This window comes from Pituophis catenifer, unplaced genomic scaffold, assembly GCF_029215685.1.
Source record: "Pituophis catenifer annectens isolate HBS135680 unplaced genomic scaffold, rPitCat1.0.hap2 SCAF_2, whole genome shotgun sequence".
NCBI classification, from domain to species: Eukaryota; Metazoa; Chordata; class Lepidosauria; order Squamata; family Colubridae; genus Pituophis; species Pituophis catenifer.
The window spans coordinates 115,401,705-116,555,137 of NW_027256882.1; the positions used below are offsets into that span (position 1 = coordinate 115,401,705).

At 36.6% G+C, this 1,153,433-nt stretch overlaps 1 protein-coding gene across 2 annotated transcripts; it reads right to left on the reverse strand.

The window, feature by feature from the left end:
* Nucleotides 1-16,468: 16,468 nt before the first annotated feature.
* TENM2 (teneurin transmembrane protein 2) lies at nucleotides 16,469-839,532 on the reverse strand. 2 transcript variants are annotated; one of them, XM_070937374.1, is made up of 29 exons: nucleotides 839,307-839,532; nucleotides 791,412-791,687; nucleotides 377,116-377,325; nucleotides 289,196-289,430; nucleotides 271,245-271,483; nucleotides 225,294-225,416; nucleotides 204,596-204,801; nucleotides 196,186-196,381; nucleotides 192,048-192,149; nucleotides 183,584-183,778; nucleotides 164,539-164,739; nucleotides 163,526-163,711; nucleotides 112,466-112,612; nucleotides 94,262-94,472; nucleotides 85,190-85,309; nucleotides 81,227-81,488; nucleotides 79,427-79,694; nucleotides 73,303-73,446; nucleotides 70,636-70,885; nucleotides 65,136-65,156; nucleotides 59,132-59,364; nucleotides 57,469-57,623; nucleotides 56,115-56,989; nucleotides 50,233-50,408; nucleotides 41,621-41,856; nucleotides 24,740-25,036; nucleotides 22,009-23,623; nucleotides 18,028-18,158; nucleotides 16,469-17,230 (listed from the first exon to the last, which is right to left on the reverse strand). In XM_070937374.1, the coding sequence occupies exons 1-29, from the start codon at nucleotides 839,530-839,532 to the stop codon at nucleotides 16,469-16,471; spliced, it is 8,298 nt and encodes a 2,765-aa protein (XP_070793475.1). The 2 variants fall into 2 exon arrangements, with proteins under 2 accessions (XP_070793475.1, XP_070793474.1); XM_070937373.1 differs by having other exon boundaries at nucleotides 163,499-163,711.
* Between the last annotated feature and the right edge of the window lie 313,901 nt (nucleotides 839,533-1,153,433).

The following is a 1,153,433-nucleotide window of genomic DNA, read 5'->3' on the forward strand; positions in this document are numbered from 1 at the left end:
CTGCATATGTTTCATTATGAACAAGGGACCAACGTGAAAATCAGGCATATTGTTCAACTTGATTAGCAAATTAGACACTACAGAATGGTGTCGGCAGAGTAGTAATGTCCTTAAATCGTGCTAATTATTGTCCTCATTTTTTCCGTTCTTCTGCATGCTTGATTGTCCTTTTTGACTCCCATCTAGTTTAAAGTAAGGCCACAAATTAGCAAGATTTACACAATTTAGCGAACTAAAATGTGCTTGGCTAGCGTATACGTAGATAAACAGGTAGTATAAACCAGGCCATTGGGTTTCTTTGGTTAACCAAACTTTGATTCTCTGTGGGTTACCATTTATGTCAGCAGAAAGGAATGCATGTTGTCTTCTAACTTTGGCAACACTAGTTTCTACCTCTGCTGTGTCATTCTGTATTTTGTGCTGTTTAGCAGCAAACAAATAAGAGGGGTATAATGTAGCATTTGTCATAGAGGAACCCAATCAAAATAACTCTAACCCCCCCTTTTTTAAAAAAAAAAAGTTGCTTACTGATGAATATTGCATACCTGCTAATTACTGTGCAAATACAACCTTGTAAGTGTACTCTCCCTCTGGAATGTGTGTCAGCAGGCACCTGCTCTGAGGGCATGAGTCATGTAGAATTTAAGTGGTACAGGGCTGGGCTGGTGATTAAAAGTAACTCAGTAGTCTGTTTGTTCTACATGATATTTGTAATCTTTAGAACTTTGTACACCTGCAGTAGATTCCTGTCACTACAATTAGGTCTGTCACAGAAGACGGAAGAAATTCCTCTCTATCCCAATCTTATGTACTAGGTAGAAGTCTGTTGTTTGCTAAGCTGAGACTTCTAACTTTGGTTTGTTGAAGAGGTCATGGTGGCTTGTTTTAAATGGAATGCTGTGCCAAAATGAGTAGATTTACTCATCACAATAAGCCCTAAGCAAACAATCCATCTTATGGTGGAATATTACATGGGAAGCAGCACCTGAGATCATGTTTAGTATGTAATCTTGAAAATCCATAAATAAAAATATGGATTCAAACATCAGCACCCAAGCAGTTATATTCCTCACGTTGAGTGAAACAAAGACACATTTCCAAAATGTGCTTCTTGGAACTGCCTAAAACATACTATGAAACTAGAACACTCTGATATATTGTGATATAGCACAATATATCAGACATAGACATAGTTTTAAAATCCCAGGGATTTTATATTCTGTAGTGCACTTGTACTGCAGTGCTCTTTCTCTCCAGTTTGCACACGCTCGTGTGATGTGCTACTGCACCCCTTCTCAACCTGCTCACACCTGCATAGTGCCGCAGCACCCCTTCCCCAATCCACATGCACTCAATGCAGCATAAACCCCCCACTCTATAATACTCAATCACTCTCCAGCTTGTTTGCAAGCTGCCCAGGGCTTGCAACTTCCATCCTGCTTCCCAAGGGACTTCACTGGCAAGAAGTTGCAAGTCATAATCATATGAGATCCCCTCACTTAACAACCCACAATTCTAGCTTAATGATGGAAACTGGGATTGCTGTTGCTAAGCAATGCAATCATTTGACATTGTACACTTTATGATTGCATGCTTAGTGACAGAAATTCTGATCCCAATTGCTGTCATAACTCAAGGACTACTTATAGTAAATGAATGGTCTTCTATACTTACTGCTGCTTAAATTGCAATTGATCAAATATATATGTAGCAGTGGTTTAATATGGAAAAAGACAATGAGGTAATCTCATTCCAGCATTCATATCTCGAGATAAATGTATCTGTTTTATCATTTTTATTAGCAGTGTGGTTTAACGATTAACAGATAGGACTATGACTGGAGAAATCTAAGTTCAAGTGCACCCTTGGCTATAAAAGCTGGGTGACTTTGGACTTTGAGTTGGACTCTTAGTCCAATCTGCATTGCACAGGATTCTTGTGGGAAAAATGGAGGAAGATATATTCTGGATATATTGCCTTGAGTTCCTGGAAGAAAGTAGGAAACAAACCCAATAACAAGCGTCTTCTATTTTTCACTTTGTGACCCCTTGTTTTGTCTTCCATACTTGGATAACAAAGAGAGAGACTGTAGTTGTACAAAATTTTGCAATGTTACACATTCATCAAAAAACGACTGCATATGCCAAGTGCTTTGTTTCAGCTAGACATTAAATGACTCTTAAGTGGAGGAAAATTGTCCTAGCCTACTCCCAGATTCCTTTTCAATTAAATTGGGGTTTGTGGAAATCACTCCATCAAGTTCTTCATATTGTGGAAAGAACCATTATTGTTCTATAAAGCTGCAATTTTAAAGGTGCGGAAGCAATGAAAAACAAAATGATATGTAATATAAAATAAGCAGTTTCAAAAGAGCACAGTTTTAGTTTCAGTCTTCATGCTGAATTATATTTCATTTGGAGTTGAAAATAGAAAAAGTACATATGATAAAATGTAGTTATCATACATAGATAAACCCTACTTTTGTGTAATACTAAAGGAGCATAGTTATCTGCATTCCTGAAGTTGCCATAAAAATACTCTGGCATAATTTCTATTACCCTGATGGCTAAGCAATAATCTGCTTCAGAAACAAGGTTTCTGAGTGATTGTCTTTCTGAAGCTTTCGTGAGAGAGAAGTTAAGGAATTTATTCTGTATCTATCAATTACATTCTCTTATGTGGAGTGGAACTGGAGCAAAGGAAAAAAAATGAAGTTTTGATTTATGGGTTATATCATTTCTCAGATCTGTATGATGGTAGATAGCCTTTCAGAGAATGAGGAAGGGAGTTCCTCTTCTTTTCCAGGAGATGATAATTTGGTTTCTCTTGATTACTTACCTTTTCATTTGCATTTGTCCTTTCTCTCACACTTGTTCTCACTGGGTTTTTTCCCCTCATACACTTATTTGCTCTCTACTCATCTTTGTTGTCTTGCTTGCTCCCCTAGGCTTAACTGCTCTCTTGCTCAGTCACCACACCTGTGCCCCAGTTGTGGGTTCTTCCCGGTTTGGTCCGGTTCGGCCGAGCCGGTAGCGGTGACGATATGACATCACCGAACCAGTTCTCCCCCCCGCCTTCCCACCCCCAGCCCCCACATTATTCTTACCTTTTATTTGGTCCCACCCCCAATCTATTGCTGCCTCCTGAGTCCTAGCTGATGACTAGAGGGAAAAAAACTGTTTAAACTCTTGCCACGGGGCTTCAAAGGGCCATCCTACCGCTGATCAGTGTTAAAAGCAAACAAATGAGTCGGGTCGTAAGTGTGAGGACTGGCTCATAAACCTCCCATCCTCCATCACAAGTCCTGGCATTTTCTTGACTCCGCCTCCATTTGTTTAAACAGGCTTTTTAGCAGGGGTGAAATCCAGCAGGTTTTGACAGGTTCTGGAGAACAGTTAGCAGAAATTTTGAATAGTTCGGAGGTCCCAGAGTGGGGTGGGAATGGGGATTTTGCAATATCCTTACCCTGGAGTGGGGTGGAAATGGAGATTTTGCAGTATCCTTTCCCTGCCACACCCACCATGCCCACCAAGCCACGCCCACAGAACCGGTAGTAAACAAATTTGAATTTCACCACTGCTTTTTAGCTCTCATCTCCAACACAGAGAGGGCAGCAGTCTCCACAGAAGCCAGGCAACTGGTCATTTCTGTAGACCGGAAGGGGCAAAGCTGTAACAATCTAAAGCAATTCCATCCGTTAACAGCTTCATCATCAGCATAGTGGATGAAGTCTCCTCCATTGCAAGACTCCTAAGTCTTTCATTGGGAAAAGGAGAAAGATATTACTTTTAAGCCAAAGCAGGTTAAAAATTAAAGTAAGCTTCATCCACAATACTCTGCAGATGAGACTAAGATAGCTTCATGAGGACGTGTACTTTAATGATAGAGTGAAGCTGTTCCATTTCACAATTACAGAGACATAAGGATCAGTCAAAATTGTCTGTGAAAGTTCCTTGGTATATTGTGTTTTTGGCAAAGGCATTGATAGTACATGAAAAATCAAGTTTCTCTTGAGTCAAGGTCAACTCCTGCTGAGTAAGTGGATGTTCCATGTTATTTTCTTGGCACTGAATGTGGAAGTGATTTGCAGCTGTTTTCTTCCAGTACATGTTTTCAGCTTCCCAGTCTATCCTATATCTCTGGTCTCCTATTCCAATACTAACGAAATGCCACTCCTGCTTAGCTTTTTAGAGATCAGTCAAGATCGGCTATGTAACACTGATAGAAACAAAGTGAAATAAGGAGAGTCTTGATATTTTTAAAATGGAATATTACTGATTAGATGGGATTTCTAATGGATGGAGCTGAAAACTGAGGATACTCATATGATGCTATTGAATGACTACAATAAGATGATGAATTGAAGCCAAATCTGTGCAAGTGCACTGAATCAGAGTGCCAACTAAAATAATAAATGGTTGTCTGAATGGATTTCTCTAAACCATAGATCAAACTGGTTTTGTCCAAGTTCAGATATAACAGAAAAGCAGTTACTTGCAGGGTAGAAGCAAAACTTTTTAATCTGATCACTGTATTATTGGATGAAGGACCAGATGGGAAAGTTCATGAGTCTGATACTTATTGGCATCTTATAGTATGTAATTTTATTCTCTTTTTTCCTTTTTAAAATATTTTTATCGAAATGCCATATTAAAGCTGCTTTAACCACTCTGATTAGAGCTGAAAGAAATATTTTGGAACTGGTTGAGGGGAAATGTTGATACTTAGTCTGTGCACGTCAATTGCCTTGGTAATTTAAATTTATGTTTGTGTGTATGGTTCATATTCCAGTTAGGCCTTTGTATACTGGAAGATGAATAAATGTAGATTGTTTTCAATAATCTCCCCTTTCAAGTTAGTTCTAAGATGATAATTATTACGATAAGAGTCACATTCTATTATATGGGTGGCCATATACATTTGACTAATAAATAAATAAAATTATTCTGACAATTAACATTAGACAAAACGCTTCTTAAAAATGAAATAAAAACTTCTGAGAAAAAAAATAGATTGAATCATGTTTTGTTTAATTACATATGCAATGATTTATAATCTTGTAAATTGTCACAGTCAGATTTTCTTTTGTTTTCTCACTGTAACAACAAACATATCTTACTTTGGATTTTACCATCTTAGATACCGTTCTATCTTTCTCTATCTTGGAATTGGTAGTATTTAATAGTTTCTTTAAAAATCTCTTTGTAGGAATGTGGTATTGTATTTTACTGAAATGATCTTTGATTTGCCTTATTTGTACTGTTTTGCAGGTTCATTCTATTGGCTTAGAAATTTTTGTCAGTTGGGTTTCTTTTTTACATTTTAGGACACTTTCTCAATATTTTTAATTAGGAGAACATGGGTACTGCATTAAATATCCATGTACAGCAGTGACAGTTTATCTGTCAGTATCTCATATCCTCTATTTGTGTATGTGTGAGTGAGTAAGCCACATACGTAAGCCTAGCTGGATGGTTTAAATTTTACTAAAAACCATAATCTTTTTTTTTTTTTTTGAATCTTGAATCCAAAAAAGTCTAGAGTAAAAAAGCACTTCTGTAAAAGTGCAGATTTTCTTCAATTTACTTGTTATACTGCACATATACATATATATCCCCCACAACTCTATGTAATTTTCAGACAATTTAATTAATATGTGGAAATGCTTTGGGGACTTGTCTGTCTGGAAGCTGAAGGAGGAAGCTCAGGAACCATGGAAACCAAACAACGTTAGAGGAGGAGTTCTTTATCATTTCTGGATTACTATCTCTTCCTACAGATTTTTAAATTAGATCAAATATAAAGATGTCTTCAAGTCAACCTTGACTTCGGTGCAATCTTCTTGGCAGCACTACAGAAGTGGTTTGCTGTTGTTTTCTTCCAAGCTGGTTTGCTGTTCTTATCTAGCTTTCCAGATTGACCAACAGAGAAAAGATTAAATAAAATATTTTCCTTCCATAAATAATGTATTATAGCCAAGAAGTCCTTGATGGTCTCTGAGCTTGGTTGTTTGCTTGCAGGCATTTCATAACCTGACAAGATAACATCTTCAGCATGTTTGCAAGCAAACAACCAAGCTCAGAGACCACTAAGGATTCCATAGTTCAACTCTCAGCTACCTATATTGTGTTCTATTGATGCTAGTGGCTAATAAAGAAATTGCAATTGAATGGCTAAAACAAATATTTCGTTCCTTATAAGTACTGATTACAGACACATATTTTAAAATAGTTTTAACTTGTAATACAGTGCACTATCTTCTCCAATCCATTGACTATAGAAAATGCATATTACACAGATAAGATAATTGTATGTCAAAAAATGATAAAAGAAATATGGTTTGCATGAAAGAAAGATAACCTATTGTTTGTTGACTTGCAGTACTGCATTCTAACCACTGTGCCACTACGGCTCTTATTTTCTTATGAATATAAACTGCTTCCAGCCTAGCATACTAGATAGTCAGTTCACATCCCCATGTAGTAAAGATGCTTTAGGTCAGGGATGTCAAACTCCATTTCATTGAGGGCTGCATCAGGGTTGTGTTTGACCTCGGGGGGCATGGCCATGGTGGGTGCGGCCAGATTGATTTCACTCATATCAGGGGCACCTGTGATGGCCCAGGAGGGGAGAGATCCACTTTTGCTAGTAGTTTGTTTTGCAAGCAATCTGCCAGTGAAAATGGCGCTGGGGGTGTGCGCTATGTTTTCAGCTGTGACAACCTCCTGCAGCCCTCTGCCAATGAAAAGAGCCACTGCGCGTGGCCCTCCCGAGCTCTGTTTTCACTGACAGAGGCACTGTGGACCAGTCCTTCACTATTTCCAGGGTGGCCCCATGGGCCAGATCGAACCACCCCACAGGCCGGATTTGCCACGGGCCTTGAGTTTGACACCCCTGCTTTAAGTCAATAAGAAAGACAAAAAAGTCAGGGTAGTGGACATGGCAGTGCCTCCAGACACCAGAGTAGAAGAGAAAGAACTGGAAAAGAAAAAAGCACCTTAGATCAGGGGTCCCCAACCCTAGGCCATGGCCCACTATGGGACCATAGCCTATTCAGAACCAGGACACGTGAGTGCTGGGCTAGCATGCACATGCGTGTGCAGCTCAACTTACATGTGGCGGGCCACTGCTAGTGCAGCTCAGTTCCCCTTCCCCCGCCACTGCACTGCCAAGCTGCAAAAGTTGGGGACCGCTGTCTTAGATAACTAACAAAGATCTGCCAATAGAAACAGAGTGACTGTGACAAAAGAAAGCAAAGATAGTGCCAAAGTAACAGTTATCTTGGATGCAATCCCAAAACAACTGGAGCAGCATTTGAACACCATCAACATTGACAAATTCACCATCTGTTAATTGCAAAAGGCAGCTTTACTCAGAACAGCTTAGTTTGATGGTATTAGATGCCTCTAACACCATCAACATCAACATCTATCTATCCCAGGTCCTTAGGAAAGACTTGATAGGTGGATAAAAATGCCAAATCTAGTCTGACTGTGCAACAAGCCATAATAATAATTATAACTCTCTCCAGTATCCATCTAGAGATTGTGAGAGAACTCTGCATTTGTTGCAGATCAGGTGACATTTGTGGTCTGTCCAGATCATTATATCTTGGATTTTCTTCTTTTTAACTTATTAATTAGAGTGCAGTACTGCACGCTACTTCTTCTGACTGCCAGCTGACTGCAATTTGGCAGTTCAAATCTCACAAGGCTCAAGGTTGACTCAGCCTTCCATCCTTTCAAGTTGGGTAAAATGAGGACCCAAACTGTTGGGGACAATATGCTGATTCTGTAAACCGCTTAGAGAGGGCTGTAAAGCACTGTAAAGCAGTATATAACTCTAAGTGCTATTGCTATTAATAACTGACTGGGATCTGGGAAATCTTGTAACCAATTTTCTTGGAAAAAATATTTTCTTTTCTTCATTTAATAATGTTTGATTTTGTACATGTCTTATGAAATTGATTTATTTACCTACAAAAAGAAAAAAAGTGAATCATTTAGCTATCAGCCCTTTATACCAATTGGTAGAATTATTGAACTTAGTTTGATTTTTGACCTTTTAATTACCAGAAAAGTATCACAGGCTGTGAGATCTCCCACTTTCTCCCATACCAGAGTAGGGTTGATACAGAGTGTAGGATTAGAAAGCATACGAGGTGAAGCCTTTTAGCAGACTATCATAGCTGTGGTACTCTAATTAAGTGATCTTCAGAAAACTTCTTTGCAACATAAAACACATGGCATAAATGTGTTTCTTTTCCAAAAGCATTCCAATGTTGATAGTGCCTGGAATTCTCTTTGTTTTGTTCAGCTTGGAGATCTTTTTAATGAAACTTCACTGTAAGTAAAATTTCAACTGTTTAGATAAGTATGACAAACCAAATTTGTGCTCACCTACTTGCCCAATTCAAGCAAACTGAGAGACAAAACTATATGATGCCCCATGCTCCAGTTAGCATGGAGTAATTGCTCACATTTATTTACATCTATTGATGCAGTTGAATACTAAAACATAATCAATGTGAAATTTAGTATGTGATGTAGGCTTCCCTCACTAAATAACTTTTTGTTTTCCTTAAAGCTATGATTTGTAGCAGATAGTCTGAAATAATACTAAATTGTATACTAAGCAAGATAAGTTTTCACCATTGTTGATCTCAAATCCAATAACAAATACTTCATTTGCTGATAAGTCTTGAAGAAAAAAATTACAATCAATCCGAAGTCCTAATCCTCTCTCCACATTTTATTTCACATATTGCTTAATAGCTAATTTATAACCTAAGAAAATGACATAAGGCTGAGAAAGTTCTCCAGATCGTTCCTGAATTGTTCAGTGATCACTAAGTAACAGACTAGCATATTAATTTGGCAATGATGGAACTTTAGGGCACAAATATATTCTTTAAAATATTACAATAAAAATACCCCCTTTTTACGATTCTGTAATAGTTCAGGGTAGACTTGGGGCAACTGGATGGAGCTGAATGTTTACTGGCCGGATGCCCTTCCTGATGCCATGTGGAGTTCACAGCAGATATTTTTTCTTTGCGCCCTAGAAGAGAAACTGTTGCTCACTAGGATTGAACTCTCAACCTTCTGACTAGGACATGAGTGTCTTCACCACTAGACCACCATGGCACTCCTTTAAAAAAATTACAATGAAGAGGCCAAAAAAAAAACAAAAAAACACCCCACCCTGAGTTAGAAGTGATAACTATTTCACAACTGCCATTACAAAATGCACAAATTTCATGAAGGGAAGAATCTTTGAAGCATTTTGGATGACTAACAAATTTAAATAATTAAAGAAATAATAATAATTTCTTAGAACAGATAAAATACTGCAACAATGCCTTTAAAACCATCGAACAACATCTGCCTAGAGATCTGCCTACCCCAGGTCCTTGGGAAGGATTTGATAGGGCAATAAAAAATGCCCTATCAAGTCTAAACATCTGGCTAAACATGAAATATTTTGAATTTACTCTAATTTTACCAATCTCTCCCCCTCCCCACTCTCTCACACACAAATGCATCCAGAAGGCTTGCTTGGAACTGCCTATATTTTTAGGCGTTACATTAATAATTTTAGGTCTTGATTAGCCCTTGAATTATTAAGTTTTCGCAAGTCTTAGAATGTGAAGCTATATGCAGGTTCATCATCATCATCATCATCACAAATTGTACTGCATAATATCAAGCAACTCCGAGAGTTTTGATGCATTGTAGTGCATGTTACAGCTGTTATCTATTATAGTTAATTTTAAAATCAATACTTCAGTCCTGTAAGGTACTATAAGGTGCTTCTTATATATACTTTGGTGGAAATGAATGGACTACTAAATGTAACAAATATCTGTAATTGGAGATCAAAGTGAATATAATTTTTGAGAAATTGTTTAAAATCACTTATATATTCTTGGAGTGGATCAACTAGTAATATATTTCACAAATTATCAGTTTATTTTGTTGGAAGAAATATCCTTCTGGGTTTGGCTCCAAGTGGGGAAAAAGACACTGGAAACATGGAGGCTGCTTGGAAAGATGGTTTAATGGTGGACAGGATCACATGGTTTGAGTTCCTGAACAGAAAAGGAGAGAGATGCTGAAAGTTCCTGGGTTTTATTCTGATTCGTTGTCAGACTCCCAGGGGGTGGGTGTCTTAGCTAGCCTTGCTGGCTAGGTGCCATGTGGTGAGTTTCTGTTGCTAGATGGGGAGGGGGATTGGGTTTCTGCCTCTGGCCCATTGACAAAGGTGGGGGGAGGCAGGAAGCTGCTTTGTCTTTAAAACATGTTTCTCCATTTCTCATCCAGGGAAATATAATATTCTGCCTTTTTAATATTCCCTAAAATATTTCATTCTAGGAGAGGGGTGAGTGCTAACTTCCTACAATCTAATTCAAGGACATTCATTCTGCTATATTTGTAAATAGGTTAGATAGTGTGCTTAATTTGCTGAACTCTTTAAGAGAGAGTAGAGTAATATATAGATTCTGTATTTTTTTTTCTTTAAAAGACCAGAAGAAGGAAAAGAGTGCAAAAATTTTTATGGATTAAGCCTTTTTTTAAATAGCTTTGTCTCATTATTTTACTCAACTCTACAATTTTTAAATATATGAATATTTCTTTGACATCCCATGAATGAAAAATGATCCCTATTCTAGATTCAGATGTTGTTGTGCTTTCCCTCTGAAGATTTTGACAAGACTGCCACCCTGTGGTTTCATGGTTAAATACTGACATTTCTTTTTCTATCTCTAGCTGTAGAGTACGAACATCAAATTAATTAGAAATGCAAAAGAACTACTGGCAACACCTAATTTAGCGTTTGTATTAGCATGTCTAAATTAACTATCTAGTAATAATTATAAACTCAAAAAATATTTCAACAGCAAACTGAAAAGCATTTGTATTTCTCTCTGTGTGTACTTTTCTTCATTTTGATTCTTGGCGATTGCCTGAATAAGTCCCTGCAGTTTTCTTGGTAATATTTTTCAAAATAGATTTGCCTTCCTGGGTTGAAGGAGAGTGACTGGCCAAAGTCACTTACCAAATGACCTTGTTTTTTATCTGAAATGGGATTCATTGATTTCAGTGACCTCATTTGGACAAAGCTTAAGAGGAATAATGATCGTGTGTTTTGATAACTTCTGTTCTGTTTCTGAACCTTCATGCAATGTTTGTGTAATATATACTAACACAAAACAAACCTGTAGTGAATATAGAGGGGCATACTATACTCTGATGTCAAAAACCTGCTGTTAAGAACACCGGTAATTTTCTAGCATTCCAGAATCACGAAGTACATCATGCTATTCGGACTGATTCATGATTTTAAAGGACAACATCAAACCTATCAGCAAGCATTGGTATTATCTCCCAAGTGGCACAACTACTTTTTTTTCAATACATCTGTATCAGATACAACATTTTTTGCATGTTAGGCTACCTCTCCACTCCTCTCCCCCCGCCCCCCGAGACATGGATACACACAAAACATTGGTTTTCTATGGACATTTAGATATTTGGTTTTTGTTTCATTCTTTTAACGAAGTGTACTTTCCCACTAAATGTTGCCTATTGCTTTTATTAGAGACACCTGCATTTAAAGCCCATTTCCCTACACATTTGAGATTAATGGTTTGACGTAGGCAATGGTTAAACCATTTTCATTTTATTGTCAAGTAAACGAGAATAAACTTGGCTTGAAGGACTCTATTTTGGTGTTAATGTTAATGGAATTTAGGATAGCTCTACGCTGTGCTTTTCTCTGCCTTCTTCTGTGTTCAAATGTGATGTTTGATAATATTGACTATCTTAAGTAGATAGGTTGACCAGGATTTATGATGCTTTGCTTGCAATGGGGGAAAAATTATTATACAATATAGGCTTCACATCAGTTCCCTTCTCAACTCAACATTATTTTGTATGATCAGGGGTGGGTTCTACTTACCTTTACTACCGGTTTGCAATGGGGCCATGTGCGTGTGCTTCGGCGCATGCCGAAGCTTCCTGATGACGTTGGGATTAGTGGGTGGAGCCTCCCGCTGGTTTTACTACCGGTTTTATAGAACTGATCTGAACCGGGGGCAACCCACCACTGTGTATGACACAAAAAACCTCCCAGTAAAACTTACTAAATTACTCCATTCCAAAGCATGAAATAGTGCATAATAGACAGACTGTAAAGGTAGTAATTGAGCCTGCATGAAAAAAAATTTCTGGATAAATGTTTATTTAAAGCAAGAAAACTGAGAAATACTGGTTCTCTTTTTTGTTATTAGTGTGCTACTTATTTGTGAAATAAAATGTTCATGCTATTTTCACAACTCTTTTTCTGAAGAGCTTCGCAACCAGCTGTCTCCTTTATTCTTACTTATACAGCGCACAAGTTATTGGTGGCACCTGAACTAAACATCAGCATGAAGTGTGATCCTGCTGAGAACAATTCATAAGCAATTTTGAGGCAGTGAAGTGAATACACCCATCCTGCTCCAGTGTGTGTGTTTCATTGACTTGTGGTACTCTGCTCCAATCTGATAGCAACATTGCTGTTCTGCAGGAAGCAAGCACTATTACCAAGTTGTCCTCGACTTAAGTCCACAATTGAGTCCAACATTTCTGTTGTTAAGTGAGAGTTATCTCACTTTATTTTTTTAGTTTTGCCCCATCGACAATATTTCTTGCCACAGTTGTTAAGTGAATCACTGCATTTGTTAAAGTAGTAACCCAGCTGTTAAGTGAATCTGGCTTCCCTGCTGACTTTGTTGTCAGAAGGTCGCAAAAGGTGATCACATGACCTCGGGACACTGCAACCACCATAAATATGAGTCAGTTGCCAAATGTCTGAATTTTGATCACATGATGATGGGGATGCTGCAATGGTCAGAAGTGTGGAAAAACAGTCATAACTCACTTTTTTCACTGCCATTGTAACTTCAAATGGTCACTAAACGAACTGTTGCAAGTCGAGGAGTACTGTTATTTGTTTGGTTCATATTGGTATGCCAGTGGCAAGCACAGAAGTCTCCCATTCATTGCTGCTTTCAGCAATGAACTTCAGGTCCTTGATTTACAACCACAAGGGTTTGAATTTTCCATTGCTAATTGAATTGTGCAGTCGTAATGTACAATTCTATCACTTAGCAACAGCAACCCTTGCAGTCTCAGTTGTTGTTAACTGAATCCAATGGAGGTTGGGCAAGGAAAATTTCTGCTTAGCTTCCCATTACCAAAATCAGTGGGAAAATGGCAGGAAGTTGCAAGTTCCAGGCAGGCAGGCAGGTAAGTGGCTGCTGCGAGGTGGGAGAAGGAGAGGGTATGCGGGGTGTGGAGGGATTGGGGATGAGAAATGGGGGTGTTCAGCAATGTGTGAGAGGCACCCTGTAAGTCAGAAAGGGGATCTGTTACACAGAGGTCTTTGTGGTTTGATGTGGATGTGCAGGGGTGCACAGCAATGAGAAGTGCTTTGTGGGACAGAAAGGATGTGCAGTGGTGCTGTGCAGGTCTGGGAGAGTGCAGCATTGCATGACTGTGTGAAAGAGGTACCACGTAGGTTGGGCGTGTTCACACTGGTGCAAGGCAGTGCACCAGAGGCATCACACAGGTTGGGTTAGGGGATGTGCAAGAGGTGCCACATAGATTGGGGAGGATTCATGTGGCGCATAGGGGTGCATGAGAGATGCCACCTGGGTTAGGAAGTCATGTGGGGGGGAGATGCACAAGAGGTGCTATGTGGGTCAAGGCGGGGGTGTGGCAATGCAAGACAATGTGCAAGAGGTGCCATGTGGATTGGAGAGGGTATGCTGGGCTATGGCATAAGTTGGTGAGTGTGCAGGAGGATGTGTGAATGGCCAGCAAGATGTAAGCACAGAGGGAAAGAGTGAGTAGGTGGAAGAGATTTATCCCAATGACCTCTGACCTTCCTTGCCAGCCAGTGAAGTCAGAAGGGAAGGTTGCAAATAGCAATCATATGCAGGGTGCTTAGCAGCTGTAACTGCAAATAGATTGACCGGTGCCCAGATCAAGATCACATGACCATGGGGTTGCTGGATCTGCTGTAACTCTGAGTCAGAACCACCATTCATTCAGCACTATCATAATTTTGAACAGTCACTGAATGAATGGTTGTAAGTCAAGGACTATCTGTAAGCAGAAATGGCATTGTAATCGTTTTCAGTTTTTATATAGTTTTACTTATCTCCCCCATTTGGGTTCCAGTGAGTAACAGTATTTGACAGATGGCTTGACACTCTGTGCTTGCAATGATTCTGCCTTTAAAGGAAATGAAATCAAGGCAATGGAATGGTTGCTTAGTATTTGGGTAGGTACATTCTGAAATCCCATATTTTAGCATAATAGAACTGAAATTTGAAGTCAATTTAAAAGGCTCTAAGCAGCATCATTTCCAGTTTGCTTGCATGCTTCTTTATAGGAAGTAATTCGTCAGCATTCATCTGTGAGTTAAAGAGTTCATTGTTTTTGTTTCTATTGTATGGGGAAAAGAAATGTGTTCATTAAAGCACAATTTTAAGAATTAGTTTTTAAATCATGAATAATACTTGAATTTAATTCTACATTAGTCAGACACCATCTTAATTATCCTATCTGTTCTAGGAACCACACTTTTAACTATAATTCAGAGGGGTTGCACCAGGTTCAGAGAAGGTGATGGGGATAATCAGTGTAGTAGCAACCAAGAGATGTGGAAGGAACTGGGAATGTTTATGGGGTGATATAGCACTCTTCAAGAACCTGAAAAGATGCCATGCAGAAGAAAATCAAGACTTGTTGTCTATAATTGCAGGATGTCAGAAATGGAATAATTGTTCTATGTTATAGAAAAGCAGATTGTACATCGACATTCTGTAGAACTTAGTAGTTCTATAGTCAAAGCAATTATTTAGAAGTGAGTTGGGCTTTCTTTCATAGACTGCATCAGATAGAGATCAGATAGTAATCTGCTGGGGATGCTTTAATTTGAATTCTTGCACTGACTAAAGAGTTGAAACTAATGACCTTAATGTGTGTGTGTTTTGTGTGTGTGTGTGTGTGTGTGTGTGTACACAGACATGTATGGTGGAAAATCATTTTAATTAAATGAAACAATTATTTTGAATTAAAATAACGTATGCTCCCAATTTTCCCTATAGCTGCCATGCATTGTTCTCTATTGCACCTATGCAACGTTCAGCATTTTAATGTAATTCTCAGTATATTACAGATTTTTTTTTTCTATTATGCTTCTCATTTGCTTCTAAAACAGAAGACATTAAATTTACAGGGGTTTTAGAGACTTTATTTATGTATAAACAATTTAAACACTTTGCCATAAATTATCTTTGCCTGTCTCTATTCTTTGCTTAGCAGCAAATTAAAATTAATATAAAAACTCAATGAACAATTCATACATGTATAATACAAAAAAGTTTTGTACCAAAGTTCTTATTAGACTCATTTTTTATTTTTATTTTTTTTTCCTTTTTCTTAGTGACCATAATGTGATTGTCTCAGTTTCTTGACCAAACAAACACACTAATATTTTTTTTCTTTTTAAAATCTGAAACAGTGATTGTGCCTTCTGGCTGATGTATGTACAGGGTGATCTGAATTGGTGCCCATTTGCAACAGTGTTAACACAATGCCCACAGCTCTACCAGAACTGACCAACAAACTACTGAATCTAAACAGACTACACCCTGCAACTGTGTTACTGTCCACAATGGAATCTTCAAAGACAAACAGAGTATGAAATTTATCAGTAGTGATTTATAGCCACAATTTCAAATTGAACTTTACACTCTGCCCTCTTTGAATAAGTTAATCTTAGGCCAGACAAAAGCAGGGTCAGAGTGCAAGTTCAGATTTATATTCCTTAATATATTTCTGTTCCTATTTCCAGTGCTCTGTTGCTCCTGTTCTCCTTTCTTCCAGTTGCTACACACAAATCACCCCAGAAGTCATGTATTAAATGCACCTGTATTTTGCTTTTAAATGAAAAACCTTGAGAATGTTTTATCAAACAAGCAGCCTGAAGAATGTTTCTCATCAGCTGACTTAGTGGATGGTGGGTGGCCCTCTTGGATTTCTTGAACATTTGCTCACATGTGAATGGAGTGAGGTAATATAAGATGAGGCCTTCTTTTTCAATCTTTTTTTTTTTTTGTTGTGAAATTATTATTATTATTTTTCTTTAGACCCACAACAAGTGGGTAATATTTATGGGGTACTTTTGAACTTAAGTGACTTAAAAGTGTTCAGTCTGGCTTTAGTCCACTTCAGGATGTAGTTCTTAATCCCTTGAACAGCAGCATTTGACTCAAAAAATGTGAGCTCTCTTGCCACTCCTTATCCCAAAGCAGCTCAGCCGAATGCCCCCGATGGTCTTCATCTCCTTAGGAGAGGAGATAACAGTTGTAACTACTGATTCATCCAGGCAAGGATGACAGCAGATTAATTGGTTACCTCTTTCCCATTTCATTCTGTCTTAAGAACTGGATGTTGCTGCTACTGTCTGCCAGCTCTGGATACTGCTCTACTGGGAGCACATAGTATCCTTCATACCCTTGGACTCTCCCTGTGCTCAAAAGCTGCTGCTTCTCTCCTTCAGTCCACAGGCGGCTCCCCTCTTTGCCATCCCGTGCCTTCTGTTGCTCTTTGGCCCAGGCTGACCCCAAAGCCCGCTGCCGAGCTTGGTCCAGAACTCTAGCCTTTTCTTCATCCAGAGTGTCTGGGGTCAGACCATAACGTATGTTAATCAATAAGGTGGAATATTGGAATTCAACGTTGGTAAACCTTCGAGTCCTTCCATTGATTAAAAGCGTTGGCTGGGACACTGTAACATTGACTCCGCTATCCAATACTTTGCGTCCACTTGTCATGGCCAAGGTGACAAGATCACCATCAGAGGAGCCAATCTTGACGAAATAATGGGTGTCTTTCCCCTCAATGCTATAGTGCATTTTGTCCAAGTAGTAAGCATTATTAAGCACTGACGCAATTTTTCGGCTGTCTTCCGTTGCAGTGCTTGAAATGCCAGTGGTTACCTTGCCTTCCTTCACAGCAAACATGATCCCCTTACCTATAATCGGAGTAGTGGTTGCAAACCAGTGACCTGCTTTCTCTCTACGACTGGCATGTAATTTTTTGGATATGACTTGTCCCTCAAGGGCCATGAAGGCTTGGTTGTGCCTCTCTGTGGTTTGCTGTACGCCGGTAATTAACTAAAAAAAAAAAAAAAAGATGGAAAAGACATTATTGATAAATAGAGAGATGATTCTGCAGCACTGTTATTGCTCCTTACTGTACTGATATAAAGAGACAAACATTGTCTGCTATCTTAAGAGGTGAAATGCTATAGGAGCAATTAATTTGGGAGTAGCTAAGGTAATATTTCAAATGTAAATATGAAAAGATATGATGCTAAACAAAAGTTACAAAAAAAATCTATCCAGCTGATTCAATCCAATGCATCAGCGTTTCACTAGTTTTACTCTTATCAGCTGTGCTTGTTATTGTTAACTTTACAAAACAACACGGCCAAGCAAAGCATTCAAATATACCTTTAACAAAAAGCATTGGCACAATCAGTGCATTCTTCTAATTCTCCTGATGTTAAGAAATGGATACAAGATAGCAATAGCACTTAGACTTATATACCACTTTACAGTGCTTTACAAGCCCTCTCTAAGCGGTTTACAGAGTCAGCATATTGCCCCCAACAATCTGGGTCATCATTTTACCGACTTCAGAAGGAAGGAAGGCTGAGTCAACCTTGAGCCTGGTGAGATTCGAACTGCCAAATTTCAGACAGCAGGCAGTCAGCAGAAGTAGCCTGCAGTACTGCATTCTAATCACTGCACCACTACAGTTCCTGGTGCGTTTGTTATCGTATCTTGAAATGTCTTTAAATTCTACAAAATTTAAAAAATGCCTATGAAAATTGCAAAGCATTCCTAGATTACAACCCCAAAATGTAACGCTAACGAAAGCTATGTAGTTACAGGAAGTTGCTGCTTACCTGCCCATGTTCACATGCCTGTGCTTCCGATAATTCATAAGAAGGTGGTACGAAGTACATTTTTGCTCTTGGGAAACCAGGTATAATGTTGCTGAGTTGAAAGCCAAACATCACTAGCCAGCTTTTCACATCTGAGAATTAAAATAAGCACATTTAGGAAAGGTGAAGATGGCTGGTACACAGTAACTAGAATTGAATCCGGGCCTACTTATTAAAGCCAGGATAGGATCTGAAGCATTTTTCTTGACAATTTGGATAATAAAAATGTTCCAAAAAGTCAAATGATAGATATTGCATCATTGCTACAAAGAAGCAAGAGCATTCATAGGAGAAGCTTTTCTGAGTTTTGGCAAGTAAAATGCTTAGAATGCTTTTTAACTAGAAAATCATCATAAAGGAAAGAAAAAAGTATGCTATAGCTATTACCCCCACCAATAAATATCTAAAACAATATTTAGTGCACCCTAGTATCTATGGTACAGTACAGGTAGTCCTCGACTTACGACCACAGTTGAGCCCAACATTTCTTTTGCTGAGTGAAATGTTTTTAACTGAGTTTTGTCCCGTTTTATGACTGTTATTGCCACAGTTGTTAAGTGAATCACTGCAGTTATTAAATTAGGAAGATTGTTGTTAAATGAATCTGGCTTCCCATTGTCTTTGATTGTCAGAAGTTTGCAAAAGGTGATCACATGACCCTGGGATATTGCACTTGTCATAAATATGAGTCAGTTACCAAGTGTCTGAATTTTAACCATGTGACTTTGGTGATGCTGCAACCGTTCTAATAGTGAAAAATGGTCATAAGTCATTCTTTTCTGTGCCATTGTAACTTCGAACGGACACTAAATGAACTGTTGTCAGCCGAAGACTACCTGTATTACCTTTCATTTTTTTTAAAGTTTAGCTATTCTAATAGGAAATATTTTCCACAATTTTCAGCCAGGATGGTCAAAATGGATGTTAAGTGCAGTTTGTTCTTCTTTGGGGAAGCATCGGTTTAAAACATTTGTTGGGCAGATTTTTTAAAATCCTTTTCATTCCAGCCGTTTTTACACAATATTTCTATTGCAACTGCCTCATTATATGCTGGTAGAATTTGATTCAAAGGCTTTTGGGATACCTACCTATCTACTTACCAGTGGTGGGTTGCCCCCTGTTTGGACCGGTTCTATAGAACCGGTAGTAAAATTGGCGGGAAGCTCCGCCCACTGACCCTGATGTCATCGGAACACTTCTGTGCATGCACGCGGCCCTCTTGTGAACCGGTAGTAAAGGTAGGTAGAACCTACCCCTGCTACCTACCTACCTACCTACCTACCTATCACTGAGTAAATATGCCAGGACATGCTGTCAATTCATCATCTATCTATCCTCACTTAGATGATTATATCCTAGACATCATGGATGATATTGAAGATTTCCCCAACTCCAATAACATGTTTTAACTTTCTTGAAATATAATTCATTTTGCCTAACATTTAAAGTTTTTGTAAATTACACTTAGCTGCATGAATGGGAATATTTCTTTTTCTTAAAAAATATATGACATGTACCACATTCTGTTCTGAAAAAGGTTTTATTGACTAGCTGTTAATTTCTTTTCTTTGGAGGCACTCATAAATAACTTAGCACTAAGTGGCGAATTAATACCAACAGAGTAGAATATTTACGCGACATGTGGAAGGAAACATTATTTTACATTTTAAGAAAGCCTTCCCCATTTTGGCACGACAGCTGGCATTGGGAAATTAGTGTCCATATGTACTCATATTAAAGTAAAAGAGTATTATCTATTTATAAATAATTAAAATGGAAATGATTTCAATAAATTATTCACTCTTGCAAGATTTCGGATGAAAATATGTGAGATCTCAGATGTGAGCTTGTAAAACAAAATTAGTCCATTTTAAACTTGTTTAACTAGGATTAGGGGACTGGAGGTTAAAACAACGAAAGAACAGTTGCAAGAATTGAATATGTCTAGTTTAATGAAAAGAAGGACTAGGGGTGATATGATAGCAGTTTTCCAATATCTAAGGGGTTGCAACTAGGGGGCAACCTATTGCTCCTGAAAACAAGAAGCAATGGATGAAAATTAATCAAGGAGAACCTAGATCTTAGGAGAAATTTTCTGACAGTTAATCAGTGAAACGACTTGCTTCCAGAATTTGTGGGTGCTGCAACACTGGAGATTTTTAAGAAGAGATTGGACAACCATTTGTCTGAAATGGTATAGAGTTTCCTGCTTGAGCAGTGCATTGGAGTAGAAGACCACTAAGGGTCCTCCCAACTCTGTTAATCAGTTTTTGGGTAGGGAAATGCCCATACCTAAAAGGCTTTCTGGACTACGCAATAGCTACACTGGCCTTGAGTGAGTTTCAATGCAGATCAAAGGCACCCTTTTCCTACCAATACTGATTCTTATTGGCTTGATTTGATCCCTGTTCTGCTTTAGGATGTGGATAAATTTCATTCCCATTACAGTCACTCTATTATTAGGAACCTGGTTAGTTTCTCTTTCCTTCATCATTTTGTTTGCACATAAAGTCCCAACAACCACTCTAACAAGGATTTGGAACCCTAACAACATAGTAACATAAAAACTCATATATATATATATATATATATATATATATATATTTTACTGAGAGGACATATATGCTTACAGGACTTCTGTATATTATTATTTATCAGTTATGGTAATTTGAAGGCCACTGAAATGGGGACAGCGCTCCTCTTGTTGGATACATCATCTTCATCCAACCAAATTCTTTTCTTCATAGTGCAGAATATCGGTGTCTTACTTTATTCTGCTTCTATGTACATAAAAGGGGCTAGAGCTGAAATGAGCAAAGGCCTTTTCCTTTGAGACTCTCCATGCTAATTACACAGTATTGTTTCCAGCGGCCCTGGAAAGTTTTGTGCCTTTTAATAGAAATATAGATAATACAGATGGTTCATATTAAGTCCTTTGCCTTTTTCCCCCTCTTGCCCATTGTTCCTCTTTCTGTCCCTGCTATGCCTGCCTTTTGTTTTGTTTTGTCAGTCAACGGTTTGATGTCTACTGATGTATAAATAAATAAATATCAAGCTATACTTTTGTTAGCTGAACTGAATTGCTTGCTGCTTGCTTGCTGTGACCTGGCTTTAGAGATTTGATTTTGATTTTCGTTTGTGATTAAAAACTAAACTGAAAATTACCCAGTTATTTTCGAACAGTCTAAATCCAAACTCAAAAAAAATAAATAAATGTCCAAATAATTAGAGAGATAAGTAATGCAACACATCATTTTATTTTACTTTTGTTATTGAATTCAAATCTTTGAGCTTCCCAGAGAACAAGATTTCCTTTTGCTTCTGCTAACACTTTTGCTTCTATTAAACACTGTGTCAGATCTGACCACTTTCGCTGCTCTCTTATTTCTCAATCGGGGAAAGAAAATCAACTCTTACCCAGAAGACTACAACCTATCACCAATACAAACCACTGGCTGACAAACACTGAACTATATCCTTAGCATACGATTTATCTCAAAGCATTGCTAAATCCCCCTGAATTAAATGGCTGTATATAACAGAAGAAGCAATGGGATTGCATGTGCAAATTGGTGCAAAGTATGTTTATAAAATCTAACTTTTAGCATTTTACATTGCTAAGGTTAATTCACATACATGAAGTGTGATTCTTCTGCTCAATCCAAAAACAGTTATTACATGGATTAACTTGATGCATATCATGTGTGCTTAAGTCCAACTTTTTCTAGCTGATCTTAAACCCACAGGACTGGATGCATGATTACATTACCATTGTTCAAAACCATAGGAGTTGGTTCGTTAACCAGTGCAATCTTCTTCCTATCCTGAAGCATTTTGAGTCTGTACTTGATATTAAATCAGTTTCCTAAGAGCAAAATAGCATTCTTACACTTTTTTTTTTACAATGTTCCTTAGATTTCCAGACTATTAATTATTTCTCACCTGTCACATAGTTCTTTAAATCCAGTTCATTGCTGAGAGGATTGTTGCTCTTGAACATATACAAGTTGAATGGGGCAGGTTCCTTACCAACATTTTTCCACATTGTATAATCAGGAGAGGTCCAACGTCCAGCCAAAACATCATAATCTCTTTGAGTAAAGTGGACCAGTTTTGTTAAGGGATCATATAGCCCTCCATGAAATCCAATGACTATTTGGAAGTCAGGATTAGAATCGTGATAGATCTCCCCATAGGCTGTGTATTGCAGTTGCTTGATCATTAGACCGTTGATACTGAAAACTGCCAATGGTGTACCCGTATTATCCGAGGCAACATAATATTCTTCTCCACTGCTGCTTTCCATTGCAAAAAGATGACCTTGCAGATCATAGTACAGAGAGGTAATTTCTGAATTTGAGTGGTTATACACATGTGTTATCCTAGTTGGGTTGTGAAGATCAGCATAAAAATATTGAAGGTGATGTCCCAGGTTAGTTTTGTAAGAGGCTCGTCTTCCTAATCCATCATAACGGTATTGAACACTCCATCCATTTGCTTTATTATAAGCTCTTGTTAAGAGGCCCTTGGAATTGTACTCAAATGTGTCAGAACCTCTTTGACACAAAAAGCCATCATCATCAATCTTATACTGCATATCACCTAGTCGCGTAATTCTATCTCTTAAATCATAGCGCAGGGGCATCAATCGGATACTGTTCCCAGGATTCAAAAGATGCAAGTTGCCATTTAGATCATAACTGTAACGCCAGTTTGGTCTGTCATTGACTGCCACACTCTGGAGCTGCCCATCTCCATCATAATCATATGTATATTTAGTTGTATTGGCATAAGGCCCAAGCTTTAATTCTCTCTTAGTTACCCTTCCCATACTGTCATATTGCACTGTCATCCAGTACATGAGCGATCGGAACATTTCATACTGAACTTCTTTAATCCGTCCGTGTGTATCAAAATGTTTGCTCAGTGTCATTACAGCCGTAGTGATTATTTGATTTATGTCATAATAGATTACCCCAAATTTGCCAAAGTGCTCTACTTTGCCTGAGATCTCATCATAACGATAGAGGTCAACCGGAAGAGGGATCTCACTTATTATAGGCTTGATGCTAGCTATTCGAAAACTATTATCATGATAGGTATAATCAAACCTAGCATTGACCATACCTTCTTCAGAGAATCTGTAAATCTGTTTGTCAACCAGAGGGCCAATTTTACGATAGCGGATGGTGCAAGAAAAGCCCCCGCTCTGTAGGTTAACCATCTTCAGGACTCCTGTAGTTTCATCATATCCAAAAGTCACTGCTGTGCTGTCATACGCAATCTCCGACAACTTGGATAACTTCCCGTATTTGTAGAAAACTTGCCGACCAGTTCCTAAAAAAGATGTTTTCAAAATCCTTCCATCATCGCTGTAATCAAAAATCACTGAAGCATTACTTTCAGGTGGGTTATAAATATTTCGAATATAGCCGATTGAGGTGTGAGTGCTCATGCTGTGTCGAGCTATACTTGGCATAGTGACAGCATGCAGCCGATCTGAAGAGTCATATTCAAAGATGTACTGCCGCTGACTTTGAAGGAGTAGCACCATAGACTATTGAAAAAACAAAGTCATATTTTATGTTTTTTTTTTTTTTATCAAAACATATCAGATGGGTATCACAATACAACACAAACCATTAAGGATTCCTTCATATACATGACAGTTACAGCTACTGCTGCTATAAACATTTTAATGCATATAGCTATTAATTTATTTGGCAGGACAAAAAAAAAAATTGATACACAATTGTAAAATAAACAACAGTGCATTCTGTTCTATTTATGCCATTAGGCTTGTAAAGAAATGTTAAACTCCATATTGACTTCATTTTCACAAATTCTGATTATCATATGCAGGCACTATACTATGTTGTAGGCTACGCTGATATTACACTAAAGAATGCTACAATATTAAGCACATCTGTAAGAGTGCTTTGAATTTACTGTGGATTTTTTTTTAACCATAAAGAGACTTTTTGCAATTTATGGCAAAGGCACACATAGAATCTGAAAAGCTTGATCACGCAATGTGTTACCCTATTAACATTTAATTAGTAAAGCTCATATGTAACAGTTATTGTCTGTTGGCACAAAAAAAATCTGATTGTGGCAAACTATTCTTAAAATGGGATTTCTTGCAGTTCTTAAAAGGATTCTTATAAGAGCTGACGTCACTTCATTTTAAAACAGAATAAAAGGATTTGTATTCCAAGGTTTTCAATTAGAGTGTTTCAGCTTAAGTAATTATTTAATAATGTCTGCCTGCATATCTATCTAAAATAATCTACAATTAAACAATTCTGGGTTGTTGTTGGTTTTTTTTCACCAAACAGACCAAATGAATGTGCAGCTGAGTTCTCCAGAACCAGGCAAAAAAATAGGGGCTGAAGAAGAAATAAGTAAGTTTAAAAAAACAGAACGGGCACAAGGTCTGTTATTTAAATTTAGTCCTAAAATTAAAGATACAGTGCATTAATCAGTAGTTGTATGTGCTAGCATTAGCTTATATCTAGCATTTAGGAATGAATATGCTGCTTAAGTTCTTAAAACACAAAGGCACCTCAGTTATGGTTTTTGAATTATTTGATGCACAGATACATATGCCAACGTCACTAAATCCCAAACTTCAGTTAATGCAGGACTATAGGCCATACCAACAATTACCTACTTTTTCTAAGTATGTATAACTCCACACTTTTCCATCAGCAAACATGCGTGCAATAATCCTGCCTTGTTTGTCAATCTCGGTTCTTTCACTCATGGCACCACGCTGAAGCCCAGCCAACCGTCCATTTGAAAAATAAGAGACATTCACAGCAGCAAGTCCACTGCTGGGCAGCCAGAGGAAAGGACGTCCAAGCTGATCATAAATAATACGGAGTGTAAACTTCCGGTGATCATCGTATATTTTCTCTGTGCGAATGTTCCGATCATAATCAATCGATAGTAGATTTCTTCCATGGACCTAATTAAAGCAAAATTATTAACATTAATACTGCTATACTGTAATCACAGAAGAAGCATTTGGTAGGTTTGCTTAAATTCTGCAGAAACCTGCAGAATTTGTTTTTTTCCTGTAAAAAAATTCAGTCATACACTGAAATGTGCTAATATATTGGTCTTTCCCCAACTAATTCTTTCTATACAAGAGTACAATTTTTTTTTAAAAAAATCTCAGAAGTAAGTCCTACTGAATTCAGTTCCCAGTAACTTTAATTATACAATATAGTGTACAATGCAACAAAGCAAGCAATTAATGCTGAAGAATTTGTATTCAATGTAAATATGAGAATAGAATTCTTAACATAAAGGTAAGAACTAGTAGATAAATTTATTAATATAAATGAACATATCTACTTAGAGATAAATCTTTAACTCAGTACAATAAAGTTTAAAAACACTGAGTAAAATCAGACCACGGAAATATTAGAACATAACACAAATACAGATTAAACAGTCAGCAATCGGGGATAAATAAGATAGTCTTTGAATTCTAGTTATAAATACTTGGAACTACTACTAAAAAAACTTTTTGCAGAATTAATAATCTATTGAAAAGCCTTAACTGCCAATTTTAAACTAAGGTGGGTGAATCATTTGAAAAAGACAACTTAAAAATTTCATCCTAGTGAGGTTGCTATTTTTTTGAAAATATGCATTATGGTATACATATAAATAAATGATATCTTAAATTTCTAAACCAATAAAACATTTTTTCTGACCCAGGCAGGGAAAAAACCCTCAAAGATCTAAACAGAATTGAATACTCAACAATGAATTTTCAGAAGGCAATTAGCTGACAATATGCAAAAGAAAAGGACTTCATAAGCACCTCAATTAATGGTTAGGGATTTTTCAGAATGCATTTTCTAGCTTGCTCTTAAATAACCAGTTATTTAAAACCAGAGATAATGGAAGTGAATTCTTATTTGGAATTTCTTACAGTAAATATTTCAAAGTTTAGGTGCTGAAAAAAGAGGATTCGGTAGAACTTATCTCTTTGTAGGGAAGGTGAGAGCTAAAATTAGATGTTTCAGAAGTGAAACCCAAGAGAAAAATGTTATATCCAACTTGAAATGTCATGTGTCTTGTTGATAAGGAACAGATGTATATTTTCTAATGAATTAATAGTCTGGGGAATAATTTCCTCACCAATTCTATCTGTGATGATTCTGTACATATCGTAACAAGCTTGGCTTCCTGCATGGATGCTACCAAGTTATTAATTAAAAAAAAAAAAAAAAGTCCACAATTTTCTATTTTAATGAGTAGTTCCATTTCCTATGGAAAGAAATGAAGTTCTCTCCATTCAAATATGACATTGCTTTCATATTTGAATTAATTTGAATACTTTTATCCATGACCAAAGATACCTATTTTTAAAAGATTATTTTTTGCTGCCTGAGTTGTTTAATGAAGTACAGCTGTTGAAACCACTGTTACATGAAGTCTTCAGCATTTTAAAAGGAATTATTTAAATGGTGAACATCCTGATTCTAAACATTATTTAGAGAACGTTAGGCAACATGGTACTGAATTTATATTTATACTGTAGCTATTAACCGTATTAATTCCAAATCTAGAGTTTCTGTATTCTGGGGACTGTATATAATGCATATCTGATCTGAATTTTCCTCCTTACACTTATATCCACAAATGCATCTGAAATAAGTGATTTCATTGTATGATAAGAAAATTAAATATTAATCAAAAACTTTTATATAATTGGAATATAACAATTCATAAAACATATCTGTATAAATATAAATAGAAGCTATACCCTTGGTAATAATATCCCCCCAAGAGATCCAGGTGGCTCCCACCCTTATGATATTCACGAAGCTATTGAAGACTTGGCTATTCTCCCAGGTCTCGGGCAGGGTAAAGTATGAGACCCTATGAAATGTTTTTTCGTGTCTTGTCTTTGGCCATTCAGATTTCTCTTTTATCTTACTCTTTCTATTTTTTTAATTGTAAGCCATCCAGAGTCATTAGGAGTCTGGCAGCTTCTAAACCATACAAGCTAGCAAACAAATAAGCTTCTCTTTCCTGTACTGCCTTTTATTAATTGTCTTGCACCTAACCTCTATCTAGAGTGCCAATTTTATTCGCTACTGCCTGCTAATTGGTAGACATAGAATAGAATAGAATAGAATAGAATAGAATAGAATAGAATAGAATAGAATAGAATAGAATAGAATAGAATAGAATTCTTTATTGGCCAAATGTGATTGGACATACAAGGAATTTGTCTTGGTGCATACGCTCTCGGTGTACATAAAAGAAAAGATACATTCGTCAAGAATCATAAGGTACAACACTTAATGATAGTCATAGGGAAACATTCAATATAAATCATAAGGATACCAGCAACAAGGTTACAGTCATACAGTCATAATGGGAAGAGATGGGTGATAGGAACAATGAGAAGATTAATAGTAATGCAGACTTAGTAAGTAGTTTGACAGTGTTGAGGGAATTATTTGTTTAGCTGAGTGATGGCATTCGGGAAAAAACTGTTCTTGTATCTAGTTGCCTTGGTTTGCAGTGCTCTATAGGGTCGTTTGGAAGGTAGGAGTTGAAACAGTTTATGTCCAGGATGCGAGGGGCCTGTAAATATTTTCACAGCCCTCTTTTTGACTCGTGCAGTATACAGGTCCTCAATGGAAAGCAGATTGGTAGCAATTGTTTTTTCTGCAGTTTTAATTATCCTCTGAAGTCTGTGTCTGTCTTGTTGGGTTTCAGAACCAAACCAGACAGTTATAGAGGTGCAGATGACAGACTCAATAATTCCTCTGTAGAACTGTTAATTGGTAGAAATCTTCCTTGAATCTTAATGTGACCACTTTAATTGCTGAAAATATGTTTATCCTGCTTACTTGGGATGAAACTTTTTATTAACATCTCTCCCACAAACTTAACTTAGGATATCGCACCTTAAGATCACTGCAACTCTTCCCAATCTTTAATTCTTTTTTGGCAGATCAACTAATTACAAAACAAATTTAATCTACACAAATCCTTGTCAACCTACCACCTAAATTTTCCAATACATAAAAAACTATAAAACATTTTAAAAAATTGACACGTTCACCAGGATGCCGTGTCTCACTCTGCTAGTGACTATTAGGAATTATCATCTTCACATGGTTAGAATCAGCACACAAATACATCTAAAACAAAACCAAAAGTATGGCCCCAGTGCATCAAAAGCTAATTTTGTATAGTAGTTAATACATCAGGCTAGAAACTGAGTGGCCTTTGAGCCTTACCCTTCTGATAGATGATCTTGGATAAGTCATTTTCTCAGCCCTATGAAGGAGACACTTTCCAAATCTTACCAAGAAAGACAGGAGTCAAGACTGACTTAAAGGTGGGCACATAGACAATATGCACCAACTAATGCTCATATTTGAATTGGATTAATTAATTAATTGTTTCTATGCCAAACAGATGTGAAGCTTTTTTTTCCTTGTTCAAGTGTGAAGTGGTCATTCTTCAGAGATAACTTTAAAAAAAAATACAGTATGCATGTAAACATCTGGCCAGCAGGTGGCAGCACCTGAACAATCATATTTGGTCTGGGAAGCTATAGAATTAGCCTTGGTTAGTGCTTAGATGTGACATCTCAAGGGAATGTAAGGTTGCAGGTTAGATTAGAAAGTGTAAATAAAATAGGAGAATGCAACGGAATTCTTTACAAAAACGAACATAGGAATATATTCCTAAGGCCATTAGGAATTGAGCTCATCCCAAAGAAACCTGATCTAAAAGAAATGGTGACTCTAGGATTGTTAAAAAGTCAGAACACAGAATCATACTAATCTTGAATTTAGCATGCATTGCAGCTAGTGTTCTAATGTAGAAGAGACATAGTTGCATTTATTTGTGACAGACCAAGGAATCCAGGTCAATCCTGTATTATCCAACTTCCCACGACATCAATTTGTGAATGAGACATTAATAAAGTAGAAATCTTTAAATTAGATTTCTTTTGACACCTGTGACTAAAGCGTTCTTCATTTTCTGGGGACGTTTTCTTCAGCTTATATATTATAGTAGGTTTGGCTGAAAGGTCCTGAAAACTGTTTCTCATATCAAAATTTAAAAAGTATATCAAAAGGTATGAAAATAGACCATGAGCTTTATTTTTAGGACTTGAAAGTGATTCTGAATTAGTTTCACAGCAAAAACGAGCCCAGTTCTCACCCTGAGATACTTTGAAGAAATTCAGTTACAGAATGAATCAATTACATGTATCAGGATTTGTAAAGAATTAATTTTTAATTATCTTTCATTTTCTTCATTCTCATTTTTACTACTTAGAGAAATTAAGCTAAATGTCTCTAAAGTAAATTATCTTTGAAAAGAAATGTTCTTATCCCTGATGTCAGAGTTCCCACAAGGAATTGTCTTGAAACTTCTTGCATTTGGTGTGTAATCTAATAACCGAAGTACAAAAATAATTTTCAGAGCAGCTGTTCCCTTGATGTACTTTTGCAAAAGGAATTGAAAATTAGCCTATTTATATTGGCATTATTGATAAAAGGCCTCACTTCATATTAGTGTGGGATTGTGATGAATCATATTACATTTATGGAGTGTATGATATTATATTTTCTTAGTCAGATCTCTTGTGACAGTTATGAAGGACTCGATTGGCTTTACACTGGGACTCATTGCTTTGTTTAAACGTTTAATGAAAGTTAACTTGTATAACCATTGATACTTTAACTGTTCTCAATGATACATCTATAGGTAACCTTGTACCTGTTCTATCATTTTTGATGTGAATGTTGAAAGAAATAGCACTTGATATAAATTAAGCTCTGCCTTATTTGTCCACAAGGCAGATTCATTCTCTTGTCTGATTAATTTATTCAATTATGCAAGGAGGAATATTTTAAAAAGCGTGCAATGGAAGTTTTTATTATTATTTCCAGTTGCATTTTTCTCTCGGGGGCATTCTACAGTCAAACCGCAGGAGCAGAAATAAAGACAATAAAAATGCTTTATCTTCTCAAAGAAAAAAAATCCTATTTTGATACTGAATGCTTTAGTCCTCATGCTTCTTGAAACAAGTGTAATGTGGTCATTTCTTATTAATTACATGGAAATCCATTCTCTTTGGGAGTACATATCGCACTATTATAAATACCATGACTTAAATTGATCTAATAAGCCACATCGTTTCTCTTTTGGGGAGGGTTATTATCTATATGCTAATCTTTCTTTATTTGTGCAAGGCACAATAGGCAGGTCCTAAGAGTGCTTTACTGAGGCTTTTATTAAACATTATTTATATACACAAAAGAGGGACAACTTCATAGAGGCTTGCAGAAAACACAGTATTCATTTTGGGATAATTTATTTTTGCTAATAGATATTAATTCTTGTCTACATAATAACATTATAGCATAGCTCTATTCAGCAGACTTAATTATGGTTTTTATAATGAATGAGAAGCAGAACTTTATATGGTTTAGCAAAGCAGGCAAAATAATTCTACGTATACACTGAAGAGGAATTCTCAGCAAAGACACACTATGAACTGTTTCACATGTAGCATTAAGTTATGGATCGGTCAACCAGAGTTTGCTGAATAAATAATAATTGGTTAGGTTCGTGTAATATATGAAAATCATTAAGCTGAACTTGAAGTGTGGACCCTTTAAAAAATTACAACAATACTTTCACAGACACCTGATTAGAGATTCGCTAATAAATAATTGGATTAAAGTTAAAAAGAAACACTACATAAAAATCCCAACTTGGCTATCCACAATGGAAGCGATGATCCATCCAAACTGTTAGGGTGTGTGTAAAAAGTATTTGTTGCTTGTGCAACAAGCAGAGCAGAAACACACAGGGAAGGAGATAAACGTGTAGCTCATGTGAGAAAAATACTTTATATACAAGATAATAAGCAGTCTCGGTGTAGATAAAACAGTCCAAGGTCATAAACAGTAATATCAGTCCAGTAAGTATCTTCCCTTACCAAAGCAAACAGACTTTAGTAACTCTCGGTATACAGTACCATATAACAATCCAGTCTAACACCAATCAGCAGAAAGACGCAGGAAGCAACAGGAACAGGAACAATCAGGAACAAAGAACGCTTCTCTGCGCTGCTTATGTATGCACTGTAGCCTAATTACAGGGTTCAGCAAACCCTGATTACGTGCTCAGTTGTTTCTTAAAGAAACAGATATATTGCCTGACCAACAAGTTAGGAGTAAGCTACAAGCTGAACCTAACACAAACAATTTAGATTTGAATAAAATGTTAAAATATAAAGACCTATTAGATAATCATGGAAAGTTAAAAACATTACAGGACCTCCAAGAACAAGGGCTACGAGTTGACTGGTGGGCTTATCTCCAATTACAAAACCGATATAAACAAGATATAAAAGATTATGGAATATACTTAAACCACAACAACTAGACAAAATTTTATTAGGACCAGACAAAAAAAATATTACTAAAATTTACAAATACCTTTTGGAAGTAGAACTGGAGGAAGAAGAAGTGAAAGGATGCATGATTGCATGGGGTCAAAATATTGGACACAACATAAAACTATCAGATTGGGAGAACATATGGAACAGAAACCATAAACTAACAAAATCAGCAGCATATAAAGAAAACGCATATAAAATGTTCTACAGGTGGCACTTACCCCCTTCGAGATTAGCGAAAATGTACCCTAAAATGAGCCCCATATGTTGGAAATATAAAAAGAAACATACTACTATATGTGATGGTCCTGCCCTGAGGCTCGAAAATATTGGCTAAAAATTAAAGACTGGCTACAGGAAATCATTAATGATCAATTAGACTTAGAACCGGAACTCTCCCTATTGGGGATCTCAAAAAAAAAAAAAAAAAAGTGAAAGGCACAAAATATCTAGTACTAAACATATTAACCGCTGCCAGGATTGCCTAGCTCAATGTTGGAAACAGCCATGTACACCCGCAGAGAACTGGTCATACTAAAGATCATGAATTGTGCAGAAATGGACAAATTAACGCTGAGTTTAAAAGATAAAGAGACATTGATATTTTACAATGTGTGGAGGAATTTTTCCCTACCGGTTCTGTGGGTGTGGCTTGGTGGGGGGGTATCCTGTGACTGAGTGGACATAGCCAACTCGATGTCACTCACAGTCACACCCACTCAATCACAAGACCGTCCCACCAAGCCACGCCCACAGAACCCGGTAGGAAAACTTTTTAAATTTCTATTCTGCCACCCACTCGCCACCCACTCTCTCTTCGCTTTGGGTCGGGGGCCAGGGCCCAGGGATGCACCATTTGATGGGGCTCTGGAGCTGCCGCCTGCTCGCCGCCTGCCTCAACCAGGTCGGGGAATGCACCATTCCCCGATACCAGCCTTGCCCTGGAACCGCTGCCCACTCTCTCATCGCCAAACGGTGTGTCCTTACCTTTCTCCCACAGCTGGCTGTCAGGGAAGGCAAGCACCCGAAAGTTACCGGAGTCTCTCACTCTCCTTCTTGAATGAGCTGCCACCATTGCCCTGGTCCACGCGCCGGCTGCGCAAGCACACACCCAACCTGCCACTGATGAGTGAATTAAATAAACGGTGTGCGCTTGCGCAGCCGGCACATGGACCAGAGCAGCGATGGTGGCGGCTCATTCAAGAAGGAGAGTGAGCAACTCTGGTAACTTTCGGGCTCTTGCCTTCCCTAACAGCCAGCCGCGGGAGAAAGTTGAGCAGTACGATACACCCCGTGGCGAAGGGCGAGCAAGCAGCGGCTCCACGGCAAGGCCGGAGTCGGGGAATGGTGCATTCCCTGACTCCGTGGAATGGGGCGGGTGGGCAGAGCCTCCAGCTGCCATTGCTACCGGTTCTCCGAACTACCGGTCATCATCACTACCGGATCAGCAGATCCGGTCCGATCCGGTAGCATTTCACCTGATGTGTGGGAACAGTGGTATAACTGGATAGAACGGAGATAGATTGAAGGTAGATAGTTATTAAATACAAGTATTAGATAAAATAAGAATGTAAATATGCACAATTTAATTTTTGTAAATAATGCACAAATTATTTTCACAAGAAAAACACCACAATTAGCTGTTGAGTGAAATAAGTTTTTATGTTTTTAATGTAATAAAAGTTTAATAAAGTGTTTATAAAAAAAAATAAAAAATAAAAAATTGTGGTTATCTATCTTATAGGCCTGCATTTAAACCAAACCACGAAACCACCAAATCCTTACTGTTTCTCGCTTCTTGCTAGCTCACAAACACTGCAGAAAAATAAAAAATATTTCATCAAACTAAGTGCCATAGCCACCTGCTTACAGTGAAGCTGGCCATCTTCGAAAATTGACCTTCAATTCAACACTGTGAGCTATTCTCTAATTCTTTGTAACAAGGCCTTTCAAACAAGGGTTTTGGAATTCAGTTCTAAAAGATTTGAAAATCAGTTCTACATGTCAATTGTGTACTGCAAACAAGTACTTTTCTTTTTTTAAAAAAAATCATCATTCTGAGAAAATTTCATTTTCTCAGAAATAAGACACCAGGACCCCAATCTACTAAACCACAGGTGTCAAACTTGCAGTGTCACGTTGCCGTCACATGATGTATCGCGATGTTTTTCTCCTTCCTGGAGCTGAGGTGGGAGTGGCCTATGCATGATACATCTGGCCTATGATACCATTTTGACACCCCTGCACTAAATTTAACCTTATTTATGCTGTTTTATTTAAGCCACAGATTGTGATGTGATCCCTGAAGCCAAGAAGCTGGATGCTTAATTTTTTTTCTCGCTCATAATAGCAGGGAAAGAAGACCCAGTTTGCCATTTCCTTTTAGTCACATCCCTGCTAGTGTTTCCTTCAGAAATTGAAGACAGTTTGACAGGAAAGAACCTTTGTTCTTCCCCACTGAAGCCCACATAAGGCAAACTTTGTCACTGACTGTCCTTTTTCTCAAGCACCACCCATGTGTATGAACTGCTTTTCTCTGGTACATGTCTTTGCAGCTGTCACTTTTAACATCTGATTAAGCAGCATAAAACATAGCAAAATGCCCATCTTTGACAATTCTAGATTCTCAGGCATAATACAGTAAATCTATTTGCTCTTGTTTGTAACTAAGTATATAAATACTATTATATCAGTGGAAGGTTAGGTATAGGATTGTGTTTATTCCACATATTAAATGCTCCATTACTGCCCCTTCTGTATGCATCTAGAATAGATTCCTATTCACTTTACCATTTACTTTATCACTCTATTGCCAAGGCTGCATTTTGTTTTGGGTATAGAACATGGACAAGAAAAGCAAGAGATTGACTAATACAGGTAGCCCCAAGGAATCTAAGGGGAAAGTATATCCAGAATTATTTGCTGAAGCAGCATACCAGGCATTTGGAAAAATGCAGAAGGATTTAAGAGGAAAATTACTTTTTAAAATGAATAGCAGCTTGGATTCTCAAAATTAAAGATGTGGCATTGAAGAGGCATTTTTAAAATGCTGGAATTACAATCCCAAATTTTATTTTTCTACCATTGCTCAATTTCTGGACTTACAATTTAAAATAATTAAATCGTACTTACTAATAACATCACAGAGAGGCTGAGCAGCCTGAAGCAAGAGCGCCATCTGCTGATGAAAAGGGAACTGCCTAACTATTTAAAGAGACAGAAACTATTTGCTGGATAAGTATCTGCCCTAAGACCACCAGAGATTTGAATATTAAATAAGAATTTCAGCTAAGAGTCCCCTGAATACTATTGAACATATAAAAGGGATTTGAAGAGATGTGGATAATCCTCTGCTGAATTTGAATTGATTGGATTGACTGGATTGATTATTGATTGAGACTTGGAAGTTTTGTATTGAATTAATGATTCCTGGACAATTGGCCAAAAAGGAAACTTATTAAATACAGACACAACAGAAGACGGAAGTGAGAGAAGAAAAGTGGAATGGAGTTATTTCAAAGTATTGAGGAAATATTTGAGCTATAGACCAAAAACTGGAAAATATATTACAAGTGATAATGGACAAAGAACAGACCAAAGAGGAAAGAATGGAACCATCAGAAGAAACAGAGGAAAAAGCAGAACTGAGAAGCCAACAGAAAGAAACAACAAGGACGAGTTATTATTAAAGCTAATAGTGGTTAAGGAATTAAAAACGGAGGAATATACTGTAAAAGACACAAAAATGAAACAGGAGAAACAGGAAGAGAGCTGTGGAAAAGAGAAGGGGTCAGGAGCAGATAGTTTTGGAACCAGACAGTGGGAAAGGGTAGAGAAAAAAGTTAGACTATATAAACAGAAGACAGATTTAGATGTAGAAGGAGTAACATAAGGGATGAATATGGGAGGCAAACCAAAAGGAAAATAAGATTAAAGGTTTGGATGCAAGCAAGAGATGATGGATAAAAGAGAGGGGGAAAAAAAGGAAAGGAAAGGAATCCTTCATAAACATATCTTCATAAATATGTATTAATATTAGAATGACATAGGTTTGTTAATTATTTTACAAGTAGTGTAATGGACACTAGAATAACATTTCAATACAAATAGATATAAAGAATGGAATAAGGGAAATAGGAGAAGTACGAATAACAATGCAACAATAAGTGAAACTAGAATTTGAAATATTAAAAATGCATAAAAACATGATTAGCAGTGAAATATTAGAACTAAAAATGAGTGGTTAAATAATGAAAGAATTTATTTTAATATACATATGTGTATTAATAGAATTATACTCTATATTATAGAATTATGTATTAATGATTGTGATTGGTACTAGGAGTGTACATTGAGGCAATGAATAATGAAAAATTGAAGGCTGAATTTTTTATATAAATTGATATGAAGAGTTAACTAAAGGAAGTGAAAAAATATGTATTTGAATATTATAGTGATATTGGAAGGGAAAACAAAATAAACAGATAGAAATAAGAGGGGAATAATAATAAATAGATATATGGATATATAGATTATTGACATGAAGGTATATGAAAGAACAAAAGGTTCTTTTGGGTTTAGAATTGAAGGGTGATAATAAAAGATATGTGTACATGAAACTATGAAAATGAAATGTAGTAACTAGGAGTAATAACATTATGTTAATTGTACTGAAATGTATGATACTCAGATATCACACTATTCATGCATTGATATGTATAAACAGTATAAAATAAAATAAAAACTTGGGGAAAAAAAGAAATCCAAAAGAAAAGTATTGGCCAGAAGCAGGTAACTTTAAGAAGAAAATGAAAAGTGAGCACAGTTTATTGCAAGTGAGCCACTTGTAAGATTGGTGCTCAAAGGATCATCTCTCTGAGGGTGAGAATGAAAATTTACCTCTGGTTTGACTGTAAAACCATGACAACTTTGTCCAAAAATGTCATCGCTATACTTAGAACTACGCCAACTTCAGTCTGACCTAAGCATAGTACATAAAATTATCTGCCACAATGTCCTTCCTGTCATTGACTACTTCAGCTTCAACCACAACAAAACACGAGCAAATAATAGATACAAACTCAAGGTAAACCATTCCAAACTCGATTGCAGAAAATATGACTTCAGTAACAGAGTGGTCAATGCCTGGAATGCACTACTTGACTCTGTAGTTTCTTCCCCAAACCCCCAAAATTTTAACCTTAAAGTGTCTACTGTTGACCACACCCCATTCCTAAGAGGTTAGTAAGGGGCGTGCATAAGTGCACCAGCGTGCCTACTGTCCCTGTCCTAATATTCCTTTTTACTTACTCTTTTCATGTATTCAAATTATGTTTATTACTTTTACATTTTATCTTATATATGCTTGATAAATAAATAAATAAAATAAATATGATGGCAACATGGAACATATGCACCAAAGAAAAAATTCTTGTGTGTCCAATCACACTGGCCAAAAAAGAATTCTATTCTATTCTATTCTATTCTATTCTATTCTATTCTATTCTATTCTATTCTATTCTATTCTATTCTATTCTATTCTATTCTATTCTAAAAAGATTATAGTAAAAAATCAGTCTTTATCATGCAAATGAATAAGATCCCAGCAATAAGGGAAAGTTGAAAAAAAATAAACACTTCATCTTCTCTGATTTTCTATACTGCTGTCATCCCCACTTTTTGAAATTTATATCAAAATTTTATTGGCAATTAACAGTAAATATTGAGACCATTAACAGCAAGGGAGGGAAATAACCTTATAAAGTTCAGAATCTTATCAAATTGAGTTGTCTGTGAATAACAATAATCTGCATTTCTGATACTTGAGCAAACTAGAAGACCAATGTATAATTTAATATGGATATAAATGCTTTTGAAAGTATGCTTGTTTTCTCTTACTCTCTAAAAACTCTGTACATCAAGGTTCAGGAGCAAAAGCTTCCAATTCAAAAGATACTAAAACTACAGGAAGCTTGAGAATTCATTTTTTTAATTCTGGAAATTTTGTAAGCCTTTAGGCTTATTTAATTATTTTACATCCAATCTAATCTATCCATTAAAAACCTAACAAAAATTAAAAGAAGCAAATGCTATTTTTTTAAGCATGGAATTTTTCAAACTCTGCTTTAATTTATTAGCATTAATCTCCTCAAATCCATTTTATGGTATTTAGACATCTCCTCTCATTGTAAGGTCTCATCAGCATTTTCCATTTGGGGATTGGTGCAGATGTGCATGTGAGACACTAGAATGGTATTACAATTCCCATCTTCTCATGTACTGGGATCTTATTGCATTTCCCTTCATTTCATCCACTTTTTTACGTTAACAAATCTGAATTAACAGAAATTAGATGCAAATACATTCAGTGCTTTCCCTCTTGTTTTCAAATTGTACTTTTAGTCCACTCAACCTGTTATTATTTTACAGTGATTTTCACTTAAAAGCTAAATGGATGTGTGATTACTGTTATAGGAACTAACACAAAACAATTAAATGCTGAGGTGTTGAAAGATAAAGTTGAGCTGTTTTGCATGTGCATAGGGGGGAAGGGGGAAGGAAAAGAAAAGAAAAAGAAAGAAAAAAGAGAAAGAAAAGAAAGAGAAAAATTGGAAACCTTAAGCCTGGGAAGAAATCAGCTGTAAGACAAATGCATTTAACTTTGCTAATTACTGCAAGTGACTCTATTAAGATTTTACTACCTTGTGCCAGGACTTTAGACATTTATTTAAGGCTTTCACTTGTTATTTGAGAATAGCTGATTTCATGCATGAAAAAAAAAGCCCAGCATAAAGTGGCTTCTATTAATAATTAGCTTCTCAAGTGCAGCATTTTACACCAATCAGTTATATGCTTGAAATGAAGACATTTATGATTGAATCCCAAATGTCATCATAGTTTCACTTCTACTTCTACAAACTATAAGAATTATATGACCTTCAATTTAGCCATGACTGAACATGCACTTAAGGCTTTTGCACAGCTCCATTTCATGTGCCCATTGTATCCCTTCCTGGACTGGACAGCCCTTCGAATTTACCCTCATTACGTCATACCTTAACTATTGCATTACATAGAGTTGCCTTTGAAGATCAATCAGAAACTTTAAATGGTCCAGAATGTAGCAGAGTGGAAAGTGGTAGGCCCAGTACTCTTCAATATCTTCATAAATGACTTAGATAAGGGAATAGAAGGGGAACTCATCAAATTTGCAGATGACACTAAATTGGCAGGAATAACCAACACCCCAGAAGACAAGCTCAGGATCCAAAAAGATTTTGACAGACTTGAACAATGGGCCTTATCCAACAACATGAAATTTCATGTGCTGAAAAGCAAGGTTTTACATCTAGGCAGGAAAAAAAATCCAAGTACAAATACAGATTAGGCAAAACCTGGCTCATACACAGAAACTGTGAGAGGGACCTTGGAGTCCTAGTGGATGATCACTCAAATATGAACCAACAGTTGCAGCAGCAGCTAAAAAAGCTAATACAATCCTTGGTTGTATAAACAGAGGCATAGAATCAAAATCACGTGAAGTATTAGAGCGGCTTTATAAAGCCTTAGTAAGGCCACAACTGGAAAACTTCATCCAGTTTTGGTCATTACATTACCAAAAAAAGATGTTGAGACTTTGGAAAAATGCAAAGAAGAACAACTAAAATGATTAAAGGCCTAGAGACAAAAATTTATGAAGAACGGTTGTAGGATTTGGGCTTGACTAGTCTAGAGAAAATAAGGACTAGGGGAAACATGATAGCATAGTCCAATATTTGAAAGGTTGCTACAAACAAGAGGGGGTCAACTTATTTTCCAAAAAACCAGAGGGCATGATAAGAAACAATGGATGGAAACTAATCAAGGAGAGAAACAACCTAACACTAAGGAGAAATTTCCTAACAGTGAGAACAATTAACTAGTGAAACAGCTTGCTATTAGAAGTTGTGGGTACTTCATCAATGGAGGTTTTTAAGAAGAGACTGGACAGTTACTTGTCTGAAATGGTATAGGGCAGTTATGGCGAACCTATGGCACACCTGCCCGAAGTGGCACACAGAGCCATGTTGCCTGGCATGTGCGGCCTTGCTCATTCCTCTTCTGAGTTTCTGGTGTGCATGTGTGCGCGACAATCAGCTGGCCTTTTTGCGTGTGGCAGTTCCGGAAACTGAAAGAGCTGGTCTTCCATTTTCTTGTGTCAGCATGCGCGGCAGCCAGCTGATCGCCACACGCAAATGAGTGCCAGAAATCCAGAAGAGTAGCTGACCGGCGCACATGCATGCACTGGAAACCGGAAGTTCATTTTCAGGTGCATGCATGCGCTCTGGACAGCTCCTCTTCTGGGTTGTGGCCCAGATGATGGTGCACATGTGCATGCAAAGAGGGCACATGTGCACTCTCTTTTCACCACTTGGTGCAGAAAAGGTTCGCCAACACTGGTATAGAGTCTCCTGTTTGAGCAGGGGGTTGAACTAGAAAACCTGGAAGGTCCCTTCCAGTTCTATTCTGATTGATTTGCTTGCTTAGGTAGGCTATTTAATCCCACTGCCTTGTAAACCACAGTGGTTGCCAGTATTCTTCTGGGTGCAATTCAAGGCGCTGATTATCACCTATAGAATCCTATGTAGCATAGGGCCTGGATATTTGAGGGACAATGCTGGGCATCACTCAGTGGAATTTGAAAAGCAACATATATGATGCTCTGAATTCTACATTGGTAAGTAACGGAGAGATCTGTTGTCACATTTTATTCTTACTCCACCTCTGACTATTGGATCTCTTTGGAAAGGACAAATACACAGAGAATATAGATATAAATATATACTTTCTTGCATGAGAGCCAATCTTCATTTGTTATTTACAACATTACTGAAATAGTTTGGCAATCCAATTTTACTCCTGCTTTTATTTTCATTGTTCCAAGTCTAACGCACGATCAGCTTTCAAAGTCATGCCTTAGCTTTAGATCTTGGTTACTCCATTATCATATACCACAGCCAAATCATTTTCTTTGGGAATTCAGATCAACCAAAGGCAAGTCAAAGGGTCACAACTACAATACTATACATTGTACCAATATAGATCCTGTGGATTTATATTGATCATTGAACTAATATCTGGATCATTGAACCAATATGGATCACCAGTCAAGTGACACAGTGTTTCTTTGACTGTTTTTTCACACCCCGACCATTAAGCAAGAGCTCACATACTGAAAACTGTAATTAGCTACCAGTAGTAAGAAAAGGTAAAATGAGCATCCAAACAGTGAACATGCATATAGGAATTGTTACCCTAGCTGACCAAAGATGCAATAGTTTTATTGGCTGTCTGCTATGAAAATAGCAAGACTGCCAGATGTCAAAAGTTGACTTGGAGTCTGGATGTCTTTTAAGATAGGGTCTTAGAGTCAACACTTTTTAAAATTCAACTTTTTCAGAGATTTGACTGATTGATGTCTTCCTTTGTTACACTGGTTTTATTTTTATTGATACTGTATCATTTCACAATTGTGAAAGTGCTTTGGAAGTCAGTATATCTGAAAAACAGCATAGAAATGTTTTACATACATTTGCATAAGTCTATTTCTTCAGAATTCCTTAAAGCATATTCTTCCCATGCTGGGGGAATGAAGGAGTTCCACAACAGCATTTAAAGAATGATTTATGTTATTTATTTTTACTACTTATAATAACCATTCCCATGACTCAAAGGACAGGTGAGCCACTGGCCCATCCCGCCCTCCCCAGTAAGAGCTTTTCTTTTTCAGCCAAGTTCAATTGTACTACTATAGTCCATTAGTACGAATAGGAAAGAAAGAGATATTTTGCAAGGTGATGTGTGAGATAAGAGCAGGAAGCATGAATATTCTGTCTTCTCCCCCTTGTATACTGTTGGTCCAAAATTCCACCTGTGATCATGGATTCTCTGTAGTGGAAGGCTTGGATCTGCTCATTCATAGTCTAATGTTTCAGAGAGGTCGTCTAGTTTTCTGAACAAATAATATCTGACATGCTTTCAGATTTTGAAAAAGCTAAAACCTGTACTTGAAAACAATAATTTGAGAAACAAATTGGTTATAGGACTTACCCTGAGCTTTCTTCCGAACACAGTAACTTTTCCTTTAATTTGTTCCTTTCTGAGGCGCCATTCTATTGAATTTAAGCCATTTTCCATTGGCAGTGAAATATTGCATCGTCCTATTGCTGGGGTCACAGTACCAGCCAGGACATGTGGTTCACTGTGGAAGCTAATACTCATCCCATTTGCATACATCACTCGCAGGGTGCCATTACTGCAGAGCTGATAGCTGTTTCTCACTTGATCTGAGAAGAAATATTCCGTAAGTCATATAACTAAAAGTCATATTCCTACAATTACTATTTGTGTTTAGGTAAGGCAGATATTTACAATATTATGGATTTATTAGAGAGAAATACTATGAAATGTTTGAAGCCTGAAGGCATATTTCTGGTTATTAGAACTATATTTTCTGTTTGCTCCTTAACGGTAAATCAAATACCAATTGATTATTATAATTATTATTTTGCAAACCTCACTAGTATTTGTGAATACATGTATAATTAGAGAGAAAGTTGGCGGCAAGTGATTTAATTGAAGTGTTGGGTCAGCAAGAAATCTATTCAACCTGAAAATATCAAAAGAAGTGGCTGCAACTTTTTTTAGAGAAAAGACAGATTCATCTCTATTCTTTCTATACTGCCTTCAGTGCTCCCTTAACAGATATATAGCTCAGTTATAGATTAGGTTTCAGTACTTAAGGCATGATGCTCACACAGAATGAGCTGCCAGAGTCAATCTTTTGTATGAGTGTCACTTTTCATTCTGCCTTAAAGAAACATTACTAGCCAGCCTGACATCTGGCTTTTTATTGACTGGCAGAAGTTGCAAAAATAAAACTTGATATTTATGATAGTTATATTCTTGACTGGCTGATCTAGTTTTCAGAATAGTAAAAAGGAATCTCTCCCACAAGACAGTAGACAGCAGAGTGAGCAGCTGCCACCGAAGAACCACTATCATTTTGTAATAAAGAAAATATCTATCTAATTAATCATCTGCTGGAGAGAAATATAAAATCATAACCCTGGAAAATAGTCCCTGGTTTGTGAGGAGGTTATTGTCCCATGGCAATATTTATTTTTAATGATACTATTTTAAATTTTAAGACAATCGTCCACAGAATTCTTTTCATTTTAGTTTAGTTAACAGTGTCACACTGCATAGGCAGCATTGAATAATTTCTTTAAGGTTTCCATTATTTTCTTTGCAGAACTCTGCCAGTGATTACATTTAAACTTTTCTTCTTAAATTGAGAAATTTAATTACCTCCAAACAGAACGACTAACATGCTTCTCTTGATTTTTTTGGTCATTATCTATCTGTCATATGGTTTCTACGTCTGTACCATCCATGCCTTGGGAATTTTTAAGAATAGAGATTTCAGAAAACAGAATGGCTTACCCTACACAATTATAATGAAAAAATAACAACAACCCACAATGGAGAATAATAGACACCTTTAGAAGGAGTTGTTTGACCACAAGATAAAAAGATAACTCTAGTGTTATTTTAGGCAGTTGTCCTTTTCCTGATCTTTGTAAAAGCATATATATGAACAATTGCCAGGGTTAGGGTTTTTGAAGTATAGTTTTACTGAAGACAGCATCAAATTTTGCATGCAGAGTTTGCAGACGAAAGACTTTACTAGCAATAGCAAATTGGATGAAATCAACTCCCTATAATTATAGCTTGCTCTGAAGAAAGCAAATAAGCAAATAGGGTCCTTTGATGCATATTGTAATAGCATCAACTATTTATCCTTCTTAATTTGTTAACTTCATATAATGAATTTAAATTCTCATCATTTTGGCTCAACAGGGCTAATAAGAAGATTTTCTTTTTACAAAAAAACCCCCACCACAAACCTCTGTTCTACCTCATCTTGGCAGCATGTGCTCAAATTACATGGTTTTCAGTCCTCCTAACTGAATTAATAATAATTAAAAGACTATCTTAAATGATAAATAATGCAAATCACATGCAGCTTTGGGTGTAAATGGTATTGTATTCATACCTCTTCAGAACTGTTGAGCAACTATCACAGGAAATAACAACTTTCTAACAATTTTAAGGAATCAGTTCAAAACAAATCAATAAGGGAATAATAGAGATTGTAACTGAAGATGCAAACCAGACAAATAATCTTGCAAAGGGATAATATAACCTTTAAATATGTACATAACAAATGTAGTTCAGGATTCAGTACGCTGAGGTTATGAAGTGAGGTACATAGGATTTTCTTGTTGAAAATCTTTTCTCTGAGAAGAACTGCTTAAAGTTTTTCACAAAGCCATATGAAGGATAAATCTTCCAAGGAATGATATTTAATATTCATGCACTGGGATGGAGAACTTTGCCCAGTTTGTATAATAAATATCTGATGTTTTTGGTATGCATTGTAGATTGACCTGATTTAGAAATAATTTATACAATAACCATGGAACGAGACAGAGAAATATGTAAGAAAGTTATTCTTTGAAAATGTATATTATTTCTTAAAGAAGGGGAATCCCATTATTTCCTATTCCAGAAAATGTACTTTGATATCTAGTGTTTTTATACATACAGATGTTAAAAAAAGGATTCTGGAAAGTAAAAAATGGAATAATGCAATGCTGCATAAAGGCCCAATTATGAACCACTTCTTTAGGTTCTGAGAGTATTAGAGGTGTTTTGTCCTTGTGGCTCTTGTTGAGATGATCTATTAATTTATGATTTTTATTAGGTTCAGGATACTGTGTATATTCTAATGAACTTTTCATATTGTGAAAGTCGCAACAAATCCTCCATTTGTGATGGGATATAAATGTGTAAATAACTAAGTAAATATCTTTCTACAAAATCATAATAGATATCTTGAAGTTTTCACTAGTGAGAATAAAGTCATCAAAATAGTTCCTAGCACAATAAAATAGTTTATTTTACAGGCAAGCACATTGGCTAATATAACAGGTAGCTTTCTAATGATTAATATGGATTGATATCCATTACATAAATGGATTGAAAAGAGATTCAGGAACCTCAATCACCTGTACAATTGACTAACTTTGATTCAGAACTAGACAAGGTGCACAGCATACACAATCAAGAACTTCACCTGTAAATTGAGTACACTGAGTGGACAATTGATATGACTTGTTTGCATTGATGCACAGACACAAAACTTGAAACAAGTGAAATATTTTTTATTAACCAATGAAAAATGTTGGTGGATATCTTCAACCTAACTTTAGATGACTTTCTATATGGACAAATTGTGATGATTGGTTTAGAAAATGTGTATACTGTAGACATCCATCTTAAATATATAACTCTAGGTAGTGATATAGTTCAATTGTTAAAAAGGGCATTGAACAGATTTTCTGTTTCAAAGCTAATTCAAGAAATTCTATACTGGAAGTAACAAATCTCTATTTTGTATCATGTTTCAAGTAGAACTTGAATAGGAATAGGACATGGAGAAAAGCAAGATGGTACACAGCAGGCAATTAACTCCTGAAATCATGAATCTTTTGATAGCTGTTAAGATCAGGCTGGAGACTTTATGTTTTTCTAGAATCACAGACAGAAATGTAACCTGAGGAAACCCTGACATGGGGGAAGAAGCTTATTTGATTACAAAATACTAGTGTTTTCTGCATTTGGAGGGTTAAAGGACAAATGTTGTCACAGATCTATAATTATGAGTAAGAAAGCAATATATAATGTGTGGCAATTGTATAAGAGCGTAATTCCCCCATGCAATGTTTTCTCAAATTTTGGCAACTTGTAATTGGCCCAAACTACCGTAATTAAGGTTAATGTCGAGTGCCAAATACCCCTCGACACTGCGTTACCACGTCAGCAAGGGAGACTAGGAAGGGGGGGAATCCCCTCCGGATGACCCAGAACGAAATCCAGCAACAGAGCACAGTGGAGGGGGGGTGCTGCAATTAGGACTGTATGCACGGGTGATAGCAGGTGACGGCCGGAACACAAAGAAGAGAGAGTGGGATACACGAAGAAGGAAAGAAGGGGGGTTTGTGTAGCAGATTGTAAACGAAGCTGAGGATGACATCAGAGATCTGCACCCAAAGACAGGAGAACCGAGTGGCAGATTTGATTCCAGCAGCTGTTGCAGATTACCTGATGATAGTTAAACACTCCCACTCCCTGTAAAACCACGCCGGAGGAGAACACAGGTGTCCCCGACTTTGTTTCTGATTAACCAGTTCAGTGCCTACTGTAAGTTGCTGTGTAGCTATCATTAAACCGGGTTTTGGTTCCACTTACTCGTGCGTGTGTGTGTGCTACATTGCCCGGCAAAGCACTGATGTTTCCAGAGGGGCTGAGAGTTAATGTAATTTTGATTTCATTTTAAGACTTCCTAATTCTTCTGTCCTAAAAATTTTTTTGTTTGCGTACATAAAACTATATGAGAAGGATTTTTGGAAGAAGAAAAAGAACATTTCTATCAAAGGATGTTTTGTCTGATGACCAAATGGAGATATCATTGTTTATTCTCATGCCAAGAACCTTTCAAAATCTGTAATAAATTTCAGACACACTATGTACATTTAGTCTCCCTTACTCTTCGGAGAATTTTATGTTAAATGCTGAAAAGGCATTTGCTGTTGAAAGGAAGATAATCTATACGAGATTTGTTTTAGACAGGAAAGCAGTCAAGCGAAGCCAAGCATAAAGGTTCAACACAAAAGGAGTCTGTCATTTGTCATATAGTAGTGATATGTTGATTTGTCAAACAAGAGACGTCAGCCAGGGCCCACATGGAAATGTGGAACTTCACAAAGTAATTTAGCAATTGAAATGAACAGAATATATTTCCCATTTAGTTATACCGAACAACACTGTGTCACCCAGTTTTTTTAGGATATCATCAGGATATCGATACATTTAAATGAAAAAGTGGACTATTTCCTCAATTATCAGTCTTAGCTGGAATAATTTTTCAGCAGACCTAATAAATAATAGGCAAGTAAATTATTAAGATTAAAGGTGAATAGAAGATGAAACTGCGGACTTCTGGTTTGCTGCTGGCCGCCGCCAGATGCTCCTTCGGGATCGTCAGCTTCCACTGCCTGTCAGAGCCGCCTTCACAACGGAATGGCGGCTCGAAAAAACTCCGTTTCCATGAGGAAACGGAGATAGAGCCGGCAGGGGTGGGTAGAACTCTCTGCGGAGTCCCAAAAGTTTTTTTTTTACTTTTGGGACGGAGCGGATGAGATGCCCCATATCCCCAGCCGCTGCTCTGGGCTCTGGGAGACCTCTGCTAATGCAGAGCCAGGCGTCAAAAGCAAGCCTGCAAATTTAACAGATTACTCAAAGAAAATGTGAGCTGGACCTGTAATACTGAACTGCAAGTATTTTACTTATCTTTTAAAAATTACTTAAGAGAAAGGAGGAAAAGAAAGAGGAAAAAAAGCCTTTTAAAATGGCGTCTGCCGTGGCTGGAGGAGAGGCTGAAAGGGAAAGTCCTTCCGTTTTCTATTATTACAATGTAGCGGAATAAATACCACTGGCTACATTTGTAGACAAAACTTCGCTCCTGTGTCTTTTTCTCTCTTTTTCCCCTGGAGACTTGATATTGTTGTTGATTGGAAAGAAGTCTTTTTTCTTGTTTTTTTTTTTTTAACAAAGCTTGCCTGGGCGGAAACATGGCACTGAGACTTACAAAGTCAGATAAACAAGTAGGGGGGGGATTCCCCCACCAACAATTTAAAGGAACAAGTTTTAACTCTTCAGTCTCAGAAACCTGATTTTAATATAATAGAATTTCTCTTAGAGGAGATTGAAAGAAGGGAGGAGATTGTGAATCAGCAACTTGAAAAATTTAAGCAGGAAATTAAAGAATTGGTGAAATCTAAGTTTGATTTTTTGGAGCAAAAATTTTTAAAAGTGGCTAATGGTTTTTCAGAATTTATGATACAGTTGGACACAAATACTAATTTACTAGAGTCTAAAATGGAAGAAATTCAAGATAAATTGGACAATAGAACTCAAAAAATTGAAAATGATCTGATAAACACTCAGGATAATAGCTCAGAAGAAAAACCTAAAATGGATGCTGATCAAAAGTCTGGTAATGTAGAAAATTTGCAACAGAGGATTGAAAAAGAGATTCTAATGGTACAATATAATTTCACAGAATATGCGATAAGATTGAGAGGTTTGCAGGAAAATAACAGAGATGATTTAAGGAAAATATCTTCTGAAATTCTAGCTGGGATTTTAAAGGTTCAACCTGAGGAAGTGTTTTGTAGGATTGACAGAGTTTATCGAATAAACTCCTGGATTGCCAAGCAAAGGCAACTGCCTAGAGATGTGGTGATTTATTTTACAGATAAAGAAATTAGGAATAATATTGTGCAAAATTCCTTCAATTCTAATTTGCAATTGTATGGAAGAAAGATTTGGATTTACAAGGAACTCCCACCTAAGATATTAATGGAAAGGAAGAAATTTGGTTTTCTGGTGAATGAGTTAAAAAAGAGAAATATCCCATTTAGGTGGGACGCCCCAGTTGGTATTATATTGAGATATCAAGGAGAAAGATACCAGCTAAATACTGTTGAAAGAGCGGAAGAATTTTATCAAAATAGGTTGAAAATGAACTTAACATCTTCAGGTATAATACAGGATAAGCAGAAGGAGCTGGAAATAAAGGTAAAATATCGAATTATAGAGACTGTACCAGATAAATTGCCTTTGGATTTATCGGACACCCCAGCTGGATTATCTACAAATTTGAAAGAAGTGGCATCTAACCTTAATGTGATGACTTATCAAGGCAAGGACAAGCATGGAAACCAATTAGGGGATATACAAGGGATAAAAAAGAAACATGAGACACAAAAACAAAACCAACAAGACCAATCTACAAAGCAGAATGAAAACCGACCAGATGATATACAATTTGTAGAAAGGAAACCAGGATGGAAATCAAACCCACAAAAAGAAAAAAAAAAAGAAATAGGTTGCATAAAAATAGAAATTTCTAAATCAAGCAACAGTGAAGCCAGTGACTTTAAAATATGAATGATTATGTGTAAACATAGAAGAGGCGACGTATTGGTTAATATCATCCTGAGGATTGTGGCAGATCTCTGCATGGCCGTAATTTGGGGACATGAAAAGAGCCTTAAACTGATGGATTTGAATTATCCACTTTGGAATTTCTTTTTGTGTTGATAAACATATTATAATTATCTTGAATCACAAGGCAAGAGAATTATGCTGGGGCATGCAGAAGATCGGGTTGTTACCCACTACGATGATGGGAATCAATAATCCTGATGAAACCCACAATTATTACTATATGGAATATAATTATAATGTCACTCGGGTGGTTGTTTTTACTTTTATACATATAAGAAGATATTTACTACTGATGGGGGCAGATATGATTGAAGATCCTGAATAAACTGTTGCACCAGCAAGCTATGTCACCCTATTATGGATGTTGGTTCTACCAATCCAGTGGAAAGACTTCAAAGAAGATATTATATGGACTATAAATTTAAAGTCATTGTCTTTTCTTTTTTTTATTTAGATATAATGGAATATATAGACATATATTTTTAAGTAGTGTGGGCAGTGAATCAAAGATATTAAGAATTGTTGTGTATGGTAATTTTGCAGGATAGTGGGTGAATAAGCTAGTTAGTAGATTGATTAGTCTAAGAAAAGGGATTTTTAAGTGATATATTTAGGGGAGTGGAGGAAATGGATAGAGTGGAATGGTGGTCTTGAATTGTTGTAATAATATATAGATACAAACTTGGGAGAGGAGAAAAAGGGCAGACTATTGCCAAATTGGGAGTTATAATACTATTATGCTAAATTAGAAGTTATTCTATAATGTTATAGTATAATGTCTTTTTTTTTCTTTCTTTTCTCTTTTCTGAAATGTATGGATAAAGGGGGATGTCATAATATTAATAATATTTTTAGTAAGTAAAGGTCAATATTTAGAGGAGGAAGTAAGTAATCTGTTATGAATTAGGGTTTTTTTTTGTTACGAAGAAGTCACAGGGGGGGATGGGTGGGGAGGGGGGGGTTAGGGAGGGGGAGGGAGAGGGAAAAAAAAAGGGGGAAAAATTTGTATTTGAAAACTTTTTCAATAAAAAAAAAAAAGATGAAACTGCAATCTCTCCTTCAAAGAAATAAAACCACTGAGACACTGGAATAAACAGGATTCTGTACTTCAAAGATTATGGAATATTATTTAGATGGAGAGCTAATAGAGCACATTGATATTTAATATTCATGCACTAGGATGGAGAACTTAGGACAACTTTCAGTTGGTGAAACTAGAACCTGACAATATGAAAAATAATGATGGTTTTGTTGGTTCTGTAATTCTTTAATTACTTCCATGATTCTTAAATTGTTTAGTATTTGGGATTGCCTAAAAATAAAAATAAAATGGCAGGAATGAAGGGGACTCTTCTGAATCAAGAAATAATGATGATCTTTGAATTAATATTAAATTAAAGTTGGTGTTATCAAATTTTTAAGCAGACTATGTAAACATTTGCCCCACTTGGGTATATTTATCTTCTGCCATTATTCTTACTCACACAAACTGTGTAAAGTCTTTGGGAAGTGTATTTCTGTACCTTGAACAACTGTGTAGGAAGCCTCCACAGAGGAAAGATTGGTAATTACTGTGACATCATCATCACGGTTGGAGTTTTCAATATCTATAGTAATAGACTTTTCCATTTCACGATGAAGGCTGGTTACTACACCAGTAGGGCGAGTTACATTGGTAAGGCGTCCTTCATGGTCATAACTGAAAAAAGAGAAATCACATTTAAGTAGCTAGATCTGAGCTAAATCAGCATGCACTACCTGTTAATGTTAAATGTTAAACAGATTATGAAACAAATCTATTAACCAAAGACAAATAATTGGAATAATTTTTAGTATTAAATACTAATATTAATTAGTATTAAATAATTACATATTTTTAGGGAATATACTGTTAAGTTCACATACCAAAGAAAATACGATGTATGATCAAAGGGATGATTTATTGGAAATAGTATACCTTTGGGAATTTCTTTTTTCCACATAATCATCCCTGGAAAATTATTATTGAACCCTTCTGATATATTTACAGAATGTAATCACATCTCCCATTCTTCTATTATTTCTTCTTTTTACATCTCAAAATAAATACAGCAATCTTCCCCATACAAGATATTCATTCCTTTCTTCTTTTAAACATAGGCCTTCAGTATTTCAGACAGTATATCCATCTTGCAAATAGGTTCAATTATTTCACAAGCAATTCAACTAGGCAGACAGATCCAAAACCATGCTGACAAAACAGATAATCCAAAGCTGCCTTTAGAGCGCCCAGTTTTTGCTGTCAATACCTTATAAATGATAGAAGAAGAAAACTCTTCTGCCTAAGGGCCTTGGTCACTGATCCTTCCAATGTGTCCAGAGGCCCTCTAAAGGCTATAACATTAGAACGCTAAATAATAGTCACATTAAATAAAATGCTGCAATATTATAATACCTGGTCATTTTTCTCACTAGGATTTAGTTTTATATGGAAAATGTGTGGAACCAATAAAGTGACTTGAGACATAAGGTCAAATAAGAACAATTATTTGAAATGCAAGGATAAATAATAGGGTGACTAAAACTGGTACCAAAAAATTTCAGATGACCACTAGATAGTAAAGGCAATACAGAAAAATACATCTCTGCTATCATGTGTTGGCTATTGAGATTTTTGTCTATGGAGAGTCTTGGGCATCCAGGTCAAAAGCACCCAAAGATGCTTTTTCAAGAAGCAACTGGACTGTCTGTTTTTCTTTGAAGATGTTTTGCTTCTCATCCAAGAAGCTTCTTCAGCTCTGATTGGATGGTGGGGAATGGAAGGATTTATACTCCTTGCAGACAGCTGGTCATTTGCATTTTTTTAGAGAGTCAACACAGATAAATTTCCAGGTGGCCTGAACAACTCACTCTTGAAAAAGTACATTGAAATTTTTGTATATCAGATCAAGAAGTTCTACTATATTTGCTATATTTGAGAGAATACCAGCAATTCTTCACTTGATAGGAAAAATAAATATTTTTGATATTTCTTTTTAATTTAGCAATTTTGGGGGAGTATGAATGTGTGTGTGTGTGTGTGTGTGTGTGTGTGTGTATGTATGCTTTGAAAAGAAGGAAAAAAAAGAAGGGAAACAGTGAAATATTAATGGCATACTAGATAGTGGCAAATTATGCCATTGTGTAAGCCCATTGAGATATGTGGAGATAGAGAATTGTCCAGAAAGAAAGGAAGCAACAGACTGAATATCATATGGGAGGATCAAATGTCCTGGAAAAAAATTCTTGCCATCCGCTGGGAAGAGAATGCCTTGACTAGTTTGCAACAGAAGCTTGACAATATGACTTAATTATCCAATGGATTGAGGCAGGAGGCAGCTGTAAAACATTTATTGCACACAGTAAGTATGATGGAGCAGGACATTTCCTGGGATCTGATAAGTGCATGGGAAAATCAGCAGCCACAAAACATCAGAAAGCTATTAAAATGCCACGATTAAGGTATATTACTAAAGGAGGGAATCTTATGGGATAGTCACAGTCAGTATATTATGTTTATTTCTAAAATATGTGATGATTATTGCTTTGGGTGTTTCTAATGCATATTATGCTTGTCTATGTTTTATTCAGAGACTTGCTATGTTTACGGTAGTAAAGATTCATGAGTTATGTCTACACTAGTGGGATCAGCCAATAGTCATTTCAGAATGAAAAATCACATAGGACTTGGCAGAATTTCTGCACCAGGAGTAATGGCATATTGGTTTGCCTCTGTTCCAAAGCGAAAACAGATAAGGAAGGCTCTACCCTATTCTTTCTTGCATAGTTTTCCTCAAGTACATTTACTTTTTTCAACATTTCCAAAAAAATCTCCAATGGAGAGGCATCCATTCCTCTCATTGGCACCTTATTCTGCAAGTTAACGAATTGTGTGTCTTTTGAAAATAACACACACACACCATTTACCATTATTCTGCATGAATCTGCAACTTAACTATTATTTTAATTATAAACCTTGGCTAGTCATTAAAAAACACTTTTTTCCCCTTTATTGATGTTTTATTGTTGTGTGCTCTTGGGGAAATGGGTGGTTAGATAAATTTTATAATAAATACCATGTTTCCCCAAAAATAAGACCCTGTCTTATATTTTTTTGAACCCTGAAATAAGCACTTGACCTTATTGCCATGCACTCAAAAGCCCGATTGGGCTTATTATCAGGGGATGTCTTATTTTGGAGGAAACAGGGTAAACAAACAAACATACAAACAAACAAAATAATCTGACAGCTCAGGAACTGAACATCTGTATGCCTAAACTAATGAAGATTAGAAAAAAAAAAACCCAAACAACTAAAACAAAGAAAACTTTAATCTATCCATTCTTTCTTCTCCTTTACTGTTCAAAACAGTACTTCATGCTATATTGGATGAAGAATGTTACAAATACATTGAAGTTAGTCTTGCAAACCAGGACTAATGGGATGTGGTCACCCATTTACTACTCTTGAAAGTCACATTGCAATTTTTATCAGGAAGATTTAAGAAAGGTCTGCACCTGTTTACTATCATTTTACAAACTGACCTGCAGATGGCACTGCTGAACTTCTTCAGTGACAAATTTCATCAAAATAACAAAAAATGAATACAGCCTTGGAAAATACTATCTTTCAATCAGAAAAACCAGACATATGATTATTTATGCTCTCAAATTACATTTGTTTGGTGTGAGAATCATACATTAAAAAAAGAAGCCATTAATAGTCAAAAAGAAAGAAACACTTCTTTCTGTTCATCGAAAAGCATGACCCTGGCTGAGGGTGTGGAAACAATAAATATTCACAGGACATATTTGCAACAGGCATTTCTTCTGAAAAGTGTAATTCTCATATTGTAAGTCTGCCTACTTGAATCCATTTGTACCAAGCAATGCAAACATCATAGCAACTTCCATGTATTCATGAGGCTATGTGAATTTCATATCTGGTCCATGAGTGAGAGGGATATCTGTCATATTTAGCTGTACTAATATTTAAACAGTGTTTCCTTCTTTAACCTAATACCATTGCATTTAAGAGCTGCCACAAGGTTTACATAATCTCTTCCAGTTTACTTCATATGATGTGATTGAAAAAGCAGGTGTCCAGTAATGGGTGGGAACTGTGCTTATTGGCTGATGTATACACTCTTCCCCACCTCTGAATCTCATCAGCTGCCATTCAGTTGTTGTCTAACTGAAGAGTTGGATGTAGCAGCATTGTGCCAGTTGTCAAATCAAATCTTTATTTCAGTCATTGACCAGTATAGCTGCTGGTCAGGTATGGATAGATAACTCAGTAACAGAGAAAGGCCCTTAGATGCAGTTTCCTTGTGTAATTGTTATTATGTACACAAATTGTTTTAGTCTCATGTAAAACAACTATAATTACGATCAGAATTGTCAGACTAAGTCTACACAGTTTTCTTTTCGCTTCTCTGTTGTTTCTGTCTCCTGTGTTGCACTGACTGCATTTCAGTAATACCTGAATCTGTAGTTAGTTTAAATCATCGTTTTTTAAAAAAAAAAACTAGTCAAAAGTAAAAAAAAAAAATCATTGATTTATTAAAAAATATTGTCTGATTTAAATTAAGATAGTTTTTGGTTTGGTTCAAATATAATTGAAAGCTGATCTAATGATAAACTAAAAATCTGAAGCTTCTAATCTTATGGTGGCTGTACCCAAGGAGAGGAGGGAAGTAGAAACTGATGATCTCCCCCCACCCCTCCTCCTAAATCCAGTAATTTAGCATTAGATTCAGACTGGAACATTGTGAGGAACCAAGTGTACAAATGCTCACATGAAACAGCAAGCTTCTTGTGAGTAGATCTGAGGCACTGTCTTGATTTTCCATTACAATGGACAATTTCCTAACATGCAAATATTCATCTATAGCAAATGTGTTCTTAAAAAAATATTCCACTTTGGACAGTGGGGCTGAACTTTTAGCAATAGAGTTAAATAAGTAATGTAGCTTGCTTCTTAGCATACAAAGTTTGCATGCTTTCTTATGAGTAGTTATTTTATTTTTGAGTGCAAACTCTATGTGAAAGATAAACAACTAGCTTAGATGTGTATGTTAATATTTTATCCATTTCTATCTATGAAATGATCTTTTTGAAAATTAGTATTTTTCATTGTCCATATTTGCAGAATGCCTATTAAAAAAACCTGCTTTGCTTGTGTAGGTTGTTTTTTTCAAAAATGCACAACACTTTAATCTCTTGCAATTATATAGAAAAGCATTTTCTTTCTAACCTAATTCCCGAAGTAATTGCAATTTTTGGACTCTCTGGAAATAGTATATCACACAGATTTTATAAAATATATATTTTAGGATGCGATTTCCTCACTATTTGCAGAAACAAGCAATCGGTAAATTTTATCAATGCTTTATCTGCTTGTATAGAAGATGATCCCACTATCCTGACATTTGAAGGGTAAGATTTGTTACCTGAATTCCAAAAGTAACTCTAATATTGATATCCCTGTGGGGAGGAAGATTACTGGGGTGTAGCCACAGTCTATTAGGCAGTATAAATAGGGCAAATAAATATCCTCTGTCCTGACAGACAAGGTTAACAAAGTTTTGCCCTACTAGTACTGGACACCAATAAATTCTTTAGGCATTTCAAAATTACACCCACTTTTACCAAGCTCTATCTACAAAACTACTTCAAAGTTGTTTTTCTCTGGGTTCAATAATAAAGACTATGTGGCATCTTTTTTTAAAAAAAATGTTATTCCACCTTTATTATTTTTTATAAATAACTCAAAGCAGTAAACATATCCAATACTCCTTCCACATCCTAATTTTGCTGCAACAACAGCAAAGTGACTGAGAAGTGACTTGGGTTGAGAAAGACTGATTGGCCCAAGGTCACTCAGATGGCTTTCATGCCTAGGGTAGGACTAGAATTCATAGTATCCTGGTTTATAGCCTGGTGTCCTAACTATTACATCTATATGCATTATTTTTATAAGACATATATTACTGCATTCTTAATATAGATAAAAAAGCTGTAAATGAACTATAATGGTATTATTTTTCCCATGATTGAACCAGAGCACTGGTTAATTCATTCAATGTTCTCTTACCAATGTTTTATCCATTCTTTGGCTCCATCTTTGATTCTGTCGAATTTTATTTTTGCATAAAACATTTCAAGCTATATGAAAACCCATAGTGACACAATAAGAGTAAACAAGAGCATGCATGCAAAAGTGATTGCTCAGGCTCCCTTTGGAGACCACTCAACATGCTTAGATCTACCTTATCTGAGACATCCTGCATGAAAAAAAAAGTACTACCTTATTCCTTATGAAGACAGATGATTACTCAGATAGACAATGAATATGCACTATAGGTTATTCTAAAAACAGCCTTACTCATAAAAGGTTGTCCATCCCGTTTCATCACTTTTTGTTGCCAAGAGACCACTGCTTCCATGATAGGTCATTAATCCAAGTTCCAAGGTCTGGGTTGACACTCCTTTAAGACCACCATTGGTGCTGACAGCAAGAGTCACAATTTGATTGTCAGGCATTAAAAAATGGCGTGCAGCTCCATTTGTATCCCGCCTAATTTTCAGAGAGTTGCCGTTGTTATCAACCAACTCAGTCACATCATTATCAGCACTATAGGTGAAATTATATAGATATTCTCCCGTGACAAGACTGAGAGTATATTGATGGATGCCATCAATGTTGAAGATGTACAGCTCCTGCTCTCTTGGTGAAGCGATTTCATATTGGTTGAAAGAGCTGAGGACTGGTTTATTTTTGCTGACGGCTCTGATGCGTATGTTTCCAAGATCTGCTATGTAAATCGTACCATCTGGTGCCACAGCTAAGGAGGATGGAGTGTTTAAGATGGCATCAGTTGCATAAGCATCATCACCAGCATAGCAATTACAGTTGACGTCATTTTTGCAGTCACAGTCTGAAGCTGCCCCAGCCAGAAGGCAAATCTCGCCATTTGTGGTGACCTGACGAAGGCGGTTAATTTTTTTCTCATCTGTCTCACTGATGTAAAGAATGCCAGCATGTGAAATGGCAATGGCACTGGCTGACTCCAAAGCAGAATGAATGGCCAGTTTACTAAGAGAGTAGTCTATCCCAGGAACCTGACAGTGCATTGGACGACCAGCAATGATGCTAACCTGATGGTTCTCAGTGATTCGCAAGATGACATTATTCTCCAAAACATACAGTGAATTATCCATTGGATTGACAGCCAGATCAGTTGGCCATTCCAGTCGCACCTATAGAATAAGCAACACATTACTATTGTTTAAAAAACTTGGGATGAACAAAGGTTTGTGTGGAACAGCAAATAATTGGCCAGTTTTAACGGAGTTAGTCAAGTATCAAAGCTGTATGGAATTGCCTTAGACAATATTCTTTTCAGTATTCATTAAACCTACATGCAGTCAGCTCTCTGGATGCTTATATAAAGGATTAATTGCCCCCTTTCCAGATAAAGGATAACCAAAGCTAATTAAATCACATTACTGTATCACAGTTCTTTTTTTTTTTTCTTTTTCCTGTTGTAGATATATACAGTAGAAGCTTCTGAAAAGAAGGCTTGGCTTTTTTGTGTTGCTAATTATGTTAAATATTATATGTTGTATAATCAGCAATAACTTTTTCTCCCAGCATGTTGAAATTTCTGGTGTATCTTGGAGGTAACCACAAGACATTTATCCATCTGTTTTATTATCAGAAGCAAATAACATTCTACCTGGGTGACATCCATGCTGGAATCACAGCTCAGAGGCCGAACAGCAGTTAGGTCATTAGAGCCCAGCAGAGTTGATATGATACCATTCTGATCAACTTTCCTGATCATTGTTGCATCAACAAAATACATAAGGCCATATTTATCCACTGCAATACCTGCCAACATGAAACAAAAGCAAAAATAAGATTAGATTATACTGTATATATCATCATCTATCATCTATCATTATATATTGACAATTCCCCAATAATTTATCCTTTTGATGTTTTATGCTTTCAAATTCAGTTTTGACCAATTAAAAGAGTATTTCTCATTAAAGTCCATTATAATTTTTTTAATTTTTAATTTCTATAAATTCATTCCCATTCTAATCCTAATACAATGTGAGTTGTTTTCTTTTTCCTTGTATTTAAAAAAGGTTATTCATTCTTTTTTTTTTTTCACAGTACAGACATTTAAATAAAACTTAATTTGGAAATCTAGGAATAAAGCTTTCGTATAGAATTCAGAAAATCTCACTGCCTATGTCATTTGTTACCATGCCACCCTATAAAGTTCTTCAGATTTCTTGCCACTGTTCCCTGTACGAAAGGCACTTTTTCAGATTTTACCTCAGAAATGTGTGCTTGCATTGTCAGTTTTACACAGAAGGCATTGACATATGTTATAAAGGGATGGTTTTGAAAATTGTTAAATAAATTATATTTATGTTAAGGAAATACATGCACACATGCATTTGAAGAAAAAAAAATCTTCAAACTTCTAAAACTTATCTGTCACTAATTGAATCCAGGCATTCAGGTCCAAATAAGTTATGTCATCCCTTTCTTCTGCACCTCTTTATCTTTTATCTGTTTCAACTACTGATGTCATACACTGTTGCTACTCTGCAACAAAAAGTGATATTCCAAGCAAATACTTAGTAATGTTGCCTAGTATCTGAGACTTTTTATCTTCCTTGGTGTTCACCAAGCTTCCTGTGCCACCCAACTTATCTCTTTTTTCTTTATTAAAAATAATCACATGGAAAGATGACATGCTGCAAAGAAAAACACACATTTCCAGCATTATTTTTATTTCCAAGAAGGCCTCTGGGCTTTGTGTAAGCCCTATGGGTATTCTTAAAAAAATAAATATGGTAGGTGTGTGCAGCTCAGCATTTTGTTTGCAAATATTCTTACCAGCCTGAGATTGGAGGGGGGGGGGAGATAAAGAGGAAGTGATGGAGAGTACGAGAAGCAACTTTTGCTAAATTTGGTAAATGATTGTTTTGTGAGAACCAAGATATGCTTTTGAAATTATCAATACGCCGAACGATCCAAAAAGATTCTTGGCCTACAATATCCAAGGATATGTTTGGAACTAGGAACAAGATTTCATTCGAACAATCAAGGAAAGCTCACCATAATGTCATTTTCAATATAATAAGTCAGAATAATTTACTCATTCAATTTGGAAGCTAGACTATATATGTGACCATTAGGTAGCAATTTATTTTATTCAGTATTTCTTTACAGTTCTTCTAGTGTTTTCACTAATTCCAAAGGACTGCAATCCTAGGGCCCATAAACAATGTCTCGAATAAATATTTTATTTCTGGGTTATCCTACCCAAACCAGCCATTTGCTACACAACAGCAAGTGCTGCCCATGATGCCCCTTACCTCGAGGGCTCATTAATGTTGCATCTACTGCTTTCCCTCCATCACCACATCTGGCCTCATCAAAAGGCAGGCACTGCTCCCCTGTCCCTGCGACCACTTCTGAATTACCAGCCAGGTCTTTTGCACCAGTAAGGCTTTTGACTTTGTAAATACGACGACTGTTGGTATCCGAAACATAAAGAGAGCCCGAAACAGGATCCACGGCTAGGTAGTACTTGTGGGCAGGATTGTTACTTGAGGAGAGAGAGAGAGAGAGAGAGAAAATGATAGCTTCAGCAGGTCTGGTGTACAGAGAGATCATTGTGCAGATACATATTAATTAGTTTCAGTCCAGAAGCATGAATTTGTCATCCTTCTGTCTAAAAGCAACCTGCGCTCATATAACATGCTTAACATAGTTCCTATTTCTGGATTCATGCAAAACACTAACCCAATTAACTGGCTTCACACAACACACTAAGCCTTACAAAAGCTAACCCAGTTAAGCAAGCTTGGCATGCTGTGCCAAAGCATCTGCTAGGTCTCTACTTGTGCTGGTTTCATAGCATACCATGAGGTCTGGCAACCCCAATTCATGCTTCCTTTCATTTTGGCTAGAATGGGTCGAGTTTAGGTTTGGGTGTGAGAAAACCTCTGCTCTAAACTGACACGACAGCCTGAAGAAATGTCTTCATTCACAGCCTCTCCAATTGCAGGCCTGTGATTGTGCAAATCCGAGGGACAATAATGTCACTTATTACCTATCACTTTGAATTCCTTGGATGATGGGCAGATGGAAAGGTGGTAAATAAATAAAGCTGGCGGGGGCTTTTACATAACCCTCTAGCTTTATTTTACTTAAGTGAATGTTGGTGGCATGTTTTATCTCAAATTATTTCTGTAGTCCTGTTTACACCAATATGAAACTGAGTACACCAATATCTGAGTAATATGAACTCAGTGAAATTTACTTCTGAGGTAATTTTGGAGTGTAAATGTTAGATTCAGTTCTTAACAGCTTAGCTCACTAAGAGGTTCCTGTCAATTACAAGACAAAGCCACCTTGGCTTTTAATCAATCTTTCTTTGAGCATTACATCATTCTACTTCCCCCACATCTCCAAAACTGGAATAGACTGATTTACATCTCAGTAACAAGGGCACTGGAAACATATATGATTCTCATGAATTTCCATTTATGGATTTCCTTTTTTCCATCCATAAGAATTCATTTATTATACAGAGCTTAAACGTTTTGTTTTGGAACAATACTTTAAGAAATAATGTAACCACAAACGCAAAAATACATGAGACCAGAATTTTAAATTGCTTTTGACAGGAGGCTGTTATTCTTTAAAAAATTTTTTTTACAGCATCTGTGCTGGCTTGTAAAATCTTTATCCCATCTTCCTACATTGCCAAATAATAGAAAATTGTCTAACCTGCTCTGATGCTCTATAAAAAATAGGTAGACTCTAATTTTTAATTGCACACATCTTTTCCTCTTAATAAAAAGAGCTTTTTTAGAAAGAGTTTTTATAGTGTGGTGGGTAGCCTGGGATGATTAGAAGTATAACACCTACATTTAGTATTCCAAAAGAGTAACAAATGTCATAAGATTAGTCACTTTCAAGGTTAAAGCTGAAGTAGGGCAAAACAGTCTTTGTTATTAAAATAAAATCAAGATGTTCTAAACAGGTTCCCTCTTCGAAGGTTTTCTCTTCAAAGCCTACGCTTTGAAGTGCTTCACATTTCCCTTTGAGAAAAGGAGTAACATGCATTTAAAGTATGTGGGAATGGCTTTGCTATTATTACTGATTGCCCAGAAAACAATTTTCTCACAATATAAAAATGCATAGTGAAATAATTTCTGCTGTGTTTTATCTTAGTTACTGTTTGTTTGAAATAAGGCAGCTGGAACTTATGGGTTAGGAAAATTGCTAAAATCAGCCACATATTCGTATTTGGCTGACAATGTGAAGTGGTGGTTAAGCCAAAGCAGACTTTGATGTCTCCAGAGATATAGTACAGATAGTCCTTGACCTATGATCATTTAAAGTTACAATAACACTGAATAAATGATTGCTCCTTGGAGTTCTGGCCATCCTAGGACACACACCCCCATCATGTGATCACAATTTGGGTGTTTGTCAGCTGGTTTGCACTTATGACCAGTTGCAAAGCCCCATGATCACATGATCACCATTTGCAACTTTTGTTGTCCTTCAGGGAAGAGACCAAGTCATTGGGTAAATTTCTCCCACCTGCATACTATTCCTTAGCTCCTTTGTATTCAAACTGTGCCAACTACTCACCCCCCCCCATGCATCTCTTCTGCTCACTTCCTGATCTGTGCCATGCCTCTTGCACATCTTCTCACAACATCAACCTGAACACACTTCTTGTACATTACCTAGTACTCCTTTTTCAACCCATGTCATGCCTCTCATGTACCCCATTGCATCCTTGCATCCCCTCATGCACCCTCCTTGACCCTCCCCATGCCTCTGGTGCATGCCTTTGCACCCACTCACACTCTCCCTGACCATCCCCTGTATCATTATGTATCTCCTTGCCTTCTCCCAGTAGCAGCCGTTGACTTGCCTGTTGGCCTGAGACTTTCAATTTCCTGCTGGCTTCCTCATGGACTTTGGTTGTGGGAAGCCAGCAGGAGGCTGCTTCACCTAACAACTATTGGATTCAGTTAACAACAGCAACCAGCAATGTAGAGATTGCCCTTGTTAAGGGATGGGGTTATGTCTTATGATCGCATTGCTTAGCAATGGAAATCCTAGTTCCAACTGCTGTTATCAGTTGAGGACTACCTGTACTTGAGAAGGTACTATATGTTAGTACATACAATTCTGCTCATTCCTGTCATGATAATGTGTGTTTTTGTATGATTTTTGAATGTTGCCTGCATTGCAGGTAAGGCCTGCAGGTAAATATGTAACTGCCAGAGCCAGTTGCATGTGTCTAAGCTGCTTACACTCCTACTTGCTCTTCAAACAGTTCATTGGGTGGGTCTTGCCTACAGCCTTCAAGATAGAAGCTTTACAAGTAGTTTTTTCATCACATCAGAAATGAGCTTTGTATGTGTTCATTAATACTTTCCACTTTATAATTATTTCAAGGTAGATAATTAGAAGCTATGATCTGGAGAACCTTGGTTTAGATTTTATTTTAGTCATAGTGTCATTTAATTGTATAAAGAGCAGGGGACTCATTAAAAGAGTAAGAATATCTCTGTGTTCAATAAGGAATGCACAGAACAGCTACTTTTTTGGATGATGTTCAGTGGAGGATATAGTGATCTTACAATGGTTCATAAAGCACAGGGGATCTATTCAGTAAGTAAAACTTATACAATATAGACCATTTGACATCAAATACTTTGGTTTTCTTTCCATGGGTTCCTTATGTTTCATAATATTATGATCAACTTCAGCACTGGTACTGCAATCAAGTTTGAGCTGTCATTCACCATCCCCAAGGTTCAAGGTCACAGTGGTGGGATTCAATTACTACCGGTTCTGTGGGTGTGACTTGATGGGAGTGGCATGGCATGGCTTGGTGGGCATGGTTTGGTGGGCATGGCAGGGGAAGGATACTGTAAAATCTCTATTCCCTCCCCACTCCAGGGGAAATTACTGCAAATTTCCCATTTTCTCCTGATCAGTTGGGACTCAGGAGGCAGAGAATAGATGGGGGCGGGGCCAGTCAGAGGTGGTATTTGCCGGTTCTCCGAACTACTCAAAATGTCCACTACTGGTTCTCTGGTCAGAACCTTCTGAATACGACCTCTGTTCAAGGCGGTATAGCATTGTGGGCTCCTTGGTGCTCTCTGAGCTTGGTTGTTTTCTTGCAGCATCATCAGTGCTAGCTGATGATGTTACCTAGTTTGGGTAATGAAACCTCTGCAAGAAAACAACCAAGCTCAGAGAGCACCAAGGACTCAACATTTCAACCCTGATCTACAAATATTCTTTTTCGTAGGCACCGCATTACTGCAGAGAAGGCTTTCATAATATTTTCATCTTCCAGAAGTATGTACAGTATGGACTAATTAGTACAGTATGGACTAATTAGTCTCTAAGGTTTCCTGAAAGCATGATTGCCTCTTTCCCGTTCTCTTGTAAGATTAGCATTCTGTAATCTGCAGCTATCCTGTAAACTCGTACATTCCTGCCAAGCACACAATAGTTTAGTTTTGTGGCAAATCTTTTCTTTTTTGCCTTCATAACAAATCAATCCTAAAATACTATTTATGGAAGCCTGCAGTGTTAATTCTCTATATGGCAATAACAAGTCCCTCAGATCTGACACAAAACTAAGCTATTGTTTTGCTGAAATCTTTCTGCCTTATTTCATAGGGTCATTGAGTGTCTTGAGATATTAGAAGCTTTTTCTAATAAATCTATTTTGACAGGTGTTCAAGGTGTGGAGCAAGTGAACCACCTGCAAATTTAGAAATGTCAGCTTCAGCTATTCAAATAGACAACTGGACTAAATGGAGATACTCCTGCACAAACATCCCTGGGCTAACAGGCAGATGGAATGAGTATTTTAAATAAGATCTCTGCAGATGCCAGCCCTAGGTGACACAGGGCAAACTCCTTTAAAAGCCAAGAGAGGTTTTAAAAGACAGCAGAACAAAGACAGAAAATTAAATTATTTCTTGTTAAGTAGATTTCTTGAGGGAACAGAGTGAGATAAATAAAGCCAGCTCCACAATAAAAAATGTTCTGGCCAATTACATTAGGCATCGTTGCAAAGTGGGATTTGATGATATTCAGATTGGATGATACCCTTGTGAATGAAATTGTAAAAATGCAAAAAAAAAACAAAAAACCACACACACACAAAAACACCCACATCTTTTGCTGATTTTGTCATTAAAAGAGAGGTCCTGGGGTATGAGAAAGTAAGTCAAGATGATGCCCGCAATAATGCAATCAAAGCTCTGCCCATTTTCAATGTGCATTGTGTATTGTTTTGCATGTAATACACATAAAAACAGGCAAATCTTTAATTGCACTGCTTTGACTTTTTTAACAATATGAGTACCCTAAATTGACTATGATAATGTAAGATTTCTAATATCGTGTAACACTAAGTGACTTTATTAGTAACACAAGTGAATTGGACTGGGGCAACAACTGCCTTGTATACAAGCACAAACATCATTTAACATAGAATCTTTCATTTTTATTTCAGAAGCTGAATTTCACAAATGCTAATTTGTGTTAGAGTAAGGACAATGCATTTGAGTTTAGCAATTACATCAAGAGACATGTTATGCTTTAATTATTCAAATGTTAAAACATTTTCCATAAATGTATCTTTGGAGAATGGGCAGCTCTAGGAATTGCAAAAAATACTAGCAAGTAAGTGCCTGATTGTCTTTTATGGTTTTTCATATACTTCTAGGACAATGTCAAAGGTGCAGGGTGGATAAGCAAAATCATGCATCCAAAAAGTGAACAGCAAAAGGAATCAAACCTTTTGCAAAGGAATTTAAACTCACTTCAAAATAACTAATGAGGTTGGTGATTGGATATAATCTGTTCAAAGTACCCTAATAATATTGAGTTAAAGGGTGAGATGGAATGGGAGAACAAATCTGGAGAAAAAAAATCCTTTAATGAATTGGAAATGAGTTTTTGACCCATTTCTAGTCCATTAGTGGTTTTCTAAATCCTTTTCAGCATTTACAAGAGCCACTGCTCGAGTTTTCCTCAACCATTTAAGCGAATTAGACACTACACAGAGAGAATGGTCATATTGAAGTTGACTTGGAGTTCATTATATTCTCATTCCATTAGATAATTCTTTGGTCGCTTTTTTACTGCATTTGTATAACTACTACTGCTTACCGTATTTCTAACACAAAATTAGCACATTAATATTGCTATACCTGATGCATTAAAAACAGAATGTTACACAAAAAAGCACAACACAAAAAGCAAACAAAACGGAGCAAGCAAGCTATAGCAAATGATAATAGGATTGCAAACTTGGCTTACCTATGTTTAAATTCTTTATTTCTTTACAGAAAGAAAACAGAAAAGAAACAAGGGGGGAGGGGGGGAGAAAGAGAGAACAGTTAGCCGAAGAAGAGACCATGTAGCAAACATTGCATATTGTCTTATTCTACAAGATGGAAAAAAGAAACCTGTTCCCAATGTTAATCTTGGTTTATTCAGGCATTAAGCCATATAGCAAGTGTTGCTGTCCCTGTATCTGCTGGGATGGACCCTTAATATTTATATTATAAGAATATAATAGTCCCTTTTGTCCCTTCAAATTTTTCACATTCTTCTTAGTTTACAATGTAGTATGATGTTTCCCCGAAAATAAGACCCTGTCTTATATTTTTTTTGAACCCCAAAATAAGTGCTTGGCCTTATTTTCGGGGAGGTCTTATTATTTTGGGGCGCATGGAGCAAGATGAGGATCCTCTTGCCGTCTTACCTGATTTTCAGCTCTGTCTCTGTCTAACCAGAGGAAATGGCAGGGACCAGCTGTGGATGCATTTTAATATTTTTGGGGGCAGGGTGTAATTTTCAGGGAGGGCTTATTTTCAGAGGGGAGTTATTTTAGCGCATGTATTCAAAAGCCTGATTGGGCCTATTATCCGGGGAGGTCTTATTTTCAGGGAACCGGGTAGATGAAATAAACTGCAGTACTCTAAATGCAATTAGGGTAATACTGAATACAGGATTATTACTAAACACTGGGCTCCTGTTACTGCAACCTAAGATTACTCCATTTTTTTCTGGAAACTGCACTGATTGCCATTTCTTATTCAGTTTGAGATATGTTAAGATACACATAATATTTATATCTATAATTCCCAAACCAGTCTATCTTGACGATATTTATGAATCTAACCCAATTTTGACATAGTTTAGAGATTGTTTTAAATCTTCATTCTACCTTCCATGTTGCAGCCTACAATTTCTAGCTTCACTTTATTTGCTATTTTGTTGCCCTAATCCAGGATAAGGTCTACTACAAATTCCTGGGAGCTGGGGGTGGGGTGGGGCAGGGAAGTCTCTATCCATGCTAACACAGACATGTTAATGAACATTCATTGAGTATGGCTGCTTAATCAACTGTTGATTCATGTAAAAGTACAAGCACTTGATCTACATTTTACAGTTCCTCCAACCAAAATATTCTGGGAGATCTCCTAAATGCTAGTTGTTCTTTCCATATTCTTTCCTAGTCTAGTGCCTAAATAAGATAACCTGATAGAAGGTTTGCTGGACCCCACAAAAGCTATTATGGTTCCTAGAAATCAATTTATGATTCTTCAGCTCCAATTAGTTTATAATTAACAAAATTATGGATACAATCCAGGCATTTACAAAGTGGACTGAGATAAAGATTTCTGAATATTATCCCCTTAACATATTTTAGGCCCTAAACATGGTTCTTCTATTCTTTTAATCAATACCAGTTGAATAATCAATAAATATAAATGTATGGATATGAAAGACCAGCATTAATACAACTTTCCTGAATAAATCAACTTCCTTTTACAATGTGTTGGGTCCTTCAGCTTTAAAGTTAGTGTGTGTAGGTATACTGAGTATCCTCTGCTTTTTGTTATATTTCACAAACTTTGGAAGCTAAGTCATGCTTTTTTATTGTACTGGAACATAATTTGAATTTATTGGATCATAATTGAAGGTAATTCTCATTTAACCTGTAGTTTCTCACACTATTCAATTACCAAACTCTTCCAGTCTTCTCCCAGAAACTTATATTCAGCTTGCAAGACTTCCTCTCTGAACATGGATGTCCCATTTAACTGGTAGGACTGAGAGCCATTTATAAGACTACAATCTGTTAACTTTTCTATAATTATATTTTGCATCTGTAAATGTCACATCACAATCTTTTGCTCTCTCTTATCCTTTTACTTCCTCAAAACTGTCATATCTGAAAAATTAAAAGGAAATAGCTCCATCTCGATTTGGCACCGGTAATTCAATTCAAGCCTATAGCAGGAATGTAACTCAATTTGGTGCCCAGCGAGTTTCAGATTATGACATTCTGAATGCTTGGTCTAAATGAAAATTTGGGAAAATGATGCACACTACAAGAATATCTTTTGTTTACAGAGAAAATAGATTAAATTATAATTTCACTTATATTTTTGCATGGATTTGGAACACTTCGTTATGTCTTATCTTATTATTTTAAGTGTCCTATTTTTGTATTCGTGTAGAATGCATAGAAATTTGCAGCAATATTAGTTCTTATAATGGGAAACATTTGTGATATATGTTTAGACAGAATGTGGACTTTTGTGCAGAGAGGGTGATTAAAATGAATGATACCTATTTTGCATATGATGGCCATCCTTCCCTGAAAAATTATGTATTTTTTTCAATAAAAGAAATAATTCACTACATCAGGTCAGCTAGGGTAATGCAATATGGAGAATTTAGTCACATAGCATCTCAAGAGAAGAAAAAAATGATCTACAGCTGCAATATGGTGTGCTCATTATTAAATCCAGTACTCTTTTCTCTCTTCCATTCCACTCATTAAATACTGTATTATCACATCCCCTCCCCCCCCCCCACTTTTTGGCATAGCTGCAAAATTGGTACCATACACTTCAGTACGATTAAGTATTAGAAAAATGCTTTGTGTAACTCTAAAATCAAAACAAAGTGGATTTAAATAAGAACTCACATCCCCGCCAAAATTGGCAGGGCAAGTTATTGCATATAAATAGGCAGGTAACTTGTACTAATGATGTTGTCTTGCTGGGTAATGAAAGGCCTGAAAGTTCAGAGAACACAAAGAATTCTAAACCAGGCTTAGCTCTCTCTGTTCCACCTATGTTAAAATGCAATCACTTCTGAATTATTCTAACCTATCTCATGCTCCTGAACACCCCTAGTCTATATTTGTTTATATGGGATCCATTCTTTGTTTCATTTCCATTAATTGCAAAACTATGTCTCATAGGATTCTTGACAAGGCAGCAAACACTACATTATACTGAATTTAATCAGAATTCCATTTGCCATGGATCTAATCAATTCTAGAAAATATTGTAAAATATATTCTAATGGATTCACTTTAAAAAAATCTTGAGGAAACCAATGGACAAAAGTTCGCTTCTTGTTTTGTATAATCAAGAAAAAGTTTTTTGCCTTTAAACAAACAATTATTAATCTATTAAAATTAGCAAAATGATTAATATTACACTTAGCTCTGGTCAGCAGTTTGTATGTTTTAGGGCAATGGATTCTAAGATATGTATAGTGTGAGCAGTTTTAACCATTATATACATGGAGTCTGTGACTCCAGTTTTGAAGATGCAAGCTAGAAATAGTAAAGCAGCATATAAGAATTAACAACAATGAAATAAAAATTGTATTCTATCCCATATTCATAAATTATCTAGAAATCAGGAGAGAGATTTCAGCTTTTACTAAAAAAGGTAAATATGGTTCAACAAAATCAATTATAATATGCCATTGAAGTAGAAATATCACAACATCACAAGTGTAATTGTCCTTGGTGATGCAGTGTTTAGAATGCAGTACTGCAGTCTACTTCTGTTGACTGCCAGTTGCTTGCAGTTTGGTAGTTCGAGTCTCACCTGCTCAAGGTTGACTCAGCCTTCCATCCTTCCGAGGTTGGTAAAATGAGGACCCAGATTGTTGGGGGCAATAGGCTGACTCTGTAAACAGCTTAGAAAGGGCTGTAAAGCTCTGTGAAAGGGTATATAAGTCTAAGTGCTATTGCTATTGCTATAATCAGAAGATTTAAATTGGTGGTGGACAGCTTAATGAAAGTGTCACCCCAATGTGAAACTGCTTTGAAAATTAGGGCTGTGAAAGTATGATGGGACATCAGAGTTTGGAAGACTGAAATTTCAGATCCTCTGTTCTTTAGGATGGATCAGTTTAAGACATTTTTAAGGTATCCAAATTGTCCTTTAAAGCTCTGCCCAAAATATAAAAAGGGGAAAAATGAATTCAAAAATTTTAGCCCTGCCCATTCTAGGGGCTTTGAAAAGAGATATACGGCGACTATAAATTGCCCAGCCATGCCATAAAAATAAATTCAAATATGAAGCTGATCAACATTTGCACTATTGTGCATAATTCTGTCCATTGCAGACTTTTGAATCAAAAAGGGACAAAAAGAGAAATCAAAATGTCTCAAGGTTAGAAGAACTCCACTTTAAGGAAACAAAATCAAATGTTTTGGCCTTTTAACTTAAAAAAGATTGTGTGATAAAGGTTTATTTATTTATTTATTTATTTATTTATTTATTTATTTATTTATTTATTTATTTATTTATTTATTTATTTATTTATTTATTTATTTATTTATTTATTTATTGGTTCGATTTATATGCCGCCCTTTTCCAGACACTCAGGGCGGCTTACAATGCGTTAAGCAACAGCCTTCATACTTTTGTATATACCTGCTTAGTAGGGCTTTCGGCCCGCCCCCCTAAGCGGTGTTCTTTTTTATACAAAGGAAGCTTATTGCCCCCACAATCCGGGTCCTCATTTTACCTACCTCGAAAGGATGGAAGGCTGAGTCAACCTTGAGCCTGGTGAGATTTGAACTTGCAGTAATTGCAGGCAGCTGGTGTTACTTAACACCAGTTACATACTGTGTGTATGAAATTACACACAGAATACATGAGCATTGTTTTTTCTCCCATTCTCATCCTACAACCCAGGATTAACCATTTAAACTGAATGATGAGAGGTTCAGGATTTACTTGGGAATAGAAACAAGAATGAGCTACAATCTTCATATTCTACTTATTGATTTCCAAAGCCATTTGATTGACCAATGGGTATATACAATGCTAGACTAAATACATTGGCTATTTTAGCATTTGTTATTCTTATTCTCTTCTCTTGTTTTATTACCATTCTGTTCATACATACTTTCATCCACCCTTCTCCTTTGTCCTTTCCTTCCTTTTCTCCTGCAATATTCCTTTGTATTCTTCTTCTTACTTTACCATTCCCACTGCCAATTTCCTGCTTCCCAATTCTGAGCCAGTTCTTTTCTTTTTGCTTTTCTCTTTCCTGACCATCTTAACTGATTTAACAGTCTTTGCGTCCTAATTTATTTTTCTCCTCTCCTAATTTAACTCCTCCCTCCTATTGTTGTTATGCCCAATTTCTCTTCTTCAGTTCCTTTTTTAAAAGAAAACAAAAAGTTAATTTCCACCCATATTCCCAGCTTTCCAAAGACGAGGAAGATTCTTTTATGATAATGCTTAACCATCACTGGCCATTCTGATTCTTTAATGGTGAATTGCACAATTCATGGACTGCTTGAATTCCCATTATAATCTTCAAAAAAAGAGGGGGAAAATGCAACTTTATGCCAGTTTTGATCCATCAGCCATATTCACCTATCAGTTGTGAACAGCAGATTGTGCTGAGGGCTACAAGTCTAGAAAGCTATAAAGAAAATCACTTAGGAAAGCTTTTATAGTGGTGCTTTTAGCAGTGGCATTACCTTAGCTCCAAAATGCTGGTGACGTTCCTTGAGGGAAAGATGCGTCGAATGTAGTTGAAATCCCCAACGAACAGGCTCCCATCAATTCCCACCGCAAGTGCAACAGGGGCAAGAAGTTTGTTTCCTTCTGCAAGTCCATTGCAACTTGGACAGGAGATACTTCGACGACGACCATTTCCCATAATGCTGGTAATTACTGCTGGTTGTTGAGTTAGAAACTGATTCTCTCCACTACCTTTGTGTAGAATACCTAACAACGTGCAGAAAAGCACATTGCATTTTATTTTTATTCATGGGATGATTTCATTACCAAATCCTTTGATTAGAATTTATCTATCTTCAGCGTTTTAGTACATGGTTCAAATTGTAAGGACATAGCTCAGTGTTGGTGAACCTTTTTGGCACCAAGTGCTGAACCGGGAGTGCATGGGGGGCAGAGTGCCAGAAACCAGAGCAGCAGCTCCCCAGCATGCATGCACAGGAGCGCTAGAAACCGGAACAGCAGTTCCCTGGCACGCACATTCTGACCTTTTGGTTTCTGGCATACACATGTGCACCGGTCACCTGGTCTTCCAGTTTTTGGCATGCATGCACATGCGAAGACCAGCTGGATGGCATGCATGCATGTGCCAGAAACCGGAAGCTCAGTTGGAAGTGGCATGCAGAGCCATCTCTCCGTTGCTCTTCCGGTTTCCAGCGCTAATGTGCACGTGAAGATGGCACATGTGCATGCCAGAACCTGGAAGAGCAATGGGCGATGGCTGGTGTGCCTGGAGAGATGGCTCTGCGTGCCACTTCCGGCACGTGTGCCATAGGTTTGCCATCACTGACATAGCTCATAGGTTTCTGCTAGCCAATGTTTTTTACTTTGCTAACTTCAACAAGTCACCCTATCCTTCACCAACCTAGTGTCATCCAGATTTGACAGACAATGCTGGAAGGAAGGAAGTATAGCATTGAAGTGGGGGCACTATGTCTTGAGACTAATATTAACTATGTAATATCTAATTCATTTTCTGAATATGGTAACTCTTTGTCTAACACAGGGAAAAAGAGACATGTTCTTTATTGACATCAGTAATGCTCACAATAAAATAGATAATTTAATAGTTTTTCCTTAGATCTTTCCCATTCTAATTTCCTATTAAGATATGCACCACTTGGAATAGCATGAGGTTTTTAATGAATTCAACCCTGAAAACCCAAGATCATTAACACCCTGAGATGCTAAAATCAACTTTGAATGTTTGGCAAGGGTATAATTGTTGGGAATTTTTCTCTTCCTTTTTTCCAGAGCAGGTGTGGTGAATATATTGAAGCCCTGGGAACTGATCAGCTTCTTTGTTCTTTCAAGTGAATGAGTTGAGAGAAAAAATTTCAACCTTTCTAGAAAAGAGGAAGTGAGAGAATATGCCAAACAGACATTAAATAATGAATTACTTTAAAAATGTGTTTCGTACTTGACAATTTAAATTTGAATTTTTCATAGAAAGGTGATAGTCAACTTTCAGTCAGCTGAATTTTTTGTGTGTTAAAGTTCAATGTGTTTTATAAGTTGAACAAAAACGTGGATATGTGAAATAAACTGTGAAAGATAAGTCAAATAATTTAGTTTAAAGAAAATAATAATTTTATTCATTCATTTATTTAAAAGATTTATTTGCTTTGCCTTGCAGGATGTGAATGATTTACAAGAATACAGCAAAATATTCTTTAAAATCTAAGCCTTATATATAAATGTATCCTCTGCTGATGAAATTTCAATAATGCCTTAGATCAAACTTTCAAATATCCTTTTCTCAATTGGTAATGTGTAGATGTGTATGTGAATTAATTAACATACATACAAAAATTGTCATTTTTGACTGTTGTTCTGTTATCTGAGATTCTTAATACTAAATTATGTGCATAACCTTAGCAATTCCTATACACAAAATCATATTTAGGCATGCATGAATGAAACAAAAGTCAAGGGAGTCCTTTCTATAAATCTTTGTTTGTGTGGATTTGTAGTCATTGTTTGTTTGTCAGTTGTGATCAGAAATGGATACAAGGGCCCATCCCTGGCTTAATACAATATCTGTGTTCACTTAATACAGTTAATTAGACCAGCAAACACCTAGCAATTACGTTCATATAACATGCTAACGTTGCTAATTTTAAGCTTAGTTTCATTTTTGAGGTTTAGTCTCTTATACCAATCCACATGGTTCATTTCCAGTTCAATGCATTATAAAAATCCACAAAAGAAATTGTGGATTTGTACACAAAATGAATTAATTTAGTACTGTAAGATTAAGCAAGCTGTGTGCATGCAGCTAATGTCTCAACACAAACAATGCTTTTCAGAATCTCACTAAAGGCACAATGTTTCTTCATACATTTTAAACATTAAAATATATTTGGCCCTACAGGACCTCCTTATTGTATCCATCAGATGTTGGCACAAGCATTTCTTAGTATTCCAAATACACCTATGAGAATGGAACCTACAGGGATTGGAAAACTTTTCTTCCAGATTTTGCTAAACTACAATTCTTTGTATCCTGCAACATTAGTCATGTTGACTAAATTTCTGAGAGTTGCTCGCCAACATCTTTAGGGAACAGATTCCCACCCAATGTAAAACTTACAAAACCCTCCACAAATGAATATCAATAAACTTACCACTCTTTATATTAAGTACATGGTGCTTATCCAAAGACCAGCCACCTAGATTTGAAGGGTCAAGTTCAAAGCCTTGCAGTAGAGCAGTCCTTTTCTCCCATAAAATCAGGCTGGGACAGGTCTCGTACTCAAAGCCCACAGACACTGAAATATATATAGATATATTTTATATTAATAGCCATTGTATGTGAATGACTTGCCATCTACTATGAAGTACAGTTCCCAAGCTATTTTATTTTATTCTACGTTATTAAATTTAGATATTTGACTTCATTTGACCCTGTTATTTAACTTGACGTATACTCAGAAGAGCTGTACAGAGCTTTAAAGTTGCAGGAAATGATTGATTTAATAAAGGAAGGAGGGGAGTGATGATGACAGCCCAGATTCTATTTTTAATTACCTGGCAGCTTCCAGCACTGAAAATACATATCTAAATTCAATACTGTACTTTTGTGTTCATGGAAAAAAGTACAGAATAAAACTCTGGAAATACATTAAAAATGCATTAACCTGTTACCCAGTGGTGGGATTCAAATAATTTAACAACCAGTTCTCTGCCCTAATGATTTCTTCCAACAACCAGTTCACCAAACTGCTCAGAAAGTTAACAACCGGTTCTCCCGATGTGGTGCAAACTGGCTGAATCCCACCACTGCTGTTACCCCATTTTCCATAGAATTATCAGATGGAGATTTTGGAAAATATTAAACTGTAGATTATTGTTCTTACCAAATTTATGGCTTTCTTATTCCAATTTGAAGAAAGCCTATTTATTATTCACCATAAGGTGTACTGATTCTCATAAAGTTCCCACATATTATTACATACTGCAGAAACCAACAGGCAATGTCTTGGCACATGGATTAACATGATAACACCCAAAATGCTGTTTGGGTATTACTGTGAATAAAGTATTGAATTAGCACCAGGAAGTTCCAGATTCATCTTTACGTCCAGCCCTGGATGACTTGGGCAGTATGGCAGACTGGAAGGCTGGGCAAGTTAGGGCTCAGGGAGTTAATAATGCTGTGTCCATAGACAAAGAGGGCCCACAGGGGTTGTAAGGTTTACTGTCAGGAAATTGCTCAGCCAGGCCTCCAAAGAGGAGATGAAGGTATATAAAATAGCTGAAACATCTTTTATATATACTATTTGAATCACTAGGTGGACAGAGAAGGAGATAAAGATCGAGGAAAAGTCAATAAAGAAATAAAAAAAAATGACAGTTAAAATTAGAATGAATGGAGGAGGGATAGAAAATAGAACAGAAGTTATAAAGTATATCAGGGTGGAGGAGATAGTCACTATATCAGACAACCTGGTTTTTGTCAGACAGCTGGCTATGTAGGAGGCCTAATGAAACTGACTCTATTTAAAAAGGACCATATAGTGGGGGGAAAAAACCAGAGCAATGAAAGTGAAAAGAAAAAGTAAGTAGAAGTACTGTTTGTTTGAGTGAATGACTGTTAGAAAACTGAAAAGGAAGGTTCATCCCTGGAATGAGAGCACAGGAGAGGATACCTTACTTCCATCTGACCTGCTAAGGATATCTATAGGGGACTGGATAAGTGAAGGGGAACAGCTCTTGGTGGGGAACTTGTTATGTGGCAATTGGGATTATTGGGAGTTGTGGGCTAGGTAGATAAGGGGGTGGACATGGAGGCAGGATGATAATAATGATCGGAAGGAGAAAGTATAGCAGGTGGGACAGTCCATAGGAAGAAATATTGCAAAGTTGTGCCCCTATCAAGAACCAGACAACTGGTCTGATAAGCAAGCCAAACTCAGGCACAATACTTCTCAATTCAAGATTTGTTTCCCATGAATGTAGTCTAGAGAGCTGGCTGGAAGGGGGGGGGGATGTTTCCCCTTGCTGAAATTTATCAAATGGGATTTTGTTGCTTTCATCAGTCCTGATGCCAGAATATGTGGCAGTTATGTACCAGAAATGCCTGGTTGTTGTAAAGAACTCTGTTCCACCAGATGGCCAGATATGAGGCCATATTTGTAAAATTATTTCCAAAGAACAAGCTTGGGAAGCGGAGGGTTGGGGGGTTTGATATTGTACTGTCCAACTGTCCAAAGTCTACTGTCCAAAGATAGTTATGAATTTACCCATATTGCTAGTACAAAATAATTGTCATGGCTGTGGTAACAATCTAAACCTTTTTCTGGGCCATATTTGAGCCAGACCACTTTGTTGGCCACACAGTAGATCTGCTTCATTTCAGAACAGATGAGATATAATCTGCTCCTGGAAGACATCTAAGAGTGATTTATTTTTGCCATGTACCAATACTTTTCTAGTGATGATGGCACTACCCAAGGTAGGATAGTCCAGGTAAGATGCCTATTCTGATAGCTGATGGATCTAGAAGCTTTCCAGATGATACTTAAAAACTGACATAGCAATCTAGTGGAATTATGTTAAATGTCTCGTTGGCCTCTGGAATTCAACCAGGACACCAAGCTAGAACTAAGGAAAAATATCCTAACAGTTAATCAGTGGAATGACTTGCCTCCGGAAATTGTGGGTGCTCCATTACTGGAGGTTTCTAAGAAGAGATTGGATAACATTTTATCTGAAATGGTTGAGCAGGCGGTTGGACTAGAAGACCTCCAAGGTCCCTTCCAATTCTGTTATTCTGTTAAACTATGACAGGATTGCTTCTGAATGGCCTTTCCCTGCCCACTGATCGCAACCAGCAACTTAATTTTCTGAAGATTTTTAGAAAATCAAGTAGGTGAAGGAACACATCAGACAATGCTATTGGAAAACAAGAAGTAAGTATGACTACATATGGATATGGAGTCACATTCAAGCTTCCTCCAGAGATGACATCTGCTATTTCATAGTAAAATATCATCACTATACTGATGATACTTACTTGTACTTCTAACTCTAGCAAGATCACTTGTTGCTAATTCAGACACCTACTCATTATAACACTACATCCCATGTAATTTGCAATGATATTGTGCTTCCACCAGACGTTAGGCTTGCAATCTGGGAGTCCTGCCACAGAAACAAGTGAAAGCTGTTCCCAGGAGAGCCTCCTCTCAACTTTTTATCCCAGGATGGGATAAACCTTTGCTCAAATAAGAACTCATGTTCTTATGTTTTCTCAATTCTATGACTGTGATTCATTCATGAGGCTGCCCTTGAAGATTATCAGCTGTTCCAAAATGCAGCAATCTGTTTCTTTAACATTCAGCTCTAATGTTACTTTGTTAGACTACTAGTATGTTTTCAAATGCAATTCAGGTGCTGTTTATCACCTTCAAGACCCTTAATGGCTTGGGGTTACTTTGAAAGATTATCTTTCCCTGATCATTTTTGCCAAAACCAGACAGCTGGAGGAGAACTTTTATTTAAGATCCTGGCCTACCAGGAAATACAATAGGAGTGACTATTCCTGTGGTCTTCTGTAAAGCTGTAAAGAACTGGTTTTCCAAAGTGACATCCAGAATGATTCTGGATAAGACCTATTAATATAGAAATTAGGTTTATTATATATCTTGTATAACTGTAATATTTTTCTAGCAATGATACTACATTTTGTTGGACCTAGAGTCCAACTGGATTAAGGCAGTATATACAGCAAATAAGTAAACAGTCATACCAGCGGTAAAATCCTGCCAGATCTGGTTTGCGCGAACCGGTAGGGCTGGCGGCGGGAGGCTCCGCCCACCTGCTGGGACATCATTACGTCCTGTTTTTCACCATCTGCGCATATGCATAAGGCTCTGCACATGCGCAGAAGAGGCGTGCGTGTTCACATTTCCAAACCGGTAGCAAACAGTGTATTTCACTGATGAGCCATACATACATTTCATGAATCTGTCTGTCAGTTAATTAGGATAGGGACTGGATCAAAAAGAAGACTAAAGAGATCTGAGTGCAATGTATCATTTAGCTAGGAAGGTCACTTGTATTATAATAAAATTCAATAGCTTTCTCTAAGCACCATCTATCGTATCCCAGATAAGCCGATTTCTCTGGAATAGGTGAATCTCTAATAAACTATGTCCTAAATGCCTAATTAGTAACAAAATCTGTTTAACACAAACCAGGATTTGGCTTGAAAGTATAGATGTAGATAGGGCTGTACTGGTGAAGTGACTGAAGAGCACCTCCGAATCTGGTCTTGAAGTTGTAAGGCATCATATCCTATCTTATCAAAGGTTTATCTGTTTTGAGGATTTGCTCGTTATCTTGTATATACATACAGTATGCATGCACGGATGATACTTCCACTGAGACTGCAGTTAAAAGTAAGCAAGAGGTCTGAAGAGATGCCTTGATCATTTCCTGAAGGATTCTCAAGTTCCCCTAAAAGCCCTTAAAGATATAGATAGATTACCACTTCATAATTCAGTTAAATGGAAGAGTGGTAAAACTCCCTTATCTTTTACCCCACAGAAAACATAAAGGATGATATGAGCTCCCTGTGAGAAATGATTAATTATATCAAAATGTCATTTGAATGATTTTTCTTTTCCTTTCTAAAAAGCTTGAAAAGCTCTGTAAATCAGGCTTTTATTGCCTAAACAATTGTTTAGTCTTGGCCCCTAATATGTAATATTTGTCACTAAGGTTAATAAATTGCTGGAAAAAAGTCACTGGGAGTACTAATGAATGTTTGAGTTTATTCCAGAAGTCACATCTCATGATGGCAATATGTTCACGGTGAACTTCACCCATGGCTCTGGTACATTATTCAAATTTCTATTTTGTATAAAATGCTTTGCAATGATACCTTGTCTTGCTAGATTCAATTAGAAACTAAAAATGCAAGCGCAAAGCATTGCAGAAAAATACTCCTGCCCCCTTTTCAATTTTCCTAGCATCTTACTGCCTCCTGTCAACATACACACACAAACTTGTCTTGGGATATAAAACGGAAGAAAAATATGTGGATATCAATAAAGAAGGTATTGATTTCTATGTTCCAGATTTAATACTGATATAACAGGAGTCAACAACCTTACTGGACTAGAGTCCCATTTTGAATTATGAAAACATGTCATAGGCAATTTTTTTAAAAAAAATCTATCATGGGAAGCGTTTCAGTTCACAGAATGATTGTGATGAGTAACTTAACCAATCAGACTAGAAGAGAATGTTCCCTGCCACTCTCTCTGACTTCAACAACAGATGCATCTTATCACTCTTTCTATTCTTCTTCTTTTTTTACCAATAGCTTAAATAAATGGACAGATTTTTTTCTCCCGATAGGTTATTTGTTCAGCCATCATTTTTATGAAAGCTTGTGGAACCAATTTGTGGCCCAGAGAAAAGTCCTGTGAAATGAAGTTGAAAATATGCTCTTGATTTTGTAGTGTTCTCATTTTCTATTTCTCACCCCTTCTTTCTTTCTTTCTTTCTTTCTTTCTTTCTTTCTTTCTTTCTTTCTTTCTTTCTTTCTTTCTTTCTTTCTTTCTTTCTTTCTTTCTTTCTCTTTTTGCCTGTCTCTATCTGTCTGCCTTTCTGTCTCTCTCTCTCTGTGTATCAACCTAAAAACCAGGAGATCATGAGTTCTAGTTCTCCCTTAGGCACAAAGCCAGTTGGGTGACCTATAGACAGTCTCTGAAAAACATACACGACTGAAGGAAGCACATACAACCATGCACACACACAGAGTCAGATATAACAGGAAGATTAATGTTTGTAAAGCAAAGTAATAACAGGCACACTGGTGCCCATTGGTGTTATATTGGGTACTCACAGATATAAGTGAATGTTACATGCAATATCCATTAGATATTATAAACCAGTAATACATGTGTTATTTCAATGAGCCTTCAATACTAGCTATTTTTACTGAGGGCATCTATCACATGTATTTTGAGTAGAGTACTTTTACTGTAACATTGTGTTTTTAAAAAAATGTTAGTTGCATAATGCCCATTTTACTTTGGGATTGAGAAAGTTATAAATACTGTCTAATCAATAAACAAAATAAATGACAGCTGGAAAAATTGCTGCTACTGTGGAATAATGAAGCTATCTATAGGTATTTTCTATTGTCAGTACAGATCACAGATTTTTCTTTAATTTAAGAGCAATTGTTGAAAGCCAGCACTTAAAAGTTACATGATTTGAATCTAGTGATCATACCTACAGCATCCGAGAGCCCGTAAACTTTCTGGCCATAGGCATCTGTTTTATCCCAAATGAAAGTATATGCCAAATTGGGAGATGCTTGGAATGACTTTTGGAAAAGATGCCCTTCCACTGCTACCATGAGATGAACTTTAATTAAGTTCAGAGGCACAAGAGATTGTGTCATGGTGATTTTAAGCAAGGATCTGTATCCAGCAGTACGGGAACTCAGATAGCAGAGCTTTATGTTGGCACCTGGAATCTCAATTTCTTCATGAAGAACCTAAGTAAGGAAAGAGAGTTCATATTAAATGAGTGTGGTATGGAAGAGATTTATTTGGTTCAGCTCATGGGTTGTACTTGTAGGTTAAAGTAAAATATACTAGGAAATTTTAGCTTGCCTTCCTGCAAGACTTAGGATAGGACTTCTGGATTAGTAAAAATTTGGCTATTGTTACTGCTTCTTTTAAAATCCCCACTGTTGGCAAAGAATCACAGATCTGATTGCTCGTTTTATGCAAGAAGGCCCCATGAAGCTGTAAAGTTGTATGAAGTTACAACTACCACTGACAGTTATCTTAAAGTAGCAAGGATGCCTAAGGGGAGGGGATGGGAAAAGCAGAATAACAGTAGCAATGAAGATGATGGAACGCCCCCTTATCACCTGGGTATGCCACATGCTTCAGCTGCATGTATGATGTTTTTTTGCAAACATGCCAAGTAGGATGCTTGCTCAAACTTGAATCTGTGACAATTTCATGCAGAGCAAGAATGGAGATGGGGATATGTATCAGGTTTTTGTTTAGATTAAAAGAGACATGTAGGTGAGAGGAACTGAACTCTCCCCATGCTTGCTCCTTACCTCTTCCCATACCTCTTCTCCATAGCTCTCCTAGAAGTTCACTTCTAGTATTGCATCTTGGCTGAGGAGAAGGTGCCTGGGGAGGCAAAGCCATTTGGGGGAGGAGGGTTCAGCACCTTGTGTATCTGCTCTTTAAATTCTAGAATCAACTCTTTTTCTATGTGATTGCGGCAAGAGGCAACTTGCCTGCTGACCTTATGCCTATCTTGACCTGCTCAATGGGATTTTATAATCTAGAGAGAAAACTGGATAAGGTTTAAGGTTTTCAGAAGAATTTAGTACACAGAATGAACAAGAAAAGCTCAGCACAATACATCTATCACCATCAAATAGGTTTGTTCTTTTACATAGGAACATTTCTGATGATTAATTTCTACATTTATATCTAGAAGAAGCAAGTGCTGGATTAGGAACCTGATGCTAGGGATTCAGGGTTTGTCATGAACAATACGTACAAGTCAAAGACATATATTCTACTAAAATGCTTCAAGACTGTCTGAAATTTGTGGATAATACTTTTGTAGACTTTATTAATGTGTTCAAGGCTTGGATTTTGAAAAGCTTGGTTCCCAATTCAGCACATAAATGTAACATTCATGAAAAATGTCTAAGCAAGCATTTCTCCCAGAACTGTACTTTTCCAAGTTCAAAGAATGGACAAATGCAACTAAATTTGTATAGACGTTTGTGACAAAGAATATACCCAAAGTAAATATTAATGAATATTTCTAAACGCATCATAGCCATATATCAATACATTCTGCTTTTATCTCTGAATGTAAATATCTGCTTTTGTTTTATATTTATGAAGAAAAAGCCAATATAAATATTCAAGTTAACTGGTATTATAAAATGTGAATGAAATCAATATAATTGTTTTAGGGCTGTTATTAGAAAATAATGATAATAAACTTATTGTAACTTTTTTCTTTTTTAGTATTTATGTTTGATACCTGGGTCTCTGGAACAATTGAATTTCGACCAGGGGCATCACTGAAAAAGGTGGAAAGTGGTGATGAAATTATAACAGGATCAGGTCTGATAAAACCACTTAAGTCACAGCTGGGAATAGAGTTCTCTTCAGTTTTCATAGTGAGGGTATCCATTGCATAGAAGCTATTCCATGGTAGCCACACTGTCCTCTCTTGACTCATGAATGGGGCTCGTTCAAAATGAAGAGTTAGGGATGCTCCTCCATTTGCAATCAAATCAAACCTAGAAAAAGTTGGAGTCTACATCATGAATAATTCTAGAACAAAGACCCAACTAGTCAATAAAACTGGAGAGAGAACCCCACCAAATACAGTTTATTAGACAATTTCTCACATTACATTCTACTGTATTGATTCAAAACTTTAGTAAGACAGAATTAGCTATACCCAATTCCCCAAAAATCATAGCAGCAAAGCAGAAAAAAAAATTAAAATCAGTGGACTTCAAATGTAAAGATCACTCCAGAGTCTAATAGAACAAAAACGAAACACGAAGAAGCCACTCAGATGTTCTGTTGCCAAAGTATTTAAACGTTTATATCAAAGATGGACACAAAAAGTTTCTAACCCCACTTTCAATATTGCTCACCAGCAGGTCTTTTGGCTAGTCTTACTTGATAATGTAGTTCAACAATAATGGAAAGCCCACAAATTCCCCCTCCCTAAGTACTGTATATCAATTCTACTGAGCTCAGAAATCAGTTGGTAACCACTACAGACTGATTATGTATTCTGTAGAGTGACTGTAGTGTGTATTCTATAAAACAATTGTGCTGTTGCGATTTAGATTAATTTCCAAAAGACCTTTTAAGGCAGCCCTACAAATAGAACAGTAAAAAGATAGTCAGAAGTGATTAACATATGGATTAAAGAAATCAGTTCTGCTTTTTCTAGAATGGGGTGCAAGAATCTTATAAGTAAAAAGCAGGAAAAGGTTCTACTAGATTTAGAACATCTACCCTTAGCTAAAAAGACAGAATATCTTATATAATAGATGATGACCCCAGTAGTTTTCTTACTGATGAGCAGTCCAGAGTCTCAATCTATAAATCTACATCCAGTCCATCATGGCATTTAGAAAATAATTCAACAATTTTCCAACATTATTGGCATGAGATGCCAAAAAATGGGGAGGAGAGAGAGCAGAAGGTATGACAATACCCAAAGAATAACTATCAAAATAAAAACCATTGCATCACAGTATGCTATCCATCAGAAAGTTAAAGTGAACAGAATTTAAATATATCCGGCTCATGCATTCAGCTTTTTTTGGGAAAATGAAAGGCAACAGATCCCAATCATTATATAGATAGAGGTATGACAGATCATTGTGATCCTGTTTACTAATCCACTGTGTCAAAAACCAGATGAGCATCATTAGATCAGCTTCTCATTGCATATTGTCTATTATAATGTATACAAACTATGAAGAAAGCCAATTTGGTTTAGTTCTTAAGGTACTGGGCAAGACAAACCTACAAACCAGGAAATCATGACTTTTAATTCTACCTTGGACATGAAGCATCGATGTAATCTTGGGCCAATCACTCTCTCTCAGTCTTATCAAGGAGGCAATGGCAAACTACTCCTGAAATCTTGTCAAAAATCCCATAGGTCCAGGCAGTTGCCAGGAATCAACATTGAATCAAAGGGACATCTAACTAACTAACTAACTAACTAACTAACTAACTAACTAACTAACTAACTAACTAACCACTCACTCACTCACTCATTCACTCACTAACTACTAACTAATTAAAGTATGTAGCCTGATATATAGCAGGATAGATTAGTACCCTAAAAAATGAATGCCCATTCCTTTCACAATTATGAAAAGTAACTGATTTTGTAATGGTTCAAATTATTAGTGCAAACATAGATTTCAAATGCTACGAAGCACAGGACTAACAAACCAATATCAGGTCTAAAATGAGATAAACCTGTTGTGATTTAAACCCAGCAGCAATCGAACTACCCTTACATGCAAAGTTTATGGCCATGGGAAGAAAAATCTTAAAATTTCAAAATGGACACATTGTTGAATTAGCACAGAGCTGGAAAAATTGTTTCTGTTTAAAAATTTAAAAGATTTGGTTTTTGGTTCTAACAAAGCCATCAATATTGTGATTTTAAGACTCATAGGAGTGAAGACATATGTGAGAAAACTGAGCCCTTACAGCAACTGGATGGGGCTGGAACAAAAAGAGCAAAATGACTATAATGGGGCACAATGCAAGCCTTGCATCTTTTGAATAATCCTCTCATCTTACATTTTTGACCTCAACCCTTTTGATCTGCACCTAAACTAAGAGATAACATCAAGGTTAACATATTATGCTCAACTATGATTTGCTTAATCATTGTTTATTGAATAAAACCCCACCAACTGACTTTGCACCACATGCTATGATATAAACATTTTGAAGGACTTTGAAACTACAAACTTTGAAACTACAAACATACTAAGACTTCACAAGCAGGCAAAGTCAAATTGAAAGAAAGCACATTATGTCTTATTCTGTCCAGTCCCTAAATCAAACAAGCAACAACAATAAACTATTTGAAACTTTTTAGTCCGATATTTGTTTTGAATATAGTCAATCCATCTTCTCCATTCCAAAATATATCTTTCATTTGAATAGTCCTTCAATTATGCTGAAAAAAAGCAGTACCACAAGTCACTTCTTGCTCTATAGGCAGAAGTAGGAAAAAATGAATACAGCTCATTAGTTTCCAAAAGTGCAACAAGATTTTTGTTTCTCTTGGGTACTTTCTTGAACTATATTAAATTAATTTGTTAAATGATATGGCTCAGGGCCTTCTCTTTAATTCTAGCCTTCCTGATCGCAGGAGATTTAGAGCTGGTATCATCTGTAATACAATATCTTTTTCCTCCAAGCATACATAAAAAATGTTAACACACTCATTTTCTTGATTCAGGGAAGTTTGCGATTAAGACCTCTGCTGTGAATCAAGATCTGTTGTTAATGCAAATGTGGCCATGATATATCATAAAGCACTGTATGATGTGTGATTTCCAACATAGAACTGCTATAAGCAGCCATTAAGGCCATCACAAATGCCTCCGTGCCATGTGGCAAAACTGAACGACAGCTTTGAGCAAACAATATTAGTAAATTTATAATGAATCATACAAAAGCCCTGAATCCTCATTATTGCTAAGATGTTCAAAAGCTCAGCACTGAAACAGTGACCCCAGCATCCAACAATGGCCCTGTTACAGATCAGTAGTCCAATGACTTTTATAGACTACAGTTCACATGTACTGCAGCAAATAGCTGCAATGCATTATTTCATGTAGATATATCATTTTATTGCTACATCCAATAAATTAAATAAAGTATGACACATCCTATTTTTATAGGAGCTAAGGCTATGTGCCTTTCAAATCAAATGATGAACTGAGAAACAGGACACAGCAGGGAATTGTCTAAGTTTATTCAATTATACCCTTTTAATATGTTTTGCCTCAAGAAACTCTAAATAGAGCTGATTTTTAGAAAGGAATAGGACAATTGGGAAACTAAGAAATTGCACTGTTTTATGAGTCTTCCGCCCACCCCCAGATGAGTGTTAGCCTGCCTTGAATCTCAAAATTAAATGTTTCTGGGTCTCAGCTGGATACTACTGTAGCCCACAAATGTTTTTATAGATATAATACAGCTTGTGTGAGAAGAAGTCCAACTGCTATCACATTATTTTCAGAAGTCAATCCTTTCAAATTTACTTTCAGCTGGTCTTCAAAACACCGTGTGAAAAATTACTTTCTGCTTTTTTGATAGCCCTTTACCCTAGTAGGAATTCTATGCATGATACCACATGGTTTCACTAGATAGCACCATCTGTTAATCTGCACAGTTATTACTATACAAAGTAGTTCGTGAATGAAGTGAGTCAACTTACGTGCCATCCTGGCGAGTGATGGTGTAGCCATATTTTGGATACTTGACAAATGACACATTGACTCCAACAAGTGGGGTTCCATCTGTAGTCACCACTTGGCCCCTTATCAGAGATACCAGGCTGGAAAAGAAATATAATTCAATGCCATTGCTCAAGTAATACTTTGGGGAGGAAAATTATCATGGCTAGGTGAGTTTCTTCTGGCATAAAGAAATCTTAATTCTTAATTTTGCTTGTTAAAAGCTATAGCCACTAAATGAAACAGGAATTGATTGCTTCCCAAATGTAGATGGGCTTTAGAGCTATATATATCAATAGTGGGTTTCAAATCCCAGCGCTACCAGTTTGTTACCAGTAGCGCGCAGGCATGCATTCACTTTGTGAGCGTGTGGCACTTCTGTGCATGCACAGAAGCTTCTGCACATGCACAGAGCATTTTTGATGACATCTGGGCAGCGGGAGCCTCCTGCTGCTACCAGTTCGCCCGAACTGGGGCAAACTGGAAGCAACCCACCACTGATATATACTTTTATATGAACACCAATCCCTCCATTTCTCAGATATAAGAACTGGACTTTAAGGAGGATTGCCTCTTTTTTTCTAACACTAAACATGAAGGGGTCTTTATAGACTATCATTAGAATATAGAAGGTAGAATAATAGAATTGGAAGGTCCTTGGAGGTCTTTTCGTCTAAGCAGGAAACCCTGTACCATTTCAGACATTGTTGTCCAGTCTTGTTTTGAAAGCCTCCAATGATGGGACACTTCTTCTGAAGGCAAGCTGTTTCGCTGTTAGTAAACTCTTCCTTAGTTCAGGGGTGGGCTGCTGGGGGTTTGTAGGGGTTTATTTATTTATTGGTTCAATTTATATGCTGCCCTTTTCCAGAGACTCAGGGTGGCTTACAATGTGTTAAGCAATAGCCTTCATACTTTTGTATATACCTTAGTAGGGCTTTTGGCCCCCCCAAGCGGTGTTCTTTTTTATATAAAGTCAGCTTATTGCCCCCACAATCCGGGTCCTCATTTTACCTACCTTGAAAGGATGGAAGGCTGAGTCAACCTTGAGTCTGGTGAGATTTGAACTTGCAGTAATTGCAGGCAGCTGGTGCTACTTAACAGCACTTTAGTCTGCTGCGCCACCATGGCTCTTATTCAGGAGAACCTCTAGCTAAGATTCTGTGCAGTTCAGAGAGCCCCCAAATCCTACTCCTGGCTTGCACTGCCCACTCCGCCCCTCCCAGGAGTCCCCATGCGGCCCATTTTGGATGCAGGTAAGGGCAGGGCACTTGTGGAGGCTCAGGGAAGGTGAAAAACAGGCCTATTGGAAGTCTGGAGAAGGCCTCCAGAGCCTGGGGAGGCTGTTTTCTCCCTCCTGGAGGCTTGAGGAAAGCCTCGGGAGCCCGGGGAGGGCAAAAACACTCCTCCCCCACTGTGGTGCAGGAGGCTGACCATCATGGCCATGCCCACCCAGCAACCGGGCAGAGAACCCCTTGCTAAAATTTTTGAAGCCCACCTCTGCTAGGTGGGCTTCCTTAGTTAGTTTCCATCCATTGTTTCTTATCTTGTCTTTTGGTGCTTTGGAAAAGCACTAAAGCCCCTTTTGTCTTTGTAGGAGACCCTCAAATATTGGAACTCTGCCATCATGTATCCCCTAGTTTATTTATTAATGCTACATTCAGATTCCCATGAAAAATAACTCAGAAGGATTCAATTATTTCAAATCAATGGCTACATTCTTGAATGAGATGAAGATGGAGGCTGTCTGAAGTCCCGCTGTGGATTTCTCTCTCCTTTACTTATCCTTCTTCACTCTATGAAGCTAGGTTTCATGTATTACAGCCACTGTAGGCTAAAAGCCTTCTCTTCAAAAGTTATTCTAACTGTATAATGTGACATGTATTGTTCAGGTTCCTGTGTGGAAAATAAAATAAACCTCAAGAAATTTACAGTAGTTTAGAGCACACGGAATTAATGATTTGGTTATCTGGATTAATGTCTTTGCTAATATTATCTACATACTCTGCCAGGATCATTCACTCCACAAACATCAATTACCTTTCAAAGAATAAGGCATTTCACAGTCCATAAAATTTTGTCATCATATTTAATTAGTGATTTTTTAAAACAGAACCAACTGTTTGCCCTTAGGTTTTCAACTTGTTCCATAGGGCTATAAAAACCCTATTTATTATTGAATCAGACCCTGCTGATAGATCAGATTCTTCTGAGCATTCCAAAAAACTTATGGAATCTGTACAAAAAAATGCAAGGGGAAGTAAATAGCAGACACACACACACATACCTTACTCAAAAAGAAATTTGTGTGTGGAATCCCTGAAATATATAAATTTTCTCTGGGCAGATTATTTAAGTCTTTAAATTTAATTTTCTTAGGGTAGATGGATGATCAAAATATCGCCCTACTCAGAGTTTCTGGTGAAGAAAACTATTCCATCTAAAGTGAACCATTAGAATTATTGGCTCTATATTATTTTATAGTAGTTACATATACTTGATGTTGAACAAACAAAAAAAAAAGAACACAATTTATTCAGAGAAAAGTAAGTAAATAATCTAAAACCGTCTATTGAAATATCATATAATCAGTTTTTACTGAGGAACAACAACATGGTTCAAAATAGTAGGCCTTTCAAATGTTAGAGTATGAACAATATAATATACCGTATGTTAGCATATATATATTAAAACTGGAGATTTTTATCCTCTTATTACCTTCTAATGCGGGCAATACTGCTCTTGTACTTAGTTCAAATTTGAAAAATAAACATTTTCACATATACTTTAGTGCACACACACACACACACACACACACACACACACATGTATATATTAACTGTACATGGCATTCTAGAGCGTGTTTATTAGGAACCAAGCTTCATTGGACACAGCAGTGCTTATGTTTAATATGCATTCAAAGAATTGCATAAATAGGCTGCAACTCTAAACAAATCTACTTTGGAATATGCATAGCTGAATCTGATGGGACTTGTGTCAACAAATATGGGATAGTTTGCATTTGCATTTTTGATAAATCAAATATTGTTTCATTATAATCTTCCAGCTATTCTTATATGTCAGAGAATATACAGTACGTATCTCAGTATTCTCTCTGAACTGCTCTCTGAGCTTGGTCATTTGCTTGCAGATGTTTTAAACCTGATTAGGTAACATCATCAGTGCTTGTGAATGAGGGGTTTGCTCCATGATTCTGTACAGTACATTGCACTGACAGTTTTGATAGGGGTGTGGTTTTCTCCTTGGTAGTTTCTTGATTAGGGTATTAGTTTCTGCTTGATTGTTTACCTGGTGTTAATCCCTGCTTGCTGTTGTTAGCTAGAGAGAATGTGTTGTATCTTTTTGTTTCTTTCTGATATTTTTAAATTGTCTCTTTTGAATCAGTGGTGGGATTCCCCCGGTTCGCATCTATCTATTTGATGTCTGATTGTCTGATTGCCAACCTTTCAGGGATTCTCTATTTTTTAAAATTTATCATGGTCTCTATGTCTAAAATGCTTATCATTTCCCAGTTGAAACTATGGTTGAGTCTGTCTATGTGTTATGAGATTAAGGAATTTTCCATGTGTCTTCTGACTGCTAGTTGGCATTCATGGATATGCTCTGCAACATAATGGCTGTTGCAGTCCTTACATTGTATGTTCTAAATGACCTTTTCCTCTTGGGCTACCTTTAGTTGGTTTGCTTGCTATGATGATACCATGTGGTTGTAATAGTCTGTTGTTTGTTTGTAAGATTTCTGAAGTGTGACAGTGTTATCCAAGCATCTTGTGTTAGTTGTACTGTAGTGGTTTGAGTGGTCAGGCACTTTTTGATAGTGTGTGTGTGTGTGTGTATAAAAAGACAGCTATGAAAGAAGCTATGAATATTATTATATGATTGAGCACTATTTTTTTTTTTTTTTGCTGAATATAGGTTGATGCATATTAGCTAAGAACATGGACAGAAGGAGTGACAAACTATTCTGGCCAAATTATAAAATAGTTTCAATTCTTAATGTTAAAAGAGGTATCATGTGACATAGAATATTTATGTATGAGCCATGCATGTGTATGCATCCTGTGGGCACCTGGATGGCAAAAGCCATTCTTTGGATCAAATCTATAATAGATAATCACTGTAATCATAACAATAATATAATAATAATAATTTTCAAACAAGAAATTATGTTCTTCATATCTTGCCAAAATGTATTATGGGAACTCTTTCGTCTTTGGTAGAGCACAGTGATGTCCACTGGGGCATCTTGGGTAGGTAAGCCGACCTCAAGCTGAATAGTTACAATAAAATGGAATTTACTTTTTGTTTTTTTTCCCTTAAATTCCCTCTCATAAAATGGTACAAAAAATAATAATTGTTTTTTGGTAAAAAAAGCTGGTGAAAACAAGTTTGCACATTTATAATTCCAACAAGTCTCATTAGGAAACATAGGGTTAGCTCCTGAATGATTTCTGAGTTCCTTGTTAGACCTAGAAATACTTGGCTTTGGCAAGTAACAGCCTTTTGAGCTGGTTGCTCCAGAAAAAAAAAGGAGGTGGGGTGGGGAGGAGGCAGAGGAAATAGGAGCAAAAAGGACTAGAATGAGAAGATCGCTATGAAAGAAAAAATGCTGTGCTATTTTATTTTATTTATTTTATTTTATATTGGATTTCTATACCGCCCTTCTCCCTGAGGACTCAGGGCGGTGTACAGCCAGATTAAAAAACATGCAGAACAAATATTAAAAACAATTAAAAGATATATAAATTTGGCCCAATTAAAACTCATTACCAATTAAAAACGTTTAAAACATTTAAAAAACAGTTAAAAATTTCATCTTAAGCCAGCCCGGCTTGTTTAAATAAATGGGTTTTAAGGGCGCGACGGAAGGCACTGAGGTCTTGGATTCTCCGTATCTCTGGGGGGAGCTGATTCCAGAGGGTAGGTGCCCCCACAGAGAAGGCTCTCCCCCTGGGGGTCACCAGCCTACATTGTCTGGCTGATGGCACCCCGAGGAGGCCCTCTCTGTGGGAGCGCACTAGTCGATGGGAGGTCGTTGGTAGCAGCAGGCGGTCTCGAAGATAGCTAGGCCCTATGCCATGGAGCGCTTTAAAGGTGATAACCAACACCTTGAAGCGCACCCGGAAGACAACTGGGAGCCAGTGCAGCTCGCGCAGGAGCGGTGTTACATGGGAGCGCCATGCTGCTCCCGTCACTACCCGCGCTGCTGCGTTCTGGACCAGCTGGAGCCTCCGGGTGCTCCTCAAGGGGAGCCCCATGTAGAGAGCGTTGCAATAGTCAAGGCGAGAGGTGACGAGGGCGTGAGTGACTGTGCACAGGGAATCCCGATCAAGAAAGGGCCGCAACTGGCGAATCAGGCGAACCTGACAAAAGGTCCCCCTGGTTACAGCCGTCAGGTGTTCCTCCAAGGACAGCTGCATATCCAGGAGGACTCCCAGATTGCGAGCCCTCTCTGTGGGGGCCAATGACTCGCCCCCAATAGTCAGTGATGGAGTCAACTGACTATATCGGGATGCTGGGAGCCACAGCCACTCAGTCTTGGAAGGGTTGAGCCTGAGCCTGTTCCTCCCCATCCAGATCCGCACAGCCTCCAGGCACTGGGACATCACTTCAAGGGCATCGTTTCTGCTCATTTCCATTCTCCTGAAATATTAAGGCTCATCTTAAGTCCTATCCAAAAGAAAAGAGAACCATTTTCTGTAAAAAAAAAAAAAGAGAGAGAAATGTAGTTTCTTTAAAATATGGAACTAGTTAACTGAACTTGAAGAGTGAGGATGGATTTCAAAGTGTCAGAAAACAAAAGAAGAAAAATTAAAGAAATGACAAAGAAGAAGTGAAAAAGTTGGAAATTTGGAGAAGGAAGAAAGGAAGGAAGGAAGGAAGGAAGGAAGGAAGGAAGGAAGGAAGGAAGATCAGTCCAGAGTTGCTGTGGGAGACAGAAACTTGCTGCTGGCAGCACGGAAATTTGTGTTTATAAGCATATGCTGAGCAGGATTACTGAAGAAGTCCTCTGTAGCAGTGAAGGGGAGGGGAAAATGTTTTGGCAGCTGCTGAGAAGATCAAGCCAAAAGAAAAAGGAAGGAAGAGGAAAATGGTTAGTATCCTTACATGTGAAATGCCAAGTAGCCAGGGTAAGAAAAATTAATGAGGCTTAGCAGAAGAGTCTCAAGAGCAGGGGTGGGGTCTATTTTTTTTTTTTACTACTGGTTCTGTGGGCGTGGCTTATTTTGTGGGGGTGGCTTGATGGTCATGTGACAATTATTTAGGATTTAGCAGAGGTACTGGTCTACCAGGCTTTTAACTGCTTGCAGAGCTGTACTGATCTACCCATTTATTTTTGCAGACACTGGTCTACCCATTTATTTTTGCAGGCACTGATCTACTCATGCATTTTTGCAGGCACTGGTCTACCCATTTATTTTTGGAGGCACTGATCTACTCATTTGTTTTCTTTTAACACTGATCAGCTGTAGGGTGGCCCTTTGAAGCCCTGCGGCAAGAGTTTAAACAGTTTTTTTTCCTCTAGCCATCAGCTGGGACTCAGGAGGCAGTAATAGATTGGGGGTGGGGCCAAATAAAAGGTAAGAATAACGCGGGGGGTGGGTAGGGTGGGCGAGGGGCGGCAGAACCGGTTTGGTGACATCATATTGTCACCGCTACCGGCTCGGTGGAACCGGGCGGAACCGGGAGGAACCCACCACTGCTCAAGAGGGATCTGAAAAGTTGAGGTGATGGTAGCTGCAACTGCACTCTGCCAAAGCCTATAGATAGTCATAAAACCAACAACTAGTATACAAGCAGAACCCTAGTTGAAGAGAAAAAGCTCAACAGTGGGTGAAACTGTGAGAGAAAGACAAGTGAGGGAGAGAGAAGCAGCAGGGCCAAGAATCATGATTTATCACTTATATCTGACAGCTTATGCACCGAAGACAAATTCCTTGTGTGTCCAATCACACTTGGCCAATAATGAATTCTATTCTATTCTATTCTATTCTATTCTATTCTATTCTATTCTATTCTATTCTATTCTATTCTATTCTATTCTATTCTATTCTATTCTATTCTAGACATGTGCCTTATAAGGCCTGAAGAATTTGGGTACCAGCAGTATGAGGCAATTTAAGAAAACTGAGATTGGTTATTATATATTATAGTATACTATAATATACTATATTATCAGTCAATACAGACTGACCTAACATCAGGTGCAAAGAAAGGATCAAAGCAGAATAAATCAGTTGTATCAAGTGATTCAGAGTGACAACAACAGAACAGCCAATCCAAAAGTGTCACCATAGATCCAGGTGAAGCAAGAGTCAGCACTACAGAATGTGACACCAGAGGTGATGATAAGCAATATCAGAGAGGTTTCAGGACCATGATGATCAAGTCTAATTGACAACAGACACCATCCCAGCAATAAGGGCAGCAAAGGAGTAGATGATGGTGTGCAGGATTGAGAATAGAATAGATAGAATTAAACTAAACCTGAAGGTAGAATAGATAGAATAGGAGTTAGAGCTTAGGAAGAATAGTAAGGCAGACCTTAGGCGTAAATAAAATAGAATGAATCTTAGAAGATTGAAATATAGACACTGACTGTAAATTAGAAAGTGACGGGATGTCTTTTGTAATGAAAACAATATATTTTTTTTAAAAAAAGATTTTCCATACAGAATTAATATGTATGTATCTGGGATAAAATCTATGCCACCCTTCAGCTCAGAGCTGAAAAAGCTGCTTGGTTGAGAAGCGAAACATCTTCAAAGAAAAACCAGAAAGTCCAGTTGCTTCTTGAAAAAGTACCTTTGGGGCAATCATGACCTGGATGACTGAGAATCTCCATAGACATACCACTAAGGTTCTGACTGCTTGGCTATCATCATCCAAGCAGAAGGCCCTGAGGGGTTCTCTCCAACTATGCTCTCTATATAATGAACTCTGATCATGTAACAAGCCAAAGAGTTTGAGCAAGGAGTTAAGCAATAAATAACATTAGCCAGACTTATTGTATCAATTGTAGAATATTTGGAATTCTGTGTATATGGTCTACAGGATTGGATTCATTGGTTGAATAATGGAATTTTTCATTAAAATTTTCTAACACTTTGGAAGATCCAAAGTATCTTCATTTCTATTTTTTCCTAGCTGACCTAAAGGGAGAAAAATAGAAAAGAAAGAAAAAGGAAAGAAGAAAAGGAAGGAAGGAAGGAAGAAAGGAAGGAAGGAAGGAAGGAAGGGAGATCAGAACAGAATGGGGTATTTCAGGTTTGGCCTGAATGATGGCAATTTATTGTAATTATCTTTTTCTGGGAAACCCTTGGGAGGAGTCTGCCAGTAAGTTTTTAACATTTCCCTGTTTGCAAGCTCACACTATCATTTGTTTTTCCTTTCAGCAAAACTCTTTTGTAAAAACCAGAGCTGTCACTTTTTACCAGATTTGGGATATACGAAAGTCCTAGATCAATCTATCTGATCTAGGACTTCCATTTCTAATTAATTGACATTTAGCTTTCATGATATTTTGACTGATTAAATGCAAGAAATGTTAATAATTTAAAAAATGCAGGTAGTATTTATAGCTTATAAAACAGTTTTAATGTAACTAAAGGGTGAACAGGTCAAAATCTGAAAATAAAAAAAAATAACTTCTCAAACATTATACCAATGCTGTGTTTTCATATTTAGAATAATCACGAGACATGAAACATAGGCTTATTCTTTCTGAAAGCCAGAACATATTGAACTCTCATTAGTGTCATTATATTTTTCTCATTATAAAGCTGGGATTCCTTTTCTCTCCAAGCTTCCTGCATGCAGTAAATCCAATGCTAGTCCTTACCCATATATGGAGTCAGTATGCAAAGCCACTATGCTGACTTAAAGGCAGCCTTAAAAAAATCATGACAAAAAGTCCAGAATGAGATTTTATCATGAGATGGAAAAGAATCTCGCTAATGAAAGCTGCATTCCATGTTAAATCACTATTAAAAAGAACTCCAATGCCTTTACAACCTCGTATATTTGGTTATTACCTGCTATTGAAGGGGTTTTCTCCTGGGATTATATGAGTGCTGTCTTTTCCCACTAAGAGCTTAATTCGATCATAGAATGACTTTACAGCCTCTGAACCAGAGTGACTTTGTTGTATAATGTCTAGGGGATCACGTGAGCCACGGCAGAAAAGGCTATTCTGACAAGTCGACTGGAGGCAGCAATCTGGATCCAGGCAATCAATGAGGCCATCTGCAAGGAAGAACACATAAGCTATTTTCCCCAGTCATTTGATTGTACCACTGCTTATAGTTTACCACTGCTTCCTTAGAAGCTGAACAATAGCACTGTTAATCTCAGCACATTTAACTTTATATATACCCAAGCATTTTCATCAACATGGTGACTTTAGTATACCAAATTATCTCTGTTACTGCTTTTAGAATAAGTACATCAAATGCCAAAAACAAGTCATAAAGATATGTGCAGAATGGTTCTCAATTTTGGAATGGACTTTTTCAGCTTTGCTAAAGGCCCAAATTAGCTTTTTGTGAGTCTCCAGGTTTGGGATGTGTGGATTAAATTAAAATTCTGCCCATTTCACTACTCATATTAGTAGTAGTAGTAGTAGTATAATATTCCAATCTGTATGTTATTTTATAGAACATTAATAACAACTGTAATTTGTGTTCATAATGTTTCCTAGAATATAATATTATAATAGCAATAGCACTTAGACTTATATACTGCTTCATAGTACCTTACAGCCCTTTCTAAGCAGTTTACATAGTCAGCATATTGTGCCCAACAATCTGGGTCCACTTTTTACGAACCTCAGAAGGATGGAAGACTGAGTCAACCTTGAGCCAGTCAGGATCAAACTGCCAGCAGTCGGCAGAGTTAGCCTTCAATACTGCATTCTAACCACTGTACCACCACATCATAATGTCCTATGAACATAATGCCGTGTGTGTGTGTGTGTGTGTGTGTGTGTGTGTGTGTGTGAGTGTGAAAATCTCCTACAAGGCACAGCTTTTCATAGAAATTCCTCTAAAATAAATATTTGTTAATATAGATTGCCCATTAACCATTTTTTAATAAAAATGACTACTTTGATTCTTTAATAACATATTTTTTTCAATGCAAGTTACTTCAGTGCATGATTGCCACATATAAAATCTGGTTTTAAATACCATCTCTCTGTTTATATATAACTTTTAATATTTTTTTTTTTTTCAGATTTGTTATCTGTGGTAGCCAGGAAAAAATTAGCTGGCTTTTCCTGATAGATCTCTACGACTAAAAACTTCAACGAGAACAAGGTTGTTCAAACCTGTTTTCCCTGGAACATATCTGAAAGATTTTAATATACTTAATCCAGAAAATTTAACAAATTATTATCTACCATATGTCTTTGTGATGGAGTGAGCTGTTCTTAAAAAAAATAGATGATGGATGTTTGGGTCTGATCAGCTACGAATCTGATTAGCTATTTTGAAGATTTATGCTATGTTCCCATAAGCAAAGACTTATCCATGATCATTTGGAGACTTTTTAAAAAGAAAACAGCATTGATAGCACTCATGGTTTTCATTTCATATACTACTAAGTTATTTTGCTATTTGAATTTAAGATTTCTTTTTTTTAATTTCAAGGTCAGTGACTTGTGATCCTCACTAATCTGGAAGTCCTTTTTCATCTTGGAGGTAGAATATTTTTTCAGATTCCACCCATTTTATATAATCAATGTGAGAAAGGAATTGGAGTCCTATAGTAACTGAAGATGATTTTCCTATTAAAACTTGAACACTTCTTCCACAACACCCTGTTATTTCTGGTGCTTGTAATTATTCATTGAAAATTGTTTCTTGTTTGTACGTGCAGGTGGGAGAAAAAGAGAAGCCTGTCAATATATTAAGGGATCCAAAGGTAAGATGCAGCAAATTACTCTTTTCTACAAATTTGTGTTTACTTATTCCAGCTATGAATACTTCTTTGCTTTGGCTGTTATAGGGGTGAGAGTATAATGACCTCATCAAACTGCATGATTATGGGCTGAAGCATCTGTACACTTTGGACAACACCATGAACTTTAAATTGGCATACCAAACTCCCAGTGGCCTGTCAGTCATGAGAAAAACATCTTCATGCCAGCAAGCCCTCTTGGATATAGTCTGACATTGCAATCTTCAGTAAATTACCCTGTCACTGCCAATCTTAGAGTTATCTCGCAAACAATCAAGAAGGCAATCAAACTGTTCTGAAGGGCCAGTTCAGGACTTCAGATGGCTAGACATTTCTCCATTCAATACTGGTGAGAAACCTATATATCACTACCTGGAGACTGAATGGAAACACACACACACACACACACACACACACACACACACACACACACACACACTTTTTAGGTTTTGTAGTTAAGTCTGCAGCAAGAACCTTTATGAAACTGCAATACTTTTATGTTTCTCTCCTATTGCAGTGCTTGCTAATATTAATTAATTTACAAAGCCTACAATTTTTTTTCAGCATGCAAAGAATTTTTGAGTTAAGCACAGAATTAGATATCTTCTTCAATCGGAAAAAAAGACAGTGCAGATAGAAAGAAAATCTGAAAACAAAGAAGTGTTATTTTCTAAAGGTGGTGGTTGTTTTTTTGAAAAAAAATATTTCTACAAGATATTTTAATTCTGGCAGTAATATTAAATCTAATATATCAAAGTATTTGAAATCCTAAACTTATTACTAGAATGCCTTTCCTAATAGGATGTCTTCTATATTATTCCCAGGAATCCCAGACTTGCTTGTTGGGAATTGTAGAAGTGGAACTCCCCATAAATTCCAAAGCACTGGATCTAGCAAGCTGTGTTGTGGAATAAACCTTATTAAACTCAGTGGAACTTCCCACATAAACATAAATGCATCAGGTGGCTCTTCAAATAGCAGTTGAAATGTGGAACAGAATTACCTATGCTACTCACAGACCCATCAATTACAAACACATCATCACATACATTTGTAGCTGACACTTTAGATACACTTATATTATGGTTGAATTGCTCATGAACAATGAAATTTAAGTAATTTTTTTTTACTGAAGCGATAGCATACATTTCAGAGAATGATCTTCAGTGCATAATAATGAGTTTAAGGGAGAATCGACACATTTAATTTACTGTTATTATGTTGAATAAAAATGTTTAGTTGACTCTTAAATCTGATGGTGGTTATCAAACTCTTACATCATTTTTGAATAAAAATCAATTATAGTGCATCTTAATAAATATTAATGAAGTTTAGAACCTGTGAAGTAAAAAACAGCATATATTTATATTTAAAATAATAAGAGTAATCCATATAATAGCTCAAGATGTCTTTTTAAAGTAATTCATTTATGTTCTCTGTGTACAAACATACATAAATACATACAGGGTAACATACAATTTAAGGAGAACTTTATCAAGGCTCAGGTATGAGACAAGATAAAAACCAAAATATTTGGATCAAGCCAAATATTTCAAAATCATTATGTAGCAAGCATTTACAAGAGATATATATACAGTTTGCAGTTTGTCAACAGAAAAAAAAAAAAAAAAAGCCCAGAAGCTTGTGAATGAGATTTCACAGAACTAGGGCTGCAGAACAACTCAGTTTATGTAGGTAAAACCTGGCTAGAAAGAATATGCACATAAAAGCCTACGAAAAAGAAAAAGACACATTGTACCTTTACAGGGGGAATATCTGAGAAGTGGGTGTGGCTCACTGACGACGCCTTAAAAGGCAGAAATAGCTATCTGAGTCTCCCAGAGAGCAACACAGAGTTGCAGTTTGTCAACAGAAAAAAAAAAAAAAGCCCAGAAGCTTGTGAATGAGATTTCACAGAACTAGGGCTGCAGAACAACTCAGTTTACATAGGTAAAACCTGGCTAGAAAGAATATGCGTATATATATACATATATATATATATATATATGCATATATATATATATATATATATATCTTTTTCTTTTTCTTTTTCGTAGGCTTTTATGTGCATATTCTTTCTAGCCAGGTTTTACCTACGTAAACTAAGTTGTTCTACAGCCCTGGTTCTGTGAAATTCACAAGTTTCTGGGCCTTTTTTCTGCTGACAAACTGCAACTCTGTGTTGCTCTCTGGGAGACTCAGATAGCTATTTCTACCTTTTAAGGCGTCATCAGTGAGCCACACACTCTTCTCAAGTATCCTCCCTGTAAAGGTACAATGTTTCTTTTTTCCTTTTTCGTAGGCTTCATGACGCCTTGCAAGGCAGAAATAGCTATTTGAGTCTCCCAAATTGCAGCACGAGAGTTGCTGCTTTTCAGCAAGATACAAAAAGCCCAGAAAGTTGTGAATGAGATTTCACAGAACTAGGGCTGAAGAACATCTTAGCTTACGTAGGTAAAACCTGGCTAGAAAGAATATGCACATAAAAGCCTACGAAAAAGGAAAAAAGAAACATTGTACCTTTACAGGGAGGATACTTGAGAAGAGGGTGTGGCTCATTGATGACACCTTACAAGGCAGAAATAGCTATTTGAGTCTCCCAAATTGCAGCACAGAGTTGTTGCTTTTCAGCAAGATACAAAAAGCCCAGAAACTTGTGAATGAGATTTCACAGTTCTAGGGCTGAAGAACATCTTAGCTTACGTAGGTAAAACCTGGCTAGAAAGAATATGCACATAAAAGCCTACGAAAAAGGAAAAAAGAATCTGGAACTTGGAAAAAAGAAATGGTAAATCACTTATTGTTGCCAAGAGAATGATATGGTTGCCTTAGGTTATAAAATACTTTATAATTCTTATTTTGGATGCTTTCTTAAGAACTCTAAAGAAGTTAACCATGGTTACCATTTTATGATGAAAGAAAGCAAAGAGTGACACACCAAAATTTTATTTAGTGTGTTATTTAATTTCGGTCTAGATTAACTACTGTATATGCATACTTCATTCCAGCGGATCAACTGTAGTACCATAATTAAAATAAATATTCAGTGCTTTAATACAAAAAAGACATTTAAATCTGTGTCCTTCTAAAAACATCCTCTTCAAGCACATAAATTTAAATGTATTTCTCAATGATGTCCATGACAAAGGATGTACTTGTAACACGCTGCTCATAAGTACAGGTACATACAAGGCAAAGTTTGTATTGTAATATGGTTTCTAATTATCCCCTTTGCCTCATTTCCCCCCCCCCTTTGAAAATGGTTATTGGATTCTGGATATATATGCATGAATTAAAAAATTTAACCAGCTCATATTGTTAAAGTTGGGAACAACTATCCAGTATCTAAGGATACAACATTGACATTTATATGTTAGTCAGATACAAGCTTTGCATTGTAGGCAAAGGAAATGTTACTTACATATTGTGCTCGTTACCTGCAACCCAGCTTGGATATATAAAATATTGGATAGGCTATAATAGAATATATTATATTCCAAAATAGAAACTGGGTTTCAAATAGATGGTATGGAATACAATACTCTTCAAAGCAATCTATAGGAAATCTCACCAACACAAACTATTTTTTAGGATGGTACTATGGATGTCATTAATAGCTTATCAGTGTATTTAATAAAAATCTAATATAGTAAGTCAAATTCTAATAACTTCATTTTGCCTAAGAAAAGTGGCAGTAAATAGCATCTAATTGTTCTGCCACCATTTATCTGGGAATAGGGAAAGCAAACAGGCAATTGGTAATAAGTTTAGTATAACATTAGAACATGGACTCTAATTTGTTATTCCTCTAAAAAGATAATACAAGTACAAAAGACAGGTTCAATCTGTGGAACTTCAACAATAATATGACAAGATAGGGTTTAGGCTGTAGGAAAGGTCCTGGTTATGGTTCTTTTAGTTGTTTGAAGAAAGAGCCAAAAAGAAGTAATTGGCAGCATGTTCTGGGATATTTATTCAGTTATAGACAGACATAGACATAGACACAGACACAGACACAGACACAGACACAGACATAGACATAGACATAGACATAGACATAGACACATAGGACATTAGGTATAACTCTGATCAAAGTCCGGCCCCTGCTTCATAAGCAATGAGCAAAGAAAGGAACGGAAGTCTGATCACAGAGCTATGTTTGCCATCTTGAATTTTTGAACTTCTTTTGAAGACACACTTGGAAATTCAGTTGGTATCAACCAGACAGACTTTCTCTAGTATGATATTCTTCCCAGAAATCAAAGATTTGCTGCCTCTGTTGCAATTTAATGCATAAAATGAAATTATTTTAATTGTCTCTGCACTGATTGTTATTGTTTTCTTCTATGGCCTAGTTACTATTAGCTGCATTTATAATATATACGTAGCATTGTGATTATTTTCTTGTTGTACAATTCCAGCATGTAAATTCTAGAAATGGCTATTCTGCAGTGGTTCTAAAATAGTCTTTCTGAAATAATATTGCTTATGTAGCAGGAGATCCAGAAATATATAGAATCCCTTCTTTAGTTTTGATAGATCAAACTAACAATGCCAAGCCCAAATTAATTGCAAATTAATAAAGATTCAATTACAAACAACTAAAAGATGAGTTGCTGGTGATGGAAGTGACATGTTACAGTACAGGCAAATCAACAATGGTTCTTCCCGGCCTTCTCATTTCAGGGAATATACAGCAAAGATATGAGCATCACTAGATCACTAGATGATTGACATAAACTTTCAGTCCAAAGGGAGCAGCATCTGTCACTTGAAGCTGCCTGTCAAAGAAATGCTCTGTTGAACAGGCAATCAAAGCTACTGCTTAAGCATGAGGCAGGGAAGATCAATTGACTTCTGGTGTATTTCGCATACATTCAATCACTCATGTTCTTCATTCACTCATATGTTTCATTCAATTTCCTTTATAGTCAGAGTTTAGCAAAGGAAAATTAAAAACAAAACAAAAACAAATACGCAGGAACATTTTCACTGAATGAATTTATCATTAAGTATATTACAACATTCATGTATGCATATTATCTACATAGAAAGTATTCTAAATGCACACACTTAATCATCATTTAATCTCAAGCACACAAATTTATAAGCCTTTTGGGTGGTTTAATATCACCAAGTTTGAAGAGGCACCAGAACTGAAAAATAACAGCCTTGTATTCTCTATAGGGAAGGAACATCTGTTTTGTTTGTTTAAAAATGAATTTAAAGACCTGCATTTAATTCAGAACATTGGTCCTTTGACTGTGAAAAAATTGTACATATCACTGCTTGCCTATGGGCCTGTGGGCATCTTCTAGGCCAATTTTGATAAATTCTGGTTGCAGTTTTTCACTCAAAAAGTCATTGCCGGAATCAATAAAATTAATGTTGGTAACAAACTTGTGAAGATTGAAAATGCAAAGCCATTATTACTAATTGTGCAGAATATTTTCCCCAAGTTAGAAAAACAAGTTCATGATTTAGTGACTCCCAGTATGAACCAGATTTGCTGCATATGCTACCCATATTTTTATATATTTAAAACTATCAATAATAGATTTCAATTGTTTATTATGGTAGCAATTTTAAAAATGACTTCAAGTATCAGGTCCATTGTGTTTGCTCAGGGAACCTTTTTCCCTCCTCCTGAGGTATTGTGGGTATTTGTACTTAGAACCTTATAAATCTTTTGTCTGAGCTGAATTAGAAACTCCTGCTGTGGCAGAGCTTGATGAGGCAAGCTAAATTACATGATTTGCTTTTGTGCTCCGAAATACTTGCATTATCTTAAATGCTACAAGCCTGATGAAATATCAAATCACAGGATTCACCATTCTATAAAAGCAAAGCCGGTCCAAATAATTATTACAGGAGGGCAAGATCTGTCATTTCTCTCACTCTCTTTTTCTCTTTTTTTAAAAGATAATTTTGTTTTTAAAAACTAAGATAACACATTCTTAAGCAAATAGGTCAAATATTCTGCTCAGAAAACATGTTACGTTGCAAAAGGAATCTTGTCTTGCCCCCAAAGAAACTTTTATTTAAAGACATAGAAATATTCTTTATTTTGCTATATTAGTCTGAAAAAAATGTTAACTATATCCAGTTTATGAGGTTGAATATTGTACTGGTTAGATATGCTTATATTTCCTCTGATTTCCTCTTATTTTGTATAAGAAGATATTTACAATGGAAGAACATTAATTTGGATTCTTAATTTATGAAATAAGTTAGAAGACAAGAAGGAAATCAGCATGGTCATTAGAGAGTCATCTACAGAATAACAACCAACCAGCATTTGGATTAAGGCAAAAAAAGTACAGTTTGCCAATTAAAATACCATATTGTCCAGTTCATAGATTATACAGGTAATACTTGACTTACAACAGTTCTCTTAGTGACCATACGAAGTTACAATGGCACTGAAAAAAGTAACTTATGGCCATTTTTTTCATTTATGACCATTGCAGCATCCTCGTGGTCACATGATTTACATTCAGATGCTTGACAACTGACTCATATTTATAATGGTTGCAGTGTTTTGGAGTCACGTGATCTCCTTTTGCAATCTTCTGACAAGCAAAGTCAACTGGGAAGCCAGATTCACTTAACAACTGTGTTACTAATTTAACAACTGTGTTAAGAAAGGTCATAAAATTGGTCAAAACTCATTTAACAAATGTCTCACTTAATCCAGAAATTTTGGGTTGTAGTTGTAAGTCAAGGGCTACCTGTATAATCAAAATTAATATAGGCCTAATATAGAGCAGGCTCTGCCAGCTGGCCTGGGCCCCAATAGGGATGCCCTTTCTGGAGGTGGCTGTTGGATTAGGATGCCCGTGTACTTTGTATTCCCTTTCTCCCCATCTTTTAATAGTATTTATTACTAGCCTTTTTAAAAAATTAGTTTAATGTGTAGCAATTTTTATAAGCTACGTAGAGTCATCTCTGGAGAAAAATTAATAAATAAAGAAACAATAAATAAGTAAATAAATAAAATTGTAAATCTTAAAAAAAATAAGCAAAAATATTTATAGATGTCACCAAACTAACATACCTATGACCAACATTTTGGGGCTAATGTTAATTTTATCTCATTTAATTTACAGTGTTCCTACAGGAATTGGGCACAAAAGACCTTTCAAAATGTGTAGGGGAAAAATTGAGTGAACAAGATTTTCTGTCCAATTTCTTTTAGGAGAAGCAGAATTTCTCCAACAATATCTTAAACAAAGAAGTTTCCATTAGTGGCAACAATAGCATTGCTACTAAGAAAGCACAATGCATAAAAGGCGGAAAGGTTGCAATTTGTTGGAGAGAGTACAGTGAAATACAAGATTTTCGCACACGCTCCACTCTTGTTATATTCCACTCTCTGAAACGTTTTCTAATGCAAATTGCCCTTTCCTCAAATTGAATGACAACTGCTAAGGGGAAAAAAAATGCAGAAATTTTGCTTGGTATTCTTTCATAGTTCATGGGAAAACAGTAATGGATTATAAACCCAATGGAAAAGGAAGTCCACTTTCTACCTAAGTGCTTTGGGGACTAAAGCATCTATCTGTAGCTAATTGCTGCTCTTGCTGGCTTGAGTAAAAGGAAAGAAATGATATAAATAAGAGTTCTGAAGAAAATGTGGAATATCATCTCCTCAATCATGTCAGATAATGTTGAGAAGGTTAGATTCTATTCCTCCTTTCCCAAGAAAATAAACTACATAAAATCAATCCATCGAATTTCCTAGGAGAACTGGAAAATCTCTAGAAAACGGTTTCTAATCATTACCCAACCAGTATTGTACTGGGTAAGATGCCCCACATTTGGCAAAATTGAAGCTACAAGATTTGATTTTTATTTTCTTCTACTGCTCTGATGTGATGTTAAGGACGCTGTACTTGTTATACTACGGTGATGATAAAAGTGCTAAAGACTGACATGTTCTGTAGAGATATGGTGTTATGCTAATGAGACATGGTTAAGGTAACACAGTTATATATCTAGAAATCTCCACTACAATAATTTAGGACCCAGATTAGTGGTGATATTTTACCTCACCAAACAATCTTCCCCAGCTTCTCTCTAACAGGAATTCAAAGCAAGGTAGTATCTCTTTAAAAAAAAAACAAAACCACACACCTTACAGAGAAGCTATCTGTGTAAATTTATCCCTATGTATTTGTTTTCAGAGTTTGGGTTTTAGGATTTAATTAATAAATTCAATATCCTCTTAATGGTTTTAAAGTTAGTTTGGGATTTCTTTGGAAAGAAAATAATGCAGTAAAACTATAGGCATATAAATATTTTAAATAGTATAGAGAAAGGTGCAGAAATAGAAATAGGGTACATCTTCAATCCCTAGAGAATAACAAGAGTCATTGGATCATAATTTTACTTGTTTTCCTCAAACCTTATTTTGATTACTTATATATTACCTCAGACATGGGCAGAAATTTGATTTATAAACTGAAATAATGAATGATAAAATGGTATTCTGCAGTATGATTTGAGACAAATTTGGCAGAATGTTTTGTCATTTTTCTCCTACTGCTATTCCAAATATAAAGTTTACCAGTTAATGTATGTATGTATGTATGTATGTATGTATGTATGTATGTATGTATGTATGTTTTCTTTTCTTTTTGTAGGTCTTTATGTGTATTTCTCTTTAGCCAGGTTCTTCCTAGGTAAACCAAGATTTTTCTGCAGCCCTAGTTCAGTGAGATCCCAATCCACTAGTTTCTAGGCTTTTTTTCCAGCAGCCAGCAAGCTCCCTGCTGCCATTGGGAGTCCATTGGGCGTCATTATAAATTTGTTAGTTAAAATGTTTAAAATCCTGGCTAAGATCCCAGCTCAGAATCCTCTAAATTCCCAAACAAAAAACTTTTTAAGGTCTTTCAAAAACTCTGGCTGAAATCCTAGCCAACATTTTAAGGTTAGGCAACGTTTCGACAAGCTCTCTACCTTCTCATCTTTGGGCCTTTATTATCAGTTTAGAAGCTGTGGGTCATGCTTCATCATACTAACTGCAGCCTGAATGCGTGTTAACGGTCCAGTTTCCTCTGGCTCCCTATTACCAACTGTCAACTGCAAAGAGGTAAGAATTCTAGTAGGCATCACAGCCCCACTGGTTGCCTGTTGAGATCTTAGCATATCTTCTGGCTTGGTTCTCTCTCTCTCCCTATTGCTAGCTATCAACTGCAAAGAGGAAAGGGTTCTTGTATGCATTACAACACCACTGGTTGCCTGTTGGGATCTCTGCCTATTCTCTGATGTTAAAATTCAAGTTTCCCTCAGTGCAGGTTTCCAAATACTTGATAAACTAGAGGCGTCATCTCGTCTATTCATATTGTGTGGCCTCTTTTCAATTTCGATAGCCTCCCTAATTATTCTCTTATTAAGATGTTCCTCTTTTACCACTGTTCTAGCCTTGTTGAAATCTATATTCTGTCCTGTGGCCTTCATGTTATACCAAAGAAGAAGTTTGTTCTTCCTTTTTCACTGCATTTTTATGTTCTTCTAAACGTACACTATTCGTCTGTCCAATATAAGATGACTGACAGGAGGTACATGGTATTTCGTATATTCCTTGATTTTCTAGCTCAATTTTATCCTTGGGGTTTCTCAACATCATTGATATTTTTCTATCTGTGCGGAACACTGTTTTTATTTTTTGTTTCTGTAGTATCTTGCTAATTTTATCGGTGGTTCCTTTTATATAGGGCAGGATGGCTTTTCCCATCTTTTGTTCTTCTTCTTGGGTTTCTCTCTGTCCTGATGTCCCTTGTCGAATTATACTTTTAATTTTATTTTCGTGGAACCCATTTGCTATTAATACCTCTGTGAGAGTCTGAAGCTGTTTGTACATGTGCCTCATCTGCTAGACGTTTAGTTCTAGTGATTAAAGTTTTTGCTACTGAATTTATTTGTGAGGGATGATGGTGTGAGTGTGCATCTAGGTATCTATTTGTGTGTGTCTTCTTTTGGTAGACACTATGTCCTAGGGTGCCATCAGTTCTCTTATATATTAATACATCTAAGAATGGGAGTTGATTTTCAATCTCCATTTCCATATGAACTGTATCTTCGGATGCATGTTATTCAAATGTGCTAGAAAATTTTCTAGCTTTCTTTTCCATGGGGTCAGATCACAAACGTATCATCTACATATCTGAGCCATAATTTTGGTTTATAAGTAGTTTGTTCCAACACCTTAATTTTTTTTTTTTAATTTGATTTATATGCCGCCCTTCTCCGAAGACTCAGGGCGGCTTACAATGTGCTCAGCAATAGCCTTCATCCTTTTGTATATTTATACAAAGTCAGCTTATTGCCCCCACAACTGGGTCCTCAATTTACCTACCTTAGAAAGGATGGAAGGCTGAGTCAACCTTGAGCCTTGGCGAGATTCGAACCCTGCAGTAATTGCAGGCAGCTGGTCTTAATAACCAGCTTAATAACAGGGTGCCTTAAACCCCTGTACTACCAAGGCTCTTTCTATTAATTTATAATCCCTCCATGAACAAATTGGCAATAACTGGGGAGAGCGGTGATCCCATTGGTGCCCCTTGCATTTGTTTATATCTTTGCCCTTTGTACATGAAATAAGTGTTAGATACGCAATGCTCTGCCAATTTTATGATGTGGTTTGATGGGTGGTATTTATTTTTGATCGTTGCTAGAGCTTCTATAATGGGTACTTGGGTGAATAATGAGACTACATCAAAGCTTACAAGTAAGTCACCCTGCTCTATGTGTTGGTTTCTCAGAATTTCTATGAGATGATATGAGTTCTGCACATAAGAAGTAATCAATTCTGCAAACGGTTGTAGTTGTTTGGCTAAATACTTAGCCAAGTTTTGTAGCGGAGAGTCTATAGAGCTAACTATGGGTCTGAGAGGTATGTCCTCTTTATATATTTTTGGGAGGCCATATAGTTTTGGAGTTTTCGATGACTTCTCTCTAGGGATGATTGTTCGTTGAACTTCTTTATCTATGGGACTGGCCTTTATCTTGGTTTTGGTAGTTTTTTCTAAATATGTGGTTGGGTCCGTACTTAAGGGTTTATATATAGCATCTTGGATGAGCTCGAGCAACTTTTTGTCATAATCCACCGTATTCATTATCACCGTGGCATTACCTTTGTCTGTGGGCAGTATGATTATGCTGTCATCCTTTCTTAGTTCCTGCAATGCTCTGTATTCTTCTCTGGGCAGATTACTTTTTGGGGGTTTACTAGTGCAGATAATGTTAGTAACCTCATGCCTAATTTTATCAGCATCCTCAACATTAAGTTTTGTTAAGATGGCTTCCACTTCACATATTATTGTTTCTGTAGGAATTTTCTTGGGCGTTACTGCAAAATTAAAGCCTTTTGTTAAGATGCTTGTTTCTGCTGTAGTCAGCTCTCTGTTAGAAACATTGTAAACTACCTTTTTCAGAGGTGCTGTGCTACTCTAGGGGGTCTCCCTTGATTTTTTAAGTTTTCAAAATTATTATATATTATATTATATGCTGCTTATTAATGCTGGGAAGGATCATAACTGAAACAAATAAAAATAGGGCTAAGTAATAGATTGAGGGTTATATATTTGTAGATAAGCCCAAGTCATGCAAGTAGTTCAGTTGTTACTTTTAATAGTAGAAATGTAGAAAAATAATACTTAAAAATAACTTCAAACCTCTGGTATGTCTATTAATCTTATTTCCAAATACTTTTAACTCACTAAAGTCTATGATGTTTTAATTGCATGTGCCATCTTATGAAATTTATATATTTTAATCACAAGTGTAAAATTTGTCATACAATTATAAATAAACTAGCCTTAATCTCCATCAAATACACGTAACAATTATTTACTGAGAACTTGATTAAAAAGGGATTAAATTTTAAAAGGATTCTGCATAGAGTAAATTAATGGATTTCAAACATTTTAAAAAATAATTATACCCACACCTTTGAATGAAGCTTTAATAAAGAGCTAGCATCTGGAAAACCTTTTTTTTTAATTAGGAAACTTCTTTCCTAATTTTTTAACTTTCTTTGGTAAAAAAATATTTTAGAAAAGCATTCCCTTTAAATACATGTGTGCAAATTGTGTAGGCATATCTATACATATATAAAAATCAGTAAGTTATGAAACAACTTACTGATGTCTTCTAAGATAAGAAAAATAAACATTACATATTTGACAATGAAGAACTTTCTTCCTGGTCATACAAGAATTTTATTGATTGATATTTTATTTTTAAGCAGAAAATAAATAGACACTGTGTAGAATTGATTAGGGATTCTATTTGGTCTGGGTTTTTTTCCCTATGATTATGATCCAAACATATCATAATTCTATGGAGAGCAGTGGCTCACATGGTTAGGATGCTGTGATGGAGATTAGCAACCCTGCATTTGGGACCCGAGTAGTGCTGCATGGTGGGATAAGCTCCCACCATTTGCTCCAGCTCCAGCTCCTGGGGACATGAAAAGAGCCCAGGCAACAATAATGTTACTGGCTAAGTCTTTCAACCTGGAAGTGCCTTACAACAGTGCCTTCGATACAAACAGGGGGAATCATAATTCCAAACATACTATGATGGAATAAATGTTTTAAAAATTAATCAATTCCCACATTAATTTAGTCCTAGCATTTATATCTAAACTGTTTCATCTAGTTAGTCATTTTTCCTCAGACTTCCTTAGAGTTTTTCTTCCTTAAGATTGTAGTGGTTGACCATAAAAACAGTACAAAAAAGTATGCAGGCTATTGCTATAATGCGTTGTAAGCCGCCCTGAGTCTATGGAGAAGGGCGGCATATAAATTGGACAAATCAATCAATCAATCAATCAATCAATCAATCAATCAATCAATCATATTGGACTACAAATAGAGAAATCAGTATGCTTTAAGGCAAGAAGAAAAACATAGTAAACAGTTTTTACATTCCAAAAACGTTTTCTCTTAAAAGTGTAATGACATCAGTGTTTTCACATCATATAATTGCAAACAGCCATAGAATTATGGAGAATTTGTGGTCAAGGATATCCTACTCTACAGCCATTTAAAATGTTTTCAACTCAGAGGAAGATTTGTAAATCTGTTATCACAGCATTTGCCTGGAGCAAGGAACAAGGAGAAGTTTAAAGATTGAGTGTTGACTTGCAAAAACTCTAATTCAGCTGATGGGGTATCACAGAAAGTTAAGAATAATGGAGAAGTAAAAATTCTGCTATAAGAAGTTGGAAGATTCCTGTGACCCCAATTCTGAAGCAATATCATTACATTTAGAATGAACTGATTCAATAGGAGTTTAAAATAATATTTTGCACAGGAAAAAGAATTTAATTTTTTTTTTAAAAAAAACCCTCTTTTTATTTAAAAGTTTCCTGTGTGACTCTGTTATCCTTAGGTCTATATGTCCTGTCCTGTCCTATCCTATCAGAATACTTTATAATGTATTATAAAAAGGGCCTGTACTTTTTAAATATACAATAATTTATTCCTTTCACACTAATTACTACACTAAAGTAGCTCAAACAAATTTGTGGATATAACTGAAAATGAGCTTCCAAGAAAATAAGTGCAAAAATTGCAACTGAGAACACAACATGGAGTTTTCTTGCAATTTCTTAATTTTTAGCGTAGCAGAATTGTTCTTTTTCATGACTGGTATTTGGTTGGTGATTTTGACAGAAATTCCTCATTTTTTTTCTCATTTTAAATAAGTATAGTATATGTATATGAACTCAAATGGAAGTGTGCATGCCATTTCATTCTGCTTATGACAAATCAGAAAAAAAAAACCATTCTCAGTGCTTTCTTTACCTCATATCTCTGTCGTTTGCTTAGAGGCATTGCACCTATTTTTAGAATATATCCACAATGAAAAAATAAAAAAATATTGTAAAAAATCAAGGATTCCTACTATACAAATGAACTTTATCTCACAGTATGTTTTGGACAATTTCTATCATCATCAATGATATCCATAAAAAGCGAGAATGTAGTAAAAAGACATTTTTAAAGCTCACAATGGTACAGTATTTTAAAGATTTTTTTTTTTTGCTCAAGTGCCAGCTTACCTTGTTTGCATCTTTCTTTTTCTGTTTTTATAGTGATTGATTGATTATGTGCCATCAACTCTGTGTCAACTTTTAGCAACCACATAGACTTTCTTCAGAATGCTTTCATTACTTGATATTATCTATCCATGCTATTTCTTTGGTAAAATATAGCAGTCATTTATAATTTTCTTTCCTTGCACCGTATGAAATGATACTTTACCATTATCATTAAAGTGATTGTCTGCCTCTACCATTTTTCTAATTTGTTTCTGTCTGATATAGCTACTAGTTGTTTTTTTCTGGGGATTTGCAATGACTTCCATGCCTAGGAGTATATATATAGTTTTGGCTTACTTACATTCTTGATGTTCTTTGCTTACTCCTCCTAGGAATACTCACTATCTTCCCATCATAATAAATTTTGCATACACATACTCATAATAAACTTTTCCCCACAGTTAAACTCATTTTGGTACTAATAGATCCTACATAAAAGATTTATCAAAAGACAAAGTTTCCTTTCATTTAAGCACAAGTCTTAACAACTTTCTGGACATTTCCATATTTTATTGGCTATTTTTTAAGCTTTCCTGTCTACTACACAGCTGTGAAATTTCCCATGTAATAGAAAAAAAAAATCTGTTCTTGCTTAACTTGTTTTGGTATGTGTGTGATCAACTAGGATTGCCTATGTATTGCCACTTTGTCAGGCAGATCCTCAATAGCAAATATAATGTATTAGTACAATCTGCATACTGAAATACACTTATATTGTTGTCTTCAACCTCTTACATCATAAAAAACATTCTTTACACATTTATCCACAAATACAGGATGCAGGGAATAAGACATTGCCCATCTCTCTCTTGCACCCTGTTGAACTACTTGTTAAGATTTTTACTTAATTTTGCAAAATTTATTAGATGTTCATCTACTGTTTTTACTGCACATAGCAACTCCATGTTTTGCAAAGAATTTTATAATTTGGGTTATTTAGCTTTCTCTAAAACAACATATCAAAATATTATTTACTTTTGTATACTTCTCAACAAATCTCAAAAACAAAACAATTCACTTCCACTTCATCCCACAATAGTTTGCAGAAAGTTCAACTATATTACAGCTGATTAGGAAAAAAAGGCACTTCAGTTTTCCAGTGCTGTTAACATCATGCTAATCCAATCATCTGGTTCTATTTTCACTCTAATGCCGAACCCTCATATGAATGGGTCAACAGGGTCAACAGGCCAAAGAATGCAAGAAACACTCAAGTAAACAACTTGTGACAATAAGCTTTAAATGTCAAGAAAGGTTGTTAGTTTAATGTTAAACTATTAATAAAAATGAGTTCTTCAAATGTTATTCAGTATATCTGGAGCTAAATCCTTGGAAACTGTATGATGGATAAAAATGCATGTGGAAGGAAAAAAACCATACACACACACATGTAGATTGAAAAAATATAATACATTAGAACGTGTGACTGGTGAATGTGTAAAAACAGCTATAGCATTTGAAGTCAGAGATATACTTTATACTAAAATCATTTTCAATTTATCACTGGTTAAATTTCTTCCAGTATATAGTGTCCTTAAGACAATATACTATATATAAATACTGAGACAGAACTCTGTTTTACTAATTAACATGTTTTTTAATTAAAAAAAATTCTCAAGAATAAATTCTTGTATCATAGCCAGTAAAATGAATTCCACTATTCCGTTCCATTTAGCACTTTCTGCTTTGCAAATTGAAGTTGATAAAATACAAGTATTACCTTTGTCCAGAATTCTCTTGTATTTGCCCATAGCTGGCAGTTAACAATACCTTGGAAAGTTTCCTGCTTAATCATCTGTGCCTTTGCTTGAATTATCTACAATGTATGCTGGTATTTTTGCAAGTGTAAGTCACACAGAGCGTATATCTGAAGGAGCACTGAGACTTGAAATTCTAAACCACACAAATGCCTAGTGAGAATTGTAGCCTCCAAATCTGAGCTCTGCCAGAAATGAATCAAGCCCTATATTTAAAATAAGTCTTTCAGGTCACATTATTTTGCTCACAAGAGTACTACTTTATCCATCTCATTTGCTTCAATGGAAATGTAACAACAACACTTGACAATAGTAGGAGAGGGGGTCTTTCACTCGTAAAATGACTCATGATGAAGCTGCACATAACCCTCTGTTCTTTCAAGGCTGGGAATTGGAAGACTTTTGCTCACCTCCCTCATTATCCTTGTTATCAGCACAGGAGGTTTCCATAGCAACATTGCATCCAGGCCCTCTCCAGCCGGTCTGGCAGACACACTGCCAGCTGTTCTGACCGAGTGTGCATCTCCCATTGCCATTGCACAAATCAGGGCAGCCATCTGGTTGAAGAAACGAAGAAGATAAGTTCAAGTAATACTGATTTGCACGAATATTATATGCTGCAGGCACATTAGACAACATTACTGTACACCCAACAAGAAAGCTAAAGACTATATCAGGTGGGTTTGTTGCTCTAAAGGACATCATCTATTTGAAGTTGACTAAGTAGACAATATTAGAAGAAAGTGTGTAAAAATTATATGTAGTCTTTCTTGACAACAAGAAAGATCTACTAGACATCCAGTGACCCATTGGGTCAGCAGTTCAGAGATATTTACTTACTTAAACAAAGAAACAAAATAACCATAAGCAAAATAACAGTGGGAATGGGCGTGACTTCCTTCTAGTTAGAGCATTACTCACTGTTCTCTGGTGGCTGATGGCAAAACCTGGCCTTCAAAGCTGGGGTGGGACTGGTTTAACTAAACTCCAGAGACCAGACAGGCGGGTCTATCCAGCTTTCAGAGAGATCGGATGACCCTGATACACTGAACCCTCAGGGGGATGTGGCAGCATTGAAGTGGCCACAAATTTGTGAAAGTTTGTGAAAATTTGAATCCCACAGGAGTCATGAGTCCCACGTTTTGGACACTTTCTGTAATTTAGCTCAGTGGCCCCCAACTTTTGGGCACCAGGGACCAGTTCCATGGAAAGAGATTTTTCTGCAGACCGGAGGGGGCATAGCTTCGGATGCTGGCTGCATCCCACAGATGGGGATTTATTTGTTTAGGTGGCCTGGTTACTGTTATGTCATGGACCTGTGCCAGTCCATGGACCAGGGATTGGGGACCACAACTCAGTTCATTTGAGGTTGGTTCAAAAATTGTTGTCCTATGATGCACCATTTCACCCAATTAAAGGTTACAGACAAAAAGGACTGAGAGTTTTAGTAGTATATAGATTTTTTAAGGCTTTCAATATGAGATTATGATTTCTTCTAATAGCTATACTTTGTTTCCATTATCTTTAAATAACTAGTTAACATAACATCTTGCTATTTCTTTATAAATATGATGGAACTTCCTCATGGATGAAGCTATTGTATGAGCAACTACTGTATGTCACTGCATAAATTAATAGTGAATAGTGGTAATTTAAATAAAAAGTACTACAATGCATGATCATTCTTGTTATTTCAGATAACTATATACATTTACAAAAATAAACTCCTTGCAATATAAATAGATCTGAGCATAAATTTGCATTTTCTAAAGGATATGGTAGAAAACATGAAACAAGCCCTGGCTGTCTTACTTTCTCAAACACATATTTCATTATTAAGGTAATGGATATTTATCATCCCTAATTACATTAAACTGGATTTAAATTTACAGATACTTAAGTTTCAGAGAATATGCTATAAAGCACTACCAACAACAGAAGATAGCTTTTTCTGATCATTCAGAAATAATCATGTTCATATCAAAATAAGAAAAGATAAAACAGTCCATTTGTTCAAATGTCATTCACAGATTAGAAGTAAAATTTCCCACATAATCTTTATGCTTATTGCATTATTTTCTGGGTAGAAATCTATATGATCAAGAGTTGTTCCTGTTGTAGTAGTTATCTGGATTTCTACAGCCGACATACGGTAAACATTTCACCACAATACCTACATTATCTTAACTGTAACTTACAACAGTTCACTTAATGTTTGAAGTTACAATGGCACTGAAAGAAGTGAGTTATAACCATTTTTCAAACTCACAACCATTGCAGCATCCACAGCATCACATGATCAAAATTCAGACGCTTGGCAATTAACTCATATTTGTGACCATTGCAGTGTCCTGAGGTCACATGTTCACTTTTGTGACTTTCTGACAAGCAAACTCAATGGGGAAGCCAGATTCATTTAATCATGTTACTTACTTAATAACTGCAGTGCATCACTTAACAATGTGGCAAGAAAGGTCGTAAAATAGGGCAAAATTCACAACAAATGTCTCGGTTAGTAACATAAACTTTGGGCTCAATTGTGGTCGTAAGAACTACCTATATTTTTGCTCTCAATTAACCCATAAAACAAGTTGTACTGGCTTAACTTAGTAGCTGAATTTTTTTTTAAAAAAAATAGAACGATTAATGCCATTCTGACTATACATTTAATCCAAATATCCATGGATAAAACAGCAATGGCAATCAGCATCCTGAAGGTAAATGGTCTCAAGAGATAAGAGAACTAATTGTCTTATTCATTAAAAGAAATAGGGAAAGAAAAGAATAAGAAAGGGGAGCAGTCACACAATTAAAGTGTTCAAGTCTATCTAATTCCTACAGAGTTTTTCTTTTTAAACCACCCCTCCCATTGCATTCTGCTTTCCAACGTGTATTATTTTCCAATCTATTTCTCCATGAGAAGACCTTTCTTTCTGGGTGGAAAGAATTTCAGAGTTATTGCTAGATTCAAGCAGAATAAAGGGATTTAATTAAGTCTAATAGCAGTTTTAAAAGGCTGCCCCTTCAAAACAACAAATATATCTCTGTGGCAAATGCTTTACCTTTGCACACACAAAAGTTACAAGTGACTATCTTGCAATCCCAGTGGGAGTAAAAGAAAGTCTGTTCCTTCAGTCTGAAATATTTTTGGTAGTTCTTTTTTGAAAACACTGCTGACTGCAAGAACACTGTTTTTTTCTGGGCCAAATATTTCATGATTAGATGTTTCTTGAATGTTTATTTTCCTGAAACCAGTGATTATTCCTTGCATGATTATTTGTTTGCATCCTGTGACATAAACAGTGTAGTAAACTTCTTTAACTATCATTTCCCATTATCCTTTGTATTCTTGTATTCTTCTTTAAAAAGGTTAAAAACATCCCACATGAAGAACACACGAAGAATGGTTAGAGGAACTGGGTATGTCTATTCTAAAGAAGAGAAGAACTAGAGGATGGCATGACAGCAGTCTTTCAATATGTAAGGAACTGTCACAAAGAAGAGGGTGTCAACCTATTCCACAAAGCACCTGAAGGCAGGACAAGAGTAATGGATGGAGACTTATCAAGGAGAGATCCAACCTAGAACTAAGGAGAAACTTCGTGACAGTAATTAATCAGTGGAATGGCTTGCCTCCAGAAGTTGTGGGTACTCCAACACTGGAGATTTTAAAGAACAGATTGGACACCCATTTGTCTGACATGGTAAAGGGTCACCTGCTTGGACCAGAAGATTTGGAAGGTTCTTTTGAAATCTGCTATTTCTGTTATTGTTATTCTGTTATTCTGATCTCACTTGACGCAAATTCTGTAGAAGTTTAAAAATCTTCCCAAATATATTGTTTTTAATGGCATTATTTTCTTTACTGCTTTGTACAGAGAAACTTCTCTACTTCCCCTTTCCCATTCAAACAACCTATAGCTGAGGAAACTCCACAGAAAACTTTGCTTGTTTGTTTCTTTGCTTTGCTTCCTCAGCTCCAAGGACACTCAACAAATGCAGGACATGGAACAACTGCTGTAATATTTAAGAGGTGGGAACCTTCCACTGACTCTGCATGAACATAGAAATTAAAAACAACAACAACACTGGAACGTTTTGGAATGAAGCTGCTATCATTTAGTGCTGATGACTGAGAAAGTGTCTCTCCCGCCCTCATATCTAGGATATCCATATTCTCAAGAATGAAATTTAAAATCTGATGCCCATTGGTGGAAAAAAAAAACTCCGAGTGTATAGAATCATCCTAAACAGATTGCTAATAAGGGATGACACATTTATGATCTAACACTACCTCTTATTAGCACACTTATTCCAAAGTCTGTATCATCAACAAGTGGACATGTAGACTAACAACTAAATTTTCCCAACTTGTGCAGGTGAAGTCTCACAGTGATTTTGTTATGGCACTATTCCACACAAGGTCTCCTAGCAATCAACTGGGATTGATCGCTCCTTTTTTTGTGAATTTTTTTTTTTAAAAATGTAATTTCTTAAGCCTTATAATTCCTATTTCTATGATAATTTATATGTCAAAAATAATAATATTTGTATAATTGATTGATGGGGACATTTTCTACTTTTTCTGGCTGTAGGGTTGCCAAGTCTGCTTCCAAATAATAGCGGACAAGCGGGGGGGGGGGGGGTTTAAGTAGTAAAAAAAAATTTTTTTTTTACAATTAAATTATATATTTTCTTACAAACATTTTAACATGTATTAAAATAATCACTTCAAAACTTTACTTAAAATTCAAAACATCAAATATATTATAATAATATGTAAAATATTAAATTACATTTTACTTTGCTGTCATGTGTATTTTTTATTTGACTGCGCAGCTTTGATCAATTCTTTGTGTTTAAGGAATAATTCTTTAATTTCAGTACAACATTGAGAAATATTAAAAAAATATACAGTTACGTTCGTCAGTCCACAAATTTCCCATGATGCTGAAAATTCGTTCAATGTTTGCATTTGATACTGGAATTGATGCACAATACTGGAACAGTTTCAGTAAACTCAGAGCTGGCTATTTCTTGAAAAAGTATGTCCATTTATCAAGGGATGAATTGTCCTGCAGATGAATATAAACTTCTTCTAAGGCAGAAATTTCATCGGAGAGAGTGTTGGGTGGAAGTTCTTCTCACCATGGTGATAATAACCAGATGTTCGTCATTTCTTCTAAAGTTGGAGGATTATTGCGATCAATTAGATTAAAACAATTTAGCATCTCATATACTGAATCGGTGAAATTATACCACTTTTCTAGGTACGCAATGGCACTTTGATAGACGTTGATGGCTTCTTTCTTGAACTTTTGCACGGCATTCTCAGGCAAATGTTTTTTACGTAAGGCAAATAAAACTTTCATTCCCAAAAACTGCTCATCATATTTTTTTTGCAAAGAATCACGCAGTTTACACATGATAATGTGAAGATCACATGCAAGAATTTTCTTGCTTTCCAGCTTCAGTAGGGTGTCTTGCATTATTGACATGAAGAAGTGCATGAAATATAAATACAATTCTGAAATTGTTGGTTCATCGTCCTTCGCGAGTTCATTTTCCTGATCCGAAATAAGGTTCCAGATAACCTTATGGCACTCATCAGATCCAAGAGAAATAAAATATGATTTTAGAGGTATCCAGTTTAAAAGAAGTCTTTCGACCGCTTTAAACAAACTTAACCAACGTGTTGGAACATGGCGCAAAACTTCATGGAATTCTGACTCGCAAAACTCAAAAAATGATTTCAACTTTTCTCGTTTCTTCACAGAATTCGAAAATTCGGCAAAAACCTTCAGCACTACATTTTCGATATCAAAAGATAACTGCTTTAATGCATTTTTTGTGCTGTTGTGTAAAATGTGATTATTGCAATGAGCATTTGATCTTTGTCTCATTCTAACTTATGAAAAAAAAGACAAAACGCGATTCTCCTATCCTTATTCTCTTAGACTGTACAGCTTTAGATTACGTACCATTTCATCATAAAGCTTTTGAATAAAAAAAAGTCCACTATTTTGTGAAAAAAAATAGTGAACATAATGTGAAAAAAGTGGACTGTCTGCTCAAATAGTGGACACCTGGCAACCCTATCTGGTTGTGCATATTTATTTCTAATGAAGCTCTTCACAAACAATACATTTTGTGCAGCTATGAGATCTGTCACTCTTTGGTCATTCCATGAGAGACATAATAAAAGACTGGAATACCATCTCAGGATTCCTGCTTGGTTGCCAGCATATTAGTCTCCCATATGTGCTATTTGCTAATGCTTTCTGCTACATCTTAACAAGGCAATGAACCTCAAACCCATTTACTAGTTAGAGGCATTGACATTAAAAAAAAAACCCATTACCTCATGATGAGAATGTTGATTCTATTCAGCAAAGGTCACTTTGTGAATGTGTACATAAATATCCATCAAAAGTCATAAACCTATACTATTATGGATCTCTTTGACAGCAGAAATGCTTCTTGATTGGAAACTTATTCAGTAGGATCACATTAAATCTGCTGATGGTTGGCAATGCGACTGAAAATTTTACTAACACTATATTAGCAATAATACCAGTCTGAAATGAGACTTCAGTAAGGAAACTTTATTTGCCTCTCAATGTAAAGTGAGGTTAATAATTGAGAGAGGAGTTGAAAAAGAGGTTGTGAGTCTTTATAGAACATCAGAGGAGACAATGTTTAAAAATGCTTTGATGAAAGCATTACCCTCAATATTTGTGAATCTAGAGCCACATGTTCCTGTGAAATGGTCCCAGCTTTTTGGAACATTTTGGCTCCTCAGGTGAGATTGGCTCCCACCCTCCAGACCTTTTGTAAGATCCTTAGGTCCTGATACTGCCAGTTGGCCTAGGGCTCCAAAGGAAGACATATCATACTGAACGTGGATGATTGATTAATAGCAGTTCCTTTCCTCCACTGTATGAATATTATCTTTATTTTATTTTCACTCACCCCTTCCCCCATCAAGTGGATATTCCTTATAGGCATGCTAATTGTAGCATTAATAATATTTTTTGCCTGCTTCTGCTGTTGCCCCCTAGTAAGCAATCAGTCGATATGATAAAATTATGCTATTCCAAAGAGGTTTAGTATACTGAAAAAGCAGAATAGCAATATAGAAACCAGTCAGAAACTGAGGAAGCAAATTGCTTTGTTTAATCTTTTCAAAGCAATGTATGACAACAGCAAGCCAACTGAATTAACAGAAACATATAATTAATATCACATCCAACTGCAGTCAGTACTCTTTGCAATGTTCATAGGTTATGTTTTTAAGTCTGCTTTCCTATCTTCCATCTCTGTTTTTAGATCAGCTGTCATATCCTCCATTTTTCCCCAAGATTATTTATTGTAATTGTTCTCACATTGGAATATGTCAATTTAAAATATGCCTTTTGGAAAGTTATAAAATGCCTAATGGATCATTTTATAACTTTCAGTTGGAGGGTGAGAAAAAGAATTGAAATGTGATACTACAGACTCATTACATAAATCTAGAATGTTCAAAGTTAACTACTTACAACAAACATCCTCTTGCTCGACTTTTCCATGAATCACTGGAATTCTGGAATTTACAGAAGCTAGTTAATGCAACTTACTCCTTGGTAACAAATGGTGTTAGTAGTCAAAATTCAAATCTACTCGTTGCATGAACTGAACAGAATCTGTTTTGCAAGTGCTTTCCATTCCGGATCCCATCTTCAGTAACATTTTTCTTTTTTAAGAGAAACACTTGTCTTACCACAATCCTGCTGATACTGTTGAAGTCAGATCCATTCTCCTTCTCTTTTTTCACATGGGAACTATTGGGCAAAGTGGTTCAATAATTGTCATAAAATGTATAGTACAAGAAACTAACTGCCATTGTAACATCTATAAATGATAATCCAATGCTTGGATTTCTTAATCCAAAGATTTCTTAAACTCTTCTGCTGCAGATAAAAGAAAAGCTGAGGCGTGGGAGAGATTGAGAGTTGGAAAGATCAAGTGTTGGAAGTTGGCTTTCCAAAACTACATCCCTCCCCTTGTGTGTGTGTGTGGGGGGGGATTTTTGTGTATTGGTTTGTGTGTATTTGCTAAATGACAAAAAATGGTCTAGGAGAAACCAAGCATCCCTGGCCATGATTTTAATTTGTGGCCTGTAGGCCTAGGAATTAAGGAAAATACCACAAATTTTAGAGCAGGGAGCAGGCTCATCCCAGCCCTTTAATTCTAACATCCCAACTTTGGCTGTTTTCTGCTTCAAACATATGTATTTAAAATGCTTTGTATTGTTTCCTCTAAGGGGGGGGGGATTTACATTCCTCAAATTCTCTCTCTTCACCTTTCAGTTCTTCTACCACAATTTGTGCTCCCTTTTGTTCTCTGTTTGTTTTCTGTTTCCTGACATAAATCTTTTTAACCTTTACAGGATTCTAGATTATCCTAAAAGATCAAGCAAGCCACTTTCTGTACTTGGTTAACCCTTTTATACATTCCTCAGTTCTGTATTCCCATTTGCAAGTATATTATACCAGCATTATGGTTACTTATTATTACCTAACATTACTTACTAACATACTTACATTTTGTACCAAACTTCTTCAAGTTTTTGTCTTCTATTCTACTGTTACCTGCTATTGCCACATCAGTTATTCACATTTTCTTTTCAGCCACAGTTAAATCAGGTGTGTTTTGCAGTTATGTAGTCCATCAATGTTGCTGTATGGATGAAGGAGATTGATTGTCATTATTTTTCTGGTCTTCCTATCCAGGGTTCTAATTCTGCTTGAGCCCAATCCTCTATTCCAGGTATGTATCTAATGACTGGAATTGCCTAGGTATTAATTGCCTTGATGATTTTTCCTCCATTGAATTTGGACTTTGAGATGTATTCATTACTAACCTTCTTCTTGAGATCAGCGTGCTTAATGTTGTCATATGCTTAATGTTGGGCATCATCAGCTTGTATGATGCCCAAGTATTTGCAGTGATCTTCTTCATCCAGATTCTTGATATTATTTCCATAGAGCATCTTGATTCCTTCAGGTTGTACTACTTTTTCCTGTTTAAGGGTGAGCATGACACATTTGTCCAGTCCAAACTCCATTGTAATATGTTGGCTTTATATACAAACAATATTGAGCAGTGATTCACTTTAAGGTGGTGTTTTTCCATATAAAGGAGGTTGGATAACCTGGCAGATATTTTTGATGTTTGATAGTGATGGCATGATTTGTTCAGGATTGCTGACAGAGATACCAGTGCAATGACAAACAGTAGTGGTGATACTGAGTCTCCCTGAACAATTTTTCTCTGGGTGATAACCTCTCCCAGCTATCACAACAATCTGAAAACGGTGTCTTCAAAGCTTCTGATGTTTCTACTAACTCTTGTTATCTTTAGGCACTTGATTATCTATTTCTTCTTTGTCAAGTAAAAGTGACAAAGAACTTGACTGGTTCATTGCAGTCTCTCCATTGATGGATTGGTAAAATGTTTCTGATTCGATTGAAACTGAAGATTCTGCTTATAGTTGAAATTTGAGTTTTGTATCTGCTGATCTTCTTGGCTTGGTTATTTGCTACTATATTGATTTTCTTGGCTTGCTGTTCTCTACTATATTATATTTAGTGCTTCATTGATCTTCCTTGTTTCTGTGCAATGTTTCTTGATCAGGTATTGTTTGGTCTTCTTGTTCTTTGGCTTTTCTTCTTCATATTTTTTAAATTTGTTCTAGGTTACTTGCATCTGACTTAAGCGTGTTGATATTGTTTTGCAACTTAATCAGCCATTTTGGTGGTCCATTGTTTTGATTTTTTTTCTGGTTTATTGATTTTGCATTCCAGATATTAGTTATAACTTCAGGTGTGCCATACATATGTCAAATACTCAGAACTTATGGAAGACTCTAAAGAACATAACAAATACTAAATAAATCTATAGTACTCAAGATTTCAAATGAGCAATAAAAAAAATCAAGATTTGAAAGGGGCAAGGAAGAGATGGTTTGATGGCCCAATATTACAAAAAACTAACAACGGAACAAGTAGAATCATTATTCAAGGTGATTACTTTTAATTCAAATAACAAAAACAATATCAAAGATGTGAGAAGAATCATATGTAACTTTTAGAAAAAACAGGAAGACCTGAAGAATGCTTAGTCATGCATCAATTATTTTGAGTGATGATTGCAAGATATGTACCCCACATTAGCTGAATTTACATATTGTGCATCTGAAGTATATACACATAGATCAGACAGGTTAATAGATAGATAGATAGATAGATAGATAGATAGATAGATAGATAGACAGACAGACAGACAGACAGACAATAGATACATAGCAGCATATTTATACACCTACTAGTGTGTGTGTGTGTGTGTGTGTGTGTGTATGAATACACACACACACACACACACACACACACACATACACATTATGAAAAAAAGGTAGCAATCATATTTTTAGATATTGAAAAGCTGTTGAAATGGTTATTTGTCATGGAAGCTCTAGATAAAATAAACTCTGAGAAAAATTTACAACTTCAAATAGCAAAGATTACAGTAAATTGAACACTATGCAACCTTTTAAAAATGTAAGGCACAAGGATAGCGGCTTCACTCTCTTTAGTATGTGCACTTTGGAAGTTCTAGCAAACAGGATCCAAAAAGAGAAACAAATAATTGGGATAAATTTCAAGAAGTGCAATGCAAGATGACATGCTGTGACAGATGACAGAGCACTAATAACAATTACAGAACCAAAAATCTCTATGTGGTAGCTGATGCAAGTAAACACTTTCTGGATATAAAATTAATGAAAAAAAACCTAAGACAGTAAAAAAAGCATTTATTCTCTGAAGAAGACAACATTGTAAAAAAAAAAAAAGTGGCTGTGAGATAAAAAAAGATTTAGTGAAATATCCAGGACTCTACTTGATTGAACATAAAAAAAAGATATTTTAAAATTACCACAACAAATTGTTTTTATTTATTTTATTTTACTTACTCATTTATTTTATTTATGTATTTTGTCAAGCATGTATTTGATAACAGATACAAGTGTAAACATAATTATGAATACATGAAATGGATACGAATAAAAGGAAACATTAGGACAGGGGTGGTAGGCATGTTGGTGTGCTTAAGCACACCCCTTAGAGACCTCTTAGAAATGAGGTGAGGTCTACAGTAGACAGTGTAAGGTTAAAGTTTTGGGGGTTTGGGGAAGAAAGCACAGAGTCAGGTAGTGTATTCCAGGCGTTGACAACTCTATTACTGAAGTCGTATTTTCTGCAGTCTAGTTTGGATTGGTTTACCATGAGTTTGTATCTACTGTGTGCTCTTGTATTGTTTTGGTTGAAGCTGAAGTATTCATTGACTGGCAGGACATTGTAGCAGATGATTTTATGTGCTACACTTAGGTTAGACCGAAGACGTCGCAGTTCTAAATTGTCTAAGCCCAAAATTTCAAGTGACATAAGGTATTTTGTTGCGAGCAGAGTGGAAGACTCTTCTCGTGATATATCTTTGGACTTGTTCAATTGTATTAGTGTCCGATATGCAGTGCAGGTTCCAGACAGATGAGCTGTATTCAAGAATTGGTCTGGCAAAAGTTTTGTATGCCCTAGTTTGCAGTTCAATATTACTGGAGAAGAAGCTATGCAAGATTAGGTTAACAACTCTTAATGCTTTTATAGAAATGCTGTTACAGTGAGATCTGGCACTTAGATCATTTGAGATAAGTACTCCAAGGTCTTTGACAGAATAAGGGTCGTCTGCTAGGTTGTATCCATCCAGCTTGTATTTTGTGTTCTGATTTTTTTTTTTTTTGCCAATGTGTAAGACAGAGCATTTGTTGGTTGAGATTTGGAGTTGCCAAATCTGACTATTCTGACAGTCAAGGTCTTTTTGTAGAGTAGCAGCATTGTCAGTGGTGTTGAATAGTTTTACATCATCAGCGAAGAGAACGCAGTTGCTTATAATATGATCGCAAATGGATAGACCTTAAGTGATCTTGAAAATAGGAAAGGTGGAAAAGTTTTAAATTTCTTGACTAGGGTCTCATCATAATAATAACATTGAATACACAACCCAAGATGAATTTTCTATTCCAAAATGCACCAACTCAATTTCAGACAAAAATCTGAGGACTGATAATATACAATTTGTACTCTGAGGTAGAAAAAAAAAGATGATTGAGAAACTTGCAAAACTCAAAAGAAAGAGGCAAACTACCATTTCCTAATCTAGTTAAAGAGCAAATGCCTATAATGGGTAACAAAATGGATAAAATTTCTGAATAGCAGAATATCAATTTAGAGAAGGCACAGATTTAGCTAATGGACCTCTTAGATATTTATGATATAAAGTAACAAATTTTTTAAAAAAATCTTCAGACACTTATAAATAAAATTTATTTAAAAATTAGGAATGTATGTAAAAGTAAGGATAAATTTAGAAAACTTACTATTATCATCACTGTTCAATGTTTTTATTTTAAGTAAATTTATGGTAAAAAGGTTTAATTACATATACCAATGTAATACCATGTTTCCCCAAAACTAAGACATGTCCAGATAATAAGCCCAATTGGACTTTCGAGCACATGTGCTAAAATAAGCCTTCCCGAAAATAAGCCTCCCAAAATACTTAGATGCATGCGCAGTTGCCGCGCAAACAACATGACGTGAGGAGGCGAGGCTGAAGAGGGGGGAAAGGGAGGGGGAACATGCCCCATGCACCCCACACCTGCCATGCATCTGCCATCACGCAGAGGCTGCTCCCGCAAACCCTAGCTTGTGTGCCCCTTCTCTTAGAGGCGGCTGCAAAGAGTGGCTGCAAAAAAACCCTCTTGCCAGTCCTAGCCCTGTTGACCTGGGACTGGGGGGAGAGCGACTGGTGCTGGAGCTCCGAGCAGTGGCTGTTGCGGGCTGTCTGTGCAGCCATGAAGCAGGATTGGCGTGGCCAGTTCTTGCCCGCAGCATTGCTGGCGAGGATAGGATCAGAGCCACTGCTGCCCGAGATCAGCAGGCCAGTTTTGGTGAGCCAGACACACTGCTGCCACTTGGGAAAAAAAGAGAGAGAGGAGACACTACGAGAGAGCCCATTTCTGATGATCTTCTCCTCCCAGGCGGCAGCAGTGCATTCAGCTTCCCAAATCTGTCTTGCCAATCTCGGCCGGCAAGGGGGAATGGCAGGTGGGGAGGAGTGGGGCAGTGGAGAAGTGAGACACATGGAGAGAGACAGGGCTCCCCTTGCCGTCTTTCCCCCCCCTCGCCAGGCATGGCAGGAGCTGGAAAACAGGTAAGACACAGTGGAGAAGACAGGCATAGAGACACTGCAACAGGAATGAATATCCTACCATCTGCTTTTATTTGGTAATGGCACGCTGACCTTTTAGCCAGATCTCAACTCCACATCCTTTGGAGATTTGGGAGGCAACTATTTTTTCTCCTTGCTTTCCCCCCCCCAACTTCATTCTTTGACTGGGAGGGGAGGGCATGGGATGAGGCATTCTTGCTTCAGCTGAGAGCACTGCACATCCCTCTCAGCCCTGAACCCGACAGCAGAGTGAAGCTTCCCCCCAGCCTTCAATGTCTGGGCCGCGTGAACTGAACCCAAGAGATACAAAGAAGCATATTGGAAAGGGCCAGCCACAATTTGCGGCATGGACTTTTGTCCCAGCTTTTTCCACTAACGGAAAACCAATCAAACTTTTTGGTTTTCCCCCTCCAGATCTGCCTCGGTTGCAATGTGCACTTACATGAATTTGTCGCTGGCCATGGTTTTGCAGAAGAAGGCTGGACAAGGAGATGCAGGATTGCAAAGGGAGACTTGGACCGCTTTTCTAAACTTGGATTAAAGTCCGAAGTTGTTGTGCTCTCCACCTAGCAACTTCAAGCTCCTGCTGCATTCCTTACGTTCAAATGGTCGCTTCTCTGCCGTGTCTTACCTGACTTCCAGATCCTGCCATGCCCGGCGAGGGGTGGGTGGGAGAAGAGATAGCAAGGGGAGCCCCGTCTCGCTCGATGCATCTTGCTTTTCCACCACTCCACCCCTCCCCACCTGCCACTCCCCCTCGCCGGCTGAGATCAGCAAGCCAGATTCGGGAAGCTGAATGTGCTGCTGCCACCCGGGAGGAGAAGAACGTCTCTCACAGTGTCTCCTCTCTCTTTTCTTCTCCCGAGTGGCAGCGGTGCATTCAGCTCACCGAATCTGGCCTGCTGATCTTGGGCGACAGCGGTTGTGTGGGGCATGTTCCCCTCCTTCACACCCCAAGGCTCACTTCCTCACCTTGTGCTGTTTGCACGGGAAGTAACAAAAAAGCTGCCACGATTGCTGGAGGCAGTGGCCTGAGCGGCACCGGTGAAGCAGCTGGTCGGCACTCTGGGGCCAAGGGATAAGACCCCTTATTAGGGATAAGACCCCTGATAATAAGGCCAAGGCCATATTTTGGGGGGTCAAAAGAAAATAAGATCTTGTCTTATTTTCGGGGAAACATGGGATATCTGGATTCATGAAACACCAAAAAACACAACAAAAATTGTTTAATGAAGGAAGGAACATTGAAAGTTAATGTAGCTTCCAAAATCAGAAGAATAGAAACCAATCTTTAAAAAAGGAGAGACTGCGATAAAAGTATCAGAATTTGAAAGGCTTGAACAAAATCAAGGTCACTAATTTGGACATATTTACAAATAATCACTTTGATATGATATAGAAAGAGAACAATTGAAAATCTATGTGATAAAATGGGTGCAAAACTTCGAAGTAGCAATAATAGAGATAGCAATAATCAACTAAAGAATTATGGGGGAAAAATCTATAGCATTCCCTCCAAGTTACAACTTAAAGGGAAATTGGTTTAAAATTTTTTACAGACGGTACATAACTCTCTTTACTGGAGAAAACAATTATGTTTGGAAGATCCACTAACTCTTCCAAACATAATTTCTTTAAAGGGAAACCAGGCCACCAAAGTACATGGTTACTAGACACCATCGAAGCTGAAACCAGCCAGACAATAGAAAGACTCAAAGAAACAGTGCAAGATTGAAAGATGTGAAAAGAGCTGGCCCACAGAATTGCCAAAGTTGAACATGATTGAATGAATATCATCATCATCATCATTATCATCATCATCATCATCATCATCATCACATAATTCTGTAAAAATTTGCCATGATAAATGAAGTATATAACAAATGTTGGAAACCCCACAAAAAGGATTTTATCATATGTAGTGTTATGTTAAAAAAAAATCTCAAAAGTATATCAGATCAGTGGTGGGATTCAAAATTTTTTACTACGGGTTCTGTGGGCGAGGCTTGGTGGGTGTGGCATGGCTTGGTGGGTGTGGCTTGGTGGGTGTGGCAGGGGAAGGATACTGTAAAATCTCCATTCCCACCCCCCTCCAGGGGAAGGATACTGTAAAATCTCCATTTCCGCCTGATCAGCTGGGACTCTGGAGGCAGAGAATAGATGGAGGTGGGCCCAGTCAGAGGTGGTATCGACCAGTTTTCCGAACTACTCAAAATTTCTGCTACCGGTTCTCCAGAACTGGTCAGAACCTGCTGAATACCACCTCTGCATCAGATGTACATCAAATCTTCAAAAGTCTTCAAAACAAAATATTTGTTTTGATATTTTTAGATATTTTTATCAGGTAAAATTCCAGAAAACAGAAATGAAAAACATCACACTTTGCTTATATATATGCTGAAAGCTGCAAGAACAAACCCGGTCTGACACTGGAAAAGAGAAATCTTGATGACAGTATAAGATTGGGGAACTAAAATTGGAGAAAGCTTGCAATGGCAAAATTGACATTAATAGAAGTTTAACCAAATTAAAACAGCTCCCTTAAATATAACACAATATGCAGCAAATCATCTTTAGACATCTGGAGTTGGGTTTCTAGGATTTAAACAGAGACCAGCAATAATCTTTAATGTTCATGCTAAAGAACCGATATCTAAATTGTGCTCAGTAGTTGGGGACACAGATAGAAGGAAAAGGAGAAATGTGTTACTGGAAAGATTTTTTATAATGCTTTTAATCTATATTTAGCATTTTTGTTTTATTTTATCTTATTTTTTGTCTTTTGCTATTAAACAATAAAAGTATTAAAATAAAAAAGTTAATTTTCAATACAGCAGATACTACTTTGGATACTCCTATTTTAAAATAGCATATATTCTAAGTAAAAAACAACAAATGTAATCTGAATATAAATTTAATTTCATTGCTTATAAATCTTCATAAGCTCCATATGACAAAATGTATAGAGTTGGCAAAGAATCTGTAAGTAAACAGAATGATTCCCCCCCCCAGCTATCTAGACAACGTAAATTGTAGGACAAGAACCTGAATCTGCATCACATTTCCCAGAAAGAGAATGGAAACAATTAAAATAAATTGAGATAACATGACAAAATATTCTAGGATATCAGGGAAGAATAGGTGGCCATTTATTACTGATCCTGAGAGCATCTACCTGAGGTATCACAATTTAATTATAAAATTGCTCACATATGAGTCCCTCCCCAAAACAGCCATTTCTCCCTCACATCAGACTAGTTACCAAATGATTGTAAGCTAGCCAGCGTGACATCAGTTTTCAGAATATATCCAGGGGAGTTGTGAATAATTATAGGTTTCTCAGCTTAACAATGTTCTGGGCAAATGTCTAGAAATGATAACTAAAGCAAAGATAAACCCATAGAAGAATAATCCTTTGCTGAAGGAAAATCAGCATGGATTTTGTAAAAATAATCCTGCCTCAACTATCTTCTATATATATATATATATTTCAGAATGTCAATAGACACATGAACTTTGTAAGGATAGTTTGCTTGGATTTCCAGAAGAATGACAAAGTTTCCCATCAAAGATTTTGAATTAACTTAGTGGTCATTAAAAAAAGGCCTATCCTTTCATGGATTGCTAACTGTAGCAAAAACTAGGAAAACATGGACAATTTACTTAATAGAAATAAGTAAGAAGCAGAGTCCCTCATAGACAATGTTGAGATTTATTTTTTAAAAATGTACATCAGTCAAATATCTTGACATAGGGCCGTGATTGGAAACTTATGGCATGTGTGCCACAGGTGGCATGCGGAGCCATATTTGTGGGCACGTGAGCATTGTCTTAGCTAAGCTCCAGCACACATGCGTGCACCGGACAACTGAATTTTGGGCCTTCCGGGCCCACAGGAAGTCAGGAAACAGGCTGTTTCCTGCCTCCAGAGGGCCATCAGGGGAGGGGTGGGGAGTGGGGAAGGCTGTTTTCGCTCTCCCCAGGCTCCAAGAAAGCCTTTGGGGCCCGGGGAGAGTAAAAAATGGGCCTACCAGGCCCACCGGGCCATTGTGTGCCAAAAGCGGGGAAGTTTAGGAGATTGTGCGCACATATGCGGGGGGGGCAGGGCACATTAAATTATGGGTGTGGGCACACGCGTGCGACCCCTCTGTACTCCCACCCTCTTTTGGCATGCAACGGCAAAAAAGTTAGCCATCACTGACATAGGGTATGGCTGTAAGGTTTCCAGGTTTGTGGAGAATATCAAACTGTTCATGCTGCAAGACTTGTAAAGACCTCCAGAAGAATTTCTTTAAACTTGATGAATGATTAATATGATACATTTTAACCTGGGGAATTAATTTCCATAGGACATGATGATGTCTTTAAAAGAACTAGCAGTGTTGATACTTAGGACTATCTTTATTGGGGGCAGCATTCTTTCAAATAAAAATTAAAGGGTGAACACACATAAATGTTCCTATATCTTGCTTACAAGCAACCTAAAGCCATCAAATTGGTCACCATGAAAACATGTTTAAGATTAGGCCTTTACCTCATCCAGCAGGTTTTTTATGTCCTTATAATCTTCTTAAAAATATGTCAGCAAAATTTATGTTTGTATATAAGACATGGGAGAGCCAGTGGTTAAGGTACAGGGAAAAAAGCCCCAAAGACTGAGTTCTAATCCTATTTTAGGCACAAAACCTAAGGCTAGGTTTATCCAAGGTGGATAACCTGGGACTAGTCACTCTCTTTCAGCTTCAGGAAAGAGTCAATGGCAAACCCCTTCTGAAATCTTGTCAAGAAAACCTCAGGGACTAGTTCTGACAGCAACCAGGAATCAGTGACTTTGCATGGACACACATGCAAAACCAATGGAGGACTAGTGGTTATCTCAATATTGCTAAAATACAATGGTCAGCATCTCTGTTACTGTACATATAGTAAAGCCTTGTATACAACTTTGTACTATATTAATCTATTCAGAAAAAAGACTGAGTGAATTAAAAACAACTTTACTCCTGGTTAAAATTTCAGTTGATTCAAATCTTATTATGTAGTTAATACTTTATTACATTGAAACTCAAGCTGGTAAAAACCATACATAAATGCCTAAAATCTAGTTCTGCTTTACTCTTTTTTAAAAAAATCAATCTAAATTTATCTGTCATTATGACATTCAGTATCTGAGGAATGACCTAGGATCTTAGAAAATCAGTAAACTGTTAATATTATATCTTCATAGTTTTTTTTGTAAAAGAACATGGAATCATATAATGCAATGGTAGGAAGGAACCTTGAAAATCATATAAACCCAATTCAGGAATCTAATACATTATTTCTAGCTGACAGCCATCCAGCCCTTTGTTTAAATACTTCAAACCAAGAGTCCACCAATTCCTGAAATACTCTGTTCAATTAGCTCCTACCATTAGAAAATGTCTTTTTATCTCCAACTGAGATAACAGAATAATGGAGTTGGAAGGGACCTTGCGGGTTGCACCCACAACTTCTGAAGATAGCCCATTCTACTGGTAAATTGTTCTTATTGTCAGAAAAATTCTCCTTAGTTCTAGGTTGGTTTTCTCCTTGATTAGTTTACAGCCATTGCTTTTTGTCCTGCCTTCTGGTGCTTTGCAAAATAGGTTGACCCATCTTTTTTGTGGCAGCCCCTCAAATATTGGAATACAATTATCATGTCACCCCTAGTCCTTCTTTTCACTAGATTAGACATACCCAATTCCTGCAACTGTTCTTCATATTTTTTAGCCTCCAGCCCTCTAATCATCATTGTTGCTCTTTTCTGCATTGTTTCCAGAATCTCAACATCTTTTTTATATTGTGGCAACCAAAACTGGATGCAATATTCCAAGTGTGGTCTTACAAGACCTTATAAAGCGATACTAACACTTCATGTGATCTTGACTCTATCCTTCAGTTAATGCAGCCTGGGAATGCCTAAGCAGACAAGATCTCTTTGTCCTGTCCTCTGGGACAACACTGAACAAATTGTCTTCTGCATACCTTCAGATTATATTTCTGAAGTTTTTTCTTCTCCAGATTAAACACTGCTTCCAGCTTCTCTACATTTATTCCTTTCTAGATATGATCCAGTTGTTAATGTTTTTCCTAAAATGTGATGTCCAGATTCAATATTTTAGGTGTAAAACAGAGTAGAAGGAACAATGGCATGTATTGCTTTAGGCAGGAGAAAATGGGACTCAGTTCAATGTCAGCCATTTCTCTGTGAAATATAAGCTGTTCAGTTTCCTTTCACCACCAGCCTTTGGCTCTCTGTAGTTGCCAACATTGAAAAGTTCAGGTATAAGAATTTGTTTGCCACTAGCATGTCGAAGGTTAGTTGTAATTGTCAAGAAATGCCATGTACTAACAAGTTCTATAATGTTCTTCTGATGCTTGTAAAATGGACAGTCTTGAAATAAGAAAAAGATGCATTTGCACTACTCAGGCAATAAAAGAAACAAGCAGTTGCACTGCCTAAAATGTGCCTCAAAGACATTTTATTTTACCTCTTGGTGTGTCACGTCTGATGTTTGAACAACCAAAATGTATATTGTCGAGGGACGTATCACACTGTAACGTTCCCATTTCTTTTAAATGCAAAAATATATTAATTATGAACTCTGGGTCTTCTTCAAGGGAAATTGTAGAGTGATCAACAAATCACAGTAGTCTAAGTCTCCCCTTCCCCAAGAACATATGAGCAAGATGAAAATATGAACAAAATCTCTGAGAAGTTTTCACTACAGTTGGGAATTAATTGACATGACTTTGCTTTTAATGTGAAGAATAGAGAAAGGAAAAGTATAACAGGCATGAAGTTGCTAGGAAACATCGCACTACAAGTGAAGTTCATTCCATTTGTGGCTATACAGAGAATATAAACACACACACACACACACACACACACACACACACACCCATGCACACACACACACACACAGAGGGTTTCATTAAAAATATCATAAAGCATCAACACAAGAACCTAGATAAACAACAATATGCTCTAATTATTTACTTCAGGAGAGTTTTTTAAACCTCCCTTCAAAACTGTATTAATAAAGCATAAATAGAGGCTTGATAAGAGATTCCAAATACAAATTAGGGAGTAGAACTTTGGATCTTTTTTAAATGTAAAAAAACAAAACAAACCTCCTACATATTATATATGTATAAATACATATAAAACAGGATAGATAACAAGACAAGCTTTGTCAATTAGTATACTATAGTATAGCCTTTTTTGTCATTGTACATCATATATACAATGAAATTGGTTTAGCCACTCTGGTGCAATCCATAACAGAAAATACAAAACAACATAAATAGTATAGGGAATAATCCCTATACAAGTACTGTAATTGGAAAAAAAAGACTTGTCATACGTTTCCGTATGTGTGTGGAGTGATTGTGTTTAAGAGTCTGACAGCCCATGAGTAGAAGCTGTTTTTAAAACTGTTTGTCTGGCTGGCTATGCTTCAATGTCTTTTGCCCAATGGTAGAAGCGAAAAGAGACACTGCAATTTTTCTTTCTCCAAAAAGTACATTTAGACAAGTTCCAGATACTCATGCAATCCTTTCTGAGAAGTAACTGCATTTAAATATGCGCCCACTTTTTGTATGCAACACTTCTGTCTGTATCCAAATCCCTATTTCTAAAAAGGTTCCTAAATATACATAATGGTGCCTATGAACATTTAGTAACGACGGAAATCTTCTTGAAAAACTGAAATAAAATCTGCAGATTGAAACAGTACTGACATTGTGATGCAAAGCAGAGTCTCGAATCTACAGGTGCTCATTCTCATACACCGAGTTTTGTTACAGCAGGGCCAATCACAGCTGGAATAGCTATCTAGGCACAGAATAGCATGTAATAAAAGTAGGCACTTTGATCATTATGCAGACTAGATCCAGAGTTTATAAGAACCAGGAAACTCCACATCGGAGATAGGCATAACTGCAGTAAATCTTTATGTTGGAAATACAATAATGAAATATGTGCTAAAGCAGCACTGAAATAGTAGCCTGGTAAAATCAATAAATAGTTATGATTAACAATATGACATATTAGGAAGGTCCGTCTCATACTTGCTATGTATTTTGCTATTGAAATTATTGAAGTTACTGAATTTAAATACTGAATTAATTGATGCAAATTTCTTGCACTTAATTCAATCATTATGCCACCTTTTTAGGTTCATCCATAGCAAAAATTCTATTTGGAAATTCATCTCTATACAGAGTGGAATGTCACACCTTCTAACCTATCCTTTGATCTCATGTGTTGTGCCAGATCTCTCTTTGACAATTTGAATGTTGATCACAGATGTTTGCAAAGGAACAGCTAAACATAATCAGTTCCTTGGGCTATATTGCTTTTTTTACGTATTATTGCAAATGCCTCCATCCAAAGCATGGGAATTGTAAACAAGCTCTGATACAATTTGGATAATGATAGCTTACAATTGAGGCTCTGTTCCAGTTTGGGATTTCTGATTATTAAAAGTCAGGTATGACACTCTCTACCCCATCTTAATGCTTTCTGTCCTTCCAATTTATATTTGCAATTTGAATTTCAGACATTGTTTAAGAATAAGAACTAGTCAACAAGTAATATCTAAATAAATGGATGGATGGATGGATGGAAGGAAGGAAGGAAGGAAGGAAGGATGTATCCACTATTACCACGTACATATGTATCTATATACACACATCAAACACATATACACTATTATTTTATTTTCTGCTTGTGAGTGACAAAGGAATGAATTTAATCTTGATAACTGGAATTTGCAACTCACTTCATCATATCCTGCTGCTGCTGCTGCTAAATCAAACATCTTAGTGAAACCTTTTGTAGAATTATTGATAAGATGCTTTTTCTTTCTATCTGGAACACAATGCTAAAGCATTTCCTTCCCTGCTCCCCTTCGTTACTCCCAATTAAAACAATCTTTATGAAAATTTATTGATTTCCCAAATGCTAAAGTGATATTTTTAAAAAAATTCTATTTCTCTCTTTTTCCCAAGAAAAATCCAACTTCCACCATTCTGAATCAGCAACGCAAAAATACATGCTCCCGTGAACTGTTATTCTCTTTCTGCTATTTTCCTTCTTCAATCAGTGATCTTTCCTTCCCCCTTTTTTCTCTTTTTGTACTTTCAAGCAAAGATATAACTGTCCTGTATGTATGTGTGAATTCTATACATTTTAAGAAATACCTTCAAAGTTTGCTGTGGGAAAAAGGTTTAAACTTTATTTTTATCTTTGTTCTTAGCTACACAGTTATCTGATTCTGTGGTTATTCCCTTATAGAGGACCTGTGATGCTCTCTGTCATAAAATGTTGGAGAGGTTTTTGGTCTCCCCATTAGTACAATTCTTTGAAAAAATACTTAGAGATCAAAATATTTAATACCTTTTTTTACTGCATTTATAAACAATTCAAGGTAGCAAACACACCAGTGGTGAAATCTTCTGTGGTTGCCACTGGTTCGCTACCCGTGCATGCACTGTGTGCGTCAAACACACCCTGCGTGCACATTTTGCATGGAAAAAGGATGCTTAACAAAGTAAGTAGAACAGTGAGAGGGGGGAGGGAACAGCTGTGCCGCGCTATTTAGATTTGCTAGAAAGCAGGATTTCCTGATCGTCGTAAATACTGGTTCGGACCAACTGGTAGCTTTTATCACTACCGGTTCACTCGAACAGAGCAAACTGGTAGGATCTCACCACTGAAACATACCCAATACTTCTTCCTTCTCCTATTTTCCACATAACAACCTTGTGAGATGGGTTGGGCTGAGAGAGAGTAACTGGCTCAAAGTCATTCAGCTGGCTTTCATGCCTAATGCACAACTAAAAATCACAGCCTCTTAGTAACTAACAACTAACAATCGCAATCTCCTAGGTTCCCCACATTATTGCACTATAGAGTTGCAAGAACTATACAGATTAATTCTAGAAGGAAATAAACTGAAACCAGTACACTGTTATAAACCATTTCTAATGCTCAAAGACCACCCTTTCAAATATAGCAAAACATGTCACAGTGGAATATGAATTCAATTGAAGATTATTTTCGTATTGAGGAGTGGCAAGGTGGTGGCATTAACATAAATGATCTCTGGCTGGTATTGATTTTGTGTGTTTGCTTATTTGAGGGCATTAGAAAAGCTTAATTTTACTAGAATATTTGCAATCTATCTCTGCATGCGAGTAAACTACATTCCTAGCGATTGTAAGCTGCTGTAAAGAAATACATTTCAAATGTATTGTAAGTCACTGTAAATAAATACATTTCAAATGTGAGATAAGCTGTAAACTCTGTATCTAGGGACCTAAGCCCATTTGAATTTGTTGAAAGGATGAAAGAGTTGGATGTTTTCTTTGAACTCTGGGCAAAATCCTACAGATGCATGCTATGGAAAAGGCCACCTGGTATTTTTCTCTTGCTATTGTTCAGGGATCCTAGCAACCAAAAGAGTGTCACATTGCTTCTCTTTGTTTCTCCACGTTTAGTCATCTTTTTCTAACATCTCCGTGCTGTTGTTTCATATAATTAAGTTCTGTTAAGAACAGATCTTATCAAATACTGTTTTCAGCACTGGGTTGCACAGCAATAATGAGCACGGAAAGCAAGATCATTAGCCTGGTACTAAATGCAGATTAATCCACACTATTGTGTTTGTCATAGCTACACATGGTTGCTAAAGTTGAACCGTGAAATAACTAGCATACGAGCATAAACTCACTTGTTTGAGCAAGATGTTGGAGAAGGCTCCTGCATGTTCCTTGGACAGAAAGGTGACAAACAAGCAAGTCATATAGTCTAAAAAAATAAGACATATCATTGGACGGCAAAATAATAAAGTTCTGCCTTATTATTTCCCAATGATGTCATGTGATCAAACTCACTGGAAAAGGCAATTATATAGTCAGAATGGTCATCAGTAACAGGAAGCAGGGTCACCAAAAACATAGGGGCTGGAGACCATCAAAGCTGACACCAGCCAGAACATAAAACAGCTGAAAGAAGCTATACAAGACCAGACAATGTAGAGAGAGCTGGTCCATAGAATGCCCAACAATTGGACACGATTGAACAGATAGTATTATCAGCATAATACATGCAATTGTTCAACTGCCAGATTTGCTTATAAAATGAACTGTGAAAGTAGGTACTGCATAAGCTACTGATAACAGTCTTCTTGCATCTTTCCATCAAAGCTTTGATACAATCCAAGTCTATTCTTTCTATCTACTACAACTTTGACTGACTGGTTGCGACATCTAGATTCTGAACATTATTGTAACTAAAATGTTACAAAAAGGCAAGACAAGAAACAATGGTTGGAAACTAACCAAGGACAAGCAACCTGAAATTAAGGAGAAATTTCCTAACGGTGAGACCAATTAACCAATGGAATCGCTTGCCTTCAGAAGTTGTGGGTGATCCATCACTGGCTTTCAAAAAGAGACTGGACAACCATTTGTTTGAAATGATATAGGGTCTCCTGCTCGACCAGGGAGTTGGATTAGAAGTCCTCAAAGGTCCCTTCCAACTCTTCTATTTGTTCTGTCCTGTCCTGTCCTGTCCTGTCCTGTCCTACCCTACCCTATCCCCATCTCTATCCCTCTCCCTCTCTCTCTCCCGCTATCTCTCTCTGATTCTATTATGTTACTATCCCATCAAGGCACCACTACTGAAAGAAGACACTAAGCAATGGGGCATACCAAAGCAGTGAATTAATCTCCTCGGCTCTCTCATTTGGGGTTCTTAAAGTCTATCCCATAATTTCTCTGTTCCACCCTCCTGGGAGACCCTGTTTGTAAGCTGTTTTTGTCCACTTATATGAGGGGGAAAAATCCCTTCTGCACTTTTACTGAAGAGAATGGAAAGCCTCCTCTCTTAGCTTCCTTGTCTTTATGCAGATTAATAGAGTGATTAGGATGTGAAAAAGGCAAAATTTTCTTTTAGCATGAAGGTACTGTTTCCTGTTTCTGGAAGAGGTTGTAAAGCTTTTATTATGTAGATAAATGTTAACAAACTAATTGAGAGTTGAAGACAAGGAGAGAAAAAAATGAAAAAGGAAAATTATAATGTATCATGCAGGCTTTACTCAACCCATATTCACACAGATGTTTTACGATACCTCCTCCCACAGCATGCTCTTCCCACACACATGGAATGGGAGTTTGTTGCTCTGCTGTCCATTCAACTTTAACATGCAACACTTTAAAGGCCACAATTAGTTGTACGTTTGCTTGAAATTCAAGCCTCACTAACCTCATTAACACATGAAAAACCTTCTGGTGTAGTGGTTCAGGTGCTCCCCTAAAAATCCAGACTGCGCGTTCTAACCCTGCCTTAGTCATGAAAGCCAGCCGGGTGACTTTGGGCCAGTCACTCTCTCTGTCTCAGTCCAAAAAACCTTGTACAGTTGTGGCTGTGGGAAAATAGGAGGAGGAAGGAGTAATAGGCATGTTCGCTGACTTGAGTGACAACATAATAACAGTGGGTTAAAAAAAAAATCTAACGTAAAAATGTCTGGTCATTCTGGACACTACATTTCCTGTTTTTCCACCCCCATCCTCCACTGCTCTGATCATACCATCAACCAATTAAATTTCCTTTCTATGAGTTAGCAGCAAAGATTAGAATTTTTGTTTCTCTTGCTGCCCTCTAAATGGTCATCTGGATTTGGGCAACCAGTGGTAAATTGGTGGAAAGCATTTAGCTTTGGGGATCAGTGTTAGAAATGTAAACTAAATTAGGAACATTATGTGAACAGAACTGAAGATTTAAGGCTGTGGGAACTATAATCACCGGGAAGGGAAATTTGTGCCAGGCCAGCCATGGAAATATAAACACGAGTCCTTTCAACTGCTCTTCCATTTATAAGCATTTAATAAAAATAATATAATATTATTAATTATTATTTAATTATTTATTAATTATTAATATTAAATAAAATAATATTAATAAAGAGAAACCGTGGCCCAGTGGCTAAGACGCTGAGCTTGTCGATCAAAACATCGGCAGTTCAGTGATTCGAATCCCTAGTGCCCCTTAACAGGGTGAGTTCCCGTTACTTGTCCCAGCTTCTGCCAACCTAGCAGTTCGAAAGCAGGTAAAAAATGCAAGTAGAAAAATAGGGACCACCTTTGGTGGGAAGGTAACAATGTTTTGTGTGCCTTTGGCGTTTAGTCATGCTGGCCACATGATCACAGAGACATCTTCAGACAGTGCTGGCTCTTCGGCTTTGAAACGGAGATGAGCACCGCCCCCTAGAGTTGGGAATGACTAGCAGACTAAATAGACTAACTAGCTAAATAGCCTAGTCAGTTTTAAGGGTTTGCATAAGTGGACTGGTCATCTGGTTAATGAAATCATTTAAAAAGAAAATGAAGTGGCTGAAAAAGCCAGGATATTAGCCTTTCTCACAACCAAAAGGGGATTGAGGAAAGGGGAGAGATGGAAGGGAGGTCCCTGAAAGAATTACATAAAACAATAAGGACAAAAGTTTGCCAAAATAGGATACATCATTTCTGGCCACCTTTCCTATGCCCTTCAACATGCCAGCACCAGCATCTAGTAAATAGTAAAGATAATTGTATGTTTTCCTGTAATTCTTTTGTGCTTGTGTGTTTGGGGATGGGATTCTCCCCTTTCACCATGTTGCATTTAATAGCCACTTGTCATACATTAGACAGGCACACCCAGAGAAGAGCCTAAGAAAATGGTGTTAAAGTGCAGGAGGAAGGGCTGCTTCACATAAAACAGTTCAGTGTTTTAAAGATCAATTCATTCCCTTTCAATTGTATGAGGACATGGACTGGCAGCCAGGGAGAAAAAAAAGGGCAGGAATGGATTATTGTATCTGTCAGTATTTCCAGTAGGCAATCTAGATATCTTTTTTTCTAGACTTTTCATACCATTGTCAAAGGCCTTGTATCCGAATGTAACTGGAGCATGGATGACTGAAGCAAAGCTATCCCTACCATATGGGGTTACAATTGATACTTTAGCCTCAGGAAATAAAAAGACACTTCCAAGCCACAATAGCCATCTGTGCTTTTTGTGAAGCTGCTGACCATCTCAGTATTCAAGTCTTAACATTGAGATGTTTCTTAAAATGCTTAAGGATGTAATCCCTTGGTCCCTGGGGAACTATATTAAACTTGGAACTCCTGCAGAAATTTTGGAGCTTCAACAGCAATAAAGGCAAAATGTGAGCCAACTGGGAGGCACGTTACAGACAGATGAAGAAAGGTTTTAGATCCACAAGAGCCAAAGAGTTCCCAGCTGTTAGAGATATCTTGGAGCTGGACTCATTATTTCCTCCCCATTGGTTCCAGTGGGATGGAAATTGTCAATCCGGGGGTGGGGGGTGGGATTCTCGAAAATAGGCACAACCAACCACTGTTCCCTCTTTTCTGACTGAAATTGGGCTAAGCTCCAGCTTCATTTTTCCAGCTTTGAATCTTCCTGCCTCATTCATAAGACTGCTTTTCAATGGATTGTCAATTGTCAAATATTAACAATTTGGAATCTAGAAAAAGCAACTCACTGGCAGGCTTGCATTGTTCCTTGGCTAATTGAACAATACAGTAAGGTGGTAGTAAAAGCAGTGAATAAATACCAGTAGCAGAATAATTCAGCGCAATTGCAGATAAGAACATATCAGGTCACAAACCCTTCTCATGTTGATAGGGCACCGTTCAAAGGGTTTATCCAGCATTATATATTAACACAAAACAAAAACGGAAGAATTGATATTTCTGCTCTTTGGGCTTTTGTAGGATGTCTGCAACTAAAATTCTTTTGCTGGGATATGGTTACAGATACATGTGTATGCAGGAACAATCTGGGAAAGCACAGACAACAGCACACCAACCTTTCCCGTGATAGGTGAACTAATGCTTTGAGGGGCATTTTGCTCTTTCTAGCACAATTTATAAACCTTCCTTTCAAAAGCCTTGCATAGGCTCATTACTGCTGTGTAAGACATATACAAATCCGAGTAAACACAAAATGTTACTTTTAAAAAAAGAGACGTGCAGTTGTTTTTTTGTAATAGGATTGAATAATCAATAATTTCCGTGGATTGTATCTGCTCATTTCTAATGAAATAAGAGCATCTCTTTCTTTTAGTTGTATTTCTTCTTCTCTCTAGCATTTAAGAAAACTTGAAAAGCAGGGCTTGAGAGAACATACACACATACATAACGTATTCAGGTAAGCAATGCAATACAAAATGCAGAAAAAAAGCTATAGATAATAGACCAAATAAAATAAAGGTATGAATTAAAGAAAACAGTGTAGAGCTAAATTTAGTTTATGCCAACCCTATTCATTCTACCTGTCCATACTTTTCTACCTTTCCAAATCATTCTTGTTTCCATCACATCTATAAACCACTTCATACAGTAAATTACCTTTTGTTCTTTAAACATGTCCCCTCTTTTGTCCCGTCTACCCAATATTTTCTTAGTCTTCTCCTTTCTATTCCTCTTTCTTATATTTGTTTTGCAATTAAATTTAATTCATTCTCACCCTATGATCAAAATATGTCAATATACTTTATATGTCAATATACTCACTTGTATAAGTCCACATCCATTCAACATTCATCCATTCTTAGTATTAACTCTTATCATTTTACCACAAGGATCAATTTCCATGACATTCAACTTACATTAAGGTTTTTCTTAATATGCTCAATTTTCACAAAGAAGCAGACTGAAACATGCTGTTACACGTACTGGTTTTTTATTTCTTTCAATAAACATTCATTTTGTACAATACACCACATACCATATATACTCGAGTATAAGTCAACCCTAATATAAGCCGAGGCACTTAATTTTACCACAAAAAACTGGGAAACTTATTGACTCGAGTATAAGCCTAGGATGGGAAATGCAGCAGCTACTGGTAAATTTCAAAAATAAAATATAGCAGATTAAGTACTGTAAATAAATGTACTTTATATCCAAGACCCGAGATATACTGGTACTTGGATTCACAATGCTTGGGTGGAGCAAGGGGGCGTGACCAAGCACAGGTAAGATGGACAGCACAGAGGCTGCCGGCATGTAGGAGAAAAGAAGAGCGGTGATATCAGCAGTTATTGGACCACCCACAGAGGCTGCAGGCGCCCACAGATGAGCAGGAGAGACCAGAGAACACCCGCACTCGAGTATAAGCCGAGGGGTGCTTTTTCAGCATAAAAAATGTGCTGAAAAACTCGGCTTATACAAGAGTATATACGGTACTTACTCCTTTACTTCCAAAATTTAAACACTTAATTTTTTCCACCCATTTTCCCATCTTTAATAAACATTCTACCTAGATACACAAATTCAGCTATGTGTTTTAAGGGTTTTTGTTTATCATTTTGTGTAATTTGCACTTATTTGGTCCATTTACTCTAGCTTGATAGTTTGAAATATTTTTAAACCTATGTTTCTCAATGCATCATAGTCTCTAGCACTCCCTGAAAATTATTTGGGTTCTCAACCAACAGTCTGCCTTCTGTATACAATGGTACATGTACAATCATAATCCCAAGCAATACAACTCTAATGTTATCTTAGGTACATAAACTTTAAGCAATCAAGGAGACATCCTACATTCTTGTCTTGTTTAGTATTCAATGGCTCAGTATTGAATAATTTGCTAAGCATTCAATTTATTTTCACATATTCTTGCTTCCATCATAAACCACTTTTATCACATTCAACAATCAACCTTCAACTCCATATCAATGCAGAACATTCCATGATTCAAATTTATTCACTTTACAAGCTTTCTCTAAATCACAAAGCATACAATAAATGTCTTTTCTAACATTCAGGCCTTTCTCAGCAATGTGCACAAAAGCAGTTCTGGTTTGCTCATCTCCTCTCCGGCATAAAGCAGCACTGTCCTTTCCAATTGTCTAACTTTTACATCCTTTTTAATCAGAATTCTGGCATATGTCTTCCTGTGGATACTTAACAAACTAATCTCTGTGTAGTTTTGCATTGATTCTTGCTATCTTTCTCTTTAGATAAAGGAGCAACAACAGCATTTTTCCAGTGATCAGGCACAGGTACAGTTTTCACATGCACATCAATGAAGTCACACAACTACTCCATAAAAAAACCATACCCACATCTCATCATTTCCCCAACCACACCATTTACACTGCAGCATTACTATTTTTCAATGTTCTCAAAGCATTTGCCTTTTTGTTTACTTTCATTGCGTTAAAATTCATAATATTCCCTGATCCTTAATGGATGGGCCCATCATATCTTTTACATAATGCTTTTCAGTGAGACGCAGAAAGTGTAGAGTAGGTTACCAGTCTTGTGTTGCACCTATATCACATGCAACATTCCCTGCTAAAAGTCAGAAGAATGGCAGTCAATTTTTCTTCTTGGCTGTCTTGTATCTTGGGGAAAAATGGACATGCAAGGGGAAAAAATAGAGGAAAAGTAGTACTGCAGTACAACTAAGAGAGAGCATTCCATTAAAAAAGTAGTAGAAGATATTCTTTCACTATAGTAAACGGAAAGTAGCTATAAATAAATAATTTCTGCCTTCAGAATAAAAAGAATTTTGTTTCCTACCCATTCAGTATCTCCACAAGAACATCTGGAGCCATGGCTTCTTATAGGGACTCTAGTGAACGTCATATCCGGAAAGAATCCCTTAGTGGCCAGATCAACCTTTTTCTCACATCTCTCCTGCTCCATGTTGAAAACGTACCTTTTTCTTGCTTATTCTGGATGCCTCCCCCCCCCAGCTCTTTACTTATCTTTGCCCAACCAGAATGGGGACATTCAGTCTAAATGGAAATTTGCTGTAGGAGACTGAAGTATCTGATTTTAGGGCTACTTAGAGAGATGATGGAAAGAAGGATATGAACTTCCTCTAAAAGTTCTCTGCAATATCCTCACCAACCAAAACCTTTGGGATGGTCTTGCACTCCAGCATTGGTACCAACCAACATTTCTCTTTCTCAGCTGAAGGGAAGATTTGAAGAGATGGAGGCAGTTTATTAATCAAATGACACAAATCAATCTTCCCTTTCCCAAAGCTGAGGAAAAAAGTTCCAGTCTGATGGTGAACATCGTCCCTAACTCTTTCATCTTGAATGCTGGTTGAGTACTTAAGAGCTGTTATGGCTGTGGCAAATGTGCTGTTCAATGAGCAAAAAAAGAGAAAATGCAAGTTCATTGCCCCCAAACCAAATAAACGATATACTGCTCTGAACAAGTTAAGGTTTTTACACTGCATAGCAAATAAACCGTGAAACAAATTTGTCTGAAACTGCATTCCTGGGCAATGTGGAACTGGTAGTTGAAAATACTACATGCCGTGTCATAAATGCTTGGCAACCAAACTGCTAATAAATAGACACATTTATTAAAAGCTGTTAAGTAGGCACAACATTCACATTCAATAGACTAACAGTAGTCTACAAGCCCACTTCAGATAGAGTCCTTTCCTCTAACTTCCTTATCTCAGTGCACCCCATTTTCTGTGCTTAGAAAAAAAGGAAGCAGAACATCTGAATCTCTCTCTGAGATGAGAAAGTATATTCATGGGCTTTGTCTTCCAAAAAGTAAGGCATGGAGCAATCACTCCTATCTCTTTCTGAATAGAGACAGATGTGTGCTACAGCTTTTCCAACATAGAGAAAGACTGGGATGCAGTCCTGATGTAACAAGGATATGGTATTGATGTAACAGGGATATGGCTTTGTTCCCCATGTTTTCATCTGGCAGTGTGTTGCATTTCGGTTCTCAAAGGACTCCTAACCAAGAGCAATAACTGATTCAAAGATGGCCACGTCTTTTGAAAAAAGGCTGCCTTAATCTAACTGAGAAATGCAGGCATAAACTCAGCTATTCAGAGGACTAGTTTTACATCTGAACAATTTTACCTTTTTATATTAATGGCATGATTTCTCACAATGAAGGAATTGGTCGTAACACTAAATCATATTCCAAGGATCTGTAGAACTTTGAAACAAACATATTAAGGGTGAGTATTTGTAGCACAGTGCTCTGCCATTGCTTTTTTTCATAATAATGGAGTGCAAGGTTATTAAGAAGCTCAGGCTTTTTGTGTTTTGTTGCTCTCATGCTAGCACCTTGACTAATATATTTTATTCTGAAAAAGCTTTCAGGGCAAAACATTAATGGCATCTAAAATCAAAAGGATGTGTTTATAATACACAAATCACTCATACTGGATACATTAAAGTTCCTAATGTCTGGGTGCTTTAGCTACTCAGATCTGCCCTTCTACAAAGCATGAGAATTAGTACAAGCATTGGGCTGCCAACCATCCAGGTTACAACGTTTCCAAGCAGCGTGCTCAAGTTGGACCAAGCTTGGAGAGGTACTTAGGACTTTTTTTCATTATCCGATGACCCTTTTGCTAATTGTCTTACACATTAACCTAGAGGGAATGAACTCACACTTACAGAACCAGGGATCACTATTGTTGTCCTACTTTGATGCCTGAATTGTCTAAAATGCAGCTTTACATCCCATGAAGGACCCATTGAACAACCAGTGTTCTTGTTAGAGATGCTGTCTAGCTTTAGGCATCATCCTAAAAAACTCGTGACAGCTCAAGATTGCATAGTGAAAAGCAAGCAAACAGACAAGATTGAGAAGTTCAGCTCTTCAACCAAGACTTGGGAGATCCAGGAACCCACCTCTCAAAGTGGGTAATTGTGCTTCTGTATGGGAATGATTAGGGGATATGAATCTGGACTGCAAGGGCTAAATGTGAAAAAGTTGCTGATTTATATTCAAAATAAAAACACCGCTTTTCTCATGAATTCTGGGTTATTATAATCCTGAACAAAGATTCCAATATAAAAAAGTAATTGTTTTTATCATTATTATACATGTAATAAATAAATAAAAATCATAGGTATTAATATCAGTATTAAATTCTTTGATGTGAGAAGTTTCTGTAAAGTTCTTATAATCTTTTAAATCTATGCTGGGCTTCAATTCTACCTTTATTTTCAATCGCAGGGTATACCTAGGCCTTATTAATTGTACTGTGACTGTCTGGACACAAAAATCTATCCTACCTAAAAATTTGTCTAAAATACAGCAGACCTTTATGAGAAGTAGCTAATGCTAGGCAGTGCTGTTCTATTACTCATGTACAAAACAAACTGTGAAATCAATTGTTTCCTTATTTTTCCTTGTATCATGGGGGATAGGGTATTGCATTACAATATCTGTTATTCCTAAAAGGCTCCTTTAAAATAATCCATAAATCATAGAATTGGAAGCAACCTTAGCATATCATGGAGTCCAACCCACTGCTAATTGTTTGTGAAGTATAAAACACTTATTTAAAGAGAAGCCTAGTCTCTTGATAGACAGGGAAATTACTTTGCAATAATGGAGACAGGAACTGATCACAGGATTCTGAAGCAAAAACATTCACATCACCCAGCCAAATGAAATAACATTTTAAAAAATGAATATGGAAGATATCAAGACATTCAACATTTTCCAAGGAATGGACCTAAATCTTGTAAGATACGTAAATAAACTTTTAGGTATCTCACAAGAGTTCAGGAAATGTGGAGGATAGATCTCTAAGTATTGCAAAGTATTTGGGGACTAAAAATTTTGCTGATTTCCCATAGACTTTGCCTACACATGGCTTTACACATCATGCTTAACCATAATAATATTTTCTTCCTTTAAGCCTACTCTGTTATGGGAATCTAAACATTGTGATTATAAACTGTGATTTGTGATTTGGGGTAATACGTACAGTAAATCAGACAACTTATTCAGCCATCCATTATGAAAGAGGACCGCAAGTGAACATAGCATGATAACTGCAGACTTGATTCTTTATTGTAATTGTGAACAAGGATGTTTTCATTCCTACTCTACCTTCTCACAATCTTCCAGTGTGAGAATGAATACTTGTAAAAACCAGGGCTTTGAAATGCTTGGAGGATCAAAAACAGAGTCAGGAGCAATTGGATACACTTCTTTGTCAGAATCATTTCATCGCCATGGAAGAGATGGACGTGTGTGAGAGAGGAAGCATCCTCGTTTTATATTAAAGATGCCTAGAAAGATTTAGTGTCATAAACAAATTCAGGTATACTGGGGCACAACAAAATACTTGGAAACAAATTTCAGGCAAAGTCTTCTTACATGGGTTTTATTTTCAGATCATGTACATATACTATAATTGGTTTGTAGAAAGTTAGCACTCACCCCCCTCCTAGAAGAATGACATATTTTGAAAAATATTAAAAATGGCAGGATAAAATATTTCTCCTAAAAGAGAAATAAACATCTTAAGGGAGACAACTCAGAGCCCCAGCTCCCTCCCCCCAGCAGATATTTTGTGCCCATTGAGAAAGATTGGGCCAGCCTATCTACAAAAAAAAAAAAAGAAGAAGAAGAAGAAGAAGACCTTCAATTCCAGGGTGATGGGATTAAGACATGACCCTTCAGGACATAATAGGATTAACTCACTACCATCTAGCAGCAGAACTCACCACATTACATAATCTCCCAAGGACATTGCATCACTCTCCGAACTTCAACCAAATTTAGCTCAGACAAACTACAGACAGATACAACAGCCAATAGAATACATGTTCTTGCACATGAACAGGAAGTTCAAGTGCAAAGCCCAAGAGAAGGTATAAAAGCCACCCACTCTCAATTCCATGTGTTCAGTTGCCCAGAACCCATATGCTTGGTGGTTCTGTTCATCATTAAACCATCTTTCCAATCAGCCTCCAGACTCTATTTTATCTCCAGTGCCTTTCTCCCAGCTTGGAACTGAACCAGATGGATATTTCTTCCAACAGATTGATCTGGATTAATGAAGGCACATAACACATAAAATGAAAAATTTTAAATGTGCTTTCATAGAATTATTTCCACTATTTCTTTTGCTGCCTTACATAAGGAAAACAGACTGTATGCTTCATGGACATGGTACATGTACACTTTGTTATTCTGTGTGCATTTATGTGCAAAATATTGGTTATGATTGTGAATTTTGAGTCTAATACAAATACAGAAAGAATAAAATCAGCTGGACAATAGAAAGGATTTTTTGTGGTTTATACTATAAAAGGTGTGAATGCATATATAATAGGGATTTTACTTAGCCAATAGTTTCTAACAAACTTATAATGCTTGTTATATATTTAAACAATTATAATGATTATCAATTTCTATATTGTGGGTTGTCAACATTTGTACATGTGTATTCTATCAAAAGATTAATATTTATAAATATTTTGCTACTTCCTGTTTATTTAATAAACAACCAAGCAAAATTTATTTTTGCCCTTTTAAACAAACAATTGATTTTTTTATCAATTTATCAATTCATTCAAAAATGAAAAGTCCATGAGGGACCAAGAGAATCAAAGTTTAAACACAGAGAAAGAAGAAAGAAGATATGAGCTGTTTAGAGACAGAACAAAGATAAATTAAATTTCAAATGAAAGTAAATAGCTGATTACTTATTTTTCTATCTTACTAAAAAGTTGCCACATTTTAAATGATTTTCCCCTTGGCAGTTTGCTAGATAGTCTTTGAATCAGGCTTATCTGAAAACTGGCTTGTCAGCTAACTGAAATATTGCAACCTAATAACTTTTGGATGCAAAATTATCACAAATGTTCACAAGGAGTTCTGTATATAATTCCCAATGTTCTCCTTTAGGACAGGGGTCCCCAACTTCAAAGCCATGGACTGGTACTGGTACCAGTCTGCAACTAATTGGGAACTGGGCCACGCAAGTGATGGACAAGCGCATGAAGCTTCATTTGCGCATGCGCAGGATTAGGTTGTGTGGACAAAACCATCCCTTCCCCTCTACCACCTGCCTATCTCTAGAGCCAAAAAGATTGGGGATTGCCGTTTTAGGACAATGTATGAAACAATATTATTACATTGGTTAAAACCAAGGTTGTTTAAGAACTACTGCTGGTTATCCACCAACTATATGCTTAGAATCCCAGACAGAGGCAAAATACAATAATATGAAATATTCCTCTAACTACTATAAATTTCAGGCCTCCAAAATCCTAGACCATGGGTGTCAAACCCACGGCCGGTGGACTGGATGCATCACGTGCTGGCCCCGCCCCCGCCCGGTTTAGCAAAGGGGAAAAAAGTCCTGATACATCATGTGACACCACCATGATGATGCAAGTTTGACACCCCTGTCCTAGACTGTTACAAAGCTATACAAAATAAACTGTAAAAGATTGAACAAAAGTTTAAAAGCTAGAGAAACACAATAAAGAAATAATAGAAGACTGTCAGAGTGCGCACAGCTTTACTACATGAGACAACCAGTGATAGGTTGCTCCCGGTTCGCCCGTAGTGGCGGCTGAGGGAGGTTCCTCCTACCCACCCAGATGTCATCAAAAATGATCTGCACATATGCAGAAATGTTGCATGCTTGCAAAGTGAACGACCGCGCCTGCGTGCTATCGATAGCGAATCAGTAGTGCTGGGATTTGATGCAGACAACCCAGGAGCAATAACAGTAAGCAGAGGTTTGTAATAAATAGTGGTTTTATCTACAAAAGAATATATACTATGCATACACATATTATAGGCAGAAGTCAAATAATGAGTAAATTACAGCAGGGAAGTACATGGCGAGAGAGACAGATGCCCCAACAGGACCTCTTATCATACAGGCTCTTAAAGGGATAACAGCTAAAAACCTTGCTGACTCATTCCCATCCTTACATCAGTGCATCATTGCAGCAGCTAGTCAGCTCTTAAATTACTACCCTGATATTTTGATATCATATTGCATACTTTGATGCAAATGGATGCATTGTTGTTCCTACTAATGTGTGCAGATTTTGAGGATGGGAGGAAATCAAAATCTGTTGCACAAAAGATGGTCTCAGGCCAAATAGATGTTTTTCTTTCTACATATTTTTTAAAGAGTTATATTATTCTATCTCTCTTTTTTTGTTTCATCCTTCTACCTTCTTCTCCTGCCATGGATCTTGCCCAGAAATCTCTTGGGGATAGTATTGCTATTTTAGTTTATATAAAATACAGATGTGCTATTCTTTATGTAATCTTATACATTTTCACATTGTAATTGATGTTTTGCATAGTTTGAGTTTTTTCTACATCAACTTCTTAGCACTATGGACAGAACTGTGTGTCTATTGATGCCTGATTTGATGTCTGAATGCCAAGCTTCCATTGATTTTCTAGACTTTCTGGATTTAGTTTGCTCTAGGATGCTCACACAATTTCCCAGCTGAAACTATGGTTGAGTCTGTCCACGTGTTATGAGATTAAAGAATTTTCAAAACATCTTTTAACTGCTGGTTGGTGTTCATGCTAGTCTTCTGCTTGTCTTTTCTACATAGTGGCTCCAGAAACCAACATCCAGAGAAGCAGGGATTAACAACAGACAAACAATCAAGCAAAAAATAATATCTTAATAAAAGAACCATCAATGAGAAAATACTCCTGCCATATTGATAGGACAAGCACACTGCACACTCACTAGTAATGATGGCATTATCTAATAGGCTAATGAAATATGTGCAAGCAAACAAGTAAGCTCAGAGAACACCAGGTTTTCTACAGTTCAGTCCTGAGCTACATATATTCTCTTCTTTTGTAATAATCAGAAATATGTAGATTGGTATTACAATGAAGAATCAATTAGCAAGAAGCAAAAGCAATTGCATTTCTCCTATGATATCCATTAAGCAATTCAATGAACCTAACATTCACACCTTTGTTTTTCTCTCTGCCCCACTTTTTTTTTAAAATCAATTTCTACCAGAACAAAGAAAGCAGCAACACATTTCATTTGTTTTCCCCATGCCGGTGTAACTCTTAAAAGCAGATATAAACAAAAATGTAGTCTGAAATCAATGCTGCATTTCAGAATTTACGGGGAACAGAAAACAAAAGGTTTGCTCTTATTATATTATCTGCACTCTGCTACCATTACTAAATGTCTTTGAAACCAGATCAGCAGGGAATATGGCTTATCAAAATGAAGTTGCATTTCTGTTGTCTTATGTTCTAATTCATTTTTCCCAAGGAATAAAATTTAATGTAACACACACAGGTAAAAAAAAAAAAAAAGAATTAAACAAATCAAAACCCAAACCGTAAGTACTTTACTTGATGTAGATTTTTAAAATAAATAAATCCTTGCTTTAAAACTGAATGATAAGCAAGCATTCTGCCTCTTGCCATAAGGCTGTGCACTATATGATGCTAATTTCTTTATTTGCTCCCAGGGGGAAATAGGATTAGAAAATCCTAAACTCTCATTCTGCAAAGCAAAGATGTCTCTTTGACGGATACTCACAATGTGCTGAAAAGTTCATGGCAATGTGCTGAAAGAACTAAATACCCCTTTCCAGAATTCTCAGTGGTGAAAACAAAGGAATGTTTTCTGCCCTGATATATACCGTATTTTTCGGAGTATAAGATGCACTTTTCCCCAAAAAAATGAGGGTGAAAATTTGGATGTGTCTTATATACCAAATGTAGCCTCGCCCACCCGCAGGCCCCCACCCTTTGGCTTCTGCCTCCCAGCAATTTATGTCCTTTCAGCAAACAGCCTGATTAGCACAAGCAGCTGATTGTTAGTTGGATCAGCCTCCCGACCCTCAGCTGTTTCAGGCTGCAGGGATTACCACTGCCTATTGCCACACGGGCCTCTGCTGTTTGCTGCAAGGAGGCAAATTGCTGGGAGGCAGAGGCAGATTTTTTTTTCTTGTTTTCCTCCCCAAAAAAGGTAGGTACATCTTATAGTCTGGAGCATTTTATACTCCAAAAAATATGGGGCATATCTATATCTATCTATCTATCTATCTCTATATCTACTATCTATATCTATCTATCTATCTATCTATCTATCTATCTATCTATCTATCTATCTATCTATCTATCTATCTGCATGTATATATATATATGTGTGTGTGTGTTGCAATATTCCAAATAATTTAGGTTAATAATTATCTTATGCATCTAACTGTATTCTTTTCCAGCTACAATAGAACTGCAATGGACTGCACTCCAAACTCCTGCAAATAACAGGCTCAAAACGTTTGTAGTATTCTGTGGAGAAAATTAACATGTACATTCCAGAAATGTATTAGGACATTGCTCAGATATAATAGTTACTAATAGTGTTTTCATTAATTGTGTACCCAAACAAAAACTTAACCATCTCTTTTCTGATAAGTGTTAGTTTGAACTCATTCAAAATTGAATGCATTTTAAAATATCAGTTCTGTAAAACCTTAATTTTACAGAGCAGTTGGGTAGAAATGTCCCAAAGGTGCTTTTTCAGGAGGCAACTGGATTTTCTTGTTTTTCTTTTGAAGACATTTTGCTTCTCATTCAAGAAGCTTCTTCAGCTCTGACAGGATAGTGGAGAATGGAAGGATTATCTATCCTGTCAGAGCTGAAGAAGTTTCTTGGATGAGAAGCAAAAAAACCCCCAAAAAGTCCAGTTGTTTCCTGAAAACAACTTTGGGACAACCATGATCTGGATGACTGAAAATCTCCATAGACAATTAGGTAGAATTGTTACATTCAAATCTCTGTTAAATCCAAACTGACTTAATATATTTCCTTTGTGCAATTAATACAGCTAGTTCTTGGTTGACAATAGCAACTGGAACCAGAACTGACATTGCTAATTGATGCATCATAAAGCATGATGTCATAGGAACATGATCCTTAGTGATGGCAGTTCCAGTTGCCATTGTTAAGGGAGGATTGTCCAAGTTGTAAGTGAGGACTTCATGTGACCAAGACTTTTGAGTTCCTGCTGGCTTCTCCAATGACTCTACTATTAGAATCTGGGAGGAAACATTGGCACTGTGGTAGCCAGAACTCAGGAACTTAAGATTGGTCAAACTTCCATTTACAGTGTATTCAGAACTTCAGTAAGTTTAAAAGATCACTGAATGAGTGGTCATTAAATGGAGACCACTTGTAGTTTATGCTATTTACATTAATTTATGATATTAATGTAATTATGTGATGATGAAAGTTATATACAGTACAATGCTAAGACCACTTTGGAAACTTTATCCTAGGAATGAAATCTGAAGTAAAGCCTTGTCCTTTTTTGAGTCCACAGTCTGTGACAACATGGGTCTATGTACTTGCACATTTTTTCTGTTAAATGAAACAATTATTAGAGTGAACATATGCCCCGAAAGACCATACAAAAGACTAGTAAAAATTAAGCAATCAATATAAAAAGCTGTGGAATTCTTAGCTCCTCTCTAAGAGCTTATGCCTTAGCTTAAGAACAGAGATTTGATGGGAGAAGCATTGAGAGTAGGCAGCAGAATTCCAATGCAATTCCAAAATATTTATTCATACCCATTTTAGCTAAGAAATTGCAACATAGGGAACTTGGATAGACTAATAGGATCATCATAGGTCACTTCCCCCAAAGTTTTACTAACTGTTGCAGAGAGATGTTGTGGCCTGCCAGCAGAGCTGGCAGCAGATCCGGACAGTGAGGAGGTTGGGGAGGAACATGGGCCAGTCCTGGAGTCTGAGGAAAGCTCTGATGAGGGCTCTGTATCGGAGGCAGAGAGGGGGCCAGGGCCATATGTCAGTTATCAGCTGCCTTCGGAATCAGACATCAGTGAGGCAGACAAACAGCTGAGGCCTGTTCCCAGTGTAAGCATGCACAGAGTTGCCAGACGAAGGGAACAGCTAAAGAACAAGAGTCGACTTGGGAGGTGGACGATGAATGGCCCCTCCCAACGGGAATAAAAGAGGAGAGAAAAGGGAGTAGAGTTTGCAGGTGACAATTAGTTCACTTAATTGGTGACTCTCAGAGATTTCCTGCCAAGTTTTAAAGATATCAGCCTGGCAGCTCTCCAAGCCAGATAAGGTCTATGACTATAAATTCTCCCTTGAAAGCAGGGGTGAAATCTAAATTCTTTTGCTACCGGTTCTGTGGGCGTGGCTTGGTGGACATGTGACTAGGTGAGCGTGGCCAGTTTGACGTCACTCACATCACTCACTGTTAGAGCCAGGAGCTCCACATTCTGACACAGAAGCACATTCTGTCTTTCACAGAATGTCACAGAAGCCAGGAGCTGCACAAAAGCACATTCTGCCTTTCTGAAGCCCCCACCGCTTTGAGTTTCCCTCTGGCTTGACTGCCCAGGTGAACCTCAGAGCCTTCTCTTGCCCTGCTCTTATCCCGGAGGGCCACATATCCCCCCCCGCCAATCCTCTGTACAAACCGCCCACCCCGTTTCTGCAAAGGCAGAGCCTCCCCCTTGCAGGGCGATCCAAAGAGGGGAGGAAGATGCTGCAGAAAAAGCCACCTTCCACCCAGGCATCCTCCTGCAACCAAACGTGCCCAGCCGTCTTTTTTTTTTTCCCCCACTCCCGCACATCAATAGAGATGCATAGCTGTAAAGCCTGATTGGGGGAAAAAAATAAAATCAAAGCATAATCACAGCAATTCACACACACACACACACATACACACACAAACATTTGAAAGCCACTCTTTGAACGGATGTCAGAGTGCAAAAGGGGGCGGCCGGCTATTGTTCCCCGCTTGCCTGAACCTTCCACACACATGGACGGTATTAGAAAGTTTGCATTTCATGGCTACTGCAGACCCTAAGAGGGGCTCGCTCTCTTAACCGGAAGATAAAGGGGCTTCAGTGAAGCGCCGCACATTGATTGCCACCTTCACGCTTTGCGAACCACCTGTAATATTTGCAAAGGTTGGACCTGGACTCTCCAAAGCGGATGCCTCCTTTCATTTTAAGTCCGTGTGTGTGTGTGTGTGTGTGTGTGTGTGAATTCGCCAGCTTGGCCAATTCGCCAGCTTGGCCAATTCAGTTTTCCACAGACAGGAAAACCTTTGCCGAAATTGCCTTGGCTTTCATAATGTTACCCGAATACCGCTGTAAAAAGGGAAGGGGGAGCACGTGCATGCCTAGGGTGGGGGTGGGAGGATCCTGGTCACAGAGATATTTTTATCTGCCGCACAGCGGGCTTCCCCCCCCTTCCTTTGGGCACATGCGCGCAGACTTCCTGGTTCTTTGCTGTGCCTGGGAAGGAAGGTGTCGGGACTAGCCCAGCGCTTTGTAATGCTTCGTGCTTAACACCCACCCACCCACACCCATACCCACCCACACAGCCTTGGTCTCTGTTGTTGATATTTAGGCTTACTGGTCTTTTTAACAATCATGATTCTTTGCAAATTGAGAGATGCTCCAGCTGTCCTTGGGCTATGATTCCTTCCCCGTAGCCCTGCTATGCTTGCCTGCCTTCCAGCCCTGCTTCAGCTTGCTTGCTTTCGCAAGCTGGCTACCGGGACGCCAGGAAGGCAGCATGGAAGGCAGGCAAGCATGGCAGGACTGCAGGCCGTGGACCGGTTCGGGGGCGTGGCCAACCAGCCATTGCTTCTGGTTCAGCGAACTAGCCTCAATCTCCTCTACCTACTTGCCCGAGCCGGTCCGAACCGGGATCTTTTCACCCCTGCTTGAAAGACTTTGCTGGATGTGAATGAGAGGAATTCACAGTAACTTAATAAAAAGGGGTTTTTGTCGGGACAAGGAGTCTGCTTCATGCTCTTGGGAAGCCTAGGTCAGAACAGTACAACTGAAAACTAAATATTGTGATAAAATTAGATTAAGAGCCGTGGTAGCACAATGGTTAGAATGCAGTATTGTAGGTTAATTCTAATGATTGCCGACTGCCAGTAGTTCGACAGCTTGAATCTCACCAGCTCAAGGTGACTCATCCTTCCATCCTTCCGAGGTTGGTAAAATGAGGACCCAATTGTTGGGGGCAATATGCTGACTCTGTAAACTGCTTAGAGACGACTGTAAAGCACTGTAAAGAGGTATGTAAGTCTAAGTGCTATTGCCATTAACACACTCAATCTGGGGAAGTTCTAGAAGCTAAGGGTTTTGGGGATGGGAGGGGGTCTCTTTTACTGCTTCAGCCCAGGCTGGTTATAGGAATCACTATTTGATGAACAATTGTGCTACTCATTCTGTGAGTGGCACAATTGTTCTTTGACTTAAGTGATAAATGAATAGACTGCATTTTCAGCCAGTAACAGAACCATTGAAATAAACATGAGGCAGAGCAGATAACCTGTATTAATATTAGAAGAAAATGTGCCAGACAGCACACATATACACCAAAGAAGGTTAGAGTCCTTTTTATAGTTCAGATTAGTATCTTTTCTCATTTTTTATTTCTTAGTAAAAAAACATCCAGTCTGACTGCTGCTTATGTATATTCCTGTAGTATGCCTATTCCAGATTTTTCACTGAGGAATAATTATTATTTTGTTGACATTAAAATACTTATAGAAATGTATGATATTCTTACAGAAAATATTTTTACACAAAATACCTGAATATTTGAAAGGTTTATTGGGAACAAGCTTTAAAGCTCTGAACTTCTGATGTGATTTAATAGCATTGGACAGTCTAACACCAGATTTAATTTCCACAGTTAAAATACCTCTGTCATTTTGCCTCCGACAATATCATGCAATTCACTCAACTCACTGAAACAGGTGCTTGACACCACAGGTATAAAATAACACAGAAAATGACATTGTTGAAACATTAATGGTTGGCTGTTGCAATGAATACACTTCAGAACACCAAACTAGAGCTGTCCTTTCAATAGCTAGATAAGCAGCTTGAGCAAACCTAACCCCCTCCTCTTTCGGGGGGCAAGGGTTATACAGATTCTGGAATTGGCAACAGAATCAATATAGTTCATGTAGAAATTCCACCAAAGGAAAGAAATACTCTGATTTAGGTCAGGAAGTCATTTACAGATATCTGCAGGATGCACGTCTTTGAAGTCCTGGATGAAATGCAAGCTGTATGACTGAAAAATAAATTTATTGCCTTTTCAAAGTGGACTAGAAAAGAAATAAGGTCATATATATTCCATCCTGATGGTGGAAGAGAAGGGGGGAGACTTACAGTATGCTGTAGCAATTTCTAATCATGACTAGAAGCACACACTAAGGAATGTGAAAGAAAATTGATATTCATACTGGAATGTGTTGTACCATCTCCTGAAACAGCATTCGTTTTTACTCTTTGTAAAGCCTGCATATCATTAATTATGTTTATCATACAAGCTGATAAAAAGATTTTCCCTCCAGAACAGACAGAAGTTGGAGAAAATGAAGAATGCTTCATTTGGTAGGTTTAAAGATTTAAGTTACTCTTTAAAGAATCAGGGTTTGAAAATATTCAATTATTAAACTACTCACACTGAATGAGTGTGTGTATGTATGTGTGTCTTTAAGATGGCTTAAATACTAATTGATGCAACAATCATTCTCATCCTCCTGAAATTTTAAATCACAATAATGAGAAATATATATATATATATATATATATATATATATATATATATATATATATATATATATATATAAATATAATATTTATTTTTTTATTTATTTAATTTAATTTATATACCACCCTACTCCCGAAGGACTCAGGGCGGTGAACAGCCAGAAGATAAAAATACATCATACAAAAGTTAAAAACCATTTAAAAGTACATTAAATAATTCTGGCCCAAAAAACAAATTTAAAAACACCTAATTTGTATAAAACTTAAAAGCAAATTAAAAGGGAGAGCCAAGCCAGACCAGCCTGCTGGAATAAAAATGTTTTGAGGGTGCGGCGGAAAGTGCGTAAATCTGGGATCATCCGTATCTCCGGGAGGAGCTCATTCCAGATGGCAGGTGCCCTCACAGAGAAGGCTCTCTCCCTGGGGGCCGCCAGCTGACACTGTTTGGCTGACGGCACCCTGAGGAGCCCCCCTCTATGGGAGCGTACTGGTCGGTGAGAGGCTACTGTTGATAGAAGGTGGTCTCGTAAGTACCCTGGTCCTAAGCCGTAGAGCGCTCTATAGGTGGTGACCAGAAACTTGAAGCGCACCCGGAAGACCACCAGGAGCCAGTGCAGCTCGCGCAGGAGGGGAGTCACATGGGAGCGCCACGTCGCTCCCATAACCACCTGTGTGGCTACATTCTGGACCAGCTGGAGCCTCCGGGTGCTCCTCAAGGGGAGCCCCATGTAGAGAGCATTACAGTAGTCCAGGCGTGAGGTGACGAGGGCATGAATGACTGTAAGTAATGAGTCCCGATTCAGAAAGGGACGCAACTGGCGAATATGGCAAACCTGATAAAAAGTCCTCCCGGACACAGCTGTCAAATGCTCTTCTAAAGTCAGCCGTGAGTCCAGGAGGACACCCAAGTTGTGAGCCCTATCCGTGGGGGCCAACGACTCGCCCCCAATAGTCAGTGATGGCACCAACAGACTATATCGGGACATCGGAAACCACAGCCACTCGGTCTTGGATGGGTTGAGTCTGAGTCTGTTTCTCCCCATCCAGATCCGCACGGCCTCCAGGCACCGGGACATCACTTCAAGGGCATCATTGGGGTGATCCCGGGGTGGAGATGTACAGCTGAGTGTCATCAGTGTGCTGGTGGTACTTCACTCCGAAATCACGGATGATCTCGTGCAGTGGCTTCACATAAATGTTGAACAGAAGGGGCGAGAGGACCGAACCTTGTGGCACCCCACATACAAGGGGCCTCGGGGTCAACCTCTGCCCTCCTGTCAACACAGACTGTGACCGGTCAGAGAGAAAGGAGGAGAACCACCGCAACACGGTGCATCCCACCCCAACCCTTCCAACCGATGCAGCATGATACCATGGTCGATGGTATCAAAAGCCGCTGAGAGGTCTAACAGGACCAGGACAGAGGAGCAACCCGTGTCCCGAGCCCTCCAGAGATTATCAACCAACGCGACCAATGCCGTTTCCATGCTGTGCCCAGGCCTGAAGCCCGACTGGAACGGATCTAGATAAGCTGATTCATCCAGGTACTGAGGCAGCTGTAGCACGACCACACTCTCAACAACCTTCGCAACAAATATAAAATAGATTTGCATTTTTTTTTTAATTTGATTTATATGCTGCCCTTCTCCGGAGACTCAGGGCGGCTTACAATGCGTTAAGCAATAGCCTTCATACTTTTGTATATTTATACAAAGTCAGCTTATTGCACCCACAAACTGGGTCCTCATTTCACCTACCTTAGAAAGGATGGAAGGCTGAGTCAACCTTGAGCCTTGGAGTGATTCGAACCAGCAGTAAATTGCAGGCAGCTGTGTTAATAACAGGGTGCTTAGACCACTGTACCAGCAATGTAGAATGTGAAATAGATTGCTCAAAAATTTTGAGGCTGAAAATTATATTAATATAATTACAGAATAATCTAGAAGAATAGAAATACCAACATGGGAAGATTGTTGTAGAGCTGATTGCCAACTCTGATTTATTTCCTAAGGAACACTGGTACAAGCACCAATACATCACTTGCAATAGCTGGGTTACATACCATTTTTTAAAATTTTCAACATAGATTAGGATAAGTCTTTTTATTATTCTACGTATATCTCTTAGTTTGGTAGAGGCAGAATGCCACTACCATTATTTTGCAAATGGTCTGTATCTGCTGGTGATTTAAATTATCTGTATCTTCTATTTTAAATTTCTGCTGATTTGTCCTTTTACTATTCTATTTTTCTTCTTCCATCTCTCTCTCTCTCTCTCTCTCTCTCTTTCTTTCTTCCTTTCTCTCTCTATCTCTCTGTGTTTTGAGTAACAAACCAGAGGAAATATTTATTTATTTAAAGTATTTTTTTAATTGCCCTTCATCTTAAACAAATATTGTAAAACCAAATATGACAGAATATTACAACCAAGCGCAGCCCATGCACAAGAGCATATAGGAATTTAACTGAAGTAAAGCTCCAATGGGAATTTACTAAAGCAATGACAATGGCAGCTGGGCCAAGAACAGTTAGATGTTGAAATTGTTAGATTACTGTAATGTTAATTAAATGTAAAATAAAATACCTGTGCTCTTATTATCTACATGGCTGCCTAACCACATTACATTAGTCAGTATCACTCATCATTTCATTGAGACAATGAAGATTTGGACAGTGGATATGTGCAAGTGTCTTCTATGACAAAGACTTAGCAAAATCAATTCAAAGACTCAGAGGTTTCAATATGCCATAGTATTATTGAGCATTCATACAGCAGGTGTCTGATACATCTCACCTAAAAATTCAGAAAATCCCAGTTTGGGGTTGTCCAAGCAACCTAATTATTATACTATCAACATATCCTGGAACTTAACCTGAACACAATAAACCACGTGAAGCTTTATGGACAGCTGGTTTGTACTAGCAGAAGTATAATTATTTCACAGTCATAGACCTATGGCACTTCCACGAATCAATCACAGTGGAAACAAAACTAGTTTTTCTAATCTCTATACATGAAATCAAAATGCATTTTTCTGTTATATGAAGGCCTTGATGGCCGTGGCATCCATTTGCAACGGCTATTCTCTATCCTAAGCCTATGTGAAGAGACGCCAGCAAAGACACTTTATCACTTAAGACAAAGGCAAAATTGTGCCTCCGTATTCAGTTTCCGCTAGCAAAATTATAGCAGTTGACCGTTACTTTAGAGCTTGCATTAGGACAGCATTGTCTACTACATCTGGAGAATACAAAGTAGACCACATGGCATAAGCAATGATGCTTGACATTGCCTTGCCATCTCTGCCTCCTAGCATCTGTTGTCTGGAGTAGCCATCTTACTTTGATTAATATTAGGGCTAGCCTTCCACTCAGGATAATTGTGTTTCAGCATAGGTGAAACACATTCTACACCTCATATGTTTTCCAATACAAAGGAAGCTACAACATTACCCAAATCAAGCAGGTTTACATGATGATTATGCAGCCCTATAAATCTAATAAACAAACAACTTGGTTTCTATTGTTTTAGTAGAAGTCACGTTTCTATTTTTATCGAATCATGTTGATTTTCTCACTTTCTTCTAGATTGGATTGAAAAGTTTAGAAATAAGGAAATGAAGGTTTTTTGATGCTCCCTCATTGCCACCCAGCCATTTTTGCTGAATTGCTGCCTTTGTCAGAGACAGTGCTTTTCCTCTCTCTCTCTCTCTCTCTCTTTTTTATCTTCAAATCCTATTCCATCTCTTCCATAAATTGTTTCTGCTTTTATTGCTATTATTGCCATTACTTTAAGAAAAGCAGTTAGGGGGAGAAAAAAAGTCTTTGATACAAAGAGCAATCTAATAGGACAAAACTATCCAGCGGTGCTGCGAGTGAACCTGCTGGTCTACTGGGCACAGGCATAGATTTAGCATATAGAAAAAAACTGCAAACAATAGTCTTGATAAGTATAAAGGCCCTCCCCACAAGGGAAACCAGTATAATTTCAAAATATCTACAAGGAATGTGTTTTATTCTGATCTGTTCAAAACACTATCTACCATAACAGAGGTTATAGTGTTTTGCATAGTAGTCAAGAAATTTAATGGCAAACAGTCATAGTATGGTCAACTGTGGAAGAGAAGGCCAAAGATATGAAAGCATAATTTTAACATCCTTTTTGCTGGAAACAAGTATGACAGTATCAATCAAATATTCCATATCATTGACTGGGTACTTTTTCAAAACATTGAATATGGGAATTGATTTCTTCCTAGATGTTCTTTTCACACTGTGTATTTATTACTGTTGGCTTTCACGGATGCTCAGTTGAACCCAAGCACAGTTGGTAAAATTCCATCAACATAAGGCAAAATTAAATGATCTCCTCTCCCCTGTAGATCCTTATTCTTCTGGAAATCAGGCTTTTGGCATACATTCTAGAAGCAGAAAAGAAATGTAGACTGTCTCTTCCTGTTCCTACCAGCAATATGTTTAATCCTGACACTCAACATGACAGTCAATAATTCTAATTGTCTAAGCATGGAATAGGTCTTATTTTCAGCTCTTATTCATTGGGTAGATAATTTTATTGAGCTATTCACTGTGGCTTAGTATCTTTTTAATAGTGAGCTGTAAAAAGGCTCATCCCAGTGTATATGAAAAAAAGGCTTTTTGTTTCCGTGTATCAATTTACACTTACCTAAATTTCATTTTGACCATCCACTCAATGCCCTTTCATAGGCCATCCATTCAATTAAAGAGATCCTTCTGGAGACCTTCACAATCAATTTTTGTTTCAAGCATCCTGAACAGTTTAGTATCATCCATAGACCTGGCTGGTACACTATTTATCAACATGCAGATAATTTATGAACAAATTAAAAAAACACCAGTCTCAACAGATCCCCGAGACACTAATGCAGATTCTTAATACTTCAAAAACTCCTCATGTTTTACTCCCCTGTCAAAAATAAATTAAATATTTTCATATTTGGGCTAAAAGTTACATAGAATCATTTGAGTAATCAGATCAAAATATATCAATTTTTGGGTGCACAGTAATGTCCAATTAACAGTGCAGTCGTATACATAGTTACAATGAAATAAATGCCACTGAATTCAGTGGGTCTTATTCCCAAGTAAACATGTATAGGATTGCTATTTAATACCATAAAATCACAAACAAATACAGAAAAACACTTTTAAAAACATAGACATTTTCACAAGTTAGAAGAACAAGATAAACCTTTTAGGAACAATGATTGATTAGATACAAAGCTCAAATAAAGTGGTCCTCAAATCTGATCCCCATGGATTAAAAAGAGACCTTGCAGATCAAGAAACCAGCCTGCATCAACTAGAAAAACTGGTTTCGGTAGCAAGTAAACTGTATGCTATAAACCTCAGTATTACCTTGAAATATGTTGAAGACAGACATGTATTCCAATTTAAGTGTCTTTCCCAAAAGGTTTAGCTACCCAAAGAGACTGAGACACCTAAATAATAATAAAAGACACAAGTCTGACAAGCACATTTTGTTTCAAAAGAAAAACAATTAACTGGCAACCAGGCGGTCCTTTTAGAGTCTCCAGTTGCCATTTTAATTTCAATTCTTATTTTGATGCTGTACCAGGTTTTTTTTTTTAAGAAAATTTTGATAAGACTACTCCATCTGGACTGCCACAGTTTAGATGGCTACTAGCTATTATATATATATAAAAATGCTGGGAAATTTAATTCTTTGCTAGCATCTATTTACTGACCAGACTTTTGCAATCTAGATTGGGTAGACCTAGATAAGAAAATGGAAATGACGTGGGGAAACAGCCCTCTCCCCCCCCCCCCCAAGTTGGGGAAATTCCTATTCTAACTTCAAACTGCACACAGAGGGTTCTTTTCCTTCTACATTAAAGACTAAAGATCAAGGTCAAGAAAAAGGCTTGAATTAGGATGCTACACAATAGGCTGAAACTATCATCAGCAATTATTTGGGTTCTCCAGGAACAATCTGCACATTGAAGCGAGACCTTTAGTAATTTGTGTTTAAAATTCAAAATAGTCCAACAGATCTAAAACAATATGTATTTGTTATTACTTTCTAGGTTGACATATAACAAAAGCAATGCAATTGTTCGTAGGCCTGACACTCTGCATGATGCCAAAGCTGTGCTGAGCGGCCCGCTGTTAGAGAAGGGTAGACCATCGTGCTGTAGCACTGCTTCAGCCCTCCCATGCTGTGTCAGTCTATAGGCAAACACCATGACCACTGTCACAGCACAACACATGGAAATACTAGGGAGCTATTTCTGTAACAACAGGAGGGCAGTTCCTTCTCAACTTGACCCCTGCTCTTGATAGCTATTGTGGTGATGCACTCAGAATGAAATATTTAATAAGGAGGTAGTTCAGAAAATGGGCTAGCTAAGGGAAAGAGGGGGCAATGGTTAAAATGGTCAATCTTAGTTAAATTGAGTGGAACAATCTCATCAGTGGGATACCCCTTCTATACCGAATGGAATATGAAGGAGGCTAATTTATATGTTTGAAAGTTTTAACTTGCTATCAACTATATATATATAAAAAATCTCTGTTTTAACATCCAGAATTAAAGACTGGAAGCAGATGAGTCCATAAAGGGACAGCCGGTTGCCATACACAATTGTAACTATGTTTCTACAAGTTATGAAAAGAAAGCAATATGTGCCTGTTTCGGTGGCTGTCGTTTGCCTACCAATGGTGCAGTGCTCCCCATTCCAGCCCTCTCGGCATTCACATTTTCCATCTTTACAAGTTCCATGTTCTGTGCAGCGGGGATGACAAACACGTTGGTCACAGGCTATCCCTGTCCAGCCCTCTTCACAGCGACATGCTCCGCCAATGCATACACCATGAGTGCCACAGTCTACAGCACATACTTCTGGAAAAGAATAAAACAAAGAAAGAGATGGAAATTACTCAGTATTGCTTGTTACCCAGTATTGTCATGAAAACCAATAGCATTTTGAACACAGGAGTGATTATTATTTTTCCTAATTTAATTTGCTTATTGTCTGACTCCCAACAACTCTGGGTGGTTGTGTACTTTTGTTGCTATAAGTAAGCAACACGTGATAGAAACTTCTACAAATGAGATATTAAATCTGTTATTATATCACATCCAAGCAGTTGGCATTTTGTTGAGAACATCAACCAAAAAGAGACCACAAATTAAAATTTCTGATATAGGTGTATTCCATTGCCTTTAGTATTTCCAAAGGTGAGCACAATTTTGAATAATCATTATGGTAGATGTTATCGTGAACTGAAAGTTTCAGAAACACATATCTTCAACACTATCATAAAACAGGATTACAAAAAAATACAAGGGATGAAAATCAAAACATTGGAAGATAAATCTTTTTTTTATATTGATTCGATTAACCATGGGTAAATTGTCAGTTACACAGCATTTCAGAATTCAGGCAGTGCTGCCAAGGATAAAGGACAGTTTGAAAACAGGATAAAGGGTAGTTTGAACATTAAATGCTCAAAATCACGATAATAAAGAAGCAAACTCTTATCGTTCCTACATTGTAAGTTGTATACAGGTTTTGGAGTATCTGAATTTATATTAGAATTCCAACTCTTAATACAACAATTGAATTTTGATGATGTGAATTATCTCAAATAAGTACCCAGAGATCACACAGTCTATTGGATATCAAGAATAAATATTCTAAAACTAATTTTTCTTCTTCTTCTTACCAACGGAGCAGTCAGGACCCATCCAGTTGGGATCACAGTTACAGAGGCCTGTGTCAGTGAGATATGTGCCATGCCCACTGCACTGGTCTGGACACTGGGCACGTGGAAGTTCACAATTTAAACCTCCCCAGCCTGGGCTACAGAGACATTCTCCATTTACACAAACACCATGGTTGGAACAGGATGGATCCAAGCAATCAACTGAAACAAAGCAAAGCAAAACAAAACAAAGTCAGTGAAAAAGGTCAGGGTACTGAACACACAGTCTGATTGACATCAGTTGATGGATCTGTGCTCAGCAAGGTTCCTTGCTGTTGAAATGGAATGCAGCAAGCTTGCTCAGTTGTTTTGTTAGGATTTTCTGGGAATCTGAAAACATAAAAAGGTCACCCCGCTTGCTATGAAGAAATTTCAAGAACCAGGTAGTGTTAAAAAAAAAGGTGGGGTGGTGGTGGGGAGGATAGGGGAAGGAATTATTAAAACAAAATAGACTGTTTTGAGACGAACAAAGAATATATATTCCAAATAGATACCAAACACTGGGATTCTTATACAATTTGTATTTAGGCTTCAGAAGTTTGATGGAAGGAGGCAAGGAAGTTTGTGTTCTCACTGTCTTTCCCTAGTCAACTGAAGGCCAAAACCTGTGAATTTTTTCACTAAACATGAAACTTGCCTATGTAAACTTTGTAAATAACTCCCTTCTAACGTAAATTCAAGCAGGGTACTACTTTAAAAAAAAATTTGGAGTGATTTATGACTCCCTTTAACTTGGGCTACAAAGGCCAACGAGGAGCTCAAAATGTATATAATAACACAATTCAACATGTCAACTACATCTGAAACACATATAGTAAGAACAGTTCTCTAGGCAGGATCACCACTGCCTGCTCTTTATCCCTGAAGCTAATTGACAAATAATGGAGTTGCTTATGCTCCTTTTTTTTTTCTCGTATTTTCCACTGTACAGTATCCTTTGCTTCCATCTGTCAAGCATTCTTTCAACATAACTGGCATAAAACAGTGTCAAGCAGCCATTCCTCATCCCTTTTATTTAGCTTTTTTCAGTACTATACTTGAAGACACTTGCTGCAACTGGGAAAACAACGGTGGCATCAGAAAACAGCTGCGAAAATAGTTAGATTTTTAAATAAGAAAGACTAAGGAAGTTTGGGAGTGAAGGTAAACATATAACCTTTCTACCACCACCACCGCTCCCCGATACTGAATGGTACTTATTTAATTGTCCATTTAATAATGTTGAATGAGCATATTTTTTTCCCACATAGCAGCTTTAGCTTCATTAGTTCCATCAATACAGTGACTTCCTATCATGTTGGATTTCGGCTTTCATAATTCTCAGCCTGAATGTCCAATTAGAAATTATAGGATTTAGTTCATTGCATCTTGAGAGCCTAGCTTAATGAATAAATCCGCAAAATGCCCTGTAAATTGAAAGACAAGCAGACAAATTTTCAGGTACAGGTAGACCTTGACGTACGACCACAATGTTTGGGCCCAAAGTTTCTGAGGCTTGTTAAGTGAGTTTTACCACCTTTCTTGCCACAGTCGTTAAGTCGTTAAGAATCATTGCAATTGTTAAGTTAGTAAAACGATTGTTAAGGGAATCCGGTTTCCTCATTGACTTTGCTTGTCAGAAGATCGCAAAAAGGGATTGCATGACCTTGGGACACTGCAACAGTCATAAATATGAGCCAGTTACCACCTGTCAGAATTTGGATCACATGACCATGGGGATGCTGCGACAGTTGTGAAAAATGATCGTAAGTCACTTTTTTTCAGTGACGCTGTAACTTTGAACAGTCACTAAATGAACTGTTGTTGTAAGTCGAGGACTACCTGTATTTAAAATAAATAAGCAAGGCTCTGAGGCTGTGCCTATCCTTGAATGTCTGAAAGAGGCTTCGATAGCATTCGGCTGAATAAAGCACAAAAATCCCTTAAGAAGTTCTTATTAAATGCACCATGGTCTGAAGGTCTCCCTGCAGTGATACTGGTGAAGTGCAACCATGATTCCCTCTTCACAGGATCTGTTCTAAATGCTTTGAACTGGATATATAGGCACATTAAATCACAAAGCACTCAGAATAAAACAATGCTTTAATGGTTCCATGAAGCAGATGATGAAAAGAAAACTGTAGACACACTTGGGGCTTAAAATGCCTTCCCAGCATCTTGAATGACAAAAGAATATAGTTTGCTGTGTTCTGCTGAGCTTCATTTATAAATGCTTTCAACAGATTAAATATTCCTTAAAAAGTAGGATATTTAGTACACTGGACTATTCTCTATATTCTGAGTTAAAAACTAGCTTTTGGTGGTTTGGAACATTCATTTCTAGTGTCAAATAACTGGATGAAAAATAGATGAAGTTTCATTGGAAAAACTATTCACTTTTCTGACTGAACATAGCAAACAGAAAAAGAAGCAAACTAACATTTGCATTATGTCATCAGGAACAAGTACAGGTAGTCCTCGAGTTACGACCACAATTGAGCCCTACATTTATGTTGCAAAGTGAAACATTTTTTAAGTGAGTTTGCCCCATTCTGCGACCTTTCTAGCTACAGTTGTTAAGTGAATCATTGCATTTGTTAAGATAGTAACACAGTTGTTAAGTGAATCTGGCTTCCCCATTGACTTTGCTTGTCAGAAGGTCTCAAAAGGTGATCACATGACCTTGGGACCAAACAACGGTCATAAGGATGAACCAGTTACCAAGCATCTGGATTTTGATCGTGTCACCATAGGGATACTGCAATGATCGTTAAGTGTGAAAAATGGTCATAAATCACTTTTTTCAATGCAGTTGTAACTTTGAACGATCACTAAATGAACTGTTGTAAGTCGAGGACTACCTATATTTCAATTAGAACCAACACAGATTCACTTTTATTGACTGTTCATAGTTTTTGCAGATATAAATTAATGACTCTGTTGGTTAAGAATAAACTATCACATTCCAATCCAGAAATGGAAGTATAAGTCTTCCAGTTGTAGTTAACTTATCTATCATCACTGGTTGGCTCATTCCCATTCAGCTCTTAAAGGGCAAGAAATGAATCTAACACAATGTCCTCTTGTTTCCTTAATGCCATTTTCTTCTAGGCCAGGGGTGTCAAACTCACAACGTCACGGTGGCATCACGTGACATATCGGGATTTTTTCCCCCTTTGCCAAACCAGGCATGGCCGCGGTCAGTGTGTGACGCATCCGACCCACGGGTTGGGAGTTTGACAGCCCTGGTCTAGGCCATGGGTCCCCAAACTTGGCAACTTTAAGGCTTGTGGATTTCAAATTCAATATGCTGGCTGAGGAATTCTGGGAGTTGAAGTCCACAAGTCTTAAAGTTGCCAAGTTTGGAGAGCTCTAATCTTGACAAAATAAGATGCAAGGAAAAAGCAAGGCATTGAGGCTTTGGCAAAGTAATTGTTAACTCATATGATTTGTTTTTTAGAACATCACAGAATTTCTATGTTAATAATGTCTCATTCTGTTTCTTTTCAAGCTATGGACATTATTTGACTTCCCTCTCTCCCTTATTCCCAAGAAGGAATCACTTTCTTGCATACATTCTCCTTGCTAACAAATTATTTTTGCTGCATGCTTGTTAAAATTATTTTTGTCCTGATTCTATTCTTTGTATCTCTTTGTTATTCCCCCTTTGAATGCCACCCTCATTGTGTAATCAGAAATTACATTAGAAACTAGGGGAAAAAAATAGTTTGGTATCCCATATATACTTCAGAGATAAAGTAGTCTATTGCTATCTCTAAGGAGAGTCAAACAACCATTTCAGGATGTACTATAAAAGTGGAACAGTACAAGTGCCCACACAACTGTACTTGCAAGAGATCTTTCTACTGTAAAATTAAAGCAGAAGTTGAACCTGCCATTTTTACACACCTTTAAATAAGTTTATATTTTCTTGGACATTAGCATGAATAAATCTACAATTACCACTCATCAAATTATGTGGCAAAATTAATTTATACCCCCGTTTACAGGATGGAGTATAACTTTGGTAATAAAATGGAAATAACTAGTTATAGTCCAATCCAGATTAGCACGGATAATCTCCTGGTTTGACTACTGCCAACACTCTTACATGAGGGCAGTCCTTGAAGATCACCCAGAAGCTTGGTATGCCCATGCAATACTTCTGCTTTTCAAGCTGCACTGGTAGTCCATTTTCTTTTGAGTGTGAATCAATGTGCTAATTATGCCTAATGTGGTATAAGGTCATACAGTTTAGCTTCCGTAGCATTTGGCCAGCTGCTTTCATCCAACAAGGTTGGCATATTCTACGTTCCTTTGATTCTTTTGGAACCCTAGAAGTGGGCTTTATCTGTTGTGATGCCTGCTATCTGGTCTGTGGTTCTCCTTGAGAACCATGTAGTTCCCACATTTTTGTCATTTCAAAAGGCCTGGAAGACATGTTCTTCTGCCAGGTCTTTGACTAGAATGGATGTAGCCCCGTATAAGGAGTGAGTGTGTGTTTTGTGACTATCAGGATTGCCATCTTGGTTTTCTGGATTATCTTCTTTTATTGCTGCTTTTATTTCATTGCTTTATAGTTTTTCTTATGAATTCCCCGTACTTCCTAGAATCAGATGGTAAACAAATAAAAATAAATAAATAATCAGGGGATCCCAATTTTATCATTATAAAGAATGAATTAAAACCTGTCTGAACTGTTTCAGGGACAGCTGGAGATGTGTGTGTGTGTTTGTGTGGTGTTCAAAATGACTATGACTCTAATCACTACTTTAAATTATGTAATATACAATCAATCAATGTCAATATCAATATTTATATATTATATTCTACATTATTTGAAATAATACACTATTAAATTCTAAACCGAACATTTCTGAAGAGGACTCTAAATACTGATTACTATGCATGCCACTTAATTATATATTACTATTTAGTTAAAAGAAGAAAAGTGGAGGCTATGATTCTTTAATTGACATTAGACATCACCCTTGGATTGAAGGAGGAAATACATTAGGTTAAGTGCATTTTGTTGCAGTGAGTTCAAGTAGTTTATGATAAATTTATTTAGCACAAGTTTAATCTTCTCTGCTTGTTGGTTTCTAATAATTATCTTATTTTTCTCCAATATCATAAAAACATCTGTTATAAATTTGAACCTTCCCTTTGTTTCCTACTTCCCTTCATCTGACTTCCAAAAACCATAAAAATAATTGCTAATGGCTTTCAATTTCTTCAGTTAATCCCTTAGAACCCAGAAGTATACTTCAATAGATTATGCTGATTTAAATTTATTAAAATATTATCTATTTAATTCCTCTCCTGACCAGAAGTGCAGGAAAGGGGAATTTTTTTTGTATGTGTGGATTTGTGTTTGGCAAGGAGAGGGAGAGAGAAAGGGAGGGAAGGAGACATTGTCTTGGAAAGAGTTGTGATTTATAACTTTTTATCTTCCTCTAATTTTGAATATACCTGCCAATACAATTCTAGCTCCCTATTTGTGCTAATCCCTTATTACAACTTGAATAACATGCCATTCAGCTATAATATTTCTAAAGATTTGATACTTTCCTCCACAGAACCAACATTTCTTAGATATTAGAAGATTACTCTCGGGCAAGCAAGAATAAAATTTTAATTCTAGTGCCACTGAAGCTTTCCAAATGAGATCAGTGCCACAAACAGAAAGCTTGACCTTCTCATTCTTCTTGTTCTCTTATGAACTAAGATTGCAAAGAAGAGGTTCCTAGTGTTATCAAAGAATATGGATGCCTGTCAGAGACCTGTCTTTCTAAGTTTTTATTTATTTTATAGATAGACTTGGCCCTTCTAATTCTGAACTCAGACGATCAGGGCAAGAGTCATCTGCAGGAATTGATTGCCACTGAAACTCAAAAAACACACTGAGTATTTGTTCTGCTATGCCCAAATAAGTGACAATTTTCTGTCTTTTACAAATGTTATGTTACAGTAGCATACGTATCTCCTGCACACATTCAGGAGGAAGACACTGGGAACCTCTGTAACAAATTGCAAGTGATACTAAATACAACATGAAAAAAGGAGCTAGTTATTATCAGTGGGTGATTATGAATGAGTGTCTACAAATGGATAATTAACAAGAAAAAGAAAGCAGACACATTGTAAGATATAGGAAAACATACCATAAAATGTGACTATGCCACAGATTCTATTTCAAATGTAAAATATTTTTATAATAAAAATTATAAATGTTTTGATTTAAATTTCCTGCTGTAGTGCCTGCCTTCTGGAACATTCTCCTCTCTGAGTTTAGGATGTTGGCCTATTGGTCTTTCAAAAGAACTTGGAGACCTGCTAATATGCCTGCAAGCATGCAAAGTATGCCAAGAGTCCCTTTTCTGGCTATGTGGACATGACAGATCATAATGTCTCTTGGCTGCTATTTGTACTTAATAGTTTCCTTGAATTGTGTTTGAACTATTTTAATTATTTTTATATTTGTTGGCCAGTAGAGTCAAAGGTGTGAGATGAATGAGGACACTAACTAAATAAATAAGTAGGTCTAAATTCTTTGGAAAGAGTATATTGAAACCTTTTCCAAACAGGATTATAAAATGACAGAAAAATGTGTAAAGAGAAGATGTATTCAGGAAGAAATTCTTCTAGTGGAAGAAATTCCACTAGAAAAGTAAGGTTCAACTGGCAATAAACCAGTTATCAAATAGGAAAGCCGCAGGCAGAGATTAAATACTCTTTGAACTCTTGAAATCTGCAGGAGAGATAGTTAAAATCCCTGCACTTCTATGTTAACACATACGGAACAATGCTGTGTGGCTTACAGACTAGAATAATTGGTATGAGTATGTGTGTGTATACATACACATACACATTTTTACTTATTTACTAAGACTTATCTGCCATTCCAGTCAAATATGACTCTGAATGGTTTAAAAAACTCCAGATACAGTAAAAAAGTTAAAAAGAAAAGTACAATCTGATATAATAAATAATAACTCAATATGACTGGCATACTAATAAAAGCGTATGATGCACAACTTCTCCTTGAAGGGAACAAAGACTCAAATCTTCCAGTTAAAGGTCCCCACTTCTAAATAGTCACCCAAAACCATAACTTGTATACCAAAGCAGTTAAGACTCAATAGATGTGCAAAATATTGAAACAACTGTACCAATTATCAGGGAAACAAAGTTTGGTTTTGTCAGAAAAGGACATACATAGCAGAACACGGGAATTATGATGAGATTCTGAGTTTCTGTATCCAGGGAGGTCAGATTAAACTCACCTGTTCTACCTCTATGCTGGCAAGCAAGGAATATTTATTCAAACAGTGAGAGAATTGCCGCTTGAGCTGATTTCTTGCTGAATTTGATTTTAATCTAGCAAGTGCCATTATATTATTTCCCATGCATGTATTTTATTTTATTCAATGACTATTAAAAAAAATGCCTTAAAACATTTTAGATTTATCTCATTATAGTGTTAATTGTCTTGAGTGCATTTTGGATGGAAGATAGGGTGTAGTTCTGGTCACATGATACAAAAAAAGATGCTGGGATGCAGAGAGGAACAACAAAGATGATAAAGAGTGTGGAGGCTCAATCATATTGATGAATAGTTGACAGCTATGTATGTCTAGGCTTTTGAAGCGAAGGTTTCAGGGTGGGGTGGGGGACATGATCACTGTCTTCCAGTATTTGAGGGGCTGTCACAGAGAAGAGGAGGTTGACTTATCCTCCAAAGCACTCCAAAGCACAAGAATTATGGGGTGGAAGCTCATTAAAGCTCATTCAATCATCCAACCTAGAAGTAAGGAGAAGTTTTCCAACAGTTAAGAACAATTAATCAGTGGGATTGCTTGCCGCCTGGAATTGTGGGTGCTTTGTCACTGGAGGTTTTCAAAAATAGACTGTGGGCAGCCATTGAGCTGAGGTGGCGCAGTGGTTAGAGTGCAGTACTGCAGCTACTTCAGGTGACTGCTAGTTCAGCAGATCAGCGGATCAAACCTCACCGCTTAAGGTTGACTCAGCCTTCCATCCTTCCGAGGTGGGTAAAATGAGGACCCAGATTGTTGGGGGCAATATGCTATTTAGTATACTGTCTTTGGTGTAAGCTGCCAAGAGTCCTCGGACAATGAGCGGCATAGAAATATGACTAATAAAATAAATAAATAAAATAATTTTGACCAAGACTGCATAAAATCTCCTGCCTTGAGCAGCAGGTTGGATTAGGCCTGGTTGGGCCAGGAGAAGGGGGGTCCCCCTCGTTGAGATGTGCCCACCGGGTTTCTATGCATTCCATCAGCCGAGGTCCCAGGGGAGGGGCGGGGCGGTGGCGGGTCTTGTAAAGGAAGGTCTCATTCCAAGTGAGGCTACTCTACCTCAGATAGCCGGATGTGAGTCCCTCCTGGTGAAGTGGGGACAAGGGAGGCAAATGGGCTTGCTGATTATGTACCTGGCTCCCTGCCACGTGTCGGCTGCCCTGCCCGAGCTACTCAGCGTGATTGCCGAGGTGGCAGTGGAGACCCCCAGGTTTATAGTCATGGGGGACTTCAACCTGCCTCTGTTGGTGAAGCGTCTGAGGTGGCCCGGGAGTTCATGGCTTCCATGACAGACCAGATGGTTCCGCCTCAGGCGCATGATGGATCCTGATAGGTTCCAGATGGAGCTTGGGCCATTTCCAGAGGATCTAACTCATGACTCGTCTGAAGAGCTGGTGGCCGACTGGGATAGAGGGGCCGCTGACACTTTGGACTGAGTCATGCCTTTGCGGCCTCTGACCTGTCGCTGAGTTTACCTGGCTCCTTGGTTCTCCGAGGAGCTGAGGGAGATGAAGCGCCGGAAAAGACGCCTAGAGAGAAATTGGACGTCTAGTCGCTCCGAATCTGACCAACACGGGTGAGGTCTCATATTAAGACCTACCTTGTGCTAATAAAAGCGGCAAAATCTAACTCTTTTTCTGCTCTTATCGCATTGGCAGATAACAGTCCAGCCGCCCTGTTTAGGGTGACCCGCTCTCTTCTCCATCTGGGAGTGCAGGAGGATCCCTTGCAGAGTCGCGCTGAGGATTTTGTTCAGTATCTGCATGATAAAATCACTCAGATTCGGGAAGGCTTGGTCTCTGACTGGGTAGGTACAGATGGGATGATGGAGGCCGGTCTTGAGAATGTCATTTGGGAGGAGTTCGACCCTGTTGCTCCCGAGGACATGGACAGGATACTGGGGCGGCTGAACGTGACCACAGTTTATTGGACCCGTGTCCCTCCTGGTTGGTGCTGGCCTCCCGGGAGGTTACGCAAGGCTAGCTCTAGGGGATTATCAACACTTCCTTGAATGAGGGTGTCTTGCCACCCGCCTTGAAAGAGGCGGTGGTGAGGCCCCTCCTCAAGAAGCCCTCTCTGGATCTGGCTGTTTTGGCTAACTATCATCCGGTCTCCAACTTTCCCTTCGTGGCAAAGGTTGTTGAGAGTGTGGTGGCGCGACAGCTTCCTGGGTACCTGGATGAAACTGTCTATCTGGATCCGCTCCAGTCCGGCTTCAGGCCTGGGCACAGCATGGAAACGGCATTGGTCGTGTTGGTGGATGATCTCTGGAGGGCTCGAGATAGGGGTTGTTCCTCTATCCTGGTCCTGTTAGATATCTCAGCGGTTTTTGATACCATCGACCATGGTATCATGCTGCACCGGTTGGAGGGGTTGGGAGTGGGGGGCACCGTTCTGCAGTGGTTCTCCTATCTCTCCGACCAGACGCAGTCGGTGTTGGCAGGGGGAAAGAGGTCGACCTCGAGACACCTTGTTTGTGGGGTGCCGCAGGGGTCGGTCCTCTCACCCCTTCTGTTCAACATTTATGTGAAGCTGCTGGGCGAGATCATCCATGGCTTTGGGGTGGAGTTCCATCAGTATGCTGACGATACTCAGCTGTACATCTCCACCCCAGGCCATCCCAACGATGCCCTTGAAGTAATGTCCTGGTGCCTGGAGGCCATGCAGATCTGGATGGGGAGTAACAGGCTTCGACTCAACCCTTCCAAGACTGAGTGGCTGTGGCTTCCGACGTCCCGATATAGCCAGCTGGTGCCATCGCTGGCTATTGGGAGTGAGTTATTGGCCTCCATGGAGAGGGCTTGCAACTTGGGCATCCTCCTGGATGCACGGCTGTCTTTAGAAGAGCATGTGACGGCCGTGGCCAGGGGGGCTTTTCATCAGGTTCACCTGATTCGCCAGTTGCGTCCCTTTCTGGATCGGGACTCCTTAAGCACAGTCACTCAGGCACTCGTCACTTCCCGCCTGAACTACTGCAATGCTCTATACATGGGGCTCCCCTTGAGGAGCACCCAGAGGCTCCAACTGGTGCAGAATGCGGCCACGCGGGGGATTATGGGAGTGAGGGGGCGCTCCCATGTGACGCCTCTCCTGTGTGAGCTGCATTGGCTGCCGGTGGTCTTCCTGGTGCGCTTCAAGGTGTTGGTTACCACCTTTAAAGCGCTCCATGGCATAGGGCCTGGGTATTTGTGGGACTGCCTTCTGTTGCCGATAGCCTTCCACTGGCCAGTATGCTTCCACAAAGAGGGACTCCTCAGGGTGCCGTCGGCCAGGCAGTGTCGGTTGGCGACCCCCAGGCGGAGGGCCTTCTCTGTGGCAGCACCTGCCCTCTGGAGATATGCATGATACCAGATCTCCGGGCTTTTTGCCGTGCCCTAAAAACTTTTCTTTTCCACCAAGCAAGGCTGGCGTAACCCCACCCCCCTTTTGAGATGTTAGATTTTTAATTGTCTATGGGTTTTAGTTGGGATGTTTTAAATTCTGGGCCAAAGTTGTGTAATTCTTTTAACAAATTTTAAATTTTGTATTGGGATGTTTTTATTTTGGCTATGCACCGCCCTGAGTCCAGCAGGAGAAGGGCGGTATACAAATTTAAATAAATAAATAAATAAATAAATAAATAAATAAATAAATAAATAAATAAATAAATAAATAAATAAGAAGCTCTCCAAGGTCCCCTCCAGTCCAGGGGTAAAATGCTCCCGGATAGGACGGGATCGCCCGGTCCAGTAGCGATCTTGGCTGGTGTTTCAGTGATCCAGTAGCGATGGTGGAGCAAAGCTCCACCCACCCACCTGGGTGTCATTACCTCTTGGTTTTAACCAGGAAGTAATGTTTTTTTTACCTTCTGTGCATGCGCAGAAGGTCTGTGTGCATGTGATGCGCATGCAGTGTGTGCGCTTCCGAACTGGTAAGGAAGGTAGGAAGGTAGGTAAGGAAGATTTCACCCCTGCTCCAGCCCTATGATTCTGTGTTCTGTGTTCTATTATCAGTAAGGGAAAAAAAATAAGGATCAACTTTTCAAACATAAACAGCATATTTTTTTCAATCTGTTTCAGATTGTTAAAATTGGTGTGCAAAAATCCTTCTTTCCTTCGTTCACCTGGTTGTCCAGATTTTTACAACTGAGATATACTACTTCTAGTTTTACTAACTATTAAGCAAAGGATTTCTTAATATCACCTTCTCATCAGTTGGTTACATGCCCCAAACCCTTCAGATAAAAACAAGCCGTTGAAGATATGAAATGTTTTGTTTGTTTTTATTTATTTTCCAGTTGTTCTAAATATTTTAGGTTGTTATTTCTATAAAAAAAATCTTGCTTTATTGGTTTGCTGAACATTACCTACTTGGACTTCAAACAAAAACATCATTAAACATTGTACTGCTTTTCGCTAGGGCTTTACATGGATTGAAAATGATTTAGAAGATGTCCTTAGGATCTTGCATGAGAAGAGCACCTGTCTATTACCTTTCTTCACACTTCTCTGCACAACTGAAAAAGAGTTGTGGTTGCTTTAAGGAGTTCACTCACTATAGTAATACAATTTTTAACTACTTCCAACTCAGGCAGCAGTTGGATTGATTTAATGTATAATACAGAGGTACTGTGCTTCTAGGAGGTTTATAGCACTTCCAAATGCTTTTCAAAGCATGCAGAAATGTATTTTTCTTCCATTAATCAATTCAATAATTGATTGTTCCCAGGCAATAACATCAGACACAATTCCAGATGGCACAGTTATTAACCAGCCATGACCTTTAAGCATGATATTTACTTATTTATCTAATTAACTTTATATCTTTATGTCCTGTAAGCCGCCTTGAGTCACCATGTGTGAGTAGGCGGCAAAATAAATGTTCTAAATAAATAAATATCTCTTCATTCTCCAAAGCTCAAGATGACACATTCAAATTTATCCTACAATCATATAAGATAAGATAGGCAAACAGCCACAAGCACAAAGTCACTTAGTCACAAAAAATAAATCTGTCTTTCTTAAGTATGGTCCAACAGTATAAAACTAGTTATAAACTATTCTGAGAATGGATTCTCCTAAATACTTTTTTTTTTTTAAAAAAAGACAATCTGTGGCCTGTAGGGTTATTGTTTCAGATATATTTCCTCAGCTAAACAGAAAAGAGTATGAAGGCTCAGTGGCTTAGTAACGTTGGAGATGGTCTCTGCTCTAGCACTTCAAGTTCTAGCACTGCATGCTTGGGTGAACTCCCTCAGCTCCTGTCCACCTAACACTTCAAAAGTATGTTCTACGCAAGTAGATAAATAGGGGCCACTTTGGTGGGGAGACAAATTGGTGCTCCATGCAGGCAGTCTGATTCCTGCCAATTTTGAACTTTCCCAGTTGCGGGGCCATTCTGCAAGGCATAGCCAGGAAAGGAGGGGGCCTACGATGACCCTGCAGGAAGAGCAATTTTTTTTCTGGTGCGAAGCCACCTTGCCCTCCTGAGGTGTACCTTGGGAAGCGCATGAGCATGCCATACAGCAGAACTGGTAAAAATTGGCAGCCAAACTACTACTCTATAATAACATTGTGGTCTCCTGGCTAATGTAACAATGCCATACACTAATAATAATAACCTAAACAGAAACAGAATGGCTACAGATAAAAATAGGACCAACTTCCTAATGGCTGTTCCATTGAGTTTCTTTGTGGGAAGCTGGAAGAGTACCAGAATTCATTCCTCCCTCTCTTCCTATAGATAAGAGTAGATATTTTTCTGTCTGAACACAAAGAGAAAATATCTGCTGTGAGCTCCATGTAGGCATCAGAAAGGGAATCTGGCCAGTAAACACTCAGCTCCATTCAGTAACACCGACTGCACCCCAATGCAAGGAATTACAGGGTCATAAAAAATAAATAAATCAGAAAATGCATATACAGGCGCAAAGCAAGTATGCCTGTATATACATAAGTTGAAGAGACATATGTAAATATGTAATATTTTATGTAAATAAAATACGCCTTAGAATTATAAAATTGGAGCTGCAATAGCCTCACAGATCTAGTTCAACCCTCTAACTCAAATCATTCCAGCAAATGGCTATTCAACCTGTGCTTGAAAATCTCCAATGATAGAACTCTCACGATTACAGGAACTGTTCCACTGCTTAATAGCAATCCCAGTAAGGATATTTTTATTTCGAGTTTGGATCTCTCTCTGAATGTTTCTGGTAACTGGTTCTTTTCTTACAATGATATGCAACAGAGAATAAATCCACGTCTCCCCTGTGACAACTGTTCAAGAAGTAATAAAAGACACACATCACATCTCCCTTTAGATTTCTTTTCTTTAGTCTAAACTTACCCAGTTATTTTAACAATTCTTCATAAGATACAGCCTCTCAGCATTTTTGTTGTTCTTTGTGCTATTTCTAGTTACTCGGCATCCAGCAAAATTTGACAAAATTTGCTAATCTTTAACCATAATAAAGATCTGACGATGAAATTGGACAAAAGTTCCAGGTGCTGTCTAACCAATGCATCACAGAGTAAATCTATCACCTCCCATGATCTGGACTTCTGTTGATTTAGCTCAGGATTGCATTGACTCTTTTGGCATTACCACACACTTAATTCCTTTATTTTTGTTTGTGTGCCCTCAATTGCTATTTAAATCTTTATAAGTTAGTCTTATTGGTAGAAAAGGCCCAAATCCCCCAATAAAAAGTCAAATTAAAGTCCAATTAAAATTGAGGCATAGGACAAGGCATAAGCTCTTTAGCTTGTAAATTGTAACCTGATGTACAGTATATTATGGGATAAGGCATAATGCACAAACAGCAAACGTTTTGCATATACTATAGTTAAAAATATGTTGTTCGAACAAGAAGTAGATTGTTAAAAAGAGAAGCATATTATTGGGAATTAGGCTCTGGTACTACTGAAATGACAGTTACAAAAAATTGTGATTAAACTATGCATAAGCTTGGAACATTTTTGCTATGTCCATTCTTCAGTAGAAAGTTGATTTTACAAACTCTTCCATGGTGTGTTAAATCTGGGCAAAAGGCACACTAGGCAGCATTGAATTGGGACAACATTATGAAGCAAACAAAATTTAAGGTTATAACACTCTTATAACAGAGTGTTTTCTGATTTCCATTGGTCTGGGCCTCAGAGCTCTCAAGAGCTTCTGCTCTTAAATTGGGAAGTGGGGGGGCTCATATAGCTTTAGGTGTTATACTACGTATTGACCAGCAGGGGGCATTGCATGATTGATTTTGTCTTGATTGAAAAGTATGACAGCATGTAGAAAAATTTCCTATGACCACTTTTCCTGAAAGTTAGGAACTCTCAGGGCAAGATATCTATAAAATTGAATTCAGTGTATAATCAAGAAGTGCTAGCCTGTGGATTCAACTGCTGTTAAAAGGTTCAATACAGAACATCTAGTATGAAGCATACTTATGCCGAAAGTGTACTCTAATAATGAAATTGATTCCATAGTGCCGTGATGGTGAACCTATGGCACGCATGCCAGAGGTGGCACACAGTGTCCTTTCTGATGACACAAGAGCAGTCACCCCAGTTCAGCTCCGCTGCGCATGTGTGCGCACCTCCCACCGGCCAGCTGATCTTTGGGTCTCTGCCGCACATGCGTGAGGGTGCGTGTATGTGTGGGGTGGGGGCGAATGCAGGGGGACACACGTGCATTTGTGAGGGGCACACATGCACGCATTGCATATTGGGGGTTCGAAGGCACCCATGTGCACTCTTTGGGTGCTTGGTCTGGAAAAGGTTAGCCATCATTTTCCTATTGGTCAGTAGTTAACATAGGTATTGTCTAAAAAGAGACAACCCAGATGAGATTAAGCCTAGCGTATCTTTTAAAAAATAAATAATTTTTAGAATATTTTGATATTTTGAGAAAAGCCAACCCCATGCAAAGATCATTGATTTGTATTAATAAGCGTGTGAATGGCCAATCACACATGATGTTTCACAGAATGAAGAAAAACAACTTGCATAGACTTCTTGAAGTCTATGATCTTAAAATGATTTAGGATATATAGAAAATCAACAACGTGAGATTCAGAATACATGGAATCTTTGGGGCCTAAGTTATTAGCTCAAACCTAGTAACAGAATTTCCATAGTTATGACATTCTCACTTTTCCACGCTACAAAAAATGGTCTTAAAGGTAGAATACATATATTAAATCACACAAGGACAAAAAAGGTCAAGGCATTTTTCCAATATTGTGTTATGCAAAATTCCCTTGGGCTAAAAATTATACTTAGAAAGTTAAATACCTTTGAAAAATTGCACAGCTATAAAACTGACAACAAAAATACTATTAAACTAACCTAATTTATTAATTTTACTCACTTTCTAGCCCAAATTGCACTAAATGAAGCTTGACAAGTTAGCTATTTCGGAGGGGGGTTTGTGTGCAATTTTAATAGACCAACAGTGTATGCAGCAAAAATTTGTGTATCACATATATCGATTTCAGTGCCATGGCCATTTCAGGTAAATTGTTTGAACAATATGACTATGATGAATATCTGAAATAAAAAGCTAACGGGAAAAAAAGTGCTGACCTACAGTATCCAATTCCATTTCATAGCTAGAAAGTAGCATATGAATCAACCTCAGTCCATTCTTTTCAAAAGCACAAATCAATAGAGAAGATTTTTTTACTCTTTAATAAAAAAATCAGATATGTTTATTTATTTTGCTGTTGTTGCTATTGTTACATGGAATAAACGTTTTAAACTAATAAACAATTGCCTAGGAATTTATTTTATATGCACCTAACCTACTATCTACTAAAGAATTTTGCATAGTCCCAACAAAATGAAAGTTATTTTGAAGAGACAGTGCCAATATTATGGACTTCTGGTTTATTAAATGATGTATTGGAAAAGGCTACGTTAACCTTTCTTGTCATTTTTCTGAATGTTCTATATATGTTTTTTCATTTATACATGGTTTCTACAATCCATTGATCTTTCTAATTCCTTATCCTTTCTTGCTCCTGATTAAATCATTTGTTCATTCTTTCTGAACACCCAAATATGTAGAGGTCAGACTTTAGCAGTCACAAAGAGACTTTAATAAGAATAGCATTTCATTTATGTCAAGGTTTTTTTTTCTCCTGGACTCTCTAAAGCAGGTTCTGACCAGTTCTGGAGAACAGGTAGTGGAAATTTTGACTAGTTTGGAGAACCGGTAAATACCACCTCTGACTGGCCCTACCCCCATCTATTTTCTGCCTCCTGAGTCCCAGTTGATTGGGAGCAAATGGAGATTTTATAGTATCCTTCCCCTGCCATGCCTACCAAACCATGCCCACCAAGCCATATCACACCCACCATGCCACACCCACAGAACTGGTAGTAAAATTTTTTGAATCCCACCACTGCTCTAAAGGAATTGCACTACCTGCAAAGATTATATACCTGTTACAGTTTACAGTATTTATTTTCTTGACGAAAGAACTTGGAAATGAAAAGTTGTTTGAGATTAAAAATAGGATGAAATAGGCTTGTAAAGGAAAGCTAAAAGATAATCATAAATGTGATGATTATATACTGCACTTTTCCTATGAGGACAAGTTTGTTTCCCCAAATAATTTTGGGAGGCATCTATCTTACATTCATTGAAAAGAATAATATGAAAAAAGAAGAACAGATGGGAGTGCCTTTGAAGGTTAGCTAGCTCTGGGAAAGGAAATTTATCCTTAACCCTTTTTGAAATTCCTACATAAAGCTTCACTTTTTTAATTAGCTGTTCCCTCCCTCATCTCTATTCATTTTTGTTCTCCCCTTTTACTTCCTTGTCCCTAGACAGCTTTCTTCCTTTATATCTTATATCCATCTTCCCTTTTATTTTTTCTTCTGTAAATAGGAAGAAAGGTTTGTGTTGCACCTTTATAGGATATAAAGCATAAGAATTCTTATAGCATAAGAAGTGTGTGTGTGTGTGTGTAACAGAGATATTGGGTGGTATATATAGACAAGAATCAATTCATTTTCCCTATTTTACTGGAAATTAGTTTTAATTAATAGTTATGAACATTGATCATACATACTCTTTGTGTCCAGACTGGGGATGGGTTCTAATTTTTTTTACTACCGGTTCTGTGGGCGTGGCTTATTTTGTGGGTGTGGCTTGGGGGGTAATGTGACTGGGTGAGTGTGGCCAGCTTTTTTTTTTTTTTACTTTTACTTTTAAAAGCATTATTTCTACAACATTAAGAGGTTGCAGGAAAAAATGCTTTTAGAAGCCTCTGATGATCAGGCAAGTCATTGGGATTGCCAGAGGCTTTTAAAGGAATTTTTTTTTCCTACAACATCCTTGGCTGAAGAGGTTGCAGAAAAAATGTTTTCAGAAGCCTCTGAAGATCCCAGATGAGCCACGCGATCATCAGAGGCTTTTTTTTTTAATTTTTAAAAGCATTTTTTCAGCCGAAGAATCTTTATTTTTGAAAACAGTTTTAGGTTGTTTTCAAACATTTTCAGTTTTAGCCCAGTGCTGAAGTCTATCAAGATCCTTCTAAAGTGTTAGGTATTCTGGTCAACTCGGTGTCTGCAAATTTGATGAGTCCCCTTTCTATCCACTCATCTAAGTCATTTATGAAGATGTTGAAGAGTACTGGACCTAAGTCAGAACCTTGTAGTAACCCACTGCATGGTTTCCTCCAAGTTCCATTTTGAGCTACCCATTATGTGCTATTGGTCAGCCAGTTGCAAATCCGTCTGGTGGTGATATTGTCTATTCTACATTGTCCTATCTGACCAAGTAGACCATGGTCTGATTTGCGAAATGCCTTACTGAAGTCTAAGTAAGCTATGTTCACAGCATTTCCCTTATCCACTAATTTAGTCACTTTGTCAAAGTGACTAAATAAAGTTTGTCTGCCATGATCTGTATTTGACAAACTGATGCTGGCTTCAATAACTGTCTTCTTCTTGAGGGATTTCCATTTTAAGCATTACAGGGGACAAAAATTAATTGTAAGCAAAATCACACAAAATATCCCATTCCTGGCCATATTTGGTCATTTCAATTTACTTAAAACTTTTCACTCTCCTGTTCCTGGCACCCCCCTACTCCTTTTGCAGAAAATTTTAGCTACTTAAATGTTCAATACAAAGTGCTTTTTAGAATTCATTAAATTGTCTTCCTTTCTGTATACCATTTACTTTCCTTTAATTCAATGTGATTGCGTGTAACAAGAATAATTTACTCTACATGGGGCCTCTAAGTGACATGGATACCTGTAGTCTTTCAAATATGGCTCCTCTTTTTCTGAATTAATTATGACTGAAGTGTTTGCTTTTATAGGTTTCCAATTATGCCATTTTGTATACCATCTTTTTTATTTGTTTTGTTCTGCATTTTGCACTTTAAAAATGCTCAGTCAATAAAATCCATACCCCCGGAAAGAAAAGAAAAGATAGATCCAGACCCCACAACAAAAGAATCACTCAGGTTTACCTGTGGTGTGTTATTTTGCAATGGCTCAAATTATTAGGCTCCTTAAGTACATAGAAAGAAAGAAGCATATAAATACAAATCACACCAACCGGTAACACAGACGATGCTAAATTCCTGAGCTTCTGCTCCAGGACTATTATAGCGGTTGTGTATCAAAGCATTATGGAATTTTTCCTTTTGTCCTCTCACCCACTCAATACAAGGTGAACAAATGTAGTTTGTATAGTAGCATTTACCTTCCTCACAGTTTTCGCCTTTGTATCCTACAGAGCAAACACAGTTCCCTTCAATGCAAGAACCATGGCCTCCACATGACGGATCAATACACTGGCTGATGGGTATGTCACACTCTGGCCCTTTCCAGCCACTGTAGCACAAACAGGCTCCTTTGGTGTATTGTCCATTGCCACTGCACAGAACTGGACACGCAGCTGGATAATTGAATAGAAAAAAGGAAACAAAACAGCATGTCAATATCCAACTTGTGTAAGGGTATGCTGACTTTACTAGCAAGAAACAGACTTTAAAAGGTGTTTGAATAAAAAAAAAAAAGCAATACATACTGTTCTGAATTACCATTTGAGATAATTTAGGTGTTAGATTTCTAGAGATGCAAAATATTTTTGCTGAAATATCTTCATCTTGATAAAAAGAAAATATCCACTGTTGGATTTGAATCAAACTTTTATAGTGCCAGAATTATTTCAATAAATACAACAATTTTCACAGTTGCCATAATTGATCATTTGAAATCAATTACATTAACAAATCACTCTATAAAACAATATCCGATTGGGCCTATTGAAAATCACAGCATTATCCTTGCAGACAATTTTTTCTAAGTAGTTTTGATGTTACAACAATAATTATAAATATTATTTTAAATATTAACAATATCAACGTGAACAGTTCCTAAAGATTGAGTAAATTCTAAGGCAAAATAATGTTAGAACATGCTATAGTACAGTGATTCACACCTTGACAAATTAGAATAAAACACACAAAGCTTCATTTACAGACTTTCTTGTCACAATCTTAAATATTACTCAGAGAATGTAATGTAGCTTCCATGATTTAAAAACAAACACAAGCCAAGTTCTTAAAAACCCATCTTTGCCCAGGTATATGGGTCTTTATGGATTATGGCTCTTGAAATGATGATTTTTTTTTTAAAAAAAGTGGAACTAGCTGGAATGTTATACAGTTCACAATTATTAAACCATACAGCCCATTTTCCATTTCTATTCAAATATGGTTGAGCCTGCTTATATATTATTAATTATTTTGTGTTTTCTAATCAGTGTTAATTCCTGGTGAATGCCTGGACAAATCCCTGCATTTTTCAGGAAAGATTTCAGAAGTGGTTTGCCCTTGCCTACTTCCTAGGGCTAAGAGAGTGTAACTGGCCCAAAGTAATGTAGTTTATTTTGTGCCTAAGGCAAGACTAGAACTCACAGATTCTGGTGCCTTAACCACTAGACCAAAATGTGCCTACAATATAATGATCATAAAATATATCCTTGGTTAATCTCCAAAAACTAAACTAGCTAGTATTTGGGTGGGAAACCACTAAAAAAATCTCAGAACTAGATTATTTAAGAAGAAAGCTTATAATTTGAATAAATAATAATACCAAGTTATTCCATGTGATATATTTCTATGATTGCCTATATACCATTCCATGTATGGAATGAAAAAAATGACTGGGCAGAATGGAAAGCATTAATAGATTTAGCTGGTTTATGCTTATTTATTTTTTATTTTATGCAATTTATATGCCGCCCTATTTCTGAGGACTCAGGGCGGCTCACAACGGTAAAATGCATAGTTCTTTATTAAATGATATAAAATTACAATCCAATTTAAAACAGTTTAAAATTCATTAAAAACCCCCCATCAGTCCAGGCTATGGAACAACCAGGTTTTCAACTCGCAGTGGAATGAGCGAAGGTCAGGGGCCATCCGGAGCTCCAAAGGAAGTTGATTCCAGAGGGTGGGTGCACCCACAGAGAAAGCTCTCCCCCTGGGGGTCGCCAGCCGACATTGTCTGGCCGATGGCACCCTGAGGAGGCCCTGTCTGTGGGAACGCACAGGGCGATTGGGGATTGTTGCTGGCTGCAGGGGGTCTGACAGGGCCTAGGCCATGAAGGGCTTTATAGGTGATAACCAGCACCTTGAACCTCACCCGAAGGGCAACCGGTAACCAATGCAAACCGCGCAGGAGGGGTGTAACATGGGAGTGTTGGGACGCTTCCATCACAACCCATGCGGCCGCATTCTGCACCAGATGAAGCCTTCGAGTGGTTTTCAAGGGCAGCCCTAGGTAGAGAGCGTTGCAGTAGTCAAGACGGGAGGTGACCAGCGCATGAGTACGGTGCGTAGGGCATCTTGGTCCAAGTAAGGGTGCAACTGTCGCACAAGGTGAACCTGGGCAAATGCCCTCCTGGTCACGGTCGTCACATGGTCTTCCAGAGACAATCGTGAATCCAGGAGGACACCCAAGTTGCGGGTCCTATCCACAGGGGGTAACACCTCATCCCCGATGGTCAACGATGGAATATCTCAATCGGAACAAGATGCCGGTACCCACAGCCACTTGGTCTTGGCAGGGTTGAGTCGAAGCCTGTTCCTCCCCATCCAGGTCCATACCGCTTCCAGGCACTGGGACATCACGTTGAGGGCATCACTGGGCTGGTTTGGGGTGGATATTAAAAGCTAGGTATCATCAGCATATTGATGATACTGCACCCCAAAACCATGGATGATCTTCCCAAGCGGCTTCATATAGATGTTGAACAGGAGAGGCGAGAGGACCGACCCCTGGGGCACCCCATAGGTGAGGGGCCTCATAGCCGACGTCTGCCAACACCACTTGCATACGGCCCAAGAGATAGGAGAACCACCGTAAAACGGTGCCTCCCACTCCCAACCCCTCGAGCTGTCGCAGCAAGATACCATGGTCGATGGTATCTTATATCACAATAACACAAACTTCCAATATAGTACTTTTCCTGGTACTTACCATTCAGACACAAGTCATCTTTTTTTAAAAAAAAAAAAATAAACAACCAATTATATTATGTTATTAGTTTTTTTTTTTTAAAAAAAACCTCCACTGATTAAAAAAATGATGACATCAGAACACAACACCACTATTATATTTCCTGTTAGGAATCTATTTGGTTAGCAGTTGCTGTACTGTAAAAACAGGCAACTATTCCTGTCCAACTAGGCAAAAGTCAAGCAGGATAAATAAATGTTTATAAATTGCTACTTTTGCTTACAAAAGTCTAAATGTGTGTATGGGATGGGAAGATGAGCTCTACTTATTACTGGGATGCAAATTGTCACACTCCTATCTGGGAACTAAAAGATTATGAAGGAAGAAGTTCATTATTCTACAGACCACTGAGAAGGACAGTATGGACTGACATACAATAAATCTATTGTCGGTATTCTTCAAGCTGACCCACTGAGAAATGCCTCCTCAAGAGGATAATTAATTCTGCATCTGCAATAATTCAGGTTAGACCATTCCTTGAGAATCCCTCCTCAAGGGGGTAATTAATTCTCCTTCTCCAATAAGTCAGACTAGATCATTCCTTTAATAGGAATTAAACTATTATTATTATTATTATTATTATTATTATTATTATTATTATTATTTATTTATTTATTTATTTATTTATTTATTAAATTTATATCCCGCCCTTCTCCCCGAAGGGACTCAGGGCGGTGAACAGCCGAGAATTAAAATAACATACAATATAAAAGTTAAAATGATTAAAAATAAATTAAATTAAACGGCCGCCCCAATTTAAAACCCCTAGCAATACAATTTAAAAAAAACCCTAAAACCTATTCAGGCCAGGCCGGCTTGCTGAAATGTTTTCTCTAAGGATATGTTTTCTCTAAGGAAAGAAATATCAGATAGTGTTTCCTAATCTCTATTTTTCCTACTTTGAAATCGCATTTTCTTAAGATTTGGACATTTAATCACAGTATGTAGCATAACAGAGCTTAAAGTACAGTTTCTTTGCTTAGGCCTTACAAAGACAAATTCCTTGAAAGATGATGATCTTTTAGCTCTTCAAGTTCTTTTGAAGAGACTATCTGTCTAACTTGCTCTTTATTCTTACAGATGCCAGGATATGTGCAATGTGTGAATAATCAGCCAAATAAAGCCAAATAGTATGACAAATAATAAGGCAATAAACAACAGTGTCGTAATTCCCGCTAGAGAGCAACACAGCTTATAGACTTACTTTAATTAAAGTATTTAGGCAAATAGAGAAAGTTTACCTGGTGTCAGAATTATTGCAAAACTAATGCCAGCTTTACTTGCAAAAAGGCAATAATCCAGCACTGAGATTTTTTTTTTTTTTGTTAGTAGAGGTCCTTTTCCTTATAAATTATTTTCCATAAGAATGGGTGTTTTGTTTTGTTTTTTATTCCGATTCGAATCAGTCTTGACTCCAGGCAACTACCTGGGCAAGTTCCTGCCTTTTTCTTGGAAAGATTTCAGAAATGATTTGCCATTGCCTGCTTCCTAAGGCTGACAGAGAGTGATTGGCTCAAGGCCGCCTAAGCAAGACTAAAACTCTCACTCCCAGTTTCTAGCCTGATGTCTTAACCAACCACACCAAATTGGCTATCGATAAGGGTATGTGGAATTAAACCTCCATGAACTTCTTAAAGTAAAATACAGACCTATTTCAAATAATTGGCTACTAAGATTGTTGAGGTTTATATGTGGAGCAAGTAGGGCACCCAAATGAATACACTATAGTTTAACCAACATAAATGACAAGCACATCTGACATAGTTGAATCTTTTAGATCATCTTAAAGAACAGTCATACAGAAAACCCATCCTAACAATCCAGCTGGGACATAAGTATAGTTTCCCAAACCAAGCTTCTCCACCTGATCCTGAAATGGCTGTAGTTGGACCTCATGTGACAAAGATATAGACAGAAAACACAAGAACCAGAAAATCAAAACACACAATGAAACCATTTAGGTCATTGAATATAATACTATTTCTCAGTGTAAAGTTCAGTATAAAGCATCCAGAGAATGACTGTCTAGCCGCCATCTGAATACATCTAATGGAGGGGAACCCATCATGTCTTTAGGTAATTGGTGCATTGTAGAACTTTTCTAATTATTCAGAAGTTTTGAATAATAAGTTTGTCTTATTATTTATTGAGGCATTATACAAATTCTTAAATAAATATTTAACATTGAACTATGAGTTCTCTTATCTCTTGTAATAATACTTCTTTCCTTTTGCTATCCATCAATATGTTCTGCAGAATGATGTACTGTATATTATCTTACATCCCTGATTTTGGGAACAAAGATTCAAAGTTTTCATCATTCTAACGAGAGTTGGGCTAGAAATGCAATATCTGAAAAGTTTACCCTCCTGTGCTATCAAACTACATGTTAGCAGGCAAGGCAGAGAATCATAGGACAAAAAACTCATCAGGTGTGTCAAATCCCTAATATTCAAAAACCATGTGGGGAAAGCAGCACACGCTGACTTAAGCACTAAAGTATGGATGCTTTAATTAATCCAGGGTGAATTTAATTGCTTTAGCTAAGTGGAAATTGGGTTAAAAATGATGCAGAGCGTGCTGGGGTGTCTTAAAAATCATGACATATGAGTTGGATGAATCGATAAATTAAAAGTGCACAGATGTTTTAATTAAACCCAAAGAAGTTAACAAAGATCACCAGAGACTTTTAAGCCTATGATTAATTCAATTCATTTTAAATACCTGTAGAGATATGAGGATGCCTCCATTTTGAGTATTATAAAAATTCAGCGCTTAAGCTGCCCTGAATATTTTTTTTAAATGACAGAAGGTAGTTCATTGAGTATAAGACCTTCCAGTACAGATAGGACAAAAGCAAGTTGTCAGCCCTGGAGGCCATCTTTTTCTTTGGATCTTCTGACACAAGTGATATGGAAGACAAATTTGGGCAACTTAGTTACCTACAATGGTAATAACCAAGAAGAGAAGTAGTGATCTTGTGCAGAATATCATACTTATACAATGAATGTCTACTATTCCTGAATGCTTATCAGTTTCTGTTTGGTTGGTTTAAATCAAAATATTACAGAGTAGGCAGCATTTTCTTATGGATGAAGTTAGCAAAGGGACAGCATTTATTTTTAATTGTTGTATGGCAGTTATGATTGAGTTATAACCTTAAGATATATGCAATCTTTTTCTTACAACTTGAATATCTGGTATGGAAGGTATCATGAAACATAGGAAATGTAAACTTCCAGAACATAGTGGAGATAAAGCTTCTGTACTGTACAGTTGTTTTTAGTATATCACAATTTAGAAGTGAGATGCATTGATTAAACAGAATGATGTGATTCTTCAGTCTGATTCTTTTATCTTTGTCTGTTTTTCCCATAGATAGCCCTGGCAGCCTCAGCTGCCTTAGCCTGATTCAGCAGCATAGCACAAAATTGTTTCTTGGCTTGCTTCAGCTCTGGGCTACGATGCAACAAGAAGCTCCTTTGTACTGTTCTGCTGGGCTATGCTGGGTTTCCTGGAAAGCCCTTTGCATACAAAGCCCAGCCCCACCCTGACCCAGCAGCACAATCCAAAGAGGCATTTTTGTGGTGCAAAAGGCTTCCTGAGGTATCCCAACAGCACAGTGAAAAGGCCTTTTCCTTGGTGCAAGGGGTTTCTGTGAAGGGCATCTGCAAAGGGGTGGGCTTTGCACTATGAAGGAGGAGGAGTGGGTTCCGCTACTACATAGGAGGAGGAGCTATTGGAAGCTATTACCTTCGCTATTGGTTCGGAACTGTGAGCTTGCGTATGGCACTTCTGCGCATGCGCAGAGCGTCCGTGATGATGTCATGGCAGGTGGGTGGAGCCTCCCTCTGCCACCACTACCGGTTCGCCCGAACTGGGGTGAACCGGTAGAAACCCACCCTGTCTAGGAAACTCCAACAGTGTGGCACAGTTTTATTTTTTATTTTTTTTGTCAGTATGAAGGGTTTCTCTGAAGAATTAGACTTTGTACCTTAAGCAACTTCTTGGGAAGAAGTCCTTCACAACATGCAGAAGTCCTTCGCAATATGAAGTTCAGCTGGGTCCAGCAGTTCAGTGAAAATCTGCAGTCACCCAAGTCCCAGGTCCCATTCACAGTTGCCCTCGCCACCCTGCACTGTGAAGCCCTGTGCTGCCCCAATGCTGTGCGATCTGACTGTCACTGTCTTTTTTCTCCCTCTGCTAATGTAACAAGCCTGCCCTGGCCCTTAATGAGGAAATCATGTGGGACCATCTTCTCTAAATATTGAAAGAAAACCAGTGTGTGGCCTTGGGAAGAAAGCCTTCTGCTGCCCCATAAAGCATCATGCCAGACATGTTTGATCAGCAGCAGGAGGAAAAAAACAGTGAAGGTCAGCTACGGTGTCAGGAGCTATGAAGTACAGGGAACTCAAAGGATATACTGTACTATAGGTAGAGGAGACAGATGTGGGAGGGAGCTGCAACACCTCTGCAGTCATAAGTGCAAAAGTCTATGGACATTCTCTGTCATCCAGATTATGGTTGTCCCAAAGGTGCTTTTTTCAAGAGGCAATTAGACTTCCTGATTTTTCTTTGAAGACATTTAGCTTCTCATCCAAGAAGCTTCTTCAGCTCTCTCAGAGCTCTCTGAGCTGAAGAAGCTTCTTGGATGAGAAGCTAAATGTCTTCAAAGAAAAACAGGAACGTCCAGTTGCCTCTTGAAAAAAAGCACCTTTGGGAAAGTGCAAATGGTTGCCAAGTATCTAAATTTTGAACATGGGAGTGCTGCAGTGGCCCTAATTTCAGGCACCAATTGCTTGTTCAAAATTGACATAACTTTGATCACTGAATAAACGGTTGTAAGTCAAGGCCTGGAAAGCAGTACAATAGAACTTTCTCTGGATGTTATTACAGCACATTCAATTAAATGAGGATGATGGACAGGAGAAATCCAGGCTAACATTTTTACTGTGCTTTGTGTTTGCTTGGTTTAGAAGCAGCAAACTCCGCATGCAATGAAGAAAGATTTCTGGTGAATGCCATAGCAATGTCCCTGATGAAAGGGATGGTGTTTAAAATGGAGATCAGTGGCTGGATCCTGGCTGGAGAAATCTCTCCAGAAACTCCATGTGCACTCTGGACAGCTGCTCCTTATAAGCAGATGGCAAAAAGCAGACTTTGCAGGTGGCTTATGAGTTGAGCAACTGGGAGACAAGGGATACAATCTAAGCTCATAGTCATAACACAAAATGGACCAAAAGCTCGGCCAAGCCTCATTCCTTAATCAACTTTGTGGTTATTTTTTACTGCTTTGTAAATATCAAGACCCTTTGGAGCTGTCAGTTTTTATTGCATCCACCAAGTGATTTTACTTCTTAAAGAAAGAAGTTTTAAATACGATTTTAAGGACTTGGAAGAATAAACAGCAAAAGGGTGCCTTAGAGTGCTTATTCTGGAAAGTTAAAAATTAACTAAGGATCGAGATAGATTTGGAATAAAAAAAAAATGAAATTAATTATAAAAAAAATTTCCCATGGGAAACTGAGATTGTGTAAGTTCTTTGAAAAAACACATAATTGCTATGAAAAGTTTTTTTTTCCTATGATTTAGAATAAACTATAGAGAAAGTTGCATGTGAAAAGCAAGCTAATCACTACCTTTTGCACAGTCTGCTCCATGGTAGCCAGGAAAACAATGACAGATTCCGGATACGCATTCGCCATTCCCATGACAATTGCGTGGACAGTCCTGTACAGAATCTGAAAAACAGACATCACTTGATTTGTCAATTATTCCTCCAGGTAACATTGCTTTTGATCTTCATGCCTCTAATGAAATGTCAACATCTGAAATTCACATCACAATAATTAGAAATGGCCCGAACAAAGAAGAAAATCTTAACACTTCTTAAGAGTACATTTTCTAAATATTACTAAAGATTTTGTCTGTTTTGCTTTTGCTTTTTTGGTCGAGTAGCTATTTCCCCTCTGTGGGGGAAAAAAAAAAGAATTTACTGCACTTGAAGGCATTTAGCAGCCCTATTTTCCATTTGAGGAAATGCAGAGGCAGAAAGGTCCCCTCTGTAATATAATGAGTCCAAATCGCACATTCACAGCTAGGGGTCTCTTGTACTAATGATTAGAATGAGTCATTGTATTTTGGTAAGCGGCTGCAATTGTGTATTATGACTCAGAAGGGAGTCTCCTATATATGGTGTGATTTCTTTTTATATTGTATGTAGCTTTCCCATATAGTAATTACTTACAGCCAGACAATAATTCCGTATGAACAAAACATGCTAAAGTGGCAGCTTTTAACCATGTTTTCTATAATCTCTGCACTGGAAACAACCACAATTACTGCAGCATCAGTCTGTGTTATTAATACTTTTGCTTTTATTTTGTCTGTGCATCTTCACTGATACATGTGTGGCAAAGAAAATCAATATGCTGAGAAAAGTCAGAGAGCTACAGTAAATGTCTCTTTATAAGCTTTGAGATCCTTTAACACCTGAAAAGGAACAGAAATCTGCTTCCTCTTATGCATAGCTGGTGCATCAAACCATGTATCTCAGACATAATGGAAAGGTCCAAGGATTTCTTTCCAAGGAAACCAAGCTCTGATGAAATACTGGCATCTTTGATATCTTTTCACTATTCAAAAATAACTTTCGTGGTTTAATGTTTCTCAGATAGCTTACCTTCTTTTTCTTCTATATCTATATCTATATCATCTATATCTATATCTATATCTATATCTATATCTATATCTATATCTAATCTATCTACCTACCTACATCTATATATCTATATCTATATCTATATCTATATCTATATCTATATCTATATCTATATCTATATCTATATCTATATCTATCTATCTATTTATCTATCTATCTATCTATCTATCTATCTATCTATCTATACATGAATACAGGGACGCGGTGGCTCAGTGGCTAAGACGGAGCTTGTCGATCAAAAGGTCGGTAGTTCAGCAGTTCAACTCCCTAATGCCGCATAACAGGGTGAGCTCCCACTACTTGTCCCAGCTTCTGCCAACCTAGCAGTTCGAAAGCACGTAATAAATGCAAGTAGAAAAATAGGGACCACCTTTGGTGGGAAAGTAACAGCGTTCTGTGCGCCTTTGTCATTTAGTCATGCCAGCCACATGACCATGGAGACGTCTTCGGACAGCGCTGGCTCTTAGGCTTTGAAACGGAGATGAGCACCGCCCCGTAGAGTTGGGAATAACTAGCACATATGTGCGAGGGGAACTTTAACCTCTACCTTTATACATGAATATTTTGCACCATCTGTTTGTTTTGCATAGATCAGGGCCTCTACTAAAAGAAAAAGAATTTCTGTGGCCTCACATTTCATGCCCAGACATTGTCAAGCTTCTTTCAAACACAAAACAAACTACACAGCTATACTTCCAAGGGCACAAAAGTTCTTATAATTACATTTAGTTCACAAAAGCTAATGAAGCCGTTCTGTAAGAATTCCAGTGACCATTGTACTGAAACTAATTTTTGTGCCCTTTTTATCCTGCCAACTTGGTGTTATAGACTTGAGACCATGTCCTTTAAGGAGGAAGCAATAATAATAATTTAAAAAATGAAGTAGGTATACTGAAAATTATATATTTTAGGAATGTATATTGCTTTGTCTCTATAAACACATACTGTATTTTTCGGAGTATAAGATGCACCTTTTTCCCCCCAAAAAGAGGGTGAAAATATAGGTGCGTCTTATACTCCGAATGTAGCCCCGCCCAGCTTCTCAAATGGAGGTTTCAGAGGCTGAAAAAAGCATCAGAAACGAAGCTTCAGAAAAGAAGCCCCCAAACAGAGCTTCAGAAAAAAAGCCTCCAAACAGAGCTTCAGAAAAGAACCCACCAAACAGAGCTTCAGAGGCTTTTTTTCTGAAGCTCTGTTTCGGAGGCTGTCAGAGGCAGGAAAAAAAGTTTTTTTCTGAAACAGAGTTTCAGAAGTTTCAGAGGCAGAAAAAAAAGCAAAAAAAAAAAAAAAAAAGCAAGGCACAGAGCTCACAACCAAGGCACCTGTTGCTAAAATTCACCTCTGGGAACAGCTGATTGGGGGTATTCCAGGAGGCTGATCCACCTGCCAATCAGCTTTTTTCTTATTTTCCTCCCAAAAAAGGCACGTCTTATACTCCGGTGCGTCTTATACTCCGAAAAATACAGTAATCATAGGTATAGAAGGAAAAGTAGAAGGAAAAGAATACCGTAGTTTTTGCTCAGAGTGACTCACAATAATTATCAGTATTTTTACATTAATAATAAAAAATGATAATGGAAGGAAAAAACTTTTAAGTTAATTAATTTATAAAATTATAAACATTTTCTAGTTCATATATATATATATATATATATATATATATATATATATATATATATATATATATAACAGTATTTCTGTATTTTTATATGTATTTAGCTAAAGAATAACATCTTTTGATATTTGTTCTTTTATTTAATATTGCTCAGTATTTCAAATCTCTATATATGGCTTGATGGTGAAGGTAATAGATATGTGTCAAAAGACCTCTGAACTGAATAAAATACTGTACTTTTCTTCCTTTTCAAGCAATTACTATCATTGTGCCATCAAGAAGTCTACCTAACTATTATACCTATTACTTTGGACTTGCTCATAAACTGTTACTCTGTTCCTAACAACACTTTCCAATATTAGCTCCATGGAAGGAAATGTTGCAATTTTAAAATTTTGCATTTCTAGCAGGTTGCTGATTATCTGAATATATGAAAGTATTGAGACAAGGGCTGGATTGTATATATTTCAAGATGTACGATTTACATGGGTATACAATTCTTATACTATCCTATCTCTTGATTATTCTAAGTCAAGGTAGTTTCACTAATGCAATATTTCAAAAAACCAAACTTCTATGAATTGCTAGCAACATATCTATTTTATTTTATTATTGTATTTTATTCTGTTTATTTTTTATTTTTATCCTGCCTTTCATTATTTTTTTTTATAAATAATACTAGTACTAAATAATACATTATTATTATTATTATTATTATTATTATTATTATTATTATTATTATTATTATTATTATTATTATTATTATTATTTGAATTTGTATACCGCCCTACTCCCGAAGGACTCAGGGCGGTGAACAGCCGAATAAAATACATATAATATAAATGTTAAAAAACCATTAACATACAATTAAATAATTGGCCCAGAAAACAAAATTTAAAACACCCCAAATTCATAAGACAAGTTTAAAATTTTAAAATTTAAAAAAAAAAATTAATTTTTTTTTAAATTTAAAAGAGAGGTTAGGCCAGGCCGGCCTGCTGAAATGTTCTTTTTTCCTCCTATTTTCCCCACAACAGCTCTGGGTTGGGCTGAGAGAAAATGACCAGACTAAGTTCACCCAGCCGGCTTTTATGCCTAAAGTGGGACTGAATTCATAATCTCCCAGTTTCTAGCCTGGTGCCTTAACCACTAGACCAAGCTGCCCAGAGCTATAAAAGATTAAAATGAAATTGGTTAATGCTATAAAATATTCTTCTAGATATTTCCAGTATTAAAGAGTTTAAAAGCTAAGGGAGAACATATTTAATATAACACAATATTCCCCAGAGTTTATCAGAGCTGAAATCCAGCTAGAGGTTAGCAAAATCACTATGCCTGTTTGAAACGAAGGCCCACCAAGGTTGAATAAGATATGTTTGAATGGTAGCACATAATTTAATCATGTTTTATAGCCAAGAGTGCACAGCTATGGCATACTTACCCAATATGACAGTACTGAACGAAACCACTTCTTTATCTTTGCCATCATTGTAAAAAGCAAGGTGCCACAGCCCCACATCCAAATATTGAACAAATACAGCTTCATTCTGAACTAGCGTCTGGATACTTCGACGCTCACGAGGAGACTCCACAACACTCCATTTCTCTTTTCCATCTAAACGTTCCATAAAATCATACTACGGGAGAGAAGAAAAGAAAAAAAAATACACTTGCTATACTTACATTGCATAAAGTATGACACAAATGTATTAGAATGCTTATTTGCAGTGGAAAAAAATATGATGCTTAGGATTTATTTATTTATTTTTTGTTAGAACAGGCGGCATTGTTGAAGGACTAAATCTTCACAGGGTTTAAACCCAGTAACTTGGTCTCTTTCCCTCTCCTACTCATATTGACCAGAGATCTTACACTGGTTGTACAGAATAACAAAATTGGAAGGGATCTTAAAGTTCATCTAGTCCAATCCCCTGCCAATCAGGAGACTCTATACCATTTCAGACAAATGGATGTCCATCTCTTCTTAAAAACCTCTGATAATGGAGCCCCACAACTTCTGGTGGAAGCTGTTCCACTGATTAATTGGTTTCAGTCAGGAAATTTCTCTTTCTTCTAGGTTGGATCTCTCTTTGATAAGCTTCCATCCATTACTTCTTGTCCTTCCCTTAGGTGCTTTGGAAAGTAAGCCAATCCCTTCTTTGCATTTTTTGATAAAATGACAAAATTAGTGGACCAGAGGAATACTGTCAATATAATTTACTTCAGTAAGGCATTTGATAAAGTAGACCATAACCTACTACTAGATAAAGTAGAAAAATGTAGGTTAGACAGCATCATCACCAGATGGATGGATACATAACTGGCTGACCAACAGCACTCAGTGTGTAATCCTCAATGGAACTGCATCTACATGGAAGAAAGTATGCAATGGAGTACCCCAAGGCTCTGTTTTAGGCCCAGTATTCTTCAACATCTTCATCAAGGGATAGATGGGGGACTCATCAAATTTGCAGATGATACCAAACTGGCAGGAATAGCCAACACTCCAGAAGATAAGCTTAAGATACAGAAGGATCTTGACAAACTTGAACATTGGGCACTATCTAACAAAATGAAATTCAGTGGTGAAAAAAGTAAGGTTCTACATTTAGGCAAGAAAAACAAAATGCACAGGTACAGTATATGTGGTACCTTGCTCAATAGTAGTAACTGTGAGAGGGATCTTGGAGTCCTAGTGGACAACCATTTAAATATGAGCCAGCAGTGTGCAGCAGCTGCCAAAAAAGCCAACATAGTTCTAGGCTGCATAAACAGAGGGATAGAATCAACCACATTGAAAATTTGGACATGCCTACATCACATCTGTTTATTACTTCTCTGTGCATTAATTTTTGCAAATATAGTAATAGTGTTTACTACTTGACACACAATCAATACATTCATAAATATATGCTATTCATAAAAAGCATACAAACTTTTCCATTGTAGCAAGGCCTTAATATAACCACATATGTTATTTAAACATATCTGTCAGGAGGAAAGGAAGGAGTTAAAGACATAGACATATACTTCTGCAATATTTTTTGATTGGGATAATGTATTTGGAAGACTCCCGTTCCCCTGCCTCTCAGAGTTTATTGCTCTTTAGGTGGTTTGTGTACTGAGGGTCAACATGGAACAATGTAGGAATAAAACTTGACATTTTTCACTGATAGCATGCTGCTCTGCTTGGATAGTGATGATAGACTCTTCTGGTCTTCTGCATGTGATACTGATTCTGTCCCTCAGATAGCAGGCAGGCTCAGCAGTTGGCCAGATCGAAGGAGCAACATGCAGAGGTGCTAAAATGATTTGAACTGGCTGAAGCTACAGGGACCTGGTCTTACCCCACGGCAGCAATTGTGTCCAAGAAGATGCAGGAAGCTTTCAGTGCACTGCACTTTCAACTATACTGCTGCTAAAAAGACAACTCATTAGAGCTGACTTATTGAAAAAGACTGCTTAATTCATATGTGCGTAGAACCCCAGGAACAAGAGAACTGCTGACAGAATGCCCTGTGCATTTTTTATCTTTTTCACCCTGAGATGTCTAATCCACAGCTTTTATTTCCTTCCTATTATTCCCAACAGGCAGTAGGCAACTGGATGGATAGCCGACATGGATAGTGAAGAGGTTGGCTTACATGGAAGATAAAACAATCTCCCAATCTCAAATGATTCCAAAACAGTGAATGTGGGGAACGACTTTGCAAACTGAAGTGAGATAATGGAGGATATTGATCATGTTCAGTATTAAGAACTGGAAATAAAAATTCAGGCATCTTATATCTGCATTAAATATGATGACAACATGAAAGAGGGGTATCGGTTCTTTCTGAAAAATTAATGTTTCTTTTCAAATTGTATCATTCCCTTTATTAATATGATCCAGTTCTCAGACATTTTTATACAACTGTGGTGAAGTATCACAATGAATGTCAAAGTTTAAGATTAAAGAAAAATATATTTTACAATGGCCATCTAACCATTAAATTTAGATGCTGAATGAAATGGAGTTGTGGAGGATGTTTCTTTTGTTCCACAATATAGGAAATACAGTGAGAAATGACTTTAGATTGGACACATAACTGTATGAGGCTCTGCAGGTGTGACCTTATCCAGTGGTGGGATTCAGCCAGTTCGCACCACTTCGGGAGAACCGGTTGTTAACTTTCTGAGCAATTTGGCAAACTGGTTGTTGAAAGAAATCATTAGGGCAGAGAACCAGTTGTTAAATTACTTGAATCCCACCACTGATCTTATCCCATTTTAGAAGTGAATATCAAAATTCAGAGGTTTTACATTAGGTATCAGGGTTCAACAGATTTTTTTTTTTTTTGTATTGTCACTAAGAAGTATTTTCCTTTATTTTATGTACCTCAATTAAAAATTTTTGAGGAACTTCATCTGGGAGAAATTTTATGACATCTAGATATGACACTGTTCTGTGAATTAGAATCCCTGAGAATGTGTATTTTTCCAAATTTTGCAATGCAATTCTCAGGTTAAAAAAAAGAAAAAGAAAACTAATGTAAATATATTAGTGAAAAATTCACATAAAAAAAATGAGAAACAGGTATACATTGGGAAACATATATATCAAAATAAATGTGAATTTACAGACTTAACTGTTTCTCTACTCATTTGTGGTAATAAATGTCCAGGCCCTACTTTTATTTTATTTGTCATACTTTGTTTTTATAATGCTTAATACCTGATAAAGGTTGGAGTTTATAACAAGTTGGATACTTGCTTTGCCTCTGAATGGTAACAGCCTACTACCAGTTTTTGAATCCACCCTGAACATTACAGGGTCTCATCCGTTCAAGAGTAGCTTTATCTTTCTGTAGCCAATTTTTCTGGTATGAAAAAAATACAGAAGGATGAAAAAGAACACTACAGATGATTACAAATAGAAAATATCCAGTATTTTTTAGAAAGAACGTGCTTCTTCTTGACTTCATTAGTAGAGAAATTCTTTGTAGCTTTGCCTTAGACAAAAGTTACAAAAGGAAAACAAGATTTACATGGGGTTATATATTTGGGTAGGGGGCATGATGGTTCAGTGGTTAAAGATGCTGAGCTTGTCAGCTGGAGAGCTGACAGCCCAGGTTCGAGACCTGAGCTTTGTGCAACAGGGTGACTTCCCATTACTCAGGAGCTCCAGCTCCTGTCCACCTGGTAGTTTGAAAGCATGCAAATACAAGTAGATTAATAGGTATCACTTTGGTGAGAAGGTAACAGCATTCTATGTGCCCTTGGAGTATAACCATGCTGGCCATATAACCATGAAAATTGTCTTTGAACAACATTAGTTCCCTTGGCCAAAAAAAGGAGATGAGCACCATGTCCTAGACTTGGACATGACTGACAGGGAAACCTTTACCTTTATATATTTGGTAAGCAGTTTAGCATAAAAAACTGCTTTGCTGTATTGCTAGTCTCAAACATAGGAAACAAATCATTGGATAGGCTAACCCAGAATGGTTAATCCATTGGCAGTTACAATGCATGACTCTATTTTTTTAAAAAACCGTCTATGCTCTATATCTGAACCTTACATGAAAACTAGATTGCCCTCTAAGTAAACTCCAAACCCTCTTTCTACCTTATGTGCTTTTTTGTATTTCTTCCTCAAATATTATAGTATTGAATGCACTAGTTTATTGAACATAAAAAAAATCTTGCAATGTATCCAATGCTAAGTGAAAATATTTAGAACTTTCAGTTGCTTTATTTATTATAGGGAAGGAGAATCACAACATCAAAAAGTAGGGATGAGCTGAATTTTTATCCCTCGAGGTGATGTATAAACTTTAGCTAATGAATTCAATAAAAAGGTGCTTTGTCTTTATTGTTAAAGTAAACCAGCTACAGACAGAATTCAAGGTCTGATTTTGCTTCACCACCTGTCTGGCTGGCTCATTACTTTACATTTCTCTGTTCTATTCTATTGAACTTCTGATATAACTTCTTTATAATGGACTGTTTTTACAAAATGTTCTTGGTGAAAATGTCAGTTTCCCCCTAAAGCCAGGCATAAATGGATAAAAGTGAGAGATGTGGACCACACAGTGAAAGATTGTAACTTCATCTCTGAAATCAGAAACAAGCTGTATGCTCTATTGACATGGAGAATAGATCTTTGAATATATTGCTAATCAGTTCTTACAACTTAAATTAAGTTTCTTTCAAATCTAACTTGGGAAGACTGACTTTATTTCCTTTTTATTTAATTTCCTACAACTCTTCAGTAAAAGTGTATCTGTCATCAAAAATCATGTGCTGGAAACAAAAAGATAAAATTATATATGAAGCTGCTAGATGATGGAATTAGATTTAGAAATTGATTTAAGTTGATGATGTTTCTTCTATTATTTTGGAAGGACTTTTTAAAAAATCTGCCTACCCACCCACCCACCCACCTACCTACCTACCTACCTACTTATCTAGTACTCTCAAAATTTTAAGTGGTATTTTCTTTCCAACCAAACAAAATTCCAAGTTTACTCCAAACTCAAAGTTATTTATAAATTGATAAAAGTTTTCAGTACATAATTCAACATTATGGAAACATCTTTAATGTGGTTACTTAGTTGTTAAGCCTTAAGAGTTTTTGTGTCATTAGGCTTCCTTTCATCTAACTTGTAGTAATGCTCATGAAGGGAGCCAGTGTATGTGTGTGTGTTAGATAAGGTAAGTTATCATCTTTTCTAGAGGACATAAATATACCTAGTTAAATTTCTCACTTGCTTTGCTTTGATTATAAAAATATGTTAACACCCCTGAGATATTAAAAATTCCATTTTCCTTTATTTTACAGCTTTGACTTGTTCCTAAAATGTATCTTGCTTCATTGGTGGTGGGGAGAATAGGATAAAAGGGGAAAGAAGACGGCGAGAATAATCAGTAACTACTTCTATGATTGTTTATATCACTGTTGTGTGTCTAGAACCCTTCATGAGCAGCTTCTTATCATAGAAGCAAGTACAATCAAACCTAGAGTTCTCAGACTCTCAAGCTGAAGCTGCATGCCCCATGTTTTGATTAAGGGATGAATAATTCATCTATAAGTTATTGGGGGTTGCATTTTCTATGTTTATGTCTTCTTCATGCCACACTTAATAGGCTGTACTGCTATTTAATTTCTTGGATGTTTGTGGAATTGGTGTCAAACAATCATTTATAAATGTGTGGAATGCGATGTAGCATTTTAAAATAATTCAGGTTACTAAAAGGCATCTCAAACTTTTATAATATTTAACTTTGAGGTATTGCAAGTCCCAGGTAAACTTTTAAAATGAGAGGACAGATAAAATATAATTTGTTGTTGTTATTGCTTTCGTTGAAGGTATGTCACATCTCTAAAGAATAGTTATAATTTTTGTTTAGTAAAAGCATTTATCACCTTTTAGCATATTCTATTTTCTCTTTTGACAATACTCTTCATTCTTCTATTATGCAAAGATTCATAGGAAAATTGTCTTTCTTTCTAATGACAAACATACTGTTTTAACTTTATAAATTTGCTCTGCTATTAATGGAGGACATGTTTAGTTCACCCATTTCCAGATGTGTGTACTACTTCCAGATGTGTTGTACTACTTCCGTGAGAAGTAGGAATTTTACAATGTATACTCCAGTATTTTTTGGAGTTACAAGGTAAACTAGTTAAATCAAAATAACAATATGTAAGTTATTTTTACTTCCTGCATTTAAGTTTACAATGGGAACATATTATACTTTTAAGGCAGCTCATTCCTGTAAACAATATAAATTTCTGCCAAGTAATTTTAAATAAGTCATGATTTTATTCATAAATGTCTGATCTGAAGGTTATATACTGAAGTACCCATCCACCAGTCATTTGACACTTAACATGACAACCTAAACAAGTTTACTTTTAATACTTGTTTTGCATTATGGAAGTTAAAACTCTGCCATATGATAAGAGATTGCACTGATAATGTCACTGAAACTGAGTGTAATTTAGAGTTAAATTGATATACTAAAATCTCAATAAGTTTATAAAGCAAATGAACACTTTTGGTTCACCCTTTTTCCCTTTAGCCTTTAGTCGTAATTAGGATAATAGAAAGAGTAGCTTACTTTGGCAAAGTAGTTCCATCTCCTTGAGTGTAACATTACATAGGAAAGGCGGATTAATATTGCATTGATTAGGCACTACTAATATATTTTTGTATTAATTTTTATCAGATTTTCTACTCTTTTTCATTTGGACTATTTTGTTGATGAACATACTTGTCTTTGCTTGGACATGAATGTATAATAGAGATAAGAGTCCTCAGGCATCTAAACATTCAACTAATTTTCAGTTCAACAGATAAAAAATGGAACAAGCTTAAGAGTAATTTACTGAAGCATGTTAAGTATTTTACCACCAGAGAATACTGTAACTCACAGAGCTATCAAACTTTTTTTTTTTAGCTTTTAATATGTCACTCAAGGTAGCATTTCTGAAGGGTTGCTATCCCTTTGATACATCATTCCCTATCCACAGAACTGTTCCTAAACAGGCCAACAGCTCCATCAATTTGACTGACTAGGCACTTGAAATATTTGCTAAAGACTTACGGAGAAGCTTCAAACTCATTGGGGTTTTCAGACAGGAACTGTGTCTTCATATTCTCAGGTTAATCATGTACCTAATTTTCTGATTATTGACTTGTTCTCTCAAAGGATTTTAACTTGCTTTGGCTTATCTACATTAATCAGTGAGGAACTGTCAAGCTTTACATTCCTTTGCCAAATCAAAATTTTAAACTGTGGGAACATGGCATTTTCATTTTTAACTTTAGGATGCTACCTAATGTCAATTCTAGATTATGAATATAAATCTCGCAAGTCATAAAGAAAAGCATTTAATGCTACTTTTATTCTGGGATAGAACAGGCTGTTCCTAGCAGCACATTAAGTAATCAATAGATGCTGCCACGTAGCGTTATCCTGTTGTCAAGGTTTATAGCTGCTCAGAAAGCTAGTGCATATTTTCTGGGCATATTGAAATTGGTGAATATTATTAGCCAAAGCCAGGATAAAAGAAATATTATTTTTTGGGAAAAGCCAGGTCTGTGGACTCCTGTAGTGCAAGACTATAATTGGGAGTAAACTTAAGCAACGATTTGTGGATTCGAATACCAAATGCAGGAATAAAATCAAATCCCAGGTAGAATTTATGTTATGTACCTTTGCATTTTAACTAGGTTAATAGGATAGAATTGGGTGATAATCTGGTAATATTCTCTCCAAATTTAGAACATCCTCCCAAACTTAAACTTGTATCTGTAAGAATATGATTACAAATGTTCATATGGCAAAGCAGGTTGTAGATAATGCCTCACATATTTCACAAAAGCCCCCCTTAAACCAGAAATAAATATTATGAGAGGCTGCTTTCTTCACTGGTAATTTTCCCCCTCCTTTTCACTTTCCAGTTAGGTCTCTTCTCCAACTCAGCACCTACCAGTTGATGTGGGATAGCAATTACCAGACAAGCATGGGAATTCTAGGCCTTATTGTCCTACCCAATGTTCCAAAAAAACTGAAGGACACCAAATGGGAGAAAGCTAATAGAGAAAGAAGTGATTGTGATATTACTATCAGGATGAGGATGTTCTCTGTCCTAGAAATGGCCCTCAATGTAATGGAGGTGTGAAAATTCATAGAATCTTTGCTAAACATAGGACAAGTAATACAAATTCTCAGATTAAAAAGTTACAGTAGTTACAAAACAATTCCCATTTTTTTTATCATCATCATCATCATCATCATCATCATCATCATCATCATCATCATCATCTTTTGGTCTTTTAAGCAACTTAGTACAATACCTGTACATGGGATGGTGGAAGTCCTCTTCTTATATAGACAGCAAAAAGCGCATCCTTCCCTAAAGAGATATTGAATTTCAGGAACTGTGGCTGTGCAATGTGAATTTGTGCTCGCCAGAATACTCCTTGTGGCACTTCTTGAGTGACCCTCCGTCCGACCTCTGCCTCTCCACTGTCAATGCTATTGTTTCTAGTGGCCCATGGTCCTGGAAGACAAGAGCCAATAAAACCATAGGACAATCAGAATCAAACAGATTTATTTTTAGCATTCCTATTTAAGATGAAACTGGGTAGCAAACCTATATGTCAATGCAAAGCGCATAGTAGTTATTAAGACTAAATTTACCAACCTATACTTTAAAAAGTAACAATGAAAGCAAACTGCTTCTAGTAGAATTTTATCAATGTAAGAATGACAATCTTCTTCTTAAAAAGCTATAAACTTGTTCCCTGGGGCATTTAAAATCTTGCATACAGCTTCTCTCCCATTTTTATTTCCAGTGCTGCTCTTTACTGATCAAACATAATAACAGCAGAGAGTCAGCTAAGCACATTAAAAGCTTCTTGCCCTCTTTTCACCATTCTAATGTGAACAGAATATGAAAATAAATCCACAAGGGAAAGTGAAGGAATAATTTCAATGACTTGTATTCATCCTGTGTCAAATACCAAGCAAGTTTGTAAGCAATCAAAATATAAAAAGAAATGAATACAGATGAAAGGAAATACACTTAAAGACAGTTACATTTTCTTCTACCAAATATTAAGAAACTAAATGTATTGTTTATTATATTGGGTTTATTATATTTTATCATATTTTAGTTGAAATATTTTGGCTAATAATGTTCCCTAGACAATGCCTTTGGCTGATGTATAGTAAAACTATCATGAAACAATAATATAGACACATTAAAACAAAAAGAGAACATTTGATACTTATATTTCATTGAATTCCTAGATTTTTGCTTTGTGAAGGCCAAAAAGGAACCCAATAATAACACATTCTTTTATGTATTTGTATATAACTTTTACTTTCTTCCAATCTGTTTAACTGCATGACTTGAACGTGCTATGAGAAGAGTCATAAGCAATTATGAAACCTTGATATTAATACAAATCTGAGACAAAAAAAAAATGAATTATAGATCTATGGGTTGCTACTAAGCTGAAGAACAATCATTCAATCTTGGATCAAATAAAGAAACTTACTTTGGGCATGTGACACAAGTGGAGAGAAAACAGAAGGCTTGGTAGGGTTAAAGAACTAGCAATGAAAGAAAACAGATCAGATGGATTGTGGGATCAAAGAAATTACTGTATTGTATATGGTCACCAGGCAGCCAACTCCAGGACACCTAAATAACACCTTGGATTACAAGAAGCTGTGCCTACCAGATGTGTGAGTGCTATTCACTTCTTTTCTTTCTTTCTTTTTTATAAAAAGTTTTTTCTTTTTTCTCTTCATAACAAACATTATATCATTGATCAATCAGTGCGTCAGTTGGGTACAAATTTTTTGTGTCATCATATTTAACGCTTACCATTATTTTCTTAATATGTACATACTTTTACATTTCAATTTATTATATCTCCTGTTAAAGCATTTTCCTTCCAAATTTATTTAATTTTATACCACTTTTTGTCCATATTCACTTTCCATCCAATGATAAAATTGGCTCCCATATATTATAATACTCCGATTCTTCCTTCCCTTTAATTGCCAATGTTAATCTATTCATTTCTGCACATTCTAATATTTTCTCAATTACCTCTCCCTCTGTAGGGATTTATTTTGGCTTTCCAATTTTGTGCAAATACAATTCTCGCTGCAGTTATTACATGAATAATCAAATATACATTTTCTTTACTAAATTTCTCAAATAAAATACCCAATAAAAACAGCTCCGGTTTTAAATCAATATGTTGTTGCGTCATTGCCCAATAGTTTCTCACTTCTGCACACGTCCACCACATATGATAATATGATCTCGGTGTCTGGTGGCATTTCCAACATTTAGTTGATTTATCTTTAAACGTTTTTGCCAATCTGTCCGGTGACATATGCCATCTATAAAACATTTTATACAAATTCTCTTTATATACTGTTGCAATTGTTAATTTATAGTTTTCTTTCCCATTGTTGCTGCCATTTATCTAACTCTATTACGCGTCCAAAAATTTTTGCCCATACTATCATTGTTTCTTTTTCTTGTTCTTCTTCTAATTTAATACAAAATAAGTAACTATACAATTTTTAATCATTCTCTCATCTGTTCCTGTGAGTATCTCATCCAATTCTGTCATCTCCAAGTAGAAACCATATAACTTAGCATCTTTTTCATATCTCGATTGTATTTGCAATTGTATGTACCAAACCATATCAATTCCTTGTACTTCTAATTCTTGTTTTGTTTTCAATTTCCCCTTTTCTGATAAAATATCTTTATATCTAGTAATATTTCCCATATTGATAATATTTGGATGTATTAACGCTTCCATTGTTGAAAGCCATATTGGTATTTTAAATAATGTTTTTCTCTAACTTTCTCCCATACTAATAATAAAGCATTTATTACATAATGTCTTTGAAAATAACTATGTATCTTATTCTTTCCATACAATAAGAAAGCATGCCAACCCAGTTGTAAATCATATCCACCCAATGTCAATAACCTTGTATTTCTTAGTACAATCCATTCTTTCATCCATGATAATGTTGCTGCCTGATAATATAATTCCCAGTTTGGTAGTCCAAACCCTCCTCTAAGTCTTGCATCTTGTAACATTTTTATGTTAATTCTCACTTTTTTCCCTTGCCATATAAATTTCATTATTATTTTATTAAGATTTTCAAAATATTTTTTTCTAATTTTATTGGTATTGTTTGAAATAAAAACAACAATCTTGGTAATATATTCATCTTAATTATTGCTATTCTGCCCATTAATGATAATTGTAAATTCTTCCATCTCTCCAAATCCATCTCAATTTGTCTTTTCAATTTATAGTAATTATCTTCCTTAATCGTTATACATTTTGCTGTTAATTGAATTCCTAAATATATTACCTTTTTAGCAATCTGAATATCTAATTTTTCCTTTAACTCCCTTTTCTGCTTCTCTGTGATGTTTTTCACTCATATTTTCATTTTGTCTTTATTAATTTTCAACCCTGTTACTTCTCCATATTCTTCTCTTTGTTCTATTAATTTTGACCCTACTTCTTGGAGGTCCTCTAAAATAAACACTAAATCGTCTGCAAATGCCTGCAGTTTATATTCTTCTTCTTTAATTCTCATACCTTTTATCTCTTCATTTTGTCTTATATTTCTATTTAATACCTCTAGTGTTAACACAAGTAATAATGGGAACAGAGGACATCCCTGCCTTGTACCCTTCATAATGTTAACCTTCTCTGTCATATCTCCATTTACCATCACCTTTGCTGATTGCTTATAGTAAATTGTTTTAAATCTCCCGCCAAAGTCAATAGTCTGTAATTGCTTTATCATAAATTGCCAATTTACGTTGTCAAACACCTTCTGTGCATCAAGAAACAACAACACCAGTTGTTTTTCTGGATGGGCTTCATAATATTCCAAAGTATTCAAAATTATTCTCATGTTGTCTCTAATCTGTCTCTTAGGTAACAAACCATTTTGATCTGTGTGTATAAATTTATTTAACAGTCTCTTTAGTCTATCAGCCATTATTGATGCAAATATTTTATAATCCGTGTTTAACAGAGAAATTGGTCTGTATTTTTTTATTTGTTGCAGGTCTGTATCTTCTTTTGGTATAAGAGTAATATATGCCTCCATCCGTGAGATTGGTATCTTCGCTTCTTCCAGGAGTTCATTAAATACTACCAGCATTGTACTGCTTATTACATTCTGTAATGTTTTATATAACTCAATCCATCTGAGCCTGGTGTTTTACCATTCTTTTGTTTTTTGATCCCCTCTGTTAGTTCTATCATCATTATCCTTTCCTCTAATGCCTTTTTGTATTTTTCTGGTATTTTGGGTAATTCAGATTTTTCTAGGTATTGTTTTATCTTTTCTCCTGATATTGTCTCTTATTTATAGAATTTCTCATAAGAAATGAGCTGAGGATTTTGTTCAGTATCTGTATGACAAAATCACTCAGATTCGGGCAGGTCTGGACTCTGACGGGATAGATCCAGCGAGGATGACGGAGACAGGTCTTGAGACTGTTATCTGGGATGAGTTTGATCCTGTGACCCCAGATGACGTGGACAGGATTCTGGGTAGATTGAACGCGACCACATGTTTGTTGGACCCGTGTCCCTCCTGGTTAGTGCTGGCTTCCCAGGAGGTGACGCGAGGCTGGCTCCAGGGGATTACAAATGCTTCGTTGGGTGAGGGTGTCTTTCCCGCCGCCTTGAAAGAGGCGGTGGTAAGGCCTCTCCTCAAGAAGCCTTCCCTGGACCCGGCAGTATTGGCTAATTATCGTCCAGTCTCCAACCTTTGCTTCGTTGCGAAGGTTGTTGAGAGTGTGGTTGCGCGACAGCTACCCCAGTACCTGGATGAAGCGTCGTATCTAGATCCATTCCAGTCGGGCTTCAGGCCTGGGTAGAGCACGGAAACGGCATTGGTCGCGTTGGTTGATGATCTCTGGAGGGCTCGGGACAGGGGTTGTTCCTCTGTCCTGGTCCTGTTAGACCTCTCAGCGGCTTTTGATACCATCGACCATGGTATCATGCTGCACCGGCTGGAAGGGTTGGGGGTGGGAGGCACCGTTTTACGGTGGTTCTCCTCCTTTCTCTCTGACTGGTCGCAGTCTGTGTTGACAGGGGGGCAGAGATCGACCCCGAGGCCCCTTATATGTGGGGTGCCACAGGGATCGGTTCTCTCGCCCCTTCTGTTCAACATTTATGTAAAGCCGCTGGGCGAGATCATCCGTGGTTTCGGGCTGAAGTACCATCTGTACGCTGATGACACCCAGCCGTACATCTCCACCCCGGACCACCCCAACGATGCCCTTGAAGTGATGTCCCAGTGCCTGGAGGCCGTACGGATCTGGATGGGGAGAAACGGGCTCAGGCTCAACCCATCCAAGACCGAGTGGCTGTGGTTTCCGACGTCCCGATATAGTCAGCTGGCGCCATCGCTGGCTATTGGGGGCGGATCATTGGCCCCCACGGAAAGGGCTCGTAACTTGGGCGTCCTCCTGGACTCACGGCTGTCTTTAGAAGAGCACTTGACGGCCGTGACCGGGAGGATTTTTCATCAGGTTCGCCTGATTCGCCAGTTGCGTCCCTTTCTAGATCGGGACTCGTTACGCACAGTCACTCATGCCTTCGTCACCTCTCGTCTGGACTATTGTAATGCTCTCTACATGGGGCTCCCCTTGAGGTGCACCCGGAGGCTCCAACTGGCGCAGAGTGCGGCCGCGCAGGTGGTTATGGGAGCAACATGGAGCTCCCATGTAACACCTCTCCTGCGCGAGCTGCACTGGCTCCCGGTGGTCTTCCGGGTGCGCTTCAAGGTTCTGGTTACCACCTTTAAAGCGCTCCATGGCTTGGGACCTGGTTACTTACGGGACCGCCTACTACCATCAACAGCCTCCCACCGACCAGTACGCTCCCACAGAGAGGGGCTCCTCCAGGTGCCGTCGGCCAAACAATGTCGGCTGTCGGCCCCTAGGGGGAGAGCCTTCTCTGTGGGGGCACCGACAATCTGGAATGAGCTCCCCCCAGAGATACGGAGGATTCCGGATCTGCGCACCTTCCGCCGCGAGTTGAAGACGCTTTTATTTCATCAAGCTGGCCTCGCCTAAATCTTCTCCCTTTTAAGTGTAAATTCTAAATTTTTAATGTATTTTAAAATATGGGTATCTTAAATTATGGGTATTAATTCAGCCAAATTTATTTAATTCATTTTATTCGATTTTAAATTTTGTATATCTATGTGTTTTATTTCATGGCTGTGCACCGCCCTGAGTCCTTCGGGAGTAGGGCGGTATAGAAATTCAATAATAAATAAAATAAATAAATAAATAATAGTTCTGTACTATTTTTTTATTTTCCTCATTTTGATTACAGTTCCTTCCTTATCCATTAGTTGATTAATTAACTTCTTTTCTCTCTCCTTTTTCATTTTATATGCCAACCATCTTCCTGGCTTGTTTGCATTTTCAAAGAAATCTTGTTTAGTCAAATCTCTTCAGTCTCAAGAGACTATGGTATCATGCTCATAGTCTTCTGTTTAGAAGCCTTTATTTTAAGAGCCAGGTTATCTTTTTCAATTAAATTCAATTCATGTTTTTTCAGATCCATTTGATTTTTAATCCTTTTATTTTGTGAATCTTTCTGTAGTTCCATCGCTAATTTCTTATACTCCTCTTCCAATTTTTTTTTGAGTTTGTCTTTTCTTTTTGTTCCTTTTTCCCAAATAAGTCATTGCCAATCATCAAATGCATCTTCTTTTCTAAGCTTCCATAATCTCTTATCTAATGATCAGTTGAAGATATCCAGATATCACAAAAATTTAAGAGGAAGATTACATTGTGGAGGACTATACCAAGATATTATATGAAGTATTACAGGGACAGCAATCAGGGCCCAAATACATTTTGTCTTTCTTATTCACACAGATACAATTCAGACACATTCCCATTTGTTCTCCTTTATTTTCTTAGCTTGTATTCTCACCACAGTCATCCCAATTCCTAAGACAGCAGCAGGCCTTTACTATGGTATACAAATAACTTGCATATTTGTATGTCTTTCCTCTGGGACCAAGATTAATGTAATGTGATCTTATTTCTATTGGCCTCATGAATAATGTATGCCTTATAATATTGGTTTAATTATGTATATGCCATATATTAAAGATATTTCACTTTATTTACTTGTATTATTTTATAATACAGGAGGAGCCGTAGTGGCAAAGTGGTTAGAATGCAGTATTGCAAGCTAATTCTGCCCACTGCAAGGAGTTCAATCCTGATGGGCTCAAGGCTGACTCAGCCTTCTATCCTTCCGAGGTTAATAAAATGAGAACCCAGATTGTTGGGGGCAATATGCTGACATAAACCATTCAGAGAGAGCTGTAAAGCACTATGGAGTGGTATATAAATCTAAGTACTGTTAATATTTATATTCTATATTCCAGATTTATGGAAGCTGCCAAGAAGACTTGATAGGAGACAGAGACCGATCTGTCTGTCCATCTGTGTCTGTCTGCCCATCGGTCTGTGTATCTATCAATTATCTATCTGTCTGTCTGTCTGTCTGTCTGTCTGTCTGTCTGTCTGTCTGTCTGTCTGTCTGTCTGCCTGCCTGCCTACCTACCTACCTACCTACCTACCTACCTATCTATCTATCTATCTATCTATCTATCTATCTATCTATCTATCATCTATCTATCCTCTATCTGATTTTAAGGCAGCTGAACCATCTTTACCAATACATAAACTATCCAAAGAATTTAATGTCATAACATGTAGATGCAAAAACAACTTACAAATATTAGAAACAACATCCAAATTAGATTTCTGGCTTTTATCATAGTTGGAAGGCAATAACAATGAAGTTATTAATTGCCACTTAGCCTTCTGACCATCTAGAGCTCATAGTGACCTATCTACCAAACCTTTCAATTCATGTTTTGACTTTGGGAAAGATGTAAGGGTGCAGATGGATACACAAGTCTCCAGAGGCAAATAGCGGGGTTGGTCATTGCTAATGGATGCTAGTTAGCATTCATAATTACTCAAACGCTAACTAGCATTCATCAAACCAGTATTTAAGATTAACAAACCAGGTTGTAGATTCTGTGCTAAGCATTGTCCTTGACACTGTTTCCAGTCCATGTTCCTAGCATTAGCCATTTTTTTAGTGTTAACTAGAATCAATTATGTATTTTACCATCAGTTTTCTTCAGTTTAAATTTTCTAATTGCCTTAAAAACTATAAAATGTGCAAACTGTTTACTCTTCCAATGCATACTGATGGGAATGTTTCTAAAAATCTATATGAATGCAAATGTTTAATTTGGAGTAACTCTTATACTGACATGATCATGAGTATGATTTATATGTACTTTCATCCATATCAGAATACACATTAAATTAGTGCTAACATCTTAGGAAGTAAATCAATTTGCCCAAGTCTTTCATAATGTTTAGCAAAAATCTTCTTTGATATGCAACAGTTTTATAATTATGTGGCAGGGAAGTGTGAATAATCCAAGTACCAAAACATATCCTCTTCATCCATTTTCTTTAAGTGCAATTATCACTGCAACAAGTTTCCAGTTTTAAGTTCCAAATTGCCTCTGCTCTTGAGACTTATACTTGCATGCAATGAAAAGCCATTTAAACATACTGTACTGCCAAAGTCTTTATATGGCAAGAGAATGCTTTGGCTGAACATTCTTAATCTTTGAATACGTTTTTAATAAGCTGTGTCTTTTTTAATTTTCTAGGTTAATGGGTCTTCAGTAATATCAGAGCACAAAAGAAAAGGAGGGGGGAAAACAGTGGAGTTACAAATGGAATAAACGGCATTAATGCAATAGCAAACAATATGCCTGTGTAACTACTCCAGAAGTATAAAATGAAAATTCAGAATGAAACAATGAATAATGGGCCTTTCTATTTATTTACTACTTTTCTCCCAAGCACACTATCTTGTAGACAACAAGAAACCAAACAATACAATCTGGTACCTTCAATAATACAGAAATGCTAAAAACAGAATAGGATAGGATAGGATAGGATAGGATAGGATAGGATAGGATAGGATAGGATAGGATAGGATAGAATATATGCATTCAATATCAGATACTCAGTTCATATCAAGCTTAATATCTCAGTAAAAGTAAAAAAACAAAAAAGGTTTCCCCTGTCCAGTTGTGTCCAACTCTAAAGGGCAATGCTTTGTTCCTTAGCTGAGGGAGCCAGCATTGCCCAAAGATACTTTCCGTGGTCATGTGCCCAACATGACTATATGCCAAGGGGCACAGATTACTTTCCCACCAAAGTGGTACCTATTTATCTACTCACATTTGCATGCTTTCAAACTGCTAGGTTGGCAAGAATGGGAGCTCACCCCGTCATGCAGTCTTTAGGTCTCAAACCTGGGCTGCCAGCTTTCTGGCTGATAAGCTCAGTTTCTTTAAGTGCTGAGCCATCACGCCTCTGTATCTCAGTAAAACCAACTTACCTAATATAGCTTACTTGCTATGAATGCTTCTATATTTAACTAATGAGTTGACTGAACTATTTAATGAATTACAGATGCAAAGTAATTCTGGTTACGTAGCAAGGGTTCATTTTAGTTTTTCCTTTGCTATACCCCCTTGGAAATCCTTCAGGTTTATTGCCCACAAAATTACCTGGGAAATATTTTGTAGTTGAAAGTTTATTGTGGAGTTTCACTTCTTAGCCTCTCACCATTTGTGCCTTGAAAAATGGACTAGAAGGGCAGGGTTTTTTTTTTTTTTTAGGGATACAGTTTCCTATGGGTTGCATTCTATTGACTATGGAATCTCCCTTGCATATTAAAAGTCCTTGGGCATTCCTTCCCAGTTAATTAAGACTGCTTATCCCATCTTTGTAACCCCCATGAATACAATGTTCAGATATTAAAATTTACTCTTCTCCATATCTACTTCAGGATATTATCTGGATGTTTAATTTTACCTGCATGCCACTCGTTCAAACATTACACAGAAGTATGGACATCTAAAATTGGATTGGCAGATCTCCTTTGGGACAACTCTGTTATCTGGTTGCTGGTGTCTATACCTGTTATGCAATTCATAATTGCATAACAGGTAGAGTCCCTCGGGCTTTGGGCGGCATAAAAATGTGACTAATTAATTAATTAATTAATTAACTGTGAAGGAGCTGCTTTATTCACATTTCAAAGGAAATACTAACCTAGCTACCTACAGAGTAGTCTTGCCTTGGAAGAAAAAAATCCTTTCTCTCTGTCTCTCTGTCTCTCTCTTTTTCTCTTTTTCTCTTTCCCCCTCTCTCTCTCTCACACACACACAACTATTTTCTTGTTAGATCCTCAATAATGCTTATCTTGTGGCTGCATCTGGGCTGCACAAATTATCAAAAGATATCAAAAAATTGTGAAAAATGGATTAGACAGAGAATCCAGAAAGAACAAGGACTGCCACAACATATGATCTATTAGGAGAGTGGTGGCAACTTTTCCAATAGTTAATATTGAGTGGAAATAAAAATTCATTCTGGGATACCATTAATTATTACCTTACAGTACTGTGTGGTGGAACTATACACACAGCAGCACCGCACAGGCCCACTCTGGAAGAATATTAAGGGAATACTGTCAAAGCAGTGCAATTTATGCTTATATTATTTCTATTCAACTTGGGGGGTGGGGAAGGGGGGAGAATGTATGGCAGAATGTTTCCAGAATCCATCCTCCTATTTCTTGGTCAGCTATGCTTCCTTTTCTCTGAAAACTGAGCATATGTATGGTCTATCACCACCTCAGGTTTCAGCAACTCTTGACTATGTTTTTCTTATTGTCATTCTTACCATTAGGTTTGCACATTATATTCTTTCACTTACAGAGAACTGCTTCCTCTGTCAGCTGATTTTATAGTGGCTTGTTTGAGCTAATAAATGTTCAACTCCTTTAGGAGCTGAAGGGGATGGCACTTAATGCTCCAGTCGTCTTTTTTTTTTTCCCCCTAGGCGCTGTTGACAAGCATGTACTTGCTGGTACATTTATATATGAGATTGTTTTCTGGAAGGAACACCAACATTCCACAAATATTCACGTAATGACTTTGATCATACCATTCGTTTTCTGTTTCTTAGGCACCAATAGTAGATGTCTTTTTCCTTCTTGGTTCTGTCACTACCCACTATCCAGGAAGAGAGATGTTAGGGATTCCCTTAAACTAATCTGCCAAAGTCCTATAAGCTCTCTATCTTTCATTACTCAAAGATTTGTTTCAAGGAAACTAGCTGCTTTATATTCCTTCTATTGTCTCTGTGGCAGCCTCTGCCTGCTCAGCAGAAAGCAGTCACTTAATCACCCACAAAAGGTAATCAGCAATTCTCAAGACACATCCCTTGCAATCAGCAAATATTCAGAAGATTCCTCAGAACAGGCATAGTTCTCTAGTCATGCCACTGTGCTCTTTATTCCTTTCTCTTGTTGAACTCCATTGCTAAATCTTATAATTGTGCTTGTTAACTGAAAGCTGACCACAAATATATTTTTTTCTTTTTCCCTTCCCTTCCTTTTCCATACCTTCTTCATTAACAAACTGGTTTTTATGCTTCATCAATAGATATTTCTTTAAGCAGGTATCATAATATTTTTAATGTAATGGGAAAAACAACAGCCATATGCTGTATTTAAATTAGTGATTTGAAGCAGTGTTCTAACTGCTATCCAAATGTATGCGGATCCTAACTCATTCAAGTGGAAATACTGCTAATAAATTTGATGGCAATGGTGATTATTTCAGTTTATATTTATATTCCAACTTTCTGTACAGAGTACAGATAAATGAAAGTATCCTAAGAGACCCAACAAATACAATATATGTCTTCAATGCAATAAGTAGGATTTGCAAAATTAATCAAGTTTGTTTTCAATTTCCTTATCTGCATATTTCATGAGCATGAACTACCCTGCAGTGGAGTTAATAGGAAGGTCTCTGAAGAACTTAGCATGAGATATTTAAAAAAGTGTTCCTTCTAGGGGAAAAAAACCCTTTAAAATGCAGTTATAAACACAAAATGTTGGAAGCCTTGTATGAGATATTGTTATCACCCAGTTGTAGATTTGTATTTATTAATCTGCATGGAAGTATTTTTAAACAATACATTAATTATATAAATTAAGTTAAAAATCTTTGTTATTAATGTTAAATTTAGCACTTTTAAGGTAAATTTAAATTATATGCAACTAAGAAAGGTGGATGAAATGTGATTACACATACAGTATAGCTAGGAACAAATGTTGTTTAAAACAACATTCATAGGAATAGAAACATGCATAGGGATACAAAGCAGCATTGATCAAAATCAATTTTGAAAATTAGCAAAATTCAACATCTGAAATACTGCAAAAGAATCAGAATTTGACCTCTTACCAGAGACATGATAAAATTTAACAAAAATTAGATATCTTCACTATATAAATTACCATGTGATTATTTTACATGAGTTATTTTATCTCTAGTAAATAAAAGTGAATATTAAGTATTTTTCAAGATTCTACATTTCTTCTGATCAAGTACAGTTAACACAGGGATTATTTGAACCTTTAGAATGTCTCTGCAGACTTGTATTTTATTGTCTATTAGACAGTAGTCAATAGACTATTGTATATTGTCTAACACAGTTCATGTCCTACATGATACAGTTTGGGGCTGTCAATAAATTCTACTAATAGCACTTGGCTCTGCTGATTTTTCTCTATTGTAATTTAGAAAGTAGGATTATTGCAGTTACTTTCACAGATGAGAGTTATGAAAATATCTCCTCAAAGTTTCACTACACGATCACTTTCTTAGATTCTACCTTTCTTTTTCTTTTCTTTTTGATTCAAATTCAAAATACTACAACAATTTCCAGATGTTTAAAACAGTGGTGGGTTTCTACTGGTTTGCCCCAGTTCGGGCGACCCGGTAGTGGGGGCAGCGGGAGACTCCGCCCACCTGCCCAGGTGTCATCACGGACACTCTGTGCATGCGCAGAAGCGTCACGCATGAGCGAAGCAACTGCATGTGCACACACAATCCCAATTCTGAACCGGTTGCAAAGGTAAATGGAACCTACTACTGGTTTAAAAGTATTAAAATTATTAAAATTGCATGTACATAGGATTGACATTCTGGGAGGAGGTTTCTCTCTACAACTTATATGCATGAAAAATTATAATTCACAATTGCTAGATTATTCTAAAATGTTGTGGAATTCTGAAAGTTGAATCAATTGGTTGTGGAATATTCACAGACACAGCATGACCTAACCAGATGAAACTTTCCTTATTTTAATTTTTACATTGTTTTACTACTGAATGGGAATTGTTTTTAATATATTATATGCCTTTACAGCTTAAGGTGGTTCTTGGATAGAAATATAAACTAAACAGATTAATGCAAAGTGTCTACAACCACATTGTGACAATGGCACATATACTATATATATATATATATATATCCCTTTATTCTTACTAGTCTCCTTGAGAACAATCAATACTGGCATGGTGGAAGAGAAAAGTAAGAAAATAAATATATTGCATGAAACCCAAGATTACCAATGGACATTATAAACAATCTCAAAATATGACAATGGAATTATCCAGTTCACTAGAAGTATTAATTAGAAAATATATTTCAGTTTGTCCAAGATATTAAAAAAAATGTTTGACAGATCAATTTACAAATCTCAATTTCACTATACTATAATTTAACAACTTTGATTAGCTAAACAGAACCAAATAAAATATAAATAATGCCTACAAAAGAAGGAAGTGTCAGAATGGTGGGTGCAACCACATAACTGAAGCCCTGTTTCTTTCTGTTTCATTACAAAGAGGTGTCACTTCAATCATGCAATTGCCATGCCAATTTTACTTTCTTAACCCAACGGACATCTTTGACATAGTCTCCCTTCTAGATACAAGGTCCCAAAGTATCCTGGAAGAAAGCAATGGAAATGCTTAAAAAGGCATTAACTTGTCTATGATGTAACTAGGGTCAAGCTGGTCTAGAGGAATCTTCATGAGAATCAAGTAAATAGGCAGCAGTCCTTAGGACAAATTAGTTAATTGTATAAATAGGCAGTTTCAAGGTTAGGAAACATATAGCAAAGAGGCTACTGAAGCATGACAGGAAGAGGAGACAACATATTTGAACTGTTGGGGATATAAAGAGATAATTTCCATACTTACTCTGACAGATGGCAAATATATTTTTTTATGGCTTAATTCCAGTATATGATAAAGATTCTTATCTATCCATAGTGAACTGTGCCAGGTTCAAACCAAGCAAATAATCCAATCCATGTCAAGCCGAGAGTCTTAGAATTTATGCCGACTTTTACCAGTTAGACTACTACATTTACTTTGTAGTAATTGTTTTTTCAACATTACATTACAGTACACAATGGTGGTGACAGAGGAAGAAATAGAATAGTTTTATATACTATATATATTTGATAGACCTAGATAGATAAAGAAATTCTGTTCATAGAATGCAAAGGCCCTGAAGCACAGCAAGAAATATAATGGTCGAAGCCTCTGGAGATGATATCCTTGAATCATGACATCTCAAAATAGGCACAGCAGATGTTGCAAATGATTAATCACTGTATCTCTAACATTGCTAAGTAAATAGGAAATATTTGTGGGGAGAAACATATAAGTTTAATCACCGGTAATGTAAATAAATTTCATTTTCCTAAATGTGATGATTTAGCAGTCTAGTTCTTTCTCCCTTTAAATTAGCACAGTTTTTTGAATGAGTCATATCAGTGGGAGTGAGCAACTCGTGAGGTTTTTGAAGAAGGCCTGCACCTGCATATCACTAAACACCCATGCTTAAAATGGGATGGTTTGAAAATCAATCTATTTCAACCAATAACTTGGTCTATGTAGCAGTTTCAGTGCTGGGATGGGCAGCCCTAGCATCAGGCCACCTACAGCCCACCATCAACTTCTCTGTAGTTTTCACTTATCCTCAGTTCAGCTCTACATCTTCTGCCATCAGTTCTACCCCTTGTCTAGTTGTGTAGGAAATACACTGGCACATTATTAACATTTCTCCCCAGGTAGACAGTTCTTTCTGTCTCATAGGGAAATGTTCCCCATAGGGAACCCCCCCCCAAAAAACAAACAAACTATTTTGAATGAAACTAGAGATTTGCATTTACAATAGGCAGAAAAAAATCTTTCTAAACCTTATTAAAATCCTTGCCATTCTTTCATTCATCCCTAAATTAGTCAGGATCTCTGAGCTTCTTTTGGGGATCATATTTTTCTACTCTCTGTCTCTGTCTCTGTCTCTGCCTCTGCCCTCCCCTCCCTCCGTCTGTATGTCTGTCTGTTTATCTTCCATCCATTATCTATCTATCTATCTATCTATCTATCTATCTATCTATCTATCTATCTATCTATCTATCTACCTACCTACCTACCTACCTACCTACCTACCTACCTACCTACCTATCATCTATCATCACCCTGCCTTCTGTTTGCTCCACATCAGCAATTCTGTGAGGTGGGTTGGGCTTAAGAGAAAATACTGGCCCAAGTTCACCCAGCCAGCTCTTGTGCCTAATGAAGGACTGGACATCACCTTTCACTATAACTAGATTAACTGGAAAGTCAATTCTCCTTTAGCCTTACCAGCTTTCCTCTTTGCCAATGATGTTTTAAGCCTAATTCTCTTCCCTCTCCCCAGTTTTATGACAGATCAGATCTCTATAACAGCCATTTTATGATGCTACTTGAAACACTCTCGAACTTCAACTGGCTTCATCAGCACACAGAGGCTGAGGATATGTCAATGACATTCCAAAATGCTAAAAGCAAAAATGAAAGGGTCCAAATAAAAAGGGAAGCTCAGTACTTTCGTATAATATCCTTGTGGCGCAGTTTCAAAATGCTACAAGTTATTTGAAGCTTGCTTCACTAAAGGCACTTTGCAGTTGTCATTTTGTTTTCACGGAACTATATAAAGGTGATTTGGAATGCGTATTTCTTCCTACCTGGGGAAACATTTGAACTCAAGCATATATTTAGCCACCTGTAAATAAAAAAGGATCTCCATTATTCCTTTTAGACGATTGTTATTTACCTTGTACAAATTATTGTTTTGTGGTTTGCAATGCAAAGTGCATTTCCTATCCATGCCAGACTAAATTGAGGCCAAAGGCCTTCATTCGTATCTTCCCCAATGCATTTTTTAAAAAAATCACACAGCATAGGCCACAACAATGTAAGTATATCTCAGTCAGGCCAACTAATTTAGTCATTGTGGAACAGAACCAAGGATGCAACAAGTAATATTTTCTTTTCATAGGAACTCATGATAGCAATCATTATAGATATTTATTAGGCTTACAATGGTATTTCATACAGACTTAACTCTTAGTTTATCTCTTATCAGCCCTTCAAGATAGGCCTGGACAGAAAACAAACTCTACAAGGCCTATTGCCCTCTGTTGTTGTACAGTATAATTGAATATTAAAAGCCTACCTTTCTCTTATACCAGGGCTCTCCAAACTTGGCAACTTTAAGATTGTGGCTGGCCAACTGAGGAATTCTGGGAGTTGAAGTCCACAAGTTTTAAAGTTGCCAAGTTTGGAGACTCCTGTCTTATATCAAAAAGAATCAAAGCAGGACAATCTTTCTCTCCCCTGTTTTCCTTTAGGTGCATTTCTGACTTCCTCTCCAGCTACTTTCTTCACATCCTTGTTCTCTAAGATAATATTCTTTTGATTCACCCCTTATTACTTTAACCTTTCTTGTTTTCCACAATAACCTACCCAGTCCCCCATGTCTCTTTTTCTTGAACAACAAACTGATTTCTTACTTGCTGAATCCAAGAGATTCTGATTATAATGGTACTGCTATGAAAATTAAAAACAACATGGTTACTACCAATAAGTGTGGGGAAAAAAATAACAAAGGCATACACTTGTAGAAAATAAAAAGAAGTTGGTAACAACAGACTCATTTTGTCTATTCAGTTTTATCTGATGCAAAATACATTGTTAGGGATAATTAGATTGCAAAGACAATCAAATTAATTAATTGCAATCAACGAGCTGTAATCAGAAACTAGCACTGCCCTATTATAGATAACACTTGACTTTGTTCGTAAAAATAAGGGATACCACTTTGTTTTGGAGAAAACTGTTAGAGCATAGAGAATATTATATTATAGTCATCAAGACACAATTCTGGTGAACAAAATAAATAAACTGTCTGACATAACAGATCTTGCAATACCAAACTGAAAAAAAGCAGTAGCAAAAATTCTTTCTGGAAATTAAGGCGACATTATTAATATTTATTAAAAGAATTTTAATCTATTTTATAAACAAGGGCAGCATTCTCAACTTGAGTGCTCTCCATATGTAGCTCTGAATTCCATAACCACTAAGAGTATTAGCTGAAAATCTTGCAGGTTGATACATACACATCTGTAGACCATCAAAGATAAAGAAAGTAGGTTACCAAGTGAGGTTTAAAAATTATATATGCCTCCATACAATATGCTCTCAACATCCATAAGAAATCTTTTACAGATTCTTTTAGAGGATTATTATTGTCAGAAAAATTTCAGAAACTTCTGCAGTAAGTACAGAGTATGCTAGTTTTGAACACTGGGCCCTACCTAACAAAATAAAATTCAATGTAGATAAAAATTAGATTTTACACTTAGGCAAGAAAAATTAGCAGTATAGATACAGACTAGGTGAAACTTGGCTTAATGCCAGTAACTATGAGAGGGATCTTGGAGTCCTAGTGGGCAAGCACTTAAATATGAGCCAACAGAGTTTGGCAGCTCCCCCAAAAGCCAATTCAATCCTAGGCTGCAATTAATATGGGGATAGAATCAAGATCATGTGAAGTGCTTGTGCAGTTTTACAAAGCCTTAGTAAGACCACATTTGGAATACTGAATCCAGTTCTGGTCATAACAATATAAGAAGATGTTTAGACTCTGGAAAGAGTGCAGAGAAGAACAACAAGAATGATTAGGGCTAAAACATATGAAGAATGATTGCAGGAACTGACTATGTCTAGCTTAGAGAAAAGAAGGACTAGGGGAGACATGATAGCAGTATTCCAATATCTGAGGAGCTCCTATGAGAGGATCAAACTATTTTCCAAAAGGCAAGCCAAGAAACAATGGATAGAAACTAACCAAGAAGAGAAGCAACCTAGAACTAAGGAGAAATTTCCTAATGGGGAGAGTAATCAACCAATGGAATAGCTTGCCTTCAAATGTTGTAGGTTTGAAGGCAAGCTATTTGAGGCTTTCAGAAAGATACTGGACAGCCATTTGTCTGAAATGGTATAGGGTCTCCTGTTCGAACAGAAGGTTGGGCTAGAAAACCTCTTAGGTCCCTTGCAGTTCAGTTCAGTTCAGTTCAGTTCAGTTCAGTTCAGTTCAGTTCAGTTCTATTCTATTCTATTCTATTCTATTCTATTCTATTCTATTCTATTCTATTCTATTCTATTCTATTCTATTCTATTCTATTCTATTCCATTCCATTCCATTCCAGTTTTAAACACATACTATAAAATGCTAACTTGTCAACATATTTTTTCCTGCTTGAAGTTATGAATAGCAAGTGTGGTAGTAAGTGTGTTATATAATATAAAGTTAATCCAACATGAATAAAGAAAATATATACTCTTTGCAAGCCAAAAGTAATACACTAATATACTAATATGGATTAATAACTGTAGTTTTGTCATAACTGTCTTCAAAGCATAGTGCTCAAAAATTCAGAAGCCTGATCACTTTTCAATCCCATATGAATTCATATTTTGCTTTGCATTTTTATGTACTCCAAAATGTAATTTATATTCAGTAAATCATTTAATAAAATGAATCATCCCACAAAATATTGTGAAAGTAAGCTAAAAACAGGAGTAAATTTACTGAGTTGGTAAGTGAAGTAGATTTACTGGATTTGAAATGTTGTGGATTTCTATTTTATGTATCATAAAGCAAAAGGAGAAGGGCTCACATCCAGCCATAATGTTGATTTGATTATAGATTAATACATAATATGAATCCAGTTAATTTTAAATAAAATAAACCATGGTTAGGTGTGATATTTAAAACCAACTAATTCAGTATTTTCATTACTTATTCTCTAGATGCTTGTATCTTACATTTACATTTATGTTTTATAATACCTTTCTGATTATTTTCAACATAAATTGAAGATAGCATGTTAACAGTTTTTTAGGAAGATAGTGTGAAATGCTGGACATTTTTAGAAATTAAGTGATCTTGGCATCAAAACTGTGAACTAGAAAGGTTTCCTGTGGATGTTGCCAATGTATGTTGCCTGCTGTCATTTGATCCATTTATGAAGCTACTTATGGATTTACAGAAACCACAACAAAAAGAGAGAGACATTTTTAAAATAATAATTTTAAAATAATTAACCTAAAAATAAGCTTTAATTATATTTTTGAAAATATGTGTTCTTCCTCCTGATTATTCTATTTTGGTTATTTGTAGACCTGTAATTTTAACCTTTTCAAACTTGGGAACCACATTTAGAAACTACTTCTTAATATTTTACAGATATATGCATAGTGATAGTAGTGCCAAGACTTGTCAAGACTGTAAACCACAGGAAGACGTGACCCATCAATTAAAATAAAGGTCAGTGTTGTTGGTTCTTTGTATTTTCCTCTCTGCTTCTTATAGGTGCATCAACATTTTTTTTTCTAACCAGAACTTCCTAGGTTATACAGAGAAATACAAACACATTGTAATACAAAATTACTTTTCTATCTGAGATATTTTCTCTCCCCAAAGTTTGCTTGTTTATTCCTCATTTATATATAGCCATACATCACACAGAACATGATTCTGGGTGATGTACAATGAAAACAAATCATAAAACAAACATTAAAACATTCCATTGTAAGACATCAATCTTATTTAAAAAGGACTAGAAGAAGAGTATCTTCAGTGTTACATACTCAACCCATAGCTATCTCAACCCATCTGTGTTTCCCTGAGATCCCCAAGCCTGTTGGCATAGCCACAGTTTCAGATACTCCCAGGTGCTACCAAACATGGGCCATTCTCGCCTCTGGGGAAATGATGAGCAAGTCCCATAGCAGAAATGGCTGTCTCCTGAGTACTGCCAGATATAATTCCTGTTTCACAGCAATCCCAAGGGGTAATATATAATTTACTCAAGCAAAAATGATGGCTGTGATTCTGTAGTGAATCAGCTTTTTAGCATGCTTGGAGATACATGCATGCATGCATACATGCATGCATGCATGCATGCATACATACATACACACAGATTTACATATTATATTTATTCATATTTACTGTTTTTAATTTACTGTTTTTCAATGTGATAGCTCATAGCTCAATGTGCATACCTAACTGGATTGTTCCATTCTACATGGCATTCTGCAAAAATCACCTTTATTGCAGTGCACATATTTCTAAGGTAAATATGGATGTGACTCCCTATTATTATTTTTAGAAAGCTAATTTCTGGGCACTTCCTCCTCCTGGGTTCTGTCAGTTATGACAGGTCATTTTGCTCAGCCAAAGAAAGCAAAATCTGAAATAGCTGATGGGGCTAAAGTTCGATAGAAGCCATCTTAAAAACTGCTATTGGTTGAGACAGGAATTGGCTGATTAGACGGTCACTCAAATCTGATATCTCAAGTTGAGAGAATGACTGGTCCAATCTTTCATGCCTAAGGTGGGACTAGAACTCACAGTCTCCTAGTTTCTACCTTGGAGCCTTAATCACTAGGCCCAACTAATAATATTTCCATTTATTTAAAAGTTGCAATCAAATTCTTCAAATTAGTAGGTTTCTATTTCTAATGTGCTCCAATAAAACATAATTATTTTAAATTTAATTTGGAACACAGGGGCAACTGATTTTAGGTTTCAGAGTTTTTTCAAGAGCAAAAGATACAGCTGCGTCCTCACCTTTACCTCCAGATGGCATGGTTGCTACATCATCAGAACCTGGCAAGCCTGTCCTTATTCCATTGTTAAAGGTGTGTCCATCTGCTGGTTGTAGCTGCCAATTTAGCCCAAGCATATGCATTGCTGCAAGACACAGAAAGCCAGGAAAAATAAACATACAAGGTATTTATTGTTGAAGTTGAAAGAGGAAAAGTAACCTCTTTAAATGGGCATCTCCTTTCAGACACAGAGACACACATTTTACATTTCTTGAATTACTACACAAACAGTAAAAACATTAGACAACACATATACATATGTGTACATTTCTTATTATAACATTAAAATTAATTGCATCTTCCTTAATTGCCTGCTAGGAAGAATTTACTCAGAACAATTATTTTTCTTTTGGTCTACCAAGATTGCAATATTTTATTGTATATGCCTTGCTAGTGATCAGTTTCCCTAAGTGAGTTTACTGCTGAATAAACAAGACCAGGCATATGCTAGAAAACTAAGAGTTGCCTAGATTTAAACTTGTGAAGTGAACAATCTCTGTTTTTTATCATATCCAGAGTTAAATTTAACATATTTCAATAGCACTATGAAAAAAACTTTTGTCTTTAAACCAAAAGTTGTTTCAAGATAGGGTTGTTATGTTTACGGGGGGTGGGGGTGGGGGGGGGGAAATCAGGAAATCAGCCTTTGTGAAAAGTAGATGTGCCTATAACTCAATTGTTTTTAAGAATAGAAAATAATAAATTAGAGTGGGACATACATTTTTTCAGTACTACTCTTGCATTTATTTTGTTCAATTATATTGTGTGTCCCATAGATTTTTGTAATCTTACAGTATTTTTAAGCCTTTTGAAAAAAACGAATAAAGAGCTACTTTTACCTTTCTAAAAGAAGTGAGTAATGTGTTCTCTTGTATATTATTGCAGTTCACATACCTGCTGGTGTCTATTTTCTAGCAAAAGCAGGACTGTCTTTGGATATGGTGTGAATTGGCTCTATAGTTAGCCACAAATTCTTCTGTGATAGCATATTTTTTGTACACAACCTCCTCCTTGAAATGTGTGTGTGTGTGTGTGTGTGTGTGTGTGTGTGTGTGTGTGTGTGTAATTAGAATGTTGCAAAATTTCAGAGGAGTGCCTATTAGATGAGATTGTTTAACAAAACAAAATCAAAATTTATTAACATTCCTAAAATTGATCAACAAGAGAATCCTTAGATGTCCATATGACACTTCATATTTAGAACTGCCCTTGGTTTCAATTTAAATTGCAATTGCAATTTTTCTTCTCTTTGCTGTTAAAGTGATTTGTCTGGATTGTATTTTGCTTCTTTATTTACAATATGTTTATTTAAATCCCAGAAAGCTGCTTATAGAAAACCACAAATGAGATTACTTATAACTTGTGTATATATACATATACATACATAAAGACAGATTTCATGGCAAAATCTGTATGATTGATAAACTTGAGCAGGGAATAAAAGATACATTCTGTAGTACTAAGATGATCATATTCTGGGCTGCAAAAAATTACTCCTCCTCTGACTTCTTTTACATGCAATCTTCTCCCAAATTGGATTGGTGTACCACCCATCTCTCTGTGTTGATATCAGGCTTGCACCAATTTTTACAATATAAACTGAACCTTTGCTTCAGAGAATACTCTGGAGACAGTTTTCCAGTGTTTTCCCCAGAGATACAACGTGGGTTGTTTCCTATTGGTGAACTTCCTATCTTTCTGCTCTTCTGCATTATTTCTCCTCCTGAAAACCAAGGTACAACCAAGGCAAACAAGTACGCCTTCGCAAAATCTTCTTTTGGTTGCTCAGTTGCTCTGAAGGCCGGCTGCTGCATAAATAGCTATTTTCTTTTCCTTTTACCGCAAAATCTAAAGACGGAACAGCAATGATATGAGTGAGATATCAGCTTGCTGTTATTTTTTTACACCCACTCACTGGCAAGCCAGAGGAGAGAGCAGATATAATTTATGCTATCATTTTTATTTTATTATAGATGCTTTAATTCCTTTATATAAATAAAAATAATAAAAAGGTGGCATACCTAACATTCCTTCCTGCTCCTATTTTCCACACAACAACAATCCTCTGAGGTGATTTGGGCTGAGAGGGTGTGACCAGTGGTGAGTTGCTACCGGTTTGCCCCAGATCAGGCGAACCGGGTGGGGGAGGCGGGAGGCTCCACCCAGACACCTCTGCGCATGTGCAAAAGTGTCACGCGTGTGTGAACCAGTAGCAATCTAAATTGAAACCCACTACTGGGCGTGACAGGCCCAAAGTCACCCAGCTGACGTCCATGCCTAATGCAGGACAAGAACTCAGTCTCTTTGTTTCTAACCTGGTGCCTTAACCATTAGATCAAACTGGCTCAAATGAACAAGGATGGATGAATAGCAGAATAATATTACAAAGGGAAGGAAAAGTAAAAATGGTAACTGGGTGGAACAGCCCTTTGATATATTTAATGGCATAGCAGGAGCCAATAGTTGTAATATTTGTTCCCAGTTCTTTTCCCCATACTGCTACCTGCCTAGAAGGAAGTACCTAAATAGGAAAGAGGTGAGCCTGAGAAATTGAGTAAATCTCTCTGCATTAGAGCAATGTGCATACATACAGCCTGGATCCCTGAAAACTGCCTGATATTTATGCTTGGAAACTCACAGAACTAAGAACTGACCCTCCAGGATATCAAAACCTACAGCTTGAGATTCAATGCCTCATTATTTAGATGCACAATTAAAGTCAGAATTCTTGTCTCTATTGTAATTAGAAGGTCTTTGAATTACTGAGCCAATGTACTAAGCTTGCAAGTACTTCAGAAGAGCCATCATCACTTAAAATCATATTGTCATCACCACCACCACTTTGTTATAATCAATTACATACTAAATAGTTTTTTATTAAAATTCACATTTATGTCTTGCAAGGGATCAAATAATTGTGGACCGGAAAGCAGAAAGACAATGGGTTAATTTTTCAGAGGAGTGCCTCCAGAGTCTTTGATTTAAATGTGGCAGATCTCACCTTCAATGGTATTTATGCCTAAGTTCAGGAGGAACACAATTCATCATCACTGACAAGACCTTCTCAAGAGAGAATGGAATAGCAGGGTCTTAGGGGTCAGGATAAAAGGCCAGCTGAGCACAAGGTAGTGAAACCGGTCCAGGCCTGATATCTTTACCTTCCATCCTGTCTAGGACAGTTAGTTATTTTCAAAAATATGAATACCTCAGTGGCAAAATGGCTATCTGATGAAATTTCCTAATAATGTTGGAGTAAGTTAATTCGTCAATAAAAAGAGCTATTACCCCTGTGCTGGGAAGAGGTGGGGGAAATCAAATAGACCACAATGAAGATTGTCAAAGTGAATTTCATTTCAGCAGCTCCTGCTGTTGAGTAGCCACGTAACTGTAGAGGCACTGAGCAATAATAAAGGGAGATCCTCAGGAAACAAGAGATCATGTCCTTTCACATAGAGAGGTCACTGGAGCTTTGTGGGGCATCACTAAACTATTCTCACACAAAAGGGCCTGGTAAAGGATGAACAGCCAATCAATAAGTATTAAATGAAATATGTGGAGTGACATACACGTCTGCTTGTGTAAACAGACTAGCCAGCTACATGTTGTGTTGAGAGAGATGGTTACCAAGAGCTGATCCTTCCCCGCCCCCACTATCCTTTTAAGAATCAGCACTGTCAGCATATAACAAGAGCAGAAATTACACACTTATCATCTCAAAGGAAAAGTGATAAATCTGTCATTGTCCAAGTGCTTCAGCAGATACTAGATTTTTTATTTTTATGGGTAACAAAATGAAGCAGTTCAATCAAATCTGTATTTCGATTATAGACAAACATAAAATACAATGTGGAAAAATCACATCAACTTCAGTAATGGCATTGAAACACATAAGGCCTATAAAGTAATTAAAAACTAGGACTGCAAATAGAATATGTAATGTTAAAACAGTAAAGTCTCACCATAAAAATTAATACCAAGACTATGGACTAAAAGCATGGGGGAGGGGCTGCTCTGAAGGCCACCAAAAGGATGTAAGAAAGATAAATATAGAAAGACGGCCTCTTGGTAAGTTGTATAACAAAACAGTTTAACATGAAGGGTTCAAAACATCTTTCTAAAAAGAACTAATGAGGCACCAAAGGGAAAAAACATAATTGGAGTTATAAGTAATTGCAGTCTATATAAAGAATGTTTTAATGGTGAAAATGTTGCTCAATATATTGCTGCTAAATGGCTAAAAATTATTTTCTTAAGCATTAGGACTGAAGTAAATGAATGCTGTTATTTTTCAAACTTTTTTTTGCTGTTTAATAAACCCTGACCAGGGATCAATTTTGGAGTCTGGAAGCTAACTAGTAAAATCGGTCTTGTCTGTTTGACCTATAAATCCTGACATCTGTTCAGAAGTTGCTTCTCTTGGCTGCCTCTGAAGACTCAAGGACCTTTAAGCACCAGCAGATTCCTTTAGTATATTCACCAGTCTGCATGCCTTCTGAATAGCTTTGGGATGCTTTTATGTCACTGTGCAACATACGTAGCTTTGCCCTATTAATCTAGTTCCCAACCGTGCAACTGTTTGGATGCTTGGAGCCACCCAAAAGGTCTACGGAATCAAATGACTGAAAGATTTTGTCATAAACATCTTTTTGCCTTAGACTGATTTTTTTTGTGGGCTTCAGAACCAATTGTGACAAACATTAGACTTTATGGCACAGATGACAGTGGTTAAATATAATTATATGACAGTATAGTTATATGTAATGTTAGTAAAAGGAGTTTGGTATCAGTACACAAAGAGGTTGTCAATCTACAGGAGGCCTTATAGTCCATGTCTACATTTAAAAACGAAACATTAGAACTAATTATGATGGCTTGAACTATAAAGAGAATGCAAGGAAAGCTGCAAATATATACAGACTTAGAAGTAAATTATGTTTAAGTATGGAACACTGTTCTCATTGCAAATTGTTTTACTATGTATTTTATGTCATACTAAATTTACATTATATTAAAACACGTCAGTGTTCATTTGTGCTGATAAATTTAAACTGAATTCTGCTTGATGTTCAGTCTCAATTTTCAAAGCATCAAGTAGGGATAGATAAAAAGCAATGGGAAAAAGAATCCTTTCCATTTGACTTCTCATTTGTCTACTACTATCTCTCACGAATGAAAGCAAATATATGTGTCCCAGGATAATATTTCAAGGACACCAGAGGTATATGGTTCCAAACTTACGGACTCATAATGAAGCCCATCCCCAGGGAATTTTTCTCTACTTGAATATGTGCTTTGGGCTAATCTATGAATCATATTTATGTGGTGCCTTCCTACCCGAAGGAAGGCCCAGTACTCTTCAACATCTTATCAATGATTTGGATGAGGGGATAGATGGGGAACTCATCAAATTTTCAGATGACACCAAGCTGGCAAGAATAGCCAACACTGAAGAAGACAGGCTTAAGATACCGAAGGATATCAACAGACTTGAACATTGGGAGCTATCTAACAAAATGAAATTCAATGGTGAAAAAAAAATAATAAAGTTCTACATTTAGGCAAGAAAAACCAAATGCACAGATATAGTATAGGTATATACTATATAGCTATAGTATCTGGTTCAATAGTAGTATCTGTGAGAGGGATCTTGAAGTCCTAGTGAATAATCACGTAAATATAAGCCAGCAGTGTGCTGAAGCTGCCAAAAAAGCCAACACAATCAAGCTATTCTCCAAAACAATGAATGGAAACTAATCAAAAAACCTAGAACTAAGGTGAAATTTCCTGACAGTTAGAACAATTAATCAGGGTGAACCGGAAGTGTTGCGGTGATACTGGCTGGGAAATAGCGAAGCTCCGATGGGCTTCGCGAAAACCCAGCCAGACAAACCGCTGTTGGGGAGTCTTTGGACTGGAACTGTCTTGGAGGGACAGGGGAGAGACAGAGGCATCTGGAAAGACCAAAGAGGAGCAGGCAAGCCCCTCGGAAGGTTGGAGACAGCTCTTTGACCAGACAGTGGGGGAGGCAGTCATTATATCTGCTACAAGCTGGGGCAACTGGATTAAGATGTGAACAGGAGTGGAGAATGAACAGAGTATTGTTACTGGGAGAGTAATTGGCCAACTCACAGGTAAGAAGAAAAAACTTTTAAAAGCTTGAAAGAAGTCCCAATGACTAATTAGTGGCTAATTAGCACTCAGGAAATTAAGCGAAGGAAAAAAAGGAACTTTAAAACTAAAACTAAAGCCTTAAAAGGAACCTTTCAACGAGACTTACAATTGGATTTGGATGAAATTAAAACAAGACAAGAAAAAAGGAGATAGAGAAGTATTTTTTAAACAACAAAAGGATTTAATTCGGAGAAGAAGAAATAATTATTTTTGTGGATTTTTGTGGATTACAAATGGATATTTTGTGGCTGGAGGATTTGTGAATTGGAGAGAGACATCTGCTGGTGGAAAAAAAAGTAATATACTAAGCTTATTCATATCATTGTGAGAAAGTTTTGAAAGTACTGTAGGAGTGTTTTGTTTATATTTATTTATTTATTTATTAGTCATATTTCTATGCCGCCCACTCTGCGAGGACTCTGGGCAGCTTACACCAAAGACAGTATACTAAATAGCATATTGCCCCCAACAATCTGGGTCCTCATTTTACCCACTTCGGAAGGATGGAAGGCTGAGTCAACCTTGAGCCGGTGAGATTTGATCCGCTGATCTGCTGAACTAGCAGTCAGCTGAAGTAGCTGCAGTAGCTGCACTCTAACCACTGCACCACCTTGGCTCTTAACTATATAACTAGAACATGATTGCAAGAGGAGCGGAGAGAACAAAGACTGAAATTGGAATGGCTCAAATGAATGTTTGAATTGGACACTATCTGGAAAGAAAAAAAAGAAAAAAGAGACACTACATGGACTTTGAATTTGAATTATATGCAAAGAAATAATAAACTTAAAAATCCTTGCCTTTTAAATTGATAACATGGAGAATTGGGAAGGAAATAAATGAAAATAAAGATACAGATTATTACAGTGACAGAATAAAAAAGTTGATTACACTGAGATTAATAATGATTGAATAAAAATGGATAAGGGGGAATACATCTCAAAAAGGAAGAGAATAGAAAGAAATGGGGAAGAAAAAGGAGGAGAAGAAGGCAAGGGAATGGGAGAAAGGGAGGAAAGTGTCAAGAAATGGAATTGTGGAGAAATTAAAAGAAAATAGTTAGGAGATAGTAAAAAGGAATTTAAAAGATGAATATGCTAATTGAAGAGAAGGATGTTAACTCTAGAAATTATATGTAAAAAGCAATTTAGAAGGAAGATACAGATTATTGTAATAGGGATAAAGTAAAGATAAAATGAAATGTGAGTAAGTAAAAAAGAAGAATACACTATTTAATGTAAAATAGATCAGTAGATGCAATGTGAAAAGCAGAATGGATTATATATTTTGTTGTTGGAAGATGTACAAATTCGAGAGAAATAATAGTAACAAAAGAATTAATTGAAATTAAGAGAGAAAATTGAAATGAAAATTGAATAAAATGGAAATGTTAATAAATGATGCCAGTAAGAATAAAACAATACATGTAAGAAATAAAATAGAAAAAAGATATTGTTAAGGGTTGGAAGGTTATACTAGCAAAGGATTTAAGATAAAAATGGAATAAGTTGAAATACATTGTTAATAATTAAAAGATAAGGGGAATTTTGAGAAAATAAATGAAAGAAAAGTCAGGGTTGCCTGGACACCATAGTGGGAAATAGAAAAATGAAAATAAATACAGCAATAGAGAGAGACAAAAGAGGACTGGAGGGATGGAAGGGAGAGGAATGGGAAGAAAGGAAAGAGGGGAGGAAGGAAGGGAGGGGAAATAAGAGTAGGACAGAGGGTTAGAAAGAGAGAGAGGAGGAGAGGAAGAAAGGAAGGGGAAGTAGAGAAGGAATAGGAGAAGAGGGAAGAAGAAAGTAGAAAGGAAAGAAGGGAGGGAGATGGAAGAGATTGAAAAGAAAGATTGCTGTATAATAAAAAAAGATGAAATGGAAGAAAGGAAACCCCGAACATACATAAATGCACTAGGATAAAGAATGAGTTAATAAAAAATAAAAGAGAATAAATATGAGTTAAAACAGAAAAATTAGAATTTGAGGGCAAATAAAGATGTTTATATAAATAAGCATAGAAATTTTAAGACACAATCAAAAAATGAAAAAAGGAAATTTTGGCAAAAATTGTAACTGAGTAAAATATATTTGAATATGTTAAATTATATAAGTTATGATATGGCCAATACTCTGTTCATAAAATATGTGGGTGAAAATGGGGGGGGGGTCAATAAAACTTGATTCAAAAAAAAAAAGAAGAAGAAGAAGAAGAAGAACAATTAATCAGTGAAACAACTTGCCTCCAGAAGTTGTGAATGATCCAACACTGGAAGTTTTTAAGAATAGATTTGGACAACTATTTGTCTGAAATGGTATAGGGTTTCCTGCCTGAGCAGGGGGTTGGACTAGAATACCTCCAAGGTCCCTTCCAACTATATTGTTCTGTTCTGTTCTGTTCTGTTCTGTTCTGTTCTGTTCTGTTCTGTTCTGTTCTGTTCTATTCTATTGATTGATTGATTGATGTTTTGATGGCTGGAGATTGGCTATTGTTTCCTTATGCTGCCAAGTCCTTGCTCCTAAGTGCTTGATAAGCTGGTGGTAAATCACCACATAAATATGACTCATGAAATAGCCCGAATATTCAGAATAAAGAGAAATTCCCTGAGGATCAGTTCCAGCATTAATCTAAAAGTTCAGAAGAGTAAAGCTCTGGTCTGGTGACCAACCAGGATTGGATCTTACTACTATCTCTATCACCAGGTATCTATCACCAGGTAGGGAGAACAGAAGAACATTACTTCTTCCTTCAATATATCCATGATGACAGTCATTAGATAAATGAAACACCTAATGAGAACAGTGAAAAAAAGGAAAGTCCACATTTTTTTTTTTTTTTTTTTTTTTATTTTTTTTTTTATTAGATTTTTATACCGCCCCCTCTCCCGAAGGACTCGGGGCGGTGCACAGCCAAAGTTAAAAAACATACAATATAAACAATTAAAATACGTTTAAAACAGAATTAAATCTAAAATGGCTCCCCAATTTAAAATGCCTTACCCATACCCCTATAAAAAGACGAATTTAAAATTTAAAAATTTAAAATTTCCACATTTAAAAAGGGGGAAGATTTAGGCCAGGCCAGCTTGATAAAATAGAAAAGTCTTAAGCGCGCGGCGGAAGGTGCGCAGATCCGGGATCCTACGTATCTCCGGGGGGAGCTCGTTCCAAATCGTAGGTGCCCCCACAGAGAAGGCTCTCCCCCTAGGGGCCGACAGCCGACATTGTTTGGCCGACGGCACCCGGAGGAGCCCCTCTCTATGGGAGCGTACTGGCCGGTGGGAGGCTATTGGTGGTAGCAGGCGGTCCCGTAAATAACCAGGTCCTAAGCCATGGAGCGCTTTAAAGGTGATAACCAGAACCTTGAAGCGCACTCGGAAGACCACCGGGAGCCAGTGCAGCTCGCGCAGGAGAGGTGTCACATGGGAACTCCATGTCGCTCCCATCACCACCCGCGCGGCCGCACTCTGCGCCAGTTGGAGCCTCCGAGTGCACCTCAAGGGGAGCCCCATGTAGAGAGCGTTGCAGTAATCCAGACGAGAAGTAACGAGGGCATGGGTGACTGTGTGTAGGGAGTCCCGATCTAGATAGGGACGCAACTGGCGGATCAGGCGAACCTGATGAAAAATCCTCCCGGACACGGCCGTCACATGCTCTTCTAACGACAGCCGTGAATCCAGGAGGACACCCAAGTTGCGAGCCCTATCCGTGGGGGCCAATGATTCGCCCCCAATAGTCAGCGATGGCATTAGCTGACTATATCGGGACGTCGGAAACCACAGCCACTCGGTCTTGGATGGGTTGAGCCTGAGCCTGTTCCTCCCCATCCAGATCCGTACGGCCTCCAGGCACTGGGACATCACTTCAAGGGCATCGTTGGGGTGATCCAATCAATCCTATGTATTTTTTTTAAAAAATTGGATTCTCGTTTCTTAAACATATAAGCAGAAATGGAAACTAGGAACAGAAGCCATCTGGTAATTTGCAATATAATTTTGCAAAATAGAAGAGATTTGTAGATAATAAATGCAAAAACTGAATTCAAAAATAGGTGTTTTATTCATTCTTTTTTTCCATCAAGCCTTATAATGTGAATGGAAGGAAGGAATTTTCAAAGCAGTACATAACTTATACACCCATAAATCTTATTAGTAGTAATGGAACTTCTCTATCAGCCACACAGTGCTTTAAAAATGTAACCATCCATGTCCAATTCCAGTCTTTTTTGCTTGCAAAATACTTGAAAAGGTTACACACACTTGGAATTATATAGCAGTTGTTTTTTTTTTTAAAAAAACAACCCATACAATCCGGTTTCACCAACAGAGACTGTGCTTAAAAAAAGATGGAACAATAGTAACAACCTGTATTATCATTACTACTCGATCTAGTGCTTGACAGCAAGGAGACCAAACTTCTCTTTTATTCTTTTTTTGTATTTCTTCACTTCAGTCCTCCTTGCAGAAATGTTTTGATTTTGTGCCACTTCTCCAGTGCAATTTTTGACACAAGAATGATAACAGCCCTGCATGCTGCATTCAGAATATGATACCTTATGACAAAGCTGTGCAAAAAAAGCATAAAGCAGTGGCACAATTCATCCATTCTCATGACAGTCCTTAGATTGTACAGAGAGAAGAAAATTGGAACAAGACTCATCAGTTCCTGAAATCATACACAATGAGGCTGCTTCTGAATCCTTAAGATTCAAGAAACAACTTTCTTTGCCAAGAGACACCTTGGGCTACAAGACCTGAATAGAGAAGAGTTTGCCCCTTACACAGGCAAATATATTAAAAATATAGTCCACAATCCAATTACTCATTGCTAAAAGTACAGCTGTTCTTTGACTTACAGCAATTCATTTAGAGACCGTTCAAAGTTACAACGGTAGAGAGAAAAAAGTGACTTATGATCATTTTTCACACTTACGACCATTGCAACATCCCCATGGTCATGTGATCAAAATTCATATCCCTGGCAACTGACTCATATTTATGATGGTTGTAGTATCCAGGGGTCACATTATCACCTTTTGCGACCTTCTAGGCAAAGTCAATGGGGAAACCAGATTCACTTAACAATTGTGTTATAACTGCAGTGATTCACTTAACAACTGTGGCAGGAAAGGTTGTTTCACTTAACAACAGAAATACTGGGCTCAATTATGGTTGAGGACTACCTGTATTTTCGGGACTACAAGTGCCATGTTCAGCAAAGAGTATAGTGTCAGGTAATATTTTTTAACAGCTGCCAATTTGATATTTTAACTTATATTTTGTATTTTAACTTCATGGCATCAATTGAACTCCAAGTAATAATTTATGGGTAGTGGAGAAAGTAAGATGAGTAAAGAAAAAGAAAATCAAAAAGGGGTGGTCACCAACCCAATGTTTCTTCAGTCATTATGAAACAAATCAACGTAATTAAATTGAATAGAAACCCTGAAGGTACAATTAGCCCCTAATTTACCCTTTTTTCGCTATGTAAACATAGAGCCAGCTTTCAGAGCAACAGCAGTGGTACAGCCTAACCCCCCACAAAATTCTCTAACATTCAGCCTTTTCTCCTACTTGCCATCTACTAAATAAGAACCCAGACTCTTGCACTCCTATTGCTAGACAAAACTGTAGCTGCAGAGAAGGTGAGATTAAAATGCACCTAAAGAGCAGAAGAAACAGCTATACTTTTACTTGACAGTTTCTCTGACTGTTCTCAGCAGGACTGAAATTGGCTAGGAAGCAGAGAAAGTACAGAATTGTAAAAGAGATATTTTAGGGAAACATTGGAGAAATATCTAAGATAGGACACCTTTACTGGAAGTGCATTTGTGCCCAAGATAAATTTGGAACTATTGTAGCATGCTCAAGACAGGATTAGGCTAAGTATGCGGTAAAACAGTGTTCCTGCTGTTGTGTAATTATCTGAGAGAAGTTCTGGGTGGAAAATGGAATATCTCTGCCCTCTGCCAACTTTTTTTAAAAGCTTCCATACTTGGAAATATAGTGGTTATTTTATTGTTTCAAGAGAGGAGCCATAGCCAATGTTCCCATTTCAGGAAGTTTAAAATGTGTGAGAAATAAAATAATTAAATTGGTTCTATGGATTAAAATTAATAAATTAAGGGTCAATATTCTTTCTATACTTTTGTTTGGTATAGACATAATAATGACTACTTGAGTGCCAGAGTGTCAGCATTTGAAATATATATACATGCGTAATCCGGTCTAAACATCTGACTGATTGTGTGACCAGCAATTATTCTTTAGAGATAATTTAATAAATGAAATTGAAGAATACACATATATGCACACACATTATTGTTCCATCTTTCCTTTGGAAGCAGAAGGCATTGCACATGATGGAAGATTTTCCAAATTTTGTTTTTATAGTAACAATCAAAGAACAGATGTAGTTACCGGTAAGTTTTTGTCTCAATACCTAGAAGGTAATAAAGATTTGGATAGAGTGACCAAGACAAGAGTGGCTGCTGCTCCAAAAACCAACACATCCAAGTTCAATTCCATCTTTAGTCCAGGATAGTGTTGTTCCTTCCTTTATGTAGAATAGGTTTGTAATCTGGCAGTCCTCTGGACCCATAGTTACTGCTGGAAGGGCAGGAGGAGATTGTGACCAGGAAGCTCTGTTGACAGTCATTCATATTTTGGCCACATTGCATTTGGACTATTGTAACTCAGTAAGAGGGTACTGTTTTTGAAGATCATTTGGAAGCTACAACTGGCCAGGGACGCAAATAATGATGGACATGTTGCAATTCTCCTACGCTAACACAATTGCTTTGGGAGTGACACTGGTTTTTTGTTGGTTTCTGAATGTAATTTAAGATGCTGATCATTTTAGGATCTGGGGTGGGGCTGCGATGGCTCCAAACACCTAGGATATGTTGTTATCAGGGACTCTTAAGTGACAGCCTTCTCTGTGGTGACCATTTTATACTAGCGATTGTTCTAAAATGTAAACAAGTCCTGGCTGTTCAGGAAGGCTACCCAGATAAGTGATAACTGGGTTGTGTTGAAAATATAGTGCCAGGCAATTATTGAATATTATAAATATGATTGTATAATTTAATGTTGCGCTATTAGTAAACATTTGTATTATTTATTTCATTGTATTTATTCATTCTATTACGTATTGAGGAGTTAAAGCATCTCAGGCTCGTTTTTGACTGGAGCAGCGTTTAAGCTTTAGCAAATTAAATCAATCAATCAATCAATCAATCGATCCATAAACAGTTCTGTGAAGTCCCAATCATCTTGGAATAGGTCATCCAGTAAGATGCAGGATCAGACAGAGGCTTGCCTTCAGAAATTGTGCATGCTCCATCAAATGGAGGTGTTTAAGAAGAGATTGGACAGCCATTTGTGTGAAATGGGGTTGGACTAGAAGACCTCCAAAGTCCCTTCCAACTCGGTTATTCTGTTATGCTAAACTTCTAGTTCTAGCCTTCCTAATATATCCAGTGTGTTCAATTACATTATCTGAAAAGTGTGAGCTTTGCTAGGCAGTAAAATAAATTGAATCAGACACTTGGCATCTGATGAAGTGAGCTGCAGCTCACAAAAAATGCATGCCTTTTAATAACATTTGTAAGTCAGAAAAGGTGTACCGTGTGCTTCTTGATTTTTATAGACTATAGATTAGCAGACTTCTCCTCCTACTAAGATATCCTCAATTCTTCCTTATTAAAGTCTGTATTTCTGTGCAAAAGGGCTGATATCAGACTGAATCTCCTTATCCCCAGTCCAACTCTTTTTTACAGCTGCACCCATTTGGTATTCTTGATCCCTTCCTACCCCTTCCCCGAAAGATTGCTTGGATAAACTAAAATTACCTTTTGTAATATAATACCCTTTGCCTTGTTCAGAGCTAAATAGGCTGGATGCTGTTGCCCAGGAACAGGGCTCATGAAAGATGCAGCTTGTTGCAGCTTCTCTCCCCACCCAGCAATGGATCGTCCTGTGAGGCTAGAAAGGAAACAAGAGTGTCGGCTGACAGCTTAGCTCAGCTTGAACTCTCATTTTTCACACAGAGCTAATTAAAAACTGAAATTAGTTAAATATGGAAATGACACTTGCAAGCACTTTAGCACAGTACTGGTAAAATCCCTCCAGAGTGCTGCAGAATTACCTGCTGCTACGAAACTCCCCAACTGAATTCCACAGTTAAAAGGCTGAGCAAAAGGGAAAGTTATTACTGAGATTTTCAATTCAGAATGTGACTCTAAAATTCCAAATTAAATTTCATGGTTGCCTTTGGAGTAAGCCAGGATGTTCTATGCAATATGGTGTACAAAAAATGTCCCTATATACATGCTCTGATTATATCACCTTTAGGCACAGTGTTGGTTTTCCAAGATTCTAAAATGAGAATGTGTACGTTACTCTAGGCATTAAGAAAACAGAAATTTTCTGTTGATGGAAAATCAGGCTGTAGAAAGAATGCATTTTTGCAATGTAATAGCAAATACAGGCATCCATATCTTAGACTCTACCGGTTAAAATACATTGTTTTCTGTAATTTTAATACACATCTGTAATAATCCATCAATCTATCTTTTTTTTATTATTTATATGCCGCCCTTCTCCAGAGACTCAGGGCGGCTTACAATGCGTTAAGCAATAGCCTTCATACTTTTGTATATTTATACAAAATCAGCTTATTGCCCCCACAATCCGGGTCCTCATTTTACCTACCTTAGAAAGGATGGAAGACTGAGTCAACCTTGAGCCTGATGAGATTTGAACTTGCAGTAATTGCAGGCAGCTGATGTTAATAACAGTGCTTTAGTCTGCTGCGCCACCAGGGCTCATTAACGATAGATCTCTATATGCATACAGCAAGGCAACTAAAATGGTATGTAACATATCCAAACGTACAGTAGACAGAAATTTGCACTGTAGCAAACATCCAAAGCAATGTGGTTGCACATTCAAAAGATGCTTGTGGTCCTTGCTATGCAAGCAGAAACCTGTTTCTACATATACATACGTAACTTTCAATTAATTGAAGCAATTGTATTTATATCAAACACTTATTTTACACAAAAGACTGTGATTAATCTTGAGCAGATGAATAAACTGTATTCATAATATTCCGATTATGAGATTGGCTATACTTCACAAAAGCAACAGCCATCTGCATTAAGAAAAATTGTGGTTTTGGCATGCAATATGAACAAATTTGCCCGCAGGAGAGATGGTTTTAACATGACTCAAGATTTTCAGGATGCCCAGTAATTTTCCAGCAATAAAAATGTTAAGTTGTTACTGTTCCTTCTGTTTTTCCTTAAGGCAAATGACTTCTATTGCCTGTCATGATAAATAAATAAATAAATCCCTGTGCAGAAGTACTGGCAAAGGAAGACAATTTCAACCAGAGCCATTTATACACCATAAATCAATTGGAAAAAAATGCCGAACACCAGTAAATGTGCCAGAATCACTTCTTTGGCACTGATCTGGGTATCTCTCCAATACCAGGCTTTGCTAGTTTACAGCCTCAGTTGACTCAGCTGGAGACACAGGAGTACTGCAGCTGAGGCATCAGACTCCTTATGATATTTAATTTTGAATGCAAAATGAATTTGCCCATTTTTTTTCACTTAAAAACGGTTCCTGCATAAATTGTAGATTGCACAGCTCCTTCCACTAGAATAAAACAGGCTGCTGCACACAACTGAGGTTAGTAATTGCAAGAATAAACAAAATGGGGTAATTGTGTGATCTTTTCTGAATATTTATAAGACAGGAACATTGTTCCTTAGTCAAACTGCTGGTATTTAGATGATATGATTTACCAGGAAGATGTTAAAAAGTAAACTTGGAAAAATACATTTAAAGAGAATATCAAAATTTGCAAGGAAAATATTTTAAATAGTACACCGTTTATACCTCTCTTTTGTATAATTATTTTCAATCTTTATGAAATGATGGTCACACTTGTTTCTTAGTCCATGGACTAACTCTTTAAAGAGTGTAAGATTCTTAAAGTTTACAGTATACTCTTACATATCTTAATGCAAACAATTTCAACAATATCAATATCCAGTTAGATGTAATCCATATGAATAATTTTGCAATGCCTGCAAACACCAATTATGTGTTACTTTTCCCCATCCATAATCTAATATGGATGCTGTCTGGCAGACTGCATATTCCTGAAGCCCTTTTAGAGCATGCATGGGTTGGCAGATATAAAAAATGCTGTTTCGCTTTCATCAGCAAACTAAAGCTGCAGTGAAAAAAAGTAGAAATGTCAGTTATGAGTCCTTTGCAAAGCAAAACCAGGATACTGATGGGTTCTACTCATTCAATGCAAATCAGACAGAGCACCAAGAAACAAAAATCAAAATGCTTCTGCCTTATCTTTATGTCCTTGCAAATGTCCCTAACAAGAACGGTAAATAACACATCTTTTCATCAGGACTGCCCCCTTCCCACACTCTGAATTCCTCCGATTCAGTTTAAAGGCTCCATTTTTACATTCAGATTTAGCCACCTATATTCTTTCTGACTGCAGCTGAAGCTTAATTCTGTAAAAACTATGAGGCAATTTTCACTTTAATTGCCATTTCATTTTCTCTTAAAAAAAAAAAAAAAAAACAAGCAAACAACCCAGCAGAGATTGTATGGAAGAAAAAATGAGCATACATCCAAAGGTCTAAGAAGCTGACAGAACATAAGAAAATTAGTGAGAACAAGATACCTGTTCCTTTTCAGAAAAAATGGTATAATAATTTTAAACTCATATACCATGTGAGTTTGTATGCCTGTAGGTTAGTGTAAGTGTGTCTTGATACTTCAAATTTGGAATCTAAACTGTCCAAAATCAATAACCTGATACATGCAGGTCAGGCATACAAGTTCTTTCAGATACGGGGGAACATACTTCCATGTGGTTGAGGGAAAAACACTGAATTAAACATGCCAGAAATGTTCCTGGAAAGATTTTCTGTAAACAGGTTATGTGGTCAATGTTGAATTGTGAAATGCTCATTTGGATACAGTCATATATCAGTTTTCTCTGTAGCTATTTTGAGTGTTCATACAGGAGAATGCAGTAACTAAATGGTTTGTCTTCTAGGTCATTAAGCTTAAATTGTTCAGTGCCTACAGAACTAAAGCAGAGGAAAGAAAGGACGATAGATACAACTGGTGGAGTGACATTCCCTGACAGTCATCTGTAAGCAATTTAACCATCTCAAGCAGTATCGAAATGACTCTCTGCCCTTTTGGTAAATTGGGTGAATAAATGAAACTGTAAGGGCTCTTTGGCACAGTGTCTTGGCGGTACTCAGGAGTATATGATAGGTGACGTGTGGGCTGCCTGTTGAATCAAGTAAAATATTTACACTTTAAATGGAAAAATCAAGAGAGTACAGATATGCTGAGCCTAAAAGCCTAGACTTCACAAAATATTTTATTTACATATCAGTATACATTATATAAGCTTTCTGAAGGGCAGATAAAGCTCAGTATGTGCAGAGTAATATGATCTACAGGCTGGAGTTATTATATTCATATTCTATCATTCTGTGCAAGCAAATACACAGCGGCTTGCATGATGTTGCACATACAAGTAATTGTGAGGATGATGTCTAAAGTGAGCAGGAAAATCAACAGTAGAAATATTTCCCTCAAACTCATAATCAATAGAAACAGGTTCTGGTTACAGGAGACTAGAGTTTCAAGTACTATTAAGCTGGTTTCTTCACTCACAAACAAAACACCTGACTCCTATTTTTATCAGCATTAGTCAGAATTCATAAGTACAGTAAATTGAAAAACTTGCCCAAGATTCCCAGATGATGAATTCAGTTTGAAACCGAAACCAAGTGTGATTGTCTCTTCATTGTTATTGATATTGCTAATTATTATTACATGACTCTTATTTTTATCAGCATTAGTCAGAATTCGTAAGTACGGTAAGTACACCATCTAAATTTTGTTCCTGCAATTCATTGAATAATCAACCTTAGATATAAAAAAATCACTAGGCAACTTAGAGATAGTCAGTCAATTGACCTTAACTTTCTTCATGGAATTATTATTACTATTACTATTAATATTAATATGTGTGCAGGCAAGTGAAACAAGGAAAACAATATCTAAACAATACTAGGTTCCTGGAACAAAGGGTAACAGTAAATGTGAAATAACTATATACAATTTAGAGTTGAAAAACTTGGCCAAGATTCCCAGATTATGAATTCAGTTTGAAACCGAAACCAAGTGCTATTGTCTCTTCATTGTTATTGATATTGCTAATTATTATTACATTTTCCAACTTTTCTCAAATTTGGAAAAGGTCAGAATGGTTTACATGAGGATTTTTATTCACATATTTTATTCCCTATGATTTATTTTGGTATAACAAAGAGTGACTACATCAGTATGGTTGAAGATGTTTTTGAACCCTGATCATCAAAGTTCAGTAACTCAGCCACTATACAACAGTGGCTCTTAAAGGAATGCCCCTAACTTCACATCACACTTATCATACTTAGAAACTGCTCATCTCCCTCACAGAGGGACCATAATTGTGATACTTCAAAAATAAATAACAATATTTTATTTAAACCTCATTTTCAGGTGTAATGAAGACATCTTTAACTCTACTAAATTATTCTGCTATAATTTTCTGGTAGCTATTGTTTCTCCCTAAATAGTCTAATTTTCAAATAGTCTTTGAAAAAATACAAACACAATCTTTGTACAAAGCACAAAGAATGTGATCAATGTAATGGGACTTTCAGAGATAAACACATCATATAAAAGAAAGATCAAACAGATTATTAAATATACTATAAATAAAAATGCCATGGACATGTGTATGTTATGTATGTGTACACACACACACATGCACACAAGGAAAACCTTGCCCTTTACACACACACACACACAGACAGACAGATACACTTTGTAATAAACTCATGTCTCATGTATCGTTCATAATTGGTGTAAAATGATGTAATTGAAGATTTCAGGCAGCACATTAATATTATTTTTGCAAAATGAAGATCCTAATACTATTCAACAAGGTTGTTCAGAGAAAAATAAGTTATACATGATTTGTTCCAAAGAATTTTAACTGTCCTTATTCATATAAAATAATGTAACACAGATGCAACAGCATTAACAGATTTATCTTCCTTTCCTATTATTTCTAAAACAGACACTAATTTAACCAAGAGATTTTTCATATGCAAAGAAATGCAAAACTGGAATTTCCACCATATTATTTTTCTGTTAGTTCTTTCGCATAAATATTTGCAAACATTTGGAAGTTATGAAGGCAATTTATAACTGGAATGCAATGTGTCATTATTAAGTATCTACATAATATGTAATATCTAACATTCCAGGAATTGAACATTTTGAATAATTCCTTTTGCCCACCAAATCATGTTAATCTGGAAATTTTGAGAGTGATTTTGCAGTTTTCATACATTATTATTCTGTAATATAAGCACTTTAGTTTATGAATAATTACCAGGCTACCCTTGTAGCCACATCATTATGATCTGTAGAAGAAACATATTGTTCTAGATTTCTATAGAAAATTCTGTTTCCACAATGGTAAGTTATGTATGTACTTAACTATCAATGCACTGACAGATAATCCCTTTTTGAGATCATTAAATATTATGCTTCACCTTTAAAAAAAAGTTATATCTACGTTGCATTAGAGTTCAATTACTAAAGTTTTCACAATCAATTTTGGACTTTATAAAAGTATAGTAGTTGAAGTGATTGATATTAAGAGAAATATCTGGCCAGAATGGGTTAGCTATAATCAGTGATCAAATCCTGAATATTTTTTAAAGTAACTTTTAAAATTATTTTTTAACTTGAAATCTATTTTGGATACCTATTATATATGCCTAGAAAATCTAGCATGTTTGTGTTTCTGAAATGATACTATGTGTAAAATATGTAATGGTAATTAACATAGGAATTTCTTTAATCAATCTTAACTTTTCCTATTTGTTGTAGAAATAGTGAGCGGTTAACTGAAATCAAGGAAATGGTTGCAGATTCATCTACGTTCATTGTAAAAAAAATATCTACAGTAGTGGCCAAAATCGTGGAAACCTTTTGGGAAAAGTGTATTTTTGAGGTTTGATGGCTAATAACACCACTTTTTTTTTGGAGTTTCAAGATAAACATATTCTCCTGCTGGAATGGCCTGGGAATAGCTCAGACCTTAACCCAATTGAAAATCTATGGAGCCGACTAAAGAAGCTTGTTAATCAGAAGCGACCCAGCAATAAAACCCTTAATAAAAGCAATCATTCAATCTTGGTTTCACATTATAACAGCTGTAGAACTAAAAGACTTGGTTCACTCCATGGGAAGACATTGTAAGGCCGTAATTTATGCTAAGTATTAACATGTAACTGTAACTAAAAGAACAGAGAAACACCCCTCTCCAATTAATTTATACAGGAAAATGATTAGATTTCTCTGCATATTCAGACAGATGGCAAAGGAATATGAATAAAACATTTCATTTCATTGCAAACAGAAAGTCCCTGCTACCAACTCACAAAGAATGGACATCAAAAATCTTGAAATCTCTGTGCAAAATTATCTGGAATGAGGAAGTTTAAATAGTAAATAAAAATAAAATTTAAAAAGTGCCAGGTAAGAATTGGTTAAGCAATCACCTCCTGTCCTGATAAGACTTTTTCTGATAATTGTATTTATATTTCTGATAATTGTATTTGCTTAGAAAAGGGCTGCTGTCATAGTCTGGGTTAAAATTAACCATGGCTAGCCATGATGTGTGAACCTAGTGACTATAAGGAAATTCCATCTTCAGAAAAAAGGTCACACTTTCAGATATAATCATAAAAAGTGTTTTCTCTAAATATATAAGCAAAAGCCCAGGAGAGCCAAGTAACAAAAGGTTTATACTATTTTCCCACCTCTATTTATATACTCATTGTTCAGTGCTGTTGCAGCTTTTGTGTCTGTTGGTGCTAGACTATTAAAGCATGATATGAGAATAGCAATTCTGGAATCTGTGCACAGCTATACATGTCAGTAGGAATACAGGTGATAAAAAATCAGATCAGTGTGTACACATAGAAACGCACAATAGAACATTACAGTCTTTCAATAAAAGAGGCATGTCAAATAATTGCTCAACTAGTACTCACAACAATTTTTTTAAATAAAAAAAATAGTGTGCTACATTTGGGATATGAAGGTGGAAATCCAGAGAATGTAGCAGATTGGCAATCACATTATGTGCACACTGAATTAACAAAACATTAGAGAAACAACAGGAACAAAAATCTGTAGCGTAGATTTAGCCACTGTGCTTATGGGTCTCCAGTCTCTACAATTACATTTTCAAGGATGGAAAACCTATGGCTTTCTAAATGTTGATTAAATATAAATTCCTACTCATCATTGGCATAATGACTGGAACTGCTGGGAATTATAATTCAGGAACATCTGGAGGGCAAAAACACCCCATACTAGCTTTAGACACCAAACTGAGTCTTATAGATATCCTTTTTTTTTTTTTTTTTTACAATCCTTAAATTGAACAACAGAACTTCACAGCATTAAATCAAGTAAGACTGCAGACCAGATACATATAAGATGGCTTTGGGTGTCACTACATCTTTAACCCCCTGGCCTACCTGTTTCTCGAGTGTAAATAGGAGTGTACTATTTCAAAGGAAAACAATTTACTTAAATGTATAATTTTGAATGCTGGAACACTATTTAGAGTAACTACCGCTATTATAAAAATCATGGTTTCCTTTTGCTTTCCATTTGTTAGCATTAATCACAAACAGCATGGCTCCAACTTTAATTTCAATCACAGCATCTATTTCTCTCAGGGAAAAAAAAATAAAGTTCTTATTAAAACATTTAACTTAGGAGCCAGTATTCCTCATAATAAGGTAGAAGCCTTTTAAAGGGAAAATCATTATATTATGAAGCAAATCACTTGCAAATTTTGCATCATGTTATTTTTTAATTAATGTAGCAATGCCTGAAGACTCATGTGATTTTGAATTTTAATAAATGAAAGAAAAATAAAATAATGCACCATACAAATTTATCTGGCAGAGATTCTTCATAATATTAAGATTTTATATAATGCAAGAGAATATAACGCCATATATTCCCTCTATGTGATATCAAAAAAACTTGTGATTTAAAGAACTTACTTTCTCAGTAAGTAAAAATGAATTATCTGATGCCTGGAGGAACCTGGTATGATGGAATAGAACATGGAATGCAAGTAAATAAATTTAGAATAGAAGTGGAAGGTTAATGGTGGCTTGTAGCACTGAATATTTTGGGACATAGATGAAATCAAAATAGAATCTGGTAAAGCTATTCAAATAATATTATAGATGTACAAATAAAGATGGAAAGCATCCTCTACAATATTTTCAATAACTTAAAGAAATGTCATTATATAAATCAAAGGAAAGTGAGTTCTGCATAATGCCTTTTAATTTCACAGATGAAGTTTGGGACATTTATATTATTGGGTGCCATCAAACTGACAGATAGAATAGAAAGCCAAGATCTTGAATTAAAATGGAACAGATTACTATTAGATTTTTACTCTCTCTCTGTCAACGTCATGAATATGGCTAATACTCTTTTCTCCTCCTAAGGGAAGCCTACAACTCACTGTTCTGGGTTTAGCCAGGACTGGTTCTAGATTAGAATACTGCAATAGAGTTAATCAAAAATGATGCCCATATAGAGTAGAAGGTTATAGAAAAGTTAGGCTAATGCTTTTAGCAGATGGAGTTTTAACTGCTAATTAGTCTATATCAGATGACTTTAAGAATACCGCCTGTATATATTAAACCTCATATTCAAGACTGTCTTGACTTTCTGCTCATTTTAAATCTACATCTCGCACAGTTGCTGGGAAATAATGTTATAAATTACAAAACTAATTCCAAACCTTTAGATTAATTATTATAAGTACAACACTACATTCACATATTTTTCACTATCATCCTGTCTGACCATGCAAAGTTTCAACAATGTGGGACAGATTTCAGTGAATAATTCTTCAGGCTTCAATACAATCTAATCCATGCACGTATTTTATTAAACTGAGAAAAAAAATTTACAAGTTATTCATGAAGCCAAGAAATAAATGTGTGCCGCATACTAAAATTATTTGAATAATCTGAAACAACAACAAATCTTTGTCAAAATTTTTACACATGGATACAAAACCAGGAAACATCCTAGATTTGAGGAGCACACCCTGGCCAGTCAGTGAAAGGAATGCAGCAATGGGAATCTTACATCAGCCAGTGTGTGAAAAAAATTGTCCTTTGGCCATTCACTTTCACCAGTACGAGTGTTCAAGGGGGTTATCATATCTACATTGGAACAATTCAGACTACTACTAGATGGGAGCCAGGAATTTGCGTTTCCTGTATTATTATTTTATCACCATGGCTATTGAGTCATGGTGGCTCAGTGGCTCAAGGTTGACTCAGTCTTTCATCCTTCCAAGGTGGGCAAAATGAGGACCCAAATTGTTGGGGGCAATATGCTGACTTTTAGAGAGGGCTGTAAGGTACTATGAAGCAGTATATAAGTGCTATTGCTATCAACTAGTGAATGTACAAACTTCTCCACCTAAGAAATAGCTCTAACTTGAATATCTGACAAAGAACAAGCAGTAGCACAAGCAATAGCAGAATGGAAAGCTATAACTTTTTAGGTTCTTCAGACGCTAATATTTTCTTTAATTTGTTATGTTTGGTGAAATGGGAGATGGTGATGGAAGAGAATATCTACTCCTTTCTTCATTTTTAAACCAATACAGGGTCCATTTATCAGTACTCGTGCATTAATTAGATTCTACCTGGAAATAATTTTACATACAAAATAAGAGAATAATATAAAATAAGAAGTATTTCAAACTACTAAATGTTGTATCATTACAAAGAAGACTTTCCAAACAATAACTTCCAAGTTTCCTTTTTTGGTGTGTGTGTGTGTGTGTGTGTGTGTGTGTGTGTGTGTGTGTGTGCGTGTGTGTGTGTTAAAGTTTGCTTGGGATACTTAGGAAATCAAGTTATGAATTAACAATAATATGTCAGGTTATGCAAATAAATGTGTTTCTGTTTTTAATTTTGGAAACCTGTTTACCTTAAGCAGATAATATCTGGGACATTAGTGAAGGTAGCAGGGAGCAATCTCAACAATTTGCATCCTAGTAAAAGGGTAGTTTATTATTTTGTATGTCCATTATGGTAACAATTTTCTGAGAATTCTCATTACAGATTATTAAAATTCCAAATTCTAAAAAGGCCAGACACTGTTGCTCTGTATTATCTCTTTTAATGGGAACTGTGTTGTCATTGTTCACTTTTGATGCTGACTGTGATATTCAATTAGATCAATTTAGTCTTTTCACATCTAAGAAATAGATGCCGGATATTTCACTATATTTCCTGGTCAGTCTAATGAATGTTTATTTACCACAAAATATATTATTTATTCATTACTGTCAAGTGAAAAATTAATTATTTATCAAAATAGTTTACAGACCAAAATGCAGTATGCCACTTTTGGATTTACTATTACAAATTACACACTTTTTTTTTTTTTAATCTCGAACTGTAACTAAATATGTTGAGCTTAAACAAAATCAATTTGTTTAAGAAAATTATTCTGCAGTATAAACATGACATGCAATAATTACTTATTTTTATAATTACATCCCTGGTGTGGAAAAACAGACCTTGGCAAATGACTTTCTTCTATGTTAAATGAAGAATATTAGATTCCTCTGGTGGTGTTTTAATTGAACAACATATGGAGACTTGAATATATAGTATCATAGAAATACTAAGATATCAGTTTGTAGCTACTTTTATATCTATTTTTTTTCCTAATGGCTCTTTGTTGTATCTAAAAGCAAATAAAAACATGTTTTAAAAATGTTGTAAAAAGTTTGCTTATAAATCCTAAAGGGTCATGGACCAGATCGTTTTCCAATTCTAATGAAAAAGACAAAATTCCATGTTTCTACAGATTGGTACAAAAGAAGAACATAGTGAAGTATGACACAGAGAGATAAGGTACTTCCAAGATCACAGACTCATCCAATAGTTTTCAATAAAGAAAGCAATGTTGATACTTTGTTGCATATTAATTAAAGTCTATACTTTAAAATTCCTCAAAACACAAAGTTGACCTTTCAGTTGCAAGTTATTTTAGCAATCTCTGAAAAAGATAACTTATTGCTACTTTGCTTACTTCTTTCAATTTTTGGGGTCCAAGAACTGAATTAGTTAATCTAAAAATAAATTAGATTCCATCCACAATTAATTCACAAGGCAAGCTGCAAGTTTTTAGCATTAAATTTTGAGGAATTTGGAGGGCTATGTTATGTATAACTTAATTCAATGTATGATTTCTTGGAGGCAAGCCCCAAAATTAAATGCATATAGGACTGAGAGTTTAAACAGTAAACTATTTTCCTTTGTAAAAAAAATAATAAATGGCAAGCTTTCAAATGTATTAAAGTGAATGAAACAATAATTAAATAACAAAGTAAAAATTAGCATCTGATATTTATTTTATTTAAAATAAAACCAGGAATGAATAGGAACACTTTATCAGTCAAGTTTAAATCTCAGTTCTCAAATTAGAAATTAATCATCCTGACTTCCTTGCTGCTTCTTCAAAGTTAAATAAGGTGTTGTTTTTAAAGTAATAATATTATTAAAGAATGCCCATTTAAATTTCATTGCAGAAAACATATCAAAAATAAAACAGCAAGGATATACATCACACTATTAATTAATTGTGTGGTTCATAACATGCACACTTGATTAACTGTAACTCCAATAGCTTGTTAACCGGCATTACTACTTGTGTGATTGATTTTCTGCAAAAATGTTTAAAATATATCACCATATTATTTTACCTATCTTTATGCTAGAATGAATTAAGCATTCCTTTTGTTCATAAAAACACAATTAAAAGCTTGTATTGTAAAGGAGGAAACAACTTTTCAGCTTAGAAGGTATCTTCAAACTAACATGACAGCTACAGCAAACCAAAAGTAGTTACTACAAAACAAAACTAACTTTTAACTGAGTAGATTTCTGACTTATAGGAAACAGCATTTTGAAGTAAAACATAGTATTCCAAGGATCTGATCAATCTTTTTTTACTGATGTTGATCTCAGCAGGATAACAATTTTTTTCTCTAAGCTTTTTAGAATTGTTGGTCCAATTTCACATAAAGGAAACAAAATAGACTTTGTTAAGAAGTAGAAAATGTGTACCTATGTACATATATGAATCCTGTAGTAATCTAGATATATAGGTACTTATATGTTCCAATAACTCACCATTGCCAGACTGCAACAGCATGTAAGTGCATGTGTTTATAAACAGAATCTCAAGAAACAGTTTATGGCCAGGGGAAAAAAAAAAGTTAATGTCTCCTAATAAAACAGACTGTTTAAAATGAGACCAAAAATGTAAAATGTATGTAAATGTAAAAACAAAACAAAAAACATGCTGAACTTAATTGCATAAGCAACCAAGTGTTGGCTGAAACATGCTGCCATCCTAGAAAACCATAACATATTATTATAAATACTGTGGAAAGAATTATTTTAGTAATTGGTTAATTTAAAATGCTACTTATCCAAACACAAAATTTCTCTTAATTTCCAATTTTTTTCTCTGAAAGGTTGTGCTCGTAAGGCCAAAATGATAGCAATTCCTTAAACATGAAGGGATTAGTAAATTTTGGGAAGTTTTATATTTTCAGACATTAGAAAACAAGCCAGGTGGGTATCCACAAAACAGCCTAATGAGAATGAAATGAAAAGGCTAAAAATAAACGTTATACAGATAATGCCAAAGTTATACAGATCTAATTGTACTGTTAAATTCTACTTAATAAGGATCCTTTACAATATCACCAACTACTTCATTGGCTCAAGAAGAAAAAAATATCTTTGGTTCGGGAGATTTAAAATATCTCTACTGACATAATGAGCTCCCATAAAATCAGTAGAGAAAACTAGGGTTTTAATGCGGATTGTGTTGGAAAATTGTACTTGTCACATATTCAAAATGGAGGCAGAGGATAGCTGAGTGAAGACTGTGCATGCTCAGTGGCTGAAAAAGGTGATTTTCAGAACCACCCACCCATCTACCTATTTCCCAAAACTGTGGTAAAGCAGAGAAAGGAGGAAATGGAATTTAGTGTTATGAACTCTGAAGACCTACAGAACAAGCCACATTAGCATCTACACTTGCAAGCAATTGTGAAACTTAAGTAAGGAAGATCATTCCATCTTTTCACAGAATAAAGAAAACAAAATCATTCTACTTTTATACATGAAGACATGGAGAGTATCATAACAGGAAAGAATAAAGAGAGTAAAATCCTTTGTTTACAGGGTTATCCATGGTTAAAAACCCAAGATGGTGATTTTGACAGTACCTTTGCCTTGAGATGCAAATACTTTTACTTGGATGAGGTTTCTTCTAACAAAAGGAATGAAGAATTGCTAAAGAATATTTGGTGAATACGTATATGCTTTCTTGTATGGGTTCATGACAATTTTATCTCTTGTTTTGGTAATCAGGAATGTGTTAAAAGGAAAATAGAACTGGATAAGTAGAAAATTATGAAAGCAATTCTGAAACTGCAGAATAATGGTATTGTTTTAAAAAGAGAATTAAAGACAAATCTGACAACCTTATGAGCAACCTCTAGAAGAAGAAAAAAATTATAAAGACCTGGAAAAAAATTAATAACATAAATGAAAAAAAGCTATTCTAGTTCTCTGTGAATGCAAGTTAATTTACAAACCAATTTTCTATAAAACAGGAAAAAAATGAATATATCTTACAGATGAAATATGGCAATTAGGATAAATAACTTCTGTATTTTTATGAATATATAGCTGTTTCTGCCATTGTTTTATTGCTTAACTCTTTGTTATTAATATGACAACAGAGAAGTGCAGCTGTTGTCTTCTCTATTCATCATTTCTAGTATGAGCATATTATCTTACGTGAGGAAAAAAATATTTTTAATTCTGCACTGTCACAACTCAAGCCTTTGGTAGCTTGCTTCAAGTTACTGAAGATCATTCCTTATCTACCCTGTGTGATAGTATTAAGAGCTAGCTTTTTAAATGGTTTTTTTGTCAATATTTAATTTAGGCTTGGCTGATAAAGAATACAAATATTTGGATATTCTAAAACTAATATCTGATTTGAACCTAAGAATTCTCATAATTTCAAAAGGACATTTATTAAAGCTTTATGTAAGATTTACATAGCGTGGACATATATTATCTCTAAATCAAAAGTTAACTAGATAAGATTTGGTTGAAAAAATGAACTCATTAATATACTTATATTAAAGGAAGAGTAATGTTCAGAATCTGCACATTTACTACAGACAGATCCATAGAGTGATTCGTTCTTATGTATGTGTATTATGCATACTGATAAAAAGAATTTTGTGCTGCTGGCTATAATCAAATGTTAATTGTCATAGTATACTAAAGGAATTGAGTGTGATAGCAAAGCATTTTTGTCTTGCCTTGAACTTTCTCAAATGGCAAAAAGACTCACAATATGCTCAAGGCTAGAATATGTTGCTCCATTTTTCCAAGTGTCTTCAACGTTCAGAATTTCTTTTTTTTTTTTCCATCTTGCAAAAGAACTTACCCTTGATGGTGGGCAAGTATGCCAGTCAGTAATGGAGAGACTTTGCTGACTGGTAAGAATACAAAGAATCTAGAACTTTGAAATAAATTCAAAAGATATCATAATACAAAACACATAAGGATAATCTTTGTTTATAATGCACCATGAAGTACCATATTTTTCAGTCTATAAGACGCACCCCCCCCCCAAAAAAAGTGGGTGGAAATGTCTGTGCATCTTATAGAGTGAATGTTGCCGAAGCCCCGCCCATCTGACGGCACCCGCCCTTTGGCCTCTGCCTCTCAGCAATTTCCCTCCTTGAAGCATACAGCAAACAGCCTGGTCAGCCTGATTTAGCGTGATTGGAGGTTGGATTGGCCTACCAGAATACCGCCAATCAGCTGTTCCAGGCTGCAGAGATTGCTACCACCCATCACTGCCATTGCCCATCGCCACCACCACCCATCGCTGCCAACTATTGTCACCTCTGTGCACCTCATTTTCTTCCTCCATGCACCCCATTTTTGGCCTCCGCACGTTCCATTTTTGGCCTCCGCATGTTCCATTTTCAGCCTCTGCATGCCCCATTTTTGGCTTCCGTGCATCTCATTTTGGGGCCATTCCAGGCAGTGGGGATTGCCACCTCCACCACCATTTGGGGCATGTGGATGCCAAAAACGGGATGCGCAGAGGCCAAAAATGGGACGCATGGAGGCAGCGATAGGCGGCGGAGATCCCCGCAGCCTAGAAAGCTGATTGGCGGTATTCTGGGAGGCTGATACAACTACCAATCAGCTGCTTGTGCTAAATCAGGCTGTGCTGAAGCTGACCTGGCTGTTTGCTGTTTGCTGCAAGGAGGCAAACTGCTGGGAGGCAGATTTTTTTTCTTGTTTTCCTCCCCAAAAGCTAGGTGTGTCTTATAGTCCGGAGTGTCTTATAGTGTGAAAAAATGGTAACTGAAATAATGTTTCATTGTTTCTCTAGATTTTGATTTGTGGGATAAGATATATTTCTGGAGCATCCAAGTGTTGCACATAGGACCCTCCATTGGGATGCTTGAAGTCTATTCCACCCTTTCTTTAATCATATACCAACACAATTTGTACTGCCTGATCTAGCTTCATTGGGCCTCTACACCCTACACTTAAAGTGGGAAAATTCAGTGCAGCAAGTATTGCATTTGCTGCCTTCCATTATTCTCCTATCTCAGGGGTCAGTAACCTGTGGCTCTGGAACTGCATGTGGCTCTTTCATCTCTCTGCTGCGGTTCCCTGTCACCAGTTGGCTCCACAATTGATAGGGTTTTCAGTTAGGATAGGTAGAGGAAAAAGTACGCTGTGCTAGGAGGAGACAGTATGGTCAGGGGAACCAGACTTCTGGTCAGCAGAGGAAAAAGGACACTATGCTAGGAGGAGACTCTATGGTGGGGGAACCGGACTTCCGGTTGGCTCCAGAATTGAACAGGGGGCTTCCAGTAAAGGCCTTTGTGGCTCTTTGAATGTTTAAGGTTGTTGACCCCTATCCTATCTAGTGTCATCTGCCAGTGGAAAAAAACACCTCACCATCCATCACTCTCCAAAACAGGGGGACATGAATTGTTTGTTTGTTTGTTTGTTTGTCATATTTCTATGCCGCCCACTCTCCTAGGACTCTGGGCAGCTTACACCAAAGACAGTATACTAAATAGCATATTACCCCCAACAATCTGGGTCCTCATTTTACCCACCTCGGAAGGATGGAAGGCTGAGTCAACCCTGAGCCGGTGAGATTTGATCCGCTGATCTGCTGAACTAGCAGTCAGCTGAAATAGCTGCAGTACTGCACTCTAACCACTGCGCCACCTCGGCTCATAATTCTAGGTCTTTAGAATTCTACATCTCTTCATTCAATTTACTGTCTAGATCAAGGGTCCCCATGCCAGCTCAGTTCAAAACTGAGCCATGTGGGTGATGGACAAGCATGTGTGTGCCAAGTTGCACTCACGTGAGCAGTCGACAAGTACTTGCGCGTAAAGCTCCACTCGCATGAGCAGAGGGCCCTTGTGCTCATGCACAAAGCTCCACCCTTGCACACATGCTTGCCCATTGCTCGGTTTGTAAAGGGTTTTTCTTTTTTGTATTTAGATATAGAAGCACAATGTTACTCCAAAGACTTGCTTAAGAATTTTAGCATCGTTTCTTCTATTGCTTGCTTGCTTGCTTGCTTACTTAATGAATGGAACACTGAAATGTATTTTGGGTTTTTACAGCTTAACTATGCAGATCACCAAAAGCCAGAGAAAGGGAATGTACTATAATGGGAGCACCTTCACAGTCAGCAGCTGCTAAATTAGGAAACTTATTATGAGTGTTTCTCAAAAATATGGCTGTTACCAGTCTGCATAAGCAAAAGTAAAAATCCTAGCTCTATTTGTTTGGTAAATGCACTCAGGATAGGAGTAAAAGTGCAATTATTAGAGGTTCCCCCAGTATTTTGAATGAGATCTCTGGGTACATAATGTCTGGGTCTAGCATGTCTAAAATGGGTATATGGTTAAAAGCTGGTGAGCTAAGAAATCAACAATTTCAAAAGTGATGTCTGAACAAACTATGCCAGTTTGTTAGGCATCTCCCTTAGAAAATACAGTGAAGGTTCGGCTGACAGAATTTCCTTCTGTCATTGTTTCAGAACAATTTAGCCATTAATTTTTATAGCTAGAGCTTCCTTTGCCAACCAAGGCATAACTGAAAAACCATTCTTGGTAATATTAACCATCTCACTTTCCAAAAACAAATCTAAAAGCATCCTCAGCTGATACCAGCTTATATCAAATTTTATATGCTTTAATAGGAATAAATTTAGGGGTAGGGAGTTAATTGTTTCCTTCTAGTAACTTATTTGTAACCTATTACAAATTCAGAAACAAAATCAGTTATCACAAGTGGAAAAACAATGTCATTTTAACCACTAGAGTCTAATTCTAGTATGTACATAGTCTATATTAGAAGGGATGTCAGCAGGTTTACTGCAAACTTTGTCTTCCAAACATCTCATGGATTCAGTGGATTCAGAAGACATCACATTATTGGGAACAAATAGTACTTTAACTACATATTGTATATCAGTTCAGTTGGATAATGTAATTATGAGGGTCTGTAGACCAACATAGATATGAGGTAATAGAGACCAAGATGACAGTTACTTTAATGTCATGAAACTATAACCCTAAACTATGCTACCTGATCTTTAGGTTTAGATCATGGTTATCTTGTGCATTGCCACGGAATTAGCAAAGAACAATAAAGCTTGAATAATTCTGAGGTGTAAAATACTATAATGTTAAGACCCTCTGACAGACATACTTATTAAAAAATGCAAAATAGAAAAACACAAAAAGAAGAAATTTTGATCAAACTCGACAAAGCAAAACAAATATAATGCATGCTTATGTGTGACTTTGCATCATCCCATTCACTGCTGTCCCATCCCCTTCTTCTCCCAACCCCCAATTAAATGCAGCCACTGGCAGACAAAAGTTTTTATGGCTCTACTTTAGCTATTACTATTATATTTAGGAGTTGTAGAAGAATTTCAGAGCTATACCAAAGATAATGTTAGTTGAATTTAATTTTCATCAAAATTAAAAGGGCTGCAAATAATGAATTGATTTAATTAATGCAGTGATCTTCGCATGAAGAATAGTTCTTCCCTACCTACTTATTTATTCTATTAGCATTTTTTTTTAAAGATTCTGGTTAAAAAGCAAAACTTTATTTGAAATCTGTAAGGAATGGACATTTTGACCCACTTCTATTCCCTTCACAATTGTAAAACTCCTGAATATCTCATTTAAAAGTCATCAGTCAGTTCAATGGAGATTTTGAGTGAGTGGTCTTAATTCTGCTTATATGTAATGAAGTATTTTTGTTTTTAAAATGCTTACCATGCTATTAGGTACGCAAAGATTTGTGGGTCAGCCTGACTAAAATAAATAAATGAACAAATGAATGTAAAATAATAAATCCTAAATTAGGCACTCAGAGCAGTATTGATTTGGTAAATCAAACGATCAACGTAAAAGAAAAAAAAATACATTACGTGAACAACACAGAAGTCTTTTAGTTTCCATAGAAATAGAGATGCATGTACTCAAGTTTTAATACTTTTTATTTGACATATAGCATTTGTGAGTAGCCTCATTTTTCTTCCCTCTTCCAAGTAAACATAAAGAACAAACATTTTAAAAGCCGCTTCATTCAGCCTCCTTGAAGGTTACCACCAATATCTGCCTACTTCAAGTTATATTTAAAGAAAATGTTTTAGCCTATGTCCCTGTTTGTGTCTAGCTCCCCCTTTCAAGTAGAACACATTAAAGCTCAAGTGCAGCAGAACCTATATTAGCAACAGGCCAATTGACCTTTCAGAAAGTCTCTTCTAATCCAAATCAACTTCAACGAAAGAAATAAATAACAAGCAAAGAGTATTTATACCCAGCAGGCAAATGAAATCTCTCTTCCTCCCTCCCTCCCTCTCTGTCTCTCTCTCTCTCTGTGTCTCTTTCTCTGCATCTCTCTCTGTCTCTCTCTTTTCTGTCTCTGTCTCTGTCTCTCTCTCTTTTCTCTCTTTCTGTCTCTCTCTGTGTCTGTCTGTCTCTCTCATTCTGTCTCTGTCTCTGTCTCTGTCTCTGTCTCTGTCTCTGTCTCTCTCTCTCTCTCTCTCTCTGTCTCTTTTCTCTCTGTGTCTCTTTCTCTCTTTCTGTCTCTCTCCCTGTGTCTGTCTCTCTCTCTCTCTCTCTCTCTCTGTGTCTCTGTCTCTCTCTCTCTCTTAGCAGTACTGAAAAATACAGACCCCAATATCATTTATAAGAATTGAGGCTTGTTAAACTGACCATAACAGGCAAAAGAATGTTTTTTTGAATGTCCAAATTAATCAGCCTCTCATATTAAATATTAACCAGGAAAGAATTCCAAAGTTACCAATCAATCCTTTTTCCTTCTTAAAGCACACAGCCTGAGTATCATGTGTGAGAGCAATTTCACAGAGTCACAAACATACAATTTGATACCAGAGCAGTCGGCTAGCAAGAAAACTGGTTCATCGTGCAGGGAGAAGAATAGAGGCACAAAAATTTGAAGTTTGATATCACTGGAAAGAGGGATTGCTTTCTTTGCTTTTCTATTATAAATCATTTTATCAGAAGACACTGTGTTCTTGAGTGTTTGTTATCTGTTTCCAGTCCAGCTTGTCAGAAGAAGCCTGATATCATGATGGAAACAGAAGTGATGCTGAGTTATGAGGGGGAAAAAAATAGATTTCTTGTTTTTATTCTTTATGTTCCTCACAAAAAAAAAAGGTCCCAGAACATTTCCAGTTCTGTATTGTCATGTGAGTAGCATGCATGAGAAGAAAACGGAAATCCAATTTCTACAACATCAATGCATTCTGCTATCCTCCTGCACCATCTGCTAAGTGTTCTTTATGGAAAAAAAGGGAGAAGCTTTTGAGGACAGCCTTGCCTTCAGATTAGGAGAAGGTGGACAGCTTCTGAAACCAGACTAGAATGAAAAAGGCACCCTATTTTCAGCTTTTAAAAAATAAGAATCTCTTATTAAACACACACCATTTGAACTACTGCCTTAAGCCTTAAGTTTTTTTCCTAGATCAGATTTCTTTACTCTTTGCCTTGCTGTCTGCATATTGTGTTAAACTGCTTCGGTAAGGGGAAAAAAACTTTCTTATTCCTATCCTATATATACTGCAGTAAAGGAAATTTACTGCCTTTAAATATTATTCACATTTTGCATAGGGGAAACTATCTCAAACAATATTCTGGTGGTGGTGGTGTAGGAAAACAGTCACATATTAAACAGCACACTATGCTAAAAATATGAAAGCACCTTTATAAATCTACTCTATCAAGTTTTCCCTTCAGGAAAGTAACTTCAAATGTGGCCTTGATATACATATACATTAGACATAACTCAAATAATACCATCCTCGAAGTAGAAAGTTGGAGAATGAAATAAATGCTAATAAATATTTAAAGTTTTAGGACCAGCTTAGCAGGAGGAAAATGTTATCACATTATTTGTTGTTAATTAGCTGCAGAATCTTAAGCATCCATTTCTCTTGTCTCTTGTTAACCATGAATATGCTAATTAAAAGTTCATCCATAAGCAAGATAAAATCAGAAGGGAATGGTGATGCTTTACTGAATAAGCTGCTGGTCCTTCAGGAAAATAGGTGCCGTGGATCTTATTGTTAATCTTTAAACAGCAGGTTGTGTTCTCTGCATTAAGCCATATATTTTAAAATCATTGTTCCATGGTAAACCACAAATAATTATTACATGGTGTGGTTCCGATCTTAACAGAATAACAGGGTTGGAAGGGACTTTGGAGGTCTTCTAGTCCAACCCCTTCCTCAGGCAGGAAACCCTATATCAGTGATGGCTAACCTTTTTGCCATCGCGTACGAAAAGCGGGGGGAGTACAGGGGGGTCATGCAAACACATGCCCACAACCATATTTCAATGTGCTCCCCCATGCATGTGAATGTGACCCCCCTCCGCTCCCCCCGCTATTGGCACGCGATGGCACGGTGAGACTGGAAGGCCAGTTTTTCACCCTCCCCAGGTTCCAGAGCCTTTCTAGGAGCCTGGGGAGGACAAAAATGTCCTTCCCCACCCCTCCCGGAGCTCGTCCGGAGGCCTCAATGGCCTGTTTCCTGACTTCCGGTGGGCACGGAAGGCCCAAAAATCAGCTGGCCGGCACGCACATCTGTGCTGGAGCTGAGCTAGGGCAATGCTCATGTGCCCACAGATATGACTCTGTGTGACACCTGTGGCATGCGTGCCATAGGTTTGCCATCATGGCCCTATACTATTCAAACAAATGATTGCCCAATCACTTCTTTAAAACTTCCAGTGTTGGAGCACCCACAACTTCTGGAGGCAAGTTGTTCCACTGAATAATTATTTTAAATGTCAGGAAATTTCTCTTAGTTCTAGGTTAATTTGCTCCTTGATTACTTTCCATTTATCACTTTTTGTCCTGCCTTCAGGTTTGAGAATAGGTAGACCGATCATCTTTGACAATATCTAAGGCAACTCCTTAGATATTGGAATCATGTCTCCCCTAGTACATCTTTTCACTAGGATAAACATACCCATATCCTGCAACCATTCTTCATATGTTTTAGCCTCCATCCCTGTAATCATCTTTATTCCTCTTCTTTGAACTCTTTCCAGATTCACAACATTTTTTTTTTAATATTGTGACGATCAAAACTGGATGGAATATTCTAAGTGCGGTCTTACCAAGGTATTACAAATTGGTATTAACACTAAAAATACAACCACCTCTCAAAATTACACATTAATTTCATCTTGTCAGCTTTCCTTGCTCATAGAGCCAAGGGCAATAAATTCAACCATGAATTTTGAATTCAACAATGCTTGATTTCTAAACATTCCGGAACATTCTGAAGTTCCAAAGCAACTTTTGTTCTGGGAGTGAACCTTGTTCAGGTATTTCAGCAAGGATAAACTTGACAACACCAAGTAATAAGTATATTTTTCTCTCTGTAAAGTTATTTTTTGATGCTGATAAAGAGCCCATCTCAATAAGTACAGTTCAAAATTTAGAAACTGAGGGCCTTTGCCTACCCAGCTGTACACACAAAAGCTTCCACACAATCCTGAACATGCAAAAATAATAATAATCAAACTTCATGTATAGAAATCTAAACTCATGGGTCCCCTTGATTGAAATCACCCATACTAGTTATGACGCTGATATAGGTATAGGGCCTTTTTCACAAACAGTGAGAAGATCCTGTAGAAGACCTCCAACATTCCTTTCAACTCTGTTATTCTGTATTGGAACCAGTGGTGGGATTCAGCTGGTTCTGTCTGGATCTTGTGAACTGGTAGAGGTGACTGCAGAAGGCTCTGCCCACCCGCCCGGACGTAATGTATGACTACTGCGCATGCAGTACGCTTACATTTGCGAACCGGTAGGGAAGGTAAGTGAATCCCACCTCTGATGGGAACAATGTGTTTTAATAGACAGGTAATGTTGCTGTTCTCCATTTGTTTTCAGGAAGATTGACTTTTTCTTCTCACAGTTTATTGTCACAATCTCAGCATCTTTCCATCCAACCTGGAAGACTTATGTAATTCATTTTACACAAGGCTGGCCTAGGATTGATTAGATTTTATGGTTTATTCTTTTCTTAGCATTGGCCTTACAAGCTAATCATATTTACTGGGAGATGGTAAACTAACTGCTATTGCTTTTCTACCTTAGTGGGATGAAACTGGAGAATGAACTCATATGTCCAAGAACTTTAAGATGTGCCAATCACTAAAAAGGTAATCACATCTGAGGGCAATGTCACTTTCCACATATTTATGTCTGCAAAGCTGGAGATATTCAACTATAATACTATAATGGAATTGAAAGGAGCAAAATACACAGGTATTATAAGAACTAGATCTGTCGAGATCAGACGAAAAAAAATTCAAGACAAAACTGGTCCTTACAATCAGATGCACAATCAGATGCATACCTGAACTGTAGTTATATTATAAATACAATTTGCATTTTACAGTGGCAATGGTCAATCTTCTTTAACAGTTTTCCTACTTCTTACAATGGACCTACTTATTAAAAGAACGGTATACTTGAAACTGCCTGTAAAGTTCTCAGTCCAGCATCAACTGAGAACAACCTGACAGATATTAAGATTTGAAACTAATTCCAGTGAGCAGATAGATGATGATGATAATGTTTTTATTGTATGCAAACTTACTGAAGAGATATTTATTCATTTCATTATAGAAAATTATGCCTAACATTTATTGTAATTCTCTAGTCCCTGTCACTTCCATTACCACATTATAGTGCACATAGCTACACTCCATTTTATTACCCTTTCTAATTATTATTTTCACACTCTTTATTTCATACCTTCTTTTTACACTTTGTTTGCCTTCTCAGCATTTTTCTCACTTACCTACTTGCTCTTCTACTTATTCTTGCTAAGGGTATTTGTCGGATTGCTAAAATGGAATGTTAATTGCCGCTTTAATCCATATGCATCAAAATAATAATAATACTGCATACAGATAATTTTTAGAACATGATTTGTCTTATAGATAAAATGAATGTTTAAGTGAAGTGACTAATTCTGTTGAATGCTGTTGCCAGTAGTTCAGCAGTTCAATTCTCACTGGCTCAAGGTTGACGCAAGGCCTTCCATCCTTCCAAGGTCAGTAAAATGAAGACCCAGATTGTTGGGGGCAATACGCTGACTTTGCAAACTGTTTAGAAAGGGCTGTAAAGCACTGTGAAGTGGTATATAAGTCTAAGTGCTATTGCTATTGGTGTCATTTCTGTCATTTTTCAATATCTTAATCTGATAGTTATTTCATTTCTTAATCTGTATTTTCTTTAGAGTATAGCACGTTAAGTTCTCCCAAAGGTGCTTTTTTAAAAGGCAACTGGATTTTCTTTGTTTTCCTTGAAGATGTTTAGCTTCTTATCCAAGAAGCTTGAATCCAAGAAGTGCTGAAGAACCTTGGATGGGAAGTGAAATGCTTTCAAGAAAAACAATGAAAGTCCAGATGCTTTTTGAAAAAGCACCTTTGGGACAACTTAATGTGTGGTACTCTAAAGAAAATGCAGATTAAGAAATAAAATAACTCATATTAGGACATGGAAGAGCCTTGGTGGCGCAGCAGACTAAAGTGCTGTTAAGTAACACCAGCTGCCTGCAATTACTGCAAATTCAAATCTCACCAGGCTCAAGGTTGACTCAGCCTTCCATCCTTTCGAGGTAGGTAAAATGAGGACCCGGTTTGTGGGGGCAATAAGCTGACTTTGTATAAAAAAGAACACTGCTTTGGGGGGGGGGGGCGAAAGCCCTACTAAGCAGGTATATACAAGTATGAAGGCTATTGCTTAACTCATTGTAAGCCGCCCTGAGTCTCCGGAGAAGGGCGGCATATAAATCGAACAAACCAACAAACAAACAAACGGAAAAATGACAGAAATGACACTAATTTGACCTAGCAAGATAAGGAATTCAAATATCTGAAAGAAGACATATTTGCTGCAATTAGGATTAGCATTATATTGTTAACGTTGTTAAAGCTTATGCTAGCTGCTCAGATTAAATTTACGTAGCATACTGAATTTTGAAATGGATATGCAGAAAGTACAGAGAACCAATCATGGATCTCCCATGTCATATATATTCTTCAAGTTTATGCTACATGTTAAATTAAATCAATAGAGAATAAGCAACTGATTCTTTCTCCTTTGAATAATCTAGCACTCCAAACAAGATCACGATTTGGAACTATAGAATTAAAAAATGGAGGTCATGCACTCCAAGCCAAATGATCACACACAACACTGCCCTTATTGCACCAGGGATATATTAATCATTGGTATTGGACACTAATGTTCTGCTGTAGGTTCTCTTCCACAATACCCTGTGGGTTTCATAAGAAGAAAGCGACATCATGGGGGTCAAATGAAGATGCAAGGTATCGGAGGGTCATGTCCGATGGGCAGAAAATGCCCCGTGAAATGATGATCTGTACAACGGCCTAAGGAATTTAGAATAAATTCTGTAATCCTTAAATCAATGACATTATCTTTTTAAACCAAGTTTATAGCATCTAACTCCTTAAAAGTTACAGAGTATATTACTGCTTGACAAGTAGTCCAATTTTTATTCCTTTTTTTTTTTAACATAAAACCATATAATTTGCATATGGAGAATTAATCCAGATCTTTGTTTAACCGGTAGAGCAACTTTTGCTGTCATTTCTGGCAAGTTGATTTTTTCCCCTTCCCTTTTTTTGTACATAAAATTGTGTCTAAATAAATGGTTGCAAAGGAAGACCATCTCCATTTTCAGAAAAAAAAAATTCTTACTAGACTGAGGTGCAATTGGAAGCTTGAATGTGTATTTGTATGTGTGCAATTTTTATTATATCAACATAAAATATAAAAGCATAGCAGTGGCTTTTATGGTCTGTAGCATAATTTTTCATTTACTTTGGATATAAAAACAGTATTTATTTGTAATCTAACAAAAGAGAGAGAAATAAATGGGGAAAAAAGGGAAAGAAGTGCATTAAAAGTGTACTCAGAATTATATTATGGAAAACTAGTAACCCCTTGTGTATAAGAGTTTGCAACCAACTCAGAGCCAGTTTCTCCAAGTAATATGGAAGTGGCCACAGGGGAGGAATTTATTCAAATGGTTCTGAAGAAGCCAAATGAAAATAATAGGGGGAATGGTTTCCTACATGCACACAATAAAGTACTTTGAACAGTACAAAAACACTCAGCCGAAATTATCTCTGCATAGGTTAATGGAATGGGAAGCTAACAGTGTTATTTGAAATTTACAGGTATTTCACAAAGAGCTTATAAAATACTTTTTAAATATTCCATTCCCCTTTGGTCATATCATAACAATTTTCAATATGAATACCTGCGTGTTAATACTTCTGAAGCCTGTTCTTATGAATATATACAAGAATACCTGATTCAATGAGTTTGGCTGTTCAGGTTTTCAGCTCTTCATATGGGAGTTTCTGAATTTTCTAGATTAGATAGGACTACAGGACCAGCAAAAATGCCCAGTGGCAGTGAACAAAGAAAGCCTATACTAATGAAATTAAAACATTGCTGCTTTCCTTAGGTCAATAAAACTGAACATACAGAAAAAAATGTACAAAGTTATGCAGGTGGTTTTCATTTAAGGGCCACCCATTCAGCGACTGTTCAAATCAGTGGTGGGTTGCTACCGGTTCACCGGTTGCTACCGGAGGCTCCGCCCACCCACCCCGATGTCTCTGCACATGCGCAGAAGCATTTTGTGTGCACATGAGCGTGCACAAGTCCACAAGCGAACCGGTAGCGACAGGATTTGAAACCCACTACTGGTTGAAATGGTAGTGAATGAGTAGTAATTACAACTGGATCTCATACTTACATATGTTGAACTACCTGAAAGTTTGGCTTGATCCAGCAGAATTCTTATAGCAAAGGGGACACTGTGGTTTGATATCGTAGTTATACCACATTAAATTAGTGTTACTGCTTTAACTTCTAAAAATAAAGAAGCGTCTTGACACTTCTTCTCTCAAAACCATGAGCTTCCCATTCTGGTTCGATCGGCCTTGCTTAAGTGTGGATTATTTTAGCGATCCACTCTTCTTTTTCTCCTGCAGTTACTAAGGGTCAAGTGGAAGGGAACCTGAAGGCTGCTTTTTCTGATCAGGCTAGAATCCAGAACTACTTTCCATTATCTCATAACGAGCATTTTAATAGATGAACTGGACCAAATAATTAGGACATGTTAATATCTAAGAAGAGGAGATTTAAAAAAAATCAGACAGTTTTTGTCAGATAAGTGGTTTCGGTTAACAGTTGTGTGTTACTTCCCAGGGGAAAAAAAAAATCAATTACTTTAAAAATGTAGAAGTTGTAAAGATGTTCCCTTTCAAGTGCCTCTTGTACTACTGAATGTGCTCTGCTTCATTAGAAAATGAATCTCATGCAGCACTCAGATAATGTGACTCTGGCAGTAGCTAAAGAAGTGACAGGATATATAATCATATCTGGGAACAGCTATGATGCGATTGTGAGAGTGGGAGTGTATCAAGGTATTTCTTGCTTTTTAGCAAATTATGGGAAGTATTATGCAGCAGGTTTACATTAATTTAGAAGTGAGAGTTCACACAAATGTCTCTACAAACTATATTTATACATTAAGAGGAAAGTGAATGTTTTTTTTTTAAAAAAAAACCTCTCAATTTTCTGTCAAAAAGTGGATAATGTATTCCTTCTATTCTGTACATAAACTAAGTCTGTTAGATCAGCATCTCATCTTTACCATTTCCTCCTCCTCCCCACCCCCAAAACCCGGTCTATTTCACATGATGGAAGGCAACAAAATAGTCCCAGCACTCTAAAATTCATCAGTATGAGTCTCAACATATCAATTTGAAAGAACAACCTTAACTATATGCCAAGCTTTTAGTTTCCCTTGAAAATAATACTTCTATTGTTTCCAAAGGAAAGTCTAAGTACCCAAAATTGCCATGCTTTTAACACAGTGACATGTTGATGGCCTGATGCTTTTTCAAGCTCAAAGTCTGACTGACAGGAGTCAGAGTGGTTTAGAGGAACACTAGAAACATAGCATTTTATATTTTGCAAGAATTATTATAGCAACAAAAATGACAAGGTGACTTTCTAATTCTGTAAGTTTGCAAAAGAAAGAACTAAAAGCAAATTGAACCAGCAAGTGCTTTCTCTGCTACAACTAAGCAGCAGAAAGGATCTGGAGTATATGTTGATTTTAACTGTTGAAAGTGTAATTCTGCATTTATACCGGTCAGACCCCTCGACCCACTATTTCTGAGTATCTCAATTCTATACAGCCTAAATACCAATCATATAACTTTTAGGTTTAGGGAATTTTGAAAAATTATGGTGCTGACAAGGTTTTGACACAAGATGCTGATGGTTGCAGAACACAATGCAACAACATGAATAACCTCATATGAGGTTAGCAGAATTGACAAAACTATTCCTAGTAAGAAACTCCAGAAAGAGTGATTTTGACCGAATCAATACTTTTGCTTGCTCAGGGCATATGTTCAACAGTTCCTAATTCAAAGTTATTGCAAATGGAAAGTGTTACACAGCTGTGAAATCATAATGTAATATGAATTATACTTGTAAAACAATTATTTTTTTCTTGCAGAAATGGTGCTTTCATATTTTTAAATGTTCCCTTTTACTACTCCCTTTAACTATTTTTTGATCTTGTGTTCTTGCACTTAATTTTCTCCAATATTCAAAACCAGTTCATTACTATTATTTCCAGATAATGCTACTTTAATACTGCTGAGATAGGTACAAGAATTAATACCTATTTCACAGATACAAGATGTTGTATAAAGACAACTTTTCCACCCTCACTATCATAAAGTAAAGTGATTCCCTGGAAGGTCTTCATAAATAAGTACACATGTACTATTTGTACATAGCAGAACATACTTTGAAACAAAGCCATAAACATTATAGACCTGACAAAAACATTTGTAGGAACTCTTTGTGGAGTATGATGGTGTGAATGGAATGTCCAATCTCAAAGTGCAGCCACACTATCTGGAAGACTCTGAGAATATGAAGCTTTCTCAGGTTGCCTTTGCAGGTACCAGTGGGCAGGTAGAGCCACTTCATTGGCCATCCCAGCAGGCATTTTGTCTCTGTCCACAGCTGGAAACAGTCTTCAAAGAAATTGCCTTAATATTCTCAGAAATTGCAGCTGTTTCAAAATTTTGAAGAAGTATATTTTGCCTTTTCAAATGCTTTGCACAACTCATTTGTATTTTTGTAGTTGCTACTTTATATTTTAACTGTGATAAGAATGGAAACATAATGGAAGTTGTTGATTATTTCATTTTGAGCAAAACAAATTGATAGGGTTAGTTTCCTACAGCTGGCAAGGTATGTGATCTTCAAAACTTGCTGCATGGCTTAAAAACACATTACAAATACTGAAGTTCAAGGATTTTAGGTTTATTTATCTCCAAGTATATTTTTACTATGCAATTCAATCATGAAGAAATCCTTATCAAAAGAATAGAAGACTGCAGCCATCCATAGTAGATCTATAGTTGAACTATAACTCCCTGTGCCCTTCACAATGACTATGGCTGGAGAAGGTGGTAGTTGTAGTTCAGCAGCCTGTGGTGGTTCACAAGTTTTCCATCCTTGCCTTAAAGAGAATTTTGAATTTTCTTCGTTTTAAAAGGTTTGCATGGCTATCCATCTTAAAACAACTCTGGGTGGTTTTCAACAATAAAACTAAAACTATAAAAACATAAAAAAACCCCTAAAAACCTGTAACCTTGACCAACCTCTCAGGATGTCCCAACAAATCTCTGCAGGTTCCACCATTCTACCTCAGTGCCTTAATTCTTATCTTTTCTTACTGAGGGCCAATTAAAATATTAGCATACCATCTGCAACTTGATAAAAATGCATCCATGTGATGGTACATTTCACTTTTGGGACTAATATTTGTAAACTCACTCAGCTCTTTACTAGATGTTGCTCTAATCCTGTGTAAATGTTCTATGTCAAGGGGTTGCTAGCATTGTTCAATCTGACTGGTATGGCTCATAATATAATTACTTCCAAGACTGAATATGGAACATAGAAGTATTTCAGTATCTTCCAGAAGAGGGCAGAAAATATCTTTCAATTATTTCCTTTTTTACAAAGTTTTAAATGAGGTATACAGACAATTTAAATTAGAATTTATCAAATACAGTATGTTTAAAAGCAAAAGCGATGGGAAAATGCTATCTGTATGCTAATCACAACGAAATAGAATAGAATTTAACTTCATTCTTTATTCTCTCTGTTTTAGATTTCTGACAGGAAATTCAGAGAAAATTATCTAAAATCCCAACCACTTCCAATTGGGGCACTATCCATATTAAAACTGTTTTTATCTCTGAACTTTGCTCTTTAATAGCTATTCACATAAATACCCATAGACATCAAATTGAGTTTTTTATTTGAATCAGACAAATAAGAGAACATTGAAATACTGTACAAATTTACTCAGAATGGGTCTAGTCATATTTATTAAGGATAAATTGACAGTTCTAACATAAAAGTGCAAAACAAAGTCCAAGGAAGATGTAATGGTGCTATTTCCAATTTTCTATTAAAAATAATACTATGCACTTTGAATTAGTTCCCTTACATATAGTTATTTTGGTGGTTTCTTTCCACTTTTCTCAATAAATGTATCAGCAACAAAATGTTTTGGTATGATAAGCTTGCCAGTACCATGTTTGCACATCATTGGTACCTGGAAGAGCATTTTTACTATGTAATCAAATGATGATTTGAACGAAGGAAGCAATAGAAGTTGCAAATTTATGGCTCTCATTACAATTATGGAGGAAGAGTACCAAAATGCTTTGCTATTGTATAGTTATCAGCTGACGAAATTTTAAAGAGAAGATCAGTATTAGAATCAGACAGTAGTTCAGTTCACAAGGTGATTCAGAAGTAAACAATGCTGTCTAACAACAAAAGAGTACAGAGGTAAAAGAAGAAAGTAATATAAATGCTTTATGTAAACTGAGTTTAAGAGTGCCTATTGTACAGATAATAAAACATGGAGTATAATAGGAAGAAAAATGGAAGGTATACTATGATATGATTCAGAAACAACATGAGAGATGTAATATAACATAATATTCAACTTGGAATGTATACGAGGCTATTTTCAATATTCACAGAGCCTTACTATGCTATTTCTTTTTCAGTCATTTTATGATATATAGAAGGGATAGAACTTAGGTTGAGAGGGCTTCAGAGATTAGTTATGAATAACCAATCAAATCATGAACATTCAAAGCTTATAATTACATTCATCATTTTGATTCCATCTTCTTTTCCCCCTCAGAAATCATATAGTATTACCTCCTCAAATGTTATCATTTCAACAATAACAATGACAAATTTCCAAGGGAGTTAATCTGAGAGATAGTGAGCATTTCCTTCTAGTCTTCTAGTTAATTTCTACAGCTGAGTGTTGACTTGGATTTAAGATTTTTTTGGTACTAAACCAATTACCTAACCATTATACACTACACAGGACTGAATCTTGTGGCTAGCAATGAGCTCCGCTCCTACAAGAACCATTGTCTGATTAATCAGAAAAGTATAAGTAAATTTCCTTTTGCCATGAATATAATTTAGCTAAATAGAACAAAATTAGGGCATTTTCTCTTAAGCAGTGTATTTCTGTTATTTCATTTTAAAAATCCAGTCCTTGTCCTCTCAGTATAAAGAGCACATGATTTTAGAAATAGCACTGTTGATTACTTTTTTTTGGTTTTACATGAGTAAGAGCACAGTGGACTGACATGAAATTATTCAACAGATTGTGTGTGATTTCTTGAAAGATGCAACTTACCTATGAAATAGGCCAACAGTATAGCAAGCAAGATTGCAGCAGCGATAGCTGATAAAGCAGCACACTTCCAGCTACAGTATTTAGAGGGCTTTTTCAGCTTGAATGCATTTCTGGAGAAAGTATTTCTAGGTAACAGTCGGGGAGGTGGTGTGTAAACTGTTCCTGAGGTCAATGGATATCCAGGGGAAGAACTACTGAAGAGAGGAGTTGTTCCAGATGATGTCTTGAACAAAAAATGCCTGAAAGGAAGATAAATAGATCATGGTTAACAGATGAAACACAGCCAAATAAGTCAGCTATTTGGAAATATAAAGTAAACTAATAACACACATGACAAGGAAAGCAAGCTTCTGTTTGCTCAACATTTAATTTTAATTGTAGAATTATGTGTTGACAATGCTTCTCCTTCATATATCTTGCTCAGGCAAAACAAATAAACCATATTACCATCAGTTTTGATTAAACTATAATGGATGCTTCCCAGATCACATTATCACAAAAGAAATATGTGACCTAATGATTTAACATTATGTGAAAACCAAGCCAATGATCTGAACAAACTAGCAAAAAACAAGTTGCTTGATAGTGATTTGAATCCAATTTAAGGGACTTGATTAATGATTAACCTTAATAATAATACTTCCTTCAAATGTCAGCTCATACAGAAAAGTCATGACTTTAAACACACTCAGGCCTTCAAGTCTTAAATTTCCCAAGGAAAAGGACAGTAACACAAATGCCAACTGAAAACATATAATGTACTGTATATGCTTGTGAGATTCATACTTGTGGAACAAATAGTAATGTAAAAAGTTCCTCTCTGTCACATGGGACAATGGGAAACCTGTCTGTTTTTTTAATACAATTCAGGGTATTAGAAGTTAAATCTACCATCTTTAATTATACCCACAAGGCTAATGGAAGCCTTATAAACCTTAATACAAAACAAGTTCAGACTCTGGAAAATCAGTAATGTCTTATTAATGGTCCATCCAACCAGGAAACCATAGAATTTTGCACTATTTTCAGGACAGCATGGCTCAGAACCAACAAGCTATGTACAGAACATTAAAGAAATCAAAATGTAATGCTATAAAAGCTTAAATTATAATTCAAAGGTGAGAAGATTTTGCTGCATAATGAAAATCTATTAGCAATGTAATAGGAATAGTGATGATGAGTATGTGGATGACAATGATGATGTGGTGATTGTGATGGTGCGGTGTGTGTGTGTGATTGATGTTTTCAAATTTTCTTAAGTAAACTTACACATAAATTGTCAGCTATTCCCAATCATAGCAAATGGAAAAGTTTTGCAACAAAAAATAAAAACAACTCCCCTCAGAAAACCTTTAAAAAAAGACCTCACAATAGACACGTTGCTATCATAGAAGGCTGATTTACTCATTCTTCTTAATAGTTTACACAAAATAATGAAATTCAAATTTAATATTAAAATAATAATTTTATTCTACCGCTATGTGACATCGAAATAATGAAACATGCTTTGCGATGTCACAACAAAAGCTCTCCCCTTTTGAATCCATGGTATAATGTGGCACAATAATTCTATGGCTTATCTCTCTCAGCAAAACGCAAGTCACTTCAAAGAGGACTGATGTATGACTATATGCCAATTTAAAAAAAAACATAAAAACAATGAAGTTTTTCTGCCCTTATCACCACAGCATAATTCCTAATATGGGCTCTTGCTCAACCTTGTTCCTCGAAAGATAATCTAGGCCTCTCTTCTGGTGGTTCATATCCCAAAGTTTCTCAGACAACCAAAAAGCACTATAGGATCAATCATGATGAGAGGCTTCAGAGGAGCCTCTGCTTCAAGCCCCTTAATAAACTCCTATTCCAAGCAGAGTCCAAGGTTTGTCTTGGGAAAAACTCTGAGACCCCTTTCCAAGGGTTGGAAGGCAAGTTGGGGCAAGTTGCCTAGGGCAGGCCATCCTATCTCCTTGGGCAGGGAAAAACTGGAAGTTACAATGTGATCAGATAACTGATGGTGATATCATCCAATCTCATTTTCTATCACAACTGACCCAAGACAAAAACCAGGTTGTTTTTGTCTTCTTGAAACAACTGCAGGAAGCTCATTTTTTCAAACTGGACCTCCTATTGACATTTTTTTTTTTTTTTTGCGTTGCAAGAGGGGACTTCCCAATGGCATTGAAAAAGATTATGGTTCGCCTATTTCTGAGAAAACCATGACCAGATCCACTGGTGATCGGCCACCTCCAATCACACTTTGTTGATGGGAGATAACAGACTGAAGTTGAACCCTAATATGTTAGAGCTGCAATATTTAACTTTTATTTTTTATTGTTTCGTATGTTTGGCTTGTGTTTTTATTTTTTGTAAACTGATTGTTGAACTGTACAATAATTTTTAGTATAATTCTTAATATTTGATTTTTAGAGGGTTTTTTTAAATTTTGGCAAGATATGTAAAGTAAGTAACAGCATATTCACCACAATTTTTTCTGACTAAATATAAAAACAACCATGTCTAAGTTCTACAGTAAAGTTCAAAAATTGAATTTCAGAAGCAAGGAATCTGTAAACAGAAAAAAAAATTGAAGAGCGCAGTTCTTCTGCAGTTACAAATAAAAGCCAAAAGAGACAAAGGTAATACTGTCTTAAAATCACATTGACTGAATATGAGTTCATTGAAAATTATTATTTTTTAAATGTAAATGCTTGAGGCTGTCCATTTGTTATAGCTCTTCTTTAAAGAGAACAGCTTGACAGTGCTGAATTGAGCAAGACCTTATGTTTGCTGAACTGTGGTGCTAATTGTTGACTCTGTAAAAGCAGGAGCCAGCCATACAAATTGTACTTTTCTATTCTTCTAGCATCCTCTTCTCTTTAAACTGTGTTTAGTTTTCTAGTAAGCTACTATTTGACATTACAAACCCACTGTACTGTGTTTTTCGGTCCTATGTCATATTTTCAATTTCAGATTCATTTCATTCACCTTTGGTATTAAAAACAGCTGAAATAAATATAGGAAAATCAACTGAGTCTTAACTTCTCTTAGACAGGAATACTTCTGATCATTCAAAGGGAACTCTGTTGTATGTTATTCTGGGTATAAATGTAATGCATAAATAAATAGTTTGTCTTGAATTAGCTTGCAGTTCTCTGTGTAACGTGCAATAAATCAGGTATTTTCATAATATGGGAGAAGGAACCAATTTCTAAACATCCAGACCACACAGAATTGCTTCACTTGTTCTAAAAGAGTCAAGGACCCAATCAAGAAGAAAAAGAAAGAAAAAATTGCTATGCTTAATTGCCACAGAAACACACATTTTTTCTAGTCTTGAATACACTGAAGCTCCTACGACTATATTTTGCTATAAACAAAGACAAACCCCAATAGTAGATTACTCTGCAGGATTGCCCAATGTTAGGATGCTGAATACCATAAAAATTATTCAAAAAGTGTCAATAATAGAGCTTTTTTAACAAACAGGAGAGAGATGCTGTGTTCACACCAGGGGTGGGTTCTACTTACCTTTACTACTGATTCGCAACAGGGCCATGCATGCGCAGAAGCTTTTGCACATATGCAGAAGTGTTCTGATGACGTCGGGGTCAGTGGGCACAGCCTCCCGCCGGTTTTACTACCGCTTCTATAGAACTGGTGTGAACCGGGGACAACCCACCACTGGTTCACACAATGTCTGTATCATTTTCAAAGTGTGCACAGCTTTCTTAAACTCTACAACCACTTTCCCACAAATGGGAAACCAAATAACAGTTACAGAACTTACAGAATTGTTTAAACAGGCATTTGTTGATTAAAAATACATATAAGCAGTAACAAGTTTTTCTTAAATGAGCAAAAACATATTGCTTTTCCTTAATCTTTTAATTTTCAGAAGTACTAGAAACTTTCCAAAGAGCTAGAAAAATAGGTCTTTCTTTTTTATATTTAAGTAATCTGGGAATTATGGCCTGTTGGAGCCTCATTTTGAGGCTTCCATGGATGCATTTCCTTTGTCCACAATATTTGTACATAGATACAGACAAACCAATTTGCAGGCTTTTCTGGGCTGCAGCATAATCTATATTCAAGTGGTTTAATCAAAATGTCACTAGGCAGAGAAACAATCATTCAGATTCAACGTAAAAAATATTAAAATAATAACACAAGATATGACTCAGGAACATTTTGAAGCTTTTCACGAACAATTGCCTTTTTATACAAGACATTAACAATTCTCCAACGGTTAAATTGTAGTTACCTATTCTTTAAAGACAAACCTTTCTTTCTAATCAATGCCAGTGTTCAGTCAAACTGTCCTGTGTTAAATACCGGAATAGTTGCTCATTGGCATCTTGGATTTCTTAATATGGACACAGTTGGACACATAGAAGCACCATGTTTGAAAAATGCCTGACAAGAAAAATGGCATGTCCGACTTTAAAGCAGGTGTCAGCCTTTAGGCACACTGTTCTATAAAAGCATTAAGATGAACCTAAAGCAACCATGTGTAGTGAGAAAAGGTTTTAAAGCAGATAAAGATGCAATACAACTTCTGCTTAGCATCATATAATTAAGAAACAGTAGCACTTTTTAGAGCCCTACTTTATTTTTCTGTAGCAATGTTGTGTGTGTTTTTTACAAGCAGGGGAAAAGATGATACTTGGACTCCTGAATAAGATGCCTTCTAAGTCTTCAGGGGATTTGTCTTCACCTGGTCAATCAGAGGTCAAAATAGCATATTGCCATAAGAGACATACATTGTCACGTAGAAGGGTTTTGAAAAGCAGCAAAAGAAAGAACTCCAATTTCTCCATCAAATTGCTTGTACAGTTTGATTCCTGTATACGTGAATGACACATGGTGAAGAAAAAAAAATTTAGGCTTCACCTACACATTTGGACTACTGTAGGACAAAGGTGCCATATTAACCATTTCTTGAAGCCATGACCTTCTAACATAGCTTCAATCACATCCTCAAGCCCACTGCTGAGACAGGCTGAAACTGTCTAAGATGTATTGGCCTGGAAATAGTGTTTTTCTGCTGTCACATTAGAGGTTAGAATCGTATTTGGATGTTAAGACATTAGAATCATCTTTGTATATTAGCAATCATCAGGATTCCAACTGGCCCAGCATTTCTTTTGCATTTTTAATACAACTTATGGGCCACTTGACTCCAAATAATTCAAGGAGCTTCTTACTTTAAAAAAGAAAGGAACCATTAAAAAATAAAAATTGTCCAGAAGGCAAACTTACTATAACAAACAAAAGATGCTGCAGGAGTCAAACCACTAACTTCCCCTAAGGCCTTGAGGAGTGGTATGCCAAGTGAGATGTGAGACACACTGAAAAGGGCTTTCAGAGAAGCTCTAAGCAGGTCCTCCTATAAAACACCAAGGAGGTCCTGCAAAGCTTGGGGTTCAATAATGGAAATAAATATAGTCTCAGAGCTGTCAAAACAAACCCATACACCATAGAAATGTCACCTGGCTAGAGCAGAAGCACAGCAGTAGATGAAAGGGAGGACGTGATTAATGGATGGGTTTGTGCATGCCTACATGTATTTCTCCAGCTTGCAAGAGAAACAGCAGCCTGAAGGCAAGTGGGTTTGAGGGAGGAATGATGCACTAAGGAGAGAAAGGGAGGGGCAACCGGCAATTACTATTTATTGTTTTAGTGACAATTGATAGCAATAATGTTATTTGTATTGATCCTTACTTTGGCATACTGTGTCTTTCCATTTCTTTTTTTTTGTACTATCATTTGTTCCACCTATCCTGCCTATGATTGAAGATAAGTACAAAGTTTGGTGATTGCTTGTGTTAGTTGTATTACTGTTAGTGCACTAATTTGTTTCATGTAATTCTACTCTATTAATTATTACCTTTTACTTTTATTAATTATTATTAGTTTATGTATGTTTACTGAAGTGTTCTCTGGCCTAAAGGTTTCTATTTGATTTAGAATAACAGAGTTGGAAGGGACCTTGGAGATCTTCTAGTCCAACCCCCTGCTTAGGCAGGAAACCCTACACCACTTCAGACAAATGGTTATCCAACAACTTCTTAAAAATTTCCAGTGTTGGAGCATTCACAACTTCTGGAGGCATGTTGTTCCACTAATTAATTGTTCTAACTGTCAGGGAATTTCTCCTTAGTTCTAAGTTGCTTCTCTCCATGGTTTAGGACCTGGGTATGTACGAGATCGCCTTCTGCCACCGATAGCCTCCCACCGGCCAACACGCTCCCACAGAGAGATACTCCTCAGGATGCCATTGGCCAAACAATGTCAATTGGCGACACCCAGGGGGAGAGTCTTCTCTGTGGGGGCACCTGCCCTCTGGAATGAACTGCCCCTGGAGATTCATGATCCCCGACCTACGTACCTTTTGCCGTGCCCTTAAGACCCTTTTGTTTCAACAGGCCGGGCTGGCTTAGAATATGAATTTTAATGGGGTGTTTGTAGTTTTTAATATATTTTAAATTGTTTTTAAATTTTATGGGTATATGTTTGTTTTAATATGGCTGTACACTGCCCTGAGTCCTTTGGGAGAAGGGCGATATAAAAATTTAAATAAATAAAAAAATAAATTAAGTTTCCACCCGTTGCTTCTCGTTCTACCCTCAGGTGCTTTGGAGAATATTTTGACTCCCTCTTCTTTGTGGCAACCCCTGAAATATTGGAACATTGCTATCATGTCTCTCCTAGTCCTTCTTTTCATTAAACTAGACATAACTACTTCCTGCAACCATTCTTCGTATGTTTTAGCCTCCAGTCCCCTAATAATCTTTGTTGCTCTTCTCTGCACTCTTTCTAGAGTCTCAACATCTTTTTTACATCGTGGCGACCAAAACTGAATGCAGTATTCCAAGTGTGGCTTTACCAAGGCATAATAAAGTGGTATTAACACTTCACGTGATCTTGATACTACCCCTTTGTTTATGCAGCCCAGAACTGTGTTGGCTTTTTTGGCAGCTGCTGCTGGCTCATATCTAAATGGTTGTCCAGTAGGAGTCCAAGATCCCTCTCACAGTTACTATTATTGAGCAAGGTACCTCATATACTGTACCTGTGCATTTTGTTTTTCTTGCCTAAATGTAGAACCTTACATTTTTCACTGTTGAATTTCATTTTGTTAGATAGTTGTTCAAGTCTGTCAAGATCCTTCTGTATCTTGAGCCTATCTTCTGGAGTGTTGGCTATTCCTGATTTAATCCTTAAAAATTGATATCAACCATCTGCAAAGAGATGTCAGGAAAGAGACTGTTTGAACTTTTAATCCCATCCCACTATATATTCCTAGACTTTTTATGGTTGATTTTCCTGCTAGTAGGTAACACTGGGTAAGAGGCAAAAGGCAGCACTCCTTATCACTGCCCTGAAGGTAATCTATACTTCATTCTGTGCAGGGAGAGGCCAGTTATATATATATGAATGAGCATAAGATTAAAAAAATAAAACATAACTTTCATGAGAATAAGTTTTGAATTATCAAGCCAATGTATATGCTGAATAATAGAAGAGTTCTCCACACTGTGGAGATCGTAGAACACAAATATCATTAGACAGCCCCTTTGTACTAACTTGAAGGTCATAGTCTGAAGAAGATATTTTTCAATACGCTATCAGATTTCTTCCAGTTTTATGTCACTTTGATAACCACTATAATATACAGTACATATTTATTAACATGGATCAATAATATTAATCATATGCTGCCTTTCAGCGGCAGCTTGATTTTGCTGTGCTTTTGGCTGAGAACATAAAAAGCTTATGAAGTTAATTAATGAGTTCTTACAAACTCTCCTGAGAAAAGAGCTACAACTCAACCTTGTTTGCACCCCCCAGGAGGACATGTCTTTCTTCACTCTATATCAAACAAACATACAAACAAGAGAAGGAGGCAAGCAACTCAATCTCTAAAATATTTGCATAGGCAGAATCCCTATCCTTAAAAACAAAACCCAAGCAGGAAAACTAATTCAGAAATCAGAACTCAAACATCTTCCATTTTCCAGAAAGTGGTGTCCTCAGTAAACAGAGGATTTTTTTAAAGCAATAATACAAAGAATTCTATCTGGTTTAAAACAACTATTTTAAATAAGCCAGGAAATTAATGGATTTAATATTTGACTAAACAAAAAAAAGAAAAAAGGCAATCAATTCAATAGTATTTTTTTTAAAAAAATCTGTATTTTAAAATAGCTTACTTCTTGGTAATTACGAAAATATTTATAAAATGATGAAATTACTTTTTATTTATAAAAAATATAAAAGTGAATGATTATGTATAGATTTAAGCATGAAATTTGAGGATCATTGAAGACATCAACTTAAACAAAAAAAGTCATTCCATTTGTAAAGTAACATGTGCTAAGTAGGCAACTGGCCAATCTTTTAGCTTTTATTAGGATCAAGGCTTCTGGGAGCACTTCACAGTACTGAACTACTGCCACATTACAGGTTATTCAATAATCTTTGATTTGTCAATTGACCAATGTGTCAAATAACCCCTAAGCTATTTTAGCCTGAATATATTCTATGTAGAACTTTTTTTTTTTCAGTCAGGGCTTAGCTAGATGATATATCAAACAAGAACAGATGTTGGTTACAAAAAATAAGCACACTATTCCAAGTGAGTTGAGGGAAAAGTTGCAAATGTGGCAGCTGGATATTCCCTCTTCCTACATTAGAAATTAATTTTTCTCTATACATTTCTGAAAGATATATTATTAAATATGTAAATTGGCAACGTATCTTTTAAGTTGATGGGCACACATATTTTTAAGTACCTTCGTCATAGTATCATAAATTGCCTGAAGATATTTCAAAGCTCTGTTCTCGTTTCTTTTTTTAATTGCTTCCCCCACCATTTAGAACAGCAGCTGATGTGAGGGAATATAAACACTTTTTAATTTTTTTTTTAAAGTGGCAGAGAAGCATCAGATAATGCTTACAATACAACACTCCTAAAGCTTTCCTAGGTTTTATAGGTAGGTGGTCTTAAAACTAGCAGCAAAACAGGGCAGGCAGGACTTATTGTAGTTATTGAACTAGACTTTAAGGCAGATAGAACTCGTCTTCTTTTTTATAAGAAACAGAAGTATAAAACAGGTAGTCCCCTTAGAACAGATGTGTGGTTTTTATGGCTTTTTAATTTTACTGAACCAAAAATCCAAATCTCTTAATATTGCATATAGGTAAAGGTAAAGGTTCCCCTCGCACATATGTGCTAGTCATTCCCAACTCTAGGGGGCTGTGTTCATCTCTGTTTCAAAGCTGAAGAGCCAGCGCTGTCCGAAGACGTCTCCATGATCATGTGGCCGGCATGACTAAATGCCAAAGGCGCACGGAACACTGTTACCTTCCCACCAAAGGTGGTCCCTATTTTTCTACTTGCATTTTTATGTGCTTTCGAACTGCTAGGTTGGCAGAAGCTGGGATAAGTAATGGGAGCTCACTCCATTATGCAGCACTAGGGATTTGAACCACTGAACTGCCGACCTTTTGATCGACAAGCTCAGGGTCTTAGCCACTGAGACACCGCGTCCCTTAATATTGCATATAGTTTTGGGTAATATAGTGCCCTGCTGGATCAGCCAAATACCTTACGTGGTCCAGCATTCTGGGTATTAAAATCGTCAAAAAGATATATTCAATTTGTCACAAGGGGAACAGGAAAGTGGCCCAGAAAATAAAGACACTGTTCTTGCTTTCTCCTTTCTGCTGTTCATCTGGGACCAGTTAGTAAAGAGAAAAATTATTAATACTACTAATCCTAACCCTAACCCTCATAGAAAGATGGTCTGCTTTCTTTTGAGCATTCCTTAAGGATTTCATGCATGTTGTCAATGCAATAGCCTTTAAGGCATCTGTCTTCATTCTTGAAAATGAAGGTTACCCTACTTTATCATTCTACGTTTCACACTGGCAAATATAAAACAGAAATGGAAAAAGTAATTAAACTGATAAACCCAACTAATTTTTAAAACCTTTTTTAGCTTTTCTGTACATTTAGCAGTGTGAAACATAGAATTATAGAATAAGGCAACCACATGAGAAGGAACAAGAAGGACAAAAAAAAAAGTGAGAAGATCCCTAGGATGCCTAGTTCTTCACGGCTATAAAGACTAGACTTTAAGGAATCATCAGCTCTTTCCCTTTCTCTTTCTGTTCCCTTCCATTCTTAGCAAATGTGCATCCTGACCTGTGCATTATTAAACACAAATTGATAATTAAAGACTTTTCACTTTCCTTCCCAATGATCTAAAGCATGGTTTTCAAAGTCGATTGCATCACGTGACGTATCGCAACGTACTGCAACGTTTTTTGCCTTTGCGGAGCTGGGGTAGGCATGGCCTGTGTGTGACACATCTGGCCTGTGGGCTGCCAGTTTGACACCCCTGATCTAAAACATGGAATTAATTTATTTAAAATGATTGTAGTCCACCTACTTTAATAACTCTCCCCTTTTTTAACAGCAACCACCCATTGCATTGAAACCATTCATCCTTTGCTAATCAATCACTACTGGCTCATACTGCATTAAATTATATGTGAAGCTTATATATTGCTTTGCCAGAAATATGCTTAACTTTTAACTTGCTTGTATTGAATTGCATCTGCCACACTCACATCCATTCATGAAACTTGCAGACATGGTTTTGGAGTTCTTAGCACCCTTATTTTTACACTCTTATCATGAACATTTTCATTTCAACAGCATTCACCACTGTAGTACTTACTCTCTCGCTCTTATAATTGTACATTGGTCCCTGAGGGGATATTTGAAAGAACTTTATAATTTGAAAATTGTGTACCTTTCAAAGCTTTGTTTCATGATTTCAGATGTTTATTACTGTACAATAGAGTCTATCATATCCTATGGCTTCTGAATTTGTTCAGGGACTTTATAATTTGTTTTATCAAGCATTCTTGAAAGTCCAGCTCTATACTGAAAAATGAGAATTAATGTTCAGTATGTTCTTGAGGGCAGCAACATCCCCACCCTACTGTAGAGGGTTTTTTTCTTAAATCAGAGTAACCAGCTTTTTTGGATTTATAGGCACATTTCAAATTTACACACAAAAGGACTCTTATACAATAGTTGCCATGGGAATTGCCTATTAACAAAATGGTTGTAACAGTAGCTATGTTGAGTCAAACCTTTTCATTTACTGAAGACAAATTGGTGAGTATTTTTCTGCTTCCCTCTCAGTTCGCCCACAATGTTTCTAAACTCCTTTGCTTACCTTTCCATTGTTTCTGGACAAATGCTAGCATATTTCTAAACAAGAACTAGGTGGTAGCGACCCATTTTTATTTAAGAATGCCTAAGGGTCTGATATGTTATGCAGCATGTTTGCCGTCCTGATTTTTTTTTTTTATTAAAAATTTAAAATACAGTGGGAGAACTGGACCTGATAAACACCAAAGGATGTATCTGTAGATACACATTGCTATGTTCAGGCACTGTACTGTCTAACCATCCATATAAATTATATTGCTATCATTTATAACCCAACCTTTTAAAAAGGCTATAAAATTGTCCTAAATTGGCCCATAAAGTTCTCATCTTATCAACATTATACATTTTATTTATTACATTGTTGGTGCATCCTACTTTATGTCTTAACAGGTTTTCTGTAATTTACTTTAGGTTGATAAAGAGTGACTGTCTCAGTCATATATTCTGCTAATTCTCCTTCTATGTGAAATTGTGTGGGTAATATAACATTTCTTGGTTAAAGTTGCTATCTTTATAAATTATGTGGAAGCCTAGACCTAAGGATCTGCCAATGGTCTGAAATTCATTGCATTAAGTAACAAATATTTTAAAAATGCACAAATCACTTCTGGCTGGCAAATGAAGGGAACATATTCTTGAACCACTCAAGAATAGCCCTAATTTATCTTGCTATTTAAACTTCTTTTCTTTCCATCCAGACTAAAGAATTGCTAATTACAGTAATGCAGACTTAATTTATACTAATATAAATAACACCACACAGACTTCAGAACTGGCATTAGGACGTTGTGCAATTTCTGACAAATACTATTTCAAAGAAAATATATAATAGCTTTTTGGGCTGCCCTAATTTACAAGCCATTATGTCTTTGATTGGCATCTTGAAATGGCCCCATCTGTAGTTTCCATAACAAAAGAGCTTAATATACTGAAGGCAATGATGTAAACTTGCATGGAAAAATATAGTGCCATCATTATAGCTTTTATGAAAACTTTGTCAAAAGTATTGATGTCTTTAAAAGGACAACTGCTTTCTCTACTCTATCTCAAATCATATTACTTAAATTAAATACTGCATATTGGGCTGTTCAACATGCACCTTCATAATTTGAACTCCTGCAAACTAAGAGAAGCGAACTGGAAAAGGTGAGAGATTCCTGCAAAAGAAAAACCTGTTTCAGGCTAACATGCAACTAATAAAGGGTAGGTCTGCTGCATTCCCACCACAGAATTGATCTGCTGCTCTTCTGAAGTAAGCCCCCTTGAGAACCTGCTAGCTCTTAGCTCTCTGTATTTGTATACTATATATGTTTTGGGTTAAAACTGACCCTCTTTAAACAACTGCTGACTCAGTTTAGCTACTCATATGATCTCCACATAAAATGCCATATAAGAGAATTTTGCACCTAATATTAAAGTTGCAGCAAGAAACTATTGAAATAATGAAAGTGTCTTGACATATTCATATCATTTTTACTCATAATATAATTTATCACCCATAAGAACAAGTTTTACTTTCCCAAGGAATTCTAACAAACTTGCAAAGAATTTCCAAAAATCAAAACAAACTACATTGTGGTTGAGAAATCCTGTTTCCTTATGTTATCATTTTGCATTACCTAGGGGAAGTACATATCTCATTACTAAGATAACACTGAAGAGTTTAAAACTTCGAACTCTAAATATCCGGGGAGAGGTTATACACTGTACAATTGCATTATTCTTTGTTAACAAGGGGAGAAAAGATGTGCAGACCATAATCAAAATAGAAAAGTCTTTTTTGTAATAAATGAACAGCATATTTTTTTAGTAGGTTGTATATATGAAGAAGCCCCAATATTGAGATTAATAAGCTGCCACATTTCAAGGAAGGCTAAGGAAACTGCTAAATTAAAGTGCAGTGCAACGTGAAACATTATGGTCAGCTGGGAACAGAATGTCAATTCAATAAGTTAAAGCCATAAAGCAAAATTTCAGGTGAAAGGGTTCAGTTGTTTCTCTGATGAAAATATATAGGCTGAAATTATCCCCAAAAGAGGAGAGAAATTATGGATCAAGAATTGGCTGATATAAGTTTAGTGATTCATAGAAAAAAAAGTTACTTTTTTAAAAAGTTTATTGACATCTGCTGAAGTAGAAAGAGGTAGTATATCTTTTTCTTTTATTCTTAGAAAAAATGGGAGTAAAAAATCTATCTGGGATGGCATTCAAAAAAAACCTGAACAACACAATGAAGATGTTTCTTATCTATGTTTGTTTCCTTGTTATGAAATTTATTGTTCTGTGAGAAAGAGTTCTGCTATTTTCATCAAAGGGATCATTCTTTTTATATCCAATTTCATTTCAAACTTTGAAAAAAGAAAGGATGGATGTTAGCCATTCAGCAGATATGAGTAGCAGCAGAAGTGACAAATTCAGGAAGTATAGGCAGAGAGAGGAAGAAAGGACTGAAAATTGGCAAAAGCATGAATGTCAATACTTTTTGAACCAAGATTACAGTGTATACACAGCATCATTGCAATAGAGGGAGAACTTCCTTTCACTGCCTGTAGGAAGTTAGAAATCAGCAGTTATGTATGTTTACAGGAGTGTTCTCTGGCCTAAAGGCTTCGATTTGATTTAGAATATAGAATAACAGAGTTGGAAGGGACCTTGGAGATCTTCTAGTCCAACCCCCTGCTTAGGCAGGAAACCCTACACCACTTCAGACAAATGGTTATCCGACATGTTCTTAAAAATTTCCAGTGTTGGAGCATTCACAACTTCTAGAGGTAAGTTGTTCCATTGATTAATTGTTATAACTGTCAGGAAATTTCTCCTTAGTTCTAAGTTGCTTCTCTCCTTGATTAGTTTCCACCCATCGCTTCTTGTCCTACCCTCAGCTGCTTTGGAAAATAGCTTGACTCCCTCTTCTTTGTAGCAGACCCTGAGATATTGGAACACTGCTATCATGTTTCCCCAGTCCTTCTTTTCATTAAAGAGAGTCTTTTCAGTCATTGCCCCTTCCCTCTGGAACATTCTCCCCTTCCCTGGGAGGTGAAGCAGGCCCCCCACCCTCCTATGGCCTTGCTTGAGGCTCACATAGGAGCACAAAGCTGTGGAGCTGATTAGCACTCTGAAAGCTCTCTCCCATCTTTTAATTCACTTTCACACAGATTTTTAAATTCATCCTTGCCGTCTAAATTTTTATACATTGTTTTTAATGTTTTAATATTTTATCAGTATAATGCCCAATGTTCCTCTATGAGAGAGATGGACAGTTTTTAAATTTGATAAATGAATGAATGAATGAATGAATGAATGAATGAATGAATGAATGAATAACAGTCTATGAATGGTGCAGCTTTATATAATAAAGCATTTTTATTTTTAAAAAAGACTATTTCAATCTTTCCCACAGAAATTCTGTCACTGATTTCTTATTCCAACTGTAATTCCTTTAATTTGGGATGAAAGGCTGATTCAGAAATTAAATTTATTTCTGAGCAAAATTGAATTGTGATTATACCTTAGACCTTTACAACTAAATATTTAAAAACTTCAAGGATTCTGAAGTTATGATCAAGGAAAATTCAAGAATATGCTTTGAGGAAAACATATTAACTTAAATCTCAGTTTCACACCAAATCTTAGAGACAGCTAGGCTGTGTCTATACATAAGTAAAAATCCATACAATTCTGAAATAGCTAAGTGCTTTATAGCCTTTTTCCATCTAGTTTAGGAAATGAGAAACTTCAAAGATTCAGTGTGTCCAAACAAATCAGTATTTTCATCAATGCAATTTTCAGCAATAAATGTTAAGATTCACCATACTATCCAAGATTAAGCAACACATCTTCACTGACTTATTCTCAACAAATTTGGCAGCAGCAATGAACAAGGTCTGGGCAACTGGCCAAAACATGCTTATCTCTTACAACCTTCTTGAATCAAAGAAATATGCTCAGGAAAATTATGTAGCAGAGCTGATATTCTGTTACTATAAATCTTTCTTTTTCTTCTATTTTCATTTCACTGTCGTTTGGATCCTATTCTCAACTTTCAAAGGTCTTCATGAACCAGTCTCAAATCTATTGAACAGCACTGTAGTGATGAAGATAAAATTTTCTAAAGTTCTAAAAGTAACAGGATGCATATTTAATATTCAACATTTCTGGGTGGGTAAACTAGAAAAAAATGATTTGAAAGCTCTGGAGAGACTACAAATAAGTGTTGATAACACTAGCTTAGACTATAGCTAAATTCTGTATAAGCCAGGTACCTATGTTCTCATTTTGATTTCTTTTATTCCCCAGTCAATATTCTTAAATGTTTATCTATTGTGCTAGGTATGTACATACCAGAAATGAAAGAAAATAAGAAGTGAGAAGTTATGATTCAACTTTTTCACATTTTTTTCTAGTATAAGTCATAAAACCTAGTGGTAGATTTACTAATTTGTCCATAATATTCACTTGATGCACCCTAGATAAAACCTACTCAAAGACTGATGCACCCACCCATAGCAGGGTGTCAGATCTTTGAAGCTGATTACATAAATACTTTATTTCTTTTTCTTTGCAGCTACAAATGGAACAAATTCCACTCTACACATTGTCATTGGGTGTCTTGTTTAGATTTTGCATTGTCTGCACATCTGTTGTGACCAATTGCATAAGTCTGGAATCCTATTGACCTGGGACACTATTTGTGTTACCATAGGGATTAAAAAAATCCAGATTGTGTTTTCCAGTAGTGTTGTTGGCCCTAATTCTGGGTGAGTAAAATTTTGTTTTGGAAGTGGCATCCTCTGTAATGTTTTGGTTTTGGAGGTGGTGCCAACAGAAAGCATAATTAGAAGGAATGCATGTACTCCCTCTTGTCTGGTCAAAGAACTATAATGACCTTAGTCATCTCCATCCTCAGCTGTCTCAACTGTGTTTCCCAGTCTTAATGATTACAGATTTATGTGGGCATTAATTACAGAGATAAGAAGATATTTTAGCCCCACAAGTGATGTAGGTTTTGCCTCCTTCATAGAAATGCTAATGCTTATACTCTGTAACACATATATATCTATATATATGGTAGATAGCTTGGCCTTATTTTTCAAGAGTATATCTCAGTGTGTGGCTTCAGAGTTTTATCCCAATTTGGAGAGGCAAAAGGATGCTTATGCTGTGGGTCCATCATCATCATCATCATGGATGGCCCTCAGAATTCTCATTCTATATAAGACTCAAGCACACAGATGGAATGGACAACTGAGTAGCTTTAGGCTGCCTATATGTGTGTGTGTGTATACACACACATACATACATACATACATACATACATACACACACACACACACACACACACATACAGATGCACACAAGAGAGCTAGAAGGAATGATAAAAGAAGTTAACAACTGTCTAAGAAATTTTAGTCTACATTTACAAACTCACTCTACAAAAAATGTAGAGGTATTACAATATAAAACTTTTTATATTTTTGTATTGTAATGCATCCATATATTTGATGCATTTATAAACAGACTCTGAAATTTAAGAAGTAGCAAAATGCAAAAAATAATAACAGTATTTTTAAAAATTCTTTAAATATTTTTTTCCCCTTTCTGTCACAGTCAACAAACACAAGACTTTTCAAAACATTAGCATTTGCCCTACAGGAATCAAACTGACAGTATATAAGGGGGATTTAAATAAGACTGCACGTTGGATGTATAAATGAAAATTATACTTTGGTCTGTCTTGAATCAGTGATTGTTTTTTCAGGTTTCCAAAATATTTACTTTCAAATTAGTCTATTTATTACTTCAGAAGGCGACAAATGCATAATGCATTAGTAACACTTAGTCAGTATACCCTTGTAACACCTTCCTGTGCTTTGGAGTAGAATATGTGACATGAATTTTATTTGTTAGGTATGCAAAATATGTCTGACAAATACATATGTATCCAACAAAGATACTGTAACTTGAACTGATTAACATTAAATAAATGTCCATATTAAAAATTAGGATCTTGGTTACATTATATTGTTACGTATAACATTATTATTTATCAGAATAGGTTCTTTTTATCAGTTGGGTTCAAACACGGTGAAACATTGCAAAGTCCTGATTTTGTTTATGATAATGAACTTGCTTAAAATTCTTTTATTGAAATCATTAGGTATTAACATTCAGATCCTTAGCACTTCGCCCTTTATGACCGGCTATACATAATTACATATAACTTGGTTCCAAGAAGAAGGTATTTTATGCTATGACACTCACATTATGGAATTAATTTCACCTAAGATTAAGTTAGTCCTGACCCTATTGACCATTTGCAAGACCCTAAAAACTTAGTTTGTGGCTGGGCCTGGAGCCCCAGGAGCGTAATAAAACCTGTCACTTGGTTTTATTGATAGTTATTTAAGAAACTCAACTGCTATGTGGTTTTTTATTTTATATTAAGTATTTTAACATACTATTTTTATTTTTTAAATCTATTTTATTTTAAGCTATCAAGAATCATTTATGTAAGATAAGCATCTACACAAATTAAATAAATTAATAAACAATACAAAAATGACTTATGTGAAGATGCTGTCCAAAGAATGGTTTCCCCTCTAGAAATCTCAACAAACTAATCTCGTGAATTGTCTCAAAGCCATTCTTAAAAAAAAGGAATGCTATTAAAATCATTCTGCAAATATCAACATTTTTCTACCTGGTCTCAAGTGGCACATTGCTATTCAGCACCCAGCTATCCTGTAACTGAACAGATTCAGGAGTGGTGGCCAAATCATTTGGTGCAGGAGCTGGTGCATGGATCTGGTTCCGCCGATTTGTTAAGGAATTCCTGTTGAGGGAGTTGGCAGAAGAATGATGATGAGATAGAGTATGATTGTGAGGTGGAGGAAGAGGTGGTCTCAGAGTTGACTGGCTGTGATGATTTGAAGGCCCTAGAAAGGAAAAAGAGAAACAGGAAATATCTCTGAATTATCCAATCTTTAAAAAACAATTAATCCTAAACCTTTAGGTCAAAACTACATTATACTTATCACATAGGTAGGCTTAGGACTGCATTTCAAAAGAAATAGATCAATTTCAGCATTTGCAAATTTGACCCTTAAATCAATAGCTGTCATGTAATTTGTTATATAATCCTTCCCTCCTTGTATTACAAACTAATTATTTCCTTAAACACATTCCAAAGTTGTGAAAGAGGAAAGAAGTTTAGCAACTTGTGAATTAGTTACATGCTAGTCCTGAGGAAGTTTGAATCTATTAACTTCCTAAATACAAGATTGTTTATAAATGCAACGTCTACTCCATAACAAATGAAAGGAAGACATAAATATACTAAATAAAACAAAGCATATCATACAGGTATTAGAGGAAAATAAACAGAAGTTAATAAGCTTACAAAATGTGTTAACAGTCTCTTTTCTATCAACCAAGATGAATAATTAGATAATGTTATTATGTTCATATACTCCTATATTATTTGAGTCTGAAAATGAATTAAAGGCAATATAAGAAAAAAAAAGCATAACAGACAAGTGAAATATTAATTGTACATTTAATCATTATATTAACTTGTAATTTATATAGAGAGGAATAATTAGAAAAAACAACATTAGCAAATCACAATTATAATGATATATGTTTAGTTTGAGAAACTTGAAGATACATTTTGTATTTAATGAATCAAACTGTGACAGAAAATGTCAGCTGAGGAAAGTGTTCATAGTTAAATTTATCTGTACTCCTGTGGAACAATAGGAAGATGCATTCCCTAGACTATTTTAAAAATGTGAATGTATATAAATGAATATGTAATGGTCTCTTTAAAACCAGAACGAAAGATCTGGTAGGTAACCAAATGAAAACTTAAATTATTTTTCATCACACCTATTGCAGATCTATCTGGACCAAGTTTGCAAGTTGAAAGTTAAAAGTTCAGATTTTAATGTTATGAGTTCCCGTTGAATTTCCTCAGTACAGAGACTTCTCAAAGGACCAAATTCTGTAATTTTGTGAGAGGAACTACAATTTCATACACTTACCAATCCATAAGAAGTTTCAAATGGATAGCATCTGAATTGGGGAAATGTTTTTTCAATTTGTCAATAACCATCAGAATATTATAGCAATAGCACCCTTGCATCAAAACAAATATATGCATAAAAGGGCCAATTTCCCCTTTGCTCCAATCTTCCTATTTGTTCCTCCTTATAAGGTGAATTGTCATATAAGAGTTGAAGGAGAAAATAATTTTGCAAACTGGTGGAGGAAAATTCAGCAAATGTGGAGCTTTACAATGGCTGGTAAGAGAATTACATTAATTAACTGTACACACATTTACCTGGATTTTTTTTTTTTATTTATTTATTTATTTTCAATTTATATACCGCCGTTCTCCCTGAGGACTCAGGGCGGTGCACAGCCAGAATTAAAAACATGAAATACAAATATTAAAAACAATTAAAATCTATATAAATTTGGCCCAAAATTTAAAAAACCACAAACCAATTAAATATTTAAAAATTTTAAAAAATTTCTTCCTAAGCCAGCCCGGCTTGCTGGAAAAAGTGGGTTTTAAGGGCACGGCGGAAGGCACTTAGGTCTTGGATTCTCCTTATCTCTGGGGGCAGCTGATTCCAGAGGGTAGGTGCCCCCACAGAGAAGGCTCTCCCCCTGGGGGTCACCAGCCTACATTGTTTGGCTGATGGCACCCTGAGGAGGCCCTCTCTGTGGGAGCGCACGGGTCGCTGGGAGGTCGTCGGTAGCAGCAGGCGGTCTTGAAGATAGCTAGGCCCTATGCCATGGAGCGCTTTAAAGGTGATAACCAACACCTTGAAGCGCACCCGGAAGACCACCGGGAGCCAGTGCAGCTCGCGCAGGAGCGGTGTTACATGGGAGCGCCATGCTGCTCCCATCATTACCCGCGTTGCTGTGTTCTGGACCAGCTGGAGCCTCCGGGTGCCCCTCAAGGGGAGCCCCATGTAGAGAGCATTGCAGTAGTCAAGGCGAGAGGTGACGAGGGCATGAGTGACTGTGCACAGGGAATCCCGATCAAGAAAGGGCTGCAACTGGCGAATCAGGTGAACCTGATAAAAGGTCCCCCTGGTTACAGCCGTCAGATGTTCCTCCAAGGACAGCTGCATATCCAGGAGGACTCCCAGATTGCGAGCCCTTTCTGTGGGGGCCAAGGACTCGCTCCCAATAGTCAGTGATGGAGTCAACTGACTATATCGGGATGCCGGGAGCCACAGCCACTCAGTCTTGGAAGGGTTGAACTTGAGCTTGGATCTAAACCATTGTGCCCATTTGTATCTAGAGAAGATGAAAGCAGGAGTGAGAAGGATAGACTGTCAGATCCCTAGATAAAAGTATGTCCTGTGGTAAAACTACATTTATTTCTATGAAAATTTGAGTAAGAAATGATATCAGAAAAAGTATTATTCACAGGTTTCATTCATTGAGCAGAGAACACATACACACACACAAACCCAACATTTAGAGGAGTATAGTATAATAGCAGCTGCTGTTTTCAATCAGCTTATATTCTCCAATATGAAGAAGAAGCATCAGCATAGCAAGAAGGGAGTTTAGAATATGTCCTGATGAAAGAAAGCTACAGTGCTTTAAATCTTTTGGTGGCTTGACCTCTCAAGTGACAAAGCGGATTAAGACATAAAGACAAAAAGAAAAAGATAAATTCTTATTTACAGTATGACTAATCACAAAAGAAATTCAAAAATTCATGTTACAGAGAAATAGGTTTTTATAAAGTAATTATAGTCAAAATGTGTTCTGTTCTCTAAAAGATCCCAAATTTCCTCATTTACATCACCGTGCCATACAGAACATTCAGTCTTGAATAATGGTGAAACAAAAAGATCTTTTAAATGGTAAAAAGAGGTCCAGGGTATGTTTAAAATGAATACTACTTTAACTAAATATATGCCTTTTGAAATATACTCTTTAAGGGAAAAAAGAAGTAGCCAAAATGTTTCTGAAATCATCCTTTAACTTTCTTTTCTCTGGGCCCATCAAAACTAAAATGTGTTTTGGGATTTCTTTTTAAGGACAACAAGATAAGCTATTTTTTTACTCATTTTTATTTCACTGTGAAACATGGCTAGAGCTTGGTAATTTTACAGAGTTTAAGCCAGAGGTGAAATTCTCCGTGGTGAGTTGTGGTGAATTGCCACCGGTTTGCTGCCCGCGCATGTGCGGTGTGTGCCAAATGCGGGCTGCATGCCAAATGTGCACTGTGTGCTGCACACACATGCACAGTGCATGCCAAACTCACACGTCACGTGGAAAAAGGAGGCTTAAGGTAAGTAGAACAGTGAGGGGGGGGATACAGCTGTGCCGCGTGATTTCCTGCTTTCTAGCAAATATAAATTGTGCGGCAGAGCTGATCGTTGGAAATACCGGTTCAGATGAACCGGTAGCTTTTTTTTACTACCAGTTCTCCCGAACCAGTCCGAACCAGTAGCATTTCACCCCTGGTTTAAGCTGTCCTTTAGATAATCAAGTATAACCTCCTGCTCACTGCAAGAATCCACAGTGAAGCACCTCCGTTAGATGATTCTTCATTCTGTAGTGGAATACATCCAGAAAAAGATCAACACAGCTATAGAAAGAAAATTCTCATATGTATTGTTATTGTGGTTGCTTCTTATTATTGCAAAATAAAGCCAATACTGAGAGATCAATTTTAGATTACAAACATTTCTAAAACTTTGGAATTGTTAGTGCTCTCCGAGCTTGATTGTTTGTTTTCAGATGTTTCATTACTCAATGACATAACATTACCAGTGTGAGTGAGGGTGTGAGTGAGGTTACAAATGCCATTTTATTAAGGCTTATGATCAAAGAAAAGCTATTTGGAGATTATAGAAAGCAGCATAAATTAGCATAAAGTAAAAGTCTGGAAAGTATTATTAAAAATAAAAAAAAAAATTAAACAGCTCTAAATGGGCCAGTCCTTCACTATTTCCAGGGCATGCCTGCAGGCCACATCTAAGGACCCCGCAGGCTGGATTTGCCCCATGGGCCTTGAGTTTGACACCCCTGCTCTATGCCATAATTGATTCCATTTTGGTGGATTGTACAATATTTCATTTTTTCCCTCCTTAAAATTCCTGAAAGACTTACATTTAAGGCAGTTAGAAGATTTTTTTTAAGAGTCAGAGAATATAACACTAAGGGAATAAACTTTAAAAAAAATACAGTCATATCATCCCTTTAACTTCCCTTTGCTCTTCTACAAATCCCGCTGTAGCCAATTTTTGGCTAAAATTCTAGTCTGTTGATATTTTTTCAGACGAAAATATTAGCTGAGCGTTCTTGAGAATCTGATTGCTCTCTAGATGGTTCATGAGGGACCCCGAAAATTGCCACAGTGATGTAAGAATAATTGTGTATCTCTTCCAGCTCATTTGGAAAATGAGCAGTGGCACCAAGTGTCTGGCATCCAGGATGAAAAATTCTAGAACTGGGTGCACAATAGTCTCCCCCCCCTCACAATAGTGTTTTATGAAACTCAGACTTTCTATAATAAGTCTACAGTAGGCAATTGTACAATAGCACAAGACAGAAACACTCTTCAGTTGCCACTTTAAGAAAATTTATGAACGTCACACTTTGAATTTCTCCCAAACACAGCGATTCTGAAGGAAAAAAAGAGATGGATATACATTAACTCAAATGCAAACAGGGGCCATATGGAGGTCAGGGCTATAAAACTCCAAGAGAAAATATTTCTCTACCAAATCTATTTGCATCAGAAAGTACTGACAATGGGGGAGAGCATTTTCATAATGTAAGTAGTAATGATGGGGATGAATGATACAAAGGTGAGGGACAGTGGCCAATTTTGCTCAGTAAGGAGAGATGGTTAAACTCTTCCTCATATTCCTCAACTATTAGATAACTGTATTCACTATGCCTTATAAATAATACAGATGTTAATTATGTTTTATGTGGTCATCAAATCCTTTCTATTACTCACTGTTTACTGTAATACAAGAGGTCTTATTTTATTATCATTATATCTGGATAGCTGAACATTCATGGAACTTTTTCTACCTTTATATTTTTCAGACGAAAGCCATGAAAGCATAATTAGGTTCAGCTATTGCACATAATGAATATAAACATCCAATACTTAACTATAACTTGTCATCTGTTCTGTCCTTCCCAGCTTCTGTGGCTAGGAAGCGATTGACCTGTGATTTGTTTACAGTTAAATGTGCTATTTAGAGGTATCCTTTATCCTGAATTCAGATGACATTATGGGTGTCTACAGAAGGGATGAAGAGGCAAAATATGTATTGTGAAGCAAGCTCTGCCTCTTGCTCTGCCACAATCAAATATGTTAGGGACAGAGCCTGCTCTGCAATAATATATATACAGTAGATGTTTGTGTTTAATGGCAGCTCTTATTTCACTATTCAATTATCAATTCTATCAGGACCCTTAGTACAGTGGTGAAATCCATTTTTTTTTACTACTGGTTCTGTGGGTGTGGCTTGTTGGGCATGGTGTGGCTTGTTGGGCGTGGCTTAATGGGCATGGCAGGGGAAGGATATTGAAAAATCTCCATTCCCACTCCACTCTGAGGCCAGCCAGAGGTGGTATTTGCCGGTTCTCTGAACTACTCAAAATTTCTGCTACAGGTTCTCCAGAGCCTGTCAGAACTTGGTGGATTTCACCCCTGCCTTAGTATAACTTTTTAAGAACAAGATCTTATTTAGCTGTTTTCTGTTTATGTCAGATTATTTAAATTTTTAAGCTTAAAATATTTCTTTGATTGAGGATTAAAGGCACACTTATCCAATGTTTTCAAAGTTCTCATTATGACTGTCTCTAATAGCTTAGAAAACATTAATAAGCAATTTCCAAAATTGCAAATTGATTGATGAGAAATTGACATCTGTGAATTTAGTGTTCTTTAAAAAGTCTCTGTTGCAGTTGTAAGCAAGAAGGCTAATCCTGTTATTTCCAGCACTCAAACCCATGGAAAACCATTGCCCAGAGGTCTCATTGTGAGGATCAACTGTCTGGAGCATATATAGGTGATCTCTCATCCTCTCCTTATCCAGAGTGGATTCAAGGAATTAATCTGCTCACCAATTCCTTGGTCTTTGCCACAATCATCAACTCGAGCTTCACTCCCTAGAAGCTCTGAGATAGTTTCTTTACTAGGGCTGAGCAAAAATATTTTGCTATCTTCCATGAAATTTTATTTCAACATGGCTTTGGAAAGTGTTCCATTATTCCACTAAGCTAATATTTCAGTTTTATCCTCCAGTACCCAGTCATGTGAATCATCTACTTCATTCTACCAAACAAAATTTGTGAGTTTTTCGTATTTTCCACGTTCCTATTGTATTTTGAAACAGTATAGTAAAAGACAAGTCTGCAATATTTTACAATTTTCTTCTTGCCCTATCATTTCTTATTCCATTTTTAACTCTACAATGCTGTTTTTCACCAACTACTGTTTCAGCAACTTTTAGACTTCAAATCCCAGAAGTTGCCAAGGATGAGAAACAGTGTTCTATAACAAGAAATATGGAGATGATTCCAATATACTTGCATTTTCTTTAATTTGGCATCTTTCTCTGTTCTCACATTTCTAGAATAAGAGTACACTGTGAGGGGTGGAAATATCTCCGTCTTATGAAAATGTTTTTCATTCTCAAAAATATCATAAAACAAACATTTTGTGCTGGCTTGAAACTCAACACTTAAAAAAAAATTAAGATCATGGCATTTGGTCTCATCACTTGCTGGCAAATAGAAGGGGGAGAAATGGAAGCAGTGATAGATATTATTTTCTTGGGCTCCAAGATCACTGCAGATGGTTACTGCAGCCATGAAATTAAAAGACACTTGCTTCTAGACAAGATATTAAAAAGCAGATACATCACTTTGCTGACAAAGGTCAGTATAATCAAAGCTTTGGGTTTTTTCAGTAGTAATGTATGACTGTGAGAGTTGAATCATAGAATTGATTCTTTTGAACTGGGATGTTGGAGAAGGCTCTAGAGATTCCCTTGGACTGCGAGGAGATCAAATCAGTCAATCCTAAAAAGCTATCAACCCTAATTGCTCTTTTTGAAAGACAGATCAAAAGCAGCAGGGTCATGCTGAGGATTTTGTGCAATTCCTGCATGATAAAGTCGCTCGGATTCGGGAAGGCTTGGACTCCGACTGGGTGAGTCCAGGGGGGGGAGACGGGGGTAGGTCTTGAGAATATTATCTGGGAGGAGTTTGATCCTGTGGCTCCCGAGGATGTAGACAGGGTTCTGGGTAAGATTAGTGCTGCCACATGTTTATTGGACCCTCCTGGTTGGTACTGGCCTCCCGGGAGGTTACACGAGGCTGGCTCCAGGGGATTATAAATGCTTCTCTGAGTGAGGGTGCCTTTCCCGCTGCCTTGAAAGAGGCGGTGGTGAGGCCCCTCCTCAAGAAGCCATCCCTGGACCCGGCTGAATTAGTCAACTACCGTCCGGTCTCCAACCTTCGTTTTGTGGCGAAGGTTGTTGAGAGTGTGGTGGCACGACAGCTTCCCCAGTACCTGGATGAAGCTATCTATCTGGACCCGTACCAATCGGGCTTCAGGCGCGGGTACAACACAGAAATGGCACTGGTTGCATTAGTGTATGATCTCTGGAGGGCTCGGGACAGGGGTTGTTCCTCTGTCCTGGTCCTATTAGATCTCTCAGCGGCTTTTGATACCATCGACCATGGTATCATGCTGCAGTGGTTGAGGGGGTTAGGAATAGGGGGCACCGTGCTGCGGTGGTACTCCTCCTTCTTCTCCAACCGCTCGCAGTTTGTGTTGGCAGGGGTGCAGAGGTCGACTCGCTTGGGGAGTGCCGCAAGGGTCGGTCTTCTCGCCCTTTCTGTTCAACATTTATGTGAAGCCGCTGGGCGAGATCATCCATGGTTTTGGGGTGAGAGTTCATCAGTACGCTGATAATACTCAGCTGTACATCTCCACCCCAGACCACCCCAATGATGCCCTTGATGTGATGTCTCGCTGTGGAGGCCGTGCAGGTCTGGATGGGGAGAAATAGGCTCAGACTCAAACCTGCCAAGACCGAGTGGCTCCCGGCGTCCCGATATAGTCAGCTGGTGCCATCGCTGGCTATTGGGGGTGAATCTTTGCCCCCCACAGAGAGGGCTCGTAATCTGGGTGCCCTCCTGGATGTATGGCTGTCTTTAGAAGAGCATATGACAGCCGTGTCCAGGGGGGCTTTTTATCAGGTTCACCTGATTCGCCAGTTGCGGCCCTTTCTGGACCAAGACGCCTTGCACACGGTCACTCACGCCCTGGTCACCTCCCGGCTGGACTACTGTAATGCTCTCTACATGGGGCTCCCCTTGAAGAGTACTCGGAGGCTCCAACTGGTCCAGAATGCGGCCACGCAGTTGGTTATGGGCGCGATTCGTTGTGCCCATGTGACACTTCTCCTGCTCGAGCTGCACTGGCTCCCAGTAGTCTTCCGGGTGCAATTCAAGGTGTTGGTCACCACCTTTAAAGCGCTCCATGGCTTAGGACCCGGATACCTTTGAGACCGACTTCTGCCATTAGTAGCCTCCCACCAGCCAGTCTGGTCCCACAGAGAGGGGCTTCTCAGGGTGCCATCGGCCAAGGTATGTCGGCTGGCGACACCCAGGGGGAGAGCCTTCTCTGTGGGAGCTCCTGCCCTGTGGAATGAACTGCCCCCGGAATTGCGCAAGATCTCCGACCTCCGTGTATTTCGCTGTGCCCTCAAGACCCCGCTGTTCCGCCAGGCCGGGCTATCAATGTAAAGGATTTTAAATTGGGTGTTTTAAATTTTTGGGTTTTAATTTGGCCGAAATTATTTAATAATTTTAATTATTTTTTAAATGATGTCTGTATATTTTTGTGTTTTTAATAGGCTGTACACCATCCTGAGTCCTTCGGGAGAAGGGCGGTATAGAAATAAAATTGTTGTTGTTGTTGTTGTTGTTGTTGTTGTTGTTGTTGTTGTTGTTGTTGTTGTTGTTATTATTATTATTATTATTATTATTATTATTATTATTATTATTATTATTATATACTGAAGCTGAAGTTCAAATACTTTGGCTGCCTAATACGAAGAGAAGACTCACTGGAAAAGACCCTGATGCTGGGAAAAATTAAAGGCAAAGGGTTAAGGGAACAGCAGAGGATAAGATTGTTAGGTAGTATAATTAATGCAATAAACATGAAGTTGAGCAAATTCCAAGAGAGTTTGCTCAAGTTCCAAGGAGAGAGTGGAGGACAGGGGCCCTAGTGTACTATGATCCATGAGATTGCAAAGACAGTCATGACTTAGTGATTTAATAACAACAAAAAGCATCTTCTGATACAGAATTTAATTCCACACGGGGATATATCCCAACAATTTGTAAAATTCAACTCTCACAGCTATAGGTTACTACTGAAAAAAATCCACAGCTTTGATTATACAGACCTTTGTCAGCAAAGTAATGTCTCTGTTTTTTAATTTGGTATCTAGGTTTGCAATGCTATTCACATATAACTTTAAACCATCTGCAGTCCACAGAGCTCACCTATTATGACTTTGTATTATGTGTGAAACAAGCACCATGGTAAATGGTGAAATATTCACCGTATTCAGTAAATATTCAAATAGCCAAAGTGTTAAAACAAGAGCAGAAAACAACTACATTTAATCTGTCTTGCTTAAAATGAAGCACTATATGTTATTTTCAAATCTGTATAATAATTCATTTCTTTGTACTACCTTGAGGGAAAAAATATCGAAAATGGAAGAGACTTTTCTAAAATTAATTAGAAACTGTCTATAAATAAGCTGTAATAATTAGCAAAATATACAACAGTCAACCCATGCCAGATTAACTGGGGAAATAGGCTCATTTCTTTGTTTCATGCCATCTCTCTCTCTCTCTTTTTTTAGCCATTATAGTATATCATCTGGAAGTCATAATTTTGCAGAGCCTATTAAAATTTTATTTTCTTTCATATACAGGTTTTGTTGGAAAATTAAGTGCCACCTTTTTCGATAAATCAGCACTAATTGAAGCATTTTGCCAACTTCTGGAAAAGGAACTAGTTGAACAGTATGAATTAGTTTGGGGGAGTTTTGATAATTTTCAGGATGTACAGAAGATTCATTTGATCTACAGCATCTGCAGTGAAAAGGATTCTAAAATTATTGGCACGACTAGCTATGATTGTGGTTCAAGAAAAGGAAATGTTCCTCTAAAGGAACTTCTATTATTAGAAATATATTTTCATTATCTTCCAACGTTTACCTTCATAGAAAATTTGAATTCTTCTTGTTCCCGTTTATATTTATTTCATTTAGGAATAAAATCATTTCATGTCTTTACATTCACATAATTTCAGTACAAGGAAATAAAAACTAGGATGAAAAACATAATATGATAATAGACATATGGGCAGAAGAATACTATTGGACATTTTTCACTAGAACAGAAAGTATAAATAGTTTCACCTATGAACTGAACAAGTAAAACACCTTACATTCATCAGCAAATACTATATATGGAGCAACGTATTTATTTATATTAAACCTTCATTATTTTTAATAAATATTTCAAAGCATCAAACACACACAATATTCATCGATCCTCCTATTTTCTCCACAACAACAACCCTGTGTTGTGAATTGGGCTGAGAGAGAATAACTGGCCCAAAGTCACCCAGCTGGCTTTCATGTCTAAAGGCAGGAGTAGAACTCATACACTCCTGGCTTGTATCTGGTGCCTTAAGCACTAGACTAAACCGGCTCTCTCAATATATCTATACACTTCACTTATTAAATACTAAACATGTGTTCTTGTTGATTAAGTATACATTATATTTGTCAGATTACAAGGATTCTAGAAAAACACGAACAGAACTTGGAAGCCTGATGTTAGTCTACTTCTGCAATATGTACTTATTTCTATTGCAATACATTATATTTCTAGTAGCATTTTTATGGTTAAAGGTTTTATTTAGGGTAAAGGTTTTATTATAGTTCTGAGAAGACAAGAAAGAATAAAAATGATGATGGAGTTCAATTCTTTGGATCAAATGGTGGGAGGCAAATCTGACGCACAGTAGTCATTAATACTCACAATAACTGAAGCTAGTTAGAAAAAGGGCCTGGAAGATAAAATTTTGGAATAATTCTACTAGAAAGCATGGTCTGAAGCAGTAAACTCTTTATTGCTTGACTAACCTTTGCCCAAATTTCTCAAAGTACATGGCTCTTGGGGAGGGAGGCACATGCTTCTTATATTTCATAACAAAGGGTCACTTTAATATTATAATCAGACTGCGTTATAGAATGAGCAGACTGCATTATAGAATAACAATATGAGTGACCTTTGATGCGCTTAGTTGTTTTCTTGCAGAAGTTTCTTCTTCAAATTCGGTAACTTCATCAGTGCCGGTAGGGGTGGGGTTTGCTCTCAATTGATATTCTGGTGGCTTACCCTGTCAGTGTTGGTAGAAGTGATCTTGGTGGAGGTTTTTTTTTTGGTTAGGATATTTGTTGCTGGCTTGTCTAGCAGTTCTTTGATTGGGTAGTGTTATTACCACTTTCACTTCTTGGTGTTAATCTATGCTTATCTGATTGTTTATTGCTGGTGGTAAGGTACTTTGTTCTTTTTGCTTCCTTTTCAGCTTGTTGATTGTCTTTTTCAGTATGTAGATATCGTTTATGATTATATGTCTATTGATGACCAATTGTCAGAGTGCCAGGCTTCCAAGTATTTTCTTGTGTTTTTGGACTTGGCTTGGTCTAGGATAGTCACAGTCTTCCATATGAAACCATGGTTAAGACTCTCCATACAGTATATTGTGAAATTGAAGAGCAATCATCATGTCTTCTTGATTGCTAGTTGGATGTGTTCTGCCAGCCTCGTCCTGTTTGTCCTACATAGAGGCTACTGCAGTCTTTATACTATATGTTGTAGATGACTCCTGGTTTTTGTTTTTGTTTTCCTTCAGGGATTGCTTCATCTTTTAGTTTATTTAGAGATGTTTTGGAGATACTTTAATTGGTTTGTGTGCTACACTGATGCAATGTGATTGTAATAGTCTGTTGGTGGTTTCGGAGATGTTTTTGATGTATGGCAGTGTTATTCTTTTTACCACTTGAATTGTGCTATATTGGGTTGAGTGGTCAAGCACTTTTTGATGAAGTTGCATGAATATCCATTTTGTTGGAAGATGTTGTATAGATGATCTGTTTCCTTGTTCTGATGTACAGGGTTGCTGCAGTGTGTTTGTGATCATCTAAGTAGTGTTCTTACATAGCTTCTCTTGTGGGAGACTGGGTTATTACTTTAGTAGTGGAGTACTTGGTTGGTGTGGGTGGTTTTTTGGTACACTTGTGTTTCTAATTTGTCATCGTAGTCTCTGCTGATAAGGCTATCCAGGAATGGTAGGGTGTTGTTGTTTTCTTTTTCATTTCTGATGTGGATTCATTTCAAGATATTGTTGATGGTTTTGTGGGTGTTTTCTAATTGGTCCTTTTTATTATGGCAGATGTGCCATCTACGTACCTGATCAATATTTTGGGTTGTATGTGTGGGAGTGCTACTGATTTCAGACATTGTTCTTATTACTGCAATCATGAGTTCTGTAAGCGGTGATCCCATGGGTATATTTTTGATTTGTTAACAAGTTTCTTGTACTGAAAGTATGTGGTTAGAAGAATGTTGAAGAAGATCTATGATTTTGGGTGTTTCAATCTTAGTGTATTTGGTTAGGTTGGGTGTGGTCTATGGAAGTGAAAAAGTCTGTGACATCAAATGATACCAGGATTTAATCCTCATGTATTGTCACATCTTTGATTCTTTTAAGATACTATAGTGGGGAATTGATGGAGTATTGGTTTTCCACTGTGAGGCACCTAAAGATCCAGCAGCCCAGAAGAAAAAACAAGAGTTGTCTACAAACATACAATGTAATGACTGCAAGAGTCACTGCGTAGGACAAATAGGCAGAAGACTTGCAAAACACATCCATGAATATAGTCAGCAGTCAGAAGACATGATGAAAACTCTTCAATTTCACGACATATGAGGACACTAATCATGGTTTCATCTGGAAGACTGTGACTATCCTAGACCAAGCCAAGTCCAAATATATTGAATTCCTGGAATCTTGAGACTCTGACAAATTGGCCACCAATAGACATGTAAACATAAATATCATCTATATTCTATGCAAAAGAGACAATCAACAAGCCAAAAAGGGAGCAAAAAGACCAAAACATCTCCCCACCAGCATCAACACCCATATGACCATAGATTAAACCAAGATTTAACCAACAAACAAGAAGTGAACAATACCCCGATTAAAGAATTGCCAAACAAACCAAACAGTAAACAGCCTATCCTCCCCCCAAAAAAGTTCACTCCCACCAACACTGAAAAGCAAAATAATAGAATAAAAATTGAGAGCAAACACTACTCCCTACTGGCACTGATGATGTTACCTAGTTTGGGTAATGAAATGTCTGTAAGAAAACAACCAAGCTCAGAGAGCACAAAGGATGACAATGTGCAATGTCATTGTATCAAAATTACATATACAATACATACTGTATGGTATAAATATCACACTACTTCAGACTTTTCCAAGATCTTTAAATTTCCACAGGGCTTATTCTTTTCTTACTGACTTGGGGATGGAAGCAAATAACTCTTACTATAACATATATAACTTCTTGTATTTAGTTGTATAGCTAAATATATGATTTTTATAATTAGAAATAGGATTTTTATAATTATACCATATGCTTGGAGTTCAGATGGACAGCAACTCCTAAATGTGTATTTGTGTATCTCTCCATAAATGGTTTTAATTTGCATACTCTTGCCTTATAAACAAATCTTTATCTTAGGAAACTGTTGTCAGAGAAACTATAAATCATAATATAATTAGATGACAAGCTTAAATGGAATATAATAGTTCAAACAAGAGCTATATATGTTCATGATGCAATATGAATCATATAACATCTTCATAAACATTTATGAAGGGTTTATTTGGAAAGATGTTAAACAAGGCAATGTATTGAAAAGTATTTTTGTATTCATGACTTGACTTAACTACACATTCATAACCAAACAATGAACTTAAAAACTCTGTGAAAATTGGTACTTTAGGAGAGGGTTGGCCAGATGTTCAATTTGGTGGATCTACTTTATTTTTTAATTAAAATCTCGCTAAAATCAGGTTTAAAGAAGCAAGGCAACATGTTTAAAAATTCAAGAACAGATTGCTTCTGAATACGTAAACAGCTATATAAATCAAATAAATAAATAATCAGTTGAGTATATATATGGCTCTTTTACTCAGTTATTTATTTATTTTTCAGGTTTTATTGTCCACCCAAGTCAAAATATTGTTGTTGATGAATTGCAGCTTAAAATAATGAATGAATGAATGAATGAATGAATGAATGAATGAATGAATGAATGAATAAATAAATAGTTAGCTAGCTAGCTAGCTAGCAACAATAAGAAATCAAGTCCCCCTTTCAAGATTGATAAAATTCAGGGTGGTATGCCTGTTGAAATAAAATTGTTTTCTAAAAATAATGAACCTTGGCTTCTGGCTGTGCTTCTTAATACCAGGCCTCCCTCCTTAGTGATTTAGCATTGATAAGAAAATCATCAATGTTTTACACTTACGCAAGAAAAAACAATAATACAAGTACAAACCAGTAGTGAAATTCAGCCGCTCTATCCGGATTGTGTGATCCAGTAGCGCCAGCAGTGGGACACTCCGCCCACCTGCCTGGACATCATCACATTCCATTTCTGACCCTCTGCGCATGCGCAGAAGGCTCTGCACATGCGCAGAAGGCTCTGCACAAGCATGGAGGTGCGCGTGAGCGTAGCGAGGGTGCTCTTTCTCTCTCTCACACACACATTTGTGAACTGGTAGCGAAGGTAAGTGAATACCACCCCAGTACACACTAGGTGAAACCTGACTCAACAGTAGTAACTACGAGAGGGATCTTGGAGTCCTAGCAGACAACCATCTTAAAGTGAGCCAACAATGTACGACAGCAGCCAAAAAAGCCAATGTCCTCCTAGGTTGTATAACAGGGATAGAATCAAGATCACATGAAATACTAGTACCACTCTACAAAGACTAGTTAAGACCACACTTAGAATACTGTGTCCAGTTTTGTTAACCCCAATACAAAAAAGATGCTGAGACTTTGGAAAGAGTTCAAAGAAGAACAACAAAATGTTTAGGAGCCTAGAAGCTAAAACATATGAAGAACAATTGCAGGAACTGGGTATGCCTGGTCTAGTGAAAAGAAGGATAGGGGTAACATGACAGAAGTTTCCAATACTTGAAGGGCTGCCACAAGGAAGAGGGGGCTAATTAATTTACCAAAGCACCTGTAGGCAGGACAAGAAACAATGGATGGAAACTAACCAAAGAGCAAAGCAACATAGAACTAAGGAGAAACTTCCTAACAGTGACTACAATTAACCAGTGGAACAAATTGCCTTTGGAAGTTGTGGGTGCCCCATCACTGGAGACTTTTAAGAAGAAAGAGGATAGCCATTTACCAGAAATATTATACGTCTCCAGTAAGACCAGGGGGTTGGACTATATGACCTCCAAGGTCCCTTCCAACTCTGTTATTGTTACTGTAAATCAACCTAGCATGCATTGCCGAGACCTGAGTGAGTCCAGAAGGGGGGTAGCATCAGTCAAGACCTCGGGGCAGGGTTGGACATTTGGCAATTGTCATTTGAGATTCTTTACAGCTTTCATAGACACTGCACTACAAGTCACCAAATATGACATCCTGTTCATTAACCCTCTAGGCACCATTTGGGAATATTGATGTACCAGCTCGCTGCACAGCAACTTCTAACTTAGCAGTAGAGTTTCCCAGATTTATGTTCTTGGAGGACTATAATATGCCTTCTTTAAGAGAGAAGTCTGAGGTGACTCAGGAGTTCATGGCCACCAAAGTCATCCAGAGTCCTACACAGGACAGTGATCACACATTGGATTCAGTATTTCCATAGGAGCAGTGACTATGTGATCTGAAATTGGAGGAGTTCTTGGTGTCTCATTTATCATGGTGAGATCACTTCCTGATTACCCTGGGATTGTCTAGTGCAGGCCTGTCAAACTGGGATGCGTCACATGCAGGCCACGCCTACCCTGGCTCCACAAAGGCAAAAAATGTCGTGATATATCACAATATGTCACGTGACATGATCGAGTTTGACACTCATGCTCTACAGCATGGGTCCCCAAACTCCAGTCCATGGACTGGCACTGGGCCACAGCATGCAGAAACTGGATCACACAAATAACTAAAGCCCCATTTGCAGGATGGTTCTCTATCTACCTTCTGGCTATCCATGCTATATGGAACATAAGCTAGGCTTTTTACAAACACAAACACACTAACAGGGGTGACATGATAGTAGGTTTCCAATATCTCAGTGGGCTGCCACAAAGAAGAGGGAGTTAACCTATACTTCAAAACATCTGAAGGCAGGACAAGAATCAATGGATGAAAACTAATCAAGGAGAGAACAAACCTATAACTAAGGAGAAATTTCCTGACAGAACAATTAATCAGAGAAACAACTTGCCTCCAGAAGTTGTGCATGCTCCAACACTGAAAGTTTTTAAGAAGAGATTGGACAACCATTTGTTTGAAATTGTATAGGGTTTCCTGTCTGAGTGTGGGTTTGGACTAGAAGACCTCCAAGGTCCCTTCCAAATCTGTTACTTATTCATTCATACAGTGATTTTAGGTATTGATTTATATAAATATAAGTTCATCAATCTTCAGTAGAAAAAGAAAACAATTAAGCAGGCAAAACTACAAATATGAAATAAAAAGAAAAAGGCCTAGGGGAATTTCTTAAAAATATAAGCCCGAGGAGAACATTTTAAAATCACAGGATGGTCATGGATTTGACTCATTCTGTAATATTTACTATTTATGGTTCAAAAAAGAAGCCGCTTACCGTGACTGGTTATTGACTTTAACCACGGATAAGCATGCATAGCCATTTTTCTTTTTTTTTTTTTTCAAATCTGCAAAAGCTTTATAAATCCATACCAGAACTTTTAGCTGAGTTTAGAAACAAATTGGAAGCTGTTTGAAGCAAGGCAGGGTTGCCAGAATATGTTTAATGCTTCTAATCCACATTAAAGAAACAAAAGAAGTCTTCTGTTGTGTTCTGTTCTATTTTCACAACTGCATTTCCCATATCAACGTTCAAAGTTTACCCCATTCACAATGCATTGACATTCAACCAGAATATTATCAGATAATTGCAATTATCTCCATATAACTAGGATATTGAACTAATCAGGTAAATGATGTTTATACTGTAGAGATTACTTGAATTTCTAATGACAATGCTGAGTCACAAAGGGAATATTTTCTACCACAGATTCATACCCTTTAAAGGGAAAATAATCCCTGAAAAGGTTGGACTCAGGTATCACAAGATTTTTTTTTTTGCGGGGGCAGGCGGGGGGGGGGGGGAGGGAAATGGTTAGTGAATAGCATGAAGTATAGGATATTTTTGGCAATCTCTTCTTTGTCATAAATAAGACACAACTCTGCAGGATTACTATTCATCATTCTCACCATGGGTTCACCTTGAAGGATTGCCATAATCTTCAGCCCTCAGTCTCTGTTTCTTCTTGCAATATACAATATATATTAGCAATAATATATATTAGCACTGCAGATGTACACAATGTTCTGTATTTCAAATGTCCTAGGTCCAGAGCTCAGCATACAAACCAAGTCCTTGCTCTCCTCTTTTTGTGTTCAAAAGGACATAACATAGGTGGCAGTTTGTACCAAAAGCTACCTATCATCCTATTTATCAAAATGCCAGTCAAAGACATGAAATCTATTTTATAAATTTTAAATGTGCATAATAAACTATGAAAGCTACAGTTAAGCAGAAAAAAATCCCAGGATACTGTCAGCCCCAAAATCAAGAATGACATCTAGTAATTCTTCCAACTTGAGTTCTTTATTGGTTTCACACCTATAGACACAATATTGTCAGACCGAAGACTCTACTATGTGCATTTACAATATACGCTGTGAACTATTAGGGTGGGGCTGTCTTCACCCTCTTTCTCTTACATGTTATGGTGGCTGAGTTGTCTCTTATTCCTCTGGAATTCACTCCCTTCCTCCTAGGGATCCATTTTCTCACTACATAACAATACAGATACGCCCAGAGAGAGACATGCATATAGAGAAATAAACAAATAAATATTGAGTCCCCATTATTTCCTATTGCAAACACTAAAATGTTCTGAATATTCCTGGAATATTCAAAGAGGTATTCTGATGAAAGACACTAGTTTATTAGATTGGGGATATTTGTTCTGCATGCAAATTCTCTCTTTTTTTAAAGATTCATATATATATATAGCCCTCTATAGCACAGTGTTAGAATCACAGCATGAGAAAGGGCCATTTAGGCTTTGAGGTTCAATCTTCTGCTCCAGGCAGGAGTCCCAATTAAAGCAGATGGCTGTTGAGGTTCTGCTTAAACCCCTACAGGAAAGGGGAGCCCATTATCTTTGAGGTTCCAGTCAAACTGCTCTTCTTTATGAAGTTTTTCTAACATTCAATGAGAATCTGTTGTCCTGGAACCTAATCCATTATTTTGTGCCCTGCACTCCAGGGCAAAAGAGACCTGGCCTTGACCTTCTTCTATGTGACATCCACCTTTCAAGTATATAAAGAGTGCTATCCTACTTCACTCTGTTACCTCTGCTCAAGGTTAAATATTTCCAATTTCCTCAATTGGCGACCTTTGACTAATTCAGAATAAAGTGGAACAATTACTCCTACTACAGGTCTTCAACTTAAAATCCCATTTGCTCTTTTTGAAGTCAAATCACACTGCTGACTCATATGCAGTTGGTAATCAAGTACAGGTAGTTGTGAACTTGCAACAGTTCATTTAGTTACAACGGCACTGGGAAAAAAAAGTGATTTAAGATTGTTTTCACACTTATGACCATTGCAACATCCCCAGGATCATGTGATCAAAATTCAGAAACTTGGCAACTGACTTGTATTCATGACAGTTGCAGTGTCCTGGGTCATGTGATCACCTTTTACAACCTTCTTACAAGCAAAGTCAATGGGGAACCCAGATTCACTTAACAACTGTGTTACTAACTTAACGACTGCAGTGATTCACTTAACAACTGTGGCAAGAAAGGTCGTAAAATGGGGTAAAATTCACTTAACAAATGTTTCTTAGCAACAGAAATTTTGGGTTCAATTGTGATCATAGATTGAAGACTACTTGTACTATTCCAAACTCTTATGAATAATTACTATTGTCAGGATAAGTATTCCTCATGTAACACCTCTGCATTATTCAAATGTTCCTTTCTAAGTGCAAAACTCTGCAGCTGTCTCTCTTACCATTCACTCTCTTATTCTCATCCCATTTCTCTAAACTATCAAACCATTGTGAATGTCATTTCTATCTTCTAGGACAGGGGTGTCAAACTCACCGCATCACAGCGTCATCACAGGACGTATTGGGACTTTGCTAAACCGGGCATGTGTGTGGCCAACATGTGACGTATCCGGCCCACAGGCCAGGAGTTTGACAGCCCTGTCCTAGAATATATGCTGTTTCCTCCAATTTTGTCCTGTCTGCTAATTTAATAAGCATTCCTTCTGCTCTGCATCCAAATCACTTATAAAAACATTGAATAATATAGAATTGGAGACTGAACCTAATAATGATGCTTTCAGTAGAGACAATGAAAACACTGAAATGGTTCAATTAATCTGTAGTTTAAAAGGTACAAAGTATTTAACTGCAATTGTTTCTCTAAGACCAGGGAAATTCTACATTCTGGATTTTAATTGCTCTATCAACATTGCGTCTCACAATGTTTTCTTCTACCTCCCATACAGTCACTGCTTTATTTCTCATCTCAAATTCATACTCATTAACTTTATAAGAAATTCTAACAGTAAAAATGTAGTATCAATACTACATTATTACAAAACATAGCTCCAAAAAGGTTTTCCAGAATAATTGCAAACTTTATTGCTTAAGAAATGAATGTTTCGAAAATTCAGAATGACTCTTTGAAATCAATGTAGGAAAGTTATGTTTGTTTGTTTGGTTTGGTTTTTAAACCTTGCATTATTATTTCAAAGATTTTAAATGCTTGCATTTTCAAGAAAACTTGTCAGGCAGTATTGGCCATGTCAGATATTCAAAGCATATAGAAGTAGTTCTAACTTAAATGGCAATTGGGACTGAATTTCTGTTGCTAAGTGATGCTGTTATATTGTAGGATGTCATGTATGCATCGCTTAGTAACCCCAATCCTGGTAGTCACATTGTGAGCATCATGGACCATTAAGCAAGAATCTTCTTATGACTGCCTGCTGGCTATCAAAAAGCAAAGTAACTGAGAAGCCAGAAAAAATCACGAGTCCTGGATAGTTTACAAGTAGGCCAATGGGCAGCTAAGTGGATAATGTGGGTGCAATGCAAATATGGTTGGCCAGGCCATGGCTGCCAGAGCACAGGGAAAATATGACTGACTGGGTCATGGTTGCTGTCAGGTTTGGGCAGTGTGCTGGTGGTTGCCATGGCCTGGCCAACCATGTTTGCATTGCACCCACATTATCCACTTAGCTGCCCATTGGCCTACTTGTAAACTATCCAGGACTCGTGATTTTTTCTGGCTTCTCAGTTACTTTGCTTTTTGATAGCCAGCAGGCAGTCATAAGAAGGTTCTTGCTTAATGGTCCATGATGCTCACAATGTGACTACCAGGATTGGGGTTACTAAGCGATGCATACATATCTCTGCCTACCAGCATTTAAGGTGGCGCCGCCGTTCTCTTCCTTCTGCAAGCGAGAGGTGCAGGGACTACTTGCTTTCCCCCAAAGAGACCCATAGCATGCTCTGGGGGGAGGGACAGAGCACAGCCTGAGGAACAACTCTCCCTCTTTGGGATAGTGTGGGGGAGGAGATTGTAGCGCTGACGCCTAAAAGTGTTTTTCTGCACATTGCAGAGCCGCACACCCCTGTCCTCCTTCTCAGCAGACTCTTCTCTTTCCTCCTGGCCAGATCCGCCGCCTGAAACACGGTACACTTTTTTTTGTCTCTGCACAGACCCCATGTTTGGAATCGGGAAGGGGATTGTGGGTCTGCCGCCCGAACCCGCAATCCCCTGAGGTTGTTCCTCAGGCTGTGCTCTGTCCCTCCCCCCAGAGCATGCTATGGGTCTCTTTGGGGGAAAGCAAGTAGTCCCTGCACCTCTCGCTTGCAGAAGGAAGAGGAGGGCGGCGCCACCTTAAATGCTGGTAGGCAGAGGTATGTATGCATCGCTTAGTAACCCCAATCCTGGTAGTCACATTGTGAGCATCATCCAAAGCACTTCCCAGTTCCCCGCTGCACATTGCAGGGGAACTGGCCGCCACCTGAAGCGTGACTCTTGAGGTTTGCATTTTGGAATCCGGGCAGCGATGACTGGAAAGGAGGAACGTTTCCCTTTAGGGGCTCCCATTCAGCTCAGCTTGGCTCCTGGCCACAGAGAGGGTTAGGCAGCGGCAGCGGCGGCTCCTCACATTGCTGAGGAGTGAAGTCAATGCGGCCAGAGGGGTGACCAGCCATAAATCGTGGCACCCGCCTTGTTCCCCAAAGCTGCTGGGCAGATTCCCCCCCCACTGTCCCGAAGAGGGAGGGTTGTTCCTCAGGCTGTGCCCCAACCCAGATCCCTGCTGCCTGGAACTGGCCGAAAATGGCCGAAGGGTGGGGGCCGGCAGGTGGGCAGGGCTACATTCGGCATATAAGACGCACCCAGATTTTCACCCCCTTTTTGGGGGTAAAAAGGTGCGTCTTATACACCGAAAAATACAGTAATTCATTGATGGTGTTAAAAATAAAAGTGTACTGAAGACTAAAACTTCATTCAAATATGCTAAAGTGCCCTTGGAAAAGTAATTATTTGTTCTCCATCTTCTTTTTTTGAGGGCAGGAGGCAGTGGTGGGTTTCAAAAATTTTTACTACTGGTTCTGTGGGTGTGGCTTGGTGGGCATGGCATAACTTGGTAGGCGCATCTTAGTGGGCGTGACAGGGAAGGGATACTGTAAAATCTCCATTCCCTCCCCAATCCAGGGGAAGGTTACTGCAAAATCCCCATTTCCTCCAGATCAGCTGGGACCTGGGAGGCAGAGAATAGATGGGGGCGGGGCCAGTCAGAATTTTTACTACTGGTTCTCCAAACTACTCAAAATTTCCACTACTGGTTCTCCAGAACTGGTCAGAAGTTGCTGAAACCCACCTTTGGCAGGTGGGGACAATATATTCCACAGGAGATGGACAAAGGTTTTCTATACAACTGTAGTCTCTTTATTACTGGAAATGGCTTACACATTTTGCTTTCTTTCTTTTAGACCAGGGGTGTCAAATTCACATTGTCATGGCAGCATCATGTGATGTATCGTGACTTTTTCCCCTTTGCTAAACCAGGCGTGGGCGTGGCCAGTGTGTGACATATCCAGGCCACGAGTTTGACAGCTCTGTTTTAGATATTCTCAGATCCATTCAGGAAATGACAAGAAACTCAGGTTTATCATATCTTGAAGTGTTGAAAGCAAACTGAACATTTTAGGCCCAGCCAGCCAGTTTAACATCTGTTCTGTGAGGTGGCACAAAAGTATGTCAGCATAATTTTCTTTTCAGTTACGGCTGATCTCTCTTATGCCATAATAACAAGGCTAATGTATGGAGCTGTCATGACAGGGTCAAGTTGGGATGTAGTGACAGGTGGCTGTCCCCCCCCCTCCGTTTGATCCCTTGATAGCAAACATACACAAAATTGCTTTCTGGGTAGCTTGTGGTGAATTAGTAGGTGGTATAAACAACATGGGTCCCCCATGAATCAAATTCAAAACTGTGAAAAAAGGATGAGCAACTTGTATTAAGAAACCAAGAGAGCCTGTCTTGTTTATTTAAGAGAAGTTGTGGTTTTTTTATCCTGGAAATAGTTCATTTTTCTTTCTGACAGATTGCTAAAATTGACAGAAGGATCAATTTCCACTGCTGCTCCCATTGCTTGGCTTTGGCAGCACTGAAGTGTAACCTTTTATAATGGCCAAGTAAGGGAGCACAACTGCATACAACTGTGCTTTTGTACAACTGTGTAATGATGCCAATGGGGAAAATCAAACTGTTGATCACCATGCATGCAGTTCATAAAATACCAGCAAGAAGATATGTAGGAAGCACCCAGTTGTATAGTCTTGGCTGAGATAAAAATGGTACATGAAGCTCAGGAAAATGGCAATGAAATATGCTGTCCCCTCTAACCCCCTCTTCCCCCAATATGAATAGTATCTGGAAGTAGATTATATAAGGATTGAAAGCAGAATCACCATGAAAATCACCCACAGTGCTGTTTCCAATGCTTAGTGAAGAATAGAACTCACAGCAAGCCTGCTATCCATACTTGATTTTTTTTTCTTCCACAGATCACAAAGACATTATTTATATTTATTTATATTTATTTAGTTTGTCAAACATGTACAAAATAGCAGGTATGAATATGTACATGGACATGAACTAAGAAAATGAATACAAATAAATGGGGACAATAGGACAGGGACACTGGTGCGCTTATGCAAGGTCCCTTTTACGGTCCCTTTTACGGACCTCTTGGGAATGGGGTAAGGTCCACGGTAGACAGTTTAAGGTATTTAAGGCATTAATTGCCTTAAAGACATTAATTGAAGTACACAATTTTATTTTCTGGGGAGATCAAGTTTTCCCACTTTTGAAGTCCCCCCCCTTTTTTTTTTCTAAAAAAAGGTTATCTTTGTTTGTAGGAGTAGAATAATACCCTTTACCAACCACTTAAAATATGTGTTCAAAGTAATATAATACATGCAGCTACTAGTGGTATCTGTTCAGTCCAATATTACTCACTGTAATGGCCAAGATTGACAGTGTCCAGTGACTTTGGTATACTGCTGCCAAAAGAAGCTAATAGAAATTGGACAGATTCCATACTTGACCGTGTCATGCCACCAAAATGCTTCAAATCACATATATAGGAAACCTGTTGTATATGGGTTGGACACAAATTGCGAATTTGTGTCCGACCCATCGCGACCCCATGGACAATGTTCCTCCAGGCCTTCCTGTCCTCTACCATCTTCTGGAGTCCATTTAAGCTCACGCCTACTGCTTCAGTGACTCCATCCAGCCACCTCATTCTCTGTCGTCCCTTTCTTCTTTTGCCCTCAATCTTTCCCAGATAGGAAACCTATATCCAGTCAAAATGGTTATGTTGTATCATATAAGCATGGACTTAGGAAACTTCAGCTATGGGCTAAGGATGAGAGAAAGGTTGCATCATGCATCATGACGATATACCTTTATAATATGTTTAGCAAGGTGCCTAAAGGGACTACTTTGACCTATTATCTAACATCCTGAGCTAGAAACTAGGAGACAGTAAGTTTTTTGCTCTCTTAGGCAAGAAACCTGGCCAGTCGCTGTCTCTCAGCCCAATCCACCTCATAAGTTTGTTGAAAATAAGAGGCAGGTGCATTAGGTATGTTCACCACTTTGAGTTGCCCTAAAATAAAGAGTGAATAAAAATTTCACCATCACCAGTCTCATTTTTCTCCTCATCAAAGAGGCATAGAGTTCATGTGTCCTAAAGGTATAACTAGGAGAATGTTATGCTATTTTTTCTTTGGATATATAAATATATATTTTTAGAAACAGTTCATCTCTCTATGCTGATGAAATTACTCTGATTGCTAGAAAAGTAATCTCCCTCCCTCCCTCTCTCCCCTCCCTTCCCCCTCTCTCTCATCAGCCCTTCAAGGTAAAAACAGAACAAGGATCAGAGTCCAGAATAAAGGGTAGAAGCTATATTTTATTGAAAAAGGGTGAAGCTTAGGAAATGCTTCTATTCTTTCTACATAATAGATACTGTATATTTGTTTCAAGGTTGTGTCCCTGGCTCTCTACATCTAATGACAACAAATACAGCAATCAACCTTAGAATTAACAATAAGGTACCTGACTCATGAATAGTTTAATGAACTAGTTCCTTTAATATCAACATTAAAGGAACTAGTATACAAGAACTTGATAAAGTAGCAATCAAAGCCTTGGAAAAGATGCTGAGAGGTATCTATACCTATAAAAATCAGAATAATGCAACAGTTTTCCTTGTGACACTCTAAGATCAAAAGTTGGACTTTGGAGAAGCAGTTTAGAAAATATTTAAGGTTTTGAAAAGAGGACTTTTCCTAATTCCACAGACAGTGAAGAAAATGAACAAATGGACCTGAAAACATAATATAGCTATGGTATACAGCTGCACCTTTTTCCTTTGTTCAATTGTTTCCTTCACTCTACCATACACATAAACCTTGAAAGCTATAATGGCATACAAGGATAATATAGATGTGGAGTTGCCAGTATTTAACTGCCCAGAGCAGTTTTTTTTCATATGGAGAAACATTTTTGAATAGATTAATTAGCATAAGAAAAATATTTAGTCAAACATACACAGTTCCCACATGCCATGTCTGTATCTGTTTTGCATTTAATAAATTAAAGGCATCACTGTTGGTGTTATTAATATTGTCTCTAGTTTCCAAATTCCCAATTTACTGGCTGCTTTGGGACTAACAACGGTGAGGTTGCTTCTGACATTAAGAATAATTAAGAGAAATATTTGGATATATAGAAAAAAAAGACTGTTCACCTAATTCAGTATTTATAAACCAAATTCAACCCATGCTTTCAGATCATGCTTACTTTGCATGGTTGGACTTGGATGTACAATTAATCCAGGGGAAAAAAACCCAAAAACCTATAGTATAATGTTAAATAATAAATCATGGTTTAACATTGTAGAACATGCTTCTAATCTTTAAGCATTTTATAAACAAAAGTAGTACTTTTTACAATGTGAAAATATTAATTGTTTAATATTATCTCTCCTGAAAGTTGGACTTTTACAGTTTGGAAGTAAACAATTATATAATCTACTATGGCTGAACTAAAAAAAAAAAAAAAAAAATCCTGATCCTGCATAGGACAAACAAGACATTCACTTGTACAAGAAAAAGCTTGGGCTAATGACAGCCTTTCAAAATTGCATAATACACAAGATAAGTACTAGTAATTGGACTGAATTACTTTTTAAAATAAAAAAGTCTAATTTGCACAAGAGGGAACTGAGATATAGAAGCCAAAACTATTCTTTATGGAACAAGGGCAAAATCAGCTACAAAGTGAATTGCACTTAAAAATAATACACCATAAAGCTGGAAAAAGATTCTAGCTACACATCTGTGTTAAGAGTCCTAAAAGCACACAATAGTTTCTATCTTTCAATTTGTTTACAAGTCTTTATGAAAGCTCTAGGAAGCATGTTCTCAAGACCACTACACAAAAATAAGGGAAAAGCAAACTAGGAAGTGGCATCTGTATGCTATTCACTGAGGATGCAGTAATCTAGATCTGCCATATTATTAAATGTGATGAGAATATAAAAAAACTAACCAAAGACTGATTCTCGTATTACATATTGGGTAGGGAAACCCACTATTTACGTTTTACTATTTTGATTGTAATATGTATACTTTTGAATTCCAAGCAACCCAGAGTCATTGACTGACATGGTTGACTATAGAAAATGAATGAATGTTGCCCATCTTTTTTGCCATCTTGTACCATCTAAGGGAAACAGAGCCACACAAATGTATATTTTCTTCCCAATATATAACAGTAAAACAAGTTAAACATCCCAATGCATATACCAAACATATTTCAAGGATGAAAACACCTACTTGTAGAGTAGTTTACATTTAACAATATTAATAATCTCATTATGGGCTTCTGTGTATGAGAACATTATATGGCACCTGGATAACAAGAACAATACATGAATATTGTAAACAGATTATATTCAGTGAGACTGTTACATCTATTAAACTTAGAGAAAGAAACCAATTATCACCTGTATATTGAAAGTAGAAAAGAAAAATAAAACAATTAGCAGGTATGTTTTCAAGACTGCATGGGGGAAAAAAAACCTCTCTAAACTTAATTCAGCTCCTATTATGTTATTCTATAAAAAAAATAAGCTCAAATGCAGGAATCAGAATGTTCTATCTATATAAAAAGTAGTAATTTGTCAACATGACTGATACTACTTAACTGTCAGAACTCAAATAATGTTATTTTCTAATGTGGTTAAAGCAAACCATTGTACAGCTGCTAAAGTAGGAAGACTGAAATCTCTAAATCTCTCCACTACTGCCATGAGAATTGAAATCTGTACGGTTTTGTGAACTTCCTAGCATGCTGATTTACTCCAAAGCTTCCATTTTGCCTTGAGAAAATAAACTGAAGTTACAATGAATGAACTAAAGTTACAATGCACAAGCCACTGCCTTTTAATATAATAACACTTTATTGTAGAGGAATAACCACTGAACAGATTACTGATGATCCTGTATAGTAAAAGACAACAGTATACTTTATTCTTCGATTAAGCAAGCATATATTGCTTTGTTTCTTTCTCTCAGAGAGATAGAAAGTTGGGTCTTTTCAGAAGTGTATCATTCTTTTGTAATACCCAAGTCTACATTCTGCCCCAATATACCTGATTTTCCTGAATTTCTCTATTTTCATATGGGTTCTTATCTAACATAATTGCTCAGTCCTTTGTTCAGGGCTGAGCAATATGGAAAGATTATTTTCTGTACTGATCTCTTACTCTGTTTCCTTGCCCCCCCCCCATCCAACTGCATTTGTTTTCCCTTCCTCCTTTTATTGAAAGTCAAAATCCATTTGGGGAAGCTGCATAGTTCACTCCTCATTGTCCTTTCTCCCTCTTCTTTTTGTTGTCTTTCTGCAACTTGTCATAATTATTCACTGGGCTGCTATCAATTATGAGTACCTGGCATGCTTTCTTATTTGGGGGCTGAGGGGCAGATAGATAGAGTGAGGAACTTTCTTTGGTTTTTTTATTCTGTTTAAAGGCTAACAGCTTATCCAACAGCATAATTAAGTCAAGAAATAACTCTTTTCCATTTATTTCATCCAGTCATGTGTGTTCCAAACAGGCTTTACTCCAAATAAAGAACATGACACTGGAGACATGTTTATAGCCATTCACACTGAGCTGTATGCTAACACTGTATAGCAACTTCCTTCACCTTTAGATAAATCTCTTATTCATCAAAGAATTACTTCCACAGATATCACTATGCTCTTTCAGCTCTTGCTGTTTCTGCTAAAAACATCGGGTAAAGCCACACCAGCAATCTCGAGAATATGGTAAATGAGAAGCCATTTATCTGTGTCTTTTTTTCTGATTCAACATGAATCAGAAGTTCCTTTGAAATTCACACTGAACTATTCAGTTTGAGAGGGCACATGGCAAGACATTCCACGATCAGTTTCCCGATTCAATTTATGTCTTGGCAAATATAAGTAGTTACTTAGACATTATTCAACAGTCAACAAGTCCCCTTATCTGATTAATCAAGCAAATTATAAAATATTTAAGGTAGCAGGCTTGATTAATGGTCAAGAAATCATGCCAGTGTTAATCAGTTAAGATTGCTAACCTATGCATGCTTATGTGCGAATGGACACAATTTATTCCTCAGTAAGCATGCACAGATTTATACTCTCCGCATTGATTTATGTGAGATTTATTTAAAATATAGGAGAGGTGTGCAGAGGAAGATTAAAGAAGAAATAGCTAAAACCGCATCAAAAAGAGTTTTAGTTTAAAATGTTCAAAATGGTATGAAGTTGAAAATGTTGATTGCATATTATTATTATTATTATTATTATTATTATTATTATTATTATTATTATTATTATTATTATTATTATTATTATTATTATCAAATTTATAGACCGCCCTTTAAAACAATTTAAAAAGATATATATATAAATTTGGCCCCAAAGTTAAAAAAACAATAACAAAACATATTAAAAACATTTAAAAACATTAAGCCAGCCTGGTTTGCTGAAAAAGGAAGATCTTCAGGGCACGGCGGAAGGTGCCGAGGTCTTAAATTCTTCGTATTTCTGGCGGCAGTTGATTCCAGAGGGCAGGTGCCCCCACAGAGAAGGCCCTCCCCCTGGGGGCCACCAGTCTACATTGCTTGGCCGATGGCACCCTGAGGAGGCCCTCTCTGTGGGAGCGCACTGGTCGGTGGGAGGTCGTTGGTGGCAACAGACGGTCTCGAAGGTATGCAGGTCCTATGCCATGAAGCGCTTTAAAGGTGATAACCAAAACCTTGAAGTGCACCCGGAAGACCACTAGGAGCCAGTGCAGCTCACGCAGGAGAGGTGTTATGTGGGAGCGCCATGCAGCTCCCATCACTACCTGCGCAGCCGCATTCTGGACCAGCTGAAGTCTCCGGGTGCTCTTCAAGGGGAGCCCCATGTAGAGAGCATGTTGCCAATGCAGTGGTGCCAATTATTGTTCCCACTGATTAAAATAATTTTATTTTAAAACTTTTTTCTCTGTTTAGATTCAATACAAATTGCCAATAATCAAAACATTATTTTTTTTCTTATGTAGAATTATCCAGGGCACATGCAGAATTGTCTTGTAGAGCAGCATCTATTTCAAGATAAATAATCCTATCACTTTCCGTCTTGGCTGGAGCAGCTGAAGACCCTAGAAGGTTCAAGTACAGATAGTCCTCAAATTAGAACCACAATTGGGTCTGGATTGTTGGTTGATAAGTGCTGTAACCAATGTGAGACATCACATTGCTTAGGGATTGCAATCCTGGCAATCCTTGTTACAGTCATAGCAGGGGTGAAATGCTCCCGATTTGGACCGGATCGCCCAATCCAGTAGCGATGGCAGTAGGTGGTTTGGAGAACCGGTAGCAAAAATCCCTGCCCATCCTCCATGCCCAGCTGAGCCACGCGGTTATCAGAGGCTTTTTTTTTTACTTTTAAAAGCATTTTTTCTACAACCTCTTTGGCCAAAGAGGTTGTAGAAAAAATGCTTTTAAAAGTTAAAAAAAGGCGTCTGATGATCCCAGCTGAGCAGCGCGATCGTCAGAAGCTTTCTTTTACTTTTAAAAGCAATGCTTTTAAAACTAAAAAAAAATAGATTGCACGCCACAGCTAATCATCCCCCCTCGTGCGCTGTTCTACTTACCACATGCCTCCTTTTGGCATGCACTGCACGTGCGCACCTCACATTTGGTGCATGGTGCGCACTGAGCATGTGCAGCCAACAAACCAGTAATAAACCAGTTCAGATTTCATCACTGGGTCATAGGTGTGGGTGGGCTGCCAAGTTTCTAAATTTCAATCATGTGACTGCAAGGGCACTGCAAGAGCTGTAATTTGAGACACAGGTAGTATGTACCTTCATTCAGCTCTGTCATCACTTCAGTCAGTTTTTGAACAAATGGTTATAAGCTGAAAATTATCTGTACACTGGAAATCCTCCTCCTCCCCCCCCTTTCAATTCAGTGTTGCCTCCTGGAAACAGCCTAAACAAGTCCCTGCAGTGTTTTTGACAAGGTTTTCAGATGTGGTTGCCGTTTCTTATTTCCTAGGGCTGAGAGAAAGTGATTGGCCCAAGGTCATCCAGCTGTTTTTGTGTCTAAAACAGGTCTGCAATTCATAGTGTCATTGTTTCTAGTGTCCTGGTGCCTTAATTGGAAACTGTTAACACCAAACTAGAAACTCAGCTTACTAATTTCCCTCACCAATTACATCATCTGCATCATAAGGTAATTTACATCAGTGGTGCAATTGGAATAATTTGTGTCATTCACGTAAAACAGCACATAAATATATTGCCTCTAAATAAATGGAAAGGTGGCACTAATTAAAAAAAAGGAAAAAGAAAATAGGAGAAGATATATTATAACAAGCCTACGCGTTCTTTTGACAAAAAAAAAAATGTTTCCAAGCTTTAATTAGCTTTCTACGTACATAATTATATATTTATACATCAATGACTTTTAGAATCAGAACAAAATGAACCAGCAGTAGATACCAAGTGTTTTCAATAGTTCCTGGAAAATAAACACTTGCTATCTCCTGCAGACTCACTGAACTGATCTGAACTTGCTTCTTTTTAAAGCAATAAACATCAATATGGCTTCCACTTGTACTAGACATCTGTAATGCTTTGAGCTGTATTTTCTCCAGAGATAACAGTGCTGTCCTGAGAACCAGAGCATGAAGAGGACAGAAAGGCAAGGAATAACTGTTCACTCATATGCCTGTCTGAGGGGCAGCAGCCTTATCTCTCTACAGAACAGAGCTTTAAGCAATCAAAGGAAAGTTTCATAAATCTTTTCTCACTAGTTCTTGCAGTTCCTATGCCTTTTCTGTCACTAAATTGCATTAGAATTAGTTCTTTCCATTTAGAAATCTCAGTGACCCATTGTATAATTCCAATCCTACATCCCCGAGTACCATACAATATTTCTAGCTTCTAATACCGTGCTTCCCCAAAAATAAAACCTCCCCGGATAATAAGCCCTCCCCCAAAAATAATTAACCGCATGCACAGCCGGTCCTCGCCATTTCCTCTGGTTAGGGTTAGGGAGAAAGAGCTGGAAATCAGGTAAGACGGCAAGAGGAGCCTCGTCTTGCTCCACACACCCCAAAATAATAAGACCTCCTCGAAAATAAGGCCAAGCGCTTATTTCGGGGTTCAAAAAATATAAGACACGGCCTTATTTTCGGGGAAACATGGTATTGCTAAAAACTGATGGTTGCTAATAATATTAATACATTACTATATTTATTTTATTTATTTATTATTTATTTTAAATTTATATACCGCCCTTCTCCCTGAGGACTCAGGGCGGTGTACAGCCAGAATTAAAAAACATAAAATACAAATATTAAAAAACAATTAAAATATATATAAATTTGGCCCAAAAATTAAAAATACAAACCAATTAAAACATTTAAAATTTCTTCTTAAGCCAGCCCGGCTTGCTGGAAAAAGTGGGTTTTAAGGGCATGGTGGAAGGCACTAAGGTCTTGGATTCTCCTTATCTCTGGGGGCAACTGATTCCAGAGGGTAGGTGCCCCCACAGAGAAGGCCCTCCACCTGGGGGTCACCAGCCTACATTGATTGGCTGATGGCACCCTGAGGAGGCCCTCTCTGTGGGAGCGCACGGGACGATGGGAGGTCGTCGGTAGCAGCAGGCGGTCTCGAAGATAGCTAGGCCCAAAGCCATGGAGCGCTTTAAAGGTGATAACCAGCACCTTGAAGCGCACCCGGAAGACCACTGGAAGCCAGTGCAGCTCGCACAGGAGCGGTGTTACATGGGAGCACCATGCTGCTCCCATCACTACCCGCGCTGCTGCATTCTGGACCAGTTGGAGCCTCTGGGTGCTCTTCAAGGGGAGTCCCATGTAGAGAGCGTTGCAGTAGTCAAGGCAAGAGGTGACGAGGGCATGAGTGACTGTGCACAGGGAATCCCAATCAAGAAAGGGCTGCAACTGGCGAATCAGGCGAACCTGACAAAAGGTCTCCCTGGTTACAGCTGTCAGATGTTCCTCCAAGGACAGCTGCATATCCAGGAGGACTCCCAGATTGCGAGCCCTTTCTGTGGGGGCCAAAGACTCGCCCCCAATAGTCAGTGAGAGAGTCAACTGATTATATTGGGATGCCGGGAGCCACAGCCACTCAGTCTTGGAAGGGTTGAGCTTGAGCCTGTTCCTCCCCATCCAGATCCGCACAGCCTCCAGGCACTGGGACATCACTTCAAGGGCATCATTGGGGGGCCTGGGGTGGAGATGTACAGCTGGGTGTCATCAGCGTACTGGTGGTATCTCACCCCGAAGCCACGGATGATCTCGCCCAGCGGCTTTACATAAATGTTGAACAGAAGGGGCGAGAGGACTGATCCCTGCGGCACTCCACAGATGAGAGGCCTCGAGGTCGACTCTGCCCCCCTGCCAACACAAACCGGTCAGAGAGAAAGGAGGAGAACCACCACAACACGGTGCCTCCCACCCCCAACTCTTCCAGCCGGTGCAGCATGATACCATGGTCGATGGTATCAAAAGCCGCTGAGAGATCTAACAGGACCAGAACAGAGGAGCAACCCCTGTCCCGAGCCCTCCAGAGATCATCAACCAACGTGACCAATGCCGTTTCCGTGCTGTGCCCAGACCTGAAACCTGACTGGAATGGATCTAGATAAGATGTTTCCTCCAGGAATTGTGGGAACTGTCGCGCGACCACACTCTCCACAACCTTCACCATGAAGCGAAGGTTGGAGACAGGACGGTAGTTGGCCAATATTGCCGGATCCAGGTACGGCTTCTTGAGGAGAGGCCTCACCACCACCTCTTTCAAGGCAGTGGGGAAGTGGCCCTCACTCAGCGAAGCGTTGATAACACCCTGGAGCCAGCCTCGTGTAACCTCCCGGGAAGCCAGTACCAACCAGGAGGGACACGGGTCCAGTAAACATGTGGCCGCACTAAGTCTCCCCAAAATCCTCTCCACATCATCGGGAGTCACAGCGTCAAACTCCTCCCAGGTAACATTCTCAAGACTATTCCTCGTCACTCTGCCCTGATCTACCAGTCAGAGTCCAAATCCCCCCAGATCTGAGCGATTTTGTCATACAGGTATTGTCCAAAATCCTCTGCCCTGCCTTCCAAGGGATCCTCCCGCACTCCCGGGTGGAGCAGGGAGCGGGTCACCCTAAACAGGGCGGCCGGACGATTCCCTGATGACGCAATAGAGGCGGAAAAGTAATTAAACTTTGCTGTCTTTATCGCCACTAGGTAGGTCTTAATACACGACCTTACCAGTGTTCGGTCAGATTCAGCGAGACTGGCCCTCCAACCGCTCTCCAGGCGTCTTTTCCGGCGCTTCATCTCCCTCAGCTCCTCGGTGAACCAAGGAGCCGCACGGGATCGGCACCGGGTCAGAGGCCGCAAAGGCACGACTTGGTCCAAGGCCCCACCAGCCGCCCGATCCCAGGCGGCTACCAGGTCCTCGGCCGAATCATGTGCTAGAACCTCAGGAAATGGCCCAAGCTCCAACTGGAACCTCTCAGGGTCCATCAGGTGATATCCAAGGTTGGCATTATAATGTTTCTTGTTGCTACTGCAGTAGTCTTCGACTTATGAACATAACTGAGCCCAAAATTTTTGTTCTTAAATGAAACATTTGTTATGTGAGTATTGCCCCATTTTACAACCTTTCTTGCCACACAGTTGTTAAATGAATCACTGCAGTTGTTATGTTAGTCTGGCTTCTCCATTGCCTTTACTTCTCAGAAGGTTGCAAAAGGTGATCACATGACCACGGGACACTGCAACCGTCATAAATATGAGTCAGTTGCCAGCCATGGGGATCCTGGGGATGTTGCCATGGTCATCAGAGTGAAAAATGGTCATAATCACTTTTCTTCAGTGCTCTTGTAACTCTGAAAGCACTAGATGAACTGTTCTAAGTTGAAGACTATCTGTACCGGAATAGTCACTAGTAAAGAGTCACACTGAAACAGGAATGCTGTAAATAATTATATAACTGTGCTAACACATATTTGTCTTATGCACATGAAAATGCATTTGCTTCGCTAGATTGCATTTTTAGTTTCTTTTTCAGAGAAATTTATATTAGTCATCTTTCAAAGAAATAAAATAATAAAAGCAAATAATGAAAGTTAAATAAGATACATAACACCAGTTTTGCCTACCAAATTATTCTGAGGGAATGGATGTACACAGTAAACCACAGTAGGTTTTTGTGGAGTGTGTTGTGATAGTGGTGGTGGTGGTGGTGGGGAGAGAAGTTAAGGCATTTGCTTGGAAGATTATGACTATTATTCTCCTCTTGTAACAATGGGAAATGCATAAGTGCTTCATTCAATGCTTTCTAGGTGATTTTTGATTTTTTTATCTTCAGCCTGATCAGAAGAGAAGAGGGTGGGGGAGGGGAAAGATAGAGTGGGAAGGCACTGGGGAAGAAGTAAAAGCAATCTATGGTTCATAATCACAGCATGACTCTCCCCATTTCCCTTCTGGCCAAGGGAGTAGACTGAGGAGAAGTAATGAAAGGAACTGCATAATGTGAGCATTATGCCGGCAATCCTGGATTCACTCAGCCACACACAATTTGATGGCTAATAGAATCTGCTCAGAGTACTGTGTGATGCAACGCCCCTGCTAAACCCTTTGATGTAGACCAGGAAGAGTGATCAGAATAATCTGAACTCTAATATTAACACGTATATAAATTTGGGACACTTTCTTTCCTGCCAACATTGTGTGAGCACTGCTTAGTGATGATACCCATTGTATCTCCTTCTTTGTATCAAGAATGCAAGTAGTGATAATGAAAGCAATAACTGAACATCTATCTATGTATCTCATAGGTATCCAATCAAATGGTGATGATAGAAAAAAGCCTTTTTGCATTTAATGCATATTTTATTACTTGCGTCCTCCTGCTAATGCCTATTACTTCCCTTCCATTTAAGAGGTGGTATATCTACAGTATAGTAGGAAATGATTCTGTACAAGATGAGATGATGCCAGATGCCATGGTGCGGTTGTGTGCGCGCCCTTCCCCCATTTTTCTTAGAAATCATATAAGAGGAAATTGTTTGAGTAGTTAGCACTCTTAAATAAAATGGAAGATCTTGACACAATCTGAGATCATTTCAAACCTAGCTCTGACATTAAAATTACCTTGTTGACATTTGACAATAGGGATTATGAGATTTCCCTAAAACAATTCCATGTAATTTGAATGAGCGGTATGGCAATGCAGTAAATTCCATCCTCATTTACAGGCCCCCACAGGCTTTTATGGAAAGAGATCCTGCAGGAAAATGTCATTCAGAGAATTAGAGTTCTTTGATACCCAAGTTCTCTTTGCTATCTGAGTCAAACTATCGTGAACAGTGATCTTGATAACATAATCTTGACAAAGTAGAAGAATCTTCGGTCTAGTTTGGAACAGTATTGAATTCCCTCAAAAAATCAGAGCAGAGTCTAAGAAAAATCTTAAATACAGGTGGTCCTTGACTTACAACCACTCATTTAGCGACCATTCCACAGCACTGAAAAAAGTGATTTACGACCATTTTTCACAATTACGACTATTTGCCACATCCCCATGGTCACATCATCACATTTCAGGTATGTGACAATTGGCATGCATTTATTACAGTTACACTGTCCTAGGGTCATATGGTCATCATTTATAACCTTCCCAACTGGCTTCTGACAAGCAAAATCAATGGGAGAAGCCAGATTCCCTTAACATCTGCATTATTCTCTTAACAACCATTGTGATTTGCTTAACAATTGTAACAAAACAGGTCATAAAATGGGGTACCACTCACTTAATTGTCTTGCTTAGCAACAGAATTTTTGGGCTCCGCTGTGGTTGTAACTTGTGGAGTTCCTGTAGCTAAGTTAACTGAGTGTTATACAGGCTTTCTTCACTTTGGGTGATTTTTCAACTTATCTTTTCTATGTAATATGATGTGAAACAAGCAGAACCAGAGGCAGGAAGTGTTGAACTTGCAGTGTTTTTCAAGCCATCACCTGATGTTTCCATCAGGTGTTCACCATAATGCCTTAACATTTCTGTTCCTGTACAGCAGAGTGAAGAGCAGTGGAATAGTCCTGCAATATATTATTCCAAAGTTGTCCTTATCATTAACACAATATTGTAATTGGAAACTAGAAGTGTTGGCCACAAAACAACTCATTTCCTGTCATATCGGCAACATGAAAAGAAATACATCAATTTTACAGATTCTGACTTTCAAGCAAGAGCTCAAGGTGGCTTATATGGGGATTTCCATGTTATCCCCATAGCAGCAATTCTTAGAAAGAATTAGAAGTAAGAAAGAAATTCTTACTTCTTAGTAAGATGATCTGAGAGAGAGAAAGACTAAGATCACTCAGTGAGTTTTGAACCTGAATCCGTCTGACCAGAAGTAGGCGTCACATAGTGTAACAACTGGTTTGCCCAGAACCAAAAATGTGAGCGCGCACATGAAAAAACAGCAATTATATAGGATGGGATAGCGCCAGGGTGGGTGGGCAGGCCCAGCCACTGGTCAGAACTACCGCTTCATCTGAACCGGTCCGAATTGGCAGCAGCCCACCTCTGCGTCTGACCCTTGTTCAACACCCATTCTGAATTCTGAAGGATTGAACAGATTGAAGCTCAGTTTTGGTGATGCTCTAAGAAATCTCACTAGACAGCTTCTATTGAATAGAAAAGTGAACAGTGAAATTATCCATTTTATTCTATATTTAATATTTCTAAAATCTGAAGAGTTTTGAAGGTTAATTCAACTTTTTTTTCCCTGTGGTTGCTCCCCATATTATGCATTTTCAAGGAATACACTCCTCTAAACTCCTACAAACATCTGCCATTAAAATCCGTAGCAAAAGTCAGATTCCAAGAGAAAATATATTAATGTTCCAGAGGAGGGGGAGGAAGAAATCCTTTCTTTATCAAGGCAGGAAAAAAAAAAACATTGTTTCCAGAAGATGACTCTCAAGTTTTGTCAGTATATGAAAAACTGTGTTGTCTTTCACAGCAGGAGATATAATTGCTTATTTATTTTCTGATCCATTGCTTTTAAAACAGAGTTTAACCACAGTGTTTACATGTGACTATGAAAACATAAAGCAAGCTACTGAAAGTAGAGAAGGGAAAAAAAAAAAAAACACTAAACAGCCAGACAGATTAACTTCAGAAATTGTACCAGTTTTCTTTCCCAAACATAAATCTCTTTTATTTAGTCTATATGCATTTTCCACTTACTTAAAAAAAAAAACAAAAAAAAAACCAACTAAAGGCATTTAGGAAACAAACAACACTGTTTCAGCTAAATATCAGAGCTAATAAAAGAGTTCTTTATTGCTAGGGGAAGAACTCTACTGTATTCATCTAAGCCAAGCCTGTTCTTTCCAAGAACGGTGAATAGCTCATCTTTAAATTATAATTTTCTGCATTCTATGACTTCCATAGCCACAATTTTCTTTTATGGAAATCAGATTTATTTATTTGCAGGCAGTAGCATTCCATTACTTCTGTCAAAACTGTTTTCATGTGCTCAGTCATCTCTGCAGTCTTATAAACCAACTGGATAAGCAATTAACATTCACGAGCATTTTCGATTGGGGTGCGTGGGGTGGGGGGGTGGAAGGAATGTGGGGGAAAAAATTCTCCACTGTTGCTAACATAGCCTCTGGAGGCGGATGGTAGTGCAAAATGAGTGCATCTCTGCGTTGGGGAAGATAAGAGAAGTGACACAGATTCAAACAAATTGTTGATCCACACCAGAGAGGAGCTAGGCAAACAATGGAAGTAAAAGCATAAACGTCAATTTGGGATGATAAAGGATACAATCTAAATGTAATGTGAGAGGCCTCCAGACAAAAGCAAGAAATAGAAATTACACATTTCTGAAACAGCCCAATATGGTGAGGGCATGCATGCGCTAGCACACAGACTTACACATAAGTGTGCACTGTGCAGGCAAAGCAATCCAAACAGCAAGCCTAATTCCTCAATAATGGAGATTACAGATTAGCACAATTATGTTGACAAATCTCTTCCTTAAAAAAAAAAAGGCCGTAGTGCGTGTACTCCAAAGTTTTGCTTACCCTATCAGTACATTTATCACAATGCTCAAAAGCCTTCCCATCTCTCCAGTTTCCCTATCCTCTTTCTGCTCCTTCTGCATTAGCATCTCAGAATAAGTGCCCCGGGGGAGATGTCTGTGATGTCTATGCATTCTTTCTGACAGGTGAGCATGGCCAAATGCTTGCTATTTATCCTGTAGAAAAACTCTGAGCAAGGGCACTTTAACAAGGTCAATCTCATCTCAATTTTATAAATGGATCTCGTCCTATTTTTTTGTCTCTATCCTATTCAATGCAGATTCATAAAAATCCAGCCGTTTGCCAGTGGAATCAACTTATTTCTAATTATACCAATGTCAATTCCAAGCACCAGCTTTTATATAGATGAAAATCAAAGTGTAACCCAAGATGTCTTTAAGCAGCTATAAGCTGTTTAAATAGCTTTTACAGGGAATGAAGAAGTTATAAAAATCTATTTCTTCAGTGTCCTTGTTAACAATGGTGATTAGCTGAGCTTGGAGCGGAAGAAGGATTTCCGAAATATTGGACTCAAACATAATAGAGGTAGGTGAATGCTCTTTTTTCTTTTCAGGTATCCAATAAAACCAGTGTTGAAGAAAAGATATGAAGAGAATCCCAAGTTTCTGATCATTTGCCAGGGGTAAAAAAAAAAGTTGAGCTGCAGTAATAAAAGAAGCAGAAAAGCAGAAACCATTCATAGGCCCAGAGTTGCATGTGAATTTCCAGAGACTTAGATGACTCTCTCAAGCTTCTCCAAAAGTTGTCACACAATTATTTAACCATAGTTAGCATGAAGCCTGTTAAATTTCCAGGACTACTTAAGGCCTACCTGTTCATCAGGGTTTTTCCTCACTTACTACAGTTGCTTTGTCTTTGTTGCATATCTTTGTACTGTCTCATATTATCTAAAACATTAACATGCTTTTTAGTGCTTAGTGGAATGTTTTTTAATTGTTTTTTAATTACTGCTAAGTCAAAGGTTACTTTTTAAAAATTATCTGTATGCTGGTTTTGGATCTGAATGATAAAACATAACAGAAAAGCTATAATAAATAAAAATAAATAACATCTGTCCAAACTTCTAATTTATATTAATATATGGAATATTTTCATCAATATTATGAAATTGGGACCAAAAGAAAGTGAGCTATATATAATTCAGAAAAACAAAACTTGTGGAATTATTCTATTTGAAAGCTGATCACTACAGTTCAATCTGTTTATGGCCTAATTCACTAGAGTTGTGGCATCTTTGAATGCTTAGAAAATATTGTAATTTATATGATTTGTCTTCAATCACATATATAAATATTTATGAAGTGAAATAAGAAGTTAAATATTATAATATTTTTTGTCCCTCTTCTTTGGTCATATACTTAGTTAATTCAAGACGGTGAACATACTTAATACTTTTCTGCTTATTTTCCCACAATAATAACCTTGTAAGTGGACTGAAAGAGAGTGACATGCTTAAAGTCACCCAGCTGGCTTTCATGTTCAAGGAAGTACTAGAACTCCTTCAACTGGTTGTATAATAAAATAGATACTACATTAAAAATGCATTGGGTTAATATAAGAAATGTGGATTATATATAAAATTTGTGTGTGTGTATATATATATGTGTGTGTGTATAATATTATATTAAATATGCATTCAAACATCAATTAAAATATTCATATAATTGTTCACCACCATTTTTGTTGTTGAAGACTACAATTAATGGGCAGACAATATACAATATATTTTATTCAAAGAAATATTTAAAAGGTATAAGAAGGTGTTTTCAAGGTCTAGCTGTTTACACTGACCCATTCACAAAATTCTTGTGTGAGTGTTAACTATACACTCTGTTATGTAGGAAAGCAAGACCTGCATTGAAATCTAGTAAATGACCTCTCCTTGTATTCTAACATGGAGTACAGCTAAAGGATAGAAAGAACATTGGGGTGTTCCAAGCATGTGATGCAGTAATAGAAGTGGCATGTTAACAATGAATCTCTATGTTTCAGTACAATATTATGTCAGCTGGGCAAAAATCAAAATATAAAAAATAATGATTTGTTTTATCCTGGCAATTTCCAGTTTCTTCTGGTACATGGGCAGCTATGGAATGGAATGAAGTGGAGTGGAATGGAGTAGATTATGAGGGAAACACACAGCAAAAGATGTAGGAGATGACTAGGCTGAGCCCAAGAACAGGATCAAATGTGTCATCAGTTTGGAGTTACTCCACTAAATTAAACTCCTGTTCCTAATTACTTGTGCCTGACAAAAACTTGTCCCATAATTATGGGAATATGAGGAACTATTCCTGTCTAGGCAGGGGGTTGGACCTGGGGTGAAATGCTCCCGGTTCAGACCAGATCAGGCAATCCGGTAGCGATTGTGGCAGATGGTTCGGAGAACCGGTAGCGATGATGGTGCAAGGCTCCGCCCACCCACCCAGGTGTCGTTACTTCCTGGTTTTAACCAGGAAGTAATGTGTTTTTTACCCCCTGCGCATGCGCAGAAGGGTTGGCGCATGTGCAGAGGGTCTGTGCGCACATGTGACATGTGCGCACTTCTGAACCTGTAAGGAAGGTAAGTAGATTTCATCCCTGGGTTGGACTAGACGACCTCCAAGGTCCCTTTCAACTCTGTTATTCTATTTTCTATAGCAGTAGAATGATCAAATCAGAACAAAAAATAAATTGATTTAATTTTAAAAAATACTGTTTACCAAAAAAATGTTTTCTTAGAAACTTATATCTATACATTTATTTTTCACATTATAAGACACACTTTTCCCCCCAAAAGTGCATAGAAATGTCTGTGCTTCTTATAGAGCGAATATTGCAGCCGGGGAGGGGGGGAGCATCCCCCCCCCAGCGTTCTTGCCACTGGGGAACTCTGGAGCCTTCGCTGCCGATTGGCGGTTGAATTGGCCTCCCATAATAACACTGATCAGCTATTCTAGGTGGCAGGAATCACTGCCACCATTTGCTGCCACCACCAATCACTACCGATCGCCGCTGCCAAATGGGGTGGCAGTGATCGGTGGTGATGATGATAGGTGGCGATCCCCGAGACCTAGATAGGCAGTATTCCGGGAGGCCAATCCAACCACCAATTAGCTGCTTGGCAGCGAAGGCTCCATCTTTCCTCGGCAGCAGCTCGGCTCAGTTGACTGGTGGTGGGCACAATGGAGCAGAGCCCTGACGAGTCACATGCTGGGACTGCGATAACATGCTGAAGCTGACCAGGCTGTTTGCTGTTTGCTGCAAGGACACTAGCCAGATGAATACCAGCTGGATGAGATCAACTACGTCGAAAAGACAAATATGGAGGAATAAGTATTACCAGGGAAGAAAACTTATAAAACAAACAATAAATAATTTTGTTAAATATAAGATAGATATGGAGTTATTTTGTGTAAGTCATTCAATTAAAAACATAGATTGAAATAATCCCCTATTGGGATGAATTGAGCTAGGAGCATAAGGCAAGTCAATTTCCTGAAGTGATGGAAGTTCAAAATCAAACCAAGAAGAAAGTAATGTTTATATTATTGCCAAGAAACTTTATGGGTATGTCTGAATCATTTAGAAAAGTTTGTGTCCTATTATGAGGAGCTCCTAAATTGGAAAGTATGCCTCTAGCTATTGGCTGCTAAACTTTCAGTAAAGCTGAAGGTGATCAAAGCCAAAAGGAGGTCTAATGCCAATATTGCAAGTACTGAAAGAAAAGCTTGTTTCAAAAAGACATGAAATCTAGGCAGCATTAACAACAACAACAACAAAAAATGAAATTGTCAAAGTAGAAAGCAGAAATATTTAAATTCCTTATTCATCTAAATTGCAGGTTTTATTAATAAATAAACTTAAATGGTCAGGAAGGAATGAACCATAGAGAGAAATGGATTAGTACTGATACTCTAAAAGAGCAATAATTATATGCTCAGCTATAATCCCCCAAAAGTCAAGATCATATGTATTAGAATTAGTGCTTCTCTAGTGAACAACATTATTAAAGAAATGTAAGACTACTACAGATGCAAAGTAAAAGAAACTGAGGAATTCTAACCTAAATGACAATTGCAAGAAGTGCTAAATGCACAATCAAAAATGATATACTTTTACTAATGGAAGAAAAGAAAAAAATATTGAGAAATAGAGGAATAACAAGAACATTTATTTGGGGTATAGGTTAAATGTTTCATGGAGATTTTTAAATATTTATTGCCAAAACCTGTTTTAAGGAAGTTGTAGGCAGTGACCCTGTCATCCAGAAGACTCCCAGGGATAGATGATGAATTTTTAAAAAAACAATTATTGGGGTACAGCGGGTGAGTGGGGCTACATTCAGTGTATAAGACACACCAAAATTTTCACCCTCTTTTGGGGGGGGGGGAAGTGCGTCTTATACTCCGAAAAGTACAGTATTTAAACTTTCATAAAAGTGAACTAGAGCCACCAAGAGAATATTGGGAACTGATCAGAAGTGGGTTTCAGCAGGTTCTGACCAGTTCTGGAGAACCAGTAGCGGAAATTTTGAGTAGTTTGGAGAACTGGTTGTAAAAATTCTGACTGGCCCCGCCCCCATCTACTCTGCCTCCTGAGTCCCAGCTGATTGGGAGGAAATGGGGATTTTGCAGTAACCTTCCCCTGGATTGGGGAGGGAATGGAGGTTTTTCAGTATCCTTCCCCTGGAGTGGAGTGGGAATGGAGAGTTTACAGTATTCTTCCCATGCCATGCCCACCAAGCCAAGCCACCAAGCCATGCCACACCCACCAAGCCACATCCACAGAGCCAGTAGTAAAAAAATTTGAAACACACCACTGGAACTGATGTAGAAAAAAGCAGTCCTAACATTTTAACATAGTGGTTTTTGAAGTAAACCATCACAGTACCCTCCCCTCCCTACAGGAGAAAGAGGAGGAAAGCCTCAGAGAAATTAAAGACAAACTGTCTAAAAATAAAGACAAACTGTCAACATCAAGTAAGAAAAGACAACTATGATATCTCAGTTAAGAATATCAAGAAACAGATGAATATTATAAGAAATAAAATTAGAGATTTCTTAATAGCAGAAATTCAAACGAAAACATAAGAAGTAAGAAAAAAAATCTGGGTAGTGGATGTTGCAGCATCTGGAGACAGCAGAATAGAAGAGAAAGAACTGAAGAAAATCACAAAATACAAAGACCTGAAAACAGAAATAGAACAACTGTGGCAAAAGAAAGCAAGTGGTGTACCAATAGTGAAAAGTGCCTTGGGTACAATTCTTAAACAATTGGAGCATCACTTGAACATCATCAGCATTGACAAAATCACCATCAGCCAATTGTAAAAAGCAGCTTTACTTGGAACAGCCTATGATTACACCTTCAACAGCTCAAAGAACAACATTCTTCCTATCCCAGATTCTTTATAGGAGGATAAAAACCCCAAATCCAGTCTAAACATCTAGCTGACTGTGCAATGAACCATAATAATAATAATCATGTAGGAGATCTACTAAAGAGAGGCGAGTTTGTAAGATGGTGGGAAGTTTAGATGGAAAAGGTCAGGCTAAGCACAATGTAAAGCAATTCAGCCAAAGTTCAGTTCTTACACATAACAGATAGACCAAATCCTTACTACACTCAGCATCACAGAAATACGTTGGGAGATTCTAGGGTCGTGATGGCAAACCTATGGCACATGTGCCCAAAGTGGCATGCAGAGCCATGTTGCCTGGCACGTGTGATGACTTCCAGGTTTCTGGTGCACAGGCACGCACGCATGACGAACTGGCCTTTTTGCGTGCAGCAGTGCTAGAAACTGGAAGAGCTGGTCTTTCATTTTCCTGCATGAGCATGCACGGCAGCCAGCTGATCATTACATGCACATGCACGCCAGAAACTCGGAAGAGTAGCTGGCCAGCATGCATGCTCCTGCCGGAAACCGGAAGTTCATTTTCGGGTGGGTGTATGCGCCCTGGGCAGCTCCTCTTCCAGGTTGCAGCCCAGACGCGTGCACTCCCTTTTCGGCACTCAGTGTCAAAAAGGTTTGCCATCACTGTTCTAGGGAGTGGCTATCCTTACTCTCTTTCTCTGTCTCCTATCCATCTCTCAGCAGGACTGCCTCTTGCTCCTTCCTGCCTTTCTGGAATGTGCTCCCTTCTTCCTGGGAAACTGCCTCTTCACTGTAATCTCCTTCCATGAGCACCATCTCTCATAGACACCCTTTTAAAGTTACAATTGGTTTTAAATGGCAGAAATGTTCAGAGGCAGAATATATTCAGAAAACCATCTCCACAGAAATGTGAAGCGCGAGAGGGAATGAACTAATCATCAAATACAAAAGCCTACCTGCAGACTGAATAACTATGAAAGTATTTAAATTTTGTAAAAACAACAGGAAAAAATGCCTACAGCTCTTTGTCAACAATATAGAACAAAACCGAAATAGCAGTCAAGAGTCATGTGATGCAGTGGTTCAGTGACTAAGACACTGAGCTTGTCGATCGAAAGGTCGGCAGTTCAGTGGTTCAAATCCCTAGTGCCACGTAATTGGGTGAGCTCTCGTTACTTGTCCCAGCTTCTGCCAACCTAGCAGTTCGAAAGTACATAAAAAATGCAAGTAGAAAAATAGGGACCATCTTTGGTGGGAAATTTCACAACAGCGTTCCGTGAGCCTTTGGCGTTTAGTCATGCCGGCCACATGATCACAGAGACATCTTTGAACAGTGCTGGCTCTTCATCTTTGAAATGGAGATCAGCACCACCCCCTAGGGTTGGAAACGACTAGCACAAATGTCCAAGGAGAACCTTTACCTTTACCTTACTGCATGTGTCCATATTGGAAAAAGAAAATGCAAACAATGTGCAAATCATTAAACCAAGCTACTAATTCCTCACATAAGTTTTGCCTGAAGAATAACAGAGCCATAAATGAAGAGAACAATTCCAATAAGCAGGCAAGCCTCAGAAAAAAATAGTGGATCAAATATAAATAATAAAGAGAGTAAGGGAATTTAAGAAAGAGCTTTATGATAACTTTATTGTCCATCGCCAGGCCTTTAAGTGTGCAGGTCATGGCACAAAATAGAATATTAAGGCTAGTGAGGATACCAAGATACTTAATTATTCCCAGAAACTTTTATAGAGTACAAAAAGCTAATACAAGAATTGATTTTGGAGAAACAGAGTGGCTCAGATTATAGATGTGAGTAAGAGAAGGATACTTATTACTCTCACATCAGTTTAACATGGTTATATTAGAAGACACGACAGAAGGAATCAAAACTGGAGGCTGAAACACTAAAAATTGGAAATATGTAGATGACCCCATTATATTACAGTAGTTGAAAGTCATGCCCTTGTTGATAAGATTGACTTTCACAACCTCCAGACCTTGGGGAGGAGAGATTTCTCAGTTTTATATAGTGCATACCCTGTATGGTATTTTACTTCATTTTGAATACACAAGGTATTATACAATCAGTTACACAAAAGCATGATATAATGAAAAATTAATATATTTCTGGTCTGAAACCTTAGGAATATAACTATCATACTAAAGATAGATTCTATATATCCCTTTCTGTAGTACAACTAAACACCAGGTTCAACATATGGAGAGCTCCTAAACCTATATGCTCACCTAACATACTATGATCGATGAATTCAGATCCTGATAGTTAGTTTGAATCTCGAACGAAAATATATGGGAGAGAGCTCAACTCATACACCATGTTACTGATATTGGAAAGCAAGAGACAATACACTGGCATTATCTTATGAAGATACTTTCTGATCAACCTGCTTAACTCTTTCCTTAAGTAGGTGGATAGTGGGCATGGCTATGAATATCATTCCTGATGGTTATCTGCTATTGGATTGGTGTTCTTTACTCTCCCCTTCAAAACTAGATATCTGTAAAAAAATAATCACATTTCTATAGGAATAGTGTATCTTTTCCAGCATTCCATCCAGCCTATAATGTTTATGTTCCATTTCAAGTTTTGCAGAAAATATTTTCATAAATTAAATATTTTAAATGTAATTTTACACCTGTGCTAACATTTCACTATTAAATAATGGCATTGTAACTGAAGAGCAGTCATAAAACATTCTATTAAAATGTTATTTCTATGTAGATGCTAAAACACTACGTCAAAATACAATAGCTATCTCTAATAGCAGAGATATGAAATAAAGAATGTGATTATATTATGCAGTACAAATGAGTCACAAATGACCCATAAAAAGGAGTATCAGGACATCTTATTATATGTTTTAGAAAATCCTTTTGTTTCTCCTTTGACACAGTATGATGAAATAAATTACCTTCAATTTCTGCACTTTGACTTTGACTCCATTGGCTTAAATTTTTATGATCAAATAACCTATGGAAAAGTAAGTTAGTTAAGTCATAAGTTTAAATTTAAGCACAGATATTAAAAAGAGTAGAACCAAGAAATTGGAAAGAAAAAAAATCCAACACTAATGTTTGAAACCCATATGATGCTATATTTTCAGTCTGAAAGTATGCACAACTATTCTAAGGGAATTCTTTTTTCCTAGCAATGGCTGCCATGTTACTCTATTATGGTGAAGGCTGGATCTAGCAGGTAGAGAAGTAAATAGATGTAATCTGTAGGAAAGCCATCTCACTGAACAGATGTCCCAACAGACCAAAAATATTAAGGACAAAATTGTCCTGCAACTCCAATCACATTTATCACACAATCCATATCAGTTGTTTGGCCAGGATATATGACTGAGACTGTTTTGCTTTTTTGTAAATCCAATAAAGGAAAATGATCTAGGTCACTTTCCTGGTTTGTAATTTGTATATCGTTTTGAATTATTAAGACATCAGCCGATGTCTTTTGTTATAACTAGCATAGCATCTTTTTCTACACTGTGGCCTATCTTTTTCTAATTCTTGTAGCCTGTCATTTTTAAATCTACTTTTAGATCAGTCTCAATCGTATCAGGTAAACTTGTCTCTTTTACATTACATCTTTGAAACACGATCTTGAATAGAAATAGAAATAGAAATAGAAATAGGAATAGGAATAGGAATAGGAATAGGAATAGGAATAGGAATAGGCTTAGAATAGAATAGAATAGAATAGAATAGAATAGAATAGAATAGAATAGAATAGAATAGAATAGAATAGAATAGAATTCTTTATTGGCCAAGTGTGATTGGACACACAAGGAATTTGTCTTTGGTGTATATGCTCTCAGTGTACATAAAAAGACAAGATACACTCATCAAGAATCACAAGGCCCAACACCCAGTGACAGTCATATGGTACAATAAGCAATCAAATCCTACTAAGAAACAATCAATATCAATATAAATCGCAAGGATACAAGCAACAAAGTTACAGTCATGCAGTCACAAGTGAGAGGAGATGGGCGACAGGAATGATGAGAAGACCAATAGCAATAGTAATGCAGCCTAATGTGAATAGTTTGACAGTGTTGAGGGAAGTGTTATAGAGATAGACATTATTAAAATTAATTTCTGGGTCCATTCTATAGAGATTCTCAGCCCTCCAAGTCATGGTTGTCCCAAAGGTGCTTTTTTTCAAGAGGAAGCTGGACTTCGTTTTTTCTTTAAAGATGTTTTGCTTCTCATCTAAGTATCTTCTTCAGCTCTGACATGATGGTGGGAAATGGAAGGATTTATATTCCTTGCAGACAGCTGGTTATTTGCATTTTTTTTAGAGGATTGTTGAAGCACTTGGAGGTTTATCTGTATCCTCAGGGTCACATGAGTGCTAATAGTTCCTGTAGTCTGCAATTTTTTCTTTGGAAATCCATTCATACTCCCACACCATTCGAAAGGTGTTCATCCCAAATTGGATAGCTAAAAGTCTATAGAGATTGTCAGTCATCCATGATTTGGATCAGCGTCACCAACTGGTGGTCCATGGACCACTGGTGATCCGTGAGAAAATTTTGCTGGTCCAATGGGACTGCATCATGCCTGGAACTGGCTGACCATCTTAGCCCGCTGAGTCTCCAGACGCCGGTACCTGACCTTGCACTCCCACAGGTCTTCCCTCTGCTTAGAAAGCCTATAATCCTAGTCCTCAGTGAGGTGCTTCTGCTGAGCTTCCTTCTTGGCCAGATCCAATTTGAACTGAGCCAACTGTTTTGCCAACTTTCTCGTGGTGGCTGCTTAGCTCCAACAACTGGTTTCTGTAGGGGGCCTAAGGAGCCCAGGCGGGGATGCGAGAAGTGGTTGGGAGGGAAGGGACGAGTAGAGGCCAGCGAGGCACCCCTTGACATGAGTGACATTGAGGTGGCCATGATCACCTAGCCACACTCACCCAACCAGTCATTAGGCAGAAAATATTAGTGGTCCATGGGATTTAAAATTATGAATGTAGTGGTCCCTGAGGTCTGAAAGGTTGGGGACCCCTGATCTGGATGACCCTCCCCAAAAAATTAAGTCATCTAGCCTATTGCAAAGCATGAGCAGGAGAAAGAGGTAAAAATATTACACATTCATATCACTATATATGTTGTGCTTTTGGTATGTAACATTTGTAATAGGTCTTGGCTTTTCAACAGAAAAAAAAAATCCTTATGATAAATATTTGTATTCTTGTGCTGGCTGTTTTCAGTCCAGTACAGTGGACAAAAATCTGACAATTGGAAACATCTATAAACAACTTCTTCATTAAAGTCTATTATTCAACCCATAAGTATACTAACTAGCTAACTAATATAACTATATTAACTATACTAATTATTCTGATAAATAAAAATTTCACCCATTTTCTCCAGTTCTGTCATGACTTCTTGTATCAGGAATACTGGCAAGGATTCAATATATTCAGAAACCTTTTCTTATTACCCAGCTACCCATCTCTCTTTCAATAAGAGCTGACTGGATAGGAATTAGATACTTGCCCACTATTAATAGTTTTTTTTAATAGTGTGTGAGTTGGGCAGCCATATAAATTTGTTTAATAAATAAATAATAAATAAGGCAATTATGCTAGTGCAGTTTAGAGCTTTAAAAATGCCCCCATTCCACACTTATACTAACTGGGTTTTCACGGTCATATGATTTGCTTACCTTATGATTCAACCAATTAAATGTGGCTTATGTAGACTCCACATTGGATAGTTGATGAATTCAACCATCCAGATAGTTTTCAACAGTAATGAAGTGGCATGCTATTTCCTTATCTAGAAAAGTGTTTTTTTTTAATTTATTTTTTTACTTTCCAGTCTAAAACTTGGAATTTTCTGATGGTCTCTGATCCAAATTCTAATTAGGTCCAAATGTGCTTAATTTTGAGATCTTTCTATCTAAAAGTATTTTATGATCATTAAAGGTTGAATTGGTGGTGAATTATGGCAACACTCTGTGCAATTACATGTATAATTTAATGAATAAATCCATGATAGACTGTGAGTTAATTATGAAGTTGTTTTTTTTTTTATGAGAAATAATATTGGATTTATGTATTGGTAAAGCGGCCACCACATTTTCCAGACTTACAAAGAGACTATGGCTTAATAAGAAGCTGACGGAACATACAAAGATCTAGGTCTATAGAACCTGTGTTCTGAGCACACTCTTGTACTGCAGTGAGTCTTAGACCCTCTACGCACGGCAGGAAAGAAAGTTGAACACCTTTCATATGCGCTGTCTCCGACAAATTCTTGGCATCACCTGGAAGGACAAAGTTCCAAATAGCGCAGTCTTGGAACATGCTGGAATTTCTAGTATGTATACACTATTGAAACAGTGACGTCTACGCTGGCTGGGGCATGTTGTGAGAATGTCTGATGGTCGGATTCCGAAAGATCTCCTGTATGGAGAATTAGTGCAGGGAAAGCGCCTCAGAGGGAGACCTCAGCTGTGATATAAGGATATCTGCAAGAGGGACCTAAAGACCCTGGAAATGGACATTAACAACTGGGAAACCTTGACCTCCGATTGTTCAGCTTGGAGGCTAAAGACGCAGCATGGCCTTCTCCAATTCGAAGAGACACTTGTTCAGAACGCTGAAGCAAAGAGGCAGTCCCAGAACCAGTGAAATCTGGGCATGGGACAAAATGTATCTGCCCTCAGTGTGGAAGGGATTGCCACTCTCGAATTGGCCTTTTTAGTCACACTAGATACTGTTTTAGGACCTCTTTCCAGAGCATGATACCATAGTCTCTTGAGACTGAAGGATGCCAATGATGATGAATATTGGATTGAAGAATGTTTATTTGCATATTAGACATCAGAATTTTTTAAATAGTGTATAATGAGATATAACATAGATTAAGCTTATCTCAGAACAGTGTAGTATGAAATTGAGTTTTCCTTATAAGAATAAGCACATCTAAAATGCTTCTAATACTCAATTTATGTGTTCTGCAAGAATGCTTGGGACCAACCTATATTATGATGCAAATTTCTACAGGGTTGGCAAGTATGGGCTATAAATATATTATATTATGTGATAATAATTGAAATTCTAGAAAAGCTAGATGAAAGTAGTCTTCACGCAGCTAATCTGAAGCTACCTTACAAGACAATAACAAGCTTCTAACAGTTTTTTTTATTATTTTTTAAAATATACACTAATTATGCTTAATGTTCCCTGTCGCATTAGCTTTCATGGTAATTATATTTCAAAACTTTTGCAATTAGGGTGCAGTTAATATTGTGGAATATTGCAATTATTTTTCATTGTGACACCTCTATTGAAATCTGGTGGCATAATGATCACACTGTTCAACTAAATCAGAACTGTAGAAATATGGCAAATGAACCAATTACAGATTATTATTTCTAATTACAGATAATACCGTTTTCCATGCCATTGTCCAAGAGAATTTCTCAAAGCACACACACAACAGTGGTCATAATTCAAAGAACACATACAAAATTCTCTCTCTCTCTCTCTCTCTTTCACACACACACACACACAACACACACACACACACACACATCATATTAAAATAGTGTGTGAAGGGTTTAGGAAACAGCACCGCTTTTAAAAAATCTGAGCCACAAGAGTTTCTGTATTGACTTTGCGTAAATGATGTTTTTGGAACTTGGTTATTTTATGTTTTATTTATAATAGCATACAATATAATAGTATAAAATAATATGTATTTATCAGGATAGGTCATAAATACAACTGAACTTGGGCACAAACTGAGATTTGGATGGCATAATATTTCTATGGTATGATAAAGTTAAGGATAATGTAGATTTTAAAAATCATCATATTAGAAGTGTCAAATTGAGAATATGGAATAGATATAAACCCAGATTGTGCCCAAAAATGTCTTTATAGGCCTGAGCACAAGAAACATTGTACTGAAAAGAAACAGCAGGTAAAGAGAAATGATTAACATATCAAGAGATGTTAGAACAAGAGAAAATAAGATAAAACCAAAAGAGCAAATGGCTTCAGAGGGATTTAGTTTTAAATGGTTTTCCTATGCACAGATAAGAGAAAGTTTTAAAGTAGATATTTGGAATTGAGCAGCAAAAGACAAAATCTGAAGTTGTCCCTATTCGTCCTCTCTTTAGCTCAAAATCTATATCATTTTTATTCTATTCAAACATTATTTAATATAAATAAATAATGTGAACTTAAAGAAAAACCCTTCCTAGAAAAAAAAAAGAATCCAAAATAATTGGAAAAGGAAATTTTACGCAGTTTAGAAATCCAAACTGTAGCCATTTCATTTTCCTTCTTTGAAGCCACATCACCACATTGGTTCCTATTCAGTTTGCAGTCAAGAAACATATTTTGGCCCCCTAACCTTTTTAAAAAGGTAATATTATGTTTTCAAAAACAGGAAAGTTGATATAATCCAAGGTGGGGCGGAAGAGTGTATATTCTAGGTATACAAAACAAATGGAAATATTATTGATTTAGTCGTTTGACAATATCAGAATATGAAACTAGTACAAATATACAGGTAGATAGAAAGAAAACAATAGGATATGTTTTGTACATGTCAAGCCTCCATTTCATTTCATAAATAGTGGAACTCATAGCTCATGTCATTAAGTCTCCCTAAAAAGGAGCTGGGATGAATTTCATAAAATGAATTTCTCATTTCAAATGTCATCATTACCACCAGCAAAGAAATTTAATTTGTAATATTATGCTTGGTTAACATCACATCAAGTTTAATCAGAATATATTCATCATACCTGATTTTACTGAGCTTCTACATATGCTAGGGCATATATGCCACAATGGCTGCATTCTCACTGTACAAATAATATGAATAAATGTTCCTTTTCACCCTGATGTTTCAACATCACACCATGCCTTTTCTTTTCTATCATGAAATGTACATCTATCTCCTCTATAATTATTTTGACAAAACAGAAGAATTTCTAAACAAATAAGCTTTTGCATCCTCTCCATTTTTTTTCCTGTTAATATACGGCAAAGCTGATTCCCCCCCCCCCCATTTTTTTTCTGTTGTTCCCTTGGGATCAAAATGGGAATATAATATGCCAAGATGAGCATATTGTCCTGAATAATGTTCTCCATTAAACTAAAGACATGATGGAACTTTTGGTATAATTACACCTCAAATACAGTAATTAAATATTTTCTTTATAAAGATGTTTATGTGAAATACAAAGAGTCCTAACATTATTTATATCTTTATCATCATTATATCTTTACCTACATCCAGGGGGTTTTCAGATAATAGATGTATGGATGGGTATACAGTATGTATAAAACATAATTTAGCTGTCACTATAACTGTGAAACTCGTAGATAAACCAACATTAGTGAAGCAGTTTTAAAATATATGTCACACAGTTCTAGGAGTGGAAAATATATGTCTACAATAAATGCACTTAAAAATATGAATTAACAGCATAAGATGTCTAGCAAATTAAAGACCATGAAATCTTAGAATTTTTTTTTAATAGAAAAGGGAGTCTTCAATATTCTCCAAAGAAGTTTCTCAAAATTACATGCCATCAAGTTTATATTGATTTTTAACAATCAGACAGATTTTCTGCATGATGATCTGTCACCAACCTTTAAGTCTTCCAACAGCACAATCATTCCCTTTTTAATTAGTTCCATTTACTTTGCTTCCGATTGTCCACTTCTGATCTTTTTCTTTCACAATTCCTAGCAAAATAGGCTTCTCTGGAGACATGGATCTTTGTATCATATGTCAGAAGTAGGATAATTTGAGTCTTATCATTTGTGCCTTGAGTAACAACTCTGGATTAATTTTGTATTTTCCAGTATATCCATAGTATTCTGAGGATCTTCATCAACACCAAAGTTCAAAAGTGTTCCTATCCTGCTTCTTCAAAGTCCAACTTTCACTTCCATAGTGTGTCACAGAAAAAAAAAAAATTCTTGTATAATTTTGATATTTATGGATACTGACAGTTCATCACATCTGACTATCTTTTCCAAGATCTTCATTGCTTCTCTAGCAAGTGGTAGCCAGTGGTACTCTTCCTTTACTACTGCTTCCTTTACTATTGATGGTTGATCCTAAAAAGTAGAAATTATCCATTTTAAATTTCTTACGTTGTCACTGTAATTCTGCCTTTGCTGCCTCAGATGTCTTTTTCTTGTGTGGCAACATTAGTAACTAGACGCTCAAAAAGGCTTTAATCAAACCATGTCAAAAACACCATTAGTATCTGAAGAATCCACAGTTCTTCCACAGTAATACATTGAGTGCAATCCAACCTGTTGGGTCCTTCAGGTAGTACTATATTGTCAATCACTTTATATTTTTTATTCCTATAACTTATTTGGTAAAAAGCGTAGTTTATGGCTGCTTTCTGGCATGAATTGTGAAATGATACTTTGCCATTCTCACTACAATTTAATGTCATCTGCTTTTAGCATCTTCTTATGCCTATAGTAGCGGCCAAAATTATGGAAACCTTTTGGGAAAAGTGTATTTTTGAGGTTTGATGGCTAATAACACCACTTTTTTTTTTTTTTTTGAGTTTCAAGATAATCATACTTCACTGCTGGAATGGCTTGGGAACAGCCCAGAGCTTAACCCAATTGAAAATCTATGGAGCCAACTAAAGAAACTTATTAGTCAGAAGCGACCCAGCAATAAAACCCAGTTAATAGAAGCAATAATTCAATCTTGGTTTCACATTATAATAGCTGCAGAACTAAAAGACTTAGTTCACTCCATGGGAAGAAGTTGTAAGGCCATAATTCATGCTAAAGGTTACCCAACCATTAACTGACATGGTGATAATTTTTGTATATCTTGTTTTTTATATGGTGATCATTTTTGTATATCTCATTTTTTCTACGTGTTCCACTTTTCTTCTTTATACTGTAACTGCTATTTTAATAGCAAATCAGGGGTGAAATTTACTTACCTTCCCTACTGGTTCGGAAGTGCGCGCATGCGTTCACTTCTGAACCAGTAGGGAAGGTAAGTAGATTTTGAACCGTCTGATTTTGGACCCTCTGAGCATGTGCAAAGCCCACTGAGGATGCGCAGAGGATCAAAAACAGGTTACTTCCTGGTTAAAACCAGGAAGTAACGACGTCTGGCTAAGTGGGCAGAGCTTTGGGTTGCTCCAGGGGTGGGTTCTAAAATTTTTTACTATCGGTTCTGTGGGTGTGGCTTAATAGTCATGTGACAATTCTTTAGAATTTAGCAGAGGTACTGGTCTACCAGGCTTTTAACAGCTTGCAGAGCTGTACCAGTCTACTTATTTGTTTTTGGAGGCACCGGTCTACTCATTTATTTTTGCAGGCACCGGTCTACTCATTTGTTTTTGGAGGCACCGGTCTACCACCACACTGCCTTTTAACACTGATCAACTGTAGGGCGGCCCTTTGAAGACCTGGGGCAAGAGTTTAAACAGTTTTTTTCCTTCTAGCCGATCAGCTGGGATTCAGGAGGCAGCAATAGATTGGGGGTGGGGCCAAATAAAATGTAAGAATAATGCGGGGGGGGGGGACAGAACCGGTTCGGTGACGTTATATCGTCACTGCTACCGGCTCGTGGAACCAGGAGGAACCGGGAGGAATCCACCACTGCTATGCTCTGAACCACGCACCGTCGTTACTGGATCGCCCGAACCGGTGCAAAGAGGTAGCATTTCACCCCTGTAGCAAATCCTTCATAAAAGTTATTGCATTACATTCTTGATTAAATTATCTTTCCATTGATATATAATTTTATGGTACTACTCCCCCCAAAAAAGTGGTGTTATGAGCTAATTTTAGAAAATATGCTTTTCCCAAAAGGTTTCCACAATTATGGCCACTACTGTAATATAAGTCTCTGTTTGTTTTACCTGGGCATGATGATGACCTTCATGCCTTGGGTGGCTCTGCTATGATGAATCACCCTCCCAGCATTCTTTACTTATCCCTCCCACAATCCCCAGCCATGATGGGCTAGTACAGCAAGATTTAGGTGGGGTGGGGGGGTGATGTGATTGATAAAATGTTCTTCTTTTGTGGATTGTAACAAAGAGATGCATGATGCTTCTACTCAGAAAACTGTACGGAAGGATTATTTGAACAGGTGAAACCAATTGCCTGAAGACAGAGGAGCCCAACCTCTGTGTTTGTCTGAAAAAGCCCAGAACAGTGATTTATTGCAAGTCACAGGAAAGCAATTGGAAAATTCTTTTCTTTTCTGCAGGTCATTAAGTTGCAGTAAATTTGTAGGGGGGAAAAAACCCAAAACAAATATGGATGTAAATGCAAAGAGTATCAAGTTCCAGATATATACACTCCTAATGGAGGATAACCAAAAACATAGGAATCCAAAGCAGTGAACTGGGTTGAAATGGCAGTATAATTAGCACTCAAATATATAATCCAGAAATATATGTCTGGATTATCAGAACCATTGTTTATGTGAACTGTGTGAATCTGCATTTCAAATAGTTATCATGGGACCCTACATGACAAAGACTGAAAAGGGGACCATTTTTCACTTTTAACTTTCCAATGATGTATAATCAAGAAGAATTATATGGTAACCATCTGATTTTTTTCCCAAAGGCACTGTGAAGTGCTGCAGCTTGCAGACATTCTGACAGAGGCCATGCTCTATTATTATATAATAGTAATAATAACAACAACATGGTTGTGAATGGTGAATGTAAAGTCAGGATTTACTATCCTCACAAAGACTGCATTGGTCAGCAAGTTCTGGAGCTGCAGGAAGTATAGAATATTGAAACTAAGAAAACAACTTCAAAGTTCTATGATAGTTTGATGATTCATTCCAATCCTCAGTTTTGGATTGGCATTGTTTAAACAATTGACAGCCATTTAAATTTTTTTTATGATAACTACTTGATTGAAAAGACAGTTGTGAACTATGTTATGTTTTGAAGAGTTTCTTTGTCCACTGCATTCCGACAAGTGTCATTGCTTTAACCGCAAGCTTAGTGAAACACTTTAATTGCTTTATCCTTCATGATAATTAGCTTTTCCTCAAAAATAGATAGAGTGGGATTTCAAGCTGTCAAGAGCTATAAGAACCCAAAAGGCGGCACTGTACTATGCCATTCCAATTTTCCTTTTAAAAAAGTCAAGTGGAAAAAAAAATTCAATGGTGATTTCCTCAACAGAATTTTAAAATTATTATATTTAAAATTAATGCAGCATCTCAGGCATTTTGTCTGCCCTGTAACGTCATCAATATTAAAACAGGGACCATGGTGGCGCAGCAGACTAAAGCACTGTTAAGTAACACCATCTTGCAATTACTGCAAATTCAAATCTCACCAGGCTCAAGGTTGACTCAGCCGTCCATCCTTTCGAGGTAGGTAAAATGAGGACCTGGTTTGTGGGGGCGATAAGCTGACTTTGTATAAAAAAGAACACTGCTGGGGGGGCGCACGAAAGCCCTACTAAGCAGGTATATACAAAAGTATGAAGGCTATTGCTTAACACATTGTAAACCGCCCTGAGTCTCTGGAAAAGGGTGGCATATAAATCGAACCAATTGTCAAGCCTAGCAACCTGCTCGACACCGCTAACGCGTGTTGAAAGCATCGAGGGACATATACATACTTGGTGGTGGTGGCACTGGGTGCAGGCGGCCGTCTGCAGGGCGAGGGGAGATGGTATCGGGTGCGACGGGATTAGGATGTCTCCAAATAACACTGCAACCAGCACCTTCGAGAACCAGCTGTGACGCTTCCGCGCTAACAAGGGTGTGGTGATAAACGGGGGTGCGGTTTAAAAGGGTTAATGAGAAGGGAGGGCTATATAAACGCCCATTTCTACTACACTGTAGCGCCGATTTCATTCGTCTTTACGAGTCACAGGGTGTAGCCATCCACGGACGCGAATAAACCAGCGTGCCAAAAAGAGCTGAAAGGGGTGCTGCTGTGTTTTGATTGCGTCTCGCACGGTCAACCTGAGAGGAAATCGGTGCTGCTCTTAATACTTGCTTCAGCGGGATGGCGGAGGGGGTGGACCCAACTGCCGCTGCAACACCGCCCTCAGAGGAGGAGGACTCACCGGCATCGGGAGAAAGCCCAGCTACGGATCCACCTGCGGTTCGTCCGAAAGAGCGCTGCCGAAATCGCAGCCAGGGAGAGGAGGGGAAGAATGTTGTCACGGCAAAGAGGAGGCCCCCCTCCCTGACGGAGTTGGGGGAGTGGTGGCAGAGTCCTGCCTTGGCAGCCCCGATAGGAGCCCCAAAGGGCCAAGCATCGCTCCCTTACAGTGAACGTTTCCACGCTCTGGAAAGAGCGTCGTTGGGTGGATGATAACGACGGGGAATGGAGTTATTCAACAGGTTTGGGCCACTCAACTACAGAAGTCCTTCGAGAGCGTTTTGGGGAAGCTAGCTTCCAGGATGCGCAGTCCTGGCAACCATGGATGGCGGGGGCGGAGCCCAGCCCAGGCTGGCCAGCGTCTTCCACAGGGACACAGACTAGGTTTTGATTGGCTAGCCCCAAGCTGCGGTTGGGTCCCTTCCAAAGCGATACCCGACCCCCGGCTACCCAGTCTGCTACAACTCAACCATTTGGGCCATTGGGAGGCGTGGCTATAGGGACAGCGTCTGGCTCAGTGCGGGGCCCTGCAGGCCCATGTACGGCTCCAACTGCTGGACCGATGGCTTATCCAGCTGTGCCGGTTGGGCAGGCTGGGGTGTGGGGGCCCCAACCGGTCTGGGGACTGCCCCCCCTGCAGACCACATTCGATAGCAACCCAGACCGTGTGGCCCTGTTCCTGAGCCAGGTACTTAGCTACCTCGACCTATATGGGCGCCTATATCCAACCCAGTGGTCCATGGTAGTCGCCATAACAACAACCTTAACAGGGGAAGCTACTGACTGGGTAGCGGACCTTCACAATGATCATGCTCGAGAGCTCACCGATGTTGGTCTGTTCCTGGAAGGACTCAGGAACAGTTGCGGAACAGTGCAGTTTGAGGATGATACACGAACCCAGGTGGCCGAGGGGGAGCTCGTAGCCTGAAACAACGGGGACGTCCAGCAAAGGAATACGTAAAGGAGTTCCGTCGGCTCGCAGGGAGGGTGAGGGGTTGGCCCGAACGCATGCTTGTTCATCAATTCCATCTTGGCTTGGATCGTAAACTAAGACAAGCCTGTGTATATCGGGGCATGCCACCCCGCCTGTCCGAGTGATGTAAAGCGGCCATCGACCTGGACGTGGGATTGAGAGAGTTTCGGGTGAAGGGTGCTGTGAGCACGATCCCCATCCGACGCCAGCCAGACCGACTGGCTCCAGTCAGAGCAGTAGGGAGAGGGGAGCTCGATCCCCGTGTGGCTGACTCCACACACCGACCATTACGCTGTTTCCGATGCAACCAGCCCGGCCATTGGGCTCTGGAGTGCCCATGGCCACCGGTTCAACCACCTGGGCCAAATGTTCCGACAACCAGTGGGAAGCCTCGTGGGCGACCATCTCCAGAGAAAACTAGAGCCCTGTCGCAGCAAGGACAGAGTCCAACTGGAACCACCACAGGGGGACCGGGTCCTGCTATACTCCCTGGTGTAGTCCCCGTGGTAGTGGCTGATAGTGATGAGGATGAGGATACCAGCGACCCGATGGTAAGTGAGCCCATTCGTCCCTTCCTCATACCCATCACACTAATCCCGTTAAAGGGGGCGGGACAGGTACAACACGAGGCCCTTATTGATTCTGGATGTACACGATGCTTGATGAGACGTGCTGTAGCCACCCGTTTGGGTATCCGGTTACGATCACTGAAATCCCCGATAACGTTCGAACAAATGGATGGGTCCACGTTAGGAGGGGCCCCGGTAACCCAGGTCACGGAGTTGGTAAAGATGGAAATAGGGGCCCATTGGGAGTATATACGATTTGTGGTGGTGGATACGATGATCGAGCCTGTGATCCTGGGTCTGGCCTGGCTAGACTGCTGTGTTGACTGTGTTGACTGCACGGTCAACCTGAGACCAATAAATAAATAAATTTAACGGTTGCAAAGAAAAGGAAGGAGGATCTGGATATGATCTTATAGGCTTTAGTAGAAGCTGAATATATTTTAAGATTTATCAGATCCTTCTTCAGGACAGCTTTTTTTCCAAAAAAGTTAAACTGTTTGAAATTCTTGGCCAGCTTTTAAAAATCACCAATCCTACAATAGTAAATATCTTGGTGTAAAATACAGGCATACTCTTTCTCTCCGTGTAAGAAATCCACCCAGGGACATCAGCTCGCTGATTCTGCATACAGAACCATTAGTCAAAGGAGGAGTTCATAATACTGTATGACTCAATTACTAAAATCATTCATAGATAGATAGATATATCCTTGACAGGTATGCCAACAGCAAAGTGATTTCCTTACCTGATGCAACGATGTGGAAATCACATGCTATCTAGAGTGTTTTATGAGTATACCTATTTAAAAAAACAGCGGTTCAGCGCATATGAGAAATAGTAGTTCTCTGATCCTGGATGGTATAAATTTTTTGGAGGGTAGAATGTTGAAATCCAGTCTTCCGAATATTTTCCAAAACATTATCAGTTCGACACACCTGACTAATTAGCTAGGCAAAACTGAGCAACTTCACACTTCACTGTTGCAGAGACGATACCATCAGAAGCAGCCATTTATACTTGTGATACATTGGGATATTTTATGAGACAAACTCTCTCTCTCTCACACACATACACATGTGTGTGCGCGCGCGCATACACACACACACACACACACACATGCACACACAATCACAAAAAGGACAGGTTCCACTTGGATAAGAAGATATAAACTTTTGGTGCTTGGTATTGAAAGGGTAGTGATACAGCTCTTAAACTGATTCCAGGGGAAAACTTAATAGATCTGTGGAGAATATAGGTCAAGAAAAATCACCCTTAAGTGCATAGCTGAAAAATAAAGAATAGTTGATCAAGAAGCTATAGAACCACAAGGGAAAAGTTATGTAAGGCATGAAAAGGCAATCAAATGGTCAGATAAAACTATGTAAAAGTGCTTCAAATCAATCAAATCTAGTTTATTACAGTCAAAAACCAGAGAACAAATAAAAACACTCAAGGAGTATTCAGTTAAAAATTCTAGAATAAAATAAAAACAGATAATATCTACATTAAAATCACAATTTGGCATCCAATCAGTTGCACATGCCTAACTATACCATAATATCAATCCTTAAACTGTGAGGCCCAAAGTCATTAAATACTAAGATGCAAAAGAGTAGTAATGCAAAAGAATTTGTTACATTAGTCCTGTAAAATAGCTATGGTGGATTAACCCCATGTTTCTGATGAATCCCCAGTGCTCCTCCTGTAAAAGTACTTATATGCAAATATCAGGAACCTCCATTTGAAAACATAATCTTCCTTATAGATTATTAAAAAGCTATGGACGTTGGGCTACTTACAGAATATCCTGATAGCTCAATATTGCTGCTTGAACCACACACACTGCGTCTTTGATCTGCCCCAGCTACAGACCCCAAAGAACACAGCACACACAAACTCTTTACAAAACTTATTTACTCAAAATAACTTAGTCTTTATTATTTCAAAGGCTGTTAATGAATTGTCTTAACATCCTACCAGAATTCTAAGATAAGGTAAATCACAGTCTTACTAGAGTTGGCAGAAAGCCCAGAAGCCCAGAAGCACTCTCTCCGAAAGAGAGTGAACTAAAGTTGTTCTCTACAGCTTGTTGCAAGCGGTGTTCTTTCTTAAATAGGCTAAGGGAGTGACCAATTAGCCCCAAGCCTTACTCTCGAGGAGACCTCCTCCTGAGGAACCACTCCTGCCTTTTGGCAGCTCTGCGTGCCCATGCATTGAGAAGGGGCTCCTCCTCTTCATCCTCTTCACTTAAAGGAGCTTCTGGAGGTTCTGAAGGCCCTGGATGAATCCCTGCCTCTGGCACCACATCTTCTCCAGCCTCCTCACTGTCCGACTCGAGCGCCAGCTGCACAGGCTGCTGGTGCAGCACCACGCCAGCCTGCTCCTAACAGTCTTACATATAAGATACTAGGGAGTCTGATATCTATATGATTGCTAAGTATGTCTAAATGCATTTTAGATTTATTTTATTTATTTATTTATTTATTTATTTATTTATTTATTTTATTTCTATACCGCCCTTCTCCCGAAGGACTCAGGGGGTGTACAGCCTAATTAAAAACACAAAGACAGACAATATTTAAAATAATTAAAATTATTAAATAGTAGGCCCAATTTATAAGAATAGCATGGATACAGTATATCTAAGAAACACTTATTTTATTCTGTGTCTCTTATAGGGAACAGGAGTGAAAGGTTATGAATGGGCTGTATCCCTCCAATGTTAACTGTTTTTAAGAATAGGGAACAAGACTGCAAATGGATCTTGTAGTTATTTATTTTAAGGATCTAGTCTGGCAGACTTCCTCTACTGATTCCACTGCCTCCATTGTCTCTGTCACTTTGTCAGCCATGCTATGATGGCCCTTTCTTGGCAACTAGCCAGTACAGTACAGTTATTACATTTGTAGACCGCTTCTTGGCTATCTTGTCAAGGTTATGAAAAAAAGAAAACCTACCGTTGCCAGCCAACCTTTGTTACCTTCACTGCCAAAACTTTCACATGAAATTGACTTTCAATACTAAAAATGTCTATAGTAACACAAATATGCAAGCCTGTCACATATAGCAACTTTGAGGTATATATGCACTACATTAAAGCAGTTAAGTCTACCAGAATGGCTATCATTCCAATCTAATCATTCTGTTGCCAGCAAGCCAACATTCTGCAAATTAAGGACACCTTGAGACTTGTCACAGAACTTCTTGCTGCCTAATTCATGTAGGGAGGTACACTTGACTAAATAAGACGAGTAATTAAAATGTAAGTAGTCAGAAAAGGAACAGGCAGTATTTTATTCCTTTAAAACTTTAGGATTTACTTTGAGAAAAGGGCTTATCATTTCCATTTCCTTCCACAAGGAACTTGATATTACCAATGAGAAAAAGTCTTCAACCATTAACTGATAGCTCAACTTTGGAATTGTTTTGGAACATTGATTTTTAAGTTTCATTAGGGTACTTCCTAAATAGTTGAGCGGAACTTCTTATATATTTCTTTTTTTTCTTGAACGGTCTAAGCATTCCTGCTTATGCCATCCTTTCTTCATGCCAACAATATATTCCTTAACAGGAATATGGGGAAATGTTGAATGAGGAAATTCTGAAGTTTTGGGTTCACACTTTGAGGAATAAATCTTACAAATGAGATCTTGCTTTTTTTTTTTGCTATAAAATAAGATATAAAATTACATAACAATATAGCACAACATAATAAAATAAAATAAAATGCCATTCACATTTTGATACTTTTCCATTATTGTTCACAGTTAAATCTTGATGAATAGATCTTAAAACTTTGCTCAGATCTTGTCTGATTTGCATACACATGCATACATCAATACAGTGCAATAAATATGCAACACAAAATTTAATATTAGTAATGGAATTGGGCAGCTTATACATATAAATAGATGAGTAAACAATTGGGGCAGATGTTGCTGAACTATTACTTCCATCATCCCTTATTATTGTTCAGAGGAGTGCTTATCTCTGCATTAGAAACTAAAGTCTCAGAAAAGGTTAATTCGATAGATATAAAATGTGTACCATATTAAACTAATTTAAAATATTGGAACTGGTGCCAAGAATTGTTCCAGCAGGCACTGAACTCTCAAACCATATAGAGACCCATGTTATAGGTCAAGAGCATTATCATGAACTAAACCATGAAACTATCTTAAAGTCAACGAAGAGAAGAAAAATTAGCATAATATGCTTAATTGCATTAAAACCTCTGCTGCCATATTTTATACTAGCTGAATTTTCCAAATCACTTCCTAAAGAAGATCCATATTCAATATATTACAATAATTCATACAAAGGGTCACTACAGAATGAATCAGGCACTTCAAAATTAATTCATAGCTGGAATACCAGCTGAAATTTATGAAGATGATACAATCAGTTACCTACAGTATTTCTAAAAGAAAATAGGAGCTAAACAAACAAACAAATTGTAGTCTATAAAACAAGCCAAATGTCCCAACATTTACCAGCACTACCTGCTTAATCTGAACTGAACTTCAATTTGCCCTCAATAAACATGGATTATGCATAATCTAAACTTCTTGAGTTCTGAATAGAAGAAACAAAGCTGAACTAATCTTCATTATGATAGTGGAGGTTTTCTATAGATTCATACAGATACTTGATAAAATTGGGAAGAAGATTAATTTCTGTGGGACTTTAAAGTGTAGATGCCACAGCATTAAGCAGAAACCCCATAATATCTTTTAAAATGTTATTTCAATCACCTAAATTAGCAGTTGTTTCAAAACAATGACATGGTAGATAATACTAAATCCCTGAAGAAATCAAAGAGAATGTACAACTATTATTGTGCTATATGCAGTTCTAAACTCAGTTTGCTATCAACTGTAATCAATGATCCCACTTGGAATTTTGTGTCCAGTTTTGGTCACCACAATAAAAAAAAAGATGTTGATATTCTAGAGAGAGTGCAGAGAAGTGCAACAAAGATAATTAGTGGACTGCAGGCTAAACCATACATGAATGGTTATGAAAACTGGGAATATCTAGTCTAATGAAGAGAAGGACTAGAGATGGCATGATAGCATCTTCCAATATTTGAGGGGCTGTCACATAGAGGAGTGGGCTAACCTATTCTCCAAAGCATCTAAGGGCAAGAAAAGAGGATAGAATGCATACAAGCTTAACAAACTGAGATCCAGCTGAGAATTAAGAAATTTCCTGCATCTGTTAATCTGTGTAATGGCTTGTCTCCAGAAGTTGTGGGTCCTCCATTATTGGAGGTTTTTAAGAAGAGGTTTAACAGCTCTATTTTATGGTATAGGGCCATGATGGCAAATCTATGGCACACATGCCAGAAGTGGCATGCAGAGCCCTCTCTGTGAGCATGTGCACTGTCACAAGCTGCTCTTCTGGTTTTCGGCGCACACATGCCATTTTTGGGCCTTTTTTTGGGCTGTTTTTTGGCACAAAAACAGCCTGAAAACGACCTAAAAACGGCCTGAAAACGGCCAAAAAACAGGCCATTTTTCAGGCTGTTTTTCAGGCCAAAATGTCCTGAAAATGGCCCAAAAAGTGGCCTGAAAATGGCCCCCAAACACCTCAAAAACAGGCATGCACGCGCTGGCCAGCTGGTCTTCGAGTTTCCAGAACTCCAGCGTGTGCACATGCACACACATTCTGGTTTGGGCACTCGATGCCAAAAAGGTTCGCCATCACTGGTATAGGGTGTCCTGTTTGGGCAAGTGGTTAGACTAGAAGACCTCCAAGGTCCCTTCCAACTTTGTTATTATATTATTGTGTTGTTCTGTTATTCTGTTAACTTGAGAATTATTGAAAGCCTCATTCAAATAGCCCCTGACTGATCATTTTTAAAGTAAGTCTAGGCCTCGCAACTTTGTAGGAATTTCTGGTTCCATTAATGTGCCTAGGCACCCCATTCCACTCTTAAAAAGGAATTAACTAAGAAAACCAGCAAACTATTCCCTTTTTTCCCTGATGACATTACTGATGCAGAGCAAGCAAACATCTTCACGGCTGTTTTATATCAAGCAACTTGTTCCTTTCCTTCATCATCACAAACAGGCATATGATAAAAGGAATGTGTTCAAAAGAATGAGTATTGCAGTTCTTTATTCAAAGTAAGTTTGCTTTATGAGGTCTCTTGTATTTGTAATTATGTTGTCCTCATTCACACTGAATATTTTTAAAGAAATTATAAGATTTCCATTTCACCCATATCAGACTCACAGACACCTTGTGAAAAATGTCTGTACAGAAGAAAGTTTAGAAGCAAGCAGAATGCTTGCCTTCAGACTGAACTGTAAATTATTTTGTAGTAGCTTTTCAAATATTTGAGTGTCACTGGCCCTTCCTATGAATTTGCTAAACATGTGCAGTTATTTACCTGCTAAGCACAATAGAAGATGAAACTGTAGCCCTGATTCTTTGACTATGCAAAGTTGAAGTTTCTGGGATATTTAAATTGTATCTTGTTTGATTTCCTTTCAAATTTTGCAGACATTTAATCTTATAGCCCGTTTTTTTCCTTTCTACATTTCAGAAGGCTATGGATAGATAACATTCACAACAAAGAACTTATTATATTTGTTTTTACCTGAACTCATGAATCTTACTGATTTCAATGAACATAAATTATATATATGATCCAAATAAATGAACAAGAATTTCTCTTCCCTTGCAAAAATTAGTTTCTTCTTTAAATTATTCAAATATTCAAAAATATTCAAATATACAAAAATATTCAAATTGTTCAAATATCAGAAATAATGGTAAACAGTTTCTAAACAAGAAAGAAGTTAACATGGTATTTCCCCCTTTGCTTAAAACATGGAAGGAACTACAAGCACATTCACATTATCTCTATATATGGTACTTTATATAAAATGTGAGACACAGCACTATTCTTAGCAGCTACTAATTTATAAATACAGTCATAACAGGCATTGGAAGTATTAGGAAAGGATGTTCTATTGTTAGTTATATTGAAAATATAGTTGTAAATAAGTGTGGGGGAATAGGGGAATGTTCCAACATCTTCACAGAAAAGATGAGTTTTCAGAGAAAAAGAGGTTGCTTTACACATATACTCTGTGAGAAAAAATCTAGAAAGAGCCGTGGTGGCACAGTGGTTAGAATGTTATGAAATTAAATTAAGGGAATAATTCCTGCTTTCCCCATTATTGCCTTGCAGGCATAGTGGCCACTTCAACACAGAAAACAAGGTCAACCTGAATATGCCCTCAATTTGGCAGTTTGAATCTCACCAGGCTCAAGGTTGACTTAACCTTCCATCCTTCCAAGGTTGGTAAAATGAGGACCAAGATTGTTGGGGGGAACATGCTGACTCCGTAAACCACTTAGAGAGGGCTGTAAAAGCACTGTAAAGCGGTATATAAGTCAAACTGCTACTGCTGCTGCTTGTTATAACATATAGCAAAAGAGAAGCCAAATAACAGGACAATATCCAGCAAAGATATTGAATATAATCATTCAGGATAGGGATATTAGAGGAAGCAAAACTATGAAAATCTTGGAAGCTATGAGAAACTTTTGTTAGATCAGTAAGCAGACAAGAACCTAATAGAACAAGAGTGATCCATAAAATGATCCAATGCAAAAGCAGATATTAATCATTTTAGGAACAGTGTGTAAGGCCTGAGAATGTATGCCCCAGGCTTGCAAGATGGGAACCAGCTCTTTTCAGACTAGACAGAGCTGTTACATACACATAATTCAGTTGTCTGAATGGAAGGCTGAGTCAACCTTGAGCACCATTGGGATCGAAGTCCTGTCAGTGAGGACAATTAGCTTGCTATATTTCATTCTAACCACTGCACCAACAGAGTGATGCAGGAAAAACAACAATAAAATATTTTGTTATGTGCCAAGAATGGATAGTGGAATCAAAATGAGAAACTGTACAAAAAGTGATTGATATTTGTTTAAACATAATCTTGAATCCTGTCTTGAATTCAGGGGTTAAGCAAATCCATATATCAATCAAACAATTACTGTAATCATAACCACAACAAATAATTATTAATAACATGATTTGTATATAATTAAAAACTGAATTAGTAAAAGATATAATGATGACAAAAGGCTCTGAATATGGGAGAGACCATTACTTTCATAGTATCAAAAGTGGATGATAAGAAAAGAATGGACATGAAGGCAGAGTGAAAATAATTATCTTACAGATTGGTACAGAAATGGATGGAATGATACTAGGAAAAAATATGGAAAAGAATGCTAAGTTGAATAATAAAATGAAAAAAGAAGGATGAGAAAATTTTATTTATTTTATTTTATTATTTGCCACCCTTATCACTTCAAGTGACTGTGGGCAGTTTACAACATTAAAAGCAATAAAACCATGTAGGAGATGACCAGGCTGAGCCCGAGGGAGGGGTTAAACGCATCATCAGTCATGAGTCCCTGTGCATCCACTAGAGATCTAAGTCCAGCCCACCTTGAATTCCTTTCTATTCTTAACTCCTGCTAATTTCCCTTGATCTTTAGTAGTTCAGATTCTTGTAGATAGCTTAAGCTTCAATAAACTTTTATACTCATTTGAACTGCTTGAATCTCCTAATTTTCCAGGAGCTTGACAGAAAGTAAATATTTCTAAAAACAATAAAAATAGAATTATAATAAAGAACAAAATTAGAATTAAAAGATGAGGAGGAGGGAGCAGGATGTGCAGAATGTGGAGGTGGGATCTTTTCTTAATTCATCAACCAACTTCTCCACTGGAGCCCCAAACCAACTAGCAGAGTTAGATGTATTTTGCCACTCTTACCACCACAAGGTATGTCCTAATAGCAGGTCTAAGTCATCTAGAAGTCATCCTTTATTTTCTTCCAGAAGAGCTTTAGGTATGTCTTAATCCTTTCCAAAACTCGCAACTTCTCCATCACCCATGGGTAGAGATGCGATAACAGGTCAAGAGAAGCCACATAGGCATGGTCTTTTCCAAAGCCCTGGCTGCTCTTTGATTCCAGGATGTTACCAAGGCTTCAGCAAGGCTATGCAGCAAAGTCCCCAGGATGTCCCCCACTTCTCCCTGAAACCCATTCAGATCCATCAATCATTGAGGCAGATCATCCAAATGGGTCCGGCCTCCCTATGGAGGGGGGCAGCATAAAAGAATCTCAAGGATACCAGGGTGTGATCTGACCATGACAGGGGATATAATTAGATTCCCCCATCAGATCACATTGCCATTGCTCTGATAAAATGCACATAAGAGAATAACTGTTATGAAATAAGGACAACAAAAAGATATTGAATAATATCTTTAAAAAGCAAAATACAATTGTCAAAAATATCAAAGAGATAAGAAGTGGTTAAGATGAAAAGTGACAAAGAAAATGCAAAGTGGTTTTCACGGAACTACAAAATTAGGAATTGAGTGAAGAGAACAAATAAAGAGCCTCCAGCAGAATGAATAAAATTAAAAAGAATAACAATGAAATTATTGGGAATTAAACTGAAGGGAAGGAATGATAAAAGATTAGTTTTATAGGAATTATATTGAAGAGGGAAGCTTAAAATGTTAAGTGTCCAGGGTGGTGGTGGTGGAAACAAAAGTGTATCACAAATATTACAAACATCTTTAAAATTGTAAGGATGCAGGTCCAGATATCGGTAAAAGTTAAAATAGGGATGCAATTTACCTACAGGTACCTGTACATAATTTGTGTGTGTGTGGAAATTTGTGTGTGGGGGGGTTATGATTGAAAGAATGCTGTTATTATTTCCTATAGAAAAGAAAGGTAGTTTGAGTGAATGCAAAAACTACACGGGGCTTAGCTGAAACGATTACGGAAAGATATTTGGCACAATTCTGATCAAAGAAAGAGAAATACAATGCAACTTTATGCCAAGCAGCAGATGTGCAAACCAGATTATTTTGTAAGGGTCATTGACAAATGTATGAATATAAAAAAGTGGTATGATTTTTAAAAAGTGTATAATAAAGTACATAGGTGTCTATTATGGACTGTTTTGTGCAAAGATGAACTTGAAGGCTGGTTGTTGAATACAGTGAGAATATATAATGAAAATGAAACATCCATTAAAAATCAGTGGATAGCTTAGTGAATGATTCATCATTGAACAAATGCTAAGACAGAGCTATGTCCCCTTTATGCTTTAATGTATGTGTGTATGAATCTATCAGCAGTGTTTGCATGACATTAGACATGTATTACTTGGGGACAGAGATGTCAGTGTACTTTTGTATGCAGATGACATTACTGAGAATCCAAATGATTGCACCCAATAGTCTATGATGCAAAGAACAGAGTATGAACAGAGTGCATTCCATGAAAGGATCAAAGAGGAACAGAATATTGAAAGTGCTATCATGCTAGCATAACTTAAATTCCACCCCTTTTGCATGTGCACTGAATGAAAGGGGCAGATTTTGTATTGCAATGATATAAATTTACTTCTGTTATCTTGACCGAAAGCAGGAAGTACCGTATTTGCAGATGTCCTTGCATGAAAAGGTCAAGACAGTTGAGTTTGATGGCAAAAGTGAAGTGAACAATTGTCACAACACACACAGGATAAAATGGATTAAGATATTTTGGGACATGCAAATGCTGGTAATTATTATCAGGTAATTGCTGATAATGTGATCTGTTATGAGGAATAACTCAAAAGAAGAAAAATGTATATATGAGCATTAGAGCTGGCTACATCATAAAAAACTTAAAAGCTGAATGCTCAGTGGCTAGGACGCTTGTCGATCGAAAGGTCAGCAGTTGAGCGGTTCGAATCCCTAATGCCGCATAACGGGGTGAGCTCCCATTACCTGTTCCAGCTTCTGCCAACCTAGCAGTTCGAAAGCACGTAAAAAATGCAAGTAGAAAAATAGGAACCATCTTTGGTGGGCACCTTTGGCATTGAGTCATGCCGGCCACATGACCACGGAGACATTTTTGGACAGCGCTGGCTCTTCGGCTTTGAAACAGAGATGAGCACCGCTCCCTAGAGTCAGGAATGACTAGCAAATATGTACGAGGGAAACCTTTACCTTTATAGTATAACAAACAGAAAAGAATAGGGTCAAGAAGAAATGAATGCTAAATAAATGTGGATTGAATATAAAAGTGACTAGTTTGAATAAGTATGTGAAGTGAAATTATTATTATATAACTAAATATTGATGTAAATTGTAGTGGTTCTTTTTATGTTATACTTAATTTGGGATTAATTTTATGTTCATAACACTGACATCCCAACTTTCAATGAATATGATAGAATTTTTATTTTTCTCCTTTTATTCTCAATACTTTAGGCTTGCTATGTTTTTAATCTATGTTTTTAATTTTTAATCATATTACATAAATATTACTACATTGAAATCTGTGTTGAAATAATACAGTGTAGAAAAGGAAAACAAGAATGAATGATGAGCACACAAAAAAACAAATATATGAAGGAAAAATGAATGAGTTGAGAAGGGGAAGATAGAAAGTCATGATCCGATGGACTCAATTAGATACTCAGAGGAGTATCTAGTATCAGGAGTATCAGAGGAGTAACCCTCAGAGGGTTAATGAAGCAAAGGGTCTTTATGAAGTTTGTGGAAGCAGGGATAGTTTACAAGGGAGAAAAATATGGAAAGATATAAAAGATGGTATTGCTAGAAAATCATTTCAGCTACATGTCCTTTCCTTTCCTTTCCTTTCTTTTTCTTTTCTCTCCATGTCCTCACTTCCTACTTCTTATTCTTTTACTATGGTTCCCATAATATTTGTCTTCCTGAAATAGAACTGCATGATGGGCACGCATGTCAGTTTAAATAATACCATTTTCACTGCTTTTCAGAGGGACTTTAAGGACACAACCAAAACTTTAGGCTGCCTCAGGTTGTGCTGTGTTCTGTTATACTAAAGCAAAGAATTAGTTCAACAGTATCTTTGAAGAGATTTTTTTTTTATCACAGTAAAGTAGCTTCTCCCATAATCCTGAACACATTTCTCACATGCTTTGGTGTGCTAATACATGTACTACAGGGTTTCCTCCGTGCTGTGATAAATGAATGAAAGTATCAGATTATGAAAATCAAAATCGAGAAGGATAATATCCCATTCCAGTGTTAAAATAAAGATGCTTAAGGCAATAACAAGACTAAATCCCTTCAGATCACTCACAAAGGTCTAAAGGGCTTTGAACTCTAAGAAAAATGTATAAGCAAAGAGTATCCGATGAAGACATGGGGATTATTTCAAGGAATTAAATATATTGGATGTCTCTTTTTCGGACGCAGTGATAGTGGAATATACCTTATGGCAATGCTTTTCAACTTCTAAAGACCAGACTAGAAATTAATAATAAAGGGAATCAATTTATTCTTTTTAAAAATGCACTAAAATTAGGATAAGCATTAGAAGCAACTAATGCTTCTAAAGAGGTTACTCATGATAACAGAGATACATATTCAAATACTATGTAAATATATTAAGTGACTTTGGACTGGCCATTATCTCAGAACAAAACTATCTTACAATATTGCTTAGACCTATCAGTCTAATTAACATACTTAACATAATTAACATTTATATACATTAAATATAAGAACAGAGGTTGGGAATTCCTGAAATGAATGAAAATATATACAGTATATTTCAGAGTTGGGTTTCAGCAGGTTCTGACCTGTTCTGGAGAACCGGTAGCAGAAATTTTGACTGGCCCTGGCCCCATCTATTCTCAGCCTCCTAAATCCTAGCTGATCAGGAGGAAATGGGGATTTTGCAGTATCCTTTCCCTGGAGTGGGGTAGGAATGAAGATTTTACAGTATCCTTCCCCTGCCATGCCCACCAAGCCACGCCCACAGAACCAGTAGTAAAAAAAATTGAAACCCAAAAGTTTCAGAACTTTTTGAAAAAAATATGCAAACAGGATAGTCAAGAAAATTATGAGAAAAAGTTTGGATCTTTTTTTACTCTTAAGTTTATACAGTAAACAGAATACTGAATTGAAACTTTACAATCCTATTTTTTTTTAGAAGAGCAACTGGTGTTTTCATTAGTACTGTAGCTCAAATGCATTTTCAACGGTCACTATTCCATTGCACTATGGCTTAATTCGTTCCAAATTTAGTTTGACAACTGCATAAATGAAAAGTTCATAAACAATTATGTGCAATTAAGTTTCTTTCAAAGTATGTGAGTCTACAATCAACTTCATAGAGTACAAAACACTTCAGAAACTTGCAGCCATTATAAATATAACCCTGCAACATTTATGCTGTGTATAAATGTATAAACATTTATACAGTGCACATACTGTAGGTAGATTTTTTTAAAAAATATTTTTGGATATGCAGTGTTTGCTGATTATTCATCTTTACATTTATTTTCCTAAAGTAGTTCTGTTCTATTCGAAACTTTCCCAAAGCACAAAATTTAAGTCAACTGACTTAAACCTACCTAAAATACAAATGTTGTTATTTGTGTGGTAAGTACAAATAAAATTGAAAGATAACTGCTAAATTAGAATCCCTGGAGAAACTCGCCCCTGACGTGTGAATCAATTTTATACAGCAAAAATCACTGTCAATCCAATAGTGCTTTCATAGCACTATATTCAATTTCAACCATTTTAACAAATAAAACAGAATAATTGATTAATTTTAACAGCATATGACAATTGCATTTACTTTGGTGATTCTTTTTGCAGAACTGGGAATTGAGCTATGATTTTCAAAGAAAAACACTCATATTCTTTCAAAATAAAACAGAGATAAAAACAGTAGATTAAAAAAAGCATGCTATAATTTGCTCATTTATAATAGGACATTTCTGAAATATTTAAAAAGTAGAATATGTTTTCTAAGAATTTTTTCCACTTGTAAAGTTTCAGAAGAGAAAGAAAGCAATGCAATGCAATACAATACAGAGGTTGGTTTCAGCAGGTTCTGACCAGTTCTGGAGAACTGCTAGTGGAAATCTTGAGTAGTTTGGAGAACCGGTAGTAAAAATTCTGACTGGCCCTGACCCCATCTATTCTCTGCCTCCCAAGTTGCATCTGATTGAGAGAAAATGGGGATTTTGCAGTATCCTTCCCCTGCCATGCCCACCAAGCCACACCCACAGAACCGGTAGTAAAATTTTTTGATACAATACAATACGATACGATACTATATGATACAATATGATACAATACAATATAGCTGGAAGGGACCTTGGAGGTCTTCTAGTCCAACCCCCTGCTCAAGCAGGACCACCTTTACCATATCAGATAAGTGACTGTCCAATCTCTTCTTAAAAACCTCCAGTGATGGAACACCCACAATTTCTGAAGGCAAGCTGACCCTCTCTTCTTTGGAGCACTCCTCAAGTACCGGAACACTGCTATCATGTCACCTCTAATTTTATTTTCTTTAGACCAGCCATATCCAATTTCTGCAAATGTTCTTCATATGTTTTAGTCTCCAGGCCTTTGATCATCTTAGTTGCTCTTCTCTGAACTTTTTCCAAAATCTCAACATCTTTTTTGGTTGCAGTATTCTAGGTGTGGTCTTATAAGGTTTTATAAAGTGGTATTAATATTTCACCTGATCTTGATTCTAAACTAAGATTCTAAAGAGCTACCTGAAGAAAAGGTTGAGAACCACTTCTCTAGAACATTTGAGAGCCCAGATGATGTAAGTAAAAAAAAAAAATATTAGAGGGGAGATTTGTTATTTATTCTACTTTTCTTGTTTTAATCCAACTTTACCTAGGACTTTGCCATGTCTTACATATTGCTTTTTCACTTGTGTATCCCAAATGTGTGCGATTGAGCCTAACAAATATAAACTATTGAAAGCTATTTTTCTTTTTTGCATAGAGAAAAACCAAGACAGTCACAAATATGAAATTTCATGTGGCCATGTGCTGCCAAACAATTTTGAGCATACCACTGCTCATAAAGTTCACAATGTAGTTTACATATGGATGTTACCCTAGGCCTTCACTTAACGTCTAAAATTATTTGCCCCTCACCCCTTGCATGATGGTCTGCTTGGGTTTGAATTATAGAAATACTTAGGAACAAATTTGTATGTGACATTTGTTTATATTTATTTGTTAATTTCTAACTTGAACTTTCTGACGCTGTTGTAATTTTATATTCAATAGCCAGACAAAGTCACTACCATAATTTTCAGTGAATGGAAACATATATAAAGTTCATTACATTTTTTTAAGCTGTATCACATTTACAAAATGTAACCTGAGTAAACCATTTTATATGTTTATAAGACTGACAAAGAATTAATATAGATGCTTTATTTAAAAAAATATGTTGAAGATGTTTCTAAGTGCTGGAAATAAATTCTTAAAATAAAAAGAAAATAAGTAGTTAAAGATTTCTGATATAATGAACTTTGTGTTACTGTATGAAACAGATGGGGTTGAAGGATGGGAAGTTAGAATATTGCTTGTGAGGGTTTTATAAAAGAAAATATTTGATCCTGGCATACTTGGTCACCTCAATCAATTTGATGATGATGATTTCAAGGTCCCAGAAACTCAGACAATCTGTTTGCCCTTATGTATTCTGATCCCAGAAAGCTGAGTGCTATCACATTGAATGAAAATAGACGAGATGCCATTGGCAAGATATATATTCAATAATAAGCATCTATTAGAAATCTAGCATATGCCTGCTGAAATAATTATAGTATTCAAACAGTTCTCGGATTCTTATTTTGAGAGATGCATTTGTCTAAAGATGGTTACCAAAGCAGGCATATCTGTGGCATGTCATTCTGCATTTAAATATAAAAACAGTGTCAGGGACTATTTCAAATTGCAACTCTGCTCCACATTCAATGCAATTTTTTCCATAATATTAATATAATACGATATAACAGCAATAATTATATATTTTATGAGGACTGTCCTCAATTCCAGAACTCATACTGAAAAAATCCATGTGGAAAATTTGATGTCTCTTGGCTTCCTCATGTTTCTGTATAATTCAAGATGCAATCTGAATAATGGAAAGAGCCATTAAGCACCTCCCATTTTCAACATTTAAAAAGTTAAATGAAACGATAAATGCCAACAGGACCTTGTGACTTCAAATAAGAGACTTATTTGTGAAGCACAGCCTGCCCAAGAAGATAAGTGACTGAAATAATATTATGCTCTCTTTTACATTCTCCTATTCCATTTTCCAATAGATGACAAAACCCCTATATGATGTCAGTACAAATGGATATTCAATTTGTCATGGAAGGAAACAATTCTTCATTTTGCAATTCATCTTTAATTTGTATCTCTAGAACTGTTACTTTTCTAAATTTTTCTTTGGCTTGTTTCTGATAGATACACAGATTTGTGGCAATACATATTAATGGCTACTAGTCATGACAATTATATAGCATGTCTTTCACCACTAGAAAATGCAAGCCAGAGGGCATTATTATCTTCATGTCTTGCACTGGGGCTTCTCAGAGTTACCTGATTTAGCACTCTGAGACCTGAATTCTGGATGATGCAGAACAATTGTTCATACAACATTTTTCAGTGCTTTTTAAAATAGGATACACTCAAAAGAAAAAAAAATGGGGCGAGATTTAGATCAGAAGTTAGATCTAGATCTTTCCTATTGGCTTTAGTGCATGTTTGGACAAAAAGAAAAAAAAAAGAATCCCATATCGAAAAAAAATGTCTAGAAACAGAATATAGCATAGTATAACAGGTATCTAGTGTCATGGGCTCTGAGTGGAAAAAGATAATGGAAGAATGAACTGATGCTCTATACGTCAAATATTTTACAAAGAACTATCTGTTTTTCAGTGCTCCCAGACACCTGTTATACTGTACTATGCTATTCTGTGTTTCTAGATTTTCAGATATGGTATTTCTTTTCTTGTTCACACATGCACTTGATGACCTAACCCTCAATTACTCCATGTGGTACTAGCCTGTTTAAAAAAGTATTTTCTTAAGTGATGATTAAGTACTGAATTTAGCCTGATAGCAGAAAAAGCAACAATTTTTAGAGCAAGCTCCTATAAACTGTAACATTCCCATGTGTTATTTTCACAGACAGCATGACACTTGGTGTTCTTAGTAGTTCTACAACTACTGAGCATGATACCCTTTTGACATAAGTAGAAATTGGGTCAACTATTTTGAAATGGTTCTAGACTTTCCTTGAAATCTAGGCTACACGGAGTCTAACAGAATTCAATCTTGTCCCCTATTGTGATGGAATGTGCATCTAGAGAAGCAGTGGCACGGAGTTTTGCTAACACAAAGCTTTTCTGGAGAAAAGCCCAGATTAAAAAGCTGTGCAATTCAGGGGTGAAATCTACTTACTTTCCTTACCGGTTCAGAAGCGCACATGCCATGCGTGCATGCATTTCGCTCATGTGCTCACGCACATGTCACATACACACACACAGACCTTCTGTGCATGCACAAAACCTTCTGCGCACGTGCAAAACCTTCTGCATGTGCAGAAGGTAAAAAACACATTATGTCCTGGTTAAAACCAGGAAGTAATGACACCTGGGCGGGTGGGCATCGCTACCGGATCGCCGAACCACCGGCCAAGATCGCTACCAGACCGGGCAATCCGGTCCGATCCAGGAGCATTTTACCCCTGGTGCAGTCCCAAGGTGGATGGAGGACAGAGGAAGAGGCCTCACCCTAGAATCCCTTGGGATATCTAATTGGTTAGAAAATTATAGAATTTAATAAGATTCTCTCCATTTGGTATAAGCAAATAAAGGATTGAACTCAACTGTACTTTGCTGTGTTGTCTCTGCTCTTGGTCCTGGCCCCTATGCTGCTTAAACTCTATCCAACAATCTGCTGCAAAGGTACTGAGATCATTTGATACCTGTATCAAAAGTTTTGGCTGTCAACTGCTTACCATCACAATTTAAGATCTTAGGGTTAAACTGCTGAATGCTTCAAAAGTTACATCCTGACTACATGACAGACTATGTCTCCCTGTTCAACCATTACAATCAGCAGGATAGGCTGTTCTGATAATGACCTTCCATGAAATCATTTATCTTGCACAGGGGATATGCCCTTCTCCTGAGTCGATGACAGGCTATATATTGCCCTGTGTGCTTTGGCTTCCAGTTGGTCAGCATTTAAAAATCTATGAAGACTGACACATTTTACCCAGCACTCCATTTTTAATTTGTTGTTCTTCTTCTATTATTATTTTATTTTATATTATTTAAATATAAATTATTATTATTATTATTATTATTATTATTATTATTATTATTATTATTATTTTAATTTGATTTATATGCCGCCCTTCTCCGAAGACTCAGGGCGGCTTACAATGTGCTCAGCAATAGCCTTCATCCTTTTGTATATTTATACAAAGTCAGCTTATTGCCCCCACAACTGGGTCCTCATTTCACCTACCTTAGAAAGGATGGAAGGCTGAGTCAACCTTGAGCCTTGGAGAGATTCGAACCCTGCAGTAATTGCAGGCAGCTGGTCTTAATAACCAGCTTAATAACAGGGTGCTTTAAACCCCTGTACTACCAAGGCTCTACCAATTATTATTGATAATAATAATAATAATAATAATAATAATAATAATAATAATAATAATAATAATTTAAATCTTTGTATTTTGTTTTCACTTTATCTGTGACCTTAGTATTTACTTGAGTAGAAGGCACTGGACTAGGGAAAAAAAATACCCTTGTCCCAAATTTTAGAAAGGTGGGAGGATCACAAAGACCTGAGACAAATGGCCAGATGAAAAACATTTTTCACACTCTCCTGTTTGCTACTTTAATGATTGCCACATGTTTTCTTCAAGACCATCTTCTACAAGTGATGGCCTTGAAGAAAATATGTGGCAACCATCGAAGCACAAAGAATATGTTCCTATTTTCAAGTTACAGTATTTATGCAAAATATGACCCTGCTGTTAAGACAACCCCCAAGCAGCATATATTGTGTGTGTGCGTGTGTGTGTGTGTACACACACACACACACACAAACACATCACATAACTATGCTGTATAGTATCCAGCTTCACAATCTTGTCCATCTGAAACAACAACTCCATCTGAAAAAACTCCTGGAGAATCACCTCCAGACCTTTGTAAATGTAAATGTGGGTAATTATGTGTGTGACATACTTATATACTGTAGGTATGTGTGCATACCTTCAGAAGACTACTCTTCTCCAAAAGAGTAGAGCCAGATTTTTAAAAAAGTATGGAAAGATATAAATTGAATAATTTGTTCATTAAAATAGTCTATAAAATAAAACATGTCAATTATAAAATGAATTGATTCCCTATTTACATTTACTGATGATTCTGCCTCACACGCAAACTGCTCTCCAAAACAGAAAGAAGATCAAAGAGTTCTGCTATCCTGGACTTGATCCCAGGTTGGATCCACTATGAAAAGCAAGTGATGAATCAATAATGGATGATGGCAAAAAGGCAGAACTCATTTTTTCCCCTGTCTTCGCTCACAGAAGGGAAATGGAACTTGGCCAGTTATCATTATGCTATTGGGGAAACAATGGAATAGCAGATTTAAGGGAAGGAAAAGAGAAGCTAATTTAAATGTCTCCACACCCAGATTATTGTAATCCAAGTTAGTGAAAAAACACTCATAGATGATTGCAGAGTCATTCCTGATAATTGTTAAATTGGGTGAATGAGGACGCAGCAAGCCAGGCAGTGAGTGACAACAGCTCTTTATTGTAGGGTGAGAACCCAGCGACTGACCAGGGGAAACAGCTCCCTTTATATACCTTGCAGCTGTGGTGGCCAGCCAATCAGCTGACAGTCAGTTAATTCAAACTGCCCACCCAAACCTACATACATAACAATAATGTTTAAGAACTCTGAGAGGTTTAGCAAAGTCCCAGGAGGAGGGCAAAGACCATCCTTCAAACAGGGAAAAGTTGTACCTCAGAGACTACAGACTTGTCAGCTTGAGCCTGAACTGGGCAAGGTCCTGAAATAAACTATCAGGTAATATATTTATAAGCACTTGAAAGCTATAAATAATAGAAGTCAGCATGGAAATGCTGCAAACCAATTATCCCAAATGAAGCTCATCTCCTTTTTTGATAGAGACACTAGCTTATTAAACCCAGTGAAAATCATAGAATATTGTAATCAACACATTTTTTTCCCAAATTGCTACTCATGGCTGTGAAACCTGGACTCTGAAAAAGGCAGATAGGAAACGGGTGAACACCTTTGAACTGTGGTGCTGGAGAAGACTGCTACACATCCATTGGGCTGTAAAAATCACAAAGAAATCCTAGACTGAACCTCACCAAAAATATCACCCGAAGCCAGAATTGCCAAACAAAGGCTATCACACTTTGGCTATGTCATGCGAGATAATTCACTCAAAAAGTCAATCATGCTGGAGTGATCAGCAGAAAAAGGAGAGGGGGCTGTCCTAGAACCTGTTGGTTAGACATTATTAAAGATGACACCAGGGTGCCCATGGCAGATCTGAAAAGGCAGTATGACACAGAGTCATGGAGAGTGCTGGTGGCCAAAGGTTGAACCCAACTGAATGGCTGATAATCAAGACAGTGTCAACAAAGTGTATCTGTTGCTTCATCAACATTTTCAACAGAGTGCACCATATTAAGTTATTTCATAAAATACTAAACTGTGGGTTATATAGTACCACTCACATTTTGCTAAATGACTGCAGCTGAAGAATGATCATTAATGGCTTCACTTTAGAATGGAGAGAAGAGTGCTACACAGCTCTTTCTTGGAGACCTTGCTGATCAATAGTTTTACCAATTACTTTGATGAAGGAATTAAGGGGACACTTAGATGGGCAGATGATACATAGCTGGTATTTCAGAGAGAAGACAAGTTATTAAAAATAGATCTAAACAGTTTGAGAAGCGAGCTGAAATGGGATTTAGCAGGATAAAGGTAATATAATATTATATATGGCTGTCTTATAAACTACAAGATAAACAGGAAACAGAACAGTAATAAAGTTATTAAGAAAGAAAATGGTATCTTAGGATGCATTAATAGAAGCATAGAAATTCAGATCTTTGAAAGTCATTGATCTGCTATATTTTGTCTTATCAGTCCCTATTTGAAGTACTGAGCATCACAGTTCTAAAACAATAGTGAAATGGGAATATGTCTACAGGAAGGCTATAGAGAAAATGAAAGTTTGGAAAACAATTTCCATAAGAAGCAATTAAAAGATCTGGGTCGGTTTAGCTTATGGATAGAATTACTGATGGGTGATATGATAGAAGAATGCAGGTATATGTGTGTGTATGGGGAGAGAGGGGGATGTTTGTCATACAGAAGGCAAGTATTGAACCAACGAGTTAAAATTATAAGGAAATAGGTTCAAATGAAGTATCAGGAGGAATTTCCTAGGTACTCAAACTTTTTAGTTAATGAAACAGGTTGCTGCATGATTGTGGTGAATTCTTTCATCAGAGTCTATGGAGATTCTCAGTAATCCCAGTCATGTTTGTCCCAAAAGTGCTTTTCAAAAGGCAAACACAGACTTCCTTTGTTTTTGCTTGAAGACATTTTGCTTCACATCCAAGAAGCTTCTTCAGTTCTCAGCAAAAGAAGCACAAAGAAAGAAAGTCCAGTTGCCTTTTGAAAAAGTACCTTTGGTTCGTTCATCAGAAATCTTCAGAGGCTGGAGGCTCATGTGTCAGAAATTCTCTAATGTATCCTTCCCTGTACAGGGGCCCATGACCTTGATGCTCTCTTCCAGCTTTATGATTTTATAAATACAAGAATACTAGAACCCATTCCAGCCTCCTTTGAGAAAAAGGAGAAGGAAATAGAAATGGACAAAAAGGAAATCAACTGCACTTGGAAGACAGAAGGAGAAAGAAAAGCCCGTTGAAGCTCCAGAGAATGATTAACATTCACTAGCAAAGCTATGGCTAATTTAACAGCAAATCTTAAAGACTTCCATGCAAGTCCAGAAGCATCTGTAAATCTGATGCCAAGAGGTCCAAAAGGATGACAGCAGATTGAAGTCCCAGCATTTCTATAAAAGGGCAGAGCTTTGATTTGTGATTGTGTCTGTCAACTTGATCCACTTGTCCTCACTGTGGATGCCCTTCTTCTCCAATTATTTATATTCATAGCTATTCATATTCTTCTAAAACCCCTATTAGACTGCAATGGTGTACAGTGCATATATTTCTACTTTGTACCTATTGTAATATTTTTAATCAGTTTTGTCTGTGGTTGTCAGAAATCTAGTGGTTATGATCTAGCCGACATTCCATAGGCAATTCTGTGGGGTGGTAGTGTAACAATCCAGTAGGATTATAGTATTTGCTTTTCTTACTTAGGAGATATTTTCTTCAACAAAGCTTTGGGTTGATGTATTAGAGCAAACACAGGACTTTAAATCTGAGCATTAATCTTTATTCATATGTTGTCCAAAAATGTCATTAACAAAATAAATTATACTATTTGTATACCTGGTATTTCTTCATGATAGCACACATGCATACATTGTTCCAAACAGAATACAGATCAATAAAAGAAAAATGAGAATGAGAAATGTTACATATTATATACTAATTTCTACATCTACCAAATATTATTTTCAATAAAATATTCAATTAGCTTAGTTTCACATTCAAAGAAAGTTCATTTTTCCATTTTATTTTAGTCTGCAGTTTGAGCCATCACAGTGTCGCTAAACTGCAGTGAAAAAGGTTGCATTTATTTGCTATGTAGTTATGTTACTTATGATTGATGTCACATCACCAAATGATAAGCCAGTCACCCCAATGATGTAATGTCATTTTAAGAGCTATAATCTAATTTTTCTCAAACTGGAAGCTCTGATGAGTTCTAATAAAGATTTATTGTAGATTAAAGGTCTTCATAATATCAACAATAGATTGCTTACCTGATGGAAGATTTGATTAGGTATTTTTTTTAAGCACATGAATTTTTCACATATATGAAAAAACAGTTAGCAGAAAGGGTGCAGGGAAATGTAATAAGATAACTATCATCTTATCCTTGGAAAGGTTCATATAAGCCAATTTAGAAATTAGTATCTAATTGTTCAGGTTAACACAAACATAAATATATATTTCATCTAGAAGGATCACTCATTCCCATAAGTGCTAGTTTATTAAACACCATGTGACCAACATAATAGTTCACAAATACCGAATTATTTTAAACCTACACATAACAACTCCATCTGTTAAATTAGAACAACAATCAGAACAATCTACCCATAAACATGATAGATGTCATCTAAAATCTTTTAATTTCAAAATCCAATAAGGAACCTCATCTCTTCTCCTGCTCCTGTATCCATAATAATGACAAGCTTGGATATTGTGATGTTTAAAAGGAGCAATAAATAGGATAAAAATATAAAGTTTGTTTATTGTACCTCAAATCAAAAAAATATAGGCTATAAGCAATCAATCAATCAATCTTTATTTGGCCATACACCAGCAGATAGATAGGCTATGATAAATTGTTTATTAAGAAAAAATAAATAAAATTAAAATTAGATGATATAAGCTGTTTTGTAAATGGCACATATTCCTAGCAATATAGAAAGAATTATGCAGTATTTTTTTCTATAGAATCATTTGAGAACTATTTTTTTTAAAAAAATCAATACTTATATGTAGAGACTAATCCCAATTTTGAGTATTTTGCCTGCAAAATTTTTTTCCTCATATTTGAATAGTCATAATGTAAAGCACTGGAAAAACATAATTCTTTTTATCCTGCAGGACACATTTTGCATACATCATGCACAATTATAATCATTTATTGATAGAATTTAAAAGAAGGAATTCCAATAACAAAATTCTTGTGATTTAGAATTCTATTAATGTCCAAAATTAGATCAGGATGGACAGCATAATAAAATAGATTAGAATTTCTGATGAAATCAAAGGACAGGATGTGCTAGAAATACATGCACATGCACATTGGGGAGTTCAAATATACACACTGTAGCATCTATCTACCGTGTTCCCATGAAAATAAGACCCTGTCTTATATTTTTTTCAACCCTGAAATAAGTCAGGGTTAGCCTTATTGCCATGTGCTTAAAAGCCTGATTGGGTTTATTATCAGGGGATGTCTTACTTTGGGGAAAACAGGATATCTATCTATCTATCTATCTATCTATCTATCTATCTATCTATCTATCTATCTATCATCTATCTTTCTAAAGTCTGGTCTTTCAGAATAATGGGCTGATCAACATATGAGCCAGACAGTATAATGCACCGTTATGCTGGTCCATTTAGGCTAAGAAGGTGGCTGCTCAGATTAATCCTTTTTTGGTTAAAGTTTAAGAATCAGACAAATTTTTCATTTGAATAAAAATTGACAGTATGAATCAGTATGATTTTGTATTGGCATTTTTTTTACTAGCTAATATTTAATCTAGATTCCTCATAGGTGTTCTTAGAAAATAAAAAGATATAAATGGGTTGTAAATGTGTCTAGCTCTCTTAAGAAGGTAGGATATCCCATGGTTGAGAATGAATATCCTGGAAATAGAAGTAAAAACTTTGGTAGGAGGCAACATCTATCATGGCAATCAGTTAATGAGCAAAAGCCTCTCTCCACCAAGTATGTGTGGAAACTGAGAGAAATATAATTTTATAGACTAATTAACAAAGATTGAATGCTAAGTGTTTTCATAGTTCATAGGGTTTTAAATTTGTCGGAGCCAAAATTATTTAATTTGATTTTATTCTAATTTTAAATTTTGTATGTATGCGTTTTATTGTTTGGCTGTGCACCGCCCTGAGTCCTTCGGGAGTAGGGCGGTATAGAAATCAAATCAAATATAAAATATAAATATAAATATAGTTCCACTATGAAACCAGCTGAATGTCTTGATTATTGGGATCACTGTCCAGGGATAGTACAGTGTCAACAGATGAGGATCATACTCCTGAACATTTCAACTTTTCCAATGGTCCAGCAAGGAGCAAGAAAATTCGAAGAAAGCTACTATTCAGCAGCACTGGTGGAGGGGGGCAAAGGGGGTGCCCAAAGCCCTGCCCACCTACATATATAAAGGGTGGAACTTGCAACAGGACACTACTTTGATTTCTGTGAAAAAACAGCAAGTTGAAAGTGTTTTCATTCATTCTAGAACAGCCAAAAGCAGACAGAACTCTGGAAACTTTCACTGTACTTTAATAGGATAGGAATACCTTGAAAGATATGTGTTTTGGTTCAAAATCCCATGGGCAGATGGTGTAGCTAAATTGACTGGAAAGTTTTTTCTTTTCTTTTTCTGAATTTTCACAATGTTAAAAGTGACCCAGTAAAACTGACTGCAAAGTGACACAGGACAGTCCTAAGAGAGCATTTCGTAAGTAATTAGTGTCATATACTGGCACAAAAAGTAGTTATATACCTGGCTAAAGAAGGGGGGTGTTTATATTCATAATGGACAAGTCTCTCAATTGGCACTATATCATGCTCCAAGCAGAGGAGACTTTAGTAACTGGAGAGGAAAAAAGATTGCTACTGCCATCATGTCATGCTTGCTTCTCAGATGCCTTTACTTGATTGTTTTAAGAAAGAAGTTGCTGACCTAGATAGCTGTTCACTTTGATCTAACAGTGCTTTTCTTTCATTTTTTTTTTTGAGATTTCAGGAAAGCCTCAATTCTAGAATGATTTATCTACAAGCAAGCACCATAACTATAACTTTAAACTTCCATGTATGTGCTTAGAATTGCGACTTAAGATTTATCAGGTTTATCATTCTGATATATGAGGATATATGTTAAAAGAAAAAGAATCAGCAGAGTTTTGTGAAATCTTGTTTTGTTTTCTTCTGCCAAATGTAGATTTCTGGCTCTACATAATTTTTTTCAGGCTTAGAGGGCATAAATTGCTGGCCAAGCAGTTTTTTGTAAGATGTGTTCAGGCAAAACAGCAGTGTGCTTACCAATTACAGATCTTATGTTCATTAATTATTGTGACAAAAGAATAGCATACAATAACAAGCATACTGTGGAACATAAAAGAATAACATAACAAGAAAATTGAATCAGAAGAGCCAAGACAGGAAGTAACAACAACAAAACTTTCCCATGGATGTTCTCCCCTTTTATTTTATTATTATCATAGACATTTTAAAAATGTTCTTGAAACTTCATTGGTCTACTCCAATATCAAACTCAATTTCATTGAGGGCCACATCAGGGTCATGTTTGACCTTGGGCAGCCGAGGTGGGCATGGCCAGCTTGACATCACTCATGTCAGGGGAGCCTGTGGTGGTCTGAGCATTCTGCCAGCGAAAACGAGCTCTTAGACTCCGTTTTTGGCTGGGACAGCCTCCTGCAACCCTCTGCCAGCGAAAACAGAGCTGCCCTCCTAAGCTCTGTTTTCGCTGGCAAAGGGTTGCAGGATGCCGTCCCAGTCAAAAACGGAGACCGGGAGCCCATTTTCGCTGGCAGAGGCACCACAGGCCTGTCCTTTGCTGTTTCCAGAGCAGCCCTGCAGACCAGATCTAAGCACCCCGTGGGCTGGATCTGGCTCACTGGCCTTGAGTTTCACACCCCTATTTTACTGCTTATTTATGTATTTATTTATTTAGTAGTGGTCCATATTTTGTATCCTGCTTGTTGTTTGTTTTGTAATTTAAATTTGTAATTTAAAATGCTTTACTTCTTCCTCTAAAACTGTTCAAATGATTTATGCATAGCCAAGAAAACTGCCAAAGAAGCAAAATCAGTAATATTAATAGAAATCCCAAACACCTAATGCAACTTCTCAAATATTTTGAAAATTTGTAAAGCATAGAAATGGAAAAATCACATTGCACATCAAATTTTCCATGCACCCTCTGTCTGATCTAGTCCTCCCTCATCCTATTTTATCTACAAAGTCCACACTGCTTTTTGAATATCTGATTGGAGTAGAAGGAGTTCCCCAAAAATGGAGATAGTCAGAATAGAATCTATTTCCTCATTTAAAAAATGAATCGTTGGTAATTTGAGAGATATCAATACTTCATAAAAGGTTGAAAGTTAGGATTACTTGCAATTCTGATAGGAAAACTGAAAGAAATACAACAAATATGAAAATATAAAACATATTACAACAGGGCCAGCATAACATTTTGCATTTTGAAAGGCAATGTTCTATTCTATAAAAATGCAAAGCAGTGCAATACCTTTTGTATATATTTCTCCAGAAATACAAGGCAATGTTCATCAAGTAATAAAATGTATTCATAGTTTCAGTTTTATGAAGATAACTATTAATTCAGAAGAAACCCTAAAATGAAATTTGACAACAACAAATATCCATTTATCGATGTATCAGACTTTAATAAAGTTCTCAAACCACAACAAATTCACAGATATATATATATATATATATGTAGGTCTTTGGTTATTCGGGTCTTCTCCCACGTAAAATTGGAAGTGTCTTGGCGACGTTTCGACGAAGTCTCATTCGTCATCTTCAGGCTGGTGTTCTCGGCTTCGTGCTTCCAGGAGCACGAAGCCGAGAACACCAGCCTGAAGATGACGAATGAGACTTCGTCGAAACGTCGCCAAGACACTTCCAATTTTACGTGGGAGAAGACCCGAATAACCAAAGACCTACATACAAACACCCGCGAAAACCTGAGAAAACAAATATATATATATATATATATATATATATATATATATATATTCATTTGCTCTAGTGTCCCTATTTTGAACCACTGTTCTTGTAACAATTAGAATTTGCTCATATAATATTTATAATCATTTATAATATTACAAATAACTATAACATTTCCTTACCACTGCTGGAAGTTTGCTGTGGTCCTGTGCATGCTCTTAGCAGGTATGAATTTGGGCAGAACTCCTCATCAGGGTTGGTATCCATAATTTGATGAGAAGTGTTGCTGTCTAGCAAGGGCATCTGGCAGCTAACTTGTGGTGGATTATGAGAGCTGGGCAGCTGAGCAGATGGGAGAAGGCTAGACGAGGACGTAGGTGGAATGGGTCGACCTGAAAAAGAGGACAAAGGGATCAAATTTCATCAATGAATGTTAATGAAAGAAAATACAAACAGTAACTCTGATATTGCTTGTTACCACACAGGATTACAGCTGGGACTGAATCAAAGTAGGTGGTGCCTATTGGGTCTGATTTCCCTTTGCATCATGTTCAAGACAATAGGACCAGCTGTGCTAAGCAAGATCAATCCAAGAAAAAGGGACAGCATCTTCATACTTTGTCTTTATAGCACCAGCCTGTACTTCATCTGATGCTGGATGAATAATGCCATATTGCACAGAACACAATCTGCTTAGAAAAACATCAGCAAGGAAGTGCATCCATCAATTGATTTGCCATCAATAATATTTTCAAAGAGATTCATGGAATGATAATTATCCTTTGGCCACAACAGAAGAATTTAATTCCACTTGGGAAACATTTTGTAACTTGTCTTTTTTTATACTGAACTAAGAACATCATCATCAACAACGACCACCATTATTAATGTTAGAAAAATTGGCTTATTTTAAGCCCCTTAAAAAACTCAGTTTTCAACTCAAATCTATAGTAACTTTAGAAAATGACAACAAAAGGCAAAAAGGATTTTTTAACCTGTTGTAAAAACAATGCCACGTATTTTTGGCCATAGAGGTTTTCACTTACTTTGTGCAATTGAGATAAGAATATTACTTTGACCATTTTTAGCAGCAACAACAGCAGTGTGGTACAGTAAAAGCAAAAAGAATTAAGACTGGTATGGAATAGTCAGAAAAAGAGAATTATAATTGTTAGGTTTAGCTTGCAGCTTACTCCTAACTTGTTGGTCCGGCAATATCTATTTCTTTAAGAAACAACTGAGCCACGTAATCAGGGTTTGCTGAACCCTGTAATTAGGCTACAGTGCATAAATAAGCAGCACAGAGAAGCGTTCCTTCTTCCTGGTTCTTCCTGCTTCTTCCGGATTGATACCTGATTGTATCCTGTTGCTTATTGCGTCTGTTATATGGTACTGTATACCAAGAGTTACTAAAGTCTGTTTGCTTTGGTAAGGGAAGATACTTACTGGACTGATATTACTGTTTATGACCTTGGACTGTTTTACTTACACCGAGACTGTTATCTATAAAGTATTATTCTCACAAGAGCTGGACGTTTATCTCCTTCCCTATGTGTTTCTGCTCTGCTCGTTGCACAAGCAACAAATACTTTTTACACACACCCTAACATTGGTTATGGGCCCAGAACGTTCCAGGGCTCTTTAATTTGTTTTTGTGGAAGTGAGAAGTGCAGGCAGTGGGTGTAGTAGTCAAGATGATGGTTTTTGAGCAAGGTACAAGTTATGCTACTATAACCCGGTTGGATGGAACAAACTATGTTACCTGGTCCACAAAATGCTGTCTACTTTTGCGAAAAGAAGGACTGTGGGACATGGTTAATAATCCACCGGACATAACTGCATTGAATGCTGCTGACGAAGAAGATGCCAAAAAGATAGCGAAGTTTCACAGGGACAACGAGCGTGCTTTATGCATCATTGGCCTGACACTGGGAGACCAGCAACTTGTCCATTTCCGGGGCGAAGAGTCTGCTGCGAGGTGTTGGACAAAGCTAAAGAAGCTCTACGTTCGTGACTCTGTGGGTGTCCATATTTACTTGACACGGAAATTATTTCGCTTACATCTTCAGAAAGGAGGAGACATGATGGCTCACCTGGACTCCATGACAGGGCTTTTCCAGGAGCTACATGAGAAAGACCTTGTGTTTACTGAATTGCAGCAAGTTTATATTATTCTTTCATCATTGGATGACAGTTATGACTCTTTTGTTTCATCATTAGAAGTATTGTCTAGAGATGAACTAACATTGGCCAGTATAACTGGTAGGTTACTGGATGAGGCCAAACGTAGGCAAGAACGAGACCAGTTAAGGATGCAACAGCAACCAAAAGTGGAAGCTGTATATGAGAATGTCAATATTGTTAAACGCTGTTATGCTTGTGGGGCTAAGGGGCACATTGCAAAATATTGTAATAATAAGAAAGTGTCTGTTAGAAACTCTGCTAAACCCAGGAAAGGGTGTAATTTAGCAACCAGTTCATCTAATAATATAAAAGATGATTGGTGGGTGATTGATAGCGGTGCCTCTCAATCCATAACAAAAAACAGAAACCTGTTTCTAAATATGAAGAAAAGTACTAAAAAGGTCAAATTAGCTAATGGCTGGAATGTGACTGTTGCTGGGGAGGGACTTGTTCAATGTTCTATTAGTAAGCACCCTTTACCCATGCTTTATATCCCTAGTTTGAAATATAACCTTTTATCTGTAAAGTCATTACTACATTCTGGGTTTACAGTAACTTTTAAAAACAACAAATGTTTGCTGGAATGTGAAGGCACTGTAGTTACTGCAGAATTAGAAAACGACTTATTTGTTATTAGGGATAAGTCATTACTGTTAGTTCAGTCAAAAGCTAAATTTGGAAATGTAAAGCCTCATGATGAATGCGTACATTTACTACATAGAAGGCTTGGTCATCTGAATTTCAGGTTGTTGAATTTGACTGTTAAGCAGTCTAAAGGCATAAAGTTAAGGGCTTGCAGCAAATACCTGAATTGTAATACTTGTAACCAGCATAAAAGTAAAGTTACACCTGCAAACCGCTGCAATGGGTTTAAAACAACTAAACCTTTGGAGGTAGTCTTTTTAGACTTAATAGGGCCAAAGAAACCCAGTTTAGGGGGAGCATGCTATATTTTGAGTATAGTTGATCACTTTACCAGATATGGTTTTTGCTACCTTATGAAGTCCAAAAGTGATACGTTCCAATGTATCACAAATTGGCTTCGTTTTGTAGAAAGGAAGCAGAGGTTTAAGGTGAAATGCATTGTTACTGACAATGGAACTGAGTTTACTAACCATCAGTTGGCTAAGTTTTTGAAGGATGCTGGGATACAGCATAAACGTTCTGCCCCTTTTCGGCCGGAACATAATGCATTTATTGAACGAAGAGGCCAGACCCTACAAGCTATGACTAGGACTATGCTGGCTGATGCTTGTTTACCTGATAAATTGTGGGGAGAAGCAATACTATGTGCCAATCATATTTTAAATAATGTGGTGCACTCCTCTACAGGAAAAATTCCTTTTACTTTATGGCACGGGAGGAAGCCTGATTTAAGTTATATTCATACTTTTGGTGCACCAGCCTGGGTGCATATACCAGTTAGTCAGAGAAGGAAGGACCAACAGAGAGCAAAGAAAATGATTTTTGTTGGCTATGAGGCTAACCATAGGTCCTATAGGTTCTGGGAAAAAGGAACAACAAAAGTTTTGTGTAGCGCTAATGCTAAATTCCTAGAACATGAAGGCTGGGACAGGTTAGAGAAAGCAGACTATGGTTTTACAGATATTGATGTTAAGGTAGACCATATTCCTGATGATAGTTCATCTGAGATGGATGATAAACCATCTATTAAGGTGGAAGAACAGGAACAGGAATTAGGGTTAGGGGAGGATGAACCCAATATACCTGATGTTAGTCCTGTTATGCCTAGACGATCTTCCAGGGACCGGCATCCACCAGATCGCTATAAAGCCACAGTGGTTTGCCAAGTAGATATCGAACCATCCAGTTATCATGATATAAAATTATATCCAGAAAAGGAGCAAAAAGCTTGGCAAGAGGCAATGGATAGAGAAATTGATTCTTTGAAGAGGCTTGGTGTCTATGAAGTTGTAAGAATACCACCAAATGAGAAACTTATAGGCTGTAGGTGGGTCTATAAGGTAAAGAAAAGTGTAGATGGGGTAGTAACCCATAAAGCTCGGCTTGTTGCACAAGGGTTCTCACAGACAGATAGAGACTATGATGAGGTTTTTGCTCCAAGTTTACGAGCGAGCACTTTGAGAACGATGCTTGTTTGGACAGCTAGAAATAAATGCTCTATTACTCATTTAGATGTTGAGACAGCTTACTTGAACGCTCCGTTGAGGCATACAATATATATGAAGAAACCTCCTGGTTATGATACACAGGATAGAACTGAGTGTTGGATGCTACAGAAAAGCCTATATGGTTTAAGGCAATCAGGTTACGAGTGGAACCAATGTATAGTGCAGGAATTACATAACATTGGGTTCTATGAGGGCGTAGCAGATAAATGTCTGTTTAAAAAAGAACAGGATGGATGTGTTTCATTCTTGTTACTCTTTACAGACGACATTGCCATAATTACCAGAACTGACGCTGAGGCCAGAGAGATTATCAGTCAGTTGCAAACAAAATTTAAACTTAGAAATCTAGGACATATACGGCATTATCTAGGGCTGGATATCCTGAAAACATCTAGAGGATTTAAAATTTCACAATCTAATAAGATCTGCAAATTGTTGAATAAATATGGGATGGAATTATGTAAACCTGCCAAGACTCCTATGGCACAGGAATTCCAGCAGGATAGTTTGCAGAGTCCACAGTTCAGTAAAGAACTGTATCAATCATTAATAGGCAGTTTGTCGTATTTGAGCAACTGGACACGGCCTGATATAGCTTTTAGTGTTAATCAACTAGCACAATATAGTTCAGAGCCTACTGATAGGCATTGGCAGGCTGCTAAACGTGTTCTTAGATATCTTAAAAGAACATTGCATTTTGCTATGTATTTAGAACCAAATGCCAATATGATATTAAAGGCATATGCTGATGCCAGTTTTGCCAGAAAATCTACGTCTGGAATAGCAATCATGTTGGATAACTGCCTGATTGGATGGAAATCAATTCGCCAGAAACATATCAGTTTGTCTACCATGGAAGCGGAGTTTTCTTGTCTATCACTTACATGTACTGAACTGATTTATTATAAACAGTTGATGGAAGATATTGGATTCAAAATGGATTATCCTATTACGGTTTATGAAGATAACCAGGCAGCCATTAAAATGGCAACGAATCTTGCTGTAAAGACAAGGACTAAATACACTGATATACGTTATCTGAATGTTCGGCAATGTGTTAAGGATAACATGATTACATTGGAATATTGCGCATCAGAGGACAATATTGCCGATAATTTTACCAAAGCGCAAGATGCCATTAAACACACCAATTGTTGTGAAAGATTTGGATTAAGAATCTGAAATGTAACTGATACCACTGTACAATGTATGATTTGGATGTGTATTTTTGTTTCTGTATCTATTGTGTATATTGTCCTGCCCAATGGGGAGGATGTTAGGTTTAGCTTGCAGCTTACTCCTAACTTGTTGGTTCGGCAATATCTATTTCTTTAAGAAACAACTGAGCCACGTAATCAGGGTTTGCTGAACCCTGTAATTAGGCTACAGTGCATAAATAAGCAGCACAGAGAAGCGTTCCTTCTTCCTGGTTCTTCCTGCTTCTTCCGGATTGATACCTGATTGTATCCTGTTGCTTATTGCGTCTGTTATATGGTACTGTATACCAAGAGTTACTAAAGTCTGTTTGCTTTGGTAAGGGAAGATACTTACTGGACTGATATTACTGTTTATGACCTTGGACTGTTTTACTTACACCGAGACTGTTATCTATAAAGTATTATTCTCACAAGAGCTGGACGTTTATCTCCTTCCCTGTGTGTTTCTGCTCTGCTCGTTGCACAAGCAACAAATACTTTTTACACACACCCTAACAATAATCATAATCACAATCTTAATCATAATAAAAAAGCAGCCTGCTTTTAAATTCTAGAAAAAGTATCTCAACTGTAAGATTTAACTACAGTTAAGGTATAAGTTCATCTAGATTTTGGTATTCCTGTAATTTCCAAGTTAATTCAAAGAAACCATATCTAACTCTAAAAATGCTTCAAAGAAAAATAAATTCACCATAAAGGTGCCAAAATAGTATTTCCTGGATGGGAAGCTACAAGGAATCCTAGCATCTACCAGAAAACACCTGAGGCTATTACTCTAATAATAATTAATCCTAATTCCATTAATCCAATCTGAAAACAAAAACATTGAAAGAAGACATTTAGCCTTAGAGAAGAAGGGCATATATAAAAAAAGAGATTCAATTATACAAAGTATAGACAATTTGCATTTTAACTGAAGGTACTAGTTAATCGGCAGTCTGGGCAATTAAACAAAATAAAATGTTTTTTTGTTGACCGCTTTGATATGGGCCACAGAATTCTGCATCAGATGTAGTTTTCAAATCATCTTTGTGGCCAATCTACTATAGGATTTAAGAATAGATAGTGTCATAATAAGGAATAAAGGTGCCATCTTTTTTTTTTTTAATTTGATTTATATGCCGCCCTTCTCCGGAGACTCAGGGCAGCTTACAATGCGTTAAGCAATAGCCTTCATACTTTTGTATATTTATACAAAGTCAGCTTATTGCCCCCACAATCTGGGTCCTCAATTTACCTACCTTAGAAAGGATGGAAGGCTGAGTCAACCTTGAGCCTGGCGGGATTTGATCTTACTTTAATTGCAGACAGCTGGTCTTAAATTACAGAGCTCTGTCTGCTGAGCTATCCAGGCTCCTTAAAACTGTCAGTGACCTACACTTATTTCCACCTAGGAATTTAGCATCTAAACAGGATTAAAGATACTCACACATAAATTGTCTGATGTCTCAGAGAGATTATGGCCTCATCTAGGTAAGCAAACTGCTTTCCCACCTCCAAATCAGATTTACGTATGATTACTTTTAAATACACAATCTTTTTTATCCAATACATTAATTTGCTTTAAAAAAAAATTCTGTGGCATTTGAAAGCTAGAAGTAACAGATATATTATATTTTCTTCCCATTCTATCCAGGAATAGTACCCAGAGGATAGGAACCACAGTATTTTATATGCGGTATATCCTCAGTGCAGAAAACATAAGGTAAAACATCCAGGTGACCCCCAAAAACCCCCATTGTTTTCCTGTTTGTGGGAAATTCATTTCAACAGTATTTCTTATACCATCAATAATGCAGCTGTGTCATTCGGTATAATCATTGTTTAATGTTCTGCTTCCCATTAGTGTAAATTACAAAATGGTTTGCAATAGAACAATAAAAGTACCATAATCCAAGTAATAAGTTAAAAACAATATAAAAATAATGGTTTTATTACAAAGAGAGCAAAAGGAGAGAAGGTGACAACAAGAGAAAATAAAAATCATCCAGACTTCTCCATTCAAAGAGGGAAGGTAGAGATATTTAGCAGATGCCTCTTAGATTTCAGGGGAGAGTATATTTCAAATGAAGGAAGGCTAGTGGATAGGTTCTCTATTTATGTAGATAAGTAGAGGACCTATCTACAAGTAATTGCAAATGGCACATACTCTCCTGAAGTGAAAAATTCATTAGGTTGATAATGCAAAGGCATGCAGTCACATACTTCAGGTTCAAATTGTTTAAAGATTTTATCTTGGATCAGTTGCTAACTTCAATACAGTTGCTTCATGAACCATGTAACATGTGAATGAACAGAAGCTTGGCCACCAAATTCTATGGACTACAGAGAACATACAACTAAACATGGAGTTACCAGCATGTGATCTGGTAATTAAGGAGATATATACATTACAATATCTCATAGTTGTTGTACATTTTATTATTAGAAATGTACAACAATGAATCATACTTTGATGCTAAAAAGACAACTTTCAGCCACATTCAGTACACTACATAGGATTAAACATTTTCCAGTGTTACAAGACATTCATGTCAATACTGAAGAACAGAGATAATTCTGATTTGTCAGGGCAAGTTAAGGCTAAATATATTTTGGATTCAGTACAATGCCCTTCCTATCCACTTCTGTTTTTTACTGGTTCTTCCTGCCAGAAACAAGCCCATCCATCTGTCCTAGATGATATCATTCTTCTATGCCACAGTTAGGCTCTTTTCTCTAAATTACTCAATCCAGCTCACCAAGCAGTTTACATGCTTTAAGCCTCAGCATTATACTTCTACTCAACAAAGTCATCTGTCAGGGTCAGGATATTTGTCTGCCGTTACAATTCCTAATGATTGAAGCCACCCATTTCTCTCTTTTTCTTCCTGCTTTACTCCAAACGTGGAGGAGAGCTGGCAGAAAATTCTTTGCCCTGCCTGTATTTATCATCCCTGTCAGAGGAAAAAAAGAAGTCAGAGAAGACGCGCTCCTTGATTGATTTCAGGGAGGAGTAAAAACAGTCTGTATCTATCAAGATGGAGAAGGTGCTCTGGAGTTGCTTCGCCATGTGGAAATGTGACCTCCATGTTACTATCAAGGTCAGTGAGGCACACAAAGATCTAGTGCATCAATTTGTTACTTACAAATGTTGAAGAAAGAAGGGTTTATATAATAGTAATGTTTGGCTACAAGCACTTTAAAATTATATAAATTAACTGTATAAGGTTATATCAGCTGTTCAAAATTTAAAGATAAATCATTTGAAATCCAAGACTTCCAAAATGATATAGGATCAGTGATAACTGCTTTACGTATTTTTAAAGGCAGAATCTGACAACATTATATGGTGAAATACAAATCACAAACAAGTCAAATACCTGCAACTTCAGAAATATTTTTGTCATTTTATTTATTTATTTATTTATTTATTTGATTTGATTTGGTTTGATTTGATTTGATTTGATTTGATTTCTATACCGCCTTACTCCCGAAGGACTCAGGGCGGTGCACAGCCAAACAATAAAACACATACATACAAAATTTAAAAGTAGGATAAAAAAAAGTAGGATAAAATCAAATTAAATAATTTTGGCCCCGACAAATTGCCAAGATGCCAAGGAAACCAAGCAAAGAAGCCTTTAGCTAAGAATTTTGGCAGTAGTTGCTCTTATGTATACTCACAATCTGCAGCTCCTAACTGTATCATGCATCACTGATCACCCTTATCCAAGCAAGACAGAGACTGAGTAACAATACTTTCATGTCTTCTTCTGCCTCAGGCACCTATCCCCACAATCTAATCATGCAGGAAACTATCTATCATAGGAATAGATTCTCCAAACAGCAGTGTGGTTTTGCATCATTCCTCTATGCATTTCGTGGATGGAATAAATGTCAAGGCAAACATTCATTATTTGTATTGCTTTTTTTGAGCAAGTGAGGATACTGAAACATAGAAAAGACTGTGTTCAAAAATTAGAAGTAGGTCCAATATCATGCTTGATGATTTTTGGTGGCACATGTTGGCTAATTAGAGCTATTGCTTTAGCAATGCAAAGGATAGTGCTTGACAAAGCTTCTTCAGGCCTCACTAGCCACCATGTATTTGTTTCCAAATTACTGAGCTAAAATAAAATTGTTTCTTTAGTACTATAATTTTGTTTTTGTTTTTTTAATTGTTGTGAGAATTTCCCTGGGTTCCTTTCTTCCAAGAAGAAAGGGATTTAGGGATTTTAGATCCCTAAAATCAAAACTGGAAGCTGGCTGCTTGAGAAGGAGGTGTCTCTTCATTGGTCCAAAGCAGGGGTGAAATCCAGCAGGTTCTGACAAGTTCTGGAGAACCAGTAAATGAAATTTTGAGTAGTTCGGAGAACCGTTAGCAATACTTTCGAGTAGTTCAGAGAACTGGCAAATGCCACCTCTGGCTGTCCCCAGATTAGGATGGGAATGGAGATTTTGCAGTATCCTTCCCCTGGAGTGGGGTGGGAATGGAGATTTTGCAGTATTCTTCCCTTGCAACACCCACCAAGCCGCACCCACCATGCCCAACAAGCCACGGCCACAGAACCGGTAGTAAAATAATTTGGATTTCACCTCTGGTCCAAAGACAATACAAGGCTTGCTTTTGGGGCAGCTGGCCACAGATTGGCACACCAGCAAGATTTTTTATATGATTCCAAGACTTTGGTGAAAGACATGTGAGTAAAATATATGGTTTTATGACTGGGAGAAGGGGAAAAAAAAACAGGAACACATGGCTTTTTATGGTTAGAAAAAAATATTCTCCCTCTTATCTCCTTTATCAGAGAAAGATCTCTCTCTAATCAGGCAGATGGTTTTTCTTGGTTGATTTTTATGATTTAAGGAAAAAAAAACATGGACAGGCACTAAATTCTCTTTTCTTTTAAATGTTGATTGATGTCACTGCTGTTGGTCAGCATTCTAATGCCTTTAAGGAAACATTGTACTTTATGAATGAAGACAGGGTTTCTCTGACTCCAGAGTGGAAGGCTGTTATCAATAGAGGAGAATATTTGTAGCTCAGAATTGAAATGAGGGGTCCTTGGTGCTCTCTGAGCTTGCTTGTTTTCTTGCAGACATTTCATTACCCTAACTAAGTAACATCATCAGTGCTAGTAAGAAGTGCTGTTTTCTGTTAGTTTATATTCTGGTGTCTTGCATATATGTGTGTGTGTGTGGGCAGGGAGAGAGGTGTCTTAGAGATTCTTTGGTTGAGCTGTTTACTGATGGCTCTTTGGCAGTTTCTTGATTCGGATATTGCTTACTTGATTGTTTGTCTGAAGTTAACCTTGGAGTTAATCTATGCTGATTTGGGTGCTGATTACTGGTGGAGAGGTGATGGAGTCTTTTTTTCTCTTTTGGGCTGGTTGATTTGTCTCTTTGGCATAGTCTATAGATGTTGTTAATGTCTATGTCTATTGATGGCTCATTTGTCAGAGGGCCAGGTTTCTAGAAATTTCCAGGCATTTTTGGAAGGCTGTTAAAGAAGGGGGAGAGGGGGGCAGATCAGAGGCTTTTTAATTTCTAACAAACCCAATGTCCTAAAATTATGGAGGTCATTATTATTATTATTATTATTATTATTATTATTATTAATTATTCGCACAGTCAACCAGAAGTTTAGATTGGATTTGGCATTTTTATCCACCTATTGAAACTCTCCAAGGACCTGACTTAGGTAGATGTTATTGATTTATGATGTTAAAGACAATAGTAGTAGTTGTAGTAGCTTAATAGTAGCAGCAGCAATAACTTTTTGCTAAGAATGATATATTTCAGAGAACCCATTTTAGAAAACTACAATTATTGCTAAAAATGCAGTTATAGCACAAGAAGAATGTTGGGCAGTAGCTTGACCAGGTTTCCTTCAAGTCTGGAATAAGGCCAAACTAAAGGTCTCTACTGTTGACATTTAAGTAACTTATGCAATCCAATATATACAAACAGTCCTTGTTTAATGCTAGTAATTGGGATGGTCAATTCCATTGCTAAGTAACATAGTAATAAAGTGCAATGTAACATTACTATGCCAATTTACACTGGCAGTTCTGGCTGATACAGTTGCCATCATCACAGTGCCTTGCAGTCATCGTATCCACATTTGCAATCTCCCGCTAACTTGTCCATTGACTTTGCTTCTTTGAAGATGGCAGTGAATGTCACAGACGGTGATCATGTGAGTTTGGAACCCTGTGACTATCATAATTGTGAGCCAGTTGACAAGCATCCAAATTGCAATCATGTGACTGCAGAATGCTGTGAGAGCTGCAACTACTAGGAACAGTAGTCCCTCTTGTTCAGCAACCTCATAACTGAATGGTCACTGAATGAGTAGTGGTTGAACCTCCCTGGCCCATTGCAGGCTGAAATGGAGCCATCGGGGAGGGCAGATTTTGCCCTCTGGTAGTCAGTTTGGGCCTCCCCCAGCCCGTTGCAGGTGAAATAGAGCGTCCAGGGGTAGATCGGGCCTATGACACTCCATTTGGCCCTCCATGGATCTTCCCCGGCCATTGAAGGCTGAAATGGAGCTTCCGGGGGGCATATCTGGCCCCCAGAAGATCCATTTTGGAAGCTTCATTTCAAAAGCTCCATTTTGGAAACTCCATTTTGGCCTGCAACAGGCCGGGGAAGCCTCTGGATGCCCAAATGGGGCTTCTGAGGGGAATGTTGCAGAGCCTCTGCAGTTGTAGTTTTGGGTCTTGTTCTCAAACCTTAGGGGGTGCTTATTGCATAAGTTTGAACATTCGCTAAGGGAACACTAGTAACCTGGGGATTACCTGTATAGGAAAACTTTCATACAAAATGTTTTTGTTTAAACACTGCATATAAAACGAAAGTAAAAACATGAAGCATATTCAGTTCTGGTAATCTACATATGCCTTCTGTGAAGAGAGGCAGATGGTTTCTTTTAGAAAACCTTATGAATTTTCTAGGACGGGATTGGTTTGATCACTTTTAATGAGATACACTTCCTAGAATATGCAATGTGTACATAATTTTATCTGCCAATTTTTGTCATAGGTTTAATTTCTCTTTAGTTCTTCTTTATCCCATTTTACAGATTTCTTCACAGCTTTAACAAGCTTCTTTTGTAGATTCAATAACAAAATATTTTCCAAGTCGTTCTCTTGGTTTCCATTTGTATTTCCCTTTTAATTTTTAAAACATCAGCCAGTTTCTTTTGTACATCCAGTAAAGCATCTTTTCCCAAATCATTCTCTTAGCCCACCATTTGAATTTCCATATTCTATTCTTTTCCTTCTCAAGAAAAAAAATTCTTCCACATCTGTCATTGACATTTTTAGAAACAGTTTATCCATACAAAGAGATAGCAACAGTCACACTGTTGACATTGTAGTTACTAATTTCTGGCTCCATTCTTCAAAAATACTTTAATATTTGCAATGTTATAAAGTTGTGTGTAATTTTTTAACAGGCTTATACTTTTTTCCCCTCTACTTAAAAGCTTTATTTCTCTCTAGTGATGTTATTGTGAATCTTTTGTTATGACTTGTGACAGCTAGAATAACCAAATTAAGTCTGTTTACCACAAGAAGTTATTATTTTTTTAGTTAATTCCAGAATTTATACTAAAAGACAATGTTCTCTATTTATTTGGACCCCTAATCTGTTTATAACTTTTCATGTCAAAATTTTATTTAGCTTTTTGCTATTTATTTCAAATTATTTAAGTTTTTAACCTTATAATTTATTTATCTTTTCATCAAACAAAAAAAGTCATCTGATAAAGTTTTTTTCAGACTTATCGTTCTTAGCTTTAAGGGCAATTTTTTAAAGTTATTAGAAAGTGAGGTTGGTGACCCAGTATCTGCTGTGACTGTAAACACAATCACTTTCCTTCACCTCCAATCAATCAATCAATCAATCAGAATAGAACTTCTAGTCCAGTCCCTTGTTCAAGCAGGAGACTCTATACCATTTCAGACAAGTAACTGTCCAATCTCTTCTTCAAATATTTTAACCTGCTCATTTTCTATAACTTTTAAACTATATTTTCCACCAATTTTAATTACTGGCACATGACAATTTTTACAAATATTCCAGTGAAACATTTTTGGCAAATGTGTTATACCACTATTTATCATCAGTTTGTGTGTTTTTTGATGAGCTAAGTACGTGATCTACTTTTTCTTTTGCTTCTTTGCACAATCTGCACTTTTGATGATTTTTCAGTTTTAGCTTTGATTGCTCCAGAGCTTCAAAGATCACATTGGGGAAGGGTAACAGGCTTGCTCTATTCCTCAGCATTCCTAGACTCCATGGCACTGTCCCCAAAGCAGGCATCAGTTCAGAGCAGCCACAATTTATTTTGGCAGCTGCCAAATTGGTGCCACTTCCAGATAGCACTATGTGTGCTCCACTGTATAGAAGGCTGCTATACAGCAGCTACTTCCAGAAGAAGATCTATGGTAAAAGGTAAGTAACTGATCTGTGATGGGAGGTGAAGAAGATGTTGTGGGATCCAGCAGTTGGGAAACAGGTCCAAGGCCTGTGGGGACCCCGAAGGATGAGAAACAGAGCATGGGGTATCTCAGGGAGGACTTGGGATGCCCACAGCAGGCATGCCTGGGCCTAAACTAGGTCTCCAAGGTCTTCCCCCAGCCCTGAGGCAACCTGTGTCCCACTTTACAACCACATTAGGGACAACAGGGATGGTGGTAGCTTAGCTTAATGACTCATACAACTTGCAGTTGAGGTCTACCTGTATTTATCCACAATTCAATTGGATGGGAACATTTTCTATCTAGATCAGTGATGTCCTGTGTAACATGTAGTTCTACTCTCAAATAACAAGCCAGAGTTTGTTCCTTTATTTCAACATTTAGATAATAAATATTTTAATTAAAAGGGAGCAGGCGAACACCAATGTTTATAGAAAAATGCTCCTTAGGTATGCAGGAATGAATTCTGCATATTCAAAAGGCATTTCTAATTAATATGAAAAAAAGGTAAGGTCTCCCAAAGCTCTCTTTCATCTGAAGCATATGGGGATATGTATGCACAATTATTCTGCATTATTCATTATACTGCAAGAAAAGATACACTTAAGGTAAAAATGTTGTAGAAATTATTTCCCCATAGATGAAGTGAAAACAACGGTACACATACCTTGACTGGTTTCGCTGGTTCAAATATCATATGTGGTGCTAATTTTTCCAGCCTTGGTCCTCTCTGTGGTACTAGGCTCCATCCTACAGAAATTCTAGCTAGCATGGGTTATAAACTTACAGTATATGCTGCTTACACTGCCACTAAAGAAGCTACTGCTGGTATTTTTTTTTCTTTTTGTTGTTTTCCCTATTTGATTGACTAAAATCAAATTGGGTCGAGATGTATATGACTTCTTTAAAAGATCGAATACTTTCAAGTTCCATCATTAAACTGTTAATGACATGGTATAGTTATACTGCACTTTTGCTCACCCTGGCTATGTTAGTTTCATAGGTTTACAAACCTATTATATCTAGAGCGTGCTCAGTGGAAGAAGGTTCCATGATTGATAAACTACTCGTCCAATTCTTGTCGGCTACCAGCTTCATTCCCCTTCAAAACTTTAAGTAGCATTTTGACACTATTTTCTTCCAAATGTCTTCACTTTTATTTTTCTTTACAGCTGATTTGTGAAGGAATGTTAAAACAACTGCTGACTGACATTCCATCCACTTTCTTGTTCTTCCTTTGCATTTCATGATGAGCGGGCAGTAAATAACTAACATAAAACCAAAATGGCTGTTGCATAGTAGTGTGCTAAAGGTTTTTCTCATAGCAGCCAGAAAATGACTGCTGCCAAGGGGCTGACACAGTACTTTACTTCAGGGAGGGAATTATGAGACAAGGTGAGAGCTCTCACAAGTGAGAAACTGCCCATTTTGTAACTCTCAAGGAAAACTTTCTTCACGGGTCAGCATGCAAGGATGAACAGAAACCCTATCGCATCATGGGACTTGAAAAACCTTGAAGCATGTGTCAGATTAGATGTTTGTATCTAACAATATCCTTATTCTCCATGCTTTGGTCAACTTTTTACATCCTGAAGTGACCCGTGGTGCTGAGGGTGATTTCTTCCACTTCTTATCTCCACTTACCTTGAAATTGCAAAAACTCTTAAACCACTTAAAGAATTCATTTTTGTTTCATTGTATTTTCTCAAGTCTTCTTCTCTAGTATTCTTTTCTTTAAGTTTGCCTTCTTTTTCCATTACTCTGCAACCTCTCTGACAATTTAGCAACCCTGTTGTTAATATCCCCAGAGCGCTATCCTCTTCTTCTTTATTCTAGTTCTATGAAAGGTCTTTATAACAGTCAAATTGACAACTTTCTCTTCTCTTATATGGGAATAAACTATAAGTCCTGGTCTTTCTTTAATAATTGAGTATTCCATCATAACTTCATCACAATTTCATAAATAAATGGATAAATAAGTATATAACAAGAATGAATGAATGAATGAATGAATGAATGAATCAATCAATCAATCAATCAATCAATCAATCTTGCTAATTCAGACAGTCAATGACAGAAGACTGGGTGTAATGAGGCACAATGACAGATAGAACTCCTATTCAAATACATTATGTATATAGCTAAAGAAGAGCTCTTTACCACAGGCTTTTGTTATAGGAAATGTTATGTCTTGCAGTACCTTTATCAGCCCGTTATTCAGAGGAAAAAAATAATATAAGACAATTTTTATAAATCAGGAATGTTAGTGATGTTACTTTCTAGTTATTTAGTGCAACTGGCAAAATTAAATGTTTTGATAACAAAATGAAGAGAAAAGCCTCACATAGTACAAGAAAATTCAACAATAAAGAAAAAATATTAATGGTTATAGTTAACCTTGGATATTGTTTACAGTAATCAATATTAGTAGAAAAATAATATTGGTCATTGTCAATAATATATTGTTAGGTGGATAAAGGCTTTGATCAACCCTTGCCTGTGAGAATTCATACAAATCAGTGGTGGGTTGCTACCGGTTCGTCCCAGATCGGGCAAACTGGTAGTGGTGGAAGCGGGAGGCTCCTCCCACCCACTTGAACGCTTCTGCACATGAGCGAACCAGTAGCGACGGGTTTTGAAACCCGCCCCTGATACACATACAAAAAGTACCGACTAGTGTGTGTATGTATGTGTATTCTAGCAGGTATGGGTTTGTAACTAAGTAGTTTTGGAGTGCAGATGTTAACTACAGGAAAAACATGGGTAAAGATTTAAAAAAATCATCCATCAGAGTTGTAATCCTGATCACACTCTGGGCTCTCATTAAATATTACTCTTACATATACAAGATACATACACTCATATGCACATGCACATACACATGCACACAGACACACACACCATACACCCCTTGTTCACAGTTTTCATACTGTTGCTACCTTGAACTTAAGTTCCCTTTCTGGGGCAAATGTATACACATATTTCTGAAAACCGAACTCTTTATCTTAAGCAGTAGGTTAAGTCATTGAAATCTAACAATAAATATGCAGAATTAAATATGAGCTTTCTCACTTGGTTTCTCACTTATTTCTTTTAACTGTAACAAATTATTGTTTTCCAGCTATGAAGATATCATTAAGCATATGCCAAGTAATCAGCCTGAAACTGTAATGGTTTCAAGAAAAAGTATTTTCTAATCTTATTCAGTGATGTTTTTCCCAAGACAGCAACAGATTTTATAAAATGAGGGTTATATCTTCTCATTACAGAATCTAATCTTCCCAAAAGACATTGAACAGCTGCGTATCTTCACATTTCTTACTTGTAAATTATTTTTATGAAAGAGAAAGGAAGGAAGGAAGGAAGGAAGGAAGGAAGGAAGGAAGGAAGGAAAGAAGGAAGGAAGGAAGGAAGGATGGAAGGTTCATTTATTTAATCAGAGACGATTTCATCTTCTGACTGGTAAATCTAAATTTTAAATAATCTTCTCTACGTTGCACTGATAACTGGAATATCGTGATTTATTTATAGAATTATTTTTATTCCTGTGTGTCAGTATGATCAGTTCCTAAAGAATTAAAATACTTGTTGAAAGAAGCAAATGTTTGTTTGCTTAGTTATTTATATTGTTAAAGCATCTTTGGGATATGTGACTAAGCTCTGGTTTTCACAATTCTCTCTTCTTTTAAAATCACATAATAAGAATACATGCCATTAAATACATTTAGCTAAATATTCATATGATGAGGAAGAGAAGGAGATTTACCTCAAAAATCCTATCAGATTAAAATTATCCAATACTTTTGTAATGCAAAAAATAATAATAATAATCAGGGAGGCATGGGAATCAGGGGAGGGGGTATTAAAAATGTCATCTTGAGTTTTTGACACCTCCTTCAGATGTTTCTGCAAGAAGGACAATTTATTTCCCACAGTGGATAATGTTAACAGGATTATATTAAACCAGACAAATTTGAAGCAGTTCATTTACCTGCTCATTAATGCTGGTCACATATATGTGACATATATTTAAGTCAATAATAGTTTGACAATGATACCTAAAGTTTTAATTTTACATCCTAGAGGTAGATTCCCATGTATGTTAAATATTATATTCACAGATGTTCCTATGTAGCAGAATCTTGGAATCTTGCCTTACCGGTGTTACTTTCAGAAACATCCTTACTTTCTACATCAATTAAATATAAAGGAAAAAAGATGGGGTGGAAAACTCTAAGAAAGACTATAAAGCAATAGCAATAGCAATAGCACTTAGAGCAACCTTATTAGTTCATTGCTTTTTTAATGTACATTGTGAATTCAAATAATCACCCATTTAACATGAGGCGCAGAGCAGTATATGATTAAAATAAGTAAAATAATAATTATAACAATACATAAAATATACTTTTCAGAGGCAATTGAAAAATCAAATAGGAAAGGTTCATAAGACCTTCTGACCCAATGTTTGGGAGAAAACCCAAAACCTTATGAAAGGCAGACAGGGTTTGACCATCTAGATCTAAGGAGGAATGATAGTATAGTATAGTATAGTATAGTATAGTATAGTATAGTATAGTATAGTATAGTATAGTATAGTATAGTATAGTATAGTATAGTATAGTATAGTATAGTATAGTATAGTATAGTATGATAGTATAGTGAGTGATAAAGATGACCTCCTGGGTGCCACCAGATGACACAGCTTAAATGATGGCATCTAAAGCATGCCAACCTTGCCTAATTTCTTTGGAGGGGCACAGATAATTGTAAAGAGGCAATATCACAATAACCAGTCTTAGTCCACCTTGTTCTCTTCAGAAAAGTTACGCTCTGGAAATAAGGAAATCAGTGAACTGCTGTCCCAACAAATCTGAAGAATATGAAATTGTGGAAGAAGGTTCTTCTAAAATGCTATATTCCAGATAATATTATAGGAATATGACAGATGCTTTGAATCTAGCCTTATGTTTTTATTAACTGTATTATTATAAATTAACATAGTCCATTTGGATATTAGACAACCGATCAACACTTTAAATACATTTTTAAAAATTAGAAATATGATTTAAACATTATGTTTGATCTACGTTTTTATAATACAAATTGTGGGGTAGAATCTTCCACCTACGAAGGCAGTAAAGCTTCTTTTTGCTTTCAATTTACACTTTAGATTTATCATCAACAGAAAAACTCACATGTATGGCACATCTTCATACAATTTTGATGAACAGGGACAAAAAAAGATTTAGATAATTCTCCCTTTATCATCATTAGCATCTTTTGCTGGTTTTGTAAACTTTCTTTTATGTATTCAACAATCTGAATATATGGTCTTGGAATTATGAAATAGACATTACTTCAGGTATTTTAAATGGATTTTAGCATTCTATATTTGCTTTTGATATATTATTAATTTCTCAGGGTTTTTTTTTTATTGTTTGTTTTCAGTGTGAAGAAGCCTTTTAATTCCATCAACTAGTTGAGAGGAGAGTTCCTCCCCCTCTCCCAAAGAAACCCACATGTTCTTCCTTGGTTATTTGATACATTGTATGATGAAAGAGCTTCTGAAATCATTGCAATAATTAGTGATTTAAACAGCCAGAGTAAGTAGTAGGTGGGAAATATCACACCTTTTAAAAGTAAAATGAGAATATTCAAAGACATAACAATTTAGCATTCCTCAAATTAGACAAGTCAATGTCACAAAGAGACTAATTTGAATTTTCAGGAAAAAACACTTAAGAGAAAGTGTTAACTCTTACTCATCTCTAAGTATATATTTAAGATACACTGTAAAGTTTTGGTTACCTATCCTTGATGTCTATAGAGATTCTCAGTCATCCAGGTCATAGTTGTCCCAAAGGTGCGTTTTCAAGAGGCAGCTGGACTTGCATGTTTTTCTATCCTATATTTGATGCTCTCTGAGCTTGGTTGTTTGCTTGGACATGTTTCACTACCAGACTGCATAATATAATCAATGTTAGTGAGTGGGTTTGCCCCTTGTTTATATGCAGTAGCATGTCCTGCTATTGTTGCTGGGGGAGTGCTTTTCTCCTTAGTAGTTCCTTGATTAAGAAGTTATTTTCTGCTTAATTGTTTGTCTGGTGTTAAACCCTGCTCATCTGGGTATTGGTTGCTGGAGACGATGTTTTCCGGTCTTTTTGTTTAGTTCTTTTTTTTTTTATTGTGTGTTTTGAAGAATGTATAAATATGGCTTATCTTTATGTGTGTATTGATGAATCTACAAGCTACACTAAATGTTCCATTACCAAAGTACAAAAGGAATTGTGTAAAACATTATTTAGAGAGTACAAATGAATTGCAATAATCCAGATCATGAGAAAAATAATACTGACTGCCTCTATATCTTCTAACAAAATAGATATGAATACAACTTTATCAAATGTTTCTCACCACTCAATCTACTACAGCATAACCAACACAAGCTATTAACAAGGATAATACTATCATACATCAAAAACACTCAATAACCAGCAGACTATTCCAACCCATACCGCTTTGCCATAGCATACAAACCAATTAAACCCCTCTAAGACATCTTAAGTAGACCAAAAGACCCACTAGCACAAAATAACAAAACAAAACAAAACTAGGAGTCATCTACAACAGCGTCCCCCACCCCCCAACTTTTTGGGCATTGTTCTGACCTAGGGCTCCTAATATAGTAAAAAGCACACAATTAGTCCACAAAACCCTTCTTTTTATTTTAATGGCTGTGAATTCCTTTCATTCACAGCACGTGCTGAATCACCAAGAGTTTATAAATAGTCCAACAGAAGTCTGCCACAGTCCTTCGGATAAGGCTGGTAAACACTCACCTTTATCTTCTTTGACACACTGCCAAAGACTTAATTGGCAATTATCTTGGCAACGCCACAAGGAAACACAGAGTCAAAAACGGAGCTTCAAAGTACAAACCGACACCATCCACAACGTTGCTTCCTGCAAAGGCCCACATGCCTTTGCCCTTCCTTTATGTCTTATGGAAGGGGCCAATCATCTTCAAGCCTCACTCCCGAGTTGTGCCTTTTGTTTTAACTGTTCTTGCCTTCTGGCAGCTCTGTGCATCCATGCACTAGGAACAGGCTCCCTCTGTTCCTCTGCCTCTCTGATGTCTGATTCTGGAGGCTCCAGAGTCCACACATAACTCCCAGATGGCCCTGGCCCCATCTCTGCCTCCGATGCAGAGCCCTCATCCAATCCTTTCCCAGAGTCCAGGACTGGCCCATGTTCCTCCCCAGCCTCCTCACTGTCCAACTCTGCTGCCAGCTCCGCAGGCTGCTGGCAGACCACAACAGGTACCAGTTCTGTGGACAAAGTTTTTTCTGTGGACTGGAAGGGGCATGGTTTTGCATGCTACCTGCATACCGTGGATGGGGGTATAGGCAGGAGACCCTATACCGTATTAGACAAATGTCTGTCCAATATCTTCTTAAAAACCTCCAAGGATGGAGCACCCACAACTTCTGAAGGCAAGCTGTTCCACTGATTATTTGTTCTTAAAGTCAGGAAATTTTTCCTTAGTTCTAGATTGGATCTCTCTTTGATAAGTTTACTTCCATTCCTTCCATTCCTGCCTTCAGGTACTGTGGAGAATAGGTTGATCTCATCTTCTCTGTGTAGCCCCTCAAATAATATGCTATCATGTTAAACTTAGTCCTTTTCTTAGACTAGACATATCCAGTTCCTATAGCTGTTTTTGTATGTTTTAGCTCTTCTTTTTTGCTCTTTTTTGCACTCTTTCTAGTGTCTCAACATTTTTTTTTAATATCATGGTGATCAAAACTGGATGCAGTATTCAAAGTGTGGTCTTATCAAGGTATTATAAAGTGGTACTAACACTTCATGTGATCTTGATTCTGTCTCTCTGTTAATGCAGCCTAGGACTGCTGGCTCATATTTAAGTGGTTGTCCACTAGGATTCCCAGATCCCTCTCAGTTACTGCCATCGAATCAGGAATTTATTCTATACCTGTGCATTTGTTTTTTTCTTGCCTAAGTGTAAAACCTTTACCATACTTTTCTCACCATTGAATTTTATTTTGTTGGATTGGGCCCAGAGTCTGAATCTCTCAAGATTTTTCTGGATCTTGAAGCTATCTTCTAAAGTATTGGCTATTTCCACCAACTTGGTGTCATCTGCAAATTTAATGAGTTCCCCTTCTATCCCCTCCTCTAACTCATTTATGAAGATATGGAAGAGTAGCGGGCCTAGGACAGGATCTTGTGCTGTCCAGCTGCATACTAGAAATACTTGCATATTATTTTACAAACATTTATACATATTGATTTTAACCTTAAATTTTCTTTTATGAATATTAACTGTAAGCTTGACATTGTGTTTTAAAAAAATTACACTTAATGCTCAGCCATATTTTTATAGGCTTGTCCCAAAAGTGCTTTTTTGGGAAAAGTGCTTTTTTGGGCAACTGGACTTCCTGGTTTTTCTTTGAAGATGTTTTGCTTCTCATTCAAGAAGCTTCTTCAGCTCTGGCTGGATAGTGGGGAAGGGAAGGATTTATATTCCTTACAGACAGCTGGTCATTTACATTATTTTAGAGAGTCATTTAGGCCACCTGGAGTTTTATCTGTGTCATCAGGGTCACATGAGAGTGTAAAAGGGTATGAAGCCTTCTTGGAACTGTTGAAAGGATTGTGTTGTAGACTGGAGATAGATGATGTCGTATCCCTCCCCCTCTGTTGAGGGAGGGCTGTTCTATTTTGACATAGATGGCCTCTTTGACCCCTCTTTCAAACCAGCGGTCTTCTCTGTCCAAAATGTAGACTTCGCTATCTTCAAAATGTCTTTAAAGAAAAACTAGAAACTCCAGTTGCCTTTTGAAAAAGCACCTTTGGGACAACCATGACCTGGATGACTGAGAATTTCCATAGGCTTGTTGATCTTATCTGCACAGAACACCGATACATAATAAATTGATTCGTACACCATGCTATGCACATTCCAAGCAAGGCACCTTATGGCTTTGTATAATTGGGAAATAGTACTATGGTTAAAAAAAAAAGTAGTAACTTTGTTCCAGTGTATATTGAATTGATGTTAGCTTCAGTGCAAATGAAAAGCTAAAATACTATGGAAACTGCAAAGAGAAGAAAACATGTTTTACTGATGTGTAAAGAGGCAATATGTTGAAATAGGTTAACTGTAATACAAAAATCTAAAATGAAGGTCTTTTTAACCCCAGTTTAATGTTTGGATTATATATTAAATGGTTTAAGTAATGTAAACAGACGATCTATCCTACAAAATCTTTTGGTGTCTATTTCAGGCCTCTTCCTGGGAAAATGTTGGGATCCTATTTCAGACATCTCACCTAGACTGTGATTTCTCTGAATTCATGCAGGCCCAGGAGACAGCCTCCAAAGTGACGGGAAAGCAATTTACTGTATCTCAAGGAAAGAGAGCTCTAAATTAGGAATCTCACTGGCTTTTCACAGATTTAATCTTAAATCACTTTATTTTTTAATACAGAAATATTTTAAAGACCGATATTTGAAATGTGCTATGTGTACATATCCAAATTTGTGTACACAATTAGAAGACCTTCAAACATATATTCCCATAAATGACAAGGTTCCAGCAGCAAATTAACGGGAACAATTTTCCCATCTTCGAAGCTGTCAAGATGGGACCTGCTGGCCAATTTATCTTACTCTAGCACATCTCTGGTGCTTGTCAATCAATATGTGAAACATTTGGTGCTGATTGCCATTTTTCTATCCACTTCCTTTTGCCTCTCGTACCAGGCAATTTACGGCAAGTCAATCAAGATTGAAGCAGACCTTGTTTAAATAAAACACTCTTGAGCTTTTTTCACACCAACAATTTCAAAGATGGAATGAGCTATATCTTTTTACATTTACATTTATACTGGTTTTTCAGTCCCTCCCCCCCCCCAAATGCCATGGTCAAACTATAAGTTATAATGATAGTCACAGAAAGATTTGATCAATAAGAAAACAACCAACACTTATTAAATGTACATAGAGAATAAGCAAACATGTTTCAATGTAGGGTGGGTGAACGGGGTGTCAGTCCCAAAAGCTGTGAAATTGGGGGTGGAAAGGAATGCCTAATAGATTGTAACTTATCTGTAACTTTAGACTGAGGCAGAATAGGATAGATGTCATGTTGCTTACTCTGTGAACCAGCAAGATCCAGTCTCTTTTTCATTACAATACTCAAATATAGCATTCCCAAATAACAATTTTTCGCATGGCAGGTAACCTTCAGCTCACTGTATATTCTGGAATAATTTAAATCATCTGACTATTAAGCAATGTTTTAGCGTGTACCAGTGAATATTCAGCAAATACTGGAAGCAAGAAGGCACCTAGGAATACTTTCTATATAATATTTGTGGTTAGGCTTCAACAGAATTTGGTCAGAAGTAGCTGAAGCAGTTGTTTGGCAGGTATATTTAGTGGGTTCACTGAAACAACTCAGGTCTAATTTAAACATTTGTCTTTTTATAATTAATTTATAATTGATCACATGTATAATGTTATATTTCCTTGTTCCTAGATTATAAATATACCTCGTGTTGGGCCAGGACTCAGAAATTGACTCTGAAGAAGAAGCTCCAGAAGAACCTGGAGAATATCAGCCTCAGAAGAAAGAAAGTCAAGAATCACATGAAGCTCATCAAAGAAAGGCTACATTTAATCAGCTGGAGCAATCAGATGAGGATCATGTAAGTCCACTCACCAGAGTGCAGAACAGAGCAAAGGTGTTCTTTGAGGCTTGCTTCTTGCCAGCAAGGGAGCAAATCTTTTGATTAAAGACAGCTGGCTATAGACTTAAAAGTGAGCCCTGAGCTATGATTCTATTGGAATCAACCTGTTCATTTCTGGATTTTGAATGAAATTTGTGTGGATTCTAATGAAATTCAGATGTCTGGACTGGCTGACAACCCCAACCTGGTTATTGGAACTCCGGACAGGATATACAGCAAGGCCACAGACATTAAGAAGCCCTCGTCTGAGATACTAACCATCAGTGCTTCTCCCCTGAACAGGAAAGTCTTACCCACAAGCGGGCAGGTTAATATGATAAATGGTAACAGTCCTTCAGATATACTGTGCCAGAATAGAATATTAACTGTGGGGTCCTTGGTGCTTTTCTGAGAAATGTTTCATTACCAAACTAGGTAACATCATCAGTGCACTGATCATGTTGGACTAGCTGACCTCCAAGGTCCCTTCCAACTCTGTTCTGTTACTGTTACATTTCCAAGAAAATCACCAAGCTCAGAGAGCACCAGACCCCACAGTTCAATCCTGAGCTACAATTATTCTCTTCTATCAATGGATGATTAAGAATTGCCTATTCTAAATCTGTTTTTTGCATAAAAGCTGTTTGCTAAAAATTACAAAATAAAAGCAACAGTAACGTTCTTCTCATAGGAAAAGATTTTCTGCTAAGATTTGTGCACCTAGATCTCCCTATAACCTGGAAGATGTACAAATGCTGAAGTATGAGCCTCAGCAATTCCCTTTAAAATAATTTTACAACGGTTGCTACTCAATCCTGAAGCCATCCACAGACGGAAGTACCAAACCTTAAAATCTCATGTTGTTGGCACTGTATTAAAATAAAGAACTGTCATGGAGCTAAAGAGAAGATGTATGAGATGACTGTACATTGTCATCTCCTAGAAATATGATGAATTTTTTAATTAAGCACATACACTAATTAGACAAGAGGTAGCCAAAGCAGGGGGTGGGGAATATTAAAACACTGGATATGTATTGTATTAGTAAAGAAATTAACTCTTTGATTAGACTTAACAATTTTCCTTGTTTGATAAGAGGTTAGTAACTTCTGAATTGGAAAATCCAGTTGACTAGTAAATTACCATCAAACATAATAATTAATTCCACAGACATTTTCTTAGGGATTCAGTGGTATGACACATACTTTGTATTATCAACATTATCAGGGTGGGTAAAATCCTTGGAAGCTATTGTCTACCAATACTGTCTATTGCTTACAAGTAAGCAATCCAATATTAAAGAGTTTCTTCCCTGACAATTTATTCATTTGTCTCCTGGTTAGTCCATTTGTCTGGAATGATATAGGATCTCCTGCTTAAGCAGGGGATTGCATTAGAAGACCTCCATGGTCCCTTCCAACTATGATATTCTATTCAGTGCTGACCATACTAGCCTGGATGGATGAAAACTCTTGACTTGGAACTTGGATTGTGCAAAGTTGGCTTATCATGTTTTCTGAAATAAACCATAATTGGTTTGGGGTCACACAACAATCTAAACCAGGGATGTCAAACTCACAGCCCGTGGGCCAGATGCGTCATGCCCTGGCCATGCCCCGTTTAGCAAAGGAGAAAAAAATTGTGATACATCATGTGATGATTCTCTGACGATGTGAGTTTGATACCCCTGATCTAAACCATTGTTTTCAATCACAAACCCTATATGCTGAAGAAAGGTAGCTGAATTAATTCACACCAGCAAAAATAATGGTTTATAGAACACAATGGTTACATTTCGTACTGAGCTTAGCTAAAAGAAAGCAACCAGCATTATCGCATAGTACAATGTATGAAGCCCAGTCCAACTCCATAAAACTCCAAAAGATGATTTAGCCCAATTTAAATATTTCATATTATTAATAAAAATATTGCACAAAAATAAAATAATATATTTTAAAAATTGCATTTTTGTTCCTTGTTAATGATATACCTGATTCACGCTTGCATAATTTCTTTGTCATATACATGTTTTGCTTATTGCATTTATATGGCCATTCATTGCACACAGTATATTTCATTACATCTTATCAGTAAGATCAATTTTAATAAATTATAACTTATTTGAAAACACTTGGACTAAGAAATTGGTCTGTGACCAAAAAGCCCTTGTTTCAGGGTTCTCATTTACAGGCAAGCTTGCCTAAGTGATTTCTTGACCAGCAAGGATAGCAAAAGAAAAGCAAAAAAAGCACAGGAAAAAGGCTCCCTCACACAAGCTTATCACTTGAAAGATGGAGAAAAAGAAGTTAGTCATTATTTTAATTTGCTGAAAGGAAATAACACAATTCTCTATGAAAAAAAAAAGTTAATCACACGTTTTCCTCTGCCCTATAATAACCCTACAGGGCTGGCACTGTTCTTTGTCTCTTTTACCTTTGCCAGATTGGTTAAAGCATCAACCTTAATTTCAGCCTGAACCTATAATTTTAGATGCTGTTAAGAGAACTGCACTTTGCTGCCTCTCCAAAACCCTTGGGACTAATTGAGAAGATTACCTGGATGTTCATGGTCTAAAGGAAGGAGAGAAACTAGTTTGAAACCATTTGTATACAGAGTGACAGAAATAGGGATGTCTGGGGCATTTGTCTGTCACTATAGTTCCTTTAAGTTTTAAATTATAGTCAATACACTGTCTTCTCATGTACAAGGGAAAAATAACAGTAATAAGAGAGTAACTTTCAGTCTGAAAGGATAAAACATCTCTCAGAGAAAAAAAAAGATAACAGATGCTGCTTGTATAATAGATGCTTACAGGCATAAAACTGCATTAAAACAGCAACAGCTTTACCATATAAATTAGATAAGAGTAATAGTAGGAGTCCCCGATCTAACTTTTAAAAAGTTATGCAGAAGCACAAACTAGTTTAAAGGCTGACATTACAAATCCATCAATCCTCCAGTGAGTTTCACCTTTAGCCAACTTTATAACAAATGAGTGCCCCAACAGTTTTCTGGGTCCTTAAGTAGTGCTTTGATTTACACAAAACTTTCAAGCTATACACATTTTGGCAGCACACAGTGTGGAAAAGGAAAAGTAAATTTTGGCACTGTTACTGCTGTCTTAAATCACAATGGAAAAATAAACTGTTCTGTGCACAGCTAGGACTAGTTGGTTAATGAAAGGAGGTAAAGGGATTTGAACACAATCTCAATTCACCCATGACCTGCCAAGGCTCAATCACACTTACTCTTAATGCAGCAATAAGTACTACCAATAGAACAATCCTAGAATAGTCTTGGGAAAGCTCTTTTGATGGCAGGGCACATCTATTGGAAATAACAGTGAACAATTCCCAACCATCTGAAATCATGGGAAATGGATTATAGCTTAGTTGGCATAATTTATGTCTAGGGTTTTGTTTGCTGGACATCTGCACAAGTGAGCAATGTCCAGAAAAGATTGCAATCAACTGGATCCCATCAGATGGTCAGAGAAAAAGAGAAAAACCTAGTGTCAAACATTTCATGAAGATCTGAAAATCATCAACCTTAAACAAAAGGATGTGGAGACTGTACCTGCAGACCAAAAACTGTGGAATATGCTTATAACTCAATGTGCTTAACACAGGGTATGATAACAATGAAAATGTATTTATAAATAAAAATTACAACCTGCCCTCAATATTGTACCCATGATATTGTTCCTTCTGAAAGCTTCTCCATGTGAGGGTGAATTTCTATGGGAAGAGGGGTTTAGCATTATACTCCATATACATCAGGGGTGTCAAACTCACTGTGTCACGTTGCTGTCATGTGACATTTCACAATGTTTTTTTTATTCGCAGAGCTGTGGTTGGAATGGCCTGGGTGTGATGCATCTGGCCTCAGGCCGCCAGTTTGACACCCAATACTTTGACTTCTTCCCAATTCAGAATCTTAACTGCACTCTTAACGTTGAACTGAAAAAGTTTATGGATTCTAAAGATTACTATAAATTTAATTTAATTTAATTTAATTTAATTTAATTTAATTTAATAATTTAATTTAAATTTAATTTAATTTAATTTAATTTAATTTAATTTAATTTAATTTAATTTAATTTAATTTAATTTAATTTAATTTAATTTAATTTAATTTAATTTAATTTAAAATTTAATTTAATTTAATTTAATTTAATTTAATTTAATTTAATTTAATTTAATTTAATTTAATTTCCAATTTATATATCGCCCTTCTCCCTGAGGACTCAGGGCGATGTACAGCCAAGATAAAAAACATAGAATACAAATATTAAAAAACATTTAAAAATATATATAAATTTTGGCCCGAAAGTTAAGAGATCACAGACTGATTAAAAGAATTTTAAAATTTCTTCTTAAGCCAACCCGGCTTGCTGGAAAAGATGGGTTTTAAGGGAACGACGGAAGGCATTGAGGTCATGGATTCTCCTTATCTCTGGGGGCAACTGATTCCAGAGGGTGGGAGCCCCCACCGAGAAGGCCCTCCCCCTGGGGGTCACCAGCCTACATTGTTTGGCTGATGGCACCCTGAGGAGGCCCTCTCTGTGGGAGCGTACGGGTCGATGGGAGGTCGTCGGTAGCAGCAGGCGGTCTCGCAGATAGCTAGGCCCTATGCCATGGAGCGCTTTAAAGGTGATAACCAACACCTTGAAGCGCACCCAGAAGACCACCGGGAGCCAGAGCTACAAATTCAAATTCTGTTAGTCAAAAGACTAAAAAACACTATTGGTAGAAATCAAAAGCAACTAGTGGACATTTTAGGTTTAGGTTTTAGGTTTTATTTGATTTATATACCGCCCTACTCCCGAAGGACTCCGAGCGGTGAACAGCCACAAGATAAAATACATAAATACAAAATTTAAAAGCAAAATAAAACCAAATTAAACAATTTGGCCCAAGACAGATTTAAAACACCCCAATAATTAAGAACAGATTTAAAATTTACATTTTAAAAGGGAAAAGGGAAAGTTAGGCCAGGCCAGCCTGATGGAATAAAAAGGTCTTGAGAGCGTGGCGGAAGGTGCGCAGATCCGTGATCCTCCGTATCTCCGGGGGGGAGCTCATTCCAGATAGTAGGTGCCCCCACAGAGAAGGTTCTGCCCCTGGGGGCCGCCAGTCGACATTGTTTGGCCAACAGCACCCAGAGGAGCCCCTCTCTATGAGAGCGTACCGGCCGATGGAAGGCTACTGGTGGCAGCAGGCGGTCCCGTAGATAACCAGGTCCTAAGCCATGGAGCGCTCTAAAGGTGGTAACAGAACCTTGAAGTGCACACGGAAGACCACTGGGAGCCAGTGCAGCTCACACAGCAGAGGTGTTACATGGAAACGCCATGTCGCTCCCATAACCACCCCCGCGGCCACATTCTGCACCAGTTGGAACCTCCGGGTGCTCCTCAAGGGGAGCCCCATGTAGAGACCCCCATTTATGTTTGAAGTTTATGTTAAATTATCCCCTCATAATTTACTGACATTATAAAACAATAATAAAGACTTATTGATAAACAATGCCTTTTGAGGGTCTAATTTACACAAATTTGCATTTTCTAGACTTGGCAAACTATTTCAGTTTAATAAATCAGAAGGGGTTACATAGGAATGCTAATTTCCCTTCTTAGTTTCTTGAAAACGTTTACTCCTTCAGTTATGCAGCATTCATTTCCCATAGGACTCCAGTCAGCATTCATGCATGCCCTTACAACTCTATTCTTAGACAATGCAGCTTACTGTATAAATTGGATTGTACGTATGATATGAGCCAAGGGACTCAGTTTGGACAACATGAAGATTTTAGCTTTTGATATTTTTCAGTGAAACAAAAGCAGACTTACAAAAACAAAAACAAATGTTTAATATGTGTAGAATATCTTAGGGACTCTTACTAACTGTACTGGAACTATTCACTTCTGTCAATTCTATAAAATGTATAAGGCATATGCATGCAGAAACCTGGGACAACTCAACAAAATTATTTCTATGAATAGATTGAGAGAGATTGAGAGAAAGGTAACTCCAACAATCAAAAACTTTGAAGTAAGCATAGATAATAATAGTACATTTTAAATTAACTTTTCAATTTCAAATAGACATGACATTTCGTTGTTGTTGTTGTTGTTTTTTACAGGAATGAATCTAAATAACCAACCTTAAGTTGGTGAATTGTACAATTCTTCTACTTTTCTCTTTACTGGTTCAGTAAGGATGATTACATTGATTTTAAAACTAAAATAAAAGTGTTTCCCAGAACTACACAGAACTATAAACTATAGTTTCTTAGAAAGCCAGTGTGCAATAATGGTTAAGGTGGTGGACTAGGCGTTGGCTGACCAAGGTCCTAGTCTTCTTTAAAGCATAGAATCCAAATGGGTAAACTTGTAGACCCTGTGTTACTCTCTCTCAATTCCAAAACCAGCAACAAGGCTCTGTAAAAAGACAGCTGCAAAACAAAAGCATTCAGGGCCTCAAAACACCCATAGCTTTCATGTGAAAACTAGGCAAGCAAACTACAAGCAGAGCCTGCAAGCAAACATGAAGAACAGCATAATGCTTTGTTAAGAAGTTAAACTTAATAAACCATGATTTTATCCAGGCTTTCTTTTTTAAAAATATCCATTGTAGCTCTCAGACTCAGATAAACATTGAAGCAAAAACCTTTGTAAACAGCCAGCTGCAAACTTCCTTGTTATCAACATAAAGAGCTGCCTCGCTTCTCATTCTCGTATGGCTGTGAGAAAAAGACTCAGCTTAATGTAATGTGAAATATATTGATTCTACACTGAAAACTAACTTACTTGCTGGAACTCTTCTATCATTAGCCCTTTATCTTAATAAATTTTACTAAAGACAATTATGTGGAATTTGTACTTGGGAAAAACTTATTTACTTTCAGTTCAGGCTGTCCTAACTAGGGTTTGTATGTCTAGGTCCAAATCATGATTTAAAATTCTGTTCAGCAATAACTGTTCAAACTATTCTTGATTTTTTTATATAGCCTATTTTTGCCCTTTTCTGCATCACAATGCTCTTTTTGTTTTTTTATGAAGCACCTCCTAACATGCAATCATCAATTCTGACGAAATATTAGTCAGTTCAATGTATTCTATAATCTAAAAGCATTTCCAAGAAATATTATTTGTTTGTCACAATACTGGTACTTGCTATATTTTCTTTTGGTTTTTTTTTAAATTTCCATCAGCCTAAATGATGTTGAAGTTTCAGCAGTGGTGTTGGACAATATTCCAGATTTCTCTGATGGAACACATATAAAACCAAGAAAGGATCAATATAGGCATAAACAAAATCTACAGAGAGATGCTCAATAGCTACATGCTCTGCTTAGCAGTGACATTTCACTTGAAACCAGCTGGCTATTGCTTAGCTTGCTTTAACAAGGATAAAATTCCTTGTTCGGTATTGACACTGATGGCTTTTACTAGCTTAGTAAAGTAAACCCCTATATATAATACACCATCAAAATTTTGCATGAATTTAGTTGCATTGCACAATGGAACTTTTATTATTATGCATGCCAGATTATGTAATTATAAATTGGGGAATGCGAAAGTTGATTGATATAGTAAGCTAATGTGCTGTTAAAGAATGATCCAATCCAAAGTGCTGGTAGAATAATTACCCTTTGATCTTATTTGTAAGGAACGGGTATAGCAATACTGTTGCAAAATCAGCATGTTTGTTGAATTATAGACTTAAAAATGCTCATTTCAGACAGCTCTGTGTGTTTTAAATTACAACTGGAACAATTCCTTGTCATCTTGTCAATTGACAACTTGGGGACATCATACTACCAGCCACTGTGCTATAGCAATGGATTATACTAATTCATTGCTGGTCATGTTAAAAATAATTCTGAACAACAGTTCTCATGGTCAAAATAACATGGTACAATAATGGTACATAGACTGAATTTATAAAGGTTAAACAAATCACATGTTGAAGAGGTTTATCCAAGGCTGCTTCACTATATATACCCAGAATTGTTCCTTAATTAGTATGCTAACAAAAGGTGAACAAATGGTGTCTAATTGCACAGTAAAATGTACTTTGTTCTTATAGTTGGGCCTGTGAAACAACAGCACCTATACTGATCCCCAATTTTTTATCTCTGATTAATCACTTAAATGACACCATGATGAGTACCTGGACAATAAGGGTACAATTCTAAGCATGCTTACTAATGATTAAAACTTTATTCATCTTAATAGAATAGAATCTTAATAGATTAATAGAATAGAATAGAATAATAGAATTTATCTTTAATAGAGTAAACACATTTATAGATTTGACTGCACAGAACTGTGGTGGCACAATGGTTAGAATGCAATACTGCAGGCTGATTCTACTGCCAGGAGTTCAATCCTGACTGGCTCAAAGTTGACTCAGCCTTCCATCCTTCTAAGGTTAGTAAAATGAAGATCCAGATTGTTGGGTGCCATATAATGATTCTGTAAACCACTTAGAGAGGGCTGAAAAACTGTATTTAATGCTGTTTTAATGCATTTAATGAAGCTGTATTTAATGCTATTATAAGTCTACATGCTATTGCTATTGCTATTGCTATTATCACTTTCCATACTGACCTCCTGCCTATTTTTTTTTTCATTTTTTTTTTCATTTTATTGGATTTATATACTGCCCTACTCCCGAAGGACTCAGGGCGGTGAACAGCCAAAAATAAAACACACAAATTACAAAATTTAAAAGACAATATAAAAACCCATTAAATAGTTTGGCCAAAAACAAATTAAAACACCCCTAATGGTTTAAAATCAAATTTACAATTTACAATTTAAAAGGGAAGTTAGGCCAGGCCAGCCTGCTGAAATAAAAAGGTCTTGAGGGCACGGCAGAAAGTGCGTAAATCCGGGATCCTCCGTATCTCCGGGGGGAGCTCATTCCAGATGGCAGGTGCCCCCATAGACAAGGCTCTCCCCCTGGGGACCGCCAGTCGACACTGTTTAGTCGACGGCACCCTGAGGAGCCCCTCTCTGTGTAAGCGTACTGGCCGGTGAGAGGTTACTGGTGGCAGAAGGTGGTCCCGTAAGTATCCAGGTCCTAAGCCATGGAGCGCTCTAAAGGTGGTAACCAAAACCTTGAAGCACACCCAGAAGACCACTGGGAGCCAGTGTAGCTCATGCAGAAGTGTTACATTGGAATGCCATGTCGCTCCCATAACCACCCGGGCAGCCGCACTCTGCACCAGTTGGAGCCTCCGGGTGCTCCTCAAGGGGAGCCCCATGTAGAGAGCATTACAGTAGTCCAGGTGGGAAGTGACGAGGGCATGAGTGACCATGCATAAGGAGTCCCAATCCAGAAAGGGGCACAACTGGCGAATCAGGCAAACCTGATAAAAAGTCCTCCCAGCCACAGCTGACAAATGCTCTTCTAAAGACAGCCGTGAATCCAGGAGGACACACAAGTTGCGAGCCCTCTCTGTGGGGGCCAATGACTCACCCCCAATAGTCAGTGATGGCACCAACTGACTATATCGGAACACCGGAAACCACAGCCACTCGGTCTTGGATGGGTTGAGCCTGAATCTGTTTCTCCCCATCCAGATCCACACAGCCTCCAGGCACTGGGACATCACTGTGGTGGTCCGGGGTGGAGATGTACAGCTGAGTATCATCAGTGTATTGATGGTACTTCACCCCGAAACCATGGATGATCTCACCCAGTGGCTTCACATAAATGTTGAACAGAAGGAGTGAGAGGACTGACCCTTGTGGCACCCCACATATAAGGCTATATGTTTGCAAAGACTCCAATACAAAGTGCCCATACTAAACTGTGGAATGTAATTCAGTGCTAGACATTGAAGAATGAGTAATCTCATTCTTCAATGAGATTGCATGATTTAAATTTTTGAGTATGCTTGTTTTTTTAAAAAAATGGCTACTAGCTCCCACTATTTAAAAACTACACCATGTGAATGCAATAGAGAGGAAGGATACTCAAGAGTTTCCTTCTCCCCTAGGTATGAGCTTCCAACTTAATATACAAATAACAGCTGCAAACATATGGTAACCACTAAGCACTGCATGAGACAGCCATTCATCATCCAAGCTACAGAAGCTGCTCAAGCTCTTTATTGCTTTGACCTCATTAAAAGCATGTGAGCCATGCACTGATGTAAATCTGTATCTCTAAATACTTTCCTCTTTAATTTTTTAATAGTTCACAGATGAAGAGAAAGGTTAAAGTCAATTAAAAGAGATACAAATACTATTATTATTGCCTGGCAAGCGTTAGATTTGGCCATGTCACTTCAGAAAATCATTACTATTTTTTCTTTCTGACTGCATTGATAATTACACCGTTTATTGACTTGTCCCTTCATTTTGGGCAATGGGGAAATTAGAGATCTTATTTACCTTACAGATTATTTTATGAAGACTGGTTATTTGTGGGTTAAATCAAGTAGATTCTATATAGATTCTACTGCATTAATTTACAGGTTCCAATCACCATGTTCAAGATTTTGTATCAAAACCAGATTGAAACATTTGAAAAACATTTTGTGCTGTGTCATAGTTGGTTTATGGACCAGATGCTCCACAATTATTGCTTTAATTGTTATTTAGATGGGCCACTTACTGATAACTTAGCAGACAGCATACTTTCTCAGCAGAAGCTGAACCAGCGTTCAGTTACACTGCTCTGTTGCATTACCCAAATGCAATATTATACTCAGGACAATCTAATTTAGTAGATGAACTATATGCTGGCTCTTCAAAAATGTTGAATGTAGCTGTAGAATCTGTCAAAGGGAGTGTGTTGGGTGAAAATATCAATGCACAACAGGGCTACCTAACAAAGTGTTCCAAGACAAAGCAGCAGCAAGGTGGAGTTGATAAACATAGGAGCACACTAGGTTACCATTGGTCCTGATGGCTACATGTAGCTTGGTGTCAGCAATATGTTCACTTGTATACAATTTTGTCAATGGGTTAAAAAAAGTTCTTCCCTATCTTGGATCATAATCTTGGGGATTCAAAGGTTCTTTGATGGAGAAGCAGCATAAAACTCACAAGATAAGCCAAGTGAACAGATACATAGTCATTTTTGTGCCAGGGAGGTGTCTGAACACAGAAACAAACCTAAGTGATTATGAAGGTAACTAGAGAAACAAAGAGACTAAATTCATATAGCTGAAAGTAGGAAGGATCAACATTTTAATAGGCATCTCTTATTTATAATTTGCTTGCTAGCATTTTTAACTAATGATAAAATTCTCAAGAGTTTTTGGGGAAGACACTGATGCTTTTTAAAAATGAAGGCAAACGGAAAAAGAGGCCAACAGAAGACAACATTTCTAGATAGTAGACTTAGTGTCATAGATACAAGCATGAACTTAAAAGTACCCTTGTTACTTTCAGCCAATTCTGGCAAACTGGTATCTATAGGGGCATGAAAAGAAGAAGAAACAGCCTTAAGTATCTTCTTAAGGAAAACAGATTTCACAAAATATCTGCTGCTTGTGTAAAAATGCATTTTAACACACTTTAAAGAATCACTATTTTATTCATGCTCATTTCATTTTTTCCCAGCTAAATCCCTACAATAATAAATATAATTATAACTATCTTTTAATAACTTTGGTACCTTGAGCTGCAGGTGCTAGTAATGCTGTATCTATTATCATATTTTAAGCCCTCTGAAAAGATTGCATTAATTCCTATGATAATTTAGGACTCATAATACATTCTGAGTTCTGAATAGATGTTAATCCCTGTAGAATGGCTGATTTCCTGTATACTAATGAAGTCGTGCGATAACTAGTAGCTACTAACTTTCTAAATTCAATATTGCCAGTGAAACAGTTGATTAAAATTTTGCCAGCAAAACAATTTCCTGGGAGAATAACAGGAAAACTAAAACCATTCACAGACTGCTAGGCATTGGATTCTTAGAGCTATTAAGACAATTACAAATATTTATATTATCCATAACATTGGCTGTCTTGGAAAATAATACCAGCAATTGTGCAGATTTACTCTTTGTCATTTTGATTTGGTGAATGCAGGTGTTGTATCAGAAAGAACAATGCTATATTCTATAATGTTATTTTTTTTAATATGAAGGGGTACATGGCACAGAAAAAAAGCAGAGAAAAGAGCATAGTTCAGTCTTGAAATAAATAATAATTAATCTACAAGACTGATACTTTTAAACTGCTGTTTGTCAAAAATATACTGTACCTACGTCAATATATCTTGGTACCACCACAGGGTAAAGTACAGTTTTTAACCCATTAGAGCATTCTTGTGTGGTACTTGAAAAAACCTGTTGGATTATTATTATTTTTTTTCCATTCACAATATTTTCCAACTTCTAATGATCTTTCTACAATGGCTTGTGCCTTTGACAGGTTGCCTCCAGTACTGACAGCCTCATTAAAGGGGACATCATATGTTCTGGTTGATTAATTGGGCCCTTTCTGTACAAATCCCTCCAAATTTATACTAAATGTGATAATTCATTATAAAGAGCAAAGAAAGTGTGAAGACTGTATGGCAAACATTACATTTTTGTTTGAAATATTTCAAGTAGTCCAAGTTTAAAATTATTTCCAGGGATTAACAGTTATGATTCAAACATAAAACTTTGGAATGCTATTATGTCCCTATTGTATTCTCCATCTGAGTTATTTGTGCCAAAACATATCTGACTGGACTATAATCACATTTGAAGAAATTCTATATGTGGGATCTTGGGAAAGAAACTGTTCATAACTGTGTTTTTACTTTTGGCTAGTGTGCCCTCAAAAGCTTTTTCAGAAGGTGAACAGATGTTTTAAACTGCATGTTGCTGGGAAATGTGATAATTTGGTCAGGTACTTTGAGGGTAAAATCACTCATATTTGTGGAGACTGTGACACCATTATTGATACCACCCCTGTGGAGATGTCTAGAGTACACTGTAATCTGATTTTATGGGATCAGTTATAGTTGCAATGGTCTGAATTTTGCTTTTCTATGATCAAATGATGCTGTGTAACCACTGAGCCAATGCTTGACTATAATGAACCAGACAAGAGCAAATAAACTTATATGAAATCCTACTGATAGAAGCACTGTAAATAAAATGTTTATGGAACTTACGAGTTGGGTGTAAATCTACTTTGAATTGGCTTCCCTTCCCTGTCCCTTAAAGAGAAAGAAACAGGTTAACATGATGCAATTTGGCATTTCAGAAAAATGTACATTCTGACAGTTTTCAGTTTTGGCTGGTTTGCCAGATATAAAAATGCACCAGCTACATCTGGCTATGGGGATCCATACTCCAATGATATTGTTCAATAGGGGATCGCCTTTAAGACAATCCAGAAGAGTCAAATGATGCAGAAGATCACTGTCTTTATTACTTTATTACTCCCAGTTCTTAAACAGTCTCCCTGCAGGTACTCCTCAACCTATAGACCACGGATGTCAAACTCGCCATGTCATGCTGCCATCATCTGAGGTTTCACGATGTTTTTCCCATTTGCAGAGCTGGGGTGGGTGTGGCCTGCATGTGACAACAGTTTGACATCTCTACATAGACCATTTGTTTAACCACCATTTTAAAGTTATGGCAGCAGTGAAAAAAATAACTTACAAGCAGTCCTTGCAGTTATGATTGTTACAGCATGCCTCAATCATGTGGTCAACATTCAGGCATTTGGCAACTGGCATGCATTTACAATGGTGGCAGCATCCTAGGGTCATGTCATTGATGTTTCCAAGGGGGCTTTTGACAACCCAATGGGGGATTTATTTAATGACCATGGAAAAAACCATGGATCTAAAATCTGACAGAATTCACTTAATTGCATTGCTTTGGGATCCCAGTTATGGTTATAAGTTAAGGACTACCTGTATTTGCTGCTGAGACCTGATCAAGAAAATAGTATCTTTAAAGTACTAAACTGAATAGTAGAAGTTTTCTATCCTCGACTCTGCCCATATGTTAAGATGCATAGTAAAGTTTTTTTCTTTATGTTCTTTGATACCATTCTTTTGTTCCTTGGGAAGTTTATTATAGCAATAGCAATGGAACTTAAACTTATATACCACTTCATAGTGCTTTCCAGCTCTCTCTAAGTAGCTTACAGAGTCAGTGTTTTGGCCCCAACAATCTGGGTCCTCAGTTTATGATAAAAATAGTCAGAATAATTTGGACTATGACCAGTGTCAAAACTATACTAATCAATAACTACTGGATATTTTTTTCAGTGGTAGGCTAGTTAGTTTAGTTAACTTTTTTGTTATACTACTCAAATTTGTTTTACTGTGACATTGTTTTAATATTTTATGGCATTTTTGTGATATAATTTTGTTTTATTCCTCTTATATTACCTGACTAACAGTGATGGTGGTTTAAATATAGTATATTTACTTCCTAAAAAGAAAGTAAATGTTTATTATTCCTATAGGAATAATATTATTCCTATAGGAACTCAAAAAGACATAGATAAAATCTATACTGTAATTTAGCATCCAGAAACCATTGTTCTAGACCAAGTTTAGGGCACCCAATTTTTCTGTTTCTTGGATGTTTATTACCTTTGAAAGCTCAACTACACCATCTGTAGAAAGATGGCAATGCAGAGTCACACAATTGTTGCCCTATAAACCACAGAAACTGGAAGGAAGCAAGATGTTTTAATCCTGTTGGGAGCATCAAAGGTCACTGTCAGCCACTCTAATGTTCATTAAATGCCAATGCAATCACAGTTAGTGGTTTAAAACAATCTAAAAATATGTAGCCAGAGTGTCTTTCAGTTAATGTGCTGCTATCTGATTGCTTTGCCATCATTTGAAAGGTGAACTGCAAATGAAATAGTAAAAAATTTACCCACTCAGCAGTATGGAATAGATAACCTTGTTAGTATGAGTGTGAAGAGTGTTCAAAAGATTATATTATCCACTCATCTTCCTATCCTATTCCAGAGCCCACATTCAAATTTTTGACATAATGTTGCACAATCAATGACATGTTTTTCCCAATACAGGAGGAATAAAAAACTTCTTACGATATTTTCTCTGGAAATGAAATAGAATAACAGAGTTGGAAGGGACCTTGGAGGTCTTCTAGTCCAACCCCCTGCTTAGGCAGGAAACCCTACACCACTTCTGACAAATGGTTATCCAATCTCTTCTTAAAAACTTTCAGTTTTGGAGCATTCACAACTTCTGGAGGCAAGTTGTTCCACTTATTAATTGTTCTAACTGTCAGGAAATTTCACCTTAGTTCTAAGTTGCTTCTCTCCTTGATTAGTTTCCACCCATTGCTTCTTGTCCTATCCTCAGATGCTTTGGAGAATAGCTTGACTCCCTCTTCTTTGTGGCAGTCCCTGAGATATTGGAACACTGCTATCATGTTACCCCGAGTCCTTCTTTTCATCAGACTACTCAGTTCCAGCAACCGTCCTTTATATATTTTAGCCTCCAGTCCCCTAATCATCTTTGTTGCTCTTCTCTGCACTTTCTAGAGTTTCCACATCTTTTTTACACCATGGCGACCAAAACTGGATTCCAAGTGTGGCCTTACCAAGGCATTATAAAGTGTTATTAACATTTCACGTGATCTTGAGTCTATCCGTGTTTTTGCAAAAGGTAATTTTTTCTAATATTCATTTTTCTTGGCTGTCTCATGGGCTCAGGACTAAAGGTATCCTTCACTGCAGTTAAATCATACTGTCTTCCTCTTTCTCTTTTCCCACAACTAAATAAGAAATAGCAAGCATTATCTGTGAAGATTTGTGAGTTCTAATAAAATATCTAATTTGATCAACCTAACCTGCCCTTGTTGCCTTCTGTATAATCTACAGTTTTGAGATGAATTGTTATATCCTACATCAAACAATGGCAAATATTTGTCAAACATTTCTATTTTGGACAAAAATACAAAACTTAAAATCTGCATACCGTATGTGTATAGTTTGGGCACCAGGAAGAAAGGGCATAACATTTGCAGTTTTAAAAAAATCAAGTTTATATTATTCTGTAATTACGCCAAAGACTTAATGAGTAATTATTAATTGTTAATGCATTATTATTAATGAATAGTTTATTAATAAACTATTTAAATATATACTGAAAAGTATTTTTGTAATACTTCCTGATAGGATAGGCAACCTTTCACTATATTTAATTAATATTCATAACCAAATAAAATCAGTTAGTGAAGAACATTTTATCATATGATGTCTTGAATTCCTTTTTATGTAGCTGATGGGAGAATATATATCCTGAGCTTGTCTAGCTTCAGGCCACACCTTTAACACTCCCCACACTTAGCTGGAAGATAGGAGGAAGAGATACTATGCACATTTTGCTGAAACAGTGGTGGCATTGAGACGGTTCTACCCAGTTCGGGCGAACCAGTAACGGCTCCACCCACCCGCCTGGACATCATCACATCCCATTTTTGATGATCTGCACATGCCCAGAAGGTCTTGTGCATGTGCAGAGGTGGCGTGTGCGAGCGTAGCGAGCGCAAGCGAGTACACACTTGCATTTGCGAACTGGTAGCGAAGGTAAGTGAATACCACCCCTGGGCTGAAAGTGTACATATATTTTCCATGATAAATTGCCCTGATAAAGCAAGTTTCCAATTTTAAGTGGGCTTTAAAGTGCACTCAGTTAATGTGATTAATAATGACCTTCAAACCTCCTTTCTAAATAAAAAAAAAGTCATGAGTGAAGCAAGCAGGGACACTACAGAACATGAAATGTGTATATAAGCTGAACCTCAACAAGCTTAGAAGTTTTGTATTCAAGCATAATGTCTAATTACGGTAAGACTAGAGTAAACTAATATCTGCATAGGCCTACATTAAGAGCCAGCAGTGTGCAGCTGCTGCCAAAAAAGCCAACACAGTTCTGGGCTGCATAAACAGAGGAATGGAATCAAGATCATGTGAAGTGTTAATACCACTTTATAATGCCTTGGTAAGGCCAAACGTGGAATACTGCATTCAGTTTTGGTTACCACGATGTAAAAAAGATGTTGACATTCTAGAAAGTTGCAGAGAAGAGCAACAAAGATGATTAGGGGACTGGAGGCTAAAACATATGAAGAACGGTTGCAGGAACTGGGTATGTCTAGTTTGATGAAGAGACGGACTAGGGAACACATGATAGCAGTGTTCCAGTATCTCAGGGGTTGCCACAAAGAAGAAGGAGTCAAACTATTCTTCAAAGCACCTGAGGATAGGACAAGAAGCAATGGATGGAAACTAATCAAGGAGAGAAGCAATTTAGAACTAAGGAGAAATTTCCTGACAGTTAGAACAATTAATAAGTGGAACTTGCCTGCAGAAGTTGTGAATGCTCCAACACTGGAAATTTTTAAGAAGATGTTGGATAACCATTTGTCTGAAGTGGTATAGGGTTTCCTGCCTGGGCAGGGGGTTGGACTAGAAGACCTCCAAGGTCCCTTCCAACTCTGTTATTCTATTCTATTCTAAAATAATTGCTGCTATGCACTGACTGAACACAAAGAACCTGCTTTGAAAAAAATAATATTTCTCTCATCTTATGCTTATTTGAACTACTCATGCACCCTACAAATCAGGCTGACATAACTTGAAGGATTGAAATGCATTTGAATTATATTCTTTAAATTCATTAATTTGTTTTGTTTATAGAACTTATATGGCCACCTATTTCATATGATGACTTTAGGTGGCGAACCACAATCCATAAAAAAACCATGGTTAAAAGCAAAAGCTTTTTCCCTAAGGTGCCAGACCAATCATTCTTGCATTCTTGCTTAGCCTCCATTTTAGCCCAATGCTTGGAGGAAGAACGAAGTATTTGCAGCCCACCAAGAAGGCTAAAAGAGTATAGATCCCTCAGATCTCATGTGGGAGGCTTTCCCAAAGGACTGGGATTATCAATGAGAAAGCATGCCTTGAGATCTCATCAGAATGTAAATTTAAGAGTGGGGTCTTGCAGCATGTCCACTCTGTTTAACCTAGTAGGATGTGCATATATCCTCAGGGAGAGGCAGTCCCACAATAACATACTTTTATGTTGTGGATTTTATATATTTCTAAATGCAGCTGCTTAGAGCAGTGATTTATCTCCCATTATCACTATAGTAGATAGCAGTAGAAATGTTTAACATAATGGGAGCCATAGTACTACATAATTACAAAAATGTTTCAGTAGACCAAATGAAGTAGCCTGTCAATGGTAATCTGTGACTTTAGTACCTCAACATTGGATTATTGCTACATGGTCAACATAGGATTTCCCTTGAAGACAACTTGGAAACTGCAGGTAATGCAAAATGAGGCGATAACCGTTGTAGCACAGTAGCATGTAACCGTTGTACACAGTAGTATGTAGCACATACAACAATGTACATTGTTACCAGTAAGCTTCCTGCCCAATGTAAGATTATTATCCATTCAGAACATACATGTAACCCAAGCTCTAAAGAGATTGAGATTTACCTACGTGCATTCCAGAGATGTTTTTAGACCATTTCTCTGAAGCTCTTGCCTTAAACAACCGCAGTTAATATACCAGTAACTCTCTCCCACGGGTGAAATGCTACCTGTTCAGACTGGTTCAATCGAACCAGTAGTGATGGCAGCGGGTGGTTCGGAGAACCGGTAGCAACAGCAGTGTGAGGCTCCATCCACCCGCCTGGGCATTGTTACTTCCTGGTTTTAACCAGGAAGTAACTGTTTTTTACTCTCTGTGCATGAGCAGAAGGGTTTGCTCATGTGCAGAGGGTCCATGTGGTGCGTGCACTTCCAAACTGGTAGGGAAAGTAAGTAGATTTCACCCCTACTCTCTCCTCTTTTCACCATTCTTAGTTTCAGTGCAGCATGTTGAAACTGACAAACTCCTTCTTTCGGGAAGGAGACTGAGACTACCTCTGATTTAATAAAGGAGATTTTTAGCATTATATCTTCCTGACAAAAATAAAATAAAACAAGCACAATAATAATTTGACATATGCACACAGAAAAATAAAATAAAGGTTTTGCTAAAGCCAGCATATGAAGATGTGCTTTTAGTTCAAGGACACAAGTAGGTCTAAAGCTCTATTTTTATAACGAAACTGCAGACTAGCTATATCACACATGTTTTTGATTTTTCAAGAGGTTGTGATGTTTCTTCCCCTATAATCTAAGATGGGCTATTTAGATACCAGTGGGAGATAATTCTCACACAGTCAGAAGCAAACAGACTGATACCAGATCTAGATGTTATTAAAATAGGGACCAGATGGAAGTCCTCTTCTCTGAGACTCTATTGTAGCACTACACAGAATGGTTGGGAGAAAGAGGTTCAGGAATTTGAATGGTGATCACAGCATAAATTCACTTTTGATATACAGCACTCTCTGGAATTCTATCATAACAGTTTCTTAGTTATTGTACAATAAATAAGATGTCCTTGTACGCCTATCTGTTTATCTGTTATCATCAAGCTTGCCAGAAAGATTGACAAGACACCTCTTCACAAAAACTTCTTTCTTCTTACTATCATTGAAGGTGGTAGTAGGCAGAGGGTACCTACCATCAATTCCCATACCAGGTTACCAAATCATTTTTAGGATCTGAAACCTCACACTCCATACTATATATCTAGTCCCCCCAAGTGAAAGAGTCGACTTAAATGGATAGTTATGCTGCCACCATACATTCATGGATAGGAAGATGGTATCTAGATGGAGCAGAACAGGGAATAGCCTTTAAAAATCTGTCCCCATTTGCCCTTTCTCCCCATTCCTGTTTGTTTTGGTTGTTTTAGACACATTCCGTCCCTTTGGGTTGATAGGAACTATGGACTGAAGCTTCTGACTCGAGCAGAGTCATCCGTCCATGTAGCCTCTAATCAGCATTTTCCATAGTGCTTCTTAGAGAACTGGAATAGTTACAAGAAAATGTAATGAAGTTAGGGGAATCTAAAATGTATTTTCTTCCATTAAATCATCCAGAATAACAGCATTGATCAGCCTCATTACTAAAGCAGAATAAAGACTGACGTACTTTTATGTTAGCACAAAGGTTGGTGCATATTATCCCAACTTGATTATTTGGAAGCATTTGTAAATTGAAAGAAGTATTTATTCAGCAGCATTTAAATAAATAAATAAGTAAATAATTAAACAAACAAACAAACAAACACCTTTCTTTCTATGCAAAAGATAAAAGGAAGATTTCATGAAAATAACCTATTGATTACATGGCACAAATAAGTTTTAAATCCAATGGCAGTTTTATTAATTCATACATTTAACTCATTTTTTGGATCATTTGAAATTGTATTGTATTCCACTGTTCTGACAAGCATTCTCCCAAAAATTGCTCCTAGTTAGAAAGTAACACCTACAAAGTGTCTTTCGTCTCATCTTTCCACTACATCACACTTGTCTTTGTTTAGCTCAGAGAAACACAAAGTAAGAAAGCAAGTGTCTTTTGTGCTAATACTAAATGTAGTAGATTGGCCTAAATGCCTCCTAATAGCACCCCTAAAATTAGCTAGGTGAGTAGTGCATGCCTAATGTGTTGCCTTTGCTGCTGTTGCTAAAAATTGTTTTCTGCTCTCTCTACAATCCTCCCTCCCACCCATGTCAGTGATATCGTGAAAGCAACTGGGCCATATTTTCTTTGCACGCACGTCCTTTACTGTACCGTACAGTTCATATTATATAATACTGACATGGTGTCATTTAGGTTATAAATCCTAATGTTCTTCTGTTTCATTAAATTAAACATGAAATGTTTAATGTTTTGTTAAACATTTGCTAGGGAAATGCATTGTCCTTCAAACTCCTTCCTTAATTCATAGCCTTTGATAAGAATTCTTAGCACCATTCTTTCATGCAGTAGGATCCCTTTAGCTATTAAAAAAAATTGCAGAATGTTAGATTTAAAATAAGAGTTGCAGTGAGGAAAGAATTATTTCCAAGTCCTATGCTGAAAATAATTAGTTCCACTAAGTTACGACATTTCACATTCGCTTGATTCACTCCCGATTACCAAATCTATAAACCAACACCAAAAAAATCCCAAAGCATGCAACAAAGATAAGTTTTGAAAACAACAATGACCATAAATACTTTGGTTAAAAATTAAGTAAATTAAAATATGTAACAGTGAAAGTGTTTTGGATGGAGACTACTCAGACTTGATTGCTACTTTAGTATTTAACTAATGCTGACAGAAAGAACTTTGACATTCATTATGGTTTCTTCATCAGATGGCCCAACAGATGGTGACCTCTGTCATTTATCATGACTTTGATCAACTGAGGCCTTCATAAAATTCCTTTGAGCAATGTAGAGAAGGTGTAGACTAAATTGACAACTTGGCCACATCTAGCTTTCCTTGCTAATGTTAATGGTAGTGCCAGCCAATTCATGGTATATTTTGGCCACTATGCCACAAATGCAACCAGAGTTCACTTTTTATTCAAAGCATGTCCATCTTTTCTCTCTAATGTAGACAATATCTTGCAAGCCAACATATTACTGCCCAAAATCTAATAACTAGGAAGAATTTGCCCTATATTGTTTAATATTTATTATATAACTTTTTTTTACAAACAACAGAAGAATATAACTTATTTTACAACTACAGACTTAAGACTGTACTCTAACAAAGGTTATTTTGTAATTTCTCAAAACTTTTCTCTCTAGAAAGCAGTTTCTTATTATCAACTTTATTGCTTGAGAATTTCAAATGTAACTTTGGGTTGCTTCTGAATTTGCTTTGTTGTTCTATTGCTGCTGCTACATATTTTCCCTACCTGAGGAAACACAACACAATATTTTCCATTGGGACTTAAGTAGAGGATAGAAAGGCTGCAGACTTGGGAGAAGTGATTGAATAATGAAATCTAAGACCTTTGTATATATCTGCTGGTCACCTAGTAACAATCTGTTATTGGAAATTTTTGAACAAGAACCAGCAGAAGAAAACCGCAGGGGAAAAAAAAAGTTTTTGAATGATGACAATGTTATGGCTACCCACACTTAAAAGAAGCAGCAAAACATGCTCTAAATTTAGACAGATAGACAGACATATTTTATCAATTTAAAATGTGTATATTTAAACTTTTATATGTATGTGTTTATGTAGCCCAAACTGAATTATGTATGCTTTGATATGAAGGACTCTCAAGATTTGCAGAAGTACAAAACAACACATTTTCTGAGGAAAATAAAAACTAGGAGAGGACCAAAACTGTCAAACCCCTCCTCCCAAACCAGTGGAAAAACATTAAATTTGGGGTGGGGTGGGAAATGGAACAAGTGGTAAAAGGTGAAATAGTGTAAACAGCCAGGAATCCAGAAAGAAATGCTTCAAACTGCATTATTTTCTTGCAGACCATCATTTTCTATACCAGATAGAATTTATTCTTCCCAGAGCATAAGAAGGTATAGACAATTGAAAATCTCAAGATTTTGGACTTCCAGTGAGTCATAATGTCGACCTGATGTTCCTCTAAAAAAGAGAAATACATTGTAGCTGAAATGGTACTTGCTTTCAGGAATTGGGCCCCTGAAATCTCTCTAATATTAAAGAGAGATTGTCAGATAACCCAAATGTATTCTGTACAATTGTGGGCTTTTTGTTTTGTTTGGGAAATGGATGCAGGAACTGTATTTTTGCTGCTGGCTTGCAACTGGCTGGGAGTTGCAGGATTCCATCATGCTTAAAGTCACTATTATTGTCTATAAGGACTCTTAAGGTCAACTGGGCACATCTCTTAATTACTTGGGACTTTATGGGGTTTTTTTTTGGCTTTCTTTAAAGATTGAGAACCTTTGACTGGCAATCTTTATTAAAATTACTGGATGAATTTCCTTAAATCCTGAAAAAAATGTTTAACTATAAATTGAAGATTTGTGGATTGCTGTTTTTTTGGAATATACAGAAAAAGGATGATTATTGTTAATTTAGATAGCTTTAACTGGATTAAGGGCTCAGAAAGACTTGATTTCAAGATTTCGAAGTTGATTGAAATGATCTCTCTTATTATTATTATTATTATGGGAAAACCCTTTGGTTGCACTCTGAAACCAATAACAAGACTTTGAAGATTAAACATTAGAGGGCACCAGATGGCTACCTTAAAGGAAGTATGTGATATATGGTGACAGGAGGTTTTTGAACTATATAAGTCTTTCATGCATTGGTTGGTGTTATTGCAGAGGCATAAGACCCACTGAATAAATTGAATCTGACTTATATATGGAATTAAAAACTGAAGCTTACAACAAGGAGAGAGAAATAATGGATTTACAAATGAAAGATGGTGACTTAAAATTGAAAAAGAAATACAAATGACAAATCAGATGAGCAATCTGGATTATTTTCTTATAGTGGATTAACAAAAGGATTTACTAGTTTTGCTGTGTTGGAAGTACAAAGGAGGCTTGGCACCAATGGAGAGGAGACAAAGAGTATAAGAAGTCAGAAGATTCTTTGAGATTTTTAAAGGATTGTTTGCAGGAAGAAGAAAGAATTGGTTTATTCAATCAAGGTTAAAATAATGGGTTGTTATTTTGGAGGATATTTACGGTTTCTTGATTAGGACGGCATCATGATGGTTATTTCAGGAAATGTATAATTGTTCTTTGAGTGGGGCTGAACTTTGATTGAAGAGAGGAAATGGGGCAATTTGTTTAAAGAGAAAGGAAGGCGTCAGAAAGTATAGTAGATATAATCTGTTTTACGTTATTTCTGAAATCCTTACTGGACTTTTTCTGTTTAATAGAGAGAGAAGGACCAAAAAATTAGGATGTGATTTGGAATGCAGAGATATTTGGTTAGATTTTAAGAGGTAGTACTAAGTTATTAGTGCTGATTATACTTGCTAGGGATAAAGGGGGGTGCCTATTTTTGATTATTTGTTTTTATTCTCTTCTGCTTTTTTTCTGTATTTTTTATTTTATTTTTAAAATATATTTCTCTACTTTGTAGTCATGTAAGTTTTAGTTTTTTAATATAGTACTCTATAAAATTATTGGGAGGAAAATCTCAAAGTTTGCAGATACATAAACAACAAAAACTCCCAAAATCCAATGAAGCTGAAAATACACAAATAAGGAACATATTTTTTGCAGTGGGGAAGGGCAGGGTCAAGAAACCAGGATAGAAGAGAAATAAAATAGAATCCCACTTATTACAAGAAACCATTCCCAATAAGTTTATTATGTACACACAGAAAGCAATCAGTCATGCTAAGCAATTACATTCTTAGAACCACACAACTAATCATCAATAGCAGCCTTGGAGCCTCCCCCCTCCCAGTAAAATCAATACAAATCACAGTCAAGAAAAACAAAAATCATATTAAAATTGCATGTCATATCTTTCCAATCAAATATATTTTTCCATTTCATTTGAATAGAAGTTATAATTATACTGGACAAATGTAATCTATTTATCTAGCCCCTTATATTTTTTAATGAATCTTATCAGTGAATTAATGTTTGTGTAAATTACTACTTTATTAACAAACCCATTACTTTCTCAACACTTGGAATACAGATGTGGAACAGTGGCTCTTTCTATATAAGTGAAATTTTCAAAATGTAAATGCCTCAAATACTACTGCATTGGTACACAGGGCTGTGCATGCATACAACTAATGGGCACTCCTTCTTACTATTGCTGTTCTGAAATTTGTTTGCTGGCTATTTTATATGGTTCTTCAAAAAAAGACTATATTATGGCTGTAAATGTTCACTGTTAGGAAAATTGTAAATCTATCTTATTAATGACAGTTCTCCCTTATACAGATTCCAATAGATATATGCCCCTTATGAAAGTTGCAGAGAGAAAGTATCAACTAATTCTTTTTAAACCTTTGTTAAATTATACAAAAGTGAATTCTATGCTCTAGACAAAAAGATGTTCTATTTTTTGAAACTTCTATTCTTCTGCAGCTAATGCTAATACATAATTAAGAATAGGTGCAAAGTTCTTATCTGTAAATTATTAGTTGATAAAGAGCTATTACAAATTATATATGAAAGTTCAGTTATATTACTTAATCAAATGTTCTGTTACAAGCCAACAGAAAATGTGGGATATTATACCAGATATAAACTATGGAAATCAGATAGATAGATAGAAGACAGACAGACAGACAGACAGACAGACAGACAGATAAAGACAGACAGACAGACAGGCAGGCAGACAGGCAGACTCTCTCTCTCTCTCTCTCTCTCTCACACACACACACACATAAACAATTTACCTCTCTTTTTTATCACACTCTTCATGTGTCACAGGAATCAAAATTTATTCAAAAGTCCCTTCCATTCCATGGCAAAATAACTAGTTGCTAAAATGTGATCTTGCTGTATGAATTTAAGGAAAACTTTGGTTCCTATAAAACTAAGGGTGTGGCTAGGATGAGTTGACTTTAACCTGCAAATGCATGTGAACTGGCATTATTGCTCATTCTAGCCCTGCCCAGAGAAGATAAACAAGAGAAATATACAGTGGGAAAATACTTACTCACAGAACAATCTCAACCATCATCATTACTGCCAATGATGTGAACTAATAATAACAGATTTTCAGAAGTATTCCTTAATAATATACTTTTAACTGCTTTCCTTTATCATTTCTATTCTTCTGTCAACATCTGTAGCAGTTGAATAATTGATGCAAAGCTGCACAGGGAGAGAGGAGGGCACAGAAATACTGTATATACTGTAGGATTGTCTTACACATGTATACAAAATGTAACCCCTTTTATTTCTATTACTGCACCAGTACAAGGAAGAAAGTATGATTTGCCTCCCATTTCCATGCACAGAAAACTACCCCCAACCATTTTGACATACTGTTGGTCTTATTTATCTAAGTGAACTCGCCAACCTTATAAATACTACATGCTTTAAATCAGCAGTAGGTGAAATGGAAAGATCCCAACAACATGCTCCTACAGGAAACAAAGATGTAGGAGGTAGTCCCGGAAGATACATGAAAGCAGCTGACTCATAGTCTGTCCTGTGGCAAATTGGATTTGATTGTCTGAGATCCGACCAAATTCCAAGATGTTGACAGAGAGTAACAGCAGGGATGTCTACAAATGCAAATATCCAGACAATAAGTTATACTGGAAAAAGCTCCATTCTAACTGACAAGGGTAATGAAGTATTCATCACTGTCACACCTTGCTCAAACCATGATTTCATAGCCTTATTGGGAAAAGATCTCCCTTAAGGTTAACAGGAAATCCCGTTGTATCTTGTAGAGACATGAACATGAATCTGACAGAGATGAGGGGAAACTGAGCAAGATCTCTAACAATTTGAATATATTCACTTAAGAAACATGTATAAGGTAGAGAAATAAGACTATAGTCTTATAGATTTGTTCAGAAGCAATCTCTGCTGGTTTATTATCATGTAGTGTAATGAAGTTTTCAGATCTCTGCTGTACCTATATTGTTTCTCTCACATTATTTGGTTCCTTGCCTGAAGAATCTTCTAAAAGAAAAAAGGATTCTTGAGCCAAGGAATAAAAGACTCCAGGAATCCTAGAGACAACAATAATATTTCACAGGCATGCACAGGGGTACCTCATCTTTTATTCTTTGTTCCTGGATGTATCTATTGCATCTCCAGAGTGCACAATTTTCATTACTGTTCATGCTTTTCAGCAACTCATTGGCCTGAATTTATATTAACATCTCTTTTCACTCAGTATACTCTGTACAGATAGTCCTCAACTTTCAGCAGTTTGTTTAGTGGCCATTCGAAGTTACAACTGCACTTGAAAAACTGACTTACGACCATTTTTCACAGTTATGACCATTGCAGCAGTCACATATTCAAGATTCAGACGCTTGAGTCATACTTATGATGGTTGCAGTATTCTGGGGTCATGTGATCACCATTTGCAATTTTCTGACAAGCAAAGGCAATGGGGAAGCCAGATTCACTTAACGACCATGTTACCAAACTTAACAACTGCAGTGATATATTTAAGAACTGTGGCAAGAAAGGGCAAAATTCACTTAACATATGTCTCACTTAGCAACAGAAATTTGGGGCTCAGTTGTGGTTGTAAGTCAAGGACTAATTGTATGGGCATAAGAATATACATTTAATATTTAATCCATGTATGTATGTATAGTAACAGCTAATAATGTATTTATGTACCGTATTTTCCGGCGTATAAGACGACTGGGCGTATAAGACGACCCCCTACTTTTCCTGTTAAAATATAGGGTTTGGGCTATACTCGCCGTATAAGACTACCCCTCTTCCAACGCACACCAAATAAAAATAAAAAAACATCAGATTTGATTTCAATATGGTAATTTTAATTCAAATGCTTATGACACACAGATACTTAGCAGGAAAACTGTCACTTATAAACATAAGGCTGTTTGTCATCAAACATGTCAACATAAAACAGTGCAATTGGATTAAACTTTTCCTAATTCACTCTAAAGCTGAAAGGAAGGATAAGACAATAAACCCATGGGAGCTGCCATGCTGTTTGTTTTCTAAGCTGTCAACCAAACTGGAACTGATTATGATAGGAGGAAGATAACAAACAATAGGAGCCAGTGCCGGGCAAGTCCCTGGCGAGTCAGCAATGTCCATCGTAACTGCAAGCTATTTTTACAGGTTTTGCTGGCGGGACAGTTTCCCTTTAAAAGCCTTCAAAATCCTCCTGTTCATCATCTGATATCATAAGTACATCAAGGACATCTTGTGATACATTTGTAAGGCAGTCATCATATGGATCTAATTCTGTATCAGATGGTGTGGTCTCAGCTTCGGCTTCCTCTTCATCTTGCCACAAGTAGTCGTCCTCCATACCATCTAATGAATTTGATATGCCACACTTCTTGAAAGACTTGATTACTGTTTCTGCATCAATATCATTCCAGGCTTTTATGACAAACTTGCACAAAACATCCAACTGTGGAGCACGCATGTTTCCTCCTTTTGTGAATGACTTTTCACCGCTAACCATCCACTCATTCCACTGTTCTCGAATGCGATCTTTAAATGGCTTGTTTAGGCACACATCCAGTGGCTGTACCAACGATGTCAATCCTGCAGGAATAACTGCCGCATCTGTGTTTATTCTTGCAAGCCTTTGCTTGGTGCTGGGAGTTAAATGAGCCCTGAACATATCCCACACCAGTAGACTACGTTTTTGAATAAGTCCACCTGGTCGCCTGCTCCATATATTATCAAGCCATAGCTTTACCCCTTCTTCATCCATCCAGCCTTTTTCATTCACATGTACAAAACAACCAACAGGGAACTTTAGTTTCGGCATTGTTTTTCTTTTAAAAATAATCATTGGTCTCAGTTTGGAGCCATCAGCTGTGCATGCTAGTACCACTGTAAAACTGGACTTCTCATGTCCTGTTGTTTTAATTAAAATTGTTTTTTCACCTTTTGGATGGACAGTTTTATTTCCAATCATATCAAAATTCATTGGAGTTTCATCCATATTTCCGATACTACTTAACGCATAGCCATGTTTCTTGCGCTGTTTTATTACATATCGATGGAAACTATTTACTTTGGCATCAAGATCTGCAGGTAATTTTTGTGCAATTTTTGTCTTTTGCCTCAGAACCAAATTATGCCTTTCCAAGAATCTAGTACACCAGGATACAGTGGCCTTAAATCTGTTGCTGTGATCTGGGTTAGATTTGGCCCACTGAAGTGCAAACAAACGTATTTTATTTCGTGTAACTACATAACCGTTTTGGCGATGCTCATTCACCATGTCTGCTACATGTTTTTCAAGTTCTGGCCAATGTGGGGTGCCTCTTCTTAATGCACACTTACCCCTTGGCATACTCTTTAATGCTTTTACATTTGCTTTCCAGTCCCGAACCATCTTTTCTGTTACTCCATATTGTCTTGCAGCAGCACAGTTATTATGTTCCATGGCAAAGTTTACAACTTTAAGTTTAAAACTGGCTTCATATTTCTTTCTTCTTGCTGGTGGAGCCATGATGGGGTCTTGACTGTTATATTTGTATACTATACTGTATGTACTGTTGCTGTACTGTATGTATTGTTGCTGTACTGTAGAGAAAGGTAATGGGCTACGCTACGTGTAGTGGCAAGAGGGCTATTTTGTACCAGGATTTTTTCCTTCACCCATGCAGCCTTGTCGAGATCCGCACAGCTTCATGAATCTGAATTGCTGGCACTGATTGATGACGCTAAGGAAGCGCCGACAACATTGACAGGAAGCTGTGCCGATCTAGTCAAGGCTGCGTGCTGCTGAATGCTGGAACCAGCTGGTTGCTGAGCGGAGCTTCTCCCAGACATCTAGGGGGATAGTACCGACGCTCCGACTTCCCCAGCTGACCCCCACTGATGGCGAGCCCCACCGGTCTGGGGAAGTCAGAGCGTCGGTAATATCCCCCTAGATGCCTGGGGGAAGCTCCGCTCAGCAACCAGCTGGTTCCAGCATTCCAAGGCGATTCCAAGGAGGTCCACGGTGAAAGCGGCGCCGCGGTCGACCTGGGCCAGCGCCTTGCACACCTGGCTCTGCGTCTCCATTATGAGAAGCCCCATGCGACTTCGCATGTCTCCGCCCCAGTCGCGCAGCTCTCGCAATCCGCTCACCGGAGGAGCCATGAAGTGCTCGCACCGCCTTGCCAGATCTTCCTCGTCCTCCTTTCCCCACAGCTTTTCCCGTTGTAATTGCTGCTGCTGCTACCGCCGAGGCTGCTCCTTCATCTCCGCCCACCGCACCAGACCCAGCCCGGCCAGCACCGCCGTGGCTCCCGCAGTCCAAGCGGATCGGCGCCCGGGCTCGCAGGCGAAGGGTGGGAGTGCGCAGCGCACTTTCCTGGCTTGGCGCCGATCCGGACGGCTGCGGAAAGAACTGGGCACCGGCTGTCATGTCTTTTCTGCTGTGCCGGGTTCGGCACCTGGGCTCCTGGGGTTTAAGCCTTTGGGCCGGCCCGTGCTGCTCCAGGATGTTCGCTTCGGGCTCCTTGGAATTGCTGCTGGGCGCTTCTTCCCGTTGGGGCGATGGTGAGTGGACTGCGGGAGCCACGGCGGACTCCTTCCCCACGAGGTATTGCTCTGCATTTCACCACCTCTTCCAGGCTCGCAGCCACCCACCATCGCCCCAACGGGAAGAAGCACCCAGCAGCAATTCCAAGGAGCCCGAAGCGAACATCCTGGAGCAGCACGGGCCGGCCCAAAGGCTTAAACCCCGGGAGCCCAGGTGCCGAACCCGGCACAGCAGAAAAGACATGACAGCCGGTGCCCAGTTCTTTCCGCAGCCGTCCGGATCAGCGCCAAGCCAGGAAAGTGCGCTGCGCACTCCCACCCTTCGCCTGCGAGCCCGGGCGCTGATCCGGATGGCTGCAGAAGGAACTGGGCACCGGCTGTCATGTCTTTTCTGCTGTGCCGGGTTCGGCACCTGGGCTCACGGGGTTTAAGCCTTTGGGCCGGCCCGTGCTGCTCCAGGATGTTCGCTTCGGGCTCCTTGGAATTGCTGCTGGGCGCTTCTTCCCGTTGGGGCGATGGTGAGTGGACTGCGGGAGCCACGGCGGACTCCTTCCCCACGAGGTATTGCTCTGCATTTCACCACCTCTTCCAGGCTCGCAGCCACCCACCATCGCCCCAACGGGAAGAAGCGCCCAGCAGCAATTCCAAGGAGCCCGAAGCGAACATCCTGGAGCAGCACGGGCCGGCCCAAAGGCTTAAACCCCGGGAGCCCAGGTGCCGAACCCGGCACAGCAGAAAAGACATGACAGCCGGTGCCCAGTTCCTTCTGCAGCCATCCGGATCAGCGCCCGGGCTCGCAGGCGAAGGGTGGGAGTGCGCAGCGCACTTTCCTGGCTTGGCGCTGATCCGGACGGCTGCGGAAAGAACTGGGCACCGGCTGTCATGTCTTTTCTGCTGTGCCGGGTTCGGCACCTGGGCTCCCGGGGTTTAAGCCTTTGGGCCGGCCCGTGCTGCTCCAGGATGTTCGCTTCGGGCTCCTTGGAATTGCTGCTGGGTGCTTCTTCCCGTTGGGGCGATGGTGGGTGGCTGCGAGCCTGGAAGAGGTGGTGAAATGCAGAGCAATACCTCGTGGGGAAGGAGTCCGCCGTGGCTCCCGCAGTCCACTCACCATCGCCCCAACGGGAAGAAGCGCCCAGCAGCAATTCCAAGGAGCCCGAAGCGAACATCCTGGAGCAGCACGGGCCGGCCCAAAGGCTTAAACCCCAGGAGCCCAGGTGCCGAACCCGGCACAGCAGAAAAGACATGACAGCCGGTGCCCAGTTCTTTCCGCAGCCGTCCGGATCGGCGCCAAGCCAGGAAAGTGCGCTGCGCACTCCCACCCTTCGCCTGCGAGCCCGGGCGCCGATCCGCTTGGACTGCGGGAGCCACGGCGGTGCTGGCCGGGCTGGGTCTGGTGCGGTGGGCGGAGATGAAGGAGCAGCCTCGGCGGTAGCAGCAGCAGCAATTACAACGGGAAAAGCTGTGGGGAAAGGAGGACGAGGAAGATCTGGCAAGGCGGTGCGAGCACTTCATGGCTCCTCCGGTGAGCGGATTGCGAGAGCTGCGCGACTGGGGCGGAGACATGCGAAGTCGCATGGGGCTTCTCATAATGGAGACGCAGAGCCAGATGTGCAAGGCGCTGGCCCAGGTCGACCGCGGCGCCGCTTTCACCGTGGACTGCTGGGAAAGGAAGGAAGGTGATCCGAATTCCGGGGTAGAGTGGGGACGCGTTCCTTTCTCGTGGGCCCCGCACTGCCTGGCACCTCTTGTAGGTTGGAACTAATTCGGAGTACAGCTTCCCCTCAATGTTGCCGGCGCTCCCAAAGTGTCATCGGTCAGCGCCAGCAACTCAGATTCGGGTACCCGGCGTATAAGACGACCCCCGACTTTTGAGATGATTTTCCTGGGTTAAAAAGTCGTCTTATACGCCGGAAAATACGGTATGTATGTTTGTGTGTGTGTAGCATTTGATTTTAAAAATCAAATTTTAATTATATATTAAAATATGTTGGCATATAAAAATAAAACTTAGTATGTTAGGAATCTTGGAATATATAAACAAACCTTTTTGATATATATTTAACCAATATTTCTCATAACTTTGTCTCTACATACCATGTTTCCCTGAAAATACGATGTGTCCTGAAAATAAGGCCAAGCCTGATTTTTGGGGTGGGCGTAAAATTATGCCCTCCTCCAAAAATAAGCCCTAGTGAAGGGGTGGGCGTGGGCAGCATAGGAGGCAGCCCTTCCCTTCTCTGGTGACCTTATGGAAGCTCAGCACCTTAATTGCGGCCCGCGGTTCATCTGAGCCAGCAAGGAACTGCCTCTCTGTCTCTCTGCGGAGGCCTCCTAGTGCAATGCTCTGCCACAGCTTCAGAGCAAACCTCTGCCTTCCCTGCGCAGCATTGCAAGGCTGAAGGCTTTGGAGGGAGCATTTTTGGGATCTGTGTCTGTGCAGAGCTCCCCAAGGATAGAATTATTGGCAGAGAAAGGGGGGTATTTTCCTGCTTATCGGAACAAGGCAAAGCCTCCAGCCTTGCAATTCTCTGCAGGGAAGGCGAAGGTTTGCTCCAAAGCTGTGGCAGAGCATTGCACTGGGAGTCCTCCGCAGAGAGACAGAATGACAGGCCCGTTCTGGCTCCTGGCCCGTTCTGGGTCAGCTGATATAGGCTCCCTAATGGGGTACAATCAAACTTCCAACCCCAACGGACCCTGTGGGCATGAGCTACCCCAATCCAGAAAGGGGGGATGGAGGGGAGGTTGTGGGAAGTTCTGGAAGTTGAAATCCACAAATCTTTAAATGGCCAAGTGGCTGCCCATGCTTCTGCTGGCCTCTTCAACCTCCTGGCAGCGCTGCACTTGGCAGTGCTGGGGCACTGCTTCTCCCTGGCCGGGTTCAATCATCCCAGATTGAAAGCCTCTGAAAATGTCCTGAGCACCACTAGCCTACTAGAGCCCCTGAGCGCCAACCTGCACGCCTATTCAGTGCTATACACACTGGGCTTTCTGTTCATCTATGCTGAAAAAAAAATCAATAAAACTTGATTTTTTTAAAAAAAGATTGTTAGAAATGAAAGGAAGGAATAAAAAGTTAGTTTGGTAACATCAGGACTGAAAAGTTGATAATTCATAGATTTACATATAGCTAAGAGATGGGTTATGGGAACACGAGATACTTGTTTGTAATCTTACAGGGGTAAAAAGTTATCAAATTTGTTTTTACTTTTGATAAAAGATTGGTAGTCACTTTACAGGTTTTTTTAAATCTTTCTTTGCATTTTTATACTTTCATTTTTCTGAGTTTAATTTGTATTTGTGTTTACTATTGTAACTACAATATTTAATAAATATAAATTTTTTAAAAAGTAAGATCTCCCCGAAAATAAGGCCGAGTGCTTATTTTGAAGCCCAAAAGAAAATAAGACCCTGTTTTATTTTCGGGAAAACATGATATGCATACAAATGAGCTTATGTACACAGCTCAGCAAAAAATCTGGGGTAGAAGAACAAAAGTTAAACTACAATTCTTGCTATTAAATATCTATAAACTGTAGTTATGGTCATACTGTTTATAATTTGTTTTGTGTTTTGCTTCTGGATCTAGTTGATTTTCAGTAAAAATGCCGTTTTTATTACCATAAAAAAGTTGATGTTTGGTTTCACTATATTTATAACCTAGAAACTAACTGTTCAGCATTTGTCAAAAATATTAGTCTTGATTTGTTATTTATTTGTTACATTTGTAAGATGAAAGTACTAAATTACATGTTATTGAGATATAAGGAACATCTACAGTACAGATATATAAAATATCAAAAACTAAAGTAATCATTCCTGAAGTTAATAAAATACAGTATACTCATATTATGTTAAGCCATATTAATGCAACTATAAATAATTGTAAAAGCTCTACAAAAGAGCTAGATTTTTGACATTTTTCTAAATGAAATGAATGTGGGTATTACAACAAGCTTAACATGCTAAGATGGGGCTGAAGTACACTTGATTTTCTCAAATTCTTGATTTATGCTTCTAAAAATTAGGATTTGATTATATTCCTGTCCAACAAATCTATAATATGGTTTCAAAAAGACATATATAGAATATAATTTATTACTCATGTTATAACATTTTTCAGTTATGCATAAAGTAAAAATATATTTCACTATAGTTATAAGGTTCCTTCATTCTGATATAGTATCTTAAAGATTTAAATTGTGTTGATTTATTATGATACATTTCATTTCAACATGAAAACAATTTAAGTTCTAAAAAAATCTTCCATGGAAGTGAGAGGTAGAGGGTGATGGTGAGAAACTGATGAAGAAAAGCAAATGTGTGTGTGTGCATGTGTGTACGTGTGTGTCTCAAATACATCCTAAACTGCCTATATTGTACTGGTCAGTTTTATATTAGGTGTATTTAAAAACAATAAATGACTTTTAATCAAGTGTTTGAAATTAAGTAGATCTGTAAGTAAGTAAAAGAAGTCCTTGTGGATTTTACTCTGCTAGTCAATGCCAACTATAGAAGGTGTTGCTCATCTCCAGATCAAGACCATGGAGCCAGGACTTCTCAAGACATTTCCATTGTCATGTGGACACCATTACATCATGGAGTGCTGTTACCTTCCACTGAAGTGATACCTATTTATCTACTCACATTTATATGCTTTTGAACTGCTAGATTGGCAGGAGCTGGGGCAAGGACGGGAGCTCACCCCATCATATGACGCTTGGGTCTCAAACCTGGGCTGCTAGCTTTTCAGCGAACAAGCCCAGCATCTTAAACACTGAGCCATTGTGCCGCCCTAAGTAATGAACTTATTGTCCTACAATGTACTTTATAAGTAAAAGCAAGGCAACACTTGCCAGCCATACACTGCTACAGTCTCACGGTTTTCTTCTCAGCATTTCCTAAGTTTCATACAAGTTTTATTTTTCTCATTTCTCAGACAGATGGTTTTTCACACTTTTTTTTAAAGTCAACAGCTAGGAGAAACCCTATCTTAAACAACAATTTTTTCACATAGCGGGAAATAGCACAGTAAAAAATTGCTTTGAAAAGTTGTTCTTGGAAATAGATCCAAATTTATCTCTCTTCTGTTTGCTAAGCTTTGGGAGTTTGACTTGGGCTATTATATGAATAAGCTGCTTCTAAACACCTTATATTTAAAAGATACTTATTTGGTCCAAGGCATCAGGCTGATCTCTAGTTTCTTCAATTATGGGCAGATTTTAAAGATTTGCAGCTTGCACAGCTGCTGCTTTTCTTAAATATTGAAGTACCTTGTCCTGGATAATCTTCTTAGAGACTGATAATCTTATTGGGAATTTCTTTTAGCATACTAAGCTTTTGCTTTATGATCACAAACATTCTATACCCTTTTTTAAAAAAAATTCCAGAAACTTTAATTGCCCAGAAACTTTAATTAATCTACAATTGTGTAGATATATTAGTGCACATTTCTTAGGGAATAAATTTTACTGAACCAGTGTAATTTCCAATGCAGTTTTATTACCTTAAAGTACTACATAGCTTACTCCTGAATTTTACATGTATGCAGAGATAAAATGTCTTCACTTTTAAACAAAGTGATAATTTCAACACTTCCTTTAGCGTTTATCACTACCTATAAATTATCTAATGTAATTAACAATAAGGTTTAAACAAAGCACAGGTGAAATAATTGCATCTTATTCTCAAAAACAAGAGACTGATCAAAGATTGTTAGCTTCTTAAAACATTTATATTACCGTATTTCTTATTATATCCTCTACGTATAAATGAATGTGGCTGTCCACACTGATGCACTTTTCAGTTTCAGACAGAGAATAGTTACAACTTTAAATGGTCTTACTTGTAAGGAATTCCCAACAAATTCACATTTAATGATCATGATTTTGATCTGCAGGCGGAATAGATAGGTGTTCTAACCCATCTCCCCAAACACAACAAACCCTCTGAAGTTAACTCAAATATTCCTTTATTAGGAACACCAGGAGCCCAAGCAAAATGTTTGTCTCTCACCACAGGCTAACAAGTACGTCTGGCAGGGAGATAAATAGTTGTCTGCGATATCTATTCATCTTTGCCCCTGCCTTTTATCCCCAGAGCTAGGTTGGGGCTTCGCTAACAGCAGTGGCTCTTCCTTCCCAAGGATCGACCCATGGATTTCCACTGCTCTCCTCTCCTCTGCCTTCTGCACATCTGTGCATCAGGCACTGGACCCAGCTGTTCCTCCTCTTCCTCATCAGCCACTTCCAGACCAGTGGTGGGTTGCTCCCGGTTTGGTCCAGTTCTATAGGACCAGTAGTAAAACTGTCGGGAGGCTCTGCCCATCCACCATGATGTCATCATGGATAATCTGTGCATGCGCAGAAGCATGCGTGCTCCCGCTGCGAACCGATAGTAAAAGTAAGTAGAACCCACCCCTGCTCCAGACCTGGGGGCTGTTAACTTTCCATCTGAGGGCTCACGGACAGCCCAGGCTCTGCCTCTGCCTCTCTTTCTCTGCCAGCTCCACTCCCCCTTCCCCCTTGGAGTTCTCAGGTTGCCTTGATGCTGAACCTGACTCCCACGCCTCCTCATCCTCTGATTCAGCTGCTGGAGGGGCTGCCGACAGGCCACAACACTAGGTTTATAAAACATAGTTGTATAAATGTTGTCTTCTTGAATTGTGATATGCTGAAATGGCTAGAAACCAGAGGACTATAGTTTTAGTCCTGCCATAGGCATGAAAGCCAGCTGAGTGACCTGGGTCAGTCACTTTCCTTGAGTCCAACACACACCTTATTGTTGTGGGGAAAATAGAAGAAAAAGAGAATATTGCGTATGTTCACCACATTGAGTTATTTATAAAAATAAAGGCAAGCTAAAATACCTTTTTTGCCAGAGTTTTCTATACTAAATTCCTTGCTGTTATTGATGCTGGTATAAAACTTTTTCTTGAAAAGCAATGCAATTATACAGTAGGGGATGCTATATACTATGGTGTGGGTATGAAATGTTCCTATCTATGATATGTAAACCAATCATTTTTGTAATCTAATTGCTCTAGAGCAGGCTTTCCTGATACTGACCTCCTAAGGGTTGATTGGATTATCCAAAGGATTGATCAATAGTTGGGTGTAAAAAGGGGTCAATTCATGTTGAAGGTAATAGATGGTCAATAAATAAATCAATAGGCCCCCAAAACCAAATCAGCTAAGTTTTGCCAGGGTTCAACCTGAAGCCTGTTTTTCCCTGTCCATCTCCTCACAGCCTCCAGGCATCGGGATAAGATGGTCATGGAATTGCTTAATTTACCATCGATAAAGATACACAATTAAGTATCACAAGCTATATTGGTGTTACCTCACTCCAGAGTGACCGATGAGCTCACCCGTGTAATTTAAAAAGGAGAGGAGAAAGCACCATTTTGGCACCACAAATATAGGGGCCAAAGGCCTTTATGCCTTTAGTTTTCATTATTCTGAACATTTAGCAGTAAAATATATTTATGTACATTTATTGTATATAATTGTATTTTATATCTACTTTTTTGTTTTATTAATTATAGCTTTATGAATTTTTATTGCAGTGTTCTCTGGCCTAGAGGCTGTATTAAAGTTTTGATTTGATTTTTCCCATGATGTACACTTATTTCTAATTCAAACATCTAAAGTAGGCCATAAACTGCATAAGTATATGTTGCATTAACACTTGCAATACTCAAAAATGCTTATCACCAGGATTCAAACCTGTTCTATTACATTACTATATATTACATAACTGTATATATTCAAATAATAAACAGTACTGCTTAAATCAAATTTGACTATTATTTTGACCAAACAGAACAAAAATAATTTGTTCTGCAGTCTATACACTGCATATTTTTGTTATCCCATCTTGCTTTCAAAGCAAGATATCTGAAAAGCAAGAAAGAGCACAATTAGTTCAGATGACTCTTTTTCTTTCCCCAGACAAAATAACTACGCATTAAGGAAATAAACACATGGCCCTAACACTTAGTCTGAGTAAAAGTGCGATAAGCATAAGAAAGTAATGAGAACAATAGTGCTAAATTAGAAGATCCTGCTGCTTGTTCTTTTGAGCACAAAAGATAGACTACATGTTGTGACATGTTCTGGAAGATCAGCCTCTTTTTATTAGGTTGACAATGTCACACACATAGTTCACAAGAATCATTTCTCATGCCCTGAGGTGCACAAGCCACACCTTTACTACAACCTGCCAAATACCTTTACTTGGACAACTGAAGGGCATCAAATTATATTTTCAAAAGAGAGAAAACAAAAGGCTTCTTTTTATTATTGCTAGCCTGTTTCCTTTCACAGCAATACACACAGTGTATTACTGTATTACACAGTGTAATACAGGCTCTATTGCAGAAATATATCTGTATCTTCAAAACAAAGGGAAACATAACTTTTAATTTGATTTTATTCCATCTCCTTTTCCTAAACCAATCCACAGTTTTACGTGCATTGAACTTACTGATATTTAATCAATAAATCAGAGTAGAGCTGAAGGGGACCTTAGAGGTCATCTAGTCCAACCCCCCGCTCAAGCAGGAGACCCTGTACAATTATATACAGTATATAACTCTGTTCCACTGGTTAATTGTTCTCACTGTTAGGAAGTGTCTCCTTAATTCTAGGTTGCTTTTTTCTTTGATTAGTTTCCGTCCATTATTTCTTGTCTTGCCTTCTGCTGCTTTGGGAAAATAAGTTCATGACCCCCCTTGGATCCCAGTTCGGAAGAGGAGGAGGAGTTGGAACTAGGACCACCTGACGGAGATGGCATGTCTCCCTTGGTGTGTGTGTGGAGAGGCCAGGGGCTGAGGACAATGCTATCTCAGGCCCTTCAGGCATTGAGGAAGTGGTCAACTGGTTGGAGAGCTACCTGCCTTCATAGACATAGAAGAGGATTAGCTACTGACAGGCAGCAGATCACCTCTGAGGTGGAACAGATGCCTCTCCCACTCAATCCAAGGGCATGGAGAGCAAAGCATAGGCAAGCTACTTGAGCTGCAAGGCTACTTGGGAGGACCCACTCCTCCTCACAAGGAATATCTGGAGTGGACCGATTTAAGGGGAAGGGAGTTAGTCTTTGCCAGGAACATTTCTTTATTTTGGATTATACTCCCCTGGCTTTGACTCGTGCCTTTTGCCTTCCTTCGAGGACTGCCTTTGCCTTGTACCTTGTCTTTGCTTTGAGGACTGCCACTTGACTTACATTAGCCTTGTGGATTTATTTTGCCCTTTGCTTTGCTTTACCTTCAGAACTGTGTTTGCCTTGTAATTTGTCTTTGCCCCAAGGACTGCCTTTTGTCTTATGCCTGGACTTTGCCTTGTGGACTTTCCTGGTAATATATTGACTGTTGTTTCGAAGACTGAAAGTGACTGCCTTCAGGGTAGCATGTGGTGGAGCCTTACAGATCATTGGGGGGTTCATTTGTTGAGCACTTCTTGAGGGCAATAAAGGACTCTCTAAAGGCCTGCCTTGCCTTGACCATCTGGGTCATAACAATAAGTTGACCTCTTCTTTGTGGCAGCCCCTCAAATACTGAAATACTGCTATCATGTCACCCCTAGTCCTTTTCTCTAGAGTAGCCAGTAAAGGATTGGCATTATTGTTTTTTAATGTATAACAACACTGAAATATATTTCATAGTATTCTAACAAGGAGAAAGAAAGAAAACTTCAAGTAATTCTCCATCAAAAGATGTTAGGTACACCAGAAATGAAACAGAAAGAAGATCATACATACATACATACATTAATAAATAGGAAATTTCAAAACACCCCACTTTCTACTCCTGGTTACGTTTAGGTTAACAGGTATTAACAAACACCATTTAATTTTTATATAAGGGGAGATTTGAAACAGATGAGAAATGAATCTGTTACAATGCTGAATCAAATGCAGCATCTTTTGCCCTATATAATATATATTCTAGTACAAAAGGAATACCAGATGCAAAACAAGAAAGAAAAGACAATCTCATTTTTTCTTCCCTGTTCCTGTCCCAGAAAAGAAAAAAAATATATAATCTTGAATTTCAGGAAATGTTCATAAGCATGCATAATAAAAAATAAAATGGATCAAAATGGCTATTTTGATTATAGTTATAATATTAAAATCTAGTACTAGGAAAGATAATAAATGAATGCATGTATACATACATATACATATAAAAATGTTATGTTAAATACTTTAACATAAACCTAAGAGTTAACCACACAAATGAATTTCACTAATGCAGTACAACCTCCTATATAGAACAAGCAAAAGCACATAAAATTTAAGAACATTAAGCTGGGCAAGTATTATCATCTTTTCTTTCACATACTTGAGTCATAACAATAATTTAGTTTCTAGTAGCAACTAAATATGTGGATCTGCACATGCAAAATACAAACTTAATTAACTAGTAAATAATAAATATTTTGTGTTTTAGTTTATCTTTGCAACATACTAACTTGCCTTATACCCCACAGACTGTAATACCAACTGACTGCAGGACAGACCAGTTTGAGATATGAGTTCTGCATCTGAAAAATAATAAGTGGCAGGGTTGCCATTCTAACAAGATTCCTGGACGGTGACTTGTCAGTTCCATATATCTAGCAAGAGAGAAAAGTAGATACTGGTTTTAATCTACATGGCGGTTGTGCTGAAAAATGAGATGCTGAGTTCTTATCGTTTCGCTGACAATTTAACAAGGAGCTTCTTCACATATTGTACATTTCTTGGCTGGATGGCCTTCCCTGAAAATATCTTGCAGGCACACCATGAAGTGTGATGAACAGACTCTCAATTATTTATATACTGAGTCCATATAAATATATAAAAAAGTATTTATGCAATAAAAATTATCATTCTTTTTCTATAAAGTGAAACTATTAAACTAGTAATTGTTTAATGAGTAAATAAGTAAATACCTTCTACACAATTACATCCTTTCTCTCTCTCTCTCTCTCTCTCTCTCTCTCTCTCTCTCTCTCTCTCTCTCTCTTTCTCTCTCTCCCAAACACACACACACACACACACACACACACACACACAAACACACACGATTCATCCTTCATGCAAAGCTGCTGTTTCATAATAGTCCATCAAAGCACCTGCCCACTTTGTAGGTACCATCTGTCACAATTTGCGTCCCAACAGAAGAGAATATTTGTAACTCAAGATTGGGAGTTCTTGGTGCTTTCTGAGCTAGGTTATATTCTTGCAGATGTTTCATTATCAAACTAGGTAACACCATTTTTTTACTAAATGGTCTCATTGTACATGATTGCATGTTTAGTAAACTTTGATTTAAAACATGGCAGTCAAAACAATACATTTAATAAATCATTTAAGAGCAAAGAAAACTAAGGCATCTATATGAGTCAAACAATTTAAGTGTTCATTCAGTTCAAATGTTGTGACCCCAAATAATTGAAACAGGTTGAGTGTGTGCATGCATAGCTGTATGTGAAATGTATGAAGAATTGTGTCAATAGTTATAGAATCAGTCTCTAAGTATACATTTTTATTTAGCTTTTCTTCCACCATTCACAGTAGATCTGATGTTCAAGGTTTTGCAGCTATAAAACACAGGCGAAATACAGGTAATCCCCCCCCAAAAAAAAACACTGGCAGGAAAAATAGCACAAACATTCTTGGTGGTCACAGAATGCCTTTTAGTTATTAAACGTTTGAACATCTGGGGAAAATAAAACACACTGAAATATCCTACAAGATACTGAAAACCAGTGGCTGCTCACTTTTCAACAATACTATGCAGATATGAAATCAGTAATAGTTTGTTGCAGGCTATTATTATTCTAACATTTGAGAATTTTGTCACTTTTCCAAGATTTAAACACTTTTAATCCTTAATATTCTTGTCCATATGAAAACAAATACAAACAAAACCCACTAAATTAACTTCATTTGTATTCTCTGACACACGGGAAGTGCAAATAACTTTTGGCAGCAAAATCATCTTTACAAAAACAGAAAGTTGCCATATGCAACCCTGTGGTTTCAGACAGGCAGGCAAAATTAAAGACATTAAACTACACAACTAAATTGCAGGATATAGAATGCAGGAGGCAGGACCCTCTGGAATTGAAGGTAAACAGGAAGATTTGATTTTTTTTATTAATAAGAAACTATTTTCCAGTATTGTACTCTAGAACTGGTCTATGACCACATGTTATATTCATTCTGAAATCTTCTGCTGTAGAAATGTCAGAATTATATTGAGTTATTTCAGTATATTTTATATAGCATAGCATAGCATAGCATAGCATAGCATAGCATAGCATAGCATAGCATAGCATAGCACAGATTCCCTTAGTTTTCCTGTCTCCTGTAGCTACGGAGGTTCAAAATGGAAATGACTTACTTTCAATGGTCATTTCTAAAACTGTTAGCAAAAATGAGCTTGAAGGATCATTGTACTTGGGATCACATCAAATAAATCAGAACCAAGATAAATATTTGTAGTTTACATGAGAATCTTAAGAAATGCAAATAAAGAATAGAGTTCTTCAGAATGTGTCCATAGGATTCTTTTATTCATGGAATTAAGACCAAGTAACTGTTGAGCCCTGCAGAGCAAGCAACTCAGAAAACATGAATACTTGGATTTTTGGGAGAAACAAAAGCCACCTTTATTGCTAGCAGAGGAATGTAAGAGAAATTGAAAAATACCAAAATAATGATCTTGCACAGCTAATATTTAGTCTAATTAGGGCACAGTTACTCAAAGTCTCTTTCTCACATTCCCCTCGTTCTCATCTGGACTCAAGAATCTCCTCTGAATTCAAGAATCTCTTCTGTGCTGACCCTATTTCCCCCCCTTGATTATTTTTCTACCCATTTCTTTATTTCAAGATATATTAGGCATTCCATCACTCAGCCCTCACACACTGGTACATAATCCCCAGCACCTTGAAAGCTGTGCCAGCCTTTCTGCAGCATGCCGTGAGCTGCGTGCTAAACATGAACAGCCTTGGGACCAAAAACTGCCTTAATGAGAGAAAGTTGGAAATCTGAACTGGGGAAATAAATCCCTCCAACCTCTACTCTTTTTCAAACTTCCCCAGTAAAAAATAGTAGGCCAACATTTTAGCCTCACCCAATTTGGAGCAGATGGTCAAAAGGAGTCTGAGGGCCACAGGAGCTGTACCACCAACACTTTCAGTGATGAAACACTTTCTACATTCAAGGCTCTTTCTCAAAACCTGTTTGTATGCACTAGTCGGCCACTGTTGGCTTTACGTTTTTAATAAGACATTTTTGTCATTACAAATTTGGAATGGGGACATTTTCACCCCCACAATCAGACAGAGAGGAAGACAATTCATTTCATGCAATTTCATAAACTACAATACATTTATTTTACAAATATGTGGAAAGAAGTTCAGCTATTGATAATAAAACATAATAATTATTTTTGCTATAGTGTAAACTTAACAAATCCAGTAATTTAATGAATTCAGTGGATACCTGGGGGCAATCCACTGAATAGGGTGAGTTTTGTCTTTAAATAAATAAGTGCAGAAATGCTTCAAAAACTTGGGTTTTTCTTTCTTCCTTTTCTTTTCTTTTTTTAAGAGTTCATCAGATTCTATCGCTACAAAAATCATAAACCTAAGTACACATTGTCAAGTCTTATTAGGCAAAAATAAAATTATTTTTTTGTATAAATGAGAAAAACAGAGGAAGAAAATTACTCACAGAGAATTATTAAACAGTGCTGTAGTTGGGTGAATTCTATATATAGCCTGTCCATAGAAACTAATTCTAATAAATGAAATGCCTTATGAGAATTATTTGCTAACAAAAATCTTTATTTTTTTTAACAGCCTTAGGTTATTCCTAACCTGCTAAAAGACAATTACCAAACTTGTAAACTTCTCTACCAATAAATAAAGAAGGGAGCCATTTATCTTAATCTAAAACAAATATAACAACTCACAAAAAAGGAATTCCCTAGGTGGTTTCATTCAGAGATTGGTTTATTTTCATCAGCATTTGGTTCATCAGTTTTTGAACTTCATCTGAAATGTTATGGGGCCAAGGTACCGAGGGAATTCTATTAAGATTTATCTCCACTGGACTTAGACTGTTTTCACAAAAGAATTTTGGCATGATGTAAAGATAAATGTTAGGAAAAAGATAGTGATTGTCAGAATTTTGCTAATGAATACAGAGAATAGAGTGCAAAGGCATATTTGCTTCTATTCTACCAGACAGAAGTTGATACATTTAATGCAAACCAAGCAGATTCCCATAGCTATCTAACTCTGATTTATGGCAATTATCCAAGTGTGCTTTGATTCGAAACTGACATTACTCTAAGGGAAACAGGCTTCTGGCCTTGGCTTAAGAATGGTTCCCTACCAAGGACTCTGCTGTGGTTTCCCTATCTGGCTTAGATACCCTTTTAAGAGCTGTTATTATATTCATCTGCCGTATATTTTGTTTGTAGTGAAGATAATGTAATTAGTTTAAATTTGAAAACATTTCTTGCACTTAATTAAAATTCTTATCATTTGCATATAACCCATCACCTGGGTCCTTTTTTTGTGTGCTGGATTTTTGCACTTGCATGGTCTATCAAGTAAAAATAATTAAATAACACCCTCCCATTGGTTACTTTGCATTTTGCAATGTAATTTTAGTAATTTACTGCTGATATGACATGCATGCCAAGTCACTGTGACTTTTAAACCTGTTTTAAATGTGGTCAAAGATTAATGTTATGAAATAAGCATCTATCCAATCTCTTGACAGCAACTTAAATATTATACTGTAAATATAGTTTTTCCACACAGTGATCCAAGAACACTGTGGAGAGAATTTCCTATATTCTTTTGGAATAGCTCTCGTCCTTTGGTGACTGAGGGGTGGGGGGATGTGATTCACATGCTAGTAATAATTGCTATTATTACATGCTAGTAATAATTGAATGGTTTATTACTTTTTTCACAGGCCATTTCCTCAATTGAAATAATCACATTCAACTTTTCAAGTTGCTATTAGCTGTTCAGAATAGGAAGTGTTCTTGTACCCTGCATCCTTTTCTTTCTGGGGCTAAAAGAAAATTCAAGGGTAGGGATTTGATTTTAACTGAAGAAAATGATATATTGAAAATGTATTCATCTTGTATTTCTTCCATCTTGAGAGTTCATCTGCTCACCTAAGTGTAAGGACAGCCCATTTAATGTTTCCTAAAGACAGGAAAAGATGATCTTGTCCTCAGCCTGCCCCTAATGCACTATGAAGGCAGCTTCTCCCATATCAGCAGCCATGCCATTCTGACGGTCCCGGCAGATTGGGGGGGGGGTTGGGAGTCGTAGAGGATGTTCAGAGAGGGGTGGGACATTCTATACCTGTGATGGTGGGATGGGGCAGAAGAAATGGAAGTAGGGGCCAGGAGCATCACACCAGATGCATTCAGGTGGTGACTTGCTCCCATGCTTCCTGCTCATCCTGCTTTCCTGGGGATGTGAGAGCGAGGGACCCTGGTGTATATGAATGCCAGGTCTGTGGTGAATAAGGCCCTGCTCATACGAGATCTTATTGATGAGGAGGATGCGGACCTGGCCTATATCACAGAGACCTGGTTGGGGCAGGAGGGGGGAATCCCTCTCTCTGATTTATGCCCCCCGGGCTTTCGTGTGCTGCGCCAGCTGCGACACCAGGGAAGGGGCGGAGGGGTGGCGGTGGTTGTTAGAGAAAGTCTTAGTCCTAAGGAGGTCACTGTCCCTCAGATAGGCAGGTGTGAGTCTCTTCTTTTGAAGTGGGACCCTGGAGTTCAGTCGGGCTTGTTGGTCACATACCTATCTCCCAGCTACGTTGCCACAGCCCTGCCCGCACTGCTCATCTTGACTGAAGTGGCACTTGAACTCTGCCTTTGATCGGCGAGTCATCTGAGACAGTCCGGGAGTTCATGGCTTCCATGGCAACCATGGACCTGACTCAGGTTATTCAGGGCCCAACTCATAGGGGAGGACACATACTTGACCTGGTTTTTCTCTCTGGGCAGTGGATAAATGATCGTGGTAGGGGAGAACTTTCCATCGCCCCCCTGTCATGGACCGACCATTCCCTCTTTAGACTGGACTTTCAATCTGCCAACCCTTGCCGCTGGGAGGCGGGACCCATAAAAAAGTTCTGCCCCAGGCGCCTGATGGACCCAGAGAGGTTCTTGACGGAGCTTGGGAAATTCCCCACCTCTCAATCCTGCGATTCGGCTGAGGCTCTGGTGGCATCCTGGGAATGGGCGGCTGCTGACGCCTTGGACCGAATTGCACCTTTGCGGCCTCTGACCCGACGCAGATCCTGGGTAGCTCCTCGGTTTTCCATGGAGCTCCAGGAAATGAAATGTCAGAAAAGACGCCTAGAGGAGAGTTGGAGGTCCTCCCAGTCTGAATCTGATCGAACACAGTTAAGAACCCATATTAGGTCTTATCTAGTGGCAATGGAAACAGCAAAGCGAGATTACTTCACCGCCCTCATTGCATCTGCAGAAAACCGCCCAGAAGCCCTGTTTCGTGTGACCCGCTCCCTCCTCAATCAGGGAGCGAGGGAAGACCCTTTACAGGGCAAAGCTGAGGATTTTGTACAGTTTCTGCATGATAAAATTGCTCAGATCCAGATCGGATTGGACTCTGACTGGGCAGAATCCAATGGGGAGACTAGGGTAGGTCTTGAGAGTAATATCTGAGTTGAGTTTGACCCTGTTTCTGTCAAGGAAGTGGACAGGATTATGGGTAAACTTGGTTCCTCCACTTGCTTATTGGATCCTTGTCCCTCCTGGTTGGTTTCGAGTGCCATGGAGGTGACTAGAGACTGGATCCAGGCAATTGTCAATGCTTCGTTGAAGGAGGGGGTCTTCCCCACCTCTCTTAAGGAGGCAGTGGTTCGACCTCTCCTCAAAAAGCTTTCCCTGGATCTAGACTCACTTAATAACTATCGTCCCGTCTCCAACCTTCGCTTCATGGCGAAGGTTGTTGAGACTGTGGTGGTGCAACGGCTCCCACAGTTCCTGGAGGAAACGGAATACCTAGACCCATACCAATCGGGCTTCCGACGCGGGCACAGCACAGAAACGGCATTGGTCGCTCTGGTGAATGATCTCTGGCGGGTTCGAGATGGTGGTTGTTCCTCCATCCTGGTCCTATTTGACCTCTCAGAGGCTTTTGATACCATCGACTATGGTATTCTACTGCAGTGACTTGTGGGGTTGGGGGTGGGAGGCACTGTTTTACAGTGGTTCTCCTCCTACCTCTCAGGTTGCTTGCAGTTTGTATGGGCAGGGGGGACAGAGATCCACCCCGAGGCCCCTAAATTGTGGAGTGCCTCAGGGGTCGGTTCTCTCCCCCCTGCTCTTTAACATCTATATGAAGCCGCTGGGTGAGATCATTTGTGGCTTCGGGGTGAGATATCATCAATATGCTGATGATATCCAGTTATACATCTCCACCCCAGACCACCCCAGAGATGCCCTTTCCGTGATCTCCCATTGCCTGGAGGCGGTGCGGGCCTGGATGGGTAGAAACAGACTCAGACTCAACCCCTCCAAGATTGAGTGGCTGCGGATGCCGGCATCTCGGGTTTCAGAGACCCCATCACTTTTGATGGGTGGGGAAAAACTTGCCCCTGTTGATAGGGCTCGCAACTTGGGTGTTCTCCTGGATGCTCGGCTGTCCCTAGAAGACCACCTGACGGCCGTGACCAGGGGGGCCTTCGCACAGGTTCGCCTGGTGCGCCAGTTGTGCCCTTTCCTGGACCGAGATGACCTTCGCACTCTCACTCATGCCCTGGTTACTTCCCGCTTGGATTACTGCAATTCCCTCTACATGGGCCTGCCCCTGAGATGCACCTGGAGACTCCAGCTGATCCAGAATGCAGCCACATGGGTTGTTACGGGAGCCCCTCGTTACTCCCATATAATACCTCTCCTGCGCGAGCTGCACTGGTTACCAGTGGTTCTCTGGGTCTGCTTCAAGGTGCTGGTTCTCAGCTATAAGGCCCTACATGACTTAGGTCCGATATTTGCAGGACCTGCTAATGCAAAAGAGAAATCATGTCTTCAAAAGCACAATCCTGGAAAGAAAATAAATTCTTCACTTTCTCAGTATGGGTGGGAGAGATAAAGAAGACTGGGAATCTCCAATCAGGGGCCTTGATAAATACTACCTGAATGTAACACCTGACCAGGATCCTTGCTCAAAAAGGAAGAATGGACTGAAAGCTGGCTTAAGTCTTAAATTGGCTTAATTTCCAGACGGCTTCAGCATGGGAGAAAAGCAGTTGAAATCTGTGGTGAAGAAGAGTCCTGAATGTGTCAGTTCACTATCTATATCTCATAGTTCGTATTCCCAATCCTTTTCCCCCCTAACTGTGCTAATATTGTTTACTTTTTTCATTCTCCTCCCAAGCATTTTGTTTCAGTCCGTATGTCAAGAAAAAAACAGAATTGGCTATTTCTGCATAGGAAGATTCATTCATAGAATTTTGTTACATATCTGTTCTTCCTCACTTTTTTATACCTTTGCTAAAGCAGCAATATTTACCAATAAAGAAGAATATTTCTAGCTCAGGATTGACATGATGGTTCCTTAGTGCTCTCTGAGCTGGGTTGTTTTCTTTCATGTGTTTCATTACTCAAACTAGGTAACATCTACCCAAACTAGGTCATCAGAACTAGAACTGATGATATTACCTCGTTTGGATAATGAAACTTCTTCAAAAAAGCAACCGAGCCCAAAGAGTATCAAGGAACCTTCACAACAATATTTCCTATAGAATGATGAGGTGGAAATTATATTGCATACACGTAGTCCTTGACTTACAGATGTAAGAAGGATCAATTGTTAAGTGATTTTTTTTCAGTGCCACTATAACTTTGAACAATCACTAATCAAATGTACAAACATACATACATACATACATACATACATACATACATACATACATATATACATACATACATATATATATATGAGAGAGAGAGAGAGAGAGAGAGAGAGAGAGAGAGAGAGAGAGAGAGAGAGAGAGATCCTATTTTGTGTATGTGTTAGTTTTGTTTACTCATTGCTAACAATGCTACCTAAATTAGGAAAAGAAATGTACTTCTTCATATTCTCCATATAATCTTCCCTTTAATCTTAAATTATCTAATTTAAAAGCAATCATCTCAAGACAAAGACCCCCCATTTATTTATTTATAAATACTATTGACACTCATGCTGCCAGATGAATAATTGATAGTCATAGGGGGGAAAAAAAATAAAAACAAGATACAGTTACCAATGCTGATGGGAGTGTGATGCCCCGGTACATCAGGGAATTTATTCAAAGTTCAAAGCTATTTTGGTCTTGTCACATTTTAAAAACATCAATTTTAAACATGAACTAATGGGATTTTTTCACTTGTTAACTATTCTGGAAAGCTACTTACTGAAATTCTGTTCTTTTAAAAACCATTTATTCAACTTATTTCCTTTATATAATCACCTCCAGCTTCATAAACCATCCATATGAAGCTGAAAAGGAACAACATAAATCTGGCAGGCAAGAGAGTGGAGAATTTCTCTTCTATATCAGTTAAAATGAGCTAACACTTGGAATACAACTTTTGTGCTTAATGAGGGTATAATACCTATTTTATATAAACTGAGATCAGAATATTTACATTAATTTTCTAACTGCTGAGTATCAAAAATATTTTTATATATCATTTGATGGAAGCTTTGCACATCCAATATTTGATATTTCAGCTCAGATCTCAAATTGCAAATGTTTATGATTTGAAGACATTTCTGTAATATAATTGATGATGTACTGCTATGTGTTCTGGATAAAAAAATAATAACAAACTGAATTGTCACAGAATAACAGTTGATAGGATGCCTGTTTCAGTCATCATTAGCTTCACTAAGATATCCCTATATTTTTAAGTTAGTTTTATATCATGCAAAGATATAGGACAACATTGGCAAGTGCAGCAGGTAGACAGGACATTAGTGATTATTTCAAAAGTAAAACAAACAAAAGGAAAGGAAAAAAAGTAATTATTCTTATATGATAGCATTCTTTTTACTCTCTAGTTTAGAAAAGTCAAATGAATAAGCCTAAATAACTCTAATAAATCAAGAATTTGTTTTCTATCCAAATTAATTCAATGCTTTTTTCTCTCTCTCCTTTGAACACGCAACACTGGCAATTTACAACAGAAAGACCTCTCAAGTCTTTTGCTTGCCAACAGAATACTCCAAGGAGGAGTTCAAAATATGTCATCATTAATTATTGTACATTCTGAACATTTTGGGGAACCTGTTATGCTTACTGAGTCTCGCCCTCTTTTCAGAAATATTTCCAGACATAATTGTGGACAGACACAGAAATTGGCAGAGAATTCTTATTTGCTTTTAAATACACCATCTCTGACATCTTACATTTTTCCTCTGGCTAGATGAATCCACACAATTGTAGTGTATACATTCCAAGCAAATTTCGGGCCAGGAGGGTCCTTTTATTGGAAAAAAAGTGAATATTTTACAAAAGCATTAAGAATGTCTATTATTACTTTATTACCTCAATTTTTTTCAAAAAAAAAAATGATATACATTTTGAATCACTATTTTATAGTTTGCCCTGCCTACAAACACTGGAGATGCTTGATTTATAGAAACATGAAATGACAAAAATAACTAAAGTTAGGGTAGAATTCAGAACTTTGCCTACTGTGTGGAATTGGCATGGATTTTCAAAAAGTCAGCTCTACTAAAATAGTATCCAATAAGGAAATAACAACTTGCAAAAAAAAAAAAAATGGTATGGCTTGGAAAAAATTTCAAGGAGCAAAGAATCTATTATGTTGCCTTTTTAATTGAGAGCAGCTTTCCAGGGCTTGATCTATCAGGCAAGGCCCATCTGCATTACATCACCAACATCAAGTGTTCTTTTTCTTACTCCATTGTTGTTATGACAACTATCTCCTATTTCTCTTCTTTCATCAGTCACAGAAATGAAAAGACATTTTATCTCTAACACATCAGGGCCTTCCCCTTTTCCCAGGTCAGTTTACTGGTCAACAAGTCAATATCCCTGGTTTTACCGAGGTGGTGCAGTAGTTAGAGCGCAGCACTGCAGGCTACTTCAGCTGACTGCTAGCTGCAGTATGGCAGTTCAAATCTCACCGGCTCAAGGTTGATTCAGCCTTCCATCCTTCTGAGGTGGGTAAAACGAGGATCCAGATTGTTGGAGAGAATATGCTGATTCTGTAAACCGCTTAGAAAGGGATGTAAAAGCACTATGAAGCGGTATATAAGTCTAAGTCCTATTACTGTTCACTGGTCTAGCAAGTTCACAAATTTTAATGGCTCTGAAATGGTATATCTCCCATAAGGGAAGCAAATAATTATTAGTGAAGATGATTGTGAAGACACCTATACCCCACCACAAGTAATTGTCATGGCTTGGGGTTTGAGAAAGCTAGTGGCCACTTCAGTTAAGGTTTCTAACATTTATTTAACTATGCACTATTATAATCATGCCCAAACTAAACAATTATGTTCCAATTCATATCAGTTATACAGAGATTGTTTCATGTGATGAGTTCTTAGACTCTTAGACACTTCAATGGGATCCGCTTTTCATGGTGACTTGTATTAAAAAAAAAAGTAGGTGTGTGATTGGCAAAGCAATAATTTCAATCCTGTAAAAACTTGGTCCTGTGTAATATGTATTAATTATAGTATGTCCTGTCCTTTAGCCAATGTTATCAAAATACACATTTTAGTCACAAAAGTTCTCCTCTCAACAATTCTGTAAACAAGTTAGATTGAAAATCTCCTATTAGGACTAGAGGTGTTTTGCAGGAGTAGCTAAAAAAATTCTTTTTTTAAAATATTTGTAACATTCATGAACGGTGGGTGAAACTCTAGTTCTATGATTGTGCTCATATCTCATCTCCTGCAAATAAAGAGCATCTTTTTGAGTAATTAAAACATCATATTTTACAAGAGTCCCATAGCTGCTACAGGAACTATTTCAGACTGCCCTACCCTTACATGTCCATGCAGAGCCACTTAGAGATTTTAGTGAAGTTTTCCCAATATTATGTGATCATGAAGATGAGAAATTTGCTGTAATTATTCAAGGAGAAGTGTCATATTATATATTATGTATGTATTACATACATATCATGTAGCCATGCTAAGTGGAATCCAGAAGTTAAAATCCATTTATGTGAAGGGATGAGGTTTCCAACTCTTAAAATTGCTGTAATAAAAATTTAGAATTTTTCTGAAGAGCCATGCAGCTGATTGGAACAATTACAATGTTTTTTAATCTTAGTCTCTCTCTCTCTCTCTCTCTCTCTCTCTCTCTCTCTCTCTCTCTCTCTCTGTCTCATAAGCAGGGCATGAAAAGAAAGAAATGCCTTTCTAGTCACTTCCCATTAGCCAGTATTAAAGGTATTGCTTGAAATACATGGTTCAAACCTTTGTCCTTCATAAATATTTTTTTCTAAAGTCATTGCCACTGTATGTAAGATTATTATCAGATGTACTCTTGAAATAGCAAGTAACACAAAGAAAAACAAGACTCTTAACCTTAATAATCAAAACCAGAATTTAGGTTGGATTTCAGGTATTTAAACAAAGCTTATATTAAAGAATGGAACATAATCAGAACAAGTATTCATTTGTTGCTAACCTACACTTATCTGATTATCTTGAGCAGTCATGCATAGGATTATATCTCTGATTCAAAGAAAAATAAAGAAGAGATTTATAAATTGACTTAGTGTAATGATCCTTTACAAGTTATTCAACTACAGAGTTCTCTCTCTGTGTGTTCTTGTCATCCTCCTTATCCCAGTTTCTCTTTGATTATGGATTATTTTTATTTTCTTAGGTTGTCTATAGATTCCATGGGAGGTCCAAATTTATTTAAAATTGCTTCTACAAGTTGAAGCTTTGCTTTACTATACAATAACTTTCCTTTTTTTTAATCAGATGGAAACTGTATGAATGTTAAGACACAGAAAGTAAATATTTATCATCATATACAGTGGAGCTGGCTATCATCAGGATCGTTCAAAAAACAAAGAAGACACTTCTGTCCTGATTGCTGTTGTTAAGAATAATTTGTGGCTTGACAGAGGCAAAAGGGCAGTATTTATTGACTTTTCAGTCTATAATGCAAATATCAATCTGTTCTACATTGTCAGGAGGGCCTGGAATGTCTGAATATTAACACAACAGATTTGTGAAGCCTACACCACCCCAATCTGAATCATGTGGATGTCATCTCCACTGATTCAAAATAAGCCCACATACAAAGATAATCAGATGCTGATCAGCTAAATTCACCCTTGCAAGGTAGCACTGAAAGCAATGGGATCTAAACTACTCAAAATTAAATTGCACCAATATTTCTGGAGGACTTATTAGATATCTAGTTCAGGGTCTATTTTTTTAAAGTGTGATTTTGACAGGGTTGTATTCAGATTCCATTTTAATTATTAGATCATTAATTAGCTTTAACTCAAAACTCCCCAAATATCCTACCAATGTCAAATAATAATTTGGGTCCATTTTTGGATCTTTTTCCATTGTAGAAGCTCCACCTTCTGTTCTGCTTTGAACTCTCTATCTATATATTCTGCCAAACATTTCAGCTGGAGGGCAACAACCACCATCCTTGTCCCTACCCCAGCCCTCCAACCTATAAATCTGAACAGTAGAATCTGGAATTTTTCTATGGCAGCTAAAACAATGGGAGTAAGTCTACTTTTGCTTTCAGCAAGAAGTGTCTGTGTAGAAGTTTTCAAATCAGGACAGAGGAACTATAAAGTAAATTTGACCTGAACTTAGCAAAGCTGGGACTAAAATATTGCAAACAAGCATGTTGTTGTTGAGGCAAGAGGAAGATGAATTGCAGGAAATTGTACTCCAGAAATGTTTATGCAAACTCATTTCCAACTATGTATTTATTCATATTTATGGGATGTCAAATCTTGAAAAAGTTATTCAACATCAGCATAATCAGAACAGAATAAATATTCATACCAGCAGTAAATTGAAGTTACATAAAATGATAGAGAATTGAGAATTGATGTCTAGAGCCTCCTACCAAATTTCTTTTAATCTCTTTTATACTCTATCATTAGAAACAATTCCAGAGGTCTCTCAAGGCCTCCTGGGATATTTTTACATATATTTAACATTAGATTTTTTAGAGTTCAAGACCTACTAGCTACCAAACCAAACCGATGGCTACCCATGATAGAAGATTGCATTTTTTTCTACCAAGAAGCAACAAATTAATGATGTTTGACAAATATGCATAGAATACACAATTTTCAATCATTTCTCTTTTTTCCATTTTCAGGAATAGAAGTCTTCAGACCAAATTTCTTTTAATCTCTTTTATACTCTATCAATAAACTATTCAATAAACATCTTAGTGGTCCTTTAGGGATTAATACAAATACAATAGTCATAACAAAAAGTGTTCTTTATCTTGCAGCCATCACAACATTTGATTCCCAGATTAGCATATTGAGCAGAACCAATGCGGCCATCATCATCATCATCATCATCATCATCATCATCATCATCATCATCATCATCATCCTTTTTCTAGACAAAGTCATGGATCAGCCATAATAATATTAGAAAGCTACATTATATTAATATCTATTTTATTATTCCTAGAAACAAAATAAACATATCTAAGATGGATTTTACTACTTGAAGCGCTTGCTTGCTTTAGGTAGCCTTATAATATCAGAGCAAACAAGGCATCTGCTTTCTTTGCAAACCAAATGGAAAAAAAAAAATCTATATAGCAGTAACCCTGAAACACAAATTAAAGCTTTTAGGAGAGACTTATTTATTACCAATGCTACTATGCAAAGCCAGACTTGCCTTTCAGATATAGTGTTTTATAGAAGAACTGAGTGCAGGTTTTCTACAAAGTTAGTCCTTCAGAAGTCATTAAAAGTTATTCATGAATAAATCTCTTTGGCATTGCAGTTCTGTGCAATCCCATAGACATTTTATAATAAGACTTCTGATGAATAAATGTACATGCTAGTAGGCAATGAGGACTTTGATTTATTTGTATTATAGTTGGCATACACAAAGTTTAGAAAAAGACAGAATCAAGCTATGAATTATTTGATCAATAATGGAAGGTGAATTAAAAGTACTCTATTCACAATATTACATGAAGATGAAAATGAGAAACAACCTTTGAAAACCTGATGCTTTTGATGGAATAATTAGAGTAACTATTTCATGCCACAAGTATTAGTTAGCACTAATCTCAGTACCTCATAAGCATTGGATAGCAAAATTAACAGGGAATTTTAATTCTATTTCAAATCAGAAAGGATACCATATATCACCATAAAGTATGTGAACAAACTCTCCTGCTCAAAAAAAAAACTTTACATCCCCAAATTGTCCATTTTTAATAACTGCTGAGAATTCTGGTTTATATACTGAAGAAAAAGTAAGCATAAAAAACAAGAAATTATTAACTGTAGTAAAAATAAAAAGAGACTGTATAATAGAGGTTGTCTTCCAGTATATCAAACATTAAAAGAAAATGGTTTCAGAGATAACACAAGCCTGAAAACGAGGGAAAACAAGGCTCATTATACATCACTGAAACACAATTTCATTTCCTAAATCTGAAATACTATCTGTCCCTTTTTAAATATAATTTTAATGGATTTCTGAAATCTCAAATGGTTTTTGAGATTTCTAAGTAAACCTCAAAAACAATTGGATCATAATCATTTTATGTATTATGTATGAAAACATTAGGAACCATTTCATAATAATTTCCAATTTTTCTGAAACATAAATATAATCTAGAAAATCTAGCACAAAAATGGGAAAAAAATATTTCTGATGTCCCTCATGGACTCCTTCATATATGTCATGGTGTACTTTTTTACAATATAAGGAAAGTTTTGACCGATAAAAGAGCAATTCATTACACATAATATCAGCCACTGACTTCTAAGAAACAAATGCCATTTAGATAATAAAATCAATTCACACTTACACAAATAAAGTAGGAACTCCTTTGAATAGTAAGATTCATGCCTCTTTAATAGGGACCTGGAGGCAAGTGCCTTCTGAATGAAGCAGACATGAGGAGACTTTCTACCTAATTGTGAGCTCATCGGAAACAATGTAATGATTGTTAGCTGGATTTAGCAGGTGTTCCTACTTCTCTTGTTTCATGAATTTCAGCACCTGGTATAGCAGTATTAACTTTTCAGTTTAAAAAGTATTTATTGTCTGAAAGCAGGTTGGCACAAGTTCTTGGCTGAAGGTTTCATTTAGTCTTTGAGTGAAATGCTGCTGGGCTAACTCAGAAAACTAAAGGAACCTCATTTTGCACGATCTGTTTTCCATTGGGTCACATAAGCAACTGATACAGATCTGAACTTGTTATCTGTGGAAAATCGTACATTGGTTTTGGTACCATGTTTGATTTATCCATCACTGCATTTGCAAATATATTGCAAAGATTCACATTCAAAGGTTATTGTCTTCCTGTTCCAACTTAACTGAATGAACTTTAATGAACTTACTCTCTCCAGAAAAGACAGTACACTAAGCATATCTCCTATTTGGTGGAACGTGGGTATGTTAGCTTGCAAGGCATTTTTCTAGATTATTAATTCTATTTTACATAGACTAGCATGAGTATGTTAGGGTAGACTTAAGTGGTACTTGTGGCATATTGCCTAAAATGTAACATGTCTTTCCCATTAATAAATACTGCTGCATCTGGCATGGAAACTTAGGCTTAGTCTATTGTCCTTATATTTTAATAAAAAACATTATGTGAAATTCTAAATTGTCCAGAGCCATAATGGCTAATAATGTGGGACAATCTGATAATGGCCTTAAAGAAGGAATAAGGAAGATTGTGACTTGAAATATAAGAAGAGTCAAAAAGCAAGAATAAACCAATAAAACAAAAAAGATGGACAGAAACACAGTTTTGAAACTAAGAAAAAGATGAAGATTACAATAAGGCTGATTGAAGGTGTTACAATCTTAAGTAACAGAACGCACCCAGAGATGACATGTATGAATTGGTATCACCTAGATGCTTGTGGGAATGTATAAAAATAGGAATTCTTAGGTTAGCAGCAGCTTTGTGTTATCATTTAATCAATTAAGATAATTGGAATGAATTTGTAGGAAATTGGCAACATTTATAATTAATGTTATTTAAGGGAAAATCACTTGTGACATTGATAGTTCAGAACAAGATAATCTGTGATGTATACAAATGAATGCAACTATTTTTAAAGCTTTCTGTATTTTTAGTATGATATCTTTATAAAGAATCTCTTGCACCCTTTGGTACATTTTCATGACATCCAAAACCCCAAGAAAAGAGCAAATATGAGTATTGAAGGCTATGAAGTTGCTATGTAACATAACATTCCTATGATGATTGCAATGGTGGAAAAATTATATTTTTCTCTTACTCAAAAGAGAAATAACAAGTATAAATATAAAAACAATGGGAAAATTATTAATATTTTTGTAAGATGTTGGACAGAATTGATTGAAAGAATATAAGAACTGACAATGAGTTAAACAGACAGACCAAATTCTTGCTTTTCTTCAGATAAAAGCACATCATTGAAGTAGAACACGTGATATATGATAAAAATTTGTTAAAAAGTTATACGTAAATAGCAAAAACTTAGAACAAGTAGATCAATAGGTGTATCTTTGCTGAAACTTGGAAAAGTTAAGAAATTTTAAGATATACAAATATTGGTAGAAAGGTAATCTGTGATGAGAAATAAATGTTTATTGAAAGTGAAAATGAGTAAAAGAAACGAAAATGGAAAAGAGTTTATTGAAAGGAGCTTATACAAGCAAGCTTCTACCCACTTTGTAATATGAAAGTAAGAACTGAGTACAGGTAGTCCTCCGCTTAATAACCATTTGAAGTTACAATAGAACTTCCAAGAGCTACTTATTTCCCATTTCAAAGTTACAATGACTATACCCTCCCCACATCACATAATTTAATTTTGAGTGCTTGGCTCACCTTTATGGCCATTTGCAGCATTCCATGGCCACATGGCTACAATTCGTGATGTGTTTTGCTGGTTTCTAGCATTTACTGCCAGTTTCTGCAGTCCATAGAGGAAAATGGATTCACTTAATGACTACTCACTTAACAACTGCAGCATTCATTTGACAATCACAAAAAAGCCAAAAATTGGAGCAAGTGATGCAATGCCTTTACTTGTGATTGCAGTGACTTACTACCTTCATTTCTGGCTCAATTATAGTTATAAGTCCAGGACTACCTGTATGTCAGTAAAAATATAGAAGTAAATTAAATGCAAAGGAACAAATTGTTCCATGGAACAAATAGATGTATGATAAATCAAGAAGAGATTAGAATCAGTAATGAATGGATGCTTTCCACTGCTCCTTTCTCCTAAATTTAATTTTAAATAACTCCAATTAAGATGATCATTCCTATGCAGGTATCTAGAATAGATATTTTTTTTTTGTTGTAAGATTGTAGAATTTACTATTCCATGGCTTGCCCTGTTTCTGGATCTGGCAGATTTTTATAGCAATATAAACCATTTAATCACCATTTGGAAGAAGTTAAAACCTGATTTAGTAAAATGAACATGAGCTAGATATTAAAAACACAAATAAAAATAAGGAATAATTAAAAATATATTTTTTAATATTTCTCTTTCCTTAGCAGTGTAAACAGTGAACATCCATTCTGGCCTATGCAAAGTGAAAGTGATAAAGTGATAAATTCTCTTCTCAAGAACTACTTTATGACTCCTGCTTATGGTATGAAAAATATGGATAGCAGAGATCTATCCTCTAGTGATCATTTGGATTCTTGTAACCCAGATATGGTAGTCCCAATTTGAACAAGTCAGAATGTGACAACTTTCTGTTAATTGATCTCTGTACAGTAAAAACATACTCAAGTAAAGCATGAGCACTTTCTTCAGATATTTTTTTCTGGTGAGGGCTATAAAAAGCAGAACTACACCTACAGTTGTGTTTGAATAGACTTCCCTGGAATGAAGTATTTTCGACTTTTATATGATTTAGGCTATATCCATTACTGACAGTTTTATTGTACTAAAGGTCTTCTGCAAGGGATCCTTAACACTGATAAAGGAATAGATTCTAATAGATGTGTCTAAAAGATTTGAATGATCCATGTGCTTTCCTTCTCTCCTAATCATTCTCATTAGTGAGGTGAATAGAGGTTCTTTGATTGTCTGTTTAGAGTTACAGCTTACCCACACCACAGAATAGTGACAAACTGAAAACTTTTGTGAATTTGTTTGGTTCAATTGATGAATTAGGCCCCTACTTTTCCAAGCCAATGTATAATCTCATTGCAGCAATTTCCCAACTGTACTGATACCTGTTTTGTATACATATACAAACATTTAAAGAAAATATCATGTTGAAGAAATTAAAAAAGGCTTTTTCTTCCATGCCAAAGATGGAATCGCTTTTAGTGACCCATCAACCTGAATACTAGCCTGATTTCTATCAAATAATAATAATAGCTCTCTCTGCAAAAACAACTATACCCTCCAAACACAACGTTTAACGGGTTGCAACCTCTTAAGGGCTCAGTTGTGTCCTTGAAGTTCTTTTCATGTTCTCTGATCATCCGTGTCCATGTTTATGGTGACACGTCTGCCAAAGCAAACTGTGATGTTTAACCAATGTTACTTTGTCTGGAATCTGCTGTGTCTGTTCAATAGCAATCTTGTCGATTTGTGAACCCTGCCTGATGATTGCCCACCATTACAATATTTCTCCTACAGATATTTTAAACTGACCTTTTCTACTTGTATGTGGGTCACCTGTTTCTCCTAAAGTGTCCTTATATTAGTAATGTGTTACCTTGCTAGAATCACAGTTGAAAACCCTTCAGCTTTGCTTTGCGGCAATAAATTCAACTGACAGCTGAAATTTGGAATGCTCACTTAATATTGATTCTGAATGAAATAACAAGCGACATGACCTTTTGGAGAGTGTAAAATATGGCTGCCACAACATCTGTGCCACATTTCTTGCTGTTTAGTAATATGCTGTAACAGCATGGAGCTGGCATTAAAGCTAAGCTTTATTATCAAGCAGATCACTCCATCTTTCTGCTTTCATTAAAAAAAATGTTTTAAGCTTTCAAGGGTTGGTACAGCAGGCAATACACAGGCATAATTTGGAGGCCTAATTTAGAGTCTGGTAGGAAAAGGTAAAGGTACCTGTGAATTCAAAAATCTATCTGCTTAATTAAGCAATGGGCACAGAGGTTTGTCAAAAAGGAACATGCCTTATTATAAAATCTAGTAATAGTTTTTATTTTATCTTGCCAAATAGGGGTGATCTGCGATAATTTACTTTTCACTTCACAGGGGTAAAAAAAATGAAGGTAAAAAGCTGTTTATAGTTTCTGGGACACGAGAAATACATTCTAATTTAGCATAGCCCCAAGATAGCCTGAACTTATTCAGCTATGCTAGACTACGAAACGTTTGCATCTGATTATTTTATTTTCTCTTTGAAGTGCAAGTATCTTTTAAAATATCCTCCGAAATAGCACAACATCAATTTCTTCACTTTTGGAAATCCAATTTAAGCGGGGTAAAGTTGTCAAAACAGTCTAATTCACTCCAATACTATGGCTCTCAGTCACAGAATGCACGATATATATATATATACACATATACATACATATATATACACACATATATATACATATATATACATATATATATGTATATATATATATGTGTATATATATGTATGTATATGTGTATATATATATATATATATATATATATATATATATATATGTATGTATATACAAAAGTGTCATGAATTGAGGACTATTTTATGTAACTTTTGGCTTCACCTCCCACTATTGTTCTTCTATTGCACTAATTTATTCCATTATTTTCTCCACTTGGTGAAAAAGGAGAGAGAGAGAGCCACACATATTATTACTGCATTTTAATGTTATATATTAGGATCACAAACGCGTCTTCAAGGCAAAACTATTTCCATTTTTCATAGTTTATAGTTAAATATAATTTATAACTAAAATGCCTAAAATGTCTGCACTTTAAGTTGAAGTATAACTTATGGAATAAGAAAAATGCCTCTATTCATTTATCATCTTAATAGCCAATATATTGCAAGTCTTGTTTCTGCCTATATTTGAGTGGTCTGAAACTGGGGTAATCTATATCAAGTATTTTATTAATAGTCCACCTTAATGTATTGGGAATTGTAGACACTGGGTCTGATTTAGTTAGCTCCTCTTGCAAAGACACAAATACACACAGAACAGATAACCAACATCGCTTTTTATCCACCTGCTGGCATTCAGGAATCTAGTATCAAATAATTAATTTAAAGTGCCAGTCAGTTGTAATTAATAGGCACAGATATATGACAAGCAACATAATACTGGTATATATTTAGTAGCTTAAATATCTTGTCACTGGAGAATGCAGTGATGTGTGTATTAGCCCCGGGTTTCCACAGAGGGCAACACATGATCAGCTTTATCTGTGTTAGAAACCAAAGGAACAGTAGCGAAGTAAGTGCTCAGACAAGTGTTCTCTAGAAAATATTAAAACTACAGATTAGACTGGTAATTCCAAAAAAAAATTCCTTTTTCAAGGAAGCTACTGAGTCCATGAACCACCACAAAACATGCTACAGTTGAAATAAACTTTAAAGCAGGAGTGAGAATGCAAACTCAATTTCATACACACCCAAATATTATATCACTCAATATCCAAGGAAAGTAGCCATACTATTTGCAAATTATTTTTGTAATATACAGACACATACAAATTCCATCCACAACATCTCTTTCTCCCAGACTCTTCTAAAATATTTTATGTTTTTAAATACTTTATGAATATGTTTACCTGGATGCATTTACAACTTTCCAGATGTTTTATTGCTAAATATATGAAGATCTTTGAGAAATTTGAGGAAGTGAATTTGTGCAAAATATATCTTTGCCTTAGGCCAAAAACACAAATCTAAACATATGCTTCAGTAGATCCAACAAAGAATCAACCTAGCTTCAAGTAATGAAAATTAGAGATTTGAGTCAAAACTATGAAGATCCATAATCTTCTCCAGTAGTGTTCATTAAGCTAAAACTCATTATAAGTTAACCAGATTTTACTCATTATACCTTTCTGGCTCTCACCGTACTAGTGGCTTAAATATAAATCCTGTAGAATCCTAATATAATATTCTCCCCCACCATACAGCAATATATCGCCTTTCAAACCTGATGGTTGCTGGTTATTATATTTGGTCCTTTACAGTATTCATTATTTTTAATATTATTGCTATTCCCAGTTTGTCTTGAATCGAAAGGAAGACAGTTAGTTGAAGGCATAGACTATTAAATGCAAGCAATTATGTTAAAAGATTACATATGGAAGCAAATTTGAACTATATATCAATGATGAACATTGCTGTATTAACTTGGGCAGTAAAACAGATTGATTAAATTGATCTATATTTCCTGATTTCCAATAGGAAGTAGTAATTAATGAAAGGGAAAATATTATTTCTTGAACATAGTTTATAGACTTTATAATAACTGAAAGTGCATATAAAAGGGACATATATGCCACCACTGCTCATATAAATTATTTAAAAATGGAAATACAGTAGATATATTAAAACCTTAGTATATTCAGTAGATCAATGACTCTTAACCAAGCTTCAGTATTTCTTAAAAAGTCATTACTTATTATTGAAGGTTAGACTTATCTGCTGTTCCATCTGATTTCTGTTCTAAGAAAATAGATTGCCTTGAAAAGTAGTGGACCACAAATTCAGCTTACTAAATTTTCATTAAAAAATGACAGGATGAAAAAGTGTAATAATGAAAATAGAAGTTATCATTATTATGGCTAGAGAGAAGTTGTCTGAAGATAGGCTCCAGCATGAATCCAAAAGCTTGGAAGACAAAACCTCTGGTCCTGGTGACCCATCCAGATTGGATCCTGCAACAATACCCTGGAACATGTATATTCGCTTTCATTTGTGAGAAGAACTATCGTTTGTTATTATTCCTGAAATTCATGATAGTATTCATGATAATAGAAATAACAACAATAAAAATAACAAAGTATTAATTAGACAATTATAAAGTATACAGATGCCACAGAAGAGGAAAAACAAAGATGTCCATCTTCAGAAGCTTAGCTGGCTGTAAGTATTGTTGAATTCAGAAAAAAATGTTTCCAAGTACCGTATTTTCCGGCATATAAGACGACTGGGCGTATAAGATGACCCCCAAATTTTCCTGTTAAAATATAGGGTTTGGGCTATACTCGCCGAATAGGACTACCCCTCTTCCAACGCACACCAAATAAAAATTAAAAAACATCAACTGGCTCACCCACAATGTAAAAGCAGCTGTGCTAGACCCAAAATGGCCCCTGAAACAAGCAGCAACCTCACACAGCCACAAAAAGCCCAAAAAAACAACTTTCACACTTTACACACACACAACACAACACAACTGGCTCACCCACAATGTAAAAGCAGCTGTGCTAGACCCAAAATGGCCCCTGCAACAAGCAGGAACCTCACACAGCCACAAAAAGCCCAAAAAAACAACTTTCACACTTTACACACACACAACACAACTGGCTCACCCACAATGTAAAAGCAGCTGTGGTAGACCCAAAATGGCCCCTGCAACAAGCAGGAACCTCACACAGCCACAAAAAGTCCAAAAACCCAACTTTCACACTTTATACACACAAAATTCCACATACAGCTTTGTGAGATTTTGTGTGTTTGTGTAGTTAGAGTGAAACACTACAGAAACACACTAAATCTCAGAAAGCTGCACAAATATTATTTTATTTTATTTTTATTTTTATATGAAAGCTAAATTTAAAACTTCCTAAACTTTAAATGGCTAGGTCTAAAAAAGAACAACTAAAAAAAAACCCAATTAACTATTTTTTTTAAAGATCCCAAAGGGGAAAAAAACTTACCCAATAGAACAGGGGTCTCCAACCTTGGCAACTTTAAGACTTGTAGACTTCAACTCCCAGAATTCCTCAGCCAGCTTTGTTTTGCTGGCTGAGGAATTCTGGGAGTTGAAGTCCACAACTCCCTGCCTGCTTGATTGCAGGCAGGGAGTTGCTTGATGATGGAATGGATTCAGGCAAGCGAAGCAAGGCAAGCGAAGCAAGGCAAGCAGCTAAGGTGAGCAAGCTGGAGGGGGAAAACTTTTTTCCTTCTCCATGGCTCTGGCGATCCCAGCTGCATTGCCTGATTAGCAGATCGTCAGAGCTTGGATCGCCAGAGCCATGTGAAAAGAGAAAACTTTTTTCCTTCTCCATGGCTCTGGCGATCCCAGCTGTGTTGCCTGATTAGCAGATCGTCAGAGCTTGGATCGCCAGAGCCATGTGAAAAGAGAAAACTTTTTTCCTTCTCCATGGCTCTGGCGATCCCAGCTGCGTTGCCTGATTAGCAGATCATCAGAGCTTGGATCATCAGAGCCATGTGAAAGGAGAAAAGTTTTTTCTTTCTCCATGGCTCTGGCGATCCTAGCTGCGTTGCCTGATTAGCAGATTGTCAGAGCTTGGATCGCCAGGGCCATTTAAGGCTCGTCAGAGCCTTTCGGGCTGGTCTGCCTGGTTACAGGAGAACGACACCCGGCGTATAAGACGACCCCCAATTTTTGAGAAGATTTTCATGTGTTAAAAAGTCATCTTATACGCCGGAAAATACGGTATATTTGTGTTTGTGTATATGTGTGTGCATCTCTCTCTCTCTCTCTCTCTCTCTCTCTCTCTCTCTCTCTCTCTCTCTCTCTCTCTCTGTGTGTGTGTGTGTGTGTGTGTGTGTGTATATATATGATGTATATGTATATATGCATGAAATACGTGTTTCAATTTTTAGATATTAATACTAGTAATAAAAAAGATACTAAAAGGGTTCAGGCATCATGTAACAACCACAATGGATATGTCTTCTGACCTGCTAAGCCCACCAATCCTATTATAATTTTCTGTGATTTATGAACCCAGACTTCATATTACTTTACAACTTGGCTTATGTCTCATAATTATTCTCATAGTTACATTGTTAAGAATTGTTATACAGAGAATGTTTTGAAATTTTAATGGTTTCATATATTTCACTTTTGTTCTTTTCTATTTCCAATTCAACTACACACTGCCTTCAAAAGAGATGTTAAAATAACACATGGCAAAATCAATTAAAGGATCAGAGATGGTCATGGCCCCAAACTCTGAAAGGGGATTTTGCCAGTTTTATCTCTTTCTAGAATGTAAGTGTACGAGCCAGATTTTATTACTAAATGGCATATCCAGAACATAAAATTATTAGCCCTTAAAAATCTTCAGAAGATTAAAGTCTCGTTTCCTGGGATATTAAAAATTTACCTGCTCTACTTCCTGTAATAGTTGTGGTTAGCGTTTTTTGAGGACAGCAAAAAAGAGAGACTTTTTTTTAAAAAAAATCATACTAAAATATTCACAAATTGAATGATTTGTACATTCTCAGCTCAGGTAAGATTCAAAACTAATCTGATTATATGTATATTATGAACAACTAAGCATCTTTCTGCAGCAATTATAAAGCTTTCATGCATAAAAGAGGGCATTTTCTTTAGCATTGGGCTAATCCATCAAGGGTTTAGCTTCAAAGAAGAAACAGGGAAATGGCGGAGGGAGGAATAATAAAGAAAGAATGACTGAAGTGGGCTTATAAAGTAGTGATATTTCTTTTTCCATTAAACTACAGCGGATTATTTTCAATTCTTGAAAATCCTGAAGTAACTTTAGAATATAATCATTTTTCTTTCTTTCCATAACAGGCCACCCCTCCCCTGACTACACAAATGCATTGTGGGGAGATTTTAGACCATGAGATAGAGCTTCTTGAAATAGAAGCTCTGCTTTGAAAAATTCTGCACCTTCCTGACATTATATAAAGGCTTCAGCTCTGCTGGGAACATTTAAACTGGCAGCATCTTTCACCAATATATACTACTTTCCAGACGTTATGAGCTGATCATTATTTTTAAAGGAAAGATGCATTCTGATGCACAACAGGCAAGTTATAAAGAACGTCTGTCAGTAAATGGAAATATGGAACAGTTACTGCTGAAGTGCTTAAATTTGCTGATTGTTCCAATGATAATTGTAATACAGACACAGAGTAAAAAGTGATGTCTCCCTCTCCTTAAGACACTATTCTGTTTCGTTTACTATTTATCCATGACTCTCCTATCCTTTATCATTGCCACGATGATACTATGATGTGTCAATATGATATGATCCACAGCATGCCTACCTGCCTCTCTCTCTCTCTATCCCTCCCTCTATCTTTCCCTCTCATCTCTTATCTATCAGATTTGTATAGCTGTCCATATCTTTAAAAAGAAATAAATACTTCTAGCATTTACTTTGTTGTTGTCCCAGTCCTGTCCTGTTTCACCTTGATCAGATATTTTCCCCTCATTTTTTAAAATGACCCAGATCATGTCTTCTAGGATTTATCTTATTACAGTATATACTCTATCTCTTCTCTCTCTGATTGAGCTTCCTACTTTTGGTGTTGTACTGGTTCTTTTGTACTGCTCCAACTCAGTATAGACTGAATGATAGATATATCACAGACATACAGATAGAAGCTTAAATCCCAATTGAAATAAAAAATAAAATGGCTGGTAAAATGATAATCAACCTAGCTCATAATGCTGGGGGACTTGCTTTATTGCTTTAGCCTATATACATAGTATTCTTCTTCTTGCGCCATATCCGTCATCGGACGTTGGTGATCATGTTGATGATCCTATTTTTATCAACAGCCACACGAAAAAGTGCTGTTGACTTTTGTCCAAACCAGTCCCTTATATTTTGAAGCCATGTTGTTCTTCTTCTGCCTGGACCTCGTTTGCCTTCAATCTTTTCTTGGAGGATTAAGTAAAGTATGCTGTATTTTTCTGGGTGTCGCATCACATGTCCAAAATATTCTACCTTTCACTTTTTTATGGTTTTGATGATTTCTTTGACTTTCCCAGGGGCTTATCAACTCCTCATTTTTCCTCATATATAGTATTACAATACTGCAAATCTTTTTTCCTGGATCCAAGTTTCATATGTAAGCAAGGTACAAGTATAGACTGTTTAACCAATTAAGGTCATCTAAATACTTCACTGTTTTATTACACAATACATATACCCTTAACCAGTGGTGGGATTCTACCGGTTCGCACCGGTTTGGTAGAACCAGTTGTTAAGTAGTTAAGCAGTTCGGAGAACCGGTTGTTAAAAGAAATATTTTGTTTTTTTCCACTTTACAGGGTTAATCCTGTAAGGAATTACAACATTTGGTGTTGTTTCCTAGCCTAATCTTTATTGCCCTGTTTACAGAAACTGCCTGTCCGGCAATATGCCTAGACTTACTGTTGCTTCCGGTTCCGGAGGTTCTCAGAGATATTTTTTTTGCTTGACTTTCTTAAAAGGGAAGGGTTGTTTTAAGCTTTTTACACTGCTGTTGGGAGGAAATACTCCCCTGTTGGAGTTCTTCCAGCCTGGATGCAATGATCAGCACTTTGCAGAAATAATTGAATAACAGAGCAGAAGTTTTCAATGACAAGGAACCAAGATGAGTGACATTCAGCAAGGCTTCTTGGCTAGCTAGAAAGATTGACATTCCAACGTGAGTTTACATACCCTTTCTGACTTTTGGTCTAAAACTGGTTTTTGGTGAAGTTTAATTCTGTGCTTGGTGATGTTTAATTCTGTGTTTAGTGATGAGATAATTTTCCCTATTCAGCTTTGTTTGGAAGGAAAAATGTTAATCTCTGTTCCTGAAAAGAAGCAGCTTCGGAAATCTGACTAGTTCTGGGTCTATTTGTTCTGGTAATTGGTTTAACAAGCAACAGATACTCAGCTCCTTTGCTTCATTCTGGAGATCTTAAATGACCTCTCTGCTAAAGGGTTTCACTTTATGAGCAAGAGTTGGCTGCTGATAGTTATCAAAGTGCTTTGGCACCCTCCCTGATTTGTAACTCCAGTTTGCAGGTATTTCTAATCTAATGATTGGTATTTAGGGACTGGTATTCTTTGCTTTGTACGCAAAGAAGTTTTTTGTATTTTTGTACAGGTAATCCTTGATTTACAACAGTTACAATAGCACTAGAAAAAGTGACTTATGACCGTTTTTCACACTTATGATCATTGCAGCAAACTGTCATTAGGGCAAAGAAACATGCCACGGCCACATGAAACACCGCAGTTGTGAAATGAGTGACACAACTGTTAAGAATGCTGCAATGGGCATAAATGTGAGGATGGTCATAAGTGTGAGTGCCAGTCAAAACTGTGAGGACTGGTCAGAAATGATTTTTTTCAGCCCTCTGAGTAGTCCCTATACACATAGCCACGGTCACATGATCAGCTAGCCACGTCACCCAGTCACATGACCATGAAGCCACGCCCACCCAGTCACATGACCACCAAGCCATGCCCACCAAATAAGCCATGCCCACAGAACCAGTTGTTAAAAAAATTGAATCCCACCACTGCCCTTAACTCTGAAATTCTATTTATGTATTGTTTCACCAGTACAAACCCATGATTAACATATTAATATAAATACTAACAAAATAAACTAGGTTCCACTAGATTAAAGAAAGTGAAAAAGTTTCCCATCTATTCTGGTAGCACTAAATAACCTGAATTTTAAAAGGCATTTAAAAAAAATCCTGAGATAACATTTTATGGCTTACAGTGATGCTAAAATTTGCAACTCCATCCAGGATGAAATATACTTTCTACAATAATTTTAACATTAAAGAAAAGGAAAAAAATGTTTCCAAAGCTATGCACAGATAAAATTGGTTTTCTTCCATTTAGTCATATCCAATCTCAGAAACTGCCTGGACAAGTCTCTGCAGTTTTCCTGGCAAGGTTTTTCAGAAGTAGTTTGCCTCCTTCCTAGGGTTGACTGAAAGTGATTGGCTCCCAAGGTCACCATGTTTGTTTTGTGCTTAATTTAGGACTAGAACTCACAATCTCCCTGTTTCTAAACTGGTCCTTTAATAATTACCCCAAACCATCAAACAAATGATAAACTCCCAGATAAATATGGAATCAACATTTTTATCTACTTACTTATTTTAAGGTGTCAGATACCCAGCATGATTGACTATAAAAAAACCTCAAGATTTTCATCCATGCTTTTCAATTAATTTAATCTATCTATAAATATGTTATTATTCTATGTCTAAAGTAAGACATATTCAGTGAAAGCATTTGTTCAGGGTGCTATGACTTGATCAGCATATGTATTTGCACATGCATATTCATCAGTCAAAAAAGAGTGTAGGTGCACAGTAGGTATGGCAAAGCACCCCATTGATAAAGAGAATGAACATTTATCTTGAGATTATAAATATTCATTTTAGAAGTTTTCATCCCAGTGTGTGGGTAATAGACTAGAGCTGGATGAAACTAGTTAAACTCAATCTTCACAAATCCATATGTTATTCATGACTAAAAAAGACTCGGTTTGGAATGAAAAGTAAATGTAATCTGTTCACTAGAGAACATCATGTAAACATTATTTCTCATGTACCTAAAAAGAGTCAGACTGTCAAAAAGAAAACCCTAATAATTTATTTCTTACAAGTATGAAACAAAAATGATAAAACAGCTAAATACCTTTACCACATGTTGCAATGAAGTCTAGAAGTAAATTGAGAAGGACTCAATTAAAAATGACCCCAACACACATGTGGCATTATATTACTATATTAAATTTGTGGAATACATTAAGATGGAAACGTCAGTTTACAACAATTATTTGTTATATTAATTTCATTTATTGCATTTCTATTCCATCTTCCGCCTAGGAAAACCAGGTAGTCAACATCTGCAGAACAGCCAGATTCACTATTTGATATTAAGAATGTTATTTTTATATATTGTCATGTTTTGGTTTTGATTTTGTGTTTGGATGGATAATGTTAGAATTTTAGCTAGAAAGAATAGAGAAGAAGAATTTCACGCAGACAACATGGCATATATAAAGTAGACTCTTTGGCTGTGCTGAAGATTCTGAAACACACAATATGGCATGGCTAGATAAGAGTGTTTACTGCATTTCAGCATAAACCACTTAACACAGTCTCTTCTTATACCACTGTTTTTTAATTCTGGCACTTCTCATTCTTTCCATGCTTCTACAGACATTGTCTCTTGTGCGTTTCTACTTTGAAGTTGGGTGATTGTTGGCACCTGACAAAACTGTAGTCTGGGCTGAGAAATTCTGGTTTTCAACCTTACTCCAGGGTTACAAATTTCATGCTCTAGCCTACACAAACTGCCACCACAGATACATAATACATATTTCATTCTCCTGAGTGAGAAATGGCTCTGGGTCATGTGCAGAGTCAGCTTATCCCATCCCCTTCCTTCTTGAGCACAAGAGAAATCCATTATTTTATAAATAATAAATATTAAATAAATAAATAAATATTTAAATAAAAATATAAAATAAATTATAAAATAAAAATATTTATTTATTTATTAAATAAATTATTTAATAAATAAATAATATTTTTGAATTATTATTATTAATAGTATTATTAAGTAAATTGACCTTGATTCTAAACAACAATGCTATTTTAAATAACCTATTTTAAATACTCAGTAAAACTGATAAATCCAAAAGTGGTAAGGATTGCTTTTTATAGCCACTGATTAAAAATGGAATTTCCAAGAAGCTAGCAAATTGAGGAAAATGGAAGCAGATTTAATTTCAGGGTATTTTTGGTGTTTCCTGCGTCATGCCTAATCATTTCTGTATATGTCTATATGTGATATTTTTTAATTAAGCCTTCATCCATCAGGCTATAAATAAAGCTATAAAATGTTCTGGGTTTTGGTGTTGTTGCTGGAGTTTACAATATTTATTTTAAACATCTAACCAACCTTTTTTTAGAGAGACTGGGGTGGAAAGACAATATTTGTCTTTTGTAGCTATCTCATGGTCTACTTTTTGTGTTAGTTTTAATCTTGTCTAAAAGTTTCAGAAAAAATTATGTCTGTATGTATGTGTGTTAATTCTGTCTTAAACATCCAGAACAAACATAGATTCAGAACACAGAGGGCAGAAATCACAGCAACGAGACCCCTGTCTACTTTTTCAGGACCGACTCTTCAAACCCTTCCCAGATGACTGAACTGAGCTGAGCTGAGCTCAGATCATTCAGGTGCTTTCGCAGTATTGACCCAGCAAGAATACAGTTCTGAGAAAAACCCTTTGTGTTGAATATTTCTTACAGCAGCCCTGGAACTATCCCCCAGCTATTCTTTATTGAGAAGTGATGTTGTCACCTGAAACAGGACCAGACACAATAAAATCAGGGAAGCAAGGTAAGTTCTAATAAAGGTTTTCATTTTTGCCCAGTTGTATTTGCTCTTTTTTTTTTTTTTAGTAGCACTCTAGGTGTCTTATGAATCACTACATCTCCCCTGATCTCCTCTATAAACCAGGAGTTAAAATGCAATAGAACAGGCAAACTCTGCCCAAGCCAGGAGTTCAATCCTGACTGGCTGACTGACTCAGCCTTCCATCCTTCCAAGGTTAGTAAAATGAAGATCTAGATTGTTGGGGATAATATTCTGACTCTGTAAACCGCTTAGAGCAGAGGTGCCAACTTCAAGGCCCATGTGGTGCTTAGATCTGGCCCATGCCCCCCCACCCCGGGACCAATATAGAACTGGCCCACAGTGCCTCTGCCAGTGAAAACGGAGCTCAGGAGGGCCATGCATGTCACCCCCAAGCTCCATTTTTGCTGGGAGAAGGTTGCAGGAGGTAGTCGCAGCCAAAAACAGAGCTCTACCATTTTCATTGGTAGAGCAATTGATCTACCACAGATGCCCCCGACACGAGTCATGTTGAACTGGCCACACCCACCATGGCCACACCCACCCTAGCCCCCTGAGTTTAAACACAACCCTGATGCAGCCCTCAATGAAATCCAGTTTGACACCCCTTAGAGAGTGCTATAAACCACTATGGAATGCTATATAAGTCTATATAAGTCTAAGTGCTATTGCTATTTTCTATGGGATCCATTATCACATAGTCTGCATAATTCAAGGCCTTGTCAAATGCCCATACCAAGCTATGATTAAGGCTTCAAACAGTGCACCAAAGTTTTGGGAATATTTATAAATTCCCTTTAAAACCTCACTCGGTTTCATTCGGATGGTTCAACTGAATAAGGCCCTTCCTCTATGCAGCAAGTTATAGAGAAATCCAAGGACACGAGGAAGTGATTTTCTATAACAAATGATTGATGTTGACAACCCATATCATGTCACAATCATCCATGTACAAAAACCAAATCAGGTATCAAACCTCTGCTGCAAGTTGGTAGCTGTATGGATTTGCACTTTGGGCCAAGCTGGAGAAAACAAACAATCACAGGTCCTTCCCTTGAAAAATGTGCATCTTACAAATCAGAATTCTTCTAAGTTCTCCAAGGGATGTTTCTCTTGGGTCTAATTCTAGGGAAAATTGTTATGCATACTAATATTACAACTTTGCAAAAAAAAAAAAAAGATTCTGATTGCATTTATGAATAGAAAAGTATTTCCACATATCTTTGAACTACATTTTACCTAACAGGTGTTTTTGCCCCCACATTTTGGTTCTGGCAGCTTCTTATAACAGCTTTTAATATCTCCCGTAGAAGACCTGATGCTCAATGTATGGAGTAAAATTGGTTTTGTTCTCAAAAGTACTGCAAATTTGGAATCTAGGTATTTTTAACAGAATAATTCCATTCAAAACCTAGAGCATACTTTAGCTTAGTGTCTCATTACTTCCTTAAAAAAGATATAACAAGGTTAAGCTTGCTTCTTTAAGTGTCTTATTAGTATTCCTTTAGTTTGACCCTTAATCAGGAGATAACTGACTATTTTTTGTTGTTATGGAGCTGACAGGTAGTTATGTATATATGACAGGTTTTAAAATAATGGTAACGATAGATTGGCTAGGCTGAAGGAAAAGGTCGACAACGAAGTATAAAACAAATTATGTAATACTGAACACCTGCTCTAATATAAGTGAAAATGAAGGTTAGTCAAAAATTGATATCAGGCTGTGAATCCTTTAAAAAAAAACCCATCTGGTTTTTAAATGCAAGTTGATGAATAAATATTCCCTTTCGCTGAAAAAATAGAGAAAAATCCCATGGCAATGGGATTTTGATTGTCTTGCAGTATCACTATAAACTTAATGAACCATTTCTAGCTGAATGTTTTGAAATTGGGTCAGAACTAAAGCAGAATAGAAATGACAATGTAATTCACAAAAGATGCAATTCACAGAAGACACAGTAAAAAATAGTGCCACTGAGTAGGAAGCTTAAAGTCTCTCTTACAATCCTTCATTCACTGATGAGACTATTTCTCTGAACAGAGACCCATATAAAGGATCTAATACCAACTTCCAAGACCCATAATTTTTAACAGTAGACTTAAGTACTTGCTTAATTTCCTCATGGTTGGATTGCATTCTAGAATTTCCGTATGTCGAGTAGCCTGGTTTTGAGTGCAATTGGTTATGTTTTCACACTGAAGCACAATTATCAGCAGGCTAAATGGAGTCAAAGTTTATATACTTTGCAGAAGTATATATAAAAAATACTCCTTATTCTTTAAAATAATAAAAAAAAAGGAACATGGAATGATAGCCCAAGATGACTGAGCTGATTCATGACTCCAACATTGGCTGCCAAGCTCCAGATGTTGGGGAGCTACAACTGTCAATATCCCTAAAATGCATGGGTAATAATGAAGTATGTTTGGAGGTATTTAGGAATGACACAGGTTGCTCACCTCAGACAACAAAATGACTGAGAATTAAAAAATCAGTAACATCACCGTGTCATTGATTTTATAGTCATACTCTATGCCTAGGGACATACAACTTGGACAAAGTCATGGCTGGCAAGCTGACACTCTAAACTCACATCTGCACATAGTATGAAGTATCATGAACTCCCAATTATACAAAGATATTCACACTGCTCAAGCACCTAAACTTCACCCTTATTTTGTGATTCCGATCTAAGTATGTTGTGTAAATCAGTAATCAATTATTAAATCAGAGTTGAAATAATGGGTCTTGGGTGCTCTCTGAGTGCAGTAGTTTTCCTGCAAACATTTCATTATCCAAACTAGGTATCATCATCACAAATTAGTCTGGGTAAATGAAATACCAAGCTCAGAGGGGACCAAGGACCCTCATTATTCATACATAATTATTTATGTGCTAGTACATGTGAAAAGCCAGACAACCTTGGTTTATTTAATAATCCATAATTAAATAAGGCATGTCTAAGCGCATAAAAATTCAGTCAGTATGACTATTTTGATAATTATGAAATGTCCATTGCATATTTAGTCAGTTAGTTTACTTTATTGATTAGCCCATGGGCCATATCAAGTATATTTAGTCATAAAATATGCCAGCTCAATAGAAGTAAATAAGTCTAACAATGAAAGTAACAATAGCAATGGGCCAGATGTTTTACTGAGCATGTAAAGATATCCTTACATTTCTCTTTTATTTTTATCTTCCTTAACTACTTTATTCAAATATTTATGCTGGTATATTTTAGGATTACTGTAAACTAGACATAATATAATGTTTAATTATGCCATCAGTACTATCCAACTGATACGCTTATACCTGAATCCTTATTTGGTTGCACAGCAAGTTTCAGGATTAGAATAAAATTCTCTAAGTAAATATGGATCATCTCAATATAAGGTTCCCCATGGCTGGTATGCTCGGTATTCAAAAGAACACAAAAAGACTCAGTTGGTTAATGCCTAGCGATTTGCAAAAGCAATAATTCTTGTATCTTCCCCATGTTCTGCCTATTCCCACCCTCCTTTGAAAATTAAGGTATTTGATAGCCATAGTGCCTTGTATTTCACAGCTCAACAGATAATGTGGGAATCAAGCCACTATTCTTAAGAACAGCATGATCCTCCGGCTAGCCTCAAGCATGTTGGGACAATACAACTGTTAATTTATTTCCTGAATATTTTGCTGCTTGCTGCATATAGCACAAAAATAATAACAGAAAACTCTGTTCCATAGATAAACTTAGAAAGAAATACCATTTGTATTCTCGGGACACTAAAGAAATGTGTAATTGCAAATTATGCTGAGAACTATTAAATGCATCAGTATACTGACAAAGCTAATGAGGTAAATACCATTGATAAACATAATTAAGATAACATGAGATACACCAAAGCTGGTTAGGCTAGTTTTATGTTTGGAGATTCAATAAAACAGAATTAAGCTACCAAGCCTAACAAAGCTTATATGTATGTTCAAATATGGCATATTTTGGGCATTGAAAGAAATGTGATGTTCTACAATATCACAATACAGCATTCTAATACAAACTGGAATTATATTTTGAATTACTGTTAGTCAATTATGTGAACTGGAAAAAGCAACAATAAGGAAAATAAGAAAATCTGAATTAATTGACTCTCAATTAGTGTGTAATAACTATCTTGTAAAGCTGAATATTAATTTTAATAATGAAATAGTATTTTCCCATTCTTTATGAAAATGGAAATTTTTATATAGCCATTAACTTTATGGCTATATAAGAATGCATGCATCACAAAAAGGTGCAATCCAATAAAACTGCTAAAACATCTTTTTTATTTTTTTTGATTTTTTAAACAAAACAAAATATAAAATAACCATCATCCATTGCAATTACAGAAAGTGTATCGATCAATTACAATTCTTTTGTGCTTAATCCCATATCCAAAATTTATAGGTTATTTAATTTCTCTTATTTGACAATTTATTATATCCCTTTATATTATTATTCTCATTTAACAATTATTTAACAATGGCTTATCTCCCGTAAAAAACTGTTGCTAAAACATCTTATTGATATCTTCTCAAGGTGTTTAGAAAATTATTTATTTGTATAGGTCCATCACTTTTTACGTGTAACAGAATAAACAACAAGAAATAATATATAACTTTGCATGTTATTGGCAGGTGTATAGCTGAAATTTACACATTATAGTCATTCTTTGACAGTTAAGCTACTGTAGAAATGTTACTATGCTGGGATCCTAACCATTTTTTGCCCCTTTCCTGCTTATTCTTCCTTTGGCAACATCTTGAATATTTGCAACTTTCAATTGAGAGACTGAACACAGAAGAGAAATAGGCAGTCCAAAATATGCCCTAGTGTATTTGGTATCATATATTAAGCTAGATAAATCCATGCTTCCTAAAAAAAATTACTAAAAGGATAACCTTTTTCCAAAATATTTTTTTAAAAAAAATAATCCATATCTATTACTATAATAATATTAAATATACAAAGAATGTAGAAACTCTCATCTCATACTTAAAATTTTTGCGTACATGATAGGTTGACTTCAGACCTGTGGACCACATTTGTTCAGAATACCACAATTGGTCAAAGATCTTTTTTGTTTAATCCAATTAAAAAATGGAAAGTGCACAGATTTATTTCTGTACCCCACAGTTATAGTTAGGATCATACTCTGTTCCAGGACACCAAGTTATACAACTTGTTATAGTTATAATTAAGAGAGTAGGGAAAGTATAATTTTATTTTGGGGGCATTATTTCTGACAAGGGATATCATGACCAGTCTTCAATAAATTATCTCAAGATACATTCATAAACCCAGATCCACCAACTGCCAACCTTTATTTTAGGTCAACCCATCAGAAATGAACAAGAGGAGGACTGATTTGAGAAACAAGACAAGTCAATGGGGCCAAAATTGAAACAGTCTTAAGGAAATATAAATTTAAAGTAAGTAAGTAAGAAAAAGGAAATAAAATGGACTTGGGAAATAAGGAATAAAAGAGACAGGGAAAAAGGAGGGAAGAGGCCCCAAACGTGCTTTTTCAAGAGGCAACTAGACTTTATTGTTTTTTTTAAAAAAATGTTTCATTTAAAAAGTGAAAGATAGGTGAAACAAGTCCAGTTGCCTCTTGAAAAAACACATTTGGGACAACTATGACCTGGAGGACTGAGAATCTCCATAGACAGAAGGGAAGAGGGGTAATCTGAGAAAAGGAATTTATTTATTTATTTATTTATTTATTTATTTATTTATTTATTTATTTATTTATTATTTTTCAAATTTCTATACCGCCCTTCTCCTTTCGGACTCAGGGCGGTGAACAGCCAAAATAAAACAATTATACATAAAGTACGATTAAAAATAGATTTAAAATAATTAAATTTGGCCCATAGTTTAAAATTTATCAATTTAAAATCCATATCAAAATTTAAAATCAACCATAAAATCATAAAATCAAGAGAGACCGGCTAACTGAAAGAGATGAGTTTTTTAGGGCCAGACGAAAAGTCCGGAGGTCAGAGATCACTCGTATCTCTGGGGGTAGATTGTTCCAAAGGGTAGGTGCCATCACAGAGAAGGCTCTCCTCCTGGGGGTCGCCAGCCGGCATTGTCTAGCCGACGGCACCCTGAGGAGGCCCTCTCTGTGGGAGCGAACTGGCCGGTGGGAGGCTATTGGTGGCAGAAGGCGGTCCTGTAAGTACCCTGGCCCTAAGCCATAAAATGAAGAGATAAAAGAGACAAAGGTAGGAAATACTGGTATGAAAAAAAACAAGGTGGTGTTTTTATCATAATGGTCCAATCATTATCATGTAAGTAATGATAATGAAAAATATTATTTTTAGAGAGCTGTGGTAGTATAGTGGTTAAGACATCATTCTAGAAAGCAAAAGAGGATGTGTTTTAGTCCTACCTTGGGCATTAGTTAGCTAGGTAATCTTGGATCAACCTTGGATCTCTCTCAGTCCTAGGATGGAAGACATGGCAAAAACCATTTCTAAAATATTGTCAAGAAAACTGCAGGGACTTGTCCAGGCAATCTTTGAGAATTGGATATGACTAAATAAAATATATCACTATATTAAACTTTGTATATATCAAACTTCTTAATCGCCCATCTCCCTCATAGAAAAGAATTTGGCAGTGTATATTTTAATTAATGCAATAAAACATTAAAAACTGAATAATTTAAATTAAAAATTCTAAAAAATATAAAACAACATCATAAAATTGCAAAAAAGGAGAGTTCCAAAATGGAGATATTAGGAATTGTTAATACAGGTAAATGGGTTCTCGTGGGAACAATCAGGCCCATGGCTGTGAGGGCCCCTGTGTCCCCACACAAAGCTACACACACAGTCAGGTTTTGACCCCTTTGAAAGAAGCAAAGAGATTTGGGGGGGGGGGTTTCCTCAACTCTGAGGGCAAGATGTTCCACAAAGCAGGGCCAGTAGAAGAGAAGGCCGTCTTCCTTGACACTGCCAGTCGAAATCCTTTGATTGATGAGGTCTGTAACATGGCTTATCTGCCTGAACAATGGAACAGGCTGATGTGATGGGGCAAAGCTGGTTCTGTAGTAGCCTGCCTGTCACACATACGCACGCACGCACACACACACATTTTTTCCTCTTATCATTTGTGTCAACAGTTCTCTTCTTTTGCAATGAAATCTTCTACCTTTCTCACCAGAGTATAAATGTCCCTGAAGAAAAGCTTTTCCCAGTGTACCTCCCCAACCCTTGTGGGTCTATTAGGCCAGGTATTAATTAGTGCATAAAAATATAAGCCAATTTAAAATATATTAAAGTGGAATAAAAACATAGCATCATAATGCAAAAAATTAAAAGCAGCAGCGAAACAAAGAAAATGAATTCAGGTGAAATAAAAATTAACAACAAAATCCATTTTTAAAATACCTATGATTTTTAAGTCATAATGTGCTATTAGTAACATAGACACTAGGCAGACATTCCACAACAACTTTCATGGGGGGGGGGGGTTTGACACTGGGATTTATAACCATTACAACAATGATATTTCATAGAGAGGATAGTCCTTATTCAGCTCCTACAAAATAAAAATCACGTAGGTGTTGCCAGCTATCTGGACAGCTGCTAAATGGAATCCCAACAATTACCAGAAACAGACTATCTTTCCCTGTGTTGATAGTACCTAGCCAATCCTTTCAGGGATCAAAAGCTGGGCAGGGTTGCATCTGTTTAGTACTTGGGAGACACAATAATTTTTCAGCATAAATTAGACTGTCAGGTGATTAGAGACTTAATACTTTGCTTTGATACAAAATGCAAGTCATATAGTATCTCTGCTTGGGTTTTCCATAGAGATGAAATTATGGAATAATTTCAAGGAGATAAAGGACATGTTTTCTTACTACTTGATATATGAACACGCATTTTCTTTTGATACTGAACAAGTTATGGAATAGCCTTTGTTTAAATATCTGATTTCTTAAATATTCCTCCAGATGCCACAGGCAACTTGTTTCTGTAATTTTCCAATTAATGGAAAAACCATTGTCAAATCTGATCTTCTTCCCCTCAGCAGGTAAACTACAAATTAAAAGTTCGTTGCCTAATAAATGACAGAAGGATTATTTAAATGCAGGTTACTTAATCAGCCTGCTAGCTCTTCCTCCTTTTAGCAGCACTGTGAGTTTGGCAGTTGCACTTTCACTAAATTTATTAAACTGATGGCTGTTCTAATTTTACTTTATTACTTCCTTTTTAACCACAATAGCACAGTCAATTTTCAAAGTCAAAGGATATACTGCTTTTCCTTCTTTGAGGCTTACTTCAAACAAGAGTCTTTCTCTTTAATGAGAATCACCCATATGTTGACTGTGGCATCTTGTGCAAAATAAAGAGGAAGTTTTTCAAATGTTACCTATTAAAAACAATGATCCACCATTCTTTCCCCTCCTCCCGTTTGTTGTGTCTGTCCTGCAGAATTCATGCTTCAGTATTAAATTTATTATGTGTAATAGCACAATTTACTTCTGCAGAGGGACTGTTCCCCAAGATTAACCCAATGTATCCACTGTATTGAACAGGGATACTTTACCGCCACACACACTTCGACATGACTTTGATCAGAATCTGTATAGTGAAGTGTTCTACATTAACTGATAAATGATTCTACTGCTCTATTACAGGGGTGGGCAACTGTGGCCCTTTTACAACCTGTGGACTTCAACTACCAGAATTCCTGAGACAGCCAAGCTGGCGCAGGAATTCTGGTAGTTGAAGTCCACAGGTTGTAAAAGGGCCACAGTTGCCCACCCCTGCTCTACTATGATGAGGGAGATGGTGGGTAATTGTTTAAGTAACAATTAAATCATTTAAAAAAAAAACTCTGTGACTCCTATTCTCCATAAAACCAGTCCCACATTATTAACTAGAGAAATAAAATTACTATTATTTACATTGTCCAAAACCAATGAACCAAAGCTTTTGGGATACAAAATTATGGAAGATTCAATCTTAACTCATAAGCATGTTTAATAAAAAGTTAACAAAAGAAGTAATAGAGTTGATGGTATCTAAATAGTGTCCTGGAAACTCAAGGCTTCTCCTATATACAGCTGGGGCATTATGATAGTGAAGCTATTCATGAAAAATACACCACAACCACCTTCTTCTTTCCCTGAAGTTTTGTAGCACAGTTCTTACACAACATTGTAAATGGTTGCACGGTGTTTCCAACTACTACATGTAGAATTTGATGACCCACAGTGTTTACATAGATGTTGCATAAGTCCATAGTAAAAGGAACCAAATGTCTACCATCTGTGGGTTTTGATGGTTTTTTTTTGTAACCAAGAACAGTCAAAAGTCAGCCACAGATAATTAGATAGGAGATGAGGACTGAGGAGGTGGCAAAATGTTAATATTCATAAAAGACTTGCTTATATGTGTAGTTATTGTTATAATTTTCTTCAAATCTTAATTCAAAAAGTATATTATAAATACAGAAAAAAATGATTGGCTTTAATTCTGCTGTGGATACTTCATCAAATATCTTCCAATAATACTTGAAATAACAGATATATATTTCTCTTGAGTTTCCATGTTTTTACATTGTGTTACAAATGAGTACCCTCATTTATAAATTGTTGTCCATGTATTTGAAAGCAAAAACCAAAATGTTGAACTCTCTACTCATTTGTTGTTCATTCAGCAGCACATTTGTTCTTTAACACCATTAGTTAAATACTCCAGGTTTATTTTTATGAGTCTCTCCTATGGGGACAGTCCTCAAATGCACAGCTGCACCTGCTATTCCTGCTAAAAGATCCCATGAGATCAATCTGTATGAAGTGGTTTCTTTTTCTTTTTTTTGTATATAGAAAAAATAAACTAGCACAGGTTATTCTTGGAGTCTATATTTTGCACAGAAATATCGTTCATTGAAAACTTTTAATAACAAAGGAGAACAAAGTAGCTGCTATATTAGTATGGCATCGTTTATATTCAGGGATATTCCACCGAGACGCATTAAGCAGATTCAAAGTCATCTTCTTGTATTCACTCAGTACAGACTCTACGGCACTTGCTGATTAGACAACTTGGTATATTTTAAGTAAATGCTAATGACACTGCATAGTAATATAATTTTTTTAAATAAATGTTTCTAAATTGCAGGGCTTGCTAGGGTTATCCTTCTAAATCTGGTAACTACCAGTCACAAAAATAGTTATTGGACTGGTGTGATCTTTTGGTAATAGAAAAATAAATCCTGCTCAAAAAAATAAATCCTTTTTTCTAGAACTGATTATTTTAAATGTGGAAAAGTGCCATCCAGCTCTGTATAAATAGAAGAGAGATAGTTAGTTATTTTTCTTTCTCTTTCTCAATAGGTTTCCTTAAACCAGAAAGTTCAGGAGTGAAATCAGAAAGGGACACTCAGTATGGGAAGCTGCCCAAAATTGAACAGAGTGTCAGGCCTGAAAGCCATCTTTTTCGTTGGATCTTCAGGCCTGCCACATTTATTACTGTGGAAAACTGGGAGGCGAGATTGTATGGAGCCAGGGTAATATATAGTCATAATAACATTCCTTTCTCAGAAAGTCAAGGACATCTTGCCCTGCACCTGGATGGCTGAAACTGGGAGGCATCTACAGTTGGGACGGTGCTTTGATTGGACCATGTGATTGACATGTGAGTGTTGGGCAGGGACTTGAACTTTCCTTTGGATGAGGAAAACCTGAAAGCTTTCAGACTTGGATTTTCCCAGATGTGCCAATATGACATCTCTAATAAATTGGAACTTTGAGGAAACTCAAGCCTTGGAGTTTTCTTTCGTTAGGGGAGTTACTTGGAACCCTGACACAGAGATCCTTACACCAACTAGTGTGAACAATTAACCTGCCCGGCTCAGGGCCCACCCCCTCTCCACTCTGGTCTATAATCCCCTCTCAGTCTTTTGATTTTCAAAAGATCTGGACAATGGAGGAGAAAGAGAAGAGAAAGATAAATTGTATAAGTTGACTTCTTCTTTGTAACAGATAATTTTCAATAACCTTGCAAGAATGTTTGTAAAAAAAAAAAAAGTATATTTGGCTGCCTTTATTATACGAAACAACCCTGACCGATATTTTCTACATACAAATAGATAGCAGACCCTAACTCTACTGTCTTTTAAGGTCAGTAACATTAAACACAAGAAAGGTGTGCAAAATAATAGGTGGAAAAAAAAATAAAGTCATGAGATCATAATGGGAGAACTAGTTAAATTATTTCATACCAACACACTTCACCTCTCCCAACCTTTTTTTCCCATGCAAACTATCATTGCTTCCATCCCATCCATTTACTGCTTTATGCAGTGCCCTTTGCTCATTAACTAATCTTTTTCTATTCCAATAAATGAGGAGATACAGATAGAGATAGAATTAGAGATGTTCCTGAATATGTATATCATACAAATGCAGAATTTGGGACAGAATTTTTTACTTTCTAATCAAGTCTCAGTTCAGCCTAACTACTGCAAAGAACTGAATCAGCACTGAAGTGTGTGTGTGTGTGTGTGTGTGTGTGTGTGTGTGGTATTTTTAAAGGCACCATTTTTCCTTTGAAGACACTACTCAAGCTATTCTGCCCTCCGGTAACTGTCAAGACTTCTTGTTGTGTCATTATACAGCAGTAAATTATATTAACCAAGTGTGACTGAGTAAATCAAAATACAGTGGTGAGAGCTCAAAAAGAAGAAGAGGCAGAGAGCTATGAGATATAGAGACAAGATTCAGAAATGAAAATGGAAATAGTATTTGCAGTACTTTAGATGAATTTTTACCTTTATACTGAATTTCTTTCTTAATAGAATGAATACAGGAAATTGAATCTGAAACCATTTTTGTATTACTTTGAATATTAAATTATCAGAAAGGTTTTATTATCTTAATAGGGGAAATCTTGCTGAATTCAACATGTTGTATTTAATTCTATTTGTCATTCACTGCCCTACTCTCCCCATCTCCTTGGGGATTCTGCATCAGAAATGTAAGATGAATCTCAGGAACCACCTGCAGGCAAACCAATACATCAACTGAGTTTCTATATATACAATGAAACATCTACTTAGCGATCTGGGTGTGGAACACCTGAACGCTGGACAGATTGATTTAATTTTTATGCTACCAATTTAATACAGCGACTTTGGATAACTTACGATATAATAAAAAGTAAAAAGTGCTAGAAAACAATTAAAATCAGGAAAAAAAAATAGAATAGAAAAGCTAAAAACCAAGATAATGGGCACATTTACTGATACCATGGAAGTAGATTCATCTTCAAGCCTGCAGTTCTTTATATATAGGTGATTGGCAATCTAGGTAATGCCCAAGGACTTGTATTATACTTTATAGCCATTCTCATTTGCCAATAAATGAGGTGCTGCAGTCAGAGGCAACACCAGGTAGTTACTAATGCTTAGAGGTCTTGGTTGACTAGCTGAACATCCTGTATATCCAGTGGAGGCTATGGCTCCAGGAGGTATCTGTCCAGGAAATCTGTTATTTCAGGAAAAATGCCCCTTCTCATGATTTACAACCAAAACCAAAAAATAATCTTTCTGAGCTAAATAACATAGCTAAGGTTTCACTTCATCCAGTCTGAGCCCATAGGCATCATACTACAGCAGTTCCAGTCTCCAGCAATTTTAGCTTGGCCGAAAGGGAGATGTAAAGCTGTGTAATATTAGTGTATTGATGATATTTCAGTCAATTGATGTAATAGTATGTGGGAATGACTTTGGAACACAGGACAACAAAAGATCAGATAAAAGGTAGCTTAGCCCATAGCAGGAATGTAGATAGGGTAAGAGGTTCAAAGGAGACCATCCCTGGTTTCTTGTGCTGACAAAAAGAGATGAGGGGAGTGAAGTACTTTCAGATTTGCAAATTCTATTAATGTAACCTTACAATAAAATACAATTAGCTGATTTGGTTGTGTTTCCTGTCTATATTCTTCCTGATTAAGGCTAACAAATCTTGAAAGTCTCCTCCTCTTTTTTAATCAGAGGAATTTCAGAAATAGCCTCCAATCACCGGGAACTCTTTTATTTACAAGCATCTCACAGCAACATTGCTGCAACACCTACAGCTAGTTGTGACCAATTTGTAGAATGCCATGATACAATTAACACAGTGATGAAATGCTCCAGGGTCTGCTACCAGTTCGCTTCACTATCAGTACTCTGCGTGCACATGTGTGGTGCACGCCAAATGCAGTACACGTCAAACATGCGTTTCATGCACATGCACTTTGTGCACATGCGCACGGCAGGTGTTACCATGCAGCACTGAAAAAAGAGGCTTAAGAAGCCTTTTCTAAGGTAAGTAGAACAACGATGAGGGGAACAGCTGTGCCATGTCATTTAGATTCGCTAGAAAGCAGAATTTCCTGCTTTCTAGTTAGTATAAATTGCACGGCACAGCTAATCATCGGAAATACCAGTTCCTCTGAACCGGAACCTTTTTTTTTAACTACCTGTTCGCCCAAACCGGTAGGTTTTATTACTACCGGTTCAGGTGAACAGCTTCGACTGGTAGCATTTCACCCCTGAATTAACACAACATCTGGGACACAAGTTGCTGTTCAGCTGATGCCCCAGGTTCCCATAGGAGCTTGCTGAGGAATTTCAGAGAGCACCAAGATCAATTTTGGACATTCATAGTTCAATGTGTCTGGCAGGACAGTGGAGTTTCCCACTGATCACACCAAAGTGACTTTTGAGATAAGACAGCTAAAGGAATCAGCAGTTATATAAACCACAATGTTCATTGAAGGGAATGATCCAGATCTAATTGCATAATTTCAGAGGACACTTCAGAAATCTTAAATAATGCATTACTACTTGTTGAGAGATCTGAAAGCTCAATCAGGGCCAGAGAACAATAAGATAATATATTTTGAACATTAAATTGCCCATTCAAAATGTAAGGTGGAATGACCTGATCCTGACTGTGACCAGTTCAGAAATGAGCTGGCTGAAGATCTGAGAAATGAGCTGGTAAAGCAAAATACCCAAAATATCCTGGAAGATCTATATCAACATTGTGTAATAATAGACACTCTACTGTGGCAGTTAAATAAGGGGAAAAGTATCTACAACCTTTCTTCCCTTATATATTTCCCCAATAGCTCCTCAGAATCCAGCATGGAAGAACTCACGCAAATTGGATAATCATCAGGAGACAAACAAAGAAGAGAAGATTAGAAGAAGGGACTGTGGTGCAGGGACCCTGGGTGAAAAGGGCCAAGCATCTGCAACAAAGTGCAGAATTTATTCATCAATGGAGCAGGTAATCAGCAAGTGCCCAGTTTGCTTAAAGCAAAGAAACTGTCCCTGTCCCTTCTTCTCTTAATTCTCCTATATGTCCAAGGATGACACTCTTGCCCTTTAAGTTATCAAGGCCAATCTCCCTGTAATGCTCTTATTCAGAAGCAATGTTTACATATTACTAAAAGAAACTGTAGCAACTTTGTCAAAAACTAACTTGGCAGCTGCCAGTCCATTTGCTTCATGGGGCAGCCCAATGGCCTTCTAGGCACTTTAATTTCCCACTATGCTGAGGTTACCCTCTTACTACCAACATTCTTTCACATGGACTACACTCCTTTTCCTGATTGACTAGGATTTAATAGTAGTCACCACACAATCCATTCTTCACTTTCCCCCATTTTGTCCGATCCATTGATCTCATGTCAGCTTTTCTGGGCCAAGAGGGGGGGGTCCCCCTCGTAGAGATGTGCCCGCCAGGTTTCCGTGCATTTCATCAGCCAAGGGCCCAGGGGAGGGGTGGGGGAGTGGCGGTGATCATTAGGGAGAGTCTTTGTCCGAGGGAGACCACTGTTCCTCAGATAGCCGGATGTGAGTCCCTTTGTGTGAAGTGGGGCCGTGCGGTGCAGATGGGTTTGCTGACTACGTACCTGGCTCCCTGCCACGTGGCAGCGACCCTGCTCGAGCTACTCGACGTCATTGCCGGGGTGGCGGTTGATACCCCCAGACTTATTGTCATGGGGGATTTCAACCTCCCATCCGCAGGTGAGGCGTCAGAGGTGGCTCGGGAGTTCATGGCTTCCATGACGGCCTTGGACCTGACCCAGTTAGTTCAAGGCCCCACTCACATAGGGGGACACACTCTGGACCTGATTTTTATCTCTGGTCAGTGGTTGAATGATCTTGGTAGAGGGGACCTAGATATTAAACCCTTGTCATGGACAGATCATTCACTCCTTCAACTAGACTTTCCTACCGCCTGCCCCCACCGCAGGGAGACGGAACCGACCAGATGGTTCCGTCCCAGGCGCCTGATGGATCCCGAAAGGTTCCTGACGGAGCTTGGGCCGTTTCCTGAGACTCTAACGCATGACTCGACTGAAGAGCTGGTGGCCGCCTGGGAAAGGGCGGCCGCCGGAGCTTTGGACCGCGTCGTGCCTTTGCGGCCTCTGACCCGATGCCGATCTCAATTAGCTCCTTGGTTCTCTGAGGAGCTGAGAGAGATGAAGCGTCGGAAAAGACGCCTAGAGAGCATTTGGAGGACTAGTCAATCCGATTCCGACCGGACACAGGTGAGGTCTTATATCAAGACCTACCTAGTGGCGATAAAAGCGGCAAAATCTAACCATTTTTCCGCTCTTATCGCATCTGCAGAGAACCGCCCAGCCGCCCTGTTTAGGGTGACCCACTCCCTTCTTCGGGGGGGGAGTGCGGGAAGATCCCTTGCAGGGTCGTGCTGAGGATTTTGTGCAATTCCTGCACGATAAAGTCGCTCGGATTCGGGATGGCTTGGACTCCGATTGGATGAGTCCACGGGAGGAGACCGGGGCAGGTCTTGAGAATGTTATCTGGGAGGAGTTTGATCCTGTGACTCCCGAGGATGTGGACAGGGTTCTGGGTAAGATTAGTGCCGCCACGTGTTTATTGGACCCGTGTCCCTCCTGGTTGGTACTGGCCTCCCGGGAGGTTACACGAGGCTGGCTCCAGGGGATTATAGGTGCTTCTTTGGGTGAGGGTGCCTTTCCTACTGCCTTGAAAGAGGCGGTAGTGAGGCCCCTCCTCAAGAAGCCTTCCCTGGACCCGGCTGAATTAGCCAACTATCGTCCAGTCTCCAACCTTCGTTTTGTGGCGAAGGTTGTTGAGAGCGTGGTGGCACGACAACTTCCCCGGCACCTGGATGAAGCTATCTATCTAGACCCGTACCAGTCGGGCTTCAGGTAGGGGTACAGCACAGAAACGGCATTGGTCGCGTTGGTGGATGATCTCTGGAGGGCTCGGGACAGGGGTTGTTCCTCTGTCCTAGTCCTATTAGATCTCTCAGCGGCTTTTGATACCATCGACCATGGTATCATGCTGCAGCGGTTGAGGGGGTTAGGAATAGGGGGCACCGTTTTGCGGTGGTTCTCCTCCTTCCTCTCCGACCGCTCGCAGTTCGTGTTGGCAGGGGGGCAGAGGTCGACCTCGAGGCGTCTTGCATGGGGAGTGCCGCAAGGGTCGGTCCTCTCGCCCCTCCTGTTCAACATTTATGTGAAGCCGCTGGGTGAGATCATCCGTGGTTTTGGAGTGAAGTGTCATCTGTACGCTGACGATACCCAGCTGTACATCTCCACCCCAGACCACCCCAACGATGCCCTTGATGTGATGTCCCGCTGCCTGGAGGCCGTGCGGGCTTGGATGGGGAGGAACAGGCTCAGACTCAACCCCTCCAAGACCGAGTGGCTGTGGCTTCCGGCGCCCCGATATAGTCAGCAGGTGCCATCGCTGACTATTGGGGGTGAATCTTTGCCCCCCACGGAGAGGGCTCGCAATCTGGGTGTCCTCCTGGACGCGTGGCTGTCTTTAGAAGAGCATATGATGGCCGTGGCCAGGGGGGCCTTTTATCAGGTTCGCCTGATTCGCCAGTTGCAGCCCTTTCTGGATCGGGATGCCCTGCGCACGGTCACTCATGCCCTTGTTACTTCCCGGTTGGACTATTGTAATGCTCTCTACATGGGGCTCCCCTTGAAGAGCACTCGGAGGCTCCAACTGGTCCAGAATGCGGCCGCGCGGGTGGTTATGGGCACAACCCGTTATGCCCATGTGACACCCCTCCTGCGCGAGCTGCACTGGCTCCCGGTGGTCTTCCGGGTGCGATTCAAGGTGTTGGTTACCACCTTTAAAGCGCTCCATGGCATAGGACCCGGGTACCTCCAAGACCGTCTTCTGCCACCAATAGCCTCCCACCGACCAGTTCGTTCCCACAGAGAGGGTCTCCTCAGGGTGCCATCAGCCAAGTTATGTCGGCTGGCGACGCCCAGGGGGAGGGCCTTCTCTGTGGGAGCTCCAGCCCTGTGGAATGAACTGCCCCCGGAAATTCGTAAGATATCTGACCTCCGGGTGTTTCGCTGCGCATTGAAGACCCTGTTGTTCCGCCAGGCCGGACTATCAATACAATAGTTTTAAATTGGGGTATTTAAATTTATTGGGGTTTTAAATTTGAGCCATTTATTTAATTATTTTAAATTTTATATCATTGTTTTGTTTGTGTTTTTAAATAGGCTGTACACCGCCCTGAGTCCTTCGGGAGAAGGGCGGTATAGAAATAAAATTATTATTATTATTATTATTTTCTAAATTTCTCTGCTTGGTCACCTCTAATTCCTACAAATGTCTTCTTTTTTTTTCTTTTACTACTTTATATTCACATAAACCTATTCTGCATACACTTCAATCAGGGGTGGGTTCTACTTATCTTTACTACCGGTTTGCACCGCGCATGCGCAGATCACCTATCATGATGTCCAGGTCAGTGGGCAGAGCCTTCCACCGGTTTTACTACTGGTTATTGTGAACTGGTCTGAACCGGGGGCAACCAACCACTGTCTTCAATGTACTAAATAATTAAAAATCCAACCTTTCTCCCCAGCAAAGCTTCTTTTTCTTTTTCTTTCTTTTTCTCCTTCTCCTTCTCCTTCTCCTTCAAACTTCACTATCTCTATTAGCACCTTTTTATTTCTGACTTGCAGCAAAAAAATCAAAACAAGGGAACAGTGAAGTATTCCTTTTCTTTCTTCTCAAACCCATGAAAAGTCTTGATGTCATTTTTTGAATATGACCAAGTGCTGAATGCCTTGCTGTCTTGCCTCATGGTAGAAGACTTTGGCAAACTGAAACCAAAATCTTTCTTGTTTGCCGAAGACATACATCTATCAGCATTGAAAACATGTTCTGGCTGCTATTTTGCAAAATCACTTGGCCAATGGATCTCAGCCTGTGCTATGTCAGAGTCCCCCATAGGGGTGGGTTCTACTTACCTTTACCACCGGTTCGCAACGGGATCGCAGATAACTGATGATGACATCCAGTTTTACTACCGGTTCTTGTGAACCGGTCTGAACCGGGGACAACCCACCACTCGTCCCCCAGTCCAATTTCTCTTATCATCTAATATTGTTAGGGCTGCAGTGTTGCTCGAGTTTAGTTCCTGCTGACCTGAAAATAATGCCTTCTATGCCTTCGGCAGATTTCTATTGGTTTAGTTCTCTATTTACAGCATTTTCCTTGCTTGTTGTGTAGGGATTATGTACATGGAATACATAATCATGTATGATTATGTATACTTTGAGACATTTCCAACACCATACTTGTATATGTATTGGATTTGATTTCATTTATGGAAAAAGCATTTTATTCATGGGTGATATAATGCCATGCCACCTTATCCTCCCAAGTCAACAAGTTCAGCAGCTTCACTTTTTTGCTTATTATTCTCAAATATTTACCACTTCTCTCAGCCAATTGCTTCATTACATATTTCTTGTTTATCATTTCTAAGCATACTGCAGATTAGTATAAAATGAAGGGTGTGGATGATATAATGTTAGGAACAGAATGATCATACATGGTAAGAAGCCGCTGGGACTGTTGAGAAATTGGTGGATGGAAGCTGGATCCATACTTCTGCACATGTATAAAATAGTGGACTCTAAACAGCATGCCAAAAGCCAAGGATACCCAAAATGCATTACTGTGGAAAGGAGTTTAGATTAATGTTAATCAACTGCAGATATGTGAATCCATGAATAATGAGATTGTGAATAAAAAGGCAATTGTCTAGGTGTAGGTGTCATGCCACTCTGTATAATATTTTTTTCTTAATAGACATGTTTAGGATGCCAGCGTGCTCTGCTTCTATAAATGAACCTGAAATAATGGGTCTTCCTCAGCCAAGACAATCTTACTTTGCTTTGCTCTTACATTTTCACAGCTAAGATGAACTTTCAGTCTAAAATAACAACATTGAAAAGCTTCTGCTTGATATCATGTGTGTTTCTGAAAGAAAGTCGGAGGCTGTCAGCTGGCACATCCATAACTATACTTGTTTCAAAGCTCTTCCTTTCAGAGATGGAAATGCAATTTCTTGGGAACTCCAAATACAATCCTCTATCCCTGTCAGAAAGCCACTGGTGAATAATAAAAGAAAGTGCCACCACATGTCATTAATGAAAATACTCCAGTCTTCAAGTCAAGTTAAGACAAGAGAGTGGCAGAAAGAGTTAACAAGTATAAAGAAATAATCATGTGAAATTGGTACTAAAGAAAATTGTTGACATTCAGACAACAGAATGAAGCAGAAAAACACCAGGAAATTGGAATTTAAAACAAAGAAATGCCTTTCTACTCGTACTGAAAAGCATTTAAAGGCAATTTTTCCATCACTTCAACTGTTAGGAACATGTCCTGGAAATACAGATTATATTTATCCTGGATGACATGAATTTATAGTAATGGGGAACTCAGGGCTTTTTGACAATATATTTGTTATTTAGCTTAGAAAAATATTGGAGAAGTAATTAGAGAAGTAAGCAACTTTGAGACTGTATGACACATCTCAACCTTCACAACCAGCTGATAATCTAGCATCAGTTGTGTAAGAAAAATATAAGCAAAAATTGTACTGATATCCATTAAAAATAAGGGCATACAGTTTTACCAAAAGTCATTTATAACCTTAAGGAAAACTGCTACAAAAGAAAATCTGCCTAAATTAATTAGGAGTTCAGCTACGGTCATAACCAATCGAATCCTTAAAGAACAGCATCATGTAATTCAGTTAAAACTCTCCCACAATCAAGGATAGTGGCACACCAGAAATACTGTACACCAATTTAAAGAATATAAGTATTAATATGTAGAAATAAAATTGTTAAATGATATTAAGACAGAAATCTTGAAAGTGTTAATATGTGGATTAGTATTTAAATCATGTAAAAGGATGCACTAGCAGGACAACTTCCAGATTACAGGTCACTTGCTACTTACATGATTCTAGTTTCATATTTATAGCTTCCGTAAAACCCTGTTGCATATATTACAGAATTCTGAATCCAATGTCTAATACAATTCATGAAGAAATTCTAAAGATATCAGTTCTAAAGATATCAAGTGCAACATGCAGAGGGATACAGAATTTTGCATCTGCTGACTCGTCATAATTAATAGCACCATTTGTTATCATGAGGGAAGCACGAAAATGAATGTACTGGACAAATTGGATTTTCTTTCTCCATTATGTCTAATCATTGTGAGATAAATAAACTATAGTAATCCCAACATTCTTATATTAAAAAAGACTAACATAACAAGTAGAGGGGAGAGGGGAAATCACACAGTTTAGTTCCTAAGCATTTAGATGTAAACAATTAGAGAAAATAGCTAGACAGCTAAAAGTTTAAATACCAGGTAAACAAACCCATTGTCACATTTCTCCAATCAAAATATCAGTAAATACAAAAAGAACCACATCGAATAACATGTCCCATTTTACCTATGATTTAAAAAGTTCATTTTGTCTTCCTTTTTCTAAAAAAAAAAAAAAAAAGTCTGTAATCCATTCTTATAGTTGTTGATACTTGTCATGTTTTTCTTCCATGTTCTTTAAAAACTAAGAAGGAAATAAAAGAAATTACTCTAGAGAGTAATGGGAATAATTCTTTTTCTGTTGGTTTTACAAAATAGATTGAATGTATGGAAGAAAAGAAAAACAAGTATCAACAATTATAAGAATTTTTGCTATCCATCTTGTAGTTCAGGTGAGACAGATACCTTTAAACGCCATGATAATTTATTTCCAGCAAATGTGTATTCATTCTTTTAAAATAGTATCCAAGTTGTAATATTTAAAATACAATACTACAATGTTTCCTTTATTTTTTTAAAAAAAAACTTGCAGTGACCAAAAGTTTGTCTTGCTTTTTTCTGTTTATTTTAAGTTCTTAAAAGTTATAAAAGTAAACCTTCATTTTTCTTATATTAAGGTTTGAAGGCAGTTACTCACCAGGTATTTCGACCGTGTCCCTTTGAAGGTGTCTAACTCCTTTGCAGCGATTAATAAGCAATTTTCAAAGGTAGTTAGCAGAGAACTGTCCAGATTTAGTGTTCTTTGATAGGCTCCATTTGTGTCTTGGAGTAATTGCATTAGATCCCTTCATCTTTAGTTCCTTCCCACCCAAGAAATTCTGCAGTCTCTTCATGAGAAAAAAGGAACAACTCTAAGGAAAAACACCTTAGGCAATCTTGCATTTCTCTCTTTTGTTCCAGAGAAGATCAAAGAAGTTAATCTACTGACCAGCCCCTAGAAAAGTCTACAAATGTTGGCACTATAAAAAAGCTTTTTCTCTGGAAGTTGTAAATATGTGCTGATTGTGAATTACTAGTGCAGGATGCTGCAATGGTCAGAAATAGGAAGAATGATTGCAAAGCTGGATTTTTTTTTTTACATCATTTTTCCAAGTAGAATGGGTCTAGACATCTACATCAATAATAAAATAGAATGATCCATATTAAGTAACACTAAGATTGTAAATGCTTAGGCAAAAAGCAATGAATTACCAGGAGGTGGGCTAAAGTTAGACTACAATACAGCTAATAACAGTCAAAATCAGATAGAGAAAAATGCAAGAGGAAAAATGAAGACCAGCTGGAAGATGGTTAGAGCTGGATGGGGGTGACAGAGACAGAAGGTAGAAAATTCAGAATTAGCTCAGATATAGGACTAAATTGTAGGGCAGATGCTAAATGTTAGGATAAATGAGAATAAGTTTGCAGAAAGCAAAAAAGGTGCAATAAATAACCACACCCTTCACTATTCATTTAATAAGCAAAGTTCATTTGCTGTAGTGCACATTGCTTATAAACACAATTATTCACAACAGCAACAATTAACTTGCCTGAAGCTATTCTATTGCAGACCTGGTGAGAGCATGCATATGCAGTGCACACAGACATATTTGTGAGTTTTTGTTTTTTGTTTTTAAAGCACAAATTATGCATACATTGTTTTTTCTTTCTTTCTTTCTGGGTTCTTTTACGCTGCTCAAATCAACCAGATGCTTCAAAAAGAATATTGAAATCATTCTAAAGAATTAGTGCAGAAGTCAAGGTATTATGGCAAATGATAGCCATTAAAGGCTCCTTTGTGTTAAATCACAGAAAGGGCAAAATGAGAGAGTGGATGATAGATGGGAAGTGAACAATGGCAGATGCAATAGGATCTGAACTGAAAATTCAGCATTTCCTAAGGATGCCCTGGATATAAAACCCTACCCAAACCTAATTACCACAACAAAAGTCTTTACATATACCTCTTCTCAAGGTGAAAAGGAGAAATAGTGCTGAACTCACTAAGTCATATATTAATTCAATATCCTCTTCCAAGCACTATGATTGGAGTGCCCAGCTAAAATAATTCACAATAAGTACAGTCATAAAGTTGTAAATTACAAACATATCTCTGTTCAACTCTTCACTTCCCACCCTTCTGGAGTTTTCATTATACAAAAGGGTTGAGGATCCATTTTTGCAAAAGAATGTATCTGTGTCCTTATAAATATACATTTTTTAAAAAATTATTTAAAAGATTTATAACTTGCTAGGATATCAACAAGCACTAATAAATAATGAAGCTTTGGACAAATTCAAATTCCATCTAATTTGAAAGAGCCCTACTTCAGACATTTTCCGCAAAACTATCTGTATGAGTCTAATTCAAAATGCACAATTCTTCAAAATCCAAAATACACTTTCTCAAACTCCTATTATATTTATATGCTCCCAAAATTCTGCATGGTCTGAAAAATAAACTACAATTAAATATATCAAAATCACATGAGGCATCCACCATAAGAACACCTAAATTATCAAATCCAGGTCACCAAATAAAACTCCAAATGGAAATTTTACACCAAGATCTTCACTAGAATTCAAAATGATCCCTAAGCAAGATAATCAGAATCAGCTTCTGTGATGGTGTTAGAGGAGCACGGAGGGGCAGTGACATCACTGGGGCAAAGTATCCTAAAGAGATGCAGCCATGATAAACACTGCCTTTGAGTCTGTGCTTTTCTTAGAGGCTGAGTCTCTCCCTTTGATGATCACACATAAAACATAGAATCCGTAGATGAGTTCCTAAACTAACCCAGAACTGCATTATCAAGTCTTTATAAGTTAACATCAGCCATTTGAATGAGATTCAGGAAGCTATTGGCAACCAATACTGCAGCAACTGAAGAATAGGCAAGATAATGTAGTCAGCATGCCTGGTGCAGGAGCCCTGGTGGGCAGTCATTAAAATGCAGTATTGCAAACAAACTTTGCCCACAGCCTGTTGTACCATCCTGATAGAGGCTAGTTTGACTCAGACTTCCATCCATTCAAGGTCGGTAAAAGGGGACTCAGATTGTTGGGAGCAATATGCAAATAATGCTTACATTGTAAACTATCCAGAGAGTGCTATAAAGAGCTATGGGCTTAAAAGCTATCGCTATTGCTATCCACTATCAGTCTGGATTCCGCAATTTAGAGCAGCAGTAATTTCTGAATCACTTGCAAAAGCAGAGCCTTGCATACAGGATTTGAAGCAAATAGTGTTTAGGCTTATTATCATAGTATACCAGTCTAGAAAGAGGCTCAATTGGCTGTTGGAAGTTAGAAAGCAGAATAGGAACTTTACAGACAGATTTACACAACGACTTCTAGTCTTTATGAAAAGCAGTTGGGTGATTTGGGGCTAAGAATTCTTTCTCTCAGCCCAACTTCATGGGGTTGCTGTGGAAAACAGGAAAATAGGAGGAGTATTAGGTGGTTTATTTGTAAAAAATAATAAAGGGTTTTTTAAAATACCCTCACGGGGTGCCATGACATGTGCATCTGGGTTATTTTGGCAGTCTTTTTTTACTGAGACACTGAGTGCACTGAAAAAGTTCAGGAACTTTGGGTCTAACAGATTTGCTCTTTGGTATATTTTATCCAAAAAGAAGATGTACCAGTTCACATGTATTTTAAGTAGCAAAAATAACAGAACAGCAAAATTAGAAGGGACTTTGGAGGTCTTCTAGCCCAATCTCCTGCTCAAGCAGTAGAGTCTATACCATTTCAGACAAATGGCTGTATATTCTCTTCTTAAAAACCTCCAGTTGTGGAGCACCCTCAATTTTTGAAGGCAAGCAGTTCTACTGGTTTATTGTTCTCACTGTCAGGAAGTCTCTCCTTAGTTCTAGGCCCATGATGGCGAACCTATGGCATGTGTGCCACAGGTGGCATGCGAAGCCATATCGATGGGCACTGCAGCTGATTTTTGGGCCCACCGGAACTCGGGAACGGGCAGTTTATGGCCTCCAGAGGGCCTCCAGGAGGGTGGGGAAGGCCGTTTTCGCCCTCCCCAGGCTCCTAGAAAGCCTCTGGAACCTGGAAGGGCGAAAAACAGCCTACCGGGCCCACTGGGCCATTGCATGCCAAAAGTGGAGGGAGCGCAGGGGGGGTTGCGTATGCATGCGCAGGGGGGCCAGGGTGCATTGAATTATGGGTGTGGGCACACGCATGCATGCCCCCCACATTCCCCCTGCTTTTGGCACGCGACGGCAAAAAGGTTAACCATCACTGTTCTAGGCTGATCTTCTTCTTGATTAGTTACCATTGTTTCTTGTTCTGCCTTCAGGTGCTTCGGAAAATGAGTTTGAGACCACTTTTTGTAACACTCATATTGTTCAGGGCAACTCACCCTACCATACTGGCATATAAATCCAATCTGGACAAAGACTTAGTTTTGCTTCTCTCTGTTGTTCCAGCAGAGATCAGTAGAATACACAGATTCCACCACCCCAAGTCATGTACTCACTCTTTCAGGAAGAGAGTGATCAGTCCCACTCAGAGCAATATCCAAAATACAACTGGAGCCAAGATGTTTTTAGACCATTAGTTTAGAAGTGTGAAGTTTTAATCTGAGTGTTGTTATCCGTTCCACTTCTTCATAGCTGCCAGCCTTCAATCAAGATAAATAACTGAGTTTCATCAGCATATTAATATCTCACTTCAAATAGATAGATGACTTCTTTAAGTATTTTCAAGACTTCTTACAGTGTTTCAGAGTGCAAGGCAGAGATTGAGCCCTGTGGGACTCTACATTAAAAGAACTGAGGGCTTGATTGCCTTTTTCTCACTATAAACTGGAATCATCTACTCTTTTTCTTTGATCCTAGCTATACACGCTGGAAAATCCTCCAGTGCTCTGAAATAATGTAAACTAATATTAAACACTGCAATGTGGAGGGAGGGAGAAAGGCATTTTAAAAAATGCAGTCTCTGGCTCTTTTCGTCCAATTGCAGTAGAATATATGGACACATTTATGATAGAAGAACAATCAGCAGAAACTCGCTGGAAAATTCCTTAACATGCATGAGGGTGGGATATATAGTTAATACACTTTCCTATAGATGGTTTTTTTATTGTTATCTAGGCTTAATTGGTGACACAAAAACAGTGAGGTATTCCAAAGGAGTATCTTTTTTTTATTTCTATCGTATCTGAAATGTTGGAAAGTTTTAATGGAAGTTGATAGAATATTACAATACATTGGCCTGTTTCTATTTAATTGGCATGCTGTATTATGTAGCAAAATTCATTTAAATGTTGATCCATGTTTCATATTTTGCATATCAGAATGACTTGAAATAGTCTCATTCTTGTAGTTTTTTTTTTTTTCTCAGACCAATGTTATCTAAGTCTAATCAAAGCATGTTAATGTATTTTTGGCAACAAATTCTGCTGGTATCAGGATTCTCTGTGTGAAGGAAAATAAAGTTGCCATTGGTCTTTGTAGTAGCATTTTAGCATTTGACATCAATAGAAAAAAAAAAAAATTCAGCAGCTGATAGCCTTTATAGTTATTTCCATTTGATAAATACGACATACAGAGAGTTTCGTCTTATTTATATTTTATTAAATCTTTTCACCTTTTCTAAAATTCAGTTCGTATTGTGTCTTAGCTGTTCAAAATCATAAAACTGATTCACATTAAGATTACAAAAGGATACAAAAGCTACACATGGAAGGTATATGTATTCTTAGGCTTGTGCATTTTTCATTAATTATAACACCAAACAGTAACTAAAACAGACAAAATCTTACTTAAAACCAGTGGTGAAATCCATTTTTTTTACTACCGGTTCTGTGGGCGTGACTTGGTGGGCATGGCAGGGGAATGATACTGCAAAATCTCCATTCCCACCCCACTCCAGAGGAAGGATACTGCAAAATCTTCATTCCTACCCCACTCCAGGGGAAGGATACTGCAAAATCCCCATTTTCTTCTCACTCCTGGGGGAAGGATATTGCAAAATATACATTCCCACTGTTAGATATTGACACAACACCCACCCCACTCTGGGGCAAGCCAGAGATCATATTTGCTGATTCTCCAAACTACTCAAAATTTCCTTTATCGGTTCTCTGAACTGCTCAAAATTTCCGCTACTGCTTCTCCAGAACCTGTCAGAACCTGCTGGATTTCATCCCCGCTTAAAACACAATTACAGAGAGAGCAATTTTGTTTAGATTTCCAAGTTTTCTGTTTTAAAAAATAGCCAGTTAGAGATCAAGGTACAGGAATAAAATTAAGAAAAGGACTATTTGGTTTTTCCGTTCCTTTTTTTCTTAGATACCAGCCTATATAGAAGGCGGAAGGAAACCTGCTGGTTTGTTTTTATTTTGTGTGGGGGTTTTTTCCAGCTCATTGCTTTGAAAGTAAACTTCCCTGGTCACAGAAATAATAGAGAAACCACAGGGGCAGACTGCAATAAATTGCAACTGCAAGCTTTGACTACATGTTATTTGATCTGTGAAGGGGTCATCTTGCTCGAAACATAAAACGGTACCTCTGAAACAAAACACATGACTGACAATAGCCAAGGTCATTGCTAAAATCCAATGGCACAACAATATAAGCAACTAGTGAGAACAAGGGGCAACAAATGATGAAATAGCCTTTGTGGCATTGCACCGCATGTTCAGTATACATGTCATAACATATGTAATAAGAAACTTGCACCATGACACTGCAAAGCTTACATATGTCATTCTAAAGACCTGGTCAGCTTCTGTGGAAAATTCGGAACATGAACAGGCAATATGTCAAGAACAAACTGTCTTTTGAAATTAACACTTGAGAAAATAAAATGTCAATTTTTGTTTTGTTTCTGAAAGAGTTCTGAACTAGAACAGGGTGAAACTCACATTTCAATGAAAATTTTGTATTTTAGATAAAAGAATATTTACCTACACAGTTACTATGACTTTAGAAATTCCAGAAATTCTGTTTCAAATAACTATCTGAAAGCTTCAATAATATAATTTTTTTAAAAAATTGGTTACTGCTGTTCCACTTTAAAGTCATCACAGATCCGCTGATTGACCCCTTGCAGTTTGCTTTTCAAGCAAATAGGTTGGCAGACATTGCTGTAAATATATCATTACATTACATTCTGCCATATCTTGAATCTCCAGGGACCAATACATGGACCCATTTATGGACTTCAGCTCAGCATTCAATACCATCATTCCAGAAATTCTTGACTTGATTTAAATTGATTCAGCTAACTTTGCCTGCTCATACTTGTAGATGGATAATCAGTTTTTTGACAGATAGGACACAACAGGTGAGACTAGAGAAAATTCCATCTAGTATATGGGCAATGAGCATAGGTGATCCTCAGGGCTGTGTGCTCTCTCTATTGCTCTTTTCTCTCTATAAACCAATGACTGCACCTCAAAGGAACCCTCTGTTAAAGAACTTCAAGTTTGCAGACAATACAACAGCCTCATTCTCATTTCAGAAGGTGATGAATCTGCATAAAGACAGGAGGTTGAACAACTGGCCCTGTGGTGCAGTTGTAGCAATCTGGAGCTGACTATGCTTAAAACTGTAGAGAATGGCGTTTATGAGGAGCCCTTCTACTTTACCACTTCATCATATTTGACAGTATACTATCCAAGTGGAGTCTTTAAATTTTGACTATTATTTTCGAGGACTTGAAATGGACACATAACATTAGAATCATCATTAAAAAGGCACAACAAAGAATGCACCAACTCAGGAAGTTCAGACTGCCCCAGGAGCTGTTGATACAGGGATTATTGAGTATGTCATATCTTCTTTTATAACTGTCTGGTTTGGTATAGCAATCCAACAGGGCAAGTACAGACTCCAATAAATAGGTAAGACTGCAGAAAGAATAACTGCAACCAGCCTGCTTCCATAGAAGGCCTTATATTGTGTGGGTCAGAAGTAGGGCTGAGAAGATATCTGCAGACCCCTCCCGTCCTGGACATAAATTGTTTCAACTCCTTCCCAGCGCTAATGTCTATTAATATTCATCCAAGTAGTATGGCTGTGGATGGATACCCCAAATTATCACTGATCACCTGTATTAAACCAGCATGGAAGATTCTGGTCTATTTCTTCCACATGCCAAAATAACCTCAAAAACAGCCCTGATTCCCCAGAGGCTCTAGTTGGCAGCATGGAACTCACAGATTTGGGTTTTCCTAGATGTGCCAGTATACCTATTGTAATAAATGGAACTTTGGGGAAATGGTTGCCTCAGAGTTTTTAATTGGAGTTGGGGTTTTCTGGAATGCTGATACTAGGACAACTACCCACAGCAACAGGAAGATCTGCCCAAAGGCAGAGGGTGCTGAGAATCACCAAGTTAAATCAGGCTGCATTTAGACTTTAGACATAGGAATGGTCAACATTTGTACAATGAAAATGCATGTACAATTAGAAGAACTGCTGACTGAATTCAACAATATGTAATGGGATATTATTGGATTATGTGAAACATGATGAAAAGGCAAACATTTAGTTGAACTTGATAGGACTCGGCATTTACTCTACACTAGAGGTACCGAAGATGGATGATGTGGCAGGGTTGATTATCTCATCAACCAAAAGCTGGAAGACTCTGTAGTAAAATTTGAAAATATATCAGACAGAGTAGCCTAATGCATCATTCAATTGAACAAACAATACAAGCTTCAAATAATACAAGTTTATGGGACAACAATAAACTATAGTGATAATGGGGTCAAAGAATTTTATGATGATGTGCCCACCTTCAAGACAAAGAAAAATGCTGATACAAAATACTAGTGGTGACTTTAGTGCAAGAATAGGAAAAACAATATCTGGAGAAAAAGCAACTGGCCCTCATGGAAGTGCTAAGCGAGATAATAGAGGCAACAGACTAGTAAAGTTTGCTGAAGGACATGAACTTTATATCATTAACTCATTTTACAAGAAAAAAGCTAGCAGAAAATGGACAGGGAAGAGTCCATCTGAATATACAAGTGGAATTGACCACATCATGTCAAGTGATAAAACCATATTCTGCAATTGTAGATTATTAATCATTTTAACATTGGAAGTGCCCATAGAATGGTACGAGCTAAAGTGAAGATAGACTGTTGAAAAAAGCATATAAAAATGATAAAGACATCACAAAAAACAAAAAGAATGATAAGCTATTAGAGGAGAACATTAATCTACCAAATTGCTTCATTCTATTGCAAGGTTTGGAAGAGATGATCATTATGGACCAAAATGAACAAATAGTCAAAAACATCGTTGAATCTGCTATATCTATAGCACCACTAAGAAAACACTTTGTACAGTCAAAAATCTCTAATGAAACTATTGATTTAATATAAAAATGACAGACAAGGAAGAATACCGGAAGTTTCACTAGTAAACTGGGGTATATTAAACTTTGCAAGACCATAAGAAAATGTATCCAAGAAGAAATGCATCAGTTTAATGTGAAGCTTAGTTTAATGTAGAGCCTGATAGTACAGTGGACTAAAGCACTGTTATTAACATCTGCTGCTTGCAATTACTGCAAGTTCAAATCTCACCAGGCTCAAGGTTGACTCAGCCTTCCATTCTTTCAAAGGTAGGTAAAATGAGGGCCCAGATTGTGGGGGAAATAAACTGACTTTGTATAAATATACAAAAGTATGAAGGCTATTGCTTAACGCATTGTAAGCCGCCCTGAGTCTCCGGAGAAGGACGGCATATAAATTAAAGCAAAAAAAAAAAAAAAGCTTGTGAAAAAGCCAATTGAAGAAAACAAAGGGATTAATAGAGCCAAATGCAAGCTTATAAATACAAGAGAGAAGGTTTTTGTATTAAAACATGAAGATAGCTCTGTGTGTATAGCTGTTCAGAGCTATACAAAGATCAAGATCACTCAAAAGTAACAACACCCATGAAAGCGGAAATGCCAGATATCCTAGTGAGGAAAGTATCAAGAGCCATAAATGAATCAAAATGAAAAATGGCAACGCTTCAATAAATGACTGTGTTATGGTTGAAATACTGAAAGCTGACAGTCATAGTTTGCACAAGATACTAGCAAAACTATACTTGAGATACTTCAGACAAGATACAATACCCAATGCATGAAAAAATGCTGAAGTGATTCTTATACACAAAAAAAGTACCCATGATGATTTAAAGAACTATAATCTAACAAGCCTTCTTTCAGTCATCTACAAGGTTTTCACCAAGATAATAGCAAAAAGAATATTGGGAACATTAAATGATGCACAGCCAAAGATGCAGGCAGGGTTCAGAAGTGGCTATAGCACAATGGATCATATCCAAGTTGTTCAGCAAGTCATTGAAAGGCACAACGATTTCACCATGCTTCTGTACATGGCTTTCATTGACTACAAAAAGATGTCTGACTCAATATTCCAACAAGCAATAATTAATGCATTGTTCAACCAAGGTATAGACACTGCTTACATAAACTTACTACAGTCAATATATGAAAAAATGTGCTCGGCATTACAAGGCAAGATAGAAAGATCTTCACGTGGATTAGAAAGTATACAATATCATCAAGAAAGTAAAAGAATTGAAATGGAAATGGGCTAATTGCATAGCGAGAGAAACTGATTTCAGGTGGACCAAGGCAGTCATAGAATGGATCCCACTTGATGAAAAGCATCCACAAAAGAGACCTAAAGCAAGATGGATCGACGACATCAGCAAGTTTTATGGGCCCAATTGACAAAAGAAAGCTAAGGACTGTATTGACAAATTGACAAAAGAAAGCTAAGGACTGTATTGGTTGGAAACATGTGGAAGAAGCCTTAATCCTGCACTGGATAGACAATGGCTAACATAATGATGATGATGGGTATGGCTGTAGCATTTTTATTCTTCTTACTCCCCCCTCCTCTTGATGTTGTTATTATTATGACTGTCAATATTTTGTTGCTTTGCATATATGCTGACAACTTCTGCATAACAGACAAATTCCTTGTGTGTCTAATCACACTTGGCCAAATAAGGTATTTATGGAACAGAACAGAACTGTTCTGTTCCATAAAACATACCTTTAGTTTTTCCTTTAATTTGAAAAGTTAGAAAAACATATAAAATTGCTGTTCATTTTTTGAAGCTAGCCCATTAGGATTTCCTAAATTATCTAGGAATACTGTGTGCTTCATATTTCAGCTTTTCTATGGCAAAGGCAATGAACATATAATATCCTGCCAAAGATAAACTATTCTAATAACATTCCAAAAGTTTTGCCTGTGTGAACTGCATTTAGGAATAATGTGCAAAATGTTTGGGGATTTTACCACAGTGAAATTTGTGGTGGTTTTTTTTAATTAAAAAAGGCTAATGATTGATGGTTTTCTTAGTCAGTAACATTTGAGAACTTTGTAGTATGGCAGTTAAACATGTAACCTGTCTAATTTAATACCAGTCTGAGCCACAAATTCACTATGACTTTATTCACATCTACATTCAATAAAGCCCATCCACTATCTCAATGAAAAAATACTGCTGTAATAAAACTGTTGCAATAGCAACCTAATTGAGCCAGTTTAAACATCTGAAATGTAAATGAAAATTACCTGTAAAAATCTGCCACGTGGGTATTGCTTAAAATGCTTACTTATCTATCTATATATATATATATAAAAGCAAAAACGACTCACGTATTAATCACAAAATTTCCAGAACTGTAAAGCCTTCAAAATTGAAATTTGCCATGTTATGTTCCTCTTGGCTTCTAGGTGCTCACTAAGAAAGGATTTTTCGAAATGACCATCAGAGCATTAGTATTTCCTATATTATTATTAACATGCTCTGACTCTAACGAGTTCTACTCCCCCTCTCCACCTGAAATGAAATCTGTTCCAAATGCAAAACACAAGCCAAAGAGTTTCAGTTTCAGTTTTATTTTCACAGCAGGAAGCAGCTTTAATACAGAACACTTGAGCTAAGCCACACCCAGCCTCCTTCCTGTCTCCTTGCTCAAACAGCAAATACTGTTTGAGTTTCCAAACACCCCTCAACTCTCTCTCCCACTGACAGGATGCTAGCCAGATGAATACTGATGGATGTTGCAGGCTGGGACATTCTACTCCAGCCCCCCCCTCCCCCGTTCCAATTGCCAGTTGCATTATATTAACACACTCTGATGCTACAGAGTTACACATTCTACATTACGTTTCAGGCTGTAAGTGTCAATTTATCAAGCCCGAGCACATAGTTTCGTAGCGAAGCACAGGCATCCAGCTAGTTCATTCATATTTGTGTTTGGGAAGAAGGCTGCCTAAAAACAGGTCTGAATAGAAATATTTTCAAGTTTTCATAGACAACTCTCATGGCCATTTATATAATTCCTTCATCAAATGTTAAGGCCAGCTTTCTCTTCCGGTCTGTTTTATAATATGTAGCTGATGGTGTGTAGCATTATGTGGATATCACAATGATAATTATCCCTGAGAAAAATGGATCTAGCAAGACTAGACTTTATCTTAGTAACAGTAATCAAATCCTAGCATTGCCTCAAAAAATAAAATGTAAGTCACACACACACACACACACACACACACACACACACATGATTTTATAGGACAGTTGATATTGAAATAAGTTTCAGTAGCTTTTGAGAGAACAAAAAACACATATACACAATTGGCTAAAAAATTCAAGGATGAGGAACACATTAAATAAAAGAGATTTCCTTTCAAAAATTTACTACCAAATGTATTATATTTATATGCTGTGGAAAAGAAGATATAGGAAAAAATATGAACATAAGTGAGTAAATATATAATTAATAAATATATGCTAACCGTTGATTTTTTTCATATTAGCTGTATCAATTGTTGGGTTTTAATTTGTAAAGGAGAATCTATTCTATAATTCTGTATATTTGGGTAGAGACATCATTAATAAATAATAATAAAGTCCTGAGAAGTCCTTATTTCAAACAGATACTTGAATATGTCTCATTCTCAAATATCTACATTCCAGATATTTAATTTAAATTAATTATCACTTCTGCCACTGAGGGCATGTTTATACAATACATTTATTCTGGGAAAGCTTTAATTAACTTAAACCACTGATTTGTTTATACGATCATGAGGCTAACTCAAAACCAAAATTAGATAAAAATGAGGAAAACAGTCTCTGCATAATCAGGGACATCTATGTTTCATTTCAGCTTTATTTCATTTCAAAATAAATGGCCTGTGTAAACAATTACTACTTCAGCATGTAAAAGTGGACTAGAGAATTAATTTATTTCACACATGCAGGGATGGAGGAGTAAAGTATGATAAAAATAACAATATGATAAAGAAGTTCTTCAGCTAAATAAAGATGGCTGAATTGACTGTCCAGAATAATTCACTCTGCTATTTTATATACTTTGGGACCTATGGCAGCTGGATATCCAAGCTTATTTTATAAATTTCTTAAAAGAGAGTACTATATTTTATTATAGGAACAAGGAAAACATTCAGAGGGGAAAAGTATAGTGCTATGAATTATCAATTGATGTTAAAGCCCCCCAAAATAGATAGTACTATGAGCGGTTTATTGGGGGTTCAAAAGGTGTTAGATTAAATGAATGGCAGAAATGGAAAAAAGGCTCCCCACGCAATCCACTGCATGCATCTTTTTATGCTGATATCCCTAACATATCATTCAATATGAGCAAATAATCCATTATCAGCAGTTAGGATCACAGCACTGGACACACAGAACTTTGAATTTTCAATATGTAGGATATAATTTTGGCCAATTTAAAATTTAATTATTTTATGAATGACATTCTTTTAAAATATGTATTAGCTTAAACTATTTTTATATTTTATACTGAATATAATATACGGATTATTATTTTTATACTGAAGAAAGCTTGTGCATGTCCAGATGTAGGAGGGAAATTAAATTATATTAGTAATATAGGACAAACTTATATTCAGTTCCAACCATTACCCTTTATATTCAAATTTGATTACTATTATTATATTAACATAATACTCTCATCATACACCAAAACCAATCAGCTCCAAAGTATGAAAAAGATACTGATCTATAATTAGAAATATTCATTCAAGCAGAAAAAGTACAATGGAAAATGCGTAAGAATTTGCATAACTAAAATTAATGCAGTAAGACTATAGAAAATAAAAGGACTGAATACACAATATGCTATATTATTTTTTAAATATTATGAAGTATAGCCATGCCAAAATTGGGATATAAAACATAGGAATACAAATTATTGCTAAAATTTTATGGTAACTGGAAAAGCAGCTCAGGGATCATGTGGGTTTTCATATTTTCCTTCTAACCATGAAAAGAAAACTCATACCTCAAATATCAAAATTTCTCACATACCAACCTATTTAGGACTCATCAGGCAAAAAGCCAGATATTAATCTATGGAGTGCTATCTTCTACTGTGAACTGAACTCATGGTTCTTTGTACTTTATACAGGACAATAGCTTTAAGTTCTAAGCCCTAGAACTCAGCTGCTGCAATAAAAGAAATGCAGAATCTATCAGAATAGTCTGTACAGTCCATCCTCCCTTAAGTACTCAGAAAGTATGAATGCTACATTATGTCACATCCCCATGTACATGGTTTCCTCTTCACATTTTCCCCCTTCACATGATTCTTCACTAGGTCTGCATCCCATACTAAGACTAAGGGATCATGTGGTGGATAGTTTACTTACCCCAAGTCTACAACTGGCAACACTATTCTTTTTTTCCTGTCAGTTGCTTCTTCTTTGGGAAATATCACCCCCCCCCCCAATAAAACAAATTTAGGAAGTAACAAAAGGATTTTTAAAAAAACAGAAAAAAACTAGGTGAATGTCAGAAATATTGCTCTTCTTGCTGTTTTCTTCCGCAACTTATGCATCCAGAACAGTAAAATCTATAATGTCCATGAAAATCCATAAAAAAATTGCATCAGGTGGGAATTGTTTTTAACAAAATGAAATCAGGTAATAAATTGGGATCCTGAGAAGATGAACAGTGTGAAGGATGTTCACAACATATTTTCTACTGTCGTAGTGTTTCTTGTTGTGCACTGTTGTTCTGAAAACAAATCACAATTGTTATAAAAAATGAATACCCACAATTATCAAATTATTACCTTAAGCAATTTGGAATGATAGGCTCTCCAATAACAAGGTGATATTCTCCAATTCAAATGTAATCTCTGGTTTCACCTTTATTTGTTTATTCAAAGAATCATGGAAAATCATTTTTACCCAAGCCTCTTTAAACTCAAGACAGTCTGCCTCTATATACTTGAGAAATGGTTTATCTCCAATCACACCAATGAGTTCAAATTATTCTTTAACAACAACAAAAAATTACAAGCTAATAATACAGTGAACTATTGCCGCATGTTTGCTGACACCAGTAATTGTCTACTTGTAGAATCACCGCCTGCAGGAAGGTAGGAAATACACAGCTGAGCATCACTGAAACTGCACATTGACTGCAAAATGACACATGGGAATTAAAAAGACAAATAAAATGGAATAGATTTCTAGCCTGTATCTAAGCTATGTCTCTCCAAAGTGATTTATACCATTTGATCTCTATTACCAAGTCGCCTTTAAATGAAATACATTTTCATTAAGGTACTCTAGCCTACATAGGTAAGTCTAATGGTATTAATGAATGTGCATGACTGATGGTTGGGAAAGAATAGCTGAGAATTTTCACTATGTTTTAGTCTTGGCAAATGCAGCAAATTGATTTCACATGTTACCAGGTAACAGTTCATATGGTAGTAGCTAATTATATTATGTATCTGTACTTTTGATTTAAATGTACAAGGTGGAAGCGATAATGTGTGGGAGTCTGCATCGCTATCTTGGTCCTTAATCCAACCTTCTTTCCCTTTGCTTTGGGAACAGTGATGTTACAGAAATGGATGAACTGGATCAAACAACAGCATCATCCCAAGGGGCTAAAGATTTGAGAGTAGAATACTCTAAGCTTAGATGCAAAAATCTTGGTCAGGCATAGTATTATTGGACCATTCCCAATTTCCATTCCCAAGGTGTGAGTACAGACAATCCTCACCCATATCCTGCTAATATTACTACTGAGTGGGATTATTTGGAGCTCACTTTTGGAAAAACTTCAATAATACTAGGCACATCTAATAGCATCTTCAGAAGATGCTAGGCACATTAATGCACATAGTGATATCTACATTGGCTTCCATATGAGCCAGGACACACATTATCAAAATCCTGGTTTACATGGAAACCAACAAAGTATAACTGCACATGCAAAAACTATCAGGACTACATTGCTGATGTCTACAAGAGGCCAACATCATTTGGATAATGTCTGTAGGGGTGAGGCTTATTCAGCATGTTTATCACTGATAAATCCAAATAATGACTGAGGTTGAAATGTACACATTCTATGTAATTGTGTCTATTATACTATTTTAAAATATATGGACATTATTATGAAATAAAATGTACAATATGCACTGTAGGCATGTTTTCAACTTCATAAAGGCCTGGTGGCTCAGCAGACTGATAGCATTGTGATTAACACCAGCTGTCTGCAATTACTGTAAGTTCGAATCTCACCAGGCTCAAGGTTGACTCAGCCTTCCATCCTTTCTAAGGTAGGTGAATTGAGGACCCAGTTTGTGGGGGCAATAAACTGACTTTGTATAAATATACAAAAGTATGAAGGCTATTGCTTAATGCATTATAAGCTGCCCTGAGTCTCTGGCATATAAATCAAATAAAAAAATAAAAAATAAAGAGATTTGTATCTAAAGCAAGCAGGGTATAGATATATCCAAATGTTACTATAACTGAGGAGAAAGAGATGTAAATGTTGGTTATTATTCTGACATATATTGTGATACTCGCTGAGTTACTGGCATGTTAGAAAACCACCTCTATGTTAAGCAATATTGGCAGAGTTGTTATTTAGACTGTCCTAAATTAACGTTTTGGATTATTCTGTCCTATATCCGTGATGGCAAACTTATGGCATGCATGCCACAGGTGGCATCTGGAGCCATATCAGGGGGCACATGAGTGTTGCCTTAGCTCAGCTGCAGCGCACATGCACATGCTGGCCAGCTGATTTTCAGGCCTTCTGGGCCCACTGGAAGTCAGCAAACAGGCCGTTTCCAGCCTCCAGAGGGTCTCCAAGGTGGTGGGAAAGGCCGTTTTTGCCTTTCCCAGGCTCCAAGAAAGCCTCTGGAGCCTGGGGAGGGCAAAAAAATGAGCCTACAGGGCCCACCATGCCATTGCATACCAAAAGCGAGGGGAGCGTGGTGGGACGGGGTGCATTGAATTATGGGTGTGGGCACATGTGCGTGTGACCCTCCGCACTCCCCCACTTTTGTCACACGACGGCAAAAAGGTTAGCCATCCCTGTCCTATAGGATGTTAGCTTGCTTTCCTTCTTAGTCATAGTACAATTTTGTACCATGATAAAACCCATAATGAAGCTTGTCACATAACATTCATATATATCACTCACATTTATGAGTTGGTAACTCCTAAGAAGTGTTTTGCAAGACAGCAATTGTAATAAAGAGTTTTTGGAGTTTCCATGTATGACACTTGCAGATACTAGATCTGTGTAGTTGATAACATTATTCGAAAGAAGTGCTCTCTGGTATTCATTAAAGCAGCCCAACTTTCTTTTTTAGGCTTATTCATCAGCCTGAAAAAAAGATGTCTCTGCATTAAGTTACTTCACCTTTAAGGGTAGATTCTTTAAAGCAAGAGTACTTATTTCTATGCTGAAAAAGTTGGGTGACTTTTCTGAATTTCAGAAAGGGACTGTGATTGTCCTTGAATGAAATATGAATCATTTATGCTGAATCACTTTCAAGCACACAATTATAGTATAATTCTCTGCATACACAAATAGATATTATATTGGGTTATGTCCCTCAAAATCCAAGCATCCACCAGATGATCCAAAGAGGTCATCTGTATCTCCTTTAGGCAACCAAGTCTTCTTTCCTGATTTTTGCAGCAGAAATATAGTAGGTCTACTTAAAATGCTAGAATTACATATTAAAATTACTTTGAGGGGGGAAAAAACCCTTAGGTAATAGAAAATAATGTTTGCATTAAAACAGTATTCTGAATCTTTCATATTAGAACACACATAGAGAAAACCACTGTACTGTATGGTTGTTACAAAAAATAAATATTTTTCAATCCATTCAGAAAATGTAACAATTCTCTATATTGTTATTTTTCCCTAGTAAAAGCCATGACCTTCTGCTTCTAGCAGTCCTTAACAAACTATTTATAACCTTACATCTTTCAATAGTTAGCAGCTTTATAATTTCTTTCAAAAATTCCATTGAGTCAGTACTTCTAAAAGCTGAGCAATAGATAAAGACTAATAGAGTACTCTGTTTCTCCAATGCAAAAATGAGAGAAAGCTGCATCTGATGAACAAACTCCGTGAAGATTTGAGAAAGATCTAAGGAAAATACAACTTAAAAGTTATCAGAGATCCCCAAGGATAAATGAATGAGCCTGCAGCAGAGGAATGGAATGGAAAACATGATGGGATATTTTTGCAGCAGAGACAGCGGGCAGGATTAAAAACAGATCACTATATTCCTGTTTATAGATTACACAAATTGAGATTTAACAATCTAAAATCAAACCAATGGTCCTATGATGTTATTCTCCAAGATTTGAAATAAACAGTGACTGATAAATTCCTCCTCCTGACAGCTATATCCACACCACATGCTTTCAAAACACTTAACAAAATTTCCTTCAGTTATATTATGTGTGTATGTGTGTGTAGAGTAAATTGCCAGTGTTTCTCCTCCAGTTATTTTTATTTAATGTTGCATGATTTTTTTACATGCTTATCTGTCTTTTTATTGATTACTGAATGGATGTTGAATGGACTGGGAAGTTGGCTGTAACTTCCATTCTTCTGCTGCATCTAAAAGCCACTGTGAGAATGATATTATGGCACTAGTATTTTGTTTTGCAAACATGTCTTTTTTTCCCCCTTCCAGTAACTGTTCTAGCTGGTGAAAGATTAATGCTAAACTATGCATATAGCAAGATATCATGAACAAGATACTGAAGTCTTAGAGGTCAGAAAAAGTATTGATTGACTTGATGTTTAAAAGGATAACCATAAACTGCACAGCTGCAGTGCTGCAGATAAAAACCAGTTTTGCTCCAATTTCAGTAAATACTGCAGAGTTAAAAATAAATTCCTCAGCTCCCCAAACCAGCCAACATTATTCAGAATCTGCTTCTGAACTGTTTGAAAGCTTTGGGGTAGATATGTCCCAATTGTGTAAGGCAGCAGAATTGCAGAAGTACTTTCTGATTGTGGTAATGAAAAAGATGAGGGCTAGCAACTAAAGTTCCATCTATGTAAAATGGAAGTGTCTCTTGGGTTAATGGTCTCTATCTAGTTTAAAAGAGGTTGCACCCTTTTTGAATGAAGTGTTTGCAGTCGAGAGTGTCTATATCAAAAAATGTCATGTCTTTTAATATTTTAGGCTGGTTTACTGGCACAGAGATTTATATCTACTTTTTCAATCTCAAGCAGTCTCCAGATCATACAAAATTTTCTGAAAAGTCCAGAGTTTGACTAAGATCACTGGTGGCACAGTGATTAGAATGCAGGCAAACTCTGCCCACAGCCTGAAATTTGATCCTGATGGGCTTAAGGTTGACTTAGCCTTCCATCATTCCGAAGTCGGTAAAATGGGGACGTAGATTGTTGGGGGCAATATGCTGACTCTGTAAACCACTTAGTGAAAGCTGTAAAGCGGTATATAAGTCTAAGTGCTATTGCTATCATGGTAATATTTGTGTGAGCATCTGGAATAATACACAAACAGTACAAGATATAAATTTCATCTTAATTCTATATTTGTGTCACCAACTACTCAAAATTGTTTTTTTTTTTTAAAAAAAACTTTTTTTAAATAAATGGCTTGAAGGCAGGTTACATAAAGATTACTTACCTAAAGATCATTTACAGTATGCTTGAATTTTGCAACCATCATCACAGATTTTACATTATGGAACACAATAGTGTACTGCCTTTGCAATATTGGCCTGAATATATAATCATTATGGGATCACTACGTATTATTAAGTGGCCCCATAGACTTTAAGAGCCGAGGTGACACAGTGGTTAGAGTGCAGTACTGCAGGCTACTTCAGCTAACTGCTAGCTGCAGTTTGGCAGTTCAAATCTCACCGGCTCAAGATTGACTCAACCTTCCATCCTTCCGAGGTGGGTAAAATGAAGAGCCAGATTGTTGGGGAGAATATACTGACTCTGTAAAACCACTTAGCGACGGCTGTAAAAGCACTATGAAGCAGTATATAAGTCTAAGTGCTGTTGCTATTATTGAAAAATAACATTTTCCCCCACTTCAAGAGTTGACCTTTAAAGTAGGAGGGTTTTCTGAAATTCAGTAAGAATGTGGTAATATAGGAATATGTTTCTCTATCCTCTAGGTGGAGAGCTAGCTTGATGTATCAGATAAAAACACTAGATTAGAAACTAGGAGATCTATGAGTTCCAGTCCAAGTTCTGTCTGCAAAGACAATTCTGTGACTTTCTAGGACTTTCCCAGTCTTAGGAAAAAAGCAAAAGCCACTCATTCTGGGCAGGGGTGGGGCTCACTTGCAGTTAAATAGTGTTTTGATTTTCTATTACTTTATTTGTGGCTCTTACTAGTTTCCTATTTTAAAACATTTTTGTTATTTTTATTAGGTTTTAAAGTGTTGTGCTGGAAAAAGCCTTTACAATTTGAACAAAACTTGGGAATTAAATGTTAATAAAAACAGTAATTACCGTTAATTAATGTTACTTAAAGCCTATCTACTGTCAGTGAAAAATGATTTAGACCACCTCTCAACAATCAAAACAGAGAAATATAAAACAACTGAAGAAGCACTGAATATGATGAACATCAATTTCACAGACTGTCAGTCCGTATATAAAATCAGTTTTACTTATCCAATCTGAGATAAGAAATCTGATTTACTTATCCAATCACTTGAGCCATATTCAAGTCTTTTAGAAATTTGTAAAAAAAAAAATGTAAAAAGAATTTTGTAGCTATAAAAGTACAGGCTGTCCCTGTCCAGTCATGTCTGACTCTATGTGCAGTGCCCATCTCCACCTCTTAGCAGAAGGGAACCAGCTTTGTCCATAGACATTTTCATGGCCATGTGGCCAGAATGACTGTACACCAAGGGGCACAGGATGCTGTTACCTTCCCACTGAAGTGGTACCTGTTTACTTGCATTTGCAAGCTTTTGAACTGCTAGGTTGGCAGGGCAAGTAACAGAAGCCCACCCATCACAAGGCTCTTGGGTGTTGAATCTGGGCTGTTGACTTTCTTGCAAGCAAGCCCAGCATCTTAAGCCCCTCTATTTTCATCATGCATCTTTATCATGCAAATAAACTTACAAAATACATGTTAGTTCTGTTATCATGACTTCTTAAATATACTTTAACAATGTAAGCTGTTTTTGAAGGCTAATTCTATTAACCTATTCCAAAAATATATTAACAGAATAAGAGAATAATAGAGTTGGAAAGGACTTTGGATATCTACTAATCTAACCCTACTCAAACAAGACACCCTACACTATTCCAGTCAAATGGCTGTCCAATTTCTTCCTAAAATCTTCCAGTGATGGAGCACCCACAAGTTCTGGAGGCAAGTCATCCCACTGATTCATTTTTCTCACTGTTGTTCTAGGTTGGATCTCTCCTTGATAAGTTCCCATCCATTACTTCTATATTTTTCTGTCACATTTTCTCAAATAAATGTGGTTTTCTTTGACAGATTATTTTTATCAGAGAAAAATCGATGCTAGAACATTCTGTTTAAGGCTGCCAATGGAATGTGGGTAGGTGAAGTTTGCAATCAGCTTCCACAAAAATTCCTGACAGATTTCATTTAAAACATTACTGATGGGTTGGTTGTCATGCCAAAACCAAGTGATCAGATAATGAATTTTTCCAAGGTATCATTCAACATTTGCCCCAAGACAAAGTCTCTGTTCATAGCATAATTATCTACCTCTCTCAATAATGACTTTCAGATAGACAGCATTTTGCAAATAACAGGGGGGAAAACCCATAAAAAATAGCAAGACAAAGAAATTAAAATTATGAGATAAGAAAAAGAAAAGGAAAAAAAAGAGTTAAAACAAATGTATACCAGTACCAGTCACTATATCTGTCTATCTCTTCCTGGTCTTTCACTATGTTAAGTGCATTGGGTATTCTTCTTTAGATTTTTCACATCTCCCTTTTTCAGGATGTCATGAACAATTGGGACATTTACAATAAAGAAAATATATTGGTTAAAATAATAATTCAGTCCAGTAACCATTCCCAAATCAAGCATGCTAACTATCTAACCAAAGGGGGGGGGGACTTCATCATAGGATATCCAATCATACATAGTAAATTTCTCAGTATTTAAGAGAAAAGGTAAAAATGATTAACAGAAGGCTGTATATGCATTCCATATGGTCAATCTAAATTGAGTAGCAATTCTGCCAGTTAATTTTTTAATAAGTAGGTATACATATGTTTCAACAGATCAACTTCTCAACAAAATAGTCATATAATTAGATTTTGAAACTTAAATGTAGAAGCATAAATAATATAATTACCAAAATGCCCCTTCCTTTGTCTACTAAAATACCACAATCTAAACAAAGAATATTTAGAAAATTAACTTATTCTAACTCACCATTAAATACTTTAATATTTATTAATAAATATATCATAATAAAATGCATGGTGTTAAAATTGGAAATATCCAGAGATATTGTACATATGATTACTGTCTTTGTATTGATACTTGAAATTACATTGCATTTCTTATGAAAAGGTTCCATTTGCTCTTGATTCATTTATCATATGGCATTATTATGGTTAGTGGCACCAACCATAGACAGGATTTGGCATTTTTATTCACCTATCAAAGACCTGGGATAGGCAGATGTTGTTCGATGCCATTAAAGATATTGAACCAGAATGTAAGGAGGTTCTAAGTAAAGCTGCCTTTTGCAATTGACTGATGGTGAATTTTATCAAAGCCAATGGTGGTCCAGAAATTTTGGGATTGTGCCCAATCCCAAACCATCAGTTGAGTGCAATTTATTGGTACTATCTTTGTTTTCATTAGCCATAGTAGTTCTGTTTTTATTTGCAATTTATTTATATTTTGTGATTTTCTCCAGTTCTTTCACTTCAGTTGTGCTATCTTCAGGTACTGCCATGCCTACTATCCAGACTTTTGTTGTTGTTGTTGATTGACAATTATTAAGGCTGGGTGTTTTGTGGCAGGTGCTTTGCTGTTTGAATTCTAAAATTCCAGAGCATTTTAGCTACTTCAGTTTCTATATTCTTTGCCTATTTTGTGGTCCAACTCATTCTTGTTTGTAGGCAAATGGTATTTCTTGAAGATATTTCAATGCACCATTATTTTACTTTGTCATGCTATTGTTTATGAACAGCCTGTGTGATCTTGCAGTAGCTAACTAGGTGCTCCACTATTTCTTCAGATTTTTTGCAGAGGCGGCATTTGCTGTCCGTTGTTGTCTTCTCAATTCTGCCTTTGTTTTCATTTCTTCTTAAGGCCTGGTCTTGTGCAGTCACAGTTAATCCCTCTGTCTTCCTTAAATTTTGCTGCTTTTAGCCATTTCCAGGTCTTGTTATCTATTTTTTTATGTACCAGCCAAGTAGTACTTTGCCTTACCATGTCTCTTTTCTATTCTTCATTTAGTCTTTCATGTAGACCAGTTTGGTATCTCCAATACTCAGCAAGCCTTCAAGGTATACTATCTTCAATAGAAACTTCTTCACTGTCCTTCAAATACTCTTCCAATGTCCCCTTCTTTTTTTCTTTTTCAGCTGTCTGGTGAATTTCCACACCCACCTATTTTCCTGGTGAGCACAGTCTGTCAATATTGCTGTATGGATGATTCACTGACATTATTTTTCTGGTCTTCCTACCCAGGGATTTTAGTTCTGTTTGAATCCAGTCCAGTATTCCAACTATTATTATTTGGGATTGGGGTAGATGTGGGGAAGAGAAGGGAAGTTCTTGTACCAAAAAGAACCTAAAAGTAAGTGTGTGTGTATGTGTGTGTGTGTGTGTGTGTGTGTGATTTTTACCCAGTGTGGTACAGCTGCTTTGAAAGCTTTTCTGAGTATCTTGGCACACATATAGTAAGGAGAAGTAGATTTGCATGCATATGTAAGCAGAGGCAATCTGGAGCAGGTTTTAAAGCAGCAATGTAAGCCTGGAAAAGATATGGCTGTTTTCAGGACTCAAAGAGCAATATCCTGTTCTTGCACCTGCATATTGTCAGTTTTTACTTCCAAAGGATTTTCACAGCTCAACTTTTCCATTTCTAAAATTTCAGTCCAGCTGATACATTGTACAAAAAGGCCTTGTAACAGAACAATTACAGGAGCGTTAGCTTATCCATTCAGAGGAAATGAATTTCACTCTATGCCTAGAATGCAGTGAAAACTGCATTCTAAGTTGAAAAATCTTTGATGAAATAATAACATTGGTATGCTTAGGCTGCTTGCAACTAATAGCATTACAGACTTTATGGACTTGATAGGGTATGTTCCCATGTTGAATGGCTCCAGAAAGTAAATGAGTCTTGGTCAACATAACCAGGTCAAAGTTTCAATCCATTTTACCGGAGAACACTGGCAGGAAGGAGCTGGCAACTCTTCTCACTTTTCATAGTAAGAGTAAAGGTTCCCACACACATGCATGCTAGTTGTTTTCCAGCTCTAGGGGGTGGTGCTCTTCTCCGTTTCTAAGCCGAAGAGCCAGCACTGTCCGAAGACATCTCTGTGGTCATGTGGCCGGCATGACTAAATGCCAAAGGCGCACAGAATGCTGTTACCTTCCCACCAAAGGTGGTCCCTATTTTTATACTTGCATTTTTTATGTGCTTTCGAACTGCTAGGTTGGCAGAAGCTGGGACAAGTAAAGGGAGCTCACTCCGCTATGCCGCACTAGGGATTCAAAACACTGAACTGCCAACCTTGTGATCGACAAGCTCAGCATCTTAGCTACAGAGCCACCACATCCCTATTCTCATAGTACAACTGTTCAAAGAATTCTTTTTTTTTAAAAAAAAACAACTTTATTATCAAGTCCTATCAATCCTGCAGCTTTGCCAAGCATTAGAAATCCACCTAGAAAGTGTTTTCTTTAAAACTAAAGAAGCATCACAATGTCTCTGGAGCACATGAGCAGATAGCTTTCTGTTTGTGGTGTAATCTTTTGGGAAATATATCAAAGTCTTGCAGTGTCTCGAGAAGGCAAACACTATAGTGTGATTTTAAAATATCCATTAAAACAATAATTTAAAACTCATTGTTCTCTCTCTTTGATTCCAAGAAGGTTGAAAGGATAAGAAATGCTCTGCCTTGGCAATGTCACAGATCTGATCTTCACAATCAAATGCCTCCAGCAGAAGCACACTAAAATCTAAAGCTAGGAACGATTTTATCATTTAATAAAGGAAATGCACACAAACTTGCAGAGAGAGTTGTTGAAAGAAATACAGTGTCATTTATGGCAAGTAAATAGACTTTTTTTTATCCACTAAACTCCTGCTGGGGAGAACACTAAAAAATGAGTTTGCTAGAGCCTCAATTCCCATTGCCTATATATAAACTGTATCTGCTTTGGTTCTCAGGTTCACTTATAATACCTACTCATTTGCAGGAAGGGAAACTTGTACAGCCATATTTTACTTCAAAGTTTATGCATAATTTAACAAGTATGATAACACTAAACATTCAGCTGTAAGCTGAGCCTTCACTGCAGCAAAATGTATATATAACCAAATCTGTTCTTCTACAGGACCATGCATATTTTAAAAATCCATTTAAATAGCAGAATTTTTCAGCATATTCATTGAATTAAATTTAGGTCCCTACTTTTCACAGTTGCTCTTTTTAAGATTAGGTATATAAGAAAGTGGCTTATAGTGACTCAGAATTCTGTTCCATCTATTCAAAATTGATGGTAACAATTTCAGGTAGAATTTTTCCCCCCAACCCAACTAGGAGGTGCCGGTGATGAGAAATGAGATCAATGCTTCTTCTTTAGACCTAGACAGATAACTAATACGCTTTTGTTTTTCTTCTCACAGGGTTATTTCAGTTAAGAGAGACAAGACAGTGAGTAGGAAATATATTGGGGTAGGGTAGGGAGACTTGATATAACCAAAATCCTCCTTAAATCTTCTGTATATAGACCAATAAATTGGCCTCAAACCTCATGGAAGACAATCTCAATTTTGGGCTCATAATAGAAGTAGATAATAATTTGCGGCTGATATGATATCTGCCACAAAATAGCAATGTGACTGTAAAAAGCTAATATGTTCAGTCCTATATAAAATATAATCTAACTGAAGTGTTCCAGTGCACTAATTTCACATCTTGAATCCTGTAAAATACTTTGTGTGTGTCTAGGATGCTGTTTGGCACATCTATTTAATATATAAATACAGCTTTATAAAAACTGCAAGGGCTCTTAGTTGGAGACATTTGATATTTTTACATTAACAACAAAGTCCTAAATAGTTTGAGACTAGAACTGAGCTTCTCATTTATTTTCCAAAATCACCAAAATTATTTTTTATTGGGCCACATCCTGAAGACATTTTTCAATACAGGTAGTCCTCAATTTATGACCACAACCGAGCTCAAAATTTCTATTGTTAAGTGAAGCATTTGTTAAGGGAATTTTGCCCAATTTTATGACCTTTCTTGCCACAGTTGTTAAGTGAATCACTGCAGTTGTTAAGTTAGTAACCCAGTTGTTAAGTGAATCAGGCTTCCCCATTGACTTTGCTTGTAAGAAAGTTGCAAAAAATGATCACAGGATCTTGGGACACTGCAACCGTCATGAATATGAGTCAGTTGCCAAGCGTCTGAATTTTGATCATATAATCAGGGGGATGCTGCAACAGTCATAAGGGTGAAAAACAGTCATAAGTCACTTTTTTCTGTACTGTTGTAACTTTGAACGATCACTAAATGAACTGTAAAAAGTTGAGGACTACCTGTAATTAGGATGAAAGCATTCCCATCATGGCACCCAGATATAAAACATACACCAGTTATATTGTAAGTTAGGTATTATTTATCAGTTCAGCTGAATTCATTTCATGCTGAGCTATACTACTTCCCAATAGGGACAAGTGACACAGTTGTCTCCACATGCAACATTAATTTCTTCAGCAAAAGATGCTTCATGTGGAAAATCAAATAAACAGAGCCCTCCAGAAAATCTGGAATCCTAAACTATCCAAATTCTAGAGCATCTAGGGTCTTTCACATGTATGGCTTATTCACACGAAAACTTTTCCCAGAGCTAGTCAGGTCATTAAGGAGAGAAGCTAGATCAGCCTTGGTTTATATATTCTCCTGTATCAACTGGTTAATTAACTGCTTGAACATCCCTTAGTAGGATTCAAGATTCAAAAAGGATTCTATGTAGCAACATTTTTTTTCGTTTGCATTCTTAGATTTACATTAGATCTAAAGCCACCAGCGTACCGAGACTGCCGTTTTTCAAAACACTAAAAATCATATTTGCAATATTTCAGTCTAAGTGGGATCTACAGTGTGTGTTCCTTTCAAGAGCCTTATTTTAACCAAAAGCCAGCCTTTTTGTGCTTCAGTACCCTTTTTCTAAGCGTTGCTTTTGTCCAATATAGAATATATTTTCCTGACATTTTAAGTATTACCAACTTTGAAATGTCTCAGCAGCAATGTCAATAATGTAGATTGCAAATAGAAAGACTGCAAAAATCAATTGATGTCAGTCCTATCTATCTTTCTTATGCTGAACCGTAGTCCATTTTTCTGCTGCACAAAATGCTACTTGGTGGTTTGAAATAAGCAAGCAAACAAACAGAAACTACTTCTCCTCCCTGGCCTTTTTTGACTCCCACAATGCCCCCTGTTATCTGGTGAGATATTTATTTTCTTATAAGCCCGTGGTTCAATTGTATTGGAAAATATGCCTACATTTCTCTGAAACAAATTCGAAAAGAAAAATGCAGCTGAAGAGGCAGAGGCTGTTCTCTCTTTTTTTTCAACGTAATAAATTCTCAGTACTAACCAACTACCTGTCATTTCAGAATGTAAGAGGTAATGCAGCAACTGGTAGGGGGATCAAGGAGATAATGAGATGCCTGCCACTTTTTATGGATGGTGACAACAGAAAACAATAGCCTCAAACAGCAATCTTATCTTACAGTTAGGCTAGAGCCAAAGAAATGTTGCTGCTATGCTATAGAAATGGTGATCATAGCTCAAGCTACATTTTCTAAACCAGAATGGCAGTATTGTAGCATTCCCTGTTCACTTCCCGGAGCTCCCTCTTTAATCCACTGATATGCTATGCAGTGGTTTTATGTCACCTGGCAGTACCACCTACTCTCAGTCCATGAGAAAGAGCACTCCCCCACACAAGAGTTTCATTTTTTAAAAAAATCTTTTTCTTTGTGTTTGTTTGTTGAATAGTTTGCTGAAAAAAAACAGATCAAGCAAATGTGCATGGAATAAGGGATGGACAGAGTGATAATCTTTGTGCAAGTTTAGCAGTAGTACAATGGATCTTGCAAAGATAAATTTTATTTTATTTATTTTATTATTCATATTTCTATGCCGCCCACTCTCCGAGGACTCTGGGTGGGTTACATCAAAGACAGTATACTAAATAACATATTGCCTCCAACAATCTGGGTCCTCATTTTACCCACCTCAGAAGGATGGAAGGCTGAGTCAACCTTGAGCCGGTGAGATTTGATCTGCTGATCCGCTGAACTATCAGTCAGCTGAAGTAGCTGCAGTACTACACTCTAACTACTGTGCCATCTCGGCTCTTGTCTGAGGTGGTTAAAATGTCCTGGTTATGGGCATGTCATGCAGTGGACAACCCTTCTGCTTTACATAGGACTGAATGTAGGACAGATTCTGTTCATGGGAGAAAACCAGTCCTTCAGAGGGATTTTCCTTACAAAAGGGAAAAGTGTAATGACCACTTCAGCTCGCTCTTTTTTAATGATGACTTGTTCAGCAACCATTTAAACATACATCATTGAATGAGTGGCAGTTATGACCAGTCTTCCTAGTTGCTTGTCGTTGTGTTTTCCCTGCAGTCACATGATTGCAATTTGGGCAATATTATGATATTGCAGCATCTTGAAGTCATGTGACTGCCATCTGTGACCTTTTCTACTGGCTTCCAATAGGCAAAGGCAACGTAAAAGCCTGCAGGAGATCACAAACAGAGAGCATATGACATTTTATTTCCGACCGTGCAGTTTTCGCTTAACAATAGCAACCAGAAATGCCAGAAATGCCATAGCTAAGTAGCACAGTCACATGACAGTGTGCTTTACGTTGCTTAGTGACAACATTTCTGGTCTCAAGTATTGTCATTTTAGTGAGAATTATTTGTAGTTGGAGTATATCATCTCTGAACCCTGACATGCCTAGGAGAGAGAAAAACAGAAGCCATATAAATAACTTCCGATAGCAGAGCCTCATCCTTCTCCTTCTCTTTTGAGGACTGCTATGATCATAAACATTTTAAATTAGGTAAATTTAAACCAGGAATGGGTATCCTAAAAAAGCCGAGAGCAATAAGCAGACCTCAAACCACTTTTTTTTCACTTTCCAACTGCAACAAGCTGAAAGATGATAGCATAATTATTGCACCATTATCTTTAAATGTTTAACGTAGTAGGAGGCTTTTTTTTTTTATATCCAAAAATACAAAATAAAAAAAACAATGCAAAATACAACAATACAAAAACAATCCTCAGACTTAACTACTACAACTTGGGGAAAAATATTCTGGTGCCAACAGTTCTGGACCCTTTAGACTCAAAATAAGAATCTAAATAACATAGTGATCCTATGTTTGTCTGCTTCTGATGTAAACTATGAAAATAAAGGGGTCATGGGGGACTTTCTTAGACAGACTTTGTCTTGCTTGCAAATAAGCACCATATTTGAGATGGGGAAGGAAAAATGATATATTCTATACATTTAACTTAGGCAGCATGAATTTTTTAAAAAAACCTAATAAGGAAGGAAGTTCTAACTAGCATCAGTAGACATACCGTATTTTTCGGAGTATAAGATGCACCTACTTTTTTTGGTGAAGAAAAGAAGAAAAAGAAATCTTCCTCTGCCTCTGAGCAATTTTGCTTCGTTGCAGCAAACAGCAAACAGCCTGCTTTACTTTCATTTTCATTTTCAGGTTAGCTTGATTAGCACAAGGGAAAAAAAAAATCTGCTCCGGCAATTTACCTCTTTGCAGCAAGCAGCAGAGCCCTGCGCAAAACAGCTGAGAGTAAATCAGCTGAGAATTGGGAGGCCGATCCAATCAACTTGTGTTAATTAGGCTGTGCTGAAGCTGAAAGGAGCTGTTTTTTCTTGCTGTTTGCTTGCAAGGAGGTAACTGCTGCGAGGCAGAGGCCAAAGGGTGGGGGACAGTGGGTGGGCGGGGCTACATTTGGTGTATAAGATGCACCTAAATTTTCACCCACTTTTAGGGGGGAAAAAGGTGCGTCTTATATTTTGAAAAATACGGTAATTGGTTTTATGTGCCTATCAGGTACAGCATAGCATTACATACACATGTGACATATACCAGAGTGTGGTCTTGTAAAGCAAAAACCTACAAATATAATACTGGAGCAACTGGTTTGGAATAGGTTGGTATTCATAATACCATTCCAAAAAGACAATTTGTATATGTTATCTTGAACTCTTTCCTTAAAAAAAAAGAAGGGAGAGGGAGAAATGTATAAGACAACTGCTGACATTAAATGTCATAGCATTTATTTGTACTGTTTACTCTATCTATAGTGAGATCTATATTTATACATAGTTATCTGGATAATTCTTAAGATCTGCCATCAGTTCAGATGCCTGCATGTGTGTCTTGGGAGATCTGTTGGAAGAATTCTAGAAACAAACTTATGTTCTGCAATAGAGAAACTATTTTTGTTTCTATTTACCATCAGCCTGAAAGCATATAGCTACAGTATAAATCCTATGCCATTTCATCACACTTATAACTGTTTCCTGGATACAGATTTCTACTATTTCCTATGCTCTGTATTAAAGATAGTATTTCAGTGTATAACTGGTATGATATAAACCATTTTTCGATGTTCTCCCTTCTGGGCCAACATTTCCTGCACTAGATCCAGGGCTGCATTGTCGACAGAGCTACAATCTAATAATGGGCTATACTTATCCTTTTCTGTTGACTCTGTTATTTCAGACATTCTGCTAATATGTCTCTGCAAGAAGAATTTTTCTACATGATATCTATTATGGCAATGGCATATTTTGAATCTGGCAGATAACAGAAACTTCTCCAAAATCCTCAGTGTTAAATTATATACTCTCGGTTCTATTAATTAAAGTAATATTTATTTATTTTATGCAATTTATATGCCTATCTCCGAGGACTCAGGGCGGCTCACAACAGTAAAAATGTATAGTTCCTCATTAAAAGTGATATAAAATTAAAGTTCCGATTTAAAACAATTTAAAATTCATTAAAATCCCCTCCATCAGTCCAGGCTGCGGAACAACCAGGTCTTCAAATCGCGGCAGAACGAGCAAAGATCAGGGACCATTTGGAGCGCCAAAGGAAGTTGGTTTCAGAGGGTGGGAGCGCCCATGGAGAAAGCTCTTCCCCTGGGGGTCGCCAGCCGACACTGTCTGGCCGACAGCACCCTGAAGAGGCCGTGTCTATAGACTAATATTCCAACAAGCTGAGCTGGCCTAAACATTAATTTTAATTTTTTAATGATATTGGGGCCAAATTATTTAATATGTTTTTTAAATTGCTTTTAATTTTATATATGTGTTTGTTTTATTTCTTGGCTGTGCACCGCCCTGAGTCCTTCGGGAGAAGGGCGGTATAAAAATTAGATTAAATAAATAAATAAATAAATAAATAATATGCACTTTTATCAAATGTAAAATATTCTGTCATGATTACTTTCACAATCCATATGTATATGTCCCATAGTAGCCATCTTGTAATGAAATAAAGGCTTTTGTTATTTGGAAAGTGACAGACAGCCAAGTATTCTGGTAAATTTTCAGGCAAGCAAAGTGAGACTCAAAACATTATCTACCTGTTTCTGTGCAAGCAACTATAAACTTTTACATTCACACATAAACTGTTCAGGAAGCACTTCTGCAAAGAGATGTGCATGCAAGGAGTCCAAGTGAACATCTACTTTTATAATAAACTAAGAATTTTCAAACAGAATTTAAGAAGGCATTTGTCAATGCAAGACTCAAAGTTATCTCTAATACATATTTCACAGAAAATCAGCAGGTTCCTGATAAAAAGTATTGAAGGGGTATTTTTTTGCCAGAAAATTAGAAATAGGTTACTATTTTAACCCTATATTACCCTTTGTCATAAAGTACAGCTCATATCTCATTAGAGATATGCATAGCAAACATCAGAATGATAGTTTAGGCAGGTATACACAGTCTATGGATAATAGGAAAAAGGAAGAATACTTGTTTAGGTGAATAGAACAGGTTATGTTTGTTTATTCCCTTCTGCTTATTACCATTTACTCTTATCAATTTCCTCTGTTTTTGCCTACCTTATTTTGGTCAGAATAAACAAGGAACAACAGCGGTCACTGAACAAAAGAAGGGAAAAGGGAGCTTTGTTATAAGTTTGCTTTGAGAATTTGGGCTTCAAATTGCAATCAATCAATCACTTATCACTTAGACTAAGCAGCTTCAGACACCATTATCCATGTCTCTTTTAAGAAAATAACCTGCCCAATTTTTAAAAACATCCTACCTACCATCTGCTCCCCAAATATATTCCCATCACCATTTCTAAAGGATAAAGGTAGCCAAGAAGATTTTTCCGGTGTATCAGTACTAGTAGGAGAGTGTTTATTATCATCAAATGACACAAAATATAAAGAAAGATTATAACTATTTAAAAAATAACAAATTAAAAATTAGCTATAACAAAACTGACATAAATTGATATTTAGAGAATACACACACACACCCACGCACACCCACAGAGTCAAAGGCAAACTATTTGCAGGACTCATTGATTTAGAATCAAACTTTGATCTTATTTCTAGATTAGTAGATGGTAATAAATTAGACTACTATGAATATTTTTAATTTCAAGCTTTACATGAAAAATTATCATCTCTTTTGAATTGCAATAATGTTTTTCAGGAATGCTAAATATAAATCCATATTCCACCTCATATTTATATTTTCAGTTTTCCATTGCAGTGCTTTAAATAAATGTTCACCTTCCTAAATTAAATGCCAACCAGGTTTTCATCATTTTATATGCAGATACTCTTCTAATTTCACAAATTGCTTCAAGGTATAATATGACCTTCAAATAACATTCTATATACTACATTTGAGCACAATTCTCAAGCTGCCCAGTGAATTGTAGTAAATATTCACACAAAGGGAAAATCATGTTCACCTGGAATTCTAAGATGGAAAATCAATGAAACACAGTCAGTTATTCCTATTATTCTTATAATGTCGATTTGATTAGCCACCATCTCTAATTTAACTAAACGTGTGTATTAAAGCATCTTGTATTTTGCATTCACTAGTTTTGCCTTTTTAAAAAACAAAAGATAGGATAAAATGGATGGTATCAACATTAAAATATCAGAATATTATTATTTGTGGTTCTGATTGATAATCTTTTTAATGGCTTCAGTTGGCTTTGGCTTTTAATTTTCATGTAGAAATATTTTAGAAATGTTCATCTTCTAAATGTTTCATTTAGAAATGTTTAGAAATGTTCAGGTATGAACATCAGCCTACAAACATGATTAATGAATATTGAAGAGTTTAGGCTTTGTCTCAAACCATATCATAAACCAAATTTTGGGTATAATTTTCCAGTGCTTGGAAAGGGTCTATAAATATAATTATATTTATATTATAATTATATTTGAATTAGATTGACCATGCCAGTGAGAATGTTATGATAAGCATTTAAAGTAATTTAGGCTAATTTACACTTTTAAAAAGTTGTACTCCTTGTATTCAATACCATGGCCCTAATGTGTTTCAAATCTGAAGGAGAAAAGGTGTTTGGAACATACCTGGGTCTGTCGTACCATCTGTAGCAGCACTTTAAACTTAACATACTATATACTGTATTTTCCAGAGAGAGACTCGGCTCTTTTAAGAAACTGTAGACATATTATGACCCAAAGCACTTTTTTACCTGCAATTCTAAAATGTCACCCACCCCGTTTAAAATATTCGTTGGTTGGACAATGTTACGTATTTTCACCGCACTGATTACCAGTGTGGACTGAATCTTTCACTTTTCTTTTCACTTTCACTTTGCCATCACTCATTCATGTTGCAGTAAGAAGTTATGTAATTCATATAACTTTGGGTTCACTCTCAGAGTTTTCCTCTGACCCCATTGATATAGGGGCAGAAATAGGGTGACTTCATGGAACTCTTTCAAAACGTACAAGGAATGCTGCAAACATAAAACATAGGTTGTGTGATCATGCTGAATTTTTCTAAATTGTCTGTGGAGAATTTAATATTCAGGTGAAATATTTCACAGTGCTACTTGACAATTTATTAAATGTCTTCTTGAAGTTCTTGCAATAATTAATCTGGGCTTCTAAGTCACAAATTCATTATAAAAGCTTGAAGCAAGTAGATGCCATTGATATTACTTATGTTCACTTTGGAATAATACATTTGGATGTATTGTTTCTGGACATGTCCTGGGGCTGCATGTGGGCATCAATGGCATGGGCGGTACACACTAAGAGGAGCTGCCCAGTGTGCATGCGTGTACCGGGAAATGAACTTCTAGTCTTCCAGTTACTGGCATGCATGCATGCATGGCAATCAGCTGGTTGGCTGATCTTCCAGTTTCTGACACTGCTGCATGCGTGAAGGCCAGATGATCATTGCATGCGCATGCGCACCAGTAACCAGAAGACTAGCTGGCCAGTGCATGTGTGCGCCAGAAACCCAGAAGAGGAATAGGTGATGTCCTGCATGCCAGACAACATGGCTCTGTGTGCCACTTCCGGCATGTGTGCCATAGGTTCGCCATCATGGTTCTAAACCATGGCATATTTGATTGGTAATTCATAGGATTGTTAATAATACTTGGGAGCAATCTCTGCTTCTCAAGGACACATATTTTCTTCTTGATAATATCCTTAATATTTGGAATATATCAAGGTATAATCAAGAATTATGGATCTTTCATGCATGAGAGATACCAAAGAATTAAATAACGATGGAAAAATGAATTATGTCTGAACTGCAGCATACTGTTGAATATGTGTTACTTATCAACATTTCAATCAGCCTTCAAATGAGGAAAAAGGAAGTATTTATTTATTTATTTATTCATGTATGTTTGTAGCTGTCCATATTAATCCATTAAACTGGATTAAGTGGCAAAAATTATTTAAAACAATTAAAATGGTTTTTAAACAAAGATGATCTATTCTGGCACTTGCTTCTACACATGCTTAAAGCATGTAGTAGGTAAAAGAGAAATCATTGGGACCTGGCCAAGCTGCAAACCTACACACACTTATTAGAAATAAACCCCGTGGAATTAATTAGGACTTACTTCTGGGCTGACATCCAGACATTTGTGCTGCGTATCATTCTTCAATTTCCTTGAAAATAGCTTTCATTGAAATTAATGGGATTACTGCAAAGTAACGCATAAAATAATGAGGCCTATCTGTGATCCTGTAAGAACTTAAAAGTATTTATATCTTCTTAAGACACCAGTGACACTATCCAGCAAAGCACACACATTTTTAATTGTTGCCTTTTTTTAATTGCCAGTTATATTTGCAGTTAACATTACCATGGAAATAAATTAATGCATTTATTAATTATAGTTGTATACTTAATTTATTCCATATGGAAGCCAAGATGATCTGCATAAAGTTTTCAGAGACTCCTTTTCAAGTACTGATTAAGTTTAGCTGTTGCAAAATTGTTATAACATGTACTTTCATACACAGTCTTCAGATCCTTAAGTGTAGTTATAACATCCCCAGCATTATTACTACACTAATATATAGTACATGTCATTGGACAAAAATAGCATGAATATTATATCTGTATCTTTGTTCCTTAGTATTTGAGAAGCAAAATATTTTGCAGCCAGGATTTTCTTGAAATGTGTGACTATATAAAAGTCACCCAAATGCACTTTTTCTGAATACCAGATGTGTCATTAAAGAGTTTCTGATTTTTTTAAAAAAAAAAGTTTTAAAAATAGAGTAAAATCACTCAGCATAAGAACGCCATAAAATAAACCAATGGTAACAGATGGTGTTTGTCTTGTCAAAACTTGTGTTAAAAAGTTGCTACCTATCAAAGTGGATTTCTTTTGCTGGATGTTATATGTAAAAGTGCTATAGAAAATGTGACCATTAAGTTCTTTGTAATACAAACATTTATTTTCATGCTTTCAATTTTTTTTTAACTACATGTAGAAATTGTATAAATTTCACCCAGTGGAATATTATGCTAAAAGCTGGAAACTGAAGTTTTCACCCACCCTTAAGCTCTGCAAATTAGTTAGTTTGAATAACAGTGTACTGAAGACACAAATTCCATACCAAAGATTATATCTGCCCAGCAGGTTTCTACAATCAGAAGTTGCCTATTTTTTCTCTTAGAACACAATCTACAATTAATTATTTTCTTCAGAGATATATTTCTTTCTCAGAAATGTTTTTATTTTCTTCCACATATTTCATAAAATAGTTTACTTGCAATAGTAAATGATTCATGGACAAAACAGCATGTTATAAAGAAAGTAATTGTTTCATCTGAAACTGGTACTGCAGAAATCAATGCAAAGACCCACAGGACACAAATACAACTTTGCTTACCTATTTCATACAATCGTTTCTAACTTTTCAAATATAAAACCTGTAGGAAGTCAATATTGAAAAACTACAAAAAAGGCATCAAATTTATTAATTTTATCACTGGGACAACTTCAATGAAGTCCCACTGGAGTTAATAACATCTGACTTATTTAAACATACTTTTCTTTGAAGATAAGGAATAATTGATGTGTGACAAAATTACCAGGAACAGATGAGCATTACTGATAATAATAATACAACATACTCAACTCATGGCCAAACAAGAGGCTAAGATTCTTCTGTCGAATGAATGAATGAATGAATGAATGAATTAATTAATATAAATCTGATCATGAAATATTTGTATCTATTGAAAATATAAGATGAAACAAAATCAAAGGCAAATTATTCAAACTAATGAATAGTGTCACATTTGTGGATCAGAAACATTTTAGTGTCTCTTTTTACTTATCCATAAACAAGGCCCCAACTAACTGTTGAATCTGACGGTCAGATGACACAAAGAGTTAATAACATTCATGGAACTTATCCATTTATTTATTCAGTTTATATAGCCTACTTGCCATGTAACTTTGGGTGAATAAAAACCTTTCTGCCAATTTGAGATTGATATTTCTCCTTAAGTTAGACATCAAAAGAAAGATGAGCTTCTTAAGTTCTCAGTACAAGAAGCAATAGACAAAAATAAGTTATAATTCTGGAACAAGAAATATTGAGGCGGGGGAAGTCCCAGTATTTTTGTTTTGTTCTCTTACTAAATCTGTTTATGATACATTTTCACATCTAGGAAAAATTCTTAGCATTTGACATATCTTTCCAGTAGAGCACTAACAGGTTAATGTAGAGACTAGCTTGCTTAAGACCACAAAGTGAGGTTATTGCTGAAAAGAATTTAAACAATGGATTTTTGTTCCATCTACTAGCCTAGTTCTGACAACATATTACTCCCATTAATTTAAAACTCTGTTCAATTAGTATTAACTTTTTAATTAGGTTTAAGAGTGTCCTGCTATAACATTTTAACCACTATCACACTGTCTTAAGAAATTCAGATGTTGTTAAAAACCAATTAAAGATCTACTCTTAAAGAATTCAATGCTACTTTAACTGATATTTCAAAAAGGAAAATAAAAGTCATTAGTGCAATAGGCAACTGAAAAGTTTTATTTTCTATTACCAAGGCTTTAAACAAACAAATAAAATAATCCATCCAACTAAGTTTTATATCGTTAAAAACAAGTACAAAGCTAAAAAAAATCAATAAGTACACTATATATAACTTAGAGTAAACTTTTTTTATAAATAAAAAACCCCCCACAGAACTAATTAATTTTAGATACCAAACATCTAAAATTGAACCAAATGTATTCTGGTAAAAATATTATTTCCTATTTAAAAAATGACTAAATTAAGTGCATAAACTTGAGAGTGTTATCTGGGAGGAGTTTGATCCTGTGGCTCCCGAGGATGTGGACAGGATTCTGGGACGGCTGAACGCGACCACATGTTTATTAGACCCGTGTCCCTCCTGGTTGGTGCTGGCTTCCCGGGAGGTTATACGAGGATGGTTTCCAGAGGATTATTAACGCTTCTTTGAGTGAGGGTGTCCTACTGGCCACCTTGAAAGAAGCGGTGGTGAGACCCCAACGATGCCCTTGAAGTGATGTCCCAGTGCCTGGAGGCCGTGCGGGCCTGGATGGGGAGAAACAGGCTCCGACTCAACCCTTCCAAGACCGAGTGGCTGTGGCTTCCGGCGTCTCGATATAGCCAGCTGGTGCCATCGTTGGTTATTGGGGGCGAATCACTGGCCCCCACGGAGAGGGCTCGCAACTTGGGTGTCCTTTTTTTTTTTTTAAATTTTTAATTTTTATTAATATATTCTATGCACTAATACACAAATAAAATATACAATCCTGCCACCATGGTATAATATGATTACATTGTCCATAAGTATAAAATCATTCCTTTATACATACATATTTGCCACCATATATATATACATCATCATATATCTATTCTATCCCACCTTTTCTGGACCCAATCGTACCATACTTTCCAACTGTTATAAAATTCTGAATCTTTTTTACCATTGATCAATCTAGTTAATCTATCTGATTCCGCACACTCATTAATTTTATATATTATTTTCAAATCTATCGGTAAGTATTGATTTTTCCACTCCTGCGCATACGCTAATCTTGCTGCAGTGATAATGTGAATCAACAAGAACCATATATCTGATTTAATATTCAAAGGTTTTGCCCCCAATAGGAAAATCTCAGGTCTTAGTTCCAAATTAATCTGTGTAATTTCCAAAATCCATTGCCGTATTTTTTTCCAATATTTAACCGCCTGCGGGCAGGTCCACCATTGGTGAAAATAGGTTCCATTGCTATAACCGCACTTCCAACAGCAGGCAGATGTCCCGGGAAACATTTTAGCTAATCTCGCCGGGGGGAGATGCCACCGGTAGACCATTTTATATATGTTTTCTTTATATGAGGAGGCCATGGTTAATTTCATATTTTTCAACCAAATCTGTTCCCATTGCTGGAAGTCAAGGGAATATCCAAAATTTCGCCCCCATGCTATCATACAATCCTTCACTACATCCTGTCCTATCTGCAGAGACAATAAATATGCATAACATTTAGATAATATCCCTTTCCCTCCTTCTAATAAGATCTTATCCAATTCTTGTCTTTTACAGTAGATTCCTTCACTATGTAAATCTTTTTTATACCTGGAGTGCACTTGAGAATAAGACCACCAGTCTATCTTATATCCTTGAAGAATTAATAATTCTCGTGACTTCGGATTACCCTGAACATCCAAAAAGCCTTCATACGTCAAGGTTTTCTCCCCTTTATACAATGTCGGGTAAACCTGAGCTTCCTGCGCCGAAATCCAACATGGAACTTTTAAATATACTCTTCTTCTAACCTTTTCCCAAGTGTACCCAAGCGTCCTACGTAAATAGTGATCATCAAAGTGTCTAGGGCGGCCGGATGCTCCTGGCCATAGGAAATAGTGCCAGCCATGTTGACGTGAATTTCTCTTTGGGCGTCCTTTTGGATGCACGGCTGTCTTTAGAAGAGCATATGACGGCCGTGGCCAGGGGGGCTTTTTATCAGGTTCGCCTGATACGCCAGTTGCGTCCCTTTCTGGATCGGGACTCCCTACGCACAGTCACTCAGGCACTCGTCACTTCCCACCTGGACTACTGCAATGCTCTCTACATGGGGCTCCCCTTGGGGTGCACCCGGAGGCTCCAGTTGGTCCAGAATGCAGCCGCGCGGGAGATTATGGGAGCGACAGGGCGCTCCCATGTGACACCTCTCCTGCGCGAGCTGCACCGGCTTCCGGTGGTCTTCCAGGTGCGCTTCAAGGTATTGGTGACCACCTTTAAAGTGGTTTTAACTGGGTTGTTTTAAATTGAGGACTGAAATTATTTAATGTCTTTTAAATTGTTTTTTAAATTTTATATGTTATGTTTTATCTTGGCTGTTCACCGCCCTGAGTCCTGTTGGAGAAGGGCGGTATAAAAATCAAATAAATAAATAAACAAGAAGAGAAAAGTGTCCACTGTCCTTATTCTAATGATGACATCACCAGAAAGACAATTTGATAGCATGATTCAACTACCAAATAGATGGAAATTTTTCTGGGATCATTTCAGTAAGAAGCACTGAAAAAAAATAGCTCTCTTATGTCTCTTGTTGCTGTAACGAAATTCTAAATAAAAGGCATAAAGGTAAACAAAGAAGATGTTGAAATAATATTCCTTAAGATGAATATACCATAAGGGAATTGCAATATGTAAAACCAAAAATCATCAGTAGCAAGGAGTATTGAGTCCCAGCCATCTATTCACCCCAGATTCAGCATATTTTTTTCCAGATGAAGAGAAATGAAGATCTTCCATTCTCCTTGGCATATTAACAATGTAATGAAGTAAAAATGGCAATTTTAGTTGGATCTTGATTTTCAGGGACATCCATGGGATGAGGGCAGGAGTAGATTTAAAACTGAAGGTAATAGTTATGATTACGTGAAACCATTCTTCTTTTTACAATGCACTTCATACAGAAGAGCATAGAGCATATATCACATCATCATAAACACTGTCTTGACTCTATCCCCCCACAAATGTTCCTTCTGAGTTTCTTCTAATTATCAGGACCAATAACAAACTATAGTTCTCACAAAGGAAGATGAATATATATGTCCCAGGATAATGTTATAGGATCCAATCTGGGTCAGTCACTGGGACCACGAGTTATGTCTTACAAGCTTTTGGACTCATGCTGGAGCTCATCATCACAGAACCTCTCTCTAGCCCTTCTCTATAGTTCTTTTACTATTTATAGCAGAAAATGTCAGATCTGCTTCCCCTAAAAACAGTGCTGGAAAATTTGAAGGATTCGTAGGTAACAGTGTACTAACTTCCCATCCATCTACAGAATCATCAACTGCATCAAATGCCTTCTATGAACAGAGGAAGTCCTTTCATGCTTGAAAAATACAATTAAGACCAAAGCCTGTAGCCACAATATAACAAAAGTTGTAGTTGTGTCTGCTTGTGTTTAACAGTGATTTTTTGAAGAATGCTTCAGCGATTACGGGACTCTGTCCTCAGACAGATTACAAAAACAACCACCATCTGTCTACTGACAGCCCAAAATGCATAATTTGGTCATAATTCTTTCACTGAATTACTAGTACTGGAAAGCTGATATAATTGCCAATTCCTACATCTGCATCATCTTATGAATAGCATTACGAACAATATTGAGCTTTTTCATTACTGCACTGAATTTATATCTGAAGAAATAGTGCCTATCAGTCATTAAAGCAGAATATGCTTAGGATTTATATGTAGATTCAAATGTAATTTATTTACCCAAGTTTCAGCTGTGGAAAATAATCTAAAATATGATATAAAATCCATAGAAGAATGGTCAGGGTTTGCTTATATTTGTGTTTTCTGAAGAATAGGAAAGTTTAGTTTTGCTTTTTTTTTTCCATAGCAAATCATCTATTAAGATTGGAATAATATATGAATTAGACCAGTAATAGTTGTTGTTAAAATTCTTTGTAACAAGAACAAATGGATGAACCAGAATCCCAGGTAAATAATAAAATAGATCAAAGCAAACACTGTAACTCAAAATGGCAGCAATAATTTAAAAAAGAAATTATTCCTGGTATTTATGGAGCGTATGTTGTAAAAAGCCCAAAGCTACATAAGTTTATATTGTCACTTATTAAATGCAGTAACATAAATACTGTTCTCATAATACTGCACTAACAATACAATAATAGCCTATAATACATAGGCGAAGGAAGCAAGTTGACTAGTGAAATTATTGCACTTCCATCTAAACCTATATGGATCTGAGTTTATAAAACCTACTCAAATATTCTGGAAAGATAATGCTATATTGGAAGAAGTCATAAGATTATTAAGTGTAGATGCTGGAACTCATGAAGTTATTATATTTTGTCGCCTAATGCTCAAAGAGAAGACAACATTATTAATGAATCAAAACTAATTATCTTTCATACTTTCATTTGAAATTGTGGAAAACATCTATAAGTTTCAAATAATATTTCCTGATACATTTTACTATTACACCTTTCCATTGAATTTTCCAAACCAATGTTTTTAATAGCAAACATTGACTAAAACAAGAAATATATGCATAAACATGTACAAACACAAACACGTAAGTGTCTGCTTATTCCTGGCATTTATGGAGCGAATGTTCCATAAATACCTGGAATACCTGGAATAGCTGGAATAGCCAACTAACAAAACTGAATTTACTTATAGGAAATACAGGATGAAACAAGATAAAAATCTTACGTATTAGAGAATTCTTTGTTTCAGCCAGCTGCTGCCAGCCAGTCTGTCTGTCTTTCAATGTCTCAGAAAGTTGAGTATGAAAATCTAAATGGAATAAAATAAACACAATTTAGCATTCTCTTCATTAGATTTCACTGTCAATAATATATTTTTAGTATACCCCAGCAGTATTTCTCTAGAGTTAGCCCACTAGCCAAACATTCACTGTGATTACAATTAAGTTCTGCAAAACTGCACTGGCAGAATTACCAAAATGTGCCACTACTTCCCAAGACAAAGTCATTATCAGTAAATATATGGGATGTATATTTGAATGTATATTTGACAATCAGTGTGAATACTGATTTCCATTGCCCACATATTCAACCTAATCCTAATTTAAACCAAACTTATCTAACATATTATCTTCTATTGTAGTCTTAGATAATCTGCTGAATATGAATTGAACTTCAAATCAATTTTTATCTAAAATCTAGAAATGAAAATAAATCCAACATGACATTTTCCCCCCATAGAATGCCATCAAATAGCATAGGTTCCTTATAACATTGGAACCATTTTGAGGAGAAAAGTATGAGGGAAAAAAGTTTCTTCTTTTAAGATTTTTTTTCCTTCGTGGAAAATAGATACATTCTAAACAGCAACAAAAATTATCATAATTTAGATAGACCTTAAGTTCTTCCATGCACTGAACAAGATTTTAAAAACAAGTTCCTGCTGATTAATTACAATTTAATGGACAAAAATTTTCAGAAAGAAATGGGAGTAGTACATTCAGAATTGTTACAATTGTTAACAATTGTATTGTTTAACAGTTAACAGTAAATTAACAGTTTGAATGGAAAAGAGAAGCTAATTAATAGCTAGGCCAAACCTTTCTTTCAGGTTAAAATTACATTTTCTTGTAAATAATATTACTGTCAGAATATGCATTTGTAATAAATGCTATTACACATTAACAAACTACAATGAAGAAATAGACAAAAAATTAAACAATTTAAGCTATGACAGCATGCTAAAATAAATATTTATTTATATGAAATATTAATGGTTTTCCTTCAAACCATATTTGAGAGAGATTTGTTGTAGAGATGGACTGCAATCTTTCAATCCTATTTGGATTCTTGCCTTCAATGGACTACTTGTTGGATAGATTTCTATGAATGATGGATCAAGCTAGCAAAGTCTATTTTTAAGGTAGGAACAAACAACTAAAAGTTTGGGATACACACCTTAAATAAATCATACCATCATGCATTTTCTTTGTAAAGAACGTTGTTTGTTGTTCTATGTAAACAACAGTACACACATTAATATTCCCAACCAAAATTATGCTAAATTTGCAAAAGGATTCCTTACACTTTTACCAAGAAACGTTATTAAACAGGCAAAGAGATTTTATACCATTTGTCTTGAACTATTTGTTAGGTTTTCAGGGACAATGTACTTCCAACATATACTACTTTTATTGCATTCAGCAATCAAGCCTTAATTTCATATTTCATAAAACATTTGAGTTTATTCATTTTGTCATACACATTCACTAAATTAACAAATGTACAATAAACTTTCTTTCCCATTTTTCAGTGACATTCTGGCAGGTAAAAATTAGCCTTTGCATCTAATCAGCACATCAGATAGATTAACGGCACTCTCCAAATTCCTCTCATTCTCATAATTCATCTCTCCATGAAAATTCTGCCAAACTCATTTCCAGGAACTTTTAACAAGTTAATCTCCATATAGGGTTTTTTTATTTGCATTCAATTTTTCTACTTTTTCCTTTTTACAAGAAAACAATAATTCATTCATCCAAATGTTAAGCACAGATGCATTGTTTATACACACCTTAAATAAATCATACCATTATGGAAACCAAAACAGGTTTTTTTGTATTTTGTTTTATTTTTATGATTTTTTTCTTACTTGCTAGCATTTATATTATTTACTTTATTTTTTACTCTTTGGCACATTACAGTAATTTCAAATTAAATTTCTACAATATTTTCAAAATTTTGTCACTTTCAGTTTCATCCCAATACATCTATTCATGTTTTAACATTTTATTTATTATACTGAAGGCTTGTTTATCCACTTCTTCCTCTACTTCTATTTTTTTATTTCTAATTTACATCAAAATCACTTTTCAGTTGTCATCCATTTTAATCTTAACTGTTCATTGTTCTCCTTCCCTTCATTTATATTTTTTTCCTTTTTATGCTTTTTCTTCTTTATTTTGTTTCTTTGTAATTTTCCTTTCCTTTTTTTAGTTTAGTTTCATTTTTTTCTTATTTTATGCATATAGTTTATTTTATAATAACACTATTTTCACTATGTACATGGTATAAAAACAATTAGGCCTTATGGACCAGTCACAATATGTTTTATTAATTAACTTTGTTTCAGAAAGAAAAAGTGTCGCTGTGTTTAAGGAATGTTCAAAGCATGTAACAAGACCTTTCAAGAAAATTTGAAGAAAATGTAACAATGTTCTTAAAAATAGATAAATGTAATATTTCTAAAACTGTGATCATCACCAGATAGGCCCATAGAGTTTGCTTTCTGTTGTCCATCATGGCAGTGGTCAATCAAGGCTTTCACATAACTTTTTGAAGGAAGATAGAAAAGTGTATACTAGGTTATCCCAAAGGTGTTTTTTGAAAAGGCAACTGGAGTTTGGTTTTCCTTGAAAATCTTTGGGACAACCATAATCTGGATGACTGAGAATCTCCATAGACACATATTCTCGGTTAGCCCCCATTAGTCATGTCTGTAGCTCATGCAGGATTCCCTGATTATATTAAAGGCTACACTGGGCAAGTCTGGCACATTGTTGCCCATATGTCACAAGTGCAACTAAAACTCAGTTTCATCCTAATCATCCTTATGGAAAGTCAGAATTCTAAACTGCATATTACCTTGCAAGCATACTATTTATCATACCACACCAACTAGGAGTTATGTGCAGCAGAAACCCAGATGCCTAAGGGAATATATGAATAGCTCCTTATTTTTCTGTGCAGCATGGAAGCAAGTCAATTCAACCCCCATAGAAAAGATTACCTGTATATTATTATAATGTATATTATAGTTGCGACAAACTGGACATGTATTGAAATGGATGTTTATATGTTTTTATGTTTTATACGTTTCATTGTTCTGTTTATTTTATTTATTTTATTTATTTGTTTCCATTTCTATACCGCCCTTCTCCAAACAGGACTCAAGGCGGTGAACAGCCAAAGTAAAAAACAGAACATACAAAATTTAAAAACAGTTTAAAATAATTAAATATTTTGGCCGTAAATTAAAACAACCCAATTTAAAATCAATTTAAAATTTAACTCAAGCCAGCCCAGCTAGTTGAAATAAATAGGTTTTCAGGGCCCGACGAAAAATCCGGAGGTCTGTTATTGTACGTATCTCTGGGGGAAGGTTGTTCCAGAGGGTGGGCGCCACCACAGAGAAGGCTCTCCCCCTGGGGGTCGCCAGCCGACATTGTCTGGCGGACAGCACCCTGAGAAGGCCCACTCTGTGCGAGCGTACTGGCCGGTGGGAGGCTATTGGTGGCAGAAGGCAGTCTCGTAAGTACCCCGGCCCTAAGCCATGAAGCGCTTTAAAGGTGGTCACCAACACCTTGAAGCGCACCCGCAAGACCACCGGGAGCTAGTGCAGCTCGCGCAGGAGAGGTGTCACATGGGAGCACCTCGTCACCCCCATAATCCCCTGCGCGGCCGCATTCTGGACCAGCTGGAGCCTCCGGGTGCACCCCAGGGGGATTTAATTTAATTGTGGACTGCCCAGAGTCATGTAGATCAGGTGGGTGGCCTCTAAATTTACTAAATGAATAAATAAATGTGCAGCTTCAGCACCAATATGCAGCATGGCACCCTTGAAAACAAAGCCCACACAGATCAGGAAAAAAAACCAAATCACAACCACAGATTCTCCTGCTGTAAACCAAACCCAGAACTGAGCTGCGTTTTTTTTCTTTAAAAAAAGCTTGCTAAATACATTATGACTAAATGATTGTAAATGGAGACCAAGGCAGCATATTAGTATATCACCTTCCATTTTAAATTCATTAAAACCTCATGAGGTAGACTGGGCTGAGAGACGGTGGTTGTTTGAGTCATCCATTGGGGTTCATAGGCAGATTAAGCCTTGAATCCAGGAACCTCTGGAATCTGTTCAATGCTGTAACCACTATTACATATAGGTTTAGCTGATTCATTCTGTTTAATGAAGAATTCTGATGGCTGAGTTCTTAACAGTGGAACTAAAAATGACTCTTCTAAAAATAAGATAGTAGCTCGTTTTTTGTATCTGCAGAACATTAATGTACTTCCATAAATAGACTACAAAAATAATACAAAAAGATTCCAAAATTTTATAATCATGGTCTCTCAGTTTCTAGGACTTATTCAAAGTTGAAATGGCCAAGGCAAGGAATAGAAAGTAGATTTGGGAAAGAAAAGCATAAAAAGAAAGACGAAGAGGAGGAAAAGTAGGGGAGGGGGACAAAAAAGACCAAAAGGAATAGTGGTAATGCTCATTGAGCCAAAATTTATGTTGCAAAATTAGACTTTTGTTAAGTGACTTTTGTTAAGTGAATTTTGCCCTATTTTACAACCTTTCCTACCACAGTTGTTAAGTGAATCACTGCAGTTGTTAAGTTAGTGACACCGTGGTTCAGTGAATCTGGCTTCCAGATTGACTTTGATTATCAGAAGGTCACCAAAAAATGATCACATGACCCTGGGACATTGCAACCATCATAAATATGAACTAGTTGCCAGGCATCTAAATTTTGATCATGTGACCATGGGGATGCCACAATGGTCATGAGTGTGAAAAATGGTCATAAATCACTTTTTTTCAGTGCTATTGTAACTTTGACCAGTCAGTAAATGAACTGTTGTAGGTCAAAGACTACTTGTATTTATTCTCCCCTCTCCTTCTTCTGGACAAACCTGGTCTCTCAAACGCTTGAACAAAACTATAGTTCAAATCAGAATAAAATTGTTAATCTCAGAAGATGCAATTGTTGAATTAATTGAAATAAAACAACAGACATTTTATGTTTCACATATATTTTCTTTTTTTGATATGACTATAGAAGCCATATCTGCGAGTTATACTACCATTAGTGATCCTACGAAGGGCCCTTATATAGCTCTGCATTAGCTGGTATCAAAGCCAAGAGTGATTTAAACTATGTCATTTTCGAATGCTCAGGTCCAGGAATAATCAGTTGAGAGCTTTGTTTGTTTGTTTTCTTTGTCTGATGAAGCTTATTCTTGCTTTTAAAGGCTCAGAGAAAATACAGCAGCTTTTCAAGAATACTTCAAAAAGTCATGAATAATACTTAGGAATGCTTAGTCAAGAACTGTTAAGAACTATTGAGAAATAGGGGATTTTGCATTTATGCTGAAAATCCAGCCTTAAAAGCAGTTGATTTTATCATAAGTAAAAGCCAGGAATTAATAACTATTAACCAACTTTTTTTTAAAAAAAGTTAAAATTTATTTTAAATATAAGTGAATGAGGTGCCATCCAGCATTATGATAGTAGATTCTGACTGGATAGTCTTTGTCCGCTAAACCTTCCAAAGTGGTTTGGAAGAGCTATCACCACTATGAAGTATAATTAGGAAGCATAGATTTCAGATGATGAATACAGTTAGAGTTTTCTGCTTGATATATTCCCTAAACCAGTGATGACTAACCTTTTCTAGACCGACTGCCCAAAGCACACATGCACGCGACTGAACTCCCAAGATGCAATGCGCATGTGGGCCCTGTGCATGCACCCCAGCCCCTGCGCACATTGGCACCCGCACATGCCGTCCCCCGCACATGCATGCACTCCCACATGCACCCCATCCCTTGCGCATGTGCACGCTGCTTCCCCACACACATGCGCTCTAGCTCCCCACACATGCACATGCGGCCCCCTGCACGCACCCCCCATGCATGCATGGCAGAGACCCGAAGACCAGCTGGCCAGCGGGAGGCACACGCACATGTGCAGCGGAGCTGAACTGAGGCAATGGCTCGCATGCCATCAGAAAGGGCGCTATGTGCCACCTCTGGCACACGTGCCATAGGTTCGCCATCACGGCCCTAAATGTTAAGTACTGAATACAGCGTGTATTTAATATTATGATGTAAATTAATATTAACCTAGTTCATCAATTACTGTTTATTTTAACATATGTTCTTTCTTTAAATAGTATTATTTATTCTGGTATTTATTTAAAGCTTTATCTTGATCTCATTATTGAATCATTACTAGGCAGAATAATTTATAACACTTTTCTTTTTTTAAAAAAAACATGCTTTTTAAAAATGTAAAAGAATTTCAGTTAAATATTTCTGTGGGGCTAAGTATGCATTTAGTTGAAATACTAAGGCCAAATGAAATTATTGGAATAAATCAGCTTTGCATAAATTATTGGTGCCAAAAATTAGCTTGCAGTTCTTCAAATTGATTCTTCCCCTGGTCCGCTTTCTATTTTAATATCAATGTAGTTGGGGATTCCTTTCAAATTTATCAATTATCAAATTGGTGATTCTTTGGAGTTTACTTTGTTGTTTAAGTAGCGGAAAGAGTTGTAATTCTGTTTCTGGTGCACATCATTTCCTCTCTGAAGTCACTATGCCTGCCTACATTTCACTATCAAAAAAAATTCAGTGATGAAATTTGGAATGTCACATGAAAAATCAAGGAGGCTGAACAATGAAAAGGGAGCTGAACAATGAAAATCAAGACATTCACAGATATTACAGAAGCATCCGCAAGCCACTGTTTTGAAAGTGGAGGGAGTGACCAGGTAATCAGAGTTTCAGCTTTCTTCAGTATGTGTCACATATATAACAATTAAATTGTCATATTATAACATGCATGTAGAAAGAGATGAGGCTTCAGTTCTCCACTTGCATGCGCTATCTTGAAGCTAATGATTGTCACTGCAGAGGCCCTGAACCTTTGTAATTTAGTACTTGTATTTTTAAAAATGCAAGAACACCACACTTTACCCATGGGAATAAGCACACTGAATTGGAATGTGTAGGGAAAAAAATCAGGTTAATTTTTCTGTACAGCTTTTGTTTAAATAATCTGCATAGTGTAATGTTGTAAAACAAAAGTGATAACTTTGGGATAATTAAAAAGAATCAAAGACTGATTGACACTAGTTATAATATCTAAGCAGAATGCAAGCTGTATTTATTAAATTTATTCCAACAGAAAAGAATATATGTCGCTCAGGGTTGAACAGTCCTTGCAGTCCTTAGTGCTTTCTGAACTGGCTATTATTAGTATAGATTATTAAATTTATTTTCTTGCATTGAACTAAATAAAATGAATTATTCATCTATTGAAAGCTCACTCTAACACAAGCAGACTTTCTATTTTTAGTGAGCATTGGGCAATAGTACTTACTATTTCACATTTGACATTAGTCCGTCTCATTTGTCCTATCTTTCTTTTCTCCTTTCCTCCATTCATACAAACTAATAATCACAAAAATCTCAAATATATCTTTCAATAATCAATTCATACAATCTTCAGAAAAAGAGAATTTGAAAAACAAAGCAAAAAAGTAAGATAATGTCCAAAGAAAGAGCAGCCCGAATGACTCATTTTTCACATTTGCCTTTCATCACTGTCAAAGGAAAAGTTGATTTTATCTATCTGGTGCTGCAGATGAATATATGTCTTATTGATGTAGTGGTGACAGAGGTTACCATATTATAGAACTTGTCCCTAAGGCTTTTATCTCGGCACAGAACCCTTATTCAATACAGATCAAAATCATGAATTTATGGACCCAATCTAAAGTTAAGCATTTTTTTTCTGATAAGAATGTTAATTCATAAATGAATATTGTCACAAAATGTAAGAAGTACACAACTGTAAGTACACAATCAATTTAAAAATGTATTGAAAAAAGAAAACAAAATAAAACAACCCATGATTTAAAATATGATGGTCCTCCCTCCCTCCCTCCTCTCTTTATATATTTATATATTTCTTTTCTAGCATACATTGACAAAATTGCTGGATGACCACCTAGAGTTAATGTTTGATAATTTCTATATCAGAAGAGAAAGTGTAGAATTCTCCCACACTCTGAATAACTGTTCAGATACTGAAAGCATTATTAAGTCATCAGGTCTGCAAAGACTTTGAAGGTCTTCTACTCCATTCTCCTGCCCAGAACATTAATCCTCAGACCTTCCTAGAGAAATGTGTATCCAACATTTATTTAAAAACTTCCAGTCATAGTTTTCTTGTTTAAAAACAAGATCCATTTTTTTTAAAAAAATGTGTTTTATCAAAGATGTTTCTCACACCTAAATTAAGCAATGATCCAATGGTTCAAAGATATTGAAATCACCAGTAGATTCAATATAGGAACAAAAGCCATAGTAGTCTATGATGGCCAGTATATGTATATGTATATGTATATGTATATGTATATGTATATGTATATGTATATGTATATGTATATGTATATGATGGCCAGTATATGTATATGTATATGTATATGTATATGTATATGTATATGTATATGTATATGTATATGTATATGTATATGTATGTATGTATGTGTGTGTGTGTGTATATATATATATATATATATATATATATATATATATATATATATATATATATAAAGTTCTAGTATCATCTTTTCTGATTGACAATTTTTTATTAAAAGCCTTTTTTTTTAAAAAAAAAAAATGAAGATACCCTTCTTTTAACACATATCATCTCAAACCTGTTTTGGTTTCAGTTTAGGCCAGGAATCAGAATGAATTGATTTCAGTAATACATTTGAAGAATGGCTGCAGTTATATTTGTCTCAATAACTTGCAAAATCTCAGTGGGAAATAATCCATGAAGTTTTTATCTGAAGATTGGTGAAATAATACATTTCAGTAGGCAGCTACAGACGTTTTTCAATAATTCAGGTCTGAAGTGATTCTATTAAAAAAAAAAGTTTCAGGATATAGTTAGGAAGTTGCTAGTTGATGTAAACAACATATGGCACATTTGCACATGTATTCACACACACAAACAAACACACACACACACAGTTGCTGGAGTGCACTAAGTTAGAAAGCTATATGAAACTAAAAGTACAAATGGATTTTTAGAAGCTATCTAGCTAACATCCTTTTTGTGAGCATTGTCTGAGTACGTTTTCAAGAAACGAGTAATGAACAGTATGAAAATGGAAATGCTGCTTAAATGTAAAGAAAAATAACACCGTCAAAAAAATTTTAAACAGCAAGAATGTTTTTCCTAAGTAACTGGCTTTTCTGTTCAATGGAGAATTTAAGTTTAATGTTTTATTCTTCCTACCTCAGTTCATAGTAAGTTAAATAATATTTTATCACCGACGCTCAGATTTACATTTCTTGGGATTTATCAACATTTGGTTCATACAAAATATCAAATTAAAAATCTTGAAATGTTTAGTTGTAAAGCTTATGATTGGGCAATATTAAATAAACATATTAAATATCTTGATCACATAATGTGAAGCAAATAATCAAAAAGACTGCCTAATTTGCCTGAACAGAAAGTACTATTCAGAAGTTTTTCCTAAGGCAGGACATCAATAAAATTCATGGCTAGTCTAGCCATCAATATGGAATGTTAGTCTATTTTAGAATCCTGGATTTTTTTCCCACAATCAAAAATATCTCAATCATTTTTTCCTTCCATTCTGCCATTGCTGCATCAGCCTAAATGACATAATTTCAAATTAACATTCTTTCTTTCCCTCTCTCCCTCGCCCCCTCTTCCCCTTTAAAAATCTTGCATTTATGGTTATCTGAAGCAAATCCTTCCATTCTCATGGAAACTATTGTTCCACCTAATCTATTTACTAACTTTTTATTCACATTCAATAGGAACTTTAAAAATAATCTCAGTGAAAAAGTAATGTATTTTGACATTATCAGGACAAATAAAGCATATCTACCATCTTCAATAATTTTAAAACAAGTAAGCAAACTTTAAATATATCATCAATGTAGTCCTTACATAGAATATCTTTCGTTATTCTGCAAATAAACCACACTTATGAATCAATATGGTTACCTAATATTTGCACGTTGATTCACAACCTCTATGCTTAGTATGTTTAACATTCTATTTTTCCAAACCTTTTTCTTTTATCCTCTTTGTAAAGTAATTTCTTTACAAATGTACTGAACTGTCACATGTAAATGCCTTATTCTCTAATGTGTAAATAGTATATGAACGGGGTATCAGGGGTTAATTTATTCTTCACTTCTTAATGTATTCATAATTCACCACTCCCACACCTAGCTCCACCCATTGTATATATAAGGAGCTGTATGCACCCATTTCCCTGCTTCTATCTGTGAATATTCAGTGAATATAGAATGCCTAATGTAAATAAAAGGAGAAATATTTAAACCTTTAACTCTTACTAGATTTATTGAGTCTGATCCTGAAAATATTGCAACAAGCTGGTAGCAGAGGATGGTTAATTGACTCAATAAAAAATTTAAAAATGCCTAAGAGAGATAGGCCCAACACCAGGGCATACAGCAAAGAAATGGAAACGGACCAAGAAATAATCGACGAATCCACAAACGCGATTTCGAGAGAATCCGAAGAATACACCACTGAAGACGAAGAAATAATAGATGAAAATGATGATCGGGAGGAAATCGAAATCGAAAACAACGAACTCAGGTCAGAGATATTAAAACTATTAAAGAGCCAGAAGAATGATGAAAGCCTCATCGCGAACCTCCAAGATATGCTGAAGAACAGCGGAGCAGCGAGAGAGAAGCACATCACTACCGAAAAACCAAAAGACCCGAAAATAGTGAGTGATATGACTGCAGAAAAAAATACTATGAAGAAGAAAAACGGTGATCCCGCGCGAAATTTTGAATGGCAGCCATCTTGGTTTCAACAGACCTCCAGGGTGAGCGAAGCAGAGCCAATCAGAAAACCCAATTCAAAATTTCTGGCGCGAAAAACATTACTAGACAACGAAAACGAAAAAGAAAATGCAAACACCTCAGAAGAATCAGAATCGGAAAGTGAAGGCGATTCAACAGATAATCAGATAAAATCAGCAATGAAAACGCTTTTTGCTGCATTTGGGCCAAAACTAAAAATTACCAAAAAGCTAACTAAGAAGCAAGCGAGCAAACCAATGCTTCAAAACCTATCCGCTCCCATCCTGACTACGAGAGCGCCGACACCCGAACCCAGAGAGCCCTGCCGATACCGCCCCACGCCACAGACCGAAGCAAGCACCAACGCTCTCAAAAGGAGAGGAAGAGCTGCCGCCATCGTCAGGACTCCCAAAATCGAGCCAGAGACCGATTCATCTGAGGAGGAGCAGAACGAGCGAGCCGCAGCGACGAGAACCTCTCACGACGACTCCAGGGACGAAATGGACAACGCGCATGCGCAATTATTACGCAGACGGTCCAGGAAGACATGAATTGACGAGAAGACCGTGCAGGCTCGTTGCGAGCATCCCCATGCCGTTTTGTAACTTTCAGCATTTACGAGACCACGGACTACCTCAGGTTGTAAGTAATGGACCTAATAATGTCGGAAATTTGCCCAGTGACTTCCCAAAGCTGAGGATAGATGGCATTAATTTACAAGAATGGTATCAGCAGCTCCAGGTTGTCTTTATGAAAGAAAACTTACTGTTCTTTATCACTAGTCCCCCAAAAAGACCTTGGACTCTAAAATTAGACTGTTTACACCATAGAGCATTTTTCTTATTAATTTCTAGTGTATCTCCTACTATGTATCACAGCATTAAGCAAAATCTGACTGTTTCAGAAATTATTCAATGCATGTTCAATTTATTTCACAGTGACAGTGTAGCTACTACCACAAGAATGTCTAAAGATTTCTTTTCATCTAGGATAAAACCAGGGGTTTCCATAAGTGAGCACTTAATATCTTTAAACAAAATAAGAGCTGAACTGCATTTAAGGGGGGAGGTGATTTCAGACCAAACAATGAAAAGTGTTATCATCAACTCACTTGACCCATCATGGGATAATTATATGTCACATTTAGACACAATCAATCTAGGATACTTATCCATAGAAAGTCTGTCCAATAAGTTAATAGCAGAAGACAATTCAAGGAGGAATCGCTCTAACAATCACATTGAGCACAAACCATATAGAAAAGTAGCTTTTCAAGAAAAATATAATGAAACTTTTAGATGTCACAACTGTGGATCCAGGGAACACAATAGAAGAGATTGCCCCAAAATTTCAAAAGAAAGACATAGGTCAGAATACAGAAACAAATACAATTATAGACAGTCTTCCATGGATAGACATAGATATAGAAGCCCACCAAATTACAAAGAGAATAGAGGGGGCAGAGATAATTCAAAGGATAGAAAATCTGGTTCACTGAATGGGTTAAATAAACAAGACAACATTAACATACAGCAGACTGAGAACAATAATTGGCTTATTGATTCTGGAGCAACTAATCACACCACTAATAACAAAAATATATTATCTTCATTTGTAGAGGACAAATTTGTAATAAAGGTAGCTAACCAAGAAAAGGTTCAAGTATTAGGTAGAGGGAATGTAACCTTATCTGGCCTAGGAAAAATAGAGGGGGTATTACTAATACCCGAAATACCTCATAACATACTAAGTGCCATAAAACTAAGCAGAGATTCTGATATTAACATTGTTTTTTCTAAAGGAAAAGCGACTTTGGAGAGAAATAAAATAGATATAGGCACTGTGATGATTAAAGGAGGCCTACCTTATTTAATAACAAAGGAAAAATGGTTGCACAACATTGATTCAAATATGGAAGATTGTATTGAAGTAGATAATGAAAACATTAGCAATAGTGACAATGATGAATGTAAAATATCTCATGATCACAAAGATGCACACAATGAAAAAAAACCAAAAATAGGTAAGCCAATTCATGATGAGTGTGCTCACATTTTACATAGGAAGTTAGGACATGCCAGTTTTCCTGTAGTACAAAAAATGACTGAACACGCAGAAGGTGTTAAAATAAAAAATTGTGAAAACTATTTGGAATGCTCAGTATGTAAATCTACAAAACTAAAAACTAGCCCCAGGCCAAGGAAATCAACTAGGTCAACCAACAAAATTTTTGATTTAGTACACATGGACTTAGTTGGTCCACTAACTCCATCAATCACTTATAGAAAACATTACTTCTTAACCATAGTGGACGATTATAGTCGCTATGGATTTGTTTATACATTAAAACACAAAGATGAAACTTTTCAGAAATTTAAAGAATTTTATAAGCACGTAGAAACACAACACAATATCAAAATAAAACAAATCATGACAGATAGGGGATGTGAATTCATGTCTAAAGAATTCTCCCAATGGCTGAAGGACAAAGGAATGTTACATTACACATCTAGCCCATTTTCTGCGTTTCAGAACGGGATTGTAGAGAGGAAGAACTCAACGTTACAAACCATGATTAGATGCACATTGGAAGATGCTGGCTTAAGCAAACAATTCTGGTCAGAAGCCCTACATTATTCCAATTACACTCAGAATAGAACCTGGTCCAGCATTGTAAATAAGACACCATATGAGGTGATGTATAATAGGAAACCAAAATTGGCACACATGCACATATTTGGAGTCACTGCAGACGTACACATACCTAAGCAATTAAGAAGAAAGGGAGAAAATGTGTCCAGAAGACTCAGATTTATGGGATATGAGACAGGCACTAAAGGATACAGATTCATTGATAATAATAACAAATTTATAGTTTCCAGGACAGCTGTGTTCCATGAGCAGGCCAACTGGTCTAAAATACATCTTAATGAAATATTTCCAAGTAACAACAAAGATACAAAATCTCAAGAGAAAGGGACTATAGAAAAACAAAATGACAACAAACATAGAAACAAAACCAAAACATGGACAAATAGCCAACACAAAATAAAGACAGACACACTAACAAAAAAGGAAGCAAGATATTTGCATGATAATAATAGTAAGCCTGAAAAAACAATTAGAAACACCAGAAATCAAATGCCAAATAAATACAAGGATTACATAATGCATATGGATGGTGAATCAACAACACCTAATACATATGAGGAAGTGTTAAAACTTCCTCGTAAAGAAAAAGAAAAATGGGAATTAGCAATGAAAAAAGAGATGGAAAGTTTACAAGGATTAAACGTATTTACTCCTGCAATTGCACCAAAAGACAAAACAATTATTGGTACTAGGTGGATATATAAAATTAAAAACTTAGAGGGAGGCAATACTCTATACAAAGCTAGACTAGTTGCACAAGGTTATGCACAGAAATATCCGGAGGACTATACTGACACATATTCCCCCACAGTAAGAACTGAGAGTGTCAAAACAGCTCTAGTAGTAGCATCAGCACTCAATCTCGATGTATTTCAATATGACATACAGACTGCGTATCTACACGCAAAACTAGATAAGGAAATATATGTAAGAGCACCTCACAGTCAATACACAAACAAGAATGAGACTTGGTTGTTAAACAAGAGTTTATACGGGTTAAAACAATCTGGTAAACGATGGTATGATTGTTTAGTAAAAGTACTTAAAACTATGGGTTTCAATGCTACTACTGCTGATAACTGTTTCTTTGTTAAAAAAGGTGATGATTACATAGAATTTGTATTGATCTATGTGGATGACATTTTATACATAGGTAAACATAAAGAGAGAAGAGAAACATTTGTAACTAAGCTAAATGAACATTTCTCATTGAAATCTTTAGGCAAAGTAAATAAGTATCTTGGTGTTCAAATTAATAAGACTAAAAGAGGATTCAAACTTACTCAGAGAGATAAGATCATAGAGCTCTTAAACAAATGCAATCTAAGTGATGCCAAACCTTGTGATACTCCTATGCAGACTGACTTCCTAAGAAATGCTGATGAATCATCTCCTGAATTCAAAGATAACACGTTTTATAAATCAGTCATAGGTTCACTTCTTTATATCTCTAATTGGACAAGACCTGATATCGCTTTACCCCTCAATTTATTGTCCAGACATGTCAGCAAACCAACAATGTACCATTGGGAAGCTGTTAAAAGGATATTAAGATATTTGAAAAATACATTAGACTTTTGTTTGATGTTAGAACCTAATAATAATAAAGAACCAAACCTCACATGTTACGCAGATGCAGATTGGGCTGGAGACACCTCATGTAGAAAAAGTACATCCGGTTATATATTCCTCTTAAATGACTGTCCAGTTTACTGGTACACTGGCAAACAAGAATTAGTGGCCACTTCAACGACAGAAGCAGAATATGTTTGTTTATCCAAGGCTGCAAATAACCTTGTATGGTTTAATGATTTAATTTCAGATGTTTGGAAAAAACCTGCTTTACCTTTTGTTATGCACGAAGACAATAAAGCAGCTATTGAAATATCTAGATCTGACGCCATTGGACAAAGGTCCAGACATATAGATATAAAATTTAAACATGTGAGACAATTATCTCAGGATGGATTTATTAAAGCAGTGCATTGTGAAACATCAGAACAATTAGCTGACATACTGACAAAGCCTTTACCTTCTAAGCAGCATAAATACTTGACTTCCAAGTTATATGTTTTGTATTGTCCTGAATCTGAATGTAATTGGTGTAGCATAACGAATCGGCATTTAGAGGGGGATTTGTCACATGTAAATGCCTTATTCTCTAATGTGTAAATAGTATATGAACGGGGTATCAGGGGTTAATTTATTCTTCACTTCTTAATGTATTCATAATTCACCACTCCCACACCTAGCTCCACCCATTGTATATATAAGGAGCTGTATGCACCCATTTCCCTGCTTCTATCTGTGAATATTCAGTGAATATAGAATGCCTAATGTAAATAAAAGGAGAAATATTTAAACCTTTAACTCTTACTAGATTTATTGAGTCTGATCCTGAAAATATTGCAACATGAACAATAAAATCAATCCACTTATATAAATATATAACATAATTATACTACTGTAAATATAAATCATTGGATTCTATGTTATATTTTCATCTATGTGGAAGCAAAGAAAGTGAAAGAGTAAACTTTTAAGAATTTGCAGTCCACTGGTTATTTTATATCCTGTAGGTAAAGCTATTCTTCAAAAGTATGGCACTTGCCCATGATTTAGCAGAATAAAAAAACCCCAAAAGCATAAACATAATTGATCATGGTTTTTTACAATTTTACACACAGTATATACTAAAGAAAATAAACAAAGTATGAAAGACAAGATAGAAACACTCAATATAGAACATGCAGATGTAATAAAGACTTAATGAAACAGATTATTCAACTGAAAATAGCAAGAGGCATAAATGTGTTATAATTATACCTGGAATTTTTCACTTTCACATCTAGGAGGATGAATATTAGCTTTGTGATCTATAACGTGTATTTATTTAGTCAAAAGTAGTACAAATGCAATATAAACTAAGAATAGAAGGGAAGGGAAGGGAAGGGAAGGGAAGGGAAGGGAGGGGAGGCGGTAGGGGAGAGGAGAGGAGAGGAGAGGAGAGGAGAGGAGAGGAGAGGAGAAGAGAAGAGAAGAGAAGAGAAGAGAAGAGAAGAGAAGAGAAGAGAAGAGAAGAGAAGAGAAGAGAAGAGAAGAGAAGAGTTGGAAGGGACATAACAAGAAATGGAAATGATTACTAACATTGAAGATTATGAATCTTCTAGGCATACCATAAGGAACCAAATCATTCAAGCCTAAATATAATTCATATTGAAATTCTTTATACCTATAAAGCCCTACTGGAGGAAGACCCAAGAAACCTATTGGACCATTTCTTCAAATTGATGTGACCAGATTGTTCCTTTTGGTTGAGAAGGTATATCCCAGCTTCCTTCATTTTGAAGGTGAAGAAGCGAGTTCTCCCAAACAATAGTTCTCTGTAACTTATCCAGTTAGTTCGCCCTATTGTTAGTTGATGTAATGGAATGTGCGCATAGCCTTAGGAAATGAGGAAAATATGTTGGCTAGGTAATAATGACACAAGAGAAGCAGGAGTCCCCAATTGCTTGATGGTTAAGTAAAGAAAGTAAGTACCCAACCTAGTTGATCAAGCAGTTAAAAATGGCAGAGGGAAGTGTGTGCAAAATTATGTTTAGATTACAATATAGTAGAATTGGTTAATTGAATCCTGTTTCCTTAAGGTGACCAGATTTTAAGATTGGTAAAGAGGGACACCATTGTGGGTGTGGCTTATTTTGTGGGCGTGGCTAGCTGGTCATGTGACTGGGTGGCCGTGGCTACCTGGTCATGTGACCGGGTGGCCATGGCTATGTGTATAGGGACTACTCAGAGGGCTGAAAAAAGTCATTTCTGACAGGTCCTCGCACTTTTGACTGGTCCTCACACTTATGACCATCCTCACATTTATGCCCATGCAGCATTCTTAACAACCATGTCACTCATTTCATAACTGCTTCTCTTCACCATGGTGATAAGACTGGGCAAAAAACGTAAAATGTGAGGACAGTCGTAAGTTTGAGGACTGGACAAAAGTGCGAGGACTAATCAAAAATAACTTTTTCAGCCCTCTGAGTAGTCCATATGCACAAAAGGACTAACCAGAGGGCTGAAAAAAGTCATTTCTGACAGGTCCTCGCACTTTTGACTGGTCCTCACACTTATGACCATCCTCACATTTATGCCCATGCAGCATCCTTAACAACCATGTCACTCATTTCACAACTGCTTCTCTTCACCATGGTGATAAGATAGGGCAAAAAACGTAAAATGTGAAGACAGTCGTAAGTTCGAGGACTGGTCAAAAGTGCGAGGACCACTCCATATGCATAAAAGGATACAGCAATAGAGAGGGATGAAGGAAGGGAAGGGAAATTAGAGTAGGAGTGAGGGTAAGAGGGGGAGGAAGAGAGGAGGAGAAGGAGAAAGGAAGAGGAAGTAGGGAGGAAAAGAAGAGGGGGGGAAGAGAAAGTAAGAAGGAAAGAAAAGAGAGAGGTGGTAGGTTTGAGGAGAAAGATTGCTGTACAATAAAAAAGATGAAAGGGAAGAAAGCCAACCCCAAACAAATATAAAGATATTAAGATAAAGAATGAATGGTTAAACTTTAAAGAATAAAAGAGAACAAATATGAATAAATAGCAGTAATTAGAAACACACATACAAACATACAATTTATTTTCTTTGAACAGAGTATTTGGCCGGTTCACAAATTTAAACAGTGTTTAGTCACTTCAATTAAATTTACAATTTCTATATTTCCTTTTTGCCATATTTATTCCTCATCTATTTTTTTAAAAAAACCAATATTACCCTTCATCCTCATCTCTAATCTTAATCAAATTCAATTTTTCCCTTCTATTCTATATTATACCCCTTCCCATTGTCATCTATTTTTATATCCATCCTCACATTGGTTAATTATGTAATTATGTAATACAGTTGTTTAATACAAATTCAACATTTTAATATAAATCAATTAGTTATATAACTACCTTTTTTATCAATTGTTTTGTCCTTTCCCACTTAATTAATAAATACAAGACCCAGGGGAAAAAGCTGTATACCGCCTTTATTGATCTTACTGCTGCTTTTGATTCTATAATAGGAACCATTTGTGGAGGAAACTACAAGTTATGGGGATGGACCCCAGATTTATTTTGTTGATCAGGATTCTCTATACTAATACGGCAATTAGAGTCAGATATGCAGCAAATGGGGCCTCAACAAACAGCATACCGACAACTAGAGAAGTGAGGCAGGGCTGCCTGCTGGGCCCTACTCTTTTTAACCTTTATATAAATGATATCCCAGCGCAGCTGGATGATCTTATGACGCACAGCCCCCAAATAGGCTCTAGATTTATTAACGTATTAATGTATGCCGATGACTTAGTGTTGTTTTCTAGAACCCAAATAGGAATGAGGAGACTTCTTGACAAGCTCACACATTACTGTACTGCAAACCACTTGACTATAAATGTAGCTAAATCAAAAGTTTTAGTCTTTGGCAACAAGAATAAAAAGCACAATTGGCAGATTAACGACACAAAAATTGAACAAGTTACCCAATATACTTATCTTGGAATTGTTTTTTCCAGTGCAGGAGGTTGGACTCTGCACCATCAATACCTTTCTCAAAAGGTTAGAGCAGGAGCAAGCCTTGTATCTAAATTAAGTAAACGAATTCAACCAACCTCCATTTTACCTCTTCGTAAAGTCTTTCAGGCTAAACTCGTTCCGATCATGCTCTATGGTGCTGAAATTTGGGGTCTTACAGAGGCCCCCATATTAGAGAGAACTCAAAATAATCTGTTAAGGAGGATGCTTGGGGTAAACAATTCCACTTCAGCTGCAGCTGTCAGAGCTGAATTGGGACATTTCTCACTGTACACCTATACAATCACTAGGGCGGTAGCCTACTGGCTAAAAATGACCCAGATGGATGCCAGCAGACTCCCTAAAATATGTCTAGAGGAACAGCAGATTTCAAATCCTCAAAGGTATTCCTGGCTAACCCGGCTGTCAGAAATATTGAACTGATATGGCGTAGGGTTCCCGTTGTGTGACACACTGGACCAAGTTAAACAACGGATTAAAGATATACATGGGCAAATGGATATGGCAACCCTTTCAACTAATCATTCCCTTAAACTGCTGACAGCAGTTAAAACAACTTTCACCCTGGAAAAGTATTTATATTTAGAAATGCCATCAGTGGAGAGACAGTTATTTGTTAAGTTTAGATTCGAACTTCTAGATACCAACGTTAGATTCGGCCGTTATCGGAAAATCCCATATGACAAAAGAATATGCATATGTGGGGTAAACGTCGTGGAGGATACGGCGCATATAATATTCGAATGTAGTCTCTATCAGGAAGTTAGAAATCAATATCTGTCCCCAATTATAAATAAATTTCCCCACTGGAATATAAGCCAAAAATTAGCATTTCTGTTGAAGGCTGACTCTCCTCCCCTGGTAAGAGCGATCACTCGATACCTTAAAAGGTTGACGGCAATACGAGCCAGTTATATCAAGGAAAATTTTATAGATTGTAAGAAAGATGAGCTCAGTTAGAGAGGAGCTATCCTATTTGGGTTATCTAGTCTTCTAGTCTTGGCAACTTAGCTATTGAAATTTGATATGGTAAAATTTTAATGTCATGTATCATATATTTTTAGATTGCTATTTTTGTAACTGTTTTATCTTTTTCCCTTTTTCTTTTCTGTTTTGTTTGAAAAGGCCTTCAGGCTATTCCATAAACTATACATACCTTTTTTGTATATTAATCAATATGAACATGAATATTCCAATTATTTCCATGCAATCCAATTTCTTACAAATCAATTAATTATATTTACCAATAATAATAAACCAAATAATTTCCCCCATATATTCCTCTGAACCACAACTTAACCATTTCTGCTTTCAACACAATATACAATTAATAGTATCTCAATTATTACAATTCCCTAGTTAAATACAGCTTTTTTTTCTTTTGTGTTTTAAAATCTTGAACTCTCCTCCTAAATTTCCCATTGGTTGCAGTTTTTCACCTACCTTTTTTGGGGAGGAAAAATAAAAATAAAAATAAATCTCTCTCTGCCTCATTTTGTCACGTTGCACCAAAGATCTTGGTTTCGGTTTCGTTTCTGCAGCTTAGCTAGGGGAAAAAAAAAACTGCTTCAGGAACTCTTTACACTGATTGCCTGTAGGGTGGCCCTTTGAAGCCCCGGGCAAGAGTTTAAACAGTTTTTTTTTCTTCTAGCTATCAGCTGGGGCTCAAGAGGCAGCGGGACTCAGGAGGCAGAATGAAAAATCGGGACTTTTTTGAAACGCCGCAGGACGCGGGACAAATTGCTAAAAATCGGGACTGTCCCGCCAAAAGCGGGACGTCTGGTCACCTTATGTTTCCTGTCTGGTTTATGCAGAAGACTGTTTTAAACAGGCTTTAAAAAGTGGTTAAAATACCACTTTCTTCACAGCTCTTTGCATATTGACATATATGTTTTGCTTCCTATTTTGACTGCCACTGATGTTTTCCAGAGCTGTTTTGATACTTATGCTCTTAATGTTTTTGTTTTTGTTTTTAAGTGAATCATTCAGAATGTGTAATTGTGGGAGTATAAGAGTCCTGGAAGTAAATAAATACATAAACATGCCATCATTCAATGGCAATCTGCTTTGCTTGAAGACTATTCAGGTTATTGCAATCCTGTATGAGACGTACCACAATTATACTATTATGGTAGATTCAGGCAACTTGGATTAAAAATCACATTGGAGACTGGAAAAAGAGTTGTTTAACTAAGATTTTTTTTGGAGGGGAGAATGTGTGCCTTTTGGATGCCATATTTTAAGATGGTCAATTATATCAATAGTAATAGATCACAATCTGTTTTACCTTATGAAAACCTAAATCAATTTTAAATATATAAGAAGAAAATAAAATGTGTAATAAAATGAGTTTGCCTAAATTATGGAATGTTTTCCATAAATATGAAAGCTGGTTGCTGAATATAGTAAATATATAGTAATATGATGGAAATAAAGCATATGTGAAATTAAGACATGCTTAGCAAACAGTTTGAGACTGTGAGAAGAATAAGATGTGTATAAAGAGGTGTAACAAACCTTCGTTATTTAATCAAGGGATGATATTTTATTTTTTGAAAAGTTACAATGTTTCATGTATGTGATTTAGTATAGAAGTTTGTGATATGGGGTTCATACTGATATTGTAAACTAAAATAATAAGTTATAAGAGATTGTTTCTGATAACATTGAAGGTATATTGGTCAGGAACATGAATATTTGTTCTGTCCCCCCTTCCCTACACAGGCAAATACACAACCAGGCACGCCTGCCAAGGTTTTATTATGCAATCAGACTAGAATCCCTTACAGATAAGGGTTTTGGCAGTAAACTGCGAAATGCCTGCCAAGTCAGTTTTCACTCACAGTAAGCGAGAGTTTATCCTCAGTCCGGTCCAGTAGCAAAAAAGTAATCCCCATAGCAAGAGTTAGCCAAGGTACAATCTAAATATGTACAAGCCAGATTTCAGGTAACGCAATGTGACTCTCAGGTTTTTAACTTTGACCGTCACAAAGCCTGAAGAGCAATCACACCCACTTTTATTCCTTGTGGGGTGTGGCTCAGTGACTCAGTTCAATCTCTGGCCCTCCCACACCTCTTTCGTTGCTGCGCACGCTTCTCCCTCCGATGCTGCCTGGGATCAAGCCAGGATTTATCATCCTCGCTCCCTATCTGTTGTTGTTCTGATATGCTTTCCTCCTGGCATATCCCAGGCTGTTCCTCTTGGCCTTTGGATGAAACCTGAGGCATTGCCAGAGAAGAGGGTCCTGGAGAGGGAGGCTTTGTCAGTTCCTCCCCATCATCTTCTGAGTCCTCTTCCTCTGTTAGGACAGGCTCGGGAGTCAGGGTCACAACAATATTCATATATTTTTGTATGCAGATGATGTTCTGTTACTGTCAGATAACCAAATTATTTACAATGAATGTTAAATAGATTGTATAATGCAAGGAGAAGTATGGATCTGAAAATTAATGTATCAAACTCTAGGGTAGATGGGTTTGACAGAAAAGTGGAGTAAGTGAATGCAACTTATATATAAATTGAAAAGAACCTAAAGCAAATGAATCATTATTTTACCTTGATATAATGTTCACTTAATATGCAGAAATGGAGACATTTTAAGTCAAAGATACATTGGAAAAAAGTCATTGAGTAGCATGTGATCTATTTAGAGGAATGAATATTTGTTGAACGAAGTGAAAACAACTATACAAAACTCGTTGTTTCTGTCCAATTTGATATACAGACATAAGAGTTAGATATATCAATCGAGGTGTAAATGTATACTATGATTTATTTTCTTAATTATGAGGCACTTAAGAAATATACAGATTAAAATATGAAACTGGAAAAGAAAGTGTCAGCAAGTAATGAATTGGTGGTGCTTAAAAAAACTAGTTTGGTCGTATAAAGAAAGTAAATGAGGAATCACAAAATAAATATACAGTATAAAGAAAAAGTGAATGGGTGAAAAGAAAGGTGAAGACCAAGAAAGTCATGACAAGATGGAATTATTGATACCATAAAAAAGAGAGAAATTAAGAAGTTTAAAGAACAAAAAGCAGTACATTAGATGGCTGGATACAGTATAGGATATAAAAGGAGGCACAGTAGTTAGAATGCAGTATTGCAGGCTAACTCTGCCAACTGACAGCAGTTCAATCCTGACCAGTTCAAGTTTGAGTCAGTTTCTCATCCTTCCAAAGTCAATAAAATGATGATCCATATTGTTGGGGGCAATATGTCAAATTTGTAAACTGCTTAGAGAGTGTTGTAAAGTACTATGAAGCAGTATATAATGCTATTGCTATAAGGAAAAGACATAATGATGACATTGATATAAACTAAAACTAGCTACATATCTTTTTTATGCCATATTTTTAGTTTCCTTTGCTTTCTATATTTTTCTATTTCCTATGTTCCACATAACATGGAACAGTTTAAGGTAAAATTGAATAGATAACTTTATGCACATAATCAAATGTATTATTTTGATGTCTTTGAAGGAATAATGAATTAACAGTGTTAATATTGAAGCTCAAATGTATTGATTGCAGGCCTATGTAAAATCATTAAGAAAATATCTTTCCTTGCAGCTATAAAACAGCCAGAAATGTTTGAAGATGGGATGCAGGTGCTTCAACACTCTCCTGAAGTCTACTGGTGGGGCCCTAAAGGATATATAGATACATGGAGAAGACCAGTGGTGGGATTCAATTTTTTTAACAACTGGTTCTGTGGGCGTGGCTTAGTTGGTGGAGGTGGCTTGGTGGTCATGTGACTGGATGGGCGTGGCTAGCTGATCATGTGACCAGGTGGGCATGCCTATGTGCATAGGGACTACTCAGAGGGCTGAAAAAAGTCATTTCTGACTGATCCTCACACTTTTGACTGGTCCTCGCACTTATGACCATCCTCACATTTATGCCCATTGCGGCATTCTTAACAACCGTGTCAGTCATTTCACCACTACTTCTCTTCACCATGGTGACAAGATAGGGCGTAAAACGTAAAATGTGAGGACAGTCGTAAGTTCAAGGACTGGTCAAAAGTGCGAGGACCAGTCAAAAATAACTTTTTCAGCCCTCTGAGTAGTCCATATGCACATAGGGACTACTCAGAGGGCTGAAAAAAGTGATTTCTGACAGGTCCTCGCACTTTTGACCGTCATCATTTATGCCATCATTTATCTTCTAGTCCAGTGATCTCCAACCTTGGCAACTTTAAGCCTGGCAGACTTCAACTCCCAGAATTCCCCAGCCAGCTATGCTGGCTAGAGAATTCTGGAAGTTGAAGTCCACAAGTCTTAAAGCTGCCAAGTTTGAAGACCTCTGAGCTAGGGCTTTGGAGCCAGCCTTTTGGGGAGAGAGTCCCATTCGGAGAGACCCCCTGCCTGTCAGGAAGCATCAGGCCCAGGCAGAGAAAGTTGCCAAGGTTGGAGATCTCTGGACTAGAAGACCTCCAAAGGTCCCTTCCAACTCTGTAATTCTGGTTTGGCAAGCAAGCACAGTTAAGCTACTTAAATCCTCCAGAGCAGGGGTCCCCAACCTTTTGGACCTCAGGGACCACCAAGTTCATAATTTTAAATTTTGCGGACCACTAATACAGATCCAGCGCACTGCTTGCTGAAGCACCTGGACTCCCAGTGACGGGATAGGGTCCTTCAGGCACTCTCCCCCACTCTTTCTCTCTCTCCCCCCTCTCTCAGTCTCTCTTTCTCTCCCCCCTCTCCCCCTCTTTCTCTCTCTTTCCCCCCTCTCATTCTTTCCCTCCCCCCTCTTTCTCTCTCTCCCACTCTTTCTCTCTCTCCATTCTTTCTCTCTCTCTCTCTCTCCCCTCTCTCCCATTCTTTCCCTCTCATTCTCTCTCTCCCCCCTCTTTCTCTCCCTCTCCCCACTCTCTCTCATTCTCTCTTTCTCTTCCCCTTTCTCTCTCTCTCCCCACACACTCTCTCTCATTCTCTTTCTCTCCCCCTTCTCTCTCTCCCCCACTCTTTCTCCCCCTTTCTCTCTCCCCTCTTTCTTTCTCTCCCCCTTTCTCTCATTCTTTCTCTCTCTAACCCTAACCCTAACCTTCTCTCATTCTCTTTCTCTCCCCCCTTCTCTCTCTCCCCCACTCTTTCTCTCATTCTCTTTCTCTCCCTCTTCTCTCTCTCCCCCACTCTTTCTCCCCCTTTCTCTCTTCCCCCCTCTTTCTCTCCCTCTCTCCCCCACTCTCTCTCATTCTCTTGCAGGGGGCCGATCTGGTGTCTGCAATAGAGAGCAAAATCCAGGTTCTTCTCTCTGCTGTAAGTGCAGCATCAGGATTCCGCCTTGGTATATTTGCGGCGCAAGGCAGCCCTCGTTTCCTGCCGACTCAGAGTGGTAAACAGCGTCTGGTTCGGGGAGCAGCCGGATTTTGCTCTCCATTGCTCTCTTGGCCCACTGCAAGCTCTCATCTCTCAAGAAGCCCAACCAAAGTTTCCCACACCACTTCAGGGAGCACTCCTCGAGAGAGACGAGAGCTTGCAGGGGGCCGAGAGAGCAATGGAGAGCAAAATCCGGCTGCTCCCCGAACCAGACGCTGTTTACTGCTCCGAGTCCCAAGCGGCAGGAGATGAGGGCTGCCTTGTGCTGCAAATATACCAAGGTGGAATCCTGATGCCGCACTTACAGCTGAGAGAAAAAGCCGGATTTTGCTCTCCATTGCAGACACCAGATCATATTGCACCACCTGCAAAAATGCAAAAATTTCCAAATGTAGCCCTGCCCTCTATTAGCCCTCCTGATGTTCAACTGTTGTCTCTCAAGGAGGATACTTGGCCATCTTCATGCTTGAAAGGATTCTACAGTGTAACAGCAGATGTCTCCCACCTTGGCAGCTTTAAGACTTGTGGACTTCAACTCCCAGAATTCTCCACAATTTCCCAGAATGGGCTAGGCGGAAGTTGAAGGCTCTTTTACAGGTTGTAAAAGAGCCACAATTGCCCAGCCCTGGGCTAGGGTAGGCTGACGCCGCATGGGTGGGACGTGGGGCAGGGCGAGGGGCAGGCAAGCCAGCAATTTAACAAATGGTTCGGTGTGCTGCGAGGCCAATAAATTGCAAAAAAAACACTGAATCGTTTGTTAAATTACTGGCTCGCCCGCCCCTCGGCCCCACTATTTATTGGCAAGGGACAGGGTGAACCAGCAATTTAACAAATGGTTCGGCCGAACCACCTAGAACCGGCAGAATCCCACCATTGGAGAAGACTTCAAGAGGACCTTTAGGCACTTCTGATAGAAGAGGTGTTTAATGAAACAATTTGCAAATTCTTAAGTATTTAGAAATATTAGTTGTACTAAATGACATTTGCAAAAGTATTCAAATGTTTCATCCTCCAACACCTCCTTTTCAAAGAATGCATTTTTCTGTGTCCTCTGTTCTTATCTATTCATGAACAAAAGACAAGCATTATACTCTAAAATAAATTGCAAGATATAAATTGTTTTCTCACCTACTTACTTCAAAATTGTTTACAATAATTATAACATCCCAGTCTAACTGAAAATTGATCCTAATTGTAGTAGAGTGTTCTTTATAAATTTAAATACCAGTTATAACAATACTCAAAATATGTCAGTGTTTCAATAATATTCCAAACATAACACATTGAGACATGCAGAATCTAGATGCAAATTTCTCTCTTTTGTAACAATAACTAAACACAAAGTTCTCATTTATGTACAGTTCGGTGCAAAAACATTTTTTGTTTTATTCTGTTTTAATAACCTCTCTTTTTCTCCTTTTTTTCTCCTTTTTTCTCCACCAAATATAGAAAGTAAAAATGATATGCATGCTAATTCCTTTGCAAATGAAATTGCATTCTTCACATGCAACTGGAGACTATGAGGGTATGAGGAAATAGAAATAACCTTTGAAGGTAACAGGCAGAAACAACTTCTCCCAAGAACATAATATGAGATGTTCTATTTACACCCCATGTAGCCTGCTGTTTCTTCATCTGATTATACAACTGAAAGAAAATAATAAATTCCCCCCCTCACCTATTGTCCTTACAGTAAGTGAAACAATTCCATATTTTGATATGTTTTACTATTATACCCTTTTTATATTTTATTTCTGATAAGTTGTTTGATCTTTCTTTGTCCTTGACACCAAAAAAATAGTTATTGACTTTTCTCCTTCCTGAACCACATTCACCAAGTCAATTAAACTAAAAAAAACGTAGCTCTTCATATTTACATGATACATTATTTAAATTATTTCCAAATCCAGTTATTCTGAAGTAGAATCCAGAATTATCTGTTCCCTTACATACCATTCACAAAATCAAATTTCTTTTAATTACACATTTTCATCTTTTAACAATCATTGCAGAATAGTCAACATAATTATAATTTATAACACTGAAATGTGTTGCTGTAGCATTTATTTACACATTTGTTAGTTTGTTGCAATTCATTTAATATTTACTTGTGAAAATCCTAGATTTTTTCTTCTTTTTCTAATACAGAAAAGAAATAGAACTATAAAAGAAAAGATGTTTTACCTTTAATCATGATTAAACAACAACAACAACAAAACACAGATACTTTCAAATATTTCTCAAAATTGTTGGTGCCTCACTGCCCACAGGAACCAATCTAGAGCGGTAGAATTTATAGTATAGAGTACCTTTTTCATTTTCCCAGATTACCACTCAGTTTGCTCTGTTAGACATCCAGATCTGACTAAATCAATGTTACTTTGCTTATAAAGACATTCTCATTTAATATATCTTTTCTTAAAATTATCTGTATCATCCTGAACCAGAAATTATGGACATGAGAAGAATGCAGAAGAATAGATTCTGGCATGTTTACCATGTAGACCCAAACACTGGCACATATAGTATTTCTTCATTTAAATTTTGATCCTATGTCAACAAAACTCTAAGTATCATTTTTATATATTTCTTCATCCCCTACACCACATCTGAGAATCAGCTGCCAAGGCAAAGGCACACAGGCATAATCTCATACACTATTTTGCTCTCTCTGAATTCCAGGGAGTCACCCAGTGCAAGACAGAACTACCTGCCAAATCATCTGGAAAGTCCCCAAGTAGCCTCAGAAATCAGGCATTTAAGGAGGCCATTTCAATGGGTCCTTTGTTCTCAATATGTGGGAACACAGTAAAGGTCAGATGCCAGCATACTCCATATTCAGTTCATGTTTCACTTCTCCAAAGGAAAAAACTCAGATCTAGAATGGTGTTCACCTACATAAGTCAAAACTGTGATTATCTGAGCAAAGTCTATGGTCTCCATGAAACCTTACATCAAGATGCAGAGATTAATATGTCCCAAGAGCAAAATTTCAGTCTCAAAATGACATCCACCTTCAGCCAACATATCTATATTATTCACAGCAATACTTGGCTATAAAAAAAATCTGAAACAATCTCACATTAACAATGGATTACCCAGAACTAAAATTAGGAATTTGGATATTTCATTTCCCATAAGCAGGTGGTTCACAAAAGACAAGGCAAGAGATGTGGGCAGTGTTAGTGCAATTATCTGGTATACAAGAAGCCTTAAGCTCTCTCCCCCAACTCTCTCCCCCAATTTAACTGGTTTTTTCATAATTTACAGCAGAAAAACATTATGAGATGTTCTTAGAAGTCTTTTCAGTGTACTTCAAATTGGTGTGACAGCAAGGAATATCATCTACGGCAGTGGTGGGTTTCACTTACCTTTGCTTCCAGTTCGCTCGTGCATGCACAGAGCATATTTGATGACGTCCGGGCAGGTGAGCGGAGCCTCCAGCCACCGCTACTACCTGTTCGTCCAAACCAGGGTGAACTGGTAGCAACCCACCACTGATCTATGGCTGTATATAGCAAAAGGACCACCTCAGAAAGCAGGTAATTGCCAATAGAACAAACCCTCTTATTCAAAGCAGCAAAGCAGCCTCATGCATACAACTGCTTCACTAGCAGACCCAGTGGAAGTGACCCCTATGCAGGGGTGGGCTGCTGGAGGTTCACAGGGGTTTGGGAGAACCTCTAACTAAGATTCTGTGCAGTTTGGAGAACCCCCAAATCCCACTCCTGGCTGGACCCGCCTACCCCTCCCAGGAGTCCCCAAGTGATCCGTTTTGAATGTAAGTAAATGCACGATGTGCACTGAGGCTTGGAGAGGGTGAAAAATGGGCCTACTGGAAGTTTGGAAAGGCAGGAAACGGGTCTGTTTTTGGCCTCCTGAGGGATTCTGGAGCCTGTGAAGGCCATTTTCGCCTTCCTGGAGGCTTTAGGAAAGCATCCGGAGCCCACGGAGGGCAAAAACGCACCCCCACTGTGGTGCAGGAGGCTGACTAGGCCACACCCACCATGGCCACGCCCACCAGCAACCAGGCAGAGAACTCCTTGCTAAAATTTTTGAAGCCGACCCCTGCACCTATGTATGCCCAAACACAAAGAATTGGGGCCAGTCTTCAAAGCTATCATTACAATTATCCAAAGGGTGTACCTGCTTTAATTTTTCAAACATAAGTGTTCTGCTTGCTTCCTAACATGCTCTCCCTTTTTTTCCCAATACTTGACAAAATCCCAGAACCAGATACAGTAGCTCTATTGGAGTGACACTTATTTTAAATAAAGATGAGGATTTCTGGTAAAATTGCTGGAATTTTTTTTTTTTTTACATTTTATTGGATAAAGATATAGGAAGCAGGGGGAAAAATCTAATTTCCATTAAAATATCTCTGCATGGGCTTTAATCCATTCTATTTAACTTATAACTTGAACAAATAATTATGGTAAATAGCTGTAATTTCTTCAATAAAATTATCCATTAAATTTGTATCCTATCAAGAAGTGGTTGTTGCTTTACTTAATATTTGTTCTACATGGTTGCAGGATCCACTTACTTAGTTCTTGCAGCAAAGCTAATAATGCAAAAAGGGAGGGGGGAATTATCTGTTGATTTGTTGGTAAGGGGATGTAACCGGCCCAAGGTCACCCATCTGAGTTCCATTCCTAAAAGAAGACTGTACACTGGGTCGCTCTGCTTCTAGTCCACAACCTTAACCACAACATCATGCTGGCTTACCTCTGGCTTTGTCATGTTAAAATCAGGGGTGAAATCCAAAATTTTTCCCTACTGGTTCTGTGGGCATTGCTTGGTGGGCATGGCAGAGGAAGGATACTGCAAAATCTCCATTCCCACCCCACCCCAGGGGAAGGATACTGCAAAATCTCCATTCCCACCCTAGTCTGGGGCCAGCCAGAGTGGTATTTGCTGGTTCTCCAGACTACTCAAAATTTCCACTACCTGTTCTCCAGTACCTGTTACAACCTGCTTGATTTCACCCCTGGTTAAAATGGACAATAAAGTTCTATTTGTACTGTATTCTGCAATATTATGATTTCCTTTTCAAAAAGGTTTATGAGATAGTTGAACTGGACACCAATATATATTAGAATATATATAATAATTAGTTCATAAATATATATATAACTCAGGGGTAGGTTCTAAAATTTTTTACTACCGGTTCTGTGGGCATGGCTTATTTTGTGGGTGTGGCTTGGGGAGGTAATGTGACTGGGTGGGCGTGACCGACTTTTTTTTTTTTTTTTACTTTTAAAAGCATTATTTCTACAACCTTAAGAGGTTGCAGAAAAAAAAGCTTTTAGAAGCTTCTGACGATCAGGCAAATTTGCTAAGATTGCCAGAGGCTTTTAAAGGGATTTTTTTTTCCTACAACCTCCTCAACTGAAGAGGTTGCAGAAAAAATGTTTTCAGAAGCCTTTGAAGACCCCAGCTGAGCAATCATCAGAGGCTTTTTTAAAAACTTTTAAAAGCATTTTTTCAGCCAAAAAGGTTGTAGAAAAAATGCTTTTAAAAGTTTTTTTAAAAAACCTCTGATGAGGTGGGCGAGGTAAGCAAGCTGCAACTAGGCTGGGAACCAGTTCGGGGGCGTGGCCAGCCAATGTTATTACCGATTCTCCGAACTACTAAAATTTTTTACTACCGGTTCTTGCGAACCGTTGCGAACCGGGAGCAACTCACCACTGATATAACTTCTGTATAGGCATACAAATGTATGTTTCATATGCTGTGTGTGTATGTGTGTGTGTGTGTATGTATATATATATATATATATATATATATATATATATATATATATATATATATATATACATATACATACATACATACATACATACATACATACATACATATATATATATATATAACATATAAGAATGATATATAATTTCATTAATTCGTGCCAGTAATTGGTGGCATCATCCAACCTTTTGTTACTTTCCTTAAGGAATCTCTACATATCTTAAATATTTAGCAAGGCTATAAAATTTATTTTGCTATCTTCAATTTTCAGCAATCATTAAACTAAAAATGAAGCTATAGCAGCGACATGGAAGGCGTGGATTAAGAAATCTGGTATCAGAAAAACCTAGACACACACAATAAAACCATACACTTGAAGCATGTTAATCAATAGAAGTGTCTTTCACCATGAGGCCAGTATGAAATATTGGCGCAAAAAATATTTTGTTTAAAAAAACTGCACCCTCTTATTCATGGTGTTCCTTTACTTTGGAAATTCTCCATACAATAAATATACTACAGCTGTATATTGCTGAATATACAGCAGTATATTCATTTAACTCTAATATACATCTCTAGAATATCCCAAACCAATTGCCAAAATTAGGATAATAAAGGTCCAGATAAATATGATAAGTCACCCAAACCTTTCCCTATAAACTAAGATGTAAAATGCAATACAATAGTATGTTCTGTTTTTTCATTTACTATCTGAAATGGAAAAGTAGCCCATTTTCAATGAATAGGCCAAGCTCTGTCCCAGTGGAACTTACAGATAAGCATTTAAAGCAAGAGGTATCAGTAAGCAGTGAAGTGGAATTCATCTGTCAAATATCATTCTATTTTGCTTTTGGTGAGGGGAGGAATAAAAACAGAACTAGGAATTCCTTGATCAGATTGCTATACCTTTAAGTGAAAACATAATGTCAGTAGAAAAAAAAAGAGCATTTCTGTTGAATCCAGCATAAACGTTGAGACATTCAGAAAAAAACAAAAGAATCGGTACCCAGTCAAAATAGTCAGACCTGTTCAAGTCCTAACTGTGATGAAGAGTTAGTTGTGTTTGAAAGACAGAAGAGAGATTTTTTTAAAGCCCTAGAGAAATGAAAGCAGACAAAAAAAAAAAAAAAAAAAAACACCTGAAAACCATCAATTATCAGACTCCAAGCTGAATGTCACAATAATATGAAGTTATGATTTGCAAGGTCTTTGGATCATACTATAAAGTATTCAAAGGTTTTTCGGCTATCACTGATAATATTTTTGTAAGTATCGTTATCCCTGAGCTCAGTAGTGGGTTGCCCTCGGTTCGCACCGGTTCTATAGAACCGGTAGTAAAACTGGCAGGAGGCTCCGCCCACCGACCCTGACATCACTAAAATGCTTCTGCGCATGTGCAGAAGAGCGTGCGGCCCCACTGCGAACTGGTAGTAAAGATAAGTAGAACCCACCCCTGCCTGAGCTAAACAGACAAGTACTACATATTTGTTCCAAAGGGCCTCATATTTATCTATTCAAAATACTTCTAGATTGTCTTTAATAGCAAAATGTTCTCAAAGTGATTTAAATAGAAAGGATAAAACATGAATAAGATTAAAATTAAGATGTTACATGTCATCAGCCATCACCCATGCTAAAATCTATCAAAAAAACCTAGAACAACCTCCTCAACACACACACACACACACTTAAAGTATGTTAATAAATAGAAGATACTTTCAGAATGAGGCCACTATGAAATATTGGTCCAAAGAATATTGCTTAAAAAAAAAACACCTTGTTCATGGCGTTCTTTTACTTTGCAAATACTCCATATACCATGTATATACTACAGCTGTGGTAATTCACTTAACTCCAATATGCGTCCCTAGAATAGCCCAAACAGCATTGCCAAAATTAGGATAATAAAGGTCCAAATAAATGTGACAAATCAACCAAACTTTGTCCTATAAGCTAAAATGAAAATGTTCAGACAGATTCACCTGATGACATCACCTGATCATACTTTTCCACCATCCAAATCTAGAGAAAATCATGCAATTATGCATATCCGTTAAATGCAGGAACTTTATTTGACAAAATGGGCTGATATATGCACATTTTTCACTTGGATAAGCATAGCTGGCTATTATTGATATATTAAATGGCATTTCATTTTAATATATTATCTATTGGTTTACTGACATGCTGTATATTTGGTGATATACTCATATACCAATATTGATAATGGAGTCTGTAGGGGAACAAGGGAAAATATAATGGAAAGAACATAATAAAGCAAAGCAAAGACAGATGTTCTGGCTGTAAAAGGATATGAAGAATGCTGTTTGAGGACATGAGCATTTATTAACAAATATGAGAAAGGAGATGTAAGGCAAACCAGCAGCCACTAAGAACTTATAGAAACATGTTTACTTAACCAAATTTGCAAATAAGTATGCTGTCTTTTCTACATCTTAATAGCTTTTAATGGCTACAAATGTGAAGACTAAGAACATACGGTGATAGATAAGAATAAAGCAGTCTCTGCAGTTTTACGCTCTCAGTGTTTCTCTCAGCTGCTTGTTTTGTCATTGAATCTATGGCTGTCAACTCTTATCCTGCCTCATGTGTCACAGAAAAAGAACAAGTTTTTTTTTTTTTTTTTTTGTTAACCACTAATGGTACGCAGGAACTATCTAAGTAGGACAGACAAGTCTCATAACACATGTGATCAAAGATACATACACTCTCTAGTTTGCCACAGTTTTGGATCTCAGAGGAGCCACACTTCTGCCCTTTCCTAGATTGAGAGGCTTCCCAACACTAACTCATGCTCTAGGCACTTCCCAATTCAATTTTTGCTATGTGCCTTCCTTGAAGCACTTGAAAGTTTCAACTAGAATGTAGCAGCACAAGCAGTGATGGATATCCCCATGGGATACCTCTGCTTTGCGAGTTGCATTGGTTAGCTGTCTGCTTTTGAGTGCAATTCAGAATGCTGGTTATAACATATACAATCCTACATGGGACAGAGTCTAGTTATTTATTATTATTATTGGATCATCCCAAAGCCAGCCAGATGTTCAGACTAGATTTAGCATTTTTGTCTGTCTATTGCAGAGGTGTCAAACTCACGGCATCACGTTGTACTCACGTGACATATCACAACTTTTTTCTCCTCCGCTAAAACAGGAGTTGGTGTGGCCAGCATGTGACACATCCGGACCATGACCTGTGAGTTTGACATCCCTGGTCTATTGAGTATTTCTCAAGGACCTGGGATAAGCTTATTATTATATGGTTTTTAATATTTATTATGGTTGGTTGCATAGTCATCCAGATATTTAGACTGGGTTTGGCATTTTTATCCACATACTGGGTCCTTCCCAAGTCCTGCCTGGGAAAGGCAGATATTATTGTATAATAGTATGAAAGGTATCATTGCAGGATGTAAGCTGTTCTATGTAAAGCTACCTTTTGCAGTTAACTGATGATGGCTTTGTCAATGTGAATTATTTTTATTTATTAATGGTTATTATTTATGTCTCCAGTACTCCAACAGGGTGGGCACACTCTGGGTCCCTTTGGTGTTAATCTTTTAAACAGTGTTATCTTTTAAACCACATGAAATGTCCCTTTTCTGTTAAGGCACCTGCCCTGCAGACTTTATGTTGCTAGCTATAGTGGGTGGGGCTCATATACATTTCAAAGTCATGGGGCCAGTGTAGGGGTGAAATCCAAAAATTTTCCCTACTGGTTCTATGGGCGTGGCTTGATGGGCATGGTGTGGCTTGATGGGCATGGCAGGGGAAGGATACTGCAAAATCTCCATTCCCACCCCACCCCACTCTGAGGCCAGCCAGAGGTGGTATTTGCTGGTTCTCTGAATTACTCAAAATTTCCGCTACTGGTTCTCCAAACTGCTCAAAATTTCTGCTACCGGTTCTCCAGAACCTGTCAGAACCATTTGGATTTCATCCCTGGGCCAGTGTTGTCTGAAGACATTTCTACAGTCATGTGATCAGCATGACATCATGAAGTGCTGTTACCTTTCCACTGAAGTGGTATCTATTTATTTACTCGTATTTGCAAGCTTTTGAACTGCTAGATAGATAGGAGCTAGGGCAAGAAGAGGACCTCACCCCATGTTGTGGTGCTCAGTCTTGAACCTAGGCTGCCAGCTTTCCAGTTGATAATCCCAGTGTTTTAACTGCTGTCTTAATTTAACAGTGCCCCCAGGTGTTACAGCACCTGCCTTCTGGAATAATGTTCCCCTTGAAATCCAAGTGGCTTCCCCCTTGATGATATTCTGAAGGCTCTTAAAGACTTGGCTCTTCTCCTAGGCTCTGAGTCAGAATGACTAGATCCCCTGCTGCATGGATATCTCTGTTATGCGTTGACCATCTGTTTTATTTAGACCATTATTTTCACATAGCTTTGTCCTATGAATTGCCCAAACTCAGTTTGAAGTCAGGCAGCCCCTAAACTGAATGTATGAATGCAATTCTTAAGCACTATCATGTCTATAACAAACAGTTATCCTATCTTCATGACAAAAAGTCTCTTAAACAGTGGGACAAGTGTGAAAATACAGTAGGTATAAGAAGGGACCATATGTTAATGTTTACAGAAGGCAATCTTGTTTTTAAAAAATCCATCCTAGAATGCAGAAAAGACTCTTACCAAGCAAGGCTATGTCATATATCTGAGAGTCTACAGTTGATTTTGAGTCTAAAAGCTTTAGCAAACCATGCAAGTCAAACATCTGGGAACTACTTCTAAGTTCTCATTAGTCGGCCTATGCTAGCTCTATGACACTCCCCTCTACCCAGTTCAAGTGTTAGTTCCAAAACCTGCAGAATTTTACAGGTAGCCATGATCATTTTTAGGATCACAGAAGGATCTAAGTGAATCCTCCCATTTCTGGTTTTGAGCACTTTTCTTCTCACTATCTTTTCTTTTCTTTTTTTCTTTTATTGGAACAATGATATAAATTTGCCATATTTGCTACTCCTGTTATGGAATTCTGTTATCCAGAATTGTGTTTAGAATCTGTATTTCTGATTGCTTCTGGTCTGCTAGAAACATGGGGGGAGGGGGAGTGATTCAATCACTGTGGAAGATTTCCATAACAATTGCAGTTTTGGTGTGAGACATTTGAATAACTTGTTTAAAAAACTCATTAATTATCACTAATGGGACTGTTGTGACACCTGAAATACCTTTTCATCTAAATATGGTAGTACTATACATTTTTTAAAAAAAGTCATTAGTAACAGTTCTAGGTACTTTAAATATTCATGAAGCATTTAAGTACACTTCCTTTAAATCAAATACATATTTTGTAATATTTGCTACTAACATTTCCACATAAATCATGGCAACTTCACTCTCACTTCATTTACAACTTTCCTGATGTATAACTTAATTATGAATAAATGTAAAAGATGTTTAAAATATAATACTTTCAAGTTTTGCTGTAATTTTAGAGATGACTAGGCAATTTGAAAACAAGTTCCCTAACTGCTAATGAGGAATACAGATGTTATCTGAAATGTTAAATGTGTACCGAAGTAAAAATTAATGCAACTTTCTTGATTATAAGCTGTAATATCAATTATTTTTCCACTCATTTGATGAATCCACATCAAGTTTCTCTTCTTTCCACTTGAAGTTTTAGCACCTCAAGTGATTTGTGACAGGTCTGTGTACTTAAACTGTTATTCTAATTTTAGACCACTTCCCTGTGAATCTTGATTTCAGCTTCAAGCTACAGCTCTATAGTGTTTTGTCAATCACAGTTTATCAAATGTATTCTGCTGAGGCAGCTGCCAAGACAAGGTTTGGCACTGACAAGCCATTTTCGCTCCTGTTTATTCCTTAAGTCACCAGCTCTTATTTTATCTGGAAGAATAAGAAATGCACTGGATAGCTCCAACAGCATATGGGAAGTTACATGCTAAACAGGCCAGACAGCCACTCAGATGGCAAGACTTTTGATCATGGGAATGTGGAATATTGATAAATTCACAGCAGTCCATTCATGTTTGGTTCTTCCTTATCTTTGAGTGCTATTCTGAAAATACTACTGGCATGCAATGAATAGAAGTGATTGAGTAAAAAGATACAGTGCAAGCTGTCAACCTATCCTGAAAAAGCTACAGAAAATGGATAGAAAGTGACTTCAGTCTGTGTCTATATAGTTCTGTTGTGAAGAAACACCTGAAGGCATATTTCAACACATAAATCTATGTATATATATAAGAGAAGTGCTGAAAATCTGTATGAATATAGAAGGGTATATGTGGGTGTATATGATTAGGTAATCAAGTGCCTAGAAATAGCAGGAGTCAGTAGCGACACCAGAAGCTTTCTCCAAAGATTGACAGCAAAATGGAAGACAAAGACTGGTCAATGGTGATAGATTGGGACATGTTAATATCAAGAGATGAATCTTTCAAGGATATTCAGTCTCACCACTAATGTTTGTTAGTGCACTGATCCCTCTGACAATAATATTGAACAACTCAGGTCATGGCTATCAAACATCAAAAACATCTGTCAAGCTATCCCATCTCCTTTACATGGATGATTTGAAGCTGTATGGAAAAACACCATCAGACTTGCTGCTAAACACTTTCCATACATACAGTCAAGATATTGCAATGGAGTTTTGATTGGACAAATGTGGCCTCAACACCAACAGGGGAAAAATAGTGAAAACAGAAGGAATCAAGATACCTTTGGAAATAACATCAAGAATCTGAATGAAGACAATCACTACAAATACCTTGGCATCCTTCAAGCTGACAACATCAAGGACACTGAAGTCAAGAAGAAAGTTAAAAGTGAATACATCAGGACAATAAAGAAAATCTTAAAGTCCAAACTCAGCAGAGGAAATACCATCAACGCAATTACACATGGGCAATTCAGTAATTAGATACGAGATGGAATGGTGGACTGAACTGAAGCAGAACTGAAAACCTGGAATAGGAAGCCTAGAAAAATAATGGCAATGAATCATGCCCTTCATTCATGCAGCCATGCTGACAGGCTCTACCTAGCAAGGAAAATAGGTGGCTGTTGAATGTTCCAAGTACACAGGCTGTCGATGAAGAAAGAAGAATATCTGAAGTATTGAGTGAAGAAGATGCACTGAAGCTAGTATACCAGGAAGGTTTACTGAGTACTGGAAAGATCAAACTGGCTTACAAGAAAGACCAAATGAAGAATAGAAAAGAGGCATTGCAGGGCAAAGCATTACATGGCCAACATATTAAAAAAAAAAAAAACGGCAAAGCAGATAATAACAAGACCTGGTGATGGCTAAGAGCAGGGAAATTGAGAAGGAGACAGAGGGGTAATTCTGGTGCAGGAGACCAGGCCTTAAGCACAAATGAATGTAAAGTCAGAATTGAAAAGATGACAACAAACAGCAAATACTGATTCTGCAAAGAAGGTGAATAAACAGTGGATCACCTAATGAGCTGTTGCAAGAATACTGACTACAGACTAACTACAAACAACAGTATGACAAATAGCAGCAATGGTACATTGGAAGATCTGCAAGAAATATCATTTGCCTGCAAACAGGAACTGGTGGGAGTGTAAAATAGACAAAGTAATAGAAATAGTATTGTTGCTATTTATCATGCTGTTGTTTCAAGACTTTAGAATTCAACAAACAAGCACCTGACACATAGCACCCCAGATATAACCATTATAAATAAGAAATGCAAAAAATAAAATAAAAAATATCTGGATATATGGTAATACCTGGAGACAGCAGACTGAAAGAAAAATAAAACTGGAGAAGATAACAAAATACAAAGACTGCAAATAAAAATAGAATGATTGTGGCAAAAAAAGACAAAGGTAATACCAATAGTAATAGGCTCCTTGGGTTCAATCCCAAAACAACTGAAGGACCACTTGACCATTGTCAAAAACACCACCAGTCAATTGCAAAAGGCAGTTTTATTTGGAACATTTTACATTCTGCAACAATACCTTTAATGCCGTCAAATGATAACATCTGCCTATTCCAGGTCCTTGTGAAGAAATTGATAGGTGGATAAAAATGCCAAATCCAGTTTATGCATCTGGCTGACTATACAACCAACATCAACAACAATAATAATAATAGTAATCCTCATAATAGATAACCCCTTATCATGTGTATTGTAATTCTCTGATGAGATTGGGGCAGTGGTGAAATTAAAAAAAATTCCCTAATGGTTCTGTGGGTGTGGCTTGGTGGTGGGGATTCCTGTGACTGAGTGGGCATGGCCAACTCAATGGCACTCACAGCCATGACCACTCAATCACATGACCCCCACCAAACTACTCCCACAGAACCCAGTAAGGAAAAAAAAATAATTTCTATTCTGCCTTTTCCCTTGTCACAAGATGCCTGCAGCCCAGTCACTATTTTTTGGTGCACCTGAAGGCACTTCTTGCACTGAAAGATGCAGTGGCTGAAGTCTTCTTGCAAGTGAAAGTTACCATGGAGCCATTCCCCTTCTTGGACGTGCCGCTGCCATCTCCGCCCTGTTCCATGCAATGGCCAAGCACACCCAACCTGCTGCTGATGAATGATGAATAAATAAATGGTGTGCGCGTGCGTGGCCAGCGCATGGAACAAGGCAGCGATGGCAGTGAATGGGGAATGGCTCCAGTAACTTTTGCTTGCAAGAAGGCTTCAGTCACTGCATCTTTTGGTGCAAGAAGGACCTCCAGGCCCACCAAAAAAAGAGAGAGACTGCAGCTGCAGGCATCTCATGACAAGGGGTGCGAGATGCGGGCTAGTGGGGAGCCCAGCAGTGATGGCTCAGCCCTAGCTTGTCTTGCCTTCAGTGGTGCGTTGCAAAGGGAGAATGGGCAGCAGGCAGGGAGTGGGCAGTGGCTCTGAGGCAAGGCTAGAGCTGGGGAATGGTAGATTCCCTGACCTGGTTGAGGCGGACAGCGAGTGGGCGGTGGCTCCAGGGCCTTGGGGAATGGCACATCCCTGGGCCCCGGCCCCCAATCAAAGGCGAAGGGTGAGCAGGGGGCATGCATTGCTTACCTTTGGTGAGCTGAGGGGGCAAGGCAACTGGCAAGGTGAATAGCTGGGCCGCGTGGTGAAGGGAACTTATATGGGGCAGTGGTGGGTGGGTGGGCCTAACAGCTGGAAGCGCCAAGCGGCTGGAAGTGGTGAGTGAGCCAGAAGAGGTGAGCGGCAACCAAGTGGGCGTGAGTGAGGCCAACCAGGGGTGATTGTACCAGTTCGGTGAACCGATGCCAATAGTCCCTTAGCGGTTCACCCAATCCGGTTGGATTTCACCCCTGGATTGAGGACTATACTGGTAATAATGTATTATTCCAGAAGGATCACCCATGCCAGACAGCAGGAGAGCCAGACTAAGTGTATCGATCAACCCATTTAATACGCTAAGAAAACAGAAAAAGGATCCTGTACTAGATCAGTCTTTTCCCAGACCACAAGGACTATGTCAAATGTTAGAGTGCTTGGGTGTCTGTCCAAGTGAACAATAGGACTAACTCTGTGCAATCAAGATTTAGCCTTGTAAGATTACTGGAAGAACAACAACCACAGGCAAAGCAAAATAGAAAATTGTTCCATTATGGACTGCTATTATAAATTGGAACTAACAGAGCATGGCTACTTAAAGCAGATGTTGGAACACTGGAAAATATTTTTCCCAAACTCAAATATCACTGACTAATGAATAGCAGATCAAAAGAGATTCATTACCAGACATGAAGAACTGAAAGAGATTCAGAACAATTGTGAGAATGGAAGACCCCAAAACAATAATAGAATAGTAGAAGAAATTCAGATATCAATAATAGGAAATATAGAGGAAACACTGATATGAACTACACGTATTGTAACTTAGAAGTAATGACAGCCAGTACAGGCCAGCACTGAAACAACCTACCCTGTTTCCCCCAAAATAAGACATCCCCTGATAATAAACCCAATTTTGAGTGCATGGCAATAAGGCCAAACACTTATTTCAGGGTTCAAAAAAATATAAGACAGGGTCTTATTTTTGGGGAAACATGGTATTATCTGACACCCTCCCCTGTCTCCAACAAGAAAAATTAAAAGAGAAAATTATGGCATATGCAGAATTACCAGTAGAAAGACAAACATTGCCAGAAGTTGAAAGTAGTAACCCCAAAAAGACTTAGGACCTATAATGAAGGATGTGAATGAAGTGCTTGCAAGGATTAAAACAACTTCTATTTAAATAGATGTTGTTTTAATCTATTTACTAAATAAAAAAATACATCAACACCTATTGAACAGATCAATCAGATTGCCTACAGTAGCACAGAGGTGGTTACAGAAGATATGGATATCAAAATCTGAAAACCAAAGGCAAAATCATGTTCAACTTCATTGTGGAAGATGAGATTGGAAACCAAAATAAAGAAATTAAGCTTTTTTAGTTCTTAAAAAAAGGTCCTAAATGAAATGTTTATTAGGACAAATGAATCAGTAGTGCAGTGAAAGAGACTGTGTGCGATTATATATGTCCCCAAACTAGGGAACTGTTTTTGTTGGTTCCTTCAAGCAGGGGTCTTAAGTACATCCCTCACAATTCCTACTGCTATAAACTCTTTCAATTGGGGGAGGGGGTGTCTTTTCATTAGCACAGAAATTGAAGGAATTATGAGTCCTGCAAATTTTTTATTTGCCTTCCAAGATAGAATATAGAATATGCAGCCAGATAAACAGATAAACAGATAAATATAGGTAGAACTAGATAGGTCTAAAGATACAAAGAAACAAAGGTAACTCTGTGTGTGTGTGTATACACACACATATATAAGATTATCTATCTATCTATCTATCTATCTATCTATCTATCTATCTATCTATCTATCTATCTATCTATCTATCATCTATCTATCAATCATCTATCTTATCTTATTGATACTACTTATCAGAGGTGGGTTTCAGCAGGTTCTGAACCGTTCTGGAGAACCAGTAGTGGAAATTTTGAGTAGTTCAGAGAACGGGTAGTAAAAATTCTGACTGGCCCCGCCCTCATCTATTCTCTGCCTCCTGAGTCCCAGCTGATCAGGAGGAAACGGGGATTTTACAGTATCCTTTCCCTGGAGTGGGGTGGGAATGGAGATTTTACAGTATCCTTCCCATGCCACACCCACCAAGCCATGCCCACCAAGCCACACCCACAGAACCAGTAGTAAAATATTTTGAAACCCACCACTGCTGTGTGTGTGTGTGTGTGTGTGTGTGTGTGTGTGTGTGTAGGTATAGCTATAAATTAAATGAAAAATAATGCCTTCAGTATTATAAATTGCCAGCAGAAGGCAGTACTTAAAAGTCTGGTGTATGTTTAGTATCCATCCATTCAATTTAGGTAGCAGGAATTTGCTGTGAGAAAAGGTTAAGTTGTTATTTTTCATGAAATTGAAGCCCACAGTGAATATTCATTAGTGCATTTTAAGCAATGCCCTATGATTGAATTTTTGACTTCTGAACAAATGCCTCCAGCTGAAATTCAACCCTGAAAACAAGTTGCATATGATGATGACTGTTTTGACATGAATGCTGTGTACCACTGAACCAAAAATATATTAGGATGGTGAACTAGGAAGAGTTAATTTGTATGATCAGGAACAAAGTGGATGTCCTGTGATAGCAACTGAGTTTCATATGAGAAAATCTGATGACTAGATTAAGGACAAACAACAAATCACTCAAAGGGAAATTGTTGTCAAGCTGGGCATTTCTCAAGAAATGGGTCATATTATTGTTCTTTAATGTCATGAAATTGAGGCAAGATATGTTTGTCACATGTTATTAGCAGAAAACTTCAGCGGTTTAACTTTGCCACCAATTGTTGCCCTGTGATGAGAAGGAAGGTGAGAAATTTCTTTACAGCATCATAACAGGTAACAAAACATGGTTTAATCATTATAATTCTGAAACAAAGTCTAAAAACAAAGTGGAAATTCACAAACCTAACCTGGGGTGAAAAATTCCAAACCAGACTTTATTATAAAAAAAAAACCTGGTTACCGTTTGGAGGATGCCAATTGTATTATTCACATGGATTTCCTTCAACCTGCAACCTTTATCACCTGAGAGAGTTACATTACAATACTCTGATTCAGCAGAGTTCAGAAGCAAAAGAAGGGAAATTTGTGCAATTTGACAATATTAGTTCTCATACTTCATTAGCCACCAAAGAGGCAATTACAAAGTTGGATCTCACTGTCTTATCATTTTATCATCTGATCTATGATTCCGGCTTCATAACATGGAACTGCATATTTTCTCAATTTGGAATGAACACCTTCATTGGAATCTGTTTTTTTTTTTCCCAAATAAAGAAGTGTAAAAGACTAGCAAGGCCCAACTGGGGAAATAAAAGTGTGGAATTCTTCTACAATGGCTTTAAGAAGGTTGCCCATTATTGGCAGATATGCATAGTGAATGCTAGGGATTATCTGGAGAAGTAAATACAGTGACAAAAGTGCTCATTTCAGTCTTCATGTTTCATTTATTAAAATATCCCTATTTAAAGATATGAGGCATTATTTTCCATTCAGCTGTAATGTGTATATTTGCATGCACATATGTGGATCTACCATATTTTTCGGAGTATGAGACACACCTTTTTCCCCAAAAAAAGAGGGTGAAAATCTGGGTGTGTCTTATACTCCGAATGTAGCCCAGCTTCTCAAATGGATGTTTCAGAGGCTAAAAAAAGCATTAGAAAAGAAGCTTCAGAAAAGAAGCCCCAAACAGAGCTTCAGAAAAGAAGCCCCCGAACAGAGCTTCAGAGGCTTTTTTTCTGACGCTCTGTTTCAGAAGCTTTCAGAGGTAGGAAAAAGTTTTTTCTGAAACAGAGTTTCAGAAGTTTCAGGGGCAGAAAAAAAAGCAAAAAAAAGCAAGGCACAGAACTCACAACCAAGGAACCTGTTGCTAAAATTCACCTCTGGGAACAGCTGATTGGGGGTATTCCAGGAGGCTGATCCACCTGCCAACCAGCTTTTTTCTTATTTTCCTCCCCCAAAACTAAGGTGCATCTTATACTCCGGTGCGTCTTATACTCCGAAAAATATGGTATATATGTATATGCACAAATAATATACTATTTCACATTTTCAAATGTCTGGAAATCCTTTCTCCTTCATTAGAAAAATGAATACCCTTTGTGGGAAAGTTTGTAGAGGAAGTGGTGGCACTTCAGCTCCTGCGGTCATTGGATGAAACAGATTATCTGGACCCTTTTAAGTCTGGCTTCAGACCTGGCTACAGCACGGAAACTGCCTTGATCACGCTGATGGATGATTTCTGGCGAGCCCGAGATGGGGGTCATACCTCTATCTTGGTGCTACTTGACCTCTCAGCAGCTTTTGATACCACTGACCATGGTATCCTTCTGGGATGACTAAGGGAGTTGGGAGTTGAAGGCACCGTGTTGCGGTGGTTCTCCTCCTATCTCTCTGGTTGGTCACAGTCGGAGTTAGTAGGAGGACAGAGGTTGGCCCCTAGGACCCTTGTTTGCGGGGTGCCTCAGGGCTCGGTCCTCTCTCTCCTATTTAACATCTACATGAAACCGCTGGGTGAAATCATCCGATGATACAGGGTGGGGTATCAGCAATATGCTGATGATACCCAGCTGTATATCTCCACCCCCCATCAGTTCAGTGAGGCAGTGGATGTGATGTGCCGGTGCCTGGAGACTGTGAGGGCCTGGATGGGAGTCAACAGGCTCAGACTTAACCCAGACAAGACCGAATGGCTTGTCAATTGACTATGTCAATTGTCCATCCTTGGTCCTGGGGGGGGAGAGAAATTTTCCCCCTCAGAACGGGCTCACAATTTGGGTGTCCTCCTAGACTCACAGCTAAGATTGGAACAACATCTGACAGCTGTGGCTAGGGGGACCTTTGCATAGGTTTGCCTGGTGCACCAATTGCAACCCTCCTCACAGTCATTCATGCCCTTGCCACCTCACGGTTGGATTAGAGTGCAATGCGCTCTACATGGAGCTACCCTTGAAAAGTGTTCGGAGACTACAGTTGGTCCAGAATGCAACTGCGTGAGCTATTGTGGGTGCACCTAGATACACCCACATTACACCAATTCTCCGCGAGTTGCACTGGCTCCCTATCGGTCTCCGGACGCAATTCAAGGTGTTGGTTATTACCTTTAAAGCCCTACATGGCTCAGGGCCAGGTTATCTTTGAGACCTCCTTCTACCGCATAGCTCCCAGCGACTGGTAAGATCCCACAGAGTTGGTCTCCTCCGGGTCCCGTCAGCTAAACAATGTCGATTGGTAGGCCCACGGAGGAGGGCCTTCTCTGTGGCTGCCCTGGCTCTCTGGAACCAATTACCTCCTGAGGTCCGGACAACCCCCACCCTATTGGCTTTCCAGAAAGCGGTGAAGACCTGGCTTTTCTGACCTGGGGCCATTGATCTCGTTATGGCGATCTTGCGAGACCCGGCCATGGAATGGAGTTTATGGGTTTTTAATGTTTTCTTTAAAAAAAACTTTATGAGATATTGTTCACAATGATTTTGCTGTAAGCCACCCAGAGTCCCTAGGGAGCTGGAGGGCATAGAAATGCGACTAATAAATAATAAATAAATAAATACAAATGTGTGTTTAAAGTATTTGTATTTGAGAGTCAGTCTGCTCTAGTGATTAAGTTATCAGGGTAGAAAGGAGGAAACTGTAAGTCCTTGTCCTGCCTTCACCTTGAAAGCCAGCCGGAGTGACCTTGGGTCAGTTATTCTCTCTTAAGCCAAACTCACCTCACAGGACTATTGTTGTGGGAAGAAGATGTGTTGGATTTGTTCGCTGCCTTGAATTATTTGTAAAAATAAAAAAGATGGGATATAAAATAGGGTAAAACGATATTTCATGTTTCTATATGACATCAACTTTACAGACATCCCTTGTTTTTTTGGCTTTGCAGTTTTAATGCTGTTTTTCCTTGGTATAGTAATCTAAAACATACTATGCTCCTTTGCCTCAATGTTACCATCCAATGTAACCTAAGGCAGAATATTTTAGTAGGGCTTTAGTAAAGTATGACTTTATAGAAAATCAGTTTTATTCCACTGATAATATTCAAATGACATCTGAAATTGGCCTAATAATTTTATTTATACGTAGAATGTTGTGAGCAGGTATTAACCACCCCAACTTTCAAAATATATGATATTGTTTTCATTATGTACAGAGCAATAACAACTTCTCACAAAAACACTCATTTTGAAAATTGGGAAACTGTTGCGGTCAATTGAAACTTCGCGATAAGATTAATAACCTATATACTATGCAAGGAAAAAAAATAACTTTTAGAAGTAAGATTGAGTTCCAAACCATCAAAGTCTTATCTGATCCATTTGATAAATACCACAATCCCTTTGAAGTGCCCTTCATGTATTTTCTTTATTAATGTGTTTTTATAGCAGGTTAAGGGCAAAAAACAAACAAAAACCTTCTAGTTGCAATACCTAGTAGTAATAGAAAGTAGAACAACTTTAGGTTTCATGCATCACTTAATTTCTACTTTGTTGTGCTTGATACCAGTTTTGTTACACATATACACAAACACTGACAAACTTCAGAAGCCTTTCTACTAACTTCAACACCTCTTGATAAACTGTCAGTTTTCTTAAAACTAAATTCACAAGGGAATATCTTTCACTGTAGACTCTAACAGAGAAAGAGTCAAAAGTGTCCACAAAGAACACATCTGCTCTTCTAGTGATAGAAGTACTATTGTTAGTTATGATTAATCCTCTTTGGATTTGTTCATTCTGGGGACAGCGTGTGTTCTTGTTTTGCTTCTATATTGTATGTGATTCTGACACAACAAACAATTATTGAGAGAAATTTATAGCGGCTTTCTTTTGCTCCATAGAGGAGATCTGTTGATCAAAGTAGTTTAACTACAATCACTACAGTTCTTAGACAAGCTGAAAACTATATACACCTGAGATTTTTAGAAAGAACAGAGAGGCAATGCCATGAACATAGGACTATAAAATACAAAAATGAAAACATATGCACCAGGAATTAAAGCAATATCCTTCACAGCAGTCATGAATCAGTTTTTATTTTTATTGGCAAAGGTATATTTAGGTATCCATTCCACCTCTTCTTTCAACAGTATTAATTGTGCAAAGCTGTTTTGATGGATGGTTGATGAGGCAATTTCTATTACACCAATGCTTAGGCAGATATTTAATTTAAAATATTAACTTGATTATACAGTATGTACCACATTTATATTAGCCTGAGAGCATCTGTTTGCAAGGTAAGCCCAACCCTTATTGTGAAGCAGATATATGTTTAAAGGTAAAGGTTCCCCTCGCACATATGTGCTAGTTGTTCCCGACTCTAGGGGGCGGTGGTCATCTCCATTTCAAAGCCGAAGAGCCAGTGCTGTCCAAAGATGTCTCCATGGTCATGTGGCCGACATGACTAAACACCAAAGGCACATGGAACGCTGTTACCTTCCCACCAAAGGTGGTCCCAATTTTTCTACTTGCATTTTTTATGTGCTTTTGAACTGCTAGGTTGGCAGAAGCTGGGAGAAGTAACAGGAGCTCACCCTGTTACATGGCACTAGGGATTCGAACTGCTGAACTGCCGACCTTTCGATCAACAAGCTCAGCATCTTAGCCACTGAGCCACCGTGTCCTAGATATATGTTTAGGAATGCCCAAATTAGACATGAACATACATTGCTTAGTGAGGAAGAGAAAATCTCCAGGATTAGTTTAGTTTAGTTTAGTTTAGTTTAGTTTAGTTTAGTTTAGTTTAGTTTAGTTTAGTTTAGTTTATTGTCATTGCACCTCATACAATGAAATTAAATGCCATCTTTAGTGTACATTATAACTATAAAAAATAAAACACAAACACACATCCTTCACATTCTATACAACTGAACTGAAAACCTGATATTGCATTAATAGTGCACTATAAAGAGAATTCAATATAGTTACTGCCTAGGATAGAAGCTGTTTTTCAGCCTATTTGTCCTTGTTTTTATTCTCCTGTACCGTCTCCCAGATGGTAATAGTTAAAAAAAAAAAGTGCCCAGCATAAGATGGATCTTTAAGAATGATTTGAATGTTCTTAAGGCAGCGGGGGCTATAAAGCTCTTCCAAAGAGGGGAGAGGGCAACCAATGATCCTCTGGACAATGACGTTAACCTCTGGAGTGCTGTCTTATCTGCCACTGCAATTGGCAAACCATACACAGGTGCAGTAAGTTAAAATACTCTCTATGGTGCAATGGTAGAAGATCACCAGCAGTTTTTCATTCAGTTTTTGTTTTCTGAGAAGTCTCAGGTAGTATAATCTCTGCTGGGCCCTTTTGACCAGTGGTGCAATGTGAGTGCCCCAGGTCAGGTCCTCTTTTATGATAACACCCAGGAATTTAAAACTGGCCACTTGCTCCACTCGGTCTCCATTGATAAGCAAGGGCTGGATGTCTTATCTAGTTTGTAGGTTGTCTATATTATTCCATCATCTTGTGTTTTATATCTGGTTTTCCTCCTTTTTCACTTTTAAAATTTGGTAATTATTTCACTCCATAGTGATCTTTGATTGAAATAAATGTTAACTTTGACTAACTTTGACTGCTTGTTCATTAGATAATTCATTATTGTAGCTGTTGCCCAGTCCCAACCATGCTTTCTTATTCCAAGTTGACTTTATATTGATGTTTCCTGTATAAAATGCTACATTATCTGCTCAAATGAAGTTTTCAAGTCTGAAAAAAAATTAAGGGATGTTAGGTTTATATGAAGTTAAGGTGGTGTATATATGTGAATATATGTATATATAGGAAGTTAAAGGGACACAGTGGCTCAGTGGATAAGACACTGAGCTTCTCAATTGAAAGGTCAGCAGTTCAGCGGTGCAAATCCCTAGTGCCACATAATGGGGTGAGCTTCCATTACTTATCCTAGCTTTTGCCAACCTAGCAGTTCAAAAGCACATAAAAAAATGCAAGTTGAAAAATTGGGACCACCTTTGGTGGGAAGGTAACAGCATTCCATGCACCTTTGGCATTTAGTCATGCCGGCCACATGACCAAGGAGATGTCTTCGGACTGTGCTGGCTCTTCGGCTTTGAAACAGAGATGAGCACTGCCCCCTAGAGTCAGGAACCTTAAGATGATGTGCTAGTTAGTCTGTCACACATCATTTTTGCTATGAACAAAAGCACTTTCTGGAAGACATTGGAGCCACTCTAATATAACTATTATTGCAATGAAAGGTTGGCAATGGTGGATAACAAGCTTGTATTTCTAGGAATATTTCCCACTATTAGAAATCTCACTGAGAAATGCTTGAAACAATCCAGTTGACCCAGAAAACTGGTTGACAAACTCATTCTGGTAAATTTCATTTTAAAAATGAACAATCTACTAAAAGATGATTTCTGCCTTTCATTCTATGAAAATGTATAAGCAAGCACACATGGGGAAATACCTTAAAGAATGAATGATCTTGCTGAGAAATATAAAAAGAAAGTCATCTATCATTCAGATTAGAAATAACTACACTTTTTTTTTTTTTTTTTTTTTGCAGTACAGTACCCAGGCTCTTCAAAAACCAGACAACAATGAATCTTGTCATTTCACTGTGCTTTCTTTTCATTGCTTTTATTTCACTATCCTCTGTAGGTGTTAAATTATGTCACTCTGTTGGTCAGTTAAATGAACTCTATTGGTAGTGTGCAGATTTATTAGTTTTATTCCACAGCTTGTTTAATGACTTATTATAATCTTTTAGTCTTTTCAGCTTGGATATTGTAATATTGTTTTAAGTATCTCATATGTCTGAACATATAAAGTTGGCTGCCCAGGAAAACTTTCATAGGCAGTATAGCCTGGTTTGTTGTACTTCCACAATCAAAATGTGTTGTGTTAACATTCTTTTGGCTTGTTCATTTCCCAAAGAAAGGACAGCCTCTTGTGAAAAGCCATAAAAGTACTAATATCATATGCTAATATCAAGGGGCTCAATCCTATGGTGAAAAAAATAAATAACTTCAATTGATATGTGAAGAAAATTAGTCAATTTCTCTCTCTCAATATCTATTGATCGGAAAGTAACATTAGAGATATATAGTGTGGTACCTGGGAGATAAACAAGTATGAAGCAACAGGTTTTAAATTAAAAGGAAGGATAGGGAACAAACAGCCCATCAGATGTTGCTTGGTCATATGCTCACCACTGATCATGCTGATTGTTGCTGCTGGGAGATAGAGTTCAGCCATTCCAGTGATGGGTTGCCCCCGATTTGGACAGGTTCGCAAGAACCGATAGTAAAACTGGTGGAAGGTTCCACCCATTGACCTGGACGTCATCATAGGTGATTTGCGGATGTGCGCGCAATGCGAACCTGTAGTAAAGATAAGTAGAACCCACCCCTGAGCCATTCCCAAATGGCTACACATTTCCTATCCCTCAGAAAATTACAGTGATAATATCGTTACTATTATAGAATAATACCACAATATCAGGAAGTGCATGAAGTAGTTATAGTGATAAATCAGTGGTGAGAAAACCATTACTGCTGATTTGAATTATGGAGAAAAAATATGCTCATTGTATGTGAAGGAGGGGAAAAAAACCCTTTTGATTGATGAGCTGCAATTTCTTGAGGATGATTATGGCAATAGCAGAATTCAAGATTTTGGGGATGGATTTCAGAAAGACAAAGTTATTGATGCATAGTATATGGAAGTTCGTAGTAATTTCAGATATAAGCCTATTATAATACAGATTGAAACTGAAGAAAGATTAAATGTTAAGCTCATCCCCCAGGTCTTTATTCTTGATTGCCTAAAGACAGATGAGAGACACAAAATAAGCACTATCAAAATGATTATTTTGCTTTTCAAGATATAGTGTTTTTTTGATTGAATGCTAAGGCAGATTTTCTGTAAAATATGGAAGGGCACTTAACTTTGCCAGACATGAGTAAGTGGTAACAAATTCTACTTTAGCAATTTTGTTATATGCAGAGCTTTTAAGAAGTGGTAACTGTGATAATTCACTACTTTTAAACTACAATGGCCAAACTTTTGCTAGAGAGGCCCAAATCAAAGAATAACAGATTTCAGGTTGAAAAAATCTTTAGAATGATATCCGGCCCTTAAGCAATATTATCATTACCTGATCCCAAGCATGGAAAGATGGAAGACTTATATGGTGATCTATAGTTTCACAATGAATTAGCAAAGATCTTTGATCCGTGTGTGTGTGTGTGTGTGTGTGTGTGTGTGTGTGCGTGTGTGCATGTGTTTGTTTTTCTTTACACCTCCTTCTTTTCTGGACAATTCTGCAAGTAACATTACTGATATACCATACATATTGAGCTACTAGAAAACTTTAGACAGTGTTGGGGCACTTTTAAGATCAGAATTCAGTATGTTTTGAATACCATTAGTACGTACCTCTTATTCTGAAGTAAATTCCTGTTAACTTTTAAAGAATGCCAACATAGAGAAAGCTCATACAGATTCTTACACACTCAGGAGCATTGTGTGTCTATGTCTGGCTGTGGGTGCTCAAGAGAAAAAAGTAAATCTTAGCTACTAAATAAGAGATAGGTATAAACTGTACTCCAAAGTGAGCCTTTTGTGTTCCAGGTTTCATCACAACACTGAGCTGACACTCTGAATAATTCTCAAAACATGCAGATTGTTTCAAACCCCAACCAACTGAAACATGCTTTTATCATACAATACTCTGCACATCTCTTATCACTGTCAAATCAATCACTAATTATAAAGGTGCTTGTTTCTTCCATGAACTGTCTTTTCCCCCTACCAATGGAGGTGCTACTATAACTCTGCAAATAAGACAATGTTTACCCTCAGATGATGAAAGGATTCCCTTACTCCTTATGGAAGTGTAATAATGAGTATAATATATTCAAGTATATTACAGAATGGTTTTCTTCAATAAAGTAGAAAAACTTCATCTAGGGCTAAGGATATAAAACCAGAGGGCAGGGCCTCCAGGCAAGGATTATAAACCAGGCTTGAAATAAGAGAAGGCATGGCTTCCAGGCAAGCTTCAACACAGCATCTGTCTTTTTTAGGAATACTATTGGCAGATTTTCGCCAAATTTGCTGTGAAATACTTCTCTTGGCTAAGATTATCTTCTACTTATTATTATTGTCCCCTAAGGTACAGTGGATTCTGCAGCAGGAAGATTTTGGATCTGTTAGCATACTTACAGCTTAAATCTTTATTATGTACTAGTAAAAAAGAACAAAAAAAGACTGTTAGAGTAAAGCTTTCCTTTTAACTAAAATAGTTTTATTCCCTATTTTCTTTTTTTCCCCATGATTCAAATCTAATAAAAGCTATCCATCTAGTTAACCAAAAATACATATAAGTATCAGTGCAAAGATCTTACTTTTATTTAAAACATCGCTCTATATTTCAAAGCATCACTTAAGTATTTTGAATTTCTTACTATATGTATGTGCCTTATACACTGTAATATACACTTATTAATATTACATTAATATTAATATTATTAATATACACTTATTAGGTGATACTGAACTTCCGAGTAGATACATTCAAAAAATATAAACCTTAGGAGATTTATAGCAAATAATATTGCTAAAAATCAATTTAATAGCATTCTTAATACTTATTCATTTCTTTGCTCTTGTGTTTGTAGAATCTTATCACCAGTGGTTTTCAGGTGTTAGGGATGTATGGAAGAAAGAAGCAAGACAGCTTCCATTATGTTAGTGTGCTATACTGACATAGTTAGCAGGTGTGAGTTATTTGTGAAAAAAGTCAATTGAGAAGATCAGTTACAATTATGGGAAAGGATGGGAAAAAATGTTCTGAGTAGAATGGGATAAAGATGATAAGAAGAAAGGCATGGGATGTGATAAGGGGGAGCTTAAAAATGTGGTTTTATGTGATCAGTAATTGCTAGACTTCTGAATGGGGCATAAGTATTGCTTAATTTCAAATTGGTTGCTTTTGTTCACTGTACTACTTAGATTATATTGTATCATTTCATTCAGTCCTTCTTTTTGGCAGCACTATTTCTTTGTGCTAATAAAATAAATATGACTGTACCAATTTTGGTCTGGTTCTTTGAGTCTCCAGGTCAAACAGACCCAATTGATAGGCCTAGGCTAATTCAGTCTGGATTTGTCCTTAACACAGGTCATTCATTTTCTTCTTACTACTCCCCCCCCCCAAAAAAAAAGTTTCTTGACAACGTTTTCAGAAATAATACTTGAACACAGAATTGTATGGATTTCTGTCTCCATGGTGACATTGATAAACTATAAGAAACAGTTATATATTGGTGAGCAAGTGAAGGTTGTACTGGAGAGCTAATATTTACAAAGAATTAATGTACCAAACTTTTGTCATTCTTTTTACATAAATAGTAAACTGACCACATGACTTGTATACCTGTTCCTTCCATTGCTCATTTGCAGCACAAATGTTTCCTGCATTTACACCTCAAATTTTCAACTGTTTATTCTAATGGGGACATCCCTACATATTTTCTTCAGCTCAATTAAAATCCCACAAACTGACATGTGGGGAACAAGATGTATAACTCTAGAGCTTGCATGTTAACTACGCATCCAGAAAGGAATCACATTGATCCTGCTTTTTGTTTTTGTCTCTGTATACAACATAAAGCAATTAAATTGTGATCAAGTTGAACTGAAAAACTATATGCAGAAGGCAAAAAGTAGCTATAGTGATAAGTAACGATAATATCATCTGCAATGAAGAAATAACTGTAGCCAATCACACTGAAAGACAGATGCAGAATTCATGGGGAATCATCTATTATATCAACTTCATAGAGACTATTTTAAAAACATAATTTGTGAATCTCATTGAATAGTTCTAATGTTCCTAACAATGTACAGACAAAAAGAAAACCAAACAATTATTTTAAGATTAAATGGAACCAGGTGGCAGTTTAAAATAATAATTGTCAGTAGAAAAGAAAAAGTGTAAGTATCAGTGCGCCTTCCCTGACATTAAATTAAATTAGAAAATAAAATAAAATCAAAGTAATATGGGATATTGAATTAATTTACCTTCAAATATTAAATGTAATGAATCTTTTCCTTAATACTAAAGAGTTTAACTTTATTGCATTTTATATTTTAATGCTCCTGCAAACAACAAATGACGCTCTAATCTATTGAGAGTAATATAAACAAATGGGATTGAAATTTGTACTTAAAGGAGATTTGGATTTACCAACTAAATATCTGTGTTATGTGCAACCTTTGTGGCAGTTTCTTACAATGGATTAAAATTTCTTCTTTAGTTAATCTTGGTTATTAAACAATAAGAAATCATCACTGCTCATTTATTGAAAGATGCATAAACTTAACAAGTCATATTGTTTTCTTTCCTACAAGGCAGGTAAAAGAAAAAATAACTTGAATAATTTATAGTGTGATTTAACAGAATAACAGAGCTTGAAACAATCATGGAGGCCTTGTAGTCCAACCTCATACTCAAGCAGAAAATCCTATACCATTCCAGAAAAATGGTTGTCCAATCTCTTCTTAAAAACCTCCAGTGCAGCACCTACAAGCACCAACAATTTTTGGAAGCAATTTATTCCACTGACAAAGTGTTCTTTACTGTCAGGAAATTTCTCCTTAGTTCTAGATTGGATCTCTTATTAATGATCTCCATCCATTTCATCTTGTCCTACCTTGGGTGCTTTGGAGAATACAATGTTCCCCTTTTCTTTGTGACTACTCCTTAAATAAATAAGAGCCTGTAGTATAGTGGACTAAGCACTGTTATTAACATCTGCTGCTTGGAATTACTGCAAGTTCAAATCTCACCAAGCTCAAGGTTGACTCAGCCTTCCATCCTTTCAAAGGTAGGTGAACTGAGGACCCAGATTGTGGGGGCAATAAACTGACTTTATATAAATATACAATAGTATGAAGGCTATTACTTAACACATTGTAAGCCGCCCTGAGTCTCCGGAGAAGGGTGGCATATAAATTAAAGCAAAAAAAAAAAAAAATTGGAAAACTGCTATTCTGCCAGTTCTTCTCTTTGCTAAACTAGACATACCCAGTTCCTGTAACTGTTCATGTTTTAGCCCCCAGTATCCTAATCATCTTTTTTTTCTCTTCTGTGCACTTTTTTCTAGCGTCTCTAACAGCTTTTTTTTATCTTGGTGACCAACACTAGATGCAGTATCCCAAGTGTGGTCTTACCAAACCAATATAATGTGGTATTAAAACTTCATGTGATCTTGATACTATCCCTCTGTTGATGTAGCCTAGGACTGTATTGGTTCTTTTGGCACCTGCATCTCTCCTCTCAATCATATTTAAGTGGTTGTCCAATAGAACTCTTAGATCTTTCTCACAGTTACTGCTATTGAGCAAGGTCCCACCTATTTTATACCTGTGCTTTTGATTTCTCTTCCCTAAGTGTAAAGCCTTGCTTTTATCACTGCTGAATTGTATTTTGTTAGATAGGGCCCAATGTTCAAGTGTTTTTCTTGGCTATTCCCCTCAACTTGGTGTCATCTGCATTTATGAGTTCTACTCCCTCGTCTAAATCATGAAAATGTTGAAGAATACTGGGCCTACAGTAAGATAGAATCTTTGGTTCTCTATTGCTTCCTTCCTTCCATGTAGATGTAACTCCATTAAAGAGTAAGTGCTGCTACACATCACCGTCTTGCCATCTTCTTGCCATCCCATCACCTTCTTGCCACCTAGATGTTTGAAATGGGTATACCTAGAAAAATTATATTTTTAAATAAAAATTAAAAATCAGACTGCAACTCTCGGCTAAGCACAGAAACCAGCCACTAACTGCCCCAGGATTAAGTCACTGTACAGTATTACAATTTCATTTTCACTATAACAGCATTACTTACCCTTCTCTTTTTGTCATTACAAATATTATCTTCTGCAGCCTGCTTTCCACCAAGCCCATGTTATACTTCAAAGTAGATGTACTATTGCAGCTGTTTTCTCAAAAATCTTATTAAGCTTTCACAGAAAGAGCCTTCAAGGACTGCATTTGTAACTGATGAGGATGCAGAAATTCTTCCCAATGGATATGAATCATTTACATTTTAGCAGCTAATCATTCAGCAATTGTTGACTCTGCTGGATGTAAAACATTATTTCTAACCACTTCTACCTACCGGCTGTGGTCACTGTGCAGGGATGCATCCCAGCAATCTGCCACAGAGAACTAATGGAAAACCAATCTCGACTGAAAGGAGAACCTACAACTGTAATTAGGGAACCTGTGACTAGTGAAATTAGCACCCGTTTATATATGTCATACACATGAACCCTTGTTGACATCTTGAGGATAGGGAAATGTATCTGCTAATCAAAACATGTAATTATGTCCTATGAAGCTGAAGTAACACACTGAGCCATTGAATATTGTGGTGTTAATGAACACAGAATTCATTCATCCAATCACCTCAAGCCATTCTTTTACGCTGTTTGTCTCATCTCCATACCAACAGAGATTATTAGGAAGCTAAAGCAGTCGTATACCAACAGAAGGACAGCAAACAGACTGCCAGGTATCCATCCATTCAGTAAATGCTCATCTTCCCTGAAACAAGCAGTAAATAAAATAAAAGAGTAAAATGCTATCTATCCATTTTATGGTAAGTGATCTGAATTATTCTTAGGCAATTAACTTCTAATATGTGAATTTTATAAACTGTAAATGAGAGATAATCCTGAAATTCTGCCTATAAATAAATGTATACCACCAAGAAAAGAATCTGTTCCAGCATTTTTCCCTTTATATATCTTATTTGAAAGGAAATAAGGAAATAAGTAGTTTCATTTTAAAGCGATTTAGCTTCATGTAGATAAATTACAGTTTTGCAACACATCTAATAATTAAGAGTAATAAATTCCCTAAAAGGACATATATGATTTGATCTGGATGTTAAATGCTTGAAAGTTAAATCTAGCTTTTACTAATCAGTGCTCTCCAGAAAGCTATTGCTTGTGCAAACTGAGAATTCAGGGAGTCTACTTAGGGGGTGTATCTGAGGTGGAAACAGAAAATATGGCCCATTGAAATTTTCACCAAATGTCAATGGTGACCTCAGGGTGCTGAGGGTGAATTGAAGGAGTCAAATCAAAGACAGCCTTGCACTTATACCAAGCCATTGTTCATGGTTTAAAAGCCACAAACCCAACCATACTCTGCTACAGATTAGCAATTATCACCCCATACTATGATTATCACAAAATATATTATTTATGTATCTTTACCTTTCGAGCAATTTTTTTTTTTACATTTACTTTTTGTAAAGCAGTGGAGTGATTACTGAGCTATGAATGCCAAAGTAAGAAAAACTTCAATTTATATCATTAATACTTTAAAGCTGTCACCAATTATTATAAACATCCAAATAATAATTAAGGGGAAATACTGTACAGAAAAGACTAAGCATCCTGCTAACATATGTTTAATTATTGAAGCAAAGAGTTAGCAAGAGGATTGCTGCATCAATCTGTTTGCACATGGATTCAGATGCTTGTATTATAATTACTCACAGCTGTTGGACTTTTAAAATCATATTAGCAATTTAATTGAAAAACTTTCCAACTATATTTGAAGCCTACACTTACCAGTGAATAGGTGGATATGGATACATGTCCGTCCAACCATCTATTTTTCCTTCCAATGATAAGTGCAGGCTTCAACATTTTTTTAAAAAGTTTGACTTTCTATTACATGACTTCTATGATTATTAAATCAAACCAGTGTTATTGAGTTTTTTTTTTCCTGAGTCAAAAATACTTTCATACAGAAAGCAATAAAATAGTAAATGCAATCTAGTTAAGACAAAAAATGTACATAAAAGGAAAATAATGTTTCTTATATATGGTATTTATGTAACAATTCTTCTAAGTCTTGTGTAATTCTCAAAAGTCAAAAGCAAATCAAGATAATATTACCAGTATCAGTTATTATATATATTCATATGGGATTAGATTTGGTTGGATATCCACAGGATCTCTTTAAATCCTTGATTTCTAACATTTCTGCTATCAGTGTCAGCTCCGGAAAAAATGGTTAAAAACCTGACAAAATATGCTAATATGCTGCGGTGGTTAGAATGCAGTACTGCAGGCTACTTCTGCTGACTGCCGGCTACCTGCAATTTGGCAATTCGAATCTCACCAGGCTCCAGATTGACTCAGCCTTCCATCCTTCCAAGATGGGTAAACCCAGTTTGTTGGAGGAAATATGCTGACTCTGTAATCTGCTTAAAGAGGGCTGTAAAGTACTGTGAAGCAGTATACAAATCTAAGTGCTAAGTGCTATTGCTAGACTGCACATTTAAGTTTTTGTGGAAATAGCCACAAATATTGAGTATTTCCATTCTCTAGTTAGCAAGAATATTGCCTGATTATATTCATTTGGGTCCTTCTACAAGAGATGCAGCTTTAGTAGCAAGATATTATTCAATATAAAGAACTTGGCAGTACAACTAACCTCAGATTACTAACTTACTTACTAATTTTCTCTCCATTAACAAGCTACAATTTGAAATCAGGATCTGCATTGACTTCCCAGATAAGGATAAATATACTGTTAAAAGACTGACAACCCCTTTAATCTCCCCAAAACAATCATTATGGAATCCTATGCCAGACTTTTTCTCAATTAGGAATATTCAACTAAGGACAATACACTTTTTGCATTCTCTGAAACCCAGACTGAGAAACTTTAGACAGAATAAGATGTTGTTATTCATTTTTTTCCATTCCCCAAATAAAAATACAACATGTTGGTCACATTTGTGTATTTAGGTGGCCTCTATCAGATGAAAGTAGTGTAGCCTTTTCTATATCAGTCTTTGGATCCTATGACCTGCCAGCAATTGCTGGGACTCTTATCCATTCCAGCCAACATGATCAAGGCTAATAGGGGTCATACTCAAACTTCTGGAATATCTCCACTTCCTTCTAAATGATAAATTCAATTATAATGTGACAAGCTTTTTGTTCATCCATTGATTTGTTTCTAGTTAGTCTTTCCAGAAGTTGATCTTTGCTTTCCATGGGGATCACAATCACAATTATTAGGAATTAAGAATTATCCCCACACAAAGGTTGTTTCTATGGCACTCTTGTCAATAAGCAGTTAACTCTGGAACAGTTACTCTGGATAACTGTTTCACTTCATTATTATTATTATTATTTTGTCATCTTGCTGCTACTGCTATTTTCTTGTTGGAACTATGATCTAAGAAGGATACGGGATTGCACTAGGATGACACTTTTTACCCAGGTATATTTCCATATGCCTTGTTACCAATATTTCTGGAATGATATAGATGATGTATGCATGGTTTTAACTTTGAAATTTTACATGGATAATTTGATATTTAAAGGTACTCCCCTAATTTATTCCGATATATAATTTAGTTGAATTGAATGGACTGATTAAGCTTTTTTTGATATTTTTTTTAATGGTTTCATATTTGAAAGCAACAAAAATAAAGCAAGCTGTGACATTCAGTTTTGTTTTGAGAAACACTGGAAAGCTGAACTTATATGAGACTGAAAAATATTAGTTACCAAAATTGGTTGTATATGTGAAAAATAAAGGCATGTGTATAAAGTGAACACAAATTATATGTTGTAATGAAACAATACTTCCCAGCAGTAATTATTTAATAGGAATAGTCTCACTTGTGCATTATGTATCTTTTTCTTTATAAAAACAAATATTTTTACGGAAGACAGTTGCTGCTTGGGGAATTTATATTAAAGAGTGTATTGTGCCTTTATTGCTTATTGCCACAAGTTGGAGAATATATCTTCTTGAAATAGCCATACACTTCAGCATAGGCAGAATTACAGTATATTAAATAATGCATTAAAAAAAAAACTAGTCATGAAACATTTTTAATATCACATAATATGGCTTCAGGTCCTCAGATCAAGAAATGTCCACTCTTTAAATATGTAGACCTTCTGGTTGGATCAATCCATTCCCTGACCTTCTCCTTCTCCCTGCTGACAAGCCAAGCTGCAAGGCAGCAGGTCTTAAAAGACTTCACTATACTTTATGCAGGGCCAGCAGTTGTCTCACAATACAGACAAAGATCAGTGAAAGGGGGTGGATGGGGCAGACAGCAGCAAGGTGCAGTGCAATCAACAGGGCAGAGATGGGAGGAGATAGGCAAATGGGGAGAGTTGAAACATATGATGCAGTTATAAATATGGGAAGGTGGCTAAATACCTGAATTTTGATCAAGTGACTGCAGGGGTACTATAACGGCAGTAATTTCAAAGACTGGTCATAACTATCATTTGTAACTTTTGAACCATCATGGAACAAATGGTAGTTAAGCCAGGGTTACCTGTATCACCATGTTTGCATATGTAGACCACTAGAAATACAGAGTTATCAAATAAATATAGTAGCTAAATTATAAAATCTAAATTGCATTTGCTCAGTGACAAAAAAAAGTACATGCACAGATGTTTTTCCTTGTAATTAATTCATAAATATATCAGCTGTCTATTTACTACTAATTTAATACATTTCAGCCTTTTTCATTGCCTTTTGTCCACATGCTCAATAACCACTAATCACTGCACCTATTCCCTTATACTTATCCATATAGGGAATTCTGCCAAGCAAGTCTTATCTGAGACAGTGTCACAGCTATTCTTCAAACCAACCAACAGGGTATTTGTAAACTTTGCTGAAACTACCCTGTCTCACAGGGATGAGCTTGTCATTTTAACCACCATAGTCCCTTCAGAATAAGCTGCAGGTCTTTATATCCCAGTCAGATCTCTAAATCAACTTGTCTGCTTTTCAGATAATTCAGCCTACCATATTCACAGCTGCCAAATCATTCCAATGCAAAATTAATATTTAAATCTTGCATCTGAATATTTTATCTTCTACATTCATAATTTGTAATTCCACAGGGGGAAAAATTATGTGAACTTTCATCAAGCTCTTATAAATTTTAAAAAGGCTTGATACACGATGCATACAAGTTTTCTGGGAATATGGCCATTTAAGTTTGACTTCTTTGGGGGTGTGGAAGTGAAATTATATTTTAATTATGATAGATCATCAAGGTCAATTCACGGATGCTTACTATTCAGAATATTTTTCTGTTTGGTAAATAACTAAAGCAAAACAATGTCCCATCCTAGTGCCAAATTTTCTGGATTCCAAAACCGTGACTCAAAAATCTATGAGCTTCTTAAATTTTTGGTCATTGTTATGCTCCTCCAGTTACATCTGAAGTCTTTGGTTCAGTAGGGACATCTCAATTCAGAATGAAATTTGCTATTACCTGTAAAGCATGAACAATGTTCTTCTGGGTCAGTGCCATACACAGAACAGTTCTCCAGAGCAGATATCTGTAGGGAAGATTCTTGGCAAGCAATGAACTCATAATCAGAATACAGAACTATGGAGAATCTGGCAAAGGAGCAGAATTCTATTTTCTAAAAATAAAGAAAAACATCTGAATATAGGAGCCAAGACCAAGGATGTAATAAAATGCAGGCAGAATTCTGCCTGACTGAGTCCACTCCTGGTACCAAATAGTAAGCATCACTGTCGAATAATAGTACTTTTGAGTAAGTATTTTGATGAATATGGATTCTAGGACAATAAATGCAATTTATACTTAGCAAAGCCAACAAGTATAATGTGTCCAATATTACTTATTTTTCTAGCTTTACAGGAAGTTGACATTTGACATTGTATCAGCACATCATACTGATGGGAGGGACCTGTTCTTACAGTAGGGAAAAATGCCCTATATTATAATTTTCATCAACACCATAAATAAATATTATAAAAAATGCAAAGATGGATTAAATGTTGCACATTAATCCGGCTGACTAGAAAACAAGTGAATGTCCTGCTTACATAATATTTATTTTTTTCAAACAATTTGTAAGTTTTCCACTTTTTGACCTTTAACTTTCTTTGAAACAACTTTAATCAACTTGATTTTCAAGGCTGCTTTAAATATTAAAGCAGTACAGTGTAGTATTGTATTGTGGACAACAAATCCATAATGTGGCTTTAGTTTGGGTTTATTGATTTGTTACACTGATAATGTGCCATCCTTTCAGATGTTTAAGGTGGTGTATTTAAGACTCTGTTGCAGATTTTCCACACAACCACTCTATAAAGACAGCTGAGTTAAGAGAGAATGGCTGTCTTACTGTTAGGTAAAGAACTTCATTGACTGGGAGAAAACTTGAATTGAAATTGCCCTAATATTAGTCCAACTTCTTAACTGCAGTACAGTGTGATATATGAACCCAACCACTGCAGCTATATATTGTATTTGAGCTAAGTTTTTAGTAAAAAAACCATGGTTTCAAAATGGTTCAGTTTCATATTTGTTTCCAACCATAGAGTGTATTGTGTGTGTGTGCATAACATGCGTATGCGTATGTACAGTACAGTATATATCTGTGTGTATGTCATCTATATAACAGAAAAACAGACTTAGAAAGGACCTTGGAGGATTTCTATACATGTTTGCATCTTTCTTTACACATACAATCTCAAACTATATCTTATTGCAATGTCATATTCCTATTCCAAGATAACGAGAATACATTATAATAATTGTGCAAAATTAAACCATGCAACTAAAGCTATTATTGAAGCATATCACAAACTATGAACACAGAAACATTTCTCTCTCTCTCTCTCCCCCTTAGGAAGTTAACTAACCTTCATTGATGTTTATGAACTGTGTGAACATGCTACAAACAAAATCTACAAGATACAACCCACATGAAGCAATGAAATCTGTTCTAAAAAGAAAACTATCTTCAACAAAATTATTTAGTATTCATCTCTTTCTTTTATAGAACATTTGAAGAATTATTCCAATTTAAATGAGATGACTCTTTCAAAATATTCATTCTAGGCTGCACAATGTTTCAAATTCTATACAAAAATAAAATGCTTCAGCGCACTTGTTTGTGATTCCTTTAAATAACATACATCCTTTCTTTAAATTCCAGGAAAGGCTAGCAGTAGGTACTATGTTTGCATCTCCATAAACTGTAAAATGCTTTTAAGGAATCAAGTCTGAAGTATAACTCCATTATATAAGGATGGTACCTGAACTATCATAAGTCCACATATGAAAGGACAGATTCAGCTTCATCAAACGTGAGAAAGAATTAAAGTTTGAGCAAAACACAGGCATAGAACTATTCTTTTCCCCCTTTCCTTCTAATCAATTGTGCCGTACTCTTGGAGACTGCCAGGACAATTCTCTGTAGTTTTCTTGGCAAGATTATTTGCCATTGCTTTCCTCATAAGTCTGAAACAAAGTCAGGTTACCCAATTAACTTTGTGCCAAGGTGGGACTAGAACTCACTGTCTTCCAGTTTATAGCTTAATACTTTAACCACTACATCAAACTATGTCTCTATTGTTTACTGCATGGCTAATGATCAGCTTAATGAAAAGTCATGCTAGCATAATATATTTATTTGAAAACTTGTCTAATGAAAAAAAAAATCGTATCAGCATGATTACAAACCCATTCAAGTCAGGACTGTTGTATCAAAGATGGGCATAAAAGCAGTATAATCAACTAAGGACAGGCTAATGAGCAAAAAGCTAAATCTGATGAAAGTATTACTGAATATTATCTGAAGATAATATTAGGGAGACCAAAAGAAAAATAATTGTTTCAATATACTTTCCAAACAGAAGAAAAATTGTCATTCTGTCCAGATTTAGATTTATTGGAAATTGCTGATCAGACTATCACACTTAGTTCAGTTGAATAGGGTAAAGAGGAAATAAAAATAATTGGTTAATTTAACTGTCCATCCAGTTCTCATTCAACTTCTCTCCAATAACATGCCCTACCTCTTAGCAATTTCTCAATTTACAGCTCAGTGGGGTAGGGAAAGAGAGCTTCTTCTTACATATGTACTCAGGGATCATTTCCAGAGAGACTTTATTATTTCAATCATTCTTGATTAGGAACAATTAGGAAGGACATTCAGGAATATAAATCTGATTTTTCTTTATGCATGTATTCTGTAATTGAATCATGAAGTAAATTGGCTCTTAGCTGATAATCTGATTTTGCTGTGATCTTTATTTCTTATTTTTATGCATTTGTTTTTGGTTCAAAGCTGTTTTATTTGTTCCTATTTATGCCTGTTGGATTTTGAAGATTATACCATATATGTGTTAATTGTACAATTTATCTTACATAAGCCACCAGGAGTGTTTTTTGATTGGAGCAGGATATAAATGGAATAATAATAATAATAATTGTTATACATTGTGATTTGCATGATCTATGTGATGTGTGAGTGAAAGCAGGAAAAAGGAGATGGGAACCACAGTCCAAACAAGAGTAAATGATACAGAAACTTACATAACCTACCCGTAAGAATTAGTGTCATGCTGAACAAAATAAATGAAGTTGGAGTTGGTACACTTCAAAGCAAAAGATCTATTGGATTACTGCTGTTTACCAGGAGCAAAAGTGGCCTTGTCTGGTCTTCAAAGATAAACTCGCATTATCCAAATACCACAAGAGAAGGAGCAGTACATGGAAGGCTGTGGATGAATATTGGTCAGTGCGATTAAATAATTCTGTTCCATTTCTTACTCTGATTTGACCTTTGAGCTGCCAGAAACGCAGAAAGACATTTCCTAGCATAATGCAGATATTTCTAGCCTTCGGACATAGATTCCTTCTTATTTATTCCACTCTAAAGCAGTATAATCAACTATGGATATTGGTGAGCTGACACTGGGCTTAAATAGTACATAAAAGAGACATTAGTGTAGGGATATTGAACCTATGTTATTGTTATTGAAACATCTTGATATGTACCGTGGTTGGTGTGCCCAGTGATCAGAAGGATTAAAATGATTTAAAAAGGTAAAGGTAAAGATTCCTCTCGTACATATGTGCTAGTCGTTCCCAACTCTATGAGGCAGTGCTCATCTCCGTTTCAAAGCCAAAGAGCCAAAGAGCTGTCCGAAGACATTTCCGCCATGTGGCCGGCATGACTTAATGCCAAATGCGCACTGAATGCTGTTACCTTCCCACCAAAGGTGGTCCCTATTTTTCTACTTGCAATTTTTATGTGCTTTTGAACTGCTAGGTTGTCAGAAACAGGAGCTCACCCCATTACATGGCACTAGGGATTCAAACCGCTGAACTGCCAACCTTTCGATCGACAAGCTCAGCGTCTTATCCACTGAGCCACCGCGTCCCTCTAAAATGGTTTAAGGATAGATTATTTAACATACTACACTAACACAAACATATATACACACAGTGTATGTATATATTACACTAACACACATATACATACTCTGTGTGTGTATATGAAAATGAAGATGTTTCTAGAAGAGACAATGTAAATTCCTCTCTTTCTGAGTGTGTGTGTGTGTGTTTTTAAAAATATAATAATATTTATCTGAGCATATACAGTTACAAGCGAGTGAGCACATTAATAAAAGGTTAAGCTATAAAGAAGGAACCATATACAAGGTTCACATATCCACACTACTTCTAAAAGTAACAATGGAAAGATGGACATTATTTTTTTAAATGTGAGGATAAATAAAATGATGAAATCCCAAGTTAAATGGAATTCTACTTGGGATTCAGATTAATACATATATAGAAAAGAATGACTATGAGGCTGTTTCTTTCTCTCTAGGGGAAAAGCTGTCACTTCCATCACTAGAAATACCACTTTAAGGAACTGACACATTTGTAGGTAGAAAATGTGTCTCTGAACACTTTTTATTGCTTTACTATAGACAAAGAAGGAAAAAGATACAAAGAGAAAAATGAACAGAAAACAAACATAAATATATTGCAATACATGGAGAAAAACATTAAACATTAACTACATGAAACAATATTGATCAGTCTTTCTATTATATTGATAAAGATCCTGTTCATAAACAAAGAGCAAATATATATTAATCCAATACTGTAAATCCCGGTTGCCATTATTTTGTAAATTGCACTGTAAATCTTGAATGTCTTCAAGCACACAAAAAAGAACAAACTTTTTCATATACCTCATACTAGCTGTTCTATGATAAATTCCAACTTTGGGGTATGTAATTAAAAACTGCATTCACATCTTTAAGCCATATAACTTTTTCTGAATATGTATTAAGAAACTGAAAGATATTCAAACCAACAGTTGTCAAGCAAAACCAACTGTACAAGTATAGTATAGACTAGGTGAAACTTTTCTTACGCCAGTAACTGCGAGAGGGATCTTGGAGTCCTAGTGAACAATCACTTAAATATGAACCAACAGTGTGCGGCAGCATCCAAAATGCCAATGCAATCGTAGGCAGCATTAATAGAGGGATAGAATCAAGTTCTACTTTACAAAGACTTAGTAAGACCACACTTGGAATACTGTATTCAGTTCTGATCACCACAATACAAAAAAAGATATTGAGACTGGAAAGATTGCAGAGAAGAGTAATAAAAATGATTAGGGGGGAGAAAACCCGAATAACCAAAGACCTACATACAAACACCCGCGAAAACCTCAGAAAACATACATACATACATACATACATACATACATACATACATATATATATATATATATATATATATATATATATAGAGAGAGAGAGAGAGAGAGAGAGAGAGGGAGAGAGGGGGGGAGAATATAGAAGATATAGACATAGATAGATACATATAAACACATATCTACACACACACACACACACACACACACACACACACACACACACACTAATAAAAGTCTTTGTGCTATTACGTCAGCTCATTCTACCCAATCCGGCAGGGAAGGTATGTGAATCCCGTCAGTTTAACAATTCCCACTAGCAGGGCCCAGGAAGAGCCATTGTTCCTGGCCTTTGGAACATTCTCTCACCAGAAGTGAGGCAGGCCCCCACTCTCCTGGCCATCCAGAAATGGCTAAAGACCTAACTCTGCCATTTCACTTTGGGCTCATAGGAGAACCCACAGCGGTGGGGTTGGTTAGCACCCTGAAGGCCCTCTCCTCAACATTTAATTAGTCTGTAGGCTTGAATTTTAATTATCCTTGCCCATATTTTCAAGTTTATATTCAGTTTTTATGTTTTTAATTATTTTATTTTTATACCACCCAGGATCCCTCTATTTATTTGATGAATAAAATAAGTATATAAAGGTATCATACGACAACAGTACTTTGTATAAAAAAAATCTAGAGGTGGTGCTTTCCATAACTATCAATTTGCTTGATAATAAATGTGCATCCTTTTTAAAAAAATATTATTTATTTATTAGATTTTGTCCTACATTTTACAGAAGAGTTCAAGACAGCAATAAACATTAAAAGTGAATTTTAAAATGTAAACAAGCACGGAGAAATTAGGCTGTTTTACACAATCAACATGCATTATTACTGAAACTTGCTCAAAAATATAAACATTATTTAGTTTGCAATTTTATCCGGTTTACTTGCATTAATAAAGATAAATTATGATTGTTGTAAAGTAAATAGCATCCTAATGCAATCTCGTTAGAATTCAAGCTGTAAAATACTTTTTAAACATATGTGACTGTCAGCAACAATGACTCAGGAATATGCAGATTCCTCACTTTTAATATATTTTCTTTGGAGATCGCATAACATAAATTGAACAGTTTTAGATAAGAGTATTGTTTTGTAAGAGAGCTGCTATTCAGCTTTGAGACAGATTATGTTAAAGTAGCAGGTGAAACAAAACAAAACCAGTTACAGCAAATAAAAAAAGGCATTTTCCAAGCTTTAAAAAAAAGTGTTCAGGACACAAATATTGATGGCTAAGCCTCAAAAACCAAATGCACACTTTCCTAAGTATAACTGCTAAAGTTAACAAATGGCAATTTCTTTAAAATAAGCCATTTGTAGCAAACATTGGCAAGTTCAACAATAAAGTTCTCTAAATGATAGTTAGATGCAAATATACCAGTGAATAAGGACATTTCTGCAATATTTGATTTTTTAAATTCCAGACAAAAGTCAAAATATATGTTTCTTAGCTATCAAATATAATGAGATAGTGAGATAGTTGTAAGCCAATGAGATAGTTGTAAAATGAGATAGTTGTAAGCCAAATTTAGTAAGTACCCACACATTGATTTGAGTACTTAGATTTTCTTTTTACTGATTAGTTAATTTATTATTTATTCAAGCATTATTCTTGTAAATACTCTGAAAAGTTTGAATGTTAATGTAAAACTGATTCCCACTATTTCTACAGACAACTTAACAAATTAGATTGAAAATAGTTGAGGAACATGAAAGTTTCATTATCATTGCAGTTATATCATCTCAAAATTTTAATATTATAGACAGAATACTTTAATATTCTGCAATATGTCATTTGAATACTCAGTTTTTCATATAATGGACACTTATTTTGGTTCATTACAAACGAAAGAAAACCCTGCCAAATATTTAGTCATCAGACGTTTCTGATAGTTTTGTCAGGGACAATACTATTTTGAGAAATCCTCAAAGTTGCAGTATCTGCAAGTTAACCTCCTTAACAGAAGTAACAATAACATTTCTAATTTATTCCATCTGAGATAACTGTATATGTCATTAATGCACCTGCTATAAAATAACACAGGGGGAAAAAACTATAAGTATGTTTAAGTATCACAAAAATATTACACATTAAAATCTACCATCCAAGATGTAGATCAACCCCACTGAAGTCATACTGTTGAAGCCTAATCTGGAAAAGTATTTACAGCTTCAGTTATAATGTGCCTGATAGCATGGGGAAGGTAAACCTGCTACCAACCTGTTACACGGTCCACAGAGTGTTCTTTTGTGTGATAACTAGGAAAGAACTGAAAGAAGAATGTGGTGTATCTTTTGTGGAAGGGGAGGGAAGGTGAAATGAAGCTGATGAAGTTGAAATGAGCTAATGGTATGGCAAAAAACAACTGGATTCAAAAAGAAGTTGAAAATGACTAACAAGGAAAAATAGACTTCTTAGACTCCTGAGGAAATGCACGTGTCTTGGTGATTCACAATATCTGAAAGGAAGAGGGCAACAATTGGCAAAGAGATTGGTCTACCCAACACAGTTTTTCAGAGGAACAAGATCCCAAGAAGAGTATAGTTGCACTAGCCACAAGAGGGTACCAACTAAGCTAAATAAAACCCTTGATTAACCCTAAGGGTAATTTAGAAATAGATATTCTCTTAGCAACAGCTTAAGATAGACTTATGCTGTAATAGTAGCTAATGTATTATTGCTGCTAGCTAGGAGATAATTAACCTTAGAGTGGTAGACAATAAAGCCATTTGCAGCATTCCAACTTCTTTGAAAGCAGGCACGAGGGATCTGTTTCTATCCTTTTCCTGAATCCTATGTGAGTGATTATATAAAAGTATCAATCTCTCAAGAAAAGCTAATATTTTTCTATATTGTATGTTACACATAAACAATGAAATAAAGTGTACTGGTTGACAAGAAGGTTCTTGTACACTGTCTTTTTTTTTTTTGTCTGAGTGATCTTAAGAGCCCTCTCAAAATGTATAAAACTCATCCATATCTGCATGCCTGTTGATATCTGCACAAACTCAATCTGAATATCAAGGTCTGAGTTTAATAGAAAGACTGCAGATGATTCAAGTGTAAGACAGGACAAGTAATTCTATTTCAGAGTCTTAATCTGTAGTTAGATATAACATCAACATACCTTTATATGTCCTTTCTGTGATCTGCTCCTTAGTACAGTTATTCAACCACAGGGTCTCACATCTGATTTCAGATTACTGGAATGACTCGTTAGTGATGGGCATAAATTTAAGAGCATAAGAGTTTTTTAAAAAAGACTTTTTATGAATATATTTACTATTAAACCTTATCCAAACATTTATTTATAGAGGAAATACTCTACTTAAATTTGAGGAAAGTGTGTATCCCATAATAAAACCATCAACCACAGTGGTCACCAACTGGTGGTCCATGGACCACTGGTGGTCCGCGAGAAAATTTAGGTGGTCCGCAGAAAAATTATTTCCATTTTTAATATTGCACTAAATCAGGGCTCCTCAAACTACGGCCCCTGGGACGGATATGTGCAATGAACATTTGTATTGTTGCAGAGAATCTCCCCCTTCGGTGTCTTTTTGTGTGGGGCAGAGGGGGGCAGAAATTCTGACTCGGGGTCTACTTTAGCCTCCTGGTGCTGGGCTTTGCGAAAAGGCTGGAGGGAACCGCCGCTGGTGGCGAAGAGCCAGAGGGTCTTGTTCCAGAGGGACTGCATCATGGCCTGGAACTGGCTGACCATCTCAGCCCACTGAGCCTCCAGGCGCCGGTACCTGGCCTTGCACTCCCGCAGGTCTTCCCTCTGCTTGGAAAGCCTATACTCGTAGTTCTCAGTGAGGTGCTTCTGCTGAGCCTCCTTCTCGGACAGATCCAACTTAAACTGAGCCAGCTGTTTTGCCAACTTTCTCGTGGTGACTGCTTAGCTTCAACAACTGCTTCCTGTTGGGGCCCTAAGGGGCCCGGGAGGGCAGGCAAGGAGGGGCTGGGAGGGGAGGGGAGAGTAAAGGCAATGTGAGTGACATTGAGTTGGCCACGCCCACCCAACCAGTCATTAGGCAAATCATATTAGTGGTCCACGGGATTTAAAATTATGAACCTCGGTCCCTGAGGTCCAAAAGGTTGGGGAAACCTGATCTACCGGGTACAAAATAAAATCATAACAATATTTATTATAGCCATCAATCATCAAACTATAAAATAGACTTCCTGTAATTGCTATTACTTTTTTAAAAAATCAGTGTACTATATTACAGCTTGTATCCATCAGTGTCCTTCTACCACTAAAATCAACATAACCAGTAGATTAAATGTTCTCTCTTTCTACTATCCTTCAGGCCCCAAAATCTCTTTCGTGTTTTTCTGACACAAATAATGAACCCAGAGGAGATTAGGACCATACTGATCCTATTAATGTTAATTGACACGCTGACACTCTCTATATGTCTTAGAAATAAAGTTTGTACAGTTCCCAAGCAGCAAAAATTTCAATTGATCGTTTAGCATTTCAGTGTAATTGCATTATAAGGTCACTCAAATGCTAGAATATGAACCCACAGCAAAAGCACCAGTATGTGTCCTCTATAACCTAAGACAGACAGCATGCGAAGCAACATTCTTGCCTTTTTTTCTATTATTTTCAAACTCAATTAAATGCATCTATGATGTCAGTTTTCATGGAAAATAGATTATGTTATGGCATTTCACAGGTAATGAAAAAATAAACACCACTTTATCACAATTCCTATACGTACTAAGCAGAAAGTTCTCACAACAATGTCCTTTTTTTACTTCTCACTGTACAAATCAATTGTAAGTGAAATTCTAACTTCGACAAGCTGAGGAATAAATGTAATTATTTGCTTCCTATTTTCTTTGATAAGTGTTAGATTTGTACCTACCCTAGAGTTAACTGATAATGTGAATTCTTGCAGTGTTCACTGCTTGTTCTTTGCTCAGAAGCCCAATAAGAATCAGGGCTGCAGCAAAAAAGTGACACATATTGTATGGTAACTTATTAAGATGTTTTGAGTAAATGTTTAGTTTACTCAAACTAGAATGGATCTTAAATTACATTAACACATTTCCTCTCAAATTTGGGGCCAGGTTGACTCTCATCAGAATTGTCTACTTATTACTATGGTATAAAGATAAGACAGGATTGGGATGCCTAAATGCTTTGTGATGCACAGACTTTGAGTTTGTTGAACTGATGCTTAAAAGATCTAAATAAAAACAACTTCAGAGAAGCAGTGAATAGAACAAAATTATATTTTATTTAGGAAATGTGAAAGCAATTTCCCATTTTATCACTTAAAATATTTATTTATGAATGAACAATTGATATATATTATGACTTTTTTTTGGCTTCCGGTTGACATTGCAACGAGATTGGACACAAGGAGTGGGTCTCTGTGCTCCCGTGTTGGGTTCTCCCCGCTGGTGGGCTCCAAAAGGAGCCAAAACTGCCCTGTAGGGGTGGTGAAGCAAAGAGGGGTGCCCTGTGAGGTTGCAGAGAGTCGCAACTCTCCTATTTGACCCGGGATTCTTTTTCCCTCTCAGCCATGGTGAGGAGAAGAGGCAGCCAAAAGATGGCTTCCATGAAGTGGGACAGCTGAGAAACAACTAAGACTGGTGCTGGAGTGAAGTAGGTGAACAGTGACTGGAACTGGGGGAGAGGATTCCTTTTTACTTAAAACCTAGCCCCAAGGAACAATTTAGGACTATCTGCTCAGAATTGCTTGTTAAAGCAGTGATTAAACATTCTGCGAAAAATACCAGACCGGAAGGAAAAGAACTAAAGAGAGGAAACAATAAATTTCTAAAAATACAGAAGACTGGGCTTTTAAACCGTGAAGACGTGGTAATGGGAAGGCATTTTAAAATGCTGGAAATTTTTATTTAAAAAACTTATCCCCCTTCTATAATTGAATTACAATTAAAATTACGATCAAAATAACTAAAATTAGACTGACTAGTGGAAACATTGAAATTTAAGTTGAGAGTGCCACCTGCTGATGAAAGGAAAATATACAAGTCTGGGAATATGAAGGATTGTGAAAATACCTACTGGTTTATAGCTAACTAGCCCACGACTACTGGAGACTCAAATATGAGAACAAGGAAGTTATTTAATTAAAGTGACCCCTGAATGTTATGCTAGAAGATTGAACTGTAAAGGGGATGTAAAGAGGCTTTTGATAACTCCTGGGACTATTTAAATGGAACTGATTGATTTCCTATGAGGCACAAAGAACTGTGATCAGTGTACTTCTTGAAGGGTAATTTTAGATCTGAAAAAGGGCCTGGTGGCTCAGCAGACTGATAGCATTGTGATTAACACCAGCTGTCTGCAATTACTGTAAGTTCGAATCTCACCAGGCTCAAGGTTGACTCAGCCTTCCATCCTTTCTAAGGTAGGTAAATTGAGGACCCAGTTTGTGGGGGCAATAAGCTGACTTTGTATAAATATACAAAAGTATGAAGGCTATTGCTTAGCGCACTGTAAGCCACCCTGAGTCTCCGGAGAAGAGCAGCATATAAATCAAATTTTTTTTAAAAAATGGTTCTTGGACTAATGGACAAAAGTGGGATTTAACAAAAGAAACAAAATAAGATGCTTCATAAAGAAGAAATGAGTGGAACTTTGAAGGAGATGGCATTGATTTTCCCAAACACAAAGGACATCATGGAGAAAGCATTTAAGGAGATTATGGGGAAAAAATAGAAAATACTATATGGGGAATTATTAGTAAAGATCTAGATGCTCAGAAAAGGGAGGAGCTAACAGAAGGAATGGAAGAAAAGATAGAACCGAAGAACCAGCGAACGAAAGAAGAAGACAAGGTGGAGATAATAATAAAAATAACAGTGATTGATGAATTAAACCAGGGGAAAATATTTTAAGAGAGTTGAAAAGAGAATTGGATATATAAGAAGTTACTCTTGAATGGGAGACAGGGGTTTGGGCAGATACTTTGGAAGCTAGGCAGTGGAAGAGGGTAACAATGGGAGAAATACTTAGACTGAATAGCCAAGAAGTAGATGCAGACAGAGATAAGAGAGGACTATGGGAGGTAAGTCAAAAAAAGCTTAGCAACTAAAGTACTGAAGTGGGCAAGAGACGATGGGTAGAAAGGAAAGGGTCTCTGTTTTTTCTTTGATGTTTTGATTTGCTTTTCTTTTTCTCTTTTTTTCCCTTTTTTAGAATGGTGGCATGATTAGAAGTTAGGTAGAAATAAGAGAAGGGGGAAATACTTCTATACACATACCTTTATATAATGGAATAAAAGTAACAATAAAATGAGAAAACTAGAGATTGAATGATGGTATTATTAAGTATGTTTTAATAATATTGTGATTGGCATTGCAATAATATATTGAAACACTGAGCAATTAAATAATGAAAGGATATATTTTAATATAAACGTGTATTACTTTCAGAATTATATAGATTTGATGATTGTAAAGAATATAATTAATTTTGTATGTCTAAATAATATTGGGATTGGAATTAGAATTGTGTATAGAATAATTGAATAATAAATGATTGTATTTTAATACAAATACCCTGTTTCTCCGAAAATAAGACATCCCCTGATAATAAGCCCAATCGGGCTTTTAAGCGCATGTGCTAAAATAAGCCTCCCCTGAAAATAAGCCCTACCTCAAAATATTTAAACACAGAGCTGGAAATTAGGTAAGATGGCAAGAGGAGCCCCATCTTGCTCCATGTGCCCCAAAATAATAAGACCTCCCCAAAAATAAGGCCAAGCGCTTATTTCAGAGTTAAAAAAATATAAGACAGGGTCTTATTTTCGGGAAACATGGTAGATGTAAAGAGTGAAATATGGGAGGTAAGTTAAAAATGAACAGGATTCAAAGTACCAAGGTGGGTGAGAGATGTTGGATAGAAAGAAAACATCTTTTAATAAAAGGATGACATGATTAGAAGTTCAAATAGGAGAAAGGGAGAATATTAGTGTATACATTTTTACATAATAAGATAAAAGATCATCCGTGGTTTTGGGGTGAAGTGCCATCTGTACGCTGATGATACTCAGCTGTACATCTCCACCCCAGACCACCCCAACGATGCCCTTGATGTGATGTCTCGCTGCCTGGAGGCCGTGCGGGTCTGGATGGGGAGGAACAGGCTCAGACTCAACCCCTCCAAGACCGAGTGGCTGTGGCTTCCGGCGCCCCGATATAGTCAGCAGGTGCCATCGCTGACTATTGGGGGTGAATCTTTGCCCCCCACGGAGAGGGCTCGCAATCTGGGTGTCCTCCTGGACGCGCGGCTGTCTTTAGAAGAGCATATGACGGCCGTGGCCAGGGGGGCCTTTTATCAGGTTCGCCTGATTCGCCAGTTGCAGCCCTTTCTGGATTGGGACGCCCTGCGCACGGTCACTCATGCCCTTGTTACTTCCCAGTTGGACTATTGTAATGCTCTCTACATGGGGCTCCCCTTGAAGAGCACTCGGAGGCTCCAACTGGTCCAGAATGCGGCCGCGCGGGTGGTTATGGGCGCAACCCGTTATGCCCATGTGACACCCCTCCTGCGCGAGCTGCACTGGCTCCCGGTGGTCTTCCGGGTGCGATTCAAGGTGTTGGTTACCACCTTTAAAGCGCTCCATGGCATAGGACCCGGGTACCTCTGAGACCGTCTTCTGCCACCAATAGCCTCCCACCGACCAGTTCGTTCCCACAGAGAGGGTCTCCTCAGGGTGCCATCAGCCAAGTTATGTCGGCTGGTGACGCCCAGGGGGAGGGCCTTCTCTGTGGGAGCCCCAGCCCTGTGGAATGAACTGCCCCCGGAAATTCGTAGGATATCTGACCTCCGGGTGTTTCACTGCGCATTGAAGACCCTGTTGTTCCGCCAGGCCGGACTATCAACACAATAGTTTTAAATAGGGGTATTTAAATTTATTGGGGTTTTAAATTTGAGCCACTTATTTAATTATTTTAAATTTTATATCATTGTTTTGTCTGTGTTTTTAAATAGGCTGTACACCGCCCTGAGTCCTTCGGGAGAAGGGCGGTATAGAAATAAAATTATTATTATTATTATTATTATTATTATTATTATTATTATTATTATTATTATTATTATTATTATTATTAAAAGCAATAACAAGAGGGAAGCTTAGAAATTGAATGGTGGTATTATTATGTATGATCAAATAATATGGTGAGTGGCATTAGATCAATATATAAAAACATGGAATAATTAAATAATGATAAACTACAACTTAATATAAATGTGTATTATTATTAGAAATATATAAGTTGGTTGAATGTAGATTAATTCTACTAGTTTTATTTGTATTAGAATGTATGACCACACTGTGCCACACTGTTCGTGCACTGATATGTATATGTAAAATAAAATAAAAAATGTGTTAAAAAATCACTTCTGTTAAGATTACAGATCCATGTAAACCTGACCCACATTACTGTTTAAATACATAATACAGATTCAGTTCTATTATCTTTTCCTCTTTTTTTAATGGCAGCAACATTTATACATAGTTATCTACTGCTTTACCATAAAAATCTTAGAAAATACTGATCCACATTGCATTCTGCATAAACCAGACAATTTCTGTAAACATGTCTAAAAATATATCTACCAATATTACTATGCTTCACCATGTGCTTATTGGTTCCTGCAGATATGACACACAAGGTACTGAATTAAGACATCCAATGAATTGAACTGGTCAACTGAATTTCTCTCATGGATATTAACCTCATTCTACTAGAAGTCTTTCCAATGGTTGACCCTTCTTAGGTTTTAAGTGATAGCAGACAGCAAGGGCCAGAATCTGCTTCAAAGTCCAAGAGAACTTCTGTGAGCATGTTCAAAACTTAAGGTTCCCACTAAGTTGTAGTTAGTAAAGCATATGCCATGCTTCATTTTGCACCACAATGGATCAATCACTTATCCCGTTAACAGCACTGAAAATCTTTCTGGCCTTTTTTTTTAAAAAAATACAGTACAAAGTTCTGATTAAAGAATGGCAATAGCAACTCAAAGCATAAAATGTCATTTTGGCTTATCAAAAATTTTTTTTTGTTTGTTTGCTGATCTGTTGTTTCAACCTCAAAGAAATAAAAGTGATGTGTTTCTTTTTTTCTTTTTACTCTGCTTTTTTAAAAGGACAAGATAATGGGGTGTCTGCCCTTTCTCTTCTTTTAGTGGTTTTCTTAACTTAAAGCAACCTTCAATGAATTCTTTCCTTCACATGTTTTCTGTTGTTGTCAAGCCCGCATGCAGACACCTTTTATATTCCAATATAGCAACTCAGAAAACATGATCACACTGTACCATGATACTCCATAAGGTTTTGAACCAGGAGAATGCTTGAGAATAAAAACTTATAACATCAGAAACCTTTGCTCCACTGATCCAACAGACAGTAGGAGGGAAAGGGAAGAGAAAAAAGGGAGGGAATTAAACAGTGTTCCAAGCCTATGCCATATAAAAATTACTCATTATTCTCCTTTACCAAAGCTGCCTTTGTTGCCCTTCTTAGAAAGAGGGAATAAATAGTTTCTTCCAACTCTTATCACATGCCACCCACTTCATCAATTATCACCTAACACAGCGGTTCTCAACCTGGGGGTTGCGACCCCTTTGGGGGTCGAATGGCCATTTCACAGGGGTCGCCAAAGCCCTCTCTCGCCCCCTCCCCACGCCTTCATTCACCCTCACCCTCTGCCTCTGTTGGATCGCCCGGTCGCCGTTCTCTTACCCCGCCCACTCCCAATCTATTGCTGGCTCCAGAGTCCCAGCTGATGGCTAGAGGGAAAAAAAACTTAAAATTCTTGCCGCGGGGCTTCAAAGAGCTAGCTGCAAAGAGGTAAATTCCTGGAGCAGATTTTTTTCCCCCTAGCTATGCTGAAAAAGCGAAATTGAAAGTAAGCAGGCTGCAACGTGACAAAATGAGGCAGAGAGATTTCTTTTTCTTTTTCCTCACCAAAAAAGGTAGGTGCAAAACTGCAAACAATAGGAAATTTAGGGCAAAAGAGGAGAGTTCAAGATTTTAAAACACAAAAGAAAAAAAGCTCTATTTAACTAGGGAATTGTAATAATTGAGATACTATTAATTGTATATTGTGTTGAAAGCAGAAATGGTTAAGTTGTGGTTTGGAGGAATATATGGGGGAAATTATTTGGTTTATTATTATTGGTAAATATAATTTACCAATATAATTTATAATTAATTGATTTGTAAGAAATTGGATTGCATGGAAATAATTGGAATATTCATGTTCATATTGATTAATATACAAAAAAGATAGTTATATAACTAATTGATTTATATTAAAATGTTGAATTTGTATTAAACAACTGTATTACATAATTAACCAATGTGAGGATGGATATAAAAATAGATGACAATGCGAAGGGGTATAATATAGAATAGAAGGGAAAAATTGAATTTGATTAAGATTAGAGATGAGGATGAAGGGTAATATTGTTTTTTTAAAAAAATAGATGAGGAATAAATATGGTAAAAAGGAAATATAGAAATTGTAAATTTAATTGAAATGACTAAATACTGTGTTGGAAGAAATATCCTTCTGGGTTCTGCTCCAAGTGGGGAAAAAGACACTGGAAACATGGAGACTGCTTGGAAAGATGGTTTAATGGTGGACAGGATCACATGGCTTGATGGGGCCCATTGTGTTAGTTTCTGTTGCTATTGTGTTGCAAATGTCCTTTGACAAAGGATTGACTTTCTGCCTCTGGCCCATTAACAAAGGGTGGGGGGCAGGAAGGTGGGAGCTGCTTTGTCGGTAAAATATGCTTCTCCATTTCTCATCCAGGTAGAGAAATATAATATTCTGTCTTTTTAATATTTCCCAAAATATTTCATTCTTCTAGGAAAGGGGTGGGTGCTAACCTCCTACAACTGTTTAAATTTGTGAACCAGCCAAATACTCTGTTCAAAAAAAATACGTTGTATGTTTGTGTGTTTCTAATTATTGCTATTTATTGCTATTTGTTCTCTTTTATTCTTTAAAGTTTAACAATTCATTCTTTATCTTAATATCTTAATATTTGTTTGGGGTTGGCTTTCTTCCCTTTCATCTTTTTTATTGTACAGCAATCTTTCTCCTCAAACCTACCACCTCTGTCTTTTCTTTCTTACTTACTTTCTCTTCCCCCCCTCTTCTTCTTCTCCCTACTTCCTCTTTCTTTCTCTTTCTCCTCCTCTCTTCCTCCCTCTCTTACCTTCACTCCTACTCTAATTTCCCTTCCCTTCCTTCATCCCTCTCTATTGCTGTATCCTTTAATGCATATGGACTACTCAGAGCTGAAAAAGTTATTTTTGACTGGTTCTCACACTTTTGACCAGTCTTCGAATTTACGATTGACCTCACATTTTACGTTTTTTGCCCTATCTTATACCATGTTGAAGAGAAGCAGTTGTGAAATGAGTGACATGGTTGTTAAGAATGCTGCACAGGCATAAATGTGAGGATGGTCATAAGTGTGAGGACCAGTCAAAAGTGCGAGGACCTGTCAGAAATGACTTTTTTCAGCCCTCTGAGTAGTCCCTATACATATAGCCATGGCCACCCGGTTACATGACCAGCTAGCCACACCCACCCAGTCACATGACCTCCAAGCCACACCCACAAAATAAGCCATGCCCACAGAACCGGTAGTAAAAAAATTTAGAACCCACCCTTGGTTGGGGGTCACCACAACATGAGGAACTGTATTAAAGGGTCGTGGCATTAGGAAGGTTGAGAACCACTGACCTAACATCACAATCATTGCCAGAAGGGACAATAGCCAACCACTGAAGAGACTCCCACAGTCTTCCTGCTCAAAGTTGCCCATGGGGGGAAGACATGCTCACTTCTTGTAAAGAAAACAATGTTCTCCATTGCGATCTGAGGGATAACCGGTTCTCTGGTTATACCCCATGCTGGCTTGTAGATCAGCCAAAGGCCCTGCCAGTCCCGAATTTTAGCGAAAGGGGTCACTGCCTATCAATGGGCAGTCCATGGCATTCCTCTGCTATGGCAGAGAAGGGTTCAGTCCCTGCCTAGTTTCACCCAGGCACAGATAGCGGTGAGCGCTTTCGTGCCAGAAGAGCTGCAGCAGGAGTGCTCATGACGAGTGGGGCTGCCTGATTACACGCGGAAAGCGTGTAAATCCGGCATCATCATAGCCACGGCAGGAGAGTTCCTCATGATCCGGTCTGCATGGATCCGCAGGAGAAGCAGCATTAGTGCTCGGTTCCCTCACAACCATGGGGCAGCCTCCCTTCCAACTCATCGAACAGGGAAGCGGTCAGCGCACAAGTCAGCCGCAGCAGGAGTGCTCTTGAGGAGCGGGCTGCCTGATTTATATGCGGAAGCAGCAGCTGAGTCTCGGGTTACCACAGCCACGGCAGGAGAGCTCCTCATGAGCCAGTCTGCCCAGATCCACAGGAGAACCGGCATTGGTGCTTGGCTACCTCACAGCCATGTGGAAAATCTCCTTTCCAGCTCATTGAGCATGGGAGTGATTAGTGCTATTGTGGCCACGGCAGGATTGCTCATTTGAGCCGGTTTGCCTAAAACTCCATACGTGGAGTGGCAACAGCATTTAGTGCCTTAACGCCAGTGGCATAGAAGTTCTGGTCAGCCACTCTGCCCTTCCCACAAGGTAAGATAACGAGCCTATGGGCATTACAGCACTGACACTAAAGCTCATTTTGAGCCAGGCTGCTTTACACCTCAGCGCAAAATGAGCTATGCATTGCTGCACAAGCAGCTGCGGTGGGGGAGCTCCGTACGAGCCAATCCACCTACTTTCGATTATGTGAGGTAACGGAGTTGCCTTGTAACATTGAGCTACGGCTCAGGTCGGGTCAGCCTGCCTAGATTTCCATAATGCAAAATGGTGGGAAGATTGGCGCCCTTTTTTAACCACTACGTTGGCTGTGCCTGAATCATCTCATCTGCCCGGTGATCACTTGGTGGGCGGTCTTACTCCATTGGACCGCGAGAGGCATTGCTCTTCATGGGCTAGTCTCCCTCTCTCCGGCTGATAACAATTGATTATCAGGTTAAATTGCTGGAGAAAAGCTATAGGAGCATGGGTCGCTCTAAGGAACAGGCTTTGCCTTTTATTTGGCATGGTCTTCGGCCAGCCATCAGGTTACAAAATTGGGGGTTCAGATCCTTATGGGGATCAGGTCTAACTACAGTCCCTAGAGATGTTATGGTAGCCTCTAGTGCAGGTTCACTGTCACGGATCCATTTGGTCTCATAATTTACACACTGGGCTAGAACCTGGGGGTCTGTCAGTTCCAATCCTGTTTAAACAGAGGCAGATGGGATGGATTATAATGAGGTTGACCTTCCTTCTAACACCCGCTGTCACCTTCAATAAACAAGGCCCACTAAGGGGTGCCAGACAGCAGGGGAGGAGCTGAGTCAGACTTGGCTGGCTCTTGCAGACAGCTCTTTGAATCACCCACCATATAACACATACAGGGACAGCAAGTTCCTTCCTTAAGAGCCATGCGCAATGTCCCAGCAGATGGTAGCACTTGGCTGACCTTGCCCAGGCCTGTAAGATAAGCAGAGTTGGTCCTAATTAGGACTCAGAACCTTTGACTTAGTCTGTCAGACTGGACAGTCCTGTGGATCTGTCGAGTGTCAGAAAACCCATCGACACAAGTAGGGCATGCTTGCAGCCCAGGCGATATAAGGGGGTTCTGCCTTACTATCCTTGGCAGTGTGGTCGGTTCTATCTCTGTCGAGATCCCTCTTCCATTAGGACTGGCCTATCTAGTCCGTAGACCATACCCACCCATGGAAGCCCGTCTCTTGCTTCCTGCTGAATCACAAACCCTTAAGGGTCAGCCTTTGGCTGAGACAGATGATTCTTATGATACCTTGTATCATTATATCAAGGTTTATGATGATCTGGCTCATGGCACCGTTCCACAGGGAGTTTTTTCTTCTCCCTTTTCTCTGGATGGATGCACTCAGATCTGTCTGCATGATCTATTCCTTGGGTTGGGTATGCCACTACTTATGGCCCATTGTGACTATCGTTAATTATCTTAGGGCATGTTCCATGCTTATACAGTCTGCAGATCTCTAATTATCTTTTTCATTAACAGGAAGACAACACCTCCAACTCTGCACTAGGATTGCATCGCTAAGGCATAGGTTAGAGTCCTGGAGCCTGTGACTTCCTATCCAACCGGGCAGTGAATGCCGGCTGGTTGGTTTTCGGCTAGTTACTCTCTACTGGGACATTAGCACATATGTCCAATACGGCACGTTGCCTGGGATCCATATCCCTGGAGAGCAGGACTGGCTGAGGAGAACTGAGTACCTGGGGAATCTTGTGTCCTTGAACCATCCCTCAATAATCAGATGGGTTGGACAGTCTCCTGGCTCTACTAAGTGCAGGGGCTTTGTATAATCACAGTCAATACCAGATACACTGATTTGTGATATGGTTTTACCTTTAGGAGTAGACTCACCAAAGTCCATTTAACAGTCCACATCATACACAGATAAAACAGTAGATAGTCAAACCGCCAGTCCACTAATATGCCAATCACTAAGTCTTCTTACCAGTCATGCTCATGCACAATAATCAAGATCTTCTGGTTTTGCAACCAGTAGCAAACAAAACAAAAACAATCAAACAATCAAACAATTGCTATTGCTTAACGCATTGTAAGTCTATTGCTCAATGCATTGTAAGCCGCCCTGAGTCTCCGGAGAAGGGCGGCATATAAATCAAATTTTTTTAAAAAATCGCACTGAGCGGTGGAGAGTAACACCAGGTAATAGAGAGCAGGCTGAGATCATGCAGAGGTCATGCACAGGGAATTAGCCATGATGCAAGCTTTCTCTTGAGGGCATTGGCTGCGGAGCTGGCCGGTCCGAACACAATATGATGCACTGCAGCAATATAATACCATTTTTAAACAAACATATCTTGCTGGTTTATATATTGCCAACCCATGCGGTTGCGTAACAGCCATTTCCTAATAGGACTGGCACCTTTTACTTGTCCCAGCCTGCATATTGCTGCAGATATTATAGCCACATTGCTGGTTTCTGTTCCTGGGCCCTCAGGCGGGCCACGAGTTCCTCAACCCGAGGGTGGACAGGCCCTTCAGTTCTCATGACTGCTGGGTCTTTTTGGGTCTCATTGCTGTTGGCTGCCTCTCATTAGAGGGGAACGTTGGTCAGGCCCCAGAAGTTACTGGGGTTCAGGACAGGGTGCTGGGTCCAGCCTTTCGTCTTTGGCCCGGATCATAGTTCCATTTTCAGATTGAGGGTCCTGCGCAGATTCCCATTTTCAGCATCCTCTGACGAGACACAATTTCCTTGGGCCTGGTGACGGAGTGACCCTCCTTTTCTCAGGGTCGATCTATACTAATTCGGTCCAGGCACGGGAGGCTGGATAGCACCTTTTTCTTTCCCAGTTACAGCATCGGCAGCCTTACTTCAGGACCCAGTCCTGGTGCAGTTTCCTACGAGGTCCTGCTCTACAGGGAGGTGGCATTGGACCGTTCATTATCTTTTCCACCTTATGGAATGCATGATCCCATTATTGGATTGGTGGCCTGGAGTCCCCCGAGGTGTCTAGGCTAGGACCATCTTTCCTACAAAGTCCTCCTCTCTTGGGGGAGCCGGGGTTTGTCTTTATCTTCCAGTCGTCCTCCCGGTTTTTCGGTATTTGGCTCCGTGCAGTCATGGTTTTGCCTGCCTCCTTTGTTTTTGACGACCACCTCAAGCATTGTCCTACGGCTCCACAGAATGCGATCGCACAGCTACCATGGGGCACATGGTCTACTTTCCAGTAAGTGCGTGGAGCACTTTAGTATTTCCCTTGCCTAATCCGTGCCAGGCCGTTGTTGGGTGGCGACCTGTTCGGTGGCTCAGCTACTCTGGGCTGCTGACTTGGTCGGAGCTCCCATACTCAAGGAGGACTTGGACCAGACTGCTCCCTCCAATATGACTAACCGGCTTTGGTAAGTCCCATTCCTGGATGATCTTCCCCGACACAATGGAGAAGGGGCGTTGGTCCTACCTGATACGCTCCTTCTCAGGGTGCAGGGAAGATCATCCAGCCCCACCCTGCTGGCCGTCTGGTCCATGGTCCAGGAGGGATTTCTGTTTTCACAGATTGTGAGCCTCTTCGTCATGCCATCGCTGCGCCTTCGTCAAACTGGGGAGCACCCGGGCAAAGGAGGTGTGGCCAACAAAAAAACGTTAGTCGGTCTCCAAGCAGAGAAGCTGAGCATTACCCGTTCCTGGATGATCTTCCCTGCACCCTGAGAAGGAGCGTATCAGGTAGGACCAACGGCCCTTTTTAATAAGAAAAGCTAACCATGAAGAGGACAGTTGAAACCTCTTTTGTACAATAATGTCCAAGGCAACCTAGGATGAGAATTCAGCAGGGCAAGGGAAATACAGACAAGTAACTCTGCCACCCTCGACACACAGACAAGATTAGCAAACTGTACAACAGAAATTAGAACCATCTACATGATCAACACAAGGCATAAAAGCCATGGTTCCAGACATGGAACATGTTTGAAGCATCCAGTTTTTTATACACACTGGAGATGTGTGGGAGTATTTTCATGGGTTAGGCAAGAGTTCCACTAAACTTCTTTCTCCCTTCATTTGATCATCAGCTATTGCAAGGGCTTATAGAAGAAGTATCTGCAAGCAGACTACTTGGAGACAAGAACTGGTTGGTCAGGCGGCTTATTAGAGTTTTCTTCAATGACAACAAAGTATTACTGCTAAATTCAGAAAGGGAAGCTTTTCTAGACACTAGTAGGCCAACTCTTTTCTTCTAAGTCTGAGCAGGAAAGCTAGATAAGTTATTCACTTGGATTATGATGATTACCCACAATCCTTTTTTTTAAAAAACCTTGTGGCACAGAAGTTTGCCTGCATTTGGAAGATTCCAAAACACATTTAGACATTTTGGTCTAAGGCTGACAACTCCCTGGATTTTGAAGATTTAAACAATGATTTGCTGGACTGTATTAATTTCAATGGATTGAAGTCTATTTAATATTTTTAGATTGTAGTTTATATTCTTCCTCCAATATATAATCATATTATCACTTTTACACTTAACCATGAACCATTACTGCATGGGTAAATTTCAGTCTGCCATTTACCAAGCTACTTCATCTTTACATTAATGTGGCACATGCTAACATTTTCTTGCCAGAATCTGGCTTAATGTTCTTATCCCTTGGTACATGTATGTTTCAGTTATCTGAGATATTTTTATATTAATAATCAAGACTGCTGTTAGATGGAATTCCTCTGCATGGTCCTGTAAATGTTCACCAAAGCCACTCATTACACATAATAAGTGCAGATAAATAGTGATGTTTTGCTACTGCCGTGAGATAGGCCTTAACAGTCGTTCTAACCCATGATAGGTATCCAGAAATGTTCCAGCCATCTGCTGGCTCTTTTCAACACCTTCATCTCCTCCATGAACCACAGGGAATACCAAGAGAGAGCACATGGGCATGATCCTGTCCACGGCTCTGGACACCTAATTCCAGGCTGCTGCCAGAGCTTCATAGGTATTTATTCTCAGTAAATCTTATAAACTACAGTCTTTCCTTAAGGACAATTTTCTGTGATGATGTTGCTTCTCTTCCGTCATCCATCAAAGCATTACAAACTTAGAAAAGAGAAGTTACATGGGAACTATAATTCTTTTCTATTTTTTAAAATTATAAACCACAAGTTTCAATGCAAAAGCACATCCAGAATAGAATAGAATTTAGTCCATCAGCTAGGATTGTGCAATTTACTGAATATAGACTGTTGATACAATGCCAGTGAAATATTTTAGAAAACTGTGTCAATTTGATTTGATTCAAAATGTGCAATAGAGTAAATTCAGTTTTCTTAATCTTGTTTAACAATTGAGGATACTGATTTGAAAGCCTTTGATCTGATTCAGTAATTTGATCTTAACTATCAATTTGGAAAAATCAGTTCAGTTTGGGGATTTGATTGAACTGCCTTCAAATCAAATCTCTAAATTAAATATTTTCAAGACCTATCAGTAATTCAGTGTTTATAATTCATTTGCTATGCTTCAGTGCTTCTTATTAGTTCTGACAAATCATACAAAGTAACTGATATAAGGAAACAGGTTTTCAAAATATCTTCAGGGGTGAAGATCAATTTAGCCTCTATTTTTCCTTCATAGAAATCTAGTTGATTCTTAAAACCTTAACCCAAATGAAATCTACCATCATCCCCATTCCATCCTTTAAATGAGTAAAGGGATATTGATTTTAGAATTGAGTAAATGGAACAATTATGGTTTATTTGTTGAAAGACTTCAATCTAGACAAATAGGCCTATACATATTATTTAAATATTTAAAAAGCAAATGCAAGTCATGTTTAGCTTGAATAGGAGTCCACACAAGATTTTTTTTTCTCTTTGAAATGAGACCCTTTATGCATTCCTCTTTCCCCTACACTTGCAGAGAAATTAAATCAAGCTTAGAGGTCTCAGATTGCTTTACATAACAACAACAGGAATCCCTTTTACTGCATTAAGCACATTGCCCAGTACAATATTCTTGTTTCAGTGAAGACAGCATTTTAAGCGGACAATGAGCCTCAAAAGACTTGACATTTCTATTCACCAAGTGAGGGCTTGCAGTTCTTCTCTATTTCAAAGAAGAACTGTTCCTTCAGGGCATGGCAAATTAGCAAAAAAAAAAAAAAAAAGTTTCAGGAAACACTAGCCAACCTATAAAATGTATTTTCTTTTCATTTGGGGGGGGGCATTTTTTCTGGCTTCTGCAAGTCACAAAGCAACACGCCTTAGTCCATTAGTATGACAGGTAGTGTTCTTACTAACAACTGCTTTTTACTCCTTCTGACAAATGTGTGCTGTGCCATAGTTGATGTTTGTGTAGTAATTAGGACTGATGGATAGGGACGCCAATGCTGCCGAAAGTGCCCCCCGATTTAATGTGAACAATTTGTCAAATGTGCTACGATTGCATTGCTGACAGGCACAGCCAAGAAAGCACTTTGTCATCTTTCCACCAAGCAAGGTCACTCTGGCAGGGGATAGAAGGTTCCACCAACAAAATCTTCATGTTTATCGGTGATGTGCGTGGCCTACTTTCAAAACTTGTTTATTTCCTTTTCAGTGGCGATTCAAGTCTCCTCTGAGAAACTTGTTTTGCAACAGACATCTGTGAGGCTTTTTTGTTTTGTTTTTTTTAAAGATAAAAAGCTATCTGAGTAAACATGGCTCTTTGGGAACCTTCAGATCCATGGAAGAACACATTGCTGTTTCTATGGAAATAAAGGTTTGATTAACATTTAAGGTTAAAATATGATCTGCTATGAATCGTAAATGTAAGTGATTCACAGGATGTGAAGAGGGATGGGAATGTGGAATCACTTTGTAATCATGGGCCCAGTGAGTAAGTTTTCAAACACAGAATAAAATGCTAACATGAACATTAAGCCCCACCGTCTCAATGCTAAACTATTAAAATAAACACTAATCCCAGTAATTTAGTAATATATGCAGATTTATTTTATATTCTAAGATAATGTTACTGGTGAAAAATTGAACAATTTTCTCCAAATATTGTTAGTGTTATCACTATTGAAAATCACAGATATTCATACCAAAATTGCACTATAGGCAATTTCTGATCTAGAAAGTGATGCTTTTTTTTAAAAAAAAGTTGTTATTTTATCTATTAGCTGTTCAACTCCAATGGATTCATTCATTGAAGACTCAGAAATACTTTCAAAGCTTATTTAATGGTCACTTCATAAGGAATGGCTATACTATGGTAATTAAAAGTGTTATTTCATGTTAAATAGAATCTATGTATTACTGATCAAAACCAAACAGCAGGACGATTTTTAGTGAACGTCTCAATGTTATTCAAACTGTGTAGATTCCTTGACCATAGCATGTCAGGCCTAATAACAGCCAACTCTGAAAATGAGATCTTTATGACTTCTAACATAATAATATAATAATTGTATAGTAGAATATTAGTAAACAGTTGCTTATGGAAACTCGTAAGGCAGATCAATAAATCTCCCTGAAGTTCACCAGCAAAGCAATTGAGAGAGGAGAAGAAACGAAACAAAATTTTGAAATGAATTAGAATTCTCTGGCTAGTTTTTGGCAAACCACATCTTTCATCTTCAGTTCTCATAGTGCTATGAGTTATCATAGTGCTATGGAAATGACGATGTTAATATTTGTGGATATATAAATGAATTCTTCTCAACATGCATGAAAACAACTTATTTAAGTTTCAGTATTATTCTGTAACATGTAGATATGATTAACAATAAAGGACTATATTAACTTTTGCGCAATAAAATAGTTTATTTTAATGGTTTACCAAATCATAACTTTTTTTAGTTTTTAGTTTCATAGGAAGCATACTATGAAACACTAACATTCAGTAACCTGCAATAGGAATGTCGTGTTAATCCTGAGGAGATCCACATTTGTGTCTACCCGCAGCCACAAAGCTTACAGGGTGACTTTGAGTCAGTCATCCTGTCTTAAGCCCAACCTACCTAACAAAGTTGTTGCCAGGAAAAAATAGGGAAGACAGTGTCCAGATAATCCTTAGTTTATGACAATTGAGCCCAATATTTCTGCTGCTAAGTGAGACAGTTGTTAAGTGAGTTTTGCCCCATTTTAAGTCTTTTCTTGCCAAAGCTGTTAAATAAATCACAGCAGTTGTTAAGTTAGTAAAATGGTTGTTAAGTGAATCTGGCTTCACCATTGAGTTTGTCAGAAAGTCGTAAAGGGTGATCACATGACTCTGGGACACTGCAAATATCATAAATACGATGCATTTGCCAAGCATCTGAATTTTGATCATGTGACCATGGAGATACTGCAATGGTCATAAGTGTGAAAAGCAGTCAAAGTCACTTTTTTCAGTGTCTTTGTAACCTTGAACAGTCACTAAATAAACTTTTGTAAGTCATGGACTATCTGTATGCTTGATTGTGTTCCTGTATGAAAACAGGAAGGAGAGAGGATGGAGGAAGAAAAGGAGGATCACTCTTGTGCATGTCAGCAAGCTAAAATATATGGTGGAATAGTACAGCATTGCTCATAAAATTACATAAAAATGATTTCATATTACTGTTATGAAAAAAAGTTACAGAAAGGCACCTATGAAAAATCCATTTAAAATCTGAAAGGGATTCTGCAGAAGAAAAATAAAAACACCACGAACCAGCTGGGGATGATACTAATGACAAACATACAGTTTTTATCTTTTTTTTTTTAAAAAAAAAAATATTTACCAACTACCATTTCACTAAAACTAACTGGTTAATAAAAGCCAGTTAACAAAATCAGTTTTAAAGCAGAAAGAACAAGGATATATTAAAACAATTTAAAAATCAGGTGACTATTTTATTGAAAGTAGCATATTCATCAAAATTTTACTAAAAAAAAATAGAAATTAGAAAAATGCAGACCTATAGTTTAGGTGTATAAGGGATGGAAAAGCTTAATATACATAAAATACATAACATAAAATCTATTTTCTCATTAGTTAGTACACTGGGATATACTATATAGAGCATATTGTCATGGACATGTTTGTCAGCTAATATAATGTAGCATCATCTTAATTCAGTTAAACTTTAAGTAAGAGCATAGTTTAAAGAAATGTTATTACCTTAAGTGAAATCACAAGCTGATTGATAATCTACTCACATACTGAGATCAAGAACATTGTTTCAATCATGCTTATCAAATATTCAAGATTCATATTTCTGTGCTTATAGATTTCTTGCTAAAGCTGCACACAGCACAGGAAATGATGTATTGAACTATCATATATATCAGACATTTTCTGGCAAAATGCTTAATAGTGTTCACTAAATATTAGAAGGAACTTCCAAAATTGCTTAATGGGCTATGACTTCAGTCAATGAGTAGATTTTCTTCATCCATATATAGTGCTTTAAAAAAAAGAAAGAAAGAAACTAAGTGCAACCCATTACTACAGAAAGCAGTAGAAAAATAAATATCATCTAAAGAAAAGTACAGTCCATTTCACCTAAAACCAAGATACTTATTTTTAAATTACCTTTCTATCATGAAGTAGATGTGTAATGTGCTTTAGAGAAAAGTACATATAAAAATAATTATGCAGATACACAGAGAAAGACACACACAAAGGGAGATTTAAAACAGGAAAACAAGAGTGTTAAATAATTATGAATTAATAACCACACCAATTAGAATATTTTCAATACAAGAAAGGATTTTGAATTGTTTACCTATGTGCAAGTGGGAGTCAGACCACAAACGTTAATGGCAGTTTTGCCATTTAATTCTTAGAACATCTAACATTAACTTAAAATAAAAGATCACACAGTTCTGGGAGCATATTTCACTGAGGTTGTTGGGTGGGGAACATTAACCCAACTTAGCAAACTGGAGAAGGAATTCCACAGGCATATTAAAGAAATAATGTTTTCATCTCATTATGTCTATCTTCATAATTATAAGAAATTCATCATCTTCCAGATGAATATGACATATAATCATTTTTCCTGCATATTTTCTGAAGCAGGAAACCTAACAAGATATAAATGCTGCAGAGTAATTTAGGTTATTTGCACTTCTATCAAGCAGAGCTAGGGTGATGTATAAAAGAAACAGAGGTAAGCTAAAAATATGTTTAAATGCTTGATTCATAACCAAATAAATAACAGTTCTCTCTAAGGAATGGAAGAGCAAATATATTTAGCTCTCCCGTCAGAGCATAAGGGAGCTTCATGGGTAAAAACAAAAATATCAATCACAGAAGCATCCACTTCCCTCTCAAATGTCATTGCAACTTAAGAAACATTAATTCCTACATAAAGAAACATGTGCAAATACTTATCTTGGAAAGTTATCACAGAGTTTGAAATATACAGGGGAATGATCCACTTCATATGCACATGCATTTAAATCGCATTCTCCTAAACAGCTGTTCTGTATTTTTAACTAAGATTCATCCTTATTCACACAACCAGTCATACTTTCTATATTTATCAAAGCTTTGTTTAGAATACCTACTAAATTGAAGCCCACTTATCTTATGGTTAATATGATTCAAATTAGGATGCAATCTAATATCATCCAAATACATTTATAACGTCAACCAGATACACTTATTTGAAATGCCTTCCATAACAACATCAATCATCTGTCTTAGCATACATTTATAATACATAAAAAGCTGGAAAAATATACAATTGATGATGGGTTTAGAGAAATGAAAATCAGGAAAGTGCAAGGGTAACATGTGCATCATGATAACACATGCTTGATGATGCTGTCAAGATGCTGCTAGGATTGCATATTTGCCTCACAACAGATATCAGACCATAATTGTGGCAAATGCATAGCAACTTTGCATATGTGCCATCATTTTGTCATTATCAGAGTTTGCTACAGCTACTATTTACACTGATAAATAGTATACAGGGTACTAAAGCAGTGTTTTTTAATTACTCCATATAACATACTAAACCAAAATTACATACTGATGTGTACATTTCATTATTACTGGTAAGCAATTATATTGTGGGAGCATGCCAAAGGTTTTAAACCTTTGAAAAAATGTAGCAAAGGAAAGTAACCCTGCCACTGTCATAAATCTTGTAATATAATTCTTCCCAACCTGAGGATCGCAGCCTACTACCGTGATGTTGCTTATCTGCAGCCAGGTCATGTAAGTGGTGGGCTGGCACATGCACGCACAGCCCGACTCACACAAGCAGCAGGTGCCGGTGCTTGTAGCCCCACTCACGTGAGCAGCAGACACGTGCACCCCCTGTTCATACAAAGCTGTGTGTGCGTGCATGCACCTGTGCTTCACACAAAACCATCCCCTCTTCCTCACACACACACAGCCGCACTGGGCCGCCAACCTGGAAAGGTTGGGAATGCTGACATAAAGCATTTGCTTCAAACTTCAAACCAATATTCCATGCATTCTTAGTTTCAACAGTAACTATCCACTGTCACATAATAAGGATTGTGCAGAATACTATATGGCAGGGTGAGAAGCCACTGTAGCAGGGGTGAAATCTAAAATTTTTCCCTACCAGTTCTGTGAGCGTGGCTTGGTGGGGGGTGTCCTGTGACTGAGTGGGCATGGCCAACTCGATGTCACTCACAGCCACGCCCACTCAGTCACAAGACCCCCTTCCACCAAGCCACGCCCACAGAACCCGGTAGGAAAACTTTTAAAATTTCTTTCTCTCGCGGCTCCGCCCACCCACCCCATTCCCCAGACTCCTACTGCTCACCTTTCTCCCACGGCTGGCTGTCAGGGAAGGCAAGCGCCCGAAAGGTACTGGAGTCGCTCACTCTCCTTCTTGAATGAGCCGCTCTGGTCCATGTGCCAGCTGCGCAAGCGCACATCATTTATTTAATTCAGCGGCAGGTTGGGTGTGCGCTTGCGCAGCTAGCGCGTGGACCAGAGTGGCTCATTCAAGGAGAGTGAGCTTTCGGGTGCTTGCCTTCCCTGACAGCCAGCCGCGGGAGAAAGGTAAGCAGTAGGAGTCCGGGAATGGTGCATTCCCTGACTCTGGGGAATGGGGTAGGTGGGCAGAGCCACGTGGTGAAGGGCGAGCAGGCAGCCGCTCTGCGGCAAGGCCGGAGTTGAGGAATGATGCATTCTCCGACTCCTACTGTTCACCTTTCTCCTGCGGCTGGCTGTTAGGGAAGGCAAGTGCCCGAAAGGTATCAGAGTTCCTCACTCTCCTTCTTGAATGAGCCACTCTGGTCCACGTGCTGGCTGCACAAGTGCACACCCAACCTGCTGCTGAATTAAATAAATGATGTGCACTTGCGCAGCTGGTGCATGGACCAGAGCAGCTCATTCAAGGAGAGTGAGCAACTCCGGTACCTTTTGGGTGCTTGCCTTCCCTGACAGCCAGCCGTGGGAGAAAGGTGAGCAGTAGGAGTCTGGGAATGGTGCATTCCCCGAGTCCGGAGAATGGGGCGGGTGGGCGGGTGGGCGGAGCCTCTAGCTGCCATTGCTACATGTTCTCTGAACCACTGGCCACCATCGCTATCTACTTGCCCAAGCTGGTCCGAACTGGGAGCATTTCACTCCTGCACTGTAGTATCCAGCAAGATAAACAACTGGAAAGCATGTCCCTATGTGAACAATTCAGGAAGAATGGGTACCCACAAGCACCTATTACAAAATGCCTGTGCAACACACAAGGAGAGAAAGAGAGAGGGGGGAGGGAGAGAGGGAGGGAGGGAGGGAGGGAGAGGGAGGGAGAGAGAGAGAGAGAGAGAGAGAATAAGACCAAATATATGACATACTCTGCCAAAACATTTCAGAACTAATAGAATGCAGCTTCCGAGATCTACAAGTAGATATCACACACTGCCCAGAGGTTACCATAAGAAGACAAATCATGCATTGCAAAGATTGCTTGGAGGTCAGAGATACTTCTACTGTAATCTACCGGATCCCATGCATGGATTGCCCCTGTGACTACAGGAGGAAGCTAACTATCAGATTGCAAGAACACAGGTGAGCAGTCAGATGAGGAGACACAAACTCATTGGTAGCCTCACTGAATAAGAACATACATGCAATGAATACAAACATACTGTACATGCAATTTCGCAGCTACTAAGATGTTGGCCAAGCAGCTACAAAGATAGCACATAAATGATTGAAGCCTGGAAAAGAGGCCCCTTGTCAGTCAACAGGACTGCTGATTTACCACTAGCTTATCAGGTACTTAGGAGTCAAGGACTTGGCAGCACAAGGTAAAATCAGCCAATGACTTAATAGCTGGCCATCAACACCCCAATCAACCAATAAAAAGCCACACACATCCAGGCACCATATGAATAACACACATAGAATATCCCAAAACACACATTCTGGTAGAGAGAAGTTCCCTGAGGATGGGCTCCAGCACAAGTCCAAAAACTTTGAAGACTAAAACTCTGGTCCTGGTGACCAAACCTGGATTGGATCCTGCAAATAAATCTCTCTTCCCTCATATTCACATCTATATGAAACACTAGGATTTTGTATCATCAGTATGTTGATAATATCAATTATACATATATCTATCCCATGCTAGAGAAGTGATGATGTTCAGATGGTGATTTAGTGCCTGGAGGTTGTAAGAGCTTGCATGAGGAGAAACCAGCTACAAATCAATCCTAGCATGATAGAATGATTTTGTCCTCCTGGGATCAAGAGAGCTGATATTTCTGACTCTGGATGGGATAAAACTCTCCTATACAGATGTGGTGCACAATTGAAGGTCCTTTTTGTCTTACCACTCCTTTTGGATGAGCAGGTGACAACTGTAGTCAGGGTGCTTTGCACAAATCTATCTTGTGTGCAAATCTGTCCATTACTGGGCTGGCAGTCCTTACTCATAGCTACCCATGCTTTAAGTCATATCCCGTTTGGATTACTGGAATACATATGACGTGGGCTGCCCTTGAAGACCATGAAGAAGCTGCAACTGGTCCAAAATGCAGTGACATGGTACAATTTTTGGTGCCTTGTGTTTCACCTGGCTTCCAGTTACTTTCCAGATAAAATTTAAGGTACTACCCTGTTTTCCCCAAAATAAGACATCCCCTGATAATAAGCCCAATCGGGCTCTTAAGCGCATGGTAATAAGGCCAAGCGCTTATTTCAGGGTTCAAAAAAATATAAGACAGGGTGTTATTTTCACTGAAACATGGTAGTTATCATCTTTAAAGCCCTGCCTGGCACAGGGCCAGGTTTCTTGCAGGAACCTCTCCCTAGTGTATATGCCAACTCTATTAGGTTAGATAGGGTTTGTGCACTCCAGGTTCCCTACCTTAAATGATGCCATCAGATGTGACCTCAGAGTCATGACTTTTCAGTGGCTGCCTGTCCTTTAGAACAGCCTACTATCGAGACCAATTGGATCCATAATATTGCAGTCTTCTGAAGGACTGCAAAGATGTCTTCTAATATTTACTAGGTTGGAGGAGTTGACCTGTGAGGCTGTTTGGTCTGAAGCAAAGGGTAACTTTGTTTTTAGCAACTATCTTATAATTAAATTATTGTGGATAATTGTAAACCACTTAGGTTGTATGAAGTATAGGCCACCATATAACTCCACGAAATAAATAAATAATAAATTTATTTATTTATTTATTTATTCGGCTTATATGCCGCCTTATCTCACAATGGACTCAGGGTGGCTCACAACAATAAAACACAAGCCACAATATAAAATAAAGACTAAAATCTAAAAAAAATTAAAATTAACCCTTAAAACCAATTAAAACCCCATCATCAGTCCAGGTCAAGGGATTTGAAAAGCCAAGTTTTTAATTCCCGGCGGAAGGTGCGAAGGTCAGGAGCTAATCGGAACTCCAAGGGGAATTGATTCCAGAGGGTGGGCGCACCTACTGAGAAGGCTCTACCCCTGGGGGCCACCAACCGCCACTGTCTAGCCAACGGCACCCTGAGTAGGCCCTCTCTATGGGCGCGAACCGGGCGATGGGATATGAAAGTGAGTGACAATATAGTGTCAGATGATGGCTCTCTCGTGTCAGATGGCACTCAATATGCTACTGTGGAAGAGCTTAGCATCTTTCAAACGATTAATGGCCTTTATGGTACAGCTAGATTAAAACCTTTCAGATGTCAAGTTGCTGATGTTGACATACAGGAAAAGAAAATCTGAAACTGCAAAGATAGAATTACAATGGGAACATGAAATGTAAGAAACATAAACACAGGAAAGCTCAATTCAGTGAAAGTGGAAATTGATCAACAATGCATTGATATTTTAAGCAACAGCAAATTGAAATGACCTGGATTTGGACAGTTTCGGTCTGAAGAACTTTATTTTATTACTTAGGACATAAAGTTTAAAGAAGGATCTGTGTTGCTATCATAATGAGGAAGTAAGCTATTATTATCAGGATGGATAAGGCATCAACATCTTTGCTGCATAATCTCACGTATATTAGTAGCCTGGATACATTAACTTCTAGCTACCCAACATGATGCTCACGGACACCAGAATTCAGACAAAGCTTCCCTGAGTATCTTCCTTATTCTATCCTGAAATGTTTAAAATAAAATGTTATTTTAATTTTAAATAAATGAATTTGGTACGCTGCAAAACAAAGCCTAGGGTCTCCCAGACCATCTTCTTAAATCTGCCTTAAATTTCCTATGCATGTTCTTAGAAAATAAAAATGATGGGTAGCTATAACCTGAGGCTTTGTTGATAATTTTGCCAGCCTGCCTGCTTAGAAAAATTAATAAAGGCCAGCTTGAACCTTATAGTGAATATTCAAGGAGAACCTTTGTGAGATTGATCAACTATTTTGTGAATGGACAATCCCATGGTAACCATTTTATTTGAGTGCCTATTATGTTTTCAAAGTTCCATCTTTTATTTGCTTCTTTTTGCTTCCTGATATTTACTTTGTTGCATGCAAAGGGACAAACAATTTTTTTTCTTACTCTTTTTTAAAAAATACTTCCTGCACTTTGAAGCAATCAGGCTATGTTGCTTGAAGCTGGAAAACAAAATAACTACAAATCATATTGAACATAGATGCCATGGTGTCTGTTCACTTGAACTCTGTATACAATAATAATAATTTGTGAAGCATTGCAGCAAATAAATACTTACATGTGACAAACAACATATATTATTGTGTGATTATGATACTGAAGACTTATATCATGTTAACAGAAAATATTAATTTTCTCATTCCTCAAATGCTACAAACTTCAGCTGCTTATGCAATTTATGCAACTTTTACAACTTTGTTTTCAATTTTCCCAAGCTATTTTTAAAAATCTGAAAAGGTAATGATTTTTGTCCTTCATGTAAAGCAGACATTTTTAGAGTTAATGTTGTTTATCGATCTTTAATACCATTCAGATACAAGTACAGGTAATCCTTGAAATATGACAGATCATTTAATGACCGTTCAAAGTTACAACAGATTCCCCCACCCACAAAAAAGCTATATACGAGTCTGTTTTGAAGTTATGAATTCTACAGAACCTACCTGGTCATTCCAAATGACCAGATGGGTTCTGCCCTTACAAATGACCAGATGGGTTTGGTAGAATTCATTTTCTTTGTAGAGACACTGCAGCATGCCCACCTCTCACTTCTCCTTCTTTTGGCATCGCCTCATTAACTTATCACAGCATGATGAGGCAAAATTTGTGCTTTACAGTTATTGCTGTGGTGGGGAAAGAGTTACTACAGTGACTGAATGGAAAAGCATATTATGAAATGGGACCTGAAGAAACCGGACTCTGCTGATAAGGACAAGGAACAAGAAAGAGTTAAAAGCTAAAGAGGTTGTGCAGGGGAAGGAGAAACAGCTACTTTGTCTAGTCAAGCAGGTCAGGTTTCACAAAACTCACTGAGGATGAAAAACAGAAAAGGATGTAACTGAAATTCTCCCATGTGGCCTAGCAAGATAGGCCTACTTTCCTTCCCTTGCTCCACCTCCTGAGCTCTGCAGATTGTCAGAAAGTAAGTGAGGGATTGTGAGGTGTGGAAGTGGCTGTGGAGACCCTAAGGATTGGAAGCAGAGGACAGAGTATCTCAGGGGTGGAAGCCCAAGCAAGGCATCCTGAAGCACCTCATGTGCACTTAACAATCCATGTATTTGTTTAGCATATGCATTGGGGCAAACTAAGATGGGGCTATTTCACTTAATGAGTTTCACTTAACATTCTCCTGCCTTACAACTGAAATGGACAGGTTCCATTATTCTCATAAATTGAAGATTCCTGTATTACAAAATGTTTGGTATATTTGATTTCCTAACTTAACAGAAGTAACAAAGGAATGTTTTTTTTTTCATGATAATATGAACTTACCAGATTCTCATTTGTCTAACTACTATTAGTAACAGAACATTATTTCTTAATATTTGTACTTTTCCCAATGACTTGCTGAAATTTTCTAATGAGGAATTATATAATAGGAAAATCCATCCAAAAATGTGGATATTGGTAAAATTCACATTTAATAAATACTCTGAATTAGGAAATTTGGGCGCATTTATAAAAGACATTCAAATGTTTATTGTACAAAAATATATTATTACACAAAATTAACGGAATGTGTATGTGGATTTTCAAGCCAACATTTAAAAGCAATTGGAAAACTGATATGGACATATGGAAGAAAAAAAAAACCTTACAGGTGAAAAGTTAAGAAAAAGTGAAATTGAAATTTCCCAAACATCCTTATTGAAAGATAATTAATATATGTGACTTGCTTTCCCACTTACCTATCTTATTTCCCATAGTAAGCAACTGGTTTTTCAAATACCAGTTACTATCTACGTTTAAGTATTCAGGAATGCTACAAACTACCTCAGATATATGAATAGCATAACAGAAAATTATTGGCACTAGATCGTTATACTTTCTATTAAAGATATAAGCAAAGAAGAAAACAGATAACGTGTCTTAAAACTATTTCCGTTCAAATAGCTAACCCCCTGTTATAGACAAAACGAACAATAGCATGCAGTAAAACATTGTTAGTGTGCTACACTGTTAATCCATTCTGCCAAGTGACTTTGATATAAAGCATTTAAAATAGCCTATTCCTCATTTTTTTTGTTTTATTTTTTGTTTTAATGAATTTTGAGAATCTCCACAATGCCAATGATAAAAACATGGTCTTCTAAACAGGTGAAAACACACCTGTATTTGTTATATTTTTTTACAATTAAAGAAAATACAAATTATTTGGTTATTTTTGCTACACATTTATACTCAGCTGAACCAAAATTATTCTTTTCCCCCACCTATACAATACTATAAGTATTTTCAGACATAATTCTAAATCATAAATAAATTCTGAAAAACCTTTGGGTACATATATTATCATGTCCGTTTACATGTAACTTCTAAGTCCTGTTTGCAGCAAATCATAATTCATTGAATTATAGTCAAATAATATATTATGTCTGCTGGTAACCAACAAATTATCATATACCTACTTGGGTATAGTTGCAAAAGGCAATTGCAGTCGTCAGGTTGGTTCTAAGGACAGAAAGTCACTCAAGTTTCAGGAAGAGAAAGAAATGGTAAGCATAAACAAAATACATTGGAGCAAACTCTTTCATCTATCCATATATATATATATATATAATGATGTGTATCATTTTAGCCCCAAAAAATCCATAGAGATTATTTGGTCACAAAATTCTTATTAGCTCAAATAACATGTGGGCCAGTTAGCAGCAGGATCAATGTAAACAGAGTAAGTTAAATATATGATTAATTTGGAATTGTTCCATTGTCTCCTATAAATATTTTTTCTTGATATTGCATTCTATACTTATTGTTATAAACTAAACCATATGACTACAGTGCTCAAAGTTGAAATAAACATCGCAAAGCAAGCATTTATTTTGTTATTTCAGATAACTGCTCAGGCATACACACAGCACATGAAAGGAAATGTATTTTTAGCAACTACATATCCCATGATGCACTGTGAATATACATGAATTGATTTGTCGATTTCAGTATTTTAAATGATCACTCCATAACACAGTTGGCATATGACTATTTGTTTATTTATTCATAACAAATCTGCTTTTTTCTTAGTACCTCTGTTTCCTATTCCCCATTTCAGAAGTGGATTTTTTTAGAGGAAAAAAAACCTTCTGTATAAAATTCTGACAGCTCTATATCCATTGGGTTGGTTTGATCTTATAGGTTTATGCAGCTATTGTTCCTTGATAGGATAAACATTCACTAAATCTTTTCAAAAGGAACAAGAAAAGATGTTTGTTCAAAATATATATATATATATATATAATTTGATTTATATGCCGCCCTTCTCCGAAGACTCAGGGCGGCTTACAATGTGCTCAGCAATAGCCTTCATCCTTTTGTATATTTATACAAAGTCAGCTTATTGCCCCCACAACTGGGTCCTCATTTCACCTACCTTAGAAAGGATGGAAGGCTGAGTCAACCTTGAGCCTTGGCGAGATTCGAACCCTGCAGTAATTGACCCCTGTACTACCAAGGCTCTTTCAATAGCTTGGTTGGTCAGGAATGCCTAAAAGTCTCCTTTCCTACACGAAGACCACAGTGCTCCAATATTAAATTAATTCACCTTGTTTATAGGAATGCCAGTATCACTAGAGAGGTCAAAAAGGATTCTGAGTTTATGCACATTACTGAGGATACCTGAAAAAAGAAAAAGAAAAACCTAAAAGGACCATAATGGAATTTAAAAGCAGAACTCTAGAAAAATCACATAATAATTAAGTAGATATCACTGTTTCTTTCAAAGAACAGCTTAAAAAACATATTGAGAATAATAGAAATGGCTGTAATTTTCAGTGTGTGTGTGAACCAATGGTATAATATACAACTATTTTTTTTTTACATCTGATCAAAAGAATTTCACCACTTGATGTCACCAAAAGGAAGGTAAAGTAGATCTACTCTGTTTAATGAAAAGTAGGTGGGTCTTTCCTTTTCAGATCCATGTATTCTCGTAGAGAGAAATAGGCCTTGGATTTCTAGGTAAGAAGACCACAAACCTTCAATGAGCCAAAAGCTCAAGAGAGGACTTGGCATCTAGGTGGACATATTGTTCTACAACTAATTGTTCTTTTCTCCTATAAACTCTGCTTTGGAGAGAAGCATAGATCAATTCCCCTTGCTAACTCAGCAAAGGCTACTGCTCCCAGCGTTAACATCCCATGGCAAATAAGGTCAAGTATTTATTTACATGATAACCCTTCTCCCAGAATCTTCTCTCCATCTTGATCTGAAAAGGATGCATAAAAATATACAAAAGACATCAGAGCTATTAAAATGGATATTGTATTCAGGCAGCTATTGCCCTGATGAAAACTAAGGTGGTAGCAAATTTATTGCAGTACATCTGGTAAGTACGCTGCATTAAGTTTCAGTCTTAATCAGCTGTTGCACAACACTTATGCCTATTTAAACAGTCTCTCACTTTTAAATAAATGGTATAATAATCTATAGCCACCTTTTGTAAATTTTTATTCACACTTGTATATTTTAGAATATTTTAGAACAATGCTGTAAATATTAATAGACTATTTTAGAACAATGCTATTAATATTAATGGAAACTTTCAGAAAAGAACATTCTAAGGGCAGGAAAAACACTTGATTATATTTTCTAGCACAGAAGCAGTACATACCTTTCAGTTTATTCTTAAAAACTAAAGGAGCTACTACATCTTTCTCCTGTGTTGTTAATAGGAAGTAATGGCAGAGACCAGGAGAAGCATTAAGTCATGAATTTAAAAAGTCATAGATCATCAAGCAATCAAGAATTAATTAAAACAGTCATCTTCAAATTCTGGAGTGAAAGGCCAATTTTATTTTTAAGTTGTCAATTTAGCAGACATCGTGCAATAGTTGTGTAGTTGTATAGAAATAAACTTCCAGTCTTGCTATATAATTCTTATCTTCCCCGTACATAGATTAAAATAAACATTTTGCATATTTTATTAATTCCTAATTTCTTCTAAATAGTCTGTGGTAGGATCTTTGCTGTGCTTATCAATAGTGGTGATAACTGTTAATTTATTTTCAGCAGATCATTCAGTTACAATATTATGCAATTCAAATATTTTATTTCACTAATTAATATTCAGCTCATTGGATAACCAGTTGATCTTCTCTCAACCCAAACTACCACAGACAGTGATTGTTGTAGTAAAAAAAAAAAAAAGGAGGAAGGAGGACTCTACTCTACTTCTTGAATGAGAAGTGATAAATAAATCTAATAAATAAAAAGTGTTAATCTGCTACAAAATCATCTTGTTTATTTTCAATCAGTCAAGCTAGCCCAGTGAATATCCAGTAACACAGAACATGGAAAATAGCATCTTGATCTAAAGTAGTGCAATAGTGAAATCCAAATTTTTTACTACCGGTTCTGTGGGTGTGGCTTGATGGGCGTGGTGTGGCTTGGTGGGCGTGATTTGGTGGGTGTGATAGGAGAAGGATACTGCAAAATCTCCATTCCCACCCCTGGGGCCAGCCAGAGGTAGTATTTGCCAGTTCTCCGAACTACTCAAAATTTCCTCTACCAGTTCTCCAAACTGCTCAAAATTTCCGCTACTGGTTCTCCAGAACCTGTCAGAACCTGCTGGATTTCACCTCTGAGGTAGTGGGGATTTTTTTGCAGAAACAAAATCCTGATAGATTTCAGTCTTAAATACTATGGATGTTTGTAAACTAATGCTTTCCCTTTATATTTTTACCTACCTTTGTGCAAAATGAATTTTCTAATACTTTAGAAAATACTTTCTAATAGAAAGTATTAGAATAACAGTGATGGAGGACCGTTCCAACCTTCAAACTTAAGAGTTAGATTGACTTGGGCACCTTAAAAGTACAAATCTTGCTTTCTTGAGAAGGCAAACCAAGTTAGAGTTGTGTATGGTTCTTAGTGCCAGATATTCAAGCTGGCTTTAGAGAAGGTTAAGGAATGCAGCACATTATTAGTGATGTACACTGGATAACTGAGAAAGCCAAAAAAAAAAAGAAGAAGAAGAAGAAATCAGTATGTGCTTTATTGATTATAGAAAAGCCTGCAATTGTGTCAATCATGTCAAGCTGTGGAATGTACTTAAGAGAAATCCCAGAAAATTTCATTGCCCTCATGAGAAATCTATATACAGGTCAGGAAGCCACAATACCGACAGAATACAGTAAAAGAATCTGGTTCCAAGTTGACAAATGAGTGGGACAAGGCCTCATGCTCTTCCCTTATTTATTCATCCTTCCTGCTGAATATATATTAAGTTGGATTAGATGAAGACAACTGTGGTTGTCTAAAACTACAGGAAAAACTTCAATATACTGATATCACTGTTCTAATAGCTAAGAATGCAAAGGATCTGCAGTATTGGATGTCAATGAACATGGGAAATAACGGGACTAAATTAAATATAAAGAAGACCATACTAACAGCAGGTACAACAACCAACCTTAGAAATGATAATGAATATATTGAAGTAGTAAACAGCTTCTATTATTTGGAATCAACCATTAACAGTAAACAATGAAGAAGTCAAGAAAAGTACAACAGACTAGCACTTGGTGAAGTAATCAAGAAGGTCTTGGGACAATATTCATGTACTATGATGTGAATTACAAAGATCGGAATCATGGAGGCAATGGTATCCCTTGTGTCACTTTGACTTTAAAAGTTAAATTTGTGATTTATCACACAACTTAATTTTACCACAATTTTTGGTTTGGTTGTACATGCTGGCTTCCATTTATGGTATTTTATTTGTATAGCTTGAGAGCCTTCCTTGAATGGTTTTTTGTATATATTATTATTTGTTAAATTAATAATTTATGGACATTGTTGTAAAGATGTATCAATTAAAATTAGTTCTGCCAATTACAGATAAAATTCATGTATTTGACATACTGTATTTTGTCACACTATTCTATTAAATGATGAAAACTTGGCCAAACAATTCTTCTCCCTTCCATACACCCCACCCCACCAAAAATAATGGACAGTATATCAAAATAGAAAGCAACCACTTTTATATATACATTCTTTGAATTACAGTTCCTTAAAACAGTGACTGGCCTATTAATGATGCAACCAAGTAAAAGAGCTAGGTTTCTGCACAGCAGGAGTCATGTCATAACAGCAGGAGATGCCAAAAGCATTAAAGACTACATTGCAAAGGACACAACTGGAATTTGTGGCTTCTGGAATGAATGATAGCATTTTAACATTTGGGTGGCAAGGTTTTAGTATTGTTTTCAATAATAAATTAAAAGCTATTCTTAAAACTAAAATTCTTGGACTGCAATAATTTTATTGACTAATATTGAGTAGGAAAAATACATTATAATACACAAATAACTAGGAAGTGGAAATATCAGGGAATTATATCCCATCCCTAATTTTTTGCTTGCTGCAAATCTATTGGAAACCTAAATTTAAGTTCTCAGCTGTGTGAGAATGGACTGCTTTGGATGTAGGGCTAAATCAATTGTATAAGAACATAGAAAGCTTCGCTTTCTTTTCCCCCACTCCAGCATAAGGAGAAGAAACAGTATAAAAACATTCACTTAGCTAGTTTAAATCAGGTAAGTAGACAAATGTTAAGTGTATTTACTGCAACTCAATCAACAATATATGATTACTTTCAGTAACCATACTTAAATTAACACTTAGGGTTTGAACAACAAATCAAACTGGGATTAATTTAAGATGGAAAGATGAGTGTATGCTCTTGTGATTTTGCAAAACAAAATAGGAATTAGCCCTACCAGTTAAACCAGACAGAAAACACAACCAGATGAGCTAATTCTACTTTATTGTAAGGTTACATTAACAGAATCTTGCAAGTCTGAAGCACAAATCCCTCAACATTTTTAATAGCCTGATTAGTTAGGATGGGTTCTTCCTGTGTTTATTTTTCTGACCATAAGCAACTGCAGGCTACTCCTTCTCTTGTCTAATCATTTCCGAGACAGCATATCTTTGCTTTAGCCCTTGATGTCATTCCTACATACCACTACCCCAGGCAAACTTCAGGGAAAATCTAGTGAGCATTTAAACACTAAACCACTAGAATTGCACACCACCACTTCTATCTATCTTTTTCATTATTGGATTTCAGATCCAATTCTAAACTGAATTATTTAAGGAACATTGTCCATTTAGACTAGAATTCTCATCAGTGAAATCCTGGAATTTAATTATCACTGCAAGTTCACAAGCAGAGCCTGGAAGTAGCAACTACCTCAATTGCTTATGTACATCATCTATTACAGTATTGCAAATATGACTTAGTAAGATGCTGGATTTGTGGGGGGGGGTGTATTTATTTGCCACAACAAATAAATTGTTCTGTACAGTACTGTTGTTATATGGCCTACAACAGTTTGCAAAATTATGTGAATGCTGCTACTTAACTATAATGTCTTTCCTTCCTAGCCATTTTTTCTGAGCATACTTTCCCACTGATTTACAGTGGGAATATAGTATTCTATTAAAACTGAATAATATGGAATGTTATATTACAAGTTTGGTGATTTTTTATTTACATGCCTGCATTTAGTGAAAACTGATTTTTTCTAGTTTGTCAAAATTGTGTATCAAAGAGAATTTCAACTGTTTCCTATCCTAAAATTATCCTTCTAGTAAAACAGACGATGAAAACACAAATCTACCCTTGAAAATGTTAAACTCTATACATGCAATGGAAATGGCATCATCTGTATTTAGTCAATAAGTCTCTAAGTAGTTCAAGTAGTTCAATCTCTTCCAAGTAGTTCAATCTCTAAAGAAAAGATAGAAGTTGGCTGAACAAATGAAAGAAAACTCATCTCTTTTGTAGATGGGATGTGCAGAACATTAATATAATTTCATGATAAGCAAATAAATATATTGTCTTCAAGTTTATTATCAAGGAACCAGTAATAGTTAGGGATGTTGTTAGGTTGCTATATTGTTAAAATTACGCTATTTATTTTCTTTGTAAATTGTGGAGTTATGCATTAGCAATGGAGTTAAAGGTGAACATCTCAATCATTATGCATTTAAACACTTGTCCTATCACACTTCCCTTGTTATCTTCAATTATTTTACTCCTTTAAAAGTAGACCAGGGCATAGATGTTTTTGTAATTTGCAACACCAACCTTCAGAATAAATTTTAAAAGGATTACTATTCTAATACATAACAGTCATATAGCAAAACAACGTATTCACTTTGACTATAATTTCAAATGAATTAATGTGTATTAAAAAAATACTTGTTATATTTACAAAGCATGATGAAAGTATCCCAATACATAGCATTAAGAATGTCCTCTTGCAAAAACTGACTGAGATCCCTCTCTTGCACAGCAAGTGATTTACTAACAACGACAGCTTGGAACTATCCATCACGAGGCTGTCAACATTAAGAGGAGTTCTTTTGAATACCTGGCATCAGCTGTCAAGCAAACGAAATCCATGACAACATTGCATGTATCACCATATTGTTGAAGAAGTCTAACTCAGCCAAAATAAGGAGTAATCTCACCTGAATGAAAGTCTTTTTTTTCTTTTCTTTTTTTTTTTGGAGAACATAAGACTGAACTATGAAACAGGTAAGTAAATAATTTGGCAATGAAGAATCCAACAACAGTGATCCTCCTACGCTAAGTCTGCAGGGTAGAATGCAACTTCTCAATCCTTACAATTTTACAAATGTTTTAAATGAACAATGGTATAACAACATAACAAATAAAGGGGTGCCTTAATATTATTCTTGGTATAACTACCAACAGTTTAATTTCTATTCTGTTTAAAAGTACAAAGCATTACAGAACGCATGAGGTGGTTAAAGAAATGTTCCTGGTAAATTTTTAAAAAAATAGCAAAAAGAAAGCTAATGAAACCACCCTGAGTGATGAGGGACTGAGTTACAAGTATTAAAAGAGATGAATTGCATTAACCCCTGCCCTTCCCCATTATATTCATTGCCCACTGAAAACAACAGAAATACTAAAATCCCACACTCTCTAATGGGATGATAATAGGATTCAGAGGCCATTAGGGTAAAGGCAATCCATATTTTACAATTTAATAAGCTCCAGCTGAAGATTTGCATCCTAAATCCAACAATTACCTATTTAAGATTAACTAACCTTCATCCTGCCATACAGGTAGGAAAAAAGAGAAGGAAAAGTGATATATTATTTGCAGTAACACAGCTTAGTACTCTTACTTCAGAGTACTCTGACTATGAAATATGTAATGGTTATTTTATTATGCTCAGCATACTTTTTAACTATAAACATCTGTTTTCTTTCTTTATTTTTTATTTTAAATGGATCATCATCGGTTAAACAAGCTTTCACAGCTTAGTATCCAGGTATTTCCTGACAGAGGAGGAAAAAACTCAAGCAAGCCACATTCAGGTTGATCTGGATATATTTTTTTTTACATCATGAAGATATAATATATTCTAAGGAGATCTTTAAAATATGCTATTCTTTAAATGAGAGCAGGTTTGATGTTTCCTTGTCGGTAAAATAAATTATGAGACCAATAACACAAGATATTCCAGAAGCTAAATTGCAATACTTTCAAAACCTTGAAGAGAAAGAGAATTAGTGATCACTGAAAATAATGCACTTTTTTATTCCTCCAGATAGGGTCTATGTATAAGATCTATGATAAAGTCATATTTCTTATTTTACAGCAATCTTTGGAGTAAATTAAACTTAAGTAGTGTTATGTTTAATCCTTTCACGCTAACATTTTTTTCCTCAAAGTAATCCCCCAAAATGTGATTCCAATTTGGAAACAATGATTTTGTTACTGCACTTTTTCAAAAATAGATGATTTAAATTTTTTAAGCTGTTAGCAGGGCAAAATTATTGACCTCTGAGTCACAAGCTTCACCTAAACAGGGGGATTTATTTTGTCAGTTAGAAACACTCTTGCAATCTACACTAAATATGTTATCTCTGATAAATGGAGCTAGGTAAATAAGATATTTTCATAACTATTTTAACAATGAGAATGGGAAAATGCAACAAACTAAAACTTAAATTCATATATATCAAGTCAATCTGATGTGTGTACTTGGCATCAAAAACATCAGTATAAGAGAGAAAACATTGCATGTGAATTTATTTTTCTAACAGTTTATTAAATCACAAGCCCCTAAAAACATACCATGTTCCCTGTTAATTTTCTAAAAACAGGCATGGTTCTGTTTGCTGAATCTGTCACTTAAATCTCAAATTCATCCTATCTTTATTATACACACACACACACACACACACACATATATGTATATGTATATATTGCAGAGGCAGTCTTTGTTAAATTGCTATCCTCAAAAAAGACCCGTTGTACCAGAAAATAAGAACATAAAATTGTCACACTCATCCTGTAAAAAATTAATGAAATGAGCTCATTTGGATTCCTTTCCTAGGTTTTCTACCTACCGGAATGTTTTTTTCTAAACATTCCAAAAATATTTGAAGACGTAAGAAATCACAAAGTGCAACTTATTTTGTAATTTCTAACAACTAATTACAATTTATACTTCTGTAAACTTGTACCTACGCATAAAGTTTGAAGATTTATCAGGCATTTATCTAATACAAATAAATTAATTTATTATGAACATAATAAGCAAACATGACAGACCTGAGACTTTCTTACTTGATGATGTTTGCTTACATCTTTGCTGATGCTGACTATTTTACATCTTTTTTTTTCCCTTTCCAGAATAGTTAACTTTTTCTAAAATGTTAAGCAATCTCATGTGGACCCCTTAGAAACTAATTTAATGACTGTCCATTCCTTACCTTCTAGTGACCTCTAGAGACTATTGTGTGATTATATATAGCCATGCACACATTTGTATATAATCCTAAATATTAACCCAGCACATTTATATACACATTTACACTCTGACACATACGTACTTCATAAATGCACTAACCCTAGTAATATTTCAAATTACTTATCTTCAATATTGCTAACACCTTGCAGAATATATGTTGTTGGCATATATTTCAACAAATGCAATATACTTTGCATTATTTTTTTTTTTACAGAGGTGGGGGGGCTAAAAAATGGCATGATGGTGAATATGGGTTGGCTACTTCTTGGATTTTTTTCACAAAAGATGTAACGTTTTATACTTTTAACAATCAAAAATCTGAAAACTATATCAAAGTATACAATTCAAGCATATCAAAGTATGGAAATTCTTTGAAGAAGAGATAATGTGTCTGTTGATGCTTGTTAAAGAAGGAAAGATACTGTGTCAGATTTTGCAGTGATATGCAGTGATAGTCTTTGTGAAAAGACCCTTCCAGAGTGATATTAGTTTTCAATCAAAGAGATACAATGAGAGATATCTGTCAGGAACTCCATGGTTTGCTCATAATAAAGCCTTTCCAAAGGGAAGCATGATATCCAGGAGAGATAATACAGTTATAGTACATTCCTGGAGCTTTACTAAAAACAAAACAAAGGGTTGTTCAAAGGGTGTTTCCTTACGCAGGAAGAATTAACGTGTTCTATTCAAACGTGTTTCAAATGAAGAAATCAACACTATGGATGCACATTTAATGTGACCAAGCCATAAAAAGATCCTTCCATTGCAATGCTTTGAAATTTCATCTGTTTATAATTCAACACTGTTAAAAACAGCAGTCCTATAAAATAAAACAACCACTCATCTTAGTGAAACAGCTGTTGAAATGGGGCAAAGCTCCCAGAAAATAATCCCCATTAGTGCAGAATTTTATAATATTTTATTTTGTATAATGTTCTTACAGAGTTTTACATCATACGGAACACTGCACTGCATGATGTAAATTTTACATGACTTTGGAACACTTACAAAATGCATGGCAAATTAAGAACGTTACAACATTACTGGAAATATTAATTGCTATAGTTTTTGAACTATTTAAAGACCCCAAAACTTTCACTAATAAACAGTTTCAAAGCTGAGCTGATAAAAGATATCAGCTTCTAAACATAATATGCCTAAAGAGCAGTTTAATAAACGGTACTTTAAAAAATTGTATTAAACTAGTATCCTTCTTTTGAAGTATCAATTAATCATTTAAATTATAATCATCTCTTATTCACATATACCCATATGCCTTTAAATGTTCTTTACCCATAAATATACAACATAATCCATAGTGAACTCCTATTTGAAAAATCAGTAAATTAAAAAGAAAATATGCACCTACGATATTGCTTATGTAAATATTGTTGACAGCAGATAATAGAAAGCCATTGCTTTCTAATCAGTGACATTCCAGCATCTCTCTAATATAGAATTCCATTTTAGAACAGAAAACATCACATTTAGAAGTACTGAAATCAGTGATTCTCTTAGGATGTCCTAAAGTTTACAGCATCATGGTATATGATGTTAAACAAAAATGTATGCAAACAAGTTTAAATTCGGAATCTTATCACATTATTAATATAATTTTATGTTAGAAAATTTTCTCAGAATTTGTAATGTAGAACAGTTCTAAGACATGAATGGCATGATTCTGAAAGTGATGACAAAGCATCTCAAAATTACACATATTTGAGCATGTTCTAATCAGTGATTAAAATTCATATTTAAATGTACTTATGTAAAAGGAATCTAACTGCTGTTAATTTGAATAGCAGAATATTACTGTCAAAGTCATTTTAGATCCTTATAGGGAAAGAGAGATGTAAGTTGAACATCTTAAAACTTAAGTTGGCTTTAAAACCAGTCACATGCAATTATATTTATTAAAATAAAAGGTTGTATACTATACAGTTCTTTGGTTAATAAACATTTTTTTTCTTCCTCTTTCAGTTTTCACATATTCCAGAACTGTTCTGGAAGACTGAAAGACTTTTTTATTGTAGAGGTGAGGGACATAATGGGGGCTGAAGGCAGAAAAAGGGAAAGATAATTTCTCTTGCATGTCACTTGTTAAAAAGAAAATGAACTAAGCTTTTATTATTGCATGTAACTATTATTGTAAAGCAGTTTCATGTTTGAAATACCAGTTGTTCTAGCATGAATGCATTTGGGTGCATGCTTTAAGAGAAAGAAAGCTAATAGTAATTTCAAATGTAATATAAGAAGAAAGTACAGGCCACTTATATTTGGCTAACTAAAAAAAAAACTGTATTGAAGATTTAACAACTGATTAAGTCAAGAACTTAGAATCTATTTAATCGGGTCGCAAAATATGTATCAGCTACAACAGAGCAAGTTATCATGAAATGTGGCTAAATACAAACATGGCTTAGAAGAGGAATAGCGCATTATATTCCAGAACCAATGATGTATTAAAAATTATTCTTCACTCTTTTGAATGTAGTGTAAATTGATGGCTTTGGGATCACTTCTAAAAAAAAAAAAATATTCCCACAGATAGAGGTCAGTGGTTGCCTGAAATTGCATCAGTAAGTAGCTCTCTGATTTGCTTTGTCATGTTATCAACATTTACTTACACAAGTCTTGCAGGATAACACAGCGCTACACATTTCCTCCTCATCCATATATACTGTCTTTTTTTCACCTTCAGATTCTGCTTTTCTGTAATTTTTTTATATGTCCTATTAAAAATCTCACAATATCAACTTTAGCACTGGTAGTCATGCATCCTTTCTAATTAACAATTTAGGTTTTCTGGTATTTTACAATGAGTCTATTAAGTGTTCAATATTAATCAGAAAAGCCACTACTGATTTTCAATTCTATCAATATAGTAGCCACAGATTTTTAATTTCCAAACACTTGTACTGTTGCATTGGCAACTGGACCCCATTTTTATAATGAATCTGAGCATTATTTCTTTAAGATCATTGTGCTTCAGCTCTTCCTCTGAGAAAATTTGCATGTTAAAGGGCTTTAGTATTCAGTGATGAAATGTTCTGCATAGTAATGTACAGTAAACTGATTTTACAATTTAAAATAGCAGACGTGCTATGTGCCTAACCGAGCTGTGATCATTTCAGCAAGTGTGGCTTCAGCTTTAATAACACCCTATAGAATGGTATGAAAATGTAATGATCTCACATTACTCTTCCATCAGCAGTCAACATACTCAGGATCAGCAGTGCTCAAGATTTTTCTTCCCATTGCTCTCCCCTCAGTCCTCTTTTCCCAGCCAGTTAAGTGATGTTTCCTTTGCTCTACAGCAGCATCTACTGGATTATCCGTAAAATGCTTCAATTCATATTAATCACACTGTTAATGTTGAGAAGAAGCAAGTTAGCATCTGCCAAAAAAGGCTAGGGGAGGAGTAGGAGGGGGAGAACTATGAATGAACAGAAAATTTGGTCTGACAACGGAGTCTTTACTATTGCCCTTGGGTTTAAACTAGCCTTGTTAAAAGGACTTAACCTTTTTGTATCTGTCTTTTAAGGGATACAGAGTGTTCCCTATTTACTGCAGATTACCATTCATTTTACTAATGCAATGATTATAATGTGAAAAAGTCATTTGAAAGGTTTGGTTCTTTGAATACAGAAAAATCAAAGTCTGCATTCTAGGAAGATTTAAGGTTTTTTGTACTGGAGAAAATCAAAATTGCTTCATTTATTATTTATCTGTGTTTAAGCTGACATTTTTTATGGAGAAGCAAAGTCAATTCTTTTGTTAAAATAAGTTAAAATTTTACAGTACTTACTATCACATTGTCCACTTTGCACAAATTTAATGTGCACCTATATTTGTTAAATTACCCTATTTTGTAATAAACCTGATTTTACCTATGCTATGTGACTATCTTTCATTTATATTTTTCAAATGGCAGGGTTTTTTTACAAAAGAAACTGCCTTATAATGGAGTTACTTACATGTCTAAAATATGACAAGAAAACATACCCTTTGGAGTTTTAATTCTATGAAAAAAATATTATGGATCATGTTACATGCTTTATAAAATCAATTATTCTTATATGTGATGATGTGTACTTAAATATCTGAGCACAGAATGCACCCACTATACAGTTTCATTTCAAATGTTCTTTTTATTTTATTTATTTTTTTCTTAAATCCTGTTTGTTATTTTCAAGTGCGGCTATTCCATGGAAAGGCACTACAGTACTATTAACTTTTCATCTCTTGCAGAAATTCTTTAATTTACTATACAAATCTGAACCATAGCTCCTATTGATTTTTTAATATTTCCTATTTTAAGTTCTTTAATATAATTGTAAGTAAAAAATCTCTAAAGCACAAGAAAAAGGAGGAAAAAAAAGCTACACATAAAGTATTATGTTATGTTGAATTCCACAGACCCCCTATGAAGTTTGGAGTATCCTTACCTTATCACTATTACATTTCCTTACAAGCACACACTCAGACATAACATAAAGACAACACAGAAAGGTTTTTAATAAAGACTTCCCAAATAACAAATATGGTAGATAACTTAAAAAAAAAAAAACCCAGCCACAATTATCCAGTATATGATAACAAAATTTCATTGTAAGCTTACTTTACCTCTAACAGGCTAGTGACTTTCTCCTACAAAAATGTAAAGGCCTAGTTATGAAAGCTGGGGACACTTGCAATGCATAAGTATGCTTCCCATTCCCCAAAACAAAGTTCAGACCTTGTGACTGGTAATTAGCCTCTCTCTGTGTTAGCTGTTATACAGGAAATCCTTTATTACATGCGGGTGCACTTGTGGACAGTCACTGTCAGAGTTTCTCCATTGGACAGTTGACATTCATCCACTGTTCTGATTGCTGCTAAGCCTGGATGCTGTTTGCATAGCCTGATGATAACCCCCTTTCACTGAAGACTGGGGGGGGGGGGGAACCGGACCGAGGGCTTATTTAACGTAAAACGAACCGCGCCGTAGGTTGCAGACCACTTTAGAAAAGACTGTCATGCTTTACCAGCGATGCTGGATCAACCCAGCCTCGCCAACACCTAGCCTGAGCAGTTAAGCCCAAATCCCTCTTGGAAAAGCGCTTCAGATCAATTGGGCATCAAACTGCAGAATGCCCGCTCCCAGCAAGATTGCAAGCGGTGGAGATTTCCTCCAGCCCCTGGCTTTAACCTTCCGCCAAAACTCCTGCTTTGTGTCCAGTAGTGTTTTTATAAAAGTCCGCGGTGAAAATAACAATTAAAGACAAGAGGGGCGTGTGTGTGTGTGTGTGTGTGTGTGTGTAGTCCTTCAGATCATAGCTGCCTGCCAGACAAACCCATTTTCAACTGAACCTTTAGCACGCTCCAATTCATCAGTCACTACAGGTACTTTACATCACGAACAAAAGACAGCTGGCATAAGACCCTTGGTATTCTCCACCGGAGATATTTTCCCGGGCTGAAAAGCGATACAAACCAACAGCTTGCCTCTCTCCCCTCCACCGATCCTTCCCATTCAGGCACTTCTTACCTGTCTCGGTGGAAGCCTTCCTTCCCTTGTTAGCAGTATGAAGCATCTCTAGCCTTCCCCAGTCTTTGCCACCGCTCGTAGATTGCACGGTGATCTCCCCCCTTCTTTTTTGGGGGGGGGTGTAGGAAAATTCTTATCGAAAGTGATTAGCTTGGGTGGGGGTGGTTGGGGGTCGTTGTTCCTTTTAAGTCCCTCCTGCGGAAAGGAGCAGGGGAGCAACGTGACGCCACCTATTAATCTTTTGCAAGAGTGAAAAGGCAGAAAAGGAGCGCTCGATCAAACTGAGCTTCACACATGACTAAAACTCGCCCGAGAGGCTGCTGGCTCTGGCTTAAAGCCTCACTAGGCGTGAATGTTTAAAAAAAACAAAAAAAAAACCACACACACACACGCGGGAGAGGGGCGAGTCAACGGAATGTGACAACGTCTGTGCATCAAAAGCAAGGAAAAGAGGAGAACAATGGGGGAGAGAAAGAGACGGGGAGAGTCGAGGAGCAGAAAGCAGGGAAGCAATCTGGAGGAGTTTGAAGGGAAGAGCTTGCAGAATAAGGCAAAAAAAAAAAAAAAAAAGGCGTCGAGCATCTTCTGTTTATCTCTCACTGAACACGACACCCTGCCTCCCTCTCGCGCGTTTCGTAACACATCCTTGCGCCTCCTGGGTTCGCCAACCGTGCCAACAGTCCTCGCGTGTGCTGTTCTCACCTCCCCGGCGTTTCCCCGTGCAGCCAGAAGCAACCAGCACGCCCCACGGCGGCCCTGCTCCTTCTTCAATAAAGCCAGGCGGAATTTAGTTCACTTACTCCTTCCTTCCGATTGCCTCTCTCTCTCTCTCTCTCTCTCTCTCTCTCTCTCTTGCTAATTTTCTCTCAATTCGCCCTGTAGTTTAAGTGGCAGATGGAACTCTACTTATAACTACTGACAAACTGCCACCGGTAAACAAAAACCGCAGCAAATGTTTCACGCTGCTAATTGAATTCGCACGGCAACTAACTAACTAAATAAGTAAATAACCGGGCTGGATTCATCTCTCTAGACAGGCGGGATCACCGACACCCTCTTCCAGCCACTCTTGTATTTGCACCCTGAAATGACAGAAAGTTGTGATCGGGCAGAATGGGCAAATCAGTCAGCCGTTAGGTTGGGGCTGAGAAGGAGAGCTCTGAATGGCAATCCCGATTTGAGAACTAGATTGAGATCTTCAGTTCTGCCATCATGCGCTATCTATATTCCAAAGCACATGTAGTGAGAAGCAGGTTGTGGTGCTATTAGCCAGCTTAATGATTGACTTATTTTGTTTTTATTCAGTCTTTTCTCTAATGTTGGGGTCTCCCCATCTTTTGTCCTGTCTGTGAGATAAGACTGTTCTCTAAGAGAAAGAGAATGAACTCCACTATTCCTTGCTGGCTAAAACTTATGAACCCGTGTAGAAGAATGAAAAGTTGCTTGGTCGCCATAAAGTGCATGTTTTAGAATAATACCAATATATATTTTTTTAAAAAAATAAAGTGGTAGCTGTTGCATGCACGCATGCATGCATGTTTAAGAACATAAGAATGCTGAGAAGTTCAGAACAATTACACCTCCCTTTCCTCTTGTTTCCTAGCATCTGTCATTTATGTGGGCTCTATTCCTGGAGGCTGAACATTACCATTATGATTAGCAGCCAACAATGAGTGAATTTACCTTCCTTTCACTGATTTAGTCTCCTCTTAAAGCCATGATTATACCTGGGCAAATGAATCCCTTAATTTAAATTTGGGCTGGGCAAGCACAGTATCAGAGAATGGAATTATTGGGCAGAGATGAAAGCCTGCATCCTCCAACTAGACCATCACACATTGCTGCCACCACATTATCCTCTCCTTTTGGTATGCAACTAGATAGAAGCACCAGCAATGGATGGTACCCGGTTGGTTCCACTAAAGAAAAGGAATGAGAGGTCTTATTTAGACATTTTATTTTCTTAGAAAATGTATATGCGGCATCTCCTTTAACATCTCCAGGCAGCTTATAAAGGAGCCAGGCTTTTCCTTGCCTACTTGGGAGCAGAGAGGATAGGGCTGCTTTTGGCAACCTCACCTGTGCCATCAAATCATGAACCAGAACTTCACCCAAGCTTGGGTCAAGAAGTCTTTCTTTTTGTTATACTTCATGTGTCAATATTCACCTCTTTTAGAAGTTCTATGAGAGAGAGAAAAAAACCACTCTCATTTTCATATTCTGCGTAATTTTATATGCTTTGACCATATCCCCCTTTACCTGAATTCTTAAAATTAAAAACTCTCAGATGCTGATATTTCTGTTGTACGGATGATGTTCTGATTCGGTAATTGCTTTGGTTCCACACTTTTGCAATGCGTTTCCTTAGGCAGCTTAAGTGCTGTCACTTTCCTTTATGGGACAGCTATCATTTTAGCTACCCTTTTGTATATTTTTTTTCCTGCTCCACACTTTCAAGTGTAGTTGTTTCAAGGATTTCCCCAGGTCTTTTGAACAGGTGTGCTATGTCCAGAAGATGATTATTTTAAGAGAAGTGATGAAGCATGGATCACTTTGCTTCTCTAGCTAGCCCTGCAATAGGATGTTCTGGATTGAACAGAACAGGTGAATATTGACACATTGAAGAACAGGTCCATAGGATGCTACACATAATGCTGACACAGACTGGAGATTGACATATCCATTCAAACTTTTAATCTGCCCACGTCTGCCACAGGAAAGAGACCAAATAACTATTTCAACATGTCCTCAATCTTTCTTTTAACTTTCCTTGCCCAGACATTTGTTACTTCCTTATATCTTAAGTGTTTTTTATCATGGCAACCTGGTCTCTTATTCCTTGTAACATATTTTAAATATATTGAAATGTTTTTAGTGGTAACTCCTAAATTCTTTTTGCATCCAGTATTATTTGGCTTTCAATGGGCAATTATGAAAGGTTTTCATTTACTTGTTTTGGGTTAACTAACTTTCAGCTTGTTTATGTAGATTTCATTATTATATGTTTTATTTGGTAAGATTCCTTGTAGCAAGTTCATTGTACAACACTCTGGTATTCGTTAGAATAATGAATCATCAAAAAATCAAATAAAAATCAAAATAATTTATGAATAATGTATTTGACATAATTAATAGTTTTATGACATTTTATGTCCCAAAAGAGGCATCTTTGTTAGCTTTCTTTTATTCTAATTTGGAAAAAACTTATGGTATGTAGCACTTCCATCAGTCAACAGAAAGATGTATTTCATATGACAGGAAGGAAGATAGGAAGAAAGATAGAATTTCAAGAAAATTCATCCTTTATCTATTAGATGTAAACATTGAAACTGTGCAGAGATAAAATTTCAACTAAGCTACAACAGAGATGCTCTACTGGAATATTTAGGTCAGCTTTCTCAACATCAGTGCCTTGCAAATGTGTAGACATCAACTCCCAGAATTTTCAGCAATAGCCATGTGAACTGGGAATTCTAAGAGATGAAATCCATACATGGGAAGAATGCTAAAACATATGGAGAATGCCAAGGCTTGAAAGTTTGCTTCACTCAGTCTTCACTCAACATCTTAAGGCATGTTACTAGTGTGATGAGGACTCCCTATACAACACAACTTTATTTCAGCAACATAAATCTTTACTGGCACAAATAAACTACCTCGGTGAGGAAGGAGTGTACAACTTCCCCAGAGAGCCCAGTACTTAGAGTTACATAAATATGTACATGCTATTTTTCTTCTTTAAATGTACTTTAAATGATTTCTCCAGCATCATTACCAAGCCATGCAGGAGCCATCCCACAACACATTAGAATAACAGTTACAGAGCAAAATGTACTAATAATGACATTTTCCATGGAAACGTAAATAATTGGTTTCAACCCAAAGTTTCATATAAGTTTCCTTAGCTCTAGGGAAACAGCTAATCAAAGCTTTCTTTCACTATCAACTAGCAAATCCAATTATAAGGCAAGTTTAACACTTAAAAGAAAGACTTCCTGCCTTCCTTTTTCATTCTTTAAACCCTTTCCATTCTACACACTGATGCTGTGATACACAAACCTTCAGAATTGAGGGTTTAGACTTATATAATTTTGCAAAAGAGGAAGTTACCTATTTCAAGACTGCTGTTCAGTAAAAGATTTCTTTTAGTTACTCAACCTCACTGCTAACCCATTAATCAGATTTGTTGGACAAAATATACCTGTAATATGACAGTTCTATTATTTATATCATTGTCATCATTATCAGTACTATTACTATTATTTCAGTGAAGTACTGATCGGCTGTGACAGTGCAAATAGTTGCATTTATTCACAGAAACAGATTATAAGCCCTCATTGAACACCTGGAAGACAAGATCTCTCTCTGGCTATGAAAAGCTCATGGCCAAGGCTATAAGGTACAGATTCAGTGGTTTAAACCTAATTCTCCCCATGCGGATAGGAAATCTGCAGATAAAGCAAAAGAATTTAAGATTACAATAACCCATGGATGTTTAAGAAATTAATGTCTATATGAAAGAAAAGAAAAAATATAGAGCACTTGAATTTTACCAAGAACAACTCTTTTTATCTGTACATCACAAATCATCTTATAGGTAGAAAGTTAAAAGTAAATAAAACAAAAAAAGGGAAAGATGTGTTTATTTATTTATTGCACTCCACACAGAGTCTTTTTTAAGTCAGGTGGGTTCCTAATTGAATAAATTAAATTAAAGCAATATTATCTATATGTTGCTTCTTCTTTAAGAAAAAGACAGTTTATTATAAAAAATAAAAGTAATGCCTATAATTTATAAACATACACTAAGAAATCATAAAATATATACAGTACCATAATATAAGGAATAAACAATAACAAAGAAGAAGCTGCAATTGAAGGTAAAACAAAAAACATACTAGGTATGGGAGCCAGTTCTTTCAAGATTAGAAGAATATAGCTGAAAGCAGATTAGTCTGTTACTAAAACAATTGCAAAGCGGAAACTGTCCCCCAAATCCTTAAGTATATTACATTGTACAACAGAGAGAAAGAGGCCCAAGAATTTAAACCTCCATTTCAGTATAAATAGGGCTTGCATTTAAGACACAACAGTTACCAAAATTATTTCATAATGGCTGCATTTTCTATTATAAATATATTTATCAAAAGCTCACATGTCTTTGAATGCTTGTTTACGGTCGAGCTTATCAAGAGGAACCTAGCATCAGCATTATTATTTAAAATGCCTGGGAGAATAAAAATGTCTTTGCATGATGACAAGGATGTTCCAAGGGCAGTTTGCAGACTACAGAAAATGCCTGTTTTTCTATAGGCCATGAAGAATTCTTCATTCTTCTCCCCTATTCCACTTAGAAAGGTTCCTTCTTGTTCCCGCATTGGGTTTATTTAGCAGATAAAGAATTATAAAGATAATAAGTTCTTTTTCTGCTAAATGCAATCCAGTTAATGAAAGCATGGCTTGTCTAGAAGGGATGCCATCCAGACACACCTCACCTTTACTCATTAAATGTATTGTTTCGGCACAGAGACACTCAGCCAATCAGTATTTGGCAACGAGGCTCAATATGAACCACATTGATAAACCAAGTTTCTTGTTGTCAAGGATAATGTGTTTTGGAATATTTTTCTGAAGTTTTCCTCAATGAGGAGAATGTATATGCGGTTATGATAAAGAAAAGGAATGGGATAAAGTTATTTGAAGGAAGGTCAACTAAACTAAATACAATTTTTAATATTTCTTCTACTTTACAAATAATTTCCCTATTAGCAATAGGGAAATCAATAATGATATTTGGGTCTCATAGCAAATTAATATCCATTAATCTGACTAGGATTTATTCTGTTTATAGGATTACTGTAGCCTTACTGTAATTTGTAATGTAATTTAAAGTGCTTAAATTACTGAAGAACTCAAAAATTCTACCTAGATAAAATATTTATCGGATTCAACAGAAACTTTGCCCAGGAAAATGTCTGTATATCAGTGATGGGTAGTCCCCGGTTCGGACTGGTTCACAAGAACCGGTAGTAAAACTGGTGGGAGGCTCTGCCCACCACCCCGGATGTTGTCATTGGCGATCTGTGCATGCGCAGAAACTTCTGCACATGCACAGAAGCAAGGCGCGCGAGCGAGCAAAGCAAGTGTGTGCGCGATCCCATTACGAACCAGTAGTAAAGGTAGTAGAACCCATCCCTGCTGTATATGTAGGTGCTTTAAAACTGTATTTTAGAGAATATCCTTCATCTGCTCAAGATCTTACAGTATATAGTGGTACCTTCTCCATCTTGCTTATCAAATAGCAATCTTTTGTGATAGGTTGGACTGTGAATTAGTGACTAGTTCAAAGTCACCACAGTAAATTCATGGGGTGACTTTCTGTTGTGGAGGATAGACTTGAACCAAAGTCATTCCCCTCTCTTGCTGCTTAAATCTAAAATCTCAACTATGATATCACAGTGGCTATTACAGTAGATATGGCATTATTGATATATTATTGATATTGGCTTGCTTTATACCTTATTTTTTTCCCTGTTTTAGGAAAGCCACTTTCTTATGAACTGTATATTGACATTACTGTAAAAAAATATTTTGGATCAGGTTGCTAAACCTTTGGCCCAGCTGATGGATTAATTGCTATTTGATAAAGAAAAACTTTCTGGAGTATGAAAAGATTCCAATGCCAGTTTGACAAATATGGTTGTTTCTCATTTAAGCAAACAATTTTTAGTTCATAGATCCGTTGGTCCAGTTTTCTATTGATAATAAGAATTCAAGCAGTTCTTTTTGGGAGTATAGCTCCAAATGCTTATTTACATTCATTGTGTTAATCAACTGGTTTCAAGTGTCCCTTAAAATAGTACCATTTTTAAGTAGTACTCCATAGTGACAAACATAATTTCAAGTGTACACTTAAGATATTGCATTATGAGGCAAAACAAGTTTGCTCAATATTGATCAGTGGGCCCTTAGTATTTTTGAAAGATAAAGCAAGGAATCGACAGTATACAGAATAGTTTCTTAATGTTGGGATGGTCCCTTTACCATTGCAGTAAAGAAAAAGAACAAAGTTATAACATGCAAATGTATATCTGTATATCCTCTTGTGTTGTATCTAGGAAGCACAGAATGACTATATAGCTGTGCCCTGGGTCATATGACTAGGAATGGGGCTGAGAATGGAACCACTAGCAACAATTTAAGTTTGATGCCTCTTCTATAAGAAGGCATTGGAACAATGTATCCAGATTCTCTTTCGGTTCTACGACCACTCGCCATGGCCGTCTTGCTGCAGCCAACTCACCACAGCTGACTCACCGCAGGAAAACTCACCATTGCCAACTTCCCACAGAACAATTCGCTGTGTGACAAGAGTTACTCTAATATTGAAGAAATAGTCAAATAGAATCATTAAAGAAAGGATGCCAAAGGAGGGACAATATAAAACATGAATGACAAAAGTGTAAATAATTTTTTAAATAATTTAAAATAATTAATTTGAATTGTTAAATTGTCCCTCAGCGAGTTGTCCCATGGCAAGGTGGCCATGGCAAATTGCCACGGTGAATTGGCCCTGGCGAGTTGACCATGGCGAGTTGGTCATGGAAAGTGGGCTGAGGCAAGTTGTCCCATTCTGTCTCTTTCCTGCAACCTCCAGCCTGATCCAGCTTGTTTTTTAATTTGCTTCCTTCTCTTTCTCTCTAAATGTGGTCCTGTTCTGTCCAGTTGTCAAAGAAATCAGTTTAATGGGCAGCCCATGAGTTAGACAACATTCCAACCCTCCATTCTTCCTAACAAACCCCTTTGAGTCAACTCTGATGATTATGTACTTTGCTTCACACTCAGTTGGGAGTTGCTCCCAGTTCGCACCGGTTCACAAGAACCGGTAGTAAAAAAATTTAGTAGTTTGGCGAACTGGTAATAACATTGGCTGGCCATGCCCCCAAACCGGTTCCCGGCCCGGTCGCCACTTGCTTACCCTACCCACCATCATTGCCTGCATGCAGCCCAGACTCCGCCCTTTGCCAACCAGCAGCACTGCCACCAGTCACTCCCATTCATCCAGCTGCCGGCCTGCCTCATCATCATCACCATGAGAAAAGGCCCCAAAGTTGCACTGCCTGGGATCCACGTGGGCTGCCGCAGGGAGAAGCCAGGTATGTCTGGCTGGTCACTGCCCGGAGCTGAACGCGAGGCTGGCAGGAGGAGGAACATTGCCTCTTAGCCGGCTCGAACTGTCTGCAGCCAAAGCCTGCTGCCGGCAAGGGCGAGGGGGCAGTGGTGGCAAGGATGGGGCTTCCTTGTCACCCTACCTGAGCAGACTTCTGGCATAGCCCCAGGCTTCTGGAGGGAGGGAGGGAGGGAAGCCCTGACCTGCTACTCCTGCCGCCGCCACCTCCTTGCCCCCAGCAAGAGCGGTTGTCATGCTGCCACTTCTCCGGCAGTACCAGGAGTAACTGCCAGGGCAGAGAGGGCAGGGCAGGCTATGGTGGCAGGCCGTTCTCACTAGGTAACAGACAGGCTGCTCCTGGAGCAGGCAGGAGAAGGAGAAGTCACCAGCAGGGAGGTGAGCTGCCCCAGGAGGACTGGAGGAGAGCACAGCTCCTCACTCATGGAAATCCACCAGTGCGGAAATAGTTGCAGAAAGCGGTAAGAAATGCGCAAGCTAGGAAGCGGTCATGCTCCCTGGCAGGAGAGGGTTACACGTTCACACCAGCAAAGGTTTGTGCAACCCTCTCTGGCCAGGGAGCATGACCGCTTCCTGGCCAGCACACCTCTTACCGCGCCCACTTCCCCACCGGTAGATCTCCATTAGTGAGAAGCTGCACTCTCCTCTGGTCCTTCTGGGGCAGCTCACCTCTGCACTGGCAGCCTCTCCTTCTCCTGGCTGCTCCAGCAGCAGCCTGTCTGTTACCCGGTGAGAACCGCTTGCCACTGCACTCTGCCAACAGAAGTCGGAGACAAAAAGGCAGTTGCTTTGCTGAGCGTTTCTCTGCGTTTCTAGCGAGGGTGGCTGACTTGGAATGGAAATGCAGAGAAACACTCAGCAAAGCAACTGCCTTTTCCTCTCTGACTTCTGTTGGCAGAGAGAAGGAAGAGGCAGAGATGGTGGCGGCAGTGGAAGGCAAGGGGCCGATCGCGTGACTCACTTTAGCGCCGCCAAACACATACACACCTTCGAAGCCTTCAAGAGGCTTCAGAGGCCAAGGCTTTTTTTTTCTTTTCCGCCTCCTGCAGCCACCTCAAGGGCTTTGTGGCGCGGAGGCCGCCTCCTCCCAAGGTTTGGGGAGGGAAGCGGGACGCATTAAAGAAAGGTAAAAGGGAAGCGGGGTGGGGTGGGCTTTGGTGACCCCTGCCCTAGACCATTTTAGGAGCAAAGTGGTGGGTTTTGCTGGTATTTCAGGTGGAAGGGGAGGGAAGGAGGCAGAGAGAGAGAGAGAGAGAGAGAGAGAGAGAGAGAGAGAGAGAGAGAAATAGAAAAAGAGACAAAGAAAGAAAGACAAAGAAGGAAAGAGGGAGAGAGAAAAAAAGAGAGAGACAAAGAGACAAAGAGAAAGGAAGAAGGAAGGAAGGAAGGGAGAGAGAGAGAAAAGAGAGAGAAAGACAAAGAAAGAACAAGGGAGCGAGAGAAAAGAGAGAGAAAGAGAGAAAGAAAGAAGAAAGAGAAAGAAAGAGGAAGGAAGGGGGGAGAGAGAGAGAGAGAGAGAAGAGGAAGGAAGGACCACAATCCCTGGCACTAGACATGGCTTCAGAAGACACATTGAAACAGGACAGTAATCTAGGGCTGGAAGGGACCTTAGAGGCCATCTAGTCCAACCCTCTGCTCCAGCAGGAAACCTTCCATTGTCTGGATTATTTTGATGCCTCTAACAGAGAGGAAAATTGCCAGAAAGGAGAAGGAGTTTACTAGAACAAAGCTGCCATGAAGAGGAAGGCAGAGATAGTCTTTGACTTATGACCAGAATTAAGTCCAAAATTTTGGTTGTTAAGCAAGAGCGTTGTTAAGTGAATTTCACCACATTTTACTCAATCCATGATCTCTCCTGGCTCTAACAGTCATGTGCAGGCTAGGGAAGTAAATCTGAAGGTGTGTGTAATGTTCTAATGTACAGAAGTTATAGTTAAATGTGTGACAGAAAGTGGACTCTGGGTGTGTTTTTCCAAATGTAGTAAGTGAGGTTGGAATGTGTATAGTTTTAGAAGAGGTGTGTGTGTGTGTGTGATCTTTTTGTGTGCCTATACACACTATACTATGTAATATATATGTACACATATTTTGGATGTTCAGTAGTAGTAAAAATTGTACAATTGGGAAACCTTTAAGGCGAGGAGAGGCTAGGCACCCTAACCCTAATCTTTGACGTGAGTGACATCAAGTTGGCCACACCCACCCAGTCACATGTCCAAGCCACACCCACCCAGTCACATGACCGCCAAGCCACGCCCACCAAACAAACCATGCCCACAGAACCAGTAGTAAAAAAAATTAGAACTTACCCCTGTTCACACTACATATACTGTGGCAATGAAATATGCTAGATAAGACCATCTTAAATTTTCCCCCTTTTTGTCATGACAGTTTTCCTAAATATTTCACACACCCCTTAAAAAAAAAAGCGAGCACACAGATTACAGTAAGAACAACATTATATTAAAGATAAATCTGCCCCCCTCCCCAAATGTTTATTTTTCACATAGAATTGCTAGATTTAGCTTTAACGAAAGTTGATGACTGCTATATGCTCTCTCTTTCATTCTGCTGAATGCAGGCACGGGTGAACTATTGGTGGTTATTATGAATATTTTCTAACACTGTAAATTCAGAGGCATTAAAGCAGAAGCTTTACAGTAAACATAGTTTCTGACATTTCATAAGCAAAAAGATTCAGTATTACAGATTTTATTTTAAAAGATTTTTTTAAAAGCCAGTTTGTGCAGCTGTTGCTATTTTCCAGAATAGTCCTACCTATGGCAATCACTGAAGCAATTCAAAAACCTTACTATCAGCAAGCTCTTTTCATAATAATCTGGCTGTTATTTGAGAAATCTGGGATAAATAGGGCAAATTTAGATAATGAATAGCTAAAAACCTCTGGAAGCTGAAAGAGAAGTAGCAAGACAAATAAAAGAAAATTTGCTGCTCAATATTATATTTAATCAACATAAACACATGTTGACATGCAAATTGCAAAGATGTTTAACAGTTTTTCCCTATCTGGGAGCCTTTACATATGTTTGGACTTCTGCACCCATAACCCTCCAGCTGGTATGAAAACTATGGAAGTTGAAATTCTATATATCTGGAGAGTATCATTTTTGGGAAAGACTGATATTGAGCACAAACTAGGTGACATTTAATGGACCTAGTTAAAAAGAAATTGAATAAAACAGAATTGAGTAGGATAGCTAATATCTTAGAAGACAGAAAATTCAAAGTAATCTTGATAGCTTAGAGAAATAGGCTGATAATAGCAGTATGTCATGCAGATTTCTTCACTTAAGAAACAAATCAAATGTGTTTATTTAGAAAGGAAATTTGGCTTGGCATTAATAAATGTGCATAAAAGCTTGGAACAGTAATTGTTGCCAACTGAACACTAGTCAGCAATGTGATATTGTTGGGGGAAAAGGCAAATGCAATTTTAGGTTGTAGTAAAAATTACTTTTCAAACAATTGGAAGTTATAGTTTTGTTTTAGTTTGCTCTGGTCAGAACCCATCTTGAGTACTGTGTCCTATTCTGGTACTAAATGCGTATGGAAATTCTCTTTATTTTATTTTACATTCTCATTGCCTATATTCTAATATCTCACAATAGTTAGCAATTTGTGTTTGGCTATAATATCTCATCTATACACTGCTTCCTGTATTGAGAACAATAAAAACCTTAGGGGCACAACCTGGGTTTGTATCTATTCCATATTCTCAATGTGGCACATAATAATTTTTAAAATCTACATTAAATGTAAGTTTCTTCTACCACAAATATCTATGCCACCCAAATCTCAGATTGTGTCCTAATTCAAAGAACCTTCTATTTCCCAGCATCATCCATTCTTTTATACAAACGAAATAGCAAGCTGTAAAATACAGTTTCAAATTGGGAAAAACCAATCCTCCTTTTTTGTTTTTATCTTGAAACCTTATGTTTAAGCCTTGGTTCTTTTCCTTGTCACACAAATTTAGATATATCCTTCTGCCATTGTTTTAGTGGTGCATCAGTTTTCAAAACAGGTATTGTCTGAAATAAAAACAACTTTCTAAGCAAGATGTTTGTTTTTATCATAGAAATTCTCCCTGGTATTGACAGCTGTAGTTCATCTCATTTTAACATGTCTTTTTAAATTTCTTCCATGTCTTAATATATTATTTCAAAATAACATACGGTTCATGTTTGAGCTTCTGTTTTGATATTTTTTGTTAACATCTTTCTCTTCTATTTATTACTCTTTAACTCTGCTGATGCACTAAATTCTTTTAATTTGCCAGGTGATATTTCAAATCCCTTTAAAGTATCTTTCATAATCAACAGCAAGTAATCTGCAAAAGTCCTTGTAACTTGATTTTCTAAACTTTGTTTATTAAATAAATTTATATAGCCACCCAACTCACACATGGTGACTTTAATCTTCACTCCCACAATCTTCTCATCTGGTTTTATAGCTATATTCAGTATTTCAAGAACCAAAGTAAATAAGAAAGGTGACAGATATTGCTGTCTTGGTCCTTTTTATGTCTTACAGCTTTTTTTATATCTCCATTATCAATTATTTGTGCTTTTTATAATGTTTAAACTGAACTTACTCATGTTATATAGTTCTCTCAAAAATACATATTTTCCAAAACCTATTTCAAATTGTTAAAGGCCTTTTCGGTATTGGAAGAAGCTTATTGCAACTTATTTTTAATTGTGTTCTTCCAAATATTCCAAAATATTAACATATTTCTAACCTTTCCTTTGACTGTATTCTAAGTAAAAATCTCCATTGGTCCTTTAGATAAATTATTTCAGCCTATCAGCTAGAATCTTTGTGAACAGCTTGTCATTATCCAATAATGATATCAGTCTATTGTTTCTCTTTGCAATCAAATCTTGTCCCTCTTTAGGTATTAATATTATACTGGTCTCTTTCCAATTCTCTGGTATCATTCCTCTCTGTAGGATAGAGTTCACTGTGCTTTGTAAAGGTTGTAAAAGTTCATCCTCAAGGCATTTATAATAAGAACCAGATAATCCATCTGGTCCAGGCACCTTTGCTAGTTTATTCTTTTTTACAGCTTCAGAAATTTTCCTTATTGTTCTAGATTTATTCATAATATTTCCCTCTTTAATCCTCAGTAAAGTTTGTTTCTTTAGATATACATCTATTTTCTCTAGAGGGATGTCATTTCCTTTATACAAGTTGGAATAATATTGATGGAATGCTTTTTGTATTGTCCATTAATACAGTATCACTGTATTAATAGATACAGATCCAGTTTAGTCTAGTGATTATAGCAGCAGGCTAGAAAGGAAGAGATAGTGAGTTCAAGTTCCACCATAGCCATGAAGTCAGTTGGGAGACCTTGGGCCAGTCACTCTTTGTCAGCCCAACTAACTTCACAGGGTTGTTATTCTGGGAAAAATAGGAGAGGAACATGCATTGGATATATTCATCATCTGGAGTTATTTGAACTCCAGAACTATAATAAAGGCAGGTTATAAATAAACAAATTAAGAAAAACAAAATCTCCCTCCTGCAATTTCAACATCATTTTTTTCTTTTTTTTCTTTCTTTCTTTCTTTTTTCTTTTTTTTTCTGCAATTTATATAATAGCCACTTCTCTGATTAGGATTTATTTGCAAACTCTTTTTTTTTTTTTTTGCTTTTCATAGTTCCATTTATTTCCATTTCACTTACTGTTAACATAGTTATTTGTTGTAGTAAAACCTTAATTTGTGAGTAATGTTTATCTTTTCTGATTTTTTTTAAAAAAATCTTTTCTCTTTCATTTTCTATCACTGTTTCAACCAAAATAACAGGTTTTTACATTATTGTTAAAAAAAAAAAGACTTATGGTAAGGATTCATGATCCACAAGACATCCCTGAAGGACAGGGGATGACAGGAGATCAGCTGCTGGATGATGAATTCTGTCTTGGGCAGCTTCTGCAGGAAAAGGACAGATTTTGAGATTGTCCATTTACAGTTTAAACAGCTGGTCCTTGTAGTAGACCACAGGAACTGAGATTTTTGCAATCAGCATGTAAGCTGAGCATCTGGGAATCAATGAAGTTTACAGCCATAATGTGGCCTATTTGGACAAAGTTCACAAGAAAACTTCTTAACCACTTGCAGGTAATTAATTTACACCTAAAGAGAAAACTTTCTGATCAGCAGGATAAAAATTTTGCTTGGTGAGTTATTTTTTTCTGAATTATAAAGGAATTAAAAATATTAAAGATTTTAAAACTTTTGGCAAAAAAAATGTAACAAGGAGTCAATGTAAGAAACTTTAAGAGAGATAAAGGTAACTATTTTGTAAGGTTTTTTTTTTAATGAAGTGCTTTTAGACAAATTGGAATTAAATTAGGCAAATGAACTAGACCTTTGTGGGAATGTTTTTTGTTTACTATTAAAGAGTGCAGAAAATTGGTGTATTTTACAAAACAAAAGATGAGGTTAATCGGAGTGAGACTGTGATGTAGAATTGTAACTATGGAGATGTTGACTGTAATACTAATATGGAATGCCAGTTGGAATGAAAGTATTAAGGGCATACAAAGACAAAAGAAGAAAAACAAGGAGGTGAATTTGCCTTTTCTTTTTGCCTTGTTTGGGAAACTTTCATTTTGGGGTTTGGAAATAGATCCAAACAGACAGAATTTCTGAGAAACATTAAAATCACTCAAGGTAAATTACCAAACATTTTATTTGATACGATGGACAATTTAATGGAGACAGAAAAATGGCAATTGAAAAGACTATCTGAAAGGCAAAGGTCCTTTTCATGCCAAGAATAGACATGATTTGGATTTCCAAGTACTTGGTTACTAAAATTGCCAAATCCTGTAAGTTTGATTTATAAAAGAAAAACTACTGTATTTTTTGGTCTATAAGATGCACTTCCCACCCCAAAATGGGTGGAAATGTCTGTGCATTTTATAGAGCAAATGTTGTTTAAGTCCTCCCACCCACCAGCCCCCACCTTTCAACCTCTGCCTCCCAACAATTTGCTTCCTTGCAGCAAACAGCAAACAGCCTGGTCAGCTTCAGCACAACCTGATTTAGCATGAGCAATTGATTAGTAGTTGGATTCGTGGCGATAGGTGGCAGTGATCTCCATTGTCTGGAACAGACATATGGAGGCCAAAAATGGACATGTGGAGGACAAAAATGAGGTGCATGGAGGCCAAAAATGGGGTGCACGGAGGCGGTGATAGGCGCCGGTGATGGGCAGCAGCAATCCCTTCAGCCTGGAACAGCTGATTGCCGGTATTCCGGGAGGCCAATTCAACCGCCAATCAGCTGCTCATGCTAAATCAGGCTGTGCTGAAGCTGATCAGGCTGTTTGTTGTTTGCTGCAAGGAGGCAAATTGCTAGGAGGCAGAGGCAGATTTTTTTTTCTTGTTTTCCTCCCCAAAAGCTAGGGGCGTTTTATGGTCCGGAGCATCTTATAGTGCGAAAAATAAGGTAGTTCTTTTTGTTGGACATTAATGAAATGTTGCTACAAAAAAAAAAAAAGAATAACAGAATAACAGAGTTGGAAGGGACCTTGGAAATGTTCTAGTCCAACCTCTGCACAAGCAGGAGACTCTGTGCCATTCCACACAAGTGGCTGGCTAGTCTCTTTTTAAAAACTTCCAGTGATGGAGCACTCACAACTTTTGAAGGCAAGTTCCATTGGTTGATTGTTTTCATTGTCAGGAAATTTCTCCTGAGTTCTAGATTACTTTTTTCCTTGATTAGTTTCTGTCCATTGTTTCTTGTCTTACCTTCTAGTGCTTTGGAAAATAGGTTGAAACCCCCCCCTTCTCTGTGGCAGCCCCTCAAATATGGGACTACTGCTATCATGTCACGCCTACTCCTTCTTTTCACTAGACTAGACGTACCCAATTCCTTCAACCATCTTTCTTATTTATTTATTTATTTATTTATTTATTTATTTATTTATTTTATTATATTTCTATACCGCCCTTCTCCTACGGGACTCAGGGTGGTGTACAGCCAGAATAAAACATAGCGTATAAAATTTAAAAACATTTAAAAAAACAATTAAATAATTTTGGCCCAACTTTAAAACAACCCAATTAAAACCGAAATTCGATTAAAAACTGAGAGGATGAGATCAAGCCAGCCCAGCTAGATGGAACAAGTGTGTCTTCAGGGCCCGACGAAAAGTCTGGAGGTCTGATATCGTGCGTATCTCAGGGGGCAGGTCATTCCAGAGGGCAGGTGCTGCCACAGAGAAGGCTCTGCCCCTGGGGGTCACCAGCTGGCACTGCCTGGCTGACGGCACCCTGAGGAGGCCCTCTCTGTGTGAGCGAATCGGTCGGAGGGAGGCTATGTTTTAGCCTCCATCCCCTAATTATCTTTGTTGCTCTTTTCTTCATTCTTTCCAGATTCTCTGCATCTTTTTTTATAATACGGCGACCAAAATTGGATTCAATATTCTAAGTGTGAATAGAAATAGTAATAGTGGGAAATTATAACAAGGAATTAAAACTATTTTAAAAAATAGTTAAGGGAATGATTCAAGAACAGTTGGGATGCAAGTAAAGCTTTAATTAAAGGTTCTATAAACAACTTAAACCAGTGACATGTCTAATTTTATACAATAAATCTGATTTTGTTTGAGATTAGAACTTTTTATTTGATATTCAAATGGTCATAAATATGCCCATGCAAAATTTTAATATATACTTTCACTGATCTGCAACACTCAGAAAGTAAACTGAGCATTTAAATATTCACACTTTATATTCCTTTCTATGAGCTTCTTTTAAGTGTGGTTATTTTTTAACGAGTCAAAGCTCTGTAATATTTGTTGTTGTTGTTTTCTAATCCCAAAGCTACTTTTCTCCCAAGAACATCTGAGTAATGAGAGAAAGAGAATCAAAATAACAAGCGTTTACTATATTCTGTTTTGCGCAAGCACTACTATATGCTTGGCCTGCTTATTCGTGTTAGTGATTGTTATATTTGCCTCTTAGTTATATTTGTTCCTGCATAAAGTTCTGCAGGCCTCTATAGATGGGAAATACTTTCCATTCTTATTTTATTCCAGTCTTTTCTTCTCCAGTCAATTGTCACTTCTGGCAGGATCAAACTTCCTAGAGTCAAGCCTTGTTATACAATCAAATTCCTGTCCCTTTGATTTTTTAAAAAAACTAAATAAGAAATAAAAGTAGCCAATCAATTTCACAATTACTACTTTACTTACTGAAGATTTTACATGAAATGTTACATCTATTGTCCTTCATCTTTTCAGTCAGGCATAGTCTTTTGTTACTGATTTTCATTCTGGGCTTTACATTTAAAAGCTTTCTGAAGTATATGAAGATATATCATCCTGCAAGGCCATGGTAAAGAAATCTGATAAATCACGCATGACTACAATTTTGTTTGTTTTGAAATAAAATAAAAGCACCTTCCATTGAATATTTTATCATACATAGAAAATTACTTTCTTATGACAATGGTTATTTATTTTATTAAATTTCCAGGAGGTAGTTAATGTTCAAATTGCAGCACCCATAAAAATGAAAGATGCCGAGATTTATTTACAAATGATAATTTGATAATGGACAATGAGAAAGTCAATACCTCTATTAACCATGAATGTGGTGCCCACTAGATAAAGAATAAGGCTGTAGTATAATAAAGGGCACACAAATTTGAACCATTTATATCACCTCAGAACTCCAGATTTCACTTCAGAGAACTCAACAGCAGTATAATATATATATATGTATATGGTCTAAATGAATTATATTTTTATTGGAGCATCTAATTTTCTTTTTCAGTTTTAATTTTCATGGTAAACAATTCCCTCTAAGCCAGATATTCACAAATCCTAGATAACTATGTAATCAGTAATAGACCCATTTTATCTCATGGAAATGAATGATTGGATGGATTTAGAATCGGATACTAAAGGCTGACAGTGGCAACAGCGGGGAGAGGCAAACAGAGGCAAGGGGAAAGTAAATGTAGCAAGATCTGGAAAGAATCAGATAGCCAGTTGAATTTGCCATGTTTTATGTGCTTCATGCAGTTTAAGGAAGGTTAGGAAAGTGATTGAGGAAGAAGAGATACATTGGTCATGCAGAAGAGAGGGAACAGGAGTAAGATTCACCAGAATTATGTTCCTTATTCAATTAGACCATTCCAAACTCATCTGGACCAAAACTAAAATATTTCAGGTTTTCGTTCAACAAATTGAAACATCTCTGGAATGGCCAGCCAAACTTTCAAGCTATAGTATGCTAATCCCATGCTCCAAATTGAATACTTTTTGTTGTTGTCATTTTATTTTATGCACACCTCTGGAGTAGACCCATGTTGTTTGCAGCATTGTGAAAATTGCTGTTGACAGACTCTCCCTTGACATTGTTTTCAAAATTTATAAGTACTTTGATATTTATACTCAGAATCGCACAGTTGAAAGGATTTTGTGATTTTGTTGATACGAAATTATCAGCAGTTTCTCAACGTGGGTAAAGGTAGTATGTCTTTATCCCTTCAATAAAAATTCCAATTTTCTCTGTTCCCATGTCAGCAGTGCTGGATAGGCTGATAGTGTAGTTGAAAGTCATGTTTATTTATTTATAGTTATATATTTTGTTATGTATTGAATACATATAGTTGTGTTAAGCCTTTTAATTTAATTACAAAAGATTTAAATATGGTCTTGCTTGTAGACAAATCAGCTACTTTTAAAAGTGAAATATAAATTGGCATCTAGTTAATTCTATTCACAGTAGAGGAAAAATATAGAATATTTAGTCCTTAAATTTTAGTAGTGGAACCTCAAACGTTTACAAACATTAACCTAGTCTTTCGATTCTAAAAGGATTCCTAATAATTATTTTTTAGACTTACCACATTATTTGACTTGATCAATATAGAACTAAACATATATCATAAATAGTAAACAGATTTTAAAACTGAAGTTCTACTTTTTCTGATTGCAAAGAATCTAATATTTTCAAACAATAATAAGTCAAGTTCTAATTTTAAATCTGCTATGATAGTTATTATATGAGTTAAGTAAAATGTGAAGTGAATTTATTGAAATAAATCCTGGTAAGATCCAGAAAATAATCACCAGGATCCTTATTGGATAATCTAAACCTGGTGGTTCTTAATTTAACATTAATTAATTTAACAATTTTCTCTCTCACTCACTTTGTCTTTCTGTGTGTGGATGTGGGTGGATGGGTGTGTTTGTGTGTGATTTAGTACTATATCTGATATCCTGTTTTTAATCTCCACATATCAAAATGGCAATTCCTTCCTTTCAGGTGGATCCTTTCTTCCTATTTAAACATAATATTTTTAACCTTTCTCAGTTCTCAAAAGGAAAAATTCAGAATTTATGTTTATATATATATATATATATATATATATATATATATATATATATATATATATATATATATGTCTTTGGTTATTCGGGTCTTCTCCCACGTAAAATTGAAGGTTTCTTGGCGACGTTTCGACGAAGTCTCATTCGTCATCTTCAGGCTGGTGTTCTCGGCTTCGTGCTTCCAGGAGCAAATATATATATATATATATATATATATATATATATATATATATATATATATATATATATAATTTTTCAAAATTAAAACTGTTGACTAAACTCTAAACATACTAAAGACATATACTTTATACAAAATAATCCTTAAAGTTGAAGAAAGGAAAGCTAAACTCCAAAGAAGCAAACAAAACTGGAAAAATTCTACCATATATACTAGTTATCAATAGCCACAAATTTACTAAAAAATTATACACTCCTATTTGTATAATCAATCTAGAATATGTTAAAAATACCATAAAATCTCTGCAAAAACAGTGAACATTGTCTCATTCTTTAATTATTAGAAACCAAACCTACTTTATTTGAACATGGCATCATGCATTGTATAAAATTAAGCAACTTCAAAAGGTTTAATGTCCAAAATTACCAATACAGAAATCAGTAGTTTTACCTCTCTGGATAATCCTGGTAGGGAATGGAACATAGGTAAAATGCTCCCGGTTTGGACGGCTCGGGCGAGTAGGTAGCGATGGCGGTGGGCAGTTTGGAGAACCGGTAGCAAAAATCCCTGCCCCCGCCCCCTATGCCCAGCTGAGTCGTGCGATCATTAGAGACTTTTTTTCTTTTAAATGCCTCTGATGAGCCAAGCTCTGACGATCCCAACTGAGTTGCCTGCAGATCAGGCAACTCAGCTTGGATCGTCAGAGCCATTTAAAAGAAAAAAACTTTTTTTCTTTTAAATGGCTCTGACGATCCAAGCTCTGACGATCCCAGCTGAGTTGCCTGATCGGCAGAGGGTTTTTTAAAAACCCTCTGACAATCAGGCAACTCAGCTGGGATCTTCAGAGCCTTTTGAAAGCATTTTTTTTACATGGTTTTACATGTAAAAAATGGTTTTAAAAGTAAAAAAAAAATTGGCCACACCCACCCAGTCACATTACCCCCCCAAGCCACGCCCACAGAACCGGTAGTGACAAATTTTAGATTTCACCACTGGAATGGAATCATATCCATATATACTTTATATTATATTTAATATATTACATTATATGCTTATTTATTTATTTCCTATTTTAAGATTTATATATCTGAAATAGTGAAATATTCAAATAAATGGGGCTACCATTAATAACTACAGTGATAGCACAGATCTGCAGAAAATTAGACAATATTCAATTATGATTCCTATAAAACATGTAGAGGTGATCTTGGATAAGAAATGGATTATAATGTTAAGAAAGCTGAAACAGTAATTCAGTCATGGAAAGTGGAGGACATGAAAAAGAGACTCAAAATAGCCCTGCCCTATTTCTGCCTCGTATTAGAGATGGAAGAGAGAAATTCAGATAGGCTTTCAAGATTCTGTTGTTATCCTACAACAATAGAATAGGATTCTTGGAATCCATCCAATTTCTGTTTCCTGACCTGGCCTACCTCAAAAGGCTGTTATTAATCTTGAAAGCCTTTCAGGAATGCTATTTATTGGGCTAAAATAGAATAGCAGAACCTTGAAAGCCTGCCCAAGTTCTCTCTATCCCATCTTACACTAAGAAAATCAAAGGAGGATTACTTGAAGTTTCTTTCTCACCCTTTCCTCTTTGTCAAGACTGTGTAATCTTTTCAGCAAGTTGGCTCAACTCCATATTCATTAAAAAAGAATAGTTGCTCCACTCTGGAATCTTTTCTGTTGGAAATTTGCCAAAACTCTAAATGTGAACATCTTCCAGAACCAAACATTTCTTCTTAGGTATGCTATGTCAAGGGTATCAGTAACAAATGTCCAAAAAGATTGAAATAGCTTTTATATCAAAGTAATACTGTGGTAGAGCTGTACTGTTAGATCTAACTAACCATATTTTTATGGCCACTATCTACCACACCTTCAAAGCAAAGGAATGGCAGAATTGTGCCACATCATATAAAAAAAGGACATCCAATCTTCCTGTGTAATCTGGTCACTGAGGCCAGGCAACAGGATTCTCAATGATAGTCTCTATTTTATGTAATACTACTTACTTGGAGTAGGAATAGCACATATTCTCTAAATATTTCAAAAACTAGCCAAAGCAGTGTTTTCCTGATTGACATTTGATCCTCAGGTTCAGTGGTGGGTTGCCCCCGGCTTGGACCGGTTCTTAAGAACCGGTAAAAACCGGTGGGAGGCTCTGCCCACTGACCTAGATATCATCATAGGTGATCTGCACATGCGCAGAAGCTTCACACGGGTGGGCGCAATGCAAACCAGTAGTAAAGGTAAGTAGAACCCACCCCTGCTCAGGTTAGTTTAACTGCATGGCATCTACAATGTGTTAGATTTTTACTGATGATGTGCATATCTCCATGTGATTTTTACTATCTTGCTTTTGTCTTGATTTGTTGTACCCTGGTAAGAATCCACCTGGATGGAAAAGGGGGTTATAAATATTGTAAATTAAATAATCCTTTTCAGTCCAACATCTTCCACCATTAAATATATTCATCTTTGCTCAACTTCATCAGAAATAGGAAATAAGTGAAAGGTTGAGGAAAATATGATAAAATGAAATCCTGGAATCAGATAAAGAAGTAGCTTAAGCAACTCTAAAAATTCAGGACATAATATGCAATTCACAATAAAAACAATAAGAGGAAATATGGGTGTCTGTTAAAACAAATAAAATAATTTTTAAAAAACAAAAATAATAAATATATTAAGGCAGACATAATTTAGAACATAGCTTCAGCTCATAGTTAACAATAATTTGTGCATCATGTTATCCTGAGGTAGGACAATAAATATTAGATAATATTATTCATCTCTGATATTGGTGGAACAAAGCTGAGTGGCAATCTTCCCTTTTTGGGGCTGAACACAGCATAATAATACTTTCTAAGCATCTGGTTCATTGATTCTATGCTTAGAGGTTTGAACAGACAGAATTCAGTTTTTGTTCTAGATTATCTCTGGTATAATCCTTTTTTATAAGAGCAGAACTGATGAAAAACATCCAACATCTTTATCATTGAACCACAGGGCTATTAGGTGTTGGAGTCAGCCATCACAATATGAAGAGATAGCTTTGTTCTCATTGGGCTTTCTAGACTTGGGAACATACTGCATTGAACTGCAGCTGCAAAGTCAAGGTTTCTTTAAGTGAAAAAAAAATACAAAAAAAACAATAATTCCTTCATGTACTCTATCAAAAACTAGGGCAATTCATTATCTTCCACTGAGCATTTATCAGGAATATCTCCTCTAATTGAAAATCTTTTTCTTCTATGATTTTGAAAACTGGACGTGAGATTCAACACACCATTTTATATTACTGTGATGAAGATAGGCCACTGATAAATATCTACGTTGTAATTTCCTTCTCTTCTTTCTTCCCTAAGTATTCACCTTGAAATTCTCCTCTCTGACCTCCTCTTTTCTCTTAAAGGCATACATTCTCAGCATGTGGTATGCATTTATATATTCCCAGCTTATATCTCACCATGCATCTTTTGTTTTTGATTTTAATTTCCAATTTGGACCAAATTACCATACTCCCTATTTAATTTAAAATAAATGTTTATTTCCTTGAGATAGTAGCATCAAGGTTTATATGGGGGGATTTTTTTTTTTTTTACGAAGCGAGAACTATTCAATCTAAGGTTAAATGAGTGTAGTCATTTAAGAGGATCTGAAAAAGAATGGTGAATAAGCAAGGACTTGATTGTTTTGGTACAATATGGCAGAGAAAGAATGCAATGAAATGAACCTAGCCATTTATGCTACTTCATACCTTAATAGAAAATAAATATGGAACATTCACATTTTGTCGTATATATGTTTTTGGAAGGTAAAAAATATTTGATCTTTCTTCAGTGAGTCAGATGGTTATCTTTTCAGTCCTGAACCTGAAAGCTGCTAAAATTCCTGCTCCCCTACAAAACTGATCTTTTGATACAAAAAGGACATGTCTACTGTATTTAAGTTACAGGAAAGTGTGCATTATATTAATACAGCAGTAATATTGGTAGCATACTGAATAAAGTATGCAGTAAGATTCCATGGATATCTTCTCCTATTGTTGGTCTGCAAGGCAGGAGAAATAGTCCTAGATACTGTATACAACAGAATTGATAGCATATGGACTGGGAAACTTCTCAAGAATAAAAAAAGGGAAAGAACATCCTTTTGATGTTAGTTGCTGATGTAGTAGAGAAAGGCAGCAGATCAGACAAAGCTGCACAAGGCTGCAACAAGGGGTATTGTCTTTGAGAATGACCTTGGGAGACAGGCAGAGGTATAACTAATAGTTAATAGATAAAAAGACTGACTGAGTCTTCAGTAGGAATGCTGGTGGGGCAAGAAGCTCAACAGAGCTTTACAGTTTTTTTGGGCCTGTAAAGAAGATGAGACTTTATTGTCATTGCACATGGTACAACAAAATTAAATGCCACATATTTAATTAAATTAAATTAAAATAAGTGTATAAATTATAATTCTTAGTGATTAAAAAGTGTATGTGTATCTATATATGCGTATGTGTGTGTCTATGTATACAAACACTGAATCCTAGGAGCACTTTAGTGGAGAACTTGAAACATATCTATTAATAACTAATGAAATACTGTGATTTATTGCACACATTTTATATAGGTCTCTTGTAGCTTTGAGATGAAAACTGAAGCATCTCTGTGAATGAGCAAGTAGGGGATGATCCCTGAAGGGTTGCAGTGATGTGGGTGATACTTTTCTTGTCTCTCCAGAGGTGAAGTGTATCGTATTCTGAGCTCTTGCAATCTTTACCAGCCTTCAAAGCTAGAGGCTATTCCTAGAGCAGGCTATCTCATATTCACAAATGCTTCTCATGCACTTCGATTTCTTCTGCTGCTCTTTATTTCTCTCTTCTTTTTTTCTGAATATAGAAAAAAGAAAAGACTAAAAGGAATGCTGATGAAAATATTAAGAACTATGAGACAATCCAACTAGGATTCCTTTATTTATTTGTTTGTTTGTTTGTTTGTTTGTTTGTTTATTTTTTAAGTTTATATGCCGCCCTATCTCCGGAAAGGACTCAGGGCGGCTCACAGCAATAAAAAACAGATAAAATCAATATTAAGTGTTAAAAACCATTAAAACTCCCCTTAAAAACCCCTTCAGTCCAATCCGGCCTGGTGAAATAACCATGTTTTAAGGTCACGGCGGAAAGAGCGAAGGTTAAGGGCCAACTGGAGCTCCAGAGGGAGCTGATTCCACAGGGTAGGTGCACCCACAGAGAAGGCCCGTTCCCTAGGAGTCGCCAGACGACACTGCCTGGCCGACAGCACTCCAAGGAGGCCCTCCCTGTGGGAACGCAACAGGCGATTGAGAGCTGTTGCTAGCTGCAGATGGTCCGTCAGGTACCCCGGGCCTAGGACATGTAGGGCTTTATAGGTGATAACCAGCACCTTGAATCTCACCCAGAGGGCAACCGGTAGCCAATGCAGGTCGCACAGGAGGGGTGTAACATGAGAATGTGGGACACTCCCATCATTACCCGCGCGGCCGCATTCTGCACCAGCTGAAGCCTTATGCGTTGCTTTAAAAAAATTATGTAATTTATGGCTTTTCAGATAGGATTTTAGTTTGGATTACCAGTTGGCATGGAAATTTCCAACAAGAGAATCAATTTAGTGAACCAAATTTTGTCTAAGCGATAAATGAAACTGAAAAAAGACAAGAACTAGTGCAACAAATTTAGTACAAGGAACTATAGTTTTTTCACTAAAAAGTGTACCATTTCCATCTCATGCATAACTTTTTTGTGAATTCAGGAGAAGTGATTGATCAAATATTGAAAAAGAATCTAATTTCTATATATTGTTAAAGAAGACAAATGCTTAGTTACTAATAATATTTTCTATTGAATAAAGAAATATTTTTCTTTCTTCTGTGTTTGCCATCTATTTTCTATTAAAGAGAAATTTCTCATCAAATGTATCTAATGCAGATTGATTATGTGTGTGTTGTGTGTGTGTCTTTGATTTAGTGTACACCAGTACTCCTGATGACTGCCTGAACAAGTCCATGCAGTTTTCTTGGCAAGATTTCAGAAGTGGTTGCCATTGCCTCTTTCCTAGGGCTTAAAGAAACCCACAATCACCCAGCTGGTTTCATGCCTGGCAGGGTGGAGGTCGTGCTATAATTCATAATCTCCCAGTTTCTAGCATAATCACCACACCAATCTTCCTCTCTTAATGCAAATTGAGTATCCCTATTTTAAAAGGAATATAGTACCAAATTAAAAGAAAAATAAGAATCAAAGATAAATCAGTTGCTGCTGCATTTATTACAAAGGAAGAAAATGGAATTCCTGCTCTCACTCTCTGTGTGAGTATGAATGTGAGTGTGTGTGTGTGTGTGTGTGTGTGTGTTTAGTAGCTGCAATGCTTAATTAAACACAGATAGAGAAACTTAAGCTCTCTAGAGGAAGCTTTTCTTTCTATTTCCAGCAGTTTTAAAATTGGGTTTTGGTCATTCATTTTGTGGGATCACTTGTACTCAAAGGTTAAGCTGTGATAGTGAAAACAGGTTCGTGCATAGATCTTGAGAAACCAGCCAGAGCGTATGGGCAATGCAGTCAATTATATTGTGCTTTTCTTTTCTTTCCTTTTCTTTCCTCTGTATATAAATATCCCAAGACAGATTGTTTTGACAGATACTAAGATTTAATTTTTTCAACTGCATTTGACTCAAAGGCAAAAATGTTAGGTAAATGTTAATTTAACAGATGTTTAGTTTTGTATCATCTGCCTGAAACAGGCAATTTCTGGCAAAGCTTCCTCTCCAATACAACATTAAAACTTGTGAATTCCTTATGATGCATCTTTTGCAAGTTTCCATTATCACTCAGAGAATAATAACTGAGATCACTCTTAACACACACATTTGGAAAGGCTCTGAATCAAGAAAAATGTTCTTTGGGAACTGATGTATTTATTTTTCTTTATTAAAGCAATTTACTATCAATTATAGGCCTATGTGTGATGATTTGATGAGGCATTTCAGGCCACATTGGTGATGCAACTCTCCGTAAGGTGAAAGAGGCAACACAGTTGTTCTTGAGGTATTGTGACCTGCATTGCATAAGCTTTAGTACTGTTTTCCTAATAGCTCAAGGAGGCTTCTACCCATGTAAAAAAGCATTGTTGAAGTAAAATAGCCTTTCAACATTTTGCGAAGCCTTAACTCCCATAGAATTAATGTTAGAATTTAAAAGAAAATATTGAAAAAACATACTATTCACCAATAAGATCTATATAAAGAACATATTTTGAGTATCATAAGAAAAAAAGCCTTTAAAGAGTAAAAATTTAATTTAGGAATCATATAAATCACACATACATACATACATACATACATACATACATACATACATACATACTTTCAGTATATAAAAACATATTTTCAAAAGACAGGAATATAGTACTATAGGTTTATTATTGGGACAATTTAAGAGAAATTTCTACTTGCTTTTACATTAGTATGTAAAAGTAAAAAGTTGAAGCTACTGTATTCTACTGCACTGAAAAATTAAAATAAAATATACATTCATTTGAACCATGTGTTTTGCCTTTTCAGAGAAACTTCTATCTCTTTCATTTGTTTTTCTTCAGCTTTGTATATATGAAGTCTGCATATTATGTTGGTCACAAGACATGTATTGTCCCCCTTCTCTGTGTTCATTCATAACAAAGGCCAGCAAATCCTTAACATGAACAATGATTATCATTGTGGATAGCTCTAATAGCTAAATACTGGCTTTATGCCCTGATACATCACAAACTGTTCAATCTCATATCCTCAATAAGAAAACAAGCAAAGAGAAGACATTGCAGAAGCTGCCTCTGCATTCAAAACCTTTTACTTCTCGAGGATTGTCAAAATCAAAATACTGATATTTATGTGAAATGAACAGTAAATGTTTTCCACTTAATAAAATATTAAAATTGGAGTACCATTTTAGATTCTCCAAGATTACAGTAATGGAGGCAGATTAATTGTTTTTATTTATTCTTCCATTTTGGGAAGAGATTGAAATTTAATTTCAAGGATTTAATTTCTTTTTATAAATGTAGCATTTTTTTTACAGTTCACAAGTTATTTTTCTGTTTATTTATTTTTAATTTGGGAAAATGTAATTCTTGTCTCGCGCTGTAACCTAATATAGGATTAAACAGGATAAAATCCATTTATTCTTGGAATGTAATGCAGGAGTGGGTTCCACTTACTTTCGCTACTGGTTCGCAATGGAAACGCATGCGTACGGTGCTTCTGCGCATGCGCAGATCATCTGTGATGATGTTCGGGAAGGTGGACGGAGCCTCCTGCGACCCTTACTACCGGTTCGCAAAATCCGGACTGAACCGGTAGCAACCCACCACTGATGTAATGTATGAAAACCATCCAAAGTGTCTTAACTTCCATGTATTCAGATATAGTTGTTAAAGTGTACTTATGATAACATTTTTTTTAAAAAAATCTCAGGTAAACAAACTTGCTTTCACTTTTCTTGTTGTTTGTAACATCTGCAGTATACTCAACATCCTTAATCCTTAATGACATCTGTGCCGAGCAATCCTCGAGGAGGAGTAGAAGGGGAGTGCACTTGCATTCTCATTGAGATGTCAATTACAATAAAGGGACAAAAATATTGCCTAAGGGTGTTGAGTCTCAAATTAGGACACACTGAAGGAGATTATTTTATTCTTTGGGGAAAAAAGAAGAAAGACACAATGCTAAGGAATCCCGAAAGCCCCTTCTACAAGGAAGGCTACCTTTTCATACCCATTCTCCTGTAAAGAAGAAATGTTCCTGTCATAGCATCTTTTGCTCTGACACAAATAAGGTGAGTTGAAATGCAAAGCGAATGCAAACTTTAAAAAGAAGCATTCTTTTTATGAAGAACATCAGCTGTCAAAAAAAAATATATCAGTTTTTCAAATCCTGTCAGCTTCCATGTAATTTGTACAGGGAAAAAAAGTTAGTTTCTGTTATCTAAAAATGTATATAAAACCTATGATCAAAGTGCAGTTTGATTCTTTGCTCAAAATATGGGAGAAACATGACTCCGAAGTAATGTAAGAGAATTTTCCTAATCAAGTTGGCTGGTCTCAGAAAGTGAAACAGTGATCTGACTACTTAGACATTTGGATGAGGAACTGTCACAAAACAACAGATTTGTAATTTAGACAAATATTCTTCCAATACTTTGGAAGAGGATAATGGCAAACCACTTCCATACAGTGGCACTAACAGATTACCTGGACATGTCCATCAAGTTTGATTTAGAAGCAACTTTAGTTTCCAAAGCTGGAATTTGATAGCCACTACTAGTTCCCACCTGACCCATGTTAATCCTCCAATACTCTACAGAATTTAGCATTATTTCCCCAGTTTATTCTATTTTTGTATTCCTTTCTTGAGAGCATTTTGTATTCCCCATGTAGAGAGCATTCCCATGCTCTCTACATGGGGCTCCCCCTGGGGTGCACCTGGAGGCTCCAGCTGGTCCAGAATGCGGCCGCGTGGGGGATTATGGGAGCGACGGGTGCTCTCATGTGACACCTCTCCTGAGCGAGCTGCACTAGCTCCTGGTGGTCTTCCAGGTGCGCTTCAAGGTGTTGGTGACCACCTTTAAAGTGCTCCATGGCTTAGGGCCGGGGTATTTACGAGACCGCCTTCTGCCACCAATAGCCTCCCACCAGCCAGTACGCTCACACAGAGAGGGCCTCCTCAGGGTGCCGTCCACCAGACAGTGTTGGCTGGCGACCCCCAGGGGGAGAGCCTTCTCTGTGGCGGTGCCCGCCCTCTGGAACAACCTCCCCCCAGAGATACGTACAATACCAGACCTCTGGACTTTTCGTCAGGCCCTGAAAACTTATTTATTTCACCTAGCCGGGCTGGCTTGATCCCACTGTTTTGGTTAAATTTAATTGATTTTAATTGGGTTGTTTTAAATTGCGGCCAAAAATATTTAATCATTTTAAAACTGTTTTTAAATTTTGTATGTTCTGTTTTATTCTGGCTGTTCACCACCCTGAGTCCTGCTGGAGAAGGGTGGGATACAAATTGAAACAAATAAATAAAATAAATAAATAAATAAATTATCCTTGGTGATTTTCTTTCTGTGTTTTGCTCAAGTAAGCACAAAAATCTTTATTTGGAATATATCAATTTCCTAATAAAAGTCTTATTAAAGATATTGTAACAATCACTTTCAATATTATTTTTGTTAGTTTGTTACTTTGGATTATTTTTATTGATCCAAACTGAAGATTTTTAAATATTAATATAGATAAAAAATATGATCCAACTTATAAATAAAGCTAGGTGATATTTGAATTTGAATTTGTTAGCACTTGGGGAGGAGTATCAAATAAAACACTGGTATGCAGCGTTTAAAAATACTGCATCTTTTAGAGGGATCATTCAGCTGTTCTCTGTAGCTTCTATGCTAATATCCATGAATAATTCAAACTGTCTACTGCTAATTTTATAATAGAATAATAGTATTTAAATATGACATCTTCCCCTACTTGATACAACTTGGCATAAACTGCTAACATAACTATTTTATATTCATATATTTATTAAATACTGTTATTGTATGTGATACTTTATTGATATAACCTTTGCTTAACTTTCTAAGAAGCATCAGAATAGACAGTAACATAAATTACAGAAGTCTGCACTTCATCAACAATTGCATATTTCTTATCTATTTATTTATGTAATTTTTTTGTTTCTTGCCAGAGGCTCTGTTTTTGTTTTGTTTTTTCAGAAAAAGAGTCAATTTATAAATAAGATGTGCGCATATCTTTCACATTACAACTCTGAATTTATATTTGGTTGAAATATATATCTCACACTATTTTCTAGCAGGCAAAGATGTTCACTATTTACAATAGGACAAAATCACAATGAGGCAGTACAAGAATGAGGATGTTCCTCATTTCCTTGCCCTTCCATCTACACATGGACAAGCAAACATGGTTTGTCTCTTAGGATGAAATACATTATGATTTGCTGTAAGCCAACATTTATGACTCTACATATTTATATTTCACAAGTTATTTTGTTAGCTTTCCATATTGGCTTTGGCTTTCAAAAGTCACTCTGAGGAATTCCTTGGAACTTTTCATTGCTAAATACATAACTGTTCATGAAACAAGCTATTATCCAGATAATATTCTCAATATTAACAGTTTATTAAGTTACCTACTAGAATAATAATATAGTCAATATTGAAAATTAAATGCACAACTTCTTCAGTTTAATTTCATTTCATATATTGGAAAGTTTAGCATATACAGTATTTATATATATTTATATTTATATATAGCAAACACTACACTTGTTTGCACTATTTTCAATATTTATAATATCACAGATACAACACTGAAGCCTATTTTTCTAGAGCTAGATATTATGTATTTAAATTTAAAGTTATATTGCTCAGGGGCACAAGAAATTTAAATCAAATGCACTTTTAAAATTAGTTTATTTTACTGAGGCACTCTTAAAGCTATAATAAATCTGCCATCTATCAATTATCAATTGTCCTTTTATTTCAACTGGATTTGAATATATCTATATCTATTATATATACAAGACATAGAAATAATATATGTATTTATTCACTACTTTTATGTCCCATATTAAGTAAAAAGTGGTGTATAGAGCACCTCTTCTACATCCCCTCACACAGCAATCCTATAAGGTTGATTGGATTGCAAGAGTGTTTGATCCAAACTCATAAGCTACATTTCCAAACCCGAAATCTGTTTGAGACTTGACCTCCAATTCCATCATATCAATCACAATTTCCTGTTGTAGAGACAAAATAAATTATTAGCATAAAATATATAATTTTCTTCAAAATGAGAGATATGGATTTTGTTTGCACATATTCTTTTCCCTGAGAAGAAAATAAAAATTCTACTGTCATGGCAACAATATGTTGCCAGTATGTATGTATGTATGTATGTATGTATGTATATGTATATATACACACACACATACATATGAGTGGTGGGTTTCTACCGGGTGAACCGTTAGTGTCGGCGGCAGGAGGCTCTGCCCACCTGCCCGGACATCATAAAGGATGCTCTGCGCATGCGCAGAAGCACCGTGCGAGAAAGGCAAGCGCATATGCATGCGCACTCACAGTTCCAAACCGGTAGCAAAGGTAAGTGGAACTCACTACTGATACGTGTGTGTGTGTGTGTGTGTCTGTGTATGTATGTATGTATGTATGTATGTATGTATGTATGTATATTTGTGTATATTGTACATGGCAAGTTTAGTGTATGGGTAAGGTGTCGTTGAGTAAAATACGTTATTGTCCTTAAGGTGAAATCAGATTAAGTAATTCCCACATTATGAGAAAAACATTAATTTCAATGCAATAATTTTGCAATTCGGAAATAAAATCTATTTATTGCTATTAAATGTATTAAAATAAATGTGCCACTTTATAACTAAAACTCACTTTTAGGTAGAACTTTACTTTTTTGTGCTGACCTAGAGAAGGGCTTCTTTGGCAACATTGGAATATGAGAAGGATTCTCTCTAATTAAACACAGGAATATAGCAAGAAAATTCAGTCTTGAAAAGACACTAACTGTAAACAATTTTTCAGTCCATAACTGGAAAATATTCTAGGTAACCTGTTTCATAGACACTTTTGAAATTAATATTTTCTGTCTTTTACATTCCTTTGAGATGCATTATATTTTTTAAAAAATTCTAATTTACAATTCACAGAAAAATAGAAATTGTACCATTTAAAGTTACTGTACCTTAACGAATGCACTTAAAGTGGTACTGTTTCGGCATGCATGAAAGCACAAAGCTTCAGAACTCCCATGAGCGATTAATCTTCTAGCACTAATTAGATATTTGCTAATTAGTGTCTGATGTATGAAAGGAAAAACATTTTGAAACTGAAAAGGGTCTATAAAGATAGTTGCTGTACTCCAGTACACTTTTTTCTATGTTATCATATTTCATAAATATGAATAAGATCACATGATACTACTCATTCTATGAAATTATCTTTCTGAACAAAGCCCTTTGTATGAGATAATACGAATGTGTCAATATTTTGCATTTAAAAGCCTTCAGTTGAAGGAAGTGTTTTCTTTCTCCGTTAAAAAGATGTCATATTTCATGAATCACATTTTATACTGCATTAACAGGTAGCATTTTTCAACTAGGCTCATTGTTGATCCCCTTAAAAAAGAAGCATGCAAAATAATGGAAATAACTATTTTTAATTGCCAACCATCTTACTCAGTTTGTGTTTCTTACAGAAAATATGTAACAGGTAATGACATTTTATTCAGTTACTAAAAACAACTTTAAAAACAGAATTGGAAAGCTGTTTGAAGAATGCACATTTAGTCTGATCTTAGTCTCCTGCTTCATTATGCAAGCCTACACAAAGTGGAATTCATTTCCATTGAAAGTTATAAAGTTATGGATTTTAATCTACCACAGTGGTGCGCTGTGGATGGATAGGTAGATATTTTTGGACGTTCCAGTCTAATGGTGACTGAGCAGGATTAAACTAAAGTTATCTAGTTCCCTTGCATGCCTAAGGTAGAACTAGAAGCTGGATCTCCCTGGATCCTAACCCTAGTCCACTATATTACTCTGGCTCCCATGTAAAGAGAATGTTAAGCAGGACAGATGTCACTCCATATCAGATCACATGTCATTAATCTCCTTGGGCAGCTGAGCCAGTTCTGCTTTTGCTTGATTATAGCACAGCTAAGGTAACATCACTTTCACCTTGCGTTTTGATTGAAGTAGCTCAGTCTAGAAAAAATGGAAATTGTTTCTACTCTAACATACATGTTCAGTAGGGGTGTCAAACTCGCGTCATCATGGCAGCATCATGTGACATATAGGGACTTTTCCCCCTTCGCTAAACCAGGTGTGCACGTGGCCAGCACATGACACATCCGGCCTGTGGGCCACAAGTTTGACAACCCTGATGTTCAGCATCTAGCTCAAACAAACCACTTCTCCCTCTCTTCCCACACACACTGAAAGTCTACATCTAATGATTACACCTGCTGAGAAAAGGGCCTGGAGCAAAATGAGAGTGTGATACCTCTCTCACAGTTTGCAGTGGAAATGAATAAGGTCCTATGAAACATTGACACAGTTTACCCCCTGTATTAATAGCTCAGACATTTGTTTTTAAATAGCAAATCCGCACGGCATATACTGAAAATGGGAAGGAGGAGTTAGGCATCTCCTTCAATTTTCATTGTGGAGTAACAATTAAGAAATGTTTTAGTCAAGGAGCGGTCCTTTCTCACTGGTTTCCTGCAAGGTTAGGGCCCTGTTCAGTTCATAGTGTTATTTTCATATTCTCAATGTCCTAGGGTCAGCATAATTGGAAAAAAAATGACACAAGGGACTCAGAACACTTTGGAGAGCCTGTAAAGTAAAAAATACTACTGTGTTGAAATGCCTATGAATAGAAGGGTACAATGCAGATGTAAATATAGATAGGATAAATGCCAGAAAAGACAGGGAAATCTCAAATGCCTTACTTTGTCGCACATTTTCTTTTTTGGTACATTGTGATATAAATAATGTTTTCTAAGTTTTTGTCCTGCATATCTCACTAATTAGAATTTGAAAATCACTGGTGATGTTTAATTATTGAAGTATTTTATCTAAATAGAAGTGGTACAAATGAATTTGTCAAAAGGCTGGTTTTTTACTGTTATCAATGAATAAAACACAACATATTTTTAGGATGTATTAAAATTACTTAATGAGGCTGGTTTCAACTGTCATCATGATCCTGAACCTGAAAACCTGTATGCATTCAACACTTAAGTCCATACAAATACCTTTTTCACAAAACAAATCTGAATATTAGCCTTGTGTAAGTTTTAAATATGGATTTATATTTACATATTATTTTTTTATAATTATGAATGATTTTGTTTATTTTCTGTTTTTCCTATTAAAGGAAGAGAAGTTAAAGGAACGCGGAAAAGAGTCAGCATAAATTGAAAAGCAAATAAGACCATTCAACATTCAACTTAAAAACTGAAAGCAGAAACAGAACCGCACAATCAGTATGATCTTAGAGCAACTTTTTCTCTCCAAGCTAATTCACAACGCAATAGTAAGGGCCAGGAAACTATCACAAAGGATACTGAATTTTGAATTATTGTACTACGGCCATATCCACAGTAGACTATTGAAATCCCCATGTGTAGCCCTTATGTAGCTGTTTCTACAGATAGAATGTAACTCCAATTTAAATCTCAAAATATTCTTTATGAAAATACAATGCAAAGAAAATAGTACACTCATGCAGCCTTTCTCATAAATGAGATGTCACCTCTCATAAATGAGAAAGCAAGCACAATCCAAGGCAAAACAGACCCGTTTCCTGTTCTTGAAATACAATTAACAACATGGTTCCCTCTTAAAAGTAAAAGCAGCATAAGGCAACAAGCAACAATCATAGGTCCTTATCAACTCTGAAGGGCAATACTTATCTGCTGTATCATGGCTGATGCTGTTGCTATAGTTTAAAAATAGCTTAACACATGAGACAGGATGTCTGGAGCTGAAGCAGTTTTAGAGGCACTTCTATGTAATTTTAACTGATGTTTTGATCTTAATGGATTTAGATTCATAACATGGACAGCATTAACCTTAACCCTTGGTCACTGATAAAAAAAAAAAGAACTAACCTACACCAAACCACACCTATAATTTTCTTTATTATCTTTGATAGTTATGCAAGAAAATGTTATCACATGATAAATTATTTCTATTGGCTCTATTCAAGAGTCATCCTAATTCTGTAGAGCAAAATGAAGTTTGTATATTTAAATAATGTTAAAAAGGAAAACTATGATTTTGATACGATTTTGAGTGTCTTCTGCCTTGTTGCTAAAGCATTATTAGGCTGGATTCCAACAAAAATTTTCAAGTAACTATTTATACTGGTGCAGCATTAAGTGCATGTCATTTTTAAATTTCTTTTTTAAATTGCAATTTGATTTCCATTTTCTTAAGCAGTATTGATTTAATAATATTCAAGTCTTTTATTTTGATAATGAACTGTACCTTCAGTTCTTTCAGATATACTCCTGTGCTGAAATATAAAATCTAATGTGACCTTAGTGTAACAGCCTTTTTGGCTCTCTATTTACAAACAGCTCTGTTTGTAAATAATGCTAAACAATAGACTATGTTTACATGCTTGCCTGAGCTTCAAGGGATTTTTCTTTTCCACCATAATTGTACAAAATATCTTGAACCATTTGTGCTTGTTGTGATAATATATTCAGCACAAAACTGATATAGTATTTCTGGATGAACCATAATTTAGTATTAATTCAAACACTTCCTATTGGACTAATTAGATAACCATTGGATAAATAATTAATATTCCTTTCTTGTTGAATAGTGAACTTCTTTCTTATTGCATTCCTGAAGTGGAAATAATGAATTTTAAGGTATTGAACAATTAATACTTTTAATTAATGCATATTTTAAATTGGCATTAATCTCTGGCTTTATTGGCCTAATATCATAAGCAAAGACCAGTCTTAAAAAAAAAAAGTCTTGACATGAGAGAGGGAGTAATAGAGAGCTAGAAGCAGAAACAGAAAGCATAGTAACAGTGAAAAAAAGAGAGAAGGAATTCAATACATTTACTGAAATACATGTCAAATTCTAGTCTAGTTAGTACATGAATGCTTAGATTGGCTAAATATCAGTGTAGATTCTGATCATGTCATATCAAAGTAAAACATTCAGAATTTCATTTTTTAACAAAGAAATGCTGGTCTTGATGAATCACAAGCCAGAATTAAGATTGCCGGGAGAAATATCAACCTCAGATGTACAGATGATTCCTCTCTAATGAAAGAAAGTGAAGAGGAGCTGAAGAGCCTCTTGATGAGAATGAAAGAGAAGAGTGCAAAAGTTGGTTTGAATCTCAACATTAAAAAAGCTAAGGTCATGACATCCGGTCCCGTCATTTCCTGGCAAATAGAAGGAAAAAAAAATGGAAGCAGTGACAATGTTATTTTCTTGGGCTCCAAGATCACATCCAAGATGTGATTAATATCAGGCAAACAAGCAGGAAACAACAATGTAATCAAGGAGAACTAAGTACTAAGGAGAAGACTGTATCATCAACACAGACAGAGCAAGCGGCTGTATATAAACCAGGAGCAAAGCCCCATCTCACTTGCATGGATGATGTTACCTAGTTGAGTAATAAAACTTCTGCAAGCAAACAACCAAGCTCAGAGAGCATCATGAACTCCACAGATCCACTCTGTGCTACAGATATTCTCTTCTATTGAAAATCTGATATATAGAGGGAGCCAGAGCTGCAGCAGGTTAGTCTGGAGGCTTCAGGTGAAGAATGGGAGCAGCTGTCTGTGATCAGTGAGGATCAGGAAGTGGAGTCTACACCCCCCCGATCAGTGGTGGGTTCCAACCGGTGTTACCACCGGTTCTCTTTGTGCACGGTTTTGCATGCGATCAGCGCGTGCATTCTCGCTTTGCTCGCATGCGTGCTGAACTTGCGCTCTGCGCAAGTGCATTAGATTTCTGCCCAGCTGAGGTGCAGCAATCAACTCTGCTGCACCTATCAGCTGGGCTAAAAAATGACAAATAAAGGTAGGTATAATGCGGGGGCGGGCGGGAGGGCCCAGCTTACAGTCATAGAGAACTGGTTCGCTGACGTCACATCATCACCACTACTGGCTCACCCAAACCGGGCCGAACCAGGAGCAACCCACCACTGTCCCTGATCCAAGGATGTATAAAGCAGAGAGGTGACAGGCACAACACTGGTCAGTCAGATTACTCACTAGGAGGCAGTCTCATCCATCATGAGGGGCCATATCACCATTACCTATTTAATCCCACCCAAAGAAATGGATGTTGCAGGAACAACATGAGTAAATTCCTTGCTCTGTGTTTCCTGCTGCTTATGTTTTGCCTTTGAACTTGTGTTGAAATTAGGACCTCTGATTTGTTCCTGAACCTAGTGCCTTGCCTTGTGGACTAATTGAAGTTTTTGAAACTCTTGCTTTGACAAACACCTTCTGCCTTGGGAACTGAGTCCACCTCTCTTGCTGGCTCCTTAGAGCTCCTGGTCGAATTTAGAGGGGGGGGGGGTGTGGGCTTTTGTTATTCAAGAGCTGCTAGGACTGTACACTTGGGTTTGGGCAGTTCAGTTAAGACCTTTTAACCTATTGCTATGTGTGCATGTGTGAGCGGAACAGTACAACAAGTTAGATATCATGTTTCAATTGCAGAATTTAACTTTACCATTTAATTACTCAACATTATATACTGTATTGTAGTAAATGTTTCCATGCAGTTGGACTTAGCTTCTGAAAATGAGATACAAATGTCCACCTTTTCTGTGAAAAAAGAAGGAAATGGTTTGTCACTGGTTACTTTCAAATTTTAATGATGATATGAAATAAGCTGCAAGCCTTTTTCTTTTGAAAACTTGCAGAAAAAGGTCTACATACACCTTATTTAATATCCTTCCAATATGTCTTAGACACCAGAATGAAGCAAATATTTTTTAAAACATTAAAAGAAAATATGAGAATGCGAAGAATAAAATAGTTGCTTTTCATGAGATGGGTGCCAACTTAAATTTACTAACTGTTCCATGATCACATGTCACCTCTGCTTTAACAGCTGGCTGGAACACTTTAGGGAAAATGTTGCAGTCGCCTCTCTTTGATGAGACAATATCAATATCCATAGATAGTAGTCCATAGCAAAGAAAACCACCAACAAAGGCAATTGAAACTCTCCGACAAATCTTATATAGAGTGCAAATTCTGTTGTACTTTAACTTAATTTAGACTGTAAGAACATACAGTCCAAAACTTAGCTTCACTTCAGTGATGCAAACAACTAAAAGGAAAATGACATTCAGTTTGCTTCTTGAACAACAAAAGATTCAGTTAATGTTCTGAAATTTGTTATTCTCCAGAGTAAAAACAACAGAAGTGTTTTGCATCTGAATGCAGTCTCCCCAAATACCAGCATGCATACTTGTTAAATGACAGGGTTGCCATTCTCCCCCTTTGTTTATTTGTTCTTACAAATGAATAAGAACTTCCATAAATATAGACAGCAACAGAAGCATTATGGATAGATTAGTATAGTTTGTTTAGCCTAAGATGTAGAATCTTTCTGATAACAGTCTGTTAATGACACAGATGGTAGGTGAGTGAATGAAAAGGTTTATTCAGACCCTTTAGTGAAAAGAAGCTCATTAACCCATTTAATAGCAAGATAGCGCAATGGAATGTTCTCTAGTAGAATATAAACCTAATGCATATTTTACCCATTATGGAATGCTGTTCATAACATTTGATAACATACTGTGATTTCAGAGACATCTTGTTTTTCTTGTAAGAGGCTATTTTCCAGCATCCATATGGAAGTTTGAATTTGGACTAAGGAAATCAAAGTGCAAATCCTCAGTTAGTCACAATGTGCATTGCCTTAGTAAGAATGTAGTTCACATCTCATCTCATCTTAAAGAGTTAAGATAAAATGGATGGAATCATGGCATGATTTGCTCCTTAAATGAACATTGGAATAATCAGTAAGAAATATTTCTCTCTAATCTTAAAATTCAACCTAACTACTGGGTTTTAGAGCACAACGTTTTTTTTAAAAAAATGAAAGCTAAAACAACCCACTCATTGGTGTACTCATGAAGCAAAAAACAAAAACAACTAACAATAAACTTTGAGCAGAAAATATTACTTTGCTTCACTCATTTACTCAATGTAGCTAAAAACTGCCTGCAGATTCTTCCCTGACACGGAAAGGCTGCTTAGTATAAAAATAGTATCCTTCCCTTACAACAAACTAAAACAGGGGCCCACTGACACATGCTAAAGTGCATTGCTCACTCTTGCATCAACCTGGTTGAAGTTTTGTCAAAATATATGTAATGAAATGGGAAGGGATACTCTTTCAAACTTGGCTCCTTTCCATGTACTTTCCCAAAGAAATGTTTAAGTGTCAGAAATACATATCTCATGCTCATTATTAAATGCTAAATACCACAGTGTTTTGAGCTGCCTTGTGGCCATTGTAAAGAAAACAGGTGTTCTGATAGATTATAAAGTGTAAGTCAGATGATGTGTAGAGCAGAATTTTAATGAAGCTGCTAGCACAGAAGTCTGACTAGCCTTTTTTTTAACATGACGCTAAACACACTGAAAGTAGTCTTTAAGGAAGACAAATAGCAGTTAAAACAAGTCGGAATCCTCATTGATACATACTAAATGGTGTAATATAAGAAGTCATTAAAGTAATTACTGGGAAAAAATACTGACATGGATTATGGCATGAAAACCACAGACATAAATTACATTTTTATGGACCAGTTAATGAATGAAGTAAGGTTGAGGGACACAAAGGAAAATATTAGAGTAGAAAGTTAGTAGAAGAGAATAAAAAACAAAAACCTATGATTCCTAAAGCTATAGAAGGTAATATAATAATAATAATAATAATAATAATAATAATAATAATAATAATAATAATAATAATAATAATTTTATTTCTATACCGCCCTTCTCCCGAAGGACTCAGGGAGGTGTATAGCCAATTTAAAAACACAAGACAAAACAATGATTAAAAATTAAAATAATTAAATAGATTTGGCCCAGTTTAAAACCCCGAAAATTTAAAATACCCCAATTTAAAATTATTATGTTGATAGCCCGGCCTGGCGGAACAACAGGGTCTTCAGTGCACAGCGAAACACCCGGAGGTCAGAGATCTTACGTATTTCCGGGGGCAGTTCATTCCACAGGGCTGGGGCTCCCACAAAGAAGGCCCTCCCCCTGGGTGTCGCCAGCCGACATAACTTGGCTGATGGCACCCTGACGAGACCCTCTCTGTGGGAGCGAACTGGCCGGTGGGAGGCTATTGGTGGCAGAAGTCGGTCTCGAAGGTACCCGGGTCCTGTGCCATGGAGCACCAGTTTATTACCTCCCTGTTTATAATTATCCTATGTAATATTTTATTTTATTGTTCTTTTTAAAAGTTTAAGCCACCAAGAGTCATTTCAAGTTGGTTGGCTTCTACCATAAAATATAAATACATAAATACATAAATAAAATAATATCTTATTTCCATTGTATGTTGCAATTATCTCACAAGTAATTTTAGCAGCAACCAGACATAAACTGTGATAATAGGTTAAAATGATATAACTCTATGATAAGAATGTAAGAATTTACCTTCCACAAGGAAGCAGATACAAAATTTTAAAGCTAGGTACCACTTAGATAAATATGTGAAATCTAACTACAATCTAAGATGGTGTGCTTAGATTAATGTGTGAGATTCATTTACAGTTTGCAATTAATTTTTTTAATCCACAAAATTACATGTAGATTCTAATTACTACAGCAATACATTTTTGGAATGTTCATATTTTGTGCACTTGTGTAGATCTTAGAAATAATATTCCTCCAGAACCTATACACAACAAAGCAGAATTAGGCTTTAATTAGTTGAGAATTATTAAACTGTGGGCTGCAATCCCGTATACATTTATCTGGAATCTATTATCTCTTGATGTCAGTAGGATTTTGTTTTTTAAAAAAATTGATTTCTATACAAAAAGGATTTTGAAAGTCTACATTTCTGAACTTGGGAACACTTAAAAGGTTAATTAAATTTATAATTTTATAGATTTATCCATTATAAATCCTTCTTCAAATCCATTTTACAAATTTATTCTATGATATCATCCATGACTCCTCCTTTCCAGACTGAAATGTAATGACTGTTGATATGATAACTAACTGCACATTTCATGAAAGGTTATTGTATTCTTATGAAGCATACAAGAATAATATCAACAATATGGTCCTGTAAATATGTACTTGATTCACTTGTTTTGCTTCTCAGGTTTTACTTCCTACACAGTCAAAGACATATGTTGTTTATTTTTAAAACTTTAAATCTATAGGAAAAAAACTTTAGGGTAGATGACAGTCGCATGTTTTGAAAATCAGCATATATTTTTGCTTCTGGACATGACTCAAATATCCTTTCCAGGAACAAAGACCACTCACCACTATTCTGAAGTTCTATATTTGATAGACTGATATAGTAGAAAGCCCTTGTGGCTTCCTTTTTGCCTTTCAGCTTGATGGCTAGCCACAAATCCCAAGTATGTGATTTTTTAAAAAGGATTATCGATTGTATGAATTGCATTGGGATTTCTTTTGCCAGAGGTCTCAATGGCCTGTGCATACAAACACAAAAACTGGTTTGTGAATCAGGCAGGGCAGGGCCAAATACCCCTGTAAGACAAGTTGGTAGATGCACTGTATATTACAGGAAAAATCTACATTTATCATTTGATGAGCCATCTTTTAAAATGGAAAGAACACTCTTGTTTAGATCTAGTTCAAGGCCTAGAGACTCTGGATATGTATAATATAATGTCACCTTGGTATATGCATATATCTCGCCAACAAAAAAGAAACATGGATCATGGACATAGAGATATTGGATGGATCCAAATCTAACCAATAGTCCTGAGTCTGGAGATTTTGTTCAACATTTGGCGTAATAGAAGAAAAACTCGTTTTTGTGAGAAGACTGCAGAGAGAGCATTCTGTATTCTTCACTCTGAGAATTCAAGTGTAGTGAAATAGGACAAGAAACAAATTTGTAGCCAATATATCAGAGGAATATGCAATGCATACATCATGCCCTGGTTAATTCTTGCCCTCTGAAATAATTCTCTAAACATTTTTCAAAAACTGCTGTATATCAAACATAGCAAGTAATTCAATCCAAGGAACATTAATGCATGAACCATTGGAACTGCATGATTTTCTCCAAGAATGATCATAGATGAAGAAATAAATTTAACTGGTAGAAAACATTCCTAGTCCCTACCTATTGTCATGTCTAGTGTCTATAAAACATTAGTGTCTGTCAAGTGTCTATAAAACATTATAGACACACTCTGAAACTAAATCTGCTTTTTCTATTGGAGCACAAAACATCCTTGAATCTGCATTAATCCTCAATTTAGCTACTTGTACTTGTACGATCTACCGTATTAACTACTACTTTTTTTCCTGATGAAACACAGAGGCAAAGCTGCACATTGAGAATAACACTGTAGGCCAACATTCAGCAGCAATAAAATTCTGGGAAGACCCCCTCATATAAACTCACTTCCAAAGATACAGATTCTGTCCTAACTCCCAGAAACTCTTAGTCTTCCGAGTTGCTCAGAAAAAGATGAATTTATCAGATGGCAGAGGAGATGGCAGAGGAGAGATTAAAACTTCCATTCAGATTTGCTAATAAAAATTGGAAAACAGTGAATTGTCACATATCAGGATCTATTCAATTCTCCTTCAGTGTAAAGAAAAACTGCTATATAATTTGGATTTCACTTTTCTTGCACAACCCTACTTCTGACAACTGATAATCCCATTTAAACTTTTGGGAGTATCCATGAAAACTTGAAACACAGAAATGTTACTTTTGACTTATCTATATAATTTTCAACAATAGAATGCTTTACTGATACAGTTAATATATGAATGCATGGCCCAGTCTTAATTTGAAGTTTTTTTGTTGTACATAGTCCTGCAAAACTTCCAAATATTCTTCCTATTTATTTCATGTTTATACTATCCTATTCAATTAAAAATAAAATCTGAATCATCTATATGTGCTATATTTTAGGGGTCCTGCCCCCAGATTAATACTTTACTTATTTTCTTTTTTTTTTCACTGAATTAAAGTTTATTTAGCGTCAAAGACCAAATACACAAAAACATACTAAAACAATATACAATACAATACTGTTAAAAGAAAATTTAAAATTATGAACATATTCTAAAGCAATTAACTACTATTAATTAATAGCACCAGAGAGAAATCAGTCCATTTCTAACAGCTATAGAAATAGAAATAGCAATTAGACTTATATACCATTCCATAGTGCTTTACAGCATTTGATGAACGGTTTACAAATGTAAGCATATTCTCGAATGCAGAAAATACTTCAGCATCAGAGTGGTCAACACCTGGAATGCTCTACCCGACTCCGTTGTTACAGCCTCAAACCCTCACAGTTTCAAACTCAAACTGTCTACCGTGGACTTCATCCCATTCCTAAGAGATCCATAAAGGGGGCGTGCATAAGCGCACCAGTATGCCTGCTGTCCCTGTCTTACTGTCCCCATTTATCCGCACTTACTTCCTTTGTTTATGTTTATGTTTATACCTATACCTACTATCTTTTACATGTTTGATAAACAAAATAAATAAATATTGCCTCCAACAATCTGAGATTTCATTTTACTGATCTCAGAAGGATAGAAGGTTGAGCCAACCTTGAGCCAGTCAGAATTGAACTCCTGGCTGTGGGCACTGTTAGCCTGCAATGCTGCACTCTAACCACTGCATCACTAAGGCTATTGTTATTGGTAACAATTTTGTTAAGTTCTTAGAGGTTTCTGAAGAATGATCACCTAGGAGAAAGGTAACCTCCTGATTAAAATTAGAGTTATTAATAGTTGGAAGAATTAAGCTTGATTGCTATTGGAAGTACAATGGACATTTTATTTTATTTTTTTAATTTTATTTTTTTAATTTTTAAAATTTTTATTAATTTAAGAAACCACATAATACATTTATAAATGCAAGTAAAACAATTTACAACAAACATCATCTTTATAACATCTACCTATAATATCTGAATTGTTACAATACCAATATCCTATATTCTTCAATATACAATATTTCTCTCACCTTATATAATGATATTATTTTATTGATATCTCGTGTCTCTTTCTTAAATTTCATTTGATGTAAAAATTTATTTTACTCTATTGATATCTTTTCTTTTATTTAATTTTTCTTTCTTTCTTCTTCTCTTTTTTTTCCACTTCCCTCTAACCATTTATACCATTTTTGCCAGACCAGATAATATTCAGATTCTTCTTTTCCTTGGATCTCCTTGGTAAGTTTATCCATCTCAGCGCATTCCATAATTTTGGATATTAATTTCTCTTGAGTCGGGACCTCTTCTTGTTTCCAATTTTGTGCGTATATAATTCTTGCTGCAGTCAAAATGTGTGTTATTAAATATATTATTTCTTTTTCATATTTGCTTGTAGGTATTCCTAATAAATAAGTTTCTGGCTTTTATTTTCAAATAAAAATAGTAATGTGTTGTAATTTAGTTAATGTGCCATGTAATTTAGTTACCAAAATAATTGATGAAAAAATTGCATGGTCTATCTGTCTATCCTGTCTTTAAGTTTTAGTTGACTCCATGTTAAACATTCACAATTTGAATTATATTAACATACCACGAAATACAAGTCTTCTATTTAAAATTATTTGGATAAGAAAATTTTTTAAAACTGCTGCTCCAGGTAAATATAAATTTTGAATTCAAATGAAAATTATTTGATGGAAGTTTAAAAATCTTTCTGTTGGCACTTTACTAAATATTTAATTTAGTTAATATTTAAATTAAATATTTAATTATTGTGAGACATTTGTCAACTATTTGTATAACATGTTTTCCCAAAAATATGACCCTGTCTTATATTTTTTTGAATCCCGAAATAAACACTTGGCCTTATTTTTGGGGAGGTCTTATTATTTTGTGTGGAGCAAAACAGGGCTCCTCTTGCTGTTTTACCTGATTTCCAGCTCTGTCTCCCTAACCCTAGCGAGAGGAAATGGTGGGGACCAGCTGCGCATGCATTTAAATATTTTTGGGGAGGACTTATTTTCAGGGGAGGGCTTATTTTGGGGGGGCGGTTTATTTTTGGGACAGGGGTTATTATCCGGAGAGATCTTATTTTCAGGGGAATACTGTATAGATAAGTATGTTCATAAAACACGCTGACCTTTTAACTTACACCCCTTAATGTATAGTGGTTTAAATTATACCACTATACATTAAGCAACTGACAAAATCTCACTGTGTGTGTAACACTACATTGCAATACGAACCCTTTTGCAGTTTTTTTTTTTTAATTTATTAGATTTGTGTCTTTTTGATTACACTTTATAGAAGCTATCTTCCAATATACTTTATGAAATTTGATTTGGGGACAAAAATAAAATATCAAAAATCTGTTTAAATAAATAAAGAAAGAAAAACTAGAAAACAATATTGCTACCTGTGATCCACATATTTTTCTAGCTATAAAAAAACAAAGTTATTCCAAAAACATGAATGTGGAAAGAAAGAAAAAATCAAAAAAAGAAAAAGGTACGTTAGCATTACATTTTGAGTGACAGGTAGGTACTTTGGGATGTGTAGTTGAACTCCCATGCAGCCTATTTAGTCATGTAAACATGTTAACTTGTTTAATACTTCAGATTATTACTGTTTTATAACATGACCTTAGAACCATAGAAGAAACACTTATATATCTACTTTATAGGTATAGTTAAGCAACATGTTATATAACTTTGTTTATAAGCATCACTAATCACTTACTTACATAGAGCAGGAGGAGACTGAGCTTATTTGCCAAAGAAATGTCAGTAAATGAAATTTAAATGCCTGTATTTTTTAATGGAGAATAATAAGCCCTTATAATTATCACATGAAAGCTATTACTCTCTTGTGGCACATATCTAAAAGTTGGAGACCAAATCTTGTAATTCTGTTAAAATATCAAAAGCAAAAGTAATTACCTTTTTAAAAAATATTCAAACATTTAAAGTTAGTTCTTTAATGAACTTTATATCATCAGTTAATATCAGTACACAGTAGTCTGTGTAGTAGCTGGTTAATAACCATTTCCATAGAACAAATACAGACAGATAGACAGACAGACACACACACATAGATACAGATATACTGATATGCAGAGACAATAGCAAAAGCTATTTAACAATGAATAGACCAACTGAATAAGTAATGGAGCCTTGTTCATATTTGGTATTTAAATGATTGGATGACCAATCAGGTCATTGAGATGCAGGATTCCTACATTAGGAAGGAGGATGGGCTACATCATGTCCATTGTGAATTCTCTACATTCTGTTTCTTTAGAATGCTACTTCATAAGTCACCATATATGTATAAATGTATGAGTTCTGTATTTCATTATATTTATACATACAAAGTTCATGACAAGCAAATGAAACAGACAATTGCTCATTAACAAGAAAAAAATCAAGTCTTCAATCCTTGAGTAAGTGGGGCCATACATTTATATTTCCAATGTTGCAATATCAATCTTGTAACTATAGTAAGGGAAGGGAGAATCTATGTATACCCAACCATAACTAAGATTAATTGCTGTTTGGTAAGATTTGGATGTAAAACTTAAAGTGGCAAAATGTTGAAATGTAAAAATTTAAATGTAAACATAGTTATGGGCTTTTATATTATCTGACAATGATATAAGATCATTGTTAGATGAATTGTTATAATAATACAACAATTTAAATTTGCTAATTAAAACATTGCTCACAAATTACACATTTACCCTACATTTTTCTATATGTTCTGCTGCATATATAAGAAGGACGTGTAGAATTTACCTCTGCACATGGAAATCTTTCACATTATAGGGAGAATGTCTCCTGAAGCTCAACCAATCTCATTGAACATATGTTGTGCATTGACAATAAAGATTTGAATTTGAATTGAATTTGAATTTGAATCATTTCACATTGGTATTATGATACACAGTTTCTAGCAAAGAAAAGTTTAGAGTAACATGATTTAATAAGCAACATTTGTTATACAGTCAGATGTGGAATAGTTTCCTTTCTAATAATACATGTCATACTGACAAATTTCTAAAATTAAGTTAAAAGTAAACAGTTGCAGAAACAGAGATCTAGCTAATATATAATAAGTGCAATTCAATCCTTAAAAAGATATTTTTAAAAAGCATATATAATTTTTTATATACTTATTATAGTTTTCTTTCTATAGGTAACTAATACCACACACAATCTTTGGGATTAACCTCACATCATATTATTTGCCAAATTGTCATTTTTTTCCCTCCTTTTGTATATCAGTCTTTACTATTATTGAGTTAGAACCTGTGCTGCAAGCAATACCTCACAAGTATAGAATTTAAAATAAAAGGAAGCATTATCAAAATAGGAAATGGAAATAAAATTATTACAATCAAACGCAAAACACAGTTGCCTATTTCTTTCCAAATTAAAATTAATTAATGAATTTATTCTAGTCAATATCACATTTTTTCCAAAATCAATAATATTGAATAATTTTTCAAGATTTATGTTATCCAGGCTAGAGGAACATTCTGTACGATGCTGAACTGAGATGATAGTGCACAGATAAGATGATAATTTGACACAATAAATATTCCTCAGTGGCATTTTTCATTAACGGGCCAAACATGGATATGCTTGCCAGTTGCAAGATCTAAGATATGTTTAGTGGATAACAGATGTTCTCTGTAAGGTATTAATCCTTTTAGTTGCTTCTGATTTGATTACAGCCAAAAAGCCTTTCACAATTATAAATTATAAATGGATCATAGTAATCTTAAACCTGACAGTAGAGAAACTATAATCTTCCTTTATCATTACCGTTTTAAAGATATAATCCTTATAATTTTAGACCTAGTTTATAGTGTAGCTGGGTTTTCTTCTTGCATTACATTTTACTTCTTTCTTTTTTATTGTTTCATACTACTCCCATGTTTGTTAGAAAAGTTCACCTTTAATCCTTAAGTGAACGTTAACCTTACAGCAGAGGTAGGTTTCAGCAGGTTCTGACCAATTCTGTAGAACCGGTAGCGGAAATTTTGAGTAGTTTGGAGAACTGGTAAGTAAAAATTCTGACTGGCCCCGCCCCCATCTATTCTCTGCCTCCCAGCTGGTAGGGAAGAAATGGGGATTTTGCAGTAACCTTCCCCTGGATTGGGGAAGGAATGCAGATTCTACAGTATCTTTCCCCTGGAATGGGGTGGGAGTGAAGATTTTACAGTATCCTTCCCCTGCCATGCCCACCAAGCCACGCCCACCAAGCCACACCCACAGAACCAGTAGTAAAAAAAATTGAAACTCACCACTGCCTTACAGATATTGTTTTAACCATTCATTAATTTAGTGACCTATGGAGTCAAAATTTTTGATGCTGGAACCGGTCTTTGAATGCATCACAACCTTGTAGTCAAGTGTGTATCTGTTTGTGTAATTGTAAATGTTAGTACTACAAAGTCACAAAGGTTTTGCCATGTGTGGTTTCATTGCTGTTCCATGTCTGTTTGAATACATTTTTCCCCCTTATAACAAAACAAAAGAAATCCTCCCTCAAAAAAAAAAAAAAAATCAATGACAGGCTTTCCTTCTTATTTATGTCACATTGAGCATTGTGGTTAGAGCAGCATTAAGAATGAGTTGAGTGTTTAATGGGGTAGCAACAATAGTTGATGTCAATTGGAAATAAAAAGGAGAAGAATGAATTTATATTACCCTAGGAGTCGGTCAAAACATAGCTCCACCTCGCTTTGACAGGAAAAGACCTATAATAGTGTGATAGACAGACAAGACATAAAATATAAAGAGATCTTTCTCTGACTTGGAAATCAGTATCCATTCTCCTGTATACATTTGTAACTGCAGTCATAGTAATATGATTACTTGAATTAGGGACTCTTTTTCTTAATGACTGAGTTGACAGCCCCAACTGCGCTCACAGATGAGGACTACTTGTATACATGTATAGAATAGACGGAGATCAGCGGTTCAAAAATTTGAAAAACAAACAAACAAATAAATAAACAAGCAAGCAAGCAAGCAAGCCTGGGATGCTGCTATTAACAAGATTAGCACAATGGATTAGCTGATTTTCACCATTGCTGTTTCAACATTGCTGTTGAATAAGTGCCCAAATGTTTGCTAACCTTAATACACTTCTGGAATCTGGACAACACGATGCCATTTAAATACAAAATACAGATGTTTTAGCTGAAATTATCTGACTTCTCCAAACAATCATTGTATTTTAACTCAGCAAAATGTGATTTATCAATGTTCTGGAATTAGGCCCCATCATAGTCTGGCCTTATCATTTTTATAAATTCATCAGTTGATGACACTTAAAGTTTTAGAAAAAAAATATAATTGGTACAGGATAAATGAACATTTATCATTTCCATTTTTATCATGATAGTTTGAAACTTTCAGCAATGAAAACAGGACTATGGGTTTGATGTTTGCTGAACACAGTGATGGGAAAAATAAATGATAATTTTCTAAGATTTACTTGGAAAAAGAATTTTGTATGATACTATTATAACTGTTGCCCCTCTCTTATAGAACTAGAAAACATAATATTTAGGAGAATGGATTTAAATTCTGCAGAAGGTAAGACATGCATTGCAAACTTCCCAACCATACCTCTTTCATTAAATATTGCTTTCAGCATTATACCCAATTATAGAAGTTGCCTTATGAATACTAGAAATAATGAGAATGGAGGCAGATCAGTTATCATATGTTCTGGATACCTTGTATTTTATGTTGATCACCATTCATATTTCATCTCAAATCCCACAAGCTTAAAACAGTAAAGTAATTGTATTGAAATTAGACCTGCTTCAAACTATATCCATGCACATCATATATGCCTTTCTAAATTGGGAAATAAAGTGTGCTGCTCATGTGCTTGGTTTAAAAGTGCAATGAGCATATGCTGAGGCTATTTATGTTCCATCCTAATCAAGATTAGTTGAGAGCTAAGAGGAAGAAAGGCTAGAAAACAGAATTACAGACGCCATTTGTGAGCTTATCTTAATTAATGTATCTTCTGCCCAGTGCTTGGAAATTACTGGTACTTCCTCTTTTGCATTAAAACCATGTGTAGGACTTTTGGCAGGAAATACTCAAAGTTTAGATAGTTTTAGGTAACACTGAATACTTCAAGGCGAAAAATGTGCAAGTTAATAACATTTAAATTTTTAATTTAAAAATTAAAAAGTTAATAACATGAATAAGAGAAAAAAACCATAAAACAAATATAAATAAATTAAAGTTCCCAAACCTTATTTACAAACAGTATTTAGAATTGCAAATATTGCATACACACAACACAACACACACACACACTTATATGCCCTTGTCACTTCCCGCCTGGACTACTGTAATGCTCTCTACATGGGGCTCCCCTTGAAGAGCACCCGGAGGCTCCAACTGGTGCAGAGTGCGGCCGCACGGGTGGTTATGGGAACGACGTGGCGTTCCCATGTAACACCTCTCCTGCACGATCTGCACTGGCTCCTGGTGGTCTTCCGGGTGCGCTTCAAGGTTTTGGTTACCACCTTTAGAGCGCTCCATGGCTTAGGACCCGGGTACTTACGGGACCGCCTGCTGCCACCAGTAGCCTCTCACCGGCCAGTACGCTCTCATAGAGAGGGGCTCCTCAGGGTGCCATCGGCCAAACAGTGTTGACTGGCGGCCCCCAGGGGAAGAGGCTTCTCTGTGGGGGCACCTGCTATCTGGAATGAGCTCCCCCCGGAGATACGGAGGATCCCGGATTTACGCACCTTCCGCCGTGCCCTCAAGACCTTTTTATTCCAACAGGCTGGCCTGGCCTAACCTCCCTTTTTAATTGTAAATTTTAAATTTGTTTAAAACTTTAGGGGTGTTTTAATCTGTTCCGGGCCAAATTTATTTAATTAGGTTTTTATATTGTTTTTAAATTTTATAATCTATGTGTTTTATCTCTTTGCTGTTCACCGCCCTGAGTCCTTCGGGAGTAGGGCAGTATATAAATATAATAAAATAAAATAAAATAATAAATAAATATTAGCCATTGTCTATCCACTGCAGGATGAAAGCTTCTTGCTCATGTTTCCAACCAATATGATCCTGATCTTTTTTCTCCCAATTGGGCCTGCAATATTTGCTGATGTTGTCAATCAATCTTGTCTTAAGTCTCTTTGGTGGATGATTTTCATCATGTGGGATCTATTATATGACTGCCTTGGTCTACCTGCCATCAGTTCTGCTTGCTATGTGACCAGTCCATTTCCATTTTAATTATTTTACTCTCTTGATGATATTGTATACTTTTGCTTGTTCTGTAATCCAGGGGTCCTCAACAACTGGTCCACGCAAACAAGCAAAGCTCCATCTGTGGGATGTAGGCAGCATGCAAACCCTTCCAGTCCACGGAATAACCTTTATCCATGGAACTGGTCCCTGATGTCCAAAAGGTCTGGGGGCACTGTTCTAATCCATGTGCAGGTATTTCTATCTTGTCTTGTAATGCCGAGCGTGTATCTTTCTATGGCTCTTTGCACCACTCATAGCTGATGTGTGTGTGTGTGTGTGTGTGTGTATAATCAAAAAGAATAAAATGCAAAACAGAAAAATAGAAAAAACACACATCTAACATTAACAACAAAAAAGGAAAAAATGTCTACAAAAAAGGGGAAAAAATGAAATGGAAATATGTTTCTGATTTTATCGAAATTATACAAGAACCCAATGTGTAATTAAAGCATCTATCCAACTAAAGTTAACCAAGTATTAATATAAAAAAATAGGAATAATTATAAATGTTTTGATAGCCTTCACTATTTTCATTTGCTGCTATGAATGACCTGTATTTTGATCTCCTTTAAGAATTAAGATAGTGACACCTATTTCAAAAGAAATAGCAGCAACTAGATGGATGAATGAATGCTGTAATCTGGAACATAAAAAGGTGAAATAAATGGGAATCCTGTTGGAAAGAAAACATTTTTCATTTCCCGCTATGAGATCCTGATTCAGAATGGATTATTTTAGTAGTATAAACCTTATAATTACAACTGTGTGTAAATTGCCATTCTTCCTAAATATACCCAAATTTGTTCACCCAACTTACTACCAAAACACTTTCTTAGTGAACATTGTTGCCTGTAGGAGATGGTCTCAAGATCAGATGCTTCATCAGTTTGGATTCACTTCATTTCCATAAGAGATCTAAATCCAGCCCCCTTCAATTCCATTTACTCTTATCTAGCACCAATTTGCCTTGACTATGAGTAGCTCAGAATCTTGTGCATGAAATAAACTTGCACTCCTTTTGAACTTAATTCTGGTCCTGGTTTCTTGCACCTAACATTACCCCGCCCTAAACATCTTGCCCTCAGAGATGAGGCTTACCCCCACTATTCTGGCCTCCTAGAAGAGCATGAAGACTTCTGCTGCCAATTGCTTTGGGGAATCTAAGAGTTACATACAACCTGGAGGGCACCAGGTTAAAAAAGCCCTCTGCTTTTTTTAACTCTGCTTTCACTCTGTTTTTAATTCAGTTTTTTAACTGTGATTTTTATATGGTGTTATGGGTTTTATCTGTACACTGCCCAGAGTGGCACAGATAGCGAGATGGATAGTGTATACATATCAATCAATAAAATAAATAAATAGTTATACGAAGTGCAATAGAGATGAGTATATACTTTTTTTTTGACAGGTTTGGATCATAGAAGGGATGACGCCATACGATTTATCACAGATAAGAAAGACCATGAGCAACTGAATAAAATTATAATAGTTTGTGCATTTTTAAAATTTATAGTGAAAATAAAGTTCTTCACTTGAGGACAGCTTGAGAAAATGGAATATCTGTAGGAAAATGGATAGGGCTTCTTAAATTCTTGCTTTTTGGATAGTGAACCTTGAAGACACACTGATTGAAAAATTCCATGACTGATATAATCCAAGTTTTGAAGAATCAGGCAGCATTAAAGTTTAATAAATTATTATGGTTGGTCACCCAGTCAGCCAGTTTTTTATCCATCTATCAAGTAATTCTGCCTTTTGCAATTGACTGAGGGTGATTTTGTCAATTCCAATGGTATATTCAAATGAAGCTCCAGATGTTTTGGAATTACATCCAAGGCACCTATTACTTTAGGTATTCTTTGCTTTCTTTTGTCACATTCATATTACTTCTATGTGCAGGTTTTTGAATTCCGTAATTCAATTTTTCTCTATTTTCTCTCTCTTCTATTCTGCTTTCGTCAAGTACTGCAGCAACCACTATCCAGACTTTTTTGTCTTTTTTTATCAACAATTGAATTGTTGAGCCTGGAATATTATGTGGCAGATGCTTGCTTGTTTGAATTCTAAAATTTGAGAATATTTTAGCATCTTTGCTTTGCTTTCTATTACTTTGTCTATGTTGTGCTTCCATCAATTGTTGCTTGCAGACAAGTGGCATTTCTTGCAGACACACTAATGCACCATTGTTGCTACTTTATCATGCTATTGTTTGTAGTCAGTATGTGATCTTCTTGTAGCAGCTAACTAGTGGTTCAATCTTTCTTCAGCTTATTTTCAGAGGCGACATTTGCCTCTGACTTCTCAAATGCTGCCTTGAATATATTTGTTCTTAAAACTTCATCTTCTGCAGCCAGAATTAGCCCCTGTCTCTTTCTTCAACTTTCCTGCTTTTAGCTATTGCCAGTTCTTATTATTTACTTGACATGCTTTTTTTAAAAAAAAGAACCATGGCTTTTTATGTCTCCTTTGGGCTTTCTTGTAGGCCAGGTTGGTCTCTCCAGTACTCAGCAAGCATGCTGATATACTAACTCGCTTTAGTGTGTATTCTTCACTGTCCTTCAAATATTTTTCCAAGCCCTTTTTCTTCTTCAACTGTGGTGCACTTGAAGGATTCCACTCCTACCTATTTTCTTTGATAAGTAGAGTCTGCCAGTGTCACTATATTCATGAAAGGAATGATTACTTTTCATTATTTTTCTGGCCTTCCTATCCAGGGCCTTTAATTTTACTTGAGTCCAATCTAGTGTTCCAGCAGTGACTAGAATTTCCTGGATGTTAATGACTTTGAGGATATTTCCTTCACTGAATTTGGACTCTACAATCTCCTTGACTCTTATGATGCATTCAGTACTGGGATTCTTCTCGACTTGAATGTGTTTGATGTTGTCAACTTGAGGCTCTTTCCATAGGGCATCTGTATTCTTTCAGTTTTCATAATTTCCCCCATTGATGGTGAAGGTGGCACATATGTCCAGTCCAAACTCTATTGCAATATCTTGGCTATATATAGGGACAGTCTTGATCAGCATTTCTATTGCAGATGGTGGTTTTTTTCCCCATATAGCTTCAGATTGTAAAGGATATAGGGTAGCCTGGAAAATATTTTTAATGTTTAATAGCTATAGCCTGAGTTACTCAGCATTGTTGACAGAAGAATCAGTTCAACGACAAACAGTAGTAGTGAAAGTGAGTCTCCTTGTAAGATTCCTCTCTTGATGCTAACCTCTCTCAGTCTATCACCAGTGATCAACAATTGAGTCTTCCATTGTGCCACTTATCTTTGCACAAAGCTTTTAATGTATCTACAATAGTGGCCAAAATTGTGGAAACCTTTTGGGAAAAGTGTATTTTCTAAAACTAACTAATAACACCACTTTTTTTGAGGGGGGAGTAGTACCATCAAATTATATATAAATGGAAAGGTAATGTAAAGAAGAATATAATGCAATAACATCTATGAAGAATTTGCTATTAGAATAGCAGTTACAGTATAAAGAAGAAAAGTAAAACACTTAAAAAAAAAACAAGATATACAAAAAATATCAACATGTCAGTGAATACATAGTTGGGTAACCTTTAGCATGAATTATGGCCTTACAACGTCTTCCCATGGAGTGAACCAAGTCTTTTAGTTCTGCAGCTGTTATAATGTGAAACCAAGAACTGAATGATTGCTTCTATTAACTAGGTTTTATTGCTGGGTCGCTTCTGACTAACAAGATTCTTTAGTCGGCTCCATAGATTTTCAATTGGGTTAAGGTCTGGGCTATTCCCAGGCTATTCCAGCAGTGGAATATAATTATCATGAAACTCCCCCCCAAAAGTGGTGTTATTAGCCATCAAACCTCAAAAATACACTTTCCCCAAAAAGGTTTCCACAATGTTGGCCACTATTGTATTGACTCCTGTTATTTCTAGGCACTTAATTATCCAATTACAGAGCAGGGAGTCACATGTTTTCTTATAATTAATCTAACCTACATTCAAATTGGTCTTCATTTTCTTCAAAAATCATCTTATCAATAGGGAGCTGATCTTTTGTTCTGCTGCTGTTTGGGCAGTTTCCTTTCTCCTCAGGTAGAAAGAGCTTTTTTTCAACTACAGACTGTTGAATGTGTAGTAGCTGATGCTGCAGCTACTACACCAGTTAGCAATCTGAATGTTTTTGGCAAGCAGGTAGTATTATTACTATGGTTCATCGCACTTTATTCTTATTATTTAGTAATATGTATTCTTTATGCATAACATTGTCAGACAGATATTGCATTCCTGATTATCTGATTTGTATAGGCAATTCATCAATAACTTTTGTTGCTATGAAGATTGAAATCACACAGAAAAATGCTACTGTTTTAATAGTCTAATAACAAAAGGTCCACCCTGTATACAGGAGAAACTCTATAATATATTACAGAGAAACTCTGTAATATATTGTGCTATTTGCTCATACAGTAAAGGTGAATTTTCTTTTTACAGCGTACTTTGTAGATGGCTCTTATTCTTAAAATATGAAAACTATTCGCATAACTGTCTGGAATATCAACTTTATTTGTGTTTCGCATAATGTCCAGTTCAAAGCTATTGAGTGCTGTGGGCAAAGCACATTTCATAATTTGGTGTTCTAATGATACCTTTAAAAAGTCAAAAAGGTTATTAAAGGCTTTTGAAAAAAGCTACAAACTAACGCAGAAATAATTTAACTTTAGCTTGGTAAAATAAAATACTGAACTTGGCAATTCTGATTCTTGACAATCCAGTTGCTTTTTTCCTGTTTAAATAATGTTATTAAAAATATTAATTACAGTAGTAAAAGATAATACAAACTAAATAAGAAAAAAAAAAGAAAACAAGAAAGAAAAAAAATCCAAGAAAACAAATTCCAATCGTCATCATGATATATAAAATATTTTGACAATCCAGTTTCTGATGATTTTCACTTGAACTGTGTTAGAAATTTAATTTTCAAAGTTCTCCAATATTATAAAAAACAATCCTGTGTTTTCCTGATAATTTTATTAGAAAACATACCTAATTATCAGGCTTAAAACTGGTTAGTTATTTTGAATAACTAATTCAAAATATGTTTCAGAATCTATCAATAGTTATTTCTTTTAATAAATGCAGTTGAAATTAATGTAAGTATAATCAAATAATCTAAAAATGGAGATAATACTTTAACTGTTATTAGTGAAAGTAACTATTAAGGGAAATGCTGCTTGTCACCTTGAACACAGCCACCTTCAGTGTTCAATTTGCATAAAATTGTGACAGATAAATCATAAATATGTTACAACTGTTATTTGCAAAGTATAAAATTGTACTCGGTGTTGCATCACCTGTGTAATACTTGTCAGAGAATAGTATTTTCTGAGACAGCTAATAGAGAAAGAAACATTTGCAATTCTATGTACAATGAGAACATTCCATAAGCATGCATTTGAATCTAGTAACAAAAACAACACCTGTATTATGGTCCAAGTCCAGCTTTTGTCAATCTGGTCATAAAAATATAAAAGTAACGTTTGGGATGTGTGTGTGTAATACAAGTATTTAAGACTACAGACATGCCCCGTAATATAACTCACATATAACATAATGCATTTTCTCAGCATCTTCTGTATAGGGAAGCTTTCAGAAAAGTAGCACATGAAACAAGCTTTCTGATTAGGGATCTAGGTGTGGAAGAATCCTACGCAAAAAATTCTGAACCAGAGGTTCCGATTGCAGTTGAGGATGGCATTTATAAAATATGGATAATCAAAATACTGGAAAGAGGTTTTGCCTGTCACAAATGCTTTATACATAAAAAAAAGACATTGTGTTATGATAATAACATTCCATCTAGTAGAAAAAAAAAGTGTTTCTATATTGCAACATCGTTGCTTTTATTGGTGTATTCATAGGCAACAGGGTGAAAAGAATGCCATAACATATTGGCCCAGCATACCTCTTTATACTGAAAGAGTAATTGGAAATTGTATGGATTCAGTAAGTATGCACAAAAAATTGAATTGCTTTGCTTTAACAAATAATCATGCCAGTATTGAACTAGCAGTTCTGTTTTCTGCATAGGTAGAAAAGACTTGCTATATTTTGATAGCTATTGGAAGCACTGGAAAAGGCTTACACATAATCGCAATATATATAGAGAAGCATTTTCTAGTTAATGGAAGTGCAAGTCAAGACCAAGGCAGAATGAATTCCCTTTGGTGAGATCAGTCACTACTCATACACCATTTTTGTGCTGAATATTTCTTGAAATCAAATTGTACCATCCTGAATTACCATTGAAGAATGATGTTTTGGTGGGTGGACAAGTAAGGGTGGATTATCATTCCACCCTTATTTGTCCTTGCAATTGATTATTTTCCAAATGCTCAGATCAGGGGTGGGTTCTATTTACCTTTACTATCGGTTCACAATGGGATTGTGCATGCGCAGATCGCCGATGATGACATCCGGGGCAGTGGGCGGGATCTCCCACCCGTTTACTAAAAGTTCTTGTGAACCGGTCCGAACCAGGGGCAACCCACAACTGGCCCAGATGTGCTGAGACTTTTTCAGGAAAATAGAACTTCTATTTCAAGGTTTCACATTGTACTTGACCAGGGGTGAAATGTAAAATTTGTTACTACCAGTTCTGTGGGCATGGCTTGGTGGTGGTGGGTAATGTGACTGGGTGGGCGTGGCCAACTCTTTTTTTAATTTTCCAAAGCATTTTTTCTAATGCTTTGAAAAGTTAAAAAAAAAGTTGGCCATGCCCACCCAATCACATTACCCCCCCACCAAGCCACGCCCACAGAACCGGTAGTAACAAATTTTACATTTCACCCCTGGTCAAGTACAATGTGAAATCTTGAAATAGAAATTCTATTTTCCTGAAAAAGTCTCAGCACATCTGGGCCAGTTGTGGGTTGCCACTGGTTCGGACCGGTTCACAAGAACCTTTAGTAAAACTGGCGGGAGGCTCTGCCCACTGCCCCGGATGTTGTCATCGGCAATCTGCATTTTTTCTAATGCTTTGAAAAGCATCTCTGAAGATCAGGCAACTCAGCTGGGATCATTAAAAAGAGAGGCTTTTTAAAAAATACCTCTCTGCCGATCAGGCAACTCAGCTGGGATCGTCAGAGAGGCTTTTAAAAAAATATCTCTCTACCGATCAGGCAACTCAGCTGTGATCATCAGAGACTTTTCAAAGCATTTTTTTTACCACCTCTTCGGCCAAGAGGTTGCAGAAAAAAATGCTTTGAAAAGCCTCTGACGATCCCAGCTGAGTCGCACGATCATCAGAGGCTTTTTTTTTTTACTTTTAAAAGCATTTTTTCGTCGGAAGAGGTTGTAGAAAAAATGCTTTTAAAAGTAAAAAAAGGAAAAGCCACTGATGATCGTGCAGCTCAGCTGGGCATGGGGAGAGGCAGGGATTTTTGCTACCGGTTCTCCAAACCACCCATCGCCATCGCTACCGGATCAGGCGATCCGGTCTGAACCGGGAGCATTTCACCCCTGTACTTCACCATGTTAGATGATGACTTCTAATTTTATTTATTTATTTATTTATTTATTTATTTATTTAAATTTCTATACCGCCCTACTCCCGAAGGACTCAGGGTGGTGAACAGCCACAGGATAAAACACATAAATACAAAACTTTAAAATAGAATAAAAATGAATTAAATAATTAAACAAATTTAAAATGCCCCATAATTTAAAAACAAATTAAAATTTACATTTAAAAAGGGGAGAAGATTTAGGCCAGGCCAGCTTGATGAAATAAAACAGTCTTAAGCGCACGATGGAAGGTGCGCAGATCCGGGATCCTCCGTATCTCTGGGGGGAGCTTGTTCCAGATCGTAGGTGCCCCCACAGAGAAGGCTCTCCCCCTAGGGGCCGCCAGTCGACATTGTTTGGCCGACGGCACCCGGAGGAGCCCCTCTCTATGGGAGCGTACTGACCGGTGGGAGGCTATTGGTGGTAGCAGGCGGTCCCGTAGATAACAAGGTCCTAAGCCATGGAGCGCTTTAAAGTTGATAACCAGAACCTTGAAGCACACTCGGAAGACCACCGGGAGTCAGTGCAGCTCGCGCAGGAAAGGTGTTACATGGGAACTCCACATCGCTCCCATAACCACCCGCGCAGCCGCACTCTGCGCCAGTTGGAGTCTCTGAGTGCACCTCAAGGGGAGCCTCATGTAATGATCACTTCTTGGTTAGGATACGAGGCATTTAAAGTTGCTAAAAGGGAAACCTGAGTGACATGGATTTACTTTGTATTAGTTTCCTCCAAAAATGTGACTCCTTGTGGTAGATTTATGTTGCAGGACAATCAATGAACTATGTCTTTTGAACCTGGATGCTATGAACATTGTCATCAATAGTGGGTTCCAAAGACTTCTGAAATAATGTCTTTTTTTATTTAGTATTTGCACATAAATATAAATACAAATGTTGTCAGCATTGTAGGGAATCCTGCCTTAGCAAATTATGAAGATATACTATAATTCGACCTCTCAGCTTCCTGCCAAGAATGCCATCATTTTTATTTTGTTAATGTCCTTCAGACTATAACACATTTATTTCTTCAAGATTTTTGCACCTCTGGATTTATTTGGGATTTGGGATATTTATACAGTTCTCAAATCATATTGTCATGATTTGTTTATGGCTACGTATCATTTTGTTTCAGGTAATAGACATCTCACTACAGATTTTGATTTAAACAACAAGAAAAATACTTCTGAGCAGAGAAACTGCTATTTAAAGAAAACACTGAAACTCATGAGACAAATGATAGTATTATGCCTTCTGGAAAATCGGACCGACATTTCAGTAATCTTGAAATGTTCACAATAATGGCAAGAGAGTTCATAATAAATTCAGAGGCTTTGGCAGACATTTCTTGCCTGCCACGTAAATAATAAATGTTGACACGTAGGATCTTTAAATTTTATAGTGTTTCCTTGCCAAAAAGAATGCACAGGTGAAATAAAGGTTTAACTGAATATAAACATATAGTTAAGACAAATAGTTAATCAATAAGATTTTGGTTTGTTGATTAGAACCGGATATAACCAAATTATTCCTATATTGTGGAGCAATATTTTACTGCATGATTAAATTTTTGAAAAATAATAATATCAAACATTACCTTTGGCTACTGAATTGTGCTTTGCATAAAGTCATTCTTCAACCCAGATCATTGGCACATTTAACTCAGTACTGATTGCACCAAGATGATCATATAGGCTACTTATTTAACAGATGACTGAAAACTTCAGCCTTGTTTTACTAGAAACATCCGTATTTTTACAATCCTATTTATGAAGGACAAGCTGCTGTTCTTTTCTTTTCTCTTCTCAGAATGTGAATGGAAACATAGAGAAAAGTTTAAATAAGATTCAAAACTCCTATGTGAAAAAAAGAAATCTGATCTGCCTAGATAACAAATCTCTCAAACAAGCTAGCAACATTTCAGACTTGCATTGGCTTCTTATTTCATGTGCTGCTTTCTCAAAGAATTCAATATCTACTTATTCTGCTGTGCAGAAAAAGAAATTGTTGCTACAATTCCATTTCAAATAAAGTTGGTTTTAGGCAGAAAGCTTTTATGCCAGCTTTTAAAGATAGGGTGAAGGATCAGGAAAGGGACATCTTGTTGTGATTTTCATTTGTTAGTATAGCATGCAGTGACATGGAATTGTTTGTTGTTCAGTTACTTTTGTAGTATGCTCGAAATAAGAGAGTATAAAAATAGTTCTTTAAAAATAAACCATTTCATGGTTTTGCTTCGTTGAAATGTTTTTTTTTTTTATGAATAAGAAATTAATCCACAAATTCAGCTGTGACTTCTATATACATCAAGCTTTTTTTCTGGTTGAGTGCAATATCCCCATGAATATTTTGAAAGGCATACCTGCTCTTTATTCCAGCTTATTTTTAAATTAACTGATAATATAAATATGGCTTTGATCTTCAAAGAGAGTTTAGCTGTTTCAGAGTTCAACTGTTTGTCATGTTTTTATCCTTTTAAATAATAATAATAATAGTAGTAGTAGTAGTAGTCCATATACTTTCAATTGAAACAAATAACTATCACAAGGTAGCGTAGAAGAATTTAACATCAATGAAACAACATGAAACATAGAAACAATTATTTTTACAAATATTAAGAATAAAATCATTAAAATATTTTCAGAGATCTCATGAAATATTTATGAAAGACAAAAAGTCCAGATCAGGTAGAAATCATTCTATACTTTGGGTCACATAGGAAAAAAGCTTTTTCTTGTATACTTTACATTCTTGTGAACTAACCATGTATTTCGAAAGTTATTTCCTACTATCTCTGGAGGTGATTAAGAAGAGGGTGGGCAGCTACCTCTTGAAGAAAATTGATTTTTTCCTATACTACAGAAGTGGACTAGATCATTTTTATGATTCCTTCAACAATGCTTTGACAACATGAATGGCTAGATTATTTAAACAATTGAGTGATGGTTTAGAAATCTATACATTCTATTCTGATTTTTGGTATTAGCTTGGAGGGTGAGATGAACATTAACTTTTTCCACTGTTTCCAAGAAATATGGAGTCGTATGAATATTACTTTCGGGGTCAGAAGCACGCAATTCCTATAGATTTTAGAAAACTTTCATGAGAGCTTAAAAATGTGCATTGTTTCTGGTATGGCCATATATTATAAACCATATATTAGGAACCTACAAGATCAGCTCCTCCAACCAACATCCTGTTGTTGTTCATTTATTGGAAAATTATTGATTGTTTCCCACTTTTATGAAATATGGGTTGATGAGAACAAAAAAACAATGTTTTAATGAAATGACCACCACTGGAGTCTAAATTAAGCAAAAGTGTTCCAAAAACTGATGAAGATAGAACTATTTAGGAGGTCATAATTGGACTAAGATGGAGTAACAGCTAGGGCTATTCTTTCTTGCTCCATTTTAAGTCAAATCGAATTATTTTAATGTGTCATGTGATATTATCATCATGGGAATTTTAATTTCAGAAATTATTCTTTATTGCTTTTCTATGTTCTTGTAACTGCTGAAAGTACTGCAGTTTCAGCTGGAAATTATAACATTGAAATTATAACATTGAAATCTCCAGTTTCTGCCGAAAATTATAACATTGAATACACTTGATTAAGGAATGAAGAAAATAAATACATAACTTTCACAAAACAATTTTCATAGTGAATAAAGTTGTGATTTATATCAGAAGTTAGCAACTTAAGACTGAAGTCATCTGGCTGATGCCCCCCAAAAGAAATACATTTATCCAGTATACAAGAGAGAACAGAGCTCTTGTTGTCAGCTTAGGCAACTATTTTGGCAATGGCTTTCCCACTTCCTTCGTTCAAGCGGAGCAACAGTTCACTGGAAATTGTGGCAGTGGCAGCAAGAGCTCTGGCCAACAGGCAAAAAAACGTTGCTGACCCCTTTCTTCTGAAGAAAGTTTTTGCAACCAAAGACTTGACAATCAAATCTGAAGATCTAAGCAGGGAAATTATTCTTTGAACAATATTTTATTTCCTCTTAAATATTAATGAGAAAATTGTTTGTGAGATGGAATCATGTACCTGAGATGGATGGCTCAATGAATGAATGAATGATTGAATGAATGAATGAATGAATGAATGAATGAATGGTTGTCTCATTAAAAGTTATCAGATCTTATTTATGAAAAGTTCAGACAGACTATCCCTTTCAATATGACTATAGGCAGTTTACAAGTATGTGAAATAAAAATGATTTATTAATAATGCAAAGTAATATAACCAATATTATTTTATATTAATAGTTCAATTAATCTATACCTACATTGTAATTCTAGATGAATCCATTTCAAAGAAAAAACAACTTGTAGTAATATTTTCCTGCAGTTTAGAGTTGAGCAGAATCACAATATGCTTTACTAGTGTAATATTGTCTTTTTCTTCTGGGCAGTGAGAAATAGATTTCCTAGCAGACTATTTTGCTCAGCTACCAACTGGAATCAACATCCGTTGTACTTAATTAAGAAATACTCAGAGTTTTCAATGGAATGAATTTTCTCTTATTTTCTTTTTTTATAACTCATACCAGTAACAAGCAACTTGCATGGATCCTGAATTACTTCTGGCTACTCTTAACACTAGAACTAAAATTCTATAGCATATTTTGATAACCTACTAGAGGAGGAAAAACTACTCTACTCTGCTTGCAAATTTGAAAATAAATCTCGTCATGTGTAAGATTTTCTATCCCTGCAAAACATATCCTAAAATAAAACCCTACCACTCAGAACTATTGGACTAGGGCAGCTCTATTAAGCAAAGTTAGAAATAAGTAACAACCAAAATAGTAATAAAATCCACAATGTAATATTTTAGCCATTTAATGCAAGGATAAACAAAATGTTTAAACCTAATGGATATAATGTAGTGTAAAAAAAACCCTTTCAAAACAGGATAATTTTCCAACCATAAATAACTAATCCTTTTTCCAACCATAGATAAAAAACATTTGTTTTAAAAATTCCTTGATAAATTCTATCATCTCCAAGTTTTCTTGGCCCCACAAGTTATCAGTTAGTAAAGAACTTTCTGTTGCAGTTTCTGTATTATCACCTCTGATAATACAGTTATCAACACAATTCCAGGTGTAATGATAATTTCCTTGCCATTTGATATCTACAAGGAAGTAAGGGAAAGTCCAGGCATGATTTGCTGACAGACACAGCAGGGAAGATTCACACATTATACATAGGAAGCTCCAGCACCATGAAAGGATGTTTATAGATTCCCTCTCTATAAATTTACTTCATGAGCTTTTGATATTTTATATAATTAAATTAAATGCAACATTCTACAGTGAATGTAATATTCTCTTGCAGCATTAAATATAATATTCCATGCATTAACAAGCATATGCATAATGTCTTAGAGAGGTTATTGCAGTTCGAGGTATTGTCTTGAAACATTTCTCAGTAATATTTTCTTGGCATTATTTTACAATTTGCAGCTATAACTTCAAAGTTTTAGATTTACATAGTCACTACAGTAGATACTTCTCCTCTTTTAACTTGTTCGGTTTTATTTCTATTTCTTTTCTCTGACAATTGATAAAAGGGTGCACCTGAGGTCGTGTTGCTTTTGACAATTAAGTATGTATAAGAACTAAACAATTACTACTACAATTATTGCCACCCTAATCCTAACAGCTGGGGAAAAAACATGTTTTTAACAACTTCTGGAATATTAATTTAAGGTAGAAGTTATACAGAACTCTATTTCCTGTTGCCTTAAATTATCTACATATAGAACATTAGGACTATGGGGGTATGTTTAAAACATATGGCTTTAACTTTTTTATTTATTTATTTAATATGTTGATGAATCCAAAGATCTTCTCAGATGGTTATAATCAAAAGAAAACATCAATAACAGAAAGATGAATAAATCATCCATTCAGTCCATCTTGTACATAATACAGGTAGTTAGCAGTTGCCTTATATATTGACTGTTTGCACTTACAATGACGGTGAAAAAGTAACCTTGCAGCCAAATCCTCACATCTGCAACCTTTACAGCAGTGGTGGGTTTCAAAAAATTTTACTACTGGTTCTGTGGGTGTGGCTTGGTGAGTATGGCATTGCTTGGTGGGCATGGCTTGGTGGACGTGGCAGGGGAAGGATACTGTAAAATGTCCATTCCCACCCAGTAGAACGTTACTGCAAAATCCCCATTTCCTCCCGATCAGCTGGGAATTGGGAGGCAGAGAATAGATGGGGACGGGGCCAGTCAGAATTTTTACTATCGGTTCTCCGAACTACTCAAAATTTCTGCTACCGGTTCTCCAGAAACCCACCTCTGCTTTGCAGGTCTGTAAAGTAAAGGAAAATTGAAATAAGATCTGAAGCATGTTTCCAGTTCTATTTAGAAATTGTTTTGCTTCATGACTGAATTGCCAGTCTGAATCATGGTCATTAAACAAGGATGACCTCTTCTGATATAAATTTCTCCCGTGATATGAAAAATTTATTGGGATTGCCTATACGCCATTACAGAACAATCACATAAATCTAAGAATTCATCTTTTATCCCTTAGATCAGCTATTCTAGATTAATGCATGGGCCCAATGAAGGATTTATCTTTACCGTTCTTTAACATTTCTGTTCCAATGATTCAATCACAGCAGTTCTTCCTGACAAAAGGGCAGGAAGGAGGGCATCACCCATTATGAATGACCATCTCCTTCTGAGCTAGGAAAATGCTGATTCTGATGCCCTGTTCTCATGTAGCTGAAATATGGATTGATTGGTTTATTCGTAATTTCACTCTTAATAACTCCTATATTATATATAAATATGCCATTTGCTTTGCCCTTATACCTTCTTGTTTGGAAAATATCACTGTTTTTCTCCTCATCTTTCAGTTTGGCACTGTCATAGTTTAAATGGTTTCTATAAATCTGCCACATAATAAGTTTCAGGATTACCGTATAGCCTGCAGCCTTATTCCTTTTTAGTGTAATCCAGAAAGCCAATAAAGTTTTGGCCTGGACAGTTAAGGTTTTGATCTGATGTCTCTATATCAATGCTTAAAGGAGGTGAATAGATGTTGCTGGAGTAGCTTAACACTTGTGCCTTTAGGTCAGTTCTGAATTGTTCACTTGTCAATTGTTATACATGCTTTCAAGGAGTGTACACCTTCAAAAAGGCATTATTTGAAATAAAGAAAATTCTCTTACTCCTGAAAATATATACCACACCAGTGGTGAAATATATACCACATCAGTGGTGAAATTCAGCCGGTTCTATCCGGCTCAGGCGAACCAGAACCAGTGGTGGGAGGCTCTGTCCACCTGCCCGGATGTCATCACGTCCCATTTTTGACCTTCTGTGCATGCGCAGAAGGCTCTGTGCATGCATGGAGGAGGTGCACGTGCTCACATTTACAAACCGGTAGTAAAGATAAGTGAATTCCATCCCTGTATCACATATATGATAATTCAAAAATGGGAGGGGGGGATTAACCATTTAATCAGTCAATTAAAAACCTAATTGTCTACTTTTGATTAAACTTTTTTTTAAATCCAAGAAGGGACTGCTGAGACATTTGATCATTAAACTTGTCATTTTTTTGACTTTCTCACAATAATATTCAGTCATGAAAGATCCCCAGCAATATTGACTCTTAGTTATAGATTTAAAATGATGAAAAATATGGTGACCATCCCCTGGGAAATTGGATCAATTGTATGGATTATAACTCAAACAAATCTTTCTAGAGGGGATAGTTAAAAATTTGTGACTGATGAAAGACTGTTAAACTATATACACACATGGGAGCAAGTTCTAGAGAGCAAAATGTAGACAGAATACCAGGGCTGAGCATGCCAGATATGCAAAGAATTGTATTCCCTGTGACAAGGCATTACATGGGCAGGCAGGCAAAGGAAAATGAACCACCAACTTGTGGTAAAGTCAACACTAATGAGTATGAATTTTCTTTGTTTTCAGTAAATAAAATGATGAGAAAAGAAACAGTTGACATAATAATAGTAGGGGGAATCATGCAAAGTAAACATAAACTAAGAGTCATGTTTTTTCTTCTTTTCTTAATAGTGAGTATAACAATATCTATTACTCACTTATTAATAGCAATAGCAATATATTGGACTTATATACTGTTTCATCAGTGGTGAAATCCTCTGAGGTCTGCTACCAGTTTGCTGCACGCGTGCATGCGTGGACCACAACAAACACGTGCTTCACTCGCTTGTGCACTGCAGGTGCTACCATGCAGCACTGAAAAAGAAGGCTTAAGAAGCCTTTTCTAAGGTAAGTAGAACAGCAAAGGGGCGGGGGGACAGCTGTGCTGCATGATTTAGATTCGCTAGAAAGGATTTCCTGCTTTCTAGCGAATATAAATTGGGTGGCACAGCTGATGGTCAGAAATACCAGTTCATCCAAACCGGTAGCATTTTTTAACTACCGGTTCACCTTTTATTACTACCAGTTCATCCAAACCAGTCTGAACCGATAGCATTTCACCCCTGCGCTTTATAGTGCTTTACAGCATTCTCTAAGCAGTTTACATAGTTAGCATATTGCCCCCAACAATCTTGGTCCTCATTTTACTGACTTCAGAAGGATGGAAGGTTGAGTCAACCTTGAGCTGGTCAGGATCGATATTCTGGCAGTTAGTTAACCACTGAACCACCATGGCTATTATACAGGTGGAAAATTATTTTCACATTGTGAACAGCTGAACAGCACTAAGAAGTCTTACACATGGGGCTTCCTATACATTACACTGACTGAATTTGCAGTTCAAAATTATAGCCATACAGCCGTAATATGGTTTGTTGCATTTTGGCTTAGAGTAATGCATAAATTTCATCACTTCAATTCATCACTTCAAACTCTGTCAACTTCTGGTGACTTTATCAACAAATACATGCAAGTATCTTGGCAACACTGCAGAACTTTTTTTTAAAAAAATGTCTTCTTCCAGTATACTTTTCATTTTCTCTGATCAAACCTAAAACCCTGATATTTCCTTGTCTTTATCTGCCTTTTCACCAAGCTTTGCTTATCTATAGGACAAGAACTAGTACAATAATTACTCTCTTTAATTTTTTTATCAAATAGATAAGCATTGATAGTCAGAATGTCTCTGAACACACAAGTAGCACAAAACCAATGTCCCAAAATAGATAGGCTGACAGATTACAGACATAGAGAAAGTAAAGTGGAATAGAGTTCTCCCAATAATCCCATTAAGTACATCCCCTCTTTGGTACCTGCAATTATCTACTGAGCTATTCTAACCTCGGGTCTAGCACTCTTCTGAAAAACTGTTAAATTTATACTCTAAAACTGATTGGCTTTACAGGTAGCAGATATAGAAGAAGGAGTGATTGGTAATGAATGAATGTTAGTCTCAACTAACTAGCAGTATATAGAATTTAATAGAGTACTAGCAGAAAGCAACAATTTCAGTTCTGAATTCATGGCTGAGAATATTTGGAAGCAACTGATCAACAATCAGAGGCAACATGCATCTATGATTAGTCTGGGAATAACAACTCCTATTGTAACCATAAAATGTAGTGCCCTCAAACCTTCAATGAAATAGACAAAAGTATGCTGCCATTCCTCATCCCTGGCAGAAATGGTAGAAACTCGCAAACTACCCAATGACGATAGAACTGGCAATACACACCGGGGGGGGGGGGGGAGAATCTAGTTGTATTCCTAGATTAAATTGACATTCTATCCAACACAAAACTAGCCTCAAGGGAGTGCTAGCCCTGTTTTTAAATATGTCTAATACCAGTGGTGGGATTCAAGTAATTTAACAACCAGTTCTCTGCCCTAATGATTTCTTCCAACAATCAGTTTGCCAAACTGCTCAGAAAGTTAACAACCGGTTCTCCCAAAGTGGTGCGAACTGGCTGAATCCCACCACTGTCTAATACCTTTTCAATTCCAGTGACCAATTGTAAAGAAAGAATCAATAATAAAAAAGGATTTAGGAAACAATTGTATAAATGTCTGGTTTATCTGTAGCTGGACCATAAATGTATATAGACCATCCACGATTAACAATCAAAAACCAGTATGCATCAGTGTCCAAAATGTCTCGATCAGTTATAAAATTTAAAGATTTCTGAACTAATTTTGCGTCTGGCAAGTTTTTATTTTTAAAATTTTTAAATTACGTTATACGTACGTATAACGTACGTATAAATTACGTTTATACTATGTTAATTGTGTGACTTGTATAACATAAAATAATCATTCTAATATATTGTACATACTGTAAAATAATGTGTTATTAAAACCATTGGGTGCATTTATACTACAATGGAGTCATTTATGAATAAAAAAGACAAATTTCTATCATGTGACCCCATTACTTAAAAGAAATCGTCCAGGACAGGACCATTTTCACCTGCTTTCATAATGCTAACAGAGTGATGGCAAAACCAACAGCTTGGGGAATCTGTTCCATGATAATGGCACCATGACATAGAAATGCTTCCTATACTTATTCCCTCTGATATATTACTAGTTCAAAATTAAAAGCAATTCTTTAAAAATGTTCATACCGGACATGTTATTTCCAGTTGAAGAAGGTGGTCATGAAAACATTATAGCACCAAACCATACAGAGCATCTTAGGTCAAAACCAGAACTTTAAATTATTCCTGGAAGCAATTTAAAACCTATGAATAACCAGTGCAGCTTATAGGCTCATAAGGCATAGTTGCCAAGTTGCCGAGGCCCTATGAGCACATTTGCAGTCTATACAAGCAGCACCATATAGAGTGCATTGGAGAAGTCTCTGTTGCAAGGTCAGGTCACAAATGCTGCACCAGCCAAAGCTGTGAAACGGATTTCCCGGCCTCAGTTTTCATAGCAATATCACTATTTTATTTTTTAATATTAAAATAACAGCATCATCAGGATCACTGAGTTACATGACACATAGAGAGGAGAACTTCATTATCTTGGAGAGTTCCTTGAACATGCCAAGAACACATGCTGATGTACTTAGGATAAATTTATTGCACTGGCACATCATTTACAGTTTTAAAATAAACATTAATAAAACTGTTCATGTATATATTATGAACGGTGTTAACTTGTTCAATACAAATATTTTGAACTGGCTTAAAAATAAAATCCATTAAAATGGATCTGTTAAAATCCATTTGAAATGATTTTCAGCTTCCTATTGAATAAATTAAGTAGCAAAAAAATCAGTAGAGCTGTGCATCTGTCCAACTGAATGAGAAAATGTGCAATGAAGAGAGGCAGAAAAGGAGCACTTGTTTGCAGATCCTTAAACCAAACATATCTTTTACTACATGATCCTGAAAAAAATGCACGCACTGTAAGGAATTTTTAATGCACGTATATGAATCACCTTCTAACAGTTTAAGTATTCACTCCATAGGTTCCCAAACGTATGATTTCTAGAAAACACTTTATTTACAAGGCTCAATAACTGTGTATGGCTCACTATTTTGGTTGCATAGAGAAGGAATGCAAAGGGACTAACATTTTTATAAAGTGTCCTTCCTGCTTAACAGAGTAGGAGGAATGAAAATCGTAGCTTTTGTGGGAGCCTCGTGATTTGAATTAAGCTGGTCACCAATGCATTTTTTTTTAAAAAAAAAGCATTGATACTAGTTTGAATATTTAAGCCTTCTTAGTAAGTTAGATTTTTTTTTTTAAAAAAAAAATCACAGTAACAATATGGTGGTAACTTGGTAGTGCCTGTTTGTTACTTGTTTATAGTTGTTGCCAGACAATTTTCAATAAATGCATAGGTAAGGCTGATGTAGTTTTCACTCCACTTAGCTGCAGAAATGGGCAAGAATCATTTCCATCAACCTCTCAGATCTAATGCTATAGGGAAGGCTGATAACCTCAGTGGATTTTTGCCATTCAACAACAATTAGAAATTCTACATATGCTGTTTCTAATCCCTAGCAGGAAATAAGATAGGTGGCAGTTTATTCGTAGTCTAAACATGTTGTGGAGGTTTCCTAATAGAAAATTCCTTACTCTTGAATATGTTACCAACATAGCAATAACAATAGCACTTAGATTTATATACCACTTCATAGTGCTTTACAGCCCTCTCGAAGCAGTTTACAGAGTCATCATATTGCCCCCAACAATCTGGCTCCTCATTTTACCAACCTTGGAAGGATGGAAGGCTGAGTCAACCTTCAGCGGGTCAGAATCAAACTGTTGGCAGAATTGGCTTGCATTCTAATCACTGTGCCACCATGCAGACCAATGCATCTTTTTTCTTTCATAAAATCCATGCTTCAGATTGGTTATCAGATCTATGCACAACAAAGGCAACCATCCCCACCCAATCACACAAGATTTATCTGCTGGTCACTCTGGCCAAGTTCAAAAGAGATATGAAAAACTAGCTTTTTCCCAGGGCCTTGGGTTGCAGTGAGAGGCGGTTCTGTGTGCTTGATTGTGATGTAATGGTTCCTTTTCTTATGGACTGAGTATTTTTGTAACCTTGTTTTAATTGTATTGTATGATGTTTTTACTTTACACTGCTAAAGAGTCATTGTAGAGTTGGATGGGCTTATACATTTGTAAAAGGAAATAAAAATAAATAAATTATACAGCCATTAGTCTTATGCAATAGGGCTAAATTTGATACGGGAGCTAGGGTGGGGGCCTAAGCCCTTTTTACTACCATTCCCATATGCCCAATTGCCTATTAAATCATCATGTGCTTGGTGGTAAATTTCCATAAAAGTATTCAGGTCTTACTTTCAATAAACCTCTCTTACCAAAGTCCCAGTCACAGGTAGTCTGTAGCTGCATATTCTTGCATGTGTAAAGAATAAGAGCACAAGGAGTTCATGCCAATAGGTAAATAGTTCCAGACTTCCAAATTCTCATATCATTGTATAGCTTAGGTCAGGGGTGAAATTTACTTACCTTCACTCTGGTTCGCAAATGTGAGTGTGAATGGGTTCTCTCTACACTCGTGTGCGCCTCCTCCACACATGTGCAGAGGGTCAAAAACAGGACATGATGACATCCAGGCGGGTGGGCAGAGCCTCCTGCCACCGGTGCTACCAGTTCTGCCAAGCCGGATAGAACTGGCTCAATTTCACCACTGGCTCAGGTAGCCAAAGCAACTTATGACTTTGACATAAGTGCACTGAAAATTGTCCATTTTCCCAAGATCTCCTGGATGCTTGGGGAAGTTTATTTTCCTTTTCTTTAGACGTTTTCTTTCCCATTACCTTACCCTGAAACTTTCTGGAGTATTTCAAAAGTAAACTCAGATCATAATTCTAGTCATTTTACCTTGACTTTTTCCTAGGCAAGATATGTATTGTTGTTGTTGTTAACAGAAAACCTGCTACTCAGTTGTTAGCTATTTAATAATCTTTTGATTTTGCTGGCATATATAATCAGCATTCACAAAATTCTTGCTAATAACCTTGGCTTCAGCTATTGGGAAAAGGATTTGGCTGCTTGGTGCAAAGATATGATCCCCTCACTGCTGTCAGTGGGAATATACATCAGTGCAGAGGAATGGCTGACCCAAATTGCAGGGCTGCTTTCATCCTATTCCAACAGCTCAGATTTTTTGGCAAAAGGATAACCACAATACAGCATGTGTTTGAAAAACCTGAGATGAAGAGTAATGCATTTGTTTCTCTTTTTGTACTCTACAAGTTGTCATAACTCAAGAGTTTGTTGCTGAACGATCCTAGATTTCTAGAACATTGCCTATTGCTTATCTTCATTTTCTTTTTGGAATCTATTATTTAATTGAAGGTAGACACCTTGAGTACTCATGTTTAAATTATGAAAATAAAAATAAATTCATAAATGAGTAAAATTAGTAGATAGCTGGGTATCTGAAGACGCTTGGAAGATAGGAGTCATTATGCATTCTCTCAAATCAGCTTAGTTATAATCTTTGCCATGCTAATATTTCTATTCTGCTTTTCCTTCTAACTACAGTTTCTAACCATCACAGGGGGAAAAAATGGAATGATGATCTAAAGAAAGAAAACTATATTAAACGATCTAAATATTGGGTGCTCAGTGTTAAAAAAATTGATGTTTTGTTAAAACTCTACCTTTCATTTTATAACATAGAAAGTGCCATCACTGTATTGTATTCAGAGATACCGCTGTATGGCTAATATGTTTTATATCTTTGTACTAACATGCATTTTAAAAATCAGCTAAGATCAGTTATATTCTTCTATTCACAAACTCTTAGACAACAAAAAAAACATTGATAATAGTTCTAACATCTATTCACACTGTTGGAATCCTAGCAGAAGCATCCGGCAAGTGGCATGAGCAGTGATTTCTTTCTGTTCATGGTTGTTGTTTTTTTTTCCTCTGTTTATACTTCTTTCCATTCCCCACCTTAGATTTTGGCAAACAATTCATTTCCTCCATGGACTGCATGCAAGAGCAGTGGTGTGTGTGAGAGAGTGTTTGAGTATGTTTGAGTGTATACACACACACAAAATTATACATCCTTTAGTAAACAGTACCCACTCTGGAATGATCGAGTGATATGCAACTCAATGGCTGCAATGAAGTTGATCTAAGCCAGGGAAATGTTAACACATTAAGATAAATGACAGGGTGCAGGAGTTGAATTACCATTCCAGTTTGACCTTCTGGCATTGATGTCTGAGTTTAACCAACCTATTATTTCAGGTAATGAATGGGAAGGAGAACAGAATGGACAAAAGAAGCTAGTTTGGAAAACAGGCAAAGAATAAGCTTAGAAGCATGTAAAAAAATTAAACTCTGACTTATGACAAAGTAGGTGAGAAGGAGAAAGGCAGAGAAGGAATTCTTTGATAACCCACCAGAGCTTTATGCCTTCTGCTGAAAGAAAGACTTACCTTTGCAGTAGACTGTCCAGCTGGTATTTCAGTCCCTGCAGCTTGGGGGTGCAAAAAAAATTACCTGTGGATGGAAGCCAGGCTGATGTTGGTAGAATTAGGGTTTGAAGAAACTCAGAGAAGCAGATTGGGATTCTGAACCACAAAGAAAGGTTTAAGAACCAGAAGACAGTCAGACAACCTATCATAGAGATGGTTTGTTTGAATATGCTCTGCCTTTTTCAAAGGCATTATAAGGAGACTGCATAATATCTGTTGATGATTATGCAGAATGCTTTTGGAGATGCATTCACTCAGTTGGAAAAAAAATGGTGATAAAAATGACTAATTTGATTATTTACGATTATTTATTAAATTTGCATGATTCATTTATATAAATGCATTGTTGCAGCAACATCATGGTTATGCTGCTTACATATTAGTATTCCCTGAACACTGTCAAACTATTTACTAAGTCTGCACTACTATTAATCTTCTCATTGTTCCCATTACCCATCTCCTTCCACTTATGACTGTATGACTGTAACTTTGTTACTTGTATCCGTACGATTTATATTGACTGTTTCCTAATATGATTTGATTGCTTATTGTACCCTATGACTATCATTGTTATACCTTATGATTCTTGATGAACGTATCTTTTCTTTTATGTACACTGAGAGCGTATTCACCAAGACAAATTCCCTGTGTGTTCAGTCACACTTGGCCAATAAAAAATTCTATTATATTCTGTTCTGTTCTGTTCTGTTCTGTTCTGTTCTGTTCTGTTCTGTTCTATTCTATTCTATTCTATTCTATTCTATTCTATTCTATTCTATTCTATTCTATTCTATGTTATCTCGTAATGATTGAGAAAACTGTTAAAAGTTTACAGAGGTAGGATATTTCTTAATAGATACCCCTCACAGGAGCACTTTTTTTTCCTTCAAAGCTCCTCATTGATGCCAAGTGGCTTTGGGCCAGTCACTTTTTCTCTCTCAACCCAACCAGGTTGTTGTTGTGGAGAAAGTAGGAGAAGGAATATTACCTTGACTTATTTGTAAAAATAATAAAGGAGGCCAATAAATAAATAAATTAAGTATGTTTAAAATAAATTCTGTAAGAGCAGAATAAGATATTGTTTGGGAACTTTGTGGGGGGCGATTAGCTCTCAAACCTAAGAAAAGCTTATGTGTTATAGTAAATTATGTATACATATATTCAGTCATAGAAGTTAATTCTGTTGGTTGTATACTGCAAACCACATAAAGTAAAACAGGTTGAATGCTCTTGTTTTGCCCGAGTCATGCATTTTTATATAGCCATTTATGTTCCATATCCTGATATTTATGTTTTGCCGAAAAATACATGTTCTGCTATTTAACTTTGGGACAGAGCTACACCAATTTTATTCTATGTGAATATGTTGACTTCAGCAGAGTTACAGCAGCATGAAACTTGCACAACAGAGGAATAAATCAGCCCCCAAGATAAGCAGTGTGGCTGCTTTACTGTGTAATTGGCTATAAGATTGCATTAGTGTACCTGGGGTGCATCTTTCATAGAAAGACTGGAGAAAAAAAAATAATGGAGCTTCTACTAGCTTTTATTACTTTTTAAACTTTTATTTTTTGCTCCCTTAACACAAAGCTAATGCTGCTACTAAAGAAGCTGTAACTTTCAACCGTTGTTAAAAAAAAAAAATTGTGCAACTGCATGAAATATATGTTGGAGATTTTCACATCACTTATTGCTTCATAAAGTATTAAATTTGGAAAACATGTTGAGGGAGAAATTCATTAACTGAAGTTTCTGTGATTATATGTTATGTAAAGACTATAAGAATTATAACTTCCCAGGAAGCTTGAAAAACAGTAACAACTATCCAGGGTATGTTTCAGAATTGTTTTACAAAGTGGAACTATTTATTATGTAATTTTGTAATATCAGAAAAATCCTGTTAATAATAATATGCTGTAACTTTATGTTTACATACTTAATAGCTATCCAATCAATATCAAAATAACCTACTTCTAAATGGAGAAAAAATAGATTGCTCTGTTAGCATTCCATTTTCAAAATGAGCTTTGGTGTCTGATTAGTTTGCTCATTTTTATATTCATTTTGGATAATTATATGACATTCTTCATAATTTTCATCCAAAAGTGAATTACAGTACAATTTAAAAAGTATAAATGAAATACATTAGGGCATAATAAATGTATCCAACAAAAATCAAAACCTTATAAAAATGTACCTGAAAATGAAGCTGGGAAAAATTGCTGATAACACAAGATGTCTAATATGTAAGGTTTTTAGAAGCCTGAGAGAATAAAAATGATTTAACCTACTTCCTAAAAGATAATAAAAGTAGTTATCCTGGGAGGGGGGTTCTTTTGGGACCATGTACCAGGATGGAAATAGTCCTCACACTACCTGTCTAATCATTGGATACTCAGGCAATCAAAAAACATCCCAGAAGAAGATCTTAACTCTTATATTCTGTTGTAACAAAACTTAAAAGACTTAAAAGTGTAAAATCATACCTTAAACTGGATTCAGAGGTGAATTATTAGTCACTGAAGATCTTCATAGGCAGTTAAAACTCCAAACTATTAATGGTAGAGATAGCAATAGCAAAAGCACTTAGGCTTATATACCACTTCACAGTGTCAACTTGCGAAGCATTCCTGACCTGCTCTCGAGTTGCATAGGCAGGGAGATGGGGAATCGAGCCTCACAGCTGCATCAAGGAACTTGCACTTCAGTCAAAACAAAGCACATTCCAGCTGGCAAACGTCAAAGCTATCTCCACAGAGATCCACAGTGGCTGGAGAGAGTGACTTCTACAACCCGCGAAATTGCTTTGTTGGGGAATGACTGATGACACACTTTGGGGGGAAGGGGGAAACAGGGCCAGAGCCAAGACGTGAATTAAGTGAAGTCAGAGTTGGCTTCACTTGGTCCATGCCGACATGACGCTCCTAATAAATAACTAGATTTCTTTTGAAACTTGGCTTGAGGCTCATGATTTAGTTAGGGCATCAGTTTGAACACACAGTGCTTTACAAACCTCTCTAAGTAGTTTACAGAGTCAGCATATTGCCCCCAACAATCTGAGTCCTCATTTTACTGACCTCAGAAAGATGGAAGGTTGAGTCAACCTTGAGCCTGATGAGATTCGAACTGATAAATTGCAGACAGTCTGCAGTCAGCAGAAATAGTCTGCAGTACTGCATTCTAACTACTGTGCCACCTCGGCTCTTAATGCTGTATATAAATTAATCCATAACTATTTCATAAATCTGAAATAGTTGATGCATTAGATGTTTCTGCTGTCCAATAGTTTTCAGCTATAACAGCTAAAAATAGAATAAAAATGAGAATTTCTATGAAAGTGATTTTACTTGTTTCAGTTACTAAGGTTTAGGCTCTATTCATTATTTGTGACAAGAGTGGCATCCAAACTTAGGGTGAAAAAAGTTGCACATCACTGATATAGAAGATTTCCTATTTAAAATAAAGTGCTTGGTCACTATGGAAATATGGTGATGATATCATAATATTCTGGCACCGGTGAGCTGATTCAATTTGCAATATGAATGCTGAGTAAGCAAAATGCATCTTTACTACACTCTATATTTATAATTTTAGAATTCTAACAGATTCACTATAGCCCAGAGAAAAAGAAAATATAAAGTGAGAGAGAGAAGTTTTATACATTTTATTCATTCTATTGAATATGCCTTCAGAAAGTGTGAAATTGTTGATTGAATTGACTCCATGGGAGAAAAAACAACAATATAAAAAGTGGAATGAAGTGAGTTAGGACAATTATTTTTTCAGCTAATAAAGATTAAACAGTAGAAGTTATGAGTATTTAGATACCTAAATGTGTTAATTGTTTACATTTCAATCCTAAATCTGAGCTATTAATTGAAGATACTGTAAATGTTCTTCTTTCTCTGTCTCCATCTCTCCCACCCAAACCATGTATTATCAACTATTTTATAAGAAAGATGGCCAAAAAACAAACAAACAAACAAACCACAAAACCCTATCCAGAAAACCAAACAGTTTGTTAATCTTATTGTGTGTCAAATTATTTAATATTTTCAACTGGATAGCTAGACATTTGGAAATATAATACAAGGTAACAGTGTTTTGCCAATGCAATTATTTGTGAGCTTAAATATTTGGAAAACATTTGTTAAAGTGAAGTCACTTTAGTGTTAGTGCCACATCTATTGTAAAGAATAAGATTGGTTCAAATGGAGAATGTCACAATTATGATTTTAGCAACTTGGCAATGGAGATAAACAATAAAGCAACAGAAGAAGCCTAAATAAGAACTTAAACAAAGAACTATGTGAATAATCATTATCACTATTTTTAAAGGAATCTTGATTTCATTTCCAACAACTTTTTGCAATTAATTTTTTTTCTTACTCCTATATATTTCATAATGGTGGCCTGGCTCACATTTGATTTACTGAACAGAGATCATTAGAGGGAGCAGCTCAGAAAGGTTATTAGTGCTCCATCTGAACTCTGGAAATGTCAAGCCAAATGGGGAATGGGGAATAGTCATATGAATCCTATTCCAGTTACCATATATTAATGAAAAGTTACAATGCAGTTTTCAAGTGGAAGAAAGTCAGAGGTACATTTATGAACAGCTAGTATATATATATATATATATATGCATATTCTTTCTAGCCAGGTTTTACCTATGTAAACTTAGTTGTTCTTCAGCCCTAGGTTCTGTGAAATCTCATTCACAAGTTCTTGGGCCCTTTTTCTGCTGCCAAACTGCAACTCTGTGTTGCTTCCTGGGAGACCCAGATAGCTATTTCTACCTCTTAAGGCGTCATCAGTGGGCCACACCCACTTCCCAATTATCCTCCCTGTAAAAGGCATAATGTATCTTTTTTCTTTTTTCATAGGCTTTTATGTGCATATTCTTTCTAGCCAGGTTTTACCTATGTAAACTTAGTTGTTCTTCAGCCCTAGGTTCTGTGAAATCTCATTCACAAGTTCTTGGGCCCTTTTTCTGCTGCCAAACTGCAACTCTGTGTTGCTTCCCGGGAGACCCAGATAGCTATTTCTACCTCTTAAGGCGTCATCAGTGGGCCACACCCACTTCCCAATTATCCTCCCTGTAAAAGGCATAATGTATCTTTTTTCTTTTTTCATAGGCTTTTATGTGCATATTCTTTCTAGCCAGGTTTTACCTATGTAAACTTAGTTGTTCTTCAGCCCTAGGTTCTGTGAAATCTCATTCACAAGTTCTTGGGCCCTTTTTCTGCTGCCAAACTGCAACTCTGTGTTGCTACCTTAAGAGGTAGAAATAGCTATCTGGGTCTCCCAGGAAGCAACACAGAGTTGCAGTTTGGCAGCAGAAAAAGGGCCCAAGAACTTGTGAATGAGATTTCACAGAACCTAGGGCTGAAGAACAACTAAGTTTACATAGGTAAAACCTGGCTAGAAAGAATATGCACATAAAAGCCTATGAAAAAAGAAAAAAGATACATTATGCCTTTTACAGGGAGGATAATTGGGAAGTGGGTGTGGCCCACTGATGACGCCTTAAGAGGTAGAAATAGCTATCTGGGTCTCCCAGGAAGCAACACAGAGTTGCAGTTTGGCAGCAGAAAAAGGGCCCAAGAACTTGTGAATGAGATTTCACAGAACCTAGGGCTGAAGAACAACTAAGTTTACATAGGTAAAACCTGGCTAGAAAGAATATGCACATAAAAGCCTATGAAAAAAGAAATATATATATATATATATATATATATATATATATATATATATATATATATATATATATATATTTTCTGAGATTTTCGCAGGTGTTTGTATGTAGGTCTTTGGTTATTCGGGTTTTCTCCCGCGTAAAATTGGAGGTGTCTTGACAACGTTTCAATGAAGTCTCATTCGTCACCTTCAGGCTGGTGTTTTCGGCTTCGGGCTTCTAGGAGCAATGTGTGTGATCGCAGCTGCTTCTTCCTTTTAACTGCCAGTGGGGGTGTGAACTGATTGGGTGGGAGCTTGGCTGTATTCTGATTGGGTGGAGGTGTGTTCTGATTGGTTGGGGGTTTGGCTGTGCTCTGAACAACCAACTTCCCTTCCTGGATGTCTTAGTCTACAAAAAATCCAATGGCTTCCTAGGACACACCATCTACCAGAAGAAAACACACACAAACCACTATCTGCATGCACTCTCACACCACCACCCAGCACAGGTCAACTCCATAGCTAAGACACTCATCTCCAGAACAAAATGCTTAGCTGACGAACAACACCTAAAAACCGAACTACACACTCTCACTAACATACTAACATCCAATGGATTCCAAAGAAATAAGATTACCAACCTAATCCAAAAAGAAACCCCCATTAAAATCCAAGACAGAGAACAAGAAAACGGCAAAGCCCTCCTCCCATACATAAAAGGCACCACAGACAGAATCAGCAAGATCCTCCACAAACACAACATCAAGACAGCATTCTGCACAAACTGAAAAATATCCACCATCCTAAGAAACCCCAAAGACAAAATTGAGTTAGAAAATCAAGGAGTATATGAAATCCCATGCACTGCCTGCCCCACCACATACATCGGACAAACCAACAGAAGAATAAATGCACGCATTGAAGAACTCAGTCAGAAAAGAGGAACCAGCTTCTTCCCTGGTCCAACACCTCAAAGCCACAGGACATGATATTGACTTTAAAAAGACCAGAACTATCGCCAAAACTTAACAACAGAATAATCAGAGAAGCCATCGAGATAGAAAAACGTACACACAGCATGAATAAACGAGATGATACCTCCCGCCTACCAGCCATTTGGAAACCTGCCCTTATTGACAAACGAGTCCCTAACACAAAGAATGACACCAGACCCACACTCACGAGAGCCACACAGGATGTAACCACCACACATCCACGCAGAAAGCAGACTCAAACCCACACTGATGATCAGGCACGACCACGGACCAGAAGCCGGCCACAGCTGCATCATTAGCCACTTTAAACCCCTCCAATCCATACATGAAGCAGACTGACACCCAACATGAAGAGATGGCACGGCCACGAAGCCAAACAACGTTAAAAGGAAGAAACAGCTGCGATCACACACATTGCTCCTGGAAGCACGAAGCCGAGAACACCAGCCTGAAGATGACGAATGAGACTTCATCGAAACATCGCCAAGACACTTCCAATTTTACGTGGGAGAAGACCCGAATAACCAAAGACCTACATATATATATATATATATATATATATATATATATATATATATATGTATGTATGTACGTACATACGTACGTACGTACGTATGTACGTACGTACGCACGCACGCATGCATGCATACATACATACATACATATAGTATATATATATACTTTAATGTATTTCAATCTTCATTAAAATACATAACTTCTAGCATTATTTTTTTTATTCGGTATTCAGGCAGAACATATACCCTCAGTCTCTGGTGAGGCCCAAAATAACATGATTTGCAACCACTCATAATAAACTGTAAGGGAAAAAAAAAGAATTTAAGGCAAGTTGGACACCATTCGCTGATATTTTACAATGAAATCAGTAGAATTGTCCTGGTGTGAAAAATTCCTTGCACCATAGCTTTATCAAATCCTCATTAGCAAAAGTCAGCTATGTAGAACCATAGTTCACAGTTAAACTGTCTCCCATATCTATCTGTCAGAATTTAGGAAGGAGAAAGGTAGAGAAATAGCAAGAGAGAAATTCAATAAATTTGCCATTAATTTGTGGTTTGAGTTTATTTTTAAAATATAAACATGACAAACAAATACTTAAAACTGATATCCTTTTCCTTCCATTCTCCCTGCCTCCTATGCTTATTTGGTTTTCTTAGCTAATTAGAAATCTGTGCATTCCACATATGCACCAATATCCTCCTTGATGCATGCGATTTTTGTGCCAACACCTAACTGCTAAAAGCTGCAAGACAGGAATTGGAAGTAATAAAGTATGCTGGTCACATGCAGTCCTGTCTCTAATTTAAGAGATATTTCTGACAGAGGAGGGAGGGGATGGAGAGACAGAATGAGAAAGAGAGGGAGATGGAGAGAGGGAGGGAAGGAGAGAGAGAGAAGAGAGAGAGAGAAGAAAAGGATGGTGAGGGTGGAGGAGGAGAAAGAGGTGGAGGAGGAGGAAGTGGAGAGCTGTTATAAAACAAAACAACAAATATCCCCATCTGTTGTCAGTCTTGTAAATGTCAAGTGTAAAGTCTATCTATCTTTTTCCTTTTCAAAGTGATCTGACAAACAGATAGGCATTTTTAAAAAAGACTTGGAGTACCTGCCATCTGAGGCATATGCTTTTCAAGATAGGGTATATGGAAACCAGAATAGATAGGCAGGTTTCTTTCATGGTCTGTGGGAAATGATGTGGATAAATAGAGGGACCAGACAAGCTGAGGATCATTGATGAATATATAGCTGGATTGGCAGGAATTGACATGAGTGGAAGGGTTTCTGGATAAGGAATGATTGCAATGCTGGAGAGGACAGATGTAGAAAAATGAATGGGACAGTGCACATTCTGGATTCTCCCAATTTTGAGCTAGAAAGGAAATGTATTTTTTTTTAATAATTATTTTTTCTTTCCACCAGTTCAGCTAGTTCAATGTTTTTCTGCCAGAGAAATAAAGTAGAAGGAGAAATAAAATAAGAAGAATTGGATGAAGAAAAATCTGTGTACATTTGAAACTTCAAGGCATTTTTAAAGGGAGTTTGATAAATACATATAGGATGTTTTTGGTTGGGTTAGTTTTATATCAAAGTATTCAGATGTAAACTCTGTTAGAATAGGAACAGGACATTGTACTGGAACACAAACAGCACTGATATTTATTGTATTAGTTTCAATGTACAGTAGTAATATCTTGCACTTCAATTAGCATCTAAGTTCTCTTTCTGTGTCTACATTGGTTCCAATCCTTACCCAGTCTCTCACAACATGTATTTTTAAAGTATGACCACAAGAAATGCTGTAAGATGATGTTTCAAAAATAAACTTTCTAAAAAATCTTAATGTTCATAATGCTTATTTTTTGCTTAAATAAGTTCAGACTATGCTGCAGTACCAACCCTATCCTGTTAGTTAAGCAAGAACTACATGAGTGGATCTCCTTGAGACTAGTTTCCATTTCACGTGATCTATAAGTTTCTTATTGTTCAGGTTGATAAGGGAATACTTCATCTCTACTCTTAGAAACATTAGATACTTCTTCCTTTTCCTCTTGTGCTTCTGGACTTGGCTTGTCCGTAAAGACTATGTCAGTCAATTTTGGAATGCCAGCTAAAATTAATGCTTCTGAACAACTGTCAATATCTAGGGAAAAAAATGATTTTAAACAATTCTATCTCATTCAGTAATTATATTTAGATAATAAAAAGTTTCTTTAAGAAAATATCAATACCAGTTATGTATTTCAGATCTGCAGCACTGATTTATGTGTTTATGATCACTGTTTACTTCATTTTGTGAAGTTGTCTTTTAGCGGTTTATTAAAGCTTCATTACAGCATTACATTGCCTGAATGTCAATTTTAGTTGCAGTTCAAGCCCTGCCTACTCTATTTAGTAATTACCAACATAAATAATATCGAACTGGAGTGAATTTGGGTCTTGAAGATCAATAGAAAATTTACTCTAGACATTCTGGCACTTTGTCATTGTTGCCAAAATGAATGTTTATTAATACAAACTTCATTGAATTAAAATAAATATAGGTATATTCCAGTTATATTACACTGGCTGCTAAATCAGTGCTTCCATGAAGCAGTATTATGCCATATGTTTTATTTAAAAAATGTAAGAAATAACACAAAATAAAAAAGAATAATAAAAACACATTTGATGCATGATGTAGTAGCTAAGTATCTGCCATTATACAAATTATTATACAATGAAGCTTATGCTGCCTGTGTACCAAGAACCCAAAACTCCATTATTCAAACATCCACAATTCTATATTTAAGTTCAAATAATATATTTTTGGCTTTAAGATTAGGAAGTATATTATTTCTGCTTGCAACACATTTTTTAAACTCTATCCCTCCTCAGATAAAATAAACAATGCAGTCAGGATTTTAGTAGAAGCGTTGATGAAATGAAATGACCTCTTCCCCAGCATGATAGTTCCAGTTATAATTTAAGACTCTATGGTTAACTTTAACCAAGAAGGAACTTTTGAAAATTTCAAGTTTTTCATATTATGATTATTGCAATTGTTGCTCAAGTTACAGTGGATACCAAATACTATTAACGTTATCATTTCTAAAAGGGAAAGGAGAAGTTGTTTGTTTGCTTCTGTAGCACAGATCTTATATATATATATTGGCATAGCTTTACATACATAATTGAGACATTCCAAAGATCAAAATCTTTATAGCTCGTAGACTGCTCGTAGACTGCTTCATATTGCACTACGGCCTTCTCTGAGTGGTTTATAATGTCAGTGAATTGCCCCAACAATCTGAGTCCTCATTTTACCAACCTTAGCAGGATGGAAGACTGAATCAACCTTGAGCCCTATGAGGAGAAAACTCCTGACTGAGGGTAGAGTTTCCCTGCAATAAGTGCATTCTAAGCAAACCAAACGAAACCAAACGAAACCAAACCAAACCAAATGTTATGCTTATAAGAAGAAGCAAAAAAGATGAGGCAGGTGGACACCATAATACCCTTGTATGTTTTATTTTACAGTTGTTAAATGTACATAATTATAATTTCAATTGCTGTATGGGTATTATTTAGTGCTTTGAGTTTATCAACAGCAGCAGAGGGAAGTGCAGTGAAGTGAAAAGTGAAGGGAAGGGAAGGGAAGGAAAGGGAAGGAAAGGGAAGGAAAAAGAAGGAGCAAGTTTAAGATGCAACAGATGTAATTCTCTAAAATATATAGAATGTAAATGGGTAATAAAATATATTTTATTTTTAGTGTAACTATTAATTCTTCAATCTCCAAGTACTCCTAGGATTGCAACTCCCTTGTACAGCAACAGTTTTCAGTTACAACAGTGATGAAAAAGTAACTTGGCAATCATTTCTTGCATTTATGACTTTCACAGATCTGTAAAGCAAAGGAAAGCTGAAGTATGCCATAAACACAGTCACAATTTCATTTAACCACTCCACGTGGTTAACTAAGTTGCTGGTCCCAATTGTGGACACTAAGCAAAGTTTACTAAACTTGAAATTAACAATGCTTATTTTTGAGTAACATAACTTGGATTGCATTATAAATATACAAGAAAAAAAATACAAAATTCAGAACCATTTCAGCTGAGTATAGTTTTGCCTTACTTAAAACAAGAAATTATAATTGATTTTTCTCCCATACTGGATTAATATACTATATTAATGCAGCATTCTTAGAAAATTGATATATAACATTAAATGAATAGTCATTTGTGAAAGTACTTTATGTTTGAAAAAAAGCTTATCATAATTAAAGTATAATTAAAAGCTCATTTTTCAAAAAGAAATCTTTCTTCATGCTATTATTCATGTCACTTTGCCACAGAAATGTATCTTTAAAGATAGCTATCAAAAGTATTTATTAAAATCTAATTACACAGGTAGTAACTGTGCCAGTCTCATGCAGCCCTTGAAATAATTTGTAGTGTTTGGGACTTTTTTATTACCATTTGAGTAACTTCATTACTTTCTTTAAAAAAATGTTCTAGAAGTTCAATATGCTAGAGGATATGTCAAAATTCTAAAAGAACAATTTAATTATCTATACTAGATCTCCATTTAACAGTAGTTTTAATATTTCATAAATGAAAAAGAGGGGGGAAATGATATATAGCAGAAAGGACAGTTGATTTACAGCTTAATTTTCAGTCCATGTGTATGCCTGTTGAGGCCAATCAAGGCATATTAAGTATACAAAAGAAGCATCTGCTAGTCCCCTATGTGTGTGGTCACTTGATCTTATCTGGTGAGTGTCCTTGTTTTTATCTTTTATCTTCAGAGTATGTACCACAGGAATGGTACGCCTCTGATTCTCCAGATGTTTCTGAATTATAATGTACAGTACCACAATTTGCCTAGCCAATGGGGAGAAATGTGGGAGTTAAATTTTAATACTATCTAAAAAACCTCAGGTTTTCCAACTTTGATTAGTATTGTGGTCTATCACAATCTAGGGTAGGAATTAAATAATTTGTTTCCAGCACTAATGCTTTAGAAATAATGTCTTTTGCTTCCAGTTTTAGTGCTTTAAACATAATGTTTCTGGCACCTGTGTGCATGTCTGCCTTTTAAACCAATAATGAATGTACACATGAAACTTACTGTTGTAAGGTCCAGGAATATTTTTTAATTAGATTCCCTCTTTTCTTAAGCAGAAAGCCATTAGGTTTTTGAGATATGAGCACATTTTTGACTGGGCATGCTATGCATAACTAGACTAGAATGGCTTTACTTAAATGGTAGCTTTAATGGTGTTTATGGCATGGTTTTGATTTGTGTATTTTCTTCTCTTTTTTGCTAGTATACCTAACAGAAAAGTAAGGGTATAGCTTCTTCTTGCTTTATTGTTCTGTTACTTATATTTAAAATGTGTGGTAGGCATATCTGTAATGTTAACAGGAATCATGCTTGATTCAAAGGAGACTATTTAGTATAAGAATTTAGGATAGGAAAAAGAATAATTGACTAATCCTGTACTTCACTTGATATAAGCAGGATAGATATGTATTACTATGTTCTTATTTTAACTTCCAAAATACAACTGTAATCTCCAGAAGCATTAACTGACAATGAAAAACTCAACCTACTCTAAAGGCTACGGTTTTAACATTAAGCTTAAATATTATCAAGGAGGTTTCTAAGTCTTTTTTAAAAAATAAAACAAAAGTATGAATATAAAATCAAGAGAAACACTGCCTGTTACTTTCATTTGCAAATTTCAAGCATTATATATCTCTGTGGGGTTTTATTACTTTTTCCCTCAGAAATATTCTTATCTATTAGAATGCTATTTTAAAGATTTCTTTCTCTTTGAAAACTGGGGAAATTTTTTGTCAGTTAACATTTAAACTGTGGAGTATAGGAATTCACTTTCAAATGTTTACCCAGCCTATGCAATACATGCTCAGTTTCATCTTCTTCTACTACTCAATAAACTATAGGCACAAATTGGGATGTTTTTTGCCAGGTTCTGGCATTTTTTGCCAGTTCCCACTCAAAAAAGGCTCATTAAAATGAATAGGGTCTCTTAACAGCAATGTTTCTTCAACAATTGTCATGGAAAAGAATTGAAAATTAACTCCTGGTCATGTGGGTGCATCAACATATAACCACAATAACTTACAACCATAATTCAGGGTTCAATTATGGTTGTAAGTCAAAGAGTACCAGTATATAAACATACTGTTTATATTTCAGGAAATCTTCTGATAAGGAATCTTTTCTCTTAACTAATGTTTTCTCCTTATAAATGCTATTACCTAACACATAGATTTTGTTGTTGTTGTTTAAGACAGTGAAATGAAAATATGAAATAATGAATTATTGTATTGTGTTGGCAGGGATATACTTTCTGTCTTTATTTTCCTGTTTAATCCTTCCCTCTTCATTAATTCTTTCCTCTTAGCAGTCCTTCCAAAGATGCTTCAGTAGTACTCCTAGAATAATTTGATGGCCTGTTATACATGCAAAAAATTGAAAATTCAAGGCTAAATTCCCACTTAATAAGGAATAAAAGGGCAGGATTTAAGGGGGGGAAAAACATTTAGACTATACGTACAGAGCTTGGAAGGGGTAGGATTAGAAAATAGAATAGGTCATGGAAAAATATTTCAAGCACACAGCTTCTGAGTTTTCAGTATGTTGATTCTGACACAGACTCTATTCAGAAAGAAAATAAGTTTATGCACAAGGAGAAAGCGAGAGAAAGAAAACACTGCCATATTAAAATAAAGGTGAAGGCCAACAGAATGCTCAGAATGGATATTCAAATATCTATCAGTACAAGATAAAAGAATAATAGCAGTTTTATCCCTATCATGGGAAAGCCAAAACCGACTGTAAGTTATTTCTTCTATTTTTCTTTTTAATAGAAATATCAAAGAGTTCAACTTTTGATTAAAAGTTGTGGTATTGGCAGTTGGTATACCAGGCTCCCCAAATTCCCAGAGATTGCCCAACCTGCCCAGGTGTCAGTTTTAGACCTGTAAAATAATTTTCACCAAGGTAAATGTGAAGGGCTGTAAATAACTGTCATAGAGGATAAAAGATAGTGTTTATAAAAGTGAGGAAAAGCAAATAAATAAAGGTTAACACCTCAAGATTCTAAAACTTATGGCTGAGAAGTACTTTTCAAAATATACTCACTGGCTCTCATGCAATTTGAAATTAAAAACATACGCTATATAGTATATATGAAAGAGAACTAAGGAAAGAGAAGAAATTTTAAAGGCATGTAGTATGAGAAAATTACTTAACTAGCAACCAATTTTTTTAAAAAAATGACTTTATATTGAAAAAAGCTACAGTTTTAGAAGTAGCTAAAATTATATGAGGTCAAGCACTAAATAAAAGCTTTGGATTTCTGCACAGCTGTTGTGTGACTATCTTTCTAAATAATAAGCAATTAATGAATTCTTAGAAACTTTGGAAGTATGCAACTACTGTATTTGCAAACCTTTTTTCCTATTCTCTCTTACTGACATCCAATAGCTCAAATGCAAATCATATCTCTCCTGTAAAACATATGGATGGTGAATACTGGATTACATCAAGATTTTACTAATCCTGGATTCTGCTCAATTTCAACAGCAATACAATCTTAATCCTGTGTTGATTTTTAGTTAATACCTAAGTCTTAGAACAAGTCAGTTAATTGGCTTGTAAAACAGAATTGTCAAGGGTAAAGACGACTGTAGTAAATTAAGCAGAAATATTAAAAACAAGAAGATTCTATTTTATTTTTTTAGAAAAACTTTTGTTGGTTTCCTTGATATTTTATTTGGTATTGTCTACATATATGAAAAACAAACATCCAATACTAAGTGTTAATTCTTTAAATGTGTATTGAAATGGACCTAATTGGATCATGCTGTACGTAAAACAACAGAATGTACAAACAGGAAGAATAATTGCAATAAGCCGTTCAATAGCCTAGAAAAATAGAATTTACAAAGAACTCTGACAGCTGCACTTTCAAGAGCATACTATTATTGACATTATTATTCCACCGAACTTCTAAGGACCCTAAGTGATTCACAAGTAAGAACAACTTAAAAAAGAATGGGAGAAAAGAATAATGAACAAGAATAAAGGAATAAATTTCAGAACACCAAACAGAAGCAAAAAGGAAACCAAAATAATAATTATAATTACCCTTGCCAAAGGCCAGCACAAAAAGCCAGTTCTTCAAGGTCCTTCAAAACAAAAGAGTGGGGAGTAACTGGTTCTCAAGGAGAGATACATTCTAGAGTTCAGGTACCACAATAGAGGAGATGTGCTTTTAGGTGCCTGATAGATGGCATTATTTGATCAAAGAAACTCTGTTGGATCAAATTGGCTGGGCACGTACCATGGGAGATTCAAAGTTTTGGTAGTTTCTTAAGTAACAAGGACCAATGCCATGTACATCTTTGCGTGTAATGACCAGCTCTATAAATCACACCTGGAAGCAAACTGGCAGCCAGTGCAGTTTGGAAAGCAGGAAATTATAAGTATATACTGACCACAATGGATTAAGAGAATACTATAATTGATGATATTGAAAGCTGAAGAGAAGCCTATGTGAACTACTAAGTCTTATTTCCATCCAATATTTGGTATAGGTTATATGTTATCCACCAATGGGACCCAAAGCAGCCCCAGGATCATATTGCAGACAAAACCTTTGTTGAAATGGATTGAAGATAATCAATCAAAACTGCATCTAAAACTGCCTAACCACCACTTTGTCAATCATTTTAGCATAGCAAGAAGTGTTTGAGATCAGCCTATTTACAGTGATCTTCCAGATCAAATTAGGGCTTTTTCAGTATAGTTCTTATAACTACATTCATTAAATGATGGGATATATACCCCATGCTTATAGAGCAGTGGTGGGTTTCAAAAATTTTTACTACCGGTTCTGTGGGTAGTATGGCAGTGGTAGGTATGGCAGGGGAAGGATACTTTAAAATCTCCATTTCCTCCTGAGCAGCTGAGACTTGGGAGGCAGAGAATAGATGGGGGCGGGGCCAGTCAGAATTTTTACTACCAGTTCTCCGAACTACTCAAAATTTCTGCTACCGGTTCTCCAGAATTGGTCAGAACCTGCTGAAACCCACCTCTGTTATAGAGGCTTTGAATTCTTCTCTACACAGTCATTTTATTTTACTTTTCATTTGATTTTTCATATTGTCAACTTTACAGAACCTGGTTTGGTTTACAGTATAATAACAACAACAATTCAAACATATAAACTATCCCATTTCAAAGGCATTTTCATTACAACATTAATCAGATAGGAAAGCAAAGTTCAAGAAAATGGTCATGTCTCTATACCTTATCCATGCCCTTAAGATCTACAAGCTGAACAGAATTTATATCAATAAGACAAGCAATTGCTAAGATTAATGGTGTCAGTGAGCTTCCAAATATTTTTACTGACCTTCTCTAGCATTATTTATATGTTTATGTATTTATTAAGCCAATTTATATAGCTACTCATCTTGCAAAAAGCATGATGAGTGGTGTACAACAGAGTTAAAAAACAGTTAATAAATGAAAACAGAATTAATTCACCTGTCCTTTGGGGTCCACAGACATGCTGGCATAACCAGGTCTTGAGGGACCTCTGGAAACTTAACAATCCAGCTTCACTTTAGGGAGGAGAAGATTTCACACTGAGCTTCAAGAGCCCTCCAACATTTGTCATGTTCAAATCAATCTTTATTGCAATAATTATTTACCATGGCATTTATATGTATAGGTACCAACTATTGTAAGAGTCTGTCTTTCATTTAAAAGTTTAAATAGAAATGTTAGGGATGTTTACATATAATCACATGATATGTATTATAAATCAACCAATCACATAACAGTTTTAAGTGGCCTTACACACTAGCTTATATCTTTACGTCTTTCCCTCAATATTTTTTTTTTTTGTTTTTTTGGTCAAGGTGAAGAAACACAGTTTGTATCCTTTTCATTACAGATTGGGTTTATACTTTCAACTGCATGTACTTAGAAATGAAAAATGCAGAAATATGACTTATAATTAAAGTATGAAGGGTTAAATTATTAATCAAGATCACATTAAAAATATAAATAATAATTAGTTTTTCAAATTAAGGAATGAAAATTAAGCATTTGTATCCATCATTTAAACAAGGTGAAAGGAAGAGGAGAACATGATTTATTGCAAATTTGCCTCTATTTTTGTTGAATATATCCAAAGCCACAAGTAATGAGAGAGAATGAGAGAGAGAGAGAGAGAGAGAGAGAGAGAGAGAGAGAGAGAGAGAGAGAGAGAGATGGATTTTCTAAAAATATATTTGTAAAATTTCCTGGATGTTTTAATTTAAATGCATATCAAGTAAACAAATATACACTGCTCAAAAAAATAAAGGGAACAAGCAGAAGACATCCGAGATCTGAATGAATGAAATAGCCTTATTAAATACTTTGTTCATTACATACAGTAGTTTTATGTTCCCTTTAGTTGTTTGAGCAGTGTATAAACTACTGTATGTAAAGAACAAAGTATTTAATAAGGTTATTTCATTCATTCAGCTCTCGGATGTCTTCTGCTTGTGTTCCCTTTATTTTTTTGAGCAGTATATTTTAAATGTATAACAAAAGTTCTGTGTTTATGAATGTTTCTAAATCAGCAGCAAAATTAGACTTGTTTATGGTAGTTAACTTAAAATTTGTATATGAAAGACATATTTCTCATCTCTGTAGCACAGTTCTTATGATGAATTGGTTAGTTAAAATTAGTTTCAAAAGACCCACTGGAATAGCTTGTTTCCCTAAATGAACTTGAACCTATGCTATGGCACGTGGAAAGATAAAGTCAAAGTATTCAACAAAGTAGCATTCATTCTTTTGAGATCCGGTATCAGCTCTTTAATGTTGTTTTCAAGTTGTATCCTTTGTGTAGTTGAAGATGCAGCTGATTTTTTTAAAAAAATCCTATATGTCCTTGAAATGTGCTGCAAGAATGTAGCTGGTCTTTGTACTGTTAATCAAAACTGTTTGCAAACTGAATATTCAAAGCCCAAATTGAAATGAAATAGCTACGATAAGCATACCTTATCCCCACAAATTCTACATCAAGTAGAGGATAATGAAAAACGTTCACATTTTTGTTTTTATTTTATGTCTACTTCCCTCTTTTTGTTCTATTATATTCTCTTATTTTTCCCATATTTGTCTTGATTTAGAAAATGCAATTTAAAAAAAATAATCTTACTATTTTAGCCAACCAATTACTCTTTGCAATTTGACTGAACAATCCAGTAGTAGTCAAAGCATTCCAGGTTTGGAAAGTTTCTGGCATGAGAAATAGATACAGAAGACTAATGGTAAGTTGAAAAGCTTGTTCTGGAATCCTTAATATGGAAAGGTACACATATAGAAGTTTGCATACATTTGCACATTCTGAACAAATGCTGAATGCAAGAAAAGTATCGTATCGTCTGAATCTACATGAGTTTTTCTCCTGTCAAACTATGAGCTGAACATACAAGTTGATGGAAAGTTGATGACTTTTAGTGCAGTTGGTGAGGGAATGTGGAGGTAATTTAGAGAAGACATGTTGTGAATGCAACAATTTGGATCTCTGAATTAATTTGTTAAGGTAGATCAAGTCAAGTCAAATCAAATCCATTTTTATTAGACCTATAGACCAGCCCAGAGGAAACTAAACCACCTAGAGTTGCCTCAGCGAGATGGGTGGCATAGAAGTCTAATAATAAATAAATATAAATAGAGGAAACTAAAGAAAATTACAACCCAGATATATATCATTATTGTCTCTATATGCCATTAGTTACTGTAAGTATAATACTGTGGCCTAAATATATGATGTTTTTCACCCCAGGCACACAGGGATATGTATGTAAAGTACACAAGATACAATTACAATAACAGCTTCTGTATTATGTGTGCAATAAAATGTGTTTTATTGTAGTCTATTGTATTTGCTATATTTTTCAATGTTCAGTTGTTAGATTTCCCATAATTATAGAACTTACATAAAAAGCTCTGCATATAAAATTATATAAAGAGATTGATTAAAGAATCAATGTATTAGATATATTCAGTTTACAGTAAGAGTTGTGCTTTTTTGGATTTGTAAAAACTTTGTCAACATTTCACCAAATTACAAGGAACATTTCAATCTTATTATTTCCCTCTGGAATTTTATCTCTAAGACATAGCATTTGTACTTTTGTTACCTTTTTCAACTAAACTGACATAAACCATGTGCATTGCTACATTTCTAAGCCAAAGTAATGTTAGAATTAACTTTTATGCCTCTAAATGGTTTAACATTTCTTCTAACATTGACCAAGAAAGAAAACAAAACAAAATAAAAAATATTCATCCAATATTCATACAAAGAAGCTCTAAGAATTAATTAATTAATTAATTAATTAATTAATTAATTAATTCTAATCTAAAATATATAATAGTTGTCGCATAAATTTCTGGGGAAACAGTATTCCAAAATATACAGAGATGATTAATAATTACACAGACATGATTAATCTGTTACCATATCTGGATATACAGCTAAGTAGTTTTTGACTTATAATTATAACTGGACCCAGAAGTTCAGTTGTCAAATGATGTAGTTGTTAACCGAGTCATCATATGACCTGATGCAATCTTACAACCGTTTTAATGTGATTGTTAAATGAATCACATGGTCATTAAGTGAATCAAACAGTTGTTAAGCAAATGTAACTTCCTAATTGACTTTTCTGGTTGTGATCTGGCTGGGAAGGTTGCAAATGAAATCATGTGATCACAAAATGCTGCAACGATCATAAATGTGAGCTGGTTCTTAAGTTGCCAAGCACCGAAAATTGAAATAATATGACCGTGTGGATAGTGTGATGGTTGCTACTTAAAGAATATGTCATAAACTGAGGCCATTGTAACTTCTAACAATTTTTAAATGAACAATCAGAAGTTGAGGACTACCTTTATATAAGAAATAGGCATAAGATAAAGGTCTAATTTGAACTAATGCTGGTAAGTCAACATCTTCTAATGTAACTTGGTCCTACCATGTTCATAACCAGTTTGTCCATTACGTTTTGTTCTTTAAACTTCTTGGCTCACTCTTTTTTATCATATATCATATCATATCATATCATATCATATCATATCATATCATATCATATTGTATCATATCGTATCATCATATCATATATATCGTATCTTATCATATCATATCAACTCTAGCCAACCATAAATTCTAGCCAACTGCAACTGCCTCGGTCTTTTACTTTATCAACTCATCTACTTGACAACCTATATTAGTTTTGTCATTTGATTTTTATTCCTTTCCTCTTTATGACCAAATCATCTGATTGTCCTTCTTTTGTACTGGGCTTTGGATTCAATTCTCATTCATTTATCATCCATTCATTCTTGTTTCACATTTAGCAATAGTAATAGCACTTAGACTTATATACCACTTCACAGTGCTTTACAGCCCTCTCTAAGTGGTTTACAGAGTAGCATATTGCTTCCAACAATTTGGGTTCTCATTTTACCCACCTCAGAAGGATGGAAGGCTGAGTCAACCTTGAGCTGCAACGATTAAACCCCTGGCAGTCAGAAGAATTAGCCTGCAATACTGCATTCTAACCACTGCACCACTATGGCTCTCATCAAGTAGAATGTTTAGGCACATACTACTTATATACCTTTCCTCTTTATTTATTAATTTATTTTTATTCTATTGTTATTTTACATTTATTTATATCTTGCCTTTATTATGATGTATAATGTGATGTGAAGACATTTTCCTGTGGAAATTAACAAAATACAAGATCATTATTTAGCAAAATTAATACAATTTGATTAAGAAAAAAAAGATGTCTAAAAGCCTTAAACTGCGAGTTTCAACATGGTTTTAGGAACTACAATTTAACTTTGCTACCTCCTTTTATTATATTTGGCATATTTAAAAAGTTTTATAGCTCTATATTAATTTGTCTGATCATACAAGAAAGGGTCTTGTTCTGAGGTGCTTCTTAATTCCTTACTACATATTGTTTAATATTCTCTTTAACACAGAACATTTTAAAATTATTATTCAATTGTCTAGGATGTATTTCAAATTTTCTTCCAGAAATGAATGTTTTTTTTTTTTAACAAACAAGGTAGAACTGCCAAAATTAATTTTGTTCATATTATAGGAAGGGTGATATCAGGTTTTTCCCCAGCTAATTTAAATTTAAAAATGAGAAAATTGATTAAGAATATATGAAGGATAAATTTGTTTGCAGTTTATGCATCAGTGCTTAAGCCAAAGATACAGTCTGAAGGAGACCAGAACTGATATAACCAGTTTTCATCTATTAATGCAAAGAAGTTGAGAGAGTGAGAAGGAGGAAGTTAGAAGGCAGTAGTATCAGATAGGAAAATGAACTAGTGGAGTGAAAGTAGTTAATTGTATCCATTCTGCAGCTTCTAGTAGCTCATCATTTCCCAGAAACAATGAGCTTCCCAGTTCAAATAGTAGCTGATTCCTGTTCTGAAGAAAATAGGGAATTATTTATACATGTACTGTAACTTCTTCCACCACTAATACAAAAGAAGCAAATAGTATAAAATAAAATAGGGCTTTGGGAATATAAAACAAATTATATTATTATATTTTAAATGTAAATTCCATATGCTTAGTCCAACATGCTTGTGAATAAATTAGCAGCATAGTAATCATAATAAATACATGGAAATATGAACAATATTAATGATAAGAGGGCAGTTTACATCATAAAATACAGTAGCATTAAAATTCATCTATTCTTATTTTTGGCCAAAGCTGTATTTAGGACATATTTTCTACCAGATGCATATTTTATGTTTTTATTAAACACTGAATACATCATGTTAAATTCTATTCTTATGGGATGTAGAGTTTAGCTGGTTCTTAATAGGAAGAAATATGCAATTTGTCAGTCTTTCTTACCTTATTTTTCATTACTAACTAACCTCAAAGAGTTGTTAGAAAATGTTTAAAAGGTATGATTAATTTGGCAAGAATAAAAACTACCCAAACATTTTAAGTAGCTTGCTTACTGGAGAGACAGAGGGGAGGGAGGGAGGGAGGGAGGGAGGGGGGGAGAGAGAGAGAGAGAGAGAGAGAAAGAGAGAGAGAGAGAGAGAGAGAGATCTGTGAGAATTGCGATCATAATGGTGATATGAATAACTGAAAACCAAAAAGGAAGCAATGAGAGCTGTTTCAATTCTTCATTTCCATCACCAAACTTGTCTCATCATGTCAAAGCTGTAACTGAAATCATGCATTGTTTAAAAGTAGCCGCACATAGTCATATACTTTCCATGATCCTACTTCATGCTTGGAAAAAAATCTTTGTGGGAAATGTTTGTGGGAAAAGTCCATAAACATAGAAAACTTCACCAAATAAATTATTTTTAAACAATTAGTTAATATCACATATGAGTATGTATACACATGTATGTATGTATGTATGTATGTATGTATGTATGTATGTATGTCAATGGTTGCCCCAGTTTGCACTGGTTCTATAGAACCGGTAGTAAAACCGGCAGGAGGCTTCGCCCACCAACCCCAACATCACCAAAATGCTTCTGTGCATGCGCGAGCGAAGCAAGCGCGCATGTTCGGCCCCGTTGTGAACCAGTAGTAAAGGTAAGTAGAACCCACCCCTGATGTATGTATATATGAATGTATAGATGGATCTATCTAAAATATTAGTGGAATTCACATTTTAGTGACAAATAGATATTATAAACTATAAAGAATTCTTTCAATAATGGTTACTAATCGTAATGGTTCTTCTGATTTCAGACATTATATATAAGTATATATATATCTGCTTTAACAACAGTATTTTCATTGTGTAGCCCTCCTTTTGTTCTTTTTAGAGTTTTCTAGTTGGATATTGGAAGAGACTGAAAGTTATACAAAATGCACAACTATACTCTGGTTTCTCTTCAGATCGTATACATCAGTGGTTCTCAACCTTCCTAATGCCGCGACCCTTTAATACAGTTCCTCATGTTGTGGTGACCCCCAACCAGGGGTGGGTTCTAAATTTTTTTACTACCGGTTCTGTGGGCGTGGCTTATTTTGTGGGTGTGGCTTGGAGGTCATGTGACTGGGTGGGTGTGGCTAGCTGGTCATGTGACCGGGTGGCCATGGCTATGTGAATAGGGACTACTCAGACGGCTGAAAAAAGTCATTTCTGACAGGTCCTCGCACTTTTGACTGGTCCTCACACTTATGACCATCCTCACATTTATGCCCATTGCAGCATTCTTAACAACCATGCCACTCATTTCACAACTGCTTTTCTTCACCATGGTGACAAGATAGGGCAAAAACGTAAAATGTGAGGACAGTCGTAAGTTCGAGGACTGGTCAAAAGTGCGAGGACCAGTCAAAAATAACTTTTTCAGCCCTCTGAGTAGTCCATATGCACAAAAGGACTACCCAGAGGGCTGAAAAAAGTGATTTCTGACAGGTCCTCGCACTTTTGACCAGTCTTCGCATTTATGACTGGTCATCATTTATGCCCATTGTAGCATTCTTAACAATGTGTCACTCATTTCACAACTGCTTCTCTTCACCATGGTGACAAGATAGGGCAAAAACATAAAATGTGAGGACAGTCATAAATTCGAAGACTGGTCAAAAGTGCGAGACCAGTCAGAAATAACTTTTTCAGCCCTCTGAGTAGTCCATATGCATAAAAGGATACAGCAATAGAGAGGGATGAAGGAAGGGAAGGGAAATTAGAGTAGGAGGGAGGGTAAGAGAGGGAGGAAGAGAGGAAGAGAAGGAGAAAGGAAGAGGAAGTAGGGAGGAGAAGAAGAGGGTGAGGAAGAGAAAGTAAGAAGGAAAGAAAAGAGAGAGGTGGTAGGTTTGAGGAGAAAGATTGCTGTACAATAAAAAAGATGAAAGGGAAGAAAGCCAACCCCAAACAAATATAAAGATATTAAGATAAAGAATGAATTGTTAAACTTTAAAGAATAAAAGAGAACAAATATGAATAAATAACAATAATTAGAAACACACATACAAACATACAATGTATTTTCTTTGAACAGAGTATTTGGCCGGTTCATAAATTTAAACAGTGTTTAGTCATTTCAATTAAATTTACAATTTCTATATTTCCTTTTTGCCATATTTATTCCTCATCTATTTTTGTAAAAAACCAATATTACCCTTCATCCTCATCTCTAATCTTAATCAAATTCAATTTTTCCCTTCTATTCTATATTATACCCCTTCCCATTGTCATCTATTTTTATATCCATCCTCACATTGGTTAATTATAAAATATTACAGTTGTTTAATATGAATTCAACATTTTAATATAAATCAATTAGTTATATAACTACATTTTTTGTATATTAATCAATATGAACATGAATATTCCAATTATTTCCATGCAATCCAATTTCTTACAAATCAATTAATTATATTTACCAATAATAATAAACCAAATAATTTCCCCCATATATTCCTCCAAACCACAACTTAACCATTTCTGCTTTCAAAACAATATACAATTAATAGTATCTCAATTATTACAATTCCCTAGTTAAATAGAGCTTTTTTTCTTTTGTGTTTTAAAATCTCCTCTTTTTCCCTAAATTTCCCGTTGTTTGCACCTACCTTTTTTGGTGAGGAAAAAGAAAACTGCCTGCCTAATTTTCCAACGTGCAAAGCCAACAGCCTGCTTTACTTTCTCTTTCGTTTTTCAGTATAGCTAGGGGGAAAAAAATCTGCACTCTTTCTAAGCAAGCAGAAGAGCTCTGAGCAAAACAGCTGAGACAAATCAGCTGGGGGTCGCGAGCCGATCTAAGCAAGGGCTAATTAGCCTATGCTGAAGCTCCGCAGGCCAATAAAATTACAAAAAAACACCGAACCATTTGTTAAATTGCTGGCTCCCCCCGCCCCTCGCCCACCACTATTTATTGGCAATAAATAGTGGTGCGGAGGGGCGGGGCAAGTCAGCAATTTAACAAATGGTTCGGCTGCACCACTGGCTATAGGGCGGCCCTTTGAAGCCCCGCGGCAAGAATTTAAACAGTTTTTTTTCCTTTAGCCATCGGAGGCAGCAATAGATTGGGAGTGGGCGGGGTAAACAAATGGCCGGCGATCCAACAGAGCAGAGAGTGAGGGTGAGTGAAGGCGTGGGGGGGAGAGAGGGCTTTGGCGACCCCTGTGAAATGGCCGTTCGACCCCCAAAGGGGTCGCGACCCCCAGGTTGAGAACTGCTGGTATACATGGATAACTGATAAATGTGTACTGAATATTGTATATGCTTAATATATAGCTTGGGTTCATGTGATATCAAAATTGAAAATGCATTAATAAAAGGATTTCTTGATTCAAGTAACAGATTCAAACCTTAAAATTAAGAAGAGAATGCTTATTGCACTGCAGTTTGAAAAGATTAGGATTAGTATTTATATTTCTACAGTTTACCTTTTTGAAATAAAAACTCCAAAAGAATGGTCTAGAACCGTGATGCCATATCGGTGGGCACGTGAGCTCAGCTCTGGCATTTATATGCATGCCAGCCAGCTGATTTTCAGGCCTTTTGGACGCACTGGAAGTAGGGAAACAGACTGTTTCCTGCCTCCGGAGGGCCTCAACGGGTTGGTGGGGAAGGCCCATTTTTCTCTCTCCCCAGGCTCCAGAGCCTTTCTAGGAGCTTGGGGAGGGCAAAAACGGCCTTACCCATCCCCCACCCCCGGAGGCCCTCCGGAGGTGGAAAATGGCCCATTTGCAAACTTCCGGTCCCACCATAAGTTGACAAACAGGCCGTTTCTGCCTCGGGGGTGGGGGGTGGGGAAGTAGTATAACAATAGTATAACAGTAAAGTAAAGTAAGTAAAGTAAAAGTAGTATAACAGTACTGTTAAACAGTTTTAACAGTAGTTAAAACTGCCACTGTTTTAACAATAACTACTTAATTTGACCAAAAATCTGAGTGCAAAAAGAGTTTTAAAAATTATTTATTAAATTTTAAAACAAGAATAAATTTTAGATCCCCAATCCTCACATTTTGACAATGCATATTAAAATAAAAAGAAAAGAAAACAACAAACAATGCATTCCTTTGTTTGCTTGGAATAATCTGAACTCTTTTGTGTGAAACACACAGGCTTGGCTGTGTAATTCAGTTTCTAATCAGACTCATAGCATTGGGAATTCATAGGGGAAATGTTAAGCACCTCAGTTTATGAAGTGAAATTAACACAAGCCTTTTCCATTTGTATTTATATGGGGACTTGCACTTTGGCTGCACAAAGCTGTGAAATCTCTTTATTTGCTAATATAATTTTGTAGCTGTAATTTTTACATGGCCATGCATTGTTTCCCCAGCAGTCTAAGTAAGCTAACAGTAACTATTATATATCTCAAAATAAAGTTCTACTGGAAATACTTGAACAAAGATTATATGTATTGCTATATATAGTTCCTGGTATAGTATCCTAGTATAATGAAAGATAAAAAACAAATATACAAAAAGGAAGTGAATGCTTTAACTCAGGCCTATCAAACTGGTGCCCCGTGGGCCAGATGCATCATGCTCAGGCAAAAAAAAAACAAAAAACAAAACATTGTGATTTGTCACGATACATCACGTGACACGATCGAGTTTGACAACCATGCTCTAACTGTCTACAACTTTTTAAAATTAAATATTACTGGATACTCTCTCATGAACTGTTTTTCACAAAATCCTGATGGAATAAAACTTCTACATTTACCATTTTTTCCTGTGACTTAGTTCCTTATAAATGAGTGATCCAGATACAATATCTAACTTAATTTTGAACTAAGTACACAAATCTTATATATAGAATTTGTTCATGCCTTATGCATTATCACTAGCCAGCCCAACAAGATGCAGGGTCATCGTACTCCTTATAAATGGCAATTCATTTCGATTACTTCTGCTAATAGAAACTATGTCTCTGAAACAGATATTACAGCTGATACACAAAAATTAGAAATGACTCTTTTCCTCCAATCATTCATATTTCTTCATATTTTATGCAGTAATAATTACTCAGAACACTGCTGTCAGTTTCAACTCATTTGCATATTTTGGTCTGGAAAATGGTGATGGGAATTTTTGAAGCAATATGGTTAAAGTTTTTGGAATTGTTCTGTTTTTTTAAAAAAATCATTTTCTCTCCCAATTTTCTCTCCCCCCCATTTTTATTGCTATTCGTACCAATTTTGAGATTGTATTGATCAATTCATTCTCATATATTTTGAATTTCTTATTTATTGATTATTTAAGCATTATAAAACAAACACACACAAACACATACACATATCTCCATATCATGGCCATTATTAACCACAATCAAATTTATCTTGAAGATAAACATGCATACAAGAAATTAATTATTGGCTGATATGATATCAATATTGTCTGATCCCATGTCTCAGAATGTAACATGAGAAATAATATTGTAAACCAGATACTAGTGAGATCTTTAATAAAGAAAGCTTTTGTTTTGTAAATTTTGAACAGTTAAGTCCTTGGAACACTTGTACTATAATCAAGTTTTCATTGGATACATTAAGCTTGTCAAGTCAAATATTGCTCCTAGTTTTGTCTCATATAGTTATTGAGTGAATCAACTCCATCAAGACTGTAAGACACAAAAGACAATTTATATCAACATGGAACTGTTGGGAAGCAGCCTTGTCTGAGATAATGAGTATGAGAAAAAGGTTCCTCCAATTGAGAGCTGTTTCCACTGTTAAAACAAAGTAGTGATGAAGGATATAGACGCTAGGTCAATTATGAGAGAATTGAAACAGCTTTTCTTCAGGTAGTGCTTTAGTTTCTGAAAAATTGCTGGTTTTTATGAGATACTGTTGCTGATTGAATGTGACTCCCTACTTCCAATAATGGACCAACACTAATTTATGTGCTTTGTACAATATGATCATATGAATTTCACTGGCATTTCTTGATACCAATGACACAAAGATATCAATGATAGACATTTACTTCTTTGCAAAATAATTCTGACATGTTTTTTTGTTAAATTTTAAATGTTTTATTTTTTCTAAATTTAATGTTCTTAGAATGACAGCAGGTCATATGACAGCATTGATGCTTAAGAAAAAATAAGTTACGCACAAGAATTTTCCTGCTTTCAAATATATGTATGTATGTATGTATGTATGTATGTATGTATGTAGGTAGGTAGGTAGGTAGGTAGGTCGGTCTTTGGTTATTTGGGTTTTCTCCCGTGTAAAATTGGAAGTGTCTTGGCAACGTTTCGACAAGTCCCATTCGTAATCTTCAGGCTGGTGTCTTCGGCTTCGTGCTTCTAGGAGCAATGTGTGATCGTAGCTGTTTCTTCCTTTTAACTGCCAGTGGGGGTGTGAACTGATTGGGTGGGAGCTTGGCTATGTTCTGTTTGGGTGGAGGTGTATTCTGATTGGTTGGGAGTTTGGCTGTGGTCTGATTGGATGGGTGTGTGTTCTGTTTAGGTGGAGGCTTGGTTGTGCTCGGGTTAGTCTGAGTTGCAGGGGAATTTGAGCTGGTGAGCTGAGTTGCTGTTGCTTGGCTTCGCGTTCATGGTCGTGCCACATCTTCATGGTGAGTGTCAGTTTGCTTCATGTATGGATTGGAGGGGTTTAAAGTGGCTAATGATGCAGCTGTGGTCTGGCTTCTGGTTTGTGGTCGTGCCTCATCGGTGTGGGTTTGCTTTTTGTGTGGATGTGTGGTGGTGACATCCTGTGTGGTTTTCGTGAGTGTGGGTCTGGTGTCATTCTTTGTGTTAGGGACTCGTTTGTCAATGAGGGCGGGTTTCCAAATGGCTGGTAGGTGGGAGGTATCATCTCATTTATTCATGCTGTGTGGGCGTTTTTCTATCTCGATGGCTTCTCTGATTATTCTGTTGTTAAGTATTCAGTTTTGGCGATAGTTCTGGTCTTTTTAAAGTCAATATCATGTCCTGTGGCTTTAAGGTATTGGACCAGGGAAGAAGTGACTGAGTTCTTGTGTTCTTTAATGCATGCACTTATTCTTCTATTGGTTTGTCCGATGTATGTGTTGGGGCAGGCGGTGCATGGGATTTCATATACTCCTTGATTTTCTAACTCAATTTTGTCTTTGGGGTTTCTTAGGATGGTGGATATTTTTCGGTTTGTGCAGAATGTTGTCTTGATGTTGTGTTTGTGGAGGATCTTGCTGATTCTGTCTGTGGTGCCTTTTATGTATGGAAGGAGGGCTTTGCCGTTTTCTTGTTCTCTGTCTTGGATTTTAGTGGGGGTTTCTTTTTGGATTAGGTTGGTAATCTTATTTCTTTGGAATCCATTGGATGTTAGTACGTTAGTGAGAGTATGTAGTTTGGTTTTTAGGTGTTGTTCGTCAGCTAAGCGTTTTGTTCTGGAGATGAGTGTCTTGGCTATGGAGTTGACCTGTGCTGGGTGGTGGTGTGAGAGTGCATGCAGATAGCAGTTTGTGTGTGTTTTCTTCTGGTAGATGGTGTGTCCTAGGAGCCATTGGATTTCTTGTAGACTAAGACATCAAGGAAGGGAAGTTGGTTGTTAGCTTCTGTTTCCATGGTGAACTGTATTTTGGGGTGTAGGCTGTTGAGGTGTGTGAGGAAATTGTCCAGTTTTTCTTTCCCATGTGCCCAGATTATGAAGGTGTTGTCTACGTATCTGAGCCAGAGTTTGGGTTTGTGATCAGATTTTTCTAGAGCTTGGGTTTCAAAGTGTTCCATGTAGAGGTTTGCAATGACAGGTGAGAGAGGTGATCCCATGGGTGCTCCTTCTATTTGTTTGTATTTTTATCCGTTATAGATAAAGTATGTGTTGGATAGGCAGTGGTTGGTCAGATCTAGGATGTGCTTGGGGGCGGGGGGGGTTATATTTGTTTTGGATAGCTGTCAAGGCTTCTTTGATTGGCACTTGGGTGAAAAGGGATATGACATCGAAGCTCACAAGTAGGTCGCTGGGTGGTAAGTTTTGTTTCTTTATGATCTCTATGAACTGGAATGAGTTTTTTACGTGTGAGGTGATGGATTCTGCATAGGGCTGTAGTTGTTTGGCGAGAAATTTGGCTAGGTTTTGTAGAGGTGAGCCTATGGAGCTGACTATGGGTCTAAGTGGGGTTCCTTCTTTGTGTATCTTGGGGAGACCCAAATAACCAAAGACCTACATACAAACACCCACAAAAACCTCAGAAAACATATATATGGTAGTCTTGAGCTATCTTTTAATCATAAAAGTTGAACAGATATATGTCTGCAACTGTGTTTCTGTGAGCAACAAGACTCCTGACGTGGTTTACACAGTACACCACAATAACTATGTTTACACAAAGCACTAAGCCACAAATCATGATTTTTAATTGATAATAACTGAATTGAAACAGCATGCTAAACTAAATCTAAAGAAACCACACAATGGGTTAATGTGGTATAAATCCAGCTCCTGGTTATGTTTACATTTGCACTCAGTAATGGAATGCTTTAATTATAATCTACTGAACAATTCATATTTAATCTAGTTCATATCCACTGTGGTATACAAATCACTAGATGTGCACCTCACACTGATCCACAATACATTTTATTTCATAATGTTTGTAAAATGAATTAAAAGTAATTAGATAGACCTAAAGATTTCTAAATACTGCTGTGAATATATTTGTCCCTTTAAGTTGAAAATATGTTTCCATGTCTGTATACAATTGTATAAGTGTGACCTGAAAAATCCAGCAGTGTGCTTCTATTTCACAGCTTGGTTGCTTGATTATTTATGCATTTATATTTATTTATTATACACCATTAATTTCCAAGAAAGCACAGCAATTAATAACAATAGAAGAAAAAATATAACCTTAAAGCTAGGTTGTTTAGTTGGTAATAAATTCCTGAAATCTGTAATGAAATACATACAAAGCCAAAATTTAGAGAAAAGCAATGGACAGCAAATACTGTCCCTTCAAAGAAGCTGAAGAAACAGTGAACCATTAGTTAGCTGCTGGAAAAATAGCATAGAGACTGACTACAAACAATAACATGACAAAGTAACAACAATGATGCATTAAGAATATTTGCAAGAAATACCTCTTGGCTGCAAGCAACAATCATTTAAAGATTAAGGCAGCCATTTGTCTGGAATGGTATAGGTTGTCTTGCTTGATGAAGTGGTTGGGCTAGAAGATTTCTGGGGAGAGGAGCAGAATAGTCCAGTTCACAAAGAATGTTGAGTTTACTGTGTTGACTTGTATTAACATAGTAGTCAATTTACAGTTATATATGAACATGACCACTATAACTTGTTCCATAACATTAAATTACAGTATGATTAACTAATAGTTCTATTTTAGTCATATGATTTGATACTTAAATTATAAATTTATTGATGCATTTGTTCCATCTGGAAGATGTCAATGATTGCATTTGGTTTATGGTGGGTCTGGGGGAGTTTAATGTTTAATTGCATATGATACATTGGTAAAAATATTAGAGCACAGTCCCAAAGGTACTTTTCCAAAAGACAAGGACTTCCTTGGTTTTATTTCCTTGAAAACATTTTTTTCCTCATCCAAGAAGCTTTTTCAGTTCTTCAGAGACCAAACTTATGAAGCTTCTTGGATGAGAAGTGAAATGTTTTCAAGGAAAAAACCAAGGAAGTCCAATTGCTTTTTGGAAAAGCACCTTTGTAACAACCATAACTTGGAAGATTGAGAATTTCCATAGACACTAGACAGCAATATTATTAAGCTGGAAGGGACATTCCAACAGTATTGTAGATGATTTCTATTTTTCTTATATTTATTACTAGTGTGTATGTCCTCTAGTAAATAAGAGTGTTAATTTAATTTTTCTAGAGACAATTGTAATTATTATTTTATAATTAGTAGCCATCATTTCCAAATTAACAAAATCAGAAAGAAGCAAATGTTCTGGCTTGTTAAAATGAGCATTAACAATTATTCAATAAATTTGGAATTTTAGCTCCAGCAGTGAACTGTAAGAGATTCCTGCTGACACTGGTCATGTAAAAATAATTATTTATAACTATTCTGTTCATAGTTTGCTTATGTGGCTATGTCTTTCATAGGAAATGAGTACCTTAAGTGTGGTTTCTTCAAGGAACTGCACAAGTAGAATGAATACTAATGAGTGGATTTAACATAGAAGATTTACTAGCAATATGCAAAGTAACATCACACTCAGTCATCATCATCGTACATATACTACTTTAAATAAAATAGTCTTAATTTAATTATAGTATTTATTTTTATATATACGTTGAATAGAAATTACTTCAGTTTTATTCCAGCCATAAAATAGAATCATGTTCAAACCTTCAAATAGGTTGGAGTATTTTTTTAAAAAAGTACTTTAAGAAAGAATTGGAGACAAAGTGTCAGAGTTCCAAGTAACACCGCCAATGAAAGAAGACTTCGAGGTTAGAAGTTCCTCAAAGTTCCATTTTATTAGATATGTCATATTGGCACCACCATTGGCACTACAGGTGACTGTAGATATTGACACAAATAGAAATATGAAAATAACCCACCGTTGTAGTAACTTCTAAGAGTCAGTCATTGGACTGAATTGATGTTTGTTCGTTTTGTATGTTGTTTCAATGTATTTATGTTGGTTTGTTTTTTCTTTTTATTATTAATAAAAATCATTTGAAAAAAAAAAAAGAATTGGAGACAAAGTGTCAGAGTTCCAAGTAACACCGCCAATGAAAGAAGACTTCGAGGTTAGAAGTTCCTCAAAGTTCCATTTTATTAGATATGTCATATTGGCACCACTGGGAAAATCCGAATCTGAAAGCTTCCAGGTTTCCCCCACCCAAAAGAAAGTCCAGGTTCCTTCCCCTGCACCCACATGTCCATCCCATGGTCCAATCAGTGCACAGTGCCAAATGGAGATGCCTCCCAGTCATACCACTCCAGATGCAGGGCTGAATGTCCTTGACTCTCAGAGAAAAGAATGTTATTATGGCTAGATATCTCCCAACTCCATACAATCCCCCCTCTCAGTTTCCCACAATGTGGCAGCCCTGAAGAGCCAAAGAAAATATGGCTTCCAGGGCTGAATTTTTTTTTTTAAAATATTCCTTTCTAAAGGAAACCCTGGGTTTTGTCCCTTAATGTAATGAAGTATTGCTAGCAATATTATAATTGACCTAATAAGTAATAGAAGTGACTCACCTCTCATTACTTCATTTTCAAAGAAAAATGTAGGTGTTCAAATTCATGTAAATATATGATTGGCATTTCCCCTTCATAACAACATTTCTCCTTCCCCTTCATAACAAAACACTGATTCAAGAAAGTTTAAACTATTGTAACTATATATATATATATATATATATATATATATATATATATATATATATATATATATATATATATATATATATATATTTGCTACAGCTACATTACAAGATCTAATTTCTTCTCTCTCTTTTTGGTTACTGTTTTATACTTTTGAAATGTTACATGCAAAAATTGTTTTTGAAGATGTTTAACATAATTTGTTTTTGTAGTAATAATAATTGCAAGGGTGCATCCTTCATATTTTAGTGTTTTGTTTTAGTTTTTTAAGTCTTTTATTTACACTGGCTTTTATTTTTGGCATTTCTTTCAAAAGCAAAATAGAAGAAAAATTAAGACATCTGAAACTATCCAAATTAAAAAAGAACAGATAGTGAAAGTTATATAAGAGTTAACTATATAAATATATATTAATGCCAGATGTTGCCACCAGTTGTTAGTGGATATATTTCTTTTTAAAATATGTAAATTCAAGAAAACCTCACCTGCACAATGTGCTTTCACAACAATAAAAATTTGCAGAGATCCAGCTGCTTAATTACAAGCAAAAGACATCTGTCCTTTCACTCTTTATTCTAAGATTTCTAAAAAGACAAACTGTTTGTGTTTGGTAGACTTATAGTCATGATGAGGGTAGTAGATCAGTAGATCAGTTACCTTATCTACTTAAGCAGTCTAATACTTAGTTATTATTGTATATTGCCTTTCAGTTTTGTACAAATTTCACAAGGTACCTGAAGGAGATATATTAAGACTATTACTTTGAACTTCTCATCATTGATCTAGAGTTAATAATGAATGATGAAATTCCTGTGATTACAAAAGGAAGGTAAAATAGTTGAACGTTTGTTGAAGCCTTAAAAGGGATACCAGAAGAAGACATACCATGTTTATCTTGGCTACCAATATGATAATTTATATAACATATTCTAAAAATTTCCAAGACCCCAGTAACCTTTCTTGTTTCTATGTAACTTACATACCTGAGACAAACTTCACACTGAGGAATAATTGGAAAATATTTTTCTCCAACTCATACTATACTACTAGTAGATATTCCAACAATATCTGAATTTGAAACTTATTTGCTATATGAGAGGATCAGTAAGCTATAGAAATAATATGTCTGCTATTATAAATGCAATTACACAGAATTATTTTACAGGCTCAGAGACTATAATGGATTTTATATAGGGTTTTAATTATTTTTAAGGGATGATTTTCCTAACTATTTGCAAGACTTGTGGAATACATTTCACACTTAAACCTCTCTAACAATCCAGAAGGAAGGAAGGAAGGAAGGAAGGAAGGAAGGAAGGAAGGAAGGAAGGAAGGAAGGAAGGAAGGAAGGAAGGAAGGAAGGAAAGAAAAGAACAAGACATTTTTTTGGACCATTCAGCCTTCACACTCTACAACTGATGTTGACAACTAATAAAGGCACCTGTCAGCATTGTACAATCCCATTCTAGTGCTATATACTGAAGGTAAAAATAATCAGTAATGTATCTCCCTACCTCTTTTATATTATGCTAATGGATATCTGTACCTTTATATAAATCTGATATTAATCTATACAGAGGAAATTCTCAGTTAACTGAATCTTGGTCCGGGAATTCCAACTGCAATTCCAAAAACTGAATTTTGCACCTATCACAAGATACAATCCAAACCAACTCTATTGTTCTCCTTAAATCCTTAAAAAATTAATATATATTAGTATATTATTGTATGTATTTGCTTCATTCTGCTGGCCATTGACTGAATAATTATTGATTGATTGAAAATGTAATATCTTCTAGTCATACTGTTCTCTTTTGGGATAAACAAAGTTATACAAAGCACAAAAAACTATAAGAAATAATAAGAAAAATAAATTAAAGATCTGAGATAAGGGGAATAAAATGCAGTTACAGTACATCTAATTTGCAGCAATGACATTCTCTACTCATTTCCATGTAATGCCAAGAAGTGATATTTTACTAAATGAAACATGTAGAGAGTATTATTCTGCCTCAGTAGCATAAGGCCCCTCCCCTTGACCCATTTTGAAACCCTTTCAGATTTTGCAATGAAGTTGATATAAAGTACTGAGATAGCTAGTAGCTAATCACAAAAAAATTGATAGAAAATGCTGATGCAAACGGTGAAGTTGGTAAAAGAGGATTAGATTATCCTACATACAGAAGAGAGAATACAGACAAATGGCCCCAGGGTGACATCACAGTCTTAGTATTATTATTTTTTTAAAGGGAGAAGAAAATTAAAAAACTTATGGAAAATCCTGCCTGGTAATTCCCACTTTCCCATCTTCATCTAACCCTGTAATTAAAGGATTCTGCAATGAAAACATGCTTGAATATACTAAGATTTTAGGAAAACTTCCACCTCACTTCTTCCACTTCCTTTGTCTTAAGCCAAGGCTGCCAAATTCCCAGCCTGCAGGCCGGATGCGCTATGTCCTGGCCATGCCCTCTCCCGGTTTAGCAAAGGGGGAAAAGTCCCAATACGTCACGTGATGCTGCTGTGATGATGTGAGTTTGATATCCCTGTCTTAGGCCAAATTTAAATCTGAACTTCTCATTACAGTTTACATGTTTAACTTAGAAATCACTAAATTGTAGGTGTTCATTTTGTAACCATTTTCTAAACTTCAAAAGAACAGTTTTATAAATATTCTTCCAAATATAGGAACCAATAAAAAGCAATTTTTGTCTGTTTCTTCAATCTCATACAAACAATTTACTTAAATAATATAAAGGAATGCAGCTTGGGTGCTGTGTCATGGAAAGGAATTGAAAAATGGAAAATGTTCCAAGCAATTGAGTGAAATGGCAAACTCCCCAGTATTGAAAGGATGGAAAAAGGTGTGTGACTTGAAATGATAGCAAGTACTTGGAGCTCTAGCTCAAAAAGTGAATTGAATACCTTGATATCTTGCTATTCTTGTAAATTAGCTTTCTTTTCAGCATATCCACATTGCTCTTATTCTTTAAACATCCCACAAGTCTTTGAAGATCTAATCAACTCTACCAATCCAATCATTTCCAGCTTTCCTATTTTCTTTGATGAGTTGTCGTATTTTTTTTAATGATTCTGTTCTGACAAAACCAAATCAAAACCAAATTTGTACTAGTCACTTTCTTCTCTATTAAATCCACATTCTTTCTGTATCCATTTATTACTGATCCTATCTTGTCTTGTTTTATCATGTTGCTTATTTTTTATTATTTATTTATTTATTATTACATTTATGTTACATTTATGTTACATTTACATTACATTGAATACATCTCACTGTACAGTTTCTCTGGACAGCTAAATGACTCTATATTATCTATTACTTTAGATAATAGTAGTATTATCTATTAGGATTTTAATAAAAATAGCATAAAAGTGAACATTTATATCTTTTTTACTTATTTAAAACTATAACAGATCAATATTTATCTTTAGGGGTATTTTTGTAGCCCTTTGAAAAGCCATCAATAAATGGCTTTTTATCCAGGCACTAGGGTAGATTGAAAGAATCTGGAGTTGGCTGTGGGGATCTCAAGGGTACAACTGAGGTGCCAAGTCATTGTCCTTTATGTTTTATGATTTTATTGTTACTGGATTTAATTGTCGCCATGAGCTGTCCAGAGTTGTGTTTTAGGATGGGCATACAAATACAAATATTTACATACAAATACATATATTTATGAAATATAAAGCAAATTACAAATGTATAGAATATAAATATAATCAACAAACCTATACATTGTGTTGGTATATAATGGAAAGTATCTACTATTAAGTGCAATACCATTACTTTTGGTATTACATACCAATATTTTTTCTCTTTATATATTTTCATACTCAGTTTTCTCCATTTGTTTTATTCATCTCTGCTTTTGGTAACTATGATAAAAAGTAAATAAAAGAGTCTCATGGGAACCTCTTCTAAGCTGCTGTGAGATTAGTTCAATTGAAAAAAGAAGCTTATTGTAAATATTTCAAACAGATAAAATAAAGCTTTATTGCTCATTATAAAGTGAGCATCAATTTTATAATGCAATGAAATATAGATTTTTGTTTTGAGAAAAAGTGGACGTACAAACAATCCTAGTAAAGTAAAATAGAAACAGGATGAAAAATTAAATCAAAACTGTACATTAAATTAAATGAAAGCCTACATTTTCTTGATAGCAATCCATTCATTTTTATCAGATTGCTTGATTTGGGCTAATTGTTGCTTTAAATAGGTATTCAATTTGTAAATATAATTTAAAGAAAAAAATAACCTGACAGGCTGTATATTTGTTTGTTGGTTTTCCATAGCCACCCAATTCAACCAAGTGAGTCAGGGCGGTTTACAGTTCTAAAATTATAAAAGAATGTAAACAATTTTAAAACAACATTAAAATAATAAAAACATCCACAGAATAAATAAGTAGAAAGAAGCAGCCATGATGATTAATCAACTAATAGTAAAACAAAATAATGGGCTCTTATAATACAAATGAGACTAGACTGGGAAGGCAGTGAACCGCAGTGAATGATTTGAATCATAGAATTTGTGATTCCTTACTTTAAGTCTAGAGACATCAATCCTTCAAAGTCTCTTTCATTAATTTGCATGAACGCTGTAACTGACAGCTTGTTAACAGCTCATTAACAGCTCTGAAAATTATGGTCAATGTTTCCAGTCATAAGATGCATCCTAAAGCAAAGCTACAGTAATCACGGGTGCAGGTAGGTATACAATGATTACAGAGACAGTATTACACTGTTGAGCTTAATGGTGTGAAAAATTGACAGTTTGAAAATCTAAATCCTCTTAAAAGTACTGAGGCATCTAAAACATTATTGAAAATATAATATAATATACACAATATTATATATTATAATATATAATATAATATAATATACAAAAGAAATACATTTTTGGTCATTTTAACAAATGGGGGAAAAAAACCAAAAGTACAATTTCTGCAGCAACATTAGCTTCCTAGGTAAATAAGGCAGAAAACAGACCAGATGAACTAATTATTTGTTTCTTCATGGACAAGGCCATCAACAATTACTTTTATTGGAAACTTTTATAGAAATCCTTTTAGTTATTTGACACTTTACACTTTACACTTTACACAAAAAGTAGATTTACAATGGTTGAGCAATTAATGTATAAGTTATTTTTATATACAGCTAGTCTTTGCTTAAAAGTCATAATTGAGATTGGCAACTTTGTCACTAAGTGCTTTGGTTGCTAAGTAGAAAATCATTTGGCTGTTAAGCAAGTCACTGTGTTTGTTTACAAAATATCACATTTTATTTCCATGTTCTCCATTAACTCTCATTGCCGCAAGTTGGTTGGAAAACACACAAATGATTATCACAAGACTGTGGCATATTGTAATGGTTATAAATACATGCTATAAATACTTGCTAGTTATGAAATATCTAAATGGCAATCACATGAACCTGGAACAATGTAATAGTTATAAATGTGAGGACTAGTCACAAAGCTGGAGGGTTAAAATGGTGACTAAACAAGGCAGTCTGAAAGTGAGACCTACATGCTTTATCATTAATAAAGGGAACACACAGTTGTGATTTTAAGGAATTTACCAAATTTAGAAAGTTGGCTATATGCATACAATAGTTAAAAATAATAATTTGAAAATGTTAGAATGATATGGTGCTTTAAATATCTTAAAAAGTAGCAGAATAATGTAGTTATTTAACTCGTGAATGAGATTTATCTCTGCCTCATAAACTGGTGAACCCTACCCTGTCATAAGCTGGTGAACCTCACTCTGATTTTACTTGCTACTTTGGACTTGGACATTTTGATTGCCTGTAGTAAGGTTGCTTGCTTTGGACATTTTTTTTTTTTCATATGTCTCTGTGTGTGTATTCATGCTGTCACTACTGATCAGCAACTTGTTTTAAAAGACTGCTAGTAAAAGCTAAGGAATCAGTTCTCAACAAATGAACCAAACATGTGGAAAACTCTTAAAAATATCACCCATTACAGCAAACCTCCTTCTCATGCTGAAGAAAATCAACAACTGACAGATGACCTGAATGTGTTTTACTGTAGGTTTGAGAGAAAACTACTGCCACCTATCTCCGCAATCCCTGTCTCAGACACACCAACAACAGCCAAGACTCCTACAACTGACCACATCCCATTGGGCCCACTAGCTCTGGTGATTACAGAAAATGAAGTGCAAGGTCTATTTCACAGACAAAAGCCAGGAAAACCACCAGACAAGATAACTCGTTCTTGGCTAAAAGCCTGTGCTGACCAACTAGCCCCCATCTTCACCCATATTTTTAATAAATCACTAGAAATGTGCTATATTCCTTCTAGCTTCAAACGCTCTACTCAGTGGTGGGTTTCTACCGGTTCGCCCAGGTACTGGTGGCAGCGGGAGGCTCTGCCCACCTGCCCGGATGTCATCACGGATGCTCTGTGCATGCACAGAAGGTTCTGCCATCATTCCCTGTATTCTTCTAACTAAACTAAATCAGCTAGCTGTACCTGACCATACTTGTAAATGGATCAAAAGCATCCTAACAGACAGGAAGCAACAAGTGAAGCTAAGCAAAATCACATCAGATACCTGTACAATTAGCACAGGGGCCACCCAGGGCTGTGAGCTCTCTCCACTTCTCTTCTCTCTGTACTCCAATGACTGCATCTCAAAAGATCCCTCTGTTAAAGTACTGAAGTTTGCAGATGATACAAAAGTGATTGGTCTCATTCGAGACAACAATGAATCTGTATACAGACGGGAGGTTGAACAACTAGCCTTGTGGTGCAACTAGAACAATCTTGAACTAAACACACTCAAAACCGTGTAGAAATGGTGGTAGATTTTAAGAGAAACCCTTCTATACTACCATCTCTTACAATACTAAACAACACAGTATCAACAGTAGAGACATTCAAGTTTCTAGGTTTTATCATATCTCAAGACTTAAAATGGACATCCAAATTCAAAAATGTCATCAAAAAAGCACAGCAAAGAATGTTCTTTCTGTGCCAAATCAGAAAGCTCAACTGCCCAAGGAGCTGCTGATTCAGTTCTACAGAAGAATTATTGAGTCTGTCATCTGCACCTCTATACCTGTCTGGTTTGGCTCTGCAACCAAACAAGACAGACACAGACTTCAACAGATATTTAAAGCTGCAGAAACAACAATTGCTACCAATCTGCCTTCCATTGAGGACCTGTATACTGAACGAGTCAAAAAGAGAGCTGTGAAAATATCTACAGACCCCTCACATCCTGGACATAAACTGTTTCAACTCCTACCCTCAAAATGATGCTATAGGACACTGCACACCAGAACAACTAGACACAAGGACAGTTTTTCCCCAAATGCCATCACTCTGCTAAACAACTAATTCCCACAACACTGTCAAACTATTTACTAAGACTGTATTATTATTATTATACTCATTCTTCCTATTACCTATCTCCTCCCATTATGACTATAACCATGTTACTTGCATCTTTACAATTTATATTGTTCTGTTGTTTTCTAGTATGATTTGCTTATTAGTAACCTATGACTATCAATAAGTGTTGTATGATGAAAAATATGGGGATAATCTATTGAAAATGGATGACTTTATGAATGAAACTTGAATTGGTTTGATTTTTTTTAATGTTATGTATATCATTAATAGATTTTTATCTTATCAGTTTATCTAACGCCTTCTGAATCATGTGTCTCATCATAAGAGGGGAAAATCATGTAATAGTTCCTTTAATTAAAATTATTTAATTAATGCAAATTTTATTCATGGCAAAAGTATGGTAGTCTACAGTAGAAAGATATATATTTTTTCTTGACATTTTTACTTAAATTAACTTTAAAATTCTATGCCAGAAGATTAATGGTACAGCACTTCAACATGCCTTTCATATTTTTTCAATATTAAATTTTTTTTTTAAAAGCTATAATTGTATGATTACATATATCTGGTATATACAGCTCAGAAAATGTTTAATAAGAATTAGCTAATCTTAAATCAGGTGGTAATATATTTCCTTGTTGAATTTTGAACTGATATCAATAGGATTTTAAATATGATTTTGATCATATGTTGAATGTTACAGTATTGGATGAAGATTGGAATTTATCAAGATATTAGGAATTGTACAGTTTTCAGACATGACTTTTTACTAAAAGACTGATTTTTTCTCCTTTAGCCTTCACTTTTCTTTTTTACTTCTATGATTGTGCTCTTTCTGTCATGCATTTGTATTTTAATTAGTTCACCTAATAAAAACATATATTAAAAATGGGACTTTATATCTTTATTTGTTTTTATCTTCCATGGACTCAGTGATGTTCATGTGATAGTCAAAAAAGCTGAACAAGACAAATTAAATAATGTTAAAAAATTGTCACATAGGGTTAAGCTCCAATTACCAAACTATGCCAATGATATTATCAAACCAAGGTAATATTAATAATTTTTGCCTTTCAAAGACCAATCCTCCCCCAGGGATCATAATTGCATATACATGTATATATACAATTAATATAGGATATGGGGCTGCACCCAAGATTGAAGAGGCACAAATATTGGCCTCTAATTGATCATTAGACCTGATACTGAAAAAACTTTTTAGTTTTTTAAGTACGGTAGTTATTACTTTAACAGCTCATTGGAATACTGATGCCAATTTTTGTAATGACAAACATAGAAAGCATACCTAACAATTAGTTTATTTGTCTTACTGATATCTGCAAAATGGCAACAAGTGGATAAATATCTTGTAGTATCTTAAATTTATAGTAATAATACTGGTTATATCCACCAGCATCAACCATAGAAACAATAACTTTGCTGCATGTAGAACACAAGGATTTACAGTACTCTATATGAAAAGGGAATTGTGAAGAGAGATTGCATTTACTTTTATCTCACCCAGAGTAGTATTATCTTCCACAACTGTAAAGCAACAACACTATAAATCTATTTACAGCAATAGCTACAACTGTAATGAAAGGCATCCTTCCTCATTCCTTGTTCACAGCATATCATCCAAATTGTAACAGCTAAAGAGTGTCTCTTACCTTTGTCCCTATATTACAAACCCGATGTAAACCCCTTCTTCTACAAATGTTCTCCCACTTCTATCAAAAGAAAAAAAAATACCCTAACTAAAACTGAAAAGTCCTTGGCTTTTCAAATAGCTATAAATTGCATGGCTAAGTGCATACAGCCACAGGGCTGTCACAGTTACTTTTCTTGACAATTCATCATAGCATACTAATTCTGTAATACCATTACTGCATCTCTTCTCACTGTACTGATCCAGGCAGTTAATTTAATCAACTGATAATACATTCAGAAATGGATGCAAGAGCCCTAGCACTTCAAATTCTATTACTAGAGATGCACAGCAGTACAAGCAACGTATTCACTTCTTACTATCTGATGTAACTTTCAGAACTTATGTATGGCGATTACACAATTCTGAAGTAGTTTCTTAACCAATCAGCAATATTCAAATAGGAACAATAAAAAAGCCAAGTATTCTCTTTCATTTAATATAAAACATTTTGCATTTTTAAATACACAGAAAGGCTGTAATCCAAAAACGATGTATATAAAAGACTGGCCTCCCCCACTGATCTTAACTGCAGTTATTTCTGGATAGTTATAGCTGCATGCTGTAAAGGATGTGGGATACATCCTACTATATCGTAATTTTCATAGGGACTGACATAGAGAAGATGAGTGATATCCCTCTTTTTTCCTGGCAGAATATAAATCTACTGCAGGGTGAATACTGTGTCATTAAAGGTTATAGATCATACTCTACCCCACTTGCCCAGTGTGGGTCGATATGTCTTTTATTTTTAACTTTCCAATCCAGGGTTGAGAGAAAGTGTCTCAAAGTCACCCAATCAACTTCTCTGCCTGAAAACTAGAAACTGTTTTTTTGTAGAGAATCTTAGCTACTATATTATATAGTATATACATTTGAAAGTTTATATCTATCTATGTCATTCCTTCTACATCTGTGTCTGTTTCTGTCAATCTCCATAATTGTAACCATATCCATATCATCCACATTTATATCCATGAATACAAGTCTATGCATGAAGGCATGGCCATAGAAAGGAAAGCTTACAGGACACTAAAAGCAGGATATTGTCCAATGGGAGAATGTGGCAGCCTATTATCCAGACTGAATACCTTGAAGCTATCGCCAAAGATTCTTGGGATTATTTTAAACTAGTTTAGCGTCATCAGCATCAGCATAGAACAGGACCATTTAAATGTTAAGTGCAGATACACTTCTACTTATTTAGTTTCCCCCCCCCTTTAATCTCCTTCCATTCCCCTTAAATCTGTTTCTCTGAGTCCACCCCAACAGGCTTTGACTTGGAGATGAAGGTGCCCATTTATTCATCAGTTCAGAATCACAGTGTCCAACTTCTCATCAAATGATCAACAACCAAGGAACTATGGAGTTTGGATACTGAGATGTTTTCCAAAAGTAAAAATGATGTGATGAACATTAACTGTTCCTCAAAGCCCTGAATTATATATAATATTTTTTGAGATGATATAACAATCAGCATTTATTTTCTGAATGTCCACTTGCCTTGTAAATAAGAATCATAAGAAACTGTTTTTTGCAAGATGTAGATGCTTGTGAAATGCAAAATCAATGTTCTGTATTAATCAAATTTTTGCTCAGTTACTTTCTCTAACTACTCTTTGAAATAATTTAACTGAGTGTTTCTAAATAATAAAGCTGCTCAGTAAACTGTGAAAAAAATAACTGGGTTTGCATATTACATTGTCTTAATATGGTTTGACTTAGAATCTTTTGTGAATCAAAATATTACAGTCTGAATGTTCTAATACTAAAATGAGGCATTTCATGTGGCTTTTCACCTGAGATTTGTTCAATAAAATATGACAAAGTATAATCTAGGAACCTAGCCTGTGCTTTCAAAATTATTTAATCTTGCAGTAATTTAACAAATTTAACAAACAAGTAACAAATATGTTTGTTTGTTAGATGCATTTATAGCCCACTTTATCACTGCAAGTAAAAGACAAGATGTAGGAAAATGGCCTCTGATATTATGTTAGGAAAAACTCACGAGGAAGACTAAGTGACAAATGGGCCAAAGCTACACATTAAATTCTGTAACTGAATGGCAATTTGAACCCATGTCTCATCAGTCCTATTCTAAATCATAGCACTAGCAATAGCACTTAGACTTTTATACTGCTTCATGGTGCGTTACAGAACTCTCTAAGTCAGTGGTTCTCAACCTTCCTAATGCTGCAACCCTTTAATATAGTTCCTCATGTTGTGGTGACCCCCAACCATAAAATTATTCCTAAAACCATTGAAAATATGTTTTTTCCGATGGTCTTAGGCGACCCCTGTGAAAGGGTCATTCGACTCCCAAAGGGGTCCCGACCCACAGGTTGAGAACCACTGCTCTAAGTGGTTTACAGAGTCAGTACATTGCTTCCAACAATCTGGATTGTTTACCAACCTTGGAAGGATGGGCCTGAGTCAACCTTGAGCCACTCAAAATCGAACTCCTGGAGTGAGCAGTGAGTTAGCGTGCAGTACTGCATTCTAACCACTGCGCCACCATGGCTCTTGATAGGATATCAAATAGATGAAAAATATTCTCAGTGATTCTCAAATGATAATAAGGAACATTGAAATCAAAGAATATTAAAGAAATATGTTTCTAACAACCCTGTTCTGGTTATATTCAACACAGTTTGAATACAGTGTTCAAAAACATTGATAGTAAGCAGACAATATCAGAGGGTCAGCATTTGTGACAGGTGTCTGTCTCACCTAAATATCACAAGACTTTCTATACTATATTTAGAATGTGTGGCTCAGAAAAAAGTTGATATGCAGGGTTAGTAAACAGTATTTGTTTCTTTACCTTAAAACACTTGCTACTTTTAAAAATGCATTTGATTAAGGCAGGGTGCAATAGCAGTTTTTACAAAAACAGTTCATTTTGATCTTTTTAATGTAGCTTGACTTTATTTTTATTTAATATATAACAGTATGGGTTGTTACTTATATGCAAGATGTTAAAATGTTGAACAATATTTATTTTATCCTTACATTGATGTGGTTCTTTGCAATTAAACCACAACACAAATTTATACATTGATGTGGTTCTTTGCAATTGAACCATAACACAAATTTATAGCACTAAATTGGTGCCACACAAGAAATGCAAAACTTTATCTTTACTAAGAAGGAGGTAGTAAACTTTATGTACCCTTTTCTTTCAATCAATTCAATTCAATTCAATTTTCCTTCATTTTCATTCATGATAACAATACCTTAGTATTTCATATTGATCACTCTTTTCACAATCATTCAGCACCACTGATATTTATCCAATCTTCTGATTTTAGCACACACAGTTCTTACATACTTCATTGCATGTTTCTCCTAAAAGAGAAAGAGATACTATTCGCATATCTTTATTCTGCTCTATCAAGGTTATAAAGATGTTTGCTCTACTTTGATGTTCACTGTTCAATTCATTCTATTGTCTGTCAAATTCTTGACACATTAAATTTTAGATTAATGCTCCTTGATGCAGCATATAGTTTATATAACATTTATTATAAATTATTAATTTTTTCAGCCATCAGTACTGCATAATCTGTATTATCTGCTTCTAAAGTAGATGCATCTAAGTGTCTTCAACCAATACAATATTATCACAACTATTTCTTGCATCTTTATTTACAAATACATTTATTTATTTGTTCAAATTATATAACTTCTCATCTCATATACATGGCTCCCGCAGTGGTGAAATTCGAATTTTTTTACTACTGGTTCTGTGGGCATGGTGTGGCTTGGTGGGTGTGGCAGGGGAAGGATACTGCATAATCTCGATTCCCACCGCACTCTGGGGGCAGCCAGAGGTGGTATTTGCCGGTTCTCTGAACTAATCAAAATTTCTGCTGCTGGTTGTCCAGAACCTGTCAGAACCTGCTGGATTTCACCCCTGGGTCTGGGTGAATCACAGAGTTAAAATAACAAAAATGAATAAACAAATACAATAAAACAACCAAAACAAATAAAACACTTAAAAACAAACTGAAACAATTAAAAATATAACATGATCCATGGGAAAATGGAAAATGCAGCCCATACATTAAAAATGATGTAACAATTTTGCAGACTCCATAATTCCACTGTATCCCCAGGGAGATCCCCATTAAACATAGAATGTTGATAATTTATTCTGCTTGCTGACTGGTGGGCAATTCCATAACCATTTCATATAGACACATGTATGCTTTACTTCCACATTTTTTTACATCTATTAGCCAACTTTCAACTTCCTTTAGGGCAAAACATTTCAATATTAAAACCTATTCACTATATTCTATATTTTTTCTAATTTACACATGTACCATAAAGTTTACTTACCTACGTATTAAAAATGATATTCACAGTTAATTACATAAAAAGATATGTTTTGAAATACAGATTTTATAGAGATCAAGGAACATTCATCATGATACAGTTAATTAATTTAATTCAAGACCTATTCTATTCAATGAAACCATATGCAGTATGAACATAAACAAATCTGATTTATTTGCACCACATGTGTATTAGCTGGCCAATATGGGAAAAATATTTAATTTTGAACACCTACCAGTATCTCTAAAATAATCAGTCTTCCCAAATATTATGTGAGAGAAACCAGTTCTCCTATTTAAATTAATAATTAAATTAATTAATATTTTTGTATGCAATTTAGCAACATTTATAAAATTGAGATGTAATTAGATCAATGGTTGCAATTTTTCTTATTAAAAACAGGAAAATTATTAAATTATTAATACTATTATAAAATATTAATATTTAACTATACATTAAGTAGAGTTCATGTAATTAAAAATTCATTTCATAATTAATGGAACCAACCATTCAGAATTTCTTTCTTTTTTGCTGTACTTATCAAATGAAGTACAAACACACACACACACTAACACACACACACACACGGGTACACACTGGTGCTGTTTTCAAAAGCAACATACCCATCTGTTTAAAGAAAGATTTTTGAAACCAACCTATATTATTGGCATTGACTGTTAAATGCAGAAGTAGTACAAAAGTTGAAAGAATTGTGCCTGACACAAAATGATTTAACAAGAAAAGAAAGGTCTGAATTCACTAACAGATAGACGAAAGTGACCCAATGAAACAGGCAATTTCAGAGAAATAGCAAATGGATAATCATATTGCACAATGAAAAGATCAATTCTGGATAGCAATAATCCCCAACTAGTTACCAACAGACTTTAAAAACCCTCCAAAACACTTCAAAAAAGTGCTTAGCTGTTAGCTGAATTAACTCTCTGTACTGAGGCTTGATGAGTACAAGTATATATATATATATATATTTAGCAAGTGTCCTTGCTGGAGAGTAAATTAGTGCTTTTTGATATTTTCCAATACCATAACCACAACCTAAAATTGATTAATATATTGTCCTGACAGAACTTCTCTATAAATAATTTTTGTTTTGTTTTATAGAAAAGTAAGAAAGGTGTCAATCAATTAGATCTTCAAACACACCAAATTCCACAGAGAGGAACTTTAGTGATCTGAAAAATCTCCATTTAAATTCATTTAAGGACAGCTACATTCAGGTTGCTTGTTTCATTTTGTAATAATGTATCACATATTTAGCATCTTATGAAAGATTTACATTGTGTGGGAGGAACCAAGGAAAATGTCAAACTCATATTGAAGGGCTGGTGAATTTTATGTCCATACTAGAGGGAAAAAACAAGTAAAGTGCTGAACATATGGATGATTAAGTTTAATAGTCCCTTTCCAAAATTATTCTGACTGCCACATTTTGAAAAACACAAACTGCTTTTATATTCACCAGTGAACCATCTGTCTTCACAAATGAAAAGAAGTTGATGGTTTCTGATTGCTATTATTCTAATCAATTCTAATCAATTCTAATGCACATCAAACAGCTGATTAACCATACCTGACACTACATATTCAAGGTATTTAAAGTATGGTGAAATAATTGGACAATAAATAACAATTCTTACTAATTTTAAAGGGGCAGCAATTTAATGGTCAAAATGTGTAAACCATTTCTAATCATGATTTTAAAAAATGAGGTTGCATCTTGATTTGCACATCCCATTCTGGCCATATGTCAGGCAGATAGAAATAATATCCACTAAGAGACAAAGTGAAAGAAGTTTATAAAAATCCCATCGAACAAACAGAAAATCATCTGTATAATGTTCTATACATTCCATGGCAATTTCACATGTATCTACAATATTGTCCTGAAATACAAAAGAATTTTGCAATTCTACAATTTTAAGCATTTCACAAGTGGGTGCCTCTTCCTGGGGTAATACTTTTTGAGCTACAGCTAAAGTCACATGAATGGTTTTTGAATTGCACAATCTGATTTTCTCCTCTGCTTTTTGTTTGCATTCCACAATTGCATGTTTTGGAAAGACTAGATACAACAGGATATAAAACTAACTCCCCTCTTTTAAATTTTTTAAATTTTTTAATTTGTGGCGTTATAAATTGGGTGTTTTAATCTGTGTTTCGGCCAAAATATTTAATAATTTTAAGGGATTTTTAATATTTGTATTATCTGTATTTTATCTTGGCTGTTCACCGCCCTGAGTCCTTCGGGAGTAGGGCGGTATAGAAATTTGATTATAAATAAATAAATAAAACTAAAATAGTAAACGAAATATAAAGCCTTTCAAATTCTAAACCAGAATTCTATGGCATTCTTTTTATATATAAAAAAATATCTATAAAGCAATGCATATTAGTGGTCCACGGGATTTAAAATTATGAACTTAGTGGTCTCTGAGGTCTGAAAGGTTGTGACCACTGCTTTAAATGGTTCAAAAGGAAAACAGAGAGAAAATAGATAAGCAAACCATGGTGTATAGATGCCTAGCTTGGAATAAAAATGGGGAAAAGTTCCCTCACAAAAGTATTTAGTTATGTTGGGGGAAAAAAATGAAGCAAGATGTAATTTATTTATAAGAAACATATATTAGGAATAACGATTCAAAACACTTGATCGGTAAAAATTTGGCAGAATTCAAAAAAAGTTGCTCTATATGTTCACTCCTGATTAAAACCACAGTTAATACTATTTGGCCATGTTGCTAAATTTTTAAGTATGGAAATTGAATTACAATTATTTAAAACTTTTGTATTAAAATGCCATGTTTTAATGAACTAGTATTCTTTTTACCTAGGAGATCATAACTAGTGGCATGAAAATGGTAATAATGTAGAAAAATAACAGTCTGTGATAACCAAAATTTTAAAAATACTTCTTCATAACAAAATTATCAATTACATTAGTAATAGGAAGGGTTGAAAGTCATTATTTCTATGAAATCATTTAATAGTCCAGCTAGTTTTTCATAGAGTCTTAATTTGAATGAATGCTGTCTTTCAGATAGGGATGAGAGTCCATTTGTTCATAAGCAAAGAAAATTTATATATAATCAATTTTTTTGTATTTTCAGTGCTATTCTAATGCACAATTGTTTTTCTAGTAAAATACCAAGAAAAATACTTCTATAGAATTGATAACCAAATTGTTTAAAAATACAGACTAAAAGATAAAGACTAACAACCAGCGTTTTTCTGATTCACTTAAGTATTAGCTCTGAAATATTTGGTTAGACATCCAGTGAAAGGAATCTATAGTATGGCACATAAATATTGAAGCTCATAAACAATTCAAAATATAAAATACAACATAAAGAGGTATTCCAAAATAACTGGATTCAATAGATCAGTAACAAAGTTTAGTGATAAAATGCCCATTCTAATCCTATGAAAAAAATATAGTCATTAACTCCTATCATCTATTTAGTAAATAGTAATGCCAATTCTAATTAGATTATTACTATTTTCTCCAAATGTTGGGATTAATTTTGAAATAGTTACTTGCAAAAATATAAAAAACTGATAATTTAGACATATTTTTTAGGAATGTTTCATATAATCTCTTAGCATTATAGAAAATGGCAAGTAATTTATTTCATTTCTTCTGATTAAACAACATTGTATTTCAGCAGGTGGCAGCATGTGGCCAATTTTGCTGGTCTTGAAAAGGAAGTATGGCTGGGTTCTGATAATATTTAGGTGGGACAAATCCATCCACCCAAGAAGAAGCCAAAGGAAAATTACTTTGTAATTTTTTTTAAAAAGATAAGAGTTTCAAAAACAAGCTAAAACAAACAAACCACAAACTCAACCCAGTTTGTATGTTTCGGTGGACTCATGATGCAGAATATGTAGTCACTGTCAGGGTTCCAAGTAACAGCCCATATGAAATCAAAACTCCAAAGCAGGATTCCTCAAAGTATAGATTTACTAGGCATGTCATATTGGCACAGCTGGTAAAAACCCGAATCTGAAGTCCCCCGGGTTTTCCCCACTAAGTTCAAAATCCAAAGTTCTTCCCCACATTACATACAACCATCACATGCCACAATCAGGTCTTTCTCCCCATCCCGGATGCCTTCCATCCATATTTGTCCAGGTGTTGGTGAGAGTGACCTTGGTTCCCAGAAGAAAAAATGTTATTTTGGCCACATATTCCCCTCAGCTATGTCTACTCCCCCTCCCTTTCCCACAGCTCCAGCCAGTCTTGCTGTGGCAACCCTGAAGATACTCAAAAATGGCTCCAAGGTTGACAGTCATCACCATTGGATAGGACATTGTTGAGTATGGATAATATATACTGGAACATGATTCTCACTCATCTCATGTTTTGGAAGCAGATTTGTTTTCCTACCCTGTTTCTTCCATTAGTACGTGGAAACATATTTTTTTTTAAAAAATAGGACTTTTCCATATAGATTTTATGACTAGATTGGGAAAAAAATGAACTGGATTAAATTAATAATTAGGATAAGGCAACAAGGAAATGTTACAAGTGCTATGACATCTGCTTCTCAATGGACTATAACCAGGAAATTAGTTCCATATTCAGGTTTAAATACAGTTTAATTGGTAAGTTATTTTGTTCCAAATACAAATACTTTGAAGTCAATATGTCTTTTTACAATTAAGAAGTTATCTTTCAAAGACATTTTATCAGAAGAAGAACATATATTTATTTATACCACTTGTCAACCTTTTGTCTAGGATTAAATGTGTGGACTATATTTATCATTTTTTATGTGTGTACACATAGACGCTTTGGGACTTACACACTGCATATCAAGTTTTCAATAACAAGAAAGGACATTTATCCTTTGAACAAGTCACTATGGTATTATTATCCTCTAATCTCAGCTCTGAACTTCCCTCTGATTGTCTTTGTGTCAGTCATATTTTGTGCAATCCATATCACTTCCCAATCTGAAATACAGCAGAATATTTTAAAATCTCAGATGATATAAAACAAGTACCGTATTTTTCCGTGTATAAGATGCTACTTTTTCTTAAAAACATTTACTTGAAAATGGAGGGGCGTCTTATACACAGGAGGCAGAGAAGACATGCCAGATGAACCTCTATCTTATATGCAGCTCTATCATTCCTCCCTATTATAGTTGTTTCCTGTATCACATTGCCACTTTAAGTTTCATCTCTATTGTTCCCGGGGGTGGGGCCAACTGATCATAGGAGCTACTGGTTCATCTGAACCGGGCTGAACCAGCTGAATAACACCTGCAGGGCATCTTATAGATGGAAAAATACAGTACATTGTTTGCATATATACATATGTGTATGTATATTCTCAGTGAACTGAGAAATAGAAAATAAAGTGAATATTTCTATTTATATTGTGCTAAATAATTGGTTTCCAATAAATGTATAAAAGTTCCATGTCTATATTAACTTTAAAGTCAGTACCAACTTTCTCAACTTTTCTTAAAGCAATTTTGTACCATCTTTGTAATACCGTTTTAATAATTTATCACTGACTACTTATTTTTTAAAAAAAATATCATCCTTTTGATATAAAATTTCTTATATTTCATCTTTAATATATTCTTCTGAGTATGATTTTCTGATGGATTTGTCTCACATTTTTTATTCTTTTGAAGTATTAACAATATGGAGCTTTGCAAATGAATGTCTTATCACATATACAAAACTGTTTCGAAATATGAAATTTTGTAAAATGATAACATTTCCATGTAAGGAAATATCTGAATTATGTAATTTTATGTATATGTGCATGTATAATTGAACCAAGAAATGTCATAAAACAAAATTATTTTCTAACAGTAATATTATTCTGTTTTTAGTGGTGTAAGTTTGTAAGCAAAGGATTTTTTTTTTTTTTTTAATTTGATTTATATGCCGCCCTTCTCCGGAGACTCAGGGCGGCTTACAGTGCATTAAGCAATAGCCTTAAATTTAAATTTAAGCAAAGAGTTTAAGCAAAGGATTAAAAACATGCATCGTCTTCCACAGCATGTACTAAGCTATTAGTTTGGTGGCTCAATTAAGGCCATTATACAGGACATTTTGTATCTATAGTTCTCTTTGCACTAACAGTAGTTGTAGACAGATGATTTTTCCAGGTTAAAATTAGTATATTTCATTCATTTGGAGAGACTGTGCATCTAGGTGCTATGTCTCAGAATGCAATTCCCCTGTTTCACTGGTTTTGTACTACTTTAAAATACTTGTAATTATGCACCCAAATATACACAAAGTTGGTTCAGAACTGAATATATTCAGTAAATCCATTTAATTTCTGCACTAAGAACACAAAACAATAATATATGTTTGAAATTTCCCTAGATGTATATTGATACATTTTTGATCTGACAATTAGGGGGGAAAGTTGATAACTAAGACTGCAACTCTAAACATATATTTCATATCAAGAAATCTGTTTATTGTATTCAGTATGACTTTTTATTATTTATTTATTTATTATATTTCTATACCGCCCTTCTCCTGCGGGACTCAGGGTGGTGTACAGCCAGGATAAAACATAGCATATAAAATTTAAAAACATTTTAAAAAACAATTAAATAATTTTTGGCCCGAATTTAAAACAACCCAATTAAAACTGAAATTCGATTAAAAAACTGAGAGGATGGGATCAAGCCAGTCCAGCTAGATGGAACAAGTGTGTCTTCAGGGCCCGACGAAAAGTCTGGAGGTCTGATATCGTGCGTATCTCAGGGGGCAGGTCATTCCAGAGGGCAGGTGCTGCCACAGAGAAGGCACTCCCCCTGGGGGTCGCCAGCCAGCACTGCATGGCCGACGGCACCCTGAGGAGGCCCTCTCTGTGCGAGCGAACCGGTCGGTGGGAGGCTATTGGCAGCAGAAGGCGGTCTCGCAAATACCCCGGCCCTAAGCCATGGAGCGCTTTAAAGGTGGTTACCAACACCTTGAAGCGCACCCGGAAGACCACAGGAAGCCAGTGCAGCTCGCGCAGGAGAGGTGTTATATGTGAGCGCCCCGTCGCTCCCATAATCCCCCATGCGGACGCATTCTGGACCAACTGCAGCCTCCGGGTGCACCCCAAGGGGAGCCCCATGTAGAGAGTTCTTAATACAGAACTTTTAAAATGGTGTGGATACTTTCAGTTTGCATTAAACTGGTAACTGAGGCTCATTTAATTCCTTTTGGAATTCATAAAGATCAAATTAATCAAGGAATGCTCAATGCACCTTGGAATACTATCTCTAATCTTCATGCTCTTCAAATCATGCATAAAAAGTAAAGCCCTCAGGTCAAGCTGAATTCCCGGTGCATAGCTGGAAACAGTTACAGTTTTTCAGCAACAGTATGTCTGTTTCCAGATTTATTTTTATTTATAAATCTCTTACTCTATTTTATAGTTCTGGAATTCTTTAGCTCTTTCCAGTCCAATTAGTAGGCAGGTTCGGTTTAGCTCAGGCAAAATCATGCACATGGTTCATGCATATGGGTAAGTACAGATATAAGAGTCAAAGCCTTATAATATATATTAAGATGCCCAGTTTGCACACAAAGGGCAACAAATATCATATTATCTATTGTTAGAATTCTTAGTTGCTTTTTAAAATCTCAATGTAGTTGTTTTTCTTTTTTTGCAACTAATTTTCATATATCTCCAAGATGATTGAATTTCTTTTTTATCAATAGATCTGACTGAAAGTGTGGAGCTAGTTTTCCCCCTGTGATGCACCTGAGCATGAACTAAACAAACCAGCAAACTTAAGCAGCCAAACCATTATTCTGTAATCTCCTGCCTAATATATGCATTGCCATACGCTAAATAAATAAAAGTAACTGAAAGAAGATGATTAATACCTTCTTCATATTACCAATTGTTTCAGGAGATACATGTATATGTGATATTTATCTGTTGTATTGGATGTAAAGTGATTGCTCTTGGACTTATCTTCAACATACTTTCACCATAACACTGGATTTCCCAGTATGTTTGCGACACTAGTACACCTTACGGCCACATCCTTGAATTATTTACAAAACATGATTCTTACCTGTTTGTCATTCCCCCGCCCCAAATAAAATAAACAGAGAAGCTTCAAAATAAAGTAAGCATTCTTAAAAATATAATTGGTGCAGGTCTGACACAATATTGCATCAAATTGTAGAAATGCCCACAAAATGTTATAAAAATCCCAAATGTTTCCATGTTGAGACCAGAGAGGGGAGAATGAATGAAAGAAGAAATGAATGAATGCTGAGTGGAAGTGATTGAACTTGATAAAGAGGTATATGAGTCAAGGTTTCTGAGGGCATTTCTTTCATCTGAATTGAAACTACCTGTCAACCTCAAGCCTATGGTGAATAATTAGTGTTTAAGAAGATAGCTTCTTCTTAACTTACATCAAGTTAGCTGCTCGACATTATAGCCGGGGTGGTGATGGAAACCCCCAGATTTATTGTTATGGGGGATTTTAACCTGCCATCCACTGGTGAGATATCGGAGATGGCTCGGGAGTTCATGGCTTCCATGACGGCCATGGACCTGATCCAGGTAGTTAAAGGCCCCACCCACTTGGGGAATCACACTCTGGACTTGATTTTTGTCTCTGATCAGTGGCTGAATGATCTAAGAATAGGGGATATAGACATCAAGCCCTTGTCATGGTCTGATCATTCTCTCCTTCACATGGACTTTCAAGTCACTTCCACCCACCGCAGGGAGATGGAACCAACCAAATGGTTCTGTCCCAGGTGCCTGATGGACCCCGAAAGTTTGCTGACGGAGCTTGGGCCATTTCCTGAGACTCTGGCTCACGACTCGACTGAGGACCTGGTGGTCACCTGGGACAGGGCGGCTACTGGGACCTTGGACTGCGTCATGTCTTTGTGGCCTCTGACCTGAGGCTGATGTCATCTAGCTCCTTGGTTTTCCGAGGAGCTGAGAGAGATGAAACATTGGAAAAGACGCCTGGAGAGCGATTGGAGGACAAGCCGATCTGAATCTGACCGAACACAGGTGAGATCTTATATTAAGACCTACCTAGTGGCGATAAGAGCGGCGAAGTCTAGCTACTTCTCCGCTCTTATTGCATCTGCAGAGATCCGCCCAGCTGCGCTGTTTAGGGTGACCCGCTCCCTACTTCAGGTGGGGGTACGAGAAGATCCCTTACAGGGTCAAGCTGAGGATTTTGTACAATTCCTGCATGATAAAGTCACTCAGATTCGGGAAGGCCTGGATTCCGATTGGGTAGATCCAGGGGAGGAGATGGGGGTAGGTCTTGAGAGCGTTATCTGTGGCTCCTGAGGACATGGACAGGATTCTGGGCAAGCTTAATGCTGCCACATGTTTATTGGACCCAGGTCCCTCCTGGTTGGTATTGGCCTCCCGGGAGGTTACATGAGGCTGGCTCCAGGGGATTATAAATGCTTCTCTGAGTGAGGGTGTCTTTCCTGCCATCTTGAAAGAGGCGGTTGTGAAGCCCCTCCTCAAAAAGCCTTCCCTGGACCCGGCTATATTATCAAACTATTGTCCAGTCTCCAATCTTCGCTTTGTTGCAAAGGTTGTTGAGAGTGTGGTGGCGCAACAACTACCCTGATACCTGGATGAAGTTGTCTATCTGGATCCATTCCAGTCGGGCTTCAGGTCACGATACAGCATGGAAACGGCATTGGTCGTGTTGGTGGATGATCTCTGGAGCGCTTGGGACAGAGGTTGCTCCTCTATCCTGGTCCTATTAGATCTCTCAGCGGCTTTTGATACCATCGACCATGGTATCTTACTGCACCAGCTGAAGGGGTTAGGAATAGGGGGCACCATGCTTCGGTGGTTCTCCTCCTTCCTCTCTGACCATTCGCAGTTTGTGTTGGCAGGGGGGCAGAGGTCGACCTCGAGGCATCTTATTTGTGGAGTGCCGCAAGGGTCAGTCCTCTCACCCCTTCTGTTCAACATTTATGTAAAACCGCTAGGCGAGATCATCTGTAGTTTCGGGGAGAATGTTCATCAGTATGCTGATGACACACAGCTATACATCTCCACCCCAGACCACCCCAATGATGCCCTTGCTGTGATGTACCATTGCCTGGAGGCCGTGCAGATCTGGATGGGGAGAAACAAGCTCAGACTCAACCCCTCCAAGACCGAGTGGCTGTGGCTTCCGGTGTCCCGGTATAGACAGCTGGTACCATCACTGACAATTGGGGATGAGATCTTGCTCTCCACAAAGAGGGTCTGCAACTTGGGTGTCCTCCTGCATTCACGGCTATCTTTAGAAGATCATTTGACGGCCATGGCCAGGGGTGCTTTTTATCAGGTTCGACTGATCCGCCAGTTACATCCCTTTCTGGATCGGGACACCTTGCGCACGGTCACTCATGCCCTAGTCACCTCCCGTATGGACTATGTAATGTTCTCTACATTGGGTTCCCCTTGAAAAGCACCCGGAGGCTCCAACTGGTCCAGAATGTAGCTGTGTGGGTGATTATGGGCACAGCTTGTTGCGCCCATGTAACAGATCTGCTACGTGAGCTGCACTGGCTCCCGGTGGTCTTCCGGGTGCGATTCAAGGTGTTAGTTATCACCTTTAAAGCACTCCATGGCTTAGGACCTGGGTACCTACGAGACCGTCTTTTGCCACCAATAACCTCCCACCGACCAGTTCGTTCTCACAGGGAGGGACTACTTAGGGCACCGTCAGTCAAATTATGCCGACTGGCGATTCCCAGGGAGAGGGCCTTCTCTGTGACTGCTCCAACCCTTTGGAATGAACTGCCCCCTGAGATACAAAATATCCCTGATCTCCGTGCTTTCCGCCGTGCCCTCAAAACCCTGATGTTCCAACAGGCGGGGCTAAACATATGAACATGTGAATGTTTTTAAAATGTTATCTAATTTTAGGTTCTATTTAATTGGGCCAAACTATGTTATAATAATAATTTTAATTAACAATTTTATGATGTTTGTGTATCTATATTTTTCTTGACTGTACACCGCCTTGAGTCCTATGGGAGAAAGGCGGTATAGAAATATAATAAATAAATAAATAAATAAATAAACCATATGGCATTAAACCTATATACAAGTATGCACTTCAGATTTGAGAAGAATGTGTACCAAACCAAAATAACATTAAAATATTTTGTTTTTACAGTCTTTAGAGCTGGAAAGCTTATTTTGCCTATATGATGCCTTTTGATCCTTCTTTTATCATTTGATACCCTTTTTAATACAGATTCCTCCACTACCACCCCAGTTTTAGGGAAAACAGTACACCTTTTAAAAAAATCTACATCATTTAGCTTAATTAATCCATAAATTCAAAATTAAAGAAAGTCAAGTTCACAGTCCTCTTCTAAGGCTTAAAATAAGTAGAACATGAGTGTCATTTTATACTAATACTTATACTAAATAGCCTAAATAACTATTACTCCACACTTTTATAAAAAGACCAGGTACGTTAGGTAGAAGAAAATAAAGTGCCTGTCAATCTTATCTTTATGTGCTAATAAGTTTCTAGGTATAGGCCTCAGGAAAAGATACAGGCATCAGGTAACATTACTGAACAATTCAGTGCTTTTGGTAGAATGTCCTGCCAGATTCTGTGAGGTCTTCCACAGATGTTGAAAAACATAGTAGGAAGGGTAAAGATCCACTGAATTCATGGAAAGAAAGCTAAAGCCAGTTTGGTCAAGTGGTTAAGACTGATGAAGATGTGACACAAATACATATAGACAGACAGATCTAAAACATTTAATTGTATACTTCATCCTTCTACTCTTCCTCCTATATCTTTGTATCTCACTAGTCATATTTTCCCCCAATGAGAAAGACACATCTTTTCTATAACTTTTGCATCTCTGTACATATTGATACATATTCATAGCCATAGTAGTGTGTTTTTGGCTGTGTTTGTGTGCAAATGTGCGAGTATATACTGTACATGTGCATTATACTATTTTGTGCAAGAGGACATACCCTGTTTCCCCAAAAATAAGACATCCTCTGAAAATAAGCCCAATCAGGTTTTTGAGCTCATGTGCTCCCCCCGAAAATAAGCTCTCCCTGAAAATATTTAAATGTAGAGCTGGAAGTCAGGTAAGATGGCAAGAGGAGCCCCATATTGCTCCATGCACCCCAAAATAATAAGACCTCCCTGAAAATAAGGCCAAGCATTTATTTTGGGGTTCAAAAAAATATAAGACAGGGTCTTGCACGATAGGTGTAAGTTCTCAATTGCATACATGAGTTTAATGTTATGAGTTCTAATGAGAGTTAATAAAAATTAAAATCCGAAATATAAGACACTACAAATTACTATATTTTCATTGCTAATAAAAATACTTCTGACTGGTGAAAGACTTCTTACATAAAAAATAAATAAAATTCAGCAACATTTCACAAAAAACACATTTTTAGTCCTAATGTTGTAAAACTTATTTTAAATTAGTTATTTTAGACTTTTCAAATGGCATCATTTTGCCAGCAGTACAAAATTGTTCCTTGATCTTTTCTGTCATATTAGCTTGGAGCATATCAATTTTGAAACATTTTTAAACTGTTCATTGTAAAATCTGTGTTTTACAAGATTATTTATACCATGTACCCTATTTTATCCCTTAAATTCATTCATCGTACTTTTGTATATTGAATTACATATCCTTATACAACAATATACTTCATTCTTCAGTCACCCCGGTAGATAATTTCCACTTTCCTCAATTGGTTCCTCTCAGAAATGCTCTTAGAGTTTTGATTGAAAAACAAATTTGGATCTACTTATATGGTATGACAAAGTAGATACTGCCCTTAATGACCTTGTAAATTTGCCATTTGGGAACAGATACCATATAGATAAAAAGATTCGTATTTGCTTGTAAGTATTTTTCATTTACCTTTAAAACCATTTGCAGCTGCATTGTTGAAGACCAGATTTAGCAGCAGTCACAGAAGCAATTTTTGTTGCTTAAAACCATCCAGGTTTCTGAATGGTCCAATGTAGGCATTCCAGTTTCCAGATACAATATCTAGAAATATCTAGGAGCCTGGTGGTGCAGTAGACTAAAGCACTGTTATTAACATCAAGCTGCTTGCAATTACTGTAAGTTCAAATCTCACCAGGCTCAAGGTTGACTCAGCCTTCCATCCTTTCTAAGGTAGGTAAAATGAGAACCCAGATTGTGGGAGCAATAAGCTGACTTTGTATAAATATACAAAAATATGAAGGCTATTGCTTAACGCATTGTAAGCCACCCTGAGTCTCTGGAGAAGGGCGGCATATAAATCAAATTTAAAAAAAAAACAAAAAACTAATCACTGTCCCTAAAGATGACAGAATAATATAATGCTGCAGAATGTCTTGTGGGAAACTATAGAGAATTCTGCATTACTTTGTGGTGATCATATGCATTGCCTAGGTAGGATGTTCACATCCTCCAATATAATTCAACCCACGTTTTATGTGTTCTTATGTGTTTATGTTCAATGGGGAATTCATCTATGTATTCATTAAAAAGATAACCCCCTTTTCTTCAACATAGCATGAGACTGGTCTACTATTTTAATAGAATTTCAGAAATATTTTAAACATAATTTTCTATTTCTTGATTATTAAAGAAGTAAAAAACATCACCACTCTGTTCTGAATTTTCCCTCATTATAGTTGTTACTTTAAAAAATAGTCATTTGTTCCAAGTGTGAAAAATAAAAGTACAATTCCAAACTTAATCATATTATTTAAAAAACACAATCCTATTATAAAAATATCTAAGCTTTAATTTTGTAAATTTACTGTAAATTTTGTGACATTTTAATTAAATTAAAATCTTGGCACTATATTAGCTATTTATTTTACTTTGTAACAGACAATATTCTATTTGTAGAATTTTCAGGGAACAGTTCCCTCTTTGAAAATATTTATTTGAAGAGATAACCAGTCCTATCCAAAATGAAGGACTATAAAAAGAGCAGAGGCCTTTATGAAGCTGCCTATCAATAATATCTGGCTAGCCAAAACCCTGACCATAAACTTTCTCTGGTACACAGTGACATAACATATTTCTACCATAATTGTATTCTAGTTATTGACTATTAAATAAAACCGTATTCAAATTTCATGCAAAGTTATGATATCTGTTTAAGCAATCCATTAATCTAGCCATTTTACCAGAAAGCTTACTTTCTCTGAGAACTATTGTGTCATAAAATTTACTGAAGGAAAATTGAAAACTTTTCAATTGAAAATTAAAATCATAATTATATTCAAGGAGATGTAAAAGCCAGATTAAAATACTGCAAGTATAAGTTTAGGAAATAATTTTTGAAAGTTACTCCAATGTTGTATTAATTGAGTTTATTTTTCCCCAAATGTAAAGGGATTGGTGAACTGATGTAATAAAAACAGTCTTGTTTTAAATGTTAGAAAAATAAAAGAGATCGTTGTTGATTTCAGAAAAGGCAGGCAGAGCCACGCATCTCTGAATATTAATGATTCATCTGTGGAGGTGGTTAGCAGCATCAAGTTTCTGGGTGTGCAACTAATGAGTAGGCTGGCTTGGTCACTCAATAGCAAGAGACTGGTGAAGTGGGGACAGCAGCCCCGCATTTTCTGTGTTGTGGGAGAAAAGTACATCTTCCTGTCCTTACCACTTTCTATACAGACAATAGAGACCATACTGTCATATTGCATTACTGTCTGGTTTGGAAGGATTACTGCTTTAGACAGAAAGGTGATAAAGAGAGTGATGAGGATGGCAGAGAGAAGAGCTGTGGTGGGAGAGTGATTAGAGTGCAGTATTGCAGGGTACTTCTGTTGACTGCCTGTTGACTGCAATTTGGCAGTTCAAATCACACCAGGCTCAAGGTTGACTCAGCCTTCCATCCTTCCGAGGTGGGTAAAACGAGGACCCATATTGTTGGGGGCAATATGCTGACTCTGTAAACCGCTTAGAGAGGGCTGTAGAGCACTGTAAAGCAATATATAAGTCTAAGTGCTATTGCTATTGCTATTATTGGCAGTTCACTTCTGTCTATCCAAGACATAGCATATAAGTGATGCTTGACCAGGGTCTACAGGATTGTCTGGGACACAATAATACAAAATTTCATTTTTAATGTGTGCTAGTGTGCCCACAGTAAAAAAATTGCAATAAAGGTTTTCTATCTATATAATGATAATAAAATAATAATAACATAATAACAGAGTTGGAAGAGACCTTATAGGGAACTCATCTAGTCCAACCCCTGCCCAAGCAGGAGACCCTACACCATTTCTGACAAATGGCAGTCCAGTCTCTTCTTGAAAGTTTCCATTGATGAAGCTCCCACAACTTCTGAAGGCAAGCTGTTCCATTGGTTGATTGTTCTATCATGTGTCCCCTGGTCCTTCTCTTCACTAGACTAGCAAATTCAATTCTCTTTATGGTCCCCCAAAATTTTACTGTGATGGAGTGTTACAATAATGCTAGGAGACAGGAGGAAGAGCTTCAGCTTAGGCAGTGGTCAGACAAAAAGTATCTCAGCCAATAGAAAGAATAGATCACAGAAAGCATGGTTCCACATTTTCAAGGAATGGGGTCATGGAAAGTGTATCTTCAGACTTACAATAAATGTAATGGTTTTGGTTTCTTCTTTTCAATTACTTTGAAAAGAAGTACTTTTCAAAGTACTTAGACTTTTAGACTTTTACTTGCAAGTCTAAAAGGTTTTCCCTTGCCTTGCCTTAACTTTCCACAGAACTAGGGAGAGTAACCTTTGGAGCACTTTCCATGCATCCATTCCTTCTGTGGACTGAGATATCTTTTTTCTTACCACTGCATTTCTTCTTTACTCTTTCTGTCTCCCAAAGTTATTCTTACAACCCTTTACACTTATATCTAAATTAGAGTATAATTACAGAAGAGAACAACAAAATAAAAAAATTACAACTTTTCGTCGGGCCCTTAAAACCTTTTTCAGTTAGCCGGGCTGTCCTGATTTTATGGTTGGTTTTAAATTTGATATTGATTTTAACTGAAATGTTTTAAATTATGGGCCAAATTTTATTTAATTATTTTAAATCTATTTTAACTTTTGTGTATGAATGTTTTATATTTGGCTGTTCACTGCCCTGAGTCCGGAAGGAGAAGGGCGGTATAGAAATCTGAAAAATAAATAAATAAATAAATACAATGATTGTTTGTAATTGAAATATTGGCGAATGATATGTACAGAAACAAAAACATGTAACATCTCTGCAAATAATAGAAATTGACTAACAGTTAACATAGACAGTAGCTAAGTTCTCTACTTTAATTCTATGAAGGTTATGAAGAGCCCACCAATCACATTGAACTGATTAACACAACACAAAGAACCCCTTGTATATGCTCTTGCATCGTCCTTATCATTTGCCTGACCAATAAAAGAAGTGTTGCAATCTTGTAGGAGAAATAGCAACAGCAGCAATAGCACTTAGACTTATATACTGCTTCACAATGCTTTTACAGCCCTCTCTAAGCAGTTACAGAGTCAGCATATTGCCCCCAACAATTTGGATTCTCATTTTATCCACCTCAGAAGGATGGAAGGCTGAGTCAACCTTGAGCCTGGTGAGATTCGAACTGCCACATTGCAGGCAGCCAGCAGGCAGCAGAAGTAGCCTGCAGTACTGCATTCTAACCACTATGCCACCATGGCTCTCATCCTCCCTCACATCCTGATAACTACTGCAGAGAGATTAACTCAAGAGGTATTAGCATTTTTTTCTCAGCTGTCAGAAAAGAAGGGACTCATCTGAAGATGCATGCTAGACACCTCAAATTATAGGTGAAAGTAATTTTGTACAGGTTGCATTTCAAATTAATCTGGATAAAAATGTATAGGACCGAAGATTGTGAATTACTGGTGCATCAATTTAAAAATTCAGATTATAAAGTTTAACATTCTTAGATTTAAGTATTGGTAGATGTCAACAGAATTTTTGTCGAGCTGCCTTTGTTATCCCATTTTTTTCCTGTTTTTAATTCTCTCAAGTATTTATTTGTGTAAGAAAATGCTATGGAAATTATTTAAACTTTCAGTATATAAGTAAAAGAAGAGTTATAGCACTTAAATTTTCATTTGTACCTCCCAAGATATTTCAATGCATATTGGAAAGTGGGGGCATGGAAAAGGTAATTTTGTGAGCACAAGTGCAATTTACATTGGTGTTTCTGCTGAACATTGTATTACATCAATACATAATTCTCCAGATGCAGATTATCAAATCACTGCCTACACTGAATGAATGCCTTGCTGACACATTCAGATAAGGCACAGTACCTTCCATAAATCTTGAATAGATAAACAAGAGATTCAGCTGTTCTACTAATTTCCTGCAGTGGAAATAATTAACTCTAGTCTGCAAATGCATGTTCAACAGGTTGCAGCTTCCATAATTACGTCTGTGTGTCTACAAAGTGACATTTTAAATCAATATGTTATTATTGGACAGCAATAGTGATTAAATGATGTAATTCTTTACTTTTAAAAGAAACATACATCACAATTACATATCAAAACTAGATTCATTCTTGTTGGAAGTATTGTGAAATGCCAATGAGATACATGTGCTTCCTGTCTTTGGCATCTACTGCCTTCATACAGGAAAAAAAAGAGATACTCTATTATAATTGCAAAAATTACTCTTTTAAACAACACGTGAAGCAAACCTACTATAAATTCAGGGTCATACAATTCCACCAACAATAAAAATGAAGTTAAATTCCCTCACTCCTGGACATGAGTTAGTATCAGCGCCAGTGGTTGAGAATATCAAGAGTTAGAATGTTAATTTCAATTAAGTGGGCCCTAAGATACTTAAAAATATACTGAAAGCTGCCAAAATAGAATTAACACCAAAAGAAAATTGTTTGTCATGCTGAAGAGAAATTATAAAAACATAAAATGATGAAACATTCAGTATCAAACTGCCGTTTTTCCCTTGGGAATTGTTAAATATTATTAATATAGCAACCAAACCTTGATTTTTAAAAAGTCTCAGCTACTACAATAGATTATATACATTTTGTTCCTTAAAGCTTCATGTGTGCAAATGAAACATTACAACATAAAGCAGTTAAAAACAAACAAACAAAAAGCAAGGGAAAAAGTAGAATATCTAGAAACTACAAATCTGTAATTCCCGGACTAGATCTCTCTCTCTTCCTCTCTCTCCCTCTCTGTCTGTTTCTTTCTAAGCACATCCCTGTTACACCATTTTAGGAGATGCATACATAACAGTTTATTGATTTAGATCTCTAAGACCATACCATTTTTTGTATGAAAACATTGCTGGGCAGTAGCATGAAAAACTAATGATAGCTTTGTAAGTGTCCATACTGTGGTATTAAACAGAGCACTTGTCAATGTGTATGATAATACTGCTTTTTAAAAAGTTTAGAAAACCAGTGAACTGAATATATATTGATTCTCACAAACTAACTATGATTTTTCAGATGAAAAGTCAGATATTTTCCAGCACTAAGGCGAGTCTTTATATATTTAATAATAGTCCATAGAGATTATTATTATTATTTTTTTGAAAAATAGAAGGATTATCTTCTTTCTTTATAAATATATTCACCTTAGATTTTTTTTTTTTAAAAGATATATTGCGTGCTAGCGGAAATTTTATTTCAGTTTGATGCAATCTTTATCTTCATATCTTAATATGAAAACTGGTGACCTATAGCAATTCATTTAGCAACTATGTTTAAGCTATTTTAAACTATTAAATTTTAAACTATTAAAATTTAAAACAAAATATTTTAGTAGGTTTTGTTCATTTCTAAAACTAGAAAATGATTTTTGGTTAACTTTCATCCAACTATCAAAATTGATGATATACAACCTGATCATTTTCTTTTGAAAAAGTATTTATATTAGATACATTTTACATTTGTATCAACAAAGTTCCATTTGTTTTCATTTGAAAATTCAGAGAGAATAATATCATTTGATGACAGACTCTTATCCAAATATAATTTATATATTTGTGATCAGGATGAGTTAAACCTCTTTTTTCATGGTTCCCTAAAAAATAGATCCCTTCCCATAGGAGCATACTACGAACCAGCATTTTGACTTCACAAGGGAAATACAGCTTTTGTTTTACCGTCTATTATGGCAAGCATGTGCGATCACATCGTCACCTATGCATATACATTTCAAAATGTACTGCAGAAATAGGCCTACCGTTTTCCTCATCTGATTTATTGTCATTGTCAGAGTCAGTCAGGGTAAGGGCAGAATTTTCACGGCTTGACAGACCAGAGCTCCGCCTGGATTTAATCCCTCTCCCCCAAAGTCGAATGGCATGCTCGGGAGACATTCCACCCTCTGTATCTGAGTCAGCATCAGACCCAGTACTGAGGGAATAGCCTTGCTGAAGGATTCCTATATCTGAACAATAACCACTTCGGTGGGGGGAGGGTTCACAAATTCCTAGTTCAGCAAGGGTGAAGTTAGTTCCTAGGAAAATATGAAAGAAAAAAAAAGAGAATTAAAAATTGGAGAGTGTTTTTAAATTTAATTGTAAATTTATTTGAAAAGAAACTAACAGTCCTTTCATGCAGAACTCACTATCTATAGAACTAGGTTATACAGATATCAGTAAGGGTATTTAGACAGTTCAGTAGAAGAAGTAACTTGTATTGAGAAAAAAAAATCTTAATAGGAAATGGAGAGAAAAATGAATATCTAACTTGGATTATAGTTTTATTATAATATTATTCCGTTTTGTAGAAATTTAAAAACTTTTTTTCTATGAATTCCTAAAAGGGTATCTAAAAAGTTATGTTATCCCCTTATAACAGACAACAAAAGAAAAAACAGTTTCTCCTACATGCTATGTGTATGAGTATATTAGTAGAGAAGTATTATAATGAAATGATTTAGAAGTTAATAGTGAAATATAACACAGAACTGAATTACCTTGAAGTAGACATTAATTTAGCTTAGGCTACTGCTGAGCTTCAACTGAACCCAGAAATTTGTGAAGTGAGTTTTGCCCATTTTATGACCTTTCTTGCCACATTTGTTAAGTGAATCACTGCAGTTGTTAAATTAGTAAAATGGTTGAATCTAGCTTCCCCATTAACTTTATTTGTCAGAAGGTTGCAAAAGGTAACGTGACATGACCCAACGACACTGCAACTGTCATAAATAGGAACCAGTTGTCAAGCATCCAAATGTAAATCATGTGACCATGGAGATGTTGCAAGAGTCATAAGTGTGAAAAATGGTCATAAGTCACTTTTTGCAGTGCCATTGTAACTTCAAATGGTCACTAAATGAACTGTTGTAAATACTATCCCTATTTAGTATATAAAAGTAGTGCCCAAGATCACTAAGCTTACTTGGATTCCAAATATACTTCAAAACAATACATAAGTTGTATGATTTTAATTCATGTTATTCAAAGTACGTTGGCCACAATGTACTTGGGCTTTGTTCTAATTAGGTTTTGTTACAATTTTATATTTGCTAATGTGTATGAGTGTACCTGTCCCCTATGTAGCATATTTATTTATTTATTTATTTTTCAAACTTCTATACCGCCCTTCTCCTTTCGGACTCAGGGCGGTGAACAGCCAAGATAAAAAACATTTATACATAAAAGTTAAAAATAGATTTAAAATAATTAAATAAATTTGGCCCGTAATTTAAAACTTTTCAATTAAAATCCATATCAAATTTTAAAACCAGCCGTAAAATCAGGACAGCCCGGCTAACTGAAAAAAATAGGTTTTTAGGGCCCGACGAAAAGTCCGGAGGTCGGAGATCACTCGTATCTCTGGGGGTAGATTGTTCCAAAGGGTAGGTGCCACCACAGAGAAGGCTCTCCCCCTGGGGGTCGCCAGCCGACATTGTCTGGCCGACGGCACCCTGAGGAGGCCCTCTCTGTGGGAGCGAACTGGTCGGTGGGAGGCAATTGGTGGCAGAAGGCGGTCCTGTAAGTACCCTGGCCCTAAGCCATGGAGCGCTTTAAAGGTGATCACCAACACCTTGAAGCGCACCCGGAAGTCCACCGGAAGCCAATGCAGCTCGCGCAGGAGAGGAGTCACATGAGAGCGCCCCGTCGCTCCCATAATCTCCTGTGCGGCCGCATTCTGCACCAGTTGGAGCCTCCGGGTGTACCCCAAGGGGAGCCCCATGTAGAGAGCGTTACAATAGTCCAGACAAGAAGTGACGAGTGCTTGAGTGACCGTGCGTAGGGAGTCCCGATCCAGAAAGGGGCGCAACTGGCATATCAGGCGAACCTGATAAAAAGCCCCCTTGGCCACGGCCATCATATTCTCTTCTAAAGACAGCCGTGCGTCTAGGAGGACACCCAAGTTGCGGGCCCTTTCTGTGGGGGCCAATGATTTGCTCCCAATAACCAGCAGACAGATTTATTTTGACTTGATTCCAGGAAAAGATTCTGCATCCTTTGAAATAGAGTATGTATTGCCAACCTAATGGTACTTTTAAAAACAAACAAGAAACTTATTTATTTTTTAAAGTAGTTGGCCACAGTTTATCTCAAAATCTTATTATTTATAGTTCTGATTACAGTGGAATTTCCCATCAGTCAGTTAGAACTGAAGAAGCTTCTTAGATGGAAAGCCTAATGTTTTCAAAGGAAAAAAAAACATGGAAGTGAAGTTGCCCTTTGGAAAAAGCTCCTTTGGAATCTGGATGATTAAAAATCTCCAGGGACAACTAATAATTTATATATTCTCAACTATCTTATCCATTACTAAAGTTCACAAACATTCATACTCTTTCTATTCAGCTCCTTAAAATTTTCATAGAGTGACCTGAAGAAAACTTTGTATGAGCAATTCTGGCCTTTGTCAGTATAAACACTTCATGGCATCTGAATGTCTTTTCCAAGTGTCAATTTCCACTGTTTGTTTTGACATCGGATTGCTTTTTTCTGTTTTCACATTCAGTCTTAATTACTAATTTGATTTTATTCCATAGTTCCTCTGATTCCTCATCAATGAGGGTCAGGATTTCAGTGTGATTCCTGATAGTTTCTTTGAAATGAAGAATAGACTTTCAATATTATATCAGGGACCTGTTGGGGTTTAGCTTGACTTGGAATTTGCATTTGAGCAGTTCAAGAACTGTTCCATAGTCAGCCCTTGGTCATATCTCTGATATTACAACTCAGTTATTCTATCTCTTTGTACCAATAATATATTCAACATCTGTGGGCTCTATCTATTGATACCAATGCATTTATGGATTGTTGTGATTGTTTGAAGAATCAATACTTTAAATTGCCAAGAATTATGTATAAAAGTATTATATATTCAGGTTAAGGGATCCCAATATGGATTGCATGCCAGAAGCAATAAAGGATTAAAAATCCTCTATATTTTAACTTAATATACATCAATGCAGACATACATAAACAATAACTAGTTAGATGGCATAGCTACCTAGGTTTGACTAGATTCGATATTTTATATGGGATCAGACTTGAGTATTAATTGTATGGAAATTCACTAAAATATCCCAGATAGTTGAGAAGTTGAAACGTATCAGAATAAAGCAAGTGCAAATCCAAGACAACTGCATGGATATTTCTATCAATTAATAGCTGGATGAATTGAACTTGAAAAAGTTTTAATGGCTTTTAAACCAAACCAACTAACACTCCTAATCCTAAATACAGAAAGAGAAATGGTTTTGGAAAGGCAGTCAGAGTTTATTTCTTTTTATGTATTTTGTTTTAAAGCTGGGAAATCTTAAGACTAAAAAATAAATGTGTGTATAAAAATCTGTGAATTCTTGCTAGGAAATTCTAACACAAGCCACCTATAAGGAAGAACAAGCTCCCATTGATAGAAAATTCTACAACAGAAAAAAAACACCACCCAACAATAGACACTTTATGTTATAACTGTCGATATCACTATTCTAATCATGAAACTGCTGGGAAGCAGTGGACATACAGAAGAATCCATCCACAGGAGACTCTTCCCACCTGTTTTCTTTCTAAAATGACTTATTTCAGGATGAAGCTTAAGATGTTATGTTCCTATTCTCTACTATAGATTATTGGTCCACTCAAAGTTAATATCAAGCATAAGAAATCAGAAGGTTCAAATGAATACAGGTTTATTGCATGCTAAAACACTACAAGAATCTGAATTAATGGTCAATGCAAATTTGCAGTAGATAAGGCTCAATGGAATTCAAGGTGGGATGGATTTAGATCTCTTGTAGCACAAAGGGACTCAAGATTGATGCCATATTTGACCCCTCCCTTGCACTCAGCCTGATCATCTCCTACAGTTAATTTATGTATAGACAATGTGCACACTTTAAGATTTGTACAGGAATGAATTGCCAGAAAATTTGCTGATAGTGTGATTTTGAAGATAAGGAGATAATGAGTGCACAAAGGCTGGAAAATCACTTGTACAAGATATACCAATGTCTTTATTTCCAATGAATGGCTATCAAAAAGTAAAACACTGAAAACTAATAAAAGTTTCACCTTTTCTGCTAGTCCAACATGGATGCACACAGAACATGAAATCACATAATACTATTTAACTGATCAACAAGATGTGTTCAATAATCATATTTTGAGTCTGAGTTTGTCATTGGAATACATTTTTAATGCAAGAGAATAGTCTTGGAATACAGAAACTTCATGTCCTTTATTCTCTATCAATCATAATCTGATAAAAAAAACACAGCTTTCATTGTTTTTATTCCATCATGTTTTATCTACCTTTGACTTTTTAAGAATACATATTTGTATAAATCTTCTATTACAATATAGCAAATATTAGCAGTAATATGGAAGTCATATAAGCATGCATATTTTTCTTAATGGAATTTCATTCATGCCTTTATAATGGGGAACAAATTTGTTTTAAACACCCATGTTAAATAATCAATAGGAAAATTAGAATAATTAATAAATTTTAAAAATTGCAAAAGCAATGTATGAACTGAGCTTAGCAATAAACTATAAAAGTATATTGGTAAAAGTATATTTTGAAAATCAAAATCAAAAGAAAAACTGTAGCTACAATAAACAGTGATCCCTAAATTGACATTTCAAATAATAAGAGAATACAGTAATGCTAAAGGTGCATTCACACACATTGCTAACAAAACAAAAAGCAAACACTATCAAATTATGAATGTACTAACTTGAATAGGCTGTTTTTCAAATGACGTAAAATAATTTAATAAGCGGTAGAATTTAACATCCTTTAAATGTCCACATGTTCACAATTTAATTAGCATTTGCTTTCATGTAAAAATGAAAATGATGCCAAGAACAAACTTAATGGCTTTTCTTGTTATTTTCTATGTGATCATTGGAACTACAATGAATAGAACAATGAAATAAGGAGCCCACTTTTTCTGTTTTTTGAAAGTTAAATGTTCGGCAAATGCACATGGCTTCCAGAGATAAGAAGCTAACTATTAAACAAATTGAAAAATATATCAGAATAGAAACACAGCTATTTGACCCAAACCACCAGTAATCCTGTTCCAGCGTTGGGTGTAGTATTAAATAATGTGTCTACAGGGATCAAGCTGGCATAAAATGCCCACTGTTAATGCTGTTAATGCTAAATCCACACTAATTTATGTACTTTCTCTATATAAAGTATTTTAACAGTCTATGTTACTTTTAATTATCATTTCATGAGGCTAAGGTCCCTTGATAAACTATATGAATTTTATTTCTGAGTAGATATCCATAAGGTTGCTTTGGTAAGATGGTTGGACATGAACAATACATGAAAAACCCATTTTAAAAGATTTAGCTAACCTACAGCATTAATGTCACATTGATATTTGTGAACATTTATATGCAACTGTCACAGAAATGTGACCCAAATATTTACTGTCTCAGTAGTATACATAAAGTTGACTAAATAATTTGAGACAAATATTTTTTCAGTAACAGATGGAGGTTAAATAATCATTTTCTGTGGCTACTCATTTGGATGAGAGTCAGGGATAAAGTCCAAAAATCTGTTTAAATTCATATAAAGTGATGCGTGGAAAATGCCCACTTAAATAGGGAAACCAAACATTTGGAGATAGATGCAACAAAGTGGTTTGTTTCTCAATAGTTATTGAACTTAAATTGCAGTTTGATGCAAATGCTACCAATGTTATATACTTTGTTAATTCATTCAGTTCAGGTGCTTTATGTTCATTATGTTAATTTTGCTTAATTCATTTGTTTTATAGAACTGTCAATATAGAACTATAGAACTTGAAATAGTTAAGCAATATTTCATCTTCTTCATCCTGTTTTTTACTATGTACCTCTACTATGTACATCCTGTTTTCTATTATGTATCTCATACTCTGGTGAACAGAAATTTCACCAGAGTATGACAGTCACAGGCAATTTAGGAATTGATAACAATATATAATTTGAATCTATTGTGCATGTTTATATTTTATACAATATTTGTATGGCTGTATGCAACTGGAGTAATTTTTCTCCAATACTTAAATTGTTTTTACATTAAACTGCTCTGTCATTGTAATATTTATCACATTTTATCAAGTTTTTTTTTTTTTTTAACTATGCAGTATCAACAGAACAACTAAAAACTTTTTACTCTGGATTGTCATTCTATAGAGCTGGAAATGATCGGGTCAAAACAACTTATTAAACTAATTTATTAGTCCAGAAGCAAAGCTTTATAATTTTATAATTCATGGAATTTATTAAATATTATAGTTATTTGCAATTACTTAGCTTTCATCAGATCAAAGTTACAAAGGTATACCTTTCCCACATGAATGCTCAAATGCTAAAATTCTTCAGATGCATTTTTTTGGGCTGAATATTCTAGGAATTGTAATGCACATATGCTACGAAGGCTAATCTATTGAGTAACCTTCCACCCGAGAAACACAGGTCCCCTATCATTTTAGCCTTCTGGAAAGCCATGAAGCCCTGGTGGCACAGTGGTTAGAACTGGTCACAACTGGAATTACAGTACTACAAGCTAACTCTGCCCACAGTTTGGAGTTTTATTCCTGATGGGCTCGAGGTTGACTCAGCCTTCCATCCCTCCAAGGCAGTGATAAAATCACCCCCTGTTCTATCCAGCACACTGAACTGGTAGTGGCAATGGTGGGAGGATCCGCCTAGCCACCGGGACATCATTGCGTCCCATTTTATAACTATCTGCGCATGCACAGAAGGGGTGCATGCATGCTCTCATGTGGGAGCACACCCGAACCGGTAGCGAAGGGAAGTGGATTTCACCACTGCTCCAAGGTTGAAAGGACCCAGATTGCTGACTTTATAAATGGCTCAGAGAAATCTGTAAAGCAATATGGAGTGGCATATAAGTCTAACTGCTTTTGCTAAACCCAATACTTATTAAATGAGAATATGATGGTGCCTTGACTGGCTGTAATTGTTTTAATTTTGTTGTGTTTGTTTATTGCTGTATGTTGATGATATTGTATAAGATGTTTGGCAATGTACACCTTTAAAATAAATCAACAAGGATTATACATAATTAGCATTTTGTAGCAAGATGGACAGCAAACAAATTTAATAATAAATAAAAATGGTATGTTCATGCAATTATTCAGAAGAATTTGTGATGATTCTATGCATCTGTATATTCAAGATTATTTTATTATTATATTAAGCATTCTCAAAAAGGAACGGAGTACAATGCCAACCAATTTTTAAAACATGATTTTGAAGTATGCAGATAATAAATAATAGGGTGCAATATTTAATACATTTTAAATTCACATAAATGTTTTACTAAAATTTCTACAATTTTAGAAATTTTTGCTAAAATTTCCTATATTCTAATTTTTCCCTCCCTATGTTTAGATCTATGTAAAATAATTATTTACTTTCATAACTTCCCTACCAGCACCAATAGAACATTAATTGGCACCAATTCAGCCAATTTAATGTAAGCTTGAATATTTGCACAGATGCTCTAAACTTAACAATTATATATTTATTTGCTTTATCTATAAATGACTGATGTCTGAATATACAGACAGAATACAGAATTTGACAATGATCAAAAATTTTTAAAAAGAAAATTTAAATTTAAATTCCCCATCTTTTCTTGCCTACTTGCTAAGCACAATAAGAATTGTATACCAAGGGTGTATATTTCTAGACTAATAAATCAAGTTGTGTTTAAATATACTAAAAGAACAGATATCCAAGTTCATGACTTGTGGACTGCATGTGGCACTCCTTTTATGTGGCCTACATATGCTCAATACACTTGCACTATGTTAATAACAGAGTTGGAAGGGATCTTGGAGGTCTTCTAGTTATAGCTTCAAGCTATGTTAATGGCTTGATTAAGAATAAAAAGAATCTGATTGGGGAAGGCCAGACATGTAATCCATGTGTTTCAGATAAAACCCTCTCTTAGTTTTCACGAGGATAAAAATAGATGAAAGCTCATTTAATGTTCTGAGAATCTGTTATTGTAACCTTAAAAGTAGTGTTAGACTAGATATTTTGATATCCTAGTCTGGTCTACTTTGAAGGACAGAAAATATTCTAAGAAAGATCTTGAGAATCAGTCTAATAGACAAAGAGTAGAGTAGGATTACTTTCAGTTTCCTTCTAATTCATTGATTGCTTCAGGCAACATTGTTATTCTTTAAAAATGAAGCTAAATGCTTATTTGTATACAATCTCAAATTGACAAAATAACTTGTAGGTTTCATAAGTGTACTACATAGCCATATATTTAAATGTCTTTCTTTGTGAAGATTTGTATGTCTATGTGTGCTTACAATTACCCATTTTAAAGCTATATATTTCTTTTCTTGTTTTTAAATTAGGTTGCCTTAAGGTAAATGAGAGATACAGCTTTCTGGAAAAACTAGCGTATGTGGGCATTTTAACTCAGATTAGAGTGAAGTTGCCACCATATTATTTATTTTGCACTATCATAGTTCAATTACAGAGTAAACTGGTAAAAAGAGAATAGCGTCTTAAGTTTAATATTGTAATGCTATGCATATGTACATGAAAGCAAGCTGTACTGAACACAGTGGGACTGCTTCCATAAAAACTTTCATAAAATTGTTCTGCCAATCTCATGCAGTGCTATGAATATCTCAATTACGCCTACTTTCTCCTTAATAGCTACTGAAAGATATAGGTAGGGTTGGCTAGTTGAAAGCCTTTAATATAGATTTAGCTTGAAAGATCAATGATAGAAACATTTCTTTTTCATATGTTTCAAGCAATAGCTTTTTCAAGGGAGCTTGAAATCTCTCCTGTCCTGTTCTCTCACCTCACCTGTCCACTCCTGTCCTCTCCTGTCCTCTCTTCTCCTGTTCTCTCCTCTCCTCTGCTCTGCTCTCCTCTCCCCTCCCCTCCCCTTCCCTCTCCCTCCCCTCCTCTCCCCTCCCCTCCCTGCTCCTCGCTTTTCTCTGAGAATTAGTCTGGTGAACTCTGCAGTTTGAGTATTCAGTGTGGATACATAATGCAGTAATATATAACTATAAAGTAAGTTTGTCTTGTTTCTGTTTGAATATGGATTTAACTGTTTTTGTAAGTTATGTATAGTATGATTATTTTCAAATGCCTGGCATTAGTAATCCATTCTTATATTGCTAATTAAAATAGTGTGTGTGTGTGTGTGTGTGTGTGTGTGTATACATATACATATATACATACATACATTCATACATACATACATACATACATATATATTCTCTTTTTGCATTGCATGCACTGATGAACTAGCCTGCTCAGCAAGCATTTAACAGATTAGACACTTGAACATGGTTTTAGGCAATGCTCTCTCATGTTTCTGCATATTGCCTGATAAACACTTCAAAGTAAACTGCTCATAAATATGAAATGAAAAGCTGAGAAGTCGTTATGCACAGCTTTGAGATACAAATCTCTTTATTCCCCTCTGAAGTGGAGTTTGATTGACATAATGAGTCATAGATCCTGTCCGGGGACTCACTGCCTTATCCCTCTTTCCTCAGGAGACAGGGAGACTATAAAGAAATATACTTCAGAACTTTGTGACAGACAGCTATATCTATTTTTATTTTTTAAAAAATCAACTCTTCATACTTTGCTTATTATTTTATATTAATACTCAACTTTGGAAGATCTGACATATGCTGACAATTGACAAGCTTCAATGTAAGGATAATCACTGTCTGGTTTTACTGCTATTCCAAATGAAGTGGTTTTTATGAAACAGAGGTCTTGTATTTATTTATTAAAATAAACATTTATTTATTAGATTTTATCCTGCCTTTATTATTTTATAAGTAACTCAAAGTAACAAACATATCTAATATCCCTTCTACCTCCTATTTTCCTTACAACAACAGCCTTACAACAGATAGGTGAGTTGGGCTGAGAGGGAATGGACAGGCCCAAAGTATCCAGCCAGCTTTCATTTCTAAGGTAGGACTAGAATTCAGAGTATCCTAGTTTCTAGGACAGCACCCTAACCACTACACCAAAATGCCAAATTGCACCTTTAAAGGAATATTATGTAGCAAAATTTAAAAACAAACACATTTTCTAAGAATGTCATCCTGTGTTTAAGAAATTTCAGACAAGAACCTCTGCCGGTTTGGGGCTATTATTGCTGTCAAGCAGTGGACATTACACTGGTTTAGACAATTCAAGAAAAAAACAAACCCTTAAATGCAAAAGGGATAAGGCAAGTATTATACCATGGATAGGAAGAGTAGTATAGGCTTATTTCCCATCATCCTGTGGATTGTTAGATAAATTGCTTAATCTTACAATATTTTGTTGAATTTTTAACACACCTAAACCTTAAGCATAATGTGAAAAGACCTCAGGCACTCTCCCATTAGGACAAGGCCACAAGGTTCTCTTTATTGTGCAACAATGAGTTGGTACTATAATTGCAAGTATTGTTGGGTTTATTGATCAAGCTACAAGTGTTTAGGAAACTAAACATATAAATTGGAATGACAAATAAAAATTCTAATAAATGGACCAACAAAATAAATTATTCAAAGAGATGACTCTTATTTATATCATAGTTATATAACCCCAAAGGTTGTTTTTTTTTACCAAGGAAGAAAAAATATACATTACAATTCAGATAAATAGGAAAGCAATCAATTAAAAAATTCAATATTTCATTATAACTACAATTCATATAACAATAGCTGTTTTAGTTAATATAGTAACTAACACATAGATCATGTGAAAATAACTGCAAGTATATTGGCTGATTTTAGCATTATTTGCACAATGCTACAGTGCTACAAACTTACAGCGTACTTATAAAATAAGAAACCACTTCTATCTGTATATGCAGTTCTTTTCGTCTACTGAAATACAATAATTCTTTTTTTATATAATTCACCTATTTTTTACATTTTCTAACTAACTGATTTTGTGGATTCTAGCTCTATCATGAAATGTGGAAACATCAACAGGGCAAAAGGAATATTATACATTTTAAAAAAAAGTAAGGTCCAGACTGATGGTAGAAAAAATGCAAACAAACATGAAATCCAGAAATCCAGGTTTTGTTTTGTTTTTTGTTGATATAATAAATGCAAATCTTAAAATAACAACTCTTATATAGCCTAAATCTCTTATTTTAAGTAACAGTATAATAGTAATAGAAGATGAAGAATGGGATCACAGACTTCTGGATTTTTTATACTCTTTCCCACCTCTGTTTTAGATCCCATCAAATATTGCTTCCACCAGACAGTTCTGTGTTCTCAGAAAGAGAGAACTCCTGGCAGCAGTGATAGCTTTCATCCCTAGACAAACAGAGGACCGTCTAGTGGGATTTTTGTTATCAACAGTTTGGGAAAAGCTAAATTCTTTATAACATATGATTCCAGTGCTGGTATTCAAAATGGGGGGAAATGTAAACCCTTACTTATTCCTTAAAATAAATCATTCAAACACCTTTGAATCAGAGGGCGCACTATTATACAGCTGACCTGGATTCCTGATAATTTCATGAAAATTCAGCGTAGATCTCTTCATGATAGCATAGATGTGATTTGCTGTTATCTTTTTCCAAGAGGTATGTGCGGATAGATAGATAGGACTCTGTAATCTACTTTCCAGCCCTGGGATTCCATGGAGGTCTTCCTTCCAAGTGGTACACAAGCATAATGTCACTGGCTTTTTCAGTCCCAACAGGCCTGCCAGATGGTACTGCTAAATATGACCAGAAGGCTGCCACCTTTTGCATAGGACTGCATCTTTGCAAATTTGCTTTTTCAATATATCCTGTACATTTGGATTTACAGATCCAAGAACATGGATTTTCCTTCTAAACAGCATTTTTATGGTAGATTAAAATATGCAGCTCTTAAAATAATCATTGCCAATAATTGAATTAGAATCCACAGTGATTATATGAGGAGCTAAGGTATGAGATAGAATAGAATGGAATGGAATGGAATGGAATGGAATGGAGTGGAGTGGAGTGGAGTGGAGTGGAGTGGAGTGGAGTGCAGTGGAGTGGAGTGGAGTGGAGTCAGTGGTGGGTCTCTCCCGGTTCGACCCGGTTCTCCCGAGCTGGTAGTGGTGACGATATGATGTCACTGAACCGGTTCTGCCCCCATACTCCCCCGCGCCCCCCACCCCTGCGTTATTCTTACCTTTTATTTGGCCCCACCCCCAATCTATTGCTGCCTCCTGAATCCCAACTGATGGCTAGAGAGAAAAAAACTGTTTAAACTTTTGCTGCAGGGCTTCAAAAGGCTGCCCTACAGGTGATCAGTGTTGAAAGAAAATAAATGAGTAGACCGGTGCCTGAAAAAATACATGAGTAGATCAGTGCCTGCAAAAATAAATGGGTAGACCAGTGCCTGCAAAAATACATGAGTAGATCAGTGCCTACAAAAATACATGAGTAGATCAGTGCTTGCAAAAATAAATGGGTAGACCAGTGCCTGCAAAAAATAAATTGGTAGATCGGTACAGCTCTACAAGTAGTTAAAAGCTTGGTAGTCCAGTACCGCTGCTAAATCCTAAATAATTCACATGACCATCAAGCCATGCCCACAAAATAAGCCACACCCACAGAACCAGTAATAAAAAAAATTAAAACCCACCCCTGAGTGGAGTGGAGTGGAGTGGAGTGGAGTGGAGTGGAGTGGAGTGGAATGGAATGGAATGGAATAGAATAGAATAGAATAGAATAGAATAGAATAGAATAGAATAGAATAGAATAGAATAGAATAGAATAGAATAGAATAGAATTCTTTATTGGCCAAGTGTGATTGGACACATAAGGAATTTGTCTTAGTGCATACGCTTTCAGTGTACATAAAAGAAAAAGATACATTCGTCAAGAATCATAAGGTACAACACTTAATGATAGTCATAGGCAAACAATCAATATAAATCTTAAGGATACCAGCAACAAGGTTACAGTTGTACAATCAGAAGTGGGAAGAGATGGGTGAAAGGAACAATGAGAAGATTAATAGTAATGCAGACTTAGTAACTAGTTTGACAGTTGTTGAAGGAAATATATGTTTAACAGAGTGATGGTGTTCGGGAAAAAACTGTTCTTGTGTCTAGTTGTTCTGGTGTGCAGTGCTCTATAACATCGTTTTGAGGGTAGGAGTTGAAACAGCTTATGTCCAGGATGCGAGAGGTCTGTAAATATTTTCACAGCCCTCTTTTTGACTAGTGCAGTATACAGATGCTCAATGGAAGGCAGGTTGATAGTAATTGTTTTTTCTGCAGTTCTAACTATCCTCTGAAGTCTGTGTCTGTCTTGTTGGGTTGCAGAACCAAACCAGGCAGTTATAGAGGTGCAGATGACAGACTCAATAATTCCTCTGTAGAACTGTATCAGCAGCTCCTTGGGCAGTTTGAGCTTTCTGAGTTGGCGCAGAAAGATTTATGATGACCTACGTGAACTTAGTACATTTGCTTTCTGTAAAGGAGTAAAATAGTGGAAGTGAGGTAAAAGTTACCTTTTGGGATTGATAAAACATTTGGAAGTTCTGTACTATATTGTAAATGCTTTCATAAAATCATGGATCCTAGCATGATGCTTCCGGTTCCTTTTATAGGTCTTAACAATATCATCTCACCCATAGCTTACTTTCTGAACAGGTAACACATTTATGGTCTGTAATCACAGACTGGAAGTATAAGAGCACAGGTCTATATTTTTGCAAATATAATCACAAACGCTCTTGTTTGTTATTTACAGGTAGGATATATTAGTAAGTTGTTAGGAAAACAGGAATTTTCTCTTCAAATAGATATTTAGTAGAAGAAGTTTGTTACTTTATGGCAAACTAAAAATAAGACAACTTTTTGGTCCCTTTTCCAATTATTTTTATTATATATACCGGTACAAAAATGTGAGATTATAACTGCCAGTTCTTCAGTTGGTGTTGGTTTATACAGTATATGTATTTTCTCAAGAATCTAGGATGTATTAATGCAACATATGTGGAAATCCAAGCAGTGTAGTCTTTTATAATTGACAGATGGAAATTTTGTCAATGTACAGGTTTTATAATTACCAGTCACAATTTTTAAAAATAATATATTTATTAAATTTCAGCAGCAAATATTAAAATACAAACTAATATAAGGAAGAAAGAAAGGAAATGACAAAAGAAATTAAAAGTGACAAAAATACATCAAACAAATTTATACTAAAAATTATCTCTGACATTTTTAATTAAAACAATACAATACAGAAATAAAAACATAAATTCTCTAAATTTAAACAAATAGCACCAATCTATAAACTATTTCAATATACCAATAATCAATGTACTAAAAAAATTCATAAAATATTCTTCTCTTATTTTTTTCTAAGGTAGAGAAAATTATCAAATGCAAATCAGCTTGTCTTTATAAAGCTACAATATTTCTCTAGTCAGATCCAATATAATCTTCAAATCCCCACACATTTTTTCTCTTTATCTTGTAACAAATCTAACAATGGTCTCCAAGTCATAAGAAATTTAGTCAAATTATGTTTCTAACCGTAACAGTAAATTTTGCCATCTTGGCTACCTCCATTAATTTTAAAATCAATTCTCCATCCATTCTCTATTTGGTATGGTACTCAGTGTGCCAATAACCACTAGTCCACCATGGGTGGTTTATGCCATAATCTGTTACCTTCATTTCCTATCTTGATTTTTTAAACAATTATTATTAGTAAAAAGCACAAATATTTTAAAAGTAAAGACCACTCCACTAGATGCATAGAGAGACTAAAATATTGCAGAATTTAAATGCGGATGGGGGAGGGACAGGGAGGAGAAGATAGGGAGTTTAAGTAATTACAGATGAGCCATATTACTAGTACCTTAAAAAGGTAAAGGTTCCCTTCGCACAAATGTGCTAGTCGTTCCTGACTCTAGGGGGCGGTGCTCATCTCCGTTCCAAAGCCAAAGAGCCTCTGTAGTCTCTGTAGTCATGTGGCCGGTATGACTAAATGCCAAAGGTACATGGAATGCTTTTACCTTCCCACCAAAGGTGGTCCCTATTTTTCTACTTGTATTTTTTACGTGCTTTCGAACTGCTAGGTTAGCAGAAGCTGGGACATGTAATGGGAGCTCACCCTGTTACACGACACTAGGGATTTGAACTGCTGGACTGCTGACCTTTTGATTGACAAGCTCAGCATCTTAGCCACTGAGCCACCACATCCCTTTATTAATACCTTACCAATTAACAATTATAATGTATCTGAATAAATATATTGATGTATATACACTCAGCAATCTTTTCCTCAGTTGTGCTGGTAAGGGTTTTTTTTAAAGTTTTTTTAAAAAAGTTACTGAGGAAAACTCACATCGAAAATTAATAGCAATTTAATATGTCAGATGAATCAGTGATTATTTCAATGTTCTGACTAGTGGGAAGACTTCAAACAACAGTTTTAGCCCTTTGTTTAAATGCCAGCTGAATTTATACTGAGAGTTACTCAGTATACTGAGATATTTATGGAAAGACAAAAAACTCTACACAAAGTACAGTGGGATCCCACATAAAATAATTCAAGGAGATTCCAAAATATTAATACAACTATCAATTTTTACTACAACACTATAAAAAAATAGGGCAGGCAAAATCCATTCTTCTCAATTTAACCTTTTCAACATTTTTTCATGCTATGTTGTTGAAGTATATCTCTCCAAAGTTTTGTATAAAAACTTGATGAATGAATACAAATTTCAAATATTATCAGTTTAACAAGTGTTTTTAGAATGACATAATACTTCTTGGAATGAAAACTGTTAATAGATTTTGGCCTCAATGTCTTTTGCAAATGAAATTAACCTCAATAATTTTCCCTCAGTAATATTCAATTTTTTTTCCTTGATGACTACGTGGGAGACAAATAGTATAGATTAACATAAATAAAAAATTATTAGCTGTTTAAAAGGCAATAATGCTACATACCGGATTTTTTAAAAATACAACATTATGTTCGTAAGAATCAGAATTGGTCAATTTGTATATAATTTGTATGTAGCATTTGATGCTATATTAAAACATCACATTTCACTTGGATACTTTATTTTTAAACCAGATAATAAGTGTAAAATCAAGTTTATTAACTTTATTATAAATATATTTAGGAAGCAAGATATAACAGCTCATGGAGAGAAATTTCAGAAAATGTTAACACTGAAAGAAAAAGTATATTATACATTGATGCTTTTAAACAAGTTTTAAGAGATTCTAATTAATTCAAATAAAAATACACTTTGTAATAATAACAATTTTTAATCAAATTTATATTTTACTGTCGAGTCCTGCCGTATCAGTTAAGGCTGATACTTTTCAGCAGATGGCAAAACAAATTGCAAATAATCCAGTGGTGCACACAGCACTTTATTAACAATTCAGAGAGTTTTATCAAGAAAATGGACATTGTCCAATCCATATAGAAACTGATCTTAATTACCTTCACTATATCAATTTAAATAATTTAAAATAATTACCCTTCAGTTTTAGCAGAGTACTGCAGATATAATGTAGAATTATGTCAAACAGAGACAAAAATATTTACTTTTCTGCAATCTATATATATATATATATATATATATATATATATATATATATATATATATATATATATATATATATACTATGCTTTTTTTTTAAAAAAATAATCATACTGGGGTGTAAAAATGGATGAAATGGATTTATGCATGTAGCAGTTATGAAATCTCCTGATTTGTTCACCCCCAATGCACATAAGTGCATCTTTCATCAAAAGAAAAGATACAGGAAATCTGGCACATATACTGTATCTTTCAATGTTCATGTTGCTTGCAAATTAATGATAACAAGTTTATGTTACTTAATCATTACATTATTAAAATGACCGTGATTATGGAAATCTGTTTTGGTAAGTACTGCTCTGATTAAGTAGCAGTTGATTAATCTATCAGGAAATTATTTTCAATGATGCCTATTCAAGGGCAGATGTTTCTGTATGGTGACCAAAATATTTGTTATTTAACAACTAATAGGATTTGTTTTGCTAATTATACAGAATAGAAAACATGAGCCTGGCAACACAAAACATGAAATTTGAAGGCAACAGAAAAGCTGTAACATAACATTACATAGAAAAATAGGCATTGTGTGTTCTTCAAAAGATCAAAAAATCTGGTAATAATTTTAGGCCTAGCTGTATATTGTGGAGAATATTTTGGACTTGATGATGGACATAGAACTTTAGTATTCAATGGATATGAATTAATATAGAAGTTAATATTTAAGAGACCACCTTGGTAATTTGAAATCATTCAGTTCAAAAGAAAAGTAATTTAATCTAAGCATTTAACATCACTGACTATTGGGGGCGAATCATTGGCCCCCACGGAGAGGGCTCGCAACTTGGGCGTCCTCCTGGATTCACGGCTGTCTTTAGAAGAGCACTTGACGGCCGTGACCGGGAGGATTTTTCATCAGGTTCGCCTGATTCGCCAGTTGCATCCCTTTCTGGATCGGGACTCGTTACGCACGGTCACTCATGCCCTCGTCACCTCCCGCCTGGACTATTGTAATGCTCTCTACATGGGGCTCCCCTTGAGGAGCACCCGGAGGCTCCAACTGGCACAGAGTGCGGCCGCGCGGGTGGTAATGGGAGCGACATGGCGCTCCCATGTGACACCTCTCCTGCGCGAGCTGCACTGGCTCCCGGTGGTCTTCCGGGTGCGCTTCAAGGTTTTGGTTACCACCTTTAAAGCGCTCCATGGCTTAGGACCTGGTTATCTACGGGACCGCCTACTACCACCAATAGCCTCCCACCGGCCAGTACGCTCTCATAGAGAGGGACTCCTCCGGGTGCCGTCAGCCAAACAATGTCGGCTGGTGACCCCTAGGGGGAGAGCCTTCTCTGTGGGGGCACCTACCATCTGGAATGGGCTCCCCCCAGAGATACGGAGGATCCCGGATCTGCGCACCTTCCGCCGCGCTGTGAAGACCTTTTTATTCCATCAGGCGGGCTTGGCCTAATCTCTTCCCTTTTTAAATATGTAAATTTTAATTTGTTTTTAAATTATTGGGGTGTTTTAATTTGTCTGGGCCAAAATGATTTAATTTGATTTTATCTGGTTTTTAAATTTTTTGTATCTATGTTATTTTATTGTCTGGCTGTTCACCGCCCTGAGTCCTTCGGGAGTAGGGCGGTATACAAATCAAATAAATCATAAACATAAACATAAACATATCCAATTCACTGAGATTTTAACTCCCAGTGACTTCTAAGATAATATACTGCATGCCTTTACATTATATTGGTTTTTATTTAGACAATCAAAAGTTTAAATTGTTTCATATTACATGGTTTGTGTTTGGTTTTTATTTAGAAAATCAAGAGTTTAAATTGTTTTATAATAGATAGTTCCTGTTCATTAAATTGGTCCAATCTTTGTTTCATCATTGTGTGTGTGTGGGGAGAAGTCACTGCAGTGTGTAGTGGACATCTATTCCTCTTAGTAGCTAAGCAATGTAGTGTGAGGTCTGTGTAGAAATAAGTTGTAGAATATAAACTGTGATTCAAAAAATGTATGCTTTCAGATATTAGGAAACAAAATCTGTTTCTTCTAAATGCTAATCTCTTCCCACACTATGTCCCGCAGTTACCTGTGGAAGTGTTTTCTGCTCAGAAGATTCAAGCCATTTTCCCAGAGCTAATCACCTTCTTGTTGCAGCATAAAGCAATGCTGTCATAAAATAGCTATATATAATTTTAATCCATACCATGTGTCTGTAGCATTTCCTGTCAAAAATATTGCCCAGAGTTTCAACTATGGTAGTTATTATGGGGGTACTAATTTCCCCCTCTGTAGTTTTGTTATTTCCGGTCAGCGTTCTGCCAACCATCAAAAAATATTCATTTTCCACAGCATGAATGCCAGTGGTGGATATCTTCCAGTTCACCCTGGTTTGGGCGAACCGGTAGTGGTGGCAGCGGGAGGCTCCACCCACCCGGATGTCATCAAAAGAGAGAAGGTGGATCCTGCAGCAAGATCTTCCAAAGGACGGGGGCCATGGCAGAAAATTATCTTCGCCTGGACCCCACCAGTCACAGTTCCTTGGCTGATGGGTCCCACAGCAGGCCCTTTTGGCTAACCAGAGTGAGAAAGAATAATCCCATTAGGGAAAGAAAGCTCCTCGAATATCCTGGACCTTTGCCATAAAAGGCTTTAAATATAATGACTAACACCTTGAATGGATGACTGGGATAAGTGCATAGCTGCCATGGTGACCGTGAACTTTCAGGCTCCTTCTGAGGTCCAACCCAGAAGATTGAAATCTCCCAGGACCTTAAGCCTGCAGAACTCCCCTGGCAAACCTCAGATGCCTCCAGCAGCTTAGGCAGGGAGGTTACTAAACAGCAAGGAGGCTGGTACAGGAACAAGAATCCTTACTGATCCTAAGAATCCAAACCCAACTCGGTAAATATATTTTAATAGGAGGCAATTAAAACAAGAATAGAGTCATTAAAGTTAAAAAAAGCAGGGAGATGTCCTTTAAGGCACTAGCCAGGCCCAAGATTGCATATATCTCTGTGAACCCCAAGTGAGTCAGTCTTCAAACTTGGCCAAGAGATAGGATATTCCAGAAGACAATTTGATGGCAAGGACAGTCTTCTTCCTGGATCCCACCTATCAAAATTATTTAACTAATGGGGTCCTAATATACTTTCCCTATCTGACTAGGTGGGATGGATTGATGTAATGGGGAGAGGACAGTTCAGGTTACTTGCAGAACTATCCTCTCCCCATTACATCAATCCATCCCACCTAGTCAGATAGGGAAAGTATATTAGGACCCCATTAGACAGGACAGTTCTGCAAGTAACCTGGTCCCATGCCATGTAGGGTTTTAAAGGTCATCACGAACAGTTTGGATTGCACCTGGAAGTAAACAAGCACCAAGTGCATGCAGAGGTGTTACATATACCTTTTCTAAGGTCCCATGTGATGGATTCTGTGCAACTGAAGCTTCCCGATCATTTTCAAGGGTAGCCCCATGTAAAATGTGTTGCAATTGTCCAGGTGGGAAATGATAAGGATGCAAGTGACCAAAAGAAAGATCTTCCCATCCAGGAGGGTGCAACTGGTGCACAATACAAAGTTGAGCAAAAGCCCTCCTGGCCACGACTGCCCCCTGCTTTTTAAGCAGGAGCCTTGGATTCAGGAAAACCCCAGATTATTGTCTGGGGTAATGCAATCCATATAAGACCAAAATGGTAAACTCCAGATCCAGAAAAGTCCTCTATCCACAGCCACTTCATCCTAACAGGGTTCAGCTGAAGGAACTGAGAAATAATGTCCAAAACATCAATTAATTCACCTGGGAGAGAGATGTACATCCCATGGTGATAGATGATCTCACCCGAAGGTTTCATGTAGATGTTAAAAAGTGGTAGAAAGAGTATGGGACCCTGAAGCACCTCACAAAAGAGGAGGTGTTCTTGTTCCTTATCAACACTTTATGACCTACTTTCATGGTGACAAAACATTATAGATTGAACACACTCTGAAGCTTGATAAGAAAGACAGATATAAAACTATTTTTTTTTAATCTGTTAACATGAAGTGATGATATAAGGTCACTTAAATTATTGTTATCAGAATGAAGTGAAGCCAATAAATATTGTGTGATTGAGTGAGATTATATTGTCTGCATTATGTTTTGTACATGAGTGCAATATTGATACAAAAGGGGCAGGACCTTGACTTCACTGACATGATTGCCATCTGGCCTATTTTGACAACTTCCTTTCTTTCTGCACTGTGTGAAAAAAATACAACATAATATGGGGAAAAAAGAGAAGGAAGATTATCTTACAATAGTTATTTATTTCTACTCTAGTTTCTTTTTTGCTTCAGAAGCAAAACTATTCTAGAATCTAGACATTTTTTTGCCTTTTTTGTTGGCTAAAATGTTTTTGTTGCATTTTAGAATCCTGAAATTCCTCATTTTGAGAACATTCAAAATGTTTATTTATTGATCTTTCTGATATCCTTATTTTCCTAGCTGAGTATAAGTCTACTGTATTATACATCTAGAATTTTTTTTTGTAGTATAGAAAATGTTTCACAATCTTTTAATTAATATGATAGGTTGGTCCATAAGAATATAGGATTATATCTGCTACATCAGGCCAAGACACAACTTCATTTATTTATTTATCACATTTTGAAACAACCTATCTCTTTTTTTTTATTTGTGATTTTTATTTGTGATATTTGTGGTGTACAAACATTTGTTTTCCACAATGCTTGTGGTGCTTGCAGGCAAAAAAGAATGCCACACTTATCCACCATTGTTTCCCTTTAAGTGGTATTTAAAGTTATGTTGTCTCAAGCCAGAGCTAATATTGTCTTCAAGACTAATAGTTCTTACCAAATTCTCCACAAATTTATCCCATCTCCAAATGCATCCAAACACCATGTCTTTTCGTAATGAATTCTATAGGATGTATAAGTGCTGTGAAAATGTGCTTCATTTCGCCTGCTTTAAATGTCCTTTCTATCAAGTTGATTGGATATGTTGGAAGAAATATGCACGTCCAGTTCCAAGCTGGGAGAAAGACACTGGAGACAAAATGGAGGCTGGAGGCTGATTGGAAAGAGAGTCCATTTATTGATGAACAGAACCACCAGGTTTTGTGGTTCTGGTGCAGCTGACAAAATGGAGTTGAGGGGGGGGGTTATACCTTCTTTAGGCTTTGTATTTGACCTTCCTGTTCCTGTGCAAAAACATGTCCTCTAATATTCTATTGGCTGTTGTCAGATTCCTATAGGGTCATGTAGGTGTTATATAGGGGTCATGGCTGGCTCTATAGGCAAAAGAGGAAATGCAAATCCTAGGTCTTTGTCTGAGCTAATCTGGTCAATCTCTGTCTTATTGTTTATCTGAGCTCCCAGGTAAAGTTTTGACTGCTCTGAGGGTCATGTAATGAAGGGGCTTGTTTTCTGCAAGGGAGTTGGGCAATTCCTATTGTGTCTTAATGGCTTTCATCCTGTTGGAGCCCCTGGGTGAGGGGCTGCTTCTAACTGTACAATTCTGCCTTTATTCCAGGGGTGAAATGTACAATCTGTTACTACCAGTTCTGTGGGCGTGGCTTGGTGGTGGTGGTGGTAATGTGACTGAGTGGGTGTGGCCAACTTTAAAAAAAAAACTTTTCAAAGCATTTTTTCTAATGCTTTGAAAAGCCTCTCTGCTGATCAGGAACTCAGCTGGGATCGTCAGAGAAGCTCTAAAAAATGCCTCTCTGCCGATCAGGGAACTCAGCTGGGATCTTTTTTACCACCTCTTTGGCCAAGAGGTTGCAGAAAAAATGCTTTGAAAAGCCTCTGATGATCCCAACTGAGCTGCGCGATCATCAGAGGCTTTTTTTTTTTAACTTTTAAAAGCATTTTTTCATCGGAAGTGGTTGTAGAAAAAATGCTTTTAAAAGTAAAAAAAAAGCCTCTGATGATCCTGCGGCTCAGCTGGGCATGGTGGGGGGGGGGGGGCAAAGATTTTTGCTACCGGTTCTCTGAACCACCCACCGCCATCGCTACTGGATCAGGCTATCTGGTCCGAACCGGAAGCATTTCACCCCTGCTTTATTCAGACTTTGCTGCAAGGAGTTTCAAAATATCCTGTCTTGAATGGATTTCTGCTTGCAGTATTTGCTTGGCTTTTCTTATGAATAGAACTTTCTAGATACTTGTCTTCCTCTTTCAATAAGCTCTTTATCGCTTAAGTGTTGGCATCTGCTGTAGGCTATTAAGAAAGATTTGAGAGCTGCTTCCTGCTTCTAAAAACATGTTTCTCCATTTCTCCTTTACGGAAATATAATAGTCTTCCTTGTTTAATATTTCCCAAAATATTTCATTCTTCTGGGGTGGGGGGGGGCTTCCCACAATTAGTCCTTAATATTTTGAGGAGAGAAAATGTTTGCCACTTGGTTGATCATTCACTTAATTTAAAAATATACTTCTGGAGTTGAAGAGTAAAAACTTTAGCATTATTTGCTTATTTGCCAAATCACAGCTTATGCTTACATTAATGATCATTTATGAACAATTTAAAAAGCAAAGTTCCAATATAACACTTCCTTTATTGAGGAAAAATTCCCATTGATCCCTAACTCTTGCTTTCTATTTATTAACTATTTAGCCATTCTTAAACTGGCAGGTCCCTTATCTTATCACCACTTATTATTTGTACCAATTTGCCTGGAAGACATGATAGAACAACTGCCCCCTACAATATTTGTTAAAGTTTGGCATTTTCTTGGCTGCCTTCTCATCTTCTGGTACTGAGCCTGGTTTAATGTAACTTGTTTTTTGTTATTATATTAGCCATGAAAGCCATTGAATTTTCAGTGAGAGGGTGTTTAAACCTTCATCTTGAAGAAGTTTCAAGTTTTCTCTTGAAACTAAGGCTATATTATATAAAATATGGACTCAAACGTTGTTCTTCATGAACAAAACAAGAATTATGTTTGCAAAAGAGTCTGTTCTAGGACTGAAGTCATTCTATTTCCAGCACAAGACTATTCAATACCCTCCTACGAACATATTTCATCAGCTATTGAAATATTTTAACTAAAAAATCAATTTAATATGTGCAATAAATTTATTTTACTTTACACAAAACAAATTAAAAATTAAAACCACTGACAGAATCTTTTTTTAAAAAAAAGAGATTGTAATAAAATTGCTGTAATTGAAGTAAGGATACAAACTTGGCAAAAACACATATGAAACATATTTCATCAGCTATTGAAATATTTTAACTAAAAATCAATTTAATACGTGCAATAAATTTATTTTTCTTTACACAAAACAAATGAAAAATTAAAACCACTGAGAGAATCTTTTTTTAAAAAAATAAAATTGCTGTAATTTAAGTAAGGATACAAACTTGGCAAAAACACATACCTGCTAAATGAAAAACATGCATTCGTTATGGGTGCATATGTTCATTTATGAAATGACACAACCAAGCAAGATTAAAACTAATTCCATTTTGTGTAGCTCAGGTGTTTTGCAGTTCATATCAAACTCACATGCATACATGCATACATATATACAGTATATGTAATCATGCATTTAAAAACATGCAGGTACATAGAGATATTGAATTTAATGGATGGTGTTTAAAAGAAATAGCAAAATGTTATAAGTAACATTTTATACATCAAGATCTAGTTTCTTTGTTTACCATATTAAACTCTGCCACTCCTCATGCACTTACAATAACAATAATATACAATCCAATAAAAAAGCAATATATTAAAAAGAACAAACAATTGAAGACAGCAATATTTTTATGAGCAATTGGAATAACAAGTAGTGTAACAAACCATAAAAACCTGGAACCAAAATCCAGAAGAACTGTATATAATTGTTGTAAAATATAAATTTTCCTTCAAGTTGACTCAATCCTTGATAAATTCATGGCTAAATCATGGAGTTATCTTGGTAGCAATATATAAATATTTTGTCATTGCCTATTTCCTGATTCTGTTTTTGTTGTTATTGTTTGCGTTAATTCTCAGTAAATTATCATGTAGCTTTGATATTCACTGAAGGTTCCCAATCCCAGTATTAAAAAGATCTAATTTGCTTGGCCTAGTTAAAATCAACCACATATTGCTATCTAATGAATTATTTATTTACTAGCAAACAATATAATTTCAAAGTATAAAGGTCAAAGGCTTTCTTAAAATGTCTTAACGGATGTCCTATTGAAACAGGCTTACCTATAGAAGGATTTTAACTCAGAATGTAGAAATAGACATGGGGTTTCTTAAATGAATCTCAAATAGTTTACTCAGATTTGCTTTTTTGCACCATGTTTTTGGAGAAACAAAGATCAGCAGCTGGCAGAGTCTAAGACAGAACATGATCTCCACAGGCAAGAAAGGGAGTGGAAATGGATAAATAATACCACATATGTCATTATAGAAATGGTGTCAATTACAGCACTGGTCCCCTTTATAGCTTGGCAGACCAACAGGCGGAGGGACAGGAGAGAAGATGGTTCCATGCAAATGGCAGGTGCATGTGTGAGCCCATTTGCAATTATTATGGAGGCTGTGCGGGCCTGGATGGGGAGAAACAGGCTCCGACTTAACCCTTCCAAGACTGAGTGGCTGTGGCTTCCGGTGTCCCGATATAGCCAGCTGGTGCCATCGCTGGTTATTGGGGGCAAATCACTGGCCCCCACAGAGGGGGCTCGCAACTTGGATGTCCTCCTGGATGCACGGCTGTCTTTAGAAGAGCATATGACGGCCGTGGCCAGGGGGGCCTTTTATCAGGTCCGCCTGATATGCCACTTGCATCCCTTTCTGGATCGGGACTCCCTACGCACAGTCACTCAGGCACTCGTCACTTCCCGCCTGGACTACTGCAATGCTCTCTACATGGGGCTCCCCTTGTGGTGCACCCGGAGGCTCCCATTGGTCCAGAATGCGGCCCCGTGGGGTATTATGGGAGCGACGGGGTGCTCCCATGTGACACCAATCCTGCGCGAGCTGCACTGGCTTCTGGTGGTCTTCCGGGTGCGCTTCAAGGTGTTGGTGACCACCTTTAAAGCGCTCCATGGCTTAGGGCCGGAGTATCTACGAGGCCGCCTTCTGCCACCAATAGCCTCCCACCAGCCAGTTCGCTCGCACAGAGAGGGCTCCTCCGGGTGCCATCGGCCAGAAAATGTCAGCTGGCAACCCCCAGGGGGAGAGTCTTCTCTGTGGCGGCACCTGCCCTCTGGAACGACCTACCCCCAGAGATACGCATGATACCAGACCTCTGGACTTTTCGTCGGGCCCTGAAAACTCATCTATTTCATCTAGCCGGGCTGGCTTGATCCTATCCTTTTGGTTTTAATTTGAAATTGGTTTTAACTGGGTTGTTTTAAATTGAGGGCCGAAATTATTTAATGTCTTTTAAACTGTTTTTTAAAATTTTGTATGTTATGTTTTATCTCGGCTGTTGGAGAAAGGCAGTATAAAAATCAAAATAAATAAATAAATAAATAAATAAATAAATAAATAAATAAATAAATAAAAAGTAAATATTTGCAAAAGCCCTTTATTCAAGTAGATGCCATTGTCATGGGCAAAGTTAGTTTCCATATGTATGATTAAGTCTGTTTCACAATTAATGTCTTTGAACCAGTTGGGGCATTATGTTATTGTTGTTTTTTTGCCTGCCTGCCTGCCTGCCTGCCTGCCTGTCTGTCTGTCTGTCTGTCTGTCTGTCTGTTTGTTTGTTTTATACATAAAGCAAAAGTTGCCAGGCAATTAAATGATATAATCATTGCAAGGAATAATGCCAAGTAACTTTCTTGCTCACTTATTGTTTCCACTGTGATTTTGTTTTTGTATTAACACTGCAGGGCTACTTACCTTTTATTGTAATGGAAAGTTAGATTTTATTATACAGAAAATAAAATTAACATATTTTAGTTGTTTCAAAAGAATATGTAATTTTTTTAACAAAATGCTGTCTTCTTCTCTTACATGTATTTCAATGGGAGAAAGATTATTTATTCTTTTTTTTTTTGTAAAAGCAACAAATTGACATCTGCTGTAAATCTAAGTTCTGCTGAGGGTCACATGACCAGGAAGGAAGAGAAGGACGTAGCATGTTGCAATCAACAGCATTCTGTACGGTCGCACAATTGCCCAACTCATGGGATGAATAACTGATTGAGGCAGGAGATGTTTCTGTTGTATATGAATTTCTCTAACCTATTTCTGGTTGTTGTTGTTGTTTGCTGAACATCTTCCCCTACAAAAGAAATTTGATCTCATTTTGTTCAGTTTGGGAGAGACAGACAAAGTCATGAACTCCTTGACATAATTGATTTCCAACATTCTGTTGAATTGGGGAAAAAAGAAAATACCTCCTTTGAATGACAATAGTAAATACATAAAAAAGCTAGCATCTTCTTTAAGGTCAGCTCTCTTTCATGTCAGTACCCAGCTGGTCTTGGCTAATCTTGAAAATCTAAGTAGGTTGACTTTCATAACTACCTGGAGAGGAGACTATCACAAGATATCAGAAGTGTAGACAAGACTGCAAAATCAAACAAGCTTCCAGGAAAAAGGAATAGCAAACTTTTTTTTCTATTACTGAAAACTCTTTCCCTATTACTACCAAGAAAACTATATGGACAGTAAAGATAAGTAAAATTTAAAGATAAGTAAAATACTGGGCTATGTACTGTGTGGAGTCATCTGAAATCACAGTAATAGAATAATAAACGTTCTGCAAGAAAATGTTTATGAACTTGTCCGCCCTACATATAACCTCTCTGGCTAGAACATACAGAACGAACACAGGGAAAAATAATTGGTCTGCAAATTTCTACAGGGCTAGGCCCCTTGTGATTTAGCGCATAGTTTACCATGGCTTTGCTGTACTCTTGTTGCAGATTCAGCTGAAGAGCATAAATAAATGGGTGGTAATTACCCTCTCCTAAGTGATTAACTTTCCAGGCTGCTTGACTGTTTACCTTGATGCTTAGTCACGAAGCTTGAGGCTTGTCATGACATCCCCTCCTGGTCATAGAGCCTTCATTAGGAGATCTACTAGAAATTGCAGTTCAACAAGTGATTTAGGCATAGGCTATTTCCTCTCTAGTGATTTATAGCACCTTATAATGTTATCTAACCAATATTATCCAACCATTATACTGCCACAACAATGGCTGTGTGATGCTGAAAGTTGCTATAAATCACTAGTAAGACATTAGCCAGAATGTTCCTGTACGGGAAAAACAAACTTTGCCTGCATCATTCACAACAAAGATTATGGTGAAGTTTTCACAACTGAATATTTTCCCATATTAAAACTCATTCTTCAGAAAGTTAGATCTAGTAGAAAATTGTTACTTATATATCACAATAATAATATTTACTATTATACAATACAATACAATACAATACAATACAATACAATACAATACAATACAATACAATACAATACAATACAATACAATACAATACATAATATAAGTCATGTGTACTAGATTATTTCTTTGTACTGGAAAAACAGTGGAACCATTTTCAACAATTATTGTACTTTCCATTTACTCAGGTGTTTTTCAAAATATCTGTACTGGTTTTCAGTAAACAGAGTTTAACATCAGTTGGGTCTCAGTTGATTAGATGAGATCAAATAAAACAGCATTTTTTTTTTTTAAAAAGTGTCTCTTTGAAATCCAAGTTTGTAAATTTAGTCCATTCATACAGTAGCATTTTCATTCATACACATTATGAATCTGTGTAGATGTATGAATTTATGGCTGTTTCCATCACATCTTGAAACACATTAGAATGCTGTAGTGCATTATTTTTCAGCATTTTCTAAATTCTCTGTTCACAATAAATATCATATTAATTTATTGTTATCCTACTGTTTGTCTGGGTTCATATTCAGCAATAAAAAAGATAAGGCAAGATGTGAAATATTAACTATTCTCTCTTACTTATCTATTTCATTTTATAATAAACATGCTAATTAATTGAAGACTTTATCTCATTGCTTCAATGAACAGACAACACCTTTGCCACTGCCAAGAAAGTGAAGTACAATTTAAATTGATTTAGATCTAAATGTAATGAAATGAAAGTCACAATCAAATACAATATTTTTTTCAAATATATTTAATTATTTTCCCATTCTGTCACATTGAAACTTATTGATAGATTTATTTCAAGTTTGAGGTCACCAAGTTTGATTCCTTAATAGCTCCGAATGGCTTACTTAAAAAAAAAAAAAGCTATATGAGGACTCACTCAATATCACAAAATCTAAAACTAGAGGGATTCCACAATCATGATAACTCAGAGCCTGAGAGAACAACTAGGTTTTGAACAGTTTTCTGAAAGTCATTAATGGTATCAGTATTAATCTGGCAGAATGTTATTCCAGAGAGCAGGCATTACCAAAAAGAAGGTTCTACAAGATGACATTATTTGATTAAAAGACCTGAACTGTTCTCTCAAGTGATGGGCCAAAATCATCTGGAGACAACTATTCCCTCAAGTGATCAGACCTTATAGTATAAAAGGCTTTATAGGTAACAATCAGCACCTTGAATTGCACACAGAAGCCAATTGAAAATCAGCATGGCTCAGTAAACAATGGGGACATGTGAGCATGACTGAGCTACTGCATTCTGGACCAGCTCCAACTCCAGGTGGTCTTCAAGGGTAGTCTAATGTAGACAGCAGTATGGAAATCCAATCATGATAAAAGTATGAGTTACTATATGAAAGCCAGGTCCAGGAACGGGCAGAACTAGTACCCTACTGTAGATGAGTCTGTGCAAACACCCTCTTGTCCACAACTGCCACTGGCTGTTTGAGTAGGAGCAGTGAGCACAAGATGTCATCCAGATTGTGCCCAGGAAGGCCCAAACACGGTCAACATGTATAATTGGATATTATCACACATTGATGATACCTGATACAAAATTGAGAAATTATCTCACCCAGTCATTTCATGGGGCCAATAATGCCCACTTTGCCATTCTTATCTATTGGTCCTCAGTTAAAATCAACTTTAAGAACTGGCCACTGCCAGATGTTGAACTTTTATATTATGGATTGGGAAGTTTTTTGGTGGATGTGGTTTAGAATTAGACTGGATTTGGCTATGACAGTATCTAGTTAGGAGAATGAGAAGATTGGTCAGATACTTTGTATTGCTGGCTAAGGGAATGTGTGTACTAATCAGAAGCATCCCTGAAGCTGGAACTAGTGGACCTTGATGGCAGCAGTTGGAACAATGCTGTGAGTGTCATGTGTGGTGACATGTTCTCACTGTTTCGTTAGTTGTGCTGATTATTAATTGGCTTCAATGTGCAATTTAAGGTGCTGGATATTACCTACAAATTCTTTTATGTCATAGGGTTGCAGGTTAAATTAGCTCTGTCAATTTATTGATTGGTTCATTTATTGGACTAGAAATGTATAATGTTATATCTTGCAATACTGCATATATTACTTATCTTATTTTATACTCTGGTTTTGCATTATTTTAGCCCTCTTTTTGCTGCCTAGATTCATTTTTGTGGGATGATAAATAAATGAATGAATAAGCTTATTGTCCAAATTAAATCCAGGGCTTAATAATTTGCCTTACTCTGTATAACATATTAAGCCATCAAGTAGTAAATCACTGTTTAATCTACCATTTTTATGGAAGTCGGCCTATTAATAGACACAAAATTCAATCTGCACATTTGAAAATATTAAATCAAATCAATTAGTTGAAAAACTCTTGTAGCTTAAATTCTTCTACATATTTCAACTATCCCTGGTGATCTCACCTCATTCACTCAAAACTACAATGTACTTTTTAAAGAGTATAATGAGTGAATAGTGTATTACTGATGTTAATATGAATTCAAGAAGATGGAAATATAGCTATTAAATTCCTATATTGTACTGTGAAAATCATAATCATCCCCAAAAAGCATAGAATTAAAATGCTGTTAAATTCATTTTTAGTCATTAAACTCTCATGTAGAAGCTCACAAATTTTAATGGTGAATTCCAACATTCTTTCCCTACCCATTCAAGATAATTGCTTGAGAGAAAAGAGAGAAAGCAGAGCATGGTATATGGTATACTACTGCATATGTCCAATGAGTGATTATGGCCTTGATAGATAGTGTATCCCCTTTTCCTTTCTACTTTTCTGTAAAAAAAAATATTTGTTTATTCATAATCAAACAATAAACTTTGGCAGGTAATAATAAACACACAAAACATCCACTGTACAAAACCTAGCAAGCAAATAAAAACAGAATATATCAAATGCAGGGAAAAGAAACAACCAAAATAGTAAAATATTGGCCGTGATTCATTTAACAAACTACTTAATAAGAGAAATTCTGATCCCAATTGTGATCATAAATCAAGGATTACCTGTATTAACAATGGTATATTACAAGTTGTCATTTCTTGTTTTGATGACATGTCTATAAATATATTTTATATATTTATAAATATAGACATATATATATTATATATATGTCTATATTTTCCTTTGTTGGGGTGTTTTTCTGTCTTGGGGTCTATAAACTGTCCATAATTTACTGTAGCAAGACATCATATTCTGTTGGAATAAATCCAAACATTTGTTGGACAATCAAATTGTTTGTATTTATAAATGTTATAAAAATAAAATTTCATCACACAATCACATCGGAATTTAGTCAGACTTACTTCCTGACATACATTTTAAACATTGCATTCCCAGATTATGACAAAAAAGACTCTTGTTGCTAAAAGATTTCCATTTTACTATGGGATTTTTTTAGGGAAAAAGAAGTGTGTAACACTCTTCTTAGGTAGGTAGGTAGGTAGGTAGGTAGGTAGGTAGGTAGGTAGACTCTGCAACTGAATTTGAATGATTTTAACTTTTAATATTTGCAGTCCCACACAAATGCACATTTGATTGCTTGCTGATTTGAATTTTCATTGAGGCATAGTTCTGGGTTTCTAGCAAACATCCAGTACATTATTTGTTGCTCTTAACTAGCTATTAAGCAGTGCTTTATTATAATTTTCTTAGTATGAAAACATATGCATATTTATTTTTGAGATGTTTTGTTAAAATGAATCCTGTGCCATAACTCCGCACTATGTAATTTTTAGCACAGTTTCACTTCAAGAATTCTATATAACAATGCCTGTTATGAAGAGCTTTAATTTCTGAAGTATTTGAAATGCAAATATCCAGATATTTCACAGATTTTAAATTCCCTGACAAATTCAAAAGAACATGTAATATATAAAAATAAATTATACCTAAAATGGGAGTTACATTATAACCACTCTAGGTTATTAGCATGGCAAGTTGTAAATGCAAATCTAAAAGTGAAAGTTTGTGGGCTTGACATTGGCCATCACTAGAAAGCACCTCCTTCTCTCCCCTATCAAAATAAGTTATGCATGAAAAATATACAGAGAAATTGCCAAGACAAACCCATCATTTTAAAGGCTGCCCACTTCCGAAATTATTAGGATAGCATACAAAACAAAAATATCGTATTTTTCAGAGTATAAGACACACCGGAGTATAAGAGGCACCTTAGTTTTGGGGGAGGAAAATAGGAAAAAAAAAATCTGCCTACCAGTTATTCATCTGGCTAGTATCCTTAGCCTGGTCAGCTTCAGCACAATAGTTTGCTGGTTTTGAGCATGTGTGACAATATCTGCAGCAAGGAAGAGGATGGCGGAAGCCAAAGGGTGGGGGCCAGCCGGTGGGCAGGGCTACATTCGAAATATAAGACACACTCAAATTTTCAGCTTCTTTTTTTTGGGGGGGGGGGAGTGTGTCTTATATTCCGAAAAATATGGTAGTTCAAAAACAATATAATAAATTGTGAATATGACAAATGGAGAAGACAAAACCTCCAAATTTATCTGACAGTAACTTTATAACAGATATTATACAATACAGAGTACACCTCACAAAATATAGTTTTATAAAAGGAAGGCAATCTTCTGATAATTTCAAACTGTTGGTTGCTATTTTGGAAGCTCCATCTAAGACACTTGATTCAGCTTTAGATGCAGATAAAGCATGATACGATGCAGATTAATTTTTTGAAATATGTTTTAGAAAAAAATGAATTCCCTTCTATTTCTACAGGTGGCATTTTAACCCTCAGGTATAGTAACTGCAAATAGTACTGAGAAAATGTCAATATTGTCTTTTATCTGCTCTTAATATGATATTGTCAGTGCAATTAAATAATCAAATAAATATTTGTTATCAAAGAGTTTAAATTGCAACAAAGCCATAGTGATTCAGTGGTTAGAATGCAGTATTGCTGGCTAATTTGGCTGACTGATGACTATCAGCAGTTCAGCAGTTTGAGTCTCTCCATGTCAAGATCCTTCTGAGGTTGGTAAAATGAGGACCGAGATTGTTGGGGGCAATATGCTGACTCTGTAATTTGTAAACTGACTCAGTTTACAGAGAGGGCTGTAAAGCACTGTGAAATGGTATATAAGTCTAAGGCTATTCTATTGCTACTATTCTATGCAGATAATATTCTTGCTATTATTGATAATCATCAATGTTTTGTTAAAACATGAGGGCATTGTACAATAAAATAGGCAATAGCTTATTCAGTTAAGTAGAATAAATATAATATACTATTTCTATAAAAATGGGGATTTTTACTGTTCAGATTAAGTGTCTTCCAGTAAGTATCCCAAGGAAGATAGTATCATTAGTAGATTTAAACATTTTAACTTGCTTTACACAATTAATGATGGAATAAATATATGACTGAATATTTCTGTCAGTTTATAGGGAATCGTAACCATAGTCACAATAAATTTTATTTGTAGACTTTTTAATGCTTTAAGAAGGATCCTTATAGTAATTTCTTTCAGACAATTTAAATAGAGGTTTGGAGATAGACAGTCCCTAGATTTTCATTATAGAAACTTATCTCTGAAACTTCTATCCATTAAACCGTGTCAAATAAATGTGTACTTTAAATTCTACTTTTAAGTGAAATGAGAATAATTTTGAACATAAATTACTATGGGTATATCCAGAAAGCTATTGTTTGATTCCTTTGAAAATTTGGCAAGTGCTTTGTTCTAATTTTAAGGGTATTCAGTTACTATTCCTGTTTGAAAGGCAGCATCATAAGGTTTTGGTTTTTCAGGAAATGATCATACAGCACACAAAATAACTGCTTGTGAATTTTTTCCCTCTTTCATTCATGGTTTTTATTTATTTATAAATACAAAGCTATCTCACTCACAATGACTGTAAAATGTACAAGTTACAAGCACACCTGATAAAATAAAAACAAAGAGCAGACTACTCTACTTTGCTCCTGGTTTCTCCACCTCCCCACAATATCTTATCTATCAGTTTAGGAATGCTTATATTTCCCCCCACCGTTAATATTCTCTTGCCCAGAATTTTTAATCACCTGATCCACATGGTTTGCTACTGTCTAAAGCTGCATTATCTTTCCGCTGACTCTTTTCTGCAGCTTATTCTTTGGTTTCAACCACCTCTGACACCATCCTAGCTCTTCTCTTTAGCTATGAATTCTGGCTTCTGATTTTCAAAGTCTTTGCTTCCTCTGTTCCATGTCTTTTTCACTCACCTCTCATTCCAGAAGCATTTCTTATCAAACCTAAAAGAAATCTCTTTCCTTGTGTTAGCCTACCCTGGCTTTTTTTGCATTTCTTTCTTTTGAACCCTATGTGCCATCTTACAGAGCTGCTAGCCAGGTACCTGCAGATGCAATAAGAGCCTAAAGATAAGAATGTTTTACCATTTATACTGCCACAATGTAATCTCTAATGTGGAATTGTATTTGGTCTGTCTTTTTCCAACAATGCTTTAGGCTTTTCTTCTGTCCTATCTCAGAAAACCTTAAAATTAATCTCCCATCAAAAACCTAAATTTCCCATCAAAAATTAAAGAGGCAATATCACTTGGTATCTTTGATATGTAGGAAAAGAGGAAGTGCCCCCTCTCCAGCAGATATATCTAAACAGTCAGGCAGCTACAGTAAGTGTTTTAGTCTGGCAAAATTTCTGCTTCTAGGCAAATAATAATTTTTTAAAAACTACCCTGAAGTAACTCATGTTTTTCTTGGTTTCTTGGGCCTGATAGTTCCCCTCCATTCTCTCTATAAAAGTTAGATTTGTAAAGGAAAATCTCGTAACACCAACTGTCTGACAGACAATCCATGAAACAATCCAACAAGGAAATTGGTAGGAGAACCTGATAACCAACTGATGGATCAATCTCTAATGTAAACAAGACAGGCAGAGTCTTGCCTCTAAAAAATAATGGTGCTCAGGTAGCCTGTTAGGCCAGCCCAAGAACACCATAGAGCAATACAGCCAAAGTTCAAAGTTTATCTGCTTATACCCAATAGACAGAATGTTACCAGATTCAATCTTTACTACTCTCATATCAATAGACATACCCTGGGAAATTCTAGCAAGTGGTTATCCTGACTCTTTTTCTCCATCTCCTGTTTAACTCTTAGATGGATTGCATCTTGTCACTTCCCCTCTTCCTTAGAATGCAACCGCTCTTTCCTAAGAAACTGTTCCTTCACTGTAGTCCATCATACCACTTGTCCATCTGTAGCTCATCCCTCACATAGCCAGAGGGCTTCAATAGATCTCTGCTTGATCCGATTTCACTGCCCAACCTTATTACCAGAAAGTTATAGCACAGGTTCTCTTTTTGGATTATTTCTAATTATCAGGCACTAGCCATTCTGTTACCATAGCTCTTTCCCAGGTCTTTGCAGACTTCCAATCAGATCTTATCTGCTTCTTGAGTAATGAGAAGTCTTCTTCTCAGTACCTTGAATGAGAAGGCATCTTCCCCATACCTTCCTCCAGTGTGCTGCTTTGCTCCACCCCTGTGTCAAATAGCAGCTTCTAATTGGAATGGGTTTTAGCCTTGAAACCAACTTTTTCAGCAATTTCTTCCTTGCCATTCTGAAAGAGTCAAACTTATAATTATAGCTTTAATTTGGCAAGATTTTGTCCATTTAAGGAAATAAAGGATTGGAGTTGATTGGATTTTGCTACATCATCTTTTGGTTTAGGCCTGACAGTGAGGAAAGATGTTTTAATTTGGGTGGGAGGTAGATATTTTTGGTCAATTAATCTTTAAAGAGTATTTTAAAGCTTCTAAAATGCCACCTGCTTAAAATGCTCAATAATTATGTATTGGGCACTTTGGAAAAGGTCTCAATGGAGCCTGAGTCTTGATTGTTCTGTTTTGGTGTGTGTGTGTGGGTTTTTATGTAAATGGAAATGCAATATTAGATTATATATAAACAATATAATTTGTTCATCTGTGAAATCCATGGGAATTGCAAAAAAAAAAAAAAAAGAACAAAAAAGATAATAATCCAAAACCGAATGATTTTTTGATAATATTTTGTATTATCAAACATAAAGATCACCACACAAAACAATTTTACAGTAGAAGTATATTTATAAATATTATGAATGTCAGAGATAGAATAGATCTCTACGTTTTACCAGAGCTTGGAAAAAAATAATGAATTGCAGCCGTGTTTCTAATAAAACTGAAATGTAGCCTATTGTGTTGATGAAGATTTCAGTGACAAATAATGAGAAAACATTTGCTTTTCTACACAATATTATTAAGATCTTTTTTTTTAAAAAAAAAACTTCTGTAAGGTTTACAATATCTTTCCTATTTATACACAAATTTTGGCCTCTAGCAATAATAAGCCACATATTCCTCATACTTTTTAATCCCTCCCAAATCAAGATTTTAATTCACTTTAATGCCCTTTATTTTAATTAGAATGTTGCTAAATCTCTAGGCAATCTTATCCACCATTTTAACCTCCTTTTAATTTGTCATCTAGAAAATTATAACTCTTCATTAACTTTGGGAGACAGAGCATTAAAATTGTGATATATCATTCTGCATTTTATTAACAATCTTCTTAATGAATTCAGAGCTTGAAGCAGATCATGGTGATAATGTATGCATTTACAATGTTTTTTTTAAACAAGAATTTGGCAAGAAAGCTAATATGAGAGCACATATTTAATTGCATGCATGAGAGTACATGTACACAGACTCAAACATAGAATCAAAGTTCGGGATAAATGTGATTTAAAAATATGGAAATCAGGGTAGAAAACAAAAATGTGTATTCATTACGTAAAGCAGAGACACTTTTTTAATTCTACCTCAGAAATATCAAAGTTTCATTTATGATATAATTTATTTAGGTGGCAAATTAGAAACATTAATCTGATATGAGTGAAAGTTTAATGATTTTACTGATGCTAATATGTTTATCAGCTTACTAGTTTGCAATGTTTGTTATGTTAATTTATGTTTATGTTTGAGTGGCCAATAATTAAGACTTGTATATATTTTTGTCTTGTTTGTCTTTCCAAAACAATCACGGGTGTGTGTACATAGACATGGAGTACATCAGTGGTGGGTTGCCCCCGGTTCGCACCAGTTCTATAGAACCGGTAATAAAACTGGCGGGAGGCCCCGCCCATCGATCCCAACATCACCAAAATGCTTCTGTGTATGTGCAGAAGAGTGCACGTGCGAATGAAGCAAGCAAGCGTGCATGGCCCTGCTACAAACCGGTAGTTAAGGTAAGTAGAACCCACCCCTGGAGTACATATATACATATAAATACACTAGAGTCTGGATAATAGTTGGGAAATTGTTATCTCATGAAAAATACTTGGAAAGCATTTTTGTCATCTCTGATTTAATGTTTTGCTTTCCTTCTATTTTAAGAAAAGATTTCAAAATGCTCCAATCCAAGAATGGCTTTGCTTTTGCCCCAAGAGGAAATAGAAGCTGTTACACATATCATTTTCCAATTCCCTTCTTTACAAGAGGTGGTGCATTGAATTAACAATTACTTTTCTGACTCACATTCACGCAAGATCAGATGAAGAGATCAGTAACTTTATTTTAGCTGACAGCTCAGTAAATATCTCCAGAAGGGTTTCCAAATTTCTTACAATCACTATTGCTGAGAGACGATTAACAGTCTAGCAATCCTGTTAATTTGTTTTCCCCAAGCTAATAGATAATTCTTTTTCTTTTTTTTTTTAATGTTCTTCACTTATTCTTCAGGTTGTTTTAATATATTCAATAGCTTAATTTTATCTTCTTTGCTTTCCCCTTTGATTATTAATTCAATTGAATTGAATTGTCAACCCTGAAGTGACCTGACTGAGGCCATTTTGAGGCTTCAGTATTGCCACACTGGAGCTGAGAGATAGGGAGGGGGGAATAGAGATAGCTGGGGTTTGTAGCCAAAACCAAATACTTTCTCCTGGGAACCAAGGACATTCCTACAGGTGATCAGAGAGAGGAGGCATGAAGGTGCCAGGCAACCGGATGACACCTTGATTGGACCATGTGACTGATTGTTTGGGGAAGGAGGAAAACTTTTACTTTTAATTAGTAGGTGAAAACCAGAGAACATTCAGAGTCGGTTTTCACCAGCCTGTGCCAATATGATATATCCAAATAAAACTGTTTTTGATGAATTTAATTGCCTAGGAGTTCTGTATATTATGGGTGTATTACCTGGAACCCTGACAAGTACACTATTTTAGTTGTTCTTCAAATTTAAATTATATTTAAATTATACTATTCCCTTTCTTTAAGAATAACAAAAAATCTGTATCTGATTGTGATTGCATAAATAAACTATTATAAAATATATTTAAAAAAAACATAACTAATATTAAACAATGTTCTTATATGAGAAACTACTGGTTAGTTTTTACATTGTTTTTGAATAATATTGGAGCCAGAGTGGAAGATTTTTATATTTACCATCAATGCCCCTGAACAGGCAAGCCCACACATAGTGTTCTTCATCTTCACTGATGCACTGATTTATTTCTGCAATCACACATGAAGAGAAACTGAGCATTTATTGGGAATACAATAAATTGTTATTGGATTATTAGATTTTAATTTTTTAAAAAATCAGTAAAATAATTCACTAGTTATATTAATGGTGCAATTTATTGAATTATTTATTCATTGGCCAAAATTATATAGCCACCCTTCTTATATGAATTGACCCTGGGCAGCATACAGTAAAATCATCAATTAAACATTCCACAAAACCAATTAAAACAATAAACTTAGATAAACAAAGACTATGAGAAGGAGGATATTGCATATAATCCAGCAATACAGTAGTAGGTAGGTTCCCTATTGCCAAGGGATTCCCAGGCTTGCTGAAAAAAAAACAAAGATTACCCTTTTATCATGCTTCCTACCTTCTCCCCACTCTCAAAAAATTGGGCTCATCCAACTGTTTGATTATTTTGATGCTGAAGGAAAATGAAAGATGAAATAAAATAATACAAGCACGGTTGCCATCATGTGAGGTTTCATTTAGCGACTCCTTCATTTGTGCCATTTGGGGCCCTAAACATGAAAATCAAAACACTGAATTGCATCAAGAAGTATACTGGCAGTTGGCTAGCACAGCCTGGACAGTAGCCAAGTAACCTGGGCAAACCTCAGTGTAGCTAGAATGGCGTATCCTGCCACATTCTGGACCAGTTGAAACTTCCAGTTGTATTTCAAGACCAGTTTTTATCTCATCTCTTTCTCCGGTTTAGGTTACCTTCTTAATTGTAGTTTGTTGTCAGTCTTAGCAGTCAGTTACAGAATGGAAAACAGTGTTTATCTTCTCCATTCTGTCACAGTATCTTTTTTCATAAATATTACTCTAGAGCTACAAAATGTAAAGAAATGTAAACACTAAACATTTAAATTAGAGTTGCAAATACAGGCATTAAGTTTGCATTTTTATTTATTTTATTTATTTATTTAAAAAACATAACCTGGAAATTTGTGTGTTGTATAATCAACAAATTAGAAAACAGTATAGTTAAAAACCAACAACAAAAATTAATAGGAACTCAAATTCATGTTAAATCCTAAAAGGCAGGGGCTTCTATCCAACTAGCCTAAAGAAGCAACCAGATTTTGATACAGGTTTCCTAAAAACAAGGTTGGCCAACTAATTATATATTTGTGGAGGTTGCAGTGGAGATACTTCCAGAGCACAGATGCTTCAGCAGAAAAACAAAACCAAACCAAGCCTCCTGATTTTCCCACATCAAATTGTGTCAGTTAAGGTAGCTGAAACATGCCCATCCTATTAGGACATGTGGTTTATAAATAACATTCTATGCCATGTAGAGCTTTATAGGGAATAACCAGCATTTTAAATTTTACTTGGAAGTGTATTCAAATCCAGTGCAGCCGATATATGCCTATAGCTATCTGCAATGGAGCTTCTAGGTAGACTTCTTAGGCAGAGGTGGGTTGCACTTTCTTTAACAAACGGTTTGCTGATTGTGAGCGTGCATGCATGCTTGCACGCTTCGCTCGCATGTGCTCCTTTGGGAGAGAAACGGAGCTTCAAACAGGCTCCTAATCAGTTCAGGCAGCTCTGGTGAGAACAGCAGGAGCAGGGCAGAATGCAGCTGGGCCAGCCAACGAGCCAGAAAGTAAGTTATAAATGGATAGCATAGAACAGGGCAGGTAGGCGGCCCAGCCAATGATCAGAGCTAAGGGTTCACCCGAACCCTTGCGACCATGCAGCAGCCCACCACTGTTCTTAGGCAACCTATGTAGTGTATATTGCATTAATCCAACCAAGGTATGATTAAGCAGAGTCTGCCAATCCAGGAATGAATAAAATTAGCATTCAAAACAAAGGCAAAAGTCCTCTTCTCCATAGCTTCAATTAGGAGCTGTTAGAACCAGAGAACCTGTAAATTGTGCCCCAGGGCAGTGGCACCTATCCTAGAACCAAAGATGGAAAATATTCATTCCCACTGAATGGAAGATCCAAAATTTACAGAAGACTCAAAATTAATGTGAATTTGCTAGGGTTGAGTTGAAGCCATGTATAACAAGACCACACAAACTCCATTGCCTAGGATCTGACAACATGATTTGATAGATATCATATTGTAGAAACAGTTGTACAAAACTTATTTTAAGATGTTTAAATCATTGCTAATAATTTCACTAATTCATCTCCTCAAAACAGGTCAAAGTAGATTTTTTTAAAATAGGAAATTATTATTTTCATCCTCTTTCTCTTTAAACAGTATAGAATATACCAGATAGAAATACTAGGAAAATATTATATTATGCCCCAGTAAAATTAAATCTAAGGTTTAGGACATTCTTAGTACAATAAATATTGGGTGTTGTTTATCTATCAAGATATTCTAAGAATTAGAAGAGACTTTTATAAATCACTAACCAATTCCTATTTGTTATATGTTGTTAACATTTCAAAGCATATATTTCATTCTTCTGGAGTTGATTACAAGGCTGACTTTAAATTCAAGATGAATGAAAGAAAAAGCAATTTATGAATGCACCCTGAAATGCTCAGTAATAATTTGGTGACTTCTTTGTAAAAAGTTTCTGTTTCTGATTGCAATTTTGTCAAAAGTGGGAACTTTTTTTTTACAAAACTTGAGCATATAATAGTTATGGTTTTTAAAAATTGCATTGTCTGTTTTTAAAAATATACATTTTTGAATGTGCTTTGGTATACCAAGAAAAATATTAGATGTTTTCTTCGACATTTACTTATATATACAAGTTGTTATAATGCCAAAATAATATATAAAACCATTGCAGTATGCAGTAGGCTTCCAAGATCAAAATTCACATATATTTTAATATAGTCTGTGAACTATTGGTTAACTACAGTACCTAAATAGAACTAAAAACTTATTTTCAATGAACTATTACAAAAATATGAACTGTAAATCCACACAATATAGTTGTTGTACCAAGAAGGGAGATATGTGTGTGTGTGTGTGTGTGTGTGTGTGTGTGTGTGTGTGTGTGTGTGTGTGTATTTATTTGCCTGGCAATAACTTTTACAGAAATCAATGGAGACTATTTTTGAATAGATATTATTAGGATTGTGTTCTCCTTATGAAAATAGAGAGTGCTAATATTAGAATTCATAGAAAATAGCACTATGTAGATAGGTCCTATAAGATTGCTGAATTTATCTCTCTCTCCCTCTCTCTCTCTTCCCCCCCCCACACACATGATGGGATGATTAAAGGAACAATTCTATTACAGAAGGTGTTTGTGTGTGTATGAATGTGCATATATGTATATGCAGGTAGATATACCATATTTTTTGGTCTGTAAGATGCACTTACTCTCCCCCAAAGTGGTTGGAAATGTCTGTGCATCTTATAGAGCGAATGTTGCCAAAGGGTAGGGGCCCATCCGCTAGCCCTACCCTTTGGCCTCTGTCTCCCAGCAATTTGCCTTCTTGCAGCAAACAGCAAACAGTGTGGTCAGCTTTAGCACAACCTGATTCAGCATGAGTAGCTTATTGGAAGTTCGATTGGCCTCCCAGAATACCACCAATCAGCTATTCCAGGCTGTGGGGATTGCCAACACCCATCGCTGCCATCATTGCCCATTGCCATCATCGCTGCCCATTGCTGCTATCTATTGCCTCCTCTGCATGCCCCATTTTTGGCCTCCGCATGCCCATTTTCAGCCTCCATGCTTCCCGTTTTCAGCCGAGATGCAACGTGGAACAGCTGATTGGTGGAGGACGATCCAACCGTCAATCAGCTCTCGTATTAAATCAGACTATGCTGAAGCTGACCAGGCTGTTTGCTGTTTGCTGCAAGGAGGCAAATTGCTGGGAAGCAGAGGCAGATTTTTTCCCTTTGTTTTCCTCCCCAAAAGCTAGGTGTGTTTTATGGTGTGAAAAATATGGTATATCTATATATTATACACACACACCACACATACACATAGACCTTAATTGTATCATCCCATTGCACACACGCACACACAGATAAAGAGCATTTGGAAAATATTAATATTTCTGCACATTTAAAGCACTGCATACATCTTTTTATATATATAACTGAGGATAAGATAGCATCAAAAAAGTATTAACTTGCTTATTCAAACAATTTTTATAGTAATGCTTGTTGTTGTCTAATCAAGTACACAAGGAGGCATCTCTCTGTCTTGACCAGCACTATATCCATTCCCTGTGAATTTCAGGAGTTCATGCAAAGCATCATCTTGTTTCTTTTGACTGTTGGTTTAATACTGAGAATAAGTTACATGAATAAAGATAGGAACATATTGACAGATTCTTAGTGGTTGGGTTATTAATGAAAATTACAGTAACTAAAAACTCACAAAGTCTAAACATCTTCTATAATTGTTATTTTGAACTAACTATTGTTAAGGAACATTAGTAGGTCTTTAATCCTATTTTGATTGTAATGATCAATTTAATGATCCTGAGATAAACTTATGTAATTTCCAGCAGTTCATATTTCTTGCTTGGGACAGCTCTTTCTGCTGTGTCAAATAATGGTAGATAAAACATGCACTTATCTGAAAAGTTTTAAAAAGAAAACTCATGGGTGAACTATTTATTCTTGACCTTTATTTGGAGATAATGATAACTTTCAGGGGTTTCCTATCTAGAATTATCTAGAATTATCAAGTCATTATAAAGTCACCTTTTGAAACTGGTTACATAAAAAATCAGAAGTATCACCCAATATGATTTTAGGAGAGGATTAATTTTGCATCATAATTTGCAGCATAAAAGTAAAGCAAATCCTGTAATTTCCAGCAATTGAGAATGCAAATTAACTCTGGACAGAATAATATTAAAAAAAAAAAGTGGGTAGGAAAATAGTCAAAGCAGAAATTAATGCAAATACTGGTATATTGAAATGAAAAGCAAAAACGGAGAAGGAGGAGGAAGAATAGGAGGAGGAGGAGGAGGAGGAGGAGGAGGAGGAGGAGGAGGAGGAGGAGGAGGAAAAGGCATAGAAAACATTCAGAAATTATGTTAGACAGTTCCCAATTGTAACAGAAGACAATTCCAATTCTTGGAATAGGAACTCTAATACATTGATATAACTCTTTAATTGTAATTAGCAATCTTTTCCCATAATAATAGTGAAAAGGAAGAATGATAACTTGGATAAATTTTCTATAATGAAGTAATAAAGACAAACGTTCAGAATTTTAGGTTCACTGTAAAATAGAAGGCATTTTCCAAATTTCTCTAACTAGGAACTATTGATAGGCCGGGTTATTTCTTTAATTCTTCCTTTAACTGAATAGCATAAGGATGCTAATGTGAGGTGCAAATAAGCAGGAGCGTTCATTGAGTTCAATGTATAGATGAATTTATTATTGCTATCTATATACAAGAATCTAATTAACTAATGGTCAAAGCTAAATCACACTAAATAATGGTCAACTGAAGGGGGGTGGATTTGGGTCTTTGGCAGGAACAATCCAAACTGATGACCTTGGAGCCTTCGAGTCCAACTCTTTTTCTATAGCTCCTAGTGTTTCTAATGTTTCTAACTATTGAAAATAAAATCAGAGATTCTTAAGCTTTGTGATGAAATGACCCCCAAAATATTCCTTGATTGGTTACAATCTAGTTATGGATCACTCCCACTCTCAGTTCCTCCAAAAGTTCCAACCAGCCTCTGTACTCCACCCCTCCCCCCCAAGAACAATTTGGTTAGGACAGAAATTCTCCCTGTTCCAGGAAGTGGCCTTTGCAAATGGGGAAAAAAGAGTAGGGTTAAAATACCTCAATCCTGGCTAAGTTTCCTTGGTAAATATATCAGTGTTGTACAAGCATTGCCCTGTGAGCAAAGATTATTCACAGAAAGTCTTACCTGTATCATTGAAGTTTGCTATTAGCAGGCAAAATAGGACTCGGTGTGATCCCTCTCAAATTTTCACTCTAAAGGGGGAGGGTATTAATTTTGGAACTGCTAGATAATTAATTACCTATTTTCTCTTCCTCCAAATTGTCCTAATCATAACAGAAAACCAGATACTAATACCAAGACAGTGATAAGAAAGTTGGATCCAATGAATTAATGGAAAAGGTCCTAACTGAACTCATATGTTTCCTTGCTATCTAAGAAACCATATTCTCATGAGTGATAAGTGTCTTCACTGTGATTTGTTGACCTGTGTAGAAAAAAGATTCCTACATGAATAATTAGTATGACATAATATATAAGACTAATGACTTGAGTTTTATTTATTTTATGTATGGACTGAATTCAATTGTATCAGACAACTACTGATATGCTTCTGGAGTTTCAATGTATATCTTGTAATCTCATTTATTTCCCATGTTATTGCATATAACTTTATCTCCATAATCTTAAACCTGGCTCAACTCAGAACTTCCCATCCTTGATAGTGAAGTACTTCACTATATTCTTAATAAAGCATATTTTAACAGTTATTTGATTCACTGATTAAATTTTCCTAAATTTTTAGAAAGTATTACTTGGAGAATGTACCTACTAGGTTTATTCCTTCATTTTCTTATCTTTTCCCTTCTCACCATAACAAAGTATTAAGTTACAGAAACAAAAAGGTTTTTTTTTATTTAAAGATTAATCCCACTCTAGTGGGTTTCAGTATTAAAGTAGATTAAGCTTGTATTGTGGCTTCTTTGAAATATTAAAGAAGCAACTATGTTCAGAAAATAGTTCATTTCTATTTTGAAAACAAAATAATCAAGATAGCTTGCTATTTCTTCTTTACCAACATTCTTCCCAGTCTACTTTTCACCTATCTCAATTACAATGTTTTTAAATTTATACATTCTGAAAATTTCTCAATTCAGACTTTACTAATTTCCCATAACAGAGCTATGAAAGTATATTTTCTTGATTTTAAGTGTTATACCATCTAGGTGTCAAGGTTTAAAAGATTGTTGTTTAAAATTTAATTTTTTGTCTTTATTAGATGTCATCATTATCTGAAGTGTCACTAACTAATTGTCAGGTTATCATAAATATATGACTTCATACAATACTGAATGGTGCAATAGCTGAAAAAAATGAAGAAAGAAGTATTTTAAACCAAAATGTTAAAAAAAAATATTAAACAAATTTATATGGCCACACATCTGAATACTGAACACTGAAAACTATAAAACTTAATACAATTATAAAAAGCAATTAAGGTTATTTATAACAACAAAACATTCTCTGAGATGTTCAATTATAGCTATGTGTCTGAACACATATTCATATCTGTATGGTGGCAAATCAGACTACTGAATTAATCTCAGAATGAATTAGTGTACAGTATATAAATATTCTATAGCTTTTAAAAAATCAAAATCATCACTAGTGCAGATACATATTATTCAATTAATTTATTGTCTGTTTTAGATCATTTTGGAGTCCCCCCTCCCTTACACACACACACACACACACACACACACACACACACACACACACACACTCAACATATATCTAAACTAAAATATTACAGTATCAGTATAGTTTATTGAATAGCCCGGAGGTCTTTTCAAACCTAAAATATTCCAAACGGTAATATTTTATATAGCAGGCAAGTTCAAACTACTTTCATGAAAGAAAAAGGAAGTTGGAGGAAGCTTTTAAAAATCCAAGAGATCCAGACACGGGGTAGTCGTGTTTTATTGAAATAACATTGTTCTTAAAAGTAATGCTATAGATGTAATGTGATGTGTATTGTTGTGAGGTGGAGGCTACAACAAACAGTGGAAAATCCAAATACAAATATCTACTTAACTATAAAGTTCTTTGAGTCCTTGGCTAATCAGCGTTTCAGAGTTTAAGCAAGTTTGCATTGCTGTTTGGAAGACTAAAACCATTCTGACTTTCCTTGGAGAATATCCTGAGAAACTGGTTTGCTATTTATAGTTCCACAGACTTTTTAACGTTTTGGAAAGGAAAAAAAAAATGAAACCAATGATCTCATAAATGTATTGATAAAACCAATTAAATATGATTAATTATTATATGAACCAATGATCCAGATAGATTAAAAGGTATTTATAAAGCATCAAGCATCAAGTGCATTTATATAACTATAAATTGGATTAAATTAAATCAGTGCTGAACGAATATTCTCTCACAAGACCGATAAGCCTATGGGATCCATTTTGTTGGCAAGGTACCGTAATCTTTCAAGATATTTTATTGTATGAGATTCATTTGAGGCTAGGGAAAATCCTAGAAACAGCTGGCTTGGTTCAATTTTACAAAGGAATTAGATGACTTAAAAGAATTCTAGGAAGCTCAATGCAAGCCTACAAATATTTACATATCCTGCATTATAGATATGGCTATATTAAATGCAATGTTATAAATCTGAAGTATATTTATTTGATTAATTGAGAAATTTAAAGATTAAGAAATAAAATCACAATGAATAAACACTTAAAGAAATGTAGAGAGAAACATACTGTAAGCAAACTAAAGAAAATTGCTACATCCTTCATACATTTTAATGAAATTCTTGAAATGTAAAATATATTGGACAACAATTTATACATTCATGTAAATAAATTCTCAGTCCTTGGTTTAATTATAGACCTCTGGTTGTCCATGAAACAGTAGAACATAAAGATAAAATTAAATTAATTAGGTGGGATTTTAGCTTTTATTTTTTTTTAAAGTGAAATTAAATATCAAGTGATGAAAACATTTCAGCAAAATGTAATTTAGTTAAGTAAGAAACAGGAAAAATAGCAAATTAACTCATTGGATGGAGACTGGGTGTGAGTTTGCTGTAAAATAATCACACCAATAATTTCAGAGTGCAAATAATCCAGAAACAATAAATGTGAAAATGTTTCTACTATACATGTAGAAATCTTGATGACATAATGCAAGATTATAATATTTAGAATACTTAAATATAACATCATGATACTTACATAATATTAATAATTATTAATATTTCTATACTGAAAGGGAAATACAGAAAGGCATTTCTGAATATGCCTAAAGGCAAAATGTTCAAAATTTAGCATCACACGGAACTTGAATTTTGTACAGTAATGTCAAATCACAAGTAAACACATTTGTCATAGGAACATGCAAAGTAAGTACATGGTCACTTAAAAGTTACTGCAATAATATTGGTAAAATTCTAGAATCCATAACATACCTTGTCTTGGAAATTCATCTGATTCTCTGTGAACTAGGTCAGTAACTCGATTTCCATAATGCATTCTTGTATCATGATCATAAGCCTTCAGTGTCTCGCTTGAACTATAGGACTTCTGAGTAGGTACTCTGCAGTCTTCACTGTCCAGTGAAGAACTTGTATAGCGACATTCCTTCCCACATCTACCTCTTGTCAAAGAACGGTGCCTTCTGTCTTTTACATCCATAATTCTGAGTCAAGGAGAAAATTAAATCTTTTTCCCCCACTGATGTAAATGTGGCTGGTTACTTTACTACCTACAAAACATAGAAAAAGAACAATGCAATGATTCTTATCTATGTGTTACATAAATGGAGACTGTATATAACACATTGTATGTAATGTAATATATATATATATATATATCTTAGAAAAAATGTTAAAATTCAAAATTAGCAAATAAATAGAATTTTAATACATATTACATAGGTTAATTAACTGAAAAGCAATATATAAAGAAAAGTAGTTTAAGTGCCTAATTATATTTTATTAAAATTATTTTTATTGATGTGTTTAAAAATAGATGAAAAAGCAAACTACTGAAATAAGTTCATGTGTGAATGCCCAGTGACAACAATTTAACAATTCTTTGAAATTCATTCTCTGCAATAAAAAGTAAAATTATTATTTCTTTTAGATGTAGGTATATTTGAATATTAGAGTCTCCTGTAAAATGTTGAAAATAGAGTGAATAAATCAGGTAAAAAAACTCTTTAAGATTTAAGATGACAATTCATTTGAATGTGTTATATACTAAACAATGAAGGATGGTTTTGTTTGTTTATTGTTATTTGTTTTGTTTTGGAGGGAGAGAGCAAAATTTTCTTAGTATTCTAAGTTCATTTTAATTTTTTTCCCTATCATTCTTAGTCATCAGGTAATCCTCCCACGCCATATCTTCCTGATTCTAATTGTGCAAATGTAGTTTGAGAAGCCCATAAAACATTGCTAATTGGCTTAGTGAAAGTTTTCTGAAGTTCTTTCAGAGAGTGTCACATTTATGCATTTTAACCTACTAATAGCCTGAGTTATGGTGCACTGAATGTTATGATGCCATAGCTATAATTAACATCCTATACCTGTAATTAGATGCAAAGGTCATAATCTATTTACCTTTTTACTATTAATTGCTGGCATAAATTTTGGATCACTAAGCACATTACTCAGACTTGATTTCTCTGATTTGAAAGAAGTGGAAATATATACGTAAGTAATACTGTAATATGCAAAGTATGTTAAAAGCAAATGATTAAGCAAAAGAACTTAAAGGAAGAAGATAAAATCAGAGAAACTCTAATTCTGTCTTCATTTATACCTTGCTGCCCTTCCAATCTTCCTTACTTCCACTATATCCATTCTATACACTGATTCATGTAGTACCTTTTGTTTTAGACTTCAGATTTTTCTTTGAGTATTTTGCCAACCTCAAGTTTCTTTTACCTTTCTTTCCATTTAACCTATTTCCTTTCTTCAAATATTTAAGACTTGATTCTCATTCATTCTCTCTATATAGCAATAGTAACAGCATTTAGAGTTATATACTGCTTCATAGTGCTTTACAGCTCTCTCTAAGTCAGGGGTGTCAAACTCGCAGCCCATGAGCTGGATATGTCACACTCTGGCCACGCCCACGCCCAGTTTAGCAAAGGGGAAAAAAGTTGTGATACATCACGTGACAATGCCAGGAGTTTGACACCCCTGCTCTAAGTGGTTTACAGAGTCACTATATTGCTCCCAACAATCAGGATCCTCTTATTACCGACCTCCAAAGATGAAAGGCTGAATCCACCTTCAGTCAGTCAGTATCAAACCCCTGGCTGTGGGCAGACTTAGCCTGTTGCATTCTAACTACTGATTGATTGATTGATTGATTTAAATTTAATTTCTATACCGCCCTTCTCCCGAAGGACTTGGGGCGGTGTACAGCCAATTAAAAACACAAAGTACAAACAACAATTTTAAAAATAATTAAAAATATTAAATAATTTCGGCCCAAATTTAAAATCCAATTTAAAACCCCTTTACTGTGCCCTCACGGCTCTATGACTAAACTACTTTAATATACTTTTTTCATAGTTGTCACTCTTTTTTACATTCAGTCTTGCGCTTCTTGTTTTATCAGATAAAATTTTAAAGTACCCAATTCTCATTGCATTCAAATTATTTTTATGTTTCTCCTAACATACAACTCTCTCTTTTATATAACAACGTGGGCAGAAGCATTCTTGTATCCATCAGCATTTCCATTTATTTCATCATACATTCATTCTTTCTAATGAAGTAAATAATAGCCATTACCTTATTAACAACATTTTCAGGTTTTCAAATTTCTCTATCTAGTTCTCAATTTTTGCTTAACATTCTAGAAAGCTACCCAAATTCAGTCTATATGGCCTAATTCTCCCTCCTTTTGTATAGATTATAAATATTAACTCTGATTTTCTTGTCATAGCAGTGAGATTGTGACTTCTCCTGTCCCTCTCCACCACCCCAATTTATATTCATTCAGTGATGAAAAATCTAGATGACATGAGTGCCAGGGTTAAAGACAGTGCATGACCTATATGGCACCTTTTGTTAACTTCCTCTTAGGAATATCACTCTGGAAAGAAGCAATTTGGTAATCAGAAGAAACACATATAAGTATAGGTGTCTTTGATTCTTGAAAGTTTATTTCTATGAAATGTGAGAATTAATAATATAGTTAAGTAAAATAAGGAGAACAACAAATCTCCCCCTCCCAATAATGTTCAGTTTTACAAAAATCCGTATTTTTGGTAAAGTAGCTGAAGTTTCTAAACTCTGCTGCATTAAGTGATAAAACTATACAAATTTAAACACAATGAGCAATACACTTCAAGTACTTGAAACGAGTGGATTAGATAGAGATCTAACTGCAAATTTAAAAGCCCAAGTATCACAATACTGAAGTGTGTATGCAAAATATAGGAAAGCTTTTAACCTGGATTATTTAATCTTCCATAGACAATCAGATTTCCTTCCTTCCTTCCTTCCTTCCTTCCTTCCTTCCTTCCTTCCTTCCTTCCTTCCTTCCTTCCTTTGCCTCTCCCTCCCTCCTTCCCCTCCCTTTCCTTCTCCCTTTCTCTCTTAGCTCATTAATACTTTCCAATCTTTGTGTAATGTTGTGTCCAGTAATAATTATGTCCATTGATGTAGGAGTTTTGATTGATTGAATTAACAGCTAAATTGTTTTTGTATATATTTACTAGAATTTTAAACTGTGGTTGTTTTTCCAGGTTTGTTCTTCTAGAACCAAGGCTACTTGGAATGTTGACAAATCTGCTGCTCTCTAAATAACTTTTTATATTATCAATCATGTTATTTTACTAGATCTGCTCAGGAAGTTGAGAATAAGGTGCATGGCATTATAGTTGCTCTGCTCCTTCATCCAGGCTGGTTCAAGTTAGCATTGATATGAGGGAAAAATGAGCCCTCCCTGATATGTTTTATATTTATGCCACTAAGTGAACTCATCCACTGATTCACAGTATGCTGAAGATACTCAGTATACATCTTTACCCTAGGCAGGGTAAATGTAGAATGCTAGGAAAATGGTCTTGAAGCACTTGATAAAAATCAAGTCAGTCCATTCAAGAGAGAAGATGACAAGTAACAGGCAGTAAAAAGAAAACAGTACTGCTTAACTCACTCTTTGCATCAGTCTTCACGCAAAAGGAAATTATAGTCCAACCTACTCAAAACATAATTGTAAAAGACAGACTAGAAATAAAAATTAAAATAAGCAAAAATGATAAGAGAACACCTGTCTGACCTTGATGAATATAAATCGTTGGAACCTGATGAATTACAACCCAGAGTTCTGAAGGAGCTGGCCCATGTTACCTCAGAACCATTGTATCATATTTCATAATTGGTGAGATTGATGGCTATGTTAGTTGAATAAACAAAAAATTATTTTATCTGACTTGATTTTTTTTTTCTTAGCTTAAGAAAAATGGCCATCTTGCTTCCCAAAAAGAACTCTATTATTTCTTCTTATTTTGCAAATGGCAGGTTGGAGAAATTATAATCAGAAATTACTGTATTTTTCAGTCCATAAGATGCTCCTGATCATAAGACGCACCTAGGTTTAGAGGAGGAAAACAAAAAAAAAATATCTGCCTCTACCTCCCAGCATCCATCCAGTATTCATCTGGCTAGCATCCTTGCAGCAAACAGCAAACAGCCTGCCTCCTTCATGTCTGCTGCCTCTGCTGGGGAATGCTGGAGTCTTGCTTCCAAGCAGCTGAATGGTGGTTGGATCGGCCTCCCAGAAAACCGCTGATCAGCTGTTCCAGGTAGCGGGACCTGCTGCCGCCATTCGCCGCTGCTGCTCGTAGCCCATATTCTTTCCATAAGATGCATAGATATTTCCACCCACTTTTGGGAGGAAAAAAAGTGCATCTTATAGAGCGAAAAATATGTTATGAAATACTGCTAGATTCAGGGTTGGTTCCTTGAAGAGAGGTGCAGTACCACACTCTACAAGGGAATATGTTCTATCCCACTTCATCTATGCCCATAGTTTGTTGCTATGTAATATGATAGGGTAATGTGTTTTCAGGGAACTATAAAATGAATGGTAGGTTCTTGACTTGTAAAAATGTTCCCTATTTTCTGTTGTGATTGTGCGGTTCCTATAGTACTTTATTCCAAGATATTCTGAGCATTCAGGTGCTTTTATTTTATTTTTGGGTGTCCTGGAAACAATAATGAAAAAGCATTGCTGAAGTATTGCTAATCTCCTGGGCAGCGGCTTTCTGTACTTTTTTGGCCATGACTGTGATCTCTGCAGGACTTCTATTTTTCTTGGAGCTGGTTCTTGACCGTTAAACAATCTTCTAGTGATTTCCACAGTAGCATTTTAACTTTTGAAGTGCTTGGCACTCTTTATAGCAAAAATAAATTGCTGTGCCACCTTATCCCTGAATAAACATATAACAATGTTGTTATATGAGATAGGAATTTATATTTTTCTGTTGATGCTCACTTCTTCCTGTCATGGTGAGCTATATTCTAGGGTTTACTTCTAATTAAAAAGATGAACTTTGGGAGTGTGTTTTTGAACTGCTTTTTAGCCTTTTTTGAGCAAACAGGTTTGTGTTTGCTAACAACTGCTACTTCTGAGAGTTTTCTGCCTTTAAAATATTCATTTCGACTTGACAGTATTACTTTGACTTTGGCTTCCATTTATCACTAGAATGAACTTTTAGAATCATGTCCAAATGAATCTGGCTTTTCAACTGAAAATAGATTCCTGAAGTAGGATCAATTATACCTTACACTATGCTGCCATATTACCAGGCAAATACAGAAATTGCATGAGATTCAAAATAAAGAGTGAGCCTTAATATATATGAATCACAGTGATCTAGTCAGAACAAATACAAAGGAGAATAAAATGAAAACTGGGAATTGAAATAACATATTACGCTCCTTCAGTTTGTCTAATTTGCAATTATTCTGTTGTGAATGATGATGTTGATCATTGCTGTGGATGTTGTCATCATCCACATCTTGCCATTATTTATGTTATGACTGAGGCATGCTTTATATGTTACACCAAGTAAAATACATATCCTATATTGCACATGAAATAAGATATTATGATTTATGTGACATTGTTAGGCTTTTATTCCATGCTTACATTAATTACATAGCAAATGTCGAATTTTGTCATAACTTTAATTACCTGTTTGCCACTGAATACAGATAGTATTCATGTAGGCATTTTAATGTTTTCATAAAAGACTAAAAATCTAGGGGTCTGTCAGCTTTAGGAGGGATGTGAACAATTATTGGATTGTCCCAATATTACATCATTGAAATTTAGCAGAAATCTGGCAAGATTTCCCATTAATTGTTTACAAGAACTGTAAAACTCTCTGGCAGACTTAAAATGGTCTTAAAGGCTGTTAAGAAACTTAAAACAGACTTAGCAAAGCAATAATAATAACAACAGCAACAATAACAGCCAACCACTCTTTCTTTATCTGGTGTGCAGCATAACGCTACTTATTTTTTTAGAAGTGGCCTTTGATAAGTGGCACCAAAAATAATTTGATAGTTACGAAAAGGGAACATTTAAGCTTTAAATAATTGGCAGCCCTATGATAAAAGAGAAAAATCATGAGATTAACAGGAAAAAAATGTAACAAATAATAAGAATATATAAAGAAAGAATTGTCACAAAAGTATTAGAAATTATTTAGGCTCCAATCTGTATGCATGTAACAATGTATGCCTTTATGAACAGCAGTTGAGGTACAGAAGAAATGTGTGCTTTTCAGCTTTAAAAAAGAGATTATCTCTTAAGCCATAAAGACCACTGCACTAGGAACACATGAACAAAGAATTTTCAGATAAGCATACTGTTTGTCCCGATATTTGCCTTTAGGCATTTGGATTCTTCTCAGTGCCAGTTATTCATTGTATATTTTATAACCAGTTACATGAAGATGGGGAAATAATACCTTTCATCAAGCTCTTCTATATTCTGTATAAGAATATTTAATGGCTTTTTAAAAAATCCATGTTTAGTATTATATACAGTATTTCATTTTTTTTCATTTCACCAATGCTATAAAAAGAATTTTGCTATATATTTGCATTATGACTGAATATTTATTCTCCATCAAATTCTTAAAAGAGTTATTGGTCATTAGGAAAATGGGAAACATTCTGGATGCATGTCAATGCACTTCCAGTTGATGGGATATAGACGTTTCGGTTTGCAATGTCATCTATGCATTGTATAAATACGTAGTCTCGTTAGATTAGATACACAGACTCTTATCAAGCCACTTTTTATTGATATCAAATCAGAACAAATGTCCCTCCCTAAATATGTATTTCTAAAAAGCTCTTGCAGTTCTATAGTATCTAGACCAAATTACTCTCCCAAAATGAATAAAAAGACCACTAACTTTGGCATGGGTCTGACCCATTATTGGATCAAGGTGTTCAATCAGTATTTTTAGAAGGGAGATACTAGGGCATCCAGTTCCAATCCAATTCAAGAAAAAGCCACTAAATCAGCAAAGATGCCCCATTGTGCTATTTATTTTACTCTGATGCTTGTTATGAGCTGTTAACCTCACTTGTAATTAACATTCTCCATGCATTCTCTTCAATTTTGTTTGAAACACTTACTTTTGGACTCAAATAACTATTTACAATATTTGTATTCAAATTTTCTCATGTAATTTGTCGAATAAGCAGCAGTTAAGATTCATATACTTACCTAATTAATGAACTAATCAATATTAATTTTATGTATGCAGTATGTTTTATGACTGTCCATTGACTGCAATAAAGATTCTTTCATTGGTAGACTCTACCAATTGAAGATGATAGGCTTAAATTGAATACTGTGAAGATATTTGTAGTAAAATTGTGCTCTTATTATGTCGGTGACATACTGACCAAATAAGTCAAAACTGACCAGTTATGTTCTTATCTTACACAGGGAATGCTGCATGTTGAATGTGTATGACTATTGTTGGTAATCTAAGCTACATTTTCTTTACCTTACCAAAAGCTTTATGGAAAAGCTTCCATTGATCAAAATCATGAAGAACAATACTGTACACATGGGTACCTATCAGATGAAGCCTACATAAAAATTGCAACTTTGTCAAAAATAAGTTCCTACTGTGAGCTTTTGTCCAACTATTTCAAAGCATTTAAAAAACATTAAAAGGCAAAAAATAGTACAGACTATCTATCTATATCTATATCTAACATCTATATCTATCTATGTATCTTTAAACGCTGAACTCACAATATGTTAATTGCACTTAATGGCTTTTCTCTGCAAATTAGTACAAGGAGAATATCCATTATTATATATTGAGCAATGTGCCAACATATATTTTAATACCTGTCCTACCAGCCCTGTTACCAGTAGGCAGCAGGGCTTCTTGGATATCCATCCATCCATCCATCCATCCATCCAGCTATCCATGCCATTATGCATTTAGGGGAATTTATTCTGCTAGATACTGAATATTTCATTTCACTTCACTACACACTAACAGTAAGCACTGCATATAGGCATATAAAATCCTCATTTGTTTTCACCTACTTGACTTGCAAAGCACCTTAGCTGGGGATATATTCATTTTGCATATTTGGGGGTTTGAACACTTTCCATTTAATACCTCTAAGGAAATCAGCTTTGCCGTTCCAGTATTTCAGGAATTTAGCCTCCCATACTTAGGAAATAGCTTTGAGTGATCATATCCAACACTCATTCACATACTCAAAAATACACTAAAATAGTTGTAACATTACTATAGTATTTTCTCAAATATATTACTTATAGACAGAATAAGATAATGTTTGTATGGTATAATAACATAGTATGCAGTTATGTACTTTACCAGAGCTGCAAAACCTTTGAAAATATACTTCCAGAGTTTCCAGAGTTTGAAACAAATCAGTTTGATTTCAGTACCAATCAACCTCACTCAATTTGGCCAATGGCAAGCGATTTTGATACCTGTTTTAAAATTCCAAGGGTGCAGACTATTTAGTTCTCAAAATGTTTAACAGAATAAACTAGTATCTATATAATACATACTATTGATACTACAACTACATAGTAAAGCATAGGTTTTGAGCAAGAGGATCCCTCTTTTAATTCATGCAACACATTAAACTGTAGTTTGTCTAATCATGATTTAGGTAGTAGGATACCTGATAAATATAAATTAAAATGTTAATGAGGGTAAAGGTTTGTTTTCTGAGCTTGCGTGTTGGTTTCCAAACATTTCGTTACCAGGCTAGGTAACATCTTCAGCAGAGTTTAGGGGATATCAGTGTCAGTGTTCGTCTGTTTATAAGGGCTTTGTGTGGTCACTAGATCTTGTGATGGATCAAGTGTGGGTATGTCAAGTGAGAATCTTGGATGAGGAAGTTACATCAGGTGAGGGTCATTGAAGTGCTAATTGGGGTACTTGTGTAGGTTGGTTGGGAGTTGATGCTGTCTCTGGTTGGCTGTGCAGTTGATTTGGATTCTGACAGGTTTGTAGGCTGGTTGTAGGTTAATGTGTCTGTTGATGGAATTGCTTACACAAACCAACCACAAGCTCGGAGAATGAACCTTTAGCATCATCCTATACTCGAGCTACAGATATTTGCCATAAAGTTAATTTATAATTATTCTCCCCAAACATGACAAACCCTCTGTATTTCAATCAATGATTCCTTTATTAGGAGCGCCAGCAGCCTGGCACAAAATTTCTCTCTCAGTGCAAGCTAACAAGTTTGTCTGGCAGGGAGATGAATAGTTGTCTACCAGATCTATTCATCTCCACCCCCTGCCTTTTATCCCCAGAGCTAGGGTGGCGCTTTACTACCAGCAATGGCTCTTCCATCCCAAGGATCGGCCCACAGTTTTCTACTGCTCTCCTCTCCACTGCCTTCTGCGCATCTGCGCATCAGGCAGTGGGCCCACCTCCAGACATGGGGGCTGTTGACTCTCCATCTGAGGGCTGACAGATGGCCCAGGGTCCGCCTCTGCCTCTCTTTCTGAAGCTCCATTCCCTCTTCCCCCTTGGAACTCTCAGGTTGCCTTGATGCTGACCGTGAGTCCCACGTCTCCTCCTCATTTGATTCGGCTGCTGGAGGGGCCAGCAGCTGATAGGTCTCAACAATAATGCATAGATCAAACCACTATAATGTATTATACTATTTAAATAAAAAAAGTATCCCCAAAAATATTGCATGTATTTTTGTAATGTATTTTTATTTCATTATTTATTATATTTATAATGAATAATAAATTTATTATATTACATATTTTATTGTTATAATGATATTATATTAGGTGTCAATCATAAGAATAATATGGTATAATATTGGAAGTCAAAATTCCAGAAAAAATATTGACGTGATTAATTCTGGATATTCAGTTCAATGACATGCACATTATATTTAACAATAATTATGCATAGCATTTATAAACATTTTGCTGGGATAAAAATTTTCATATATTGACTCTAAAAATTCCTTGAAATAGGAAAAAAATATAAGTTTAATGCAGCCCTTTGAATAAAATTACAAGTAAACTGTAAGGAAATCTTTTAGATTTCAAATACAATCAAGGATTGGACAGTCTCTTATACAGGTCAATCCACAATTTATAACTACAATTGGGACCAGAATCAAGGCAGATGTTAAGGGAATCATGCTGTTAAGCAAATCCAGTCTCCACTATTGACTTTGCTTGTTAAAAGCTGGCTGGAAAGGTCTCAAATGGTGATCAGATTAACCCCAGGATTCTGCAACCATCATACAAATGCCAGTTGACAAGTGCCCAAATTTTCAATATGTGACTATGAGCATGCTGCAATTGTCATAACTGTGAAGACCAGTTATAAGTAACTTTTTTTAGTGTTATTTGAGTGGTTCCTAAATGAATGATTGAGGGCTACTCATAAACAAAACAAAACAAAAACAAATAAAAAACCATTATATAAAATAGAAAAATAAACACAAGACAGGAATTAGTTATAGCTCACTGATTGGAAAGACAAACATACATCATTTCTCAATCTAAAAATATCTTGCTGGATTAGCCAGAGAATATTTATATATTTCATTTTACATCCTACATTCTTTTGTAATTGATGTCAGGATATAGTTTACAATATTCAGCTATGTAAATTGAATGATCGATTGGGCAATTCATTTGCTTCAGGCAATGGGTTTGGTTTAAAGCATTGTTTCCCCATTGGTGGGAAGTCCTGACAGCCTTAAATTCACAACCTCGGGGGATTGGAGTGGAGACTTATTAATTGCCAGTCATTTGCATTTCTCATTTTATTTTAGAATAAAGTTCAATCTAGTGTTTATCCTGAGTCGATTCAAAAAGGTGAAGCTGAATGTTAAACAGCTTAGGGTTATGGGTTAGCATGTAACAAAGGGTCTATGTTTACCTTTAGACTACTGAAATTCAGCTTACTGCATTTTCTATCAGGACAAAAAAACAGCAATACTTGAAATAAGTTTGGCTGTCACTTTGTTGGCTGCATATCAGATTCCTGATTATGTGCTTTGGAGAGAGAAGTCCAATCTAAGCAATAGTAAAATAACAAGACACATTCCTATTTTTGATATAATAAGACTTTAGAAATTAGTCATTATTTTTCTAATCAAAATTTAGAAACTTACTCTCAGCTTCCAGCGAAATGAACATATATGCATAGTTTTTACTTCACTTGGAATTGCATTTAAAAATGTAAAAAAAGAAAGAGAAGGATGAAGTTGAAAAGGAATAATTTGGGATTGTGGAAATTATATTCACTTAAATTTGTACATGCGTGTTTATTCATTTGTCTTTATTTTAGTCTAAAACAAGCATGGAAAAAAAAGATCAAATACCAACACAAAAAGAAAACATAAATTTTGATGACTTTCTCAGTATGAGTATATAGAATTCTACATACATTGTGGAATGCTATTGTTAATATTTATTTATTTGATTCTAATGTGGGCAGCATACATCTAAAACTAAAAACAAATTTAAAACAATTGAAACAATACAAAATTAATATATAATGGTTATCTAAATCCAACCAGTGTTTCAGATTTAGTAATGTACTATCTTCAAGAAAGTTCAACATTTTGCATCACAAACATTCCATTTTTACAGTTCTCTGGTAACCTTCAAGATAATAGAGATGTCAAATAAATGATTTAGGTGCTTAAATGATCAGGTGCAAAAAAGATTTGGATGATACATATTTCCATAACACATAACATGACACATAAATGCAAAATATCTATAAGCACCTAATTCATCCTACAAAAGGGAAGAGATCACTTCGGTGTAGTTAGTGTAATTTTCAAATTATTCCCAACATATACTACCCTAACTTTAATTTCCTATGATGCAAAACATAAGATATAATGCATATACTAATATCATACATTCATAAACATCTTACCCTACTGAAAAAAAAGTCATTAATTTAATAACTCAGCTATCACTTAAATATTCTCTTGGTGTTACCTAAGAATGCTTCCTGGCAGGATATTTAGTTTAAGCTCATATTATTTTCAGTTATGGCCTTGACATCATGCAATCTGAAGTTATCCAGTTGTTATAAAATTTGGTAGAATCAGGCTCCTAGGAATAGGAACCGATTTTTATAAGAAATTGAAAAAAGATAATAACATTTCTATTAATTATTTACTTAAAGCTTAGAATAAAAATGTTGATTTTCCTGTTTTCTTATCCAATGGAAAGCTGTTTTAATGAATGTGAAATTAGTTTCTTTTGATCTTAAAAGAAGGTTAATATAACTGAAAATTCCATTTTATTTATATTGTACACTTCAAAGAAGATTTAATATGGGTTGGTTGCAGTTACCTTGCTATTAAAGATATAATTTAGGAGTTGGATTATTAAATCATATAAACTAGAAACATCCAAATATTGCCACATATTGGGCTTAAAACCACAGAATTATTATTTCACCATCCTTAAAATTCATCAATGTAATTGCAAGTATTCTTGGAAGAAGAAACATCTATGTCTGAGTCTACCACAGAATTAAAAGAAATTTTCTCATCTGTTTACAGACCTTTATGAAAGAGAACATTCCTAAGATATTAATGCTGCAGCTAAGGAAAAGGGTAAAATGATCAGTACTGCTGAGAGTCAGCAGAATAGAAGAAAGAAATTTTTAATTGTGATGAATTAATATTATCTTTTTTTAAAAGAAAATTTCCAGAAAATTTCAAATATATCCATGCCATTCCTACTGTAAATAGTGTAAGGTTTATCTGTAGCAGCCAAGACTGGAAACAATTATCCCTAAGAACAAGATCTCTCATAGCTCTGGATTGTAAGATTTATTAAGAAGCCATTATATGAGACCCATAAATATGCCTATATAAAGTTATTAAATAAATAAAGTAATAACACAAGAATTCTAATGGGTACTCTATTTTCACCTTTGGAACCTACATACACAGACCAATTAGGGTGGAAAGATTGGATTTTTAAAAGTTTCCTCATAGTTTTTGTGAAGGTGGGATGGACTGCATTTTTTTTTTTTTTTTGAGAAAGCTTCTTTAACCGTTTTGGAAATGGCTACTAAACTTATAGAACCAGTTTTCACACAAAAAAAAATTGTAAAAGTGAATAGGTGTACGATCTGCAGGAAGTAGAACTAAATTGTTATCATTTATTTATTAAACATTTATTAAATATATATGTTCTCTGACTGCCAGCAATGAATGATTAATAATTGTTAAAAACATTTAAAAGTAAGCAAGCAAAAAATAATAATAAATAAAGTAAAATAAAACCACCATAAAAACTACAAAAACAGCATAAGACAATATAATAATAATGACAAAGACAACAAATCTAGAGGCAAACAAATATATATACTGTGTATGTATGTATGTATGTATGTATGTGTATACACACACACACACACACACACATACATGTCTTCTCAAGTTTTTGCGGGTGTGTGCATGTAAAAAGTTAAAATCTCGGGTGTTTTCCCATGTCATTAAAAGTCTGTTAATTGAAATACTTAAAATCCTGGCTAAAATCCCAGCTTAAAATCCTCCAAAATCCCAACAAAACACTTTGTAAGGTCTTTTGAGACTCTGGCTAAAATCCTAACCAACACTATAAAAGTTTTCTTTTTGGAAACATTTCGACAAGCTCTCTAACTTGTCATCATCGGGCCCCTACTTTCAGTTTAGAAGTTGTGGGTATGTTGCGAGATCGGAGTTGTCGCTTTTCTATGTTTGCTGCTGCTGACATATGCTGGTTAGCCTGCAACTCTGTGTCCTGATTGAAGGACAGCAGTTTTTTCTCCTGCTTCATTATCCTAGCTGCAGCCTGACTGTGTGTTAAAGGTCCAGCTTTCTCTGGTTCCCTATTACTAACTGTCAATTGCAAAGAAGGAAGGATTCTGGTAGGCATCACAACACTGCTGATTGCCTGTTGAGATCTCAGCCTATCTTCTGGCTTGGTTCTCTCTCTCTCTCTCTCCCTATTGCTAGCTATCATCTGCAAAGAGGGAAGGACTCTGGCAGGCATTACAACACCACTGGTTGCCTGTTGGGATCTCTGCCTATCCTCTGATGTTAAAACTTGAGTTTCCCTCAGTGCGGGTCTCCAGATACTTGATAACCTAGAAGTGTCCTCTCGTCTATTCATATTCTGTGGCCTCTTTTCAATTTCAATACCCTCCCTAATTATTCTCTTAGTAAGATGTTCCTCTTTCACCACTGTTCTAGTATTGTTGAAGTCGATCTTATATCCCGTGGCCTTCATGTGTTGTACCAAGGAAGAAGTTCGCTCTTCTTTTTTCACTGCGTTTTTGTGTTCTTCTAAATGCACACCTATTTGTCTATTCATCTGTCCAATGTAAGATGACTGACAGGAGGCACATGGCACTTCGTATACCCCTTGATTTTCCAGCTCAATTTTATCCTTGGGATTTCTTAACATCATCGATATTTTTCTATCTGTGCAGAACACTGTTTTTATTTTGTGTTTCTGTAATATCTTACTAATTTTATTGGTGGTGCCTTTTATATAGGGCAGGATGGCTTTTCCCATATTCTGTTCTTCTTCTTGGGTTTCGCTCTATCCTCATGTCCCTTGCTGGATTATACTTCTAATTTTATTTTCATGGAACCCATTTGCCATTAATACCTCTGTCTGAAGGAACCAAATTAATATCCAAAACTGAACACTTCAACAAGAGAAAAATCATGGAAGCCATTGAAATAGAGAAACACCCCCATAACATAAATAAACGTGACGATACCTCCCGCCTACCGGATATCTGGAAACTAGCCCTAGTCAACAGAAGAGTGCCAGCCACGAAGATTAACAACGGACCCAAGATAACACATAACACCACCACCAATCATCCTCACCAGATTCAAACCCAAACCCATCCCATAGACGAAATACAACCACCATCCAGAAGCCAGACCACGGCAGCATCACCAGCTGCTGCACCCCCCTCTGATCCCCACACAAAGCAAACTGACACACGCCATGAACATATGGCAAGACCTCAAACTCGGAGCCAAACCAAAGCCCGGGATGTGGCATCATAGCCATCTGCTCAGGACATTACATCAAAAAACTCAGGATATCACAACACTAGAACTCAGGATGTTACCCAGGTCATTAAACACAGTCCGTTACCCAGGTCGTTAAAACACAAAAGACTAATGGGTACACATCAAGGACCTCACCCACACAGGATGTTATGAAACAGCTGACTAATCTGCAAACATCAACTCCATCAACCAATCAAGATGTAACAACACAGGCAACCAACCCGCTCACAGCAACAAAGTCAGGCACCCCATACCTCCCCACCAGTATTTATAGAGAGACGGCAGCTCCGATCACGCTTTCCTCACACAAGCACGAAGCCAAAGACACCAGCCTGAAGATGACGAGTGGGACCTCATCAAAACATCGCCAAGATACTATCAATCTTACATGGGAAAAGTCCCAAATACACCAAAACTTGCGTATGTATGTATGTATGTATGTATGTATGTATGTATGTATGTATATGACCACAATGGTGATAAAACCTTTTTTTTTCATAAGTCAAAGAGGCAGAGTTCTTATATATTGCAAATGTTATACTTGCCTGGCATTATTCCTTAATTTCCGAGGTCATGGCCTCATTAAATTTAATATGTTTTCTTATACTTCACCAATTGCATTTCTCTACTTAGCCATTTTTGCTTAAGTTGCCCTGCTCTACTGTATAGATATAATAAATCTACTGTATATAATAAACAACTCTAAATCATGTTGTACTATGCTATCTAATTCTAGTAATATATCACCAAATAATCATACGTCAAAGATAATTTCTGTTAGCTTTTAAAATTGCATTAAAATACATGCATGTAAGCCATTGACCTTTTAATTGCAGTAAAATTTAATTAACACAAAGCTTACTACTACGGAATATCTTTTGGATATTGTTTCTCATTGTAATTTCAATGAATTCTTAATTGCTCATTCAGAGAGGAATAGACAAAATTTTCAGGTTTTCTGAGTTAACCTTTATGTGGTGTTACATGTGAAAGTGTTAATTGTAATGTCAACTGTTCTGTTATATTAAAAAAAATAAACAAGTTTTCTAAACAAAATTAATTTTGCTCCACTACACAATTACAATACATAATTCCATAATATGTGAAACATTTACATACTACAAAATTCAAAAAAGACATCGCACAAGGATGCATACATGAAAAAAATGATCTCAGTGTGCTATTGTTAATATGGGGGGGAGTAAACCAATTCTTTTAATAGGGGCACAGGTGTTCAAAGTTGGAAATACTGCTTTATTTAAAGTCATGCAAAGTTTGTGCCAATACTATGAAAGTAAAAGAAAAACTTCCTTCCTTCCTTCCTTCCTTCCTTCTCATAATCAAAGTGAACCCCAAGAAGGCTGTGCCTTTGCTCCACTTTTTGACTTTACTGTATCAGAGTAAGGACCACACCGTCCCACTTGCACTAAGGAGAAATGCATAAATACCATTTTTCCTTTATCTAAAGAATTTCCTTTCTTTGACCTTGGTGATAAGATTTGCATTAGCCAAAATTGTCAGAACCACAAGACGACAGCCTTAAAAACAAAATTTGAAGGACCTTAGAGGTCTTCTAGTCCAACTCCCTGCTCAAGCAAAAAAATCTACACTTTTTCAAACAAATGGTTGTCCAATCACTTCTTAAAATTTCTGTTCTTGTTGAATCTATGCTAATTATTAATATATACTACAATATTTAAATAAAATCTACAATATACACTTATAAATGTGTTATCTTTTGCTTACATTTAAATGTGTTCATGCAAGAAATACAGATGAAAAATACTGAATATTTTATTTAAAACAAAGAATAAAAAGTCACAAAAATGGGGCGTGCAGAGGCTTTGGGAGGCCTGCAGAGTGCTCCTGTGGGCTGCGGAGGACAAAAACATTTTTTTCTTGCTTACTTCTTCAAAATCTTGGTGCGTCTTATACACCGGTGCATCTTATAGTCCGAAATTTCCTTTCACAAGCAAGAAGTTAGCACATTATCTAATGAATACTTCATTCTGCAACAGCTAGGAATATGGTATATTCAGCTTAGTGGGATTTAGCTCCATGTAAGCATTCATAGCTTTGACTGATAATTCTTCGATTCAATCTACCAAAAATTCTATAGAGTTTCTTTCTTTTTGGTACAACTCCTGCCTTAAAAAAAGATTTTTTTCAAAACATGTTAGAGACATTAATATGACTATGTAATCATTACTGCCCTGAAATCCGCAATTAGGTATGATAGTTATGTACACTGACGATGCTTTTTAGTTGAGATGTGGGAATATAAATAGTAAACAACATTGTAGGACCAATGTTCTCCTTCAGTTTTTGCTTAAATTGCTTCTAGGTAAAAGAATATAAGATTGTTAGAAAACATTGAGCTTAAATGTTCAGTATGAAAGTTACATTGGAGACATCTCCATAAAAATGTGAACAACTAAAGTATGCATTCTGATTAGTTATATTTCAGATGCACAAAAGTTAAAACAAAGCACAGTTCCCCAGCTATTGACCCAAACAGAAAGGAAGTGGGCACATTTTACATCATACTTCTAAGCTGTTCTTATAATTCCTTGTATTTTTAGAATGTGCTCTATACTTCTCTTTTCTTTGGCTTTTTGTTCTTTTACCTTTCATTCCCATGATGTCCTTGCCCTTCTTGTAAAGCTTTTTATAAAAGGTATTATTTCTCTCTACAAAATCTCAGCGTTAGTTAGTGTGTATATTTTAAACAACTCTCTCAAGTATAACTTGTGTATTTTTGGTTGCACACACCCACAGGGCACTTGAATCAATCTATTCAATTACCGTAATTCAGTAAATTTTATTATTGTTTTAGCAAATAGCTTTTATTGTCATAAGTACTACCCACTAGAAAGAAAAAAACACATGCGGCCATGATTCTCCATTTAAATTAATACACATCTAGAAATAAAAACTAACTAATTTAAATGCAGTCTTATTAAGAGTTATATTGTTGTAGGCTCACCGAAAATACCAGAATCTGAAGTCTGCCAGGAAGGGTTTGTAGCATAAGTAGAATTCTTTAAAATTATGACAACCACTTATTAAAAGCATTCAGGTGCTTCACCATTTTGAAAGAGAATGCTTCTCACAGCATTCGTTTATAATGAGTCTTTTCAGGCAAATTTCAAAGTGTCTATGGTTCATGTATTTCAAACTGAATTAACACATATTTTAGTATTTATGAAAGCTAATGCCTAATTGTTTCGGAACATTATCTAGGGAAAATATTTTATTAAAAAACCAGAAATAATTTTCCTTTTTTATTTGAAGTGGAACTGAATGGAATTTGTGCATACTGGAGAGAGCTGTGGTAAGTTTTTAATTGTTTCTAATTCTATTTATTTCAGCTCTATTTAAGATTATGCAAAATCCAATGACAAATAATTCTATCATTTGCCTTTATCCACATGCCTCTATCACCATATTTTCTCATTAGTCTGCATATCAAACTGTTATTAAAAATATACTTTACAATGAAATTTCAATTTAATAGACAATTTTGGATGAGGAATAACCATTCTTTCCAAATACTTGTTAAGCCACAAGCTATGTCATTGGTTGATTTGTGCCATTTGTGCCATTTATATAATTACATCATGTTTGTATAACATCATTTTTCAACAGTGTAAGCTGCACCATTTGCATAACATGATATATGATGAAATAATACAAATGATAGATTACTATAAATACAGTAAATTAAACCCCAAAATCAGGATAGTGAGAGTATGATCTCTTGGAACTGTTTGAACTTTCACAGGCTTTCAAAACTGTCATGGTAGTCTTTTAGACAACTTCTGAAGATTGGGAGTGGGAACGGTTCAGAACCATCCAATTCCAAAAGAATACTATATCTCCTAAAGGATTTCTCCTGGACTTATAGCTCCTGTAGTTGTGGCAGGAGGATTGTGGGAAAAAAGATAATGATCTATTGATAAGCAATCCACAGTTGACATGTTGTAAGTTTATTTTGACCAGCCCTTAATAAAAATTTGTTCATGCTGAAAATAATGTGAAACAATATTCATATTTATGCTTTTTTAAAAATATATGCTAACCATTTTCTTTTTAGTATAATCAAGATACAGCAGAAATAAAAGTTGCCTTTAAATAAAATGATTTGTGTAATACAATATTATTAATAAATATAAAATTACTTAACTTGACTATTGTAATATTTGCTGTACTGTTGATATGATTAAAATATGAGTATTGATTTACTTTACTAAAAATCTTCTTGAACAATCAACTTGATTTTATTTAAAATAAAACATATGTACAGAACTGTTTTTAAGAGCCTGAGTAATTTCCATAATTGTGACAATTGGCAAAACTTGATTTTCATGTTTCAAGACAAAGAAACATTGGATTATTATCTGCAGTCTAAGCACCGGAGCCTAACCTCCTAATTAGGATGAAAAACTCTCAGCAGCTACAAACCTAGTAAGTCACAACAAGTCAATATTTTTAATAAGGATTAATTTAAGAAACCTTACAAGGTTATATTGGAGGGGACCCTGGTATGTTTATTGATTAATGTATGGTATAGAGGATAAAGGATTTATTATATAAAGTAACAGCATAATTATAATTTCTTTTTCTTAGCAAAATTGCTTAAAATTATACCGTGTTTCTCCAAAGAGACAATCCACCTTGAAAAGAAGTCCTATCACGTTGTTGAGTGCATGCCCTAATTAAACCCTAATTAAGTCCCTGCTCAAACCGGGGTGCAGGGGGTGGGGTGAGGCACACAGGTAAAAAATAAGCTGGGGGGATGGGGGGGTGGAACTGCTCTATTTACCAGGCCTCGCACATCCCGACACCTGCATCACCTTCTTCTGCAGCTGCTTCTTCTGCAGCCCCTTGCCGCCACTCACAGGCATTGCCCTGGCCTCAGTTTCATCTTCAGATGCCTGCCAGAATGCATCTGCAGCCGATAACAGAGCTCCAGATTGATCCAGAGCTCTGTTATCAGCTGCAGATGCCTTCCGGAAGGCATCTGAAGACAAAACGGAAGCCGGAGTAATGCATGTGAGTGGCGGCAAGTGGCTGCAGAAGAAGTGGACCAGCAGCGGGCTCCTGCTGGACAAGGCTGTCAGTGCCACTGCCACAAGGTGAACCAATAATTAGAACCCTCCAAAAAGAAGGCCTAGCCATTTTTTCGGGGGTCAAAAGAAAATAAAATCCGGCCTTCTTTTTGGAGAAACACGGTATTATTAAAAATACTTGTTATATCTTAGTAGAAATCATCCAAAAGCAACTAATACAAAAAAAAACACCCTCTTTATTGCAGCATTGATTTTCAACCAGAATTATACTATTTAAATCTGAAGATTATGCTTCAATTTCAATCACCTGCATGAGAAACTTCATTCACATTTACAATCTCTTGTTTCTTTACATGTCCCCCCCCCCCGCCCTTCCCTGCATCCAGTCATGTCTGATTCTCAGAGACTTCCTGGCAAGTCCCAGCAGCTTTCTTAGCAAGGTTTTTCAAAAGTGTTTTGCCATTGCCGCCTTCCTAGGGCTGAGAAAAAGTCATTGGCCAAGATGACCCAGCTGGGGTCTAGCCTGATACTTTACCACTACATCAAACTGGCTCTCTTTTACTTGTAGCATAACAAACATCCTGGTGGATAGATATACTAGAGGGCTACATATAATGTGTAGAAGACAACTAATTTCATTATGACATCAAATGTGCTAATTATTAAATTAATAAAAAAAATTCTATTAGATGATCACAAGGCATTTTAGAACAGGTATCATTAAGAAGTATACAACTTAGTATTACAATATTTTATTAAAATATGTATGGCTTTATAGGAAATTATAACAATTGTGAATTTTGTTGAAACTATATATGTACTATAACAATTCTTCAGAAGTGAATACAATTCAGCCAGATATGAGTTTTTATATAAATACTTTTACAGTATCTGAACAAAGGCTAAGACTGGAATATTTTACATCCTGAAGAAGTAAAACCTTTTTTTTTTTTGAAAGTTAAAAAAATGTATTTGGCTCATAAAACAAATAAAGGGAGTATATAACTTGAAAATTTCACAAAGATAAGCACAAGGCTACAAACTGAGGCTAGGTGGCACTAGTATGCAATTAAAACTATACACTGTCCAATATTCTCAAAAACAAGCAGCATGTACAAAATTAAACAGTTTATGATTACACTTTGCAAGGTTTCTTTCTTTTCTGCAATTTGAAACTCTGGAGGATTACTTGCTTAAATAGTACTTGTAAAGACATAGCTGCATTACCAGATATGTATTTTGTTACAGTATATGTTGAACAAAATCATGGGTATCATAAGCACACAGTGTTTGGGAGCAACCTAGAATGTGTTTGAATATGTTTCTGAAGCAGAAATGTCTTATAATAGCTGACCACTTACTTCACTGCGATCCCCACCATTTCCACTGTCATGTCTGAACATCCCATGAACTTCTTTGGGGGGAGAGGGGGTGATTGAACTTTCTGCCAATTCCTCATCTAGTTATATCTATTTCATGGACGTGCTTTAATGAGCTAAGAAATGAATTACTAGTTAGGATCCTGTCTCTCTTGAACAGTCAGTAAGTTTTCTATACCACAATGCAATATCAAGCATTGTATACTGCACGGTGGGAGAAGAAATATTGTTCAAAGTAAATTGAAACTTTATGGTCACTCCTCTCTCATTCATGTCATTGCAAATAAGGATTAAAAAAAATTCATCATGGAAGCTACAGGAACAAATTTGGCAATTTTTGTGCCAGGAATTATTTTCAGAATTCTTTCCATTTGGGCTCTGAAGCATATAATCTTTTCCCCTACTTCTAAAAATACTCAAATTCAGAAAGACTAGATCTACTGATCTGGCCATTTTCTTCCTAAATACTTTAATTAAAACTCAGAACTGAAAGTCAGATCAGAATTTGGTAGGCCTAGTGAAAAATTAAGTTGAAAACCTGTTTATTTCTATTGCCGTGTAAGCTAGCCTTCTACAGATCCTAAATAATACAGTCATTATGAAGAATAAATTTTCACAAGAAGCAATATTAAAATTGAATGTAATTAGGATCTTGTATGTAATTAGGAAATTATATGTAATTAGTCAAAGCGCCGGAAAAGATGCCTAGAGAGTAGTTGGAGGGCTAGTCTTTCTGAATTGGACCGGACGCTGGTAAGATCTCATATTAGGAATTACCTAGTGGCGATAAAAGCAGCAAAATGTACTCATTTTGCTGCTCTTATTGCATCATCAGATAATCACCCAGACGCCCTGTTTAGGGTGACCCGCTCCCTGCTCCACCAGGAAGCGCGGGAGGACCCCTTGGAGGGAAGAGCCGAGGATTTTGTTCAGTATCTGCATGACAAAATCACTCAGATTCGGGAAGGTCTGGACTCTGACTGGGTAGATCCAGCGAGGGTGACGGAGGCAGGTCTTGAGATTGTTATCTGCCATGAGTTTGATCCTGTGACCACAGATGACGTGGACAGGATTCTGGGTAGATTGAACGCGACCACATGTTTGTTGGACCCGTGTCCCTCCTGTTAGTGCTGGCTTCCCGGGAGGTGATGCGAGGCTGGCTCCAGGGGATTATAAATGCTTCACTGGGTGAGGGTGTCTTCCCCACCGCCCTTAAGGAGGCAGTGGTGAGGCCCCTCCTCAAGAAGCCTTCCCTGGACCCGGCAATATTGTCTAATTATCGTCCAGTCTCCAACCTTCGTTTTGTAGCGAAGGTTGTTGAGAGTGTGGTTGCAGGACAGCTTCCCCAGTTCCTGGATGAAGCATCGTATCTGGATCCATTCCAGTCGGGTTTCAGGCCTGGGTACAGCACGGAAACGGCATTGGTCACGTTGGTTGATGATCTCTAGACGGCTCGGGACAGGGGTTGCTCCTCTGTCCTGGCCTGTTAGATCTCTCAGTGGCTTTTTATACCATCGACCATGGTATCATGCTGCACCGGTTGGAAGAGTTGGGGGTGGGAGGCACCATACTAAGGTGGTTCTCCTCCTTTCTCTCTGACCGGTCGCAGTCTGTGTTGACAGGGGGGCAGAGGTCGACCCCGAGGCCCCTTATATGTGGGGTGCCGCAGGGATCGGTCCTCTCACCCTTTTTGTTCAACATTTATGTAAAGCCGCTGGGTGAGATCATCCGTGGTTTCGGGTGAAGTACCATCAGTACGCTGATGACACCCAGCTGTACATCTCCACCCTGGACCACCCCAATGATGCCCTTGAAGTGATGTCCCAGTGCCTGGAGGACATACGGATCTGGATGGGGAGGAACAGGCTCAGGCTCAACCCATCCAAGACCAAGTGGCTGTGGTTTCCAACGTCCCGATATAGTCAGCTCATGCCATCGCTGACTATTGGGGGCGAATCATTGGCCCCCACGGATAGGGCTCGCAACTTGGGCGTCCTCCTGGATTCACGGCTGTCTTTAGAAGAGCATTTGACGGCCGTGACCGGGAGGATTTTTCATCAGGTTCGCCTGATTCGCCAGTTGCGTCCCTTTCTAGATCGAGACTCCCTACGCACGGTCACTCATGCCCTCGTTACCTCTTGGCTGGACTATTGCAACACTCTCTACATGGGGCTCCCCTTGAGGTGCACTCGGAGGCTCCAACTGGTGCAGAGTGCAGCCGCGCGAGTGGTTATGGGAGCGACGTGGAGTTCCCATGTAACACCTCTCCTGCGCGAGCTGCACTGGCTCCTGGTGGTCTTCCGGGTGCGCTTCAAGGTTCTGGTCACCACCTTTAAAGCACTCCATGGCTTAGGACCTGGTTATTTATGGGACCAATAGCCTCCCACCGGCCAGTATGCTCCCATAGAGAGGGGCTCCTCCAGGTGCCGTTGGCCAAACAATGTCGGCTGTCGGCCCCCAGGGGGAGAGCCTTCTCTATGGGGGCACCTACGATCTGGAACGAGCTCCCCCGGAGATACGGAGGATCCCGGATCTGCGCACCTTCCGCCGCGCACTTAAGACTCTTCTATTTCATCAAGCTGGCCTGGCAATCTTCCCCCTTTTACATGTGGAAATTTTAAATTTGTTTTAATTATAGGGTTATGGGTAAGGTGTTTTAAATTTGGGGAGCCATTTTGGATTTAATTTTCCTTTAACTGTATTTTAATGTTTATATTGTATGTTTTTTAATCTTGGCTGTTTACCACCCCAAGTCCTTCGGGAGAGGGGGCAGTATAAAAATTTAATAAATAAATAAATAAATATGTATTGGTCTTTTATCTCTAGATCATCATGATTCTTGTTCTAGTTGTTTTTCTTTACAAATCTAGATTGCCAATGGAGAATTATATAGGCCTTAATTATTCCCTATTCTCTTTAGAACTGGGATGGTAAATATGACACATGACAACTTCCATAAGTTTAAATGGTATATTAGAATTATAAAATATTATTTAGAGTACCTCTCCTATGCATATAACATGCACTTCCTTTAGTTTAAATTGGGACATGAAGATAGAAAAACTCAATTATTCATAGGAAAATAGATTATGTATCAATCATCAAGATATCTTTTTTATTTGCTGACTTAGACAATTTATTTAGAGCAATTAAAAGTGGATTCTGATTAATGGTGTGTTTTGTCCTATCTGGAAGAAACAGGAATTGAATACAGAGTTGTCTTCTTACAAAGCATTTACTCTATAGAAGTCTATAGATTCTTTAGTATGGCAGTAAAAAAGATACACTTGTGCACTCAAACAACCATGCCACTTTTTATAACACAGCTTGGGAAGTGCTGACATTATATTAATTTCATCACTTTAAAATAGCCTAGCTTGAAACAGACAAATATCCTTCCTTCACTTCTCATGCAAGACATTCGCTAAGGAAAAACAGTAGTGTACTAACAATTTCATGTAGAACATATTTATTTTCTTTAAAAACAGACACAATATAAGAGACTTGTGAATCAGTGATAATCTACACAGAAAGTTCATCACACATCTCTCCCCCAGATTTTACTAATGATACAGACATATTTCCTGAATTAACTGTAAAAGCTACTGAACTCAGTAACAGCGATACATGACAGTATGCAAGTTTCAGAATTCTATCCATAAAGAAAGAATGTATCCTTACTTCTGGAGCAGTGGAAATGTTTTCCGCATGCTGCACAATGAAAACTCTAAGTAATACAGTACATGGTGTTAGACTACAATTCACCAATGGCAATTTGGCAATTTGATCCTGGGAAAAAAAGTTAGTTTTCCCTACTCTTTAATATTAAATTTAAATTCAGGACATTGTTTTTTCATTCCATTAGTCTTCATTGTGCTTATAGTACCAATAGCCATTCTTTTAAGGTCTGTAAACACCATGAGTCAAAAAAGCAAACTATTTTTCCATCAGCTATGCCGAAAAGTTATGTTGCACTTCCCCATTAATAAACAATCAGCCTGCATGGCTAAACCCTGATCAGTGGCATCTGACTCTATTCAAATAACACAATCAACTGAATCAGCTGCTCACAAAAGCAGTTAACTCATTCCTGTGTATCAACAGTACAGGATTATATCTGCATATCTGTAATTTATTTAAACATTTATATAGCCACCCATTTATAACCATTTCTGGGTGGCTCCCAATCAAAACTTAGAATTGTGAATCCAGATTGTGGATCTAAGATCAGGGATTGTCTGTTTATTTCTCCCCACTCTTTTTTTTTCAATCCTTTCAGCCACAACATTGATTATGAAGGATCCTAATGTTGTTTCTTTGTCCACAAAAATGAAAACCACCACCAGCAATACAACAATTCAGTGTCCAAATACACTCAGTGCCACTGCTGATGGATGGTCTTTTGGTAATCCTTTCCAGTCCTATGGGGAAACTGAAAATTGAAAAGTAAGATTGCTTACCGTATTTTCCGGCGTATAAGACGACTGGGCATATAAGACGACCCCCAACTTTTCCTGTTAAAATATAGGGTTTGGGCTATACTCACCGTATAAGACTACCCCTCTTCCAATGCACACCAAATAAAAATTAAAAAAACATCAACTGGCTCACCCACAGTGTAAAAGCAGCTGTGCTAGACCCAAAATGGCCCCTGCAACAAGCAGGAACCTCACACAACCACAAAAAGCCCCCCAAAAACAACTTTCACACTTTACACACACACAACACAACACAACTGCCTCACCCACAATGTAAAAGCAGCTGTGCTAGACCCAAAATGGCCCCTACAACAAGCAGGAACCTCACACAGCCACAAAAAGCCCAAAAAAACAACTTTCATACTTCACACACACAAAATTCCACATACAGCTTTGTGAGATTTTGTGTGTTTGTGTAGTTAGAGTGAAACACTACAGAAATACACTAAATCTCAGAAAGCTGCACAAATATTATTTTATTTTTATTTTTATATGAAAACTAAATTTAAAACTTTCTAAATTTTAAATGGCTAGGTCTAAAAAAGAACAACTAAAAAAACCCCCAATTAACTAGTTTTTTTAAAGCTCCCAAAGGGAAAAAAAACTTACCCAATAGAACAGGGGTCTCCAACCTTGGCAACTTTAAGACTTGTAGACTTCAACTCCCAGAATTCCTCAGCCAGCTTTGTTTTGCTGGCTGAGGAATTCTGGGAGTTGAAGTCCACAACTCCTGCCTACTTGATTGCAGACAGGGAGTGGCTTGCTGATGGAATGGATTTAGGCAAGCAAAGCAAGGCCAGCGTTGCGATTAGCAGCTAAGGTAAGCAAGCTGGAGGGGGAAAACTTTTTTCCTTTTACAGGGCTCTGGCGATCCCAGCTGAGTTGCCTGATTAGCAGGAAACTCAGCTGGGATCGTCAGAGCTTGGATCGATGGCTCTGGTGATCCCAGCTGCGTTGCCTGATTGGCAGGCAACTCAGCTGGGATCGTCAGAGCTTGCAGAGCCACGTAAAAGGAAAAAAGTTTTTTCCTTTTACATGGCTCTGGCATCCCAGCTGAGTTGCCTGATTAGCAGGCAAAGCTGGGATCGTCAGAGCTTGGATCGCCAGAGCCATTTAAGGCTTGTCAGAGTCTTTCGGGCTGGTCTGCCTGGTTACAGGAGAACGACACCCGGCGTATAAGACGACCCCCGACTTTTGAGAAGATTTTCATATGTTAAAAAGTTGTCTTATACGCCGGAAAATATGGTAAATAAAATCTGTGTTTTCAAATATAATTTGTTCCTATTTCAGAAGCAAGAGAAAGAAACGTCCAGAATATTTTGGTTAGAATTAAGGTTTGCAACATAATTTCATCCTAGTTGAGAATGTAGTATGTACTAAGGTAAGAACTTGTTTGGTCTAGTGATTAAAGCATTAGTCAAGAACCCAATAGACTATGAGTTCTAGTTCTGTCTTAGGCACAAAAGTAGCTGAGCAATCTTGGATAAGTCACTTCTTCTCACCACTATGAAGGAAATAATGGCAAAACATTCCTGAAGAACCTTGTTGAGAAAAATGCAAAGTCTTCTCCAACCAGTTTCTGGAATTGGGTATGATTGAAGAAAATAAAATATATAGAAGTACCGAATAATCATAGAAAGTAATTTGTAAAACATATAAAAATCATTGAGAAAAGATTCATTCAGTCCCTTCCAGCTCTGTTCTGATTCTGATTATTAAGATATTATTTTTATTAAATTTATATGCTGGTTAACTCCCAGTGCCTTAAATTGTCTAAAATAACAGAATAACTAAGTTAAAAGGGACCTTGGAGGTCTTCTAGTCCAACCCCTTGCACAACCAGGAAACCCTATACCATTCCAGACAAGGACTGTCCAGTATTTTCTTAAAAGTGTCCAGTGATGGAACTCCCACAACTGAAAAATTTAAAACTTTTAAGAAGAAATAATAATACAAAAATACGTAAAGGAACAAGATGGCAAAGAAAACAAGCCAGCATCGGAACCAGGGAATGAAAGAAAAGGGGTATCAATTGTCCTCACCAAAGTCCTGAGTGAAGAGCCACATTTTCAGGGCCATTGAGAATACCAATAGGATCGGAGCTGTTGAAATGTCAGGGGAAGCCTTATGCTGATTATTTTTCTAGGCAAAGTTTTGTGTTAGGGTACCTGTTTCCCCGAAAATTAGACCCTGTCTTATATTTTTTTGAATCCTAAAATAAGTGCTTGGCCTTATTTTTGGGGAGGTCTTATTATTTTGGGGCGTATGGAGCAAGAGGGGGCTCCTCTTGCTGTCTTACCTGATTTCCACTTCTGTCTCCCTAACCCTAATCAGAGGAAATGGCGGGGACCAGCTGTGCATGCGGTTAAATATTTTTTGGGAAGGCTTATTTTTTGGGGGGAAGGCTTATTTTTAGGGGAAGGCTTATTTTCAGAGGAGGGCTTATTTTTTGGGAAGGGTTTATTTTCAGGGAAACATGGTACTATTATGTTAGAAAGGAACCAATTGCATAATTGTAGTGTTCTTTCGGTAGCAAGTTATCTTTATTTTGCCCAATAGAGAGCAAATAGACATTTTAAATTAACCCATAAGTCTGATTTACAGACATTTGCCATGAAACTACTAGTTCTAGCACTTCAGATCATGTGAATCCTATTTTGGTATCTTTCTTTCAATTTTATATTCATATGCTATTATCATAGTAAACTGGGGTTGATTAAATATGGACGTATAACCTGTCTCTCCTTTCAATGTTTGCATTTTATAACTTGCACCTGCATTCCATTTCCATATTTAAATTATACAAAGCATTCTGAAATGCCAAATGAGTAAGAAGTGTCTAAAAATTTACTTTTTAAATTTTAAATATAGATCTGGGTATTAGAATAATTTTCTACAATAATATTTTAGAGAAAATGCAAGAAGAAACAACTAAAATAATCAAGAAATAATGTAAAACTTATTATTGTTTTTGTTCCAAGTATAAGTAGGCCAACACTACTCTGACAGTAACAAAATCAATAAGAATTTTATCTCAGTAATAATGATCAGCATATAAACAGCATTTTAGAGTTTGCATAAGTATATTCATAATAGAAAGTTAATCTGAAACAGTTAGCAACAGATTTTGTTTTCCTGAAATTTAGGTGTACAGTTTCATTATCTTAAATTAACTACACAAACCAATCATATCATTTTTATTATTCCATATATTCCTTTTATGATAATGTTTTCAAATGACTATAACATCAATTTTAAACACTTTTAATGCAAGAGTAATTTTTTTTTATGATGTTAAGTTATCCATTTTCTCTTTTTGATCACAACATCTTTAGCTGAGGTCACCTAACATATCATAATATTACTTCTACTTTATTCTTTAATCTAAATCCTCATTTGACATGCTATATTTAGATGAATTTTTGTATGAACTCCACCATTCTATATAAACCAGGATATATTGGTTTCTAAAGCTAATTTCAGTTAGCTTAAACTATCATTAAACAATGTCTATGGAGATTCTTCACTGTCTATGGAGATTCATTCCCCACCATTCCCCATCATCCAGTCAGAGCTGAAGAAGCTTTTTGGATGAAGAGCAAAATGTCTTCAAAGAAAAACCAGAAAGTCCAGTTGCCTCTTGAAAAAAGCACCTTTGGGACTATCATTAAACAAATATTGCTTAGCAGAATAGGTATACTGACATGGCATGCTAAATACTTTAGATAGTTAATGTAAATGCAAGTCACATTATGCTATCAAAATGATTCAACTAGGCTAATGAGTTTATCTTGCAAGTTTGTTTACCTGTTTATGCAAAATAAGAACAATCCCTATCAGTGGTAGGATTCATTTTTTTTTACTACTGGTCCTGTGGGTGTGGTTTGGTGGGCATGGCATGGCTTGGTAGGCGTGGCTTGGTGGGCGTGGCAGGGGAAAGTTACTGCAAAATCCCCATTTCCTCCTGATCAGCTGGGATTCAGGAGGCAGAGAATAGATGGGAGCGGGACCAGTCAGAAGTGGTATATACCGATTCTCTGAACTACTCAAAATTTCTGCTATCGGTTCTACAGAACTGGTCAGAACCTGCTGAAACCCACCGCTGATCCCTATGTTAAGTTGTTGTAACTGTTATAATTTCTGAAATCATGATAGCTGAAATCACAGTTACCACTAAATGTGACTCCATACTAAACATATGGAAAATACATTTCTGTGAGTTTAGTTTTATCACTACAGAGAATAAATATTTCTTGCCCAAATAAAACTGAAGAGAAAGAAAAAAAAAATAGCAAAAGGAGGAAATGTGAGAGGAGATTATAAATTTACATTATCAAGATAACATTCCTTTATTCATTTGTATTGAAATGAAAGGTATTTCAGAAAAGATTGCAGCTCGAGCTAGCTCATTGATCATATGCCACTAGTCTTTGTAGCACAAAACATTGAATTGCTTTTCCCTGAGGGCGACTGTGTCTCCAGTCGCTAATAATAAAATTAATAGCTTAAAGAAAATACTTGCTACTGCTGCAGCAGCAGGGTAAGCCAATTGATTCCAATGTTTCACTGTCCTTAATTCTATAGTGTATATACCCTCCTCAGTCACCAGTGACTTGTATGCAGTCTCACAGGTAATCAATATAATATTCATTTCAAACAAATAAACAGGATCAGGTTTAGAAGACTTTCAATTACAAGATTGTGATAAAACAGTCAAAGTTTTTTGCTGGTTTTTTTTTTTTTTACCCTGGGAATAAGATGTTTAAATCTTAGCGGCAAATGTAAGAAATGAGTGTTCTTTTTAAAAAAAATGTATTTATGAAGCATTTTTTATTACTATATTAATAGTGCAACTGTATCCATGTCTAGTTGAAAGTAAACACATTGAATTTGTATGCATCTGTGGGACAGATTAACAGGTTAACAGAGGGATACAATCAAGATCAAGTGAGATAATAATGCCACTCTATAAAGCCTTGGTAAGACCACACCTAGAGTACTGCATCCAGTTTTGGTCACCACACTATAAAAAAGATGTTGTGACTCTAGAAAAAGTGCAGAGGAGAGAAAGAAGGATGATTAGGGGTCTGGAGACTAAAATATATGAAGAACGGTTACAGGAACTGGGCATGGATAGTCTAGTGAAGAGAAGGATCAGGGGAGACATGATAGCAGTGTTCCAGTATTTGAGGGGCTGCCATAGAGAGGAGGGGGTCAAAGCACCTGAGGGCCAGTCAAGGAATAATGGATGGAAACTGATCAAGGAAAGATTCAACCTGGAAATAAGGAGGAACTTTCTGACAGTGAGAACAATCAACCAATGGAACAGCTTGCCTTCAGAAGTTGTGGGAGCTTCATCACTTGAGACTTTCAAGAAAAGATTGGACTGCCATTTGTCAGAAATGGTGTAGGATCTCCTGCTTAGGTGGGGGGTTGGACTAGATGACCTATAAGGTCCCTTCCAACTCTGTTAATCTGACATGGAAGGCCTTTTTGCCAAATCGTTGCAGTTGCAAAGAAGGAGGTTTTTTTTACTTCTGGTCTTGTCTAAATTGAAAATGACTTAGAAATGTTACATAAGTATGGTCGTCCCATCAAAAGTAAAGTCTTGGCATGTGATTAAGCAAGAACTTCATGACACTGTTATTATTTAGGATGGTATAGAGATAACAGAAATATTATACAATTATATTAGGAATAATATATGGTGTTAATATATATTCTGGTTGAAATGTGGAATAGTAAACAGCACCCTGACTGCTCTTTAGAAGGCCAAAAGGTAAAGATGAAACTCAAATACTTTGGCCACCTAATGAGAAGGAAAGACTCACTGAAGAAGAGCCTAATGCTGGGAACAATTGAGAGCAAAAGAAGAAGAAGGGGATGGCAGAGAAAGAGGTGGCTGGATGGAGTCACTGAAGCAGTCGGCGTGAGCTTAAATGGTCTCCAGGGGATGGTAAAGGACAGGAAGGCCTGGAGGAACATTGTCCAATGAGGGTCACAATGAGTCAGACACAATTTAGCAACTAACAACAACAAGGATTATAGAAAGTATTTGAAAGAATTGTTTTGCAAACTGCAGAAGTCTGCAAGAAACACCTTTTTAATATAAATCATCTGTGCTTTCTATAAGATTTGAATGGCTGCTCCATAGATTGCTCCAGGATGTTTCTGCATGTATGACTGTGCATATATGGTTAGTTTGCAATGGGAAGCGAAATGGTTGCACAGTATATATCCATGCAAGTTAGCTAAGGATAGCTTCTCAGAGAGCCATTCAAGCTTTGAAAATGATCTTACTTATTTAATTATTTGGAGGGAAAAAGTATTATTTTCAGGACACTGCACAGACCTAGCAAAGAGGAATAAACAGATAAAACTTCAGCCACATGTGAAGAAAAATGGTTTATCAGTGTCACCTTACAGTATTTGAGTTTTGAGATGCAATAATAAGGAAGCAGGCCAATTTCTAAGTTGCAATCTGTTCAGCATTTTTTTTTTTATGGTTTGTTATTGCGGCTGCTGTCATTTCTCTTTCCACTTTTTGATCTAAGCTAGATATGCAAGCATTTAACACTTCAGAAACCTCTAAATAGAGTTATAGTGTATGGCAGGATTGTAGCAAGACTGTAAGAAGTGCTTTATAAACCATGCAGTTATAAGAAACACTTCTTTTCAATTTGTTAAAGCAGTTATAGCTTCTCAGCAAAGCAAACCAAAAGAACATGAAACTATACAGAGATAACTCGGTGGGTTGTATGAGCTTGAACAGCTACTTTTTTTTTAAAGGGATGACTTGTCAAGCTGATTTGGGATAGGGCTTTGGGAAGCTATCAAATGTTTTCCAAAGATCTACAGAGTTAAATCAGTCTTGGCTATATAATAATGTCAAACAAAATTTGCATGCTGTCTTGATCTTTGATAATCATGCTGATTAAGGTATTGGAGAAAGTGATGGAAATGATAATAAGCCCAGTGGTGGCATCCTCCCAGTTTAACAACCAGTTCAGTGATCACCCAATTCGCATGTACATATTGAAGAATATTTACTTCCTGGTTTCTTCAGAGCAGTAACATAGCTGATTCACATGGCAATCCGCTCTACCACGTGAATCAGCTGAGAAGATAAAGGTAGGAAAATAGCGCAGGCAGGTGGGCCCATCTGATTATCGGGGCCAACTGGTTCGCTCCCAGCTGATTGTCGGAGCTACCAATTCACCCGAACAGGTCTGAACCGGTAGAATCCCACCCCTGAATAAACAACCCAGAGTTGTTTCAATATGAGATGGGTGGCAAATAAATTTAATAAATAATATTGTAGTGCCTTATTTGTATTCTCTATTATGCCATTTACTGGGACATGACAAGGGTTGAATGAAACAGTTATGCATCTTATGTACATTGTGGAATAATTAAGGCTCAAATCTGATCATTGTTATTCTATTATTTATTAAAATTGATTACTGAATGTTTGACTTCAGTGTTTCATTAGTATTTTATTTCAATTATGTTTTATTTTTCTTGGTAGGGTTTTTTATAAGAGGTCCTTGGTGCTCTCTGAGTGTGGTTCTTTCCTTGTAGATGTTTCATTACCCAAACTAAGTTAACATCATCAGTGTGTAATCATCAGGGTAATGAAACTTTGGGCAAGAAAAAAAACCAAGATCAGAGAGCACCAATGACCCCTCATTTCAACCTTGACCTACAAATATTCTCCTTTAGAGTCTCCTATGTTATCAATAAAAGGGAGGCAGTGGCTCAGTGGCTAAGATGCTGAGCTTGTTGATCGGAAGGTTGGCAGTTCAGCAGTTCGAATCCCTAGTGCTGCGTAACAGGATGAGCTTCCATTACTTTTCCCAGCTTTGCCAACCTAGCAGTTCGAAAGCACATAAAAAAATGCAAGTAGAAAAATAGGGACCACCTTTGGTGGGAAGGTAACAGCGTTCCGTGCACCTTTGGCATTTAGTCATGCAGGCCACATGACCACGGAGACGTCTTCCGACAGCGCTGGCTCTCTGGCTTTGAAACAGAGATGAGCACCACCCCCTAGAGTCGGGAACAACTAGCACATATGTGTGAGGGGAACCTTTACCTTTACCTTTATGTTATCAACAATTGTAATTAAGTTTCTTGAAACAGCAGTATATACTGCAATGATACATAATTTATTTAAAGCATTTTTATTTGAACCGCAGGGCAATTTTTGACTGCAGTGGCATACAAATATGTTTTATGAATAACAAATTAATAAATAATATTCTACTAGCTATCTAGTGGCTACAGTGCATTCAGAAAGTATTCAGCCGTGCGAATCTGGCTGTAATTGCTGCCAAAGGTGCTTCAGCAGTACTGAGTGAAGGAATATTTATGCCAACGTGTTATTTCAATTTTTTTTTCTTTTTAACAAATTTACAGACATTTCTAAAATTCTGTTTTCACTTTGTCATCATGGGGTATTGAGTGTAGATTAATGAAGAAAAAAATGAATATCAACAAATTGACAAAAGTGAAGAGGGTCTGAATACTTTCTGAATGCATTGTACATTCCCAGTAGTAATCCTATTACTCATATTGTTGATTTGCTAAATGGAAGCAAAATTTAGATTGTATCCTAGAGATGAAGTTAGGCAGTACATTTTTGCAATCTTTGCTTACTACATGGTACAACAAAAGGGCTACATAGGGAAAGACAGAATTATAGCGGATTACTACTTCTGTTTCCTTGGCCAGATGGTTCTTATAAAATAGGAATAGGTAAACTGCATCTTTCAGATACTTTTGATTGCAAAATGTTTCATGAACAGATAACTTCAGACACTAATTCTTAGGAGTTCCTATTTATCACTGTAGTGATTAGCCTATGAGAATTCCTGTTTTGTGAACTTATGTCTTTTAAGACATGTATCAAAGTGTTGGGTGATATTATATGGAACCAATAGATAAATGACACTATTAATTGTGTGTGCTTAATATGATTTAAAACATACTTTTCTATAGTTCTACCCTTTACAAATTTCCTGTTTATGCTTTCAGTTTAATGTGGTCTTTTCAATATTTTCAATATTTTCCTACATTGTCACTATTCTTAGCTAATAAAATACATTTAAAAAAAAAATTTCCTGGAGGATAAATATGTTGCACAATATGTTTTAGGCAACACAAAACATAATGAAAGTAATTATTTAAATATTTAAAATGATAGCAAAATGGTGGATAATATATCTCATTTTAGCGAATGATCATTATATATTGGTGCTTTGAGAGGAAAACTTGAACTTTTTTAAAAAAAACAATCTAATTACTACTACTACTACTAATTATCCACTAACTTGTAGAATAGCAAAACAAAACAAGCAAAACCAAAACAAAACAAAAACAAATGCTATTGTCCAAAGTCTGATATTCATAATATTTCCTTGTGGAAAAGAAAACAACTTCATATAGCTCAATTTCTATATAGAAGAAATTATTTAGATCAGTGTTGGCAAACCTTTTCAGCACCAAGTGCTGAAACAGGAGTGTGCATGCAGGGGACCACCAGAAACTGGAAGAGCAGCTTCCCAGTGTGCACACATGGGTGTGCCAAAAACCAGAAGAATAGTTCCCCAGAGTGCACGCTGGGAAGCTGAGCTTCCGGTTTCCGGCACACACATAGGCACCAGTGACCTGGTCTTCCAGTTTCTGGCGCATATGTGCGTACAAAGATCACTAAAATAAAATTACTCATTCAACTATTTGGATTATTTTATGTATACAATACCATAATATAATTCTTAACACAGATTTTAAAATTCCTGTGTATTAAGGAGCTACCAGTAGCAGTAAATGAATCTAGTGAAATAAATATTTATTGTTGTACTTCCTGTTCACATTTTTTGTTTTGATTATTTTTTGTGAGATTCAGTATACCATATGCACTTGAGACCTGTTAAATGCCATTTTTTAAAATCAATTTCAACACTCATTTTACTATTTGTATTAGTAAGTTTCCGTTCACTAGATCTCTACCACTCATGCATTTTTGCAAATGGCTGCTGGTGAATTGGGATTTGGAGAACTGGAGCAGTAAGCAAACTTTTACCCAGCCAGATGGAATACAATCTCTGGTTTCTTTTATAGCAAATAATTTCGTCAGATTTGAATACCAGAGGAGTAGCTGATTCTTAATATTTTTGAATTCTTCTCACAGTGCTAAAAGAATTGGGAATCATACTTTTAAAATATGTATTCATCTGAATAAAAGTGAATAGTACAATTGTAATTTGTATTCAGATTAATCCTGACAAATTTCATCTGTTTTTAGTATTCTTATACCACTGCTTCTTGTTCTTCTTTCTCAATCTTGTACTTTTATAATCAGTTTTGGTATTGCCGGGAAAATTTCTCCTGTTTTGTATTTTTGGTCATCATTTATACTGGGTGCTTTTGGTTTTTGTATCAATTGGGGAATGGCAAGTAGAAGACAAATGAAGAAATGTGTGTGACAATGCAAAGTAGCTAGATTTACTTTTCTATTCTGTGTAAAGATATGCATGATAGGAATAAATTATGTATTTTAATGTAATGAGCTCTTAAAAAGCATGCACAATGCATTATTCTATGCATTCTAACACTATTAGGTTTCCTAGTTTATAGTGAAAATTAGCTATTTCCTGTTCTGGCCCAAATTTTAACAGATTAAAAATAAACACAAGTATATATAACAGTGATAGAAATATTCCTACATTCCTTTAAACATGTTACGATATAGATTCACAGATAAGAAAAACATATTTCCATCCATTTGCACAATTATTTATATACTAATGTGTTACTTCCATTTTATTCTATCATTTCATAAAGAATATCCATTATTTACTGTATTTATTCCATTTTTTATTTTAGGGTAGTGATCTCATTGATTCTAACAGAATTTTGCTATCAACATTTATAAAGAAATCAAGAAACATACAGAGAGCAAAAGTGACATTATAAAATGCAAGCACAAAGGGCAAAATAGAGGCAAGACATCAGTCAGGTTTATCAAAAAGAAAAAAAAAACATACTTAGATCCCAGTCCCATTTTAATGCTCTCTAAGCTTGCCTTTTAAAGACTCCTGGTTCTTTCCATTTTGGAGTGTGGTACAGCAGGCAAAGCCTGACACAGCCCTCAAGAGATGAAAATTGTGCAGTTCTGCCAAACAAGCAGAAAAAGAAGCACTAAAACATAATTAACCCCTGGCTTCAAATAAGATGACTGACTTAACAGGGAATCCCTTAAAATTTAAAGTTTAAACTGTCCCAAATGTGACAAATGTATAAGAACACAACCATTGTTGTAGCTTGAATAGCACAGCTATTCCATAATCATACTCAGCTGAGTTCTTTACAAATAGCCCTCCAAACCCTATATTAAAAAAAGTCTTCACTTATGATTTTATTGTTTGCCATTGATGAAAAGAAGATAGGAAAAATCTATTTTTTATTTAACTGAGGATCAATTTTAATACCCATGAAAGCAAGGGAATAACTGCTGCGGTTTGATGCTTGAATAGCAATGGTGATATTGTGATTCTCTACACAGCTGTTATACCCTGACCTGCAGTAATCCAGTTGTTCCACAGCTAAGCAAAAGCTGAAGGTCAAATTCTGAACTCTGTAGCTGAGTTAAATCCTGCTGCAGTAGGATTTAACTATATTGTTGAAGAAAGGATTTCAGAAGCATTTCAGAAAGAAAGGAATGTGAATTTGATCATACAGTAAAGTCATTATACAAGTAGAACCAATTTTGCAATTATGATACAATAATTTTCATATATAATTGAATCTGTAAAAAAAAAATAGATAAATATGAAACCAAAGCCCCACTGAAATGATGTGTGATCAGAGGTGGGCTTCTGCCAGTTCGGACTGGTTCGGGTGAGCCGGTAGTTCTGGCCAGCGGCTGGACCCACCCATCAGCCCTTGTGCTATCCCGTCCTATATAATCGCTGTTTTTTCGATGCCGTGCGCGCTCACTTTTTCAGTTCTGGGCGAAACCGGTTGTTACAGTATGTGACGGTCACCTCTGTTGTGATTCCTTCTTGATGGATCTTTTTTCATATTTCTTATTTTAGTGTGGTAGGAAGATTATTTAGAATTTATATAGTTAATGCTCTAAAGCATTTTTCATAGAATATTGCTTCAGTTAACTATCTTCTGATAGATGGCCAAACAGAAAGGAGCAAGCCCACCATAAAACAGTGCTCCCATTGTCAGCTACTCCCAACCAGGACTCAGCAGTAATTCACAGCTTTCATGATATTCATGACTTAGCTTGACTTTTCTGCTTGACTTGGCAGAGGCCTTGCAAACAAAACTCAGCTAGATGAGAATAGTGCAGACAACAATTAAGCCATACATAACAAGTGATTGCCTGCTGACATCTAAAGATTCATGGGCCTTATTTTCATTGGGGTTTAGATTCAAATCCCCTGCCCTCCTAAATTAATAGATAATTGGAACCATGCTTGGTGTCCTTGAGATCAAGAAGTTGTTGAAAATTCATACAACAGACTGCTTTCAAGTTCGAATTTTGCTGGGTGCAGCAAAATTCATGACATCAACACTTACACTCAGGCCATCCCCTACCTTTACACTCAACATACTACTACTAGAACCATAATATGTTTTATGGCACTGAAACTCACATTGAAACATAAATTCAAAGATTCATATAAATATAGCAGGAGTGCACTACCCTGAATTCAGTTTCTAGCACTGATTCATTCACCAAAGTGATCAAAGTCAGCAAAAAAACAAACAACAAGCAAAAAACCTAGCTGAAATGTGTTTCTATAATTAGTATAGGGTGTGATAGCTCCAGCTTGTCAGCTGGAAAGCATCACATGATGGAGTGAGCTCACTTTACATGACCCAGCTTCTGTCCACCTATCAGTTTGAAAGCATGCAAATGGAAGTAGATAAATAGGTATCACTTTGGTGGGAAGGTAACAGCATTCCATGCTGTTGGTGTATAGTCAGGCTTAGACACATGACCAAGGAAATATCTTTGGACAACACTTTATCCCTCGACTAAGAAACAGAGATGACCACCTCACCTAGAGTTGTACTTGACTGGAAAGGGAACAACTTTACCTTTACCTAATTAGTATAATCCAAGAGACATGTGCTGAAGATTGAACATGGAGAAACTTCAAGAATGTCTCACAATATGAGTTGGGTTATTGAGTAATAGTATGAGTTATAGCATTATTAGAAGGCTATATAGACAGGGAGTGGGATGATCTGCTTTAAACACTGTACAGCTTTCCTAAAGTGCTACCTCTGCTTTAGATTGTGCAGGATACTGTTGAGTGTCCTGCTCCAGGTGACATTGCTCTCCACCCACTCACTGCATAGAGAAGATGGATACTTTTGCTTTAGAGTAGATTTCCCTTATAAAAGGAAATGCTTGCATGCCTTGGGGAATGATATAAAACGGCCTTTTGAGTGGGAGTGGCGCTGGTGCTGGTGCTTAAGTTGAGGCTCAGGCCTCTACTTCAGGGCCACCCTCGGCACTGCTGTTGAGTGCCATTGTTCAGAGTGGCCTAGATGTGGAAGGTAGAGAATTGTTTCTCTTTTCTTCAGGAGGGAAGTGACATACCAGTAGAATCATGTTAGGCATTTTCTTAATTTTTGGCATGTCAAGCCCAAAATGTTTACCATCACTGGACTAGAGTATCAATAATTACAGAAGTTTATCCACCTAGTACCCATGTATAAAACAAGAGTATAATAGTATTACAACACTAGTATTGTTAACCATTTTTAATTCAAACCATAATGGTGGAAAAAGAAATAATTGACTTACTATAGCCTAATTACACTAGATTAAATTAGTATTCTTGTTGAATTCCAAACGGTTTCTGTAGGTAATTTTCTCTACCCTACGTTGGTAAAATAAATAATCCTTTTAATAATAAATTGCCCTCTATTTTAGAGGGAAAGTTGGAATATAAATCTTATCAATCAACCAGTCAATCAATCAATGCTTTCTCTCACTTTAACTGTATAAAGCTATGTGGTCTAGTTTTCAGCTCACGCCACATTCTTCTGCATAACTAACAGACACAGAATTGAAGTAGTTTCATAACATAGTTATTTACAGTGCAGTCATACTACTTCAACTAAAGGCTTGGTCTCAGAGTACTCAAAACTAAGAAGTCATGCTGGTAACACAGTGTGGCAACTCTGATGGCATGTCACTTCTCTTTGCAGAGCTACTTCAAAGAGGCATTTTGCCAAAGTTTCAATCAAAGCAAAATGTTCCTTTGAAGTTTCTGACATGCCTAGTAAATTCAAAAAGGATGAACATGAGCAGCAAAACAATTGAAGTCAGAATGTCTAAGACTAGAATATTAGGGACCAATAATATTTAGGTACAAATAACAGCAGCAAGAATGATAATAAGTGATATTTAGCCATGATACTGCAGAATATCTGTCTACCTGTCTGTCCATCCATCCATCCATCCATCCATCCAACCAACCATCCATCCATCCATCCATCCATCCATCCATCCATCCATCCAACTCTATCTATCTATCTATCTATCTATCTATCTATCTATCTATCTATCTATCTAATTTCCTGTAAAATTTGCATCATCTCCTTTTAAAAACTGTAATTGACCAAGAGAGTTTAAATTTCATACTATGTCAACGCTTTTATTTATTCAATAGTATGAATATATACAATGCTATGTGGGAAAGAACTTGGGAGTCTGGCATACAGATACCACTTAAAGAACTGATAGAGCTCAAAGCTGGATAGTGGGCGGAGAAGAAACTCAGAAGAGATCCTTGCTAGTTTCTCAGGCTGTAAAGGAAGTGGAAGGAGAATTGTGTAAATTTCAAATTCTGTCGGCTTTATAATAAAATAGAATTAGCTCATACATTGTGATTTCTATATAGTTTACCCCATGAGGCCAACATGACACATTAGTCCCTAAAGAAAAAGTATTTATTAGCAGTTCTAAGGTTTGTATTATATGAGAAGGAAATATTTTGTCTTATTTTTTTAGGACAAAAAAAATATGCAATTTTGCTAGCCCATTTTATCTTTGCATTTGAACTTAGAACGTTTTTCAAATGTCAATTCGTTTTTCAATTAAGAAGGTTCATTTCCACAATTCTTAATTTAAATTTTATTTAAGTTTTTATTTACACTACACTTTTTGTATTTGTTTTTGCCAAATACGCCAAATGTGCATGTGTTAATGTCAAGGAACAATAATGACAGCATATGCAGTCCTTATAATTTATTTCATTATTCTATTCTATTTCCACCAGTTCTTGGAAGAGGAAAATGAACCCAATTATGCTAATTATAGTGTTAATTATGATTATTAAAATTTTTGTTCCACTCTTGCCATCTAAAATCTTATGAAAGGAAACATAATTGCTAAATTGTCCAAACGTCAATACCTAACATCCAGTGACCTCTTCCATATGTTTGTATAGGTTTACCTTGGCTACACAGTGGTTTTCCCCTGCCTGCGCTACTCTTTTATAATTGGATTGTTTTCTATTCTTGATATGACTTGGTTGCAAAGAGAAGGATCTGACAAACATTCCATTATTTGATTCCAGAAAATATCTATCTGATTTAATCATCAATAACTTGTTATTTGTCTGATAGCTGTAATATAGTAAAAAAAAAGAAGAAGAAGAAATAAGAAGAGTAGAAGAAAAATATAATATTTAGGGTTAATGAGAGGGTGCCACTCTCTGCCCTGTTTTCAAGGGTTAAAAGGAAAGGAGATGCTTTCTTTTACATGGTTAGGTAGCTTGTAGAAATTCTGAAGAGATGGGGCTTCTTTAATATAGAACAGCAGTCAAATACTTCTTTTGTTTTTCTTTTTTATCCAAGGTTTGTTATTAATTTTAGATTTTTTTTTCTGCCATAGAATATATGAAAGAACCGCCATAGTTGCTATTCTAATTCGATGTTGACATTAAAAATAGTTTCCTTTTGGGAAAGGAGGAACTAAGAGAGAAAAAGAAAAAGAAAGAATTCTACCCAATTTGAATGTTAAATAGCAAAACATTGTCTAACACTTTCTCCAGTCCGAAAGGACAGTGATGAAGGAAACTCTGTTTGTAAATTAACATTATACAGATTATGCAGTGACTGATATTCTTTAATTAATCAAATGGTCAGTTTGGCTTTCTACTATAGTCACCATTTTTTAAAAAAGAAAGTGTTCAAGGTACTTCCCCCCTTTCCTCCCTTTTTTTAGTCTCTTAAATCTTCATCATCTCAATAGGAGGAAAATTTGAAAAGCTTAGATTATACAGGTTATACAATATAAGCAATGGGTTGTCCTTTCCACCCTGGATATTTTTAAAGTCCTTTCTAATCCTCTCATTTATTACCTTCACAGATCTGTAAAGCAAAGGAAAGCTGAAGTAAGATCATAAGCACAGACGCTGGTCTGCCTATCAACCACTTTGCTTAACAACTGAATTGCTGGTTTCAATTGTACAGGCTAAATGAGTACTACCTAGTGGTGGGATTCAGCCAGTTCGCACCACTTCGGGAGAACCGGTTGTTAACTTTCTGAGCAGTTTGGCAAACTGGTTGTTGGAAGAAATCATTAGGGCAGAGAACTGGTTGTTAAATTAATTGAATCCCACCACTGGTACTACCTATATTCTATGATTTTATGAATCATGACGCATACTAATAAAAATACTAATAAAACATTAATATAAAACATACTAATGTTTTAATTGCCTTAATTGAACCATTCTCAAAGCAATCGTATTTTTATTTTATTTTTTACTATTTATTAGTAAAATTTATATGTCCACTCAACGCACTCATAGTGATTGTGGGAGGTTTGACAGAATATACAGCACTTACAAAACCTAAGTACTATAATATGTAACAAAAATATATACAGAATTACAAGGAACCAAGGTGGCATAAAATGAGCAACTTTTTTTTTCAAGATGAAAGATATATTCTGAAATTTAGCAGGTTTATGTTTGTTCAGAATCTGAACTAAACGTCCACCTAAGAACTATATGACCTTTATTTAGCACAGAATATAAATTTGATGGAATATTTATATATTTTCTTGCATTTATTACATAGAACAGAATATCCCCACACACGTATTCTCCTGTTTTTATTGCATAATATCTATAGCATATTACATAAGAGTTGAGATGAGTTGAGGTAAGATAAGATGATAAAATTATATCATATCAGAAGAACTTAGATTCACATACAAGGCAAGATTGTATAAACGTAAAGACTCAGGCACTAAGGATTGTAAATATTTCAAATTTTTACATTTTGCTTCACTGACATATTCCTACACTTATTTGGTCATATGATATTATGTCATCTGGTGCTGTGATCTATAATAAGAAAAGTATAAACACAGAGCCAAATGCTTGAGCATGACATTCTGAGAAAGGCTAAGCTCTGCAAAGCTATGCAATATAACATGGTTGGCAAGTCACACTGCTGGCCAGTTTGTTAAATTGGCTCCCTGGAGATATAAAAAACATTATTTTAAATATATGGGTTATATATATAAGAATATATATTCTTATTTTCCTTAAAATTGTCAACCTTCAGAGTTAGTCTGCAGTTATCTCTCAAACAATAAAGATTATGGCTTTTTGTGTAGGAATGTTTGATTTTTGATAATCTGTATTAAGATTAACAGAATTAAACCCATGTTGAGAGGCAAAAGACTTGTCACGTGTTTCATTGCACAACACAAAATATAGTGTTAATCTAGATCTCAGGTCTGTAATTGCAAAGGTTCTAATATGAATACTAGATATAGGTTTTTTCTTTCTTTCTATGACCTATAATTCTTTTATTCGGGGTGGAATCGGGATGACTGAATTGAGCTGAGCGTTTACTGACCAGATGCCCTTCCTGACAGCTGTACAGAGTTTGCAGCAGATATTTTCTCTTTGCGACCTGATAGAGCAGGGGTCCTCAAACTTTTAAAACAGGGGGCCAATTCACGGTCCTTCAGACTGTTGGGGGGCCGGACTGGCTGGGTGGGCATGGCTAAGTTATCATGTGGCTGAGTGGGCATGGCCAATTTAGCAGTCCATTAAATATAAGACAGTCCTGTCTTATATTTTTATGAACCCTGAAATAAGCGCTTTGCCTTATTGTCATGTGCTCAAAAGCCCAATTGGGCTTATTATCAGGGAATGTCTTATTCTGGGGGAAACATGAAGTTTTTATTCATGTTTTTGCTCTAGGTTTTTTTTTTTTTAACTGGGGGGAGAGGTTGGTAATGCCTGGGGAAGGAAAGGCATGCTTTCCACAGGTGTCATGGCTATATTTAAAGGGCCAGCTAATGTAATTGGTGTTGGGAGATTCATTAGTGAGGTGATAGTGATTGGATGTACAATGTTCACAGGTGCAGTAACTGGAGTTGGTAAATTGACAGACTTTGTGAGTGTTAATGTAGAACTCATTGGACTGGAGAGGTTAACCATGCTCAAAACATTGGCTGGGCTTCTCATATTCATTGCAGCAGGAGGAGGAGCTACAATGCGAGGAGCTGCTCCTTTGATACTTGCCCCTCCAATTGTCAGCAGCCACACCACTTTCTCCAGGGAAGCAGCCGTGTCTGGAACATGTCCTTTCACAGCCCCCTCACAGCTCCCCTGCTTGTTCTGCCCTCCAGGACGATGTGCCCTGCCCTGACTTACCCACCTCCAGGGCTTGTGCCAGGGGGGCCAGGCCCATCATGCTGGTGGCTCCAAAGATGGTGATTTTGTTGTAGGCTGTGGCAGCCAGACCTCCGGTCACATAACTTCCCTTCATGCCATTGCCATTGTCTCCTCGCCGCTCCAGCCTAGAGCCAAAGCAAGTCCTTCTCCCTGGAGCTCTACCCGGGACACAGGACCAGTGGAAGGCAGAGTTTCGCTGCTTTGGTTACCAGGCAGACAGAGCGCCCATGAGCTGCAGCCAAGGCCAGTTATTCGGGGTCACAGCAGAACATGAAACCGAAGCCAGTCTCTACTGTGCACCTTCCTTCCCTCCCCTGATTCTCAGAACAGCTGCTCAATGGCATTGGGCACCTTAGGGAAATGCCAGGTGGCCATTTCAAAAGGGGCGGGAGTGGTTTATACAGGCTGTGGGATAGAGCCTGAGCCTCCTCAGTCAGGGCGCGTCCCTGGGAATTGCTGCCCGGCCTGGCTGTCTCCCTCAGCTATCCAGTCCCTGCCCAAACTGGCCCAGAAGTGGCACATCACCTTGCTCCTGTCCTTGACCTCCTCCTACCCAGCCACAGGCTTCTTGACATGAGCAGAGGCTACTGGTTGGAGTGAGGGGAACCACAGTGCTGAGCTCCTGCAGCTACAAGTGCCAAGGCACAGCTAGAATTGGAAAAAAAAAAAAGGCTGTGCGGCTGTGGCAGAAAGAACCAGAGCAATGCACAGCAGTTTCGATGAGAAGGCGTGAGTGAGATGGAGTAAGGCACAAATTGGTGCGGTGGACTCAGTTACTGGCAAGAACAGCCACCACCTCGCTTGCACCTTCTCATCCAACTGCCAGGCATTGCTCTGGTTCTTTCCACCACAGCTGCAAAGTCTTTTCTTCCAATTCTAGCTTTGCCTTGGCACTCGCAGCCGCGGGAGCCCAGCTCTGCAGTTCCCCTCACTCCAACCAGCAGCCTGTTTGTGTCAAGAAGCCCACAGCTGGGTGGGAGGAGGCCAAGGATGGGCACAAGGTGACGCACTGTTTCTGCACCAGTCCAGCTGGTGGATGGGCGAGCAGGTAACCCTCAGGGAAGAGTGTTGCACTGGGCGATGCATCTCTGGACACGGGCTGGATACGGGACCCGAGATGGAGGGTTGGGTGAGCATGTGGCAGGTGGCCGCAGGTCCCACAGAAGCTGAGAGGCAGTTTCAAAAGGTGGCTGAGGCTCGCCATCCACAGCCCCCCTCCCCCGAGGCAGCCCTTCAGCCTAGCACGGCAAATCCAGGGCGGATTTCCCTCCCCTGCTGTTGGCCTTACCTTCCAATTCCAGCCTGCAGGGCTCGCACCACCCTGCTCACTGTGGCTGCCTGCGAAATTAAGGCCCATGCTCGTCGAAAGGTCATAGGCTGGTGGGGAAGCCATCTGGCAGAGGAGCGATGTGGGTGGTGCAGGCTTGTGCTCCCTGGCTGATGGCAGCCGTGGCAGGTGAGGCCAAGCAGCTGCAGTGGGGGGAGCAAGATGTGGGCTGGGGGGCGAGTGGCAGTGGTTCACCTTCCTCTCTGACACCAGCCATGGGAGAAAGGAAAGAGTAGGCAGGGATCAGGGGTCATGGCCAGCCAAGAAAGCTGAACTGTTGCCCAGACCAGACTACTGAAAGATGGCTGAGCCTCACTGTGTTCCCCTGAATCTCCCTGAGATGGCCGTTCAGCCTAGCATGGCGGGCTCAGAGCGGATTTCCCTCTTCCACTGTTGGCCTTACCTTCCAGTTGTAGCCCACTGGACTCTCACCGCTCTGCTCGCTGCAGCTGCCTGCAAAAGTAAGTCCTGCACTCAGCCGAAGGACGGGGGCTGGTGGGTGGGCAGGGCAGCCTCTTGGTCTCATGCGGGCCAGATTAATTGCTTCAGTGGGCCGTATTTGGCCTGCGGCCCGTAGTTTGAGGGTCCCTGTGATAGACAAACCTGTGCTGCTGCCTAGGATTGAACTCTCAACCTTCTGAGTAGGAGATGAGCATCTTCATCTCTAGGCTACCACACCACTCAAATGCTAGAGACAGATAAGCATTAAAAAAATCTGTATCTAGTACTCATATTATAACCTAATTTTTGCTTTGCAATTACAGATCTCAGATCTTTGCAATTACTGACCTAAGATACAGATAAGCATAACAAATCATTAATTAAGACAAAAATATTTTTATGTAGCTCTGTACTCATTTTTATAATAATTTTATTAAAAATTATGAATAAAAAGATTAAAAAGAAGCTATAAAATATACAAATAGTAAAAGAGAAAAAGTGAAAGAGAAAAACAAAAGAGAAGGAGAAAAAAGAATAGAAATGTAAGAAAGTGTAACCCCCCCTCCCCACTTTCATCCTAGGTAAAGGTAAAGATAACATTAATACCTTATCACCAACTTTAAAGACAGCATAATCTTTTTTCATCCCATAGCTCATCTCCTAAGTAAAAAAACTAAATCCAAATGCTTCATCAATCATTCTTTGTCAGCAAAAGTCCAGTATAGGCAAACAGATATAACTAATTTTCTCTTTCAGCCCTGATCAAGTAAGCCAACCTTGTTGCATCTTGAAAAAGTAAAACGTAAAAAAAGAAAGGAAATAAGTGTTCCATTTTGTTCCACAAATCAAAATGGGGATTTGTTTTATGATATGCTAATACAAGTGTATTAGGGAAAAAAAGAATTCTTTTATGCTGTTTCAAAGGAAGTATATGTCTCTATTTTTTGTTTATGACTTTTAAGATTGGATTTACGTATTACCTTTCATCACTTGAAGACATCATGATAAAACTCTTTTTGGTTTTAAGCTAATATATTTATGAAAACATTAGTGTGATTTCAAACTAAGTGTTAACTTGCAAAGAATATTCACACTCTGATGCAGTCAAAAAGCTCTAATAATCTTATGTAGAAAGTCTAAACTCTTGGTTTACACTAAGAGTTGTAAACCAAGAGTTACAACATATACAAGTCAATATAAAAGCCAGAAATAACAGATTCTTGATTTCTATCCATCTCACTAAGAGTATTGGAGCTAATTTAATTTTGAACTGCTAGATGACTTTAAATTGAGTATAATGTATGGGATATTAAAAAAATGACATGAATGCTAGCTAAAATTTACAAGGAGAAAAAGAAAAGCACAATCAGCTTACAGTAGTAGATATGTAAACTTTTGTTGAATTTGAAGACAGAAGAAAAGCAAGTGAAAAAATATATGATGAAACGGGCAAAACATTTTTACTTACAAATGGAACAATGAGAAATATGTATTTGAAAGGCTGGAAATTTACATTATGTATTAATCTTAAAGTTTTTTTTTTTAATAAAATGATGTACCATTGTTATATGATACCAGATAAACTATCTAGGTACTTCAAATTTGTGCTGGAAATGTGAACAACCCAAAGGAACATTTCATTTTGTTTGGTGCACATGTAATAAAGCAAGCAAGCAGGAAGGAAGGAAGGAAGGAAGGAAGGAAGGAAGGAAGGAAGGAAGGAAGGAAGGAAGGAAGGAAGGAAGGAAAGAAGGAAGGGAGGAAGAAAGAAAGAAAGAAAGAAAGAAAGAAAGAAAGAAAGAAAGAAAGAAAGAAAGAAAGAAAGAAAGAAAGAACTTGAATTCATGCACTAATTCAAAAGATTTTAAAGAATAATATACAACTGAAGCCAGAGATTTCTCTTTGGGGAGTAATGGATAAGGAGTTGGGCAAAAAAACCTGTAGATAGATTATTATATCTTCAAAAGTGGAAAGGTGGCAGTCGTGGCCAGGAGGACCAGGAGTTGCTGTGGCCAAGAGTCGCTGTGAGCGAGTAGGTGGCAATATAAATTTTCCAAATGAATAAAAATAACTATAAGTCTAAATCCTATTGCTATTGCCATAATCTGTTAAAAATACAATATTAAATTCCTATTAGCCTTCCCTCCATAAATATAAAATAAGTATGTACATTCATGCTGCTGGATGGGACCACAGAGGAATTGGTCTATAGTTACCACTGGGTAATTGGCAGGTCCATCAAGACTGAGGAATACTTGTCTGACTTCTTTTCAACTAGCCTTTGCCCTTTCCACCTTACATAATTAAATGTTAAATGGCTGCTATGCAGTTTAAACTTGTATGCTTCTAGAGTTACTACTGGGAGATGGGAGGTCATATAAAAAGAAAATAAGAATAAACATTATAATAAAAAAGATTACCTAGTAGTAGTGGTTCTGGAATAGGAGCTAAATAGTTGCTTGTTTGAACATGTAACATCCAGATTAAGTTTCAGAGTAATGATACTGTGAATATATAATATGACAACTGTGTGATACCAATTAGGTATGGGGAATAAGATTTGCATTAGAAATTATGGGGATTAATGTCTTTGCAGGCACACAATATATCCCGTATAATGTTTTACATAAAAATAATTTCACAGTGAGAAGAATCAATTTTTTTATTTAAAAAATGCCAACATTTTTAAAGTAACTTGTTTAGTTCATTTTTTTTTTTCATTTGTAGGGCAACAATTCTTACTTTAAGATGTTCCATTTTTTTAAAAGTAATTTCATTTGTTTTACTAGCAGCAAAACTTCATATCAACTTTCTGCAATCAAAAGTTCCCTCTAACTTTTTAAAGGGAAAAACAACTTTACATCACATATGAGTAGAAACTAATTTTATACATCAATCATTATTTGCATCTTTCTATCACACACACACACACACACACACACACACACACACACACACACACACACACACACACTGGCTTGGTAGGCATGGCAGTGGAAGCCATGTAAAATCTCCATTCCCACCCCACTCCAGGGGAAGAATACTGTAAAATCTCCATTCCCACCCCACTCCAAGGGAAGGTTACTGCAAAATCCCCATTTCCTCCCAATCAGCTGGGACTCAGGAGGCAGAGAAAAGATGGGGGCTGGGCCAGTCACAGTAGTTCTCTGAACTATTCAAAATTTCCACTACTGGTTCTCCAGAACTGGTGAGAACCTGCTGAACACCACCTTTGTTTCCATCTTATTTTTGGTTTGAATATTTGATTTCTCCACGATTTTTGCTCCCTGGTTTGCTTTTTTTGCAAACAGGATTAGAACAGGATTATTTCTCAGACATACTTGCATTGTGTTGCAAGTGTATATTCTTATGGAGTGAAATAACTTTTCAATAATGTAAGGTTATACAGAAGAAAAAGAGAGAGGGACGGAGAGGGAGAAGCCTGGATTACAATCAGAAATGCAAACACCCTCTCTCAAGTGCAGTCTTAGTAAGAAAGATGTCTAAAATTCTAACTGGCAACAAACCTGCAATTATGCTATGAAATTTTATTGTTTCCATGGTTTCTAGTAATTCCTTGTATCATGAAACCCAAGTGCATTTTTGCCATATTTTCCTTGCATCAGGTATGAACAGTAGTTTGCTACAATAAGATTGTTCATGACTGTCCACCTGTTAACACTGATTTTTCTTAATATAATAGAAAAAATACTGAATCATTTGATCTAGGAATTGAAAAAATCTTGCAAAGAATAACACAGTCTTTGACAACGGCTATATAAACTAAAGAAGAATGAATTGAATTCTCGACATGCCAAGAATAATTATGCATTTTGTATATTTACAATATAAATTGCAGAAACAGGAGAAATCCAAAATCAAGCTCCCATTTGCAAATAGGAAAATATAAAATGAAAAAATCAGAGCTACTTAGTCCATCCCTCTGTTCAGTACAAGAACCCCATTTAAAGCATCAGGAACAGAAAGCTGCCCTGTTCAGCTACTGTTTGAATGTATCCTTTGAACATATTACATTTTCTCCCCCAGTAATTAATTTCTCTTTCAAAATACTCTTGCTATTAGCATTATTTTTGTTGAACCTAGCAGACAACTTTGTCTGTCAAAAAGTAGAAAAGGGAAACTAGAGGGTCAGCCTTACTGGACTTTATTGTCACTAACAAAGATGAAATGATAGAAGGTGTTGAAGCTACATGCAATACTGGAATTCAACATTACGCAAGCACAAGCAATAGAACAAAGTTAAACTAGTGTATTGGATTTTAACATAACTTATTTCAATAAACTTAGAGAGAGCTTGGAAAGATTCTATGGATGAGACTCCTGAAGGGGAAAACAACCCAAGAAATTTGGGAAACTTTGAAAAGTGAAATTATAAAAGCCCAGTCTAGCACAATTCCAAAGAAGAAGAAAAAATAAGGGATCTCAAAAAAAGAGAGAGCATGACTACACAAAGAACTCTCTGATAACTGAAAGACAAAAAGGACATGTATAAAAAATGGAAAAACAAATATCAGCAAATAGCCTGAGCATGCGAAGATGAAGTCAGGAAAGCTAAGGCTCAAAATAAATTAACGCTTGAGACAAAAATTAAAAATAATAACAACAACAAAAAAACTCCTTCTTTCAACATGTAAAAATCTACAAAAAAGTTCAGGAAATGATTGGTTCATTAATAAAAGAAAATGTGTCAGAGTTTGCAGCAATCCAACCAGCACACAAGTAAATAATTCAGCAAGGTTCATTTATGGAAGAAACTTCTTTATATACAATAATATATAGTATGATGCATGTATACAATACCCATGCAGCAGAAGCCAGAACCAGAACTCAGAATTCAAAAGCACAAAATCACAGAAACAAGCTTATATACACAGACTAAGCCACACCCACGCTCCGAGTTGTCTGACATGGCTCTGACAGTCACCAAACATTGGTGCCATTGGCTGACTTGTTGTTATGGCTACTCCAGTTTATAAATTCTTATATATTGACAAAATGGCAAGAAGGTAATAAGCAGCAGGGAGAAAGCAATACTTAATTCATTTTTTGCATCTGTATTTACACAAAAAGAAAAAACAACAACAACCCAACCTATCAAAAATAAGTGGACTTCAGGATCACTCCTTCCCAAGTGATATTGTATTATTGGTTTATAGATTAGCTAAATGGTTTACACTTTTTTAGGATTGCAAAACAAGTAATATAAATTCATCAACTTTACAAAAAGCTTTAAAAGAGTAAAGAACAGAAGAAAATAAAATGTAATGAACAGTGAAAGAAGCATGTATCATAAACAGTTGTATACATGGAAAATGTGTTCCAGATACTTATTTGATTATATGATAGGTTGGTTAACCAAGGTTATGTTAGCACTTGATTTTCTTATAAACGTTTTATTTCACTGCTGAAAAAAGGTTAAATATTGTCTTCATGAATACTTTTGAAAAGAAGCTTCAGGAAACCCACTACTAACACTGCCATTGCTACTACCAAGAAAGTAACAACAATCCAGCCAACAACAGAGTAAAATAGAACATTCTATATAATAGTTTACAATAGCTTACAATAAAATACTAAAAACTATATTTCATAAACTGACAGCTATGGCATAATGGACTTCAACATGAGAACAGTATAATCATCAGACCAAATAAAACCCCAAAGTCCAATGCAATAGACATGTTTTATTTGTTATCTAAACATTTAACAATATCGGGGCTAACAATTGTATTTACTATATATGATTTATGTAGTTGTAAGCCTACATAGGCTGTATTCATAGTTTTAGTTGCAGTTTTTAAAAATAATCCCCTAAGTAAAAAGCATAGAGGTTTGTATTGTATAGTTTCCCTGTAAACTAAATTTATTAATTCAAATAATAAATATATCACTTCAAGGAATAACAGTTAAAATACTCAAGGCAAAAACTAAAGCAATGGAATCTGATAAATCCTCAGAACCCAGTGTTTTTATCAAAATTATGAATTTTCCCAATCACAAAACAAGCTGAGTCCCTTTTGTTCATGTATCCCAATGTATGTAGAAGAAGATGCAGCTAATGCTCCAGTCTGTCTGCCTGGGATGGCCACAGGTGGATGCTATGGAACTTATTTGGTTGTTCTTTTTAAGAAATATGATCTGAGTTAGTTGCCCTGGTTAACTACATTTTCAAAACAACTGTCAAGTTAAGCATCACAAAGATTCTATTGTGTTAATAGACATGAAGTAGTTAGGGAATTGATCACTGAAAACAGGCAATTCCAAACTAAGAATCCTTAAAGATTCACAAGACAATTTGAAGATGGTATAGGAATTCCTCATGAATGAAGCCAGCAATGCTTCTACTGACAGCTGTCAAGGAAGACCCATCAGGTAGCTCTTATTTCAGAAGGAATGTATATATTCACATAACAAATCTCCAGATTAAGTGGAATGATAGAAAAAAACCCCAATATTATCTTCATAATTCTGTACTTATGTAAAATTGTACAATTATTTTAATTAATATAAAATTATATGATTTATTTTATTTATTTATTTATTTATTTATTTTAATTTCTATACCGCCCTACTCCCGAAGGACTCAGGGCGGTGCACAGCCAAACAATAAAAACACATACAATACAAAATTTAAAAAAATAGAATAAAATCAAATTAAATAATTTTGGCCCCGACAAATTTAAAACCCCAAACTTTTAAAACCAATTTAAAATTGAATATATAAAATACTAAAAGATATTTAAAATTTTAAAAATCTTTAATAAAAGAGGGGGAAAATTAGGCCAGGCCGGCCTGGTGAAATAGTAAGGTCTTTAAGGCGCGGCGGAAGGTGCGCAGATCCGGGATCCTCCGTATCTCTGGGGGGAGCTCGTTCCAGATAGTAGGTGCCCCCACAGAGAAGGCTCTCCCCCTGGGGGCCGCCAGTCGGCATTGTTTGGCTGACGGCACCCGGAGGAGCCCCTCTCTATGGGAGCGTACCAGCCAGTGGGAGGCTATTGGTGGTAGTAGGCGGTCCCGCAAGTACCCGGGTCCTAAGCCATGGAGCGCTTTAAAGGTGGTAACCAGAACCTTGAAGACCACCGGGAGCCAGTGCAGCTCGCGCAGGAGGGGTGTTACATGGGAACGCCATGTCGCTCCCATTACCACCCGCGCGGCCGCACTCTGCGCCAGTTGGAGCCTCCGGGTGCTCCTCAAGGGAAGCCCCATGTAGAGAGCGTTGCAATAGTCCAGGCGGGAGGTGACAAGGGCATGAGTGACCGTGCGTAACGAGTCCCGATCCAGAAAGGGATGCAACTGGTGAATCAGGCGAACCTGATGAAAAATCCTCCCGGTCACAGCCGTCAAGTGCTCTTCTAAAGACAGCCGTGAATCCAGGAGGACGCCCAAGTTGCGAGCCCTCTCCGTGGGGGCCAATGATTCGCCCCCAATAGTCAGTGATGGCATCAACTGACTATATCGGGACATCGGAAACCACAGTCACTCAGTCTTGGATGGGTTGAGCCTGAGCCTGTTCCTCCCCATCCAGATCCGTACGGCCTCCAGGCACCGGGACATCACTTCAAGGGCATCGTTGGGGTGATCCGGAGTGGAGATGTACAGCTGGGTGTCGTCAGCGTACTGATGGTACTCCACCCCAAAACCACGGATGATCTCGCCCAGCAGCTTTACATAAATGTTGAACAGGAGAGGCGAGAGGACCGACCCTTGCGGCACCCCACATATGAGGGGCCTCAGGGTCGACCTCTGTTCCCCTGTCAACACAGACTGCGACCGGTCAGAGAGAAAGGAGGAGAACCACCGCAACACAGTGCCTCCCACCCCCAACTCTTGCAACCGGTGCAGCATGATACCATGGTCGATGGTATCAAAAGCCACTGAGAGATCTAACAGGACCAGGACAGAGGAGCACCCCCTGTCCCGAGCCGTCCAGAGATCATCAACCAATGCGACCAATGCCATTTCCGTGCTGTACCCGGGCCTGAAGCCCGACTGGAATGGATCCAGATACGTCGTTTCATCCAGGTGCTGGGGGAGCTGTTGCACGACCACATTCTCAATAACCTTCGCAACAAAGCGAAGGTTGGAGACTGGACGATAATTTACCAACATTGCCGGGTCCAGGGAAGGCTTCTTGAGGAGAGGCCTCACCACCGCCTCTTTCAAGGCGGCGGGAAAGTCACCCTCACTCAGCGAAGCGTTTATAATTCCCTGGAGCCAGCCTCGTGTCACTTCCCGGGAAGCCAGTACTAACCAGGAAGGACACTGTAAATAAATTTTCTTTCAATTATACCAAGTATGAAATATTTTCTCATTTTTTAAATCATTGACTGGTGGCCATATATTGACATTTAATTTTTCAAAATACAACACATCAAGCTGTTAGATATAATTTCAATTATTTATCAACTAGTTTCATTTTCTTTTACATACATTTTCTTGTGAATTGTGGAATCAGTAATTTGAAGATGAATATTCTGGCTGTCAAATTATCACTTAAAAATTATGGTCTTAAGCAGTGGTGAAATCTAAAATTTATTACTACCAGTTCTGTGGGCGTGGCTTGGTGGGGGGGTAATGTGACTGGGTGGGCGTGGCCAATTTTTATATTTTTTACTTTATTTATTTTTTATTAAAACCATTTTTTCTACAACCTCTTCGGTGAAGAGGTTGTAAAAAGATGCTTTCAAAAGGCTCTGATGATCCCAGCTGAGTTGCCTGATCGGCAGAGGCTTTTTTTCTTTTAAAAGCCTTTGACGATCCCAGCTGAGCCGCATAATCATCAGAGGCTTTTTTTTTTTTTTACTTTTAAAAGCATTTTTTCGGCCGAAGAGGTTGTAGAAAAAATGCTTTTAAAGTAAAAAAAAAGCCTCTGATGATTGTGCGGCTCAGCTGGGCATTGGGGGGGGGAGCAGGGATTTTTGCTACCAGTTCTGTGAACCACCCACCTCCATCACTACCAGATTGGGTAAAAATCGGGTCTGAACCAGGAGCATTTCACCCCTAGTCTTAAGTAAATGCCACAGTGCTAGCTAGTGATATTAGTGGAAGAAGGTGTTTTACAGAGGGTATTATAATTATATTTGTAAAGATTTACAGGATCTCATCTATTCTGAAATAATTATTCTAAACTGTTACATAGTAACGTTTCCTGAACTACTCTACAATTTTGAACATTTTCAGATGTAGTAAACAAACAATGAATATCATAAGCTATGATGCTGTAAAATAGCAGACACTTATTGTCCTTATCAATAAAAAAACCACCATTATTTTATTATTTATTCTACATCTGTATCATTTGTCTCTCTGTTTGTTTGCTGCATCTGCCTATCAAGAAAAATAATGACAGCATTGAGGAGACTATTTTGCTGCATGAAGTAAATATAGCCAATGCTATTACTATTTAGCATTTTTGTAGTATAATAGATTGGAAAATTATCATAGCATCAATACTACAATAATCTTCAAAACAGTTCCATTAGCACAGAATGCTGGAGTATATGACTCATCATACTTGCCTGAATTCAAATTACATTATATGACCAAAAGGATCTAAAATGATAATATATTTAAAGATTTTAACCAAGAATGCCTCAGTGAATTACAAAAAAGTTATAAGAGTTGTCAACATCATTATATACAAATAAACACTCCTTTTGAATTGCTGCAGTTTCCTAATATTTTTAAGATAACCAGCCCTTATTTCCATCATAATTTCCCCTTCAAATCTCAGATAATTTGGTTTTCTACTGCTAGGATCAATGGTTAACTGATAACATATATTAAGATATAAATAATATAGTAACCACACTTCAGTAAGAAATGTATTTTTCTAAAATAAAAATAATATTCTATATATAATTTTTTATTTTTACAAAATCTATCTATCTATCTATCTATCTATCTATCTATCTATCTATCCATCCATCTATCCATCTACCCACCCACTCACATACCTACCTATCTACCTATACATTCTATACCAGAATTTATCCAAAATTATTTCTATGGGTATTTTTAGGTTGTATGTAGCATTATTTTTCTGATTAGACAGAATAATATAATAATAAGAAAAGTGTTTTCTACAAGCTTGCTATACTACAATTTTCTTAAAATCAAATAGAATAATTATATCTTTCTGCAAATGAAAGAATAAGATTTGCTGTTTTGGAGTTAGCAGCTTGATTAAAAATATATTTTATATTTTTTTATTATGAATTATGTAGAAAAATTCTAAACATTTTGTGATTTATTTAGAAATTACCTCTTTACCTTCAAAACGACTAACAGTCATCCCTTCTGAAGTTACAAATTATGAGGAACCCACTGTGCTGTAGATATTTAATTAATGAATAATTTCAGCCACTCAATAACAGTATATGTACTCTTGAAAAAGATTGCTTGCTATAATGAACTTATGACTGTTGCAGCATCCCCATGGTCATGTGGTCAAAATTTGGATGCTTGGCAACTAACTCATATTTATTATGGTTGCAGTGTCCCGGGGTCGTGTGATTTTCTTTTGCGACAAGAAAAGTCAACGGGGAAGACAAATTCATTTAACCATGTTACCAACTTAACAACTGCAGTGATTCATTTAATAACTGTGGGAAGGAAAGTTGTAAAATAGAGCAAAATTCACTTAACAACTGTCTCACTTAGCAACAGAAATATTGGGGTCAATTATAGTTGTAAGATGGGGACTACCTATATTCTTGACAATCATGAATGATATTTAAAAAGTATGTTACCAAGGGTTTGTTGCCCAGTTTCTTATTGGGGAGTTCAATAAAATACAGCAAATATCTGTGGATTACATTTTCAGCAACATGACTTATATTTAAAAAAGAGATATAATTTTCCTATACATGCTATTTAATGTACACACACAAAGACAAAAGTTATACATCTAGCAATTTGATGCACCTAATTTTACACCTTCCTTAGATACTGTGCAATATGTACTATTTTACATAGAATATGTAAAGACTATGATTTATAAACAATATCTAGCTACTAACACCACTTATGTAGCTTGAAAGGATTCTCTTATTGCCCAAGGAGCTTTGGGAAATTACATTTTCATATTTTTCAGCAAATATAACTATTTTATCGTTTTGTCATTATGGAACCATCAGATTTTATTTTATTTTATCTACAATCAATTTGAGGTTAATGTCTTAATTTTCTTTTATGAATATAATATTTTAATGTTCTAAGAGTGAGATCACTAATATGATAATCAAAATGAATGAAAAAATAGCAAACACATTCAGATTTGATATTTTGCATTATTTTCTATGAAATTGTATTTGTGTATGCATCTACTTTTACTTTATTTTTGAAATAAGAACGTAAAATAACTGCTACAGCAGATTATAACCCAGTGAAAGGTTCACTGTGAGAAATTATGCGAACTTCATAAGTAGAAATAAGGACTACTGGTTCCCAGAATAAGTATATTGTCTTTGATATTAGAAATAATATATTGTCTTAATGACTAGTAAAGGTTCCCCTCGCACATATGTGCTAGTTGTTCCCAACTCTAGGTGGCGGTGCTCATCTCCGTTTCAAAGCCGAAGAGCTAGCGCTGTCCAAAGATGTCTCTGTGGTCATGTGGCCAGCATGACTAAATGCCAAAGGCGCATGGAACGCTGATACCTTCCCACCAAAGGTGGTCTCTATTTTTCTCCTTGTGCTTTCGAACTGCTAGGTTGTCAGAAGCTGAGACAAGTAATGAGAGGTCACCCCGTTATGTGGCACTAGGGATTCGAACAGCTGAACTGCTGACCTTTTGATCGACAAGCTTAGCATCTTAGCCACTGAGCCACCGTGTCCCAGTTATTATTAATGATTTATCAGTCATATTATTAATGACTAATAAATGTCAAAATCCTTTTGTAACTGTTTAACTTGGCATATATTATGAGACTCTATTGTTTTACAGTATGTTTTGTAACAATACCTACTGTTTGGCATAAATTCTGGGGTTTTAATATGTATCAATTAATATAATAAAAGGGTAAATGCCTACCCAGTTCTTTGAATGATGTATAATTTATGCATCTCCATCATGCTCTCTTTAATCACACTCTTTTCTCTTTGGGTCCAGTTTGATTATTTTGCCTTTGTTGCAACTTTTCTGAAGCTGTAACTAAAAATCAGCCTTCCCTGCCCTCAATGTTCACAGTAACTATAATTGTTCTTGACAATAATGTCATCACATTCATTTTAAGGTTCTTTCACTCTAAAGGATACAAGTTTATTTCTGCTACCATCAAATTTATTTGCAGCGAAGTGTTTAACACAGTTCTTCTAAAGAGTTGAAATAGACTCATTTTCCAACTACATTTTCCTGGAAATAATTCAAACAATTTTTCTAAGAGCAGCGATCCAAATTCCTTTAAAAAAAAATAGCAATAGAACTTTGTGTCTGACGTCTGAGCTAACTAGGATGGAGAATTAGGGCTGAATGAAAATCTTAATTCTTGATTTAGGCTAAAAGTTTTGACCAGTTTTTTGGCTTCCTTTAACAATCCTTAAAAAATATTTGGTATGGGGAAAAATGGTTTTATTGGGCATATTATTATCACATATTCATTTATCAAAAATTTCTGACTTAGATATATCTTGGTGGATCATTGTAACGCATTCCTTAAATTTCCTTGAAGAACAAATGGTCCAAAACGGTAATCAGTTGCAGCAGCTGCTAATCCATTTTGAAGAATAATTACAATACCTGTAGTCTTATGAACTAAACAAAAAATCCACAAAGCAATAATATATCTCAAATTTTCCTTAATTATATATTTGGATTCTTCTTCTGAATTCAGTTTGGAAGCTTAAAACTTTACTAATGTCTGGATCAGTAGTGGGTTCCACCCGGTTCCGCCGAGCCGGTAGCGGTGATGATATGATATCACCGAACCCATTCTACCCCCTGCATTATTCTTACCTTTATTCTAATTCTTTTATTTGGCTTCACCCCCAATCTATTGCTGCCTCCTGAGTCCCAGCTGATCCGCTAGAAGGAAAAAGCTGTTTAACCTCTTGTCGCGGGGCTTCAAAGGGCTGCCCTACAGCTGATCAGTGTTAAAAGACAGTGTGGTGGTAGACCGGTGCCTCCAAAAACAAATGAGTAGACTGGCGCCTGCAAAAATAAATGGGTAGACCGGTGCCTCCAAAAACAAATGGGTAGACCGGTGCCTCCAAAAACAAATGAGTAGACCGGTGCCTCCAAAAATAAATGGGTAGACCAGTGCCTCCAAAAACAAATGAGTTTTGGAGTACTGGTACAGCTCTGCAAGCAGTTAAAAGCCTGGTAGAACAGTACCTCTGCTAAATCCTAAAGAATTGTCACATGACCATCAAGTCATGCCCACAAAATAAGCCACATCCACAGAACCGGTAGTAAAAAGATTTAGAACCTACCCCTGGTCTGGATGAAAGTTGGAAACTTACTTATCACATTACTACTTAGCATATTTATCTAATAGGAGGATGAACATTTTGTCACTGGCATCCAGCAATTAAGCCACATTAATATGAGTTAATGCAATCTCACAGTCTCATTAAAGTAATTATTCATTAGCAGGAATTTTGAAGCTTCTAGATGAAGAAGTCCTCTACTTGCATAAGTCCATTTCTCTTTTGTCTGTCAAATTATTCCTTGTAGGTTCATCATGTTAATTTCAAGGTTATGTTTAATGGTTTTATAAATGGCATTTCCATTGCATGAAAACAAATGAAGTGTACCATGTCTAATCCAAAAGATAATGCACAGTCACCTAGTAAAAGGATACAAAATCACTGATTTAAATGGACATCCAGATTTCTTATCTCAGAACTACATTTGTAGAAAAGATGTGTTTGTATGAAATCTATTTAAAGTTGATATAGTGTATATAAATAGCATTTACAGTTCATCACAAGCAGACCCCTTTTACTCACTTATATCTTTTTGTTCACGCCTTAATTGTTCATCAGCTTTGATTTTTTTTTTTAAAAAATAATATGTTTGTATATGCTAGCCTATATTTTGTTTAGCCAGGAAGCTAGGAAGGAATGTTTCTGTAACAAGTGAATGGAAACCATTTTCTGATTTAAATCAAGTAACATGTAATATATTTAATATTTTCCAGCATCCATAGTCCATCTATCATCCAGTAAAAGGAATATCTCATAATATTTAGAGCCTGTATCTTCCTGGTGCATGTACATTAGTGGATATGTAAATGAAAGAGAAAATTAAATATAAAACTGAATTCATGTATATGATTCAGCATCAAAACAAGCTAAATACACATTTACAGGCTTTCCCCATTTTTATGTGATTACTGATTTCTTAGTTTTATTTAAGGGCAAAAATCTGCTATGAAGGATGTTGGACTGTTAATAAACAGAGATGCACTTCTTTAAAGGCATGATATCTAAAAATTCGCTACTCTCCTTTATATATTCCCTTAGCCATAAATTGAGAAAAAAATGAAGTCAAAGTATTAATTTAGTTGTATCCGAATAAGTCCTCCTAGAAGCAGAAGGGACATGCAGAACAGCTGTTTAACACTAATTGCCAACTATTGCACAAGAATAATAAAACTAAATTCAATGTTTTTTTCTTAGCATGCCAGACTTTGCAAAGAGTTTACACAAAAACACCTACTGAGTTTACCTATTTTGTAGCTGGGCAGCAGAAGTGCCTAATGATTTTACAACTCACATTGAAGTTCAACGACAGTAAGTTATATTGACACTTTGAGTTTTTACTTCTTAATATGATTTAAATAACGTTATCAAGATAATATGTGAAGCAGAGTAATATATAGCACCTGCAATGGGAAAACATCATTAACAGATTAAATTCCTTTTTCTTGGCACCAGAAGAAAAAAGGACTTTCCTATCTGTTGGGTGAGTTGGCGGAATCTGAAAGTTTAGTTCTGTGGTGTAGGAAGATATTTATTCATTGACCCTTAATAAATGGAATATAAGCTTTATAAGCAGCGCAGGATCTGTATTTAATATATGTTAAAATTCTTGTTTGATAGAAACTTAAACACCATTGTTAATTTTGGAGAACGTCATCCTTTGTGGAATGACTGAAACATTATTTTTGAATACATACTTTCACTGAGGACTAGTCCCTGACTATCATATCACTGGCAACCATGACTATAAATTGTTTCTAGCATTAATCCATACTAGAAATATAAAAAAGTAATAAGAGGACATTAAACACCGTAATTAAACATAATTTTCACACATACACTGAGAAAAGTTTGATTCCTATGAAGCCAAAAGAAATGAAGGGGTATTAATAAAGAAAATAGTATTCTTTGTGTTAAAACAACAAACTTAGTTTAAATAAGGAGCTGCCCACAATATTGTCAGGAAAAGCTACCATAGCATATGGTTTTAACTGAAATCTTTTGCAAAATTATGGACACTTTTTTGTTGCTTCCCTGATGAATTTCCCCATTTTTCCAAATTCCTCATTGTTCGTTGGTTGTGGATTAATGTGATGGTTATATAAATTGAGGCTTAATTGTGTATTTAACACATGAAATTATTTTCCATGTCAATTTCTCATGGTAGTGCCCATCAATTTGGTCAAAGTAACTAGCACTAAAGTCAATAGCCCTCCAAAATCTGGTCTGCAATATGAACATAGCAAAGTTGGAAGGAACACTTTGATGACTTCTTCCAAGCCTACTTTGGGGTTCTAAAATTATGACACAAATAGTTACTTCTCAAAGAAACATGTCTCTCCTCCTTTATCTTTTTTCCATAGCTTCAGTGCTGGTCACCATCATGTCAATTTGATAGAAACAAATTTCGGGACAATACTGCCACGCTTCTTCCACATTAAATTCCAGAAATACTACCTCAGTAGGATTTGTTGGTTAGACTTATCACAGCTTCCAACTGTTCCCCAGAATAACCTGTTAAAATAGATCAAACTGAGGAAGTGTAGACTGCCTCAAAATCAGACAAGGAGCTTAATGGCTGAAGATGAACGTAAACCTGAGTTTTCTTAATCCTAATCCAACATTGAAATTATTCTAATGAATAATATTTAATTGATTATCTGAAATGCATTCATAATTTATACAAATTATACAGGTAGGACCTAATGCAAAGATTACCAAAGTAATAAATAGCAACATAAATAGCCTTTATGTGAAACAATAGTGGGGTTCCAACCCTGGGATTATACCTGATCATGCCACACTTAGATATTCAGAAGAATAGAGACATTCTAAATAGATTAACTTATATTGGGAGGAACAATATGTTTATTGAAAAGGCATTAGGCACCAATAACTCCATAATATTATTTATTTTATGTATTAAATAAACATATATGGCTGCCCATCTCACTCAGTGGCTCCAATTGGTTATAGGAATAAAATCCCAAACACAATACCCAATACACTCCAATCCTTGGTGACAACAATCAAACAAACCATGTGATGGGCTCCATAGCAACCTGGGATCCCTAGGTAAATACCCATATTATAGCTCTGATATAATTTTCTCTGATGTAATGTGAACATTGAAAAGTGGGCTACAATTCATTCACAGTAATATGTTTTGTTTTGAAAAAAAAATGTTTACTTGTATGCTTTTTCAAATTCCTGGTCCATAAAATCTCTCAGAGATTTTCTAAGCTTTGTATTTCATTGTTGCAGTGACAGATTGTTTCCACTGGCAGAGAACAATGGAGAGAAATCTCTTACCAGATATAACTTTCTTGAAATGGTTAGGAATATTATCTAATATAACATTTTCATAGTGACAAAGATATAAAGCCTTTTTACAACATCCAATAACCCTAATACCCTTCCCTTAATATAACTATGCCTAACTTGTCAACAGTACTGAAGTTAGATAGATGATAGATAGATAGATAGATAGATAGATAGATAGATAGATTCCATTTTATTCTATTTTAGAATATTTTTGTACTTCTACTATCTTAAAATTTTAGCTTTATGTCTTTGTTTTACATAAATAATATTCTGTTTTTTTAGCTTTAGAAATGTATGTTACAGTAGTAACTATAGTAACAATAATACTCTATACTTTTAGCTTGCATCTTATGTGTGGTCCTTTTATTTTCAAAAGATTGTTAATTGCTTCATTGTGCACTGATCTTTGACTGAAATAAACTTTGACTTGACATGCAGTTGTGATACAGACACTTTAATGAAAGAAATATAAAATGTGGGGTTGCTTCATTCCTCGTCCTTCAATTAAAACTTTTTCTTTTCAATAAAATAAAGTTTCCCTGCAAAGTTTGATAAAATACATTGATATGTATTTTACAGAGAGATTATGAGAGAAAGAAAATCCAAAATACTATGAAAAAATAGACCTGAGAAAATCTATTTCACTTTCAGAGCTAAATGCCCTTTCAATAAGAAAAAACATAATTCATCAGATATTACATTGCATTTTGTAGACAAATGCATGTTGTCAAACATCCTATTTCCTAAAGTAGATGAAAATTGTTCACATTTTTTCTTAAACTAGTAAATATAGTGAATACTACAAGTTATTCATAAGAACTGTTTTATTATATGTCTTATTATAACCATAATAAGATGGGTGGGTGAATGGGTGGATGGATGAATGGATAGATGGATCGAAGGTAGAAGACAGACTAATGGTAAATTTGAAGAAAAATAACATAAGTATTCTATTAAAAAAATGGATTTGTATATATTTATTTTGATTTATTTTCAGCCAATTTTTATTTGAAAAGATGTCTTTCACATAATTGATAACAGCAACTTAACTTCCTTAGACTTTGGGGACATATGCAATTAAAGAACCATTAGCATATTTACTTGATAGGATTTTATTCTTCTAAACGATGATTTATGAATTGAAGAGGATATCTTAGGTTTACTACTAAATATAACTGTTGAATGGGCACATGATGCAATAAGCACCCTTACTGAGAAATAAGGCTACATTTTAAAAAAATGCCTGTTTTTTTTTTGTTTTTTGGAAGAATATGCCTTTTCTTCTGGATTAGATTAGATTAGATTAGGATTAGATTAGGATTAGGATTAGACCTAGATGGAAAATCATCACGAAACAATTTGGCCAAAGGCTACACTGGAAAATCAAAAAAATCATCCTGGAAGAACAAAGCATCAAACCATTATATTTCTGTTTGAAGTGCTATCTTATTTATTTTATTATTTTTAAAAGCATGTGCAGGCTTGGGGAACACTTCATAAGAAAAAAACAAAAAAAAACAAAAACGTGCAGCTTCTGAAAAAGTTTTTTTTAAAATTCTGATTGACCTAAACTCAGAGCAAAATTAATGGAGTGAGATTGGTTTGTTGTAGGCTCCTAATATTTCTCTGTGACTTATGGATCATTCACTTAACTTCTTTTTCTCTGCTTAGTTATGGTCTCTATAAAAGATATTTATCTGTTTGTAACCTGTGTGAGCATAGTTAAAAAAAATCAAAATGCCCATTTGCAAGGTTGAAAAACAATACATCTTACTTGGTTTCTGAATAAAGAAGACACTATGGTTGTTCAGCCTTAAATAAACAAGTCAGTTGATACAAGTTGGGCAAATGGAAAGGAGCAGTGTTGGTTGGTATACCAGTATGCAACAGTATAAGTTGCACCTGATTTAAAGTATTATTGAAGTTTCAAGATTTTAAAATTTAATTTATTGCCCCTTAAAATATATATCTGATTCCTTTGTCATAGATCAGTTTTATCAAAACCTTTCCATTTTATTTCTCATTCATTTCCAAGGTACTGTAAAGTGGTTAATTTTCTGTTCATGCAACTTTCTTCATATCCCTATTCTATGACACTTATATCAACAGTACCTTTCCTCTTAGTTTCTTTGTCCTTTGTTCAATATGCAGAGTTGTCATTTATCTAAATCTGCCATTTTATCCATCTCTCCCTTTTGCATTAGAATGCAGGATTAATACTATATACAGTAAACTTGGATAAGTAAAGGTAAAAAATCTCTTGAATAAAGCTTGTCTCCTAATGAATTCATAGGCACATCCATGTAATTTTTTTTAGATAGAATAGAATAGAATTCTTTATTGGCCAAGTATGATTGGACACACAAGGAATTTGTCTTGGTGCATATGCTCTCAGTGTACATAAAAGAAAATATACATTTGTCAAGAATCATAAGGTATAACACCTAATGATAGTCATAGGGTACAAATAAGCAATCAAATCATATTAGGAAACAGTCAATATAAATCGTAAGGATACCAGCAACAAGCTTACAGTCATACAGTCATAAGTGGGAGGAGATGGGTGATAGGAACAATGACAAGATTAATAGTAGTGCAGACTTAGTAAATAGTTTGACAGTATTGAGGGAATTATTTGTTTAGCAGAGTGATGGCGTTCAGGAAAAAAATGTTCTTGTGTCTAGTTGTCTTGGTGTGCAGTGCTCTATTGCATCGTTTTGAGGGTAGGAGTTGGAACAGTTTATGTCCAGGATGCGAGGGGTCTCTAGATATTTTCACAGCCCTCTTTTTGACTCGTGCAGTATACAGGTCCTCAGTGGAATGCAGGTTGGTAGTAATTGTTTTTTCTGCAGTTCTAATTATCCTTTGAAGTCTGTGTCTATCTTGTTGGGTTGCAGAACCAAACCAGACAGTTATAGAGGTGCAGATGACAGACTCAATAATTCCTCTGTAGAAATGTATCAGCAGCTCCTTGGGCAGTTTGAACTTTCTGAGTTGGCGCAGAAATAACATTCTTTGTTGTGCTTTTTTGATGTTTTTGATGTTAGGTGTCCATTTTTGGTCTTGAGATATGATAGAACCTAGAAATTTGAAGGTCTCTACTGTTGATACTGTGTTGTTTAGTATTGTAAGAGGTAGTAGTATGGGAGGGTTTCTCCTAAAGTCTACCACCATTTCTACTGTTTTGAGTGTGTTCAGTTCCAGTTTGTTCTGGTTGCACCACAAAGCTAGTTGTTCAACCTCCCATCTGTATGCAGATTCATCATTGTCTCGAATGAGACCAATCACTGCTGTGTCATCTGCGAACTTCAATAGTTTAACAGATGGATTGTTTGAGATGCAGTCGTTGGTATATAGAGAGAAGAGAAGTGGGAAGAGCACACAGCCTTGTGGGGCCCCTGTGCTATATGTACAGATATCTGATATGATTCTGCTTAGCTTCACCTGCTGCTTCCTGTCTGTTAGGAAGCTTATGATCCACTTACAAGTGTGTTCAGGTACCACTAGCTGGTTTAGCTTAGTTAGAAGAATGTCCAGAATGATGGTGTTGAATGCTGAACTAAAGTTACAAAGAGGACCCTTGCGTAGGTCTTTGGAGATTTAAGATGTTGTAGGATGTAGTGCAGAGCCATAATAATAGCATCATCTATTGATCTATTTGCCTAGTATGCAAATTTCAAGGGATCTAAAAGCAGATCAGTGATGTCTTTCAAGTGGGACAGCACTAGCCTTTCAAAGGTTTTCATAACCTTCTTCGGCACTGGGATGATAGTAGAGCATTTGAAGCAAGAAGGAACATAGCACATCTCTAGCGATTTATTGAAGATTTGGGTGAAGATGGGGGCCAATTGGTCAGCATAGACTTTTAAGCAAGAAGGAGTTATCTTGTCTGGGCCTGGAGCTTTTCCTGGCTTTTGTCTGTGAAATAGGTCTTGCACTTCCTTTTCTGTGATAACTAGGGGTTGTGAAACCAATGGGATGGGATCAGTTGTAGGAGGCTTGGATGTTCTTGATGTGTTTGAGATGGGGGTTGTGGAGATAGATGGCTGTAGTTTCCTTTCAAACCTGCAGTAAAACATGTTCAGGTCATCTGCCAGTTGTGGATTTCCTTCAGCTTGGGAAAAAGGTTTGCCATAACTGATGATATTTTTAAGAGTTTTCCACATGTTTCCTGGTTCATTTGTTGAGAACTGATTTTTTAGCTTTTCAGAGTAGCTTCTTTGTGCTGCTCTGATCTCCCTTGTTAATGCATTTCTGGCCTGATTGTATTTTCCTGATAACTGTACAAAGCTGGTTTGCCATTCCCTTTTTTCCCAATACTTTTTAACTTCCAAATTCAGCTTCCTATTAGAAGTTCAAAGCCAATGGCACTAATCATTAACACATAAAAATTTATAATTTCTTTGTGCCCTGTCATTGCTCACCATTCTGTCCACTTTGTGTCTGGGTCATTTCTTTCTGCTCCCCCCCCAGATGTATGCATGCATACACACTCATATGCACACATAGAAAGAGAACATCTGCTCTTTGACTTTCCTTCCAGTAGGATATAGCTAGCTACGTGGCTAGAATGTCTATATTTCTCTAAAGCATTTCCTGTAAATAACTGTTCTTTTTGTCACAGTTGTAAAAGCTGATTCATTAATCATTGCTTAGATTAGATTCCTGCTTTCACATCACACATACTTCAACAAGAGCTAGGGAATCTCTTCTTAGAAGTGTGCCTGTGTGGGTTTTACTTTAGGGACCAGCAACAAACCCAAATAGGGGAAGAGGACTGGAATTGTGAGACCAGAAGCTCTGTCAATGACCATAGGCACTCTTCCATTGATAATTGAACATGAGGTTTTCTTTCTGATCTTGGGGGTCAAAAATATACAGTATTTGAGAGTGCTGGTGCTTTATTTCTTCCCCTGTTACATGGCAGCATCACATCCTAAGGTCTGAAAGTTATCCTCAAATTGGTATTGGAGTTCCCTAGGCTCATGGTTCTGGGATACTTCAAATGATTTTTTGGGGGGCTGTAGTAGTTCAGGGTCACATGTTTGTCATGGCTATCATGGATCTCTTCCAAATTAGCACAGGATTAGCACATGAGGCTCCTAAGTTTCCTAAGGCTCTGCCTTGTATGGTGCTGCAGGACTCTACTTTCATGCCCCTCCTATTCAACATCTACCTAAAGCCACTTTAAGAAGTTGCCAACTGGTATTGTTTTGCATCTCAACCCTGTCCTCTTGACTCACCACTTACTGAGGTGGCACTTGTAAGTAGGAGGTCCCTTGCAGAATTTTGTGTGCCAGTTATCATTATGCCTCGATCAAGAGGCTTCTTGGTTGGCCTAGTGCAATCCACAGTACATGGGGTTGCCCTCAAAAACCACTGATCCAGAATACAGCAGTTTAAGTAGTTAAAAGCACCTCTTCATTGGTCCAAATACCAACACTACTATATGAGCCGCACTGCTTGCTGGTGTATAGAGAGATATATAGTTTATTAATGGATTGGTCTTACAACCATTTAAAAATTAAAATAAAAACAAATAAAATAGTTATAATTGCAGAGTAAAATAGTTAAAAGAAAATACGGTAATAAAATATATATGTGGTAATTACAAAGGATTAACAGTCAAATAAATATTTCACCTTTGCAGAATGCCCCAATCGATATAATGAGCCCTTAACCCAACTGCCTTAACTATAAACTTAATAGTTCTGTTGACACCATATACATTGGAACCCAGGAATAAATAGGACAATCTGAGATGCATATACAAGTGCACAGTTGGTTGTAAGTATATTTTGAATGAAATTCAAGGTGTTGTTTGGGAGGACTGGTTCATCCCCCCCCTTTTAATTCTTTACATTTTACATTTATACTATTGTAGGTCACTCAGAGCCTTTTGGATTATTTATTTATTTTATCCCATTTTGGTTATTTTTATAAATAACTCAGGGTGAACTTATCTTTCTCCTATTTTCCATATAACAACAACAACTGTGTGAGATGGGTTGGGCTGAGAGAGAATGACTGAAGCAAAGTCACACAGTCACTTTCAGGTCTAAAGCAGAATTAGAACTCATGGTTCTCCCACTTTCTAGCCTGGTACCTCAAGCACTAGGCAATATAAACAAACAAACAAATAAAATAAACCCTAAAACTGCAGATGATTGCCAGTGCCTTCATATATATAGTACAGAAAAATAATGATATACTGTATGGCAGTGATGGCTAACCTTTTCCAGACTGAGTGCCCAAAGCATGCACACGCATGCACACGTACCCCCAAAATGCAATGTGTGTGCACTCCCATGCATGTGCCTCGCTCCCCCATGCATGCTCACATGGTGCCCCACATGCGCCCCTGCATGTGTACATGCCCCCTGCATGCGCTCCGCCCCTGTGCATGCATAGCAGAGAGCTGAAAACCAGTTGGCTGGCAGCAGGAGCATGTGCAGGCACGGCAGTTCTGAGATGGGGTGACAGAGAGAGTGCTGCGTGCCACCTCTGGCACGCCTGCCATAGGTTCTCTATCACGGATATATGGCAACCCAAGGCTGAGAGCTACTCCATGCAATATTATTGTTTGAGCTTGTGCCTGCGAATAAGAATGGAACTATGAATGAGGTCTAGGCCTATACCATGATTGATGGTATAAAATTCAGAAAGAGAATCAACCCTGAGAATCCAACATACCAGCTCATCCACTCATGTTTCAGCAATGACATAGTTAGTTGGCTCCGTCATCCATTTTTTTCATAAATGAGAGTAGTATGCCTAAGTCATTCACAATTTTGCAAAGTATATGTACTGATAAGATAAAGATATGCTCTTTCATTATTACTGTTACTTTTTCAGTTATAAGATGTAATTTGCATAACATATTAATTGTCAAACAATCCATGAAACTATTTGAAATAAATCAGAAGCAGAAATCATTACATGCATTCTAAATCAATCATGATATATGAGCTATGGCCAGTAAATAGCATAGACAACTATAAGCATAAGCATTATCCTCAGCAGTTGTGTCAATTTTTTCAGCCTCATTATCCCTGTAAGATTACTTAATAACAATTAGCAGTTAGCCCACTTAGTGAAGCTCTTTTATTATTTTAAAGCAGCTATTTATTTGCATTTAAGGACTTAAGAGAGGATAAGCAGATGTCTTTGCTATTGAGGAGATGGAATAAGAATAATTTAAAAAATGAACTAAACTATATTCCATATTCTAAAAGAAGAAACATCTTTGTTCATGAACTATTTACTTTGGAATCAAAGATAAAAGCAGCAGTTAATTGATATCCTTTTTAAAATTAATTCTGTAATATATATATAATGTTCTCAAGAAGGAAAAGATAAAAACCTTGCTGACATTATTCTGATAAGATCTTGAAATGATTGGATGACTAACTTGAAAAAAAGATTTTCACTCCAAATTTGTCATCTTTTTTTTTTTAATTACTGGAATTAATATAATACATTACCCATGCACATTTTTCTGAGGGACTGCCTCTGGATACCACTTTCTTTAATTTTTAAATAATTTTTCAATCTTTTTTCTGCAAAGTGAAAAGCTGGCTTCTTGGATCTACCTTCAGTTTCTTTGTGCTAGCTTTAGTGTCTCACATAAATCATAACTTAAAATGTTATCACCAGGACTCAATCCTTGCTTGATGACGCATATGCACATAAACATAGACATCTGGAGTGCAGGTACCATAGGAATGTAAGTGCTCAGGTTATAGTTTCTTGTGAAGTTACTCCATTCATACACCCAACCTAACTTAAAAGGAACATACTTAAACTCCGATTTCCCAAAGGTTTAAATGCAATCCACAATAAGAAAATCATTAAAATAGAGGAGAAAGTGTATACTTGCAAATGTGGAAAAATGATCTGAGTAAATTTAATTTTATAAAAAGGAGATATAACAAGATGTGTCAGGAGCAGGTATTCTTAACTGTATTTTTAACTGGCATTTTACTTATCATCTATGAAAAGACAGTGAAAACATGCAAATTACAAAACATGTTGACACACAATATCCTTTTCCAAGCTATCACCCTTGAAGATCGTATCTATTTGCATTATCTGCTTCTAAATTATATATGATGAACTGATCCATTTTAGGTGCTTACAAATTTCAGGAAGCGGGGACCCTGACTGAGCTTCTGTGGGCTTCAAGGAAAAGCAGAACTGGGCCTGGACAGTCCTGCAATAACAGGGAATCCAAAAGAATCCTAAGGCTAGGGAGCTAATAAACCTTCCTATACATAGTTGCCAAGACAGCTGCATAGGTAATTATTTAACTTTCAAATTTATATAGCTGCCCATTTCACAATACAAACAATTGTGGGTGATGTACTGCAAAGTTAAAAAGCATATTGTAAACTGTCCCAAAGTCCTTTCTGGAAGTCCAGTTGTCTCTTGAAAAAGCACCTTTGGGACAACCATGACCTGGGTGACTGAGAATCTTCATAGACATATTGTAAACTAGACTTCACCAGGAATTGGTTCTCAACTCGGATTTTACTTTTTATATAAACAAAAAGAAACACACACACACACACACACACACACACACACACATACACGGAGGGAGGGAGGGAGGGAGGGAGGGAGGGAGGGAGAAAGAGCATTAAGGTGAGATTTAAAAATTACATAACCATTATATGAGCTTGTTTCCAGGAAACTAACATCAGTTACAGAAAATGAAATATAGTCATTAATTTGATGCAATTGAATAATCTATTGCTTCTACATTGATGACTAATTATTTAAAATTATTTTCTTTCTTCTCTAACATGCTCCTTCTGCCTTCTTTAAAACACACACGCACCCATGCACACCTTAACATTTCAAAGATATGTCTCATATTTGAAAGGAAAATTGCACAACTTGAAAGATAAGCTCTATGCATGCCTTCTTTTCTGCTTTTAACGCTGAAAGTTAGGGAAAAACCTAGTACAAACGATATTCATTCTATTCCATATCTGTAGTGCAATTTCAGTAATACTATGCAAAGGCATTTTTTTTTACTCTTCAGTACCCCCATTGATGTAGCTGTTGCATATTTAGCACCTTAAGAAATTGCTGCATTACTTATAATGAAAGTAGTTGCAAAGCATATCACTCAATAATACTGTCTTAATTACATTCAAAAACTTTAATCATTTTAGTATACAGTAACTATTTATTGACTATATGCAAGAGACTGTTACAATTTCTCTGAATGTCCAAAAGCTCAAGATTTTTTAATGTACCTGAGAAAAGGATGCATATATAGCTGAACACCAAAACAATTTTCCAACAGTTATATGCATTTGAAGGCGTAGACTCATTCATATGTAAATGTTAATTTTCATCAGATTTTGGTAAATGGTATGTTACATTAACAATAAGCCAGAAAGTGGTGAATATTGCAACTGGATGTTCTATCTCATTCAAATGAGAAAGAAGTATAATGAATTTCAGATTCAAAACTTTTTTTGAAGAAAAGTAGACTTTCCCAAAATGGAGCATAATGAGCTGTAGCCAAGATTTTTTTTATTATTCATTTCATGTAATATCTGTGACTCAGCCTTAATAAATCCCAATAAATATAGTGGATATTTTCAATTGAAAACGTTGATTTATTTGACACATTTTAATTTTTTTTAAAAAAAAATCTTGCAAAAAGGTGACACTAGTTATAATCACTTATGCAAGTACAACTGTCTTTTCTCCCTTTCCAATTCTCCCTTTCTATTATTTATAACACATAAGGCTTACAATGTACTTTTAGTTTAATTTATTAAGAGAACACTTTTTCATGAACAGCTGTGGTTTTCTCTCTATCACTAATTCCTGGAATATTGATATAATACATTAAACAAATGTTTATTTGAAATGTTTTTCTTTGTTATTCTTCTGAGTATTCCTCCTTAATGAAATTAATTGGCCAGTCTGAAACTAAATTACCTTTCCAGGGAAAGAGCCATTCTACTTCCCAAACCTGGCCTGACAGGAAGCAGAATCTAATTGGAGCTCCCAAAGAGCCATCTCCATTTAAATAGTTAGATATATAAAAATCCCTCTTTCTCTTTTCTTCTTCCGTTCATCCTCAGTGGTTGAAAATGACATTGAGTGTGGGATATGCATTCATTAGGAATGATCATACCAATTGGTCTACCGTGTTTCCCCAAAAATAAGACCCTGTCTTATATTTTTTTGAACCCTGAAATAAGCACTTGACCTTATTGCCATGCGCCCAAAAGCCTGATTGGGCTTATTATCAGGGGATGTCTTATTTTGGGGGAAACGGTATTTTTCTGAATCAGAAGCCAGAGGGGTTATCAGCCTTAGAACTGTCAGATAATCAATCTCCTTAAGCAGAATAGGGAAACTATGGACAGGAGCTGGTAAGGGCAGATTCAAATAATGAAAGGCCACATCCAGGCAGAGTGCCTAGCCCTAGGATACACTGGCAACATAGAAGGACAGAGCAAAAGCATTCTGCTCAGCTAGTACTTGGGAAGCAAGACGGACAATGTCCCAAACTGAACCATAGCTGCAACTAGGACTATCTAGCAGCAATCATTACCACCTTACTGCTTACTGATAACAACTCTCCAGTATCAAACATATGTTTCTTGTCTGCTCTTGGACTAAGTAGAAAATTCCTGACAGTTAGACCAATTAATCCATGGAACAATTTGTTTCCAGAAGTTGTGAATGCTCCAACACTGGAAGTTTTTAAGAAGAGATTGGACAACCATTTGTCTGAAATGGTATAGGCTTGATCAGGGGGTTGGACTACAAGATCTCAAAGTCTCTTCCAACTCCATTATTCTGTTATTCTGACTCTAGGCTTTATGACTCAAACCAGGGGTGGGTTCTACTTACCTTTACTACCAGTTCACAACAGGGCCGCGTGCATGTGCAGAAGCTTCCTGATGACATCAGGGTTGGTGGGTGGAACCTCCCGCTAGTTTTACTACCAATTCTATAAAACCGGTCTGAACTGGGGCACCCACCACTGGTCTGAGTTTTAAACTTGTTTCTCTGCCACTATCTTACACATTGCTAGTTAGTAACCTTCTAACTTGGCCTCTTGTCTCTTACAGTCAGGATTCAGCCAGTTTGTACCACTTCAGGAGAACCAGTTTTTAACTTTCTGAGCAGTTTGGTGAACTGGTTGTTGGAAGAAATTATTTATTTATTTATTTATTTATTTATTTATTTATTTATTTATTATGTAATTTATATGCCGCCCTTCTCCCGAAGGACTCAGGTTACAAGAAGGAACAAAATAATTACATAAACATCAAACTCAATTTAAAATTAGTTAAAATTAATTAAAAATTTAATTAAAATTATTAAAAATCACCCCTACGGATTCAGCCCATTTGGTGAAAAAGCCACGTCTTCAATTTGCGGCGAAGGAGAGGAGGTCAGAGGCTGTCCTGAGGCCGGTGGGCAGCCCATTCTAGAGGGTCGGCGCTCCCACAGAGAACGCTCTCCCCCTGGGGGCTGCCAGCCGACATTGTCTGGCTGATGGCACCCTGAGGAGGCCCACTCTGTGTGAGCGCACCAGACGATGGGAGGATGGCAGGAGATGATCCTGCAGGTACCCGGGCCTAAGCCATGTAGTGCTTTATTGGTGAGCACCAGCACCTTGAAACGAACCCAAAGAACCACCAGTAGCCAGTGCAGCTCGCGCAGGAGAGGTGTCACACGGGAGTACCGAGAAGCACCCGTAACAACCCGCGCGGCCACATTCTGGACTAACTGTAGCCTTCGGGTGCATCCCAAGGGCAGCCCCATGTAGAAGGTGTTACAGTAGTCCAACCGAGACGTAACAAGGGCATTAGTGACAGTGGCAAGGGCATCCCGATCTAGGAAAGGGCACAACTGGCGCACCAGGCGTACCTGTGCGAAGGCCCCCCTGGTCACAGCCGTCAAATGATCTTCTAAGGATAGGCGTGAATCCAGGAGGACCCCCAGATTGCGGACCCTTTCTGAGGGAGTAAGGACCTCCCCTCCCATCATAAGTGACGGGGCCACCAGATCACGAGATGCCGGTATCCACAGCCACTCAGTCTTGGATGGGTTGAGTCTGAGTCTGTTTCTTCCCATCCAGGCCCGTACTGCTTCCAGGCAGCAGGACATCACAGAAAGGGCAACCCCAGGGTGATCTGGGGTGGAGATATAAAGATAAGTATCATCAGCATATTGGTGGTACCTCACCCCGAAACCATGAATGATCTCACCCAGCGGCTTCATATAGATGTAAAGAATGGGGGGGAGAGAACTGACCCCTGAGGCACCCCATATGTGAGGAGCCTTGGGGTCGAACTCTCTCCCCCCCATCCATACAAACTGTGAGAGGCCCAAGAAGTAGGAGAACCACCGTAAAATGGTGCCTCCTACCCCCAACCCGCCGAGTCACTGCAGTAGGATACCATGGTCGATGGTATCGAAAGCCGCTGAGAGGTCAAGAAGGACCAGGATGGAGGAGCAACCCCCATCCCTGGCCCGCCAGAGAATCAGTTGTTAAATTATTTGAATCCCATCACTGCTTACAGCTATGTATCTAAACTACACTTTCTGTATTTCTTACTCTGTATCACTGAATTCACATTGGCACTGTCCTGTTTTACTAGACAAGATCATACTTTCCCCATTTTTCTTGTGCACAACTGCTCTGCTAAGTGTTCTATCAATCTTCTTAGTTGTTTCAATTACAATTCCATCATTAAAACAGTTGCAGGTTGCTATTTCTGATTGTGCAGGCTAACCCAGAATGTGTAGCACCATAGAGCATAGAATAATAGAGTTGGAAGGGTTCTGGTCCAACCCCTGCTCGAGCAGAGACCCTATATCATTTCAGACAAATGGTTGTCTGTTGAAAGCTTTCAGTGATGGAGCCCCACAACTATTGAAGGCAAGCTGTTCCATTGGTTAATTGCTCTCACAGTTAGGAAATTTCTCATTAGTTCTAGATTGCTACTCTCCTTAGTTAGATTCCATCCATTGTTTCCCACCTTGCCTTTTTGTACTTTGGAAAATAGTTTGACCCTCTTACCTTTGTAGGAGTCCCTCAAATATTGGAACACTGCTACTATGTCTTCCCTAGTCCTTCTTTTAATTAAACTAGACATACCCAATTCCTGTAACTGTTCTTTGTATATTTTAGCATCCAGAGCCCTAATCATTTGTTGCTCTTCTCTGCACTCTTTCCAGAGTGTCAATATCTTTTTTGTATTGTAGTGACCAGAACTAGATGCAATATTCTAAGTGTGGTCTTACTAAGGCTTTAAGGCTTGCTAAGACAATACTACAAAGCACCACTTACAGTGCTTTGTGGTATTGGGCAGTTGTTTTCCTCAGTGTCTGTTCCAGATTCATTCCTTTGCTCTCATATAGAATAGAGTGAAAAGAAGTTAATCACATCTAATGGCAGCAACAGAAACAATTAACACTGGCATGATGAATGAATCATCATTTCTTACAAGACAGTAAGCTAAGATGGAGGTGAACCTGAAACATCCTTAAACAAAAGCAAGATTTTTCTCTCCCAACACCCTTATTTGTCAGCGGGAAAAACTTAATTTACACGTGTTATAATCTAGGAGACTGCAAGTTCTGGCTCCATGCTCAATTGACTAATCAAGAAGATGAGAGGTGTATAACTATTTTGCCAAAAAATAGCTGTATTGGAACCTACAAAAGCTACATTTCTTTGAAGTATATGCTGAACAGTTCACCTGTTATTTTTCATTCTTTTTAAGGTCAGTTGGCTGGGAGTAGGGAACATTGGATTACAGTGGTTTCTGTCTTCCTCGGGACCAGTTCCAATTAGTGTTTATGTAATGTAAAGGTAAAGGTTCCCCTCGCACATATGTGCTAGTCATTCCTGACTCTAGGGGGCGGTGCTCATATCTTCAAAGCCGAAGAGCCAGTGCTATGCAAAGATGTCTCTGTGGTCATGAGGCCGGCATGACTAAATGCCAAAGGCGCACATAACGCTGTTACCTTCCCACCAAAGGTGGTCCCTATTTTGCTATTTGCATTTTTTATAAATTGCAAATTGCTTTCAAACTGCTAGGTTGGCAGAAGCTGGGACAAGTAATGGGAGCTCACTCCGTTACATGGCACTAGGGATTTGAACTGCTGAACTGCTGACCTTTCGATCAACAAGCTCAGTGTCTTAGCCACTGAGCCACCATGTCCCTTTTAGTGTTTATAGGAGGGCACAAATCTACCCCAGAATCCTTTTCAGTTGGTGTTCTGTCACTATGGAGACTAAGGAAGATGACTCTGAAATATACATGAACCCTAACCTCAACAGAATGAATTGAAATATTTTTAAGCCCATAATTATGACATAACATTTGGAAGTGGCTTAGGTAGATGCTTCCCAGAGTCACCGAATTAGAAGAGGGAGGAGGAGGGACAATACAATCAGACCTGCAAGGTTCTGTGATTATAGCTAATATTAATCAAAACAGTTTTAGCCTTCCTGTGAACTGATTTCTTGAACTGGTCAAGTCTGGTCCAACGAATGGAGATAACATCAACTTTGTGTGTCTATACTTCTTCCTCCTTTCCATGATAGTCTATGGAAGTGAAATTTGGATTTTGAAGAAGCAGGATTTATACAGTATTGACACTTTTGAACCTTTTGAAACAGTTGAATAAGATTCCTGAGGATACTGTAGAAAACCAAGAAAACAAACAAATGAATCATTGAACAAATCAACCCATGGTTCTAATTTAAGGGAGTAATTAAGGAAGGCTCAAGTTATCATATTTGGGACACAATATACTGTATAATGCTGGGAAAGGTGGAAGGAAAGAAAAGAAAAAGGTAACCAGCAGTGAAGTTGATGGACTCATTTATAGTGGTGATGGATGCATCCCTGAAGCACCTAAAAGACAAGATTGTCCTTATTTACGTGGTCATGAAGAGTCAACACTGACTTAATGGTACATATTCAATAATGACCATTTAGTTCTTAGAAGTAATTAGTACTTACATAGAACTAAAAGTATGATCTAAACATATTTTAATATTCAATGGTTTAATGGGCAAGCTTGGTATGTGGGTGAGCTAGAATTATAACCCTGACCTTATTCCAATCAAGCTTTGAGAAATGTCTTACCCTAACTAAACTGATAGCATCAACAACAGACAAACATTGTTGGGTATAGGATCTGCTATTATAATCCTTAATGGTAGGTAGGGCTTTGCAAATTCTTCATAATGAATGCTTCAAAATGTATGAGAGCACAAAGTACTTGATTTCATTAAGGTAGCTGTATAGTTTTCCAGGTGGACTACTCTTAGCAGTCTCTGCATCTGTGTGTATGTACTCCCATTTTGTTTCTATGAGAACCAACGAAAAGGCTGTACTTGCACATTTATGCAAGGAGAGTCAGGAGCAGTTGACGAAGCAGCTGGCCAAGCTTGGAGAAAAAAATCACACAACTACTTTAATGATTAAAAGATAATTAGATCTTACATGTTCTTGTACATTGTGAAGCACTCATTTTGAAGGATTTGCATAGCCCTGCTAAAAAGATTGAATAAAGTTACTTGAATGCTTTAATATTCTGATAAATTGTGGACCTGTGTGGATAAGCATGATCTGCCTCAATGAGGCACTTCATCTTCTAGAGGCAAGTCATTGTTCCTTGTTTCAGTGAAGTGTTTTATGAAGGCTGATCACTCTGGCTTAACAAATAATATATGTCACTGCAATTACTTCTAAGCAAACCAGCACTGAACTGTGCTGAAACAACAATGCACAGTATCTGTAATATCTGGAAATCTCTTTTCAGTACATAAAATACTTACATCCTTTGGAAATGAAAATTAGTTTGCAAAAACCATAATAAGAATACTCCTCTTAATAAGGAACTTATACACTTATTACAGAAGGAACCCTTCTGTAAATTACTTGGTCACTGATATTACCATAATACAATCCAAAATTTGGCAACTTGGTTTTGTCACGTCACAGAGTTATATTATATGTTAATATAACAGATTGCTAAAAGATATGCACAATAGAATTTAATTGCACGGTGTCTTACAATAATCCCGGCTCTCATTTGTAAACAATAGGAAATTCATGCAAAAAATACATGGAAAATGGTAACACCTGCAATACACAATCAGTCCACATTGAATTGGATAAAGTCATTTGATATTACCCATATTCCCGATAAATAGTTTAAACAGAAATTGCATTTTCATTCAGGCCATTCAGAAAACACCTCAGTCTGACTCAGTGCCACATCTAGAATGAGATTCAGAAACTGGATCTCCATTCTTTCACAGTTTTCCAGGGGAAAATGAAACATTTATTATTCTACATTTTTAGCAGAATGAAATAACATTTGCAATACAGACAGACAAACACACAAACACACACACACACACACTTACTGTATAACATTATGAGTGTATGAAATATTTGAAACAAAGTTGTGGTCTCTTAAATCCATATTTTAAAAACAAAAACATAATGTCTATACTTTCCTGTTTTTTGGATAGAATAGGATGAGATATATAGAAAGAAGTATAACGTTTCAATTTTTTTCAGACATAAAGGTTGAACAGTTATTTTGAAAAGGGGCGGAGTGTACCTGAACAATCATGATACCTCTTTCTGATTGCAACGGAGCTGAATATTGGGGGCAGTGTGGCAACCTAAATTTGTCAAACAGTGTGGAATGTACAACATAGACAATAATGTAGTTGACTAGGTTGAGATTTACTGTATTTTTTATGCGCAGTTATGCACTATGTATAAATATAAAGCCTTATTAGTCTTTTGATTTTATCTCTGTGTTTAATCTTTTATGGCAAGGGTCCCCAACTCCTGTGCTGTGGTTGACTACCGGGCTTCAACCTGTTCAGAACTGGGCCACACAATTGGTGGGCAAACATATGAGCATGTATATGCTCATGAGCAGTGGCCACTTGCGCTTGCATCTCCCTCACGTGAGTGATGGCTGCTTGCACTCACACGTGCAGTTCCCCTCAACAAGTGACAGCTGCATACACTCACATTGCTCCCTTTGCATGAGCAGTGAGTACAGCCACCCTCCACTCGCATAGAGTTATGTGTGCTTGCGCCCACTCACCTGCCATCCACAGAGAACTATACCCTTCCCCCCCGACAGGCTGCCAAGCCATAAAGGTTGGGGACCATTGTCATATGGATGTATTTCAGATTGAATTGGACTCCTATGACAACATAGACACAACTATGTCTTGGCAGTAAGTTGAAATGGTTTACTAGTGCCTCTCCCATTACCCTACAGAGCAGGTCTTAAGTATTAACCGGGTCCAAATTGTCTTTAACTTTCAAGTCCAAACACTGAGGCACATGTCTATAAAGAACTAATAAAACAGACGCATATGTACATATGTGCACACACACATACATACCCATAGTAATAAAATATTGCTATCTTTTTAAAAGACATTCCAGAAGACACAGTGAGCAAATTATATGAGTGAACTGGAAAAAAAGTTTAGTTTTTTTTAAAACAACAACAAACAACAAAAGTCTATAGGTGTCATTGAAAACCCCTTGAAGGAATGTATCTGCAACAGGAATATATTACATTTCTTTTCCAACTTGAATGCAAATTTCTATGTTCTTGTTTTTTTCATAATATAGTGATAATAAATAGTTGTGTTAGAAACAGTCAAATACATGCTGATATTTTCAAATATACAATGGAGACTACACTGCTACACCGTTAAAATCATTAATTTCTAAATGGCAAGCAGTTTTCAAAAAAATATATAAAATACAGATTCTAGCTGTTCCCTGCAGGAATAGTACATAAATATCCAGTAGAATGATTTGTTACACTAGAATACACAGGGTTGGATTCTGTTTAATTATACCAACATTACTGAAGTTCAGTGCTGCTATCTTTGTTTCAGTTATTTTAGATTCACAACAGTAGAGCCAGTTGGGGAAGTGGTTAAGAAAATTAAATAAAATTACTTTTGAGTATATTTGTTTCAGATTGCTGTGTGAGCAAAAGTTTTTAAAAAGGGGAGGGAATAGAAACAATTTTTTGTACTTCGGGTTAAAACAATATTATTTAAATTACGTTCTGCAGAAGAGCAATGCTCTTCAAACAATAATATCTCTTTCTTCAATATATTCTTGTGAATATAACATTTCTGCCACTCCTGCAACCAAAACAAAATATTGAAATAGACTGACTTGAATGCTGACTCGTAAGATTTTTTTATGACAAATTTCATACAGACTTTGATGAAATATGCTGCTATTATGCAAGCACACATATCCATTCAGGTCTTTAACAGTATCAGAAACGTAAAGGAAAATTAAACATATTATTTTAAAAAGTTTTATTTTAATATATGCTGTCCTCACTTAATGATAGTAATTGGGATCGGAATTTTCATTACTTTTCATCATTAAGCAAGTCATCAAGTGAGGAGTATGCATGATCATGACTTCAGACTTCCTTTCAGCTTCCCCATTGAGTTTGTTTGTGGGAAACCAGAAGGGAAGGTCACAAATCATGATTATGTGACCATAGGATATTGTGTTGGTCAAAAATCCAGGCCAGTTGCTGAGTGCCTAGATCTTGATCACATGACTCTGGGATATTGCAATGGCTGGGACTTCAAAAGACTGTTCGTAACTACCAGTCAACTTACATTCAGTAAGTTTGAATGATTGCTGAACAAGCAGTCATCAAAAGAGGACACCTGTATTATTTCAGCCTCTAGTGCTACATTAGTCTTCTTTTTTTAAAACGTAAATTTTAATTAATGATGCTCATTTGAAAATATTATCTTGGAAATTTTTAAATAAACACTTGGTTAAAAGCATTCACGATGCCAGATATATGCACTAATATTACTGACATGTAAAACCCCATCTATACCACCCATTATTTTAAAATAGCTTTTTAAACATACTGTTGTGGTCCGGCAGCGGCCTGCAGAGCAGGCAGCAGAGTCAGACAGTGAGGAGGTTGAGGAGGAATATGGGCCAGTCCTGGAGTCTGGGAAGGCTCGGACGAGGACTCTGCATCGGAGGCAGGGAAAGGGCCATCTGGGAGGTACGTGCTGCCTCCAGAGCCTCCAGAGTCGGATCTCAGTGAGGCAGAGGAACAGGGGGAGCCTGTTCCCAGTGAGTGCGTGCGCAGAGCTGATAGAAGGCAAGAACAGTTAAAACAAAAGGGACGACTCGGGAATAGTGCTTGGAAATGATTGGCCCCATCCATAAGACTTAAAAGAGGAGCAAAGGCACGTGGGCCTTTGCAGGAAGCAACATTGTTAATTCTGTTCAGTTTAAAGTCTGAAGCTCTATTTGATTCTGGACTCCATGTGACTTTGCAGATTAGGCAGCGTGTCAAGAGAGATAAAGGTGGGTGATTATCCTTATCCAGGTGGCCTTATCCTGAAGGACTCTTTACAACTATTTGGGACTCATCTGTGAATGAACAGAATTCACAGCTGTTGTAATAAAAGAGGTTTTTGGGACTTCTCGTGGGTTTTACTGACTCAGGAAGCCTAGGTTACTGAGTCAGTACACAAATCAGTACACAAATCAGACTGAGATGATTGTATGATTCTAATTCATAAATTATTTTTGCATACACAAATTCAAAAACTGTACATGTTCCCAACATAATATGAAATTGCAACTATTAAAAAGTAAATATACATGCTAGGGTTAACCAAATATGTAAAATAATCTAGTACAACAGCTGTTGTTTAATATCAGCACAATTTATCAATGCCTTGGAAAAATATGCATGTGAATGTTTTTTCTTAAGTGTGCAACTTAAATATAAAATCTTGTATATGTTCATAATGGGCATGCACCTATTATATTAATTATCTACAACTTTTTGTTTGAGGTTAAATAGCAAACCAATGCTGCTGATAGCAAATCAATATGTACTTTGTTGAACTCTTTTGTCTCATTATTAAATCAGATGTGTATTATGTTGGATTGTACAACTATTCTAAAACCAGAAAAACACATGGCTTCTTTGAAAAGGCACTGATTGGGGGAGGGATTCATGCCCAAGTCTACTTCAAACACCTTTTCAGTTTCAATGCTGCAGTATCAATCTTTTGGACATAGTAAGTTAAGTCATATTTATTTTTCTGTACAAAACTGTACAAAGACTTTATTTAGAAGTTATTAGATATATTAAAGACATGGAAAAAAATTTTATGGTTCCAATATGCGTACTGTTTTATTTAGTAAGACAACACTAAGAACTGAATATAAACAAGCGTATGTTCACGATGGTTAAAAAATGAAGGCACTGGTGATGGCAATTTCCCCCCCCCCATTTCTTTTCAGCATGAAAAGAGTAAAGGGTACCATTTCTTGGTTCCTCAATACGCTCAGAAACCTAGAACATAGAATAATAGTATTGGAAGGGATGTTGGAGGTGTTCTAGTCCAACCCCAGCCCATGGCTGGAGATCCTATACTGTGCTGGACAAATGGCTTTCCAATCTCTTCTTGAAAATCTCCAGTGATGGAGCACCTATAATTTCCAGAGGCAAGCTATTCTAGCTCTCTTTAGTTTGCACTGTCTTTTAAGCAATGTAGAACATTTAGTCAGCTTTTAGTGTGAAAGAAGCAGCAAGAGCAACTGTTTTGCAAGTCTGCACTAAAGGAATTGTTTTTTTTTCTTTCTTTCAGTAGTAGCTTGTAATATTTATGATTTGTTATATTTATTTTTGTCCATACTACTTAAAAAATTCATTTGTTGAAGGCACTTATATATTTCCATTTCAGTGCTTAAAATACGAGTGTCAGGACTTACTTATAGTAGCTAAAATCACTCATGCTTCACAATTCTAATTTGTCTAATTCCAGTAGCCATTAATTCAATTAAAATCATGCAAAACTAAGCAGAACTGAACAGGTTTTTATTTTATTCCCTGTATTTTAAGAAGCAGTTTTGCACATTGATACTTTATTTTTAAACAACTCATTCCAATGTTATTTTAGTCCCTGCATTCAGAGAATAGTAAAGACTTATTTTTAATTACTTTCACTTGTAAGAACCAGCTGATAGATATTCCATCAATGTTATGATCCCCTTGGATAGAAAAAAACAGATTTTTTTCAACTCAAACAGATTTTTTAGAATGATAATTACTTCTTAAACAAGGGAATTGTTGCCTAATAATTATCTACAAACTCTGATTAAATTAATCTGAAAGAAATTAAAATAAAATTGTTATCTGCTTTACTTCTATCAGCTATATAGTCACTTAGGATACAATTATCAAGGTATCAAAGTATTATTAGACCACATTATTTTCAAAAGGAGGCAGAGTATTCTGCGGGTAGCCTCAACTTACAATAGCAATTGGAACTGGAATGTCCAAGACAAAGTTGTAAAGCATGGCTGCATTCCTTAGCAATGGCAATTCCTGCAGTCCTGGTTTCCATTGTTAACTGAGTCACATATCATTAGGTGAGGCTAGAGGGCTTTCAAGCAGGCCAGCAGGAAGATGCTGCTTCTGGGTGAAACGCAGCATGATGAGAGCATGCAAATTTAAGGGAGGCATGACAGGTGCAAGTCTATGTATATGGGTGCAAGGGATGTACAGCCAGGATTTTGTTTATGTATGTGAGTAGCAGGTATGGAATGAACACAGACAGGCTGGAGGAGATGACTGGTGGAGTAGACTTATGCCAATGACTTGCAAACTTCTCTGCCAGCTTCCCCATTGACTTTCTGGGGAAACTGGCAGCGAACTTTGTAAATGATGAGTATGTGATTGCAAGTGCTACAACATGTCATAAGTGTGAGCTGGTTTCCTAGTACCCAGATTGTGATCACATGACTGTGCAGATAGCGGAATGGCAAGAACTCCAAGAACTGGTTGCCACTATCAGTTGTTCAGCACCATTGTAACTTCAAACAATGGTATTAAGTCAAGAACTATCTGTATGTATTTCTTAGGTCAAAGGTAGATGTAGTATTAGCATATAAATGTAAGATTATTCATAATAAAGTTGCAATATTGGAAAGAAAATATTCAAAACTCAATAAACAAGAGTTCATATAAAGAAAGTCTCAAAATGTAGATACAAATATTATCAGTATTTTGTGAATTCCATCAGCACTTTGACCATCCACTTTGTGAATAGTCTTTGTGAAAGACTAGACTGATTGAATAAGAAACTATTTTCCCCTCATTTGAATGAGGGGGAAACAAAGCTAAAGACAAAGCTAAAATCTAAGACAATCAAAAACAATTGTTTAACATAGGTAAGACTTACAAGAAAGCATGTATGCATGCGTCTCTATCTCATAAATTTCATTAATAAAGAAACGTTCAGGATACTTATGGTTTAAGAAGGAAAGATATCATTACAAATCAGAAGCAGATTCCTTCTGAAGTCACTCATCTTGACCTGGTGTGTAATTTATCCAGAACAGGATTCCACCCTTTATTGTAATTAAATGAGAACATGTAGATTTCTAGCTGCATTGCACTGAAAAAGAACATTTCAAATATCACATTGTTCCTGCCCCCTCCTGCATTCTATAGACTATACTTTTCATCTGTTGCAAAAGAGGCGTATTATGCACTAACATACAGTAAATAGTTTACTCCAGCAGAATTTGATTGAGTGACTGATTGATTATGTGCCATCAAGTCATTTTCAACTCCTAGCAACCACATAAATAGATTTTCTCCATGTCGATGCACTCCTAAACTGGTGTTTCAGATGTTCTAATACTGCACTCATCACCACTGTAAATGAATCCTTGTTGTTGATCATCCTCTTTTTCCCTTTGCTTTATCTTTCCCAGTATTAAACCCTTTTCTGGAGAGCCTTTACATAATGTACCTCAGAAACAGATAATTTGAACCTCTTCATGTGTGCCTAAAGTTAAAAGGTTTCTTTGTTTGCTAATCCAGTTATTTGTTTTCTTGGCTGTCCATAGTATTCTCATGAGTCTTCTCCAAAAGTCTCATGAGTCTTCTCCAAAAGCAGAATTCACTGGAGTTTAAATACAATTTTTTTCTTTTTATGACCCTTTAATCCCTTATTTTGGAGTGAAGTTGGGGCAACTGAGTGGAGCTGAGCGTTTACTAACTGGATGGCCTTCCTGATGCCTACACGGTGTTTGCAGTAGTTATTTTATCTTTGTGCCCTGATAGAAAATCATCTGTTGCTGCCTAGGATTGAACTCTCAACCTTCCGAGTGGGAGGCAAGAATCTTCACCTCTAGGCCACAGTGCCGCTCAATTGGACTATAAATACCATATTTACCTGAAATATAAGTTAACTGCTCCTCTTATAATTAAAATGTATACAGGGGAAACCAAACCCAGACACCTCACCCTTAAAAAAGTCATGTACAATTTCAAAATGGTGCCCTCATTTTCAAAACACAAATTGTTTTCATGAACAGAAATTAATAAGCATACTTACATATTTCCCTTGGTGTAGCAGAAAATGTTAAAAACTTTCTGTTGGCTTTGCTGCTACTATTTTTATTTTTTAACTTTGTTCACTGCCCACTTTGGTGGAATGGGCAGCCATATAGGTTACCAAAAGGTATCATGAGGTAAAATGGGGATCCTATAAGTTTTATCAATCAATGAATAAATTCTAAATAAAAAGAGGGGGGGAAACTCAGTGAAAATAGGGTAAAGATGGAGATTATTGCATTGGAAGGTAAAGAATTAAAACAACTGCATGGAAGAGAAGAAGATAGTGGATGGGACTTTACAAAAAGGGTTAAGCTGATTACGAGAATAGCCTTTCCTAACCATGGGCTAATCTTCAACCTATTTTTTAATCTGTCACTTGCATCTCTTGCTTTTTACTTCATTTTTCAACAGTTTTATTCTTGCTAATACATGTAAAATTAGAGAATAATCTACATAGGAAGACAGACTAATAATCTATACACAAAACATCATTTCCATATTGTCAGAGAAAAATCCATGGGATCTTCAAATCCCAAACTTCTGTCAAAAACTAATAGGAAGAAAATGACTTTTTCTTAGGGTACTTTCCTTGTCTTTTCTTTTTTATGACACATTGAAAAGGAATAAAAGATTTGTCTTAGAACCACTACAGAGACACTGTCACTTTTGTTGCTTTTCAGATGGTTTGGGGGAATGCAATGAGAAGGAGGAGAACAGCTTCATGACAGCTTGATCCTTTGTATGAGAGACTGGGATTAAGCTGCCGCAGATACACGACAGGAAAAAGAGCAACTCAGTGGACTGAAGGACTGCACTGAATCCATTTCAATAGGAATTCTTCACTTGCAAATGGCTAAGCAATTGAATACCATGTATTTACTTTACAGGTTTAATCCCTTTAATTAAATTACTTAAATATATCACAGAGGGAAAATCAATTTATTTCCCAGGTGCAGGATTAAAGTTATATTTTTGGTTAAATTGAGGAATGGAAAATTAAATTACTAATGCAGTTACTATTGCTATTTTTGTTAAAATGGGTATAGAAAATTTGTTATAATAGTAATTCTACAAGAATATTTCTATATTATTTTAAAGCATCAATATGCTTATATTTATTTATTTTTAATTTATTTATTTGGTATTTCATGACTAACCATATCCCAATGGCAGCTATTTAATATTCTAGAATGTAGGATCCACACATAATTAGCTTATTGTATAAAATAGAACTACCTTTAGTCATTAGTTTCGATATTACCACTTGACTATATCCATTCTATTAGGAGCATTAAAAGTTTTCTTATTCTGTGTCACACCTACTTAAAACACATATGAAAATGACACATAGCACATATGAAAATGAATTTTTAAAAAGACACAAACAGTCCAGATTACTTTCTTACCAAAGCAAAACAGATTTGGAAACTTTCCTTCTGTTCAAAAGAGGAATGTGTTCTTGCTATGAATGCTTCAACGCTGTTATATAACAATGTAAGCCACCTGGAACTATCATATGTGAGTTGGATAGCCATATAAATGTGTTAAACAAACAAACAAACAAACAAACAAACAAACAATACCATAGAACAACAATGTACAACAAGCTGAGCCTTGATTTCACCATAAATAGGGCTTGCATTTAATACACAACAATTGCTGAAGTAGCCCATAATGGAATCATATGTTTTTCTAAAATACATCTATTTATCAAAGGCTATTGTATCTTTGAATGTCTTTTATCTGTTTCTAGTCCTAATTGTAAGAAACTTGACATTGTGGGATGTTATGTATGGAAACCATGAACTTTTAAATTTTTCATTTCTTTTTCCCATATTGTTAAAGTTGTAGTTGAGGAAAAAAGAAAAACGGGCCACTATATCAATTCTCTTGTTATACCTCTTCACAAATGTGGTCATGAACACTCTTATCATTTCTGGTATTCCATGATGTGAGGTTTGAGAGGCTCCAATTGTTTTGAATGAAAGATTCTCTTATACAATCACCCAATTTCCCTCTCCCATAAAAATCCTGATGCTATTAGTACTGATTCAAGGACAAAAAGTTTGGCAGGGCTCTGAGGGGAACATGTGATACATCCTGTATCCACAAATGCTGTTCTCAGAGGTAAAGGGTTTTAAAAATATTTGAACTTGTTCCTGACAAAGTTAAATTCACATGTCCATTTTTTTTATAATATTGTAAAACATTAGCTCCATAAATATTTACTTGCATATATGTTTTTATTTTAAGAGACAAATTAATTGTGGGGAATTATTGCACCTTGTAGGATTAAATATATGTTTTTAAAATGACATTGATTAACCTTTAAAGGAGAACCATTTAATCAATGTGAGAAAATCTTTAATAGGTTTTAAATGAAGTCATAAATCATGAGATTTTTTTGTGGAAAAAACCTCAAATGTTTAAAATTAATTATTGTATTCTTAGTTCATTATAGAACCAAGTAGAAGAAAGATATCAGATGTAAAGAATTTAGTATGGTTTTATTTGTAATTATCTATTTCAGTAGAAAGGTAACATAAAAACTTAATTTAGTTTATAATATTGAGCCAAATATACTACATCTCTTCTCATTTTTTTCCCCCATATTAAAACAAACATACTCACAATCTTAGATTTGAGATATATCAGCTTTGGGCTACAGGAATGGCAGAAAGAACATTATTTCCATTGAACTACTCAGTGGGAATGTTGTGGAAAAAAAAAAATCTTCCACTGAACTTATTGAAAAAGGGATGAAGTCATAAAAACTCCTGTATTAACATCATCATTTCCTTGCTCAGATCACCATAACAGAATGTAGCTTATATTTATATTATACTTTATATCATCACTTGTTTATAAAGCACAGGTGGGGGGGAGGCTATAACCTAGGTAATAGGACATTCTGGCCTCATATTGTGCACAGTTAGATTGTATAAAAAGAACAGGAGAAAAAGCAATTTTCATGGGAACAGAATGCTTTATTCAAATTGTCTTGCTTCAGAACACAGATAGGTACTTGAGCACATTCCTAGCACTGGACTTCAAGCTGCCAGTTAGATACATTCAGTAATAAATTTCACTTTACAATTATAGCTGGGGAAACAAGGATGGAAGCTTACCCTACATAAGTTAGAAAAAGAAGTATGCATATCACTAAATAAAACTTTTAGTCATCTATTTCTTTTCCTGTCATCCCCTTGATAGATATGATAACTATATTTTAACTAAATAATATTTATGAGTATTGTTTTCATGCTAAAGTAAGAACTAAATTCCAGATAGTGCCATTAAATCCAAAGCTTGCACGAAAAGTACAGCATTGGATCATGTTGAAAAGACATGGACTATTCTTATTTAGTTTAATTTGGTTTTAAAGGAAATGAAATACAATTTGATGTAGTGCTTAAAAGCACCAGGCTAAATATTAGGAGGCCATGTGTCCTAATCCTACCTTAGGTACATAGTCAGCTGGGTGACTTTGGAGCAGTCACTCTTTCTCAATCCTTGGAAGCAGACTTAGGCAAACCATTTTTGAAAACATTGCAAAGAAAATTGCAAAGACTAGTCCAGGTAATTGACACAGAGACAGGAAGGCACACTGTATTAGGAACAAATGAACTTGAGTTCTAGTTCTGCCTTAGGTATGAAAGCCAGTTGCATGTCTTTGGGTCAGTCATTCACCCAGCTTTAGGAAGAAGGCAATGGCAAACCACTTTTGAAAATATCGCCAAGAAAATTGCACTTGTCAAGAGTTGGGAATTAGGAGTGAAGACTGAATTAAAAGAGAAAGAAAAGATAGGAGGGAAGTTGTGAGATGGGAAAGAGAAGAGAAAGGAAGAAGGAAATGAAAATGTGAAGTTCAAGTTGTCCATTGTAATTCATAGAATCATAAGAGTCTTCTAGTCTGACCCCTTGGCAGGAGTTCTTATACCATCCAAGACAAATCCTGGACAAATTCTAAAGTCACATCCTTGTATTTTTCTTGGTATCAGTATAAAAGCTATTGCCTTCTTTGTAATGGTTTTTCAGTCGACCCCCAACCTGAAATTTTGTAATTTCTCCTTAAATTCCTAATCAGATCCTACCTCACTTAACTAACCTAAAGACGGCTCTCTATAAAAATGGGTAATTGCAACAGTGAAATATCTAGTGATTTATTTTAGTAAAATGCTTTCTCACTATCATCTTTACTCTTGGCCTTGATTGAAAGTATGACATTTCTCTGGATCTCTTTATATACATATAGTGCAAAAGCACATGACTGCCTATATCAACTTGTTTAGAACCATAGAAGTCAATCAATCAAAACAGAGCTGTAAGGGATTGTGCGGGTCTTCTAGTCTAACCCCATGCTCAAGCAGGAGACCTTATTTCAGACAGTTGTCCAGTCTTTTCTTAAAAACCTTCAGTGATGAAGCACCTACAACTTCTGAAGGCAAGCTGTCCCACTGGTTAATTGTTCTCACTGTTAGGAAGTTTCTCCTTAGTTCCAATTGCTTCTCTTCTTGAGTAATTTCCATCCATTGTTTCTTGTCTTGCCCTCTGGTGCTTTGGAAAATAAATCGACCCTTCTCTTCTTTGTTGAGCCCCTCAAATACTGGAATATTGGTATCATGTCACCCATAGTCCTTCTTTTTTCTAGAATGGCCATACCCAATCCCTGCAACCATAATATATAGTTTTGTTTCCAGGCCCTTAATGATCTTAGTTGCTCTTCTTTGCAATTTTTCCAGTCTCAACATCTTTATTATCATATTTTTTGGACTATAAGATGCTTCGGACTATAAGACACACATTAGCTTTAGACGAGGAAAACAAGAAAAAAAAAATCTGCCTCTGCCTCCACTGCCCATTTGCCACTGCTGCAGCTCATTCGCCTTGGCCCGTTCACCGTGGCCCATTCACTGTTGCCAGTGGTTTGCCACAGCCCATTTGCTGCAGTCCATTCACTGTCACCACGGCCCGTTCGCTATGGCCTGTTTGTGGCAATCAGGAGCGAACAAATTTATAAAGCGGTACTAATATCTCACATGATTTTGATTCTATGCCTTTGTTTATACAACCAAGGATTGTATTCACTGCTTCCTCATACTGCTGGCTCATGTTTAAGTGATTGTCCACTAGCACTCCAAGGTCCTTCTCACAGTTACTGTTTTTGAGCCAGGTTTCATCTAATCTGTACTTGTACATTTGGTTTTTCCTGCCTAGATATAAAACCTTGCTTTTCTGTATATTAAATTTCATGTTATTGGATAAGGCCCATTGTTCAAGTCTGTCAAGATATTTTTGTATCCTGAACTTGTCTTTTGGGGTATTGGTTATTCAAGCCAGCTTAGTGTCATCTGCAAATTTGATGAATTCCTCTTCTATTCCCTCATCTAAATTATTTATGAAGATATTGAAGAAGACTGGGCCTAAAACAGAAACTTGTGGTATCCCACTGCTTACTTCCCTCCAAGTAGATGCAGTACCATTAAGGACTACTCATGAAGTATGGTTTATCAGCCAATTACAAATCTATCTGGTGGTGATGCGATCTATTCCATATTTTTCTAGTTTACCAAGAAGTAGGTGTGGTCTACTTTGTTGAATGCCTTGCTGAAGTCTGAGGTAATACCATTCTTTTCTTTATGATTGTGTCTCTTTCTCTTTAAAGAATCTGTTCCTCTAGTTTCAGAAACGTTCTACTGGATTGTACATTTTCTTTTTGGTCACTTACAGTGGCAACTCTGAGAAAATGACATTTTCACTTACAGGATATCAATCAAATTTGATAGTTCCTTTTCACTGACATCGTAAATTTATTAATTCAGGTCCTGATGGTTTCATCTGGACTACTGCAATAGTCTTCCTTTATTCTTTGACCTCTAATATTGGCTTAGACCTAAAAGGTGAGCCTTCTTTCAGACCTCCCTCATTTTCTTCATATTCTTCCCACCATAAGGCTTTATGCTGACTCCTTATTTACAATCAGAGCCCAATTCAAGCTCTTCTTCTTTAGCTTAAGGCCTTGCTGCTGGCTGTTCCCTGTTCTGGCATTTGTCTAAGTATTATCCTTTTTATCTATAATTATCAGGGGTTTCTTTACATCCCTTTTCACATGTTGTTCCATCTTATTTGCATATAATCTAGTCACATCATGGAATTAGATTCCCCCTTAAGTACCATGCATAGTTTTGGACTCAAACCATTTTAGGGTTTAGGTTTGCCTTCCTCCAATTATAATGAAATTAAGAATTCCTGTTATTTCATTAAGGCCTTTGTGAATCTCATTAATTTGTATGCCCAAAAAATTACGTTTTTTTAGTGTTTCACTGCTAAGTCTTATGGCAATTCATTTTCCATCTGGTAGTTCTTGCTTAAAGTAGAAGACCAAGAAACATAAACACTTTTCATCCCTATAGGATGAAATTGATAGAATTACTGCATCATTCAGATATAATAAGATTTTTCTCAACCTATTCATCAAAGTTGGCAGGTAATGCTATTTTTCTTGAGACCCTGAATTAGTATTGATGTATAAGTTGAACAATGTAAAAGCCATGATGATACATGATTGTTTGATTCTTTCCTGTACTAGGATGGGAGAGGAAAGCTGCTTCTGCTTATTTGTCATATCTGATCTGTGTGCATGCATTTTTGTGTGCTTGATTAAAAAGGGTAGCCAAGCACAATTTAACAAACATATTTTCATTAAAGCTTGACTATTTAATTTGCTAAGCTTATATGTAACTCTAATATTTGCCGATTCTGAGTAGCCTAATACCTATTATCCTTGATCACTATTTAAACAGTAGCAAAGACAATGATTACAATAGAAAATAACAACAATAACACTTAATAGCAACCACATCTGCAGAAAACATAAATTTATTAAAGAGACATTCATACTGCAGGAAACATCAAATATTTGTATCATCCTCCAAGGTCTACAGCTGATTTCAATGACTTTTCTAAATTCTAATAGGATAGTGCCAAATGAATCTCAAGAGGGAATGCTACTCAAAGAAAGGACACAGCAATTGAGAGGACTGTTCTGCAGTCTCTGTGGGAAGCATTCCTGAGAGAAAGAAGTGCAGTCTTATCAAAGTAGCAGATACCATTGGGATCAGGCAGTTCCAAAGTTACCCAGCTCCTAAGCCACGAAGGACATAAAAATGATAACCAGCTCCTTGAATTGCAACCAGAAGCCATTTGGCAACTACCATAGATCTTCTAGTATAGATGTGATATCTTTCTCTTTACTTTACATTTGTATCAACTCATTAGGGGGAAAAAAACCTATGTAGACTTTGAAGTTAGCTGAAATTAGTATGTTACCATCATCTACCTATTCTAGCTAATCTAAACCAAAGAAGAGTTGATTTCCATAACCATTCCTATATTCAATAGTAGCCTGGATCATAATAAAGAAATTTAAATAAAATAATATGCTAAACCCCCCAGTTAAAAACAACAATAATATGCTAAACCCCCCAGTTAAAAACAACAATCTTAGCATCAATCCTTGTGCCTGATTGTAAGGCAGAAAAGCTTTTGATCAGTAAACAATCAGGCACAAGGATTGATGCTAAGTTGTTTTTAACTGGGGGGTTTAGAATATTTTTGCCTTGAAATCTGAAATTTTTAGATTTAAGATTTAATATTAAGTATTTTGAAAAATGTTAAGCATCTTATGCAATCTTTAATGTGCATGTATGCCTCTGGGTTTCAAGCAAATTGCGTGAAACAAATTTCAGATAATGTATTTTGTTCCCTGTGTTCTTCTACAATGTGGAGGTAGAAAAAAATGTGGCCTACGTGTACAACTCTGAATCCTACATATTCTTGTATTTTCCTTTAACAATTCTGTTGCTTATCAGCAATACAGATATAAGTAGATGTTCTTGGGGTCTCAAATTGTTATAACTTGCTGCCATATTGTATTGTAAACCTGTGTGATTATGGCCACCAAATTGTTGTAGATTCATAGCAACCACATAGATAATCTGTCCCTAACCTAGTCTTTCAGAAGTTCTAACATATAAACTTTTAGAGGTTCTTATTTCAGAGAATAATTATGGCTTTCTTTGTTATATGTTCTCCTTGGTCTGGCAAAAGTCTTATTTCTTGAACTACCTTAGGAAGGCTTCCACATTATTGTAATTCACTTAGCTGGATACTATACTTTATACTATTCTTTTCTTGAGTTTGTTTTGCCTACCTACAGTTCTTATTAGATATGTGCCTATACAGTTGGTACTTGACTTTTGACCTATCATTTAGTAACTATTTGAAGTTATGAGGGACCTCCTTGGGGGGGGGAACTTTAACCCAGATTCAAAGTTCTAATAGCAGCAGCCACCACAGTCATGTAACTGTATGTCAGATGCTTGAAAACTAGCCAGTATTTATGGCCATTTGCTGCATCCCATGATCATGATCAGAATTTACAATGGCTTTGCTGAAAATTGGCATCTACTTCCAGTTTTACGCAAAAAGAGTCTAGAGGGACCCATGTGTTCACTTAATAACCATAGTGTGTACTTAACAACTGCTGCAAAAAAAAAAAAAGTCATAAAATTGGGCCAGTCACATAATTTACAACTCTTGTAACTTACATCCATGATAGACAGGCTCCATTTCAGTCCTAAATCGAGGACTACCTGTATATTACTGATAAGGGTATTCTCAATTTAAGTTAGTCCCAACTTGTTTTAATGGACTGAACAGCTCTAAACATTGTAGTGCAGATTTAGAATACAATATTGCTAGAAACCATGTGTATAACTGAATGCTTAGTCTGAAACAAATTGAATGTATTTTTTAGTTTTTTTATTTCTTTTTCACATACTCAAGGTGGCAAGCCAACCAACAGTACCTCCTGTTTTCCCTACCAAAAAAAAAAAAAAAAAAATCCTTGAGATGACGAGCTGAAAGAGTGTGATTGGTCCAGTTATCCGAAGTTTTAATGCCTAAGGTGGGTCTAGAGCTCACAGTCTTCTGGTTTCTAGGTCAACACATTGACCACTATATCAAACAGGTAATTTACATAATTTTTAAATAAATTACATAAAGCAGGCATATGAGGAAAATAGAGAATCCCATATTGTAGATTTGTAATAGAATGCATACATTAGAGATTAATTGGCATCCTTCAGTCTCAAGAGACTATGGTATTGTGCTCTGGAAAGAGGTCCTAAAACAGCATCTAGTGTGACTAAAAAGGCCAATTCAAGACATTAGAGAACCTTTTTTTTTTTTTTTGCACAAGGAAATAGATTCAGCATTAAACAGCATTTTATTCACATATATACATGCATATTTCAAAACACACAATTCTGCATGAACAGGTCTTTTGAGGAACATTGTCTCTATACACAATAGACAAACATTTCCCAACATGAAAATAAAGGGGAAAGTATTGTTAATGGAGGGCAATGTACACATCAAAGTCCTACAGAGCTTTTGAGTGAAGCCTTTTGATGCTAGAAAGGTTATTGGAAAAGTTCTATATGACACTTTTATATGTCACTTGGAGAAATGAAGACTAGAGAAGATACACACACACACACACACACACACACACACACACACACACGGTGTATGTATGTATGTAAAAGCTAAGCTTCCTCTTACATACAGGTAGCCCTATTGTTTCTTTTGTTTATTTTTATTTAACAAATGTATTAGTACAACTAGAAATCTGAGGTTAAAAGGATCATAAATATATTTGAAAAATAACTTTGAATTATAAACTGATAACTATATTATTTTTAAGAAGCAAGATATTATTCACAAAGTAAAAAATAAACTGTCTTGAAATAGAGGCTCAAAATAAGAAACTCTAAATTAAAAATATGTAAGTAAAGTGGTAATGTTGATCAAAAAATAATGTGATATATGATTATAATAGCAGACTTATTATATATAAATTTATATTATTATTCTGAATAAACTGCAGTTAGAGTCACAGCCTAAGACTGGTGAAAACTAATTCAACTCCTAACCAAATATCTAAGAAGTAGCACCTAAGTATAAAGGGAGTTCAAGGTAGTTTTTTGTAAAACAAGGATGTTCAGGCATGATAAATTCAATATTTTCAAATATTGACAGAATTCTTTAGGTTTTGCTCTGAGGGCCCCAATCACAATTGGTATACAGAATTTCTTTTTCCATAAGCATTCAAACTTGATCTGCAAGTCCCAGTGTTTCATATTATTTTTTCAATTCCTTTTCCTCAATTCTAGCATCAATTGCTATAGCAACATCAATGAACTTTCTTCTTTTCAAAGACTGTTATATCATGTAAATTATGAAGAAGGTGCCCGTTTGTTTAAATTTTAAAATCCCGTAAAATCTTAACTTGCACATTTTCAACTTGATGTTTCCAGAAGTTTTTCTTACATTTAAATCCAAACTTCTGGCAAAGTTTCCAGATGAAAATGAATATTCCAATGAATAAGTTTGGCAACTCAGTCATGAAGCTGCTCATAGTCAGTTTGTTAAATTTTTACTGTAGCCACTGATGAAATCATCAACTGTTTCATCCTTTTCCCTACAAAGCTACATTTGCTGTTGTTTGCTACATGCTGAATATTTAGCTTTCATGCAATTAGTGCATTAAAATATAGCCTTCAGTTTCTTTTTTAACAGTACTGATCTTAATCAGTTCTATGCCATCTACTGGCTTTTTGTTCTATATCTTTCAAGTATTGACTGTACAGTGGCTTTTAATTTACAAATTGGTTTTCAATTGTTTCTTTCCTGTATTCAGTCTTCACCTTTTTTTATTTTCAAAAGTTGTCCTTGATTGACTTCCTTCAACAAGGATTGTATGTTTTTCTTGATTTATTTATTCAAGCCATGTTTTTCTTCTTCCATAGTTTGTTTCACCTCTGCCTCCTCTTGGCAGATACAGCCAATCAATATTACTTTTTATATGTAAAGCTTGGAGTAGTCATCAGTTTTCTTGATTTCTGATTCAAGTTAACAATTCCATCTGGGTCCAATCAACTGTTTATATATTTCAAAAAATAAGGATTGCCTGTCAGTTGCTTTGATAATATTCGTACCATTTAACTTTTATTTCAAAATTTTCCAAAGTTTTTGTTACATTTTTCAGTTATTAACCAGTCACTGATATCCCACCTTTATGATAATTAATTAAGTTGTTTAGGTATATTTGAATGTTGGGTAGTCAGATCCAAAAGCCATGAAATTGGTCATTTCCAGGAAATGTCTAATTCTTAATCCTTTTCACTTAATTTTTATTAACTGTTTCTGTGGTTATATTTAGTTCTTTCCATTTGATTTTATCCAGATCATCTTGGACTGATGATAGAATTCACTTTACTTACAATAGGAATGCACAGTATTTTTATCGGAATCTTACAAGTCCGATAAAACAAGGAATATATATAAGTCAGATTAAAGGAAGTGTAAAGGAAGAAAAGAGCCATGAATGCTTGGCTATCTATTACAAAGCAACACCAGCTATATATACTGTACATATGGAATAAATTGGAACAGAGGAATAAACATGATTGATGTAACATTAAAAATCATATGAAAAGCACAATAATCTCAGCACTCAATCAAGGAAATGGGTCTGCCATGTTATTCAGATAGTCCTTGATTTACATCCATTCATTTAGTGACCATTCAAAGTTACAAAGAAATTTAGGATGATTTTTCACACTTAGGACTGTTGCAGCGTCCCCATGATCAAAATTTGCACAATTGGCAGCTAGTTCATAATTTATGATGGGTGCAGTTTTCCAGGATCATGTGGTCCTCTTTTGTAACTTTTTGACAAGCAAAGTCAATGGGGAAGCCAGATTCACTTAACAACTGTTACTAACAACTGCAGTGATTCACTTAACAACTGTGGCATAAAATGGGGGCAAAACTCACTTAAGAACTATCTTACTTAGCAATGAAAATTTTGGGCTCAATTGTGATTGTAAGCCAAATAAATTTAAAATATTTGTAAGTCAGTGTGGAGGTATACTTTATAGAGACATCCATTTTATAGTAGCACTTGGATTTCTCTAATGGCAGTTCAGTGTTAAATCTGATTTAAGAGGTTTTGTACTTGTAAACATCCCCCTGGAAGTAGCATTAGACAGACTGGGAAGAAAACTACAGATTTCAGACTCACTACTTTCTCCTCAAATGAACAAACAAAAAAAGTAGGCTTCAAAATAGTTGTAGGATTAAGCTTCTCCCTGGATATCTTGCTCATTTGCCCATTAGAAGATAGCCAGCCAGACACTCTGAATTTTAAAATAATATAAATGCAAAATAGAAACAAAATAAAAAATAAAATCATTTGTCATCAGTTCTATAAAATGGGAAGTGGAAAGATGAGGGAATGACAGAAACATGAGGTAAACAAAAACCACAGTCATGGAAAAAACGAAGTAGAAAAATGCTATAAAAATGCTCAGACATTTTATGTGTTATTTATTAACTCATAATTTAGTTACTTGATTACAGATATGAGCCTCATAGGCTTTTGTGCAGATTTGTTTTGCTCAATAATGACATGATTATGCTAGACCGGGTCCTAGCAGAAAGTGTGATCCCTTTCCTATAACTTGGCAGGAATGAAGAATGTTAAAAGTGCTATAGTAACCAGTTACCTTGGGAAGCAGTAACAGCAATTGCTGTATAATTAAGCAGTTTCTATCATCCATCCTCCCACCCCCACACACATGCTCTGAAAAAAAATCTATCCTTTCCATAAGTATGGAAAAACTATAAATTGATAACTGTGGATTTATTGTGATGCTAAATTGAGGCTTATTAATCACAAGGAAGGCAGCAGTAAATCCTTGGAATATTCAATAGTTAATATAGCATGTATTACAACCAGGTAGGTGCTAGACCACATTTTTCATTATTTGTTTTCAGTAAATTGTCAACAAATATTATTGACTATCGAAAAAATAAATGGTCTATAATAAGGTCTGTGCTTATTTTAAAGGAGGTACTGTAATTACTCAAAACTTTTTTTATTAAATTTACCAATATATTGAACTGTGTGCAGATAGTACTTAAACTATCTAGAAAAAAAGTAGTAATTTTACGACTTACTAAACTACTTACTAAAATTACTAAAATTTTAGTAATTTAGATGTGCTGGTTTGCTAACTAATATAAATAAAGGCTCACTTGAAAATTTATAAATTAGCTTCTATATGACTGACCATCTTTGCAACAAAAACAATGTATTAGATTCTAATTCCGGAAAAATTAACAAAATACTGAATTCTCTATAAAAGTTACCTAATTTATTGAGCATTTACTTGGAAAAGGATTATTTCCTTTAAACAGCTTTGAATTCATTTCAAATGGAACAACATAAGAAGAAAATGAAGAGCATACTAAGAAATACCTATGTTTTTATGTGAGATTGATGCAATTCTGCAAGAAAATGAGATTTTTTTAAATTAATATACACAGTGAAGAGAAATATGTGTATAATTTTCTGAAGACCTATAATGCCTCAGATTTTTTAATGATATGAACTTGTACATTCTTCAATAGAAGAATGTGTTAAAGTTCTATAATACCTGTTGAAATTATTATGACTCCAAAAAAGAAAAGTGCATAAGTACAAAACTAAACACACATACAACACACACATTTTTTAAAAAATGCCAGAAGCATGAGTTGCATACTTTATTTTGTTCATTTCTCCTAACTATGAGATATTGAATATTCCAGAACTAAAACTTGAAATAAATGTTCCTGGAAATCAAATTCTGGAATTAATGGATTTGCTATAAGAAACACCCTAAAATACTGAAAATATATTTATTGTTTTTTCTTGTTTGTTGTTTTTCTATTTTGATTTTCAATATTTTGTTAATCAGCATGCATTTAAATAAAAATAACACAAATGTAACATAAGCTGAGTAAAATGCAATCTTTATTAGCCTTGACTTGTGTCAAACTTAAGCCTATCTCCCACAGCATCTGTTGTTTACTGTTTTTTACAGCAACATACATAATAATATTTCATATGATACATAATTCAGTACAGTTAAATGCATATTCTTAATTGCTTAATGTTGCCTTGGTGAAAAATGTACTACTTGAATCCGTATTTAGAGAAAAGAAATTTAGTAGATGTCTATAGGTTATCCACAATTATATTAGTTCAAACACTGAAGCAATGTCTAAGTCCCAGGATGTGCTTGATCACATAGGGCAGGGGTGGGCAACTGTGGACCTGTTATAACCTGTGGACTTCAACTCCCAGAATTCCTGAGACAGCTTAGCTGTCTCAGGAATTCTGGGAGTTTATTTATTTATTTATTTATTTATTATATTTCTATACCGCCTTTCTCCTGTAGGACTCAAGGCGGTGTACAGTCAAGAAAAATATAGACACACAAACATCATAAAATTGCTAATTAAAATTATTACTTAGTTTGGTCAATTAAATAAAACCCAGAATTAGATCACATTTAAAAAATCATTGAGTTGAAGTCCACAGGTTGTAAAAGGGCCACAGTTGCCCACCCCTGACATAGGGAACTCTGCTTCTGCTTATCTTGATTGAATCTTTCCAAGTATTTCTTCTTGTTTTTCTCCAAGTAGAGATGGGTAGACTACAGTCTGGAAATAGTACCAATATGGTAGTTATCAAAAGGAGTATTAGATTATTTTTTTTTTACTCAAAATAATGTATTCTGACTGGGAAGATTTCCTTCCATTTATTAAGTAGATTTGTTAAAAGAGGATAAGTAGAAGATGGAGGTGCATAAAGTATTTGCAAATAATGAAAGTAAGCAATTCAAACTGCAAAAGGAGAAGGATAGAAACTACCTATTCCCAATTTAGTGAGGCAAAAGCAAAGGGAGAGGCTGATCTTCCTATCACTGGAGATTTTGTTAAAGAAGAGATTGGACAACTATTTGTCTGAAATAGTATAGGGTCTCCTGTTTGAGCAGGAGGTTGGACTAGAAGACTGCCAAGGTCCTTTCTTGCTCTTTTACTCTGTTATTCCTCTTCCATCTCATTCTCTATATAAAAAAAGACAGTGGGAACAGTGCTAACATTAAAATATTAAAATAACTACCTGTCAATGACTACTTCAGCTTCAACTACAACAATACACGAGCACACAACAGATACAAACTTAAAGTGAACTGCTCCAAAGTCGACTGCAGAAAATATGACTTCAGCAACAGAGTGGTCAATGCCTGGAATGCACTACCTGACTCTGTGGTTTCATCCCCAAACCCCCCAAATTTTAGCCTAAGACTGTCTACTGTTGACCTCACCCCATTCCTAAGAGGTCTGTAAGGGGCGTGCATAAGAGCACCATTGTGCCTCATGTTTCCTCTATTTGTATCTCTTTTATATATTCAATTCATTATTCTACTTATATATATATTACCTAATACATTCTTGACAAATAAAATAAAATAAAAAAATCACCAAACTTGCTCTTGCACAAGTAACTGAGCAAGATGAAAGACTTCAGGATACTAATCTAATAACGAGACATATTTATTGAAACCTACAAAATAGGTATTGCATAGCTTTGTGCTTTCTGAGTCAACAAAAAAGTATATTGAGTTTTTAAAGCCTCTTTTATTTTCTGCCTAGCTGCACCTTCCTTTCCCTTCACTCGGTTCCTTTTGCTTTTTCTTTTCTATCAATGCAGCTGTTCCTTCCTTCCACCTATCTTCATTTTGTTTCCTTTTTCCTACTTTTTTGTTTCTGCTAGATAAAGTGAATTTGTGTGAATGCATGTATGTATCTGTATATACAGAAGTGTGTGTGTGTGTGTGCATGTGTGTATGTGTGTGAGTGAGAGAGAGAGAGAGAGAGAGAGAGAGAGAGAGAGAGAGAGAGAGAGAGAGAGAGAGAGGAGAGGACAGGGAGGGAGAGAGGGAGAATTTATGGATAAACTTTGGATTTACTTTGGAATCTGAAGGCTTCTAAATCTCAGCATCTTCCTCTTACTGGGATAAAATCTGAATCTGTTTTTCTCCATCTATATCTATATCATCTATATCTATATCATCTATATCATCTTTATCTATCTAAGCATTTATTTATATTTTATACTTTTTTTCAGTCTTGTAAACACTCAAGACAGTCGAAATAGAGCAATAGTTTTGACCCAAAGCAGAACTAAATGCATTAAAATGATATCAATAGATGTTAACAGAAACCAATTGAAACCAATTCTCACTCTTGGGACACCAGGTCTTCACAAATTTTTAGCTTGCTTCTGGAAAGCCCTAAAAAAATCAGAAGCATATCTATCCTATCAAAAGTTTTCTAAGTGAATTGTCATGCCTAGCTTCTCTAAATTACTGTATGTCTCAAATGAATCCATTAATTTATTATACTCACTCATACAGTCTATTTATGAAAAAGACCTCATATTCTTCATTGTTAAATCAAAACTAATGAATTATGACAACACAGATTAATGACGACGGTTTATAAAACTACATATAGTTTTACAAAAAACTTAATTATTAGTACAAGTCAAGAAGTACTTTGGAAGTAAATTGTAGCAGTTTTTTTTTTAAAAAAACAAACAAACCCAAAATATTATATGTTTTATATGGTGATGCTAGGGCTTGTTTAAAACCTTAAAATGGGCACTAGTCAAAGTGTTGAAAGAAGTAGAGAATCGGCTACATCAGGCTTTTCAGAGAACATAGCTACTAATTTTGTCACTACTATGCTTTTCAAGGCATCATTTGCAGAGACCTAACTGATATTGTTAATTTATAGTTTATAGTTCTATATCTGTATTCATTATGTTTCCTATACCTATTTTTATTTTTTAATATATTTTATTTAGTCTCCTGCAATTCTTATTTATCCACTGAATGAAATTATTGACTATGTAGTAAAAAAATATGGTTACTATATAGAGATTCCTAACAAACATCTCCAAGTAGGTTCCTGGTATGTAGTGAGGTGCTGAAATATGTATTGTTTCCGTACCTGAAAGTACAGAAAGCGTTCCTTATCTATAACTCTGTTTTTTTTGCAATTTTTCTTTCCCCACATGTAAATTTTGTCCTTATGCTGAAGCTTTGTCATGAATATTCCAAAGCTGAGATTTTTGGCAGGAAAGCTCCGCTACTACAATGCTTGCAGATGATGCTCTTATTTTTTTTTTCTTCTCAGTTTCAAAGGACTGACATAGTTCTGGAAAATAAAGCCACCTAAAGGGAAGGGAGGAGGTGAAAAGGTTGACAAATCCACTCAAAGAATCACAATTACATGCAAGCAACTTGATCTCCTTCATTGTTTCTGTGTACTATACATATGTGTGGTTAGCAAGTTTATCTCATAGAGCAGGTAGTGCTGATAAAAACAGAATAAAAGAGTCCTTCCAAATTAGAATTGCAGCAGATAGCTGCAAAAAATGAAAACTAACTAAAGGAGTGACTTCCCATAGTTATCAGATGGGAGAGCTTCAACAGTTATTGGATAATTGGATAACTGAAAGTATAAAACATTGTGAGATAACTAGAGAATCATTTGCTCATCCAGATTCTCATAACAAACAACTGTTGAATGGAACAAAGTAATCTAGTGTGTGTGACAAAGAATAACAATACTCAGAACTGCAGAAGAATGGGGGAAAATGTTTCAATTCTGAGGCTGAAGTATATAAAAAAAATATATAAGTAACCATTTAATTCACTAAATTAAATTATATTGATATTGATTGTTTCCTAGTATGATTTGTTTGCTTATTGTACCGTATGACTGTCACTGGATGTTGTGCCCTATGATCCTTGACAACAGTATCTTGTCTTTTTATGTACACTGAGAGCATATGCACCAAAGACAAATTCCTTGTGTGTCCAATCACACTTGGTCAATAAAGAATTCTATTCTATTCTATTCTATTCTATTCTATTCTATTCTATTCTATTCTATTCTATTCTATTCTATTCTATTCTATTCTATTCTATTCTATTGTCAAGATCAGATGCCACCTCAGGAAGTAAAGTGATCAGGAAAATTACTTTCTCAAGATTGAACTGGAAAAAAAAATCTAGGTGTAGAACACAAAGCTCTTCATGCTGGCAAGCAAAAGTAAATATTACTATTAAAAAAAATTATATTTCATGTAAATATTCAAGGATCTATGGAAACCAAAGATCCACTACTCTCTCATCAGGCCAGAGGTTTGCACCAATTTAGGTTTAATGAAAAAAATTAAAGAAATATCTCCTGAAGAGATTATCAGAATACTGAACAATTATCAAAAAGAATAAGAAATGCAGAAATAGTTGTTAAACAACTTTAATGAAAGTGCAACTCATAAGATTTGCAGAAGAGGCAAAATTGGAAAAATGAAGAAATAAGGCAGGTTATCAAATTGGAAATTAACAGAGAAAGGAAAGCTAAAAATTAATATTAAGCTTGAACACCTTGTCTCATCTGTGTAACACTGGGATCATAAACTCTGTCAGCAGAGAAACTCAAAGGTCCTTTGGCCAGGTGGAACAGAAAGAAAACAATTCATATCTTTGCCAGCAGGGAGTGATCAAAATGCATCTAACTTATTGTATGTGTAACAAAAACTGTGTAGAGCTTTTATTAACCTGGAGTCAGATAAACTGTGCATATAAAAAGATATTTTTCTTAAAAAATAATTCCTCATGGAGACTGGATTATGTCTTTCCTTTGCTGAAGAATGTGATATTGTGAGGTTGATGATAGACATACTCTAGTAGGCTGCATAGCATGGAACATCCACTTGGATTTTTACCAAAAATGTATTTCAGAATACTAAAAGAACCCAATATGTGATTAAAAGAGGGAAAACGAGTTGGGCTGTGAAAGCAGAAAACTGCAGAAAGATGAATTAATGAGAAACAAATAGAAAAGGTTTTGAATAAATATTAAATCTGGATATTTAAAATGCACTTTTTTTAAAAAGATTATGTGATATGCACCCAGTTTCTTAGGAGGAAGCTGAACTTCATTGAACTTGTCTCAGCTTGGAAAAAGGACCAGGCCTGATTAGTGGGGGTAGGGAAAGTAATGATACTGTATAACAAGTGTCCAAACTTGTATTATGATGTCATGACATGCTTTGTCCTTTTGTCATCATTGCCATTGGAAATGGATTACTATACTGTTTGGGGGACATGAAAGATTGCATTCCTTTTGGCAATTGGGCGTCCCCTGGGCAACAGTGTTGTCACCAGCAAATCCTTACAGTTTTGTAACTGCTTCTGACATGAATACAGGGAGGTCACACTGTTTGCTTGATGAAGTTTCCAAGTATGGCATACACTAGACTGGAGCATTAAAAAAAAAACATATAGGATAAGTGAAGTCAGAAACATTGCCTATAGTCTTGCCAAGAAAAATGCATGAATGTGTCCATGAGTTCTCTTACAGTTGATCTAAAACATATATTGAATAGAATAACCATATATTACTTTTTCCAAAACAGTTTTATTGATTAAGGGCAATTATTTAGATGAAGGTTTGAGAAATGGATGTGATTTAAAATTAATAGCTATTTAAATATTTTATTGTGCTTAAATATAATGACTTTTTTCTGAAAAATCTGTTAAACTTATACTTTCTTTCCTTGGAAGCATCTTTCAGATAATGTTCATTTCTTAGAAATGTATCTTTATCTATCCTTTGCCTCTTAGGAAAAAAATTAATTTCTCAAAAATTAAAATAGTTTTGTTTTTTAAAGATAAATAACATTTTTCTTCTACATCTTTATAGTTAATGGACTCATGTTTAGTGTAGAAGCTCATCAGAATATTGGTAAAGACATTGCTTGTTGCGATTTCATAATTAAACCTCCAAATATCTATGGCTAAATGTATTTTCTTCTACATCTTTATGGCCTTATGTTTAGTACAGAAGCTAAACAGAAAGTTGGTGAAGATATTGCTTGTTGTCTTTTTGTAATTAAACCTCCAAGTATCTATGGCTAAATGTAGTGGGTGTAGTCCCTTATGCATTGTGTAGAAAATTAGGCAGTTATAAGAGATCAGTAAAACTTTTCTGAAGCCCAACTGTTGCTATCTTTCTTTTACTATATGCACAAGATAGATATTTGTCTAATGTGAGAGGCATGAGAGGAAGTATGATATGTTATATTGTTTTGTTGCTATCCATTTGCTTTGTACACCACAAGAAGTAAAGACCCCTCCCCCCAAAAAAACCCTAACTATTTCTCCCTTACTTGTAGCTTACTCCTTTAGGCCAATGTAGATCAAAGGAATTATTAACAAATCTGAATTATAGAAGGCAGCATATAAGCCTATAGAAATTAATTCCATTATTCTTCCTTTAGGTTTTCTAGTGCTTCCTAATTAGGTGCCTATCTTATTTAAAGAATAGTATTGTTGAAATTTTTCTCTTACCTCAGCAACCTTTTTCTTTAGTACAATAGAAAGGGGAAAGTACAATGAACAAATTGATCATAATACATATGGAAATGTGATTAAAAGTTATATATGGAGCAAGTATTACATTAACAAGTAAGTCAAACACATGCTTTTCTCGATAAAACTAAAGAGCAGAACTAGTGTGGGTCTTCTTTTCTGCTGGTTATTGCTATGTTACTGAAGAAGAAGAAGAAAACTGAGAATACTTCATTTCTCACTGCTGTCATCACTCACCCTAATGAGGACAAGAAAGGTTGCCCCTACCAGGAGCACACAGCTTTCAAATCCCACCCACTCACTTCTTAATGAGAATATAAGAATTGCAGGGGCTGTGATCTTGCTAGGTTATTCTTGAAGCACATCAGCTGCCTATTCAATAAATAAGATCTGAAATATTTTTCTTGGATCTTTCCGCCTGACTACTGTGTCAACCTAAGTAAGCATGAGGCATGCCAGTTATATTTATACTTGGAAGAGCCTTGCTGCTTCCTTTTGACTCCATAAACATATTTTCACTATGATGAGTTTTCTTTAAAAAAAAGATCTGAAGAAACCAATATAAAAGGGTTACAAATTGAATGAACAGTATTTAACCATTGGTGGGCTTCATTTGATTGTCACTAAGCTATCATATGCATAATCTACAAGTGTAAAACTATCAATTATATGATGACATATGAAAATATCAGCAGAATATACCAGGTGGAAAACTCTTGCCTGGAAACACCAGCTTGTGACATTACTGTATAGTACATTATGGTTGGCATTTGTGCTGCTGCTTGTTAATAAACACAAGAAAAAAACAGACTACATTGAGTATTTCAGATAATATCTTTATTATTTGAACCATTTTTTTCTAATGCCTGAATTTTGATTTGTGTCATTATGTCAACATTGGTATTGAGCCCATTTATTTTCTATGATACTCAATAGTTCCTCCTTCCTTTCCTAACATTTTCTATACATGACATTCCACCCCTCCTATGAAATAATATAGACTTCTTTAGAGATGTTGAAGTTCAATTCATATCATCTACATATTCATATTTCCTGGCAGCGAATGATGGGAGTGTAAAAACAACACAAAGGAACTGTTGTCATGCTTAAAATTAAAATTGTACTAGAAGAACAACTTTACTCTGAGTAGAAATTTATGTTGTAGTTTACTTAACATGACAATGACTGTATTTCTGGGAAAAAATGACTTGACTCCTATCATATTGAATGTTTAGATATATAAAATTTTGGATCTTTTGCTTTTCTGAATAATTTTGTGTAAAGATATTTAAATCTTTCCTGAAAAGAGCAGCAGAACTAATATTTAACTATTTATTTACTATGGTGCTATATTCCTGTAGTAAATAACAAAATGCACTTTAGAATACAAATGAAAATGTTAAATGTTAAAGATATTGACAAAAATAATAAAATAATATAAAATGCTAACTAAAAAAACAAAGCAGAAAAAATGGAAGAAACAAAACAAAATCATCAATAATTCAAAGTATTCATAAAGGAAACCTAACCAAAGAAATGCATCTTCAGAAGGTACCTAAATAGCATAATAATAAGCACTTCATAGATATTATCATTCAGCAAAATCTAGAAAAGACTTTGAGTATCTATATTCATGCCACGCACAGCAGGAGTTCCTCCCATGATCATAATGATAGACAAGCTGATTTCTCAGATAGTATCCAGTGATACAGCATTATGCCCATTGATTTTCTCCTCATAGATCTTTTTTAATTGTTTTAAAATTAACACTTTTAATTGTTCAAGGATATATGAATAGATAGACAGATGAATTGAATGAACATTTCAGCAGCCTTCTAAATCCAATAAACAAAACAACTATCTTCTCTTTGGAACTTTTCTTAAAAGAAATGCAGGTGAAATGAAAGAATTCTACGTCAATCAAAAAAAGTACAAACTTTTTAAAAAAATCTTCTGCATCTCCCAGTAGGCTAGATTAACAACTTTCTCATGACTTGATACTCATAAATTTATTAGTAGCATTCACAACAAACCTTTCTGAATTCCTACATTTTGTCCTGATATCTCTGCTTCATAAGCATTTAAAAGACAACACTGTTTTCTCCAAAAGATCACTGTTGTAAACTATTGTACAGTAAATAAATACAATAATAGCATATATTTTAATAAATAAATACCTATATTTACATACCAAGCCCAAAGTTACCCAGCTGCTTTTGTGACTGAGGTGGCACTAGAACTCAATATCTCAGTTTCTTCTCTGATTCATTCACCATTATACAAAATGACTCTTCTTATTAAATTAAATTATATTATATTAATTTTAATAATTTATAATTGTTTTCAAGTTTCTAATTTAAAAAAAAATAAGATGGTAAGATGCATAATGTCAAATCAAATTCTGAAATGAGGGAGGGATGTAATTTACACTAACACTATAGATGGAGGAAGCTATAACTACCGGTAGTATGTAAGATCAGACTGCTGTATCTTGATCTGTTTAATACCAATCCTATTTTTATTTACACCATTGGTAAAACTGGGCTTTCTTTAAAAAAAAAAGAAAAGAAATTCACCAAATCCCAAGATGTGTAATTTATTTCTCTTTGATAACAGTGAAAAATAACATTTAGCAATATTTTAAATTAATACCCAAGGAAAAAGTTTGGAAGTGAGTAAACAGTTTAAAGGGAAAAATACACTCCGGCATTGTAAAGTAAACAGGACACAGTTTTTAAAAGGACACCTCCCCTCTTTAATAGATGCAATTTTCCTGGAACTAAAGCACAAAACAAGACTCAAGTGGTTGTTTCACAGTATTCTTTTTTCCTCTTTTTTCCCCTTTTTTCTTTTATTTTTTCCTTTTTTGTAATAGTCTAATTCAGTGGTTACATCAGGGGAGTCCTGTATTCATAAATGTCTGTGCTTAGGCAAAGAAGCTGAATGATACCTCTGTGACTGATAATGTTTGTTTTGTGTTTTACTTTTCAGTAACTCTTCAGTTTAAGCAGTATGTTGCCTCAAATAGGAGTGGGTATAAGGGTACTCAGTGTAATGGAATGGCCAGGTTTAATTCCCTTAATCGTTTGGTCAGGGCAACTGAATTAACCACCCACATCTGTTCATTTCAGAATGCACATTTCTAGTTCTCCATTATATAACAAATGAGTGCAAGAACATTGTTCTGTTCATAGTTTGCCTCTTCATCAATCACTGAATCAATTCACAAATCACCAAATAGCAACTGCAGATTTAATGTAGCTTGAAAAGGAGTGATTTTGAACAAGAACAATACTGGAATTATATATATTATAAAGCCAATTTTTAATTAGATGCTCCTTCTAACTCCTATGGATGATATGTGCTTTCTTCAATCTTGTGTCTTCTACCAGAGACCTGCTATTATGCTGCTATGATCAGTGAATCAGTGCCGCCTTTTAGTTCAGCCCTTTCAAACTACTGGTAGGATTTCCCAATGCCAGACACCTCAGTACTCTGTTCATGGTAGAGCCCATTCAGGGTATTATCTTGCCATGGCATTTGCAATGCTTGATCTATCTCTATTACTGCCTTAGGCATTCTCTCAATAGCTCAACTTTGGCACCATTTTACTTATGTACCCCTAGATCCTCCAGATTTTATCCAGGACAGTAACTTTAATACTTTAATACTCATCAAACCACCCCACCCCATCTTCCAGTTGGTATTCATTTTATGGATGTTAGAATTGGAGTAAAAACCTTTGTACATTTTGAGGCATGTCTTAGTCTTTCGATTGACAGCTGCTATTAGTCCTTTGGCCTGCTCACTATGCTAGTAGTGTATCTGATGACCGGTATGGCATACAGGTTCATGGCATGAAACTTGTTCTTCCCATTGAATTCATTAAATAAGAACTATAATTTAAATAAAATAAATTTAATCAAAGATCTCAATCCTTACTTCATATTGATCAGGAAGTAGACTACATTAAATGTATCCTAGTAACTCCAAGAAATATTGTTTCCCCAAAGACACAACTGACATTAGACGCTGCATATTCAGTTACTATAATTAAGGAAGTTTACAAGTTCTTGCTCTGCTTTATGCTAGAGATGTGAAGAATGTCAAATAATGGTTGTTCTGGATTACATTTATCAGAGATGAATCTCTGATAAATTCTGATAACTTCAGTGCTGCTTGTTTTCAACTCATTCAAAAAGAATGAAACTTTATCTAGTTAATATAATACAGTATAATATAAAGTGTCATTTCCCATCTTTTTACTATTCAATGAAGTTTTTATTGGTCTCCACCATGGTGAACTGGTATTGTGGTTAAGGAGAAGTGGGCAATGAGATAGATCTATCTGAAAATTTTGTTTCAGATATCTTGTTCTGAGTCCCATTTAGATGGCATTCAATTCCAATTGTGCAAACAAATAGCTGTTTTATGTAGCTTAATTTTAATTGGAATAAAGTAATTCATGAGTTTGCCTTCTCTTATATATGTTTAATTAGGTCTGAGAATGTGTACAAATTGTGAAGTTGATAAACTTTCCAATACCTTTTCAGTGAATCTATACTAAAATTTATTTGGATTAAAGAGCAATATTGAAATTCTAAATAATAACTTAAAAATCATGTAAGAATAAAATGGCAGGGCGTATTGATTAACCCATTGATCTGCTTCTCCATGAAAAAAAAATCTAAATTTGACAACAAAATAACCAATAATATATTCCAATAAATCACCCAAATTCCCAAAATAACAGAAATAATAACAGAAAGAACAAATTAATATAGCTTCAATGAGCAATTCCTTGCATAAAAAAATATTTTCCAGAATATACATAGAAAGAAAATATGCAATAATTCTATTAATAATTCTAGTAGCATAAATATTATGCTACTAATCAAAAAAATGTATCAAAGTCGCTATTTAGATGGAAATCTCAATAAACCATTACGTTGAATTTAAAATGCACTCAATGAAATATCTGAACCCTCAATTCTATTACACATTGCTAGAAATGGATCAGAATAATTAAGAACTGATCCTGTGATATATATTGAATCATATTTTCCTCTTCTATTGAAAACTAATTCATAAATGGTTTTGGACAGCAATTGAACATTTAATTTTAAAAAAAATGTATTGAAGCTAAGAAAATATTAACAAAGCACATATCCACATGTGGAATACAAAATGGAGAAATATATTAATGGATGGATGGATGGAAGGAAGGAAGGAAGGAAGGAAGGAAGGAAGGAAGGGCTAACTCTAATGTTTATGTCTGGATTTGATTATTATCCACATGCTGAAATAGAAAACATATCTTTCTACAGCCCCAAATGCAGTTTTTGAATGCCAAACCAAAATGATTTTCAGAACAATTTATTATACTCTCTGAATACACAATATCATTTGATACCTAACATGAACTAGTAAAGGCGGGACATGAAACAATGGATTGTTTCAATATTGACTACTATAACAATCTCTACCTAGGGCGGCCCTTGAGGACCATCCGGAGACTCCAGCTGGTACAGAATGCAGCTGCACGGGTCGTGATGGGTGGTTCCTGATATGCCCATGTTACACCTCTCCTGCGCAACTTGCATTGGTTGCCGGTTGCCCTCCGGGTGAGATTCAAGGTGCTGGTGATGACCTATAAAGCCCTTCATGGCTTAGGACCTGGATATTTACGAGACCACCTTCTGTGTCCGATAGCCTCCCACCGACCAGTACGCTCCCACAGAGAGGGTCTCCTCAGGGTGCCGTCGGTTAGACAGTGTAGACTGGTGACCCCCAAGGGGAGAGCCTTCTCTGTGGGGGCACCTGCCCTCTGGAACGAGCTGCCCCCGGAGATTCGTTGGATTTCCGACCTCCGTACCTTCTGCTGTGCCCTTAAAATGCTATTATTCCATCAAGGAGGGCTGGCCTAAAATATTATTTTAATGGGTTACTGTATTTTAGACGATCAGCCAAACTATTTAATAATTTTAATTAATTAATTAATTAATTTAATTAATTAATTAATTAATAATTGTTGGTTTTATCTTGGCTGTACACCGCCCTGAGTCCCCTTGGGAGAAGGGCAGTATAAAAATTTAATAAAGCTAAACAACTAAACTTAGGCCCAGGATATTTGTCGGACCATCTGCAACCAGCAACAGCTCCCCATCGCCCGGTGCGTTCTCACAGGGAGGGCCTACGCAGGGTGCCGTTGGTTAGACAGTGTCAACTGGCGACCCCTAGAGGTAGAGTTTTCTCTGTGGGTGCTCCCACCCTCTGGAACCAACTTCCTCTGGGGCTCCAGTTGGCCCCTGACCTCCGCTGTGACTTAAAGACATAGTTGTTCAACCTGGACTGGGGGGGTTAACATGTATTTTAATATGTTTTATTGGATATTTTATTGTTGAGAGCCGCCCTGAGTCCTATGGAGATAGAGCGGCATATAAATAAAATAAATAAATAAATCTCCTGCTTGATGAGAGAGCTGGACTAGAAGACCTCCAAGGTCCCTTCCAGCTCTATTCTGATTCTGATTCTTAGTATTCTAAATTCTTCTCTAGTATGTCCCCTAAGCTAATCTTTCTAATACATACTATAATGCTGTATTACAATTTGCAGAAGGCCTAAATAATGTTTTTTCTGCAAATTATGCACGTAAGTATTTTGCAACCACAAAGGTACTCTGTAAATAATACAACAGCAGACAGTACTTCCATCAATTTCTCTTGGAAAATAGTTACTTGTTTTTGTGGGAGTTCAATTTGTGAATATGCCTTTCCTGGTTTTCCACAAGATGACTTTCTGTATGGATTAGTGGTTAAATTCAACATTTTAATATAAATGTGACTGAACAATATTGCTGAGCACATTGTAAGCCGCCCTGAGTTTCCGGAGAAGGGCGGCATATAAATCAAATTAAACAAAACAAAACAAAACAAAACACAGATGCATCCTACCTGGATACAGTTGCCAAGAGAACTGCTAGAAATTAGCTTTGGACATGAGGATATAGATTGTATAGTGCACAATAGGACACAAATCTGTCAAATATGATTTATTTTTTTTTGTACAGCACCATTTGTTACAGAATCCCTCATGTCTATCTTCACTTTGAATACAAAACATATACTTCCAGTTGGCAAGTAAATATTTCATTCACTAGGCAACTAAGCAAATGGGGAGAACCAATTTTATGTCATTATATCAGATATCTTTGTGAGGCTAAATTAAATACATATTTTTATTGAAATACAAAGTGAAGTATACTGTATAGTTTACATCTGGGCCAAAACTATTTAATTTGATTTTAATTCTACTTATAAATTTTGTATGTATGTGTTTTATTGTTTGGCTGTGCACCGCCCTGAGTCCTTCGGGAGTAGGGCGGTATAGAAATCAAATCAAATAAAAAATAAATAAATAAATCTCTACAATATATTGCTTTCAACAAGTAAGTGATGAAGTTTATAATAAATTAATATATATAAATATAATATTTAGACATGACAGGAATTGGATGAGGTTATATTGTTTGGTGAAATGTTTGAGGCACCAAATTAAAAACTGCAATTCTATACAAGATGGGCAACACATACATCTAATAAATGAATAAAGTTTTCCTAGAAAACTCAGGAACTAGTCCAAGCAGTCACCACGAGTTAACATACACTCAAAGGAGCATGCATTCATGCACATCACACACATTTGTGTGGAAATATTTTTGACTGAGAAACAGAAAAAATGTACCTCTATAATTCAAAAGAAATGGATAGATTTGAAATAATGTTATTGTAAGATAGTTTTAAAACTTCTAAAATAGAATACCAAAATCATTTTTTGTCTGTTTCATTAATTACAACAAAGGAGAAGTGAATGCTAGAATTACACAAGCACTTAAATTTGTATATATTGTACATCTTAGAGGAGAGGAGTGTTTTTGAGTGGTGAATTATAATAATCTCATAGAAAATTTCCAAGAACTGTGTACAAAGCTGTAATTAGAAAACAGGTGGTTGCGGATGTGGGGAGAGAAGGAGAGAGACTGATATTTGTGGCAGTGTGATCAGCAATAAGCAACTTCTAGAAGATGCCTGCAAGGATCAGAATTTTCATGGCCAATTACATCAGGGACAAAAGGTTTTATAAACCCAAGTAAGCCAAAGGATTTGAAGATTCGATTAATTCACTGCAGAAAGACCCAAATGGCAAGACTGTATGGTTTGTGTCCTTGTATTGTCTAACTGAGAAACTGTTGTTTAATATTAAAGATATAAACATTCTGCATTTCCAAACATCTAACAGTTAATCCAGAATAATAATTTATTTTAGTTTTTAGAAGCACAACTATTTAAATATGCTCCACTGAATACCAAAAAGTGCACCTAATCACTTTTCTAATTTCTGAACCATTATTTTCCATAGGAGGAACTTTTCTTCTTCATTCATGATCATAATGCAGAAATAAGAACTTATAGGCATATGTTTTAACTACATCTTGAAAAATAAATATTCTAGTGTCATGATTTTATTTCTCCATTTTGCTTGTTTTTTTTATCCTGCATTTGGCTGCAAATGGAAACACGCTCCTTAAAAAAAATAAGGATAATTTCCCTACTTTACAAGGATAGACTTAACACATTTGATAGTCAGTTTGATGAAACCTAAATCCCTTGCTAGATACTGACTTCATAAAGTTTAAATACTGTTATGTGTGTTAAATTCAATAAACACCAGTGGCATATTCTCTTAGGGTATATGAAGCAGGATTAATGTTCAGTTTCATAAAGATATTGTAATTGTTTTAACATAACATAACAGATGGGGTTAGAGAGAATTCGGTTAGTAAGCAATACCAATTCTTGTTTTCTGTTTGACAGCTTAGTAATACACATTTTTTAAATAAAATGATATGTATATTTTCATATTCAAATTAATATTGTAGATATTTCTTTTTCTTCATTTATTCTTGATAAGCAATTTTATTTTAGAGCCAGACTAGATTTTTACATGAGTAAACAAATCCTTATAGGGTTTTTTTCTTTACTTTGTTACTATAGAAAGTTAGAATCCACCCCTCTCCTAGAAGAATGAAATATTTTGATAAATATTAAAAAGGCAGAATATTATACAGTATTTCCCTGGATGAAAAATGGAAAAACATGCTCATTGAAAGCAGCCCCACCTTTCTTAGTAGTCCTCAGCAGATGTCAACACTTAAGAGATAAAGAGATAGCTAGCTCTATTCATAGGCAAAAATTCCCTGCAGCAAGGTCTGAACAAAGGTAGGATTAGCTTCAGCCACAAGAGAAGTTTGGAACATAAGAAAGGCTGAGCACCAAAGAATTGAGGCCTTTGAACTATGGTGCTGGAGAAAACTCCTGCAAGTCCCTTGGACTGCAAGGTGAACAAACTGGTCAGTCCTAGAGGAGATCAACCCTGAGTGCTCTTTAGAAGGCCAGATCCTGAAGATGAAACTCAAATATTTTGGCTAACTAATGAGAAGGAAGGACTCACTGGAGAAGAGCCTAATGCTGGGAAAGATTGAGGGCAAAAGAAGAAGGGACGACAGAGAATGAAGTGGCTGGATGGAGTCACTGAAGCAGTAGGCATGAGCTTAAATGGACTCCAGACGATGGTAGAGGACAGGAAGGCCTAGAGGAACGTTGTCCTTGGGGTCGCGATGGGTTGGACACGACTTCGCAACTAACAACAACAACAAACAATAGAAGTTGCCCAACAAGCCCCTTCTTTGCATCAGCCAAACATAGCTCAGACAAACTCCTAAGATTTGTACATGGCACCATGGGAGTCTGACAACAGCCAATAGAATACAAGTTGTTGCAGAGGAACAGGAAGCTCAGGTGCAAAGCCCAAGAGAAGGTATAAATACACCTCAGACTCAACTCCATGTGGTCAGCTGCCCAGAACCCATAAACCATCTTTCCAATCAGCCTCAGTGTTCCCAGTGTCTTTCTCCCATCTTGGAACTGAACCAGATGGATATTTCTTCGAACATTACTATTGAAAGCTTTGTATTTATTTTTTAAAAAAGAATAAAAGTTAAATAGTTAAATAGGATTTATAGTAGTGATTAACAACAAAGAATGTTCTTTCTGCACCCACTCAGAAAGCTCAAACTATCCAAGGAGCTGCTGATTCAGTTCTACAGAGGAATTATTGAGTCTCTCATCTGCACCTATATAACTGTCTGGTTTGGCTCTGCAACCCCAAACAAGACAGACACAAACTTCAACGGATAATTAGATCTGTAGAAAAAAACATTGCTACCAATCTGCTTTCCATTAAGGACCTGTAAACTGCATGAGTCAAAAAGAGGACTATGAAAATATCTACAGACCCCTCACATCCTGGACATAAATTGTTTCAACTTCTACCCTCAAAACGATGCTATAGGCACTGCACAGCAGAACAACTAGACACAAGGACAGTTTTTTTTTCCCGAATGCCATCATTCTGCTAAACAACTAATTCCACAACACTGTCAAACTATTTACTAAGATTGTATTACTATTATTCTTCTCATCCTTCCTATTACCTATCCTCCCACTTATGACTATAACCCTGTTGCTTGTATCTTTACAATTTATATTGTTTTATTTGTTTCCTAGTATGATTTGATTGCTTTTTTAGTATCCTATCACCATCACTAAGTGTTGTATTGTATGATTCTTGATGAATGTATTTTTTTATGTACACTGAGAGCATATGCACCAAAGACAAATTCCTTGTTTGTCCAATCACATTTGGTCAATAAAGAATTCTATTCTATTAAGAATGGTTAAAATCATTTAAATGGAGAATTGTTCAAATCTTCTATATTTGCTATAGAAGCAGGAAACTTAATCAGAAGAAATCTATTTGAATTTACAGAATGAGGAGAAGATATTATATAATTAATTCATCTAAAATCAGAAGTAGAGGGATTTTTTTTTTGACAATGCAGTGTTCTTTTTGAGAATATAGGGAAAGCTCAACACAGTGTGAAACCAGTAGCAAAATATATTATTTTGCTTTGTTTTTTTAATTTTATTTATTTATTTAAGAAACTCCTAGAACTTCCTCACAAGTGACTTTGGGAGATTTACAAACAAAATTCTTTGTAAAATTCATTATTTTATATTTAAATGATATAATCCACTAGTTACTGTGGAATACCAAAGTGCACATTTTCTACAATGAAACAGAAACAAATACACTGATCCAGAATGCCTGTCAAAAGCCATATAGGTGTGCACAGAACGAAACACAAGGCTTTGAACTTGATACAATGTTTAAAATGTTCTGCCATTTCAGGTTGGCTGCATTCTCATGACTAAACTCAAAACAATTCAAGCAGTCCAGCTACAGCGAACAATGAAAACTTAAACTCGTTTTTTTGCTTCTTGATTTAAACCAAAGCAATGCAGAAGGACTGAGAGAAGACTATACTAATTGTTACAGCCCACACTGACAAATTTAAATTTTTTGAAAATAATATTTTACAGGAAAGTTTTGAATCTGAAAAAACAGAAGCTGAACATCTGTTTGTTAATCGATAACTTTAAAAATTGTTATTAGAAAATCCAGGTTCCCTTCTCAGTGAAATAAGACAGATATTTTCAATTTCTTTAAATAAATTCCATGGCATGCTCATCAGACATAGCACAGTATAAGGAGCAGACAAATGTGCCCAAACCCACATACAGGCTTTGCATTTAAAAAATATTTTCTGTCATATGAATTTCAACACTGTACAAGATCATACATACATCCCTCAAAGCTTTATTTTGCAACAGAATAACACCAAGGAAAGTGTATTGAGTGTCTGGCTGTAGGTCAGTGTGTGGGGGAGGAGGGGTGTGTGTGTGTGTGTGTGTGTGTGTGTGTGTGTGTGAGAGAGAGAGAGAGAGAGAGAGAGAGAGAGAGAGAGAGTGGGAGAGATTCACTCATAAGAGTTCTTCATACAAGGTCTACTACTACAATGTTGGCTTAGTTTAACTTTGGATGCACATACATGCTGTGCATATTCTTGTGCTTTCTTAATTTTCCAAAGTATATTTAATACAAAATACAATGCTTTGTGCAGCATTGGGGCTGGCTTAGAGCTCTACTGACTGTATGGCAATACGTGATAGCAATACATGATGACCATTAGATATTCTCTTTGCTGCAACCTACTAATTGTTTGATTCTCTACAGCCCAGATATAGTACCTTTAGGCTGAGTGTACTCTGTGCATGTTCTTGTGCTCCAGTGAGCTTTCACAATACATTTTATAATGCCAAGAGTGAAAAATCCATTTGACATTGTTGATGGGGTTTTCATCTTTCTCTTTTGCTGTTCTTTCTTTTGTTTAACTTTTGTTGACTTTACTATACATGTGCACAATTCTTTTCCCCTGATCAGAGTATTTCAAAAGGATTTGCTGTTCTGGAGCAGTACTGTAGGGTTAAAATCATATTCTGTTTGTTCATGCAAAAGTTATAAGCAACACTGGGCTGAAATACTATTTTAAAACTCTTAGGGATAAAAAAGAAAATCAGAATTGAACTTGAGAGGAATGGAATAGGGCATTTGGTAGAATTTGTATCTTCCTGTGACTTTCTTAGCTTTTTGCAGTTACAGTATAAACTCTTTCTCTTTTCTGCTCATGTTTGCTTGAGCCTAAACCATTTTCTTTTTAAAAAATAAAATTCTGTGTGGATTGAAATTCTTTGGCAACAGTTTGCAAGTTACTCAATGGACTGTAGCTACAATGCTGTACTATTGAACAATTTCCCTGACACGATGATGTCTCTCCTTTCACTTCCAAGAAAGTGATTGCCAATTACTTTCCTTTCTGTGGGTGAATCTTTTTGGGTACATAAACTTCTGTGTCAGTATTTGTGGTAGGTGTATCAGATGCACAACAAGTAGCTTTAAAAATACCTTATTTGCAGCATGCACTCTAATGATTCTGTAGTGTATCTTCCTTGTGCAGCATGACAGAAATAGCACACTGGTTAAAATAGTTGCTTAGTATTGATTGCTCATTCAAGAATCTCTCTCTCTCCCTCTCTCTCTCTCTCTCTCCACACACACACACACACACACACACAAAGAATATATACACACAGACAGAAATGCTATTTTCTTGAGCAAATTAGTTTTTCTTCTGGTCTTTATTTTATTTTTTTGTAAAATAAATAAGTACTGGGCTTACTGTTTTATCATTTTTCTAGCCACCAAATCAATAGAATGGTAAACTCCTGTATTCATTAAAAAGCCCTAGATTAAATGAGCTACTTAGAAGAGAAAATAATTAAACACACACACACAGCCAGCTTTTGAACAGATAATTTTCTCTAGGTAACAGGAAGATCTATTCTACTTCTACAGTTCTGGTAAAAGAAAGTATAACATGCATGATAAGCACTAGATCAGATTAAGGGGCACTCTGTCCAATAGGAGCAGCATAGTGACCTAACAATGAAAAATGTATTTCAGAAGGGGAGCAGAGAAATTCACTTTAATGTATTGGAGGTGAATGGGGCATTAATAGAAAGCAACATCAGCTTTTTTGGGTCTCCAAAACAGTTGTTTGACCATTAGGATAACAGGGCAATTGGCCAACAGGGTAGATGAGACAACCTGAAGTCTCCACAATTTGCAGTTATCACAGAGAAGAAGCCATTCCCCCTCCCCAAAAAAGAGACTCCTACCCATTAAAGACAGATTAGCTTAATTTTCTTTTGTGTTTGACTTCTACAATTACATTTAAAGCTGTATGACTATGCCATGCAGTTTGATGGACTATGGCCATAAGTACCTGGAACTTCTACTTTAAATCACTAGTATCATAGTATCACAGATAGCAATATTAATCTAAACTATAAATCTAAATTTACTTTTTCTGGAATGTGAGAAAACTGTTGTCTGAACCAGATAATTCTGCAATTTCTTCTTCGTCCATTGATTAACAATGAAATCCAAAGCAGAATTAAATAACATTACACTAAAATAATTAAAGTAAAATTAATGTAAACTGAATAATTGTCAAAACATAATGCTGACATAAAACATAAAAAAAATGAGTTTTAGGCAAACAATGGCAAACTAAAAATGGCCTAAGAGAACAGGACCTGATGAACATAGCAGAAAGAAGAGCTGATGAAAATAAATAATTAAATAAACGAATAAAGCTCCCTGACTTCTTCTATGGATGAAGGAGAGCACTTGGGATTGCCTGAACCTATGGCACACGTACCAAAGGTGGTACGCAGAGCCCTCTCTGTGGGCATGTGTGCCATCGCCAGCTGCTCTTCTGGTTTGCAGTGTGCCAGCTGGTCTTCAAGCATGCTGCAGCGCTGGAAATCCGAAGACCAGGTGTCCAGCGCACGCAAGTGCACTGGCCAGCTGGTCTTTGAGTTCCTGGGGCTCTGGCACTTGCGCGTTCCAGTTTGGGCACTCAGTGCTGAAAAAGTTCGCCATCACTGGCCTAGAGAGTTCCATACATATGTTCCCCTTCAAAAGAGCATAAAATAGCAATTTCCACTGGATTTCAGAGCTCTGAAACTTAGGGAGTCAGTTTTGCTCAAGTCATGGTTGAAAACTTTAAAGGGATACCAGGGGGGCGGGGGGGGGCACAGGGGGAATTATCCACTTTTTTTTTTCAAATTGCTTTTATTAGAAATGCCTTGTAAATTAATTTTTAAATATTAAGAACTTTCAGAAGCACAAGTTGTATTATATGGGTTTATTTTTCTTTAAGCCAACATGAAAGAAGTTTTATGTACATTTAAAATTTAAAAGCTTTTTTTATTTGGAAAACAGCAGCAAAAGGCTGATTAGAATGTTGATTTTGAAAAGCTTTTAAATGGACTACGGGATCACATTAACTGGAAGTAAGATTTTGAAACTATTATAAGAAAACTTTGTGTGGTTTGAAATTTTATTAAAATATATGAAGATTTTGAGTTAAGGTATAAGAAATCTTTTCCTGGGAAAATGTTCTGGATGAGACAAAAACATAATAAGAGATCTTTAAAGTTGGCTACCAGAGGCAACCAAAAAAAATAAAGATTAAAGGAGAAAACCAATTAACACAAAATGGAAAAAAAATATTTTAACTCCAGAAGAATTCAGAGATATTTAGTAACAATGTAATCAGAACTTTATCTTTAGACAGTCTGTTACTATAAAAATGGGCTTAAAAGAAGAGATAGAAGAGAATATAACTGAAAATCAGGTTGTTTTAGATATAGTTTTAGATATAATTTTAATTTATATTAAAATTCAAAGAGTACAAGAATAGCACTGACAAAGATGTTATACAGGACTTACAAATAAACTGGCTGTGAAGTTAACCAGAACTTGACTTGGATATGTCGATTTTAATTCAGTAAATTGACTTGGACATTTTTTTTACTTTGGATTTACAAAGAGTCCTATTATATTAATACCACAGAAATTCCTGAGAAGAGATAAACATAAAAATACAAAGAGAAGAAATCAGCTTTTGGGACATTAGTTAAAAGAAATAAACATTAAGATCTTTAAAAATAATGTATATGATTTTTTTTCTAGCAGCTTTTATGGGTTTTTCTTGACTAGGACTAAATTATTTGGTTTAATATTTGTTTAAAGATAAGATATGGGAAGTTTTTGTTGCATTTTTAGAGAAAGTGATAAGCTGTGGTATTAAAATTGTGAGGAGATGAAGAAGAGATGATAAGAAATTAATTTATGTGACATCATTTGTAGGGATTAAAAATTAAAATGTTGAATGTTTTCAAGGTTTTAAAAATACTGTATAGATGTAAGTGATGGGAAGATTTAAATATGTATGTGTGTTTGTTTACATAGTAAACACACACACACACACACCGGTATAGGCTAATAGACAAAAGATGAAATATGGGATTGGTTCAAATTCAGAGAATGTATTAAGTTACTGAAAATGTTTGTACTTTTCTTAATGAAGTAGAAGTCATTGCTTTATATTTCTTTCTGTGTATTTTTAATATACACACTGCCCCTTTTTCTTCTCCCCTTTTGTTTTTTCTTTTTTATATTTTTCTTAATTTGTAATATAAAATGATAAGAAAACATCAGGCTTTGTCCAACATAGCCCTATTTTTTAAAAAAGAAAGGAAAAAGCTTATCTGCATCAATAGTTTATTGTTAATTATTGGAAGAAAGAACATTTGTTTTTTTCTGTTTCTACTTTGGCAGTGAAGAAGCAAATAATGCATCAAAGTTGTTCTTCTAAGTAACCATTGAGGAAAATCTTGCTGCAAGGAATGTGGATATAATTTTTAACTACACAAAATAGGCTAGGCGATAGGGAGAAGGCACTATTAATCTTTTGGCTGGCAGGCAGACATACACTGATAGGAAAAGCTGGATTATGTGTACTTCTCTCAGCAAAATGCTTTCTTACATTACTTTCTATAGTTAATTCATTCTCATAAACTGTAATCTGTGTACACTTTCCTCAGATTATGTTCCATTCAATTTCAATAGGATTTCAACTTGAGTAAGCGTAAGGATTGTGCTGCTTAAATAGTTTTACTTCTACAGTAAGCAGATAACAAAATTCAAGATTTTAAGAAGTGGAGCATTTAGAACAGTTATATGTTTATGTCTTCCATTTCATCAGAATGCAGTATGCAGATGTAAAATTGATTAGTTTACAATACAAGCATTCTGTCTGTTCACCAGATATGCCACATTATGTTACATGCATCTAAGACGAGAGATACAAAGTTCATTTCCCATACTAGTTTACCCTCTTAGTTAACAAAGAAAAAAATGTTCAATAATATATTTAACTAAAAACTTAGATGCTTAGCTATCATGACATAAAATTGCTCTTAAACTTTACCACATTGTTTTCTTGGGATGTGGGGAGTACGGTACTCATATAATAGAATAATTCCCCATGGCAAAATAAAATATAATGCCCAGAAGTATTCTGACTTAGCCTTTGACACAATTTCCTACTTTTTTTATGTGTAAAACACTTAATATGGAAATACTGAATTATGCAGTCTCTCAAATCCCAATAGCAAGTTCAGTGTAAGTTTAAAAAGTGTGTATCTGATCCCATTCATACAGACTGAATTATTGTGTTAGTATTGTTCCCCTATTTCCATTGTTTCTAAATAACTTTTATCTTAAGGGATCTTCTATCATAAAAGCCTACTGAGAAATAGATACTGAAGTGTACACAATATTACCTTTTCATTCTGGTTTTGCTGTTGTTTGCTTTTGTTTTAAAAAATATGTTTCTTGAGATCGCATATCACTAGCTGAGGTAGTTCTCTCCATGCAGCTCTAGGCCACTTGAACACTCTGTTATCTTGCTTGGCATATATAATGTAAACATATAAATTCCCTTAGCTACATATGTTTCTCTCACAATTTATTTTTATTTCCAGGTATATCTACTAGTAATATAGGTCTTCCATTATGGCTGAGTTTAGAAAATGCTTTTAAAATAAGCAACAAGACTACAATGGAAACATCTCCTTTTTATTACCAGACCTCTGGTGGCTCAGCAGACTAATTAATATCCACTTACATCTGCTGCCTGCAATTACTGCAAGTTCAAATCTAACCAGGCTCAAGGTTGACTCAGCCTTCCATCCTTTCTAAGGTAGATAAAATGAGACCCAGATTATGGGGGCAATAATCTGACTTTGTATAAATATACAAAAGTATGAAGGCTATTGCTTAACGCATTGTAAGCCACCTTGAGTCTCCGGAGAAGGGCAGCATATAAATCAATTTTTTTAAAAAAAATATCCTTTTTACTAATAGCAATAGCACTTAGACCTATATACAACTTCATGGTGCTTTACAACACTCTGAGAGTTTGCAATGTCAGCATATTGACCCCAACAATATAGGTTCTCATTTAATTGACCTCAGAAGGATGGAACACCAAATCAACCTTGAGCTGGTCAGGATCAAACTGCTGGCAGTTGGTGGAATTATCCTGTAATACTGCATTTTAACCACTATGCCACCACAGCTCTAAATAAATTTGTGGTGTATCAACCATAGAATTAAAGAATTAATAATACCAGGTGTTATCCTTATAAAACCATCAGATCTCTAGAAAATCTCAGAAGAACAGAAGAAATATCTTTTTGAAAAATCAATGTTAAAGAACCTAATGGGGACCAACTTTCAGCCTCCCCCCCCCAAAAAAAATGTATGAAATACTATGGATGTTCTTCTTTTGTTGCTATCTGTATTTTAATAAAACAATTTTAATTGGCACAAAACAAAGAGAACCACCTTGCTTGTAGAAAATGTTAGTAGGAATGTGAGGCAAATAAAATAATTTGCCTTCTCTTCATATTCCTGCCAGTATTCCCTACATGCAGCATCCAATCACATATTCAATGTTCTTTTTTTTTACAAATGTCCAAAAATATGTTGGAAGGGATCTTGGGGAGTGGGTCTATCTCTTCACTATCCTTTTAGTTTTCTGCTAGAAGGCGGAAGTGATTGAATAACACTATATATTTTATGACTTGGTAAGTATAAACACCTGCCTGCCCTTATTATAAGCACTGAAGGTGACTAGTAGGGTACCAGCACTGCTGAGTATAGACAAATCCATTGTTTAAACATGGAATGGATGGATTCCAATGAAAAGACTAAGAAAAAGAGAATGGCCTAAAGTCTGTTGAATTGAAAAGGTGGAGAAAAGGCTTAAGATTTAAATCCTGTGTCTAATATACATTTTATTTTTCTTCAGCAGACATATAGACATATATATATATAATGAGCAATTTCAAGATCGTAAAATTTCTGTAGCTGTCTAATCTGGAATGCAGGTTGAATAAATATTTATAGCCATGTCTTGGCTAAAGTTTGACACTTTTTTGAACTTGGAAGCTAAATAAGATCAAATTGGTTAGTTCTTGATGGGAAGCCACCAGGCGTTTTCTGATTATAAGATAGAAGAGAAAGTCAAAAACAACAACAAAGAAAACACCACTATCATCCAGTAAGAAAGAAACAGCAAATGTTTTTGCATTATTGCCAAAAACCCTATGAGAATTTGTCCATAATGTCCTTGATGGAGTTGAGCTCAACTAGGAAAGTCTCAGGTCAGAAGTGGAATTACCTGATATTAGTGAACTTAGGAAATTTCAGTAGAAGAGAGTAGAACTAACCAGACTTTATAGAGAGTTATTCACCTCAACTCACCTATCAGATATGGGAAGAATTATTTGCTGAGAAAAAATCATAATTGCAAAATTCTAAGTTTATTACAAAAAAATCAAGATTTTCAGTTAGTTTATCTTAGTGGTTTTATAACCACTTGCATTTCCCACCATAAATTTTATTCCTGAGGTTGAAATATCCACTGCTTCCTACCTAAAATGCCTGTCACTGAGTTAGCTGCTGAAGACATAATTGAGGATTTTAATATTTCCCATCTGCCAATTAAATGAAAGTGTCACATTTATCACAATATATATTTGATTTTAAATGACATATCTTCTGTTTTCTCTCATCATACTCACAATATTAATTTATAAGACATTAAGTGACATTCTTTTAACACCAGATGTGAAAATGTTTATGCATCCCATTTCAACACCCACATTTTGCTGATTCAATTTAATTAAAAGCATAGATTTTATAGGATAGTAAAATTATAAAAGTCTCTTGTCTGCCTGAGCAAAAAGTAGTGCATTTTACATTTAGATCACTTTATTTTTCAGCTGAATTACTACTGGCGATGCTGCCACAGAGTGCTGGGATTTCTGGTTGTGCAACATATTGAAGGCCTAACACAGTCTAACCACTGATTAGATAATTTAGTTTTTGTTGTTCTATAAAAAGGAGAAAATAGTTGCTATAAGATTGTGTTACCTTGCTGGGTAAAACATAAACCTTCTAATGTGTAATAAATAATGTACAATTTGTGTATCAATCTTTTCAAGTTTACTGGAAAGAAGAAAAATGCTATATTAAATGGGTCTTGCTTCCACTGAATTATGCACTTTTAAATCACCTGACTTTTCACCTGCACCTGTCACCTGACTTTTAGGGTCAATTGAAAGCATATAAACTTATATATAAAATGTAATAAAACAGTTTATAAGTTAACACTGACAGAATGGAAGGGAGGCAGAATATTTTTTTTCCCACCATTCTTTCCTGTGCCATTTTTTTTTTCTTTGAAAGAAATGTATTTTCTCTTTTAGCCAGGAAGATCAAAGGATTATTTTAGTTTAGCATCCCTTCCATGCAAAGCTCTTACTTGGTAAAAAAATAAGTTGGGAAGTTAAAAAAAAAAAGAGTCAAGGTTAGTTGTCATTAAATTAGTATTCTAGTATTCTACATTGTTCTATTCACATAGGATGCTCAAAAAAATATAGAGATTTTCCCAGCTATTCTTTCTTTCTTGAACCCCATTCTCATTACCTGCCTGAAGTCCAGTATACTGTAATTTAAAACAACATAGGTTTTTTTTTCAGACATACACATACCATTAATCCCACCCCCTCAAAAACTTTGGTCAACATCATAGCTTTAAAAAAAAAAAGCTAGTGAAAATTAATTGTATGGAAAAACATTTTATATCTTCAATTTTTGCCTTTTGAAATGCTATACAGTACATTGGTGACAAAATTTAATCTGTATTGCTTCAATATAAATTATATATATAATATTTGGATAATAGAATTACATTAATGAAGTCCAAAAGTGCACACCAGACAGGATAAAATGCACATAATACAGTATAATTAAGTTACAAAAATACTATAGATAATATATTCACACACACACATACAACATAGCTACAAAACGTAGCTACAAAAAACAGAAAACGTTTGTATTTTTGACTGCACAAATTGAAAGACTCTCACAGACTAACTGCAACATCTGTTAATGTCTTGTACATAGCCTACTTTAAAAAAAAGATTTATATAAAGAGATAAAATTTCTAGTGTTAATTCATATTATCATGAATGAAATATATAATATATTCCCTGCATTATTAACCATTGAATAATTGGTTATTCTGAAATAATAGTTAAGTTTGTATTCCTTCACTGTAAAAATGTATAGGTTTCACAAAACTGATACTAGTTAAAATTCGTATATAAACATATTTTACCTACTTTTACTCAATCTTGAATCCATTCTACTTGTCAGGTGGAAGAAAATGGATTTACTTATACATTGTAATAAATAATTTTGGTTCTGTGTAAACACTGGTAGCACTAAATGTAAATAGTTCGGCATACCTCAAATATCCATGAATTTTTTTTCCAATTGATAAGCATGCAAATAAGTTATTTTTTTCCCATCCTGTCCTTATATCTATTTTATTTAAAAGGCACAATATAATATATAAAGTTAGTAGTGGAAACAAAATATAGAAAACTGAACTTGATTCATTTATTTTCACATTTTCATTGATATCTAAATCTTTGTACATTTCACAAAATACACTCCTAAAATTAGATTTGGTTTACCTGCGTAGCAGAGTTGAGATTTTTTAAAAACCTGTCATGGCCTTAAAATCGGACAGCTTTATAATTGATATTATAACAGTTTGTAGTTTTCCACCTGTCACTGTGGTTAAAAATTGTGGGTTGGCTTATTCATGGATGACTTATTTTTCTTTGTATTTAGCCTGAAATCTTGAGGGCCAGATGAATTATAGTGGAATTATCTATGATTGTATAAGGTGTAATCCTTATGGTATCCCACCTGTATCACAATAGGTGGCAATAACTACTAAGCTTTGCCGAACCTAAAAATGCTAAGTGGAGTCTGGTTGTTATTTACAAGAAAAGCCTCCATGAAATCCCAGACTGGACTGAGAAATTGAAAAATCCCATAAGTAGGCAATGGTCAACAGTGTACATATTATTGTAAATAAATAAAAGGACATGTCCGTGAATTTACAGAGAGTAGAGCTTAGCTCAAGAAAAATTATATTTTTACCTTGCTTGTCTATAGGATTTTTCTATTTCCTTTTCATTCTTATATGTAGGCACACAGGCAGCAAAAAGTCCTTAAGAAATAATTTAGAAGAGTGGAATATGTGGGAGCATGAATGTAGCATATGTCTGCAGATCTTTAAAGCAACCACATCTTTTCCAAAGATCACACAGCAGCTAGCTGCTCCTGGCACATGATTCTGGAAGCAGATAAAAATGATCAGATATCATTTTTTAAAAAACAATTGCAAACAATTGGGGTATTTGTTTCTGTGTACTCCAAAGTATCTTTTGGGGAATGAATCCAAAATATTGTAAAGCTAGGAGATATAAATTTGTCCCCTTCTTATAAAAGTCTGTTTCTCAGGTTTGATGTATAACAGATGCAAGTGAATTGAACAGAAAGAGTTAGCAGGCTTATTTTAATTGCTATAGAGATAACTTTTGTGCCTTTGTTTCTATGACCATGTACAAAGTGTTATAAATAACACTTTGGGGTTATTGTTTTCACAATATCTGTTCGGGTTTGATAAAAATGCCAAGAGCCTATTAACAAAAGCAATCCCTACAGAAATTATGTTTTATGTATCCTTTGAAGGAAGCTTGCCTGATTTTGAAATAAATCCTTTAAACACCAGAACCATATGCATTCTAGGAATAATATGTAATATTTTCTCTCTAGGTTTATCAACTAATTTTTTTAAATTCAGATATTCAGTTTTACATTGTATAGAAAGAAGAGTATTCAACAGACCCATAAAATTACTTATTCTATTTAACCTATGGAATCAAGAAGCATAAACTTCTAATAATTAACTCTTTAGCCATTCTCATGTATAGTTTGTATATTTTACTTTTGCATCAACATTGATTTTAAAAATGACAATGAAAGATAGATGAGTTTACAATTATTTACAATCATTTGCAAGCAATGCAGAAATAGTTAAATGAAAATAGCCATATTGTTAGCAAATAAACAAAATGAGAAGCTGGAGGATAACTCAATGTCTATGGAGAGTCTCAATCATCCAGCTTTGGGACTTAGAAGATAACTTAAATATGTAGTTATAGTTTAGTACACATCACTCAAAGTTTAATATCCAGATTGTTTTATGAATGTAAATGAAAATAGTCATATTGTTTCCTGTAAATAGTATTTAAGTTAATGTATTAATCTCTCAAATAGGATAGAGGGTAGTTGTTATTGTTATTATTGTTGTTGTTGTTGTGTTTCTGTTGATGGAATGGGAAGTAGCAATTTCTCCTCCTATCTGGAGTTTCCTTGTAAAACCTGAAATATGTTATAGAATTATTTTGTAAAGTATTTTGGACATTTTATAATCAATGCATTGTATAAAGTAAAACATGTATATTTTAATTTCAGAATAATGAACATCTACAATAAAATTACTTCAAAGTAAATCCTGGTGAGACTGAGATCATAAAGACAGTTTCAAATCTGAAATTGTCCTGACTTATTTTGGTGGGATTGAAATAGATAACTTGCTGATGATTAGAATATAAATCACTCTCTTATTTAAAACTTCATTATTTTAAAAATACAATGTTTTTAAAATACACCTCAAATATTGTTAAGTTATGCAACATAAACAAAACAGCATATAGGAAAATATACAATGATAACAAAAGGAAAAATATCAGTTTGTATTTAACAAGCATTAAGATATAAATACATTACTGTGTCAGCTCAGACACTTCTAGTCTTTTCCAAATACAAGATGAAGCCTAAGACGACAGACAAATCTGACTGTCAGCTGCCTCAGATCAATACTTCTGGAACAGTAGTAATTCTCTCTCTGACCTAAGAACTGCAGGCACCATTTGTTTGTCTTCCTATGTAGCTATCTGATTTCTGGAGGATACAGAGGTTTAAAGTATATGTCATTCTAATAGTGGGATCATTTATGACAGTATTATCCTCCAACTATTCTCACCTACAGAACATATACACAAAGGACAAAAGCTGTCTCCTTTTGAAGTCAAAGTAGAAATCCTTTTTCCTGAGAACATTAGTAATCTCTTTGCTGTAGTGTCAAAATTTCTTATTTCAAGCATAATGTAGGCTTGCAACTACATTCCATTTCATATACAAATGTAGATAGATAGATAGATAGATAGATAGATAGATAGATAGATAGATAGATAGATAGAATTTATTTATTGGAAAATATCTGGTCTAATGACTGGCTACAGGTAGATAGCATCATTCGGATTAAGATCAGCTACGTATAAAAATGGTTCTTTTTTTCCTAGTACCTTTCATTCACTTCACCACTTTTAGGTTAAGCCAGCTACTATTCACCTCATATACCTTTATTTAATGATCTAAAAGTGCAGCTTTATGATTTTACTATTAGAAGACATTAAAATTTTTAAAATGTTATACAATGACTCATTACATAGCTCTGAGTCATAGATTCCAATCGAAAAATAAAGATATTCTGTACTTTAAAATATATGCATATTTCACTAAAAAAAATACATTTCTGATCAATTAAAGGTGGCTTTTATGTTTATTCTTCATTTTGCACTTGGTAGGTTTTTTTTTTTTCTGCTTGATTTGCTATCTCATCATACAGAGGTACATATAGTGAATGTGGATGTAATTTCTGATTATATGCAGAGATACCAAGCAACTAAAAATGATTGGACATTATTCCTTCAACATAGAATCTTATAAACAGACAGGGATAATGATTTTAGGAAGCAATGGGAAAATGTAAGTTGTTATTTATTCTGTATAGATGATCACCACCCAAGATGGTGCCACTAAGGTGGGAAACCTTACTGCTCATGCGGGTGGCTGTGAGTAAAACAAAAATCAAGATTCAGAATGTCAGAATAATCCATGTGAATGGATTATTCAGATTCGCACACATTAAGGTTTATTTGTCATAAATAGAAATGCCGACATGTGACCTAAAAAGCATAGTTAATATGGGGACAATTCCCTGGGAGTTTTGTCTTTTGCAAGTCCAGATGAAACAAACAGAAGTTATGTGAAAAGACAGAGACGTGCAACACAATTGCCATTCACTTCAAGAAAAGTTTTCTAGATAAGCTATAACTTAATGAATCTTACTAAAAGGTGATCTAAGTTTGGAATGCGTCCTTTGCAAAATAAAACACCCCACATTCAAGTATTTTTTAAAAAATTCCGACTGATATTAATGATAGGGTAAAACAATCCTTTACACTAAAATAAGTTAGGCTTACACACATACACACACACACACACACACACACACACACACACACACACACAGGTGTGAATATCATATAGTATACGTACATTGTAAAGATTAAAACACAAAGCACGCATTTAACTTTCCTGCTGAAATAAGTTGGCTTTAATAATTCTTAATCTGGAATTCATTTTAATATCAATTGTGAGTGTAAAAACAATTTAAAAGCGAAGTAATAGAACTCACTCAGAATGTCATGCACTTGAATGAATTAATATTTTGTGGCATTCAAGTGCAGAAAAATCTGACAGGCATATATGATTCTTTTAAGTGGTTAGAAAATGATATTACAATAATAAAATTGTTTGGCAAGAGTCAGTATTATAGCATTACAGTATTGTACAACATTTGGAATCCTTCACTGGATGTGAAAATGAACTGTTAAGCTATATAAAATAATATAATAAAAATAAGTTCAGATAATATTGTGACAGTTTTTCACTTTATCATTAATGTGAAAAAGAATAAAAAATTGTAAACAAATATTGGTGGAGGTGGAAGGTGATAATCTCTGCCACTTTGCCAGAATGAATTATAATTACTTACAAACTAATACTATTAGCTATCACTTAGAAAGTCCCACTTTTTTAAAGATATACTTTCTTTCAAAGGAATGTTGTAACAACCTGTATAGCCTCATCTTTGGAGGACTAAAAAAGACCACCAGAGCAAGTTTATTCAGAAATAAATAATACTTTGTATGCTGAGCCTTTTTCCCCCCCAAATCACCCTGCATAGTAACATGACACTGAAATGCAGTCACACTTGTGTTTAGAATGTTATTTTAACACTATGACTCTTAGAGAAAGAGAGAGAATATTTGGGCACATTTATTTTCTCCATGAAGCACTGCATCATAAATATTTTAAGGTGTAACTACTGAACTACTGCTGACTTGTTTGCTATAATGGTCCCCCCCCTCTTCCCTATTGAAATAATTAGAAAAGAATGGTCAGGGTAGTAAAAAAAAGTTATGCTTAGCCTGATATTTACAATTCATATGAGAGGAATACCTTAAAAGAAATGTAATTCTGATATACCAAAAAAAAAAAAAAACCCTGTCATTCCGAGTTTCATTTGCTCTCTCCAAGCAGACAAACCTAAAATGTCATATATGAATACATAAAAAGTGGAAGGGCAAAGGAAATAGTTCCATCAGCAATACACTGTAAAGTGCATCTTGGAGTGACAATAGCTGTAGATTGAACTTTACAGACAATGGTACAATGCTAAAGAGCGTCTTTCTCACATTATATTTCTGAATGTAGCTTAAGTGGAATTAAGTGACAGCTGTAGCATTAGTTTAAGACCTTTGCAAGTAATGTGAGCAGTGTTTGTCCTTTATTGCTTACGCTTATGACAAGCCTACTGCGTGTATGCATTTATACATTTATGTGTGCGTGCATGTTAGTGTGTGTGTGTGCATGTGTGTGGTGTGTGTGTATCTATCTCACATGTAGAATATAAATGCCATTTTGCCCTTTGTTGCAACTGTTCCAACCAGCATGCCTTTGATAAAGCAGTCTGAATCAGCCCAAACCTCCTATCCATTATATTGCTCAAAACTGAAATAAAATTGCATTTGGATTTAGGAAGGGAAGAAAGAAAGAAAGAAAGAAAACACCAGTCAACAACAACAACAATAAAGACATTACACAGAAATTACTCACTATTTAAAAAAAAAAATAGTTGTCACACAAACCAACATTAAAACTCCATTTAAGCCCAGCCAATGTCAACAGCCAAAGATGAAAATTAATGAGCACAACAGAAGGTAGCACAGCAGCAGCTCTTCTAGAGCAGCCACAAGAGCGGAGGCTCCTGAAACTCGGGCAACTAATGACCTCTCTCCAAGTGCTGAATCCAAGGAGACAAACCCCTCACAGGCAGAAAAGCAGCCGAAGTTGTCGACGGCGCTGGTACGCAATGACAGAAGGGAAAGCAGGGGAGAAGTGGAGGGGGGGGGGGGAACGGACGGAAAGGCACACAGACACACACAGAGAGAGGGGTGTGCGGTTTTAGGCGCCGTTTGCAGAGCTCCGAGAACCCTTGAGCATGCACACAAGTACGCAAGAGAAGGGAGAGGGAGAACATTTACCAGTGGAGGCAGAGGTAGCAGCAGGGCGAACAGGCGGAGCTCCTCACATCATGTCCGTGAGTCAACTTAGCCAGCAGAGCCCCGAACAGATTCCTTCACTGTCCGACGGGAGAATAGGGGGGATGGGGTGGAGTGGGTGGGGGGGTTGTGGCCCCCTTCCGAGGGAAAAAAATAAGGTGTGATATCCCGAGCGAGCAAAGCTTCTACTGTCGCCCAGCCTTTAGCTCCGTCGCCGTCACCGGCAGGGAGAGCCGTAGGGGGGAAGCAAGGTCGCCAGTCCGGCTTGCGCTACCAAAGTGAGTCCAGCCACCCGAGCAGCGCAGCGGCGGCTGCTCTCTGAAAATCCAGCCTGGCGGCAAGGCGGCACAGCCACCAGGTTGCACGAGCTCCTTGAATTAAGGGGCGCGAGCCAATCCCCGGGCTCAGCGGCGCGCGCGCAGGGCAGCGGTAGACAGACGCGCCCGGCCGGCCGGCTGCTGGAGAGCAGCTGGAACTGCGAAAGCGACGGCGAGCAGAGCGGTCGGTGGTGGTGGTGGTGGTGGTAGCAGCGGTGACGGTGACGGTGCTGGATGCGTGGCTGGAGAGACTCTGCTGGGTGTGAGACGCGAAGGAGGCATTTGGTTTCCCTCGCGGCTGCACAGGCACTTAAAGGGGAAGCTCAGATTTTCCCCAGGCGCTGGCATACTGCGGAGGGGTGGGGGAGAGAGAGAGATGCTGCCATGGGGTGGGGAGCGTAGGAGCAGCTAGGAGGGGTTTCCTTATAAAGGTAGGACTGGAGTAGGCGGTGTGGCTCTCCTAGCCTTAGGAAACCGTGGGGACCAGAGGAGAAAGGGTGGGGTTTGCTTTCAGTATCTCAGCGACGGGGCAAAGGTAAGATGGGTGGCTGCCGATTCCTGCATCGAGGGAGTCAGTGATTTATTTGCACGATTGCCTCGTAGGAACAGGAATTGGGGTGTGTGTGTGTGTGTATGGCAAAAATACCTAAAATAGGAAGGGGTTTGCTGTCAGGCGAAGGTGGGATGGGGAGCCCCCCAAAATAGGAGAGTCTCATGTATCTTGTTTATTTTTATTTTTTTCCAAGTGAAAGCCTCGAAGGTTCCGGAATGTTTACTGTCACATGAAACCTGCATTATACACACCTCTCACGTTTGTATAAGTAATATACAGATCCAGCAAGGCATATTATCTGCATGATAGAATACTCCCAGGCAGGAATATAAAGATTGGTCTGATTTCTGCGTAAAGAGTTGAGCGACACGTTGTCTGTCTTAAAACACACCTTACAGCCGCTTTTTGTTTTTCTGGAGCAGAATTCCAGAATTTAATCTTTCTTGTTAGCAAGAATTTAAATTGGGGATCCAATTTCTATATATGGCTCTTTCCTCTTGCCCCACCCCATCTCCCAAGCCTGGCCCAATAGCTGTGTGTAAAACATAGCATATCCACTGCCTCACCCAATCATTCACAAGAACTTTTTGCATTTATCACAGCACAACTTCTAAAAGTTCCACACTGGTTTTATTTCATGGCATTGAAAGTTAAAGGATTGTGATCAACCTGCAGTAGAGTATGTTTCTATATACTCTTATAAAAGACTTGCATGATAGTGCCAGAAATATTTGATTTCCCACCCCCACCCCCTATGGTTTTGGAGATTTATTGGAAAATTTGGGGAAATGATTTTCTATGTGAGAACTTAAGCAAAGACTCTGTTTCTCACATAGCTGTTAAAAAACAAAATACAGGTTTTTTCAAGCCACAAATTAACCATTTGTCCACATTAGAATGATTTTAGGGTGAAATAGTATTTTGACAGTAGTAGGTCTGCAGTGCACTGTCATGGCATTTGTCATGACATCAGTCAGGTATCCATAGGCTATTTGCATTGGAAATGTTTCTATATTTTGTTTTAGATTTGGGAGAATAAAGGTTTAATGTAAGTTATTCTTGAAATTTCCACAAAACCATTTTGTTGACTTTTTATGATTTATTATTGAATTTTGGCATCATGATCTTAAGAAATTCCAGAGATCACATGAAAGGGACTTTGTGGTGGCCCACGGGTTACTGATTCTTGTTTTAAATGCTACAAAATTTACTATTCTGGCAATCCTTTTTGCCAATTTTCAATTACATGCTAGTGAAGGGAATTCTTGAATTAACTCTCCTTCCAGACTTTCCATTATAGATCTAGAACATTTAACATTTAATACAACAATACAATGTTTGACCTCTCTAATTTATATCAGTCCGAGAAATATATGTGGAAATAGATTGTAGAAAATGAAGCCCCAAACTACAGAAGAGTCTCTATGTATCTTTTTTTTTTAAAATAAATCCGATCAGACAAAATGAGAGGGAAAACAGAATTCTGCCATTTTCAGGAATCATTTGACTCAAAATATATGATTATTCATAATTCCATTTTCCTATAATATATCAATAGATTAGGTAGTATTACACCTTTATCTAAAGTTTTAATATCAGATAATAATTTCATCAACACTTTGATTTTTTTTTTCATGGGCAAAGAGATTACAAAGTTGCTAACTGTTTATTACGCAGACTCAAATGTGTAACTTATATTTTTCTCTAGAAATAACCTGAGAATTTTGCTCAAGAAATAGTTTTTTCCAGAAAAGAAATCACCACTTTTCTAAAGAACACAATCAGAAATAGAAATATTTCCCCCAAGAAGCAAATTAATTGTTCATTAATTGCTGAAATTTATGCACTTTTTCTTATAAAATTTCCAACAATTAAATTCTCACACTAGCTAGGCAACCTTTTGAATTGAGTGTTTTGTATAGTAACTTTGTTAACGTTTCTATATTTAGATTAAATCAGGTTGAACTTACATAGGAGTTTCCTGGAGTTTTCTTTTATTGTTCATTTAACAAGATCTCCTTATTCTTCACTTTCCTGAGCTTAGCCTCAAAACTAGTGAATCATCTATAATGCTTATGTATATTGCCCTTGACCCTATGCAGTATTTACTTTCTCCTGATGTTTTAGTATCTAGTACACTTGTGACATCACTGTTTAAGATTGATTTAAGGAATATTATTCTATAACACTTCCACCCGTTTTTCCTTTACTTTCTTTAGTTGAAGCTCTCTGCTGATTCAGCCAGAGATCATAATGGAATATATGGAGAACCACAATGAGCAAAAAGCCCTTGCAAAGATTCAGTTTCAACCTGTTTTGCCAAATCCAGATTGTAACAACCTTTGGTACTACAACAAAAGTTTAATTACATTGTCAAGTAGGACTTGAGTAGCTTCCTCTCCCCACCTCCCCCATTAAAACTTTAATGATAGAATATTGATGGTAGCACATCTCAGACTACTGGATGATTTCCATAAAGGGCTTTGTGTAGCAACAAAGCAGCAAAAAAGATAATTGGCTAGAACTGAAGTAGGATGTAACCACTATAACACAGCATTGTCAGTCATCAACCCAGAAGAAAATGTGATTAATATTTAAGCTAAAGCACAGCAGTGGGATTCAAAAGTAGTTAAACAACAGACAGATCTGACCCTGTCTGGGCTTTTTCAGAGAACCAGGCTGATCTATAGTTCCAATATACAGATATAGTTACAACCGCAATTGGGACCAGAATTTCTATCAAAAGTCACTGCTGTCATGCCTTGAGTTGGACCTGATTGAATGAGAATTTTTGCAATGGCCACAAAGCAAATCCAGATTCCCCAGTGAGGAGTGTTTTTTCCCTAGAAATTGCCCCCAAAAGTTTGCAAATCGTGATGCTGTGACTGCAGGATGTTGCGACCGGTTTTAAATGTAAACCTGTTGCTGAACCCCCAAATTGCAATCACATGACTGCAGGAATGGTACAACAGTCATAAGTGCAAGTGCAGGTCATAGGTCACTTTTTCTATTTTGATGAGTGGTCATAGGTTGAGGACTACCATACTGCAAAGTTGTTTTTAGTAGCCGTGCCAAAAATTAGGGAGGGAAATTTTATCTAGTATGACACAGAAAAAATATATCTTTTTTGTATCAGTTCTCTGTCAAATTAATGAAAAAAGATTTGGTTTAGTAACTCAAAGAAGAAATTCTTACTGATGAATTGTACTGTTCTTGTACATAGTAAGAGCCATACAAAGTGTATATGTAAATGTAATACATTTCATTATTCAATCATTTATCAATCATTTAAAGCCCTTAGTCCCAGACTCCAATTAAACTGAAGGGAATAAATCCTGAAACAGCTCTTTCTAGTAGGCTTTTCAATAGCTGTACTATCACTGCTAGGAGAGAGTCACACATTTAAGAAATTGCCCTCCCCCAGAGTAATTCAAAGAAGGTACCTACCCGATTCTACAGAATTCGATAGAGAAATTGAAGAGACAATTTGTGTTCAAGTCTACTTTCATCATGTACAGAAATGCTATTTGTCAAGAAGAGGAAGAACAGTACTGAAGTCAGTGATGACAAATATGCTCTCAAAGAATGGCCCATGAGATCTATTAATGGTTAGCTTAACTACATTACAGAAGAGCATGTGCATAACTACTAGGTACAGTTAGCATTTTATGTATCTCTTTATAAACACTTAGTAGTAATTCAGATTCAGCAGTCTAGGTATGATAGCACAGGGAGTGGTTTGGGTGGGGAACAGAGAGATAATTATGAAAAACTGATATTGACAGTTTTACTAAGACAATTCCACAAGACTAAAAAAATCTATTCAATAAATGGCAGCAAAGAAAAATAGGAAATTAATTTTTTGCTTCCAGCTAGTCACTGTCTGGAATTTTGTAATTTGGTAGTGTTTGTTTTACAATTTGTTCTACTAAACTGTTATCCAGTCTGCAAAAAGTAGGCAGGCAGGCAGGAAGGAAGGAAAGCAGTTGTGTGACATAGGCAAGCTTAAATACTTTAGAGATAATTTTTTTAAAAGATTGTGAGTTATTTCTTCATTAAATTTTTACTTAGCTATCAACCTATTTTTATACATTTTGGCAGTTGTAACTACCAGCCTACCAGCCTGAAACAGTATTGTCATGGTACATAATATTATAAATTATGTATTGTAATAAAGCAAATAAAAAGTCAATTGAGTATGAGGAGAATGGAAAAGAAAGCTGAGGAAACTTTAATAGAGAAAAGTAGATTGAGGCACCATATATGTGTATTGGTATATAGAATAATGAAGAGATACTAATATGCAGAGTGAAAAAATGAACCATAATTCTGTAAATAATCACAGAAATATTATTCTGTAATAGCAGTGAGATTTTTAAGCTACATTTATTGATTCCAAAATAAACTTGGAAAAAAATGCCACTTCTAATCAGATAAACTTGGTTTTATCACAGTTTTTATTACTGCAAAGCATTTTCAAAATTGTATTTGAAAAAAAGAAAATACACAGATTTCAAGGTAATTTCTATTAAAATTGTTATAATTCATTCTCTCCAGGCTTATCAACAGACTTCATGCCACTCTCATGAAATATTGTCTCACCAGGTGGCAGCACCTGGCTGACCTTTTCCAGGGTTAATACAGGTCAGTTAAGTTAGTCATCAAATTTCAAAATTAAACACTGAAGCATATTCCTGGGAGGTTAAAATTATCCCAGAACAAGGAAATGGCAAACAATGAAGTTACCAGGATTTCTGGCTTGATTTGAGGGCTAAAAGTGATTAAATTTGTGATTGTCCACCACTAGACAATGAATTAAATAGAACTCTTTTTTTTTATTTCAATATTGCTGGGCATTTGGGCAATGATTTCAACTGAAATACATAGCTGTTTGGATAGTCTTTGGCTATTTCTGTTTTCGATCAAGTGATGCATTGGCTGTTTATGGATAATATTCATTTTTTACAGTAAAACTAACACAATTTTTTTTCATAGAGTTCCATTCCCGAAACTTCAAATTCAATCCACAAAATTTGAATTTGGACTGTTCTGCCCAACAACAAGGTTGTTTGTAGGGCAAATCAATCCAAACTATGTGCGTTCTTTTTCTCTTAATCATGTAATTCATGGAAATTTCATGGAAATATGTCTAAAGTTGTATTAAATAGGTAAACTTTATGTATATCATAAGAATCAGATATAAGAAATATTTGGCTTTAAGGAATCTTCCCTTTTATCATAATTGGTCCAAAACCTGAGATATTACCATAGTCATAACATTGATATCTTGGCTTTTGTGGGGGCGGGGCGGGGGGGGAAACACTAGAAACTATGCTATTTTATCTAAAATATCCCATAATCAGAGGGTTTAGATCTTTTTCAATTCAAAATTTAAAGACATAAATGACAAACAAAGCTGCCATGACCAATTTGGAAATCTTGTTGTTCTGATACTATTTGTTTTTCATAATCTATATGTGATCTATTTCTCCCTTTCTCTTTCTCTTTCTTATCAGTCCTAACAGTGGTGGGATTCAAAAATTTTTACTACTGGTTCTGTGGGTGTGGCTCGGTGGGTGTGGTGTGGCTTGGTGGGCGTGGCAGGGGAAGGATTCTGTAAAATCTCCATTCCCACACCACTCCTGGGAAGGATACTGTAAAATTTCCATTCCCTCTCCACTCCAGGGGAAGGTTACTGCTAAATCCCCATTTCCTTCTGATGGAACTCGGGATGCAGAGAATAGATGGGGGTGGAGCCAGTCAGAGGTGGTATTTACCAATTCTCCAAACTACTCAAAATTTCCACTACTGGTTCTCCAGAACTGGTCAGAACTTGCTGAATACCACCTCTGAGTCCTAATTAGGAAAACATTTCCCAAATATTTGTTTTTGTCTTTACATTAAAAATATAACAAATAATTGTAGGAATTGAATAAGCTGACAACCTGCTTTTGTCTTTTGTAACACACATCCCATATGTGTGTGTGTGTGTGTGTGTGTGTGTGTGTGTGTGTGTGTGTGTGTGTGTATGAAATGTGTGACTTCGGATTTGAATAAATGTTTAATTGATTATTCATCACTTTAGTACTAGTTATTCTAGTTATTCCCCACTATGTTGAAGTTCATTGAATAAATCTGCTATGCATAAATTAAATGCTTAGTACAGTGCATGAATCTGATGGATGTTGCTGCATTTTGTTAAAGCTCACTTAATTCCCACATCCTTCTGTATGAGAGGACATGTTAAAAATACATATGCATGTGAATGTATAATACATAATATTTCCAATTATCTCTAAGCAAAGATGCTGACTTCTTCTAAGTGTTTCCAGAAAAGGTTGCAGAACTTCATTGTTCTGACTGTTACTGCTTACAGTTTGCAATTTATTTACAACTGCAAATAAAATATGCTTTTTTACATAATAATAATATTGCGATCTGCATATTGAAGTTGAGTGAGTGTAGAGAAAGAAATCAATGGTTGTACCAATATTTTTTTTGTAGAAACTTTATTAAGATTTTTTTACAAACAGAGAAAAAGAAAAACATACGAAGAAAAACATAAAAAACATAAATGTAATGTCATTTTCAGTTGATATCGGATGTGCAGTGTTTTAACTATTTACATAAGTAATACTTGGTGATATTTCAAATCACTTTTAACCATTATTTAACACACCTTTAAGTCTTTCTTTCATTTTATCATGCATCCACTTGTACCACCTTTCCCACACAATATAGTAAACTGACTTCTCGTCATCATTTAATTCATGGGTCAATTTAGTCATCTCTGCGCACTCCAGTGTTTTCCTAATTGTGAGCTCTTCTGGTGGTTGAGTTTTCTCTTTCCAGTACTGTGCGTATGCCAATCTGGCAGCTGTAATCATGTGAATCATTAAATGTATCTTTTCCTTTCCATATGGCTTCTTTACCATTCCCAGGAGAAATATCTCTGGTGTTAGTTCAATATCTTCGCCAATTATTTCATATAACCACTTCCTGATCTTATTCCAATATCCCTTCGCTTCCGGGCATGTCCACCACATGTGAAAGAAGGTGCCTTGACGGTCAAGGCCACAGTTGTACCAATATTAATAAGAGCTCTTGGAGCAATACCCAGAGGGTTACTTAGATACATGCAAATTTTGAACTTTTTGGACCTGAATATTCTGACTTTGCAAAAAAACAAAAACAAAAGTTAGTTGGAACTGCCTATATACTCAGATGTTACTTAACAACTCTTAGATCCTTGGTTAGGACTTGAACTGTTAAGTTTTCCAGTTACCAGTGTGAATCAAATTGAAAATTAAATCCTAAATAATAATAATAAACAAAACTTTTGATGAAAACATGTGGGGTTGATCTGCCATTCTTTAAGAAAACTCTAAGGTTTTCATTTCTTTTTCCTCTGCTTAAAGTGAGATATAGCTGACCATGCTGGATTTTTCCAGATAAATCAGCACATTCTTCATAGTTTGCCCTTGTGCTTTATGTATAGTGAGAGCAAAGCATGACTTATTGAGAGCTGTGTCCACTGAAGAGAGACATCTTCACTTTGTGATAAATTGAGCATAATTCTTGGAATCATAACAATGTCATTTTTGAACGCACCAATGTTTATCTTTGCTACATTGAGATTCTTGTAGAGTTCTTCCACAATCATCTGTGTTCCATTGCAAAGCCTTGGAAAGTCCTCATTAAAATGATGCAGGATCCTATCTTCAATTTGTGTGGTGGCAATCCAGAGAGATCAATTGAATCAAGGAATTCTGTTGCAGTATGAATAATTTTAGTTCCTTCATTGATAACATTAAAGAAACAATGTACTTGTATCATTCCAGGGAAATGTCTAACACGTGGGATTCATCTTTCTTATTATTTATTTGGGGTGAATTAAGGCAGAGTTCTTTGAGAACAGTTTTGCAGGATTGTAAAACCGTTTTGCAGGTACCTGAAATCTGAACATTCTTCAATAGCTTTTGCTGATACCATATGTGCCAATAATTCTATTTCATTCTTTTGATTTTTCTTTTTCATTTTTGTCTTCTTCAACATCCAATAAGAAGTCAGAACTCCTTCACTCAATTGCATATTTCTTTTCAAACTTGACAGAAATTTTGATCCATGAATTCTCCACATCAGTATCATTTCTTACATTCACAAGAGGTAGAGGCTGATGGAAATCATTTCAGGAAATGGTTAAAATTCTCCAAAAGGCCTCATTCTTGCTGCATATATTGCGAAGAGTCCAATGTATCCTGTCAAAATTCTCCTTAATTATGGGGATCTTATCCCAGACAATAATCCTCAGGTATGTCAAAAATTTGCAGTATTGGCCTCTGAAGGCTTAGAGCAGGACTAGTACACATGATCTACAATAGCCAATGACAGGATGAGTATATCCAGCCTCTTGAGGGCTAAGGTAAGACCTACTGAACCTCTGGGCCGCAGCACTCCTGCAAAGTAGTACTGACACAGCCAGAAATTTGCCATATTTCGATTTAATAATTATTAGTATAATAATTGGGAGTGAAATGGCTCAGTGGTTAAAATGCTAAGCTTGTCAGCTGGAAGGCCAGTAACCCAAGTTTGAGACCCAAGCACTGTGTGATGAGGTGAGCTCCTTTTATATGAGCCAGTTCCTGCCCACCTAGCAGTTCAAAAGCATGCAAATGCAAGTAGATAAATAGGTAACACTTTGGTGAGAAGGTAACAGTGTTCTGTGCACCTCGACATATAATCATGCTGGCCACATGGTAGTGTCTTTGGACAATGCTGGCTCCCTCTGTTAAGAAATAGAAATGAACACCAACCCCTAGAGTTGGACATGACTGGACATGGGAAACTATAACCTTTTTAATATAATAATTGTAATAATATACTATTATTATTAAAAGCTTTAAAATTATTTAACAAATTAAAATTAAATTGTTAAAATTCCATTGTATGCTAAACCCAATTGCTTCGAACTCAGAAAAACTGGCTTCAAATTTCTTTCAAGATCAAAACTGAAACTCTAGGAGCTGTTCATATAGAGAAATTTATTCTCCCATGGCCTTACAATATGGAAAGTGTATAATATGTATTGGGATTTATCAAATATTTGCTTTATTTTGTAGGTATATATTCACTTCGTTGCCCAGTTAATAGATTTTTCTTTTAGCAATGTGTAATAAAATGTTTATGCATAATAAAATTCAAAACAATTCTAATTGAACTAGCAACATTTATTCTTCTTCAGTAGCATAGTTTAAGACAGGTATGATCTTTTGTCTGCTCACAATTAATCGCATATACTTTTGAATCAAGCTAGAAAAAAGAATATATAAAATTAGTAAACTTCATGTGCTATTGTGGAATAGTGATGAAAAAGTAATTTCCTGCTGAACTACTGCTGATGAGGATGCTCAGTTAACTTAATCATGCTGTAACAAAAGATATCAGTATGATAGGAGCTTAAATATATCTTTCTATTGTTTGAGAATATCAAAGAATATAAAAGGTTATTTCAGGAACTTTAAAAGTAAGTAAAAAAATAATTGTGCTGCATTGATTTGGGGGAGTTAATGAAATAAGTAAGACATTTGAAATATATTAAAAAAAGCCAATGGAAACACAAAATCTGTCAATTAAATCAACTGAATATGTACAATCCTGTCTTATGTTCATTTTATTTCATTTCACCAACTAGAATATATCTTTTTATCACAAATGGACAGTGATTGTTATGAATCACTCTCCAAAATCTATTTTTACATTTCATTTTTACTTTACCATAAATATGATTATTAATGATAATAATTTTAGGAATATTTCGTTAGATTTTATTATTGGTCAGGTTGCAGTTTCCTGAAGGAAATGTGTTATGTAGATTCCTTCTGCTCTAGTTTTAGTTCTGGGCATAGTACTGAAACAACATTGATTGCAGTTATTGTTGACCTATATTAGGAACAGGAAGGGGTGGTGCAACTAACTTGCTCCTTTTTAATCTCTTAGCTACTACTCATAGCATTCTTCTGGGCCAGCTCATTGAAGGTAGGATAGGAGACATGTTGATGCAGTGATTTTCCTCCTCCTTTCAGGGTTAGTTTCAGACAATGACATGGAGGGTTCTAGGGCTCTGCTTTGTAGAATACCATCTACAGTGTCCATCTCTCCTCGCCTATTTTATATCAATACAAAATTATTAGGAGAGTCATCCAGTTATATCCATATGAATCCAAGGAGGACTGAGATGGTCATCTAAGGGATACTATCAAATCTCCTTCTTTGTGTCTAGAGGCTATGTAGTTCTGAATGGGAAGAAAGAGGCTATAAGACTTAGCCCTAGAAAAATATAGTGGTTGTGGTTTTAGGGCAATAAAATCTTAGAGATCTTCCATCCATAGTTGCATTTCCCCAGTCACAACCTGCTTACTGATGACTTATGGCAAACCTATGGGGTGGTATCAGTGCTCTTATATAAAAATAAAATTGTTAAGTGTTTCTTCTGGTATATAAAAGAATGAACAAAATATGCTTATCAAGACATGCCAATTAGTTTTCCCCCTCCTGCTTTTTATTTCTCAGGCAGTTTCAAGAAGGTGGATAAGTAGATTTATTTCAGAGTACTAGGGAATATTAAAGTGCTGAATGATTGGCCTTTTAAGTTGGACAGTGTTCAATATTCTACAGAGTAAGACCTGAGATCTTTCAGAGTACTAGTGGAGTCTATATCAAGACTAGATTGGTGTCTTTGGGATACCTAGCTACTTATATTTCCATTCAGAAAAATAAATTCATAAATAAAAAATAAATTTAAGAAACTATATATCACTATGCAATTTCTGCCAATGATGCACAAGTTTCTTAAATCCATCACAACGAGCAGTTTTTTCTTCAACCAAGCCCATTCTCTTCATTGAAGTCAAACTGATATCTGTTGTGGTATTTCTTCCATTTTTGAAAAAAGATGGAAATCACAGAATACCAAGTCTGGAGTGGACAAGTGAGTAGGACAAGACAGTAAGATTTAACTTTGCAATTGCCTCTTGAAGAACGCTAGGGATACCTAGTATTGTCATATTGCAGCATGTTTTTTTTCCCTTGTGCTTTTGAACTTTGCTTAATCATTGGTTCAAAGTTTTGCAATACTCTCAGGCTATACTGGCTTCAATTTCAAGGAGATCCATGTGAATAGCACTATCTATATCCCCCAAAATTATAACATTTTTTTTTCCTGAAGCCTGAGTTTTTATTCCCCCCCCCCCCTGCAGGGTTATTCCATGGACTGACACTTTGTTTCTAGGTCATAATGATGAGCCCATGTTTTGTCAGCTGTCACAGTGCTATGAAGAAATTCCTGAGCTTCATTCTCAGTGTGAGATTTGTGCTGAAAATTTCAACTCTGGAAGCTTTAATCTTGGCCGTCAGCCAGCGAGGAACCATCTTGCACAAACCTTCCAATTTTGAAAAAACAATCGCTAACTCATACATTTCCATAAAATACTGAGCTTGGCAGCAATTTATTTTCAACTGATCCACTAATTCTCTTAAATTATTTTATCAAACTTTGTCATGTGAAACTCATCACTTACTCTCATAGGTCATCCATTCTTTATTACACAAATTAACTTTTATTTATTTTATTTATTTATTTGTTTCCATTTCTATACCGCCCTTCTCCAAATAGGACTCAGGGCGGTGAACAGCCAAAGTAAAAAACAGAGCATACAAAATTTAAAAAACAGTATTAAAATAATTAAATATTTTGGCCGTAAATTAAAACAACCCAATTTAAAATCAATTTAAAATTTAACTCAAGCCAGCCCAGCTAGTTGAAATAAATAGGTTTTCAGAGCCCGACGAAAAATCCGGAGGTCTGTTATTGTACGTAACTCTGGGGGGAGGTTGTTCCAGAGGGTGGGCGCCGTCACAGAGAAGGCTCTCCCCCTGGGGGTTGCCAGCCGACAACTTTTCCCAGTTTACCTGCTTTACATTGTTTGGCCCAGTAATGCAAAGTATTTACACGAGCATATTACCATTAACAAACTGCGTTTAGTAGTGTATTTCAGTTGGAAAGACTCTTCGGCAATTAAAAATTCAATTGCAACATTTTGCCTGAAGGACTCTGATAAGTACTTAGACAAGTTTCCATTTCATAAATGATAGCAAAGCAAGCTTTTTTTTTCAATAACTTCCTGCTGAAAAAGCAGAAGAAAAAAAGTGAATGTTACAAGGATGTTATGAAACACGTCAGAGCTTCTATTATGTCAATACTGCCATCTGTTGGTTACGTAAAACATAGGAAGGCTTTTCATTCAACCCTCAAAGAAAGGGCAACTATAGTAAAGTGAGTGCTTAGGTGTAATGCAGTGCATTATAAAATAATATGCTGATCACTTTTTGACAATTCAAATGTGTTTTTTAACTACTGATGCAGAAGATTTGATGATTATTTTGGTCAAGTTCAACCTGAAATGAATAGAACCTGAACCTGGAAAAAGGCTGGAATGCTAAAGATGGAAATAATAAAGGAAGAAAACATAGTTTGATAATATGTGCTGACTATATTAATCTGTGGAATATCCTTAGGAAAATAGGTACCCCATAACATCTCATTTTTCTTATGTGAAATCATTACAAAGAATAATAAGCCATAACCTGGAGCATACATGAGGAAATAAATTGGCTTGTCTCTCTAGGTTGACAAAAAGTCATGGTTGAATACTCTTTCCTTATTTACTCAACCTATATGCTGTATAGAGATAGTTTGGATTGGAAGAAGATGAGTATAGGTTTAGTACTGAGGAACCAACAGCAATAATCTGTGCTGTAATGAAGGCATTTTTTGATAGCTGGAAATATAAATGATTTGTAAGTTCTGGTAATGAAGTCAAGGAACAGTGAAAAAAATTGGACTGTGATTAAATATAGTCAAAACAATAACAACAGGAACAGTAATGAATCTTGAGTGACAATAAAGATATTCAAGTGATGGATACCTTCTGCCGTTTAAGATCAACTATCAATCAGGGTGTTTTTTTTTTTTAAAAAAGTCAATAAATATAGCATGGACTAGCACTTTGCCTGGTAGCAATGAAGTTCTTGGAAAATAAATTTAAATGCTGCAATGTGTTTATATCTAAATAGATCAGAATGGCAATGGTTATGATGCTTGGTGGTAGCAAAAAAGGAAACAAGTTAGAAAGTGGATTGATGCTTTTGAAATTCGGTGTTAGAAAAGGTCTTCAGAATACCAGGCATAGTGAACAAAGCAAATTAATCTAATTATTCTCACTTGAAATATAAATGACATAGCTTTTTTTTTTAGGTCCATTATGTGAAGATCCAGTTTCTTGAGAAGTCTACGATGCTGGGAAGTTAGGACAAAGAAGAAAAAAGATGACCAACAAAAAGTTGGATAAACGTGATAATACCAATGATCCATACACCATTGGGAGATCTACAAGGCCAGGTTGTGCTCAGTTAATCCTAAAAAGAATATGTTTATTTATTTAAACAATTCATATAGCTGCCCATATCACAAGGTGATTCTGGGTGGCATATAAATAACAAACTCAATAAGTTTTATATGTGGTTGTTAATAATTGACACCAACTTGAAGTTAGGAACCTGTACTTACAACTTTCCCCCCCCCCCATATAATTACACCCAGGATCCCGAGCTTTACATGGTATGTAAATACCAAGCTTTGACTCATGGATCATTTTCAATACCCTTATAGCTCTTAATTTCCAGCCTTGATGATTTCTGCCATCTGTCCTTGTTTATACAATGGCTTTGTCTGGATGTAATCTCACTGACTCCAGTCCTTACAAGCCCAAGGCCAAGACAGTTTTAACTGGATCCAGACATCTGAAACCTTGGAATTTGTCCATTCCCTGAAGGTTACCTACATGTTCTCTAAGATACTATTTTATAAAGTATTTTATACAAAAAATATTGTTTTATATATAAAAAACCCAACATAGAAAGGAAACGTTTTTCAATCTGCCACAAATTTTGCTTTTGAAGGCCAAAAAACAAAGTACATTGTCATTTAATTTAAAGTTACAAAATAATGTGATATCTTATGCACATTATTTTTATCTCCAGCGTGAGCATAAATTGGATGAATGGTTACAGCAGGATCAACAACACCCATCCGTATTTTGACTAAGCAATCTATTTCAGTACAGTCGAATTTAAGATGGCTTGTTCAAAAGCTGAAATATTTTCTTTTCTTCTTGAGGTCAGACTTCTTTATATAGAATCATCTTTTAATTGGTTGTTAATTTTCTGGTGACTCTCTCTGCCTCTTTATTTATTTGTATTATAAAAAAAAATCTGTATTTAGTATGCTGCTGGGCTAAAAATGAGTGGAAAATGAGCTCTTCCTTGAGAAATATAATAAATATAATATTTATATAATATTTATATTTATATTTATAAATATAAATATAATATTTAGACTTCCTAGATCTATAAATTTCTGTTTTTGTCACTTTGTGGCACATTGTTATGTGTTTTACTACCTCAGTCAAACTATGCTGATTTAAATGAGACTTGAAACTTAAATATAATTAGCGCAAGCAAAGGTTTCAATCAAATTATTTTGCTTCTGTAGAATCATAAGGAAGTGAACTTGTGGAGGGTTAGTACCTAAAACATTTTAGTGCTCTAATCCTAGAGAAAATTATAAACATTTAACTATTTGTAAACAATCATGGAGATATGTAGAACATAATTTGATAGCAATAATACTCCCTTTTTATAATCCAGTAGTCCAGGGGTGAAATGTAAAATTTGTTATTATCGGTTCTGTGGGCGTGGCTTAGTGAGGGGGTAATGTGACTGGGTGGGCATGGCCAACTTTTTTTTTATTTTAACTTTTCAAAGCATTTTTTCTGCAAATGCAAAAAAATGCTTTGAAAAGCCTCTGCCGATCAGGAACACAGCTGGGATCGTCAGAGCCTTTTCAAAGCATTTTTTAACCACCTCTTCCACTGAAGAGTTTGCAGAAAAAAATGCTTTAAAAATCTCTCTGATGATCCCAGCTAAGTTGCCTGATCGATTTAAAAAATGCTTTCAAAAGTCTCTCTGACAATCAGGCAACTCAGCTGGGATCGTCAGAGACTTTTAAAGCATTTTTTTCTGCAACCTCTTCAGCGGAAGAGGTGGTTAAAAAATGCTTTGAAAAGGCTCTGAGGATCCCAGCTGTGTTACCTGATCGTCAGCGCCTTTCAAAGCATTTTTTTAACCACCTCTTCCCCGGAAGAGGTTGCAGAAAAAAATGCTTTGAAAATTCTCTGAGATCCCAGCTGAGCCGCGCGATCATTAGAGGCTTTTTTTAAACTTTTTAAAGCATTTTTTCAGTGGAAGAAGTTGTAGAAAAAATGATTTTAAAAAGTAAAAAAAAAAAAGCCTCTGATGATCGTGCGGCTCAGCTGGGCATGGTGGGGGGGGGCGCAGGGATTTTTGCCACCAGTTCTCTGAACCACCCGCCACCATCGCTACCAGATGATCCGGGTGATCCGGTCCGAACCGGGAGCATTTCACCCCTGCAGTAGTCCCTATTTGGGGTAGAGCCGGACAACTTGATGGAGCTCAACATTTACTGATCAGATCCCTATGTAGGGTTTGTTTTTCTTTGTGCCCTAGCAGAGAAACAACTGCTATTACCTAGGATTGAGCTCTCAACTTTTCCAAGTGAGTGTTCTGTCCCCATACCAAGCACACACCCAACCAGCCAGCCAAGGGTTAAATAAACTTTTCAAACACACAACGTCAGTAATAAGGAACTTGGCAGCAACTCCGTGGTTGCCTGCCAAGGGCTTTTACTCTGATAACCCAGACAAAAAATACACACAGTTCGTAATTGAATCCACAGCAAAATAGGTGTTGTGTCCGAAGGTGCAAAGTGCTTCGCCAGAGATTAGCTTTGTCCGTCACAGAGTCTAAATGGCCACCACACTCTCTTATATAGCCTGTGGGGTGTGGTCCAGTGGCTCAGCTTAATCCCTGGCATGCCTCCTCATCTGCTGCAAGCGTTTATCTCGCCTTCGTTGGCGTGGATCCAGGAACGACTTATCACCCTCATCGCTGTCATCGGAGACACCTGGCTCCTGGTCAATCTCCTCTCCCTTGGCAGACACCTGAGGCATTGCCAGAGAGGAGGGGCCTGGAGAGGGAGACCTGGCCGTCTCCTCTCCTTCATGTTCGGAGCCTTCTTCCTCCGATAAGATAGGGTCGGAGGACAGAGCCACAACAGTGAGGGCCCAGCATCTTTACCCTTAGGCCACTGTGATATAACACTACAATCTAAAGATTGATATAGCCTGTTTCTATGGTGCCCAATAAAACCATTATAGAAATAAAATAAACACAACTATTATTTAATTAATAATATTTATAGCAGAGTAATTTAAGATTTTGTTCTGTTTTGTTTTGGTAAAAAGTATTTAAACTAAAATACTTTGCAGAAAGGTTCAGAAAAGTTATTTCTGAATTCATTTGTAGATTTTTTAAAAAATGTCTTTTTCCTTTTTTGGTCTGCCCAGTAAAAAAAAGCCATACAGGAATGCAACATTTATTTGGTCCCTTTATTCATTTTAAGTATTAACACATAACTTTTAAAATATACAAACAATTTTAAAGTTTGAAATAGCAAACTTCTCCCATTGGTCAATATGCTTAGAAATTCCTTAGATACATGTGAATCTATATTTTTACCACTATTCCAAATCATCTAAAAACAAAATATATTGTGAACTATATATCAGAAGACGTTATAAAATGAAATGTCTATAAAAGGTCTCAGTTCAAGCTAGCTATATATCAAAATTGTTTCAGAACAGGAATGAAGTATGCTCGCTTTGGCAGTGCATGTATTAACTCTTTTTTTTCCTTAAGGTGTTTTTTTTCAGACTGTTACTTCTTGCCAACACTTAACCAGCATGATAGTTCATACTGAATTTATGACTGAAATGTACCATGCAGAACTTCAGACCAAATTATATTTCTTAACAAATATGGTAATTTTAAGATAAAGTAAATAAATTATTGACATGAAAGGCAAATCAAAAGAAAAAAAAACCACTAGAATCTGTATAATTTGTGTTTTTTAAATGAAACGTGAAAATGTGAGAGTTCATTTATTCACATTTTTGTATATAAGTGTGGGACGAGAACCAGAGAAATATCCTGACTTTTTTTTTTTTTAATATTATTAAATCTCTTCCTGAATAATTTGCTGGGTGCAGAACAATAAAGAAGAGGATGGAACACGCCTTAGCTACCTTGACTTTGACAATCAAAACAATACACTGCATACTCTATTAACTTCATTAGTTCATTTCTATATATAGGAGGATGGGACAATATAAAAAAAATAGGATATTAAACTGATCTCACTTGAGTGTGGAAGGCATTGTGTTTGTTTTGTTTTATTGGGTTAAATTGGTAAAGGAAGTTTTAATTTGGATGTTGGTTTGGTTATATTTTTTTTACTAAAACAATGGTTTTAGTAACCATTGCATATGGTCCTAAATTAAAAGAACATTGTGATAATAAGATATTAATTTATAGTCAACATTGGTATTCACCTTTGTTTCTATATTTCATCAAGTAATATTATTGAAGCAAGTATAACTCCAGAAAAGTCTCAGAGTATTCTTATTCTGGTCTTTTGTAGAGATGTATGAAGAGCTAGGGAAAAAAACATCTTTTCACATTGGTGATATTCCACATCTAAAATATTTAAGATAGTAGATCACAGAGTGAATTTCAAAAATCTACTATACTAGTATTTTTTTCCCCAGACTTTTGCTGCTTCACCTGGCAAACAGAAAACCTTGAACCAACCTTTGTTTATTTGTTTGTTTGGAAATACAATTATACAATTTGTAACATACAATCCTTTTAATTTGGGAGGATACGTTTGAAGCAATGACTGATAATTTATTTTACAAATGTGGATGTACTATTAAAAATAAATTTCACAGGACAACTCAAACCACATTAAAATAATTTAGCTGTTTCTTTTATTAATGAATTAAACAAATGATATATGAACAATAAAAACACAAATAACACAAACAGACCTCCTAAAAAAGCCAAAATAGCTTTATTACAACGTACAAATTTACGATCAGTTTAATAGATTAACTAATATATGTATTCCAAATGCAACAATATTTATTTCATATTAATCTTGTATTATAGATTGAATGAAAACTGAACACTGGAACTGAAAAACTTGAAGGTAAATGGAAAATCTATTTCAAATTTTTATTATGTAAAAATAATACATATTATTTGAAAAAGTAATTCCAAGTATAGTGGTCTGTCATTTATAACAAGTACTTTCCAAAGAAGCCTGAGAGATGGAAAACCCTATAATTTACAGTGTATTTGGAGAAAATAAATTGTAATAAATTTCTTATAAATTTCAATTAATCTAAATGCTGTTCGTTCTCATGTCAGCTAATACATCTGTGGTAGAGGTCCGAATATCATCCAAGCAAGAGTCCTGGTAAGATTTTTTAGCTTCTAAGCACAATTGAATGTATTGATTCTTTTTTTTTTTTAAACCTATGAAATCTTAACAGCTTGCAATGTTTCTCTTCATAAAAATAAATTTGTTCACTAAGATTGTTTTAAGAAGTCATGCTTATAAAATTGAGGTGGGTTTTGGAATTAGTTCTTCTATGATGATCCAAAATTTTATTAGTGTATCCTAGCTTATTTATTTAAACTATTTATATAAATCCTCATCTTATATTCAAATCTGGGTGACTTCCAATCAAGTCCCATGAGACTTTGAAAGACTGAAATTTTAATCCAAATTATTAATTCTGGTATTTGTGGTGGCACAATTTCACAAAAGAAAACATATTTTCTATACCACATTTTTGCAATGACAATGCAGTTCTTTGCAGTGTGATCAAATAAACAAAATGGTTGTCTACATCAAGAGCTACACTCACTAATCAATGTCTATGGAGACTCTCAACCATCCAGGTCATGATTGTCCCAAAGGTGCTTTTTAAAGAGACAACTTGAACGTATACATTTTTGGTCTGAGATCAGCATATGATAGCATTCAAAACTATAAGATTATGAAAATCCCCAGATATAGCAAAAATAAACCTGAGTGGAAAAACTGAATGATAAACTGAAAATAGTCACAGCATTGCATATTAATTTTTCTTTAAACTCAGCCACATGAATAAATAACACATATTTCTTTTACTAATCAGATCTTTAAAGCTCAATGCAAAAGTGGAGACATAAATGGTGGAAAGAGAATAAAGGGGAAAACCACCCCAACGTTCTCCTGTGGAAGTTACCACTGGTTTACATTTTTCTAAAAATAGAAGGAGCCCCTCATTTTATGGAATAGCTACTCTACATAATCCATCATCCCTATCAAGTATCAATATATTCACTCATATCAGAGGGAAGATGGGTGTACTTAAACATATCTCTCATTTATACTTTTCTCAAATTAAACAAATTCAATATAGGTGTAACATCATTCATTCAACTAGCTAATAAATTTTTTAAAATTAATTGTACTAGCTTGTTTTGTAACTATTCATACATTCATGGCATAGTAAAAGAAGACCACATGTTAGATGCATATAATTTCTAGTAATTCAGTTTTGTAAACAATAAAGTAGGGCAAAATATATCTTAAGAGCAGTACATAGTAGACCATGATGGAAATATTGCATGATACAACCCAACATTGGCATGGACATTGTTTTATCAATCTCAGATTGGAAAGAAGTATAAATTATTCAGCTATGAGAGTCAATTTATGCAACTGGCCAAATAATTAAAATAGCTTATTGTAGCACCACCAACAACAAAAGTAATCATACCAACTAGAAATCTTTCTAAGTTTGTTATGTGGCAGAGATTTTTAAAACTCAGTATAGGATAGACCTTTTAAAATTCAAATTAAGAAGGCTTTTCTGGTCTAGAAAGATAAGACAGCCATCTGGTAGCAGCTGGTTGCAGCTGGAAAGATCTGTCTGAGATGAAAGATAGATCAGAAAACACAGATATTCCTGGTTCCTGCTGTACAGAAAGCTGTTTGACCAAGAAGATATTGACCTTCAACTCTAAATCTTCAAATATATCTACCGGTACATTCTAGTGTTATGAAATTTCCCCCATAACTTTTTTTTAAAAGATCAATATTCTCAATCAAGTAGTTGTGGCATATTTTTCAAAGAATTTGTTACGTTGGAAGCACATCTTAACATATGCTTCAATTCTGCAGTTGTATAGCTTAAAACAAATTGTCACAATATGCATGTGTTGAGGAAAAGCTAATTAAGGTGCCAGTCCTACAATTTTGTACAACCAAAGCATATTGGTTTATAGAAGGCATACCATTTGAGGTCTTTTAAGAAAGCATTTTTGTTAGGATTTGTTTGTACATAGAGATTTATGAATTAGAAAACTGAAAAGTAAGCAACATATAAACTGGATGGAATGTTCATTTTGAAGTCCAAGTAGAAGAAAGATATATATTGAAATAAAGAAAATCAGGGCAAGTCATAAATGATTGACTGGACACTGTCTTCACAAAGCTAGTGATCTTGTAATACACTTTAGAATTAGGAATGTTGTGCATAGTAAAAGAGACTGTGAGAAATATGTGAAAAGCAGAAGCCTAGGATCTTTGATTCAGCAACACAACACACTTTCCTAATTTTCTTTTCATTTCAGATCATCCTGACAAAATATAACAGTGTTTTAATCATCAGAGAGTAATACTTCCCGTGAGCATTTCATTGGAGAGGACCTAAATCCTTCTGGATTAATTTTATTTGGAAGAAGTCAGCAGGAAGAAAAAACTCTGTTATGATGGGAAATGGAAATTCAGCTTCCTTTAAGATTGGTAATAATTTCCACTGCTACAAAGAAATATGGACAATATTCCAGATCATGTCTCTGCTCACTACAGCAATCAGGGCAAGGGGAAGGGCAAGGGACCAAAGAGTAAATGGCAGCCAACCTAGACAGCACTCTAATCACTTCTATGAAGATCACAAGCAAAAGAAATTCCAGAATATATTGCAAGATAGTAACCTAGTCACCAGCAAGGACTCTGCTCATGCAGACGCAAGGCTTTGGTAAATCTAGATGATTTTGAGATGGGACTGCTTCAGAAACTTTAACATAAGTGCCAGAATGTAGTTATCATTAGATCTTGAAATATAGTCATTAGCAGAGAAAACAGAGTTGTTTCTCCCCTTACATCATTATCTGATGCAGTGTATACTCTGGTGGTCCCCATAAGTGTTGTGTGATCCCTTGTTCCCCACCACACATGAAAAAAGGAAGGGCTTGGCTTCCTGATACAATTACAGAAATCATATTTTATATATTTTGTATAAATTTTAAGTATTTTTTTTTAAAAAAATCATCCCCCCCCCCAGAATTGTCTTCCAATTGGTACAATGAGACCATGCTAGAGTTTGTGCATATGTCTGTTTGGGGGCATAAGGAAAAGATCCTTTACTACTACATAATCTTCATTGTTTTAGTTTATAGGACTTGAATAGTGGTTGCTATTATTTGGGGAAATTCCAAAGAGTTTGAAATGAAAGAAACTTAGAAATCATCTAGTAATAATATAAAAACAGCAATCCAGGGCTGATAAAGTCATCAGGAAGGACTAAACATTAATGGCAGGTAAATGCAAGATGGAAATTATAGGACTCAAGGGAAGAAATTTAAAGGCATTAGTCAACAACATAAAACAAATAACAAGAAATTATTTAAGTTTATCAGAAACAAGAAGTGTTCAAGAGTCATTAGGTCTCTTTGACTATCAGGAAGTGTAGGGAGTAATTAAGGAAAATGAAAACACTGTACAATAGCTAAGTGTCTTTACCACAAATGACTACTGGATGACTGCCTAAGTTCTAAAGAGCCATAGTACTTTTGAGCTTTTTAGTGCTTTGATGAAGTTTCAATAATTTTAAAAATAGTGGCAAAACTAGACACAGATAAAATTATATTCCAAAATTAATGGAACCAGAGAAACAAGAAAGCAAAGTTAATATTTAGCTGAAATGAATGAATCAACCATAAATATCATAAATAACTTTTTAAACTTAATTTTAAACTTAATTAAATTGAACCCAGAATATTTGCATCTCATTATATATGTTTCATGGTTGGAAGCATTACTACTTGAATCATTACTTTCTAGAAATGGATGACATACCAATATATCTGCAAACGCTAAATAATTTTTTAAACAAACTCTCTAATGCATGCTTGTGTAAACTATTGCACATCAAATGGTAAATTCACATTACTTCCATACATATTTTGTGTGTGTGATGCCAATAGAATGTCAGGAAGCCATTAATAATAGACCCGTTATCATTAATCAGAAAACAAAATACATGGATAATAACCCTTTGGAAAACTTATGCCAGACAGCAAATGCTTTTCATCAACCTTGAAGCACTTAGTTGAGCAAACTTAATTGGCATTACATTTCTCATAAGAAACCTTTCATTTGTTGTGCTTGCTTGGTGATTACATTTACAAATCTAAGTATTTAAATGAAAGTTATTATGTTATATGTAAATTATCCATGAATAAAATTGGTAATTGGCAACAGTTTGAGTTTTCTGCTATCCCATAATATGGCTATGCAAAAATTTGATTTGGGGATTCAATGAAAATTCAGTCAAATTTCCAGATCAAAAGGGATCAAAGAATCAATTTCTCTGATGCCTTAGAAAGATTAAACTGATTTAGAAGTACTTTGCAGTAATGCAATTCAAATCAATGTTTTAAATTGATAGAGAAAACTAAGTCAATCTGATCAGATGCCCAAATCCAAACAACTCTGGATAGCTCACAATAGACCAAACAATATAAAAGCTAGAATAGTAGAAAAATGAAAAACAACAACAACAGCAACCAAGATGGTTAGATCAGCAATCTGAAGGGGAACACAGTAGGTTTGAAATTCTCTTATATGTATTTGACATTTCAGTGAAGTTACTAAAAATGTGAACTCCAAATTAAGAAATACTTCTTCAGGGATATTAACCCATCAGAAGATACCATAGGAGATTTCAGAAAGCTACAATGCAAGCTAGCTGCATCTTCCTGTTTCATTCCATCTGGATCCTCACAGGCTCCAAACATTAGGCCATGATGTTTGTAACATCTCCTGTGTGGTCTAGGATGGTGAAGTTAAGTTGTATGTCCTCAATATATGAATGATACTGAACATATTACATAAAGAGATGTTGGCTCCAGTAGTGGGTTTCAAATTTTTTTTACTACTGGTTCTGTGGGTGTGGCTTGGTGGGCATGGCATGGCTTGGTGGGCATGCTTGGTGGGTGTGGCAGAGGAAGGATACTGTAAAGTCTCCATTCCCACCCCACTCCAGGGGAAGGTTACTGCAAAATCCCCATTTCCTCCTGATCAGCTGGGACTTGGGAGGCAGAGAATAGATGGGGGCAGGGCCAGTCAGAATTTTTACTACCGGTTCTCTGAACTACTCAAAATTTCCTCTACCGGTTCTCCAGAACTGGTCAGAACCTGCTGAAACCCACCTCTGGTTGTCTTCCTCCCACACACAGTCACCCCTTCTTCTTAGGTCCCCATAGAAGCTACATTGTGTAGCTTCTATGGGGATTGTGTCCAGAAGTGTCCAGAAACAGGCAAGAGAACACTTTATCCTCCTTCATTGAGTCACCAGCCAGAAATGGTCTCAGATACATGGTTAAATGTTGCCAGAACTATATCTGTAAGTATTTGAAAATCATGTACCTTTCATGTTCAGATTTTAAGCAACTTTCCTAAACTAGTTATGAATAATTTTTTGTGACTGACTATAATTTAATTGATGGAGATAAATCACCCATAGCTTTACTTGACTAGTCAATAACTTCTGAAAGTATAAAGCTTTGGATAGGTTTTTTTTTTTTTTAAGAATATCAGAAAAAAGGAGTACTTCCTTCAAAGTAAATATTATTACTGTCCTTCTGGAAAAAAAGATAGAATGACATTGCATGTTGCAAAAATAATTTTACCAGGCTCATTTTTTTTTACTAAACATCCACTGTATATTATTCAGCCAGGCCCTACCTTATTGAGTATGTTGAAGTGCAAGCTGGGAAGCAGTTGTAATGACTGCTTTAATTGGATTTTTTCCATGGAATAAGAGGTTGTAAATAGCCCTTTTCAATTCTATAATTCTAAACAAAAGGAAGGGAAAAGTGTAATTTTATCTTATTCTTATTCTTTTATAATTCATATAAGTCTGTCCCACTCAACACTGCTTCTAAGATGTAGACAATTCCTAAAACAAAAAATAAATAAGCAGATGTAACAGTAAGCCTAAAGGGATAGAACAAACCTACCTAACCTGCAAATGATCCATAGTAATTATCCATCTAAGGAAATGGGAAACTTTTTTTAAAAAAAAACAGAAATCTAGTTGAAAATCCTGTCTTGTCCATTCTTTGAGACTGACTTTCCTCAGTTCAGAATGCTTAACAGCAGATTTGGTATTAAGAATATAAGTCTTCTGTATTCAGGATCTTCTTATCCCCTGTATTTCCTCCCAGCTACATGATCTATACATGTGTAATGCCTTTGTTCTGATAAGAGGATGCAAAATAAATGTGTCACTTCTCTGAATGTAGCCCCAGTCAGTAAGCCTTGAGAAGACTGAGTTTGTCAGGTGCTGACAACCAGGGTTTTCTCTTCCTGACGATTCTTCTGCTATAGTGATATATAAAAGTCAGATTGGTGATCTGAAACCTCTGAATTCTAATTATGTATGCAAAAAACGTACGTGTCCCTTATCACATTTCAAATATCTTGATTGTTTAATCAGTACTCTTGATTTCTAAGGCGAGGTAGTTGATGCCTACCAAAATGTGACACTTTGGACATCATCCAGATGGAATGTCACTTTTCATTTGAGGTTAAAGAAGGAAGTCTCAACAAGGGAGGTTTTCCAGTATTCTGAACTAGAGCTAGTGTTATTTCAAATGACAAATAAAACTTGGCAGCTTCGTTTGCACATAATATTAAACAGGAACTTTACTGAACTGTTGTTCATAAAATGAAGTGATTAGCATTTTTTTCTGATTATAGCTTCATTGTACATTTCCATTATTGACACTTATGCCTTGCATTGTGTTTTCTTCTTTCATTTGGTCAGATTTCCATGTTTTCCTGTCTCCTCCCAACAAATACTTTTATAAGGTGTTGCCATTATTCAAAATCCATAGGATATTTCTCTGAACATAGGCTTTAAGGTTTTGCTTCCTCATCCTGTTATTATAGCTTGTAATAAGAGTTCCAATAGTTTTCTGCCTGTTTCTTGAGGTGACCTCTCTTAAAGATTTTGAGTGTAGTTAAAAGCCAATAATTTGGTGTAGTTAAAAGCCAATTATGTAGTGTAGTTAAAGAGTAGTTAAAAGCCAATAATTTAAGAGGTTTAGTCTCAGAATGTTCCTTGAGCCTTGACTTCCTAGAGGTATGGAATATTTATTAACCAGATTAGATAGCAATATATGCATTTAGTTTTGCTGGCAATATTGCTTAAGCTGTTCACTTTCAGGTTCCTAGTCTGCCATCCAAATATCATCCAGGTCTAACATCCTAAAGGTATGCTAAGTGCTGTCGCCTGCTTAAATATTTTGAAAAGAAAATGCAGATTAATGCATAGGACTCAAATTATTTCTAGAAGTAACTAATACTTTTTACATTATTTTAAACTGAAATAGTTGTGTTTAACTGTTGGGCAACTCTACAGACAAAAGCTTGCAATTTTAAGTCTTCTTTAATAATAACTCAACTATTCCAAGGACATTCAAATTATTTCTTTGATCCCATTCATCCTTTTTATGCATTCTCTTCCCCTTCTCCTTCTCTCTGGCCATATATAATATTTTTATAGCTCATTCGCTACACCCATTATATAACTAAAGTAAATGATTTTTTTTTTTTTGCATATTGACAATCAGCAAATAGTTGGACAACTGAGCAGTTAGCTGAATCAGCTTGTTGAGCTGTCACTCTTTATTTGGTCCAGAACTGATTGATTAAGTCTTCTTGCAGTCCATGCTACTCTTAGTAACTATCTTCAAATCCATAATTCAGAGGCATTTATCTTCTTTCTCTCTCTGTTTTTCAGTGAGCTTTCATAGCTATACATTGAAAAAGCCACAGCCAAGTTATTTTGAACTTTGTTGTCATAAAAAATCCTTATCTTTCTTGATCATGTCTAAATTTATTATTGCCTTCATCTCTAAGATTAATCTCCTCTTCACTTCTCCAGTGTATTGTCAATCTATCTATTCATGAGTTCAAGGAGACAAAAATACTACCTACTATCTGCAGTTCTTTGCTGTCAACTGTAACGTCAGTATGCATAGTAGTTGACATTAATTTTGGCATCTTAATATTTAACACTAACCCATATTTTTTATTTTTCATGTTTTAAAACTTTCATAATGAGCTCCTCTAAGTTTTTTTTTTTTTAAAAATCAGTGAAAAAATGTTTTCTACATATTTCAAATTGTTGGTGCTTTGCCCTCAAATTAAAATCCAGCTGACATAACTTCCAATTGCGCCATTCTTATAATATAGTTGTTTTATAACCTAACCAGGCGTGGGGCAATATACATATTTGTTTCACTCCCTTTCCTAGATTGAACTACTACTTTCTCCAGATTCAATTCTTATAGCTTCTTGACCATTGTAAAAACTAGATTTCAGATTGCATTAATATAAATCACTAACTTTAAAATTTTTCAATTATGGCATGATATACACAATCAAATGTCTTGTTATACCTTACACAGTCAATTTCTTTATATTATCATATGCTTGCTGTTATCCATATGTTAGTTATCTATTGACATGTTTATTCATTTGGAGTTTCATTTTCACTTTCCATGTCTTTGGGGAAAAAAAGAGAAGTTTTGCTTGCTTGAGCAAATAGTGCAATGCACTATTTTTCTTGCATCTCCTTTTTTCTGCATTCATTGACATACTGTACTAAAATATCTAGGCCACATGCTATTGACCCATATTTATTGTCATACAGTACAGCTGTTAGCCCTTAAAGAACTTGTATTGCAGCTTGAAACAATTCACCGTGTGCTTCAGCTGTGTTTTGTGTTTTCTTTTTTGAATATATTAATATTATACAAATATTTCTATGATCGTAAGCATGCTTATAAAGAAGTTCAAGATAATCCTTTCCATTTTATTTTGATCTCATTTCTTTCTATTGGATAGCTTTGCCTTAAATACTTATCACCCAGAGCTTCAATTGATGAGATGGCTAGCTATATAAATTGACATAACAATAAATAAACTTTCCTAAAATTTAAATTCTTAAAACATTATTTTTCATATCAGATTTCTTTCCTTTTTTGTTTGATGCTTTATATTTACAGTATATTCAGCCAGTATACATTATTTTTATTTTTTGTCCTATACATTTCCCTGTCATTTCTTCTTTGAAATGCAATTAATTAATTAATTAATTAATTATCCTTTTGCATATCAGAATATCTCTTCAGTACCTCCCCAGGTTTTCTTTTACATAAATTTTATATTCTGTATATTGTGACTGTGGGTTTTTCTGGTCATATCCAGCTGGCATACTTTCTATAACTTTAAATATATTTAATATATATTTAACACCATTAACTCATGGTTTGTTTCATAACCTGCAGTTGGAAATGTCCAGGCTGACTAGATTGGACTTCTATTTCCTATTATATAATCTATTTGATTCCACTGTTGTCCATCCAGATGGAACATTAAACATTAATCACATCATTAGCTTTTGAAAATTAAATACATACAATAATGCAGAGGGAGTTGATTGGGATCATGGAGAGAACAAAAAGTTTAAAATTCTCCTCTCTCCATACCAATGTTTTATTCTGAGTTGCTTGCACCTGCTGTTTGCTCTATGAGGAAAGCAATTAAGGCCAATGAAATTGGCATCTATGGAAAGCCAATCTCAGTTTTGGACTGGAATGATAAAGGGGCAGACAAAAATTTGGCACACTGATTTTTTTGTAATCAACTTCAAAACATCCTAAGTTAATTATTTAATTGTTTCATTTCCACTGGGATTTTGACTAAAGCAATCTTATGCTCCATATGACCCTTATATACGGGACATAGAAATTCTATATTTATTTGGTCTAAAAATAGCTTTCAAAGTTTGCTACATTTATTTTGGTGAATTATTTAATAATATTTCATAATTTGTCATAACTTTTAAAACATTCAATGGATATACTTTACCATTGTCTTACTATCACTCAATATTGTACTGTGAGATATCAGAATTCCTGCACAGTATTCATTGGCCCAGATAATGGTTAACAAATAAGAACATTTTTTCCTTGACCTTAATCACATTCCACTATTTCCTATACTCTTCATGCATCTAACCCTGTGAGGCTGTGCCTACATATGTTTCCATTTATTCTTGAATAAAAACAACCTTGACACTTTAGTCAGAACTTCTCATAACAAAAAGAAAACCGTACATGTGTACGATACTTCTGATGAACAGATCACTGAATGAACAACAGGAAGCTGAAACAGTCAGTATTCTTGACAGTCTAGAAAAACTACCTGTATAATTTTAATATAACACGACAATAGCAGTGGTGAATAAGGAAACCAAGGAAATAAGATGGGAGGTTTAAAAGAAATATATATAGAGAGAGATTTTACCCCAATGCCTGCAAATTATTGGGATGTGAATGAGTCAAAACAAGCTAAAGCTGAATCCAGGCAAGAAGGAATTGCTATATATACATTGTGGTCCTGTGCTCCAGTGATATCTGTCAAGGGGGCAGCAATGCTCCTGAAGGAGAAGGTTCACAAATTGAGCATCCTTGTGGATTTATGACTACTACCAAATGGGCAGGTGAAAGTTTTGGCTAGAAAGGCTATGCTCAACAATACTATGCTCTTGTGACAAATTTGTTTAGACTACTGCAATGCATTCAATATGGATATGTCTTTGAAGACTGCAGTGGTTCAGGTTGAGACAGCCATTGCCTTATCATTGTGTCAGGATGATATTACAGGTGTCAGGATCATACTACTCTTGTAAAACAGGATTGGCTGCTAGTAAATTCCCAAACATATCCTAGGAAAAATTGCTTATAGTAATCTTCATTACTATTCCTACCCATTTTCAATTTTGTGATATATGGCTGATTTTGTGATATATTGTTTAGAATAGAATAGAATAGAATAGAATAGAATAGAATAGAATAGAATAGAATAGAATAGAATAGAATTTTTTATTGGCCAAGTGTGATTGGACGCACAAGGAATTTGTCATGGTGCATATGCTCTCAGTGTACATAAAAGAAAAGATACGTTCATCAAGACTCATAAGGTACAACATTTAATGATAGTCACAGGGTACAAATAAGCAATCAGGAAACAATATCAATATAAATCGTAAGGATACAAGCAACAAAGTTACAGTCATACAGTCATAAGTGGAAGGAGATGGGTGATGGGAACGATGAGAAGATTAATAGTAGTGCAGACTTAGTAAATAGTTTGACAGTGTTGAGGGAATTATTTGTTTAGCAGAGTGATGGCATTTGGGAAAAAATTGTTCTTGTGTCTAGTTGTTCTGGTGTGTAGTGCGCTATAGTGTCATTTTGAGGGTAGGAGTTGAAACAGTTTATGTTCTGGATGTGAGGGATCTGTAAAATATTTTCACAGCCCTCTTTTTGACTCATGCAGTATACAGGTCCTCAGTGGAAGGCAGATTGGTAGCAATTGGTTTTTTTTGTTTTTCAGTGATGATGCCAGCTTCCTTCTATTCTAAGCAGCAGCCTTCCACAAATTAGTCAAAATGGAAATATTCCAGAGAGCTTTGGGATGAATAAGATATCACAAGTACTCACTGTTGTGATACTTTTCATTATTTTCTGATTGATTTAGCTGTGTAATTATAATTTATTTTTGTAAATGATGAGTCACTGAGATGTGGAGGTTTATTAATTATTGCAGAGCAAGCAACAGAGATAGATGTTTGGCTTCTTCATGTACTCCTTTTGATAAGGAGAATGAAATATGAATTATTAAGTAATATTTTCTCTATGTTCTAAAGGCCTATTGGATATTCCACACACTACCTCTTCTATTAGATTCGGTCTCTCTTTCCACTATAGAATGCATAAAAAGTGATGACTCCCATTCCCTCTTCTATGAAGAAGGCCCAAGGCTATCTTTAAATTCAATGGACACGTTGGAAATGACAATCAGGGTTTGTGTGAAATCTGATATACACCTCTAATATCACACTCAGGCAGTAACAACAAAATCTTAGAATGAGAAAAAAGCTTCAGATTATTGTTTTGAGGAGATCCCAAAATATATTCTGTAGAGAAGATAGATATCTCAAGGCACTACTAAACTAGACATCTAGTATAAAATACTGAAATGGTTCATATTTACACAAGTGACTTTGAAAGGTGTGGCTCCAACATTGCTTGGTCAAGATTACAGCAGAAATGATCTATTAAATAAATCATACTTGTTTAATTTGAATACATTGTTTCTGAATCATTTTATTTTATTATCTATAACCAAGATCATTATAAAAAAACCAAAATTATATTAATAATATATTTTGTGAACTGATTAAAGCTGATGTCTCACTATGTCATATTGTTTATCTGAGTTGAACCAACCTAGGAATAATTTAGTTGATCTGGACAATTGAATTCTGGAATCTAGGTGTAATATATCCATATAACCATCAGTATGAAGAAGGCTGCATGCAATTTTTCTCTGTTCAAAAATGCTAAATGGCTAATTTCTTGTTTTCAAACATTTTATTCTGAACTGATGATTTAAGTATCAAAGGAAACAAATCAACTGTCCTCTGAAGTATTACCTTTACATCTGGACAGAAAAGAAATAAAGACAGAAAAGACATGAAAAAAAATCTTTTTTTATTGAAATGCATATTGATTGTTATCTAATTTGGTCTCTAAGTCAAGGAAGATTGAACCGATTGGTCATACCTGCTTTAAATATCTGTTAAGGATTGTTTGGTGGACTTATTTATATGGCAGAAAGAAGGCAATGCCACCAACAAATCAAAATAAAAGATTCATTTATTGCAGAGAAAATATCAGCATTTTTCTATTTGAGAGTACAGATGAACAGAGTTGAAGGAAGGCTAATGTCTCCCATTTGTCTTAATTAAAAAGTTAATTGCTCATGTATCCTGATTTGGTTAGCTGAGCTTGGTAGCATGAAAAAGTCCTTGCTTCTATATATCTTATTGACCAGCATAGTGACATCATTGGTAAGTGCCAGGATTTAGTCATTTGTCACCCTATTCTCACACATTTAATAGCCTCCTACATGAGGAAACTTTCAGAAGCAAAGGCATTCTTCACTGCAGCTTGGGACACAGAAGGTCTGTCCAGCTGTTAAATGTTTCACTGCTGTCTGTTTCAATTTATACTGTCACTGAAGCATTATTTCAAAGGGTAGAACTTGGGAAATAGTAAAATGCAATCTTAAATTCCAGTTTTCATCAGATGTATACATGGAACTAGAATGAAACCTCTAAAAATGTAATATCAACTGTAGACAATTAATCTATTTTTATTAAATTTTAACCATTGTAGTCATGGCCAATTAAGCACTTACTGGCAGACACAGCCGACCAGAGCTCTATGGATAAGAGCATAAGTTGGTTTAGTCACATGTCTTGCCAAACAAAAGAAAACAGCTCTGATCTGGACAAACAAGTTTGGCTGGGAAGTTTCTTTATATGTCAAATCTGTCATCTTCTAAACTACATTTCATCATGTAAGCTTTTTTAGCCATTCATATGGAGGTGCAAACAGTTTATTCTTCAAGGAGGAAAAGATGGACAGCAAAAGTTGCCTGTTGAATGAGCCTGATACTAATGTCCCTTCAAGAAAAATGAAAATTAAATCAATAAATTATAAAACACTGATTTATACTACTAGAGACTTTTTTTAAAAAAAGAAATATACATATTTTAAATGGCAAGTATGGTCAAACAGATGGCCCAAAGAAGAACAAATACAAGGTGCCAAACGATATGGTCATACCTTCAACAGACTTGATACATGAACTAAGGTTATTTTACTTTGAGGTTCATTGAAGGGACCTGCTATAAATGAAATAAGATCTTTTTCTGCAAGTCAAAAAAAATATACGGTGATTCTTCAGCACTTGAAAAAATGGTCTATTTCTTCCAAACTCAAGGCCTGGGGTCCAGATCCGGCCCATGGGGGTATTAGATCTGGCCCATGGGTCTGGCCTGAAAAGAGCGATGAATCGGCCAGTGGTGCCTCTGCCAGGGAAAACATGCTGCCAATCTCCATTTTCAGCTGGGATGGCCTCCTGCAACCCTCTGCCAGTGAAAATGGAGCTTGGGAGTGTTGCAGGAGGCCATCCCAGCTGAAAATGGAGATTGGCAGCATGTTTTCCCTGGCAGAGCACTTGAGCCATCACAGGCGCCCCGACACGAGTGATGTCAAACTGGCTATGCCCACCCTAACCATGCCCACCCCCGCCCCCTGAGGTCATACACAACCTGATCCGGCCTTCAATGACATAGAGTTTGACATCCCTGGTCTATTCTATTAGTCAAATTAATTCATATATATTAGAGTTGCATTTGTTCTTCTTGGTTATATCCCCAGCCTTTGGAATCTATCAAAATACAGTATCAACAGTTATAGATTTGTGACACACAAAATCCAGCTAAAAGAATAATTATGCAATAGTGGAAGGAGGAATCTGCACTTGGTTTACAGCAATAAATTACTGATGTTTCTTGTCACCATTTGAATTTCCCTTTTTTTCGACAAAGGGAAGAGAAGAGGATAACTGTCGAGCAACATATTCAAAGTTTGGGAGAGTTTTCAAGGGTTCTGAGATTCATTAATGCTACTCATATATCCTTACTTTTATTTTGTTGATTAATTTAGCATAATAAAATGATTTTATTATTCTCTTGTCCTGTCTTCAAACATCCATGCTTTGGCAATTTAGCAAATTGAATTAATTTTAAACTGTTTGCTTTATGAACTACCTGTTTGCTTTGGTTTCAGAGGTAGTTAATAAAATATCCTTGTATGTGAAGCAATAGTGCTGCATGTTTAATAAACCATAAACTATATTATATCCCCCCCCCCACTTTTGTGACCTGGAGAAGGAATGCATGTGTGTGTGTTTGAGGGGAGGGGAGGGGAAGATTCCTGGCAGGAGCACTTGGTTTCTGGGAAAGGAAGTTGCACAATCCAGACAGAAGCCCAAATTAAGAGATGGGAGTTCCGAGGGGAGGGAGGTTCAGGTAGCCATAGCTAGAATCTCCCAGGGTATATCTATTAGATTAGAAGTTTATAGCTGTAGTCTAGCAAGATTATATCCATTTGTTGTTGTTGTTGTTAGTTGTGATGTTGTTTCTGACCCATCGCAACCCCATGGACAACGTTCCTCCAGTCCTTCCTGTCCTCTACCATCCTCTGGAATCCATTTAAGCTCATGTCTACTGCTTCAGTGACTCCATCCAGCCACCTCATTCACTGTCGTCCCTCTTTTGCCCTCAGTCTTTCCCAGCATTAGGCTCAGTGGTGGGATTCAAGTAATTTAGTAACTGGTTCTCTCCCCTAATGATTTCTTCCAACAACCAGTTTGCCAAACTGGTTTGCCAAACTATATGATTTAAGATACTTAAATTGTATAGTATCATCAATCCAACAAATCTTAAGCATCAAGGAGAATGAAATTAGAAATTAAATATAGTATACAGCTGAGAACTTCAAAGAACAGACCAAAATCTAACATACAATTAATGTAAAAATGAAACAAAGGTAGTGCATAAAAATACTAGCAATAAGAGCACACAGGTTAGCAACAAGAAGAGAGTTCCTAGTTTATACTCCAATTATCTGAAAACCTACTGTTCAAATCTGGCATTCAGAGGCTCAAGTAAAAGCAATTATTGATCTGAGAAGGGCAGCTATTATAATTTTACCATGAGACAAACATTATTTAATCTGTTATGAAGTTATTTCTTTCTATTTTCTGCTATAAGAGTTCACTAGCATATATCATTACTCTTTAGGCTACTTCAGTCTATTTAAATGTATTATGGATTCTTCTCTCCAGTATGGAAAACCAGAGGTACATTATTTTTGCATAAACTCACCGAATAATGAAATAAATTATAGGAGTATGTGTAAAATAGTTTGCAAAGTGTTGAATTACTTACAACTCTTGGCAAATTCACAAACAAACACATAAGACTTTTTGCTTAATTAGGGAGTTGCCTAACAACTGCATGTAAACTAAATTATGACTGAGTAGAGGTAAAGCTTTTTATTCCTTATACCTTAGGTTGTTACTTTGTTAGGCAAAATACTCCTACTCAATTCTTAAAGAGAATTTCATACAATCAAAAGATACTACAGAAGAAAAATGGGTGCCACCGGCATAAATAAAATCATTTACACTTATATACATCAACATTTAGACAACCTAGACTTGTTTAGGAGGCGAAAAAAGCATACTACTTTGAACAAATTCCTCTTCTTGATCTCATTGTGCAAACTCTAACTTATGTGAATTCATTTTGATGTACTTTATGTAAGCTTGCTTGGGCAATTTTTGGCTCAAAGGTATGCTATAAATACTTGAGATTTATAAATAAGATACATAGATTATACTGTATGGGAAACTACCCTACAAATTGCACTTGCTCTTGCTGCCATTGTATGATTTAAATCTCATGTTGAAGAAACTCTCCAAACCAGGGGTGAAATCCAGTAGGTTCTGACAGGTTCTGGAGAACTGGTAGCCGAAATTTTGAGTAGTTCGGAGAACCGGCAAATCCCACCTCTGGCTGGTCCCAGAGTGGGTTGGGAATGGAGATTTTGCAGTATCCTTCCCTTGGAGTGGGGTGGGAATGGAGGTTTTGCAGTATTCTTCCCCTGCCATGCCCACCAAGCCACACCATGCCCACCAAGCCATGCCCACAGAACCGGTAGTAAAAAAAAATTGGATTTCACCACTGCTCCAAACATATATTTTTAAAAGACATATTGGCCCTGTGCATGCTTACAAAATTATTTTAAATAAATCTTTTCAGGTCTTGCAGAAAAATGAAATTTTTTGCTGTTCACTAAAGTGGAAACATTTTTTCCACACAAACATGAAAAATATATTGTTGCTTTAAAGAGATAATTCATTAAAATTTGATGTTACCTTTAAAGCAGCCACAACTATTTTTCAGTTCAGTTCAGTATCATCTGGAAATGTATTGGAGGCCACTGTTGTACTGAAACAATTTTGATGCTTGCAAAGCGTGTGTGTGTGTGTGTGTGTGTGTGTGTGTGTATCAGGGGTGGGTTCTACTTACCTTTACTACCAGTTCGCAGTGGGACTGGTGCGAAATGGTATAGAACCAGTGTGAACTGGGGGCAACCACCACTGATATATGTGTGTGTGTGTGTGTGTGTGTGTGTGTGTTTCCATTTTTCTTTATTGAACTAATTTTGAATTATAATCACAATGCAGACATTTAACAATGTATAGAGAGATTTTTTTAAAAATTAAGAAAATTAAAATAATAAAAACAAATCATTGACATTAGTGTACATTGTTTACATACACACTGCTATAAACTATCTACCTAGTCTTCCAGTATTACATAAATGTCATATGTTTAATTATTTAAAAAGCAATTTTAAATCTTAGTTGATGAAGAATAAACCTAACTGATTATAAAAAATGTTGCCTTATTTTTATTATGCTCATCTGTTTTAATATATTTTAATTTTATCACTATTATACATGTTCAATAATACCTTGCTCACATTTTTTAAGAGTTTTCTGAAATATTTAATTCTGCTAAAGCTAAAAACTAAGCAAACAGCAATGCAATGCAATAATACATGTTTTTTTAATTTTCAGATTGTAGAAATGAAACAAAAGCACACTAATTCAAGGTTATTTTAATCTTGTCAAGCAAACAAGGTATACAGTTGTTCTATAATTATTCTCACACATCAAAATTACACACTATCTTGGAATAGATGATTCAATAATTTTTGGTAGGTTTTCTGATTTATATAGATGTGATATTGAGATATGTGTCACATGACACTGATTCCTTTAGATATATTTTAATTAATTTGATAGAAAAGTTACATTTAAGCAAATAATTTAACTTGCTAGACTTGTCAATTTAGCATCCTCCAGATGTGTTGATCTTCTGATTCAGATTACCTTTTTGCCATACTAGCTGGCAATCTGGAAGCTGAAATTCTTCCACGATTACCAATCTGAGGAAAATAGGTTTATAAAAAGCTCATATGTGAAGGTGGCTTTACTTTTATGCTCAGACGAATTTCCTATTTTTGTCTTCAGAATCACTTGATCCCTGATATTCACGAAGTCTGCATTACTATTACTATTAATCTTCTCATCATTCCTATCACCCATCTTCTCCCACTTATGACTGTATGACTTTAACTTGTTGCTGTATCCTTACATTATATTGATTGTTTCCTAGTATGATTTGATTGCTTATTTGTATCCTATGACTATCATTAAGTGTTGTACCTTATGATTCTTAACGAATGTATCTTTTCTTTTTATGTACTCTGAGAGCATATGCACTAAAGGCAAATTCCTTGTGTGTCCAATCACACTTGGCCAATAAAGAATTCTATTCTATTCTATTCTATTCTATTCTATTCTATTCTATTCTATTCTATTCTATTCTATTCTATTCTATTGACATTGAGATATAGAAATCATTCCTATTTTAAGCTGATTTTTAAACTTTTACCTATTTTTATGTAAAAAAAAATGTAAAAGTTTACTTCTTTTGTGATCATAACCCTCACTCCATCCATCACCAAAAGATGAATCGCCAACAGCGACAAATGAATTCATAGCTTTTAGTAAGTATGATGGAGTCTTCCCTCCTCCTCACTAAGGTCTTTGCTGGTCAAAGACAACACACATATCAATTAAACTCACCTGTTAATTAAAGGCTTGTTTAGAAATATCTTGCCAGTTGGATACAAGAGAACATATAAAAGGTGTCTGAATGGTAAAGCTTTGAATGTTAATTACTTACTCCTAGGGGTTTTTTTTTCCTCTTTTTTTGCCAGTCCCCCTGGTTTTGTCAGGCATAGTTAAAGCACGGAAAGGAGAGGAAAAAAACCACACAAAATTAATTTGCAGTTTCTGCTGTCGGGAAAAAAATAACAACAGAAGAACAAATCAACAAGACTTCCAAGCTGTTCTCTCTGTTCTGTTGTTTAGAATTATTCCTTATTCATTTATTTATAAGAAAACACTGACACACTGAAAACAGAAAACAATATTCAGCTGGAGTACACCACAGCTTTTGAAAGGCTATCTTTCAGTCTTTCCTACTTTTCTACCTACCCACATACATGTAGAAATATTTCTACATTTCCTCCCCAGCAACAAAACAACAAAAATGTTACCCTTGAACTCTGAGACAGTTTCATTTGAAACTGCAGTCATGGAAACATTGAAGTATTTGTTGACAAAATTCAATTTATTTTTAAATAAATAATTAAATGGATAATTCTTGTAAATAGATGCTAGGCTTCTAAGGATACCCAAGTCAGCTTTTCTTAACTAGGGTTTTATATAATTCTAGGATTCTGCATGAAGGATTCCATGACATTATTTATTCTATCTATCTATCTATCTATCTATCTATCTATCTATCTATCTATCTATCATCTATCTATCTATCTATCTATCTACCTACCTACCTACCTACCTACCTACCTACCTACCTACCTACCTACCTATCTATCTATCTATCAATCATCTGAGTTGTACGACTGCTTATAGTGATGGAAATTTTTAGAAAAATAAAATTCCCAGGAGACAGAGCCCGTTATATCTCTAATTGCCCTAGGTAGGTTTCAGATTGGGCTTTTCTTCTTCTTCTGAGGATCTGGTGGGTTTGCTGAGGTTTCAGTCATTCTCTGGAATGTGCAGTCTTGTCCTGGATTGCTCCAATTTCCCCTTTCCGTGTTCAAATATCTCAAGGAGATATTTGGTCTTCTAAAGAGCTCTGAAATATGAAATTATAGAAGAACAATTGGAGTAAATCAAAGAACAAATCCTAGTTCATATGAAAACCTATGTAGGGTTTGTGGTGATGAATTTTTCATCATTATCACATCTGCAGGTAGGTGTTTAAAATGACTGCTTTACTACTGGGTACAGCTGAGTCAGAGAGTCAGCTGCAAGTTCATTGTGAGCAATATTCTAAGCACCTATTATATAAAATCTCCCAGTATTCAGAGTTAGCTTCTAACTAGCTTGGAATTGATTGAAGAATTGAATTGAATTGACTCAACTGGTGTTCTTACCTAAAGTAGGATCTGAAGTTTTAGTAATCTAACAATCTGTTTTTTAGATCTTCCCCCTCCTGTTTGATTAACTTTTCCCAGGAAATGGTATATAGTTAGGTCCATTTGATTGTTAATATTACTCTGTATGAGGATGTGGGCTATCTGCCCTGAAAGAGGTAGTGGCCTACCTCTTCTAACCTAGCTAGTGCTGGACCTGACCATTTTGGACAAGGGTGAAATGTAAAATTTGTTACTACCAGTTCTGTGGGCATGGCTTGGTGGTGGTGGGCGGTAATGTGACTGGGTGGGCGTGGCCAATTTAAAAAAAAAAAAACTTTTCAAAGCATTTTTTTCTGCAAATGCAAAAAAATGCTTTGAAAAGGCTCTGCCGATCAGGCAACACAGCTGGGATCGTCAGAGCCTTTTCAAAGCATTTTTTAAACCACCTCTTCCACTGAAGAGGTTGCAGAAAAAAATGCTTTAAAAGTCTCTCTGATGATCCCAGCTGAGTTGTCTGATTGGCAGAGCCTTTTCAAGGCATTTTTTAAATTACCTCTTCCCCGGAAGAAGTTGTAGAAAAAAATGCTTTTAAAAGTAAAAAAAAAAAAAAAGCCTCTGATGATCGTGTGGCTCAGCTGGGCATAGTGGGGGGGGGCAGGGATTTTTGCTACTGGTTCTCCAAACCACCCGCCACCATCCCTACCGGATCAGGCGATCCAGTCTGAACCGGGATCATTTCACCCCTGATTTTGGACTTTCATCAACTTTCATCTAGTCGCCAACATTCCCTTTTTTACTCTAGTAAAAGACAACAGTGATCATGCTTGTGGGTGACTTCTGGCACAGCTGGGATATGTATGGGCAACCATCTGGTTCTTGATTTCTCACAGATTTTCAATATTATTGATTTGTAGCATCCCTCTGGGATAGCTCTTGGGATTATGAATTGAAGACATGTTGTTATAGTGCTTCTCTTTCTTTTTCTTGGGTAGTTTCCAGTTTGTGCAGTAAAAACCATAAAAGAATATTTAACAATATAAGGCTATAAGACAAAGAGAGACATTGTGTTCTACCAAAGCCCAAAACAATCACAGGAGGTGTGTAATAGTCTCTTGGTTAGGATGGAATCCAAGTTCCATCCCATGGGGATTTCATATTCCATCCCATGGGGATTTCAGCTTATTTCACAACATAATCAATCACATCTGTTTTCTATGACATTACTCACTTGATTTTATCAAGGTCAAAAAGTATAGGTTTATCTTTCCTGTCCTTGAAATGCTCTGCCTACTACTGACAAAAATGACCTTATCCCAAGATTAAGGATTATTTAAGATGAGAAAGGTCACCCCAACCTGCACAGGGACTCTATACCCAGGACAGGACAAAACCCTAACTATCTATATTTACCTCTACATTCAGTCTTTTAGTAACTGAAATAAACTGTATTTTTTAATTTTATTTATTATTGGACTTCTGCGCCATCCATCTTACCAAGGCAACTCTAGCCAGCTTAAATGCTTGCATAATTATGCAGTTTACAATTACAATTGCTATTGTTAAATGAGTTGCTACATGTGACATTATATGCCTGCCATTTGAAATCTTCTGCTGGTTTCCTCATTGGCTTTGCTTATAGGAAGCTGCCAAAAAAGGTCACTAATGGTGATCACATGATCACAGGCATGCTGCAACCATCAAAAGTATGAGGACCTGTCTAAGTATCACTCATTCAGTGCCATTGTAAATTTGGCTATTTGATGAATGAGTGGCATTAAGCAAGGACCCCCTGTACCACCATACAATTCCTCCTTGTCAATCTTCTAGTGAAACTACCATTACTACAACAGATTTACTCCAACCTGACAAGAAGTTACTGTATTTTTTAGAATATAAGATGCACTTTTTCCCCCTAAAAGAGGGTGAAAATTTGAGTGTGTCTTTTACATCAAATGTAGCCCCGCCCACCCACCAGCCCCCACCCATTGGTCTCTGCCTACCAGCAATTTACCTCCTTGCAGCAAACAGCCCGTTTCAGCTTCAGCACAGCCTGATTAGCACAAGCAGCTGATTGTCGGTTGGATCGGCCTCCCGACCCTCAGCTGTTTCAGGCTTCAGGGATTGCCATTGCCTATTGTTGCGCAGGCCTCCGCTGTTTGCTGCAAGGAGGCAAATTGCTGGGAGGAAGAGGCAGATTTTTTTTCTTGTTTTCCTCTCCAAAAAAGGTAGGTGCGACTTATAGTCTGGAGCATCTTATACTTCAAAAAATATGGTAATTCTTCCAGTATCAGGGATTTCTCACCTGGATGGAGTTGCATTTCTCACCTGGATAGAAGCAATGTGCAACATAGAATTTTTCCCAGATGCTCAGCATGTGGCCTTGGGAAGACTTTTGCTCAGATCGAGGATTTGATAGAAACATGATAATATAACCAAAATAGAAGTCCATTTGTAGATAAGGATAAATATGTCACTCACACATGTTCAATACACCAAGAATACACAAGATTTTAACAAAAACTGTGTGCTGTTCCAAAGAACTAACATATGATTAATTGAAATTCTAAAAATGCTAAGATCATTTTTATCATTTAGATAACTTCATTTATTTCAATGTGTAAGTTAAAGAAATAAAACAAACAAACAAAATACATTTTGAGAATAACGTGTGTGTGTGCATGTGTGTACACGTACAAATTCATGGCAGCTTATTTGGCATCAAAACAAAAACAAACAAACAAAAACATTTTAATAAGCTTGTCTCAAATGCAATATTGTGTCAAATACAAAAACAAAATATTATAATTCATTTATGATTCAAGGCTATTTTAATGAAATGGGCGCCTCGAATAATGAATGAAGAAATGTTTAAATATATCTTATTTATGTTATATAGAAAATAATTGACAGTTAACAGAGCAAAATGGAATAGTTATCTATTCTAGAAGCAGTTTCATTTTGATTTTCTCTATATTAATGACAGTCCAATAAGGTAAACTAGACTAAGAAACATACAATCTTGTTTCAGACTTACACCATATTTTGTTCCTTATTGTCTTGTTAATGGATCTCTCCTCTCTCAGTTCAGGGAATTGTCTTTGGTCTCTAAAAGAAGGGTATGGTTGGAATAACCTCATCTTCTGACTAAGTCTTTTTCTTTGTGCTACTCATATCTGTTTTGAATTTTTGAAGATTACAGAGAACATTTGGAGAGCATGATGTCAAAGAAAATGGAAGAAAACAATGGTGAATCTAGACAGTTCCATATATAAAACAACATGAAGAAAAAAAAGGATTTCATAAGGTCGATAATATGACTGTAATTACAGACAATTACACTTTTAAATGATATTCTATTTTATGTACATGATTTTGTATACATTGTTTAGAATTGAAATTTGTTCTAATCTAATCTAAATCTAATACCCAATAAGTTCACAAACAAAAGGCAAAAAAAGGATTTTCATTTCTAGTTTCATCATTTATGCTAATTATTCATAACAATCTTACCTTATCTATTCACCTTATTAAAAAAAAATCACACGTGGACAGCTATCTTCACTGAATTGTTTAGTTTCCTGGTGGTACTTGAGTGTTCTTACTAGTAGTATGATATAAAGATCTGCAGATGTTAGGTACCATATCTATTAATATAATGTTGTTTTGGCAGTGCACAATTATTAATAACAAATACTTGAACGGTATGGTACTGAGTTTAATTGTGTGTGGATACAACACTCACATGTATATACATGAACACCCACACATGGTGTTGCATCCCTTTTCTGTGTATATTCACAATCACCGATCTGAACAGTATCAAACCATTTTTTTTGCTAATGGCTGGGTACGGTTTATCTAGTTGTTTGGTTTTCCTAATGCTGCCATTCCTAAAATTCCTAATTTTTCTTTATTATCTGTTGTTCCCAAATAGCAAAAGCACATAAAACAAAATGACTCCAGGACAAAAAAAAATCCAATTCTACCTACAAGTACAGTAAATCTATCTATCTATCTATCTATCTATCTATCTATCTATCTATCTATCTATCTATCTATCTATCTATCTATATATAAATGGCTGTTTGTGTATGTTCCAGCATAACTCTGGAACACCTTGAGCAATTTCAACCAAACTTGGTACATAGATGACTTACTCTCTAGAAAATAATACTGTTGGGGTAAGACACTCCTAACACCCCTCAGGGCATGTGTTAAGATATAGCCTGTTGTGCCTTAAAATGGCTTCTACTGTGCAGCACAGTGGAGTTGCCATGGTAATGGCTTCACAGCACTCCACAAGGGGGCTCCCTCTGGTAAAGGGAAAAATCAAACATTAGAAATTATGTTTGGTCCAAACATTTTCAACAAGTCTTTGATTTTTCTTGAGGACAAATGTATGGCCATGATCAATAAATACCATTGACCATGGTATTTTACTGCACCGGCTGGAGGGGTTAGGAATAGGGGGCACCGTGCTTCGGTGGTTCTCCTCCTTCCTCTCTGACCGTTCGCAGTTTGTGTTGGCAGGGGGGCAGAGGTCAACCTCGAGGCACCTTATTTGTGGGGTGCCACAAGGGTCAGTCCTCTCACCCCTTCTGTTCAACATTTATGTAAAACCACTAGGCGAGATCATCCGTGGTTTTGGGATGAGTGTTCATCAGTATGCTGATGACACACAGCTATACATCTCCACCCCAGACCACCCCAATGATGCCCTTACTGTGATGTCCCGTTGCCTGGAAGCCGTGTGGATCTGGATGGGGAGAAACAAGCTCAGACTCAACCCCTCCAAGACCGAGTGGCTGTGGCTTCCGGCGTCCCGGTATAGTCAGCTAGTACCATCACTGACAATAGGGGATGAGATCTTGCTCCCCACAGAGAGGGCCCGCAACTTGGGTGTCCTCCTGGATTCACGGTTATCTTTAAAAGATCATTTGACGGCCGTGGCCAGGGGTGCCTTTTATCAGGTTCACCTGATCCACCAGTTGCGTCCCTTTCTGGATCGGGACACCTTGCGCACAGTCACTCATGCCCTAGTTACCTCCCGTATGGACTACTGTAATGCTCTCTACATGGGGCTCCCCTTGAAAAGCACCCGGAGGCTCCAACTGGTCCAGAACATAGCTGCGTGGGTGATTATGGGCGCAGCTCGTTACGCCCATGTAACACCTCTCCTACGTGAGCTGCACTGGCTCCCGGTGGTCTTCCGGGTGCGATTCAAGGTGTTAGTTATCACCTTTAAAGCGCTCCATGGCTTAGGACCTGGATACCTACGAGACCGTCTTTTGCCACCAATAGCCTCCCACCGACCAGTTCGTTCTCACAGGGAGGGACTACTTAGGGTACCGTCAGTCAAATTATGTCGACTGACGACTCCCAGGGGGAGGGCCTTCTCTGTGGGGGCTCCAACCCTATGGAATGAACTGCCCCCGGAGATACGGAATATCCCTGATCTCCATGCTTTCCGCCGTGCCCTCAAGACCCTGATGTTCCAACAGGCGGGGCTAAACATATGAACATGTGAATGATTTTTTAAATGTTATCTAATTCTGGTTTTATTTGATTGACCAAACCAAGTAATAATTTTAATTAGCAATTTTATGATGTTTGTGTGTCTATATTTTTCTTGACTGTACGCCGCCTTGAGTCCTACGGGAGAAAGGCGGTATAGAAATATAATAAATAAATAAATAAATAAATAAATAAATAAATAAATAAAACATTACTTCAATTCAGCCTGCCTGCACCACTACAAGACCAACAAGACGTACTTCACGCAGATTACATGCGAGAAAAGAACTACAACATCGAACATCTTAGTGCATATATCGTGGACAAGAAGCCACTGCTAAATGAAGATCAGAAAAAAGCATAGCAAATTATCATGGATCAGCTAGCAAAACAAAGTAGTATCATTTTACTTGACGCTTCTGGGACCACAGGGAAAACAATTCTTGCTTAAATCAGGGCTCAGGGTGAAAATGCTTTTCCTGTCTAATACAGGATTGGGATAAATAAATACCTGGGCAATGCCGGGTTATCAGCTAGTATGTTATAAATGTTAAGTAATTCATGTTGCCTTTTGCCCCACACTGATAGAACTCTTAAGATGCCTGTGCCAGAGATAAATATTGAGCACTATACATAAAAAGCAAAACACTAAATTGTGTTATGCAGACAACACACCTGTCTCTCTTCTCATACCTGGAAGAGTTATACAGGCAGCTTTGGGAACATTTGACTTAATTGGTAACACTATTATTACGAGTGTTTATGTCATTTTAATTATTGGTATTTATGATCTTTTTTTTAAATCCTATGTTGCTAACCCCTAGTGTAGTATGTGGTTATGCCAAAATGCAAAAGTGATAGATAAATAACATCTGAATTTCTAAAACATTTAACTTCAGCAGCATATTATTTCCCAGATTTCTAATATTGGAACAAAGTCTTCCTTTTAAATTAAAAACAGATACTCTTTGCATTCTTATCTTTAAAAAAAAGCCATTTTATTTTGGCAATTAGCCACTAGAATAATAGTTGAAATTAACTTTTACACTTGATAAGCAAGATAAACCAATCAATATTGCATGGGTTCTCTTTTTTATCCCTTAGGGTGGAATGAATGATGGTTTTTTTGTTTGTTTTTTGTTTTACCAATAATGTTCCCTTGGAGGTCGTGTCTGGTAATGATAGTGACAATTTGTCACATAGTGTGCTATGTTTCTGTGAGATGGAGAAATTGTGGCCCTCCAAATGATGCTAAAATACATATTAGGCTTAAATATATATATTCTAACATTTCTCATTTTCAACTTATATACTGGAGCTATTAGAAATTGTAATTCAAAAACATCTGGAGGGGAACAAAATGTCCAATATATGGAATTACCTTCAGTGTCTCTCCCTGCCTCTTCAAGTGCTATGGAAGATGATCTGAACAAGCAAAACAACAACATAGAATATAGTTATTTCTTTACAAAAACATTATTTCATGCTTGTATAAGTAAACTATATGCTCTTTTTGCTAATAAATGCAACTTACATTGCAACTAAACCAGTGGTAGGTTTCAAATTTTTTTACTACTGGTTCTGTGGGCATGGCTTGTTTGATGGGTGTGCCTTGGTGGTCATGTGACTGGGAGGGAGTGGTTTGGCGGCTGTGTGACTGGGTGGGTGTAACTGGTTGGTCATGTGACTGGATGGGCGTGCCGGGTATTTTCAGGTATGTTTTTCATGGAAAGCTGACTCTCTTGTTATTCCATGTAATAATTAACCAAAAAAGCTCTGTGTGATTTCAGAGATATGAGTATATCTTCAGTTGCTACTAGTTAGTAAATATCCAGCACAAACTTGATTTTGTAAATAAATCTGCAATCTACACTAAAATCTATGTTCAATCTTGGTATAGACACAGAAATGACTACTCTAGTACAGTTGAGAAAAAGTCTCAAAACCAGCATAACACAAGCATTATTTCATTTTGTAAAGCTGCTTTCACATGTTGCATAATTCTTCCTCAGAAAACACTTTTACAAAACACTAAAGATAGGGCAGATCTATACAATCTGAATTTCCACCCACCAATCCCCCACAAAGCAACTGGAAAGCAAATTTTGTCTTCATTTCTTCTGACCTTGAATTCACCAGAGACATCCATGAGCCAATCAGTCCTCTCTAAGTGACCAATAGCAGAAGAGAAAATCAGTAGCAAACATTCCTTCACACCTAGAAACCATAATGAATTAATATATACACACACTATTCTATGTGCAATTATCTGGTGATTTGCCTAAAATTCTAAGAGGCTGCTATGATAAAAAGCTATTGCAAGAACAAGCCAGTTGTTTGCTTTGGTTTTTTTTAAAGCAATGAAAGGTTTCCCAACTGCCTTGCTAACATTCCTCTGTTGCACTCAAAAGCTCTTGTGAATTGGGACATCATAGCATGTTGATAGTTTTATATTTAGGCATTTTTCTCAAATGCAACCATGGTTGTTGCCTATTGCTGTGGTAACAATCATGAAAGAAAGAAGGAGATGAGTTCTATCTATGAAGGGAGAAGTTATGTGAACAGGATACTGCATCTTTACGGTGTATGCAAACCCCAGAAAATGGCAAGAGTTTCAGCTGTCTGCCCAGAAAGTTTGCAGAAACTCAAGGAGAAATGAGTTTTGTTATAGTTTCCCATAAAAAAAGTAGAATTTGATAACTCCCAAAGCAGACAATACAGTGAAATTACTCAGATCTTGACAATATTTTAAAGCCCTGTAAAAAAAAATTTGTGGAAAATGCCATCTCCAGTATTTCTAGAACTTTTCCATATTAAAACATAGAAAACTAGTGTGTGAGGTTTTCATCTAGCATTGAGCCTGACACATTACTCATTATTTTTCTTTATGCAGGAATTTTACATTTCAAGGATATAGTATAAGTACATATGTGTGTACATGCACACAGTCCCATACACTCAAATCAACAATGGGTAATCGAAGAACTTTTTTACCTGACAGATCTGCTAAGTAACCAAGCTTTTAGCATTTTACCTTACACATTCTTTTAGGGTCATAACTGTACCTGATATGCAGTAGTTCAAAGAAGGCATGTGAAGATGTCCTGGAACTCCCGGAGAGTTTTCCTGCATGGCTTTTGCTGTGGCAGGCATCAGTGGCGGTGGCGGTGGGGTATCCTGGAGTTTTCCTACACGGCTTTTGCCGTAGCTGGCATCAGCAGTGGTAGTGGGGCGTCTGGAACTCCCGGGGAGTTTTCCTGTGCGGATATATAATATGCAAGAAGTCTTGGGCAAAGTTCTTCCAAACTTTGGCCATGTCTTCTCCTCCTTCTTGGCCTCGTATCACAGAGCAAACACACATAGTTGCACACACCTCATGGTGTGTGTGTTTTCTCACACACATTAAGGCTGAGAAGGAGGAGAAGACTTGGCCGAATTTTGGAAGAACTTTGCCCAAGACTTCTTGTATATTCAGTGTTGAGCCTCCACCTCTTCCAATGATAAGTTTGGTGGTGATCTAAGGAAATGTCTTCCAGCTCTTCAAGATCGACTTTAAGAGTGCCGAAAAGCTGAGAGCAAAGGTACCGGCGGCAGGGGTGACAGGGGTGTGTGACATGTCCCTCTGAGGTCCCCTCAGAGGTGACAACCAGGGCTTTGCCACCACCTCTTTTCCTCAGAGGCATGGTGTCTGCCTCCAAGTCCTTGCAGAGGGACCCACACACACCCGTTGCCCCTGCCCCTGCTACTTTTGCTCTTGGCTTCTCGGCGCTCTTAAAGTTGATCGCCAGCACCTCTTTTCCTCAGAGGTGCAGTGTCTGCCTCCCTTCACATGTGGTGCACATATGCAGCAGCCCTGGGATATCCACCAGCTCTCCAGCAGCACTGCTGCTGCCCCACCATCTCAGGCCCAGTGCAGCGGCAATGTCTCCCCGAAAGGCTACCCGCCCGCCCACCCACTGGCCGGGCCGGGCTGGAAGCAGCGCATCTCCCATCAGGGGCTGGATGTGTGACCCGACCTCAGAAGGCAAGGGCATGGGGGACTCCTGGGAAGGCTGCATGGAAGGCAGGCAAGCATGGCAGGGCCAAAGGGAAGGGAGTAGGCTGTTAGCTCCCTTCCCCATGGTCGGGCAGCCGTGACATGCTTGCTTGCCTGCCTTCCACATGACCTTCCCAGTGGTCCCCATGGCCAGGGCCACGTGCCTGCCTTCCTCCACCCCCACCACCTCTTTTTTTGGGCTGCTTACCTTCTACAATGGCTGGTCTAGAATTTGGAAGGTAAGCTGACCAGAATTTTCAGTGGCCCCCAGCCAGCCGCCACTGCTGGAAAGCAGCTGGCAAAGAAGCCTCCAAAAAGGTTTCTTTGCCAGCTGCTCTTTCTTTGCAGGCTGCCGAAAAGTACAGGGGGGAAAAAGCTGCTGCCATCGCTGCCATGTTCTTCATGCATGCACATCCCATTGGACTTGCAAGGCAATGGGATGCACGTGTGTGAAGTACATGGCGGCCAGGGTGAACAAGCGGTGACTGAGGGACAGGTTTGGGAAAGGTTCGGGGGCGTTCGCTACTGGTTTGGCGACTTTGGCCAAATTTCCGCCAACAGTTCACACAAACCGGTGCCAACCAGCTGAATACCACTTCTGAACTAAACATATAAAACTTCTATGCATCAATAACTTCAGGAAAAGAAATACCAATATCAGGTGTACAATAAATAATAACATATCAACAATTCAATGACTTATCTTCCTTCAGGTTAGCGCACTACCCAATGTTTTCTTACTTTCTAAGTGTCTTACTTTTTTTTTCAGATTTATGTCTGAATTAACTTTTCAAAAGATGGCTAGAAATAGAATGTGAAAAAGTGGCATCACTTATTGCCTATAGTCCAGAAAGAAGCATATGTTTCTGTGTAAACCAAAGGAAGTGATATTATAAATGATATTGGGTTAAAAAAAATAGTCCAGTGACTTAGACAAATATGAAATAAGAAATGCTTTGTTAAATGCTGTGATATTCATAAATCACTGGGCTTAAATTGCTCACTTAAAATATTAAGATGAATGACTTTCTTGACAAATGGTGAAATACTTATTTAAAGCACAATTTGTAAATTTTCCATAGATAATGATTCTTCTTTTGGGTATTTTTAAGATAATGTGAAAAAAAAATACTATGAGCTGTCATCTGATCAGCTGAATATTTTGATATCAACATATTTAAGTTTCTTAAACTAAAAGTAACTGAAAAATGAAACATTTGGGAATAATACTTCTGATCCATTCTATTCTTTCTCTGTTTCTTTCTTTGTATGTTTTGTGTAGGTGTACATAAACAAACCATAATATATATGTATGTATATATATATATATATATATATATATATATATATATATATATATATATATATATATATATATATATATAAATATATATATATTTCTGAGGTTTTCGCGGGTGTTTGTATGTAGGTCTTTGGTTATTCGGGTTTTCTCCCGTGTAAAATTGGAGGTTTCTTGGCAACGTTTTGACGAAGTCTCATTCGTCATCTTCAGGCTGGTGTTCTCGGCTTCGTGCTTCTAGGAGCAATGTGTCTGATCACAGCTGTTTCTTCCTTTTAACTGCCAGTGGGGGTGTGAACTGATTGGGTGGGAGCTTGGCTGTGCTCTGATTGGATGGGGGCTTGGCTGTGCTCTGATTGGCTAGGTGTGTGTTCTGTTTAGGTGGGGGCTTGGTTGTGCTCGGGTTAGTCTGAGTAGCAGGGGGATTTGAGCTGGTGAGCTGTGTTGCTGTTGTTTGGCTTCGTGTTCGTGGCCATGCCACCTTTTCATGGTGGGTGTGAGTGTGCTTCATGTATGGATTGGAGGGGTTTAAAGTGGCTAATGATGCAGCTGTGGTCTGGCTTCTGGTCCGGGGTCGTCCTTCATCATCAGTGTGGGTTTGAGTCTGCTTTCTGCGTGGATGTGTGGTGGTTACATCCTGTGTGGCTTTAGTGAGTATGGGTCTGGTGTCATTCTTTGTGTTAGGGACTCGTTTGTCAATAAGGGCGGGTTTCCAAATGGCTGGTAGGCGGGAAGTATCATCTCGTTTATTCATGCTGTGTGGACGTTTTTCTATCTCGATGGCTTCTCTGATTATTCTGTTGTTAAAGTGTTAAGTTTTGGCGATAGTTCTGGTCTTTTTAAAGTCAATATCATGTCCTGTGGCTTTGAGGTGTTGGAAACCCAAGCTCTAGAAAAATCTGATCACAAACCGAAACTCTGGCTCAGATACATAGACAACACCTTCATAATCTGGCCACATGGGAAAGAAAAACTGGACAACTTCCTCACACACCTCAACAGCCTACACCCCAAAATACAGTTCACCATGGAAACAGAAGCGAACAACCAACTTCCCTTCCTGGATGTCTTAGTCTATAAAAAATCCAGCGGCTCCCTACGACACACCATCTACCAGAAGAAAACACACACAAACTGCTATCTGCATGCACTCTCACACCACCACCCAGCACAGATCAACTCCGTAGCCAAGACACTCATCTCCAAAACAAAACACTTAGCTGACGAACAACACCTAAAAACCGAACTACACACTCTCACTAACGTACTAACATCCAATGGATTCCAAAGAAATAAGATTACCAACCTAATCCAAAAAGAAACCCCCACTAAAATCCAAGACAGAGAACAAGAAAACGGCAAAGCCCTCCTCCCATACATAAAAGGCACCACAGACAAAATTAGCAAGATCCTCCACAAACACAACATCAAGACAGCATTCTGCACAAACCGAAAAATATCCACCATCCTAAGAAACCCCAAAGACAAAATTGAGTTAGAAAATCAAGGAGTATATGAAATCCCATGCACCGCCTGCCCCACCACATACATCGGACAAACCAACAGAAGAATAAGTGCACGCATTGAAGAACACAAGAACTCAGTCAGAAAAGAGGAACCAACTTCTTCCCTGGTCCAACCCCTCAAAGCCACAGAACATGATATTGACTTTAAAAAGACCAGAACTATCGCCAAAGTTTTGCAGAAATACCCTTCTTATAGAAGAAGCAATCCTGAAATATTTTTTTAAAAAATTTATGAGATGATCTTACAATAAAGTTTACAAAGTGATATCTAATAAACATATCATTATGATTTGACTAATGTAAATTATGTCTGTCATTTGAGTGATGACATCACGGCACAAATGATGTCACTCTTCATCTTTATTCTTCCTGCTGATGTCCAAGTATATATCAGACACTATTCAAAAAACAATGTGTTATTTCTAACTCCATGTCTTTATTCAAATGTATAATACCAAATAATAATAATAATAATGACTGTTTCATGTTTAATAAATAAAAGAGATAATAATAATAATAATAATAATAATAATAATAGTAATAATAATAATAATAATAATAATAAGCCTCAAAGGCTGTGAATCTCACTAAAGATTAACCAATTATAATAATAATAATAATAATAATAATAATAATAATAATAATAATAACAAGGAGGAGGAGGAGGAGGAGGAGGAGGAGGAGGAGGAGGAGGAGGAGGAGGAGGAGGGAAATATGTTTTTGTGCTGTGTTGGAATAGAACAGCCCATAAAAAAATTCAAGTCTCTTAAATGAATTAATCACTTGTTGATGCATCAAATTGAATTCTTACCTATTATATTATTAACTACATCAATCTTCTATTAGATTAGTACAGTAAACTGAAAATTGACAAATTATTAGGGGAAATATGACATTTTCAGTCGATCCTTCACCAACTCTCAGTAAAATTTAAATGAAGTTTATAGTTGGAAATGAGACGCGGTATTTATTTATTATTTATTTATTTATTTATTGGTTCGATTTATATGCCGCCCTTCTCCGGAGACTCAGGGCGGCTTACAATGCGTTAAGCAATAGCCTTCATACTTTTGTATATAGTGCTTAGTAGGGCTTTCGGCCCCCCCAAGCGGTGTTCTTTTTTATACAAAGTCAGCTTATTGCCCCTACAATCCGGGTCTTCATTTTACCTACCTCGAAAGGATGGAAGGCTGAGTCAACCTTGAGCCTGGTGAGATTTGAACTTGCAGTAATTGCAGGCAGCTGGTTATACTTAACAGCACTTTAGTCTGCTGCGCCACCAAGGCTCTTTAATAAGCATGACAAGATCCAATGTTCTGATTCTTTTACACAACTTTAAAAAAGTGGAGAAATAAAAAAAATGGGAAATTATATTTAAAATATAACTGGGGTTCCAGTATATAATATATTGTCCTGTTTCTAGAAAACTAGAAAACAATAAACTATGGTAATTTGTTAAGTTTGATTTTTGAACTGCAGTTTTATCTCTATAGTATTAGGTTTCTAGGAAATTGTAGATCAACAATTGAACATGGTCCTTGAGAAAAGTGTTAAATACAAATCCAGGGGACTTCTTTGAATGTTAAACAATATAGATTCTGTGTAGACCCCCCCCCCCGCCTTTTTTTTAACACAATTGCTAGGACTGTACCTGAAAAGCTGAATTCCTTTCACCTCTTTTAGAATTTACTTTAGCCAGGCCTGCAGCTTAATTTTGCACCTGCAGAGTCTCTAAATGGGTGACTTCTTCTCCCTGTATGGACCCAGCAAGAAAAATACAAGCCCATAATTATGAAAAGCCAGGAACAGCTTTGCTTTATTCCTTGCATTCAGAAAAAATAGCCATAGATTTAAAAAAAAAAAAAAAAAAACTTTTACATATGTAATGTTTTCATGTCTCTTGCCCAGGTGTAATTTTTCTGTCTCCTTTTATTTGAAAGCTCTGCCTGTTGTTGTTTTTTTCAGTTTATTTTATGACTTCTTTGTCAGTCTCCTTTTTCCACCACTTGTGTCTAAGGTAATATCTACTTCTTCACCTTCTCTCCTGTGTATCTGCTGCAATCCCAGGTACCTTGGAGATACTTTGTATGTCTTGATAGCTTTTGTATTCCCCAAACTCTAAGTTTTGTTTTCCCCTTCCCCCTGTCTCCCCCTTCATTCAGATTTTATTATGGACTCCATACAATTTGCCAAAGATCCTTATCTCTTTCCAGAAACCCGTGTACTCCCTCTCTGCTTTAGGATTTAAGGAACCTTTCTACCAGGGGTGAAATCCAGCAAGTTCTGACAGGTTCTGGAGAACTAGTAGCAGAAATTTTGAGTAGTTCGGAGAACCGGCAAATGCCACCTCTGGCTGGCTCCAAAGTGGGATGGGAGATTTTGCAGTATCCTTCCCTGCCACACCCACCAAGCCACGCCCACTAAGCCACACCATGCCCACCAAGCCACACCCACAGAACCGGTAGTCAAAAGAATTAGATTTCACCACTGCTTTCTACCCTCAGTTTCTGACTCCGTGGAAGGCCACACAATTTAGAGAATGCAAATTAATGTCTTTCTTGCTTATGGCAAAGCCCAAGCAGTGTCCACCAAATCTACTCATTTCCTTCCCCTACTGCCACTCTTTGGGTTACAAAAATTAAATGTGATAACATGCAAATCAGAAACAGAAAACAGAAACCTGGGTAGAATCTTGATCAACTGTGACATTTATGGCATTAACAAATGCTGTTCCTGCAGAATGAAAATGCCAGCCTGATGGCTTCAAGGCAAGTTGTTTTAAACTCCAAGTTGCAAAGTGATTTCTTTATGAATACCTTATAATATCAAGGTCATTTTACTGAACTGAGGTGTCAGAGATGGCCAAAGGGCAACAAGAAAGTCACTTATACAAACTTTATTTGAATATTCTAACTAGCTGCAGGTTTTGTTATTCTTTCCTGAAATAACAGTAAGATGCTAAGGTTTACTTTGCCCCTAAACAGAGATGTCTTTTTGGATGTGTGTTTTTTCTTTAGTATTTAACTTGTGGATATAAAAAGTAAAAGAAAAAAAATCAGTGTTCAAACTTTTGCACCCAATTATTGCCTTTCATCTATTTCTTATAAGATCTCAACGGTATGTTAGACATCTAGAATAAAAACCAGTGGTGGGATTCAAGTAATTTAACAACTGGTTCTCTGCCCTAATGATTTCTTCCAACAACCAGTTTGCCAAACTGCTCAGAAAGTTAACAACCGGTTTTCCCGAAGTGGTGTGAACTGGCTGAATCCCATCACTGATAAAAACTAAAAAAAAAAAAAAAATCATCTTATATGAGAAATACAAAAAAGACCACAGCAGGCTAGACAAACAGTGCAGAGAATTCAATGTGATCTTTTCAGGCTTCATTAACCAAGGAAGAAAATAGGCCATAGATTCATACTTGTTCCCATTGATCAAACAATATGACATTATCTTCCAATGCAGTCTGGCATAAAAGTGAGATTTGTGATCTAGTACCAAAGTCCATCCAATGAGGATAGAGAGCACTTTCTGTCAGAGTTTCATGAATGGCAGATGAGCTGAATATAATCCGGGAAGCGGGGGGGGTGAAAGCCCTACTAAGCAGATATATACAAAAGTATGAAGGCTATTGCTTAATGCATTGTAAGCCACCCTGAGTCTCCGGAAAAGGGCGGCATATAAATCGAACCAATAAATAAATAAATAAATAAATTTGTCAATTTTGCTATTTCTTGTGGTGATGAGCTTGCAGAATCAGCAACTGTAATTCTAAAACCCAGTCTTGAATGTACACTTGAATCAAGGGTGGGTTCTAAATTTTTTTACTACCGGTTCTGTGGGCGTGGCTTATTTTGTGAGTGTGGCTTGGAGGTCATGTGTCTAGGTGGGCATGGCTAGCTGGTCAGAGTCATTTCTGGAAGGTCCTCGCACTTACGACTAGTCCTCGCACTTACGACCCGACTCATTTGTTTGCTTTTAACACTGATCAGCTGTAGGACGCCCCGTGGCAAGAGTTTAAACAGTTTTTTTCCCTCTAGTCATCAGCTGGGACTCAGGAGGCAGCAATAGATTGGGGGTGGGACAAATAAAAGGTAAAAATAACATGGGTAGGGGGGGTGGGAGGGTGGGGAGGGGAGAACCGGTTCGGTGATGTCATATCGTCACCGCTACCGGCTCGGCCAAACCGGACCGAACCGGGAGGAACCCACCACTGACTTGAATGAATATAATATGTTCTTGTTAAATTTAACATCAGGACACAAGAACTAGAAACAAACTATTGAGAAATCCTATATTATGTCTAATTTCAATCATGTTTTGTGGCTTACAAAATGGTTATAAATTAAGTATTTTCATCATGCCGACATGACTAAAAGTTGACAGGAAAGGATCAGCTTTCTGAAATTTCTGGCAGTGAGAAGTCCATCACGTCTAAAGTCATACCAGGACACAGCAGTAAATCTGAACTTGGCAAAAACCTAACACCTTATTAAGCAATTATATTAATTTGGCAGAAAAACCTCATATATGACAGAACTATAAATGATGATTTGTGTAGAACGGATAATTTGCCCTACACAATGAAGGGGCTTTATGCTGACCTATATCTCAAAGTTTTAATTCTAGGCAGTTTCTTGCCAGTCTTCCAACAGTTGGTATTCGTTCTTTTGATGGTTTTGGAAAGCAGATGAAGTAAATTTCTATAATGGTTTTCTGTAGCCTGGGTATTGCTAGTTATCACCTTGCCACATTCACCCCTTATGCAAAACTCCAAGAGGTCAACTTAATAACTAAAAACTAAAAAAGAGGAGACTGAAAATATGAACATTTGCTTTGTTCTTATATTAATAGTCTGGGTAATTTTCACAGGGATAGTAGAATTGAATCTTTCATTACAGAATTCAGACACCTGAAAAATTCTGTGACATATCACCAGAAACATTATAGCTGAAAGATAGATAACTTTTGAACCTAGGCTCCATTTGAAATTTGGAAAGGAAATGGCAGATGATGGAATGATAACTATAGATGATTTCTTGATTCATAAAATTGCTTCATGGGCAATCATAAAAAACAGCTATTTATCAGAATGTAAATTATTCTCCCTAGTGGGATTCTAGCACTGATTAACACTGATGATGTTACCTAGTTTGGATAATAAAATGTCTGCAAGGAAACAACCAAGTTCAGCAAGCACCAAGGACCCCTCATTTCAACTCTGAGCTAAAAAAAATATCCTCCTTTGTCACTAGTAGGATTCAAAAGTGTTTCTCCTATAAATAATAGGCGAGAGGCTGATGCTTTGCTTTACAGTATCCCACGTTAGGATTTTTTTTGGGAGGAAGTCATTAAAATGATCTTTTAAAAAAGTCATGAGAGACAAGAAATTTGCTGGCACCAGTGCATTAGAGCACATTGATGATTGTGCATTGCATTATCTACTGCTGATATTGTCTGTTGCCAAACTGTACATAACATTCATTAGATGCATACAGTAACAATGTTTTAACTAAAAGATCTTCATGATCTATGTTTAAAAGTGTAAAGTTAGCATGGTGGTTTGTAACCTGAAGATACAAATATGTTTCTTCCTGCTCATCAATTCTCTGTCAGCTACTATTTTAGTAGCAGTATGAGTTTATCTATTTATGCTAATAGAAGCAATTTTGCAATTGCCCATTAAGAACTGCAACTCCCAAACTTCCAACCTTAAATTACATAACGTTGGCCTGTATTACCAAATGTGGTTGTATTTCCCTGGGGTTGTTCCTTCCTGCTACTAGCAATATATTTTTCTTCTGTTCTGCATGATTAAGTCTGGTTCCAGCATTACATAAACCACCTTTGTGACCCTTGTCAGAGGATGTGTTACCAGAGTATATGCAATATATCCTATGAATATTGGAAGAAAATGTAGTCTTTCCATACAGTAGCAGGAAACATTCCAGACTGGCAGGAATTATGTAATCAAACATACTGGGCAAGATTATTTTTTCAGTTGGAAAAAGGAAAATTTATTGTATGTATCTGTAAAACATAATACATAAAGTTGTTCCAGTTTCAAATGGCCACTGAACAAATGGTCATTAATGAAGGAGACCTGTATTCTCAAAGGTTAGAAACATTATTTTTTTTTCTGTGTTCAGCCTTTCTGATGGTCCAGTTATGGTAGGCTTACATTACGATTAAAAATGACTATGATCCTGACAATACAGATCTCCTTTCCCACCTCCATTTGAATGAATATTTAAAAAATATTTAATAATTATGCATTTTAATATTTTATAGATCCATCACAGCCTTTCTCCCTAGTAGCAAGATATGATCCATATAACAAAAAATTATTAATTTTAAAGCTACAGTCACAATCCCTTTGACATAGGAAGAAAAAAGTCTGTTGCTGTTTTTCTACCTACTTCAGAACATTTCAAGATGAAAGTAACCCTGCTAGATCTGATCTACGCCCATCTAGCCAGACTTTTCTCACACATGATGGTCTACCAAATGCAGATAAGAAGCCCACAAATATATCAGTGCAGCCCAATTGTTGTTTGGTCACATTTCTGTGACTTTGGATCTAAAAGTAGATTGGCTTTTATATTTTATATTTTCTTTTACCTTCAACAAGAATTTTGTTACATTTTCATTACTTCCAAGTATAAAATGGTATCATCAGCACATTGGAAGTTATTTATCTTTCCCCCAACAATTTTATTTTATTTTCTGGACTAGTATTTTATAATTTAAATATATGAAAGGACAGTGTACAATCTTGACATAACCTTTCCTGATTTGAGCCTTTAAGTTGCTCAGTATTTCATTCCAATATTCCTGGTTATCATACAAATTCTTCAACAAGAAATGGGTTCACCTATGTTTTAAAGATCAATCCACAATTTATTGCAGTCTACACAATCAAAATCCTTTGTATAAACCATAGGATTACCATTGCTATTACCTATAGGACATTAGCAATGTGATCACACTATTCCACCTTGCACAGATGGTAGATCCATGTTTTGTTGAAATCTAGATTTCAAAATATTGAGCAAAATCACATATATAAATGCAATTGTTTGACAATTCTTTTTTTTGGGGGGGGGGTACCAGAATATAGATTGATCGTTTCTACTCACTTGACTGCTGCTCTGTTATTTATATCTGCAAGTTGTAAGGTTTTACTAACTCTATTGGCATTGCTTTTACTACTTCAGCTTTGTTACTAGCAACATTTCCTAGGTGCACTTATCTGTACCTTCCAGAATGTCTGGTTCTAGTTTGGTGATCAAACCTTCAGGTGAAATTCAGAATCGTTATTTGTACAGTTCTTATTTAGAGTCATGCTTCTCTTTATATTTCTCTCTCCAATGGTTGCCTTTTATCTATACATAAAACATTTCCTTATTTTCTATTATTTTTTTAAATTGTCCTCCAAATTCAGCTGTTATCTTTAATTTCTTGTAATTTTTTTTGTTATTCTTGTATAATTAGTCCTTGCTTCTTTCTGCTATAATTAAGGGAATCTGTACAATTCCCTACAATTTAGTGCTGATTTGGGCAAATTTTCCTCTCTGTTGTTTTGCTTTTCTCTTTTCCTTATATTTATTGCTTCTTGCATGTGGACATTTTTTTGGTTGCTTCATCTTAACAATGTATGAATTTCAGCCTAGAAATCTTCATGAACTGTATCAGATCTAATCCATTAAATCTATACTTTACCTTCATGGTATAATGATATAGAATAATGCTAAACTCTTATTTTGTTGGTCTGGTGTTTTTATTAGTTTAGTTTAAGTTACAATTTTTCAAGAATTTACATTCTGAACCACTGTTAGCACCAATTTCATTTTTGCCTACTGAATAGAGATTTTGCATCTTTGCTTACAAAATATATAGTAAATTTTATTTTACTGTCCATCTGGTAATGTCTATTTTTTGCAAGAAGAAACAAACATTGAGATGCCTGGCAGAACTTATTCATCTGTCTCCTGCATTGTTTCATACACTGATGCCAATTCTTGCTGTTATTTTAGATGTTATTTTACTTTAACTTTAATATTCCTGTTCTTATAATTAATTTGACATCTCTTTTGGTGGGGTCTGAAATAGGTGTTGCAAGTTAACTTCAGTTTCTTTTGCATCTGTGACAGGAACTTATGCAATAAAATGTATTTGTTTGCTTTGATTTTTTTCTTTTTATTCATGTCAGAAGCACCACAATTAAAACAAGACATACTATATGACATAAAATTTAAAATTTAAAATACATGTTTAATATATGTACATGTTAAACAGATCTTGTCCAGAAACTAGCAACATTAATTGCATTCTGTTGCGTTGCCATGATGTCCTCAAGTGTACACTGATCAAGGTGCAAAGGGCAAGTATACATATGTGTTGTTGTCTACATGTCACCACAATGACAAAGGGCAGAAGCCACTGGTAGTTCCATTTGATCAGAATGTCTCTGGATTTTCTGGTACCTGTGCACAGTCTATTCAACAATTTCCGTATTTTTGCAGCTTTTGCCAGACCCAGTTGCCAGCTCCTATGTTGATTCCATCCAGTGTTGGTTCTTTGCAGCTTTCCATAATTCCAATCTGCTTTCAAATTCTTCAAAATCTTCTCTTGACCTAAGGAAGCTTTTCCTAGATTTTAATTTCTGATGAGCTGATTGCAAGTCATAAAGAAGGTGTTGTTTAGATATAGATGATTTAAGCCTCTATCTGTATTTTGCTACTTTCAAGTTAAATGCAGGTAATACTTTTGTGGGGTAACTGAGCACTGAGCTTGGAACTTTTTCATTAATGTCAGAGTTTGTTGCAAAAAACAAATCCAGAAGCACACACAGATAAACTGATACAGCAGGATTCATTAACTTCTTTATATACACAATAATACATGAAGTAAGTTTACAACACCAACAGCAGATTCTTCTTCAATGTAGTAGCAGTTACAACACAAGGAGAGAACCGTTAGCTTCATTTCAGCAGAGCAGACAAACATACACAGACTGAATAGTTTCAGTTTCAATTTACAGACTCAGAAGCTGAAGACTAAGACACGCCCTGGCTCCAGTCTGTCTCAGCTCCCAATTGGCTGATAGTTGCTATGCCTATTCATTGACTGACCTTGTTACCATGTCTTCCCAGTCATGAATATTCTAACAATTAATAATTATGTTTATCCTGATGCCTTCTATATATGTCTTCTAATAACAAATAGAATGATATGAAGTGACCCACTCCAGTCCATTTTGATCTACTAGCTCTCTGAATGTCAATCATCAATTTATTCCAATGCTGAGAATATCAAGTTCTGATAGTCCCTCTGCATGTGTGTGTATGTGTGTGTGTGTGTGTGTGTGTGTGTATTTGCAGCATCATTTTTTTACTATTTTTTTTGCCTGTGATCATTGGTGCCTGCTTTTGGCTATATCATAAATACCAGTGATATGTGTCTCTCTTGCCTGGTCTTTCCTAATAGCATATTAGATGTTATACAATTTGATTGGTCTCTCTTCTATTATATCAGTATTGACATGATTGTAAATATGCACTTGATTTTCTTCTCAAGCTACAGGAATACATTGCATTTTTTCTTCTCTAATGATCGTTCTTTAACTTCTTGTCTATAAACTGCCCATCATAGAAAACTGCTCTGGGAGTGCATACTTCCAACTACGGCATTATTCAGATTTGGAACTACTTTCAACACTACATATCAATGATCCATAGCAGGATATTACCAAATGAGAAAACATCATTTGGCGTACGAATCCTATTATCAGGAAATATGATCTTTGTAGCATTTCCTCATTACTCATCAAAATTCCTCTTATTATATTTTGTCAATTTGCCAGAAAAAAAGAGAATACCTTCTTCAGCTTTTGTAAAGGAACACTTGTGTGTAGCACTTAAGGTATCGTTAGATACCATTCAAGAAAGTTTATTCAATTTTATGTCAGAGCAATTGGTGGTGGTAAAGATATCCTTTCAAAATTGCTAACAGCATAAATATAACTTTGAAATACCAATGCCTAAATCTTTTCTTTCTTTCTTAATGATTCCTACGATGGTGAGACTTATTATTTCTTATGTCACACTGATCAGATACTCAAAATGCACCTAAGGTGCCCATACACTTGTTTTTAACCACAATATGTGCATAACCAGTTTTTAGTTTAAAAAAAAAAAGCAAGATTATGCAACAAGCACACACACACACACACACATACACACACACACACACACGCCTGGGGAAAGAAAATACCACCAAATTTAATTTATTAATCAAGGAAAACCATACCCATTCTGTCACCTTCCAGATAAACTGGATTACAATGCTAATTGTCTCACGTGAGCAAGCCCTATAGTCTAACCCATCTGGAAAGTAATATGTTGAGGAAGACTGGGCTAAGAACAGAATTTAAGAGATATTTATTATTTATTAACACTGTGTAGTGTTTCAGAAATAATTTGTAAAACGACCTTGAGAGAATGCAGGAATTGAACATCTGCAGCTCTTTAACCCAGCGGCATAGCTGCTGTCTGCAAGCTGTGACATGATCCCATGAAAAGAGTCAGTTGCTTTAAAGAATTGCAGACAGGTGCCATGTTCCTGCCTCCACATACTATCAAGCATATATTTGAAATCATCTTCAAACATTGCACAGCAACTAAAATGTATGCATGATGTCAGAGTACCAAGCTTGGTTATGATCCCTTCTCAGCAATGTGCTCACTGGGGTGGGTGGGTGGGAGGATATGCATTGAAGCTTATGAAAGTGGTAAGATTATGTTGGTTGAGTTTTAAAGAAAAGCACGTGCCTAATCAGAACAGGAATAATGAGTCAAATCAGAAAACACAGTAATTTCAGTGAGATGTAAGTGAGTTTAAAATCAGAAACTAAAATTATCCTTATAATGATCAGAAAGTTACAATCTTTAACAACCTCAATTTGTGTATAAAAATGTACACGTTTCCCAAAAGCTGCTTAGGAATTTCATACTCTGTTTATGTTAAAAGGAAAGAAATGTGAAAGTAATCATGTAAATTGAATGATAATAAGAAGCCTTTTATATTTTTAGACTAATTACAAATGAATAATTTAAAACGTATTGAGCCAAATATTTTATTAACATAAAAGTTAATGGTATATGTTTACAAGATCTGATTTTCAAATTTTGTCATGAGACATCATCATCATCATAATCAGCTTGTGTTGTATCTGATGTGCCATTTATGCATGTGATTTTCAGACGTATTTTCTGCAACAACTAGTCTAGATACTTTACCCTAAATCATACTCATGAATAACTATTACTTCTTTAAATATATCCTTAATTTGATATCCATTTCTGAATTGAAAACATGAGGTTCCAAAAAGTGATAGCCATAATTCCAGAGGTGCTGAAGAATACTATCTATGCCCATATGGAAGAGGTCGAAGTATCCTCTACGCTTCTTTAAAAGACTGATAATATTCTTTATATCTGTGCTGATTTATGTTATGGAAAATAAAACCTCAATATTAGGCATAGTTTTAATGAGAAGCGGTAATGATGTAGTTCGCAATACATTCTGTAATTACACTTGGGGCTTTCAGACATAAATAGGTGTTAATTTTCTTTTCTTTCTTTTCCTTTTTTGACTTGCATCAGGAATATCTGACTGGCAGATAGATATTCAAGGGTACACATTTCTGGAGGATATTTCATGCATACCTTTTGATATAGGTGCCTTGCCTGTGAAATCAATCTCAGACCAGCAAACAAAAGCATTAAAAGAATAACAATAGTTAAAAATAACAAATAAATGTATTTTATCATTATATTTTGCAATTGGTGGTGAATAACAGTATCCTGGAATTATGGAAGTTATGGAAGTTATGGAATATAATGTTTTTCCTTCCCTTTCTATCTAATTTTAATTTGAGTAGATATTAAGGTCTGCAGCAGCACACCTACAAGGAACCACTGTGGTTTTCTTCTCCTTAATATCTGCCTCCTGCTTGTTCTTTGCCTTTTTGTTTGGGCTTCTTCTTACTATCAAAACATTTTATAAAATGTTTTATAAAAGGATGTGCTTTTCTGTTGAACTTTATTTTGATTAAAGGAAGACAATTGTAATAAGGGTAAAAGGAACAGGTCATTGACCTATATTTGATGTATGGTGGTTTGTTGAATAGTCCATGCCAGCAGAATCACTGCATGTGGCAATATAACGAGACAAAGATCATTTGCAGCAGAAGGCTATGAAAACAAATTTGACATGTTTAATTGTCTTATCAAAGGACTTGATACTTGATAATATACGAAGTGTGGATGTTAAAGAATTTGAGACTAGTTTGAATAAACAATTCCAATTGATGGTTTAAAAATAGAGTTGTAGAATCATAGAATCGGAAAGGACCTTTTCAACCCGCAAGTTTGATACGTTGCTCGGTGCAGAAGTCCAAAGTAAAGCATATCTAATAGATGGGTGTTCAAACTCAGCTTGAACACATCTAGCAAAGGGGAGTTCAACAACCTCCTCAATAATTGGCTACATTTTCAGACTGCTATTACTGTTAGGAAAAGGTTTCCTAAAGTTGATTTCCAGTATCCTAATTACCTTTATTGTCCTTTTGTGCAATGTTTCAATTTCTGAGTTTTTGTTTTGGAAAATATGGCACAAAACCTGAAATAATATTTAGAATGCCATCTGACTAAAGCAGAATAAAATAAAACTATTAGTTTACATGTTTTGAAAACAATATTTTTGTTTTATACATACTCATACAAATAATATACAACTTATAAGCAAATTGATGGTTCTGCCTATACTAACACAATTCAAAAATAAATCACAAGCAGCTTGAAGACAGTATGGAATCCCTTCCCCTCTAAAAGAAAGACAAACAGACAAACAAACAAGAAACACAATAATATAATCCAACAGGATATTCAGCACCCTACCCCAAACGTTGGAGAATAGTCAGCTTCTTAATTGCTTCCTGAATATCATCAAGAACCATCCATATTTTTCATGAAAAATCATACAGAGGGCAAGTGACACAACAGAGAGAGCATGCCTCCTGGGTGTTGCTAGACAACATTATTTAATTGATAGGACCAGAAATATGGCCACTATGACAGATCTCACTAGATGGGCAGAAACAGCTTGAGATAGGAAGATCAAATAACCATACCTTGCACCATGCTGGGCTTTAAAGGTCATAACCAACATCTTGAATTACATTAGAAAGCCAACCTGCCTATCATTCCCTGCATACTGCATTCTGGACCAGTTGCAAGTTCCTAATAGTTTTTAAGGACATTCCTACACAGCATGCTTTACAAAGAACTGTTCATGAGATGACTAAGGCCATGAGTCAAGGGCCTCCCAGATCTCAAGAAAGAATACAAACTGGCACACTCTAGTATATTGTCACCCGCTGTCACCTGCTGTTCAAACAGGAACTTTCTAGCCAAGCTGACTGTCATATTGTGCACCAGTCTTGAATGAGGAGATGCACTCCATTCAAGACCGTAACTGGAAAATCCTGTAAGGTCTTACTAGGTTGACCAGACCACAGGAACTCCACAGGAAGGGTAAAACAATTCTTTTTAAGATTGGCTTCAATAACAAAATCTTGCAATCTGATTGTGCTGTGCCTATTCCCCCTCCACTTATATAACAATGAATTAGGGAGGAGTCATCCAACAAAAAAATAAAATTAAAATAAAATAAAAGCTAAAAATAAAATAATAAACAAAATATTAACGTTTAACAAATAATCACATAATTTCTCTACCATTTCTACTGCTATTACAAGTTCTTTTATTTCATATTCTTTTTTATTCTTATTCACCTCCTTTAATCAAAATGCTTTCTTGTTATATTTCTTTGGGTTATCTCATATCTTTGCCCAAAGGTATACTGTTTTGGCACCTGACAAGGAATAACTTCTAATATTATTAGAAATGGGGAAAAGGGCAAGGAAGATCAAGAATTGGTCAGAACCACATGAAAATGAATTGCATGGATTTTGGTTAAAATATATCACTAATCTACACCTACTCATTGCCAAGCAGGTTAATAACATACTGCAAGGAAGTGAATTTTAAGAGTGACTAACATCTGGCAAAACCTACCTGATAATGAAAGATCCAGCAAAACGGGCAGCAGCAGACAACTATCAGCCAATTACCTGCTTACCAACAACTTTCAAAATGCTAACTGACATGGTAGATACAATCTAACGGCATAAGGGGCGTACATAAGAGCAAAAGCATGTCTACCATCCCTGTCCGAATGTTCCTTTAATTGTATTCATTTTATGCATTCAATTAATGCTTATACTTATATATATTATCTAATACATACTCGACAAATAAAATAAATAAATAAAATAAATCTATTTTAAACAAGCTCTTTGCACCTGACCAGAAAGGAAACTACCCAAACAGCAGAGGAACTGCTATTAATTGACAAGATGATTCTGGAAAATTGTAAGAGAAGGAAGACCAATTTGAAGGTAGGTTGGATTAATTACAGGAATGCATTCAACTAGAAATACCAGGAGTCAGTAGAAACATCAGAAACTTTGTGCAAAGATTGATCTCACAATTGCAGACACAGTTGCTAGTCAATTGTGAAAGATTGGGGAAAGCTAATATCAAGAGAGGAATCTTTCAAGGAGACTTACTTTCAGCACTACTGTTTGTCATTGCACTTATTGCTCTGTCTAGCAACACTGAATAACTCAAGCCATGGCTATCAAGCACCAAAAAGATCTGCCAGACTATCTATCCCATCTCCTTTACATTGACAATGTAAAGCTGCTTGGAACAGCACTATCAGAAATAGAATCACTACACAATACTGTCTGTATATACAGCCAAGATATTTCAATAGAGTCTGGACTGGACAAATGTGCCATGCTTACCATTAAACAGGAAAAATTGTGAAAACTGAAGGAATCAAAATACACTATGGAAATTAACATGAAAAGTCTGGATTAAAATGATCATTACAAATACCTGGGCATCCTTCAAATTGATAACATCAAGCACACTAAAGTCAAGAAAATGTTTAGAAGTGGATACATCAAAAGAATGACAAGACCTGACAATGGCTAAGAGCAAGAAAGTTGAAGAAAGAGAGGTTAATTATGGCTGCAGAAGAGCAAGCCTTAAGAACAAATGCATACAAAGCCAGAATTGGGAAGAGGGCAAGATAGCAAATGCCATTTCTGCATAGAAGCTGAAGAAACAGTATAGATCACCTGGTTAGCTGCTGCAAGAATTGTTGCATGACAAAATAGCAACAATGGTACATTGGAAGATCTGCAAGAAATACCATTTGTTGGCAAGTTGGTGGGACCATGAAATAGAGAAAATAATAGAAAATGAAAAAGCTAAAGTGCTCTGAGAATTCAAACAGACAGGCCCCTGCCTCGTAACACCCCTGATTTAACAATTGTTGATAAGAAAGACAAAAATGTCTGGGTAGTATACATGGCAGTAATTAGAAAAGCAGAATAGAGGAGAAAGAAGTAGAGAAAATCCCAGAATACAAAGATTTGCAAATAGAATGACTGTGGCAAAAAAGCAAAGGGGATAACCAATAGTGATAGGTGCCTTGGATACAATCTCAAAATATTTGGAGCATCATTTGAACACCTTTGGCATTGACAAGTAGACCACTAGTCAATTGCAAAAGGCAGCTTTACTTGGAACAGGTTACATTCTGCAATGATATCCATACTACCATCAAATGTCCACATCTGCTTGTCTCAGGAAAGAGTTTGATAGATAGACAAATATGCTAAATTCAATCTCAGCTGACTGTGTGATGAACCATAATAATTAAACAAACAATAAATTCATACATTAAATAGAAAACAAAATAAAACCTCAAAGGCAGACTTCATGGATTACTAGGTATTTTTTCTGCCATCAGTTTTCTATGTTTCTATGAGTCCTTTCTAAATGCTATATCTTTTCTATGGACTTTAAAAAATAAAATGTTTCATCCCCTTTTGCTTCATTCATGTCATCTTCTACATTCTCTACAAACATGTCCACAGTTATTCAGACTTCAATTCTTCTAAACAAAGATTCCATAGCATCAAATTATATGGACAAAAGATGGATTTTAAAGATGCTAAATTGTTAATGCAGAATCTCTACCAAGACATTGTCTTGCAAATTACACATTGCATTTATTTCACCATCATAACAGAAAACAGAAATATATCCTATGGCAGACCAAGAGAGATGCTTTTATTTCTGTTTGCTTTTTTCCTATTCACAAATACTCATGTTGCTGAATTCAGGTTTTGAAGTTTGGAAATAATAAACCTCACAGTAAGTTCAGAAGAATATCATGATTGACAGTTTTGAAAGCTGCTGAGAGATCATGGAACATAAAAATAGATGCATTTTCTCCATCCAGGCTGTCCTGCAAATAATCAACAAATAATGTTTCCATGCCTGGTTGAAATCAGGGGTGAAATCCAGCAGGTTCTGATAGGTTCTGGAGAACCAGTAGTGGAAATTTTGAGCAGTTCGGAGAACTGGCAAATACCACGTCTGGCTGGCCCCAGAGTGGGGTGGGTATGGATATTTTGCAGTATCTTTCCCCTGCCACGCCCACCAAGCCCATCCACCAAGCCACACCATGCCCACCAAGTCATGACTACAGAACTGGTAGTAAAAAAAAATTGGTTTTCATCACTGGTTGAAACCTGACTGAAATGAGTCCAAATAATCTGTCTATCTCTGGAACGTCTGAAGCTGAGTTTCTCTAAAAAAAAAGGTTGGAAACTGGATAAAAATTATCCATATTCATTAGGCACAGCAAATATTTCTTGAGGAGGGACGCACCTCCTTCTGCTTCATTCAAGGCAGTGATGATGACCTTCCCTTTTGAAGAAATAAATTTTCATTACAGGTCACCTCTTGGGCATCATGGACTTCTAAAATGAACCTGGATCTAAGAAAGAAGTGTAATTTAGTAAATTTGTTAAATACAGTACCTGTTTATCTAGATCTTTATTTTTGTTGCTATTTTGATTCAAACTCCTTACTGGAATTGTTTCCAAATGGATTTTTAATACATTTGTTTTAAATAATTTTAAATCATAAGCATCTTTTTTTTTTTTTACAATGAACAAAGTAGTAGATAACTTCTGCCTTTTAGGATTTACTGTCAATAGTAAAAATAATAGAATGGATAGCCAAGAAAAGGAACAAATGGATCATTGAAGAAATCAACCCAAATTTTTTACTGAAGGCAAAACCAGGCTCAAATTGTATTTTATCTATTTTATTGTAAATCACCCAGAGTCATATATGTGAGATGGACAGCTATATAAATTGAACAAATAAATAAATAGGAAGACACGAGGAAGCAAGTCATGGACAGATTGTCAAGAGCAAAATCTATACAGTGCTAAAAGTCAGGTCACACTCAGCACTTACGTGATGGCACATCATCATTCAAAAACATACTTTCTTATTAGCTTCTCCTCCAAGGAATCTTACTTATTGTTTTAATTTCATTCATGTACATTTGATGTACAAAATACAAATATAGAAATGTCTATGTCAAATCTATATCTAGAAATATATAGTTAGTTTCCTCTAGTGTTTCTGCTATTTTCACTTCACTTACTAAGACTTTGCTCTAGTTAGGTATGAAGTCAGTAATAGCTGGCTGTCTTGTGTGTCCACACTTGGATGAAGAATGTTTTCACACAGCATCAGGAATTTCTTGGTTTGCCAGAATTTCTTTTAACAGATGTCAAGATCATTAAAGTTCTCCTTTCAGCTTCCTCTGGCATTTTTTTCACAGTTGATATGCTGTTTCCATTTTATTACAATTTCTATAAAGTGGCAAGGAACTGTTAAAAATGTAGCGCATATTTAAATCATTTTCCACCCTTCAGTAAAGCTGTTTCATTCATTTAAGCACTGATTGTTCTGATCTTAGAATCTTAAATATGTAAAATTCTATGCATATCTACTCAGAACTAACACTGAGTTCCCTGAAATTGACTTCAACACATTTGTATGGCCAGAATCTCACAGTGTAGTTCTGGGTGTGTTTACTGAAAAATAAATTCTATAAAATCCAATGGGATTTATTTTCAAATAAATGAGTTTATGACTGTAGTCTCGATAAAGTAAAACATGATGACCTTTCAGATTGCTGGAATACTATTTGATCCACTTAAGCTTGTTGAATTCAATAGCTTATGTGCTACTCATGAATAAGTTTCAATTCAACCTTCTCTGTATATATTATATAATTTTACTGTGTAGAAATGAAGTTGCACCGAGAGACAAAATATGTCAGCTGGATCACTGAAAACATTTCCATTAATGAATAGTTTCAAATAGACATGAAACAAAATGTGAGAAAAAAGCTAACCCCAAAAAATCACCCTATCTTTCCTATTATCAGTTGTATTGCTAGTATAATAATGGTTTTGTATTTGTCTTTCAGTTTGTCTTTACTTGTCAGAGTAATACTTGTCAGAGTATTCTTTACATTGTATAATTCACTAGCAAAACTTGGTACTGTTGAACAAACAATCATTTTTCTTTTCATTTGCCAAATTAAGGGTAAAATGCTGGTCTATTTCATTCTATTTTTCTTTTTCTTTTAGATAACATGCTATATCAGAATGGTAAAATAAAAGAGTAAAAGCCTTTTGAATAACCCATTTTGTTTCCTGAGTTTTATTAATTTTATATATCTGCCAGTGAATGTTCCTCATGAAATTCTCACTCTAACCATTTGAAATTGATATGAACTTTAGGCAAATGTATGCAAATATTTCTCATAACAATTTTCACTCATAAGTATGCACTGTTTGTTAATTATATAATTTCCTAATTTGCTTTGAGGCCTTCAAGTCAGTCTCAGATGACTTCTTAGACAGGTCACTACAGTTTTCTTGGGAAGATTTCAGAAATGGTTTACAATTGACTCCTTCCTAAAGCAGAGAGAGAGACGGGGGGGAAGGAGGGAGGGAGGGAGGGAGGGAAGGAGAGAGAGAGAGAGGGAGAGAGAGAGAGAGATTGACACAAAATCACCCAGCCATGTTTGTGCTTAAAGTGGAATTAGAACTCAGTCTCCCAGGTTCTAGTCTAATGCCTTAAACACCACACCAACTGGCTATTTCCTAATTAATCAATAATTTATTTATACATAGGATCTATCTATCTATCTATCTATCTATCTATCTATCTATCTATCTATCTATCTATCTATCTATCTATCTATTATCTTCTTTGATAAACAAAGCTTTGTGTTAATTTAGTTTATTTGTTTTTTACAAAGTTTTGATAACAGTCATATAGATAAAAAAATCTATACACTATTTGGGATCTTTTATATTAACTTGGGAAAGTTTGTCTTTGTACTTTAGATTTCTTTTATTTATTTTCATTGGCTGCTTAAACAGCTTCACATTGCATTTTGGATATGTAGTTAATATTGGTATATTACTGGTACTATTTAAGAAACCAAGAACTTAAACATTGGTATGTGTTTTTACTCAACTTTGTTCCGAAGATCTGAACAAAAGTAAAAAGAGGATAAATACAGCTTTTTTGCAACTGTAACTTGACTTTTTATGCTTCATGAAGTAGGGGTCCCAAAGAAAACAGACAATGGGGAAAGTATAGCATGACTACTTCTAGACCTGTAAAAATTTTTACATCTCTTATTTTTTGTTTTATTTTGTTTTATAACTGTTTGATGTGCATTCATTTTAAGTATGCTCTTTCCGTCCCCTTGTGTATGTTATAAATATATTACACCCTCTGTATAATAGCTTTAGTATTGAATCACAAATGTCCTGTTATCATGAACCTCTGTAGAAATCATCTGTATGCTATGTATAACGTTAAACTTTTCAGTGGCTCCACTTCACCTTTTTACATGAGAAACCAATTTCAATTCATGTGTTAACACTTCTCACCACTGTGTATTGCTAAAATATACGCAGTTAAGCTTGGTGGATTTAATTCAGTATATTCATAATGCTTTTCTCATTATGTTTTTGGTATATAATATGCAGACGTTTCAGTCAATTATTACTTACTTTTCTACTGCATTGTCAAAGGAAGGTCAGTAGTATGAACCTCTGTTCCTGTTTTATGGTAAGAAATCTAGTTACTTGAAGCAAGTTTTTTAAAAGGAAAAATTAGGTGAATTGACCCGAGGGAGACCCAACTAAATGATCTTATTCTTTCCTGAGTTTCTTATAGTAAAAGAAAATATTAGAAGCAAAATTTATGAAAATCTTATGTGGGGCAAATGCAGAAGGAGTTAACTTTGCCCTATATATTTTATGATATTTGTTCATAATAGAGTAAACTCAAGCACACATTTCCAGACAAACTGTTCCTGTCACAAGGTTCTTTTCTTTTAAAAAAATCTTATTACAATTCTGTTTGTCTCATGTTTGTAATTTGTAATCAAAAATATTGTGCAAAGAAAGATTAAGTATACTTTAGGGAAAAGACATTGGTAACACAAAAGAAGATCTAATGAAAGCAACATTCATTATATGATATAAATTGCATACTAAATAGCATTTCAAATCAAATTATCTGTAATCAACAATTAATAAGAGAGTCTGAGAAAAAGTAGTTTTCAGTAAGCATACATTCCATTCAAAATTCAAAAGATGTCCTTAAAATTTTTGGAATGTTCTGTGTTGTAAGTCAATATTTGGAAGAACTTCTAAAGATTTTGGTGTGGGATAGTCAACAAATTCAAAAAATAATAAATAAATCCTGGATGGACATCCTGGTAAAGCTTTACAGGGAATTCTCAGCAATTTGCTTTCATTATTTTTTTAAAAAATCACTTGATATCATTTCTCCCCTCCATTCTGATTTGGGCAGGCAGTTAAGCGAAACATTTTCATAAATTTGTTGGATTAGTTTAAACTTGTACACAACTTGAGAATGTGAAAAGTCAAACCTATGCCTTATTCTTTAGATTCTTGTCCATCCCCAATTATTACATCCTGACAGTCAGTGATTAAATTTTTCAAACTGTTTCATTGTGCAGCATCTCTCAGTTTTGATAATACAATTTATAATACAACTTCACTGTATCACTTCTACAAATGTCAGAGCTGTATAGTCATTCAGTGAGACACTTTGCACTTAGGCTCAACCCCACTGAATAAGGCACACAGCAAAGGCACAAAGCAACCACAGTGACTAGAATGTTCAGCACAGCAGTTTCAGGGCACTCTCAAAGTCTTACGTTGCACTGGGAATATTACATTCAGTCACATTGCTCAGAACACTCAAAAAATAATCCCTGTTTTCCATGAGTATATGCGACCTAGTGTCTTGGATGATCTCCCCTCCAGCCACAGACAAACTACATCACAACAGGGAGTGATCAGGTCATGACATTAGACTTCTGTATTCAATATGTCCTGTATTCTGGTACTATTTGTAATGCTTTAAAGTCTGGAAATAGTTTGATAAATTTTCAATTATTTTCTATGTAATAGCAACTAAAAAATAATTTCAGAAATAAAATGGAAATATTAAATCTGTAATTGTGGATGCAGTGATAGGGTATCAAACATAAAATAATATATGGAGTTCAGAGTTGAATTTTGGAGTCCTTAGGCAAAAATCATCAGAAACAAAGGGTCCCTGGGCCATGGAGAATTCTAAAACTGGCAATCAGCATCTTGAACTGTAACTGAGAGCCTACTGGGAATCTGTGTAGCTCATGCAGCAGTGGTGTTATGTGCATGTAACAGTGTATTCTGGGCCACTTATAGCTTCCAAATGATTTCCAAGGGCAGCCCCTCTACAGCATGTTACAGTAGTCTAACCAGAGAGTGACAAAGACATGACTGACCATGCATAGCTGTAGCACAATTAGCACACAAAATGGATTTGGCTTTCCTGAGCCATCAGCTCCACATGCAAGAGTCCTTGGCCCAGATGGATCCCAAATTGTGTACCTACTCTACCTTGGGAAGTGCTATTCCATCCAAATGTTACAGATAGAAGAACTCCAAATCTGGAGAGCCCAAAAACATAGCCACTCCTTTTTGCTAGATTTAAGTTACAACTAGCTCTTTCCAGTTTAGATTCTCGCTTCAATGGCAAAAAGCTCAAGGCATAAATTTATAGCTGATATATTATCAGGTACCGATAATACTTAACCCCATGCTGACAAATGATTTCACCCAAGCAGCTTCATGTAGGTATTAAATAGGAGTCAAAGGTCAAGTCTTGAATATCTCCAAGGACAGAGGGTTCCTGATCTTTGCCCCACCTATCAAGAGTGACTAAAATAAGAAGAAAATTCACCCCAACACAATGCTCCCCCCAAACTAGTTCAGTGGGATATCATGATGATATGAAGGTTATCGCCACAATCCAGGGGTGAAATCTACTTAACTTCCCAACCGGTTCAGAAGTGCATCATTTGTGCGCTTGGACCCTCTGTGCATGGGTAAACCCTTCTGTGCATGCACAGAGGATAAAAAAAAGGTTACTTCCTGGTTAAAACCAGGAAGTAATGATGACAGGGCAGGTGAGCGGAGCCTTGCACCACCATCGCTACCAGTTTTCTGAACTACCAGCCACTATCACTACCGGTTCAGCCGAACTGGTCCGAACCAGGAGCATTTTACCCCTGCCACAATCAATTCCATCTCAGTATTAGAAGCCTGTCTAAAGCCTATCTGAAAAGGCTTTCCTTTCAGATTCCTTTGGATCTGTAAGCCTTTTACTGTCTTCCAAAATCTTGGATGAAAACTCTTCTTCTAAAAAAAAACCTGTTGGAATGTATCTTTTTAGATTTACATGTTAATACTATGAGCCACAATCCTCCCACCTGCAAAGTATTGGCTGGGAGTGAGGTCGGTCACAGACTTAAGCACTCTAGCTAAATTCTTTAATTCACACCAGCAGTCCCAATGTACATTATAGGCACTTAGAATTTTTTTTCCAAGACAAATGCATATTTCTTCTCTTAAACCAGATATTAGTAGCAAAATCTGAACTCTTTGTGAATTATAATGTGGGATTGGCATCCACTTCTGCTTTTTGCTGCATTTTTTTTTCTTTTAAGAAGAAAACGGTTGCAGTGCTTTCCCCATTGTCCTGCAATATTTTTTTGAGCAAGAAACCTTGGGTTATTAATTAAAAGCACTTCAGAAATGTAAAAAAATTTCCAAAATAATTCAGAAACTGCAATGTCAAGTAATGCTTCATTTAATTTTGACATTGAGTATTATAGAATATCTGGGAGAAAATGCACCCAGCCACTTATCTGCTTCTGTAGTCAATCCAAATTTTGGAAATATTGCATTGCCCTTTAAAGAAGAACAAGTTGACCTTTAAGTATTTCAATGGATGACCAGATTCCACATCTCACACTTGGAGACCCATACAGATCAAAATATCCTCCTGAGGAAGGATCTTTTAAAACAATTTGAAGCAGCTGGAAATCTTCATGTGAGAATAAGAAAGAAGTTCTTTTGTCAGATTGGCAAAAACCTGACTGTTTAGAAGAGATGTAAAGGCCTAGAAGAATAAAAGTTAAAAATGGTAACTGTTAACTGAGATTCCTGCCTTATAAGAAAGGAAATTAACTTAAATAATTCATTTTCTAGAAGAATACCTGGCAGAGTGTCAGCACTGTTGAAATAATCTGATTACTCACAAAACATTTATTCACAGAAATCAAGAATTCTCTGGCATCTTGACTATCCTATATAGTGAGAAGCATTTTATAATGTTTTTATTTAATTACTGATATTGCTATAATAGTTGAAACAGTACATTATTCTTCAGTAGAGATAGACTGGTATGATAGACAAGCTTTAGATTTAAATAGGCAGATAATACTCATCTATACATCTCCAACCTGGGGCCATTAAAAGATGTAGTGGAAGTCATGAGTTTAGATGGGAGACACTCATGCTGATCTAACTTGGATAAGATTGAGTGGCTGGTTAATTCCAAGACTTTGTCTTCTCTGGCTCTTCTACTTCTCCAGAAACAGTAGGGTCATATTCCAGATGTCCTCCTACACTGCTAAACCCTGTTGAGGATCTGGCAGAGACCAGGACCAGGAGGACTTTTGCACAACTTCAATTGGTACAATAATTGTGGCCTTAGTTAGAACTGAATGAAGACAGAAACTCACAATTGTGCTGTATCTTTAATACATACTGTAATATGCTCTATATTGAAGATTTAATGGAAACCTCAGCATCCAGTGATTGGTTGCAGTGATCACTGGTGAGTTGAGGTATGTTGAGGTACATTAAGATCTGTTCTTTACAATTAAGGCTATCAAGACTACATTGGGTCTAGCATTTGTAGATTTCCCTGATACTGTAAGTGATATGTTAAATCAATCAATCAATCAATCAATCAATCAATCAATCAAATCAATCTCTTTAGGAGTTGTATTGGTTACCAAAAGTTTTCTCAGTTCAATTCAAAATGCTGATTGTTATTTCTAAAGCATGGATACTTAGGAACCACAATTCCCCAGTAGTTTCTGCCTGTCCTGCTTTAACAACCTGCTATAAGTTCCCCCACCCCTGAGATGTATGGTACAAGAAGACCCAATGACTATTTCCTGAATCTCTCCTATGGGATAGTTTTCTCCTGAAGAATGACTGTCTACCGCCATCATGGCCTGATGAAAATGTGGCCTTTCTAGAAATACTTTGAGAAATAACTTGCATGGGTAATTTTCTATAATTCTATAACTTTAACCTTTTATTTGTATTTTAATTAACTTTATTTTGGCTTTGCATTGAATTTTTACTGCGCATATTCTATAATCCACCTGGGGTCCATTTAACTTCAGACAGACAGATCAATTTTGTAACTAAATAAATCCTTAAGCTGATCCTATCAGTTTGGGGGAGAATTTGTGTGTACTTTTATCTTGTTATCAATTTAATCTTGATTTAAATTTCAAGCTTATTTTGTGCAGGGCAAATTCTATACCAAATTATTATAACTTTTTTCTTCATATTTTCTTAATCAGCCCAAGCAACAATGTGACTTATTTCATATTGTTGTCTGAAGAACATATTGCTATCAATTTACTAAGGGAACAACATATTTATGGTGAATGCTCAATATACACCGAATGAATTACATTGTTGTTTTTCTTAAAAAGACATCCTCATTGTCCTTAATCATTTTCTTCTCTCCCGCATCCTATGAAAAGCTGCTCTTGAAAGATATATATTTTTATAGTAGGATTCAATGCAGCAGGTTCTAAGGGAGCTTTAACATGGAATCTCCATTTACTTTGAAGAAAGAACTTCCCACTTATATACAGGTTTGTTAAGATGCTTGTCTTAAGATTCTTTCTTTTAACTACAATTCTCCTAAGAAAGGGATGATGAGCAGACAACAAGAAAACAGATTACAAATCACTTTGGTTACCCGACCCCTATTATGCAGGCTGCTGCTACTAAGAATGGGTGAGTAGGAGAAGACGGCACTCACAATGGGGTTAAATGATTTACAATCTTCCAAGCTAAAGTAATATATCTTTTTCTTTTTTTTTTTTTAAAGGCTCCAATTGTTATTTCCAACTTCAAAACCTGAACTCAAAGACACATTTATGAGTATTTGTGAATAAGGAAAAAGCAAATACAAACAAAAGCACTCTTCTCTGTCTGCTACAGAATGTATTTTTATTTTCTCTTATGATGTTCAAATAAATGCAACGTATAAATTGCAAGACAATGTCTTGGTGGAAATTCTACATTAACAACCTTGTCGTCTTTAAAATCCATCTATTGTCCTTTTAATTTCATTCTATAGGGATCTAATTAGTCATTGTCTGGGGGAATCAAAGCATTTGCACTTTTCTTTTCATGGTTCCTGCACTGTATCACCATGATGGTTTGGTCCCTGTAGATCTTGTCTTCTATATCAAAGTTGAAAACCAATGGAACCATTAAAGTTCATTGTGATTCAGACAGAGTGACTCTTTGTATAAACATTTGGAGGAATACTTGTGAAGTTGTCATCTGAAGAGGTATAATTAATTCAGTTACCCACAAGAAGGAAACAAGATAAAAGACTCATGTAGACTGGGATCATGTTTTACCCAGGGGCCAATCAGAAACTTTTGGGAAGTCTACAAAGAGAATCAACAAAACTCGAATGCAGGACATTGAGAGGCAAGATATGATAGTATTTCCTATGAAAGATCACACAGATGGTGCAGTATTACACTGGAGTAAGTGCTGGTTGTAGAAATACACGAGGTTGCAGGAATAATCAGTATTTCTTTCCCAGTTTCAGATTCTGTTTCATCTGTGCCATTTTCTACAGAAAGTGTGTTGGCCCACATATATGTACACAAGTATATTTTAAAGGATATTAAAACATACCTTTCCAGCAACAACTTCTGGAAATCTAATCTTGTCTTCCTTATTTTTCAAATGGGTGGAAAAGATTCCTAGTTTTTGACTTGCTATTATTGTTTTCTGACTTTTCTGTAGTCAATAACCAGGTTTTAACACTGCTTGCCATAATCCTATTTTATTGATATTTTTATCTGAATTTTGTTCGTGGCATTAAGCACCCAGTGGATCAATGGCAGATTTCTAAATCTATTTCTGCCTGTCTATTTTAAAAAGTTAGATTATTTATACACCCATGCATAGCATTTTCCAATTGTAGCTGTTTAATTGGTGTTTTAGCTCATAGCTGCCGAAGGAATTATTGCTCATATTCAAAGATTGTTACTGTTACCAACTTTAGAAAAAAAAAATCTGTGACCTGAAAACAGAGCACCCAGTTTCAGTAAAAGAGATAGTGCTTAAATTGGTTTTTTCTTTTTCAGCAACAGTTGTCAAGATGTAAAAGTATTTCAAACGTATGAATAAATTTTACACTCACTTTTTGAACCACCAACATTTCAGTTCTCTTGTCGGTTTTGCCTGGGCAGGCTTTTAGCAAAACACTCTATAAAAGTTAAGAAGCAGTTGTCAACAAAGAAAACAGCTTGAGGACAATGCTTTACAAATAAGCTTTGATTGGTAAGTGTGCATGTTTGCCAGCAGCTGATTTTAAAGAAAAGGGAAGGTGAGCTGAATATCCAAGTTCCTGATTGTGTTGCCAGGTTCCTCAGGGCTCCACTCTCTCCCCATTTCTCTTTAACATCTTTATGAAGCTGTGGGAGTTCATCCATCAACCCTGGGCAAGGTATTAATCAGTGCTGAGGATACACAATTATAATGACTGCCCTACACTAAATGAGTTGTGATTTGAGACTCTATCTCTGTGTTTGGTGGTTTCAGAACAGGCCTCAGTTCTGTCCCGACTGGCTGTGAATTGGGAGATTTCTCAGATCCAGTAACATTCCATCTTTATCTCTGAATGTTCCCCTGGACTAGGGGTCATCAACCTTTTGAACCTCAGGGACCACTAAATTCATAAGTTCTGCAGACCACTAATATGATCTGCCTAATGACTGGGTGGGCATGGCTAGATGATCATGTGACTGGGTGGGCATGGATAACTCAATGTCACTCACATCAAGGGGCACCTCACCAGCCTCTACTTGCCCCTCCTACCCACTCCTCTCCTGCCTACCCTCAGGGCCCCAACAGGAAGCAGTTATGGAGCTAAGCAGCCACCATGAGAAAGAGTTGGCAAAACAGCTGGCTCAGTTCAAATTGGATCTGACCAAGAAGGAGGTTTAGCAGAAGCACCTCATTGAGAAGTATGAGCATAGGCTTTCCAAGCACAGGGAAGACCTGCGGGAGTGCAAAGCCAGGTACCAGCACCTAGAGGCTCAGTGGACTGAGATGGTCAGCCAGTTCCAGGACATGATGCAGTCCCACTGGAACAAGGCCCTCTGTCTCTTTGCCACCAGTTGCGCTTCTCTCCAGCCTTTGCCCAAAGCCCCATACCAGGAGGTTTAAGCAGACCCCAAGTCATAATTTCTCCCCCCCCTCTGACCCCCACAAAAAAACCCTGAAGGGGGAGACTCTCTGCAGCAACACAAACATTCATTGCACATGTCTGGCCCAGGGGCCATAGTTTGAGGACCCCTGATTTAGTGCAATATAAAAAATGCAAATAATTTTTCTTCAGACCACCAACATTTTCTCATGGACCACCAGTGGTCCACGGACCACCGGTTGGTGACTGCTGCCCTAGACAATGTTGAAGAACAGATGCATGGGTTCATCTTGTACACCAACTGTATCCCTTCCTGGTCTGGGAGACTCCAACTCAATACCTCATGCTTCAGTCATCCTTTGACAACATGGTCTTTGTGAGGTTTCCTTTGAACAACATTTGGAAACTGCACCTGATCTAGAAGATAATGGCATAGGCAGCTTGGGTCTGTTCACTCTAGGACCTTGTGACTCGCCTCTTCTGTAATCTGCATTTCAGTATAATGTGCTGGTTGTTATCTAGAAAGTCCTACATTGCATGCAGTCAGGATACCAGTCTTCGCAGACATTTTTGGCCACTTCAAAAATCTGTTGTCAGGATTGGCTTGCTTCAACTTTCTATCAGTTGCATTCATCAGAAAGTGCCTCCTTGTGGATCCTGGAAGTTGTGTTTTCTCTGTCACGGTACTTGCCCTATGAAACAAGGTTTACAATGGCTCCAACCCTTCTGGCTTTCTACCAGGCTAGAAAAGACCTGATTTTTTCCCAGATGCTGGGGCTAGAAGATGAAATCAGACTTATGGATAAATTTACTATTTATCAGTATGGGTTAATACTGGAATTTTAGGCCTGTGCTTGTTAGGTTGTTTTTTTTTTAAATTTGATTTATATGCCGCCCTTCTCCAGAGACTCAGGGCGGCTTACAATGCGTTAAGCAATAGCCTTCATACTTTTGTATATTTATACAAAGTCAGTTTATTGCCCCCACAAACTGGGTCCTCAATTTACCTACCTTAGAAAGGATGGAAGGCTGAGTCAACCTTGAGCCTTCCATGGTGGTTGCCAACACCATGATATTTAACTCCTTATTTATGTGTTATGCATTATGTTAGGTTCATTCTTCAAATCTTTGGCTTTCTTGGCTTTTTGCCTTCTCTCTTTTTTTTTTTTTCCATTTGTTCTTACATCCACTTTGCTTTCTTCTACATCTCTGTTTTGTCTGCTTTTGTCCTAGTGGACCATTGAACATATGCTGTTTTTATTTATCTTATGTAATGAATTGTGTGTATGTGTGAATATTAATTACTATATAGTAATGTGTGTGTGTGTGTGTGTATGTATATATACTCTATCTATCTATCTATCTATTTATCTATCATCTATCTATCTATCTATCTATCTATCTATCTATCTATCTATCTATCTAGTATATGTTATATAATAATTATTCATATGTAACATAAAATTTATACCTTGAGTAACCTCAGTGAAGTTACTGTATAAAGAGGACCAGAAGTTCCCTTTCCTTGTGTTTTGGACTTAAGTCAGTTCTGCCTGCCTCATTTGTATGTATAATTAGCTGAGAGGTGATAACTTAACCTTTAAAAAACTGGAATAAGAAAAGGTCATTTGGTTTACATAGCACTAAAACCTGAAGAATAGGAGACAGGTAAAAGATTAAAAATCCAAGACTGAGAGCTGAAGATAGTGAAAAGCCTTGCTGTGTTGTTCAAATGGAACTTTACGCAGACAACCAAGTTCAGAACTAGATAAGTTCAAACATGGTTTTGAATTTATTGCCCTTGAATCAACCTATTAACAATAAGATAAATTGGAATTCAAGAAAAACTTTACTGTATATTGTACTGCTTATAAGGGATTGAAGTAAATTAAGGAAATACAATCTGAGGCAAACTCACTTAGGAACTATAATTAAGAGTACACTATTTAATAACTACACATTTTGATCGTATTTGTGTTTACTGTAGGTATAGTGGTTGTGTCTATTCCAAGTTTTTGGCTTGACAAAGTTTTATTCTGGAGGCATCAGCTAACAGTTTTTGTAATTGAAAATATTTTCTTCTAACTAAACTAAATCAGGTAGCGATACCTGAACACACTTGTAAGTGGATCACAAGCTTCCTAACAGACAGGAAGCAGCAGGTGAAGCTAAGCAAATCACATCAGATACCTGTACAATTAGCACAGCCCGCCCCCCAAGGATGTGTGCTTTTTCCACTTCTCTTCTCTCTATATATCAATGACTGCATCTCAAACGATCCATCTATTAAACTGCTAAAGTTTGCAGATAATGCAACATTAATTGGTCTCATTCGAGACAATGATGAATCCATTTACCAATGGGAGATTGAACAACTAGCCTTGTGGTGCAACCAGAACAATCTGGAACTGAACACACTCAAAACCATAGAAATGGTGGTAGACTTTAGGAGAAACCCTCCCATACTTCCACCTTTTACAATAATAGACAACAAAGTATCAACAGTAAAGACCTTCAAATTTCTAGGTTTTATCATATCTCAAGACCTAAAATGGACACCTAACATCAAAAATGTCATCAAAAAAGCACAATAAAGAATATTCTTTCTGTGCCAACTCAGGAAGCTCAAACTGCCCAAGGAGCTGCTGATACAGTTCTACAGAGGAACTATTGTGTCTGTCATCTGCATCTCTAAAACTGTTTGGTTTGGTTCTGCAACCCAACAAACAGACACAGACTTCAAAGGATAATTAAAACTGCAAAAAAAAAAAAAAAAAAAACAACAACAACAATTACTACCAACCTGCCTTCCATTGAGGACCTGTATACTGCACTAGTCAAAAAGAGGGCTGTGAAAATATTTTCAGGCCCTTCGCATCCTGGACATAAATTGTTTCAACTCCTACCCTCAAAATGATGCTATAGAGCACTTTACCCCAAGACAACTAGATACAAGTCTTTTTATGTACACTGAGAGCACCAAAGACACTCACACTTGGCCAATAAAGAATTCTATTCTATTCTAATTAAAAAATGACAAATTCATGAATTTCAGTGGTACAGCTCTCAAAGAATTTTTTTTTAATGAACACAAACTAAACAGGCTATGTGATATCTCTGATTCGCTCTACAGGGATGCAAATCTTGTACAGCCACTTGTGTAATTCCACTGAGATAAGCCAGAAATAGCTACAGTTTGAAAATATTGAACTGTCTCTGCAAAAAGTATTTACTTGTAAACACCAGAATCCTTTCTATGGAAGTGTTAAAATCATCCTAATTTGTGTACAGGATTCTATCTGGAGCTATACCTCTTAAATAAGGTTAATAATACAAGAATCTCCTCTTTAATTCCATAACATTCCAAATAAATTGTAAATAATTCACAAACATGTACAGAAGCTCAAAATCTCTAAAGGAATATTTGGCCTCTCTCTCCAGGTTGATTCCTTCATTTCTTCCTTCATTTTTGTTCCAATTGAGTCTCTAAGCATTGATTCAACTGTTTCATCCAGCATCTTTTCTGTAAAAGCCTCAAAGCTGTACAATCTAATAGAAATATGGAGAAGCTTCTTTTTGATATATTGCTGGAAGCTTCAAACTGCTCAAAAGCCATGATTCTTTCCTGAATACTTCCTCTTTACACAGTCTAGCCCAGATTAATTGCCTCACCTTCTGGGTTCAAATCAGTTTTGTCTGTTTACCACTACTAGATCACCAATTCATGATAGAGAGTGTTTGACTGACCAATAGGCTTATCCTGTTGACTTCCTTCTAGGTTATCTTGCCAGAAGACCGTTCATCATATGATTGCCGTAAATGTGGGCAGGATTGATACAGTAATTTTCAGCATCTTCTAACATCATATTATCTCATTATATGGATTTAACTGGACTTTAACAGTATATTTTAAACTTCACTGTAAATGTGTGGATGTGAGTGTGACTACATTTTGACTCCTGGTGATTTCTTGGGCAAGTCCTTGCAATTTTTTGGCAAGTTTTTTTTTTTTTTTTGGAATGGTATGCCTTTGCCTTCTTACAAGGCCTGAATAAGAGTGCCTCGTTCATCCAGCTTGCTTTGTGGCTAAGGTAGGACTAGAACTCATGTTCTCCTGGTTTGTAGCCCAGTGCCTTAACCACTACACAAAACTGGCTCTCTTCACTTATAAGAACCAGCTTTATTAACCATATATCGACTATCACTTTGAAATGTAGTTAGACAAGCAATTATCCTTAAAGTTTACTTGAAGAGTATATGCCATGTAAAAAGGGGAAAAGAATGGTGGTGGAGAACAAAATGTGATAATAATAACTAGCACTATGATCTGGACTGCAGAAATCCAGATAACTGCTGTTCTTGTCACCTATCATTCATCTGATTTTTTTCCCCATTCCATATATTATATCTATATAATCCTCTCTAATTTGGTATTAAAATAATTAATCTCTTTTTCACAATAAGCTGAAATTGTTCTCATTTTTATGTTGCCTGTCACTAGTTGTTTCCCACTGGGATCATGGGATTTATTTAATAACTACAAGGAAATGGTGTTTTTTTGTTTTTTTTAGCAAGATATGACCTCCATGGGTCAATTCCAGTTAAGGAAAAGCTTTTTGCTCTTCTTGTATCATCCCCTGCTAAACACATGATTTTTGCTAATAGAAAATGAGGGAAGAGTTGGAAGGAAAGGCTTGATAGCAACTAGGGCTGGTTGTAAGTTCAATTAAAGCTTAACCCAATTTAAGACAGGATCAGTTTTTGGAGTAGAAGAATTTTTGGAGTAGAAGAACAGAAATGTGAAACTTAAAACTCTATTATGGCCAAAGACCAGCATAGAGTACTAAAATAAAAAGGGTTTTCAATCACATGTTGGAGAAACATACAAACTAGTCACATTATAGAACAAACCTTCTTCCTCTCCCCAGAAGGACACAATAATTCTGGATTTTTTAAAATATTTCCCCTCTAGGAAGGATGCTGCAACTTGGCAGTATCATTGAGTAACCAATTCTGTGAAGTATGAGGCAGATTGTAGAAGGTGTTTTATGCAGATCCACTGGCAGTTTAGGAGCTCTGCCTAAAATAGTTTGGCACTTCACATTCATAATACATTATTTATGTTGCAATATTTTCAGGATCAGACTCAATAAATTTAGTAAGAGTTAAAGGTTTAAATATTTCTCCTTTTATTTACATTAGGCATTCTATATTCACTGAATATTCACAGATAGAAGCAAGGAAAATGGGTGCATACAGCTCCTTATATATACAATGGGTGGAGCTAGATATGGGAGTGGTGAATTATGAATACATTAAGAAGTGAAGAATAAATTAACCCCTGATACCCCGTTCATATACTATTTACACATTAGAGAATAAGGCATTTACATCTGACAAATCCCCCTCTAAATGCCGATTCGTTATGCTACACCAATTACATTCAGATTCAGGACAGTACAAAACATATAACTTAGAAGTCAAGTATTTATGCTGCTTAGAAGGTAAAGGCTTTGTCAATATGTCAGCTAATTGTTCTGAAGTTTCACAATGCACTGCTTTAATAAATCCATCCTGAGATAATTGTCTCACATGTTTAAATTTTATATCTATGTGTCTGGACCTTTGCCCAATGGCGTCAGATCTAGATATTTCAATAGCTGCTTTATTGTCTTCATGCATAACAAAAGGTAAAGCAGGTTTTTTCCAAACATCTGAAATTAAATCATTAAACCATACAAGGTTATTTGCAGCTTTAGATAAACAAACATATTCTGCTTCTGTCGTTGAAGTGGCCACTAATTCTTGTTTACCAGTGTACCAGTAAACTGGGCAGTCATTTAAGAGGAATATATAACCAGATGTACTTTTTCTACATGAGGTGTCTCCAGCCCAATCCGCATCTGCGTAACATGTGAGCTTTGGTTCTTTATTATTGTTAGGTTCTAACATTAAACAAAAGTCTAATGTATTTTTCAGATATCTTAATATTCTTTTAACAGCTTCCCAGTGGTACATTGTTGGCTTGCTGACATGTCTGGATAATAAATTGAGGGGTAAAGCGATATCAGGTCTTGTCCAATTAGAGATATAAAGAAGTGAACCTATGACTGATCTATAAAACGTGTTATCTTTGAATTCAGGGGATGATTCATCAGCATTTCTTAGAAAGTCAGTCTGCATAGGAGTATCACAAGGTTTGGCATCACTTAGATTGCATTTGTTTAAGAGCTCTATGATCTTATCTCTCTGAGTAAGTTTGAATCCTCTTTTAGTCTTATTAATTTGAACACCAAGATACTTATTTACTTTGCCTAAAGATTTCAATGAGAAATGTTCATTTAGCTTAGTTACAAATGTTTCTCTTCTCTCTTTATGTTTTCCTATGTATAAAATGTCATCCACATAGATCAATACAAACTCTATGTAATCATCACCCTTTTTGACAAAGAAACAATTATCAGCGGTGGTGGCATTGAAGTCCATAGTTTTAAGTACTTTTACTAAACAATCATACCATCGTTTACCAGATTGTTTTAACCCGTATAAACTCTTGTTTAACAACCAAGTCTCATTCTTGTTTGTGTATTGACTGTGAGGTGCTCTTACATATATTTCCTTATCTAGTTTTGCGTGTAGATACGCAGTCTGTATGTCATATTGGAATACATCGAGATTGAGTGCTGATGCTACTACTAGAGCTGTTTTGACACTCTCAGTTCTTACTGTGGGGGAATATGTGTCAGTATAGTCCTCCGGATATTTCTGTGCATAACCTTGTGCAACTAGTCTAGCTTTGTATAGGGTATTGCCTCCCTCTAAGTTTTTAATTTTATATATCCATCTAGTACCAATAATTGTTTTATCTTTTGGTGCAATTGCAGGTGTAAATACGTTTAATCCTTGTAAACTTTCCATCTCCTTTTTCATTGCTAATTCCCATTTTTCTTTTTCTTTACGAGGAAGTTTTAACACTTCCTCATATGTATTAGGTGTAGTTGACTCACCATCCATATGCATTATGTAATCTTTGTATTTATTTGGCATCTGATTTCTGGTGTTTCTAATTGTTTTTTCAGGTTTACTATTATTATCATGCAAATATCTTGCTTCCTTTTTTGTTAGTGTATCTGTCTTTATTTTGTGTTGGCTATTTGTCCATGTTTTGGTTTTGTTTCTATGTTTGTTGATATTTTGCTTTTCTATAGTCCCTTTCTCTTGAGATTTTGTATCTTTGTTGTTACTTGGAAATATTTCATTAAGATGTATTTTAGACCAGTTGGCCTGCTCATGGAACACAGCTGTTCTGGAAACTATAAATTTGTTATTATTATCAATGAATCTGTACCCTTTAGTGCCTGTCTCATATCCCATAAATCTGAGTCTTCTGGACACGTTTTCTCCCTTTCTTCTTAATTGCTTAGGTATGTGTACGTCTGCAGTGACTCCAAATATCTGCATGTGTGCCAATTTTGGTTTCCTATTATACATCACTTCATATGGTGTCTTATTTACAATGCTGGACCAGGTTCTATTCTGTGTGTAATTGGAATAATGTAGGGCTTCTGACCAGAAATGTTTGCTTAAGCCAGCATCTTCCAATGTGCATCTAATCATGGTTTGTAATGTTGAGTTCTTCCTCTCTACAATTCCGTTCTGAAACGCAGAAAATGGACTAGATGTGTAATGTAACATTCCTTTGTCCTTCAACCATTGGGAGAATTCTTTAGACATGAATTCACATCCCCTATCTGTCATGATTTGTTTTATTTTGATATTGTGTTGTGTTTCTATGCGTTTATAAAATTCTTTAAATTTCTGAAAGGTTTCATCTTTGTGTTTTAATGTATAAACAAATCCATAGCGACTATAATCGTCCACTATGGTCAAGAAGTAACGTTTTCTATAAGTGATTGATGGAGTTAGTGGACCAACTAAGTCCATGTGCACTAAATCAAAAATTTTGTTGGTTGACCTAGTAGATTTTCTTGGCCTGGGGCTAGTTTTTAGTTTTGTAGATTTACATACTGAGCATTCCAAATAGTTTTCACAATTTTTTATTTTAACACCTTCTGCGTGTTCAGTCATTTTTTGTACTACAGGAAAACTGGCATGTCCTAACTTCCTATGTAAGATGTGAGCACACTCATCATGAATTGGCTTACCTATTTTTGGTTTTTTTTCATTATGTGCATTTTTGTGATCATGAGATATTTTACATTCATCATTGTCACTGTTGCTAATGTTTTCATCATCTACTTCAATACAATCTTCCATATTTGAATCAATGTTGTGCAACCATTTTTCCTTTGTTATTAGATAAGGTAGGCCTCCTTTAATCATCACAGTGCCTATATCTATTTTATTTTTCTCCAAAGTCGCTTTTCCTTTAGAAAAAACAATGTTAATATCAGAATCCCTGCTTAGTTTTATGGCACTTAGTATGTTATGAGGTATTTCAGGTATTAGTAATACCCCCTCTATTTTTCCTAGGCCAGGTAAGGTTACATTCCCTCTACCTAATACTTGAACCTTTTCTTGGTTAGCTACCTTTATTACAAATTTATCTTCTATAAATGAAGATAATATATTTTTGTTATTAGTGGTGTGATTAGTTGCTCCAGAATCAATAAGCCAATTATTGTTCTCATTCTGCTGTATGTTAATGTTGTCTTGTTTATTTAACCCATTCAGTGAACCAGATTTTCTATCCTTTGAATTATCTCTGCTCCCTCTATTCTCTTTGTAATTTGGTGGGCTTCTATATCTATGTCTATCCATGTAAGGTTGTCTATAATTGTATTTGTTTCTATATTCTGACCTATGTCTTTCCTTTGAAATTTTGGGGCAATCTCTTCTATTGTGTTCCCTGGATCCGCAGTTGTGACATCTATATTTTTCTTGAAAAGCTACTTTTCTATATGGTTTGTGTATGTGATTGTTAGAACGATTCCTTCTTGAATTGTCTTCTGCTATTAACTTATTGGATAGACTTTCTATGGATAAGTATCCTAGATTGATTGTGTCTAAGTGTGACATATAATTATCCCATGATGGGTCAAGTGAGTTGATGATAACACTTTTCATTGTTTGGTCTGAAATCACCTCCCCCCTTAAATGCAGTTCAGCTCTTATTTTGTTTAAAGATATTAAGTGCTCACTTATGGAAACCCCTGGTTTTATCCTAGATGAAAAGAAATCTTTAGACATCCTTGTGGTAGTAGCTACACTGTCACTGTGAAACAAATTGAACATGCATTGAATAATTTCTGAAACAGTCAGATTTTGCTTAATGCTGTGATACATTGCAGGAGATACACTAGAAATTCATAAGTAAAATGCTCTATGGTGTAAACAGTCTAATTTTAGAGTCCAAGGTCTTTTTGGGGGACTAGTGATAAAAAACAGTAAGTTTTCTTTCATAAAGACAACCTGGAGCTGCTGATACCATTCTTGTAAATTAATGCCATCTATCCTCAGCTTTGGGAAGTCACTGGGTAAATTTCCGACATTATTAGGTCCATTACTTACAACCTGAGGTAGTCCGTGGTCTCGTAAATGCTGAAAGTTACAAAACGGCGTGGGGATGCTCGCAACGAGCCTGCACGGTCTTCTCAGCAATTCATGTCTTCCCGGACCGTCTGCGTAGTCTTGCGCATGCGCGTTGTCCATTTCGTCCCTGGAGTCGTCGTGAGAGGTTCTCGTCGTTGCGGCTCGCTCGTTCTGCTCTTCCTCAGACGAATCGGTCTCTGGCTCGATCTTGGGAGTCCTGACGATGGTGGCTGCTCTTCCTCTTCTTTTGAGAGCGTTGGTGCTTGCTTCGGTCTGTGGCGTGGGGCGGTATCGGCAGGGCTCTCTGGGTTCGGGCGTCGGCGCTCTTGTAGTCAGGATGGGAGTGGGTAGGTCTTGAGGCACTGGCTTGCTCGCTCGCTTCTTAGTTAACTTTTTGTTAATTTTTAGTTTTGGCCCAAATGCAGCAAAAAGCGTTTTCATTGCTGATTTTATCTGATTATTTGTTGAATCACCTTCACTTTCCGATTCTGATTCTTCTGAGGTGTTTGAATCTTCTTTTTCGTTTTCGTTGTCTGATAATGTTTTTCGCGCCAGAAATTTTGAATTGAGTTTTCTGATTGGCTCTGCTTCGCTCACCCTGGAGGTCTGTTGAAACCAAGATGGCTGCCATTCAAAATTTCGCGCGGGATCACCGTTTTTCTTCTTCACAGTATTTTTTTCTGCAGTCATATCACTCACTATTTTTGGGTCTTTTGGTTTTTCATTAGTGATGTGCTTCTCTCTCGCTGCTCCGCTGTTCTTCAGCATATCTTGGAGGTTCGCGATGAGGCTTTCATCATTCTTCTGGCTCTTTAATAGTTTTAATATCTCTGACCTGAGTTCGTTGTTTTCTATTTCGATTTCCTCCCGATCATCATTTTCATCTATTATTTCTTCGTCTTCAGTGGTATATTCTTCGGATTCTCTCGAAATCGCGTTTGTGGATTCGTCAATTATTTCTTGGTCCGTTTCCATTTCTTTGCTGTATGCCCTGGTGTTGGGCCTATCTCTCTTAGACATTTTTAAATTTTTTTATTGAGTCAATTAACCATCCTCTGCTACCAGATTGTTGCAATATTTTCAGGATCAGACTCAATAAATTTAGTAAGAGTTAAAGGTTTAAATATTTCTCCTTTTATTTACATTAGGCATTCTATATTCACTGAATATTCACAGATAGAAGCAAGGAAAATGGGTGCATACAGCTCCTTATATATACAATGGGTGGAGCTAGATATGGGAGTGGTGAATTATGAATACATTAAGAAGTGAAGAATAAATTAACCCCTGATACCCCGTTCATATACTATTTACACATTAGAGAATAAGGCATTTACATCTGACAATTTATTTATTGAGTGATGTAGCCCTTTTGAACTACTTTTTTTTGTACAAAAAACCTCATCCAATAGGAGTTATACAATAGTTATTTGACAGCATCAGAGGCCTTAGATAAAAAGAGAAATTTCAACCAGTAAGTGAAAATTAAAAGCCAGACTCTGGTCTCTATTATTTCACACCTGGTTCAAGGCATAAGTGTGGATTAGAGATAAATCAAGACACCTGAAACACTGCCCTAAGGAATTTGAGATGGACTTCTTCCAGGGAATCAAAGCTGAGGAATGATGCAGGTTGGGCTCCATAGGTATGCTAAACCAAAGATTTAGTTTGGAATAATTTGAGGGGTTCTGGAAGACAACTTTCTCCTCTCATCCTGTAAGGATGCTCAGCTCTTTTGTTCATTCAAGGTTTCATTGTGCCATGTGCACTTTGGTTATTTGAGACATGAAATAGCAGGTATATATTATATTCATATATTGCATGAAGGTGCACTATATAACAAGGTGAACCTTGTTAATATGCCTGAAGTAGTTTGTAGCAGAGATACTTAATTTCTCACTCTCCCAAAGTCATAATTAAGTCATAATTATGATAATAAATCATAATTAAGTTAGATAAAAATAAAGCAGATAATAAAACAGATGAAGAAAATGAACACCTTCTGTTGTAAATGCTGCAAAATAGATACAAACAAGAACTAGAAAAGCTATTTCAACATTTGCTTGAATATTTTTTTTACCTGAACTTTTATTATTATTTTTAAAGACACACATCCAAACAGGGACGATGTAAAGAGGTATATGTATGAGAGAATTCCATTGTGTTATATTCAGCTGCCATCATAAAGCATATGGACTAGCTATTTAACAAGTTGAATCATAACATTAAAAGATTTCAACTTGAATGAAGTGCCAGACATTTTCATTTAGAGGAGCAAAAGGAGAATAGGGAATGTGATAATATGAGATTATCAGGAGAGCAGGATGAGTAGGAGAAATGCATAAAGAAGTAATGGATCTGTGATATATAAGCTTTCAGACAGAGTCTTGTTAAATGCTGCTACAGTGTGAAACAGTAATATTGTAATAATAAAAGATGAGTTAGCGTGAGTATGATTTACAAAATGTTCATCTTTATATGACAGAACACAGGTGCTTCTGTCTTGAGAGGCAAGTTCATTACTAGTGATCTGAGATGATGACATAAAACTATTCACTGTAATTTGTCATAAGTCAGGGTTCTGACTTTACAAGATTTTTCTAAGCAAAATTAAACAGAGCTCTCTTAGGAATCACAGTTTGCATGAGAGAGAAATGAAGTACGTTAGTGGCATTATTTTAAGCAATTTGGAGCAGAAACAAGCATTCCCAGCACTCTGATTGTCTTTCACCATCCATTCTGACTTGTATCTTGTGATGGAGCATTTTTCACAAGGCATTTTTCTTTAGAGTATTATTGACTCATTGACTCAGGTATATATGGGCAGGAGTTCTGCCTCTGAAGGAACCTATGTATTCACTCTGTGTATTACGTTCTCAGCAAATCAAGCCTTAGATTAAAATGAGAAAGCCCACAATTTGTGTTGAATATGCTATCTAAGACTTAAATAATGTTATCTGGATTATATTTTTCCACACTAGATTTGCCCCCCTCTTGGAACAGTAGGTGATTTCACCATTGGATATCTGTAGCCTCAAATACACATTTCTGTAGAAAGTTCATTCTTAGAACATGTTTTCTGTGAACTATTTACTACAACTTCAGGAAAACTAACTCTCAGTAACTACAACATCTCAACTGTTTCTCATATTTCTCAATATAGTTTCCTTCTACATAAACAAAATGAAGAATTATACCTTCCTCCCTTCATATTTATGCTTTTTTTGAGCTTCCTATAGTACCAGTAGAGAAGATATGAATTAAATATCCAGATAAAATATACACATCCTTGCAAGCAAAGGTGGTGGGTTTTTTTTTTTTACTACTTTTGATGAACCAAGTGTGCCCACTGAGAGTGGTCAGAATTCTTCCTGCTGACTTCAAAAGTAATGTAAGTCTTTTCTTTGAAACAGCTTCCTTTAATGCTTTGAGTAGACTACGTAAGCAAGCACACTGCAGGCTCTATTTTATTTTCTCAGTATTGTTTTAAAGATATAGTGAAAACATTTTAGAGGAATAGCTTAGATTTCCTCAAAAAAGTAAAAATTGATCTGAGAACCAAGTCAACATAAACAGCTATTACATGCTGAAACAAACATACAAACATATGCACAGAGAAATTAATCCTGCCACTCACTCACTTAGCAAATACATGTAATATAAATATATGGGGTGCTAAAGTGCTCTACACTTTCCAAATAGCATCTTTAAAGATCATAATAAGTATTGATTGTTCTCCAACATTCTTGTTCAAACATGGGGAAAGGACAGGAACAGAAACCCAGACTCTGGCTACTATTTATTTCCTATGAAGACAGCACAAGATGAAGATCAGCCATGATTCTTCACTGTTATATATGTGCCATTGTTTTGGGTAGTGGAGTGGGATTGGAGAATAAGAAGTAATATGAAAAATAAATTAAAGGAAAAAGAGCAAGGAAAAGAAAAGGAAATCCAACAGAATCTAGATGGGTGTGATCATCTAGATTCTGATGAATCTAGATCATCATCTAGCCATGATGGCGAACCTATAACACATGTGCCAGAGTGGCATACAGACCCCTCTCTGCTGGCATGCGCACTGTCGCCCCAGGTCAGATCTCTGTGGTGTTTCTTTCGGGAGCTTCTGTTTCCCTGCAAACGACAAAACAGAAGCTCACAAAAGAAAAAGATCTTATCTCTTGCTGCACTGCCGGTGTTGGTATGCCCCGCCTCCTGCCGGCCAGCTAGTCTTTGGGTCAGCATGTCCGCGCATGTGTGTGTACATGCACACACCTTTCAGTTTTGGCATGTGTTGTGTCTCGGGATCGGCTTGGCTGCGCTTCCGGGTTGCAACGGCCCCAGCCGGTGGTTTCTAGATTCTACCAATAGGTGGCTGGGGCTTAGGACCAATGGCTGGCCGGGGTTTTAGGTCCAATCAGGTTTGTTGGCCACCTACTCCACCCAGTGGCCAGCCTGGAGTGGAAGCCCAAACAATATATATTCCCGGTCTGTTCCTTGCTATCGAAGCTTGTTCTAGTCTTTTTTACTTGCTTTTAATATGGAATAAAAGAAAGTTGACATAACTGGGTGTCGGCTGGCTTCATTGGAACCCACTACATTTCACTGGCGACGAAGGTGGGATGCTGAAGGAAGCGGCCTTTTCAGCGTCGCACGGCATTGCAGCCCCGCATGAGACCACGCTGCACCGCCATACGCATGCACCGCCATACGCATACAGCGATTTAGAGCTGGCGGCTGCCCCAGGCTGAATCCTCGAGGGGGACTACGAGTACTTCCAGCAATGTCGGTACGTCTGCTATCTTGCATGCAGGTACTCCCGCCATCCTGCCCCCCCAGTTGAGGCTGGCTGGCACGGCAGCATTGCTGGAGTTTGACATACGCCGCCCGGACATGTGGGAGATATGCCAAGCGCGGCTTGAGTCTTTTTTCCGGTGCTATGGCATTACCAATGAGGGTGCACGGCGAGACTGGTTCCTGAATTGCTGCGGAAATGACTTGTGTGGGCTGGCCGTGAGCCTTGTGCACCCAAGGAAAGTGGATCAGCTCTCCTACTCTGACCTGGTGGGTGTTATCACGACACATTTAGCACCTAAACCAACGCTGGTGTCCCGGTGGGTAGAGTTTTTTAATTGTAGGCGTTTGGCTGCTGAGCCAGACGCAACGTTTTTGGCAGAGTTGCATAAACTGGCTCGCTGGTGTGAATTAAATGACTTGAATGAGGCTTTATTCAACCAGTTTATATGTGGCCAGACGGACAAGAAGTTGTTGAGGAAATTTTGTTCAAAGAAAGATCTTAAGATGGAAGATGCCCTGGCCATTGTCATCGCGGCCGAGGAGACGGTCCCAGAGGCCCGGAAGGGGGGAACCATGCCGACACCCAGCTGGGTAGGGTTTCATCATGACAGCCCTGAAGAGGATTCCAACTCGGGAAGGGAGGATCTGCGATTGATGAGGCGTAGGAGTGCCCCTAGGCCCGGTGGAGCAATGGCTCGGAACAATGTGTCAGAGGCCATTGGACATCAATGCGGAAGACTTGCCAGTTCCGGGAAGCTAAGTGTCGGCGATGTGGGAAGCCAGGACACATCGCTCGCGCATGTTGGGCCAAGGTGGGTCGAGAGGAGAGCAAGAGCCCGCAAGGGAGACAGACGGCGAACGTTGAAGTGGACGCAGCCTGGCCTCAGTATGACCTCTTGCAGGTATACAGCCTTAGGTCAGAAGCTCCGAGTTCCATCATGGTAGTAGTTAACATTGAGGGCACATCGTGTCCCATGTTCCTGGACACAGGATCCCCCATGTCCATTATTTTGGCTAAAACGTTCCGGAGTATTTGCCCCGGAAAGTCATCCTCACTTGAAGCCCCCCCATTCAAGCTAAGAGACTTCCAAAAAAAAACCCATAGCATTGAAGGGGGTTGGAACGTTCGAGGTTGGATTTAAGGGGGTCCGACAGAACCTCGACCTGTTTATAATGGAAGGGCCGTACACAAGCTTATTGGGCAGGAATTGGATGGGCCCTTTAGGCATTGAGATAACTGGGGTGAATATGATTAGAACCACAGACCCAGACTTGGTAAAGGTCTGTGCGAGTTTCTGACCGTATTTGACGGCTCGTTGGGATTATATAATGGCCCCCCAATCTCCCTTCAGTTGGACCCGGCTGTTAGGCCCATCAAACTTAAGGCACGCTGGGTCCCTTTCGCTTTAAAGCCTAAGATCGACGCAGAGCTGGACCGGTTAGTCGCCCAAGGGGTCTTGGAAGCGGTTCCTCATGGGTCTTGGGAAACCCCAATCGTGACCCCAGTGAGGCCGGATGGGGCAGTCCGCCTCTGTGGGGATTATAAATGCACCCTCAATAAGGCATTGCCCGACCACGTCTATCCAGTTCCGGTTGTACAACAAGTCCTGGCCATGTTAGTGGGGGCTAAAGTCTTGACTTGGCCCAGGCATATCAACAGCTGCAGGTGGACGAGGCTACAGCCGACGCACAGACGATTGTTACACACAGAGGTGCTTTTAGGGCGAAGAGACTACAATTCGGGGTTAGCGTCGCACCCGGAATCTTTCAGAACCTAATGGACTCACTTTTGAAAGGTCTGCTGGGAGTAACGCCCTTTTTCGATGATGTGTTAATCTCTGCCCTGACGTCGTCAGAATTCGTCGTCCGACTACGAGCTGTGTTGCAAAGGTTTCAGGCAGCAGGACTTAAAGTTAAACGGGAGAAATGCCTTTTGGGGGTAGAGCGAGTGGACTTTTTGGGGTTCACTGTAGATGCCAGTGGCATCCACCTGGCACCGGAGAAGGTACGGGCAATCTGTGATGCGCCTGCCCCTACGAGTAAGGCAGAATTGCAAGCATTCCTCAGCCTTTTAAATTTCTATCATGCTTTTCTACCTCACAAGGTGGCTATCGTGGAACTCCTTCATAGACTCCTGGACAAACATGCCAAGTGGACTTGGGGCCCGCAGCAGGAAGCAGCGTTCTGGGCGGCTAAGAACTTATTGATTTCTAACGACGTGCTGGCCCATTTTGATGAGTCGCTTCCAGTGGTTCTAGCGTGTGATGCATCCCTTTATGGGGTAGGGGCCATTTTGGGCCATGTGTTGCCTAATGGGAAGGAGGTCCCGGTGGCTTATTTTTCACAGACCCTCTCGGCAACTGAACGGAACTATGCCGAAATAGATAAGGAGGGTCTGGCTATTGTAAAGGGGGTCAAAAAGTTCCATGATTTCCTTTACGGCAGGCCCTTTACCATCTTGACCGATCATCAGCTGCTGCTGGGACTATTTGCACCTGACTGCCAGATGCCACAGGTACTTTCACCCTGGGTCCTTAGATGGTCAATATTTCTGGCAGGTTATCAGTACTCTCTGGTGTATCGGAAGGGCAAAGCCATGGGGCATGCGGATGTGCTGAGTCGCCTTCCATTACCAGAGAGTGGGCCTGACCCCACCCTGGCTCATGCCATAATGCACCTGGAGGACCTCCCAGACTCGCCCCTCCATGCCAAGGACATTGCAAAGTATTCATCTAGGGACCGAGTCATCTCCTAGGTCCTGGACTGGGTGGGGAGGGGGTGGTCGGAGGCCAAGCCGGGCCCGGAGTTTACGGCATATGTTGAGAAGCAAGGGGAGTTATCAGTGCATAATGGGTGTCTGTTGTGGGGATGCAGGGTGGTGGTTCCACCCCCGCTATGCAAACGGGTAATGGAAGCGCTGCATGAAGCACATCCCGGGGTGGTGCGAATGAAAGCCCTTGCCCGAAGTTATGTGTGGTGGCCCAAGATCGACAAGGAAATTGAGACGTGGGTTCGGGGTTGTGCGCCCTCTCAGGAGTCACGTCCAGCTCCTTCCCGGGCCCCAGGGCAGACATGGGAGGACACCCGGAAACCATGGTCCCACCTCCATGTAGATTTTGCTGGGCCAGTACGGGGACAAACGTTCCTCATAGTGGTGGATTCCCACTCAAAGTGGATGGAAGTCGTCCCCGTCTCCACTACGTCCACGGCCATTATGGTTAGAGCTTTGAGAAAGCTGTTTGCCACTTTTGGGCTGCCTGATACGCTTGTGTCAGACAATGGTACAGCTTTCACATCAAGGGAGTTCTTAGAGTTTACTCGGAGGTACGACATCTGACATATATGGTCGGCGCCGTTCCATCCTGCCACGAATGGTCAGGTAGAATGTATGGTGCATACGGCCAAGGAGGGGCTCAAGCAATTGGGGGATGGGGATTTACAACATCTTTTAGCCCAATTTTTAATCGCACAGCATACCACCGCCTACACGGTGATGGGTTATAGCCCTGCTGAGCTGCTTATGGGGCAAAGGCTCACCACCTTATTAGATAGGCTCCATCCTGACAGGGCACCCCTTCTAAGGTCCAATACGGAGGAAAGGGTAGCACCTAGGGGTTTTTTCCCCGGGGACCCAGTATATGTTGAGAACCATGGCATTGGCCCGGCTTGGATGCCTGGCCACATGGTACAGGTCAAGGGGCCCACCTCATATGAGGTTTCTACGGAGCGGGGGCCATCTGGGGACATCATATTGATCAGTTGAGGCGGAGGGTAATCCCTCTAGAGGAGGAGACGGAAGTGTTGGAGTACCCGTACCCCCCAGAGCCACAGCGGGAACTTGCCCCACCCAGCCCGGTAGGGCTGGAGCGAGAACCGGCAAGGTTGGAAAACCCCGTCAATTTGGAGGCCAGTCGATCTCAGTCGAAGATGGGGCTGGTGGATGTGATCGTGGAACCCCCGGTGGCCAATATTCCAGCTACAACTGGGGAGGGGGCCACCTCCCCAGAAAAGACCTTGCCACGCAGGTCGTGCCGAGAATGGCAGTTGCCCATACACCTCAAAGACTATGTCTGTGGGGCAATTCGCACTTAGAGGGGAGGAGTGTTGTGTCTCGGGATCGGCTTGGCTGCGCTTCTGGGTTGCAACGGCCCCAGCCAGTGGTTTCTAGATTCTACCAATAGGTGGCTGGGGCTTAGGACCAATGGCTGGCCAGGGTTTTAGGTCCAATCAGCTTTGTTGGCCACCTACTCCACCCAGTGGCCAGCCTGGAGTGGAAGCCCAAACAATATATATTCCCGGTCTGTTCCTTGCTATCGAAGCTTGTTCTAGTCTTTTTTACTTGCTTTTAATATGGAATAAAAGGGAGTTGACGTAACTGGGTGTCGCCTGGCTTCATTGTAACCCACTACATTTCAGCATGCATGCGCGTGCAGTTTAGGCACTCGGTGCCTAAAAGGTTTGCCCTGCTATGGTAAGAAAAGGTATGTGGGTATGTATGTATGTGTGCGTGCGTGTATGTATGTATGCATGTATGTATGTATGTATGTGTGTGTGTGTGTGTGTGTATATATATATATATATATATATATATATATATATATATATATATATATATTTTCTTACTTCTTCATAGGGTTTATGTGTGTTTTTCTTCTAGCCAGGTTTTTCCTACATAACCAAGGTTTTTCTGCAGATTCTAGTGAGCTGGGGCTGCAGAAAAACCTTGGTTACGTGGGGAAAACCTGGCTAGAGGAACACACACACACACACACACACACACACACACACACACTCATATATGTATATATGTATGTATGTATGTGTTTTCTCAGGTTTTTGCGGGTGTTTGTATGTAGGTCTTTGGTTATTCGGGTCTTCTCCCACGTAAAATTGGAAGTGTCTTGGCGACGTTTCGACGAAATCTCATTCGTCATCTTCAGGCTGGTGTTCTCGGCTTCGTGCTTCCAGTATGTATGTATATGTATACACACACACACACACACACACACACACAATTATTCCTTTTTGTAGAGCAACTTTCAATATACAGAGGTGTGGTAGATAATTGAAATAAATTCTGCAACTCCTATCAGTCAAGATCTATGCACTTGATCATTTTCATGACAACTGCCTTGTGAATAGGCAATGAAAGGAATCTTCATTGAATGAAAAATAATTTGTAATACTAGAATTAGCCTTTAATCAAAAAAATGTTTAACTTATGAGTCCCCTAATTGAAAAAAAGTACTTTTTAAAAAATGTCTGCTATTTTCTCTTCATTTTCCAGGTCTTTAGGAAACTGTCCTATATCATATGGAAGTAAACGTAATTTAACAAAACAAATTCATATTATTTAGGCATCAGTATGTACATTGATGATGTATTCATCCTTTTTTGATTTTAAAAGATTATCAAAAGCCAAATGTGTAGTAAAAAAAAAAGTCTTCCAATCATTTGAACTTTCCTGCTATGTTTTTGAAAGGAGGAGATAATCCCTTTTTCAGCAATTGTATTTTATTCTGTTGAGGGTTGATGGTTGTAAAACACTGTGCCTCCCTTTAAACTTTTCCATATAACTTGATTAGACAGCAGCAATCTCTAATGCTTTCATGTGCAAATTTAGGAATGACCCGGAACAAACGAGTTTCCTTCATCACTATAGCAACCAGGACTATGGAAGAATGCCACTCACCAAGCAATGCAAGTCAAATTTTATCCCTTTGATGTTAATTAACAAATTGCTTTCAGAAAAGGCAATGCATTTTTCTTCTTTAAATGTTTGTGATAAATTTTTAATACCCTTGAAAATGAAGAAGCAGATACTATATGGCAGTTTTAAATAGGTAAAGTGCAGGTGACTCCTCAAGCTTATTGTTACTATAACTATACACAATGCCAAGGAGTAGCATTAGTAGGCTACTCACATTATAAAGCCTGCAGCACAAGGCTGCTGCCTTACCATGATCAGAAAGAGCCTGCAAACACTCCAAGCTATGATCATAGCATTACAATATGAGAGGCATACATTGTATTGCTGGTAAACATGATAGCCATTGCAAGTATTTAAATAACATTTATTTAATATTAAAAATGGTGAGAGAGGTAACACTTTTGTGTATATTTTTCCCTGTCTGGAAACATCCATGAACTGAATCCAGTTTAACAGACAACTTGCTTATTTTCCTCCAGGTAGTTTAACAGCAGCACATCTCACTGAATGCCCAATGTGCTTTTTGAGAAAAGTGAAATCCATACGAATCTTAATCATGTTTGCAAGATTGTAAGAGAGGGGTCTTCCTAATGCTTAAGTAGTGAACAATGGAAAATTCCAGGATTATAGCTTTTTTGTAAAGTTGGAAAACATTCTAGAAAGAAGCAGTGGCAAAACACTTCCAAATTATTATGAAGCCAGCTACATGAATAGTCAACTCAACTCAAAATATTTAGCTAAGGAAGCCTTAATAAAGCCCCACAATCTCCTTGCTCCAATGCAAAGAGGGCCCACTAACCATTTTCAGAATCTCCTAGGTCCATTATTTGATTATTTGAACATATATTTTTGTTTATCTTTTTGTAGAGTTGACCCATTGACCTAATAGGTTTCTCCACCACCACCAAAAGTCTTTGTTGCTATCTAGTGGTTGAAAAATTAAATCATTCATTTTCTTGTTAGAAAATGCAAAGGGCTGAAACAGTTTCTGTTATGATACTTTCAAGATATTGTCCCAAAGGTGCTTTTTCAAGAGGCCACTGTGCTTTCTGATTTTTCTTTGAAGACGTTTCACTTCTCATCTAAGAAGCTTGTTCAGCTCTGACTGGGTGGAGAATGGAAGGATTTATACTCCTTACAGACAATTGGGCATTAGCATACATTCAGAGAATCTTTGAGGCCATCTGGAAGTTTATCTGTGTCGCCAGAGTCAGCTGACTAGTGCAAATGGGTGTGGAGCCTTCTTGGAACTGTTAGGCTGAAGATAGATGATGTTGTATCCAGGGGTGAAATCCAGCAGGTTCTGACAGATTCTGGAGAACCGGTAGTGGAAATTTTGAGCAGTTCGGAGAACCAGCAAATACCACCTCTGGCTGACCCAAGAGTTGGATGGGAATGGGAATTTTGCAATATTCTTCCCCCGAAAGTAGGGAGGGAACAGGGATTTTGCAGTATCCTTCCCCTGGAGTGGATGGGAATGGAGATTTTGCAGTATCCTTCCCCTGCCACACCCACCAAGCCATGCACACCAAGCCACACCATACCCACCAAGCCACGCCGACAGAACTGATAGTAAAAAAAAATTGGATTTCACCACTGGTCATATCCCTCACCCTCTGTTGAGAGAGGGCTGTTCAATTTTGACATAGACATAGACATTTTGACATATATGGAAAGAAAGGAGTTATGATGTAGCCTTAGAGAGATAATAAAATTTGAATATAGTTATAATTGCTTTAAAGAAGATAGGAAATAATTTCTTTATATCTTGTTTTCTTTTTTCTCTTTTTTCCTATTTCTCTCCTTTCTTTTTCTTTTCTTCTTTTCTCATTATCTTCCCTTACTTTCCTTTTTTATATTTATTTTCAGTGTTTTTAATTTTATAAAAAAAATTTAATTTTCTTTAATAAAGTTAATTTTAAAAATGAGCTAGTTTTGTCTTTTAAATGTACATAATTTCTATTTTTAACACATTATTGTATTTTCACTTAAATTTGAAATCTATAGACTTCCTAAGTTCAGATATAATGTCCTATTTCCCATTGTTATGCTTAGAAACTAAACATAGAAACTTCCAGTTAACCTTTATTTTCAAGTTCATTTGAACAAATTATTCTACCAGAAAGTATTGATTACCAGTTTCAAAGCAATTTAAGATCTCTAGCTTTCAATTTTGGCTTTTTCTAAAGTAGGCAAACATAATTTCCTGCTTTAGACAAATGAGAAACTGTAGTTATTATGAGAACTAAGAGGAGGAAGAAAAGAGTACATATCTTATTAAACTGAGATTATCTAGGTGAAAGTAAAGCTGTCAAACTGTTCATTATTTAAATCCAGTAAGGGAATGCATTTAAAGAAAAATACATCCATGCTTCTAGAAAGCAAGACACTTCTTAATTGTTTTAAGATTAATATTTATTTCCATACTTTCTGATCTCCTTTATTTTATATAACCCATACTCCTCCCAGGATTAACTTTAAATTAAGAAACTGATCTTTTTGATTTGACTGGCAAATATCATAGCATCATCATTCCTGGAACAGAGATATTCAAAATATGAAAAAGGAAATCTGGTAATCTAAACTACATTTTCACTGATGCCAGGATGTAAAAACATCAGTGTATCTAACAACACACACACACCAGTGGTGGGTTCCAACCGGCATTACTATCAGTTCTCTTTGTGCACGCGCTTCGCGCACGATCATCGCACGCATGCTCACTTCACTCGAATGTGCGCCAAACTTGTGCTCTGCGCAAGCGCCTTAGGTATCTGCCCAGCTGATGTGCAGCAATCCACTCTGCCGCAGCTGGGCTAAAGAAGAAGAAATAAAGGTAGGAATAACGCGGGGGCGGGCGGGGGCGGGCGGGAGGACCCAGCTCCCAGGCAAAGAGAATCGGTTCGGTGACATCACATCCTCACCGCTACTGGCTCGGCCGAACTGGGCAGAACCCACCACTGACACACACACACACACACACACACACACACATAACTACATCATAATTTAGTGCAGGGACCAGCAGCCATTGAAAAAATCATTGGTTCTCATTTTAATTTTACAAGATCAAGCTTGGAAAGATTTTGGGTGCATCTGCTTCCTAGATTACACTGATTAGGATTTATTATATGTTGAAATGATTTGATAAATATTTATATGAAAGTTAAGTTCAAAAACCATAATTTAATATTGGTTTACTTTAAGAAAACCTTTTAAACAAACGTTTGGCCTGCATCAGAAATAGTAACATGATAAGCTACCTAAACCTCAAAGTTGAAACATTCAGCTTTTCTTTATAGTACAGAAGAAGAAAGGAGAAAAAAAATGTGAAAGTTATCAGTTGTCAACCCTGAAGCCGACCTGACCTTTGTGATGTAGATGAGGTCAAGAAACACATAACCACAAGACTTTTGGAATTTGTGTGTATGTCACTGTATAATAACAGAATCTTGAAAACTTCCCAATTTCCCACTGTCCTCTCTTATCCCAACAATAATCAAGAAAGGGATTGGTTTGTTCTTTCCATGTCTATCTCCTACTAGAGAAAGCTCATTTCTGGAATGCTAAATTCTCAGGTAGAATTATCTGATTGTGATTGATCAATTATTATTCATTTCATAATTATTGCCAATTAATCAGACTAAGTTATTTATTTATTTTAAACTTTAAAGAGCCTTGGTAGTACAGTGGCCTAAGGCACCCTGTTATTAAGCTGGTTATTAAGCCAGCTGCCTGCAATTACTGCAGGTTCGAATCTCGCCAAGGCTCAAGGTTGACTCAGCCTTCCATCCTTTCTAAGGTAGGTAAATTGAGGACCCAGTTGTGGGGGGCAATAAGCTGACTTTGTATAAAAATATACAAAAGTATGAAGGCTATTGCTGAGCACATTGTAAGCCGCCCTGAGTCTCTGAAGAAGGGCGGCATATAAATCAAATTAAAAAAAAAACAAAAAACTTCACAACTTTTCAAACATTTGTTTGTCATTTGAATTAGTGAATGTAGAGGAACTTTTATTTTCTAGAGCATCAGTGTAACTCAAAGAGAAAAACCAACTTTGCAGTTTCTCTATACATTCTGATCTCAACAAATGTCTGAAATCATGGATTTTAGCTAGACACATCTGAATCTTGCATGCATTGTTCCATATTTACACATTAGTTATTTATTCATTTGTAGATTCTGCTACATGATTAATTTCTTATTTTCAGTTCTCATATCAAATTGAAATCTAAAGTGCAACACAAGTAAAGCAAAGTCTAGAACAGAAAAATATAGTTATTAATATTTCATATCTATTTGAATAGATCATATCATATGTAACTTATAACTACTAGAACAGGGGTGTCAAACTCGATTTCATTCAGGGTTGTGTTTGACCTCAGGGGGCCGGGGTGAGTATGGCCAGCTCAACATCACTTGTGTTGGGGGTGCCTGTGGCAGCCTGAGTGGGGCTGGGGGGATCAAGTGGAAGAAGGTGAGACCAGGGAGAGAACCAAACCCTTGTCCTCCAGAGGAGCCTTGCCATCTCTCTCTGGTCATGCAGAGGTCCCCTGGACAGCAGTGCTGGCTGTCCAGAGCCCTAGGCAGTGGAAAGCAAGCACCTGGCCTGGCCCTCAAACTCCTAGGGCACCTGGACCCCACAGCCCAGCCCCATTTTCCCAAGGGGGTGCCTGGCCAAGCTACTTCCTCCTCGAGGCTGCTGTTGCTGTTCTCACTCTACTTGGCCAGATTGCTCATGGTGTGTGAGGTCAGAGGGAGGTGTGTCAGAGGGAGGCCTATTTTCTCTGCATGCAAGGAGACCTGGCTTTGTAACCAAAGCATCTCAGCAATAGGATGGAGACCACAAGGAGAGGTCAGGGGGAGGAGACAAGGGGATGGCGAAAGGGCAGCAGGGCTGCTGGTGGCCAAGTGCTAAGGCAGGATTTCCCTCAGACCCTCCCTCCCTCTCATTATAATCTCCTTCCTTCCTTCCTTCCTTCCTTCCTTCCTTCCTTCCTTCCTTCCTTCCTTCCTTCCTTCCTTCCTTCCCTTTTCTTCTTTTTCCTTCCCTCTTCATTTCCTTTTTCTTTCTTCCCCTCTTTCCTTCTTTTTCCTTTCTTGCTGTCTTCCCATCTTTCCTTCTTTTTCTTTGTCTTCCTCTTTCCCTTTCTCCTTCTTGGATGCTCAAATGCAAAAGGGGAAACATTTCTTGATGCCTCCTTGCTTCGTGATCAAATGCCACTTTTGTTAGTCGTTTGTTTTGCTAGCCCTTTGCCAGCGGATCCGGCCCATGGGCCTTGAGTTTGACACCCCTGTACTAGAACATATTAGTAACAGATAAAAAAATAGAAACAGAAAAATAACTTATTTTCCCCAATTCAACTTTTCTATGCTGAGTAAATTGAAAATAATTGAAATATGATGATTTTTTTTGTCAATCATCTATTAACATTTAATTTTATTAAGAATTTTGATTACAATATTAAAAACTAATACAAACTAATTAAACCTGGTTATATTAATTCTTTTTCATTTATTCCATTTTTTATAGTTTTTAAACTTATGGCTACAACTTCTTTCTTTAAGGATTATTCTGCAAAAAGCTGCCCTTTTCTCCTGAGAAGCAACCTTCTGGACCACTTGTGGATAATCTCAATCCCTCTCCTTGTCCAGAGAAGTACACTCACTAATTCTTCATCCTGTCACATTCTTCAACTTCATCCTTAGCAGATCCATCTTCAGTTTGCCAGTTCTCTCCCAGAAATCTTGTGGGCTCCTCCTTTCAATTACTGCATATTTAAAACTAATGAATACCAGCTTGCAATCAGCATGAATCTTACCTTTTGACAGTATGTTTTTTTCCAAATGCATTGATAATTTTCCCTCTGCAATTATGTGACAATTGGCATCCTTCTTAATTTCAATCACACAGAGAATCTTTTCAGGGATTTACTGAAAGTTTTATATCATTAGTTTTTTTCTCCATTTGTTTCTTAGGTATATGTACTGCCTTTTCTAAAAAAAAAAGAAAGAAAAAAGCTTAAATTATGGTTGTTGCTATTGTTATTTAATGCATTTTTTTTAGATAATTAAAATGAATTGGTTTATTCTTCTTTTTCTTACTAGATAGCATCAGCCATTTTGAGCTGATAATATCTCTGATGTTTTTCTTTGAACTCACACTATAAAATAATATAATTCTCCCTTCCTAAAAAAGTATAGTTAGGCATATTGTTAATATTTCTGTTGTAGATGCTTAATATCCTTAGGATATCACCTTTCTACTGACTCCACTAAAGAAAGAGCAGTGTGAACTCAGGGGAATAAAGGGACTGATGTGTGTGTACTGCAATGTCAAAGCTTTGTTTCATGTTGGTCAAGAAAACTGTTCTGAAAATTATTTTCTGCTTTGATGCTGAGAAACTTTGATTGCTCTGGTGTATGAAGATTCTTCTGTAGTCCAGCTCTGTGAATTTCAAGCTATGCAGTAAACATAGCAAAACTGGCAAGGAGAAATAGAGAATGTACAGGCATTTGTTTATTACTTGCAATTTACCAAGGTGTTCATCTTTGAAGATATTATTGTAAACTCTTTTTCTCTCAGCTTCTATCAACATTCCTTCCTTCCTTCCTTCCTTCCTTCCTTCCTTCCTTCCTTCCTTCCTTCCTTCCTTCCTTCCTTCCTTCCTTCCTTCCTTCCTGTTTTTCTGAAGTCTGGGGAGATTCTGAGAAGGATAGGAAATCACTACAATCTCCACAGGATAGATGCTCTAAAGTAGCTTTTCCTCACATGATACTTCCAGCTTACTGGCTGGAGTTCATAAAACTTCTTACTGAACATATTTGGAAAGACTGCTGCATTACTACGGTTCAGCTTTTGTAGCACTAGTTTGGATAGAAGCAGTGTTGGATTTGGCAGCTGAACACCTCAGAGTAAATGCATATTCAGAGAAATGCACGCCGAGGAACATTTTATAATAATATGTATCTAAACATTTTACAATAATACAGTATCAATCTGTCATACATCTCACTCTCACTTTCTGTCACTTATCTATGATACTAGGTATAGGATAGATAAAGATTGATAGATAGATGATAGATAGATAGATAGATAGATAGATAGATAGATAGATAGATAGATAGATAGATAGGATAGATAGATAATAAATAGATAGATGACGACAGAGAGAGAGAGAGAAAGAAAGAGAGAGAGAGAGAGAGAGAACTTTCTAATGTGAAGAATGCATAACATTCTTCAGGTATGATGTTGATGCACATATAATTCAACACTTTGCTTTGGAAGTTGTTTACTATTTAAATAATAAAAAACTAAAGAATGGAGGGGGAGGGATTTGCCACCTCTTCAGAAAAAAAGGTGTGTTTGTTCTTTTTTTCAACTATTATTTACCAACTGCATTTCTAAAAGGCTGAAGAACAGATTAAAAAAGGCATAGTCATTCTGTGGCTCCATGAACTATCTCTTAGCCAGCAGCCCTGCTATCAAGTCACCTGAAATGTCTGCATCCCAACTGGTTCTGATAAGAACTAGAACTTCAATAAACAATGTCAATCCTTTATTTTTGTTTCTTCTCCACTCCTTTCCTTTTGCATCAGACTTTATAAAGTATAGATTTGTAAGCAGCCTTGACAGCCTTTTTTTGTTTAAATAATGGGGACAAAAAAAAAAGGCTCGGATAAATGAAGAAATAAACAAAATGCAAAACATCACAAGAAAAAACATCAGGAATACAAGATAAAGGGATGCAGATCCTCATATGAAAGACAAGTTTATTCCTTTGCCAAGAATCCTATGAATGAAATACGTCTATTTATAAGAGCATAAGGCAAGCCCTGCTGGATCTGGCCAGAGGTCCATCTGTTCCCTCAGTTGAGCCACCTGCTTATGGGAAAATAGATATGAGAGCAGGAATATCCTCCCATTCATCTTCCCTACAACTGAGATAAAATGGCACATTCTCTCTTCTTTAATCTCTTAGTGTATGTCTACTGCTAAATCATGATTACACCATTACACAGTTATGAAGCACAGTGTTGCTTCGTAAACCCTGAAATAGTTGGCTCTTATAAAACAAGCATCTTTTTCGCTATCACTTTCCTTCTATCTTGAACAATAATTGTCCTACGTTTTCTATTTTCTTCAGGGAAAGTGGCTGCTATATCTCTTGTCTCCCAATCTGCATTTCTATGTTGAATATTTTAGCAAAATACACACTGAGTCCTTTTTTAAATCCCTTCTTTTTTTTTCTTAACAAAAGGGGGATTGTTGGATTTTTCAGATAGTAGTAGAAACTTTATGATGGGAAATAGGATAAAACAGGAAAAGCATGGATTGTGTGTATTCTGCAAAAGATTGTGTCACAACTGTGACATCAAAATCAGACAGGTGTTGCAACATCTGTATTCCCTCCTTTTTATTACAATGAATCTGTAGATTACTCAAAGGATTGCTAGTGAAAAGTTAACAAGTTATTTAGGTATTGTTTTTGTTCTGAGGTCAGTTGCTAGATAAGTGAAGATCAAGATTACTCAGCTTTCATATTTCATCTCTTCTCTTCCTTTTCTTCTTTATTATATAGCTATGTGAAAGAAAAAAAGTCAGTCTATCTAGAAAACTACTAGATTTAACTTCAGAGTTTTCTCTTAGAACCAGGAGGATAATATCCTGAAGACTAAAAATCCAGCTACTAGTTATTAATATATACTATAGATCAAGAGTCAACTCAACTTTAACTCAAACAACTGTCAGGTAAATCACCAGACTATGCTTTAACTGAGAGAGAATAATTTGACACAAACATCTTCAGCTGTTAGATTGAGAGATAAGGACACAATTTAGCAATCTGGATTTTCTATGTGAAATGAATCTAAAAATATAGTGTTGAATATTTTGTTTCCTTTCAAATAAGCAATTTTGTTTTTAAATATTTTTCTATAATTCAAAAGGAAACTTTTTGCAAAATAGTATGCTAATGAATCAGCTAAGTAGCAAGACATTTAAAAAGTGAAATTAATCTTATTTAGGCTGCTTTTATTTTTAGCTCTGCTTAAAAAAAAAATTGCCTCTGCTATCACCATAGCAAAATAACCAAGGAAAAATCATAATCAATAAGTACCAAAATAAATAATTTTGGTTGTGACCTTTAAGTTCCTGTGGCAACTAAGAGTCTAAATCCTAGCTTTAGATATTCATTTTATTATCTATCTGTCTGTCTACCATCTACCTACCTACCATCTACCTACCTACTATCTATCTATCTATCTAAATGATTGCTTAGGCAGGAATGAAACTGTTTTTATGCATTACACTAAAGTGAAATAATTACAATATTGTAGAGGCAATAAGCATTTAAAGTGAATGCAGAATTATTAGCATCTGATATGACGAAGCCTGACAATTGCTACAGTTACCAATAAGTCCTTCCCATTGCTGTTTATTCAAAGTTCGTGAGAGTAGGTTTAAAAGGACAAGAAGTTAAGTGACATGGAAATAATGTCATTAAATTTTCCAGTTTTCTTTTATATACACAGTGCATTCAGAAAATATTCAGACTTCCTTCACTTTTGTCAATTTTGTTATGCTGCAAGCTGATTCTACAGTTTTTGAAATTCATTTTATTTAATTTTTAAAAGTACTCTCTCTCTCTCTCTCTCTCTCTCTCTGTTTGTGTGTGTGTGTGTGTGTGTGTGTGTGTGTGTGTGTGTGTGTGTGTGTGTGTGTGTGTGTATATTCCTTTTAATTCATAGGTATAAATGTGTGATATTTTTGCAATCAGGGTTTTTTCCTATGTTGAAAAAAGATGTTAAATGGCCATGGTGGGATGAAATCTCTAATCATCGCTTTCAGGCCTGTCAGACATTTTATGTTGTTTCTTCTGAGACTTATGGGAGACTGGGATAGTACTATTTCTGTCTTATGAGACTTCTTCAGCCACCCACACCCATATTTTATGACTCCTCCCTGTATAGGTCAAATATTTATTCCTTTTTTTTTAATTCTTTTTTCAACATAGGAAAAAAACCCTGATTGCAAAAATATCACATATATATGTATGTATGTATGTATATATATATATATATATATATATATATATATATATATATATATATATATATATATATAATAAAAATGTAAATGAATCAAGAGAATAAAATCTGAGAAGAAATTATATATATACACACACAAACACACATTTTTTTCTCAGGTTCTCAAGAGCTCTGGTGGCTCAGCAGACTAATTAACATCCACTTACATCTGCTGTCTGCAATTACTGCAAGTTCAAATCTCACTAGGCTCAAGGTTGACTCAGCCTTCCATCCTTTCTAAGGTAGGTAAAATGAGGACCCAGATTATGGGGGCAATAAGCTGACTTTGTATAAATATACAAAAGTAGGAAGGCTGTTGCTTAACACATTGTAAGCCGCCCTGAGTCTCCAGAGAAGGGCAGCATATAAATCATTTTTTTTAAAAAAGGTGTCATTCTCTTGATTCATTTACATTTTTCTTTTCTTTATTAATCTCTATGCCACCTTTTCTCCTAGAAGGTGACTATGGGTGGCTTACAAATTATAGAAACAAGTGAAAAGTAAATGAATTGACATTAAAATGAACTGACATTAAAATATTAGTAAAAACTGTTCTGAAACCATGCCTCTGTTAAAAGTTAGCATTTTCTCTTTTTCTACATCCCATTACTAATAATATTTTTCATATTTTTGTTGCTTTTTACCTGTTTCTTCAGTGATGGCATCCCACCCCCCACCCCACTGCCATTTCTCTCCTTTTCTATTTTTCTTTTATCTTATTAATTTAGAATTCAATGCTGTGATGATTACGGAAACACTGGTTTTTGAAATGACCAGCCTATAACACAAAAGGGAAAAGTAATGAAATAATTTGAGTACATGTTTTTTTTTTCACATTTATTCTGTTTGTGACAGTACCATCAATATCCACAGCTGGTGAAATAGTCCTTAGCTATGAATAGCAATCACGGCAATTTTGTTTCCTTTGTAATAATTGCTCCTTCACTTATGATTTTCTTCAAAAAGGATTATTTATAAATACATGATTGTCTTTCAAAGAAAGGGGTGTTTGTTTATTTGTTTTAGGAAGAATTTGCCCTGTCTGGTAGTTTTATCAGTTAAAAAGATTCTCTGAATAAGATCCTCCTTACAAATAATTAAGAATGTATTAATAAAATATTTCAATTATATTTTTGACACCATTGTTCAACTGAATTTCCAAAAGCACTCACAATGAGTGAATATTTTCATATTAGTGGAGGCTTCTAATTAATCAGAAATGACATTTCACAAATTAGAGCAAATTCCATGTAGTCACTGAGAGTCAAGCTTGACTCAAGGGAATCTTTATCACACCAAGGAAAAGAAGAAAATGAGAAAATAAAATACAACTTTGTTGCATATGCACATGTTAAACTTCTTGATAATGTCTATAGTGTAACCTTTGGGACTGAAACTCCAGAATTTCAAACCAGCATGATTATATGGTAATTGAATCGGGTCTTCTAGATATCAAGAAAATTCGAACAAGTCCTTGGGGAAGAGTTTATTAATGCAAAGCATTTTTCCCCGTGACAACATATAAAGATTGTTTGTGTTGTTAGCACTCTGGAATAAAGAATTAAATCTCAGAAAGTATTTCTGCTACCCTATGGCATCCTGGAGTTTGCAAGTCTTCCCTCCAGCCAGGATAAATAGAACTGATAAACATTAACAAATTTAGAAAAATGCCAGCTTCAGATTTTAATAAAGCCCCGATCACAATATGCAGCATTAATACATCTATATGGCACTTTGCAAAAGGGCAAACTGTTCCAACATGCCTATATTTTACAGTGACCTGCCTAATACATTGTCTTAGTTTATGGGCCAAATTAAATAAATAAGATATAAATTCCTCACAAGGTTAGCAGTACCCTAACTTTTAATACTTTAAAGTGGCTTTAATTCTGGTTTTCCAAGTCATTATTAGAGTTCCCAATGGCGTGGAGTTCAGTAAACATATTAAAACACATTCAGTTACATCCTCTCACTGCAAATGGGGAAACAGTAATAAGAAGGACCATCCTCCCCTTTTGGATTTGAATATCTTAAGGCCATTTTTTTTTATTATTTTAGTACAGATTTCTGAAAACAGGCTGCTCTCTGTTCCACCCTATTTTCTAGGAATATTTATCAGAATTTATCAAAGTTAGCCAAACTGGATAGATGCTGATTTTACTAAATTTTATTTATGATAAAGAATAGATTAGTTGGAATTGAGTTCAGATCCATCTCAAAGCAGAAGAAAAAAAATTTGTTATGCTTGTGACTACATTTGCCTAGGGAAGAAATGTAACAAGAATAGTTGAAAATATTTTGCATAATTCTGCAACTTCCTTCATTTAAACCCAAATTTCCCCCAAAACCCACAAAACATGTATTTTCTCTTTTTTCCCCTTTTAACAACTGTATAACAAAAGAAGAACTCTCATTATTGGAAAACTCAAGGCATAAGAGGAGTCCACAGGTTGGAATAAAAAGTACTTACATTGACCAACTGTTCAACATGGAGTTCCTTAGGGATCTGTATTGAGGCCAGTACATTTTGTTTATAAATGAACTGAAGTTAAGAGTGAACTGTGAGGAGGTCTAGTTTGTCAATGATATCACACTATTCAAAGGTAGTAAAATAAAAGGGATTCTTAAGAATTTCCAAAATACTTCCAAACAGTGTCAAAACAGGTCATGGTAGCAATGCAATACAATGCACGTGAAAAGGGATGCAGCATGGCAAAAAAATCCATTTTTAGTTGAGGGCCTATGAAAATATTAATGAAAGTTATTAAAAGTAATAATTAATAATTGATAAAAATAATGTAAAGTTGGAATGGAGTAAAAAAAGTGTATATTTTCTAAAACTGAAAAATCATGATAGCCTTTTTTATTTGGAGAAAAGACTAGTAAAGGGAGTCCTGATAAAGAGATGTAAAATTGTACATAGTATGGAAAATATGAATAGACATATTGTATATTTCTGTTGCTGTTTTATATTATCAAAAAATTAGATTTATCCATTGAAAATAAATTAAGGATCAGAGGTGGTATTCAGCAGGTTCTGACCAGTTCTGGAGAGCTGGTAGCAGAAATTTTGAGTAGTTCGGAGAACTGCTAAGTACCACCTCTGACTGACCCCACCCCATCTATTCTCTGCCTCCTGAGTCCCAGCTGATCAGGAGGAAATTGGGATTTTAAAGTAACTTTCCCCTGGAGTGGGGAGGAAATGGAGATTTTGCAGTATCCTTTCCCCTGCCATGCCCACCAAGCCATGCCCGTCAAACCACGCCATGCCACGCCCACCAAGCCACGCCCACAGAACCAGTAGTAAAATTTTTTGAATCCCACCATTGGTAAGGATGTATAGGAAAAGGAAAGAAATCTATACAAAGTTCATAATAAAATGTGGAGGAAAGGAAGATTTTCAATGCTTCTTGTCAGCTTCCCACAAGGAAACTCAATCGGGATATTTCTCCCACTGCTTTCTGGCCCACCTGTGGTCATTCTGTTTTTCTGTTTAGGTAAGAAATATCTCTGAAATGATGACCAACAAATCACAAGTTATCTAGTGAATACATAACAATATCTCAGTTTAAGGACGCCATACCCTACACTCGTATCAGCTAATATGGGATATGCATGTCAAATTTGGCAATGTGCTGGCAGGAGCATTGCAATACAAACCTAAGCTTTTTGCATATGCATATGTGCAATGTCGAAATATGTACAAAAGAGGCATGGCTTGTATCACAATATTCTACCTAGAGTTTTGCCAACACTTCTGCTGCCATGGGTAACACTGCCTCAAAGAGTAAAAATAATTTACATCTTCTCAGTAGCAGTTTACAATCCACTGTTCTGGATGGCTTCATTCTTGTCTGCAAGGAAGATTCTAATCTAGCCAAGACTTGTCTGCAAGTCAAGCCAAAGGCAAGATAAACTACAAAGTGTCAAAAAATCTGTAATACATTACTGAGCCCAGAATCTGAAGGCAAAGAGTCAAGACGATTCCATTCAAATTGATGATGTGATCTGAAAATTGATTTGAGTTGCATTGCTGAATGAGGCCATTTTGGTTTGAAACATCAAATCAGTGTGAAAACAAAAGTCATCCAACATGACAGATTAATTTGGAACCATCCAATTTGAAAACCTAATTCAATACAGAGATTTGACTGATTCACCTTCAAATCAAATCTCTAAATTAAAGCTTCACAGAGCCTTATTATCTTACTCCAGCTTGAAGTTCCTTGCATACAAAAGGAACAGTCTCTATTGAAATGTTCTGCTTGAAATAACGTCCCATTATTTTTGTACTTCTTGAGCCACTGCTTCCTTCTTGCCATTAACTGCCCTTAAAAAGCTGTCACTTTGAGGTTATATCACCTGTACAACTATCCTTTAAAATGAATTTTTAAGAATCATTGTTCCAATAATCCACTGATGTTAAGGATCTCTAAGAGAATTAAAGGAAGTTTCTCATTCTATAATAATCACTTTGTGCCATGAATTGCTATGGCAACCTTTTGATTTTGGTTTGGATTTTTTTTAAAAAAACAGAAAGCCTAGCTACTCTTTTAATTACAAATGGATTTTGATTACAGCCTATCTATTAAGTAAATTAGGCTACACTTTGCAGGCCCCATAAATGTCTGACTTCAATGTAATTTTATACAGTAGTTTAAAAGAAATGATTTTGGGGGAAACAATGAAGTAGACTACTGCGTACAACTAAGATACAAAAACACAACAGGTATTTCTGTTTGATTTGTTATCATAGGGATCTGCACAGATACACTAAAGTACCTCTTCCCACTTTAAAAATTTGTCCCATCTTGACCTTGCTATTTTTTTTAAACAAAGGATGAATACTCAGTGTTCCTCCTATTGAGGGGATGAGAGAAATGGGAAATGTGATTTCAAATTAACCTGTCAAGCTTTTAGTTCTGCACATAGATTTTTAGCAGCCCTATTTGTACAACATGATCAACTTCGCATCACAAGAAAACATTGCATTCTTTGGGGAGAGCAGATTTCCACTCCAATTTTGCCTTCAGCACCCAATATGGTATTGGTTTGATTTTATCAATGAGTGAGTGAGTGAGTGAGTGAATGAATGAATGAATGAGGCAAGCAAGCAAGCAAGCAGTCAGTCAGTCAGCTTGGTCACTCAACAATGAGACATTGGTGAAGTAGGCACAGCAAAATCTGCATTTTCTGCGTCGCATGAGAAAAGTACATCTTCTTGTCCTTACCACTTTCTATGGAGGAATGATCGAGATTATCCTGTCATACTGAATTACTGTCTGGTTTGGAAGCGTTGCTGTTTCAGACAGGAAGGCAGTGCAGAGAATGGTGAGGATGGCAGAAAAGATGATTGGTAGTTTGCTTCCTTCTATCCAGGACACATCATATAAGTGATGCTTGAGCAGGGTCTGCAGTATTGTCTGGGATGCTACACATCCACTTCACAACCTGTTTTCTTTGTTTCCTTCTCGGAGGAGGCTTCGTGGTATCTGAAGCAGAACATCTAGATTTAGTCACAGTTTTGTTCCATATAGCATCAACCTAGTGAACCTTCAAGTTTCCTCTTTCCACTATGTATTCAAAATGGACAGTGATAGATGATAGATAGATAGATAGATAGATAGATAGATAGATAGATAGATAAATAGAGATAGATATGTATATATACATATGTGTGTGTGTATACACACATGTGTGTATATCTCTATCATATATGATATAAACACACACATACACATACATACCGTGTTTCCCAGAAAATATGACCTACTCAGAAAGTAAGTCTTAGCTTGATTTTTACACGTGCGCCCAATATAAGTCCTAACTTGAAAATAAGCCCTAATTAAGATCCCACCCACTCCAGGATACACAGGTAAAAATTAGGGGGAGGGGGTTGGAGCTGCCCTACTACTTACATTCAGATAGTTGCACACCAGGCACACCTCAGCCCGTTTCTTCTGCAGCCGGAAAGGCTTTCCTGAAGGCCTCTGTAGCCGATAACAGAGTTCTGGATCGATCCAGATCTCTGTTATCAGCTGCAGACGCCTTAAGGAAAGCCTTGCTGGCCTTGCTGGCCAAAGAAAAGGAGAGAGAGAGAGAGAGAGAGAGAGAGAGACAGACAGACAGACAGACAGACAGACAGACAGACGGAGACAGAAGGAGACAGAGACAGAGAGACAGAGACAGTCTGAGACAGACAGAGATACAGGCTTATATTTATGTATGTATATAGCATGTGTATATGTATGTTATGTATGTGTTTGGTAGATATATATTTTCTCTTGAGAGCAGACAACAGAATTTCATTTTTAATGTGGGCCAGTGTGCTCACAGTAAAAAAATGACAATAAAGTTAAGTTATCTTATCTAAATGTCTAGATATCTGCTTCAGTGTAAGAAGATTCAAGATGTTTTGCCCTCAGAGCAAGTGTAGCCTAAGAGCAGTTTTCTCAACTCGGAATAAATCATGGATTGTTGTTTCTGTTCTAGAAGAGAAGCAGCAATGTTTTGTCTATTTGGACTGTTCCAGGCGCTCCAACCTGGATTTGTAGCACTTGTGATTTGTGATTTGTTTGTTGTTTGCTTGCTGGCTGGCTGGCTGACTGCTACTTCAGCAGTAGGACAAGTCATTTCTCTGTTGCTGTAGGAGTGAACTAAATGGTATGAAATGGGGATGGAAAAGCTATGGCCAGTTCAAAAACTTTTCATAGCTGTTATGCTTCCCTATACACTCATTAAGTTACAATTGATATGGTTAGATGTGGAGCCTTGTATGTGTGTCATGCTGTGCTTTATTCTGAAGAGATTGATATATAAAATAAATCAGGTAAAATAAGGCAGACCAGCTCAAGGATATGGTTTACATGCAAGTGTTGCTAATGTTGTTGAAGTTGCAAATGAAGATTCCGCTAGACCAACATTGAGCTCTCAGAATTCATTTCAAATGCAAAAAAAAGAGTGTTAATCTGCCCTGGTGTGGTGTACTTTGGAATGTGCATGCTCTCTGATGCACTGTACTATTTAATGTGGAGTCAAGGTTATGAAAGAGTCCATTATCATAAAATGGCACAAATGTATGATCTAAAATATCGTAAGAAAATCAAGGCAGGTGTTATAAAAAGACCCCCTACCGGCATTCAGTGCAGGGAGATGGAGAGAGAAAGAGAAATTGAACTTCTTTTCTGATTGCCTCTCTGATTGCTGCTTGCTATCTATGGAAGTTTCTCGTTTCCTTCTAGTTAACTCATATCTAGAAGGGGGTGTGAGGAACTACAGAGCAAAATCTGTGCAGATGACCTGTGGCCTATCATAGAATTTTGTCTTAGCACCAAGCTGTTCAATTTCTATACAAACTGCTGGGAGAGATTATCAGGAGCCATGGCACACAGTTTTACTGCTTCTTACCAACCAGCTCCAAGAACATTTGATAATATGCTAGATCTGGGGAAAATAAATCTAGGTGAGATGCACACTCTGTTGTTAAATTGGACGGGAATTTTTAAAAAGGAAAATTAATCTGGACAGTAATTTAAAGGCTGTCTCAACAGATTGACTCCTCTGTCCTCATACCTCACTGGATTTTCATGTAGCAGCTGTGGTGAGGGTGTAGTTGCACTCTTTTTCTGCCACTTGGATACCAGAGAATTGGAAAAGAGATGATGTGATTCCAATCTACAGAAACAGGGGAAAAATTGGATCCAGGAAATTGTAGGCCAATCATTTTATCTGAGAAAATCATGGAAAAGATAATCATTTGATTTGTAAGCCCCTAGGAAAAAAAACAGTTTGATTACTGGAAGTCAGGATGTGTTTGTTAAGTTAGTTAAGTAGACCTTAGCCTACTTCTTGGTAAGGAAGAACAATAAGGGATAGACAGTATCACCACCAGATGGATTTGTAATTGGCTAACCTACTGTATTGGGTCAGTGGTCCTCCATGCAGATAAAGTTCTATAGAGGACAATCCAGCTATCATGCTCCCCAACCCTTCTCTTTGATAAGCTAGACATACCTATCTCCTTCAAACATTGTAGGCTATTATCCAGGTAAGGTATAAGGAGTTCTCTCTCTCTCTCTCTCTCTCTCTCTCTCTCTTTTTCTCCCTCCCTCCCTCCCTCCCTCCCTCCCTCCCTCCCTCCCTCCCTCCCTCCCTCCCTCCCTCCCTCCCTCTCTTTCTTTCTTTCTTTCTTTCTTTCTTTCTTTCTTTCTTTCTTTCTTTCTTTCTTTCTTTCTTTCTTTCTCTCATTTTCTCTTTCTATCATATCCTTCCCTCCCTTCCTCTCCCTCTCCCTCCATCCCTCCCTCTCTGTATCATCTATCATCTAACAGACCCAGGAAACTACAGACCAATCAGCCTAACATCAATACCCAGGAAGATACTGGAAAAGATAACAACAACAACAACAACAACAACAACAATAATAAAGTATTATTAATTATTAATCATTATTGAGTATCTTGAGTATTATTAAATACTCAAGAACAAGCCCTAGCCACAAACTGCATGAAGGCAAAAATTCAACATGTTACCACCAACAGCAAATGCCGCCTCTGCAATGAGAAAGATGAGGCAGACGACCACCTGATCAGTGGATGCAGCAAAATTTCACAAACTGACTACCTACAATGCCATGACCGTGTTGCTAAGATCATTCATTGGAAATTGTGCCAGAAGTTTGGATTTGAGTACAGCAAAAACCACTGGGAACATCAGGTTGAGAAAGTTTTAGAGAATGAGAAACTCAAGATCTTGTGGGACTTTAGGATTCAGACTGACAGGCACTTGGTCCACAACACACCTGACATAACAATAATTGAAAAGAAAAAAGTATGGCTCATTGACATTGCAATACCTGGTGATGCACAGATTGAAGATAAGCAGCAAGAAAAAATCACAAAGTACCGGGACTTGCAAATTGAAATTGAGTGACTGTGGAAAAAGAAAGTGTGTGTTGTCCCGATTGTAATTGGAGCCCTTGGAGCGGGGTAACCCAAAGGGCTACCCCGCTATTTAGAAATTCTAAATTTGCTGGACTTGAAAATTTTGACTCTACAAAAAACAGCTTACTCAGAACAGCTTACATCCTCCGTTACATACCTTAACAGTTCCTAGGTCCTTGGTTAGGACTCGAGCTGCTGAGCTATTAACCAACCTCAAAGGCTGTGAATCTCACTAAAGATTAACCAATAATAATAATAATAATAATGATGATGATAATGATAATGATAATAATAATAATAACAATAATAATAATAACAGATCTGTGAACATCTAGAAATAAATAAAGTAATAACTAGAAGTCAGCATGCGTTTGTTAAAAATAGATCATGCCAAACCAATCTTATTTCATTCTTTGACAAAGTGACTAAATTAGTAGATCAGTGAAATGGTATGGACATAGTATATTTAGACTTCAGCATTTGATGAAGTAGACCACAATCTACCCTGTTTCCCTCAAAATAAGACATCCCCTGATAATAAGCCCAATCGGGCTTTTGAGCACATGGCAATAAGGCTAAGCGCTTATTTCAGGGTTCCAAAAAATATAAGACAGGGTCTTATTTTCAGGGAAACACGGTACTTCTTGGTAAGCTAGAAAAAACTGGGATAGATAGCATCACCACCAGATGGATTTGTAACTGGCTGACAAACCATATTCAAGAAGTAGTCCTTAATGTAAGGTGACCAGATTTTAACATTGGTAAAGAGGGACATTGTGGGCGTGGCTTATTTTGTGGGCGTGGCTAGCTGGTCATGTGACTGGGTGGGCGTGGCTAGCTGGTCATGTGACCGGGTGGCCATGGCTATGTGTATAGGGTAAGGTGAACAGATTTTAACATTGGTAAGAGGGACACCATTGTGGGCGTGGCTTATTGTGTGGGCGTGGCTTGGAGGCCATGTGACTGGGTGGGCGTGGCTAGCTGGTCATGTGACCGGGTGGCCATGGCTATGTGTATAGGGACTACTCAGAGGGCTGGAAAGTCATTTCTGACAGGTCCTCACACTTTTGACTGGTCCTCACACTTATGACCATCCTCACATTTATGCCCGTGCAGCATTCTTAACAACCATGTCACTCATTTCACAACTGCTTCTCTTCACCATGATGACAAGATAGGGCAAAAATGTAAAATGTGAGGACAGTCGTAAGTTCGAGGACTGGTCAAAAGTGCGAGGACCAGTCAAAAATAACTTTTTCAGCCCTCTGAGTAGTCCATATGCACAAAAGGACTAACCAGAGGGCTGAAAAAAGTCATTTCTGACAGGTCCTCGCACTTTTGACTGGTCCTCACACTTATGACCATCCTCACATTTATGCCCGTGCAGCATTCTTAACAACCATGTCACTCATTTCACAACTGCTTCTCTTCACCATGATGACAAGATAGGGCAAAAATGTAAAATGTGAGGACAGTCGTAAGTTCGAGGACTGGTCAAAAGTGTGAGGACCAGTCAAAAATAACTTTTTCAGCCCTCTGAGTAGTCCATATGCACAAAAGGACTAACCAGAGGGCTGAAAAAAGTCATTTCTGACAGGTCCTCACACTTTTGACTGGTCCTCACACTTATGACCATCCTCACATTTATGCCCGTGCAGCATTCTTAACAACCTTGTCACTCATTTCACAACTGCTTCTCTTCACCATGATGACAAGATAGGGCAAAAATGTAAAATGTGAGGACAGTCGTAAGTTCGAGGACTGGTCAAAAGTGCGAGGACCAGTCAAAAATAACTTTTTCAGCCCTCTGAGTAGTCCATATGCACAAAAGGACTAACCAGAGGGCTGAAAAAAGTCATTTCTGACAGGTCCTCACACTTTTGACTGGTCCTCACACTTATGACCATCCTCACATTTATGCCCGTGCAGTATTCTTAACAACCATGTCACTCATTTCACAACTGCTTCTCTTCACCATGATGACAAGATAGGGCAAAAATGTAAAATGTGAGGACAGTCGTAAGTTCGAGGACTGGTCAAAAGTGCGAGGACCAGTCAAAAATAACTTTTTCAGCCCTCTGAGTAGTCCATATGCATAAAAGGATACAGTAATTGAGAGGGATGAAGGAAGGGAAGGGAAATTAGAGTAGGAGTGACGGTTAAGAGAGGGAGGAAGAGAGGAGGAGAAGGAGAAAGGAAGAGGAAGTAGGGAGGAGAAGAAGAGGGGGGGAAGAGAAAGTAAGAAGGAAAGAAAAGAGAGGTGGTAGGTTTGAGGAGAAAGATTGCTGTACAATAAAAAAGATGAAAGGGAAGAAAGCCAACCCCAAACAAATATAAAGATATTAAGATAAAGAATGAATTGTTAAACTTTAAAGAATAAAAGAGAACAAATATGAATAAATAGCAATAATTAGAAACACACATACATACAATGTATTTTCTTTGAACAGAATATTTGGCTGGTTCACAAATTTAAACAGTGTTTAGTCATTTCAATTAAATTTACAATTTCTATATTTCCTTTTTGCCATATTTATTCCTCATCTATTTTTTTAAAAAAACAATATTACCCTTCATCCTCATCTCTAATCTTAATCAAATTCAATTTTTCCCTTCTATTCTATTTTATACCCCTTCCCATTGTCATCTATTTTTATATCCATCCTCACATTGGTTAATTATGTAATTATGTAATACAGTTGTTTAATACAAATTCAACATTTTAATATAAATCAATTAGTTATATAACTATCTTTTTTGTATATTAATCAATATGAACATGAATATTCCAATTATTTCCATGCAATCCAATTTCTTACAAATCAATTAATTATACTTACCAATAATAATAAACCAAATAATTTCCCCCATATATTCCTCCAAACCACAACTTAACCATTTCTGCTTTCAACACAGTATACAATTAATAATATCTCAATTATTACAATTCCCTAGTTAAAAAGAGCTTTTTTTTCTTTTGTGTTTTAAAATCTTGAACTCTCCTCTTTTGCCCTAAATAATTTTCCATTGTTTGCACTTACCTTTTTTGGTGAGGAAAAGGAAAATAAATCTGCTGCCTAATTTTCCAACGTTGCAAGCAAACCGCAAAGCCAACAGCCTGTTTTACTTTCACTTTCGTTTTGAGCTTGGTTTGCACAAAGAGGAAAAAAAAGCAATTTAGCAAGAGCAGAGCCCTGTGCAAATCAGCTGAGAGGGGGAAGCCGAGCTAATTAACGTAGGGCGGCCCTTTGAAGCCCCGCGGCAAGAGTTTAAACAGGTTTTTTCCCTCTAGCCATCAGCGGGCATTCAGGAGGCAGCCGGGAACCAGGAGGCAGAATGAAAAATCGGGACTTTTTTAAAACGCTGCGGGACGAGGGACAAATTGCTCAAAAGCGGGACTGTCCCACCAAAAGCGGGACGTCTGGTCACCTTACCTTAATGGCACTACATCTACATGGAGGGAAGTAAGCAGTGGAGTACCACAAGGTTCCATCTCAGGCCCAGTATTCTTCAATATCTTTATAAATAACAGGTGAGGGAATAGAAGGGACACTCATCAAATTTACAGATGATACTAAGCTGGATGGATATTGACAGACTTGAAGTCCGGTAGGGCTGCACAACGTTTGTGGATTGGGGATTAATAGAAAGCTTCCCTCAGCTGCTGGCAGTGTTCTTAGCATGTCTGGGGCTCCAGACCGCTTCCACTGCCATGAATTTAATCTTGCAGCTTGCCGGAAGTTGCTTCTTGAGGCACCTCCGTGTGTTTGTTTGCCGCTGGTGTGAGACTGGTTACCAGCTTGCTGGATGAATCAGCTCCACCCCGCAGCCCTATCCTTGTGAGTGGCTTCGGAGTCACTGCCTGAATAATCAGGTCACACTCCACTTCAGAAACCGGCTTCGCGGTGTTGAGAGGGTGATTGGAGCCTTCGCGCCAAATTTCTTGCCTCTTGCTTGAGCCTCGGTGGCACTGAGGAGTGGTTTCAGCTCGCACCTGCCATTTTGAATCTGACAGTTCAACTGTCAGTCAAGGCGGCTGTATTGAAAAAAAGAAAAAAGCTAATTACAAGCTTTTCTTGTTGATCACAGGCTCAGAGACTTGAACTAAAGCAGAGCTTGGCGAAGAGGAGTGCTTTGAGGGCTCTGTCCCCAATGCGATGGGTTCCTGTGCTTTTAATTCCTCCTGCTGGCAAGTCTGGCTGGTCTCTCCTTCGTGCCATCTGAGGACCAGAAATTTCACACAGACACCATTTTGCAAGACTCCAGGAGGACAGGTTTGATTTATGACTGATACTATTTTGTAAAGTTTGACTTTATTCAACTACTTAAAAAAAAAAAAAAACCTTGATCAGGACTAGCAACTTGAACCTTGACAAAATCTAAAATTTCTCAATTTGAACTGCGATTTGCATCCCACAGTTATGGCAGATTCTGCTTTATCATCAGACATTGAGGGTTAGCCTGCACCTCCCATAATGCACAAAACGAAGCATACAACTGCTCAAAGTGCTAAAACAGCTTCTAAAAGTAAAGTGGCTAAGGATAAGGCTAAGCCTTCTAGTAAAACCAATGCAAAAAGGCGCCACAGGGCATTGGAGCGCCAATTTGATAAAGTAAGGAGGCAAACTGATAAATTATCAGTACATTCTGAAGTGGCCGCTTTGACTCCTACAGAAGGGGTCTCAAGTCAGCAACAGTTTGGAGGCTCAACTTTTGAAGTTCCCTCCACATCTTCCTTGCCACAGGGTTTGGCCACTCCCAGTTCTTCTGGGGTAGTTCGCCAGTTACCAGAAGCTCCCTTTACACCTACCTCTGCAGGCCTTAGGGCAGGTGAAGGTCAGCAGCATAACCAAAATTTGGATGTTCAATCTGTAATTTCAGAAGCCATTTCAAAAATCTTGGCCGTTACTGTTCAGCAGGGCACCAAGTTGCAGTCTACTGAGCCTTCTTCTACATATCAAAGGCCAATACAGGATTATACTGATACAGCATATCCTTCTGAACATGATCTTACTGGCGTAGAGGGTTCTACCCTAGGTGAGGAGGTTTATGACTGCTTATTACACTTAGGCAGGAAAAACCAAAAGTAAACATACAGATTAGGTGAAACCTGGCTTAATAGCAGTAACTGTGAGAAGGATCTTGAAGTCCTAGTGGACAATCAATGAAATATGAGTCAGCAGTGTGCAGTGGCAGCCAAAAAACCAATGCAATTCTAAATTGTATTAACAGAGGGAATCAAGATCATGTAAGGTACTAATAGCACTCAATAAAGCCTTAGAATACTGCATCCAGTTTTGGCCACCATACTATAAAAAAGATGTTGAGACCAGTGGTGAAATTCAGTTGGTTCTATCCAGTGGTGGGATTCAATTTTTTTAACAACAGGTTCTGTGGGCGTGGCTTAGTTGGGGGTGTGTCTTGGCAATCATGTGACTGGGTGGGCGTGGCTAGCTGGACACGTGACTGTGTAGGCATGGCTAGCTCATCATGTGACCGGGTGGGCGTGGCTATGTGCATAGGGACTACTCAGAGGGCTGAAAAAAGTCATTTCTGACTGGGCCTCACACTTTTGACCGGTCCTCACACTTATGACCATCCTCACATTTATGCCCGTGCAGCTTTCTTAACAACCATGTCACTCATTTCACAACTGCTTCTCTTCACCATGGTGACAAGATAGGGCAAAAACGTAAAATGTGAGGACAGTTGTAAGTTCGAGGACTGGTCAAAAGTGTGAGGACCAGTCAGAAATAACTTTTTCAGCCCTCTGAGTAGTCCATATGCATAAAAGGATACAATAATAGAGAGGGATGAAGGAAGGGAAGGGAAATTAGAGTAGGAGGGAGGGTAAGAGAGGGAGGAAGAGAGGAGGAGAAGGAGAAAGGAAGAGGAAGTAGGGAGGAGAAGAAGAGGGGAAGGAAGAGAAAGTAAGAAGGAAAAAAAAGAGAGAGGTGGTAGGTTTGAGGAGAAAGATTGCTGTACAATAAAAAAGATGAAAGGGAAGAAAGCCAACCCTAAACAAATATAAAGATATTAAGATAAAGAATGAATTGTTAAACTTTAAAGAATAAAAGAGAACAAATATGAATAAATAACAATAATTAGAAACACACATACAAACATACAATGTATTTTCTTTGAACAGAGTATTTGGCCGGTTCACAAATTTAAACAGTGTTTAGTCATTTCAATTAAATTTACAATTTCTATATTTCCTTTTTGCCATATTTATTCCTTATCTATTTTTGTAAAAAACCAATATTACCCTTCATCCTCATCTCTAATCTTAATCAAATTCAATTTTTCCCTTCTATTCTATATTATACCCCTTCCCATTGTAATCTATTTTTATATCCATCCTCACATTGGTTAATTATGTAATATTAGTTGTTTAATATAAATTCAACATTTTAATATAAATCAATTAGTTATATAACTACCTTTTTTGTATATTAATCAATATGAACATGAATATTCCAATTATTTCCATGCAATCCAATTTCTTACAAATCAATTAATTATATTTACCAATAATAATAAACCAAATAATTTCCCCTATATATTCCTCCAAACCACAACTTAACCATTTCTGCTTTCAGAAATATACAATTAATAGTATCTCAATTATTACAATTCCCTAGTTAAATAGAGCTTTTTTTCTTTTGTGTTTTAAAATCTTTCCCTAAATTTCCCATTGTTTGCACCTACCTTTTTTGGTGAGGAAAAAGAAAAGAATTCTGCCTGCCTAATTTTCCAACGTTGCAGCAACAGCAAAGCAGTTTCAGTTTCGTGTTTCAGCAGAGCTAAGGGGAAAAAAATCTGCTCCAGGTCTCCTTGCAAGGAAGCAGCAGAGCCCTGAGCAAAACAGCTGAGATAAATCAGCTGAGAGCCGGGAGGCCGATAGAATCAAGGGGCTAATTAGCCTATGCTGAAGCTCCGTGGGCCAATAAAATTACAAAAAACACCGAACCGTTTGTTAAATTGCTGGCTCGCCCGCCCCTCGCCCACCACTATTTATTGGCAATAAATAGTGGTGCGGAGGGGCGGGGCAAGCCAGCAATTTAACAAACGGTTCAGCTGCACCACTGGCTATAGGGTGGCCCTTTGAAGCCCCACGGCAAGAATTTGAAGTTTTTTTTCCTCTAGCCATCAGCTGGGACTCCGGAGGCAGCAATAGATTGGGAGTGGGCGGGGTAAGCCAACGGCCGGCGATCCAACAGAGAGAGAGTGAGGGTGAGTGAAGGCGTGGAAGCTGCTTTCTCCATCCTGCTCTCTTGCATCCGGAGCCGGTGGGGAACCACGTGGCAGCCCACGTGGATCCCAGGCAGCGGAACTCAGGCTAGGGAAGGGGTGGGCAATTGTGGCTCTTTTACAACCAAGCCAAGCTGTCTCAGGAATTCTGGAAGTTGAAGTCCACAGGTTGTAAAAGAGCCACAATTGCTTCCCCTGGCTACGGTAGGCTGGCGCGTGCAGGTGGGAGGCGGGGCGGGGCGAGGAGCAGGTGAGCCAGCAATTTAACAAATGGTTCGGTGTGCTGCGGGGCCAATAAATTACAAAAAAACACCGAACCGTTTGTTAAATTGCTGGCTCGCTCGCCCCATTTATTGGGAATAAATACTAGTGCGGAGGGGCGGGGCAAGGGGCAGGGCGAGCCAGCAATTTAACAAAGGGTTCAGCCGAACCCCCTAGAACCCCCAGAATCCCACTACTGGTTCTATCCGACTTGGGTGAACCGGTAGTGCCGGCAGTGGGAGGCTCCGCCCACCTGCCCAGACATCATCACGTACCGTTTTTGACCCTCTGCACATGCAGAGAAGGCTCTGCACATTCATGGAGTAGGCACAAGCAAGCGTAGTGAGCACGTGTGTGCTCACATTTGCGAACTGCTAGCGAAGGTAAGTGGATTTCATCCCTGGTTGAGACTCTAGAAAGATTCTCAGAGAAGAGAAGTGCAACAAAGATGATTAGGGGCATGGGGCTAAAATATATGCAAGAACTCGGCATGGCTAGTCTAGTCTAGTGAAGAGAAGGACTAGGAGTGACATGATAGCAGTATTCCAATATTTGAGGGGCTGTCACAGAGAGGAGGGGCTCAACCTATTTTCCAAAGCAGCCAGTGGCCAGGCAAGGAACAATGAATGGAAACTAATTAAGGAGAGATTCAATCTAGAAATAAGGAGAAATTTTCCGACAGTGAGAACAATCAACCATTGGAACAGCTTGCCTTCAGAAGTTTCATCATTGGAAGCTTTCAAGAAGAACTAGACAGCTACTTGTCAAAAATGATATAAGGTCTCCTGCTTGAGCAGGGGGTTGGGCTAGATGACCTACAAGGTCCCTTCCAACTCTGTTATGGACAGAACTTGGTAGCAGCAGAGGACTCCAGAGTCCTCTGTATTCTGTATCATCTATTTTTTTTTCCCCACAGCAAGATATTAATCTAATTACTTAATAGTCATATTAAGTACATAGCCCTGTAGTGCTATACAGCCTTGAATGGCTTAAGGCCTATCTAAGGGACTCATTCTCTCAAATGTTCATCTTTTCTTGCATCACTGAAAGCGGCATTTAAATTGTTTAGCATTTAAAAATTGTGTATAAGTATTTTCCAGAAGACAGTCTTTCAATTGTTAAATGATGTTAGCACTTATTTTAGTGTTAGTTTGCATTGGCATTTTAATTTTATTTTAGCTTCGTTTACATATTAGCCAGATTAGAAGGTAGGATAAAAATAAGTATATGAAACAGAAAGGATAAAACTGGCACTGCTCGAAGTGAAGAATCTGAATCAAACAAAACTGTTGTCAAAGCACCATGCAAGGGGCCATAATGTACAAACAGAAGGAACGGGTGGTAAAAAGTCCATTAGCACATTAGGACATTTGTATCAAGTATAAGAGCAGTTTACCTATCTGCACCTTACTCTGGAGTTCTCTGCTGCTAAGCGTCACCTATTTATCTAACCGAGTGGCTCTGAACTGGCATAAATTTGCTTCTAATTGTCTCGAATCTGCTTGCAAGAAAAGGAGATTAAAATTGCAAAGAGAGAATAATACTGAGTTCTGTCCATAGTCTGGGACAGCTATTTCATGTCTTTCATGCAACAATTGTTCATTCCTGTACAACATTTTGTCTGGTGGATTTTTGTCTTTAACAAAGAACTTTCATCTTTTCTCTGACATCTTTTCAGTTCTAGTAATGACACAATAACTAACACTGTTTCTTAGATTACAATACATGTGCTCTTAATTTAGAAATGAAAAGGCCGTACAGTTATGAGTGGAGTACATTTACAACCTGGAAATAGGCCAACCTTGTTTGAACTAATTCTTTTCTGACAACTTTACACATTTAGCACACACACAAAAGGCCCCTTTTTTGTCTCTCTGGATTAGTTTGAACTCTGCTCTTTGCAGTGACAGAAGACAAATTAACACACTTTTCAATCCTGCTTACTTTCCTTTTGCTGTGTCACTTTGATTGGTCCATTGTTGAACAAAGAAGGCAAAGAGAAATTGAGCTCTACAAGAATGGAGAGGGAAGCTGACTTATTTTGGCTTACTTTCTCAGGTTCTTTCAAACTCTAGGTATGCTAACTATAAGGGGATATTTAAAATATATATAAGAGTAAAATGGCATAAGAGATTAATATGCTACTCTACCACTGTGGGAGTTATGCTTTGTATAAGGTGACCAGACGTCCCGCTTTTGGCGGGACAGTCCCGCTTTTGAGCAATTTGTCCCGCGTCCCGCGGCGTTTCAAAAAAGTCCCGATTTTTCTTGAGCCCCAGCTGATGGCTAGAAGAAAAAAAAACTGTTTAAACTCTTGCCCGGGGCTTCAAAGGGCCGCCCTACAGGCAATCAGTGTAAAGCAGTTTTTTTTTTCCCCTAGCTAAGCTTCAGAAACGAAAACGAAACCGAAACCAGGGTCTTTGGTGCAGCGTGACAAAATGAGGCAGAGAGAGATTTATTTTTATTTTTATTTTTCCTCCCCAAAAAAGGTAGGTGAAAAACTGCAAACATGGGAAATTTAGGAGGAGAGTTCAAGATTTTAAAACACAAAGGAAAAAAAGCTGTATTTAACTAGGGAATTGTAATAATTGAGATACTATTAATTGTATATTGTGTTGAAAGCAGAAATGGTTAAGTTGTGGTTCGGAGGAATATATGGGAGAAATTATTTGGTTTATTATTATTGGTAAATATAATTAATTGATTTGTAAGAAATTGGATTGCATGGAAATAATTGGAATATTCATGTTCATATTGATTAATATACAAAAAAGATAGTTTTATAACTAATTGATTTATATTAAAATGTTGAATTTGTATTAAACAACTGTATTACATAATTACATAATTAAACAATGTGAGGATGGATATAAAAATAGATGACAATGGGAAGGGGTATAATATAGAATAGAAGGGAAAAATTGAATTTGATTAAGATTAGAGATGAGGATGAAGGGTAATATTGGTTTTTTTAAAAAATAGATGAGGAATAAATATGGCAAAAAGGAAATATAGAAATTGTAAATTTAATTGAAATGACTAACCGCTGTTTAAATTTGTGAACCAGCCAAATATTCTGTTCAAAGAAAATACATTGTATGTTTGTATGTGTGTTTCTAATTATTGCTATTTATTCATATTTGTTCTCTTTTATTCTTTAAAGTTTAACAATTCATTCTTTATCTTAATATCTTTATATTTGCTTGGGGTTGGCTTTCTTCCCTTTCATCTTTTTTATTGTACAGCAATCTTTCTCCTCAAACCTACCACCTCTCTTTTCTTTCCTTCTTACTTTCTCTTCCCCCCACCCTCTTTTTCTCCTCCCTACTTCCTCTTTCTTTCTCCTTCTCCTCCTCTCTTCCTCCCTCTCTTACCCTCACTCCTACTCTAATTTCCATTCCTTCATCCCTCTCTATTGCTGTAATCCTTTAATGCATATGGACTACTCAGAGGGCTGAAAAAGTTATTTTTGACTGGTCCTCACACTTTTGACCAGTCCTCGAACTTATGACTGTCCTCACATTTTACATTTTTGCCCTATCTTGTCATCATGGTGAAGAGAAGCAGTTGTGAAATGAGTGACATGGTTGTTAAGAATGCTGCATGGGCATAAATGTGAGGATGGTCATAAGTGTGAGGACCAGTCAAAAGTGCGAGGACCTGTCAGAAATGACTTTTTTCAGCTCTCTGGTTAGTCCTTTTGTGCATATGGACTACTCAGAGGGCTGAAAAAGTTATTTTTGACTGGTCCTCACACTTTTGACCAGTCCTCGAACTTACGACTGTCCTCACATTTTACATTTTTGCCCTATTTTGTCACCATGTTGAAGAGAAGCAGTTGTGAAATGAGTGACATGGTTGTTAAGAATGCTGCATGGGCATAAATGTGAGGATGGTCATAAGTGTGAGGACCAGTCAAAAGTGCGAGGACCTGTCAGAAATGACTTTTTTCAGCTCTCTGGTTAGTCCTTTTGTGCATATGGACTACTCAGAGGGCTGAAAAAGTTATTTTTGACTGGTCCTCGCACTTTTGACCAGTCCTCGAACTTACGACTGTCCTCACATTTTACGTTTTTTTTCCCTATCTTATCACCATGGTGAAGAGAAGCAGTTGTGAAATGAGTGACATGGTTGTTAAGAATGCTGCACGGGCATAAATGTGAGGATGGTCATAAGTGTGAGGACCAGTCAAAAGTGCGAGGACCTGTCAGAAATGACTTTTTTCAGCCCTCTGAGTAGTCCCTATACACATAGCCATGGCCACCCGGTCACATGACCAGCTAGCCACGCCCACCCAGTCACATGGCCTCCAAGCCATGCCCACACAATAAGCCACGCCCACAATGGTGTCCCTCTTACCAATGTTAAAATCTGTTCACCTTACCCTATACACATAGCCATGGCCACCCGGTCACATGACCAGCTAGCCACGCCCACCCAGTCACATGACCAGCTAGCCACGCCCACAATGTCCCTCTTTACCAATGTTAAAATCTGGTCACCTTAGCTTTGTAGAAAGAAAAGGCTATGAAAAGAGACTATGAAAAGAATCATGCAGGATCACTTGATCACCAGGAAAAAAAAAAGTGGGACCCAGGTCTGAGAATGTGGGCAAATAGAATAATACCTATTTTATTTTATACTCTTCACTTTTAGGAAGAGCCTTGAAACAGACGTAGTGTCATGCCCCCATCAGAGTCTGAATCTGAGACGGAAGACAAACAGCTGAGAGAGAGCAGGAGACTGGCTCCCTTAGCTGTGGAGGAAACTGGGGAAGGGCAAAGTCAGGCTGGGCAGAGCAGGGGAGAGGTATAACAAGGGAGGGGAGTTCAAATGAAGACTAAGGCCTACCCCCTTCTCATCCTAGGGCATGCAGGGAAGAACGCAGAAAAGTGCAACGTGGGTTGCGTGTCTTACGAGGAAGGAGAGGGCTCCAATTCACAAGGCACACCTGGGGATGGAGTTTAAAGGAAAGGCAGTTGGGAGGGGCATTTGTCAGGAAGAAACACTGAATTCATCTATTATTGTGAGTTGTGGCCTGCATTCCTGGCATTCCTCCTGACTGTTTGAATTAGTGCTGTGCTTCTGTGTGCTTATCTTGTCTTGCTGGAATTATTCTTTGCTTCTGGGACTCATTATCTTGCCCTGCTAGAGTGATTTATTGCAGTCATTCTGCTTACAGCATTTGGACTGGAAATCCGCAACCAGAAGCTGCTGCAGGTTTGTGGGAGAGTTTTTCTCCAGGCCGGAGAGTAAATCGGACATTGGGGCCAAAGTTGGTGCCAATAAAGGGACTCATACCAGTTCTCTGGTTGTGTTGCCTTCGTGCCATGCCCTGGATCATCACACGTATAGAGCTATGGATTGGTCCTCTGGTCTGCAATACCTCTGAAATTGTAACAAGAATATTTTAGATAGGTGATTTCCAAACCAATATTTTAACACAATAGTAAACATCACTTAAACTTCTTCAGTAAACTTCTCTTCCTCTGGCTGGATATTAATAATAAAAGCTTAGAAAAATCACATATTTTAATACAAAAAAATATGTCATGATGTTTGTTATGCATCAGAGTTGAAAACTTTCATTTTATTCATTTTCTTAATGAATAGCCTAAACAACGTATAAAATACTTCCATTTCTCTGTTTCTTTAACAGTTTGGAATTCATAAAATTTTCAGACTGCTTGGGAATTCCGTTTTGTTAGTATTGTCAATCAGCAGATATACAGTATGTACTTTTCAAGATAGTTCTTATTTCACAAATATGAGTCCCTTTATTATTATACACATATGAAATGCCGGAAATGTTGATGCGGGCACCGCACTGATCTGAAACCGGGATGTAGTGGGCTGGGCTGAGGTGATGCTGGCCCAATGCTTTCTGTGCACACGCCAGGATGGGTGGTCTGGCCTGTACACATGTGCACATGCTATCTCCTATGTGCCCGCATACATGCTGGGATGACATGGGCCGGGCCGAAGCAATGCAGGCCAGTCCCTTACAGTTTCCAGAATGGCTGCACGGGATGGATCCAACCACATTGTGTGCCGGTTCCGGCTCCCGGGCCTTGAGTTTCACACCCCTGTGCTATGTAAATCAGAACTCAGGAAAGTACAAAATTTCTGTTTTATTTCTCAGGATGGAAGAGGGAAGTTGATAGTTAACGTACAAACATGTAGATCTTTAAGAAGTTATTTTTTCCTGATAAAATTTGTAATAGTGCAAACCAGATGACATGAATTTAGTTAAAATAATATAAAAACCAATAAAAATTTTGATTACTAGTAATAATAATCATCATCAATAACCACTGTCATACTTAAACATAATATATCAGAATTTGATAGCAATTAATGATACTAATGTATAGAATAACAGCAGATGCAGAAAAAATGCAGGTAAAGAAACTAGGTTATAGCTAACAGGTTTGCCACTTCATCTGAAGCGAGCATATATATATATATAAATTTTGTATGTCTAGTTTCTACACCTCTTGCTGACAATTGATGAAGTAGAACTATAGCAGCCTTCCATCACAGTTATCATAGTTTCATTTTGATGGATTAAAATTGTATGCAAATAGGTATTCCTTAGAGAACTGTTGATACCAAAAAGATCAGTACTTAAAGAACAATGACAAGCATAATTCAAAAGTCCTTTATCAGACTGACATGATATTAATTTTTGCCAAGACATTTTTTTTTTTAAAAAAAGAATAAGTAGACAAAAAAAAAACATGATTTTTTTAAAATAAATATGCACAGGGCAAAAGTCAACATCATAAAAACTGCATTAATCAAAGCATACTTTAGATGTTTTTAGCATTTCAGAACCACAGGAGGTAAAGGCAACTAATAATAAAAAAATCCATAGAAACACTGAATATCTCATTAAACAGTTAAAATCATTATGAAAAGAGGCACGTATATAGACAAAACGCTGAGAAGAAAGCAAAAGATGTAATAAACATTTCAGAATGAATTGTAACCTAACTGATGAGGAACTCTGAACTGAGAACATAATCAACTTATAATAAATAAAATATCCTCCACATTAGCCTAAAAAGTAAATAGCAACATTACTAACCAAAGTCATTCAAAATTAAGATTTTCCATGTTATTCAAGTATCATACAATGCATTTTAATAGTATTTAAAAATAGTAAGCTAAAAAACTAGATTTTCCTAATTGCAAGGAAACATGTTGAGTTTATTGAAATAATTTTATTCCTATAATGTCCCAAATTAAGCACCTTCTCACTGGTATTCTTTTTATTTCACTATAAATGACACTGCTGTTAAATAGCTTCATGTTTATTATACAGAAAAGTCTTCTGAGAAACAAAGCATATATATTTACATAGACACCCAACACTCTATTCATTCTGAGATACAGTAATTCTATTACACAAAACAGAGAACGGAAGAAAGAACCAGGAAGCAAAAGATTCATGAGATTAAAAAAATCCCCAAAATATAAAATTATTATTAAATATATACCAGCTTCACATACTATATCTTCATATCTTTCTATCTTTGCAAACTATTCTTATTCCTACCTTTTCCCCTTGATTTCATTCATTCAGCATGTTGAATATTTTTTTCCTAAACTCTTCCATGATTCATCCATTATTGTTCCATTCCTTTTACTGGAATGCAGTATGCAACTATTACCAAGCTATGGATTTGTATCAGTGGTGGGTTGCCCCCAGCTCGGACCGGTTCTATAGAACTGGTAGTAAAACCGGAGGGAGGCTCCACCCACCCACCCCAATGTCATCAAAAACACTTCTGTGCATGTGCAGAAGAGCATGTGCATGTGAGTGAAGCGAGCATGCGCGCGGCCCCGTTGCGAACCGGTAGTAAAGGTAAGTAGAACCCACCCCTGATTTGTATTGTTATAAAATCTACAAACCAATTCATATTTTATGACATATATTTTAGCTCTTTCAGTTGTTATTAATTTGTACGTTTTCCTACCTGTATTTATCAACTCTCTACTCCATAAGAAGTAACCACCAACTCTATTACAACCTTCCTATTACTTTTAGAGATACCCCATTCATCAATTTTTCCCTTTCCTTGTACTTGATCATTTATTGTGTTTACCAATTACTCCTCTTACATTCCATGTCACCATCTCCCATATTATAATTATTCTAACCAGATGGGCCCATAGATTTTAATGTTGAATGCCCATCTTGACTGTGGTTGATTGAGGTTTTCACGTAAAGCTTTTTAATAAAATAGAAAATATGTAGATCAGGATGTCATGCCTGCTAATGGAAAGGACAGCAATTTTGAGCGCATTTTGGAATCTAGGATCCAAATACAACCTAATCTCAGTTTTACCCAATAATGCTGAAGCTTTTCTATGAAGATTAAGATCTCTAATCTAGAGATTACTTTGCAAGCATATGTATGTATGTATGTATGTATGTATGTATGTATGTATGTATGTATGTATGTATATTATACACACACAAACTACATTTAAGAAGATATGTATGTGAGTCACAAACACACACACACAATGAGCTTGTATGTATGATATTTGTGTGTATATGTTTGTGTGTGTGTATGTGTGTGTGTATAATTTGCTTTTGTATCATTAAGGCTTTTTGTAGTTTTAACAGTATCAAAATAAGGTCACTACTCTTTTAAAGACTTGTGTCTTTCAAAGAGGGATAAGAAGATGGACAAAGTATTATTCCGAAGGACTGAATCATGAGGATAGATACAGATATAGAGATATAGACAAGACAATGACATATGACAGGTCAAAGAAACTAATAAGACAGGATGATAGAATGCCTATGGTTATCTTTATTTCTTAATCTCTTTGCAACACAATGGTGATTAACACACAAGTAGCAGTGCTATTAGAAGTGAAAGAGTGCTAATTGTGTTCTTCCCAATAACCTATTGATTTCTAATCAACTTTTCTGTAAGAAGCAAATAGGTAACTAGCTATCAAGGAAAACAATAAATGAGGACAGGATTTCTAAGGACATTCTTTGTATTGGCCCAAATTATGGTCCTATAAGAATATTTCAAAAGCTTTAAACTGAAAGTCATCCAAATTTAGCACCTTATATAGGGAAGTCCACTAAGCAATTACACATGTAAAAATTTTATTTATGTAGCATGGTTAAAACCTTGTTGAAAGTATATATATACATACATACATACATACATACATACATACATACATACATACATATAGGTCTTTGGTTATTCGGGTTTTCTCCCACATAAAATTGGAGGTTTCTTGGCAACGTTTCGATGAAGTCTCATTCGTCATCTTCAGGCTGGTGTTTTCGGCTTCGTGCTTCTAGGAGCAATGTGTGTGGTCGCAGCTGTTTCTTTCTTTTAACTGCCAGTGGGGGTGTGAACTGATTGGGTGGGAGCTTGGCTGTGTTCTGATTGGGTGGAGGTGTGTTCTGATTGGTTGGGGGTTTGGCTGTGGTCTGGCTTCTGGTCCGTGGTCAGACCACAGCTGCATCATTAGCCACTTTAAACCCCATCCAATCCATACATGAAGCAGACTGACACCCACCATGAAGAGGTGGCACAACCATGAACACGAAGCCAAACAACAGCAACACAGCTCACCAGCTCAAATCCCCCTGCTACTCAGACTAACCCGAGCACAACCAAGCCCCCATCTAAACAGAACACACACCCAGCCAATCAGAGCACAGCCAAACCCCCAACCAATCAGAACACACCTCCACCCAATCAGAACACAGCCAAGCTCCCACCCAATCAGTTCACACCCCCACTGGCAGCTAAAAGGAAGAAACAGCTGCAATCACACACATTGCTCCTAGAAGCACGAAGCCAAAAACACCAGCCTGAAGATGACGAATGAGACTTCGTCGAAACGTTGCCAAGAAACCTCCAATTATACATGGGAGAAAACCCGAATAACCAAAGACCTACATACAAACAACCTCAGAAAACAAATATATATAGATATGTATGTATGTATGTATGTATGTATGTATGTATGTATGTATATTAATAATCCCCTTTAAAGTTTTTTAAATTCATATACAACATTCTGTTATGCACAAGACATTTTGGCACATAATTAATGTCCTTTAGACCTTTCTGCTCTTCAGAGTAGACTTTATGGTCCCTGGCTCAATTAGCCAATCAACAATGCTGACAAAAGTGATGTATTGGTAATTTAAGAATGGCTCTGCCTACAAAGACAAAGTACTAATGATATTTTACCTCTCTTTCAATAACAGGAGAGAATAGATCATCCAAAATTGGTAACCATGAACTATTGCAATAACTACCTATGTATTCTAGTGTTCACCTTCTCAAACAATAGCATGAAAATCATGATACCGAGTGATTGTGCCAGAGAAGACCTTAGCCAATACTTCTGTAGACAATAAGTTTGTCCATATGTGAGTTGCTTCCATCTTCATCTGTATCTAAGGTGCAACTAATTCATTGACTCTTAAAGAGTCTGGTATGCAAAAGAGATCTTGAAATTGTCTTATACCAAAGAACCTTAAAAGAACTAGAGTTTTTCATTCACAAATCAATGCAGTCATTTGAGAATGCCTTGAGAGAATCAATAAGAGTGAAGTATGACATTGCTTGCAGGAGCAAAGTAAGCCACAATGGGATATCAGCAATGAAGTCATGTCTTGGAGAGGATTTATACAATTTGTATCCAATGTATTGGAATGAATCCTAAATAGATAGATGATAGATACAGTAGATGATAGATAGGTAGATTTTTTATCTATTCTTTACTAGGAAAAACTCTTACAGTATATGCATTATTATTTCTGCCTAATGAATTTTATTTTGCCTGGATCTATATTCCTTGGACTAATATCTATAGCTCTATACTTTTTAAAAACATTTTTTTTAAAAAAAATGATAAATTATTTAAAGACTAAGGATAAAGATTGCTATCCGGGGTTATATTTTTGTTTCTGTTTTGAAATTGTAGAATTTCAGCCTATATAATTAAAGGCATTTAAAGATATATAAAAAAGTAGAAGTAATCTTTATATATTTTAGATAAATTTTCACGAAGGTGTTGTCTAATCAGACTATGCAGCACAGCCACAGCCACAGAATAACAGAGTTAGAAGGGACCTTAGAGGTCTTCTGGTCCAACCCCTACACAAGGAAGAGACCCTATACCAGTGATGGTTAACCTTTTTGCTGTCGCATGCCAAAAGCAGGGGGAATGCAGGGGGTCACGCGTGTTTGTGCCGACACCATAATTCAATGCCCCCATACACTGCACCCCCCATGCATGCATGTGTGACCCTGCCCCGAAGCTTCCCCCACTTTTGGCACGTGATGGCAAAAAAGCTACCAGTGGGCCTGGTAGGCCCGTTTTTTGCCCTCCCCAGGTTCCAGAGGTTTTCTTGGAGCCTGGGGAGAGCGAAAATGGCCTCCCCTCTCCCCTGGAGGCTGGAAATGGCCCATTTCCTGACTTCTGGTGGGCCCAGAAGGCCTGAAAATCAGTTGGCTGGCACGTGCATGCGCGCTGGAGCTGAGCTAGGGCAACGCTCGCATGCCCACAGATGTGGCTCCATGTGCCACCTGTGGTATGCGTGCCAGAGATTCGCCATCATGGCCCTATACCATTCTAGACAAGTGGTTGCCCAGACTTTTCTTAAAAGTCTCCAGTGATGGAGCACTCACAACTTTTGAAGGCAAGCTGTTCCACTGGTTAATTATTTTCACTGTTAGGAAATTTCTCCTTAGTTCTAGATTGCTTCTCTCCTTTATTAGTTTCCATTCCAAGAAACTTCGACTCCAATAGTAAAAAAGAACTTCAAAGTCCATCAGAATTGGAATGCAGACTGTCGCGTCAATCTGCAGCTCGTTAGAATAGTGATCCTTACAGCTGTGATGCCATGAAATCTGAGGAAAAGATACATTTAACTTAAGAAGTAGCTGAGAGGCAGCATGTTCATAGCATATTCTAAAGGTTGTTTTGCATTCAGATCCAAAGCACAGTCTTTGTCTCTTAGAGCCACTTGCAGAGAGTGGTATGAACAGGACTATATGAATTCTTGTCCAAAATGCATTTCAAAATGGAGCAATATAACAAACATCACTAAACCATAAGAATCTTTGGCACCTACATATAAAAAAATGTAAGAGAGTAAATGCCAAAGAGAATACATTAATATTGTGGTATTGGGGAGGGGAAAAAAAGAAGGGCAGGGAAAATATAGAGAGCTTTGGAATGATAAAGAATATACTTTTAATTATTTCTATATTATTTTTATTAAAACTTGTAAAAAAGGAAAAGTAATTCAAATTAAAATCAAGTAAGAAAGAAAAAAGGGGAAAAATAAGACAAGTAAAAAGTGCAAGAAAAGAAAAAAATGTGAAGAAAACTAGAAAAGAAATAAAATCAATACAAAGAAATGGCTTCTGATATTCTTCATAGCAATTATAAGTACAATTTTAACCTCTCCCTCTCAAGTTTCACCATAATATGTTTTTTTCTATTATCTATTCCTTCTAGTCATCAAAGTCATAGATCACAAATTCATTTTTTTAATTACTGAAAAAGTCCGCAAAAGATTTCCATTCACCAATAAATGTATAGTGTCTTTTCTCTAATCAAAGAAATTAATGTATCCATCGCAGCAGAATTTTATTGCTTTCGCCAACCTTTCCTCCATAGTGGGTAATGTTGAATCTTTCCATATCTGTACATATAATAATTTTACTGCACTATTCATATATTGCAACGATCTTCTATGGCAATATACTTTTATTTCAGATTACTTTTTGGATATGGGGCTATGCAAATTAAACTAAAGCCTTTGTGCAATTTTTTCAAAAAAATGAAATATAGTTAAACCTTATTTACATTACTGGCAGAAAAAAAAAATCCATGCTGAGAAACATTTATCCATCTTATCACATCCTGAAATGACAAACATTTTATTTCAAATAGGGAAGGCTGTCAATAAATTGAGATTCACTGACAGTGTAAAATTATCATTTTATTTCCTTGAACAATAGGGCAAAATATGAAATTCACATGATTTCCCCCCAATTAATATGCATGTCTTGCTGTTAACATAATTCATAGTTTGCCCCTTAAAACTATATTATTAGAAGCTTTTTAGTAGATGGAACACAATAGCCTTTACAGAACTTATCAAATAGTTACATCAGACACCCACATGGGAAAGCAAAATTGCAATTTATCAACCACTTGTTATGATGGAGTGAAATGAATGAGCTTTAAAAAAAAAGATTTTAAAACATAGGGGGGAAATCTGACTTACAATGTAATGTACATGGATTGAAAATAAAATCATACTGGGTCTTTAAAAAGAGCATTTGTGGAAAGGAAACAATTTATTCTCTACGTGCTGCAAGAGTGGAGAAAAAAGGATGTACAAATTTTGCCCCAAAATTTGGGGCAAATTTTTATGTATGATTCCTACATACCGGTAGCTGGCAATATTTTTGCAGATAGTATAGTCTTAATATGCATAATGTGCATTTATGTGTCTTTTCTATTACCTAGGTTAGTGCCTATACAGTATGTTCAAATATGCTGGGTTTTTTTTGTCAGATCAAATAATCTAATTGCCTCCAACTGGCTTGTTGCTGATATCATGGGAATCAGCCCCATCTTGGGGTGAAGACCATCTGTTTGAAGCCACAGCCACTGTGACTGCAGGGCTGAACAGCAGTTTCCAGACAAGCTCAGTGGGATCCCACAGATACTTATATGCTTGTTTTGGGTCTCTTGCAGTCATGATTGGAGCAATGAGGTCGAAAAGCAAATACACCAAGTTCAGTACTTTTTCTCTTTTTGATAAAACACAGGCAAAATGCATATGCTGCGGACTGCGGATGTTGCTTTCTTTAAAGATGAACTGTACAACTTTGTTTGCTTTATTTATAAGACAACACCAACATTATCAGGACCACAAATAATAGGTGACAAAGCATTGCCAACCGAAATGTCTGGAAAGCTTTCACTGGTTTAAATACCAAGTGTTTCTTGGAACTAAACACCATTGAGTTCAGCTATCCCATCGAGCTAATCAATGCCTGTTGGGTCCTTATGTTGTTATAGTTTTAGGTTTCTTTATCAAAAAAGGTTCTCCTATATTTGCGTGATATGACATACTGTATTGTAGAGACAAAAACAAAACATCACCTTTTGTTTTTAAACATCTGTTCTATTCTGTAAGGTTTTTCTTTTTTAAAAAAAAAATCACTCAAGCTGCAAACTTAATAGCATATCTAAATTGTTGTTGAATACTGTGGAACCTGCTTCCAAATACATGTCTAGGATCAGACTACAAAAAGAAATGGAGGAAGAGGAGAGGGAGGACGAGGGGGAGAAGGAGGAGAGGGAGTAGTAGTAGTAGTTGTAGTAGTAATAGTAGTAGTAGTTAGTGCAGATTATCATATTTTTATGTTCTTGGCATAGAAACAGGGGTGGGCTTCAAAAATTTTAGCAAGGAGTGCTCTGGCTGGTTGTTGGGTGGTCGTGGCCATGGGGGTGTGGCCTAATCAGCCTCCTGCACGAGGGGCATTTTTGCCCTCCCTGGGCTCTGGGAGGATGAAAATGGCCTCCAAAGCTCCAGAGGCCTTCTGTAGGCCAGAAACGGGCCCGTCTGGTAGGCCTGTTTTTTGCCCTCCCTGAGCCTCCACGCATGCCCTGCACTTACCTGCATCCAAATTGGGCAGCATGGGGACTCCTGGGAGGGGCGGGGTGGGAGGGGCCAGCCGGGAGTGGGATAGGGGGTTCTCCAAACTGCATAATATCTTAGCTAAAGGTTCTCCCAAATCCCTGAGAACCCCCAGCAGCCCATCCCTGCATAGAAACATAGTGATAGGCAGGATGGTAGGGTGGAAATACATATATATTAGGTGATAACATACAGATATATGTGTAAATGAAAACTATTTTGGTCTGTACATTTTTGGGATCAAAAGAATTGAAAATCAAGTTAGTGTGGATGTATGGGAAGGTTCCAATTGTTTCTTTGCAGCAGAGGCATGCTAAGTAAAATACATAATCATGACTATAAATGACAAATACTAAGCCATGGGACATAGTCAATTACTAGTATTTTTATAGCAACTTATATAAATCCTGGTGGCTTCCACCTTGATGGTGTTTTGAAGGACCTTAAAGTTGTGATTCTTCTCCCAGAATCTAGCCTAGGGTAGTTGGAGCTCTTGGTGGGTGTATGATATATGTTTTATATATTACTGGATTGTCCATCTGTTTACGATTTTATGTAGATTGTTATTTTCATATTGATTTGTTTTGTGACCAATCCAGAGTCACTTTGGAGTTGAGTAGTGCCTAAAGTGAACAAACAAACTACTAGAGCCCCAGTCAAGCCCTTTTCACACAGTACTTTGAGGCAATGATAGACAATATATTTCCTCTCTCTTTGTGGTCTTTCAACTATAATGCTATGGTTTGGGCTGCGGGTATAAGTTCAGACTTTTGGCATGCTAATATCTGCTTTGTGGTTGCCACTAGTTTAGCCACTGGCTTAGCCCATGGCAGCACATTTGAAGGTCAACACAAACAGACAAAAACCACAGCTGTCACCAGCTTATGTTAATAAAGTCATAATATTAACCTCGATGGCTTCTTTTTTAAATCTCAGATATCATCGTAGAGGAAAAGGCTACCAATATCAACATATTAATATTATACCAATATGACTCTTTATTAAGCTTCTTGACTGAATCAGTCTAGAGACAATGCAATTACAAGAGAGAAATAGGATGTAAACATTAATACCCATTGATTTCTGTGAGTTTTTTCCTTCACAAAACAAATAAAATAATGGTTTGACATTCCACTGAATCCATGATGCATGTAATCAGAATTTTAGAGTTATTTTTGTTACAGTTGCTTGTTGTTATTGTTTCTATAGCGTTGCTTTACTGCATGTTAATAAATGAATTAATTATCAGGAATAACTTAATTTCCAACCCAAAATCACAGTGCCATTTTCTGGTGGTTTGTCACCAAATTTTAGGGGAAGACAAAGAGTGAATGGGACAATTAGGTTTTAAATCGCAAGACTGAAATTATTTTTTCTAAACAGATCACACCATCAGACAGGAATAGAGGAACTCTTTTCTCTGCAATAACCCACCCTACTGGAAAATACCAATTAAAACTTTAAAATTGGTTACCACCTTTAAAGCGCTCCATGGCATTGGACCTGGGTACCTTCGAGACTGTCTTCTGCCACCAGTAGCCTCCCACCGGCCAGTCCGCTCCCACAAAGAGGGTCTCCTCAGGGTGCCATCGGCCAAATTATGTCGGCTGGCGACACCCAGGGGGAGGGCCTTCTCTGTGGGAGCCCCTGCCCTTTGGAATGAACTCCCCCCAGAAATTCGCAAAATCTCTGATCTCCGTGTATTTCGCTGTACTCTCAAAACCATGTTGTTCTACCAGGCTGGGCTATCAATATAAAGATTTTAATTGGTTTTAAATTGGGTTTTTAAATTTGGGGTTTTATAAATTGGGCCTACTATTTAATAATTTTAATTATTTTAAAATATTGTCTGTCTTTGTGTTTTTAATTAGGCTGTACACCGCCCTGAGTCCTTCGGGAAAAGGGCGGTATAGAAATAAAATTAATAAATTAATTAATTAATTAATAAAATATAGTAGTCTATACTGGCATTAACTGGATAGAAAAAGATTTTTCCAATCAACTTCTATTTTATAATAAGTTTTCCTTCTCTCTGGAAAGGTAGCACTAGTCTATGGGATGCTTTATAATATACATTAGTGTAGAAAATGGAAGAGAAAGTCAATTCATTTGTTCCAGCAGGAATCTTCTTAAATATTACTGAGGATCTAAAAAAAAAATTAGAGAAACTCAATAAAGTATGCCCTGGGGCTTTTAGAAAAATGTTTATGTCTTCAAGCACTAAGAAAATTGCTATCAAACAAGTTTCGACATATCTAGTAAATATACCAGTCTGTCAAGACCACCATTTGCAAAAATCAATACATTCAATTATTTAAAACCAGAAGATGGATATTCCACATAGAAGATTTTTTTCAAAAAAAAATTCCCTAGTTGCAAAATACAAGCTTTAATAATTGTCAGAAAGTATGGTGTTATCTAGGTTATCGTGGATGTGTATAAAAGTAGGAATCCATAGGAATTGCTACATATTGCTCTCCAGTGAGTAGTGATAATGGAGACCACTAGAGATGGATTTTAAGAAAATAATGTGCATTGTTCGGAATGAATCTTAATATGCCTTTAGATGAGTAGTTGGGCTATACTGCTAGCTGGTATGAACAGATGAGTGGGAATGAGATGAAAGAGTTTAGAAAAAGTAATTGAAAATTTCAGACATCCAAGAATGAATGAGAATATTGACTGGAAATTATCTGCTCAGAAAAAAATATTATTTTATTTCAAGTGCGTGGTTTAGAAATTCTCCTATTTATATGTACACATGGAAACAAATAATGAGATCTAAAAGCATGCTTTAGTTCTTTGTTTATGTGTAATATTGAGATTTTTTTTCTTCTTCCATTGAATCATGTCTGATTCTTGAAAACTGGTTGGGCAAGCCCTTGACATTTTGTTGGCAAGGTTCTTCAGAAGTGCCAATTTGCCATTGCCTTTGTCAGCCATTCCTAGAGTTGAAAGAAAGTGACTGACCCAAGATCATGCATGGCTTTGTGTTCAAGATGGGACTAAAACTCACAGTCTCCTGGTTTTTAGCATGGTACCTTAACCATTACACCAAATTGAGTTGGATTGAGAGAATTAGTGAAAGGTATAAGAAATGAGGCACTATGAACAATTTTTGAGGTGGTATGAGAAGAGGGTCTTGGGAAAAGAGATTGACAAGGAAAGAAATATGTTTTTAAAATGTGAATGAAAGTAGTACCAGAGCAGGTACAAAAAAGTGTTTTATATGAAAACAGTTAGAAGATAATTTAAACTTCCACACAATAAATAAGAAGTGGATGTAAAGATGCTTGGAACAGTATGAAGAGAATTGTGTTTCAAAATGGCTCAAAGTGTATAGAATGAGGAGAATAAAAAGTATAAAGATATTGATGGAATGAAAGAAAGAAGAAATGCAAATAATAGAAGGATTGGTGAAGACAAAATTATATATGTACACTGAAAAAAAAATATAGACTGCACCAAAAAACACATCATTAAATAAATCTTGAAAAAGTGGAAGCTGAGGATTTTACAGAACAAAAATGATACGTATCAAGCATATGATGGAAGCAAAAATGGTTATAAAAATATATGGGAGTTTTAGTGAATGGTATTAATGTGAATTAGATTCAGCTATAATTCTTTTTTATCCTTTGGCGTATTTATTTTTTAAAAAATTGCTTGTGTTTTGCATAGGAAGCATGAAAGATATCCATGTACTGTATATACAACTTAAAATGAACTGGGTAAAATTTCTCTGTTCTGCATACCTAGTAAAGCAACAAGAAGCTTTTTTCTATACTACACAGTTACATCTACAGTTGACCTTTTTGACCAGTCAAAACTATCCACAATTAATGGTATTCTTAAATTGCAGTTTGTAAAGCCACTGATTCTTCTGAAGTACTCTGTTTTGAACAGCCATACAAAATTATGAAAATTGAGCCTTGTATATTTCTTTTCTGATATCTCATACATGCATGCTACTGATTGTGGCATGCATAAGCTTGCCTCTGTCTTGCTGAAATGTGAAATTAAAATAAAGTTTAGGGTAAATAAAAATGTTCCTAATTAAATGATAATATACTTTATTTAGCAAAGGATTAAAGTCAGTCTGTTACATGAATGAGAAGCCCAAAATTCAGTTATCAGACCTAACATATCAATTAAATGCCCTAAATAACATTTTAGGCATTTTTAGGTGAGAAGTGGATGATCCTGCAGCAGAATCTCCAGCAAATATAGAATGTCAGAAGAATAATCTTGGGATCCAATTTGAGCTGGAGAATAAATAAAAATGAGAATAAATAAAAATGAGATCCAGACAGTATAAGAAAAAAAGAAATATTTATTCCTAAAAGCAAAAGTATTTCTCATTTCTCTGCAGCCTGCCCCTAAAAGCAAATACTTGTACAGTGGCAAACTTTTGTAGGGGGAGCCTGTCCGGAGTGTGGAAGTCTCTCTGTGTTGATGTGTGTGTGTGTGTGTGTGTGTGTGTGTGTATCTCTGTGTGTATGTGTGTGTATTCTTGTGAACATACAATTCTGCTAGGAGACTTTAATTAATTCTATTCGCATTTGAGACCTTATCTTTTGATATGTGGATTAGGTCTGGATAACGTATTTTGGGGTTTGAGGAAGTTAGCTAATTTGATTAACTTGGAAATACTGATTCTCAAAACATTGTAGATACTGTTAATATTTTAAGGGAAGATGGAAATAGTATAAAGAATAAAATATATTTGAGTCCCTCGGGAGAAGGGCGGTATATAAATTTAAATATTAAATTAAATTTGGATATAAAACTTCTCACAAAAAGAATCTAATATTACTAGGGCTTCATCTTAACTTCTTCACCAAGTAGAAATGGAATTGTCTTCATGTTTCTGTTACTGCTTTATGTTTATTTAAAAAAGTTATCAAAAAATGGGAACAGATTGAAATGTCCTGGGATGAGGCAGGGATAGGAGATGACCAAGAAAATGGATAGATTTCTTTCTTTAAATTTGACTTTTATCCAGCACAATACAAACTTGTTTTCTTTTATTTTAACATCAACTTTGTTATAACATCTTTTAAAAAAGATAGATAAGGACAGCCTTTCTCATGGTTAAATGACAAATTTCCTTAAAGAAAAGCTAAATATTTTCATTCATACAACCACCATTGTTGCTCCTATTTAAATGGTTATACTGCTTTCTATGCAGCAGCATCTTGGCACACTTTACAACAAAAATATCAGTGAGCTACATAATAAACAATACGCTTAATTATTCCTGTATTAAAGGGATATTTAATACAAATGAAACTTAGTCAGTAAAAAGATAAAGGAAATACTTTGTATATTCATGTTAGAAAGTTCTTTATAGAAAGATCAGTTTTTAAAGAGTCTACAACTTTATTATAGCATGGATGTCCTGAATTTTAGAAAAGAAGGCATTTCTAAAAGCTTTCGTGGAATTTGACTCCATGCTCTACATTGAAAGAAAAACTGTGGTTACCTGGATTTTGTCCTTGTCCGTTAACTCACAGGGATATCTCAACTTTCTTGATTTCCTCCTATGAAATCTAACACTTGTAGATAACACATAGCACAAGATATACTGGACACAGCAGGCAAATAGAAAATTGGTATCCTGTATTAGATGTCAATCTGCACAGTTCATTGAAAGTTTAATTAGACCAAGTTAATTTTCTCTTTTCATTTCCCTGAGATTTTCTAAAATTTAGCATTCTTTAAAGGTAGCTGCTGTTGTAGGAATTACCTTGTTTTTCTAAGCAAAATTTAGCTGATTACTATGTATTTACATACTGTAATTTGAATGGCTAATTATGTAATTAGTGTAAATACATGTACTATGATTTATTTCTCACAAAAGCAGGTAAAGTGCATTACTTTTTGCTTCCTATTTTACAAATTATACAGCAAAAGCCTTGACTTTTTAAAATCAAGAGTCACACAAAGAATATTGGTACTGTCTCTTTAAACTTGGCTAGCAAGTCTTCTAAGGCCAGGACATGGACAGCTGAATGGGTCCTCTTATTCTAACTAAAATAAAAATAAGGGGTTCTGAGTTAAACAGAAACCCATTTCTTTAGTATCATAGCAGTAAGGATTGTTTTCAACTTTTCAGCTTTATGTGCCATTCTTTGATATCAAGCTAATTTACTCTGTTGTCATTTTTTCAATATCATTCATCTATGCACTTTATATGTGTGTCTGTGTGTATGTATGTATGTTTGTGTATTTTTAAAATAAATAACTCAAGATGGTGAACATATCCTATACATCGTCCTCTTATTTTCCACACAACAACAATTCTATGAGGTGGGTTGGGCTGAGAGAGAGTGACTGGCTCAAAGTCATCCAGCCAGCTATCATGGCTAAGGCAAGACTTGAACTCACAATCTCTTGCTTGGTAAGTCTATGATAATTACATTATCATAATCTAATTATGGATTATAAATTTATAAATTATCTTATTTTGCCTAGTTTAAGATAGTTTTTTCCAAACTGTCAGATATTATTTTTCTCTATTTATTCTCAGATTCAGATATATCCATGGTTATAGGCAAATACAAAGCTGAACATTCTTAGATTGTAACTATTATCTAACACAGGCATATTCTGTTAGATTTTGCCTTGAAAAGCCTACTAATAGGAAAAAGTAAACTCCATTTTTAAACTGGATTCATTTTTGGCTCTGGGTCTTACTATTTTATAAAAATTAACGTTTTATTGGTTTTAAAGAAGCAGCCATAATGACAATTTTATAACCTTTTGAATTCCCTTGTGATTAATTCAGGGCTTGTTAATAGCTGAATTAAATGTATAACCATGTTAACTATTCAAACCATTTATATTTTATAATTTAATTCCCTGAAATGACTAAATGGATATATAAACATGACTATGAAGATATGCTAGGTGATAGCTTATCAGCTGAGTAAAATTCATGCTCTCTGGGGGGAGGGGGGGCAAAAAAAATCCTCACCCTGTATGTTTTATGTTGTATTTCGGGAGAATTACTAAAGGAAAGTATATCATTAAAATGCTGTTAATTTATTATTTAATCCAGAGTTGGGATGTGGAGTGAACTTGGAGATCTGGAATAAACTCCTATTGCAATTTTCATGCTTATGTTCCACAGAAGAAATTAATGGAGTCAGGCCATGGGCAGGGTAAATTTTTCTTGTTATTATTTTCAAAGCATGCATTGTAATTAAAAATAATAAAACAATTAATGAATAAAGAATACATTGCATAAAACACACGTGAATAACAGCCCTTTTGAGGATGCCCCTTGAGGATGTACCGAATAAAATTCCTTACTATTTAACCACATTCATAAATTGTGCCTTTTAGAAAATGTGAACCCATTCTTAATGGGGCTAGGGAGAATTCAAATGACAAATCATCTGATAGATTCCAAATCCTGTTGGCTTAGTCAGTTCAGATAGTCAGCACGGATTTGTTAAAAACAGATCATGCCAAACCAATCTTATTTCATTCTTCAACATATTGACTACATTAGTAGACCAGTGAAATACTGTGAACATAATGTACTTAGACTTCAGCAAGGCATTTGACATTTGACAAAGTAGACCACAACCTACTTCTTGGTAAGTTAGAAAAAAGTGGGATAGATAGCATTACCACCAGATGGATTTGCAACTGGCTGACAAACTGTACTCAACAAGTAGTCCTTAATGAGTCTAAGTCTACATTGAGGGAAGTAAGCAGTGGGGTGCCACAAGGTTCCATCTTAGGCCCAGTACTCTTCAATATCTTCATAAATGACTTAGATGAGGGAATAGAAGAGAAACTTACCAAATTTGTAGATGATACTAAGCTGGCAGAAATAGCTAACACCCTAGAAAATAGGCTGAAGATCCAGATGGATCTTGACAGACTTGAACACTGGGCCCTATCTAACAAAATGAAATTCAATGTAGAGAAAAGTAAAGTCATAATCTTAGGCAAGAAAAACCAAAAGTACACATATAAACTGGGTAAAAACAGGCTTAATAGCAGTAACTGTGAGAGGGATCTTGGAGTCTTAGTGGATAACCAGCTAAATATGAGCCAGTAGTGTGCAGGGCAGCCAAAAAAGCCAATGCAATCCTAAATTGAATTAACAGAGGGATACAATCAAGATCAAGTGAGGTACTAATACCACTCTATAAAGCCTTAGTAAGACTACACCTAGATTACTGCATTCAGTTTTGGTCACCACACTATAAAAAAAGATGTTGAAATTCTAGAAAAAGTACAGAAAAGAGCAACCAGGATGATCTGGGGACTGGAGTCTAAAACATACAAAGAACGGTTACAAGAACTGAGCATGGCTAGTCTAGTGAAGAGAAGGACCAGGGGAGACATGATAGCAGCATTTCAATATTTGAGGGGCTGCCACAGAGACGAAGGGGTCAAGCTATTTTCTAAAGCACCTGTAGGCCAGACAAGGAATAATGGATGAAAACTGAACAAGGAGAGATTTAAGCTGGAAATAAGGAGAAATTTTCTGACAGTGAGAACTATCAGCCAATGGAACAGCTTGCCTTCGGAAGTTGTGGGAGCTTTATCACTTGATACTTTCAAGAAGAGATTGGACTGCCATTTGTCAGAAATGGTGTAGGGTCTCCTTCTTGGGTGGGGGATTGGACTAAATGATTTACAAGGTCCCTTCTAACTCTGTTAATCTGTAATCTAAAAATAGGAAACGTACTGCGCTGGGCTACTCAGTCTTGAGAAAATAGTATGTTAACCTCTCATTGAAAAGAGGCAATTGATAGATCAGAATAAGAACCCATCTTGTTTGAATAATAGCTTCTCCACATGCTTCTGAACAATCCCCATCTTTGGAACTATTGATAAGAGATGTTAGTTTTTGAAACTGGTGCCTTTTCTATAGAACTCCATTCACTGGCATCAAACTTTTCTGGTAGTGATAGGATCTTACCTAATGTCCTTATCAAGCAACTCCAGGTGTTTATGACTTGCACTTTATCTGTGGACTACCCTGCCTGTCTTTACGAATGCTTGCACATTTAAAGGGATACATCTTTCTATAACATTTAACTTAGAAATAGTTCAAAAGGTTTTCATCTTCACACTAGCCTTGTCAGAATTGTCCTATTTATTTCAGCCACATTTTATCCAACATATTACTTGAAAGGGGTGACAATGTCTTCTACCAGCTTTTTTTTTTGTGTGTGTAACCTAAGTAGGTTGATCCTTGCAGGCAAAGAGTGACTAAAAATTTGTATGTATCCATGCAATTATATCTGGGCTGATAAATTATTCTAAAAGCCATAATGCCGTATATTAGACATTCATTTCCCAACCTCTTATTAACTCCTAGAGTTATTTGTGTAAACTAGATTTGTAACTCCTTATATGTTTTTGCAATATGCAATATCCTTGCCTCAGATATTGACTGCATTTCTCTTTAGTTAGGATGGACCAAAAAAAAAAAAAAAAAGCATTCAATTTTTTTAAAATTCAATTCTCAAGATTTCATAACTCCTTCACAACAGCATATTGATCAAATTTCTGATAACATATTTAAGTAGTCCTGATAATAAAGCTCCTCCTTTATTTGCTTTCTGTTTCTTATTCTTTCTTTTGCCCTCTTGAGTTTTGTGTGGCCACAGATCAAATGACTATTTAGATTCTAGTGAATTTAGCAGTAGACCTCATCTACCATGCTGCATAACAAACAACTTTAAACCTTCCTTTGGTGGCCAAGCAGTTTATGACTCATTTTGAAAATCTATCACTTTATTAACACAGAAAAAAAAAAGTGCATGGCGTGTCTGCTGCCATATTATTATACTTTTATGATTAATTAGAAATATGATAATCAATTGTTTATAAACCTTAAAATATGTCTATGCTATACTGGATTTGTTAAATGTTTCTATTTCCTATATATCTTGTCAAAGTGTGGATATCCTAGAACTATAGGCATTTATATAGCTGGGCATTTTATGCATTTCTCAATAGTACAATGCTTATCAAGCGAGCAAACCTCTTTAACAAGGTGTTTTGTTTTGCTAACAAAAGAATGATTAATATTTAAGCCTATGTAGGTATACGGGAATTTGCATATATGAAAACTCTTCTTTACTGCTTTGGTTTGATTTCAGACAAAACGTAATAAATAAGAATTAAATTTATCTCTCAAAGCTGCCCCTCAAAAATAGTTTCTGCTAATTAGATGATAATAAGTGAAGGAAAATAATATCTGAATATTCTACTTGCATTGTTCTATTTCTTTCAATTTCAGAAAAGGGAAAGAGAAATATTAACTGAAAATTGAAAAATAAGATTATATTTGCATAAATAACTTATCTCATCCTACAAATAAAGAACTCTTTCTCTTATACCCACAAACATAGATGAAAAACTTATGGGAAAGAAATATAAAAATTACATCAGCTACTACATATAAATAAAATTTATATAAGATATTCTATAGGTGGCATTTCCCATCCACAAGATTAGCAAAAAGAAGCAAAAAACATTCATCGATGTGTTGGAATTGTGAGGCAGTGGGAATACCTCACACTTGGTTGGAATGCCCAAAAGCCACAAAATGTTGGCACCAGATAAGACAATGCTTAGAGGACATATTAACGCAAAATATAGAAGCAAAACCGGAATTCTTTTTATTGGGCATTATAGAGGGCAAATACAACAAGGGTACAATTTATCTAATGTTACATATTCTAACAGCAGCAAGATTGGCTTTTGCGCAAAAATGGAAAAACAAAGAGACCCCCACAGAAGAAGAAGTGTCAGCTAAAATATTAATTTGTGCAGAAATGGACAGGCTGACTTTGGAACTTAAAGATAAAAATGAATCAGAGTATTATGAAATCTGGAATAAATTTTATTATTTGCTGGACAAGAGGAGGATTGCTGGGATAATGGATTATTGACGAGTTAAATGTTTAGAAGTTTTTATGTTAATTTTCTGTTAGATACGATTGAATTGGATATCGATGTAACTTTCACAGACGAAAGAATCTATATATTTGAAATGTGATGATTAGTGTAAACTTGTTTAGAGAAATTAGAGATAAGGAGGTTTATCAATTATAAGGTAAAATGTGATGAAAATGTTTAAAACTGGAGACGTCACACTACGTCCACTGTTTTTAATTTGTATTGTCAATAAAAAACTTTTTAAAAAAAAAAAAATAGGTGAAAAGCTCTGGGCCAAAGATAATACATCAAAGATCAGCATTTAGAACAAACAACATTTCAGATTAACCAAGCAATACTTTAGTTATGTAGTTATCATGTTTTACTCTGATCTTTGTGATTATGAACTTGTTTCTCATATGCAACAGAAACAGAGACTTCTGAAAATAAAGGAAAGTCACTTAAAAGCCAAGGAATGTCATGTAATTTCATGCCTTATGAATAGAAAGAAGAAGAAAAAATTGTTAGACTTGCATCATAAGTATGACTTGACCTAATTTGCACTTTTTGAATTAATTTGAAAACTGGAATGCAATTATACTTTACTTTTTATATTTTTTTGAATTTTATATGCTTTCTATAATCAAAACATGCATACCAAAAAGCATATATAAGGGAGAAATGTGTTGAAACTATATTAGAAGAAAAGTACTACAAATGTAGATGCATTTTCATGAATGCAAGCATGCATATGATAAAGAAAATACATGCTGTGATGACTATAAAAAGTCAATAATTAATCCAAAACATGGTAGAATAAACTTGCTTTATAACCTGGATAATACAGAAAGTGAAGATGAATTTATCCTTGTGCTTTATATGTCCTTCTGCACGTAATTATCATGGAAATTTATAAAGGAATAGTTACTCATCTGTAGACTCTCCATTTTGATCTAAGGAAAATTTCTAACACAAGGAATAAGCAGCACATGATCACAGTACAGTCACTGAAGAGAAAAGACCAATGGGTGTATTTTCTTCCTTTGCCTTCAATACATAAAAGTCTTCCCATTTTGTAAGTCATATATAAATCACGTCTATGAAAGCCATGCATAAATATCATAAATGAAACTAATTTTTAAAATTAAATTCTGATGTGGATTTTAGTTTGAAGAACTGGTTCCGACAATCAAGCTATCCACACTCTGCCAAAAGAAATGTGAATGTGAGTGAATTATTGATATAAGCATTTATTATCAGAAGTGACAACTCACATAGTGTTCCAATGCACAGAAAAGGAACTATGGCCTTGTCTGAATTTATAATATTGAAGTGGCACTACTTACACTGGAAATCAATGCCTGCTGTAAAATCCAAGCCAACTCTACACCACGTAACAGTGCCTTCAACGATTGATGGCTCCGATAAAGCATAACAAAGTGGTCACAATTGAAAAAGTCTTGAGTTAGCTACCCACTAGGGAGATTGCCAATTAATAAGGCAATACTACCATGAGTAGGGCTCTCTTCAAAGATGTTAAAACCATTTTGATCAACACCCAAAATTCCTCTTAAGTTCCTCAAGAATCCAATTCTTCTTTCTCAGCTTGTTGAAGCAAGAAAGTGCTACAGATGTAATGCACATAAATGATAGATCAGCGGAATTCTTTGAAGAGATGCTTCATTTTGGAGAAGCTTTGATTGAAATATCCCTTTGAAGATATTTTGCAAAGTCAGGTAGCTCTTCTTTCTAAACAGCTAAGCTGCTGTGCCTTCTAGGGACATTATCATCTGGTTTCCATTGGAAGCACCAGAGGATGTAGTCTGTATTTCTCAATGGACCTTAACAAAAAGAAGTACAGTGCTTCCATGATTCAAGTAATGATCTTAGCATACAGCCTTCATGTGTCAGGCAATGTCTTTTATACTTATGTCTTTTTTTTTTTTTGTTCTTTTTATCTTCAGGCAATTGAATACAAATACTGCACTTCTTATAAGAAAATGATATAGCAGATTACTTTACAGGTAATCCATGACTTACAACAGTTCATTTAATGATTATTTGAAGTTACAACAGCACTGCAAAAAGTGACTTATGACCATTTTTCACACTTATGACCACTGTAGCATTCCCATGGTCACATGATTTACATTCAGATGCTTGACAACTGGTTCATATTTATGTCAGTTGCATTGTCCCTGGGTCATGGGCCCCCGTTTTTGCAACCTTCTGACAAACAAAGTCAATGGGGAAGCCAGATTCATTTAACAACCATGTTACTAATTTGACAACTGCAGTGATTCACTTAACAAAGGTGGCAACAAAAGTCGTAAAGTGCGACAAAACTCACTTAATAAATTTCTCACCTAGCAACATAAATTCTGGGCTCAATTGTGGCCATAAGTTGAGGATTTACCAATTATTTTGAATGAACATATAAGAAACTATGAAATTTCCTTACATTTTAAAGACCAGGTAAAACAAAATAAATGTGTGTTTCCAATACAGCTGGCTCTATATGCACACCTTTTACATTTTGAGCATAAAGTACAGCATACAAAAATTTCACTAAAGAGATTTGGGACCACAGTTCAGGAGATATTCCAGCTGAAAGTCCTCATCAAGCTAACAAGCAGAATATCAAAATGTACAAATGTTTACTGCCAGACCTTTAGTGAATTGAAGGTACAGTAGTATTATTTTTTTTTTTTTTTTTTATTGAAAAAGTTTTCAAATACAAATTTTTTCCCCCTTTTTCCCCCCCCTCCCCCCCCCTCCCTAACCCCCCCTCCCCACCCTTCCCCCCCTGTGACTTCTTCGTAACAAAAAAAAAACCCTAATTCATAACAGATTACTTGCTCCCTCCTCAAAATACTGACCTTTACTTACTAAAAGTATTATAAATCCCCCTTTATCCATACATCTCAGAAAAGAAGAAGAGAAAAAAACAAAACAAAAAACAAACACATTATACTATAACTATTATAAAATAACTTCTAATTTAGCATAATAGTGTTTTATATCTATACATTATTGCAACAATTCAAAACCACCTTCCACTTTAAAACTATACGATAAGTCCTACTTTAATAACATTTCAAAGCGGGCTCACCATAAAATCTAATTTAACATTTATTCCACTCTATCCATTTCCTCCACTCCCCTAAATGTATCACTTAAAAATCCCTTTTCTTAAACTAATCAATCTGTAGCTAGCTTATTCACCCACTGTCTTACAAATTTACCATACACAACAATTCTTGATATCTTTAATTCACTGCCCACACTACTTAAAAATATATATATATATATATTCCATTATATCTAAATAAAAAAAGAAAAGACAATAACTTTAAATTTATAGTCCATATAATATCTTCTTGAAGTCTTTCCACTGGATTGTTAGAACCAACATCCATAATGGGGTAACATAGCTTGCTGATGCAACAGTTTATTCAAGGTCTCCAATCATATCTGCCCCCATCAGTAGTAAACATCTTCTTATATATATAAAAGTAAAAACAACCACCCGAGTGACATTATAATTATATTCCATATAATAATAATTGTGGGTTTCATCAGGATTATTAATTTCCATCATCGTATTGGGTAACAACCCGATCTTCTGCATGTCCCAATGTGATTCTCTTGCCTTATAATTCAAAATAATTATAATATATTTATCAACACAAAAAGAAGTTTCAAAGTAGATAATTCAAAACCATCAATTTGAGGCTCTTTCCATGTCCCAAAATTACGGCAATGCAGAGATCTGCCACTATCCTCAGGATGATATTGACCAATGTGTCGCCTCCTCTATGTTTTCACATAATCATTCATATTTTAAAATCACTGGCTTCACTGTTGCTTGGATTAGAAATTTCTATTTTTGCACAACCTATTTCTTTTTTGTTTTCTTTTTGTGGGTTTGACTTCCATCCTAATTTTTTGTGTCTCGCGTTTCTTTTTTATCCCTTGTATATCCTCTAATTGGTTTCCATGCTTGTCCTTGCCTTGATAAGTCATCACATTAAAATCAGATGGCACTTCTCTCGAATTTGTAGATAATCCAGCTGGGGTATCCGATAAATCCAAAGGCAATTTATCTGGTACAGTCTCTGTCTTTAGTTCCAGCTCCTTCTGCTTATCCTGTATTATATCTGAAGACGTTAAATTCATTTTCAACCTATTTTGATAAAATTCTTCCGCTCTTTCAACAGTATTTAACTGGTATCTTTCTCCTTGATATCTCAATATAATACCAACTGGGACGTCCCACCGGAATTGAATATTTCTCCTTTTTAACTCAGACACCAGAAAGCCAAATTTCTTCCTTTCCATTAATATCTTAGGTGGGAGTTCCTTGTAAATCCAAATCTTTCTTCCATACAATTACAAATTAGAATTGAAGGAATTTTGCACAATTTTATTCCTAATTTCTTTATCTGAAAAATAGATTACCACATCTCTAGGCAATTGCCTTTGCTTGGCAGTCCAGGAGTTTATTCGATAAGCTCTGTCAATCCTACAAAACACTTCCTCAGGTTGAATCTTTAAAATCCCAGCTAGAAATTCAGAAGATATTTTCCTTAAGTCATCTCTGTTATTTTCCTGCAAACCTCTAAGTCTTATTGCATATTCTGTAAAATTATATTGTATCTTTAGAACCTCTTTTTCAATCCTCTGTTGCAGAGTTTCTACATTACCAGACTTTTGATCAGCATCCATTTTAAATTTTTCTTCTGAACTATAATCCTGAATATTTAACAAATCATTTTCAATTTTTTGAATTCTATTGTCCAATTTGTCTTGAATTTCATCCATTTTTGACTCTAGTAAATTAGCATTTATTTCCAACCGAATCATGAATTCTGACATTTTTAAAAATTTTTGCTGCAAAAAGTCAAACTTGGATTTCACCAATTCCTTAGTTTCCTGCTTAAATTTTTCAAGTTGCTGATTCACAATCTCATCCCTTCTTTCAATCTCCTCTAAGAGAAATTCTATTATATTAAAATCAGGTTTCTGGGACTGAAGAGTTAAAACTTGTTCCTTTAAATTCTTAGTGGGGGAATCCCCCCCACCTATTTTTTTGTCTGACTTCACAAGCCTCAGTGCCATGTTTCCGCCTAAGCAGGCTTTGTTAGAAGAAAAAAAAAAACAAGACAAAAGACTTCCAGCCAGCAACAATCAGGCCTCCAGGGGAAAAAGAGAAAAACAAAAACAGGAGCGGAGTTTTGTCTACAAATGTAGCCAGTGGTATTTATTCCGCTACATTGTAATAATAAAAAACGGAAGAACTTTCCCTCTCAAACTCTTCTCCAGCCGCGGCAGACGCCATTTTAAAAAAAACCTTTTTTCCTCTTTCTCTTCCTCTATTCTCTTAAGTAATTTTTAAAAGATAAGTAAAATACTTGCGCTTCAGTATTACAGGTCCAGCTCACATTTTCTTTGAGTAATCTGTCAAATTCGCAGGCTTGCTTTTGACGCCTAGCTCTGCATTAGCAGAGGTCTCCCAAAGCCCGGAGCAGCGGCTGGGGATATGGGGCATCTCATCCGCTCCATCCCAAAAGTAAAAGAAAAACTTTTGGGATTCTGCAGAGAGTTCTACCCACCCCTGCCGGCTCTATCTCCGTTTCCTCATGGGAACGGAGTTTTTTCGAGCCGCCGTTCCGTTGTGAAGGCGGCTCTGACAGGCTATGGAAGCTGACGATCCCAAAGGAACGTCTGGCGGCGGCCAGCAGCAAACAGGAAGTCCAGTAGTATTATTAACATGTTTACATTATTAACATGTTTACATTGGAAGTTAAAAGAATAAAAATCCTAGATTTTGGAAATCTGATAACCCATAGCCCCAATTTGGCTTGTATTAAACTGTTTGTTTGTTTGTTTGTTTACATAAATAGTTTAAAGAGTTTATTCTTCAATCAGGGAAAGGAACACATGAATTAAAGAACAAGAGGTCAGTGTTGGGGTGGAGAAATGTGCTGTGAATATTTTATTCATGTTAATAATCTGGGAGTTAAATTTTGAGCAAGCTGTAATTTTACAAGTCTCCTTCTGTTAAAACTGTGGAGAAGAAGCCAGGATTCAATCAAAACTTGGATTGGCGAAGATATAGCTTAGAGAGGTCAACATTCTGCTGTTTTGTTGAACTCAAAATGTTTTAAAGAAACAATGATAGTGCTTTTATAAAAAGGTCCTCCCTACCCTGTCTGAACAGTTATATGCCTAGGTATGTAATTTAAGTAACAACTTAGAACTTCGCCATTTCTGGTCTGACCTAAGCATAGTACATAAAATCATCTGCTACAATGTCCTACCAGTCAATGAATACTTCAGCTTCAACCAAACAATACAAGACCACACAATAGATACAAACTTATGGTAAACCACTCCAAACTTGATTTCAGAATATATGACTTCAGTAACAGAGTTGTCAACGCCTGGAATGCACTACCTGACTCTGTGGTTTCTTCCCCAAATCCCCAAAACTTTAACCTTAGACTGTCTACTGTAGACCTCACCCCATTCCTAAGAGGTCTGTAAGGGGTGTGCATAAGCGCACCAACGTGCCTACTGTCCCTGTCCTAATGTTCCCTTTTATTTGTATCCTTTTCATGTATTTATAATTATGTTTACACTTGTATCTGTCATAAAATACATGCTTGATGAAATAAAATAAATAAATAAAATAAAAAAATAGGTAGCATAAACAACTCCATGTGTTTGTCAAACAATTCTTCTTCTTTACTTCCTCTTTTACCATTTTGGGTATTGAAGGAGATGCAAAGTTATGGCAGCCTCAACCATTGCTATTTGATGCTGTTATAGCAATATAATGCCTTTGATATTGTCTATGCATCTTCATCTGGGTGTATTCTTTGACCTTCTCCTCTTTTGGTATATGCCTCGTATTGTATGGAATCCCAAGACATTGTCTCCAGGTGAACACATCACTTTATTTTCTATTCTTGTATATAGTTTAAGATTGGTTCTATGCCAATTCATTCTCTTATGATCTCATTACTGATTTTATCTCTTCTGGGCATTCCAGCAGCTTTCCTCAAATATCTCATTTCCGTGGTGAGTAACTTTCATTTATGTTTTATTGTAAGTGTCCACATTTGGCACTGGTAATATATGTAAGGTGGGGATGAATATGTTTTGTATGAGATGCTTCTGATTAGCATTGTTATTCAAACAATACTGTGGAATAATTCAGACCTCCCCCATTGCCATTAATTCCAAAAGAACAGTCTCAGTTTTGCATTCAATTATACTTGTATAATTGTATACTTGTATACTTGTATAATAAGTATACTTGTATACTTATTCTTAGGCTACATTAATATGACTGAGAGTAGAACAAATCATGATCAGGAAAGTTTTTAATCCTTAAGAACCAGCTTCAACTTTTCAAAATTTACTGGATGCTTAAAGTTGCCCTTCCCTTCTGTTATCAGCACCCGATTGTTTTCTAACACAAGAGAGTTAGCCATATTAATTTGTTTCAATAAAAAAAGAGATGCACAGTATTTTAAAGATTACCAGATTAATTAATGGATAATTGTGATAATGATAATGGAGCTGTGTCTTATAGTTTAGTTTATCTGATGTATAAATACTTCTCAAAAAGAATATCAATATAAGTGATGACGATTACGGGGAAAAAATAGTACAGATATTGACAATCAACAGAACACCCATTATTGATTGCCTGATTGTCACTCATTATGATTTATTTCATTTTGGTTTCATTTCACTATTTATAATTACCCATGTATCAGTATATTCAGACACTGGCAATACATGCATTTAATTATACCTAATTTTAAACTGGTATAATAACACTCAACACATCTGATGCAATAGTCTATATTGCATAAGCATGTTATATCTCAATCTTTAATGGGCCAGAAGGTTGAAAAAAAATTGAAATATATCTTGCTAAGAAAAAAGTTGATATGGTAGAATATGATTGTCCATGTCAGTGTATTAGTCACTATCTTATCAAGTTTAAAATTCAGGAAAATTCCTTTGAACAGAGATTGTGGAAGAGTAAAACAAAACAAAACAGATCCAACAGGCAAAGATTCTCTCATACGACTACAATTCCTACTGCAAGAAACCATTTTTTTTTTTGGTGTATGTAATCATTAATGCTAGCTTTCCCAATGTGGTTGCTTTCCAACTGTGTTTCAGTTCTCATATCTGGCAGCTTGGCTACACATTGCAATTATAAGGAATGAAGTTCCACACACCTGGAAGGTGCCAGCTTCAGGTAGCGTCTCTATGGAAAAATAATATCCCTTATTAGAGACGAACTAGCATATATTGCTTAAGTGGCAAGGTATTCATTGCTCCTAAAATGAATGAAATGTTTCATTGATGATAATTCCATTCTCTTGTTTGCTTACTAAGGAAAAAAGGAACAACGAAAGAGAAAAATCAAAATATAAACACCGAATATTGTGCTAACTAAGGCACTTTTAGACCATCACAGAAAATGTGTGATAATGTTCACAAAGAGAGTGCTGATATCAGTTATATCATGTTTTACTTGCTAAGCTGTGAAAACAGATGCTTTATATTAGGTTATACATGCTGGTAGTTTCTATAACTAAACGTTAGAACAGAACTTATATTTGACCAAGACAACTTGATGCTTAAATTTAAAGAACTGGTTGTGTTCCCAATCTACTGTCATTTGCAAATAGCAGGAAGAAACATGATTTGCTAACAACATCTAAAATTGTTGTTCAGAAGAAGTCCTTTAAGGCAATCCTGTTTATGCAGATTGACAGTAAATCTTCCAAATCTTATAAAAAATAATCTAATTTCTTTCAGCTGGAGATGCTCTGGATGAGACCTTGGAAGTTCACTCTTCTGTGATTTTGTTATATCAAAGCATGGCTTTAAAAAATTAATATATTCTATCATATATCTGAAGATTAAGAAGGAAATTGAAAATGTTTGGTTAACCAAATCACACAAATCACAAATCACATTTTATAAAAACAAGGGACACTTATAAAGGTTACACTGACATGGACTATTAAGAAACACACTGATTATACATAATTAGAAGGTTAGAGTAATCTTTATATAAACAAGGCTGTTTCATATTTACTTCTCAGCTTTTTTGAAGGTTGCCAGTGGTAAGTTGGCCTATTCATTTTATGTTCATTATCACATAACATTAATAGTTCTCAAAGTGTAATCTGTTGCACACTTTATACACTGTTATACACTTTCAATATATCTGTTGAAATATATATTACGTATGTGAGAGGTTTTTTTCCAGAATGGAAACATGGAATTAAAATTCTATTAGAAATAATTAGTTAGAACCAGATAAAGAACAACAGAAACTTCTATTGCAAAAACAAGCAAACAAACAAAAATACATAATTATGTCCATGAAGTCAACGGAAATTGAGTTCAACACAAAGGAGATTTTATCTTTTCTTTTTTTTTTTTTACAGTTTGATGATACTCATAGACTAGACAAAATCATGCTATTTTATTAATATTTTCTCAGATTTTTCCTACTTTTGCAAAAATACTAAAGCAGATTTGCAATATGTGCATATTATTAAGGATTGATAAGTGAAATAGCCTGTTACATAAATATATTGATACAATTATCCAGCAGTTGCAACAATAAATCACTGTATCACCCCATCATTGTCCAGCAACTGGGCATCTTTTGATCAGGTGTTCAGTGAAAGGATGCAGAAACTCCTTAAATTGTTAAAACAGTCCTTTAAACTCATTTTGTTAAACATGTATTATCAAAAAGCAGGAATACTATTAAATCAGAATGATCATTATAATACAAAATAAAAATCAAAGAGTGAATTTTTTTTTACATGAGCCTATGGCTCCAAATTTCATTTTTAAAATAACGTGTTTTCCCAAAAATAAGACCCTGTTTTATATTTTTTTGATCCCTGAAATACTGTATTTTTTGGAGTATAAGACATACCTTTTTCCCCCCTAAAAGAGGCTGAAAATTTGGGTGCATCTTATACTCCGAATGTAGCTTTTTCTAAGCTTTTTTTCAGCCCTAACAAGGTACTAACGAGGCGCTAGTGAGTGAAGCAATCTTCCCAGCTTTCCCGCTCCCTCGATTCTCCGCTGTGCTTTAACAAGGCGCTAGCGAGTGAAGCGATCTCCATGCTTTGCTCTGACTCTCAGTTATTCTTTAGAAGCTTTTTTTTTTCAGCCCTAATTAGGCTCGAGCCAAGTGAAGCGATCTCCCCATGCTTTGCCTGCTTTTCTCATTGCTGCTTCCTCTCAGCTATGCCTTAGAAGCTGTTTTTTATCCCCAAGCAGGGGATAAAAAACAAGCAAACTAAAGTGCTGAAGCTGACCAGACTAAGGACGCTAACCAGATGAGTACCTGGTAGGCAGATTTTTTTCCCCCTATTTTCCTCCCCAAAAACTAAGCTGCGTCTTATACTCCGAAAAATACGGTAAGCACTTGGCCTTATTGCCATGTGCTCAAAAGCCCAATTGGGCTTATTACCAGGGGATGTCTTATTTGGGGGGAAACGGTATAAATAATTTATCTGAACTATTTTGAGCCAAAGTCTCAAACAAGTCAAACACACAATAATTTTTTGTTGTTGGCAGTTTTCCAATTTTCTTGTGTGTTCATAATATTTTTAAAATGGTAAATTATAGTGCTAATTGGTATTTCTTTAATTCCACAAGACAAGATAATGAAGATACTTCTTTGTAATTGTGGGAGGATTGTATTTTTTAAGCACATGGCATGCAATTAGAGATTATATAAGCAGAGCGTTTATTTATTTATTTATTTGTTTGTTTGTTTGTTTATTTATGAGACCACCATTTACTGTGTAATACTGATAGTTGCTGTTTTGTTGTTTTGCTTTTTTACTTCTGGGTTACATATCTGATGTGAAAACTTGAATGCTATTTGATGTCTTGTTTTTGCTTATCAGCTCTTGCTTATACTTCTGAAACAGTGTAAACTATTTACAAATCAGAGATAATAAGAAAATAACTCTGGAAAGTACTGAGGAAATATAACCAGTCAAATCTGAAGGCTTTGCAATATATTGAACAATAAATTCAGTCCTTCATCAAGCAGATGATTTCACTAGTCTTAATTAGAAGGAATAGCTTATACATAGGAAAAAGCCCCAAGTACTTCCCAGGATTGTATTTCAGTAGAAACAGTTTAAAGCAGGTCATAACTATTTTTCTCAAGCCTTATATATATAGATTTCAAAAATTTATTATGCAGATATAGAATATTTTAGAGAACACCTTGTTTTCCCCAAAATAAGATATCCCCTGATAATAAGCCCAATTGGGCTTTTGAGCGCATGGCAATAAGGCCAAGCGCTTATTTCAGGGTTCAAAAAAATATAAGAAAGGGTCTTATTTTGGGGAAAACACGGTACTAGATAAGAAAATGACATGTTACATATATGTATTTAATATCAAATAGATTGTGTACAATATGAAAATTATTATAATATAATTTACCTTACAAAAACTAAATAGCAATAACAACAATTTAAATATATTGGACTGGAACTCAGGAGATTCACATTCACATTTTGTCTGTACTCAGTTTTCTAGTAACCTGAACCAAAAAATTCAATCTTCTTGCCTGGGTAGCATAGCCATTGATCACCATAACTCTAATAACAGATTAGAGTTATGGTTCAAGATAAAATCAGATCTAATCTAATCTAATCTAATCTAATCATCTAATCTAATCATCCATAGATGATACTGTATTGGAAAGAAACTTATGATCTTCCTTCCTTCCTTCCTTCCTTCCTTCCTTCCTTCCTTCCTTCCTTCCTTCCTTCCTTCCTTTTCTTGCAAGAAAGAGGGGGGGAATAGAAGAAAGATGAGTAAAAATGTAAAAAAAAGAAAAAGAAAGAAATATAATTTCAGTTCTGTTAACCATAAATATAAATTATGTAAATATAAATTCAATTATAAATAAAAAATAAATAAAAACCATAGTTTTCTCCTGGAAACACCCTCAACTCTATCAGTTGAGAAATTATGGAACCTGTTGTAGAAAGTTAGCACCAACCCCTCTCCTAGAAGAATGAAATATTCTAAGAAATATTTAAAAGGCAGAATATTTCCCCTAAAAGAGAAATAGAAAACTTAAGGAACACAGAAACTCAGCCCCAGCAGATATTTTGGTGCCAGCTTATCTATAAAACAAAAGACCTTCAGCTCCAAGGTGATAGGATTAGCCTTCACTCAAGATCCAACCCAGGACAAAGCCATTAAGCCATAATAGGAATTGCCCAAAGCCCCTTCATTACATCACCCAGCAAGATTCAACCAAGCCTGGGACTCAAGACAACCTACAAAGTTACCTCTGCATGGCCCTATGGGAATCTGACAGCCAATCAGAATACATTTCTTTCACAGGAACAGGGAGAAAGTTCAAAGCCCATGAGAGGGTATAAATCTTTCTCTCTCTCTTTCTCTCTCTCACCCATGTGCTCATTTTCCCAGGACCCAAAAAATCCATGTGGTCCCATCCACCATTAAACCATATTTCCACATAGCCTCCATGTTCCACTGTCTTTCTCCCCACTTGGAACTGAACCCAGATGGACAGTTCTTCCAACACTGTATTACAGTAGTTCTGCTCCTTCTTGTGGCTAAATTCTCAGAAAATGGTATGGGTGACTATGGTGCTACAGCCAATTCACCATGCTTAACTTGCCACAGCCAACTTGCTGTGCAAGAGTTACATTAATATCAAAGAAATGGTACAATAGAATCATTAAAAAAAGGATGCAAAAAGAGGTACAAGATGAAATGTGAATGACAAAAATTAAAATATTTTTTAAATTTATTGTTAAATTGTCCTGCAGTGAGTTGTCCTTTGGAGTGTTGCCCTGTGGTGAGTTGGCCATGGTGAGCTGGCCTCGTCAAATTGGCCATGGTGAGTTGGTTATGGCAAGTTTATTCCATAGCATGGGATATAACCTGGACACTAAAGTAGGAAGTGTTACAAGGTACTATTTTGTCCTAGTGCCATTTAACATGGAGACGGAGAGTAGGCCTAAAGAAATTGGAGGTAAATGCCACCAATACATGGATAGTGCTACGGTAATACTCCACGACATCTCAATAGGGAGACACAATGCATGTCATGGACCAAAGTTTGAATGTAGTGATGGAGTAAACCATAAGCCATAAACTGACTGCATCCAGATAGAGATAATTTGTGATGGTTTAGAAACTGGGTTTTAAGCTCAAATTAAACTATTTCCTCTGAAAGAACAGTACTTTGGTTCTGTGACTTATTGATGCAAGCCAAAGTAGCCTCTTGGAGGGTCATGGCCAATGTTGGTTGGTAGAAAAGCTATGTTTTGTCATGGATAAGGGCAACCTAACCCATTCTTCACATTCTTCAGATTTGCATTACTATTTTTATGCAGAATTTCTGTTTGATTTGGAAGCAGCAGCTGGTGCATAGTGCAGCAGGCAGGCTGCTGTGTGAGGTGCATGAACCTGTATATGTTACACCTTTGCTGAAATAACTGCACTTGAAGTCAGCTAGCCACCAATATAGGTGGAAGGTTTAGTACGTGACATCCAAAACCCAAAACTCACATCGTCACGGCATTGTCACATGACATATTGTGATTTTTTTTCCCCCCTTCACTAAAACTAGGCATGGGCATGGCTAGCGTGTGACACATCTGATCCGAAGGCCATGAGTTTGACACCACTGCCCTATGCTATTGGGTGTTCCGATGCTGTTTTGAACTTGTCCTATGCTTGAGCTGATCAGGGAAAATCTTGATTTGTGTTCTCAGAGCTGCTTCTTATTCTTGGATTGTTTGTATAATGGTACCTACTCTCCTTAAAGTGTCCCCCCAATGAAAAGGTAACTATTTATAATCACATTCTTTAGGCTGCTTAAACTAGCTTTACATAGAAACTGTCATACTGGATCCATCTTTCTTTCATATTCATTCTGCCTCATCTGCTGTTACATTTAGCCATCCCACTGGTGGAATTGTGCAATTTTTTTCCCAGAAACTTTTGAAATGCTGCTTATATTAACCTCACATTTAATGTCAAATGAAGGCCTTTCACTCTTCAGGGTTAAAAAAAAAAATCAGTTTCAGTATTTAGCTTCCATATTTCTAACTACATCAAGTGCTTTTATGCTGGTTTTGGGTATTTACATTTAATTGCTTGGATATTTTGATCATGTAAAAAAGCCATCTACAGGATCTGTTGCTTTCATCAAAATGATAAAGTGAGTATTGCAACATTGCAGTGGAACATTTAAATGCTGCATGTTTAAATTAGACAGAATTTCTGCCATAATGGCATAAATGTTTTTTTGTAATTGGCTGCCCCCTTAACTGCTTACTCCCATGGATGCTTCTGAAATATGTGAATTACTATGAGAATTTTATTACAGGAAAGTATATGTTCTTAAAACAACTAAGGCAACAAATAAGCTAGTCTCTTAATGGAGAAGGGAACTAAGTTCTTCTCCATCACATTACCTTCAGCACTCCCATTACCTCCCTTAAATATATGATTGGAGAAAATGTCATAATTCTAGCAATAAAAGCTCATTCTTGAATATGACACGCCTCTCACTTCTTTAACTTTTAGGGTTAAACACAAGTACATAGATTGTGTATAGATGGCTAATGAAATATGACAGGGAAGTTTAAAAGAATATTTAGAATGGAAAGCAATATGCCCTCTTTGTCTCTCTTTCTCTACATATTAGCTATCAACGACACATATATGAAAAGAACTAATTTCTGGAACAAAAGCATCGTCATCAGTATAATGAAATTCTTAATTTACATGTTAAAAAAATAATAACCACCAAAAGAAATAGATACAAAGCATTTTAAAAAATGGAGCATCTATAAAATAATAATTTGAGGCAATTAAATTATATTCCTGCTGAAAATGTAGACATATTAATTAATAACTATATATTAATAGCCATAAATAAATAACCACAAGAGTAAAATGAGCAAACGCATTTGAATATGCTATTTATCTTCTTCTTTAGTGTCAGTGCCACCTGCTACCATCCACAGATTCTACAGCATTTTTATTTTATCAGAGCCAAATGACATTTTGCTTGATTGCACAAAGATATTCAAATCAACTATATCCAAAACTGAAAATACTGAAATGATACATTGAATAGAAATCACAGAACAGAATAAAATATTACAGCTTAGCAGTTAGCTTGACTGGGAAGTTAAAAATAATCAGGAAGAATGATATGATAAGAGTACCACAAGGTTCCATCTTAGGTCCAGTACTCTTCAATATTTTCATAAATGACTTAGATGAACGACTAGAAGGGGAATTCATCAAATTTTCAGATTGTTCTAAGCTGGCAGGAATAGCCAACACCCCAGAAGACAAGTTTAAGATCCAAAAGGATTTTGACAGACTTGAAAAATGGGCCCTATCCAACAAAATTAAATTTAATGTGCAGAAAAGCAAGGTTTTACATATAGGCAAGAAAAAAACCAAAGGAACGAGTACAGATTAGGTGAAACCTGTCTCAAAACCAGTAATTGTGAGAGGGACCTTGGCATCCTAGTGGATAATCACTTAAATATGAGCCAGCAGTATGTAGCAACAGCCAAAAAGCTGATATGATCCTTGGTTGCATAAACAAAGGCATAGAATCCAAATGAAGTATTAGTACCACTCTATAAAACTTTAGTAAGACCACCTGGAATACTGCATCCAGTTTTGGTCACCACATTACAAAAAAGATGTTGAGACTTTGGCAAAAGTGCAGAGAAGGGCAACTAAGTTTTGGCCTGGAGAGTAAAATATATGAAGAATGGTTGCAGGAATTGGGTATGGCTAGTCTAGAGGAAAAAAAAGACTATGGATGACATGATAACAGTATTCCAGTATTTGAGGGGTGCCACAAAAGAAGAAGGGCTCATTTTCCCAAGTGCCAGAAGATAAGACAAAAAACAATGGATGGAAACTAATCAAGGAAAGAAGCAACCTGGAACCCACCTTTTAACAGTGAGAACAATAAACCAGTGGAATAGCTTGCCTTCAGAAATTGTGGGTGCTTCATCACTGGAGGTCTTTAAGAAGAGACTGGAGAGCCACTTGTCTGAAATTGTATAGGGTTGGACTAGAAGACTTCCAAGGTCTCTTCCATCTCTAGTCTGATTGATATCCAAACCAAATACGTTATATTTCCAAGAAAAGTATAATAACAGTCTTCCAATTCCTAGACTAATGCTTTAACCATTATACCACTTTTAATTTGCATTGCATACTTTCAATGCACTCATGATTTCCCATCTCATGATACTGCTAAGGTTTTAGAAGGCAAGAGAATAGGAGAAAGCAAGTCATTCTTTAGCCAGAGGAAAAACCTGCTTGTCTGAAACTGTCCTATATTTATTACAAAAGCTGCATTGGCTGATGTTCTGGTTGTGGGTGCAATTAAAGATGCTGATTATTATATTTAAGGCCCTGGCATGGATCTAGGATACCTGTGAAACCGCCTTTCTCCAGTAGGACTGGCTCACCTCTCTCAAAGGCTGGCTGGTGGGATCCACCTACTGCCATCAGCCAACGAATTTTAGCTGGTGGAATTCAGGAGAAAACTCTTTTCTGTCATAGCCTCTAGTTTTTGGAATATCTTGCCACATAAAGTAAGATCTGCCCCCATCTCTTTTAGCCTTCAGAAAAAAACCCTTTTAACCCTGCTATGCTGGCTGGCATGGGCTCTTGAAAGAGAAGATGCTGGCTGGAGGTGGGTGGTTATTAAGGTACCCCCACCCCCAGTTCTCTGCTCCAAATGCATGTTTTGTTAGCTTGATATAAATTGTTTTTGTAATATTAAACCAATTTTATAATTGTCTGGATATTTATATATTTTATTACACTATAAACCAGTACATTAAAAATAATAGCAAGAAAGGCAGATAATAACAAAACCTGGAAATGAATAAGAGCAGGAAAGTTGAAGAAAGAGATAGACGGGCTAATTCTGGCTGCATAAGACCAAGCCTTAAAAACAAATGCATACAAAGCCATAACTGAGACAACACCAATAAATAGCAAATGCCATCTCTGCAAAGAAGCTGAAGACACAGTGGACCACCTGATTAGCTGCTGCAGGTAGCTGAGTGACTGCAAGCAATGGCATGACGTAGCAGCAACAATGGTGCATTGGAAGATCTGAAAGAAATACGAATTGCCTGCAAGCAAAAACTGGTGGATCCATAAAATAGAGAAAGTAATATAAAATGGAGAGGAACTTTAAAATTCAAACTAACAGCACCATTTGAACACTACCAGCATTGACAATTTTACCATCAGTCAATTGCAGAAGGCAGCTTTACTTTGAACAGCTTACATTTTGCAATGATAACTTTAACACTATCAAACATCAACACCTGCCTATTCTATATAATAAAGTTAAAGTTATATTTGTAACTTTTATTTTTGGGGCCGTTTCTTTTGATGTATACTAAATAATTTCTCTAATATTTTACAAAATCCATGAAGCTATTTATTAAACTCCCTCCTCCTCCTTCTCCTTTTTGACTGGATATCCTGAATAGAACTTTGAACCTTCTGCCATTTGATAAATTCTGCTTTTGCACTCAAATCAGTTCTTTCTATCTGTTTTAGCTGCAATGAAAGAAGTATTATGCAAAATTCTACAATTGAAAATCAAATAATAACAGGTAAAAGCAGAAATCTAATTAGACAATAGGTCAAGTCATTATAATATAAGCTTTTTGTGGGCAAAATTAAAATAGTTGATTCTCATGAGAAGCAGACCCTAGAAGAGGGAATCACTATTTATTGTTCAGTAATATTCCTACTCCTTTCCTTATGATTGTAATGATTGTCAACTGTCGTTCCCCTTTTAGAAACCACAATATAGAAACAGTGATGACTAATTAACAAGCAAGTAGTAAATTACAAATTATGGAGTAAAAGTGAATGTGAAATTAAGGCCATCATTTTATTTATTTTATTTTATTAAATTTATTAAATTTGGATGCTTGATTAGTTAATATGGTGGGACAGATTATGAATCCTTTACATTTCTGCTATGATAGATATAACAATAGATTTAAAGGACTTTTCAGTACCAATATTTTGACTATGCACAAAACATAAAATATGAAATTTGTGAATTTCATAGAATAGATAGAACCTTAGTGGATATTAGAAGTTATAGTTTAGACCAGGGCAGTGGTGAAATCTAAAATTTTTTACTACTTGTTCTGTGGGCGTGGCTTGGTGGGCGTGGCAGGGGAAGGATACTGCAAAATCTCCATTCCCACCCCACTCCAGGGGAAAGATACTGCAAAATCCCCATTCCCTTCCCATTCCTGGGGGAAGGATATTGCAAAATCTCCATTCCCACCCCACTTTGGGGCCTGTCAGAGGTAATATTTGCCAGTTCTCCAAACTACTCAAAATCTCCACTACCGGTTCTCCAAACTACTCAAAATTTCCACTACTGGTTCTCCAGAACCTGTCAGAACTTGCTGGTTTTCACCCCTGGACCAGGGCTATCAAACTTGTGGCACACGGGCTGGATGCGTCACACACTGGTCACACCCATGCCTGGTTTAGTGAAGGGGGAAAAGTCCCGATACATCATGTGATGCCGCTAATTTTACAACCCTGGTTTAGACATTGTGTAGCAAAAAAGTCAGGAGATTCTTCAGGAGAAGCATCTCTTTCCTTTATTCTACATGTTTTATTATAGCTTTTCTTTGAATGAAAAGAAAAGCTTATTACAGCTTTTCTTTGAATGAAGTTGATTTCTTCATAAACTCTGGCATCTTGCCAAGCGATTAATTGACTTGGAAATTATTCATTAATGATACCTCTTTCCATGTAGCAGGTATTGAGACACTATGATCCCATTTATTTGTTGATCTAATGATGGAAAGTGCAACAAATATGTTTCCTCTAGCTAGATAGGTCAAAGAACCAACAGTGAATGTCCAGGAAGACTATTTTCCTGTAGAGACTGCCATGACTTAAAACCTTAACTTAATTACAATATAGAAGACACATAACAAAGTGCTACACCCCTCGCCAATACTTGTATATCTGAGACAGATTGATAGATGAGAGAGAGAGGGAGGGAGAGGGACAGAGAGAGAGAAAGAGAGAGAGAATGAGTAGTTAGGTAGATGGAAGTCTTGGTGGTGCAGTGGTTAGTGTATTACAGTATTACAGGATAACTCTGCCCACAGCCTGGAGTTCAATGCTTATGGGGTTCAAATGTTAGCCTTCCATCTTTCTGTAATTGATAAAATGAGGACCCAGATTGTTGGGGGAAATATGCTGAACTTGTAAACTACAGAGTCTGTCTGTCTGCCTGCCTGCCTGCCTGCCTGCCTGCCTGCCTGCCTGCCTGCCTGCCTGCCTGCCTGCCTATCTATCTATCTATCTATCTATCTATCTATCTATCTATCTATCTATCTATCTATCTATCTATCTCTATCTCTATCTCTATCTCTATCTCTATCTCTATCTCTATCATCTCCATCTCCATCTTCATCTCTATCATCTCTGTCTCTGTCTCTGTCTCTGTCTCTGTCTCTGTCTCTGTCTCTGTCTCTATCTCTCTATTTATCTATCCATCCATCCATCCATTGGTGGGTTGCTACCGGTTCACCCTGTATCGGGCGAACCGGTAACAGTGGCAATGGGAAGCTCTGCCCACCCACCCGGACGCTTCTGCACATGTGCAGAAGTGTCATGCATGTGCACAAGCATGCATGAGTGCACGAGCGAACCGGTAGCAAGCTACATTGAAACCTGCTACTGTATCTATCTATCATCTATCTACCAACCATATCTGAGAGATTTCTGTAGTTAAATGATTCCTGATAAAATGAAACATACAGGTACTATCTTATTCCAAATCAGACAAGTTACTTATACTAACTGAAAGAAGCCCTCCTGGTCTGCCTAAAGGATTCAGGAACCAAAGAAAATGTTTTTTTTGCATGCAAAAATATCTCTATGATATATCCTTCCCCCTTTCCGTGAGAAATCCTCTTCCATCTTTAATGGTTCAATAGTCCCAAGAAACATGTAGCATTTAAACATATAAATGAGAGAATGCCATGGCCTTGGCCTCAGTGGAGCTCAGCATATCATGCTATAAACTAAATTTCCAATTGATCCTCTGTCACAATTTATCAGAAGTAAATGGCATAGGAACATTGAAGAAAGCACTGATCTGGAAGTGGCATCAAACAGAAATTTCTTTTTACACTTAAGTGCTGTTTGCTCAGTTTCTCCTTCCATAGCACAGCAAAGAAGACACAGAGAACTGCTGGGCATTGGGGGGGGGAATCAATTAATGTCAGCTATGACACCAATATTGGTGTCATAGCTGATCAATGCCCCTCTAACCAATCTTAATGGCTGCTTAGTTGCCATAAACTACTTTTGGTTCTCATGTTATGCAACTGGATCAGAGCACTCTTGTTTTAACATTCAGAGCCTAGACCTTTTTTTGCGGGGCGGGGGGGGGGTAACAATGCAATAATTTTTGTACCTATCTATGAATTTTTATTTGCTTAATGATATTTGTATGCAAATTTCGCATGTTTATGATATGGGCACTCCCAGTAAATTAATTTGAGTTGAGCACCCACTGGAATAATGTGATTTTATTTATTTATTTATTTATTGGTTCGATTTATATGCCGCCCTTTTCCGGAGACTCAGGGCAGCTTACAATGCGTTAAGCAATAGCCTTCCTACTTTTGAATATACCTGCTTAGTAGGGCTTTTGCCCCCCCCCCAAGCAGTGTTCTTTTTTATACAAAGTCAGCTTATTGCCCCCACAAACCGGGTCCTCATTTTACCTACCTCGAAAGGATGGAAGGCTGAGTCAACCTTGAGCCTGGTGAGATTTGAATTTGCAGTAATTGCAGGCAGCTGGTGTTACTTAACAGTGCAGATTTTAATTGTCCTGTGGAGTGCAAGAAGGGGCCAAGCATAGATTATGTAAGGTAAAGAAGGTATAAGGGTACACTATATGTGCAGCATGCATAGGTGTTTGGTGTTTATGCCTTAAGGCATACTAAAATTTATTAAATGCTTTTTCTGATAAATATTATTTATACCATGGCAATATACAACACAAATAGGTTTCTCTTTTCTCTTGGGTACATTCAATTAAGCATTTTATTAAAAAAATTTTTTTGATAAACAATAAAGGCTGAAAATCCCAAATGTGTAATTAAAAATCAATGCAAATTTGATCAATGACCTATTTGCATATGCCTCTTTTTTGAAATAGGAAACTGATAATAGATCTGCCTTTTTAATATATATATATATATATCACTACAATTGCTCCCTATTGTAGCTTCTTTTGTGCTACTAACCTGGGATCAATTAACTAAAAGCCAATTGAACCTACAACATATTCTAAGTTGAATTTTGCATCTCTGACTTTCAATCTCAAGATTTGTGCACATGTTTAATAACTGTGCAGTGGTTTTTGCAGACAACTGGGCATATTTGGACAGATTGAGGATAGATGTGAAGCAAGTGAAGCTTCTCCAAATGACTTCAAAATGAATATAATTCATCACTTTGAAGGTGATTTGGATGGTACTTTCTCCAAAACAAGACATCTATGTAAGGGTCTCCATGTAACAAAGATCTTGTTGAGCTATCAAAAAGAAGAAAACAAGGAAAAGGAGTGTAAGATACTTCTAAATTATAATCAGCATATAACTTTAATAACCTTTTTATTTATTCAACTACAGATGCCTAGACACTGCTGGAAGAAGACAAAGCACGTAGCCAACCAAGCACAGCTAAAACAATTTATTACGACTTACCTTGTGGTGATGAGGAAAGCAAAGCACATATAATTCTCTGCCTCTATTGCAACTGCAGGTAATTATACACCAGACTCCTCCTGGGTAGGGGAAAACTTGGGGAGATCTTACAGAATAATCACAGTTGGTTCTGATGATTTGGACAGGGTACTTTGGGTTGTGAGTTTGTTCATCTGTGTTCTGGACCAATGTCATTCCTGGTTGATCAAGGCCTTCCAAGAGGTGGTATTTGGTTGAGTCCAAATGCTAGTTAATGACTCCTTATGGGAGTTGATGATACCACCTGCTTTGAAGTAGAAATAGTGCACACCTTTTTCAAGACACCATTCTTGGACCCAGAATACCAGTATTTCTCAACCTTGATGGTGACTTTAAGAAATGCTGGCTGGAGAATTCTGGGATCTGAAGTCCACACAACTTAAAGTTGCCAAGGTTGAGAAACACTGCAGTACACAATTTCATCCAGGCTCCAATCTTTCTTTTTTACAGAAATCTTTTCAGAAGAAGGTTAATGTGCCTGCTCAGCTACTGAGGGACCTGGATGAAGCTGAGTATCTGAATCATTTTCAAGCCTGGGTTTACCTGGGGTACAGTACTAAGATGGCATTGGCCATACTTGCAAATAAACTCTGGAGGGCTCAGGTTGCAGGTGATTCAATTGTCCTCATCTTCCTAGATCTCTTAATGACTTTCAATGCCATCAATCCTCTCAGCTAGCTTTGGGGGTTAGGAGTGGCAGGTGAATGATTTTGATGAGTTGATTTCCTCATTGGCTAATTTCAGCTGGTATTGGTGGGAGGGGAAAAGGTTTGGTCCTAGAATCCAGCAATGTGATTTGTCCCCTCTACTTCATAACATGGAAACTTCTGGTGAAATCACCCAGTAGTAGGAAGTATGATCAGTATAGACAATGCCACTCCTAATTGGACAGGTGATATTGTCATAGCACATGACTGAGTGCCTGGAGGCTGTGAGAGACTGGATGTGGATAGACCAAGTTTGATTCAACCTTGGCTAGACAGAGTTCTTTTTTATTTTTTTATTTTATTTTATTTCCAATTTATATCCCGCCCCTCTCCCTGAGGACTCAGGGTGGTGTACAGCCAGAATTAAGAACATGAAATACAAATATTAAAAAACAATTAAAATATATATAAATTTGGCCCCAAAATTAAAAATCACAAACCAATTAAAACATTTAAAAATTTCTTCTTAAACCAGCCCGGCTTGCTGGAAAAAGTGGGTTTTAAGGGCACGGCGGAAGGCACTGAGGTCTTGGATTCTCCTTATCTCTGGGGGCAACTGATTCCAGAGAGTAGGTGCCCCCACGGAGAAGGTCCTCCCCCTGGGGGTCACCAGCCTACATTGTTTGGCTAATGGAGGGCCTGAGGGGGCCTTCTCTGTGGGAGCGCATGGGTCAATGGGAGGTTGTCGGTAGCAGCAGGCGGTCTCGAAGATAGCTAGGCCCTATGCCATGGAGCACTTTAAAGGTGATGACCAACACCTTGAAGCGCACCCGGAAGACCAACGGGAGCCAGTGCAGCTCGCGCAGGAGTGGTGTTACATGGGAGCGCCATGCTGCTCCCGTCACTACCCGCGCTGCTGCGTTCTGGACCAGTTGGAGCCTCCGGGTGCTCTTCAAGGGGAGCCCCATGTAGAGAGCGTTGCAGTAGTCAAGGCGAGAGGTGACGAGGGCGTGAGTGACTGTGCACAGGGAATCCCAATCAAGAAAGGGCCGCAACTGGCGAATCAGGCGAACCTGACAAAAGGTCCCCCTGGTTACAGCCATCAGATGTTCCTCCAAGGACAGCTGCATATCCAGGAGGACTCCCAGATTGCGAGCCCTTTCTGTGGGGGCCAAAGACTCGCCCCCAATAGTCAGTGATGGAGTCAACTGACTATATCGGGATGCCGGGAGCCACAGCCACTCAGTCTTGGAAGGGTTGAGCTTGAGCCTGTTCCTCCCCATCCAGATCCGCACAGCCTCCAGGCACTGGGACACTTCAAGGGCATCGTTGGGGTGGCCTGGGGTGGAGATGTACAGCTGGGTGTCATCAGCGTACTGGTGATATCTCACCCCGAAGCCACGGATGATCTCGCCCAGCGGCTTCACATAAATGTTGAACAGAAGGGGTGAGAGGACCGATCCCTGCGGCACTCCACAGATGAGAGGTCTCGAGGTCCACCTCTGCCCCCCTGCCAACACAAACTGCGACCGGTCGGAGAGAAAGGAGGAGAACCACCGTAACATGGTGCCTCCCACCCCCAACTCTTCCAGCCGGTGCAGCATGATACCATAGTCGATAGTATCAAAAGCCGTTGAGAGATCTAACAGGACCAGAACAGAGGAGCAACCCCTGTCCCGAGCCCTCCAGAGATCATCAACCAACACGACCAATGCCGTTTCCGTGCTGTGCCCAGACCTGAAACCCGACTGGAACGGATCTAGATAAGATGTTTCCTCCAGGAATTGTGGGAACTGCCGCGCGACCACACTCTCAACAACCTTCGTCATGAAGCGAAGGTTGGAGACAGGACGGTAGTTGGCCAATATTGCCGGATCCAGGGACGGCTTCTTGAGGAGAGGCCTCACCACCGCCACTTTCAAGGCAGCGGGGAAATGGCCCTCACTCAACGAAGCATTGATAACACCCTGGAGCCAGCCTCGTGTAACCTCCCGGGAAGCCAGTTCCAACCAGGAGGGACACGGGTCCAGTAAACATGTGGCTGTACTAAGTCTCCCCAAAATCCTGTCCACATCATCGGGAGTCACAGCATCAAGCTCCTCCTAGGTAACATTCTCAAGACTATTCCTCGTCACCCTGCCCTGATCTACCCAGTCAGAGTCCAAATCCCCCCGGATCTGAGTGATTTTGTCATACAGGTATTGTCCAAAATCCTCCGCCCTGCCTTCCAAGGGATCCTCCCGCACTCCCGGATGGAGCAGGGAGTGGGTCACCCTAAACAGGGCAGCCGGATGATTCCCTGATGATGCAATAGAGGCAGAAAAGTAATTAAACTTTGTCTTTATCACCACTAGGTAGGCCTTAATATGCAACCTTACCAGTGTTCGATCAGATTCAGCGAGACTGGCCCTCCAACTGCTCTCCAGGCGTCTTTTCTGGTGCTTCATTTCCCTCAGCTCCTCAGTAAACTAAGGAGCCGCTCGGGATCGGCACCGGGTCAGAGGCCGCAAAGGCACGACTCAGTCCAAGGCCCCACCAGCCGCCCGATCCCGGGCGGCTACCAGGTCCTTGGCCGAGTCATGTGCTAGATCCTCAGGAAATGGCCCAAGCTCCCTCTGGAACCTATCAGGATCCATCAGGCGCCTGGGGCAGATCCATCTAATTGGGTCCGCCTCCCTGCGGCGGGGGGCAGCGGTTCGAAGATCCAGGTGAAGGAGTGAGTGGTCAGTCCATGACAAGGGTTCCATGTCTATATTCCCAATAACAAGACAACTCAAGCACTGGCCAGAGACAAAAATCAGATCCAGAGTGTGACCTCCCCTGTGAGTAGGGCCATGAACTAACTGGGTCAGATCCATGGCCGTCATGGAAGCCATGAACTCCCGAGCCACCTCAGACGTTTCACCAATGGATGGCAATTTGAAATCTCCCATGACTAAAAGCCTGGGTGTATCTACTGCCACTCTGGCTATCACGTCGAGCAGCTCAGGTAGGGCTGTTGCCATGTGGCAGGGAGCCAGGTACGTAAGCAACAAGCCCATCTGAACCCCACAATCCCACCTCACAAGGAGGGACTCACATCCGGCTATCTGAGGCACAGCGGTCTCCCTCGGACCCAGATCCTCATTAATAATGATTTTGATTTTCCCCTCTTCCCCCTGGGGTCTGGTGATATGCCATCTTTAATTTTGGATGGGCCGATGCTATGAGTGTCAGAGCTGGCACATAATTTGGGCATCCTCCTAGAGTCCCAACTATTGCTCAATGAGCAGATGACAGCTGTGGCTAGGGGCAATTTTGCACTGATTCATCCAGTGCACCAATTGCACACTTTCCTGAACTAGGGGGCCTTGTTCACTATCATGCATTGGTCACTTCCCATTTCAATTACTGTAATGCACTTCACATAGAGCTGCCCTTGAAGACCACTCAGAATGCAGTGACATGCTCAATATTGGGTGTCCCTAGTTTCATCTGTGTACAAACACAGCTGCATAAACTTCACTGATTCCAGGTTTTTAGGCACACTTAAAGCTCTAGAGTTATCTGTCTATCCTACCAAAACAGACAGTGTAGCACACTTCAAGTCCATTCCCTTAAGTATTGTTGCCTACTGGGACCTTAAAAGTGTATCTTTTCTATTGCAGCTCTTTTTGTATGAAATATCCTCTTCCTGGAAGTGTGATAGCTTTGTAACTATCTAGAGAGCACTCAAGACCTGGCTGTTCCCCCAGGCATTAGGATATGGTGAAGTTAGAGCAGGATGAGAATTGTAGGGGTTGAATCAGATATATGTAGCTCCAGCACCAGATTTTTTCTGGGACCTCCTCCCCCTCATTTTTGGTTTTTTGGTTTTGTTTTTTAATCATATATGTTGTTCTTATGTTTGTTTGTTTGTTTGTTTGTTTGTTTGTTTATTTATTTATTTATTCATTTATTTATTTATTGGTTTGATTTATATGCCGCCCTTCTACAGAGACTCAGGCCAGCTTACAATGCGTTAAGCAATAGCCTTCATACTTTTGTATATACCTGCTTAGTAGGGCTTTCGCCCCCCCCCAAAGTGGTGTTCTTTTTTATACAAAGTCATCTTATTGCCCCCACAAACCAGGTCCTCATTTTACCTACCTCGAAAGGATGGAAGGCTGAGTCAACCTTGAGCCTGGTGAGATTTGAACTTGCAGTAATTTCAGGCAGCTGGTATTACTTAACAGTACTTTAGTCTGCTGCGCAACCTCTTCAATGTTGTACTTTAAGCCACCCAGACTTTAATTTTGAGATGGATGGCTATAGAAATTAATGAATAAATTAGATGCAAGTCATAAAATGAATGAAGAATGATTGAATGTTAATTACACAAAATCCTCAATCCAAAAATATGAATGCTGGTATAGGGAGAACAGGGCACCAAGTTTCCACTGCGGTCATTAGTTTTAAAAACAGTTGCAGTTGCATACAGAACATAGCTTTTATGTATGAGAATTGCCTTCCATCTTGCAGCCCACTGATGATAATTAATTAGGCTTCTCTTTGCAAAATATTAAGTGTGAGTTTTGCCCTGCCTTAAGGATGAAAGCTAGTTGCATGACTATAAACCAATCACTCTTCCTCAGCCCAGTCCACCTCCCAGGATTGTTATTGTGGGAAAAATAGAGGAGGCAGTTGTGTTGGATATGTTTGCTGCCTTAAGTTATTTGTAGCAATAAAGATGGGATGTAAATAAATAAATAGCCCCTTATTAGGAAAAAAATGATGTATTTCAGAAAGTTTTATATATTATTTCTACTGATAAAATTTCTATATAATTTATCTATTCATTCATAAATGAATATTTTAAAATAAGGTTATTGTGGTCACATCTTCAAAAACTGATCTTCATTTGGCATGAATCCGTAATTTGTGCAACTATTCTGCATATAATATTTAAACATATTGATATGATTCACTTTTTTCACTTTAAAAAAATGTTAGCAGCAAATAAGGTAAGAAAATCTCTTTTATTTATACAGGTAGTCCTTGGGATTTGATGTC

What these genes read in the sequence shown, in the direction of transcription:
- TENM2 (XM_070937373.1), bottom strand. Translation starts at nt 839,532, where the DNA reads ATGGATGTAAAAGACAGAAGGCACCGTTCTTTGACAAGAGGTAGATGT. An exon ending in ACAGCAAACTTCCAGCAGTG is followed by an intron (nt 289,431 to 377,115) that starts GTAAGGAAATGT and finishes TTTCCTTTCTAG; the next exon opens with GGCCTTCAAATCATCACAGC. An exon ending in AGGCATGTGAACATGGGCAG is followed by an intron (nt 17,231 to 18,027) that starts GTAAGCAGCAAC and finishes TTTTTTTTTTAG; the next exon opens with TTAATTACCGGCGTACAGCA.